At 42.5% G+C, this 1,153,433-nt stretch overlaps 12 protein-coding genes and 1 pseudogene across 17 annotated transcripts; 7 read left to right on the forward strand and 6 right to left on the reverse strand.

Moving 5' to 3' along the window:
* Positions 1–670: 670 nt before the first annotated feature.
* Positions 671–31,278, reverse strand: rwdd1 (RWD domain containing 1). The gene is made up of 7 exons (XM_033021135.1): positions 31,090–31,278; positions 22,751–22,816; positions 13,116–13,246; positions 10,911–11,054; positions 5,061–5,190; positions 3,647–3,709; positions 671–983 (listed from the first exon to the last, which is right to left on the reverse strand). Exons 1-7 carry the CDS (start codon positions 31,160–31,162, stop codon positions 874–876), a joined length of 717 nt encoding a protein of 238 aa, XP_032877026.1. The 5' UTR covers positions 31,163–31,278; the 3' UTR covers positions 671–873.
* Positions 31,279–43,164: 11,886 nt separating this feature from the next.
* Positions 43,165–49,721, reverse strand: calhm4 (calcium homeostasis modulator family member 4). The gene is given in 4 exon segments (XM_033022049.1): positions 43,165–43,343; positions 43,346–43,556; positions 49,125–49,240; positions 49,243–49,721. Coding segments are annotated over 4 exon segments (933 nt in total). The 5' UTR covers positions 49,670–49,721.
* Positions 49,722–70,219: 20,498 nt separating this feature from the next.
* LOC116973246 (trafficking protein particle complex subunit 3-like) lies at positions 70,220–101,655 on the forward strand. Of its 2 annotated transcripts, XM_033021136.1 has the most exons (6): positions 70,220–70,390; positions 72,528–72,575; positions 82,541–82,638; positions 87,387–87,486; positions 95,818–96,000; positions 101,072–101,655. In XM_033021136.1, the coding sequence occupies exons 1-6, from the start codon at positions 70,349–70,351 to the stop codon at positions 101,195–101,197; spliced, it is 597 nt and encodes a 198-aa protein (XP_032877027.1). In that variant the 5' UTR covers positions 70,220–70,348; the 3' UTR covers positions 101,198–101,655. The 2 variants fall into 2 exon arrangements, with proteins under 2 accessions (XP_032877027.1, XP_032877029.1); XM_033021138.1 differs by lacking the exon at positions 72,528–72,575.
* Positions 101,656–105,807: 4,152 nt separating this feature from the next.
* Positions 105,808–111,253, reverse strand: LOC116973243 (calcium homeostasis modulator protein 6-like). Its single transcript, XM_033021133.1, has 2 exons — positions 110,405–111,253; positions 105,808–108,797 (listed from the first exon to the last, which is right to left on the reverse strand). The coding sequence occupies exons 1-2, from the start codon at positions 110,942–110,944 to the stop codon at positions 108,372–108,374; spliced, it is 966 nt and encodes a 321-aa protein (XP_032877024.1). The 5' UTR covers positions 110,945–111,253; the 3' UTR covers positions 105,808–108,371.
* Positions 111,254–117,398: 6,145 nt separating this feature from the next.
* dse (dermatan sulfate epimerase) lies at positions 117,399–201,911 on the reverse strand. The gene is made up of 6 exons (XM_033021116.1): positions 201,675–201,911; positions 183,459–183,923; positions 156,828–157,081; positions 128,920–129,159; positions 127,769–127,976; positions 117,399–119,845 (listed from the first exon to the last, which is right to left on the reverse strand). Exons 2-6 carry the CDS (start codon positions 183,869–183,871, stop codon positions 118,093–118,095), a joined length of 2,868 nt encoding a protein of 955 aa, XP_032877007.1. The 5' UTR covers positions 183,872–183,923; positions 201,675–201,911; the 3' UTR covers positions 117,399–118,092.
* A 26,190-nt stretch (positions 201,912–228,101) lies between these two features.
* nt5dc1 (5'-nucleotidase domain containing 1) lies at positions 228,102–720,991 on the reverse strand. The gene is made up of 12 exons (XM_033021127.1): positions 720,820–720,991; positions 700,695–700,786; positions 696,031–696,102; positions 690,981–691,090; positions 690,608–690,687; positions 678,679–678,760; positions 361,573–361,747; positions 331,817–331,914; positions 284,631–284,749; positions 266,083–266,247; positions 258,715–258,883; positions 228,102–229,426 (listed from the first exon to the last, which is right to left on the reverse strand). The coding sequence occupies exons 1-12, from the start codon at positions 720,916–720,918 to the stop codon at positions 229,305–229,307; spliced, it is 1,383 nt and encodes a 460-aa protein (XP_032877018.1). The 5' UTR covers positions 720,919–720,991; the 3' UTR covers positions 228,102–229,304.
* On the forward strand, positions 492,528–516,578 carry LOC116973239 (collagen alpha-1(X) chain-like). 3 transcript variants are annotated; one of them, XM_033021122.1, is made up of 4 exons: positions 492,528–492,665; positions 493,034–493,145; positions 499,443–499,514; positions 513,667–516,578. In XM_033021122.1, the coding sequence occupies exons 2-4, from the start codon at positions 493,049–493,051 to the stop codon at positions 515,499–515,501; spliced, it is 2,004 nt and encodes a 667-aa protein (XP_032877013.1). In that variant the 5' UTR covers positions 492,528–492,665; positions 493,034–493,048; the 3' UTR covers positions 515,502–516,578. The 3 variants fall into 3 exon arrangements, with proteins under 3 accessions (XP_032877013.1, XP_032877015.1, XP_032877014.1); XM_033021124.1 differs by lacking the exon at positions 499,443–499,514; XM_033021123.1 differs by lacking the exons at positions 492,528–492,665; positions 493,034–493,145; positions 499,443–499,514 and adding an exon at positions 502,039–502,201.
* On the forward strand, positions 571,090–586,411 carry LOC116973237 (collagen alpha-1(X) chain-like). The gene is made up of 4 exons (XM_033021120.1): positions 571,090–571,199; positions 571,527–571,653; positions 583,335–583,409; positions 583,712–586,411. The coding sequence occupies exons 2-4, from the start codon at positions 571,542–571,544 to the stop codon at positions 585,577–585,579; spliced, it is 2,055 nt and encodes a 684-aa protein (XP_032877011.1). The 5' UTR covers positions 571,090–571,199; positions 571,527–571,541; the 3' UTR covers positions 585,580–586,411.
* On the forward strand, positions 599,615–637,226 carry LOC116973236 (collagen alpha-1(X) chain-like). 2 transcript variants are annotated; one of them, XM_033021117.1, is made up of 11 exons: positions 599,615–599,662; positions 600,299–600,417; positions 608,682–608,753; positions 620,373–620,420; positions 620,608–620,658; positions 625,157–625,231; positions 625,424–625,498; positions 626,237–626,311; positions 628,211–628,288; positions 633,414–633,497; positions 635,255–637,226. In XM_033021117.1, the coding sequence occupies exons 2-11, from the start codon at positions 600,306–600,308 to the stop codon at positions 637,087–637,089; spliced, it is 2,505 nt and encodes an 834-aa protein (XP_032877008.1). In that variant the 5' UTR covers positions 599,615–599,662; positions 600,299–600,305; the 3' UTR covers positions 637,090–637,226. The 2 variants fall into 2 exon arrangements, with proteins under 2 accessions (XP_032877008.1, XP_032877009.1); XM_033021118.1 differs by lacking the exon at positions 625,157–625,231.
* On the forward strand, positions 658,207–669,456 carry LOC116973238 (collagen alpha-1(X) chain-like). Its single transcript, XM_033021121.1, has 4 exons — positions 658,207–658,287; positions 659,638–659,749; positions 662,156–662,245; positions 667,446–669,456. Exons 2-4 carry the CDS (start codon positions 659,653–659,655, stop codon positions 669,260–669,262), a joined length of 2,004 nt encoding a protein of 667 aa, XP_032877012.1. The 5' UTR covers positions 658,207–658,287; positions 659,638–659,652; the 3' UTR covers positions 669,263–669,456.
* Positions 720,992–743,843: 22,852 nt separating the features above from the next.
* LOC116973240 (collagen alpha-1(X) chain-like) lies at positions 743,844–762,757 on the forward strand. Of its 2 annotated transcripts, none has more exons than XM_033021125.1 (3): positions 743,844–743,925; positions 744,256–744,346; positions 759,182–762,757. In XM_033021125.1, exons 1-3 carry the CDS (start codon positions 743,860–743,862, stop codon positions 760,996–760,998), a joined length of 1,974 nt encoding a protein of 657 aa, XP_032877016.1. In that variant the 5' UTR covers positions 743,844–743,859; the 3' UTR covers positions 760,999–762,757. The 2 variants fall into 2 exon arrangements, with proteins under 2 accessions (XP_032877016.1, XP_032877017.1); XM_033021126.1 differs by lacking the exon at positions 743,844–743,925 and adding an exon at positions 744,074–744,138.
* Positions 762,758–770,928: 8,171 nt separating this feature from the next.
* Positions 770,929–902,593, forward strand: frk (fyn related Src family tyrosine kinase). Its single transcript, XM_033021139.1, has 8 exons — positions 770,929–771,612; positions 862,543–862,664; positions 877,450–877,613; positions 878,874–879,042; positions 884,441–884,599; positions 900,117–900,298; positions 900,536–900,701; positions 901,874–902,593. Exons 1-8 carry the CDS (start codon positions 771,239–771,241, stop codon positions 902,086–902,088), a joined length of 1,551 nt encoding a protein of 516 aa, XP_032877030.1. The 5' UTR covers positions 770,929–771,238; the 3' UTR covers positions 902,089–902,593.
* A 10,011-nt stretch (positions 902,594–912,604) lies between these two features.
* LOC116973741 lies at positions 912,605–915,330 on the reverse strand (annotated as a pseudogene).
* Positions 915,331–1,153,433: the final 238,103 nt, after the last annotated feature.

Consider the following 1,153,433-nt stretch of genomic DNA (forward strand, 5'->3'; position numbering starts at 1 on the left):
CCATTGACCAGAAAATGTTGTTGGGGTACCAGCCCTCCCATGTGAACCTGGGACCCAACGGGTCCCACTTAATCTAGTATACATTTATGGGGGGTTAAATAAGACAAATTAGTAAAACGTATTTCCCTTAATAGAGAGGTCAACAGCTAGTGTGCATATATTTAAGGAATTTAGTAGAGGACTGATGGAGGGGAGAGACACATGATGAGGGAAAAAATATAATGAAACTGATATTTCTGGAAATCAATGTTTGAAAGGGTGTCAAGGCAAAAGTCCTGAATGTACAGTATTTGAAAGTAAATTGATACGGCATTGCCCACAAGTCAACAACGTGAGCTAGGAAGTGTGAATAATCTGAAATATGCTTTATGGGCAACAGGGCATAAAGACGGTCTAAATGGCTTTCTTCCATAATACAAATGTTTATGAACTTGGAGAAACTTCATCTGCATGAATGAAAGATTGAATATATGTTCTTCTTATATTATTATTATTGGCACTTCAAATTATTAATTACTAAAATATTCCAATAACCTTGAATTACAAAAAGAAATTAATAAACTTTAATAAATTAACCATTGATTGTACATATAGGTGGAAAAGACTAACAAGTTATGAGTAAGGCTAACATTTCCAAGGAAAATAAATATTTCTTGCCAGATTCAAAATATTGACTTTTGGAGTAAATTTATTGAACACAGTGATGAAACCATACAGAAATGGGCATTAGATAAAAAAAGCTTTGTATTTTTTCTCTGCTTGCTAATTGCAATACAAGTAGTCACAGATACTGTGACTTAATTCTCATTCACTGATGTCTTTAAATCCTGCCATTTGTAAATGGTGACTTTTCCCAAAATCATTTATTTGAATTCAGTCTTCATCGCTTTCTAAATTAGGATTATAATCTGGGTCATCATCGTCATCTAATTCTAGATCATCCATATCTTGGAAAAGGGATTCGTCAACTTCCACATTGTTACCTGTTGTAAATGCACACAGAACATTCAATCACAATATAGTCATGTGGTTTAAACAAGTGAAACATCAATACTTTAGTCATGCTTCCTGAAACATAGAAACATAGGAAATAGGTGCAGGAGGAGGCCATTCGGCCCTTCGAGCCAGCACCGCCATTCATTGTGATCATGGCTGATCGTCCACAATCAATAACCCGTGCCTGCCTTCTCCCCATATCCCTTGATTCCACTAGCCCCTAGAGCTCTGTTTATCTCTCTCTTAAATCCATCCAGTGATTTGGCCTCCACTGCCCTCTGTGGCAGGGAATTCCACAATCACACTTGTGATTTCTTCTGGGGTGGCAATATTGCTGCTTCCCAGCTCCAGATGCATGACTGCTTGATCCTCCTACAATAGACTCCTAAGAATACAGTTCCACCTTCAACACCTTAGTCCTATCGAAATCCACCTCCAAACTCCTAGACCTAGGAATCAGCACCTCTCTGCCACTGGCTCAACTTTCAGATCCACAGACCACAATCAGTGTGGTGGAATACCTCCACCACAATAATTCTCAACACCAGTGCCATTCAAGGATGTGATTTTAGTCCCCTACTATACATCCTATACTCATGACAGTATGGTCAAATTCGGCACTGTGGTGGGACAGAATGCAGGATGGGACAGAATGCAGGATGGGACAGAATGATGGGACAGAATGCAGGATGCTGATAACTTGGTTATATTGTGTCAGAAAAATATCCTCTCCCTCAATGTCAGCGAGATGAGGGAGCTAGTTAAAAGGTTTCAGAAAGCATGGTGGAATACATGCCCCAAGTTCCTAGAATTTAATATTACCAACAATCTGTCATAAAACAACCGCATTAATATGACTGCAAAGAAGTACACCAAGTTGAATGAGGAAATTTGGTGTGTCTCCAATAACTCTTACAAACTTCTGCCGATGCATCATAGAAAGCATACTGTTGGGTTGCATCACAGCTTGGTTTGAGAACAGCTCTGACCAAGACTGCAGGAAATTAAAGAGAGTTGTTGATGCCCATCAAACAAACACTTCCCTGCATTGACTCCATCTACACTTAACAATATCTCAGAAATGCAGCCAACATAATCAAAGACTTGCCCCACCCCGATCATTCTTCCTTCGCTCTGCTCCTGTATGGCAGAACGTACAGAAGCTTGAAAGCATGCACCGCCAGACACAGGAACAGTTTATTTCCCCTCAGTTATCAGGCTTCTGAACGATCCTTCCATAAGGATTTGGGCATGGAGTCATGCAGTGCGGAAACAGGCCCTTCGGCGTAACACGCCAACACCGACCCAACACGTCTCATCAACACTAGTCCTACCTGCCTGCGTTTGGCCCATATCCCTCTAAATCTATCCTATCCATATACCTGCCCAAATGTTTCTTTAACGTTGCAATAGTACCTGCCTCAACTACTCCCTTCGGCAGCTCGTTCCATACACCCACAATTCATTGTGTGAAAAAGTTACCCCTCAGGTTCGCATTAAATCGTTCCCCCCAGACCTTAAAGCTATGTCCTCTGGTTCTCAATTCCCCATATTCTGGGCAAGAGACTCTGTGCGTCTACCTGATCTATTCTTCTCATGATTTTGTACCTCCATAAAATCACCCTTCATCCTCCTGTGCTCCAAGGAATAACTACGGAAATCTACAGAACTGATGCACGATAACGTAGAGAACTACATTCTTAACTCTGTACCTTCCCCTTTGCTCTATCTGTTGTCATTGAACTTGACTTGATTGTATTTATGAATTGTATATCTGATTTGATTTGATAGCATGCTAAACAAAGCCTTTCACTACACCTCGGTACGTGTGACAATAATAAACCTAAACCTCGAGTGAAGTTTACGTGTTCTTTCTGCGATTATATGGGTTTCCACAAATGCTCTGGTTTCCTTCAGTGGTGCAGCTGGTAGAGCAGCTGCCTCACAGCGCACCAGAGTTATATCCTGACTTTAGGTGCTGTCTGTGTGGAGATTGCATCTTTGCCTTTTGACTGTGTGGGTTTCCTTTGGGTGGTCCGGTTTCCACCCACATCCCATACCATATTTGTAGGTTGATTGTCCTTTGTAAAATGCCCCTCGTGTGTAGGGAATGGAGGAGAAAGTTGCATAACCTAGAACCAGTATGAATGGGTGATCGATGGTCTGCATGGATTCTGTGGGCCAAAGAGCCTATATCTTTCAATCAATTCAACATGCCAAAGACCTGCTGGGGGGGTAGGTTAATCATCTATTGGAACTGCAGGGGCATTGGGGAACCAGGAGAAATGGTAAGGATACGAGTGAAATTGTGTTGATGGACAATGTAGATACAGGACTGAAGGACCTGCTTCTGTGCTATATGATGCTAACATTGATTTGGGATATAGTTTAAAAAGTGTATTTTTAAAGTAAAACATCACCATAATCATAAAAAGTCAAAACACATTGTTGCACTTATAACAAATTGATTAAAAGGCAAACATTACACTAGAGAAACAGAAAACTGAAAGTTTGCAGTCCTTCCTCTGTCATATTCATATCTACAATTGGCCACACAGTATGCCCAGGATTCTCAAATTAATTATAAATATTAGACACAGTAGCAGCCTCAATAAAAACCATACAGAAATGTAAATACATTGTACTTTACCTTCTTCCAAGAACTGAATGTCAGATGTATCAAGGTTGTGGTCAGTTTCAAACAGCTGCTTTCCTGAAAAATAAATACAACTTACAAAGTGCAGGATTAAATTTTGTCAGATTTTTACAGCTCATTTGGACTAAAATATGTCTGCCAAATGCATGAAATATAAATATCCATTTAGTCTCAGGATTAGAGTCGTGGACATTAGGATAAAGAGATCAAGAGACAAAAATCAGGAAGAATTACCAAAGATTTTGCTGTAAAAGCAAAATGCAAGTAATGTCTTGAAGCAAAATTTATCTAAAAGAAAATGTTTGACAAGATCTTCCAAGACACAAAGCATGGTTAGCTGAAAGGATAGATTCCAAAATGGTGGGGATAAATTAGACTTTAGTCTTTATTTTACTTTAGAGATGCAGCATGGAAACAGCCCACCGAGTCCACGCCGACCTACAATCACCCCGTATACTAGCACAACCCTACACACTGGGGAAAATGTACAATTTACAGAAGCCAATTGACCTACAAACTTGTACGGTGTTAGAGAGTGGGAGGAAACTGGAGCACCTGCAGAAAATCCACACGGTGACAGGGCGAATGTACAAACGCCATACAGACAGTACCCATAGTCAGGGTTGAACCTGGGCCGTTGACGCTGCAATGCAGCAATTCTACCACGTGCCATTGTCCCGCCACTGATTTTTTTCGTTTTGTAATTAAAGAAAACTTTGGCTACGATAAGTGTAACACAAGGCAACTAATTTAATCTATAATTTATACTTGGAGGGTGGTAGAGGTTCAAATGGTAATTGGAGCAACCCAGTTTGCAGATGACAACGGTCAAAAGTAAACAGTGAAAGTATACATGAAAGTAAAAGTCTTAATCAACGCAATAGCTGCCTCGCCAAGTCTGTGTTAAATGTATGTTTTAATGTTCCTTGGCTTGTTTTATGAGGGGGGCGGGGGGGTTGGGGGAAACTTTAAAAAAATCTCTTATCTCGACGGAGATGTGATTTTTTCCCCGTATCATATCTCTGTACGCACTGTGGCCTAACGTCGAGGAGCTGGCCTTTGCTGGAGACCGTGTTCAGGAGCTCCAACCGCGGAAGGCTGCGGTCTTTAACATCGTGGAGCTCGCGGTGTCTGGTTAGAGACCAATTCGGGAGCTCCAAACCGCAGGAGCTTCGACCGTTGGCTGCGGGAGCTTCGATCGACCAGACGGATGGTTCGACTGCCCCGACCATGGGAGAAAAATCAGTGCTTTTTTTTAGTGTACCTGTATGGTAATACGAATATCACTGTACCTTAATTGGTACACGTGACAATAATAGACTTTTGAAACCTTTGAAGAAGGAAACTTTAGCACTGACAAATATTCCCAAAAAAAATCAAAGTAATTTCACATTTTCAGTTCACAAACCTGTCAGTTTAAATTTTCCAGCCTGCTCCTCTTCCTTTTGATTTTTTCTTATTTCAATTAACTCTGCATCAAATCTTGCTTTCCATGACAAGAAATTTTCAATTGTTAGAGGCGTACCATGGAAAACAGCCTAGAAAGAGTTTGCAGAAAACATTTGACTCTTACATGTAAACTCAGAAGACCAAAAACTCAATTTAAAATATCAAAAAAACGATCTTTACTACTGACAAGTTAGAATTACAATTTATTATGCAGTTTTTGAATGCAAGGTCAAATCAAGGCTTCACTGTTATCCTATGGATACAGATAACTTTAAAAAATATTTCAAGAGTTACTTTTCCAGTTTGGTATGGATCATGTGCCTGCAAAATACACTCATGTATTTAGCTATAGATTGTAAGCCTTTATTTCAGTAACCCAGTCATATTATGAGGATCGTTGTTCCACATAGGTATTGACTTGTATACGATGAAGCAGATGAGTGACTGTCAAGATTAGGTTAGCTTTAATTGATATTTTGAACCACATTGTCAAAATCTGAACTGTTTCTTAATGCAGTTTTAAGTAGATTGTCCAAATGTTTTGGAACATAGAGAAGTATACGCACAGGAATAGCCCGCTGACCTGTGCTGACCATGATGACAATCGAAATTAGTCCCATCTATCTGCTCCAAGTCCATATCGCTTTACTCTCTATCTGTTCATGTGTTTCTAAAACACTACTATCCTATCTGATCCTTAGGTAGGCATAATCGCTCATGTCAGCCGCTTCCTGCAAATCCTTAAATTCTGACAGCCAATTGAGGTTACTCGCTGTGGGAATTTAAGGATTTGCAAGAAGCGGCTGACATGAGCGAAGCCAGTGAGCGCAGGTGAGAGATGTTCAGACGGAGAGCGCTGCCTGAGGCGGGCGGCAGAAGGCACTGAAGTGGCGGCCAGTTCTGCTGTCCGGCCCCGGCGGCCGCTCGCAGCCATCCGAGCTGCTTCCCTCCCCGGCCACAATGCGGTGGCTCTGCGCCCGGAGCGCCGCGGTAGCCTTGAGTGAGTGGGTTACTGGCATGATCCCCGACCACCTCCTTCTCAATGCTCCTGCCCTCTCCGCAACTTTACCCCCGGCCAGACTCTCCACATGCTGTGAAAGGAGCTCTTCCCCCAATTAGTATTAGTATAAACTTATTCATTCATTCATTCAATAAGATCACAACTGATCCCGGTGTGCTCCCGTTTTTCCCACCATTTATCCACCCGCCGTCACCCTCCAACCTCCACCACCCCCAACCCCCACCCATTCAGTAATTTAGAATGAAGGAGATTTGGAAGCCTTGGGCAAATTGAATTGTTACTTTATTTATTTTTATGTTTTATTTTTACGGAGATGAGAACAATCTGCGCATGCGCGGTTTAAGAATTTTATTTAAAGCCGACTGACTGCCTACCATGAGTAATTACTCACAGCACGTGCCTGACCCATATGCATATCCTTATAACTATAAAACTCTGATCTTGGATGTGTCTGTGTGTGTGTGAGCGTGTTTGTGTGTAATCACATCTTCTCAATTTTTTTTTACATATAGATGTTTCCAATGGTCAAAAATCACCTTATCGCAAAATGTCATGCTTTATTTCTCGTTATTAATGAAAATAGTCAAAAATCTCAAAAAACTTGGGGGGAAAAAACGCTTATTCCCTGTGCTTACAGCTGTGACGTCACAATGGGATTATAGCCCTGCTCGCAATATTGTTGCTATCCAAGTACACTGGGTCCTGCTAGCCCTAGCAAGTGCAAATGCGTTTTTTTTAAGTCACAGTACACTGAGTTCTGCTAGCTAGCAAGTCCAATTACATTTGTTTTAACTTTTAAAATGAGGGAGAGTGAATAAGGTGAAATGAGCTGCCCTTGCACAGTTGTCAGCTATGGGTGAATGGTGGAATATTGCGTTGGGGAACGGGTTGAGTTGGGGGACCAGGCCTCCCGTGGGGACTATGGGTGAGTGGTGGAATATTGCGTTGGGGAACTGGGTTGCGTTGGGGGACCAGGCCACCAGTGCGACAGGGGCCCAACGGTTCCCACTTAGTCTAGTAACTATTAAAAGTCTTATCTTGTGTGTGTATTTATTTATTTGTGTATGTGTGTTTGGGTATAATCACATCTTCGCGAAAAAACGACGAGCAAACTGTAACATTTTTACATATGTCCAAAATCGCCTTATCTGAAAAATTAATGCTTTATTTCTCGAGTTATTAATGAAAATGTTCACTAATCTGGCAAAACTTTGAAATAAAAACGGCTGTCTTTTGCTGATGACGTCACAATGGGTCTGCGCCGTCTTGCTCGCACTGTGAGTGACGTCACCCCCCACCCATCCCTCCTCCTTTGGTTGATGCCTGCTGCCCGCTCCCCCCCTCCTCCTCTCCCCATCTCCACTGCCACACTCCTCCTCTCCCCTCCCCCGGCCTCTCTCCCCTCTCCACCTCCCCATCCCTCTCCTCTCCCCCTCCTCCTCTACCCCCCCCTCCTCTCCCCTCCTCCCACCCCTCTCTCTCCGTCTCTGCCCCTCTCTCTCTGCCTCTCTGTCTCTGCCCAACGGTCTCTGTCCCCTCTCTCTCTGCCCTCTTTCTCTACCCCCCTCCCTCTCCAGAAGCGCCTGCGAGTTGGGGGCTATGCGTGAGTGGATGGGTCGGGGATGGGGTAAAAGGAGCGAATGAATAATTTAAATATAATATCAAGGTGGGTGGTTAGTGTGTGTGTGTGGGGGGTGGTTAGTGTGTGTGTGGGGCGTGGTTAGTGTGTGTGTGGGGCGTGGTTAGTGTGTGTGTGATGCCGCAGGCACCCCCCGCAACCGCGCGTTGAGGGGACGGAACCCAATGGGTCCCACTTGGTCTAGTGATCTTATAAACCTCCATGTCACCCCTCAGCCTTTTGCGTTCCAAGGAATAAAATTCTTGCCTGTTCATAACCTCTACCTGTAGCTCAGGCCCTCGAGTCCTGGGGAAATTCTCATAAATCTTCTCTGCATTTTTTTTCCAGTTTCCTGGCACCTTTCCTATAACAGGGTGACCAAAACTGAACAGAATACTTCAAGTGTGGGCTCAGTCATAGTAAAGCAAGTCAGCAAACAGATAAATTGCCATGATTTAAATCAATTATATGATGAATTGAGAACACATTAAATGTTCTAATTCAGATGATTATAATTTGGCCCAAAATAGTAGGAGAGGTTATGATATAACATAGTCTACTAGAACTTAGGAAGAACATACACATCACATACAACAGACACCAGAGGGAAATTCAAAAATGAGTAAATTAAACCTGTACTTGATTACGCTGCCAGCAGTAAATTTGAGTACGCTATTCCAAAAATACCAGTGTGGAAATCAAGCTTGGGTATGAAAGGGAAAATCCTATTATTGTAAAGTACATATATCACACAAGTGTAAAACACAGGTGCCTGTAATGTCAAAGTCGAGTTTAGTGTCACGTGTACGGAGGTACAGCGAAAAGCTGTTTAGCTGCATGCTGTCCAGTCTATACCAGGGCTCGAAATTAGCGATTGCCCGGGTGCCATTGGCGACCTAAATGCCATGCCATTTTGCCCGGCTTGGCAAACAACTGGGACACCTATCGTTTAATTCTGAGCGCCCCCCCCCTCTATCTCTCTCTCTGTCACTCTCCGTCTCCGCCCACCATCCGTATGCGTGTCCGGGTCTCGGGTCTCTGCTCAGTCCTCATCCGCCGGCACGGCCGGCCGCCTTACACATGCGCACTGCCACGGCCTGCACATCCTCCCCCTACACATGCGCACAACCATGTCCAGCACATCATCGGCCGCGGTTGTGCGCATGTGCCGCCTTGCTCATGCGCACTGCTACGGCAACTGGTTGGCATCGGACACTTTCTCCCTCCCTTTGCATTGTGGGAGATCTGGCTGCTATTGCTGTCCGGTCACCGCCTCGCCGCGACAGCTGGAAACCAACACAGAATTACTCCCTGGAGCTGGAGTAACTACCTGGAGTAACTCTTGCTTCTTGGTTTCCTGGTCCACCAAAAATATTCCAAATGGTATTTAAACATGAGTGGACCCACCACCAACAAACTCCAAACTCTGAAAAATAACAACCTATTATTAATCTGTTTATTTATTGTGTATATATATATATATGGTCTATGGTATATAGACACACTGAACTTTTATCTCCTGTTCTGTATTATGTTTACATATTCTGTTGTGCTGCAGCAAGCAAGAATGTCATTGTCCTATTTGGGACACATGACAATAAAACTCTCTTGACTTGGACTTAAGCAAAAAAGGGTTCTTGGGAAATAAGAGCTACCTTAAATTTAGTTGCATCTGGTTGGGTATCTATGGTAGGGTGAAAACTATTCCATGCTTTAATTGTGCGGGGGAACTCCATTGAGCAGCCGGCATCTCTGGATAGAAGAAATTGAGTGACGTTTCGGGTAGAGACCCTTCTTTAGATTTCCTCTGGTTTTAGTGTTTTTAGTTTAATTTAAAGATACAGCGTGGAAACAGGCCCTTCGGCCCACCGAGTCCATGCCGACCACCGACCACCCGTACACTAGTTTTATCCCACACATTAGCGACGCAAGTCAAGAGTGTTTTATTCTCTCACGCCCCAGTTAGAACAATGAAATCCTTACTTGCAGCAGCACAACAGAATATGTAAACATAGTACTCTGTAAACAATGTTATAAACGAGAAAACAAAGCAGTGTATATTTACATACATATATAGACATATATATATATAGACATATATATATATATATATATATACACACATATATATATATATATATACACATATATATATATATATACACATATATATATATAGACATATATATAGACATATATATATTACTAAAAGTCTGATCTAGACCACTTCCTGTTCTGTATATTGATTTTAGAAATAACGCTGCCACTTACGTGAGTGGTTTTACTGACCTGCCAGAGCCCTTAATGTGGTTTGAAAATATAGTTTGGAAATGTAAAAGCTGTGTTGCCTTTGGTTTGGAAATGCTAAAGCTGTGTTGCCTTTGGTTTGGAAATGTCAAAGCTGTGTTGCCTTTGGTTTGGAAATGCAAAAGCTGTGTTGCCTAATTAAAGTTGCCTTGCCTAATTAAAGTTGCCTTGCCTTCTATATAATTAAAAGTCTAATCTTGACCACTTCCTGTTTGCGTTTTATATTGATTTTAGAAAAAATGCTACCATGTACGGCTGCGATTTTTGGCCATCTTACTCAGAGTCCCCCTCCGCTCATCAGGTGCCGAGGATTTTTCCCATCGATGAAAAATAAAAGTTATTAGTGTTTAAAAAATGTTAAGATTCTCTCTTCTGTCAATCACGCCATGAAGGCCACGCCCATTCTGGTGGGAGGGGAGGGACTATGTGTGGGCGTGGCTCAGTCTCTGCAAGACGGATGAGGGAGAGGTCACGACTCGCTGTCTTTAGAGGCCTTGCACCCTGCTTGAAATGGTATGAAACTGCACGAATTTGGTGGCCTTGCACCCTGCTTGAAGTGGTAAGAAATTGCACTTAAATTTGGTGGCCTTGTACCCTGCTTGAAATGGAATTTCAAGGAATAGCCGTGAGTCAACTGCCAGCCTACCAGCCGTGAGTGAGTGAGCGAGCTGCCAGTACAACAGGCTTGAGTGCCTGAGCCGCCAGCCCAAGAATCCATTCGGCCCACAATGTCCATACTAGTCCTCTGGAAACCAGTCCCTTCAGCCCACAACACCCATACTAGCACTCCAGAAAGCTCCCCCTCCCCTCTTCCCTCCCCCCTCCCCGCTCTCCCCGCTCTCCCCCCCTCCTGGTATGCAAACCTTTTCAATTTCTTCAGCTTCTTTTTCTTTTAATAACTTCACCATTTCTTTGCAAGATTTCATTTGATCCACAATTTCATTTAATTTTTCTTGAACAGCTGTCACTAAAGTAAATATCATCACCATCCCAATATTTTCTTGTGCCTGAAAGACATGTTGTACAACAACAAAAGCACAAGATGAAATAAGATATGACAATTCTCATCATACAAGATTGATCAGTGATCTCTCATAGCAGGTAGCTGCAAATCTCAGGATGGGATTAAAAATTTAACTGATGACATTGTAGTCTGTTTAAAGAAATGAATTTCGCCAGGTTTGAACTCAAATACTTAGTTCGGGAGAATACAGCGTACCCGAGTCCGGAGTCCAAAATAGGGCCCTGGAGCCGAAGGAGGGGGCGGGAATTTCCTGCATGGGTCTTTCCTGTAGGAGGGGGGCACTTGGACCCAGAAGAGTCATCACTACTGATTGGGTCTTCCCTGTAGGGGGGGGGGGGAGGGGCACAAGGACCCAACAGAGTCAGACCACGTGTTGTCTGCATGGTGGAGGTTGTGGGCCTGGTGCTGAGCTTGGAACTCTGGTGAGATGACGGCTCTGGACCGCTGGTGGCCGATGGAGAGGCGAGGGTCGGCGGAGTCGCTGATGGAGGCCCGTGGGGAGCTGGAGTAGAGATATGGGCAGTAGCATCGGTGGCTTTCTGAAGACAGTGAAGGTCGGCAACAGTGGCTGCGGTGGTCTCGCCCGGGGAGGAGGCGAGAGATGGCAGCTGCGGCAGCTTCTGTGGTCCGGGCCTGGGTTTGGGTGTGACTGTGGGTGTGTGTGGGTCAGTGGGTGTGTGTGAGTGGGTGTGTGTGGGAGGGTGTGAGTGTGTGGGAGGGTGTGAGTGTGTGGGAGGGTGTGAGTGAGTGGGAGGGTGTGTGTGGGAGGGTGTGTGTGGGGGTGTGTGAGTGGGTGAGTGTGTGTCTGAATGTGTGTGTTAGTGGGAGGGTGAATTTTGTAGATGCAGTTAAAACCATTAGATCTGTTGAACGTTAACAGAGTATAGACTTGGTGACCTGTTTCCAAATGCTTGTGTTAGCTTAAGAATACTATTAACAATTCCAGCAACAGTAGCTTATGCAGAGATTCATTTAGCAAACTCAAGCTGATTAAGAATTATTTAAGGTCTACAATGTCTCAGGAACGTCTTGTGGATTTGGCCAGGCTCAATATTCAAAGTCAAAGTCAATTTTATTTGTCACATGCACCCGAAGGTGATGCACTTAAAAAGAACACACAATACACAATAAAATCTAACACAAACATCCACCACAGCATTCTTCACTGTGGTGGAAGGCAACAAGGTTCAGCCAGTCCTCCTCCTTTAAAAAGCCAGGGAAGAGCTCCTTCGTGAAGATGCGCAGCTCAAGAGTGATTTCATGGAACAAAAGCTCACCACGTTTTGGCTGAAAGTGAAGGACGGTCCTGTTCTTTCGAAGAGTGACCTGACCTTATTGGTCCAGTCCCCCTCAACTTATCGCTGTTAGGCTAGATTCTCAGGCATGGTAACTATGAAAACGAAGGTACGCAATAGGGTTGTGATCGACGCTGACATGAGGTGCTGCCTGTCGAGCATTCGTCCTTGTTTTGATTGCCTGATAGCTGCAAAGCAATTTCAGCCATCCCATTGACTGAGCATTGGCAGACATGTTTTAATAAATCCTGTTTTTTTCTTCAATTTTTGTTTCGGGAGTCACGGTACTGACCAAGAATGTCTGAAGGGGTCGTGGGGCCAAAAAGGTTAAGAACCACTGATTTAAATGATAGTTGCCATCTGCTGGTTAGCCTTTGAATAGCGTAGACGATGCAAATAGGAGATAGAAACTAATATTTATAATTATGAAATGAATATCATGTACCCGAATCATTATTTTATTCCAGTCAGTTCAGTTCCCTAAGATATCATTTCATGTGACCACAATATAATATTTACGATGCTTTATGCAAGAGATATAATAGAGTTGAATACTTTCAGCTTTGTTTGAGATAAAGCATTTCCTGAATTGTGTTTTTTAAGTCTCCTACTTTGAACAAGAAGAATACTTAAGGTAAAATAAGATGGCTTTCTATAGGAATGTAATTCATGTTGTCCAATTTCCTTCAATAAGTCCACTTAACAATGTTGAAACAGAAACTTTTATTTTGTGTATTTAATTCACTTACCTGGTCATTTAACAGTGACATTATATCTGCAATATCAGACGTCTGAAGATTCTCATGTGCCGCAATTTCAAACTTTGGAGGATCATCTGGATATTTTTCCACATATGTAAATTGGAGCGTTGATTCGACAGCTGATGAGATAATTAGAATAATAATACTTGACAGGTTAGAGTATTTTCAGAAAACATTCAATTTAAATAAGGAATTAGGTATGTACAAATTGTAATTACTGTACAATCTATTGGACTAATACAGACACAACTCAAAGGGGGTTTCGGCCCGAAACGTTGCCTATTTCCTTCGCTCCATAGATGCTGCCTCACCCGCTGAGTTTCTCCAGCATTTTTGTCTACCAACATCATGGTAATGCAGCTTTAGACTCAAAGTTAAACAAAGGCAATAACGCTATCAGATTTAAACCAGTGTCAGTTAGGAAAAATTAGCTCAAAAGAATCAATAAAACTTAGCAGCATGTCATTTCAAATCTATTGTCTCTATTGTTATTTCATACGACTTATGTTTTTAATTTTTTTAAATTAAGCTTTTTAACTGTTAATTTCACTCTGTTCCCCATCCCCACTTTTGTTAGCGTCAAGATAATTCAGAAAAATAAATGAACATAAAACTGCCTTGCAATGTGTTTAGTGTTAAGATGGACGATAAAAAAATATTAGGATTGATGATTATTGATTTTTTTGTTTAGTGAAGCTTCATTTTAAAGAGCAACATTTATACAATGATACATCAAAATAAAACTCTCAGAGGTAAAGGAAAAAGCTTAGTAATTAATTGACAGCAAATATACACATGTTCTCAATCCCTACAAACTTAGCTTGTTACTCCACAAGATCAGCAACATAGAAAATAATATGTGTAGGAAGGAAGTGCAGATGTTGGTTTAAACCGAAGAGAGACACAGAAAGCTGGAGTAACTCAGCGGGACAGGCAGCATCTCTGGAGAGAAGGAATGGGTGATGTTTCTGGACGAAAGAATTTCAACCCGAAACTTAACCTATTCATTTTCTCCAGAGATGCTGCCTGTTCCGCTGAGTTACTCCAGCTTTTTGTGTCTATCTTCAACGGAAAATAACTTTGAACGAGTCATGTAACATTAGAGAGACTAAGGCTTGGACATTACATAAAGTACAGTATTAGTACAAGCAGAAGGAAGGGGAAAGGGGGAAACTGCCTTTCAGGGTCCCTACCTGGTCGGAGAGGCAGCTTTTCTCCGGGCTGCAGCTTCGACCCGTCCTCGCGGCCTACCAGAGGGCCTGGAGCGGACTGCCCAGAACCTCGGCTTCGGCGGCGGCACAGCGCTGCAGCGCTATCGTGGAGCGGGCGATGCCTTGCCTGGGTCGCCGTGCTGGAGCTCCGGTGAGCTGAGACCGCCGGGAACAACATCGCGGAGCTGCGGGACTGTGGAGCGGCAAGCTGCGGCGCCGAACTTTACACCGGGAGCCTGGGATCTCGCGACGAGATCGCCAGTTGTGGAGCTCCATCCGGCGCGGCCTTGTCGGCTTCGGAAGCCGCGGCCTCCAGTATGGAGGCGGCCGTTCCAGGGTTCCTATGCCACTGTGAGGACTCTCCCGACGCCGGAGCACCACCACCCGGCGAGAACGGCCAGGAACATCGGGCCTCCGTAGAGGCAACTGTGGAGGCCTCAATAGGCCCGACTATGGGTGAACTGGGGTTGGGGACTGGACTTTGTGCCTTCCCTCATGGTGGGAGCCATTGTGGGGGGATGTTCTTTGTGTTTAAGACTCTCATTGGTGTTATGTCTGTATTCTTTTTTTTGTGTGCTGCAAAATGGCAAAAAGCATTTCACTTCATTACACCTCGATGTATGTGAATGTGACTAATAAAAACCTTTGAATACTTTGAAGGCATATCTCACACATATGGTTGATACAACATTTTGAGTCATAGTCATAGAGTAATAAAGCGTGGAAACAGGCCCTTCGGCCCAACTTGCCCACACTGGCCGACACGTCCCAACTGAAATAAATATCAAATCCCATTCTTATTTTGCAAGTTTAAATATCTTGGCATTTTCCCTGTAAGATGTGTCCTTAAAGATTAAACATTTATTTAATCCGTTAAAAGGAAATTTAAGACCATTTAGAAGAAATTAATATTTAGCAGTTTGGTTGTGGGTATCTATAGAGGGAGAGGAAGGGATACAAGGTTAATTGTTGTGGAGGAAGGAACTGCAGATTCTGGTTTAAACCGAAGATAGACACAAAAAGCTGGAGTAACTCAGCAGGTCAGGCAGCATCTTTGGAGAAAAGGGATAGGTGAGTTGATACCGTTCTTCAGTGAGAGTCAGGGGACTTTCTGGGTCTTGATCGGAAAAGTCACCTATTCCTTTTCTCCAGAGATACTGCCTGGCCCACTGAGTTACTCCAGTTTTTTGTGTCTATCTTCGGTTTAAACCAGCATCTGTAGTTCCTTCCTATATATCAAAAGAACAGGATTAATAACAGGATTAGGTCACCGAGCCTTTCAAATTTACTCTGCCATTCCTCAAGATTATGACTGGTCCACCTATTTTCTGTACTAACCTCATACCAAAAATTCCATGAATATCAAGAAATCTATCAATCTGTTTTGAATGAATTACTTGGCCTCCACAGCCCTCCAGTTTCTTCACCCTTTTACTGTGGAAAATCTCTCTTCACCTGTCCCAAACAATCTATTCCACAAATGTGACCACTGGTTCTAAACCCCCTAGTCAGGGTAAACTTCCTCCCTATATCCGGTCTTTTGTAAGAATTGTAAAACTCCCATTCTTCCAAAATCAAGAGTACACAGTCCCAGTCTACTCAATCTCTCCTCATTGACTAAACTCACTATCACAGTAATTAGTCTGGTGAATCTTTTTTGTACCCAATGGCATTTTTTGTTCACTTTCAGAGTCAGATTCAGATTCAGATTCAACTTTAATTGTCATTGTCAGTGTACAGTACAGAGACAACGAAATGCAGTTAGCATCTCCCTGGAAGAGCGACATAGAATATGATTTCAATAAATAAATCTATTTACATGCATACAGTCATAGACTTCTTTTTCCTGTGGGAGGAGTGTCCGGGGGGGGGGGGGGGGGGGGGTGATTGGCAGTCACCGAGGTACATTGTTGAGTAGTATGACAGCCGTAGGGAAGAAGCTGTTCCTGGACCTGCTGGTCTGGCAACGGAGAGACCTGTAGCGCCTCCCAGATGGTAGGAGGGTAAACAGTCCATGGTTGGGGTGAGAGCAGTCCTTGGCGATGCTGAGCGCCCTCCGCAGACAACGCTTGCTTTGGACAGACTCAATGGAGGGGAGCGAGGAACCGGTGATGCGTTGGGCAATTTTCACCACCCTCTGCAGTGCTTTCCGGTCGGAGACAGAGCAGTTGCCATACCATACTGTGATACAGTTGGTAAGGATGCTCTCGATGGTGCAGCGGTAGAAGTTCACCAGGATCTGAGGAGACAGATGGACCTTCTTCAGTCTCCTCAGGAAGAAGATACGCTGGTGAGCCTTCTTGACCAGAGTTGAGGTATTGTGGGTCCAAGAGAGGTCATCGGAGATGTTGACCCCCAGGAACCTGAAGCTGGAAACACGTTCCACCTCCGTCCCGTTGATGTGGATGGGGGTGTGCGTGCCGCCCCTAGACTTCCTGAAGTCTACAATGAGCTCCTTGGTCTTCTTGGAGTTAAGGGCCAGGTTGTTGTCAGCGCACCATGCTGCTAGGAGCTGGACCTCCTCCCTATAGGCCGACTCATCGTTGTTGCTGATGAGGCCAATCACCGTTGTATCATCTGCATACGTGAGGATGGTGTTAGTACCATGTGCAGGTGTGCAGTCGTAGGTGAAGAGGGAGTAGAGGAGGGGGCTCAGCACACAGCCCTGTGGAACGCGGTAGGTGAGGGTTGAAGAGGTGTGCTTGTCTAACCTAACAGACTGGGGTCTGTTGGTTAGAAAGTCCAGTATCCAGTTGCAGAGGGAGGGGTCGATGACCAGGTTACCGAGTTTGGTGATCAGTTTAGAGGGTATAATGGTGTTGAATGCTGAGCTGTAATCGATGAACAGCATTCTTACGTAAGTGTCTCTGTTGTCGAGGTGGGAGAGGGCGGAGTGAAGTGCCGTTGAGATGGCATCCTCCGTACTCCTATTCTTGCGGTAGGCAAACTGATAGGGATCCAATGTGGGGGGTAGGCAGCCTTTGAGGTGTGCCAGGACCAGCCTCTCGAAGCACTTGGTGATGATGGGGGTAAGTGCAACTGGGCGGAAGTCGTTGAGGCTTGCCGCAGTGGAGTGTTTTGGCACCGGCACGATGGAGGTGGTTTTAAGGCACGTGGGGACAACTGCTTGGGCAAGTGACACTTTCTAGATAACGGGACCAAGGCTGTATGTAATACTCAAGATGTGATCTCAGCAAGCCCCATATAATTACATTAAAATATTTTTACTGCTGTATTCAAAAGTATTGCAACAAGGGAAGATACCAGTTACCTTCCTAATTGCTACTACATCTGTTTGTTGGCATTCAGTCACACATGCACAAACTTTCACCATAAAGAAAAACACTCCTATTCTGTTTTCTGAGGGGTCACGTTGCTAACTGGCCAGAAACTTGTGACTATTTACATTTCACCCCAAAGTTGTAGCATTTTTATTTCCAATGTTTTAAAAAGTTTACTGAAGAAAGCTCAGGATGTGTACGTCCCCATTAGAGTGAAGGGAAAAGTAGGCAAACGTAAGGAAGCATGGCTGACAAGAGAAATTGAGATGTTAGACAAAAATAAGAAGGATGCATGGAACAGGTATAGGCAGCTGGGATCAAGTGCATCCCTGGAGGAGTTTCGGGAACTAAGGAGTATACTTAAAAAGGAAATCAGAAAGGCAAAAAGGGGCCAGGAGATAACTCTGGCAAGCAGCATCAAGGACAATCCCAAAAGATTATATAAATACATAAGGGGGAAACGGGTAACTAGAGAGTGGGACCTCTCAGGAATCAAAGCTGTCACCTCTGTGTGGAGCCACAGGAGATGGGCAAGGTCGTAAATGAGTATTTCTCCACTATATTTACCGAGGAGAAAGACAGTAGGATGGAGGAAATTGGAGCAGTCACTGGAAGTGTTTTGAGAGCAGTCAGGGTTACCGTCGAAGAGGTATTGAAGGTACTGTCGTGTTGACAAATCACCAGGGCCTGATCAGATATATCCGAGGACATTGCGGAAAACTCGAGAGGAAATTGCGGGAGCACTGGTTAAAATTTACGAGTCGTCCTTAAATACAGGAGAGGTGCCGGAAGACTGGACGGTGGCAAATGTTGTGCCTCTTTTCAAGAAGCGCTGCAGGGAAAATGCTATGAACTATAGGCCGGTGACCTTAACATCTGTAGTTGGTAAGTTACAGGAGGGTATTCTGAGGGATACATTATACTAGCATCATCCATCCAGGGCTCGAAATTAGCGGTTGCCCGGGTGCCACTGACCACCCAAAGTGCCGCCTGGCAACCTAAACGCCGAGTCATTTTGCCCGGCTTGGCACTGAATATACTGGCTTATACCAAAGATAGACACAAAAAACTGGAGTAACTCAGCGGGTCAGGCAGCATCTCTGGAGAAAAGGAACGTGACGTTTTGTGTCGGCAACGGCTGTAATGCGTGGGAAAGATGTTAAGTGTGGCGTGACGGAGGGTCAGAGCGAATGACAGGCCCCGCACAGCAGCGGCTCCATCTCTTCCTCCTTCCGCTCCCCGCCCGCCCTGATAGCGACTGCTGCGTGCCACTCCGCTAATGGCGCTTTCAAAACAAACCCTCTCGCACGCTGAGGCCGGGAGGAGGGAGAGAGGGAGGAAGGAAGGGGGAGGCCTCCATCCGCCGTCTGAAGCATCTGCACCGCTCGGCCCTGCACCTTCCTGTTGGTTGGAGGAGGAGGGGAGACGGTGGCGAGGAGATCCCAACTGCCTCCCCCTTTGGCGGCAGCGATGGACAGGGACGGCGAAGGCAGAGATGATGCCGGTGTTGTCCGAGGAGCAATGACCTTCCTTCCCACTTCCTCTGCCCCTTCCTCTCTCTCTCTCTTGTACGACCCCCTCCACCCCCCTTATCCTGAGACCCCCCTCTCCATCCCGCACTGATCCCCATTCCTGCCTCTATTCAGTCCTCACTGACATCCCATGTGCTCCCCTCATCTACCCCCCCCCCCATCTATTCATCCTGCACTGATCACCCTATCCACCTCGCATTGATTCGCCTGCCACCCCCATCCATCCTACAATGGTCCCTAAATTCATCCTGTACTGACCCCCTTTCCCATCCATCCTGCACTGAACCACCCCTTCATCCTGCACTTGCCCCCCCATCCATCCTGCACAGATCCCCCCATTCAACCCCACCGTCATCCCCCAGGCTCTCCCCTCACAATTTTACCTACTCCAACCAACACGCACCAATTCCCCTGCCTCAATCCAGAGACGTCGGGAGTCAGACTGGAGCGGTGCCCCCAGGCCAACAGCCTGCGCAGCGAAGCAGCGCTAAACCCAGTTCAAATCTGCCTGTCCCGCCAGGTTAACCTACAGCCCTGCCTGGACTTACGGGAAATATGGCCCAGGTTTACAGCCAGCGCGGAGAAGTAGCGCTGGTGTCCCATCAGTCCAGGCAGGGCTGTAGATTAACCCGGCGAGACAGGCAGAGTTGAGCTGCATTTAGCGCCGGATTGAGCCTCCGAAGCAAAGATACTAGTATCTTTGCTCCGAAGCCTCGCGCGTGTGTGTGAGTGCGCGCATGCACGCGCGGCCGCCAAGAAATTGTGTCCCCCCTGTCCCCTCCATATTTTGATAGCGTTTTCCGTGCCTAGTCACTGCTACCATTGACACGCTATTACAGAATTCCTTTATAACGGCAAATCAATGCTCTTAATATGGAGTATCAGTACTGTAGTTCTTTAATGAGCAACATTCACAACTATACGTTGAATTTATCCAGGTTTTACTTCTACAGTCAGTCATTTACATCACAAATTTGGTCAGGAGATATTTTAGTTGAAATTTTAACGTTAATTCTGAAGTGGGAATGATGGAAAAAGCGTTTATCAACAATTTTTTTTAATTTGGTGCTAACAAACTGGGTATCTTCATTGCTGTTCATAACACATACATCTAATCTGAATGCCCGATAATGTGGCGTCTTGACACCTTTAAATATATTACCAAAAGAACATTTGCTGCAGTTATGTCCTTTGGCCATCTCTTGTTAGTTAGTGTAATGTTTAACCTGTCAGATGGGTATAGTCAGTTTTAACAGCTATTATCATAAAATGCCTTTAGAAAATTCCTTGCAACCTGTATATTTTGTTGTGGATAAATTATGTGGGAAGCGAGAGTGTTTCTGTACCAATAGCAATAACGACATGCTATGGCCATGTCATGATAATTTTTGGTCCTTCGCAGAAAACATGCTTGCATCAATCTGTAGTGTGCATGGTTAAGCATATATGTTATCATGGTCCAGGATTTATTGACACGTTGATCATACGCTGAATAATCCAACCACATTTTTGTTTGGAAGTGGAAAGAAATAATAGAAATTGCAATGTGTAAAAAGAGTTGAGATACTGTATTATAATTTTGCTGCATGTCATTGTGGTATAGTATATATCATGTCTTGATTGGTGAATATGTTTAGTTTGTGACTTTATTAGAAGCAGAAATAATATGTGAATGCTTCATTGAGCATAATTCCGACTGGTAACTACGCAAATCGTCCGAACGCATTATCGCACGCGACATGCAAGCAGGGCTCGAAATTAACAGTTGCCCGGGTGCCACTGACCACTCAAAGTGCCGCCGGGCAACCTAAACGGCGAGTCATTTTGCCCGGCTTGGCAACTTGGTTTATACCGAAGATAGACACAAAAAAACTGGAGTAACTCCGCGGGTCTGGCAGCGTGACGTTTTGTGTCGGCGATGGTTGTGGGCAAAGATCTTATAGCGCGCGGCCGCCAAGATATTCTGTCCCCCGGTCCCCTCTATATTTTCATAGCGATGACAGGGACGCCCAAGGCAGAGACGATGCCGGTGTTCCCCCCTTCACTCCCCTTATCCTGTGACCCCTCCTCTCCATCCCGCACTGATCCCCATTCCTGCCTCTATTCAGTCCTCTCTGACATCCCCTGTGCTATCCAATTCACCTTGCAGCCTCCTAGCATCCTCCTCACAGCTAACACTGCCTCCCAGCTTTGTGTCATCCGCAAACTTGGAGATGTTGCATTCAATTCCCTCGTCCAAATCATTAATATATATTGTAAATAGCTGGGGTCCCAGCACTGAGCCTTGAGGTACCCCACGTCACTGCCTGCCATTCTGAAAAGGACCAGTTTACTCCCACTCTTTACTATGTGGGAAGCGAGAGTGGTTCTGTACCAATAGCAATAACGACACATGCTATGGCCGTGCCATGATAATGTTCGGTCCTTCACAGAAAACATGCTTGCATCAATCTGTAGTGTGCATGGTTAAGCATATATGTTATCAAGGTCCAGGATTTATTGACACAGGTTGATCATACGCTGAATAATCCAACCACATTTTTGTTTGGAAGTGGAAAGAAATAATAAAAATTGCATTAATTGCAATGTGTAAAAAGAGTTGAGATACTGTATTATAATTTTGCTGCATGTCATTGTGGTATATATCACGTCTTGATTGGTGAATCTGTTAGTTTGTGACTTTATTTGAAGCAGAAATAATATGTGAATGCTTCATTGAGCATAATTCCGACTGGTAACTACGCACTTTGTCCGAGCACACGTCATGCAAGCCATCTTAAATGACCGCCTAAACTGTCATTTGGCAACCTAAAAGGCTGCCAAGGTTGCCCGGCTGGCAATAGGGAAAAAAAGTTAAGCGAGAGCCCTGGCAAGCCATCTTAAATGACCACCTAAACTGTCATTTGGCAACCTAAAAAGCTGCCAAGGTTGCCTGGCTGGCAACAGGGAAATAAAGTTAAGCGAGAGCCCTGCCATCCCATACTTGATTACCTATCTTGACCTATCTTGATTGTCCTTAATGCTGGTCCTATAATGCTTCCAATTACATTTTAATTGCTGGAAAATATCTAGCTGAAAACAGGAAATACATTTGTAACTACGCAGATCAGCAAATGTGGCGAGGAATCTAATAATTCCCATGCTGAAAAGTCAATGGCTACAAAGTATAGGATAAAACACAATGCTAATAGTGGGAAATTATGCAATATTTATTTGAGGTGATGCAGGGAACAAGTATTTCTTGTGGGTACACAAAAATGCTGGAGAAATCAGCGGGTGCAGCAGCATCTAAGGAGCGAAGGAAATAGGCAACGTTTCGGGCTGAAACCCTTCTTCAGACTTTCTTGTGATTGTTCTGGGCTCAAGAATGTTAAATTGCATACATTTCACTATAATACAAATTGATGCATTGCATTGAGGGAGTGGATCCAATTGTGTTTTTTTTCCCCATATTATTTCATACTTGCATCATAAACAAAATGCAAATGACATATATAATGCAAATAGCCTAAGTGGACATTGACATGAAACTTACATGACATGATGTTAAACAAAATAACTAAATAAGTTACTTGGAGATATTATTGAACCAAACTTACTTTCTTCATTTTCACCTGTTTCAGACGTTACCCTTATGGTAAAACTTGCAGGATTCTCCAACACCACTGGAAGAAAAAATAAGTGTCAATACCCTATGGAGAATATCCTAGATAAATGGAAAATCAGCATATAGGTACAGCAGGTAAACAATCAGCATGTATGTAATAACAAGTAATGAGGAAAGCTGATATTGTAAGTGCTACAAAGCATATAACAAGTGAAGTTTTGATGCAATTGTACAGGCTCTGGTGAGTGCGCCAGAAGTCCTGTGTAGTTCCACATTTCTGAGAAAGAATATACTTGTATTGAAAGCAGTTCACAGCAGGTGCACTAGATTAATTCCGAGCATGAAGAAGTTGATGTATACGCAAAGGTAGTGGAGCTGGGTCTGGACGGACTAAAGTTTAGGAAAAAATGAAAGGTGATATTGAAATAAATAAAGATCCTGAGGGGGGAGTTGAAAAAAAATGGGGTTTTGAGCGGACGATTCCCTCAAAGCAGTGTTATCCAGTGCTAGGGAGCAAGTTTCAGAATATGGGGTCACCTACTTAAGATGAAGATGAGGAGGGATTTTTACTCTCAGAGGGTAGTGAATCTTTGGAATTGTCTATTCCACAGTGCAATAATTGAATATTTTCAAGGTGAAATAAGCTACAAGGATACAAGGAGTATTGGTTGAGAGCGAGGAAATACTGACGAGGCCACGTCTATTTCAGCCAGAGCTTACTAAATGGTTTGATTTATCAACTCCGACTTGTGTTTTTAAAATACTTCATGACAATATTAATTATAAACTTAGTTTAAAACATTCATTTTTTTTCTCTTAATTCAGTCTAAACAAATTCAATCCTTATTGCCCTCTGAGAGCTTAGCATAAAACAAAGCAAAAGCAAAATATCTAGAATGACTGGAGCATCACACATCAATCAATTCAATCTTCCTCAGCATTGCAGAACAGTAGAAACAGAAAAGGAATAGACCATGCACCCATTTGGGCAAGCTTTACCATTCTACACATGGCTTTTCTGTCTCCATACCAAATTGGCACTATTTACCCACACCATGATGCCTTTGTATCTAGAAACAAATGTCTCCTTTTTTTTCATAAATGTGGCCTTCCCAACCTTCTTTGGCAGACCATTCACTCACTGAGAGACCAAATTCCTCCACACCTCATTCCTAAATGTCTTGCCCTGCATTTTGAAACAATCACCCCTCATTTTATTCACCCCTTTTAGAGAAAACATCCTTGCATCCAGTCTGTTTCGTCCTGACAGAGTTTTGGAAGTTTCCACTAGATCACCATAAGATTCATCAGAATTCTCACTGGTTCAATGTTGTCATTTAGGGAAAGACACCAGGTCCTCATTTTGTCTTGCCCACATTTCAGCAATACAACAATGAAAAGTCCTCATCTTCATTAGACTCTTGGCTCCTTAACATTTCTGGAAAGTTAGTTTTCAGACAAGAGATTTACTTGTCTCCCACACAAGTGTGCAAAATTAGAGCACATGGTATTGAGGGTAGGGTATTGACATGGATAGAGAACTGGTTGGCATACAGGAAGCAAAGAGTAGGAATTAACGGGTACATTTCCGAATGGCAGGAGTGATTAGTGGGGTGCCGCAAGGCTCAGTGCTGGGACCCATTATTTATAATATATATTAACGATTTAGACAAAGGAATTAAATGTGGGTCACGTCTCTCAGTCTGAGCTGTGAATACCACTGAACACATGTCTACTAAACTATGAGTGGTTTTACTGACCTGTCAGTGCCCTTAATGTGGTTTGAAAATATAGTTTGGAAAGGCTAAAGCTGTGTGTTGCCTTTGGTTTGGAAATGCTAAAGCTGTGTTGCCTTTGGTTTGGAAATGCTAAAGCTGCGTTGCCTTTGGTTTGGAAATGCTAAAGCTGCCTTGCCTAATTCAAGTTGCCTTGCCTAGTTAAAATTGCTTGCCTAATTAAAGTTGCCTTGCCCAATTCAAGTTGCCTTGCCTTCTATATAATTAAAAGTCTAATCTTGACCACTTCCTGTTTGCGCTTTATATTAATTTTAGAAAGAAACGCCACCACATATGGCTGTGATTTTTGGCCATCTTACTCAGTCCCCCTCCACTTATCAGGTGGCGAGGATTTTTCCCATCGATGAAAAATAAAAGTTATTAGTGTTTAAAAAATGTTGAGATTCTCTCTCCTGTAAATCACGCCATGAAGACCACGCCCCTTCTGGTGGGAGGGGGATTATAATACCCAGAAGTGTGGATGTGGCAGTCTCTGCAAGATGGAGGAGGGAGAGGTCACAACTCGCTGTCTTTAGTGGCCTTGCACCCTGCTTGAAATGGTATGAAACTGCACTTGAGTCTGGTGGCCTTGCACCCTGCTAGAAGTGGTAAGAAACTGCACTTGAATTTGGTGGCCTTGCACCCTGCTTGAAATGGAATTTCAAGGAATAGCGTGAGTCAACTGCCAGCCCACCAGCCATGTGTGAGTGAGCTGCCAGCACAACAGGCTAGAGTGACTAGCCCTCTGGAAACCAGTCCCTTCTGCCCACAACACCCATACTAGCGCTCCAGAAAGCCCCACCCCCACTGGCCACCAATATTGGAATTGGTGGAGAGGTGGAATATTGCGTTGGGGGACCAGCCCCCCGTGTGATGCTGGGACCCAACGGGTCCCACTTAGTCTAGTAACATATAACATTTTTAAGGGATTGGACAGCATAGATGCAGGAAAAATGTTCCAGATGTTGGGGGAGTCCAGAACCAGGGGTCAACGTTTAAGAATAAGGGTTAGGCCATTTTGGACTGAGATGAGGAAAAACTTTTTCACCCAGAGTCGTGAATCTGTGGCGTTCTCTGCCACAGAAGGCAGTGGAGGCCAATTCACTGGATGTTTTCAAGGGAGAATTTTTTTTTTCTTTTTTTTTCTTCGTTTGAAGTTTGATCAAAAATTATTTTTATTAGAAGTACGGTAAATTACAATACACAACACATATATATTAATACATTTTTTGTACCGCTTCATTTTTTTTTGAGCTTTAAGAAAAAGATAGAAGTAAGGAAAGTAAAGAAAGTGCGCAAGAGTCGTGAAGTGCAAGAGTGTTGGGAAAAGAAAGCCCCTTAGAAAAGAAGTTAGAGTAGGAAGTGAAGTAAGAAAGTAGACCCTAGAAAAGAAAGAAAAAGAAAGTAAGGACAATCGCTCTATTATACTAAACTCCGCAGAAAGACTACCAACCAAGTCTGTTTTTGTTGTTTTACCTCCCATTGCCAGGTCCTGATACCATTTATTTATTTATTTATTTTTTAAATTACTATTGCACCTCATGCTTGTAATAGGTCCATAAACGTAGACCACGTCTTTTGGAATTGGTTTGCTTTACCTGCTAAGAGGAATCTCATCTCTTCCAGATGTAATGTTTCAAACATATTTGATGTCCACATTTTTATTGTTGGTGTGGGCGCATTTTTCCAGAATTTAAGTATGAGCTTTTTTCCCATTATTAGCCCGTAATTGAGTAAATTCTTCTGATACACGTTTAATTCAGGGATACTTTCCGATATCCCAAAAATGATCCATTCTGGTTTTGGTACCAGTTTTATTTTAATTAATTTTGAAAAAATATCAAATATTCCATGCCAGAATTTTTGGATTTTTGTACAAAAAACAAAAGAATGCGCTATGGTAGCTTCTTGACACAGACATTTATCACAGATTGGTGAAACATTAGGAAAGATTTAATTTAATGTAGTTTTTGAATAATATAGTCTATGTAATGTTTTAAATTGGATAAGCGTATGTCCTACATTGATCGAGCATTTATGCACCTGTAGTAAATGATTATCCCAGCTCTCTTTTGAAATTTTTATAGCTAATTCTTGTTCCCAGTCTCTTCTAATTCCATCTGTTGTGGGTATTTCTATGTTTAAAATGATATTATATAAGTACGATATTAGATTAGCTGATTCCGCCTTTGTCTTCATTGCTTCATCCAGTAAGTCGGAAGGCATATTATTATAGTCTTTTGTGTATTTTTCAGATAATCACGAATTTGAAGATATTTAAAATATTGGTTATTTCTCAAATTATATTTCAGTTGTAGTTGTTGAAATGATAGTAATTTTCCCACTTCATACAGATCTTCGAGTGTTTTGATTCCCATTCTTTCCCATTGTATAAATGATTTGTCTATGATTGATGGTTTAAACGATGGGTTATTGACTATTGGTATTGAGAGAGATAGGTTTCTTAATTTTAGATTCTGTTTTATTTGTTTCCATGTTCTAATTGTGCTATGTATAATTGGGTTTTTATTATAATTTTTATTATTCAAATTTATTGGTGAGAGGATAATCGCTCCTATATTACTCGGGGAGCAGTCCCCTTTTTCCATTACAATCCAGTCCGCCTGCTGGGCAGAATTGTCCAGCAGGTGAATCATATTTTTAATATTTACTGCCCAGTTATAATACATAAAGTTAGGGAGCGCTAGACCCCCCCACTCTTTTCGTTTATTAAGGTGTGTTCTTTGTATTCTATGGGATTTATAATCCCATATGAAATTTGTAATGTCTGAGTCCAATTTTTTGAAAAACTTTTTTGGGAGATATATAGGTATTGATTGAAATAGGTATAGAATTTGTGGTAAGAAAATCATTTTTATAGCGTTTATTCTGCCTATTAAGGACATCGGAAGTGTTTTCCAGAATTTAATCAAATTATTTAATTTCTTAAGTAAGGGATTATAATTGGCTTTAAACATATCCTGGTAATTTCTAGTAATTTCAATTCCCAAATATTTGAATTTTTCTGTAGCTATTTTAAAGGGGAATTTCCTGAGGTGTGTTGAGTCTTTTGGATTTATCGACATAATTTCACTTTTGTTCCAATTTATTCTATATCCTGAGAAGGATCCAAAGTCCTCGATTAAATTTAATATATTCGGTATACTAATTTGTGGTTTTGTGATGTACAGTAGTACATCATCGGCATATAGGGATATTTTGTTATTTGAATATTTTGTATTATAACCGTAAATATCCAGGTGTGTTCTTATTTTTTCAGCAAGGGGTTCAATTACCAAAGCAAATAACAGCGGAGATAATGAGCAACCTTGTCTATTGCCCCTTGATAGTTCAAATTTCGAGGATAATATATTATTAGTTAGTATTCTAGCCGTAGGTTTATTATATAATAGTTTTATCCATGCAATGAAGTTCTCTCCCAATTGGAATTTTTGCAATACTTTAATCATATAATCCCATTCTACTTGATCAAACGCTTTTTCTGCGTCCAGTGAGATGATAGCTAACTCTTGGTCATGAGATTTATGTGAGTGCATTATGTTAAGCAAACGTCTCAAGTTATTGAATGAATGTCTCTTAGGTATAAATCCTGTTTGATCCTCATTTATTAGTCTACTAACATACCTGCTTAGTCTACTGGCTAGTGTTTTCGCTATTATTTTTTGATCCGTATTTAACAAAGCGATAGCTCTATATGAACCTGGTTCTTCTATATTTTTATATTTTTTAAGTATTAATATGATCGTTGATTCTGCTAGTGTTTCAGGTAAGCTTTGCTCTTTAAAAGCATATGTATACATTTTCTGTAATCGTGGAGTAACTATGTCATAAAAAGATTTATAAAATTCATTACTGAATCCGTCTGGTCCTGGTGTTTGTCCATTCTTTAGTGTTTTTATTGTGTCTTCTATCTCCTTAGAAGTAATTTGTGCTCCCAGTTCCTCTTGTTCCCTCAGTTCTAATTGTGGTAGGTTACAGTTATCTAGAAATTCTGAAATTTTATTATTGTCTATTAACGTTTTAGATGTGTATAGATTCTGGTAAAATTGAGCAAATCTTCTATTGATATCCTTGGGTCAAGGGAGAATTAGATATAGCTCTTAGGACGAACAGAATCAGGGGATATGGAGAGAAAATGGGAACGGCATACTGATTTTGGATGATCAGCCATGATCATATTATATGGCGGTGTTGGCTCGATGGGCCAAATGGCCTACTCCTGCATGTATTTTCTAAGTCTATGTTATCTTCTTTATGTACCAAAATAACCAGTAATTTTTCATTAGATAGCACACATCTGCAGGGTTCGTGCTGCTGCCTTACTGCTCCAGCAATCAGCTTTCAATCTGATTTTGAATACTGAGTGTATGGAGTTTGTGCATTTTTCCTGTGTCTTCATGGGTGTTTGTTTCCTTCCATATCCACTTACCCCTACAGTAGGTGGACAGTGAAAGTGTTGATGGGCATCAATGCTACTTGTGGGACTAAAGTTACATAAATCATAGTCATGTCTGAATTTCATTGGGGCATTTAATTATGGGTGAACACTTTAACATGGGGAGTGGCAAAAAGTGTTTGTCACGACATCAGCATTTATCATAATGGAATAGTGTTTTCTAGCAAATATGAAGTCAACGTGACAGTCAACAGATAAGCAAGTTCCTACCTTTCCTAATTCCACAGCAATTTCTCTGCCAACTAAATAATTTACCTTTAATTCCAGAAACGACTAATTTAGTTAACAAAGCCTTTGTTGAAGAATATTCAGGAATCATGAAATTTTGTGGATAGCACGAATTAAGTCAATCGAGAAGCAGCCTTCAAAATAAAACTGTTCACAATATAACTTCCACTGGGGTGGCACAGTAGCGCAGCAGGAGAGTAGCTGCCAAGTGTCAGAGACCCAGGTTCAAACCAGACTAAGGGCGTTGTCTGCATGATGTTTGTACGTTCTCTCAATTACCACGTGGGTTTTCTCCGGGTGCTCCAGTTTCCTCCCACACTCCAAAGACATACAGGCTTATTGGTTAATTGACTTCGGGAAGAATTGTAAATTGTCCCCGGTAGTACGATATTGTTAGTGTATGGGCGGCATGGACTGTCGGGCCAAAGGGCCTGTTTCTGCACTGTATCTTTAATTTAAACGGATACTTTATGACCATGGAAACCAGTAATCAAGTGTGGAATATTCTGATTCTGTACCACTGTAACTGGGGAAGACCTTAAATGAATGTTCCTGTTAATCTGCCCTCACTTAAACTCTTATGATGAGATCAGGAAAGACATTAAATGGCCACCTCCTGTATTAACACGTCATACACCTCCTGTTTTAACACGTCATACACCTCCTGTTTTAACACGGTGTCTGGTGCTTTGTGCTCGGAACCCCTCGGACCAGCCACTGGTATTTGAATATTCGGAGAGATTCTGCCAGTTGGGATGTGCTCCCATTGTAAATATGTAATTCTGTAAAGTTAGCCAACAACATTCAAATTGTTGATGTAGGTCATTACAGCCAAAAATAGCTGTAGTTATATTTTTTATTGGTTTATGTGGTGAAACATTACTGTATTTTGAGCTTGCGGAGTTTTTACTCAGAAGGTCTCAAGAGGATGTCTGTTTGTATTGCACTAGCATATGATACAATACGATAGAACTTTATTAATCCCAGATCTGCCAACAGTCATAAAACACAAGATAAGTGAAACATGAAATTAAAGTGATGAGTGGAAATGATTTGGGAGGGGGGAGGTCAGTCTACCCCACAACAGAAGGGGGAGGAGTTGTACAGTTTGATAGCCACAGGGAAGTATGTGACAAATACTGACACTCTATTCCAACGTCCACCGTGGTCAGCATAAACCAACGGTCTATGTTTCCAAAGCCTCCTTCAGAAAAAAAAGGCCATGCCCCCACAGACCCTTGGGAACCGACTGACCGATGACAACTTAGAGGAGAAGCAGCTTTCAGGAAGGCACTGAGAGGCTGGAGACCACGTGTACATAGAGGCTGGAGTCAGCAGAAAGTACAAACCTCCTCTCCAACGCCTCGCCCATCCCACTTGTGGGAGAGTCGGTGGCCCCCACACTGGCCTCACCTGTCACTTCACAACCCCTGATCGCGAGTGAGTGAGTGAGTGAGGGGCAGGTTTCCTCGATCCCGGGGGCTCGGCTCGGATATTTTTTTAATAAGAGTGACCATTGTAATTTTCTAATACTGATGGAAGTGGCTCTCCCCGGGGCCTGCATCTCCATCGCCTCTTCCTTCCCTACCCACCTCCGCCAGGGGCCTCCTCCATCAGGGGGTCTCTTCCTCCTCCTCCCCCTCCTTTCCAACTCCGCCGAGGGCCCTCCTCCTCCCACATCTCCTCTGCCACCGGGGGCCTCTTCCTCCTCCAATCTCCTCTCCCCCCGGGGCCTCCCCAACCAACCCACCCACCGCCCCCATCCAGCCGGTCCCATCGGATGTCGGCCTTGCGGCGGCGAGCTGTAGGAGGCGGGTGGATGTGTGTGTGTGTGTGTGTGTGTCCGCCCACCTGTGAACGAGTCGGGGTAGATGGACTCCAGCGCCTCCAGCTCGTTGCGCTGCTCCTCGCCGTGATCCGTCATACTGCGAGCTCGAGCTCGAGCAAGGCCATGGACACGGGACACGCGCCGCCGCCACCGACCCGCCGCCGCCGCCGATCACACGACCACCCACCGGCGCTCGATTGATTACGTCGTCCCGTCGGCCCCGCCCACCGGCGCTCGATTGATTACGTCGCCCCGTCGGCCCCGCTCACCAAAGATCTTATAGCGGAGCGCTCCGCTATAGGATCTTTGCCGCTCACCATCGACTCGCCAGCGTGAGCGCGCCTCGGCTATGTCGTCATTGGTTTATGGAACGCGGCGCCAGCGAAGGAGTTCCCCCGAAAAGGTCGGGCACGCGCGGGGGTTCCCCAACACTGGACCCCAGTCTGTCATCTGCAGACCCCGACAGTCTGGACAGGCAGCAACCGTAGATGCTCGTTTGCACCGAAGCTAGACACAAATTGCTGGAGTAACTCAGCGGGTCAACAGCATCTCCGGAGACAAGGAATGGTTGGCGTTTCGGGTCGAGACCTTTCTTCAGACTAGTCAGGGGAAAGGGAAACGAGAGATATAGACAGTGATGTAGAGATATATAGAACAAATGAATGAAATATATCCAAAAGGGTAACGATGATAAAGGAAACAGGCCATGCTTAGTTGTTTGCTAGGTGAGAATGAGACCCTCGTGCGACTTGGGTGGGGGAGGGAATGCAGGGGTTACTTTCAAGTTAGAGAGATCAGTAGTCATACCGCTGGGTTGTAAGCTGCCCAATCGAAATAGGAATAGGTGATGTTTCGGTTCGAGACCGCTCTTCAGACTTCCGACACCTGCAGCCTGTCGGATCCCATAAACAAGGAAGAGTTGGTTCAAAACGACACAAAATTACTCAGAAGGTCACGCTGCATCTTTGGGTGTGACATTTCGTGTTTCGTGTCAAGGCCTTTGGATAATTTTTGCAGTCCGGTTATGCGGCTCATGCAGTAAGTTTGGTCTTAAATCGAATTGGTGCTTTCTCCCTCCTATAGGGAGGTTTCACGGCAGTCGGGTCACGACCCATGACCCGTACTGTTGCTATGCTACGCCAAATGGAGTACACGCGATGAACTGCAGGTAGGCACTTACCATTGTTTCCAGCGTAGCGGGCCCGTTTAAACCCACCGAAATTGTCCATTTTTGCGCTGTAAATAATTATTGAAATCGGGATAAGCGTGTGAGACATTTAGCCTACTTCAGAATTCCAAAAGTGAGGAGTAATGACCGGAGATAGAAGCGAGAGCTGAACAACAGCCAGAGTGCTTGGCGAACATTGGCCGTTTGCTCACTGCATTTAATCAACTAAGGCATTATTTGTATTTTTTCTTGATTCCTTTGGCATCTAAAAAGTTTCAGAAGTGATAAATCTGGCTGTAAAATTTTTAAATCGCCCATGGTTCTCAAGTGGGTTTTTACATACAAAAGGAAAACGCCTCTGAAGCAAAATTTACAGCCAGATTTATCACTTCTGAGACTTTTTACATACCAAAGGAATCAAGGAAAAACACAAATAATGCCTTACTGTTGATGAAATGCAGTGAGCAAACGCGATAATTCCCAATATTTTCAATTCCGATATGTTTGCCAAGCACTTTAGCTGTTGTTGTACCTTTAGTTCTCGCTTCTCTTTACCTTCATTTCACTTCACTTTTGGAATTCTTAAGTTGGGTACATGTCTCTCACACTTACCCCGACTTCCACAATTTTTTACAGTGCAAAAATTCAACATGTTGGCGGTTTTTAACAGGTAGGAAAGTACGCATTTCTTGCATTAATAACATATACCGGAAGTTACAGATGTCCTCCAGATGGATTGAGCGGCTCCGTGCGTCAAGCCCTATGATCCAGTGACCTTACATGCAACCCCCCTATTACAACCAGTCAGAAGAAGGGTCCCGAAATGTCGCTTGTCCACATCCTCCAGAGGTACTTCCTGACCCGCGGAGTTACTCCAGAGCTTTGTGCCGTACACGGTGTTTGACACAGTCTATGCAACTTCCAAGGCTGTCACATTCAAAAGACCAGCAGCAATTGAAGACCGTTGATTAGAATATTTCGTTAAGGGCTCAGCAGTACTCGGTGCTTGTTGCACGTGCATGGCGTTCTTGTGCACATTGTCTATCCTGCTCACAGTGGGTGCCCAATCAGGATTGTTGACATCATTCCATGCTGCAGGCTTGTCTGTTATTAGATGATAAATAAATAAATAAGTAGTTTGGGTGATTGTGCAGGCTTTAAACAAGAAACATTGAGAAATATATTTTGGCAAATAATAAAATGTCCTGCTTTTGTCCAACAGCTGACAATTATCCCATTCCTTAGCTTGCATCTCAGTAAAATTTATTTCAAAACGCATTGATAGTTTACGATTATTTAAATGGTAAATGGAGCTTCAGAAGCATTTTCATTTTGCATGTTAAAACCCACCTGAGAACCATGGGCGATTTTGCAATTTTACTGACGGATTTTTAACTTTTAATACTTTTCATATAACAAATGAATAAAGATAAAAAGTCAATAATGCCTTACTTTTGATGAAATGCAGCGAGTAAACGCGATAATTCCCGATATTTTCGATCTTTAAATCTCCACGGCAAATGTCCGATAACAACTTCCGCTGTTTTGACACCTTCAGCTCCCTCTTGAATTTACCTTAGTTTCTATCTTTTTTTTGGACTGTAAATTTAGGTAGCTGTGCCTCACGGTCACCCCGACTGGTACAGTTAATTGCAGCTCAAAAACGGGCCGTTTTTGATGTTTTTAACGGGTGTGAAAGTGCGTGTTTTCCCATTCACTAACATGTACCGGAAGTGACGCATGTACTCCAGTTAAAATTTTGCGGTCACGTGGGTGTGGATCTACGCTCCAGTGACCTTTCGTGAAATCACCCTATAGAAGAAAAGTGGCAAGAGTTTAAAACAGCAGTTAGAAATTCAAAATGACCTTTTCAGATAATTTTATTTATTGGTTTTTCAGAACCTAGGTGTCACTGGCAAATGTTGCGTTTATTGCAAATCCCTAACGATCCTTTAGAAGGCAGTAATGGTGAACCAACTTCAACCGCTCTAGTAAAATGTTAAATGGAGAGTTGCTGGAGGAACTCAGTGGGCCAGGCAGCATCTGCAGAGAAGTGGCAGTCGGCATTTCAGCTTGAGACTTTTCATCAATACTGTATGAGATGTATAACCTTAGAAGAATAAGCTTTAAGCTAAATAGAAAGTGAATGATTTTAGTTGGGAGGAAAATCGTTGCAGAATTTTCACAATCTTTAATGAATAATTAGCATGATGGGACCACGTGCCATGTATTCTAGCTTGTTGAAAATTCAAAGCTAGGGGGCAGCGTTGGCTGCAAAGAATAGAATGCAGATCAACTGCAACAGGATTTTGACTGGCTGGGTGAATGGGCGGGAACATAGCAGATGAAATATAATGTGGAAAAATGTGAAATGGTCCACTTTCGTTAAAGCAAGTGGAAATGCAGAGTATTTTTTCATTGTGAGAGATTGAAAGGCGTTGGTGTGCAAAAGGACATAGGTGTCCTTGTCAACAAATCATTGGAAATGTAATATGCAGATTGGGAAAACAGTTGGGAAAGCAAATGATGCATTAGCCTTGATATCAATTGAATTTGTGTACGAGTAGAGGCATATTGCTCCATTTATATAGAATCCTAATGATGCTTACAGATTAGCGTGTATAGCCTCCCTGTCTAAGGATGGATATACTGTACTTGTGATGGATGAATACAACATTAGATCACTAAATGGGTTCCAGATGATGGGTTAATTATAGGATAAAGGTTAAGCAGAAATATATTTTTTAATGATCTCAAGAAAAAGTACAACATTCTCAATGGGCTTGACAGGGTAAGTGGATGGTTTTACTGGCTGAGGTACCAAGAAACAGGCTTCACCGTCTCACGATAAGGAGTTGGCCATTTGGAACAGAGACGAGGAGAACATTATTCATAGGTTAATGAATCTTTAGTTTAGAGATACAGCATGAAAAAAGACCCTTCTGCCCACCGAGTCCACACCGACCAATGCCTGCATACTTGTTCTATCCTACAAACTAGGGACAATTTACAGAATCCAATTAACCTATAAGCCTGTACGACTTTGAAAGGTGGGAGGAAACAGGACCACCCAGAGAACACACATAGTCACGGGGAGAACATACAAATGCCGTACAAATAGCACCTGTAGTCAGGATTGAACCCAGGTCTTTAGCGCTGTGAGGCAGCAGCTCTACCACTGTGCCATGCTATGGAACTCTGCATCCAAGAGGGGTGTGAAAGCTTAGATGGTTAAGTACATTCTTAGCAGAGGTCAATAGGTTTTTGGATATTAAGGGAATCAGGATATGTGGTTAGTGCAGGAAAGTGAGGTAAAAGAACATGATTTGATTATACGGTGTGGCGGGCACAAGGGCCTATAGTCTACTCCCATTTCTTATGTTCTACATTGAAATGCTTATATAAAAACTTCAAAATTGGTAATTAAGAGCCGAAAATATGCAGTCATGCAGTTTGGTAGTAGGAGTAAAGGTGTAGACTACTTTCTAAATGTGGAGAGAATTCAGAAATCGGAGGTGCAAAGGGACTTGGGAGTGCTGGTAAAGGATTCCCAAAAAGTTAATTTGCAATGTAAATCAGCAGTAAGGAAGGCAAAAACAATGTTAGCATTTAATTTGAGAGGACTAGAATTTAAAGACAGGATATAATGGTGATGTTTTATAAGGCACTGGTTGGACCATAGAAACACAGACATAGAAAATAGGTGCAGAAATAGGCCATTCGTCCCTTCGAGCCAACACCACCATTCAATATGATCATGGCTGATCATCTATAATCAGTACCCCGTTCCGGCATTTTCCCCATATCCCTTGATTCCCTTAGCCTTAAGGGCTAAATCTAATTCTGGAAAACATCCAGTGAATTGGCCTCCACTGCCTTCTGTGGCAGAGAATTCCTCAGGTTCACATCTCTGGGTGAAAACGTCAGTCTTGCCATCCCGGGATTAACCTGGTGAACCCATGCTGCACTTCCTCAATAGCAATAATGTCCTTCCTCAAATTAGGACACCAAAATTGCACACAATACTCCAAGTGCGGTCTCACCAGGGCCCTGTACAACTGCAGTAGGACCTCCTTGCTCCGAAACTCAAATCCTCTCGTAATGAAGGCCAGCATTGGCTTTCTTCACTGGTTGCTGTACCTGTATGCTTACTTTCAGTGACTGATGTACAAATGATGAAGCTGAATTTTAGTTAAAATATAAGAAGATATTAAATTGGCTTCTGGGCTAGCTTACAGCTTATATTTAGTCTCAAATTAGGCTTACCTCAGGTTGCGGGTGTGTGGGATAATAAATCCTATAACATTGTCTCCCAAGTGAGGAAGTGACAGAGAAAGAAACAGCTAGTCACATCTTTGAAGTAAGATGCCATAAACCAAATGGCCTATGTTTATGAAGGACCAAATGACAGAGAGGAAGCAGCGAAAGAGCTAGGGTGATCTCTGTGAAGATAAAATGTCGTAAACCAAATGGCCAATGTTATCTTGTACTATGTAAACAAAAGGCCTTTGATGTGATGCATTCTGTGGAAACCTTTTCCTGTACCTCTGACCATGACTAATGTCTGTGAAATGTGCTAAGGGGACAAGAAAACCCTATTTAAGGCAATGTAATTCTGTTGTTCAGTGTGGTGGACGGAGGACGGTCAAGTGTCTGTAATGGTCACTTGACTGGAGTTCTCCCTCCCTTCCATTGGCCGATAATAAGTAAAGTTGTGAACTGGTCTACCAAACAGTTTGTGTGGTGTCTGTTTATTAAGAAGCGAACCTGGTTTAGTAGTTATAAAAGTAGCTTTGTCATTGGCGTAGTTATGCAGGCCTCGCTGGGACCACATCAACAGCTGACTGTGCAAGAGGTTGCAGAGGTTGCCGGGATTGGAAGGGAGATAACTGAGCTCTATCGGCCCCCTTGTCAGACCGACTCCCTAGAAACTCCCGGGAACGTCTGTGATCCTTCATCAGACATTGAATTGGTTCCCTGCCGTGGCTCTTAGAAACAGACAAAGGTAAGACCAGTTGGGCTTTATATGTTTTTTTTAAGAAGGGATTGTGTATGTATTTTTAAGACAGAATTGTGCATGTATTTTTAAGAAGGGCTTGTGTATATTTTTAAGAAGGACTTGAGCGGTTTCTCTTTCTATCTCTCTTTGTTTTCTGTTTTTCTCTATCTCTACTAAGGGCTCATCGGCCTCGTTGAGACATCCGTGATTTGTCGGGTTGAATGGGGGTTGAGGTGTGCGTCTGGCTTATTGAGACATCTGAAGAGATGTCGGATTCAGAAATAAGTGGCATTGTATATTAAAGATTTAAGAAGTCTGCCAGGTTGAGAAACAGGGGTCCCGGTTAGCGGGTCTGCTTCGTTGAGACACTTGGGTCGTATATTAAAGGGTTAAAAAGTCAGCCAAATTGAGAAACTGGGGTCTCGAGTAGCGAGTCGGCCTGGTTGATATATTTGGAACAATTAGTCAGCCAAATTGAGAAACTGGGGTCTCATTAGCGGGTCAGCCTAGTTGATATATTTGGAACGATTCGGAATTAAGAAGTCTGTTTTCTCTTTCTTTCTATCTATCTATGGGGAATGCTCTGGATAACAGTCTAACATATGTGTTATTTGAATCCTAAGTATAATAAGAAATTTAGAATGTTAAGTTACAAGTTGACCAAACGGTTAGGGGATGAAGCCTGGCCAGTAGGGGGCACATGGAATGTCGAGACAATTTAAAAAAGCAGAGGTGTTGATATGGGAAAGGAAGGCAGGAAAGAAATGGAAGAAAGGAATTAAAACATGGGACGCAGACGCAGTGAAGAAGCATGAGGAGAGTATAGAGTTTGAAGTTGGATGGATGCTGTATGTAAGAAGGGGATAAGAAACAAGGATAGCACTCGGAAAGGATGGAACGTATTGCAACTAGAATGCCAATAATTAAAAGACAGACAGGAGGTGAGAAACAGGTGATGATTAGTAAAAAATAAACCCAGTACTGGTAAATCCTCTGGAGGAGACTTCATGTCTGGCACGACGACCCTATTTGGTAGTGAAGATGAGGAGTTAGATAATCTTGGGAGATGTCCACATGTCCACCTATGCCCTACCAGTAGCAATGGCATCTTTACCTGGGACAGTTCCGTCAGTAACATCCCTATACCTTGAAGTTCTGATCTTACAAAGCTCCCCAGGATTGGGAGCACGGGAATGCCTTTCTGTGCGTAATTTGTTTAACGCATTGATGCTACCAGAACAGCTGGTCATTGTTAAATGTACTGCACACACTGGTGCTGGGGACCCTATAGCAAAAGGCAATAGGTTGCTGATAGTGTATCCAAACAGGCAGCCTGTACATCCAAATGCATAGTGACAGCACGTAAACAGATGCTAGCAAATAGAACGGTCCTGCCAAACATGAAGGAGGTATGTACATTACAGAGGGACGCCTCTTATATATAATATAACTATGGAAACAAGAGGGCTGTGCCATTGATTCAGCACACCCCGCTTGGACAAGTTGGTGTATTCGATACATTTTTACCCGTCTTACCCATGCTGGTAAGGAGGGAATGATAGGGTAACAAAGGAAATGTGGTGGCAGGCCTATGAATGTAAAATTTGCCAACAAAATAATCCAGGCAAATCATTTAAGATACCCTCAGCGGTGACGCCAATGCCATCACGATCGTTTGAATGCATACAGATTCATTTTATTGAAATGCCAAGGGCCCAGTGTTATAAATATTGCTTAGTGATTTTAGATTTATTTAGCAGGTGGAGTGAAGCTCTACCAACCACTAATAATACTGCTGAAACTATGGTAACATTGTTGTTAAGAGAAGTTATTCCCAGGTTTGGCCTACCTAATGTCATAAGCTCAGACAATGGTCCTCATTTTAACCACTATTAATAAGGAAATATGTGCACATTGTAATATTCAACAGCAATTTCACTGTGTACACCACCCACAGGCATCTGGGATGGTGGAAAGAGTCAATGGGGTTTGCAAAACAAAATTACCCCGGAGGTAAATCCTTTTTCTGACAGGCAACTATGTTATAAAAAAATTGGGGATGAAGGGAAATTTGATGGAGAAATGAGGAAAAAGCTAGGGAGACTGAAAAGTCACGGGGAGTCCGACTAATCATGATCTGGATCAATGCCCAATTAGGGTTAGGTAACCAGGATTTTGGTAAACAGAAGTCTTGTCAGAAAAAGGGAAATTACAAAGAGACGTCTTTGAAGATGAAATTATATACTGCTGGTAAAACAATGTTTTTGTATATGTACTGATTGTAAAGCAATGTTTTTTGTATGTGGAATGTGTGAAATTCGAAGCAATGAGCAAAGTTGTGTGTCGCTTTAAGAAGTTTGTCCTTTAAAATGCAAATAGACAGTTTATGGTGTGCTCCATTAAGAAACAGGCATGAATGGGGGGCGGAGCTATACTCGAATGATAAAATGTTGGTTGATTATAAATCTTTTGAACCAAGTTTTAAAAAAAAAACTCATCCCGATTAAAGTGTTAAATGAGATTGGAAATGTCAAAATTACAGAGAAAAAGAAAATGTATTATGATTACTGATTCTGAGTGAGTTCTTTTGGGAAAGATTGTTTTGATATGATAACAGAGGTTGTCTTTTAAAATGCAAATGAAGCAAGATTACTGTTTTCAAGCAAACAAAAAGATTTTGAAGCATGGGCTGTTTGAGGAAAATGAAGGTAGATGAAAAATTGTATTATGACTTACAAAAGGGGGTTTGAGGGAACTCACAATGAGGGATGAAAGGTGAGAACATAAAGTAGATTGGGGAAGAGAACATATTTGGAGAATTGAATATTCAGGTGGAGAGAGCCTCTTCGGATATAATCGAATTAAAGAATAAATTCAAAGGGAAGTGTTAGGAAGGATCAAATGCTGGAGGATCAAATGTAGACAAAAGTGCTGGAGAAACTCAGCTGGGAACAAGATTCACAACTTTTTATTGATACAGGAAAAGCTGCTGTGTCCACCCCCTGGAGAGTGGGGGGAAGCCACTTACAGGCCCTGGGCAATTAACTAATTATGTATGGTCGGCAATTAACCCATGTCTTGCCAGATCTACATTCCCAGGTTGGAGGAGTTTTTGCTGGAAACCAGTGACCAAGGCCATAAAAGCTATACGATGATGGTGCTGGGACAAGAAGAAATTGAGACTGTATTGAAAAGAACAACCAAGTGTTGCTAACAACATGAACTGCTGTAAAGATTGAAGATCATCGTCGCTGGATACATTTGATTGACTGTGAACAGTTTGTGGAAACATGGACGATGGGCTATTGATGCTCCCTTTATTCTGGGGTGGCCCAGCCCACATGGACTGAACTTTCTTCAGACTGGCAAGCTTGCGGACTAACCCACATTTAAAGGATGGTACACACCTCCTTTTAAACAAGATTGAAGTCAAACATGACAAGCGCAGCAAAGATAACCTGACTACAGACAGTAAGAGGTCTGCAAAGGCCAGTTAAATCTACCTGTTTTTGCCACAACCAAGGCACTGGTGTATTTTTAGGAAACAGTATATTTGTGACAGGCATTGTTATGTTGCAAATGCAGTGCCACACAAGAGAAGCATGAACCAGTTACACCAGCACACGGGGAATTCCAAGCGAAGCCGAATAAAGGCTGAGCAATTTTTATGATCCTTTTCCTGTCCTATGGTAGTATCTTAGTGTCACGTTCGGGGGAGGTTGGTGGCCATTTAAAATGTTTGGAGGGACTTGTGGAACGATTGTCCACTATGAAATGATTGTGTTACTAGTGTACTATTAATTTGTCTGATGAGATGCTTATGGTCTTTCGTATGTACTCAGCAAGGACTGTAGTTGTTATCAAAAATTTGATAAAAGGATGGAATGATGAAGCTGAATTTTAGTTAAAATATAAGAAGATATTAAATTGGCTTCTGGGCTAGCTTACACCTTATATTTAGTCTCAAATTAGGCTTGCCTCAGGTTGCGGGTGTGTGGGATAATAAATCCTATAACATTGTCTCCCAAGTGAGGAAGTGACAGAGAAAGAAACAGCTAGTCACATCTTTGAAGTAAGATGCCATAAACCAAATGGCCTATGTTTATGAAGGACCAAATGACAGAGAGGAAGCAGCGAAAGAGCTAGGGTGATCTCTGTGAAGATAAAATGTCGTAAACCAAATGGCCAATGTTATCTTGTACTATGTAAACAAAAGGCCTTTGATGTGATGCATTCTGTGGAAACCTTTTCCTGTACCTCTGACCATGACTAATGTCTGTGAAATGTGCTAAGGGGACAAAAAAACCCTATTTAAGGCAATGTAATTCTGTTGTTCAGTGTGGTGGACGGAGGACGGTCAAGTGTCTGTAATGGTCACTTGACTGGAGTTCTCCCTCCCTTCCATCGGCCGATAATAAGTAAAGTTGTGAACTGGTCTACCAAACAGTTTGTGTGGTGTCTGTTTATTAAGAAGCGAACCTGGTTTAGTAGTTATAAAAGTAGCTTTTTCACAAGCACACCCAGGTCATGTTGCACCTTGCCTTCTCCTAATCTGACACCATTCAGATAATAATCTACCTTCCTGTTCTTGCCACCAAAGTGCATAACCACATTTATCCACATTATACTGCATCTGCCATGCTTCTGCCCACTCACCCAACCTATCCATCACCCTGCAGCCTCATAGCATCCTCATCGTAGACCACACTGCCACCCAGCTTTGTGTCATCCACAAACTTGGAGATGTTACATTTAATTCCCTCGTCTAAATCCTTAATAGATATTGTAAACAACTGGGGTCCCAGCACCGAGCCTTGCAGCACCCCACTAGTCACTGCCTGCCATTCTGTAAAGGACCCATTAATTCCTACTCTTTGCTTCCTGTCTGCAAACCAGTTCTCTATCCATGTCAATACCCTACCCCAATACCATGTGCTCTAATTTTGCACACTAATCTCTTGTGTGGGATCTTGTGAAAGACTTTTTGAAAGTTCAGATACACCACATCCACTGGCTCTCCCTTATCCATTCTACTTGTTCCATCCAAAAGATTAGTCAAGCATAATTTCTCCTTCATAAATCCATGCTGACTTTGACCGATCCCGTCACTGCTTTCCAAATGCGCGGCTACAACATCTTTAATAATCGACTCCAGCATCTTCCCCACTACCTGGTCTAAGGCTAACTGGTCTATAATTCCCTGTTTCTCTCTCCCTCCTTTCGAGAGAACATTGGAAAATGATCACCAATGCATCCACGATTTCGAGGGCCACCTCCATGAGTACTCTGGGATGCAGACCATCTGACCCTGGGGATTTATCTGCCTTCAATCCCAACAGTTTACCTAATACCATTTTCTGACTAATGTGGATTCCCTTCAGTTCCTCCCTCCCATTAAATCCTCGATCCCCTAGTATTTCCGGGAGATTGTTTATGTCTTCCTTAGTGAAGACAGAACCAAAGTACTTGTTTTGTTCTGCATTTAACATATTGTGAGGAGTTTTGGGCCCCATATCTGAGGAAGGATATGCTGCTGTTTGAGGGAGACCTAATTTAAATTTACCAAATAGTGAAAGGCTTGGATAGAGTGAATGTGGAGAGGATGTTTCCACGAGTGGGAGAGTCTAGGACCAGAGATCATAGAATGAAAGGATGTTCCTTTAGGTAGAAGATGAGGAGGAATATGTTTAATCAGATGGTGGTGAATCTGTGGAATTAATTGCCACAGAAGGCTATGGAGGCCAAGTCAGTGGATATTTTTAAGGCAGAGATAGATAGATTCTTGATTAGTATGGTCAGGGGTTATGGGGAGAAGGCAGGAGAATGGGGTTGAGCGGGAGAGTTAGATCAAGCATTACTGAATGGTGGAGTAGACTTGATGGGCCGAATGGCCTAATTCTGCTCCTATCACTTATGAACATGATTGATTCATTATGCATCAACTACCACATCATTAACTGAAATGTATTGACCTCTTGGAGTTGTTTCATCAGCCCACTTATGCATGAGGCTATATTGACAGGACTCTTGGTCCAATTTAGTAAACATATCTATGCCTGAGATTATTCTCCAATCCTTTCTGGCAGGCAAGTATATTTTCTTGACGTTTCTCCTGGCGTAAAGCCAAAGAACTTCTTGATGTGCTTCAAAGCATACAGTTGAGAATGTTTTTTCGATGTCTCATGAAAGAGTGCACCTTCATTTTCTAAGTACTGAACCCAGTAGTTGAGGTGCAGTAAGCTGTGTGGAGAGCAGTATCTTGGAATACAGACAATCAGAAAACCAACGATGGTGACATACGCTATCAAAATCCAACCAGCAACCTATGGAAAAAAAGAAACAAGAATCTAGGAAAATATAATAATATGAAGGCAGTTACATTCAAATTCTGGGGTTGCTTGTATTTATTTAGGGTCAAGATCATTTAGATCCCAATAGAACGTGATTTATAGATGCTAAAATGGATGCCAAATTTGATGAATGCATTTTGGAGTATTTTTGACATTGCACAGCAGTGCAAAATGAGAGATAACAGGACAGTTCTCGATTTTACATAATTTTTGATTTTGTTTCCAAGATTTACTCTGTTATATGGAAAAGGCTCCATTGCTAGTAGACTAAAAATTAGCTGTTTCTATAATATTGCCCAGCTACAAATTCTAAGTTTAAATAATTCTTGAAATTTATTAACAATCAGTGAATAATTCTGCAAATCGTTTTCACACTTATGTAGAACTAAAGGAAGAGAAAATGTTTAAACAGAGTATTCATCGCTACAATGGTTTGCCACATGATGATCAAAAAAAATTTTTAGAACACAATTAGTGAGTTACTAAACCTTGTAGAGAATAATCCAATTGTGCATGATATTCAGAGAGATCTAGCACTATCCAAATTGAAGAAGCACACTTAGCGAGCAGGCACCAGAAGTAATCACACAAGCAGTAATAAGAACAGGATACCAGAAACCCTCAGCAGATCATGCAGCATTATGAAGCGAGGAACTGAGTTAATTTGTGTGAAAATGTCTTATTAGGTACACATCTGATGGAAGACAGATGTCGACACGCTGGCAATAAAAAGCACATGTAAATAGTCGTTCCAATTTTTGCAACTTTGATACAACTCTAGATCAGTCATTAAACGATCCAAGTTTAGCAGAAACAATTTCTCAAGGATTTTGCAGTTGGGTGTAAAGCTGTATAGTTTCAGAAACAAATGTGCACAAAAAGTCGATGATTAGTCAACTATCATCGTTGGTAGAACTTGATTCTCTGAGTCAGTCCCACTCATGAGAATTGAGTGGAAACTTTAGGCCGATAGTCCAGTCCCGAAGGACTGCTGCAGTACATTTCAGACTAGACTATAAATTGTGATGCCCACTATTCCTCTTGCAGTGGAGTTTAAAGATCCCATCAGTACAGGTATTTGAAATTCTCTCCAGTGATTGATCCAATATTAGGGCGGTACTGTGCAGCTGGTGGAGTTGCTGCCTTACAGTGCCAGAGACCTGGGTTCAATCCTACCTCAGGTTGTTTGTGTGGAATTTGCACGTTCTGCCTATGACCATGTGGGTTTCCTCCGGGTACTCCAGTTTCCTCCCACCTCCCAAAAGGTTGTAGGATAGTTGGCTTTGTAAATTAACTGTAGTGTGTAAGAAATGGACGTGAAAGTGGGATAAGATAGAATGTGTGAACAGGTGATTGCTGGTCGCCATGGACTTGGTGTGGAAGGCCCTGTTTCCGTTCAATGTCTTTCAATCAATCAATAAATTTAGTCCTCTAGTGACATTGCGAAAATACATTTCACTTGGTTGTTCACTTATTTCAGTTCATGGATGTATTAGAGTACAAATTACATGCAACATGTTTTTTATTTCAGGCTTGAACTTTCTGTGTTTAATCTTCGTCAGCTCATGTTGATCCTTTCAGTCCGACTGTGAGCTCTTTAACTTATGAAGTAACTGCAGATGCTGGTTTAGTTTAGTTTAGAGATACAGCGCAGAAACAGGCCCTTCGGCCCACCGAGTTCGCGCTGACCACTGAATTTCTTGCAAAGCAATTTGGATCTCATATGGAAGTTGCCAGATATGTGAAATCCTTCATTTGTATTGGGCAAGAAACCAAACATCAACCTTCCGTTAAATTTGAAGTCCAGGATGTGTGTCGAATTCAGAAGTTTCTTGTCTTTCAGCCAGCTCATGCAATGAAGTTCCTGAATCTATTACACTTCCAGAAACTGAGCACGAAAAATATATTTATATGTATTGAAACAGAAGCACCTAATTTAACAGTTTCCAATAACAATATAAATATGATTGCTGAAAAGTCAGATCTGCCTTTCTCAAAAGGAATAATGAAAATGTTCTTGAGTGGAGCTCGGAGGCAGATTGAAAGTAAACCTAAACTGAATAAGATAAACAATATTACTTTGTAGAAACAAGGAACTGCAGATCCCAGCATACAAAAAAAAAAGACACAAATTGCTGGAGTAACTCAATGGGTCAGGCAGCATCCCTGCAGGACATGGATACGTGACGTTTTGGGTTGAGACACTTCTTCAGACTGACAATGTAACTTGTTCCCTGTAGATCACAAATAGAGTTTTAAAAAAAAAGTTTTAAAGATACAGTACCGAAACAGGCCGAAGATAGACACAAAAAGCTGGAGTAACTCAGCGGGACAGGCAGCATCTGTGGAGAGAAAGAATGGGTGACGCTTCAGGTCAAGACCTTTCTTCAGACTGAAACAGGCCCTTCGGCCCATTGAGTCCACGCCCACCAGCTATCCCTGTTACACCAGCACACACTGCACACCAAGAACAATTTACAATTCTTACTAAAGCCATTAACCTACAAATCTGTACAAATTTGAAGTGTGGGAGGAAACTGGAGTACCCAGAGAAAACCCAAGCGGTCACGGGGAGAAAGTATAAACTCTGTACAGACAGCTCCCGTAGTCAGGATCGAACCCAGGAAGAAAGATTCTAATGGGAGCAAAAGGGCAACCGTGGCTGACAAGCCAAGTTAGGGAAGGAATAAAACTAAAAGAAAAGTTGTATAACATAGCAAAGGGTAGCAGGAAGACAGAGGATTGGGAAACTTTCATAGGGCAACAGAAGGTAACAAAAAGGACAATACGGGGTGAAAAGATGAAGTGCACGGGTAAGCTGACCAAGAATATAAAGAAGGATAGTAAAAGCTTCTTTAGGAATGTTAAGAGAAAAGGATTAGTAAAGACAAATGTGGGTCCCTTGAAGGCAAAAACAGGTGAAATTATTATGGGGAACAAGGAAATGGCAGAAGAGTTGAACCAGTACTTTGGTTCTGTCTTCACTAAGGAAGGTACAAACAATCGCCCAGGTGTACTAGAGGACAGGGGATCTAGGGAGACAGAGGAACTGAAATAAATTTGCATTAGGCGAGAAATAGTATTGGGTAGTCTTATGGGACTGAAGACTGATAAATCCCCAGGGCCTGATGGTCTGCATCCCAGGGTATTCAAGGGGGTGGCTCTAGAAATTATGGATGCATTGGTGATCATTTTCCAATGTTCTATAGATTCAGGATTAGTTCCTGTGGATTGGAGGGTAGCTAATGTTACCCACTTTTCAAGAAAGGAGCGGGAGAGAAAACGGAATTATAGACCAGTTAGCCTGATATCGCTGGTGGGGAAGATGCTGGAGTCAATTCTTAAAGAAGTATTAACGGCGCATTTGGATAGCAGTAAAAGGATTGGTCCAAGTCTGCATGGATTTATGAAGGAGAAATCCTGCTTGACTATTCTTCTGGAATTTTTGAGGAATTGACAAGTAAAATGGATGGAGAGCCAGTGGATGTAGTATATCGGACTTTCAGAAAGCCTTTGATAAGGTCCCGCACAGGAGATTAGTGGGCAAAATTAGAACACATGCTATTGGGGGTAGGGTACTGACATGGATAGAGAATTGGTTGGCAGACAGGAAACAAAGAGTAGGAATAAATGGGTCCCTGTCAGAATGGCAGGCAGTGGCAAGTGGAGTGCCGCAAGGCTCGATGATGGGGCCGCAACTATTTACAATATATATTAATGATTTAGATGATGGGATTGAAAGTAACACTAGCAAATTTGCAGATGACACAAAGCTGGATGGCAGTGTGAACTGCAAAGAGGATGCTAGGAGGTTGCAGAGTGACTTGGACAGGTTGAGTGAGTGGGCAGAAACATGCAGATGCTGTATAATGTAGATAAATGTGAGGTTATCCACTTTGGCGGCAAGAACAGGAAGGCAGATTATTATCTCAATGGTGTCAGATGAGGGAAAAGGGAAGGGCAACGAGACCTGGGTGTCCTTGTACAACAGTCACTGAAAGTAAACATGCAGGTACAGCAGGCAGTGAAGAAAGCTAATGGCATGTTGGCCTTCATAACAAGAGGATTTGAGTTTAGGAGTAAAGAGGTCCTTCTGCAGTTGTACAAGGCCCTGGTGAGACCACATCTGGAGTATTGTGTGCAGTATCGGTCACCTAATTTGAGGAAGGACATCCTTGCTATTAAGTGCAGTGTAGGTTTGACAAGGTTAAACCCCGGGATGGTGGGACTGTCATATGAGGAAAGATTGGAAAAACCTGGCTTGTATTCACTGGAATTTAGAAGAATGAGAGGGGATCTTATAGAAACCATATAAAATTGTGAAATGACTGGACAAGCTAGATGCAGGAAAAATGTTCCCAATGTTGGGGGAGTCCAGAACCATGGGCCATTGTCTAAGTATAAAGGGGAGGTCATTTAAAACTGGGATGAGAAAAAAACCTTTTCATCCGGAGGGTTGTGAATTTGTGGAATTATCTGCCACAGAAGGCAGAGGAGGCTAATTCACTAGATGAATTTAAAAGAGAGTTCGATACAGCTCTAGGGGACTAGCAGAATACAGGGATATGGTGAGAAGGCAGGCACGGGTTACTGATTGTGGATAATCAGCCATGATCACAATGAATGGCGGTGCTGGCTCGAAGGACCAAATGGCCTCCTTCTGCACCTATTGTCTATGTTTCTATGTCTCTGGTGCTGTAAGGCAGAAACTGCACTGCTGCACCTCTGTGCCACCCTAGTGGGCTTGACTAAATCTATTTTCATGCTCCCATAGATCATGCTGACTAATCATTTTATTTTACATTATCATTTAATAATGTGTTTTTCTACCCCCATTTGGCCAATGGCATATTGTAAAAGCTCTGTCCCCTTGATCTGAAAGTACTTGTGTTTGGCCAGTGAACTCCTGAGGATGATTTATTCAGCACCATCAGCTGGAAAAGTAGATGAAATCATTATTGATTTCTTTAGATATGTTCTGCTGGCAGCCACACTGTGGCCAACTGTGTATTAAACTGTTCTACATTGTACAAATGCACAGACATTACTTTTTTACCTAGATTTTGTTTGACATCTGATATAATAGAACACATAATCAGAGCTAAATGACATTTGAAGAAATTATTTTCACAATTTATTTGAATTAATATTTATTAATAGTTACAGGAATAGTGGAGAGAGCTTAGTGCTATTACTAGAGATAATTATGTCTCATTTAGCTACATTTTCTCAAGAAGTACTACAGTTAGTACTGTATAACACTCTTAGCAAGAATGAGAATCATTTTTTAGCAAGTTTAGTGAACACTGAACTGCTTTTCGAAAGCAAATTGTCACTAATCCATTGCGTAGGGTTATACAGTATAACTTATTTTATTTAGTAAGTTTACTAAACTTGGCAATTTTAACCAATAAAGAATCATAAATATAGATGTTTTTAAAACAAATTTCGGAAATAGAATGGCATAAATACATTTTAATCTCTAGGGATCCGCATATATAATGGAAACGGTAAAGAAAACAGTTGTTCAGCCTTACATACTTGTGACTGGAACAGAAGAATACGATTGCCTTCATTCCTTATTTCACTGATGTTTTTTATTTCTGTAATCTTCACATTTGGACAGGGAAAGCGAGCGAGAATGTCCCTCTTTTCATGGACATATTCTCAAAAACCTTCCAACCGTCAACTGATAAAAACTCACTGAAGGCGCAATTGTAATACAAGCCTTTTATCAGAACTACTGCTACCCAAGTTATTGGAGCAACTAAAGATGTTAACATTATGTTGACAAGGACATAGCCGATCAATTTGAATTTTTTACGCATCAAATTTGAGCCAATTCTTAAATTAATTATTAGTATCCAGGTCAGATTACTAATGGCAAATCCAATAATCAGCAACACTAGGGCAGGAACTATTGAAAAAGACAGGCCGTAGTATAGATTTATCCTTGGCTTGCATGGACACTTGAAAGCAAAGAAAGAAACGGCCTGCTGCCCAAAGACTGTTGCGAGAGTAATCAACGTAGTTAGAATTGTTGTCTGCTTGTGTTCAAAAAAAGATTTGAAGTTGGAAATCAACATATTTTTCAAAAAAGTATTCTCTCGTTATCTGATACTGCAGGTACTGTATATACCACAGTACTGCCTCCAACTCAAAAGATGGGTTTATAAAGTAAAACACAGTAAACTCAACTACTTAAAAATATGCAATGTCATTTCCTTTGTTGTAATCTCATTACCATATGGAGGTGTTTTATAATCAGTGGTGAAACAAATTGATTTGCCTTCAAGCTTTAGATATTTTATGTGGTCTTTTTTTACTTTTCATTTTGATTTGATTAATTACTTACACTTTTCCAATTCTTTATTTGTGGATAATGCTGCTTCAACAGTCATAACCTGCATTGAAATAGTATTTTTTACATAGTAAGACCTTAGTAACATTGAAGAGGTTAAGATAAGGTCTGAGTTTCTGAATGCAATTAAGATCTTTTCTCATGACTATTTCCCCAGTGCCCCAATTTTGGTTTATTTAACCATGATGTTTTGCTTAAAGCTCCTACTCACATAAGAGGGTAGTGGGTATAGGGAACAAACTGCCAGAGGAGGTAGTTGAGGCATGTACCATAACAGCATTTAAAAGACACTTGGAGAGGTACATGGATAAGAAAGGTTTAGAGGGATATGGGCCAAATGCAGGCTAGCTAAAATGGGGCATCTTGGTCAGCATGGACAAGTTGGGCCGAAGGGCCTGTTTATCACAGTAATGTGACTGAAACAAAACACTAGATCATAGTTTGAACAAGTTCCAGAACTAACATGCCAAAACACAAAGTGTTAGAGGAATTCAGTGGACCAGGCAGATCTGTGGAGGGAATGGACAGGCGATGTTTCAGGTTGAGACCATTCTTCAGACTGATTCAGACCTTCATAATAATAATAATAATAATAATAATAATAATATCTTTTATCGTCATTGCACATAGGTGCAACGAGATTTTGTATCCAGCTTCCATCCGATCGTCATAACTTAAACAACTAATAAAATGTAGATACCCCGAGAAACATGATTTATTAAAAAAAAAGAGAACAGTAAAATAGTAAAACAGTCTAAAGTGCAAATATGTCTGTCAGGGCTCTCGCTTAACTATTTTTCCCTGTTGCCAGTCGGGCAACCTTGACAGCTTTTTAGGTTGCCAAATGACAGTTTAGGTGGTCATTTAAGACGATTTGCATGAAGCATGTGATAATGTGCTTGGACAAAGTGCGTAGTTACCAGTTGGAATTATGCTCCATGAAGCATTCACATATTATGTTCAAGAAGGAACTGCAGATGCTGGAAAATCGAAGGTAGACAAAAGTGCTGGAGAAACTCAGCGGGTGCAGCAGCATCTATGGAACGAAGGAAATAGGCAACGTTTCAGGCCGAAACCCATCAGTCTGAAGAAGGGGTTTGGCCCAAAACATTGCCCATCCGCTGAGTTTCTCCAGCACTTTTGTCTACATTCACATATTATTTCTGCTTCAAATAAAGTCACAAGCTAAACATATTCACCAATCAAGACATTATATATACCCCAATGACATGCAGCAAAATTACAGTACAATATCTCAACTCTTTTTACATATTGCAATTGATGCAAGCATGGTTTCTGTGAAGGACCGAAAATTACCATGACATGGCCATAGCATGGGTCGTTATTGCTATTGGCACAGAAGCACTCTCGCTTCCCCCATAATTTATCCATAACAAAATATACAGGTTGCAAGGAAATTTCTAAAGGCATTTTATGATAATAGCTGTTAAAACCGACTATACCCATCTGACAGGTTAAACATTACACTAACTGACAAGAGATGGCCAAAGGACATAACAGCAGCAAATATCCTTTTGGTAATGTGTTTAAAGGTGTCAAAACAAATAATAACATTGCGAATTAAAAGACATTTGATTGCATTCCGTTATCAAACATAGTCAATGTTCGCTCTGAAGACCGTGAAGCACAATAGAGTCAGGGGGTGTGTGAATCAGTGCGGGGTGGATAGATGACGGTGGGGGGATTGAGAAGGCAATCGGTGCGGAATGGATGGATTGAGGCAGGTGAATTAGTACGTGTTGGTTGGAGTATGTAAAATTGTGAGGGGAGATGTCAGTGGTGTTGAATGGGGGGTCAGTACGGAAGGATGGGGGGCGGATCAGTACAGGATGAATGGGGGTAGACAAAAATGCTGGAGAAATTCAGCGGGTGAGGCAGCATCTATGGAGCTAAGGAAATATGCAACGTTTCGGGTCGAGACCCTTCTTCAAACTGTTCCCCCCATTCTTCTTGAATGGGGGGTATCAGTACAGGATGGATTGGGGGGGGGGGAGTGGTCAGCACAGGTTGAATGGGGGGGATCAGTACAGGATGAATTGGAGGGGGGGGGGGGGTCAGGACAGTGTGGATCGGAGGGTCTGTGCAGGATGAATGGGGGATCACTACAGGATGAATGGATCAGTACAGGATGAATGAGGGGATCAGTACAGGATGCATGAGGGGATCAGTACAGGATGCATGAGGGGATCAGTACAGGATGAATGGGCGGGTCAGTAAAAGTTGATTGGGGGATCAGTACGGGATGAATGAGGGGTTCAGTACAGGATGAATGGGAGATCAGTAAAAGATGAATGGAGAGATCACTACAGGATGGATGGGGGGTTTGGTGCAGGGTAAATGGAGGGTGGGTCAGTACAGGATGAATGGAAGGATCAGTGCAGTATGGATGGGGGGAGAAGTGCAGGATGGATGGGAAGGGGGGTCAGTACAGGATGAATTGGGGGACCAGTGTACGATGGATGGGGGGGGGGGGAGGGGGTGGCAGGAGAATCAATGCGAGGTGGGTAGGGTGATTAATAGATTGGGGGGGGGATAGATGTGAAGGGGAGCACATGGGATGTCAGTGAGGACTGAATAGAGGAGGGAATGGAGATCAGCATGGGATGGAGAGGAAGGGTCCCAGGATAAGAGGGGTGAAGGGGGGTGTACAAGAGAGAGAGGGAGAGGGTGGGGTGGAAGGTGCAGAGGAGGTGGGGAGGAAGGAAGGTCAGCGCTCCTCGGACAACATCGCCCCGCTGCCTTGGCCGTCCCTGTCCCACGCCAAAGTGCCACCGCCTCCCCTCCTCCGCCAGCCAACAACAAGGTGTGGGGCCGAGCGGTGCAGCTGAAAGATCCTATAGCTATAGGGTGATTTCACGAAAGGTCACTGGAGCGTAAATCCCCACTCACGTGACCGAAAATTTTAACTGGGGGATAAGTGTCACTTCCGGTACATGTTAGTGGATGGGAAAACACGCACTTTCACACCCATTAAAAACATCGAAAACGGCCCGTTTTTGAGCTGCAATTTACGGAGCCAGTCGGGGTGACCGTGAGGAACAGCTACCTAAATTTACAGTCCAAAAAAAAGATAGAAACTAAGGTAAATACAAGAGCGAGCTGAAGGTGTAAAAAAGGCGGAAGTGCTAGCGGACTTTTTTCTTGGAGATTTAAAGATCCAAAATATCGGGAATTATCGCGTTTGCTCGCTGCATTTCATCAAAAGTGGCATTATTGGCTTTTTATCTTTATTCATTTGTTATATGAAAAGTATTAAAAGTTAGAAATCCGTCAGTAAAATGGCAAAATCGCCCATGGTTCTCAGGTGGGTTTTAACATGCAAAATGAAAATGCTTCTGAAGCTCCATTTACCATTTAAATAATCGTAAACTTGCATCTCAGTAAAATTGATTTCCAAACGCATTGAGAGTTTACGATTATTTAAATAGTAAATGGAGCTTCAGAAGCGTTTTCATTTTGTATGTTAAAACCCACCTGAGATCCATGGGCGATTTTGCAATTTTACTGACGGGTTTCTAACTTTTAATACTTTTCATATAACAAATGAATAAAGATAAAAAGCCAATAATGCCACTTTTGATGAAATGCAGCGAGCAAACGCGATAATTCCCGATATTTTGGATCTTTAAATCTCCAAGAAAAAAGTCCGCTAGCACTTCCGCCTTTTTTACACCTTCAGCTCGCTCTTGTATTTGCCTTAGTTTCTATCTTTTTTTTGGACTGTAAATTTAGGTAGCTGTTCCTCACGGTCACCCCGACTGGCTCCGTAAATTGCAGCTCAAAACCTGGCCGTTTTCGATGTTTTTAACGGGTGTGAAAGTGCGTGTTTTCCCATCCACTAACATGTACCGGAAGTGACGCTTGTCCCCCAGTTAAAATTTTCGGTCACGTGAGTGGGGATTTACGCTCCAGTGACCTTTCGTGAAATCACCCTATAGGATCTTTGGTGCAGCTGCTTTAGACGGCGGAAGGAGGCCTCCCCCTCCCTCTCTCCCTCCTCCCGGCCTCGGCGTGCGGGAGGGGTTGTGAAAGTGCCGTTGGCGGATTTGCAAGCAGTTGCCGTTTTCAGGGCGATAGCGGCCGCAAATCTGCCAACGGAGCTTTCACAACCCTTGTCGCACGCCGCGGCCGGGAGGAGGAGGCGATGGAGCCGCTGTTGCCGCTGCTGCCGCTGGGTCGGGGCCGTCATTCGCTCCGATCCTTCGCCACCAAGCACCCAGTATCTTTGCCCCACAATCAAAGATACTAGACGAATACAGCCGCCGCCGCCGCCCACACGAAACGCCACGTTCCTATTCTCCAGAGATGCTGCCTGACCCGCGGAGTTACTCCAGTTATTTGTGTATAATAGCAATGTTACAAAATTTTGAGATTTTAAAAATCAAGTCTGCAATTTATCCCATCAGATATAGCACAAAAATAAATTTAATTTGACACCTAATTCACTTTCATATCATTAGTATTAAAAAAAGTGATGGCCATTTTCATACTCGGAAATTAGCATCTTGTTCCCTATTGATTTTCCATTGACTTAACACAAAAGCTGAGATCAAGGACAGTCAAATGGCCATAACTTTCTCAAAAATTAAGAGAACTGAAAGAAATTTTCAGTTATTATAGATTGAAGCATTCTGAAACAAATATGAAACAATCTTACTTGGATGACCTGAAATTAAAGCATATAATTAGTTACCCAATTGTAGCTAATTCCAAACTTCAATGACTAGATCTAAACCTCTATCCATTTCTTAAGAACAGATTAACATTTTTAAATAGCCTAAGTGTCCAAATAACATTCACAAAGAATTCACAATAAAACATAATTTTTAAATCTCATTTACACTAATTTATAGGCCAAATGGAAGGAATTTAGTGTTCAATTGCTGTAAATGAATGGCCATTTAAATCAGCTTTCGAGTGGGATCCTGTGGAACTCTGCGGAACACGCTGGTTTGGAACATTCCCATTGCGGTGGATTTGTACCCCTATGCCCAGAAAAATACTGCGGGATTTAATGGGGCCCCAAATAGCTACTCGCAACATAAAACTTTGTATAAAGGGATCTTAAGAAGCCCTTTTTAATGTAAAAATAAACAACCTACCTTCCGTTGTCCCCTGTATGAGATCCGTCCCATTGTCGGCGGTCGCGGGTTTAGAGGATAATTTTTAACCTACTATAACAATTAAATTAACCAATTAAGTTTAAAAATAGCTGCAGCGAATGAACCTCGCAGCGATTTTTCGTCAGCAATTAAGTAGGCTGAACAACCTCGATTTGAATAGCCTAGGGAAAATCGCGTTTTAAACCCACCCCCCTCTCAACGGCACCAAAATCACGCACACGGTAGTGACAGATCTTCAGTTCCGCTGAAGGTAGGGTTTGCAACATACCTATGTCTATCGGTATAAACCAGTGTTTGATTGCCAAGCCGGGTAAAATGAGTCGGCATTTAGGTTGCCCGGCTGCAATTTGAGTGGTCAATGGCATCCGGGCAACCGTTAATTTCGAGCCCTGTCTGTGCCGGGTCGATGTGCGTGAATACAGTTCATGGGGGTGGGGGGCACTCAGCAGGGCCGGTTCAGAGCAGCGATAGCTCTGGGGATGTAGCTGTTCCTGAGTCTGGAGGTGCGTGCGTAAAAGGCCTTGTAACGTCTGCCGGAAGGAAGTAGTTCGAACAGACTGTTACAAGGGTGTGAGGAGTCTTTGTGGATGCTGACAGCCTTTCTGAGGCACCGCGTTTGGTAGATGCCCTCCAAGGCTGGTAGCTGTGACCCAATAATCTTCTGCGCCCTGTGGACGACACGCTGAAGAGTTCTCCTCTCCGCCTCCGTGCAGCTGAGATACCACACAGAGATGACATGTGTTAATATGCTCTCTGTCATGCTGCGGTAGAAGGTTGTCAGCAACTATTGGGGCAGGTCCCAACCTGGAATATTGCCTGTCCATTCCCTCCCCAGATGCTGCCTGACCCGTTGAGTTCCTCCAACACTGCGACTCTAAGATTCCAGCATCGGCATTTCCTTGTTACTCCTGTCTATAGTGCAGTTTGCAGCTGCCTCCTGAGATCTCAATGCCCAATGTTCAACTGGAAAACACAAGGATTACAGAGCTCCTATAATTGTGACTGCCAGCCAACAGTGGTTTTTTAGACCCAGAGACTCCAATGTATTTCAACAATGCAAGAAACTGGCTTTGCATGCTGACTGAAGTCATTCGGTCCCATTCCTTTGCCAAAACATTGTGAGATGTGCCAGCATGGACCCCAACCAGAAATATTTGATTGAATGTCGCTGCTGGATGAATTTGATTTGGAAATGGACAGAAATGTGAATACGCAAGGTTTCTTATCCAACTTCGGGGCATGCAGTCTTTTCAAACTGAAATATTCAGGCCATCCACTTAAAAGGGTCTTCTGAACAGCAGTATCTTGTTTCACATTAACCAGCAGTTGCTCACTTGTTGCTCACATTCCCCTCTTTTGACCCCTAAATGGAGCAAGCCACAGGCTTTCATAAAATGTTTTACAGTCAACAAAGTACTTTTGAAGCATTCTCTAATATAATGCAGGAAATTTGGCAGTCAATTTGCATTATTCAACATACCACAGAAATCAATGTGTTAAGCAGATTTTCTGTGTTTAGCTATCTTTTGAAGGATCAATATTGACCACTGAATTGAATTCTCTTTCAAATAATGCTTTGTTTTTTATTGTGTTTCTCTTGAGGAGAAGAGGGGCTTCGATTCACATCTATCTATCTATACATAACTAAAGCTCTGATCTTGTTATCTTCCGGTTTGCGCAGTCATTCTATTTGCGCAAAAACGGTACGCGATAGCGCTACGATTTTCCGCCAGTTTACTCACCGTTCTCCTCTGCTGCGATTGCACCAAGTTTTTTTCCGATCAGTGGTCTAATGTAAAAGTTAGCGAGGTTTAAAAATCGCTGGTGCGCAGATCGATCTACTCTCCTGCCAGTCGGCGCCGCGTGGATTGGTATTTTCTCCTGTCACTCCGCGGGACGGTTCGCCCCTCCCTGCGCCATTGCATCTTTACTGGAGCTGAGGGAGGCTCTGGATGGCCGCAGAGGTCTCCAGCCAGACACAATTTTCGGAGGGAGCGGAAGTCGCCCAACCCAGCCCGGCGCGGAGTCCGAGATGTCGCCGATGTCGCAAAACAGAAAACGGAGACTCTGATCCCGGCGGAGGAGAACGTCCAGCGACCAGCGCCCGCTGTGAGTCCACATTGCCCGCTGTGAGTCCTCCAGCCCCTTCCCCTCTGGTCCCCCTTGCTGGCGCCTGCCCCCCTCCCCCGCGATACCCCCCTCTCCCCCACACCCCCTGTCTTTTCTCTGAGCTTGCCTCCACACCCCAGCTGATTGGTAAGGATGACGCAAATGACGTCATGCGCGAACTTAGCGCGTGAACTCCGCTTCCGTTTGGTCGCGCCAAACGTACGCAATTGCATGCAAGTGGGACAGGCCCTTTAGTCTAGTCTTAACTAAATGTCAACACTTCTTACTAATTTCAGGCTTAATAACATGGTCAAAGATCAGGACTATCGAGGTAGGCATGTTCATGTCCAGCAAAGACTCCTCACTGTTTTCAGTTTATCAGCCACCCTCACCTTTCGTGAACACCTGAAGAGGGTGGCTGATAAACTGAAAGCAAGGGTCAACATCATCAGGAAACTTGCAGGCAACAGCTGGGAATCCAATGCATAGACCCTCCGTTCCGCAAGCTTAGCCGCAGTCTACTCAAAAGCCGAGTTTTGCTCACCAGCTTGGGCTAATAGCTGCCATATCAAACGAGTTGACACTGTCCTTAACTCTGCAATGTGGGTCATCACAGGGACACTTAAGTCAACACCTTTGCAGTGGCTCCCTGTCCTCTCTCATATCGCCCCTCAAAGCATATGCAGAAGGGAGAGGATGTTGAAAGATTAGTGCACCATCGAAGCTAACCCTGACCTTCCCATCCATGCTGACTTGAACAATATGCTCAATATACGCCGGAAGTCCCGCAAACCCTCTGGTCTTCCGTTAAATCCCTGGAAGACTTGATTCCAAGACTGAGTGGCGAAGAGGCTGTAAAGATGCCAACACCAACAACGGAGAGGTCATCACAGACCCCATAGTGAATCAACCGGGTTTTGACCTCCATCGCATGCAATGGCTAAACCCTGAACAGAATCCGCACCCTCCATGCAAGAACAGCCCTGCTTGCGACTGCGGACATCCCACACATCGGGAATGACTGCCCACTGAGGCTTTTCCCTGGGGGTATCAAAGCCATCCACCCAGTAACTGATGCTGTCCTGGCCTGGATGTCTACCCTTAACCTACAACTTTAGGCTGTGCACGCCATACGCAAGAAGAAGAAGACTGTTGGTTGTGTTGTAGGATAACACATCTGTACCATCTGGGGATTTATGAAAGAGGTATCAGAAATTTTAAGAAACTACAAAAAATGTTTGACTGATCAAACAGTCTCTTCAAACCATTTTGGAGCTCTCGTTAAAAAATATTAATTATTATTATTGAATGCGTTATTCTTAACCTGTACCTTCTATTGTTAATGTTATTGCATTTAATTTCAAGTTCTCTTTTTCATTTAGTTTTGCATGACAGGGTGATTACATAACATTTTTGAAAAGGAAATGTTCCAATTGCTGGCCCAACTGAAAATTAACAGTCACCCTAATATTTCAGCTGACACTTCTCTAAACTGATGTTGTACTCTATCTCCAGACTGATAAGATTAATTCAAAGGCCCACCTTGGATCACATAGGAATTCAGCCACACGAAAGCTCTGCTGAAACTGTGGGCATGGGGTAGGGCTTGTCAGAATTGGACATGCAGGGAATGGTTCAGATCAGATCAGGATTTCCACCCTAAAAATCACCATTTCCATAATTCCAACAGTCAGGTCAAGGCTTAACCTACCCACGTTCTCTTCAACAACTGTTTGAATATTCCATGTTTAATTGGCTGACATGGTCAATACAACATTCCCTGAACTGTTCTTTCCTTTAAGTTTGTTTAATATTACTTTTAACATTTGTTTACCCTATGCATGACTATGACTCTAAAAACAAAACAGTTGGGGTTACCAAAACCTGCTGAATAAGGTGGAAGTACATGCTTAAGGAAATATTGCTAAAGTTGAGGTCACTATTGCAGAATTTTGGCTGCTCAATTAGATTGAACATCAAGGATGGTAATATTTTTGTTCTTTTTGAACGCAAGAACTTTCCAACCATTTAATTTTTGGTAGAAAATGGAAACAAATATTGCATTTGCCATAGATGTTCCCTCTAATCAGTATAGTCCCAAATTGGGAAAGAATGTAAAAAAAAAAAAAACGGAATTGAAATCCCTTGTTTTGCATTATTGCCAGAAGTTAAAATAATGCCAAATAAGGTAAATGCTTGGCTATCCAATGAATTCTGGACACGACAGGAGCATTAATCAGATATGCTGGTTAGCCTAATATTGGCCTGCACCCTCGCTCATCGCTGTATCATAATCAGCTCAGGTGCCCCCAGCACACTCAGTAAAGTCCCGATGTCTGAAATGCTGGTTTCTGGTGCATACCAGTTAGTGAAGTGCCAGGTTACTGCCAATTCTGATGCAATTGCTAGCACTTTCCTATCTTTTAAAGCATTTGTTGCAGATCTCTGCTGCTGATTGATTTATCTCTGCCAATATCATTGATGGGAATAAAAACATTCTCGTTCGTACCACCTCAGGGACTAATGCTTACTTCCCATCATTCAACCTGCAAGTCTTAACTCACATTCTTCAGCTAAAAGGTTTGAATTGCTTTTTCTCTATTGACCCAATTCTCTGCAGTACATTTTAGAGCACTCCACTTGGTAATGGTGAATTAGAGAATAGCAACAAACGACAAGGGACAAATTATATAGCATTAATATATGGGAACAGGACATATAATCCAACCAGTTCATTTTGGAGACACGAGTAACCGCAGATGCTAGAATTTTGAGTGAAACACAAAGTTCTGGAGTGGTCAAGCAGTATCTTTGGAGGACTTGGGTCAGGGTCCTTCTTCATAGAAACATAGAAACATAGAAAATAGGTGCAGGAGGAGGCCATTCGGCCCCGAGCCAGCACCGCCATTCATTGCGATCATGGCTGATTGTCCCCAATCAATAACCCATACCTGCCTTCTCCCCATATCCCTTGATTCCACTAGCCCCTAGAGCTCTATCTAACTCTCTCTTAAATCCATCCAGTGATTTGGCCTCCACTGCTCTCTGTGGCAGGCAATTCCACAAATTCACAACTCGCTGGGTGAAAACGTTTTTTCTCACCTCAGTCTTAAATGGCCTCCCCTTTATTCTAAGACTGTGGCCCCTGGTTCTGGACTTGCCCAACATTGGGAACATTTTTCCTGCATCTAGCTTGTCCAATCCTTTTATAATGTTATATGTTTCTATAAGATGCCCCCTCATTCTTCTAAACTCCAGTGAATACAAGCATAGTCTTTTCAATCTTTCCTCATATGACAGTCCCGCCATCCCAGGGATCAATCTCGTGAACCTACGCTGCACTGCCTCAATCACAAGGATGTCCTTCCTCAAATTAGGAGACCAAAACTGTATGCAATACTCCAGATATGGTCTCACCAGGGCCCTGTACAACTGTAGAAGAAACTCTTTACTCCTATACTGAAATCCTCTTGTAATGAATATGACTCTGGAGAACAGTTCCAGCCAAAATGTCACCTTTTAGTTTAGTTTAGAGAAACAGCTTGGAAACTGGCCCTTTGGCCCACCGAGTCCACACTGACCATTGATTACCCTATACACATTAGGGACGATTTACAGAGGCCAATTACCCTGCACATCTTTTAAATGTGGGAGGAACAGGAAAAGCCTACGCGGTCACAGAGAATGTACAAACTCCATACAGGCAGGATAAAACCCAGGTCTCTAGTGCTGCAAGGCAGCAACTCTACTGCTGTGCCACCGTGCCGACCTATCCATGTCCTCCACAATTGCTGCCTGACCTGCTCAGTTACACCATTACATTTTGGTGTACATTGCCCACACAAGCACCATCTACTTGTCCATTGTTGTTTACATATTATTTTATCTTTCTTCCTTCCTTTCACTCCCCTATGCACATTATTTATATGTGGCCACATTTGTTTCTGTTGAATAGCCACAATTTTGGTGAGCGATTAAGAACCCGGTAAATATTTTACAATGCTTAATTTCTAGCACTGAAAATTCCCCCCCAAAAAATCATTGCTTTGATCACCAACTCCTGTAATGCATTCCAACACATCACAACTCTCTAATCAAAATAACACTCCATTATCCTCCCAGACCATAACTACTTGCATTTGATTTTGTACCTGTGATCCTTTTTCACATGCCTCATTTATTATGGGGGTTACTTGTCTCTATCTGTAACAGCACTATGGAATAGAAATAAACTCACCACAATCAGCTGACCAAATAAACATTTAATCATCGTGTTTGTAATCTTTCTTCCTTGTGATTCTTTATGGATTCTTATTCCAAACAGCACCCTGACAAATTTACACTTTGCTCTCTTCTATGACATTAATATTCTTCCAACAGAGCATAAACTGATACATAATGGCTTTGTCCAAAATCACCATTTCAGCAAGTCTTTGGCTTTAAAACCAGGGGCTTCATTAGATTACTTGATGCCCTTATATCACAGGCCCTGCTTCGAACCAAAGAGCAAATCCATCTGCTTTACCGCACCCCTCTGCTTCAAAGTCAGAGTTGTCCCTATTAATAGTATCCCCGCAGCCTAAAAAAACAAAGACCTAAAACCTAGCTTAAAGCAAAACATGTTCATGTGGTGCTCCTTGAGTTTATATTCAGAGTATAGGAGGCCAAGGAAAGAGGGGTCAGAGTGGGAGTGGGATGGTGAATTAAAGTGAAAGGCAACTTGAAGCTTGTTATTGTGTCCGAAAGGTAAAATTATAGAATGATTGAACATTCATGATTGATGGAGGCCATCTGAGCCCTTGTATCAGTGAAAAATATATTTTCTAGCCTAATCCCACCTTCCAACACTTATCTGTGGCTCTGCAGGTCACGTTCACCACACTTACACCAAATTTTTCCTGAAACAGATTGAGGGTTTCTGTCTCTCAGGCAGGGAGTTCCCAGTTTTAGGGTAAAATATTTCCTCACGTACGACAGTGATCGCAACTTCTACTGAAGTGTGGATGGCCGTTGGCTCGCTAGGAGCTCATCCGCCCTTTGACAGGTCTTGTTTTTGGTTCTGCTCGAGGTCCACAGCCCCCTCCTCACCTGGCAAACCAGATGGGGGAGTCTGTTTAGTCACCGAGTATCCGACCATGGAGCAGATAGCACGGGATTACGTGGTACCCGTGGCGGGGGGAGCTCCAATGTCAAAGGTTTAAAACTTTAACCTAGTTAAAGTTTCCTAACTTTACTAAGAAAAGTTACTACTCTTTTACTAGTAATGCCCCTCCCAGACATAACTTCTGGTTATCCATTAGGATTCCAGCCGGCACCTACACTACCTGCACTAATCACTCACTCTTCATTTTCACCTATCATCGATTTTCTCTCTTGCTCGCTCCTTTTTCACTGCAAATTAAAAAGTCTCATTTCCAACTTTCTTAGTTCCGATGAAAGGTCAGCTAAAATATTAATGGTTTCCCTCCCCATACATGATGCCTGATGTGCTGAATATTTCCAATATTTTATGTTTAATCACCTAAAATTTTGAAATGACAACATTTTTTTCAAGTATCTTACTGGAATTGATGGAAATAGATGATGGGAAGAATACATTTAGCCATGATGTTTTAAGTAATCATTTTCCTCAGGAGCTATCCATTAACTATAAAAATAACTGTACACACTGAGCAGTTTTTTTTTCAGAAAGAACTCCGTATTAGTCTTGTTGTCTACTTCACAGTAATGCACATTTAATGTATTTTTTTAATGATTCTTCATATCGTTGCAGATTTACAACATTCAAGGTGGATTTCAGCCTTTTAAAAAGTACAAATAATACATATCCTATAGTTAGCAATTATGCAAACGACATCTAATAAAATAGAAATAAAATAGGCTGACACAGTGGCGCAACTGCTGCCTCACAGCGCCAGAGACCTGGGATTGATCCCGACCTTGGGTGCTGTTTGTGTGGAGTTTATACATTCTCCATGTGACTGCATCGGATTCCACCAGATGCCCAGATTTGCACCCTCATCCCAAAGACATGCGGGTTTGTAGTTTAATTGGCCTCAGTAAATTGCCCCTAGTGTGTAGGGACTGGATATAAAAGTGCGATAGACAATAGGTGCAGGAGTAGGCCATTCGGCCCTTCGAGCCAGCACCGCCATTCAATATGATCATGGCTGATAACATGGCGATAACATAGAACTAGTGTGAATAGGTGATCAATGGTCAGTGTGGATTCAGTGGGCCATAGGACCTGCTTCCATGCTGTAACTCTAAACAAAATATTCTTTTTTTTTTTAAATTGTCCATTCCTCAGCTCAGCAGATCAAAATCCCACTTAGTTGTTGATAACCATATCCACTGTCTGTGATACCACCTGTTTTGATGTCATGTGCAAACTTACTAATCATGCCTTGTACATTCTTCTACTAATCGGTGATATAGATGACAAATAGCAATGAACCAAGCACCAATTCCTGAGGCACACCACTAGTCCAGGGCTCCTGAAAAACAACTTTCCATTGCCACCCTATGCTTCCTATTACAAAGCAAATTTTACACACAGTTAGTTCTTTCTGTTTCCCAGGGAATCAAACTTCAAGAACTGCCAATTATCATAATCATAATCATAATCATACTTTATTAGCTAAGTATGTTTTGCAACATACGAGGAATTTGATTTGCCATACAGTCATACCAATAAAAGGAACAAACCCCACAAAATAGTAAGATTAAACGTGAACTTACCAGTTTGAAGTTTGATCTTTATTTATGAGGAGTTACGGTGAGCGATTACGTGAAGAAGCCCCGCCAGTCCGCGTGCGTGTCAATCTTCAAATCAGCGGTGTGAAATCACAGATAACAGCAGTCGAAGTAACATAGCAATACTTAGAGAAGACTAGAACTACCGAGTGATCTTTATGAGAGAGGGCAGGGAGCGGTGGGCACGTAATCGCTCATCGTAACTCCTCATAAAATAAAGATCAAACTTCAAACTGGTAAGTTCTCGTTTAATCTTACTATTTTACTTCGGAGTCACGTGAGTGATTCCGTGAAGATTTCAAAGCTCTGTGATTTCATGCCGTGAGAAACGAGTCTCCACAGCCACAACTGCTTCATTGACAGATGAGGGAAACATTCAAAATGAATAAATAATAGTAACTCCTCTCATTCGGGAGTAAACTAACCACTGAACCTAAAATAGAGATGGCAAATACCCCTGGTCTGGCAATAGGTTATTATGAAATGTTCAGAAGTTCTTTCGCCCATCCTGCAGTCGCCAGGATGTGGTCCAGCGGAACGTACATAACCTTTGCTGCTGATGTTGTAGCAGCCCTGGTGGAGTGAGACTCGAAAAAATATCAGTATCGACTCCTGTTTGAGCCAAACCCCGTTTCAACCACCTGGAGATGATCCAAACCAATACCTTTTTATAAAGTTTTTTGTAATTAACAAACATTGCTAGTTCAGAGCCTCAAAGGCTCTTCGTGACCTTGACGTATTGTTGTATATGGGTGACCATACACAACCGAAGGTTCATGAGGTATGCCATGAAACTAGCTTGAGACTTCACGTCTGCTCTGCTTAACTAAACATTAAAATATAATACTATCCTATCCAGTCACAATATGTAGTGAATGAACCCGTTGCGCTGAGACCAACGCCATGAGGATAACTACCTTATGAGAGCCGAGCCAAGCTAAGGATGTAGCTGGAGCCCCCTGGTGAAATAGTGATAATACCACATCAATATCCCATACTGCCCTGTGCTTGTCCTGGGAGAACTTGTGTGAAAGATATCCTTGATAACTCGGTATCAGAGGGTGAAACCCGACAGAGTGGGTCCCTTTTGCTGCAGCAAATATGATGGGAAGGCACGTTGGGCACAGTTAATGGTCCTATAACTTAATTTATTGTCAAAGACCCATTTGAAACGAACTCCAAGACGTCAGTTATCTGTACCGTATTAGATGTAACTTAAGTATTTAAACAAATGCTTCCCATCTCCTGAAGAGGAAATGTAATGCTTTCCTTTCTTGGTGCTATCCCTGCATTTTGCAGCGAGCACATACATGGATCGGTCTGACAATCCGAGCCGCAGGAGCAGTCTACTCAGAATCTATGTCAATAATTGATTTATCATGCATTGGCTGGTTTCCCGAGCCACAGGCTGAACTAGCAAGTTTTATGTTTAGAATAACCGTAAAAGGTTGTATTATTATTCCCGACTAAGCGGGAAGCATGGCTGCATATGCCAGTCAGACAGAACGACAACCTAGAGTGGGATCCTGCTGACTTTATTGCAAGACCCGACTAATGAGGCAAAATGAAGGGAGACAAACATAACTTCTTTCTCCTTGTAGCGAGAGTGTATTTTTTGCCACTGTTATGCCACATATTTTTGCAACCGGTAAATGAGCCTGGAAACAAACATATCAATTTGGTATTCCATTGAGCCATAATTTCATTAAATGCTTTGTGATCCAACATCCATTTTGTGTTGTTATTGATTATACGTGATGATATTCTAACGTAAATTGAGATTAGGTAAATTATTACAGGATATTCTGTCTTGATCGCACCCATGTGACTAACATACCACCATAGTGTATCAACTTAATGTTGAGCATGCAGATTATGCATATGCACTCAATTTAACCTATAGAATGCACCTAGTGTCTATATGTAGTTCATACCAATAACTGAATAATTGTTAATTGATGCAAATCTCCTCCACCTCTGAACTAGATGGCATTCATAATTTTCCACCTTAGAGCCTCATCAGTTTAATATAACTGAAATTTCACTGACCAGATTACCTGAGCAATGCTGAATACTGTTTGTCTACCATAATGACCTTGGTAGCTTCAGCTGGTAATAGCATAAGGTCTGTCACAAGACCTACATGGCATTGAGAGATTACTACTTTGCACAATGTAAGTTCCCCCACTTGCACAGCTGAATTACAGCCACTATATTGCTAATTATACTTAATGAATAGAAAGCTGTTTTATCACAACAAGATTGTTTGAGGCTCCTATTAATTCCAATCTCTTACCACAGGGCGGAGTCACAAGCTAATTAATAGTTAAAGGTAAATCCCAATGATGAACAAATCTAGTTGGTATCACCTTCATTTTCTTAAACATAGTTTGAGGCTGAAACAGTTTATTTTAACAACATACAGCATTAGAATATCCTCCAGACAAGACATAACAAATGTTTTTGAGCTCTGAGCAGTGCAAGTATCGGTTTTAGTAATCTGGTAAATAACCTGGGAACTGAGTTAACCCATTTTGCAGTGTTTTATCATTGCCTTATCCAGATAAATTTCAAAATATCTCCGGTGATCTCTGTAAATGGGAGCATCCTAAGGAAATCAGAAGCGAAGTTTCCTATTTTTAGTACTACTTTGGGTTGACCTTTTCCTACAACCTTTGAGTTTTTCATCCACAAAATGCTTTCTGAATTTGCACCCTGTTTATCCACAGTTCTCAACATTTAAGTTAAATTTTGGACACCAAGTGAGCTATAGACAGCAGAGTTCTTACTGTTTGCTTGCTTATGCAGCAAGTCTCATTTGGCGGCTATCATTGCGTACATCTATTCTCCTGAGGAAACTCACTTTCTGAGGGTTCTATCTAGGTTAAAATGGCTGCCTCTCAAAGGCTAGAGAGAATTTACCTTTTGACATTACACTAGTTCGGATGCACGGAGTATTCTGTGCCATGATATACGTAGGCTGTGAATTGAACTGAAGAGAGTGCAGAGGAGCTTCATCAGGATGTTGTGTGTAGGAAGGAACTGCAGATGTTGGTTTACACTGAAGATAGACACAAAATGCTGGAGTAACTCAGAGGGACAGACAGCATCTCTAGATAGAAGAAATTGGTCATGATATTCAAAAGAGGGGTTTTTGTCCCTTGATGCCATCTATCAATTCCTCCAAATCAAATAAGGTGGTGTTTTCATATAGGTCTTGGATAATTTTCTAGCTTTATAAATGTGTTGATATTCAGTGACACATTCTAGTTTGTGCTGCTCCAACTCTACCAGAACATCAAATAGATTGTGGTACTTTGGGACGAAGATAGACACAAAAAGCTGATGTAATGGGATGAAGGAATGGGTGACGTTTCAGGTCGAGATCCTTCTTCAGACTAGTCAGGGGAAAGGGAAACAAGAGATATAGACGATGATGTCGAAAGATAAAGAACAATGAATTAAAGATATGCAAAAAAGTAATGATGATAAAGGATTGCAGAACACCTTCGCTCAGTCTGCCTGGACCTACCTGATCTCCTGGATGCTAAACACTTTAATTCTCCTTCCCATTCCCACACTGACCTTTCTGTCCTAGGTCTCCTCCATTGTTAGAGTGAAGCTTAGCGCAAATTGGAGGAACAGCATCTCATATTTCGCTTGGGCAGCTTACAACCCAGTGATATGAAAATTGATTTCTCTAACCCCGGCATTCCCTCTCTCTTCACCTCCCCCCACCCAAGTCAGAAGGACAGGCAGCATCACTAGATAGAAGAAATTGGTCATGTTTCCGGTCGAGACCCTTCTTCAGACTCTTTACCAGGATGTTGCTTGTTTTGGAGGATTTAATTATGGCGAGAGATTGGCCAGATTGAGTTTGTTTTCCCTGGAGCGAAGGAGGCTGAGGGATGCCCTGATAGAAACATATGATTATGGAAGACAGGTATAGATAGTCAAAATCTTTTTCCCATGATAGAGGTATTAAAAGCAAAAGGGCATAGATTTAAGGTGAGGAGAAAGGATTTTAAAAGAGATCTGCAGGGTGTTTTTTTTACACTGGGAGTGGTTGATATCTGGAATTTGGTGGCAAATAGTGGTAGAATCAGGTACAATTACTACATTTAAGAGGCATTTAACCAGTCATTTGAATAGGCAGAGCATGGAAGGATATGCTCCTGACGCATGCATATGGGACATGGTGGGGCAAATGTCTGTGCTGTTCCTGAGAGGGACATTGCATAGCCATGCAGTGGGTCTGTGTATATTTATGTAGCTCAGGACCAAGTATTGGACAACGCAATGGTGCAGCTGGTAGAGCTGCTGCCTCACAATGCCAGAGATCCGGGTTCAATCCCGACTTTGGGTGCTGTCCGCGTGGAGTTTGCACATACTCCATGTGACCATGTGGGTTTCTGTTTAGTGCACTGATTTTCTCCCACATCCCAAAGACATGTGAGTTCATAGGTTAATTCTATAAATTGCTCCTAATATGGCACGAGTGGATAAGAAAGTGGGATAACATAGAGCTGGTGTAAATTGGTTGATATGGACTTGGGCTGAACGGCCTATTTCAATGCTGTATCTTTAAACTAAAGTAAGAAGCAGCACTCTTACTTCATCTTTGTAAAGGTTAGAAATGTTTTAAGCCATTTTTTGAGTACTCTTTGATAATTACGATAAATATCTATGTTCATGTTACAAAGCATCTCTCAAGGCATTCTTAAGGCCTTACCCAAGAAAGTGGTGCCTGAGAGGTTATAAGCAATCTGGTAGCTTTTCCAAGTTGATACCATGTAATTTGTACCAGGCAACATTGTTCAGATCAGCCTCACCACTGTCTCACCAAAATATCAATTTGTTAATTGTAAAATGTTGTAGAATGTCACAAGATGATTATGTGCAAGTTCCTTCTTTAGTAATTGCAATTGAATAGTTTTTGTGGAATAAATTATTTATGCCTCAAAATATTAAGATGACTTACCATGCAATTTTCATCCAGGCAATTCCCTTTTGGATTTGAACCATGGATAATTGTATTCAAGTTGTATTACTTCTGGCCTTTATGTGGATTATAATAATTAAGCGCACACAAATGTGACCTTTGCGACAGAGACTGTCACTCCCGCATTGGTCTCTTCAGCCACAAGCGATGCTACTCTAGCCGAGGTTTGGAGCAAGTGGCCAACAACTAGGATGCATCACCCATGGTCAGTCATGACCGAGGGGGGCCTAAGAATAATTACACACAAATTAAATTCAGTAACAAAATAGTATTGGTATGATATTCTAAAGAGGGGGTTTGTCCCTTGATGCCATCTATCAATTCCTCCAATTCAAATAAGGTGGTGTTTTCATATAGGTCTTGGATAATTTTCTAGCTTTATAAATGTGTTGATATTCAGTGACACAATCTAGTTTGTGCTGCTTCAACTCTACCAGAACATCAAATAGATTGTGGTACTTTAGGCCGAAGATAGACACAAAAAGCTGGAGTAATGGGATGAAGGAATGGGTGACGTTTCGGGACGAGATCCTTCTTCAGACTAGTCAGGGGAAAGGGAAACAAGAGATATAGATGATGATGTCGAAAGATAAAGAACAATGAATTAAAGATATGCAAAAAAGTAATGATGATAAAGGATTGCAGAACACCTTCGCTCAGTCTGCCTGGACCTACCTGATCTCCTGGATGCTAAACACTTTAATTCTCCTTCCCATTCCCACACTGACCTTTCTGTCCTAGGTCTCCTCCATTGTTAGAGCGAAGCTTAGCGCAAATTGGAGGAACAACATCTCATATTTCGCTTGGGCAGCTTACAACTCAGTGATATGAAAATTGATTTCTCTAACCCCGGAATTCCCTCTCTCTCCATCCCCCCTCCACCCAAGTCGCACCAGGTTCTCATTTTCACCCAAGAAATAGATAACAATGGCCTATTTCCTTTTCTTTGTTTTTTTTTGCATATCTTTTATTCATTTTCCTTACCTCTCTACATCATCATCTATATCTCTCGTTTCCCTTTTCCCTGCCTGAAGTAGGGTCTCGACCCGAAACTTCACCCGTTCCTTCTCTCCAGAGATGCTGCCTGTCCTGCTAAGTTATTCCAGCTTTTTGTGTCTATCTTCGGTTTAAACCAGCATCTGCAGTTCCTTCCTACACTTTGGTACTTTGGGCCTATAGGGGGAGATGTTTCTAAAGGTTTTCAAAGATTTGAATTGGCATCATTTGTGACACAAGTCTGCTTTCATTACTTCAATGCTCTTGATACCTTCAATAAGAAAACAAATCAGAAGGAGCTGCCTGTCTCCCAACTGATCACAGGAAGAGAGAACTACAAGATTTACTTAAACTGAACAGCGGGATAAGAATATGTTATAATACATTTTAATAAACCATGTCTCGACAATCAAGTAAAAGACCAGAAAAGCCAAAAATAGTAAGATCTGTCTTTTTTTTCATCATGTTTATATATAGTTTTATGCTTGCAAAATTGGAGTAGGAAATGGTTCCTCCACCATCTTCGCATGTTGTTTTGAGTAAGTGTGAAGCCTAAAATAAATAATAGATATCGAGATTATTTCTACAACTAATGTAAATAAAAAAGAAATTGAAGAATTATATTGCTTGCCATAAAAATGTAAAATTAGTTATTTTATAGATGAATGGAATATACATGAAGAAATACTGTTAAAATCTTAATTGAAGTGCGATGCCTTATATTTCAGACTGGTTTACATTGTATATATATTTCAGAATGATTTATATTGTATGAATAATGCTCTATTGATTTTTCTAGCGCCTATTTCTGATATTAAAAGCATGGAGTTGCAAAGGAGCTGGTAGGAACGGTTTGTAATTGGATTTAGGAAATATAGAAATAATTGGTGGATTTGCATTAGCTGGACTTATTCTGATATGAAAAAGCTATAATTTGAAACACAAAATGGATAAAGATTTTTTTCATGATAGTAATGTGGCCTTTAGTAGCTCATGGTTAGGGAATCGAGACTTGGTTATCCGTTAGTATGAAGGCTATCAAATCTAAAGTCTGCTGCTTTTCTTGACCTTAGAGTGCAAGCTCCCGGTGAAACGTGCTTCACATTTGGAAAGCAAAGGCCACTTCAGTTCTTTATTGAGATCTGATGAAAATGCATAATGACCTCGAGAATGTCATACCATTCATTCACATCATAAATAAGGATGTACATTTTTTGCTGTTCTAAATAATATTTTCTTACAGCTCTAACGGTGCATGGTGCATTTCTTTTATGATTGGTATGAATGATACAGCATTAAGTAAAATTAACCATGTCTTCCAAAGTCCAACAAACGGCACAGTATCAAGAAAGAGCAGCCCAATTTTTGTGCCAAGCTCAAAGTCACCTTCCCTGTCCACATTAACATATCGCCTTTAAAAAAAATCTTTATTTCCCTAAAATGCATCATCCAAATTTTAAAATGCAATATGTTACACTTATGCTTCCTCGGTTATGCTGGGCTTGACTTTCAAGTGTGCACTATGGATTGTAAACTGGCAGAACCTACTAGATCCTAATACATTTCTGTTTCATTGATTTCAGTGGCATTGTATCAAGTTACTTTAAAAAATGATAGATGACATGTTCCATTAGATAACTTCCCAGCAGTAAAATCGAAAATGATTAGATTACAGCTAAATGTACATTAACCTCTCATTATCTGTGCAGCATCCATGCATTGTGAACTTAAAACCCATCTTAATGAAAGTCACTCTAGAGTAAAACATAATCTGGGTGCTTAAATATCTCATAAAATCTCTTCTTTTTAGCCTAATGTTTTTCAAAAACTCATTGCAGCATTGATAAACTTGAAATTTAGAAATTGAAACATTTGAGCTGTTAATTGGGCTTCCCAAAGTACACTCCAAGGATTAATCAGATGCTAGAATAAATCCTTTAACAATATAATGCATGTACCTAATTCCAAGTATCAAAGTAATTAATGGCATTGATTTTTACATACAGGATGCCAGTATTGTTCCCAAAACTATGTACTACTTGCAATTAGGTATTAGTTTCAAAAAAGTAAACATCTCTTTAAATGCTAACTGAAGAAATCGCACCTGCATGGCTAACTGCGGGCAGATGTGTGATCATTGTATACACAGTGCTGGAACCACATACCTCCATGTAACACAGCTAAACCAGAGAACACTTTTCTGGACATTTTACTGTTAAGGTCTCAATCTTGAAAAGCAGCATCAGGCAGCCACACAGCACCACAATAGCACCGGTTACAGATAATCAAACTATTTTCTGGTCAATTATAGTTGTTAAAATTGAGACTGTTAATTGATGCTAATACAACAAATCCACATAATTTACATTTTTAATCATAAAATTATATTAGATTTCCATAACAATACACTGAAGCGTTCAATCTGAGTGAATGGGTTGTGCATTTTTCTTATGTGTTTTGCCTTCAATACTTTATACATTAGAAGGTCACAGATATCATTTGAGGTGCTAAAATTGCAACTGAACTTCATCTGGATTGTCATTAAGAATCAGTCTGTTATGTGCTCTGTTCTTTAGGATTGGCATTTGCCACCTTCGTCATCTACAGGCTCAGCACATCACATGGTATGTGTGAAATCTTCATAGATTGCAACTGATTCCTTTAGATCAATAATTTAAAGCCAAAAATGTTTGCAGCTATCAAGAATGAAGTCAAAAGTATTTAATTGTCGTATGTACTGACAAAGGAACAATGAAATTCTTGCTTGCACAATTCTTGCACAACAGGCCTTGAAGCACAATAAACATGGATAATATATAATATGCAAAATTTCAATAAATTAATAACCACAATACCAGTGTAAAAAAACCCCAAAGTCTTAAATACAACCAAAGAAAGTCCACAGAAGTTCATAGTTAAAGTTAGTGTTGTGTAGTATTGAAAAGCCTGATGGTTATTGGGAAGAAGCTATTCTTTAACCTGTTGGCCATGGGTTTTGGATTCCAGATAGTAAGAATGAAATAAGAGTGGTCAGGGGGGGTGTGGCTCTTTGATGATAATGTGTGTGGAGGTCAGTACCTGTCATAGCCTGGGCAGAATCTACCGCCTATGGAGAGTAATTTAACCAACCAATTCCGGTCTCCACCTTCAATTTAGCTAATTTAGTTTTCAGGGTCAGATTTTACCTTTCTACAAGTCCAGCAACCTGTGGTCGATAAGCACAGTGTAATTGCTGCTGGATGCCCAGCTATTTGCAAAACTCTTTATTAACTTGCCCAATAAAATGTGAACCATTGTCTGAACTAAGTCGAATAGGGAAGCCAAATCTAGGGACAATTTATTTCATTAACACCTTGACAACAGTAGCCACTTTGTTATCAAGGGTCGGATAAGCTTCGATCCACCTGCTGAATACATTGACTATGACAAGTACATATCTGTATCCCTGGCACCTTTCTAACACATACATAATCCTGGAGTACATAATCCTGTCATACAATCTAGTGTACACCCAAGTTGCTTTCATCGTTCTTTATCCCTTTCAGTAGCCTCCTCCTGCAACCGAATAATCTCTTGGATGGTTGGCATCGGCTTCTCTGAGGGGGATCTGTTACTTAAACTTTTAGTCTGCCTCATCATCTTTGGTACCACCATCTTACGTTCCCGGGATACTTCCTTTGCTCCCTGATCGGCACTATGATTGACAATGTCTGTTGGTGTCTGTCCTCTTGTGTGTGCACTACATTTCATGACAGAAATTTGTCTGGGCATCAGGACCTTTAATAAATCTGTCACCAATTGTTTGTTGGATATTTGAGTCCCCGCCGAGGTAAGAAATCCTCTATTTCTCCATAATTGTCCGAAATCATGTACTACTACAAATGCATATCTAGAATCTTATATATGTTCACACTTAAAATTTTCCCCATAATGCAAGCCCTAATTAAAGCAAATGATTCAGCCTGTTGTGCTGAATAAAGTGACAAAGGCAGCTGCTTCTACGTTTTCCCCATCTTGATTGATTGCATACCCAGACAATTTCTCACCCCACGGTCCAATGGATGCACTCCCATCTATGTACAATGCCATGTCAGGATCCTTTATAGGTGTGTCTTTCAAGTCCTCCCTCACAGATGTCTCCTCCTCGATTATAAACAAACAGTCATGTCCCGCCTCTGACTGCTCCTCTGCGGGTGAAACAAGAAAAGATGCCGGATTAATTGTTGTACAATGCCTAAACTGAAGCTTCGGGTTATTTAATGTAAATTTCATATTTGTTCTGACGAGCCATTGTTAGGTGCTGAGTAGGAGTTGCCCTAACAAGGCTGCTACTGAATGCAAACTATATACTACTATCTCCTGCGTTAGCGTCAAATTTGCAGCAGACTGTAAATTATTATAAATGGCGGTCAGAATTTGGGTGCATAATGGGTGTCCCCTTGCTACTGGGTCGAGTTTAGATGAATAGTAGGCCACTGGTCTATGACTATCGCCATGTTTTTGAGCAAGGACTGCCTCAAGCATTAGTGATAAGGGTCTGTCATAAAGTAGTCTTCCCAATGCTGGGCCTGCATCAACCATTACTTCAGGTTCTCAAAAGCCTCTTGTGCTTCCTTAGTCAGTTCAAATTCACCCTCTTTACTTGTATAGGGTGACAGCTCTTTAGTTTCTAAAGCAATGTTAGGGATCCAAGGTCTACAGTAATTTACCACACCAAGCCATTGCCTCATTTGTTTTGCTTCTTTAGGAATCGGGAATTCACAAATTGGTTCGAGTCTGCTTTTTTCTGGACTACTTCCTGTTGCCGAAATTATGACTCCTTTCATTTGGGCCATCAGTACTTTTGCCTGGGAGACCACATATCCCAAATTCGCTAGATGATTTAGTAATTGTGCAGTATCTTCAAGGTTGCTTGGTTCATCCCTGCTGGCCACTAATAAGTCATCGACGTACTGCACTAAGGTAGATCTTCTTCTAAAATTTAAAGTACTCAATTGTTCCTGTAGACATCGGGAAAATAAGGTAGGCAAATTGAGGCAATCCCTGAGGCAATCTGGTCCAGGTGTATTGCTGGCAAAATCGTACTTAGACAAGAAATTCTACCACTTATTACTATCATGCAAGAACACACTCCAATGTACTACACAAGCATTCATCTAATATTGCATTCGTTAACTGTACAGTCCAAAAAACAAATCACAGTATATTTTAAACCCAAATCGTGCTGTTTTCAACCAACGGATACAGGAGACTTTCCCTTCAAACCACTTGTACGCTGAGTGGTACGTTCCCGTCAAGATACTCTTCTCTAACAGGTACTCTTTCCTCTTCTAAGTTTAATACTTAGTGGTACACTTCCCATCAAGATACTCTTTTCTAACAGGTACGATTTCCTCTACCTCAGTTACTTTTTCCACTAACAGGTACTGATCAATGGATCCAAAGGATATGAATCCTTGATTGAACAGCCACGATTCGGACTCCAATTATAACAGTAGTCTTAATCACACTATATTAACATAGAGTCACAATTCGAACTACGATTACAACAATGTATCTAACACTCAAAACTAAATCAACGGCTAGACACAGTAAATACAATAAAGCAATGGCAACATTATATACACACTTTAAACTGTAAATCAACAAAATCTTAACAATTCCAACAATATATTTTTATTTCACACAGGATAACCAACGATCTAATATATACACTTTTATTTTACTTCGGAGTCACGTGAGTGACTACGTGAAGAAGGGCCGTCCGTCTGCGTGCGCGTCATTACATCTGAACACAACGCGTGCGACGGACTTGCAGAGGCATTGTGTCCTCCCAGGATGTCGGGATGGGCAGGTAAGGAAAGTTGAATTACTTACGTGCGTTCTTTCGGGCTTGAAGCTTTTTGTAGTTTCAGGGCCCAGATGTCGAGGAGACGGTCCGCGGGAAGTCAGCTGTCGAAGACCGCAGCATTCCCAGTAGCGGGCGATGGTCTTGTTCCCGACATAGCGCCGGCAGCAGAACCGGCAGGAGACTTGTTGCAGGAGGAGGCGCTCCGTTGGTGGTCCTGCAGTACGTAAAACCTCCCGCAAATCAAACAAACCCGTTGACTCAGATGAGTCCAGAGGGAAAAGGGATACCCTCCCTCAACGGAGAGCGTCTGAGGACGACTCTCCCACATGGAGCAACTTTTTGGAGAAGTTGCTCTAAAGGACCTGCTCTAAAGGAGGGAGCTGTGTCAGCCCGGACCTATTGCAGGCAGTACCGGGAGCCTCACACATGGGGCAGCCCAATGTCTTCCCCATTGGAGGGGGAAGTACATATGGAAGAAACCACTCTGAATCAGAGTACAAAAGCTGGGGGGGGGGGGGGGGGGGGAAACCTTCCCAGGGACAAGCAGAAGAAAGGAAGTAAGTAAGTAACTTTTACTGATATAGCACTGTTTAAGTTAACTTGCATTGACACCAAGTGCTTTACATAAAATGAATCATAAGCACAAAAGAAAAGAAGTACTTCTGCAATCATCCAGGTTCTACTGGGTGCTTCCCTGGATAGAGATCTAGCAAATGTCTCCTGCTCTGAGGAGAGGAGCATTCACGGTCAGTTTCAGTCTGACCCAAAGCAAGAATCTCATTTAGGTCCGCTGGAGGGGCCATGTCAGCGCAGGTATCCTCAGGGGCCTGCAGGCAGCACCTGTTTTCAGGGCTACCTACAAATCTCACTCTCAGTGGAGGGGAGTGTGAGTGATCAGTAGGTAACTGATCTCGAATTAAAGTATGAACATACTGAAGCACATGCATATGGCCTCAAGAGACAGCAGTTGGCAGAATATCCGTACGCTACAAATGCCGGCAAGGGAACAGCGCTATCAGGGTGACTTTGGAGAAACCAGCCGCTGAATCCTCTATTCAGGTAAGACCAGAAGAAGGAAGCAAAAGCTGTCGGACCAATCAAGGTACCAACGACAAGCAAACTTCATCAGTAGGCGACAACACACCCCACACCTCCATAGGGGGGTAAGCAGTTCACTGAAGCCGGTGGTAGCTTGAAAGCTGGGCACGGAAATATGATCAGAGTCGTCTTTCAAGGCAGACTCAGAATTATGGCCAGAATTGTCCTACAAGACAGGCTCAGTATGATGAGGTTTTCAGACCAAGACCCAAGCAGAGGTCAGGAGAAACATGGAATCCACACTCTCTACCAGTTCTACTCCCAATCAAGGAGAGAAAAGAAACCCGCATCAGGGGCATTTGGGCTTACCACAAGACCACCGGTAGCCATGGAGGTAGGTGGGTCTGGGTTTACTGAAACAAGGGATTGTGGACCAGTTACATGTTGGTAATTTTACTCTTGTGTTTTTGTTCAAAATGACAAAAACATGAATTTCAGATCTGGTTTTAAAAAACAGATATTATAACAACATGTGATTATTTTTTACTGCACAACATACATAGGTTCCAAGCAAACTTGGAACTCGGACCGGAATTGTCTTCAAGGCAGGCCCAGTATTTTGGGCAGGATTGCCTTTCAGGACAGGTGACAGATGGAGGATGTCACTTCATCCAGGTTTAACTCATTTGTACAGTACAGACTTTCAGAACAGCAATTTTTTGTTACGGTCTAACTGTTTAATAGAAGTTTCCTATAAAATGGTCACATGGCATGCATCGACCTCAAAGATGCATACTATTCGGTGTCTATTCACTAAGAACAGGAGATATTTGAAGTTTAACTGGATGGTATAGCTCTGCCAAATGGGTTGACATCAGCTCCTAGACTATTGACTAAACTACGGAAACCAATTCTGGGTCTACAAAGGTCTCAAAACCATATAGTAATGGCATATTTGGAGGACATTTTCATTTTGGAGTCACCAAGAATTGGCAGAAGCATCAGTCAAAGCAAACCAAAACCCTGTTTGAAAGAATTGGTTACCTCATCCATCCAGTTAATTCAAAATTGACACCTACAAGGGTAATTGATTACCTAGAATTTACTATCAAAAACAGTAAATATGTTGGTGACTTTGCCTAGGGGCAAACAACAATATTTAATTAAACCTGCTATGACCTGATAGTCAAATACTAGCCATCTATCAGGCAAACAGCGAGTGTATTGGCAAATAGTAGCTGCATTCCCAGCAGTACGTCACGGGCCTTTGCATTACCAGAATTTACAGCGAGCAAAGGAAGGAACACTCAGATTCCATGCACGCCAAATTGGCAAACTATGGATTGCCAGCAGAGGCCATTGTTGAATAACTATGGTGGATAACGAACGTGAGACAGGTCAAGGGAAATTTTGCTCAAAAGCCATTCTTCAGACCTATGAAAGCGGCTAAGGATGGGGAGTCACCAACACAGTCTAAAGCTGTGGGGGCAGATGGAATGAGCAAGAGTCTGTAATTCCCCAACACATGGAATCAATTACCCAGAATTGTTGGGGGCACAATATGGACTCAAGGTTTTCTGTAGCGATATGCAACCGGTGCTTGTTCAAATTCAGATTGATAACACCACTGTGGTGGCATATATACATTAACAAGGGTGGTGTAAAATATGTATCTTACGACAGATCGTCGAACCTCATTTGGCACTGGTGTATCGAGAGGAATATTTGGGTAATCTACGAGGTAGATATAACACGGTGACAGATGCTGGATCACGAATGTTTAATAACAACACAGAATGGATGTTGAATCAGACAGTATTTAACAAAATAACTACATGATTTGGCATACCAGATGTTGATCCGTTTGCATCTAGACTAAACCATCAGTTACCCAGATATGTGTCCTGCGAGCTGGATCCAGGAGCAAAGGCAGTGGATGCTTTCTCCCTCTATTGGGGAGGAATGTTTATGTATGCTTTCCGCCAATTTGTCTCACAAACCGTTGCTTGACCAAAATCAAGCAAGACTAAGCCACAGGCATATTGATAGTGCCAGATTGGCCTACTCAAGCCTGGTCCCCCAAAATTTTGGGAATTATAGTCCAGTCATGGCTGTACCCAAGAGCAGGGACCTTCTAGTTAACCCAGTTACAGGGAGTAATCATCCACTACATGAACGTATTAACTTGTTGGTCTGCAGATTCTGAGGAGGCCATTTCAAGGCATAGGACTGTCCGAACAAATACAACACAGTTCGGATAACGGATGTCTTGGAGTTCCTATCAACTCTGTACTATAACTATAAACAAAGTTATAGTGCAATCTATAGTGCCAGAGGCGCACTCTCCTCCTATCTGATGCCAGAAGCAGGGCACAGGTCGATAGGAACGCACCCCTTTACAACAAAATTCATGAAGGGAATTTACAATTTAAGACCTCCAAGGCCAAGGTACACGGACACATGGGATGTGAGCATGGTACTAACCCTACTTTGACAGTGGGGACCGCTTATAACTAACCCTGAAGGTGGTATGCTGACAAAGAGTCCAGACACTGCAAAAGCTACGGTTGGGCTACATGACCACCAATATGAACAACAAAACATTCGTAATCAGGAACCTGATAAAACAGAGCAGGCCAGGAATGCCAGGAATGGAGATCCAGTTCTTGGCATATCCAGAGGACCAACGGTTGTGTGTGTGGTAACATACTAACACCACTATCTGAGAGTTACGGAGAACCTCAGAGGCTCAGAACAATCGGTCCTCATCAGCCATAAAAAACCACACCAGAAGGTGTCAACTCAAACCATCTCCAGATGGTCAAAGGAGGTAATGGCGGTAGCAGGAGTAAACATTTATATGGTTAAATCTCACTCCACCAGGGCTGCATCTACGTCGGCAGCAAGAGCTATGGACGTGCCCCTTGACGACATCCTAGTGGCTGCAGGATGGACGAATGAAATAACGGTCCACCGGTTTTACAACAATCCCATAACCGGACTGGGGGTGTTTGCACGTACCATTTTAAGTTCTGTCCCTTAGTTTCCCCCCAAGGTTGTTACTTAACTACGTAATGTCTGAATGCTTTAATGATTACACGCATCCATGGTCAATCAATTCAGTGTGTGACGCCTGGATTCGTAACCGGCGTAAAATCACAGAGCTTTGAAACCTTCACGTAGTCACTCACGTGACTCCGAAGTAAAATAGTAAGATTAAACGAGAACTTACCAGTTTGAAGTTTGATCTTGATTTTATGAGGAGTTACGATGAGCGATTACGTGCCCACCGCTCCCACCCTCATACTATCAAGGTCATATGAAAGTTCTAGTTTCTTCACAATCTTACTATTCTCAGGTCTTCTTTTTATCTGTGATATAACACCGCTGCTTTGAAGATTGACGCGCACGCAAACGGACGGCCCTTCTTCACGTAATCGCTCGTCGTAACTCCTCATAAAATCAAGATCAAACTTCAAACTGGTAAGTTCTCGTTTAATCTTACTATTAATGTACAGTAACCAATGCCCTCAATATGAAAGCCTACAAGCCAATCACAAATAAAGATAATATAATACATTTATTGATAGTTCCCTAACCCCATCACAAAGTACCCCATTACATTGTTTCCACAGAAGGTTCTAGTTGGAAGACAGTTCAGCAAAGTAAAGAAACATTTCCCTAGGTAGTATAAAGGGCCTGTCCCACTAACGTGACTTTTCAGCGACTGTCTTCGACCTTTAAGCTCGAGGGCACTCGCCTGAAAAACCTCGAGCTGGATCGACCATCAGCAATGAAACCATGAGCCGGATTGACCATCAACACACGAGCGCACACACACACACACACACACACACACACACACACACACACACACACACACACACACACACACACACACACACACACACACACACACACACACACACACACACACACACACACACACACACACACACACACACACACACACCGCAAAGGCAGGAGCCAGGGAAAGTGGGGGAGCTGTCTGAAATTCACACCCGCGATGAACAGGAAGGTGAAAGACAGCTGGCACAGTTACGGTAAGTCCTTTAGAGAGAGCGGAGGGGGGGAGAAGGGGGGGGGAGAAGAAGTGGAGAGACTTTTAAGAAGCCAGACGACTTTTAATAAAGTTTAGCGGGCATTTAACATTACCGATCGGTTTACTCACCTTTTTTTTCTCAACGAGCTTTACCTTCGATTACCTTCATTTGCCTTTGATTACCTATGATAGCATTACGACCTACTACGACCTACCTCGACTAAACCTACGAGTAAAAAAATAATGATTTTTCAATGGCAACCTTTCTTTACTCGCGGGCATTTTTCAGCATGTTGAAAAAAACACCGAGACCTAGCTGAGGTCTCGAGTACTCGGGGACTACAAGGAGAATTACAAAGACCTCCTAGGACCTCGTGTCGACCATGCTGCGAGTATGAGTCGAGGGCAAACTTTTCTAAACTCGCGAATTTGGTCGCCGCAGTGGGACAGGCCCATAAACAATTTGAGCAAGGCTCCATACTTTAACCAATCACAAGATAACAGTGCAAATACTCTGCAACAAAATTAACAATACTTTACAACACCCCATTCTATAACCAATCCTGATCATGCGTTTACAACCCAGCCCTGCTCTTTCTGCAAAACTCTCATACATATTAACAATAGAGGGGACATCTGGACATCACCCTGTGCTTGACTTCCTCCCAGGGTCCAGACACCCTGGAGTCATAAGACTCATGGCTTTGCAGCTTCTCACAGAAAGAGGACAAGCAGGCTTTGCAAACGCAGAGATCCTCCAATTTGTGACATATTTATTTGGCCAATATTATCAATAGTGGAGCAGCTGGTAGAGGTGCTGCCTCGCAGTGCCAGAGACCTGGGTTCGATCCTGGCTTTGGGTGGTTTCTGTGAGGAGTTTGTACGGTCTCCCTGTGATGCATGGGTTTCATCCCGTTTCCTCCCATATCCCAAAATTGTACGGGTTTGTAGATTAATTGGCCTCTGTAAATTGCCCCTAGTACAGGGGGAGTGAATGTGAAAGCAGGAACATTTAGAACAAGCGTAAATGGGTGATCAATGGTCGGCGTGGACTCAGTAGCCCAAAGGGCCTGTTTCCTTGCTGTATCTTTCAATTAATCAATCAACAAAGTAATTGCTTTGTTTTTTAATTGTTTTACTTTAGATTAACATTTTTGATGATTTGTAAATGATTTAATGTTTACGTGATTTCAATAGTAAAAGTAAAATCTTATTAATAGCTATTTACAGTAATATTAACAGTTTCTAAATACCTTAACATGTGATAAGGAAAATGGAACGTATGTTCCCCCTGTAGATTTGCCTTTTGCCAAAGCTGACCAAAGGCAAGCTGAGGGCAGTGGTGCTGGATTCATGCCGCCTGATGCCTAGTAGTTGCAGAGGCCAGGTAACAACTTTCTGTACACCTCCTGGAACAGAATGCCTACCTGTGCATTTATAACAAGTTAATCTGGGTATGGGAAGATGCCATGTGGCAAGTCCTGGCAATGGGCCATTTCCAGCACAGTTCAGTGTTTCAAAATGTATTGAGGAATTGACTGGTAAAATGTGGCACAATCTAAATCATTTACAAAGATAATGAATCGATTGCTTCTACCAAAATGTAACTTTCCTAAAGTGCTCTCATTACTCTTCAGGGCATTGAACTTTTTGTACTCACATATGGAGCTGTTGTAGCACAGCTGTGCAAAGACTATGAAAATGATGAGGATATCAATAAAGAGCTCGATAAAATGTGAGTAATATTTATAGCGCTGTCAGAAATTATTGGAGCAAGATTTTGGGTGGCACAGTGATGCAGCTGATAGAGATGCTGCCTCGCAAGCCAGATACCCAGGTTCAAACTTTTACTTGTGTAGAGTTTGCATGTTCTCTGTCTGACCGTGTGGGTTTTCTCCCAGATTCCGAATAGTCTTAGTTAATTGCCTCTATAGGTTGTCAATAGTGTGTAGGGAGTGGATGTAAAAGTGGAATAACATAGAACTAGTGTGAATGGATGATTGATGGTTGGTGGGCCAAAGGGCCTGTTTCCATGCTGCATTTTTCAATTACAAAGTTAGATGAAGAATTGCCTGGGCTTGATGCCAGTATACATTATATTACATTAAGTGGCTTTCACTGCAACTGAGGTTGAGTGGTGCCATCTGTATTTAGCAGTTTTGCTCAAAGGTAAGCTGGGCGGATGAGCAGTCCTCTCCCAGGATGCCAGTATAGTTCCCATGTAAATATGCACTCCTTAAATGTCAAAGAAGAATGGCCAAGGAATTTCTCTATTCCCCTTCACCTCTTTATACTGATTATCTCCCTTCTCCACTCTCAGTCCTGATGCAGAGTCTCAACCTGAAACATCAATTCTCCTTTTGTCTCCTTCAGGACATTCATTATGACACCATACCTTACCAGGAGGGTTCTGCCTCAAAACGTCATCCATCCATTTCCCTCCACAGACACTGACCTTCAGGATTCCAGCATCTGCAGTCTGTTGTGTCTTCCTATCTTAACAGAAACGTTTGCGGGTGCAGTGGTCAAGTATGGTGAATTGGATAATAGTCCAGTGACGTACCTCCAGCATCCATGAGCTTAATTATGTTATCTCCTTCCCTAGCGAGCATCAAAAATCCAAAGGTGTCAATTAAGCAAGCAATTGACTCAAAGTTTCTCACAGCATGTTGCTACGAAATTTCACATGAGTCTGAGGAAGGGATCTGACCCTTAACAATACCTGTTCCTTTTCTATAGAGATGCTGCCTGACCCGCTGAGTTGCTCCAGCACTTTGTGTCTATCTTCGGTATAAACTAGCATCTGCAGTACTTTCCTACATTTCAAAACTGCACCTTATTTTTTTGGCATGGCACAATGAATGCCCTGCATTAAGTTTTTAATTCCTCATATATTCATTAACATATTTGTGTTAGATGTCGATGCTGGCTCTCTGAGCAACCCGTCAATTGCATTCCCCTACTAATTTTGCAGTAACCTTTTCACACCCACATGCCCATCAGCTCCGTTCTGATACAGTGGTCAATTTAACCTACCGACCAGCACGTCTGTGGCATGTGGGAGGAAACATGTACCCTCATTGAAACTCCACACAGAAAACATCAAAGATTAAGATTAAATCTGAGTCCTTGGAGTTGTGAGGCAGCAACTGCATGCTGCAGCACTGTGTACCCAATATTTCAACATGCTAAGTTACCTTTATTGTATAGATAAGCTGGAGTAACTCAGCAGGACAGGCAGCATCTCTGGAGAGAAGGAATGTGGGACGTTACGGGTCGAGACCCTTCTGTGCTGTGAACACTTAAGATGTTATTTGCACACTGGAACTCCCACCATGGGCTGTCTAGGGAAGCTTTAATCTTGCAGGTAGTTCAAAATGCGTACATTATGAACCCTGAGTGATGAGGGGGAGATTCAGCAGAATGTGCTTTAATGGTTTTGGAAATCCTGAACATAGAATTTATTCTCATATTTGAGGACGCAGATCTATCCAGTTTTCACTCCGGTCAATCCACAAGACAAATGAGGATGCAGGTAAGTTGAGAATTTGTTTGTCAAACACTGTCCTATCCTCGTCTTAGCATGAATTTCTTTCCAATTTTGTAAAGATATTTTTTCCTGAAATGTGTTCCAAGTTTACTTCTGACTAATTTCCATCTGTGCCCTCTGGATCTACTTTCCACGCAACTTGTAGATGGAATAATCTGTTAGCAATGTTGGGTCAATTATGGATGGTTCCATTGCAAGACAGAGGTGCAGGTCAGAGAACGGACTACAACACCATTAGCTATTTCTCAAAGCTGTGCTTCAACTAGACAGGATTTCTGACCACTAAATTAACCACTTACCACTGCATAACACGTTACGTTCTTGGATAGAGTACTCCTCGTGCGTTTTATGAGATTTTTCTTTCAAACTGTACATTAACGTTTCTAAGAACCAGCAAAGACGTTTTGTAATAAGTTTGTGGAAGCTCAAGGAAAATTATTATTCAATAATAAATCATTTGATTGCTTAACAAATTTATTATTGAGAATGCTTTATTTTTTAGTGAAATATTTTAACAACAATAATTATTTGACTCATTTTAAGGCATTTTAAACACATAGTTATAATTTTGTTTACAGTAACTCATAGATGAAAGCAAGCCACAAATTAAACCTTTTCATTTTACGTAGGATTTCCTGTGATGAAATAAATTTCCCGTAAGTCATTTATAAAACATCTGTATGATAATGTTGGATGGAAACATGCAAGACTGATTATCCTGGAAGTGGGAGATTATAGTTCCAGACTTCAGGGTTAAAACCACAGTTAAGCTTATTTTCTGTTGTTGGCAATGATATGCGAGTCCAAGTATTTTAAGTGGCTAATTGGCACAACATAAAACAATCGTTGACGAAAGTGGAAAGTTGGCTGAGTCTCTGAGGAGAATAAGGCTGGGGTTTAGAAAGGGTAATTTCTTTGTTACAAGCTCCCTAAGCAGTGTTTGAATATACAGCTGAAATCTTTTCTTCAGAAAAGGGGATTTCACATTTGTCTCCAAGAAGACAAGCCTTATAAAAAAAGGAATAAATTTTGTCCACTTAATTAGCAAATTCATTAACATTTTAAGAAGACATATTGGCAGGAAACTCTGCCAGCTTAGTCCGAGAACAGCAACTAATTGTGTAATGGAAATGTGATTTGATGATAATCGGTATATTCCCTCAGCATAGCCCTTCCCAACTTCATGCTGTGAATCTTTAAGTTGCTGCTTGTGCATGGCACACGCCAACAACTCAGTGGTGTCTGGTGAGAGGTTTCAAATTGCAGGGAATTCAAACCATATATGTAACAGACCTTGACAATGGTGTTGAGGTTTAGTGGAATGTGGTTTGTGAGCTTGGCAGACTTTAAATGTAACTCCACAACCTCAGCACCCAACCCACTCACCCCCCCACCATTTTAATAACTATATTAATTCGTTAAATTGTGAGCCACCCTGATTAAAATAGCAGAGGGGCATCAAATAGGTTGATTTTTTTAGGACAAAAAAAGATATAGTTTGCTGTTCCTCAATTTCTCATCATATAAACATTCAGAGAGATGCTAGCTCTTGGAAATGTAGGGATAGAAATTCACTTATGACCTGATTATTGTTGAAGAAACAAGGAACTTCAGATGCTTGTTTACAAAAAAGGACACAAAAGTGGTGGAGTTGATTAGTAAGTCAGGCAGAATTTCTGGAGAACACAGATAGGCAACATTTCGGGTCAGGACCTTGCTTCTGACTAAAACAGGGCCTTCTTCAGATTAGTTTGGAGAAGGCTCCTGACCTCAAATATGGTCCCAAACATTTTCAGTCTGTTACAGTTGGGGATGGTATTGAAGATTCATGTTTTGCATTAGCATTTAAGGGCATGACTTGGCCTCCCCTAATTAAAAACTGAAGGAAATTGTAGATTATCCAAAATTGGGTGTTGGACGAGTGACCAGTAAACACGGAAGCTATGGGCAGATTGAAAGAAGAAGTGGAGATGTACCACTACACCATAAGTCTACGTGGGAAATCAGACTTCATTAAGTGTTTAGGAGGAGGTAACAGTCTGGGAATGGGAACAGAAAACTATTGGTGAAAATGCTCTGGTTTTGAGATACAGGTAAGAATGGAATGTATTCCGAACACGCTACACAGAGAAGAAAGATACTTTGCTCAACCATGTCAAATGCTGAGAAATAGCAACTTTCTAAAGATTTTAGACATTGAGCTCCAAGAGGGCATAAAAGGAGGTGAACAGAGAGGAAAGTACCATTCATTTTAAGACCAGGATTGGAGGTATCTCAATGACACTTTATTTAGGTACCAGAAGAAGATGGATGATACAGATAAGGAAAAAGGCGTAAAGCAGCAGAGGCAACTGAAAAGACACCGGGAGAGGATGGGTGAGACAGATAAGGAAACAATTCTAAAGCAGCAGAGGCAGCTGTAAAGACGCCTTAAGGCTTTTGTTGGGTCAATCACAGTAATTTAGGGGAAGACTGGCAGAAGTATTAGAGAGACATATAAATGAAATTTCCAGGTCACTAACACTGATCAAATAAATTTTGAAGAACATTTTTTTTTTCTGATGCTGGTACAGGGGAAGATGGGATCAGAAAATAAATGGAGTTGTGATTGGAGAGGCATAGAAGCAAGTCATCAGAGTTGGTCTTGCCTCAAATTAAAACCACAGGAAATGTTTGCTTCTGCTTAGTAGATTTGCCAAGTATTCATCAAGGTTTACAGTCAATATACAACAGACAGAGGCGATAGGTACATCATGAATGTCTTCTCAGTTCTTTCTGCCTTAACTCAGCTTTTCTTTCCATTTTCTCTCATTTACTGTTCCAGTATCCAAGCTGTTCATGTCATATCCCTTCCTGTGGGAGTGAGTTCTACATTTTGACCACTACTCACGCAAAGGAATATCTCATACTTGTTCTCTTCATTTTCTTTAAAGGGGACAAAATATAGGCTCAAGGCTGGTGGAAGATTTTCTAGCTCGCTCAAGCATCACGCAATGCCGTAATTTTCGTGAAACAGCAGATGTCATTGCAAAGGTAGCATTTTATTGCACTTAATAGAAGGAATTTTAACCTCAGACATGGATGGGTTGGGGCCTCGTGAAATATTAAGACATTAAAAATCTCAGACCCATGCCCAGACAATCCTGATGTGGTCATTCAGTTTTAAGGAAAGCAACAAAGCATGACCAATATATGTCAAGAATTGAGAGCTTAATGTAAGTTTTATTTCGAAGTCTCGTGACGAGACTACGTGAAGAACCCGCCAGCCCGCATGTGCATCAATACGTCGTCACATGGCGCGAGATACAGATGTATTTGGAAATGCTCCGTCAGAGCTTTAACGGTGAAGGTAAGGTTTTTTTGCAGGAACGGTGCTTCTTGTTTCAACGTGGGTTTGATTTCCGAAAATGGACAAACCAAGAAACGAAGAGATGTGCCGCTGAAAATTCAGCGGGGAATGACGGCAATGAGCGAGGTTGGTGGCCGTTGCTATCGAACTCCGAGACTCTAACAGTGGGCTCGGAGATGCTGGCAGGCACGACCTGCACATCAACCTCCGCTAAAGCTCCGAATGGGAGCAGTTGGCCCACCCTGGTCTCAGAGTTGCTGGCAGGCAATACCTGCACAGTAACCTCCGTGAAAGCTCTGAAAAGGAGCAGCTTGTTGACCCGGGCTCGAAGATGCTGGCAGGTGTGGCCTGCACAACAACCTCCACAAATCAGATGTTATTTGTAGGTACCTGCCCAGACGGGCTTCATAAACCTTAAGCAATTAAAGGGAAAGTTACTGCCATGTGTAGATGGTAAGCTCCTATCCAATGTTCACATTAGGCAGGGATTGGTGTTGGGTAGACTGATGTGACTGAAGGCTGATAAATCCCCAGGGCCTGATGATCTGCATCCCAGGGTACTTCAGGAGGTGACTCTAGAAATTGTGGACGCATTGGTAATCATTTTCCAATGTTCCATAGATTCAGGATCAGTTCCTGTGGATTGGAGGGTATCTAATGTCATCCCACTTTGTAAGAAAGGTGAGAGAGAGAAAACAGGGAATTATAAACCAGTTAGCCTGACATATGTGGTGGAGAAGATGCTGGATTCAATTATAAAAGATGAAAAAGCGGTACATTTGGATAGCAGTAACAGGATTGGTCCAAGTCAGCATGGATTTACAAAGGGGAAATCATGCTTGACTGATCTTCTGGAATTTTTTGAGGATGTGACTAGGAAAATGAAAAAGGGAGAGCCAGTGGATGTAGTGTACCTGGACTTTCAGAAAGCCTTTGATAAGGTCCCACATAGGAGATTAGTGGGCAAAATTAGAACACATGGTATTGGGGGTAAGGTACTGACATGGATAGAAAATAGAAAATGGCAGACAGGAAACAAAGAGTAGGGATTAACGGGTCCCTTTCAGAATGGCAGGCAGTGACTAGTGGGGTACCACAAGGCCCGGTGCTGGGACCACAGCTAGTTACAATATACATTAATGATTCAGATGAAGGGATTAAGAGTAACATTAGCAAATTTGCAGATGACACTAAGCTGGGTGGCAGTGTGAACTGTGAGGAGAATGCTATGAGGATGCAGGGTGACTTGGACAGGTTGGGTGAGTGGGCAGATGCATGGCAGATGCAGTTTAATGTGGATAAATGTGAGGTTATCCACTTTCGTGGCAAGAACAGGCAGGCAGATTATTAAGGGGAAGTACAACGAGATCTGGGGGTCCTTGTACATCAATTACTGAAAGTAAGCATGCAGGTACAGCAGGCAGTGAAGAAAGCTAATGGCATGTTGGCCTTCATAACAAGAGGAGTTGAGTATAGGAGCAAAGAGGTCCTTCTGCAGTTGTACATGGCCCTGGTGAGATCACACCTGGAGTATTGTGTGCAGTTTTGGTCTCCAAATATGAGGAAGGACATTCTTACTATTGAAGGAATGCAGCGTAGGTTCACAAGGCTAATTCCTGGGATGGTTGGACTGTCATATGTAGAAAGAATGGGCTTGTATACACTAGAATTTAGAAGGATGAAAGGGTATCTTATTAAAACGTATATGATTATTAAGGGATTGGACATGCTAGAGGCAGAATGTTGGGGGAGTGCAGAACCAGTGGCCACAGTTTAAGAGTAGGCCATTTAGAACGGAGATGAGGAAAAACTTTTTCACCCAGAAAGTTGTGATCGGTGGAATTCCCTGCCTCAGAAGGCAGTGGAGGCCAATTCTCTGGATGCTTTCAAGAGAGAGTTAGATAGAGCTCTTAAAGATAGCGGAGTCAAGGGATATGGGGAGAAGGCAGGAACGGGGTACTGATTGTGGATGATCAGCCATGATCACAGTGAATGGCGGTGCTGGCTCGAAGGACCGAATGGCCTACTCCTGCACCTATTGTCTATTGTCTATTGTCTATTGTCTATTGTCTATTGTTTATTGCCTATTGCTTGTGAGCTATTGTGATCCATTGTTCCGTGCACCACCCTATGTCCCATCCATTTCCTTGGTACTTCAAACTAATCTACCTGTCATGGTATTCCCAGCCTCTCTGATCTCTATGTGCTGCCCCACACCTTGTCCCTGATTCTTCTCCCTTCTTCCCTTCTCTGCTCTCCCCCTAACATGCTTCCTAATAATCTTTCCGATATTCCTTAATTATTTCCTCTTCCTTCTCACCCATCTGATTTCTCCCTCTATTATGATCCTTCCAATCTCACACTGATATCTCTGGCCTAACAACTGTGCTTCAATCTCTCCACCCCACTGACCTTCCACTCTGACCTCCTCTCTCCAGCCTCTACCCCCAACTCCTATCAATCCCTCACACTGATCTCCCTACTCTTTGCCCACTAATTCTCAGTCCACCATAACCAACCTGATTTTTGATCCCCTCCTCGTCCTTTCCTGCATTGCAGTCTATTCACATTGCATTTGCCGTTCCACCAGCCTTTATGTTCTGTTTGGCTGCATCAGGTGCTTCCATTAAGTTGGACGAGCTTCCCAAATACAACACATTCTAGTCCTCCCTCCTCGAACCCCCTGACCAGTGACATTGGCCTGTTGTTTATATGCACATCCAAAAAATGCAAGATGTTATAAATCCTGATGTTATGCATAGATCAGTTTAAATATTAATTGCTTCTGAATAGCATAAGTATTATTTCAGTCAATAAAGTACATTTGCATTAATAATAAAGCTGCAATTCCTGTACATTGACCATTGCGCAGAATGCCAAGTGGAAGTTCAGAAATGCTAATATCATTCCTTTCTTAGCTGACTGGCAAATCAGATCAGTAATGTTCTCCTAATACCTTATTGATTCCATCACAATTTTGCAACTCTCGACCCAAAATTTGATTTGGGATTCTAATGGGAGTTGTATCTGGTCTCTATCATTCCTTAGGGCCTTATGAGAAGCAGAGTCAGTACTCATTCCTTCCAAGGTCAGTGAGGCCAGCAACAGAGCAAGTGGTATGGATTTGCCGAGTCAGGAATCCCTACTCCCTTGATTTAGTCAATGTTCAATGCAAGAGATCCTATGCCAAAAGAGAAAAGGCATGCCACCCTCCCTGGACAATAATCTTCCCCACTGAGGTTAGGAAGCAGAAGTCACCCATTCTTCCCAACCCTTGCACAGTGGTGAATTGGCATCAGATTGTCTGCATATTTTAGCCAGAGACAGCCACAATAGCAGATCTCCACTTTCAGGGACAGTTTCTTCTCAGCTGTGATCAGGCAACTGAAGCATCCTATCAACAAATAGTGAGTGGCCCTGAGCTACTATCTAACTCATTAGAGACCCTTGGACTGTCTTTAATCGGACTTTACTGGACTTTATCTTGCACTAAATATAATCCCTTTATCATGTATCTGTAAACTGTGGATGGCTCGATTGTAATATTGTATAGTCTTTCTGCTGACTCGTTAGCACGCAACAAAAGCTTTTCACTGTACCTCGGTACATGTGACAATAAACTAAATTAAACTAAAAAGAGACCACCTGGCTCAACACATATGAAGTGCCTTCCTGATGGTCCACCAATCTCATTGATCTCAGTGATAGAAGATGCACATCTGCATAATCTCGGGGAGGGGACCACAGCTCCACAGACTCTCCATGTTTTGTCTTCGAATGTTCCGTCTCATTGCTTACCTTATGCAGGGATTGATTTACTGCTGGAACAAAGTCACCCCCTCCAGTGGTAATTTCTGAACTCCCCACAAGAACAGGCTCTGATGGGACGATGGACAGCAAATGTTACAAAACCAAATACCCAATTCTTTAAGCACATTAGAAGCAGAATCAGGCCAAATCAGATTTTCAAGTTTGCCAGTCATAAAAGTAATGGGTGAATGGATCTTGGTCTCAACAACACTTTTCTTTTCTCTCCCCAATGCTTTTATCCTTTGTACTTCAAGCATCTATGGATTTCCAACTTGAATATGACTCCACCTCCACTGTCCTCTGGGGAGAGACTTCCATGAATCATGAGCCTCTAATTAAAGATATTGTAGCGGCACCTAGTGGTTGGACATTGTAGCTGGACATTCAGAACCCTCGTCATTAGTCGGGATTGTCACGTGACCGGGGGTTTGTTCGCGGGCTTTTGAGAGCTAGTAGTTAGTGCTCCTCGCATCGACAGGAGCTTTAATCGTTAATTCTTGACTAGGTACGCAGCAGTTCGAGCATTTCTTATCGTTAATAAAGAATATTTCGCTCAACCTGCCTGGTCTCACTACAATATTCCTTCTTTTAAGGGCAATGCCGAACTCTGAAACCATGCTCCCTAGATCTTGCTCTGTTATCAGCTGCCAACAACATTATTTATAACAGGTTTGATCTGGTATCCCCTCCCACCTCTACAGGTGCAGCCTCTCCCCCACCATCACCTCCACGAGGCAGCCCCCCCAACACCACAGCTGCAGCACCTCCTATGCCGGCATCTCCTCAACTGTTCTTCACGGCGGACGAGGTGAGAGCTGAGCTGAGGAGGTTGCGCCCTGGTAAAGCAGCTGGCCCTGATGGTGTATGTCCCAGGCTACTAAAAGACTGTGCGGCTCAGCTGGCGGAGCCGCTCCAGACCATTTTCAACTTGAGCCTCCAGTCAGGGAGGGTACCAGGTCTGTGGAAAACATCATGTCTCGTGCCGGTTCCCAAAGCAGGGCGGCCGACCGAGATCAACGACTACAGACTGGTGGCCCTTACATCCCATATCATGAAAACAATGGAGCGGCTACTCATTCGTCTCCTGAGACCACAAGTCCAGCACGCACTCGACCCACTACAGTTTGCATACCAGGAGAACATTGGGGTGGATGATGCAGTCCTCTACATGCTGCACCGGATCTACTCCTTTTTGGACAAACCCGGTGGCTATGTGAGGATTATGTTCTTCGACTTCTCAAGTGCGTTCAACACCATCCAACCCCTGATTCTGAATGACAAGCTTAAGAAGATGGGGGTGGATTCCACATTTATCTCCTGGATATACGACTACCTGACGGGTCGACCACAGTTTGTCAAGCTGGGGGACAGTGTCTGTGGCACAGTGGTGTGCAATGTTGGAGCCCCACAGGGAACGGTTCTGGCCCCGTTCCTCTTCACCCTGTATACAGCAGACTTTAACTATAAGTCTGACACATGCCACGTACAGAAATATTCAGATGATACAGCGATTGTGGCATGTGTAAGGAACGGGCAGGAGGAGGAATACAGGAACTTGACCAGTGCCTTTTGTGCCTGGAGTGAAGAGAACTGTCTCATCCTGAACACAACTAAGACTAAAGAGATGGTGGTTAACTTTGGCAGGTCCAAGCTCCCCCTTCAGCTGGTCAATGCTGCAGGGGCTGACATTGAGGTGGTGCAGACATATAAATACCTTGGAGTGCACCTTGATAACAAATTGGACTGGTCTGTCAACTCTGACTCCCTCTACAAAAAAGGCCAGAGCAGACTCTTTTTCCTCAGAAGGCTCAAATCCTTCAATGTGTGTAATGAGATGCTGCACGTGTTTTACAACACTGTGGTTGCAAGTGTTATTTTCTACGCTGTTGTCTGCTGGGGCAACAGCATTAGTGCAAAAAACAACAAGAAGCTGGTCAAACTGGTTAAACGAGCTTGCTCAGTGCTGGAGGGGAGAGTAGACTCTGGGATGAATGTGCTTGAGAGGCGTATGAGGCACAAGGTGCAGGCCATCTGAAAAACCCCGGGCATCCCCTCCATGTAATTCTGGAGAGTCAAAAGAGCACTCGGAACAACAACCGGCTCCTCTCCCTGCCCTGTAGAACGGAGCGGTTCAGGAGATCCTTCACCCCTGCAGCCATTAGATTTTATAATTCGGACCGCTAGGCTGTAAGGGGATGCATTTTGCGATTTTTAATTTTTAATTGTTAATCATTGGTCTTTTTAAGTATTTATTGCTCTCAGGTAGTGTCCACATTGTATTCTATGTATTTTCTGTCTGCGTTCGTTTTGAATCTGTGGGTTTGTTGGTTGGGGGCTTCTGGACATCTGAATTTCCCTGAGGGGATCAATAAAGTATTTATTATTATTATTATTATTATTATTATTATTATTATTATTATTATTATTATTATTATTATTATTATTATTATTATTATTATTATTATTATTATTATTATTATTATTATTATCAAATGCCTTCTTGAAATGCATCCATGCTGTCATTTGCTTTTCTAAATGTTCTGCTATTTTGTTCCTTATAATATTTCCAGCATCTTCCCAATAGCAGATGTTCGGCTATCTGGCATTTAGTTTCCTGCTCTTTGACTTCCTGCTTTCTTTAATTATGATGTTATGGTTTCCAATCTTCTCCAGAATCCAAAGACTTTTGGTTGATTACAGCCACAATCTTTGCAGCCTCATTCTTTGTCTTAGGATGCACACAATTAGGTCTAGAGAACTTGTCAACCTTTAGCTCCATTAATGTGCTGAATCCTTTTTTTTTCCAAGTGATTATTTTGTGCTTTCCTCTCTTTGGTCCCTTGATTATGTGTAAACGGCAGTATTTTCTAGTTTTTCTACCGTGAACACCAATCCATTTATTAGTACCACATTAGTCTCCTCAGTTAGTTATCAATCTCCCAAATCCTTTCTTTTTCATTGTCATATACCTTTGTGGAGATGTATTAAATATTTTCCTAAATGTCTACCGCTGCCAATTTATCACCTTACACTTTAATCTATTTCCCAGTCCTACCCTATCCTTCTACCATTGGAAATTTAAGTTAGTACATAAGTTTCAGGCACAAGTTTCTCACCTCAAACTGAATTGAATATTCTAGTATGCTGTGATCACTCTTTCCAAGGGATCGCTTACGATGAAATCATTAATTAATCTTGTCTCATTACAGAAAACCTGTTAGTTCCTCAACATATTGCAAAAAGAACCATCAAGAATAAGTGCTACATACTCTTCTTCAATGCTATCCTCTCTATTTTGATTTGTCCACTCTATACGATAATTAAAATTTCCCATGACTATGACAGTATATTTTATTCAATACTCCATTTTTACTTAATTTATACTCTGCCCTGCAGCAAAGCTACTGTAACAAGTCTGTATTGACTCCCACTAGTGACTTCTTAGTCTTTTTCTTATTTCCACCCAAATGGGTTTTACAAGGTGAGACAATATAAGTCCTCACCATTGAAGTGATCTCATCCTGTATTAAGAGAACTACTCCATCTTCAAGTTCTTTTTGTCCACAGTTCCTAAAAGTCAAACAGCCCTGAATATTCAGCTCCCAGCCTTCGTCATCTGTAGGCAATGTCCCTGCAATGTCAAGGCTATCTGATCATTCCCATTTTTATTCTGTTTGTGCCATCTACTGTGATGAATATTTAAAACAGTCAGATAAAGATCTTTTAATTTTGCTTTAACATTTCCCCCTGCCCTTTCTGCTGGTCCATTCTTATGATTGCACACCCTTCTTGGCACATCCTGGCTTAATTATCCGTGGACAATAAAGATATACTGATACTGACTGGTCATTACAATGGACTATTAACCTCCACATTCTCTGCTTTCCTAAGTTCCCCTTTGCTCGAACCCTCTTCTACTAAGCCATTTTCCCTTGTGCTTCAACCCTTTGATCTCCAACCGCGTGTCAAGTTCTCCAACAGCAGGAAGAAACTCCTTGCATCCATTTGGATCATAGAGGTCTCGCGTCCCATCCAATGGTCCCAATTCCAAAGCAATCTAAAGCCCTGTTTTATATACATCATCTCTCCAGCCACAGTAGAAAGTGCACATTGCAGGAGGGCTCTGCTCAAGGACATTTTTGATATTTATATTTTTTGGCTAGTGCCATAAAATAGACTAATATTTCTGTATTTTTGGTTATCAGGTTGCTTTCAAGATGTATCTTGGGGTGACTGCGAGAGTGACTTTTTGGACTCTAGCCGGAGATGACTGCTCAATATTCCTGGAGAAGAATCCACTGATGGACTATGCGGAAGTACCCAACAAGCACTCCTCTCTGCTCTACTCCAATATGATCTGTGGGATCCTGAGAGGGGCACTGAAAATGGTACAAGCACCAAGGCAGCACAGAAAAGAGGAGTATATTTTACAAAAGTTTCATTGGTGCACACATACTTTGCAACATGGAATGTTCAAAACACTGACCAGTTTTTATAAGAGAATTAGATATATACTCAAAGAAGGAAAATGATAATGAGAGATTATTGTGGATTGCTGTAACAAAGGGTAGACTTAAATACATGTTGGCACAGAGGACCATGAATGAACTGTTCGTCCATGTAATGTAGGTTCAAATATAGTTCCAAAGCAGAAGAAAGGGTTAACTATAAGGTTGGTGTCAGAGGACAGGAATATTGCAAATATAACATTCTTTATTAGAAAATGGGTAAATATAAATTCAACTGATGCCAGCTAGTTTAGATACCAGTGAAGTAGCAGGGGGACGAAATGTGTAGGAAGGAACTGCAGATGCTGGTTTAAACCAAAGATAGACACAAAAAGCTGGAGTAACTCAGCGGGACAGGCAGCATCACTGGAGAGAAGGAATGGGTGATGTTTCGGGCAAGATCCTTCTTCAGACTGGTTAGAGATAAGGGAAACAAGAGATATAGACGATGATGTAGAGATAAAGAGCAATGTTTGAAAGATATGCAAAAAATTAACAATGATAAAAGAAAGAGGCCATTGTTAGCTGTTTGTTGGGTGAAAACTGGAAGCTAGTGTGACTTGGGTGGGGGAAGGATAGAGAGAGAGGAAATGCCGGGGCTACCTGAAGTTAGAGAAATCAATACATACCACAGGGCTGTTAGCCACGCAAGCAAAATATGAGATACTGTTCCTCCAATTTTCATTTAGCCTCACTCTGACTATGGAGGAGACCTAGGACAGAAAGGTCTGTGTGGGAATGGGAAGAATTAAAGTGTTTAGCAACCGGGAGATCAGGTAGGTTCAGGAAATTGATGAGGTCAGAGTGTTAACACAGACTTCTGAACGTGCCTAAAGGGCCTGTCCCACGAGCATGCAACTGCATGCGGCAAACGGGACCAAACCAGAAGCGGGGGTCGCGCGGAGGTTGAGTGATCCCCGTACAGGGCCGGTCCCACCAGCATGCGACTGCATGCGGCAAGCGCGACCAAACCAGAAGCGGGCAAATTAGTATCTTCCCCTGTCACTTCCCGGGACGGTCCACCCCATCCTGCACCATCGCGTCTTTACTGGAGCTGAGGGTGGCCGGTGGAGGTTTCCAACCGGACTTTTGGAGGGACCCAAAGCAGCGCAGCCCAGCCCCAAGCAGCCCAGCCCCAACAACCCAGCACCAAGCAGCCCAGCCCCGCCTCAAGCAGCAGCCCAGCGTCGGAGACCTGACCCAGCCCAGCCCAGCGAGGGAGACCCAGCCCAGAGTTGGAGACCCAGCCCAGAGTCAGAGACCCAGCCGGGAATCGGAGATATCACCGATGTCGCTAAACGAAAGCGGAGACTCTGATCCCAGCGGAGGAGAACTACCAGCGAACAGCGCCCACTGTGAGTCCTCATCGCACTGCCAATTCCAGCCACTAACCCTCTGGTCCCCCTCGCTGGCTCCTCCTCCCTCCCCCGTGATGCCCCCCTCTCCCCCATGGCTCTTCCCCCATCTATTCTCCGAGCTCACTCCCCCTCTCCCACAAACCCCCCACCCACACCCCTCCCACACATACACACACCCTCCCACACACACACACACCCTCCCCCACACACCCCCCTCCCACATCCCTCCTCCCACCCCTCTCCCACCCATATACACACCTCCCCCCCACCCACACATCCCCTTCACACACCCCTCCCCCCCACCCCCCCCCCCCCCTCCCTCACACACCCCCTCCCCCCACACCACCCTCTCCCCCCTCTCCTACACTTCCCTGTCCACACACAACCCTCCTCCCCTCCCACCCCCCCCCCCCCTGCCACACACCCCATTTCCCACCCCCCTCCCCTCCCACACATGAAGAAGAGGGGGAGGGAGTGCTCGGGGATGAGGGGAAATGAGCCATGCCTGCGCAGTTAGTGGCTATGGGAGAGAGGTGGAATATTGCGTTGGGGGAACTGGTTATGTTGGGGGAACGGGTGAGTGGCTGATTATTGCGTTGGGGGATGGGTTGCGTTGGGGGACCAGGCCTCCCATATGACCAGGCCTCCCACTTAATCTAGTAAACAATAAAGAAGATATTGAGACAGTGAAGATTGTAGATCAAAAAAGCTTTTCACTGTTACCTCGGTACACACAGCAATAAACTAAATTAAATTGAACTAAACTAAATCACAAACTGGTGGAATGGATGGAATGTGGCAGATGAAATTTAACACAGAAAATCACAACGTCATTTAGTTGTAAGTGTGAGCAGATGGAACCTAAAGAGTACAGTTCCTAAGTAACTGCAGGAGCTGAGAAACTAGGGTGTATATGTGCACAAATTATGATGAAAATGATGTTGAAAACTGTACTTCATAACGAGAGACAGAGTAAAAAGCTAAGAAAGTTATGATAAACAGCAAAACAATGGGCCACAGCTAATTGTCACACTTTAAGAAAGATATGAAGTTCTGGCAGAGGTTTTAGGTAAGATTTATTGCAATCATTCCAGGATGTAAGTTCTAAACTACAGATTTAAAGATAACTGGGAAAGTAATTCAAGGTGATAAGAGTAAAAACTCCCTTCGTGCAGCAAGATTGTAGATTTAGAATGTTTTGCCTGACATTATGATGGAAATAAATTGGATAAAGATTTTCAAAAGGGAACTAGAACTTGAAACTTGAAAGAACCCAGAACCAGCAATTCTGGGTAGGACACTTGTCGAACATTAGACTTTATCTGAGGGTCCAGGGTTCAAGTCCCCATTCAGGTGCTGGTTTTCAGTCTCAAAGTTTATGCCATATTTCAATGCTTATTAAACGTTTATGGTTTCCTCCAGGTGCTCTGGGTTTCCTCCCATATCCGCAAAACATGTGGAAATGTAGGTCAAATTGGCCTCTCCAAATCGTCCCGAGTGCGTAGATAGTAGATGTGAAAATCGAATACATAGAACGAGTGTGAATGGTGCGTGAATTTGGTGGGTTGTATCTTACAATACAATCAAGAGAGAGTGGGAGTAGTTCCGTTCCTCTTGCCAAGAGCCACCTTAAAGGCAACTGGCCTCCTTCTAAGCTACTAGCATTGTTCGATTGCGTGCCAAGTTGGATAAAATACTACATTTTATGTCCTTGAATAAATGATGAGAATTTTTCTTGACTCTTTGCCCACATTTCCGAGAAACTCAGTGCAATAAGTGTCCAAAACTTAAATGAGTCATAGTTCAAACTCAAAATAAAATTCCATCTTATTTACCTTACTTTAAAAGTATGGAGGTAATTAGTGGGTTACTGTATGGGGTTTTTTTCTAAACATTTCCCCATCTAAGTGATTCATCATTATCAAGCTCAAACAATTTAATTCCTTCTGTCATGTTTTCTGGAGAGAATATTTGAGGGATAGCTAAAATTCACAGATTGCAGTGAAATTCAATGATATGTCATTCAAAGTTACAGGAGCACTTGGGAACTTTAGCTGCAACACATCAGTTTAGTTAAGTTCAGAGATACAGCATAGAAAAAGGCCCTTCGGCCCACCAAGTATGCGCTGACCAGCAATCCCTGCACACTAACACCATCCTACACACACAAGGGATAATTTACAATTTTTACCAAGCCAATTAGCCTACAAACCTGTACATCTTTGGAGTGTGGGAGGAAACTGGAGATCCCGGAGAACACCCATACAAACTCTGGCGCTATAAGGCAGCAACTCTACCACTGTGCCACCGTGCCCCCCTAATAGCCCTAATATCAGACCTAATAGCATCTCACACTGAATAACACGACACAAAGGGTGGGACATTGCTAGAGCGATTAGTTCAGCACATGCCCTGCCAATTATTTTCCAGCATCTCTCTTTTGCTTTGTAAATTGTTGGAAGTATGAGCCAAGGGCAATGAGAAGTAGCATTGTGTGAGAGTAAAGAAGCATTGAGATTTAAGGACTGAGAAGTAAAATGTGGAAATACACAGGAAGAAAGGTAAACCAGACTGGGTGAACTCAAAGCCAAATCAGGTACAATGCAGAAAAATAAAAATAATACAACAACAAAAAATGCAAATACTGGCATTTTGAATTTCTCCAAGAGCAGATCATAAGAATAGGATTCTATAATTTAATCATTACCTGAGTAAAATAAAAGATCTGGCAGTCTAATGGTTAAAGAGACCAGGGTTCTTCATTCAATATTTGCAGATTGCAGGACTACCGGCATTTGGTAACTTATATCTTTGACCTAATAAACACTTCAGTGTCTTCCCCAGGAGAGTAAAGATGTATTGTTCATGTTTTCATCTTGAAGCATCTGTAATGCCTATGCATCTCTATATTTTATTTAAGTGATTCCTATTCCTTGGATTAACGGCCAGTCATATCCCCTGGGTCTGTAGACATTGGGCTTCATAGTCCTTTCTTTCTTTACATTTTTGTGCAGTTCAGAAGAGCAGATTGTACAATCTTTGTTATGATTGGTGACTAAGTGAACATAAATGGTCCCAGATGTAGGATGTGGGATTTTCCCCTTGCACTATGAATGACATATCATTGAATTTCACTGCAATCTGTGAATCTTAGCTATCCCTCAAATATTCTCTCCAGAAAACATGACAGAAGGAATTAAATTGTTTGATAATGATGAATCACTTAGATAGGGAAATGTTTAGAAAAAAACCCCATACAGTAACCCACTAATTTCCTCCATACTTTTAAAGTAAGGTAAATGAAATGGAATTTTATTTTGAGTTTGAACCATTTAAGTTTTGGGCACTTATTGCACTGAGTTTCTCGGAAATGTGGGCAACGAGTCAAGGAAAATTCTCATCATTTACTCAAGGACATAAAATGTAGTATTTTATCCAACTTGGCACGCAATCAAACTTGGCAATCATTATTATATGAACAGTACAAGTTTTTGCTGAAGGTCCTGCAGCAAAATGGGAGAATTTTCCTGATGCATCTCATCATCACAAGAAAAGCACAACAATCCCTGAGAGCAGTATTTCTGTATTCCCAGGTTCGTCTGCAGGTCAATGTCCAACTTCTTCAGGACACAGGGAAAGATAACAAGATAACTGAAATAAGAATGAGGCTCCTGAGAAGACGCAAAGTGGCTCTTGATGTTGAGAAACAGAATGAATAATACTTCAAAGAGCCAAGCTCTTTCAGATATTTGCCGCTGCACTAATTTTGTAATTTGAAATAGATAACTGTTGAAGGAAGGTTATAACTGCAATGGATGAAGAATAATAACCATTATATCCTGGTGATTCCTAATTTATGATGTAAATAACACTGAAAAATGTTAGATATTAAAAACTTGAGCCATCAATGCTGCATGAATTAAAGCATAGTTATTATTAATAGTGTAACCAACAAATCATTATTAATTTGAAATAAATGTTAGTGTGCTTTAATATGATTGTAGGATAACAGTATTAACTGAATACCAACAGAATGTACAGTCCAATTAATTTATAGTACTAATATTAAAATGATAGAACTGTAATGCATAGGACTATAATATAAATACAAAAACACATAAAATGTTATTACTATTTATACTTAATAATTAATAAATGAATCAACTTTAACCAAAAACCATTGTTAATTGTTTTTGCTTAGGGAAGTGGGACTTGATCTTACAGGTGGGTTCCCCTCCCCTTCTAGCTGCCATTGCACCTCAAGGTCCATTGATATCAAGACAGATATCCTAACCCCCTTTTCCCAATGTGCTTTCAAGCATTTAATAGTATCAACTATATATATGTGAGTCACTTTTTTAAGGGACAGTTTGATGCTAACTATCTTAAGGTCTCTGATCAGATATAAATTATTTTAAAGTTAAAAAACTGACATCAACAAAAACACAACCCTTAGAATATTAGAAATTAATTAAAGATATTAAGATAAAATTAATTTAAAATCTTACCTGCACCTACTATTTTACTCAGAGATGGCTAATGAATGGGATTGCATTATCTGCACCAAAATGGCTGGCATATAGTAGAAGGACAAGATGTACATTTGTTCTGCAACACTGGACTCAGTGTAATGGTGGCTGACCATCATCTTGTCTCCAGTTTCAGCTTTTCATTATGCAGATATAAATATCAGAGAGCTGTTAAACAAAAAGGATATCTAAAGATGAACATGATCCATCTTGTTTCTTTGAACAATGAGCACCAGCAAAATCTAATTTTGCGATCAACAAATGTTAAACACTCTACTTCCATTGTCAAGAGACCTATCGCCTGCCTCGTATGCAGGTAGAGAGCAAAAGACATCGCCTTTGTCAAACTGATAGGTTCTTCCATACACGATGATGAGGAAGGGGGAAATGGGTCTCAGAGTTGGAAGGTAATGAGGATAATGGAGAATGATCCATTGTTTGTGTAGGGAAAGAAGGAGTAAACTGAGGGACATTTTAGATTTTTATTTTATGCTCAAATAAACAACCACTGGATTTATTTCAAATTCAAGGGAGAAAACAGAGAGTCATTCTTCAATTTAATTACTTACAGCAAGTTGCTCGTTAAGTACTTAAGATCAGCATGGCACTATTATTCAGAACAAGTACTGTGTTATCTTCTGCATTGACTCATTGAATGTTGGCAGAGCATTTGCTCGAGTACAGTATTAAACCATTCTGGTCAATTAACCATGAAATCTTGTTTTACATGCAAATTCTGAATGGACCATTGTTTTAATCAAAGCTCCTCTAGGTTCGTTGCTGGTATTTATCAAAGTGAACGACAAGAAAGAACGAGAAGAAATGCTGAAAACATGAAATTAAAGCAGAATTTATGTGATCAGTTACTCAGTTCCTGTGAAGACTCGCATAGGTTAGTGTGTTTAATGGGATTTTATCAGTTAAGCCGATGCAAAAACAAAATAAACTGCAGATGCCTTAAATCTGAAATAAGAGAGTGCTGGATCTCTACCAGTCAGGCAACATATGTGGAGACCTAAACAGATCATGTTCCTCAGAATTGAGAACATTTAGAAATAAAATCTGCTTTAAATTGCAGAGATGGGAAACATAGAAACATAGAAAATAGGTGCAGGAGTGGGCCATTCAGCCCTTTGAGCCTGCACCGCTATTCGATATGATCATGGCTGATCATCCAACTCAGTATCCCATCCCTGCCTTCTCTCCATACCGCCTGATCCCTTTAGCCACAAGGGCCACATCTAACTCCCTCTTAAATATAGCCAATGAACTCTCTGTGTAAAAAAATGATTTTCTCATCTCGGTCATAAAAGACTTCCCTCTTATCCTTAAACTGTGACCCCTAGTTCTGGACCCCCCCAACATCAGGAATAATCTTCCTGCATCTAGCCTGTCCAACCCCTTAAGAATTTTGTAAGTTTCTATAAGATCCCCCCTCAATCTTCTAAACTCTAGCGTGTACAAGCCGAGTCTATCCAGTCTTTCTTCATATGAAAGTCCTGACATCCCAGGAATCAGTCTGGTGAACCTTCTCTGTACTCCCTCTATGGCAAGAATGTCTTTCCTCAGACTAGGAGACCAAAACTGTACGCAATACTCCAGGTGTGGTCTCACCAAGACCCTGTATAACTGCAGTAGAACCTCCCTGCTCTTATACTCAAATCCTTTTGCTATGAATGCTAACATACCATTTGCTTTCTTCAATGCCTGCTGCACCTGCATTCCTACTTTCAATGACTGGTGTACCATGACACCCAGGTCTCGTTGCCAGGAAGGCGTGCACAATATAAAAGGAGCATCTATCTATCCATCATATACTTATTAAAACTCTGATCTTGTATGTGTGTATATGTGTGTGTATATGTGTGTGTATATGTGTGTGTATATGTGGTTGGCTTAACATCTTCGCAAAAACACTAAGCGGTAATGATTACATTTTTACATATTCCAATTTACATTTTTCCCCTCGAGGCCGAAATCACCTTATATGAACATTTCGCGACCAAAGCATGTTATTCGCGATTAAAGCTTTAAAACTGCCAATTTTCACAAGATTTTTACATATTCTAATCCACATTTTTCCACTCTAGGCAGATATCACCTTCACTGAACATTTTATGCTTTCTTTCTCGACTTATTACTGATTAATTACTAGTCTATAATAAAATGATGACCGAGAGAGACTGATTGACACATTAGTAATTGAGACAACCAAGAGATGATGGTGAAGGCCTGTTATTTGGAAACTAAAGGAATTAAAAAGAAAAATGAAGGAAACAATAAACAATACTGGAACTGGAAAATAAACAGTTGAAAAAGGCAGCACAGAAGGAAAATATTGTGGATGCTGAAAGTTACAAAGTACTGAAAAATCCTATCTACTGCCTGCCACTGCACATGGCAGCAGCACCCCCCCTCCCCCTCTCATTCCCGGTGGCCCCCCCATGACGCTTCCCCCCAATGTTCTCAACGGCCCTCCACCAGGTCCCCTGTGATCTTGGCGACACACAGCTGGGTCCCCCCATTGTACTCACCAGTCCACTTCGTTCTTGGTCCCTCCTCAGCATTACTTTACACTTAACTTACCTATGGAATCCCCTGAAATTTTCCTTTACCTGTTTGTAAGATCCATTTCACATCCTCTATTTGTCCTTGTGTTTGCCTTTTTATGTGTACAGGTGAGTTCTGATACAAAGTACAAAGGATGATTACCTGAAATTGTTCACATCAGATTGAGAGTGGAATGGCGAATTAAAATGTCAGATAACTTGAAGTTTAGAGTGACCTTACAGATTGAACAGAACAGTGTTCTATTAAACATTCATCCAATCTGCGTGGCTTTGTCCAATTCAGCAGAGACCACTCTGTAACTAGGAAGAAATAAAATTGAACTGTTGGTTCACTAGGAAGTGTTTGGATCCCTGGATGATGTGAAGGAAGGATGTATAAACATGTTTTGCATCTCCTGCAGTTCCATAGGAAGGTGCCATGAGAAAGTGATTGAGCACAAGGTTAGAAGTCATAAGTGATAGTAATAGAATTAGGCCATTTGGCCCATCGTCTACTCTGCCATTCAATCATGCTGATCTACCTTTCCCTCCTAACCCCATTCTCCAGCCTTCTCCCCATAATTATCACCAGTACTAATCAAGAATCTATCTATCTCTGCCTTAAAAATATCCACTGACTTGGCCTTCACAGTCTTCTGTTGTAAAGAATTCCACAGATTCACCACCCTCAGACTAAAGAATGGGGATTAGTGGAAGAGATGGGAGAGTGGAGTAAGGAATTATGGAGTGCTGAAAGAGGAACGGAAGGTGTGTTGTAGTTGGATCACTTGGATGGTGGTCAAGATAATAGAGAATGACCCATTGATTGTGCAGGCTCTTAAGGCAGGGCAGGTAAATGGAGGGCAAGGGAAACCGTGTGCGAGAAGAGAGCCAAACCAAAGGAAATGACATGAGGGGACATGGAAGTGAAGATCTCAACCACAGTAATGAGTAAAGCCCCAATAAGGAAAAAGGAAGAGATCTTAAGAGCATGATATTGACAATCTTTACATTTTGGCTGCTGACTAATTAGGTAATTGTTTCCAAAATGTTATACATTTTTCCATGGCTTAACATATTATTTTAATTAGATTCCCTCCTCAAAGACATGGTCATGTAAATAAAGAGACCAGATTTTGCCAGTTCATGTCTCTGTCAGGATGTCATCTGAAGGAAGAAAATGAGGCTCCCAAAAAATACAAATTGATAGATGTTTGTAATGAATAGTCATCGCTCAAGTAATTTTTTACATGATTTTTTATTTACTAATAACACGAAAGAATGAACATTGTCAGTAAATATTAACAAAACAATCTTATGGTCTGTAGAAAATAACATATTTTGCCTCTATATTCCTATATAACACTTGTAGTTCCATAAATGAAGATGTAGTAAATTGATAAATAGAATGACAGCCAAGCAATATAACTTGTTTAAAAAAACGTACAAATGTTCTTATTCACATGTGTCATACATTAACACATCAAAAAATTATATTTCTAAATAAACATTGACTTTTTTTGCTTCCACATGTTTATAAATTTTACCTTACCATCCGATAGAATAATATATTACTATTTTGTGTAGTAGGGAGAAAACAAATGACATTGTAATTCACATTAGAATGTCAGGTTTATATCAGCATTACAGCCACAAATTGTCAGGGCAGCTCCTGTGCTGTTTTTTGCTTTGTAACTCTTTTTATGATTCCGATGAGTTGAAGGTGCAGAGTAAGTGTGAGGAAATTTTCACCAATTTTCTTCGGCTTAAAGCTTTTACCTGATAAAACTAAAATCTATTTTGTATTATAAATATATACATTTCTGATTTTTTTTCTCCTATAGGTACTACAAATATTAACAATGAAAGCATTTTGAAAAATGTATGCTTGAAATTATAAAGTATATGTTAACATCATATCAATAAAAATATTGCTGCAGTTTTTACTCAGTAAATTGATGTGATAAAATATAATCTAATTTAGAATCAAAGTTAATTGAATAAATTAATAGGAGATAAAAGGTGCAAAAAAAAGCTTATCTGGCAAAAAGTGCTATGTACTTTTGGGTAGATAAAAATGCTGGAGAAACTCAGCGGGTGAGGCAGCATCTATGGAGGGAAGGAATAGGTGACGTTTCGGGTCGAGACCCTTCTTCAGACTTTTGGGTCACCTTTTATATTTTGGTTCCATCTTTTTTCGATATTTGGATTAAGATATTTTTGGTCGTCTGAGACTATAATATAAATCTATTAAAAATACTTTTGTGTTGCCTCCCTGCTATAGTTAATTGCAAACAAAATGTTGAAATACAAAGGATCTTCAATTCTGCAATTTGCTGTAGAGTTCCAAGTACTTACCTCAAAGGAGACCATGTAGTGCACTGACTGGTGTGGGTTTCATCAATGGGCATTTGCCTAGTTATATAACAGAGGTGATCATTTCAAGGCAGAAAGATCTTACCAATGCACTGGGTCCCATCAGTCCCGTTTGAAAGACAATGGCTTTCTAATAAATTAAGGGATTATAATTGTGGATTTTTCCCTTTTGTAAAACAAAAAATCCCTTTAGCCTTCATTTGCAGAGAAAACAATTTAGCTGGAGATGTGGTTCCAGGTTGATTATAATGCCATCTGTGCCCATTGTGGCTATCTCGTTACAGAAATGCTATCAAATACATGTGGATTAACTGAATCTTGACACATGGTACAGTGATTCAGCAGTCTCAATTACGGTTCATTCGATCTTCATTTAATTTGATCTCGACGGATGGTCACACGAGATAAATTGGGTTTCCATCCATCTCATTCCCTTCAATCATGATTCCTTGGAATTAGGACATCTACACAACATATGAACCTTATCCATCAGGTTCAGTGTGCAATCTAGAAACATTATTTTAGCAATTACTATTTAGTAATGCATGAATTGGACCCGAGGCTTACAACCATTTTGCCTTGAGGGCCTCAAACCCTCAAGTTTAGTTTGGTTTAGTTTATTGTCACGTGTACCGAGGTACAGTGAAAAGTTTTTGTTGTGTGCCTACCAGTTAGCGGAAAGACAATACGATAACAATCAAGCCATTTACAGTGTATAGATACATGATAAGGGAATAATTCAAGCTTGGAGTACATCTAATAAATCTGTTCACATGCTCTGATTTATGAATATCCATCCACCTATCTAGCAGCAGTGGTAAAACCCTGATCCAAATGCATTTGACTAATAAAATCAATTCAAGACATCATCAAATAATGTGCAGATAAGGTTGATTTATCAGTGTTACAAATGGGACTATCATTGACTCAATCGCAGCTCACTGATGGAAATAATTCTTATCTTAATTTACTCTTTAGTATTCTCACTAGAACATTGAACATGTTAGTGAAGGGAGAGTTTAAGTATGCAATGCTTTTAAGCATTTAAGTAAGTATATAAATCATCCAATAATTGTTTACATCAAACATGAGAACTGGAAGATATGAAAATTTAACAATAAGCTTTCATGATATTCTCTCTTTATAATTTTTTGTCTGAATTAACATATGACGGTAACCTTCTGCAACAAGGTAGAGGAGTCCTGCTTCATTTCCTCTGGTAGCTCCCATTCAGAGTCAGCCCATATTCGATGGTAAAATTATTTCTCAAAAAAAGATTTTCTACGTAAATTTATGAATTGTTAAAAAAATAATCCACATTCAAAGTAGCATTAAAGGCACCATTTAAACGAATATTGTTGCTTACTTTTGGCATACAAACATTTGAGGCCCCAGGCAAAGCTTAAATTTACTGCAGATGCTCTCATCTGAGCGTTAGTTCAAATATGGGAGTCAGCTGGATATTTGCTCCCATCAACAAAGTCCAGCACAGCAGGTACGTCCACATTGACAAAGGTAGATGACACATGGGTGTTTCCGACCTTCTTTTCTGCATATTTATGTATAGTGCTGTAGTATTGGTCAGTTTCGCTGTAGTTATACAGCATAGAAATCTCCTCCCATGCCACTCTGCTTGGAGTTTTGAACGCCTTTGGTGCAACGGATTCGAAGAAACTCTTCACATTTCTCTCTGCCATTTCTTTAGCATGTTCAACCGATTTCTTCTCCAGCACTTCGTTCTCTTTTTCCTTGTAGGTTTTCCAAAACTGCAACTGGAGGAAGCTGACTGGAGAGCAGCAGCGTACAATGCAGGTGGAGGCCAAGGCAAATACTGTGATGGCTGCTATCAAGCTCCATCCGATTATCTACAAATAAGAAAATATTTAATACTTCATATTATCTACACAAACAATGCATATAATCAATCACTTTCTAGTGTAAAACATGGGAAGTGTTTTGAGACCGATTTCTGCCAATTTCAACAACTGAATTTGATGTTTGAAGGCAGGACAATTCACAAGGTATAAAAGAGGCGACATAAATGGTCAACTAAGCATGTCATTATGCTAATTTGTAGAGAACCTGAAATTGCTTTCCATTTTGTTGCTTAATGTTTTTTTAAAAGGATGACAATGTTGACTCTGGTCTTCATAGAGCCCAGGATAACACAATAATTCTATTCATTCCAGAGGCATTTGAAAAGAAAAATATTCTTTCAACTGTTTCTGCACTTGTAGAGCCCTTGCAATCCAGTAATGCTGTCTGTCAAATGACTTCACATTCTTTCAAATTCTGCCCAATAAAACATACCGTTGTTTGAAAGTAAAATCTTGTGCCAGCTCTTACAATTTCCAAGCTGAAAGAACACCCAGAAAAGTCTAGCAGCAGATCACCAGCCAGTGACAATAATTTGGAGATGAGGACAACTGACAATTGAGATAGCAAGGAATTGTTAGGTGTTTAAAACAGTTTTCAATGGAATTATACAAATAACAGTAGGACAAGAGCAAAACAAATAAAATACTACTTCTGTGCTGCTTGTACAATCTTTAACTATTAGATCACCTTTCGTGCCTTGCTGGCATTAGAAAATAAATTCCAGATTGGCTATTGCAAGCTATTATTAAAGATGTGATCTGCTTTCTCAACAAACCCACGGCATCGAGTCTCCTTCATACACGCCAGGTGATAATCACGCTCTTCAATAATAAAATTAAAGTGCATTTCAGGCACAAATTGTTCAACATTAAACCTGATTTTTCTGTTCATAGTGTTCTCCAGCCAAATCTATCTAATATTGTTAGTAATTTCATGCATGGTCTTTTAATAATTGGGAAACTAATATTCATTAATCATGGTGACAGAATAGAAATAGTTAACACATAGTTTTAGTTACTTAATATAGTCGTCCTTGAGTGCTCTGTGACCAACTAGTGTATTTTTAAATCTTTATGCACACTATTTTTTAAAACTGTAATAAGTTAAAAACGGAATGTAACATCTAGTTTAGAATGCTGTTCCAGCTATCATCAATGTTTATACTGGGTGGCAGAAAAGTGTATGTTAATCAACAAATTCCATCCTAAAGACCAAAATCAGAAATAAGCAGACTTCAATCAAGTCTCTTCCCAATTCCAAAGAGGAAAACGTGAAATACTATGACACATTCTTAAATATGATTAGCAATTCAACATGGGAAGAATATATCCATTAAGAATAATCAAAGTCTTAATGCGCAACAAGTTGAGACACATATTCCACTTGTACACGCCCCCTCATCTTCAACACGAGCTCTGAGAATCTAAACACATTATTGGTGTGCTAAGTGCGTTTGGATGTATAGTTATAGTAAACATGATGAACATATTTCACTTGGCTGAACGTAAAAGCACAGGTTCTACACATAATGGCAATTCAATCTGCAGAAGAAAGTACAGTAACAATAACATCTGCCACCAAATATATTTCTTACCTGGGACTGTGCATGAAGTAGTTGGCGAATATCAGTTTGGGTGGACTGAGGCAAAGATGAATGACCACAGGGCACATAATAAAGGTTTTGATGGCATTTTTTGTCGGAAGAGTTACTGCAGAATGTGTTTAAGTAATTGTTGTAGGAGCCAGACATACCACATTCATAGATCATTCCATTCAGCAACGCAACACAAATCCACGTTACTGGGGCTACTAAAACTCCCATGGTGATTTGCACAAAAATCTTTATGCCACGCAAAGTGATCCTTTTAGAGCATCGTTTAGCTTGATTGATGCAGCAGCCAGTAAACAGCTTCCATGTTCGGTTGCTTATGAAATAGCCCAGTAGGAATAAAACCAGGGCTGGGACAAGAAGAAAAACCATGCTGTAGATGAAATTCCATGAGTTACAGGGACAACTGAACACAACAACAGAGAACAGTTGTTCCCCTCCAGCAGTTGCTAAAGCCAGAAAGCTGTAGCCCAGTGTAGTGTGCTGCCTGAGAACAAAATTCAGCAGGGTCTTAAATTTCTCCATCTTCCGAGCATGCAACGGACCTAATGACTGCTGTTGCAACTTCCTTGCAGCCTTTCAGACCTTCTCAGTGTGCTTCGTAAATAATTTATATCTGCCGTTTACTGGCGATAACCATTTATAGGAAAGGGGTTGGAAACATGAAACAAAATCTAATTAAAAAGCAGAGCACTGCAGAGTGCTATGTGCCTGCCAATACAGCCTTTCAGTAACAGATTCCATATGTCAGTCTGAACGAATATCAAAAGATACTGCAGCTCGGTGTAGATGCTGCAGTCATTCTTGACAAATAACGGCAATTCCATCATGACTTCAATTATCTTTATGAGTTGTCCATTGCTCTCCCCTGGAAGCATGCTATCTTTTGCATCAGTTTTCATGCAAGTGAATAAGATCTTTAAAATGTAAGATATGTAATTACTGAAATTAAAAGAGAAGGGTTTGGTGCAGGGTGAAAAGTGATATAAATGTTTTAAACTTCTGCCTCGCTCGCCCACCCAAAATTGCCATCATTTTGCAATCTCGTCAAACATCTGGTGATAGAAAAGATTTTGAGTTTTGAGTTTAGTTTAGTATGTCACGTGTACTGAGGTGAAAAACTTAGTTTAGTTTAGTTTAATTTAGAGATACAGCGCGGAAACAGGCCCTTCAGCCCACCGAGTCTAACGATCCCTGCACATTAACCCATTCCTAGTCACACGAGGGACAATTTTACATTTATACAGTCAATTAACCTACAAACCTGTACGTCGAGCCAGCACCACCATTCAATGTGATCATGGCCGTTCATCCCAGAATCAGTACCCCGTTCCTGCTTTCTCCCCATTGCCCTATATTCTGAACAATTCTATTCTACAGCATGAATCATTAATCTTTTCAATTGAGATAGGAGGGCTAACAATAAATCTGGTCAAAATTAGTTCATTTTTCCTGCATCAATGACGACCAAACCCAAACTCAGAGGATGGAAGAGTGATCGAGGGAACACGAAGCTAACAATGTTGGAATTTCAAATATTAGACAATAATAAATAAAGTATGTTCAAAATGCACACTCAGAAAATATAAGCCTTGAGTTCTTATGGGTAACGATGGAGAATAATGGACAGGGAGAAAACGGGTACTGACCAAATGAACACAAAAATAGAAGTTGACCATTCGGTAGAAACAAGCAACTGCAGATGCTGATTGTGTCCAAAGGACACAAAGTGCTGGAGTACCTCAACAGATCAACCAGCATCTTTTGAGAACTTGGATAGGTGACCTTTTCTGAATCGATGCTGCCTGACCTGCTGAGTTACTCCAGCACTTTGTGTCCATAGTCCATTTGGTCCGTGGTGTCTGCCACACTATTTAATACGATCATAGGTGATTCTTACCACAGCACCAATCTCCAGTGCTAACCTAATATCCTTTGATTCCCTTAATATTCAAAGTTCTATCAACCGCAATCTTGTATCTTTGCAACAATTGAGCCTCCATGACAGTTGAAATTCCAACGATCTACTACCCTTATGTACACAAATGTCTTCTCTCACCTCATGCTTTAACAGTTGCCCCTTTTTGTTTCTAGCCAACCTAACTTTGGGAAACTTAATCTTCACATCTATCTAGTCAAGCTCTGTAAGTATTTTATGTGTTTCATTGAGATTGCTTCTCATTCTTCTAAGCACGCCAGTCTAGGCCCAGTTTGCTTAATTTCTTCTCACAGGTCAAACTCACCAAACTAGAAGTCAATCTAGTGACTCTTCCATACATTCTCTCCATTGCATATGTGCTTCCTTAGGTTGGGAAACCAGTCCTGTTCACTATATTCAAGAGCCAATCATACTAGAGTTCTGTATAAATGGAGCAAGATGTTTCTGGTCATGTTCAGAAGAATCAGCTAGGATCTTATTGAATAGTGGAGACAGGGCCGGATTTAGATGAAGAGAGGCCCTAGGCTATTCCACTTGTGAGGCCCCTCCCAACCCCCACGACGAGTGGAAGATGGAAGAGTCCACCAGATTGACACCGATTTGCAGCCGAGTGTGGCCAATGAGATAAGAGCTGGAAAGCTGCGCTTTTTATTTATTGCCAGTGCTAGTGTCGAGTTATCGGCTTAAAACACTATTATTCTGAAATGGAGGGCAAGAAAAATTACTGAAGTGTTTAGAGACTACAGTGCGTTGTGACAGCATATGTAAGAAAGGCCTATGACAGTCAAAAATATTATACACCAGGCCCTTACGAAGCTTTTCAAAAATGGGGGTGGCATAGCAGGATTACAAATATTTTATGTGAAATAAGTGCACGCAGTGCATATCATGAGCGCGAAGTGCAAAGACCCTTGTGGCCGGGGTCCAGGGCCCACCAAAGGGCCTTGGAAGCTCTGGGGTTTTAGATGCTCTCTGGTGCATTCTGAGCCTTATTTTGGAGCATTTTTGCACCAAATTTATGACCAATATTTCAGAAATAATTTTGGTTGAGTCAAGAGTAATGAGTGGGTGGAATGGGATGATCGGGGTCATTGTTGTATACATTTTTTATAATCAAGAATTGAAACTGTCCTTGTTTTAATAATCAAGTTGTACTGTAAAATGTTATGTAAAATGTTATAAAGGAGCATGCAAACACTACAAATAAAACACAAATTTTTTGCAGTAAATAAAACATTTTTTAGAAAATGTTTTGTGTGTTGATTTGATTGCCTGTTACTGTTCGACTGTGTTAGTGCGTGCACATTAAAAATATGATGCAAAAAGAAAGTCGCAAACTATGGAATACATATTTTTCAGAATTGTTGTCATGGAAAAGAAAGCAGTTCCAATTGTTTGATATTATTCATATGGAGGAGAAAATATAATTGCTCTAAAACCTACCTTAATTTTGCAATCTCACTAAAGATAATTCCCCTTTCTCTCTCCCCCCTCCTCCTTCCCCCTCCCTCTCCCTCCACCTCTCTCTCCCTCCCTATCTCTCTCTCCCCCCTCCCCCCCTCCCCTCCCTCTCTCTCCCCACTCTCTCAATCCCCCTTTCCCCCTCTCACATACCCCCCTCCTCCCCCTTTCTCTCCCTCCCACGCAGCGAGGCTCTGACTCCGCGCCACAGACACTGCAGCCCCCCCCCCCCCCGGCCCGGAGAAACGGGCACTCCTGCAACGCAATATTCCACAACTTACCTGGAGTAGACACCTAGGATCTTTGGTAGACATGATGCATCAAGGTGATTGTGTGAAGTGCAAATGGAGATCTGAACCCGCCCGGGCCCACTGCGCACGTGCGGAGAGACAGCATCACCGGCTTCCCCCAACTGCGCAGGAGCGGATGGTCGCAATTTCCCCCCCCAAAACTTCCAGCAGGACGGAACCAGAATATCGGGTAATTTCCGTCAAAGTGGAAACCCTGATAGCGCTCCAATTTTTTTTTTCCTCAGGATTTTTTTTCCTCTGGGAAAATCACCTTGGCTGGAGTCCCCTAGATTCTGAGGTCCTAGGCTTCAGCCTATGAAGCTGATAGGTAAATCCGGCCCTGCCGAGGCCCCCCTAGATCTCGAGGCCCTAAGCTTAAGCTTGTGAAGTTTATACGTAAATCCGGCCCTGAGTGGAGAAGGCTAAAACAATTTGTAGCAATCAGCAAAGCATAGGCCGATCAGGCATAGATTCAGATTCAGATTCAATTTTAATTGTCATTGTCAGTGTACAGTACAGAGACAACGAAATTCAATAGCATTTCCATTCCCCCAAGTCCCACAACATCAACATTCTGAGGAGGTCTGGACACCATTGTGTATTGTGTATGGTTGTGGACTTTCTCTCCTCACTAGCACCTCATCTCCTTGCATTACATCTGATGGTCTAGCCCCCATATGTGAATTATTCTCTTTCTGGTTACCCTTAAGCCATTCCACAAACGTTCAAATCAACCATGATGAAATACTCTTTACTTGCCTCTTTAGTCCAACAACTTTCAAAAAGCTCAACACCATCCAGGACAAAGTGGCATATTTGACAAACCATCCATCCACTCTAACCCTTCATTGCCTCCACTGGAAAATGCACAGAAGTTACCCACTTTGACTACTCCTACTGCGAGAAAAAACTTTTTCAACCAGAGTTGTGAATCTGTGGAATTCTCTGCCACAGAAGGCAGTGGAGGCCAATTAACTGGATGTTTTCAAGAGAGAGTTAGATTTGACTAAGGAAGGCTAAAGGAATCAGGGGATATGGGGAGAAAGCAGGAACATTATACTGATTTTAGATGATCAGCCATGATCATATTGAATGGCGGTGCTGGCTCGAAATGCCGAATGGCCTACTCCTACACCTATTTTTCCATGTTTTCTATGTTTCTATGTTTCCTCACAACCCAACAACCTTTATAACCAAGAAGGACAAGGGCAGCACGAGCCTGTAATGTTAGTGCTCATGCATCATTGTAATATGGAAGCATATCACTATGTCCTCAGTACCACAGCGTCCTAAATCCTGGAGCTACCCTGACAGGGGCACTGTGGGTGTACCTTCACCAGATAGTCTGCAGCAGTTCACAAAGGTGGTTCATTACTGCTTTCTCAAAGGTACTTCAGGATGGGAACTAAAAGGCAGTCTTGTCAACAATATCCACACCCAAAAAAATTTGGACAAATAAATAAAAATTCCCCCCTTATTTTTTTTTCTACTTTCATAGACTGTGGAAGACATATTAATGATGGGTGAATAATTTGAAAAAAAAACATTAACAAAAAGCAAAAAAATGTAAATGTAAAAGTGTGAATGAAAGCTTGTGGTGAACATAAGGAAAAACAAAAGGACTCGTACAGGAAGATATTGATGGCTAGTTAGCATCAAATGGATAATCCATCTCGGTTCTCTGCAGTCGGTACCATCGCAATAGTTAATCGTGCACATTGTGACAACACAATAGCCAAGAAGGACAGTGGAGCATTACGGCAATACCAATGCATGGGCTGTGTCTATTGTGATCAAGCTGGTAAATAGGTAAACCTCATTGCTTTTTAATCTAGCTCTGCTTTCTTAGTCAATTGGCATCATTTGCTGAACAATATTCACTGAGTCATTCACCCCCCATCCCACCTCCAACACATTGGCTGATGTGGTGTCAGTAATACACTGATAAATAAATGAGTGTTGTATCAGGAGAGCACAAAGTTCCTCAAGAACAATCCAGGTGCAGTACTGACCTTACCTCTTGCTAGGTTGTTCCATTATAACTTCAACAGTGGCACTTCCCAGACAATGTAAAAAAAATGTCCCAGAAAATTGAAAGATTGGAAAAAGTAGTTAGAATACACCAACATTTGTGCTAGCTATTCTTCATTGGTCAGACTTTTTAGGTAACGTAGATTCAAAAATGCTCAACCAATGTCCAAAGTACAGGATAAAATAGGTAAACACACACGATAGTATTTATGTAAGTAAAAGGACACAAAATGCTGAGACAATTCAACGGGTCAGGCAGCATCTCTGGATAGGTGACGTTTCGGGTTAGGACTTCTTCTGACTGATTGCAGGGGGGCAGTAAAGAAAGCTGGAAAAGAGGAGGGGCAGGCCAGAGCATGGCCAGTCAGTAATTGATTCTTTAATAGGTAAATATATCCTTAATAATTGCTGACTGACCCACTAAGGTGCTCCAGCAATTTGTGCATTTTTATGGTATAAACCTGCATCTGTAGGTCCTTGTAATTAAATTATGTCAAAGACAGGTTGTCTTTAAATTAATGTAATTAGTTAAATACTTAAAATGAATTTAATTGACATTAATTACAAAATAAAACAGTGGATTTGCATACATTAATTATCAGAATTATCTGAAGAAGCGTTTCGGCCCGAAACGTTGCCTATTTCCTTCGCTCCATAGATGCTGCTGACCCGCTGAGTTTCTCCAGCATTTTTGTGTACCAGTAATTATCAAACCTTGCTTACCTGTATACATCTATCACTTGCCAGGCTTTGCTCTCCCTGACTTTTTTTCCAGCTTTCTATCCCCTACTAAAATCAGTCTGAAGAAAGGAACCAAACCAAAATGTCGCTTATGCTTGTTCTCCAGGGAAGGTGCCTGACCTGCTGAGTTACTCCAGTATTTTTGGTAATTAATTATCTTAGATTGCATGTTGGATTTTTATAGGAACTTACTTTGAAAATGCAGTGAAAATTGATTTTTCATGGGCATTCATTTAGTCAAAGGACGGACATAATAATGTGTGAGAAACATTAGGATATGCTGATGTCCAATAGAAAACACAGATAAGCATACATCATCCTATAGCATTTCATGAAAAAAATATTGAATGGAAGTATGGCTGCTTTTTTCTCACGGCACATGTTCAGGCAAATGTGTACTGTTCTAACATGCCAGTGTATCATTTTTGTCACTCTCACTTTCATCCATTAAAAATAAAGAACAATAAATCATAACTCCAATGCCTTATTGAAAAAAAAAATCCCAGTATACACTTTTAGGAGTTTAAGGAGTACTTTATAACATTGTGCTTTAATGAGTGATCTTGGAAAGAATGACTGATCCAGCTGGAATCAACAGACTAAGGCAATGATTTTTACTTAGATCTTAATATTAGCCAGAGGAATTGTGACAAAATAATAGGGTGCTTCAAATTAAAGGCACAGTTCCACCTGAATATACATTTACACACAAATATATATATCTCAAAAATACATCACGATAAGTCAAAATCAAAACAATGAAACAATATCTTGTTCAATACTATGTACATTTTAGTTTGATAGTATGCCTTGAAACAACCCAATGAAATAAACATTCCTGGTGGAATATGAAGGCTGGCAGATGATCAAACCTCTTGACATTCTGTTTTTTACACTGCAGAATGCCAAGAATTAGGAATTTAAAATAGAGTACAAAGAAAATATATGATTCAATCCACTAAGTGGAAAAAGGTAGAAAATAGCTGTGCAATGAGACAATTTCACCCAATGCCTTCCTCAAGGGTAATTCAGGTTAACAGGTGTTCAGATAACAGAGTTTTCTTTATTACTGATGATCTCTCAAATCTTTGGCTTTCCTGTTAAATACCTTTTCTTTTAAATCTGATGTGCAAATCTCGTACTTGCATTAAGTACATCATTTAATAAAATTTCTGCATATACTTAATCTCTCAAGAGATAGGTTCCATGAGCTAGCACTGTGCTTGGGAACAAGAGGAATACAAGCAGAGTAGCACAAAGCTATCCAAAAGAAGAACTGCATATAGAAATCTTTGGGCGTGCAAGCTTGGTGCTTTCTGAAACCGAATTAGCTGTAAAGCTAATAGGAAAAAGAAAGTTGCAATATTTAATATTAAGAAGACTCTTGTGTAGGAAGCTGAAAGTGATTGTGCAGTGCTTCGAACAGTGGTTCCTGGTTTGAAATAACCATGTTTTACATTTTTGTTTGTGCCTTGTTCTTGTTTCACATAAGAATTGTCCACAAAATCAAAAATCTCCCTCAAATTGCCACTTTTCTCATCGGAGGATTCGTCATGCCTTAGCTGCAATAATTTCTGTCGCTCTCTTTTCTCAGTCTGTTCAATTTGTGCAAAAATATTTGGAAGGCTGTTGGAAACTTTGAGATTGTCACCTTTTCCTTTTTTTCCTTTTTTTGCTATGTTTTGCTGAAGCGAGACGGAAAATAATTTTTCAATGGCTTCCGCTGTCTTCCTTTTGTCTGATTGTCTTAAAAGATGCTCGGCAGTCTTTCGGAAGTTGTCAGTGTTCAAGACCCGAGCTAAGATCTGTTTCTCCAACTGCTGAAAAACTGGCTTTGCATGCTGTAGATTTTCCTCAACAACATTCACATAATCTCGTGCCTCCTGCACTGAAACATCCCTGATTGCAGAAGCCTTGTCAAAAACAATTTTCTGGTGGTTAGCTAGTACCATAGCAAAAAGTGGTTTCACAGACGTTTCGCCAGTCAAGAGGTAAACTGTATAGGTGTTTTCACGTGTTGATAGAAATACATCGATTCGATCCAAATCTCCTCGAATGCTAAAACTTTGAATCTCCACTGAAGGCCCAAAGAAGATATAGGCTGTTCTGGTTACTGGGTACCTCAGTGTTGTTGTAACATTCACATAATGCGTTCCATTGTATGAGTATCCACGAGGGTATGCCTTGAATGCCATTGAGCCTTTTTCACTTTTGCCTTTATCATCCATCCACAACATTGTATACTGACCATCTTTTTGCTGAACATATGCTCCATTCACCCCATCTTTTGAGGTTTCCTCAAAAGCCACATCTGTATTATGGAAAAATGCACTCATTTTCTCCAGTGGGCTATCTTCTTCCAACTGGATCTGATCCACTAACAGTAAAAGCTGCGGTTCGAGGAGGAGGAGGTTCCTTTGGGAACTCTTCAGTTTTAGGCTAGGATTGTAAGCATGCACGGCCTCTCCACGGATAAAGACCACGCCACTCTGCTCCAAAGCTGCAATGACTTGGCCACGGCAGTCCGCAGAAAAGCCATTTTTATATTTCAACCACTTTGAGTTGCATGCTTCAGTCACCTGCCCTTCCCAATGCTTGTAACACGTTTCTGAGGTGGCTGGAGAAAACATTAAAGCATTGTTGAGGAAAGTGTACTTTGGGCCATACAAGGCCTCTGTGATGAAAGGCACACCATTAGGCACAAAGGTGAAAGAGTTCTGATCAGGATGTTCGTGCCCAGCATTAAAATTTGTCCATCCTTTAATCCACTGTGAATATTTCTTCTCGTGAACAATGTCATAGATTGCACGGCCTCCAAGTTTACCCGATTTGAAGGACAGGAAGGAGCGGTTAACTCCTGCTGGTAAAGCACCACCATATGTTACTACTCCCCAGTCTTCAAAATAATGTAATGCCGGTAACCCATGATCAGTTGGTGGGACTGGAGTCAAGGAACTATCGTACCTGACGACAAATAAAGAGAAAGCAGAAAATTAGCAAATCATGCCACGGAACCATTTTTCAAAACATAGACTTAACTTTTAAAATATGCATTAAAAAAATCTTTAATTAACAGATAGGTTTACACAGTATTTTTGAATTGCTGATTTTTAAATCAGCATAATCAGAATTAAACAATCATCTTTGAGTTGTAAATGTTTATTAGAACCATTCCTTTTTTGACTGGTTTCTTTAAAGCTATCTTTTGTTCATTTAGCTGTGATCTTGAAATTTGGCAATATGTCCACTATATCATATCCACGGAATATGTCCACTATATCATATCCACGGAACGATATCTTTGTAAAGCATTTTTAGATGAAATGTAACACAGCCTTGTAAAATTCTCAACTCAAAAAGTTGATTCAGCTCCACTATACATCACTTAGCGCCTGTGTATATACCACATCCACTTCTCACACCAACCATCTTGCAAGACCAGCAAACACTGCCAGTCAGTGATGTGATTGGGATCATTTTATGCAGTGTTGTCAAGCCCATTAAAACAAATTTGAGAAATCTCTATTAATTTCATGTAGAATGCTTGTGGCAATTTTGATGCCCAAAATAGTTATGAGCAGTCATTAGATAAAGGGAGATTATCGTGCTGGTGCTATGTTTTCTTCCAATAAGTTTTAAAATACTGCTACACTAAAAATAATTTCAAAAAAACAAAGTGCTGAAGGAATTCAGTGGGTCAAGCAGCATCTGTGAAAGGAATGGAGCGATGACGTTTTGCGTTGGGACACTTCCTCAGATTTTAGTGCCTCCAGCATTTTGTTTTTTGCTCAAGATTCCAGCATCTGCAGTTTCTTGCATTTTCAATTTATTTCAGTTCATTAGGAACTAGAAGACCTGCACAATTTAATGAAACTATTCCTCAATATTAATGCCAATGAGCAATGACTACGTGACACAAATGTGTCTCCCCCCCTCCACATACAGCTTGATAGTGCTTCACAATGCCGTCATATTTGTACATTTTGTTTTTATACTGCTTTTAGGAACTAAACATGCCATAATAAACCATTTTACTCCCTGCCCAAATGTAGCTTAAGTAAAGTAGTCGTGCTCTCATCTATTATAGCAGCTGGACCAAAGCCAAGGAAAGCCATAAACTGTAGTTCACTGCCAACATGTTAAAACAAACAATTCTGGGTGATATTTAACAGACCTGTTTTCTCTGAAATTAACTAAGGAAGTGTGAAATAAGAATGTTTTTAAAATGTACATTATTATCTTGCACTGATTAGTTAGTCATCTTAAAAATATTGACCTGTAGTTTACTGGTAAAAAGTCAACAGTTCTGCTCTTTAGTGACGGCATTTCACGGGATTGACAAAACCAACTAGCCATGTCCATGGCCACATCCTTGGCTGTGCTGCCTACTGCACTCATTACAGTCAAACTATGGAAAATAGACACAAAATGCTGGAGTAACTCAGCAGGACAGGCAGCATCTCTGGATAGAAGGAATGGGTGAATCGTCAATGGGTGAAGGAGCCATCAAACTATGGAACGCCACCTTGTGGAATGTTCCCAGAGTGCAGTTTAGCACAAACCATGACAACATTGATTTGACGGAGCTTGGAGGGCAGTGGAGAAGTAGGACAAGCAGAAAGACGTTCAATCTTTTTTGCAATATGCCATTTGTTTCATATGCCAATATATGCATTTGTTTATTATTTTTATTATTTAAAAACTTTCCCATTGATTCTTTGATTTTGAAAGTTTCCCAAATAATGTAGAACTAACAGAAACATTCAAAATCTTTAAGAGGCATGCCAAGAGACAAGCATGTGGTGTGATGGTTATGGCAAGGAGTGGGGTTGGCTTTCCAGCTGTTGATGTTAAGGGAGGTTTGTCACCTGTGCTTCTTCACAGCTTGGTTTGTAGCCTTAGTTCAATGCAGGGCCTAATCATCAAACTGGGATATCGCAGGCAAGCATGACAGGCCTGCATCTCCACTGGATAAATTCAGAACAAATGCTGATTGCCAGCCGCAATATCCTGGCAATATAGTGCACAACAGTTGCCTATATCACATTAATAACACAACTGTTTTATTCCTGATTTAAAAAAAAAAATTTGTCTAGAAATTCATACATGGTGCAATATAGATCAATGGCTGCACATTCAACTCCACTTTTGAAATATAGTTCAAAATGATAATTTGGAATGAATTTTAGTGCCTGTATCTTTTGTAAAATCATAAGCAGCTTCCAACATAGTACAGATTAAATATGACTATTACATTTATTAACTGTTGTTGCTATAGTTGGAGAGGAATACAGGATTGCATTCTCGTAAAATAATGAACAGGTGTAGGGCCTTTATTTCCCCATGAATTCGTAATCAATAAAGTTGCCAGTGTTTAGCTGTAAAATAAAATATTCCTTAGATGAGCCAAAGCAAGCTATTGCAATAGCTTATCCAAAGCAGCTGAATGCTTCTCAAAATAAAATAATCCTGCCTAGCTTGATTATTTGCACAAACCTTCCTTGCCAGAAATCTCTCACAAATTAGATAAACTCAATTTACTTCCCATTTCAGGAATCCAAGGAATGCAAGAGATATTTTTCTAATCTTTTTAAGAGGCACAAGACCAAAGAAGGAGGTGGGATTAAAGCCAAATGTAAAAATGATTTTTGGCAGTAAGTTTTTCAGTTTACCCTGACCTGCCATTGCATATCCCAGAGCTGAAATCAACCTCATACCAGGAATATCTCTTTACCAAAGCCCTTCACACAAGGCTCCGTACTGAGCAATGTGTGATAACTAAACCTGCTGCACAGGACTGCACTTGACCACCTCAAATATCAGTGTGCCTTCATGATGGAAATGGCATATATCCCCCTCCTTCTATCATGCTAAAAACAGATCAAAACAGAGCCACCAAGAACAGAGTCACCTAAGGGACCCAGCGGAGAGCCACCGAGATCGAAAAGGGACCCGGCGGGCCAATGTGGCAAGCCTGGTTTGCCACTGTGAGAAGATAAGACTGTACTAAAAACTTTTGAAATTTGTTGGCGCCAGAAACATAGCGACTCTTTGTGTACTGCCCAGTGAAGTCTGCTGCATGGTTTTACTGGATTGTATGCAAAAACAAAGAATTTCACTGTACCTAGGTACATGCAACAATAAAATATAATTGAATATCAGACGTATAAAAGAAAGTCCCAAACTTTGGAGAGAGCTGACACATGTTAAGATACACCGTGCTTGTATCCCGATATCTGCGGGATCTAGTGATGCTGGGGAAGCAGTCAGCTGCTGCTGAAACCCCACAACTTTGGAGCTGCAACTCACAAACTCAAAATAAGGGATAGGTCATCTAAGTGAAGTTTCTTCACTCTGGTGACCCTTTAGGGTACTCTACACTGTTGTGCTGTAGAAACTCAGTCATTGTTTTCATTCAAGGCACGGTGGCGCAGCGGTAGAGTTGCTGCCTTGCTGTGTCAGAGACGCAGGTTCGATCTTGACCATGGCTGCTGTCTGTACGGAGTTTGTACGCTCTCCCTGTGACCTGCATGGGTTTTCTTTGGGATCTCCGGTTTACTCCCATACTCCAAAGGCGTACAGGTTTGCAGGTTGATTGGCTTGGTATAATTGTAAATTGTCCCTAGTGTGTATAGGATAGTGTAAGTGTGCGGGGATCGCTGGTTGGTGTGGACTCGGTGGACCAATGGGTCTCTGTGCTTTATCTCTAAACTAAATGTGAGACCTGTAGATTATTAAACATTAGATTAATCATGAGATAGTGGGACAAAACAGGAAAACATGTTATAACTGAAGATCAGTCAGGACCTTGTTGAAGGGTGAAGCAAACTTGAGTGGCTTAATGGCCAGTTTCTGTTGCTATTCGTCATGTTTTTCCGTGTAATATACCATTCTCTAAAGCAGTTCGATATGGATTATTTGCAGGCAAATGAGTTGGTCTTGGCATCATGTTTGGCACACATATTGTAGACTAAAACACTTTTAGTGCGTTCTGCAAGTCATACTGTTCATGAAGAACTCCTGACATCTTTTGTATACTCTATTAGAACTCAAATGTAGGTGTGCCAATTAACTAACTCACGCCTTTCAAAAGACATTTGGGCAAGGGCAGTAATAGGGTTGCTGCCTTACAGTGACAGACACCCATGTTCAATCCTGACTAGCGGTGCGCTCTATACGGAATTTGTACATTTGCCTTTTGAATGTATGGGTTTTTTCCAGCTGCTCTGGTTTCCTCTCACATTCAAAAGACATGCAGGTTGGTAGGTTGATTGGCTTCTGTAAATTGTCCATAGTGTACAGGATAGAACTAGTGTATGGGTGATTGCTGGTCGGCACGGACTCTCTGGGCTGAAGGACCTGTTTCCACGCTGTATCTCTAAACTAAATCAAAATGTATGAATAGGAATGTTTATGGGCCAAATGCAGGTATATGGAATGAGCCCAGAATGCCAACTTGGTCAGCATGGACAAAGGGAGGTAGGGATGGAAAATTAGCCTATTTCCATTCAGTATAGCTTGAGAACTCCATAATAATTGATTTTACTTCGGAGTCACGTGAGTGACTACGTGAAGAACCCGTCCAGCACGCATGCGCGACATGAGCGTTCATGCAGTGCAACAGCGACGAACGGGAGTATGGGCGCTCCCGCTACAAGCTTGAAAGAACGGACCGTCAGGTAAGTACTTACCCACAGGTTCGAATTGACAAACTTTGCTCTTCTTTGTGCACCAGATGAAAGCTGGAAAGAGCAAAGCAGCACAGAGGAAAACAGCCCCCGTTCGACTCCAGGGAAGGAGCGTTCCGTCAGTGGGGGGGGGGGGGGGGGGGCGAGAGGCAGCACCTGGACTGCACATGCTGCGGTCCACAGTCACGGGTACCGAGCCGAGCTCAGTCCGCTAGCGCTGCCTGACCAACAGCAGCGGACTGGAGGCAAATCAAGATACAGACCGGCCGGTAATCCCTGCAACTCCGACAAGGAGACTCGCCGCGACAACGGCAGAGGCAGCCGCCTGAGCAAAGTTGGCGACCAGTCGCAGCGGGCTGGAGACAGACACATGGAAGACGGACAGGCCGGCTCATTCAGAGAGCCGGCTCTTCAAACTACCGCCCGAGAGCGAGAAAGTGTCTGTTTCCAAGCCTTAGAGAAAGGTCATGGAGTAAAAACTCCAGCGAGACTTGCCTCGGGAGCTGGGGCAAGCTCGCCAAGGGAGCACAAACACTCCCACTCCAGTGCACTAACAGCACTGGCCATCGCATCTCCCTCATCAGAGGGGATCGTTGGCGACCAGGGCTGGGCTGGTCAAGAAGAGGGGTCACTGGCTGAACAACATCGGGAGTATGCTTGAGGTACAGGATCAGGAAGAGATGCTAGGTGTGAGATACCGCTACGTGGCTACACCACGAGCGAGATGGCCGTTACAGCCTAAATCTGGCGGCCAGCTTCCTACCTGCCCTTTAAAAACCTCTCCAAGACAGGTAGTCATGAGGCGTTGGTCTTTATCACGCCTTTATCACGCCTCCCAAAAATTGCATTTGCTCAAAGTGCCTACCATTAATGGGGGTACATTGAGCAGGGCATTTAAAAACTAATGCCCTGGGGGGGGTGAAACTAATCTCTATGTTTTTCTCCCCTTTTCTACCTCATCAGTCAGGTACTAGGCACAATAACGATTAATTTTGCTTCGGACTTTTTGGTAGTACCCGACTGGCCTACACAGCCATGGTTCCCAGTGATCCTTGAGGTCATTGAAACCCATGACCATTCCCCACGGACCAGATCTACTGAACCACCCTGTATCAAGCGTAAGTCACCCATGCCATGACAGAATAAGCCTACTGGGTTGCAGATTCCAAAAAGACCTTTTGATGGACCTGGGATTGTCAAATAGGACCATGAACACGATGACAGCAACTCACCGACCCCACGAAGAAACAGTATCTCTCCAGTATAAGAAAATGGGAAACGTACTGCTCGAGAACAGAGACAACCTACTAATCAACCACCATACCTATGTACCGGAGTTCCTGGCCAGCCTTCGCCACGATGAAGGTCTGAACTATAGCACTATCAAATGTGCTAGAAGTGCACTGTCAGCCTATCTAAGGCAGGAACCAAGGGAAACAGGCCATAGGTCTCGTCCACTGGTGGCCAAATTAATGAGAGGTACCTTCTATTCAAAATCCCAAGACCTAGATATACCATATCTGGGATGTCGGCGTTGTCCTGACATACCTAAGGGATGGCCACCAGCCAGATTTCTTACTCTGAAAACAGCTACCCTGTATACGGCCATGCTGATGGCTTAGTCTCAGCATAAGGGTCCAGTCTTTTTACCTACACAGACTGGACAATATGGTCATAACATCAGACCAAATAACATTCACCATTCAGGAGCTGGTGAAACAGAGCAGACTAGGAACTTCAGGTCTCATTATGGAAATTCCGGGCGTACCCATCTGACCACTGTTATATGTCATGACTCACCTTCTACAATATATCAACACAACCTAAAATTCCCGTGGGAGACAAAATGGGTCAGCCACAAAAAAGCCACTGGATCAGGGTACCGAGTCAAACCTTCTCTAAATGGCTCAAACAGGTATTAGGAGCTGCTGGAGTGGATACCGATATTTACACATCTCACTCCACCAGAGCAGCATCCACGTCGGCGGCTAACAGTATGGATGTGCCACTGGACCTAACCTGGTAACAGCGGGGTGGTCCATGGGAAGAACTTTCAAACATTCTACAACAAGCCATTAAAACCTGTTTCACTTGCAGTGAGAATTTTAGACGCTGCAAAAAATATATAATTTAGCCCGGCGGAGCATTAATTTCTTTGTTATTATTTTCAAATAATACCATTGTTGTTTTACAAACAGATTCAGGTTTGATTACGATAACATACTTCCTCCCTTGGATGACTTCGGCAGCAAGTGAAGTATGGACTGTTACACGGTTTGAAATCACAGAGCTTTAAAACCTTCACGTGGTCACTCACGTGACTCCGAAGTAAAATAGTAAGATTAAACGAGAACTTACCAGTTTGAAGTTTGATCTGTATTTTATGAGGAGTTACGATGAGGGATTACGTGCCCTCCGCTCCCACCCTCAATTATAGAGATCAACTAGTATCTTAGTTCTCCTTTTCTTTACTATGTTTATTTCAATTATTATGTTTCCTGTGATTCTACACCGCTGCTTTGAAGTATGTCGCGCATGCGTGCTGGACGGGTTCTTCACGTAATCCCTCATCGTAACTCCTCATAAAATACAGATCAAACTTCAAACTGGTAAGTTCTCGTTTAATCTTACTATTAATGACTATCCTTTTTCACAATACTCCAGATAAAGCCATAGAGATCTACAGCACAGAAATATGGCCCATCACAACCATGCTGACGTTGTTAACACCGTACTTAATCCCATTAGTTCACATTAAAACCATATCCTTCTATGCTTTGTCTATTTAAGTGTCTATCTAAATGCCTCTTAAACATAGTAAGTGAAACGGATTCTACAACCTCCTCTGGCAACACGTTCCAGATATCAACCATATTGTGTCAAAAAAAAACAACCCCCTTAGATGTGAACACAAGGAACTGCAGATGCTGGTTTACAATGAGAAAAGACACAAAATGTTGGAGTAACTCAGCAGGCCAGGCAGCATCTCTGGAGAACATGGATAGGTGAGATTTTGGGTTGGGAACCTTCTCTGTGATAATCAAGTTCTTCAGTAGATTTCTGACCTGAAATGTCACGTCTCCATGAAACCAGAGATGCGGCCTGACTCACTCTATTACTCTGGCACTTTGTGCCTCTTTAATCTAATTGAATTAAAATTAGATCTTCAATTAAATTTTTTTTTTAATTATCAACTTACCAAATAAACTCGGTGTGGAGTGTGCACCATCTCTGTGCTTTGGCTGGTGCGCCTGGTCCCCGCTGAATTCGATTCTTTCTGACTTGCTCTGCCAGCCAGTTGCCACTCCCATTACGCATGACATAGGTATCCAGAAACACCAGCTGACTCTCGGGCCCATAAAACCAATTGTAATTTGAATCAGCAATAGCCACAGTTCGCTGAAAACCTAAAAATGCATTGTAAAAATGAAAATCAATTCCAAGGAGAACTGAAAGTAAATTGATAGTCAAAATTGATAGTTTTCTAGAGCAGGATCACCAAACCAAATCCACTGACTCCCACAGTAATCTGGGCTACACTTCTGCCCTCCCTGCCTCTTGCAAAGACTCTATATCTCCTGCTCCCAATTCGTCCATATGAGATGTCCTCAAAGGAACAAGGGAACATCCACAACTGCAATTTCTTGCAGTCTTGGGCAGAGCGGTTCCCAAAACAAGGAGGGTGGTCTTCAGGTACGGAAGGGTATTGATGAGTTGGTATGATGGAAAAGAATTGCAGATGGAAGTCGATCCTGACAAAAATGAGTGATGCATTTTGGGATGCATAGGCTAGGATAAAAACAAAAAAATCGCAATATTGTTGTATTGAGGAACAAGACCCAAAGACTCCTAAAGGCAGCTGCACAGGAAGATAAGGCAATTGACATTGGATTCATTGGCCGGGACAGAATATAAAATCAGAGAAGACATGGTATAAAACATTAGTAAGGCCGTAGTAGGTATACTGTGTGCTGCTCAGGCAGATCTCTATAGGAAGGCATTATTCCTCTGGAGAGGGTATAGAGGAAAACCACCAGGATGTTATCTGAATTGGAATGTTGCCGTTTCGAGAACAGATTTACGACGTTAGACTTCTTTTTCACAGAAGGGGTTTAGGAATGATATTTTTCACCCAGTAGATAGTCAAAATACAAACCACACACTATCTAAAGGAGAGGTAAGTACTGTCATAGTATTTAGCATGGATGCCTAGAGTCTAGAAAATGGGATTAGCATTAAGAGGTTGTTGATGGCCAGCATTGGAACTGTGGGCTGAAGGACCCGTTTCCATGTTACATTATTCCATGACAATTATATGATAGCATTTTAATTTCAATCCTCGATCCTTACCTGGGTGCACAGTCCTATAATAGAATGCAAAATGTTGCTTAATCCAAGGGTGGTTGAAGTGGCTGATGTTGAAATGCCTTTGCACCAGAAACATATACTGAAAGAGAGATCTCGTGGTGTAACTGCCATAAGCCACACCTTCATTCAATGATCCATCCTTAATATCCTTCAGTAAGACCATCGATTTCTCCAGAATAAAGATAACTTGTTTGGCCCATAAATAAGCTTCTTGGAGGAAACCTGAAGGTCACAATGAGAAATAATGCATTAGAGTAAAGCTAACAACATAATATGTTTGCCCACTTCAAAGCATATGAAATATCATTTATGAACAGATGCCAGATTTTTGTTCAATGATGCTAATTAGAATCAGGAAGAGTGCCAGAATACTGGGAGAGAGTTCATTTAATTCCTTCCTTTGAAAGAGGAGATAGAACAAGCCTGAGAATTTATTAATGTCAATGGCAAAAAATAGTTTGAAAAGATTTGCTTTTATGCAGCACCTTTCATAAACTCTGGAAGTCCCAAGACACCTGGGTTCATCACTATGATTCAGGAAAAATTGAAGCCACATTGCTGACTATCATCAAATGTGACAATGACCTGACCATCTGGCTTTTAGTGATGTCAGTTGCAGGTCAAGTCTTAGATTAGAACACTGAGAGAAACTTGGCTGCTTTACTTCAAAATAATGTCATCATACTCTTTGTCCCATCTGATGGAATTGAAAGACCTCAGTTTACCATCTATCTATACATAACTAAAGCTCTGACCTTGTTATCATCCGGTTGCGCGGTCATTCTATTTGCGTAATAACATTACATGATAGCGCTATGATTTTTCGCCTGCTTACACACCGTTCTCCTGCTCTGCGATTGCACCAAATTTTATTCTGATCGGTGGTCTAATGTAAACTTTAGCGCGGTTTAAAAATCTTTAAAAATGCGCGTATGCGTAGATCGATCTCTTCTCCTGCCATTCAGCACCACATGGATTGTTTTTTCTCCTGTCACTCTGTGGGACGGACCGCCCCTTCCTGCGCCATCGCATCTTTACTGGAGCGGTGAATGACCGGCGGATGTTTCCAACCGGACACAATTTTCGGAGGGACTGGAAACGGCCTGGCCCGGCACGGGAAATGTCGCCAAACGGAAAGCGGAGAATCTGATCTCGGCAGAGGAGCACGACCGGCGACCAGCAGTCCAGCGACCAGCAGAGCAGCGACCAGCGACTGCTGTGAGTCCGCTCCAGCCCCTTCCCCTCTGGTCCCCCTCGCTGGCTCCTGCCCCCTCCTCCGTGATACCCCCCACAGCCCCTGTATTTTCTCCGAGCTCTCCCCCCCCCCGCTCCCACAACCCCACCCCCCCACACACCCCCCCTCCACACCCCCCCCCCCCCCCCCCTGTAGTGGGGGGGGGGTGAGGGGAGGAGGGGGGATCATGGGCTTCACAACGGGAACCCGTCTGCCACACCTGCGCAGTTAAGGGCTATGGGCGAGTGGTGGAATAATGCATTGGGGAACAGGTTGCGTTGGGGGAAAGGGTGAGTGGTGGAATATTGCATTGGGGAATGGGTTGCGTTGGAGGACCAGGCCTCCCGTGTGACTGGGACCCAACGGGTCCCACTTAGTTTAGTCTCATCTAAAATCAGCACCTCTGACAATACAGTACTACCAGGGCGATGGACTGGACAGCAACCCATTGATTCATGTGCAAGTGTGACCAACTCAGTCACTATTGTCTCTCAGAAACTAAAGTGCAAAAAATAATGGAATCCTTACTCAAAGATGTAATGGCAAAGTATCCAGAACAGAAATCGTAACATGTTGAGCCATCAGTTCAAAAGGGAAGGTCATGTTTCAGCAAATTCATTAATTTAATTGATAAAAAGTTAAGTACTTTCATGAATAATATAACGTATATGTTTGGGGTTTCAAAAGATCTTTGGTAATTATCGCACTGTAGATGCAAGATTCAAGGACCAAGCGTTATGGCAGGCTGGATCTGATAGAACAGCAGTAGTTTAACTGTAGAAATAAGCTGAGTATGTGGGTCAAATACTGTGCAGGTTTCCAAATGGGAAACAGTGCTCCACAGAGATTTGTGCGCAAGCAACTAGGAAAACCAGTTGTTGAGTCAAGTACTTACGACTGTCCACTCCCTATATTAGAACTCAAAGAAAATTATTTATTTAACGCAATGCTCTTTTTTTGAAAAATATCCCCCAGTCCTTCACCTCACATCACTTTTTTGAACTACAGTAATATAGAAATAATTGTCGATTTCAACAGTGATATATTAAATAAAGGCTGGCCCTGTACTTTTTATAACCGTGATTCAGAGCTTGTGATTAGTACGGGTGCCAGAGGTTCTGGGGAGAAGGCAGGAGAATGGGGTTAGGAGGGAGCAATAGATCAGCCATGATTGAATGGCGGAGCAGGCAGAGTCATATAGTCATGGAGTGATACAGTGTGGAAAAAGGCCCTTCGACCCAACTTGTCCACACCGGCCAACATGTCCTAGCTACACTAGTCCCACCTGCCTGCGCTTGGTCCATATCCCTCCAAACTTGTCCTATCCATGTATCTGTCTATCAGTTTCTTAAACGCTGGGATAGTACCAGCCTCAACTACCTCCTCTGGCAGCTTGTTCCATACACCCACCACCCTTTGTGTGAAAATGTTACCCCTCAGATTACTTGATAACCAGATAAAAGATTACTTGAGGGGCCGAATGGCCTAATACTGCTCCTATCACATGGTATGTCGTAGAATAAGTCGATTTTAGAATAAATATTTTGAAAGGACTAATTGACACATTTTTGGTCAAATGGTTTCTTTGTTGATTGTGGTGAGAGGGTGTATGATATGAAAATGAGAATGATTGAAAATGTAGGCATAGATATAACAAAGATATTCTCTCACCAAACAACTGTCAGTGGGGTTAGTGGATCTCCTGCTCTGAAGCAGATTTAAGCAGTCCAGTACAGAACTTATGGTATTGCGATCTCAATGTAATAGCACTCCCTCGTGCATCAGCTATTTGTAGCTTTTCATGTGCCCTCATAATTTTGTAAAAATCCCTTGAAAAGTAGATTGATTATATATCTGCAAACATGATGCGAGACTCAAATCATTACATCAAGATTCTGATCAGACTCATTTAAGTCATTTAACAAGTCACCGTGCAATCGTAAGATGCAAAAGCACCCGTGGATTATACTGATTGACTGAAATACTAATCACTTTCTGTCCTGGTGCTTATATTTTATGCCTGACTGCTTTTGCATTCTTTGTTATTCTCGACTAGTTGCCTGTGATTATCTGCCATTTAACTCTCCAGCCGTTTCGAGGCCTCCCGGGCCTGCTGAAAAAAGAATGTCAGTCTTAGCTTTCATGGTAAAACATTTACTGCCCTGTTGCTACTCCTGATCCTCTTGTTTCATCAAGGGCATTGCATTGCTAGATTTGATCCCTACCTACTTAAGGCAGGACCCGACTAATAATACATCAAATGGGGTCAAAACAATATACATATATCAACTCAGCAATGCAATTTTGAGGCATCAGTTGGCAGAATAAGCACTGTGCACACCTTTTATGCCCAGCTCATCTGAGCCTTCCATGAGAGCTGGAGTCCAGATTCTGCTGTATCCAGACTTCTCTCCCATAATACAATAATATAATACAATATTTATCCAATGTCATTTGAACCTCAGTGAGGCTCAAACGAAACTCTGTTTCTACAGCCATACAAACAAAACAATTCCTACAAGACACACAAACAATTCAATTCACACAAACATCCATCACAGTGTATCTCGTCCTCACTGTGATGGAAGGCAAAATATTTTCTCTCCCCTGTGCACCATTTTTCTCCCGATGTTGAAGCCCCAGGCGGGCGATGGTATGTCCCACAGCCGATGTTGAAGCCATGCCGGGCGATGTACGGCCCCGCTCCAGGTCTAAATGTCACAAAGTTGGAGCCCCGGCGGGCGTTGGAATGTCCCGCGGCCATTAAAGCCACGCTGGGCGATGTACGGCCCCGCTCCGGGTCATTCCAACCCCGCGACACGGGCTGGAGAAGTTGTGTTGCTGGAGCTCCGAAAAGCGGTCTCCCACCCGGACCCGCGAGCTCCCGATATCACAGTCCACCAGAGTCTCCGAGCTCCGGAGTCGGGCCGCAGCAGCGAGCCATCACCGTTCCGCACGCTCCGAGGCCGATCGTAAGTCCGCAGCTCCGCGACTGGAGCTCCCAGGTCGTTCCGGTTGGAGGCCGCTCCACAGTGTTAGGCCCCAACGACATCGGAGACCCGACAGGGAAAAGGTCGGGTCTCCCATGCAGGGAAGAGATTTTAAGTTTCCCCCTCCCCCCCATGCCCCCCACATATACACAGTTAAAAACAGTATATTAAAAAAAACACGACAACTACATTTAACTAGACCAAAAAATAAAGAACAGAAACAGGCCCTCGACCCAACTTGTCCATGCCTTCAAGATGCTCCATCTAGGATAGTCCCATTTTCCCACATTTGGCCCACACTCCTCAAAACCTTTATTATGAATGTACCTGTCCAAATATTTTTTAAAAGGTATTATCAGCACCTCACTACCACCTCTTGTAAATTGCTCGTACTAAGCTTCCCCCCAGTCAAGTTTCAGTCAAAAATCACTGAGACAAGCACTTGCGCATCTAAACTTTATTTTGACAAAACACAATTACAGTTCCTACTACTGTATCTAACCACCATGGGTTTGATTCTCATATCTGCCTGATCAAGCCCTCTAGGCCTCGCTCAAACAGAGACACTCCAGAAGGTCATGCAGTCCTAAGCGCTCTCCCAGAAGATCGACACAGGATCTCGTGGTACCGGACCTTTATAGGTTCCCAGACCTCGAGGGGCCGAACCACATGGTGGTGGTCTCTTCACAATCCAATTACAGATATCGATTAACCCCATACATGACAGACATTTCTCTAACCCAATAATACAGTGGCTAATACATTGTATTCAAACAGTATTTCTCAGAGGAAATGAACATTGCAACATGTGCCCTGATATGCAAGAAAACCAGACAAGGTTCAATACTTAATCCAATCAACATTCAGCAAAGTCAAGTTTTGCAACATTATTTACAATGTGTATGTCTGGTTTGCATTCATCCAATCCATTCTATGCATTTTGCACCTAATTGTCAGTGTCTGCAGATATTTCCATTCTCTTCCTAGCAGCCCTGAAGCCTTTACTCAATGGCCTCTCCAATTTGGCCAGGATTAACACTCTGGCAGCTCATTCCAATTAATGAGGTTGCAAGCCTGTACAACTAGATTAACTGCTGTTTGAATCATTTTTTTTGTAAACAACTTTAATTATTTGTTAGCGTTTCAGTGTTCCTAATTTTAAAATTATTTCAACATGATTAGTGTTCAACTGGCCCTGACTCTTGGGACACTATAATAAAAAGATAGTCTGAAGGATGGTTCCAACCAAGTAAGATATTTCCCTCCATAAATGCTACCTGCTGAGTTTCACCAGTAGTCTATTTTTTAAAATAAGATTCCTGCACCTCCAGATTCTTGTGCCCCTCTTATAAAAAGTTTAATGTTTGTGCCAAGCTGTCAAAGACCATCAGGTTGTTCTGGGGTGGAGCTTCATCGATGAAACTTACTTGGCATTGCGGAATCCCCCTCAGCAGTGGTCGGTCAGCTAGTTTGGCCAAAGGGACAGGTCCAGCATGATATGGCTCGTTAACTGTCTTTTGTCTTATTGTGCTTACTGGCATAGAAACCCTTGATTAAGAAGTTATTAGGTTAGAGATACAGCCCTTCAGCCCACCGAGTCCATGCCAACCATCGGTCACCCGTTCACATCATTTCTATGTTATCCCACTTTCTCATCCACTCCCTACACACCAGGGACAATTTACAGAGGCCAAACCCACACGTCTATGGGATGTAGGTGGAAACCGGAGCAGAATCAGAATCAGATTTTATTCGCCAAGTATGTTTTGCAACATATACGAGGAATTTCACTGGCCAGGTCAGTCATACAATTAAAAGCAACAGACTCAAAAACACATTTTAACATGAACATCCACCACAGTGACTCCTACACATTCCTCACTGTGATGGAAGGCGAAATAAAGTTAAAGTCCTTCCTTTTGTTCTTCCTCGGTCGGGGGCCTCGAGCCCAACGTTGACGGGACGGTTTTAACTCCCGTAGCCGGCGACTTTCGGGCACTCCGCGTCGAGGCGTTCAGCTCCTGCATCAGGGGGTTGTCAGCTCCCCCGCGTCGGGCGATCGAACCTCGCGTCGGGGCTGGTCGAACCTTCTGCGGCGTTGGAGCTCCCGACTCAGCGTCTCCCAAGACTGCGAGCCCTTGATGGTAAATCCGCAGGCCGTGGTGGGAGCGATCCCAGGCAAGGGATCCGCTCTGATGTTAAGTCCGGTGGGGCTCACGACAGTCCGAGGAGGCCTCCAGCTCCAGCGATGGTAGGCCGCAGAGCCCGGAGAATGTGATCCGAAAAATTGATCACATCTCCGGGAAGGTAGGAACTTGATCCCCCAATCCCGTCCCCCCTTCCCCACATAAAACAAACCGAAGTACATTAAAACAAACTTTTAACAAACGCTAAAAATAACACAAAGATGAAAAAACGAACAGACTGCCGGCAGGGCTGCCATCTCCCCGGCGCCCCTGGTGATCTTTAGAAACCCACACGGGTACAGGAAGAGCATGCAAACTCCATATAGACAGCACCCGAGGTCAGGATCGAACCCGGGTGTCTGGTGCCGTGATGCAGCTTCTCTGCCAGTTGTGCCACTATGCTGCCCTCATACTAAATGAGCTAGTCAATGCTCCTGAGAAAGCGGTTGCTTTAAATTACCACGCATTTGGTGATTATTTTTGGGAAAGCTGCACAAAGCAAAGTAATTCAGTCAGGAAATACATTTCCATCTCAAAGATGATGCAAGTGTCTAACTCTAAACTCCAGCGAGTTCAGGCTCAGTGCCGTCAAACACTCATCATATGTTAACTCAATCATTCCTGGGATGATTTTTGTAAACCTCCTCTGGACCCTCTCCAGAGCCAACACATCCTTCCTCAGATATGGGGCCCAAAACTGCTGACAATACTCCAACTGCAGTCTGACCAGTGCCTTATCAAGCCTCAACTTTACATCCTTCTTTTTATTTTCTAGTCTTCTCTAAATAAATGCTAGCATTGCATTTGCCTTCTTTATTACCGATTCAACTTGCAAATTAGGAAAAATGCCATTAAACTGGAAAGAGCGCAGAAGCGATTTTGTGAAGATGTTGCCAGGCCTCGAGTTCCTAATCTATAGGGAGAATATGGACAGGCGAGGATTTTATTCCTTAAAGCGCAGGAGGCTAAGGAGGTGATGTTATAGAGATGTATAAAATTATTAGGGGAATTGGTGGCGTGAATGCGCAGAGGCTTTTACCCAGGGTAGGAGATTCAACAACTACAGGTTTAAGGAGAGAGGGGAAAGATTTACAAGGGAAGGGACAATTTTTTCCCTTATAGAGGGTGGTGAGTAGATAGAACAAGCCGGCAAATGAAGGAGCTACGGTGGGTACAATAACAACATTTAAAAGGTATTTGGACAGGTGTGTGGATTGGAATCATTTAGAGGGTTATAGGCCAGGCTAATGTGACTATATTGGATGGGACACCTTGGTCAGCATGGATGAGTTGGGCCAAGGGCCTGTTTCCTCTATCCAACAATAGACAATAGGTGCAGGAAGAGGCCATTCGGCCCTTTGAGCCAGCACCGCAAGTCACTATGATCATGGCTGATCATCCGCAATCAGTATCCCGCTCCTGCCTTCCCCCCCCCCATATCCCTTGATTCTGCTATCTTTAAGAGCTCTGTCTAACTCTCTCTTGAAAGCATCCAAAGAATTGGCTACTGCCTTCTGAGGCAGAGAATTCCACAGATTCACAACTCTCTGGGTGAAAAAATGTTTCCTCATCTCCGTTCTAAATGGCCTGCCCCTTATTCTTAAACTGTGGCCCCTGGTTCTGGACTACCCCAACATCGGGAACATTTTCCTGCCTCTAGCGTGTCCAATCCTTTAATAATCCTATGTTTCAATAAGATACCTTCTCATCCTTCTAAATTCCAGTGTATACAAGCCCAGTCGCTCCATTCTTTCAACATATGACAGTCCCGCCATCCCGGGAATTAGCCTCGTGAACCTACGCTGCACTCCTTCAATAGCAAGAATGTCTTTCCTCAAATTTGGTGACCAAAACTGCACACAATACTCCAGGTGTGGTCTCACTAGGGCCAACATTTCTTACAAACCGTTGAATCACAAGTGTGTGCACATCCTGGTCACAAAACATGTCTTGCCAAAATCTACAAATAAATATTACTCCCCCTTAATGTCAAGTGGATTGTGTGTCAAACTAACATAATGCAATCGGTGCACTTACATTATGAAGATGCAGTGACACCTCTTGGTTGAGATTACAGTAAACTAACATTAGGTGGCGCCATCTGCCATTTATTTTGGTGATGATTTTCTAACCAGTAAAGAATTTTACGTGGCATTTCCTTCGGCAATGTAATTGCTAGCAGCTAAAAGAACTAACAAGTCTCATATGAATTAACTGCACATCCGGAATTCAATGAACGCTTTTGATCAGCCTTTCCGTTGGTCTGTAGCCAGAACTAAACCGAGAACCAGTGCCACAGGAGGAGCTTGCACACACTATGTCACGGACAACAGCAAGCACCAGCGGCCACAATTGCTGCTGGGCAGGCAGCCTGAAGGAGGCCTGTTGTTGCGGAATAACTTTATGCCTGAGATCCCAGAGATCTCTGATGTGACTTTAATCCGATACAACTGGTGAGTTCACCCGCTTTCCTCTTATGACCGGGCTTACTCCAAATGGGCCTGTCCCACTTAGGCGATTTTTTACGCGACTAGGCTGTCGCCACATGGTCTCCGGTGGTCGTCTGGGTGTTGCCTGTATGGTCGTGAGTAATCTCCTCAGTCGCCCAAAGAGTGATAGCGGCTTACTGATCGCCGCTGGATTTTCAACATATTGAAAATCTTTCAGCGACAGTGGCGATCATGGATTTGACGCCAATGAGCGTAGCTTGACATAGGTGCTGTCGTAGGTTGTCCCCAGGTTAACGTAGGTTGTCGCCAGGATGTCGTAGGTTGTTGCTGGTGCTGACTTCGGTGAATTCCATCTTCATATTCGCCGGCAGTCGCCTAAAAAATCGACTAAGTGGGACAGTCCCATTAGTCCAGTTGCCGTCTTTTCGGCGACCTGCTACGACTAGGACAGTCGCCTAAAAATCGCCCACGTGGGACAGGCCCATAATTCTACCACCTTCATCTGCACGGGTGTCAGAGGTTATGGGGAGAAGGCAGGAGAATGGGGTTAGGAGGGAGAGGAAGATCAGCCATGATTGAATGATGTAGTAGACTTGATGGGCCGAATGGCCTAATTCTACTCCTATCACTTATGACCTTATGACCTTGACTCCTCTTCTGATTTCACAACTGCAAACTAATTCACCCTGATGTTGCCAGGAATGAAGGGCTGTAGATATAAGGAGATATTGGATAAGATTGGTTTATTCTCACATAAGATGTTGAGGGTTGACTTTATCAGGATTCTAGATTTTGAATGGCATATATAGGCTACAAAGTATTTTTTCCTGGAGTGGGGGAACTTAAAACTAGAGTTCATAGGTTAATTGTTAAAGGTAATAGGGCAGATAAATTTAAAGGGGATAGAGAGGTTGGTGGTTGTATGGAATGAGCTGCCAGAGCGGATGGTAAAGTCAGATACAATTACAATGTTAAAGAGGCATTGGGACGGGTACTTGGAAAGGATTGGAGACAAGGTATGTGAGATTAATGTGAGCTAAAGGGATTAAAGCATTAGTCAGCATGGATGAGTTGGGCCAAAGGGCCCATTTCATGCAGTACAACTCTGATTCTGTGGATAATGCCATATTATGGCGGGTGAATAAGCAAGCCACATGTGGTGAATCAAAGAGATCTTTATTGTCAAAGCAAAGAGAACGACACACACACGAATGGGGAAAGGTTGACCCGAGGTTTATGTTATATATACTGGGGTTCACCCCTGTACCTCGTGATCACTCCTTGCCGCTATTACCCAGTCACGTGACCCTATCCCTGACTGCTGAGGGTTCGCATAGTAAGTGGCCTCACCACCACCTGGCACCACAATATCCCCAAAACCTCAACTCTCACTCAACCTTCATACATTTGGTAGTTCTGGCCTTCTCGATCTTTTGGTCTGAAGAGGGGATCTGGCCAGAAACGTCACCTATTCCTTTTCTCGAGATGCTGCCTGACCCCACTGTGTTACTCTAGCAATTGTGTCTAACTCAGACCCATCCTAAATCTCCTCCCACTTTTTCAATAACACTGCCGATGAATTGTAGAAGAACTGCAAAGCCTTTTTGTTTTTGCAGTTTTGTTCTACTCAATGCAGCACTTAATTCCATTTCTGCTCAGTCAGTGAAAGTGAAGAGTCCCTTTGAGAAAAAGAGGAAGCCAAATATCAGAAATTGTGGAAAATGAGAAGTATGCGTTCACTCTAGTTCACCTCTTTTAGTTTCATTCCCTAGAAATTTGTTAAATCTTTCAAATTACCAGACACTGAACAATCACTCAGAAATCTAACCTAGTCACCATTTGAGTGATTAAAAGAAAAGCCAATTCCTTTAATTTCCTTTTGCTTACAATTCCCTTTTCTTCCAACAATCCATTCTAGAAATTGGACCACAAAAGTTTCAGTGCTACTTCATTGTAGAACTGAAGGTAGTGCTGCATGTTTGTACGCAAAGTTTATTATTGACACAGTAACCTGATGCCTGGTCGGTTTTCTCAGATGAACTGTTTGAAGAAAAGCAAGGGAATACTCCCTAACGTGTGGGCCAGTGTAGAATCTGTCCTTCCACTTGGTTGATATATTTCCATATTAACAATGACTCATGTAAAAGGACAGCTGTACTCCACTGAACACCAATATCATTCAATCATTCAGAATTTGAAATATATATTTAGCCTTTCTATTTTTTTCTACCAAAGTTGTTCATCTCAAATTTTTCCATGTTATTTTCGATCATGTTTTCTGCCCTTCACTTAAACTATTCATAATTAGTTTAATTTAGAGATACAGCACATAAACAGGCCCTACGGCCCACCGATTTCACGCGACCCCTGCACACTTACACTATCCTACCCACCAGGGACAATTTACAATTATACTAAGCCAATTAGCCTACAAACCTGTACGTCTTTGAAGTGTGGAAGGAAACTGGAGATCCCGGAGAAAACCCATGGAGGTTACGGAGAAAACGTACAAACTCCGTACAGACAGCACCCGAAGTCAGGATCGAACCAACCTGGGTATCCGGCATTGTAAATTCTATCGCTGCGCCATCGTGCCGCCCCTTAACCAACAAACCTTTCTGCATTCTTCTCCATACGCTTGTTCCCAGTGGCAAGAAAGTCCAGAATCAGGGGTCACAGTCTAATAATAAGGCATGAGCCACTGAGGACATTTTAGTGGCAAATTTGTTACCTAGAGAGTAGTGAAACTGTGGAATTCTGACACAGAAAGCTGTTGAAGATAGATAATTAAATATTTTCAAGGGGGATGTTGTTTTTTGATGTTGTTCTAATGGGGCTTTTTCACGGGGCGACTTGACGCAATATGTAACCAGAGTGAAGTGGTCGTGGTCTAGCACGATATCACACGATATAACCGGGGGGTAGATAAAGAGTTCCCACGGTACTCGGCATTTCAGTTATTTGTGCGAGTGACTTGTCCGTCTCCCGAGCTTTCCCGTTAAATCTTGAATGAACATTGTGAAGTGTTGTTACATCATCACGTGGCACAAATGATGTCACTTTTTTTTCACACACTATAAATATCCTCCCTTGGTTGAATTGGCTCATTTGGAGACATGTTTTACTGTGTATGTGGGAGACACAGATGGACTGAGCACAGTACCTCGGTCTTACTGTGTGTGGGAGAGGGGGAGAAAGAGACGTACACTCACAGAGGCAGAGTCTCTCAGCCTGTGTAAGAGGGAGGGAGGGAGAGAGAGAGAGAGGCACACACAAGGTGGATGTGAAATCTCACCTGCCTGTTTCAGTGACAGACACCCGCCACCAGTAAATGAAGACCCCCCCATCTGTCTCCCCCTCCTCTCCCTCGACTCCCCCACCTTTCCCTTCCAACTCCAGTCCCGTCCCGACCCCCTGGGAAACTGAAGGGAGCAACAATCAACTGCTGCCTGCCCGTTGAGTTAAAGAGTTCCCACGGTAGACTGTAAAACTGGGACCCTGGTTCTGGAGTCCCCCAACATCGGGAACATTCTTCCTACATCTAGCCTGTCCAATCCCGTAGATACTGATTAGACCGGTATCTATTTATTTACTTTATTAATGATTTCAATTAAATATTGGGAACATCAGGCCGCAAACGTTATTTCTTGAGTGTTAGTGCTGGACTTTGACTCGACCTTCCTAGTTAGCCGGCGCCTGAGACTGAGCCAAGCAATGTCCAGACCTGACTTCAACACAAAGTGATGGAGGAACTCAAAGGGTCAGGCTCGTCCAACGCTCTGTGTTTTGCTCGTGATTCCTGCGTCTGCAGTTCCTCGTGTCTACAGACCAGAGTTGCCACTTGACTCCGAGATGACCATCACAGAGCATACGGAAGATAGACACGAAATGCTGGAGTAACACAGCGGGACGGGCAGCATCTCTGGAGAGAAGGAAGGTGTGACGTTTCGGTTCGAGACCCTTCTTCAGAGTCTCGTCCCGAAACGTCACCCATTCCTTTTATCCAGATGCTGTCCGTCCAGTATTTTATGTCTGTCTCCAGTATTACTGTGTCTATCATCGGCGCAAACCAACATCTACAGTTCTTTCCGACGTATTAGAGGATACCGTCTCGCCATCACTTGGATTACCCGCTTCATTTCCATAACGTTGCCACCTCTCTTTACTTTGCTTACTGAAGCCTGATCCTTGTCAGACCCAATGCTCTATCGCCCAGCCTCTCATCTTTCAATCGGGTTCGGCCAGGAAGGAACTGCAGATGCTGGATTAAAACAAAGATAGACACAACATGTAGCTCAGCGGGACAGGCAGCATATCAGAAGGGTCTCAACCCGAAATGTCACCCATTCCTTCTCCCCAGAGATGCTGCCTGTTGCGCTGAGTTCCTCCATTTTGTGGCTACCTTGGGTTTATCCAGGATCTCCCCGTTAAATGTCCTAACTCGCTTTGGTTTGTTATTATTGTCTCATATCGAGAACCAGCAGATACAGGTTTAGGTTCGGGGGGAATGATTTAATGAGAGCCTAAGGGGTAACTATTTTACGCAAAGGGTGGTGGGTGTATGGAATGACCTATCCGTTAAGGTAGTTGAGGCAGGTACTGTCGCAATGTTTAAGACGCATTAGACTGAAGCATGGATAGGATAGGTTTAGATGGTTATGGGCCAAACGCGGGCAAGTGGGACTAGTGTAGATGGGACATATTGGTCGGTGTGGGCAAGTTGGGTCGAAGGGCCTGTTTCTACGCTGTATGATTCTATGCAGGGAATAAACTTTTGTTTGCGTGCTATACAATCATATCAGATAATGCTATACATGAATATAACCAAGCCACGTACAGTCTGAAGAAGGGCCTCGACCCGAAACGTCACCCGTTCCTTCTCTTTAGAGATGCTGCATGTCCCGTTGAGTTACTCCAGCATTTTGAACCGTCGAGTTACTCCAGCATTCTCTTTAAACCGGCATCTGCTGTTCCCTCCGACACATGCACAAGAACACCAGGTAGAGCGAAGAGGAAAATACCAGAGTTCCGAATATATGTTTTCAGGACAGTTCCAGGGGGAAAAAGTCCAATGTCCGCATTGAGGTAGGTTGGTAGGTCGGGTCAGTGCCCAAACGAATGGAAGGAAGAACCGTTCTGAAGCCGGATAAGAATAGGTGGTCGACTCGAATCGGAACCCTTCTTCAGACAGCCTAATCGGAATTGAGTCTGAAGATGTGTTTCGTCCCGAAACATCAGCTATTTTTCTCCAGAGATGCTGCTTGACTCGCTGAGTTACTCCAGCTTTTTGTGTCTGTCTTCGGTTTAAACCAGCATGTGCAGTTCACTCCTTACACGGGTCTCTGGAGAACATTGATTGGTAGCGTTCCGGACCCTGCTTCGGAAAGGCATCGATCGCTAGTCGGCGAGGACTCCGAGCTGTATCTCTCAAAGAAGTACATGTGAAAAATTCCTCACGGACCATAAAAATGCGGGACCTTTCAGTAAAGTCCCTTTTAAGTCCCTTTTAAAGATTATAGTTATTTTCTTGAATCTCATTAACATAACTCATGAATAAGTTGATGTCCATATGCGGATGCAAATCTTTATTTTTTAAATTCAATCCCACAGAAGACAATTTTTACTCACCTTCTGTCCCCTCTGTCCAGCTTCCGGGTTTGCCGTTCGCAGGAGTTCCCACGGTAACCGCAAGAGTTATTACGGATATCGCACGGATATCGCACTGGCCACTACGTTCATATAATGTTGCAATGCTCAACCACAAGTGTACAAGTCACTCTTGGAGAAATTCAAACTTGCTTGAATTTTCTCCCGAGTCACCAAGTTACACGATTACCTGCCGTTAGCGCCACGGTGGTCCACGAATGCCGTACTGTTATCGGACGAGGTTCCCACGATGTTAAACTCTGGTTAACTCTTGCGTCAAGTCGCCCCGTGAAAAAGCTGCTTAAGGGCTGGAGTAATCAAGGGATATTGGGAGAATACAGCGTACTGAATTTGGATGATCAGAAATGACCACGTTGAATGGTGCTCAGACTAAACGGGTTGAATAGCCTACTTCTGCCACTATTTTCTGTTTCTAGACAGCTCCTCAGTATTTTAACATGAGCAAACCTATATAGTCGGTCCTATTTCAAATCCCTGATGTATATTGTGAACAATTGGGTTCCCAGCACAGATCTCTATGCTGCCTCACTAGCCACAGTCTTGCAACCAAAGAATATTTAATTCCTACTCTGTTTTCTTTCTGCAGCTAATCTATAATCTGCAACTGTATATTGCCTTCTATATTTTAGAGTCATAGATTGATAGTGTGGAAACAGGCCCTTCGGCCCAACTCGCCCACACCAGCCAACAATGTCCCAGCTACACTAGTCCCACCTGCCTGCACTTGGTCCATATCCCTCCAAACCTGTCATCAATGTACCTGATTAACTGTTTCTTAAATTATGGGATAATCCCAGCCTCAACTACCTCCTCCGACAGCTTGTTCCATACACCTCCCACCCTCAGTGTGAAAAAGTCACCTCTCGGATTCATATTAAATCTTTTCCCCTTCACCTTGAACTTCCTGTAGTCCTTGATTCCCTTACTCTGGGCAAGAGACTCTGTGCATCTACCCGATCTATTCCTCTCATGATTTTGTACTCCTCTATAAGATCCTCCTCATCCTCCTCCACTACACCCAGTCTACTCAACCTCTCCCTATATCTCACACCATCTAGTCCTGGCAACATCCTCGTTAATCTTTTCTGAACCCTGTCAAGCTTGACAATATCTTTCCTATAACCTGGTGCCCAGAACTGAACACAATATTCTAAATGTGGTCTCATCAACGTCTTATACAACTGCAACATGACCTCCTAATTTCTATACTCAATACTCTGAATGATGAAGGCCAAAGTGCCAAAAGCCTTTTTGACCACCTTATCTATCTGCAACTCGACCTTCAAGAAACCATGCACCTGTACGCCCAGATCCCTCTGCTCGACAACATTACCCAGAGGCCTATCATTTACTGTTTAGGTCCTGCCCTTGTTTGACGTCCCAAAATGCAACACCTCACACTTCTCGGTATTAAATTCCATCAACCATTTCTTATCCCACTTGGCCAATCGATCCAGATCCTGCTGCAATCTTTCACAACCATCTTCACTGCCTGCAAAACCACTCACTTTTGTATCATCAGCAAATTTGCTAATCTTGCCCTGTATGTTCTCATCCAAATCATTGCTGTAGATGACAAACAGTAAAGGCACCGAACCCTGAGGCACACCAGTAGTCACAGACCTCCAGTCCGAAAAGCAACCTTCCACCATCACACTATGCTTCCTTCCAAGGAGCCAATTTGCTATCCATTCAACTATCTCTCCTTGGATCTCATGCGATCTAATCTTCCAGATTGTCGAATGCCTTGCTGAAATCCATGTACAGAACATCTACAGCTCTGCCCTCATTGACCTTTTTGGTCACGTCTTCAAAAAAATCAATCATATTTGTGAGACAAGACCTCCCATGTACAAAACCATGCTGACTATCCCTAATCAGCCCTTGCCCATCCAAATGCCTCTATAACCTATCCCTCAGAATACTCTCCAGTAACTTACCAACTACAGATGTTAAGCTCACCGACCTATAGTTCCCAGCATTTTCCCTGCTGCCCTTCTTGAAAAGAGGCACAACATTTGCCACCCTCCAGTCTTCTGGCACCTCCCCTGTATTGAAATATCACTCATAAATTTCAACCAGGGCTCCTGCAATTTCCTCTCTAGTTTCCCACAATGTCCTCAGATATATCTGATCAAGCCCTGGAGATTTGTCTACCTTCATACACGAGAGTATCTTCAGTACTTCTTCCATGGTAACCCTGACTGCTCACAAGACACTTCCATTGACTGCCCAAGTTCCTCCGTCATAATGTCTTTCTCCTTGGTAAATACAGAGAAATACTCATTGTGGACCTTGCCCATCTCCTGTGGCTCCACAGAGGTGACCGCTTTGATTCCCGAGGTACCACTCTCTCTCTAGTTAGCCTTTTCCCCCTTATCTCTATAATACTAAAACTCTTCCTGTTGTTTGTGTCGACGATGTGTCAATCTACTTTTCCTATCTTCTTCCAAACGCTAGGCCACAGCCTTCCCATATTCACATATCCTACATATTTTTCCCGTCGAGGTGATAAACATCTTCCCGTTGCATTCCCACCTATATTTCGGAACTTAATAATTGTTTAAAGTTTAAAAACAGCCCGAAAACTCTAGTGATGTCACAATGCTATGGAGCGGAGGAAATAGGCAAAGCTTTGGGTCGAAAGAAGGGTTTCGACCCGAAACGTTGCCTATTTCCTTCACTCCATAGATGCTGCCTCACCCGCTGAGTTTCTCCAGCATTTTTGTCTACCTTTCATTGTCCTCTTTGTTGTTCACCCGTGGTCGGGGCCTTTTGAGCCCTCCGTAGTCACCGCTACGGCGGCCCGATGTTTAGGCCCACTCGCCGGGATGATTGGAACTCCAACATCGGAACGGAAGAACATTCTCAGTGACTTGGTGTTTCCGAATCGGCCATTTCTTTCCGGAGACCACGGCTCCCGAAGTCTACAGGCCGAGTGGGCGGAGATTCAAAATGGCGGCCCTCGGCAAAGGCATCCCAGGACTCCAAGTTGTTAAAGTCAGCGCCGCCCATGGCTAGAAACTCCATAACCACAGCTCCACGATGTTCAAGTCAGCTGGCCCAACACTCCGGAGCTTCAACACGGTGAGGCATCGCCCGCTCCTCGATGGTAAATCGGTGCTGCACCGCTGAAGCTCTGGTCGGTCCCCGGCAGGAAAGGCCACGCCAATCCAGATGGTAGGCTGCGAGGGGGGGAAGGTGAAGACGCGACTCTGAGAATAGTCGCATCCTCGACCAGGAAGTGACTGAGAAACGGTTTCCCACTTCCACCCCCCACATGAAAAAGACTAAAAAACGGCCAAAAACATACTTATAAAAACTAAAAATAACAAAAAGATGAAAAAACAGACAGACTGTAGGCAGAGGCTGCCATCATACGGCACCCGCTGGTGGATTAGTCACATTTATTATTCACATTTTTTTAATTAAAAAAAATAAAACAGCGCCCCCATTTGCCCCGCCCCTCCCGTCTTTACTGGACTGGAGTCAAAAGGACACCCACGGGTCCTCAGCACGGCCTTTCCACAATTTCAGACCGCCATCTTTTTTTCCTCGCTTCACAATGGGGACGCAACGCCTCCACGGGTAAGTTCCCTTCCATTTCACTGCTGCTCCGGGCCCGCGGCCCTTTCCTTCCCCTTCTTCCGGCTCTGCGCGGCTTAGCCCGTATCACCCAACAGCCCCCACCCCAAGGAGCAGCACCAGGCCCGTGAGGAAGAAGAGCGCAGGGAGGGAGAGGAGCGGCACCGTTGGGGGAACGACTTGCATTGGGGAACCAGGCCTCCGGTGGGAGCTATGGGTGAGTGGTGTAATATTGCGTTGGGGTCCAGGCCTCCCATGTGACAGGGACCCAACGGGTCCCAGTTGGTCTAGTGTATTTATAAAATCTTTTGGGATTGACTTTAATGCTACCCACCAGAGCTATCCCCTGGCCCCTTTTTGCCCTTCTGATCTCCTTTTTCAGTTTACTCCTTAGTTCCCGAAACTCCTCCAGAGATGCAATTGATCCCAGCTGCCTATACCTATTAATTTATTGTTTCATAAATTCTTGTACAGCTGCTTCCTGAAGAGCTTCAAATACAGCCGATAGCAGACTGGCTGTTTTGTCTGTATCTGGTTTGCTTGTTACAACCTAATAAACGTTGAATAGAATTTTATAAAGATAATGTCCTTTTTGTAAATCCATGCAGACGCTGCCTACTATTATTATTTTCAAAGAGTCCCATTATTACTGCTTCAATAATGGATTCCAAGATTTTCTTTTCCTTAAATAACGGTCGACGTTGCATTCTGTTACTTTTTAACCTGTGGAAACCATTCTCCAATCCATACATTATGAAAGATGACAAATGATGCATTCATTTAGCCAAGGGCACATCTTTTAAAAACCTTGGGATGTGGAGATGTATTGGCTTTCAATCTGAGTAATTCTTCTAATACCTTTTTGGCTGATACTGATTTCTCTGAGCTCGTATACTCTCGACCAATTATTCTCCACTATTTCCAGCTAATTTTCTGCTTTCTTTGAGGACAGTCACAAAATATTTGTTTATTTTTTCTGCCATTTTCTCTTTAACTAGCAGATCATCAATTAACCCACTCTCAGCACAAAGAAATCCTGTTCCTGTATGGCTTCCTCAGCATATTTAAGAGAAAACCATGAATACTCGGTTGAATCCATTGCTGTTCACTTGGTTTGCTCAGTCTATATGTAGATTAAAGACCCCATGAAGATTGTACTGTATTACACTTTGTACACATTCCTCAAATATCTTGATTATATTCTGCCCTACATTGTCACTTGAGAGGGAAACAAGGTACTGCAGATGCTGGTTTACAAAAAAAGACACAAAGTGCTGGTGTAACTCAGTGGGTCAGGCAGCATCTCTGGAGAACACGGATAGGTGAAGTTTCAGGTTGGGCCCTTCAGATCAGTTGAAGAAGGGTCCCGACCCAAAATGTCAACTATCCAGTTTCTCCACAGATGCTGCCTGACCCACTGAGTTATTCCACCACTTTGTGTATTTTATTTATCACTTGAAAACTTCTGCAGAACTCACCTAAATGTTGTTATCCATTCACCATTTTTTAATGCTACCCAAACTAATTCCATTTCTCATCTGGTCAAGATCCTTCCTTTCTATCTCCTTAATCCCAGTCTTGATTTAACAGAGGCATCCCCTGCCTTCTTTGTCATTTTGCCAACAGCTATTAAAAGTGAATTAAGCTGGAATATTTAATTCCTAACCTTGATCATCTTGTAAAAATGTCTTTGCATCGGCTATTAAATCATATCCATATTATTCCATTTGTCTAATTAATTCTTGTTATGAATGTTGCTTATATTCATATAAATAACATCTAGTTTTATCTTTGTACCATCTGTCCCCGATCAGACAGTTGTTGGATGTACATTTAAGCCCCTGTCCCACTTTCACGACCTAATTCGCGACCTCTGACGACCTAAAAAAAAAATCAAGGCCGCGGTAACCTACGACCTTCCACGACTATGTCTACGACCTCCTACGATTATGTTGAAGACCTCCCACAACTATGTTGATTACCTCCCACGACAATGAAGAAGACCTCCTTCTACCTCCTTCGACTATGTTGCAGACTGGCTTCAACCATGTACGTTTTACTGCTGTTTGCAGTAGCCCTTTTGCTTCAGCAGCCTTTTAAGAAAGGCAGAAGGGGAAGAGCAAGGGTGGGGAGGAAACCCAAGAAGAGGTCTCAATGGGTGAATGGAGATGATTTGATGGACTGTCCCAGTGCACCAGATGACTGGAAGAGAGTGGCGCTGGGCTTTGACAAAAGATGGAACTTTAAGCACACATGTGGGGCAGTGGATGGCAAACATGCCATTCTTGTCCCTGTCCCTGTACCCCTCATTTTCCTTATCTTACAGGATGGCATTCTGCTGGAATCATTCCTCAAGGTCCCCCTCCTGCTGCCTGGTGAAGGTGTAGGGCATAAGCTTCCTCCAGCCCTCCCTCACCACCAATGGGGCATCTGCCTCTGATGCTGTCAGACACAGGAGAAAGGGCTGCTTTGCTGCCTTCAAATGAGGCAGTGAAGGATGAGGTGGTGGTGGAGACATATACTACCACCCTGGTCTCCTCCTCCAGGGGTCTCTCATGCAGGGCTACCTCCTCCTGCACTATCACCTCCTGTGGCATCACCTCCTGCCACTCCTAGAAACATAGAAACATAGAAATTAGGTGCAGGAGTAGGCCATTCGGCCCTTCGAGCCTGCACCGCCATTCAATATGATCATGGCTGATCATCCAACTCAGTATCCCGTACCTGCCTTCTCTCCATACCCTCTGATCCCCTTAGCCACAAGGGCCACATCTAACTCCCTCTTAAATATAGCCAATGAACTGGCCTCGACTACCCTCTGTGGCAGAGAGTTCCAGAGATTCACCACTCTCTGTGTGAAAAAAGTTCTTCTCATCTTGGTTTTAAAGGATTTCCCCCTTATCCTTAAGCTGTGACCCCTTGTCCTGGACTTCCCCAACATCGGGAGCAATCTTCCTGCATCAAGCCTGTCCAACCCCTTAAGAATTTTATAAGTTTCTATAAGATCCCCTCTCAAACTCCTAAATTCTAGAGAGTATAAACCAAGTCTATCCAGTCTTTCTTCGTAAGACAGTCCCGACATCCCAGGAATCAGTCTGGTGAACCTTCTCTGCACTCCCTCTATGGCAATAATGTCCTTCCTCAGATTTGGAGACCAAAACTGTACGCAATACTCCAGGTGTGGTCTCACCAAGACCCTGTACAACTGCAGTAGAACCTCCCTGCTCCTATACTCAAATCCTTTTGCTATGAAAGCTAACATACCATTCGCTTTCTTCACTGCCTGCTGCACCTGCATGCCTACTTTCAATGACTGGTGTACCATGACACCCAGGTCTCGCTGCATCTCCCCTTTTCCTAGTCGGCCACCATTTAGATAATAGTCTGCTTTCCTGTTTTTGCCACCAAAATGGATAACCTCACATTTATCCACATTATACTGCATCTGCCAAACATTTGCCCACTCACCCAGCCTATCCAAGTCACCTTGCAGTCTCCTAGCATCCTGCTCACAGCTAACACTGCCCCCCAGCTTAGTGTCATCCGCAAACTTGGAGATATTGCCTTCAATTCCCTCATCCAGATCATTAATATATATTGTAAATAGCTGGGGTCCCAGAACTGAGCCTTGCGGTACCCCACTAGTCACTGCCTGCCATTGTGAAAAGGACCCGTTTACTCCTACTCTTTGCTTCCTGTTTGCCAGCCAGTTCTCTATCCACATCAATACTGTGTGCTTTAAGTTTGTATACTAATCTCTTATGTGGGACCTTGTCGAAAGCCTTCTGGAAGTCCAGATACACCATATCCACTGGTTCTCCCCTATCCACGCTACTAGTTACATCCTCGAAAAATTCTATAAGATTCGTCAGACATGATTTACCTTTTGTAAATCCATGCTGACTTTGTCCAATGATTTCACCACTTTCCAAATGTGCTGCTATCCCATCTTTAATAACTCCTGGGTGGGCAACACCTGCATGGCCAGTTTTTTTTTAGGGTTGTGCCCTCCCCCTGCACTGCTGCCTTTTTGGTGCCATCTCTAAAACACAAGTCTCCTCTCCAAAAAACTATCCAGCTATGAATGAACCTGCCTTGGAGTGACAGAGGTGACGTTCTGCTGTTTAAATTATCTTTTTTTTCTACTGACCTTTTTTTCACCCCAGAGCTATTACCTTCGACGGCCTCCGACCACCTTCGACTACCTGCGACTACCTACGACTAGCATCACGATCTACTACTACCTACCTTACAGTAAAAAGTATCAATATTTTCCATGCCAACCTTTTTTTTACTCGTGGACATTTCTTATCAGGCTAGAAAAATGCCACGACCTACTTGATGCCACGAGTACCTACGACTAACATCACAACCTGCTATGACCTACCTACGACCTTCTACGACCTCCCACGACCTTGTGGCGACCATGCTGCGAGTATGAGTTAAGGGCAAACTCGGCAGAGGTCGTGAATTAGGTTGTGAAAGTGGGACAGGGGCATCGCTTACCCACACTGGAGCCACTTGGGATTTAATCCGCTGATTTGACTAGCCAAGGACTACAAATGCAAAACCAACACGTCCACTTTCATAACTGTATATTGGGTGCTGGTGAGATCATGGAAACCTGACTACAATGTTCATTTGCCTGCTTGAACAGGAATTCACCATACATTGACTATTAAGCCAACCTATGAAGGGGATAGGACAAGAAAGGACCCAACAAATACATAAACAAAATGTCTGCACCTTTACTTTCGAGGAGTTGCCCACCAACATCTATCTGTAAACCTAAGTGGCTATAGATGCTGGAATCTGGAGCAAAATATAAACTGCTGAATTAACTTTGAGCATGGCACGATGGCATGTAGCGGTAGAGACCCGGGTTCGATCCTGACTACGTGCTGTCTGTACGGAATTTGTACATTCCCCCCGTGACCTGCGTGGGTTTTCTCTAAGGTGCTTGGTTTCCTCCCACATTCCAAAGACTTACAGGTTTGTAAGTTACTTAGCTTGGCATAAATTTAAATTGTCCCTAGTTTGTGTAGGATTGCGCTAATGTGTGGGGATCACTGGTCGGTACGAACTCGGTGGGCCGAAGGGCCTGTTTCCACGCTGTATCTCTAAACTAAACTAAAAACTAAACTCAATGGGCAACCTCTGTGGAGGCAAAGCGGTGGTTGGTGCTTTGTGTCGAGACTTTCCTACCAGATGGAGTGTGTAGACGAAAGAAAGCAGTATATAAGAAAGAGGGGGAGCAACTAGACAGAGGCTGGTGGGTGTCAGGTGGAACCAAATCAAGGGGGATGTTGGGCACATGGAGCCGGATGAGGGTGGGGATTAGAAAGGTCAACCAAGGGAGAAGTAACACAGGTGGAAAGATATGCGAGTGATGGGCAGATGAAACCAGGTGGGGTGGGCAATATGTCGAGGTAACGAAGGGCAAAGAATGGAAAAAGGTAAACAGAGATCCTGGGTGGACAGGTGAGAATGGGTCAGGTACACCGACAGTCCCCGTCTCACAGTAGGTTACCTGAAATTGTGGGGGAAAAAAGATTTTCATACCATTGGTCTGTAAGCCACCCAAGTGGAATGCAAGGTGTTTGTCTAATAACAAATGGGCTGAGCTAAAATATAGCCATACAGGCAGATTAGGCACACTACCACCAATCTGCATGTTCTATGGAATGATCTAAGCATCTCTCATGGTTTTGGGGGAATAACTGCCAGGAAGTCTGATTCTGGAATACTGTCATATGTAGAAAGAAACTACATGCACTGGTATATACTGAAGATAGACACAAAGTGATGGAATAACTCAGCTGTCTGAAGAAGGGTCCCGACCAGAAACATCACCCGAGTCTGAAGTCTCATAGCAAAAGGATTTGAGTATAGGAGCAGGGAGGTTCTACTGCAGTTGTACAGGGTCTTGGTGAGGCCACACCTGGAGTATTGCGTAGAGTTTTGGTCTCCTAATCTGAGGAAGGACATTCTTGCCATAGAGGGAGTACAGAGAAGGTTCACCAGACTGATTCCTGGGATGTCAGGACTTTCATATGAAGAAAGATTGGATAGACTCGACTTGTACTCGCTAGAATTTAGAAGATTGAGGGGGGATCTTCTAGAAACTTACAAAATTCTTAAGGGGTTGGACAGGCTAGATGCAGGAAAATTGTTCCCGATGTTGGGGAAGTCCAGAACAAGGGGTCACAGTTTAAGGATAAGGGGGAAATCTTTTAGGACCGAGATGAGAAAAACATTTTTCACACAGAGAGTGGTGAATCTGTGGAATTCTCTGCCACAGAAGGTAGTTGAGGCCACTTCATTGGCTATATTTAAGAGGGAGTTAGATGTGGCCCTTGTGGCTAAAGGGATCAGGAGGTATGGAGAGAAGGCAGGTACAGGATACTGAGTTGGATGATCAGCCATGATCATATTGAATGGCGGTGCAGGCTCGAAGGGCCGAATGGCCCACTCCTGCACCTATTTTCTATGTTTCTATGTCTATGTAAGGGTCTCGACACTGAAACGTTAACCATCCTTTTTCTCCAGAGATGCTGCCTGACCTGTTGAGTTACTCCAGCTTTTTGAGTATTTTCTGTATCACTGTCAACTTTGAGGGTGAGGGTGGATTAGTTGACAACATCTGATGGAGACTCAGGTGCTAAAATTATTTACATCTCTCTCTGCCATGGCAGAAACTTCCAACTTCAATTTGTCATCATATCCGAGAGCAATCAGAATCAAACGTGTACATTCACTGCACAACAATGGCCACATCAAAACATTTCCCACACATTAGTTTATTGTACAAATCAATGTGGATTTATTACTGTAATTTCAATGCTGGAAAAAATATAGTAAACTGCTTTGAAATATTTCCATTCTACACAAGTTTACTCCATCTGTTTCTCATAAACAATTATTGCCATTAGCACTTTTATGCCAGAGATATCAAAAGGAATTGAAAGCTTTATATTTTTTCATATGCACATGGTGGGGGGATGCAAGACACTATAAGAGGTGGAGTAATCACTGCGTGCCAAGATGCTAATACCGAAGATGTGTTTTCTCTCCCTCTCTTTATGAGCAAGATATTTTGTTTTATTTTCTTATTGGCAACATACAGTTGAAAGACATTTTTTCCTGCCATATCCCCCAGAAAATGTTGTAATATTTCTGACTTCTAATACTGTTGTAGATAATAGGAAATAGTGCTGTTAAAAATAGTAAAAGTTTCAAGTAGGGCAGCTGACACCAATGAAATCTGCTTAAGAATACCCTAGACACCCTACCACTAAACCTATTACTAATAAACTCCACAACCATGATGTAAGCAAAATGTGCTTGTGGCTGGCACAGGATTGCAATACTTTTTTCATAAATTCAATGGTCTTTCAACAGCACATTGGGAACTTAGTCAAAACGATAATGGCATTCTATAGATATGGAATCCATTCCTGTGGGTTCCTGCAATCACCACATATGAACCCCTGATGTTTCCCTGGATAGTATTTGTGAGGTATTGAATAAACTGAGGAGAGTATCAAAAATGGGATTAGGTGGCAGAGATCAGCCATGATTGAATGGCGGAGTAGACTCGATGGGCCGAATGGCCTAATTTTATCCTATAACGTGAACATGTATGTTAGAAGAATGAGAGATCTCCCAAAAAATAAAATTCTTAATGTGCTTTCTAGGTTAGATACAGAAAGGATGTTTTCCCTGACTAAAGGGGCTGTCCCACTGCGGCAACCTAATCCGTGAGTTCTGGCGAGTTTGCCCTCAACTCATACTCGCAGCATGGTCGACACGAGGTCCAAGGAGGTCTTTGTAATTCTCCTTCATGCTTGAGAGTAGTCCCCGCGTACTCGAGGCCTCGGCTAGACATCTTGAAAAATGACCGTGAGTAAAACAAGATTGCCATGGAAAAAATCGATACTTTTTTTCCTCGTAGGTTTAGTCGAAGTACGCCGGCATGTTATTCGTAGGTAATCGAGGGTAGTCCAAGGTAGTCGTGGATAGTCTTCAACATAATCGAAGGTAGGTCGAAGGAGATCGTCTTCACTCTCCACAATTCGGTGTCCAATATTCCCAAAGCTAGTCGAATCTAGTCTTCAACATAGTCGAAGGAAGTCGAAGGAGGTCTTCTACATAGTCGAAGGAGGTCTTCTACATAGTCGAAGGAGGTCTTCAACACGACATTTTTTCAAACTCTCCTAAACTCTTCTAGTGCTGACTTGCCAATTAGGTCACCGCAGTGGGACAGCCCCTTCAGGAATATAGGATCAGAGATCACAGTTTGAGAATAAGTGGTAAGCTTTTAGACGGTTTGGACTATTTCTTCGGGAGTCTTTGGAATTCTCTACCCTCAAAGTAATGTTTGAGTTCATTCAAAAGAGAGATCGATAGATGTCTGGATATTAAGGAATCCAAAGGAATGGGTGACGTTTCGGGTCGAGACCCTTCTCTCCAGAGATGCTGCCTGTCCCGCTGAATTACTCATGCTTTTTGTGTCTATCTTCGGTATAAACCAGTATCTGCAGTTCCTTCCTACACATTGTCTTTCCGCTGACTGGTTAGCTTTTCACTGCACCTCGGTACACATGACAATAAATAAAACTTACTACTGAATTTGTCAATCTTTAGATAAACCACTTATCTACAGATATTTGAAAGATACCAGTACACTGTCACACAGCCTCTATTTAAATACTATTTGTAACATAACATAAAATGATTCCCAAGGCTGCACAATAGTTAATTACAAAAATTAGCAGCCAATTACTTTTTATATCAGTCAATTATATTTGGACTGATGATGAAAAGGTTGGTCAAAAGAGGTGATTTGAAAGAAAGATGTTACAGAAGAAAACATGTAAAGAGAGAAAGAGAGAGCTGAGGGGGTTGGCAGCTAAAGGTTGAAAGATTAATTAAAAGGGCAATAAGCCTGGATTAAGGCACCATGTGTTATGAACAGATACAGTTTTAGATTACCTCACATTTACAAGCATTATCAGAATGTTGAACTATGACAGAAAGGTGCAATAATATGATGGGTTTCCTGAACTGACCGTCTAGATATACAAAAGTAGGTAAAAAATGTCCGAGACTATACTTTTGTGTACAGATGTGGTCACCCATGCTATAGGATGGATGTGATCAAGCTGGGTGCAGAAAATATTTACAGAAATGTTGCCTAGACTGGAGGGCTTGAGTTATAAGGAGAGAGCTGACCTTGTAGACATTTATAAAATCATGAGAGGTACAGATAGGATAGATAGTCTTTTTCCCCAGGATAGAGGAGTCCAAAACTAGAGGGTAAAGAGTTAACGTGATAGGGGAAAGTTTTAAAGGAAATCTGTGAGTGATGTTTTCCACACAGAGTGTGGTGGGTGTATGTAATTCGCTGCCAGAAGGGGATATGGGCCAAATGCAAGCATATGGGATTTGCTTAGATAGGCATCTCACTCAGCTTAGACAAATTGGGCCAGAGAGCCTGTTTCTGTATTGTACAACTCTATAAATCAATAAATCACCTTTGTGTAAACCATAAAATCAATGAAATTCATAGATAATAAACCAGATGACTAGAATAAAAACAGGACTAAGCTATTTGATGTTTAAGCTCCCAGATACAGCAATTATATGGTAGATATTAATGTTTGTAAATTGACAGGACATTTTATAGCTCTTTAGATTTTTATTTCCATCATTCATTTCGGGTTTTATTAACATTTTTGGGAAACATTTCATGCTTTCAAACACCAGCTTAACGTACCTTGATTTAAGAGAACCAGGCTTCCTGTCAACAAGGCCACACAGTTGGTAGGTTGATGGTTGTGTAGATACTGAAATCCCCATCCACGGCTGAAAGACTTCTCATACATGTACTGAGAGACGTCACTGATAACTTCCAAATATTGTTCCTGTTGCGTTTTGTTCAGATGGTTGTACAGGAAGTCATAAGCGGTGGCGAAACTCACTAGTGAGTGAGCGAGTGGAACTTCATCCCATGCAGCATCCTTGACAAGCCTTTGAAGAGGAGAAATACCGTGAACACAATGCAATATTAAAACCACTCAATTGATTAACCACTATGAAACCTGCAGCTTTTGTCCATTGCTGCATCTCTTCTATAAATACCCCGTCAACAGTTGGCTTGAGTTGTGTAGTCAGGGACTTGAAATCACAGTAATAAGTACTACTAGTTGAACATATGGCACAGATCAGTTTCATTTGCTGTTGATGTGAGCCACATTAATCAACTGAATGTTACAAATGGAAATATGGCTTAATTTCAATCTGCTGCCAAACCACGACCAAAGCAGCATAGTTCTAACTTGTTCAATCAAACGTAATATTACTGGCCTCCCTTGATTTACACTGGAAACTTAAGGGCATCTAAAATGTGATGCCACAACTTTAATAATAATCTGCCCTTCTGGCAGGTCATTCTGGCCACCCACCATTCGGTGTGCAACACTTGACACTGGATCCCTTTAAACTTTCCCTTTTCACCTATAGGATAGAAAGGGATATGGGTCCAAAAGCGAGCAAATGGGCCTACGGGTGTCAGGGGTTATGGGGAGAAGGCAGGAGAATGGGGTTAGGAGGGAGAGATAGATCAGCCATGATCCGTAAATTCCACCAGCATGTGCAGTGCCCTACCAGGGGCTCAAACACGCTGGATAAAGTGTACAGCAACATCAAGGGCGCATACAGAGCTCTCCCCTGCCCATCCCTGGGACAATCCGATCACCTCTCACTGTTTCTACTGCCTGCATACAAACCCCCTCATCCGCAAGACCAAACCTGCAATAAAGACGGTCAAAATATGGCCCGAGGAAGCCACCCTACAACTCCAGGACTGCTTTGATCGCACCAACTGGGACCTGTTTACATAACAGGCTACCAGTGGTACAGAGGTAGACTTGGAGGAGTACACATCCACTGTGCTCTCCTACATTAACTGCTGTGTGGAGACTGTCACAGTGGACAAGAAAATAAAGATGTTCCCAAACCGGAAACCCTGGATGAACAAGGAGATTCAGGATCTGCTAAGGGCACGCAACAATGCCTTTAAATCAAACAATGCCAAGCTCACCACCAAACTCCACTTCTGCATACAGTGCTGCCAGGTCAAACCTGAACAAAGGTATAAAAAAGGCCAAAGACATCCACAGGCAAAGGGTGGAAGACCACTTCAATACCGCGGACACCAGAAGCATGTGGCAGGGTGTCAGGGACATCACTGACTACTAGAGCAGCCCCGCCTGCCCCCACGGTGATATCACACTGGCCAACGAACTAGACACCTTCTTTGCCCGCTTCGAAACTGGCAACACCACCAGGAGTGGAATAACCCTGGCCTTGGCGGAGGGACAGGTCTTAACATTGAGCACTCAGGAGGTACAGTGCGTTCTGCGTAGGATCAATCCACGCAAGGCTGCAGGCCCGGATGGAGTCCAGGGAAGGGTACTAAAGGACTGTGCTGTACAGCTGGCGGAGGTATTCACGAAGATCTTTAACCTGTCTCTATCTCTGGCAACGGTCCCCAAGTGCCTGAAAACAGCCACCATAGTGCCGGTGCCGAAAAAGTCTAAAGTCACCAACCTGAATGACTACCGGCCGGTTGCCCTAACTCCAATCCCAATGAAGTGCTTTGAAAGGCTGGTCCTCTCCCACATCAAATCCAGCATCCCTGCCTCACTGGACTCTCATCAATTTGCATACAGGGCAAATAGATCCACAGAGGATGCCATCTCTGTGGCTCTTCACACTGTCCTGACTCACCTGGAAAGACAGGGCACGTACGTGAGGATGCTCTTCGTTGACTATAGCTCTGCATTCAATACGGTCATCCCCACCAAGCTCACCACCAAACTCCACCAGCTAGGCCTCAGCTCGCCGATATACGATTGGATCCTGAATTTTCTGACAGAGCGACCGCAGGCAGTGAGACTGGGCCCGCACCTGTCCTCCACTATCACCCTGAGCACCGGCACACCACAGGGCTGTGTACTGAGCTCCATGCGCTACTCCCTCTTCACTCACGACTGTGTTCCTGCATTCGACACCAACACCATCGTCAAGTTTGCAGACGACACAACGGTGATCGGGCTGATCACCAATGGTGATGAAACAAACTACAGAGCGTAGGTGCAGAACCTGGCGGACTTGTGCTCACGTAACAACTTGTCACTAAACACCTCCAAGACCAAGGAGCTGATTATCAACTTCAGGAGGACACATAATGGGGAATACGCCCCCAATCTACATCTACGGGGACAGTGTGGAGAGAGTGTCCAGCTTTAAGTTTCTGGGCACTCACATCTCAGAGGACCTCACATGGTCCACCAACACCGCTGCGCTGGTCAAAAAGGCACAGCAACGACTGTTCTTCCTGAGAACATTGAAAAAGACTGGTCTGCCCCCAACAGCTGCTGACGACCTTCTACCCGCTGCACGACAGAGAGCATACTAACATATGGCATCTCTGTGTGGTATCACAGAGCGCAGAATATTATTGGGACACAGCTACCAGCCTTAGAGGGCATCGACCACACGGTGACTCAGGAAGGCCGTCAGTATCCACAAAGACTCCTCACACCCTTGTAATGGACTGTTCGAACTCCAACCTTCCAGCAGACGTTACAAGCCCTTCTACGACCGCACCTCCAGACTCAGGAACAGCTTCATCCCCAGAGCTATAGCTGCTCTGAACCGGCCCTGCTGAGTGCCCCCCACCCCCATGAACTGTCTCCCTCAGATGGTCATGACGCACAGACACATTTGCACTTTAGACTGTTTTGACTGTTTTACTGTTCTTTTTATAAACCATGTTCTCGGGGTATCTAAATCTAAATGTTATTGGTTGTTTAAGTTATGGTATCGGATGGAAGCTGCATACCAAATCTTGTTGCACATATGTGCAATGACAATAAAATATATTATTATTATTATTATTATTATTATTATTATTATTATTATTATTGAATGGCGTAGACTTGATGGGCTGAATGGCCTAATTCTGCTCCTGTCACCTATGATCTTAGATGGGACATCTTGGTCGCATGAACGAGTTGGGCCGAAGAGGCTGTTTCAGTGCTGTGTGACTTTATGACTCTGACCTGCTTTAAGTCCATCACCTGTGCTAACTGACAAACACTGACTCTTCAAATTAAAAATACTTCCATCCTTTTCAAATCTCTCCATGATTTTGCTTGCCCTTATCACTACATTGTCCCCAAGCTCTGTAATTCTCTGAGATGTTTGCATTCCTCTGATTTCGGTCCTTCATTCAATCATTTCACCAATAGTACCAGTGCCTTCAGTTCCACAGCCTTAAGCTTGAGAATTCCCTCTCTAAACATGTTTCTGTTTTCTTCATTAAGACAGTCTCAACACAAATCACTTTCACCAAGTCTTTGTTTATGTTGTATCACGTGGCTTAATATCAGCCCCAGTTTGATAGCACACCTTTGAAACGTGCCATATAATTAGTAGTTCACAAGTCATACATTAATATTTACCCCAAGGCTAGATAGCATTACAGAAATTAAATATTATTGTGTAAGTCCCAGAAGGTTACATGGAATATATAGCAGTCCGAAAAGCTGTTTTACCAGAAACTCTGTTATTTCAAACTCCCTACGCATCAGTTAAGCATTTAGCAGTTCTAATGCAAAACCACAATTCTATGCATTCCCATCAAGTGCTCCCAGGCACTGATGGTCTTTCTTACTGTATGCAAAAATAACTAATTCAGTTACATCAAATCAGATTTACTTGATTTTTTCATTTTCCCCAGCAATAACTGGCACTGAATATTGCATTACCATGGCAGTCACTATGCTCCCTAGAACCATATTAATAATAGAGACAATAACTTTCATAACAGCTTATATAGGCCCAAAAAGATAAAAATAGGAAGATCATTTTGTACTGAATATTTATGCAGGAGAGTGTGCCGCTACCTACTGTCAGTACACATCTTTCCAGAATAACGGAAAATGGAACTCAGTTATCCTATTAATAACTAGAAAATAAATAATTCAATGATTAAATGAGCAGTGAAAGAATCGGATTAAGAATTGGATTAAAGAGCAAAAATGTATCATATAAATTAACTTGTCTCACTGTTTAAATATTTTTGAGTTCTCACAAGCATAATATAGGTAGGACTTTTGCTTTTTCATTATATATTTTTGCTTCAATTTGAGGGTTTTGGTAGTTATCCAAGACTGGAGAATTCAATGTTCATCTTGTTGGGTTGTGAGCTACCTTAGATATACAAGGTGCTGTCTTCAATCAGTTGTCTTAAAGAACCCCAAAATACATATCGTTGGTTGTAAGTTACCCAAGCATTTCATATCTTTGGGTTAAAATTTACTTTTCATACCGTTGGGTGGTAAACTACTTTTTATACCATTGGGAGATTGTTACTGTTGCAGTTGATGACCACAGATCATAATTGGAATTACGTACTGAACACAAATTGAAATGACTGGTTAACAGAAATTATTTAACTCAGTGCAGTATCCCACGGGGATTGGAACATGCCTGGGTGGATGAAGAGATGCTGTTGCTCAGAGTTACACAAAAGAGGTCAGAGTGAGACCAGAATGCATAAGATGGGTTCTGCAAAACACTCATATACAACTTTACACAGTGAATGGTTGGGCTCTGGGGAGTGTTGTAGAGCAGAGGGACCCAGGAGTGCAGGTACCTACAGTGCCCTCCATAATGTTTGGGACAAAGAGCCATCATTTATTTATTTGCCTCTGTATTCCACAATTTGAGATATGTAATAGAAAAAAAATGCATGTGGTTAAAGTGCACATTGTCAGATTTTATTAAAGGGTATTTTTATACATTTTGGTATCACCATGTAGAAATTACATGTGTTTATACATAGTTCCCCCATTTCAAGGCACCATAATGTTTGGGACACATGGCTTCACAGGTGTTTGTAATTGCTCAGGTGTGTTTAAATGCCTCCTTAATGCAGGTATAAGAGAGCTCTCAGCACCTAGTCTTTCCTCCAGTCTTTCCATCACCTTTGGAAACTTTTATTGCTGTTTATCAACATGAGGACCAAAGTTGTGCCAATGAAAGTCAAAGAAGCCATTATGAGACTGAGAAACAAGAATAAAACTGTGAGAGACATCAGCTAAACCTTAGGCTTACCAAAAATCAATTGTTTGGAACATCATTGAGAAGAAAGGGAGCACTTGTGAGCTTACTAATCGCAAAGGGACTGGCAGGCCAAGGGAGACCTCCACAGCTGATGACAGAAGAATTCTCTCTATAATAAAAAAAAATCCCCGAACACCTGTCTAACAGATCAAAAACACTCTTCAGGAGTCAGGTGGGGGTTTGTCAATGATCAATGTCTGCAGAAGACTTCATGAACAGAAATACAGAGGCTACGCTGCAAGATGCAAATTACTGGTTAGCAGCAAAAATAGGATGGCCAGGTTACAGTTTGCCAAGAAGTACTTAAAAGAGCAGCCACAGTTCAGGAGAAAGGTCGGGGACAGATGAGACGAAGATTAACTTATATCAGAGTGATGGCAAAAGCAAAGTATGGAGGAGAGAAGGAACTGATCCAAAGCATACCACCTCATCTGTGAAACACGGTGGTGGGGGTGTTATGGCCTGGGCATGTAGGCTGCTGAAGGTACTGGCTCACTTATCTTCATCGATGATACAACTGCTGATGGTAGTAGCATAATGAATTCTGAAGTGTATAGACACATCTTATCTGCTCAAGTTCAAATAAATGCCTCAAATCATTGGCCGGTGGTTCATTCTACAGCAAGACAATGATCCCAAACATACAGCGAAAGCAACAAAGGAGTTTTTCAAAGCTAAAAAATGATTTATTCTTGAGTGGCCAAGTCAATCACCCAATCTGTACCCAATTGAGCATGACTTTTATATGCTGAAGAGAAAACGGAAGGGGACTAGCCCCCAAAACAAGCATAAGTTAAAGATGGCTGCAATACAGGTCTGGCAGAGCATCACCAGAGAAGACATCCAGCAACAGGTGTTCAAGAAGGAACTGCAGATGCTGGAAGATCGAAGGTACACAAAATTGCTGGAGAAACTTAGCGGGTGCAGCAGCATCTATGGAGCGAAGGAAATAGGCGACGTTTCGGGCCGAAACCCTTCTTCAGACTGATGAGGGGTGGGGGGGAGAAGGAAGGAAAAAGGGGAGGAGGAGGAGCCCGAGGGCGGGGGGGGGGGAGGAGACAGCTAGAGGGTTAAGGAAGGGGAGGAGACAGCAAGGGCTAGCAAAATTGGGAGAATTCAATGTTAATGCCATCCGGACGCAAGGTCCCCAGGCGGAATATGAGGTGCTGTTCCTCCAATTTCAGCTGTTGCTCACTCTGGCAATGGAGGAGACCCAGGACAGAGATGTCGGATTGGGAATGGGAGGGGGAGTTGAAGTGCTGAGCCACCGGGAGGTCAGGTTGGTTATTGCGGACTGAGCGGAGGTGTTCGGCGAAACGATCACCCAGCAACAGGTGATGTCCATCAATCGCAGACTTTAAGCAATCATTGCATGCAAAGGATATGCAACTAAATACTAAACAGGCCTACTTTCATGTACATGACATTGCTGTGTCCCAAACATAATGGTGCCCTGAAATGGTGGGGACTATGACGAGCTACAAAATTTCAACCCATCACTAAGCCCGTTCCATAATTTGACTCCCAAAACTGAGACACATCTAAATTTTACATTGGTTCTCACTTTACATGTTTCAAAAATACACAACCCTCTTAAATTATAATGTCCTTCTCTTAATGAAATTTTTTTTTGAATACTATCAGGAAGGCTTTTATTCCTCTCGGAAAAGTATTTCTAATATCCAAATGCACAATATCCAAAAATTTGAAGGTACCGGACTTTATGAATAATGGATTTGTAGTTTCACGGTAAGAAGCTTTATGTATTATTTTTACATACTGAAATTTATTACTTAAATAATTTCCCAACCAATTTTGTGTGACACCTCTTATACCATAACGTTCCAATTTCTGCAAAAATAAGGAATGATCAATTGTATCAAATGCTTTACGTAAATCAATAAATATACCCACAGTGTGTAGTTGCTATAGTAGTATGCTCTATTGTTGCTATATTTTCTATAAAATCCATCACCACTAAAGGTGTCGATCGATTACTCCTAAACCCATATTGATGATCACTCAATAACTCATATTTCTCAATGAAGTCATCAAGTCTATTCACAAATAGCTTTACAAGTATTTTAGAAAATTGAGGTAGCAAAGACACAGGTCTATAATTTGATACAATATGTTTGTCACCATTTTTATAGATTGGAACCACCTTAGCCATTTTCATTTTATTGGGAAAAACACCTTTTAGAAAGGATTTATTGCATATATAGGTAAACGGCTCGAGGACATAATCAATTACTTATTTTATGTGACATATCAATGGTGTTACCATCAGTTGATTGTTTTATCCTTAAACTTTCTGACTACTTCTAACACATCACTCTCACAAACTCCAACAAGGAACATTGAATTGCTGTTGTTAAGTTCAAAATCAAAATGTATGTTTTCATCTCAAGGAAGGTTAATTTCCTTTGCCAAATTTGAGCCTACATTAACAAAGAAATCATTCAACTCATTAGCAATGTCCTCTGTATTTTCAATAATTGAATTGTCATTTTTTACAAAATATGTTGGAAAATCCATTTTACTACTATTTTTAATTATATCATTAAGTACACTCCAAGTAGCCTTAATATTATTTTTATGTTTTTGCAACATTTGATCATAATAATCTTTTTTTTGTGGTCTCATAATTAATGAGTGGTCTGTGGTTTTTGTGGTCTGTTTTTATATTTTTTGTACTTGTCCTCCTTTTCCTTTGTTCGATATTTAATAAATTCCCTATAAAGCCTATTTTTCTTTTTACAAGCTTTTTCCAACCCCTTCGTTAACACCCTCTTTTTGGAATTGTGTTATACTCTTTCAATGGACAATGTCGGTCATAAATTGTCAAGAATGTCTCTAAAAATGCTTCATATGATTCATTAATATCATCTACATAAACATCTTGTCAGTCATAATTCAAGAGTTCTGTATTAAAAGTTATAATTTCCTCTGGTGATTTTATTCTAACCAGATTATTCTGTCTCTTTGTTCTTAATTTTGATTTATTGTTAATCTCCAACACGGTAAAAACAGGCAAATGATCACTTATATCAGTCACTAATAGTCCACTTTTTATCTTCCCTTCAATTACATTAATGAAAATATTATCAATCAATGTTAAACTATCCTTTGTTATTCTACTAGGCTTTACAATTAATGGATAGAAACTCGCTAAACATAATATTAACAAATTCTGTCGTTTTTGTATGATCATTATATTTCAGTAAATCAATATTTAAGTCACCACAAACCAAAATCACCTTATCATTATGTTTATCATATAATTCAGAAACCTTCTTATTGAATTGGTCAATACATGACTATAAATGCAACTAATTGATATATTTTTGAATCTTTCAATATTAATTTCAATGGTTACATATTCCATCAAATTGTCAATAGCAATTGTCATATCACCAATAACCTTACATTTAAGAGCAGACATCAAAAATAAGGCCACATCACCTCCCCTTTTATTAACCCTGTTTTGCCAAAACATTTCATAGCCTTCTAATCCATCCTGTAGTTCTTTACTATCATTCAGCCAGGTCTCTGATATTGCTATTACGCTGAACTTTTGCTGAAACAGTTGAAGGTAATCTTTAATTTTGGAAAAGTTACTGTAGAGACTCCTACTATTAAAGTGAATCACTGAAAACCCCTCCATTTTTCACATTTGCATTGAACTTTTCTTCAGAGTAATATTCACAATCCATATTGTGACTCAAATAGGGAAAGCTAGCAGTCAGTGTGTGAGGCAGGAGGCAGAGAAGGGTAGCACTCGGACCCAAAATGTAGGGGAGAAAGAAGAAAAAGACAATAAACAGAGAATAAGAGAGGGTGGATTTCTTAAATGTGTATATTTTAATGCTAGGAGCATTGTAAGAAAGGTGGATGAACTTAGAGCCAGGATTGACACCTGGAAGTATGATGTTATGGCGATCAGTGAAACATGGTTGCAGGAGGGCTGTGATTGGAAACTAAATATTCCAGGATTTCGTTGCTTCAGGTGTGATAGAATTGGAGGGGCAAGAGGTGGAGGTGTTGCATTGCTTATCAGGGAAGATATTACAGCAGTGCTTTGGCAGGATAGATTAGAGGGCTCGACTAGGGAGGCTATTTGGGTGGACCTGAGAAATGGGAAAGGGGTAGCAACACTTATAGGGGTGTATTATAGACCGCCAAATGGGGAGCGAGAATTGGAAGAGCAAATATGTAAGGAGATCGCCGATATTAGTAGTAAGCACAAGGTAGTGATTGTGGGAGATTTCAATTTTCCACACATAGACTGGGAAACACATTCTGTAAATGGGCTGGATGGTTTGGAGTTTGTAAAATGTGTGGCAGGATAGTTTTTTGCAGCAATACATAGAGGTACCTACTAGAGAAGGGGCGGTGCTGGACCTCCTGTTAGGAAATGAGACGGGTCAGGTGGCAGAGGTATGCGTTGGGGAACAGTTCGGGTCCAGTGATCACAATACCATTAGTTTCAATATAATTATGGAGAGGGTCAGAACTGGACCTAGGGTTGAGATTTTTGATTAGAGAAAGGCTAACTTTGAGGAGATGCGAAAGGATTTAAAAGGAGTGAATTGGGACATTTTGTTTTATGGGAAAGATGTGGAAGAGAAATGGAGGACATTTAAAGGTGAAATTTTAAGAGTACGGAATCTTTATGTCCCTGTTCGGTTGAAAGGAAATAGTAAAAATTGGAAAGAGCCATGGTTTTCAAGGGAAATTGGACACTTGGTTCGGAAAAAGAGAGAGATCTACAATAATTATAGGCAGCATGGAGTAAATGAGGTGCTTATAGAGTATAAAGAATGTAAAAATAATCTTAAGAAAGAAATTAGAAAAGCTAAAAAGATACGAGGTTGCTTTGGCAGTAGGTGAAAGTAAATCCAAAGGGTTTCTACAGCTATATTAATAGCAAAAGGATAACGAGGGATAAAATTGGTCCATTAGAGAGTCAGAGTGGACAGCTATCTGCAGAGCCAAAAGAGATGGGGGAGATATTGAACAATTTATTTTCTTCGGTATTCACCAAGGAGAAGGATATTGAATTATGTGAGGTAAGGGAAACAAGTAGAGTAGCTATGGAAACTATGAGATTCAAAGAAGAGGAAGTACTGACACTTTTGAGAAATATAAAAGTGGATAAGTCTCCAGGTCCGGACAGGGTATTCCCTAGGACATTGAGGGAAGTTAGTGTAGAAATAGCAGGGGCTATGACAGAAATATTTCAAATGTCATTAGAAACGGGAATAGTGCCGGAGGATTGGCGTACTGCGCATGTTGTTCCATTGTTTAAAAAGGGTTCTAAGAGTAAACCTAGCAATTATAGACCTGTTAGTTTGACGTCAGTGGTGGGCAAATTAATGGAAAGGATACTTAGAGATAATATATATAAGCATCTGAATAAACAGGGTCTGATTAGGAACAGTCAACATGGATTTGTGCTTGGAAGGTCATGTTTGACTAAACTTCTTGAATTTTTTGAAGAGGTTACTCGGGAAATTGATGAGGGTAAAGCAGTGGATGTTGTATATATGGACTTCAGTAAGGCCTTTGACAAGGTTCCTCATGGAAGGTTGGTTAAGAAGGTTCAATTGTTGGGTATTAATGGTAGAGTAGCAAGATGGATTCAACAGTGGCTGAATGGGAGATGCCAGAGAGTAATGGTGGATGGCTGTTTGTCAGGTTGGAGGCCAGTGACTAGTGGGGTGCCACAGGGATCTGTGTTGGGTCCACTGTTGTTTGTCATGTACATCAATGATCTGGATGATGGTGTGGTAAATTGGATTAGTAAGTATGCAGATGATACTAAGATAGGTGGTGTTGTGGATAATGAAGTAGATTTTCAAAGTCTACAGAGAGATTTATGCCAGTTGGAAGAGTGGGCTGAAAGATGGCAGATGGAGTTTAATGTTGATAAGTGTGAGGTGCTACATCTTGGCAGGACAAATCAAAATAGGACGTACATGGTAAATGGTAGGGAATTGAAGAATGCAGTTGAACAGAGGGATCTGGGAATAACTGTGCACAGTTCCCTGAAGGTGGAATTTCATGTAGATAGGGTGGTAAAGAAAGCTTTTGGTGTGCTGGCCTTTATAAATCAGAGCATTGAGTATAGAAGTTGGGATGTAATGTTAAAATTGTACAAGGCATTGGTGAGGCCAATTCTGGAGTATGGTGTACAATTTTGGTCGCCTAATTATGGGACCAAAATAGAGAGAGTACAGAGGAGATTTACTAGAATGTTGCCTGGGTTTCAGCAACTAAGTTACAGAGAAAGGTTAAACAAGTTAGGTCTTTATTCTTTGAAGCGCAGAAGGTTAAGGGGGGACTTGATAGAGGTCTTTAAAATGATGAGAGGGATAGACAGAGTTGACGTGGATAAGCTTTTCCCACTGAGAGTAGGGAAGATTCAAACAAGAGGACATGACTTGAGAATTAAGGGACAGAAGTTTAGAGGTAACATGAGGGGGAACTTTACTCAGAGAGTGGTAGCTGTGTGGAATGAGCTTCCAGTGAAGGTGGTGGAGGCAGGTTCGATTTTATCATTTAAAAATAAATTGGATAGTTATATGGACGGGAAAGTAATGGAGGGTTATGGTCTGAGTGCAGGTAGATGGGACTAGGGGAGAATACGTGTTCGGCACGGACTAGAAGGGCCGAGATGGCCTGTTTCCGTGCTGTAATTGTTATATGGTTATATGGTTATATTAATGTTCTGGTAGAAGTGGATCTCTGGATCAATGTCATTTTCCAACACATAATGTTTGTGATCTTGTAAGTCAAAAGGCTTAAAGTCTGTGTATTCACACATTATCTTATACCAGATTTGTCACTCGCAAACAATATTTCACCAGATTCCACCTCTCTACCAAAATGTTCCTCATTTTCATTTATATTGATCAAGTTCTCTTATGTCTCTAATGGCTATTACTTTAGCCTGTTCTGGTGTCCCATTCAGTCTTATCATCACTCTACAGTTTCTTGTCCAAGCGTCCTGAATTCGCTTTTCCTTTTTCAGGATTCTGGCTTGCCTTGCAATTTCAGCATTTCCCTTTGTGAGATGCTCATTTACATAGACCCTTGTGCCCTTCAATTTTTTTGCAAGCTTTAGCACTTCAATTGTATGTTTTCTACTCACAAATCGAATGATGATGTTCAGTCTATTGTCCTGTTTTTGAGGCATGGTATGAGAAGCAGCTATATTTTAACTGTCTATAGGAATGTCTTTGCCATTGAAGAACTTAATGACTTGCTGCTCAAGTGAGTGTAATTCACCTCTTGGTGCCTCCTCACCCTCCTTATCACCTGCAGTCATCCGTGCATAGGTGCGGTGGGTTGTCTCAAGTCCAGATATCACAAGGTCATCCATAGAAACATAGAAAGTAGGTGCTGGAGTAGGCCATTCAGTCCTTCGAGCCTGCACCGCCATTCAATATGATCATGGCTGATCATCCAACTTAGTATCCAACTCAGCCCTCTCTCCATACCCCTGATCCCTTTAGCCACAAGGGCCACATCTAACTCCCTCTTAAATATAGCCAATCAACTACCTTCTGTGGCAGGGAGTTCCAGAGATTCACCACTCTCTGTGTGAAAAATGTTTTTCTCATCTCGGTCCTAAAGGATTTCCCCCTTATCCTTAAACTGTGACCCCTTGTCCTGGAATTCCCCAACAACGGGAACAATCTTCCTGCATCTAGCCTGTCCAACCCCTTAAGAATTTTGTAAGTTTCTATAAGATCCCCCCTCAATCTTCTAAATTCTAGCAAGTACAAGCCGAGTCTATCCAGTCTTTCTTCATATGAAAGTCCTGCCATCCCAGGAATCAGTCTGGTGAACCTTCTCTGTACTTCCTCTATGACAAGAATGTCTTTCCTCAGATTTGGAGACCAAAACTGTACGCAATACTCCAGGTGTGGTCTCAGTAGAATCTCCCTTCTCCTATACTCAAATCCTTTTGCTATGAATGCCAACATACCATTCGCTTTCTTCACTGCCTGCTGTACCTGCATGCCTACTTTCAATGACTGATGTACCATGACACACAGGTCTCGTTGCATCTCCCCTTTTCCTAATCGGCCACCATTTAGGTAATAGTCTACTTTCCTGTTTTTGCCACCAAAGTGGATAACCTCACATTTATCCACATTATACCACATCTGCCATGCATTTGCCCTCTCACCCAGCCTATCCAAGTCACATTGCAGCCTCCTAGCATCCTCCTCACAGCTAACACTGCCCCCCCCCCCCCCCCCCAACTTCGTGTCATCCTTGTGTACTGTTCCAAATCTTCTCCTCTTCTTTCAAGCTCTTCAATTTTCTTATCCTTTTCTTTAATCACAGTCTTCAGTTGTCGCACTTCATCAATTAAGTCAAGTAGGCTCATCTGTTGTTTGGCTACCTTACTTGGTTCATCTGACATGAAGTTCAGAGATTTTTTAACCTCTTCCATTTCTTCTGCTAATTTCTTAGTAGCCATTTCTTTGGTTAGTTATGAAAGTACAAAGAAATTCCAGGAAATCCAGTTCTGCTGATTCCAGGTGATCCAGTATTGCTGGTGTGTCAACACATTTCAGCACATGTCATCAGAAGTCCACAAAACCTCAAAAATAACAGAAAATAGTCCTGCAGATAGAAACTTAACTTTCTTATAAAGCTGTAAAAAAATTTGACTGCATGGATGTCAAGCCATTTTCATGATTTTTGATGGATTTGTAGAGCTGAAAAACACAATGCCTCTAACCAGCAGCCATCTTGAATCTGCTGGTAATCAAACACCAGAGGACATAGGTTTAAGATGGGGAGGGAAAGATTTAATAGGAGTTTGAGGAGTAACATTTTTACATGAAGAGTGGTGGGTATATGGATTGAGCTGCCAGAGGGGCTATTTGAGGCAGGTGCTATTACAATGTTTAAGAAACATTTAGACAGGCACATGGATAGGGCATGTTTGGAGGGATACCAGTCAAACGCAGGCAAATGGAAACTGCTGTAGTTGGGGATGTTGGGCAGTGTGGGCAAGTTGGGCCGAAGGGTCTGTTTCCACAGGGTATGATTATGACTTGCTTGTTCTAATTACTGCTGGCGCAGTTGGTCTAGCTCATTTGTGGTTACTGACAAAGTGCCTTTCTCACTGCTTCACAGCACTATATTTCAACTGCGTTCAAATTGACAACGTCGATCAGCATTCATGCTCTTCTGCACAACTGTGAATTCAAAAGTAACTAATTAACTGTAAAGCATCTTAGGATATTCAGCAACCGAGAAAAACATTTGATTTTCACCCATTACAGTTATTCTTTTATCACAGCTTTACGATGAACCTCCTGTGATGAAATGTTAATGCATTGGCAATTTATTAAAACTAGTGTCCTCTGTGCAAAACTGGACAAAATGGGCACATGCATGAGTTTAATACCAGGCTTATTGACAAGAGTGCACATTCTAAAAATGGAGACCTAAGGTCAAACAGACAATCTGTCATCAATTTTCAACAACATAATGAGGCTGAATCACGCTAGATCTGATGTGCATCCCATGCTCATTGCATGCAGACCCAGCCGGATGTATCTGGTGAGAGCCCATTACAGTGACTCTCCACATTCAGGAGATGAATAGTCCCAATGTCCCAGCCCAGGAATACCCAAACAGCCTTTGCGGATAGAACAGGTTTGGAGGGATATGGACCAAATGCAGGCAGGTGGGACTAGTATAGCTGGGACATATTGGCCGGTGTGGGCAGGTTGGGCCAAGGACATGTTTCCACACTGTATCACTATGACTCTAGTGTACTGCAAGGCTCTCTGCACTTCTGATGTTCAGAAACCCTGAAACATTATTAGAAGTGATGCAAGTAAGTAAAATGATTTAAAAAAAAATAACATTAACTAACAACACATTAAAAATAAATCAATAAGAAACATTAAACATTAAACCAAGAAAAATAATCAGAATCTCTTACTATCCCATCTACTGAGCCACAAATTCATATCAAATTGAATACATTATCTTATCCTACACCAGCTCCAACTGCTATTATTTTACTATACTATCCAGAGATGCTGTGTGTCTCGCTGAATTACTCCAGTATTTTGTGTCTATCTTTGCTATAAAACATTACTGAAAGTAAGCATGCAGGTAGCAGGCAGTGAAGAAAGCCAATGGCATGTTGGCCTTATTGCAAGAGGATTTGAGTTTAGGAGCAAGGAGGTCCTACTGAAGTTGTACAAGGGCCCTGGTGAGACCGCACCTGGAGTATTGTGTGCAATTTTGGTCTCGTAATTTGAGGAAGGACATTATTGCTATTGAGGGAGTGCAGCGTAGGTCACCAGATTAATTCCCGAAAAGGTGGGACTGACGTATGATGAAAGAATGGGTCGACTGGGCTTGAATTCGCTGAAGGATGAGAGGGTATCTTATAGAAACATATAAAATTCTTAGAGGATTGGACAGGGTAGATGCAGGCAAAATGTTCCCGATGTTGGGTAGTCCAGAACCTAGGGGTCACAGTTTAAGAATAAGGAGTAGGCCATTTAGGACTGAGATGTTGCAAAACGTTTTCACCCAGAGAGTTGTGAATCTGTGGAATTCTCTGCCACAGAAAGCAGTGGAGGCTAATTCACTGGATGTTTTCAAGAGAGTTAGATTTAGCTCTTAGGGCTAAGGGAATCAAGGGATATGGGGAAAATGACTGATTTTGGATGATCAGCCATGATCATATTGAATGGCAGTGCTGGTTCGAAGGGCCGAATGGCCCACTCCTGCATCTATGTTTCTATGTTTCTGGCCATTCACCACGGTACATCTGGGGAATCCTAAGTACAGTTCATTGATGGGCCAATGTGACAGATGTGTCTCCAAATGCTAGGTTAATGATGAATTCACAGATATCTGGGATTTTTATTTGCATGGGAACAACTAAATATCGGAGGATGCAAAGTATGCTGGAAATCTAAAATCAAACTAGAAAATCCCTGGACTATACGTACTCAGTAGGTTAGGCACTATATGTAGAAGGAGTTGACATTTCAAGTTTAAGAAGGAACTGCAGATGCTGGAAAATCGAAGGTAGACAAAAATGCTGGAGAAACTCAGCAGGTGAGTCAGCATCTATGGAGCAAAGGAAATAGGCGACGTTTCGGGTCGAGACCCTTCTTCAGACTGGTGTGGGGGTGGGGGCGGCGTGAAGAAGAAAGGAAGAGGTGGAGACAGTGGGCTGTGGGAGAGCTGGGAAGGGGAAAGAAGGAGAAAGCAGGGACTACCTGAAATTGGAGAAGTCAATGTTCATACCGCTGGGGTGTAACTTTGACATTTCAAGTTGGCGATCTGTTATCAGATGTTTTTAAGTTGCTGACAAGTTTAGGCAAAGCCTAATGCAAGTTTCAGAAACTTCACCTGTTCAACCACATTACAGTCCTCAGGATTCTATATGGATTTCAACAATTTTAGATGACCATCACTTCCTATCTCAGGACTGATCAACTCTGATGAGAAGTTACCCACGTGTTTCTCACTTGGATTTGCTACCTGACCTGATTTTAAACATACTTTATAGCAACTGATGTGCTCTGTGTCACATGATTTCAGCAATTTTGACTTTTCAATTGCTCTCATTCATCTCCCTCCTTTTACACTCCTGCAGGCAGATCACCCACTTTAAAACAGCTTTAATAGCATTTTTGCCACCTGTATTCTCCTGGACTCCATTCTATCGCTGAAATTCCCCATGTGTTTCTTCACCCCTCTTCTCTGCTATATTAAGTACACTTACTTTCATTTCATCAACCTGAAATGTTAACTTTCTTCTTCTCCCACAGCTGACTTGCTGAGTCATCTTGGCATTTTCAGTTTTTTTGTTTTTAATGCCAGAGCAGTTCCCTCAGGTGTAGCCAACTGTACACAATTATAGACAATATACAATAGACTATATGTGATGTAGTAGGCCATTCGGCCCTTCGAGCCAGCACCGTCATTCAATGTGATCATGGCTGATCATCCTCAATCAGCATCCCGTTCCTGCCTTCTCCCCATATTCCCTGACTCCACTATCTTTAAGAGCCCTCTCTAGCTCTCTCTTGAAAGTATCCAGAGAACTGGCCTCCACCACCCTCTGAGGCAGAGAATTCCACACTCACAACTCTCTGTGCGAAAAAGTGTTTCCTCATCTCCATTCTAATGGCTTACCCCTTATTCTTAAACTGTGGCCCCTGGTTCTGGACTCTCCCAACATCGGGAACATGTTTCCTGCCTCTAGCATGTCCAACCCCTTAATAATCTTATATGTTTCAATAATAAGCCCTCTCATCCTTCTAAATTCCAGAGTATACAAGCCCTGCCACTCCATTCTCTCAGCATATGACAGTCCCGACATCCCGGGAATTAATCTTGTAAAACTACGCTGCACTCCCTCAATAGAAAGAATGTCCTTCCTCAAATTAGGGGACCAAAACTGCACACAATACTCCAGGTGTGGTCTCACTAGGGCCATGTACAACTGCAGAAGGACTTCTTTGCTCCTATACTCAACTCATCTTGTTACGAAGGCCAACGTGCCATTCACTTTCTTCACTGCCTGCTGTACCTGCATGTTTACTTTCATTGACTGATGAACAAGGACCCCCAGATCCCTTTGTACTTCTCCATTTCCTAACTTGACACCATTTAGATAATAATCTGCTTTCCTGTTTTTGCTACCAAAGTGGATAATCTCACATGCATCCACATTAAACTGCATCTGCCATGCATCTGCCCACTCATGTTGATATGATTTTGCATTTGTTTCATGGAGACAGTATTGTTACATGAGCGGGATTCTTTAATCCTGGTTTGAAACCCTCCCAAAACAGTGGATGAGAAGCTATAGAAATACTGCCATTCATCTCAGCAGTGGATACAATGATCAAAGGACAATTGATGTATTTGGCAGTTTAAAGAGTAGTACATAAGTAGCTCATTGCTATGAACATTAAATGAATAAGGCCTTACACTCTCTGTGGTATAAAAACAGGGATGTAATGATAAGGCCGCATTTGAAGTATTATGAGCAGTTTTGGGCACAGGCACTGGAGAGGTTCCAGAGGAGGTTTACGAGAATGATCCCAGGAATGATTGGGTTAAGATATTATGAACGTTTGACAGCACTTGGCCTGTAATCGCTGGAATTTAGAATGATGAGGGGTGACCTGAATGAAACTTATCGAATACGGAAAGGCCTGGATAAAGTGGATGTGGAGAGGATGTTTCCACAGTTGGAGATTCTAGGACCAGAGGCCACTGGCTCAGAATAAAAGGATGAGCCTTTAGAAAGGAGATGGAAGAATTTCTTTACTTGAAGGATAGCGAATCTGTGGAATTCATTGCCACAGAAGGCTGTGGAGGCCATCAATGGGTATGTTTAAGACAATGATTGATAGATTCATGATTAGTAAGGGTGTCACAGGTTATGGGGAGAAGGCAGGAGAATGGGGTTGAGAGGAAAAGATAGATCAGCCATGATTGAATGGCAAAGTAGACATTGATGGGCCGAATGGCCTAATTCTGCTCCTATAACATGAACGTAAACCGGAGGATCAAAATTGACAGTTGTACAGCATAAGGCAAGAATTATATTCAATTCTGGGCACCAACAAAAGCAAAATTGATGAAACATAAGAGTCCTTATTCATACGGCTTTAGAATTATAGGATTAGTTCTTTTTAGTGTTAAATTAACTATATCACATGTATTGCTGTTAATTGGTGTATGAATCTGTTAAAAATTGAGGGAGAAAAGAATTATCTGACCATATAGCTTAGACTTTGAATGGCAAACCAGGAAACGATCAGCTTTTATTTAATAATTATACAAACTTTTGCGCAATATTCGGTATTTCTACATGGAATAAATATAAGTCTGTACTTCACGAAGCATGGGAGTGGACTGTTAGAGACTGGGATAAAGCAAGTTCCTATCCAAGGTGGTTTAGACAAATAGAAGGGCAACATTTTTACCAAACTAAGGAAGGAACAAACTAAGCATAAAGCAGTACACGGGTTGCTTACTGTTGTCAGAGCTGACAGAAATGAATTGCAGGTTGAATACAGAATGTTAGTGGTTAAAGTCCTTCACCAAGACAGAAGAAGAAGTCAAGGAACAATTGGTTTAGGAATCCTATATGAATCTCGGTTAACTCTAGTTGGCAAGGTTATTTTGGATTACTGCTTTGTTCGTTAGCATGAAGGCTAATCATATAAAAAAATAAACGAATTATGAAACAAATTACCACCGATAGTTGTCCAAATCTGAAAAGGGCAGGGAAGGAACTATTCAATACCCAATTTATTGTAGACGCTTTTTCCTTTATATATTCAACTTTTATTTGGCTAATTAATTTTCTTTCATTAGCCTTTCAAGCAGTGCTTGCATCCTATATTACAAGATGTGCAAGAACACCTCTTCATATTATCGCTAATTCCTACACCTTAAAATAGTGTCCTGCTGAATGACCTTTCTATAAATAAAATCACTTTTTTTGTCAACTTTAGTCAAACCTTTTTAATGATTTAGAACATATCTACTTTAATAGCAGCACTACCGTCTTTGTCTATAGTAGTCCCTCAACTCAAAGACTACTTTAGTAAATCATCCCTGCAATTTCCCCAAAGGCCATGATTAACTTAATAAAGTGCCTAGAATAAAACTCAGTGCACCACTTGAGATCTAACCACTGATAATTACAGACTCAATAGAATATCCTCGATCTTGTACTCTATTCCAGCATTAATAGAAATGTTCTTAACTTTACCTGTCACCTTCAAAGATTTGTGCATCTATACACCATCCTGTTTCTCACTTTCTACATTTGCGTTTAAATTGTACCCTCCCCTCATTCTTCTTACCAAATTGGAGCATTGCGTATTTCTTGTTAAGTTTGCCACAAATCTGCTGAGGTTTACTTGGACTTTGTGTTTTTTTTCTTTCCCAATGTCTTAGTTTTCAAAATCACTTTGCCATTTATTCACTGATTTAACTCCCTACTTTCTGCACAAAACTGTATTTTCTATCATGCACTGTTTATCCACCTGACATAATTAATTTTATTATCCCTATACTCAATAATGCAAGGTAATCCTAAAATCACAACCTATGAGCATTAACTTTTAACCTAGCTACTGGAAGTGACAGAAATTTTCCTCCTTAGTTTGGCAGTTTAGAATAGTGAGAAGCATGGATAGAGTGGATGTGGAGAGGATGTTTCCACTAGTGGACGAGTCCAGAACTAGAGGTCATAGCCTCAGAATCAAAGTACGTTCTTTTAGGAAAGATGAGGAGGAATTTCTTGTCAGAGGGTGGTGAATCTGCAGAATTCTTTGCCACAGAAGGCAGTGGAGGCCAAGTTAGTGGATATATTTAAGGCAGAGATAGATAGATTCTTGATTTGTACACGTGTCAGCGGTTAAGGGGAGAAGGCAGGAGAATGTGGTTAGGAGGGAGAGATAGTTCAGCCATGATTGAATGGCGGAGTAGGCTTGATGAGCCGAATGGCCGAATTCTGCTCCTATCACTTATGATCTTCCCACATGAACCACGATATCTGGGCTGTTCCATCCCCCAATATGTTCTGCAGCCTCTCCAGATCACTGACTGCAGAAACAAGGGCATCGTTGCCCTCTCCTTCAACAATATCTAGTGGATTTCATCTGTATGATATTACAGAGCCAGAGTTTTAATTGATTTTACTATTGATAAACACAGATAATAGCTTCAAGCCACATGAAATTCTAAGCTGTCTTTACATCAGGAAAGGAAGTAGTTTCTATTTTTGGAATTCACAGTTATGAATCAGCTATCAGATTGCCTGGAAATCATTAAGCGTATCTTAAAATCTTACTCTTTCGATTATAATTATCTCTGTTTATATTCCAGTAAAGGTCAAATGAGTTTTGAAAATGATTGTGAATATGACTTTGGTTGTATGGACAGTGGGCCACAATATTACATTTACACTTGTCCTTCACAACAAAAGTTCAATTAAAGTATTGAATGCAGAAGACAACACATAAAAGCCACAATGTGGTATCTCAGCTGCACGGAGGCGGAGAGGAGAGCTCTTCAGCGCGTCGTCAACAGAGCGCAGAGGATCATCGGGACAGAGCTACCAGCCTTGGAGGGCATCTACCACACACGGTGCCTCAGGAAGGCCCTCAGCATCCATAAGGACTCATCACACCCCTGCCACGGTCTGTTTCAACTACTTCCCTCCGGCAGACGTTACAAGGCCTTCTACGCCCGAACCTCCAGACTCAGGAACAGTTTCATCCCAAGAGCTATAGCGGCTCTGAACCGGCCCTAATGAGTGCCCCCCCACCCACCCCCTTTGGACAGTCTCCCTCAGATGGTCACGTCAATCAATTCAGCTTGTTTATTTATGTATTGTATTTATTTACCTTTCTTAAGTGGAGCTGCACACTAAATCTCGTTGCACTGACGTGCATTGACAATAAAAGATATATTATTATTATTATTATTATTATTATGTTGAACATATAGTATGTGAAACCGGGAATGAACTTCTACTACCATGTACTCCTTGAAAATTGCATTTATTTGTGTTCACGACTGGAGATGTGCATATCATCTGAAGATGTTTAATGCAATGATACCCTTCAGTATAATTTTCATTACTGATACTTCATGAAACTGCAAAATAAGAAATGCATTGACAGCCAATTTTAAATGGAAACAGATTATTTACTGAACATTGCAACAGTTTCCATTTCTCACCATCCTCCTCCCCTATTGCAGGTGTTGACGCTACCAAGTGCAGTGTTGGTTACTCTGTTATCAATTGCCTTGAAAAGATACCAATTCTGGTACAATATAGTAAATCCACTCATCTCGACAGGCTTTTAGATAACAATAATGGTCTGATATATCAGTCATCTCGTGCAAGAATGCTCAAGATAGTTGCACCATCCATATGGGCAATCCCAAAGTGCTTTGCAACTTAAGAGCCTGTCCCACGAGCATGCGACTGCATGCGGCAAGCGCGACCAAACGTGGTCGCGTGAGCCGTATGGCCTCGCAGGGCCGGTCCCACTTCGATCACCAGAGTCGTATGGAGTTGTGCGGAGCTGGTCCCGACATCGCGCGGGGCTCCGAAAAACTGACATTGTCCAAAAATTCCGCGCAACAACGGCCTGCCGGCCCGCAGCCGCATTGAGGCCGTACGCATGCCTCAACGGGCGTGCGCAGCGTCACGATGCCATACGCAGTGTCTTGACGCCTAGCGCGAACTTCCTGCGAACTTCGCTCGAACTTCACGTCAACTCGTACGGGATCACTCGACCTCCGCGCGGCCCCTGCTTCCGGTTTGGTCGCGCTCACCACATGCAGTCGCATTGCTGCTGGGACAGGCTCTGTACGGTGATCAATCGACCTCCGCATGGCCCCCGCTTCCGGTTTGGTCACGCTTGCCGCATGCAGTCGCATGCTCATGGGACAGGCCCTTTACACCTCAGTCACTTGCTCTCCCTCGTTCTCTAAGAGGAGATCAGGTACTGCACTCTCGGTAGTAGGACCCTTTATATATCGATTAAGGAAGCGTTTCTGAACACATTTAACAAATTGCACCCTGTTCAAGCCTTTTGCACTGCAGGTAACCAAATCGAGATTATGGATCTTTAAGTCTCTCACCAATACTACCCAATCTTTCCTGCAGCTATCTGCAATATATTCATTGAATTCCCATTGACTATTGGGGGGGGGGGGGGGGGGGCTGTAATAGTTTCATCAAAGTGATCCTTTCTCGTTTTAGGCTGTGGGCAGAGGAGCTTTTTCGTTCAAGTTCGTGACCCAATCACGGAACTACCTGAATTTTTAACATGTTGTGTAAAAATATTATATAAATCATACCTGAAACTCGTCAAGACAAAACCTGCACATTTTTAAAAAATATGAGAAAAACTTCCAATTTTCCAAGTAGTAATTGTCCAATCAATGTACGTTTGACATTGAGGTCGGACGCAAATTGACCAACCCCGCGCTCTGTTTTATCGTCGCTAGGCAGCGAGGACTCTGGGATCATGGCTGCCTCCTCATTACATCAATAGCCATAGCAAGGTTTCCAAGGAATAAAAGTAATGCTAACCTTGTTGATAATTATGTTTTTCAATTGATTTATCTTTATAAAGTTATGATGTGAACTGTTAAATAAAAATGATAAATAACAAATGTAGAGCTAGGGTTAGGGTCAGTCGATCGGCCAGTCTGTCGGACTGGCTTGTCGGTAGGCCAATGGAAGCTGTGGAGAATCAGTCGGGCTATCGGGCCGTCGGTGGGTCGTGAGGGTGGCCGAGCCGCCGGTGGGTGGTGAGAGTGGTCAGTCCGCCGGTGGATGCTGCGAGGGATCGGTCGGGCTGTCGGTAGGCCGGTGTTGCAGCGCGCGTGCGGGCCATCAGACGGAGCCAGCGCTCTGGTGGTGCTGAGGGTCGCGCAAAGTGTCCAGGTGAGTGAGGGGAGACTCGCTACTCGTCCCGCTCGGGGGCCTGGGGATAGAGTTGGGGGCGGAGTCGGGGCTGGAGGTGAGGCTGGGACGGGGTGATACAGTTGCCTTGTGGTCTTCTCCGGACCACGCCGGTTACGGGAGCAGGAGGGGTGCAGTGCGGAGCGGAGCCGCCTGGGTTGCGGCTCAGTGGGAGACCTCCGCCGGAGGGTCGTGCTCCCCTGGTGCCGGTGTCTCTTCACCTCTTGTGCTCACGTATCCAGCTTCTCCTCTGGAATGAACAGCAATGCACCCAGATCCCCATGAGGGCAAGGGGCCAGGGTTGACATCATCTACCCTGAAGATAGACACAAAATGCTTGCATCTCACAATCGCCTGACCCGCTGAGCTACTCCAGCGTTTTGTGTCTATCTTCAGGGTAGAATGTCAGAGATGTTGCCTGACCAGCCGAGTTACCCCTGCATTTTGTGGGTATATCTTCGGTGTAAACCAGCATCTGCAGTTCCTTCCTACACACTTGATATCTACCCTGTAACTCCCAGTGATGTCACTGCTCATTCTCCTAAATTTGAGAAAGTTCAGGCTGGAGTTAGTCTGTCGCTGCAGGAATCATAGTGAAAAACCTTCCCTGCACTTCCTCATTCCCAACCACACGCTTTCTTGGACCCATTCCTGTTGTGGTCTAGTATATTTGGTGCTGCTCCCTACCATCATCACTACGATGATCCAGAAGGGCATGCAAGCTGCAGGGCCACACGTATGGAGCCCGCAGCCGGTCCCAAAGGGGCTCCAGCTCCAACGGTGGGCAGCTCTGGAAGGGGGGCGAGTTAGGGTTAGGCATTTTCCTGTCAGTGGAAGATGCCTTAGCCTTCACCCAGCCTGGTACTGGCCCAAGTCCCACTATGGCCGTGACCCCCCACTCTGCACACTGGCAGTCAATGGGGTTCAGTAAACGGGGGACACTAGATGGCGCTTACATTTTTAATCTCATTTTCTAATTAGTTTAATTAATTAATGTGCAACTTTTGGCACTGACGAGTTATGAAGGGGCTGTCCTACTTGGGCGACCTAATTGGCGAGTTTAGGAGAGTTTGAAAAAATGTCATGTTAAAGACCTCCTTCGACTATGTTGAAGACTAGCTTCGACTAGTTACGGGAAAATTGGACACCGAATAGTGGAGAGTGAAGACGACCTCCTTCAATCTCCTTCGACTATGATGAAGTCTATCTACGACTACCCTCGACTACCCTTGATTACCTACGACTAACACGCCGACCTCCAACAACCTACAACGACTAAACCTACAAGTAACAAAAGTATCGATTTTTTCCATGACGGACTTTTTTTACTTGCGGGCATTTTTCAACATGTTGAAAAATACGGCGCGACCTAGCTGAGGCCTCGATAACACGGGGACTACTCTCAAGCATGAAGGAGAGTTACAAAGACCTCCTCTGACCTCATTTCGACCATGCTGCGAGTACGAGTAGATTCCCACGAATATCCTCTGTACACTATTGTTAAATCCTCCCTCATCAAAAAGGCAACTTCACCTCTTACCTCTGCCTTTATCACACCTGTAGCATCTGTACCCGGGAACATTAAGCTGGTAGTCCTGTCCTTCTCTCAGCCATGTTTCTGTTATGGCTATGATGACCCCCACCCCCCCCCCCCCCCGGGAAGGGGGCGAGTTAGGGTTAGGCATTTTCCTGTCAGTGGAAGATGCCTTCGCCTTCCCCCAGCCTGGCACTGCTCCAGTCCCACTATTGTTTTGTTTTATATCAATTTATATTGATATAAAACAAAACAACAGCCAGCATCTCTGGTACCACAATCCCTTTTCTCCCCAAGTGAATCATGATATACTGGAGAAACATTGATATTAATGTTATCTGTGCCAGCAATTATAAAACTGTAAGCAAGCTCATGGGTTACACTAATATCTATGATTCGGAAATCCATAGGTACAGTTGCAATTCTGGGTAAGTTCTTCATTGTTAGCGTTGCCAACTTTCAGATACCAAAATATGACCCTACATGCTTGTCCAGATATATACCAAACATGGCATTATTTGAAGAACAGACAAGTTATCTTAAAGTTCTGGCTTGGTATCCTGCCCAGACTGGATATATTCCTGGGAAGTTTCATCACATGGCTTCCCACCCTCAATACTTAATGTATCCCTATTCATGGCACTGCTTTGCTCCAACTCATAACCCACTTAATAGGTGCATTTATCCATTTAAAATTACTAAAGTAATTTTTATATTAACTAATATATATGAATGTAATTGAAAAAACACAACTTTAAACACATCTATATTTTTTCCTCTGGTTGCCAACAACAGTGATATAGAGATTGGCCTTTAGAATGTACTAATTTATCAGACTTGCATAAGCCAGAAAAATGTCAGTATCTTGAGAATTAACGTATTGGCTAGCCTTTGTGAATAGCAGACAGAAAATCATTTAAAATATAAAATATGTGCAGAAATAAGTTGATGCCAATTCAAAACCTCCACCCATTTTGGCAATACAGATCTTTTCTCTTGTACACAAAATAAAATTGGAGAGTTCGCATTAACAGTCGGTCAATTGTTACTAGAGCTGAACTTTAGAACTGAAGTTTGTGCATGCAGCAAAATTAAGCCACTCGATTTAAAAAAAAAGAAACACATGCCTCAAAATAAAAATAAAAACAAAAATCTACCAACTAGGCTGAGATGCCATCCTCGCCATGTAGTCCATGGCAAACTCCAAAGCATCTGTTCTTTCCGGAAACAATACACAGAACATAGAAAGTACTCCCAGGTTGTTGCCATAGATTTCATTCCATCGAGCACTAAAACGTTTGGGATCCCAGGGCGGTAGGTATTCCTTTGGATTTGATAGCATGACCTGTACAGCATCCCAAATATTGTCCGCAATGTGCCGGTGAGTACTTTTTGCCTTGAGTCGCAGATCCTGCACATCTCCTTGACTGAAGTACAGCATGGGGTGACCATCATAATTCCCATTCATAAAGTGGATGCTGCCACCAGGTTTCTCACTTGCAGCAGGTGCCAATAGGGAGAAGAGATTTATGAAAAATATGACTGGTACTCCATGTGTATATGTCTTCATTGTGGCATCAGGTCCCCAAATCCCACTTCCAGCCAAATCATCTTCAACAACCCTGGAAAACAAAAACAAAAATACACATCACAAATCAATTATTATTACTCCAAACTCATGAATGATGGCAAGATTGGGATTCCACCCATGCTTAAATAAGCCTGACAACCATTGATGCTTAGAAACTGAAGAAGGGCCCCGACCTGAAACGTCACCCATTCCTTCTCCCCAGAGATGCTGGCTGTCCCGCTGAGTTAATCCAGCATTTTGTGTCTTTCTTCGATGCAAATCAGCATCTGCAGTTACTTCTTACACATTGATGCTTAGAAATTGAAATACCAGTGCCTTATATGGCACATTATTCAGGAGTAGTCAGTTGCTTCATGTTGGGAAGGAAGAAAGTTGGGATGGGTTGAAAGTTTAAGAAATACACTAATCGTGAAAAAAACAAAACAAATTCCAGTTTTCAGCAGGGTAATATAAAATAAAAGAGAGCATTAGTGCAAAATCATTACTCACAGGCAAGTATGGTTTCTGAGATAGAGGTTGTTTCATATTATCAAAATGACAAGGAAGGTTTTTTTTCTGGCCAATACTATTCTTCAATTTGGTCTGACCGAATCACACAATTTGGAGGTCCTAAAAGCCTCTTAGCAGAAATGCACTACAGAGACCATAACCAAGCCTTTGTCTAATCTACCATTACAGCACAAAGGTGATTGATGTACATACTTTGCGATGTTGAAAAACGAGACAAAGATATAAGAATCGATTTTTCTTTTGAGTTTATTTATTCACAACAAGATGAAAATGTTGTTCCAATTTTCAATTAAAAAATGCAAATTCTCTTATTTAATTATGTGGATTGAATCAATTAAATTCGAATCCATAATCCATCCATAAACATTAATCTCCTTCTGCCTTCCATTGACTAACATTCAAAATTATCAGATGAAATCTTATACTGAAAATTACTCTCACATGCTCATCAACATCCCTTTATTTATTTTGTCACTTAAAGTGATAGTTTACAGTAGGCAGTTGTTGAAGATGGAAGAACCTGGAGGCCCTTCCAGAAGGTCACAGCAAGAATATGCAAGCTTCATCTAGACTTTAAGCTACATATAGATTGGGCCAACCAAATTGGTAACAGTGCTGAGGAGGAGGATTTCCTGGAATGTATACGGGATGGGTTTTTAAACCAATATGTAGAGAACCCGACTAGAGGGCAGGCCATCCTAGGGGGTATTGTGTAATGAGGAAGGGTTAGTCAGCGATCTTGTTGTGCAAGGCCCCTTGGGCAACAGTGACCACAGCGATGGTGAAATTCTGCATTAGGATGGAGAGTGACACGGTTAATTCAGAGACGAAGGTCCTGAACTTGAATAAAGGAGACTTAAGGTATAAGATGGGAATTGGATATGATAAACTGGCAAACTATACTTAAAAGGTTGCCAGTGGAGATACAATGGCAAAGATTTAAAGAGCGCATGGATGAACTCCATAAATTGTTCATCCCTGTCTGGCAAAAAAATAAAACTGGGAAGGCGGCTCAACCGTCGCTGACGAGGGAAGTCAAGGATAGTGTTAAATCCAAGGAAGAGGCATATAAATTGGCCAGAAGAAGCAGCAAACCAGGACTGGGAGAAATTTAGAACTCAACAGCGGAGGACAAAGGGGTTAATTAAGAGGGGGGGGAAAAAGAGCATGAAAGAAAGTTTGCGGGAAATATAAAAACTGACTGTGAAAGTTTCCTTGGGTATGTAAAAAGTAAAAGATTAGCGATGGTGAATGTAGGTCCCTTGCAGTCAGAGACAGGTGAGTTTATAATGGGAAACAAGGAAATGGCAGAACAGTTAAACGAAGACACTAAGGAAGACACAAACAATCTCCCGGAAATACTAGGGGACCGAGGACCTAGTGGGAGGGAGAAACTGAAGGGAATCTACATTAGTCAGAAAATGGTGTTAGGTAAACTGTTGGGAATGAAGGCAGATAAATCCCCAGGGCCTGATGGTCTGCATCCCAGAGTACTCAAGGAGGTGGCCCTAGAAATCATGGATGCATTGGTGATAATTTTCCAATGTTCTTTCGACTCTGGATCAGTTCCTGTGGAATGGAGTGTAGCCAATGTAACTACACTTTTTAAGGAGAGAGAGGGAGAAAACGAGGAATTATAGACCAGTTAGCTTTACATCGGTAGTGGAGAAGATGCTGGAGTCGATTAATAAAGATGTTATAACCGCGCATTTGTAAAGCAGTGACAGAATCGGTCTAAGTCAGCATGGATTTATGAATGGGAAATCATGCTTGACTAATCTTTTGGAATTTTTTGAGGATGTAACAAGTAGAATGGGTAAGGGAAAGCCAGTGGATGTAGTGTATCTGGACTTTCAAAAAGCCTTTGACAAGGTCCCACATAAGAGATTAGTGTGCAAAATTAGAACATATGGTATTGGGGGTAGGGTATTGACATGGATAGAGAACTGGTTAGCAGACAGGAAGCAAAGAGTAGGAAATAACGGGTCATTTTCAGAATGGCAGGCATGATTTGTGAGGTGCTGCAAGGTTTGGTGCTAGGACCCCAGTTATTTGCAATATATATTAACGATTTAGACGAGGGAATTAAATGTGACATCTCCAAGTTTGCGGATGATACAAAGCTGGGTGGCAGTGTGATCTACGATGAGGATGCTATGAGGCTGCAGGGCGACTTGGTCAGGGTGCGTGAGTGGGCAGATGCATGGCAGATGCAGTATAATGTGGATAAATGTGAGGTTATCCACTTTGGTGGCAAGAACAGGAAGGCAGATTATTATCTGAATGGTGTCAGATTAGGAAAAGGGGAGGTGCAACGAGACCTGGATGTGCTTGTACATCTGTCACTGAAAATAAACATGCAGGTAGAGCAGGCAGTGAAGAAAGCTAATTAGTCTGCGAGAGGATTTGAGTTCAGGAGCAAGGAGGTCCTACTGCAGTTGTACAGGGCCCTGGTGAGACCGCACCTGGAGTATAGTGTACAATTTTGGTCTCCTAATTTGAGGAAGGACATTATTGCTATTGAGGGAGTGCAGTGCAGGTTCACCAGGTTAATTCCCGGGATGGCGGGACTGACATATGATGAAAGAATGGGTCGACTGGGCTTGTGTTCGCTGGAATTTAGAAGGATGAGAGGGCATCTTATAGAAACATGTACAATTCTTAGAGGATTGGACAGGCTAGATGCAAGAAAAATGTTCCCGATGTTGGGGTAGTCCAGAACCAGGGGTCACAGTTTAAGAATAAGGGGTAGGCCATTTAGGACTGAAATGAGGAAAAACGTTTTCACTCGGAGAGTTGTGAATCTGTGAAATTCTCTGCCACAGAAAGCAGTGGAGGCCAATTCACTGAATGTTTTCAAGAGAGAGTTAGATTTAGATCTTAGGGCTAAGGGAATCAAGGGATATGGGGAAAAAGCTGGGACAGGGTACTGATTTTGGATGATTAGCCATGATCATATTGAATGGCGGTGCTGGCTCGAAGAGTCGAATGGCCTACTCCTGCACCTATTTTCTATGTTTCTATGTAGACATCCACTGAAAAGGATGGATTTATTTTTTTACAAATTTACCACAAAAAATCCATCAATCAAAAACTCTGTATCAAATCCATGAAGTTTGCATCATGTTAACTAGCCTGGGGCTTCCGCCCACTAATGAACAAGAAGAAACCTTTGATAATATTGTTATGTTTGTCAATTCTGGCAAACATTCATAAAAAGCAGAACGAGAAAGTTAAAAATTATGGAATAATGCAGCACGGAGGAACTCATTCACCCCCATCTGGTCTCAGGCATCTCTTCAAAATCTTTTCCAGCATTATAGATCAGTAGATTTATCCTTTTCAACTGATCATCCAATTTTACTCTGATAATTACTACCGAACCTGCTTCCATTACACTTTGAAGCTGTGCATGCCAGATCCAGTGTACAATGTATTAGGAATTCTGGTGCCCAGGTTAAAAAGGTCCTTAAAAAAACATTAAGGCAGGAGCAGATAATTAATCGCCGTTCTTTGTGAGATGCTGTCATTGCAAAAGAGTTGCATTGGTACCGATGTTAAACTTTAATAATAGAAATATGAAATATGTTCAGATACATTACTGAAAGGGTTGTAAACGAAAGTATTATATGTATAGAAATTATTATAAGGTCCATTAAAAAATATCTGTGGTTGGACCCCAATTTGTATACATTGACAAAGCTCTCATCTGCATCAAGAGGATAACATAACCTAAGTGAAAGCTAAAGTCTCTGGAGAGCACACCATAGTGGCACAGGATTGCATAGTAAAATTGCCAACCTGTCTTCACTGGGGAAATGAAAAAAAAAAACAATGCCAATGAACAGATAAATAATTTGTTAATAACAGTGCGTGGAAGGTCACATTAAGTGTAGGCACACAAGACTGCAAAATGTGGAGCCTGCAACAAAAAACAAACAAACGCGCAACTGGAATAATTCAGCGTATGACAGCGTCTATGGATGAAGGATCTCAAGCTAAAACATCAGATGCTCATTCTCCTCCACCTGGCAAGTTCCTCCAGCTGCTCTATTTTTTTGGTCTCAAAGTTTTTTGCATCTGCTCATCATGTTATCTCCCACACTGATGTACCAATAAAACAATCCTGCTTGCTTGAATGACGTTTGATTTTTACCCCCACCAGATTTGATGAGCAAGTAGACAGCACATCATGGGAACAATTACATTGTCAAGAACATTATTTTCTGTTCATATCCTTCTGTGGATCAATTTTACAAAGGATAGGTCACTGCATGACTTTTTAGCTGGCACATAAAATATTTATCCATCGCACGTATTCTATAAAGAAAGTGAACTTTCCAATAAAGTATAAAACTTTGAATCAGAAAAAAATCAGAATCAGAAAAAAAGAGTTTCCTTGGGTATTGGATTCCCTTGTATGGGAAGAGAATGTATTTTGATCATGGAGCACTGTACGGGTACTGATTGGGAATGATCAGCCATGATCACATTGAATGGCGGTGCTGGCTCGACGGGCCAAATGGCCTACTCCTGTACCTATCGTCTATTGTCTATTGGCAGAAACATGCAAGGAGGTAAAGTTTACAAAATAACACAACTTCCCAAAAACCTTCTGAATTTAAGCAAGAGTTTACCAGTTTTTATATCTGATCTGTGTTATATCCAATCATAGCCAAAACAGCAGTAGAGATTTTACAAATGCACCAAATACCACTTGGTTCAGATGTAAAATGAATACAAATGCACTCACATGCTGAGTGTTACATGGAAATATACGTTCAACCACCATGACATTAATTTTACGCAAACTCAAATTTGAGAACGAGTATTGAGCACCTGGATCTATTGAGAGGGTAACATTGTTTCTCAAAAGATCTGTCTAGAAAAAAGTGAAATGTATGAAGTTATCATATGGTGTGCGGTGAAAAGGTCTAGCAGCCCTGTTCAACGACTATCAGCCACTGACTTGCTCAAACACACCCTTGCCTCTTGGTCTCCAGTAAAACTCCATCAAACCATTATTTGTGTCCTGAAGTCTAAGGGACACAGATTTTAATGGGCAAGGCTCCAAACTCATTTAGCAATTCGTTGCCAGATCTAACTGGACAGCATAGAAACTCCAGTTTTCAACTGCTGAAATTGTTTTCTGCACAGCTAGGTTTCTGCTGCAAACTGTTTTTTTTAGATTCTTCACCATCTCCACTTTCAAATAAAACTATTTCCCATGAGTTCATGACTGCCCAGTCTGCTGATTTGCATTGTTCCCATAAAGTCAAACTTGTGATGCTCACCACATTCCTGGCCCTTAGAGGAACTTGAATCTTTTTATTTCTCTTCTGGCTCCCAAAACCTTCTGCAAGTTCCCTTTGATCCAAGAACTACTTCCGGCTCAGTCAACCCATATCTCACAAAACTGTTGATTGCCCAAGTTCGGTTATGCCCCTGTCCCACTTAGGAAACCTGATCGGAAATCTCTGGTGACCTTGCGCCCCACCCAAGGTTTCCGTGAGGTTCCCAGAGGTTTTGGTCACTCTCCCTAATGGTCGAAAGTGGTTTCCACGTAGTCGAGGCTTCTTCTATGTTCCTGCAATTATTTCAACAAAATCAAAACTGGCCTCAACTAAAAATAGGTTGCCGTTTGGTCGAAGCCAGTGGAGTGGGGTCGCTATTTACTTACAGGCAGTCGAAGGCAATCTCCTTCGCTGACCGGACATTTTGATTGGCTCATTGGAGTTTTCAGCAAAGATCCTATAGGATCTTTGGTTTTCAGGACCTAGAAGATCCGCCGGAAGATAAAATGCCCGCTAACTTTATTAAACTTCTTAAAACTGTCTCCACTCCTTCTCCCCCATTCTTTCCCCTTCTCTCCCTCCCTCCCGCGCTCTCTAAAGAACTTAACGTGCTCTGTGGCAGCCGTTTACCTGCCTCTTCATCGCGCAGACAACGCTCCTCCGCTGTCCCTGGCCCCCACCTTCGCGATGTGTGTGTGGTCGGTAGCAAAGTCCCTGTAGGATCTTCGGTCGAGGCTTTCCAGGCGAGTGACCAAAACCTCTGGCTACTCATGGAAACCTTGGGTGGGGCGCAAGGTCACCAGAGGTTTCCGTTCAGGTTTCCCAAGTGGGACAGGTGCATCAGGCTGCAATTGGAGTACTGCATGCAGTTCTGAATACCCCATTACAGGAAGGATGTGAAGGCTTTGGAGACTGCGCAGAAGAGCTTTACCAAAACGATGCATGGATTAGAGGATATTAGCTGTAAGGAGAGCTTGGACAGACTTTAATTATTTTCTTTAAGATGCTGGAGGTTGAGATGAGACCTGATAGAAATATATAGGATACACATATCATTTTTACCAGAAAGGAAATATCAGATTAGAGGGAATAGCTTTCAGGTGAGAAGGGCAAAGAACCTTTAAATTTTTTTTAGTTTGTCCAAAGTATGTTTTAGTGTTTCTCTGCATGTCTTGTGTGGGGGGGAAAGAGGCGGAAACCATTTTCAGGTACCTACCTCGACGGAGAGGCGACTTTCTTCCTTGTCGCTTCTTCTCCCCCCTCCTCGCGGACTTACAGCTGGTTTGGAGCGGCCTCTCCTGGAGTCGGGCCCCGACCACGGGTGAACAAGGGAGGAGGAGGAGGAGGAGGACCGTCTGAACTGTGTTGCCTTCCACCACAGTGAAGAATGCTGTGGTAGATGTCTGAGTTGAATGATGTTGTGTATTATGTCCCTTTTTTAATTGTAAGGCTGCATGGTAAATCACATTTCACTGCACCTTATGGTGCATGTGACAAATACATTTGAACTTGAACTTAAAAGAGGTGCTCAGGGAAGGTATTTTTTCTTGCACACAGAAGTTAGCAGCTACCAAGAACACGCTGTCGGGATGGTGGAGGAGCTAGATATGAGAGTGGCGGGCAAGAGACTTTTAGATAGGCACAGAGGAGGAATATGGATCATGTTCAGGAAGATGAGATAAGCTTATCTTGGCATTATGTATGTCACAGGTGTTATGGGTCATAGGAACTGCTCCTGTGCTGTACTGTGCTCTAATCCTGCCTCTATATCAACTGATATTTGTAAAAGTTTTTTTTTCTGCTCATGTCCACTCTCCTTTGTCACCTGACAATATTCTCCACAAAAACAAGCATGATCCTTCTATCCTTGTAAACGACTAGCTCAATTGCCAGCTTATCCTTTCTTCAGCAATAAAAATTCAGATTTTGTAAGCTTCCTGGATTTCTCCCCATCTTTTTCAGTACTAACTGTAGATTTAAACTGTCCTGTCACAGTACCAAAAGCAGCTTCAGTCAGAATCAATAGTGACACCCTGCACATTTGTAACAAGGTAATCAATCCAGTCTATCAATAACCTTTGGCATGGCTGACCACATCCTACTCCTTCTCCACCTCTAGTTGGATGAGACTGAACCCTCCTCACTACTTTAAAAAAAAAAATAAACGTTGGTGCTTCCTGCTTCACAAGTACACAACACTTTAGCTCCAAGGTTTAGCTCTTGGGACTAAAGGGATATGGGGGAAAAGCAGAAATGGGATACTGATTTTAGATGATCAGCCATGATCATATGTGTATTTTTACAATACTGTTGAGATTTCAGCACAGAACATTAAACATGTCATATCTCCACTGTTTCAGGTAGTGTGGTGTTAATCTTTTCAGGGATTCTTACTCAAATGTGCAAGCGAAAGTAGAGAATTCCCTGATTCAACTAGTTTATATCTCAAAAATATCAATGTTTAGGACACCAAAAATGCGACATGCTTTGACACAATGAAATAATTTCTGCATTAATTTCATTATAATTCAAAACATTTTCAAGTTTGTTGCTTTGCAGAGATGCATGTTTCACAGTTATAAGCAAAACTTTTGATGAATCCGGCATTGTGCTCTGAACGCCATATTTCAAACTCTTGGCGTCCACCCTATTTTAGAGTAACCACCGTTACACCACAATGGTAAATTAAGACCAAATAACTTCCTGAGATTTCTAGTTTGAAGAACTCAATAGATAATGAAATTATGAGAAGAAAGTAACCTTAATATCAAGATTCTGTAAAAGCTGCTGCATGCCAAAATTAGTGAATATTTTTGGTGTCCACCATCACACGCGTAACACCAGCATTTTGCCGTAGCTATATTTCCATCAAATTATGTACCTGCAGTCTCTTGTTATGTATGGACAATTATTTCCATAAAGTTTATTCAAAACATGAGAAAGAAATTACACAAAAAGCAAATACTGGAAGAAACAGGAGCTACTTTCATTTTGGTGCCCAACATTGAACACTGTGTAACATGCATAACGCATGTTTCAGTAGATACCAGGAATATTGCTCATTTGGTCACATACTCCATGTTTATAGCAAGAAAGTACATTTGTATGTTGAAAAACAGCAAAAGTGAAGAAATCATCTATCATGCTTTAGAAAAAAAAAACTTTCTAAATTTCATGTAACGGTTGTTATGGTGGACACCAAGCATAAAGTGTAAAAAAACACATAGGAACGCGTTCCTACAGGGAATTTTGTTCATTAATGCAATTTTCTCCAATATCATGAACTATCCCTCCCTGTCATGTACTGCCGCTGTGAGGATTTTTGATTAATCTGAATCATGTTAAAATAATTTATTTGCGAACTTCAGCTTTATGTATGATGTAACACTTTTTGTACCCAGTATTGTAAAAACACACATTGAATGGCGGTGCTGGCTTGAAGGGCTGAATGGCCTACTCCAGCACCTATTTTTCCATGTTTCTATGTTCCTAACACTCCTCTGCAAGATCATTTGAAAAAAGTGTTTGGTTTAGTTTATTGTCACAGTGAAAAGCTTTTGTTGCGTGCTAACTATCCTTAGCATACATGATGACGCTCAAGCTTCTTATCGTTTTGTTCACTCTTATTGCCCATACATTGTCCCCACATCAGGGCTATAATGTAGAGATCTCATCCATTTGGTTCCAGTCAAAAACTCCATTCCTGGTTTCCTAATTAAATCTCACCCTGATAAATGACGAACCAGAGTGTAACTTTACATCACCCAGTGTTGATGTTTGGTCTCCAAATTCATGCCATCTCCAAGAAAACCCCATCCTCATCCCACAACATCTCGTAAAACTAGACCTTCCCCAGAGCAACTGTTTTGGAAACTATATGTTGCTCATTTTAACATTCAAACATAACTACTTCAACTCTCCCAGGTGATCTTTTTGCTCCTACTGTCTATAAATGAAGGTCTTATAAAACTGTGCGGTCTTGTTCTAATTCACAGTCCTTTTTATCCACCGTTCCTTTGCTTTCTGACTCAGTTAAATAGGAGCCCTATTTTTGTTTTAAAGTGCTTTCAAATCCCTCCAAAATCTGGTCCCTTATTACTTCCATAATCTTCTCCAACCCTACAAATATATCACATCTCCTCTCATTCAAGTTTCATGACCATCCCATTAACAGATCCATCACTGACTGCCTTGCCTTCAGCTACCAATGCCCCATCCCTAACCCTCCACTAAACAGATTCTTCCGCCTCCTTCTTAAAGATATCCCGTAAATCCAACCTCTTTGCCTCAGTGCATCTCAGTGCAAATTTTTTCGGGGGGGGGGGGGGGATGGAAGTCCAAATTCTTCTGCTTATCTTTCTGCACAAGGTAGCTGCCAGAAATAGTTAGTCTTAAGGAAGCACTTTAAATATATTTATGCTGTTTCAACATTAAAATTTATATTAACAAATACAGCCTTTGTCCATCTCAGGCTAATAAATGTCTTGGAAATGTCAACATCGTTTTGGATTTCAATTGTGGTTAAAACTGAAACAAATTAATAATTTTAAGACATGCAAATTAACTGAAAGACTCACCTCACTCCCTTGCTGCTGCTCCGGTCTACTGAAGCACATGATTTGGACAGATTCCCAAGTGCATGCGGAGGGCAATATCTGAAACCTCCATGCAAAGCTCAGATGGTGAAATGCCAGAGAACAGCCATCACGTTTTGAACTACCATTTTCACAAGTAGATGTGTGAAGACTATAAACTTGTTCACACTTCCATGGAGAAATGATGGCAGTTTCAATCATGTGACGCTCCAAAAAGCTGTATGAATAGATTACGATTAAAAAAAACTCACAGCTCTGTTGCTGTGACTAACTCCACTCAGTCAAAACAACTCTTTTAGTTTAGAGATACAGCACGGAAACAGCCCTTTTGGCCCACAGAGTCCGTGCCGACCAGTGATCCCCATCCAATTAGCAATATCCTGCACACTAGGGACAATTTGCAGTCTTTACTGAAGCCATTTAATGTACAAACCTGTTTGTCTTTGGAGTGTGGGAGGAAACCAGCGCACTCAGGGGAAACCCACGCAGTTAGAGGGAGAGCATACAAACTCGATACAGTCTCTGGCGCTGTAAGGCAGCAACTCTATTGCTGCGTCATTGTGCTGTGGATTTAGAGCTGTTGAATATTTTAACTGGGGTATAGATTCTCGATAAACAAAGTGGTGAAAGGGTACTCTAGGCAGATCAGCCAGGAGAGTATGTCAATCCTCAGCATCATTGGTAATGGCTGGGTCCAATTAGCCGACATCAGATTGGCCCACCCAAACCACATCAGCCTACATAGAAACATAGAAAATAGGTGCAGGAGTAGGCCATTCGGCCCTTCGAGCCTGCACCGCCATTCAATATGATCATGGCTGATCATCCAACTCAGTATCCTGTACCTGCCTTCTCTCCATACCCCCTGATCCCTTTAGCCACAAGGGCCACATCTAACTCCCTCTTAAATATAGCCAATGAACTGGCCTCAACTACCTTCTGCGGGAGAGAATTCCACAGATTCACCACTCTCTATGTGAAAAAAGTTTTCCTCATCTCGGTCCTAAAAGATTTCCCCTTTATCCTTAAACTGTGACCCCTTGTTCTGGACTTCCCCAACATCGGGAATAATCTTCCTGCATCTAGCCTGTCCAACCCCTTAAGAATTTTGTACGTTTCTATAAGATCCCCCCTCAATCTTCTAAATTCTAGCGAGTACAAGCCAAGTCTATCCAGTCTTTCTTCTTATGAAAGTCCTGCCATCCCAGGAATCAGTCTGGTGAACCTTCTCTGTACTCTCTGTACTCCCTTTACGCCTCACAAAAACCCAGGCTTTCCAATCAGAGGAAAGAAGGGTGAGAGAAGAAGCAGGAGAGAAAGAGGAAGAGAATAGTAGGAAGAGAAAAGAAGCGAGAGAAAGTGTGGCGCCTCCCTGCTAGCCATGTTCCTCTGCTGCAGGTTTGAGGAAAAGGGAGCCACTGGAACAAACTGGAGCCCACCAGCACCACCATGTGGTCAAGACTGGGCTGCCAGGAAGAACCCCTAAACAGACAGCACCTCTACTGAGGTTAAGACTGAGTGGCCAGGGCCAGCCTGAGATACCAGTGCCTCTGTCAATGAGACAATGAGGGACTGTGCCGCCCCACACAGAGGCAAAGACTGAGCTGCCAGGATAACTCGGAGACCACCAGCGCCGCCTTTTCAAGCCCAAAGCTGAGCCGCCAGGATAAACACGAGACCGTCAGCACCTGCGCTCGAGGCAAGGGTGAGTTGCAGGGAGACGTCTGAGATCACATGGCCTCCTCCTTTGCCAGCACTACTACACATGCACCCTGACAATGAAGGACAGCTCCCCCAAGTCTCCAGGCTAAAAAAATCATCTACCTCCATTCTGCCTCTGAACTTCGTCAATTTCCGATAGGCTTGCCCTGGATCCCATGTAATAATCAACGCGCAGTCTTGACCACATGACCACTAGGTTTAACATAGATACTGCCAGACCTATTGGGCATTTCTAGCATGTTCTGTGTTTAACATATAGGGTGATTTCACGAAAGGTCACTGGAGCGTAGATCCGCACCCACGTGACCGAAAAATTTAACTGGGGGACAAGCATCACTTCCGGTACATGTTAGTGAATGGGAAAACACGCACTCAAATACTCATCATATGTTAACCCACATTCCTGGGATGATTCTCGTAATCCTCCTCTGGACCCGCTCCAGCGCCAGCACACCCTTCCTTAGATATGGGACCCAAAATATCCCTTCTACTTTGACTAGTTTTTCCTCATTTACTTCCCATAAAAGAGCTAATTTCCTTTCTGGAACGTAATTCCAAGCAGCTACCCATTCAAATTAAAAAATTCCAATACTTAAAATAATCTTTGCATATTTAATTTAAATGAAATACATAGCAGATGATATTTTTCTGGACCTATACTCATTCCTGGGTCATCTGAATAATGACACCTGCAGCAGACTCCTATTCATTGACTACAGCTCTGTCTTCTGCACCATAATTCCAACTAAACTCGTCTCCAAACACCTGCACCTAGGATCCAATACCCCCCCCCCCCCCCACTCTTAATAATTTGGAAAACAATACCATCATTTGAGAGGCTTTTAGATGAGCACATGAAAATGCAGGGCATGGAGAGATATGGTACACACAGCATGGAGGCAGAGCAGACTAGTTTAACCTGGCATCATGTTAGGCTTGATGCCAGGTCGGCTGAAGGGCCTTTTCCTGTGCTGTACTGCTCTATGTGCCTGCATTACCTCTCCATGTGCCTATCCAAATGTCTATCAAATATTGTTATTGTACCTTCCTCAACCATACTTGTTCCATATACTCACCTACCTCAGTGTGAAAACTTTGCCCTTCGGGTTTCTATTAAATCCTTCCCCTTTCACCTTAAACCTATATCCTCTGGATCTTGATCACAAGACAGGAGCAGAATAGGCCATTCAGCCCATTGAGGCTGCTCCACTATTCGATTATGGACAATCTTTTTTTCCCTCCAAATCCCATGCCTTCTCCCCATAACCTTTGACACCCTTACTAATCAAGAACCTATCAATCTCCAAAAATATTGAATGATTTAGCCTCCACATCCATATGTGGCAATGAATTCCATACTCACCAACCTCCAGTTAAATAAATTCCTCCTCAACTCGATTCTCTAGAAAATTACCATCTGCAGGCTTGCCTCTTGGTGACTCCACCATCTTAACTTGGTAAATTGCCATTCCTTCATAGTAACTGGGTGTAAATACTATAACCTTCTCTCCAGCCTTATAGTTGCACTTTCATTAGAACTCTGTGTTCAGCAGGACACAGCCATCTTCTTAAAGGGATTTAGTGATGGGAAATAAATATTGGCTTTGTCAGATGCATCAAATTAGTAAATTGTGGCAGTCAAAAGCTTAGATAACAAGTCACAGCAATTAAAATTAGGAAGGTAAATGTGGCCAAATTTGATGGAACATAGGCAATCCAAAAATTGCCGTGTTAGTAAAGAATAGAGAAGGACGGAGAGGCATTCCTAAATGGGAAAACTAGTATTATAGTATTATCATATATACACAAATGTCACTGTACCAATTGGTACATGTGACAATAAATGTCTCTTGTCTTGTCTTGTCTCTTGTCCTGTCTTGTCTTGTCAAATTTGCAAGTTAGTTTGGGCTAACTTTGTACCTTCCCCTTTGCTTTAACTATTGTACTTGAATTGGACTTGATTGTATTTATGTGTGGTATACCAACTTGTTTGAATAACATGCAACACAAACTCTTCACTTGAAAATAAAAAATAAAAAATAAAACCAACTTGAAGACTTTTGATCAAAACTGGTTCCGGCTGAAGTAGAGTGACAGATATATATTGCAAACAGTTGGAAAATAAGTCTGAAATATCATAACAAGAAAGAGAAAATAAAATCTGAACAGTGGAAATTTGACAAGACTACACTGGTTGATTTTCTGAAAATGTTGAATTCAATGTTGGGTCCCTAAAGCCGTCAGTTGAAAGATGAAGCTGCAACTCACTTATGTTGAGCTTTGTTACAGGATGGAAACGAGTAGGAAAGTTCAAAAGGGGTGGAAATCAAAGTGACAGTCAGCCTTGTGGAGAAAATGGGGGGATTCTGTAAAGCAGTCATCAGTCTGTGTTCCCAAAATCTAAAGGGAACCATGTCTTGAGCACCAAATACAATACAAGTACAACAAACAGATTATGAATTCATCTGAAATGTGTTTTGTTACATGGAAGGATATCAAAGTTTGCAGCAGGATGTAGATCAGTTGGAAGGTAGGCTATGGAATTTAAATCTGACAAGTGTGAGGTGTTGTGCTTTGTTATGTCAAACCAGGCAGGACATGGTCTGAAGAAGGGTTTCGGCCCGAAACGTCGCCTATTTCCTTCGCTCCATAGATGCTGCTGCACCCGCTGAGTTTCTCCAGCATTTTTGTGTACCTAGGGCATACACAGTAACTGGTAGAGTGTTTTAGAACAGATCTAGGTGCATTGTTCCCTGAAAATGCAGTTCAGGTGGGCAGAATGGTGAAGAAAGTGTTTGGCATGTTTACCATCTTTGGGAAATGTATAGAGTACAAAAGTTGAGTCATCGTGATAAAGGTGTACAAATCATTGGTGAGACCACACTGCAAGGATGTCATTAAGTTGAAAAGGGTGCAGAAGAGATTCACTGTATGGACGTATGTATGTTACTTAGATTTGCTGGCCAGTTATAAGATTGATAGGCTTGGACGTTTTCCTTTGGAGTGTAGGAAGTTGAGGGATGAGTTTCTTGAAGTGTACATCATAAGGAACATGGATAATGTGAACACTCCATCTTTTTCCCCAGGATAGAGGATTCTAAACTGAAGGGAATTAAGGTGAGAGAGAGAGAGAGAGAGAGAGAGAGAGAGAGAGAGAGAGAGAGAGAGAGAGAGAGAGAGAGAGAGAGAGAGAGAGAGAGAGAGAGAGAGAGCGAGAGAGACGATGAGAAACAGAGAGAGAGAGAGATTTAGGATGGCTTCAGAGGCAAATTTTGCCTCTCAGACGGGAGTACACTTTGGGAATAAGCTGTCACAGAAAGCTAAAGAAACAAATAAAATTATGACTTTCTAAAGACATTGAAACAGACATATTGGTAGGAAGGAATGGAGAGTAAAAAATATGTGTCTCAATCACATCGGAGATGCGATGGAAATTACAGAGGAGAAATGTTGAAGATGAAATTTGGTGGGAGGGTAGCTGATGACATGGAGAATCTTTTAGTTTTGGATAAGAGAGCGGATGGAAGCACAGATGCAGAGCTGAAACGTCACCCATTTATTCTATCTAGAGATGCTGCTTGTCCCTCTGAGTTACTCCAGCATTTCGTGTTTTTCAGTTGTGGTTGAGAGCCAATGCAATTAAGATACAAGGAAAACCTTAGCTGAAGAAAATAATTACAAATCTGGTATGATTAGGACAGATGTGCCAGATACTGAGAAAGTAGGAGGATAAAATGGATGGCTGCAGAAAGCAAGATAGAAGAAAATATTGTCAAGCTATTTGTGGAACTTTATGGGCTTGAATGGACACTGGTCACGGATCTATTCCTTGAATTCCAGAGAAGCCAAGTGAAGAGTTAGAGAGGGATCAGGAAGAAATTGGCAGCAGATGATCAAGTTCTGTAGAAAACCAAACAGATTTTCTCCCCCTCCCTGTTCCTGGTGTTTCAGGTTTCATTATTATTTTATTTATACCTACTCTAGGCATGTCTTTACCAGTCCCTTTCAGTTTGCACCTCAATCTGCATCTCTCAATCGCTCTGCCTCCATATCTTTTGTTCTCTTTGACCCTCCCATTTTCTCTGCAACTTGTTTAATTTTGAATTTCTTCCCAATTTTAAAGGTCATTGATCTACAAAGTCAGCTTTGATTATTTCCATGGATGCAGCCCGACCTGCCATTTATTTTCTGTTTTTATTTCAGATTTCCAGCGTCTACAGTACATTGCATTTGGACTACCGCACCATCATGCCCTGATCTATATTCGCTGCTGAAATACTAGAGCGTGACAAGTTTTTAATTTGTTGTTTGAAATAGGTTTCAATCAAGCTCTTTCCTTGTGGTTTAAAAAAAATTATTTTCGAGTGAATGTCTGCCTTGGGCCATCGCTGTAAATGAAAACGTTTTACAGATTAGAAACGGGCGAAATGTGAATTCAGAGCTGATGTCCTAACTTTTGGAATGTCCTTTATACATCTCAATGGATAGGTAGGTCTCTTTTAAAATATCATCCTCAATAATAGCAAAAAGGCCATCGCGGTTTACACAGTAGTGAAGTGCCAGCATAAACACAGAGGGCCGAACGTCCCCCTTCTGAAATGCAGATAACTGCAGCTCAAAATGCATCTGATGAGTTAAAGACATTTTTAATAAGGAGCAGATGTTACCTTTTTTTGTTTCTGCAGTAAGACATAATTTCCATAATTGGGTAGAACGTGTAAACTGATTACTATGGGGTCAATTAAAAAAAAGTAATGTAAAATGAAACTGCAGAATAAAGTATCAATCAAGAATCACATCATCCAAACAAATGAGATTTCATTTATTTTGGACTCAACATTTACATGCTCGTCCGCCGGGACTCTTCGTGTCTTGTCGCGATCAAACACTGGCAATGATCAGAGAGCATGAGAATAACCCTGCCAACTCTCTTCACCTTCTTCACCGCCGCACTGTCCCGGCTGCGGCTCTAACTTGCCGGCAGTTGCTCACTCTGCGAAGATCGTAAGCAGCGCGGAGAGATCTAGATCTTGAACTCTCTCTCTCTCTCAGCCCACGGTTACAAATCAGACCGCCGAACTCTGAACGAAATTCCCCTTCCTTTCCACCCACCCTACACCCTCCCCTCACAAGACCACCCGCCCGGAGATGGTCTTTAATGGCACCAGTGGTCGTGGCACAAAAACTCCCCACACTAGCGAGCAATGATGGGTCGCTAACAGTGAGTCAGTCTCTCGTTCGTGTCTCCTCACTTAACCCAGCAAAAGTCCACCGAGAACCCCCGCACAAAAGTTACTCCACTCCACAACCCCGGGACTCCCAAAGGCGGCTGAACCGAGCAGATTCCTTTTAAACCTCCGCGTTAACCCGTCGTGCGTCTGGAGTTGCGGGGTTTAAAGGCTGACGGCGGGTTTCAGTCAGTCAGTCAGTCCGTCGGGCGGGCGGGCGGGGAAAGCCCGGGGTGGGAGCCCCTCTGAGCCGCTGCCGTTCCTGTTCCTCCTCCAGACTCTGGCAGCGACTCAGCCAAATCCCGAGGCGCCGGCACTTCCTTCTCACTTGGATGGGAGAGAGGAGAGGGGGGAGAGAGAGGGGGGATATTAAACTTTTAAACGCGCGTCCACTCACTCAACGCTCACACACGTCGCTGGAAATGCTCGTTACCTTTTCAATTCTCCGCCGTGGGAAGCGAGGCGATGTTTGTTTTGCGAGAGCCGGCGTTGTTCAAGGGGCGAGAGTAAAGGGCGCACGTCGCTGCCATTCCTGAGGACAATGCATTCCCAGCTGATGGGTGAGAGCGGGAGCTTCCAAGGAGGAAGGAGTGAGGGATGGTGAGGAGGAGAGCGGCGACGTCAACCTCCAGTGATTGGAGTCTGGAGGAGGGGAGGAGGAGCTGGGGCGGAGGCGGGGGGTGGGCGCTCCAACTAACCCACTGACAGACCCACTCCGACCGGGGTGGAGGCGAAGTCCCAGGTTCAATCAAACGGCGGGACTCGACGTGCGCCCCGAAACAGGAAAAACCCATCCCTCGCCTAAAGCGCGGTGAATATTGGAAAGACCAAAATAAAAGGCAGGTGTGGATAGGCATAAAGGCGGCTTTGGGATAAAAGGTGCGGACAAATTGGGGTCATAGATTAGGTGGGAGGGGGGTGAAGGAGGGCGAAGCGCTGGGAGCAAACCGGGAAGGTGGCAATCAGCATTTAAAGAGGCTTCGTTAGGGGGGTGGGGGAGGGAAAGAAACACAGAAAAGCACAGCGAGGAGAAGGGACCAAAGTGAACACATGTGGACGGGAGATGCCTGCCTATTACCAAATTGCGAAAGCATTACGTTAAAATGTGAAAAACAAACCGAAGGAGGGAATGGATATTATATTTTAAAAAAGTTGGCTGCAGTTACTGGACTGTCATGAAAATAATTTGCGAGGCGGATAGATTTTGTCAGTTACTGAAGGGAAATGCCGTAGATCCTGGAAACGTGAAATTAAAACCAAACACAGTAAAAGTCAGGCAGTATCTGAAAAGACTGAAGCCAAGTTGATATTTTAGGAATAGCAAGAAGAAAATTGCAGATGCTGGAAAACTAAAACAAAAAGCTCTACCTTGAACACCATTATCCCATCCAAAGTCATCTGCAAACTCACGGATCTCTGCACCGCTCTCTGCAGATAGACACAAAGTGCTGGAGTATCTCAGCAGGTCAGGCACCATCTAACTAAGCCACTAAAACGCTTCAGAAGCAGTAATGCTGAAATGAAAACTGGAAATACTGGCAACTTGTGAAAAGAGGCAAATGGCAGCAGCAATGGTACAAACCGGAAAAATGGTACAAGCCAGGAAAAATAATCTAAAATAGCAATAAATTACAGCTCTTCCCCAACACTTACCCCTGTCACATTTACTATTATTAAACTCGCCAACCTAGCAATAAAGTTAATAAAAATCATGCAAACATGTATCAGAAAATGTCAGACCAAGCAGCATCTGTTGAAAGAAAGTGGACAGTTCACGTTTTAGTTCTGAGATAAAGGTTTGCAGACACAAACGTTATCTCTGTTTGGTGACATAAGATTTGGTGACATAGGATATGACGTATGTTGAGATATGGAGCAAAAACACAATTGCATGAGAAACTCAGTGGGCCAAGCAACATGAATGGAAACAAAGACTTGATTGATGTTTCGGGTTGTGACTTGGCTTCAGGGCTGAGAACATAGAGTGAAGCTAGCCGGCAGTAAGAGGTGGGAGAGAAAGGTTATACTGGGGCTGTTCGGTGACAGGTGGAACCAGGAGAGGTGAGGGGTGATGGGCAAATGAGGATGGGTGAGGGAGGGAGGGAAGGTAGAGACAGAAAATTACCATGACAAGGAACACAGATCACATTGGATTTCTTCAGTGAGAGCACATAGATATTGGTACATAGACACTTATGACAGAGATAGTAAACCCCACATAGGAAACATTAGTCATCTCATTGGTCATTATTTCCTTTACCACCTAGGGTTAGGGTTAGGGGTTAGGGTTAAATGTTTTGACACCAATTTTGTGAACAGGTGGAACTAACCCTGCATTCACTATATTATTTATTTATTTATAAATCTATTTATTACTAGACCAAGTGCAGACCCGTTGGGTCTGTTCCCCCAACGTGCGGTTGTGGGGGGATGCGGCATGCAGCATCACACACACTAACTATCCCCACCCCACCCCCCCCCCCCCCCCCGCACTCACGCTAATTACCCCCCTTGATATAATATTAATATTATTAATTTGCTCCTTTTACCCCATAACCATCGTATCTACTGACGCATAGCCCCCAACGCAGTCACATTTAGAGGGGGAGAGGGGGGGGGGGGGGGGGGATGAGAGTGAGGGCAGAGAGAGAAGGGGCAGAGAGAGAGACAGAAACACAGAGAGAGGGGCAAGAGGGAGAGGAGGGTGGGGAGGAGAAGAGGAAGGGTGGGTGAGGGGGGGGAGGAGAGAGAGAAGGGGAGAGTGAGGGAGAGAGAGAGGGGGTGCTGAGAGGGGGGTGAGGGGGAGAGTTGGGGAGCAGGGAGGGTGGAGGGAAGAGGGTAGGGGGTGGGGAGAGGAGGGGGTTTAGGGGAGGGGATGGAGGGGAGGGAGAGAGAGGGAGGGAGAGAGAGGGGGAGGGCGGGAGAGAGGGTGTGCTGAGAGGAGGGTGAGGTGAGTGGAGGGGGAGAGGTGGGGAGCAGGGAGGGAGGGTGGAATGAAGGGGGTAGGGGTGTGTGGAGGGGAGGGGGTTTAGGGGAGGGACGGTGGGGGAGGGGATGGAGTGGAGGAGGGGGAGGAAAAAGAGAGAGGGGGAGAGGGGGGGGAGAGGAGAGGAGGGGGGGAGAGGGGGGGGAGAGGAGAGGAGGGGGGGAGAGGAGAGGAGGGGGGGAGAGAGGAGAGGGGGGGGAGAGGAGAGGGGGGGGAGAGGAGAGGGGGGGGGAAGAGGAGGGGGGGAGAGGAGGGGGGAGAGGAGGGGGGAGAGGAGGGGTGGAGAGGAGAGGGGGGAGGGGAGGGGAGGAGGGGAGAGAGAGAGGGGGAGAGAGGTGGGAGGGGGGAGGAGAGAGGTGGGAGGGGGGAGGAGAGAGGGGGACGAGAGAGGGGGAGGGGGGAGAGATGGGGGGAGAGATGGGGAAAGAGGGTGTGCTGAGAGGGGGTGAGGTGAGGGGGTGAGGTGAGGGGGAGAGGAGGGGAGCAGGGAGGGTGGATGGAAGGGGGTATGGGGTGTGTGGAGGGGAGGGGGGTTTAGGGGTGGGACGGTGGGGGAGGGGATAGAGGGGAGGCGGGGGAGAAAAAGAGGGGAGAGAGGGTGGAGGGGAGGAGAGGGGGGGGGGGGAGGGGGGGGTGGAGGAGAGGGGGGGGTGGAGGAGAGGGGGGGGAAGAGGAGAGGGGGGAGAGAGGAGAGGAGGGGAGAGAGGAGAGGGGGGGAGAGAGGAGAGGGGGGGCAGAGAGGAGAGGGGGGGAAATGAGAGGGGGGAAAGAGGAGGGGGGAAAGAGGAGGGGGGGGAGAGGAGAGGGAGGGCAGAGAGGAGGGGAGTGAAGGGTGTGCTGAGAGGGGGGCGAGCTGAGGGGAGGGGGGTGAGCTGAGGGGAGGGGGAGGAGAGGGAGGGGGAGGAGAGGGGGGGAGAGGAGGAGGGGGGGGAGAGGAGAGGAGGGGGGAGAGGAGAGGAGGGGGGGGGGGAAGAGGAGAGGGGGGGAAGAGGAGGGGGAGAGAGAGTGCCTTTTTATTTCAATCTAAACAACCATTGCAGGCAGTGCTTTTTTACTTTAACCATATTTTCATTTTCAAACCACATTAAGGGTACTTACTCACAGTTGTATGGACATGTGTTCAGTGTTTTAATCACAGCTCAGAGAAACGTGACCCTCTGCCTTCCTCCAGCTTGCAGACTGATTGACGCACACCACTTCCTGGTTTTATAGTCCCTTCCCCCTGCCGCCAGCGGGGGCAGCAGAGAGAATGGGGAATTTTGTAAAATCATTAATATCTCTGTCATATTTCATCGACGGGAAAAATCCTCGGCACACATACGGCGGAGGGGGGCTCTGAGCGAGGTGGCCAAAAATGACGGCCGTAGGTGGCGGCGTTCTCTCGGAAATCGCAGCACAGATCGCCAAAACCGGTCAAGAACAGAGTTTTAGTAATATAGATTGTTGAATAGATACCAGAATATAAATATAACTCAGTACCTATCTTCTCAAACTGTAAGAATTTTTACAAATCAATAGGATCTGCACTCATTCTTCTAAACTCCAGGATGTAAAGGCAAGTCGACTTTATCTCTTCACATTTAACAAACTCACCATTCTCGAAATCATTCTGGTGTACTTTCTTTGCTTCCTTTCTCCTTCCTTGGGGAGGGAGTATAGCCGTGTTTGCAAAGTGTCAGGTCTACTCCCATCAGGATCTAATTGGTGCAAAACATCTCTACTGTGTAGGAAAGAACTGCAGATGCTGGTTTAAATCGAAGATAGACCCAAAATGCTGGAGTAACTCAGTGGGACAGGCAGCATCTCTGGATAGAAGGAATGGGTGCCGTTTCGGGTCGAGACCCTTCTCAAACATAGCTACTCTTGTGTAGGAAGGAACTGCAGATGCTGGTTTAAACTGAAGATAGACACCAAAAGCTGGAGAAACTCAAAGGCAGCATCTCTGAAGAGAAGGAATGGGTGACGTTTTGAGTCAAGGCACTCCTTCTTCAGAAAGGTTAGGGATAAGGGAAACAAGAGATATAGATAATGTGGAGAGATAAAGAACAATGAGTAAAAGATATGCAAAAAAGTAACAATGATAAAGGAACCAGGCTATCCACTCTTGTACCACATTCTCTTATATTCAGACCATCTTACACAAAAGGCTATATACTGTTTGTCTTCCTTATCAGAGAACCTGTAGGTTAACTTCCAATAATTCATGTACAAGGATACCCATATCCTTCTTAACACCAATGCTATTCAGTCTCTCACCATTCAAAAAACACTCTTCCTTTAAACCAAATTGATGACTTCACATTTTTCCTTGATACATAGCATTTTCCTTGCCCATTAATATAGCCTGTCTATATCCCCAAAAGCCCCTCTGCATCCTCCTCCCACACATGAGCTGGATATCCTATGTTCAGCAGCATAACCCCAAGAAAATGAGAAATATTGCCACATTGGTTCTCTCATCAAAGTCATTGTTATAAGATTATGAAAAGCTGGGTATCCAGAACTGCACCCAAAAAATCACAGCTTAGAACTAAAAAATAACCTACTTATTTGCTTATCAACCTATCCTCGAAACAACATTTTTGTTCAATAATCTCTTGTGGCATAGTGTCAAGGACTCTCTGAAGTTTCACATCAAAGGTTTCATATGAATATAGAAAAATGGGAGCAGGACCTAATCTACCTTTGGAGCCTGCATTACTATTCAATATGATTGGGCTGCTTCTCTTGATCAAAACCACTCCTACTCTCTGGGTCATTCTTAAGTATTCTCAAAAATGCCATAGGTTTGTCAAAATCCTTTTCCTTTTCATGAGTCCACATTGGATTCCGCCCTACTCCCATTGTTATCTTCTATAAGCCCCTGTTACTGCTCTCTTAATAATTGATTTCAATAGGTAATAGGTCCAGGAGTAGGCCATTCGGCCCCTCGAGCCAGCACCGCCATTCAATGTGATCATGGCTGATCATCCCCCACAATCAGTACCCCGTTCTTGCCTTCTCCCCATATCCCCTGACTCCATTATCTTTAAGAGCTCTATCTAACTCTCTCTTGAAATCATCCAGAGAACCGGCCTCCACCGCCTTCTGAGGCAAAGAATTCCACAGACTTACAACTCTCTGTGTGAAAAAGTTTTTCCTCATCTCCGTTCTAAATGGCTTACCCCTTATTCTTAAACTGTGGCCCCTGGTTCTGGACTCCCGCAACATTGGGAGCATGTTTCCTGCCTCTAGCGTGTCTAAACCTTGAATAATCTTATATGTTTCAATAAGATTCCCTCTCATTCTAAATTCCAGAGTATACAAGCCAGGCCGCTCCATTTCAGTATCTTCCCCACTACTTTTGTTAGCCGAGCTGGCCCCTAGTTCCCTATTTTCTACAACCCCATTTATGTAAATATTGTGGCTTTTCTTGCTATCTTTCAATTTCAATGATGTGTAGAATTTTGAAAGATGACAACCTGAGCTTCCATAATTTCCATAGCTGTTCCTTTAAAACCCAATGTTTGCACATCATCAAATATGGGGACTTCATACCTTCCATTCCTGTTTTTCCAATACCATATGTTTTACTTTCTTTGTACTCTACTTTTGCCATAGACCTGTAGATCACTCAATGTTTCTGGAAGGTTTTATATGGTCTTTGTACCGACACACAAAATATTTGCTTACATTCTTCATCTTTATTCTCCAATATCATTTCATTAGTCTCAGTCCGTGAGGGACTCGTTAATTTTAGCTAATCTTTTCCTTTTTACCCAATCATAGAAATTGCAATTGTTTTATATTTCTCTTTCCTTATTAAAATTTTGGCCATCCTTTGTTGGAATCCTCCCACTTCTTAGGCTGACTGCCTCTTGGTGATAGTTTGCATCTTTTTTCTTTGATCTAAACTATCTTTACCTCTACTTCATAAAAACTCTTCTTGACTGGTGTCTTTGCTTTCAAGGGATGTGTATTGATCATTTGAACATACCTGTAAGCCATCATTCATTTTCAATGGTATCTGTTCATTTTTTAAATTAGTTTCCCGACCTACCAGAGCCTCTGCTTCAGACTCCAGTTTTAGATTTGTCACATTCAACTTCCAAGAAGTTAAGAATTGGGAGCAAGTTTTGGCCACCTGACTCTTCGAGCCTGCTTTACCATTCATAAAGATCTAGGTGATCTTCTAACCAGGTCCCATCTTGCTAACACACATTTATCTATTACACCGAGACGTGCCTTACTCCAGGACCAGACAAGTAGCCTGGCCACACATCCGGTTAATCAGCAATCTCTGAAATTCAGGCACAGACAAATGTGATCAAACACAAAGATAACTGGGAAAGGAAGCAAAACCAACAACAACCATATAAATACAAAAAAACATTTAATAAAATCATATATCCCAAGGCATTTCAGACAAGTATTAACAGACAACCTGCGAGTGAGAACACGTAAGGAGGAACTGGAACAAAAGACTATAAACTAAGTCAGTGTGATGCATTTTCTCTGCCTAAAATGAAAAACAAGGCAGAGAGATTTAAGGACGAAAGGCAAATTTTAGTGTGAAGGATATGACTAATAGTCTTGGAATAATGTGCAGAATTGGAGATGCATTAGTGATTTTGTGGGATTGCAGCACTGGAGGAGGTTGTGGAAACGCCCCTGGAGAAAATGGAAGAGATTTGATATGAGATAAACTTGGTCCCTTGTATGGATTCCAAGATTTATTTTGTTACAGATCTACCACAATTTAGACATTTAATCATTAGTCGGTCACACAGAGTTGACTCAATTTCAGTTTTCCATCATTAGGTTTTCAAGGAACCTGACTGGATAGACCACACTTAGTCTCCATAACCAAGAAAGGAATGTTAAAACAATTTGAAAGAAAGCATAATTTTGGCATGTTTTATTTATTTCTGCAGTTTTTTATTTTGGAGCGGCATCTGTAAAGAAATTCACTAGTATGTGGAAAAAAAGTGTTGAATTTGTAAATTCAAACCTGTAGATATTCAGCTGTGCCCAGTTTTGTGATAAAACCAAATAGCATTTTATGAAGGAGAAATTCATTTTCACCATATTTGGGGCTGGTGTTGATGGCACATTGGGAATATGCCTTCAGAAGCTGAAGGCCTAAGGTTGATGAAAGGTTGAGCATTAATAGCTCATCTCTGGGGAATATGGGTGTAGTCCAGTCAACTGGCTGAATCTGTGAAGTTGCGGTGGGGTGGGGGAGGGGGTGGGGGTGAGAAGGAAAATGGACTATATTGAATACTTTAGTAACTTTGTCTGCACCATTTACCCTGCGACCCTTGCATACTTGTACTGTGTGCAAACCAAGAATCTCACGTACCAAATACACATAATACTCCAGGTGTGGGCTCACTAGGGCCATATACAACTGCAGAAGGACCTCTTTGCTCCTATACTCAACTCATCTTGTTATGAAGGCCAACATGCCATTCACTTTCTTCACTGCCTGCTGTACTGCTTGCTTACTTTAATTGACAGATGAACAAGGACCCCCAGACCCCATTGTACTTCCCCTTTTCCCAACTTGACACCATTTAGATAATAATCTGCCTTCCTGTTTTTGCTCCCAAAGTGGATAACCTCACATTTATCCACATTAAACTGTATCTGGCATGCATCTGCTCACTCACCCAACCTGTCCAAGTCACCTTGCATTCTCATAGCATCCTCCTCACAGTTCACACTGCCACCCAGCTTTGTGTCATCTGCAGATTTGTTAATGTTACTTCCATTCATCTAAACCATTGATATATATTGTAAATAGCTGTGGTCGCGGCACCGAGCCTTGCGGTTCCCCACTAGTCACTGCCTGCATTCTGAAAGGGACCCGTCAATCCCTACTCTTTATTTCCTGTCTGCGAAATAATTTTCTATCCATGTCAGCACTCTACCCCCAATAACATGTGCCCTAATTTTGCCCACTAATTTCCTATGTGGGACCTTGTCAATTGCTTTCTGAAAGTCCAGGTACACTACATCCACTGGCTCTCCCTTGTCCATTTTCCTAGTTACATCCTCAAAAAATTCCAGATTTGTCAAACATGATTTCCCCTTCGTAAATCCATGCTGACGCGGACCGATCTTGTTACTGCTATCCAAATGTGCGGCTATTTCATCTTTTAAGATTGACTCCAGCATCTTCCCTACCACCGACGTCAGGCTAACTGGTCTATAATACCCTGTTTTCTCTCTCCCGCCTTTCTTAACATGCGGGATAACATTAGCTACCCTTGGACATTAGCATTAGCAGCATGCAGAGAGAGCAGCGTGCAGAGTGAGCAGTGTGCGGGCTGCTTCTGTGGCGACCAGCACGACGAGCTGGGAGCTGCTGAGTGGAACCGAGAGCCGTTGAGTGAAGCCGGATCGGATCGGGAGCCGTTAGGTGAGGCCGAAAGCTGAAGTTGCGGGGTGCGCAGAGTGCAGGGTGAGTAGAGTGTGGGATGAGCAGAATGCAAGCTGCGTTTGCAGCAACCACAACCCCCACCCCCCCTCGCCCACACACCCCTCCCTCTCCACCCCGCCCACACACCCCTCTCCTTCCCCCACAGACCACCCCCATCATCACCCCCTCCGCCACACCCTCCTCCCCCACCCCCCTTCCCCACGCCCCCTTCACCCATGACCCCCTCCCCCACGTCCCCACCCCCCACACACTCCCGTCCCTCATGCACCCCCCTCCCCCACACTCCACTCCCCCATACCCCCCTCCCCCACACACTCCACTCGCCCACACGCACCCTCCCCCAACTTTCCCCACAGACCACCCCCTCCCCCACACCCTCCTCCCCACCCCCCTTCCCCACGCCCCCCTCACCCATGACCCCCTCCGCCACACCACCCTCCCCCACCCCCTCTCCCCCACACATCGCTCAGGTAGGAGGGGTAGCTTCCTGCCCCTGACTGAAGAATGCAACAAACGACGCAACACATACACACCTCCCCTCCCACCCCACACTCTCTTCCCCCCACACCCCCCCTCCCCCACACATACCCCCACTCCCCTCCTCCCACCACACGCCCGCCTCCCCTCCTCCTCTCCCACACATGAAGAGGCAGGGGGGGGGGGGGGGGGGGGGTTGTGCTGGGGGATGAGGGGAAATCAGCCGCCCCTGTGCAGTTAGGGGCTATGGGTGAGTGGTGGAATATTGCTTTGGGGGAACGGGTTGCGTTGGGGGAACAGGTGAGTGGTGGAATATTGCGTTGGGGAATGGGTTGCTTTGGGGGACCAGGCCTCCCCTGCGACTGGGACCCGACGGGTCCCACTTAGTCTAGTAAATATATATATAAATGACTTGGACATAAATGTAGATCAGTAAGTTTGCAAACAACACCAAATTGATGGGGTTGCAGACAATGAGGAAGGTTGTAAAAGGATACAGTGAGATCTAGATCAATTATAAATATTGGTAGAGAAATAACTAATGAAATTTATTCTGAGCAAGTTTGAGGTGTTACATTTTGGGAGGTCAAATGTAACGGCAAATATATTGTTAATGGCAAGAACCGTATACAGATCTTATCAGCATTGGTGTACAGAGGTATTGAGGAGTCCAGAATGGGATTGTCAAACATTTCAGGCATAGTTTTAGTCAGATATGCAACGTTCAAAGGAGATGTGCGGGGAAAGTTTTTTACAAAGGGTGGAAGCAGATACAATAGTGGCAATAGTGTATTTTGAAAGTGCGATGGAGTCAAGTGCAGTAGCTCTCCTCACAGCCCCAAATACAGCTAACTAATTGTGTAAAACAGATTTTTGTTGGCAAGTTTTACTTAGCTTTTTTCCATTTACTCTGGGGAGACAGGCATTGGCTATTTTTCACAGGCAAGCTTCTCACGGTACCTCGGCACATGTGACAATAAAGTGAACTGAACTGAACTTGGCTGTTTTCGGGAACCTGACACCAGAACTGGAGTCATGGACATGGATTTGACCTTCTCCTCATTAGTAAAAGAGAAGGGCTTAACACCTGTATCAGATCCAGCCACTCAGCATCTGACAATTCATGGCAATAAATTCTGCCTATGCTCTCCATGCATTTGGATGTAGTTTCATTCCACTATGCGGTAAATGATGTTAGTGTGATAGGTGTACATAAGTTCATTCATTCATAAGTTATAGGAGCAGAATTAGGCTGTTCAGCCCATCAAATCTACTCTAAGTAAGAATGTAATTGTTCTATCTGAGACAATACAACACTCTTGACACTTGGTTACCCAGGTAAAAGAGGCTGACCTGATTTATTTGGGTCTAGTTTAAATTATTTAGCAACACAGAAGTCAGTCAGCCTGGCTGGTGCAATTATTCCAGTATGCTTGGGTTGGGCAGAATCCCTTCACCTGTACTGTTATCACCAACTCATCCATGTAGATAAATCTACAGATGTTCAGGTGGATTGGTGGTCATTTGTGTAAATGCTAAATAGCAGAGGTGCAATACAATTCCTAACAGCATTGCCAATGTCACGGGCAGTGTTTTCCTTTGAGTTTGACATAAAATGTGTCACATAGGATTCTGGTCTATGGGCTGCTACCAGGAATATAAACATTTACTGATGTTACAAGGTTATCAATGTGCTAAAAAATATCTCTTTTTCATTGACGCACGATTTTTCAATGTACCTGTACCTCACTGTACTTCTGCATATGTTAATAAACTCGACTTGACTTTTCTTGACTCTTTTTGGTCTACCAAAACTTGCTTGCCTTCCAGTCTAAGGAGCTGTCTGCAACCAGGATTGCAATCTGAGGGGCACAGTGAATCTTAGTGCAGCCATTACAAAAGGTCTGTGGGGAGAGACCACAGTTTAGCACCTCTTGCACATGGCATTGCATAAAACGCTCAGATGTTGCTCATAGATTGATTTTGAAAGAAAAAACAAAATTATAGTATGCTGATAGAATATTAATCTTAAGAAAAAATGAAGTCAAGTGTCTCATGATTTGAAAATATATTTGCTAATTTTTTGAGTAAAATATAGATAACCCTCATTATAACGGACCACGGGTGAATGAATTGTCCATTATTGCTGATTGTCCGCTATAACTGAGTTTTATGAATAACTAGACCAAGTGCAGACCCGTTGGGTCTGTTTCCCCAACGGCGTTTGTGTGTGTGGGGGGGGGGGGGGGGGGGGGGCTGCGGCATCACACTCACATTAACCACCCCCCAAACACACAGGTTGGGGGAGGGGGGGTGAGAAGAGGGGATGGAGGGGAGAGGAGGAGGAGGAAACGGGACAGATTTGGGAGGGAAAGGAGAGCGGGGAAGGGGATGAGAGAGGAGGATGGGGAGAGAGATGTGGGGGAGGGAGGGGGAGAGGGGTGGGGGGAGAGAGGGGAAAGAGTGGGGAGGGAGAGTGGAGGGGGAAGGGGGGAGAGAAGTGGAAGAGTGGGGAGGGAGGAGGAGAGGGGTAGGGTGAGTGATGGAAGAGGGCCAGGGAAGGGGCGGGGGCGAGAGGGAGGGGTGGGGTAGAGAGGGAAGGGGGTGGGGTAGAGAGGGAAGGGGGGTGGTGGAGAGAAGGATGGGAGAGGGAGAGGGGTGGGGAGAGGGAGAGGGGGGGAGAGAAGGGGGAGAGAAATGGAAGAGTGGGGAGGGAGGGAGGGGTAGATGGGTAGCGGGAGTGATGGAAGAGTGACGGGGGAGTGGTGGAAGAAGGACAGAGGGATAGGGGAAGGGCTGGGGGAGAGAGGGGAAGAGAGAGGGGTGGGGGAGGGAGAGGGGTGGAGTAAGGGGAGAGAAGTGGAAGAGTGGGAAGGGAGGGGTAGGGGGAGTGGTGGAAGAGGGACAGAGGGGTAGGGGGAAGGGGGCGGGGGGAGAGAGGGAAGGGGTGGGGTAGAGAGGGAAGGGGTTGTGGGGGAGAGAGGGATGGGTGGGAGAGGGAGAGGGGTGAATAGAGGGTAACATAAAAACATAGAAATCAAGTGCAGGAGTAGGCCATTCGGCCCTTCGAGCCTGCACCACCATTCAATATGATCATGGCTGATCATCCAACTCAGTATCCTGTACCTGCCTTCTCTCCATACCCCCTGATCCCTTTAGCCACATCTAACTCCCTCTTAAATATAGGCAATGAACTGGCCTCAACCACCTTCTGTGGCAGAGAATTCCAGAGATTCACCACTCTCTGTGTGAAAAATGTTTTTCTCATCTCGGTCCTAAAGGATTTCCCCCTTATCCTTAAACTGTGACCCCTTGTTCTGGACTTCCCCAACATCTGCAACAATCTTCCTGCATCTAGCCTGTCCAACCCCTTAAGAATTTTGTAAGTTTCTATAAGATCCCCCCTCAATCTTCTAAAATCTAGCGAGTACAAGCCGAGTCAATCCAGTCTTTCTTCATATGAAAGTCCTGACATCCCAGGAATCAGTCTGGTCAACATTCTCTGTACTCCCTCTATGGCAAGAATGTCTTTGAGCATTGGGCATTGTGACATCACACGATGGAACGTTCACCGTGGGCTGGGGCTCCTGCAAAGGCATATGAAAATGAATCCATTCCGATTGGACATATGTGAACATTGGGCATTGTGACATCACACAGTGGAACGTTCACCAGGGGCTGGGGCTGGTTCTATGGGTGAGAAGCCAGTTTTTTTTTTGAAATATTGGGGGGGGGGGGGAGAAGGATTTGATTAAAATTGTGTACATAAACACGACGAAATGTAATCAGGAGTGGATACTTAGAAATAAAAGTGAAATCTCTACCGAAATGGAAAAGATCTCGGCGATTCTGTGTCTGGTTTCGGCGTAGCAAGGAATCAAAGGAATCAAAGGAAGAAAGGCGGCCGGCAGCCGGATGGACGCCGCCAGGCACACAGTTTGATATATTAACTAGACCAAGTGCAGACCCGTTGGGTCTGTTTCCCCAACGGCGTTTGAGGGGGGGGGGGGGTCTGCGGCATCACACTCACATTAACCAACCCCCAAACACACAGGTGGGGGGGAGGGGGTGTGAGAAGAGGGGAGAGGAGGAGGAGGAAACGGGACAGATTTGGGAGGGAAAGGAGAGCGGGGTAGGGGGTGAGAGATGGGGATAGAGATGTGGGGGAGGGGGGATGGGGAGGGAGGGAGGGGGATAGGGGTGGGGGGAGAGAGGGGAAAGAGTGGGGAGGGAGAGTGGAGGAGAAGGGGGTGAGAAGTGGGGAGGGAGGAGGAGAGGGGTAGGGGGAGTGATGGAAGAGGGACGGAGGGATAGGGTGAAGGGGGCGGGGGGAGAGAGGGAAGGGGGTGGGGTAGAGAGGAAAGGGGTGGGGGAGAGAGGGATGGGAGAGGGGTGAGGAGAGGGAGGGGGAGGAGAGAAGTGGAAGAGTGGGGAGGGAGGGAGGGGTATAGGGGTAGCGGGAGTGGTGGAAGAGTGACGGGGGAGTGGTGGAAGAGGGAAAGAGGGTAGGGGAAGGGGTGGGGGAGAGAGGTGAAGGGAGGGGAAGAGAGAGGGGTGGGGGAGGGAGAGGGGTGGGGTAAGGGGAGAGAAGTGGAAGAGTGGGGACGGAGGGGTAGGGGGTGTGGTGGAAGAGGGACAGAGGGCTAGGGGGAAGGGGGTGGGGGGAGAGAGGTGAGGGGGTGGGGTAGAGAGGGAAGGGGGGTGGGGGAGAGAGGGATGGGTGGGAGAGGGAGAGGGGTGCCAAGAGGGAAACATAGAAATTAAGTGCAGGAGTAGGCCATTCGGCCCTTCGAGCCTGCACCACCATTCAATATGATCATGGCTGATCATCCAACTCAGTATCCTGTACCTGCCTTCTCTCCATACCCCCTGATCCCTTTAGCCACAAGGGCCACATCTAACTCCCTCTTAAATATAGCCAATGAACTGGCCTCAACTACCTTCTGTGCCAGTGAATTCCAGAGATTCACCACTCTGTGTGAAAAATGTTTTTCTCATCTCGGTCCTAAAAGATTTACCCCTTATCCTTAAACTGTGACCCCTTGTTCTGGACTTCCCCAAGATCTGGAAAATCTTCCTGCATCTAGCCTGTCCAACCCCTTAAGAATTTTGTAAGTTTCTATAAGAGCCCCCCTCAATCTTCTAAAATCTAGCGAGTACAAGCCAAATCTATCCAGTCTTTATTCATATGAAAGTCCTAACATCCCAAGAATCAGTCTGGTGAACCTTCTCTGTACTCCCTCTATGGCAAGAATGTCTTTGAGCATTGGGCATTGTGACATCACACAATGGAACGTTCATCAGGTGCTGGGGCTCCTGCAAAGGCATATGTAAATGGCTCCATTCCGATTGGACATATGTGAACATTGGGCATTGTGACATCACACAATGGATCGTTCACCAGGGGCTGGGGCTGGGGCTGCTTCTATGGGTGAGAAGCCAGTATTTTTTGAAATATTGGTGGGGGGGGGGGGGGGGGGGGGGGGCTGCGGCATCACACTCACATTAACCACCCCCCAAACACACAGGTGTGGGAGGGGGGGTGAGAAGAGGGGAGGGAGGGTAGAGGAGGAGGAGGAAACGGGACAGATTTGGGAGAGAAAGGAGAGCGGGGTAGGGGGTGAGAGAGGGGGATGGGGAGAGAGATGTGGGGGAGGGGGGGATGGGGAGGGGAAGAGGGAGGGAGGGGGAGAAGGGTGGAGGGAGAGAGGGGAAAGAGTGGGGAGGGAGAGTGGAGGGGGTGGGGGGAGAGAAGTGGAAGAGGGGAGGGAGGTGGAGAGGGGTAGGGGGAGTGATGGAAGACGGACAGAGGGATAGGGGGAAGGGGACGGGGGGAGAGAGGGAAGGGGGTGGGGGAGAGAGGGGAGGGAGAGGGGTGGTGTAAGGGGAGAGAAGTGGAAGAGTGGGGAGGGAGGGGTAGGGGGATTGGTGGAAGAGGGACAGAGGGGTAGGGGAAGGGGGCAGGGGGAGAGAGGGAAGGGGGTGGGGTAGAGAGGGAAGGGGGGTGGGGAAGAAAGGAATGGGTGGGAGAGGGAGAGGGGTGAGGAGAGGGAAACATAGAAACATAGAAATTAAGTGCAGGAGTAGGCCATTCGGCCCTTTGAGCCTGCACCACCATTCAATATGATCATGGTTGATCATCCAACTCAGAATCCTGTACCTGCCTTCTCTCCATACCCCATGATCCCTTTAGCCACAAGGGCCACATCTAACTCCCTCTTAAGTTCCGATTGGACATATGTGAACATCGGGCATTGTGACATCACACAATGGAACGTTCACCAGGGGCTGGGGCTCCTGCAAAGGCATATGTAAATGAATCCATTCCGATTGGACATATGTGAACATTGGGCATTGTGACATCACACAATGGAACGTTCACCAGGAGCTGGGGCTGGGGCTGCTTCTATGGGTGAGAAGCCAGTTTATTTTTGAAATATTGGGGGAGGGGGGGGAGAAGGATTTGATTAAAAACGTGTACTTAAACACGAAGAAATGTAATCAGGAGTGAATACTTAGAAAGAAAAGTGAAATCTCTACCGAAATGGAAAATATCTCTGCGATTCTTCGTCTGGTTTCGGAGTAGCAATGAATCAAAGGAAGAAAGGCGGCTGGCAGCCGTCCATGTAAATGGATCCATTCCGATTGGACATCTGCGAGCATTGGGCATTGTGACATCACACGATGGAACGAATCAAAAGGCAGAAAGGCAGCCGGACGGACGGCAGGCGGCAGCCACAGACTTTTATATTATAATAGATAGAGAGATAGATAGATAGATAGATAGATAGATAGATAGATAGATAGATAGATAGATTTTATATTTTTGGGAAAGAGGTAAAACAATTTGGATCAAATGGTCCAGCTCATGATGTCTCATTATATTTGTGGATTATCTGAGCAGCTTTTGATAGTGATACATACGGCAAACAGATCAAACAAAGGGACACCAGATTTTTGTTATTAAAGCCATCTTCACTGCATTGTGTAAGATTCAACACTTGCTAAAAAAAATATTTACCTGGCTGGTTGTCATCTGGTTTAGGGATGTATTGCTTTTCTAGACTGAGTAGGCATGGAGTTAAAATAGTGGATCCATAACGTTTGCAGAGGTGGCGGAACAAAGAAATTGATTAAAGGATCTTTGGATATGAGAGTAATTACCTAGCTTTAGAAATGCAGTGAGGCATGCGTTTCTCCAGATCTCAGATAAGTAAATTACCTTCTGTAACAGTTTCAACCAACGGTTGCTCATTAGCAGCCAAACTTCATCTATCTGTTCATGTTGTCAAGACGTGACGTCACGTCACTGATGCATTCTTCGATTTCAGCTGCTGTGAAGTGGTCATTGAAATTGTTCTCATTGCAGTTTTAGTCCCTATTGTGTGCCTGGTGATTTGTCATTGTAAAGCACTTATTGTGCTCTATGATTAGCTATTACACTGTGGTGTTGCTCAGCTTTCTGCAGATCGTCCTCAGTTTCTAAACATATAATCTAACTCTTTCGCTTATTGTGTGTTAAATGTGTGGTTTCTGTCATGATTTGTGGTGTTCTTCTGCTGCAGCAGCAGGCTCTTCCCTTTTCCAAAGTGGCTTCCACAAAAGGATCAGTTCTGCACATTTGAACCACATTATGTGGTTTATTCAGCAGCTTCACGCAATGTATTTTCTGGCAGTGTATGGCCCCACTTTAACAAACTGCTCAGTACTGGACGAGGCTTGATGTCTACCATTGCTTTGTCAATGGAGGCTGTAATTTCTTGCCAGTTTGCTTTCTTGAAACTGAATCAATGATAGAAAGGTACCAATCTTTGTTGTTCCTGCTACTTGGGCATGAGACTAACACAAATGCAGGTTTGAGCACAGAACCATCCAGCTGATTGGGTGCTGCAATGGTGTTGACACCACGGTGGTAATCTCATTTTCAGCATTCGCTATTAACTGCCAACTACAGCCCTGATCATTAATTCACTTAATGCCTTACTCTGTGAATGGTGCCACCATTCACAATGTAAACCATTGGAGGATTCAGTCTGCTTTCATGTCGATGAAGTAACTGCAGTAGCAGTGGAGACCCACAAAACTGCAGATGCTGGAATCCTGAACAAAAAACAAAAGGCGGGTTTGGCAGATCTGTGTCCATTCCTTCTACAGATGCTACCTGACCCACTGAGTTCTTCCAGCCTTTTGTTTTTTTTTCAGTAGTAGTCCATTGTCTAGCCTCTTTGAATTTATGCTTGGCTTACTTCATAAATCCCTTTAGATTCTGGTGTAACTGGAGACTGTCCTTTTAGCAGATGGAGTAAAGGGAATTTTATCCTCCATTAGTCCCGATACTGACTCCAATAATGTTGACATTGATCAGCAAAAAATATGTAAGTGCACTGAAAAGTAGTCGGAAATAACAGGCTTGTGATTTAGATCAATTTTTCCCCTGCACTTTATCAACAGGAAAATAATTCTACCCTGTATATGAATCATTTGATAAGGTTTAATATTATTTAAAAAACATATAACCTTAACAAAAAGCCAGTGATTTTGCATACGGTCATGCAACATGGACATTTTATTAAATCAAGCCCAGATTTTGCTAAGATCTAAAATTTACATCAGTTGAACCTTCAGCACACATCATATTCCTGACAAGTTACCAATAGCTGGGGCCACACAAACCAATTTCCTGAATTCTGAGAAACGATTTGGAATGAATGGCTGCTGGAGTTATGGTAGAAGCAGATATGACAGTGACATTTATGAGCTAATTAGAAGCAGAGGTAGCTTAGAAAAGAAACTTAGAACATCATAGCAGGAAACCAGGTCCTTTGGCCCATGATGGCTGCGTTAAATTTACTGCTGGCGGCGAATATGAATATGCAGCGAATAGAGGAATATAGATCATGTGCAGGTGGAATGCATTAGTTTAATTTGGCATTATATTCATTGTGGACCGAAGGGCCTGGGCCTGTTTTGTAATGTTCTATCTTTCTGTTCCTTGCTGCCCCATGCTGTTACCAAGTGGCTGGTTACACTTCAGATTTCTGGCTTCTGTGGTATTTTGATTTGTGTTCTGCAGATGGCACACTGGCAACCAAACGTATTATAAAATCTGATCCCTCCTGTATTTGGCCAAACAAAACAAATTATTTTATCTGTCTTTATAAATGATCTTTTCCTAAGCTCACTTCACCAGACGTGGAGTTGGAAGGCTACAGGTATTACCTCAGTGTTCTTGCCCAATGTTTGTCATAATAAAATATATATATTTTGGTTGGTAACTAGTGAATGCCACTAGTGAGGAGGCAAATTAACATGCAATTGGTGTACACAGACATCACTGAATCCAAATAGTGGACACCCAGCTAAATCAGCTAGACATTTCCACTACTGGCACAACAGGAGGGTTCAACACTCCCTCAATAGGAATGGTGTCAAAGGGAATCACTCAACTTTAAATCCGATTCCGAATATTTTTTGAAGGTATTTGGATGAAGTCCCCCTTCGAAGAAAAAACACTGCCAGAATTTAAGCATAACTTTCTCCACGACAATCCAAGCATTAAAGTATTGATGCCTAAAGTACGTTATATACTTTTAATTGGAATATTTATTGATTTGAGAAGTCTCATTTTACTGATTTTCCAGATTTAATCTATAATCAGTGCAATTAAAACAATATTTTATTTCTCAAGCTCCTTTAAAACAAATGATCCCCAGCCTAGACTAGTTACTAATTGAACCAGGTTCAAATGCCACAAAAGCAGACACACATATCTCTTTCTTGGGGTCCTGAACCAACCTGATTTTGCCAGTCTACCTACATATTGAAATCCCCCATCCCCACAGTGGCATTACCTTTGTTACATGTCAGTTTTAACTCCTGCTGCAACTTACACTATTTGGGGGTCTGTAGATAACACCAATTAGTGTCTTCTTGCCTTTGCAATTCCTCAACTCAATCCACAGTGACTCTACCTCGTCAGTCCCTATGTATTCCCTCGCAAGGGACTGAATTCCATTCCTCACCAGCAGAGCTACCCCCACCTCCTCTGCCCACCTGCCTGTCCTTTCTATAGGATGTATAACCCTGAATATTAAGCTCCCAGGCGTGATAGGATGATTTAGTTGCCTGATAACAGCTGGACAGAAACTGTCCCTGAATCTGGAGGTGTGCGTTTTCACACTTCTATACCTTTTGCCTGATGGAAGAGGGGAGAAGAGGGAGTGGCCAGGGTGTGACTTGTCCTTGATTATGCTGCTCGACTTGCTGAGACAGCCTGAGGCATAAATGGAGTCAATGGAAGGGAGGTTGGTTTGTGTGATGGTCTGAGTTGCGCCCACAATTCGCTGCAATTTCTTGTGGTCTTGGATGGAGCTATTCCCAAACCAAGCTGTGATACATCCCGATGAAGTGCTTTCTATGGCGCATCTGTAGAACTTGGTGAGAGTTGTAGGGGACATGCTGAACTTGCTATGCCTACTAAGGAAGTAGAGGCATTGGCGTGTTTCCTTGGCTAATGCTTCAAGATGGGTGTTTCAAGAGGGCAACTGTGAGCCATTTCAAGTCAGATCAGGAGATGCGTGATTGCCCCAACACTGTTCACCATCTTCATTGCGACAACCATCCACATCATCCAGGACGACATACCCCAAGGAATCAAAATCGTCTACAGAACAGATGGCAGACTTTTCAATCTTGCCCGTCTCAAGACCAAAACTAAGACATCTATGAGCTCCCTCATCGAGTTCCAATACGCAGACGACAAATGTGTTGCAGCTCACTCAGAAAATCACCTGAAAAAGACCCTGACTGCCTTCAACAGTGCACACACGAAACTTGGGCTTACCATCAACTCCAAGAAGACTCATGTTATCTACCAATCCTCACCAAATGAGATAAATCAGAAATAACCGTCAATTCAACTTGGTGAAACAACCCTGGAAAATGTGGATCACTTTCTGTACCTTGGAAGTTACCTCTCCTCCAATGTCGACCTTGATGACGAGATCCAACATCGTCTTAAGTGTGCTGGAACAGCTTTTGGACGTCTTCGAACGAGAGTCTTTCAAAATTGCGACATCCGAACAGACACCAAAATGTTAGCGTACAAGGCAGTGGTGATTCCAATGCTCCTGTATGCATCAGAAACCTGGACACCATACCGACGTCATCTGAAAACATTTGAAAAGTTCCATCAACGATGTCTTCAAAGCAGCTTAAATATCAGTTGGGAAGACAGAAGAACCAGCGTCAGCATGCTGAATGAAGCGAAAACATCTAGCATTGAAGCCTTCGTCACCAAGAACCAACTAAGATAGGTCGGTTATGTTGTTCAGATGGAAGACGAGCTGCTACCAAAGCAAACCTACTCCCAGCTTAAAGAAGGCGAACGGAAAAGAGGCGGCCAAAAAAGAGATTCAAAGACACCTTAAAAGCTAGTATGAAAAAATGTGCAATCGACATCGACAATTGGGAAACCAATGCCAAGAACACGAAACTCCGGCGAACCATCATCCAAGAAGAAACAGCGACCTTCGAAGCCAAGAGATGCGCAGAATTAGAAGAAAAGAGAAGAAAATGAAAGAGAGGCAGCAATAACCAAAGCCTGATCTGCCACCTGGAATTACCTGTCCTGAATGTTGCAGAACGTTCAAAGCCAGGATTGGACTCATAAGCCTCCTGAGAGTCCATAAAAACAACAGAACGTAGACCACCATCCTCGACCTGGAGGGATAGCTACGACAGTGATATTAACCTAGAAATGTTCTACTTTGGCGGCGTCAATGCAAACTGGGGTATGTGTCCCACTTCGCTTCCTGAAGTCGATCACTATCTCTGTTTTCTTGCTGACATAGAAAGGTTGTTGTCTCGACACCAGGACCCATGGTTCTCAATCACCTCATTAGTGACCCTCGGACTATCTTTGATCGGACTTTACTGGATTTACCTTGCACAAACGTTATTCCCTTATCATGTATCTATACACTGTAAATGGCTGGATTGGAATAATTTAGACAATAGACAATAAGTGCAGTAGGCCATTTGGCCCTTCGAGCTAGCACCGCCATTCAATGTGATCATGGCTAATCATCCACAATCAGTACCCCATTCCTGCCTTCTCCCCATATCCCCTGACTCCGCTATTTTTAAGAGCCCTATCTAGCTCTCTCTTGAAAGCATCCAGAGAACCTGCCTCCACCGCCCTGTGAGGCAGAGAATTCCACAGACTCACCACTCTCTGCGAGAAAAAGTGTTTCCTCGTCTCTGTTCTAAATTTATTGTCTTTCTGCTGACTGATTATCACGCAACAAAAGCTTTTACATGTGACAATAAACTAAACTGCACTGAACTGCTGCCTGGATGTACCACCCAGTGACTGTTCAACATTTGCTTAACTTTTCTAGAATAGAGGGCCAAACGACTTGACTGTCTATGCTTTAGAGATGCCTCATGAGGTACAGTTGGTTCTGAGATGAGAATAGACTTTAGATGACCTAGCTGAAAACCTGACAGGATGCACTCATGGCTCTGATAAGCTTTGAATTGATCGCACATTTCTTTAATAGAAACATATAAAACTATTTTAATTGAATTAAATAATCAAAATATTTAATAGAAGAATTATTATAAAACACAGTAAAATACCGAAACTAAAACAATATTGACAAATTCAAGCACTTGTCTGTACTCGCATATTTCCACAGGGTCATTCACCCCATTCATTTGAATGGTATTGTTGCACTATGCCAGCTAAGCTTAGCAGTAAGATTAAAGGATCAAATTAGTTTGGTCTATTGATTATTGTTCAGATGTAGTGCACAAAATCGAGAAATTAAATTCTAAAACCAGTATTGTTTTGACTTTTCATTCCAGAACTGAGAAAAAAAATTATACGCAATTATGTGCCAGCATGAACATACACGCAGATGGATTCCCATCAATCGATAAACCTACGGAATAATAGTTGACATGCCAGTTGGCTCAGTGGAAAGTTGTCTTTTGCGAGTTGTGTGTCCAAGTCTTTGATTCGGGAAGGAATTTAAGTTCAATATGAAAAACACAGTACTATCCTGGCTTAGTTGACAGCTATTTTTCTTGTTAGCTGTTAGCACGTTAACGCTTTCTACAATGGTTGCAATGATGTAGTTCTGAAGGAATATGCTGTTTGGGATGGAACATTTCTCCCTCAAAACTAGATTGTGATTGTGCTGACAAAATCCCAAACTTACTCCGAATTTGTCATTCTTGATACTTTTATTTCGCTTTAACCGTAAACATGTTGGAAATTTCAGGGTGGCAGCTGTGCTCCATCACAAGGGTGTCAAACCCAGGAAAATCCAGACAGGAATTGGTTCAAGGTTTTGACAGGGCCATCAACATTTGTGTTTCCATTTTATTGCATTACTGCTGGAATAGTTAATAGTTGAATCCATGTTTCATGCTGAGTGCTATTTATGCAGCATCATTCAATCCTTACAGCTGCGGCTTTGCATGTTATTAGGAAGTCCAGGGTAAATCAAGGAAATACAACATCTTCCATTAGTGTAACACTGTAATTGCCAAATCAAACCCCTCAACCAGCAATGTGAAAACAAATCTGCTTTTAAAGATGAAGCTGAATGAATGTCATTCAATTATGCTTTCATTGTCACATGTGCGAAGTGCAAAAGCATAGTGAAATTATTTTCTTACAGTGTAGTAGAGTATTGTCATACCTAAGCATATCCCCGATTAGCAAATTGTGCAGAAATAGTCTACTGATTCAAGAGGCGCCATGTTAGGGCGCCATTTTCAAAGTCCACTCCGTGCTCTAGTTGTTATGAGCGGTGCCCGATCCAGGTGAGTCCCAGGCTGCTGCGGGCATCCAGCCGTCACCTTCCTTCAAGGTGAGAAAAAGCAATGAGATCCTTTGCATCCACTTGAGAGTAAATGAGACCAGAACTTGTTATTTCATTGGCTGATGTATCCTAAAGGAAACCCGTACATTCAGCCATTGCATACGAGGCAAATCCCAAATGAGCCTGTTGTAAGTCTGAAACTTGCTAATTGACAAATGACATCTCATTTGTTCCTATGTTCAGAAATTCTATTAAGTCTCATGGCATCAGGCCAAACATAGGCAAGGAAACATTCTCCTGTTTTCCACCCACTGTCTTTGCTCTGCTCTGAATCAATATATCTTTCACATTGAACAACACCTGTAAGGCCTTGAAAGTATAAAGTGGACAAATGCGAGGGATTTCAATGTCCATCACTAAGGATAGCCTGGAGCATTACCGCTCACTGAGTCTTGAAGGTCATTGCTACCAGACTCAAAACTGGACCAGGGACTGTGCTGCATCAACAGCAGCACCGACACCATCACAATTTGTTAGCTCATGGCCAGAATGTCTCTCATTCCATCTTCACAGTAAAGCCAGGTGTCAACCTAGTTCCACATGAAGAGTGGTACACAAAGCAGCACCCCTCCTGCTCATCTACACACTTTCCCCAGCCCACCCCATATCCACACCTTTCCACTTCCCCTGAGCCTGTCACCCAGTTCCCATCCCCTCCTCTACCCTCTCGTCTCCCACCCTCCTATTCTGAAACATTTATTATCCTAATAAAACCCCCCTCCCCATTCCTTTGCAACCACCATCCCTCCCCCTGGTTCCACATTCTCTTTAACTTCAAACTAACGTATATTTTGTTGAATTCTGATGTAGGCCTTTTGATCTGAAACATTAACTCCATATCTCCTTTCTGACCGATTATTTTAAGAACCTTCTGGTTTGGTTCAGATTTGCAGCATCTGCAGTTATTTTGATTTTATTCACTTCAAGCAGCATCTTTTAACTGAAGTGTTAATTATTACTGATCAATCTCTCTGATCCTTAGAAATAAACATGTGTTCCCTTTTTTTGTAGATTTTTTTTGTAGATTTTTTAAACAAAAACCAAATTAGATATTACAAATTTAACATTCTCTATTTTCTTAATTCAACCCCTTTATTTTTTCTCTGCTTGATTTGATGTTTGAATTCAATGACTGGTTTACATTTCTTTCTTAGTTCTTGTGCTTTTAATTTCATTGTCACTCAATTTAGTTAGTGGAGAATGCGCACAATTGTTCCACTATTTATAAAACTGTCTGCCTGTGCTTTAAGCAACTTGCATTGCAAAAAAAATGACAGTCTAATTATATGTGTCAAGCATAAATAACAATAGGCACTGAAAAATGCCTTTCTACAGAAAATCTGGGCCTTGGATAAAAAGCTGCTGCAAAGTACATTGTATTTGTGAAAGAGAAAATGAAAAACATAATATCCTAATTCTTTCACACTGAATGAAAACTACTGGATGAAAACTATATTGAGAGTTCTACCACAGGCTAAATCAAAATAATGCTTACAAATCTTTTATTCACAAACTGTGACACGGTACATGTAATAACAAAGAACTAGAAATGATAAATAATTTAAATGAGACATTCTAACCACAAAAAATCAGTGAACATTTTCTGTGCAATATGTAATTAACTTTTCCGTAATTTAGTTTAATCAGTAATTATTATTTAGTGTTTTGTGGAACTAAATCTTCCCAATCAAGCAGATAAGAAGGGTACATAAAGTTAATGATTCATCACTTAGTTTATCGGTTTTGAAGGGAATATTTCTTAGCTTAGAAGTGATCAGCATCAATCACCAGGGTAAGTTATGAATGGATTACATTTTTGAGACAATTACCCACTTATAAAGATACGCATTATTGAATTAATACAGATTTCTGGTGAAAACTCAACAGAGTACCCTTTGTTACACACCGCAAGATAATTTGTGCAGCCATACCGCAGACTAGGTTTAAATGATGGCTGTCTTTACCCGTATCTCAACAATCAATACCTTGATCCATTCATGGCCACTTCTTAAAATGTGACTTGGGGTGTTGTGGAATGCTGGTTGACAATAAAACATTCTGGTGATAGATTACAACTAGTTTAAAATCTTTGCAGAACAATAATTTGCTTTTGTTTTTATACTCTGCTAGTGCAGATATCAGAAAGATCAAACATTACTCTTACCAATTGAAACAAACTTACACTGATTCTGAATTTCAGCATATAATGTAGAAATTCCAGCATATATATTTTCCCCCCTGAAATGTTGGGTTAGGGGGTTACTAAGTTACGAGCAGAGACAATTTTTTTCTTCTCTAAAGTCAAGGTTCTATTCCACTACATCATCCCCTGTACACCATGTATAAGATTCATTTGACAGTTCAGTATAATCGTTTTGATCAGGGAATAGACATCACGATATAACGCACCTGGTACCGAGGTTTACATGTGGCAGAACTGTTGGTGGTAATGAAGTGCTTTGAGAGGTTGATCATGGCGCAAATCAACTCCTACCTCGACAAAAACCTGGACCCACTGCAGTTCACCTACCGCCACAACAGATCAACGGTGGATGCGATCTCGCTGGCTCTCGACTCCGCTCTGGACCACTTGGACAACAAAAACTCATATGTCAGGCTGTTATTCATTGATTACAGCTCGGCATTTAACACAATCATCCCCTCCAAGCTGGTTACCAAACTCGCAGAACTGGGTCTCTGCGCATCCCTCTGCAATTGGATCCTCGACTTCCTCATCCACAAAAACCACAATCTGTCTGTATTGGTGGAAATGTGTTAGCCTCGATAACAATCAGCACGGGAGCACCTCAAGGCTGCGTGCTCAGCCCCCTGCTGTACTCACTCTATACTCATGACTGCGTAGCCGGTCATAGTGCAAACTCCATCATCAAGTTCGCTGATGACACCACTGTTGTGGGACGTATCACTGATGGGAATGAGTCAGAGTATAGAAGAGAGACCCCTGAATTACTGTTTGTGGCTTGATTTACATGGTGCACTTTCATTATTTTCTGAAGATCGTAATGAAACAAAGTAAAAGTAGTCTTTGAAATCATAAAACTGCACATTAGACGTAAAAAGAATCCTCTTAAATATTTAATTATGGAACACACTTTTTAGCCTTTTTATTTTTAATATACAAAACCAAAGATGAAGCTGATGTTTACATATTGATTGACTCACAGCTCACATCACTTTAACAAAGTACATCGGAAACAGAGTAGCTGTTACAATGCATTGTTGAAAATGTTCAGACTTATGCAGTTACTGAGAACTGAAGCAGAATACAATAAGTGCATCCAATAATTGTAGAGGTCAATATTTTTCTACAAATATTAAAATGTTAGTTTAATCAATAATTTGTCAGATCTATTCACCAAATATTGAAAAATACTTCTATCAATGCCAAAAGTCAATGCTAGCAAACCTTCTTACAATCCTTTTGTTTTTTCCTTGTGTTGGGACAGAGCAACACTTAACACTTAAATGATTTTTGGTCCAATGATAGAATTTCACCCTCTGCATAATAGAAACATAATTAGTAAAATAATTATCCCGTCCCCAACATTATAGCACTGTCTATAGAGACATTTTTTTTATCACTGTATTTTACATTTTACAACCATAAAATATACAACAGTGTAACATGTTTCTAAATGGACAACTAGTTCACAATCTTGTGGCAATGTGATTACTGCCACTTAATTGGAACATGGATAATATGGTTCATAGGGAAACACTTCAGTTTAATTCCAATGTAATTAAAGACAATTTGCTTGCTCACCTAATGAAAAAGTACATGGTAAATACTTTAATTTTTTTAAAGAAACATACAACATGATCAAATAAATCACATCAAAACACTTCATTGTATCACTTGTGTGTGACTTTATTGTGATCAAAGTGATGCACAGTTCTGACTATTCTTCCTTTTTAAAACAAAAATGGTTTGCCAAACATTTTCATTAAGTTAGTGCCCCAGTATAAATGGAATCACTTACTTCCACCAGTGTCACAACCAACAGGCTTAAACTATATTAAGACGTATTAATGCTACACTTACAACCATTAACATTGAAAGAAGAATTAAAAAAAATAAAGTTATAACAGCTTTTTTTCAAAAATAAAACCATCAGTTTAGCTGATTCTAAATGCACTTAACCAGTACAGAAATTTATCTTATGGAGGTAATGCACAGTAGCCACACTAGGGACAAAACATGTGTTGCTTTGGAGAGGGTCTTGCTTTTCTTCACAAGCTGAGATAACAGCTCTTGCATGCTTACTCTTGTGTTATCGGTTCACTGGATCCTGGAACAAGGGGCACAGGAGGCCTTGGATAGTATCCAGTGAATCTTGGTTTACCTGGACAAAACCTGGGGAACTTGTGATCAAGTGGCAAGTCTGCAAAGAAACAAAACAATGTAGTGCATTTTGACAAATTATCTCTTGTATACTTTGCATTTACGTCGTTTATGTAGTTATAAATGGTTTATGAGAGTAGCAACAACGTATATATCCATATCACACATATAAATATCATTTAAACTTTTAACCATTTTACTTGCACTGCAAAATAACTTGTTAAAACTACCTGTGGCTACAACAGTGTCTAATGATGCTGCAACTATTTTACCAGCACACCAGTGCTGACATCAATGTTTAAAATGAATTTGCAGAGACCACATGAAAGAAACTCACTGTAAAGAACTTTATTGTAAACTTTTAAGCAGCTTACCAAATACCCAGGGTAATCTTAAATGTCTAAGGGCATATTTCCAATGTTATTAGAAACTGTTGATCTGGCAATACACCCTTTTATCATTTGCACCAATAAATAAAGCCTATTCTTTATGTGAAAGCCAATCTATAGTTTATATCAATGTTATATCAATGAGCCGTGAAGGACCAGCAGGAGACACATCCTGTATGACAAAGAAAGCTCTGCCAATTTGCTGATTATGTGTACAATGATTGTTCATAAGCACTGGTTTTATTTTTCAAATTTAGATGGTACAGATAATGCAGACTAAAGATATTATGTAAATCAATTAAATATGTTTTGCTTTGGATAAAAAAGACATAAGTACTAGATTTATTAGTAAAGCAAATAATGAGGTCACAATGTCCGACCTGTTGTTTAAAAGTAAATGCAGAGGGTTACATAAACCATGCTTTAACTGAAGACTTTAACTTTAACTTAAAGGAAATTAGTTGGGGAAGTAAATGACCAATATCAAAATATATTCAGCACTCATATGTTGCCTAATGGAATTGCTTAGTGCTTAATTGAAGAGAAAACATACATTATTGCTACAATATTTCATATTTTTCTTGTGACATAGATACGTGATTTAGTCTATGACAGCTCTCAAAACATTTCCATCAGTCCCATTCCCCCACTTACTTCTCTCATCTACCCATTAACTCCCGATGGATTCTCCTCTCACCTACCTGCCAGAGGGACAATTTATCGTAGACAATTACTCTACCATATTATAACTAACAGAGTCTTTAGTTAACCAATTGGGTACCAGTCACAATTTATCAGTTATATGACCCATTTTTGTAGTTTATATGAAAAAATGCCTTATGAAATAATAAATTGAAGACAATATTGATGATAACTTTGTAGCACACACCTTAGATGACAAGCAAAAGACCAGGGAAGTTCAGCTATTGCACTCTAATTTGTATTTACTAAATTCTAGATGTTTTTAAAGTTAAGGCAACACGTTAATTGTGAACTGCTGTGCCTATGGTAGATTGGAACATAGGAATTTAGGGCTGGAGGATGGTGGAAGGGATGTGGGGAATAGGTCCTTCTAGTTTCATTTAGTTTAGTTTAGAGATACAACATGGAAACGGGCCCTTCAGCCCACCTAGTCCATGCCAACAGATGATCACCTGTTCTCTTCCAAACTGGAGACAATTTACCGAGGCCAATTAATTTACAAACCTGTGAGTTTTTGGAATGTGGGAGGAGACTGAAGCACCCGGAGAAAACCCACACGGCTACAGGGAGAACGTACAAACTCCTTACAGACAGCACCCTTAGTCAGGATCAAATCCGGATCCCTGGAGCTGTAAGGCAGCAACTCCATTGCTGCGCCACTATGCCATCCCAAGATCCTGAGAAGAAATACTCCAGAAGACAGGTAGCATCATTGGAGAGAAAGAAATGGTTGATCAGGTTTAAAGGTGTTTGACGTTTAATAGCTTTTTAAGATGCAGAGCACAGAGAAATGCAGGAGAGGAAACAGAAAATAAAGGCATTCTTGATAGGTTTGAGATAGAATCAAGGGCAGGATTACTTTGTGTAGGAAGGAACTGCAGATGCTGGTTCAAATCGAAGGTAGACACAAAATGCTGGAGTAACTCAGCGGGGAAGGCAGCATCTTCAGAAGGGTCTCGACCCGAAATGTCACCCATTTCTTCTCTCCAGCGATGTTGATTGTCCCGCTGAGTTACTTCAGCATTTTGTGTCTACCTACGGCAGGATTACTTTTATTTATTTGTTGTTTAGCACAGGATTAGAGCAACAAAATATGCTTACAAGTTAAGGTCAAAAGTTAAAGCAGGCACTTTGAATTATGTAGCTCAGCGACAAATCTCAGAGGTTTGATGGAGTTCTGATAAGTTGTCTTTGAAGTGGAACTCTGGGGATTCTGAGGTGAGATAGTTTGAACTTTGTCACGCATATAACGTGTGATTCCTTAACCTTCTACTTAAGCATGACACAAGCTAATCTTTCTCATCCTGTTCCAATTTGATAGAGCAAGGTCCATTCTTTCATGGGCAGATTGAAACCATGGGGGTTAATTGTTAGGCTTATGGTAAGACACTTCAATGGCTCCATCTATTTTTTTCTCAAACATCTGAAATAAAAATGTTAAAATTGTGTACAACCTGCATCTTGAATGGACTGAAGAAACAAAGAACTGTAGATGTTAGTTAATACAGAAAAGAACACCAAGTGCTGGAGTAATACAGCAGGTTAGGCAGCATCTCTGGGGAATATGTTTCGAGTTGAGACCCTTCTTCTATCTGGTCACAAAGGTCCTGACACGAAACGTCACCTATCCATGTTCTCCAGCGATGCTGCCTGACCTGCTAAGTTACTCCAGCACTTGGTGTCCTTGAATGGACTGCACCATTTTAAATTCATTGCAGGTATATTGCTAAGAACCTAGTAAATAGACAGGTCAGGATAAAAGTTGCTCTGTTAAAATTCTGGTTGTTTGGTCACTTTACACCTAGTTTGTGGTGGTGCAATTTAAAAATTATGCCTGAAGTTTTCTTAAGAGTTCCTAATAGCATTGTTCATTTGATTATTGCTTCCTTCACAATCTGGTTTACAATAACTCAACAAAGTCGATAACTATGCGACTTCAGCTATTGCTCTCCAGTCTGTCACCACTCAATTCTAGATGTTTTCCGCATGCGATTTTATTCCTGAAATTACACCTTAGAGGTTTCCAATCAATGAGTGCACTGTCTTGTGTTATACATAAGTTTCATTGAGTATGAGTTTAGTTTATTGTCACATGTACCGAGATACAGTGGAAAGCTTTTGCTGCATGCTAACCTGTCACGGAAAGGGAAAGTGCCTCAGTACTTTGGAAAGAACTCTTGATATCCATCACAAAGCATAACCTTGACTGAAGTATAGGTTTTATTATTGTTCATATTGAACATTGCAAGTGGCAAAGGAAATGATGCTGAGACAAATAAAGTAACAAAAGATTGATTTGTCGGAACTGTACATGACCACAATGGAAACGTTATCAGCACTTTCCATCTGCAAACAATGTGGAAGTGGATCATATTCTGATAATATTAAATCCAGAATGATGCAATGGAGTTTTGGTGCCTCGACATAAAGTGTTGCAGTCGCTTTCAGGAGTGAGACACAACTGCAGTGATGTTTCTGCGGTGTTGCTGATTCCCTATTTGTTATCCTCTGGCAGAGGTGAGTGATCAGGAGGAGCAAATTGCTGGATGCATTCCTCCCAGAAAGATGAATCATGCGGTGTGACAGTGGACAGAGAATGAAAGCCATCAGCTATTCCAAAAAGATGGGACAAAGTGAATGGAATATGGGTCAGACAGCCATCAGCATAGTGTCTTAGAGCCATAAAGCAGGGAAACAGGCCCTTCGAGTCACAAATTTGCTATTTGCAGCATCCTATTTCCATGCATTTGGCCCATAGCTCTCTAATCCCTTAATAATAACCATATATCTGCCCAAATAGTTTTTAAAAGACATAATTGTATCCCCTTCTACAGGTTCTTTTGACAGGTCATTCCTGATATGGACTACACTCTGAGTTGCCCCTGATGTCCCTCGTAAATCTTTCCCCTCTCAACTTAAACCTATGCCCTCTAGTTTTGCCATCTCCACCATGCGGAAAAAGAGACTGTGAGTGATGCTGTCACCCCTCAGCCTCCTATGGTCCATAGAAAAAAGTCTCAGCCTATCCAATCTTTCCTTATAATTCAAGCCCACAAGCCTCAGTAAAATCCTAGTGAATTTCTTCTGCATGCTTTCCAATTGAATTACATCCTCCGAAAGCTCGGTGACCAGAAGTGCACACAGTAGAGTAATCGAATCATACAGTACAGAAGCAGGCCCTTCAGTTCAATTTTAAAATATCAATGAACCACTTGTTTCTTTAAACGCTCATTGAGTAAGTGTTTACTCAGTTTTATCATCTCTTGGATGCCTATTTGTGTACTTGTTTAGATTTTTAGGAAGTCCTGTAAGTGGGCAGCTGGCACTTCTGCTCCTTGCAGGTCGATAGCTTATATTTATGGTTGGTTATGTGACCTCAATGGAATTTCCCTGGGGAAATGCATGGAATGCATTTGTCCCAGTTTCTCAGGAACTACTGGAGCCAATCGTAGTTTAAAGTTATTAATGAGGTAGCATTTATTGGATTAAAATTGCAGGGGAGCATTCCACATTTCAAATTTCCTACATACAGATTACAGGAAAACTCCGATAACCTTCTATTCAGTGAGCATGAAAATCCTGATGGTTCAGCATTGTGCTCACTGGGTTTTGTTTCCCGCCCTCAGTTTGAATTTACCTTGGCACCATTTCCTGTGCTGATGTTAAATTCACCAGAGCCATATTTCTCGCCCTCCCCTTAAAATCACTGGTGTCCCATTTCCTGTTCCCTTTAAATTCATTAGGTTTGGTTTCCCATATCTCTTTAAATTTACTAGCGTTATTGGAAAATATTTTACACCAATGCGTAACTTCTAAAAGAAAGTGAATTTAAAGTTAGTTACAAGAAGTGGTTGGACAGACTGGATTATTTGCTCTGCAGCACAGGACATTGAGGGGAAACATGATGGAAGTCTTCAGCATTATGAGAGACATGGATCGGGTAGATAGTGGGAACATTTTGCCCATACTGGGAATCTTAAAGAAAGCATTTGTTTGAGGTGAGAGAGGCAAAGTTTAAAGGAGATGTGCGGGGTAAGTTTTTGTTACGCTGGAGGTGATGGGATGCCTGGCATGTGCATACACATGTGCCTAGATAGGCACATGGATATGGAGAGAATGGATGGATATGAATCACGTTCAGATGAGATTAATTTATTGTGGCTTATTGTTTGGCACAGACATTGTTCCTGTGCTGTACTGTTCTACGTTCTATGAAAATGTGGAAATAATATTAGAAATAACATCTGACAGTCTGGAAAACGCGTGAGTTTGCTTCCAGTAAGGTTCGGATTGTGCTGGATCATTGGAGTTTCAGTGTATTTTGCTTTGACACTAAAGATTTAAGGTTTAGGTTTATTATTATCACATGTACCAAGGTACAGTGAAAACCTACCTAAACAGATCCAGTATACCATACATACAGTAAACACAATCCAGTCACACTTAAGTACAATAGATAGAACAAAGGGGAAGGTAAAGAGTGCAGAATATAGTTCTCAGCATTGTGGTGCATCAGTTCCATAGACAAAGTTCAATGTCCTCAATGGGGTAGAGGTGAATCAGACAGTTCTCTAGCTATGGAGAGCCCATTCAGACACTTGATACCCGAAGGGAAAAAACTGTTCCTGATCACAATACAATTTTTGTAGACTCGAAATCCCATGATCTAACAACATACCCATACATAGTTTGCCTTATTTCTGTTCCATCAATGAAATCCATGCATCTAGTTTTATTTTTAATGAGTAACACCTAACTTGCAGTAACTTAAAATTACAGCTGAGTTGTGGGGAATCAGGCAAAACCTGTAGAGGAATAATATTGACCTTTTAGTAATAGCGGTAATTTGTAGAAGTCGGTGGGCAGATTTATTACTGAGGGGAAAACAGTTTAAATTACATTATCACTTGATAAACACATCCTATACTTGTTAATAACAGTGTGGACGTGTGGTTCCTGTTAAAAGCCAGCTGCTGTCATTCCTCATCTGACAGCCACCATGATTCAGTGAGTACTGGAGAGTGAGAGGTGTGGCTCTTGGAACTTAGGGGCCAGAGTTAGTGTTCTGGGCCTGGTCCACTTGGCCGTCATTTACGCGTAATTTACGCAACATCATTTATGCGTCACGATGCACGACGCGCGTGTCGTGACACGCACGTGATGCGCGCATGGTGCGCATTACGCATGCATGGTGCGCATTACGCATGCATGGTTGTGATGACATAGGCAGTGTTGCGCAGCCGCGCGCGGCATCACAGGATTTTGTGATGTACAAAATCTTCGCGCGCCATCTGCGTGACGCGCAAATGACGGTCAAGTGGGACAGGCCCTTAATGGGCTGCTTCACTCCATTGGGGAGTCATGGCGCTAACTCTGCTCAGTTAGTAACAAGTCCCAACCACTGCCCCTCACTCTTTGTAAACCTATCGTCCACCATTTCTCATACTCTTTGATGCCATTAATTCCTGACCCAGGCATGTACACACTTATTCCACTGGCACCACTGTTTCTCTGCTGCTCCCCCTTAATTTCCCTCCAGCCAGAGTACCTGGCACTATGGTATTTTAATGTGTGAGAGTGAGGGAGGAGTGAGGAAGTGTGAGAGAGAGACAAGGGAGGGAGGGAGGGGAAGAGAGAGGGAGTGAGAGATTGAGAGAGTTCATAAGATTGTAAGACATAGGGGCAGAATTAGAGCATTCAGTCCATCATGTGTGCTCCGCCATTCGATCATGGCTGATCTATTCTTCCCTCTCAACTCCATTCTCCTGCCTTCTCCCCGTAACCTTTGACGCAATTACTAATCAAGAACCTATTAATCTCCAGTTTAAAAATACCCAGACTTGGCCTCCATTGCCACCTGTAGCAAAGAAATTGCTTCTCATCTCCTTTCTAAATGTTCGTCCTTTTATCCTGAAGCTGTGCCCTCTAGTCCTAGACTTTCCCACTACTGGAAACATCCTCTACACATCCACTCTATCTAGGCCTTTCATTATTCAGTGGGTTTCAATGAGATCCCTCCACACCCTTCTAAACTCCACGCTCCTCATACTGTATGTTAACGCAATCGTACCCGGGATCATTTTTGTAAACCTCTTCTGGACCCTCTACAATGCTAGCACATCCTTCCTCAGATATGGGGCTAAAAGTATCTGTGTATGAGGTGGTATTGATGGCCCAGGCCAAAATATCACAGGGTAGTGGTTGAGTACTGAGGAATCTATAATTTCTGCATAATTACAATTCAATAGGGCCTTAGCAACAACCATATCTTACAACTGTCTATGTTAAACTTCAATCATCACTATTCAGTACAGGTGCCCAACCTTGACATAGTCGCCTTGAAACATATTAGCTGCTATTCCCAAATTGCCACTCTTTGCTGGTTTGGCGACACTGCAGATCTCGGTTATTTATGTATTGTATACTTGGAAGCAGGAGGAGAGAAGACAGAAGGCAGCACAGTGGTGCAGTGGAAGAGTTGCTGTGTTACATCGCCAGAGACCCAGGTTCGATCCTGACTACAGGTGCCGTATGTACGAAGTTTGTCCATACTTCCTGTGATCGCATGGGTTTTCTCCTGATGCTCTGGTTTCCTCCCGCACTCTTAGACATGCAGGTTTGTAGGTTAATTGGCTATGTTAAGATTGTAAATTTTCTCTAGTGTGTAGAATAATGCTAGTGCACAGGGTAACCGCTGGTTGGCGTGGACACGGTGGGCTGAGTGGCCTGTTTCCACACTAAAGTCTCTCTAAAGTCTAAAGTAAAGTCTAAAGACATGGGAAAGAAGTTATCTGGCACACCTCGCACAGTATTCCTGTTCCTCTTTCTTTTATTTGGTTTTGTCACGTACCACTCCTTTTCAATTAATAATTGATCCGTATTCACATTTAGTCTTTGATATCCAGTTTCTCATACTACATTACCACATTAAACTTCAGTCTGTTTGTGACATGGGGTTGTCCACTTCAAGCATGTTTACGAAGTTGATCAGATAAAATAACCCCCACTGCAGCTATGCTGAAGCCATTTATTAAATTAATTTCAAACTGGGGAGGGATTGCACTGAATGCCTGAAGGTACAAATTGCAGGAGCTCTTCACAGGACTGTATGTTGACCTGGGAGCAGCAATTGTAGGCAGTGGTTGCCTTTGATTCAAGGGTCACAGTGAGAGATCAACTAAAAAGGTTCTTTAATATGGCTTCACACAATCCTTTTGCAATCATGCTCCCTATCACCTCTACCTTCATATAAAACAAACCATCATTCTGGCATCCCACCAAAATACTTAAATGATCTCACCTCAGGGGTTTGGAAGAGGGAAATCAGAAGTTCTGCTTCATTTCTGCAGTGCCATTATGTTCTTATAATTCTACCTGATTATATTAAATTGAACACAGATGAACGTCCCACTGCACTGCATGAATTCAGCTATGCCACTTTATTGCACAAAACTGTGTAATTGTTAGATCATTGTGATTATCTCACTAATAATTAGATTATCTCTGATGTACCGGAAGTGGTGGCGCTGTGAAACGGCTGCGGCTCGCCTGCAGTCTGTCTGTTTTTACTTTTTTGTGTTCTTTTTTTTGTCTTGTTCAGTTAAACTTTTGGTTATTAGGTTGTGTTATGTGTGGGGGGGGGGGGGGGGGCTGAAACAGGGCTTTCTGTCTCTCCCTTCGGGGGAATGCGACTTTCTTGTCGTATCCCCCTTCTCTTCCCCCGTCTGAGCTGAGGCCTAATGGCGGAGCTGGCGGCCTCCAACCTGCGACCGACCTCGAGGCTCTGGAGGTAGAGCCAGCCAGTACTCACCAACGCGAGGCTGGCCGTCTTCGAGCTGCGGCGGCGTTCGGGCAGCGGCACGACTCGGCGCTCCGGTGAGGGTGGACGGCGCGGGGCTGAGACACTCCTGTGTGGGCGGCCCGGCTCCCGGCTGGAAGGCGCTCCCGTGTGGGCGGAGGGCGCGGGGCTGGAAGGTGCTCCCGTGTGGGCGGACGGCGCGGGGCTGAGACGCTCCCGTGTGGACGCCCGTCTCCCGGCTGGAAGGCGCTCCCGTGTGGGTGGCCCGGCTCCCGGCTGGAAGGTGCTCCCGTGTGGGTGGCCCGGCTCCTGGCTGGAAGGTGCTCCCGTGTGGGCGGCCCGGCTCCCGGCTGGAAGGTGCTCCCGTGTGGGCAGCCCAACTCCCGGCTGGAAGGCGCTCCCGTGTGGGTGGCCCGGCTCCCGGCTGGAAGTTGCTCCCGTGAGGACGGCCCGGCTCCCGGCTGGAAGGCGCTCCCGTGGGGGCGGCCCGGTGCGGGGCTGAGACGCTCCCGTGTGGGCGGCCCGGTGCGGGGCGGAGACGGTGCTCCGGTGGCTGAGGCGGCGTTGACCTGAATCCGGGGCTCGGCCGCGGGCCAGTGGATGACATCGTCGGGAGCTCGCGGGTCACAGGTTGAAGCCTGTTTTCCGGAGCTCCCGTGGCAACAACTGCGTGGAGGGCGGCAGCTTCGACCACCCCCGGGCCGCGGAGCTTGAACCGCGGGACTGACTTACCATCGCCCGGTGGGGTATCGCCTCAGCGCAGAGGGAGAAGAGGAGGGAAGAGACAGCAACCCTAAGACCTTTGCCTCCATCACAGTGAGGAGGTGCTTGGTGAACTCACTGTGGTGGATGGTAATTTGTGTTTATTGTGTGTTGTTTATTATTACATGTATGGCTGCAGGCAACGACATTTCGTTCAGACCGAAAGGTCTGAATGACAAATAAAGGATTCAATTCAATGTGTGGATTACTGAATGGAGAGATGCAGAGGTGGATGTAACCACTATAAAATTCAGCTGTCCTTACACAAAAACTTGTTAAATTCAAAATAAAAACAGAAAAATCCTGCATACATACAGCAGGTCAGGTCATACCTATGGGTAGAGAAAAAGTTACCATTTTGGATGGAAGACCCTTCATCAAGAAGTATGTTTGATTCTTCAGTGTTTAGATTTTCATTTAGTTATAATCTTACAGAGTTTCTTGCCCAGAGTAGAAGAATCGAGGACCAGTGGCCATAGGTTTAAGGTGAAGGAGAAAATATTTAATAGGAATCTGAGGGGTAACTTTTCCACACAAAGGGTGGTGGATGTATGGAACAAGCTGCCAGAGGAGGTAGTTGAGGCTGTGTCTATCCCAACTTTTAAGAAACAGTTAGACAGGTACATGGATAGGACAGGTTTGGAGGGATATGGACCTAACAGGGACTGGCAGGTGGGACTAGTGTAGCTGGGACATGTTGGCCGGTGTGGCCAAGTTGGGCCGAAGGGTCTGTTCCCATGCTGGATCACTATGACTCCGTGTAAGATTCAAAATTTGATCTTGACTTAAATAAAATACTGATAAATACACAACTGAAAATAAATAAAGATGCAAGTTAAATACACTTTATTTAAGGTGACTAATTAAATTAAAATCCTTCATATTATTTACGATACCAAGAACTGTTTTAACTAGTATGGTACAGAAGAAAAATCTAGAAGTATCTCTGAGCACAAATGTAAATCTGAAGTTTGAATGTTTCTTCACTATTTCTCACCTCCCTGCCCGGATTCAACTTGTGATAATTAAGCAGCAAGAAGTTGCAAAAGGACACTTGAGAAAGAGGAACCAGTGGAGAGACTAGATTGCTGTGTAAAGGGCCTGTCCCACTAATTCACAACCTCTTTTACTCGTGGACATTTTTCATCATGCTAGAAAAAACGCCTCGACCTCCTTGATATCACGACCTGCTACGACCTCCTACGACCTCGTGCCGACCATGCTGCGAGTATGAGTCAAGGGCAAACTCGGCAGAGGTCGTGAATTAGGTCGTGAAAGTGGGACAAGCCCTTAACTCCATTGGTAACAGACCTCCAGCCTGAACTACAACCTTCCACTACAACACTGTTTTCTATCATAAAGCCGGTTCTGAATCAATGCAACCAATTCACTGTTAAAGCCAAGTGTCTTAATCTTCTGGATCAGCCTGCCATGGGAGACTTTATCAAATGCCTTAGTAAAATCCACGTAGACAACATCCACCACCCCACTCATATTGTTCACCTCTATTATTATTATTGCACTATATTTGTTTATTTATTGTATGTGTGTGTATGTGTATATATACACACTGAACTTTTAAATTTATTGTTTCTCTCCTGTTATGTACTATGTACTATGTTTACATATTCTGTTGTGCTGCAGCAAGTAAGAATTTCATTGTCCTATCTGGGACATATGACAATAAAACACTCTTGACCTCCAAAAACTCGATCAAATTAGTAAGACATGACCTGCCATGCACAGTTATGCTGACTTAACCAATTATCTTCCAAATAGAAGTCTAGAACCAGGAGCCACAGTTCAAGAATAAGGGGTAAGCCATTTAGAACAGCGATGAGGAAAAAACGTTTTCACACAGTTGTCTGTAGAATTCTCTGCCACAGAAGGCGGTGGAGGCCGGTTCTCTGGATGCGTTCAAGAGAGAGTTAGATAGAGCTCTTAAAGATCAGGAGAGTCAGGGGATATGGGCAGAAGGCAGGAACGGGGTACTGATTGTGGATGATCAGCCATGATCACATTGAATGGTGGTGCAGGCACGAATGGCCGAATGGACTCCTGCATCTATTGTCCATAATCCTATCCAGAAGAATCCTCTCCAATAGGTTCCCTACCACTGACATGACTTACTGGCCTATAATTCCCTGGATTCTCTATACTTCCCTTCTTAAATAAAGGGACAGCATTGGCTATTCTCCAGTCCTGTAGCTAGAGAAGATGCAAAGATCTTTGTCAAGGGTCTCGTAATCTCCTCTTGCCACTCCCAACACCTCAGAGAGATCCCATCGGACCCAGGGGATTTATCCACCTTAATGCTCTGCAAGAGGACCAACACCTCCTCCGTCTTAATCTCAAACTGCTCTTGTGAATTAGTATTCTCCACACTGATCTCACTGTCTTCCATGTTCTTCTCCTTAGTGAAAGCAGAAGCAAAGTACTCATTTAGTACCAGCTACATCCCCAGACTCCCAAGCAAACCCCCCCCCCCTCCTTATCCTTCAGTGGTCCTACCTTCTCCCTGGTTAACTTCTTGTTTCTAATGTAGGTATAGAAAGCTTTGCATTTACTGTACCTTAATCTGACTTGCCAAAGCGATTTTGTGACCCAATTTGGCCCTTCTAATCACACACTTTTCTTTCTTCCTTTCTCTATATTCCTTAAAGGACCCATCCTCTTAAACTTTGCATGCGCTTCCTTTTACTTTTTGACCAAATTTACAACTACTTTGGTTATCCAAGGTTCCCTTACTTTGCCATCCTTATCCCTCCCCCTTACTGGAACTTGCATTCCTGCCAAATAATGTAGTTTGATTTGCTCTAGTATCTTCCTGTTGGAAGATCATTGTGAGAATCTCATAGTTTGAGTATTTGTAATCAGCACATGTTTAGTATTAATAAAAATTGAAATGAAACATTAAACAAAATGCTCAACAACCTAACTTATCAGGCTAAATTGTGTAAACCATGTCTAACTTGAATGCTGGGGGGGGTCATACAACACAGACTGCATTCAGAAATGTCGTTTTCTGAGATTAAAAGCCTGCAGGCATTGGAACATTTTTATTATACAAGGTTATTAAATGACATAGCACTAATTACATTGATAACAAATAAACAGTTAACGCAATGATGAATGTAATGTTGTTTTATAATGCTATAGATGTCTGCATTCCAAGCTTCATTTAATGTTTATCAAGTATTTGTCAGAATTTTAGGATCTTTTAAAAGTTTTTAAAGGCCCTAAGTTTTTTAAAAGATTTAAGAAGGAAGTAATGCAGAACACTTGGAATTAGTGGCATTTAATCTGATTTCATTTACAGGAGAGCTAACATTTTGACTTTGGTCACTAAATTCAAAACCAGAATGTTTGGGAGAATAATAAACATGCAAAAACATTTGATGCAGTGACATACTGATAATGAGCTGCCGGCTTCACAACAAATTCTCCAATACTCATTCTGCCTGTATATTAGTCATTGCTTTTTATGCAATGACTAACCTACTGAAAGATTCATTTTTTATACAAGCAGAATCTATGGGAAAATTGCAATACCTCCCTGGCCTGAAGCTATGCCTACTTTGCAGAAATGCTCTCTCCAACAGTTCTGAGTCCCTTTCTCATTGCTCTCCTCTGTGAACAGATTACCTACCATGCTTTGATTGTTCTGCCACTCCCCTTTTTCAGCTTTCTTCTCCACTACAATCAATCTGACGAAGGGTCTCGATCCAAAATGTCACCTATCCATGTTCTCCAGAGATGTTACCTGACCCGCTGAGTTACTCCAGCACTTTGTGTCCTGTTATATATTAACCAGCATCTGCAGTTCTTTGTTTCAACATTCTGCATATTTTAATGTTTTACACTGCGTTTTCCAGCATTCTGAGCCTGCTCTAGTCTTTCCATTCTAGCCAAAAGTTCCTCTTGGTAAAGCTACAAATAGCAAGGTTGAAAATAAAACAATTAAACAATACATCTTCGTAAGTAAAGTTGAAGGGAATAGATTGCTGTATTCCTATCAAAATAGAAAATCAAATTAAAGAATGTAAAAAATGTTTCTAAACTATTATTATCAACTGCAATAAATGTTTGATTCTGTAAAAACAAAATTAATACCTATTGAAGTCTTTGAGGGAGAAGTACATTGGATAAAAATGTGAGATTTGAAATTGTGTGCTAGTCCAACAGTGATAATGCAGCCCAGGAATGTGGAGACCAGCTGCTGAGTGGCTAACTTACTGCAGATGCAAGATCAAAGTTATTACCTTCCTTGGCGATTGGTTTGGTATTACGCAGGTGCATTTAACTGCTGAGTTAAAAGGAGACTTCCAGGTCTAGAATTACGATAATGTTTCCTGCCTCCTCCGAAGAACTAAAAGAATTAAATGTAATATAATGTGACTCCTTACTGGGGTTCTGGTCACAATTTCAAAGTCATTTTCTAGTCCTCAACGCCGTTGTTTAATTGCAATGGAAATTATAAAAAGATGTCACTGAGGTGAAGTATTATTTGCCATTTCCACAGATGATCATCTAGGAATTTCAAATGCTATACTAGATAACATGTAAAAATATTCATGCTCCTTCCACATGTTTCATCCCCATACTGACACATGCCAACACAAATTTACCAGCTTTGGGGAATATAAACAAGATGCCCCACCAAATATTGAATTTGACATTAAAATGGCATATTCCAGTTAATAATGTTTAAACAACAGGGACAATAGAAAGTCAGTGTGGTAATGAAGCATCTTCCAGTCAATTAATAGGTTGAACAGCTTAAAACACACCAATCAGAGTTTGATAGGCAGAAGGCATGAATCCTACAAATGTAACACCTTGAACCAAACTCACCACATTTTACAATGACAACCTTCAATGTTCCTTTAGTGTCTATCTAAAAGAACTCATCAGCTTTTCTGAACCTACAGTTTTGATTTTCTTCCCCAAATACAATAATGTTAAAGATAATTATAAATAAGCTAGAAAGAGTGCAGAGGAGATTTATGAGGTTATTGACAGGACTCAAGGGCCTGAGCTATAGGAACTAGGAGCATCAAAAACCAGAGGAGATAGGTTTAAGGTGAGATGTGAAAGATTTAGCAGGAACCTGAAGAGCAACTTTTTCACTCTGAGAGTGGTGGGTATATGGAACAAGCTGCAGAGTAGGAGTGAAGCAAGTACTGAAACGTCACTTAAAAGACACTTGGACACTATGAAAGGTTTAAAGAGATATGGATAAAATGTGGGCAAATGGGACTAGCTTAGTTGAGATCCTGGTCGGCATGGAAGAATTGGGACATAGGGCCTGTTTCTGTGCTCTGTGATTCTATGACTCAATGACAAAGATAATTATTTGATCCAAAGTTTACTTTTTATTCTATATTCTATTTCTAAAGGTGCAATCAGTGAGTTGATATGTAAAATGAAGAGGGAAAGCTTGCTCAAAGCAGGCCTTTATGAAGGGTGATATTCCAATGTCACCATAGTCTGTCACAGACCTGGTGTGGTGAGGTGAAGTAACATTTGCAAAAAACAATTCCCATTCACTGAAAACAGCGGGAACTTCTGCAGAACCAAATATGTGCATCTGCAAACACTGGAAACGACGACCAACTAACCTGCCCCTCCCCCCAATCCTTCAACCAATACTGCCCAGCACACCTTGCGAAAAAAATCTGTTTCTTTATTTACTTAAAAAAAAGATTTGTTTCAATTCTTTCACTGAGATTTCTTCATCTGTGTAATGTTTAACTTTGTTGCCCTTGGGCTTGAATGACCTGTTGACTTTAGTTTCTATCTCCTTTTGCCTCTCTGTCACAGATAGAAAAAAAGATCTTCCAGGCTCCAGGCAGTAAGTTTTTGTGAACAATATGTATGGTGATGGTTGCTTTCCTACCTGCAGATTCCTAAACTCAAAATAGAGCACACTCTTATCATAAATCAAAATTAAACTCATAGTACATCACACTAATGTTGGTTAGCATTCCCCAGGCGAGGCCACATTCATATTTATGCCACAATGTACAAACTGTGGTGATCGGTATGCATATTATGTGGAAGCATTAATATTATTTGTTTAATCTGTAAGGTATTTATGATACAGTTTAAATGATAAGGGAAACTTATATTAGTGAAATTGGACATGACCTGAGGTGCAAAAGATGAGATTCCTGTTGTGTCTGGTTACAGGACAAGTTTGATATTAAATCTCATTGAAGATGATAGCACACCACATCATGTGCAGCATAACACCTTCATCAATTGTGATTTTACCTATTTTGTGTCCCAGTGCATTTTACTCTTCTTCCGCCACTTATTTATCTTTGACTGTTAATGGAAAATATAGAGAAGGATTCTGATCAAATTGTTGGTGTGCAATCAACACATTATGTAATTGAATTGTTTTAGAATATTTCAACCTTAGCTTTTAGCAGCAGTGCACTTTAGAATGTGACTGCAGGTATCTATTTAGAGACTTTATTGAAATCTTTCATAACATTTTTTTAACCAAAAAAAAATAGAAATCAGAAAGTTACAAGAACAACGTGTTAATTTTCAAAGCAGATCTACACATAAATTCTCTGGGAATTTGTGACAAATTAAAAACGTTTAACAGAGTACATACTAAAGTAAATAATGTAAATACAAGGTAAACCTGTATGCAATTTGTATTCAGTCCGCAATCATTATTTTGGCATTGGTTTTGAACCCTCAGGAATAGAAGATATGAGCAATAAGTGCTTAATCTCCAATTACAGTAGAAAAGTCTATTGGTAGCAATATGTTTTTGATTACTACTGGTTTGATCAGTACCAAATGTGGAACAATCTTATCTGATACACAAAGGTTTTGCATATAATGCAGGGTTTGTCTGGAAGATTCAGTCACAGCCTAGAACAGTAAGGCCCAACAAAAGTAAATCTCACATTAAAAATAGATTCTGTATATGCAGGAGAGTGAAAACAAAACTGAGTAACTCAGCTTCCTCAAAAAATGGAAGGGCCACTACTGATTAAGCATTGACAAATGCGTTAAAAAACAGAAAATGCTTCAAAATCTCAGCAGCTTAAGTTTCCATTGAATATTGTGTAATTGATACAAAAGATACAAACACACGGATATATAAAATCATAAAATTGCACAGCACTGAGACAGCACATTAGACCCGCCTTGGCCATGTGATTGCCTCAGTGATGTCTATTTTGTTTAGTTTAGTTTAGTTTAATTTATTGTGACATGTACAGTGAAAAGCTTTTGTTGCGTGCTAACCAGTCAGTGGAAAGACAATACATGATTACATTCGAGCCATTCGCAGTGTACAGATACTTGATAAAGGGCATAACACTATGCCTATCCGATAGCCTCTTAAATGTTGCAATTATATCTGTTTCTACCACCTCCTCCAGCAAACAAATCCATCTATCCTATTTGTGCCACATACATTTATATGCATCTCAGCCTCCTCTTCTATTCCAAAGCCTATCCAATCATTCCTTACAATTGCAGCTTACCCATCCCAGGCAACATCCTGGTGAATCTCTTCTTCACTCTCTCTACTACCACATCACATCCTCAAGTGTGATGCCCACAAATGTACACAACAGTTTAACTGCCATCTAACCAATGTTTTGTGTAGCTGCAATTGGAATTCTCAACCATTGCCTTGGCCCAGAAGGGCGAGGGCAAGCATACCAAATACCTTATTTATTAGCTTATTAACCTGTGCATCCATTTTCAGGGAACTTTGTGCTTGGATCTCTTTTTCTGTCTTACTTGGATCTTGGATCTCTCTCTCTACATCAACACTCCTAAGGTCTCTGCTATTGACTCTCTATGTCCAAGTACATTTTCTAAAGGGTATTACGGCACAATTGTTTGGATGAAATCAATTTAAACCTTAAATACTGTGTGGATAAAATAAAGTGCTATTTTATTTGCAAGAAGTGGAGTGATGACTGTACATTGTATTCCAGGAAATTTGCGCTTTTGGGGAAAAAAACTCTAAAAGTTACTCACCTGGATAATTGGAGCCTTTGCAATTTTGGGGCCCAAGGGATGGCACAGCTGTGTAGAAGTAAATTCCTGCTCACTGATGTGAAATGCATATTATAACTTACTGGAATGTGTTCTCTGCCTCTAAAATCTGTTTTTTATTGAAGTAAACTGAATGTAAGTGAAGTGCTTGATAAAAAATACATCTATTGATGCTCCTGAACACATCATCAGTGATGTAACCTGGGGTCATTGGGTGTTTCGGGTCTTCAAACATCAGACACCCTCACCCAGGAGACCCAGCTGTGGTTGATCAGACCACGAGTTATGTTCAGGTGGCATTCGCTCCTCCCCATGGACCTCCTCTCCTGATCCAGAGCCATCTCGAGCCCTTCTCCACTGCCTCTGTGGTGTTCTTGATGGCTCTTCTCCTCTCCATTCCATTGATGCTCAGCGCACTCAAGACTTTGTAGAGCGATTGCCCTGCAAAACCTCTACAACCAACCTCGATGGGCATACACCTTGCCTCCCAGCCCTGCTTACGGCAGTCTATGGCCAGCTCTTCGTACTTGGTCATCTTTCTCTCGTGGGCCTCCTCCAGACGGTCCTCCCACGGCACTGTCAGTTTCAACAAGACGATATATTTGGCTGCCTCTGAGACCAGGAGGATGTTTGGCCTCAGGGAGGTCGTGGCAATGTGCTGTGGGAACTTCAGCTGTTTCACTAGGTCTACAGAAAGCTGCCAGTCCTGCGCAGTTGCCATTTTCCTGACTCATTCCTGGCTGCTGTGGTTCTTGGCAGCTGCACTCCGGCCTTCACAAAGGTGATCATCTGGGTAGTGGGGCGTGCTCGTCTGCAACTGCTGATTCCCATGCTGATGGCTTCTGCAATAGGTTTAAGAACTTGGTCGTAACGCCAGGTGTACTGGCCCTGCCCAAGAGCCTTTGGGAAGCAGCTCAGGATGTGTTCCAACGTCCCCTTGCCTGAGCATTGCGGGCAATCTGGAGATTCCGCTTTGCCCCAGATGAAGAGGTTCGATGGGCTGGACATGGCATCGTACACTGCCTGGACCAGGAACTTGATGCGCTGAGGTTCAGCCTGCCAGAGCTCAGTCCATGTTACTTTTCGATCCATGGCCTGCTCCCACCTTGTCCAGGCTCCCTGCTGCCTCAAGCCAAATGCTCTAGTAAACCTCTCCTCCTCCACCGCTGCCCACACTTCCTCCTGGACCAGCCTGCGCCTCTCCTTCCCCTTGGCCTTATCAAACTGGGGAGTTGGGAAGCTTCCCAGACCAGCTCTTCCCCGAGTCACTGCTCCCACCAGGACGCTTGCAGCACGGCTTCTCCGGCTTTCCACTTCCTCCCAGTTTTCACCTCTACCGCTGCTTGAGCCACCTTGGGGTCACTGGAGTCCCTGTACAGCATCACCTCTCTGGCCCGAGTCACCTTAAACTCCTCCTCCAGGGACTTCAGGGGCAGCTGGAGCTTGGTGTTATTTCCGTAAAGGGCGATGCTGCTAAGGCTCCTGGGCAGTCCCAGCCACCTCCTGAGAAAGCTGCTGACTTTCCTCTCCAATCTCTCTATGATGGATATTGGGACTTCGGAGACAAGCAGTGGCCAAAGCATCCTTGGCAGGATACCATGCTGGTAAATCCATGCCTTGAACTTGCCGGGAAGCCCCGACCGGTCCACCGCTCTCAACCAACTCTCCAGCTCCTGACAGGTTTCCTGGAATGATGCTGTATCCTTCAGGCTGCTGTTAAACACCTTGCCAAGACTCTTCACTGGCCTTTTCGGAGACAGTTGGGATTGGTGTCCCTTCGATGTTGAAGCGGAACCTGTCCATGACTTTGCCCTTCTTCGGCACCAGTGACCTTGATTTTCCTGGCTTAAACCTCATCCTTGCCCATCCAATCAGTTTCTCCAACCCCTGCAGGATCCACCTGCCTCCTGGCACTGACTCAGTGGTGACAGTCAGGTCGTCCATGAAGGCTCTGATTGGTGGTTGGCGTATTCCTGACTTGGTCCGAGGGCCCCGGCACTCTTGCTCAGCAGACTTGACGATCATGTTCATCGCCAAGGCAAAAAGGATCACAGAGATGGTGCAGCCTGTGATGATCCCAACCTCCAGTCTGTGCCTCTCTGATGTTACTAACGCTGCTTAGATTCTCATGTTGAACTGGTTGTAATAGTCTAGGATGAGATCTGCCACTTGGCCCGGCTCATGATGCTTGGCCATGACGGTCTGTATCAGCTTGTGCGGGATGGAGCCGTCGGCGTTGGCCAGGTCAAGCCAGAGCACTGTCAGGTCTCCCTTGTTCTCTCTGGTTTCTCTGATGAGCTTGGTCATCATTCCCATGTGCTCTAGACACCCTGACACTCCAGATAAGCCTCCCTTTTGCACTGAGCTGTCGATGTAGCCATTGCTGGAGAGGAAGTTGGTCACCCGCCTCACCACTATGCTGAAGAAGATCTTGCCTTCAAGGTGATGATCCTGAACTGATCGATCTTCTTGGAATCGTCTTCCTTTGGGATCCAGACTCCTTCAGCGAATCGCCACTGCTGCGCCACTTTCCCTCTCTTCCAGATGACTTTCAGGATCTTCCACTGCTGTTTCAGTAACAAGAGGCAGTTCTTGTAGACCCTATAGGGGACTCTGCTCAGGCCAGGGGCTGAGCCAGCTCTTGCTCTCTTCACAACGTCCTGGACCTCTTTCAGGAGTGGCTCTCTACTATCATACTCCTTGATGGGTGGAGGTGGTTTTATCAGGATGTTGCACTGGCCCAGCTCCTGCTGCCTGACGGGGTCACTGTAGGTTGTCTGGATGTGCTGGTTGATCTCCTCCTTAGAGCAAGCTAAACTCCCACTGCGCTTCTGCCCTAACAGTTGTTTGGTGAAGCTGGCATCCTGGCTCTTTCCTTCCGGCGTCTTCGGTGGCACTCAGCTCTACGGAGGGTCAGCAGCTTATTCCTCAGTATGGTTCGCAGTTCAACCAAGCGGGGAAGTTGCTCTTCGCTGGCCTCCTTATACTGCTTCTTGAGGGACTTCAGCTCCTGCCGGATCTTGTGGATCTTTGTTGCTCGTTGGTTCATGGTGAAAGGTGTTCTGGCCGGCTTCTTCTCCACTGCTCCAAACCTTTCCACAGCTAGGCTAATGATGATTGTCGTCATCGTCCGCAGCCTTCGATCCACGTCTCCCCTCGCAGTTGCTTGTCGACGTCCTCGTCGAACTGATGCCAGACTGCCATCTTGCAGGCCTGTGACCATTTGACTCGTACCTTCTCCGGAGGTCTGTTCTGAGGGACTAGTTGCGCCACTTGGAGACTTCGGGCTCTATGGGGTGCTTCCGGACCCGGCTCCTTCTGCGTCTCACCAGGTAAAATACCTGTGCGATGTGACACTCTCTCTCCCTCCAAACACTTCATCCGGGTCTGGTGTATCCTCAGGCCTCGGCTGTTCTTGCAGACCTTTACACATCTGCATTTGATACTCATAATCGGTTATCCATTGCCATTAGTCATTAGCCTTTGATCTGTCAAATTGAGGTGCTCATCCTCCCCCCCTCTCGGACACCCCTGGGGGTATTTTTCCACGTGTTTTTCTGTAGCGTGATTTGGATCTCCTCCTCTCAGAGGATGCGGTTTGGGCTGCCAACCCGCCCAGCCCCGGTTGCCGTCTTTCCGAACTGTCCACTGTCTCTCCAGTCGTCACCACCCTATTCTTACTTGTCAACCAGCCTATTCCTGGTCGCTACTGGTTTTGCCAGCACAGTGATTGATACAAATACATCTATTGATGCTCCTGAACACATTATCAGTGATGTAAATTAATCACAATCTGAAACGTCACCCATCCATGGCCTCTGGAGATGACGCCCAATCCCTGAGTTACTCCAGCACTTTGTGCCTTTTTTGTTAACCTGCATGTGCAGTTTCTTGTTTCTCTAGGTTAGTATTGTACCTTTCTCATCCATCATTAAAAAACTGTGAATAAACACAAAAAGTTGGAGTAACTCCATGGGTCAGACAGCATCTCTGGAGAAAAGGAATAGGTGATGTTTTGGGTCCGACCTTCTGAGTTACTTCAGCTTTTTGTGTCTATCTTCAGTTTAAACCAGCATCTGCAGTTCCTTCCTACACATTGGAAAACTGTGTATGGTTTCCGATGTGAAGTGCAATGAGTAGCTATTGACAAATTGCCCATTAGTGCTAACCAAGGATGTATCTCCAACCAAAAATACCTAAAAGAATAACCAGTCATGGTTGAATCAAAGCTGTCTACCCTTGATAGCAGCAGTGAACTTGCTGCAAATACGTTGAAATCTAATCTCCTATACATGTGGCATTGCTCATGCATAAAAAGTTAAAGTATTACTTATGTAGCACAACTGGATAGCTAAAAGTATTGGGGGGGGGGGGGGGCGACAGTGTGGAGGCAGGAATTGGGCTAAAGCTGTTAAAATTCTCATGGGATAAAGATGAGAAATTAGCAATTTAGATTCAAATTATCGTGAAACTGGATTTGAGTTGATGAGGTTCCAAGGGCTACTTCCACTAATCTTCTCTATTTCTTGCCTGTGGCAGCTGCCGTGGTTCAATCTTAGAAACCTTCACAGAAAAAATAATAAATCACAGTGACGTGCCCGTAGGCCAACCAGATGCAGGAAATTCTCATGAAATGCTGGTTAGATGTCTGAACTTGCATGATGGAATAAAAGGGCTGCACAGGCATTTTTCATTTTACAAAAACATTTCTTGAAGTGCAAAGAAAATCAAAACGCTGTCCATGGGGTTTGCCTGCAGCAGTGGAATCTGATATCTTGCAGAACTAACCCACTCCAGGATCCACTCCTGCAACATATAACACTGACGAAGACTGACGATTAAATTGAGACGTTTAGAATGTGCAGCTTGTGGTGGTCGAATTTCCTTATCTTTGTATGTGCAAGGAATGTGTAATTCTGGCCATGCAGCATGGAGTCTGCAAGTATAAGAATAAAAACACCTCCATTCCCATCTCCAGCCCACATTCTCAAGCTCTCCAATTGTCCAGCAAAATTCACTGAGAGGAGAGTTAAGATGAAAACAAGGCTGTGAGTGTGGGAAACAAGCAGTTGTCTTTTTTCCCCCTCGTAAGTGGTTACTGCTGGTTATCTGTGTCAATGTTTAGCTGTACTTCAGATCATGAATTAAATGCACTGTTCTGCGTTAACAGGTTACATTTCAATGGGGTTCCTGTTTTTCATCACGATCAACATACTGTCAACTTCCTGAAAAAGAAGATTAATTTTCAGTGTGGAAACATCTCGCAACAAATTTGTTGATGGATTTTTCAGTCTGAAGTTAGAAAAAAATATCAGTTGTTTTGTCTTGATAGTTTTTTTGGGTGAGGATGTCTAGCACGAGTCACATTGCAATATTTGTAAATTTTTCTGCCGTCTATTCAGCGTGGCAGGGCGTGCTGGGAATCTGCATTCTTAACTTGTGCCAGAGTATTGACTAACAAAGCAGGTCAAAGTCTGCACCACATGCACCAACTGGAGTTTGATCTTGCCAGAGATGTTGCCACTGAGAATTTTCATCTGCTGGGCACGCATCCAGATTGGGCGAACTGTCAATAAGAAATTTCTCCTACTATCAACTTTGACCCTTTGTTCCTTTGATCAAACTGAATGAAAGTCTATGTTAAAGGGAATTATTGGGATTTAATAAAATCTTTCACTGTCAGTTATCTATACTGTGGTTATTGATTCCATTTTAAATATCACTCATTAATAAGGCAGCAGATTTTCGCTCTCCTTTTTGATGGATGAAACATTAATATTTCCTGTCTGAAGAAGGGTTTCGGCCCGAAACGTCGCCTATTTCCTTCGCTCCATAGATGCTGCTGCACCCGCTGAGTTTCCCCAGCAATTTTGTGTACCTTTAATATTTCATGGACAGTTTTCCACAGATGAATGAGAAATACAATAAAATGTTGTAATAGTCTAGGATGAGATCTGCCACTTGGCCCGGCTCATGATGCTTGGCCATGACGGTCTGTATCAGCTTGTGCGGGATGGAGCCGTCGGACAGAACTGCTGTAGCTTTGGGAGCAACAACAACAGCAGCAGCAGCAGGAGGAGATTAGCAAGAGATACGACTGATTGGCTCTAGCCCAAGTGGGAGGAGAGAAGTGAAAACAGTTTAAGTACAGGTCAAGGACAGGCAGACTTGACTCAGAACTGCTGTAGCTTTGGGAGCAACAACAACAGCAGCAGCAGCAGGAGGAGATTAGCAAGAGATACGACTGATTGGCTCTAGCCCAAGTGGGAGGAGAGAAGTGAAAACAGTTTAAGTACAGGTCAAGGACAGGCAGACTTGACTCAGAACTGCTGTAGCTTTGGGAGCAACAACAACAGCAGCAGCAGCAGGAGGAGATTAGCAAGAGATACGACTGATTGGCTCTAGCCCAAGTGGGAGGAGAGAAGTGAAAACAGTTTAAGTACAGGTCAAGGACAGGCAGACTTGACTCAGAACTGCTGTAGCTTTGGGAGCAACAACAACAGCAGCAGCAGCAGGAGGAGATTAGCAAGAGATACGACTGATTGGCTCTAGCCCAAGTGGGAGGAGAGAAGTGAAAACAGTTTAAGTACAGGTCAAGGACAGGCAGACTTGACTCAGAACTGCTGTAGCTTTGGGAGCAACAACAACAGCAGCAGCAGCAGGAGGAGATTAGCAAGAGATACGACTGATTGGCTCTAGCCCAAGTGGGAGGAGAGAAGTGAGTCAGTGCTGGGAAAACAGCTGAAAACTGAGGAATTTGGTTTGTAAATTGGTAAATCAGGCAATTTATCCGTCAATTTAAGTAAGACTGCTCTTAGGGAGCGGCAGTGAGTGAGCGGCCTTGTGAGGGAAGTGCCCTGTGAGAAAAGTGTGAGTCTTTGGCTCGAGAGTCTTCGGAGAGGAGGCTGAGGAGAGGAGACCACGCAATACGCTTGAGAGGTAGAGACGAAAGAAGGAGATGTCAGGCAAGCTGATTCAGTGCGATGCTTGCAGTATGTGGGAGGTCAAGGACACCGCTGGTGCCTCTAGCTGCTACAAATGCGAAAAGTGCATCCAGGTAGAGCTCCTGAAGGGCCGTGTTGGGGAACTGGAGAAGCAAGTGGATGACCTCCGGTTCGTCCGAGAAACGGAGTCGTTCCTCGACAAGTCCTACAGTACGATTGTTACACCTAAGGTACTGGAAGAGAGAAGGTGGGAGACAGTGAGAACGGGAGGGAAGCATGGAATGCCAACTTCCCCGGGGGTTGTACCTCTTGTGAACAGGTTCACCCACTTAGAAGCTGTCGGGACAGAAGAGGTGTTTACACTGGGCGGCGGACTGGCTTGTGATGCGAATAGGGCTGTTGAGCCAAAACCAAAAAGGCCTAAGGCAGGCAACGCCATTGTAGTAGGGGACTCCATTGTGAGAGGTACGGACAGGGGTTTCTGCGGCAACAGACGGGATGCGAGGATGGTGTGCTGCCTTCCTGGTGCCAGGATCCAGGATGTCACGGACAGAGTGCAGAAAATCCTCAAGGGCGAAGGTGAACATCCGGAAGTGGTAGTGCATGTCGGCACAAACGATGTCGGAAAGAAGGGGATGAATATTCTGCAGCGTGACTTTAGAGAGCTCGGAAAAATGCTGAAAAACAGGACCTCCAGGGTTGTTATCTCCGGTTTGCTTCCAGTTCCTCGTGCTGGCGAGAGCAGGAACAGGGAGATACGGGACCTGAACGTGTGGCTGAGGAACTGGTGCACGGGGCAGGGATTTAGATTCTTAGATCACTGGGATCTGTTTTGGGGTAAGGGGGAACTGTACAAAAGGGACGGATTGCATCTTAACAGGTGTGGGACCAGCATTCTGGCAGCCAGGTTTGCCACTGCTACACGGGTGGTTTTAAACTGAATAAGGGGGGTGGGGTGTCGAATGGGCTAGTGGAGGATGGAGTTAAAGGGAAAGGGTTTCCTAAATGTGTGAGCGTAGAGACAGAGGGGTGTAAAATGAGGGTAGAAGCAATAGGTAGCAAGGTGAAAAGTAAAAGTGGCAGGCCGGAAAATCCAGGGCAAAAATCAAAAAGGGCCACTTTTCAACAAAATTGTATAAGGGGTAAGAGTGTTGTAAAAACAAGCCTGAAGGCTTTGTGTCTCAATGCAAGGAGCATTCGTAATAAGGTGGATGAGTTGAATGTGCAGATAGCTATTAATGACTATGATATAGTTGGGATCACGGAGACATGGCTCCAGGGTGACCAAGGCTGGGAGCTGAACATCCAGGGATATTCAATATTCAGGAGGGATAGAGAGAAAGGAAAAGGAGGTGGGGTAGCGTTGCTGATTAGAGAGGAGATTAACGCAATGGAAAGGAAGGACATTAGTTTGCAGGATGTGGAATCGGTATGGGTAGAGCTGCGAAACACTAAGGGGCAGAAAACGCTGGTGGGTGTTGTGTACAGGCCACCTAACAGTAGTAGTGAAGTTGGAGATGGTATCAAACAGGAAATTAGAAATGCGTGCGACAAAGGCAAAACCGTTATAATGGGTGACTTCAATCTACATATAGATTGGGTGAATCAAATTGGCAGGGGTGCTGAGGAAGAGGATTTTTTGGAATGTATGCGGGATAGTTATCTAAATCAACATGTAGAGGAACCAACGAGAGAGCAGGCTATTTTAGACTGGGTATTGAGTAATGAGGAAGGGTTAGTTAGCAGTCTTGTTGTACGTGCCCCCTTGGGCAAGAGTGACCATAATATGGTTGAGTTCTTCATTAGGATGGAGAGTGACATTGTTAATTCAGAAACAATGGTTCTTAACTTAAAGAAAGGTAACTTTGAGGGTATGAGATGTGAATTGGCCAAGATTGACTGGCAATTAATTCTAAAAGGGTTGACGGTGGATATGCAATGGAAGACATTTAAAGACTGCATGGATGAACTACAAAAATTGTTCATCCCAGTTTGGCAAAAGAATAAATCAGGGAAGGTAGTGCATCCGTGGATAACAAGGGAAATCAGGGATAGTATCAAAGCGAAGGATGATGCGTACAAATTAGCCAGAAAAAGCAGCATACCGGAGGACTGGGAGAAATTCAGAGACCAGCAGAGGAGGACAAAGGGCTTAATTAGGAAAGGAAAAATAGATTATGAAAGAAAACTGGCAGGGAACATAAAAACTGACTGCAAAAGTTTTTATAGATATGTGAAAAGGAAGAGATTAGTTAAAACAAATGTAGGTCCCTTGCAGTCAGAAACGGGTGAGTTGATCATGGGGAACAAGGATATGGCGGACCAATTGAATAACTACTTTGGTTCCGTCTTCACTAAGGAAGACATAAATAATCTGCCGGAAATAGCAGGGGACCGCGGGTCAAAGGAGTTGGAGGAATTGAGTGAAATCCAGGTTAGCCGGGAAGTGGTGTTGGGTAAATTAAATGGATTAAAGGCCGATAAATCCCCAGGGCCAGATAGGCTGCATCCCAGAGTACTTAAGGAAGTAGCTCCAGAAATAGTGGATGCATTAGTAATAATCTTTCAAAACTCTTTAGATTCTGGAGTAGTTCCTGAGGATTGGCGGGTAGCAAACGTAACCCCACTTTTTAAGAAGGGAGGGAGAGAGAAAACGGGGAATTACAGACCAGTTAGTCTAACATCGGTAGTGGGGAAACTGCTAGAGTCAGTTATTAAAGATGGGATAGCAGCACATTTGGAAAGTGGTGAAATCATTGGACAAAGTCAGCATGGATTTACAAAAGGTAAATCATGTCTGACGAATCTTATAGAATTTTTCGAGGATGTAACTAGTAGCGTGGATAGGGGAGAACCAGTGGATGTGGTGTATCTGGACTTCCAGAAGGCTTTCGACAAGGTCCCACATAAGAGATTAGTTTACAAACTTAAAGCACACGGCATTGGGGGTTCAGTATTGATGTGGATAGAGAACTGGCTGGCAAACAGGAAGCAAAGAGTAGGAGTAAACGGGTCCTTTTCACAATGGCAGGCAGTGACTAGTGGGGTACCGCAAGGCTCAGTGCTGGGACCCCAGCTATTTACAATATATATTAATGATCTGGATGAGGGAATTGAAGGCAATATCTCCAAGTTTGCGGATGACACGAAGCTGGGGGGCAGTGTTAGCTGTGAGGAGGATGCTAGGAGACTGCAAGGTGACTTGGATAGGCTGGGTGAGTGGGCAAATGTTTGGCAGATGCAGTATAATGTGGATAAATGTGAGGTTATCCATTTTGGTGGCAAAAACAGGAAAGCAGACTATTATCTAAATGGTGGCCGACTAGGAAAAGGGGAGATGCAGCGAGACCTGGGTGTCATGGTACACCAGTCATTGAAAGTGGGCATGCAGGTGCAGCAGGCAGTGAAGAAAGCGAATGGTATGTTAGCTTTCATAGCAAAAGGATTTGAGTATAGGAGCAGGGAGGTTCTACTGCAGTTGTACAGGGTCTTGGTGAGACCACACCTGGAGTATTGCGTACAGTTTTGGTCTCCAAATCTGAGGAAGGACATTATTGCCATAGAGGGAGTGCAGAGAAGGTTCACCAGACTGATTCCTGGGATGTCAGGACTGTCTTATGAAGAAAGACTGGATAGACTTGGTTTATACTCTCTAGAATTTAGGAGATTGAGAGGGGATCTTATAGAAACTTACAAAATTCTTAAGGGGTTGGACAGGCTAGATGCAGGAAGATTGCTCCCGATGTTGGGGAAGTCCAGGACAAGGGGTCACAGCTTAAGGATAAGGGGGAAATCCTTTAAGACCGAGATGAGAAGAACTTTTTTCACACAGAGAGTGGTGAATCTCTGGAACTCCCTGCCACAGAGGGTAGTCGAGGCCAGTTCATTGGCTATATTTAAGAGGGAGTTAGATGTGGCCCTTGTGGCTAAGGGGATCAGAGGGTATGGAGAGAAGGCAGGTACGGGATACTGAGTTGGATGATCAGCCATGATCATATTGAATGGCGGTGCAGGCTCGAAGGGCCGAATGGCCTACTCCTGCACCTAATTTCTATGTTTCTATGTTTCTATGTGGTTGCTGGGGGTCTAAGTGCAAAGTCTTTACATGAAGAAAGTTGTTAAAATGACCTTCAGGAGATAGAAAGTAATATAGATGCTGGAATCTGGATTAAAATAACACCTTTTGTGAGAGATACTTGAAGATGAATCATGAGTTAGATATAGCTCTTAGGGCTAACAGAATCAAGGGATATGGGGAGAAAGCAGGAACGGTGCTGATTTAGGATGATCAGCCATGATCATATTGAATGGTGGTGCTGGCTCAAAGTGCCGAATTGCCTACTCCTGCACCTATTTTCTATATTTCTATCAGGCAGCATCTATGGGAGGGCAAACCTTTCTCTATTGAGATATTCAATAAATGAGCCTTCATGGCAATGTTCACTCAACCAATTTTGCCCAGTCAATAAGCAGATTAAAGATTTGCCCACCTTGATTATAGTATTAGCCATATATGCTCTTCTAATTTGTTGACATATCTAGTACAATATTGTAACCACTGTTCGGGTGGATGTTGACCTGATGAGGAAGGGAGTAAGTGTAAACTTGTCCTATTATGTTTTCTGTACTTTTCTATTTCTTAGATTGACCCATAGAGAATTGACAATAACATGCTGTCAGTTTTTTTCTCTCTTACCTGCTATAGCTTGGAGGCTGGGAATAGCGATGGTGCTGTAGGTATTAATGTTGTTGCTGCACCATGTGTGCACCTGGGTTTCACCTTCACCCTCGAGCCCCGTGACACGATCCACAAAATAGGAGCCCCACCGTGCGGACACCACTGGCCACATCTTGTCTCTCGGGCCCTGCCAACAAGGTAACAGTTGAAAGGATGAATGAGTGACAAGTTCATAAAGCGTAACTGTGAACATTTTGACTTTTCCTCTTCACCAAAATAATTTGCTGGAAATATTATTTTAAAGAAAAAAAGACACCAAAGTGCTGGAGTAACTCAGCGGGCCAGGCAGTATCTTTGGAGATCATGAATGGGCAACATTTAGGTTTTGGGACCCTTTTTCCCATGTTGTGTTAATCAGTAAACTGAATGCATGGAAATTTAAAAAAAATGTTTGGAACAACAGATAGCTAAGATATGAATATACTCGCTTTGAAGTTATTTCCAGTTAACTAAATAAAAGAACAAAGCATTTGTAGCCCTGGAAGTAAAAAGGTCTTGGAATTTAGTATATGTGTTGGTGTTGTTGGTTTTGGAACATTGGCAGGAGATTTGATGAATGTTCCCTTTTTGGTTTCAAAGCGCTGGAGCTTTGTTTTGCTTTAGCGAAGCAGGCCGACTCACTGGGAAGGTCATCAACCTGGAACATTGGGGCACACCTTCTGCCCAGTCCTGCCTGGATCTGCCAGCAGCCAAACCATCACAGCTGCGGGAATCCATAGGAGTAGCATGAACTTCTAAACATTCCCCATCCTGAGAGCTAAGAAAGCTGCCTGCTGAATCTGTGCCAGAGTAAATCTGGAGCAAGTACAACTGTGCTATTCATTTCACTGGGAAGAATCAGCTGGTGCTGAAAAAACAAATAGAACTTTTTATATTATTTAATTCATTAAATATGTCCTGAGTGTAAGTGCGTTGTTTTCAGAGTATGAATCCTTAAAATAAAATGAAAGATTCTGACTTTTTTTTAATGATACACTCAGATTTATGCAGTGCAAAGACAAGCTTTAGAGTCCACTACGTTCATGAAGACATTCCCTCAGGCTGTCAATCAACAATCATTTCATTTTACATACTGCTCTCAAGAATTTGTAATAGCAGACTGATAAATCCCCAGTACATTCTTCCCGTTTCTTCAATTCAGTCCTCCACAGTTGGGATATTATGTCAATGGGATAAAAATAAGCTCAAAATCAATTCTCCAAAGAAATACACAGGGCTGCCAACATTGGGTGAGAGTTGGGAGTGAGAAATTGCGAGAGACCAAGCCCGAGGGAGCGTAGCGACCGGGTGGGGGGAGGGGGGAGGGGGAGGAGGGGTGAGAGGGTGTAGGAGGAGGGTGTCCCCCCTCCCATTGGTACGGAGCTTTTGCATTTTTCAGCTTGAAATTGTGCAATATGCTGCATACTGTATATTTAAGCAATAATATTATATTTAATGTGATCTTGAGTATACATAATATTTTCTGTGGTATTCATAACACAACAATGATAAAAAATATCTTTGATTGCACCTATAAACATGCATATATTATTATATTACAGTTAATATGTACCAAGAGCAAATTTTTGTTCCAATGCTCCCCTTTCCCAATTACTTTTACATTGAAGTGATTGAAATCCAAGTGAAGTTTAAATGGCATCAGAAAAATAAAACATCTGGAATGGATGATGTTCATTACGTGGTTGGTTAGAGTCAGTATCAGCACAATTACTATATTAAACTTTGAATCTTCAGATGTCCTGGTTCAAGCTAAAACTAAAGACAAATAATAACCTCCTCACACATTCCCCTGCAGGTATATCTGTCACTCCTTTAAAATATGCCCCTTCTTTGACCAAGTTCTTAAACATCGCATCTGAATCAGTTTCCATCTGATTACACTCCTTGAGGATGTTCATCTACGTGTTGAATTAATAAAACAATGAGATTGGGGACATTTCTATTCACCCTGTCAAAGGAATTTGGGGGGGGGGGGGGGGGGGTTTAGAAATAGTCAGTGAGGTAAACAAACATAATAGTTGAGTGGCAAATGACAATAGTGCTACCTTCCCAATATTTAACTGAAGGAAATAATGGGTTATCGGGGTTGCATGTTGTGACAGACAGCCTGACACCTTGCATGTCATTTTAATATTACACTTATCCCATCCCCCTGGATATTCCGGATTAATAAATTAAGGTTTTGTCAACTAATTACAAATCAGGCTAATTACAAATCAATAACATTAGTCAACTCCGAAACATGAAGCGCTGAGCATTGGGATCCAGACATCACGGACAACTGACCTCAGTTCCCCGCTCACATCTGGCAGTGTTCCCCGTCTGAAACAGGGGCCGCAGAGCGTTTTTGAAAGTGGGGAGGGGCCTGTGCGATCACTAATCACTGGCCTTGGGGGTACCCGGTGAGGGAGTGGAGCAACCGAGTGAGGAGAGGGTGTGGAAGGGGGGTGTCCCCCCTCCCAGGGTAGCGACTTTTTGAAATTTGATGTATTAAAATCATGTTTTAGTGCATTGTAGAAGTACAACTTCAATGTTTTTTGTAAGAAGAATTTTTAAGAGGTAACTTTTTAAGGGGTAACTTTTTCCACACAAAGGGTGGTGGTTGTATGGAACAAGCTGCCAGAGGAGGTAGTTGAGGCAGGGATTATCCCAACATTTAAGAAACAGTTAAACTACATGGATAGGACAGGTTTGGAGGTATGGACCAAAAGCAGGTAGCGTAGCTGGGACATGTTGGCGGGTGTGGGCAAGTCGCGCCGAAGGGCCTGTTTTCACACTGTATCACTCTATGACCACATTATACCTCCACCATGCATGAATGCTTCAAAATCAAGTGATCGAGTTTTATTGCCATATATTCAAGCATAGAAACATAGAATATAGATGTAGGAATAGGCCATTCGACCCTTCGAGCCAGCTGCCTTCAATATGATCATGGCCGTTCATCTAAAATCAGTACCTCTTTCCTGTTTTTTTCCCCCATATCCCTTGATTTCATTAGCCCCAAGAACTAAATGTAACTCTCTCTTGAAAACATCCAATGAATTGGCCTGCACTGCCTTCTGTGGTGGAGAATTCCACAGATTCATAACTCTTTGCGTGAAGAAAGTTTGTCCTCACCTCAGTCCTAACTCTCCTACCCATTATTCTTAAACTGCGACCCCTGGTTCTGAACTCTCCCAACAACGGGAACATTTTTCTTGCAGTTACAGTAAGTGAAAATTTAGCAGACAAGCAGGATGCTTTATCCAACCACTCCCCTTTGAAGTCCACTATCTTCCACCGTTTCTACCCAATGCTTGGTACTTAATTCCAGCAGCCACTTGTTGTCTTCCAGGATGCACTTAGCCGCAGCCGGATCCATGCCGGTCACCTGGTCGAATTTGTATTTACAACTTGTAATTACAACTTGTACATCATGGCCAAAGTAAATTACTTGGATTATGTGGTTACTGATATTGGATTGGATTTTGCGGTCACAGTGACATTTAAGCTATCAGCACTCAAACTCATTCGTCTGCAAACCTGACAGCAAATTCTAACAACTGAATAGATATATATAAACAAAGAAAATAAGGGGTGGCATGGTAGCGCAACAGTCAGCGCTCCTTTCTCATAACTTCAGTGACCAAGGTTTTTACCTGACTTCCAATGCTGTCTATGTTGAGTTTGCATGTTCTTCCTGTAGCCCATTAGCATGTCTCCTGTCACCCTGTAACCCAAGGTGCTCAAATTTTCACCCACATATCAAAGGTGAGCAGTTGGAAGTTGAACTAACTACTGTAAATTAATGTCCCCCCCCCCCCCTCCCCCCCGACGTAGGTGGGTTAAAGGAGTATTGACATTTGGGAGGGGTTGTTAGATATGTGAGAATGTGTGAGGGGGAATGGGATCAGTGGACATGTTCTGAGATAGTCATGGAGTGATACAGTGTGGAAACAGACCCTTTGGCCCAATTTGCTCACGCTGGTCAACATGTCTCAGCTACATTAGTCCCACCTGCCTGCATTTGGTCCATATTCCTCCAAACCTGTCCTATTCATGTACCTTTCTAACTGTTTCTTAAACATTGGGATTGTCCCAGCCTCAACTACCTCCTCTAGCAGCTAGTTCCATACACCCACCAGCCTTTGTGTGAAAAAGTTACCCCTCAGATTCCGATTAAATCTTTTCCACTTCACCTCAAAGCCATGTCCTCTGGTCCTCGATTCACCTACTCTGGGCAAAAGATATCCGATCTAAACCTCTCAAGATTTTATACACCTTGTAAGATCACCCCTCATCCTCCTGCGCTCCAGGGAATAGAGTCCCAGCTTACTCAACCTCTCCCAATAGCTCAGACCCTCTAGTCCTGGCAACATCCTCGCAAATCTTTTCTGTGCAACAGTTAACAGTTATCTTTCCAGCTTGACAACATCTTTCCTATAACATGGTGCTCAGAACTGAACACAATACTCTAAATGCGGTCTCAACAATGACTTATACAACTGCAACATGACCTCACAACTTCTATACTCAATATTATGACTGATGAAGGCCAATGTACCAAAAGCCTTTTTGACCACCTCATCTACCTGTGACTCTACCTTCAAGGAACCATGCACCTGCACTCCCCAGAGACCTACCGTTCACTGTGTAGGTCCTGCCAATGTTAGATTTCCCAAAATGCAACGCCTAACATTTCTCTGTATTAAATTTCATCAACCATTCCTCAGCCCACCTGGCCAATCGATCAAGATCCTGCTGCAATTTTTCACAACCATCTTCCTATTCAAGTTCCTGCAAAACCACCCACTTTTGTATCATCAGCAAACTTGCTAATCTTGCCATGTATGTTTTCATCCAAATCATTGATGTAGATGACAAACTGTGTTCAACCGCCCTGACGTCGGAGTTTCGATCATCCCGTCGAGAGGGCCTGTACTTCCGGCCATCCGTAGCGGCGACTACGGAGGGTTCATGGCCCCGACCATGGATAAACAAAGAAGAACTGACTGAACGTTATTGTCTTCCACCACAGTGAAGAATGTTGATTCCATTCTGGTGGATGTTCAAGTTATATTCTATTGTGTATTGTGGTCTTTTGGATTGTATAGTTGCATGGTAAATCAAATTCCACTGCATCTTAATTGGTGCATGTGGCAATAAATGTGAACTTGAACTTGAAACAGTAACAGGCCCAGCACCAAACCCTGAGGCACACCACTAGTCACAGGCCTCCAGTCCAAGAAGCAACCTTCCACTATCACCCTCTGCTTCCTTTCATGAAGCCAATTTTCTATCCATTCAGCTATCTCTTCCATACAATCTAACCTTCCAGAGCAGCCTGCTATGTGGAACCTTGTCGAATACCTTACTGAAATCCATGTATACACCATCTACAATTTTGCCCTCATCGACTTTTTTGGTCACGTCTTCAAAAAACTCAATCAGATTTGTGAGACACGACCGCTCACGTACAAACCCACGCTGACTATCCCTAATGAGCCTTTGTCCATCTAAATGCCTGTATATCCTATCCCTCAGAACACCCTCTAGTAACTTTCCAACTACAGATGTTAAGCTCACTGGCCTATAGTTCCCAGCATTTTTCTTGCAGCCCTTCTTGAATAGAAGCTCAACATTAGCCACCCTCCAGTCTTCTGGCATCTCTCCTGTATTTAAAGACAACTCGTAAATTTCAACCAGGGCTCGTGCAATTTCCTCTCTAATTTCTGACAATGTCCTCAGATATACCTGATATATCCTCGTCAAAACTCGATTATCTGAACAGTCTCCTACAATAGAAACATAGAAAATAGGTGCAGGAGTAGGCCATTCAGCCCTTCGAGCCTGCACCGCCATTCAATATGATCATGGCTGATCATCCAACTCAGTATTCTGTACCTGCCTTCTCTCCATACCCCCTGACCCCTTTAGCCACAAGGGCCACATCTAACTCCCTCTTAAATATAGCCAATGAACTGGCCTCAACTACCGTCTGTGGCAGAGAATTCCACAGATTCACCACTCTCTGTGTGAAAAATGTTTTTCTCATCTCGGTCCTAAAAGACTTCCCCCTTATACTTAAACTATGACCCTTTGTTCTGGACTTCCCCAACATCGGGAACAATCTTCCTGCATCTAGCCTGTCCAACCCCTTAAACATTTTGTAAGTTTCTATAAGATCCCCCCTCAATCTTCTAAATTCTAGCGTAATTCTAAATTCTAGCTTAAACCATAAAAAAAGAAATTTCCAGTGGACGTGCCAGTGATACTCTGCTTGTCGATAGGTTGCATCTGTTTAGTGAATGACAAAAATGTCAAATTTTAGTATTCTATTCTCGCTGTTAAAAAAAACTGAAAATGCTTAGATCCTGTTGAATAACATGCAACAGGGTTTTGTAACAACTCACCAAGTCCAGATTACTGTTGAAAAAACCCCTCTGATCCTGAAAAAAAGTAATTTTACGTGTGTGGAATGTCATTTCTTCAGAAAAGCATTTGCAAATTCTACTGACTTAAAATAATGTAGTATTTAAAGATTCTTAATATTTCAGTTTCCACATTATGTTTCCACCTCCTATGTATGCTCCAATTTTTATTTTACTTCCTGTATTATCTCCAAAAAGTTCATGAAGTTAGCGTTTTTCACTACCTGATTTGCCATCCATGAGAATTTTCAATTTGATTGGCTGATCAACAACTTTGATGACATCACTGTTTCTAGCTATCACATTTCAGCATGGTGGCACTGCTTAATTTTCTTTTGACGTACATTTAGTTTAGTGTCATTTTAGTTTAGTTTGGAGATACAGCATGGAAACAGGCCCTTCAGCGCACCGTCTATCGATCATCCGTTTATATTAATTAAATGTTTTCCCACTTTCTTAGCCATCCTCCACGCACACAAAGCATTTTACAGAAGCCAATTAATCTACAAACCTGCATGTCTTTTGGGATGTGGAAGAAAACTGAAGTACCCGGAGGAAGCTCAAGCAGTAACAGGGAGAATATGCAAACTCCACACAGACAGCATCCGAGGTCAATATTGAAACCAGGTCACTGGCACTGTAAGGCAGCAGGTCTACTAGCTGTGCCATTGTGCTATCCAGACATGCAGAGAAAACTGGATGGCAGAATATCTCAGAAGGACCTCTCTGAACTCAAAGTACATCAGGGTCTTATATTCTTTAAGCACAGGATAATAGCATTTCTTCAAGGTTATTGAGAGTTGCAGTCCTTTGCTGCGGACTAGAAAATACATATTGTGATTTTCAGATGTAAACTACAACTCCCCTTGCTTCTGACCAAACCAGTTGTGTTCAAGTTGCTTTGAATACTCACTTCATATTTTCCTTTTTTCTCCAGTGGCTCGGAGTCCTGTCTGTCCATTGTAACTTGTTGGCTAGCTTCAACTTCCAGCTCTTCCAGCACGAGGACTGTTTCACAGTTGTTGTAGCTGTGGGCTGGAAATATATCTGAGCGCATACTGTCACCAAAGTAAACAACCTGTGGATTGAATACCAGATATCACTTTGGCCTCTCATAAGATTAAGATCAGAGATGAATATTAATGACTTTTATAATGTAAAATGTAAAGAGAAGACAGAAAAACTAGGCTTATTTTCAATATAATAATTCAATGCATACAATTACACCATCCATTAGAAACTATTTTCAATGGGTTTCCAATAAGATAATTTATATGGTCCTTCAATTATCATTCTGACTCTGTTTCTCTTTTGACAGATGCTGCCAGATCTGCTGAGTGTTTCACATTTACATAATTTGTAGTTAAATAAAAAATCTGTATTCTTACAAGATTTTCTGCAGGTGTACATTAAGCTTTGTCAACAAATATAATTCATTATACCAGCTAAGTTGCAGTTAATATTACATTTTATTATGAGCTAATCAAATAAGTGAATATAGCATTTTTTTTACATTCATTTGTTATTTTCTGATTTTCTTGATACTGTCCAAATTAACTCAGAAGGCATTGCAATTAAATACATTTAATGGAGTTAAAGAAACTTTTTAGAACTTTTGAATTGAAAGTGTTTTATGTAGCATTGGAAATGGCAAAAATAAAATCTTTCAGTTAGCAAAGTCAGTTTGTAGTTACTTTATGAAGACAACAGTTACCTAAACGTTTTAACCAAAGCCATTCTGCATTTCAAAAGGGTGAGCATTCAAACTCAACCAAACATACTCACAGCATTCATACCATTGTGCATGAAAAACAAATAAATTGCATTAACCAGGCATTAACATCTCGGATTTGCAACCTACACGTGGTCTGCCCTGTTTCGACGAATGCAATCAACCTGGCGTGCACAATCAAATAAGATCAAATAGAACAAGTTGTCCTACAACTAGAGGCTGTGCACGCCATAGGCATGAAGAAGAAGAAGAAGAAGAGGAAGAAGAAGAAGAAGAAGAACATCTCGGATGACTTATTTAATGTCCCAATGTGTTCACATGAGCATAAACAGACCAACATCAGCACAATAATAAAAGAGGCATGAATTGGGGTGTCAAAAGCACCGATCAAGAAGATATTATCATTGTGCTTTCTAAGGTATATGAAGTGCTCTTCATCTAGTGTAGTGTTAGCATAGGCTACAATTACATTACCATATACTGGAAAACTGCAATAAAATAGAAAATGCTCAGCAGAATCGGTCCAAGTCAGCATGGATTTACGAAGGGGAAATCATGCTTGACTAATCTTCTGGAATTTTTTGAGGATGTAACTAGGAAAATGGATAAGAGAGAGCCAGTGGATGTAGTGTACCTTGGCTTTCAGAAAGCCTTTGATAAGGTCCCACATAGGAGATTAGTGGACAAAATTAAAGCACATGGTATTGGGGGTAGGGTACTGACATGGATAGAAAATTGGTTGACAGACAGGAAACAAAGAGGAGGGATTAACGGGTCCCTTTCAGAATGGAAGGCAGTGACTAGTGGGGTACCGCAAGGCTCAGTGCTGGGACCGCAGCTATTTACAATATACATTAATGATTTAAATGAAGGGATTAAAAATAACATTAGCAAATTTGCAGATGACACAAAGCTTGGTGGCAGTGTGAACTGTGAGGAGGATGCTATGAGGATGCAGGGTGACTTGGACAGGTTGGGCGAGTGGGCAAATGCATGGCAGATGCAGTTTAATGTGGATAAATGTGAGGTTATCCACTTTGGTGGCAAGAACAGCTAGGCAGATTATTATCTGAATGGTGTCAAATTAGGAAAAGGGAAAGTACAACGAGATCTGGGTGTCCTTGTTCATCAGTCACTGAAGGTAAGCATGCAGGTACAGCAATCAATGAAAAAAGCTATTGGCATGTTGGCCTTCATAACATGAGAAGTTGTATATAGGAGCAAAGAGTTCCTTCTGCAGTTGTACAGAGCCCTAGTGAGACCACACCTGGAGTATTGTGAATCTGTGGAATTCTCTGCCTCAGAAGCTTTCAAGAGTTAGATAGAGCTCTGAAAGATAGCAGAGTCAAGGGATATGGGGAGAAGGCAGAAATGGGGTACTGATTGCGGATGATCAGCCATTTTTTGTTTTGTTTTGTGTCTAATTGTAGTCCTGTAGGTCTGTGTCCAAGATGGCTGCCGTGAAGAGAGAGTGGACGCTGGCGCGCTTTGGCTGCCGCTGCTCTCTCTTCACACTGTGTTTTTGATTTTCTGTTTTTGGATTGAATTCTGTTTTTAATTTGTGTCTCTGTGATGTCTTTATTACTTGTTATATTCCGATTATATGTTATTCCGATTACTATGTAAGGTGTCCTTGAGATGTCTGAAAGGCGCCCATTAAATAAAATTTATTATTATTATTATTATTAAGATCATATTGAATGGCGGTGCAGGCTCGAAGGGCCGAATGGCCTACTCCTGCACCTATTGTCTATGTATCTATGATTTTATGTATCTATTTATGGGGAGAAAAAAAACTGAGTCAGTGTTTCAGCTTGATGACATTTCTGATGAAAGATCAGTGACCAGTTTTATTTGCCCTTTGTTTCAAACCTCTTGTGTTCAATCCCAGACAAAGGAGCATTCCAGTGAATCAGCTCTTCACTATCTCGGCAGACTCTATATCATTCCAACACTGCATGAAAACAGTGCATGAAGGCATTTCATAAGGTTTTACTGCAAAATTGTATAGCTTCACCATTATATCTTGGTGATTACATTCCATTTTAAAAAATCATATAACCCAGTGGTTCCCAACCTTTTTTAGCTCATGGCCCCCTTGGGCTCTTTAATTTTTCTGTGGCCCCCCCGACATTATTAGCGGGGAAAAAATGGCCCCCTTCATTGAACCTGTGGCCCCCTAAATCCTCAAATTTTTCTGTGGCCCCCCTGAAATTTGCCATTGCCATATGGCCCCAGGTTGGGAATCACTGATATAACCCATTTCATTAACTTTCTTTATGAGAGTACTATAAATGGCATTTGGACCGCAATCCTCATATTCCTCCTGTCTTCCACATAGTCTAGGTTTGTTCTAAGTATGATCATCACATCCTTAACCATAAAGGTCTAATTGCAGAATAATTGCTGTTGAATTCCACCTAAATTTTATAAGTCATTCTACCACCCCCATTGGAGTTTCCTTTAGTTCCCCAAATTATTTACAATCGTCTGTGAAATTGGGTTCTCCTAACTAAATGCCTGTGTCATGATCACTATTTGGTATGAAGCTGGAACTGTTGTCTGTACACCATATGATATGTCAGGTGATGTGGGAAAACAACGGAAAAATCTAGAAATATGGCAAAGTAAGTAACAGCCAGCTATACTGATGGGCGAACAAGTGGAATCACAAAGAAAATCTACAGATGCTGGAAATCAGAAGCAAAAACAGAAAATGCTGGGAACCTTCAACAGGCCAGGCTGCATCTGTAGAAAGAGAAACACTTAACATTTTAGATTGACGAGTCTTTATCAGTTTGGGCAAACAATATTCAAGCTAAAACTATAACTAGTCCCGTTCTACAGATGCTGCTTTAAATGTGCTGAGTTGTTTCCAATTTTATTTCATTTTGTCAAGTAGGAAGCCCATGATGGGAGGGTGCATTTAGGAGAGGAGGGAGAATATGTGGATAATGATGGATATCAGAGTGCAGGTAGAATGTGGGCTGATGAGTAATATGGGCCAATAGTAAGATCATGGGTGGGATCTGAGAACAACGCAAGCCCAATCAAGTTGACTCCAGCTGCACTGCAGCATTTATACAGTGAAGGTACAACTACAATTAAAATCTTGTTTGCAGCAGAGTTACAGGCACAATGACTCGAAAATGTGTCTGGGAGCAGTGGCAATGGAGAAGGCTATAGTATGGAAGAGCATATGGGTCTTGTTCATGGTGGTGGTCTGGAATGGAGATCAGAATGTCAATGGGGAAGCAGATTAGTTTGCATGATGGGAAAGTGAAATAAATTTGTTCCTTCTGTGCCATAATTCCACATCAATCTCTCCATCACATTCTCACCTCTTCACAGCCTTCCCACTTAATATTAGAAATCATGGTTCTTTATCCCTCTTCATCCTCTGATCCTTCTTTGACCCGTGAAATTCAAAGACATTTTATTTGGGGTTTCTCATCTCCTTCAAATGCCAGATTCCCAAAGCCCTAAGAAATCTGACCCCAGAATAATATAGGCTGGAAATCTGTTAACATTTGAGCTAAGTGACTTCATTAATAATTTTGATTAATTTTAATCATTTTGATCTGCTTCTGCAGAGAAGCATCGACAGGCTGAGATTCAGTTTCAAACATTTTAAACTATTGTGTCCATGTCCTTTCCTTTCTTCAACCCACTGTAGGAAATTTAAAATGGTTCCCTGTGATCCAGGGAGCTGGGATCAGTTACAATGATTTGCCCCATGGTCCTGCTTAATTTGTTTTCAAGAGTAGAACTTTTTTTTTGAAATGCAGCAGGGAATCAGACCCTACGGCCCGCATGGACCAACGATCACCCTTACACTGGCTCGACACTACACATCAAGAACAATTTACAGAAGCCTATTAACCTACAAACCTGCATTGGAATGTGGGAGGAAACCGGACCACTCGGAGAAAACGGCATGCGGTCAGAGGGAGAACTCTGTACAGACAGCACCTGTAGTCAGGATCGGATCTGGGTCTTTGGTGGTGTAAGTCTACACCTCTACTGCTGTGCCACTGTGCCAACCCATAATTTATAACCTATGGATAAAAGGACCTCAACATTCTGCCTCTGCCAGATCTTCACTCCTCTTTTACATAAATCACCCACAGATATCAGTGAGTGAAAGTTGCACAGTAGGTTTCAGGACCCGTGCAAGTATAGTAAAAATACACAAGCAGTTGTCAGACAGATAGATTTATCTACCAGAAGGTCAATAATAGAGGAAGAAGCAAGATTATACTAAATCTTCTGATGATCTTGAATGCTTGGGTTCCTATTTATTTGGATGTTTTCCAGAATGCTGCTTCTTGGAGATTTTGGAAAAGTTGTAATCAGCTAAAAAAAGAGTCTTTAATTTAAAACTGATTTTTTTCCTACTAGTGTGAGCTTAATACTTTCTATGAACAAAAGAAAGTTTTGTTGTGACCGGTTATTTAAAAAAATGAGAAACAGACTTTCTTCCTGTTATACAACATTGGAAGGTTCCACAATGATTTAGGGAGTTTATTCACTGAACTAGCTGAAACTATACAGGCCCCAACTTTCCAGATGTAACAGTCTGCGTTGATTGATCTCAACATATCTTTGGGGAAATACCAGAATCAGCTTCAGCTCTCCTAGATTTAATGAGGAGATATTTATTGAGATTCCAATTCCTGTTCATTAGCTAATTGTTGCTGCTCTTAAGTATACATGTGGGGTCAAGGAAAGAGCGTTCACATCGCGGCCCTGTTTTCACCAATCTTTCCACCACCACGCACAAGAAGCACAAGAAGCGCAAGGCAGACACCATTGTGCAGATGCCGAGAAGTGTGTTCAGCCCTGGCTGAACAATTTCTAATCTTGTGATGTGGACTCGATAAGAAGAAGTGTACATGTATGGACAAAATCATATGCTTGAAGGGTAATCTTACAGAAGAAGGAGTCACTGAATTGAATAGGTTTAAGGTTGGAATTCTCGAGGTGGGGCCTTGATCAATGAAAGCAAAGTTGGCAATGGAGGGGCATAGTAGAGAACATAGACACCCTTCCAGAGTTATGGGGGGAAAAGATTGGTATGGTGACGGATATGATACCAATACAACAGTTTAAGATGACACAACCAGAAACATCCCGATCAGCTGAGTCTCGGTCTTTACGCAGAAAAGCATGCTTTGAATTGGTCCATTCAAGTTGTGTTTCCTCAATTTTGATTGCCCTTGACTCTATTTTACTTTGGAGTCACGTGAGTGACTACGTGAAGAACCCCGTCAGGACGCATGCGTCATATCGCTTTCATGCTTGCGAAACGACAGGCGGGGTGGAGCGTTCCCCCGCAGCGGTAAGTTTGAAACCGCGACCTGCAGGTAATTGACTTACTCTGCGGTAGTTTTTGTCCCCGCGCTGTTTTTACACAGGGGGGGAAGCTGGACAAAATAGTGTCCACAAGTGCTGCGAGTGAAGCTGGCTGGGGAGGACCGCGAAGTTGCGGGAGCCAGCAGCAGCTGAAGGCACAAGCCCCGTAAGGGATCAGCTGTGCCGACTTTTGGTCCCGCGCCGGCCAGAACACCACGGCCGGGCGGGAGACTATTCAGATGGGGCCGTCGACTTTTGACAAGTCGGAAACGGCAGGAGGCGGGGTGGAACGACGATCCCCCGTAGCGACAGTTTAAACCTGGACCTGCAGGTAAGAGCTGCGGTCTTTTTGTGTTTTCCCATGCTGATTACAGGTGGAGAAACCAACGGGCTGCGACAAAGCTGGTGGGCTAGCAGCGGCCAGCGGCACTTGAATCACCTATAATGGGATCAGCTGTGCCCGATGTCGCCTCCGCACCGGCCGGATCCACTCCGCGGCCGGGCGGTAAGGCAAGACAAAAAACCATCAAAGTCGTGGACTCAGAGGAGTCCGACTTTGAGCAGCCGCGGGCGGCCAGCGACCGTGAGCGCTGGAGCCGGATGGAGCGGTGTGTGGAGCATTTGCTCCAACGTGACAGGCTCCGGGAGATGGAGTCGAGTCACTGTGGGCTCTATGTAAAACCCACAGCAGCACCTCTTGTAGGGCTGCACAGTGCTTCTCCCTCGTCAGAGGGGAGTACTGGGGGTCAGTTCTGGGCTGATCCTGAAGAGGGGTTTGCAGAACAGAAATCAAGTGTGCAGGGGGGGCAGGAACGTGAAAATCTACTGGACATGGTGTCCAACTTCATACAGCCAGACCAGACTGGCCAAAACCTGGAGGACACCTGAGGTAACTGTATATCCCGGAATGTTTCCTGTAGTAAATAATTGTATATGGAAACTCCTAAACAGCGGGGATAACAGCTTTCACCCGCACAGTGGATGAGAAGGACATGTCACAGGACCAACAGGATGCACTGGCACTGCTTTGCAACACACGGCCATAGACAGCACCCTTACGCACCCACCAGTAGAACAAGACCGACTGGTGAAAGCTCGAAGGTCCGGTACACCAAACATGAGTCTTTCTTAGGCCATGGCCCAGACCGGCCTTCTTGGAAGATACGCAAACCTCCAACATCAACCAAACCACAAACCCAGACACCGACGCCTCAACATCAACGAAGGATTTACAAAAAGAAGTAAACCTGCCACTGGTAACTATGGAGGTAGGTGGGTCTGGTTCCCTACAAATTGCAGGGAGCATGTAGGTTGGGGGGGGGGGAGATTACTCTCCTTTCTGGATGCATGGAGTATGTTAACTACCGATACTTATATTTAAGCAGTATCCAGGGATATACAATAGAATTATACACAAGTACAGCCCTCCAGTTCAACATATACCGAACCGAATGTTCGTACTTTCCGGTAAAGAAAAATCAGAAGCGCAGGCTGAACTGGAGCAGCCTTACGCAAAAGGGGTAATTGAAAAATCCCAACATGAACCGCTAGAATTCGTGTCCAATATCTTTACCAAAATCAAAAAAGATGGTGGTTGTCGCATCATCATAGATCTGACCAAATTGAATACATTTGTACAATATATTCATTTTAAAATGGAAACCTTTGTTACTGCTAAACAATTGATTTCCAAAGGTTACTTCATGGCTAGCATCGATTAAAAAATGCTTACTATTCAGTGCCTATACGAGGTGACCACAGATGTTACTTAAAATTCAACTGGATGGGACAGCTTTGGCAATATAGAGCGCTGCCAAATGGCTTAACATCAGCCCTCAGGCTGTTCACTAAAATTTTGAAACCAGCCCTAGCGTTTCTACGGAAACGAAAACACATGGTCATGGCATATCTAGATGACATACTTATTGTGGGCAAAACTTTGGAATTGGCCAAACAAACTGTACCAGCCACAAAACAATTATTTGAAAAACTGGGGTTTATTATCCATCCAGCTAAATCAAAATTAACGCCTTTTGGGGTTCACCATTGACTCAGTTCACATGTCGGTGACTTTGCCAAAGGGAAAGGCTATAGACTTAATAGAGGCTTGCAATAACCTCATTGACATCAGTAACCGTCCATCAGATTGGTAGCAAAAGTAATTGGCAAAATGGTGGCTGCTTTTCCAGCCACACAATTTGGACCTTTACATTACCAAAATTTACAGAGAGCAAAAATACAAGCACTCAAAATCAATGCTGGTCATTTTGACAGACCAATGAAGCTACCAATCAAAGCTATAATGGAACTAAAATGGTGGATAGATAACATTTGGCTTTGTTTCAATCCAATCATTATCAGCAACCCTTCTATGGTGCTACAAACTGATGCCAGTGCACTTGGTTGGGGTGTCACCAATTCCATCTCCAGCTGTGGAGGTAGATGGACTGCTCAGGAGGCATCATTATTACTCACACTGGGCATAAACTACCTGGAAATGTTGGGTGCATTCTATGGCCTAAAGTCATATTGTACTGGGTCATATCACCAGCATGTTAGACTACAGATTGACAATACCACCGTGGTAGCATATATCAACCACATGGGTGGAAACAAATCGACATCATGTGACAATCTGGCTAATACAATTTGGCAGTGGTGTATCCAGAGAGATATTTGGATATCAGCTACTTACCTACCAGGTAAACTAAATTTAGTGGCAGACACCAGGTCACGCAAATTTAATGAAAACACCGAATGGATGTTGAATAAAAAGTATTTGCTGATATTACAGCACGATATGGAACACCAGATATCGATCTATTCGCATCCAGGCTTAATCACCAGTTATCAAATTATGTTTCATGGGAACCAGACCCTGGGGCAGCGGCGACAAATGCATTTTCGCTGCATTGGGGGGGAAATTGTTTATTTATGCATTCCCTCCTTTCTGCCTCATCAGTCGGGTATTAAGGTAAATACAGCAGGACTCTGCATCTGGTATTTTGGTAGTACCCGATTGGCCTACTCAACCATGGTTCCCAGTGATAATGAACATGGTATTAGAACCATGTATCACCATCCCGAATAGACCAGACTTGTTGGTTCATCCCGTAACAAGGGATAGCCACCCATGCCATAACTATTTGAATTTATTAATTTGTAGAGTTTAAAAATACCTCTACTACAGCTGGGACTGACGGACCGAACAGTGAACATGATTTCGGCGGGCCACAGACAGTCCACCAAAAAACAGTATCTGGTCTATATCAGGAAGTGGGAGATGTATTGTAACAAAAACAGCATCACCTACAGAGATATGAACATCCCGTCTGTTCTGGAATACCTGGCAGGCCTCCATTATGATGAGGGCTCAGTTATAGTGCCATCAACTGCGCCAGAAGTGCCTTATCGACTTATCTATGGCAAGGAACAGAGCGTCACTCTGTTGGACCTCACCAACTGGTAACAAAACTTATGAGGGGAATTTTTAATACTAATCCCCCAAGAACCAGGTACTCCCAAATATGGGATGTGAGTATTGTCCTGAAGATGCTCAGGAATTGGTCTCCAGCAACAGCTCTGTCCCTACATAGACTGACATTAAAAACAGTCATGCTAATGGCATTGGTCACGGCACAAAGGGTACAGTCATTACATAAATTAAAACTGGACAACATGACTTCTTCATCTGAAAACATTACGTTTCATATTTATGAATTAGTGAAACAGAACAGACAGGGATCAGCGGGCCTCAATATCGAATTTAGGTCTTACCTAACAGATGATCGTCTCTGTATAGTCAAACATTTGTCGTTATATATGGAGAAAACGAAAATCATCAGAGGCAATGAGAAGGCACTTTTAGTCAGCCATAAGCAACCACACAAAAAAAAATGTCGGTCCAGACCATCTCAAGATGGCTGAAACAGGTTCTAACACAGGCTGGGGTGGATACTAATATTTTAAATCTCATTCCACCAGGGCTGCAGCTACATCGGCAGCTATGCAGTTGGATGTACCAATGGACCAAATCCTCAAGGCAGCAGGATGGTCAGGGGAAAAAACATTCCAACTATTTTATCATAAACCAGTCATTAAACCTGGAACATTTGCAGAAACAATTTAAGTTCTGTAATTTAATTACCCCATAAATAGGGGCTATAATTTGTGTTAATCAATTCATGGATTTCAATGTCGGATTCATGTCTAAAATATGTTGACACAATTCCTCCTACAGTCATTAAGGCAGATGTGATGCATGGACTCGTTTCCACGGCATGAAATCACAGAGCTTTGAAATCTTCACGTAGTCACTCACGTGACTCCGAAGTAAAATAGTAAGATTAAACGAGAACTTACCAGTTCGAAGTTTGAGGAGTACGTTGAGGGAATACGTGCCCTCCGCTCCCACCCATGATCATATACTCAACTGGTATTTCTTTCTCTAATCTTACTATGTTCAGTCATTACAGTTATCTGTGATTTCACACCGCTGCTTTGAAGAATGACACGCATGCGTCCTGGCGGGGTTCTTCACGTATTCCCTCAACGTACTCCTCATAAAATAATGATCAAACTTCGAACTGGTAAGTTCTTGTTTAATCTTACTATTCAATCAAGCCTGGCTATCACCAGATCAGTTAGGAGTTGAAAACTGATATGTCAACTGAGAAACAAGGGCCTGGGAGAGAACAATATTCTTGGTTATATCCACAAGTCTGAGAGGAAATTCGGCCACAGCGCCTTATCCCACACTAGGGAAGAAGAAACGATATTCCTGACTGACTTCAAGGAAGGAGATGTACTGATTGAAGCAATTATCATGTATCTCCCGTCTAGTTTCCCCAAGGGTAATCTAATGACAGGGTCCCTCTCAACCACCTCCTCCCAGTGAGCTGAAATGCTGCTCCCTAAATTGCAATGTGGATTCTGTTCATCGAGTGGCACCATTGATGTGATCCACTGTGCACTCACTCCAAGTGAAATAACAGGGGTCAGCATCAATCACTATATGAGGCTTCTTTTCACCTTGTAAATGCATTTGACTAGGTAAATTGAGAGGGAATGTGTAGCATCCTTGCCAATTTAATTAACCTCTTCCATCTTTAGTTTACTACATGACATGCAAGCTGTAATGTTAATCATTGACTTCAACAGATATATTCCCAGTTCAGCCTGGTGTCAAGCAAGGCTGTGTCATCACTCTGTATAATTTCTTCACCACATAGTTTCACCTCCAAAACATCTACAGGACAAATGAGAAACTGTTCACTTTACACCATCTCCACACTAGAATCTAACTTACTCAACTTTAGCTATTGAGTTGCAGTTTGTAGGTAGTGCTTAATTACATGCATGTTTGGAAGGCACACCTCATGCCACTGAAGCATTTGAGACATTGGGTTTTACATCTGCAAAAGAAACATTCTCAACCAGTCTGCCCCTTTCTGTACGCTGACTCCCAAAAATGTTTAACATCTCAAATATGATGCTGCAAGTTTCAGTTAACATTGTGATATACAAATGGGTATGTAATGTCATTTAAAATAAGTTTATGTTCAGTAATATAAATCTAAAAGATCATGGTCTGTATTATTCAGCACTGATGGGCAGAAAACAATCTTTAATGATTTTTACTGAACTACTTTTATTTTTGATTTGTGCTTTTTAAACATGAACCAGCTGCTTCTCTACATTCCCTGAGCATCGAACCTGAGCACAATAAAGATGGAAGAACAGAAATCGTTAGTGAATGAGATTTCCCCAGGAAAACAACAACCAAATGGATAAAGACGACTGAAATGACACGTCACCAGATAGAGGGCCAGAGCAACTTGCTGATCTTGTGAAACTATGCGGCAGAGCATTCCAACTGCAGAGGCTAAGGATTTCCGACTGGCTATATCCTTTCCATTCCTGACATCTGGAAATTCAATTAATGGGAGATGATGTGGCTGCAGTTACACCCTGATCTCATTAAGAAGTCAGCATCTGCAATTCTGCGCGTAGCTTGAGAGTTGTGCCTATCACCCCTCCTATTTTTCAGTAGTACGTTTATTATACCATTCTCCAGTGTGTACTTAATTTGATTCCGGCAAAGCTTCCAATAGTTGGGATGAAATGTTTTAATGTTTTCTCGACCTAAAAGATGCCTATTCAGGTGGTGACCAGGTGGGATGTAGCTGAATGGTTGTAGAAAAGTGGTGTCAGTGTCGGATTGTGCTGCATCTGTGCTTTTGATGGATTTACGTATGTTAGCTGCGGACTATCATGAAGCCAGAGGCTGAAAAGACACATGAGGTATAACGATGCAATTGCTCATTTGGATGTCAGGAACTGTGGACAGTGGAATACAGCGATATACAGAACTTGCATAAATTGAACTTGGAAATGTTTTAGCCCCATAAAATTAAATTTGAGATGGATATCTCCAGGTGAAATTATCAGAATGAAATTTGAAAAAGTTGAATCACACGGGTTAATGAAAAGTGTAATTATGCTAGGTGTTATCGTGTTTAAAGTGAATAGGTGAAGTGGTCAGATAACTTGAGGTCTTATTCAGAGTAGTGTGAGTGAAGAAGGATAAGTGATGACCATGTCAATTAAGGACACATGGCATATATTAGCTTGTCCGGTTAAGCTAACTTAAGTATGATGGAGTAGTTACCAATACCTTTCATCAGAGTAGTTAGGGTCAAGAGAGGTCAGTTCATATGTATGGTATTGACAGAGACTGCTGCCATGTGGGTGCATTAGGGGCATAGAGTCATACAGTATGGAAACAGGCCCTTCTGCCCAACATGCCCACACCGGCCAACAATGTCCCAGCTACACTAGTCCTACTTGCCTGTGCTTGGTCTATATCCCTCCAAACCTGTCCTATCCATGTACCTGTCTAACTGTTTCTTAAACGATGGGATAGTCCTAGCATCAACTACCTCCTCTACACCCACCACCCTTTGTGTGAAGATGATACCTCTCGGATCCTTATTAAATCTTTCCCATTTCAAGTTGAACCTATGTCCTCTGGTCCTTGATTCCCCTACTCTGGGCAAAAGACACTGTGCATCTACCTGATCTATTCCTCTCATGATTTTGTGCACCTCTATAAGATCACACCTCATCCTCCTGCGCTCCATGGAACAGAGACCCAGCCTATTCAACCTCTCCCTATAGCTCACACCCTCTAATCCTGGCAACATCCTCGTAAATCTTTTCTGAACCCTTTCAAGCTTGACAATATCTTTCCTATAACATGGTTTCCAGAACTGAACATAATATTCGAAATGCGGTTTCACCAACGTCTTATAGAAACAAAGAAAATAGTTGCAGGAGTAGGCCATTCGGCCCTTTGAGCCTGCACCGCCATTCAATATGATCATGGCTGATCATCCAACTCAGTATCCTATACCTGCCTTCTCTCCATACCCCCGACCCCTTTAGCCACAAGGGCCACATCTAACTCCCTCTTAAATATAGCCAATGAACTGGCCTCAACTACCTTCTGTGGCAGAGAATTCCACAGATTCACCACTTTCTGTGTAAAAAATGATTTTCTCATCTCAGTCCTAAAAGATTTCCCCCTTATCATTAAACTGTGACCCCTTGTTCTGGACTTCCCCAACATCGGGAACAATCTTCCTGCATCTAGCCTGTCCAACCCCATAAGAATTTTGTAAGTTTCTATAAGATCCCCCCTCAATCTTCTAAATTCTAGCGAGTACAAGTCGAGTCTATCCAGTCTTTCTTCATATGAAAGTCCTGCCATCCCAGGAATCAGTCTGGTGAACCTTCTCTGTACTCCCTCTATGGCAAGAATGTCTTTCCTCAGATTAGGAGACCAAAACTGTATGCAATACACCAGGTGTGGTCTCACCAAGACCCTGTACAACTGCAGTAGAACCTCCCTGCTCCTATACTCAAATCCTTTTGCTATGAATGCTAATATACCATTCGCTTTCTTCACTGCCTGCTGCACCTGCATGCCTACTTTCAATGACTGGTGTACCATGACACCCAGGTCTCGTTGCATCTCCCCTATTCCTAATCAGCCACCATTCAGATAATAGTCTACTTTCCTGTTCTTGCCACCAAAGTGGATAACCTCACATTTATCCACATTAATGCCATGCATTAGCCCACTCACCCAACCTATCCAAGTCACCTTGCAGCCTCCTAGCATCCTCCTCACAGCTAACACTGCCCCCCAGCTTCGTGTCATCCGCAAACTTGGAGATGTTGCATTTAATTCCCTCGTCCAAATCATTAATATATATTGTAAATAGCTGGGGTCCCAGCACTGAGCCTTGCGGTACCCCACTAGTCACTGCCTTGCCATTGTGAAAAGGACCCGTTTACTCCTACTCTTTGCTTCCTGTCTGCCAGCCAGTTCTCTATCCACATCAATACTGAACCCCCAATACCGTGTGCTTTAAGTTTGTATACTAATCTCGATACAACTTTATTGGGTAACTTTATACTAATAAAGTTACCCAATCCTCTGGCTTCCCGCTCATCTTTGCTACGTTGTACTTCTTCTCTTTTATTTTTATACTCCCTGACTTCCCTGTCAGCCACGGTCACCCCTTACTCCCCTTGGAATCTTTCTTCCTCTTTGGAATTAACCAATCCTGCACCTTCTGTATTATTCCCAGAAGTACCTGATATTGTTGTTCCACTGTCATCCCTGCTAGGTTATCTTTCCAGTCAACTTTGGCCAGCTCCTCCCTCATGGCTCCAAAGTCCCCTTTCTTTAACTGTAATATCGACACCTCTGATTTACCCTTCCCCTCTCAAATTGTAGATTAAGCATGCAAAACAGATCCAGTTGTATATAATGAGGTAGATAAAAGTATTTTTAAGAAATTGACTGAAATCTTCATTGGATTATATTAAAGACAGATAGTGGAAATGAGATACAGATAAAGATTGGATATGTGTGGTAGAAAAGGTGATTTCACCCAGATTAATTGTATGTGTGACAGCTCCAACAATAAACTTTAGTTTGTCGGTATACTACGTACTGCTGCTATGAACCTCAAGGCCAAATTCTTTCAGAAAAAAAAGGGTAAATAAAACACAACTAATTCTTATTCAAGTAGTCTCCTCCCATTCACAAATAACATAGATATTTATTATCCAATTAGCCTCATCTCTTTCAAATATAATAGGTGAAATCTCCTTCACCAACACTGCACCAACATTACTGAGTCTACTTTAGCCTGCCAAATACCAAAACAGCATTGGACCAGTTATTCAAATGACACCAGAGAACATCGTTTCAAACAGTTGGGAGACATCTCTTAAGCTTCAGAGACTCTCCACCATCTACGAACCACTGAAGTGGATAGGTTGCTATCAAATCTTCATGACTCCCTGGACGAATGCAGCTACCGAGCTTAGCACAGTTTTTCGCCCTGATTGGTGTTTTTGCCATTGGACAACATCCTCCACTACACTCAGCGCAGACACTCCATGGCAGTGTGGGTAAGCACAGCTCCAATGCCATCAATAAATTCGCCGACAACACTGTTGTGGTTGAATGAATCATGGATGGTGTTGGGTCAGCACACAGGAGAGGGATAGAACACCTGGTTGAGAGGTGTTGCAAAAACAACCTTTCGCTCAGTGTCCACAAATCCAGTTAAGTCAAAAAGGGGTAGTCAGTAGACATGTGGCAGTTTACATTGGTGGTGGAGGTTAAGCAGGTTTAAATTCCTGTGCATTTACATTGACGATGACCAGTCCTGGTCCAACACGTACAAGGATCATGAAAAAGGTGCACCAATGCCTCTACTTTCTTGAAAGTTTAAAGAAATTTGTTATGTCACGGTATACTTGAACACATTTCTATAGATGCACTGTAGAATCTACCCGGACTGATTGCATTATGGCCTAGTACAGCAATTCCAATGCACAGGAATGCAAAAGGCAGCAGAGAGTGGTGGGCTCAGCCTGGTCCACTATGGGCACAGTTCTTTCACCACCGAAAGCATCTACATGGGACGTTGCCTCAAGAAGATGGCATCTACTATCAAGGATCTCACCATGCCTTCTACTCCTTGGTACCATCGGGCAGGAGGTAAGAAGCCTGAAATCCAACACCACCAGGTTCAGGAACAGTTACATTACTTTCCTACAGTCATCAGGTTCATCATGTTCATGAACTGACCTACACAACCCTAATCCTATCTCAGCAACAATACACTATGGATTACCTTTTGCACTAACATGCCAATAAATTCAATTTGACCTGACTTGGAATTGTAATTCAAATGGCACAATCTGGAGGATTCACTGTGGCAAGTTTCCTTCAGCAGGACCTCAATTCCCCATGGCTGCCCAGATCAATAATAGCAAAACAGCAATATAGTGGGACTACCATCAACTTATGGTTCCCCTTCAAGTTAGATGCAGTTTTAGAATTGTCTCCACGACATTACTGAAAGAGCAACATCAGCACAAGGATTGCTGCAGTTTAAAGGGGAAACCCCACCTCAGGCAACTTTGCATTGGCATGTATATCTGAAGAAAAAAATATACCAATCATTTCTCCGTATATGCTGCGGTGTCAACGTGGCAGCTGTCTTATTATGCAGTATTATTGTACTGTGTGATTCATTAGGTGCTAACGGAGTCCTCTGGCTTCAACACACACACACTCTTCTGGCAATGAACTGAAGTTTACAGAACTATTACACACTTTCAAATACTTACTGAACGCAAGTCAAACGTACTCTGAGTGGGTGTTAATCCAAAAACCTGTCCAGTAAAACAGCCTATTTCATTTCAAAGCAAATAAGGACATCTAGCATAGCTTTGGTTACAATAATTTCATAGATAATTTCATTCCAGTTGCTGATAATATTCACTTATTTTGCTGATAGCACATCAAGGAAAACTAACATGAATATTTCTCCTTCCCCTTCAATTATTTTGGCAATCACTCAATTTATAAATGTTCAGACCACTGCAACCCAATTAATCCACTGGAACATCCCTGTCTCCCATCAGATTAACATTAGATTTTGAGACATCATAATCATACAGCATAGAAACAGGCTCTCAGCACATCGACTGCACACCAACCACGATTTACGCTAATCCTACACTAGTTGTACTGATCTATTCTAGCCTTGGAATCCCAAAATAATTTAGCAATATGTATCACTTTTTCTTCTAAAATCATATGATCATAAGAAATAGGAGCAGAATTAGGCCATTCAACCCATCTATCTATCTCTGCTTTAATTGGGCATTTTGGATGGTTTGTACATCTTAATCATGCAGTCATTTGGCAGTAAAAAACCCCACTTCAAATCATCTCACAGAGTTTTCCTTGCTAATCATTATGAGCAGCCCTGCAAGAGAAAATATTTTATAAGATACCAACAAGGGCGAGAGAAAACTCTGCAAATACTCAGCAGGTCAGGCTGTCAGAACCAGAGAGAGAAATAGAGTTCATGGGCTGGATCTTTTGTCTGAAATACTTTTACTGAATGAACCAGGTACTGGAGATGTTTAGGATTTCCAAATGAAGGTAGATGTCCTAATCTTCCACACATGGAGTCCAACAAAGAGCACAAGCATCCACAGAGTTCCCTGCACTTGGGCTGGGAATTGCATGCACTAGGTTAGGTGTACACTTGGCCCTTTGTTTTAAATGGGAAGAAAAGGCAATGGGCATAAATTTCCTTTCTATGCAATCAAAAAATTGTGAACTTAAATAAATGTGTTTTAGTTAGGCTCAAGGATTGCACAATATTTTAATTTTCATTCATAATTCATTACTTATTTTACATTTTATTGTTCACAGTGTTGTTAATATTTTTTTAATGTGAAAAGACACAGATTTCAACATATGGCGGGCCAGATTTTCCAATGGTAGACACAAAATGCTGGAGTAACACAGCGGGTGAGGCAGCATCTATGGAGAGAACGAATGTTCGACATTTCGGGTCGAGACCCTTCTCAGAGGCTGAAGAAGGATGTCGACCCGAAACATCGCCTATTCCTTCTCTCCATAGATGCTGCCGCACTCGCTGGGTTACTCCAGCATTTTGTGCCTACCTTTGATTTTACCAGCATCTGCAGTTCTTTCTGACACATACATTTTCCAATGACTGCCTTGCTGCATTAACTCGCTGGTTATGTGCCACTGGCAGTAAAGTGTTTCTTCCAACGTGCTTCTCATGACAGACAGCAAGCCCCTATATTTCACTGAGTATTGTAGGGGCAGACTGGAGATCAGGAGAGCCAGAGCTCTTTCAAGTCCTCTGAGATGATGGCCTTGAAAATGATAAAGGTTGCCCGGCAGCAAAAAGAGACTCTATCTTGTTAGGCCACTTATCTAAGACAAATTCTCAGCATACCTTTGGCTCTGCCTTTCCAGTTATCTTCTTCAGTAGTTCATTAAGGTGACTCCAGTTGCCTTGAGAATACCAGCCAGGTTGTTCTAGTGAGGGAAGTGGCTCCCGTTCTTCATCATTAACTGTGAATGTATCAAAAAGAGTTTATCAAAATGATATTATATTTACTTGATTTATTTATGCAATATAAATGGGGCGATACGGTGGTGCTGCCTCGCAGAGCATGTGACCCGGGTTCGATCCTGACCACGGATGCTGTTTGTGTGGTGTTTGCAGGTTCTCCATGCGACAATGCAGATTTCCTCTGGATGCTCCAGTTTCCTCGCACATCCTACAGATGTGCAGGTTTGTAAGTTTGTTGGCCCCTGTAAATATCTGCTCGTAGGCAGTGAATGAGAAAGTGTGGAGAAAATAGAACTAGAATGAATGGGTGATCGATGGTCCGAATGGACTCAGTGGACCAAAGGCCCTGTTTTAAGGGTATATCTCTCCAAACTAAAAATATATTCTGCAAAACCATTACGCGCGTCCTGTCGGGGGCTACAACATGAGCCGCACCTGGACGATGACACGTTGGCCTGGCTCGCCTCAACGGAGCTGCAGGTCTAAAAGACATACGACAGAAGAAGAAGACATGAGCCGCAATAACAGCCGCATCAACCGGTGAAGAAGGGTTCGCTGGTGTCGATTAGCGGCATCAGCGCCTAATTTTAAGGTAAAATTACATGAAGTGCTGAACTAACTCAGGAGACTGTATCAGTCTGAAGAAGGGTCCCAACGTCACCTATGCATGTTCTCCAGAGTTGCTGCCTGACCCGATGAGTTACTCCAGCACTTTGTGTTCTCTTGTTGTATTAACCATCATTGCAGTTCTTTTGTTTCTACTCCATGCAATGACAATACCATACTTGGTTATAGCGGACAATCGCCAATAATGCACACCAATCCCCCCCCCCCCCCCCCCCATTGGTCCATTATTAAGAGGGTTTGCTGTATTATAATCAAAAATGTTGACTGCTATGAATTCAACGTCACCACCAGTATCCTGGCTGTATCCTGCCTGTTTAAACATAGAAAATAGGTGCAGGAGGAGGCCATTCGGCCCTTCGAGCCAGCACCACCATTCATAGTGATCATGGCTGATCGTCCCCTATCAATAACCTGTGCCTGCCTTCTCCCCATATCCCTTGACTCCACTAGCCCCTAGAGCTCTATCTAACTCTCTCTTAAATCTATCCAGCGATTTGGCCTCCACTGCCCTCTGTGGCAGGGAATTGCATAAATTCACAACTCTCTGGGTGAAAACGTTTTTTCTCACCTCAGTCTTAAATGACCTCCCCTTTATTTTAAGACTGTGGCCCCTGGTTCTGGACTCGCCCAACATTGGGAACATTTTTCCTGCATCTAGCTTGTCCAGTCCTTTTATAATTTTATATGTTTCTATAAGATTCCCCCTCATCCTTCTAAACTCCAGTGAATACAAGCCTAGTCTTTTCAATCTTTCCTCATATGACAGTCCCGCCATCCCAGGGATCAATCTCGTGAACCTACGCTGCACTGCCTCAATCACAAGGATGTCCTTCCTCAAATTAGGAGACCAAAACTGTACACAATACTCCAGATGTGGTCTCACCAAAGCCCTATACAACTGCAGAAGAACCTCTTTACTCCTATACTGAAATCCTCTTGTTATGAAGGCCAACATTCCATTAGCTTTCTTCACTGCCTGCTGTACCTGTAAGCCAGCTTTCAGTGACCGGTGTACAAGGACGCCCAGGTCTCGCTGCACCTCCCCCTTACCTAACCTAACCCTATTGAGATAATAATCTGCCCCCTTGTTTTTGCTGCCAAAGTGGATAACCTCACATTTATCTATATTATACTGCATATGCCACGCAACTGCCCACTCACTCAACCTGTCCAGGTCACCCTGCACCTAACATCCTCTTCACAGTTCACACTGCCACCCAGCTTTGTGTCATCCGCAAACTTGCTAGTGTTGCTCCTAATTCCCTCTTCCAAATCATTAATATATATGGTAAACAGTTGCGGTCCCAACACCAAGCCTTGCGGCACTCCACTCGCCACTGCCTGCCATTCTGATAAAGACCCGTTCACTCCTACTCTTTGCTTCCGGTCTGCCAACCAATTTTCCATCCAAGATACAAGATACATTTATTTGTCACATGTGCCAGATGGCACAATGAAATGAGATAACCATACAGCCATACAATAAAAATATAGAACACAATACACGATAGAATTCAACATAAAAACATCCCCACACAGCAGAATCAAAGTTTCCCACTTTGAGGGAAGGCACCAAAGTCAGTCTCTTCCTCTAATGTTCCCCAATGTTCACCCGTGGTCGGGGCCTCCCCGAGCCCTGCGCAGTCGCCGCTACGGGCGGCCCGATGTTCAGGCTCGCTCGCCGGGATGATGTAAGTCCGACGTCGGGGCTGGGGGGACGTCCTCAGCGGCCTGGACAACAGTATCGGCCCCCTCCTACCGGAGTCCGCGGCTCCCAAAGTCCGCAGGCTGCGCCGGGCGGAGACTGATGCTGGCGGCCCTCTGCAAGGAGCCCCCAGACTCCGCGGTGACGGTCAGCGCCGCCCGCGTTGGGAGCTCTCCAAACCAGAGCTCCACGATGTTGGAGCAGTGGCCCAATGCTCCGGAGCTCCAAACGGCGATCCAGGTCGGCATCGCCCGCTCCTTGGTGAATCCAGCTCTGTGCTGCCGCTGTTGTCGCTCTGGTCCGGTCCCCGGCTGGAAAGGCCGCTCCAATCCAGGTGGTAGGCTGCAAGGTGGGGGGCGAGGACACGACTCGGAGAAATAGTCGCGTCCCCGCCGGGAAGCGACTGGGAAACAGTTTCCTCCTTACCCTGCCCCCCTCCCCCACATAGAAAAGTTAAGGTTTCCCCCAAAAACAGACTTTAAACTAACTAAAAATAAAAAAAGATTGAAAGGACAAAGGCTGTAGGCAGAGGCTGCCGTCAGTGCGGCGCCCGTAGTGCAAAAATCCATGTCAACACCCTACCCCCAATACCATGTGCTCTAATTTTAGTCACCAGTCTCCCGTGCGGGACATTATCAAAGGCTTTCTGAAAGTCTAGATACACTACATTCGCTGGCAACCCTTCATCCATTTTACTTGTCACAAATGTGGTTTGAAAATTTATATAATTCAAAGTCTAATCTTGACCACTTCCTGTTTGCATTGTATATTCATTTTAGAAAAAAAACGAATTTGGTGGCCTTGCTTGAAATGGTATGAAACTGCACTTGAATTTGGTGGCCTTGCACCCTGCTTGAAATGGCAGGAAACTGCACTTGAATTTGGTGGCCTTGCGCCCTGCTTGAAGTGGTAGGAAACTGCACTTGAATTTGATGGCCTTGCACCCTGCTTGAAGTGATAGGAAACTGCACTTGTATTAGGTGGCCTTGCACCCTGCTTGAAGTGGTAGGAAACTGTACTTGAATTTGGTGGCTTTGCACCCTTCTTGAAGTGGTAGGAAACTGCACTTGAATTTGGTGGCCTTGCAACCTGCTTGAAGTGGGACGAAACTGCACTTGAATTTGGTGGCCTTGCACCCTGCTTGAAGTGGGACGAAACTGCACTTGAATTTGGTGGCCTTGCACCCTGCTTGAAGTGGAATTTCAAGGAAGTGAAATTCCTTGAAGTGACTGAGCAGCCAGCCCAAGAATCCATTCGGCCCACAATGTCCATACTAGCCTCTGGAAACCAGTTCCTTCAGCCCACAACACCCATACTAGCGCTCCAGAAAGCACCCCCCCCACCCCACTGGCCACCAATATTGGAATTCGTGGAGAGGTGGAATATTGCGTCGGGGGACCAGCCCTCCCGTGTGAACATGGGACCCAACGGGTCCCACTTTGTCTAGTATTTGACAAAATAAAACCATTGAACAACTGATTAAGTGTTTTAGCAGGGCTCCAATGTGTAACTTTCAATGTGTAACATTTACAATTACAATTAAATTACAATACAATTTATTGTCATTTGGACCCCTTGAGGTCCAAACGAAATGTCGTTTCTGCAGCCATACATTACAAACAAATAGACCCAAGACACAACATAATTTACATAAACATCCATCACATTGCTGTGATGGAAGGCCAAAAAAACATCTCTCCACTGCACTCTCCCCCCCCGATGTCAGAGTCAAAGTCAGTCAAAGCCCCCGGCGGGCGATGGCGAATTGTCCCGCAGCCATTAAAGCCACGCCGGGTGATGCAAGGCCGCACACCGGGTCTTGATGTTAGAGCCCCTGGCGCGCGCTCGCAGTCTCGCAGCCATTCCAAGCCTCGCGGGGCGGTGCTGTAAGGCCCCGCTCAGGTGCTCTTCAACCCCGCAACTCGGGCGGGAGAAGTCGCCGTTGCGGAAGCCCTGAAAAGCGGACTCCCTCCAGGGCTCCCGGTGCCGCCCGCCAAACCCGCAGTTGCAGCCACCTAATCTCCGGGGGTCGGGTCGCAGCAACGTCCACCACAGCTCCACCCGCTCTGGACTCGGCCAGCTCCGCGACGGTGAGGTGAGTAGTCGGCACCACAGCCCCCGGTCTTCCTGTTGGAGGCCGCTCCTCGTTGCAGCCCTAACGACAACGGAGACCCGACAAAGAAAAGGTCGGGTCTCCCGTGCAGGGAGAGATTTAAAAGTTACCCCCTCCCCCCCACACCACCCCCACCCCCCACACACATACCCCAACAAAAATAACAAAAACTACATAAAAACATAAGACATAAAATAATAAAAACGCAGACGGACTGCAGAGGCCGCTGCTGACGAGAGTCGCGCCGCCCACCGAAATTTAAAAAAGATCTACGCAAAATTTTGCATTTGTGTTATTCAGATTTGGCACCACTATTCTTACATAGATACATGATACAATTCTTACTTTCAAAGCATTGCTTAAGTGTTAATCAGTCTGCAGTTCAGCACATCTTTAGAAGACTTGGAGCCACCTGTGGGATTACAGCATCTAGTTCACACAGATGGTGTTCCTTGGTTATACTATCAGGATGCAAGGCTGGTAATTCATTCACCTCAATTCTAACCCATTTAAGACCTATTGTTAGCTAAGTTTCAAGGTAATGAGTCAGAATTCGTCTCTATAATTACTAAATGTTTTTTCCGGAATGCAATACGATAAGCCTGTCCACAGACTGATTTACTTGGCTTCAACTAACATTCTTCATTCTTTCTATTGAGAGATTATAAATCATATCAAGTTTCTTGTGAGGTAATATGGTCAGAAGTCTCGAGGTGTGACAGGATACTGATTATAAAACATGGCTTGTTGAGCATTCGTTTTTTTTTGAGAAATGCAGCTAAACACAGGCTGAATGATGGGTATACAAATTACTGGTTAACTCTTACTCTTATGTTGGTCTGGCACTTTCCAAATGACAATCATGTGTCAAGAATGTTTAATGTCATATGTACCATCAATGGAGCAATGACATTCTTACCTGCTGCAGCTTTACAGCCCCCTTAAGGCAGTAACACAACAAATAAATATACCATAATAAATAATACTATAAATTAATAATCGGTAATGCTTAGTAATTAGACCACAATAGTCAAAAAAAAAACCCAAAGTACATAGTGAACAAAAACAAAGTCCATAGTAGTTCCTTTCCATTGCAACCATAAGTGTGATTGCACGAGAGAGAATGTAGAGAAGTTTCACCAGGATGTTGCCTGGCTGGAAGAATTTTAGTTACAAGGAAAGAGTGGGTAGGTTAGGTTGTTTTCCCTGGAATGAAGGTGGCTGAGTAGTTACCTGATAAAAATATATAAAATCATACGTCATAGATAGTGAATATCATCAGAACATTTTTGCAACACCTGTCCCCATACCTCCTCCCTTACCTCCATCCAGGGGCCCCAGTCGTCTTTCCAGGTGAGACAGAGGTTCACACATGCACCTCCTCTCACCTCATCTACTGCATCTGGTGTTCGCCATGTGGCCTCCTGAACATCGGTGAGACCAAGCTTAGACTCGGCGACCATTTCACCGGACACTTGTGCTCGGTCTGTCAAGGCCTATGGGACCTTCTGGTGGCTAACCATTTTAATTCCCTTTTCAATTCCTATACAGACTTTCTGTCCTGGGCCTAGTACATTATCAGAGTGAAGCCATATGCACACTGGAGGATCAACACCTCATATTCTGCTTGGGTAGCTTACAATCCAATAGTATGAACAATGAATTGTCCAATTTTAGGTCATTACAAAACCCTCTCCCTTCTGTCTTACTCCCCCTCGCCCTTCCCTCCTCTGTGCCCCACCTGGACTTTCCTTCCTTTAGCTTCAGAGATCACAACTCTTCAATCTATTTGTCTCACATCTTCTGTCTTTTCATCTCCGACCTTTGTTCAGCATCTGCCTACCAAACTCCCTCACCTATACCAAGTTATTAACTGCTTGGCTTTCTCCTGCCCTTCTCTCTTCCAGATTTCTTCCACACTGTCTACGGTTAAAGTAGGATGGAGATCAAATGGATTGGATGGAGCTTTAGCAGATGGAATTCAATTGCATTAAATTATGCGTTTGAGGAAGCCAAATCGATTTAAGATGCATACAGTAAATAGAAGGGCTCCGAGGGACATTGATAAACATTGCACATTAGGGTTCAAATCTATAGTCCCCAGAACATTGTAACATTGGTGTGTAGAATGGTGAAGAAGGCACATGACATGCTTTCCTTTACAGGAAAAATAGAATTTAAAGACTGGGACATCATGTTGCAACTTAACAAAACACTGGACCTTATATATAGTGCTAGTCACCACACCATGGGAAGAGCGTGATTGCACGAGAGAGAATGTAAAGGAGTTTCACCGGGATGTTGCCTGGATGGAAGAATTTTAGTTACAAGGAAAGAGTGGGTAGGTTAGGTTGTTTTCCCTGGAATGAAGGTGGCTGAATAGTTACCTGATAAAAATATATAAAATCATATATCATAGATAGTGAATATCATCAGAACATTTTTCTTGTGGTAGGAATATCAAAAATATCCATAAGGTCATGTCATAAGTAACAGGAGCAGAATTAGGCCATTCGGACTATCAAGTCTACACAGCCATTCAATCATGACTGATCTATCTCTCCAACCTAACGCCATTCTCCTGCCTTCTCCTCATACCTCCTGACATCCGTACTAATCAAATAGGGCATAGGTTTAAAGTGAGAGGAAAGAGAGTTAAAGAACTTTTGAGGAGAAAGTTTTATTTGCACACAGAATGGTTGATATCTAGAATTTTGTACCAGAGGAATCTGTACAATTATGATGTTTAAGAGACATTTAGACAGGCATTTTAAGAGACATTTAGATAGGCCCAGCTTAGAAAGTGAGCTAATAGTAATTAGCGTAGATGGGCAAACGTGTTGGCAAGGACTTGGTGGTTGAAGGGCTCGTTTCCATGCTGTACAACACCATGACTCTCATTGGGATCTGGCAGTTGAGAATAAATGACCTTTTTTTATCACAGTCTATTGTAAATCTGATGAATGAATGAATGAATGAATGAATGAATTTATTGACCAAGTATTCATATACAAGGAATTTGCCTTGGTGCTCTGCCCGCAAGTGACACCATGACATGACATACAGTGATAGTTAGGAATGACACATAAAACATTAAACATTAATAATAAAACATTATCGATTAAACATGTGAATTAACTAAAATACCAGAGTAAAAGGAGGCTACAGAATTTTGGCTTTTGAGTAGAGCTACTACTCATGGAAAAAAAGCTTTTTTTTATGTCTGGCTGTGGCAGCTTTGACAGTCCGGAGTCGCCTTCCAGAGGGAAGTGATTCAAAGAGTTTGTGGCCATGGTGGGAGGGGTCAGAGATGATCTTACCCGCTCGCTTCCTGGTCCTTGCAGTGCACAGTTTATCAATGGAGGGAAGGTCGCAGCCAATAATCTTCTCAGCTGATCGGACGATTTGCTGCAGCCTCCGGATGTCGTGCTTGGTGGCTGAGCCAAACCAGACCACGATGGAGAAGGTGAGGACAGACTCTACGATGGCCGTATAGAATTGGACCATCATTGCCTGTGGCAGATTGTGCTTCCTCAGCTGCCGCAGGAAGTACATCCTTTGTTGTGCCTTTTTGACTGTGGAGTCGATGGTGGACCCCCATTTAAGGTTCGTAGAGATGATGGTTCCCAGGAACTTAAAACACTCCACAGAAGTGACTGTGGTGTTGTTGATGTGAGTGGGGTAAGGGGAGGGGGAGCTCACCAAAAGACTACAAAAAATCCCACTGTCTTAAGAGCACTGTCTTAATACCCAATGCTATCCTTCTGATAGTTATAAACATTGATGTCTTCATTCATTTATGGGATTAGTGTGCTAATGGCCATTTTTAATGCCCTTCTATAAGGTGCCAGTGAGCTATCACCTCCAACATGTAACAGCCCCAGCCTATGAGGTGAATATATTCCCACGGTGCCATGAGATATTTGCACATGCGCAAGACTGACTTATTAATGATATTGTTCAAGAACAACATAGTGAATGACTTTGTCTACCTCAGTTGTTGGACATTTGGAATGTGTAACCAAAGAAGTCTTGGCAATACTTTGAAGTGGATTTTCCCATTCTGTCGTTTTATGCTCTCATGGTCCACGATTATCTTCCTAACCATCACTGCTCGTCCAGGTTATGTGTTGTCTGCAGTTTTTGAAATTTTATTATGCATACCTACATCCAAGCCACCAATGCATATAAATATAAGGGTATTCCAAGCACTCACCCTTGGGAATGTCACAGTCTACCATCCTCAAGTTGGAAAAATAACCATTCACCATGAATCACTGCTTTTGCTCCTTAAGCCAATTTTTTTTATCTGTATTGCCACTGAACCTTTTATTCCACAAACTTCAACCGATATTTTGTCTGAGACTATGCCAAACACCTGAAAAATCATATAGATGACAGTTAATATTCCATCACTCTCTTGACTAGTGCCTTGTGATAGTGAAAACACTTTGGGGAATTCGGTCAGTGAGTCACTCCCAGCATTTGACCTATTGCAGCTGCATATTTACAGAAGGAAATCAAAAAATACCAGCGGATACGAGAAATCTAATACTGGAAAGCTGGAAATTCTGTAATTGAACTGGCCATTTCTTCAGTAATGTCATGTGCAATATTTGCTTCGTTTTTCTCAGACATTATCTGATCTCTTGGGTATTTCCAGCACTATACTTTGGATTGCAGGTTTTAGCAATAGCTCTTTTCTGCATTTCAAAGTATTAACTACAGCTAGAATCAACAAACAAAGAAATAGCAAATCATTTACAAAAGTTTAATAAGTTCAAACCGTCGACATGGTTCATGGAAAAGCAAATCGTATTTTTCAAATTTGCTTGAGTTCCTTGAGGATGCAATAAGCAAAGGAAACAGAGGGAGATGGACCGTGACCCAAAACAATACCCATTCCTTCTCTCCAGAGATGCTACCTGTCCCGCAGAGTTACTATAGCATTTTGTATCGATCTTCGATTTAAACCAGCAACTGAAGTTCTTTCTTACACAGAAGGAGATGGATACAGAAGAAACAACAGATGCTGGAACAGATGCTGGAACAGATGCTGGGCCACTTTAAAATAATGAAGTGCTGCAGGAATTCGGCAGGCCAGACAAAATCTGTGAAGGGAAATGGATGGACAATCAAGAACCAGGATTCTTCCTCAGAATGAAGAAGGGTTCCAAAAAGAAATTTTGTCTGTCTATTTATCTTCACGGATGCTGCCTGCTTTAATGAGTTCCTCCAGATCTTTGTTTGTTGCTTTAGATAGAGGGTGGGGGGGGGGGGGGGGGGGGGGGGGGGATGGGAGTTTGCAACCTTCACGTGGTCCGCCCTGTTTTCGATGAATGCAATCAACCTGGCGTGCACAATCAAATAAGATCAAATATAACAAGTTGTCCTACAACTTTAGGCTGTGCACGCCATACGGAAGAAGAAGAAGATAGAGGGAAACCTGTACATATGATATTTGGACCCCAAAGGGCATTTGACTAGGTGCCACATAAGACTAGTGCACAATTTATAAGTATGAGCAAAGAACGAACTGCTGCAGGAATTCAGTGGGCCAGACAACAAGGCAGCATCTGTGGAAGGAAATAGATGATATTTCATGTCAGGACCCTTCTTCAGGTTGATTATGGTATTGGAGGAAGTAAGTTAGCATGGTTTGTATATCAGTTTTCACATAGAAAGTAGGTTGAAAGTATGTATTGAACGGAATACCCTAGGGGTCAGGTCTTGGGCCTCAATTATGTGTTACTTACATTTTGTTCCTCCCCTTGTTCATTAATGTAAGGTATCCAAGTTTGCCAATGGCACACAAATCGCTGGAAAGGTAGGTTGTGGTGGAGGTATTTGGATTTTGCTAAGGGATAGTTGTGGACTGAGCGAGTGAGTGGGGGAAAACATGGCAAATGGAGTTTAATGTGGGAAAGTGTGAGGTCATGTACTTGGTATGATAAATCAAAAGACAGATTGTTATCTAAATAAAATGAGATGGCGAATAGTGCAGAACAGAGGGATCTAGATCTTAGAAGGCAGATGCAGCAAATAGTTAAGAAGGAAAGAGGCATATCTGTCGTTATTGCAAAGGGTTGGAGTTTAAAATGATTTAAGTTTAGTTATAATGGTATAGAATATTGGTGAGGCCACATGTAGAAAAATATGCAGTTTTGTCCTTAATAAGAAAATATTTTGTAGATTTAGATGCAGTTCATGAGGCTAATTTCAGGAATGAAAGGATTGTCCTATCAGGAGAGACAAAACAGTTCAGGTCAGTATTCTTTGGAGTTTATTAGATTTCGAGTGATCATGTTGAAACATACTGTATAAGATCCTGAGGGGACTTGACAGGATAGATGTCAACACAAGGTACTGCAGATGCTGGTTTACACAAAAAGGCACAAAGTGCTGGACTAACTCAGTGGGTCAGGCAGTATCTCTGGAGTACAAGAATAGGTCAAGATTCTGGTTGGGACCCTTCATCAAGATAGATGTCAAGATGTTTTCACTGATGGGAGAGTTTTAGAACATGGAACAGTGCAGCATAGAAACAGGCAATCTCTATGCCAAACACACCACATTCACATCTACCTCCAGCAACACACCTTGCAGTGCATTCCAGACATCCACCACCTTCCGTGTAAAGAATTCTCCCCTGTACATCTCATTTATACTTTGCCCGTCTTCATCTTAAAGCTACAAAGTTTTAAAAGGATGGGACATAGTTTCTAGGTAAAGAGATGGTTCTTTGAAATCAAGGTATGTTGCAATTTCTTCACCAGGGTGAATCTCTGGGAATGGGGGAGGGAGGGAACTATTGAATCAGGTTGAGGGCTGAGAATGGAGTGGGAAGGGAGACAGTATAAAGAGGAGAGGGGCCAGGCAGAAGCTGGTAGGTGATAAGTGGAAGGGTGAAGGTTGATGAGCAGAAAGAGAAATTTGGGATGAGAGTGGGGTAACATTGAGATAGAGGCAGGTGAGTGATTGATGAAAGCAGCATGTTTGTCTGCAGCATCCTGGTTCTGTTGTATAGTCTGCCCACACCCAGTGTTGCAACTAATAAGTTGATATTGCAATTTTAGTTATTCCTGCTGCAAATCATGACATGCCCTTCTAAACTTCTCATTGAATCAGGGCTGTTACTTTGCTTGATTTAGTTTAGTTTAGCTTAGTTAATTATTGTCACGTGTACTGGGATACAGTGAAAAACATTTAGTGCAAGATATGGTACTTTAAAGGCCAAGTAAAGATAGCTCAAAGGCCTCCAATGTAGTAGATGTAAATTCAGGACCACACTCTAGCTGACAAGAGGACTGTTCAGTTGCCTGATTACAACTGGGAAGAATCTGACCCTGAATCTGTATTCTGAATGATAACTGGATGATAATAGCAGATTTGCTAGTCTCGAGGTGTTAGATCTTTTTGTAATCTGGCCCAATTAGCACAATGGTACTGCTGCACCAACAAGGCATGCGTACATTGAAAGTACGGAGTTCTCCATACCTATCATGCCAGTAAAGGTCAAGTTGGCAGATTTCCTTCCCAAAAAGATTTTAGTGAACCAGTCTGGTAATATTGATTTTTACAACAATCATAGTCACAGTTATCAACAATAACTCTTCTAGCTAGCCCACCATGAAATATTCTACTCAATTAATTGAATTATCTGTACTGATTAATTGAATTAAAATGCCCTTTTGGATCTGAGCATGCCGTCTGATCACAGGCATCCTAACATAGTTAAATAAGTTAAGTCTTGGAATCGTAACTGAGTACTCAGGTGGTTAATCAGCATTTACAATAGTGAAAGATGAAAAAGTTTTGTCCTCAAAATGCTATCTTAACAAGGAAGCATTATAGCATGTTCTGAAAATATCCCAGCTTTTCTTAGTCCGTGGGAAGATGTGACAACAGATGTGTTATTCAACAGTATTTCTGCACAAATAAAGGGATTTTTAGAATTCTTCAGGGCCGTTCACCCATTTTAAATAATTATCCCAAAACATTTAAATCATTGTTTTCACAGAGAGACATTCAAACAGAGATAAAGTAACATTCCTTCCCATTTACTATAACTGGATTGCTTTTGTGCCACAACTATATACTTTAGATTTTTTACCATTTTATTCAAGCTTCACTTGCAGGGAATGTAAAAAAAGTATGGCTTTCCTTCAGTGAACTTTAGCATGGCTAATTCTAATAAGTGTCATGCTGGTACTAAACACGTCCTTCTTTTTGCCTGTGGGATTCATACTGTTACAAAAACCATATGCTGCTCAGAGACACCAGCTGAGCTGGCTTTTGACATAATGGACTAGTTTGCAAGCACAGCCACATATGATGTGGTTGGTCTGTACAGCAAGCCATTTGGCCAGTTGCACAAAAAGGTTTTGAGATTTGAGGTCAGGAGCAGTGGAATTGATCTAGACCTTAGCCACACATCTGGAATAGATCAAATCTGAGTCAACTTGAATGCAATTGTATCAACTGCCGGAGCTCCATTTTAAATATTTTTAATTTACTGCTGTAACTTATAAATTCATTCTTAATGTACCAATTAAAAAAGAAAAACCATACATCTTAGATATTGACCGGAATTACTAATGTGCAATATATACAGTGCCCTCCATAATGTTTGGGACAAAGACCTATCATTTATATATTTGCCTCTACACTCCAAAATTTGAGATTTGTATAGGGAAAAAATCACATTTGGTTAAAGTGCACATTGTCAGATTTTATTAAAGGGTATTTTTTATACATTTTGGTTTCACCATGTAGAAATTACAGCTGTGTTTATACATAGTATCCCCATTTCAAGGCACCATAATGTTTGGAACACATGGCTTCGCAGGTGTTTGCCGCTGCTCAGGTGTGTTTAAATGCCTCCTTAATGCAGGTATAAGAGAGCTCTCAGCACCTAGTCTTTCCTCCAGTCTTTCCATCACCTTTGGAAACTTTTATTGCTGTTTATCAACACGAAGACCATAGTTGTGCCAATGAAAGTCAAAAAAGCCATTATGAGACTGAGAAACAAGAATAAAACTGTTAAGAGACACCAGCCAAACCTTAGGCTTACCAAAAATCAACTGTTTGGAACATCATGAAGAAGAAAGAGAGCACTGGTGAGCTTACTAATCGCAAAGGGACTGGCAGGCCAAGGAAGACCTCTACAGCTGATGACAGAATAATTATCTTTATAATAAAGAAGAATCTCCAAACACCATTCTGACAGACCAGAAACACTTTTCAGGAGTCAGGCGTGGATTTATCAATAACCACTGTCCGCAGAAGGCTTCATGAACAGAAATATAGAGGCTACACTGCAAGATGCAAACCACTGGTTAGCCGCAAAAATAGGATGGTCAAGTTACAGTTTGCCAAGAAGTGCTTAAAAGAGTAACCACAGTTCTGGAAAAAGGTTTTGTGGACAGATGACAAAGATTAACTTATATCAGAGTGATGGCAAGAGCAAAGTATGGAGGAGAGAATGAACTGCCCAAGATCCAAAGCATACCACCTCATCTGTGAAACACGGTGGTGGGGGTGTTATGGTCTGGGCATGTAGGCTGCTGAAGGTACTGGCTCACTTATCTTCATTGATGATACAACTGCTGATGGTAGTAGCATAATGAATCCTAAAGTGTATAGACACATCCTATCTGCTCAAGTTGAAACAAATGCCTCAAAACTCATTGGTCGGCAGTTCTTCAGCAAACATACTGCTAAAGCAACAAAGGAATTTTTCAAAGCTAAAAGATGGTCAATTACTGTGTGGCCAAGTCAATCACCCAATCTGAACCCAATTGTGCATGCCTTTTATATGCTGAAGAGAAAACTGAAGGGGACTAGCCCCCAAAACAAGTATAAGCTAAAGATGGCTGCTCTCCAGGCCTGGCAGAGCATCACCAGAGAAGACACCCAGCAACCGGTGATGTCCATGAATCGCAGACTTCAAGCAGTCCTTGCATGCAAAGGAAATGCAACAAATACTAAACATGACTACTTTCATTTACATGACATTGCTGTGTCCCAAACATTATGATGCCCGAAAATGGGGCATATGTATACATATGTATTAAACACTGCTGTAATTTCTACATGGTGAAACCAAAATGTATAAAAATGGCTGTTATTAAAATCTGAAAATGTGCACTTTAACCACATGTGATTTTGTTTTCTATTACAAATCTCAAATTGTGGAATACAGAGGCAAATAAATAAATGATGGATCTTTGTCCCAAACATTATGGAGGGCACTGTAATAGCAATGTAAAAAAACACATTCAGGCAGTCAGTGCACGGGAAATGCCAGAGTTTTGCATTTGATAAGAATTCTGGAATGAAAACAAATTGGCCAACCAACTGAATTTTTAAGTAGAAAGTTGTTTTTCTGTTTAACCCAAAACTGCTATGAATCCAGACTGTAGAATACATTAAAACAATTAACATATTAATGATTTTGGTGTGAAGTGTAGAAGGCATTGAAGCCAAGTGTAGAAGGTATTGACATTTACCAGTAGATGTCTACATTCCTTATTCTTTGAGGTTGAGCTGAAGGTCAAGCACACCATAAATATTAGCAGGGGGTGAGGCCAAAACAAGCAGATGCTCACAGCTGTTTAACCTCTCTGTTTCTGACATACAGAACACATATCGGCAATGCAATTTGCCAGAATATCAAAATTGGTAATTATTACAAAGTTCTTATAATTGTGAAGTATTCAAGAATGCTAAATGAGTTAAACTGAAGATTAGTCCAACGTACATATTTATGAGGAGACACAATTTGTCTGCACAACTTCTTACTATTAGTTAAAAGGGTATTCAGTACTTTTGTATTTCCAGCGAGCTGTGCTCGAAGGCATTGAAGTATGAAGAATGGGGGTCATACATTTTTAGCCCTATCTCTCACTGTGCTCTGGCTGAATGCTAAATTTGTTTTCTGTGAAATATAGACCAAACATGCAAGTTTAAAATCATAAACACTACTGCACAGAAACAAGTGCTTACAAATTTCAGTCAATTTCAACTATAGGGAAATCCTGACCAAGCAGATAACCAGGTACGTACTCTAAATTCATGCAACTATTCCCAATGGAAAATCTCATAAAAAAGGGCATAATCAGCCTGGAGTCACAACAACTGCTGACTGCTCCTTGTTTTCTGCATCCATTTATCCAGTGATTAAGTTAAACATACAATTGCCATGCACAAATTCTGAACTCATATTGTCCACAAAATATATCAGTTGGCCAAGTTCCTTTCTAATTTTAGTCTGATGGTAATGTACTCCCATAAAAGAGAACAAAATTCTTTGTTATGAGAAAAAGGAATTCAGAGATCTGGAAAACACCAGGGACTCATCCAGCACTCTTCTGAATTTGTATAAGCTGTCAGTTTCTGATACATGCCAAGGCAGTCTAATCTATACTTCTGACTGAAGTACTTTAATCTAATCCGTCTTTTCAACGTCCATCTTCTAGATTTTAGACCATTTACTGTTAATAAACAACTGAGACTATATATAAAAAATATTGAAAGTTATTTTGCCTTTTCCCTCTACAATGCAGCTATAAAATCACACTCAATAGTAAATAGTCCGCCTTCCTTTTATAATTCGGTGGCTAGTGGGAACAGTGAGGGTCACGCAAAACATAGTCAAAGCATCCAAATTCATTTAAAATATATATATATTTACTAATCACTAAACTGTATACCTACATCCAATTTTGGAAAACACTTCCTATCTCCCTTATTGGTAGATTAAATGCCATAAAGATGATCTTCCCTCCGCAACTTTTTTATTTATTTGAATCGCTTGAATATATCTCCCCAAAAGCTTAAAAAAAAATTGATTCTATTGTTAATTGGTTAAAAATGGAGAGGGAAGATTGTTTGCCTTTTAGTATAGGCTCGATCCTCCTAACCAATATATTTGAATAAGTCAACGTATGAGCAAAATCCGATAATACATAGTACTATCCGTATCTGAAAACAGCTGAAATTCAGTCTTAAATTGTGAAATATATCTCTCCTTCTTCCTATTGCAAATAATCCCTTGTTTAAACCGTCTACTTTAGTTATGGTGTTTGTTCAATGCAAGAACCTGGGAATCAATACTGTGGGAGACCTCTATAAGAATGGGACTCTCTCTTCTTTTCAAGAACTACAGGAGAAATATCACTTGAATGCCAATAATTCTTTTAGATACCTTCAAATCCGAGATTATGTGAAAACATATACACAAGACTGTCCTCTTATGGGTTCAGATATATTAGACGATTGTTTGAATAGACATGCCGATACAAGTAAGTTGATATCTTACATTTATAAAACTCTTCTAAACATTGACACCCCACCCTCTGAGATTTATAGGCGAGCATGGGAGGACGAGCTGGGTTTACCCATTTCGAAAGATATATGGGAGGAAAGCCTAATATACATACACTACTGTTCTTTAAATGCCAGGCATTGCCTGATACAATTTAAAGTATTGCATAGGTTATCCTACTCAAAGACCAAATTGAATAAGATCTTCCCAACTGTCTTTCCTCTCTGTGATAAATGTCACTTCCAAGAAGCCACCCAAACCCATTCTTTTGTATCCTGTATTAAAATACAAAACTTCTGGACGGGAATATTCAATATCATTTCAAAAACACATAAAATTCAATTGGAGTCAGATTCAAAATTAATAATATTATATTAGGAATGTCAGAGGGCTGCCCTAATTTAACGATATCCCAAAGACACTTCCTTATGGTGCTTTTTCACGGGGCGACTTGACGCAAGATGTAACCAGAGTGAAGTGGTCGTGGTCAAGCACGATATCACACGATATAACGTGGTGTAGATAAAGAGTTCTTATGGTACTCGGCATTTCCATTATTTGTGCGAGTGACTTGTCCGTCTCCCGAGCTTTCCCGTTAAATCTTGAATGAACATTGTGAACTACACGTGGCACAAATGATGTCACTTTTTTTTCACACACTATAAATATCCTCCCTTGGTTGAATTGGCTCATTTGGAGACATGCCTATACTAAGTTTCGAGTACAGGATGGTGGGTTTTTTCATTGATGCGCTGTATGCAGCAGCCCACTATGTGCATCGAGGACGCTTGCATGAAGGCAGAAGGGAGAGATTAATTAAAAAGAGAATTAAGAGGAAGTCTCACTGGGTGTGAAAGAGCAAAGAGGCCATCTCTGCGCTTACTACAATTCACAATTGGGGAGTGTGCCGTGGCAGGACAGCTATATTGATGGGTAGCCGACCACAGGAACACTACTGCATGTTAGCAGAAATGCATAGCAAATAAGCTGACTTTCTAGTGTTGTCCTCTGAAAAGTGCCTTCCTATAAGATGTTCGTCCACAAAACCTGCCATTTAGCACATTGCATTGTCCCTTTTAATGCCTAAGTTTAGGCTTGTTGCGGAGGTTAATGAATATAATGTGTTTAAAATAATCTATCGTGCCTCATTTGTTGATTTTCGTGTTTGCGAGGCCCTTTTATAGACAAATGTTTGGTGTGATGCACCTTCTCTCAATATGTGCAAGAAGTCGTGTTTTTATATTGTCAAATAGGAATAAAGACTTTGTCTCACATTTACCGTGCTGATTGGCTTATTTTATTTTCTACCGAGAGGTGAAACTTTCAAACGTTTAAATAGCTCAACAATTGATGGACCTGAACACTCAAAAATGAAACTTAATGAAAATGTGATTATATCACCTCCCTTCAACTATTTTGTTTCAGCATGAGAGGGATTATAACATTAGAGACATTCATCTTGTAGTGATGTGTTAATGAAGAATTGCAGACATCAAGCTGATAGTAAGAAATATATTTATTTAACATTGAGGTAAACAAGCACTGACAATCAAACTGCTGAGGTAAAAGCTTTATCACATTTCAGGCTATCATAAAATGTGGAGCCACCAACAGAAACAAAGTAATGCCCAAGAGGAAAAGACACACATATTAACATACAGACATTTACAGCAAACCCAATCTGTCGAAGATTGACACAAAAAGCTGGAGTACCTCAGCGGGACAGGCAGCATCTCTGGAGAGAGTCTGAAGAAGGGTCCATTTTGTGTCTATCAGTCATATCAATTTACACGCAAATCTTTGATCTTAAACTCATGGTCCAGTTTTGCTGCACAGCGTATTATACAAGTTCACACCAGTGTAATATCCGTGCATAACATAACACAATCAATGACTATCACTGCTGCTGTCCTAATTCCCCATTTACTGGTGCGCTCCTCTAATTCCTCATTTACTGGTGCGCTCCTCTAATTCCCCATTTACTGGTGCGTTCCCCAAATTCACCATTTACTGGTGCCCTCCTCTAATTGACCATTTACTGGTCCCCTCCTGTATTGTTCTATTTTCTGTAAAATCACCCTTCCCATTCCCAGGTTTAAAGCTGGGCTGGGATATTAAAACACACGCAGACAGGGAATTTTGGCGCGGCACTGCGGCACAATAGTGGAGTTGCTGCCTAACCCAGAGATTAGTGCGGGAGTCACAGGTTATGGGGAGAAGGAAGGAGAATGGGGTATGAGGGAGATATAGATCAGCCATGATTGAATGGCGTAGACTTGATAGGCCGAATGGCTTCATTCTACTCCTATCAGGGAGAGTTAGATTTCGCTCTCAGGGCTAACGGAATCAGGGGAGATGGGGAGAAGGCAGGACAGGGTACTAGTTTTGGGTGATCAGCCATGATCATAGTGAACATGGCTCGGAGGGCCAAATGGTCTACTCCTGCACCTGTTTTCTATGTTTCTAAAGCCACACCATCATCTCTCATGGATGGACGGATGCTAGCCACAAGGTAACCTCTAACAACCTCTCTCTCCTCCCATTTCTTACCCTTCCCTCGCCCGCACCCCACCCCACCCCACCCCACTGTGGCCCATCTAGACTCGCACCTCTTTCAGCCCTCCCCTCACCCCTCTCACCCCCCCCCCCCCTCCTCCCCCCCCCCCCAAACATTCCTTCCCCATGCTTCACAATCCTATTTTACAGACTATGCTTTAATCTAGGGTCTTTGTTCAAACCATCTGCCCCCTCGCCCGTGTCCATCTATTACCTGAGATAGACACAGAATGCTGGAGTAATAACTCAGAGGAACAGGCAGCATCTCTGGAGAGAAAGAATGGGTTTATGGAATGGGTGAGTTTGGGAAACCCATTCCTTCGATCCAGAGATCAAAATGCTGGAGTAACTCGCTGAGTTACTCCAGCATTTTGTGTATCTTCGATTTAAAGCAGCATCTGCAGTTCCTTCCGACACCTGCCACGCTTGATCCTGCCTCCTCTTTCCCAGCTGGAACCGAAACGTCACCTATCCATGTTCTCCAGAGATGCTTCCTGCCTGAGTTATTCAAGCATTTTGTGTCGAAAAGTGGAACTTGCTACGAAAAGTGGAATCAGATACAATCAGCAGGTTTGAGAGACATTTGATTTGAAGTTTGAAATTTCCAAACATTTTTTAATCAACTCGCACCAAACGACTAGTTCCAAAGTTTTCGCCAGATAAAGAATATTGAGAACACCTTTTTTATTCACTTTCTGTCCCCTCTGTCCAGCTTCCGGGTTTACCGTTCGCAGGAGTTCCCACGGTAACCGCAAGAGTTATTACGGATATCGCACGGATATCGCACTGGCCACTACGTTCATATAAAGTTGCAATGCTCAACCACAAGTGTACAAGTCACTCTTGGAGAAATTCAAGCTTGCTTGAATTTTCTCCCGAGTCACCAAGTTACACGATTACCTGCCGTTAGCGCCACGGTGGTCCACGAATGCCGTACTGTTATCGCACGAGGTTCCCACGATGTTAAACTCTGGTTAACTCTTGCGTCAAGTCGCCCCGTGAAAAAGCTGCTTTACTATGGTTTAATCACTGCGAAAAAACATACTTAAATTCTGGAAAAAGATAACAGTCCCCACAGTGAAGATGTGGATCACAGAAATGACCGAGACACTACCTTTAGAAAAAATAAGGCTTGTCTTGACTGACAAACCAGATCAATTTTCCAATATATGGTCTCCTTTCATTGAATTTCTTCAACAACATAATGGTTGAACACAATTTCAAAACCGACGCTAGGGTCGGGTGAGAGGGCGTAGGGAAGGGTAGTGGGATATATCTCCACTACTATCACTTCTTCGTTAGTTCAGGGTTTTTTCTTTTTTCTCTTTCGTGTCTTTTTCGAAATTCTTTCTTTTCTTTTCATTTCTTTTTTCTTTCCCTTTTTTCCTTTTTCGTTTTTTTCCGATTTAGTTATTAGTTTATAAATGTTAAAATTGAAGCTGTATGAAAATTGTATAATTGTTATGTCGATTACTTTCTCCTTGCACAATTGCTTCTAATAAAATTAATTTAAAAAATAAATAAATAAATAGAATTAAAAAAAAAAAATATATATTAGGAAGCAGGAAGCCAATTGAGGGTGGAGGCACTTATGAGTGGGACTGGTGTGGACAGTAAAAGAATGGGACAGGTGTGGGACAAGAGATGAATGGGGGTGGTGTGAACTGTGGATGTGTGGGGCAGGTGAGGATCGTGGATGAATGGGAAGTAGAGATAATCTAGAAAATTGCAGGCCGCTGAGTCTTGAGTCAGTGGTAGGGAAGCTATTGGAGCGGATACTTTGGAATAGGATTTATTCACATTTGGAAGAAAATGGGATAACTAAGGACAGTCATCATGGCTTTTTCCATGGCAGATCACGTCTTACTAATTTGAATGAGCTTTTTGAGGAGGTGTCAAAGGTGATTGATGAGAGTAAGGCAGTGGATGTTGTCTATGTGGATTTTAGTAAGGCATTTGATAAAGTCCCCCATGGTAGGTTGATCCAGAAGTTTAAGATGTACGGAAGATAGACACAAACTGCTGGAGTAACTCCGCGGGACAGGTAGCATCTCTGGATAGAAGGAATGGGAGATGTTTTGGGTCGAGATCCTTCTTCTGACAGGTGTACGGAAGATGTATGGAATCAGTGGTGTATGTGGCTGTAGATCGTACCTCGGTGACTGCCAATCACCCCCCCACCCCCCCGGACACTTATTATCACTTATTATTATTTATTCAAATCATTTGCTATGTCGCTCTTCCAGGGAGATGCTAAATGCATTTTGTTGTCTCTGTACTGTACACTGACAATGACAATTAAAATTGAATCTGAATCTGAATCTGAATCTAGATGGGACATCTGCTGCCTGGATTGGAGAGTTTTCATTAGAGGGATAAACTTGAATCATTTTCTCTGCAGCATTGGAGGTTGAGAGTAGACCTGATAGAAGTACATGAAACTATGAGAGCCATATATAGAGTAGACATTCAGAACCTTTTTTCCAACAGTAGGAATGTCAAAGACTAGAGGGTGTAGCTTTAATGTCGGAGGGAAAAGTTTAAAGGGGATGTGCAGGGCAAGTTTCATTTACACAGATGGTGGTGGCTACCAGGAATGCGTTGCTCAGAGTGATGGTGGAAGCAGATACAACAGTGGTGTTTAAGAGGTTTTTAGATAGACACATGGATATGCAAGAAATAGAGGGATATGGATTATTTGCATGCAGTGGATATTAGTACAAATTGGCATCTGGTTTAGCAAAGACATTGTGGACCAAGGAGCCTGTTTTAGTGCTGTATTATTCCATCTCTTTGCATATCATTCAACAGCTCAAATTCTATGAATAGTACTCCCTGCTATAACTGTGACACAATCCACTGGTGATATAGTTGTGTAAGCAGACGACTGATTTCTGAGATGTTTAAGAAGCCAGATTTTCACTTCTTTGTGCAGATGGCCAGGAATTTTATATTTGAACAACTGCTGAGCAACAACAGTGTTAAATATCTGAAACAGATGCTCTTTTGTGTCTGCATTTCATTTTCAAGACTTTTAAGCTATTACAACTTGGCGCCATTGAATTTCAACACAAACTTCGGTGCCTCACACGTAAGTTCCAGAGCACAGCTCAGAATAACCCAAACACCCTGGAAGAACGAAAGTCGTTTGCAGTGAATGGAAACTAAAGCTATGATTTGAATTTTAGGGACCATACGGAGAAAGAGTTTTGATCTATAAATGATGTATTTCTTTTTTTGTAAGTTTATCTTTTTTTAATTCCAACTGCGGCGTGCTTATTTTTTTGTTAAACTTGGCATTCCTTCCCTTTAGTTGGAAAGATCAGGCTTTAAATATATTTCCGGCTGTCATCAGTGGCATTCTCCAAATGACAGGAGGTGTGTTCCCTTCAAGGCAGAAACTGTTTCTTTTGTATTTTGTTTCCAAAATGAGAAAGGATCCATTGCAAATAAATAAGCCTTTTTATATATATTGGAGCCACATGTAGCTCTCCTTCACCATTATAAATTAAAAGCTCTGTCTGACAAAGAATTAGATATTCATATGATTTCTAATTTACCGCTTCAATGTTCACACTCATGTGAATTTTCATTTTTCTTTGAAAAAAGTCACAACTGCTTGGCAAACACAAGTTTTGGGCAGTGGCATTTATCTTCTGGCTATTTCATTGATCCGTTTTTCTTCCATCCCAGATCATTTTATTATAGCAGTAAAATAACTAGATTACTTGTTCTGCAAAATGAATTATGCCTCACAATCATAATAGTTGTTAAAGCACTTACAGATTGTTGGTCAAAGTGCAAATGACCTTTATATTAGGCAGCCAATCCATCATGATCGTAAACTTTTCTTCTATAGAATGGCATTGGCACAGGAATACATTAAGTACTGTGATTTAAAATCTAACTTAGAAACAAAAACACCAAAACGTTTTAAAACCTTTTAATTTTATTATTTACTTACACCCTTGTGTTGAAGATAACTATCTGGAGAATTAAAAAAATCTGTAATTAATTATTTTAGCTCTGAGTGCTTTCCTTTTAATTTGTATTATGGAGGGCGAGGGGGGAATTGTTTCGGATGTTTGCTGTGTATTACATAAGAACATAAGAATTTACACCTGGAATAGGCCTTTGTGCCCCTCAGCCTGTTCTGCTATTCAATAAGATCAAGGCTGATCCAGTCCTAGCCACTGCACCATATCCACGCTTGCTCCTCATGTCCTTTATTTTCCTTGTTATTTGAAAGTCTGTCAATCTCCACAGCTCTCTAAAGAGGACAACTACAAAGATTAACTCTGAGAGAAGAAATTCTGCCTCAACTCTCAAACAGGTGTCCTACAACTTGGGCTCATTTTAGATATTCCCAAGAAAAAGCATTTTTTCAGCTCCCCTCAAAGTCCACAGTTTAGTTTAGTTTAATTTATTACTGTTGTTATGTACTACCTAGTCAAGAAAAATACAATGCATGACTACAATCTAGCCGCCCACTATGGTGCAGATACAGGATAAAGGGTATACGTTTAGTGCAAGATAAAGTCCAATAAAGTCTGATTAAAGTAGTTCAAAGGTCTCCAATAAGGTAGATGAGAGGTCAGGACCGCTCTCTAGCTGGTGAGAGGACTGTACAGTTGCCTGATAACAGCTGGGAAAAAACTGTCCCTGAATCTGGAGCGATGTGTTTTCAAACTTCGGTACCTCTTGCCTGATAGAGGTGAGCCTGAGAGAGAAGAGGGAGTGACCAGGGTGAGTGTGATCCTTGAATATGCTGGTGGCCTTGTCGAGACAGCGAGAAGTGTAGATGGAGTTAATGGAAGGGAGGTTGGTTTGCGTGATGGACTGGGCCATGTCCACAACTTCCTGCACATTTTTTGCGGTTTTGGATTGAGCTGTTGATGGAGATGCATCCTGATAAAGTACTTTCTACGGCGTCCTTTAGAAGTTGGTGAGAGTCGAACTTCTTTACCGTTCTAAGGCGGTAGAGGCATTGGTGTGCTTTTTGGCCATTGCTTCAATGTGGCTAGTCCAGTGATATTTATTCCTAACAAATAGAAGCTTTCAACCATCTCTGCATTGGCACCATCAATGTATGCGAGTGCTGCTTCGCTTTCTGATGTCGATCACAATCTACCCAGTTTTGCTGACATTAAGGTAAAGGGTTTTGTCTTGGTTATGAGGTTCCTAATCTCCTTCCTGTACCCCCATTCGTCATTATTTGATATCTTGCCCATTATGCGTGCCATCTGCGAATTTGCAAATTGAGGTGGATTAATATTTGGCTGTGCAGTCATGAGTGTATAAGGTGTATAATATGTGGACCACCAGTGTTGAGGACTATCATAGAGGGCGAATTGTCACTTATCCTCACTGTTTGTGGTCTGTTGGTCAGGAAGTCGAAAATTCTGTTGCAGAGTTGAGAGCTAATTCCAAGTTCCACGAGTTTGCAGATGAGCTTGGATGGGATAATGGTATTGAAAGCAGAACTGTAGACAATGAACAGGAGTCTAATAGGAATTTAATAAGTCATTTGCAATGAGTATAGGCCTAATCATCTCAAGTTTTCTTCATCCCAGGAATCAACTTCATGAATCTTCTCTGTTCTGCCTCCAACATAAACACATCATTTGTGAAAGAGAGAACTGCAGATGCTTGTTTTAATAGAATACATCCATTACATTGCCCTCCAAAATGTTTGGGACAAAGGCCCATCATTTATTTATTTGCCTCTGTACTCCACAATTTGAGATTTGTAATAGAAAAAAGCACACGTGGTTAAAGTGCACATTGTCAGATTTTATTAAAAGGGTATTTCACCATGAAGAAATTACAGCTGTGTTTATACATAGTCCCCCATTTCAGGGCACCATAATGTTTGGGTCACATGGCTTCACAGGTGTTTTTAATTGCTCAGGTGTGTTTAAATGCCTCCATAATGCAGGTATAAGAGAGCTCTCAGCACCTAGTCTTTCCATCATATTTGGAAACTTTTATTGCTGTTTATCAACATGAGGACAGAAGTTGTGCTAAAGAAAGTCAAAAAGCCATTATGAGACTGAAAAATAAGAATAAAACTGTGAGAGACATCAGCCAAACCGTAGGCTAACCAAAATCAACTGTTTGGAACATCATTAAGGAGAAAGAGAGCACTGGTGAGCTTACTAATCGCAAAGGGACTGGCAGTCCAAGGAAGACCTCCACAGCTGATGACAGAAGAATTCTCTCTATAATAAAGAAAAATCCCCAAACACCTGTACGACAGATCAGAAACACTCTTCAGGAGTCAGGTGTGGATTTGTCAATGACCATTGTCTGCAGAAGACTTCATGAACAGAAATACAGAGGCTACACTGCAAGATGCAATCAACTGGTTAGCCGCAAAAATAGAATGGCCAGGTTACAGTTTGCCAAGAAGTACTTAAAAGAGCAACCACGGTTCTGGAAAAAGGTTTTGTGGACAGATAAGATGAAGATTAACTTATATCAGAGTGATGGCATGAGCAAAACATGGAGGAGCAAAGGAACTGTCCAAGATCCAAAGCATATAACCTCATCTGTGAAACACGGTGATGGGGGTGTTATGGCCTGGGCATGTATGGCTGCTGAAGGTACTGGCTCACTTATCTTCATTGATGATACAACTGCTGATGGTAGCAGCATAATGAATTCTGATGCATCCTATCTGCACAAGTTGAAACAAATGCCTCAAAACTCATTAGCCGGCGTTTCATTCTACAACAAGACAATGATCCCAAACATACTGCGTAAGCAACAAAGGAGTTTTTGAAAGCTAAAAAATTGTCAATTCTTGAGTGGCCGTCAATCACCCGATCTAAACCCAATTGAATAGGTTTTTTATATGCTGAAGAGAAAACTGAAGGGGACTAGCCCCCAAAACAAGCATAAGCTAAAGATGGCTGCAATACAGGCCTGGCAGAGCATCACCAGAGAAGCCACCCAGCAACTGGTGATGTCCATGAATCGCAGACTTAAAGCAGTCATTGCATGCAAAGGATATGCAACAAAATACTACACATGACTACTTTCATTTACAAGACATTGCTGTGTCCCAAATATTATGGTGCCCTGAAATGGGAGGACTATGTATAAACACTGCTGTAATTTCTATATGGTAAAACCAAATGTATAAAAATGGCCTTTATTAAAATCTGACAATGTGCACTTTAACCACATGTGATTTTTTTCTATTACTTATCTCAAATTGTGGAATACAGAGGCAAATAAATAAATGATGGGTCTTTGTCCCAAACATTATGGAGTGCACTGTACTTACTATGGAGTCCACAACCATATGCAGTACTCTTCTTAATGCTATGCCACCAAATTGTGTTAGCAATACTTGTTATTTAAAAAGTTTATTTAATATAACAATAGGTGCAGGAGTAGGCCATTTGGCCCTTCGAGCCAGCACCGCCATTCACTGTAATCATGGCTGATCATCCACAATCAGTACCCCGTTCCTGTCTTCTCCCCATATCCCTTGACTCCGCTATCTTTAAGAGCTCTATCCAATTCTCTACCGGTGGTGCTGCGAGTCGGCTGCCACGCCTGCAGCGGGTTCGTTGTTTCAACTTTTTTTGTTTTTTTAGTATGTCCAAAGGTATGTTTTAGTGTTTCTCTGTATGTCTTGAGTGGGGGGTGGTGGTGGTGGGGGGGGAAATACCTCGACGGAGATGCGACTTTCTTCCTTGTCGCTTCTTCGCCCCCCTCCTCGTGGCCTTACAGCTGGTTTGGTGTGGCCTTTCCCAGAGTCTGGCCCAGAGCTTCAGCAGCGGCGCAGCGGGGACTTTAACATCACAGAGCAGGGCGTCCCCTTGCTGGAGCTGCCGGAGAAGTGCTCCGACCGCTGGCCTGCGGCCTACAACATCGTGGAGCCTCGGTCTGAGGAGCTTCTGGCAGAAGTCGTGGAGCGGTCCTTCCATCGTGGAGCGGGCGATCCATCGCCAGGGGTCGCCGGAGAAGAGCTGTGACCGCCGGCCTGCAGCTACAACGTCTTGAAGCCGCGGTCTCTGGTAAGGAGGTGGGCGATTTGGGGGCTCCGGGCCGCAGGGTGTGCTCGACCTGTCCTGGCCATCCCGACCAGAGGCTTGAACATCGGGCCGTCCATAGCGGCGACTACGGAGGGGCAGGGCCCCGACCACAGGTGAACAAGGGAGGAGGAGGACTGTCTGAACTGTGTTACCTTCCACCAAAGTGACGAATGCTGTGGTGGATGAGTTGAATTATGTTGTGTATTATGTCCTTTTTTAATTGTAACGCTGCATGGTAAATTCATTTCACTGCACCTTATGCTGCATGTGACAAATAAAATTGAACTTGAAAGTATCAAGTGAATTGGCCTCCACTGCCTTCCATGGCAGAGGATTCCACAGATTCACAACTCTCTGGGTGAAAAAGGTTTTCCTCATCTCCGTTCTAAATGGCTTTTCCCATATTCTTGAACTGTGGCCCCTGGTTCTGGACACCCCAACATCGGGTACATGTTTCCTGCCTCTAGCGTCTCCAATCCCTTAATAATCTTATATGTTTCAATATATCCTCTCATCCTTCTTAATTCCAGTGTATACAAGCCCAATCTTTCCATTCTTTCAACGTATGACAGTCCCGCCATCCCGGGAATTAACCTTGTGAACCTACGCTGCACTCCCTCAATAGCCCGAAGTGCTATATCTAACTCTCTTGAAAACATCCAGTGAATTGGCCTCCACTGGTGTTAACTAATCCAGGAATAGTGGTGATCTGTGGCTTTGTTATGTCACTACGGCAAACCAGGATCTCTAAAAAGGTTAAAAACTAGATTTTCAAATTTTTAGAATTTTAATTTAATTTAATATTTTTCAATTAATAGTTTATTCAATTGGAAGTCGATGGGTCACAAAATCAAAACAGCAGAGAGGGTATATTGATTAAAAAATAGTTATTAAATGTAGTTTAATTTTTAATTAAAACTAGACTAAGTGGGACCCGTTAGGTCCCAGCATCACACGGGAGGGATGGTCACCAACGCAATATTCCACCTCTCCACCAATTCCAATAATGCACGCCAGTGGGGGTGAGGGGGGGCTGTCTGTTGCGCTAGTATGGGGGTTGTCTGTTGCGCTAGTATGGGTATGAGTGACCGGTTTGTCACTCTCTGAGGTTGCTGAAGTAAACTGGCCACAGATTTTCAATCATCTTTGATTACGGGAGTGGCCCAATGTTTTAAGTCTGTTCCAGAGAGAGGAGAGGAAGAAATCCAGTAACCACAGGCTAGTCAGCCTAATGCTAGTGATGGGGATACAATATGCGTCAAAATTAATTGTCACTTGGAAGAAAATGGATTAATCATTTTCAGCCAACTGGGATTAGCTGAAGGCAAATTGAGTCTGACAAACAAGGTGAAATGTTCACTGAAACAATGGGTAGGTTTGATGAAGATAGTGCAGCCGATGTGTGTATGGCCTTTACAAAGACATTCAATTAACTGCCACACAATAAAATTACAAGGAAAACTGAAGCTCATGATACCAAACATAACAAAGATGGAAGTGCAGGAGAAACGAGGAGAGGAGAATGGTGAACTAGGTATCTCTCATCCAACATCATTAAATACAGATTACCAGCTCCTTATCATATTGCTGCCTCGGGGCCCGCTGTGCACAAATTGGATGCCCGCATTATAACAGAGACAACACTTCAAAAGTACTTCATTGATCATGAAGCACATGGTGACATTTTACAAGGAACATGAAAGGCATGATATAAATTTGTCTCTTTGTTTATAGGACTGGAGGGAAGTTTACCGTGGTATCCCCCGAGTATTAAAATTGGAAGTATCTCTTTAGCCTATGCAAATATTAAGGACTCTGACATAAATGTTAAAGTTTGCAGTTGACAAAAAAAAGCTTGAAATTACAGTAAACGTTGTGGAGTACAGGAATAGGAAACACATCTGCATTCAAACACTTTTCATCAAACTGCCAGCTTCAAAATTCCGAAAGCCCAAGATAATTTTATAATCTATACATAACTAAAACTCTGATATTGTTATCTTCCAGTTGAGTGGTCTTTCTATTTGCGCAAAAACGGTTCATGATAGCGCTACGATTTTTCGCCAGTTCACTCACCGTTATCCTGTGTTGCGAGTCCACCAGGTTTCGTTCCGATCGGTTAATTGTCGTAAAAGTTAGCGAGGTTTAAAAATCTTTAAAACCGCGCGTGCGCAGTTCGATCTCTTCTGACAGTCAGCGCCGCGCGGTCTCTTCCCCCGTCACTCCCCGGGACGGGCGGCGGCGGGGGGGGGGGGGGCGGCGGGGTTAAAACGCGGTTTTCTCCTACCTTGTCCTGGATTATATTTTGTCGGAGTGCAAGCTTTTGCTGAAGAATTGTTCCGACGGCCGTTCTGTGTCCTTTTTTTTAAAAATCACCCGACTAGTTCAGCGCTGGAATCATTTTAAAATCAGCTTCTAAAGCCGTCAACACCGAAAACGGGGACGGATTTCACGTAGGTGACAGGTAAAAGAAAGCCATTTATTTTTATGTATAAAAGTGTTTCTTAAGATGCCTTTAGTTCACATTTTAAATTGCGAAACGGTGATTTAGTTCCCATACGAACCGGCAGTATTTTTCATGCCGATATGGGGGTCTAAATCACCGCAAACCGCAACGTTCCAAATGATCGCGTTCCAGAAAAATCCACTCACGTTGATTTAAATGGCCATTAATTTGCAGGTATTAAACATTAAATTCCTTCCATTTGGCCTATAAATCCATGAAAATAAGATTTAAAAATTATGTTATATTGTGAATTCTTGTGTGAATGTTATTTGGACACTTAGGATATTTAAAAATGTTAATCTAGTCTTAAGAAATTGATAGATGTTTAGATCTAGTAATTGAATTTTGTAATTAGCTACAATTAGGTAACTAACTAATTATATGCTTTAATTTCAAGTCATCTAAGTAAGATTGTTTCATATTTCTTTCAGAATGCTTCAATCTATAATAACTGAAAATTTTATTTCAGTTCTCTTAATTTTTAAGAAAGTTATAGGCTTTTGACTGTCCTCGATCACAGCTTTTGTGTTCAGTCAATGGAAAAGCAATAGGGAACAAGATGCTAATTTCCGAGTATGAAAATGGCCATAACTTTTTTTAATACTGAAGATATGAAAGTGAATTAGGTGTCAAATTAAACTTATTTTTATGCTTTATCTGATGGGATAAATTACAGACTTGATTTTTAAAATCTCAAAATTGTGTAACATTGCTACCTCATGGCTCTTCCCCGTCTATTCTCCGAGCTCACTCCCTCCCGCCCACACACCTCTCGCCCCACACAACCCCCCCCCCGCCCACACACACCCCCCACCCACACACCCTCCCTCACACACCCCTTCCCACATCCCTCCTTCCCCCCTCCCGCCCACATCCCTCCCCCCACCCCACCCCACACGCCCATGCCACATCCTCACTTCCCCCACACCACCCTCTCCCCTCCCTCCTACACCTCACCATCCACACACACCCCTTTTCCCCTCCCACCCCCCCCTCCCACACATGAAGAGGTGGGGGGAGGAGTGCTCGGGGATGAGGGGAAATGAGCCGCACCTGCGCAGTTAGCGGCTATGGGTGAGTGGTGGAATATTGTGTTGGGGGAACGGATTGCGTTGGGGGAACGCGTGAGTGGTGGAATATTGCGTTGGGGAATGGGATGTGTTGGGCGATCAGACCTCCCGTGTGATTGGAACCTAACGGGTCCCACTTGGTCTAGTAACTATTAAGTGTTTAACCTAGTACATCCATCAAACAATGTATTGCTGATTGTCTGTAATATTTATTTTGCCTATGTGTAATTTTATTTAGCAGATACAAGCAAATATTTTATTATAGTCATAGAGTGATGTTGTGTGGAAAAAGGCCCTTTAGCCCAACTTTCCCAAGCTGGCCAACATGTCCCAGCTATAGTAGTCCCACCTGCCCGCATTTGTTCCATATCCCTCCAAACTTGATATATCCATGTACCTGTCTAACTGTTATTGTCTTGGGAATCCCTTCTAATTGCTTATCTCACTTGAGGCTCATTAAGCTTGAATATCGGTGCTGTAGGTCTGGAATCCAAATGTAGGTCAGTCAATTGCTACAGCTTAAAGAAACCAGCACTTGTTGCCAGCTATGATTCACCTAGACGTTAGCACGCTGATTCTTGAGTTAGGTGCTTATGCGTTCAAGTCAGTCTCCAGAAAATAGCGTAAAATTTGAACTGACATTGGAATGCACTGTTGGAAAAGTTCTGGATGCTTGGATATGATTTAAACTAGGGTCCCAATTGTGGACATAGCACATAGATGGAAAAAAGTAGATAGTCCAAATGTTGACCAATATTTATATCTTAAACAGCATCTTGAAAATCAGTTAATATAACCATAATTGATTGTTATTTGTAGAACTGGTAATTCCCTATCCTACAAACCATCTTCGATGATACAGCAAAAATGCTTCACTGGCTATGGAACATTTTAAAAGAAAGAGTTTTCATTTATTTTGTGCCCTTTGTGACCTAAAAATAGAAAGTATCAAGGCAAATTAAAATGTTTTGAAATGAACTTTCCTCCATAATGTAGTGGTCGTTTTTTGTACACATCGAGGTGAATTTAGGATGTTTATATAAATACAAACCTTCCTTTCAATGGAGGAATCCCTTGATTTTCTTACAATGTAGAGGAGCTTAATGGGCCTTTCCCACTTAGATGATCAAGTCGTAGCAGGTTGCTGAAAAACAGGCGACTGGAATGGCGACTGTCAGAGTGGAACACACGCACGCATACACACATCGCTTCCTTCACCAGCCAGTTGTGCAGGCAAAGGACAGGGCAAGCAGGGAGAGCATTGCCTGAGTGAAAGCTCTAAGAGCTCTAACTCTCTCTTGAAAGCATCCAGAGAATTGGCCTCCACTACCTTCTGAGGCAGAGAATTCCACTGATTCACAACTCTCTGGTGAAAAAGTTTTTCCTCATCTCCGTTCTAAATGGCCTACCCCTTATTATTAAACTGTGGCCCATGGTTCTGGACTCTCCCCCAACATCAGGATCATATTTCCTGCCCCAAGCATGTTAATGATCTTAATAATCCTTAATAATCATATGTTTCAATAAGACAACCTCTCATCCTTCTAAATTCCAGTGTATACTAGCCCAGTCGCTCTGTTCTTTTCCCATGGGGGTGTCACAGAATTTTACAATATTAGGATCAAGGACATAAAAATACTGAAAAGCTAATATCTTTGTATAGGACAAGGAAGATTCTATAGCTCACGTGCTGACATCTCAGCAAATTAAGTCAATTTTAATTTGCCTTGTCTTTCAGACTGGTGAGAAATTTCCAGTGGAGTTGCCCAAGGGTATCTTCGGACCAGTGCTTTTCTTAATCTACAATAATGAGTTGGACTTAGGTATGCAGCAGATAATTTTAAAATCTGCTTAAGGCAGAAAAACCTGGTCTACTGTCAGGTGGATATCAATAAACTTCAAGGAAATATACACAACATTGTGAAATCAACGGACAAAATGATGGAATGGGAAAAGCGATGGCAGATGGAATTTAATGTTTAGAAATGCTAAGTGGAAGGAAAAATAGGAGGATTATGAACTAGAAAACAATTCTGTCTGAAAAAGGTACAAGAAGAGAGATCGACATCATTCCTTGAAAATGTCAAGCCAAGCCGAGACAGTGATTATAAAAATATGCCTTTTAAATAGAGGCACACCTTGCCAGAGCAAGAAAATCACAACAAATCTTTAATGAAAAACACAGTGGTTCGGCTACAATCAAGTACTGTGTTCAATTCTAGCTGCTGCATTTTAGGCAAGGTGTAAAAGCTTTACAGATGTGCAGAAGATATTGACCTCTTCTTCTTGCGTATGGCGTGCACAGCCTAAAGTTGTAAGACAACTTGTTCTATTTGATCTTATTTGATTGTGCACGCCGGGTTGATTGCATTCATCGAAACAGGGCGGACCACGTGAAGGTTGCAATCTCCCACCCCAAGATATTGACTGAAATGATTCCAGGGATGAGAGCCATAGCTATATGGATAGACTAGAAAAGCAAGTGTTGTTTTCCTTGGAAAGGGGAGGCTATGAGGAGATCAGATAGAAGTATTTAAAATCTTGAAATCTTGGGCAGTGACATGGATAGAAACCGTTCATATTGGTATAGGTTTGAAGAACTAGGGGACATGGAATAAAACTGATTGGCAATAAAAATTAGAAGTGACATGAGGAAATGTTTTTAACACAGTGAGTATTTAAGGCCTGCAATGCTGTATTAGTAGTGAAGGCAAATTCAATTGTAGCACTACCAAAGGGTAAGCATCTAAAAGGATAGAATTTGCAAGATTATGATAAGTAAGCAAGGGAATGAGACTAGATAATTGTTCACATAAAGAACATGTAAAATGACATAACCAGCAACATTCTTTTCATGCAGTATCATTCTGTGATTGCTGTCATATTGTGTTTTATTGTTCTCAATTTGCCAGTGATTTACAGATAATGCAGAGCAAATTATTTGATTGTTCATTGACAACATGGTACTTGAGAGCTTCAAAATCTTTGGTGTAAATATTACCAATGATCTGCCGTGGTCATTCACACTGAAGTGACAGCCACGGAGGAACACCAATGCAGTTACTTCTTCACGAGACTGAGGAAATTCGGCATGTCCCAAATAACTCTTACATAATTCTACAGATGCACCATAGAAACCATACTATCCAGTTACATCACAATGCGGTTTGGCAAAAACTCTGCCCAATGTCACAAGAACTTGCAGAGAGTAGTGAAAGTTGCCCAGGAAAATTGGCAACATAATCAAAGATTATACAGAAGCATGAAAGCATGCACCACCAGATTCAGGAACAGCTTGAACCCTTCTGTTATAAGGCTTCGGAACGGGATTTCCAGAAGCTCGAGTATATCCGATTCTCCTCTATCTCATTGGGAACATTGGACTTTGTCTCGGAACTGTTGCGCTAGATTCTGCAATTTGCATCTTTACTAATTGCACTCGAGTTTGGCTTAATTATATATAGTAATACCTGCAAAAACAAAGCCTTTCACTGTCAATAATAAACCTAAACCCATTCTCGGTACACGTCACAATAATAAACTAAACTAAACATTTCTTGATTCAGAACCAGCATGGTTTACTAATCATTCTTCAACCTCAATGCTTGGGGAGACTGCTGCTGCCTACCAGTTCATATTAGTGCATTGTGGAAGATGATGTGGTGAAATGAATTTACAATCACCACATACAAAACCATAAAAACACACACAAAGTCTGTGAACACGTGCCATTGCAAAGAGCAGCAAATCCCATTCAGCTGCTACTGATACCATAACCCATACTAGTTTACACCATGCAGATAATCTTGCAAATTGGACTAATAATTAAATAATAAAAGTAGAGCAGGATATGATTTATTGTGCTCCATACAGATATAATTACTCACGCAGCCAGCAAAATATGTCTTCAAAGTGAAATGGTAGCCAAATCTAAACGCATATGAGCTTTTAAATTCTGATTCTTTCCCTGATTCATCTGAGAAAGGGACTTAAAAGGCCCATAATAAATGGATTATATCAATGTCTGACTAAGCACTGACCAGACTGAAATCCATAACTCCAATATCATATGTATAAGTAGATAACAAACTCCACCTTAAATTATGACTTGTAGTTATGACCTGTAGTTGCATTAACAAACTCTAACATTGAAAGTATAAACATTTTGTTAATCTAGATGAGAATTCTTATCTGAGTTGTTTGAGACACATTTTCACCTTGTCACACGAAACCTGTGGTTATTCAAAGAGTTCTATAGTTCCTTTCTTTTCCTTGCAGTTTCTCAAAAGCAACATGTGATACGAGCCAGATGATCTGTTTTCTTGTGTTGGGGGGAATGATATCGACTCAATGAGAAGGTACATTGTTTTTGGTAGTCAATAGACCAGCACATTCCTTGCATGGCAAATGTCCAGGGGGGATCAGGGAGGCAGTATAACATGGGCATCAGATTCTTGAAAAACCTCCAGTGTCTCAACCCATGACTTGACATTGAACGCACTACCTCCTTGAAAATTTGTTGTTTATCTCTTTTATCTCGTTGCCCTTCTTGCTCAACTTACCTGCTTCTGATGCTCAGTGAAGCACAGCTACCATCTGATCTTGTAGCTGAACTGCCCTCTTCATATCCTGGTTCATATCCCAGATCAGAAGCTTAACTACAACCTCTCCACCTTGCATCATTTTCCACCTCACCATCAAAGTTAATTCACTTAATAGTATCATACCCTTACGCAAGTCTAAGGTTTGCTCCATCTCCATAGGAACAAAACTGATGGAATTAAGAAAACTCTGTAATTTATAAAATGAGGGTGACTTTGTTGTTACATAATCCTTTTACATTAAAAGATAGCCACCATAATGGCACAATGCTTCTTTTGTTCCGATCTCCATTGCAAAGTGACATTTACTTTATGTCAGCCATGTGTGGCATTTGTAATATAAAATAATAATGGGTTGAGAAAATTAATCAGACTGGAAGCTGACTTGCTTGTGTTCCTTTATGACTTGAGATTTGTGCCTTATTTGATTACACACCTCACTCCAGAAGGGTGGTTACCTATCATACATGCCAACCTAGAAAATCAATAGCTGTCAGACCCGTCAGCAAAGTAGACACACACCCATGAAGATGATAGATCACAAAGTCTTGGCAGGTGAAAACGCATAGATATGCGGGTTTGTAATTAAGCAGCATGTGAATGTAACAGTCCTTCATTTGCATGAAGACTTTCAATAAGTTAATCCCATTCATTCCATCTGTTCACTGCCATCTATTTCTCCCTCTTTTGATCTATGTTTCGTTTCCATATTGAGGAATCAGAAAGGAATCTAATTTTTACTCCAATGCAGTGCCGCTGATGATGATGGTTGCACTTTGATGGTGGTGTAAGTTTGGCCAAATCTCATCTCATGAATTTAACTCCATTTCTTTTTAAATATCTGAATTGGTTTCTGACACCTCTTAGCACTGTTGCCAGCATTACTGACACAAATTACAACCTCAGCTGTAATCTTGCAATCAAGCAACTGTATTGCTTGCAATCGGTTCATTAACAATGGGAGTAGTGCTAAAGGAAATGAGAAGTTCCCTAACTCAAATTTTGAGGATATTTTACAGGATAAGGGCCCAATCTGTGCTAATATATATCAGTGAATGCAGTATCACTGACCTGGATTTGGAAACCACATGATAGTCACGTAACATGCGTGACATTCTCTTGAACACGTTGATGCAATTTACTTCAACATTCGTTCCAAGTAAGTTGTTGTATGTTGTCATTAATCATTAATATTTTTCTTATAAGCCCTCGAGTGTTAAAATAATATTGAGGAATTTCTAAGAAATTATTAAAATCATAAAAAAACAGAAATGCAAGTATATCTACATTTTTGAGAAATGGGCATTGCTGGTAATCCTTAGTTACCCTTGAGACGGTGATGTTGAGTTGTCTTCTTGAATTGCGTATTCTTTCAATTGAAGGACCTTCCATGGTGCAGTTAGTTAGGGAATTTTATGACCTTGATGTGATGACGAAATAATGGTGATATATGTTTACATCTTATGGTGCGTGACTTGGAGCATAAGAAAAGGATGTTGGTGCATCCATTTCCAGTTGTCCTTCTCCTTCTTAGGCTGATTGGACATGATTTAGCCACTTTGGATTTTGCTTGTGAACGCACCTAACTTAGCAAAATCTCACATTGTCGGGTAGATGCCACCACTTTAAATATTAATGGCACAGCTGCTAATGATAATTTCAACATAGATCTGGTCCAATATTTGTTATAAATTAAAACAGGAAGCACTTGGTCAGGTTAAAATTACATGAGGTATGTTGTCATCATTCCATACAGGAAACAAGCCATCTAAGTGATATTTTATGGCAAAAGTGACTACACTTTATGCTCATCTCCCTCCAGGTTTCAGATGTCTTGAAGGCAGCACAATGCAATTAAATCGTAAATTATAGTTTTTACAGCAGGCTGTTATAGATTTTCTAAGTATCAATACTAGTTTAACTGATATTTATCTTATTGATATTTTTACGCAAGCAATAAATTTAAGATTCTGCGCTCCTGTGGGAATCTCGTCTGCTGATAGCAGAGACTAGAAAATCAGTCTGAAGAAGGTACTCGACCCGAAACGTCACCCATTCCCTCCCTCCAGAGATGCTGCCTATCCCACTGAGTTACTCCAGTATTTTGTGTCTACCACATAAAATCTTCTGTGTATTCTGCAGTTTTTATATAATTTTTCAATAATTAATGATAACTTACAGCAGAATTTTACAGCACAATGGAGGAGACCTAGGACAGAAGGGTCACTGTGGGAATGGGAAGGGGAATTAAAGTGTTTAACAACCAGGAGATCAGGTAGGTCTCCTCCATTGTCAGAGTGATTCTAAATGCAAATTGGAGGAACAGCATCTCATATTTTGCTTGGGCAGCTTACAGCCCAGTGGTATGAATATTGATTTCTCAAATTTCAAATAACCCCGCATTCCCTCTCTCTCCATCCCTCCCCCACCCAAGTCACACCAGCTTCACCCAACAAATAGCTAACAATGGCCTGTTTCCTTTATCATCGTAACTTTTTTGCATATCTTTCATTCATTGCTCTTTATCTCTCTACATCATCGTCACTGTCTCTCATTTCCCTTTCCCCTGACTAGTCTGAAAAGGGGTTTTGACCCGAAACATCACCCATTCCTTCTCTCCAGAGATGCTGCCTTTCCCGCTGAGTTACTTCAGTTTTTTTTGTCTATCTTCGGTTTAATCCAGCATCTGCAGTTCTTTCCTACACATGTTCATAATATACATTTTCACATATTAATGCTCTTCTTCCGTTTTATCAGAACAACTGTTACAATTGTGAACAAAGATCAAATATATGATGGCAAATATTTTTATAAATAGCATTAAATTTATTTTTTATAAATGCTTTGCTTGTAGATCAATACTCTTTCTGCAGTACGTAACAATTTACTTAGTTCAGAGTAAATATTGCCCGTTATCATAAACAGCTTCTTCCTGCATTTTATGCACATATTGTTCTTCATTTGCCTCTCTTTCCTTCAAATATTTCCTGAACAGCTAAGTTAATGTACTTCAAGCTTCAATGGGAATAAACTGAAGGAAAATTAATTCACACCTGGCTTGCTTTGTTAGGTTTCATTAACACCTAAATGCCCCAGTTATTATCAATAGCTTTGTTTAATTGCTCACTGCTAACTTTGAATCGATGCCCATTTCCGTTCTGTTCTCTTTGAGCCAACCCTGTACAAAATACATTTTGGTAATGCAAACGGGCATTACTTCACCTAACTTACATGTATACAATGTGAGTGAGATATTTTCCTGAGAGGGTTTTGAGCAGCAAAAAGCCTGATTTTAAAGTTGGGTGTAAAGAACACAAACATACAAAGTGAAAGGATGCAGGGTTGGCCACATGTATTAATGTATTAATTACTGTTGCATTTGAAATGACAAAATCACACACCAAAATTAAAGAACTGCCATTTTCTTCAGATTGCTTCCAGCTGCAATGGGGAAGTCTTGCCAGCTCTTAATAAGCAAATTTCCTCAACTGACATAACTTAATCCTCACGAGTTTAAACTAAACATAAACTCAAACTCAACCAATCTCATAATCGACACCACTTTGCCATCATATGGAAGACTGTGGGAGAAAAGTAATCAATGAATAAGTTATCAGCAGAGCATTTCAATTTGCTGTTGACATGCCTTGGAGATGCACCAGAAACACTTGAAATATTCAGAACCCAATTAAGTTTTGAAACAAAACTACCGGTGTTAAAAAAAAATCAATACAATTATACATTAAACAATTTAATTGATGTTTTGATCTTAACAAGAGGGCTAGTTAAAAATCAAATTTTGTATATTATGTTTTAGATTAACTATTTTTGGCTAATTTGAACTCAAATATCTGAATATGGCGCTGTTTATACTCTTTATTACTCTCAGCATTTTGTGCCTATCTTTGCTGTTTATACATGTTGACTTTGGCTGAATGTGAAGATTTAAAAGAAAACTGAGAGTAGTCTTTATTAGGTTAGGGTGGTTAATTGGTTGAGCTGGAATTTAATCATGACAATTCAGAATCAAGATGTGAAGGTTTTTAATGCAAATTTCAATCTGACAATAGACAATAGGTGCAGGAGTAGGCCATTCGGCCCTTCGAGCCAGCACTGCCATTTAATGTGATCAGGGCTGATCATCCACAATCAGTACCCCATTCCTGCCTACTCCCCTGACTCCACTATCTTTAAGAGCCCTATCAAGCTCTCTCTTGAAAGTATCCAGAGAACCGGCCTCCACTGCCCTCTGAAGCAGAGAATTCCACAGACTCACAACTCTGTGTGAAAAAGTATTTCCTCATCTCCGTTCTAAATGCCTTACCCCTTATTCTTAAACTGTGGCCCCTGGTTCTGGACTCCCCCAACATCGGGAACATGTTTCCTGCCTCCAGCGTGTCCAAACCCTTAAATAATCTTATATGTTTCAATAAGATTCCCTCTCATCCTAAATTCCAGAGTATACAAGCTCAGCCGCTCCATTCTCTCAGCATATGACAGTTTCGCCATCCCGGGAATTAACCGTGTGAACCTACGCTGCACTCCCTCAATAGCAAGTATGTCCTTCCTCAAATTAGGGGACCAAAACTGCACACAATACTCCAGGTGTGGTCTCACTAGGGCCCTGTACAACTGCAGAAGGACCCCTTTGCTCCTATACTCAACTCCTCTTGTTATGAAGGCCAACATGCCATTCACTTTCTTCACTGCCTGCTGTACACGCATGCTTACTTTCAGTGACTGATGAACAAGGACCCCCCAGATCCTGTTGTACTTCCCCTTTTCCCAACCACACCATTTAGATAATAATCTGCCTTCCTGTTTTTGCTACCAAAGTGGATAACCTCACATTTATCCACATTAAACTGCATCTGCCATGCATCTGCCCACTAACCCAACCTGTCCAAGTCACCCTGCATTCTCATAGCATCCTCCTCACAGTTCACATTGCCACCCAACTTTTTGTCATCTGCAAATTTCCTAATGTTACTTTGAATCTCTTCATCTCAATCATTGATGTATATGGTAAATAGCTGCGGTCCCAGCACTGAGCCTTGCGGTACCCCACTAGTCACTGCCTGCCATTCTGAAAGGGACCCGTTAATCCCTACTCTTTGTTTCCTGACTGCCAACCAAATTTCTATCCATGTCAGCACTCTACCCCCAATACAATGTGCCCTAATTTTGCCCACTAATCTCCTAAAAATCCCCAAACACCTGTCCGACAGATCAGAAACACTCTTCAGGAGTCAGGTGTGGATTTGTCAATGACCACTGTCCGCAGAAGACTTCATGAACAGAAATACAGAGGCTACACTGAATGATGCAAACCACTGGTTAGCCGCAAAAATGGGATGGCCAGGTTACAGTTTGTAAAGAAGTACTTAAAAGAACAACCCCAGTTCTGGAAAAATGTTTGTGGACAGATGAGACAAAGATTAACATATCAGAGTGATGGCAAGAGCAAAGTATGGAGGAGCGAAGGAACTGCCTAAGATCCAAAGCATACCACCTCATCTGTGAAACACGGTGGCGGGGGTTTTATGGCCAGCGCATGTATAGCTGCTGAAGGTACTGGCTCACTTATCTTCATTGATGATACAACTGCTGATGGTAGTGGCATAATGAATTCTGAATTGTATAGACACATCCTATCTGCTCATGTTCAAACAAATGCCTCAAATATTCATTGGCCAGCAGTTCATTCTACAGCAAGACAATGATCCCAAACATACTGCTGAAGCAACAAAGGAGTTTTTCAAAGCTAAAAAATGTAAATTCTTGAGTGGCCAAGTCAATCACCCGATTTGAACCCAATTGAGCATGCCTTTTATATGCTGGAGAAAACTGTAGGGAACTAGCCCCCAAAACAAGCTTAAGCTAAAGATGGCTGCAATACAGGCCTGGCAGAGCATCACCAGAGAAGACACCCAGCAACTGGTGATGTCCATGAATCGCAGACTTCAAGCAGTCATTGCATGCAAAAGATATGCAACAAAATACTAAACAAGACTACTTTCATTTACATGATATTGCTGTGTCACAATATTATGGTGCCCTTAAATGGGGGAACTATGTATAAACTCTGCTGTAATTTCTACATGGTGAAACCAAAATGTATAAAAATGGCCTTTATTAAAATCTGACCATGTGCACTTTAACCACATGTGATTTTTTTAAATTACAAATCTTAAATTGTGGAGTACAGAGGCAAGTAAATAAATGATGGGTCTTTGTCCCAAACATTCTGGAAGGCACTGTATGTAATAGGGTTTTCACAAGCACAGAGATGAGCATTATGTTATGTAGTTGGGTCACCGCTGACCAGAACCGCATAAACCACCGTTACTGTCTGTAACCAGTTGCGTTGTGATTAATATTGTGTGCCATTTCTTGCAAATTCCTATGTTTTGTTTTTTCCCCAGAAAATAATACGCCTCACCCATTCTGTGCAAAACATAAGACTTTTCACTGCAACCAGCTGCTCTCTGCTACCTGCTGGGACTTCTACACAACAACCACGGTCAGGTATTTGAATCATTTCCTTTGCCTGGGAAGCCCCAGCCTCGAGTAAACCTGATGAGGATAATCAGTGGTACAGTACAAATAGTGGTCCGGATAACTAAGAGGCATGACGACCAACATTGAACAAAGATCAACTATGCTGCTGAAATAATAATTTTGGATTTAACACCAAAAATCACTAATTACTGTAAAATAAACTGCTTTTCAACATTCAAGAGGATGTTTCCACTAGTGAGAGTCTAGGACCAGAGGTCATAGCCACAGAAGAAAAGGACGTACCTTTAGAAAGGAGATGAGGAGGAATTTCTTTGGTCAGCGGGTGGTGAATCTGTGGAATTTATTGCCACAGAAGGTTGTAGAGACCGTCAATGGATAGTTTTAAGGCAGAGATAGATAGATTCCTGATTAGTACGGGTGTCAGGGGTTATGTGGAGAAGGCAGGAGAATGGGGTTAGGAGGGAGAGATAGATCAGCCATGATTGAATGGCGGAGTAGACTTGATGGGCCGAATGGCCTAATTCTGCTCCTACAACAAATGAACAAATATCATGTTATGTCTGAAAGAAGTCAATTCTTTTTGGCAAAGATAATGGATGAAAAAAATTAGGAAAATCAAAAAAGTACTACAACTGTCGAAAATCTAATGAACCCCAGAAGATATGGAAAACACTCACCATTTAAGGCAGCATCCATAGAAAGAGAAACAGTTAAACTTTCAGGTCCAGGACTCTTCATCATAAGCGAGAAAGAGAGAAAACAAGTTTGTTTTTAATGGCAGAGAATGTGGAACAAGGATGCGTAGAATGAAAGTGTGGTTGTGAGGGTTCAAAGTCTGCATGTTTCTGTTAGAGTGAAGGTTGTCAGGGATAGGGAAACATGGATGGCAAGAGATATTGAGACTCTGGTCAGAAGAAAGAAGGTTGCATGGGTCAGGTACAGGCAGCTAGGATCAAGTGAATCCCTGGAAGAGTATAGGGAATGCTGGAGTATACTTAAGGAGGAAATCAGGAATGCACAAAGAGGGCATGAGACAGCTTTATCAGAAAACATTAAGAAGAATCCAAATAAATGTTGTTAGTATATTAAGGAATAATGAGTAACTAGGGGGAGAAAAAGGCCCCTGAGAAACCAAAGTGGACATCTCTGTGCTGAGCCATAGTGAACGGGTGTGGTCCTTAATGAATATTTCCCCTCTGATTTTACCATGGAGAAAGACGAGAAGACATGGGAATTCGGAAACGGTGTTATAGACAGTTTAGTAGACAGTGAATATGGGTTATCAAGAATTACACCAGGATCTTGATCAGCTGGGAAAGTGGGCCAAGGAATGGCAAAATGGAGTTTAATTCAGATAAGTGTGAGGTCTTGCACTTTGGAAAGTCAAACAAGACAGAATCTTCCCAATGAACTGTAGGGTCTAGTGATGTATTGTAGAACAGAGGGATCCAGGAGTACAAGGACATACTTCCCTGAAAGTGGCATAACAGGTAGAAAGGGCAGTGAAGAATGCTTTTGGCATCCTGGTCTTCATTAGTCAGGGCTTCGTGTAAAGAAGTTGGGAAGTTGTGGCAGTTATTCTAGATGTTGATCCTAGATGAAACTCCTTGCCCATCTCGTGTGGCTCCACACAAAGGTGACCGCTTTGATTCCTGAGAGGTCCCACTCTCTCTCTAGTTACCCTTTCCCCCCTTATGTATTTATACATTATTTTGGGATTGTCCTTAATACTATCTCCTGACCCCGTTTTTCCCTCCTGATCTCCTTTTTCAGTTTACTCCTTAGTTCCAGAAACTCTTCCAGCGATGTATTTGATCCCAGTTGCCTATACCTGTCCCATGCATCCTTCTTTTTTTTGACCAATGCCTCAATTTCCCTTGTCAGCCAAGCTTTCTTATGTTTGCCTGCTTTGCCCTTCACTCTAACAGGAACGTACATATCCTGAGCGTTTGTCAGCACACTTTTAAAAACATCCCACTTGGCCGATGTTCCTTTCCCCTCAAATAACCTGCTCCAGTCAACTTGAGCGAGACCTTCTCTCATACCCTCAAAGTTGACCTTAGTCCAGTTGAGCATTTTAACACGTGGGCCCTCTCTGTCCCTATCCATAACTATCTTAAATTTCATCGAACTGTGGTCACTAGTCCCACAAACACTTCATTAACTTGCCCTTCCCAATTTCCCAATACTAGATCCAGCGTTGCCCTCTCACGTGTGGGTGCCTCTACATACTGCTTGAGAAAACTCTTCTGAACACTTTGAGGAATTGCACCCCATTTAAACCCTTCACACTATGATTTTCCCAGACCATATTGGGAAAGTTAAAATCCCCAACTACAACAACCTTATTTGACCTGCAGTTGTCTGCAATCTTCTGGAATATTTGTTCTTCTAACTAATCGGGGGTCTGCAGTACATCCCAAACATGGTGATCATCCCGTTCTTGTTCCTCAGCTCCACCCATATAGCCTCACTAGATGAACCGCCCGTAATGTCACCTCTGACTACTGCCGTGACATCCCCCCCCCCCCCCCCTCCCCCCCTCCTCTCTTTCCCTCACCCCTCCTGAAGTTCCTGTACCTTGGAACATTGAGCTACCAGTCCTGCCCCTCCCTTAACCAAGTTTCAGTATTGGCTACAATGTCCCAGTCGCTTGGGCCTATCCATGCCTTAAGCTCATCTGCCCTACCCATTAGGCCCCTTCCACTAAAATGCGTGCAGTTTAAACCAATCCTCCTTCCTCGCTCTCTGCCTTTCACCTGCCTATTCTGTCCACTAACCTTTCCCTCACCACCCTCCATTCCAATGTCTATTCTCTCACCTGCTCTGTCCTGTATGAGATCGCACCCCCCTGCCAATTTAGTTTAAACTCTGTCTAGCATTAGCAAACCTGCCCACCAGGATGTTGGTTCCCCTCCAGTTAAGGTGCAACCCGTTCCTTTTGTACAGGTCACCCCTGCCCCAGAAGCGATCCCAGTGATCCAGAAATCTGATTTCCTGCCCCCTCCTCACCAACTCCTCAGCCACACATTCATTTCCCCTATCTTCCTGTTCTTACCTTCACTAGCACGAGGTACTGAAAGCAATCCTGAGATCACTACCCTGGAAGTCCTGTTTTTCAGTCTTTTGCCCGAGTCCCTAAACTCGTGTTGCAGAACCTCCTTCCTCTTCCTACCTATAACATTCGTGCCAACATGCACAACAACCTCAATCATTTTTAAAATGTTAATTCTTTTTTATTATCAGAATATTTCTGATTCCATTACCTTGGTTAATACTAATAGATAATTCCATAGGAATGGGTGAGAAGGAAATAGTCCAAAAGCAGGCAAATGGATCAGGCTCAGGTAGGCAATTCAGTCGCCATGGAAGTGTTGGGCTGCAGGGCTTGTCGAACTCTATACAGATTACTCTATGATTATGGAAGCTCAATAAATGGTGAACTCGCCAAAGGCATTGCATCTCCAGTTTCCATCAATGGTCAAAACCAGCAAAGCTCCTCTAGATTTTATGTGCTATTTGTTGAACAGGCCTGAGGACAGGTTGTCGACTTTGTCTGAGAAATTGATATATGTATGGGTTTAGGGTAGTGAAGACAGAATGAAATAAGATAAATGAGATGACAAAAATCATATGGAAGAATTCTGGCTGAACCAACAGTGTTTTACTGACACACATTGATCAATTACCTCCTGAAAGAATCAAAGAAACTGAGAAGCAGAAGTTGGCCATTGGACTCTTCATGCTATAATATATATACAATAAATTTGTTTTGCTGTTTATTATCGCTGTTTACAGAGTACTATGATTACATATGTGTTGTGTTGCCGAGGGGGGTTCTGCTTGTCAAGGATAGGCTTAGTCAGCCACAGCAGGAGATGCCAACATGGATAAAACAACCCGCTCTCTAAACAGGACAATATTAAAGCCGTAGCAGATTTACAAATGCTAACATAACATGTGCTGCTACAAGTAAGAATTTCATTGGTCCATTTTGGGACATCTGACAAGAAAACCCTCTTGACTTTTGGCATGTGCTCTGCTATTCAATGCAATCCAAGTTGATCCTCTCCTACAATACCATATTCTCACTCTCGTTTCACATCTCTTGATAACTATTGTGTCTAGCAATATACCTTTCACGTTCTTAAATATATTCATTGTCTTGGTCTCCAAAGCCCCTGTGGCAGCAAATTCCAAAAATTTACCAGCTTCTGAATAATTTCTCCTCATCTCAGTCCTACATGTGTTACCTGATATCCGGAGACTATAAGCCCTGGGTCCTCCATCCAGGGGAAACAACCCATATGTGAAAACCTGTCGCTCCATGTCAACATTTTGTATGTGTCAATGAGATCTTCTCTCATTCTTCTACCCACTGATGAACACAGGCCTCGACAATCCAGTCACTCCACAGATTATTGTTGTCCCGTTGTCTCAGGAATCAGTCTGGTCAACCTTTGTTGCACTCATACGATAAGATGAAGAGTGAATTTATTTTTTTTTCCATATCAAAGAACAGCATGATTCTGTTGTCTATGGCCCCTAGTTCACAACCCTCTAATCCTCTACCTAAGGAAACGCTTAGCTTGCAGAAAACCTGTAAATCAGCTGAACTGCAGCTGTGGATAATTAGGTCCTGTCTTTCAGCTTTTCATTGTATTTACACATTCTGTTTTGCAGCAACTTATGTTCATCATCTAAGGCGCAGCCTCTCTGCTCACCAGGTGAATCTGTTTTCCATATTTCACATCGACGAGGCAGGTTTGATTAACAAATCTTTTTTTAAAAAGCCCTAAAGAAGTTTCATTTACAGACATACAGATTGAAAGAGGCAGTGAGAACGGCTAGAATTCACAAACTTGAGCAATCTTCTATAATCCCTTGGTCTCGACATTAGGTTTGAGTTGGCAGGAAACCAATGAAGTAATTTCCCTGGTGTGACCATACTTAAAATATTGCATTAACTTTCAAGAATTTTTTAACTTACCAAGAGTTCGGAAAGGTCTCTGTTGCGGTATTTGTGTAAAGAATCCTGGCTTCAAAGCATTTGTGATTATGATATCAAATATTTCTTCAAAGTCTTCGCTGAAAGAGGAGCAGAAAAATGAATCATCAGCAAGCAGTTGAATCGGATCTAATTGTCAATCAGTACATCTGAAATCTATGTTCAATCATTTATTAAATGGCATATCGCCAAAGTAATGTTTTCCATTATCAATACTGTTGCTGCACAAAACTTGCCAATTCTATATCAAAATTAGAATAAAAAAACTTCAGACATTGTATATCTGAAACAGAAACAAAAAGTGTAAGAGATAGTCAGCAGGCAACTCGGCATCTATGGACAGCGAAACAGTGTCATTATTTCAGGTCTATGTCATTTCATTTGAATAAACCTTTTCCAGTTCCGATGAAAAGTAATTGTCCTAAAAACATGAACTTAGTTTATCTCTGTGTCGATGAGGTCTGACCTGGTATTTTCTATTTTCACTTTACATCAAAAAAGTGTAAAGTGAAAATACATGCCTGTAGCCATGTTTCTTATCTGTCTGTCTGGACACATTAGATGTCTACAACTTGCTGACCTGATCATTGTCAGGTTTTGGCCCAATTTTGTGTGCCTCAGGCCTATGCATTCAGGTACAGGGAATGACTTTGTAATCCACATTTATGGCTATGTGTGTGTGTGACCACAACAATATTCAAGGCACCTGTGTGAATTTACTGTTGATTTCAGTTCAAAAATATCAATGCACCTTAATGTGACTTGCAACAGTTATATTAAACATAGAAGCATTTTTGTGAAAAATCGATTAAGCTAATCTTAATCTTTTCATAAAGGTTATGCAGATTGGTTAATTCATAGAAAAGGGCATGCCTTGGTTTGATCCAAAATAATCCTAGAATGGCACATTCCTGCAAATGCATTCAGTTCAAGTTTAAATGCTTGTATTTGTTTTCAGAACACATTTCATTTGCAGCTTCATCCGAGTTTTTAAGAGATTGATTTATATTTCCTTTGAGCAAACTAAATCTTGGAAGTTTACTTCAGCTTGAGTGTTAAAGGATCGGTCTAAAGTCATTGGAGATGCGTCATAATGAATAAACTGTGCTCAGCATGTATAGCAGGGCTGCCAACTCTCACGCTTTGAGCGTGAGACTCACGCCCTCAAGCAAACTCTCACGCCCTCACGCTCATCAGAAATTTCTCACGCTCAGTGGTGAGAAATTTTGTGATCAACGAAAATGTCAAAACTCGGATAAACTGCATGGTCCGCGGGTGTCGGAGAGCCGGGGCTGCGGGAGGGATTGGAGCAGAACCAGCGGCCGGAACAGATGCGGGGAGCCGGGACGGACGAGTGTTTGCCGGGGCCGGCGTGTTGCTCACTGCAGCTCTGGCCATGGAGCGCTCCGGACAGTGCATGTCCCGGGCGTCGGAGGCGTCGAAAGCGTTGCGCCGCTGCCGCGAGAGTCTCTGTGCCGAAGGGACAGACTCTCAAAGGGAGGTGGGGAGAGAGAGAGGGGAAGGAGACAGGGAGACAGTGGGGAGAGAGAGAGGGGGGGTGAGTGGAGAGAGAGGGGAGAGACAGGGGGGAGTGAATGGAGAGAGAGAGAAGAGGGGGGGAGACAGAGGTAGGGGAGAGAGAGGTGGGAGAGGGGGGGAAGTGAGAGAGGGGTGAGAGGGAAGAAAGAGGGAAGAGAGAGAGGGTGGAGAGGGAGGAGAGGGTAGGAGAGAATGGGAGAGAGAAGGGGAAGAGAGAGGGGTGATAAACGAGAGAGGGGGAGGAGGTGGAGAGGGGGAAAGAGAGAAACGGGGGAAAGAGAGAGATAGGGGGGCAAAGAAAAAGAGATAGAGGAGAAAGAGAGGGGAGAGAGGGCAAGGGGAAGAGTGAGGTAGGAGGGAGAAATGGGGAAGAGAGGAGAGAGGGGGGAAGAGAGAGAGGTGAGAGGAGAGACAGAGAGAGAGGGGAAAGAGAGAGGGGAGAATGTGTGGATAGGGAGAGAGAGGGGGAGATAGAGAGGGAGGGAGAAAGAGGTTGGGGGAAGCGAGGGGGAGAGAGAGGAGAGAGAGGGGGGGGAGAGAGAAAAGGGGGAGAGAGAGAAGAAAGAGAGGGGGAGAGAGAGAGGGGGAGAGAGAGTTAGGGGAAAGAGAGGGGAGAGTTAGGGGAAAGAGAGGGGAGAGAGAGGGAGAGGGGGAGAGAGAGAGGAGAGAGGGGACAAGAGAGAGGTGGAAGTAAGGTGGGAGGGAGAGAGGAGGGAAAGAGAGGGGAGAGAGAGAGAGGGGGGGAGAGAGAAGAGAGGGAAGGGGAGAGAGTGGGAGAGGGAGAGGGGAGAGAGAGGGGGTGAGAGGAGAGACAGAGAGAGAGAGAGGGGAGAGAGAGAGGGGAAAGAGAGGGGGAGGGGAGAGAGAGAGGGGGAGAGAGAGAGGGGGGGTGAGAGGAGAGAGAGCAGAAGAGAGGGGAGAGAGAGAGAGAGTCTCTGTGTCGAATTTGCCCAGGTGACCGGCATGGATCAGGCTGCGGCTCGGTGCATCCTGGAGGACAACCAGTGGCTGCTGGAAGTAAGTACCAAGCACTGGGTAGAAACGGTGGAAGATAGTGGACTTCAAATGGGGGTGGTTGGTGAAAGCATCCTGCTTGCCTGCTAGATTTTCACTCACTGTAACTGCAGGAAAAATGTTCCCGATGTTGGGGGCGTTCAGAACCATGGGTCACAGTTTAAGAATAAAGGGGGGGGGGGCAGTTAGGACTGAGATGAGGACAAACTTTCTTCACGCAGAGCGTTGTGAATCTGTGGAATTCTCTGCCACAGAAGGCAGTGCAGGCCAATTCACTGGATGTTTTCAAGAGAGAGTTACATTTAGTTCTTGGGGCTGACATCAAGGGAAATGGGGAAAAAACAGGAAAGTGGTACTGATTTTAGATGAATAGCCATGATCATATTGAATGGCTCAAAGGGCCGATGGCCTATTCCTGCACCTATTTTCTATGTTTCTATGCTTGAGTATATGGCAATAAAACTCGATCACTTGATTTAGAAGCACTCATGCATGATGGACGTATAATGTAGTCATAGAGTGATACAGTGTGAAAACAGGCCCTTCGGCGCAACTTGCCCACACCCGCCAACATGTCCCAGCTACTTAAATCTCATTGATGGTGCTGATGGTGCAAAAAGTTAAAAACTGCTGGAATGGAGGGGGGAATCATCTAAATTGTTATTTTCATTATATTTGTCAATCTTCAGCATTTTCATAATTCACTAACTAACTCCTTCCCATTATCACCTATGTCATCTAAAATCAGTACCCCTTTCCTGCTTTCCCCCCATATCCCTTGTTATCTGTAGCCCAAAGAGCTAATGGCCAGTTCTCACGGTGCGACCTGAAGCAAGATGTCACCCGAGTGAAGTGGTCGTGGTCCAGCACGAGTTCCGCACGATATAACGGGGGGTAGATAAAGAGTTCCCACGGTACTCGGCATTTCTGTTATTTGTGCGAGTGACTTGTCCGTCTCCCGATCTTTCCCGTTAATCTTGAATGAACATCGTTGACTGTAGTGTTGTTAATCACGTGGCACAAATGATGTTACTTTTTTTCACACACTATATTGGTTTTTTTCACCCGAGCTCTTTAATGAGCTGAAGAATAATCTGTTTTTTTTTAGACAAATGTTGTTTGGTGTGATGCACCTTCTCTCAATATGTGCAAGAAGTCGTCTTTTTATTTTGTCAAATAGGAATAAAGACTGTGTCTCACATTGACCGTGATGATTGTCTTATTTTATTATCTACTGAGAGGTGAAACTTTCAGTCTGAAGAAGGCTCTTGACCCGAAACGCCACCCGTTCCTTCTCTCCAGAGATGCTGCCTGTCCCGCTGAGTTGCTCCAAGCAACTGGTGTCTATCTTCAAAGGACTGACCACCGGGCTGGATGTCGGGGCTGGCGTGTTGCGTTTCACAGACCGAACTGTCCAATTAATAGTAACAGATGGGCACTCCTTCTCAACGACATTCTCTTGCCTTCTCCCCATAATCTCCTGACAGCCGCACTAATCAGGAATGTATCTATCTCTGCCCCTATTCTTCACCCTTTTGACAGTAGTTTTGTTTTATTGGAGACGCGGGAGACAGCGGATGCTGGAATACTGAGCAAAACACGAAGTGCTGGAGGAACTCGGTGCATTTGTGTTTAAGAAGGAACTGCAGATGCTGGAAAATCGAAGGTACACAATAATGCTGGAGAAACTCAGCAGGTGCAGCAGCATCTATGGAACGAAGGAAATAGGCAACGTTTCGGGCCGAAACGTTGCCTATTTCCTTCGTTCCATAGATGCTGCTGCACCCGCTGAGTTTCTCCAGCATTCGTGTGTGTGGGTGGGAGTTGGGGGGGGGGGGAGAGATAAGGCAGCCTAAAGAAAGGGTCGCCTGTCCATTTCCCTCCGTAGATGCTGCCTGGCCCGCGGAGTTCCTCCAGTCATGCCTGTGTGAGAGGGAGGGATGGAGAGAGAGAGAGAGAGAGAGAGAGAGAGAGAGAGAGAGAGAGAGAGAGAGAGAGGCACACACAAGGTGGATGTGAAATCTCACCTGCCTGTTTCAGTGACAGACACCCACCGCCAGTAAATGAAGACACCCCCATCTGTCTCCCCCTCCTCTCCCTCGACTCCCCCACCTTTCCCTCCCAACTCCAGTCCCGTCCCGACCCCCTGGGAAACTGAAGGGAGTTGCCTGCCCGCTGTAATTAAAGAGTTCCCACGGTAGACTGTAAAACTGGGACCCTGGTTCTGGACTCCCCCAACATCGGGAACATTCTTCCTGCATCTAGCCTGTCCAATCCCGTAGATACGGATTAGACCGGTATCTAGTTATTTACTTTATTAATGATTTCAATTAAATATTGATAACATCAGGCCGCAAACATTATTTCTTGAGTGTTAGTGCTGGACTTTGACTCGACCTTCCTAGTTAGCCGGCGCCTAAGACTGAGCCAAGCAATATCCAGACCTGACTTCAACACAAAGTGATGGAGGAACTCAAAGGGTCAGGCTCGTCCAACGCTCTGTGTTTTGCTCGTGATTCCTCCATCTGCATTTCCTCGTGTCTACAGACCAGAGTTGCCACTTGACTCCGAGATGACCATCACAGAGCATACGGAAGATAGACACGAAATGCTGGAGTAACACAGCGGGACGGGCAGCATCTCTGGAGAGAAGGAATGTGTGACGTTTCGGTTAGAGACCCTTCTTCAGAGTCTCGTCCCGAAACGTCACCCATTCCTTTTATCCAGATGCTGCCCGTCCATGATGTTATGTCTGTCTCCAGTATTACTGTGTCTATCATCGGCGCAAACCAACATCTACAGTTCTTTCCGACATATTATGATTAGAGGATACCGTCTCGCCATCACTCGGATTACCCGCTTCATTTCCAAAACGTTGCCACCTCTCTTTACTTTGCTTACTGAAGCCTGATCCTTGTCAGACCCAGTGCTCTATCGCCCAGCCTCTCTTCTTTCAATCGGGTTCGGCCAGGAAGGAACTGCAGATGCTGGATTAAAACGAAGATAGACACAACATGTAGCTCAGCGGGACAAGCAGCATATCAGAAGGGTCTCGACCCGAAATGTCACCCATTCCTTCTCCCCAGAGATGCTGCCTGCCGTCGATTTACTCCAGCATTCTCTTTAAACCGGCATCTGCTGTTCCTTCCGACACATGCACAAGAAATAGGCAACTTTTCGGGCCGAAACGTTGCCTATTTCCTTCGTTCCATAGATGCTGCTGCACCCGCTGAGTTTCTCCAGCATTTGTGTGTGGGGGTGGGAGTTGGGGGGGAGGGCGAGGGGGGGGGGGGGGGAAGAGAGATAAGGCAGCCTGAAGAAAGGGTCGCATGTCCATTTCCCTCCGTAGATGCTGCCTGGCCCGCGAAGTTCCTCCAGTCTTAGAAACTGCTTTAGACAAAAAGAGACACAAACTGCTGGAGTAACATAGGTCAGCAAGTGAGGTACCTGAACACTCAAAAATGAAAAAGAATGAAAATGTGATTATTTCACCTCCCTTCAACTATTTTGTGTTTCAGCATGAGAGGGATTATAACATTAGAGACATTCATCTTGTAGTGATGTGTTAATGAAGAATTGCAGACATCAATCTGATAGTAAAAAATATATTTATTTAACAATGAGGTAAAACAAGCACTGACAATCAAACTGCTGTTACTCACCGTTCGCAGGAGTTCCCACGGTACCCGCAAGAGTTATTACGGATATCGCATGGATATCGCACTGGCCACTATGTTCATACAATGTTGCAATGCTGCTCAAGTCACTCTTGGAGAAATTCAAAAATGTTTGAATTTTCTCCCGACCTTACCAAGTCACACGACTACCTGTACCTGCCGTTAGCGCCACGGAGGTCCTCGGTGGTCCACGAATGCCGTACTGCTATCGCAGAAGGTTCCCACGATGTTAAATCTTGTTAAGTCTTGCTTCAGGTCGCACAGTGAGAAAGCCCTTTAACTCTCTCTTGAAAACATCCAATGAATTGGCCATCACTGTCTTCTGTGGCAGAGAATTCCACAGATTCACAACTCTCTGGGTGAAAAGGTTTTTCCTCATCTCAGTCCTAAATGGCCTTACCCCATATTCTTAAACTGTGACCCCTGGTTCTGGACTCCCCCAACATCGGGAACATTTTTCCTGCATCTGGCCTTTAAGAATCCTTTAAGAATTGTATATGTTTCTATAAGATCCTTATTTAAATGGGAGGTAACGTTTGCAATCCTCCATTCCTCTGTAATTAACCAGCTCCACCACCTCCTGGTTTTGGAGTCAGACAAAAGCTATGCTGTTAACGCGCAAATACATTTCCCAAACTCCACCGCTATCCACAAGGCTGACTCTCCATGACCTAGTTGAGACTTGATTTCTAACAAGTTTGGCTACTTACACTGTTCATATGAAGCTCAGTAAAAGCTTGGAGAACAGCAGCTTGTTTTCTGACTAGCTTAATTATCTATATACTTAAAAGTCTGATCTTGTATGTGGATATGTGTGTGTGTGCGTTTGTTTGTGTATAATCATATCTTCTCAAAAAAAACGGTGACTGACAGGAGAAGACCAATCTGCGCATGTGCAGTTTTAAAGATTTTTAAACCTTAATAACTGTTAAAATATACCATAGATCGGAACAAAACTTGGTGACTTGCAGCACAGGAGAATGGTAAGATGGCGAAAAATCGTTGCGCTATCGTGTACCGTATTTGCGCAAATAGAAAAACCACGCAAACCGGAAGATAACAAGATCAGAGTTTGTTATATATGTAGATAGATAGATTCAGCAACTGCTGCATTCTGTATTTCACAGTTCTTAAACTTTCCTTTTTCCTTTGATCTTCCTTATCTCCTGTTAATATCTCTAGTAGCCAAATCATTTGCAATTAACATATGCTCACCACATTCTCTCAGCAGGCTTTCCATCATTCCATCTCTCTTGATCTCCACTCTGTTATATACTTCTCCTTTGTTCTCTCCACTCCTCCTCATTTCTCTACAAGTTAAAACATTTCTATATCTGACAAAGAGTCATCAATGCCTCACCACAGATAGCATTTGAGCTACTGGGTATTTCCAGCATTTTTCTCTTTTTCTTTTTAAAACCCCTGTCCTACGGTGCGAGTCCACCCACGAGTGATCCTGAGTTTAAAACAAATCAAACTCATGGTAATCACGTAGAATTAACGTAGTGGGAACGTCGGAACTCGTGGACGTAACTTAGCGACTTAGTACTGGAGACAAGTGTAGGAGAGGTGTACTGACTGTGTGGGCAGACACTTTAGTAGTGATTGCCCATGGGGTTCACTGATTCAGGTTCAGGTTCAGATTCAGATTCAACTTTAATTGTCATTGTCCGTGTACAGTACAGAGACAACGAAATGCATTTAGCATCTCCCTGGAAGAGCGACATAGCATATGATTTGAATAAATATTTACATTAGCATATATACAGACATAGTGTTTTTCCTGTGGGAGGAGTGTCCGGGGGGGGGGGGGGGGGGGTGATTGGCAGTCACCGAGGTACGTTGTTGAGTAGAGTGACAGCCGCCGGGAAGAAGCTGTTCCTGGACCTGCTGGTCCGGCAACGGAGAGACCTGTAGCGCCTCCCGGATGGTAGGAGGGTAAACAGTCCATGGTTGGGGTGAGAGCAGTCCTTGGCGATGCTGAGTGCCCTCCGCAGACAACGCTTGCTTTGGACAGACTCAATGGAGGGGAGCGAGGAACCGGTGATGCGTTGGGCAATTTTCACCACCCTCTGCAATGCCTTCCGGTCGGAGAGAGCAGTCGCCATACCATACTGTGATACAGTTGGTAAGGATGCTCTCGATGGTGCAGCGGTAGAAGTTCACCAGGATCTGAGGAGACAGATGGACCTTCTTCACTCCTCAGGAAGAAGAGACGCTGGTGAGCCTTCTTGATCAGAGTTGAGGTATTGTGGGTCCAAGAGAGGTCATCGGAGATGTTAACACCCAGGAACCTGAAGCTAGAAACACGTTCCACCTCCGTCCCGTTAATGTGGATGGGGGTGTGCGTGCCGCCCCTAGACTTCCTGAAGTCTACAATGAGCTCCTTGGTCTTCTTGGAGTTAAGGGCCAGGTTGTTGTCAGCGCACCATGCTGCTAAGTGCTGGACCTCCTCCCTGTAGGCCGACTCATCGTTGTTGCTGATGAGGCCAATCACCGTTGTATCATCTGCATACTTGATGATGGTGTTAGTACCATGTACAGGTGTGCAGTCATAGGTGAAGAGGGAGTAGAGGAGGGGGCTCAGCACACAGCCCTGTGGAACGCCGGTGTTCAGGGTGAGGGTTGAAGAGGTGTGCTTGTCTAACCTAACAGACTGTGGTGTGTTGGTTAGAAAGTCCAGTATCCAGTTGCAGAGGGAGGGATCGATGCCCAGGTTACCGAGTTTGGTGATCAGTTTAGATGGTATAATGGTGTTGAATGCTGAGCTGTAATCGATGAACAGTCGAGGACTTCATAATGCAGAGAGCATTATAAACAGTTGCCGCAAAAAAAAGATTTTGTGTGGATCTGGTATATCTGGGTATTGAAGGCGCTTCTGGTCTGCAGTGTGCAATAGTCACCAAAATACACTGCATCTTTAGAAAGGAAAAATACAAAACATGTCAATCCCACTGGATAGGCCTTAGTCATGGTGCTGTACAGCACGGAAACAGGTCCTTCAGCCCAGCTTGGCCGTGCCGTCCAAGTTGGCGTCTTGGGGTAGTCCTATTTGCCTGCATGTGGCCCATAGCCCTGTAAACCCCTTCCCATCCATTTATCTGTCGTGAATAACCTCAATAAAATATTAAGTCTACGTGAGTCTGCCTCAGTTTCATGGGTCCAACTCAGAGAGAAGTCTCCCCCTTTTCCAGGGCTAATCGCTCCACTGTTTATAATGCTGAATAAACATTCATAATTTATCATTATGAAGTCCTCGACAGTGAACCCCATCGGCAATCACTACCAAAGTGTCTGCCCACACAGTCAATACACCTCGCCTACACTTGTCTCCCATATTGTCACCCCAACCCAGCTGCTTCCTTGCTGTATGATTGTATGACTCTATTTTACTATCTTACAAAACAATTTCTTCATTAAACTTTTTTCCTCCTAATTCCTTTGAACTCAACCATGTGTAACATATTTATGCAGAGCTTAAAGAGAGATGCATTAAAGATAAATCATTAATTTACAAGCTCAGGTCCTTACCAGAGACATTAGCACATTCAGTCTCTACAATGGTAACAAGTTGCAGGATGTCCCACAGGTTCTAAGATGGTTCTCTTCCTAATTGTTACTCTTTGTAACTTGAACCGTTGTAAGTCGGAAATGAATTAAAACAGTGCGAGAGCATGGCAGAAACAGCTGCGATGGGAGAGCAAGCAGGCGTGGGATGAAAGGCTTCACTGCTTTTCATTTTTCACTTCCTTATTCCAATTCTGCAATATGTTACTAATTTTGCTATAGAAAGCACAATTTCCACAAATAACTATAGGAAACAGCTGCTAAATGAAATTTAATACTCAGAAAGTCCATGTAGGCAGAATACAGGGCTGCCAACTCACGCTTTGAGTGTGAGAATCACGCATTTGAACAAATTCTCACGCTCTCATGCTGATCATAAATTTCTCATGCTCTGTCGTGATCAACGAAACTTTCAAAACTCGGATAAACTGCATGGGCTGTGGGTGTTGGAGAGCCGGGGCTGAGGGAGGGATGGAAGCAGAACCAGCGGCCGGGACAGATGCGGGGAACTGGGGCTGGCATGTGTGTGCGGGCTGGCGAGTGTTTGCCGGGCTGGCGAGTGTTTGCGGGGCTGGAGAGTGTTTGCCGGGCTGGCATGTGTTTGCCGGGCAGGCAATTGTTTGCCGATCTGGCGAGACGCTCGCTGCAGCTCCGGCCATGGAGCAGCCTCAGTGCAAGAATCCCGGGCCGTCGGAGGCTTCGGAAGCGTTGCGCCATTGCCGTGAGAGTCTCTATGCCGAAGGGACAGAAACTCTCAAAGGGAGGCAGAGACAGAGAGAGGGGAAGGAGACGGGGGAGAGAGAACTGGGGTGAGAGGAGAGAGAGGGGAGAAACAGAGGGTGAGAGAATGGGGAGAGACAAGAGGGAGAGGGGGGGAGAGAGAGGAGAGAGGGGGGAGAGAGAGGGGTAGGGGAGAGAGATAGGGAGAGGTGGGAGAGAGAGAGGAGAGAGGGGGAGAGTGAGGTGGAATGGGGGAAGAAAGAGAGGGGGAAAGAGGAAGAGAGAGAGGAGAGAGAGGGAAGAAAGAGGGAAGTGGAGAGGGAGGAGAGAGGGTAGGAGAGAATGGGAGAGAGGGGGGGGGGAGAGAGAGGTGATAAAAGAGAGAGGGGGGAAAGAGAGAAACGGGAGAAAGAAAGAGAGAGGGGGGGGAAGGGAAAGAGGAGAGACAGAGGAGAAAGAGAGAGGGGAGAGAGAGCAAGGGGAGAGTGAGGTGGGAGGGAGAAATGGGGGAGAGAGGGGAGAGAGGATGGGAGAGAGAGGAGAGAGAGAGTTGGAGAGAGAGAGGTGAGAGAGAGGGGGGAGAGAGTGTGTGGAGAGAGCGAGAGGGAGAAAATGAGGAGAGAGAGGGGGAGATAGAGAGGGAGGGAGAAAGAGAGAGAGAGAGGTGGAGAGAGGGGGAGGGGGGGAAGAGAGGGGGGAGAGAGAGGAGAGAGAGGGAGAAAGAGGGGGAGAGAGAAGAAAGAGGGAGAAAGGGAGGGAGAGAGGGGGGGAGAGAGTTAGGGGAAGGAGAGGGGAGAGAGAGTTAGGGGAGACAGAGGAGAGAGAGGGGGAGGGGGGGAGAGAGAGGAGAGAGGGGACGAAAGAGAGGGGGAGAGTGAGGTGGGAGGGAGAGAGATATATATGAAACATGATAACAGATATAATCAGCCATAGAGTGAATGATTTTACTCCATTGACTTTCTATATCTAGCAAAATCCAATCATAGCTTGGAAAGCTTCACTTGCCTACCAACCACTGGATAGTAATCTGCATCTAAATCTGGGCAGAGATATCAGGCATAATCTTCGGACAGAACAGTATTCAAGGTCTTCATGATCAGGGCAGAGTACAGATGTGATTTAGGCCCCATTTTAACGTCACATATTCTAGTTTTACTTTTTGAATTTTTATGAGATCAAGATTGTACGTCAAGTCTGCAAAGTCTTCACAACATAGTTAAACAATCTTTGCAATTCTAGCCCTGCAGCACATACACTCAATGAGGAGAGGATAAATGAAATCTGACATGGGTTGCACAGGCATTTTCCATTATAAATATGGATGTATGCAGCAATAACGGAAGTTGAAAAGAGGAATTGCATGCAGAGCAGAGAAGCTTAGTATTTTAGTATAGCAACTCATCAGTCCCTAGTGACAACTCAGATTGTGAGTGAGGCCAAGTACAGTCCTTCGGGAAAGCAATTCCAGGTGACGTGAAGAATTGGAATAGTGCAATTGCAATAGAACTTGTAATTTTTATATAATTTTAAATTATATATTATATAAAAAATCAGATGCTAGAAATCTGAACCATAATCTATAATGCTACAAATGTAAACGTGACGGGGCTGTCCCACTTGGGCAACCTAATTAGCGAGTTTAGAAGAGTTTGAAAAAAATGACATGTTGAAGACCTCCCTCGACTATGTAGAAGACCTCCCTCGACTATGTTAACACGTTAATATTAATAAGTTATTATTAATGTGTTAACATAGTATAACTTACAAGAACATTTCCACCACCTGGGGCACCACCGTCGGTCGTTCATTCGTTCGTGCCGCTGCCTGCTGGTTGAGTCTTCTCCAAGATCTTTTTAAGAAAGAACTGCAGATGCTCGAAAAATCGAAGGTAAACAAAAAATGCTGGAGAAACTTCTTCTTCTTGCATAGGACAACTAGTTCTAATTGATCTTATTTGATCGTGCACGCCGGGTTGATTGCATTTGTCAAAACAGGTCAGTCCACGTGAAGGTAACACTGAAACTCTCAATACTAAATGCATGACAAACATTTCCGGCTTTAAATAACTTCCAGCCTGCCTTCTGCTTGGTTGTGCAATATTGATGTACTGCATTTGATGCATTGCAGCTAATGGCTTTCATTAAATCAGTTTATGTACTTGAGTGCAATACCACTGAGCTCAGGTCTAATGAAATATTTTGTGAACTGAGATTGATGCTTTTGTTGGCAAGACCAAGATAATAAAAGGAACATAATTAAGATGTAACATGATGTAAATGTGTGGTCTAATGGGGTTAAGGGGTTAAGTGTGGCATGAAACAAAATGATCAGCAAAAAAAGGTTACGACACTGAAAGAAGCCATTCAACCCATGAAGTATGTACTGGCTCTATGCAATACAATCCTGCTAGTTCTGCTTCCCTGTTCACTCCCCATTGTGCACGAATCGACTTTAACCACTCCTGTAACTTCCCCAAATGACGTTGTGATATTAAAGTCAGTCATTCTCCCTTAGCGTCTGGAATTTAGCTCATTTTGGCCAATTTCATACAACCAGCCACATATGTCAGGAGAAGTCCCGTGTTGACACATGCCTCATTAATGGAATCAATGCAGACACCTGACAATCTGGTCTGTATGGAATTGCATGTTCTCCCTGTGACCACATGGGTTTTCCCCACATGCCTAAGATGAGTTGGCTTGGATGTTAACTGGCATAACTTGCCACACATCATAGACCTTCAGCCAAGAGACATTAGGTTAGACGAACTAGGTACTAATGTCTGACTATGGGAATGTGTAGGGGGTCACCTGAAATGAATTGGGAGTCTGCGGGTACCACCCGACTGCGTGTAGACCGGGGGACATCCCCAAGGGGCCAAAAAATGGGTGCTAAATAGATGAGTGAGGTGCCACTTAAATCCACTACCATGGTGTGCTCACTGCCACGCCTATATCAACAACACAAACGGCAGACATTCTTCCCACTGCAAAAGACCCACCAGACCCCCCACAAAGGGCCTAAAAAATGGGCTGGCATATAGACGAGCAAGGTACCACTCAAAAATAATGCTAAATGAACAATTTGAGTTCATAGAGTACAAAATGGGTTACGCCAGACAAATAGTCTGCTGCACTACAGGTACCAGACACCCCAAAAATGGACGCCCTAGACCCTGCTGTCCAACTAGGCTAGCCTAGATATTGTGGGTACCAGTTGAAACCAAGTTTAAATGATCTTTCACACCTTTGGGGATATAAAATGACCTATGACAGAACAATTATCTGCTGCATTGGGCCTACCAGACCCCCTAAATGGGCCCTTGGGCCCATCTAGGCTAGCCTAGATATTAAAGGTACAGGCTAAAATCAGGTTTAGATGATCAATCACAGCTGAGGAAATACAAAATCACCCATGCCAGAATAATAATCCATTGCCTTGGTCCTACCAGACTCCCTATATAGTCCCTTAATTGTCCAACTGGGGGGGGGGGGGGGGGTCTGATAGGCACAAGGCAGCAGATAATTGCTCTGGCATCGGTCATTTTGTATTCCACAAGGTGTGATTGATCATTTAAAGCTAACATTAAGCCTGATGGCAAACACGTGATCCAAAATTGACATTTTGGTCCCAAGCACATTTGTTTATAGGCCCAATATATTTTTAAAGTTTATTATTATTGTACTTGTGTAAGGAATGATTCATTAAAGAATAACAGACTCAAATGTTAACCCTACCCCTAAGTAAATTTAATTTTGTTATATTACAGTTACATTAAACCTTTAAATTCGAAAGATATTAACTCCAAATTGTGTAACTATAGTTGGAAGATGCCCAATAAGATGTTCTCTAAACGTATTTGTGTGAAACGCTGTTAAACTACAATAATCATTTCAGTTTTCTAACATTACTGAAATACCAAATTCTCGAGGTCGCATGATAACTGTATTTGAGGTTAGCGAACACCTGTACAAAAAATGAAAAGTTTCTTATGGCAAAAATAGAAAATAATTTCAGCTTTTGAAAGAAGATCTAAATAGTTACTGAACCAACAGATGTGCAAGTTGCTTTGGTAATTTTTTCAAGAAAAACCTCACCTCATTTACAAATAAAAATGGAAGTGATATGATGACCTAACACTAAATATGCAGCTGTTGGTATTTTGTATTTTGGTCTTTCAAAGGGAGTATGTATTGCTTAAACCACACAGTCATTAGAGTAAAGCTCACTGGCATTTTAAGATGCGTCCAAAAACTGCTTAACCAGATCATTTACCCTCAATCTTGATTTACAAAATGACCATAAAATGCTTAATGAAATTAAATTACATGACTTTCTTAAGGTGGCTTGGGCATTATGAAACAGCTCAATAACTTTTCTTCCAGTTAACATATTCTGTACTTCAATATGTTTACCTGAGAATAATTCTGAAAAGAAAACTGGGTCTACCGTTACTCAGATCTTAGATATGGCCATTTCAAAACAAACAGTATGCACCAAAAGCAGCTAAAGCAGTCATTAGCAAAATTGGCAGAAGTGAACAGCTGGGACATTTTTTGCAATGAGAAAAAAATTAGCTTGATAACTGTTCTAAGTTTTATATATTTTTAATATAGATGATATGATCTTCACAACCATGTGGAAAATTTAGTGGCTTGCGCATCGAAATGTTAAGAAAAATCACAAATATGCCCCAAAATGCTCATTTTTGCATTTATTTCTTATTCATTGCGTGCTAAGATTTCCTGGTAGAGTAATATCAGTTTATGAATCACAAAAAAATTAACATAATTGTACCAATTACCTTCTTGATCTGTGATATAAGGTAAGTAAATATTGTAAATGTTCCACTTTGATATATGGTAAGTAAATATTGCAAATGTTCCAAAATTCATACTTACAATTTTAAACACGAGACTGAATGTAATGAATGTAAAGTACAGAACAAGTATCTTCAAACTATTTGCTGACCTATAATGGCACAAATTGAGCCGGACAATAAACAACATTATTGAGTTTAATATTTTAAGCATACACTCCCTGCATCACCACTGATATTACAATTATGTCCATACTATAGGATGTCTGATACGGCTTTCCGTAGTTTTTCTTAAAGACGGGAGATGTCTGTGTAAGCTTATCAAATTAAAGTCCACCCTATTTAAGATAAATCACCATCAAATAACATAATATTCCAGCTTAAATTGTACTTAGGCCTATATAGCATAGTTTATTGCACAAATTCCACAGGGCTTTTATATGCACTTGCTGATACTTGATCCTAACCACGTGTCAGTCATTGTACCTCTCTGCAGGCCATGTGCTCTGGGCACGGCATTGCCCCACGGCATTGGTTTTAACGTAAATTATCAACTGAACACTACAACTGAATCATGCATGATATCCCTGCATTATAAAAACTATAATTATGTATCTAAGCAAAACAACTTACCGCAAACAGCCATAAACAATGATTCTCTACTGCAAAAACTTCCATCCAATCCGATGTTGATATATTGTTTGGCTGCAGCTAAGGAGAGCTTGTCACCGCATTCAGCCAAATGGCCAAATATATAGAAAGCAAAATAGGACACTCCAACAGTTTATACCTACTATTAGCCTCTTGTCCCTCTTTTCTCATTGAAATGGGTTGTGGTGGATAAAGTGGTTAATTTTTTGACATGAGTCATTTTGTATTCACTAGCTGAAGGTTGATCATATAAACCTGGTTCAGCTCATATCTTTAATACCTAGACGAGCCTATTGGGCCCAAGGAGGGGTCTGGTGAGGCCAAGGCAATGGATTATCATTCTGGCATGGGTCATTTTGTATTTCCTAGTCTGTGATTGATCATCTAAACCTGGTTTTAGCTGGTACCTTTAATATCTAGGCTAGCCTCGATTGGCCCAAGGGCCCATTTAGGGGTCTGGTAGGCCCAATGCAACGGATAATTTTTCTGTCATAGGTCAATTTATATTCCCCAAGGTGTGATAGATCATTTAAAGTTGGTTTCAACTGGTACCCACAATATCTAGGCTAGCCGAGTTGGACAGCAGGGTCTAGGCTGTTCATTTTTGGGGTGTCTGGTACCTGTAGTGCAGCGGATTATTTGTCTGGCGTAACCCATTTTGTACTCTATGAACTCAACTTGTTCATTTGGCATTATTTTTGAGTGGTACCTTGCTCGTCTATATGCCAGCCCATTTTTAAACCCTTTGTGGGGGGTCTGGCAGGCCTTTTGCAGCGGGAAAAATGTCTACCGTTTGTGTTGTTGATATAGGCGTGGCAGTGAGCACACCATGGTAGTGAAATTAAGTGGTACCTCACTCATCTATTTAGCAGCCATTTTTTGGCCCCTTGGGGGGGGGGGGGCAGGTCTACACACAGTGGGTGGTACCCAGCAAACTCCCAATTCCGTTCATTTCAGGTGACCCCCTACACATCCCCAAAGTCAGACATTGGTACCTAGTCCATCTCAGACATTCACTACTCCCTGATAGACGCAATTACAATAGTTAAAACCCATTTGGATAGTTACTTGAGTAGAAATTGGAAATGGCCTAATGCAGGAGAATGGGGTTAGCATACATAGGTATCATGGACGAGGTGGACCCGCTACTATGCTGTATATTTCTATGAGAAGACCATAGTGAGCATAGCAAGCACACATGGCCAAATCTCTCTCGTGTGCTATTTCCTATTTCTTATGTAAGATAGCAAATTTACGAGCAAACCTCTGCAGTTAGACACGGCTAAGGTGCCGGAAGATAAGATTGTGGCTAATGTTGTGCATCTAATTAAGATGCGTTTGGAAAAACGGGGGTTGATTAGGAATAGTCAATCGCACTGGATCCAGGGAGGGCTAGCTAACAGAATACAGAATTGCCTTCATTGTAGGTAGCAGAGGGTGGTGGAAGGATGCTTTTTGAACTAGAGGCATGTGTTGTGGTGTGCCCCTCAAGATGGCGGCGCTGCCTTAGCAGCTGCGGCTCGCCTGCAGTCCGTCTTTTTATTTTATTTTTTGTGTTCTTTTGTCCTGTTTGAGTTCATTTTTGGTTTATTGTGTATGTGTGTGGGTGGGGGGGAGTAAACATGGTTTTGGTCTCTTATTTCGGGGGGGATGCGACTTCTCTTGTCGTATCCCCCGTCTCCGTCTCCGCCTGCGCCGAGGCCTAATAGTGGAGCTGGCGGCCTCGGAGCTGCGGCAGTGGCGACCCGACCCTGGAGCGGGCAGCAGCAGTGGCGACCCGACCCCGGTGCGGGCAGCGGCAGTGGCGACCTGACCCCGGCGCGGGCTGCGGCAGTGGCGACCCGACCCCGGTGCGGGCAGCGGCAGTGGCGACCCGACCCCGGTGCGGGCAGCGGCAGTGGCGACCCGACCCCGGCGCGGGCTGCGGCAGTGGCGACCCGACCCCGGTGCGGGCAGCGGCAGTGGCGACCCGACCCCGGTGCGGGCAGCGGCAGTGGCGACCCGACCCCGGCGCGGGCTGCGGCAGTGGCGACCCGACCCCGGCGCGGGCAGCGGCAGCAGCCACCAGACCTCGGAGCGGGCAGCGGCAGCAGCGATCCGACCTCGGAGGACCGGCCGCGGGCCCGGTGGACGACATCGTCGGGAGCTCGCAGGTTGGTGACCTGTTCTGCGGAGCTCCCGCGACAACAGCTGTGTCCTCTGGACTGGAGGGCCGCAGCTTCGGCGGCTTCGACCACCCCGGGCCGCGGAGCTGAACCGGCCCTTTCGCGGAGCTTGGATTCAGCAGCGGGACTGACATTACTTACCATCGCCCGGCGGGGTCACAACATCGGAAGCCTGGATCGCCTCGGCGCAGAGGGAGAATAAGAAGGAAAGAGACAAAATCTTAAGACTTTTGCCTTCCATCACAGTGAGGAGTATTCAACTCACTGTGGTGGATGTTAATTTGTGTGTGTTTTTGCCATTTTTTACTATATGTAGGACTGCAAGGCAACAACATTTCGTTCAGACCGCAAGGTCTGAATGACAATAAAGGCTACTTTACTTTACTTTACTTAAAGATTGGAGCTGCGCTCATTGCTGTTTGACATCTTTATCAACGATGTGGATGAGAATATACAGGCTTGATGAACAAGTTTGTAGATGACAGCAAAATAAGTGATATCATAGGTAGTGAAGATGGTTATCAGGATCTTCATCATCTGTGCTAGTGGAGCCAGGAATGGTAAATGAAGTTTAATTCAGATAATTGGGAGGTGTTACATTTTGGTCCAACCGAGGTAGGACTTACACAGTGAATGTTCGGGACCCGAGGAGTGTGTAGGACAGACGGGGCTAGAGTACAAGTAGAACGTTTTTCTGAAAGTGGCGTCACAGATAGATAAGGTTATGAAGAAAGCTTTTGGCACTCCGGGAACTAAGATAGAAGTAGGGATGTTATGAAACAGTTCCACAAGACGTTGGTGAGGCCACCCTTGGTTCAGTTTCGGTCACCTAGCCATATAAAAGATGCCATGAGTACAGTGGAATGAGTACAGAAAAGATTTATGACGATGTTGCCAGGACTTAATCGCCTGAGCAATAGGGAGAGGTTGGGCAGGCTAGGACCATGAGGATCTGCTCCCATTAGAGATAACCTCCACTGCTCAAACCTTGGAATGCAGGAGACAATATTTAAAAGACATTTGGATAGATACATGAAGAGGAAAGCTTTAGGGCGATATGGGTCAAATGTGAGCAAATGGGGCCAGCGTGGACGAGGCATACTGGTGGGCATGAATGACTATCTTGGGCATGGATGAGTTGAGCCCACGGGCCTGTTTCCGTACTCTATGGCTCTTATGCTTCTAAGCTAGTGTCAGATTGCATTGTCCCATTAGACCTCATGAAGAGGCCACTGGAGCAGCCACAATTCAGAGGCAGAAGGGTGGAAGATGCATTATCAACTTAGGCCGATGCCTACACTAGAAAATGGGATGCCTTCTGGAATACCCAGATAAGTTATTGAAGCCAAAAGTTTCGGCCTCATTGAGTTTGTTGTCTTAATTTTCCTCTTAAATGACGACGCATCTGCTGGAATATAATATCATGAGGATCTGCTCCCATTAGAGATAACCTCCACTGCTCAAACCCAAACTGGAGGTTAAAGCAAAGGAGTCTTCCTGCACCGGAATGTGATCTGTGAAATAGTTAAAGGCGCAACATTAAAGTAAGCAAACTGATTCTCCCCTTTAGCCTTTAGAATTGAAGGTAGTGAGAGTGTTCAGCCAAACTATGATAATCTTCATGCAGTATCATAAGTTCAATGACCACGCATGAATAGTCAAAGTCAGTGAAAATGACTTCAAAATGCCGAATCCCATCAATTGTGCTCAACTGCTCACATCCAGAACAGAATCAGGGAGATATTTCACCAGGTATATTCTGTGGAGTAACAGCAATTCCACAAGAAGGAATATACATCCTTGATAAACAAAGAAAGTTAAGGAGAATGTCCAGGTGAATGAAAAAGTGTATAGTCCTGGGAAGAATAGGCCAGAGGATTGGTAAAGATTTTAGAAACCAGCTAGGTCTTTAACCAGCTAGAACCAAGAAAACAGTTATAGATTATTATAAATAAATAAGGAATAAAATAGATTGCGCGAGTTATCAAACAAAAATATAAAAATAGATAATGTTTCTTTAAGTGTATATAAAAGAGAACAATTAAAATAAATGCTGATTGAACACAGGAGAACAAGGAATTGATGGCAGTTAATAACAATAACAGTTATCTAGTTAGTACCCTGGTTAATTGTCCTCTTTCTTTCCCCCCTCCTCTTCTTCCTCAAGCTACATCTTTGTTGTTCTTCCTCTCACCTCTCTTTCATGCTTCTGGCCCCCCAATAGCCAATATCAGGTTTGTGAACTCGTGGTAGTGAGAATGTGCAGCATTCTGCACACCACCAAAGGTCTTATCACCTGCTCTGCTAACATGGCAGGACGTCAGTACGCCAGGGCTTTGTTACATCAGAAACAGTGCGGGTAACGTGTGTTGGGGAGCTTATATTCTGAGCAATTTTGGGCACCATATCTGAGGAAGGATGTGCTGGCCCTGGAGAGAATCCAGAGAAGAATGATCCCAGGAAGGAGCGTTTGACGACACTGGGCGTGTACTCGCTGGAGTTTAGAAGAATGAGGGGGGACCGCATTGAAACATACCAAATGGTGAAAGGCTTGGATAGAGTGGACGTGGAGAGAATGTTTCCACTAGTGGGAGTCTAGGACTAGATGTCATAGCCTCAGAATTAAAGGACGTTCCTTTAGGAAAGAGATGAGGAGAAATTTATTTAGACAGAGGGTGGTGAATCTGTGGAATTTTTGCCACAGAAGATTGTGGAGGCCATGTTAATGGATATTTTTAAGGCAGAGATAGATAGATTAATGATTAGTACGTATGGGGTTATGGGGAGAAAGCAGGAGAATGGGGTCAGGAGGGAGAGATAGATCAGCCATGATTGAATTGCGGAGTAGACTTGATGGGCCAAATAGCCTAATTCTGCACCTATCAATTATGTAATTACCTTATAACCTATAGATTGAACATAGTATTCTCCAATTTTAGGTAAATTACCTACAAATATTCAACCTGACCTTTCGATCCACTCTCCCCCTCTTTTTTCTCAAATTGTGCTATACATCTTCCATCTAGATATACATGCTTCCACCTCCCTCTGTCCTCTTCCACCTATATTCCCTGCGCTGGCTTCACATTTTGCACTTCTTCTATCTCTTCTTCTCACATGTTTTGCCTTTTCATCTCTGGCCTTTGTCCAACTATCTGGCAAGCAACCCCCCTCCCCATGCCTCCCCCCCCCCCCACTTGTAACCATCTATCATTTGCCAGGCCTTGTCCATCCCCGCCTCTTTTCCTACTCCCCTCACCACAATCAGTCTGAAGAAGTGTCTCAACTTGAACCGTCACCTATCCATGTTCACCAGAGATGCTACCTGACTCACTGAGTTACTCCAGCACTGTGTCTTTTTTGGGTTATCACTGTGCTCACCAGCGGCAGTTTCAGTCAAGCTTTGCCCAGTTTTCCATTTGCAATGGTGGATCAAAGCCACAATTCTCTGCAAGTGGTTTAACAATAGCACCCGATTGGGAGTGGAATCTTTTGCTGTTCCAGCGTGAGCAATGACAGGTAGTTGCAGCAAAGTAATGCAGTGCAGTCTATGTCACCCCGTGCATATGATCTTAATAAAGCCTGCTGCCCTCTACCTGTTGGACTCTAAACAGAGCAATTGAATATTGTACATTGACTACATTGAATATTTTTTTAAACCATAATCTCAGAGAGTTCTCTTACATAATAAAAGAAAAACTGAGGTTGTGACAACATTGACTAAAGCCACATGCATACCATTTAATTGCCTTAATCACCTTGACAACTGCAATCCATGACGTTTTGTTATACTGGTACTGTGGTGCACTGATAACACCGGGCAGCAGCAGCAGCAGCAGCAGCAGCAGCAGCAAGATGAATTTTGTGAAGAGATATCACTGAACCAAACCACAAACCAATCCTTTCTACTTCAATTAACCAAAATCAGCTTTGTCTGAAACAGACCCTTCAGAATTACTGATTCTTGCATCGTTGCAGGCAGAATCAGTTTCCATATATGCTGAAACTCAAATTTTAGATTAAAATATCTCACCTTTTCTGAGAACTATTTAAAATTCTATTCACAAGGTCAGTAAATTTCAGCAAATCAAAGCATGCAGTATTTACACAAGACTAATCTCATTACTAATGCATGCAAGACCTCAGCATGAAACTGCTTTGCTTGGCCCTCTATATTCAAGTTCCAGATGACTATATCTGTTATTTTCCAAATCAGAGTACCCACGTCTCAGAAATTGTGCTAAAATACTTTTTCACTATTTAAACATGTCATTTTTCTGCGTGCAGTTTAATGTCATACGCATCACTGAATGTCTCAATGTTTTTATACATACTAATAAATCACAACTGAAAAATTAGAACATAAACTAATCAACAAATAATGAGCACATAACAAAAAAACACAAATTTTCATGCGATAACATGGATCCTAAATGAAAGCAACAGAAACCCCTCATCAAATCTCTTCAACTTTGTTATAAACTTATGTCCTCTGCTAAACTGTGGATTTAGCAGTATATTATGGCCTTTTAAGATCTTAATGATGCAACATTAAAATTATTAATACTGTGGAGAGTTAATAAGATTGTGGGAAGAGTAAGAATAGGTTTAGCTTGATGGTTGGCATGGACATGATCGTCAAAGGGCCTGTTTTCATGCTGTGGAATTCTCATAATATGCCTTAGTGCAATTTCCATGCAGGCCAAAGCCTCATCTTTATTACTTGGTACCAACTCTTTCATTCCCTGTCTCTTCAATGTTGAGTTGCACAGGACTGAACTGGTTACATCATCTGCATAGTATTTTTCTTTGCTCAAAACCCCCTGTGACCGTTACAGGGCTGCCAACTCTCACGCTTTGAGTGTGAGACTCACGCCCTCAAGCAAACTCTCACGCCCTCACGCTCATCAGACATTTCTCACGCTCAGTGGTGAGACATTTTGTGATCAACGAAAATGTCAAAACTCGGATAAACTGCATGGTCCGCGGGTGTTGGAGAGCTGGGGCTGCGGGAGGGATGGAAGCAGAACCAGCGGCGGGAACAGATGCGGGGAGCCGGGACTGGTGAGTTTGCAGCGCTGTCGAGTGTTTACGGCGCTGCGAGTCGCTCGCTGCAGCTCTGGCCATGGAGCGCTCCGGACAATGCGAGTGTCCCGGGCCGCGGAGGCGTCGGAAGCTCCGCTGCCGCGAGAGTCTCTGTGCCGAAGGGACAGACTCTCAAAGGGAGGTGGAGAGAGAGAAAGGGGAAGGAGACAGGGAGACAGTGAGGAGAGAGAGAGGGGGGTGAGTGGAGAGAGAGGGGAGAGACAGAGGGGGCGTGAATGGAGAGAGAGAAGAGGGAGAGGGGGGGGAGAGGTGGGAGAGGGGGGAAGAGAGAGGGAAGAGAGAGAGGGGTGAGAGGGAAGAGAGAGGGGGTGGAGAGGGAGGAGAGGGTAGGAGAGAATGGGAGAGAGAGAGGGGGAAGAGAGAGAGGGGAAAAGATAGAGAGATGGGGGGGGCAAAGAGAAAGAGGAGATAGAGACAGAGGAGAGAGAGAGAGATGAGAGAGAGAGCCAGGGGGAGAGTGAGGTGGGAGGAAATGGGGGGAGAGAGATGAGAGAGAGAGGGGGGGGGGGAGAGGTGAGAGAGGTGAGAGGAGCGACAGAGAGAGAGGGGAGAGAGGGAGAGATAGAGAGGGAGTGAGAAAGAGAGAGAGGGGGGGAAAGAGTGGGGAAGAGAGGGAGGGAGAGAGAAGAGGGGGAGAGATAGAAGAAAGAGAGGGGGAGAGAGAGAGGGGGGGAGAGAGAGTTAGGGGAAAGAGAAGGGAGAGAGAGGGAGAGAGAGGAGAGAGGGGACGAGAGAGAGGTGGAGAGTGAGGTGGGAGGGAGAGAGGGGGAAGAGAGAGAGGGAGAGAGAGAGAGGGGGAGAGAGAGGGGGAAGTGAGGAGCGAGAGGGGGGCAGAGAGAGTTAGGGGAAAGAGAGGGGAGAGAGAGTTACGGGAAATAGAAGGGAGAGAGGGGAGAGGGGGGGAGCGAGAGGGGACGAGAGAGAGGGGGAGAGTGAGGTGGGAGGGAGAGGGGGAAGAGAGAGAGAGGGAGAGAGAGAGAGGGGGGAGAGAGAGGGGGAGAGAGGGGGGAGAAAAAGGGGGGAGAGAGAGAGGAGAGAGGAAAGGGGAGGGGATGAGAGGGGTGAGACAGGGGAGAGAGGAGGGAGAGAGGGGGAGGGGGAGAGAGAGGGGGGTTGAGAGGAGAGAGAGCGGAAGAGGGGGAGAGAGAGAGGGGATAGAAAGAGAGGTGGAGAGAGAGGGGGGGAGAGAGAGAGGGGGGGGAGAGGGAGAGGGGGATTGAGAGGCAGGGCTGCCAACTCCCATGCATTGAGCGTGAGAATCACGCATTTCACCAAATTCTCACGCTGATCACAAATTTCTCTCGCTCTGTTGTGAGAAATTCTGTGATCAACTAAATTTTCAAAACTCATATCAACTGCATGGGCCGCGGGTGTTGGAAGCAGAAGCAGCGGCGGGGACAGATGCGGACGGGGAGCGGGGCTGGCGAGTGTTTGCCGGTTTGGCGAGTCGCTCACTGCAGCTCCGGCCATGGAGCAGCCTCAGTGCAAGAGTCCCGGGCCGTCGGAGGCGTCGAAGCGTTGCGCCGCAGCCGTGAGAGTTTCTGTGCCGTATTCGCCCAGGTGACCGGCATGGATCAGGCTGCGGCTCGGTGCATCCTGGAGGACAACCAGTGGCTGCTGGAAGTAAGTACCAAGCACTGGGTAGATACGGTGGAAGATAGTGGACTTCAAATGGGGGTGGTTGATGAAAGCATCCTGCTTGCCTGCTAGATTTTCACTTACTGTAACTGCAGGAAAAATGTTCCCGATGTTGGGGGCGTTCAGAACCATGGGTCACAGTTTAAGAATAAAGGGGGGGGGGGGCAGTTAGGACTGAGATGAGAACAAACTTTCTTCACGCAGAGAGTTGTGAATCTGTGGAATTCTCTGCCACAGAAGGCAGTGCAGGCCAATTCACTGGATGTTTTCAAGAGAGAGTTACATTTAGTTCTTGGGGCTAACGACATCAAGGGATATGAGGAAAAAACAGGAAAGAGGTACTGATTTTAGATGATTAGCCATGATCATATTGAATGGCAGTGCTGGCTCAAAGGGCCGAATGGCCTATTCCTGCACCTATTTTCTATGTTTCTATGCTTGAGTATATGGCAATAAAACTCGATCACTTGATTTTGAAGCATTCATGCATGGTGGAGGTATAATGTAGTCATAGAGTGATACAGTGTGAAAACGCCCTTCGGCACAACTTGCCCACACCCGCCAACATGTCCCAGCTACGCCACCTGCTTTTGGTCCGTACCTCCAAACCTGTCCTATCCATGTATCAGTCTAACTCTTTCTTAAATGTTGGGATGGTCCCTGCCTCAACTACCTCCTCTGGCAGCTTGTTCCATACACCCATCACCCTTTGTGTGGATAAAGTTACCCCTTAAAAAGTTACCTCTTAAAAATACTTCATACAAAAAACATTGAAATCATACTTCTACAGTGCACTAAAACATGATTTTAATACATCAAATTTCAAAAGGTTCCTACCCTGGGAGGGGGGACACCCTTCTTCCACACCCTCTCCCCACTCAGTTGCTCCACCCCCTCACCGGGTACCCCCAAGGCCAGTGATCAGTGATCGCACAGCCTCCCCCCTTTCAAAAACGCTCCAATCCAATTTAAAGCATATATATAGCATTCAAGTGTAAGTTAAAAGACTCGCTATAGTATGCACCATATTGCACAATTTCAAGCTGAAAAATGCAAATGTTCCGTACCAATGGGAGAGGGAGCCGGTTGATCATGGATAGATGGTGTCACAACCAGTGATTTATTAAATCTTCAGGAAATCTGGACCATTTTCAGAAGAGGGCTGTGATGATCTCTTTCCAAACCTTATAATGCGACATGTCTTTTTAAATTTGGTTTTTGGCACATTGACACTGTTGTCAAGACCAGCATTTATTGCCCATGCCTAAGTAGCATGTGCTCACCAACCGGCCCTTCCTCACCAACCGGCCCCAGACTGTGAGACACAGGGCTGTGTGCTAAGCCCCCTCCTATACTGTCTCTACACCTACGACTGTAGTCCGGCCCACAACAACAACCGCATCGTCAAATTTGCTGACGACACTACTGTAGTCGGACTTATTTCAAAGGGAGACGAGGCAGCCTACAGAGAGGAAGTCCTGAAATTGACAACCTGGTGCTCAGAAAACAATCTGGCTCTGAACACCAGGAAAACAAAAGAGCTCATTGTCGACTTCAGGAGGCACAGCACCGACTTAGTCCCCCTACATATCAACGGCGAGTGTGTGGAGAGGGTCAACACCTTCCGGTTTCTCGGCGTCCTTATCTCCGCTGACATCTCCTGGACAGACAACACGACAGTGGTCATCAAGAAGGCTCAGCAGCGGCTGCACTTCCTGAGGGTTCTCAGGAAGCACAACCTGGACTCTAACCTGCTGCTGACCTTCTACCGCTCGTCCATCGAGAGCCTGCTGACATACTGCATTACAGCATGGTACGGCAGCTGCACCATGGCAGACAGGGAGAGGCTTCAGAGGGTAACTAGGACAGCACAGAAGATCATTGGTTGCCCTCTCCCCTCCCTGATGGATATTTACACCTCCCGCTGCCTTAGCAGGGCAAAGAATATCATCAAGGACAGCTCCCATCCTGCGTTTGGACTGTTCGACCTGCTGCCCTCTGGAAAGCGCTATAGGTGCATCAAAACTAGGACAAATAGACTCAGGAACAGTTGTTTTCCGAAAGTCATAACTACTTAACTCACACATGCACTGACTTCACAGCCCAACACCTGGACTTCCATCTATTCTATCCACGTACTGAAATTTGGAACTGTAATGTGTATTGTAACTGTAATTTTTAATATTTTTAAAATAATTTTTAATATTTTAATATAACTTTTAAACATCTGCCTAAGAATAATACCTATTCGTCCTTCACCATTTTGCCTTTATAGATATGTATATAGCGCCGCAGAATTGTGCACCTATCCCCCCCCCCCCCCGTTTTGTTTTTTGTTTCTTGTTTTTTGTACTAAATTATATGTATGCACTGAGTACGAGCTGCTTTTAATCTCATTGTACATGTATAGTGACAATAAATGGCATATCTATATCTATCTATCTGGTGGAGCTGAGGTGATTTCATACATTAGTTTTGATTACCAAATGGGTTGAGAAGATATATTCCAATTTTTCCTCCAAAATATATAGGGCTTTTATGTGTTGCTCATCTCTTCTGGAAAGTTGCATAATGAATGCTGACAAGATGTATTGCAACCCAAGAGTAATACATTCAATCACTTGATGCCAAAATAAGTTAGTTTTTGTTCTGCATTGGCTGAATACCCAAAATTCTTAACCAATACAACATTCCTTCCACTGTGATAACTGTGACAGCTATGAAACATCTGCAGTTCACATTGTCAATATTTCTCAGAAGTCATTGCTGTTCCATACATTACTCATCATGATACAATATGATATCTCCCTTTGGGAGGTGCATAGCAGAAACAGAAACTAATGTTTCACTGTATGTACAAGTGATGGATTAGGGAGGCACATAGCTCTCGGATGGAAACTACTGTAACAGTGTTAGTGAATTAAACACAACAGAACTATGTAAACAATGATTTTGTTCATGGATTTGTTTTACGAGCGTCAGAAACCATTACGATTAGTGTTACAATGAAATGCATGAACTTGCAATAAAGCTTCTCTCAAGCTATTTCCCTTTCTGAAGAATCAAACATTTCTGAAAATCTTTCACAAACAGAAACGTCTGAAATATCTTAAGGTTCTCTCAATGCCACCAGGACTGATCCCAAATCCCAGAAGCTATGAGACAGCTGCTCCACTAACTGTGCCATTGTGTAGCCTTATTCATGAAAGATACGCTAAAGTAAATTGATAAGATGTACACAGAAAGCAGAAAGTTTGGTTTATGGAGAAACATAAGAAGTTAAAGGATTTGGGAAGTATCAGAAAAAAATATGGACTGCAAAGGATTGAATCAGCTTCTGCTGCTTTTGAACGATTAAACAGATATGGAAGTTTAAAGATATTTTAGTAAAATATAAAGAGTTCATGAAACAATAATTATCTCCAAACTATTACAAACACATATTGAAGTTCCAAGAAAGATGACTGTGATAGATTGGGCATAAAAGACAACAACAAAAATATAACTCATGTGTTGAATAATCTTCAATGATATTGCACCTTTAAGTTACATTGGACTCCCACTGGACTGGTGATGATGATCATTTCTACACAAACAATTTGTGTAACCTCTCTGACTGGTAATTATGCATAGGCCTATGAAGTTCTACTCTCTGAAACCAGGGTAATAACTCTACATGTACATTTCATACAAGTAGTATACTGAACAAACTTTCATAAAACCGTTCTGTGCCATTTTCAAACTTGGTTTAGGCTACAAAAGTTTAATATGTCAGCACTTTATGTCATCTGGTCTATGGTTTTGGGAGATGCTTCCAGGAATGTGAATCAAATGGAAGGTTTGTTATTGTGCAAAAACATCTGCATTGATACGATGTGAAAGCCTTGCTTGATGAAATAAAAATTGGCATTTGGGCAGAATTGAGTGAGAGCCTCATTCAAAACAGGAAAATGACACTAACCTTTAAATAATTTGGACTTTGAAATTATCTCACTGCTTTCCTCATTCATTTTCTTGATGAATGCCATATGGAATAGTTGGAAATAGTAACAGAATGGCTTTTTAAGTGAGGATATTGTTATCAACATCAGTTGGCTAAAGGCATGGTTTGTAAACTTTTTAAATACTCCTTGTCGCAATGTTACATCATCTCTGATTATTTAAAGTATGGTATTAGTTTTCCTATTTTTAAAGATTTTTAAATATAGTGGGCAACGGAAATAAAGAAAATGAACTAAAAATTGAAATATCAACTATTTTGGGTATTGTCAAGAACAAGGGAAATTAGCGATGAATTGGCCCAATTAGACACTGAATACTTCTGATCAGTCTGAAGAAGGGTTTCGGCCCAAAACGTTGCCTATTTCCTTCGCTCCATAGATGCTGCTGCACCCGCTGAGTTTCTCCAGCATTTTTGTGTACCTGCACAGAGATTACTTTGATGGATCACTGGATCACTGGTACTCGGTGAGATTACTTCGATGGTGAGATCTGGTGAATTACCGATAGATCATTGTCAAGAAGACATAATTGAAGCAAAGTTCAGCCAATCAGCTGAATCTGTGCCATTACCAGCTAAGGTTTGTGTCCACTGGATTGTAATGTTCCAGGGGTGCACCCCTGTAGCAAAATTCTTATATTGCTTAGCAGGGAAGAGGAGACCTAACAGTGGAGGTCTCTACAGAAGTAAATATGTGAGGTTTCTATAAATAACACTCGTGGAAAAGGCATCTTCTGTGAATATGAAACTGTCAGTGCTTAGTACCTAGAAGAAAACTTAAATGATGTAACTCTAATTATGTTGTCTCTGACCACTAGACTGTGATGGGCTTCTGTACTCACCCTAGAATGTGCTCACAGAGCAGTCTGCAGTAGTCACTGTGTGAGCTGGTGATCAGGAGTAGCACTTTCCCAGCATTCTTCAGTCTCCTCAGCCAATCTTTCACAGATTCAGAGCAACGGAGTAAATATTTCCCTGGATCCTTTTTCACTGATGGAAAATATATTCCGGAGTCTTCTGTTTTAATAAAAAAAGAAAATAAACGAGTTACGGCCACTTACTTAATGATACGTTGCAATGATTTTCAAAACATGAAACTCCAATTAGTACATTGAACGGTCAAAATGTACTTTATATTTGGCAGGCAACTTTGACACTTAATAAAAATATGGTCTCTACCCAGAGCCAAGAATGTTAACACTAGGTGCATTTATTTAACACTGACAGCTTAATATCTCATTGTCACTGGTCTTTCATCATTAATCAGATATAGCTACGAACAAGCTCATCAGCAAATTACACCTCAAGGACAAAGTTAATCCTCCAGAAGAGTTTGATTTCAAGAGAGACCATAAGGAGTCACATGCTCAAGTGTTGAGGCTTGTCTTTTGTTTATTTTTAACTAATCACACAGAAAGAAATTGGCAGTTTTCACAATTGACATTCACGTGTGCAAATTAAACATCCTGTTCCCCCGTTCTTCAGATTAGTGCTCCTTTACATAATAATTCTAGTCAGGCAGTACATAGTTTGCATTGGTTAGGCTTGTGCATTCATGCTGCTGCCACTGTGGTGAAAATTAGATTAGTGGGCAAAATTAGAGCACATGGTATTGGGGGTAGGGTATTGACATGGATAGAAAATTGGTTGGCGACAGGAAATAACGTGTAGGGATTAACGGGTCCCTTTCAGAATAGCAGGCAGTGACTAGTGGGGTGCCGCAAGGCTCGGTGCTGAGATTGCAGCTATTTACAATATACTGTACATTAATGATTTAGATGAAGGAATTAAAAGTAATGTTAGCAAATTTGCAGATGACACAAAGCTGGGTGGCAGTATGAACTGTGAAGAGGATGCTTTGAGGATGCAGGGCGACTTGGACAGGTTGGGTGAGTGGGCAGGTGCATGGCAAATGTAGTATAATGTGGATAAATGTGAGGTTATCCACTTTGTTGGCAAGAACAGGAAGGCAGATTATTATCTGAATGTTTAGGAAAGAACTGAAGATGTTGGTTTATATCGAAGGTAGACACAAAATGCTGGAGTAATTCAGCGGGTCAGCCAGCAACTCTGGAGAGAAGGAGTGGGTTTCGAGTCGAGACCTTTCTGTCTGAAGAAGGGTCAGTCTGAAGAAGGGTCAGTCTGAAGAAAGGTCTCGACCCGAAACATCACCCATTCCTTCTCTCCAGAGATGCTGCCTAACCCGCTGAGTTACTCCAGCATTTTGTGTCCATTCTGTGAATGTTTTCAGGTTAGGAAAAGGGGAATTACAACAAGACCTGGGTACTCTTGTACATCAGTCACTGAAAGTAAGCATGCAGGTACAGCAGGCAGTGAAGAAAGCTAGTGGCATGTTGGCCTTCATAACGAGAGGAGTTGAGTATAGGAGCAAAGAGGTCCTTCTGCAGTGGTACAGGGGCCTGGTGAGACCACACTTGGAGTATTGTGTTCAGATCTGGTCTCCTAATTTGAGGAAGGTCATTCTTGCTATTGAGGGAGTGCAGCGTAGGTTCACGAGGTTAATTCCCGGGATGTCGGGACTGACATATGATGAAAGAATGGAGCGACTGGGCTTGCATTCACTGGAATTTAGAAGGATGAGAGGGTATCTTATAGAAACATATAAAATTATTAAGGGATTGGACATGCTAGATGCAGGAAACATGTTCTCAATGTTGGGGGAGTCCAGAACCAGGGGCCACAGTTTAAGAATAAGGGATATGCCATTTAGAACTGAGATGAGGAAAAACATTTTCAGCCAGAGAGTTGTGAATTTGTGGAATTCTCTGCCTCAGAAGGCAGTGGAGGCCGATTCACTGGTTGCTTTCACAAGAGAGTTAGATAGAGCTCTTAGGGCTAGCGGAATCAAGGGATATGGGGAGAAGGTAGGAAGTGTTGGGATCTTGAGACTTCGCCGGTTCGGTGGATGAGGTAGTCGGTTGGTTCTCGACGTATGCTGGCTTTAACCGGTCAACAGATAGGGTGTCACGAAACTTTTGGGTAGGCGTTGGATGACTTGGTAAGGGCCATCGTATGCTTGCTGAAGAGGTTGGCGGACGGCGACGTGTCGGACAAAAACATGTGTGCAGCGTTGGAGGTCATCAGGCACGTAGACCATTGCAGGTGTTTGCCATGTCGGTATTGGCCTGAGTAGCTGCAGAGTTCGCCGTAATCGATCGACATACCTGCTTGGATCATAGGATCTGTCTGTGGGGATTGGTTCGACAAATTCTCTGGGCAACTTCAGAGTTGTGCCGTAAACCATTTCCGCCGACGAACATCCTAGGCCTGCTTTCACCATTGTACAAATGCCAAGCAGAACCAGAGATAACCGTTCACTCCAGTGCGACGTGTCTCCTCCAGCTGCCAGAGCGGCTTTCAGCTGGCGGCGGAACAGTTCAATCAGGCCGTTCGCTTGTGGATGATACGCAGTCATTCGTATCCGGTTCGTACCCAAGAGGTCAGTTAGTGTTTGAAATAGCGCAGACACAAATTGTGGTCCTTGGTCTGTTTTGATCGTACTTGGGACCCCAAAGACCGAAATCCATCGGTCAACAAAAGATTGACCGAATTGACAGAATTGACAGAAACAGGCTATTGTTTCTACTGAAATATTGATGACTGGGACAGCATCTTGCCAAATGAGCAGATATGTGTAGTTTCTTGATGGTGGGAGTGAGGCCGACCAAGTCCAGGTACACGTGCTCGAAACGGGTGTTCGATACAGGAAACTCACTGAAAGGGGTCCTGGTGTGCCTGGAGATCTTAGATTGTTGACACTGTAGACAAGTCTTCGCCCATAATCTAACGTCACGCTTGATGACAGGCCAGATGAAACGTTCGGAGATTAGTTTTATCGTAGCATTCTTGCCCGGATGTGATAAGTTGTGCAGGGTGCTGAAAACGTAAGACACATCGTCCTAGGCACAAACGACCTTGGTTTGCCAGTGGAAGTGTCACATATGATGGTTTCTCTCCTGTCACCGATAGGTACATCTTCCAATTTTAGGGCTGTATGCGTCCGGTGGTAATGGATAAGATCGGGATCTGTATGCTCCGTGCGAGTCATGGCATTTAAATAGATGAGTGTTGCCGCATTCAGAGCATCCATATGTAATATATGCATTGGGAAGCAAATACATAATATTTTATTACTTTGATCAAACTTCAAGAAATCCTTCCAAAGTTAAGATACTATTCAAACAAGTTATTGTAAACATAGAAACATAGAAAATAGGTGCAGGAGGAGGCCATTCGGCCCTCCGAGCCAGCGCCGCCATTCATTGTGATCATGGCTGATCGTCCCCTATCAATAACCCGTGTCTGCCTTCTCCCCATATCCCTTGACTCCACTAGCCCCTAGAGCTCTATCTAACTCTCTCTTAAATCCATCCAGTGATTTGGCCTCCACTGCCCTCTGTGGCAGGTAATTCCACAAATTCACAACTCTCTGGGTGAAAACGTTTTTTCTCACCTCAGTCTTAAATGACCTCCCCTTTATTCTAAGACTGTGGCCCATAGTTCTGGACTCGCCTAACATTGGGAACATTTTTCCTGCATCAAGCTTGTCCAGTCCTTTTATAATTTTATATGTTTCTATAAGATTCCCCCTCATCCTTCTAAACTCCAGTGAATACAAGCGTAGTCTTTTCAATCTTTCCTCATCTGACAGTCCCGCCATCTCAGGGATCAATCTCGTGAACCTACACTGCACTGCCTCAATCACAAGGATGTCCTTCCTCAAATTAGGAGACCAAAACTGTACACAATACTCTAGATGTGGTCTCACCAGAGCCCTATACATCTGCAGAAGTAGCTTACACTATAGAAGTAAAACCTGAGTATTTGAAATATTCATATATAAAACAAACTTTTTATATAGTAGTATGCACCCCTCGGTCATGACTGACCATGGGTGATGCATCCTGGTCGGATGCAAGCCTGGGCGATGTCCTGGAGGACAGGCTGTTGCCCATGAAGCACGTCCCCCCTCTCCACGTCGCTGATCGATCCAAAGGAACTGCAGGGCCGTTACAGTTTGGCACCAGCGCCGTCGCAGGAGCTGCCAGAGCGAGATTGTAGACAACGACGAACTGCCTTAGGGTCTCCGACTCCGGATTTTCTTGAGGTTTACTCCTGGAGCCTTTTACATGACTGGATATGGCCACAAGGCAGTGGACGTTTTAAATCAGAGTTTTCCCTCCCCTAGATGGACTACCTTCCCAGGCTGATGAGCCCCATCTGCTTGAGACTCGTGGGGGCGGGAGCATCTACCTTCCCGTGTAGGTCCATAGCACCTGTCCCCAAGTCAATATAAACTTTATATATAAATATACAGAAATGACAATATGGTCCGACCAGATTTGGGGCTGCACTATAAATACTATTGTGCAGGACAGTGTAACACATATCAATAAAAACAAAGATTCCTGCAGCATCTCTTGGCTGCAAATACGGTTTCAAATTCTGTATATAAATGACTCCATTTGGTTGTGATTTTACTTCGGAGTCACGTGAGTGACTATGTGAAGAACCCCGCCAGGACGCATGCGTGTCATATCGCTACACGCATTGCGAAACGTCAGACGCGGTGGAAGGACGTTCCTCCGTGGCGGCAGTTTAAAAGCCGCTAATTGCAGGTAAGGGTTTACTCTGCGGTCTTTTTTGTTTCCTTTCCCAACTACAGGCAGGGAAATGGAGAAAACAAAGAAGACAAGGGCTGCGACAAAGCTGGTGAGGGAGGACCGTGGAGTAGCGGACAGCCAGCAAGAGCAGCTGACGGCACTTGGATCACCCGTAGTGGGATCAGCTGTGCCCGATGTCGCCGCCGCACCGGCCAAATCCATGCGGCCGGGCGGCAAGGCAAAATACAAAACTAACAAGGTCGTGGACTCGGAGGAGTCCGACTTTGAACCACCGCGGGCGGCCAGCGACCGAGAGCGCTGGAGCCGAATGGAGCGGTGCATGGAGCATTTGCTCCAACGTGACAGACTCCGGGAGATGGAGTCGGGTCACTGTGGGTCCTATGACAAACCCACAGCAGTACCGTTTCAAGGGCTGCATAGTGTTTCCACCTCACCGGAGGGGAGCACTGCGGGTCAGTTCTGGGCTGACCTGGAAGAGGGGTCCGCAGAAGAACAGATAAGTGTGCATGGGGTGCGAGAAAAAGAGAACTTACTGGACATGGTGGCCAATTTTATACAGCCGGAACAGACTGGGAAAAATCTGGAGCCAAAGCTTGCTGCCAGTATAGACTACATGTCACTAAACCAGTTACAAGAGCAGGCTGTACTGGACACCACAGGAAGACATCTGGCACCGGGCAATTGCATTTCCCTGAACGTTCCAATTATCAACAACTGTATATGGAAACACATCGGAACAGGGGTCAGGAGTATGGATGTAAAATTACAAAAAGTACTGAAATTACTGACTGCAGGGATAACAGCATTTGCCCGTACAGTGGACGACAGGAATATGTCCCAGGACCAACAAGATGCGCTGGCACTATTCTGTAACACCCAGCACGAAATAAATAACATCAGGAAAAGTGCCATACAACCCACACTGAACCCAAAATTTGCGGGACTGTGCAAACCTGGGGCCACGAAACCACCCATTCTCTTGTTCGGTGGCAACCTATCGAAGCAGGTAAAAGAGCTCAATGAGGAAGCCAAAACCTTGGGATTAATAAAAGGAACACCAACAAAAACCCACTACAGCCAAAGACAGCATCCCTACGCACCCACCAGCAGAACTGGTGAAAGCTCGAAGGCACGGTTTTCCAAACATGAGTCTTTTTTAGGCCATGGCCCAGGCCGGCCTTCTTGGAAGATGTGGGGAACCCCAATGCCAACACCAACCAACCCGAAAAACAAGGCACCAGCGCAACAACAACAGCGGAAGAACTACAAAAAGAAATAAACCTGCCACTGGTAACAATGGAGGTAGGTGGATCTGGTTCCCTAAAAGATATGGAGAGCATGGAGGTTGGGGGGAGACTACACTGGTTTTTGAATGCATGGAGCATGCTAACAACCGATACTTACATCTTAAGCAGTATCCAGGGATATACAATAGAGTTTATACACGAGTACAGCCCTCCAGTTCAGCATATACCGAACCGAGTGTTCGTGCTCTCTGATAAAGAATAATCAGAGGCACAAGCTGAAATGGAGCGGCTTTACATAAAAGGTGTAATTGAGATAACTCAACACGAACCATTAGAATTCGTGTCCAATATTTTTACCAAAACCAAAAAAGATGGTGGTTGTCGCATCATCATAGATCTGACAAAATTGAATACATTTGTACAATATATTCACTTTAAAATGGACACCTTTGTTACTGCTAAACAATTAATTTCCAAAGGTTACTTCATGGCCAGCATCGATTTAATAGATGCTTACTATTCAGTACCCATACGAGGTGACCACAGATGTTACTTAAAATTCAACTGGATGGGACAACTCTGACAATATAAAGCACTGCCAAATGGTCTATCATCAGCCCCCAGGCTGTTCACGAAAATCTTAAAACCAGCCCTAGCGTTTCTACGGAAACGTAAACACATGGTTATGACATATTTAGATGACATACTCATTGTGGGCATAACTTTGGAATTGGCCATACAAACTGTAACAGCCACAAAACAGTTATTTGAAAAACTGGGATTTATCATCCATCCAGTTAAATCTAAACTAACACCGTCCACTACTATAGACTATTTGGGATTCACCATTGACTCAGTTCACATGACGGTGACACTACCTAAGGGAAAGGCTAGAGATTTAATAGAGGCTTGCAATAACCTCATTGACATCAGAAATCCATCCATCAGATTGGTAGCAAAAGTAACTGGTAAAATGGTGGCTGCTTTCCCAGCCACACAATTTGGACCTCTACATTACCAAAACTTACAGAGAGCAAAAATACAAGCTCTCAAAATCAATGCAGGTCACTTTGACAGACCTATGAGACTACCAATCCAAGCCAAAACGGAACAAAAATGGTGGATAGACAACCTCTGGCTTTGTTCCAACCCAATCATTGTCAGTAACCCTTCTATGGTACTACAAACCGATGCCAGTGCACTTGGGTGGGGAGCCACCAATACCATCACCAGCTGTGGAGGTAGATGGACAGCACAGGAGGCATCTTTCGTACTCACACTGGGCATAAACTACTTGGAAATGTTGGGTGCATTCCATGGCCTTAAGTCATATTGTACTGGGTCATATCACCAGCATGTTAGATTACAAATAGACAATACCACCATGGTAGCATACATCAACCACATGGGTGGTGACAAATCGATATCATGTGACAATCTCGCTAATTCAATTTGGCAATGGTGCATCCAGAGAGATATTTGGATATCAGCCACTTACCTACCAGGGAGACTAAATTTAGTGGCAGACACCAGGTCACGCAAATTTAATGAAAACACCGAATGGATGTTGAACAAAATGGTATTTTCTGATATTACAGCAAAATATGGAACACCAGATATCGATCTATTCGCATCCAGACTAAACAACCAGATACCTAACTATGTTTCATGGGAACCAGACCCTGGGGCAGCAGCAACAGATGCATTTTCGCTGCATTGGGGGAAATTGTTTATCTATGCATTCCCTCCTTTCTGCCTCATCAGTCGGGTATTAAGGAAAATACAACAAGACTCTGCGTCTGGTATTTTGGTAGTATCCGATTGGCCTACACAACCATGGTTCCCAGTGGTGCAAAGCATGGTATTAGAACCATGTATTACCATCCCACATAGACCAGACTTGTTGCTACATCCCGTGACAGGGGATAGCCATCCATGCCATAAAAGCTTAAACCTGTTAATTTGTAGAGTTTAAAAACACCACTTCTACAACTGGGACTAACGGACCGAATAGCGAACATGATCTCGGTGGCCCAAAGACAATCAACTAAAAAAAACAATATCTGGTCTACATCAGGAAGTGGGAAATGTACTGCCATAAGAACAACATCACCAACAGAAACATGAACATCCCGTCTGTTCTGGAATATCTGGCAGGCCTCCACTATGATGAGGGGCTCAGCTACAGTGCCATCAACAGCGCCAGAAGTGCCCTGTCGACTTACCTATGGCAAGGGACAGAGCGTCACACTGTAGGGACTCACCCTCTGGTAACAAAGCTCATGAGGGGAATATTTAATTCAAATCCCCCAAAAACCAGGTACTCCCAAATTTGGGATGTAAGCATTGTCCTGAAAACGCTCAGGAACTGGTCTCCAGCATCAACTCTGTCCCTACACAGACTAACTTTGAAAACAGTCATGTTAATGGCACTGGTCACGGCACAGAGGGTTCAGTCACTGCATAAACTCAGACTGGACAACATGACCTCCTCACCTGACGATATTACGTTCCACATCTACGAACTGGTAAAGCAGAACAGACAGGGATCAGCAGGCCTCAATATACAATTTAGGTCATACCCTTCAGATGACCATCTCTGTATAGTTAGACACCTGTCATTATACATAGAGAAAACAAAAATCCTAAGAGACAATGAGAAGGGACTGCTGATCAGCCATAAGCAACCTCACAAAAGAGTGACGGTCCAGACCATCTCGAGATGGCTGAAACAGGTGCTGACACAGGCTGGGGTGGATACTAACGTTTTAAAATCTCATTCCACCAGGGCTGCAGCTACATCGGCAGCAGTACAACTGGATGTGCCCATGGACCAAGTCCTCGAAGCAGCAGGATGGTCAGGGGAAAGAACTTTCCAGTTATTTTACAATAAACCAGTGATGAAATCTGGAACATTTGCAGAAATTTTTTAAAGTTCTGTAAATTAATTAAACCCATAAAAGGGGTTATAATTTGTGTTAATAAATTTTATGATTTCAATGACGAATCATGTCCAAATTATGTTAACACTATTCCTCCCACAGTCAAGGCAGACGTGATGCATGGACACGTTTCCACGGCATGAAATCACAGAGCTTTAAAATCTTCACGTAGTCACTCACGTGACTCCGAAGTAAAATAGTAAGATTAAACGAGAACTTACCAGTTTGAAGTTTGATCTGTATTTTATGAGGAGTTACGATGAGGGATTACGTGCCCTCTGCTCCCACCCTTGATCATATACTCAACTGGTATCTCTTCTCTAATCTTACTATGTTTAGTCATTACAGTTATCTGTGATTTCACACCGCTGCTTTGAAGAATGACACGCATGCGTCCTGGCGGGGTTCTTCACGTAATCCCTCATCGTAACTCCTCATAAAATACAGATCAAACTTCAAACTGGTAAGTTCTCGTTTAATCTTACTATTTAGGCTCCGAATCTATCACAGACTGTGGCTTTCTCATTTTTTCTAAAATGTCTAAGTGAGTCAGTTGGCTAGCATTCAAACCAATAGTTTTCCAAAGTATTCACTTGATATTGTTCTGATAATAAGGTTCAACAAACATTTTTTAACTAGTGAGCACAAATAAGGCGTCATAAGATATCCATTCTCCTTTAGCATTTTTCCTCTCTGGGCCACAAACTCCTTTTTCCATGTTATTTTCTTCTGCTTCTTATGGGTAAGTGGGTAATCTCTCTTTAATCCCAAATCAATATTGCTCAGCAAAGGGGTATAGAAGAATAGCAAGACCAATAATACGTTCTATAAACATTAGTTTCTATTCTTCCTTCCACTCTTAAGGTGTTTTCGTAGTCTGGGTATACCACTGAATGGGCGACAACTGCCCTCCCTCAAGAAGCTATTTTAACACACATAAACACACAAATATTTTCCAGCAGGAAACACTGGTTAGCAATCACAGATGTGAATTCTTGGCAATTGTTGTTTCCCCCATAGTCTATGGAGTTTCAGGCCAATTATTGCATGGCAATTACTGTTTGGTGTAAAAAAACAGCTAACTGAACACTGACTACGCACCAGACACACACTTGCGCTAGTTTACGCTGGCCGCCAGAGTACCCTAGGAATCGAATATCATACACAGAGTTGCTGATAGAAATCATTGAATAGTACAGTACAGAAACAGGCCATTAGTCTCATCCATGCTGACCAGTGTGCACCCATCTGTATTATTCCCATCGCCCAGCACTTGGTCACTAGGCCTCAATGCCTAAATAAATCAAGGGTTCATCTGGATCAATCTTAAATGCATCCAGCAACCCCGCTTTAACCTCTCACTCCAGGAGATTTCAAGGCTTTTTCATTCCCACTAGCACCACTTTTCGTGGAGCTCAAATTTGTGCAAGTTGCAGCTGGTTTAACATTTATCACAATGATAATCTTAAACTCAAAATAATACATAACTAGATTCTATAATCACTGATCGTCTTATTTTGAAGTTGTAATAACAATACTACATTTCAGTCTGAAGAAGGGTTTCGGCCCGAAACGTCGCCTATTTCCTTCGCTCCATAGATGCTGCTGCACCCGCTGAGTTTCCCCAGCAATTTTGTGTACCTTCGATATTCCAGCATCTGCAGTTCCCTTTTGAACACTACATTTCAAAACTTAGTTACCTTTTGGATGCCCACATGCGCAATATAGAAATGCTGAAGTTGTTGCCAGCAACATAACAAAAGTTCAGGTATTTACGAACTGTTCTCATCCCCATAAATTATACATTTTGTTGCACGCGTTCTACGTTCGTTTCTCATGGTGCACTTATTATAATTATTACTCACAAAACATAATGGTTTAATCATAACATTCTAACCAGCTGACCAGCAGCCGTCCGTTTAATTCACTTTTATTTTGTAGTTCTAGTTAGTCCTGTGTTTTGTTTGTGGGAGAAATAGACTTTTTAATGTGGGGGGAAGGGGGTAACTATATTTCTAGGTCCCTACCTGGTCGGTGAGGCAGCTTTTTCTCCGGGATGACCCGTCGACCCGTCCTCGTGGCCTACCAGCGGGCGTGGAGCGCCGTTTCCTGGCTGGGACCGCCCAGCACCTCGGCTGGAGCGCTATCGCGGAGCGGAGCGGGCGATGCCTTGCCTGGGTCGACGCGCTGGATCGACGCGCTGGAGCTCCGGTGAGCTGTGCCGAGTTCAACACCTCCGGGCTGCGGGTCTGCGGAGCGGAGCGGGCGGCGCCGACTTCAACATCGGGAGCCTGGGTTCGGAAGCAGCGGTCTCCGGTAAGGAAGCGACCGTTCCAGGTGGCCCAGCCGCTGAGAGGACTCTCCCGACGCCGGGGCAACAGCACCCGGCAAGAACAGCCAGTAACATCGGGCCTCCGTAGAGGAAATAGCGGAGGCCTCAATAGGCCTGACTTTGGGAGAACTGGGGATGGGGACTGGACATTGTGCCTTCCCCCACAGTGGTAACCATTGTGGGGGGATGATTTTTGTGTGTAAGTGATTATTTTAGTTTGTGTCCAAGATGGCTGTCGGAAGGGAGAGTGTACGCTGGCGCGGTTTAGCTGCCGCTGCTCTCTCTTCACATTGTGTTTTTGATTTTTTTGTCTTTGGATCGAATTCTGTCTTTAATTTGTGTATTGGTGATGTCTTTATTATTTATTTTACTCCGATTATATGTTTTTTACTCTTGTTAAATTCTGTAAGGTGTCCTTGAGACTTTTGAAAAGCGCCCATAAATAAAATGTATTATTATTATTATTATTGGCACAAAAAAATGGGTGACGTTTCAGATGGAGACCGTTCTTCAGTCTGAAATTAATCTCGCTTTTTGTGTCTATCTTTGGTTTAAACAGCAACTGCAGTTCGTTCCTACACAGAAATACTAGGGGACCGAGGATCCAGTGGGAGGGAGGAACTGAAGGGAATCCACATTAGTCAGAAATGGTGTTAGGTAAACTGTTGGGACTGAAGGCAGATAAATCCCCAGGTCCTGATGGTCTGCATCCAGAGTACTCAAGGAGGTGGCCCTAGAAATAGTGACTGGTGATCATTGGTGATCATTTTCCAATCTTCTCTCGACTCTGGATCAGTTCCTGTGGACTGGAGGGTAGCTAATGTAATCTCACTCTTTAAAAAAGGAGGGAGAGAGAAAACAGGGAATTATAGACCAGTTAGCCTTACATCAGTAGTGGGGAAGATGCTTAAGTCAATTGTGAAAGATGTTATAGCAGCGCATTTGGAAAGCAGTGACAGGATCGGTTAAAGTCAACATGGATTTATGAAGGGGAAATCGCGCTTGATTTTAGATGATCAGCCATGATCATATTGAATGGCGGTGCTGGCTCGAAGGATCGGATGGCCTACTCCTGCACCTATTTTTCTGTTTCTATGTTTATTTTGAATTTTATTTAACAATTTGTTAAATGCTGATTTTTTTCATTATTCCAAAATTACTAGAATTTTAATTTTCCTCTTTTTTGTTTCGGTGATGACTTTAGATTATACGTTTTACGTGACCAACACTCTTGTCTTTGTGAATATTTGTGAAACATTATCCAAATTCTCGAACTACTTCATTTTAAAGAAAGCACCACAAGAAACACATCAACTACAGGGATGTAGCATCAAAACTATTTTATCTTATTCCAGCTATGATGGCATTCTACTGTATTTATATGGAGACATGGGGAATGCTGATGTTGGAATCTGAAGCAAAACACAAAGTGCGGGAGGAATTCAGCAGATCAGGCAGCATCTGAAATATCGCCTGTACATTCCCTCCGCACCTACAGAGTTTGTGTGTTGTACTATATTTTCGATTCATGATCAAATAAAGCTTTCATTTTGCATTATTTCATTGTGTAGTATTGTGGTCATTTCTCACTAGTGTTACGGCAAAATCACAATTTCGGCAAGTCAAGTGTAACTGACGTCCATTCACTGAAGTACTCCATGCCCACCGCAGCATCACCTGCACAGTATTCTGGCTCAGTCTAATCAGTGCACATTCACATCACAATAGGCATCTTCATAAAATACAGCCAGAATACCTCCTTTGTACACTTAATAGAATTCACATTGTCCAAACATCCATTGACAATATTTTGGGAATCAACTTTAGCCAGAAACGTTAACTGAACTAACCGCATTATTCAGTTTAGTTTAATTTTGTGATACAGCACGGGAACAAGCACTTCGGCTCACCGGATCCGCACCGACCAGCCATCCCCACACACTAACACTATCCCACACACAATAGAGACATTTTACAATTATACCAATCCAATTAATCTACAAACCTGTACGTCTTTGGAGTGTGGGAATAAACCGGAGATCCCGGAGAAAATCCACACAGGTCACGGGCAGAATGTGCAAATTCTGTACAGACAAGCACCCAGAGTCGGGATCGAACCCAGGTCTCTGGCGTTGTGAGGCAGCAACTCTACAGCTGCGCCAACGTACCGCTCGGGTATATAAACTAAACAAAATTAAACTAAATTAAAACCTGATATTCTGTGGGGACTGATTCACCAAAAGTATTTCTTGTAGAGGATCAGATGGAGAATTACACCCCAGCTTCTTCAATGTCACTCTCCAAATTTACAACCACTGCCTGGAAGGGTACGGGTAAAGGAACCATGGCCATGGCAATAGCACCTCCTGAAGATTACTGTCCATTCACTTTATAAATGACTTATACAGTGCCCTCCATAATGTTTGGGACAAGACCCATGATTTATTTATTTGCCTCTGTACTCCACAATATGAGATTTGTAATAGAAAAATCACATGTGGTTAAAGTGCACATGGTCAGATTTTATTAAAGGCCATTTTTATACATTTTGGTTTCACCATGTAGAAATTACAGCTGTGTTCCTACATAATCCCCCCATTATGGAGGACACTGTATATGACTGCCTTTGAATGTTGATGGTCAAAATCCAGTTCCAATGATGGGTCTCCAAACTGAAATGTAAAGTCTGCTTCTCTTTCCACAGATCTACACGGCCTGCTGAGAGTTTCTGGCACTTTTTGTTTTTGATTCAGCTCTTGGAGTAGTTTCAGCACATGGATGGCAGAGATTCAAGAAGGAGCCTTGCCATCATCTTCTCAAGGGAAATTAGAGACACATGTGAAATGTTGGCCTCGTTGGAGATACTTACATATCATGAAAGAGCAAAATTAACAACAAAAGCTTTCTTTGATTGTCACTAACATCTAATCTGTGAAGGTTCCTCCAGTGACTTGAGATGCAAATGTTAGACAGCTGCAGTCAATTTTTGATTTGAAAATGATTTTTTAATTAAATTCTAAATCCTCTCCAGTTGGATTGAATATAAATGCCAGATACCACAATGAGCCGCATCGCTAGTGCCCTGTGTTATTCCTCTTAAGTAACTTTAGCTAATATGAAAGATTAACAATATACAATTGCAGCTCCCCCCAGTGGTGTGAATGTAAACTTCAAGTGCATGTCTACGGAATGTGTGGAATCGTGTTCGTTGATAAAAAAATTGAAAAAACTCGGAACAGTTGCATACTCCATTCACAACCAATCCCCATGCAATCGCTACAGGGCTATTCATTGGCGCCTCATACTACATTTGAGTGGCTTACATCGCAATGGTACAAATATTGAATTCTCCAATTCTATGTAATGCCCCCCCTTCTTCCCCACTCTTTCCATTGCTCCCCCCACCCCATGCACACCCATTTCCCCACCATCTCTCACCACTCCAGTTACCCTGCTCCTTCCCCACCCCACCCCAACCTCTTGTACCAGTTTATCAAATCCCTGAGGCCCATATTTTTTTAATGCCCTTTTTTCCCTTCCTCCCGTCCCCTTCCACACATATCCCTCCCGGCTTTACATTTCACTCCTCCTCGTCTTTCCTTATCTGACATCATTTTGTCACCTTTTCACCCCAAGCCTTTGTCACTATCTCCACCCATCTGGCAATCAGCCCTCACCACTCAACCTCATCTCTATTCACTTATAACTTGCAAGGCTTAGCCTTAACATAGTTTCTGACACCAAGACAATGATTTAAATCAGGAAACAAAATCCTATTCTTCTTTCTAAGGCTGGCAGCAGAAATTGCCCAATTCCATATCCATGGCTATTTGCCATTCAGCCACATAATGCATTCTTGATGCTGTGAAAGAATCTATTATTTGTTGCAGCTGGTTTACACTTATTTTGGGTGGGTCATCTTACATTATAATTTCTCTGTTTCCAGTGCTGCAGCCCTGCAGTCTGGTCCTTCACACATTGCCAGCTTTGTGTGCTTGTCAAAGGCTCGACTGCCTTCCCTTGCTTTAGACTTTAGAGATACAGACAATAGACAATAGACAATAGGTGCAGGAGCAGGCCATTTGGCCCTTCAAGCCAGCACCTCCATTCAATGTGATCATGGCTGATCATTCACAATCAGTACCCCGTTCCTGCCTTCTTCCCATATCCCCTGACTCCGCTATTTTTAAGAGCCCAATCAAGCTCCCTCTTGAAAATATCCAGAGAACCGCCCTCTACCGCTCTCTGAGGCAGAGAATTCCACAGACTCTCAACTCTCTGTGTGAAAAAGTGTTTCCTCATCTCTGTTCTAAATGGCTTACCCTTTATTCTTAAACTGTGGCCCCTGGTTCTGGACTCCCCCGACATCGGGAATATGTTTCCTGCCACTAGTATGTCCAAACTCTTAATAATCATATATGTTTCAATAAGATTCCCTCTCATCCTTCTAAATTCCAGAGTATACAAGCCCAGCTGCTCCAGTCTCTCAGCATATGACGGTCCCGCCATTCCGGGAATTGACCTTGGAAATCTACGCTGCACTCCCTGAATAGCAAGAATGTCCTTCCTCAAATTAGGGGACCAAAACTGCACACAATACTCCAGGTGTTGTCTCACTAGGGCCCTGTACGACTGCAGAAGGACCTCTTTGCTCCTATACGCAACTCCTCTTGTTATGAAGGCCAACATGCCATTCGCCTTTTTCACTGCCTGCTGTACCTGCATGCTTACTTTCATTGACTGATGAACAAGGACCCCCAGATCCCGTTGTACTTCCCCTTTTCCCAACTTGACGCCATTTAGATAATAATCTGCCTTCCTGTTTTCGCTACCAAAGTCGATAACCTCACATTTATCCACATTAAACTGCATCTGCCATGCTTCTGCCCACTCACCCAACCTGTCCAAGTCACCCTGCCTTCTCATAGCGTCCTCCTCACAGTTCACACTGCCACCCAGCTTTGTGTCATCTGCAAATTTGCTAATGTTACTTTGAATCCCTTCATCTAAATCATTGATGTATATTGTAAATGGCTGCGGTCCCAGCACCGAGGCTTGCAATACCCCACTAGTCACTGCCGGTCATTCTGAAAGTGACCCGTTAATCCCTACTATTTGTTTCCTGTCTGCCAACCAATGCTTTCAAATGTTTTCTGAAAGTCCAGATACACTACAGCGTGGAAATAGCCCCTTCGGCCCACCGAATCCGCGCCGAACAGCGATCACCCCGCACACTAACAATATCCTGCACACGAGGGACAATTTACAATATTTACCGAGGCGAATTACCCTACAAACTCTACAAGTGCAACCCGTACGTCTTTGGAGTGTGGGAGCAAACTGGAGCACGCGGAGAAAACCCACACGGTCACAGGGAGAATGTACAAACCCCGTACAGACCGCACTTGTAGTCAGGAACGAACCTGGCTGTCTGGGGCTGTAAGGCAGCAACTCTACCACTGCGACACTGTGCGGCCTTTGCTCTCATTCTGTTTTTAAAAGCCTTTGGTCTCCCAGCCCGATAATAATATAGTGTCTTCCAAATTGTATAACTGTTAGAGGTGTCTTATTCAAATGATAAACAAATGAATGAAAACACAAAGCCGTGTCTGCTGTTGCTGGAGATTGAAATGGCAGTGCTCGATAGACGAGGCAGGTCAGGCTGTTTTAGAATCTGAACAGAGAAGTTAACATTTTTAATTTGTACTTCTTGTAACCAAACCAATGTGTGAAATATGAACTATTTTATTTCCATCGAGAAGGCTTTTCACCTACTGCCCCACAATGGTATGTTGCCTAAGGGTTCCAGCTGAATATTGGCAACCTATTCCATACTTCTGATGGGGCCTGCCTGATCCTGAGCTGTAAACACATACCCCAATCCCACCCCCACACAATGTGCATACCTTCCACTGAAATCTGGCATGATTGGAGAACAGTGTTCAATATAACTGCCTTCTTTCAAGCCTCAATCGTGATTGCCTACAAGCACATCTGAGTACACACAGAGACCCTCAACTTCAGAGACTGATATGGTTGAGATGTATAGCTCTTCTACAAATAAATATCAAATGCCTACAGCATTTTTGTGAACATGTCCTGCCAAAAAAAATCCAGTTTTGCGCAGTATTATGTGGGATCTGCATCTTGATAAAGCTTGTTCTTTTTATGGTGGCGCCAATCAACTCCTTTAAAGACCATTTATTAAACCTCATGAAGAATTTGCAATTTGGGGTTCTCGAGCATAGTCTAAACGGATATCAGGGAAAATGTACACAAACATGTACTGGTAATTCTAAAAGAGTTAATAGCACAGGTTGAGAAATTTAATGGCATTGTCAGTCAGCAGAGGCGCAGATATAAATCGCTCTCCTACCATTCACTTGTTATCACCTTATCTACCAACTCTTGGATCCCAGCCCCTAGTCACAACCCCTTTCTCCAAAACCCACGGCAAGACAAACAACAGCACATTGTATGGAAAGATGTACAAGCATAGTTTCAAACGTCAGATGCCATCTGGTGTACAAATACTGAAAGCAAATTTCACAACTAACCTGCTAACTAATGCAACTAACATCTCTTGTAAAAATAATTTAGTGTGTTAAATAGCACTTATCTGGCAGGACCAACTTGCTATTTCTGGTGAGCAAATGGTTACCACATGTGTGATTAACGCATTTGGAGTTTTAAGGAAGTTAAAGCCTGGGAAAATAACCGAAGAAAATGTTTGGCAGAAAAAGTGCTTCCAGGTAATGGTCTGTGCACTGGCATTCCATCTTTACTGAACTTTGATTTAGGAATGACATCTGGTCCATTAGCGCATTTAACCTCTTCAATACTTGTGTTGGTTTTAGACTAATTTGTTTTCTGAGACGACGTGTCAGCTGCCTCATTTGTAGCACCATTGCCTCCCAGTCAATGAACACTCAGAGAATGTTGCACATTGCTGGTATTGTTGTCACTGTCAGTGAGACAGTAAGCTGAACCCTTCTCAGTTTGTTTAGATAGGCATTAAAGGAAAGCATACGCAGACAACAAAAATAACCATTTGTATATATAGGTTTCTTTGATAGTGGAAAAATAGGCCCCTTATGTATTTTAAGACATTATTAAAAACAATATGAACATTGAGATGTAGAGAGGTCGCTATCTAGGGATTGTAGATTTAAGTGGCAGATAAACCAGAGGAAACTTCAGTAAAAAATAACATGTGGAGGGAATCCGGAGATACCAGAAAAAAATGGGGTTGAGGTCTAAGCTCTTATTGCCTTCAACTGAACCCTTGAAGACACATGACCTATGGAGCTGTGATCGATAGCTGGAAAGCAGGATGAATGTAAAAGTTAATTTAGACTGACTTGGAGATGAGGAGTTGTACAACCTCTCTCCGTGCTATGAATCCACGTGATACAGTGGAGGAGCTTACAAAGCTTCATCAAAGATATATAGCTTACAAATGGTCATAAAGGGCCTGTCCCACTTAGGCGGTTTTTCAGCGGACTGCTGGAGACAGTCAAGTTCGCGGCAGTCGCCTGAAAAACCGGGAACTGGAACGGCGACTGTCAGAGTGGAACACACATACACACATTGCAAAAGTGGGGGCCAGGAAAAGCGGGGGGACCGCTGTCTGAAATTCACACGGTGCAAAGCCAAGGTGATACAGGCACACACAGGAAGGTTAAGGCGGCTAGCAAAGTGTCCTTTAAAAGAGGGGGGAGGGGGAAGTGGAGATGGGGGGAGAAGGGGGGGTGGGGGGGGGAGAAGGGGGGGTGGGGGGTGGGTGAAAGAGTGGAGACACTTTTAAAAAGCCAGACAACTTTTAATAAGCCAGAGATACACAGCTGTGAAGTTTGGCGGGCATTTAACATTACCGGTCGGTTATCCTTGGTTCTGAAAACTCGTGCTTACGTTTTTTTCCCCCAATGAGCCAATGAAAATGTCCGGTCAGTAATGGCTATTAACTAAAACTACCTAGTACTACCTCGACTACCCATAACTACATGGCGACCCCACTACAACTACACCTACGACTACAAGATTATCGATTTTGTCCATGGCGACCAATGTTTGGTAGCAAAAATATTTTCAACATGTTGAAAAATTTGCAGCGACCATACTGAGGCCGCGACTAGTTCCCAGAAAGCGGGAACTCCTTGCAACCATGAAGGAGACTCACCAGAGACCACCAGCGAACATATGGCGACCATGTGGCGAGCGCAAAAAAGAAATTAAGGAAGAGTGCAGAACATAGTTACAAAGAAAATGAAGAATAAAAAATACAAGGGCCATAACAAGATAGATTGGAAAATTGAGAATTGATCCTGAGCATATGAGAAGGTTGTACAAGAGTCTGATAACAGCAGAGTAGAAGCTGTTCTGGTGTCTCTACGACACCATCTTCTTTATCTATTCTTCCATATGGCAAATAAGCAAATAATTGGTGTCAGTAATGTTTTTCTAGATAGATTCTTTTTTATTAATTATACACTAAAATCATGAAAAAAAATCGCATTCCCTGCTTTGCTTCAGGACACGGTTTCAAACACATTGGGAAGTTTGCTACTAATTTGTGTCTTGGAGAAGATTATATATTTGTTTTTCTACTTTCCTTAGCGTACTAAGGCAAAAACCAAAAGGGAAATATGAAGTCACTTGTTGATGCCACGAATATTGTTCCAATCACAGCCATTTCCCATCTCTTTCTTACCAACATATATGTCTTTGATTATGCATTCTATTTATTTTTTTAAATCGCTCACATAATCATAGCCATTTTCTTATCTCATCAAATACCAAATGAGCTGTTCGAAATATCATGGATTCCACAAATCTCATGTCAATTTTGAAATTGTTGTAGAGTTGACAGCCCAAGGAAATGGCTTCTCAAAATTAACCAAGTCAATTCTTTTCAGAATCTTATATTTGGAATGAGAACACTTCTCTGCAAAACAGTTACTGTATTGCGCTGACTCTAGGGCAAGTTTATTTTTCCATGAAGATGGAACCTCCCTACACATTTATGTTGGATTATTAATCTTCCTTAATTTCTACTCTATATAGCAAAGAACTGCAGATGTTGGTTTTAAATTGAAGATAAAAAATGCTGGAGTAACTCTGAAGAAGGGACTCGACCCGAAATATCACCCATTCCTACTCTCCAGAGATGCTGCCTGTCCCGCTGAGTCACTCGAACTTTTTGTGTCTATCTTTAATTCCTACCATGCTCTTCTCTCCCTCATGCTTCCCACCGTGCATTTTGAGTTTTTTTTTTAATCTATTGAGTTCAGACTGATAGGGACAAATTTCATTTCTGGCATTAGAAACTATCTCTCCCCTGACTTTGTTGGAATTGAAAATCAGGCGGATCTTCAATGAGCGGAAAGATTCACAATTGCTTGGTCATTCAATCTAATCAAACCCTACTAGGGTGGATTTGAACACTGTCCATGGGACTCATCTGCAAAAGTAGATAACCGTGCACCTTAAATCAATGACCAAATTGTCCCACCTCCCCATCTCTCAATTGGCAGCACAATGGCACAGCTGGTAGAACTACTGCCTCACAGCACCAGTATTTGGGTTTGGTCTTGAGCTTGGCTGCTGTCCGTGTGGGGTCTGCACATTCTCTCAGTGAACGGGTGGGTTTCCTGCAGGTACTTCACTTTCTTCCTACATACCAAAGGCATGCAGGTTTTTAGGTTAATTTGCCTCAATACATTGCCCCTTGTTTGTAAGAAATGGGATAACATAGAAATGGTGTGAACCAGTGGTCGATGGACCTGGTGGGCACAAGGGCCTGTTTCCATGATGTATCTCTAAACTAAACTCAACTAATACAGTGAACAACTCGGTCATAAACTCAAACTCAAACTCAAACCTGTGAACTCATATTCCAAGCCCGAGCTCATCAAGGAACATGAAAGGCATTAAAAAAAATTCAATAGTTTTTTCCTTAGTTCTCTTGTTATCCTTGTTACATTGCATTCACAGCATATTTTAAATATGCAAGCATTTTGGTAAACTGGCAGAATAATTTATCATGATAAACACCGCACCTCTGATCTCTTATGAAAACATAATGTTAATCGGGGCTTTTAATTTTATTTGATCTATTTAAGTTTGATTTACATCCAGCCACAAGGTGGCAGTGAAACACAAGTAAAGATCAGGAGCAATTATTATTCCCCAGGTAGTTTTTGGAGACACACCATTCCACGGGGTGTAGACTGTCAAGCACAGAGCTCCAGTTGAATACTAAACTCTGTTTCATCCGATATGCCTTATTGTTGAAGTTCAAGGCCTTTTATTTATAATTCCCACATAAGAGATTAGTATGCAAACTTAAAGCACACGGTATTGGGGGTTCAGTATTGATGTGGATAGAGAACTGGCTAGCAGACAGGAAGCAAAGAGTAGGAGTAAACAGGTCCTTTTCAGAATGGCAGGCAGTGACTAGTGGGGTACCGCAAGGCTCAGTGTTGGGACCCCAGCTATTTACAATATATATTAATGATTTGGACGAGGGAATTGAATGCAACATCTCCAAGTTTGCGGATGACACGAAGCTGGGGGGCAGTGTTAGCTGTGAGGAGGATGCTAGGAGGCTGCAAGGTGACTTGGATAGGTTGGGTGAGTGGGCAAATGCATGGCACATGCAGTATAATGTGGATAAATGTGAGGTTATCCACTTTGGTGGCAAGAACAGGAAAGTAGACTATTATCTGAATGGTGGCCGATTAGGAATAGGGGAGATGCAACGAGACCTGGGTGCATTTTGAGGGTTTTTTTCAATCTATTGAGTTCTGACTGATAGGGACAAATTTCATTTCTGGCATTAGAAACTATCTCTCCCCTGACTGTTGGAATTGAAAATCAGGCGGATCTTCAATGAGCGGAAAGATTCACAATTGCGTGGTCATTCAATCTAATCAAACCAGTCATTGAAAGTAGGCATGCAGGTGCAGCAGGCAGTGAAGGAAGCGAATGGTATGTTAGCATTCATAGCAAAAGGATTTGAGTATAGGAGCAGGGAGGTTCTATTGCAGTTGTACAGGGCCTTGGTGAGACCACACCTGGAGTATTGCATACAGTTTTGGTCTCCTAATCTGAGGAAAGACATTCTTGCCATAGAGGGAGTACAGAGAAGGTTCACCAGACTGATTCCTGGAATGGCAGGCCGTTCATATGAAGAAAGACTGGATAGACTCGGCTTGTACTCGCTAGAATTTAGAAGATTGAGGGGGGATCTTATAGAAACGTACAAAATTCTTAAGAGGTTGGACAGGCTAGATGCAGGAAGATTGTTCCCGATGTTGGGGAAGTCCTGAACAAGGGGTCACAGTTTAAGGATAAGGGGGAAGTCTTTTAGGACCGAGATGACAAAAAACTATTTCACACAGAGAGTGGTGAGTGTGTGGAATTCTCTGCCACAGAAAGTAGTTGAGGCCAGTTCATTGGCTATATTTAAGAGGGAGTTAGATGTCGCCCTTGTGGCTAAAGCAGGGCTCTTGCTTAACTTTTTTTCCCTGTTGCCAGCCGGGCAACCTTGGCCGCTTTTTAGGTTGCCAAATGACAATTTAGGTGGCCATTTAAGACGGCTTGCATGACTCGTGTGATAATGTTCTCGGACGAAGTGCGTAGTTACCAGTCGGAATTATACTCAATGAAGCATTCACATATTATTTCTGCTTCAAATAAAGTCACAAACTAAACATATTCACCAATCAAGACATGATATATCCCACAATGACATGCAGCGAAATTATAAGACAGTATCTCAACTCTTTTTACACATTGCAATTAATGCAATTTTTATTATTTCTTTCCACTTCCAAACAAAAATGTGGTTGGATTATTCAGCGTATGATCAACCTGTGTCAATAAATCCTGGACCATGGTCACATATATGCGTACGTATAGTTGGGAATGTTGCTCATTAAATAACTACAGTACTGATACTCCATATTAAGAGCATTGATTTGCCGTTAAAATGAATTCTGCAATAACGTGTCAAAGATCCTATAGCTAAAGGATCTCTGGTGCAGCTGCTTCAGAAGCGTGGGAGCGAATGACGGCTCCCGCACAGCAGCAGCAGCAGCGGCCGCGACAGCAATCCCGCTAACGGCGAAAACCGCTTTCAATACAAACCCTCCCGCACGCCGAGGCCTCCCCCTCCCTCCCTCCTCCCGGTCTCAGCGTGCGGGAGGGTTTTTTTAAAAGCGCGTTAGCGGGTTTGCAAGCAGCGGCCCTTATCAGGGCGGGCGGGGTGAGGGAGGAGGAGGAGATGGGGCCGCTGCAGCCGCTGTGCGGGACCCGTCATTCGCTGCGACCCTTCCTCACCCCGCACCTAGTATCTTGCCCACGCAATACAGCCATCACCGCCGACACAAAACGTTGCGTTCCTTTTCTCCAGAGATGCTGCCTGACCCGCGGAGTTACTCTAGTTTTTTGTGTCTATCTTCGGTACAAACCAGTATCTGGTTGCCAAGCCGGGCAAAAAGGCTCGGTGTTTAGGTTGCCCGGCGGCGCTTTGAGTGGTCTGTGGCACCCGGGCAACCGTTAATTTCGAGCCCTGTAAAGGGATCAGGGGGTATGGAGAGAAGGCAGGTACAGGATACTGAGTTAGATGATCAGCCATGATCATATTGAATGGCGATGCAGGCTCGAAGGACCGAATGGCCTACTCCTGCACCTATTTTCTATGTTTCTATGTTTCTAATTCCTGGGAGCTGAAAGGAGATTTACTGCAGGAGTTTCTGTGGACCACATTTAGCTGTTTATAACATATTGCTACCAATTTTCTATCTGAGTTACGAAGAATATCAGGAGAATCTTGGCAGAGTCTCTCTCAAGGAGATATCGATACTGTTACTTAAATTCTGTACTCTTTGTATTAAAACTTGACTGGATTCCCATACTTTTATTTCACTGTTTTATAGAGGTACACTGCACCTCTACTCACAATAGACAGTAAGACAATAGGTGCAGGAGTAGGTCAATTGGCCCTTCGAGCCAGCGCCACCATCTAATGTGATCATCCCCAATCAGTACCCCGTTCCTGCCTTCTTCCTATATCCCCTGACTCCACTATCTTTAAGTGCCCTATCTAGCTCTCTCTTGAACGTATCCAGAGAACCGGCCTCCACCACCAGAGGGTGGTGGAGGCCGGTTCTCTGGATACGTTCAAGAGAGGCAGAGAATTCCACAGACTCACAACTCTCTGTGAGAAAAGGTGTTTCCTCGTCTCCGTTCTAAATAGCTTGACCCTTATTCTTAAACTTAAACTGTGGCCCCTGGTTCTGGACTCCCGACATCATCGGGAACATGTTTCCTGCCTTTAGCGTGTCCAAACCCTTGATAATCTTATATGTTTCAATAAGATACCCTCTCATCCTTCTAAACTCCAGAGTGTACAAGCCCAGCCGCTCCATTCTCTCAGCATATGACAGTCCCGCCATCCCGGGAATTAACCTTGTAAACCTACGCTGAACTCCCTCAATAGCAAGAATGTGCTTCCTCAGATTTGGAGACCAAAACTGCACACAATACTCCAGGTGTGGTCTCACTAGGGCCCTATACAACTGCAGAAGGACCTCTTTGCTCCTATACTCAACTACCCTTGTTATAAAGGCCAACATGCCATTCACTTTCTTCACTGCCTGGTGTACCTGCATGCTTACTTTAATAGACTGATGTACAACGACTCTCAGATCCCGTTGTACTTCCCCTTTTACCAATTTGACGCCATTTAGATAGTAATCTGCCTTCCTGTGTTTGCTACCACCGTGGATAACCTCACATTTATCCACATTAAACTGCATCTGCCATGCATCTGCCCACTCACCCAACCTGTCCAAGTCACCCTGCATTCTCATAGCATCCTCCTCACAGTTCACACTGCCACCCAGCTTTGTGTCATCTGCAAATTTGCTAATCCCTTCATCTAAATCATTGATGCAGTGTGGCACAACTCACTGTGCATTAAGGCAAAATAATTTTATGAATGTTACACATTGCCAAGTATTTGCATTCACATACTGAACAGATTTGTTCCAGAAGTTGTGTTTTACTATGTTGATCCGAACTATAAACCTCAAAAGTAAAATTCACTCTGCTTTATTTATGTTTAACTTTAATATTCTTTAGGATGTACTTATGATTCAGAGTGTTATTCAGGTATAGTACCTCTCTATTTAAAATTCAATATCTCTCTAAAATATTGCTGAACTTCCAATGCTCTGTGCTATTCAGATATGGTACCCTTTAACTCAAATTTTGCTAGTTCACTAAGCTGTAACACTCAGGTACAAATGATAACTGGAATCTATCAATGCAAACTAACAGAGAAGTCATTCAGAAACTTATTTGACAATTAAGCAGTGGTTTTCTGACTGAGAAATTGTGTTGGACAAATTTGTCAGAGTTCTTTGAGGACATAGATAGTCTTATGGACGTAGGGGGACCAATAAATGGTATATATTTCAAATTCTAGAAGATATTTTTTCTCATAGAAAGGCATGGATCCTTGCAATTCTTTGCAAATGGAGCTGAAGGTAGAGACGGTCTCAAATTTGAACTATGATATATGGGGAGAATGCAGGAAGGTGGTGTTGAGGGCAAGATTAGTTGAACTGTGATCTTTGTGAATGATGAAGCAAACTCAAGAGCAAATTGTTGCCAAAAGAACGTCTCGACCTAAAACATCACCCATTCCTTCTCTCCAGAGATGCTGCCTGTCCCGCTGAGTTACTCCAGCATTTTGTGATCCTTCTTCCATACAGGTCTAATTCTCTTCCTTGGATAACAAGCTTGGTGACATATTTCTGGCATGTAACCCGTTAGCAGGCACAACTTGCTATACTGGATAATTCAGCATCTGTATGGGCCTGAAAAACTGGATTGGTACCAGCAAAAATGTATGCACCGCTTCTTCTTTAATGGAGGGATAGCAAGTTTGTGTTTGGTATGCAAGCTGAACTGAGGTATAATCTTTTTGTGTAGATAGAACATTTCTGTTCATTAGGGTTAATACTTTGCACTTAGAACAGCTCTGTTTTATCCATACATCGCCTCAATATTTATAACCACAAATTGTTTCACTTCGGTATGACACATGAGTATGCAGATTAAGCAGCTCTGCTTTACTGATGTACTACACCATTGTGCACACGATGTTTCATTGAAATAGAATGTCTCTTTACATGTCTGAAGAAAAGTCAGAACTGCAGAAGGTGCTGTAATGTTTAAGAACTGCAGGTGGCTTTCACGTTTCTTTAATTGTCTGCGGAATGAAAAGGTTTCAAATTGAAATGTTGAATCATTTTAACAATTGAAAACTTTATCAGCAGCCTGAACAAAGTGCGCTATTCTTTGCACTGGCAGCAAGGCCCATTCCTGCTGGTGATGATTGACTCAGGACATGACGCGGTCTCATGCATTTATATCATGATGAAAATAGTTTTCAGACAGGGTGGTGAAGATCCCAACCTAAAATTATAAATTGCAGAAATAACTCAGACTTCAATGAGCGGCCCAAAGGACTGAAGACACGGAAACATGAAATAATTCACTTTTGTGGTGAATGTAGGGAGTTGAAATCATTGTCAATAATTTTTTGCATTTTCATAGAACATCCTATGTTAATGGTGGATAATATAAAATGCATTAAATCACTCTGGCCCTACTCCTTGATGGTTATATGTAAACATTTAAACAGTATATAAAGGTGACTCAGAAGTGAAAAAAAGCACATGAAGGATACTACGTAAGATATATTTTGAATGGAAGGACAATGAAAGGAGTTGGTGCTCAGAGAGACCTGGGTTCCTTGTACATGAATCACTGAAAGTTCAGTAAGCAATTAGGAAAACAAAAGGTATATTGGCCTTTATTGCAAGAGAATTTGAGTACAAGAGTTGTAAGACCTCTATTCTCATCCTCAAATGCTTGACCCTGGTGAGACTGCATCTTGAATAGTCTGTAGAGATCTTATCTCCTTACTTTATGAAGGATATTTTCGTATTTGAAGAAGTGTAACAAAGGTTTATCAGATTAATTCACGGCACGGCAGGTTTGTTGTATGAGGAGAGATGATGCATGCTAGGCCGATACTCTCTTGAGTTCAAAAGAATGAAAAGGGATTTATTTGAATTGTACAATAATGTACAGGACTTAGGATGGAGGCAGGGATGGTGTTTGCCCTGGCTGAGGCATTGAGAATTGGAATCACTGTCTCAAAATAAGGAGTCAGCCATTCAGGACGAAGAAGAAACCAAACCCTTTAACCAAAGGCCTGTGAAACATTGGAAATCTTTACCCAAGAGGGCTGCAGTGGCTCAATTGCCAAATATATTTAGATATTAATGGAATCAGGGGATATGGGGCCAATGCTGGAAAGTGACACCGTGGCAAAAGGTAAAAAGTCAGCCACATTCTTATTGAGAGGACAAAAAGGGCCTACAGAAATTAGAATGAGTACATAAACTTAAGTTAACTACAAGAGTGTAAGACTAGATGCTTAAAATTAAAATAATGTTCCAATAGTTTCAAAATTATCTTTAATAGTTTAATTACGGGAAAAGCAACCCTCCATAATCTTAGTACATCTCAAAGTGCTTCAGGAGCAATGACATGCTGTTAAAGCACTGTAACATGGAAAAATCAATTTGCTCACATAAAGGTTTTGCAAACAAAAATGACCTCATAATCAATTAACCTCTTATTGCTGGGGAATAAAAATTAATTAAAACAGCAGTACTCAAAATTATTTATTCAAAAGGTATAATGGGATTATATTTTATGCACTCTAGAGGGGAGATAGGAGCTTGTTTTAATTTTGGCGCTGAAATGTGGCAGCTCTATCTGCATAGAACACACTGTGCTGATATCATCCAAGCCAGTGAGAAGTGGGTCTGCCGCAGGGAAGGAAGTATTTTTAAGCTAGTTTCTGCAATTGCCAAAAACCTCTGTGGGCTAAGGGGATCATTCTTGCCTTTGCATGGTGCTTAGGGGGAACAATAAGAGAAATTATGTAAATTGGGAGTAAACATAGAGCAGTACAACACAGGAATGGGCCCTTCAGCCCACAATGGCCTCACCAGACATGATGCTGTTAAATTAATCTCCTCTGCCTGCATATGATCCATACCCCTCCATTCTATATAGATCAATATAAATATATATCCATATTCGGCGAGAATAAGCATGGGGTCGGCGATCTTATCGCTGAACACCTCCATTCAGTCCGCCTTAACCTACCTGATCTCCCGGTTGCTCACCACTTTAACTCCCCCTCCCATTCCCAATCTGACCTTTCTGTCCTGGGCCTCCTCCATTGTCAGAGTGAGGCCCAGCGCAAATTGGAGGAACAGCACCTCATATTTCGCTTGGGTAGCTTACACCCCAGCAGTATGAACATTGAGTGTAGGAAAGAACTGCAGATGCTGGTTTAACTAGAAGGTAGACACAAAATGCTGGAGGGACTCAGCGGGTCAGGCAGCATCTCTGGAGAGAGAGAATGGGTGACGTTTCGGGTCGAGTCTGAAGAAGGGTCTCGAACGGAAACGTCACCCATTCCTTCTCTCCAGAGATGCTGCCTGACCCGCTGAGTTACTCCAGCATTCTTGTGTCAATGCACCTTCGGTATGAACATTGACTTCTCTAACTTCAAATAGCCCTTGCTTTCCCTCTCTCTCCACCCCCCCCCCCACCCCCCCTTCCCAGTTCTCCCACCAGTCTTACTGGCTCCGACTACATTCTATCTCTGTCTCGCCCACTCCCCTGACATCAGTCTAAAGAAGGATCTCGACACGAAACATCACCCATTCCTTCTCTCCAGAGATGCTGCCTGTCCCGCTGAGTTACTCCAAAACTTTCTGTCATATCCATATTCATGATAACTTCAGTTTGACACAAAATGTTAGAATAATGGGTCATGCAGCATACCTGGAGAACATGGATAGCTGATGTTTCGGCTTGGGACATTCTTCAGATTGAAGAAGAGTTCTGACCCGAAACGTCATCTATTCATGTCTTCCAGGAATGCTGCCTGACCCGCTGAGATACTTGAGCATCCTGTGTCAATCTTTGATATAATCTGCATACAATCTTTGATATAATCTTTGATAGTATCTGCAGTTCCTTGTTATTATTATTGTATAATTACTTCCATGAGTCCTGATGAAGCATCAAAACCTGAAATGCAAACCATTCCTTTGCCTCTACAGATGCTACTTGTGCCTCAGTTCTTCCAGCAGTTTATTTTTTGCTCCATATTCCAGCATCTGCAGTCTCTTATTTTCCCACAATTATTTTTTCTTGCTCGTTCATTGTTTCACCAGGAACTTCCACTATCATTCCTGGTGAACAAGTGGAGGGATCCGCCAAGATGATTCTCCCCTTGTATTCTCTGCAGTGATTTTAGTAAATAGATGTACCCGGAATTTGTATTGTACAGAGGCACCAGTAGTTCAACCATTACCACAAGAGGGCACCAAATCCATGTGAGTTCACATCTTGTTCGCTATGAGGACTGAGCCTCTTCCTTTGCAGAGTGTGTCAGTGGCACACACCAGATGGTGCTATCATGCTGTGCTATCATTTCTCATCGTCATAATCCACTGCTCCATGGCAAAATGAAGCAGAAAATACAATAAATCTCAATGTTAAACAAAACCGGGCGCCACTTCAAGAAGCCGAGCATGTGGACCGGACGCAGCATGCAGCGACACAGGTCGGTGGAGCAGGAGGATACCATGGCTACGCTTTGCCAGGCCGACCCTGCAACGCTGCCAGGATAACAGGTCAAGTCAGGAACCCTACACTTAAAGCAACTAGGACATGAAAATGGTGACAAACTGGCAACCCTGTATACTGTCTCAGTGTACTACTGCTATACATTTGTACTGTAGTTGAGATGCATATCTAATATGCGTCTAAGTGCTTACATAAGTGCTACCTGTACTGAACTGTATACAAAAATGAATTTCGCTGTGCCTCGGTCCAAGTGACAAGTAAAGTACCATACCAACCCTGTTCATTTTAATATCACCTAATTTTTTGTACTTAACTGAGCCCTACTTTGTAAATTACCTCGTACCAAAACATGGAAGGTAACGATGAAAAGTGGACCATGAATTTTAATATCAATTCTGTTTGTACATTTCCTATCTTTTTTCTATTTACATGTTCATATTAAACATGCAAACAGAACATGATGCTGTAAATAACATGTTCAATCTGAACATATGACACATGACATATCTTCAAATTTAGGTGATTTTAACAATCTGCTTTCATTTTATTTCCATTCTGTTTACATTAAAATGTTTTTATCTATAGGTAAAATAAAAGTAAGTCTGTGAAGTACAACATTTCAGTCCCGTCATTCTAATGCTAAATTTGAATCACATCAAGTTCCTGATCATTAACGGGAAGTATTGACAGAATGTGTGTAAATGCCCTCAGAAGTGCCATCTGAGGCCACCTTTGACTGGCTTTGTGCCAACAGTCAGAGAACAAGTCACCCATTTGTTCCCTCTCACAGGAATGCTGAAAGCTCATGTCAATCCTGGGAATAAATAAATATTTGACTCTTGCAGGGGAGGGAATGATTAAAAAAGGGCACCTTAATAAATTGAGGTTACCAAGCAGTCCTACAAACTTCCTTATATCACACTATATCACTCTTTGAAATTATGACACATGAATTGTTTATAGTTTAACACAGCCAAGTACATAAAAGTGGCTTTATTTTATCTAATTTAATATACCTGCAATGATTAATAACTTTTACAGAAATATTCAGTTTGGAGACAGACAGGAAAGCACAATATAAGCCTATCACCATCTGCTTATCTTCCCAGGATTCATTTCACAAAATATAATTATACTTATTTTAAGAATAAAATATTCAATTTCTTTATTCTGAATGTTCGACATAAACATATTGAAAAGGCATTCAAATCACTTAATTCAAACAGCCATCCCTGTTTACTGCTGGGTACTGTTTTACAGTATTGGAAAGCAACAGCTCTCCCTTGCACCTGTCACAAAAATTAAATTCTTGTCCTCTCAGTTTGATAAATTGAACCGGCAAGGACATTGTAGGTTGAAGGGCCTGTTCCTGTGCTGTTCTCTGTTCTATCAACTGTTCCAGTCCAGGTTGAACATCAGGCCACATACACAAAGGGATTAACAAAAAAAGCACCATGAAAGCAGCAAGGGGGACATTTGTCACAAAAGATGGCAGTCTGTGCTATATGAATTGATATAACCCCAAATTTAGGTAACTTTAGCCATCTGCTTTCATTTTACTTCCATGTCGTTAAGCCGGGAGGATGGTTTAATTTAGCCCCTCCCCATTTCAATAGGATTAATGTGTAAAAAAAGCTAGGAATGAATGGAGAGATGAGTTGAGGCCGTCTCAAATGGCAGTCATTTAAAATAGCGTAGATGAGGAATAGCGCACACATGCCAATCATTGGCATATTCTGAACCTGAATGAGACTCGGAGCTGGTAAATTTAATATTCAGGATCAGAAAGAATACTTGACAGTAATTAAGCTGGGTAGCTTAAAATGGAATGGATAAGCTCGAAAATTAAATCATATTTATAAGGTAAGTTAATCAACTTGAATGGTGGCTCTCTGTTTGATATCATTAGCACAACGTTTCTGGAGGCACAAGGGTCGTGGACAGCAGCTTCAGGATTTCTCCAACTAATTGTTCCTCTGTAGTAGTAGTAGTAGGCCCCTCTCGGTCATGACTGACCATGGGTGATGCATCCTGGTCGGATGCAAGCCTGGGCGATGTCATATGGAGGACAGGCTGTTGCCCATGCAGCACGTCCCCCCTCTCCACGTCGCTGATCGATCCAAAGGAACAGCAGGGCGGTTACAGTTTGGCACCAGCGCCGTAGCAGGAGCTGCCAGAGCAAGGTTGTAGACAACGACGAACTGCCTTAGGGGCTCCGACTACAGATTTTCTTGAGGTTTACTCCTGGAGCCTTTTCCATGACTGGATATGGCCACAAGGCGGTGGAGGTTTTAAATCAGAGTTTTCCCTCTCCTGGATGGACTGCCTTCCCAGGCTGATGAGCCCCATCTGCCCGAGACTACTATTGTGATTGCCTGAAATAAATGCCCAATTTGCTCTTTTTGTAAACCAACAACTGCAGTTATTTGTTTCATAGAAACATAGAAAATAAGTGCAGGAGGCCATTCGGCCCTTCGTGCCAGCACCGCCATTCATTGTGATCGTCCCCTATCAATAACCCGTGCCTGCCTTCTCCCCATATCCCTTGACTCCACTAGCCCCTAAAGCTCTATCTAACTCTCTCTTAAATCCATCCAGTGACTTGGCCTCCACTGCCCTCTGTGGCAGGTAATTCCATAAATTCACAACTCTCTGGGTGAAAAGGTTTTTTCTCACCTCAGTCTTAAATGACTTCCCCTTTATTCTAAGACTGTGGCCCCTAGTTCTGGACTCGCCCAACATTGGGAACATTTTTCCTGCATCTAGCTTGTCCAGTCCTTTTATAATTGTATATGTTTCTATAAGATACCCCCTCATCCTTCTAAACTCCAGTGAATACAAGCCTAGTCTTTTCAATCTTTCCTCATATGACAGTCCCGCCATCCCAGGGATCAATCTCGTGAACCTACGCTGCACTGCCTCAATCACAAGGATATCCTTCCTCAAATTAGGAGACCAAAACTGTACACAATACTCCAAATGTGGTCTCACCAGAGTCCTATACAACTGCAGAAGAACCTCTTTACTCCTATACTGAAATCCTCTTGTTATGAAGGCCAACATTCCATTAGCTTTCTTCACTGCCTGCTGTACCTGTAAGCCAACTTTCAGTGACCGGTGTACAAGGACGCCCAGGTCTCGCTGCACCCTCCCCTTACCTAACCTAACCCCATTGAGATAATAATCTGCCCCCTTGTTTTTGCTGCCAAAGTGGATAACCTCACATTTATCTATATTATACTGCATCTGCCATGCATCTGCCCACTCACTCAACCTGTCCAGGTCACCCTGCAACCTCCTAATATCCTCTTCACAGTTCACACTGCCACCCAGCTTTGTGTCATCCGCAAATTTGCCAGTGTTGCTCCTAATTCCCTCTTTCAAATCATTAATATATATGGTAAACAGTTGCGGCCCCAACACCGAGCCTTGCGGCACCCCACTCGCCACTGCCTGCCATTCTGAAAAGGACCCGTTCACTCCTACTCTTTGCTTCCGGTCTGCCAACCAATTTTCTATCCATGTCAACACCCTACCCCCAATACCATGTGCTCTCATTTTAGTCACCAATTTCTACACCATAAATTATGGAGGCCATAGATCTTCATTGGTAAAATCAGAACCATAAGTATAACACTTGCAATCATTAGTCAGATAGGATAGTAACAGGACCTTTGGCCCATTGAATTTCTGATGGCCATGAAGTACCTATCTATTCGAATTTCACTCCCCAGCACATAGTCTTCTATGCCATGGCATTTCATTTGGCCATCTAAATGCTTCATGTGTTGTGAGACGACCTGCCTGCAGATGACCTGCCATAATTCTGTATACTTTATTCAGATCATCCCGCAGAATCCTCAATCATGTATTGTCTTTTAATCATTTATTGTTTTTTAATCATGTATTGTCTTTTCGCTGACTGGTTAGCATGCAACTAAAACATTTTCACTGTACTGCACGGTGTCGCAGTGGTAGAGTTGCCGCCTTACAGCGCCAAAGACCCGGGTTCAATCCTGACTACGGGTGCTTGTCTGTACGTAGTGTGTACGTTTGCCTCGTGACCTGCATGGGTTTTCTCCGGGATCTCCGTTTTCCTACCACACTCCAGAGACGTACAGGTTTGTAGGTTAATTGGCTCAGTAAAATTATAAATTGGCCCTACTGTGTTTAGTATAGTGTTATTGTGCGGGGTGATCGCTGGTCGGCATGGACTCGATGAGCTGAATGGCCTGTTTCCATGCTGTATCTCTAAACTAAACTAAACAAAAAAAAACAGCTAGAGGTAACAGTAGCGTACTAAGACCAATGCAATTTGTAGCATTGGAAATTAAACCCAGGCCAGAACATACACAGAGAATGACTGGGCCATGGGGCGTGTTGTTGGTCAGAAAAATCAAGGGTTACAAATATACAAAGCGGTCTTGACCCGAAATGACACCTATTCCTTTTCTCCAGGGATGCTACCTCCTGGGATGCTCTCTCCTTACTCTGCTTTCGTTTTGTCTCTGTGACACGGCGTAGTTCCATTTCGTGAAGTGCAGCTCCTTCCTGCATGGATTTCCAGGAGCGCCTGTCCAGTGCAATTACGATTGGGAGACATGAATTATTAGGAGAGGTTGGATAGGCTGGGAATGTTTCCCTGGAGCGAAGGAGGGTGAGGAGTGATCTCATAAAATTATGCAGGTAATCACAATCTTTTCCACAGGGTGGGGAGTTGAAAACCAGACAGCATAATTTAAGGGAAAAGATCTAAAGGGGATCTGAGAGGCAAGCCTTATACACAGTGGATGAGAAATAATGGAACAAGTTGCCAGAGGAGGTGGTAGACTCATACATACTGCAAGTACAATGGTTAAAAATCACTTGGATAGGAAAGGGTTGGATGGATATGTGCCAGATGAATACAAACGGGATTAGTTTGAATACGTATCTTGATCGTCAAGGATGAGTTGGGCCAAAGGGCCTGTTTTTGTGCTGTGTAACTTTACAATTCTATGAAACTACAATGTTAAAATGTAATTAACGCGTTAGCAACATATGTTCAGAGAGTATGATTCAGTCTTGGTCCATCAACCTAACATTTGTTTTTCCTAACAAATTATGCAGAAGCTTGCATCTGGAAATTAAATTCACTGCATTCTGCTCATTACCCAGAAGGCATATTCCATTATTTTGTGCACGTCGTTTCTGTCTGAGGTTTGATTGGATTGTGCCTTAATTGAAATTACTTACACCACTTTGGTGCAGATTATCTCTTAACATTATGCAAAACACACAAGCAAAGACAGCATTTTCCAAACAAAAATATACGAATAAAGAACTAAGCTGTAAGATTCTATGACTATAATCGCTTTTTCAAAATGGTTACCAGATTGGTAGAATCAGGAATGTTACAAATCCCAAGGCTTTTTGTCCAGGCAACTATACAAATATTATGATGAACCAGAAATGAGCAGGGAGCAAGGTGTGGCTTATTCTTGAGCAAAAAGCAAACGCCTAGAGGGACTAGAGGCAGGTTATCACAGAGGGAAATCGACAGTCAATGTTTTGGGTCCAGACCCTTCCTCAGATGATGCCTGACTGACTCAGTTTCTTCAGCAGTCTGTTTTATGCTCCAGATTCCAACATCAGTCTTTTGTGGTATATTTACCCTCAACCATCAAAAACACATAACAATCCAATCCCAGACCACATATTGGTACATCTTGGTGAATCAGATCTCCTGGCTGTGCTTCTACTCCCTGCTTACAAGCAGAAACTGATGAGGGAGGATCTAGTACAGAAGGTCGAGCAGTGCTGTTTGAGGAAACGGATGAGATCCTTCGTGACACAGACTTCATCAGCAACTGTGCAAAGGACTGTGTGGCAAAGAAGACAATACATGCTTCCCTAAACTGGAAACTATGGATGAACCACAAACTCCACTCTCAGGTGGAGTCCAAGTTTGCAGTGTTCAAGTCAAATAACCACGAGTGGTACAAGAAATCTGTCTATGACTTATGCAGAGCTATTATGTTCATAGGTTCTAGGAGCAGAATTAGTGGCTCATCAAGTCCACTTTGCTATTCAATCATGGCTGGTCTATCTTTCCTTCTAACCCCATTCTCCTGCCTTCACCCATAACCCCTGACACCCTTATTAATCAAGAATCTAGGAATTAAGGATGCCATGAGGGAAGTCTGGACCAAGCTGGAGTACCAATGTAATTACATGCATACTCGTAGTTTGTGGCAAGACTTGCAAGTTATAATGGTCTATCTCCAAACTCCTGGAGCTAGGAATCAGCACTGCCCTCTGCCACTGGATCCTCGACTTTCTGACCCACAGACCACAATTGGCAAGGATAGGTGACAACATCTCCTCACAATTATTCTCAACACCGGTGGCCCCGCAAGGATGCGTTTTCAGTCTCCATTGTCAGGTCGCGGGGAGTTCCCCCTGCCACGGGTACCATATAATCCCGTGCTACCTGCTCCATGGTCGGATAGTCGGCTACAAAACCGTCTCCCCACCTGGTTTGCCAGGTGAGGAGGGGGCTGTGGACCCTCAGCAGGACCAAAAATAAGACCTGTCAAAGGGCGGATGAGCCCCTAGTGAGCCAATGCCCATTCACACTTGAGTAGAAGTTTAGATCACTGTCGTACATAGCAATGTAAGGCACCGTGCCCGTTGATGCTTTCAACGATGATGATGATGATGATATCATATATACTACCTGTACACTCAAGACTGTATGGTCAAATTGGCTATAACTCTGTCTACATGTTTGCAGGTGACACCAATATGGTGGGCAGAATCTTGAACAATGATGAGACGGAGTACAGTAAGGAGATAGAGAACTTATTAACATGTTGACAGGACAACAACTTCTCTTCCAGCAAGATATAGGAGCTGGTCATCAACTTCAAGAAGCACTGTGGAGTACCAGCCATAATCAGCAATAATGGTCAAAAGTCGAAATGGTTGAGAGCTTCAATTTCCTTGGCATAAATCCTATCAATGATCTGTCATGGTTCAGCCACATTGATGTGACAGCCAAGAAAACACACTTTAGGAGACTGAAGAAATGTTGCATATCTCCAATCTTATAAACTTCTACAGATGGAACCATAGAAAGCATACTGTTAGGTTGCTTAACAGCTTCCGAACGGCTCTGCCTAAGACATCAAGAAATTGCAGGAAGTTGCAAGTGTAACCCAGCACACTCAGGAACAGCTTATTTCCCTCTGTTACCAGGCTTCTGAATGGACCTTCCATGAGCCTGATTCACCTCTACCCTATTTCGACAATGGACTTTGTCTAGAACTGTTGAGCTAAAATGTTGAGAATTATATTCTATACTCCATATTTTGCTCTTTGCTCTACCCATTATACTTGAGCTTGGCTTGATGACGTATTGTATTATACGGTTTGAATTGACATTGGAATTCAAAGAGATTTCCAAGGCATTCACCCTTTATATTTGAGGTGAAATTGGTGAAATTAAAGCAATCACCATGCAAACAATCAAATGATCTGTTCTTGGTGGGCATGGCTGTCTGAAGAAGAAGTATCTTCAAATAATACCAGGGACAGTTCGTCATCCACCAAATTTGGCAGAGGGATCACGACCTTAACCTCAGATCATGACATTGTAACATACACAACAATTCTCCAACCGGGAAGGAACAGCACCTCATATTCCGCTTGGGGAGTCTGCAACCTGGGGGCATGAACATTGAATTCTCCCAATTTTGTTAGCCCTTGCTGTCTCCTCCCCTTCCTATCTCTCCCTCAGCCCTCGGGCTCCTCCTCCTCCTTTTTCCTTTCTTCTCTCCGCCCCCCCCCCCCTCCCCCCATCAGTCTGAAGAAGGGTTTTGGCCCGAAACGTTGCCTATTTCCTTCGCTGCACCCGCTGAGTTTCTCCAGCATTTTTGTCTACCTTCGATTTTCCAGCATCTGCAGTTCCTTCTTAAACACATTGTAACTTTTTCATGATAACAAAATATTTACCTAGGTTGTGTGTTCAAGGATGCCGTTGAAATAGAGCTCTCAATTTCCCAATTCAGGCAATACTACTATATCGGCATTTGAATAAGCATTCCCATTATCTGCTTCAGTAATTATTCTGAGCACATACACAAAATGACACATCTGTTCAAAATGCTATAGGGATGTACGTGTGCCTGAATGGAGAAAATTGGGAAAAAATACTCAGAAATTCTATTAATAAGTTTTCATAACAATTTACATCTCACGAGATCTCAAGCCTAACATTGTAGCTATATTCATTTCAGAGATTAACATTTTTAGTGCATAATTTTATTGGAACATTGCAAGGAAAATGGTTCGTCATGAATGAAAAAAATAATTTCCAAGCAACCAAGCGGTAAATTCACAATCACTGCCAATAAACACTTCATTTACATGCTGATTGATGTTAGAACATTAGTAAAAGTAAACGGCAACAGTCTAGCTATGAAATAAATAAGCCTAACATTGTTGTTAGTTTGAATGTTATCTCTAGTGAGATAAAATCTATTGCCTGCAACACGGATATGAAGCCAACAGAGGAACTTGGATGTGGTAACTTTTAATGTACAATATAGAAAAAGAAAAAAATACTGCATAAATAGGATGGAGCTTGGCCCTTGCGCCAGGCCTGCAACACCTGTGATTTTTCAGCAGCCAAACCAGTGGGCATAAATCACCATCATATTTGGAAACATATCAGCAAAGCCAGGAAGAAGGGGTGAAATCCTGCTTCCAAAGTACTTGTAAACAGGTGTGCTGTCAGGAGGACTTGCCGTTGGCAGCTTCCCACAGGAAAGGTCACAAACAGCCAGGACTCGGTTTATTTTTGTTTAAACTGTTTCTGAATTATGTCTTTTTAATTGAACTTCTATTCCTTCCTAAGACTCAGAGCTGGCATCTGACGGCTTGAAAATATTTTTCACTCTCTATCTAATATGCACAGGCGCAGTACAATTCCAAAGTTGACAGGATCAGAAAGCTTTATTCTTCTAGTTATGTTTTAGTTTGAGATACATCCTTAGACGATGCGTACTCTATGACAGTCTCTAAGCTGCATGCACAATTACTTCCTAATATAGTAAGAAAATAGTAGGAGTATGCCACTCGGCCCCTCATGTCTGCCCTGCCATTCACCATGATCACGGCTGATCTGCCTACATCTCATCTCATCTTCTGTGCCAGTTCCCCATAAGATCGCGATTCTCTGATCTTTCACATAAATCTCCCAGCTTCTTCCACCATCCTAGACACCTCGCTCCTTTTCCTCCTCTGTATGCTTATATCCCATCCCAGTCCCATATTTCCCTTTATTCCCACCACTACCCAACTGTCCCTCTTTTCCCATTCATATTTCTCCCTCCGGCATTACATTTAACTTCTGCCTTTCTTGTTATTTGACACACTTTTGTCTCCATTTCCTACTCAGGCCTTTTGCACTTACTCCATCCATCTGTTAATCACAGAGGAAACCATGAGCAGCAATTTGTTTTTTATTGTTTTAAAAAATCAGCCTGAATTACTTCAGATATCTCCTCTGATCCTGTCCCCACCATCCTATGGGGTAGAGAATGCCAGGGATTCAAAACCTCTGCAAGAAGAAATTCAAGAATTCACAGCATGTACGTGAATGATCCCAAAGTTATTGGGAGATCATATGATGAACGTTTGATGGCACTGGGGCTGTATACGCTGGAGTTTAGAAGGATGAGGGGGAACCTCATAAATACTTACTGAATAGTGAAAGGCCTAGATAGAGTGTTTCTACCGGGTGAGTCTAGAACCAGAAAGCATACCCTCAGAATAAAAGGACGTACCTGAGAAAGGAAACGAGGAAGAATTTCTTGAGTCAAAAGGTGGAGAATCTATGTAATTCATTGCCACAGACAGCTGTGGAAGCCAAGTCAATGGGTATTTTTAAGGCGGAGATTGATATATACTTGACTGGTAAGGGTGTCAAGGGTTTTAGGAAGAAGGCAGCAGAAAGGAGTTGAAGGGGGAGATAGATCAGCCATGATTGAATGGCAGAGTAGACTTGATGGGCCAAATGGCCTCTTTCTGCCCCTATGACTAGGAACATGAACATGGCTTCATGACTTGAATTCATGGCTTGTTTGGTTCATGATTGCTCTACCATAGATTTAGAGTGGATTTAAACACAGAAGAAGGCTGTTCTCTACTCCATTTGAGGCATTTTCCATTCCATTTGGATGCTTTCAAGAGAGAGTTAGATAGAGCTCTTAAAGATAGTGGAGTCAAGGGATATGGGGAGAAGGCAGGAACGGGGTACTGATTGTGGATGATCAGCCATGATCACAATAAATGACGATGCTGGCTCGAAGGGCCGAATGGCCTACTTCTGCACATATTGTCTATTGTCAATCGAGAGCAATCTTGAACCACTATCTACCTCAATGGAGACCCTCGGACTATCTTTGATTGGACTTTACTGGCTTTATCTTGCACTAAACGCTATTCACGTTGTTCCCTTTATCGTGTATCTGTACACTGTGAATGGCTCAATTGTAATCATGAACTGTCTTTCTGCTGACATGTTAGCACACAACAAAAGCTTTTCACTGTACTTCGGTACACATGACAATAAACTAAGCTCAAACTCAAGTCGGTGTTCTTTTGGACTAGAACAAAGAGGATCTGTTGTCTTCCATAGCTCGGGGTTATTTATACGGCACGGAAACAGGCCCTTCGACCCAACGTGTCCATGCTGACCAAGATGCCTATCTAAGCAGGTCCCATTTGCCGACATTTGGCCCATATTACCTTTCCTTTCCAAACATGTAGATCACGACTACTAATGTATACATTTAAGTGCTGTATGATTTTGAACTTTGAGTTTCTGCCTCTATCAACGTTTCAGGCAGAAGGTTCAAGGTGTCTGCTGCCCTTGAGGTTTTTACCTTAATTGTTATCTCATCTCCTCTCCATTCCTTCTACAAATTTTTTTGACCTTCCTGCCTATTTACTTTATCCTTCAATTTTATACATCTAAATTATGGCTCTGTTACAAATAAAATAACCCTAATCCAATCTTTCTTCGTAGCTATAATTTTCAAACCCTGGCAACATCTTTTTAAATCTTCTCTTCACCTCTTTGGAGTAATTACAACTCTCCTGTATCAGAACCATGCACGGTACTGTTGTATACACTGTTTGCAATATCTCTCTTGCATTCTACGTCTCTACTCATAAAGAAAAGCATCGTTATGCATTTTTAACCACCTGAGCAGCCTGTTTTACTCCCTTCAAGGATCTGTTGACATAAAATTCAATGTCCCATTGTGCTTCCATATCATTCAATGTCATTCATTTACTGTAAATGATCTTGCCTTCATGCGTTTGGGGAGAAGTAACATCTCACCATGCTTTGGATTAAATTCCATTTACCATTTCACATCCCAGCAGATCAAACCATCCATATCTTCCTCATTGTCTAAGAGTGGAGATGTAGTATCCAGGACTGCATAGAAAATCTTATGTCTTTATGGTTGGGGACATGGGAGCCAAATGCAAACAGCGTGAAGATTGCCACATTGTTGTTACAGAACCAACCATCAGTAAAGGATCACCCATGACACATGTGGCAGTCGGCACACCCCACTCTTTGTTCTCCTCGATGCTCACTCATTGTTGATTCTGAGCATCTGCTTTATTGAAAAGACAACTGGTTTGGGCATGTTACTACAAATATCTCAGGCATAACTGACTCAGAAGTAACCCTGACTAGGAGACTTTCAGCACAAATCATTCATCAGATTAGTGAAAAGGGAAACTTCTGTTGCAGAAAACTTCTATCCATGGCTCCTTATAATCAGAGTTTGGAGATGCAGCATGGGCACGCTCTTCGGCCCATCAAGTATGCGTCGACCAGAGCACTACTAGTACAAGTGTACGTGGACATATCATGCTGTACACTAGCACTATCCTACACACTAGGGACAATTTACAATTAACAGAAGCCAATAAACCTACAAACCTGTATGTCTTTGGAGTGTGGGAGAAAATCTAAGCACCTGGAGAAAACCCAGTCACAGGGAGAAGGTATAAACACCTTACAGACAGCACCCGTAGACAGGATCGAACCCGGGTCTCTGGCGCTGTTAGACAGCAACTCTGCCGCTGCGCCACAATGTTGGCCAAATGTTGATAAGATTATTTGGTATGTACAAGTGATGCCTCTTATCTTTTCCCCCAGACAAACAATCACAATTGAACTCCATCTGTCATTTACATTAAGCTGTGGGCTCCTGGTGCCCGGATTCAATGTTCCCAATTCCATTTCAATCACAGCTGCTCCATATTTGCGCAGAATTCCCCAGAGGTGGGAGGTGATACACTTTTTCAATACGTTTAGTAAGCTTTATTCATATTATAATGGAATGCAGTAACTAGTTTGCAATAAAGGGTATGTTTCTGGTGTCAGACATACATGAGCAACTTTGTCCAGAGATGGCTCAGTGTAATTAGAGCCTTAACACCATGGTCAATGGTCAGGAAGATCAATTCAAACAAGCAGATGCCAGGCAACTATACCAGCACGGGTTACAAGCCAAAATCAGCGGTGATCACAGGCAATGATGCATCTCTACTGCATTGAATTTAGTTTGGTTTAGTTTAATTTATTGTCTGTGTACCAAGATACAGGGCAAAGATTAGCTGTGTGCTAATCTGTCAGCAAAAACACTACACATGATTACAATCGAGCCATCCACAGTGTACAGATACATAATAAAGGGAATAACATTTAGTGCAAGATAAAGTCCAGTAAGGTCTGATTAAAGATAGTCCAAGGGTCTCCATGGAGGTAGATAGTAGGTCAGGACCGTTCTCTAGTTGGTTCAGTTGCCTGATAACACCTAGGAAGAAACTATCCCTGAATCTGGAGGCGTGTATTTATACTTCTGTGCCTTGCCTGATGGGAGAGGAGAGAAGAGGGAATGACCGGGGCGAGACTATCCTTGATTATGCTGGTGACCTTGCCGAGGCAGCATGGAGTCAATGGATAAGGGGTTGGTTTGTGTGATGGTCTGTGCTGCGTCCACAATTCTCTGCAATTTCTAGCGGTCTTGCTGCAGTAAAATCTTTCTACGGCGCATCTGTAGAAGTTGGTGAGAGTTGGCCGGACTTCCTAAGCCTTCGACGTAGATGCATGTGTGCTTTCATGGCCATTGTTTCGATATGGCTGGTCCAGGACAAGTTTCTGGATGAGCTCAATGCCTTTTACACCTGCTGTGAACAGGCACAGTTCCACATAGGCTCTTCTCCCCACCCCCTGTTGGCCCTGTCCCACACATCTCGTTGGCAGTAGTCAGATCTGCTTAAGATGGTAAACTGTCGGATGGGGTCGACCAGGATGGATTACCTGGATGTGTTCTGAAATTTGGCAACAATCAGCTAGCCACAATCTTCACGAACACCTTCAACTTCTCCTCCAACAATTTACTGTCCCCATCTGCTTCCAGGTAACCTCCATCATTCCAATCCCCAACAAAAAAGTGAACTTTTTCAATGACCCCAGTAGGTCTAACATTGACCTTCGTGATGCAATTTGAAAGATTGGAAATGGCCCACATCTGTGCCATTCTTCCAAACAATCTAGTAATTTGAGTACAGAAAAATGCATTGCATGCCATGCAATGAGGTTAGAAGTGCAATCTAATGTGAACAAGATGTGGATTATTTTTCTAAAACCTTTGGAAACTACCATGATTGAAGACATGGGCTGTTCCTGCTGAGGTCACTGGCCAGCCCAGCATCAAGAACAACTTTCATCATAAGCCAAATGGCATTATATGTAAACCAATGGTACAAACCAAAACCGGTTACGGGAAATGTGGCGACATGTAAAAACAATTACATTTGTACCAAAGAGCATAATTAACAAGTAAAAGAAGAAAAAAATAATAACATTTAGTGGTACCAATGGAAGGGGAACATTAAATGTCAAAGGTTTGGTAGGGAAACAATAATCAGTAAATGGTTTAATTATGTGATAAAGAATCAATAAGGCGTGAAGCAGCACAATTTTCATTGCAAAAATAATGAGATCATTGTGATAATGATGAAATACTTCAAGATATCATTAAATATGAATACTGTTCAATTTTAAATTATGTAGGAAGGAACTACTGATGCTGGTCTAAAAGAAGATAGACACAAAAAGCTGGAGTAACGCAGCGGGTCGGTCTGGAGAAAAGGAATAGGTGACGTTTCGGGTAGAGACCCATCTTCAGACTGAGAGTAACATTTGAACTAACCCTTGCATCCCCTCTCTCATCGTCCCTCCCCCACCCAAGTCATTGTCAATGTCGTCCTGGTGAGTTTCATTATCTGTAACCCGTTCTCACCAGCTAACAATAGCCTGTTTCCTTTATCATCGGTACTTTTTTGCATATTTTTCATTCATTTGTCATCGTCTAGATCTCTCATTTCCCTTTCCCCTGACTCTCAGTCTGAAGAAGGGTCATTACCTGAAACGTCATCCAATCCTTTTCTCCAGAGATGCTGTGTGACCTGCTGAGTTACTCCAGCTTTTTGTGTCTTCAATTTTAAAATACAAAGGTGTGATATTTCTAGTATTAGTTTGTCAGTGAAACAAACTCATGATCTCATTAGACAATAGACAATAGGTGGGAGTAGGCCATTCGGCCTTTCAAGCCAGCACCGCCATTCAATGTGATCATGGCTGATCATCCACAATCAGTACCCCATTCCTGCCTTCTCCCCATATCCCTTGACTCCGCTATATTTAAGAGCTCTGTCTAGCTCTCTCTTGAAAGCATATTTGCAAAAATTGTGGTGCAATTTCAGTATAAATTGGCTTTGCAATTAAAACCACTCAGCATCTCTTTGAAATATAACGATGTCACAAAACCGAATGTTTATTCATTTGTAAATGTTTTAAAAAGGACATTATTGTCCCTGATTTCTATGCTGCTTTACAGGGCAAATAATATGACACTCAATTCCATCATGAGACAACTGTACAGAATTCCCTCTTTAAAGCTACAAGGTGTAAACTTATTAATCTTATATTTGGGGATCGAAATAAATCTGAATGGGTACAGGAAAAGCGGAAAATATTCCTCACAGAACAAACCCCTTGGATTGACTCACATTTTGTGTTACAATGAACTAACAGCCTCATTTGATAACTGACTGTAGATATAGGCAGTAATAAAAGGTCATAATTGACCAAGATTAAGACAACAAAATAGTAAGTGATAATACCTGGTCATGAGAACAATGTTTGAAATGAGAGACACGGGTTCGATCCTTACTACAGGTGCAGTCTGTATGGAGTTTGCACATTCTCCCTGTGACTGCATGCGTGTTCTCCCGGAGCTCCAGTTTCCTCCCTTTTGCAGGTTTGTAGGTTAATTGGCTATGGTAACTTGTCCCTTGTGTACAGGATAGAACTAGTGTACGGGTGATCACTGATCGGTGCTGACGGGCATCTCTTAACTAAACTAAACTAAGCAGAATTCTATATATATTTTTAAATGTGTGTACTCGCAGAAGTCTGTGTTGTATGACTGCTTGTCAGTACATTGTCTTGTTTGTATGTGGAGCCACGTCAAAGAAGATTTTCTGTTGTGACAGACAATAAAGTTTTCTGAATCTGAATCTGAATCTGAAATAACTTACTTTAAGGTAGAAATGTATTTTTATTGAACTATGACATTTAACTCAATTATGTCTTGAAACCTACCAATCAACCTGTGAGGTGTTGACAGATTGCAAGCTTTCTAACCCTTCTGACCTATTTCTGTTTTGTTTGGCTCATCCCTAATTAGTTTCATCCAAACATTACTCTTCTTATTCCTCTTAATCTGTGGCTCCAAATATAAAGAAAAAACAAATCCAAGAAAAAGAATACAGTTTTTATTCTCACCATCATAACCATTTCGGATACTGCTTAATCTTCCAAACACTCCATGAAGTGTCTGTCGTTGGCATGTTAGGTTAAAGGTTAACTATATTTGTTCAGCATTGTGGGTGTCTACACAAGGGTCCCAATAATTGCAGTCCATAGACTGTAATTAAGTGTGAGTAAAAAAGTCTTCCACACATGGGTGCCAAAACGATGATGACGCTAGTGGTCATCAAAGTGGTGAATGTGCCCAATGCACACCCATCCCAAACCACAGGGAGCCCTAGCCTAAGATCCCTTGCTGCCAGTGTAGGCTGCTTCAATAAGTTTTTAATTCTGCCTCAATAAAAATAAAATCCATATGCATAGTATAAATTAGTTCTTTGTGCACAAATGACAACAACAATTACGACTGTAATATAGAATTATTGACATCTGAAATCATTCCATGCTGATTATCTGTATGCACAATTCTGGTAAGCCAAACCCTTCAGAAATAAACTTTTATTCATTTTAGTTTTTTGATATAATGTTAAAAATACATACAGGTTGAACATCGATTTTCCAGCAATTCATGGTCTCCCTCCCCCTCCCTATAATCCGGACAAAATTTACGAGAGCTCAGTTGAAATTCTCTGGGCAGCCACAGATGGCATTGTAAACTGAATCTGAATGGAATGATTGGCCGACCCATCCACAGCTCCACGGCTGTTTAGAGTCCCGGCTTCCGACCCCACTCTCGATTCACAAGGTGCTCCAGCGAGCCCCTCTCAACTGCTGCTGTTTCTTGCTGTCGGTAGTGGCTTTATCCGCTCCCCGCACCACCACCACTGCCTACTTCTCCCATTGATCTGTCCAGTTGGTGTTCAATTTGTAAATGAATTGCTACAGTTTTCTATTAAAATATTGAATGAACAAAATTCTCAAGTATAAACTTCTAAACAAATTGTCAGATTCCTATTCACAGCTTTAATGAAAGGCCACTGACTTGTAATGTTAAATCTGTAATCACTCATCAGGTCATATGTGACCTGACCTTGATTGCTGTATAATTATGGTATTTTTAGACATTCCTTCTGGCAGTGTTAAGTTGACTGCAAAATTAGCCATTTATAAATCTTCCCAATACATGCATGAGGGATGGGCATCATTCAGGAATCAAATCAATGCACCTTCCTCTTCAGCAGGGATTGGTCCCCTTTCCTTAGGTCCACTCTTATTTATGTCCTACTGTTACTACAAGTTTAGGGTTAGGCTTATTATTGTCATGTGTACTGGGGTACAGTGAAAAGCTTAGTTTTGCCAGCTATATCAAATATATCATAGAAAAATACAATCGTCAAAATCAAGTACAATGGATAAAGCAAAGGGAAGATACAATGTATATACAGAATATAGTTCTCACCATCAAAGGTCAACAGTTCTGGACAAAGTCCAATGTCCTCAATGGGGTAGAGGTGAATCGGACAGTATTGTAACTTTCGGAAGCCTGATAACAGAGGGGAAGAAGCGGTTCCTTAGTCTGGTAGTGCGCAAGTTCAAGTTTTGCACCTTTTGCCTGATAGGAGCAGGGAGAAGGAATGATCGGGGTAGGATAAGTCTTTGATAATGTTTGCTGTTTTTCTGAGGTAGCATGAAGCGCAGATTGAGTTAATAGTGGGTAGTCTGGTCTGTTTAATGTACTGGACTACATTTCCAATTCTCTGCAATTTCTGGCAGTCTTGGGTAGAGCTATAGACAAAGACAAAGTCTAATGTTGCCAACGGGATGTTCCTGAGGCTGGTAGTGCATCTATTCAAGCTTCAGTGCCTTCTGCCACATGGGAGCATGGACAACACGGAATGACAGGAGTGCGACAAGTCTTTGATTATGTTGGGTGCTTTTCGGAGGCAGAATGAAGTACAGATGGAATTACTGGTGGAAAGTCTGGTCTGTGTGATAAACTGGGCTTCATCTCTGCAATTTTCATGTTCATGTGATAGGAGCAGAATTAGGCCATTTGGTCCATCGTCTACTCTGCCATTCAATCATGGCTGATCTATCTTCACCTCTTAACCTCATTTTCCTGTCTTCTCCCCATAACCCCTGACATCTGTACTAATCAAGAATCTATCCATCTCTACTGTAAAAATATCCATTGACTTGGCCTCTACAGCCTTTCGTGGCAATGCATTCCACAGATCCACTACCATCTGACTAAAGAAATTCCTCCTCTTCTCCTTCTTAAAGGGACATCCTTTTGTTCTGGAGCTATGACCTCTGGGGGAAACAACTCCCATGAGTGGAAACAACTTCTCTACATCCATTCTATCCTGGCCTTGCAGTTTCTTGCAATTTGGGGCAAAGCAGTTCCAAAGCCAACTGTGATGCAATTCAACTTTGTACTAAATTCCCTGATTGATGTAGGGCTTCATGCCAACAGACTTCTTCACTACCCTGTCTATCTCCAATGCCATTTTTTAGGGGATTATGTATTTGTAATCCTGGATTCCTCTCATCTACAACAATCCCCTTGCCCTACCATTCAATGTAAAGGCCCTGCCATGGTATCGCTTCCCAAAATTCACCCCTTCACACTTAACTGAATTACACTTCATTTCCTTTCCTTGGCCCACTTTCCCAGCTGATCAAAATACCACTGTAATTTGTGATAACCATCTTCACTGTCATATGGTTAACTATTATACCTTATTTTGGTGTCATCTGCAAACGTACCTTGTGCATTCTCATCCAAATAGTTTCTATGGGTGGCAAACAGCAATGGGCCCAGCACCGATCCGAGACACACCACTAGACATTGGACCACTTCCACCACTAATCAGCTTCCTTTAATGAAGCCAATTCTTAAGTAGCTCTTTGAATAATTGAATAAGCCTCCTGACCTGCTCTCATCAACCTTCTTGGTTACTTCTTCAAAAAATTCAAATTCGTAAGACACGACCTACCATGCACAAAATAATGCTGACCATCCCAAATGATACTCTGCCTTTCCAAATTAATGGATATCTTATCCCTCAGAATCCTCTCCTGTAACTTTAGGTCTATAGTTCCCAGGTTTTTTGCTTTCAACTCTTCTTAGTTGAGGCACAACAATTAGCCACCCTCCAGTCTTCTGGCACCTCAGCCATGTCTTACAATGAATCATATTGTGTCTAACGATAATTCACATTGGCTACTCTCCAGTCCTCTGCAACCTCGCCTGTGGCTAGAGAGGATACAAAGATTTTCATTAACGCCCCTGCAATCTCTTCAATTAGGAATGTCTGTGCAATGTGTAGTTCAATCACCCTAACCCCAGGACATGACTGAAGAATTTCTTCAGAACAGTCTCCTAGATCTAGCTGCTTCATCATAACCTGTTACACAACAGGTTACAGTGGTACAGTTTCCTGATGATTTCAGAATATACATTTCCATTTGCAACTTCTCAGTGACAAGAGAGTCTAACCACCTATCCTTGACGTTCAATAGTATCATGCTTGCCCATTATCCCTACCATGAAGATTCTGGGGGTCAGCTTCCGAAACCCATCTGGGCCAGCAACATTAATACTATGGCTACAAGTCCTGGTCAGAGACTGGTAATCCTGTGGCAAATGCCCAATTCCTAACAGCCACTTTTACTGGACAAAAGTTAGGAGTGTGATAGAATGCGAGCAGTGAGAAGCAGATTGCGAGGAGCATCGTCAATATTCCAGAAGATGGGCATCATCCAGAACAGTGCACCCTACTTGGCTGGTAAACATTTATTCATTTCACCATTGGCATCACAAGGCAGCTGCAGTCACAGAGTCACCAGCGGGAACTTCTCCCCAGCAGACTGAGACTACCTTCGTCTGGAGGACAACAGTATCTGAAGAAAACATCTTACTGCCACCTTCGCAAGTGCAATTAGTAATCAACAATGCTGCTGAGTTACTCCAGCATTTTGTGTCTATCTTCGGTGTAAACCAGCATCTGCAGTTCCTTCCTAAACAATAAATGCTGGTCTTGCCAGTGGTTCGCTGATCCTCAAAATATGAATAAATAAAAACTTGTAAAGTTATGATGTGGGAAAAAGGGGAAGAATAACAGATTCAGAAGAGGAGAGGCAAAAGGGAAAACTAAAATAATGAAGAGATCTGCAATGTGTAGGTGCGACAAAGTTGCAAGAGTGCTTTGAAAAGCAAGTGAGGAAAAGACAGACTGAATTTTTGAATAATTTTCCTTTTTCATTATTTTCACAAACAGTAAAATTCATCAACATTCATGTAAACAAATTAAACTGGTGTGCAAAAAATAATTTATTCTTAATTGACTCATGATTTTCAAATTTTAATTTATAATTGACCTTTTTTCGGTAAATATAAAGTAGGTTGTAGACAACAAGAAGTAATCCACCAAGTGTCAATGATAAATATAATTTGGGGTCATGCCTTCAGACCACCTGGGTAAGTTAGTAATGTGTCTGCTACACTTGTACTTACCTTTCCACTTTTTATTTATCTCAACCATTTATCTCCACCAGGTCTCCTATTCTGCACACAGTACAAATAAAGGAGCATTGGATCACTAACAACATAACTTATGATAGATACAAAATGCTGGGGTAACTCAACGAGTCAGTTAGCATCTATGGAGAAAATGGACAGGTGAGGTTTCGGGTTAGGACCCTTCTTCAGACTTCTTCTTCTTGCGAATGAAACATAAAGCAAAGGAATAGTTAGATCTCAAGCCAGGTGTTGAGCTGCCAGGTTGTTGTCTCTGCGTCAATGTCTGCCAGGCCCTGAGCTCCATTTGGTGGGTGGTAGAACGGGCACCCAGAGATGACATGGTTGGCTGAAGAAGGGTTCTGACCCGAAATATCACCTATTCATTTTCTGCAGAGATGCTGCCTGACCCACTGATTTACTCCAGCATTTTTGTGTCAATCTGAGGTATAATACAGCATCTGCTTTGCTTTTTATTACAACATAACGCATGTGTTTTTTTACGTACCAGCATAGGTTAAGTGTTTGGGTAATGAAAGGACTTTCGCCTTGAGGTCAGAAGATTGTAGTAGAATGCGGAGTAGACTTGATGAGCCAAATGGCCTAACCTTGCTCCTATAACATGAATCATCTGGGAATATCACCTGATGGGCATCAGAAGATCATAAGTGATAGGAGTAGAATTAGGCCATTCGGCCCATCAAGTCTACTCTGCCATTCAATCATGGCTGATCTATCTCTCCCTCCTTCTCCCCATAACCTCTGACACCCGTACTAATCAAGAATCTATCAATCTCTGCCTTAAATACATCCACTGACTTTGCCTCCACAGCCTTCTGTGGTAAAGAATTCCATAGATTCACCACCCTCTGACTAAAGAAATTCTTCCTCATCTCCTTCCTAAAGGAACATCCTTTAATTCTGAGGCTTTGATTCCTTTCATTCTGAGGCTCTCCCACTAGTGGAAATATCCTCTCCACATCCACTCTATCCAAAAAGGCCCAACTATCAACTGACACCTAAATGCTGCTGGCTCTTTGCACTCAGGGGTGCAGCAGTAGAATCTGGATAGACAAGGGCCTTGGGCAATGCAGTGAGGAAACCTTGCCACTCTAGTGCCCCTAATAACTTTAGACAGTTGCAAAGCAATCATTGGTTTTAACTGTTTTTAAATAACACTAGCACATGATTTAAGCAGCATTGTCCAGCAATAAGGTGTCCTTGACTCTTGAAAGGCGCCCATAAATAAAATTTATTATTATTATTATTATTATTATTATTATAATGCTGGCCAATCTCTGACTGCAAAACTGGCCTCTGCTGCCAGACTCCATATTGAACCCAGAATCAGTGATCTGACAGATTGGACCATCTAAACATCAGCATCCCGGACTTACACTGTGATAAGATGGTGGGTCCTGTTTTCCTTTGCTAAGGTTGGCAGAAGTCAGAACAACTAAGGCCCTTGTCTAGACCGGAAGTGGCGGCGCTGGGAACGGCTGCGGCTCGCCTGCAGTCCGTTTGTCTTTACTTTTTTGTGTTGTTTTTTTTCGTTTTGTGTAGTTGCGTTTTTGTTTTTTAGGTTGTGTTTATGTGGGGGGGGGGGGGGGGGGGTGGGGGGTTGAAACGGGATGCTGGACTGGAGGGCGGCAGCTTCGACCACCCCCGGGCCGCGGTGTTTGAGCCGGCCCGTTGCGGGGTTCGGTGAGCCGCGGGACTGTTGTGCCATCGCCTGGTGGGGAATCGCCTCAGCGCAGAGGGAGAAGAGGAGGGAAGAGACAGTACCCTAAGATTTTTTGCCTCCACCACAGTGAGGAGGTGCTTGGTGGATACACTGTGGTGGACGTTAATTTGTGTTTACTGTTGTTTATTATTGTATGATGTATGTATGACTGCAGGCACAAAATTTCGTTCAGACCGTAAGGTCTGAATGACAATAAAGGGATTCAATTCAATTCAATTCAATTCAAATTAGTGTTTTAATACTGAGGCAGTATTCCACTGGTGGGTATTGTGATTTTCATGAGGTTTTAATCTTAAAAGAACATAAAAGTTCTCCTGATGTTATTTAAACAAGGAGTTGGAATTCTCCCAGTGTCTCATCTAATATTCAACCTTTAACATCACAAATAAAAATAATGTAATCCTGAACAAATAGTGAAACAACAGATCCTACCATTCTAATTCTTCCCAAAACACAAAATAAATCGCAAAAAGTAATGTCCACCTTACTCTATTCATTCCCGTGCTTTGATTGACTTTAGGGAAGGGAATTCAGATCTATATTCAAGAGATTGTCCTATCCTTCCTAAATAGGTCTGAAAGAACAAGAGGAAACAGTGGTGGAAACCAAAAGAATAAGGAGAAATGTTTTTTTCAAAGGCAAAATCAAATTATAGTCTGTTGTCTTAGATATTCAATGGAAACGGATACATATTTCAAAGAAGTATCCTCACCACCCTATTCCCAAAAAAGCAAAATGCATATCCATTTTTGTAAAAGGGTGGGGTAAAATAATGGATTGCAGCATGGCTGCGTGTAAACATGACAAAAATATTCAGACATATTAATTAACTAGATTGCACAAAAAACTGCAACCTAGACTCAATAATGAATACTTTAGGCACATGCCTCAGTGTCTGCATGGTATGATAAATGAGTGAATGTAGTAACATGTAGTTACAGTAAGTGGCGGGGTGATGCAGTCAGTGGATTTCAAGCAGCATCATTTTGCCTTTTTGCACAGTGAGATAACTTAAAAAGTGCTACTGCTCATTTTTTAGTTATGAAAAGTAATTATTAGCAAAAAGGTTCTCATGCTCAACCTCACTGGGTACTGATTTCTAATTTGTACAAGGAAAAATGTGAAAAGATAATTGTAGTCGTTTGAGACAACTGGTAATGCAACAATTCCTGTTATAGATAGCAGACTTTGAATGGGAACATGCCCAGTCTGATCACATTCAGCTCCACCTCATGCAGAAGACATTTAATTAAAAATACAATGTGTGACATGCCCAAAACTGAATGGAAAAACACAATGTATCATTGTTGAAAGGTGAAAAACTGAGCTTGGATATCCATCGTCAAGTCAAGTCATGTCAAGTTTATTCGTCACATACACATACGAGATGTGCAGTGAAATGAAAAGTGGCAATGCTCGCGGATTGTGCAAAAAAACTACAAAACAGAATGGAACAGAATCACATATTCACATATTACATATTTGTAGGAGGAAAAAAAAGAAAAAACAGCTATTTTTAAATTACCGACATTACCAATACTGACAGTTGCAACGCAAATCCAACAGCTCCTTTACAATGCTGTGTCAATAAACATGCTGGAAAGTTACCAGTTTTGGGGTCAGACTTTGCCAAAGTAAGCTGTGATAAACAACAAATTATTTGTTAAAAAATGATCATTTACGTTTTGAAACTACGTACAAGCCATACATACGTTGTATGGCCACCAACATCAGTCTACATGAAACTATGAAACCATTGACCGTGTGTTTAGAAATATCAGCAGAAACAGCCTCTCATAAACCGCCATTTATAAAGTCTGATCAAATAATCAACATCTCAGTATATGACATAAATGCTCATATTCTGCTATTTATACATATTGATACAACATGGATGCTTCACTTAAAAACCCATCTTTCAAATGGTTTTAGCTGAACACTTTTACAATCTATCAGAATCCTGGACAAGGTCATCTGATCCCCACTTCACTGAATCTCCCACCCACTTGGCAACATAGCCAGCTAACATAGAAAATAGGTGCAGGAGTAGGCCATTCGGCCCTTCGAGCCTGCACCGCCATTCAATATGATCATGGCTGATCATCCAACTCAGTATCCTGTACCTGCCTTCTCTCCATACCCCCTGATCCCTTCAGCCATAAGGGCCACATCTAACTCCCTCTTAAATATAGCCAATGAAGTGGCCTCAACTACCTTCTGTGGCAGAGAATTCCACAGATTCACCACTCTCTGTGTGAAACAAATTTTTCTCATATCGGTCCTAAAAGACTTCCCCCTTATCCTTAAACTGTGACCCCTTGTTCTGGACTTCCCCAACATCAGGAACAATTTCCCTGCATCTAGCCTGTCCAACCCCTTAAGAATTTTGTAAGTTTCTATAAGATCCCCCCTCAATCTTCTAAATTCTAGTGAGTACAAGCCGAGTCTATCCAGTCTTTCTTCATATGAAAGTCCTGCCATCCCAGTAATCAGTCTGGTGAACCTTCTCTGTACTCCCTCTATGGCAAGAATGTCTTTCCTCAGATTAGGAGACCAAAACTGTACACACTACTCCAAATGTGGTCTCACCAAGGCCCTGTACAACTGCAGTAGAACCTCCCTGCTCCTATATTCAAATCCTTTTGATATGAATGCTAACATACCATTCGCATTCTTCACTGCCTGCTGCACCTGCATGCCTACTTTCAATGACTGGTGTACCATGACACCCAGGTCTCATTGCATCTCCCCTTTTCCTAATCGGCCACCATTCAGATAATAGTCTACTTTCCTGTTCTTGCCACCAAAGTGGATAAGCTCACATTTATCCACATTATACTGCATCTGCCATACATTTGCCCACTCACCCAACCTATCCAAGTCACTTGGTTGCTAGGGGCCACAATGCCAGCACACTGGGCAGATAACAAAATGTATCCAGGACACAGGCCCTCCAAATTCAGATGGCAACTTGGCTTTTTAACATAGAGTCAATGGCAGCATTTCATAGGACATTCTCACGTCAGGAGCTGACAGAATTGGCTTCCAGATGTTCCTGAATTAATGATGGGATGGCACTGTAATCACTTTCACTGTTGTTTCCTTGGCTAAGTGTGCAAAAGGGAACTGCTTACAGTCAGCCATTCACTTATGTACGAGTGCTGGATTTAGGCTACAGGCCTGGGACGTAATGTGCTGCAGAAGATGCTGCACTCTTTCCTTTGCTGCACTGCTGAACTTCATGTGGAGATCAACATTGCAGCACCTCCATGATCCTAGACGTCAGTCTAGATGAGTTGAGCAGCGGAAGCTCCATTACTTGACTGGCCTGGAGAACATCAAAATAAAGTGATGTATCAAAATATTATTTTTCTTTATATTAAATAAAAGATTGTATTGCAAGTGTTTTAATGTGATTTAATTAACTTTGCTAACATCACATTTCATAATTTTTTAACTATCTTGAGCTTCAAGATCCCTCATTTGCTGATCTCTTCCCGACACAGGATCCACTAATCTGTCTTCATTGACGGATTGGTGGTGGAGAGAGCCAACTACTTCAAATTCCTCGGTGTGGAAATCTCTAAAGATCTGTCTTGGACCCAGCACTTTGATGCAATCATAAAGAAAGCCCATCAATGTCTCTACTTCTTTAGAAGATTGAGGAGATTCAATAGAAACAAGGAACAGTAGATGCTGGTTTACCAAGGAAAGACACAAAATGCTCGAGTAACTCAGCGGATCAGGCAGCAGCCCTGGAGAACATGGATAAGCAACGTTTTGGGTTGTGGCCCTTCTTCAGACCCCACCCAACCAAATGCTATCCTCCATGTCACTATGTGACTAAAACCAGTGGAATGCAGCTCATCAGAATCCAGCCTCTGTAACTACCAAAGATGGTAACTACTAACTTTGAACAATGTGTATTACTTTGAATGTGGATTTTTGACTGACCACAAGTGTTATTGCAGAGAAAATTTCTCGCAGGTAATTATGAATTTTTCCAAGAGCTAGACTGGGTAAACAATGATACATGTTATCTATGACTCGCAATTGTCTCATTGCAAACTTTGGTAATCAACTAGAAAAACTGCACAGCCAACCTAACAAAAGGCCCAACACAGAAAAATACTGTGAAAAGGTCAAGCTTGGATTTTAATGTTCCTCATATAAACTGAGTATAATTTTGCCATCTATTGAATTGTGCCAGTTCACTCTAGGAACGGTTTTTTTCCCCCATAAGTTTCATACTGGTTTCTGCCCTGGTTACATTCTACTCTTAATCCATTTCAACGACACATGTTTTGGAGCTTTAGCCAATGGCTTTTAACTACGGGTTTTTCATAGATTCTTCAGGTCATTAGTTGAAGCAGCCTCTTCAGACAATTTTTGGTGTGGCCTTTCATTTTATCTGTTATTTATTCATCATTTATATGGTTTCACATGCTAAATTCCCTGCATACCAAATATAATAATGCAATGAGGCAATCAACAATCCACCTTGGAATATCCATGGTATAGATGCAGGACAAGGAGAGAAAATACTTGATAACCATTCAATCTATATCATGCTTAAATAAAAAATCAAAAGAAGAAATTAAGTGAATCATACAAAAAAATGGCTTCTGTTTGATATATAGCTCAGTGTTCAAAACCAGAAATTTCCAATACTTGGAATACGTGGTGCATATTCCACTGTTCTAGAATATAAAAGGAATGACTTCACTCTACCATCACAATGCACAGTATTTTCCAAATTTAATCTATCCTTCCGTAACTAAGAAACAGTCCGATTCTCCTCTACCTCATTGCAGACATTGGCCCTTGTCTCCGGAATTGATGCGCTACAATGTTGAGAACTATATTCTGCACGTACTCCTTCACTCCACTTAGTGTAGAGTTTGGCTTGATTGTATTTATGTCTAGTATTCATAGTTCATAACTGCATAAGTCATGGGAGTAGCATTAGGCCATTCAGCACATCGAGTCTACTCTACCATTCAATCACGGCTGATCTATCCTTCCTTCTCAACCCCATTCTCCTGCCTCCTCTCCATAACCTTTGATACTCTTACTAAACAAAAACCTGTCAATCAATGCCTTAAAAATACGACATGGCCTACACAGACGCCTGTTGCAATGTATTCCACAGATTCATCACCCTCTGACTAAAGAAATTCCTCCTCCCTTCGAAAAGTATATCCTTTTATCCTGAGGCTGTGCCGTCTGGTTCGACACTGCCCCACTAGTCGAAACATCCTCTCCACATCTACGCTATCCAGGCTATTCCCTGTGCATAGATACAGGATAAAGGGTACAACATTTTGTGCAATTTCAGAGCAGAAAGACTGATATTACAATTCATTAATTATTAGAGTACAATATGATCAGAGTTCAAAGATCAATGATCCATTGTTTCATTTTGGGATACATATCTACAGAAAATCACTATTTAAATTCATCATTGTTGTTAAATTGTCAAGTATTTGCCAGTACTAAACTATAATTGTTCTTGCTGCAACATTTAACAAGATGTAATCTGCAGCTACATAACAGTTATACTGTGTGACATCTCTATACTTCTAAAACTCTGATCTTGGATATGTGTGTATTGTGCGATGTTCGTGTGTGTTTCACATCTCCTCGAAAACACGATGCGCTAATGGTGACATTTTTACATATTCCAATACCGATTTATGCCTTGATGTCAAAAAGCGTCTTATCTGAAAATTTCAGGCATTATTTCTCTAATTATTTATGAAAATGTTCACAAATCTCAAATAACTTAGAAAATATACGAGATGGTCTCGCTGATGATGTCACAATGGTTCTGACTGCCTGCCTCTGCTCGCACTGCGAGTGACGTCACCACTGTTCAGTCTTCTGTACTTTTTGGCTTCTTAACGTTTACTTCTTTAAATTTGTCACTTAGCATTTTTAAACTGCTGCTCAGGTTGTGCTGCGCGCTCCGCTGGGCTCCTTGAGGTTCTAGAACATGGCGACAGCAGTTTTTATCACCGTGCGGGCGCGGGGCAGTGCGGTGGGAAGGTGGCCCTGGGAGAGGCCATCTATGGAGACCTGCGATTCCTCTGTCGATCGCAGGGACTTGGGGAATCGTGACGCCTTTTCCTTGCTGGTGATCCCGATCCCACCTGGCTATCTCTGGCCGTCACGGGGGACGACCTCCTCTCCGTCTCCCCCGCCCGATCGTCTGCCACGCGGGTGGGTGGGATTCCCCTCGCGGAAGCCATGATCGGCCGGCCCTCCGCAGCTTTTGACCGTCCTCAGATCGCACCCGCCCACGGCTTCCCTCGAGTCTCCGCCGCCCGCTCGCCGTGGGCCCCGCAGCCCGCTCGCCGTGGGCCCCGCAGCCCGCTCGCCCGCCCGGCTTTCCTCCTCCTCTCCCCCCTCTCACCCTCCACCATCCCCCTCTCTCCCCCCCTCCTCTCCACCCACCCCTCTCCCTCTCCTCCTCTCTCCCCCCTCCTATCTCCCCCCCTCCTCTCTCCCCTCGACTCTCTCTCCCCCTCCCCCCTCTCCCCCTCCTATCTCTCCCCCTCTCTCTCTCTCCCCCTTCCCCCTCTCTCCCCCTCCCCCCTCTGCCCCCCCTCCCCCACCCACCCCCTCCTCCTCCCCCCTCCTCCCTCCCCACTCTCCTCCCTTCCCCTCTCTACCTCCCCCTCTCCTCTCTCCCCCTTCCTCTCCCCTCTCCCCCTCCCTCCCGTCCCCCCCTCTACCCCCTATCTCCCCCCTCCTCTCTCCCTCCCTCCCTCTCCTCACTCCCCCTTCCCCCTCCTCTCTCTCCCCCTCTGTCCCCCTCCCCCCTATCCCCCCCTCCACCTCTCCCCTCCCCCTCCCTTTCCTCCCCTCTCCCGCCTCTCCCCCCCCCCTGTGTGTGTGGGGGGTGGTTAATGTGTTGTGATTAATACATTAATTTCTGCAAGCTACTCAAAAATATATTTAAGTGGTAATTGTTTATCCTGATGTTTAATTGCTGTACAAACGATTAGATTTAAAAAAAAAAATTAGCTGCAAAGATAAGAACGTGGCAGCATCAAAGTACAATTTTTTAAATCTGCAACAATTTCTAGAAAGCTGAATTCTATATCGTCTTTTGCTATACAACTGATCTACTTTAGGCAATCAGATAATGCAACTTGCTTATTTGCCAATCAATTTAATTTGAAGAGAACAAAATAATAAAACACCCTGTTATCATCACCTCCTGTCAATATGTATATTCATATAATTGGCACAAAACCACCAAATTGGAAGTTAATGTGAAATTATACCATTGTTATGAAGAACACAGTACACGGAACATTTCAGGACATGTACAGTGTACAACGTAGCTATTTTAAGTAATAGGTGGTGCAAATGAAAAGGAGGGCGGTAGCACCTCATGTGAAAAGTACACTTCAATTCCCAGGAGGCATCAAATAAATAGGCAATATGAACAGAAATTGTTGAATACATAAAACACCTTATCACAAATACAAAAAAAATGCTCAAACCATTTCACACAACTTGTCTTTGAAGGGTTCACTTAATTTGGATGCAATTAATCTCCACCAGTAAAATGGGGTGGACAGGCTAGGACTTTATCTCTGGAGCGCAGGAGGATGAAGGGTATTCTTATAGAGTACAACATCATAGGGGAATAGATAGGGTCAATGCACAGAGTATTTTACCCAGAGTAGGGGAATCAAGAACCAGAGGACAAAGGTTTTGGTGAGAGAGGAAAGATTTAATATGAACCTGAGGGGCAATATTTTCATATAAAGGGTGGTGGGTGTAAGGATCAAGCTGTTGGAGGAGGTAGTTGAGGCAGGTAGTATAATAACATTTAAAATACATTGAACATGTACATGGATAGAAAAGGTTTAGTGGGATAAGGGCAAAATGCAGACAAATCAGGCTAGCTTAGATCGGGCATCTTGATTGACATTGAGGAGTCAAACGAAAAGTCCAAGCCTGTTCAAGCTCTCCCGTTCACTTAAGCCCGTATGGCCAAGTAACATCCTGGTGACTCTCTTCTACACACTTTCCAACATAATTACATCCATCCTACAGCTGGGCAACAAAGATAGTGTGGTCTCACCAACGATTAGTAGTCAAAGTCAAAGTCAATTTTATTCGTCAAACACACCCGAAGGTGCAGTGAAATGAATTTGCCAGCAGCGATACACTTAAAAAGAACACACAATACACAATATGATTTAACACAAACATCCACCACAGCATTCTTCACTGTGGTGGAAGGTACAAAGTTCAGCCAGTCCTCCTCCCTTGTTCACCCGTGGTCGGGGCCATGAACGGTCGAACACACTCCGCGGCTTGGAGTGCCTGCATCGGCACTCTCCTACCGGAGACCACGGCTTCAGGATGTTATAGGCTGCAGGCCGGCTGTCGGAGCTCCTCTCCGGCGATCCCTGGCGATGGTAAATCCACGCCCCGCCCGCGGCTAGAGGTTCCGCAGACCGCAGCATCAGGATGTTATAAGCCGCAGGCCGGCGGTCGGAGCTCTTCTACGGCGATCCCAGGCAAGGGATCCCAAACTACGTGATGAAAAGTCCACACCGTGCCCGCGGCTAGAAGCTCCGCAGACCGCGGGTTCAGGATGTCATTGTCCGCGGGCCAGCGATCAGAGCACTCCTCTTTGGTGACCCCCGGCAAGGGTTCGCCTGCTCCGCGATGGAAAAAGTCCACGCTGCGCCCGCTGCTGATGCTCCGGGCCCAATTCCAGGAAAGGGCGCTCCAATCCAAGCTGTTAGGCCGCGATAGGGGAGGCGGAGAAGCGACATGGAAAAAGTCGCCTCTCTGTCGAGGGTGACTGTAGAACGGTTTCCCCCTCCCCCCCTCCCACCACCTCACACAAGACACACCGCGAAACACCCAAAACAAACACTTAGACAAACCAAAAAAAAGTCGAAATAACAGACACGCTGCTAGTACAACTGCATTAGGTTGTCCAATCTTTCGTACTCAATACTCAAAAGAAGGCAAGGGTGAAAAAAGCTATCTTTGCCACACTGTCCACCTGAGTCACCACTTTTAAGAAACCATGGGCCTGTATTCCCAGATCACAATGTTCTACAACTCTCTCCAGGGCTCTACCGTTTATGTAAGTCCTACCCTGGTTTCACATACCAAAGTGCAAATTTTCAGCTTGACAAAGTTCAATTCAATTTGTCATTCCTTGGCCCACCTTCACAACTGATCTAGATCTTGTTGTAAATTTTGATATCCTTCTTCACTGACTACCATGCAACCAATTTTGGTGTCATCTGCCAATTTACTAACAATGTTAACTACACTGTCATCCAAATCATTAATGTATTCAACAAACAGCGGTAGAACCAGCATCCACTGTGGCACACCACTGGTCACAGACCTCCAGTCAGAAAAATAGCCTTTGACTCCTTCGTCCAAACCGATCTTGAAACCAAATGGCTAGCTCGCCTTGAATTCCATGTGAACGAATCTTCCAGACAAGCCTACCACATGGTACCACTGCAATCCACTTGGTGACCTCTTCAAAACCGTCTATCAGTTTTGTGAAACATAATTTCCCCCGCACAAAGCCATGCTGACTAGCCCTGATCAGTTGTGCCTATCCAAATGCTGGTAGCTACTGTCTCCAAGTGTAACCTTCTACAACTTAAGACACAAAGTGCAGGAATAACTCAGCAGGTCAGGCAGCATCTCTGGAGAACATGGAAAGGTGGTGTTTCGAGTCGGGATTTTTCTTCAGACTCTATGGTCTAAGCTAAGATGCTCCAACACAGTTCACAGTCTACAACAATGCCTTCATGTTGTAAAAGTGAGACAAAAGGAACTGCAGATGCTCTGAAATTTCCTCCCTCAGAAGATTAGAGATGATTTGACTCAACCCCACTTTTCTGAGGAAGGGTCTTGACCCGAAACGTCACCCATTCCCTCTCTCCAGAGATGCTGCCTGTCCCACTGAGTTACTCCAGCTTTATCCACTTTCTCTATCTCCAGCTCTATCCACTTTCCAGTTTGTTCTCTGTTAACCCCAATTCCCTATTATCCAAATGTGTATGCAAGGGATAGGAATAGAGTAGAAAGATGGATGATTAATAATGGGTTAGGGGTGGAACAAGAGATGGGGGGGGGGGGGGGTGGAGAAATAAACATGGCATGATTACTTTGTAAGAATAAATCGAGGAAGGGATAAAGCAGGTGAGTAAAAAGGCAAGGACCTTGGATTTAGAGCAAAAGCTTTATTACTCAGATTAATTTATGCTGAAAGACTCGGGAATAAACAGCAAGGGGAAAAAACCGAGGCAGGTCCAAGTTATAAACAGAGGTCAGAGAGCAGGAAAAATTAAAGACCCAAAGTTGATGGCTGAAGTCCTGTGGTGATATAAAACCAATTTATAGATAGCACAGAATAACCACAAACCAGTGTCTGGATTTGGAGACAGTTATGAAGAGGGAATGGATTCATGAGCCACCAAAGGAGCCGTGACTGGCTTGTTCACATAAAGTGAGCAAACAACAAGGATTTAGCACACTGATCCCCATCGTCGGTTTCTTGATATCAGCTTTCATTTGATGCTGGGTTAGCTCATTCAGAAAAAAGAACAGAAACACCAAATTACATCAGTTCTGTTCAAAAAAACTGAAAAACGTATTTTCATTTTGGCCCTCACAAAAAGCACTGTTTCCTGATGTACAGTTTCAGGGGAAATCAATGTTCTCATTTTCAAAGGGTTAACAGGTCACTGTTTGACAGAGGTTATTTGACAGTCAGGAGCCAAATGAAAATGACCAACAAACACAGTATGGAGCTTGAACAGTTAGGAAAATGACACCTATGCATTCAGAATCACTGTTTTGTAAAATGTAGGCCCCCAAACAACACTTTTCCCTGAAAACCCAGAAAAACCTTTAGTGTCGCACAAGGAATTCAAATTTAGATCCCAGCCAGATGTGGAGTTAATTCAACCCTGCCCCAGCAAAATGACAACACTACAGTTATTTATTCACAGCTCAAATTTCCTATCAGAGTTAACACAGAATAGTCATGCATCTCAATCTTCTATAATCACCACTCTTCATTAGCACATGCTGATCTGTTGAGCATTTCCTTCAACTCTGCACTTTGCAGCTTTTACATTATTTTGTTTTGTTTTGTTTTCACTTTCCAACAGCCCTCATGCCATAGGTTTTTTTTTGTTTTAAGTTGGCCGTCTCTAACTACCCTCACTGACCTATCATCTTTATTACCTCATCCACAGCACAGCAACCCTGGCTTCAAGCTATCACTAATTTTCTATTTGTCCTATCCGCCTCTTCTCCTCCCCCCACTTTCTTTGGAATGTTAATCTAACTTGTTTTCTCTTAATCTGACAAAGGGATTTGGATCTTAATTATTAACTCTCTTTCTCTTTCCACTGACAATGCCACATCTGCTGTCTTTCTCCAGCATTTTCTATCCTTGCTCTTTAGTATATTTTTGTACTTTACTTATTAGTAAAATGTTGTATAATCTTTAAAATGTATTTGCTGCCTCAGAAAGTCCAATACCATTGCTTCCTTAGTGGGACACATTTTCAGCTCTGCACAGGCCAATGCGGATTCTAAATATCATAACTGAGTGATTTAAACTCAAGCCTATTACAAATATCCTCCCTGAATTTGGACATAGAGGTGAACAAAAATGTTAGCTTTGACAATAAACAAGATTGGCTTTTGCAAAACAGGGAAAGTGACATTGCTCAGGCAGTGATAGTCTCTGGACTTTGGAGACTGAGTGCAATGCAGGGGCAGAATAAAACAGATCAGGCGAAACCAGAGACAACCTGGTGCCAACAATGAACATCCAGCTCTTGGAATTTTCTATTCCGAACACAAATAATGCTCAAATTAAGAAAGTATATATTAACTATTTTGCAGGTTTGGAATAGTGTTTAAAGTTAAATGTTTTCCTTATGACTATGTTTTGTTTATTTAAAGAAGACTAGCCTCTCAGTCTGATGTACCGACTTTCCAATTTACTTTCAAAATAACCCTGGGTTATTAGAAAATATATTTTACAGATATGTTATTTTAACTACATATAAAGAAAGCTTTTTTTTTGCAAATTCATAACCTGTTGGGAAATGCATCTATTGGGACTGTCCATAAAAATTCAGTGCATACTGATTTAATGTGCAAAAAATTATTGAGAAAATTCTGATAAGTACTTTGCATGCAACGGGTAACAAATTCAGATAACTAAATCAATCATCTGCACACAGTTTAACAAAATAAATAATCTAAGATAAAGATGCTCTAAAAATGAACAATTGTGCATTTATCTTGGACCTGAGTCCAAACCAAGTTGGGCTAGTCTCTAGAATTCAGGACAGATTTTGTGTGGACAAGTATAGTAGGTGCCCACCATTATCACAGAGAATAACGTGACAGCAATGATAGCAATTTTTAGAGTCTTCAAATGTTGTCATGTTTCTCAAATTTTCTCATGACATCGGAGGGCATTTGACCTATTAGATCTTTGCTGGTTATCAGAGCAATCCCATTAACCCCATTTCCCCAAATATGTCCCTGCAATCTATTCTCTCTCACACGCCCACATCCCCACCCTGAATCATCTGAAACCACCTACACTTGTGATAATGTGCAGTAACTAATTTATCAACTGATTAGCAGTTTGGAATATGGGAGAAGACCAGAATATCCCACGTCATCACATGGAGAACATGCAAACTCCATGCAGACAGCAAATGAGGTCGGGATTGAACCCAGGTCTCTGGGATTGCAAGGCAGCTGCTCTACCAGCTGCACCATTGTGCCGCCTATAATGTATTTAAATGCAGGTGTGAAATGTAGAAAACTACAGATTGTTGGCAGCTACACATTCATTTGTGTAAGACATTAAGTGGACTCAAGATGAGGAACATGAACTGCCCGATAAAGAATATATAAACTTCTGGGCTGGTGAAGTAAGTTCTTAAAAGTGTAATAATCAATAATTACAGGTGAAAAACAAAGCTTCTAAACAAAATTCTCATCCTCTCTCAATTGGGATCTCTAAAGTCTGTGTTCCTTATCTATTATACAAGTGATACCCTTAATAATGCAACTAATTTTGTTAAAAAAAACCCTTCCAGAAAATCTTTAAAGGGCAACACAGTGGTGCAGCTGGTAGAGCTGTTGCCCCACAGCACCAGAGACCCGTGTTCAATCCTAACTTTGGGTGCTGTGTGTGGAGTTCGCACGTTCTGCCTGTGACTCTGTGGGTTTCCCCTGGTGCTCAAGTTTCCTCCCACATCCCAAATACATATGGCTTCGTAGGTTAATTGGTCTCTGCAAATTACTCCAAGTATGTAGAGAGTGGATGAGAAAGTGGGATAACATAGAATTAGTGAGAACAGGAAATGATGGTCGGCATGAACTCAGTAGGGCAAATGGCCTGTTTCCATGCTCTATCTCTAAACTAAACTAAATCCAGGCTTCCTTTTCCTGATCCCAGTGACATTTTCCAAATGTTCTGTTATATCTTCCTTTATAACTATCCCTCACATTTTCCCCCTCTGTTCCTGTTTTCTATTTTCTGTTATATCGTCCTTTATAACTATTTTAAACATTTCCCCCCTAGTGACATTAACCAGCATGTTCCTATTTTTTTCTATTTTTTCTCCTTCCTTTTTTTCAAATAGTGGGGCACATTTATTATCCTTTAACATGTGGGAATTATTCCATAATGTATAAAATTTCCACACCTACCTTTTTTTATTACTCTGGTATGCAAATTATCAACACTTGGGGGATTCATTGGCTGTCAGTATCAATTATTCCTCCAGGATTACTTTTTTTACCAAGCCACCTACACTTGTGATCATTTACAGTAGCTGCTTAACCGACAATCAGCATGGGGTTGGAATGTAGGAGGAAGCCAGAATATCCAGAGAAAGCCCACGCCATCACATGGAGACTACACAAATTCCACGCAGACAGAATCTGAGGTCAGGATTGAACCTGGGTCTCTGGATCTGTGAGGCCGCAGCTCTACGAACTGCACCATTGTGTCACCCACGATGTATTTAAATACAGAAGTTAAATGCAGAAATCTGCAGATTGTTGGTAGTTAGATATTCATTTGTGAAAGACATAAATTGCCTAATAAAGAATCTATAAACATTTGGCATGGTGAGTTTGGGCGTTAAGTTAAATGAGTGTCATAATTAAGTTAAATAAGGAATAATTAATAATTTTGTAAAATAACTCTGCTAAATATCATTTTGACCCTCTTGGAATCCCTGAAGTCCGTGTTGTTGATGCTGTTACTGTATGAAGAAGGGTTTCGACCCGAAATATCACCGATTCCTTTTCTCTAGCATTTTGTCTATATTTGGTGTAAACCAGCATCTGCAGTTCCTTCCGATAGTTATTTTATATGCTGGTTTAAAATGAATTGACACTCCACCTGGTCACCTTTTCTGCATCGTGCAGGTCTTTTAAAAGTTATTTTCTGATCTTTTCTTAGCCCTTTTACAAGTCTCTCTGCAGGACCTCTACAGGAACCTCTGCAGACCAGAAGTCCCTTCACCACACTAACTGTATTGGTTCAAGAAGACGACTACCACCTACTCAAGAGCAATTAGGGATGGATAATAAATCCTGGCCTTGCCAACAGCTTCCACATCCCATTAAATAATACACTTTTAATTTAAGTTGGATCAGACTCATTGCACTCAGACCACCGGAATGGCCTCCTCCACTTTATTACTCATACCTTTTCTGGTGCAATGGAATTCATAACCCAGTTGGAAATGTTTAAACAAGCATGTGATTGACAATGAGATACAGAAGTTTATAGCTTGACTATGAAACTTCCTGGCCAGCCAACTGTTAGCTGAAATAAATTGTTATCCTTTCTGATGTGGCCTAAAATTGCACACGTGGACACGAGAATTTACAAAACCTGCAAAACCACTTTAAAAAAAAATCAACTAGACTTTCTAAATGCCTAGAAGTCTGAGATTTCTATCTCACATAAATTTTGATTTGTAACTTGAGCGGTAGTCATTTAGATCATGTTTTTACCAGTATTGGAAGTTAAAACATAATCGACAGTCTGAAGGTACTCAGCATGTTATGGCACTCGAAGATCTTCATTATATCCACCTAAAAATTAAATGTCATTTAGTTTTACAGCACACCGATCACTGAACCTCTTTGCATAGTTCCTTTGAAGTTCATGCTCCTGCATCCAATCCATCCCATATCTACTCTCCTTCAAAATCCACTAAACAGAGACACCAATCACCCAACATCTTTTCCTTGATAGAAAAAATATACTAAATGCTGGAGTATCTGTGCAGGTCAGGTAGCAGATCTGGAAAATGTGTATGGGTTGTGAACCTTTTGGCATATTTATAGAAGGCTTCTTCAGACATTGAAGAATGGTCCCGACGTGAATCATCATCTATCCATATTCTGCTTGACCTGCTGAGTTATTCCAGCATTTTGCGTCTTTGTATGTAAACCAGCACCTGCAGTTCCTTGTGCATTGTGTCTGCAATGAGTCTGATCCAAGTTCTCCACCTCTCCATGAAAATATTTTAATTTGTCAGTATTTCCAATGTTTCACGGTCTAATTATTGTTCAAATTCTTTTCCAAACATTTCTGTATCTGAGGCAGAGACTTTGCCAGTAAATGTTTCATGTAGAGATTTTTTGATCAAAATCAACTGCTTTTCAAAAACCTGCTCTCTATTAGATGAGTGTTCCCAGTCCCTTGTGAAGTAGCCAGAGCTGCCATGAATCACACATAATGTAATGGTGAAAGAATAATTCTGAAATAAATTATTTTTCATGCTTGTCATAGTACTGTCACAATCACTCAAATGTGATTGAATCAAAACCGACTGCCAATTTTACAGTAATATTTTTGATTTGCATGTTAAAAATTCTGCTCCATTCCCATTATTTCCTCTTCATGGTACGCCCCTCATTTGACTGGTTGATTTCTTACACATGGACTTATCAAACGCAGGGGAAACATTTTCTTTGCATCCAGCCTGTCTAGATGTGTCAGAATTTGAAATTTTCAATTAGATCCCCTCTCATTCTTCTGAATTCTAATGAATATAAATCTTGTGGACCTAATCTCTCTTCATGAAGCAGCTCTATCATCCCAGGAATGAAGAGTGAAGACACATTGTTGCAATCCATTTCTGTTTTTGTTCCTAAAGTGGATATATTTATATTTAGCCATGTTATACTACATATCCAAGTTTTTGCCCACTTGCTCAGTCTACGTTGACTTGAAACTTCTTTGCATCCTCTTCATAATCCCACCCAGTTTAACTGAATTGGTAAACTTCAAAATATTGCAATTTGTGTCCAATATAGATGTTATAAACAGCTGATGCCCAAGCATGGGTCCCTGCAGTACCTATTTAGCACCAACCATACCTTTATGCCTAGTATCTGTGCCCTGGCTGTCAAACAATTTTTAATCCACAGTACCCAAATATCATGTATTTTAATAAAATACCCTAAACTCATGTAGGACATTATCAAATTTTTTCTGAGAACTCATGTACACCAAAACTACTGGTTCCCCTTATCTATTATACCAGTTATATTCTCAAAAAAATCAGCTTAATTTATTAAAAACAAATTTCCAGGAATCCAGGCAGACTTTTCCCCCCAGAAATCCAGGCAGACTTTGCCCAATTCCAGTGATATTTTTTCATATATCCTGTTATATTCTCCTCAAGTTCAAGTTACATTTATTGTCACATGCACCAATTGGTATAGTGAGATTTGAATTACCATACAGCCATACGAATAAAAAGGACACGATACACTATAGAATTTAACATGAACATCCCCCACAGCGGAATCAATGTTCCTACTGTGAGGGAAAGCAATAAAGTTCAGTCATCTTCCTCTTTGTTTACCCGTGGTTGGGGTCTTTTTTTTTCACTTACATTTTTATTGATTTTTAAGAGATATTTTCAAAACAGTGCAACACCATCACCATGAATAAAACAAAGTAAGAAAAACAGCAATCAAAATAAAAAAATAAGTAGATCGGGGGAAAAAACAAAAATAAGTAAATAAATTAAAAAATTGGAATAAGACCGTGTGGTTCACTTACCAAATTAAAAAAAGAAAAACCATTACATTGATTAGTTATCTGGAGATAATTCAACATTCATACAAACATACCATCTAGTTCTATATAACGCAATCTTCCCATATCTAGCGCGGCATTTATCTAATTGGTATCATGGCTCAAATAAACAGTCCATTTTTCCCAGATCTTCTCAAATGAATTCTCCTGGACTATCAAGGAATATGTCAATTTCTCCATATTAAAGATGTCTCGCACAATTTCTAACCATTGTTCCTGTTTTGGACTTTTTTCATTAAGCCACTGCCTGGTAATGGCCTTCTTACTTGCTGCAAGCAAAACTTTAATCAAATATGTATCTTCTATTTTTACACTATCTTTAATACACCCCAGATACATCACAGGGCAGGTATTTGGGATTTTATAACCCAAGATATTATTTACAGCTGCATTAACATTTTCCCAGTATGGCCTTATCTTTACACAGTTCCAGAAAATATGCGAGTGGTCTGCCTCCGTACTCCCACACAGCCTCCAACAGTGTTGTTGGACAGCAAGTTGTCTGCTTTTTATTTTTGGTGTTATAAAAAAGCGAGATAGATTCTTCCAGCAAAATTCTCTCCATACTAGTGAGCTTGTGGATGAACATTGTGTTTCACACATTTGATACCATTCTTCTTCTGTTATTTGAATCTTTAATTCTGCTTCCCATTTTGTTTTTATGTAGAGCGTGGTTGGGGTCTTTGAACCCTCCGCAGTCGCCGCTACGGGCGGCCCGATGTTCAGGCCCACTCGCCGGGATAATCGGAGCTCCGGCGTCGGAACGGAGAATACTCTCAGTGGCTTGGAGTTTCCAAATCCGAATGGTTTCCCCTCTTCCCCTCCCCCCACCCTGCACATAAAAAGACTAAGAAATCCTTAAAACATACTATTGAGACACTAAAAAATAACAAAAGGGTGAAATGACGGACAAGTTGCTGGCTGCCTTTAGTTTAATTTAGAGATACAGTGTGGAAACAGGCTCTTCGGGCCCACCGAGTTCACACCGACCTACATACTAGTTCTAAACTACACCCTCGGGCCAATTTACAGAAGCCAATTAACCTACAAACCTGCACATCTTTGGAATGTGGGGGAAACCAGAGTAGCCAGAGAAATTCCATGCTGTCACATGGAAAATGTACAAACTCCTTCCAACACCTGTGGTCAGGATAGTACCCGGCTATCTAGCGCTGTCAGGCAGCAACTCTACCACTGTGCAAATGTGCAAAGTGCAAAACACAATGAGCAAACAAGTCCATGGTTTGCAACTGGTGGTCCATGCCGAGGTTGGATTAGGATTATGCAGGCCGAGTCAAGGACTTGAAGAACACTATGATGCTGCTGTTATGGTTGCACAATAAAATTAATAAATCGACTTTTTCTGTTGAAGAATAATTTTAGGTAGTCTGAGCCTAAATCAGGGGTTATGGGGAGGAGGCATGAGAATGAGGTTGAGATGTAAAGATAAACCAGACATGAGTGAATGGCGGAGTAGACGATAAGCCAAATGGCCTAATTCTTCTCCTATCACTTATGAATTTATGAACCCTAATTGGTTGTTCAACATACTGATCCAAAAACCTATCCTGTGCACTCAAGACAATTTCCTTTCACCGTATTATTACAGATTTCATTTGCGTAGAGCATACGAAGATTAAATTCACCGAATTGTGTCATCAGTCTTGCTACATACATTCTTATTTGATGTCACCCCACATTATGATTAATGTAGGGAGGCCTATTTATGACTCCCACCATTGTCTTCCACATCTTGATGCTTCTTCATTCAGCCTGGACTGAATACACATTTTAATTTTACTATCTAATATCCTTTCCCACTATTGCACTGGCTTCATCTTTGAGTAACAATGTAATCCAACCTCTTTTCCTTTTGCTTGTCCTTACAAAATATAAACACTGTATCCTTGATCCCTTTGTAGCTCTGTCTCTGTAACAACTATCACATTGTAACAATTTGCAACACACACCTCACCACGAATGATTCATATGTTTAGGTTACTTTTTTTTTACAAAGATTAACCTTTGTAAAAAACTTTTAAAGACTTCTTAACCTTATTATTTTGTATTCTGGACCTTCTTTGCCTAATTGCAAACTTTTCCTGCCTGGACTCAATTTGCACTGCACTTTCTATTATACATTCCATCCTTTCCTTCACACAATGTAATGATAAACAACAACAACTGCACATTTTTATTTTTGAGTTTAGCCTTGATCTGACCAAAACCCAAGGGTGGTTTCTTTTCGGAAAAAAACTCCTCCCTCAGACATTTGTGGTTTTTATTTTGGGTTTTAAACTAAACAATGATCACAGGGCATATGCCCGACTAAAGAATACATTTGGATTTTGGTTGTGACAGATATGCATTCTATTTTAAACAACACATACTGTTCGGTTAAAATGAAAGGGATGCCATTGATTTTTATGTTCATGCCATAAAATCATAAATAAAGCCGAAAATAAGTTAAGGCAATGTCTTTTTTTTCACCTTCACCACATGAGAAATAAGCAGGGAAAGCAGAAATGTCCTGACTTATATTAGGGCCATGCGAAGTGTTGTACAGCTGAAGGATCCTGGAGTACAAGGATCATGGTTCTATTATGTCTATCTTGTGTTTCCAGAACCTCTGATCATTGCACTAGTTCTCCACTGATATAACTGAGAACAAAAAAGTTGAAATAGTATTCTTTGATGGTTGTGATGAATCATAGTCATTGTCAACAACCTCTCTGTATGGAGTCTCACTCCTTCAGCATCTTCCATTAATGTTGGAAAATTAAATTGAAATAAACTATTTTCTTTCTGTCTTTTTATCTCATTTCATTTTACCATCTGTCATTCTCCCTCTCTGCATTGTCATTTGCACATTAATCTGTACTGTTTTGCACATTTAATGTATACTATGAGGTTCAGTGAACATTTTTAGTCGACTTAACAGAAGAGTGTTGCACTTCCATTCCCAGTTCTCACACATCATGGATGCTCTCCAGAAGCTACCTTGCTCATTCAGATTACTCTTAAAAGTCATTAAACATTCTGTAGACAGGCTTCAGGATGGCCAACAATGACCACCATTCCTTCATGCAAAATCAAAGTTCTTCACTGTGCCTCAGCACTTGTGTGAATAATAAACCTAAACCACATCGCAACATTAACCAAATGTATGCTGCTGGTCAAAATGGAACCCATTTACTAACCGTAATGAAAATACTGACAAAAACTGATTAACATTATCCAACAATATTTGCAATTATTTATGTTTTATACATTTAATCGTTAATAACATTAACTTTTCTTTCTGCTGACTTGAGAAACCAGAAATTTTCAAATCTTCAAAGATACTTCGATAGTTCACTAAATTAGCCTTTATTCACTTGTATGTCTGAAAAAGAAGCATTGACTGGTTATTTATATTTAATGTGTGGAGGTGAGGGTTTTCAGAACGAAAAAAAAGAGAGCAGCTGGAGGAGCTCATTTATGGTGGGAAATATACAGTTGATGTTTCAGCTTGAGAGTCTTCATGTAGATGGGAAAAAGGGTCTCCACCCAAAACTCCATATGTCCCTTTTTTCTTCACAGATGCTGCCTGACCCGCTGAGTTCCTCCAGCTGCTCTCCTTTATTTGCTGCAGATTCCAGCATCTGCAGTCTCTTGTGCCTTTCACTTTGCAATAAAGCTCAAACCCATTCTTATTCAAAAATGGACCGTTCAGGAGGTGCTGTGCTTACTGTAATCTTGATCTAATAAGATGACAGTTACATTACAGCAAAGACCTATCTTGTCCTTATTCACCTTCCCCAAGGATTGATCCCGCAAAAAGAAAGCTTTTGACTGTACCTCGGTCCACGTGACAATAAACTAAACTAAGCCTTCAGGCATATTATACTCCATCATTCAATTACCCAAAGTGTACAACGGCCAGCATTGATTAGTGGTGACTGTTTTTCCTTCAAGGTTTTATTTAACTTCTTTGGCATTTACATGAACCTTGGCTGAGTATACCTGGTATTCTTCCTGGAAACAGGAAAGTCGTATTCTAAAGTGAATTTACGGAAATAAGGTTTTCCAACATTTCCCTATAAACAAATGAAAACTATAATTTGTGGTTGTCTTTCAAACATTTATGTACTCAATGTTCCAAATAAACCCATACATGCCAAGAGAAATGTACATAGTTATATTTAATATACATAAAAATACTATTTCATGTCAAGAAACTTTTTAAAAAAGTGAAGACTTTATGACCCAATTTCATTATAAAAATGACTGAAGCCTTTTATTTCCCAACTTAAAAAAAGAGCTGACTGCATGATAATTTATTATTACAAATAATTGCCCTGAAAATAATGCTTTGGAAAACCATTCCCCTTATGAAAAAATAACTTTTTCTTCAGCATAGACTTTATTGAGGACATAGTCATAGAGCACCTGAAAATATGCCATCACAACAGCCAGAGTCAACATTTGCTACCAAGGAAATGTTGATGATGTGCAACAATAGGTTTGTAAAGAGAAATCAAATTTTGCAAAGTATTTGTGTTTTCAGTAGGCCTGTTTTAAGGTTCTACACAATATATGGACGTGAGAAGGGTAGTATTTCTTGTTTGAAGAAAGGTCTCAACCGGAGATGTCACCCATCACTTCTCTCCAGAGATGCTGCCTGTCCCGCTGTTACTCCAACATTTGGTGTCTATCTTTAATAGATTAACATGGGTTAAGTTGAAGGCTTATGAATAAGCATGGGTTACAGAGAAATAAATGGGTGAATACAATTGATCTGAAGCCAGCATTGTCTCAAAGGGCTGAATGGCTTCCTTCCATGTTTAAAGAAACACGAGAATATGAAAATGCAGGCATTCTTCACAATTGTATTAACAGATGTTAACCTTTATTAAACCTAGTTTGGAGTGCATGGGTTAAAGATAAGCTTCTGGAAAATGTGATCAGCCATGATCATATTAAATGGCGGTGCTGGCTCGAAGGGCCGGATGGCCTACTCCTGCACCTGTTGTCTATTGTCTATTGAAACCTGTATTTCTTTCCTCAGATCGGGTCTTCTTATTCAAGAAACAATACGACTGCCTTAGAGATGCAGATGTCTTTCTTACATTAAAATGTTCCAAACCATTTGACTGAATAATCAAACAAAGTCTGGACAAGCTTCTGTAGAAAATTAATAGGCAGACAGCATGTGTGGAGGGAAGTTTTGGGACGAGACCCTTCCTTTGTACTGGACATTTGGACATATGAGGATATCACGACAAATGAGCAATAGCTCGGTCAAAATAATAATCTGTATAGTGACTCAGATCCTTTTATTTATTTATTTGCAGACATATAGAAACTGACATCCATAGCTGGACTGTTATCATGAGCTTTAAAGCGATAATGGTGATGAATTCTTTGTTTGGAGAATAAGGACCTCAAATCTTATATTTATAAGCCATCATTCATTTAATTTCTATTTGGAGTTGATGTTTTAATCAGCAAACATCTCAAAAAGGATCTGATACCTACCAGTGACAGAACTCCATGGTACAGCTGATTGAGTTATGCATATACTGGTTGATTTCACAGGTCAACCAACCCGTTCCCACAGGTTGGAATGTAGTAAACGTTACTTCATTATAAATGGTCACAGATGCGTATAAAGTGATTGGTCAATGAAGGACTGATAAGAAAAAACATTCTTGAAGATTTTTTTAAGATAGTGAATCTTAAGGTAGTGAATGTTTGAAATTAAATCCCCAAAAAGGTTGTGAAGGTTTCATCACTGAGCATATGCAAAAATGTTGTATATTAAGGGAATCGAGGAATATATGATTAATGAATAAAAGTAACATGGTGAATAAAGATTAGCCTTCTTCTTATTGAATGCAAGAGCAGACATAAGAGCATAGCCTACTCCCGATTCAATTTCTTATTTATTTTGTCTTTAAAAGTAATCAGTTAACCCCCCAGTGATATATTATGACTCTACTGTTAATAAGTAAATATCTTTTGCATTTGATAAGGTCCCATATAGGAGATTAGTGGGCAAAATTAGGGCACATAGTAGAGGGGGTAGAGTGCTAACATGGATAGAAAATTAGTTGGCAGACAGGAAACAAAGAGTAGGGATTAACGGGTCCCTTTCAGAATGGCAGGCAGTGACTAGTGGGGTACCGCAAGGCTTGGTGCTGGGACCGCAGCTATTTATAATATACATCAATGATTTGCATGAAGGGATTTAAAGTAACATTAGCAAATTTGCAGATGACACAAAGTTGGGTGGCAGTGTGAACTGTGAGGAGGATGCTATGAGAATGCCGCGTGACTTGGACAGGTTGGGGGAGTGGGCAGATGCATGGCAGATGAAGTTTAAAGTGGATAAATGTGAGGTTATCCACTTTGGTATCAAAAACAGGAAGGCAGGTTACTATCTAAATGGCGTCAAGTTGGGAAAAGGGGAAGTACAACGGGATCTGGGGGGTCCATGTTCATCAGTCTATGAAAGTAAGCATGCAGGTACAGCAGGCAGTGAAGAAAGTGAATGGCATGTTGGCCTTTAAAATAAGAAGAGTCGAGTATAGAAGCAAAGAGGTCCTTCTGCAGTTGTACAGGTCCCTAGTGAGACCACACATGAGTATTGTGTGCAGTTTTGGTCCCCTAATTTGAGGAAGGACATTCTTGCTATTGAGGGAGTGCAGCGTAGGTTTACAAGGTTAATTCCCGGGATGGCGGGATTGTCATATGCTGAGAGAATGGAGCGGCTGGGCTTGTACACTCTGGAGTTTAGAAGGAAGAGAGGGGTTCTTATTGAAACATATAAGATTGTTAAGGGTTTGGACACGCTAGAGGCAGGAAATATGTTCCCGATGTTGGGGGAGTCCAGAACCAGGGGGCCACAGTTTAAGAATAAGGGGGAAGCCATTTAGAACGGAGACCAGGAAACACTTTTTCTCACAGAGAGTTGTGAGTCTGTGGAATTCTCTGCCTCAGAGGGCAGTGGAGGACGGTTCTCTAGATACTTTCAAGAGAGAGCTAGATAGGGCTCTTAAAGATAGCGGAGTCTGGGGATATGGGGAGAAGGCAGGAACGGGGTACTGATTGGGGATGATCAGTCATGATCACATTGAATGGCGGTGCTGGCTCGAAGGGTCGAATGACCTACTGTATATATTGTAACACCTAGTTACATAATAATCTAATCCAAACTGTGGAATGTGAACCCCTGATAATCAAGCTGGATACTGTGTCTCTACTAAATATATTTTTCTGTGCATTTTTCCAAGTTTTCTGATAGAAAATTGAAATTCTGAAGAGAGATGCTATCAAAAATACATTGACATTTGGTTTTATTTTATGTACAAAAAGTCAATTTTCAAGACACAATAAAAGTAACCTTCAGTAATGTTGACCTTGCCAGCAAAGCCTTCATCTCAAGAACAAGAAAAAAAATTAACGTGCCACTTATTGTATATGTTGTGGACTCAACCTGAAGAAGTGAGGCTTCTGGCCTATGACAAATGCAACTGTGGAGAGGTACAGACAATGGCCCACCTACTGACTTGTGGCGGAGAGGCATGCATTGCGGACGATCTCCGCAGAGGCACAGATGTGGCACTGGCTGTGGCAAAGCGATGGCAGAACATCGTCTGATACATAAGCAAACTACCTCAAGTGGACTGATTATGGGGACTGTGCTGTCGTAATAGCTTTGAGCTTCACACAAGCACGTTTCCCTCCCACTAAGCTGTGCACCTTCTAAGCCCTATTTATTCCCCATTTGGCTCTTCTATCCAGCCAGTGAAAAAAGCTGTACTTCTCACTAAAACTGAAACAGAAACTGTTGGAAGTACTCAACAGATCAGTCCCATGAAGCGTTAACAGTTAAATTTATTAGAGATGCTAACTGAGCATTAGAGCAATTCCAAGACTTCCAGTTTTCATTGCAGGTTTCCAGCATCCACAGTGTTTTGTACAATTGTTCCATTAACTTCTTTCCCTACTGTTGCTACACCAAGCAGATGTTAGAAAACTGCCTATCGCCCACAACTGCCCCCTTGTGGCATGGGTTATAAAGCATCGTCAGATCATTGACTTGCTTCTCTGGCTTTGATGCATAACTATATGCCTGTGGCCCTACCACAAATAAAATGCTGTGCAAACTCATTATCTTTAAATATGCAATGCTTGAACAAGCTCATTACCCTATTTCAGGGAAAATAAAATGAAAAGATCACAATATATGACAATGACTCGACTGAAACTCAGCTTCAATTTTCATTTAAGGAGGGTTGTTAGTTTGTAGATCGCAGTTATAAACGGCACGCTGCACAACAGTTTTTCCCTTTAATAGTTGCACCCTGAAATTGGCAAACAAATTTCCTAATACTGTAAATGAAAATAAATGAGCCAACAAATCAATGAGAGCTGTGAGAATGTAACAAAAACAATTAAGGAACATTTTTTGCATTTATTCAATCTATTATTCAACTGCCATGTGCCCCATCTTGCTGCAAAGGCCCCTGTTCCTCCAGCTTAAAGTACGATCCACAGCCAGCGCCAACTCCAACCCAACCCCGCTCCAATTACAGAGGAACCCGCTCCCCGATGGGCCGCTATGGCGACAAGTGCCAGTTCGCCCACGGCCTCAGCCGCAACCCCAATTTCAAGCCGTACCTTGCACACCACCGGGTTCTGCCCCTACGGTACCCGCTGCCACTTCATCCACAACCCCAAGGAGGAGCGGGGGCCTTGGCCTCGCCTGCGCCAGAGCGCCAGCCTGGGCTCGGCCTCCTCCGGCCCGGTGCTAGACCGGGCCGCACTGCGGGCTGCCTTCAGCCCCGCCCTGGAGTTGGAGCTGGCTCAGACTCTGGGCTTGGGGCTGGGCAAGGGAGGGGGAGGAGGTTGCTGCTGCTGCCAGCACCAGCATCACCAACAGTACCCGCAGCTCGAGCGGTTGCCTGGCCTGCCCGTGGCCGGCAGGAGCCCGTCCGCAGACTCTCTCTCCGCCCAGGATGACTCCAGCAGCAGCGGCTCCGAGTCGTCCGGCAGCTGCCCATCTTCAGCAGGATCTCGGTGTCGCACTGAGGGGAGGGGGTGGAGGTGGAGGGCTGCCGACCAACCCAGCACGACAGGCAGAGCGGAGCTGGAGCCAGCAGCCACAAGTCCTGGGCCGCCCTGCCAGCCCAGGGCCACACCGGACACCTCCGGACAGGGACGGGACACAGGGGAGGGGACGGGGACGGTCCAACGGCAACTCAACAGCACCCACAGCGACCCCGACTACAGATGAAACGCAAGCCTGCACACCATGCAGCACCACCGTTGCCAAAACTGTTTTATAGCTAGTGACCTATGACCTGGGCATGCACAGTCGGAATACTGAACTCGCTTATTGAAATACAGTGAATTTGCAGCAGAGATTTTACCTAGAAATCTTGGTATTGTTCTCGTTCAAGGAGTGCTCATGAGTTGAACTTCACTCTATTCCTAATCATTTCCAGGTTAGACATGACAAACCACATTCCAGACCTTGCTTTGCCCCTGTGCTTCAATCGCATTGTGGTTTTACATTTGATTTTGTATGACCAAGTGGGAATGGGTGTGTTTGGAATATTTTTTTAAACAGTCTTACAGAAACCAATGTTTTTCAGAATAAATGTAACACAAATTCACTTAGGTTTTGAAAAACCAAGCATGTCTAAATGCTTAGTTCCAATCATAAAGTCCCTTCAGAAAATCAGAATGCGGCTAGAAGAATCCGTGCTATTCCAAACACACTTCAGAAAACCTTACAGTTAGAAATAGTTTCTATAGTAGAGGTCTCTGTTATACAGCAAGGTCAACTGTGACATAGTTTAGTATTTTCTGATATAGAGTCATAGAGTGACACAGTGAGGATACAGGCCCTTCGGCCAAACTCGCCCACACCATCAACAATGTCCCAGCTACCCTAGTCCCACTTGCCTGCGCTTGGTCCATAACCCACCAAATCTGTCCTGTACATGTACCTGTCCAACTGTTTCTTAAACGATGGGATAGACCCAGCCTCACCTATCTCCTCTGGCAGCTTGTTCCATACACCCAACAGCCTCTGTGTGAAAATGTTACCCCTCGGATTCCTATTAAATCTTTTCCCCTTCACCTTGAACCTATGTCCTCTGGTCCTCGATTCCCCTACTCGGGTAAAAGACTGTGCATCTACCCGATCTATTCCTCTCATGATTTTATATACCTCTATAAGATCTCCCCTCATCCTCCTATGCTCCATGGAATAGAGACTTAGCCGACTTAACCTCTCCCTGTAGCTAACACCCTCCACTCCTGGCAACATTCTTGTAAATCTTTTCTGAATCCTTTCAAGCAATATCTTTCCTATAACATGGTGCCCAGAACTGAACACAATATTCTAAATGCGGTCTCACCAAAGTCTTATAAAAACTGCAACATGACCTCCCAACTTCTATATTCAATACTCTGACTGATGAAGGCCAAAGTGCCAAAAGTCTTTTTGACCACCTTATCTGGTTGAATGTTGGCTGATTTTGGTGTTGACCTTTTGCCTTTCAGTTCCAATATGCTGCAGTACTGTATTCTGATTTGGAATAAAATATTAATACTTCTATCTGGGAATCATAGATGAGGGATTCAACTCAATGTTATTTGTTGATGTTATTTGTTAATGTTAATGCAATGCACTCAGTTTTTCCATTTCATGAGGACCTCTATCCCAAATGGTTGTTAATTCACTGTATACTTTTGAGAATTCCTTTATTATTAGCTGGCATTGTTTGGCATTGTACATAGAAATCAGGATAGAATATTTATGAAGACACAAGGAACTGCAGATGCTGGTTTACCAGAGAAACAGAGTGCTGGAGTAACTCAGCAGGTCAGGCAGCACCTCTGGAGAACATGGGCAGGCGATGTTTCTGGTTGGGATCCTTCTTCAGAGGGCTAGCATAAGATCTTTAAGAATAAGACCCTTCCTGAAATGTCACCTGTCCATATTCTCGAGATGCTGCATGATCTGCTGAATTACTCCAGCACTTTTGAGTCTTTAAAAAAATATTTATGATGCAGCTGGCATGCATATTCTCATGTAATGCCAAGTACAAAATGCATTGCAATGATTGCCTACCTCTGAAAAATCAAATATAACAGTTAATCAATCATTAATATATCACTGTAATGGCATCAAGAGTTTATTGGTAGAGCAATCTTGGAGAAGGAGACCCATGTATATCCCTCTGAAAATATGGGTCAGTGGATGCCAAGAGGAGTGTTGGAGCACCTACCTCCAGTCTGGCAGCCCTTCACAGCCCACCCTCAACTTCTGAACACATTGGCTTCCTGGTCCCTATTGACCAGCTCTCCAGTGCCAGAAAAGGAAGCGTGGGGCAATAAATAAATAAATATTATAATCCAAGGATTGGCCGGAAAAGAAAACAAAAATACATGCAGAGCCCTTCAATGGCATTAAACAGTAGTCTGGAAAATGTGAGGAGCTTTTAATGGCTCTTCTGCCTATACGCCTACAAACCCCAACCATTTCCTCTCTGTTTTAAATTTAAATAAGCAGTCAAAAATCACCAATATCACCCCATATATTTACGCAGCATATTTAACTGTGTCAATATTCCATTCATTTTAGCCTGCCATGACAACACAAGCACATATAAATTATTTCCAATTCCAATCTAATCACCCCTAAAGAAATAATTTCATACCGTTATTTTCTGCTGTCCTTAAGTCTACAGATTCAAAACAAGACGACAAACACAATGAAAAGATAAAATTTACAAAGTGCACATGATAGGTTTAAACCTGCTTGTATCCATTTGGATCAATTTATTACGATTTTATTTTAAGACCTCATGTATTTGTAAAATTCAGGTGAGCCCAATTTTATGTCTGTTTCAGCAATTCTCTTGATGAGGACGAGATTGAAGTACCAAATGTCAATACAGTTTTCCGAGCACCACGGTGCCGAGGAATCCAAGTGCACACTAACTTTCGTTAGTGTGATCCACTTAAGCCATGCTACAGGCATATCATGTAATTGAGAAAGCTAACAAATGTTTTTATTTACTGGTGAGGGGAATGAATACAACAATTGGTTGGTTATGCTTTAGTTAAGGAAGGCTTGACGACACCACATCTGGAGTACTATGTACAATATGTATGCCTCGTTGTCACCTTCCCCCCAGCTAGCAATGAAGCATTCTACATTTTCTTGATTATGGTCTGCTTTGATTTATCACTTTCACACCTTATCCTTCCATATCAAGTCTCCCTCTCCCATGATTCTCAGTCTGAAGAAGGGTCTTGTCCCAAAACATCACCCATTCCTTCTCTCCAACGATGTTGCCTGTCCCACTGAGTTACTCCAGCATTTTGTGTCTATCTTTGGTGCAAACCAGAATCTGTTCTTTCTTACACATATAGTATTGGTCTCCTTATTTAAAGGAGGATCTTAATGGGTTGGAAATAGTTCAGAGAATATTTTCTCTTTGTTTGCTGTGATGCAGAAGAGGGAAGAGAGAATCTGTTTAAGAAAGACAGGCTGCTCAAGGATTGGGCGATCCTTGAGCAAGTTCATGTAACACTTCTTGAGGGTTAACTTAAATGGCAAGAGAATGGACAACAACACATAGTAAAAGAAAATAAGACTTATTTACACAAAATATTGTATTCCGTACGAATAGATAAGGAAGTGGTGTGGTATTAAAATGGCACGATTTTTTGAATCGTTAAATGTTTGGCACTATGGCGTAGCGTCAGAGTTGCTGCCTTTACAGAGACCTGGGTTCGATCCTGACTGGGGCTGCTGTCTGTACGTTTGTACGTTCTTCGTGTGACCTGTGTGGGTTTTCCCCGGGAGCTCTGGTTTCCTGCCACGCTCCAAAGACGTACAGGTTTGTAGGTTAATTGGCTTGGCAAAAATTATAAATTGTCCCTAGTGTGTTTAGGATAGTGGTAGTGTGCGGGGATCGCAGGTCAGCAAATTCAGTGGGCTGAAGGGCCAGTTTCCATACTGTATCTTTAAACTAAACTAATGTGCTATTTCATTTCCAATTACCCATGAGAAAGTAATGGTGAATCACTTTCCTGAAACCGAGCAATGTTCTGTTGAAGGTTACAGTCTGAATTCAGTCTGAAGAAGGGTTTCGGCCCGAAACGTTGCCTATTTCCTTCGCTCCATAGATGCTGCTGCACCCGCTGAGTTTCTCCAGCATTTTTGTGTACCTTCTGTTGAAGGTACTTCTGCATTGCTTTTGGAAGTGCAGGATTTTGACAAATCAACAATTAAGGACTGGTGACCTAGTGCCATGATAGATGGTGTTCAATATACAGAGAAACCTGCAGATGATGTTGTGCATCTTGGTTTTAGAGATCATGGATTTGGCAGGTATTGTTAGAGTACATCAGCATGCAAAAGCCATGCATGTTGTAGCTGTGACCCACTACAGCCACAGTGCAGCAGAAGTAAAGGGAAACGGAGACGGAGGCGGGGGATACGGCAAGAAAGGTCGCATCCCCCCCGAAGGAAGAGTCAAAAAACATGTTTCTCCCACCCCCCCCACACATACACAACTAAAATAAACCGAAATAATTGTAACAACGGGACAAAGAAAACAAAAAAAGAAAAGACAAACGTACTGCAGGCGAGCCGCAGCTGCAAGGCAGCGCCGTCACTTCCGGTATTTCCTTCGCTCCATTGATGCTGCCTCACCCGCTGAGTTTCTCCAGCATTTTTGTCTACCTTCGATTTTTCAGCATTTGCAGTTCCTTCTTAAACACTGGATATTCATTATCTGATCCACCCCTGATGTCACAGTAGGTATGTCTGCATTACATGGTGCTGGACAAAGACGATGTCCCTCGAAATGTTTGGAATAGAATTCATTTGTTTTGAATTGGGAAGAAAGAAAGATGGTACGAGTCTCCTAGTGGTATACTATAAGGTATAGTGAGTGAAAGTGAAAGAAGCAAATATTCAGGTGACAATAGACAATAGACAATAGGTGCAGGAGTAGGCCATTCAGCCCTTTCAGCCAGCATCACCATTCAATGTGATCATGGCTGATCATCCACAATCAGTACCCCGTTCCTGCCTTCTCCCCATATCCCCTGACTCCACTATCTTTAATAGCCCTATCTAGCTCTCTCTTGAAAGTATCCAGAGAACCGGTCTCCACTGAGGCAGAGAATTCCACACTCACAACTTTGTGTGAAAAAATGTTTCCTCATCTCCGTTCTAAACTTTGAATTACCCCCATTATTCTTACAGAGCAGATATTTTTGCTAAAGCTGGGTATATACAGTACCCACAAGCCAGAGCACCCTTCACAACAAGGGTCAGAAAGCCATAGAATTGTACAGCGAAGAAACCAGCCCTTTTGGCCCACAACATCCATGTCAAATGCTGTAGCTTTTGATATTAGTCTCATTTAACCATATGAAATCCTCAGCCTCCTATGTCTTGACTATTGAAATGCCCGCTTGATGCCTCTTAAAAGTTGAATTTCTGTCTCCACCGCGTAGGGTGTCCCTCTCCCATTGGTACGGAACATTTGCATTTTTCAGCTTGAAATTGTGCAATATGGTGCATACTGTAGCGAGTCTTTTAACTTAGACTTGAATGCAATATATATTCTTTAAATTGGATTGGAGCGTTTTTGAAAGGGGGGAGGCTGTGCGATCACTGATCACTGGCCTTGGGGGTACCCGGTGAGGGAGTGGAGCAACCGAGTGGGGAAAGGGTGTGGAAGAAGGGTGTCCCCCCTCCCAGGGTAGGAACCTTTTGAAATTTGATGTATTAAAATCATGTTTTAATGCACTGTAGAAGTATGATTTCAATGTTTTTTGTATGAAGTATTTTTAAGAGGTAACTTTTTAAGGGGTGACTTTATCCACACAAAGGGTAATGGGTGTATGGAACAAGCTGCCAGAGGAGGTAGTTAAGGCAGGGACCATCCCAACATTTAAGGAAAAGTTAGACTGATATATGGATAGGACAGGTTTGGAGGTATGGACCAAAAGCAGGTGGCGTAGCTGGGACATGTTGGCGGGTGTGGGCAAGTTGCACCGAAGGGCCTGTTTTCACACTGTATCACTCTATGACTACATTATACCTCCACCATGCATGAATGCTTCAAAATCAAGTGATCGAGTTTTATTGCCATATACTCAAGCATAGAAACATAGAAAATAGGTGCAGCAATAGGCCATCGGCCCTTCGAGCCAGCACTGCCATTCAATATGGTCATGGCTAATCATCTAAAATCAGTACCTGTTTTTTCCCCATATTCCTTGATGTCGTTAGCCCCAAGAACTAAATGTAACTCTCTCTTGAAAACATCCAGTGAATTGGCCTGCACTGCCTTCTGTGGCAGAGAATTCCACAGATTCACAACTCTCTGCGTGAAGAAAGTTTGTTCTCATCTCAGTCCTAACTGGCCCCCCCTTTATTCTTAAACTGTGACCCATGGTTCTGAACGCCCCCAACATCGGGAACATTTTTCCTGCAGTTACAGTAAGTGAAAATCTAGCAGGCAAGCAGGATGCTTTCATCAACCACCCCCATTTGAGGTCCACTACCTTCCACCGTATCTACCCAGTGCTTGGTACTTACTTCCAGCAGCCACTGGTTGTCCTCCAGGATGCACCGAGCCGCAGCCTGATCCATGCCGGTCACCTGGGCGAATTCGGCACAGAGACTCTCACGGCAGCGGCGCAACGCTTCGACGCCTCCGACGGCCCGGGACTCTTGCACTGAGGCTGCTCCATGTCCGGAGCTGCAGTGAGCGATTCGCCAGCCCGGCAAACACTTGCCAGCCCCGCTCCCCGTCCGCATCTGTCCCCGCCGCTGCTTCTGCTTCCAACACCCGCGGCCCATGCAGTTGATATGAGTTTTGACATTTTCGTTGATCACAGAATTTCTCACAACAGAGCGAGAGAAATTTGTGATCAGCGTGAGAATTTGGTGAAATGCGTGATTCTCACGTTCAATGCATGGGAGTTGGCAGCCCTGCCTCTCAATCCCCCTCTCCCTCTCCCCCCCTCCCTCTCCCCCTCTCTCTCTCCCCCTCTCTCTCTCCTCTCTCTCCACCTCTCTTTCTCTCCCCTCTCTCTCTCTCCCTCCCACTTCACTCTCATCCCTCTCTCCCCCTCTCTTCCGCTCTCTCTCCTCTCAACCCCCCTCTCTCTCCCCCCTCCCCCCCTCTCTCCTCTCTCCCCTGTCTCACCCCTCTCACTCTCTCCCCTTCCCTCTCTCTTCTCTCTCCCCCTCTCTCTCTCCCCCCTTTTTCTCCCCCCTCTCTCTCCTCTCTACCATCTCTCTCCCCCCTCTCTCTCTCTTCCCCCTCTCTCCCACCTCATTCTCCCCCTCTCTCTCGTCCCCTCTCTCCTATCTCTCCCCCCCTCTCCCCTCTCTACTATTTCCCCTAACTCTCTCTCCCCTCTTTCCCCTAACTCTCGCTACCCCCCTCTCTCTCCCTCCCACCTCTTCCCCTCTCTCCCCCTCTTCTCTCTCTCCCTCTCTCTTCCCCCTCTCTCCCTCCCACCTCACTCTCCCCCTCTCTTTCGTCCTCTCTCTTTCCCTCTCTCCCTCTCTCTCTCTCCCTTCTCTTTCCCCTAACTCTCCCTCTCTCCCCCTCTCTTTCTTCTCTCTCTCTCCCCCTCTTCTCTCTCCCCCCTCTCTCTTTCTCCCTCCCTCTCTATCTCTCCCTCTCTCTCCCTCTCTACACACTCTCCCCTCTCTCTCTGTCTCTCCTCTCACCTCTCTCTTCCCCCCTCTCTCTCTCTCTCTCTCTCATCTCTCTCTCCCTCTCTCCCCCATTTCTCCCTCCCACCTCACTCTCCCCTGGCTCTCTCTTTCTCCTCTCTCTATCTCCTCTTTCTCTTTGCTCCCCCATCTCTCTATCTTTTCCCCTCTCTCTCCTCTCTCTTCCCCCTCTCTTCCATTCTCTCCTACCCTCTCCACCCCTCTCTCTCTTCCCCCTCTCTCCCATTCTCTCCTACCCTCTCCACCCCTCTCTCTCTTCCCTCTCTCTTCCCCCCTCTCCCACCTCTCTCTCCCCCCTCTCCCACTTCTCTCTCTCCATTCACGCCCCCACTGTCTCTCCTCTCTCTCTCCTCTCACCGCCCTCTCTCTCCCCCCACTGTCTCCCTGTCTCCTTCCCCTCTCTCTCTCTCCACCTCCCTTTGAGAGTCTGTCCCTTCGGCACAGAGACTCTCGCGGCAGCGGAGCTTCCGACGCCTCCGCGGCCCGGGACACTCGCACTGTCCGGAGCGCTCCATGGCCAGAGCTGCAGCGAGCGACTCGCTAGCCGCGCAAACACTCGACAGCACTGCAAACTCACCAGTCCCGGCTCCCCGCATCTGTTCCCGCCGCTGGTTCTGCTTCCATCCCTCGCGCAGCCCTGGCTCTCCAACACCCGCGGACCATGCAGTTTATCCGAGTTTTAAAATTTTCGTTGATCACAAAATTTCTCACCACTGAGCGTGAGAAATGTCTGATGTGCGTGAGGGCGTGAGAGTTTGCTTGAGGGCGTGAGTCTCATGCTCAAAGCGTGAGAGTTGGCAGCCCTGGTTATAGAAACATGTTTTAATACATTCCCTCTGTTTCTTGATTCTGCTACTGTGAGGGAATATATATGTGCATTCACCCTATTTATTCCTTCCATCATTTGAGACATCTCCACAAGATCACCCTCAGGCTCTTGTGTTTTGTGGAATAAAGTACAAACCTGCCAAATCACTTTCCCCCTCACACCTTAAACCTGTTCTCTGTTCCTGATTCCCCTAATTTGTGTAAAAAGACCCTGCCCCTCATAATTTTACCACTCAACTTTTCACACTCCAATGAATAAAGTCCTAGCATGCCCAAAGTCCTCCTACAACTCAGGCAACATCCTCATACTTTTTTCAGCACACTTTGCAGGTTAGTGACTTTTAGGAGGATGTTGGAAAGATGCTATCTTGTATTTACACATTATATACAGGACAGGACACCAGGCAGAACTTCCCTCTTGTTATGGGATCCTCTGTATCCACTGAAAAGGCAGATGGAACATCAGATTAATATCTCAACTGAAGAAATGTTGATTAAGGTTTATTGTCGCATATACCAGAATACAGTGAGAAGCTTTGTTTTGCATGCTATCCAATCAGATCAGATAATATCATACATAAGGACAATCAAGTCAAACTCAAGTAAAATAGTTACAACAAAGGGAAAGATACAGTGCAGAATATAGTTCTCAGCATTGTAGCTCAACAGTTCTAGACAAATGCCAATGTCTCAAAGGGGCAGCATTGAATCAGACAGTACCACAGCTTAAGGTAGGACTAATCAGAATCCTGATAACAGAGGGGAAGAAGCTATTCCCGAGTCTGGTGGTTTGAACTTTCAAGCTTCTATATCCTCCGCCCGATGGGAGCATGTAGACAAAGAAATGACCAAGGGGGGACAAGTTTTTGATTATGTTGGCTGTTTTTCCAAGGCAGTGTGAAGTGTATAAGAGTTTAAGATGGAACTGCAGATGCTGGAAAATCGAAGGTACACAAAAATGCTGGAGAAGGTTTCGGCCCGAAACGTTGCCTATCTCCTTCGCTCCATGGATGCTGCTGCACCCACTGAGTTTCTCCAGCATTTTTGTGTACCAGTGTGAAGTGTAGATGGAGTCAATGGTGGGGAATCTGATCTGTGTAATGGGCTGGGCTAAATCCACAACTCTCTGCAATTTCTTGTGGTCTTGGGCCGAGCTGTGAGCTGTGAGCAACTCAACACTCTATTGTACATCTGTTTTTTAGTTTGTAAGAGTCATGTAAAAGACAATATCAATCTAGATTGAGATAGATTGCTCAATGCTACTACCAATTGCACCACAGTTTACACCGATGCAAGAACATAAATAGCATTAAAAAATAAATCTTTGAAGTTCAAACTGAATGCATCTTGAAAGGTGCTTACAATAACTCTTTGGTCCTGGGAAAAATGTTAAACACTTCCTAAATTTACACATCAGGTCTAATAATATAGTTTAATATTATGCTGACATTATTCGCAAAACAGGTCATAACTTCATGTGTTTGCGTATCTTTGTGTAAAAACAAAGTAATAATTAACAGGACATGCAAAAATGTTTCTAACCTATTCTGTAAAAGCGGTTTTTAAAAAGAAAAAGAGTACTGGGTGGGAAGCTGAAAACTAAATATTGCCATGAACACTGCACAATTACCAGTTATAAATAAATAGATGGCCTTGGTTCATTCCATCATCATTGCCTGCCTTTTTAATTTATTTGTATCTAAAATAGTTTGAGATTTTTAGTTGTACCCACAAATCTGACCACTTAATTTAAAGTGATTTCTATTGACCTTAACAACAAAGAGCTAAATTAGTCATTTGAGTAAAGCTGATGATAAACATTTACATTGAAAAGTTAAAAGCTCCTGAAATCAAAAAGAGGAACCCGTGACCAAATTACAGCATTAGTACACTGAGATGAATACTCACGAACAAGTGTATTTTCCCAGGCGGACAAGAAGTTAGAGGTTGGACTGCACAATTTCTACCATCTTTATAAACCAAAAGTAAAAAAGGGCTGGTGGGAGCGGACACATTCACGTTCCTTCAGTTAGCCATCCAACTTCTTTAAAGATTAAAGGTTATTGACTCCAAATGTAAATTCCATTTCCTCACTCCACAGACGCTGCCTGGCATGGTTTGTTTTTGTTATAGCATTTTTTGATTTTATTCCCATACTATTTTAGCTTCTTACAGACTTACTGCAAAATGGGTGAAGTCATGTAAAATGATTGTTATGGTAATTGGAACATGGTTTCACATCGTAACATTGAATAATGTGCCCAACGTCTGTAATTTGAAAAGACAATTAACAGCAAATTCCTAGTTCTTCTGGCACATGAGAATCATCACACATTATTCATTTAGAAGAGTAGAGAGGTATAAATTGAGGCGAGGTATTTTCTGGATATCAATGAGGGAAAATCTACAATGATCAACTCATTTTGTTCTCATGCAATTCTTAATAGCAAGAAGCAGTCGGTTGTCAAATCGCCTATGTGCTATTTGATGCTGGTAATAATGCACACTATAAGAGGGAAACAGATACCTTATACCCTCAGTTTAAACTAAATATAATGCATTATTAAATTACAATACATTTCCTTTATTGATCTTCATGTAGGATCTGAAACCTCAAATCATTAAAATTATATTGCAGAATTTGAACTGTGTCATTGTGCTGAAATAGAATACTGTGCACATAGATTAATCAATAGCAGAACAAATTCTGTTGTCCAGAACACCAAGAAGTTAAAAGAGCAGATCTTGCTCTTCTTCTCTGTATGGGGATCTACATGGGCATTCTTGCACGTCTACATTTTCAATGCTGATATAGATCTGTTCCGACAGCAGCTTGTTCTGCCCTGCAGCTGTCCCATAGTCCAATTTCACAATTCAAACCTCTGCGGGCTTCGCAGAAGCAATTTCCACGCAAGGCATCAGCGCATGACCAATTGTTATGATAATGTTGTAATATTGTGACTAATAATAAAATCACAGCCAGCAATTTGGGACCACAGAAAACATGGAATGTACATGTTGGCCTATTTTATGGGCCAACATGCATATTGAAAAACGGAAATCAGACAGGAGCTGGATATCAGATTCCAGTTGTCTGACCTGTTGCTCTACTACTGGACTAAGTGGACAACATTTATTTCACACCTTCTTAAACCCATTTGTACTGAATTTATACTAAATCCATTTATGCTGGTGAAGTAAAAGTCAAAATATTTGTTGAGAAGTTCCTCAACCTCTACCTTGGCTCGCTGTATTACCTGGATGGACAAATATTGAAAACCTGGAATGGAAAGATTATTTTATAGGCACATGCTAAGATCAGCACAATTTTCTGCATACACTGGACCACGAATTTCCAGGGTGTTGAGCACAACCAGAGAAGATCTCCATCTTCCTCCTCTATTGCCAGAGTGAACAACACGGGAAATTGGAGGAACAGCACCTCATATTCCGCCTGGGTTGCTTGCGTCCGGATGGCATGAACGTTGAATTCTCCCAGTTTTGCTAGCCCTTGCTGTCTCCTCCCCTTCCTTAACCCTCGAGCTGTCTCCTCCCATCCCCCCGCCCTCGGGCTCCTCCTCCTCCCTTTTTCCTTCCTTCTCCCCCCCACCCCCCATCAGTCTGAAGAAGGGTTTCGGCCCGAAACGTCGCCTATTTCCTTCGCTCCATAGATGCTGCTGCACCCGCTGAGTTTCTCCAGCAGTTTTGTGTACCTAAGATCTCCATCTTGATGCTTTACTAAAAAACATAAAATATAGGACAACTTTGTGCATCTTTTTTCATGAATATATAGAAGCTTTTCATGTAAGGAATGCTTATTCCTCAAGCTTGAACAAAAGCAAAATGGCAGCACAAACTTGTTCCTCTTGAGCTTCTACTTAGTTTACAACACTGTAAAAGTTATGGGTCCTCCCATGGGGTTGAGTGAAGTTCACACCTCCATTAGTTGCTGTTTCATCACTATATTTACAATGAGGCAGGGCAGGCACATTAGATTTACAGATGATAGAGCTAGATGTTGCTAAAAGTCACGGAGGAAATGGAGAAATCTGTGGCATCAATTGTAGTGTTTCAGACTTTCAGAGCTTTATCAGCCTTGCCTGCTTCCAGCTCCAAACAGATTTTTCTTGTTTTAGGTAAAGTGGGTTTAAAAAATAGTCACAATTAGAACTGTGAAGCAATATGGCTCCAGATTAAAAATCACCAGAATATCTCAAATATTTAAATTCTTACAGGAAGATGCCTGTGTATGCTGGAGACATGCTGACAGAAATGATAAAGCCATAAAGAAAAATCAAAGCACAGTAAAAAATAAATATATTTACAGATGTTGGAAACCTGAAACAAAACCAGAAAGTTCTGAAATCACTCAGCAGGTCAGACAGTGCCCGTGCAAAGAGATACAGTTAGCATTTCAGGTCGAGGATCATTTGTCAGAAGAAAATCAAAGTAATTGAAAAATAAGTCTGCTCTTGTAGATCTTTTATCTACCAGTGGCATTGTGTTGCAAAACAATATATCTTAGATCCCAAAAGGACACAGAGCTGGAGTAGCTAGAGTAGCTCAGCAGATCAGGCCGCATCTCTGGAGAACATGGAGAGTTCATAAAGACATAGGAGCAGAATGAAGCCATTCAGCCCATCAAGACTACACAGCCATTCAATCATGACTGATCTATCTTTCCCTCTCAATCCTATTCTCCTGCCTTCTCCCCAAGACCTTTGACACACTGATTGAAAACCTATCATTCTCTGTTTTAAAAATACCCAAAGACGGCCTCCACTGCCGTTTGTGGCAATGAATTCCACAGATTCACCTCCCACTGGTGTCAGTATGAAGAAGGGTCCCGACCTAGAATGTCACCATCCATGTTCTCCAGAGGTGCTGCCTAAACTGCAGACATAATCTAGCAGTTTGTGTTTTTTTATGTATTAACCTGCATCTGCTGTTTTCTGTTTCTACTCTCTATAGATCTTGCTTTGTTTGTACAAGTAAAAATCATGAATATAAACTTCCATGATAAAGAATGCATCTACAAAATGTTCTTCACCAGACCCTCTCATTCCAACATCTCAAGTACATCCTTTTGCTGATCCCAATGTAACAGTAAAGTCAATTAAAATTCAAAAGGGTGATAAAATTGGGCTGGTTTGGATGCCATTCTGGAATTCTTCCAAGCCAATGGACCTCAAAAACCAGTAGTGGATAAAAGCTATAAGGCACGAAAACAAATACCAGTCAGACTAACCACATGATAGAATTAGGACAGGGCTTCCGAGACAAATGAAGGTACAGTATTGCACATGTTTACCAAAATTACAGGGATTTTTTTCTCTTTTTGGTCACACCCTCTCTTAAATAATCTTTCACCCAAAGTAGATCACAGGAAGTCATAGATATAACAACTGAAAATACAGGGCTCGAAATTAACGGTTGCCCAGGTGCCAATGGTGACCTAAAGTCCTGCAGGGCAACCTAAAAGCCGTGCCATTTTGCCTGGCTTGGCAAGCACCCGGGACACCTATCGTTCAACTGAGCGGGGCCCCCCTCTCTATCTCTATTGCTGTCACCCTCTGTCTCCGCTCGCCATCCGTATCCGTGTCGGGGCCGACGGTTCTCCGCTTTCCGCCCGCTCCTCATCCGCCGGCACGGCCGGCCGCCTTGCACATGCGCACTGCCACGGCCTGCACATCCTCCCCCTGCACATGCGCACAACCACGGCCGGCACATCATCGGCCGTGGTTGTGCGCATGTACCACCCTGCACATGCGCACTGCTACAGCAACTGGTCAGCTCCGGGCACTTTCTCCCTCCCTGTGCATTGTGGGAGATCTGGCCGCCATTGCTGTCCAGTCGCCACCTCGCCGCGACCACTGAAATCCAACGCAGAATCACTCCCTGGAGCTGGAGCAACTCTTGCTTCTTGGTTTCCTGGTCCTCCAAAAATATTCCAAATGGAATTTAAACTGGACTGGATCCTCCACCACCAAACTCCAAACTTTGAAAAATAACTGCGTATTAAACTTTATCTGTTTATTTACTGTGTACACATATGGTTTATGGTATATAGACGCATTGAACTTTTATCTCCTGTTCTGTATTATGTTTACATATTCCATTGTGCTGCAGCAAGCAAGAATTTCATTGTCCTATCTGGGACACATGACAATAAAACTCTCTTAACTCTAGACTTGGAAAGCAAAAAAAGGGTTCTTGGGATACTGTTTTATTTTTATTATTATTAATTAAATCTTTATTGTCATTGTACAAGACAACGAAATTCTGAAGATAAACACAAAAAGCTGGAATAACTCAACAGGTTAGACAGAATCTCTGGACAAAAGGAAAATATTATGTTTCTGCACACCTTTGGAATGTGGAAGGAAACAAGAGCACCTGGAGAAAACCCATGCGATCAAAGAGAAAAGGAGCAAACTCCATGCAGACAGCACCCATATTCAGGATCAATTCCGTGTCTGGCACTTTTAGGCAGCAACTTTATGGCCAATGTACTGTCCCATAGTCTTGAACTGAGTTAAAACATACAGTAGCTGTAATGGGGTACATAGCGTCACTTAGAGATTTAAGACTGAAAATGGATAGTTTCTTTTTTTTAGTAACCAAGTTATCAATGTATAATTTTTTGTGTGTTGGAAAACAAAATATAGTGGCGCAGCTGGTGGACTTGCTGCCTCACACGCCAGAGATCTGTGTTCGATCCTGTCCTCAATCCTGTGTTCGATCCTGTCTGTGTTGAATTTGCATTCTCCCTGCAAGCGTGTGGGTTTCCTCCCACATCCCAAAGACGCATTGGCTTTGTAGGTTAACTTGTCTCTGTAAAATTGCCCCTAATGTGTAGGGAGTGGGTGAGGAAAGCGGGATAACAGAACTTGTGTGAATGGGTAGACAAAAATGTTGGAGAAACTCAGCGGGTGAGGCAGCATCTCTGGAGCTAAGGAAATAGGCGACATTTTGGGTCGAGACCCTTCTTCAGACTGATGTGAGGGTGGGGGAGGGGGGGGGGAAGAGGCAAGGAAGAGGTGGAGACAGTGGGCTGAGGGAGAGCTGGCAAGGGGAGGAGAAAGCAGGGACTACCTGAAATTGGAGACTTCAATGTTCATACCGCTGGGGTGTAAACTGCCCAAGCAAAATATGAGGTGCTGCTCCAATTTACGGTGGGCCTCACTCTGGCCATGGAGGAGGCCCAGGACAGAAAGGTCGGATTCGGAATAGGAGGGGGAGTTGAAGTGCTGAGCCACCGGGAGATCAGGTTGGTTATTGCGTACCGAGCGGAGGTGTTGGGCGAAGCGGTCGCCAAGCCTATGCTTGGTCTCACTGATGTAGAGCAGCTGACACCTAGAACAGCAGATGCAATAGATGAGGTTGGATGAGGTGCAGGTGAACCTCTGCTGCACCTGGAAAGACTGCTTGGGTCCTTGAATGGAGTCAAGGGGGGAGGTAAAGCGACAAGTGTAGCATTTCCTGCAGTTGCAAGGGAACGTGCCAGGAGAGAGGGTGGTTTGGGTGGAAAGGGGCGAATTGACCAGGGAGTTACGGAGGAAGCGGTCTCTGCGGAAAGCCGACAGGGGAGGAGATAGGAAGATGTGGCCAGTGGTGGGATCCCGTTGGTAGACAAAAAAACTGGAGAAAATCAGCGGGTGAGGCAGCATCTGTGGAGCGAAGGAATAAGCGACATTTCGGGCCGAGACCCTTCTTCAACATGTCGGGGGGGGGGGGGAGAAAAGGAGAGGTGGAGACAGTAGGCTGTGGGAGAGCTGGGAATGGGAGGGGAAGAAGGGAGAAAGCAAGGACTACCAGTAATTGGAGAAGCCAATGTTCATACCGCTGGGGTGTAAACTACCCAAGCGAAATATGAGGTGCTGTTCCTCCAATTTGCAGTGGGCCTCACTCTGGCCATGGAGGAGGCCCAGGACAGAAAGGTCAGATTTGGAATGGGAGGGGGAGCTGAAATGCTGAGCCACCGGGAGATCAGGTTGGTTATTGCGAACTGTGGAGGTGTTGTGCGAAACGATCGCCAAGCCTGCGCTTGGTCTCACCGAGGTTGATCATACGCTGAATAATCCAACCACATTTTTGTTTGAAAGTGGAAAGAAATAATAGAAATTGCATTCAATGGAACGTGTAAAAAGAGTTGAGATAATGTATAAACTGTATTATAATTTTGCTGCATGTCATTGTGGGATATATCATGTCTTGGTTGGTGAATATGTTTAGTTTGTAACTTTATTTGAAGCAGAAATAATATGTGAATGCTTCATTGAGCATAATTCCGACTGGTAACTAAGCACTTCGTCCGAGCACATTATCGCACGAGTCATGCAAGCCGTCTTAAATGACCACCTAAACTGTCATTTGGCAACCTAAAAAGCTGCCTAGGTTGCCCGGCTGGAAACAGAGAAAAAAAGTTAAGTGAGAGCCCTGAAATGGCATTTGGTTTCACTGTCCACCATGATCGGAAGCCTCTTCATAGCTTCTTCTACTTCATTGATGAACACTGAGACAGATATGGTGGGTGGAAAAGGGATCACTTGTCCTACACATACCACAGGGTTTTACTCTTTCAGACATGAAATTCCTCCGGGTGCAGATTTGATCAAATATGAAACAAGATCTTTGTTTGTGAGTCATGAGTTTGTTTGGCAAATCGGATGGAAGAAACCACAGGCTAGAAATTATCCTGAGTGACGCAAATATGTTATGGGCCACACGATAGATTTTATCTGAAAACCAACTGACTTACGTGTATATACAGCACATGTAGGTACATGTTAGTGCTGTCCCCTGCAGGTTATGGAGGTGCTGGATTTGCGGAGGTTACATCAACTGGCAGGCAACACGCGATTGATAATGTCACTGTGATATTCCAGCATATGTATGCTTTTAAGAGAAACATGGGGCCCTAACCACCGACAGAACCCTCTACCAGAGCATGACCCACTGTCAGGGGTTCAGCAGTGAGGCGATGTCTCTAATCTTCACAAATAGACCTTATGCTGCCTTCTTTAAGTTACACTGTCTTCTTTCTTGTTGGAGGCTCTGTCCAGAATGATCCATCCACAGGATGCCTATTGCTCATCAGTCTTTGGACTTTATCAATCATGGAGAACCTCAACCTAAACTGACATCAGGTTATCTCCATGTTTCCCTTCTCCTCCCATCAGGCTCATAGCTAGACTGGAATTTTATATAGTAAAACTAGATAGAACAGACTGTGACATTCATTTAAATTGCTGTGTGCGCAGTGATTGTATGGGTGTGACGACAGAACCAAGTACCGAACAACGCATTTATCTGATCAATTGATTACAATAACATGATATTGATCATTGCCATCCTGGACAGTCATCACCTCCTGTGCCAATACCTTGCATACCATAACATTAATTACTGGACAAATACAATCACAATTATCTAAATAATGAAAACACTGAAGCCATCAGCTTTTACTCCAAACTGTCTCTCAGATTGAAATGTTTTTTAAAAAGCAGATCTGAGAATCTGAAATCAAAACAGAAATGCTCAGGCAGGTTAGGCAACATATAAAGAAAAAGGTACAGGTTGTGTACTCCTCCTATTGTCTTTGCTGAACATCTATTTACATCGGACAAAGTGTTTTCTCTGTCTACCTAGTCATCCCTTGCCAGAGTTTGGAGTGGGGGTCTAAAGTCTAAAGCTGCTGAGGACCCTTGGATTTGAGAAAGAGGGCAGCACAGTGGTGCAGCGGTAGAGTTGTAGTTTTACAGCGCCAAAAACCCAGGTTCGATTCTGACTACGGGGGTGTCTGTAGGGAATTTGTATGTTCTCCCTGTTCTTCAGCTGCTCTGGTTTCTTCTCACACTGCAAAGACGTACAAGTGTGTAGGTTAATTGGCTTTGGTGGAACAAATTGTAAATTGTCCCTAGTGTGTAGGACAGTGCTAGGGTATGGGGTGATTGCTTGCCGATGTGGACCCGGTGGGCCGAAGGGCTTGTTTCCGCACTGTACCTCTAAAGTCTATGTATAGCCTGTTGCTGAGCAAAATGGCCCTCACCTCTGAACTGACTGAGGAGTTCAATGTCGGTGTAGTGGGCTTAGGAGAGAATACTGATTTTGGTTCACATATTCAGCAAGTGAATTTGGACGATTTTGCGGAGACAGAATCGATAGCACCGCTCCAATGCTCTGGGAAGCCTGCTGTAGGCAGTCCATGTCTCGGAAGCATACAGAAGGGCAGGGATCACAACTGCCTGGCAATCATGTTGAGCTTGAGGTTTTGTTCTTCAAACACTCCTTTCCTCAGACAGCCAAGGGCTGTTGACACGTTGGAGATCGTGGTGAATTTCATCATCAATGTCTGCCTTTACTGAGAAGTGGCTCCCAAAGAGGTCCGTATTTTCCAGTGTCACATTGTGGATATTTACATTGGGAGGTGGTGTTGTACATCAAGGGTAGGATGGAAGAAATCCGTTGTTTTAGTTATTTAACAGCAGGCTAGCTCTTTCATAGGTGTCAATGAATAAGTTAGTTAGAGTTACAGTTTAGTTTATTGTCACATGCATCGAGTTTGATGACAACTTTCAGCTTAGCCTCTGACATACACAATCATCATCAGTCCGACAATTGAATGACTGGATTTTTGAAGATCTCGGGTGGAGGCAAGAGTTTGAACAGCTTTCCATGAGTGATAATCCAAAGGAAGTCTGCTGGATATGCAATTTTGAGGCAAGAATGATTAAATGGATTTATATTATATCTGAGCCTTTCTTGACTCAAGACTGCACTGAGCGTTGAATATTGTATGGACCTTTTGGTTAGAGTCATGGTTTGCACATCATCATGTCTCACTGGTAAAATAGCTTTCTTCAATTTCTTCGAACAGTCAAATTTCGGAGGGATTCTTTATGGTTTATTTTGTTGAGTGGAATTCAGTTAAAATACTGGATGCTCTCCCCTTTGAGGATTGCTGGATCTTAAGCAGGAACACTGAAATATACTTTCTTGAAAGTTAGTGGATGGTACACAAGAGTATGAGCCTTTTCTGCTGTTCAAAAATAGCTCCAACAGAAGTTAGAAAATGTTAGAAAAGTATACAGTGGGCATCATGAAAGGCAAGCTAAACTAGGGTAATTTACCCATGAGCTTAAGTGAAGAACTTTTAGATACGTTGAAAATGTTTTAAAAATCTGTAGCTATTGAAAGTCTGAATCAAAATCATTAAATTCTGCTGCATTTTTTGGTTTGCACTAGTTTTAGTGTTATCGGTTCATTCTGCTAATCATTGCTCTAATACTTGCGATCATTGTGTGTACCTACCAAGGACTGTGAATGTTATCATGTTTGATAAAAAGGAGGGAATTAAAGATCTAATAGTCAAATCTAAAATTGAGTTGTTCTTCTACAAAAGTGTGGACTAGTAAAACAAAATAATGCCTCTGTGCCAAGTCTGAATGACATTACAAATGATATGGAACACAATATGGAGGACAGGTTGTCTTTTTAATAAATAAATTAAGATGGAATCCTGCAGTAATAACATGTGCTTATTTTCAAGGCCATAAAGAAGCCAAGATTGAAAAAAATAGCTGATGTTCCAGAGATAAGTAATAACTTGTTATTGGATGAGCTTGATTTTGACCCAGCTTTCCTATATTCTGAAAGGCTGCAGAATCTTTCAGTCGTGCCATATTCAGACTTGGTAGGAGTGTTTTACTGATAAGAAAAATGTATGATTGTGCTAACTTTTCTTTGTTCTGTGAGTGGAGCCCGAGAAGCACTGAGCAACGTTTGTGCTCATTGTAGATCTTTGCCACTCCCGTCTGATGAATCAACTAAAGATTGCCATGGTTTACCTTTCACAGTTTTTGTTGCTATCTGCATTTTAAGAAACTAACTTTGACAGGGGGAAAATGCACTTACTTAAACATTGCTCCGTTGGTTCGTGCATAGCTCTGGCCAGTACATGAATAACTTATGAGAAACGTACATAAAAGCATAATATCAAATTATGTGGATAATATCAAAGTGTATTCTCCTGATCTATCCAGTTCCAAGGGTTTGCTCTGCATTTTAGTTTAGTTTAATTTATTGCGGTACCGATGTAATTTAATTTATGGTGTATCGAGGTACAGCAAAAAGCTTTTGTTGTGTGCTAACCAGTCAGCAGAAAGACAATACATGATTACAGTCGATCCATTTACAGTGTATAGATACATGATAAGGGAAGAAATGTTGCTGTAGTAATAGAGATTTAAGAGCGTGGAGCGATTGTAATACACTATGAGTTTGGAGATGTGTTTATGTGACTAGCATGAAAATAGTCAAATAGAGTTAAAGCTATCGGCCAAAATCTGCAGTCAAATCCTCAACTCTGATTTTGATGTCTGGAGAAACCTGTTGCTAATTGTGTCATTTTAATGAGCAACACGAGCTCTTTCAACCCTAAATAGGTTTGTCATGATAAGCTTCAAGAGCAATTTTTAAAAACTTTTTATTTGGGCAATGCTCGAGACAGCCATCTAGGATCAAGGCAGACCAAAATACATAAAATAACATTGACATGCGCCTACAGGTTGAGTAGTCATTTTACAAAATGTAATTGAAATATTAAAAATATTGCCATTAAGGTTAGAAAACTGATTTTAATGATAAATTACATTTTATGGATGTTCTCTATAATAAAATCAGGCCACATTAAAGAACTTATTTATGATATTCCATTTACACTGACCATTAGGTGGTGCCAACAGGAAAAAAGAAATTGAGCTGAAGGATGAAATAGTCTAGACTCACTTTTTATATAGCCAGAGTGGTGTTAGCCAAGCTTATTTTGTACTCCATTATTTCATATTACAGTTGTGAAATGCCTTCACAGACACAGACTGTAAAGCATGCAATTTTTACCAGACTATAATTTAGGTTGCAGCACGTCTTAATTAAAACTACACATATGTCACATATGTCATGTAGAGTATCCCCATTCCTGTGATGCTTGGAATCTTCTTTGAACAGAAGACTTAATGACACGTTTAATGACGTGTAGAAATTTAATTTTTAAATATTCATATTTCTTTTCCCCAACAGAATAGAATATTTGTTTGCAATGTTTATAAGGCACTTACGATCTACTAGGAAAATAGTTTTTTATTTTGTCAAAATAAGCCATGTTCTTAAAAAAACTATATAACTATGACTTAGAAGGTTAAGATACCTGAAATTGATTGCAACTAATCAATAATAGACCATGAAAATCACTGCATCTTTTCTTAAATATCTGTAGTACATTATATACCGTGGTCATACAAGTGAAAAAGCAGGATTTCTCTGAATACATATTCAATTTGTAACATTCTACAGTTTATTGTGTTTGAAGATAGCACGGAAGAGAAATTTAACATCGATTTCTTGGGCTAAGTAATGCTAGAATATCAGGCCCTCTCATTCATTAGGTTCCACTAGAGGCGCCGTATGATGGCAGTCTCTGCATATAGTCTGTCTGTTTTTCCATCTTTTTGTTGTTTTTAGTCTGTTTAAAAAAGTATGTTTTGGAGGTTTCTTAGTATTTTTATGTGGGGAAGGTGGGGAGGGTAAGGGGGAAACTGTTTCTCAGTCACTTCCTGGCGAGGATGTGACTATTCTCCGAGTTGCATCTTCGCCCCCCCCCCCCCCCCCCCGCGGCCTACCAACTGGATTGGCGTGGGCTTTCCTGCCGGAGGCCGACCAGAGCTTCAGCAGCTGCACAGCACTGGATTCATCACGGAGCGGGCGATGCCTTACCTGGGATCGCCGTCTGAAGCTCCAGAGTGTTGGGCCTGTTGCTTCAACATCGTGGAGCTGTGGTTTGCGGTACTTCCAGCCACGGGCGGCGCTGACTTCAACATCACGGAGTCCTGGGATCCCTTTGCCGAGGGCCGCCAGTGTGAATCTCCGCCCAGCTTGGCCTGTGGACATATTGTCACGGTAGGAAGTGGCCGATTCGGAAGTCCAAGCTGCTGAGAATGTTTTCCATTCCGACGTTGGAATTCCATCATCCCGGCGAGAGGGCCTAAACATCAGGCCGTCCGTAGAGGCGCCTGAGGAGGGCTCGGGAGGCCCCGACCACGGGTGAACAAAGAGGAGGAAGATGACTGGACTTTGGTGTCTTCCCTCACAGTGGAAAACTTTGATTCCGCTGTGTGGGGATGTTTATGTTAAAGCCTATCGTGTGTGGTGTTCTTTTTTTTTATTCGTATGGCTGTATGGTGACCCAAATTTCACTGTACCAATTGGTGCATGTGGCAATAAATGTTTCTTGAACTTTTGAAATTGAACTCATTAGCTAAGTGACAGAAGGTGGTGTCAACAGTGCTATTAAGCTCAAACATCTTCAACTACTTACTTCAATCATAATATCAGGAGTGGGGATGTTTATTTATGATTGCACCAGGTTCAATTCCATTTGCAAATTCCCAGTAAATGAAACAACCCATGTCTGAATGCAACAAGGCATACACAGCTTTCAGACATGGCTAAAATGTGGCAAATTTCATTCGTGCCACAAAAATGTCGGGCAATGACCATCTTTAATACCAGAGTCTAACCACCTATCCTTCATATTCAATGGCATCACCTTCACGGAGTCCCCGTCATTAAAATCCTTGGGGTTACCATTGACCAGAAAGTCAAATGGACCAGCCACATAAATATTGTGGTGACAAGAAGGGGTCAGACGGTGTATATCCTGTGGTAACTGACTCACCTCCTGTCACCACAAAACCCTTACACCGTCTGTAAGGCACAATTCAGGAGTGTGAAGGAATACTCCATTTACCTGGAAGAGTATAGTTTCAATAAATTCAACATCATCCGGGAATAATCAGTCCACTTGAAAGGCAACTGTGAGTTATATACAATTCACCAACAATACACAGCATTTGAAGCATGAATCATCTATTAAATGCACCACACCATTTCACCTAAATGTCTCCGAAAACAACTCCTGAATCCTTGACCTCCACCATCAAGTAGAACAAGGATAGTAGGCGTGAAACAGCATTTGTAGTTCATGACTTGGCATCGATGTTATCCTGACTTTAAAATATACTAATGTTCCTTTATTCTCCCTGGGTCTAATCTTGGGAGATTCGAACCCAACAGAACTGTGGACTTATCTTCACCAAGAGGCATGCAGAGGCTCAAGAAGGTGGCTCTCCACTATATTCTGAAGACCAATTAGAAATGGACAATAAATGCCGGCCTCTCCAGCTGTATGAGCATTGCAAAAAATGATTAAACAGAAAGTTGCATTCACTTCCTGGTATCTGGTCCCTTGGTTGAAGTCCTGTCATTCAGTTACAATAGCCACCCATTGGATTTATCTGGATTTTCCTTTAGGCATTCAGTATCCATTAATGTCAAAGAAATTCCTGTGAGGAGGGGAACACAATGTATCGCGGATAGTTCAGTATCCGGGGTTGAATGGTTTACGCTTGCTTCCATTTCACGTTCTCAAATTATTAATCTAAAATCGAAATTTTACCCGATAAGTTTATGTTTCAAAATTCTAAACAGCAGTCTTCTCTCTCCAAAATACAAAATGTGTTGACTTAACATGATACATAAATTGCTCAGTAAAATTCTCTCAACAAATCTGTACAAATGTTAGTCTAATTTCCAATTCAGTTAAAATTGAAAATAACAATACAACTGTTGAGTTAATTAAAATAAGACACTTTGGCATTCTAAAAGCAGCACCATCAAATCATATGCAAAGCACAATTTAATGTAACCATTTTTAGACTGTTGACAGACAACAAACGTCAGGTTAGCCCACAAATCTAATACAGAATGGAACATTTATGATACGCCTTTCACTTGCCGGAAAACAGCTAGAGGCTAAGTTAAATACAGCATTAAAACCTTTGGCTGTAGTCAAATGTATATAAACTAGTAGATCTCCCATGGTAATGTTCACAGGCAGTCTAGGATGTGGAGTGCAACCACTGGTATTTACCACAGTCCTGCAGGAGGCTAAATGAGACAGCAGAACACCACTGCTGCAATGTAATAAATTTACTGAAGCAATGTAACAGACATATGGGAAAAGTATTACATTCTTTAACGATAACATGGTACAGGGCTCACAAAGGTCGCTGGTGAGAAATGTGATCTCTTCATTACTTTACAAAAGCTGCTCCAGATGTAAATTGTCCATCCCCCCCCCCCCCCCCCCCCCCCCCCCCCTTGGGTTAGCAAGTGGTCCAACTGGTAGAATTGCTGCCTCACAACTTTAGTGGCCTGGGTTCAATTCTGACCTCCAGTGTTGTCTGTGTGGAGTTTGCACATTCTTCCGATGACCATGTGGGTTTCGTACGAAGGATCCGATTTCCTTCCTTATACCAAAGATGTGTGGTTAAAGGTTAACTGGCCAATGTAAACTAACCTTCAGATGTAGGTAAGCTCTAGACCCTCATTGCAGACGGCAAGTGAAGTTGATGGGAAATGGGGAGAGTATAAACTAAGTTAGGGGAGAATAGAATCTGCTATCCAAAGAAGCCAAGATAAAATAAACCAATTTAACAATGATTAAGTAAAACTGATAATGCTGCAGAAATATAATTCAGAAATGTTGTAGAATTTAGCCTGAATTGATTGTGGGAAAGGTGGAAGGTGAGGTTCAACAGCAGCCCTCTCCCCTTTGAGTCAGGCCATTGTGGATTCAGATCTCATTCCACAGGCTTGAGCACATAACCTCCACTAGCACTTCAGTGATATAACTAAGCTCTGTGGCTGAAGGTACAGTGTTTTGGAGGAATTTAACCTGTAGCCCCATCTTTACTCACAGATGGACACACATCTTCATGTGACTTCAGTGGAGATGAAGAAGCCCTGGCCAAAATTTATTCCCTCAACTAATATCATTAAAGTGGAATATTTGGCTATTTTTACCATTGCTGTTTGTTGAATTTTGTTCTCCACATACTTTCTGCTATATTTCCATACAACACAACGATGACTATATTTTACAAAATACTTTGTTAGCTCTGGGGCATCATAGGTTATTCTGAAATGTTAAAGATATTAGATAAAGGCAAGTCTTTCGTTTAATATATATTTTGTTTAGTGCCTTGGTGTGAATGCAGTGGGTAGTTACTTGCACTATTTATAAAATAATGATAACAAAGGTCACTATCGGTCTGCTATGGATTTTAATGTTGAGAATCCACATTGTAATTTATGGAGGTATAGGATTTTGATGTGTGTGCTTTATCATCATTCCTTACAATGCTATGTACGACAGTGATTGCAACTTCTACTGAAGTGTGGATGGCCGTTGGCTCGCTAGAGGCTCATCCGCCCTTTGATAGGTCTTGTTTTTGGTCCTGCTGGGGGTCCACAGCCCCCTCCTCAACTGGCAAACCAGGTGGGGGAGATGGTTTAATCGCCGACTATCTGACCATGGAGCAGGTAGCACGGGATTACATGGTACCAGTAGCGGGGGGAACTCACCCCGGCCTGACTGTGCAGTTCAACACAATTTGATCAGCGTGCTTTCTTGACGATTAGCATTACAGCATCTCCAAGATCTCCCTACATGTCTCGTCTGGGAAGAGGAACAAAATAAGGTTGTGCATTCACGACTGAACCTCCTCACCGCTGTTTCGGAAGTTCAGCAGAGATACCATGTGCTCCCAAGGACTTGTTGTTTTTCTATGGACATATGACCTTGACCAGTTGGTCAGAGGTGGCAGCTTCGCAGGACTTGATAGATGGCAACCTTTTCACTCATGCGGTGCGTATATGGAATGAGCTGCCAGAGAAGGTAGTTGATGCAGGTACAATAACAACATTTCAAAAACACTTGGACAGGTACATAGATAGGAAATGTCTACAGGTATATGGGCGAAATGTGAGCAAATATGACTAGCTTAGATGGGACTTCTTCGTTGACACAGAGGAGTAGGGCTGGAGGGCCTGTTTCTGTGCTGTATGACTGTGAATCCATGACAGATTGTTGCCAGGTTGATTATTAGAGACTGCCTAATGAAATGTTACTCTTCAGAAATTCAAAATTGGGTTTCTTGTGGTAACATTTTCATATGGGAGATAGAGGATTTGATGATGGTCACTCGAACAGCTAAATATTAATTATTTTATATCAAGCAACAAAGAAGAGCTGATGGAGCAACTCAGCAGGTTGAGGAGCATCTGTGGATGCAAGGAGATGTTCGATGTTTTGGATGGAGACCCTGCATCGGGTCAAAGAAGATAAAACCAGTCGAAGGATGTGAGGGGGAGAGGTCAGATAGGAACTAACAGGCGATAGGTGGATCCAAGATGAGGAGGGATTGATGGGAAGAGGGAGAAAAGTGGGGGAGTGAAGTGTGGAGATAGGAACGGAGGCTGGGAGGTCACTGGCGTCCCAGTGGGCTGAGTGTGTCGGCGATAGGCATATGGAACCAAGATCTGAACAGTACACCAATGATCAGAGTTATTACCAAACATACAATATATATCATCCAACTGAAAAAAAGGTACAAAATCATGTAAAAAGTTTATGGTTATGAACATGCCTGAATTTAAAATAGTTGCTTTGTTTCATACTACGGGCATATAAACTATGCTTTCGACTTCCAAACTTTTAGAAAGCAACAAAAAAATGTCATTGATACTGTCATATTTAAAGGAATCATCCAGACTCAGATGTTAATTGTCCACTATCCAAAAGCATGATGAATATGCTTGTTCACTAATGGGGCTGTCCCACTGTACGAGCTAATTCAAGAGTTCTCCCGAGTTTCCCCTGATTCGAACTCGGAGAATTACGGTAAGAGCCGCTCGTAGGTACTCGGAGCTCTCGTGGACATTTTTCAACATGTTGAAAAATCTTCACGAGTCTTCACGAGCTTACCGCGTTTACCGAGTACCTGCCGTTAGTGTTACGACCCGCAACGTACATTCTACGTGCTTACCACGAGTTTGATTTTTTTTTAAACTCGGGAGAGCTCTTGAATTAGCTCGTACAGTGGGACAGCCCCTGTAGTTTTCCATATTGTGCTTTTATTCTTACATTACTATCACTGTTGCCATTTGCCCAAGACATGTTTTTTCATGTCTGTTAATTTGCAAAATACTGTAATCAGATATGACAGTTTGGTTGATTAGGCTTTTATCAACATATAGTAAAATTGGAACATATCATTGCAAGCATAACTTGGCATTCATTTAAAAGAATATACTATAATTTTATATGGTTCGGGCATCATACTTTGATGTTTTTAGATCCACAATTTACTGAATTTTGGTTTCCAGAAACAGCCAGAAAAATTTGTTATTTCTGAAATAAGAAAAATATATTTTGAATCTAAAAATGATTTGTTGATGGTGCCAGGATGAGTTTAAAACTGACATCCTTTTTAAAATTTCTCTGTGGTTCTAAGATTGGTGAGAACCGGCAATGACGTTTGACATATTTCCTTACAATATTTCACAAGGAACATCGTAAGGTTTGGAATAAAAACTAAAAGAACCAGAGGATGGCTTCAACAGGAAGGCATGTTGTAGCTTTACAGGGTTATGGTTAGGCGACCAAGATTCCACCATTCACCTTTTCCCCCAATGCAATATTGCACCACTCACGCATAGCCCCCAACTGCACAGGCACGGCTCCTTTCTCCTCATCCCCCAGCACTCCCTCCTTCTCCTCTTCACCCTCCCTCTTCAATCCCTAGAGAGGGGTGGTAGAGAGGGAGCGGTGGTAGAGAGGGAGGGGGGTAGAGATGGAGGGGGGTAGAGATGGAGGAGGAGGGGATAGAGAAGGAGGGGGAGGGGGTAGAGAGGGAGGGTAGAGAGGGAGTAGATAGGGAGGGTGGAGGAGGGGGGTAGAGAGGGAGAGGGGCAGAGAGGGAGGGGAGTAGAGAGAGAGAGAGGGAGGGGGTAGAGAGGGAGAGGCAGGGGGGTAGAGGGAGAGGGAGGGGGTAGAGTGGGGGGAGGGAGGGTAAAGAGGGAGAGGGCAAGGGAGGGAGAGGGAGGGGGGCAGGGAGAGAGTGGGGGCAGAGAGGGAGGGGGCAGAGAGGGTGGGTGTGAGGGTAGATAGGGAGGGGGTAGTGAGGTGGAGGGAGGGTAGAGAGGGAGGTGGCGAGAGAGGGTGTAGATGTGGCAACTACCCTCCCTACCCCATCATCTCCCTCAATCCACCCACTCTCCCTCCTCACCTCCCCAGGATCTTTCCCCTCTCCATCCCACTCACCACCCTCCTCCACATCCCACATCTCCCTCCTCCACATTCCCCATCTCCCTCTACCACCCCACACCCCACCCCATCTCCCTCCTCCTCATTTCCCTCATCCTCCTCCCCTCACTCCCATTCCCTGCCCCAGGACCATCCCAGGTCGTAGAGCAGCGCCAGGGCCTGGAACTCAGCCTGGTTTTCGTGCTCGGCCCGGCCCTGGCTGTAGACAACAGCTGTCAGCTCGGCCGCCGCCTGGGCTTCAGTCCAGGCCCCGACTTCATCTCCGGGCTCGTCCCTGCCCCCGGACCCAGGCTCGTCCTTGGTTCCAGTGGCGGCTTCTTTCTCGGCCTCGGTCATGGTCCCATCCCAAGCCCCAGGCTTGGGCCGCACTCCAGCTCCTGCACCAGGCTCGGCTCCAGCCAGGGCCCGCGGCACCACCCTCCCCACCGGGCGTCGGTCGCCGGCAACCGCCGCCACTCCTCGTTCATCACGAGTGTTGGAGTGCCCCTCCCTCCCAGAGTGTCCCGTCCTGCCTTGCGGGTGCATTGTGATGTCACTCGGGGTCTTTATCCGAAATGGGGGAGATTTGGCGGCTGTTTTTTTTCAATTTAAAGGATTAATAACTTCTGAAATATAGGTGGGAATGTGACAGGAAGATGTTCATCGCCACAATGGGAAAAATGTGAGTAGGATATGTGAAAATGGGAAGGCTGTGGTCTAGCATTTGGAAGAAGATAGGAAAGGCAGATTGACACATCATGGGCACATCATCGGCACAAACACAAACAATAGGAAGACTTTTAGTATTATAGAGATGTGTGGTGGCGTTTTTTTTAAACGGAGAGTGGTGGATGCCTGGAATATGCTGCCAAGGATGGTGATGGATGCAATAGGCATTTGGATAGGCACATGGATAGGCACTTGGATAGGCACATGGATAGGCACATAGATATGCACATGGATAGGCACATGGATATGCAGGGAATGGAGGAACATGGATCATGTGTCAGCATAGCTTAACTTGTCATCATTTTCATCTTAGTATTGACATTGTGGATTAAAAGGCCTGTTCCTGTGCTGTTCTATGTTCTCATGAAGAGAGGTTTATAAAATTATGAGAGTCATAGATAGGGTAGATAGTCATTGTCTCAATTCAAGGACAGCGGAGTATAAAACTAAAATATATGGGTTCAAGATGAGAGGGAAATTATTTAAAGGAGATGTGAGGGACAGGTTTTTTACACAGTAGATGGTGGATATATGGAACAAGCTGCCAGAGGAGGTGGTAGAGCCAGGTATGATTACAACATTTAAGAAGCACGTACATGGATATGAAAAAAATAGAGGGATATGAGCAAAATGCAAGAAAATTGCCTTAGTGTATATCGACATCATAGTTGGCATGGACATGCTATATGAATCTATGATTATGAAAACAGTGAAGTTGTGCTGTCAAGTGAGTGAATGGAGGAAAAGAGGACCGTAAAGGGATTCAGAAAGAGAACCAGGACTTTGAAGCAAACGAGCCTTGGGATAAGTCAACAGTGATCAGTGATGGCGGCAGTGTGTTGAGTTATGAGTCTTCAGGTTTGGAATAAATCAGACCTGCAGAGATTTGCAAGGAGACCACCAGAAAAATCAACCTTTGATACAAGATGGCACATGTAATTAGTTGACATTAAAAGCATTGTCAACAAAATAGAGAGGGTACAGAGGAGATTTACTAGAATGTTGCCTGGGTTTCAGCAACTAAGTTACAGAGAAAGGTTGAACAAGTTAGGGCTTTATTCTTTGGAGCGCAGAAGGTTAAGGGGGGACTTGATAGAGGTTTTTAAAATGATGAGAGGGATAGACAGAGTTGACGTGGAAAAGCTTTTCCCACTGAGAGTAGGGAAGATTCAAACAAGGGGACATGACTTGAGAATTAAGGGACTGAAGTTTAGGGGTAACATGAGGGGGAACTTCTTTACTCAGAGAGTGGTAGCTGTGTGGAATGAGCTTCCAGTGAAGGTGGTGGAGACAGGTTCGTTTTTATCATTTAAAAATAAATTGGATAGTTATATGGATGGGAAAGGAATGGAGGGTTATGGTCTGAGCGCAGGTATATGGGACTAGGGGAGATTATGTGTTCGGCACGGACTAGAAGGGTTGAGATGGCCTGTTTCCGTGCTGTCATTGTTATATGGTTATATGGTTATTGTAACAGTCCTGGCAATAGATGATAAAGATATGGATGAGGCTTTTGAAGTAGCCAGACTAAAGCAGATACAGAGACAAGAGAAGCAACAGAAAAAGGTGACCATTGTAATGTACAGCATTTGGGATTGAAACATTACTTTGAGGTTGAACAGGATGCAGAGGTAGAAAACATTCCCGTTCAACTTGCCTTGATAGTTGTGGCCGGTGTTATCAGTAAGAACAAGATGTCTCATGTTGGCTGAAAGGAGATGGGGAGCTATTGATTAAGACTATGGAGACTACGAGAAAGACATGTTTGTCAACTGTTGGAAAATACTAGGAGATATTAATTGAGGTGACATGGGATAAAGTATCACAAAGTCAAAAAAACGCATTTTTGGTTCGTCAAACTTACTAAGTCTGTCCTGTATGTTTATTTACAATCATCAAACATTATTTTCCCTCTCTTGCCTGTCAGATCATCATTTTTTTTTAATCAAGATAACCTGAGCAATAAACTAACTCAATAATTAATACTGAAACAAGCTAAGGATGTACATGGATGGTGTTGAAGAGATGGCTGTTGTTAAATCCCAGAATTAAATCCATCTAAAGAATAAGGTATACAGGTTGGTCATTAGCAGGGGATTTCAGGAACTCAATGCCAAATTTCTAACATTATTCCCAAAAAGGCCATGCAGAACGTATGTAGACTTTCTACAGCAGAGTAAATAAAATGTTGTCATTCTTTCTGTTCATTATGGAAATGAAACTTTCTGCAGTAACTTCAACATTAATAAATTGTATAACATTATGTAATAATTCTTGCACTGAAATGGACTGCTGTTTAAATATCATTGATTACGATAAAGGTGTTTAACTGTACCTCGGTATACGTGACAATAAACAAAAGCTAAAACTATTTATGCTACTTACAAAGCTCTTCCTATTAAAGTTCAACAAAACAGTCCTCTCCATCTTCTTTATCTAGCTTCCTCATAAATGCATCTATGCTGACCAATTTAACTACTCTCTCCAGTATTAAATTCTACATTCAGACCATTTTGTAGGTATAATTTCTTCCAAATTCCTGACTGGCTTTAATAGTGCTTTTCTTACCTGAATGATCTATATCCACATTTTGATCTACTTACAACTGGAAACACTGTAGCTTGGTCTCCGTATCAAAGTCCCTCATAATCTTTATAACAAGAGGAATCAAATATAGGAGCAAAGAGGTCCTTCTGCAGTTGTACAGAGCCTTAGTGAGACCACACCTGGAGTATTGTGTGCAGTTTTGGTCCCCTAATTTGAGGATGGACATTCTTGCTATTGAGGGAGTGCAGCGTAGGTTTACAAGGTTAATTCCCGGGATGGCGGGACTGTCATATGCCGAGAGAATGGAGCAGCTGGGCTTGTACACTTTGGAGTTTAGAAGGATGAGAGGATATCTCATTGAAACATATAAAATTGTTAAGGGTTTGGACACGCTAGAGGCAGGAAACATGTTCCCCATGTTGGGGGAGTCCAGAACCAGGGGCCACAGTTTAGGAATAAAGAGTAAGCCATTTAGAACAGAGACGAGAAAACACTTTTTCTCAGAGTGATGAGTGTGGAATTCTCTGCCTCAGAGGGCGGTGGAGGCAGGTTCTCTGGATGCTTTCAAGAGAGAGCTAGATAGGGCTCTTAAAAATAGCGGAGTCAGTGAATATAGGGAGAAGGCAGGATAGGGTACTGATTGGGGATGATCAGCCATGATCATATTGAATGGCGGTGCTGCCTCGAAGGGCCGAATGGCCTACTCCTGCACCTATTGTCTATTGTCTATAATCCTATGATCTCAATGACGTCATCCTATTACCTCCACAGTTTCCTGTATTTTTTAAAAGCTGCCACTGTTAGCTAAACAAAACAAGGACATTCATTATTTTCTTTTTTTTTGCACCTTACAAAACTGCAGATTGTAAAAAGAAATAATTTCCATGACTGTGGATTTTTCATGCATGAATAAATATTTAGCACAACAGTAGATATTTTTAGATCTGTTTTTCTGAAATTGCTCAATAATACTAAACAGCTGGATAGTACCCAAGAGTCAAATGCCATGCTCAGTTTCAAACGTATAATTATTAAGTTTCCAAACATTATTTAGATTTTGGCACAAATTCACCACACTGTGGTCCTTACTTGAAATCTGAAAGCATTCATCAACAATCTTCACTTTGTTAAATATTCTGTTTCAAAGTTTGTTTACAAATATTTATAAAAAATAAATGTGATTGCTATTTAAGATGGTTACTAATTTTGGTACGGTTGAAGACAAACATACTGGAATTTTGTGGCCTAATGATCTTTCCTTGGCATCTACTGACCTTGTGTTCCTGATAGTTTTCATTAAAATGCACAAAAATGGTTTGATTTATATCCGGTGGCAAGGGACTAAGTGCCAAAAAGTGATTTTTTTTGTTTGAATGTCAGCTTGAATCTGATGCTGGTACTTTCACAACTGGTTTTAAGGTCAAACTCTGATCTGGTCCATGAAAACATAATACATTATATAATCCCTCTGGCCCACTGAGTCCATGCTGGCCAGCGATCCCTGCACACTAACATTATCCTACACACACTAGAGACAATTTATAATCTTTACTGAAGCTACAAGCCTGTATGTCGTCAGAGTAAATGTATTCTGTCAAAATACAGTGCATGAACTACAATCATAAGCATCATTATTTTTTATCAGATGTAATCATTTGAGAACAGGGGTTGGCTATTGCAATAGTTTAGCAAAATTCATTTTTTAAATAATAACAGAAAGTACTGGAAACACTCTGCTATTGTGGAAACAGTGAGTTGGCATCTCAGGTCAAGGAGTCTTCATCTTGGATTTGAAATGTTGTCACTTTTTATCGTTGCCCAGATACTCTCAGATCTATAGAGTGTTTCCAGTAGTTTCTGTTCTTTTATAACTGACAGCTGTGTTAACTATTGGCTTTGCTGGGCTTTTTTGAGTTTCTGGCACAACACTGGAAAAGAGGGAAAATAGGTTGGTTTTGGTAACAGAGAACATAGGAAAGGGATAGGTGTTGATAAAACATTTCATTCCATACCTGCTTGCAGGAATCCGAATACCAATTGTTCACTTGATTACTTTTATCACCTGCTTTTACATTGTCAAAGAACTGCCAAATCTTAAAATAAGGAAGCTTAAAGAGATTCAGCATGTCTCCGAATACTCTAACAAACGTCTGCAGGTGTACTGTAGAGAGTATCCTGACTGGTTGCACCGTGATCTTGTGCGGCAATTCCAATGTAGGAATGCAAGATGCTACAGAGAGCAGTGGACTCAGCGACGTCTATCAGTCTGCAATTTACTGGCAAAGTATTGAATTGTATTATATCAACTACACTTACAACATAAAATTGAGAAAAACATATACATCACCTGGCATTGATCAAAAGGCTCGATTCAGATTCACCAATGCTGCTCCCACCTGCAATAACTGCAGTAACTAAAACTGGATTCAAGTGTCATTATTCCAATACTCATTTAAGTATGGTCACAACAATACTTCACTAATGTCGCTGAATACTGAACTCTTACTGTAATGCACCATATCATTTGCACTTTTCATTTGATGCATGACTTGTTATGAGAGCTTCAGGGTCCCACGTTCAAGCAGCTCAAAATCTTTAATATTTTGAAGGATCACACTCAATGGGAACTATCAACTTGTAATGATAAAGGAAAGAATTTGCCAAGAACATCCTGGTGAGTTAAATGCTGCTCATAGAAACATAGAAAATAAGTGCAGGAGTAGGCCATTCGGCCCTTCGAGCTAGCACCGCCATTGAATATGATCATGGCTGATCATCCAAAATCAGTACCCTGTTCTGGCTTTTTCCCCATAATCCCTTGATTCCCTCAGCCCGAAGAGCTAAATCTAACTCTCTTGAAAACTTGAAATTATCATCGGTGGCCTGGAATTTGTTGGTAAATGCTGGCAACACAATTGGGGAAAGTGTCAGCCTTGCTGGCTGATCCCCACCAGCAACCTCTCAGCCATGGTTTCCAATGAAGTCCAACAGCAGAGCAGAAGTTTGTTGAAATCCTCCAGCAGGCACACCAGGGAACTTGTTTTTTAGACTTTAGAGATACAGGGTGGAAACCGGTCTTTCAGCCCACCGATTCCGTGCCAACCAGCAATCACACCATACACTAACACTATCTTACGCACATGGGACTGTTAGGCGCTTCCCCCCCTGGTGAATGCTATGTACTTACCTTTCTCTGTTTCTCTCCCGAGTACAGGCCTCGTGGCTGTGAGTCAGGAATCAAGGGGTTAAAGGCTCCTGTACCCGATTGGCCAAGCTGCGTCAGGTGACGGGTGACTCATCTGAAGCTTAAATACCAGAGTTTCCCAGGATTCTCTCTCTTCTTCGTCGACCCTGACTTGTGAGCAGTCTGCTGGTGTGAGCTGAGGAAGGCCTGGCCACATGACATAGAACTTTGTGTACTTTCACCATTACTTGTTAACAAATATTGAATTGGGATGGATAAGGGCTGACCTTAGTGTTTTCGGGTATTTTGTTTCAGGGTTATATCTTTAGGCAGGTTTTAGAGTCTCTGGTTCGACGGTCCATTACGTGGCTGGCTGGAGCACTGTTTAATTGTTTGTTAGTCCATCCATATCCCTGACTGGGTTGTTTGAATCAGGTTTGGGTTTTGTGTTCCATTGAATAATTAAAACTATTTTTGAACTTGAACCTGGTTTTTGAATTATGTTACGCGGCTCTGAAGTACCTGCATTCGGGAGTCGTAACAGGGACAAATTACAATTTTGACCGAAGCCGATTAACCTACAAACCTATACATCTTTGGAGCACCCAGAGAAAACCCATGTGGTCACAAGGAGAACGTACATACTCAGTACAGACAGCACCAGTGGTTAGGATCAAACCCGGGACTCTGGTACTGTAAAGCAGCAGTTCTGTGCCACTGTACCGCCCATATCTTAGATCGTGCATTGAGTTGGATTGCCATATGATTTGCAAGGTTGAATGAGCAGTGGGGAGACAAGTGTAAGGAAAAAAACTAAGTTATATTGAATTATTCGTGTGTTTTATTGTTTTAAATTACTTAAATGTAGTTTATAAAATGAGCATCAGTTATCACACAAATATGAACCAACAAGGAAGTTAAGGAATACTGTCTAAGCAAGAGTAGCCCCAAAAAGACGCTTAAGCCAATGCTACGATTTAATAAAACCCACAGCTGATGTGGTCATTGGCCTCAACCCTGTCCTCAGCATCGTCAAGTTCCCATGTACCAAGACATCTGGATGTACTTAATGATTGGTATCCAGATTCATACAAAATTCATACCTGACCTGGTATACAATACCAAATTCTTATCTCAATCTTTGAGACAATGCTGGCATGCATTCCCCCACCAAAAGAAATAACTTCACATCATCTATCCTGGTAATGTCTTATCCAACATAATCCCACATGAAAACCTCAAAGGTATCAGAATTTCGACATATTATTTCTCAATTCCAGAGAGCAAAGTCTCAACTTTTCTTCCCAAGGAAATCCCTTTCTTCCTGGAATCAACCCTGGCATTTTCTCTGCCCTGCAATCAGGTTTTCTAATATTATGCAGGGAAGAAAATATGCCACTCTTATCTGTTCTGCTCTTCATGCGGTTGGCTCTTAACTGCCCTTTAAAATTGCTTGGCCAGCTTTTCTACTCAGGGGAAAAGGTCGTTCAGCACCCCGAAACTTTTCACAATCTTTCTCACCACAATGGTCTCTTTCCCCTCCAAGTATCTCCCCGCTGCAGTGACGCTAACCTACAGGAAACTGTTCAACCTACACTCCCTCCATTCCAAAAACAGCCTCAGTCATGGAGCGTGTTCTTGTACCTGTTGCAAAGCCAAGCTCAGAGTAATTCACTGAGGCATGTAAGAATTTGGGCTTATATAAACATTGATAAAATAGTTCTGTGCCAAACTGTCTCGACAGCATAGCGCAGTCCTACAACAAAAAAGAAAACAACTAGAACCTAGAAAAGGTGGACCACTTGGAGACATAGGATCTTATTAGAAACATAGAAACATAGAAAATAGGTGCAGGAGGAGGCCATTTGGCCCTTCGAGCCAGCAACGCCATTCATTGTGATCATGGCTGATCATCCCGTATCAATAACCTGTGCCTGCCTTCTCTCCATGTCCCTTGACTCCACTAGCCCCTAGAGCTCTATCTAACTCTCTCTTAAATCTATCCAGTGACTTGGCATCCACTGCATCAGGCCCAGGGGATTTATCATCCTTCAGTCCCATTAGCCTACCCAATACTATTTCTCGCCTAATGAAAATTTATTTCAGTTCCTCTACCTCCTTAGATCCTCTGTCCTCCAGTAGATCTGGGAGATTGTTTGTGTCTTCCTTAGTGAAGACAGATCCGAAGTACCTATTCAACTCTTCTGCCATTTCCTTGTTGCCCATAATAATTTCACCCGTGTCTGTCTTCAAGGGACCCACATTTGACTTTGCTACTCTTTTCCCCTTAACATATCTAAAGATGTTTTTACTGTCCTTCTTTATATTCCTGGCCAGCTTCCCTTCGCACTTCATCTTTTCAGCCCGTATTGCCTGTTTTGTTTCCTTCTGTTGTCCTATGAAAGTTTCCCAATCCTCTGGCTTCCCGCTACTCTTTGCTGTGTTATACATCTTTTCTTTTAGTTTTAATCTATCCCTAACGTCTCTTGTCAGCCACGGTTGCCTCCTACTCCCCTTAGAATCTTTCTTCCTTTTTGGAATGAAATGATCCTGCATCTTCCGGATTATGCCCAGAAATTCCTGCCATTGCTGTTCCACCGTCATTCCTGCTAGGATCCCTTTCCAGTCTACCTTGGCCAGCTCCTCTTTCATGCCTTCATAGTCCCCTTTGTTCAACTGCATCACTGCCACTTCCGATTTAACGTTCTCCTTCTCAAATTGCAGATTAAAACTAATCATGTTATGATCACTACCTCCGAGCGGTTCCTTTACCTTGAGTTCTCTTATCATATCTGGTTCATTGGACAACACTGAATCCAGAATTGCCTTTTCTCTGGTCGGCTCCATTACAAGCTGCTCTAAGAATCCATCTTGGAGGCATTCTACAAACTCTCTTTCTTGGGGTCCTGAACCAAACGGATTTTCCCAGTCTACCTGCATATTGAAATCCCCAATATGCCCAATCCCCAATTATTGCACGGAAACAGTTCCTTCGGCCAACTTGCCCATGCCGACCAATTTGCTACATCTATACTAGTCCCACCAGCCTGCATTTGGTCCATATTCCTCTGAACCTTTCCTAACCATGGATCTGCCCAAATGTCTTTTGTTGTTATAGTACCTGCCGCAACGTCCTGCAACTTGGCAGCCATCACTCAATAACAGTCTTCTACAGTTTGAGGAAATGAGTATTTAAAGATATAGAACTCATACCTAGCAAAAGGTTCATGGTCTACTGAGAAGCAAAAATCCATTCTCAGCGGGCACCTTAAGCACTACAGAGGCATCATTGACTGCTGTCTTTTGCAAAATACACCAAATCCACTGGCAGGAAAAATAAAATGATGTTAAGGTCCTCTCCCTGCTCAATATTCCAGCACTGAGGTTAAATTTATACTCAGTTGGCTCGGATGAACAGAAGCAATGTTCCCATGCCAAACACCAGATTCTTGGCACAGCTATTCTGTTCTGAGCTCTGCCGTGGATGGAGATTGCCAGGAAAACAAAGGAAACATTTAAAGGATGTTCTCAAAGCCTCTTAGAGAAAATGTAACATCCTCATCAACTCATGCAAATCCCTAGCTCGTGAGTTCTCAAAATGGATATGAAGCATCTGCAATGTAACTGAGAACCTCTTCACTGGAAAAATGCGGAAACCCAGTCAAAAACTGTAAAGTTTACCACCTTCCATGCTGTTATGCTCTCCACCCACTTTCTCAATCACTTAGGTCAGAGTGTGCAGTCTACAATTCATCAACCATCTCCTAACCCACGAGCTAGAGCAGATGTAAAGCATTCTCCACTTTAAGGTGACCTCTGAGGGGGAGCTTTTTCACACAAAGGGTGGTGGGAGTATGGAACAAGATACCAGAGGAGGTAGTTGAGGCAGGGACTATCCCAACGTTTAAAAAACAGTTAGACAGGTACATGGATAGGACAGGTTTGGAGGGATATGGCAGGTGAGACTAGTGTACCTGGGACATGTTGGTCGGTGTGGGCAAGTGGGGCCGAAGGGCCTGTTTCCACACTGTATCACTCTATGACTCTAAGGGATTACTAGGATGGGGGATGGGGGGGGGGGGGAGGGGGGAGAAGTATGAGGCAAAGAGAGATATGGAGAGAGGGAAAGAGAAAACCAAGTAGGAAATCATGTAACAAAACAGACTTGTGGTTGAGCATTCCTCAGGAAACCAGGCATTTAAAAAAAAAAAAATGTTCCTTCAAAAAACAGAAAGAAAAGACTAATTTGGAAAGAGAAGCTTTAGTTGCAATTACTTTTGTGGAAATGTCAGTCTCAGTCAAAATTAAACATTCTAGAACATTGCAGAAACATAATTGAGATCTTACGATTTATCGCAAGAAATAATTTACATTTCACTCTCCGGAACCCTCAGCTAAATGCTTCCAGACAGTCCTGCCCTAAATAGAGGTAGATGCCAGTTTTATCCCAAGAACAGTTCTAAATGGTGGTTTACTCTATTCACACTGCAAATGAGAAACAGTAGACATACCCACAGAATGACCCATGATGTTCACAAAATACATTCCCAGTGATCTTTGCATATGGATGATACAGGCATGTGTGTAATTAGACATCTGCACTGATGGTTTTCCATTTGGTTTTGGAAGATCCAAGCAAAGTTCCATATTTTTCTCCATTCTAGAATACAAATAAAAATTCCAGATGGTTTGGTGCTCAATGTGAGACAAAAGTCGTAAATGTTTAATACTGCCAAAGGCAACATTAAATCATACGGTAAAAGGAAAAACAAATGCTTCACAACGTGCACCCGAAACTCACACTCAGCCCTCCTGCCAATCCCACATCTGTGTGTTATGGTTCAATATTTACTGGCAGTGCTCTGATACCTTCTAACTCTCTATATGTAGTCCCAATCCATGTAACAACAACCTAAGATAGACACAAAATGCTGGAGTAACTCAGCTGGACAGGCAGCATCTCTGGGTTGAAGGAATGGGTGACGTTTCGGGTCGAGACTATTCATGAACGAGTGCTATATCTTTCGCTGAACCACATGTTCTTTCATCAATCTCTTTCTAAAATCTCTCTTGCTCAGATTGTCCATAAAACTAAAATAAACTATAACAAAATTCTGATATTTCACCATCTCACTAAGTACTGACATACAAACACACAAATTAGGAGCAGGTCACTCAGCCTCTGTCGACCATTCAACAACATCATAGTTAGTTTTATTGCAACCTCAACACAGCATTCCTAACTACCCCCAGTAACTTCTTACTAATCAAGATCAGTTTTAAAAATATTCAAAAACTCTACTTCTGCTGCCCTTTGAGGAGGACTGTTAAAAGACACACATCCTGCTGAAAGAAAATAACTGATGGTTAGGCACTAGGGTCAATAATTTCAGATTTTATTCTCTTGCCTTGCTGAGAAAAAATTAGCTGCCTTAAGCTGTTTAATTGTCATATGTACAGAACAGGACAATAAAGTTCCAATTGCTCACAAGTCGATCGGAACCAAGTTGATACATGTATAAAAATGTTCAGCCACAGGCACATCATTGGATCAGAAGAGGCCTGTGAAAATGGAGTCAGCCACATTATTCTATCCTTTCTGAGATGTTTTGAGTCCTGATTTGTCATTCAAGAGTCAAGAGTGTTTAGAAACATAGAAATATAGAAAACAGGTGCAGGAGTAGGCCATTCGGCCCTTCGAGCCTGCACCGCCATTCAATATGATCATGGCTGATCATCCAACTCAGTATCCTGTACCTGCCTTCTCTCCATACCCCCTGATCCCTTTAGCCACAAGGGCCACATCTAACTCCCTCTTAAATATAGCCAATGAACTGGCCTCAACTACCTTCTGTGGCAGAGAGTTCCAGAGATTCACCACTTTCTGTGTGAAAAATGTTTTCTCATCTCGGTCCTAAAGGATTTCCCCCTTATCCTTAAGCTGTTTAATTGTCATATGTACAGAAACAGGACAATAAAGTTCCAAATTGCAGCAGCATAATAGGTCTATAAACACAATACTCTACTATTATAGATAACATAATAAAATGCAACAAAGAGGAACGTAATGTGGGTTATTACATAAAATTGGAGAATTCAATGTTCATACTGTTGAGCTATAAACTACCCGTGGAATATGAAACATTTGTTGAGGATGTTAACAAGTTAAAGAAGCAGCTGCAGGCCGTGTGATCCCTCCTGCCTCTTTCACCAATGTCTATGGCTGATCCCATGTCTCGTGTTGAATTTTCTGAAGGATCCCCAAAACATTCAACCATCTAAATCTCTAATCTCTATCACACTCAGCTTTGAATTTACACCGTGACTGAACACTGCAAGGTAGAAAATTCCAACATCTACTCTCTATTTAGAGACATTTCTCTTCACCTCAGCCCTACAATGTACAAAGGAAATTAGGTCAAAGCTAGGACCGTGGGGGAGATGTGATGAATGCTGCACGTATTAGTAATCCTTTGACTTTCTGTCCAATTGTTTGTGTATAGTTCTGAAAGCATCGTACTAATTATCACCTTTTTCTCTTTTATTTTCTTCTTCAACATTTATTCACCAGTTTTTCATTTTTTTCTAATATCACATATTAGACTTATTTGCTGCTTCAATACCTACTCTTAATATTTTCCTGTCAGTTTTGTTTCTCATCCAATCTTCCTGTAATACTGGCTGAGGCATTTTCTATGTCATCTAAATGCTCTTAATGTTTAATGTTACCACATATATATCCTCTTTAACAAAAATGCATGTAGTAATTTTATTCCAATTATCTACCACCAGAAGATCACTGCCAAAGTTACTAAGAGTCAAAGAGCCTGGACACAGGCCTTTCGACCTAACTTATACATGCCAACCAAGATGCCCCATCTAGTTTAGTTTAGTTTATTGTCAGCCGCGGAAAAACTATGCATGATTACAATCGAGCCATCCACAGTGTACAGATACATGATAAAGGGAATAATCTTGGTGCAAGATAAAGTCCAGTAAAGTGCAAAGTCAAAGGTAGTCCCGTTTGACCGTATTTGGTCCATATCACTTTAAGCCTTCGCATTCCATGTACCTGTCAAAATGTCTCCTAAATCTTGTTATTGTACATGCCTCAACTACATTCCTTTTAAATATTTGCCCTCTCATCTTAAACCTATGTCCTCTCGTTCATCATTCCCTCACCCTTGGAAAAAGTCTATGCATTCACCCTATCCATTCCCTTCATACAATCACAATTAGTAAACACTTAAGATTAACCCTCGGTCTCATGCGTTTCAAGGAAAAATCTCCAAGCCTGCCCAACCTTTCCTTGTAGTTCAGGTCCTGGGCATCCTCCACCATCCTCTGCTTCCTACCTTCTGAATCGGTAGCTAGCTCTCCCTAGATCCCATGCAATCTAATCTTCCCTCAACTACATTCTCCAGCAGCTTGTTCCATATACGTACCACATTCTGTGTGAAAATTTGCCCAAAAGAAATGGGTGATGTTTCAGGTCGGGAGAGTCTGAAGAAAGGTTCTGACCCGAATGGTCACCTATTCCTGTTCTCCAGAGATGCTGCCTGATCCGCTGAGTTACTCCAGCATTTTGTGTCTTTCTTCCCCATAGCCCTTTATTCCCTAATCTTTAAATACTTTTAAAGAACTAGTCGCTACAGAAAATTCCATTAAGACCCTCAGAAATGTGTGGTAAATCAATTTACAACTCAAAATTCTGCTTTATTTTGAAACAAAAATAGAAAAACTCAGCAGGTCAGGGAGCATCTGTGGAAAGAGTTTTATAACCCTTCATCAGAACTGGGGTAATTTTAATTTATAATATGTGAGTTAAAGAGGTTTCCAGTGGTGAACTAAAATTATTCACTGCCATAGTCTGCAGGATTTTAAAGAAACAAAATACCTTTAAGTGAAACCACAACGAGTAGCAAATGACCAAATATCTTTTATAGGTTTTGCATGTTTACTTTTTGCTTATGACCACCGTAACATATTAAACATATGTTTGGCATTTATAAAAAAGAAAGCTAAAATTGGTATGGAACGCAGAAAAGCATTTGCGTGTTACAAGCTAACAGCATTTAATACAGGGTGCTAATATAATCAAAGATTTTTTATATAGGGTGCTAATATAATCATAGATTTTTTAATAAAGGTATTTGATATTTTTCCAAAATTTCACGAGGAAATTTAATTACCTTATGTTCCTTTATTATTTCACTGAATACAAAGTGGCCAGATGAAAAATTTGAAATCTATCTTTTTGTGAATGTTTAAAATGCCTCATCTATTATTTATATTACTAAAAGTCTGTTCTTGACTGGTTTTGGCGATCTGTGCTGCGATTTCCGAGAGAACGCCACCACCTACGGCCGTCACTTTTGGCCACCTCGCTCAGAGCCCCCCTCCGCCGCATGTGTGCGGAGGATTTTTCCAGTCGATGAAAAATGACAGAGATATTAATGATTTTACAAAATTTCCCATTCTCTCTGCTGCCCCCGCTGGCGGCAGGGGGGATGGACTATAAAACCAGGAAGTGGTGTGCCTCAATTAGTCTGCAAGCTGGAGGAAGGCAGAGGGACACGTTTCTCTGAGCTGTGAATAACACTGAACACATGTCCACACAACTGTAAGTACCCTTAATGTGGTTTGAAAATGAAAATATGGTTAAAGTAAAAAAGCACTGCCTGCAAATGGTTGTTTGGGGGGTTTGGGTTGAAATAAAAAGGCACTCTCTCTCCCCCCCCCCCCCTCTCCTCTCCCCCCCCCTCTCCTCTCCCCCCCCTCTCCTCTCCCCCCCCTCTCCTCTCCCCCCCCTCTCCTCTCCCCCCCTCTCCTCTCCCCCCCTCTCCTCTCCCCCCCTCTCCTCTCCCCCCCCTCTCCTCTCCCCCCCTCTCCTCTCCCCCCTCTCCTCTCCCCCCCCCTCTCCTCTCCACTCCCCCCTCTCTCTCCCACTCCCCCCTCCCCTCTCCTCCGCCACTCTCCTCTCCACTCCCCTCTCTCTACCTCTTTTCTCCCCCCCTCTCTCTCCCCTCTTTTTCTCCCCCCTCTCTCCCCTCTTTTCTCCCCTCCATCCCTCCCCCATCGTCCCCCCTAAACCCCCCCCCTCCACACACCCCTACCCCCTTCCTCCACCCCCTCCCTGCTCCCCACCTCTCCCCCTCCCCTCACCTCACCCCCCTCAGCACAACCCCTCATTCCCCCCTCTCCTCTCTCCCCCCTCTCCTCCCCCCGTCTCAACCCCTCTCCTCTCCCCCCCTCTCCTCTCCCCCCTCTCCTCTTTCTCCCCTCTTTTTCTCCCACTCCTCCCTCCATCCCCCCCCCCCCCACCGTCCCTCCCCTAAACCACCCCTCCCCTCCACACACCCCTACCCCCCTTCCCTCCACCCTCCCTGCCTCCCCACCTCTTCCCTCCCCACCCCTCCCCTCACCCCCTCCCCTCACCTCTCCCCCCTCTCTCCCCCTCACTTTCACCCTCTCTCTCTCCTCCCCTCCACCCCCACCTTTCCCCTCTCACTCACCCTCCCTCTTCTCCTCCTCGCCACCCCCTCTCCCTCTTGCCCCTCTTTCTGTGTCTCTGCCCCTTCTCTCTCTGCCCTCACTCTCTACCCCCCCCCCCCTCCTCTCTAGGTGTGACTGCAAGTTGGGGGCTATGCGTCAGTAAATAGGGTGGTTATGGGGTAAATGGAGCAAATTAATAATATTAATATAATATCAAAGGGGGTAATTAGCGTGAGTGCGGGGGGGGGGGGGGATAGTTAGTGTGTGTGACGCTGCATGCCGCCTCCCCTTCCACAACCGCAACGGGTCTGCACTTGGTCTAGTTATTTTATATTACTAAATCTCTGTTCTTGACCGCTTTTGGCCTTCTGTGCTGCGATTTCCGAGAGAACGTCGCCACCTACGGCCGTCATTTTTGGCCACCTCGCTCAAAGCCCCCCTCCGCCGCATGTGTGCCGAGGATTTTTCCCGTCGATGAAAAATGATAGAGATATTAATGCTTTTACATAATTCCCCATTCTCTCTGCTGACCCCATTGGCGGCTGCGGGGAGGGAGGGACTGTAAAACGAGGAAGTGGTGTGCCTCAATTAATCTCTGCAAGATGGAGCTCCGTCAATTAGTCTCTGTCACTCTGAGCTCTGAATGACACTGAACAAATGTCTACAGCACTGTGAGTACCCTTAATTTGGTTTGAAAATGAAAATATGGTTAGAGGTAAAAAAGAACTGCCTGCAAATGGTTGTTTGGGTTTGGGTTGAAGTAAAAAGGCACTCTCTCTCTCTCCACTCCTCTCTCTCCCCACCTCTCTCTCTCTCCCTATCCCTCTCTCTTCTCTCCCCCCTCTCCTCTCCCCCCTCTCCTCTCTCCCTCCCCCCTCTCTCTCCTCCCCTGTCCACTCCCCCCCCCTCTCCTCTCCCCCTCTCCTCTCCCCCCCTCTCCTCTCTCCCCCCTCTCCTCTCCCCCCCCCTCTCCTCTCCCCCCCCTCTCCTCTCCTCCCCGCCCCCTCTCCTCTCCCCCCTCCTCTCCTCTCCACTCCCCCCTCTCCTCTCCATTACCCCTCTCTCTCCACTCCCCCCCCTCTCTCTCCCCTCTTTTTCTCCCCCCCTCTCTCTCCCCTCTTTTTCTCCCCCTCCTCCCCTCCATCCCCTCCCCCATCGTCCCTCCCTTAAACCCCCTTCCCCTCTACACACCCCTACCCCCTTCCCTCCACCCTCCATCCCCCTCCCTGCTCCCCACCTCTCCCCGCCCCTCATCTCACCCCATCTCAGCACACCCTCTCTCTCCCCCTCTCTCCTCCCCCCCTCCCCCTCTCTCCACTCCATCCCCTCCCTCCCCTAAACCCCTTCCCTCCACACCCCCTACCCTCTACCCTCCCCCTCCCTGCTCCCCACCTCACCCACCTCTCAGCACCCCCTCTCTCTCCCCGCCTCATTCTCATCCTCTCTCTCCTCCCCTCCTCCCCCACCTTTCCCCCCTCACCCACCCTCCCTCTTCTCCTCCACCCCCCTATCCCTGTTGCCCCTCTCTCTGTGTCTCTGTCTCTCTCTCTGTCTCTGACCCTTCTCTCTCTGCCCTCACTCGCTACGCACCCCCCCCCCCCTCTCTCTAGATGTGACTGCAAGTTGGGGGCTATGCGTCAGTAGATAGAGTGGTTATGGGGTAAAAGGAGCAAATTAATAATATTAATATAATATCAAGGGGGGTAATTAGCGTGAGTGCGGGGGAGGGGGGGTGGGGGATAGTTAGTGTGTGACGCTGCATGCCGCCTCCCCCCCACAACCGCACGTTGGGGGAACAGACCCAACGGGTCTGCACTTGGTCTAGTATCTTCTATATCTATCTATACTATTACTAAAACTTTCATCTTGACCACTTCCTGTCTTTGTTGTAATTAAATTCGCGCAAAAACGATCCCCCATGGAGCTACGATTTTTCGCCACCTTACTCACCATTCTCCTCTGCTGCAAGTCAAATAAGTTTTGTTCCGGTGAAATAGTACAAAAGTTATGAAGGTTTAAAATACGTAAAAACCGCCCCTCCCGGAACTAGCTGTCAATAACGCGGCGAGGAGAATAAAAAGCTGAAGGGGCGCAGTGTGTTGAGCAGCTTGCGGAGAGTCAGCAGCTCGCGGGTTCTTCTGCGGCGACCACCTTACTCAGCATTCCCTTGTGCTGCAAGTGCAACACGTTTTGTTGCGATTGATGGTATATTTTAAAAGTTATTGAGGTTTATATATCTTCAAACCACACATGCGCAGATTGGCCTCTTCTACTGCCAGTCAGCACCGAGTAGATTTTGTCTCCTCTACTGTCATTCAACGCCACGGCCCGGACAGCGACACCCTTTCCTGCATCGCGTCCGTTCCCGCCTCACTCACAAACTCCTCTCTTCCCTCCTCACAGTAACGTGTCTACCTTCTCCCCCAACACCGGCGGCGGTTGTGGGGGATGGGTGGTTCAGTGAAGGCCCTGGTCCCGTCTCTCTCTCCCTCACTCACCTCTCTCCCTCTGTCCACTCCAGCACAGCCCTCGCTCAGCCCGTCCCCGTCCTGCCCGACCGCCCGCTGCTGCCACTCAGCCCGTCCCCGCCCGCCCGCTTCTACGCTCGGCCCGCCCCCGCTCCCTGCCCACTACCGTTTTTGCGCAAATAAAAAAACCACGCAAACCGGAAGAGCACAAGTTTTAGTTATGTACTAGACCAAGTGGGACCCATTGGGTCCCGTCTCTCCCTCACTCGCCCCTCTCCCCCGCCCGCCCTCTGCGACAATGGTGGTCCCGTCTACCTGTCCCCCAGTTGAATGGCTGCGACAATCCGTCTCCGCTGCCGCCACCACTGCCGCCGCTGCGGTAACTGACCCTCATGCCCTCTCGGAGATCTTCTCCACCAGTTCGTCGAAACTCATTGTGCCCACCATGACGAACACCGACTCCATCCCCCGACCTCGCGGTCCGGCCTGGCGGCGGCAGCGCGCATGCAGGCAGGTGGGCACGGGCCGAGCGGCAGCAGCAGGCGGTCGGGCAGGACGGGGACGGGCTGAGCGGCCGCTGAGCCCGAGGGGCGAGGGCGGAGGGAGGTCGGGTTGCCAGGGGGCCGAGCATTTGTGACGAGGAGTTGGAGAGAGAGAGGGAGAACACACACACCACACCACAAAAACACACACCACACACAACACACACAAACACACACACCCACACACACCACAACACACACACACACACAAACACCACACACACACACACACACACACACACACACACCGACACACACACATACACACACAACACACACAACACACACCACACACACACACACACACACACACTGCAAACTGGTCCAATCATCAAGTCACGGGATCGAACCCACAGCTAAACATGAATGACCTGTGGAGGAAGGAACTGGCAGATGCTGCTTTTTTGGAGGGAGGGAGTGATTGAGGGTAGGGGAAAGGAGAGGGAGGGAGAGATGAGGGAGGGATTGGGAGAGGGGAGGAGTGGAGGGGAAATCCTGGGGAGGTGAGGAGGGAGTGGGGGGATTGAGGGAGAGGAGGGGGTAGGGAGGGAAAGGGGGAAAAGTGGGGGAGGTGAGGAGGAGGAATGGGGAGGAGGGGGAATGGAGGGAGAGGGGGGAGTGGGGAAGGTAGGGAGTGGGGAATAAAGGGAGAGGAAGGCAGTGGGGGAGGTCAGGATGGATAGTGGGGGGGATAGGGGGAGCTGAGGAGTGGGAGTAGAGGGATAGGAGGGGGTAGGGAGGGCAGAGGAGTTATGGAGGGAGGGAGGGAATGACTGAGGGTAGGGGAAAGGAGAGGGAGGGAGAGCTGAGGATTGGGGAGGGGAGGAGGAGAGGGGAATGACGAGGGAGGGCGAAGAGGAGAAGTGCTGGGGATGAGGGGAAATGAGCCACGCCTGCGCAGTTGGGGGCTATGCGTGAGTGGTGGAATATTGCGTTGGGGGAACAGGTTGGGGGAGCAGACCCAATGGGTCTGCACGTAGTCTAGTATAAATATAAAGCAACTTATATTGTTCACCCGAGTACAACACCAAGATGGTTCACATCCGTTGATAAGAAATTCAAGAATTGTCATTATGAAGGCAAGCACATCTATTCCGTTGCCAGGAGGAACCCACAAACAGCTGTAAGTATAAGTTCTACTGTTTTTCTGTTGATGCTGGTTGGGAAGGAAATGTTGGTCAGACACAGCATGAAACTAAATATTCTTAATTGTGAGATGACTAACTTCCTGCAGTATATGTTCAACAAAAAGCACTTTGTGAACGTCCTTGATTATAGGGTGCTCAGGGCGACGATCAATATGGTGGAGCAGGTGGTGCTAATCCATTTGCCATCACAGAACCTTTTGATGATTTACCAAATTTCTCATCGGTTGGGCTTTGTGGGAAATGGTAATTTCCTACAAGGTACCATTGAGTTAAAATGCATAACATTTATGTAACTCAGCCAGTGGATCAAAGATGGCGCCCAACCCAGACGACCCTTTGTGTGCTAGTCACAGACGTGCATCTGCAATCACGCATTACAATCGCTCCACTCTTTTAAATGTCTATTCCTACAGCAAAACTTATTTGTTATTCCCTTTATCATGTATCTGTACACTGTGAATGACTTGATTGTAATCATATATATTTTTCCGCTGACTGGTTAGTACGCGACAAAATATTTGGACCCGGTGGACTGAATAGTAAGTGAGAAGTAAAGAACTGCTGACAGTGCGGCCACCTGTTGCTTCCAGGAAATGTATGATGTGTTGGAATCTTTCAAAAGGGTGAAGATTAAAGGAAAAATGTCAACCAGTCACATTCACAGAAAGGAATGCCATCCAACATGACAAAATAGAAAGCATCAAAATGATATGAAAATAATTACTGTTGCCAGGAGTAAGGGCATATAAGAAAATGATTTTAAATTAAAATCACATGTGAGTTAGAACATAGAAACAAAGGACTGCAGGTATCATGTTTGGTATTATGGAAGGTAATAGGTTTTCATTCACAAAAAGGAAATGTAACACTTTTCAGATCAAAATTATGATGTAGCCTATCCATTTGCCCATCATTAAAAATATTGGTCAGAAAATCATGCATTTTTCTTCCTTGAACTACATCCTATCAGAGAGTACATAGACACAAATTGCTGGAGTAACGCAGCGGGACAGGCAGCATCTCTGGAGAGGAATGGGTGACGTTTCGGCTCGAGACCCTTCTTCAGTCTCGACCCGAAATGTCTCTCCAGAGATGCTGCCTGTTCCGCTGAGTTACTCCAGCATTTTGTCTATCTTCGGTTTAAATCAGCACTGCAGTTCCTTCCTAAACACTCCTAACAGAGTGACTGTTTGGGCTAAGGAGAATATACACTATGCATTTATTAATCTTGTATATTGGCTAATCGTTTTCATTAAGTTAGGGTAAAAAAAAAAAATATATATATATTGCCCATGAGTTTTGATACATTTCCTCGCTTATACTTGGTTCAAGCCATGGAATTCCCCCCAAAAAAAAATTCATGGGATTCTCCCTAAAATTGCTACATTTTCCATTTTGATCCACATGCTACTTGTGCCTTCCTTCTCCACCCCCGTGGAAAGCCCCAAGGGTTGCAGATGGCTTTCATAAATCATTACAAAGATGCTTATTTATTTTTTCTTTCACAATGAAGCATTCTTAAAAAGTATGTCCATCCATTAGCATTACTCCCTTTAACATCACTTCGGATCTTACCTCAATGGCTGAATATTCCATCCATCAACCACTTTTCCCCTCTGAGGTGCATTTTCGGAAATCTTTGCCTACGGGTGCAGTCTGCATAGAGTTTTACGTTCTCCCCATGACCTGCGTGGGTTTTCTCCAGGAGCTGCGATTTCCTTCCACACTCATAAGATATGCAGGTTTGTAGGCCATTTTTGCTTGGTAAATATAAATTGTCCCTAGTGTGTGTAAGATAGTGTTAGTGTGCGGGGCTCGCTGGTTTACACAGGCTCAGTGGGTCGAAGGGCCTGTTTCCCTGCTGTATCTCTAAACTAAACTAAAGTAAATGTAATGTTCATCAAACACCTTTGCTTAATCCACAAATGTCTATGGAACATGCTGGTGAGCAAGAATTCTTTCCTCCATTTCCTCCTATAGTCAATCAAGCAAACATTATCTGAAGATGGGTCTCAACCCGACACGTCACCCATTCCTTCTCTCCAGGGATGCTCCCTGTCCCGCTGAGTTACTCCAGCTTTTTGTGTCTTTCTTTGGTTTAAACCAGCATCTGCAGTTCCTTCCTAAACATTATCTTGACCTTCCTTCCTACTCCATCCCTGAGGGCATGTGCCTTTATTTCATTTATTTCCTCTCTCTCAGGTCATTTACCACAAAGAACAATAATCTTGGTCGCATCATGTTATTTCAACAAAACTTTCCCAACCAATATTTATTCTTGGCAACATTGTCAGGTACAATTATTCTCAATATTTAAATTTAAATCCACAGCCCCATAGAACTTTAAAAAGTCCACTCTCAACACTTCTGTACCTGAATCTACTTGTTCATTTTCCAAGTTCTGAGTACATTATTTCCTCTCAAACCTTCATTGATCTCTCCAACATAGTTAAATCATAGTCTTAATTGTTAGTTTTCCATAGAAAAAGCACAGATAAAAGTCACAAATGACAGCAGGATCCTGTGTACTTTTTACTCATCTTAAATTCCTACTACAACCTTTTAACCACATCAGTGGTGCGCATCTCAAGTGGAATCCCATGCACTTAATTTCACTATTACCGATACGATGGCAACCAGATAACTTACAGCACAGGCTTTTTTTACTGGGTTCCTTACAATTGGGTCCAAGTGCACAAAAAGTCTCCCCTCAGTCTCATTCTCATTCAGATCTCCTTGATATTTGTCATTTCCAAAGATATCTATGCTGAATACACTCAACTCAAGCTCTTCAACACTTAGCTAAATTTCTCTCTTGTTTTTGAGGTATCATAATGCTTGTTCTACATCCTGTCATCATTCCCTCCAGTTAAATATTTTTAGAACAAAGCCATCATCTTTATTCGTGCTGATTCCAGATGTAGTTTACAATCTAATAGTCAATCTGAAGGACAATCTGAAGGAAAAACTTAGATTGAGAACTCAGAAAATGTTGATCAAGACATGTTATGATATTGAGAAATGTGGAGGAGTTTGCTCACAGAAAAATGAGTAGAATTTGCCATTTACCCATCAAAAGATTGCAAGCTCAAATGCCACTCCTGACACGTGAGCACAAAAATCTTGACTCCCATTGCATTATTGAGCAACCACTGCAATGTGGAAGTAACACCAAGCATATATATTCATATCACATATATTTGGTTCCATGGACATCAATAGAAATGTTTGTGCAGAACAGAGTACAATTGTTGGACGATACTTTTTTGTGACTATTAGTGACTGTTTCTTGTTATTGTCCTTTTTCATTCACAATCACAATTTTGCCATAGAAATCGTGCGACATGAATGACAAAATAATTCATTAGCGAGATTTGATCAATATGTGTGGAACTTCTACATACATAAGACCAATGGCCCTTATTGCTTATAAATTAGATTTCTAAATTCAAAGTATGCAACCCATTCAAAACTCAATTCAGAAAGCTGTTCAACATTTGCACTTGCAATTGTCTGCAAAGAGGAGATCAATGCCAATGAAGGCAAGACAACTCAAAACGGAAGAAACCACAAACCTGATACAACTTGTCAATGGGAAAAATGAAGCAGCATAGTTGGTACTCCCACTTGAAAGGAGGAGCCATTACATTTACTGTTGTGTGAGTAAGCATCTTCATATAAAAAGCAACATGTATTGTTTCTGAAAAGACCTCTTCATCGGACCAACTATTTCATAGGATAAGTTATCGGGAGACTGAACTGAATCAAGATTTTGAGGATATAAAATATTGGTATGTTTGTCAAACTTTAACTGTCATTCTACTTGTACGGTACTATATCATTTATTCACAACATGTTACATTTCTGGAACCCTTCCTAAATGTGGAGTATATATATAATGCACAGGCAAACAGTTGTTAAGCAACACATGGTGTAACACATGCTTTAATTGTTGGTAGTTTTAAAAACTAAATGATTTTAATCTTTTGAACGTTTTCATGATGAACTATTTTTTAAAAACATATTATTTTGAAGTAGATATTTCACGTCATGCTATAAGTTTTATCTTTCACACGGTGCTATTCTTGATTTAAGATAATTACATTGGTTCACACCTTCCTTTCTATCATTATTTAAAAATTCTATAAATACTTTACAGATCTGAACAACAAACATGGCTCCAACAGAGGGTGTAATTCTGTTGCTATTAACTATCACCTTGGTCAATGGACTTGGATATTATAGGTATAATAATGCACACTATTCAACTGGTAAGTGTTCATGTTGTAGTAACTGTGTGGTTTAATTAAGCAAACTATTCCAAAATGAAAACATGGTGCAGCTCTATGAGGCTTCAGTTTTGTTCCTTGCTTCCAAATGATAGTTTTGGCAAATAACCTTTTAGTTTAGTTTTCTTCCCAATTCCATACCCAAAGCTTAGTTTACAATATCCTCATACACGGTTCTCAATTTGTGCATCACCAAAATGGGTAGACAAACCAATCATGCATTTTTCCAGACAGCATGGAATGCATAAGGAATCAGAATGACATGCTCTCCAATTTTCTGTCCCTCCCAAAGCTGAATACTTCACCAGCTTCTCAGACAACAAGGGTGAGCCTGGGTCACTCCTGTACAAACTTGCAGCCAAGCAATCACTGGCATAACATGCTTGTGCACTGCCTCGACAATACAAATCTATGAACATAGACACTATACGGAATAAATATTTGATCACCACAATTGCCAAATAATAAACAATACAAGACATGATATTTATGGATCAAGAAACATAGGAACAGCTTTTTTTTAATGGGCTATTTAAGGACAATTATTGTGATAAATAACTCAGCAAGTCACAAAATATTAATTTTGTTGCAGATGTTGTTATCATGCTGACCTATTTAAATTTCAATAGCATTGTTGATCTTCAAATGAACTTTCATGGGGAAAAAGCATCACCAAGAGATTTGTGAATGTTTGATACCAAATAAGTTGAATGACATAAAATATCTGATATGTGCAGAGGAGAGAAATCACAATAAAACCAATGAAAATGAGTATTTACACCAATCACTTTTTCATCTATTTTTAATATAAATTCCAGTTTGAATTCTGGTAGTTTAAAAAAAAATGTGCAGCAAAACTGGTTTCTTATATGCTCATACCAGAAATGGGAAAAGCCTTGTTTGGAGGAGATGAAAATGGGAGTGTAGGTATTAAATTGTAATAGATTCAATAGTGGTTGATGTTTTGAAGTTAAGTTCATATGGTTTTGTTATAAATATTGTTTTCAAACCCGTAAAGTGCATTGGATGATTTACAATAATGTGTTGGTGTTGATGTACATGGTCCATAAGTTTTACAGTTTAAAACTAACCAGTCTAAGCTAAACTAACATATTTGCATGTTAGCAAATTTCAGCAAACCGATTTAAAAGGCAGATATGAATTGGTAGAAATTAATGGGTTATGGATATTTAGTGGGAACTCAATAGCACTTATATAATCATAATTTAGTTGGACAGATAGAAGATACCTGTGATAATATACATGAAATAAGCAACAATCCAAAAGGAAAACAATTATGAAAAGTAATATTCTGAAAGTGTACTTTGAAGCCATTAAGTGATGTACAGAGTATAAGGCCACATTGAACGTGCAATTAAAAAATGAATAGTCCATAGGAATTCAATTCAGAATTTCTTCATTATCCCTCTGGCATTGATTGAAATGTTTAAAAAAAATGGATACAAGGATTAAAAGGACTGTGTAGAACATGTTATATTACTTTTTTTATATTGCTCCAGAAGCATAATAAGCCCAATTTTGGATGTAAAATTATTGTGATATGCTCAAGATTAATTCAAAAGATACAGGGAAAAAAATACTGGCTTCAGCGGGAAGAAAGAGTTAAAACCATGCATTTCATAATAGACAATAGACAATAGGTGCAGGAGTAGGCCATTGCACAATAGGTGCAGGAGTAGGCCATTGCACAATAGGTGCAGGAGGAGGCTATTCGGCCCTTAGAGCCAACTCCGCCATTCAATGTGATCATTGAGTATTATATAGCGCCTTGAGTATTAGAAAGGCGCTATATAAATCCCATCCATTATTATTATTATTGCTGATCATCCCCAATCAGTACCCCGTTCCTGTCTTCTTCTCATATCCCCCGACTCCGCTATCTTTAAGAGCCCTATCTAGCTCTCTTGAAAGTATCCAGAGAATCAGCCTCCACCGCCATCCGAGGCAGAGAATTCCACAGACTCGCAACTCACTGTGTGAAAAAGTGTTTCCTCATCTCCGTTCTAAATGGCTTACCCCTTATTCTTAAACTGTGGCACCTGGTTCTGGACTCCCCCAACATCGGGAACATATTTCCTGCCTCTAGCGTGTCCAAACCTTTAACAATCTTATATGTTTCAATAGGATCCCTCTCATCCTTCTAAATTCCAGAGTATACAAGCCCAGCCGCTCCATTCTCTCAGCATATGACAGTCCCACCCTCCCGGAAATTAACCTTGTAAACCTACGCTGCACTCTCTCAATAGCACAAATGTCCTTCCTCAAATTAGGGGACCAAAACTGCACATAATACTCCAGGTGTGGTCTCACTAGGGCCCTGTACAACTGCAGAAGGACCTCTTTACCCCTATACTCCTCCTCTTGTTATGAAGGCCATAAATACAAGGCCATGAAGGTCATGACAAAAATACAAATTCATATCTCACTGCTACTAAAATATATAGCCCACTCACAACTCGTGTAAATTCAGATCATTCTTGTGAATTGCATTTATCCTTGGAAAAGAACGAGAACAAATGACAGGATTTATAGAATCAGGACAAAATATCAATACGGTAATATCACTTGCACTCAATGTTCCAAGATTTAAACCAGAAACGGCATACTTTCACAATTTCAATATTGCTCTGGCAAAGTTTGCAAGAAATTGTAGGCAACTAGATTTTTTACAACCCCAAAGTTACAATTGAGAACAAAATAATACAAGTAATAAAACATTTCAGTTGCACCAATATATTCTCATTAAAAATGACATTCCGATCCTTAAAATTGTCTTTCATTTACCTTCCCAACCAAGGAGACAAGCAGAATACATGATCGCATCATGGACCATGGTCATTGTGGACTATTCTACATTGTTACTTTAGGGTTGTTAACGTAGCCTATTTGCACAATGTAAAATGCAATGTCTATCACTCATCATGCATTTATATATGCATGTCCTCCAGTATTTTCCACAGGAAGATGGGCTGGATTTCATCTTAATCGGATATTGTAAATTATGCCTCATGAAGGTGGTTGGTAGGATAATCAGGTGGGAATTGACAACCACATGTAAGAGAGAAGATTAGTGTGGAATGAGGGAATATATGGAATTGCTTTGAGAGTGTGCACAGACTCATTTAGCTGAATGGCCTCCTTTTATGTCATGAAGTATGCAATAAAATAGCATAGGACAAATTAATAGCATGCAATATACTGCACAGAGCAGCACGACAGTGGCCATGTTAAAAATTACATACAAATCCTTATTTTGACCATTCTGACTACTATCAAAGACAAGTACTATCAAAGACAAGATACTGAATAGATGTAAAAAATTAACGTAGGGGAGGGGGGCGGGGAGTCAAAGAATAAATGCAACATTTGCTTGCTACGTTTGCAAACAAGGGCACAGCTTTAGCCTACCACTATCATGTGATTATGAGAACCTGAAATGAGACAGAAAGCAATTACAAAAGAATAAATAAAGAAAAGTGCCAAGGTCTAATAAATTTGCATATGATTATCATGTAATCTCGCTGAAAAACATAGCTTGAGGATGGTTAATTCATTTCGAAAAAGTGTCCAATGTTTTAATGAACTACTGAAATAAGAAAATAAACTCTATATACTACAAAACTGGATTTTTTCCAAACTCCCTCACATATCAGTGATTTACAGAAATAGATATCCTAAATCCAACTCAATCAGATGCAAAAAATATCTCAAAATTATTCTATAGTGCAATGGGCTGGATCCACTTGGACCCCAGTCTGCAATCTGCATTCTCAAACTGGCCACATTCACCTGGATGGAAGCAGAGGATCTACCTTGCTCTCTCTCTCGTCACTTTGGAATTGGGCAACAATTGCTATGCCTCAGGTAGTACAAAGGCCCAGGAATAGGCCTTGTAGGCTATGGCAGGTCAAAGCTGAGGGTGGTGCTTTGGCTTCTGCCACAGCAGAGAGTTTATAAAAAACTGAAGGGCATGAAGATTAATGTAAGTTATTTGAACAATTTTAATTAATAAAGGTAATAAAGTAATTGCAAATCATTAAAAATCATTAAATTGAAGTGTTAAAAAAATGTATTCCATTCGCGAAAATCCTGACTGAAATACATGAGGTCTTCGACATTATATCAGTTTACACTGGACAGTAGAGGTCATTTCTAGTTTAGTGCCCAGTAACTACAGCAAGAGTAGTAAAATCTATCACCCAATTAGTCCCAGAGTATCTGCGTGTCCATATAAAACCAGGAGTCCGATTAACTCAGGTGTTTTCCTTTGGCCATCCATCCTTGACCCATTGACCCAAATGCTACACTCATTTGAAAAAAATTAAGGCAGGTGAATTAAAGAGCCAAGGAACGTACAAAACAATAAAGACCATGCAGGTATGAACATTTCCAATGAGGCGTCAGTTACTAGAATCTAATTATGGATAAAAAAGTGACCAGAAGGAAAATAAACCACTATAGTAATAATGAAACAAAAGAATCACTTTAAAGTTTAGACATCTATTATTCTTGAGGGTTCTCCTAATTTAAATTTCTTCACTGTTTTCCTTCCGGTTGATCCTTGTGATTTATTTCTTCTTTTCAACATTAGTCTCAGCAAAGATCATTGACCTCAGCCTTTCACCAAGGTTTCACAAATGAAACTTTTTAAAACACGGTTCACCAAAAAAAAAATTTCCAATTAAGAATAACAGATGCTATTATAATACAATTCTAAGTTGAATGGGAAAAATCCAACATTATTTGAAATACATTCAGACGCACAGTGTCTGCAGTCTTTTTAAGGTTAGAGAGTGTTTCAGTCTAATTGGTCTTAAGAAAGAATATTCTATTAGCTTCTTATAATTGACTGAACTTTATTGCCTTCCATCACAGTGAGAAATGTGGATTCCACTGTGGTGGATGTCTATGTTAAATTGTGTTAAATGGTATAGTTGGTTTTCACTTAGTGTGGCTGTATGGTAACTCATATTTCATTGTACCTTAGTTGGTTAAGTGACAATAAATACGAACTTGAACTTGAATGACAAGTTGTTTCTCTGCTCGTAATTGTATACATTTTAACCACATAGTGCTGACATGGCTTAGTCGGTAATAATCTTGCCTGACTCAGAAGGGTGTGGCGTAAAGCTCATGGTCAAAACAGACAGTTCAGTGCAACGAACGTGGCATTGTCAGTGGTTAGGGTGTTGGTGCGTTTGTACTAAATTCAGCCCTGAGCATTGATATTATAAAGAGGATTAAAAAAAAAAATTTAAACAAAAACTTACGCATGTATGATCACTACATGAGTATCATCAGTTAGCTGCTGGATCACAGAAAAAATATTTATTTAGTACAAATGATAAAATATTATTTAAAAAATGAATATCAATGCCAACCTGAAATGAAATAAAAACATAATTCCCAGTATTCAGCTGATAAACACATTTTCTTTTGTAAATAACAATGTATTTCCAAAATATGTATTTAAACAGAAAGAATACATAAAATAAGTCAATTTTAGCACTTCTCATAAGCAAAGCAATAAAAAAAATTGTAAAGTTTCCTTTTTTCTTTAAAGTGAGCTCATTTTTTTGTTTACCTTTTCATGTATAACTTGATTAAAATCAGTCACAAATATTTTTGATAGGCAAAGGCAAAGGAACAGTTACAATTAAAGCTACTAGTCACTGTTTTTTTTTTTAAAGCAATGAGAAAATAGTTGTGTCAAGTTGTTCTACCAGAGAAGTGAGGCAAACTAATTTTGCTGGAGTAGCTTTGAAGAGGAAAGTACAAACAAATAGTGCAATGTTGGGAATTCAGTTAGAAAAAATAATGCAATCAAATTATTACTTCTTTCTTAAATTGTGTAAATCTGACATTTCATTGTCCTTTTGAAGCTTCAACAAAAATCAAACACTGCCTTAGGAAGCAAAAGTTGTATTTGTTTTAATGATGTACAAAGTACAAACGCTGACTGCAACATCAGCTACATGTGAACAACTGAGAACATCTTAACCATCACATTTATATTCTACATAATTTCTTCCTCACTTCAAACATTAATGAACACAATATTCCACATAAGTTATTTCAGGACAGCCAAAAGATCACTTATTGCAACCCAATTCCAGATTTTACTTACGATACAATACGATATGATAGAACTTTATTTATCCCAGGAGGGAGATTAATTTGTACTTGTATATAAATCCAAAGTAAGAATGAAAGCATTGATAAAGTCCCACAGTATTTTATTGACTTTCCCCAAAACAGGTCATCGAAACACAGATAGAAGTGATGACAGCTCGGAAGAAAATCGAGGTTCTGTTATCTCAGTGAACAGAGGTGAGAAATAGGCTAACATTACACACAATATTAATAGAAACATAGAAAATAGGTGCAGGAGGAGGCCATTCGGCCCTTCGAGCCAGCACCGCCATTCATTGTGATCATGGCTGATCATCCCCTATCAATAACCCGTGCATGCCTTCTCACCATACCCTTGACTCTACTAGCCCCTAGAGCTCTATCTAACTCTCTCTTAAATCCATCCAGTGACTTGGCCTCCACTGCCCTCTGTGGCAGGGAATTCCATAAATTCACAACTCTCTGGGTGAAAATTTTTTTCTCACCTCAGTCTTAAATGACCTCCCCTTTATTCTAAGACTGTGGCCCCTGGTTCTGGACTCGCCCAACATTGGGAACATTTTCCCCGCATCTACCTTGTCCAGTCCTTTGATAATTTTATGTTTCTATAAGATAGCCCCTCATCCTTCTAAACTCCAGTGAATACAAGCCTAGTCTTTTCAATCTTTCCTCATATGACAGTCCCGCCATCCCAGGGATCAATCTCGTGAACCTACGCTGCACTGCCTCAATCACAAGGATGTCCTTCCTCAAATTAGGAGACCTAAACTGTACACAATACTCCAGGTGTGGTCTCACCAGAGCCCTATACAACTGCAGAAGAACCTCTTTACTCCTATACTGAAATCCTCTTGTTATGAAGGCCAACATTCCATTAGCTTTCTTCACTGCCTGCTGTACTTGTAAGCCAACTTTCAGTGACCGGTGTACAAGGACGCCCAGGTCTCGCTGCACCTCCCCCTTACCTAACTTAACCCCATTGAGATAATAATCTGCCCCCTTGTTTTTGCCGCCAAAGTGGATAACCTCACATTTATCTATATTAATGCATTGCAATCATTAATAGCATTAAGATTATTGTAGGGGAGTAAGACATCTGGTTTATTAATGGCTGTCTTCCGGATTAACATGCATTTCCTGTAATGCGTTTGTCCATCTACTCCCGTTATGCCTTTCTTTCACAATTAAACTGTGATCTGTTTTACTCACATTTTAATATGTCCTTCAGGTTAACTTGGTGCTCTATCACTTTCCACTGTGGTGTTGGGTGAACCATTCTGTACTCCAACATCCTACCTTTCCAATTCACTCAGATTTCCATCATAAATCTTCCCTTTGCAACTGCATCTTTCCACAAGCACTTGTCTCTCTATCTTTTTACAAATAGAGTTTTGCGTATCAAACATGATCATGATTTTTTTGCTTCAATATAGTCACAATGAAATCCATCTCCAATATGTGACTTACTTCAACTATCAAAATCAGGTCCCCTCCAGCTAACAAAGTCCTGAGTTTAATCAATCCTATATCTGTCTCTAATTGCAAAGCGATGGAAATCAAATCAGAATGGAATAGGGGTTAAAATAAAATACAAAATAATAGCTTGATTAGTACATTTTGAACAATGGAAAAAAAATGTGTTCCCTTTAGAAAGCTTCCAATCCAACTCAAATCACCTCAAAAGTGAACCAATGTCATAAGAAAATAAAACATAAATCAACAGCAACCTGTTACTCGTCTTGATGGGGAAGAATTCAGCTGTTCAGGCAATACGCCTGGTCCACCAATCCATTTGATTATGGGTGACCTGTTTCTCAGCTTCATTTATTGTCAAGTGTCTATAGAAATACTTTCATGTAAATCTCGCAATGTAATGTCCTTTTGATTATTTTCATCAGTATCTAAAGGATTCTGGAGAGGATTATTCCACTTTGTAGTTCATTTTGTCTAAATAAATGCTTCCTGACATCATCCTAAAACACTCTTGCTAACCTAAAGGTTATGACCCCTTGTCTGGAATCTCTTACCATTTCCTTTCTGTCTACCCTATATTATAATTAGATTGCACTTTCGTTTTCAAGAAAGTCTAAGATATGTAACATTTTACTTCGGAGTCACGTGAGTGACTACGTGAAGAACCCCGCCAGGACGCATGCGTGTCATATCGCTTTCACGCTTGCGAAACGACAGGCGGGGTGGAGCGTTCCCCCGCAGCGGTAAGTTTGAAACCGCGACCTGCAGGTAAGTGATTTACTCTGCGGTAGGTTTTTGTCCCGGCGCTGTTTTTACACAGGGGGGGAAGCTGGACAAAATAGTGTCCACAAGTGCTGCGAGTGAAGCTGGCTGGGGAGGACCGCGAAGTTGTGGGAGCCAGCAGCAGCTGAAGGCAAGAGACCCGTAAGTGGGATCAGCTGTGCCGACTTTTGGTCCCGCGCCGGCCAGAACACCACGGTCGGGCGGGAGACTATTCAGAAGTTGTATTTGTTTTAATGATGTACAAAGTACAAACGCTGACTGCAACATCAGCTACATGTGAACAACTGAGAACATCTTAACCATCACATTTATATTCTACATAATTTCTTCCTCACTTCAAATAATAATGAACACAATATTCCACATAAGTTATTTCAGGACAGCCAAAAGATCACTTATTGCAACCTAATTCCAGATTTTACTTACGATACAATACGATATGATAGAACTTTATTTATCCCAGGAGGGAGATTAATTTGTACTTGTATATAAATCCAAAGTAAGAATGAAAGCATTGATAAAGTTCCACAGTATTTTATTGACTTTCCCCAAAACAGGTCATCGAAACACAGATAGAAGTGATGACAGCTCGGAAGAAAATCGAGGTTCTGTTATCTCAGTGAACAGAGGTGAGAAATAGGCTAACATTACACACAATATTAATAGAAACATAGAAAATAGGTGCAGGAGGAGGCCATTCGGCCCTTCGAGCCAGCACCGCCATTCATTGTGATCATGGCTGATCATCCCCTATCAATAACCCGTGCATGCCTTCTCACCATACCGCTTGACTCTACTAGCCCCTAGAGCTCTATCTAACTCTCTCTTAAATCCATCCAGTGACTTGGCCTCCACTGCCCTCTGTGGCAGGGAATTCCATAAATTCACAACTCTCTGGGTGAAATTTTTTTCTCACCTCAGTCTTAAATGACCTCCCCTTTATTCTAAGACTGTGGCCCCTGGTTCTGGACTCGCCCAACATTGGGAACATTTTCCCCGCATCTAGCTTGTCCAGTCCTTTGATAATTTTATGTTTCTATAAGATAGCCCCTCATCCTTCTAAACTCCAGTGAATACAAGCCTAGTCTTTTCAATCTTTCCTCATATGACAGTCCCGCCATCCCAGGGATCAATCTCGTGAACCTACGCTGCACTGCCTCAATCACAAGGATGTCCTTCCTCAAATTAGGAGACCAAAACTGTACACAATACTCCAGGTGTGGTCTCACCAGAGCCCTATACATCTGCAGAAGAACCTCTTTACTCCTGTACTGAAATCCTCTTGTTATGAAGGCCAACATTCCATTAGCTTTCTTCACTGCCTGCTGTACTTGTAAGCCAACTTTCAGTGACCAGTGTACAAGGACGCCCAGGTATCGCTGCACCTCCCCCTTACCTAACTTAACCCCATTGAGATAATAATCTGCCCCCTTGTTTTTGCCGCCAAAGTGGATAACCTCACATTTATCTATATTAATGCATTGCAATCATTAATAGCATTAAGATTATTGTTGGGGAGTAAGACATCTGGTTTATTAATGGCTGTCTTCCGGATTAACATGCATTTCCTGTAATGCGTTTGTCCATCTACTCCCGTTATGCCTTTCTTTCACAATTAAACTGTGATCCGTTTTACTCACATTTTAATATGTCCTTCAGGTTAACTTGGTGCTCTATCACTTTCCACTGTGGTGTTGGGTGAACCATTCCGTACTCCAACATCCTACCTTTCCAATTCACTCAGATTTCCATCATAAATCTTCCCTTTGCAACTGCATCTTTCCACAAGCACTTGTCTCTCTATCTTTTTACAAATAGAGTTTTGCGTATCAAACATGATCATGATTTTTTTGCTTCAATATAGTCACAATGAAATCCATCTCCAATATGTGACTTACTTCAACTATCAAAATCAGGTCCCCTCCAGCTAACAAAGTCCTGAGTTTAATCAATCCTATATCTGTCTCTAATTGCAAAGCGATGGAAATCAAATCAGAATGGAATAGGGGTTAAAATAAAATACAAAATAATAGCTTGATTAGTACATTTTGAACAATGGAAAAAAAATGTGTTCCCTTTAGAAAGCTTCCAATCCAACTCAAATCACCTCAAAAGTGATCCAATGTCATAAGAAAATAAAACATAAATCAACAGGAACCTGTTACTCGTCTTGATGGGGAAGAATTCAGCTGTTCAGGCAATGCGCCTGGTCCACCAATCCATTTGATTATGGGTGACCTGTTTCTCAGCTTCATTTATTGTCAAGTGTCTATAGAAATACTTTCATGTAAATCTCGCAATGTAATGTCCTTTTGATTATTTTCATCAGTATCTAAAGGATTCTGGAGAGGATTATTCCACTTTGTAGTTCATTTTGTCTAAATAAATGCTTCCTGACATCATCCTAAAACACTCTTGCTAACCTAAAGGTTATGACCCCTTGTCTGGAATCTCTTACCATTTCCTTTCTGTCTACCCTATATTATAATTAGATTGCACTTTCGTTTTCAAGAAAGTCTAAGATATGTAACATTTTACTTCGGAGTCACGTGAGTGACTACGTGAAGAACCCCGCCAGGACGCATGTGTGTCATATCGCTTTCACGCTTGCGAAACGACAGGCGGGGTGGAGCGTTCCCCCACAGCGGTAAGTTTGAAACCGCGACCTGCAGGTAAGTGATTTACTCTGCGGTAGTTTTTTGTCCCCGCGCTGTTTTTACACAGGGGGGGAAGCTGGACAAAATAGTGTCCACAAGTGCTGCGAGTGAAGCTGGCTGGGGAGGACCGCGAAGTTGCGGGAGCCAGCAGCAGCTGAAGGCAAGAGACCCGTAAGTGGGATCAGCTGTGCCGACTTTTGGTCCCGCGCCGGCCAGAACACCACGGTCGGGAGGGAGACTATTCAGAATGGGGCCGTCGACTTTGACAAGTCGAAACGGCAGGAGGCGGGGTGGAACGACGTTCCCCCGTAGCGACAGTTTAAACCTGGACCTGCAGATAAGTGAAACTGCGGTCTTTATTCTCCCCATACTGTTTCACAGGTGGGGGAAACATGGAGAGGTGTGCAAACAATGGCAGGCGGCACCGGAATCACCCGTAAGGGAACAGCTGTGCCCGACTTCGCTCCCGCACTGGCCAGATTAAACACCATGGCTGGGCGGGAGACAATACAGAACGGAGCCGTTGGCTTTGACAAGTCAAAACGGCAGGAGGAGGGGTGGAAGACGTTCCCCCTTAACGGCAAGTTTTAAGCCTGGACCTGCAGGTAAGTGTTACTGCGGTCTTTATTGTTCCCATACTGTTCTACAGGTGGGGGAAACATGCACAAGGCAAAGAAGTCGGCCAGAGCTGCGACAAAGCTGGCGGGGGAAGACCGCGGAGTTGCGGACGCCAGCAGCGGCCGGCAGCACAGGAATCACCCGTAAGGGAACAGCTGTGCCCGACTTCGCCCCCGCACCGGTCAGATTAAACACTACGTCTGGGCGGGAAGGCAAGAAGAAAACCAAAAGAATCGTTGACTGATGAGTCCGACTTTGAGCAGCCGCGAGCGGCCAGCGACTGTGAGCGCTGGAGCCGGTTGGAGCGGCTTATGGAGTAGAGCTCCAACATGACAGACTCCGGGAGATGGAGTCTAGCCACCGTGGGGATATAAAAAACACCCACAGCAGCACCTTACGTAGGGCTGCACAGTTCATCTCCCTCGTCGGAGGGGAGTACTGGGGGGTCAATTCTGGGCTGACCCTGAAGAGGGGTTTTGATGAACAAAACTACAAGTGTGCAGGGGGTGCAGGAAGGCAAAATCTACTGGTCATGGTGTCCAAATACAGACAGCCAGACCACGATGGACACCACTGCAAAAATACTTGGGACCAGGAAACTGCGTATCCCTGAATGTTCCAGTCGTGGAAATAGCATCTGGAAACATGTCGGAGCAGGACTTAGGAAAGCCCTGGGGCTCATAAAGGCGACAACATTAAGGATCTCCTACAACCAAAGACAGCACCCTTATGCACCCACCAGCAGAACAAGAGAAGCTGGTGAAAGCTCATAGGCCGGGCATACAGGACAGTGGTCTTCTAGACCATAGCCCAGACCGACCTTCCTGGAAGATGCGCAAACCCCCAACCCAAAAACAAACCCAGACACCGGCGCCTCAACCTCCACGAAGACCACGCAGAAGAAGCAAACTTCCACTGGTAACAATGGAGGTAGGTGGGTCTGGTCCCTTACAAATTATAGGAAGAGTGGATAATACACACATTGGTGGGAGATTACACTCTTTTGGATACATGGTGTATATCAACTACAGACACTTATATCCTAAGCAGTATCCAGGGATATACCATTGAATTGTGCAAAAGGGGTAATGGGTTAACCCAACACAATTGGCTGGAATTTGTGTCTTATATCTTTACCAAACACTAAATAGATGGTGACCATCGCATCATCATCGAATTGACCAAATTGAATACATTGTACTATATATTCAGTACAAAATGGGAACTGGTAACTGCTAAAGGACTGATTTCTAAAGGCTACTCCATGGCTAGCATCGACTTAAACGATGCTTACTATCAGTGCCTACACGGACTGATCACAAACGTTATTTAAAAAAATTCAACTGGATGGGGCAGCTCTGGCAGTATAGAGCTCTACCAAATACATAATCATATGATCATACTAATTGTGGGCATAACTTTGGAGTTGGCCTAACTAGCTGTAATAGCCACCATACAATTGGGTGAAAACTGGGGTTATCATCCATCCAGTTAAATCTAAACTAACGCCTACCAACATAATGGATTATTTGGGGTTCACTATTGACAGCTCACATGTCGGTGACTTTACCAAAGGACAAGGCTACAGTCTTAACTGAGGCCTGCAACAACCGCACTGACATCAGTGAACCGTCTATCAGATTGGTAGCAAGTATAATTGGCATATAGTGTCTGCCTTTCCAGCCACACAATTTGGACCTTTGTATTACCAAAAATCTACAAAGGGCAAAATATAAACACTCTAAGTTAATACTGGTCATTTCGACAGACCAATAAGCCACCAATCAAAGCTTATGGAATTAAAATGGTGGAGGGATAACATTCGGCATTGTTCCAACCCTATCGTTATCAGCAAACCCTTAGTGGTGCTACAAACTGATGCCAGTGCGCTTGGTTGGGGTACTACCAATTTCCATCTCCATCTGTGGAGGTAGATGAAAGGCACAGGAGGCATCATTATCACAGTCACTGGGCATAAACTACCTGGAAATGTGGGGTGCGTTCTATGGCCTAATGTCATACTGCTCTGGGATAAATCACCAGCATGTTAGACTACAGAGTGACAATCTGACTAATACAATTTGGTAATGGTGTATCCAGAGAAATATTGGAATATCAGCTACTTACCTACCAGGTAACCCAAAATTCAGTGACAGACATCAGGTCACGCAAATTCAATAACATAAGACTTAATCACCTGTTACCAAACTGTGTTTCTTGGGAACCAGACCCTGGGACAGCAGGGACAGATGCTTTTCACTGCATTGAGGGGGCAATTGTTTATCTATGCATTCCCTCCTTTTCTGCATCATCAGTTGGGTATTACGAAAAATACAACAAGACTCAGCGTCTGTTAATTGGTAGCGCCGATTGGCCTACTTAACCATGGTTCCCTGTGAAACTCAACATGGGTTTTAACTATGTATCACCATCCTGAAACAACCAGATTATTGGTTCATCCCGTAACAGGGGAACCCATCCATGTAAAAAAAAAACAGACCTATCAATTTGTAGAGTCTAAAGAAACCTCTACTGCAACTGGGACTGGCGGACCGAACATTGAACATTATCTCAGCGGGCCACAGACAGTCCACCAAACAACTACATCTGGTATACATCAGGAAATGGGAGATATATTGTCACAGAAACAACATCACCTACAGTTCGATGAACATAACGTCTGTTCTGGAATTCCTGGCAGGCCTCCATTATGATGAGGGGCTCAGTTACAGTGCCATTTACTGCGCCAGAAGTGCCTTTTCAACATATCTATGGCGAGGATCAGAGCGTCATTCTGTTGGGACTCACCCCTGGTAACCAAACTTATGAGGGGAATTTTTAATATCAATCCCCCAATAACCAGGTACTCTCTAAAATGGGATATGAGTATTGCCCTAACGTTGCTAAGGAATTGGTCTCCAGCAACAGCTCTGTCCCTGCAAAGACTGACGCACAAAACAGTCATGCTGATGGCTTTGGTCACGGCACTAAGGGTACAGTCATACATAAGTTAAGGCTGGACTATATGACTTCTTCAACAGGAATATAACGTTTCATATTACGAATTAGTCAAACAGAAGAGACCGGGATCATCAGGCCTCAAAATAGAATTTAGGGATTACCCTACAGATATCGTCTCTGTATAATAAGACAATTATTGTTATATATGGAGAACACCAAAAACATCTGAGGCTATGAGATGGCACTACTAATCAGCCACAAACAACCCACAAAAAAGTGTCGGTTCAAACTATTTCCAGATGGCTGAAACAGGTTTTAACAACAGCTGGGGTGGATACTAACATATTCAAATCTTATTCCACCAGGGCTGCAGCTACATCAGCAGCTATGGAGTTGGATGTACCAATGAACCAAATCCTCGAGACAGCAGGATGGATCAGGGGAAAATGTTCCAACTATTCTACCACAAACCAGTAGTTAAACTGGAACTTTGCAGAGCCAATTTTAAGTTCTGTAATATAATTTCACCCCATAAATAGGGGCTATAATTTGTTAACAATTTATCATGGATTTCAATGTTGGATTCATGTCTAAATATGTTAACACAGTTCCTCCCACAGTCAATTAAGGCAGATCTGATGCATGGACTCGTTTCCACGGCATGAAATCACAGAGCTTTGAAATCTTCACGTAGTCACTCACGTGACTCCGAAGTAAAATAGTAAGATTAAACGAGAACTTACCAGTTCGAAGTTTGATCGTTATTTTATGAGGAGTACGTTGAGGGAATATCGTGCCCTCCGCTCCCACCCTTGATCATATACTCAACTGGTATTTTCTTCTTTAATCTTACTATGTTCAGTCATTACAGTTATCTGTGATTTCACACCGCTGCTTTGAAGAATGACACGCATGCGTCCTGGCGGGGTTCTTCTTCACGTATTCCCTCAACGTACTCCTCATAAAATAACGATCAAACTTCGAACTGGTAAGTTCTCGTTTAACCTTACTATAATCGTACAATCCGACTTGTCTGATCAGACAATTCAACCAATACTACTTCTCACCATGCCCTTATGGGCCTGTCCCACTAAGGCAATTTTTCAGCGGACTGCCGGCGACTGTCAAGTTGCCGGCACTCGCCTGAAAAACCAGGAACTAGAACAGCGACTGTCTGAGTGGGACACACACACAAACACATCGCAAAGGCGGGGGCCAGGGCAAGCGGGGGAGCGCTGTCTAAAAAATTCCCACAGTGCAAAGCCAAGGTGATACAGAAGCACACCGCGATGAACAGGAAGGTTGACGCTGTAATAAAGACAGCTAAAGCTCAGTGTACGGTAAGTCTTTTAAAATAGGGGGGGAGAGGGGGGAGAAGTGGGGAGAAGGAGGGAGAAGGAGTAGAGACGGAGGGAGAAGGAGTAGAGAAAACTTTTAAGAAGCCAGAGATACACGGCTGTGAGGTTTGGCAGACATTTTACATCACTGATCGGTTCCTTGTTTCTGAAATCTACTGCTTACCTTTTTTTCCCCCCAATGAGCTAATTAAATTCACTGGTCAGCACCGGCTCCAACCTAAGAGAACCTCCGAGAACCTTGACCTCTAGGCAACCCACTTAGACCTCCTTGCAACCCACCTACCGCTCGAGAATTCTCGCTAAACTCCATGGCGACTTCATTTTAGCCGCCACTAATTTTTCAACGTTGAAAAATTCTCGGCGACCATAATGAGGCCGCAACTAGTTCCTGAAATGTGGAACTCCTCACGACCATGAAGGCGACTCCCCGGCAACCACCCGCGAACATGTGGCAAACTGCAAAGTCTCCTGCAGCTATATCAACATCTATATCAAAGAGTACATTGTAACAGCTAATATCTGTTATTGCAACAAAGGTAAAATTTAATCACTGCAAGTCAGTGGGTCCTGATAATATTTTGTATGACATTATAAAACTACTTTTTTTCTCTGAAACTCTTTAGTCTTAATAGCAGATTTAAATTAAAGAGAAAGAGAAAGAAAGAGAACAACCACCATTAAACAAAAATAATTATAAAACAATCTATTCAATAACAAATATTGAATTAATGAGAAGATATAAATCAATCTAAACGTCTGTCTAGTGTTGACGCAAGCTCGAATATACTACTTTACCCTAAAACTTGTTTCAATACCATCACATCTTGAATATTCCATTTCATCAGAAGCAAGGTTAGGTATTCAACTTTAACTGCTTCTGAGAGATATATTGAACACCAACTCATGCACTGCCGAGAACAATGGGTATGGGGGGTCACCGAGAACAAAGAGGGACCATTGGTATTTGTATACTTTGTAACTTTGTCAGTGCCCTATACGTGGCGACTCTTTGCATACCATAAGTATGGCATGCCTAAAATATTGTTGTCCATGTCTCTATGACGGTTAAGTTTTAGTTTATTGACACAGTGTGATATTCGAGTTGTGCATAGAATTTGGATAATTGTTTATAAACTGTATATATGTGTGTTTGCGTGTGTGCATATGGGTGTATATATGTATGTATGTGGCTTATGTATGGATATATGTTGTATGTATATGTTTGTGTATGTGTGTGTATATATATATATATAAAAATATATATATATATGTAGCTGAGATAAAGTGAACATGATAATAAAGCATCAATAAATAAGTCCAATAGAATGAGTACTGGAGACACGTGCTCCTGCTGTACTACCAACACACACGCCCACCAAAAACCCCTATGAAACACATAATGCTGTAAGATCATGTATGTAGTTACAGTATCTCAGCACCATTGAGAACTTCTCTATCCTCCTACACCATCTGGAAGTATTGTGTGCAGTTTTGGTCTCCAAATTTGAGAAGGACATTCTTGCTATTAAAGGAGTGCAGCGTAGGTTCACAAGGTTAATTCCCGGGATGGCGGGACTGTCATATATTGATAGAATGGAGCGGCTGGGCTTGTACACTCTGGAATTTAGAAGGATGAGAGGGAATTCTTATTGAAACATATAAGATTATTAAGGGATTGGACACGCTAGTTCTGGACTCCCCCAACATGTTCCCGATGTTGGGGGAGTGCAGAACCAGGGGCCACAGTTTAGAACAGAGATGAGGAAAAACTTTTTCACCCAGAGAGTTGTGAATCTGTGGAATTCTCTGCCTCAGAAGGCAGTGGAGGCCAATTCTCTGGATGCTTTCAAGAGAGAGTTAGATAGAGTTCTTAAAGATAGTGGAGTCAGGGGATATGGTGAGAAGGCAGGAACGGGGTACTGAATGTGGATGATCATCATGATCACATCGAATGGCAGTGCTGGCTTGAAGGGCCGAATGGCCTACTCCTGCATCTATTGTCTATTGTTAATGGGTCATTTGAAACCCAGAGGAAACAGTCCTGAGATAATCAAAAAGCAACGTTTGTTAACTGGGGATAGACACAAAAAGCTGGAGTAACTCAGTGGTACAGGCAGCATCTCCGGAGAGAAGGAATGGGTGACGTTTCGGGTCGGACCCTTCTTCAGTCTGACCCAAAACATCACCCATTCCTTCTCTCCAGAGATGCTACATGGCCCGCTGAGTTACTCCAGCTTGTTGTGTCAATCTCCGGTTTCAACCAGCATCTGCAGTTCCTTCCTACACATTTTGTGTGTTAATTGAGACTGGGGCTTACAAAAAAAAATGCATATGTTGGAAATCAGAAATAAAAACAGAAGATTCTGGCGATACCTACTATACAACTAACAATTTCAGTTTTTATTTTACTAATTTTGGTCAGTCTGAAGGGATAGGTAAAAAAAATCCACAGAAACTCAAATAGCTAAAAGTAGATACAGCTTCATACTAAAGAGCAAACCAAGCACTGGGCTGATTTTGTGAAGGGGGTCAGGTGTCAAAATCAGAGGATTTACCTGGCTACGATTCATAGCATAATGAAAGGGTTTCACTGGGTAAATATGGATGTTTCTTCTGTTGGTAGTTACACAATCAGTTCCTGAAATTATTGCCAAAGGCATAGACTGTAAATTTAGAGACCTGTTTTCAGTAAATGTTATTGCTGGAAAGATGCAGAGAAGATTTACAAGGATGTTGACAGGATTTGAGGGCCTGAGCTATAGTGAGAGTTTGAATAGGTTAGGACTTTATTCCTTGGAATGCCGGAGGATGAGGGGTAATCTTAGAGGTGTATAAGATCATGACAGGATTAGATAGGATAAATGCTGTCTTTTTACCCAGAGTTGGGGGATCAAGAACCAGAGGACATAGATTTAAGGTAAGGGGGGAAAGATTTAATAGGAACTTGAGGGGCATTTTTTTTTAATACATAGGGTAGTAAGTATATGGAATGAGTTGCCAGTGGAGGTAGTTGAGGCAGGTACTATCACAACATTTTAGAAATATTTGGACCGGTACATGGATAGGAAAGGTGTGGATGGACTTGGGCCAAATGCAGGCAGGTGGGACTATGTCGATGGGGCAAGTTGGGCCAAAGGACCTGTTTCTGCACTGTGACTCTAAATGCAACTGTTTAAATAAATACTGTAATAAAAAGCACCAGTCAGGCAAAGTAACAATGAAACCATTGTTATGTCACAAAAATCCATCTCCTTCATTCATGTGCTTTAGGTAAGGAAATCTGCCATCCTTATCTGGTCTACAGCTCTGGACCCTGAATATTCAAGGGATAGTTAAGAATTAACTATCATTAGTTCATTCTGAACTATCCTTTGAAACAGCCTCACAAGCTACTCAGTTTAGAGGCAATGAACACTGAACAATAATCAGGAATAGCCAATAGACCCTCAATTATCAAATAAACAAATTAAATAAAAACATACGGGATAGGCCAATATTAAGAACAATAAACATAAAATTAGCAACATGGAATTCAGGCGAAACATATTGTCCAATCAGCAATAAAAATATGAAATTCACTCCTTTGAAAAACAAGTTTACCATGAAAAAATATATTGGCACTTATTTAATGGTAAAAGTAGTTTTAATGTTATGGAGCATATAAGAAAATAAAGTATTTGCTTTCCATCTTAGTGCACAAAGTTAATCTATAGGTGGCTGCAGATTTGCAATCAATTAAGTACTTCTTAAAACATTGTCATGTTGGTGTACAGAAATAAAGGTAATTTATGCACTGCAAATTTCCACAAATGCAGTAATGATCTCATACTTCTAACATTTAAGGTATATCTGTTGTTCTAAGGTTTATTCTGAGAAAGCCTGATGAATCTTTTATTTCCACCAGAGATGATGGGTTTGCCCACTGTTCAATGCGACATCTAAATGAAGCCATCGCTGACATCCTGGCATTATTTTATGACATTCACTCAACCTCCATCATTCTTCACAAAACTTGCTAATGTCTGCTTCTTTACCAGTATAGTTCATGCTACCAAAATTACTCATTTTTGTAAACATGAGGGGAAAACGATCAAAATTGGGTAGAAAAGAATTGCAGATGCTGGTTTACACCGAATATAGACATAAAATGCTGGAGTAACTTAGGGGTACAGGCAGCATCTCTGGATAGAAGGAGTGGGTGATGTTTCGGGTCAAGACCCTTCTTCAGACTGAAGAAGACTGAAGCTGAAAAAGGGTCTCAACCCGAAACCTCATCTATTCCTTCTATCATGGGATGCTGCCTGTCCTGCTGAGTTACTCCGGCATTTTGTGTCTATCTTCACATTATTGGGCATTGTTTATTTATTTCTCTAAAATGTACATCCCAGAAAAATTAAGGTAAAAATTGAAATCAGAGTAACCCTTAAAATGAAGTGCCGAACAATGTAAATATTGTCTGTACCTTTATCTAAATCAGATTTGTTTGTTTTGTATTAACAGCCAGATGGCATCGAGGACCACCAGGTCCACCAGGACTACGTGGTCAACAAGGTCCACCAGGATACTCTGGAAAAACAGGCACTGGAGTTCCAGGACCACCAGGTCGTTCAGGGCAACCAGGCCCACAGGGGCTCCCTGGCCTAGGAAAGCAGGGTGTTCCAGGAGCACCAGGAAAGTCAGGTGAAATAGGCTATCCTGGACCAAAAGGGATTATGGGATCACATGGCATGCAAGGACAGAAAGGCTCAGCAGGTCCAAGAGGATTTCCAGGGCCAAATGGGTTGTCGCTTCCTGGTAAACCGGGTGAACTAGGGCCACGGGGTGCTCCTGGACCTACAGGCCCACCTGGAAAAATAGGAGAAGCAGGGTATCCTGGTCCAATTGGTGAAAAGGGAGAAAGAGGAGTTGGAATACCAGGGCCTACAGGTGAGAGTGGTACACCTGGGCCACCAGGGCCACAAGGAGTTCGCGGTGAAGCAGGATACGGCAAACCAGGATCCTCAGGCCTTCCTGGCAAACCTGGAGAAAAAGGTGAAAAGGGATTACCAGGTTCACATGGTTACTCTGGTAAACCAGGTCAAAAAGGCCCACCTGGATTACCTGGACCCCCAGGTATTGGAAAGCCTGGAGTGGTTGGCATACCAGGGTCTCCAGGATCTCCTGGTCCCACTGGTCTTCTTGGTCCCCGAGGATTGCCAGGTGAGCCCGGACTTCCTGGTTTTGGGAGAACAGGCCCACCAGGGCTTAAAGGAGATACGGGTGCACCAGGCCCAGCTGGATACCCAGGAGACAAAGGTGAACCAGGTGTTCCAGGCAATCCAGGTGCCTCTGGACTTTTAGGACCATCTGGTCCACGTGGTCCTCAGGGTCTACGAGGTGCACCTGGTGTACCTGGTACAACAGGAGCTAAAGGGGCAGCAGGACCTGCAGGAACTCAAGGATATCAAGGACCAAAGGGTGACGTGGGTCCCGGGGGTGCCCCAGGAAAATCAGGAATTTCAGGAGAACCTGGCATGCCTGGGTCACAAGGCCCGCCTGGACCACTTGGCCAAAAAGGAGCCATTGGACCCACTGGGTCTCCTGGCATAACAGGAGAAACTGGTTCTCCAGGTTTTCCAGGGCCACCAGGATTCTCAGGTGAGGTTGGAGTGAATGGTCCTCCTGGCCCTTCTGGCTCAATAGGCCCACCTGGTTATCACGGACCCCCAGGCTTCCCTGGAGAAAAAGGAGATCCCGGACCTCCAGGGCCACCTGGACCACCAGGTCTTTCTTCTGGCTTTAATGAAAAGTTACTTCATGGACCACCAGGCCCGGAAGGCCCAGAAGGTCGTCCAGGTCCACCAGGGCTTCCTGGTCCACCAGGGCCTCCAGGGGAAGGTGCACAACCAGGAAAATATGGGGGCTTTAATGGTTACATAACACCAGGAGTCCCAAATTCATATCCAGCTTTCTCGGCCATTCTTTCAGAATCTTTTCCAGCAGCAAGGCGACCTATAGCATTTGACAAAATACTAACCAATCAAAATAATGATTATGATCCATCAACTGGAATATTTAGCTGCAAAGTGCCAGGCATCTATCAATTTACTTACCATTTGCAAGTCAAAGGGGGAAATGTATGGGTTGGTCTGTTCAAAAATAATGAACCCATAATGTACACATATGATGATTATACAGAAGGTTATGTTGACCAAGCCTCAGGAAGTGCTCTAGTACACTTACGAGAAAATGACCAAGTTTATCTTGAGTTACCTTCAGTTGAGTCGAATGGTGTATATTCTTCTGATTATATGAATTCATCCTTCTCAGGATTTTTAATTAGTCAAACTATTTGATGCCCATCATCCATCCTGGCAATTCCCCCAGTCACCTGCCATCACTCACAATTACCCCACCTCCACCATAAATAGCTGCAAGTAGTTCATGCATGTTCAAGGAGTGCTCACAATGCACACAGAATACATCAAAAGCACTCTATATCTAAAATGTTATGGGGCTTTTGCTGAAGATGGTGAATAAACATAGCACATATCCCAGCCCCTATCTAGACACGTGGGCTGTGGTTGAAATTCATTTCCACGGTATGTATCAAACTGGCATATTACTACATAGGACTAAATGGCAGATTCTTCAGTTTCAGTAACATTCATAGAAAATACACCACAAAAAGCACCACTGTTTCAAAGGGGAGTTAGTATCACTCAGTCATCTCCATCCTACCAAAGAACAACAGCAGAGAATTGCCATTACTCTTACCTAAAATGTATCTCTTCCAGAATTTATTATTATCTGTCACATTATAATTTACTGAGATTCCTTGACTAAATGTATACAGTTTTAGTCCATGTACCAGCAAGCATCCGTATAGCTTCAGAAGGAATCTTGAGGTGTTCCTAGAGAATCACAACATTCAGCCATGTCTCGTGTCAGCAGGAAAATAAAGAACCCATTGTCATGCTGAATTAGGTTGCAAGTACCAAGTGCAAGTAGTGTGAAAAGCACTGTAAAACAATTAGAACAGGTTTTCTAATTTTAATTTTCTTAAAATGAAATGTCACAAAACAAATGGACATTTAAATAAAACTTGTACTTTTTTGCACAGGCTTATATGTAAAGCCAATCTAACCTACTTCAATAATTATAGATTTGAACCATTCTTAGGATACAAATTACTTACTCCACATTTAAATCCCAGAAAGGTGCTTTGGTTGATAGAGACTTTTAACAATTTACAAATAAAAGGAATCAACTGGCAACCTTGTACAATGAAAAACCATGTTGAACTTTTTTTTAATAAACGCAAGGCTCTACTGTCCAAAATTATACTAGAAACTGTACTGAAAGCAATAATAGCCAGAAAGCTTTATATTATGTCAAAATGTGTATTTTATATATTAAAAAAATAAAATTGTTTATGATACTCCTCTGAATGGCAATTGCTTTTGTTCAACCAAATAATAGAAAATAGCTACTAGAGCTGTTTAATCATTATAAATTTGGATAAACTGAGCAGCAGATTGGCAAGAGGGGCCCATGACAATTACTTCTCTTTCACAAACCTATGCCCTCTAGTTCTTGATTCCCCTACCTGGGAAAACAGACTATGCGTTCATCCTTTCTACTCCCTCATGCCAAACAAAGCTCTCCATAGTAATTTAGTACATGTGACAATAATGCACTAAATGTAAACTTAAATCTTCAGAAGATCACCCCTCTGCCTTCTGCTCTCTGTGGAATAAAGTCCTTGCCTACTCAACCTCTCCCTTTAGCTCAGGCCACGAGTCCTGGCAGTATCCTCCCCATCGTTGAGGTCCTGGAATTCTGGACAGGAGCGAATCTTGTTCCTTTGTTTTAGGCAAGTAGAGATTATCCAAGAAATTATAGGTCGGTGAGCCTCACATCAATGACAGGGACATAGAAACATAGAAACATAGAAATTAGGTGCAGGAGTAGGCCATTCGGTCCTTCGAGCCTGCACCGCCATTCAATATGATCATGGCTGATCATCCAACTCAGTATCCCGTACCTGCCTTCTCTCCATACCCTCTGATCCCCTTAGCCACCAGGGCCGCATCTAACTCCCTCTTAAATATAGCCAATGAACTGGCCTCGACTACCCTCTGTGGCAGGGAGTTCCAGAGATTCACCACTCTCTGTGTGAAAAAAGTTCTTCTCATCTCGGTTTTAAAGGATTTCCCCCTTATCCTTAAGCTGTGACCCCTTGTCCTGGACTTCCCCAACATCGGGAGCAATCTTCCTGCATCTAGCCTGTCCAACCCCTTAAGAATTTTGTAAGTTTCTATAAGATCCCCTCTCAATCTCCTAAATTCTAGAGAGTATAAACCAAGTCTATCCAGTCTTTCTTCATAAGACAGTCCTGACATCCAATGAATCAGTCTGGTGAACCTTCTCTGCACTCCCTCTATGGCAATAATGTCCTTCCTCAGATTTGGAGACCAAAACTGTACGCAATACTCCAGGTGTGGTCTCACCAAGACCCTGTACAACTGCAGTAGAACCTCCCTGCTCCTATACTCAAATCCTTTTGCTATGAATCTATGAATGACGATGTTGGAAAGGATTCTTTGGGATAAAATATACTAGCTTTTGGAAGAGAATGAGCTAGTTAGACAGTAAGTATGGCTTTGTCCAGGGCAGGTCATGTCTTACATACTTGAGTTATTTGAGGAGATGACAAAGGCAAACTTTGAGGGGAGGGTAATGGATGTTATCTTCTTGAATTTTTGTAAGATATTTCATAAAGTCCCATACAATAGGCCGATCCAGATGATTAAGATGCATGGGATCCACAGTGACTTGGTAATTTGGATTCAGAACTGGCTTATTCAAGGTAGACAGAAGGTTATGGTGGAAGAATAGTATTCTGGCAGGACATCTGTGCCCAATGAAATTCCACATGGGGACCTCTGTTGTTTGTAACATATACATATTTAAATGACTGGGATGAAAATGTAGATAGGTTGTTTGCAGATGACACCAAAATTAATGGAGCAGCAGACAGTAAGTAAAGCTGTCAAGGTTACTATAAGATACAAAACAACAGAAATGGATGGATAAATGGCAGGTGGAATTTAATCCGAGCATTTGTGAGGCTTCATTTTGGGTGGTTGAATGTAACGTGCTGCCTCTAGGTACTCTATTTACAGTTTATGTAAGGCGCGGAGTCAGCAACTCCACTGCCCAAAATGCAACACCTCACCTATCTGAATAAAATTCCGCCAGCCATTTCTCTATCCACTTGCCCATCTTATCAAGATCCTGCTGTAATTCTTGAGAAACATCAGTTATTCTTCCACCATAACGGGATTTGCTGAGCACCAGGAAATTGGAACTGACCTAACAGAAGACTGCATATGGGATCTTTCACGAAGAAACTGAAACAGTGCAGTCCAAGGGCAGCAGTTCAACATGCTGGTCAACAGACGATTGCCCCATGAGTTTATTATCAAACTTAACTCAATGAAAGTGTATAGTCAAACTATAATGCCAAGTTCAAACAACAACCAAGGCAGAGATTTAGCATGCTCTAATTTGCAATATTCAACTGGTAATAAACTCGGGGGATTGAGATGTTTTCTCCAAAGGACAATGGACAAACATAAAAGTCATGCGACTATATATTTAAATTCAGTTGTGATATACAAAATCAATTTTAACATTATACAAGACCAAGTGCGACCCGTTGGGTCCTGTCCCTTCAACACGCGGTTGCGGGGGGGCGGCCTTCGGCGTCACACACACACTAACCACCCCCACACACACACACTAACTCCCCCATTGATATTATATTAATATTATTAATTCGCTCCTTTTACCCCATTCCCCGCCCTATCCACTCACGCACAACCCCCAACGATTCGCCGAGTCCCTGCGATCGACGGAGGAATCGCAGGTCTCCATAGATGGCCTCTTCCAGAGAGAGTAATAGCCGCCACGGTCACCTTTCCATCGCGTTGCCCCGCGCCCGCGTGGCGATAACGACCGCCGCCGCCATGTTCTAGAACTTCAAGGAGCCCAGAGGAGTGCGCAGCATGACCTAAGCAGCAGTTTAAAAATGCTAAGTGACAAATTTAAAGAGGTGAAAGTTAAGAAGTCAAGAAGTACAGAGGACAGAACAGGAGGGACGTCACTCGCAGAGCGAACAGAGGCAGGCAATCAGATCCATTGTGATGTCATCAGCGAGGCCATCTAGTTTATTTTCTAAGCTATTTGAGATTTGTGAACATTTTCATAAATAACTCGAGAAATAATGTATGAAATTTTCAGATAAGGCGATTTTTGACATCATGGCATAAATCTCTATCGGAATATGTAAAAATTTCACCGTTAGCGCGTCGTGTTTTTGAGGAGATGTGAAACGCACACGAACATCACACAAATAAATACAAATCCAAGATCAGAATTTTATACGTATAGAGATGTCAATTCCCATTTTCTATGGCTATTTAGTTTCCTTTGATCACTTTGCAATTTCTGCTGTTATCCGTGATGTGAACCTTTGGCTCAGCAAGTTTGTACAAATTCTAGAGATGGAAGTGATTCACTGATTGATAAGATTATAGATGATCTTCCACCTCAAATCCATTGTGATATATATTTACTAACCAGGTGGAAAAGGCTAAAATTGCTAATTGCAGTTTACATTAAAAACTTGTCCCACACAGCTCCTTTGAACTTTGGCCCTCTTACCTTAAAGCTCTGTATGCCCTCTACTCTTTGGCATTTCCACCCTGGGGAAATAAGGTCTCTTCCCCCCTTCTCCTCCCCGCCTCTCCAATCTCCCCCCTTCTCCAACCCCTCTCGCCTCCTCCCTCCCTCCCCCCCTCTCTCCACCCCTCTCCGCTCCCCCCCATCCTCTCTCTCTTTCTCTGCCCCGGGGAGGGGGTAGAGAGGGAGGGGGAGGAGGTAGAGGCAGCACCTACCCAGGTCGCAGAGCAGGCCTCCCCACCAGGCGCCGGGCCCGAGATAGGCTGCGGCCAGCATGGTCCAGAGTGAGGCCCGGAGCAATCTGAGGACGGTGAAAAGCAGCGGAGGGCCGGCCTCTCGTGGCTTCATTTTCAATAAGAATGAAAAGGACCCGACTTTGTCCTGTACTGTTCTGTGAAATAATCAATATATTAATTGAATCCATGTATGGTACTGGTAGGGGAAGAATCATCACTTGCACAAGGAAGCTAAAAGCACATGACAGTATTTTAATTTAATTAAACAAAACAGTAATGAATAATGTAGTGGAACAGGAGAGACAACTAGCTGGGATCTGATAACTTCCACCTTCGGGTAGTAAAACAATGAGAGACGCTGCTGATGCAATGTTTGTAATTTTCTAAGCTCTATTTAAAAAAATATTTTATGGGATTAATGCATGTTGGTTTGAAATTTGTTAATGCCATTTTTATTTACAATGAAATGAGGGAGATCTTTACGTTTTATTGGTTTTTAGGAAGATGTTTGGAATCTCATCAGGAACAAAGTGCTAGAGTACATGAATACATTTTAGCTGATGAGAGCCAGTACAAATTGATTATAAAAGGTGTTCATGCAAGACTAATAAAGTTAACATTTTACAGTGTGAGGACAGATATGTCTGAACAAAAAATACTAGGAACGTCCAGCAGTTCAGGCAGAATTAGTGGAGAGAGAAACACCTAATGCTTCATGTCAATGGCCCCTCTTCAGAATTGGGAAAAAAAATTAAGTGAATTGGTTTTAAATCGCAGAGAGGGTAAATGATGGATGAATACAACAAAGACTATCTCTAATAGACCTTGCTGTCGAGTTAATCTGTTAAAAAAATTATTTTATTGTTGGAAACAGAGAATGTTTCTTGCCTCTATTATCTCATCAGGGGTAAAGATGGAGAACAGTTAATTTAAATTCAAATAATCAAGTATGTCTTAAATGAAAACTTTGTATTTGTAATGGTGGTAAAATTAATCATAAAAACCCATTTGGTTCACAATTTTCCGAAAGGGAAAGGAAGTTGCTGCCTTTTCCCATCCTCATTTCATGTGACACCCGATGTATAACAGCATGGTCAATCTTTGAAGGCCCTCTGAAATGGCTCAGACAGCCGCACAAGTCACAAGGTATTTTGAAATGGGCAATGGACAGTAGTCTTGCTGCCATTACTCATTTCAAGTGAATGAATCAAAAACAAAGTCAGGATGGTTTTAACATGCCATATCATACGATTAAATTAACCTGCCACTGTAAAAAGTTGGATTGATGGTCAGTAAATAGAGCATTGATATAGTTTGAACTGCAAACTGTTGGAGATGGTTTGCCACAAATCAATGGCTCATCAAAGTACGGCATGGTGGCGCAATGGCAGAGTTGCTGCCATACAGCGCTTGTAGCAGCGAAGACGAGTCTACGGGTGCTGTCTGCACAGAGTTTGTATGTTCTCCCCGTGATCTGTGTGGGTTTTCTCCGAAATCGTCAGTTGCCTCCCACACTCCAAAGACATACAAGTATGTAGGTTATTTGGCTTGGTGTATGGGTAATAGTCCCGAGTGTGTGTAGGATAGTGTTAATGTGTGGGGAACGCTGTTCGGTGCGGGCTTGGTGGGCCGAAGGGCCTGTTACCACACTGCATCTCTAAACTAAACTAAAGGGAAGATGAAATTAAAATCCCAAATCACAATATATATAAGAAAATTTCCAAATGCCCGAGGAGTAATTTTAAAAGACCGATCAAAACAATGACTTTAACGGTTTAAGATAATAGGTGGGTGTTGTATTCTAATGTGAACAGGTGGAAGGTGATAGATTTAGGGGATAAACCAGAAATGATAGAATCCACTCAACAGAAAGATGCTGACGACTGCATGTAATCTGTAAGATCTAAAGACTTCAAAAAGATAAACCGTTAACGTCTGAGGGTAAAATAGGTATTTTTGATTCCACTAACAAAACCACAAAGGAAAGATTAATGATAATGCTATGAATAATAAACATTGATTTAGATTTAGGAAGTGTTTAATGTGCAATTGAGGGCTCCCAGTTATAGCAAGAACAGTACAATTAGAGCAATCAACAACATGATGCCAGATATGGAACACCAAAATATTGAGGGAGTATAGGTAATTGGACTATTTTCACCCAAGCAGAGAAGCCACAACAGATTCTATGGAGATTATACGTCCTGAAGATGTTGAAACTTTACTGATTAAAGTAGCATGGTCAAGTTGAGTTTATTGTCATATGCACATATACTGTGGCATATACGTGCAATGAAAATATTGCTTGCAACAGCATGAGAGGCATTTAGACGCGGACAACACACACAACAAACACATATATCATACATAAATTACACATACCTTTTCAAAGATAGCAAAAAGAAAAAAAGGTTGTGTAAAAAAGCAAGCTCCAATTAGAAAACACAAAAAGACTGTCCCCTTGATGGACCTGGCTGAGTCCTCCACTGTCTGGAGCCTCATGCATTCCTGTATGTTGGACTTGCTGTACCAGGCCATGATGCAACCAGTCAGGATACATTCTGCAGCATATCGTGGAAGTTTTTCCAAGTATTCATGAAAATGCTAAATCTCTTTAAACTTCAATAGAAGAAGGGACACTGCCGAGTGATTACATCAACGTGTTGGGGGACCATGAGAGGGCATCGCAGATGTTAATGCCTAGGAATTTGAAGCTGCTAACTCTCGCCACCGCAAACCCACCAATAAAATTGGGACGTGGTCTCCAGACTTTCTCTTTCTGAAGTCAACTATTAATTCCTTGGTTCTGTTGACCTTGAAAAAGAGGTTGTTATAACACCACTCAACCGGGTGTTCTATCTTTCACCTGCATGTTGACTCATCACCACTCATAATTCGGCCAGCAACAGTGGTGTTGTCAGCAAATATATAGTTGGTATAGGAGCTGTGCCTCACTACAGTCATAAATATAAGGACAGTGGAACAGTGAGCTAAGCCCGCCGCCATGGGGTTCTTTGTTGATGGTCAATGAAGGGAGATTTCCTTACCAATCCTTATTGATTGAGATCTGCTGATGAGGAAATCAAGTCCAGTTACGAAGGGAGGTACAGACTCACAGGCCTTGAAGCTTGGTGAAGTAAGACTATTTTTTCCACTGGCTGCAGAGTCCATGAAAAGGGACATCAATCTAAAACTGTCAATGAAAGAACAATGATAAAGCCCAGTCAAATCTCTGAGTGAAGGGTGGTCAGATACCGCATAAGGAAGTGGAGGAAGATATCTACATTATCAAAATAAACAAGTAAAGCCCAGAGGCTAGACTGCCACTTGGGTAGAGCAGTGGGAGCTATTTGAGGACTGGCACTTTGTGAAAGCTTCATAATTACAGCCAGACATTTGAGCTTAGACCTCCGTGACTTGCTGCTTGTGGTTACAAGACAGTAGTACATTGAGCAAATAGAAGACATCCCCGTTTAAAGACCACGCTAATTTATGATTATGAGCATGTAGGCCCCTACAGATAGGAAAGTCATACAGTGTGGCAAAGAATGGATAACATTCTCAACAACAGCGTAAGATGACAGTTCAGTGTTTTTGTCAGTTTTTTGTCATATCTAACATAATTCTCATTAGCAGTATGTTGTATTTTTATTTTGCTTCTATCACCATGGTTAGCATTAGAGCAAGCTTTGAGGTTTTGGGTAAACACTGGTCAGACTAATGCTATGAAAGTCCCTTCTGTCCACCAACTCTATTGGTCCATTGTGAATTGAGCTTAGATCACCTCAATCCAATTTCAACAATAAATTGAATCTTATTCCAAATTATTTGGCAGTAACACACAAAGAGGCCACTCAAAAGGGGAATTAAAACCAATGTTATACAAGTATAGCTGGATCGAGACAGAGCATAATGTAAGGAAATTTTAACCTGCACCTGGTTATATTATAGCTGATTTTCCAGAATTGGGAAGAGTTTCACTTCCCAGCAGAAACATCCCTCACAATGTGAGAAAATATGAGCAACTTGATTTTTTTTTTAAATAATGGAGTTAGATTAATGTCTGATAATGAACACCAAGGAATGGGAGATAATCTTTTGGATTAAATAGCCTTTTTCAGTCATAACTTATTTAGTTTTCACAGATAACACAACTGAAGAATGTGAAATCACAAGGTTGAACCAGTTAATGGAAAGGTCATCAACAGTGAACACTATAGGAAGTTATTTTCAATAAGGTGAATTAATTTTTAGAAAGCTTTTGCAGAGAACATGAAGTGGAGCCCACAATGGAATACACAATCAGAAAAAATATTATTCAATATTCTTAATTATTAACACGTTAAAACTGTGCAAATGGATTTCCTGTTTTAAACTGTATTAATAAATAATGCAGGTTTTGCATGAATTGATTAATAAATGCTTAACTTAAATTCATAATGCGCATGATACAACAAGATTACATTATTTGAATATTTCAAGAATGTTTGATCCACATCCAAAACGTTGCTACGTCCTTATACTTATAGAGACCCACCATGCTAAATTAAACTCCCATTCAAAAAAAAATACAGTTGGGTTGTTTGAAATCTCCCTGTTGGAGTGCAACCTTGTCATGTTCGGGGAGCTTGTGTGTCTCAGTGACCCCTAGAACTATGCCAGTGGGAGATTCGTCTCCTATTAGGGTCTCCCATGCTGGACAGGTCAAAGGGAAAAGGTGAGACAAAGAGCGATCCACTGGTCCTCCAGGTTGGAGGTTGAGCACAGGGCTAACAACCCTGTCTCGTAAAACAAATATGTTACAGAAACAGCAACTGAAGGAATCAACACTACTGAGTGGAGGACCTTCGTTGCTGCCCTACATGCCAGGAGGCATAATAGGCAGTAAGTAAGTAAGTTGTTTGAAATATACCCAGCCAAAAACAGAGTCATTTAAACGTTGTTATTTACCCTGCCTCAACAACTTCAACTGGCAGAATGCTCCATACAACCACCACAGAATGTGTGAAATACTTTCCCCCTCAGATTCCTATTACATCTTTTCACTCTTGCAGTAAACCTATGCCCTCACCCACCTTGGGAAAAGGACTGTACATTCACCTCATCCTCTCATGGTTTTATAAATCTATTTTAGGTCATCTCTCAGTCTTCTGTGCTCCAAAGAATAACGTTTTAACTTCCCCAACTTCTCCCTATAGCTGAGATTATGGAAACATCCACATAAAACTTATTTGCATTTTTTTCCAGCTAAAAGGCATCTTCCCTATAGAATGATGACCAAAACTAAACACAATTTTCCAAGTGTGGCCTTACCAAGGTCTTGTACAATTATGGACAAGATGTCTCATACAACACCTTGTATAACAAGATCTTTATGTGGTCATTCTTGAATATTTCATTAGTCTTCTTCCTTCCTATATGGCCAGTTATGTTGATAGACAAAAAAAGAAAGAAGAAATGTATTTACTAATTATATCAGATATTTTGAAAATGGAATTCCCGAATGGATTACACATTAAAACGTTTGTAAGCATGAGTTCTGCCCTTGGAGTTGAACCTATATACATTATATTATGAACTAAATGCATATTGAGTTATGTTGAAATATTTGTCCAATATTTCTAACTACACTGGCCTCCATTTACTCCTGAAGAATCAGTCTAAATTCACAATCTCCTAGAGTCTGGAATTCCAGACATCAATTTTTGGTGATTATCTTATATCAAGTCTCTAGTTTTTGCCCTATCCCACAGGTAAAAATACACCTGCCTACAAAATATACCACTTAGTACCATACTTTTTTTACATTGATTCAATTTCAATAACAAATTAATTGTTTAAAAAAAGATTATGGACACTACACATTACACATTTTGTCAAATTCCTTTTAGATCCCCTATAAGTCTGATACATTAATACGAGTACCAATATATTCTATGCACCTTCCGGGATTTTGATCACATGTGGTTTGCAGATGAGGCAGATTTATCACGTTGAAGCAAATCATGCAAAGCCTGTAAAGTCCACATCAATGCTCCTTAAAGGCGATGCAGTTGAGCAGGTTCCATACTATGGAATCCACTGCTGGCGATCTGGCTCAGGTGATTCCTTTTTCATTATACATAACCAATGTAATGGCTCTGAGGGCCCTCATCCACCCTTTTCGTTCCTTTTTCCCATCTTCTGCTCTCCTTACCATGTCCCTTCTCCATTAATTACAATAATAATCCATATACTGTCTGATACATCCTTCCTATATACCATTCAAATGCCACTCAAACCCATCCCTGCAGTACATGCATCAATCTTCTTCTTCTTGCGTATGGTGTGCACAGACTAAAGTTGTAGGACAACTTGTTCTATTTGATCTTATTTGATTATGCACGCCGGGTTGATTGCATTCGTCGAAACAGGGCGGACCACATGAAGGTTACAATCTTCCACCCCCATGCATCAATGTTTCACGGTGATGGGATCATGGCAAAGCTCGCTTTTCATTAGCTTCTTACCACCCTAATGACATGATTGGAAGAAAAGTCACAAATAACTCAGTGGGTCAGGAGGACAAGAATAGGCAATCACATTGGGAGCCTTTTTCAAGCTGATTATAGTAAACTCAGCACTTTGTGTCTTTTTTTTTTCGTAAATCAGCATCTGCAGTCCCTTGTGTCTACATGATTATATAGCTACTTTGCAACTTCTTAAACACTCCATCAATATTATCAAGAACTTTCATTATTTATAAACCTCTTTTCAGCCACCCCTACAGTTTATCTGCTTGTTCCTTTCCTAATTGTTATAAACTTTAGTTTCATCTGTTTTCTGCACCATCACAATGCCACCCCATCCTTTCTTATAATAAGATATGCCATCCGAGACGTTTTGTGGTGTCTGTGTAATAATGCCGATTCAATACTAAATTATCAGTAATTTTCTATATGCTTCATGCACATAAAACTGTATCTCTAAAACTGGATTTAGAGCAGCAAAAATCCAGTTTAATATGAACTTTTTCATCACTACAGGAAAGTTATTTTCATTGGTTGATTTAAACCTGTTTTAGAACCAGATTCCAGGTAAGAAATATTTTTAAATGATCCCACTGCAAATCATCTTCATCAAAGTATGGACATTTGAAAGCTCCCTTTAACTTTTTTCTTTCAAATCATGGAAAACAGTATGTGTGCATGTATTGAAATTAAGTTTACTCAGTTAACAATTTTCAATAACCTTGTTAGTAATAGTGAAATGGTCAATCCAAAAATACAGATGGATGAAAATTCCTACATAACATTCAGAAGAATATTTGTGCACAGTATTTACAAAGTTCAACAAGTGGGTCTGGTGATGGTAAGGGAGTGAGAAATGCAATTCAAAATACAGTTTTAGAGATACTGTTTTGTGACATAACTAATTTTATTAGACTAAGAAGTGATTTAGCAATGAGGAACAAGAAACAACGTCTTTAAAGTAAATCGGTCTCAAAAATGAAGGCATTTAAGGAGCAATTCAAGAAAGTCAAAGTAATCATTTTTCTTCACAGAAAAAGTTTGGGATTGCTAAAACCTCAATCCCATTGGAATATAATGTGCATTGAGGATAGGATAAGAGAGAAATAAGAAACTTGCATCAGGCAAAGCAAGCTTAATGTAGTGGTATGTCTGGAAGAGTGCAGGATGTGTAGGTGTAAAATCAAAAGAAAATTAGAAAGCAAAGCGAGGGTATGGAAAATATTGGCAAATATAAATCAAGATAAGCAAGTACATAAAAAGTCAGAGGATAATTAAAGAAAACGCAAACCTATTAGATAAAAAAATAACTTGAATATGACCGTGGGCATATGTGTATATTTCCTATGGAATATTTTGCAACTGTCTTCACAAAACTGGGGGAGGGTAAACGAGTATGCTGAGGATACAATAATTGGTTTGGTGGTCGACAAGGAGAAGAAGTTTTGAACCAGCAATTTATAGACGGTCTGGTCAGTTGGACGGTGGTGAGAGGCAATGCATTTGGGGAACTGCAACAAGTAAGGAGGTACAGTATAGAATCTGTAAGATATTAAGTGGTGTGGCAGAATAGAGAAAGTTTGAAGTATATGTCAAGGCAGTATGATAGGTTATTAAAGTAGTTAAACAGGAATCAGTGATGTTGCATTCATAAAACACAAAACCCAAGTAAGTTATACTGAAACTGGGGCACATTTGGAATATTGTGTATAATTTTAATCTCCACATGTGATTGCATTGGGGCAATGGTGTTGCTGTGCCAAAAATATTAGAAGTGAGTGAAGATTCAATAAGCTACGGTTGTTTTATTTGGTGGGGAGACTGAAGGGTATTTAGTTAAAGCTTATCAAAATATGAGAGACCGAGATAGAGGAAATAGGACGATCCTATTTCTCCTAGACGAAGGGTCATAAACTGAGTAATTGAAAAGTAGAAATGATGAAAAGGCATTGCCCAAAGGGTAATACCTTCGAACAATACTCGGTGTAACTGAAAAGGGGTGACTTGGCAGGGTTATAGACCAAGAACTAAAAGCTGAGAAAAGGCTGTTGCCTTTATCTTAACTGCCATGGGTTAAATGGCCATATTTTGTGTTGTATATTTTCTATAATTCAATGAAATGCAGCACCCACATGTCATATTTTCAAAATAACCTTAACAATGCACGTGAAAACTAAAAAAGATTCCCTGAAATGTCATGTTTCCATCACTCCACTGAAACTGAAATTCATCACATTTACCATTCTTTCTTCATCTTTTGCTCGAATGCCAAGTACTCAATCGTCCATTCCTTTTTAACCTTGCACAACATTTAGATTTTCAAAGTCCAACTTTGCATTGCATGTTTCTTGCTTTGCTTCACATTCCATTTTCTTCAAAAAAAGTCATGAAGTGGTGGAGAAACTCAGTGGGCCAGGCAGCATCTCTGAAGAACATAGATAGGTAACATTTTGGGTCAGGGCCCTTATTCAGATTGAAGATGTGTCCTGACCCAAAATGCAACTTATCCATGTTCTCCAGAGTTACTCCCTCTTCTCCTCTCTCCCATCAGTCAAAATGTATATTAGTGTGAATATGCCCAACTCCAGTTTCAGGGACAGTCACTTCCTAGCTGTTATCAGGCAACTGAACCATCCTACCACAATTAAAGAACAGTCCCAAACTACTATCTACCTTGTTGGATACCCAGAGGCTGTATTTGATCAGACTTTACTGGCTTTATCTCACACTAAACTTTATTCCCTTATCATGTATCTGTACACTGAATGGCTTGATTGTAATCATGTATTGTCATTCCGCTGACAGGTTGGCAAGCAACAAAAGCTTTTCACTGTACCTTGGTAAACGTGACAATAAATTAAACTAAACTAAAATAAAGTAAGCATTCAAACCACCCATTTCACCTATTTGGTGTTTTAATAGGCAATAAAACCATTAGATTTAGTCATAAACATAATTCCTTTAGAACCCGAGGCCAAAAATATAATCTTGAGAGCTTTTATTTTATTAAATTGCATCGAAAACTGAAGCAACCACGTTTTTCCTGTAATAGAATATAAAATGTGCCACACTCAAGAAAACATTTCAAATTTGAAATTGTCACAATTACGAATAACAGCAGCCATCAATTCACAATGAAATGAGTGCAGTTATACAATCAGGTAATCTAGGTCATGAATATTTGGACAAGTACTAAATCAGTGATGGTGGCTCTAATTAACTTCCCTATTTAATATCAGAGTTAACCGAAGCATTTCAAGGTGGGCATACCATGAGTTTGACAAGTGTGGAACGTGTTTACTATTTATTCACGACAGCACATTTTCTACCATTCAATAGGCAGTGTTAAACAATCCTACACACAGTAGATCAGAACAAAAGCTCTTGTGATTTCACATCAATCATAAATAGTGATGGATGCTTTAACAGCTAACAAGGGGGAGGCATAACCCAATCCGCAATGATAGTGGAGCTCAGCACGCGAATGCTAAAGAAAAGCCCATTTCATTCATAACCACGATCAGCCAGAAATGCATAGTGGATAATCCATCCAAGCTGCCTCGCTAGATCCCACCATCAGAGATACCAATCTTCAGCTAAATCAATTTACTTTTCATGATATCAAGAAAAGACTCAGTGTTGGATACAACAAAGAGCCATCGGTCCAGAAATCACACTGGCCGTGGTAATGAAGACTCATGCTTCTGAACCAGCTGCACCTGAACCATGTTGCTACAACACTGGCATGTACATCATCTGCAGGAAAATTACCCAGCTACGTCCTGTTCACAAATTGTAGGAAAAACCAAGATGGCTAGTTATAAACATCTTAATATCAAAAATCAGCAAAATGATGGGATGTGTCATCGATAATGCTAAATAATGGCACTTGCATTCCAATAATTTGCTCCCCAATGCCTATTAAAACCATTCATCTCCAGTCCTTATCACTGGCTTGATCCAAACATGAACTGGGAGCTGAATTCTGGAAGTGAGGTGAAATGATGGCCTTTGTCACCATGGCACTACTTGTCCAGGTGCAGTTATAAGTCTTGGTAAAACTGAAGTCAATGGACATCACCTGAAAAGTATCCAATGATTGCAAATAGTGAAATAGCTGGAGTAATAGAACCTCCATCATATCAACCCCAGGCCATCATTGCTGGAGTTGCTTAGGGCAAATTCTCAGGTCAAATTATTTTCAACTGCTTCATCAATGGCCTTCCTTCCAACATAGGTCAAATGCCCGAGATATCTTGCAGGTATGTCCTATTCAGTGGCACACATCATTCATGACATAAAAGTATCAGCCTGTGACTACTTTCAACAAGTGAGAGAATCTAACCCCTGCCCTTTTATATTCAATTACATTACAATGGCTGAACCTTCTATATCCTGAATATCACCATTGACCAAAAATTCAACTGGATCAGCCATACAAATACCTACTGAAAGAGAATAAAAGATGTTGTGGCAATTGACTTACTTTCTGGCACTCCAAAACTTTCCGCTATCTACAAGGCACATGTCGAGAGCACAATGTTATACAGGTACTCTACATTTACCTAAATAAGTCCAGCTCCAAACAAATCAAAGAATGACACCATCAGGACAGAGTAGCCTGGATGACAGGTAGCATATCACATATTCATTACCTCCATCCCCAGTGCAATTGTGACTGCAGTGTTTATCATCGAATAACGACACTTTCGTTACTCATCTAGGCAGCTCTAACCTACTTGCCTGACCTGCTGAGTATCTCGAACACTTTGTGTCCTTTAATGCATCTACCAAACGGCAGTTTTCGTGAAGATGGGGGATAGGGATACGGGTAATGGCAGCAGGTATATTGGAAGAACATCACTCAGTTAAATACACCCCACTTAAGTCATGCATCATTGAGATAAAAATATCTCACTGTTCCTTCATTATTTCTCAGTCCAAACCCTGGAACTGTCTATGCAACAGCACTGTGGGAATAACTTCACCTCAAGGATTGCTGTGGTTCAAGTTAATACCTCATCAGCACATTCAAAAGCAACTTGCTCAGGACAATAAATGTTGGCCATTCTAGGGACATCTACATCCAACAGAATAAACAAGACTTTTCATTACCAATTCTACTGGTTTGTATGTCAATTATCAGACATCTATTTTTTTTATAAATCTTTGAGAGAAACCCTTTCAAAATGTGTCATCCCACTACAGATCTGAGTTCCTGCTTTCCTACATGAATATGCAGGTTGAAATAATTCAGTCACACCACGTGATGAAAGAAAAATATAATGTTGCTTAGATTCAATTTGTGTCTCAGCTAATACTCTATTGTACAAACATTCTTGATTGGCTAATCGTGTCAGATATTAAGAGATAAACCTGTATTCAGTATTTATGAAATATGGTTCAAAGTTGATATTTTCATTATTATCATGTTAATTTGTGTAATTTCAGGTAATTAAACAAAAAAAAGCAAAGATATTGATCTATGTATGTGAATACAATCGAGGTCTTCCACTTAGGCGTTCTGATTAGCCAGGCTCATATTGGATTTACTTTGATAAGTTTAGTAAAAAAACCCGAAGAATATTTTCAGTAGTATCATTCAGTACTTCAAGAAATATTGGGAAAAAATGTTGCACAACATTAGTGAATATGTCCATAAGTTATTAGTTGAAAACTTTTTTTGCACATTTCTTTTTGAAAACTGTCTGCATGGTCACGTTGGACATCAATCTGAAAGGAGACAACACATGACAACAAAACCACCAACCTGATGCACTTTTAAAAGTTAAAAGAAAACAGCATAGTTATTACTTCCATTTAAAGGGAGGAGTTTTTCAATTTGCTACTGTCTATGTCAGAGTCGCTCATATATAAGTACCAGCATTTATACTTTTGAAAGCACTTCTGCTTCAGATGTTCCAAGATATCAGGGAATAATCCAACAGGGGATACAAAACTGAAATACAGTCCAGAAGAGAAAATACACTGGTATGTTATATTTCATTTTTCTAATTATGTCAGCATGCAAAGGAGCAAGAATGCCATGTGCCTGATTTCAATTTGTTTTGAACAGGATAGATTATTACATATGTATATTTATCTCCTTGTAGTCCTTTGCAAATTTATGTCAAATGATAATCTGAAACATGGACTCTAAGAAAGACATCATCCATAGAAATATTCAATAATTTGTCTGAAAAGTGGACGTCAAGACTTTTCAAAATCAATATAACTTGAAAGGTGTGACTGTAGCATATTGTTAGTCTCAATTTTTCATTTTGATACTATATATTTCATTATACTAATAAATATATATTGCTCCATTCATTATTGATTATAAATGTATATATTTTTTTAACCTTTACAGAATTTACCATCAAGTATGATTTCAAATGAAATTGGTGCGCTTCTGATGTCTATGTCTGTAACCCTGGTTTATGGAGTGGGATATAAAACCTACAATCAATCACCCTATAATACAAAAAGTCTTGGTAAGTTTTTGTCTCATATAGAAACAGCCTTTTAAGATTGCTGTGGTTTACACTAATTAAAAGATGTACCAAGACCAGCCATTGGACCCTGTAGTATAGCCCAAGATGAAGATACTAGTTTATGGTTAGTCTGGGTGATATTTTTGTTCTTAATTTTACATGTCATAAAAGTTAGAGCAATTAGTTCTTCACTTTGCCCTTACTCAAATAGACTAGTTGCCATGTAATGTCAGTTCATTCAACTTCTAATGTCCTTATTCGTAGGGCAAGCATTCTCTGATCTCCTAAAAATGAACTATGTGCAGAACATCACTTATCCAGAGTGGTTTGCAGCCAATTAAATACTTCATTTGCAGTCCAACTGCTGTAAGTCAAGATTCAAGAGAGTTTATTGTCATGTGTCCCAGATAGGACAATGAAATTCTTGCTTTGCTTCAGCACAAGAGAATATTGTAGGCATAAATAAATACAGAACAGATCAGTGTGACCATATACCATTGAATATATATATATATATATATACACACACACATAAATAATTAGATAAAGTGCAGTGGGCTATTAATGTTCAGAATTTTGTTGGAGTTGAGTTTAATAGCCTGATGGCTGTGGGGAAGCAGCTATTCCTGAACCTGGATGTTGCAGATTTCAGGCTCCTGTACCTTCTACCTGAAGGCAGTGGGGAGATGAGTGAATGGCCAGGATGGTGTGGGTCCTTGATGATGCTGGCAGCCTTTTTGAGGCAGCGACTGCGATAGATCCCCTCAATGGTAGGGAGGTCAGAGTCAATGATGGACTGGGCAGTGTTTACAACTTTTTGCAGTCTTTTTCCGCTCCTGGGCGCTCAAGTTGCCGAACCAAGCCACAATGCAACCGGTCAGCATGCTCTCTACTGTGCACCTGTAGAAGTTGACATACCGACCCTCCGTAATCTTCTCAGGAAGTAGAGGCGCTGATGTGCTTTGTTTATAATTGTATCAGTGTTCTCGGACCAGGATAGATCTTCAGAGATATGCACGCCTAGAAATTTGAAGCCCTTGACCCTCTCCACCATCGACCCGATGATAAAAACAGGACTGTGGGTCCCCATCCTAACCCTTCCAAAGTCCACAATCAGTTCCTTGGTTTTGAGTAAGAGTAAGAATAAGAGTAAAGTAATTAACAAAATATACAGCAGTTGATCAACCCATAGTGTTTTTCTTTGAAGGTTTCTTTATTCTACAAGTGAATCCCTGTTTGCCTTGCCCGTGGGCAGCAAACAGTTAAGGGCCTGTCCCACTTACGTGACCTTTTCGGCGAATGCTGGCACCCGTTATTGGTCGCGGAAAATTATCAACATGTTGAAAATTCAGCGGCGACCAGAAAGACACTACGACTCTTTGGATGACGAGGATACCTCTCACGACCATACAGGCGACCCCCTGGCGACATGCCCCCCGGTTACACCCTGTGAAACCCATCACATGTCGGGTGCTGGCTGTCACCGAAAAGGTTGCGTAAGTGGCACAGGCCCTTTTCTGCTACTTATGTGGGACACCTTTAATTCGCCCTCCAGTCATTCAAGCTCATTACAGCCTCGCCGTGTGCTTCTGCATGTGGCTAGGGTACAGACATCTGGACTTAATGACTTGCTGAGAAAGCAGCAATAATTGATTTTTGTACGGGTAAAGACAAATGTACAGAAGAGCTTGCATATTGACTGATTTTTACTCAGTGTTGCTACTGATCTGCGTAACAGATATTATCAACCCCCTTCAAAGCTGCATGCCCATGACTGCCATTGCAATGCTGAATGCCATGCAAACACAGATTCCTGTGGAGAATCAAATAATGAATCCATCTGCTCATCTGTTTGTTCTCTCTCAGCCAGTATCCATTAAATAATTTTATGATATTGCTGGATCCATGAGCCAATTAAAAAACAAATATCTTGTTTAGAACGCTTCAGGTATTTACTATCCCTACAAAATATCTGAGGTACCAAAGCAATACCACAGATGCTCAATGTGGACTCCACACACCATTTGGTCAAACATTGTGCTCCAGCATTAATCTAAGCTATGACAGTTATTTGTCCAAGCCCTCCATGTTTTCAATTTATTTTCATATGCTTCAAAAGTTTCACTTCTTCATAACATCAGAAAACTCAAAGTCCTACATTCACCAATGAGGAATCTCTTGGGTTATATCTGTCACCTGTACCTTCTGTTCGATATTGGTGCTATTTGGTTCAATATGTGCAGAACATTCTAAGGCACCTAGAATATGCTTCCGACTGCAGATACTGGAATCTTGAGCAACAAAGAAACTGCTGGAGGAACTGAGCTGGTCAGGCAGCATCTGGGGAGGGAATGGACAGGCAACCTTTCCGGTTGGGGCCCTTCTTCAAACCAATTTGGAGTACGGCGGAGAAAGCTGGGAAAGAGAGGTGGGGGTGAGACAAAGCCTGGCAAGTGTCAGGTGAAAACAGTTGACCGATGTTGGCTGATGGGTGGAGTAAGTGACAGCCGAGAGGTAAAAATTAGACTGGAGGGTGTCAGATGTGGAGAGGAGTGAAATGGAAAACCGGATGGACGGATATGTTCAGATAAGGAATGGAGGAGGAGGAGGATGTACTGCGTCTGATCTGATGTCCCCAAAAATGGGCAATATTCAAATGGATCTCAGAGTTTTGTTCTTTTAATTATTTGAAATAAACAAGTAGATATTTCAGTCACACTTTAAGTACAGTCAGTAAATTCAGCCTATTGGCATTGGTCTTAGTTTCTAATTATCATGAGTACCCCAAAACTGTGAAAAACTTTGTTCTGTGTGCAATCGAGGCAAATCATACCAGACATGAGTACTTCAGGTAGCACAAAAGAGAAAATAAGCAGAGTGCAGACTATAGTGTTCAAGCTATGGAAAAAGTAGAAGGTGCAAAGACCATAACAAGGCAGATTGGAAGTTCAGAAATTCATACCTCACATCTGAGGTCCATTCATGAGTTTGATAAAAGCAGAAAAGCAGTTTTTGAATCTGGTGGTATGTGCCTTCAAACCTTTCTATTTTCTGCCTGACTAGAGATTGAAGAAGAGAAAATGACTAAGGTGTATAAGGTCCTTGATAATGCTGGATACTTTTCAGAGCCAGCATGAAATATAGATAAGAGTCGCAGGGGGAGATAAGGGGTTGGAGATGGTTTTCTACTGGTTTGTGCGAAAGATGGGGCTACATTCACAACTCTCCATAATTTCTATCTAATTGACTTCTAAAAAGCATTATTGTATCTGCCTCCACTGCCATCGCTAGCAACAAGTTCCATGTGTTTGTATAAAGAAAAACTTACCTCATTGATCTCCTTTAAACTTTCCCCCTCTCACATTAAAACTATGCTCCCTACTATTTGACATTTCCATCCTGAGAAAAATAATTTGACTATCTACCTTATCCATGCCTCTCATAATTGTATATACTTCTCTCAGGTTACTCCTCCAAACCATCAGAAAATAGAATCCAAGTTTATTCAACCTCTCCCTATCTTTACTCTGGGCAAATTTCCAATCCAATACTCTCTCAATCTAGGCAACAAACCCAGTGTACCTTTTCTGCACCCTCTTCAAAATCGCCACATCCTTCCTGTAATACAGTGACAAGAACTACGCATAATATTCCATAATGTAACCTACCCTAGGTTATAGCCTGAGTTGGGCACCATCGTGGGGGTGGAAGATTGCAACATTCACGTGGTCCGCCCTGTTTCGACGAATGCAATCAACCCGGCGTGCACAATCAAATAAGATCAAATAGAACAAGTTGTCCTACAACTTTAGGCTGTGCACGCCATACGTAAGAAGAGGAAGAAGGCACCATCTTGGATCGCTGCCATGGATTCTGCTTCACTGATTAAAATGTTTTTTCCTGCTTCATTTATATTCCTCAAGGGCCCTGTCCAATTCTTCAGCCTTGTATGGTTCCTTTATCTTTTGGGCGAAATTTGGTATATCACTTGTCATCTTGGGTTCCCAAACTTTGGCATCCTTGCCTTTCTTCCTCATGTTGGTCCTGAATTCTGACCAGATAACCTGTAAACAACTCCAGCATCAGATGTGGACCTACCCACAATAGCCTTCCCAATTTATTCTCATCAGATCCTGCCTAGCCTTTTCGTAATTTAGTCACCTCCAGATTCAGGGACAGTTTCTTTGAAACTGTTATCAGGCAACCGAACCATCCTATCGCAACCAGAGAGCAGTGCTGAACTATTATCAACCTCATCAAGGACCCGATGGACTTTACTGGCTTTACCTTGCTCTAAATGTTATTTTAGTTGTACAGGTGTGTAGGTTAATTGGCTTGGTAAAGTTATAAATTGTCTCTCGTGTGTGTAGGATAGTGTTAATGTGCGGGGATCGCTGGTCGACGTGGACTCGGTGGGCTGAAGGGCCTGTTTTCACACTGTATCTCCAAACTAAACTAAAGAAAAGGATAAATCATATACCATTTAATTCTTCATGTGTTTGGTAATACAACGTCCTTGAAATGTTAATGACAGTAATTAGTTAAAGTTAGACACCGAGAAAGCTTAGGTACACAAAAATGCTGGAGAAACTCAGCGGGTGCAGACTGAAGAAGGGTTTCGGCCCGAAACGTTGCCTAACTCCTTCGCTCCATAGATGCTGCTGCACCCGCTGAGTTTCTCCAGCATTTTTGTGTACCTTCGATTTTCCAGCATCTGCAGTTCCTTCTTAAACACCGAGAAAGCTTATCTCCTTGAATGAAGTACTTTATACATTTTATTTGCATTTGGAAAATAATCTGTGATGGTATGCAGAAAGAATTGATGGTGCATTCTTAACCTTTATGTTTTAGACAAAAGGCTGAAATAGATGACCTGACAATAAATGCTTGCTCTCACTTTTGTGTACCATAGCCGTGGAGATATCCTATTGCCCACTGTAGATTTTTAGTAGCCTGGTTTTGCTCTTGAGTAAGTCACACAAAACAGTCGTCATACATCTGAAAATCAACGCAACCTGGACAACAAGATGAGGTAGTTGTGAAATTCCAAATTTTGTGAGCTGTTTATTGGACAATATTCACACCAGGAGAACAGCTTGCTGAAAAATCACAACATAAAATCTAAATATATCATGGTTGCAAAAACTTCTTTTGAGGACAAAATAAAGAAAACATTATTTTATTTGCACTCTGTCATTCCAGTATTTTTTTTAATGGTTTACATTGACCTGAGATGATCTTATATTGACCAATATGTGCATATAAAAAGCACATGCTGGAATTCATGTAATTTTAAAACTTCTCAAAAATTCCAATGTTTTAACAAAAGGTTGCATTTTAGTTCATTATTTAGAAATTATATTGTGCTGGTGTTCATTACCCTTAAAATTTGCTTTACCAAACAGGTTATGAATTAAAAGGACATAATTACCAGAGTCCTGAAGATAATGCAAAGGGTACCACGGGTAAGAAACAACAATGTTTAAAGGAAGATTAATATAAATCTTTCCTTAAAATCACTTTTATGTGGGTGTGGAAATTTATTGTTTGAGAATTCTCAGACATTCCAACATAGAAAACATAATCTTTTGAAAGGCAAATTTGCTTCTTTGAAAAAAGTTCCTTGAGGATGTAATTAACACAAGATGAGTGATAGTAATGATTCAGATTCAGATTCAGATTCAATCTTTATTGTCATTGTGCAGTGTACAGTAGAGACAACGAAATGCAGTTAGCATCTCCCTAGAAGAGCGAACATAGAATAATGGAACAGTAAAATATATATATGTACATACAGTGGCAGTACTGCAATTTTTCTGGGGGAAGGAGTGTCCGGGGGGAGGGGGGAGGGGGGGAGGTGACTGGCAATCACCAAGGTGCAGAGTTAAGTTGTGTAACAGTCGCAGGGAAGAAGCTGTTCCTGAACCTGCTGGTCCGGCAACGGAGAGACCTGTAACGCCTCCCGGATGGGAGGAGGGTAAACAGTCTGTGGTTGGGGTGAGAGCAGTCCTTGACGATGCTGCACGCCTTACGCAGACATTGCTTGCTCTGGACAGACTCAATGGAGGGGAGTGAGGAACCGGTGATGCGTTGAGCAGTTTTCACCATCCTCTGCAGTGCTTTCCAGTCGGAGACAGAGCAGTTGCCATACCATACTGTAAGGATGCTCTCGATGGTGCAGCGGTAGAAGTTCACCAGAATCTGATGAGACAGATGGACGTTCTTTAGTCTCCTCAGGAAGAAGAGACGCTGGTGAGCCTTCTTGACCAGTGTTGAGGTATTGTGGGTCCAAGAGAGGTCATCAGAGATGTTGACCCCCAGAAACCTGAAGCTGGAAACACGTTCCACCTCCGTCCCGTTAATATGGATGGGGGTGTGCGTGCCACCCATGGACCTTCTGTAGTCCACAATGAGCTCCTTGGTCTTCTTGGAGTTAAGGGCCAGGTTGTTGTCAGCGCACCATGCTGCTAGGAGCTGGACCTCCTCCCTATAGGCCGACTCATCGTTGTCGCTGATGAGGCCAATCACCGTTGTATCATCTGCATACTTGATGGTGGTGTTAGTACCATGTACAGGTGTGCAGTCGTAGGTGAAGAGGGAGTGGACGAGGGGGCCCAGCACACAGCCCTGTGGAATGCCGGTATTCAGGGTGAGGGTTGAAGAGGTGTGGTTGTCTGACCTAACAGACTGGGGTCTGTTAGTTAGAAAGTCCAGTATCCAGTTACAGAGGGTGGGGTCAATGCCCAGGTCGCTGAGTTTGGTGATCAGCTTTGAGGGGATAATGGTGTTAAATGCTAAGCTATAGTCGATGAACAGCATTCTCACGTAGGTGTCTCTGTTGTCGAGGTGGGAGAGGGCGGAGTGAAGTGCCGTTGAGATGGCATCCTCCGTACCCCTGTTCTTGCAGTAGGCGAACTGATAGGGATCCAGTGTGGGAGGTAGGCAACCTTTGAGGTGTGCCAGGACCAGCCTCTCGAAGCACTTGGTGATGATGGGAGTAAGTGCAACTGGGCGGAAATGGGAAATGATTGTATATACTATATACAGATCTTCAGAATGTATTTTATAAGGAGCCAATAAAAAGGGTATTGCACAGGGTACGTGCACACAGGTTTGTGGCATATAAATTGATAAGGATATATGACAAAAAACTGAAAGTTCGAAATATAGGGGTCATTTTCAGGTTGGCAGCAGTGGGTGCCACATAGCCAGTGTTGGGGCCTTAACTGTACATTATCTATATTAATAACTTGGTAGAAAGAACGAAGAGTAACATGGTGAGTAGATCCCATTCCTGGGGGCGGAGTTGTATTCATGAGATGGTCATGGAGTGGAGGATGCTCCTCAAACTGCGGAGCATCCTGGACAATACAGCTTACCCCCTCCATGCCGCACTGATCAACCAGAGGAGTACCTTCAGCAACAGACTGGTTCCACCAAGATGCAGGAACAGATCCTCTGTCCATGTGGCTATCAAACTTTTCAACTCATCCCCCTTATGTTGTGGGGTAGACTGAGACTGACCCCCCCCCCCCCCCCCCCCACCTCCTCAATCTTTGCAGATCTTCCAAGCCGTCACTTTAATTTCATGTTTCATGCATTTTGTCTTTTTGATGACTGTTGGCAGAACAATTTCCCTCCTGGGATTAATAAAGTTCTATCGTATCGGATCGTAAATTGTGTGAACACAAAGAGCCTGCATAAATAAATTAAGGGAGTGGGCAGGGACTATGTCAATAATACAACGATGTGGGGAAATGGGTATGTATCCAATTTGGAAGGAAAAGTAAAACAGCAAACTATTATTTAAATGAAATCTGACTACAAAACATTGGTGTACGAAGGGATCTGTGGTGCATGAAACGCAAAATGTTCACGTAAATATACAGGGCACTGGTGTGAATTCATCAGGAGTACGGCATGCAACTTTGGTCTCCATATTGAAATAAATAACTGGCAATGGAAGCAGTGCAGAGAAGTTCAGGATTTGATTCCTGAGATATGGAGGATTACCATATGAATATAGGTGGAGACTACACTCATTGGAGTTTAGAAGAATGAGAAGTAATCTTATTGAAACATTGGACTTTGGACTAAATGCAGGGAAATGGGTTTCACCCAATATGCCAACTTATTGCTTCAGACCACTTAGTTGGCATAGACAAAGTGGTCTGAAAGACATGTTGCTGTGCTGTACAGCTCAGAAAAGATTAGAACTTAGAAAAGGAGTGCACCTCAAAATGGCCACTTAGTTCACTTTTGCAAGATTAAAAAAAAGTTTTTTTTGTTTCAGACGACTATCGTAACGTTTTCAAGAAAGGCAAAGTACCATTAATAGTTCACTTAAAAATGCAAGTGCCAAATTACTTCCAGGGCAACATAGTTGGTGCCAGGGTTCATGATACCTTCATGATATTCCACGAAAGCATGCCTGAAAATATATTCTGCCTCAAATCACAAAGGCTTTTGTTTCGAGTCCAGCGCATTATTATTTGGCCTCGTCCTGCCCGATCTCTCCATGATGTTTGACAGATCAACGATGCCATCCGCCCTCACTGCCTCTCTTCTACATCCAATTCCATAGATTGTCTGACTCTTCCTTAAATATACACTTTACAATTTCAATTGATTTCCATTGACCATCATACTTGACCCTGGATTTCCCCTTAGGTTTCACGCTGGCTTCCATTCCATTAAGAACCTCCTGACATTATCCACAGGAATGAATATCATCAGACATGTTGTATGCTGACAAAAAAAAAAACTATACCTGCTCAAAACCTGTCTACACCACAGCATTATTACTAAGCTGTTAAGCGTTAACCCATTTGTGGAAAAATCAGATTCTCTTCTAACTAAGCACTGAATCTACTGAAGGCTGCTCTCTGTTGCAAGATTCCATTGCTCCCACTGGCCAGACTCTGAGGTTGAATCAGACAGTTTTATAATCTTGGCATCCAGTTTTACCCAGGCCAAGTCTCAAACCGCACACCATATTTATCAAGACCGTGCATCCTGCTTCTTACTTGACACCTCACCTCTCCTGCTGTTCAAACTCTTCTAAATTATTTTTGTCACTTTTCAATTCAACATGAGGAAGTTTAAACACAAGGAAGGGAAATACAAACTACCTTGGGTCTTGGGCAATGTAGAATCCACTAATACCATGGTGAAAAAAAATGTGTTAAATAAATGTCCTGCAAGTTTGTGTACTTATGGCTAGCTGACTCACCAGTGATCTGTTCACCAACACTGTGCAGATTCAGCCAGGGCTACTTGAGCCAAGACTTTATCATAACCTTAATCCATGCATGGACACAAGAGATGAATATCAAAGCAAATGTGACAGTAACTACCTGAAGCGTCAAGGCAACAATTGATCAAGTACAGTGCCAAGGTGCTCCCAGTAAATTGGGAAGTAGGTGTTATTTCAAAAAATGTTCAGTGGCTAGAATTTTATACAAAGCAAAAGAAGGGCAGTGGTTGTCAAGCCATTCATCACAACTCCAGCATTCACTGCAGGAATTCTTCATGAGAGAGTCCTGAGGCCAACTCTCATTAAGTTTCACGAACAGTTCTGTCGAATTCTGTCGTTCTGTAACAGAACTAATCTGTTCTGTCTGATAGGAACGGGGCTGATTGCATGATATTATTTAGATAAAATGTTTGTGCTAACTATATCCTGGACTTAATGGACATGCTCAGCAGTTATTAAATACGATTTAAGGCAGAATGAGGGAACAAAAAATATAACTGCAACAGGTGCTAAGTGCACTATATTAAAGGAAGTGTTCCTTTCCCTTGGTTACCTTGTAAAGCGGTGAGTGTTCAAGTGTCTCCTACGACACTTACTCAGCAACTTTCTATGGGGCCCTCTCCGTAAAAGGCCTTGAATAGAATCCTCTGGTGTCTCACTACATCTGTCAAAATTCCTGACCAAATGAAGAAATAGCATGCTCTATATTGTCTTAAGTGCCAATAGACATATTGCTGAACGATGGTGCTACCTTCCAAATCATGAGGTTTCACCCTAAAACACCACATGTTCAAAACTCCACAATACACATCTTTTTGGAAACTTGCTTTCTTTAAGCAATGATGCCGACTTTGAAATCACCCAGCACATCAATGCAAATTTGGTTGGATGAGTAATCTGCTTGAGTTGTCACAGTTCTGGTTAGTCAAAGCATTTTTGGAGAAATTTCAGTGAAAATGATTTCTTGGGGAATTTAATATAAAAAGAGAGAGGTTATAGGACATTGGTAAGATTATTACATGCAGCATTGGTGTCCTCCTTTAAAGAAGGATGATAAATATTTGAGAATAGTTTTCGAAAGGCTTACGAGGCTAATAACAGAAATGTGTGGGTTGGCTTCTAAGGAAAGGTTGGACAGGACTGGAGTTTAGATGAATGAATGGTGACGATTGAAAGGTCTTAATAGGGTGGATGTGGTAGGAATATTTCCTGTTGTGAACAAATCAGATGAGTCACTACTTAAAAATAAGACGATGCCCATTTCACGCAGAGATGAAGCATTATTCTTTCCTCTTAGAAGGTTGTGTCTTTGAAAGTCTTTCTCAAAGGGCAGTGAAAAAAGAAACTTTAAATATTTTAAACTGAAAGGTAGATCGAATAATAAGCAAGAGGGTGAAAGGCTACTGTAGATGGGAAAAATGATCCAAAGCTAATGATTTTATTAAATGCAAAGCATTTGTGTTAGGGTTAGGGTTAGAATCAGTGGCCTACGACTAATCCAAATATTCACGTAAATCATATGATTCTCTTAGAACAATTGTTATTATCCGAACAACGTTCTGGCAGGCAGGTTTGCTAGTGCTACACATGTGGGTTTAAACTAAATAGTCGGGGGGAGGGATTGACAAATTAGGAGTATAAAGATGGAGTTAAAGGGAATGCGAGTACAGGAAAAAGTTAAAAAAAACTCTCAAAGTAATGGGAAGTAGAGTTCGAGAAGGGATAAGAGAGTAAGGTCATGGCCAAAAGTGGAGGGGAGGTAAATACCGAAGTCAAAGTGTTGATTATGAATGCGCAAAGTATAAGAAATAAAGTGGATGAGCTTGAGGCTCAGTTAGAAATTGTCAAGTATGATGTTGTGGGAATTACAGAGACATGGCTGTAAGACAAGGGCTGGGAACTGAATATTCAAGGGTATACGTCCAATCGAAAAGACAGGCAGGTGGGCAGAGGGGGTGGGGTAGCTCTGTTGGTGAGGAATTAAATTCAGTCCCTTGAAAGGGGTGACATAGAATCAGGAGATGCAGAGTCAGTATGGAAAGAACTGAGGAATTGTAAGGATAAAAATACCCTAATGGGACATATCTACAGGCCCCCAAACAGTAGCCTGGATATAGGGTGCAAATTTAATCAAGAGTTAAAATTGGCATGTCGCCAAAATCCCTAAATCTTAAAAGAAAAGTTATGTAATGAATACCTCGTAAAACAGATTAATATGTTTTTTGAGGCTAATGACAGCCCTGAAATCTCTGCTTCCCTTCTTTGGGAAACATTTAAAGCATTTGTGCGAGGAGCATTAATCTCTTCTCAATCATTTCTTAACAAAGAGAATAGGGTCAAACAACAGAAATTGGAAATGGAAATAAGGCAATTAGACATAGAAAATGCAGCAGCACCATCCATGATAAAACACAATAAAATTGCAGTACTGAAATATAAATTGTACAAGATATACTCAGACCAAGTTATAAAACTTTATCAACATACAAAACAATTAAATTTTGAATTTGGTGATAAACCACAAAAACTATTAGCGCGACAACTTCGTAAACTGGACGGGGAAAAAACAATTTACAAAATTAGAACAGACAAGGGAGAAACACTAACACTGCCTAAAGATATTAATGATAGATTTTTACAATACTATCAAAAATTGTACTCATCTAAAATGACAGAACAATCAGCAGGAATGGAAACATTTCTACAGAAATGTAAGCTTGTGGGTTTAGATCAGAAAGAGAGAGAATCACTAGGTGCTGAAATTACGATAAAAGACATCGAAGAGTCAATTAAATCTTTAAAAAACGGAAAGGCTGCAGGTCCTGATGGTCTAAGTTCTGAATTTTATAAAACATTTTATGATCTGGTTTCTCCACGCCTACAGACATTGTACAAATACGCTTACACTCAACAGAAACTCCCAGAAACTCTAAATGAATCTACAATCATACTCATACCAAAAACGGATAAGGATCTTGAAGACCCAGGTTCATATAGAGCAATAGCCCTTTTAAATACTGATCAGAAAATATTAACTCAAATTCTATCTCATAGATTGAGCTTAGTGATTAACAAATTAATACACCCCGACCAAACAGGTTTTATTCCAAAACGTTATTCATTTTATAATCTGAGAAGACTATTCAATATTATATAATCCAATAGAATTCCTAATGCAGATCTAGCAATTATTTCGTTAGATGCTGAAAAAGCATTTGACCAGGTAGAATGGCCATATTTATTTTCGGTGATGGAAAATTTTCAATTGGGAGAGAAGTACTGTACATGGGTTAAATTGTTATACTCTAATCCAACAGCTAGAATATTAACAAACCAAATGTTATCAACTAAATTTAACCTCTTTAGAGGTTGTAGACAAGGATGTTCACTATCCTCACTATTATTTGCTCTTGCAATCGAACCCCTAGCAGAAAGCGTTAGAACCCATACAGGAATATACGGATATAACACTAGAGAAACAAGGAATAACATTTCCTTATATGCAGATGATGTACTAATATATATTACAAAGTTAGAAACTAGTATTCCAAATCTATTAAATTTAATAACTCAATTTGGTCAGTTCTCAGGATATAGAATTAATTGGAATAAAAGTGAAATCATGCCAATAACAAAACTCAATCTACATACATTACAACAATCCCCTTTTAAAATAGTTAAAGATAAATTTAAATACTTAGGAATCTATGTAATTAAGACAAATACCTCTTTATTTAAACTAAATTTTCCACCCTTACTGAATAAACTACACAAGAATATTCAATACTGGAAAACACTTCTCATTTCATTGCTTGGTAGAATTAATGCTATAAAAATGATCTTCTTACCGCAACTACTGTACCTATTTCAATTAATCCCGATATATATCCCAAAAACATTTTTCAAAAAAGTCGACTTCATTGTTACAAGTTTTATCTGGGATTATAAGAATCATAGAATAAGTAAAAAACATTTATGTAAGTCAAAGATAAATGGAGGTCTGGCTTTGCCAAATTTCTTGTTTTATTTTTGGGCAGTCCATATTAAAAACATGAATTTCTGGCTGGAAGAAATGGATCAACAACCAGATTGGTTAAGGATGGAAAAGGAAGACTGTTTACCTTTTGAAATTGGACCGATCATATTTGCTACCACAAAACTGCACAAAAAAACCTATAAGGAGAACCCCATAATACATAGTGGAATACGAATTTGGAAACAATTTAAAAAAGTTTTAAAATTGAATAATATACCACTATGCCTTCCCATTGTAAATAATCCCTTATTCAAACCATCCTTTTTGGATCAGGGTTTCACACAATGTAAAAATTATGGAATTAAAAAGATTGGACATCTTTATGGGAAAGGCACTTTTCTTTCATTTCAGGAGTTACAACAGAATCATGGACTGCACTCAAATAATTTCTTCAGATATCTACAAATTAGAGATTATGTTAAATCTAACACACAAGTCTACAGGACTAGGGAACCAGAAATCCTTGATGAATGTTTGAACAAGCATCCTAACACTGAAAAATGAATAGCTTATATTTATAACACCCTCCTAAACAACGAGGTACCACCGACGGAACCATATAGACACACATGGGAAAATGAATTAGGTCATCCTATAACGAAAGATTTGTGGGACGAAAGTTTACAACATATACATCAATGTTCGTTAAATGCCAGACATGCTTTAATACAATTTAAAGCCTTACATAGATTACACTACTCTAAAATAAAACTAAATAGAATCTTCCCACAAATCTCTCCTATTTGTGATAAATGTCTACATCTAGATGCTAATTTAACACATACGTTTGCAAATTGTATAAAAATTAAACATTTCTGGACTGATATTTTTGAAATAATTTCAGAAGTTATTAATACAAAACTGGATCCAAACTCAGAATTAATAATACTTGGAATATCAGAGCAAAGTTTAACACTCACAACAAGCCAAAGAAATTTCCTCGACTACAGTATAATAACCGGGAAAAAATTAATATTAACATTTTGGAAAAGCCCTACGACCCCCACAATTAAAATGTGGATTGTGGAAATGTCGGAGACCCTATATTTAGAAAGAATTAGACTTGTCTTAATGGACAAACAAGAACTTTTTGATAAAATATGGGCTCCATTCATTAATTATCTGATGGGATAGATTGGCACAGCACGAAAACCCAACTGAAACTTGAACTCAGGATTAGATGAAAAGTCATACTTTATAATCTACGAACCTATCTCCAATGACGTATTATAAGTAATCCATTCCACCTTTTTTGTTTTTTTTTATATTTGTAACTTTTTTCTCTCTTTCTCTCTTTTTCTATATAAAAAAACCCACTAGTAGAAGTAATCGACAATTGAAAATTTTAATAATGTATGACTGATGTATATGAAAAGTTTTTTTACTATAATATGTAACTATACTTTATAATATGTCTACTTCTAATAAAAAAATATATTTTTTTTAAATAAAAAAAAATTGGCATGTCGTAAAGGTAATACTACGGTTGTTATGGGGGATTTCAACATGCAGGTAGACTGGGTAAATCAGGTTGGTACTGGAACCCAAGAAAGGAAGTTTGGGGAGTGCCTCCGTGATGGATTCTGAGAGCAGCTTGTACTGGAGCCTACCAGGGAGAAGGCAATTCTGGATTTGGTGTTGTGTAATGAACTGGATTTGATAAAGGAACTTGAGGTTAAGGAGCCATTAGGAGGTAATAATTAGAGACCATAATATGATAAGTTTTAATGTACAATTAAATCGGAGGTGTCAGTAGTACAGTTGAACAAAGGGGACTATGGAGCCATGAAGGAGGAGCTGGCCAAAGTTGACTGGAAAGATACCCTAGCAGGGATGACAGTGGAACAACAGTGGCAAGTATTTCTGGGAATAATACAGAAGGTGCAGGATCAGTTCATTCCAAAGTGGAAGAAAGATTCCAAGGGAAGTAAGGGGCGACCGTGGCTGACAAGGGACATCAGGGACAGTATAAAAATAAAAGAGAAGAAGTACAACATAGCAAAGGATTGGGTAATAATTCAAGAGCAACAGAAGATAACTAAAAAGGCATTACGGGGAGAAAAGATGAGGTACGAAGGTAAGCTAGCCAAGAATATAAAAGAAAATAGTAAAAGCTACTTTAGGTATGTGAAGAGGAAAAAAATAGTTAAGATCAAAGTTGCACCCTTGGAGACTGAAAAGGGTGAATTTATTATGGGGAACAAGGAAATGGCAGATGAGTTGAACAGGTACTTTAGATCCATCTTCCCTAAGGAGGACACAAACAATCTTCCTGATGTACTAGTGACCAGAGGATCTGTGGTGACAGAGGAACTGAAGGAAATCCACATTAGGCAGGAAATGGTGTTGGGTAGACTGATGGGACTGAAGGCTGATAAATCCCCAGGGGCTGATGGGCTGCATCCCAGGGTACTTACGGAAGTAGAAATCATGGACATATTGGTGATCATTTTCCTATGTTCTATAGATTCAGGATCAGTTACCTTGGATTGGAGGGTAGCTAATGTCATCACACATTTTAAGGAAGGCAGGAGAGAGAATACAGGGAATTATAGACCAGTTAGCTTGACATCAGTGGTGGGGAAGATGTTGGTGTCAATCATAAAATGAAATAGAGGCACATTTGGATAGCAGTAACAGGATCAGTCTGAGTCAGCAAGTCTTCACAAAGGGAAAATCATGCTCGACTAATCTTCTGGAATTTTTTGAGGATGTAACTAGGAAAATGGACAAGGGAGAGCCAGTGGATTTAGTGCACCTGGACTTTCAGAAAGCATTTGATAAGGTCCCACATAGGAGATTAGTGGGCAAAATTAGGGTACATGGTATTGGGGGTAGAGTGCTGACATGGATACAAAATTGTTTGGCAGACAGGAAACAAAGAGTAGGGATTAACGGGTCCCTTTCAGAATGGCAGGCAGTGACTAGTGAGGTACCGCAAGCCTCGGTGCTGGGACCACAGCTATTTACAATATATAATAATGATGATTTAGATGAAGGGATTACAAGTAACTTGTTCATCACTCACTGAAAGTAAGCATACAGGTACAGCAGGCAGTGAAGAAAGCAAATGGCATGTTGGCTTTCATAACGAGAGGAGGTTGAGTATAGGAACAAAGAGGTCCTTCTGCGTTTGTACAGGGCCCTAGTGAGACCACACCTAGAGTATTGTGTGCAGTTTTGGTCTCCAAATTTGAGGAAGGACATTCTTGCTATTGAGGGAATGCAGCGTAGGTTCACAAGGGTAATGGAGCGGTTGGGCTTGTATACTCTGGAATTTAGAAGGATGAGAGGGAATCTTATTGAAACATATAAGATTATTAAGGGTTTGGACACGCTAGAGGCAGGAAACATGTTCCTGATGTTGGGGGAGTCCAGAACCAGGGGCCACAGTTTAAGAATAAGGGGTAGAATAGTGGGCGGCCCGACCGACGTTGCAGCAGCCTCTGCAGTCCGTCTGTCTTTTTTTTAATTTGTCCCGTTGAGTGTATAATTTGTAGAGTTCTTTTTTATTGTTTTTAACTGTGTATGTGTGGGGGGCGGCGAGGGGGGGGGAACTTTTAAATCTCTTCCCTGTATGGGGGACCCGACCTTTTCACTGTAGGGTCTCTGTTATCGGTTGGGCCTAGCACCGTGGAGCGGCCTCCAACCGGAACGACCTGGGGGCTCCAGTTGCTGGGGGTTCCGAATGGCCTACTCCTGCACCTATTGTCTATCTCTTTAATTACTGTATATACTTTTGCAAGTCAAATTTAATTTTATATAACCACTTGGATTTTGTAGGATAAGCAAACTAGAAGGTATAGGTTTGAGGTGAGAAAGGAAAGATTTAATTCGAACCTGAGGGACAACTTTCCTAAACAGAGGGTGATGGGTATATCGAACTATCTGCCAAAGGAAGTAGTTTAAGGCAGAGACAATAACAACATTCAAAAAACGTTTGGACAGTTACATGGACATGAAAGATTTAAAGGGATTTGGGTGAAACACGGCTAATGGGACTAACTTAGATGGGGCATTTTGGTTGGGATGAACAAGTTGGGCCAAAAGGCCTAATTCCATGTTGTATGATTCTATGACTGTCACCAAACACAACTTTCTTCATGGACTGGCATGATTTTTGCATCAGTTTTGTATTAGGCAATTTATTGCAGAAAATAAAATCTTTCAAAACGTGGCCGTCATTATAGAACCATAGAAAATAGGAGCAGGAGTAGGCCATTCGGCCCTTCGAGCCAGCACCACCATTCAATATGTTCATGGCTGATCATCCAAAATCAGGACCCTGTTCCTGCTTTCTCCCCATATCCTTTGATTCCATTTGACCTATCTCTATACTTATAAAACTCCGATCTTGGATGTGTATTTATTTGTTTGTGTGTAATCACATCTTCACGAAAAAAACGACGCGGTGATGGTAACATTATACATATTCCGGTAGAGATTTTTCCCGTGGAGTCCAAAATTGGCTTATCTGAAAACTTCAGGCTTCATTTCTCGTTATTACTGAGAATGTTCAAAAATCTGACAAAACTTTGAATTTATAAACCACTGCTTTTCGCTGATGACATCATAATGGGTCTGCTCCATGCGCCCTTCTTCCACGCGCTGCGAGTGACATCTCCCCTCTGACCCTCCCCCCCCCCCCCCCCTCAGTTATTCAAAAGACTCGGCTGGCTCGCTCGGCTCTTCGGCTGGCTCGCTCGGCTCTTCGGCTGGCTCGCTCGGCTGTCGGCTGGCTCAGCTTGATGCGCTCCTCTGCCTCTACCCTCTGCCTCTACTGGCTGCCTCTGCCCCTGCCTCTGCCCTCTGTCCCTTGCCCTTGGCCTTGCCCTCTGCCTCTGCCGCTGCACTCTGTCTGTCCTCTTCCTGCCTCTGCCCTCGATCTCTCTATCCCTCTCCCTCTCTAGCTGTGCTGCAAGTTGGGGGCTATGCGTGAGTGGATAGGGTGGGGGATGGGGTAAAAGGAACGAATTAATAATATTAATATAATATCAAGTGGGGTGGTTAGTGTGTGTGTGTTTGTGGGGGGGGGGGGGGTGGGTGTGGGGGGGGGGGGGGGTTAGTGTGTGTGTGACGCCGCATCCCCCCCCTCCCCGCAATGTGGATGGGACCCAAAGGGGACGGGACCCAACGGATCCCACTTGGTGTAGTGAACTAAAAAACTCTCTCTTGAAAACATCTAGTGAATTGGCCTCAGCTGCCATCGGTGGTACAGGATTCCACAGATTCATAACTCTTCATTATCATGAAGTCTATAAAATTACAATTAAGTTCCTCCTCGAAAGTCCTTAAATGACCGTGGAATGTATTTGATCAGAAGTTGGTAATTTTAGCTAACCCAACCTAGGCAACTTTGATGATCATGAAATGTGACTTGTTTTAATACTGCTCATATTTCAAATAAAGTAATAAAAATGGTAACGTACACTTTATTTTGATACATCTTTCTCTCTTCACAGTGAGGGGAGATCCAGGATTGCCTGGACCAGCTGGACCACCAGGATCCCCAGGCCAAACAGGATATCCAGGCAAGCCAGGTATTGGGCAGAAGGGAGCTCCTGGCGATCCAGGACAACCAGGACCACAAGGACTCACTTTAAAGGGAGTTTCAGGACTTCCGGGATTACCTGGACAACCAGGGAGAATAGGATATCCTGGATCAAAAGGTGATCCAGGAATTCAAGGGATGCAAGGCCAAAGAGGCAGTTCGGGACCACCAGGAAATCCTGGACCAGCCGGATTGTCAGTAGTTGGTAAATCAGGTCCTCCAGGGGCAGTAGGATCTCCAGGAGTACCTGGGTTACCCGGACCAAAAGGACACCCAGGTTATCCTGGCCCTGCTGGACAGAAAGGGGAAAGAGGAATTGGCATCCCAGGGCATTTTGGTGAGAAAGGACCACCAGGTTTGCCAGGGTCACCAGGAATCTCAGGACCAGCGGGACTAAGTGCACCAGGAGCTCCTGGTCGTCCAGGGGAACCAGGTAAAAGGGGCTCAATTGGACAACCAGGACCATCAGGATTCACAGGTGCACCAGGCCAAAAAGGCCCACCAGGCCTACCGGGAGATCCTGGAATTGGAAAGCCTGGATTAAATGGTGCAGCAGGATTACCAGGCCCCCCTGGGCATAAAGGGCACCCGGGTTTGCAAGGCTTGTCAGGGGCACCAGGTTTACCAGGTGTTGGGAAGTCAGGTGTACCAGGATCCAAAGGAGAACGTGGCCCAGTTGGCTATACTGGATATCCTGGGAAAAAAGGAGATATGGGACCAAATGGGAAACCGGGATTTCCAGGATTAGTGGGCCCAGCTGGTATACCGGGATCTGAAGGAGCCAGAGGCCTACAAGGGATCCCTGGTGCCTCAGGAATGAAAGGGCCACCAGGACACATGGGTAGTCAAGGCTACCCAGGATCAAAGGGTGAGAGAGGGCTAATTGGTGGTCCAGGTATGTCAGGATTTCCAGGAAAATCAGGTTCAGCAGGTCCACCAGGATCAATTGGGCCTGCAGGCAGAAAAGGTGATCCTGGATTAACTGGTCGTTCTGGTAAACTGGGAACCCCTGGTGCTCCTGGCCCTCAAGGTCCATTAGGTTTTCCGGGTCCAGTAGGATTGAGGGGGCCAGCTGGAACACCTGGTCACAAAGGCTTACCTGGTTTGCAAGGTGCACAAGGACTTCCTGGAAATGGTGGTGCTCCCGGAACTCCAGGACTATCAGGTCCTCCAGGTATTGTGAGCAGACAATTAATTAAGGGGCCACCAGGTGCACCAGGTCAATCAGGAACAGTAGGTCCCCCAGGTGCACCAGGTCTTCCAGGACCACCAGGTTTACCCGGCGAAATCTATGTACAACCAGAAAAGTCAGTTCAGCCACCACCTGGTTTATTAAGTCCTATTCCAGCTTTTACAGCCATTCTTTCTTGGCCATATCCACCAGTAGGTCAACCAATTATATTTGACATGCTAATGACAAATTCAAATAATAATTACAATCCATCATCTGGTGTATTTACATGCGAAATACCAGGGCTTTACCAATTCAGCTATCACATACAAATCAAAGGGGCAAATGTCTGGATTTCATTGTATAAAAATGGAAAACCCATACTACAAACATATGATGCTTACACGACAGGGTATGTTGATCAGGCCTCAGGAAGTGCTATCATACACCTACATGAAAATGACCAAGTCTATTTATTGCTACCTTCAGAGGAAGCCAATGGTTTATATTCATCTGACGAAAAACAGTCATCTTTCTCTGGATTTTTGATTAGTCCTTCATGATTCACATCAGTTAATGATAACTGATACATCTGATCAGGTTTGTGAGGGCAAATCCTACTTAATAAACAATGCAACCTCATCAAGAAATCACCAGAAGCCAAAAAGGGACATTTATTGATAATAACAATCACAATGAGAAGCACCACTGTATTATTTTAATACATAATATATCTTTGCAATTAATGTTAGTCTTTCTACACTGCACATATGCTATTGGATTATCCCAGTTTACTCAATATAATATGGTTTATTCATTGCACTGGTGTACAAAATACACATACTGAATCAGAAAATCATATGCATTCTGTAGCTTGTTACATTCATGAGGAGGAAACGTGATAGATATCTAAAAAACAAAGTTGTTCAGTCTGTATTATACTTTTATTTGTCGAGCAAATTGGAAATTGTGCTAAAATAAGAAATATGTTTAATGATAAAAAATGAGTGTTTCCCACCTAAAATAAGGCTACAAACCTTCTCAATTTCAACATTTTGCATTGATTTACACTAAATGTATTGCTTCCATATTTTCTCTATTCCATTATTAATGCATCCTATTTCAGAATTCAGAATTCAGAATTTATATTTATTTGATTTTTGTCAAATATTTTCTTTTTCTTTTAAAATACTTAAAATGTGTTATTCCAAAAAAAAAAATGTGAATATATTTTTCATTGGTAATTTTTTTAATGTATAGAAATTTTCTTTGTTTTATTTTGTCATTGCCTTTCATGGAATGTCTGAGTTTTGTTCGCTGGTTATATATATCAGCCAATTTGGCAATGAAGACACACCTTTGATCCCTTGTCTACTGGGGAGAAAGATAACGGGACAAGTTAATAGACATGGTACGCTGAATCAAAATTCCAATGAGCATCTCGCGAATGTGTGTCATGTCCAGAAGTAGGTTTAACTACGGTGTCAACAACAGTCAAACACTCTGCAAGTACAGAAGATTACCAGTTGATTCATATATCAGACAGCTGCCAGCATCCATGGAACAGTATTTCAGACGAACCAGAGGCAGAAAATAAGTGCCCATGGAAAGGTCCTATAAGTTATATCAACAATTGACAAAATTGTTTTGTATTACCATTGCTTAAGTATTTAATATGTGGTGTTTAATAAATGTTGGAAACTGGATTCTAATAGACTATTTTCCTTTATAATAAAAGTTTAAGAATACAGGTTCACCAATTTACTTATAATTACGATTATCACTTAGAAATCTCAAAAGTTTTTCTTCTTCTTCTCGTAACTGTAGCAAGGCAGTGAAACCCAATGGAAATTCAGAACCAACAATAGGAATTTATAATTGATTTGAACAGGGACACAATAAATCCTCTTTACTGTTTACAACAATGGTTGTCTAGAATCAAGTTAATTGTGAACACTATCTCGGTTAATATGGAAAACCCACCTGAGAGTGTGTCATTGTGTGATTCATGAAGGATTTAACTCCTTTAACGGAGGTGGAGTAAAGTGAAAAAATAAACTTTCTTACATTAAAAAAGTTAATTCTTTATTTTTCATATTACATTATCACGTAAATATTTGTGCATATAAATATCTTTCTCAATTTTTTTAATTGATTGTCCTCCACAACAAAATGATTACAGAGAGTAAAATTATACATAAACTAATTGGAATCTAGAATGTGCTGCCTGATGAGGAGGCAAAGACAGCTATTGTCACAACATTAAAGAAGCATTCAGACAAGTGTTCCAATCACTAAAGCAGAAAAGGCTATGGCCCTAAAGTGGGTAAGCAGAACCTGTATCAACAAGATGCGTTGAAGGGTCATTTCAGATCTATGATGTATGACTATGATTCAAATGCAATTGTCATAGAGTCATAAAGTCATGGAGTCATGCAGCACAAAAACAGGTTTTTCGGTCCAACTCGTCCATGCCGCCCAAGATGCCCCATCTATCCTAGTCGCATTCCGCTGTGTTTGGCCCATATCCTGCTAAGCCTTTCCTATCCATGTACTTGGCCAAGTGAATTTTAAATGCTGTTATAGTATCTGCCGCAACAGCCTCCTCTGGCAGCTCATTCCAAATATTCACTACCCTCTGAGTGGAAAAAGTTGTCCCTCAGGTTCATATTAAATCTTGCCTCTCTCACCTTAAACATTGTCCTACTGTTTCTGATTCCCGTACCCTGGGTAAAAGACTGCATTGACTCTTTCTACTCACCTCATGATTTTATATAACTCTACAAGATCACCTCTCAACCTTCTGTGCTCCAAGGAATAAAGTCCGAGCCTGGACATCTCCCTATATCTCGGCCCCTCAAGTCCAGACAACATCCTCAAAAAATCTTCTCTGAACTCTTTACAGCTCAATTACAGCTTTCCTACAGCAAGGTGACCAAAGCTGAACACTGTACTCCAATTGCAGTCTCACCAACATCTTGTACAACTATTATACAACATAATATCCCAACTTCTATACTCGATACCCTGCCTAATAAAGGCCAAAGTACCAAAAGCTTTCTGACCACCCTGTCTGCCCATAATGCAATTTTCAAGGAAACTATGTATCTATTCTCCTAGATCTCTTTGCTCTACAACACTCCCCAAGGCCTTGTCATTCAGTCTGATGTTCTACCCTGGTTTAAATTCCCAAAATGAAACACCTCGCAATTATCTGCATTAAACTCCATTAGCCATTCCTCAGCCCAGCTGATCAAGAGGCTGCTGTAATATTTGATGACTGTCTTCAATATCTATGATACCAATCACTTTAGTGTCATCTGCCAACTTAGAAACATAGGTGCAGGAGTGCGCCATTCGGCCCTTCGAGCCAGCACCACCATTCAATATGATCATGGCTGATCATTTAAAATCAGTACCCTGTTCCTGCTTTTTCCCCATATCCCTTGATTCATTTAGCCCCAAGAGTGAAATCTAACTCCCTCTTGAAAACTTGAAATCTTATCTTGTACATTCTTTTTCAAATTGTAGTTTTTAGGTATCTTTAAGTTATCCTCAAAACCTTAGAAACACTAATGTCCACGTTTTTCAGTCTGCCTCTCTGGACCTGTCCCAACAGATAGCCAGTGGCCATCATTGTTAGGCATCACAAGACACATTCCTAATTTAAGGAAAACATATGAGTTATCATTACCATTATTTACCTCTTTTAAGTACGATTAGATTTATTTCTTTGAATAGAGCTTTGAAACTAAAATTGATTGCAAAAAACAAAAATAATGATTTTTATGTTATCACTTATATCACAACTGAGTTGGTCATAACATAAAAAAATAATGTTATCTCAGTAAAAATTATATCTTACCAAACCTGGTTCTCGCCACTACAGCAAAACTTTGCTTTCCTTCACACAATAAGACTTTTTTCAAAATGTTTCACACCAATCTGAAAAAATAGATTTTCGGGTGGTGTTGGATGTGAGGGAGCCACAGCTTGATCAATACAATGGGTACGGTGGTTACATAAAGAAGTCAGAAACAAAGGCGCAAAGGCATACAGAGAGAACATTTCACTGCTTTGAACCTGACCCAAAATCACAAGCGTTAAGGGGATATGACACAAGATATAAAAAAGCTTTTACTGTGAAAAGGTGTAAAAAAATCAACTAACAAGACAAGAAAATTGGGAATGGGAACTGGGCCAGGTGGCTTCACGAGGTTGAAAATGGCTATAATGTTGCAAGGATTTTAATTTCAGATTTAAGGTGCTGGGACAAAAATAAGTCAATGAATACATTGGTATTCCTACTCATGTAGGTGAGTGACCAAGACATGGCAGGATTGGAAAAAAAATGCTGAAATTTTAGAAGAACTGAAGAATGTGGCTGATGGAGAATGGGAAGTGCTTTTGCAGTTTTTGCAACATGTCCGGAAATTGAAAACAGTAGCAGTTCTTCCAAGCATGGACATCCCATGACTGAGAAGTAAGAAGAAGCCATTGTAGGTTTTTTTTTGCGTGTCCACAATATACATAAATATATGCTTAAATATTAGTGATACACACATTCACCATTAATTTGATTAGATGTCAATAAGTTTGCAAAATCAGAAGTTATCACTACTTCGACACAATAATTCACTAATATCAAGAAAATTATTTTTCATCAAGAGGTAAATAATCATTACAGAAGTTCCATTCATCCTAGAAATGAATTTTGCACTGGCTAACAATGGTATCCACAAACAAATGATCACGTAGCTGAGTATCAGGAGGAGACCTTGGATAAACGCTTGATGCATTTTAAAAATAGCCAAAGCTGAGATGATCTAACTACAAAAAGACTAGTGAGTAGCGAGATCCACCTTTTATAATCAAAACCATTTATGGTTACACTTAAAATAAGAACCAAAATGTTGGAAATATACAGCTAGAATAATTATAAAGGAAAACATGGGGATCTGAAACTGTAAATACGTATCTTTATGAGGAAAAGCAACACGCAGGCCGGGTTTGTGAAGAGTGCTTCAGGTAACCGAAAGACAAAGAATAGAGTGAAACAAGAGAAATGTTAACAAGGTTGGCACAGTAGTGCAGCTGAGAGAACTGCAGCCTCACAGCGCCAGAGACCTTGGTTTGATCGTGTGCTAGATTGCGATCTGTGTGGAGTTTGCATGTTCTCCCTGTGACCACATGGGTTTCCACCGGGTGCTCTGGTTTCCTCCCACATCCGAAAGAGGTGCGTGTTTGTAGGTTAATTGGCCTATGTAAATTGTCCTCAGTGTGCGGGGAGAGGATGAGAAGGTGGGACAACATAGAACTAATGCAAATGGGTGATCAATGGACTCGATGGGCCAAAAGTCCTATTTCCATGCTGTGTCGTTAAATTAAGGAAAGATTTTAAAATCTTCAAAAATGTGGCGAATATGGAAACAGAACAGACTCATGAAAACATTATTAGGGGAAGAAAGAATAAAGGGTAGGCCATTTACAATTGACATGAGGAAAAACCTTTTCACCCAGAGAGTTGTGAATTTGTGGAATTCTCTCTGCCTCAAAAGGCATTGGAGGCCGATTCACTGGATGCATTCAAAAGAGAGTTAGATAGAGCTCTTAGGGCTAACGGAATCAAGGGATACGGGGAGACGGCAGGAACGGGGTACTGATTCTGGATGATCAGCCATGATCACATTGACAGACGGTGCTGGCTCGACAGGGCGAATGGCCTTTTTCTGCACCTATTTCTATGCATCTATGTATCTACAGTGCCCTCCATAATGTTTGGGACAAAGACCCATCATTCATTTATTTGCCTCTGAACTCCACAATTTGAGATTTGTAATAGTAAAAAATAGCATGTGGTTAAAGTGCACACTGTCAGATTTTATTAAAGGGTATTTTAATACATTTTGGTTTTACCATGTAGAAATTACAGCTGTGTTTATACGTAGTTCCCCCCATTTCAGGGCACCATAATGTCTGGGACACATGGCTTCACAGGTGTTTGTAATTGCTCAGGTGTGTTTAATTGCCTCCTTCATGCAGGTATAAGAGAGTGCTCCGCAGCTAGTCTGTCCTTCAATCTTTCCATCACCTTTGGAACATTTTATTGCTGTTCATCAACATGAGGACCAAAGTTGTACCAATGAAAGTCAAAGAAGCCATTATGAGACTGAGAAACAAGAATAACACTGTTAGAGACATCAGCCAAACAGGCTTAACCAAAATTGGAACATCATTAAGAAGAAAGAGAGCACTAGTGGGTTTACTAATCGCAAAGGGACTGGCAGGCCAAGGAAGGCCTCCACAGCTGAAAATTCTCTCAATAATAAAGAAAAATCCCCAAACACCTGTATGACAGATCAGAAACACTCTTCAGGAGTCACGTGTGCATTTGTCAATGACCATTGTCCGCAGAAGACTTCATGAACAGAAACACAGAGGCTACACTGCAAGATGCAAACCACTGGTTAAACCCCTGTCTCACGGTGCAAGTCCACCCACGAGTGAGCCCGAGTTAAAAACAAATCAAACTCAAGGTAATCACGTAGATTTAACGTAGCGGGAACGTCGGAACTCGTGGACGTAACTTAGCGACTCGTAACGCTAACGGCAGGTACAAGGGAAACTTGTTAACTCGTGAAAATGTTTCATCATGTTGAAAGATTTCCACAAGTCAAATTTACTCAAGGAAAAATTTGAAACTTTTAAACTCGTTGTAATACCGTAGTAGCCCGTGAGTTTACCGTAGTGACTTGTGAGTAACTCGTGGGTTTGGCCTGAGTGCCAGAAGTGAAATGTTGAAGATTAATCAGATCTTAATGGGAAATGAATGAATGGATGGGTGGATATAGGGGTCTGAAATTAACTTGGATACTTTCGATGGGAGGGAGCCGCCAATGAAGCTGAAGGTACAGAGCGAAGATGGGGGCTCAAACATTGATGGGAAAGGGTTAACACCGGGCGGGACGCGTGAAAAGTTACCATACTGAGGGAATTCCCACGTATATTAAGCAGAGAGAAATGTGAGTTCTACATGGATTATGTTTGAGCCAGCGAGAAGACATTTCTTCAGATAATGATTTTACAATACGAGGGGACATTATAAGCCATGGGAGATAGACACAAAATGCTGGAATAACTCAGCGGGGGAGACATCATCTCTGGAGAAAAGGAATTGGTGATGTTTCGGGTCGAGACCCTTCTTCAGACTGGTTTCGTGCTGTGCTGTTGTCTGGAGAGAAGTAACGGGTCACGACCTGAAATGTCACCCATTCCTTCTCTCCAGAGATGCTTCCTGTCCCGCTGAGTTACCACAGCATTCTGTGTCCATCTTCGCTGGCGAGGAACCGTGCCTACCCCTTGCAAGTTCATGCCGCACAACGTGTTTGACCACCTGCCCCCGCTACTCAAGGAGATTGTGCTGAGCGGTAACCAGCTGTGAAGCTTCAACTGGGGCAGGCTTTACCTGCTAGGCTGGTTGGAGCTGCTGGACCTCGATAGCAACCTGTTGACCACGGTGCCTCGCATTCTGTCCAACTGCACCCAGACCCTGCGCATCTTTAACCTCACCCGCAACCAGATCTCCAAGCTAACCAAGGACTTCCTGCGGGACGTGACCTCCCTGGAGTACCTGGATCTCAGCTACAACAACCTGAAGACCATCCAGGCCTCCAGTTTCCCGGACAGCGCCATCAAACACCTTCGGGAGCTGCGGCTAAGCGGCAACCACTTTCTCTGCACCTGCGACGCCAGGTGGTTCGTGTGGTGGATCAATCAATCAGACCACGGTCTAAATCCCTCGCCTGGTCACCGATGTTACCTGCACCTCGTCCAAAGCCCACCGCGGCCATGGCGTCGTCATGGTGGACCTGAACTCCTGCGAGTTGGACTACATGGGCATTGGCCTCTATACTTTCTCCGCCTTGATCACCCTCTTGCTCCTCTATTTGATACTTAAAACAGGCCTTCCTGCACCGTGGTGCAGCGATAGAGTTGCTGCCTGACAGCGAATGCAGCGTTGGAGACCCGGTTTCGATCCCGACTACGCATGCTGTCTGTACTGAGTTTGTAAGTTCTCCCCGTGACCTACGTGGGTTTTCTCCGAGATCCCCCCACACTCCAAAGAGGTACAGGTTTGTAGGTTAATTAGCTTGGTGAATATAAAAATGTCCATAGTGGGTGTAGGATGGTGTTAGTGTGCGGGGATCGCTGGTCGGCGCGGACTCGGTGGTCCAAAGGGCTCTGTATCTCTAAACTAAACTAACAGGGGAGAACACTGGACCTTCTTGGTCAGTTTATTATTTTACACTTTTATACATTACACAGATCACGTAGTGTGAAATAAAGCGGACAAGCCGAGGTCATGCAAGAAATGGAGGAAAACCGGAGACGATTTTATTCAGCAACTCCGTTCTGGCAGAACATCTATCCTATGTTAAGAAACCTAACTTTCAGGGGATTTAAATCTTGAGTTCAACTTCTACCTGAATTTAATCGATTTACAAAAGCTTTGAAGTTCTCCCTGCAGTCCGTTTCTTAAACACCTTTACGTTTTGCGTTTTTTTTGACAGCCAAGTACTTTATTTTTTTTAATTTTAATTTTTTATTTTTATTAGAAGTATAGTAAATTACAGTAATACGCATCTCATATATCTTATTACATATTTTGTACCACTTCATTTTTCGAGCTGTAAAAAAGATAGAAATAAAAGAAGTAAGGAAAGTGAGCAAGAGTCGTGAAGGTGCAGGAAAGTGTTGGGAAAAGAAAGCCCCTTAGAAAAGAAGTTAGAGAAGGAAGTAAAGAAAGGAAATAGACCCTAGAAAAGAAAAAAAAAAAAAGGAGAAACAATCGCTCTATTATAACACAAAACTCTGCAAAAAAGGATATACCAACCAGGTTTAAAAAAAAAAGAAGTTTTTTTACCACCTGTTACCAGATCCTGGTACCATTCATTTTGACAGCCAAGTACTTTAAATGCCATTTATTGCATTGTTGCAATGATAGGCAACGGTTTGATAAAAGGTTAAACCCATTTTTTTTTGTTTGCAAACGCACAGCGGTTAATTACATGACAAGAGAAGCATGCAGCTACATAAGAGACACGGAGAAGCTGGTCATCGGGGCAGTTCTGTCCATGGTCATGGGAGGCTTTTTATAGTAAAACATACTGCATGACATCATTTTTATCCATGTGATTAATTTTCCACACGTCGGTAGTCGTTGTTGGCTCAAGAGTACCTCGGGAGAGGAACTTGGTACATCACAGAAATTAGAAGTAAACGGCAAACTTAGACATACACGTGTTAATTCGTTTAAACTCGTGAACATAAACTTGGAATCTCGTAGACAACCACGAGTTTGATTTTTTCTTTCACTCGGGATCACTTGTGGGTGGACTCGCACCGTGAGACAGGGCCATTAGCAGCAAAAATAGATGACTAGGTTATAGTTTGCCAAGAAGTACTTAAAAGAGCAACCACAGTTCTTGGTTCTTAGTTCTTGGGTCCTCCAAAATATTCCAACTGGAATTTAAACTGGAGGTGGTGAAGGGAGGGAGATCTGGAAAAAGGTCTTGTGGACAGATGAGATGAAGATTAACATATCAGAGTGATGGCAAGAGCAAAGTATGGAGGAGAGAAGGAACTGCCCAAGATCCAAAGCATCTGTGAAACACGGTGGTGGGGGTGTTATGGCCTGGGCATGTATGACTGCTGAAGGTACTTGCTCACTTATCTTCATTGATGTTACAACTGCTGATGGTAGAAGCATAATTAATTCTGGTGTATAGACACATCTTATCTGCTCAAGTTCAAACAAATGCCTCAAAGCTCATTAGCTGGCGGTTCATTCTACAGCAAGACAATTATCCCAAACATATTGCTAAAGCAACAAAGGAGTTTTTCAAAGCTAAAAAATGATCAATTCTTGAGTGGTCAAGTCAATTGCCCGATCTGAACCCAATTGAGCATGCCTTTTATATGCTGAAGAGAAAACTGAAGGGGACTAACCCCCAAAACAGCAAAAGCTAAATATGGCTGTCATACAGGTCTTGCAGAGCATCACCAGAGAAGACACCCAGAAACTGGTGATGCCCATGAATCGCAGACTTCAATCAGTCACTGCATGCAAAGGATATGCAACAAAATACTAAACATGACTACTTTCATTTACATGACATTGCTGTCCGGACGAGCCCCCATTTTGTTACGACTCCCGAATGCAAGTACTTCAGAGCCACGTAACACAAGTCAAAAACCAGGTTCAGGTTCAAAAAAACAGTTTTAATTATTCATTGGAACACAAAACTCAAACCTGATTTAAACAACCCAGTCAGGGATATGGATAAACCGACAAACAATTTAACAATGCTCCAGCCAGCCACACCATGGGCCGTCGAACCGGAGATTCCAAAACCTGCCCAAAGAGATACAACCCTGAAACCAAAATACACAAAAACTCTAAGGTCAGCCCTTATCCGTCCCACTTCAATATCTGTTAACAAGGAATGGTGAAAATACACAAAGTTCTATGCATTTTTCTGCTTCAGAACGGGACACGACTTTAACATGTGCCCTCTCCTTCTACAATAGTAGCACACAGGACCTTCATTTGTCCTCACATTTCCGTCAACCCTATCAGCTCGGACCTCCCCCTGTATCAACGTGCTGCCACTTGCAGGCACAGAAACAGCTTTGACACTGCCACCGGCGACACCACCACGATCAACCGGCCGTGCACCAAAACTATAGGATCGCCCAACAAAATCAGATTTATGAGTCAATACATACTCATCTGCCAACACCGCAGCCTTAGACACCTCATTCACCTTCTGCTCATTAAGGTAAGTAGTAACCCTCTCAGGGAGACAGTTCTTAAAGTCTTCCATAATTATTTAGGACCGCATTGTTTCAGGAATTCTGGGGGGATGTTATCAAGACCCTGGACTTTTCCGCATTTCAATTGAGTGATGACAGGTGTTAGGCGCTTCCCCCTCCTGGTGAATGCTATGTACTTACCTCTCTGTTTCTCTCCCAAGTGCAGGCCTCGTGGCTGTGAGTCTGGAATCGAGGGGTTAAAGGCTCCTGTACCCGATTGGCCCAGCTGCGTCAGGTGACGGGTGACTCATCTGAAGTATAAATACCAGAGCGTCCCAGGATCCTCCTCTTCGTCGTAGACTCTGACTGATGAGCAGACTGTTGGTGGGGGCCGAGGCAGCCTGACCACATGGCATAGAACTTTGTGTATTTTCACCATTCCTTGTTAACAGATATTGAAGTGGGACGGATAAGGGCTGACCTTAGAGTTTTTGTGTATTTTGGTTTCAGGGTTGTATCTCTTTGGGCAGGTTTTGGAATCTCCGGTTCGACGGCCCATGGTGTGGCTGGCTGGAGCATTGTTAAATTGTTTGTCGGTTTATCCATATCCCTGACTGGGTTGTTTAAATCAGGTTTGAGTTTTGTGTTCCAATGAATAATTAAAACTGTTTTTTTGAACCTGAACCTGGTTTTTGACTTGTGTTACGTGGCTCTGAAGTACTTGCATTCGGGAGTCGTAACAGGGACTAACCCCCAAAACAGCAAAAGCTAAATATGGCTGTCATACAGGTCTTGCAGAGCATCACCAGAGAAGACACCCAGAAACTGGTGATGCCCATGAATCGCAGACTTCAATCAGTCACTGCATGCAAAGGATATGCAACAAAATACTAAACATGACTACTTTCATTTACATGACATTGCTGTGTCCCAAACAGTATGGTGCCCTGAAATGCGGGTACTGTGTATAAACACTGCTGTAATTTCTACATGGTGAAACCAAAATGTATAAAAAAGGCCTTTATTAAAATCTGACAATGCGCACTTTAACCACATGTGATTTTTTCTATTACAAATCTCAAATTGTGAAGTACAGAGGCAAATAAAATAAATGATGGGTCTTTGTCCCAAACATTATGGAGGGAACTGTATGATTTCATTGACAACTGAATTTGTTCTGGGGAAAGAGGTTGAAAGGATGGAAGTCACGGGAATTGTGCCAATATTCACCGAACAGGGTATGCCATTTAGGACCAATGTGCTTTTCTCGTTCCAAACATTACCATGTTCTAACCACCAACTTAAATAACTTGGATTAAAAATAGGTGGCATCTGTAAAAAGTTAAAAATGACCAAGCTTTTTAAAAATGTTGATTTGGGATTGCCAGGACAACTTCAATAGGTTCGCAGCCAAATAACTAACATTTCAAACAAGTGAATTTCACATTGAGTTCCTTTGATTTTAAACAGAAGAAGCACAAGACAGACACCATTGTGCAGATGCCGAGAAGTGTGTTCAGCTCTGGCTGAAAAACTTCTAATCTTGTGTGTGGACTCGATAAGAAGAAGAGTGCTCTGTATTCTCCCTCTTGTGCCTCCAAGGATTAAGTTTTGAACTCCACTATGTGGTACAATGGTTGCAATAATAATGGCGGTTCACAATGTCATTACAGAAAAAAGTAAGCTCTTTCTGCTTCTGGCGAAAACATCTCTTAATTAAAAACAGCAATAACATATTAATTCCACGGACTGAGCTGTGCGTGAATAATGATTATCCACACAATGATACGACAGGCTACGTAGATCACAGATGATTGGTATTGGTTTATTATTGTCATGAGCACCAAGATATAGCGAACTGTTTTGATTGCGTGCTGTCCAGTCAAATCATACACAAGTAGCACAGTTCGGACAAAGAGAAAATACCAGAATGCAGAATATAGTGTTACAGCATTATTTTGGGAGAGATAAAAATTCAAGATCCACAATGAGGTTGGGATTATACCTTTAGTTTATGAGAGGACTGTTCAGTTGTCTGTTAACAGCACAAATAAGCTGTTCCTAAATCTGGCAGTACATGCTTTCAAGTTTTTGTATCTTCTGCCGAATGGGAGTGGATGACTGGGGTGAAAAAGATCCTTGATTATGTTGGCTACTCTCCCAAGGCAGCATGTAATGTAGATGGAGAGAGGCTGAATTGTTGGCTGAACTGCACTACATCCACAATACTCTTCAATTTTTTGGGGTCTAGAACAAAGCTGATACCAAACCAGGCTGTGATACATCCCGATAGGATGCTTTCTACGGTGCATCTGCAGAAATTGGTAAGAGTTAATGGAGACATGCATACTTCCTGAGTCTTCAATGTTGATGGTCCAGGACAAATTATTGGGGGTCAAGGAAAGAGCGTCCACCAATTCAATGTTCATGTTTTGAACATTGAATTCTCCCAATTTTGTTAGCCCTTGCTGTCTCCTCCCCTTCCTATCTCTCCCTCAGCCCTCGGGCTCCTCTCCTCCTTTTTCCTTTCTTCTCCCCGCCTCACCCCCCATCAGTCTGAAGAAGGGTTTTGGCCCAAAACGTTGCCTATTTCCTTCGCTCCATAGATGCTGCAGCACCCGCTGAGTTTCTCCAGCATTTTTGTGTACCTTGGATAGAGAAGTGGTTGGCAGACAGGAAACAAAGAGTAGGGATTAACGGGTCCCGTTCAGAATGGCAGGCAGTGACTAGTGGAGTACTGCAAGGCTCGGTGCTGGGACCGCAGCTATTTACAATATACATCAATGATTTGGATGAAGGGATTCAAAGTAACATTAGCAAATTTGCAGATGACACAAATCTGGGTGGCAGTGTGAACTGTGAGGAGGATGCTATGAGAATGCACGGTGACTTGGACAGGTTGGGGGAGTGGGCAGATGCATGGCAGATGAAGTTTAATGCAGATAAATGTGAGGTTATCTACTTTTGTAGCAAAAACAGGAAGGCAGATTACTATCTAAATGGCGTCAAGTTGGGAAAAGGGGAAGTACAACGGGATCTGGGGGTCCTTGTACATCAGTCTATGAAAGTAAGCATGCAGGTACAGAAGGCAGTGAAGAAAGCGAATGGCATGTTGGCCTTTATAACAAGAGGAGTCGAATATAGGAGCAAAGAGGTCCTTCTACAGTTGTACAGAGCCCTAGTGAGACCACTACAGTATTGTGTGCAGTTTTGGTCCCCTAATTTGTGGAAGGACATTCTTGCTATTGAGGGAGTGCAGCATAGGTTTACACGGTTAATTCCTGGGGTGGCGGGACTGTCATATGCTGAGAGAATGGAGCAACTTGTACACTCTGGAGTTTAGAAGGATGAGAGGGCATTTCATTGAAACATATGATTGTTAAGGGTTTGGACACGCTAGAGGCAGGAAACATGTTCCCAATGATGGGGGAGTCCAGAACCAGGGGCCACAGCTTAAGAATAAGGGGTAAGCCATTTAGAACGGAGACGAGGAAACAGAGAGTGGTGAGTCTGTGGAATTCTCTGCCTCAGAGGGCGGTGGAGGCAGGTTCTCTGGATGCTTTCAAGAGAGCTAGATAGGGCTCTTAAAAATAGAGGAGTCAGGGGATATCTGGAGAAGGCAGGAATGGGGTACTGATTGGGGATGATCAGGTGGCTCGAAGGGCAAATGGCCTACTCCTGCACCTATTGTCTATTGTCTATCCTTGCTCCCCTTCTTGAATAAAGGTTCCACATTCGTTGCCCTCCTGCAATCTGACACCTCTTGCATTGTCAGGAAAATTTGGAAATTTCTATCAGCATCCCAGCAAACTTCCCTCATGTATCCCATAATGGTACATAGATCTTATTAGGTCCTGAGGTCAATTGAACTTTTGAAGCTTGGGATGCGTACTGAAGGGCATGGAATAAGAATAATATGATTAAAAAGTGGACTGTTCAACAGAATGAAGACTTCAGTCCTTGTTTCAAACTTGTATTTCTCCTGTGAGATTTACTGTATGGTGTCTTAACTAAACTGATAAAAATATTGGGGGAAAAACAGCAAATTTGAGACGAAACTGGATAACAGCACCTTACTTTAATATTTAACACTTTCTTTTAATTAAAATAGATTCTAAAGTTTGAATAGATTAAAGATTATATTTACCAAGGGATAATGTTTTAGGATAAGATTGTTTTGCCTGTAAATTTTGTACAGCATGGTGAAAATGTTAACATATACATCCAATTTATTTTAAGTCAAGGGCACCACCAAGTGTTGCCTTCCTTAAATTGCTGGAGTTAATTTCAGCATTTGTAATTTTTGGAATATTCTGTCATTAAGTCTGAAACTATATAATTACAGTGTCAAAACTTTCTTGATATCAGATGTCATGAAATTAACTCACCAATAAAGACAGCAACAAACGAACTCAAAACAACAAATGTTTCTTTATTGAAACCGTAAATGAGAATATCAGCTACATTTAATGTTACACTAAATGTTACATTTAATGTTATAAGTTACATTAAAATCTGCCCCATTGAATCTTTGCACGATTACACCTAACACTTTTTTCCATCCCGCTTTTAAAATAAATTTGCTATTTTTCCATTCTCTGTTAAGTTAATTTGCGTTCACATTAATTATTCAATTTTCCACAAAATTGTCACCATTTACTTTGGATACACGGTAAGGAAACAGGCCCATCGGCCTACCGAGTCCATGACGCCATCAATCACCCATTCACACTAGTTCTATGTTATCCCTTCTTCACATCGCTCCCTACGAACTAGGGTCAATTTACAGAAGCCAAACCCACATGTCTCAGTCACAGGGAGAATATGCAAACTCCGCACGAGCAGTGCCTGAGGTCAGGATCGAACCCGAATCGCAGATGCTGTGAGACGATCTACCAGTTTTTAATTATTCCCAACACAAAGAAAAAACTTCAATCTTCAATAAAATAAATGTATTCAAAAGTGCAATACTAGGCAACCAGCAAAAGAACAAATGGAATAAATAAAGGCCACACCAAAGTACCAACATATATCTATTGGTACACTAAAATGGAATACTAGAAACTCACACCATTTCAATGTAAAATTTATTATGAATGACAAGAAAACAAAACCAAAGAATTAACTTTCCGATCAATACAACAATAAGACTGTCAATTAGGGGAAATCAGCATCTGCATATTACTTTCAATACCACTACAAGCTTTGTATTAACAACAAGTTATAGATAATTAGTTAATCAAGATCAATGCTGCTAAAAGATCATTCTTTTTTTCCCTGCATTAGCAAGATAATATGCATGATGATAAGTTTTTTTTCAATGGGTTAGCTCCCTGCTAAACTTTTCCAACAGAAACATTACCACTCACATTCTAATGTGTAAGGTTTAAATAGAGCTTACTCAGGTATAAAAAGCCTCATCAATATTCTGAAATACACTTTAGGAAAAAACCAATACATATTGCAATATAGCTCTTTCATTTATGTTCATTAATAATATTCTCACAAAGCTATCTAAAGTTTTGAAGCTACATTGATGGATAGATGTCCTAATTGTGCAACTTTGGTTTGGAAATCGAGAAGATTCCAGATCAACACCATGTCCGTTGAGCTAGTTAAATGTAAATAATTTGTGGCAGGATGGAGGAGCGCCAAATTTACTTTCAGGAGATCAAGAGGGAATTTTTTCCAAATTCTTACTCTGATTAAAAACTCTGCTACCTATTCAATCATAGATGGATGCTGAGTGAGATCAGGGTAGGCAATAGTAACATGTCATGAATACATTGCTGAATAGAATGAAATCAATCTGGTGATTTATTTAAATGAATCAATAAACAAAATATTTAACTTCCATTTCCAAAGCCATGGACATTGAATGTGAAACATTCAATAATGATGAGACTTTATCCCATGTCAGCATAGCATCTTAAAAGTGTAGGAATGGGGAAAAAATGTTACCGGTTGAGGGTGGAGAAGGTTCAATAATCAAAATTTGTGGATATAAAACAGAAAATGGATACTCCTCCAGGTCTATGTTCCTCCAGCAAGAATAGGAAATAATAGGGGTGTACAGGAGAAGAAAACCATTCATCGCAATTTGTCATCAGCTGTGTCTATGTTGGACGTGAATCTCCATTCAACCAATTCATCTCATTCCTTAACCACGATTTTTTAAAATCCTTTTCTCCCTTATTTTGTTGACCAATTTTCACTTAACTGCATCTATAGAATTTGTCTCAAATATTCCTTGTGGTAATAGGTTTCAATCTCTGAACGCTTCTAGGATATTTTAGTTTCTCCAGAATTTTATATTGGGGATTGAACTTTCTATTTGATCACCCTCAGCTTTGGAATCAAGGACATTTTTGTTTCACTCTATCAAACGCTATTTTAGTTTTATTCAGAATTATTGAGTGAAACGAGTTCCTTGGTTTAAAATGTTTGACTAGTTCTCAGTTCTACCAAACTTTTTTCCGCATTTGATTTTTGTTGTTACTATAACTATATATAGTGCTCCAGATGTAGCTAGATATATATCTAATGTAGCTGTTCTTCCGATTCTATCCTTCCATAAATGAACTGTAGTTTTGTTTTCTGTGGCCTCATAAACCAATGCCCAGACTTTTGATGACCTGTATATCTGCACCCTATAAAATAAACTATATTTCTTCTAAATATACCATTTCACGTTAATTTATCTTGAAATGTATGTATCAGTTTGCTGCTGTTTAACTATTGCACTTATTTATATTATTTAATAAAATAGTTTGACATAAATTAAAATATAGTTGAAATATAAAATAAAATCTGAACCGCTTTAACATAACAATATATATTTTCACAATTTTAGTGAATGGTAGCTTTGAATTAAAAAACATATCACAATTTTTATTTTAAAAATCAATCAGGATCTGCTGTGAAAGCTCTGTTCCTCATTTGGATTTGTAACGGTCTGCATGAGGTGTTGACCAATGCCAAAAAAGGCAGGGAAGCTCAAACCACAAGAAACCCACTAACCTGATTTAACTTTTCCATGTGAAAAAAATGTATTCCATAATTAGCACTTGCACTTTTAAAAAGGAGGAGTTGTCAAATTTAACGGCATGTCAAGAACTCTCTCCTATATAAATAGAGCCGCATGCATCGCTTTGGAAGCACTGCTCCAATTGACATTCTGCAATTTCGGAAGAAAATCCATTTAGGAAACCATTGAGTGTGGATCCAAATTATGCTGGTATGTTTGACCTTTCATTTGTAATTAATTCTGTAAGCTTGTAACAAAATATATGAACAAGATCATCACAGTTGTATCATAATTATCTATGTTCTCATCACTTCTGTTAACTCATCACAGAATTAAGCATTTAAATTGGTAACTAATTATAAAGGCCTCCCAAAATAATTGAAAAATCAAATTGAAAATAATTTATATTTTAAATTATAACACACAGTATAAAACAAAATCTTAAAACATTATGATTTTGGTATTCATTTAAAAAATATACTGATTTAAAAATACAACTGCCATTTTTTGCTAACCATTTCTGTTCATGTTCTACAGATATAAACTTCAAACATGGATTCAAAATACATCTGTGCTCTTTTGTTGTTGGTATCAGTGACTCTGGTCTACGGAACAGGATTTAATAGATATGCGTATTTACGTAAAAATGTAAAAAGCCAAAATGGTAAGTTTAAAGATTTAATCTTAAATTACTGCAATATTTTGTATTACATTACATTTATGCAACTCAAGTGAAATCAAGTTAGCAACCTTAATTCTGAATATTTCTTATTGAAATGTTTGCTATATATAAATGGTTGTTTTTCTTTTGTCCCAGAAAATCCCCCAAAATATAACTTCCCTGCCAACACTGCAAGGCAAAGAAATCTAGCTCATGTTCTGTTTTATTCCAAACCCTCATGTTGACCTCACCTATAGATTTTCCTCAGTCGTGTTTATATCACCATCAGCAAGTCCCAGTGAGATCAAGAAATAAAGTAACATTGAACTGTAGTCGAGATTTTGTAGCAGTGAGACCCAGAAATTGAAGGTGTCCTGCACTTGACCATACGTAGACCGTAACGCATTTAAAAATCAATGTGGCTTGTGGCCGTGTTTACTTCATATTCCTAAATAAATATTACTCATATTGCAAGGTGCAGTACACAGTGAGCATTGCAATGCAAATACATGAATACAAACACACGAAAGGGCTTAGACAAGTTAAGAAAATATAGTCCTGAATCTGAAGATATTCGAAACACAAGTATTTAACAGATTTAGAAATTTTATTAAATTTGATTTTGTTATTTAGAAGCTTTTTTCACACAGAGAGTGGTGAATCTCTGGAACTCTCTGCCAGAGGGTTGTTGAGGCCAGTTCATTGGCTATATTTAAGAGAGAGTTAGATGTGGCCCTTGTGGCTAAAGGGATCAGGGGGTATGGAGAGAAGGCAGGTATGGGATACTGAGTTGGATGATCAGCCATGATCATATTGAATGGCGGTGCAGGCTCGAAGGGCCGAATGGCCTACTCCTGCACCTATTTTCTATGTATCTATGTAAGCTTGCACATGTTTGGTATAGCTCCTTACCAAAGTAATTACAGGAATACAATTTGTAAAGATGTGTTCAATCTTCCATGAGAGCTCAATTTCTTTGGGAGATCAAGAGGGAATATTTTCCAAATTCTTACTCTGATTAAAAACTCTGCTACCTATACATTTTAAATGAAGATGTACAAAAATGATCTATGTAAAATTAATCAGTTATCTGACATCTATGACAAACTCAAGAATTAGCCACACATTAATTTACTGGTATGTAACTAATTGAAATCACTTCAAAATGTTGCAGTTTTTGCACTCATCAAAGCTGGAATAATGGCAGCCCATTTTTACTAAAAAGTGACAAAAGAATGTCCTTCAATAATAAGCTGAGGAATCATTTTGTGTGCAAATAAGATGCTTAATTGAGAAAGGACAAATTCACAACAATTCCTGCGAAAGTATGGTCTGAATTGAGTTGAATTTCATTCACCTACCCACAAAATTTCCCAGGTATGGTCCCAACTTGTCTGCAGAGTCAAAGACTCATCCATTCTGACTAAGTTAGTACCATTTGTATGTGTTTGAACATATCCATCACAACCTTTCTCATCGTGTGCATTTTGGAGGGTTGGGTTAACTGAACCCTGTGCCTTGGAGGCATTTAGCAAGGCCTTAGTGGCTAGTAAGCTTTGGCTTCTGCACAAATTAGGCCTCACCACAGGAACACCCTGAAAGATTTTAATTGGATTACAGGTTGGAGGGTTGAGCCTCGACTTCTGTCAGACAATTTGATGGCAATATAACAACTTCTGAATGTCTCCGTTATTCAGTCATTTAAAAAGTATAAACATTGTTCTAAAATTGAAAAAAGAAAATTTGAAAGTAAGTTTGTTTCAAAATGAAAATAATAAAAATAAAGCAAAATTTATTTATTTTGGATAAAGTTTTCTGTCGGGGCAGAATTTCCATTCAAGTGAATGGTGCAGCCGTACGTATGACGTAGGATCAGAAAGGTGGAAACCCAGTTTAATACTTGGGAATTCTGGTATGATTATGCCCTGCTGCTAGACTCAATGAGGGATGTTGTGTCATCTGTCCCTCAACATCCTCCAAGCTTAAGAAGGGTCTTGACCCGGAACATCACCCATTCCTTCTCTCCATAGATGCTGCCTCACCCGCTGAGTTACTCCAGCATTTTGTGTCTATCCTCCAAGATTACTCACCTGACTGGGAGTGCCTCATCTTCAGTAGTTCACTGTAGAACTATTGGTCATAGTCAGCATAATTCAATCCATTATTTCTGGATGGCCATTGTGAAATCTTTCTCCAATCCTCTAGATATTGCTCAATACTTCACCAATACCAGAAATAGCATAGTAAAATTGAGAGCAAGTATTGGAAAAAAAATTCCAGCTACTGGATAAATACAGTTTGCTCACTTTCCAATGTATGCACCAGACGTCATTTGTAAATAACCTTAACCTCATTGTTAAACAACCTCATATGCAGCTGATATATTTATTGTCAAATATTACCAAACATTTTGCCATCAGCTTTGGTTCAACAACAATAATTTAATATTTGAATCAAGCTTCAGCCTTAAAATAAGATTATCTTAGCTACTTCCTCACTGATGTGCATGGCAGTTTGTTGTGTGAACATTGGGTATTCTATTTCCATAATTGCTTGTTAAATTCTTTCAAATGTCCCGTTGTCACAAAAGATACAATTATTGCAAGGCAAGTTTATTATTTGTTCTTTCTTACATTTATATCTATTGCTTTCTCTACTTATTTCGAGAACGCTTTAACTGGTTGACTTTAGTTAGCCCACTATTATTCTAAAAATTGATTTTCAAGACGACAATGTCAGGATTAAATTAAGAGTTAAGACATATTGTCACCTACTGTTTAAAGGTGTATAGAACAAATAGTTTCAATTAAATTAATTAAACATGGGTAAGTAAATTGAACATTGCCATAATTGGGTCCAGATTGAGATCACATAACATTGATATGATAATTATCAACTGGAGCAAAAGGAAATGGCTCGCGGCATTTATGTAATGCAATGGAAAAGTGTTGTTACAAACAAAGATATTTTTCTATTGGTCCCGCTGATTATTATAGGTATGAATATCCGAAGTAGATGTGAATCTAACAAAATCTGTAATAATTAATCATGAAAAACACTATGCAATGGGAATACGTCCACATACTTTTTATTTTCATTCTGATTGACTTTACCTGGGTATACCTCTATTCCACAATATATCACTATCAAGTTAAAATATGTTCCCTCTACAGTTTTCCATATTTAAAAATGGATTGGGGGTCGTTTGTAACAACAATACTAGGTATCAGTGATGCCCAAAAAGCCCTTTGCTTCTATAGCATTTATAGATTTACACCAAGGACTTGCAATAGAGAGTAAATGCAATGTTTACACTAACGTAAATATCTGGATTTGATACGATCAACGGTTGGTCCTTTTTCAACAATGAGGATATAATATTCTGAAAAATCTCCCTACAAATGCAATCCAGATGAGAAATATGTTGGAAGTCCCATATTACCAGAAAAAAGCATTCAATCTTTCCTTCAAATGCTATAGTTTCCATGCCTCCAGTATTAAAACTGGAATCTGATGAGAGCAAGATGCGATTTAACCTACACTTTACCGCTTAGGTAAATTTTCAATCATACTGGGGGGAGGTGGGAGAAGGGGGACACGTAAGGGTGAGAGATCGTCCACTGACTGGTGAGGCATCTGAGCTTGCTGCACATCTGCTCCTGGGAGCCCAGTCTTCCAGATAGCAAGCCCTACATACAGTCATCTGCTGGAAAGCCAGTTCACAGTTGATTAGAGAGGTTCAATAAAGTGAAGGGTCACCACAGAGCTAATCGGATGTCAGAGCTGTCATTGAAATTCACTGCTTATGAATGTTTTTGGTAGTCATACAAAATAAGCAATTGAAGTGTGTGTGGGCCATTTGGCCCCTTATGCCTGGTCTGCCATTTGATAAAATCAGAGTTGTTCTCCTACCTCAAGCCACTTTCCTACATTAATCCCAAATCCCTAGATTATTGTACCATCTAATTCAAAAATAATCAGGCACTATTAAAAAAAAACAAATATTAAAACCTAAAGACTTCAAAATATTCTTCTAAAATTAAAGACAATTACATATATTTAAATAAAATGGATCAACTCAAATAAAAAGCCTATGTTCACAGAAATCTGAGTATACTGCTCGGTTAGATTCCATTCAGAATCATTCATTCAGTGTCATTCAGTATCCACTGGGACTACAGAGGTATCCGGAGTGTGGTACCTAGCCGGAAAAGAAAGCTAGACCACCCCATGCTCAGGACACGCACCCAATTAAGTAGGTAATACACAGCAAATCTTAATGTACCTGTTGTTGTTTTTTTTAAGTAGAGCAGGTCATACATTTGTACTTATTCCATTTAAAATAATCACTAATTTTCCAATATGATTTTATTTATTTTTCACCAAATAGTTGTATTCCTCTGAAGGTACTGTATATAAATCAGTGTGAAGGGTCCAGACACAAAATATTTTTTCCATTCACTCAAGATGCTGTTGACCAACGGAGATCTTTACGCATTTTCTAAGTACTTAAGAATCCAGTATTTGCAATTTCCTAGATTATATATAAACCTCTTTTTTTAGTCTATTATATATTATGCTTTCAACATTTGTTTTGAGTAGGAGTCTATGTATTAAATCCTTTTTCATAAAAGTTCTCTGAATCTTTCTCTTCATTCTTTTAATTTCACCAACCAGTGCTTTTTTAAAAACTGGAATCATTTATAATCAAAACATCACTTGAAAATATCATAGCAATTGTAAACTCCAGATGCACAAATTCATCTTGTTGAATTGTATTTTGGATTAAATATGTTTGCACTTGGATGGGAAGCTTTCTGCGGTGAGCTGACCGTTATCATGCAGAGGCCATATGTCAACTGTCAGACACCACCTCATATCTCTCTGTGGAAACTGACCTAGCCATCAAACATTATGACACAATCTTGCAGACAGTCATGGATTTCATTTCTTAAGGTGATCTTCCCTCCACAGCTCACTTTTATCACCAGCCCAAAATCAACAAGCAAGAATGCCCTGGTCTGTTCTTGTCCAACCAAACTTATTTCTTCCTACCTTGATTCTATCCTTTATCTTCTGGTCCAGCATCTTCTGACATATCCATGACATCTCCGATGCCCTCCACCATTTTGATTGTTTCCAATTACTTGTTCCCAAATGACTAATATTTACATGGATCTTTTGACACCACATAATGCAGTTTAGGATGGTCCACTGCTTTCTTGAACCGAATCCCAACCTGTTCCCTTCCACAAACACAGCTGTTTGGCTGGCTGAAGTTATTCACACACTCAACAACTTATCTTTAAAACACAACTCACTTTCTCCACATTAAAGGTGAAGGCCTCGGCACCAGCATGGACCCAAGCTGTGGCGACGTTTTTGTGCAATATATGCAAATTTCACTGTACCTTAATTGGTACGTGACAATTAAATTGAGTCTTGAATATTTGTTTGTCTTCCCCAAACGCCCCCCCCCCCCCCCCAATTCCTTTCTGGTACACTGATTACTGCATTGGTGCTGCCTCCTGGTGGCGGCACAGTGGGGCAGCAATAAGGTTGCTGCCTTACAGCTGGAGACCCAGGTTCGACCTGAACTACAGGTGCTGTCTGTGTGGAGTTTGTACAGATCGCATAGGTTTTCTCTGGTGCTCCCAATTCCTCCCATACTCCAAAGACGTGCAGGTTTGTAGGTTAATTGTAAATTGTCCCTAGTGTGTAGTATAGTACTCATGTACGGTCGCTGGTCGGCGTGATCGCTGGTGGGTATGGACTTGGTGGACCAAGAGGCCTGTTTCCACACTGCATCTCTAAATTCCAAAGTAAAAGTCTAGTTTTGTGCCAATTTTCACCCGGCCCTCACATTCTTATATTCAACTTCAGACTTGAGAGTCAGAGATTCTGGATCTCTCTGCATATATCCCTAACTACAAACATCTATTAAAAGCTGAAGATATACACAAAAAGCTGCAGTATCTCAGTGGGTCAGGCAACATCTCTGGAGAAAAGGAATAGGTGACGTTCCAGGTCAAAACTCATCTTCAGATTCTTCTGTAGAAGGATCTCCACCCGAAATGTCACCTATTCCTTTTCTCCAGAGATGCTACCTGACCTGCTGACTTACTCCAGCTTTTTGTGTCTATCTTCAGTGTAAACCAGCATCTGCAGTTCCTTCCCACACATCTATTAAAAGCATACTAACCCCCAGAGCTATTTCAATTGTTCAGCCCACCCTGGCTCATAAGGACCTTATTCCATTCTCCCAGTTCCTGTTAAATTTATTCGGATGAAGAGACTTTATGTACAGATGCCTCTGATATTACTTCTTTCTTTCCGAACCGCTACCATTATTAACAAAGCCATTATCATATCTCATCCATTTCCCACACCTCACTCACCTAGTCTCTGCCAGGACAGATTGAGGACCTGTCCCTCACCTTCCACTCTACCAGCCTCTGCATTCAGTAGATTATTCTCCACATTTCCACCACCATCAAAGGGATGCTACCACCAAACACTTTTTTTTCCTCTTCCCTCCTGTCAGCATTTCACTGTGATTGCTCCCTTTGATTCCCTGGTCTACTCTTTAGTTCTCATCAACCACCTCTCTTATTACAACACTTTCTCTTAAAAGCATGGGTGTCCGTTCCTTTCCTTCCCTTCCACCCAAACAGTCTTCCCAGGTGATTCACTTCCAATTCTTCCAATCTGTATTGCATTCTGTTTTACAACGCGGTCTTTCCTGCACTGGAGAAACTGAACACAGATTGGGTGATCATTTGCAGAACAGCTGAATTCAGTCCATAGGGATGAATGAGCTCCCTGCTGCCTGCCATTTTAATTCCTCATTCCACTCCCATTCAGACCAATTAGTCTATGGCCTCCTGTACTGTCACACTGAGGTGCAATGCAATCTTAGAGAACAGCACTTCATTTTTTGTAGAGACTCAATATTGAATTCTACAACTTTAGGTAACTTGATTTATTGGTCTATATCAATCTACGATTTGTAATATTAGCTCCACTTCTTTTTTCTCTGAGTGGACAACATGCCATGTCTGACCTGCTTGTGGCATGTCCTCCTGCTCTGATTTCACAGCTCCCATATTATTTTGTCTCGGTTTTTAAATCTATATTCTTATCTTCTAACTGCTCCCATACATTTTATAGGACTCTCGGTAATCAGCTACAACGAGGCTAAAGGTACATTATTAATTGACTTAGTGATAGCACACTTGCTTCTGAGATAGATGGTCATGGATGCAGATACCACCCCAAGAGAACAAACACACCATCACAGTTGTTCCTCCAGGACTGATGATTTATTAAACTTTTGGGATGCTTTCATTCAGATGAAATCTATCTTTTTGACACCAATTGAATAAGAATCTACTCACTGACTAGGCCAACGTTCTCTTACCAACACATTGCCACCAATGATAATGTATCTTCATCTGTTGTGGGTACTGCATAATTAGGTATCTGTATTTACCTGTACTATATTGAAAATAATAATTAATTGGCTGTGAAGCTCTTTAAGCTATCCAGAAATCATAAATAATGTTATATATACAAAGTATTTTTATGGACAAAACGATTTATGTTATTGATGTTAACCTGACGGAATATTTAAAAGTCTTAGCTATAAAAAAGAGGATTTTTAGACCATGTTTCACAGAAGAGGTTTGAATGCTGGTGCTTACTAATTTGTACACCATGTTCATAAAAAACAACAAAGAAGCCTTATTCTGAATCATTACTCTGGAGGCAGTATTCCGGCAACTAAACGAAAGCTACGTTTATCACATATCGGAGATATTTTACAGGGAGCATTATTTGCTCTAGGTGATGTTAGTTAATAGATGCAAACATGGATTACCTCCCAGATAGACTTGTGCAAACTACTGTGAGAATTTGATTTGGCATTATTAAGAGGCTTCAGTCACATGAAGGAGCACCGTATAGGATGACCAATACTATCTATGTTCACAAAACCAAAATAAAAATAACATTTAGTCCTGCCCCCAAAACACTGAATACACCAGAACATGCTGCTCCTGGTGAGCTGCAAATGCATCCAAGTGATTTATGAATTAAATATTTACAATTTTTTATTGGTCCTTCCAATGATGATCGATAGTAAATCCCATACTGACCTGAAACTGGGAGTGTAGGAAAGAATTGCAGATGCTGGTTTAAATCGAAGGTCAACACAAAATGCTGGAGTAACTCAGTGGGACAGGCAGCATCTCTGGAGAGAAGGAATGGGTAACGTTTCAGGTCGAGACCCTTCTTCAGACTGATGTCAGGGGAGTGTGCGGTACAGAGATAAATACATTTATCTCTTAAACAGGGAGGACATGCAATGCCACAATATCTTTGTATGACTTAATGGCATATAATGAACAGGCCTGAACAAATTATTTCCAGGAAACGGCTGCAAAATCCTTGACACACGTTTAAGCCATGCCCCCAGCATTCCAGGCTATCAAAACTATTGAGAATACTAAATGTTTCTGATTCCATGTTATTTTCAAAAACTATCATAAAAAGTAAACACTAACAGCACGGTGGCACAGCGGTAGAGTTGCTGCCTTATAGTGCTTGCAACGCCGGGAATCGGGTTCGATCCCGACTATGGGTGCTGTCTGCACGGAGATTGTACATTCTCCCCATGACCTGCGTGGGTTTTCTCCGAGATCTTCAGTTTCCTCCCAAACTCCAAGGAGGTGCAGGTTTGTAGGTTAATTGGCTTGGTAAATGTAAAAATTGTCCCTAGTGTGTGTAGGATAGTGTTAATGTGCGGAGATCGCTGGTCGGTGTGGACCTGGTGTGTCAATGGGCCTGTTTCGGCGTTGTATCTATAAAACTAAAAGTAAAACTAAACTAAGTCAAAAGTAAAAATTAAGATGATCTAAGAACAATTAAAATATTGAAAAAAACATTAGAGCAAATTGCAAGTAATTATAATGGCAAATTATCTTATAATTGTCCTTCAGCATCTGTCCATCACATTCTTATTCATTCAAATGAATTGCTCCTGAATTAGTGTTAAACTGCTGAAAGTTCATCAGGCAGATTTCCCAGTGGAAAGTTTGTTGGTCAAATTAGATTGACTTTGTCACTAAACTCTATCCGGAATCTGAAGTCAATAGGGGCAACATAATGGTAGAATGGTGGTGTTGCTGTCACAGCTCCAAGGACCTATTGATCCTCAAGTATTGTTTGAATGGAGTTTGCACATTCTCTCCATGATGTACGCGTTTCTATCAGGTGCTCCAGTTTCCCCACAATTCCTCAAGATATGTTTGTAGTTTAATTGATTAAAGTAAACAACTCCTTGCGTAAATAGTTGAGAGAGAGAGAGAGAGAGAGAGAGAGAGAGAGAGAGAGAGAGAGAGAGAGAGAGAGAGAGGAAGGAAGAGAGGGATAACAACGTTGTGAAGCAGAGGGAAATAAGGTGGGGAGCAATGGGACAAAAGGGATGGCTCTGTTGACAGCCTGAATGGGTCCAATGGGCACGTGGGTTCTTTCAGGGTGCTAATAAGTCAAGTATGCAGCTGGAAAACAACAGCAGAATTCTGCCAGTAGGTTTGAGGCCCCTATACTTGCTAATGTACAGAGGCAACATTTTCTAGTTCTTTCGTGTAATGTTTTAAGATGTAAAAAAAATCTTTAAACAGCTCAAAGAATCTTAAAGCACTCAACAGCTCTGAAATTTTTGAAATGGTGCTTCGTAAGATTTACATATAAATTATAAATTAGTAATTCATCAGAAAACATTTTCAAATCCAGATGTTTTTGAAATCAGAGGCTCTCCTAGCCACCCCCTTCCATTCAGGTCTCTCACATTTGTTGCCAATGTCTTTGACAAAGTCATAATCTGATTGTCAAGCATTGGTTAACTTTCAAGCCCCTTGATGAACACTTCTAGAAGTTCATCAGTAATTTGTTAATAGCACATTCTTGACTTAGATAGGTTAATTATCAATACACCACAAAATCTGGATAGTGCAGACAAATGTTGTCTCAATCCCCTGTGATACGTAAACAAAGATAATTTAACTTGTTTTGCAAGACTGATAATATGGTGCAATTTTTTAATTCACTTATTAATTTATTGGGATGTAAGTGTCTCTGGCAAAGCCAGCATTTATTGTCCATCCTTAATTGTCCTTGAGAATGGGTGGTTGATGAGAATTTTTCTACAACGCTTTTGGGAGATTTACATCCAGAAATGATGAAAAACCTGAGATATATTTCCAAATTGCCAAAAGATGCCTGATTTCAAACTACTTCAGCCCACTCTCATATATATCGCAAGCTATTTCAAACACCTCACCTACTTATGTAGGAAGGAACTGCAGATGCTGATTTAAATCAAAGAAAGGCATTAAATGCTGGAGTATTCCATCTCTGGAGAGAAGGAATGGGTGACATTTCGGGTCAAGACCCTTCTTCAGACTGGTTAGGGATAAAGGAAATGAGAGATATAGATGGTGATGTGGAGAGATAAAGAACAATGAATGAAAAATATGCAAAAAAGTAACGATGATAAACAGGCCATTGTAAGCTGTTTGTAGGGTAAAAATGAGTAGCGCGAATTGGGTGGGGGAGGGAGAAAGAGAAGGAATGTCGGGGATCCCTGGTGTGATAAATCAATATTCATACCACTGGGCTGTAAGCTGTCCAAGCAAAATATGAGATGCTGTTACTCCAATTTGCGTTTAGCCTTACTCTGACAATGGAGGAGACCGAAGACAGAAAGGTCTGTCCGGGAGATCAGATTGGTTCATGCAGGCTGAGCGAAGGTGTTCCGCGAAACGATCGCTCATTCTGAGTTTGGTCTCGCCGATGTATAAGAGTCCACATCTTGAACAACGGATACAGTCAGTTGTGTTCTAACCCCAGTCATCTGTCAAGCAGTGCCATGCACAAGCATCCATCCAGCCTCAGGTCACTGATCCTGAAGCCCTGTGGCAGGACCACAGTGATGGCCTATTCCTTTCAAAGGCTTGGCCTAATTGTTTTGAAACAATTCTGATGAAAAAGTATTATAAACAGTTGAAATAGATTTAAATAATGAGAAATCATTAAAAAAAATACCTGATGTTTACTAAAAGCAGGTTTAAGTGATAGAAATTTTTTTTTTAAACTAGACAATAAGAACAAACCAGCTGTGTTTTATTTTTACCCCAGTACACCATTTATCACATTCCTAGCTAGTATCTCCATCACATACCTAACTTCCAAGATATGTGGTCCACAGTGAGCTAGCTTACAAACAGCAGCTAGTCAGCAATTCTCTATGGAACTACTCGCTAGCACAGTGTGGCCAATTAATATTAGGCCCTCTGTACCTATTCTGAAAAATATATGAAAATCTGTTGAACATTTTGAAGAGGAGGAGTGTTTTTTTTCAGGACTCGAGCAATTACTATTCTTAAATTACACTCCCCAAGAATAAGTTAACCATTTAGGCATTACATTTCTACTTAAGGAATTGCAAATTGGCAAATGGATTCTCCTTCAGCATAATGGAAACTGGACAAAGTTTGTGAAATATGCTAAACAAATGCAAGCTCTTTCCATGCTGATAGAAATGATAGCTTGACAAAAATATTGCCCTTCTTTACTGTTCTCTTTTATGGAACAACCTTTTCTTCTTTTGATTTCCAAAATAGATTATCATGTAAATGGATATGATACTCAGAATTCTGAAGAAGAAGAAGAACATGAAAACAATGAGGACAGCAGAGGTGAGCAACACTTAATTTACAGTGAAAACATTGAGTAAAATAAAATTAGGAAACTAAAATCAATGTACTCATTAAGATACATGGAGATTTTCAACCTAACATCCAAAAATAAAAACATGTTTATAGATTGTACACTCTTCAAAGAAACAGCCTCACTTACTCTATTGCTTCTAAATAAATTATTCTTAGTTAACAATTCTTCTTATATTGTGCATTTTCCTCTCAAAAATTAGATGCCGTCCAGATTGCTTTTAGTGATAGACATGTGGACATACTAACACCTTATTTATTTGACGTTACAGAATATGAAGCTGAACAAGGACAATATGCGGAACAAGGACTACAAGGCCCACCCGGGCCACAAGGCCCACATGGCCCACCAGGTGCTCCTGGAAAAGATGGCACAGGGATGCCAGGAGCCCCTGGCAAACCCGGGAGACCAGGGGCACCAGGAATGTCATCTATGGGAAAATCAGGGATTCCAGGAGCACCAGCAAGACCAGGTGGTACAGGGGCCCCAGGAGAAAAAGGCGACAGTGGAACCAACGGAATTCCAGGACCCAGAGGCAAAGCAGGACCCATGGGATATCCTGGGCCAACAGGGTTATCTGTTGCTGGTAAACCAGGCCCTCATGGGCAACCGGGTACATCAGGAGCTGCAGGTCAACGAGGGGAAAGAGGATTGCCAGGACCCATGGGTCTTCCAGGGGCAAATGGGAAAACGGGAATGGGAATCCCTGGGCGTCCTGGTAGCAGAGGGGAAACAGGCTCTCAGGGCCGATCAGGCCAACCTGGACCAGCAGGAATAGGAATAGCTGGTGCTCCTGGTCGTTCAGCTGCACCAGGGGAAAAGGGGGCAATGGGCGCATCAGGTGCTACAGGATATCCAGGCACACCAGGACCAAAAGGGCCAATGGGAAGTCCTGGTATGCCTGGAGTTGGAAAACCTGGAAATTCAGGTGCACCAGGGATGCCAGGAGCTTATGGAGCCAAAGGTGCTGCTGGTGCCCATGGTGTGACAGGTGCACCTGGACTACCTGGTTATGGAAAACCAGGATTACCAGGCCCCAAAGGAGAGCGTGGCTCAACAGGTGCCACTGGTTACCCTGGTGACAACGGAAAGCCCGGATCAGTTGGAGCAACTGGAGCACCTGGATCTAGAGGATTACCAGGTGCAACCGGATCACAGGGCTCAAGAGGCCAGCCAGGTGCAACTGGTGCAACCGCAGAGAAAGGACCAATGGGACCCGTTGGTCAACCTGGATATCCAGGAGCTAAGGGTGGTGCAGGACTTGGAGGTGCCCCTGGTAAATCAGGAATGCCAGGAAGGCCAGGTGCACCTGGCCATTCCGGACAACAAGGAACAGCTGGTTCCAAAGGGAGTGTGGGACCTGCCGGTGTACCAGGTAAATCTGGAAGCCCTGGCATTCCAGGTGCTCAAGGTGCAGTAGGGTACCCTGGGGAAGCAGGGGCAAGAGGAAGTTCTGGCCCAGCTGGCCCAAGAGGCCCATCTGGCACTCCAGGTACTCCAGGATCACCTGGAGAAAAAGGAGATACTGGACGTCCTGGCCCACCTGGTCCTTCTGGAAATTATTATGGGAAAATGAGCAATGGCGTACCTGGTACACCTGGACCAGAAGGTCAACCAGGTCCTGAAGGTCAACCAGGTCCTCCTGGCCCACCAGGTCCACCATCTGAAATGTTTGCGCCTCAAGGCAAGTACAATTATAATGGCTACATCAAATCAGGGGAGCCCTCAGCTGGATTGCTCAGTCCATACCCAGCCTTTACTGCTCTTCTTTCCCACTCTTATTACCGTACTGGGGAACCAATAGTATTTGACAAATTGGTGACCAATTCAAACAATAACTATAATCCGTCTACTGGAATTTTCACATGTGAAATACCTGGTATCTATCAATTTAGTTATCAGGTGCAAGTCAAGGGAGCAAATGTTTGGGTTGGATTATACAAAAATGATGAATCTGTGATCTATTCATATGACGACTATACAGAAGGTTATATTGATCAGGTATCAGGAAATGTGATATTATATCTACATGAAAATGACCAGGTCCATATTCAGCTACCAACAGAAGAGTCTAATGGATTATATTCTTCAGACCTCATGCACTCAGCGTTCTCAGGGTTTCTAATTGTTCATTCATGATGTGCGTTAGATTATCAATATCCAGTGGTGATCTGACATTCTATTCTGAGTGAAGAACAGCACAATTTAGTTAACAGAATAAATTCAGAAAAAAATCAAAGTATGATTATCGTTATATTAAGAAATATAAAGTTCTGACCAATAAATTGCTGTGTTGTTTTCATCCACTAAACATCACCTGTTTGAAACAATACTTTTGGGTTTATGATATGCACCTTGGATACAAAAGCATATTGTTTTTCTGATTTAAAAAAATCCAGAAAATTCTGAATATTCACATAAAGTTAACTAAATTATTTTGTAATAACAACCATGTTATCATGTCACTTTAAAATGCAATTGCCCTTTTGTGATACCAACACTTCTATTGCCCATTTTTGCAGAAAATGTTGTACAAAAATATATGTTGGTGTTTGACATTTATTGTTTCATCCTTAACAACGAACCACCTCAATCTGATTCAGCTAAACACAATCTGGAACTTCTGTTATTTTCAAAGGTATTTTGCACAATCAAGTATTTCAATATTCATATTACTTTGTGTCAATATCTGTCTACCACCATTACTTTATGTATTTCAGTAGTAAGTTACTTATTACGCTATTCAAACTGTAAAAAGCATGTTATAAATTCTAGAGAAATCTAATGGCATTGATAACCTGTGCATTCTCCAAAAATACACGTATCTAAAACGACGACATGTAAATGTTATTGTAACAAATCATAAAATATTTCTGTAATTGATCATTTAAAAAGTTGTTTTCTCAAATCTTCCAAAATTGCAAATGCATTTGTGTCACTGTGCAGTTAAATAAATGATGATTGTTACAAATTTCAATATTTCACTGGATATTCTTTGAAATACAACATACATGTCAAATTCATAAACTGGCCTCTTGCCACCTGGTTCAAAAATAGCTTAAACTGGATGGTCATTAATTTTGTGCATGACCTAACAACACCAGACCAAATTCTTGAGCACCACTGAATTCTTGAACAATGTTTCACGGTAAATATTACCGATTCTGTATTTCACTTAGAAAAACCAAAATAATAAATGATAGACAATAGACAATAGGTGCAGGAGTAGGTCATGGCTGATCATCCCCAATCAGTACCCCGTTCCTGCCATCTCCCCATATCCCTTGACTCCGCTATTTTTAAGAGCCCTATCTAGCTCTCTCTTGAAAGCATCCAGAGAACCTGCCTCCACCGCCCTCTGAGGCAGAAAATTCCACAGACTCACCACCTTCTGTGAGAAAAAATGTTTCCTCGTCTCCGTTCTAAATGGCTTACTCCTTATTCTTAAACTGTGGCCCCTGGTTCTGGACTCCCCCAACATCGGGAACATGTTTCCTGCCTCTAGCGTGTCCAAGCCCTTAACAATCTTATATGTTTCAATGAGATCCCCTCTCATCTCTTTAATTTAATTTGTAATGAACCCCTACATTACTTTCCCTGAGGTAATTTTTATATTGCCACAACTGTTCTGGGCTAGACTGATATTAATAATGGAATGGCAGTCCAACAGTCATTAATAATTGTCATGGCACATTAGTCTTTCACCAGATGATGATATAAACCAATGTACCAGTGCCAGGAGTTAAGATATTGCTAGAGTTCTTGTGCTTCTACTTCTTTAGGAAAAGTATGTGGGTTATGACAACTATGTTCTGACCATATTGGCAGGAGGACAGCTCTGTTGGAGTGAGTCATTCCTACTCCTTTCCTTGTCATTCTGGCTTACCGGAAGATTGCACCTTTACTATGCCTGATAGTTATGTATACTCAGGAAAGTTGGGGAAGATCAGGATGGGGAAGAGAGTGGAAGAATTTAAAAGGAAAGGATAAGGGTCTAGGTTGGAAAGGGTTGAGTGAACGGAGTGAGATGAATGGGGATGGAATATTTTCAGGTCAGCCCCCCCTCTGCGGCTTTGCTCTCTTGCCCCACTGTCCACAAAAACATGCCCTAGACCTACTGACACTAATCATTCAATCACTCTACCAACCAACCTATACCTCAGTCCAGCACATTGGTAAGGAAATGCTGCTCAGCGATAGCATATGAGGATTCAAGAGTTAAGAGTATATAGTTTACTTGCGTACTCAAACTGGACAATAATATTCTTCCTTAAAGCAGCATAACAGGTTTGTGAACACAGTACACAATACGATAGGATAGAACTTTATTTATCCCAGGAGGAAAATTGGTCTGCCAACAGTCATAAAACACAACAAGATACATGAAACATGTCATTAAAGTGACGAGTGGAAAGTCCAGGATTGGGGATGTGCAAGATGATGATGATGATATAATTTATTGCCACACAGCCAGGCTGGTGGAAATTTGGGTTGTCTGCAGCGATACAATAATAAAGAACACACAACCACAATCAAACTGTAACACAAACATCCACCACAGCATTCATCACTGTGGTGGAAGGCACAAAATTTGGCCCGTCCTCCTCCATTTCCCCCCCGTGGTCAGGACAAAGATTGGGAAGGAGGGGGGCAGGGGAAGAGGAGTCAGTCCGAGTTGTATCTGATAACAGGATAAACAAATAAAAAATGTACTGCAAAACAAAACAAACTGCTGAATTCCCCAGTAAAACCAAGACAGTTTACAGTTTAAAGTTTAGTTGCCGTTTGTCGTGTTGGAGAATGAGGGAAAGCATGGGAAGGACTTTGGTGGGGAAGTGTTGAGGAACTGAAAAAGGGGGTAGAGAGCTCCTCTATAATCTTTGGTAGAGAGGGAGTTGAGATAGATTATTCATTTGTTAGCTTTGCTACACTCATTAAAATAAAACAAAATTTGCAAATCCAATCACATTAGTTGTCTACATCACTTTAACAGACTTCCGGCCCCATCCCATTTTCTCATTTAGCAAATAATAATGAAACTGCTGAAAACGAAATGTGAAACCTACTCAAAAAATCAACACTTGCAACTAAATCGCTTTCTTGCTGTACATGACAATGACTCAACATTGTACCACAGCAAAAAAAAATAACCTCAGTGGTATTTGAAAGGAGGAAGTGCCTGTTTTCAGACAGTTAAAACGGAGAGTTTTCAAACACCATAACAGATGTGGTGGTCCAAGAATGAAATTTTGGGTGGAGATTTCCACAACCAGAACTTCTGTGGCTAGTTGTGTGTCCAAATAATAACCGTGGGAATTTAGGTTAAAGCATGTAAACAATTAAGAAATGTGGGAAGGCGAAGGAGGGGAAAAATCTCTTACAGTGTAACTTTTCTCCAGGCAATGTTAATAAAATGAATATGATGGAACACATTCGAGTTAAAGACAGGTGAGGTGCCAGATGACTGGAAATGTTGTGCCTCTATTCAAGAGGGGCTGCAGGGAAAAGCCTTGGGAACTACAGGCTAGTGAGCCGAACATCTGTGGTCGGAAAGTTACTGGACAGTATTCTGAGGGATAAGATATACATGCATTTAGATGGACAACGGATGATTTGAGATGGTCAGCATGGTTTTGTACATGGGAGGTCGTGTCTGATGAATCTGATTGTGTTTTTGAAGTGACCAAAAAGGTTGATGAGTGCAGAGCAGTAGACGAACAGTAGCAGCAGCCAGTAGATGGATTTCAGCAAGGCATTCGACAAGGTAGGCTGCTCTGGAAGGATAGAGCACATGGGTTCCAAGGAGCAATAGATGATTGGATAGAAAATTGGCTACATGGAAGGAAGCAGAGGCAAAAGGGGAGTGTTGTAGAGCAGAATGATCTAGGGCAAGTGCAGGTACATAGTTCCTTGAAAGGAACAGGTAGATAGGGTAGTCAAAAAGGCTTTCAGCACATTGGCCTTCATCAGAGAATATTGGGTAGAGAAGTTGGGAGGTCGTGTTGCAGTTATTTAAGTCGTTGGTGAGGCCACATTTAAAGGAATGTGTTCCGTTTTGGGCACCATGTTATAGGAAAGATGTTGTCAAGCAGGAATAAGTGCAGAAAAGAGTTACGAGGATGTTGCCAGCACTCGAGGGCCTGAGATATAGGGAGAGGTTGAACAGGCTAGGATTCTATTCCTTGAAGCGCAGGAGGATGTGGAGTGATCTTGTAGACATGTACAAACTCATGAGAGGAATAGGTCGGCTAAACCAATAGAGTCGCTTGCCCAGAGTAGGTGAATCGAGAACCAGTGGACATAGGTTTAAGGTGAGTGTGGATAGATTTAATAGGAACCTGAGGTAACTTATCGGAACCAGAGAGGGATATGGGCCAAACGCAGGCAGGTGGACCCAGTGTAGATGGGAGACATTGGTCGGTGTGGGCAAGATGGGCCAAAGGGCCATTTTCCACGCTGTATGACTCTACCAAAGATGTAGGAATGAAAGAGCCTCAATCGTTGACCTTGTTCAAGAGGTGCAAGATACTAACTGTTTCTAATGATGTGAACTAAAGTATTGGAGTAATTTAAAATTCGGGATAAGGGATTGAAAAGAAATATGGTGGTAGGAAAATGTATAATTATAGTTTACTGCAGCCACGAGCACAAATACCAAAGGCAATTGCCTATCTGGTGCCTAACTAATATGCATGCAAGTTAGCAAAAAGTCAACCACGTTAGTGAGTTGAAATGTGTGATTCAAAGAATGGTGTGAGAGAAAAGACAGCAATGTTCTATCTGGATGAGCTTCACTTGAATCGAGCTGTGACCAGTGTCCAGTAATGCATGTTATTTCTCCACTAGGATACATATTAGACGCATTAATTTACAAACATGTTAACTCCGGGACAGATATAGGCAGCTAGGATCAAGTGCATCCCTGGAGGAGTTTGAGAAACTAAGGAGTAAACTAAAAAAGGAAATCAGAAGGGCAAAAAGTGGCCAGGTGATAGCTCTGGCGGGTAGCATTAAGGACAATCACAAAAGACTTTATAAATACATAAGGGGAAAAAAAGTAACTAGAGAGAGGGTGGGACCTCTCAGGAATCAAAGCGGTCACCTCTGTGGGAGCCACAGGAGATGGGCAAGATCCTAAATGAGTATTTCTCCACTATATTTATCGAGGGGAAAGACAGTAGGTTGAAGGAAATTGGAGCAGTCACTGGAAGTGTCTTGCGAGCAGTCAGGGTTACCGTCGAAGAAGTACAGAAGGTACTGTCGTGTTTGAAGGCAGACAAATCTCCAGGGCCTGATCAGATATATCAGAGGACATTGCGGGAAACTAGAGAGGAAATTGCGGGAGCTCTGGGTGAAATTTACGAGTCATCCTTAAATACAGGAGAGGTGCCGGAAGACTGGAGGGTGGCAAATGTTGTGCCTCTTTTCAAGAAGGGCTGCAGGGAAAATGCAGGGAAATGTTAAGCTCACCGGCCTATATATGTAGTTGGTAAGTTACTGGAGAGTATTCTGAGAGATAGGTTATACAGGCATTTGGATGGGCAAGGGCTGATTAGCGATAGTCAGCATGGTTTTGTACGTGAGAGGTCGGGTCTCACAAATCTGATTGATTTTTTTGAAGACGTGACGAATAAGATTGATGAGGGCAGAGCTGTAGATGTTATGTACATGGACTTCAGTTAGACATTCAACAAGGTTCCGCATGATAGGCTGCTCTGGAATGTTAGATCGCATGGGATCCAAGGAGAGATGGCTGAATGGATAGCAAATTGGCTCCATGGAAGGAAGCCGAGGGTGATGGTGGAAGGTTGCTTCTCGGACTGGAGGCCTGACTAGTGGTGTGCCTCAGGGTTCGGTGCTGGGCCCGTTATTGTTTGTCATCTACATCAATGAATTGGATGCGAACATACAGGGCAAGATTAGCAAGTTTGCTGATGATACAAAAGTTAGTAGTTTTGCAGATAGTGAAGATGGTTGTGAAAGATTACAGCAGGATCTGGATTGATTGGCGAGGTGGGCGGAGGAATGGTTAATGGAATTTAATACAGAAAAGTGTGAGTTGTTGTATTTTGGGACGTCGAACAAGGGCAGGACTTGTTGTAGATGCTCTACAACACTGAGTAGTGTTGTAGAGCAGAGGGATCTAGGAGTACAGGTGCATGGTTCCTTGAAGGTCGTGTCGCAGGTAGATAAGTTGTTTGGTACTTTGGTGTTCATCAGTCAGAATATTGAGGATAGAAGTTGGGAGGTCATGTTGCAGTTGTATAAGATGTTGGTGAGACCGCATTTAGAATATTGTGTTCAGTTCTGGGCACCATGTAGTAGGAAAGATATTGTCAAGCGTGAAAGGGTTCAGAAAAGATTTACGAGGATATTGCCAGGACTAGAGGGTGTGAGGTATAGGAAGAGTTTTTGTAGGCTGGCTCTCTATTCCATGGAGCGCAGGATGATGAGGGGAGATCTTATAGAGGAATACAAAATCATGAGAGGAATAGATTGGGTAGATGCACAGAGTCTTTTGCCCAGGGTAGGGGAATCAAGGACCAGAGGACATAGGTTTAAGGTGAAGGGGGAAAGATTCACAGTTATGGGAATCCGATGGGTAACTTTTTCACACAAAGGGTGTTGGGTGTATGGAACAAGCTGCCAGAGGAGGTAAATGAGGCTGGAACTATCCCATCATTTAAGCAAAAGTTGGATAGGTACATGGATAGGACAGGTTTGGAGGGATATGGACCAAGCACAGGCAAGTGAGACTAGTGTAGCTGGGACATTGTTGGCCGGTGTGGGCCAGTTGAGCCAAAGGGCCTGTTTCCACACTGTATCACTCTATGACTTCATGACTATGACTCTGATTAGTTGGCTGCTGATGAATTACTGAAGAAAATAAGCAGTGTGATTAACAAAAGTCACTAGTTTAGGATGCACCATATTCCAACAAAGTTGGATTTATTCAAACATTAAAATATACATTTTTCAGAAGACGAAACAAGTTTTGTTTTAACATTAACATTTACAATAATTACTTACAAAATTCAAAATGACATACTCCATATAATCATTAAAATACTTTGCTCCAGAGAGAACTAATTCATCTTCTCAATTTTCAAAACAGTTCCTACACATTTTAATTTTTAAACAAAATCTGTTCACGGCATTTTCTTGAGATTTGAAGTTGAGGCTTGAGAATTATTGCTTGGCTATTTCAATGCATCAGCAATACTATAAACAATCTGAATTCTTGTATCTCATTTAGGATTGTTTATTTGTTTTTTATATTAGTTAATCAAAAAAAAAAACACAGTAGAATGTCAGGTTATAAGGCTATGAAGAATATCCATTTGAAATTCAGGAAAATATATTCATGGCTGGAGGAAATTGGATTCACAAACAAAAAACACAGAAAATTTTAAAATTAAACTTATTCAACACAACAACAACTTAAAAGACAGGGATTAAAATATGTTTTTCTACCAACACTGGTGTTCCTGTGATACTATTATTGTAGGAAGGAACTGCAGATGCTGGCTTAAATCTAAAATTTCGGTCTGAAGAAGGGTCTCAACCCGAATCGTCACCCATTCCTTCTCTTCGGAGATGCTGCCAGTTCTGCTGAGTTACTCCAGCATTTAGTGTCTACACTATTATAGTAGTACAATTACAATTTTTAAAGGACCATAAGTATTACATTTATATGAATTTGTGTGCCACTTTTAAATAAACAAATAATGACTTCTGATAAACCTATCTACTGCTCATCCTGTCTTAGATTTTACTTCACAGCACCTGAACACATATGCAGATGTGAATAATGTCTTAGCTGAAAGTGCAATAATGAACCTAGCACAGTGGTTAACTTAAGTAACAGCCGCACTATTCTTTGGAGACCTCTAACTTGGCCGAAGTATGCCTAATAGCCTGATAAATGTGGCAACATTTCCTTGGCATGAACAATTAATTGCCTGTTGCTTTTGTCTTGTTCATTATTATACTGATTCAATCCAAAAAGAAACAGCACAATCCAAAAATCATCTACCAGGCATTTATCAGCTGTTAAATTGGAATTATTATTTATCATCCCTGGAGTAATATCAAAACCATCAATCTTTTAACTGCCTATTGTTGCTTACTTTGAAAATACTTTGTTGTAGGAATCTGATATTTGAAAGGCTTTTTAATTCTCTCAATAAAATCATGGTCAAAATGTTTCAGAAGTAGCAAGGCTGAATTTGTATTATCAAGCCACTGTTATTAAGGTATCTGAGTATTTTGACGGTACATTTATGCATCTAAATATTCATTATATGTTTTTTTAATTCAATTTATTTTCACAATTTTAGGCTATTCGTCAACAATTCACAACAACATTATCTAGTTAATTGAAAACAATTTGAATACATAATGTTCACCTTTATTTTTAAATTGTGTATCATTAATTAGTATGCACCTTATACTGTGGTCAAATAAAGAACAATTAATACCTGGTAGAGCAATGTTGTTTGTATCATTATAGCTGCAGAGTTAATAAAATATTGGGCTCCATTTCGCTGGAGTGCAAGAGCAAATCAGCATGGAACTGTCAGCATTTCTCACTGCAAGTGTGTTTTACGACTCCTGTGGAAAGAAAATTACTGTTTGAAGTTCAATTGCTGTACCCCACTGCTAGAATTCAACACCGAGCATTTACTTGCTGAGATAGCCTCACATTCTCTATGAAAGCTCTCATAAGATTCTGCTCCAGGCCAGACCTTACTTTTATTTGTTCCAATCATTTCATGCAAAAAAGCTATATTTTACTATAAACAAATGTAAAAAAAAATCCTGATGTCGGAGCAGCTCTATTCCTATCCTAGGTATTTATGATCTTCAATTATTTGCAATTTTATCATAGAACGTAGAACAGTACATCACAGGAATAGGCCATCGGCCCAAGTCCATAGTGAACATGATGCCAAGTAAAACTAATCTCCTCTGGATGCACATGTTCCATAACCCTCCACTGCCTGCATATTGATGTGTTCATCTAAAAGCCTCCTAAATGCTACTATCGTACTACTGCCCTCACCACCACCCTTTCTATTTGTTCCAAACACTGCACCACACTCTTTGTACAAAAAAAGTTGTCCCACACATCTTTAAACATTACCACTCTCACCTTAAAGCTATGACCTCTAATCTTTGATATTTCTACCCTGGGAAAAAAAGTTCTGAATGTATACCATATCTATGTTTCATAATTTTATATACCTCTATCAGGTCTCCACTCAACCTCCGATGCTCCAGAGACAACAATCCGAATTTGTTCAATCTGTGCTTCTGGCTAATACTCCCCAATGCAGACAGCATTCTGGTAAACTTCTTCTGCACCCTCTCCAAAGCCTCCACATTATTCCTGTAATGGTACAACAAGAACTGCACATAATATTCCAAAAGGGGTCAACCAAAGTCTATAAAATTGCAACATGACTTTATAACACTTATACTCATTGGCCCAAGGCAAGTGAACTTATTTACCACTCTATTTACTTGTGTTACCACTTTCAGAGAGATATGGTTATGGACCCAACAATCAATACATTAATGCTGTTAAGGATCTTGCTATAAAAAGTATGCTTACCCTTTACATACAGCCTCGCAAAGTACAACACCTCACACCTGCTTGAATTAAAGTTATATCTGCCATTTCTCTGCTCATTTCTGTAGTTGATCTTTATCCTGCTGTATACCTTCCTCGCTGTCCACAACTCCACTAATTTTGGTGTCATCTGCAAACTTGCCAACCATCATCTACATTTACATCCACATTTACGTCCAAGACATTCATATATATACTAGACCAAGTGGGACCTGTAGGGTCCCTGTCAAATGGGAGGTCTGGTCCCCCAACGCAATATTCCACCACTCACCCATTCCCCAATGCAATATTCCACCATTCACCCATAACACCTCATCCTCCCTCTTGTTAAAAAAATGCAAGGACTTTAAAAAAAAATCAATTTCACTTCCCCTGCCTCCCCCAGGACTCCCTTCCCCTCCTTTTCAGCCTCACTCTGCCCCCTCCCCCTCCTGTTCAGCCTCACTTGCCGGGACTAAATGTTCTATTTATGCAACATTGTTGCAAATGAGATTCCATTGTGACATCACAGCTGTAACTGCCAGCACTTGAAGTTATCGGTCTCAAAGTGGGATTTAGTAAAACTAAAATAGTTAATAACTTGTAAAATATAACAACAATCTGAAAGAAACTTGTTGAAAACACACAAGACAATTTATTTTGATAGTGCCAACAATTTTAGCGCCATCGTGTACCGTGTTGGCGTAATTTCAGGATCTCACACGCACCCACGCAGACAGGCAGACATCCAAACAAGATGAGAGTTTTAGTAACATTTAGATATCAGAAACAAGAGAACCCAGCACAGATCCCTGCATCCGCCACTAGTCACAGATCACATCCTTGCACTATAACGCTTTGTCTTCACCAGGGACATTTTTACAACTTACCGAAGCCAATTAACCTACAAATCTGTATGTCTTTGGAGTGTTGGAGGGAACCGGATGAAATGGAGAAAACCCACACAGTAACTGGTGTAGATCAAACACTATTGCTAATTTGATCCGTGTCTGGTTTTGCTGCTGATGACCTAATCCATAATCCATGTCAGGTTTCCCACACCACCGCGACCTCGTGCTTGCGGGCAGCCATGTTGTGTTTCAGTTTTAACTTACGATTCGGAGCCTACAGTACTCATCTTGATGGTCACTGTATGTATAAAAATTAAAGTACTTGTTATGATATATAATGACTCTGTATCATAAGTACTTTGCAACAACTCGGAGAATGTACAAACTCTGTACATACAGCACCCATAATCAGGACCGAACCCAGATCTCTGGCACTATAAGGCAGCAACTCTACTGCTTTGAGACTGTGCCACCTCTAATCACCTATCCATGTTCTCCAGAGATGTTGCCTGATCTCGACAAGAGTCAAGAGTGTTTTATTGTCATAGATCCCAGACGGGACAATGAAATTCTTACTTGCTGCAGCACAACAGAATATGTGAATATGTAAACATTGTATATAACGGGAAAAAAAAGAAAAAGTTCAATAAATAACAAATGTAGTGCAAATAACAAATAATAATATAGTCTTTTGCAGTTCAGAGCTCAGAGCTTATTCGTTGTGTTTAATGGCCTAATGGCTGTGGGGAATAAGCTGTTCCTGAACCTGGATGTTACAGTCTTCAGGCTCCTGTACCTTCAACCCGATGGCAGTGGTGAGATGAGTGTGTGGCCAGGATGGTGTGGGTCCTTGATGATTTTGGCTGCATTTTTGAGGCAGCGACTATGATAGATCCCTTCGATGGTGGGGGGGTCAAAGCCAGTGATGGACTGGGCAGTGGTCACAACTTTTTGTAGTCTTTTTCTCTCCTGGACGTTCAAGTTGCCGAACCAGGCCACGATGCAACCAGTCAGAATGCTCTCTACCATGCACCTGTAGAAGTTTAGGAGAATCCTCTTCGACATGCCAAATCTACATAATGTTCTCAGGAAGTAGAGTCGCTGATGTGCCTTCTTTACAATTGCATCGGTGTGCTGTGTTCAGGAAAGATCTTCGGATATATGCACGCCCAGGAATTTGAAGTTATTGACCCTCTCCACCATCGTCCCGTTGATATAAACAGGATTGTGGGTCCTCATCCTTCCCCTACCAAAGTCCACAATCAGTTCCTTGGTCTTACTGATGTTGCGAGCCAGGTTGTTGCACTGGCACTATTTGGACAGTCGGTCGATCTCACCTATACACTGCTGCTCAGTTACTTCAGCATTTTGAATCCTTTAGTGTAATAACCAGTTATTTTCTATGCATGGGCACTCCTCAGTCTTCTGGGACTTCTCCTGTGGCTAGGAAAGACACAAAGATCTGTGTCAAGGTCCCTGCAATCTTCTCTCTTGCCTCTATCAATAACCCGAGACTAATCCCATCAGGTCCTGGGGATTCATCCACCTTAACACACTTCGAGCCTTAACACCACCTACTTCTTGATCTCAAACCACCCAAGCATAGTTTAAGTTATGAGACAACAAGAAGACAACAAATGAAACGATAATTAGGGTGCAAATTTTTGAAAGCACTACATTAAACTGGATTTGTTCTTACATTAATTTTCAACTTAAGATCACAAGCCAAAACATGAGGCTGTAGAAATTAAGCTCTAAATAGGATATGGCATAGTCTTTATAAGGACTGTACTTTGTGCATAATAACACCAGTTCATCTGTCATTTAGTTCTCAACATTTATATATACTTGTCTTTAATTTGTTCAGAAGGTAAAAACAAGCTGCAATGAGTTGTATATAGTAACTCATACCAGCACAGAACTGAAGCAGATACTTGCTTGTGGCATGTGATATTTTTGTACGGTAGCCTATGGGACAAATAAAAAAAATACTTTTTGAGAGAACGGTATTTGAAAAAGGAGCAATTATATACATTTACATTCCAAAGCACATCTCCATGCACCAGAAGGGATATTCAGTATAAACCACAAAACATTCTGCACGTTAATTTTCAAAGCGCACCTCAACAACTAGATTACATAAAGACATTCAAAACTTGAAGCATGCTGCAGGAACATTAATTCATAATATTCCCCACTTAGACAATAAACAATAGGTGCAGGAGTAGGCCATTCGGCCCTTCGAGCCAGCACCTCCATTCAATGTGATCATGGCTGATCATCCCCAATCAGTACCCCGTACCTGCCTTCTCCCCATATCCCCTGACTCCGCTTCTTTAAGAGCCCTATCTAGCTCTCTCTTGAAAGTATCCAGAGAAACGACCTCCACCGCCCTCTGAGGCAGAGAATTCCACAGACTCACGACACTCTGTGAGAAAATATGTTTCCTCGTCTCCGTTCTAAATGGCTTACCCCTTATTCTTAAACTGTGGCCCCTGGTTCTGGACTCCACCAACATCGGGAATATGTTTCCTGCCTCTAGCTTGTCCAAACTCTTAATAATCTTATATGTTTCAATAAGATTCCCTCTCATCCTTCTAAACTCCAGAGTATACAAGCCCAGCCGTGGTTTTTCACAAGTATACACGCCCACTTCTGTGGTTTTTCGAATAAAGGAGACCTTTCGGTAATATAAATTGTATCATAGGTTTTAGCATGTTAGAACTTACTCCAAAATTGATTCCTATATGCAAATACAAAGTACAGTAACCAAATAAAGTTTGGCCAGTTTAGAAGCAAATCAACTTCTGCATCAGAGAGTTTGCAATCATTCACATAATTTACATAAGTTTTACATAATTTACATAAATTGTTTTTATTTTAATCATAATTTAAATATCTATATTAATTAACAATTTGTTCCATTTAAGGGTGATTTCAGGATTCTCACTCTAATAAGCGAATTTACCATGCAGAAGTAATTCCAAACTAATTTCAAGTGCAATTGCTCCTTTCTCCATGCCGAATTAATCATTACCATTCTACTCTAAAACTAAATTCTAACACCCTCAAACAATATATGTAATTTTTGAAATTTATTCCCAAATGCAAGATGAAAGCAACGGTATATTGCATTCCATTATAGAAATTTAGTTTCACTAAATTCAAGTCCCAAACAATGGAAGCAGAAACCATTTTGTTGATGCCACAGTGCATGTTTAAAACTACTCATAAAGAATGAATTATGAAATGAATTAAATGGGTCAATATGATGCATAGTTAATATTAGTAATAAATCAAAATATGGTCCAACAAAGAAAACTGTTGGAAGCATTTAACTACAACTTTTAAATTTAAATGTGTATATGTTCCTACTGATAAAACAATTGACGTAATTAGCAAAAAAATATTTCATTTTCTTTAAACTTGTCAAGACTTTAGCAAGGTCATCAGCAAATGCATTTCTACATTATCATTAAAACACGTGTAATTGCCAAAGGCCACTCCCAAAGGATGCAAGGCAACGTTGATCACGAGAAACACCCTAATTTCATGTCACATTTTGATATTTAAAAAAGTGCAGACTGCATAATTATTGTTTCCATTTTAAAAGGAGGAGCCATAGAATTATCTATTGAACCACCTCTATATAAATACAACAGGTTTCATCACTTTACAGTATACCAAACTTATTCTTCATCCAGTTCACTCTATTGGGAAACCATTACAGAAGCAAGGTCACGAAGACCAGACACTGGTATGTTTTATTTATATTTTTGCTGAGATTTGCTAACATACAGATGAATAATGAAAACAAGGATCCAGCTCACAAATTCCATTAGTATTACATTATTTGTCATTTAATCACTCTTAAACTGATAACTTGTCAGAATTCTATTGCTAAACTCTCGATTGCAGACATTTTACTTTTACCTGCTTAGCAGGAAATGTTCTGGAATTGTTGGGTTATAAAACTTAACAGATTTCAAATACAATCACAAATAATGTTAATTTCAAAGATGACCACATAATTGGCACAAAATAAAACTTTTTTGTAGGGTCTTAATCAAAGTTTAGATCAGGTCAGCTGATGCATTTTTCTTCTTCCCATTGATGTGAGAACAATTGCCAGTAGAATTGTGAAATTGGCGACTGTTTTGTCTGAAGAAGGGTCTCGACCCGAAACGTCGCCAATTCCTTCTCTCCATAAATGCTGCCTCACCCGCTGAGTTACTCCAGCATTTTGTGTCTACCTTCGACTATTTTATCAAAGTCATTTTGCAAATGTGAAAACTGGAGGGAAATATCTCCATTGCCTCAACTAATGTTATTGAACATTTTAATGTTTTCTTTTAATATTTCATTGTATTGCTGTTTTTTTTTTACATTACAGCTGCAACATGGTTTCAAAGGAAATTAGAACATTTCTGCTATTGCTGCCACTAAACCTGGTTTATGGAACTGATCTCATCAGATATGTTTATCCTGCTTATAATATAAAGAGCCATGGGAGTAAGTTTACATTTCATCCTTGAACATTTATTTTGAATAACTACAGCATAAGTGTGTCAAAGACAGATAATGATGACAAACTTAGCTACAATATTATTATAAGCTGATCTTTTTTGTAAATTCTAACCGTAATTCAATTTCTTTTTTGTGTTCTACAAGTAAACTGTAGTATGCTGGCTTAGCAGAAAGTAACTGAAAATTAACTAAAAATGCCACTCTAAACTGATCAATCGGCAAGGCATAAGTACTGCAGCTTTATTTTAAGATTTGCAACATGCAAATACAAATACATGTTCAAGTAAATACATGTATGAGATCCCTACAATAAATTCAGCTGAAACGATCTGGAAATAATAGATAAGTCTAAAGAGGCACTCAGCAGATTGCCTCAAAGCATTGTAATATTCTCCTAAAGATGCTGACTACACCATACGTTCATTTAAAAGGTTGTGTTTACAATTGCAAACAGTTATGCAGGGTCATTCTGTGAATTTCGTTCCAAGGTGATATTTACCTCTTGGTCAGAAGATATAGATTCTAACCCCATTCTACAATGAAGTACATAATCAGGACAGATACTTGAGGGATCTCAGTTGAAGGAATACTGCATTGTTTGAGATATTCCCTTCTATGTAAAATATTTAAATTAAAGTCCAATTTTGAAAGAGATCTGCTCAGGTATAAAATTAAAGCTAGATCCTAACACCACCAACCCAAAGCAAACCTGGGCAAAGGGATCAATATATTTTCCACATCCAACCTGACCATTAATCATGTTATTGATCTGGTTGAAGACAAACCCCCAAATAATTAAGAGGATATATGTTATAAGCAAAGCATCCTCACGGATAGCATGGCTAGGCCTGGCTCAACCCAAACCAAACCTAAATGATTCATTAGAATGTTCACCTGACCCAACCTGAACAAAACACATTGTTGGCTCCTATCTAGAAACATAGAAACATAGAAAATAGGTGCAGGAGTAGGCCATTCGGCCCTTCGAGCCTGCACCACCATTCAATATGATCATGGCTGATCATCCAACTCAGTATCCTGTACCTGCCTTCTCTCCATACCCCCTGATCCCTTTAGCCACAAGGGCCACATCTAACTCCCTCTTAAATATAGCCAATGAACTGGCCTCAACTACCTTCTGTGGCAGAGAATTCCAGAGATTCACCACTCTCTGTGTGAAAAATGTTTTTCTCATCTCGGTCCTAAAAGATTTCCCCCTTATCCTTAAAATGTGACCCCTTGTTCTGGACTTCCCCAATATCAGGAACAATCTTCCTGCATCTAGCCTGTCCGACCCCTTAAGAATTTTGTAAGTTTCTATAAGATCCCCCCTCAATCTTCTAAATTCTAGCGAGTACAAGCCAAGTCTATCCAGTCTTTCTTCATATGAAAGTCCGGACATCCCATGAATCAGTTTGGTGAACCTTCTCTGTACTCCCTCTATGGCAAGAATGTCTTTCCTCAGATTAGGAGACCAAAACTGTACGCAATACTCCAGGTGTGGTCTCACCAAGACCCTGTACAACTGCAGTAGAACTGCCCTGCTCCTATACTCAAATCCTTTTGCTGTGAATGCTAACATACCATTCGCTATCTAGTTCCTTTGGCCAGCCAAACTCTATTCAATTGCCTACTTAGATTGGTTTAAAACACAGACATTTTTCTAATATCCTGGACAACATTTATTCCTCAAACAATACCACTGAAACAGAGTAGATAGACACAAAATGCTGGAGTAACTCAGCGGGCGGGACAGGCAGCAACTCTGGAGAGTAGGAATGGGTGACGTTTCGGGTCGAGACCTTTCTTCGATCGAAGGAAGGGTCTTCTTCTTCTGCAGTTCCTTTCTACACACAGAGTAACTGGATGTTGCTTAGTGTAAGCTAGCTGATATACTTAGTATCATAATCACTATAATTATATTCCAAAGGTTTGCTAATTGACTGTGCGCTTTAGGGAATCTTAGCGATGAGAATGATAATATCTCAATTTAGTTCTTTAATTTTTAGCATAATGTCCAACAAGTAAACTCTCAGCAAGCTGATTGTTCCTGTTGTTGCCATCTGTTACTTTTGACTATAAACTGTATTGATCCATACCTGTTTTCATGCACAAATCACACGTTAAAAGTTATTTTGTGCATGTTTTAAAGCGTCTGCAACCATTTTCTATTGAAACCCCAGCTATTGGGAATACACTTGCAATTCCCTCTGGTACAATTGCATCAATAGGCATGGCAACAACACCTTACTTCCTATCAAACAGAAATTGGGTTTAAAGATTATGAATTGCAACCATCATTTTTTAGTAACAGTAAATAAAGAAACAAATTCAGCTAGGAACAATAATAAATGAAAAATGTCACTGGGCAAGAATTCATTATTTATAAGCACTGATTCCCACACAATTGTTTTTCAATTTGCTGTTCTTTTCGCCATTGTCTGCAAACACAGCATTTCTACTCTGTCCACCTCAATGTTCTCCCATTCTCCCCATCCCCCCCATCTCTCCTTATCACCACTGCAACCTGTGCGGTGACATGGAGAGTGCACTTTAAGGTAGCTGCACCATTTCCCAGCAAACAGCAGGCACTGTGGGCACAAGCTCTGCAAGCAGCTGTTTTCAACAAAAATAACAGATTGTGATCCACCACTTCTTGAAGAAGTAACCACAATAATAATTTATTAACGTGAGGATAACCCAATTTCTGAGATGACCCAGTCTTGGTTTACGTCACATTCAAAACAATTTAATGTCTCAAGGAAGTACAACATTCAATTTCTCAGCATTTCCAAGAGAAATCTGGAGTCCAGCATGCCACAGAATTTCTAATTTGCTTGTATGATTTGCAATTCAAACGTATCAAATATAGTATCCAAAAATGGCTTTACGATATCTTGCTGTAGGAAAAAGATAAATACAGATTTGCATGTCAAGCTTGTGTTAAATCTAATTAGCGTATATTACATGTATTATTGGCATATATAATAATATTTAACAAACCTATTAAAAATAATATTGACATTCTATCTCAAAAGATTATTTTTTACAAAGATATACAGAAAATTAACATAACTTCAATATATATGAGAATAACTGAAATCTGAGTTTTCAGAATTTGTTTGTTTGTCCTGAAGAAAACAAATCTCAAGTGCCCTAGTGAGACCACACCTGGAGTATTGTGTGCTGTTTTGGTCCCCTAATTTGAGGAAGGACATTCTTGCTATTGAGGGAGTGCAGCGTAGGTTTACAAGGTTAATTCCAGGGATGGCGGGACTGTCATATGCTGAGAGAATGGAGCAGCTGGGCTTGTACACTCTGGAGTTTAGAAGGATGAGAGGGTTTCTCATTGAAACGTATAAGATTGGTAAGGACTAGGACACACTAGGGGCAGGAAACATGCTCCCGATGTTGGGGGAGTCCAGAATCAGGGGCCACAGTTTAAGAATAAGGCATAAGCCATTTAGAACGGAGATGAGGAAACACTTTTTCTCACAGAGAGTGGTGAGTCTGTGGAATTCTCTGCCTCAGAGGGCAGTGGAGGCAGGTTCTCTGGATGCTTTCAAGAGAGAGCTAGATAGGGCTCTTAAAAATAGCGGAGTCAGGGGATATGGGGAGAAGGCAGGAACGGGGTACTGATTGGGGATGATCAGCCATGATCACATTGAATGGCGGTGCTGGCTCGAAGGGCCAAATGGCCTACTCCTGCACCTATTGTCTATTGTCTAATACATTGTCTGATCTTGGATGTGAAATACTATGGAATAGTTCACTTGTCACTGCAAAATCATGTCTTACTTTTGTTCCCTGTACATAATCTAAAATTATGTACAAATTCTGGACTGTCAGTAAGAGGACTCTGCACCACAACTCATGTTTTGGACATTCTATCAACGAGATATGGAAACGCCACATAATGAAATTTGACTGCTTAAACACTCCAATTAACTGATGAAACAATATTTCATTGATCCCAGAGCTATGACAAATTGCTTCAACAGTGTGCCATAGATTTCTTGGTACAATCCTTTTGCCTTTCATCTGTAACATTCACATGATGTTGCAAAACATAATATATATTGCAAACCTGTGTCTCTGATGAATTACATTCTCCTGAAGGTAACTAATGGACACTAATTAAAAGTGGAACTTTCCAATTTTAGGAATTTGCACTTGGCATGTCATGTAGGTATAGTGAGAAATGTTAATATCTTTCTCTTTCCAGAGATGCTGCCTGACATGCTGATTTCTTCCAGTATTTTATTTTACTTACGATATCTAACATATGCAGTTTTTTGTATTGTTGTTTGATTTTAATGTGATCCACTTTACAATGCTGAGTGGCAATTAAAGCATGGTAATTATGATTGCTGACATAACTTCATGAACAGAATTGTCAATTTAATGGGCCGGAACTGTATCAACAACGAACTTGTTTTTGCCAATCAGAGAATGATCACTTGCTGTCCTAATCCAAAATGGTAAGGCCCTGCGCAGCAGTTGAACCTGGAGTGACACAGCATGTGGCAGGGAGGTGGGGTTCAGAGTGAAGAAGGGTCCCCAACCGAAATGTCATCTATCCATTTAGCCAGCTTGCTGAGTTCTTCCAACACTTGTTTTTTTCACTCAAGATTCCAGAATCTGCAGTATCTTGTGTTTCAAAAGGATCTAAATGCGAGTCCCATGGGTGGAACACCAGTGTAGAAATTATTGGCAGTGGTACTTAACAGTAAAATTGTATTCAAACCAGAGATGCATGTTAACACTAAAGCAACGGAGAAGATACTAAATCGTATTTTATATCGACATATAGACTAAGGATGACCGTGTTGCTATGTAGTCTCATTGCAGCTATTTGATTTTTGCACATCATAATTATCAATGCACGGATTGTCACGGATAAAATTATCCACAATTTCACAAAAAACTTGAAAGACCCTTTAACTGGTACAGTATTATCTTACGATACAATGATTTTCTGAGAAAAACACCGGAAAAGCAATTGGAACAGATTGTAAAAATCAAATTAATTTCTTGCAGGAAAGGGAGACTCATGCAAAATACAGCATCCATATCTTATCTTACCCAAGACAGATGTTTTTCTTTGACAATAACATATATTCAGATTGTAGTGGTGCTGTGTGGAGTACATAATTACCGAAATTCCAGTGATCAAGAAATTCAATGCCCATCTCTAATGATCCAGAGAATATACCAGGATTTATTTCCCTAACTAAGCATTTTCTGCCACAACAATTCCAATATCAAAATCATCCTTACAAATAAATACCAATAATTTTACGTGTTATTTCCAACAGAAATCTAAATTATGTAATTTCCAAATAACTTGAATTGCGACATACTTGTGGAAAAATGGACTGGTTGGAAAACCTTGTCAGCATGACAATAATAGGGAAGAAAACTGATATGTATTCAAAATAAAACTAATTCAAATAGCATGCTGTTTGTATTGGGCCTCAATTTGATGAAAATATGTAGATTGGGTTTATTATTGTCATGTGTACCAAGGTACAGTGAAAAGCTTTGTTTTGCATATTATCCAATCAGATCAGATAATACTATACATACGTTCATGATGACATGAACGCTTGTTCATGTCATCATTGCCAGTTATTATTACCAAGTAATAATGCCCTGTTTCTACCTTGCTGGCAACCTTCCTATGAAAAAGGTATTGGCATTCCATTTAGCAATGGAGGCTCAGAAATTCCATAGAGGGTGGCACAGCGGTAGAGTTGCTATCTTACAGCAACAGAGACCCGGGTTCGACTGTGACCAAGGGTGCTCTCTGTAAGGAGTTTGTATGTTCTCCCCGAGACCTGCGTGGGTTTTCCCCGGGTGGTCCAGATTCCTCCCACCCTCCAAAGACGTAAAGGCTTGTAGGTTAAATGGCTTTGGTAAAATTGTAAATTGTCACCAGTGTGTGTAGGATAGTGTTAGTATGCGGGCATTGCTGGTCGGCACGGAGTCAGTGGGCCAAAAGGTCTGTTCCTGTGCTGTATCTCTAAACTATACAAAATTAAAGTATGCTGCAGACTGTAAATGGTTTATCAATTTTTTTCTCTGCCATATGCGGCGGCGCGGTGGCGCAGCAGTAGAGTTGCTGCCTTACAGAGCTTACAGCGCCAGAGACTACAGGTGCTGTCTGTACAGACTTTGTACATTCTCCCGTGATCTTCTCGGACGCTCTGGTTTCCTCCCACGCTCCAAAATACGTGCAGGTTTGTAGGTTAATTAGTATTGGTATTGGTGGCTTGGTATAAATATAAGCTGTCCCTAGTGCGTTTAGTGTTAATGCATGGGGATCACTGCTCGACGCAGACTCAGTGGGCCGAAGGGCCTGTTTCTGCACACTGAGTCTAAACTAAAAAAATATTCTCACTTTATCTTTCATCTCTCCATTAAATCCTTTCTTCCTCACCATCCATTTTTCTTTCCATTCAATTTGGAAGTAATCGACCACATTAATAACTACAATTTTATATTTGTTACTGCAAGTTAAAAATACTGATGGCTTTATGTTACACCGTTTAAAAGAGTATCAGTGCACAAGTGTCAATAGAAGCGATTGCTTGTCAATTTCAATCACCACCTATTGTGAAACTACAGTAGAGACAATTGTGTTCACCTAGACTGTTTTTTTTACCAAGACAGCTTTTTTTCTTGCTTGTCAATTTGCAAAGTAAGTTGCTAAAGTGCTTCTCCTTCACGCTCAAAATTGCGTTTTGAGCAATTTGTCTCAAGTAATTCAAACAGTGTTTCGTAATTCATCAGTTGCATTGTATCCAATTAATGTAATGTAAACATGCATTACGGCAAAAGACGTACAACTGATTGCAAATCATGTTTGAACAAAAGGAAATCTTAAAAAACATCAGGTGGTTCAGAAGGTAAATACTGTATATCATTTAATAATACTAGACAGGGATATGTACTTGTAGATGAAGATAGACACTGCCTTTTGTATGGTTCACAAATTCAACACAATTTGAACACAAGGCCTGGCTACCTGACCCAAATCTGAGAGAATTCAACTTTGTGTGTCAGATTTGGATGAAATTGACATTAAAAAAAAATATTGCTCTCTCAATCGGGTTGGGACAGCAGTATTTATAAATGAATGTGCTAATAAGTTATCAAAAATTTTGAAAATCACAAAATTGCAGATGCTGGAAAACTGAAAATACTGACACTCTACAAGCGAGACAGCATCTGTGGAAAGAGAAACAAAGGTAATATGTCAGATTGAAAGTAGACAAAAATGCTGGAGAAACTCAGCGGGTGAGGCAGCATCTATGGAGCGAAGGAAATAGGCAACGTTTCGGGTCGAAACCCTTCTCCCTCCGATGTCAGATTGAAGACTATTTTTACTGTTTTGAAACATATGTAAATGTACAATTTTTTACATATTCACATCTAATGCTGTCTGGTGACTGAGGAGGAAAGTTTGATACCAAGCGTACTCAGTCACCACAGATGAACATGAGGCAGTCTTTATCCAGATTTATGGTAAGAGTGATGCTAAAAGGAGCAGAAGATGCAATTGGATTCAGGTGTGTCCAGGTTGAAGAGTTTGACTGGAAGAGATAATGGAAAAGAAATAAACATATTTGCAATTGCATGGAAGCCAATTTGTAAATATTGGTACTGATGGAAGATGGTGAACCAATTGGAGCTGTATGTCAAACTATGGGCACATGCTCTGAAAGGTTTCTAGGCATCAATCAGATCAGGTTTTACTTATATAACTGAGTAGGCACCTACCGAACACTCAGATAATTACGCGGGTATGGAGACACAAAAGACTGCAGATACTGGAATCTAGAGCAAAAATTGTTTGTTTGTGCTCAATTACAGGAGTATGTTTTCAGAATCCCAACTTTAAGTTTTCATTGCATTCTAGACCTTTGATGTGATTTTGTTAGACAAAGGTACCACATAGTACTTTTACAGTTGAATATTATTTCCCACAGGTTATTGGTAAAGCCCTATAAAAATCGATGTAAGAATTTGGCTGTTCTGAACCTAATGGAATAACTTTACCATTTAGACTGGATGAGCTACTCTATACCAATACTCCAAAATTTTAATCTGAAAGTAAATGCTATTCATTGTATTTTTTGTTTATATTTTCAAACCTTTTCAACAAACATATAGACTCCTTCAACAGGAACAAAATTATAACATTCAATCAGTTACTTATCTTATTTTTATTTTCTCAAAAATAGGCAATGAAATAAATTTGCATCAATCGGCAAGCAAAGAAGACAGTGAGCATAAGAGCAACTCACATTCTGCAAGTAAGCCATATTCATTATTTGTAAGCAGGGCATATAATTGAAATTTGAGCATCTCTATTCCATGGTAATTGTTTAGAGGAAATGGGCTCTTCGGTTCATTGTGTCCATGCAACAAAAATTTTCCAAATCTGGATAAGAGGGGGGTGGGGATGGGGGAGAATGCCTAGTCTTCCTTAGCAAACCACCCACAAACTTTTAGTCTTAATGGGAAGAAGGCTTTTGAATATATAACATCAATATCAATTAACCCATTAATTTCATTACATTTGATCTGCATACCAAAATATAATAGGGAAATGGTTGGGAAGTTTTAAGAGCATTCCAACTTCCAATGCAGGAAACACTGAATTTAAGGTAGAGTGAGCACTTAGAAATTTAGAAGCACAAATGAATTCAGTTTTTGAAAGAGTAACGAGAACTAGGCAATAAACATGAGAATTAGGTAAAGACTATAATGTCTTCAACAAGAAATTGTGATAACAATTTTAGGCAGTTAAATATACAGACCTGCATGCATTGCATAGAACTGTGACACTGATATTAGACTGTTGCAGCATGGAGTTGAATCAGGGTCAATGGACCAAATGGTCTCCTTGTGTCCTGTATTTACATTTCTATAATTCTATCTTCAAGTTTATAAAGATACTAGACCAAGTGCAGACCCGTTGGGTCTGTTTCCCCAACGCGCGTTTGCGGGGGGGGGGGGGGGGGATTGGGGAGCTGCGGCATCACACTCAAATGAGCCAGATTTTGCTAAGGTTTGACAATTAAGCTATATGGTTTGGCTCCTGCTGGAAACAATGCAATGAGCCTGGTTTCCATTCCTCCATAATGAATGTTACAAGGCATAACCTTAAAATACAGCTAGACTTTGAGCCAAACCTCCAATCCTTGTTGGGAAAATATTGAAAGCCTTTCCTTCTACATAAAACCTGCTATTTCAAATGGCAATCTGCCTCTCTATTTTCTTTTATTATTCTAACTTTGTCAAGACAAGCACAGTAAGGCTGTGCAAAGCATTGATAGCGCTGGAGCGGGAAATTCACCAGGATGTTTCCTGGGTGGAGCGTTTTAGTCAAGAGAAGAGACTGGAGAGGATAGATCTGCTTTTTCCTGGAGTAGCAGTTAAAATGGTACATGATTGAGGTATACAAAATTATGAGGTGTACAGGTATATGGAACAGTACAACACAGGAACAGGCCCTTTGGCACACAATGTCTGAGCTGGACAATAATATCCTTTGCCTGCATATGATCCATATCCCATCATTCCCTGCATATCGTTGTGCCTGTCAAAAAGCCGCTTAAGTGCCAAAACCGTAGTAGAACCTGATAAAATGTAACCAGAAAATAAATAGGGTGGATTGCAGGCAACCTTTGCCTTTATGGTGAATAAAACTTTAATACATCGATTTAAGGCAAAGAGCAAGAGATATAGAGGGGGTTTGAGGGGGAATATTTTCACCCAGAAAGTGAAGGGGGGACTGGAATGCACCGACAGAGAGTGGCGGAAACAGATTTAAGAAATGTTGAGACAAGCACATAAATTGTTGAGGCATCTAAGTCTACAGGCCAAGTGCTTGATGATGGGATTAATACAGGATGAGTGTCCACTAGTTAGGATGCATGTGGTGGGCCGAATGGCCTGTTTCCATGCTGACTTTTATGTTAAAGATTCCATATCAGAATTAGCTGCTTTTATTGCTGCTATTTATATTATTACATGATGATAATAGTACATTAGACATGAACTTGGGGTGGCATGGTAGCGCAGCGGTAGAGTTGCTGCCTTACAGCGCCAGAGACTCGGGTTCGATCCGAGTGCTTATCTGTACAGAATTTGTACCTTCTCCCCGTGACCTGCGTGCGTTTTTTCTGAGAACTTCGGTTTCCTCCCACATTTCAAAGACGTACAGGTTTGTAGATTAATTGGCTTGGTATAAATGTAAAATTGTCCCTAGTGTAGGATAGTGTTAATGTGCGGGGATTGCTGGTTGGCGCTGACTTGGTGGTCTGAAGGGCCTGTTTCTGCGCTGTATCTCTAAACTAAAATAAACTGATGCATGTTTTCAGAGTTGAAGAGACACAATAAAATTATAAACTATATTCATGAAGTAGAAAAGCTAAATATGATTTAAACTAATTTGACTATCAAAGCAGCTATTGTTCACGAAACTCTGTGAACATAAATGCCTATAATATCAGGAAACATCTTTACGTCATTTTTACGTCTTTTTGTCAACTGTTTTAGTTTGTAAATAGTGGTGAATAGGATCCTGATTTATTTGGCATAGATAGTATGTAAATTGCTGGTTTGTGTTTGATAGCTTGAGCCTCCAATAGGTTCTTTTTTTCATTTTTTCATAAAGGATCAGTATTATTTTTTCATAAGTTACAAGTTCCTGGCACTTTTCAATGTTTGAAAAAAATTCTAAAAGCTTTTTTTAATATTGATTTTAAGGTAATTTTAAGGGAAGAAACTGTAGATTGTGTATTTTTAATGTTTAAAACTGGAATATTCTTCATACCAAAACCTGATGTGGTAACAGGAGACAAATTGGGAAGTGACAGCTAGTGTCTATCTTGAGGCCAATATAACTAATGCTTGCTGCGCAAATATATGCAACCACAGGCATTCACCATTTCCTTTTTGGAAATCATTGAGAGTTCCTACACATCCTACAAGTGCGATAGAATCTGAGTTCAATGCTGTAATTTCCCCACAGAATGTTCTAATTTAAATAAAACTAATATAGAATACCAGGGGAAACCGGAAACAAAAACAAATGTTATCATTGCTGTGTATTTTGTGGCTGAATATCAAAAAAAACAGCATTCTAAATGTAAGCTTTGGTCAGAATGATGCACAGTGGGACCCAAGACCACCCACCACTATTGGCTGCACGAATGCTGATAAACAGCATGATTGGTGGGAGCAGATTTCCACAGTTCAATGTCATATTAGTTGACTATTGATAGCACCCACAAGACACCTCCACTTCTGACCCTATTTTGTTTAGTTTAGGTTAGTTTACTTTAGTTTAGTTTAGAGAAGGTGTGGAATCTTCTGTTCACCCTAAATAGAATCTTATCCAAGCTTTGACTTACTGCCAAAACTGCAATCATTCAACGAGATTGTTAGCCAACTGAAAACCCAATATCTAAACTTTGATCATTTCCAAGTTTGATGTCTCCTTATCAGCCAATGATTTGTCGTCATCATCAAATAATCCAATACTCTGCATACTATACTCCAATTGAACAAAATCCTCCACACTAATTGCATCCTCACCCAGCTTCACATTTCTATGAACCTGAATGACCATTTATCAGGATTCTCAAACTCATCTTCAGGTTACTCCATAACCTTACTTACCTTTCCCTTGTTCTTTGCTAAAGCCAACCATTTTGTTTCATTATTAATTTTAGGGATATTCCAGTAAATCAAAATCTCTAACAGCTCGACAGTTACAAGTCTGAAAGCGCATTGCAGTTCTGTAATGGCAAGATGAAATACATCTTATTTTGCAAAATATTTAGTGAAGGTTTGAAATTATTTTTATATAAACCAAGCAGTCATCATGCATCTTGTACCATCTATCTATCTTCTATATTACTAAAAGTCTGTTCTTGACCGGTTTTGGCCATCTGTGCTGCGATTTCTGAGAGAACGCCGCCACCTACGGTCGTCATTTTTGGCCACCTCGCTCAGAGCCCCCCTCCGCCGCAGGTGTGCCGAAGATTTTTCCCGTCGATGAAAAATGACAGAGATATTAATGTTTTTACAAAATTCCCCATTCTCTCTGCTGCCCCTGCTGGAGGGAGGGGGAGGGACTATAAAACCAGGACGTGGTGTGCCTCAATCAGTCTCTGCAAGTGGTGTGCCTCAATCAGAGCTCTGAATGACACTGAACAAATGTCTCCACAGCTGTGAGTACCCATAATGTGGTTTGAAAATGAAAATATGGTTAGTTTGAGGGGAAAAAAGCACTGCCTGCAAATGGTTGTTTGGGGGGTTTGGGTTGAAGTAAAAAGGAACCCTCTCTCTCTCTTCCCCCCCCCGTTTCTCTCTCCCCTTCTCTCTCTCTCCCCTTCTCTCTCTCCCCACATCTCTCCCCATCCCCCCCTCTCCCCATCACCCCCCCGCTCCTCTCCTCTCCCCCTCTCCTCTCCCCGCCTCGCCTCTCTCGCTCTCCCCCCGCTCACATCCTCGTGCGCCCCCTCTCCTCTCCCCCCCCTCTCCCTCTCCCCCCGCTCTCACTCTCGCCCCCTCTCCTCTCACTCCTCTCTTCCCCCCCACCCTTCTCCTCTCCCCCCCTCTCCTCTCTCCCCCCAACCTTCTCCTCTCCCCCCCCCCCCCCTCCCACTCACCCCCCCCCTCTCCCGCCCCCTCCTCTCCCGCCCCCTCTTCCTAACCCCCCCTCTCCTCTCCGCCCACTCTCCTCTCACCCCCTCTCCTCTCCCCCCCTCTCCTCTCTCCACCCAAATCCTCTCTCGCCCCCCCCCTCCTCTCCCCCCCTCTCTCCCTCTCTCTCCCTCTTTTTCTCCCCTCCTCCCCTCTATCCCCTCCCCCACCGTCCCTCCCTAAACCCCCCTCCCCTCCACACACCCCTACCCCCTTTCCCTCCACCCTCCCTCCCCTCACCTTCTCCAAGTCTCGCAGCACCGACCCTCAGTCTCTCCCCCCCTCCCCCCCCCTCTCCTCCCCGTCCCCTCTCTCCTCCCCCCTCCCCTCCCCTCTCTCCCCCCTCCCCCCCCCCCTTTCTCTCTCTCTCCCCTCCTCCCCTCCCCCACCGTCCCTCCCTAACCCCCTCCCCTCCACATCCCCTTCTCTCCACCCTCCCCCTCCCTCCCCCCTCCCTCCCTGCTCCCCACCTCTCCCCCTCACCCCCCTCTCAGCACACCCTCTCTCCCCCTCACTCTCACCCTCTCTCTCTCCTCCCCTCCTCCCCCACCTTTCCCCCTCACCCATCCTCCCTCTTCTCCTCCTCTCCACCCCCCTATCCCTCTTGCCCCTCTCTCTGTGTCCCTGTCTCTCTCTGTGTCTCTGCCCCTTCTCTCTCTGCCCTCACTCTCTAACCCCCCCCCCCCCCCTCCCTCTCTAGATGTGACTGCAAGTTGGGGGCTATGCGTCAGTAGATAGGGTGGTTATGGGGTAAAAGGAGCAAATTAATAATATTAATATAATATCAAGGTGGGTAATTAGCGTGAGTGCGGGGGGGGGGGGGATAGTTAGTGTGTGTGACGCTGCATGCCGCCTCCCCCCCCCACAACCGCACGCTGGGGGAACAGACCCAACGGGTCTGCACTTGGTCTAGTATAGTCATAGAAATGTGCAGCGTGAAAACAGACCATTCAACCCAACTCAACACTTCCATGTCAGCCAGTGAGTGCCCTTCCATATTAATCCCATCTCAACTCAATTGATCCATTGGTATCTATACCTAGGCAATTCAAATGTTCATCAAAATATTTCTAAAATGCTGTCAGCAACCTTTTTAAGCAGTGCATTCCACATACTTATCTTCTAAAATTCTTCTAAATTTCTTACCCCTTACCCTAGATCTATACATTTGAGTGTTATATATAGTCGCAGCATAGATCCTTGTGGGATACCTCATGTTGCAGCATCTAATCTCAAAGACAGCCCTCTATCATCACCTTCTGGCTCCTAAGACAATTTTGGATCCAGTTTGCCAACTTGACCTTGATCCCACATGCCCTGGGACCTTTTGTCTCCCATGTGGCACTGTAAGACCTACTATAGTCCATATAAATCAGATTCACTGCCTTTTTATTTCTAATCTCTACCGATATGGCCTGAAAATTCTATACCCTGGGACCGTTGGAGCGAGTGGAGGTGGGTCAGGGCGGTGAGTACTTAAATCGGGCGCGGGGCTTTCTTTCACAGAGGCCCGGGACCGTTGGAGCGAGTGGAGGAGGGTCAGGGCGGTGAGTACTTAAATCGGGCGCGGGGCTTTGTTTCACAGAGGACCGGGACCGTTGGAGCGAGTGGAGGAGGGTCAGGGCGGTGAGTACTTAAATCGGGCGCGGGGCTTTCTTTCACAGAGGCCCGGGACCGTTGGAGCGAGTGGAGGAGGGTCAGGGCTTTTACCAAAATCCGTAACGTTCCACACTCCATAGGGAGGGTTCTGGTGGAAGCCGCTGATTGGCGGAAGCAGACTAGAGGAAGCAGCTGATTGGGTGCAACCTCAGGTTAGCATTTCTGCTTTCTAATTAAAGGTACAGTGCTTTAGTAAAGGTACAGTGAGCTAAGGGCACAGTGGGCTAAAGGTACAGTGCTTTAGTAAAGGTACAGTGAGCTAAGGGTACAGTGGGCTAAAGGTACAGTGCTTTTTGTTTATATAATAAAGGTGCAGTTTAAAGGTCAAGAGGGAGCAGCTGTTTGTGAGTCAGGTACCTGCTGATTTCTCCCAGCAGTTTCTATTGTATTATACTGGTATCGGATCCAGGGTAAGGCGGGAGAATGACAGCCAGAGCAGTGTACTGTTCTGGATGTCAGATGTGGGAGGTCATGGTGTCGGACGGCCCTCCAGACGTCCACATCTGCACCAGGTGCAGAGAGATGGGGCTCCTAAGGGACCGTATTAGGATCCTGGAGCAGCAGCTCGATGACCTCTGTCTGGTCAGGGAGAGTGAGGAAGTCATAGAGGGGAGTTATAGGGAGGTGGTCACTCCAAAACCACGGGAGAGAGACATGTGGGTCACGCTAAGGAAGGGCAAGGGGCAGAGGCAGGAACGAGTGAGTACTCCAATGTCGGTACACCTTGCAAATAAGTACTCCTGTTTGAGTACGGATGGGGGTGACAGCCTACCCGGGGGTAGCGACAGCGGACGGGCCTCCAGCACAGAGACCGGCCCTGTTGCTCCGAAAGGTAGGGAAAAAAAGAAGAGGGCAATAGTAATTGGGGACTCTATTGTTAGGGGGTCGGATAGGCGATTCTGTGGACGCAGTCGGGAGACCAGGATGGTGGTCTGCCTCCCTGGTGCCAAGGTCTCGGACGTGTCTCAACGCATCCAAGATATCCTGAAATCAGAGGGAGAGGAGCCTGAGGTCGTGGTACATATAGGTACCAATGACATAGGTAAAAAAAGGGAAGAGGTCCTGAAGGGAGGATTTAGGGAGTTGGGAGGAGAGTTAAGGAAAAGGACCAAAAAGGTAACAATCTCAGGATTACTGCCTGTGCCACGCGACAGTGAGAGTAGGAATGGAGCGAGGTGGAGGATAAATGCGTGGCTGAAAGACTGGTGCAGAGGGCAGGGATTCAAGTTTCTGGATCATTGGGACTTCTTTTGGGGAAGATGGGACCTGTACAGAAAGGATGGGTTGCACTTGAACCCGAGGGGGACCAATATCCTGGCGGGGAAATTTGCAAAGGCCACTGGGGAGACTTTAAACTAGAATGGTTGGGGCGAGGGACTCAAATAGAGAAAGCTAGTAGACAGAATGGGAGGCAGGAAGCAGAAAAGGGAAGCACTCGGACACAAGAGGAGAAAGAAAAAAAAGGAAATAAACAGAGAATAAGAGACGGGGGGTTTCTTAAATGTGCATATTTTAATGCTAGGAGCATTGTAAGAAAGGTGGATGAGCTTAGAGTCTGGATAGACACCTGGAAGTATGATGTTGTGGCGATCAGTGAAACATGGTTGCAGGAGGGCTGTGGTTGGAAACTAAATATTCCAGGATTTCGTTGCTTCAGGTGTGATAGAATTGGAGGGGCAAGAGGTGGAGGTGTTGCATTGCTAGTCAGGGAAGATATTACAGCAGTGCTTTGGCAGGATAGATTGGAGGGCTCATCTAGGGAGGCTATTTGGGTGGAACTGAGAAGTAGGAAAGGTGTAGCAACACTTATAGGGGTGTATTATAGACCGCCAAATGGGGAACGAGAATTGGAAGAGCAAATATGTAAGGAGATAGCAGATATTAGTAGTAAGCACAAGGTAGTGATTGTGGGAGATTTCAACTTTCCACACATAGACTGGGAAACACATTCTGTAAATGGGCTGGATGGTTTGGAGTTTGTAAAATGTGTGCAGGATAGTTTTTTGCAGCAATACATAGAGGTACCTACTAGAGGAGGGGCAGTGCTGGACCTCCTGTTAGGAAATGAGACGGGACAGGTGGCGGAGGTATGCGTTGGGGAGCACTTCGGGTCCAGTGATCACAATACCATTAGTTTCAATATAATTATGGAGAAGGTCAGAACTGGACCTAGGGTTGAGATTTTTGATTGGAGAAAGATGAGATGCGAGATGATTTAAAAGGAGTGAACTGGGACATTTTGTTTTATGGGAAAGATGTAGAAGAGAAATGGAGGACATTTAAAGGGGAAATTTTAAGAGTACAGAATCTTTATGTTCCTGTTCGGTTGAAAGGAAACAGTAAAAATTGGAAAGAGCCCTGGTTTTCAAGGGAAATTGGACATCTTGTTCGGAAAAAGAGGGAGATCTACAATAATTATAGGCAGCATGAAGTAAATGAGGTTCTTGAGGAGTATAAGGAATGTAAAAAGAATCTTAAGAAATAAATTAGAAAAGCTAAAAGAAGATATGAGGTTGCTTTGGCAAGTAAGGTGAAAGTAAATCCAAAGGGTTTCTACAGCTATATTAATAGCAAAAGGATAACGAGGGATAAAATTGGTCCATTGGAGAGAGAGTGGACAGCTATCTGCAGAGCCAAAAGAGATGGGGGAGATATTGAACAATTTCTTTTCTTCGGTATTCACCAAGAAGAAGGATATTGAATTATGTGAGGTAAGAGAAACTAGTAGAGTAGCTATGGATACTATGAGTTTCAAAGTAAAAGAAGTACTGACACTTTTGAAAAATATAAAAGTGGATAAGTCTCCAGGTCCTGACAGGATATTCCCTAGGACATTGAGGGAAGTTAGTGTAGAAATAGCCGGGGCTATGACAGAAATATTTCAAATGTCATTAGAAACAGGAATAGTCCCCGACGATTGGCGTACTGCGCATGTTGTTCCATTGTTTAAAAAGGGTTCCAAGAGTAAACCTAGCAATTATAGACCTGTTAGTTTGACTTCCGTGGTGGGCAAATTAATGGAAAAGATACTTAGAGATAATATATATAAGCATCTGGATAAACAGGGTCTGATTAGGAACAGTCAACATGGATTTGTGCCTGGAAGGTCATGTTTGACTAATCTTCTTGAATTTTTTGAAGAGGTTACTAGGGAAATTGACGAGGGTAAAGCAGTGGATGTTGTCTATATGGACTTTAGTAAGGCCTTTGACAAGGTTCCTCATGGAAGGTTGGTTAAGAAGGTTCAACTGTTGGGTATAAATGCAGGAATAGCAAGATGGATTCAACAGTGGCCGAATGGGAGAAGCCAGAGGGTAATGGTGGATGGCTGTTTGTCGGGTTGGAGGCAGGTGACTAGTGGGGTGCCTCAGGGATCTGTGTTGGGTCCTTTGTTGTTTGTCATGTACATCAATGATCTGGATGAAGGGGTGGTAAATTGGATTAGTAAGTATGCAGATGATACCAAGATAGGGGGTGTTGTGGATAATGAAGAGGTTTTCCAAAGTCTACAGAGTGATTTAGGCCATTTGGAAAAATGGGCTGAAAGATGGCAGATGGAGTTTAATGCTGATAAATGTGAGGTGCTACACCTTGGCAGGACAAATCAAAATAGGACGTACATGGTAAATGGTAGGGAATTGAAGAATACAGTTGAACAGAGGGATCTGGGAATAACCGTGCATAGTTCCTTGAAGGTGGAATCTCATATAGATAGGGTGGTAAAGAAAGCTTTTGGTATGCTAGCCTTTATAAATCAGAGCATTGAGTATAGAAGCTGGGATGTAATGTTAAAATTGTACAAGGCATTGGTGAGACCAAATCTGGAGTATGGTGTACAATTTTGGTCGCCCAATTATAGGAAGGATGTCAACAAAATAGAGAGAGTACAGAGGAGATTTACTAGAATGTTGCCTGGGTTTCAACAACTAAGTTACAGAGATAGGTTGAATAAGTTAGGTCTTTATTCTCTGGAGCGCAGAAGGTTAAGGGGGGACTTGATAGAGGTCTTTAAAATGATGAGAGGGATAGACAGAGTTGATGTGGACAAGCTTTTCCCTTTGAGAATAGGGAAGATTCAAACAAGAGGACATGACTTCAGAATTAAGGGACAGAAGTTTAGGGGTAACATGAGGGGGAACTTCTTTACTCAGAGAGTGGTAGCGGTGTGGAATGAGCTTCCAGTGGAAGTGGTGGCGGCAGGTTCGTTGGTATCATTTAAAAATAAATTGGATAGGCATATGGATGAGAAGGGAATGGAGGGTTATGGTATGAGTGCAGGCAGGTGGGACTAAGGGAAAAAAGTTGTTCGGCACGGACTTGTAGGGCCGAGATGGCCTGTTTCCGTGCTGTAATTGTTATATGGTTATATGGTTATATGCTGAGCTCCAATCCTGCACGTTCCTGAACAATGTGATTGCAATATTATCATACAACCTTGCGTTAATTAATGCTTTGAGTTTATCTACTTTCCTAGTGATACCAGAACGAATAATACGAGCATTAAATTTAGTTTTGAATTCCCTTGATGAGCACTTATTGACTTATTAACTGTACCAGTTAAACTGTTGACCAATATATTTTCACCAGTATTACACCCTATACTGCAATCAGTATTGAGTATTAGAGACCCATCTTTAATTATTAAACCGCACCAATAAAAACAATGGGCTCACATCCTTGATTTCCTTCTCCCAACATATTTATTTATTTGCTTATTCGTGCCCATTGCTCATAAGGAAAAAATCATAGACCAATTCCCATCAGTAATCTGGCCAGAAATTAGAAGGCTTTAAAACAATCAATTTTGCACCAATGTCTCCTCTATCTTTCAGTTTTGAGCATTGTCCAATGATGTTTGTTGCAGAATCTCTCAACAATGTGATTAGACTTTTAAGCAACAGCAGAAAATAAAACTATCACAAACTATCTACCTAGTCTATTACATGAAATTGATCCGGATTAAAGAAAGCCACGCATGTTCTGTATTTTTGATATTTAAAAAAATGTCACATTGAAAATTTTTAATTTATCTGTCATTTCTGAGATAAATTGTGCCCGCTTTTTCTACATATAAATCAGAGCTTAAGCCTCAAATGAAGAAATATTCGAGTGTAAATTCAGTGTACTTCCAGGCTCCAAATACTGATTTAGGCCAAATTAATCTGTTTTAGGCCTCAAAACGGAGAAATTATTATGGTGTAACACTGGAATTTAGCATCCACATTATGTCCTGGGAGTAAACTCCAAACTACTTTTACCTATCTCTTTTTCTTGGTGAAAGCTCAAAAATCGCCTCAACTGAAACATCTTTTCAGAAATGAAAATGCTTTGCAATTCAAGTGACATCACTTTCTGCCCTGCAAAATCCAATGTATGCACTTATTTTGCTAATGAAATACTATTCTGTCATGGTCCACAGAGTGTCTCTAAACAAAATTGTGATGGGGACAAATTGATGAGCACTAAATCTTACAAAACTTTCCCAAAGATATTTGTACCTCAAGGGGGGGACGGGACAATTAAATGACTTACTTTTTTTATCTTTCCTAAAACAGGTAATGAGGTAAAAGGACAAGTATACAATGGTGAATCTAATTCTGCAAGTAAGCTCCATTCAATAATTATGAGCTATTTTATTACCCTCCTTCACTCTAAACTCCGAACTTTGTATAAAATATCAATTTGGATACATTTATTATTTTTTAATATTTTATATCAACAATAAAATTCTGTAAGATGAAATACAAACGTTTATGTTTACAGTTATATTTCTTTTCTTTCACAAAACAGGTAATCAAGTAAAGGGGAAGTACGCATTTAAGATTGATGACAATTCTGAAAGTACGTAGATTTAAATTTTTATATATACCACAGATTTAACAATTTATGAAGATTATATTTATGCTTCCAGTTGTAAAAGCTCTACTTACCAATTTTAGATGCTGAAATCAGAAGAAACAATCTCAGAAATCCACAATTCTGAACCATAGTTTTACAAGTAGTTCAGTGGAAGTCAGAGGAATATCAGTCATGCTTTGTTTCTTCCTGTCGGTTTCTGGTTAAATGTGTGGTGATCTTCATCTACTCAAATCATTTTCCTAATATCAGAATTTGAAATGCTATGGAGAATTAATTTGCAAATTTGGAATTACTTTTCCGTTTTGCATTCAGTCAACAACTCTGTATGCCAGAAAGAATCATGCCTTCTGACTCTGCCTTGGCAGATATGATGCTGTACTTCAGGTCCAGGCTTTGGTTCTTGCCCAGATTCTCTGAATAATTTATGTCTTGATGAGATACAAAATTATACAGGTTTTTGAACAATTACAGTTAGCAACTGCTAAGCTGATTGGCTTACATGAATTTTCCAGACCTCATCTTTGATCACTGAACTGATTGCATCAACCTCCTGTCAACCCAAACTATTTCACTGGAGGCACGGTGTATTATTTGTGATTTTGAAAACCTCTTGTGATTGAGGGGAATTGCCTTATGATTGGGAAAAAAACACTATTATTTAAAAGGTGATGTTAAGAAGGAAAGGACATTTGTTGCATATCAAGTGTGAGGAATTTGCAGGCAATCAGTATTTGTTTAAGAGTCAACCAATCGAATAGAATCAATATGCATTTGTGCTTTGAAGTTGTTTAGTTGAACCTAATTGAACATTTCCATCAAGATAGAAAGACACAAAGTACTGGAGTAACTCAGAGTTTCAGCAGCATCTCTGACGAACATCTAAAACTATATAAAAAATAGAATGATTGACAATACTCATTTTCATTTTCTCTAAAGATTTATCAATGGTCCGGAAATCAATTCCTATTGGTTGGCAAATATTCAACTCACAACACCAAATGTTGAAAACATTTGTGTTACTAAAAGTATCTTTTATCATTATTTTTTGTTCTGATTACTTTCAATTAAATAGGTAAAAGATATGTAACCTATTCTTGGGGTGAATTTTTTAATATACAGGTAATAAAGTCCAATAATGACAACTATGGACATGATCAGCAAAAAAAACTTTTTTTTAAATTATGCATTGTGTAGTATTAGATCTTTCCATTTATTATAAGCAATGTGCCACATTTTGTATTAATCATAAATACAAGTAACCACATCAAAATATTAAATCCCTCAGTCTAAAGAAGCGTTTCGACCCGAAAAGTAGCCTATTTCCTTTGCTCCATAGATGCTGCCTCACCCGCTGAGTTTCTCCAGCACTTTTGTCTAACATCAAAATATTACTTGCTTCCAAGATTCTAATATACACCAGGTTTAGTGCGTGGGCTGGTGATTTACAACTGGACTTTTCCTTCCCTGAACTTTTTGAAACAGGTTATTCAGTTTCACATAAAGTGCTGGCACCAGATACATGTTCTATTTAAGTTCTTGGGCTTGAATTCTTATGCTTGAGTCACCTCCTTACACGTTTTGCCAGTTTCAATCTATCTGGTAACTAATTCCACAAACTAAAAAGGCAACTAAAAGTCAAAGCTACATTTGTAAGTGGAACACACACCATGAAGAAGGGTCTTGACCTGAAACGTCGCCTATTCCTTCGCTCCATAGATGCTGCCTCACCCGCTGAGTTTTCCCAGCATTTTTGACTGCCACGAAGGAAGTGATAACTATGAGGTAACAAATTGCCGTCGCACATCCATATGCAACATTGCAGACGAGTTCACTCTCACTCTTACTCAAAGTAAACTTCAAATATGTGTTGGCTATAAAGTTACATTTACCCTACCATTTCCCCAAATTAATATTTTGGCACCCACTTCCCTTTCCAGCCCAATATCGCAGGTCTTCACTGCCTCTGGTATTCGTCCATTATCTCTTAAAATTGCTGGTTTAAACACCTCCATTCTTCACTTACAAAAATGAAGTGTTGAACAGCATGCTCTGTGATGGTGACCTCTTCCTTCTCCACCTACATACTGCCTATGTGGAATTTTCAGTACTCTTTCCGCATTATAATGATGAAGATACTACATACCCATTTTTTGAACATTTCAGAATCCTATTTAACCTATAAAGTACTTTTAAAACTAGTCACCGTGGTTAATAACATTAGCAGGAGGCTCTGCACTAGACTTCTCAGTCCCCTAAGATGGCTCTGCCATTTGATAATATTACAGCTTCTCTTAACCATTGGCCTCAACTCCACTTTCTAAACGTCACAAAAATCTATCTCAACCTTGAATATATTTAATGATTCAGGCCATCTGCTTTTTGGAGTGGGCATGCTGTTCTTTGAGGGTATTACAACCCTCAAAGAAGAAACAGCTGCCCTTCATGTCAAAGAGCACGAAAGCAGGGCTTTCTGCCCAACCTGTCAATGCTGACCAACATGCCCGATCTACAGGAGTCACATTTGCCTGTGTTTGGCCCATATCCTTCTCAACCTTTCCTATCCATGTACCTGCCAAAATGTATTTTAAATATTATTATATCTGTCTCACCTACTTCCTCTGGCAGCTTGTTCCATATAACCACAGTCCTCTTGTGTGAAAAAGTTGTCCCTCATGTTCCTAGCCTGCACAACCTCTCTCTGTACTTCAGGTCCTCAAGAACATGGGATAGGGTGGCAAAATAGACAAGGCACAAACTCAGCCCTGATTTTATAGAATGGTGGATTAGATTTGAGAGACCATGTAGCCTATTCATGCTTTATAGTTTTTGTGGTTTGAGATGCAAGATTTATGTTGAGTACCTATCCTATTTCTTGGAGCTGTTTAATATAGCTTGGTTCCAATGATCCAAGAAAAATCTGTGTCCATTCATTCCTTAAACCTTAGAAGTACCCCAGAAATATTCTGCTACTCACTAGCAGTCTTCGTCAAGCTCAGATCCGTTTCAATAAACAACTTTCTATTACTTGTAAATCTGAACAAGGATTATAAGCAAACTGTTCAATCTGCCTTGGAGTTCGGGTGGGACGACTGTTTCGGCCTGCTGGTGGGCGGTGGAGAGGCGAGGGTCAGCAGAGTCACTGGTGGGGGCCCGTGAGGAGCTGGAGTAAAGTATCCCTCTCCCCGAATTTCAGTCTGGGGAAGGGTCGTGACCCGAAGCATCGCATGTTCCTTTTCTCCGGGGATGCGGCCTGGCCCGTTGAGTTATTCTAGCATTTTCTATCTATCTTCTTTAAGAGGAAGAGGACCCCAGTTTTGATCGTTGTGTTCAAACTGCCTGCAAACATATACTATTTCCAGTAGATGTCAGTGTCTAGCAATGAGCTTTGACTATCTTCTCCATTTGCTCGCTCAAAATACTGCATTGTCCAAAATCCTATTGTCAGTGCAATTTACTAACAATAGATATCACAAGTAGTAACATATTCGTCCATTTTACTCTGTACCATGTCATGTTCATTTACGTATCAATTCTTTGTCTATAATTGTTTTAGAAGTATATTGACAAAAGGTTGATTGATACAATGTCACTTTTTTATTTTCTACTCCTATCCATGAGTTCTTTGAGAGCATGGGAGCTAAAGGCGAAAATTAAAGAATTATAGTAGACAACATATGCTAATTTTTGCTTCCTATCCCTAATATCTTCGATCAACAAAAATCGATCCATCTCACATTTAAAATTCACAATTGTGCTACCATTTGCAAAAGTGTTCCAATATTCTGCTGCTCCCAAGTTTCCCCACCAAAGGAATATTTTCACCATCTGCTCAATCCTTTGTCTTTTAAACTTCACTCCAATCCAGGACATATGACAATAAAACACTCTTGACTTCTTATCGTAAATTCCAAGGAACACAATGCTAGGTTTTTATGCTTGTAGAGAGCAGGTACCATGATGTTGATACTGGTGATTCGAGGCATCTCGTTTACCACTCATTTGAAGACATTTTCACTTTGTACTAATCATGGAATTAAGTGGAGGTCAGGTAAAGGTTACAGTACTGCACTAATAAATAATAGATTGCACGATCATTTTAAGCTATTTCACCTGTCAGGAAAAGAGACACTCTTGCTCAGCCTGCAATACAAGATATCGTAATTTCTTTGAACTGCAGTTAACTAATATCTCTCTCTAAACAGGTCATCCAATTCTAAGTTCCTGTAATGGAATTGGGACCTGGTGGCTACATGGGAAATGTTATCATAAACATAATTCAATGTATATGAATTAGACAAGATGGACCGAGATAATGAAATTTATACTACAACCTTTCTTCTCTAAAACTCAGTGACAAACAGTCACATGAAACAATAGTTATATTTTAGTTCCATGATAATACATCGTGTCAGTTATAGTAATATATGTTCAAACCAAGGTGGGGGACTTACTAAGTGTTGTACTGTATTTATCAAAACAGGTCACCAGGTTAAGGACCATTATTCAAGGAAATCCTCTGAAGAAAAGAGGCAAGATGGTCACTCCAATTCTGACAGTAAGTAACAAGTTATTTCAGTCAGTTAGTATATGATTATCCTTTACAGGAATCTATACACTGAATGTTCAACAATACAAACAAGTATTCACTACTGTATGTAAGGAAGGTAAATTTGTGTATGTGTAAAAATTAACAAATGTTCAAACCAAAAAGAGAGATTCATCAACTGCCAATTTATTATATTTTCAGGTCACCAGATTAAAGGTCAGTATTCAAGGAGATCCTCTGAAGAAAATGGGAAGAATGGTCACTCCAATTCAGGCAGTAAGTAACAAGTTATTTTAATCAGAGAGTATATGAATATCTTTTACAGTGGTCTACAAATTGTATGTTTAGCACCGGAACAAATAAGTATTCACATTGTAAGGTAAATTTATGATAGATAGATAGATAGATAGATAGATAGATAGATAGATAGATAGATAGATAGATAGATAGATAGATAACATGAATGTATGTTAAATACATTTTAACAAAGATTGCAGAGTAGCACATTAGTAAAGGTAATTGATAAGAATCCCAGTAACCATAAGTTGTGAATTCAAACCTTACCATGAGTAGCTAAAAATTAAACTGGGATTCTTATCAATTACATGGATTGTTTTGAGAAACCAATATGTGTTCCCTTCAGTGAAAAGAGCTTGCATTCGCTTCCCAGTCCAGCAACACAAGTGATTACAATCATCACTGAAATGGCTGAGCAGACCATCTAGTTGTGAGTCACAACATGGAATAAAACCTGATGAACTTTAGGGTATCTGCACTATGACAACGCAAAAGCAATCACAACCCAGTCAAGCTCAGTTGCACTGTATATACAGGAACGTTGGCATTAGGGCTGTGTATTAAAAAAATATTTTCAAAAGCAAATTGTCAGAGCAGTTAGTAATTATATTGAAAATCTCCCACTATAAAATTCAATAGTTGTTGGCAAAATTGGTTAAATAGTGTAAAAATTAACAAATGCTCAAATCAAAAAGGAAGATGTTATTATATTTTCAGGTAATCAAGTTAAGGGTCAGTATTCAAGGAGTTCCTCTGAAGAAAATGGGCAGAATGGCCATTCCAATTCTGGCAGTAAGTAACAAGTTACATTAGTTACTGTAAGTAAGTAAGTAAGTAAGTAAGTAAGTAAGTAAGTAAGTAAGTAAGTAAGTAAGTAAGTAAGTAAACTTTATTTATATAGCACATTTTAAGTCAACTTGCATTGACCCCAAAGTGCTTCACATAAATTAAATAATAAGTTCCATACTGCATGAAAAACCTTTGCAGGAATCTACAAATTACATGTTTAGCACCAGTACAAACAAGTATTCACTGCGTCAGGTAAATTTGTGTTAAATAAATGTTAATTTAAGATTGGAGAGTAACCCAGTGGACAAGACAAGTTACCATCGGTTATAAATTCAAACCTTACCATGAGTTGCTACAAAAAGCTGAATTGGGATTTTTATCAATAAATTTGTTATAAAAAATCAATATCTTTAGTTCCTTCAAGTGAGACAGCTTGCATCCCCTTCCAAGTCCAGCAATACAAGTGATTACAATCATCTCTGAATTGGCTGAGCAGACCATCTAGTTGTAAGTCACTACTCGGGAAGAAGATATAATGATCATCAGGGTACCTGCACTATGAAAACACAAAAACAATCCAAACTCAGTCAAATTGGTAAAAACTGGGCTGTATGTTCACCAATGGTCAATTTATTATACTCCCAGGTCACCAAGTTAAGGGTCAGTATTCAAAGAGAACCTCTGAAGAAAATACCCAGAATAGTAATTTCAATTCTGGTATTAAGTAACATGCCATTTTATTTAGATGTTATTTTAATTCATTTTAATTTTATAAGATAGTGCACAATTAAAGTTTAACATCAGAGCAAACAAAGTGGTAAATGTGTACAGAATAAAGTTGGAGTTATGGGTTGCATAGTTTTCCACATAGCATAATGCTCGTCAACTGCCCACAGATTGTAAATCCCGTTGTGGTAAACTGCAAAACTGAATGCAATTCAGATTATTGTACAAACCACAAAAAGAAAAAAAAAGTCAAGTTGCCGGTAGTCGCCTGAAAAGTCGGCAACTGGAACGGCGACTGTCAGAGTGGAACACACACACACATCGCTTCCTTCACCAGCCCGTTATGCAGGCGGGTGACAGGGCAAGCGGGGGGAGCGCTATTTGAGTAAAATTCACAAAGCCAGGGTGATACATACACACACTGTGATGAACAGGAAGGTTGGCGCTGTAATTAAGACGGCTAAGCACAGTTTTTGGTAAATCCTTTAAAAGAGGGGGAGAGGAGGGGGGGAGAGGTGGGGAGAAGGAGGTGGAGACAACTTTTAAGAAGCCAGAGATGCACGGCTGTGAAGCTTGGCGGACATTTAACATTACCGGTCGGTTATCCATGGTTCTGCAAACTACTGCTTTCGTTATTTTTTCCCCAATGAGCCAATGAAATTCACCAGTCAGCACCGGTTACAACCTACGAGAACCTATGAGAACCTTTGACCTCCTGGCCACCCACTAGGACCTCCTGGTGACCCACCTACGGCACGCGAATTCTAGCTACTCTCCATTTTCAACATATTGAAAAATTTGCGGCGACCATAATGAGGCCCCGACTAGTTCCCAGAATGTGGGAACTCCTCACGACCATGAAGGCAACTCCCCGGCAAACACCCGCGAACATGTGGCGACTGCATAGTCTCCCGTAGTCACCTAAAAAGTCGCCTAAGTGGGACAGCTCATTAGCATGCAGGAAATTCCAAGTCCAAACGAGGTCCAAATCTATCAACTACAATAGATTAAAGGCAATTAATGATACTTTTACTTAAATCTGTCTTCTATATAGATAATTGTTCATGTGACATCAGTTATACTTTAGTGATTTTGTTTTATTCAGTATACATCAACAAATGTTCAAACAAAAAGCCGACTTCACCAAATTTGAATTAATTCTACTTTCTAAAACAGTTTATCAGGTAAAGGGCCACTATTCAAGGAGATCATCTTCCGAAGAAAACAATCAGAGTACAGATGCCAACTCAACAAGTAAGCTCCCTTTTTACATAGAAAATGTCTCTCTGAAGGGTATTAATGTGAAATAAAAATGCAGATTCAAAAACAATGTAATTCTTCAGCATAGATAAAAAACAAAATGCTGGAGTAACTCAGCAGACCAGGAAGCACCTCGGGAGAGAAGGAATGGGTGACGTTTCAGGTCGAGACCCTTCTTCAGACTGATGTCAGGGGAGAGGGAGATACATAGATAAGGAAGCGTAAGGTGTGAAAACAGGGAAAAAAGGAATGATATCAAGGAAAATGTAAAATAGATCATTGTTAGCTGGAAGAAGTTAACAACAAAGCAAACAGAGATAAAAAATGTAGTTGGAGCCAGTAAGACTGGTCAGAGAACTGGGAAGGAGGACGGAGAGAGAGGGAAAGCAAGGGTTACTTGATGTTAGAGGAGTCAATGTTCATACCGCTGGGTTGTCAGCTGCCCAAGTGAAATATGAGGTGCTGTTCATCCAATTTGCACTGGGCTTCACTCTGACAATGGAGGAGGCCCAGGACAGAAAGGTCAGTGTTGGAATGGGAGCTGGAGTTAAAGTGTATAGCAACCGGGAGATCAGGTAGGTTTAGGCAGACTGAGCGGAAGTATTCAGCGAAACGATCGCCGAGCCTGCGCTTAATTCTTCAGCATAATATAACTGATATTTTCTTTTATTTTGCTAAACATAAAATTCAAAACTCTTCATGTAGCTTTGTTATATTAAAACCGTTAAATCATTTTATTTTGGTCTCTTTAAAATAGAGGTATGCAGCAGTACATAAAAAAAAAAAAATTAATGAATTAAAGTTCCATGTGCAGTTTAACAATAATGAAATAATAACAGTGGTGGGTGTAGAATTCATCATAGCTTTTCGAAATGAAAATATATTTAACAAAGAAACTCTTCACCTATAGAAAAAGAGAAGGAAGGTTAAATTACTGCTTTTTTTGCTTAAGGCTTGATCGGTTAAAAAGCTGAGTCCAGTGCATCTGTACAACTGGTTCTGATGCAACTAAACCAACACAATGCTTTAAATTTAAAATTATAGATCAACCATAAGCATGTGAAGAGATTTAAAAGTGAACATATAGCTGAAGGGTTAGATCAAAAATGTCACCTATCCATGTTTTCCAGAGATGCTGCCTGACCTGCTAATTTAGTCCAGTACTTTGTGTCCTTTTGTGAACCTAGTTAGCCATCATAGAAATCCAATAGTTCGCGATCTATCTATCTATATCTATATATTACTAAAGGTCTGATCTTGACCGCTTTTGACGCACTGCAATTTGATTTCCGAGAGAAAGCCGCCACTTACGGCCGTCATTTTTGGCCACCTTGCTCAGAACCCCCCCTCGGCTAGATTGGACCAGAGGATTTTTTCCATCGATGAAAAATCAGAGAGAAATTAATATTTTTTTTAAATTTGCCATTCTCTCTGCTGCCTCTGCTGGTGGGAGGAGAGAGGGGCTATAAAACCCGGAAGTGGTGTGATTCACTCAGTCTCTGCAAGATGGAGGAAGCCAGAGGATCATGTCTCTCTGAGCTCTGAATAACTACTCAACTGTGAGTGCCCTTAATGTGGTTTGAAAATGAAAATATGGTTGGTTTGAGGTAAAAAGGCACTGCTTGCAAATGGTTGTTTGGGGGATTTGGGTTGAGGTAAAAATGCACTGCATGGAAATGGTTGTTTGGGGGGTTTGGGTTGAAGTGAAAAGGCACTGCATGCAAATGGTTGTTTGGGGGATCTGGGTTGAAGTGAAAAGGCACTGCATGCAAATAGTTGTTTGGGGGGTTTGGGTTGAAGTGAAAAGGCACTGCATGCAAATGGTTGTTTGAGGGGTTTGGGTTGAAGTTGCATGCAAATGGTTGCTTGGGGGTTTTGGGTTGAAGTGAAAAGGCACTGCAGATGGTTGTTTGTCTAAACTTGACAACTTCCTGTTTGCACTATATTGATTTTAGATAAAACTCTACCACTTACGGCTGTGATTTTTGGCCATCTTACTCAGTCCCCCTCCGCTCATCAGGTGCAGAGGATTCTTCCCATCAATGAAAAACAAGTGTTATTAGTGTTTAAAAAAAGTTGAGAATCTCTCTCCTGTCAATCAGGCCATGAAGGTCACACCTTTTCCGGTGGGAGGGATTATAAAACCCGGAAGTGTGGGTGTGGCTCAGTCTCTGCATGATGGGGGAGGGAGAGGTCACGACTCTGTCTGAGCTGTGAATCAACTGAACACACTGAATGTCTACTGAACTGTGAGTGTGGTGTTTTGTGTGGTTTTATGGTGGTCATTATGATGGTTTCACCGTGCTTGAAATAGTATGAAACTGCATTTGAATGTGGTGGCCTTGCACCCTGCATGAAATGGTATGAAACTGCATTTGAATGTGGTGGCCTTGCATCCTGCATGAAATGGTATGAAACTGCATTTGAATGTGGTGTCGTTGCACCCTGCATGAAATGGTATGAAACTGCATTTGAATTTGGTGGCCTTGCACCCTCCTTGAAATGGTACGAAACTGCACTTGAATTTGGTGGCCTTGCACCCTGCTTGAAGTGGTATGAAACTGCACTTGAATTGTGTGGCCTTGCACCCTGCTTGAAGTGGTTGGAAACTGCACTTGAATTCGATGGTCTTGCACCCTGCTTGAAGTGGTAGGAAACTGAACCTGAATTTGGTGGCCTTGCACCCTGCTCGAAGAGGTAAGAAACTGCACTTGAATTTGGTGGCCTTGCACACCTGCTTGAAATGGTAGGAAAATGGATTTGAATTTGGTGGCCTTGCACTCTGCTTGAAATGGAACTTCACGGAATAGCCGTGAGTCAACTGCCAGCCCACCAGCCGTGAGTGAGCTGCCAACAGATCAGGCTTGAGGGACTGAGTTGCCACCCCAAGAATCCATTTGGCCCACAATGTCCATACTAGCCCTCTGGAGACCAGTAGTCCCTGCAGCCCTCCCTCTTCCCCCCCATCCTCTCTGCCCCTCCCTCTCTGAGTCCCCCCCTTCTCTGCCCCCCCTTCCTCTCTGCCCCCCTCCCTCTCTAGCCACGCCTGCACAGTTTGGCGTTATGCGTGAGTGGATAGGGCGGGGGATGGTGTAAAAGAAGCAAATCAATAATATTAATATAATATCAAGGGGGGATTAGTGAGTGTGCATGTGGGGGTGGTTAGTGCGTGTGTGTGAAACTGAAGGCCGCCCCCCCACCCCCCGCAACTGCGCATTGAGGGGACGGGACCCAACGGTCTAGTTGTCCTTTAATAACCTGCAATTTATAATCTGATTGAGCTATTTCCTTTTAGAGATAGAGCGTGGAAATAGGCCCTTCGGCCCACTGAGACAGCACCGCTGATTTGTCATAGATGATCCAAAACTGTACAGCCCTCTGAAGTAGACAAAGAAAACACAGTCGTATCAAGTTGATCCAAAGAATGTGAATACAATCAAATAACTCACTCAGCTCAGATCTGCCAAGACAGAAAAACCTTACTTACTAACATCTAGTGACTGGGGCCAGAGTTGTGCTCTTGTCTCTCAGTTGTGTTCCACAATCATACATTTCAATAAATAGACTAGAGTCCTCTATCTCTTCTATCACCATAAAAAGACACAGCTGTTGGAGTAAATCAGCAGGTCAGGCAGCACAGTTGACGTTTCAGGTCGGGAGCTTTCTTTGCACTGATTGTGGTGCGGTGGAGGGACAGGGAGGGAAGGGGGAGGAAGAAAGCTGGAAGAGAGGTGTGGAGCAAGACAAAGCCTGGCAATTGATAATGGATACAGATGAGCAGGGTTATTGATAGGTAGATGGTTGGACAAAGTCCAGAGATGAAGAGACAAAAAATGTGAGATAAGGATTAAAGATGTACAAATCTACCTCCTGGGTAAAGAAATCCAATCACCACCCCATGCGTGAAGAAATGTCCACTTCACAGCCCTACATAGCCAACATTTTGTGACATGACCCTGGTTCTTGACACCCCAGCCATATTAACTCCATATCACCGCTTTCAACTCTCCTAAGAATGTTGTAAATTTCAGTCACATTACCTCGTTTTTTTTCAAAACTCCTGGAAGCACGGACGTCATTGTTTGTCATCATACAAAAACTGCAATCCCAAGAGTGAATCCAGTAAACATTTACCAAACTTTCTGTGTTTCTAATACATTGTAGCGTCACCTAGCGGTGGTTTGGGGAAGTGCGAACCCTCGTTATTCGCTGGCGCCATCACCTGACTGCGGGTGCGAGTTCGAGGACTTTTCTCCTCAGTCGACAGCGCTCTTCCCGGTAGCAGGAGCTATTATACAGTTGGCTGACCTAGCACGCGGTTTTCTGAGTACTCCAACTTGTTTGTTGTTCCACAATAAAAATCGTTTTACTCAACCTGCCTGTCTCGCCAAAACATCAATCCTAAAGTCAGGTGATAAGAGCCCCACATGCAGATGCAGTTTCACCAGGGTTTTGTATAATTGATAGCAGATGACACAATTATTATACTCAAATCCTCTTGCATTCAAGACCATTATACCATCGCCCTTCCTAATTACTTGCTGTACCTGCATGTTAATTCTCAGTGATTCACAGTAGGACATCAAGCTCCCACTGAACATCAACATCTTCTAATCTATCACAATTTGCAAAATACTCACATTTGTTTCTGTTAAAATGGATGGCCGCATATTTTTCAGATTATATTCCATCGATCATATCTAGTAGCTCTTGGTCTTGAAGGCCTTGGCTGTTCACTGATAAGAGTCGGAATAAGAGTCCCGACCCAGAACATTACCTATCTTTTTATCCAAAGATGCTGCCTGACCCACTTAGTTACTCCAGCACTTTGTGTCTTTCTTTGGAATAAACCAGCTTCTGCAGTTCTTTGCTTTTACACATTATCACTGATAAGACCACGAGCAAACCATGTTCACCTGCTTTTGCAAAGCATTGCCACAACTTTTAGTGTTAACCAACCAGTTGAGTTTATCTTTTAGCAACTGAGCCCATAATTCTCTTCTTTAAAGTAACGATCCAGGAAGAAATAGTTAACTGTGAGCAATATTTGCATTTTGACTGACAAACCTTTGAAAAAAAGTTGAAAAAAAAAAGTTTTTTTGATTCTTTCCCAAAATAGGTGATGAATCTAATGACCACAATGCAGAAGTCAATGAAGAAAACAATGAATCTGATTCTTCTACCACTTCCTCTTCTTCCTCAGGTAATAGATTCAAAATTGTATAAACAACAAAGGAGTTTTTTTTAAATACCATGTTACGATCATATGAGTTAAGTATCCATTGCACATTCTCCTCTTACTAACAGTTTAAAGAGATTAAATATCCACTTCTTAGTCTAGTTTAAAGATACAGTGCGGAAACAGGCTCTTTGACCCACCAAGTCTGCGCAGACCAGCGATCCCCACACATTAACACCATCCTACACATACTATGAACACTTAAACCAAGTAAACACACCCAAGCCAATTAACCTACAAACCTGTACGACTTTGGAGTGTGGGTGGAAAACGAATATCTCGGAGAAAACCCACATGGTCACAGGGAGAACATGCATACTCCGTACAGACAGCACCTATGGTCGGGATCAAATCCGGGTCTCTAAGCGCTGTAATGCAGCTACTCTACTGCTGCGCCACCGTGCCGCCCTGTGGAGAACATGGATAGGTGATATTCCGAGTTGGACCTTCTTTTCCTGTCCATGTTGTCCAGAGATTCTGAGTGCTGAGTTACTCCAGCATTTTGTGTCTTTTTTTGTAAACCAGCATCTGCAATTCCTTGTTCCTATATCTTTTTCAAATATTGGTCTTACCCCAAGAATGGGAATAGGGGTATAAAATTGTAATTAAAATTTACAAGTACAATCATATATAATTGAAACCTGAAAAACAAGGGGGAAAAAGTCATGTAAAATATAAGTAGAGTCAAAGAAAGTGTTTGTGAAACATTTTAAAATGTTTTTAATACTGATCTCACATACAGCTTGCAAGTAGAAAGGTGATAGCAGGCAAAAGAGGTTGAGGTCAAGGGCCTGGGGAGACATTTTTTTTCGTCCAACAGGAGAAAATGCAGATGAACGTTGGTTGGAAGAGGCCACTAGGAAGTGGTCAGAGTGGCTTTGCCTGTCATGAAAAGGAAGTATATATTTTTTATGTACATATCTTTTTCAATTCCTGAGTAAGGTACACGCTTGAAAGAAAGACCACAAATTTGGTTGGAAACTAAGTAAATCAAATCATAGCCTTTCACCGGATGAATGTCATAGACAGAACATCCGCCTACAAACCCACAGAATCCTGGGAATAGTTTTAGTGGAGATTATCACTTGGAAACCCTCTCTCCCTAGATTCTAAATACAGAATATGTGTCCAATCAAGTGGCCCAAAATAAATCATTGAACATTTTTACATACTTAATATTTCATAACTTATAAAAACTAATTTATGAGATAGACTTTAGCCTACCCCATCCCCCACCATGATAAACTCACGATTAAAATAAATCTAAAAATCAACATAATATGACAAGAAACATGCTTAATTTGTGTCAACCAATGTTATTATTCAATACTATACTAAAGACTTTGCAGTATTACTTTTAAATGTATTACTTATTCAAAAGATGTCAAAGTATTTATTGGTGAACCTTGCCTTACCAGTTACAAAAAAAGGCCTATTCAATATTTTAAGTAATTGTCTCCACTGTAATAAAAAATACAAAACTGTTAATTTCACTAAGATCAGTTCATCTTCTCACTACCACATACTTGCAATCATCTTTTATTCATCTACATTAGACTCAAGTGTACATATGCATGAAAGATAGATTGTTGTGCTTCACATGGTACACGTAGACATGTACAGAAACGCATGGAATTTAGTTATCATTGGCATACAACATTTAGACACAGTAAAAGTATTTCATCATCCAAATCTGAGAGACCTTTATTTCTTTTTAACAGAAGAACGAAATGGGGAGCCAGGACCACCTGGCCTACCTGGGCCATATGGTCCACCAGGATACCCAGGAAAGCCAGGATTTGGATTGCCAGGGCATCCTGGTAAACCTGGACCACCAGGTCCACAAGGATTATCAGCAGTTGGAAAACCAGGCCATCCAGGAGAAGCAGGAAGGCCTGGTGTGTCAGGATCTCCTGGACGAAAAGGGGATAAAGGATTACCAGGGAAGCAAGCATCAAGAGGGCCTCCAGGACCCAGTGGACCTCCTGGACCAGCTGGGTTGTTTGTCATTGGCAAACCAGGAGCAAAAGGAGAACCAGGCCAACCAGGAACCCTTGGATTTCCTGGAAGAAAAGGGAGCCCAGGATACTCAGGTCAACCTGGGCCAAAAGGGGATAAGGGTGTTGGGAGTCCAGGGCGACCAGGTAATAAAGGTCCTCCTGGACCACATGGTCCACCAGGTACACCTGGACCAGAAGGTAAAGGACATCCAGGATCCTCAGGCCTTAAAGGCGAACCAGGTCACAAAGGTGAAAAGGGATCATCAGGATTGCCAGGGGAGCCAGGTAAACAAGGCCAAAGTGGTCCAGCGGGACCACCTGGAAATCAAGGGATTGGAAAACCTGGAGGAAGGGGATCTCAGGGCATTCATGGGATGAAGGGCTATCCTGGCCTGCAAGGCTTACCGGGTGCACCAGGATTGCCAGGCTTAGGAAAACCAGGTCTCCCAGGGCTTAAAGGACACCCAGGTTCTCCTGGTGAAACTGGAAAACCAGGAGAGAAAGGAAAGAGTGGGTCACCTGGAGAATCTGGACCACGTGGTCTGGTAGGACCACCAGGGCATGCAGGAAAAAATGGCCCAAAAGGTCCACCAGGTACAGTTGGTGTATCAGGAGGAAAAGGTCATCCAGGAATAATGGGTCCAAAAGGGCAGATGGGCTCAAAAGGTGAGCTAGGATCAACTGGTCAGCAAGGACCACCAGGGACCCCAGGAAAGCCAGGTTCAGATGGTCATAAAGGACTACCAGGTCCACTTGGTAAAAATGGAAATAAGGGACATATTGGGCCACATGGAAAGCCAGGCAGTCCAGGTAATGCAGGTCCTCAAGGACCACAAGGACATCCAGGTGAACCTGGAAAGAAAGGACATCCTGGGACACCTGGCTCAAAAGGCACATCTGGGCTTCCAGGTTCTCCAGGGCACCCTGGAGTAAAAGGAGATCCTGGCGTTCCAGGGACAGCAGGTCCATCAGGTCCCCCAGGTAAATTTAACGGAAAAGTCATAATGGGGCCAAAAGGTCCACCTGGACCAAAAGGACCAGGTGGGCCACCAGGCCCTCCAGGCCAACCTGGCCCAGCAGGTCAACCAGGAGAAATTATTGTGCACACAGGGAAGTACAAAGGTTATAATGGTTATATCACCTCAGGTGATGTAGTGAGTCCTGTTCCAGCATTTACTGCAATTCTTTCTCATCCTTACCGATCAACGGGAAAACCAATAGTCTTTGACAAAATACTGACCAATGCAAATAGCAACTATGATTCATCAAGTGGAATTTTTACATGTGAAATAACAGGCATCTACCAATTTTTTTATCATGTACATGTCAAGGAAGCAAATGTTTTGGTTGGTTTATACAAAAACAATGAACCTGTAATGTACACATATGATGAATATTCACCACAATATGTTGATCATGCCTCAGGAACTGCGATCTTACATTTGGAGGAAGGTGACAAAGTATATGTAAAGTTACCAACTGAAAAGTCCAATGGTTTATATTCTTCTGAATATATGCATTCGTCTTTTACTGGATTGTTAATTACACCATCATGATGTATGTCAGTTTTAAGAGACAGGGTTGTGAGTCTAAATCTGACAGTCAGATGACATTGTAGGGTAATTTACAAAAGTGACATAAATACCCAAAGAATGGCAGACCAAGAAAGCATTACAGTACATTCGTACAAAGAGCAAAATACCTGTAATATATTTGCTGAAAACATGATAATATTTTCCTATTTTATATGTACAGTTCATAGAGATAAAAAGAATGATTGTTTGAGAAAGTGTCAGAAATTATATGACTACATGTCATTTAACTTAATTTTTAGTTAATTTTCTCACACTGGTCACATATTCACAATTCAACATGGCTGTATTACAATAGACTAATTTTGGTATCATCTTTACAAATTACATCAATACACAACACATGTTTCTGGATGTATGAAATATTAGTTTTGGACTGCAATTACATAGCATCTGCAGCATCTATGAAATTAAATTATGTATATATGTAAGTTTAATGTCAGCTTTCAGGACAAATCAGGACAAACCCAATTCTGGAATCACAGTTCAAATTTAGTGTTGGTACATAACCCACTTATTTGCACAAGTGTTAGTTACACTTGTGCACAGCCTCAAAAAGCAATCTCAAAAGGTTCCTCATTGAGATCCATCTAAAAATTGTTTGCATGTGCATTTTAAAAATGTTAATACTTGATATTCTAAGAATGTTGGCAATTAAATTATGTTGTATGTTAGTGTGTTACCATTGTTTCTGTAAAAACAATAAACATCCTGAATAATACAATTGTTCCATTATTCAATTCATAAATATCATTTCTGTTCAGTCAAATGCAAACACAAAAATAAAACAACATTGAAATAGTGCCCCTTAACACAAAGAACGTAAATTTCAAATCATACGAACACCTTCAATAAGACTTTTATTTAATTTGTGATAAAGGTTCACCAGATACAAATGTTTATAGGCCAATTCTATTCCCAAGTGCAAAGGTTTGTCTCATATTTATAATTTTCAACATTTTAATTAATTGTATTACAGTCTGAACTTGTCCAAGTTAAATTTTGTAAAACAGGCTTCTTGGATTAGAAATGACCTGACTTACAGAAATTGGCCTTTATGCAATTTTCCCATACATTTCCAAAGTATTTTTCTAGACAGTAAAAATAAAATGTGTTTTGATATTCATTAATGACTGGATAAAGCATCAGTTTAATAATGGGTTGTGTTCGAGTGAATGTTTTGATGAAATGAAAGAAGTATAACAGGCAAACGTACCTCGATACAATACAGGTGGGTAAAAACAGACTTTTCTGACATGGAGAAATCTGTTTATGAACAGTGCTCAGGAACAGAATCCCTATCTAACCAAAGGACTACCTGAACAAACAAACTCAAATGAGCATCAGGAAGATATTGGGTTTGGACCAAATGACTCCTTGATTTCACAATCTTTTAAATTCACAGATCTTGAGCAAGATGTAACTTATTATTTTTTTTAGCAACTCGATAGTAATAAATAACCAGCCTATACGCAGAAAAATAAGCATAGGTGCCATATTCTTTATGAAGAAATTGGTGATAATATTGAATGTCACATGGTGATGAATCAGTTTATTTAGAAATCTTTATTGGAACGTTGAACCTGAAGTTATAGTTTTTAGCACAGTTATCAATCAAATTCATTTACAAATAAAAATTATAAACCAATTCCGTCCTATCGTGTTATTTAATTCTAGAATCAAAGCCATTTGATTAGCCATTTCAGGTTCCCTTTCAGTATTATTTTGGTCTGTAACTTTTGATATTTCATTATTTCATTCGTTTATTAAGTTCCTTACTTGCTGCATACATAAGATTATTGGACATGCCCAACAATGTAAAAAGCATCTAAAATTGATTTTAAATGAATCAGTCCCTTTATCTGCAACAATTCTATGCTGGATTTTATTATATGAGTACTGTATTTGCCCATTGCCAGCACTTTTCATGAGTTCCATGGGAAATCAGCTCAGTAATAGAATATGGAATAGACAAAAAAGTTTAGGATAAACAAGATATTAACATTACTGCAACATTTCTCAAACTTCATAATTTGTCCAACTTTCACAAATCAAATTCTAAATAAAAACTGTTAGGAATTTAAAGCTCTGCTACTTCAGGCCAGCCAAATGTACTTTTCTGAATTGAGAAGTCAAGCATAAAGGGACCATGTAAATGAAACAACATTATTATCTAATGCATGATTGCAAAATTAATATGGATACAAATTTTATTGGAGATATTATTCCTAATTGAATGAATTGTAATATCACCCTTCTGAGCCCTATCTCAATGTTCAATACAAGTTACACTTTACAACAAAGCTATTATTTTGCAATACATTTCTAATAACCCCTGCACAAGTTCATCCAAACATTTTTATCCTGAGCACAAACTCCACAATCAACCCTCCGAGAATCATAGCAGAATAATTGAAATATAGACAATATTCATATAAGTAAAGCAGATAGGATTGGATTACAAGATGGTAATACCATGGGTGGAAAGGCTGGGTGAATGAAAATATTTTCTTTTTCATGAGTGTGTGTATCAATTATTAACCTATATCTGCCTTTCATTGATCATTCGTCCATTCAATAAATGGGAAATTGCAGCACATTTGAAATATTATTCACAAAGGAAAATTATACATTATACATCTACATGTTGGCTTTTGTTTTGTTAACTCCTACATAGGAAAAACACATATATTAATATATAAAAGCAGTTTTCTGTTTATTAAACTTTCTAGCAACTGAATCAGTATCACAGAATAATAAATAAAAACATTAATACATTAATCACTCCGAAAGAAACAGGATATGGTATTTCAACTAGTCTTCCTTAGCTAACTCGTATTTTTTTATCTTACAGGTGTCCTTGTGGATAAATCGATAATATTGGGTGGTCTCTGGTCTGCCTCTATTGCTTTATTCTGGAGAAATCAGGTTATTTCTTACATTGCAAAATAACTTCTCCGTCTGATATTGTTGTTGGCTTACCATTCTCATTTAATGAATATGGTATTTGCTTTGAGGGATTTTGACAGCATTCTAAAACTTATTTTGAGTAACCAAAACAGTAGATATATACAAGGCATTTCTTCTTTGACATGGTTCGAGAAATGTTTGAACATTTTTGGACTTGCAAGAACAAATACAAATGCTAGACCATTCTTTTTAACAAACTCTCACCTGCTTGCTAACATAATTTTCCACCATGATTTCAATTTCTTTAAAAATTTTGTTAACCTTACCTGCTTCATATTCACCTGCTGCATGATACAAATTAATTTGCACTATTTGCAAACATTCATATCAATCTTTAATTTCGAGTTGACTAAGCAGGATTCACTCCATTTATCATTCTCTGTGGCGTTTTACTTTATTAAAACATACTTTTCTGTGCTCTGGGAGACTAGAGAAGAAATTGCAGAGGACTAGCTGAGATATATACATCATTAGCTATGAAGAAGAGTGGAGGGTGTGGCTAATGCTGTGTTTTTATTTAAAAAAAACCTAGGAACTATAGAGAAAAAAAGCCTCAACTGCGGGAGGTAAATTACTGGAAGGGATTCTGAGGGATATATATGCTTTGGAAAGATTGGGGTTGTTTAAGGATATTGAGCACCATTTTGTACATAGGATATCAAACCTCAGTGGCTTGATATAGAGTTTACAAGCTGAGGGTGATGGTGGAAGGTTGTGGACTGGACATCTATGACTGCAAGGGCCATTGTTGTTTGTCATTTATTTAAACAATTTGGAAGAGAATGTACAAGGTACGATTAGTAAGTTTGAATATGACACTGAAATAGGTGGTATCATAGACAGCAAAACAGGTTATGAGGATTACTTTTGGATCTGATCAGCTGAGTAAGTTCATAAGTGAGCCAAGGAACAGCAAATTAAGTTTAATTTAGATAAGTGTGTGGTGTTGCATTATGAAAAATCGAACCATGACTTTCACTGTGAACGGTAGGCTGCTGAGGAAGATTGTAAAACAAAAAGCCCACCGGGGACAAGAATATAGTTCCTGAAAGTGGCATTACAAGTAAACAGGCTGATGAAGAACTCCTTTGGTATGCTGGCCTTCATTAATAAGGACATTGAGTACAAAAGTTCAGATACACTGCATTCAGAAAGTATTCAGACCCCTTCACTTTTTCCACATTTTGTTATGTTACAGCCTTATTCCAAAATTGATTAAATTCATTTTTCATCAATCTACACACAATACCCCATAATAAAAAAGTGAAAACAGGTGTTTAGAAATTTTTGCAAAGTGATTAAAAAGAAATAACTGAAATATCATATTTACATAAGTATTCAGACCCTTTACTCAGTACTTTGTTGAGGCACCTTTGGCAGTAATTATAGCCTCAAGCCTTCTTGGGTATGATGCTACAAGCTTGGCACACCTGTATTTGGATAATTTATCCCATTCTTCTCTGCAGATCCTCTCAAGCTCTGTCAGGTTGGATGGGGAGCGTCGATGCACAGCTATTTTCAGGTCCTTCCAGAGATGTTCGATCAGGTTCAAGTCCGGGCTCTGGCTGTGCCACTCAAGGACATTCACAGACTTGTCACGGCCAATCCTGAGTTGTCTTGGCTGTGTGTGTACGGTCGTTGTCCTGTTGGAAGGTGAACCTCCTCCCCAGTCTGAGGTCCAGAACGCTCTGGAGCAGTTTTCATCAAGGTTCTCTCTGTACTTTGCTCTGCTCATCTTTCCCTCAATCCTGATTAGTCTCCGAGTACCTGCCGCTGAAAAACATCCCCACAGCATGATGCTGCCACCACCATGCTTCACCATAGGTATGGTATTGGTCAGGTGATGAGCAGTACCTGGTTTCCTCCAGACGTGATGCTTGGCATTCAGGCCAAAGAGTTTAATCTTGGTTTCATCAGACAGATAATCTTATTTCTAAGAGTCTAAGAGTCTAGGTGCCTTTTGGCAAACTCTAAGCGGGCTATCGTGTGCCTTTTACTGAGGAGTGGCTTCCATCCGTCAACTACCATAAAAGCCTAATTGGTGGAGTGCTGCAGATATAGTTGTCTTTCTGGAAGGTTCTCCCATCTCCACAGAGGAACTCAGGAGCTCTGTCAGAGTGACCATCGGGTTCTTGGTCACCTCCCTGACCAAGGCCCTTCTCCCCCGATTACTCAGTTTGGCCGGGCGGCCAGCTCTATGAAGAGTCCTGATGGTTGCAAAGTTCTTCCATTTAAGAATGACGGAGGCCACTATGCTCGTCGGGACCTGCAATGCTGCAGAAATTGTTTTGTACCCTTCCCCAGATCCGTGTCTAGACCCAATCCTGTCTCGGAGGTCTACGGACAATTCCTTCGTCTTCATGGCTTGGTTTTTGCTCTGACATGCACTGTCAACTGTGGGACCTTTTATAGACAGGTGTGTGCCTTTCCAAATCATTTCCAATCAATTTAATTTACCACTGGTGGACTCCAATCAAGTTGCAGAAACATCTCAAGGATAATCAATGGAAACAGGATGAACCTTAGCTCAATTTTGAGTGTCATAGCAAAGGGTCTGAATACTTATGTAAATGTGATATTTGGGTTATTTCTTTTCAATTACTTTGCAAAAATTTCTAAACACCTGTTTTCGCTTCTTCATTCCGGGGTATTGTGTGTAGATTGACGACAAAAAAAAATGGATTTAATCAATTTAAAAATAAGGCTGTAACGTAACAAAATGTGGAATAAGTGAAGGGGTCTGAATACTTTCTGAATGCATTGTATTAAGTTCCAATTGTACAAAACATTGGTGAAGCCACAGTTAAGAGTATTGTATTCGGTTTTGGACACCCCACTCTAACAAAAATGGTTAAGCTCGAAAGAATGCAGAAAAGATATATGCTGATAAGGACGCAAGAAACTGAGTTATAAGGAGAAGTTAAGCAGGCTAGGACATTATTCCTTGAATCACAGAAGACTGAGGGATGATCTTATCGAGGTATATACAAACCAAAAGGGGAATAAGTAGGCTGAATGAGTACAGTCCACTTCCTGGGGTTGGGAAATCAAAAATCAAGGCATATGTTTGAGAAATATTTAATAGGAACGTGAGGGACCATTTTGTCATATAGAGAGGGCAGAATGCCTATGGAACAAGCCGCTGGGCAATGTGGTTGCAGCAAGTAGAATAAAAACATTTAACATACATTTGGACCAGTACAAGGTGAGAAAAGGGCCTGTCCCACTGTACAAGGTAATTCAAGAGTTCTCCCGAGTTTCCCCTGATTTGAACTCGGAGAATTACGGTAATAACCGCTCGTAGGTACTCGGGGCTCTTGTGGACATTTTTCAACATGTTGAAAAAACTTCACGAGCTTACCGCGTTTCCCGAGTACCTGCCGTTAGCGTTACGAGCCGCTAAGAGACGTCCCGAGCTCCGACGTACCCACCACGTACATTCTACGTACTTACCACGAGTTTGATTTTTTTTTAAACTCAGGAGAGCTCTTGGGTAAACTCGTATAGTGGGACAGGCTCTAAAAGGCACCTCATATTTCGCTTGGGTAGTTTACGCCCCAGCGGTATGAACATTGACTTCTCAAACTTCAGAGAGCCCTTGTTTACCCTCTCTCTCTATCGCCTCCCCTTCCCAGTTCTCCCACCAGTCTTACTGTCTCCGACTACATTCTATCTTTGTCCCGCCCCCTCCCCTGACATCAGTCTGAAAAAGAGTCTTGACCCAAAACATCACCCATTCCTTCTCTCCAGAGATGCTGCCTGATCCGCTGAGTAAATCCAGCATTTTGTGTCTACCTTCAAGAAAAGATTTAGGTACTGATAGTATCCAGGAGTGAATCTGGCTCTCCAGTGCTGTGAAACAGAAAGCGGCGTAAAAAAAACCCTTCATCACTGTGAAACAAGATTCATTGAAGATTCGCACCAAGTTATAAACAACCAACATTTGTACAGCCCATACACACAATCGGGTGCTTGGATCAGTGAGATGGATTTTCCAGCTGCTGTGGGACTGCAAGCATTTTCTGCTGTGTGGGAACTCTGTTCACAACAATATCATCGCATCTTGCAGAGAAATCTGAATGATTGAGTTAAACACCCTTGGTTGCCCTTTGTTTTAATTTAAATATATTGCCAGGCAGTTGGATTCAGACTTGTGGATTGTTCAGGTAGCGAACAGTTCCCAGGAATGAAACCCTGTCATAACCTAGGGAGGAACTGTACTTGATGTACTTGAAGAGCTAAGAGCTGCAAGGCTATGAGACTGAGCAATAAAGATGGGATTAATCTTCTCTTTTACAACCAATGCACATTTGACATATTTTGATGCAAATCTTAGTTATTCTGTAGTTCAATCTTTGTTTTTTAAATTATAGTGTTTACTATTTCAAAGGCATGTCTATGCCATGTTAATGCTGGACTGGAGTCATATAGGGCATACCAGATTTATTTCATTCACATATGCAGCATCAGATATGAGCTAACTCAGTGAACATATTGAACTAATGACAAAACCAGTATCCTATAGGATATGAATGAATTGACTTCTGCTATGAATGAAAGCAAGATTCCAGTTTAGTTGCTTTCTCAATTGCCTTGATTGATTTGATTCTCTCAATCGACATTCTAGGTTCATGACGGAGGTTTAGCTGCTGCCTTGGTGACCGTGAACTTGATTTGTGCTTTTGGTTTAGCCTTCACACGACGCTGAAGGCTTAACATCGATTATTAGCATCAAAGAAATACACAAATTGTATACTACTTGTAACTATATTGTGAAAATTATAATTAAAATATTACAAAGAATATTTTATATAATTATAATCTGTTAAAGTGAAGCGCGTCAATTAAGCAGTATCATAAATAATCAGGTTAATTATTCTAAATTATTTTCCATGCATTCAATACAAGTAACTGCTAGATACTTTAACAGATCAGATTAGTTAATTCTCATATACACCAGGGTGCAATGAAATCCCTTGTTCACATTAAGCCTCGTAGAATACAGGTATAATACAAGGAATCTAGAACATGAGACGAAGGTTTAAGGTGAGAGGGGAAAGATTTAATAGGGAGCTGAGGGGTAACTTTATCTTACAGAGGGTGGTGGGTGTGTGGAACGAGCTGCCAGAGGAGGTGGTTTTGGCAGGTAGTATTACAACATTTAAGAAACATTTGGACAGGTACATGGATGGGACAGGTTTAGACAAACGCAGGGAGGTGGGACTAGTGTAAATGGGACATCTTGGTCGATGTGGGTAAGTTGGGCCGAAGGGCCTGTTTCCACACTGTATGACTATACATGATAATGCTAGATATAGCATTAAATACAATAACAAATGCAAAACAGTAGAAAGGTGCAAAGATTGTAGTGCAATCAAAAGGCAAATTCAAGTTTAGAAATTTGGCAGGGCATGAAATGGAAAGTTATATACAATAATGGAATCAGACTAAAAATAATTGTTGAATAAACACTAAAAGAGCACTACAAATTATTTTTTAATACAATTTACTAATCAGGAAAACTAGATTTAAATTCACCAATCCAGCATGACCTCCTAAAACAACACAACATTTGTTTGCTTGCTCAAATTCATCCACTGTTCTAACAAAGGCTGCCATAGTAAGAGCAATCCAGACTTCAGATTTACATGCCACATCCAATCCAGCATTAAGAAAATGTACTGCAAGTTCATGCCACACTTGCCACTGAAATGTCATAATTATATAAATTTTGGTTAAATCATGAAATATTTATTGATTGCTCTCACAGCCTAATGATGCATTTCCAGACCTCTGCTACACAAGAACATTTTCAATTCACATTTCCAATCTCCTGACAACCCAGTACCAAACAAGACTGTTCCACTCTTCATTTTCTAGTTTGCAATGTACTGCATTCTCCCACTTGGATCCAATTAGTAGGAGGAAATTTCCAGCGTACATTTATAACGTTCTATGATACATTGCCTCTCTTCTCCCTTGGCACTACACTTCCCAAATTCAAAAGCTTTCTCAAAATTCCATTCTGACCTTGAGCTACAACCCATAAAGTCTCCTTTCTGCTGGATGTCTACAGTTTCTAACATCCTTTTAAATGTCTGTTACAGGTAACTAAAAACATAAAACATAGAAGAGTACAGCACAGAAATAGGCTCTCAGCCCACAATCTTCTTGCTGAACATGATGCCAAATTATGATCCCTCCATTCCCTGCCTATTTAAAAGCCTCTTAAACACCACTATTGTATCTGCTTCCAACAACACTGCCAGCACATTCCAGGCATCTACCACCCTCTGTGTAAAATAATTTCACCACACATCTTTAAACGTTCGCTATCTGACCTTATAGCTAAGCCCTTGGTATTTGACATTTCCGCTCTGGGACACGCGTTCTGACTGTCTACCCTATCAATGCCTCTCCTAATTTTATATTCTATGAGGTCTCCCCTCAACCTTGTTTTCGGCCAGAGAAAACAATCCAAGTTGGTCCAATCTCTTCTTACGTCTCTATAATCCAGGCAGCATCTCTATAAACCACATATGCATTCTTTCCAAAAACTCCACATCCTTCCTGTGTTGACCAGAACTGCACACAATACTCGAAATGCAGCCTATCCAAAGGTTTATAACATTGCAGCATGACTTCCCCATTTTTATCCTCAATGGGGGATAACCGATGGAGGCAAGCATCCCATACGTCTTCTTTAATATTCTACTTACTTGTATTCTACCATCAGGGAGCTTTGGACTTGGGTCCCAACTTCCCACAAAACATCAATAGTGCTAAGGGTCCCGCCATTAACCATATTTTCCCCCCTTACATACAACCTCCTAAAGTGCAACATACCTGACACTTGCTCGGATTAAACTCTAACTACCATGGTACATAGATTGGTAGTTGAATTTCAGACGTATCGTCCATTGGCCGGGACTATGGGCCTAACCTACTAATCTGATGATGCTATTGGAGATATTAATTCCAAATAATTAAATAAAGCTGTAATAAAGAGCTGGAATGAGTAATGGTAACCAAGAAGTTACCATATTGGTATAAGAATACATATTGTTGACTATCGTCCATCAGGAAAGGAGATCAGCCATCCTTACCGGGTTCATCCTTAAACAACAACCCAGAGCTCAATGATCTTAAGACAGAGGAATTGATTGTAGACTTTAGGAGAGCTCACCATCAACAACACCACAGTCACATCTGTGGAGTCTTTTAAGTTCCTGGGAACCATCATCTCCCAGGACCTTAAGTGGGGGGCTACCATCGACTCCACAGTCAAAAAGGCACAACAGAGGATGTACTTCCTCCGGCAGCTGAGGAAGCACAATCTGCCACAGGCAATGATGGTCCAATTCTACATGGCCATCGTAGAGTCTGTTCTCACCTTCTCCATCATGGGCTGGTTTGGCTCAGCCACCAAGCACGACACCTAGAGGCTGCAGCGAATCGTCCGATCAACAGAGAAGATTATTGGCTGCAACCTTCCCATCATTGATGAACTGTACACTGCAAGGGCCAGGAAGCGAGCGGGCAAGATCATCTCTTACCCCTCTCACCCTGGCCACAAACTCTTTGAATCACTTCCCTCTGGAAGACAACTCCGGACTGTCAAAGCTGCCACAGCCAGACATAGAAACAGTTTTTATCCACGAGTAGTTGCTCTACTCAACAGCCAAAAATCTGTAGCCTCCCTTTGATCTGGTATTTTGTTGGTTCACATGCTTGATCAATGGTGTTTTATCATTAATGTTTTATTATTATTATTAATGTTTATTGTTTTCTGAGTCATTCGTAACTGTCACTGTATGTCATGTTGTTACTTGTGGGCGGAGCACCAAGGCAGATTCCTTGTATGTGAATACTTACTTACTTACTTACTTACATGATCCCAGTCATATGGTATAATGATTGACTATTGAATTTGCTGAATTAGCTAAGCTTACTACTTGGTTCAGATGCAGTGGCTGCCTCGCCAACAGTCTGTCTGTCCTTTCTTCTCTTTGTTATTTTTAGTATGTTAAAAAGTATGTTTCAATGTTCCTTGGTTTGTTTTATATGGGGGGTGGGGGGGGGGGGGGGGGAAGGTTGGGGGAAAAATTTTTCAATCTCTTATCTCGACGGAAATGTGATTTTTGTTCCGTATCGTATCCCCGTCCCCACTGCGGCCTAACATCGTGGAGTTGCAGTCTTTCCTGGAGACCGACGGGCGCTCCAGGCCATGGGAGACGGCGAGACTTTAACATCGTGGAGCTTGCAATATCTTTGCCGGGGATCGAAGCTCCAACCGCGGAACCTGTGAACTTTGGCATTGTGAAGCCCACGGTCTCTGGTAAGAAGGGGCCGCCTCTGGAGCTCCATGCCGGGGAGAGAGTTTCAACCGCCCCAACGCGGGAGTTTCAATCACCCCGACGGGGGCTTCGATCGTCAGCTGCGGGAGTTTTGATCGCCCCGACTGCGGATGGTTTGACTGCCCCAACCGTGGGACAGCAAAGAGGAAGAAGTTTGCACTTTATTGCCTTTCATCACAGTGAGGAATGTGGGATCCACTGTGATGGATGTTTATGTAAACTTTTATGTGGTTGTGTGTCTTGTTGCTTTTCACATAGTATCGCTGTATGGTAACTCAAATTTCACTGTACCTTAATTGGTACATGTGACAATAAACTGACCTTGTGTTTAAGAAATAACTGCAGATGCTGGAAAAATCGAAGGTAGACAAAAATGCTGGCAAAACTCAGTGAGTGAGGCAGCATCCATGAAGCGAAGGAATAGGTGACGTTTTGGGTCGAGACCCTTCTTCAGACTGATGTGGGGGTGGGGGGGGAGAGGGAAGAAGAAAGGAAGAGGCGGAGACAGTAGGCTGTGGGAGAGCTGGGAAGGGGAGGGGAAGGAGGGAGAAAGCAAGGACTACCTGAAATTGGAGGTCAATGTTCATACCTCTGGGGTGTAAACTACCCAAGCAAAATATGAGGTGCTGCTCTTCCAATTTGCAGTGGGACTCACTCTGGCCATGGAGGAGGCCCAGGACAGAAAGGTCGGAATGGGAGGGGGAGTTGAAGTGCTGAGTAACCAGGAGATCAGGTTGGTTAATGCGAACTGTGCGGAGGTGTTGGGTGAAGCGATCGCCAAGCCTGCGCTTGGTCTCACCAATGTAGAGCAGTTGACACCTAGAGCAGCAGATGCAATAGATGAGGTTGGAGGAGGTGCAGGTGAACCTCTGCCTCACCTGGAAAGACTACTTGGGTCCTTGGATGGAGTCGAGTGGGGAGGTAAAGCGTACAAGTGTAGCATTTCCTGTGGTTGCAAGGGAAAGTACCAGGGGAGGGAGTGGTTTGGGTGGGAAGGTACGAATTGACCAAGGAGTTACGGAGGGAGCGGTCCCTGCGGAAAGCCGAAAGGGGAGGAGATTGGAAGATGTGGCCAGTGGTGGGATCCCGTTGGAGGTGGTGAAAATGTCTGAGGATAAACTGACCTTGCAACTTTGAAATTGGATGAACAATATATGATTACCTTAATTACGAATGAATAAATAAGGTAAAAATATAAATTACCCATTAGGGAAACAGAAACATTAGAGCAATAATTCTATGATGGACAATAGGTGCAGGTGTAGGCCATTTGGCCCTTCGAGCCAGCACCGCCATTCACTGTGATCATGGCTGATCATCCACAATCAGTACCCCGTTCCTGCCTTCAACCCATATCCCTTGACAAGATACAAGATACAAGATACATTTATTTGTCACATGTGCCAGATGGCACAGTGAAATGAGATAACCATACAGCCATACAATAAAAATAAAGAACACAACACAACACACGATAGAATTCAACATAAAAACATCCCCACACAGCATAATCAAAGTTTCCCACTTTGAGGGAAGGCACCAAAGTCAGTCATCTTCCTCTAATGTTCCCCAAAGTTCACCCGTGGTCGGGGCCTCCCCGAGCCCTCCGCAGTCGCCGCTACGGGCAGCCCGATGTTCAGGCTCGCACCGCCGGGGTGATGTAAGTCCGACGTCGGGGCTGGGGGATGTCCTCAGCGGCCTGGACAACAGAGTCGGCCACCTCCTACCGGAGTCCGCAGCTCCCAAAGTCCGCAGGCCGCGCCGGGCGGAGACTCATGCTGGCGGCCCTCTGCAAGGAGCCCCAGGACTCCGCGATGACGGTCAGCGCTGCCCGCGTTGGAAGCTCTACAAACCAGAGCTCCACGATGTTGGAGCAGCGGCCCAATGCTCCGGAGCTCCAAACAGCGACCCAGGTAGGCATCGCCTGCTCCGCGGTGAATCCAGCGCTGCGCCGCCGCCGTTGCAGCTCTGGTCCGGTTCCCGGTCCCCGGCAGGAAAGGCCGCTCCGATCCAGGTGGTAGGCCGCGAGGTGGGGGGGGGGCGCGAGGACGCGAGGACTCCACTATCTTTAAGAGCCATATCTAACTCTCTCTTGAAAGCATCCAGAGAATTGGCCTCCACTGCCTTCTGAGGCAGAGAATTCAACAGATTCCCAACTCTCTGGGTGAAAAGGTTTTTCCTCATCTGCGTTCGAAATGGCCTACCCCTTATTCTTAAACTGTGGCCCCTGGTTCTGGACTCATGCCTGATCTTCAGTTCCTTCCTATTGAAGACGAACCCTGGCCTGAAATAACTCCTAATCCATTCCCTCCACAGATGTTGCCTAGCCCGCTGAGTTCCTCCAGCACTCTGTTTTTTTTAAAATTTAACTCCGAAATTGAAGATAGACACAAAAAGCTGGAGTAACTCAGCGGGACAGGCAGTGACTCTGGAGAGAAGGAGTGGATGACGTTTCGGGTCGAGTCCAATCTTCAGACAATCACAAGTACTCTCACCGACGAGAGTTCAGTTCAGTCTGAAGTAGGGTCTCGACCCGAAACGTCACCTATTCCTTCTCTCCAGAGTCGCTGCCTGTCCCATTAAGTTACTCCAGCAACAGCAAACCAGTCAGGATCAAACCCAGGTCTCTGATGCTGTAAGACAGCAACTTTACCGTTGGGAACAACCATGATCGGCCTGACCCCCTGCCCCACCAACATCCCACGCGCCAATGGAAAAGCAACAACCCGACGAAGTTAACCCAAGATCCCGCTGCCCAAAAAATGCAAGGACACAAAAAGCCAGACTTTATCTCCAAAAATCACAGCAAACCAAATCTACCCTCACTCCAAATTTCAAGATCTGGATGACCATCCCCGCAAGCGTTGATCCACCACGGTGCCCGGGGCCAAGAGGCTGGAACCTCTCTATCCCTCGCCCCCCCCCACCCCCTCCCTATACCCCCACTCTCTCTCCCTCTCCCACTCCCTCCCTCTCACCTCCGCACTCCCGGAACCACCCGGTGCCCCGCAAAAACAACTGCATCTGTAGTTGCCCCCCCACCGAAGAAGAACCCAGGCCCGAAACAACTCCCAATCCACTCCCTCCACAGACGCCGCCCAGTTCCCCCAGCACTTTGTGCCTTCCACTCAACTCTGAAATTGAAGATAGACACAAAAAGCGGGACAGGCAGCGACCCTGGAGAGAAGGGACGGGCGACGCCTCGGGTCGAGACCCCTCCCCAGTCTGAAAAGAACTCTCTTCGGTGAGAGTACTTGTGATTGTCTGAAGAAGGGTCTCAACCCGAAACGCCACCCACTCCCTTTCCCCAGAGCCGCCGCCGTACAGCTGAGCCACCCTGGCCCCCGTGTCCACCTTCAACTCCAGAGCCAAACAAAAAGCACAGAGTGCTGGAGGAACTCAGCAGACCAGGCAGCACCCGTGGAGGGAACGGACCAGGAGCCGCCCCGGGCCAGTGTTCTCCCCCCCCAACAGGAAGGAACCACAGATGCAGCCGTTCCCGCAAAACGCCAAATGATTCCGGGAATGACGAGGTGAGAGGGTGAGAGAGACTCGTTGTTACGATGATCTATGGTCGGTTTTGCGTTGTTAAATACGGACTTTTTAAAAATCCATATTTAACAACGCAAAATCGTACATCCATATTCTTATCGCGTTTCCGTACAAAATACGGAAAATCCGTACTACTTGGAAGCTTTGTCTTTACTAGGGTCCACGCCACTAACTCCTTCGTTTCCCTTATAATCTTAAGATAGATCTCAGAAGGTCCTGGTGATTGAATTAATCAAAGTCAATAACAGACGGTGTGACATTCAAAACCTACTAAAGTTGATGACAATGTTCACAGGCCACAAACTTGAAGGTTGTTAAAGGATATCAGAGGCACATCAGGAACATTTACTCTCTGTGTCACCCCAGGCTCAATTGCCGCCCACACGCTGGATAGGCCAAACATAATAATAACCTGGGCCAAATGGAAAGTGCCCTAAGTGTAAACATACCTGTGGGTGTCAAATCTAGGCAGATGTACCAGGCCAATATGATCTATGCAGATAGTTATAAAACAGCATTTGAGTTGGTCCAGCAGCTTTAAATCATTCAGAAAACTTTAATGCACTTCTCATTTTCTTACAGAACATAGAACATAAAACAGTACAGCACAGGAGTGGGCCTTTTGGCATATAATATTTGTGCCGAACATGATGCCAAGTTAAACTGACCTCATCTGTCGGTACATGATCTCTATCCCTCTATTCCTTTCCTTCAAAGTACCTATCTTAAGCTACAGCTTCAGTTTTCCATTGGGCCTTTTAAACACCATTATTGCACCTGCCCCCACCATCACCCTTTGTGTTCCAGGCCCCCACCACTCACAGTGTAAAAAAATTTACCCCGCATATCTCCATTAAACTTTCCCCTCTCACTTTATAGCTATGCCCTCTAGTGTTGGACATTTCAACTCTGGGAAAAAGGTTCTGACTGTCTACCCTATCAATGCTTGTCATAATGTTATATACTTCTATCGTCTTCCCTTAACCTCTGATGTTCCAGAGCAAACAATCCAAGTTTATCCAACTTCTCCATGTAGCTGAAAACCTCTACTCCAGGCAGCAGATAGACACAAAATGCTGGAGTGACTCAACGGAACAGGCAGCATCTCTGGAGAGAAGGAATGGGTGATGATTCAGGTCAAGACCCTTCTTCAAACTGATGTCAGGGAAGGAATGCTGCCTGGATATGTGTAGGAAGGAACTACAGATGCTGGTCTCGACCCAAAACATCACCCATTCCTTCTCTCCGAAGATGCTGCCTGTCCCGCTGAGTTACTCCAGCATTTTGTGTCTATCTTCGGTTTAAACCAGCATCTGCAGTTCCTTCCTACACATATCCAGGCAGCATTCTGGTAAACCTCCTCTGCACACTCTCCAAAGCATTATTCCTGTAATGGGGCATAACTGTCCAATACAGCCTCATCAAAGTCTTATAAAGCTGCATCATGATTTCCTGACTCTAAAGGGCCTGTCCCACGAGCATGCGACTCCATGCGGCAAGCGCGACCTAACGTGGTCGCTTGAGCCGTACAGCCTTGCGAGGCCGGTCCCACTTCGATCGCCAGAGCCGTATGGAGTTGTGCGGAGCTGGTCCCGACATCGCGCGGGGCTCCGAAAAACTGACCATGTTCAAAAATTCCGCACGGCAATGGCCTGCCGGCCCACAGCCGCCTCGACGGCGTACGCACCGCTTCGACGGGCATGCGCAGCGTCTCGACGCCATACGCACGTCTTGACGGCGTACATCACGCACGAACTTCTCACGGACTACGCTCGAACTTCACGTCACTCACTTGACCTCTGCGCGGCCCCCGCTTCCGGTTTGGTCGCGCTCGCCGCATGCAGGCGCATGCTGGTGGGACCGGCCCTGTACGGGGATCACTCGACCTCCACGCGGCCCCCGCTTCCGGTTTGGTTGCGCTTGCCGCATGCAGGTCGCATGCTCGTGGAACAGGCCCTTTATGCTCAATGCCTCGGCAATGAAGGCAAGCACACCATACCTATCTAATTGTGCTGCCACCTTCAGTGAGCTATGAACTTGGATTCCAAGATCCCTCTTCACATCACTGCTATTAAGGGTCTTGCCATTAGCTGTATACTCTCACCCTTACATTCAACCATCTGAACGCATCTGCCATTTCTCCGCCCTTTTCTGCAGCTGATCTATATCTCATTGTATCTTCTGACAGCCTTCTTCACTGTCTGCAACTCTTACAATTTTGATGTTGTCAGCAAACTTACTCACCAACCCACCTACATTTACGTCCAACTCATTTATTTATATCACAAATAGCAGACATCCCAGCAGAGGTCCCTGCGGAACTCCACTGGTTACAGATATCCAGCCAGAATATCAACCTTCCACCACAACCCTCAGTCTTCTATGAATAAAACAGTTCTAAATCCATAAACCAAGTCACAGTGATTCTTATGCATTTTAACCTTCTGGATCAGCCTACATGAGGGGGCTTTATCAAATGCCTTGCTAAAATCCATCTATACAACATCCACCACCCTACCTTCATCAATCACATTTGTTATCTCCTCAAAAACCTCAATCAAGTTAGCAAATTGAAGATTTTGATGAGGGATTAGAAGTAAGGCAGCAAACAAGAGTTGAAAATGTACACCATATAAATCATTGCTGATGAGAAAAAACAGAAAAATATCAATGAGTGTCCACAAATGACATGAAGAAAATCCAACAATTCTAAACCAATCCAAAATGATGAAATGGGAAATCAATCATAAAAAGGAAAAAAGATAATAACAGAGAACTAGTTCATATAAAATTTAATTATTTGTCTTGATTGCAAAATAGTCAAAAATGTGTTTTTTTAAAAGCATAATTAAATATAATAAATAATTGCCTTTTATACCTTCATCAAAGCTACCATATAAAATCATCAGCCACACAACATCCATGCAATGGAATTATAAAATGTTCAAGCAAGATCAGAGCACAACTTTTTCCAACATGTGCTCGTGCCAGTAGGATGTGTTTGGTTGGCTGCTAAAATTATTTGGCGGAAACTTAGAGGTCTCATTTCAAAAACATTATCCAGTAAAATTTATATTGAAAACTACATAAAGCCTATTTGTATGCATGTGGGTCATTTTGACTCGGTAATGGAATTGAAAACCGGAATACATCGGCAACTGACCTGGTGCCGCCCACAATCCACTATCCCAAAATCAAAATGACCCCATTGAGCGGATATGTGAGTGGGTGATAGTCAAACAAAGCAACCCTTCAAACATATTCTACATGTACTTGCAGCAGATTTTATTTATGTTTACGTCAAAGTCATGCTTTGATGTAATAACATTTCAGTTTTTGGATGATCAAAATAATTTGAATATTTATTGGACAACATTTGCAACTTTTCAACCAAATGAGAACTTTTTTTTCATGTTTAAATACAAATGTAACAAGATGAAACACAAAGATGGAGAGAAAGACACATTCAGTAAAAACACATCCTGATGCATGTCAACAAACCAATTACAAATATTGAATTCAATGTGTGCAGAGATAGTACAGCCAGATCTTGCACACTCCAACAATGTTGTGGGACCTGTAGAATACTTCCGTTTATCACACCAGAACAGTAATGAAAGTATCCACACTCTTGGAGTTGCCATCTTCTGGATGAAATATCAGATTTCTCAGGTGGACGTAAATGATCTTATAACACCCAGAGATCCCTCCATCTAAATTACTGAAACTAAGGTGCCCATCATTATCGCCATGCACTTTGTGAGATCTTGTCGTGAGTAAATTGGATGTGCATCCCCTTCTTCGTAACATTAAATACATTTCAAAGCAGTTGATCAGCTATAAAGCATTCAGATCTTTCAAACCTTAAGCAGTGGAATTGAGTTCACATCCAAATGCATCACGATGGCCCAGAACCCAAACATATTTCCACAGTGGGATAAGAGTCTATGGAACTGAATAAAGGGATGAAAGTTAAATAATTTTAAATATCTAAGTGTAAAACTAATGGCATCTTCCATCTTTCAGACTTCTATTGTGTACAATAAGTAAAAAATTAATGAACTAATAAAATTATTTACAAACACTTCTCAATGTTAAAAAAATAACGAAAACTTCATGATTGGTTGCATGACCTGTAAGTAGCTAATGTTGCAATGTAACAGAGATATTGTTCAAACAATCCCCAACCCTTAAAATGCACTATGTGCAGTTATTCCTTCAAATATCTCAGAACTCATGTTGCATAACATTTAAGAAGTACTTTTTTTTAATATTGAAACTTCAGCTGCACCATAATGTCATGTGGTATATTATAATCATTCAATCAATTCCTAAAAGAGTTAAACATTTAGTTAAAATTAAACGTTTTACTTTCTGGTTTCAGTTTGGGAGAATAAGTTCATAAATTCATGTTGTAGGAGCAGAATATAAGAGCAGAATTGGGCCATTCAGCCCATTAAGTCTATTCTGCTATACAATCTATCTTTCCCTCTCAACCCCATTTTCCTGCTTTCTCCCCATAACCACAGACACTCGTACTAATCAAGGATTTTATCAACCTCCTCCTTAAAAATATCCATTGACTCTGGCCTCCACAGCATTCTGCGCAAATGAATAGCACAGCTTCACCACCCTCTGACTAAAGAAATCCCTCCTCATCTCCTTTCCAAATGTACGTCATTTTACTCTGAGGCTATGGCCTCTGGTCCTAGACTCTCCCATTAGTGGAAACATCCTCTCCACATCTTCTCTATCCAGGCCTTTCACTATTCGGTAAATTTCAATGAGATCCCCCCCCTCGTCCTTCTAAACTCTAGCGAGTACAGGCCCAGTGCTGATAAACGCTCAACAAATGTTAACCCAATCTTTTCTAGGATCATTCTCTTAAATAGACTAATAAATAGTTCAATCTGATTGGCTGCATGGTCTATTTCATGTATCGTTAACATTGTTAATTGATGCTTGGGATTTCTTTAGAGCTGGTACCCAGTAGCAATTGTTACCTGAAAAGGTGAAATCCATACCAATATCAAGTTTAGAGGTGAGTGCTGTCTGTTCGCTGCTGAATGCAAAGCCAGGCCAAAATATCTCATGCAATATCTGTCTGCATTACAATATCAGCAGAACTTGCCACAAGCAACTACCAGAGTTGGAATTGAAAAATAGTGAACATAAATAAGAAAGACAACAGCAACTTTTTGTAAGTATGCTACAGGCTATATTTATTACAAACATCATAATCATACCTCTCTCTGTCAGAAGAAAAAAATAACTTACAATGCAATTAAGCAATTTTCAAAACTTGGGAATTATAACAGAAAATGTATTCCTGCATTGGAAAGGATTATTATGTAACATAAATAGCAGCATTACAAAAAAGAAAAACAGAGAACTGAAAAACAAGGGAAATGGAAGACAGTGCGACACAACAATAACATCTCATTACTCTACAACATTAACATAATCCAACAATATAAATCTAGTCTGAATGAGCTGGATACATATCATCTCTAAGTACACCTTGCTTTATATTGAAAGCCTTGGATAAACACCCTTCCTGATTAGTATTTAGGGCTACCACATCAGTATGCACTACATATTGATTTCTTTAAAAGTTTTTCAGTGGACTGAGTCCCTCAATTTTCAGGTTATCAATGATTTTACAATTACAATATCTTCTTGCTAAACCTAAACAGTTAACACGCTTGGACTAGCAGAAACTTATAAACTAAATTTTGGTTAAAAATAATTTAATACTGCCTCTTTGCAGATAGCTCTCCTGTCATCTTTGTTCAACCAGCGGAAATACAGCTACACTGCAAAGTTGCTAACTATTGGAATCATGCCATTCAAGAATGAATGACAGCACTAAAATATCACATTCCTTTATGAGAAAGCTAATCTGGTCCAACATCCAGGTTTAAATGAATAAAATATGCTCTTTATTTTTGTTTCCCAAAGAAGTTAAAAATTGCTCCATATTTGTCTGCACGAGATAGATACCAATCCTAAAGATGGCAAGGAAGTTCTAACCACAAGCAACCCACCAGGCTGACCTCACCTTCTGACGTAAGAAATATATGTAAACATAAAATTCATAATTAGCACTTGTATTTTGAAAAGGAGGAGTTAAAGATAGCAGTTGTCCAAAACTAAAGTCTCCCACATATAAATACTAGGCATTCTGCTTTAAAATCACATCTTCATCACTCTCCATAATTGCAGAGATCAATCACCAGGGAAAACTGGACTGAAGCAAGGCTCTGAAATCAAAGTACTGCTGGTATGTTCGAGTTTCATTTTGTGTTACTGTAAGGGATAGTGTCAATTTGTGAGTGCATTTGTAGTGATTAATGCACTAATCACTGTGCTTTCTCGCACACTGCATAAAAGGCATCAGAGTGTGTTACACACAACCATACTGCTTAGTTGAAGGTTGCAGGAGTCTTTTTGTAAAACAACACTTTGTAAAACAACAAATCTGGGCGATACAGAGAAAGGGAGACTTTTTTAGAAAACTTTAAAGCTATATTGCAGATTATGGCAAAATGTAAATAAATAAATGGAGTCACAAGGAACTGTGGATGCTGGAGTAACTCAGCAGTTCAGGCAGCATCTGTGGAGGGAATGTATGGACGACATCTCAGGTCAGGCCATTTCCTCAGACTGACAGTAGTATGGGAGAGAAAGCTGGAAAAGAGGTGGAGGCGGGACAAAGTCTGGCAAGTAGTAGGTGGATAGTGAGAGGGGGCTTGATTGGCAGATAAGTGGACAAAGGCTAGAGATGAAAAGAAGACAAAAGGGTGCCAGATAAGAAAAGAACAAGAGTGAAATGTAAAGCTAGAAGGAGGGATGTAGCTGGAAGAAGACAGGTGGGAGAAGGGGGGAACAAGAGGGATGGATGATAGAAATGGATACACACCAGGAAAAGAAGGAAAAGGAGTGAGTGGGTGGTGGGGGGGGGGGAGTTAAACCAAAGATAGACACAACATGCTGGAGTTACTCAGCTGGACAGGCAGCATCTCTGGAGAGAAGGAATGGGTGATGTTCTGAGAGGATCTGAAGAAGGATCTCGACCCGAAACATCACCCATTGCTTCTCTCCAGAGATGCTGCCTGTCCTGCTGAGTTACTCCAGCATTTTGCGTCTTTAATATCTTTTTTTATGTTGTTAGCAGACCTGGAATGTTGCATTTGGCCCTCTCGGGCAAATAGTTTGTATACATAAATAGTTACATGGTGACAAGATATTGTCTGATGCTTGTGTGTAATCATTGCATAATAAGTGAATGTAAATACAATGTGTATCATTGTGTATCACAGCTAGAATAGGTGAATATCACAGCTACAATAGGTAAAGACATAAATGTTTGTTAAAGAACAAAATGGTTTATTAAATTATATTATATATTTTAATCTCAATAATAGGTAAATAAAATTAAATAGGATGAGTGTAGGTGGGCAATGATGGTCTGCACAGTCTCAACGTGTACAAAGGCCTGTTTCTGTGCTGCATGATTCTGATTCTATTCAATTCTACTCGTACTAAATGCCTGCAATTATACTGAATACATTAAAATTACTCTGCATCTTGTTTTATCTATATTTGTAAAATATTTTTGTACCAACTACAGATCTGATCTACAACCATGGTTTCAAAACAAATCATTGCGCTTGTATTACTGCTTACCCTGACCTTGGCCTATGGAAAGGGATACGACACACGTCGATGGAAAAAAAACCGGGGTAAGCTTGAACTTCAATTTGGACAAATACCACTTACATTAATCTGTGAAAGTCAAAACTGGACAAGCACAACTTGATTTTGTCGACTAAACTCCTTAAACTTTCAAAAATTCAGTCAACCAAAAATACAAATTTGTTCCATTACAAGAGGTTCTCTACTTTACTTAAAAGTTTATTTTCACAATACATATGTTACAATATCATCCTGGTACTGTCTTTAAAACACTGTCACAATTTTCCTTTCTGTACATGTTTTGCATATAGTTAAAGATGGAAACAAAATATTCTTAAAATGGTCAGCTGGTCGAGCAGCAAATGTAGAGAGACATATAAAGCTAATGTCTTAAAAGTAGATGACCTTATATCAGAATTGATATTAACTAATTCTATATTCTGGTGCTTTGAAGAAAGGTCATCAACTTGAAACCTCAGCTGTGTTTTTTCTTTATAAATATGTTTTGTGAGTATTTTGAACATTGTTATTAATTTAGATTGTCAGCATCTGTAGTACTATGCTTTCCTTTTACAGTATGCATATATACATGCTTGTATTATTCACCTATTGTAGCTGTGATACACAATGATACACACTGTATTTACATTCACTTATTATGCAATGATTACACACAAGCATCAGACAATATCTTGTCACCATTTAACTATTTATGCATACAAACTATTTGCCTGAGAGGGCTAAATGCAACATTCCAGGTCTGCTAACAACATTAAAAAAAGATGTCAAAGATAGACACAAAATGCTGGACTAACTCAGCAGGACAGACAGCATCTCTGGAGAGAAGCAATGTGTGATGTTTCGGGTTGAGCCCCTTCTTCAGACCCTCTTGACCCGAAACATCGCCCATTCCTTCTCTCCAGAGATGCTGCCTGTTCCACTGAGTAACTTCAGCATGTTGTGTCTATCTTTGGTTGAAACCAGCATCTGCAGTTCCTTCCTACACATAAAATATGTCAAGTTGAGTGAGTGGAAAAACAAGATGGCAGATAAAGTACATTGTACAACATGTAAAGTTATCCAATATGGCAGGAAAAAAGACAGAAATAAAGATTATTTTTAAAAGATGAGATTGCAAAGTGTTGATGTTCAAGGAGAACTGAGCATCCTTCCACACAAGGAAAGCAAACTTGCAAGTGGATCAGGCAGTTAGGAAGACAAATGGTTTGTTGTTGTTTACTGCAATAGGATAGGAGTACAAGAGTAGCACTTTCTTACTCTAATTATGTAGGACTGGTGAGATCACACCTCAAATATTGTCTCGAATTTTGATTTATTTTTCTAAAAGTAAAAACTTGCTGGTGATAGAGCATAGCAAAGATTCATTAGATGAGTTCCTGCGAATGGTAGGTCTATCAGAAGAGATCAGATTGAGCAGACTAAGCCTCTATTTAGAGTTTAGGAGAAAGGGACATCAGTGAAACATTTCAAATTATTTGTGGTCTCAGCAAGGTAGGTACTGTGAGGATATTTACTCTCTGATGAAATTAGAACTAGGGGGGCCACAGTCTTAATCTTCTGACCAAAACAGTATTGGAAGCTCAGTCATTGACAGTATTTAAAACTGAAGTGGATCTATGGGATTAGCAAAATTAAGAAATGTGTTGATAGGATAGGTTAATGGAATTGAGGCAGAAGATCAGCCATAATCAATAAATGGCAATTAAACTCATGAGGCCAAAAGGCCTATTTCTAGTTTCATTTCTTTTGTCGATACAAACAATCAACATTGATTGACACAATTGATTGCCAATCTGCTGCGCTATTACTACATTCAAATAGTCCTGTCTTCATTTAACTTCCCGTGTTTATGGTGGCCTCCAAAACTAAATGTATGTGTAGAGTGCAAGAAACACTGTCATAAGTATAAGAAGTCAGAGTACACTTGCAGTGGACAACTTGCCACTCCCAAATAGGTAAATGTGCACGTAGCATTGTTATCAAATAAGCTGGTACTATCTTTGCATTCTAGTTGCACAGCAGTATTTCTGTCATTGAATTCTGCTACATCTCACAGCTCTTTGTCACAACCCAGTCTTTTAAGCTATATGATTAGTATTTTCAGTACAGGTCATCAAATCTATCCCCCCAACACTACCCTCAAAATACATGGGTGAGTAAGCTTTGCTTTACCTTAAATCTCTGATGCTTAAATCTCTAAAACTGGCTACTAAGAAGGATTCCACAGATTACATTCTACATTGCCTATTCTTCCATCAAACCAAAGAAAATCTAGAATGGGTGAATTAGGTTTGCTATGTTATAATTATGTTTTCGTCAGAAATTAATGAGAGAATGCATAAGATATTTTCTTTATTAAAAATTTCAAATGCAACTTTAAATGATTGATTAACTGAATATTTTTATTCTTTTCTAAAATGGGGGTGATTCAGGTGATGATGACTCAGTGGGAAATGACTCGGGTGGAAACGACTCAGGTGCAAACGACTCAGGTGCAGATGATTCAAACAGCAAAGAAGGTGGTAAGTTTGACTGATATTGTTGAATCCTCAAATAAATGCATAATCTTTAAATGTATACAACAATTTTCCATTATATTCCATGCAGTGGATTCTGCAACTACAACAGCAGCAAAACCATCATTGTTAAACCATTAAAGCACCACATTCACGATTTCTAATTATGTATATGCAGTTTATCATAGAATCCTCAAAAGTACATCAGATATTCAATGTTTTTCCATAGACTGCAACATTTTGAACCCTCCTAAACAAATTAGCTTAGCTGTTGAAACTACTGATACTATAACCCTGAAAACATTACGCTATGCTAAAGACGTATCCAAAGACATACAATGTGTAAGCAAGAACTGCAGATGCTGGTTTAAATTTAGACACAAAATGCTAGAGTAACTCAGCGGGTGAGGCAGCATCTCTGGAGAGAAGGAATGGGCGACAGTTCGGGTCGAGAACCTTCATCAGACTGATGTCAGGGGAGGGAGCGGGACAAAGATAGAATGTAGGCGGAGACAGCAAGACTAGTGGAAGAACTGGGATGGGGAAGGGGAAGGGGATGGAGAGAGAAAGCAAGGGCTATCTGAAGTTAGAGAAGTCAATGTTCATACTGCTGGGGTGTAAACTACCCAAGCGAAATAGAAGGTGCTGTTCCTCCAATTTGTGCTGGGCCTCACTCTGACAATGGAGGAGGCCCAGGACAGAAAGGTCAGATTGGAAATGGGAGGGGAAGTGCTGAGCCACTGGGAAATCAATGTCTTAATTTTTTAGATTGGCATATGCGTATGCAACGAATAGAAATATAATGAATCACATGCAGGCAGTGGAGATTAGTTTAACTAGACATCATGTTTGGCACAGAAAAGGGGCAAAATGTTAAAGTTAAACATTTAAGTAATTGAAATGACGTGCATTTGATCATTTAAAAACAGATTTATGTATAATGGAAGGGGCACCAAATAAAATAAAATAATTAAACACTTAGAGGAAACAAATTGAGAAAAAAATTGAGGAATTAATGAGGAATTAATTAGATCCAAAATTAATTGCTGGAGATGTTCTGGTTACAACTTGCTAGGTTAGAATAGAGACAAAGGAAGAAAGTCTCATCAGCTGAACAAGCCTTGCTGGAGGACTGTGGTCAAGAGTGTGAAAAGCTGCAGACAGGTTCAGTAGAATGAAGAGGGCCAACTCGCCTCTAATGAATCTAGCTAAAACTACTTTAGAGGAGTGGAATGTACAGAGACCAGATAGAAGAAACTCAAACATGGAGAAGCAAAGAGAAATATAAGCAAATGGGGAAGTGATAAAAGCTTCAGGAGCTTTGAGGATGAATGGAATCGTTGGAGGTAAAGCATCAGCATTCAGTTGCCAAGTGTATTTATTTATAAAGGATTGATGGTGGTTTTGAACGGAAGGAATAAGTAGTTCTGGAGGAAGGCACTTTTTTAAGCGGAAGGGAAAAGGTCAGCCAACAAATTGAGGATGGGCCACAAATTCTGGCCTCACTAACAAAACGCACAGATCATAACATGATGAAGAAATAAGTGCTTACTGTTAGTAAAGTAAGGTTAGTTTAGTAATATACACTCAATGACAACTAGAGTATTATCAAAGTAAGAATATATTAAAAATAATAACCAAGGTCTTGCTCAAACCAGATATCAAGCTGGGGAAGGGAGAGAGATATTTTAGGGTACACATTCGGATGCCATAACAAAGGCAGCTAAAGTAGCAATAAGAATGAATGGAATGATTAATGTTGACATTTACCAAGAGATAAGCGGAGCTCAAGATGGTGCCTGGACTGGAGAACTTTACCAAAGGGGAAAAATTGGATAGACTGGGCTTACTTTTTCTGCAGAGGCGGAGAGGTGACCTGAAAGAAGTATACACAAATAACAGAGGCATAAGTAGGGTGGATAATCAAAATATTTTTTCCGTTGGTAGGGGTATCAAAAACAAGAAAGCATAGATTTATGGCGATAGGAAGGAGTGGTAAAGAGGATCTGAGAGGTACATTTTTATTTACACAGAGAGTGGTCGATATCTGGAACATGCTGCCGGAGGAGGTGGTTGAATCAAATGCAATTAATATGTTCAAAAGACATTTAGACAGACTCTTAGAGAGGCAAGACACAGAAAGATAAGGCCCTAATGCAGGAAAATTGGGTTAATATAGATGGGTAAAAACGCAGACATGGACGTGGTGTGCCAGAGGGTCTGTTGCTTTGCTGCAGGACTCAGTGACAGAGTGATCACAGAAGCTTCTAGAGTTGGAGAATTTCGAGAGATATTGAAGAACAAGACTATGGAAGTTTTGCTAGTGCTACTCCGGAGGGTTTAAACTAGACTAGATTGGCAAGGGGACAGTATCCAATGCAGTCGTGAGGCAGGTAGGAAGCTGGGATTCAGTAGAGATGTCAATTACAGCAAGTAGATACATAGACAGGAGTAGGGCAAGAAGCAATTCTAGAGGCCTGCCAGGTAAGGCAGATGAACTCAGGGCATAGGTATATAGGACTGGGATGTTATAGCTATTACTGGATAAGAGAGAGGGAGGACTGGCAACTTAATGTCCCAGGATGTTACAGGTGAGATAGAGGTGGGGGTAAAAGAGGAGGGAATGGTGCTCTACTGATTGAGGAGAATATCATGGCAGTGATCTGAAATGACATTACTGAAGGATATTCCACTAAGTTTTATATGGGTGGAACTCAGAAATAAAAAGGGGATGATCACCTTGGTGGGATAAAGCTCAAATAATCGATGGCAATTAGGGGAACAAATATGCTGGGAGGCTGTAGACAACTGCAAGAATAACTAAAAATAATTAACATTTAATATTTGTTCATGCTTTAGCCATCTATCGTGTTTTAGAGATATGGGAGGGGTATAATTAGTGGGTCAGAGGTGTATTGTTGTCTCATTATTACATGACCTCTGTTGGTCCGGCAAAATGGATAATACGGCATGGCTCTAGAAGCAAGGGTGCCGGAATATCAGTGGTATACCTGTACTTTCCCTTTACAATCGACCTCCAAAAGTGCAACAGCACCCCCATGTTAAGATTAAAGTCCATCTGCCATTCCTCCATCAATATCTGTAACTGATCTATATCTTGCTGTATCCTTTGACAGCTTTCCTCACTGTCCACAACACTGCCAATGTTGGTGTCATCTGCACACTTGCAACCAATCTGTCTACATTTATGTCTAACTCATTTATTTTATCAATCACAAACAACAGAGGCCATAGCCCAGATCCCTACAGAACTCGTCACAGACCTTCAGCCTGAATATTGTCCTTTCACCACATTTCTCTGTCTTCTATCAAAATACCAGTTCTGAAACCATACGACCAAATCACTCTTAATCTCATGCATGTAATGCTCTGGATGCTTCCTACGTGGGATTTTATCAAATTCCTTACAAAAATCCATGTGTGCAACATGCATTGCTCAAGCCTCATTAATCACCTTTGCCACCTCCTCAAAAAATACTCAATTAAGTTTTAAGGTGGGGGGTGGGAGGATAACATTTAATAGGAATTTGTATTTTCATTCAGAGGGAGGTGGGTACATCAGAAGAACTTCCACAGGAGATAATTACGGCAGGTACACTAACACCATTTAAAAGACACCTGTTAAGGTACATGGTTATGAAATGGTTAGAGGGATATGGACCAAATGTAGGCAAATGCCACCAGCTCAAATGGGGCACCTTGGTCAGCAAGGACAGGTTGGGCTGACGGCTCTATGTCTGTGCTGTAGACTCAAGTTAGTAAGCCATTAGCTGCCACAGACAAACCTACGCTGACGGTCCCCAAGTACCCCATTCTCTTCAAAAGGCAAGAAAATCCTATCCCTGAGAATATGCCCTAATACAAGTTGAGGCACACAGGCCTATATACTAGTTTATCTGTACTTTCCATCTTAACAAAGGAGCAGCATTGGCCACTCTCCAGTCCTCCAGGACCTTGCCTCTGGCTAGTGAGGAAATATAGATCTTTTTTCAATGCCCCTGCAATTTATTTTGCCTCTTAATAACCTGAGATTGATTGCATAGGGCCCTGGGGAATTATCCACCTTAAAGCTTTTCAGGAGTCCAAACTACACCTCCTTCTTGATCTCAGTGCCCTAGCATATTAGTATTCTTCACACTGAACTCACTATTCTCCTTTTCCTTCTCCTTGGTGAATACAATGTACACATTTAGTATATTGCCAGCATCCTGACTCCAAGCATAAATCCCCATTTTTTATTCTTGTGATCCTACCTTCTTCATCGTTACCCTCTTGTTTTTAAGGTACATATATAAGGTTTCGGGATATATATATTTATGGCCCCTTTTAGCCCTTCAAATGTCACTTTGGCTCATATTGGTCTTTCAAGTTATTTCCTGCTTGATTTACATTCCCCAAATTTTATCTTCCAAAAAGTTACATGTGCTTCCCTTTTCTTTTTTACCAAATCCACAACCTGTCTGGTCATCCAAGGTTTCCTTCCTTTGCCATCCTTGGAACATGCCATTACTGAACTCTGATCAGCTGGTCTTTAAATGACTCCCATATGTCTAATTTACCCAATAACAACTGCCCCCCCATTTACTCACCTTTGCATCTGCCTAATAACTCCATAATCTGATTTACCCCAATTCATTATTTTTCCCCAAGGTCCAGATTTGTCTTTATTCACAACCATCTTAAAACATATGGAGTTGCAAGCATTGTTTCCAAAATGCGTTTCCACTGAAACACCAGTGACTTGGCAAGGCTCGTTTCCCAATACAACAAATTGAAATCTATACAACGTATTGTCTCTTGTATTCAAGTCACCATAATGGCCACAACACTAGCGTTCTATGCACTTGAATCAGGCTCTCAGTTCAACCTCTTTACCTATGGTACTCATTGTATTAAACTAAACACACTTCAGCCCATCGGTTTCACCATGTTCTTCCTGCTTGTTCTTCCTTTGAGACTTACTGGTCATAACCTTTACCTTCCTATCAGTGTTTCCATTTACTGACTTGTTGCTCTGGTTCCCACCCCCCTGCCACTCTTGTTTAAACCCTCCTGAGTAGTACTGCCAACCCTCCCTGTAAGCAAATGGGTAATGTCATAGACTATTATTATGACCTTGATTAGTAGAAAAAAAGTAACAAATGCAAGCAACATTTAAAGTTTCTTTCCTTTCTTTCTTTCAAAGGAATAAAGCGTGGGCCACGAGGGCCGCGTGGTCACCCAGGATCACCGGGTCCTGCTGGTAGGCCAGGGATTGGATTGCCTGGAGCCCCGGGTAAACCTGGAACACGAGGACCAGAGGGACAATCATTTGCAGGGAGACCAGGCATTCCAGGAGGCCCGGGAAAACCAGGTGCAAGAGGATTCCCTGGAGAAAAAGGCAACAGTGGATCACCTGGGAAAGAAGGAGAAAGAGGCAGTGCAGGACACAGCGGACCTCCTGGACCTGCTGGATTATCAATTCCAGGTAAATCAGGTCCCCAAGGAGCAACCGGTCGTGCCGGTTCACCTGGATCACCTGGAGAGAAAGGAAAGTCAGGGAGTCCAGGCCAACCAGGGCAAAGGGGAGAAAGGGGATCAGGAGCCCCTGGACGTCCAGGAGATAAAGGCGCCACAGGAGCAAGAGGACTTCCAGGTACACCTGGTTCAAATGGAATTGGAAGTCCTGGGCGTTCTGGTTCTCCTGGTAAACCAGGTTCAAAGGGTGAGAAGGGTGCAACAGGTTCACATGGAATACCAGGTGCACAAGGTCAAAAAGGACCGCCAGGAGCAGCTGGACAACCCGGATATGGAAAGACTGGAGCAAATGGAAAACCAGGGTCAACAGGAGCCCCAGGAGCAAAGGGTTCACAAGGTCATCAAGGTTTGTCAGGAGCACCTGGACTGCCGGGCATAGGAAAAACTGGAAGTCAAGGTCCAAAAGGAGAGCGTGGTTCTGCAGGGACAAATGGCTACCCTGGAAGTTCTGGGAAAAAAGGAGAAGGTGGACAACCTGGAGCTCAAGGACCTGAAGGACGAGCTGGTTCACCAGGTCAGCAAGGTTCAAGAGGGTTACCAGGTTCCACTGGAGCACCAGGATCAAGAGGTCAGGCAGGACCAACAGGTCCACAAGGGTATCAAGGCTTAAAAGGGCAGCCAGGATCAACTGGTTCACCAGGAACACCAGGATCTTCAGGTCAACCAGGTCGCCCAGGTGCTCAGGGCGAACAAGGTCCAGCTGGTAGAAAAGGTGACACTGGAAATGCTGGATCACCTGGTAAATCAGGCAAGTCAGGTGCTACAGGACCTGCTGGGCCACCTGGATATCCAGGTAAAGATGGAATGAGAGGGTCTTCTGGAGCATCTGGTTCTCGAGGTTCACCTGGATCTCAAGGATCTCGTGGATACCCTGGAGAAAAGGGAGATGCTGGTCCTCCTGGTCCACCTGGGAATCGAGGAGAGTATTATGGAAAAATATCAGCCGGCAAACCTGGTTCAACTGGACAACAAGGACCACCAGGTCCTCAAGGGCGTCCTGGTCCACCAGGCCCTCCAGGAAGAATGATTGTACAATCACAAAAACGTGATGATGATGATGACGACTCCAGCATGTCAGAGGAAGCTAGTTCTATTCCAGCATTTACAGCCACACTTTCTCATTCATACTCATCAACAGGAAAACCAGTAAAATTTGACAGAATATTAATTAATTCTAATGATAATTATGATCCATCAACTGGAATATTTACATGTGATGTATCTGGAATCTATCAATTTTCTTATCATATACAAGTCAAAGGAGCAAATGTTTGGGTTGGATTATACAAAAATGATCGACCTGTAATTTACACATATGATGACCATCAAAAAGGTTATATTGATCAGGCTTCAGGAAGCGCTATATTATATTTACACAAAGGTGATCAAGTTTACATTCAATTACCTTCAAAAGAATCCAATGGGTTGTATTCATCAGATGATAAAACGTCTTCCTTTTCAGGGTTTCTAATTGCTCATTCATGATGCACATTAACGGAAATGGGTGATGTAAATGAATCTATTATGACTGTTCATTGATCAGGACGACTGAATCCTGATTAGAGATCAAATTCAAATGTAGCACAGCGTGAAAGGTCATAGAAACAGTATGTTCTTGCATGGAGTAAGTTTGTCCTGTTGTTATTTTTCCTGTTAATAAAACATTTCTTAAAACAAAATTATTTGACTACATTGTTTAATTTTTCAGTCGATGTATCAAACATGGAAGTTTCTGCACGCTGCAATTATTAATTTTATTTTATTTGTCCTTTTCCCATAGTAGTATTGCAGTTTAATTGTTGCTTTTAAAGATGAAGATGCTTTTACAGGCTGCAAATAATGTATTACAACAATCTGGAAAGTTTTTGCATGAAATGGAACACAAATTAAAACACACACAACTTTGCTGCAGCAAGCTGACAGTTAGACTTGCCCATGTATCTCAGCTCATATTTTTGCCCATATACCTGTTCCCCGCACTTTCTCCCCCACATCCAACCAGGTCCCCAGCAGCCCTTCCAGATGAGACAGGGATTCGCAAGCACCTCCTCTAACCTTGTCTACTGATCTAATGACCTCATCTACCTCGTGCTCCCGATGTGGCCCCCTTTACATCAGCGAGACCAACGATCATGTTCGTGATCGTTTTCACGATCACTTGTGCCCAGTCCGCCCAGGGCCTGTTGGATCTCCCAGTTGCTAACAATTTTAACTCCCCTTCCGATACGGACCTTTCTGTCCTGGCCTCCTTCATTGTCAGAGTTAGGCCTCTGCTTGTCGACTCTAACAGGAGGAACTGGAGGAACAACACCTCGCATCCTATTTGGGTTGCTTACAACCCCATAGCATGAACACTGTGAACCGCCTCCCCCCTCACCAGCCACCCCCCTGCTTTGCTGATTCCCCCTTATACCTATTCAACTATGTCCGTTCCTCTGGCTTGCCATTTCACGCCTCTTCTCTTCTTATGTCAGAACCTTTTTCATCTCTGGCCTTTGTCCGCCCATTAAACAAACAAACAAACAAACAAACAAACAAACACACAACCACAAATGCTTATGATGATGGATGGGGTGCCAATTGAGCACCCTTGTCTGAATGGTGTTAAATTTCCTGAATGCTATTGGAGTTGCACTCATCCAAGCTTGTTCTGAGTATTACAACATTCTCCAGATCATTGCTTTGTATTTGCTCGAAAGGCTTCAGGGTGCCAGGGAAGTCACCAGCTGCAATATGCTTGGCATCTGTAGCCATGGCTCTTATAACCAAGGTATTTATATGGATGATAGACAAAATGTAGGAGTAACTCAGTGGATCAGACAGCATATCTGGAAAAAAGGAATTGGTGATGTTTCGGGTCAGAACCCTTCTTCAGACTGGTCATAGAGCAGGAAAGCAGTTGAAATCACAGTGCAGTGTGAGGCGTTTGCAGAACTTCTGTCAGAGAGAAGAGGAAAACTCCTTCAAAGTAGGCGTACCTTGAGGAGCCTTCACAGTGGAGCAGACAAAATGTCTAGGAAGGATCTGCAGATGCTGGTTTAGACAATAGACAATAGGTACAGGAGTAGGCCATTCGGCTCTTCGAGCCAGCCCTTCGAGGATAGTCCAGTTGTGTTTCTAATCAAGAAATGTTGCTTGTGGGAATTCGGCAATAGTAATGTCATTGAAAAGTAAGCATAGGTGGATAGATATGTTCCTGTTGGAGTAATCACTGGCAGGCACCTGTTATGACACATCCTAAAGCCCATGCCTGAAGTCTTGGTCCATGCAGGTACAAGCAGTTGTATTTACTGCGAAGTTTAGACTGATATTCAACATTCTACAATCATGAGAAAACATCAGTATGTCTGACTTCATGATGGAAGGTAGTTCATTGATGATGCTGCGGAAAATAGTTGAACTTAGGACACTAACCGATGAACCCTATCTGGTATTGCCACGTGGCCTGGGCGATAACGAGGACATAATAGAGAAGGTGTTAATTTAAGCAGATTAATTTATTTTAAACGTGATACAGGAGGAAATGGAGAGTGAAAGAAAAAAATGAAACTGTAGCTAATTGTGAGAGTGATAAAAACTGGTGTCAGTAGTCCCTCGTTACTTTGATAATACCTGGATCGATTTGCATTTGAAAAAGCAAGAACTAATTAAGAATAGTCGGCATTGCTTTGTACGTAGAAAATCACAATACACAAACTTGATCAAGTTTTTTGAAGAGATTACTAAAATGGTTAACGGAGATTAAATTAAGTGGAGATTAATACAGAATAGTGTGGGTTAATGGAGATACAGATAGAAGTGCAAGATGTCAGATTTTCCGAAGTGAGGGCAAGGGATAGAGTGATAGGCATCTTTGATGGTCGCGTAGCAGTGGTCAAGGGTGTTTGATCCTCTGGTGCTGCAGGAGACATGTTGGTGGAAGTTAGGGAGCGATTTATTCAGGTTGGCTTTGTTGAAGTCCCCGGCTACCGTGGTAAATGCCTCGGGGTAAGCCGTCTGGTGCTTGTTGACCATGGCGTGCAGCTCCTCCAGTGCCAGACGGACGCCAGATGTTCGAGGTGTGGAGAGCAGGAGTTGGATAGGACTGACAGGTCTGAGCACCACCCAGAGTTGACCATGAGGCAGACGCCCCCTCATCCCCCTTTACCAGATGCCATCGTACGGTCCATACGGTGGATGGAGAACTCTTCAGGCTGCACCGCTGATCAGTTGGACTGCTGGCCGAGGAATGGTTAATGGAATTGAACACAAAGAAATGTGAGGTGTTGCATTTTGGGAAGTCTAACAAGGGCAGGACCTACACAGTGAATGGTAGGGCTCGAGGGAGTGTTGAACAGTAGAGGAATCTAGGAGTGCAGGTACATAGTTCGTTGAAAGTGGCGTCACATGTAGATAGGGTGGTGAAGTTGACTTTTAGCACATTATCTTTCCTCGGTCAGAGCACTGAGTATAGAACATGGGAGATCATGTTACGGTTGTAAAAGACATTGATGAGGCCACATTTAGAGTATTGTGTTCAGTTTTTTAACCATGTTATGGGAAAGATGTTGTCAAGCTGGAAAGGGTGCAGAGAAGATTTATAACGATGTTGCCAGAACTTGATGGCCTGAGCTATAGGGAGAGGTTAAGCAGGCCAGGACTTAATTCTTTTGAGCATAGGAGATTGAGGGGAGATATTATTGAGTGGACAAAATCATGAGAGACACAGATCAGGTAAATGCACAGAGTCTCTTGCCCAGAGTAGGGCAAGCGAGAACCAGAGGACATAGGTTTAAGGCGAGGTGGGAAAGATTAAATAGGAATGTGAGGGATACATTTTTTTACACAATGAATGGTGGGTGTATGAAACAAGCTGCCACAGGAAGTAGTTGACGCAGGTACTATCATATCATTTACGAGACAGTTGGACAGGTACATGGATAGGATAGGTTTAGAGGATTATGAGCCAAGTTTAGAGCGCACTGGCAGGTGGGAATAGTGTAGATGGGGCATGTTGGTCAGCATGGGTAAGTTGGGCTGAAGGGCCTGTTTCCACACCGTATTACTACATGACTCAATGACTATTATACTTTAGAAAATTTGCAATGGAGTGATCAGGAACTAGTCACCACATTGACCTCCGTCCACAGTTTAATTATTACTTTAATTAACCCAATGCTCATAATTGATAAACACCTTATCCGGAAGGAAAATAAATGGCTTACATCAATTCCAGTAAGCAAATTACTATAATAAAAACTTTTTTAATTCCCCCACCACCAACATGTAGGTAGTTTCCGCTTGATAATTGCTTATCTAAAAAAAACTCACGTTATAGAAAATCACATGATGAGAACAATTGTAGCTAGGGGCTCGAGAGTTGCAATATATATTTTTACGCTCAAACTCAAAATATATATTTTTTTTTCACCCCAGTATTTTCTCAAAGATTATGGCGCCCTTACTAGTTATAAGAATATATTTGTTACTGTAAATTAAACATACTAAAGGCCTTAGGTACACAAAAATGCTGGAGAAACTCAGCGGGTGCAGCAGCATCTATGGAGCGAAGGAAATAGGCGACGTTTCGGGCCGAAACCATTCTTCAGACTGAGTCAGATCAGTCTGAAGAAGGGTTTCGGCCCGAAACGTCGCCTATTTCCTTCGCTCCATAGATGCTGCTGCACCCGCTGAGTTTCTCCAGCATTTTTGTGTACCTTCGATCTTACAGCATCTGCAGTTCCTTCTTGAATACTAAAGGCCTAATTTGACAGTCAATAGAAGCAACTTCCTTTCACGGTGAAAATAAGCCTATCTTTTGTTTAGAGCCGGGGTCTCCAAACTATGGCACGCGGGCTACATCCGGCCCGCCACGAGATTTTATCCGGCCCGCACAAGTTCTTAACATGTTCCGTGTGACGGGCTATTTAGCGGGTTCTGTGGTAGCGCGGGACCTTACACGTCAGTTTGCTCTAAACTTTAGAGATACAGCACTTAAACAGGCCCTTCACTCGCCCCCACCCCCACCACAAACACTATCCTACACACGCACACACACTAGGGACAATTAAACCAACCCAATTACTCTACAAATCTTCGGTGTATAACCAACATATGTAGTTCCTTCCCATACAAACCTGTAAGTATTTGGAGTGTAGGCGGAAACTGGAGCTCCCAGAGAAAATACATGCAGGTCACTGGGAGAATGTACAAACTCCGTACAGACAGCACCCATATTCAGGAACGAACCCGGCACTTTGGTGCTGTATGGCAGCAACTTAAGACTGCGCCACCCTGCCGCCCAGTTATCTAGTAACTGTAACTTAAATTATTGCTGCAGTTTTTAAAATCCCTCCAATATTTTGTTTTTGCAAAAGGCAGATTCTCCCCCTACATTTTGACTGGGGGAAAAAAGGAAAAAATATCAATTATTCGTGACCAATGACCTTGTTGTATTTGTTGGGCCAAAGGATAAATTATGTCGGAGCAACCTGTTGAAAGCTATCATATGGCCATGCATTTATTGTAGGTTGGTGTATAAGTGGCGATGTTGCTGCAGATGAATGTGTCAAGGCAGTGTTTGTCGAAGGTGTTTGTCAGGACTTTTCCCTAAATATTAATGTGGGAATTTGGGTGCAGAGAAACTACGCAAAAGTCTATTGAAAATAACATGCATGGGAATCGAATCCCAGTGAAATATACCACATGCTGAGCAATTTTGCATCAACCCATACAACGCTGTACCTATACATTGAACTGATCACACAGCCATTCGATGTAATAGTCCGGATAAATGTGTTAATTGTTGATGCGCATTCACGCTCACTTTCATCTTCCACTTGATGGTCACCTAACTACAGAATGATTTGTGTGCTCCATTAATAGGAAATCTCTAGTTTGGATGTAGTCTTCAGAACCTTTTAAGCATTTATATTTAGAGTAACCCGGGTAAGGCTGCTTCTCCAGCTTCCATTGGTCGCTGTCTGCTAGGGCGCTTCACTGCCTCCTCCATCGGGTTTGGTTGGAGTTGACGTGGGTGGGGGGGAGAGAGGAGGGCAGGGTGTTGGTGGGGGGGCAAGGTTTTGCCATGCTCCCGACTCGCTGCAACAAACCCTGTCGGTGGGGAACCAGTAAGTGTGTGTATATAAATTAATTCACCCACCCTTTAGCTTAAAGTTTAACCTCGGTTGATGGCTACAAGTTTTGTTTTGTTTTGAATTTCTTCCATTTGTATTACTTAAGTTCTATTTTGAGTTCATTATATTTATAAAAGTGACATTTCTTTATTTTTTGCTATGGCCCGCAAAAATGTGCCAAATATATAATGTGGCCCTCATGCTGAAAGATTTGGAGTCCCCTGGTTTAGAGTATAGAGATACAGCGAGATATGCCTTCCAAATTTGCATTGCCCAGCGATCCCCATACACTAACACTATACTACACAAGGGGATAATTTACAATCTTTACAAAAGCCATATAAACCTGTACGTCTTTGGAGTGTGGGTGGAAACCAGAGCACAAGGGGAAAACCCACGTGGACGGGGAGAACACTGAGCACCCATAGTCAGGATTGAAACCGGGTCTCTGGCGCTGCAAGGCCACTGTGCGGCATTAAAAAAAACAATGGTGTCAGATTGCTGTGGGGAGGTTACAAATAAACAGTTTATTTTTCCTAATCCTACACTTGAAAATAATCTTTATAGATTTGCTAATAGCAACTTGATGAGAATTTTTGATCCTAAAATTTGAAGTTCCATATGGTGGCATATGGACTGGCAACAGAACAATAACATTCTTACTTGATTCAGTTTTATAGGCCCATTAACACAATTACACACAATAAAGATTCAATAATGCAACAAATTAATAAGCAGTAATACTAGGTAGCCAGCCCATAATATTTGAAAACCAAACTTTCAGAGTGCATTTAAAACCTAGAGCTAGGGTAATTCCTGCCACAAAAGGACTGAATAATACTAACATTTCATTAAGCCACTGCCCGGCACCAAGCTAGCTAACAATTCTGTCCAAAACATTGGAAGATTCAAAATGTTCTGATATTTTTTTTTTAAAATCAAAGAGTTTCAAACTAAATCTAAAAATAAAATAAAGGGAACAACCTTTAATGCTTTAAACAAAACATTTAACTATGCAAATATATTTTTTAGGAAGTTATATAACTTTGCCATTTGTCATTCCTCTCCAATGCCACAAATGTCCTCAATGTTCTTGTGCCAGGTATAACCTGGCAAACCCCGGGGAATTGCAACATTCACATTCTGTGATAGTGCTCCATGGGTAAAACCACTGCAAAGTACAGCCAGCAAGTTCAGGACTCAGGCATTCATGTGAAAACCACAAACGGTGAACTTGCACAAAGGATTGCCAGCATTCCTCACACGTTCCAGTCCATTGGGGACTACAGTCATGTGGGTAAATATCTGACATTTTTAAATTAATATAAAATTGACCAACTTTTATAAATACTCATTGCTTCGTCAAAATTTCCTATTCATGTTGTATGTATGGGCAGGATAAACAAGTAAGGGATGAGATTTTGTCTAGTGAAAAATAATTTGACCTCAGTCACAAATTAAGCTCTCTGGGAGCAACCTTCTACCTCAACCAAATCAGTGCTTGATCATTCTTGTTGGTTTAACCAGAATAATGGATAACATCTAGCCTTTTTTTAATGATTCGATAAGACATAATAATGCTTCAACCATATTTATAAATAACATCATAAAATAAGTAAATCAAACCCAAAAACAAATCCAACATACCGAATCAGGAAATATGGGGAATTTGGGGTTGAATTTCCTCAAGGATTTGTAATCAGAAAGATTCACTTATTCTGCCCTACATATTGGCAATCTAACAATTTTATACAAAAATAGATGAAAGCAAGCAGGAATCAGCAAATCTGAACTCACACCAACGTTGACATTGGGTCGTTGGGGGCGCTGCGAGTCGGCTGCCCTGCCAGTGTTCGTTATTTCGACATTTTTTAGGGGGCGTGTCAAATGTTAGTTTAGACAATAGACAATAGGTGCAGGAGTAGGCCATTCGGCCCCGAGCCAGCACCGCCGTTCAATGTGATCATGGCTGATCATCCCCAATCAGTACCCCGTTCCTGCCTTCTCCCCATATCCCCTGACACTGCTATTTTTAAGAGCCCTATCTAGCTCTCTCTTGAAAGCATCCAGAGAACCTGCCTCCACCGCCCGCTGAGGCAGAGAATTCCACAGACTCACAACTCTCTGTGAGAAAAAGTGTTTCCTCGTCTCAGTTCTAAATGGCTTACTCCTTATTTTTCAACTGTGGCCCCTGGTTCTGGACTGCCCCAACATCGGAAACATGTTTCCTACCTCTAGCGTGTCCAAACCCTTAACAATCTTAGGTGTCTCTTGGTGTGCCTTGTGTGGGGAGTGGTGGGGAGGGGAAAGGGGGAAACAGTTTTTGGTCGCCTCCTCCACAGACAGACGACTTTTTTCATGCCGCCTCCCTCGCGGCCTAACAGCTTGGTTTGGAGCAGCCTTTCCTGGAGTCGGGCCCGGAGGATCAGCAGCAGGCACAGTGTGTACTTTTCCATCGCGGAGCGGGCGAACCTTTGCCTGGGGTCGCCAAAGAGGTGTGCTCCAATCGCTGGCCTGTTGACTTTGGCATCATGGGGCTGTGGCCTGCGGAGCTTCTAACCGTGGGCGTGGAATGGACTTCCATCGGGGATCCCTTGCCAGGGATCGCCGGAGAAGAGCTCCGACCGCCGGCCTGCGGCCTATAACATCCTGAAGCCGCGGTCTCCAGTAGGAAAGTGCCGATTCGGGACTTCCAAGCCGCGGAGTGTGTTTGACCGTCCCGACGTAGGAGTTTTGATCATCCCGATGAGAGGGCTTGTACATCGAGCCGTCCGTAGCGGCAACTACGGATGGTTTATCGCCCCGACCACGGATGAACAAAGGAAGACCGACTGAACTTTGTTGTCTTCCACCACAGTGAATAATGCTGTGGTTGATATTTGTGTTAAATTTATATTGTGTATTGTGTGTTCTTTTTAAGTGTATCGCTGCTGGTAAATTCATTTCACTGCACGTTCGTGTGCATGTGACGAATAAAATTGACTTTGACTTTGACTTTGATTCAGTAGTTAGTTATTAAACTATAATTCATGCACAAGATACTCTATCCTTAAGCACATGCCAACCTATATGTGTATTGATTTTTCAGCATATACTCATGTGTCAATCAACAGGTAGCTCCAGAGATGATTACAAATTAAAAAAAAACACTAAACAGAACATCATTGCTTACTGCTCTTCTAAAATTCAATTATAATAAGCCAAAGTGCAATCAAACACAGGGACTGAAAGATAGCATATTACATACAATAAGTTAGGACAGAAATAAAACTCAGATATAATGCAAAGGAATATATAATTTACACACAAACTTCTTTAATCCTTCAAGTTAAAAGTAAGCACAATAGTTACATTTTTCTCACACAAATTGATCAGAATTCCACCAGTGTTACACTGGAATAATAGTAATGCACCAAAAGTTCGAACTATTCCTTCTGAAATTCATAATTATTTGAGTATTTTTGACCTTGCCTTGTAACACAATTCACTTGGATACATCTATACAACCAAAGCACATGACTTGAGGCAAGGGTATGACTCGAATAAGTAGGACATCAAATGTTTTACACAAGAAGCATCGTGTATGATTTTCAAAACTGATCCTGAAAAGAAGATCCAGTCATAAATATCTCAGTCATAATGGTTCATCTTCAACTGGCCTACGTAGTGATTCTCCACAAAATTCCAGAGATACAAAATTAATTTCAAATATTACACTCCAAAATGCTAACCACTCACAAGTACACTGCAAAATTGTAGATTTATCGACAGGAAATAATGTCTTACCTTTGAAGGCAGATGCTTTGTAATTGTATTCAATGGAAGCAATAACATCCTTCCAGAATTCATATTTCTTCACATTTCTATTCTGTGGAAAAAGGAATGATTTGAATTTTTTTTTTAATCCATTCAATGATTTAAGATAACATTCATAAGCAGCTAAAATTAAAATAACACTACATTAAATAAATACGGTCTGAAAGATAGAAAGATTGAGATCATTACACCAAATGACTACAAAAAAAATTCAGAAGTTCTAGTGCCCAAACATTCCATGTGTTATATATTTGATGGAAATAGTGGATGCACTAAATGTCATCTTCCAGAGTGTCATTGATTTTAGAATTGTTCCCACAGATTGAAAGGTAGGAAATAAAACTCCAGTAGTGGAGAAAGCACAAACGCTGAATTATTTTAAGTGGTAATAGAGAACTTCTAGATATCACTTCAACTTATGAAAAGAAAATTGTCTATCAAATTTGTTGAAATTTTGAGCTTTCAACAAAGAAAACAGATGAGCCAGGTGATGTTGGATGTTTGATATTCCAGATGGCCTTAAAGAATTTCATGCAAGAGATTATTAAACAAAATTAAAGCACACAATACCAGAATTACCACAGTATTGTAGCTATAAATTGTTTACAGACAAAAGAATAAATAGTTCATATTCAGATTGAAATTCTGTGAGTGGGGTGACACAGATCAGTGCTGAGGCGCCCGCTGTTCACTATCTATATCAATAATTTGAATGAATGGATCAAGGCGACAGTGTGGACTCGGTGGTGGATGCAGGGACACTTCAAAGGGTTTTAAGTACGCTACAGGAAAGGGGGAAAACATGGCAGATGTAAAATACTTTGATAGCATGCAACAAAAGCCTTTCACTGTACCTCGGTACACGTGACAATAAACTAAATTGAACTGGATAAGTGTGAATTCAGCCATTTTGGTTAAAAAAAATGGGAAGTGGAGTATTTTCTACAAAGAGAGCATATGAAAGATACTAGTGTTTTACTAGAAATACTTTGATATCTTCACATTCTACTGAAATTAAAGAGTATGACTTTTGGAAACTTCTTCAAATCCTACTGTGAAACCACAATTACCTCAACCATTGGTTCTTTAACTTTAATCCATTTGTATTTTGCAATTTACAACATTGTCTCTTTCACAAGTCAATTCCCAAAGCATACTCATTTGCTTGTGTAGGAAGGAAGAAGGGTTCTGAACCAAAACATCAGTCTGAAGAAGGGTTCCGACTCGAAACCTTACCTATTCTTTTCCTCCAGTGATGCTGTCTAACCTGCTGAGTTACTCCAGCATTTTGTGTCTATCCTCATTTGCTTGTTCTGTTCTCTGTATGGCTCATGGTGGGGTAGTTCACAGAGAAATATAGTTATCTCATGTTGATACCTTACCACGTGTTGACTACATGACTTTCCTTTCCTTCACTGTGCTTCGTGTTCTTGGTTCCCTGTATCTTTCTGAAGCCAGCAAAGTCATACCAGAGCCAGATGGAATACAGGATACCAGTAAAAGTTCACAAAATTGATTTCTATGTTGGCCAAATTGTTGTACGAGAGAAACTAAACAGAACAAGCTAATATGCTTACATTTAGAAGAATGTGAGATGATCTAATAGAAACATGCAAAGTTATTAAGAAAATTGACACGTTGTGAAATGATATTGCTCCTGGTTGGGGTTACATTCTCAAACTAAGGAGCCAACTGTTCAGGACAGAAATTAGAAGAAATGTATTTTTACAGGGACAGCTAATCTTTCTAAATCACCTCCCAAGCCAACTTGCTGAATGTTTTCAAAACAGATTGCTATAGATACCAAGGAACATGGGTTAAGTGCATAATAAAGATGATGTAATTGAAGGTTAGCCATGATCTTGTAGAATTATAAAGCAGAATACAAGGAGGCAAAATCGTTTTTTCTGTTTCTTCTCAGATAGGAGTTGAGAAATTGTTCTCAAAACTTAGACAAAAAAAAAAGGATTTTTGTGCAAAGCTAGTGGGGTTTTCTATTTTTCATTTCCAGCAACAAAACTGTTCGAGAAAACTACCTTGAAACTTATTTTTCTCCCCAGCCCATATGAGGAAGCAAATGGCTCAGATCAAATTTGACCAATAGCATCTTGTTTTCATCTCTTGTTGGATGCCTCAGGGTCCTCAATATCTTGCTACAAATTATGCAAGGTAGGCAATAGGTACATGTTGTCAGAAGACAGTTTTCATGACTGCATTATGTCCCTGATGATTGTGGACATTTACAGAACAGTGGAAAACACAAATTTAAAATGTTAATAGAATATTAAATAGATTCATTTGAAAATATTCAAATCAAAGTTGGCATTAATTAAAATAAAATTAGACATGCTAAATTACTTAATTATCCTATCCTTCCAAATTGTGACCTCAAATGAATGAGGTCATACTCGATGCACCATTTATGGTTGGTATAAAGCTGAGGAATCAGATCTCAAGTTTTTCAGCCCTTTAGCTCAGTGCATTACTCAATGTTGAGCCCAAGCAATAAGGAGTGAAGTAGATTCATCTTCATCGGATCTCTAACATGTTCCCCATCTCCCTGGTGCAGTTGGCAAACACACTGATGTGCACAATGCACTTAAATGGCAGTTATCTAGATCAGCTCACCTGAACTATCATCCAGTTCCATATCTACACTCCCATTTTGTGACCTGGGAACAGATCAAATGCTTCAAAATGCTTCACTGCATCTCTACCAACATAGCAAAATTCAAGGATGCATTTTAAATATCTTCATGTTCAATAAAAACTTGAACATGACCATAATATTCTTATCAAACCTGTTGACAAAAGAAATGCTAGTTACATGGCTAATTGACATCTACTTCAGCAAGGCTAACTCCCGAGCTTCTGACATCTCCTTTCAAAAGATGACCCGACAATTGATCATAAGACCTTTGACTCTGACCTGATATATTTACAGGATCTTTTTACCCCTCAGTCTCCAGCCTCCTTGTCTTCCAACCATAACCCATTTACTCATATTTCCTCCCCAAGTTCATTAATTAGATTGAAGACCAATTGCTTCAGCCTGGTCTTATTCCCCAGACCTTAATTCTTCATACTATTCTTTCTCTCATTGCCCTCACTCTTCCCACTTACATCCATGACACTTCTGATACCTCACACAGTTTGAACTGTTTCTAATTTACTGGTCATCCAAATTACTCCAATCAGTTCCCTTCTATTATTAATCCAACTTTGATGTAATGTTCTACTTTTTCACTTTCACATACCCTGTCTTATTCTTCCTCTCCCTTTTTTGATTTATTTAACAGCTTACTCATTACAAGCCCAAACCCCCTTTTGAGGTGAAGCAGTGATTCCTTTGCATTTCTCTTAATTTATTATAATATATTTAGTGCTCACTTTGTGATGTTCTTTATGTAGGAGAAACCAAACTCAGAATGGATTTTGCTTTGCTGATCCCAATGACATCTTTCTTTGACCTTTTACATTGGGTTTCATTGGAACTGTATAAGATTGAAAAATACCTCATCTTCTGGATATATTATATTGGATGACAGCAAAATTAATGATCTGTGTGCGTGCGTCTGCATGCATTAGCCTGGATGCGCAAATGTGCCTGTCTTTATCTGAGTGCCCAACTTTATGGAACATAGAGCAGTTGAACAGAGGAACAGGCCCTTCCATCACAATATCCATGCCAAACACGATGGCAAGATAAACTAGTCTCCTCTCCCTGCCTGTAATCCATAGCCCTCCATTCCCTGCATATCCGTGTGCCTATCTAAAAGTTCTTCAATATCACATTATTGTCCATCACCAGCCTGTCAGTGCGTTCCAGGCACACTCTATGTAAAAAAACTTGTCATGTACATCCCCATTAAACTTTGCACCTCTCAACTTAAAGCTATGCTCCCTACTCAACAAAAGGTTTAGATAATCTGGAATTCACTCCACTAGAAAGCTGCTGAAGCCAATAGTTTTTTTATGCAGCAGTATTATGGATGACAAAAGCATACAGATCAGCATTGATGTCCTGAGTAATCAGACAGGATGTGAGTACTGAATGCTCTATGTTTTCCACGAGATAACAGTTCTAAAATTTGGGAAACATTTCTGAACCAGCTCCAATGTGCTGTACTTATGTGGCCAAATCTAACATCCCAATATTTTTATTTCCATCTAATCTTTGTTTCTACATCCTTACGCAATGCCAAGTTGAAAAATAATTGAGTCTCAACTTCTGCCGTGATATTTTCCTAATAAAATTTATCATCACTTTGACAATGGGTTTTGCCCCATTTTTGGTGTCGGTGCTAGTGATGTCTCTGTGCAAGGAGAAAGAAATTAAAATCTAATGAATTTTGTTCCCACACAATTCTTTGTCAGCCTTATCATGACTAACTTTGGAGCAGTAGATGTGAGATCAAATCATACAACTGTTCTATTTCTCAAAGGACTGCAAGGACTATAGAGGAGAAAAAAGTACAGCGAAATATAATTAAATATTATGTATAAAAAGAATGCAATTTGAATTGTGTAACAACTATTTGAAATGTACAGTCAAAGGTTCAAAGGTTATTTTATTGGTCACATACACCTAGGTGTAGTGAAATGCTTCTTGCCAATGCAGCACATAAAGAAAGAATACAGACATAACAGTAATAAAGAAATTTAAACATAAAAACATCCCCCCACAATGGTTCCCATTATGAGGTTGGCACAATGTCCAGTCCCCATCCCATGTCCACCCATAGTCGGGCCTATTGAGGCCTCCACAGTTGCCTTTACGGAGGCCCGATGTTCCAGGCCGTTCTCGCCAGGTGATGGTGCTCCGGCATCGGGAGAATCCTCTCAGCGGCATGGGACACCTGGATAGGCCGCTTCCCTTACCGGAAAATGCGGCTTCCGAAGCCACCAGGCCGCGCCGGATGGAGCTCCACCACTGGCGATCTCGGCGAGAGATCCCAGGCTCCCGATGAAAAGTCAGCGCCGCCGCCCGCAGCTGGCCGCTCCACAGTCCCGCAGCTCTTGTTTCGAGTTATGGACAGTTTCCATTTAGATTGACTACTGCAAGTTTTACTTATTTAGGCATTAAGATCACCATGAAACATAAGGATTTATTTAAAGCTAATTTTATGCCTTTAATTGATGATATTAAACATCAGTTTACTAAATGGTCACCAATGTCCTTATCCTTAATTGGCCGAATCAATGCTATTAAAATGTTCATTTTACCCAAATTTCTGTTTTTATTTCAGACGATACCAACTTTTATTGGCAAATCTTTTTTTGATATTATAGACTCCAAAATTTCTTCATATATACAGCAAAATAAAAATCCCAGACTAGGTAAAAAATACTTACAGAAATCAAAAAAAGATGGTGGTTTGGCACTGCCGAACCTTAGACTTTACTACTGGGCAGTCAATGTTCGTTATTTAACATTTTGGTCAAAAGATTTAGAAGATACCCAATGCCCGGGATGGATAAACCTAGAACGTGATTCCTTACAAGGGCTATCATTGGCTTCTATTCTAGGGGCCTCGTTACCTTTTACAAATATGAGATTGAATTAATATACGACTAACCCAATAATAAGACATACATTCCGAATATGGTTTCAATTTCGTAAATTTTTTGGACGAAATGATTTTATTTTATCGAGTCCTATTTTATCCAATTTTCTCTTCCAACCATCTATAACTGATCAAGTCTTTTTGTTATGGAAGAGGAAGGGATTAGTAGCTTTTCGTGATTTGTTTTTGGAGGGTTGTTTTATGTCTTTCGAACAACTCTCCAATAAATATAACTTACCTAATTCACACTTTTTTAGATATTTACAAATTAGACATTTTTTGAAGGCTACTCTACCCCTATTTCCGCTACCACATCAATCCGAAATTTTGGAAACATTTTTACAGTTGAACCCTTATCAGAAAGGATTAATAACGACTATTTATGAGTTGTTTTTGAAATTACAAATAGATACATTTGATAAAATTAAGAATGACTGGGAAAGAGAACTTCAAATTTCTTTATCTATAGAGAAATGGGAGAGCATTCTTCAATTAGTTAATACCTCTTCAATGTGATACAATTCAAGGTGGTTCACAGAGCTTATATGTCAAAAGATAACTTAGCTCGTTTTTATGGAAACGCCGCTCCAGGCCCGCTGGTAGGCCGCTTGGACGGTTCGAAAGTGCAGCCCGGAGAAAAGCAGCCTCTCCGACCAGATAGGGACCTTGAAAAGTAGTTTCCCCCCCCCCCCCCCCCCCAAAGGGTGGGAAACTTTTACCAAGGGTAGGGGAAATTAAAAACTTGAGTACATAGTTTTAAGGTGCAAGGGGAATGATTTAATAGGAACCTGAGGAGCAAAACTTTCCACTCAGAAGGTGTCAGTTATATGAAACATGCTGCCAGAGGAGGTAGTTGAGGCAGGTACTATAATAGAATATGAAAGATGTTTGGACAAGTCATGAGTAGGAAAGATTTAGACGGGAGATAGTGCTGGAGTAACTCATGGGTCAGGCAGCATCTCTGGAGAAATAGGATGGGTGGTGCCTAACTTGTTGAGTTACTCCAGCACTGTGTCTATCTTCGGTATAAACCAGCATCTGCAGTTCCTTCCTACACAAGATTTAGAATGGGCCAAATGCGGACAAATGGAACAAGCTTAGATTCTGCTTCTTGGTTGGCATGGGCAGATTGCACTGAAGGGCCTGTTTCGGTGCTGTATCACTCTATGACTATGACTCTTGCAATTCCAGGCTCATGAAATAGGAAGAAACAGAAGAATTCCTTGATGGGTAAAAGTGACCATCTACAAATAGCAAACATAAATGAATAGTAATTCCTCATGTTTGACTTTCAAACAATCCACCAGTGATAAACTGCTGTTATACACTTTTTATTTTCCAGGATTAGACATGTGATGCTTTTAATAATATGCATGAGTTATTTTTGAAAGAGTAAAGCATTCCAAGTTGTATCATGGAAAAGAAATAGAACTTGGCATTTCAAAGATATTAATACATACAGAACGGAAAAGAAACTTTTAAACTGGAGGTAAACAGGATGTTTTTATTTCCTGACCAATTTAAAGAAATTTAATATGCGGGCAATTCAAAAGCATAACAATGATTTTTATGCTACTAAAACCAATGGTTAATGGAATCCTCAACACCACAAATGTGGTTAAGTCATTTCCCCACATTTCTTGTTTTCTATTCTGCAGTGTACTTTTGCAAGAAAGCATTGCCTCTTGAACTAAACAAGTCCATTTATAGCAACGATAAATACACAATAACATCATTGGAAATATTTTTATAAAAACATTCTGATTTGAAAAACATAACAACCGGTCTCTAACAAAAAAATCAGCGTTCTAAATTTTGACTCATCTAATGATATATTAGTAGTTTCACATAAAATTTAACATAGTCATAGAATCATACAGCGTGGAAACAGGCCTAGCGGCCCAAATTGCCCATACTGATCAACATGTCTCATCTAAACTAGTTCCCGTTACCAGCATTTGTCCCATGTACCTATCCTTGTACCTGAAAAAATGTTTCTTAAACATGCAACAGTACCTGCCTCAACTAGCTCCTCCAGCATGTCACTCCATATACCCACCATCCTTCGTGTAAAAAAGTTATCACTGAGGTTCCTATTAAATCTTCCCCCCCCCCCCCACCCCCCTCCCCCCTCACCGTGATCTATGTCCTCTGGTTCTCGATTCTCCAACTCTGGGCAAGAAACTGTGTGTTAATTCAATCTATTCAAGCGTTTGACGGCACTGGGCCTGTACTCGCTGAATTTTAGAAGAATGAGGGGGGACCTCATTGAAATGTACCGAATAGTGAAAGGCTTGGATAGAGTGGATGTAGAGAGGATGTCTCCACTAGTGGGGAGTCTCGGATTAAAGGTCAAAGCCTCAGAATTGAAGGACGTTCCTTTAGGAGGATTACGTGGAATTTATGCAGTTAGAGGGTGATAAATCTGTGGAATTCTTTGCCACAGAAGGCTGTCGAGGCCAGGTCACTAGATATAATTATATTAAAACTCTTATCTTGTTTGTGTATGTATATATGTGTGTGTGGGTGTGTGTCATCTGGGCACAATCTGCTTGATTCTTATTTCCTTCCAAACGCTAGGTCACAACCTTCCCATTTTCACACATTCTACTCACATTTTTCCCCTCGAGGCGATAAACGTCTTCCCGTCGCATTCTCACCTATATTTCCAAACTTTTTAATCGTTTCAAGTCTTAAAAACTGCTCGAAAACTCACCCATCTCTACCCTCTCCCTTTCTACCCCCTCCACCTCCCTCTCTACCCTCTCCCTCTATCCACCTCCACCCCCTCCCTCTCTACCCCCCTCCCTCTCTGCACCCCCTCCCTCTCTACCCCCCTCCCTCTCTACCCCCCTCCCTCTCTGCACCCCCTCCCTCTCAGCCCCCCCTCTTTCTCTACCCCCCTCCCTATCTAGGGAGTGGTGAGTATTGGGACCTATGGGTGAGTGGTGAAATAATGTGTTCGGGGATCAGCCCTCCCCTGTGATGCCGTGCCCCCCCCCCCCCCCACATTGGGGGACGGGACCCAAAGGGTCCCATTTGGTCTAGTGGACATTAAAGCAGAGATAGATAGATCCTTGATTAGTTATGTGGAGAAGGCAGGAGAGTGGGATTAGGAGGGGGAGATAGATCAGCCATGATTGAATGGTGGAGTAGACTAGACGAGCCTAATTCTGCTCCTATCACTTATGACCTTATTTTTGCACAGTTCTATAAGATCATCCCTCATCCTCCTGCGCTCCAAGGAATAAAGTCTAAGCCTGCTCAACCTCTCCCTATAGCTCGGGCCCTTCAGTCCTGACAACATCCTCGTAAATCTTCTCTGCACCCTTTCCAGCGTAACAACATCATTCCTAGAACATGGTGCTCAAAACTGAATACAATACCCTAAATGTAGCCTCACCAATATCTTGTATCATACATAACATGATAGTTCAGAGAAGAGAATAAGGATTAGAATTTAAAGATGACATACTGGAGTAACTCAGGTCAGTCAGCATCTCTGGAGAACATGGATGGGTGACATTTGGGGTTGGGACATATCTTCAAACCTGACCTGAAACGTCATCCATCCTTGTTCCCCAGAGATGCAACCTGACCTGCTGAGTTACTCCAGCACTTTGTGTCTTTTTTTTTTTGGAAAACAGCACCTGCAGTTCTTTGTTTCTCCACGGATTAGAATTGATTCACTGCATTTTAATGGAGTTAAAACAGCATTGACATCCAAATCCATTGTTTTTCAGATCCATCAAGAGAGCAATTGCATGGTCTCTACAACTGTAATGCCAGTGTTAGTTTCAGCTTCTGCTAGTATCTTGATTGATCATGGATTCATGCAATTGCCAACATTTATCCCCTTAGTTGCCACCCCAGTAGCCAGCTTTAAAACCTCCGGCATTAGTAGCACTCTTCCAGGCACAAATGGGCCAATATTGCTAATTGGATGGGATAATGCTTCCAGTCAGAACAGTTCCCATCACAGGCATGTTCTTGGCACGAAGGTTACAGTCTTGACTCGAAAAGTCATCCATTCCTTCTCTCCAGAGATGCTGCCTGTCCCGCTGATTTACTCCAGCTTTTTGTGTCTATCTCAGGATACAGTGAGCATCCAGTGCAACAGCAAGGCAGGCACCTCTGGGCAAGTGTGGCCCAGGAGGTTTCTACATGTAGTAATATTGCATGCATGTAACATTTCTGAAAGCCTGCAATAGTAAATCCAGCAATGCAGCAGATCCTCCATATCTACAGTGCCTGTTATTCTAATGTGAAGAAAATGTAGATGACGTTTTCTCTCTGAATATGGGGTTTGGGTAATCCCGTGAATGCAAGAATCAAGAGAAAACTGAAATGCAGCAGAGGTAGGAGGGAGCAGCCTGGACTGATACGGAGATGAAGAAACTAAGAGGGCCCTTAACTTCAATAGCTAAAGCTGTCAAAACACTATGCAAGCTTTTGTTTTGAAATTGCACAGAATTGAGCAGAGTCTTGGCTCTTTAAATAATATGGTTAAAGGAGAAATGGCTAATAAAAGCAAATAGCTCCGCAACTAAAGATAAACTGCTGAATTTCAGGATAGCAAAGTTGAAATTGCATAAAACAGAGTGGGTATATCATTGTTCCCAGCTTTTGGAGTAGCTTTAAACTGGAAAAGAAGAAGCTCCACAAATGAAAGCAATGTTAAAATGCCATGGATTGAAATTCTCAATGAGCATCAAGGAATTGAGAAATCGTTATTGGTATTGAAATTGGTTTATTATTGTCAAGTGTACCAAAATAAAATGCATAACTTTATTTTGCATGCTGAACAAGCAAATTGTACGACACCTTGGGAGTATGGCAAACAAGTACAAACTATACAAGTATACCAGGTAGTGCAAAAAAAAGGGGAAGAAAATAAAGTGCATAATATACAGCTACAGAGAAAGTGCAGATAAAAAAGAGCCTGGGGGAAAATTATATCGTTATTTTAAAAGGCTCTTTCCGGTGCTGCTTTTTCGCTGCAATACTAATTGGTCAAACAATTGCAGCATATCATACTCCTTCATGCATATGTAAAACCAACTGCCTTTCTCAGATCAAAATTGGAATAAATAATTTAATTATCAGTTAGCAACCAGAGTAAGAACAATGGTATAAGTAGTCCTTCTGGTACAGGTGCACAACCTTTTATCCGGAGTTCCTGAAACCGAAAAGCTCCGAAAACCGGACATTTTTTCCAGGATGTCGTCTGCACACCAAAGCTCGCGTTTGGCGTCAAACTTGACCCGAAACGACCCATGGTCAACCCAGGTCTGTACTACTGTAGCGGCTGCCTCCTCCCTGGAGACCGGGGAGACACTTAAACATCTGTATATCATTGCTTAAATGTTAGTCAGTTAGTTTGGAGGGCTTTTATGTGAAGGGGGGGTGGGGGGGGGGGGGGTGAAGGGAGAAACTTTAATTCTTAGTCCTCTACCTGGTCGGAGAGGCGGGGAGCGGGCAATGCCTTACCGGGTCGCAGTGCAGTAAGCTCCGGAGCGCTGTGGCCGCCGACTCCCAACATCGCGGAGCTGGGGGCTGCGGGCGTCCGGCCGCGGGTGGCGCCAGTTGTAGCTCCGACCCCGGCAACTCTACCCCTGGCTGCGCGACGCTCCAAATCCATCGCGGCCCGCGGCCGGACGCCCGCAGCCCCAGCTCCGCGATTTTGTGTGTCGGCGGCCACAGCGCTCCGGAGCTTACCGCACGGCGACCCAGTAAGGCATTGCCCGCTCCCCACTGGTATCCCAGCGCTGCGACGCCGCCGACTCCCAACATCGCGGAGCTGGGGCTGCGGGCGTCCGGCCGCGGGCGGCGCTGGATTTGGAGCACCGCGCATCCAGGGGTAGAGTTGCCGGGGTCGGAGCTCCAACCGGCGCCGCCCGTGGCCGGACGCCCGCAGCCCCCAGCTCCGCGATGTTGGGAGTCGGCGGCCACAGCGTTCCGGAGCTTACTGCACGGCGACCCGGTAAGGCATTGCCCGCTCCCCGCCTCTCCGACCAGGTAGGGGACTAAGAATTAAAGTTTCCCCCTTCACCCCCCCCACCACATAAAATCCCTCCAAACTAACTGATTAACATTTAAGTAATGATTTACAATGATTCCCCGGTCTCCGGGGAGGAGGCAGCCGCTCCAGACTTTTCAAGCCGCCCGCGCTACCTACCTAATCTACGCTAAAAATCTTCCATTCGGAAATCCGAAAAATTCCGAAATCCGAGAAGTGTCTGGTCCCAAGGCTTTCGGATAAAAGGTTGTGCACCTGTACTGCAATACTGAGTCAATGAGGAAAACACAACAGAACTTAATGTATTTCTCACCTGATCTAATAGATCCACTACCCGTGCACACAGCAAGGCTCCTGGCAGGTCAAAATAATTGTCATAGAAATGATATTTGCCTAACAAAACGAGAAAAAAATATTTAAGGTTATGGTATGCATTTTAAGATTTATTAACATGCAAAATTGGTCAAATTTACTATATTCCACTATCATTTCTAATTAAATTTCACAACTAAATGATTAATTCCAACAATTATTAATCCACAATCTGTATTGTTTTATAGTAAATATATTTCCTTTAATTAAACATTCAAATTAAATAAAATATTTAAAGGCCATTCACGAAAGTAAACATTCTCAAAAAGAAAATTTATTAAACACATGCTTTCAGACATTTTTCTGCTTCATACCTGAACGTGCAAAAACTCCATTGATGGTCTTGAAGTGTTTCCATTTTCTCTTCTTTCCATAGGTTTCCAATATCTCTTCTGCTGTTAAAATTCTTGTGCCATGACTAGCTCTATTTGAGATATCAAATAGTTTAAGATCCCACATTCTAAACTTTAAACGGAAGCATTCTGTATACTATCTGTTCAATACATTCTTGCAAATAAATAGTACAGATCTTACAAAGTTTCCTATTTTACAAGTTACAATTATGCCAACAAAGTCTTAGGAATGAACTAATTTAGTTATAGTACCAAATATGTCCTCGGTAAGTCAAAATTCATATTTAATGAGCTTGCGACAATTTGTATGGCTGATGTCAAGTAAGAAATTCAACCCTGACGTGACATTTCAGCGTTATAGATAGTAAGGATATAAAGACATAAATGCAAAATAAAATTCCCAAAACAAAACCTCACATATGGCTGCGTATGAAGTAAAACAATATGGTCTTCAGGAGATAAAATCATGCCTATTTCAGACCAGAACCTGGCTCAATGTATTTCCAAGCATCTTTACCAAAGTGGGTATTCCCCCCACGCTTTTCAGGATTGCATCGTCACAGATACAAAAATCCAAGTGACACTGAGTTGCATCAAGAAGACAACACCTTGGGAGTGTGGCAAACAATAAGGGAGTTACAAATCAGTTACATCATGACACATATAGTCTCACTGTACGGGCAGAAAAGCAGCAACTGAAATCAAATATAGATAAATCTGAAATGTATTTTGGCAATAGGGATGGGTAGCAGAAACACAATGGCAAACATATAAAGAATATGCAGGAGCAGAGGGTCCTGAGAGTTCACCTACATAGATGGCAGGTTAAACCCAAGAGAGTTGTATGCACAAATATGGCAACCTTGCCTTCATAGAGATAAAGAGTACAAAACCAGCTAGACATGCTGAACCTTTATAATGCTCTGACAAGACCATTGCTAGAATTCTACATCCTGTTTTGTTACTACACTTTAGGAGAGATGTGAAGATTGTTGATAGGTAGCAGATGAAATCCCAAAATTATTCTTGGGAAAATAAATTTAGCCACGAGATTAGACTGGAGAAGCTACATTTCTTATCTTTGGAGGAAAAGAGGTCAAAGGAAGATGTGACTGAGGTGTACAAGATAAGTAAAGGTTTAGATATTAGGTTTAGGATAAAGAAAATAGCTATGCCTATTAGCTGATTTCCCCAAAGGAATAGGGAACAGCAATTTCATGATTTGTACAAGAAACACAAGGCAGATGCGAAGATTAACTATTAAGCATAAAACAGCAACAATGTGGAATTAATGGACCACAATGGTGGCGTAAATTGTCATAAAAAACTATGATTTTTAACAATACTGATTAAATGATGGAGAGACATAAACCCACAATTCTACTGGGGCAGAGTAGGAGAAAAGGGCTAATTGGATTGGATTGAAAAGTCAAATGTCCTCCTTGTGTACCATAATATATCTTTAATGCCCTGGCTGTTGCAGTAGTAATAATTTTCAAATAGCTCAGCCACATCTAGAACAAAGCAGTGCACAATTAGCAGCTTGCTGAATGGAGCACTTAATTAAAAGCTCTCCAACTAGACTAAATATTGATTTCCTTCATTGCCAATGCTGTCAAGTCAAGTCAAGTCAAGTTTATTCGTCACATACACATACGAGATGTGCAGTGAAATGAAAAGTGGCAATGCTTGTGGATTGTGCAAAAAAAACTACAAAACATAATGGAACAGAATCAGAATTACATGTTTGCGGGAGGAAAAAAAAAAGAAGAAACAGCAATTTAAAGACACCACACAACAGTAAATTGGTACAGTAAATTTGTCCCTGGTGAGATAGGAGTTTACAGTCCTAATGGCCTCTGGGAAGAAACTCCTTCTCATCCTCTCTGTTTTCACAGCATGGCAATGGAGGCGTTTGCCTGACCGTAGCAGCTGGAACAGTCTGTTGCTGGGGTGGAAGGGGTCCCCCATGATCTTGTTGGCTCTGGATTTGCACCTTCTGATATACAGTTCCTGCAGGGGGGCCAGTGTAGTTCCCATAGTGCGTTCTGCCGAACGCACTACTCTCTGCAGAGCCTTCTTGTCCTGGGCAGAGCAGTTCCCAAACCAAATTGTGATGTTTCCAGACAAGATGTTTTCCACAGCCGCTGAGTAGAAGTATTGGGGGATCCTCAGAGACAATAGCCATGATCATATTGAATGGCGGTGCAGGCTAGAAGGGCCGAATGGCCTACTCCTGCACCTATGTTCTATGTTTCTATGACACTCTGAATTTCCTCAATTGCCTGAGGTGGTAAAGGCACTGCCTTGCCTTACTCACCATTGCAGCAGTGTGTGATGTTTATTTCAGATCCTCTGAGATGTGAGATGCTGCGCAACTTAAGGAAGTGTATTTCGAAGACATGATTTATTGAACTTACCTCAACATTATCCAGTTAAATAGTCTGCACAGGTAGTCCCTGGGTGACATAAGGATTCCTATCCTGACAACTGTCCATAAGCCAATTTCTCCATAAATCAGAATGTCTGCATTCTATAGTAATCTATATCACATCACTCTGTATATACTTGCTACAACTTTAATTGAATTGAATAATCACTCAAACACTAGCCATATTTAAATTAATGCAATATAAACTATATTCAATCATTATTGAATACTATAAAATGTATGGGAGGAATTTATGTAAAATTAAATTTCTGTAAGCCAGATCATTCATAATCCAGGAATCGAATTACCAAGATAGTGTGCAATAGTCCAAAATCAGAATTAGTTCCAAAAGTTATAATATTCTGAAAAAGAAACAAGGCACTGGAGAAACAGGTCAGGGATCTGCAGTTCCTTGTTTCTCCATTTTGTAATATCCTAAGTTGGATAGGTTGTATTATTCCTTTGGTATTTTCGATCAAGATCCTGAAATTTCCTAAAAACATTGTGTGCACATGGTCAACAGAAAACTGCAGCAATTCAAGAGGGAAACGCAACATCACATTTAAAGAGAAACTAGGAATTGGTATAATTTGTCAGAGTTTTACTGGTACCTCTTAAATCTCAAGCACAATTACATTTTAGTGGTTAAAATTAAATGGCAGCTGAAAATGACAGTAGCGCTGGTGTAAAAACACACAATAACTAAGTCCATGAAACTTCTTGATCATTATTTATGTTGATTACATATTGTGTGCTACCGCATGGTGGGCTTCTCTGGAAAGTTAGATTGATTGGAATCCAGGGAAACTGTAAGGAATTGGCTCCATTGTAGGAAACAGAAGGTGGTGGTGGTGTTGGTTTTTGGACTGGGGTCCTGTGACTAGTGGTGCCTCAGGAATCAGTGCTGGGTCCACTGCTGTTTAGTTTTAGTTTAGTTTATTGTCAGGTGTACCCAGGTACAGTAAAAAGCTTTTGTTGCATGCTAACCAGTCAGTGGAAAGACAATGATTACTATCGAGCCATACACAGAGTACAGATACATGATAAGGAAATAACGTTTAGTGCAAGGTAAAGCCAGCAGATCAAAATAGTCCGAGGGTCATCAATGAGGTAGATGGTAGTTTAGGACGGCTCTCTAGTTGAGGTAGGACGGTTCAATTGCCTGATAACAGCTGGGAAGAAGCTGTTCCTGAATCTGGGGGTGTGCGTTTTCACACTTCTATACCTTTTGCCCGATGGGACGGGAAGAAGAGGGAGTGGCCAGGGTGCAACTTTTTCCCAGAGTAAGGGAATCAAATAAAGGTCCACCACCAATTTTCCGGTAACTGATAGTCCAGCACCTCCTTTAATTTTATAAAATTACTTGAAATCCCCCCCCCCCAGAAGTCCCTCCGAAAGCGTAGTGCCTAGGCTGGGGTGAAGCAGCAAATCTCGACCTCATCGGAACTTCGGCAGACTTCCAATCGGCGGGTTAAATTTGCCCCCTGTGGCCATGTCTCTGGAACACCGGCCCGGCCAGAAGCGGCAGATCCGTTCCGATAGCCAACTACCGAGGCCAACTTTGATGTCTAGTACCCCCCCCCCCCCCCCCCCCCCCCCCCCCCACCCACCCTAGGCCGATGTGTTCTGCCACCGTTTGACTCCTCTTGGAAGTCTGCGTTGAATAGCAGGCGCACATGCCCTACCGCATTTTCGTCAGATTTGGCAAATCTTAGGTCGGTGGGGGACGGCCAGGTAATCCTGAAGCAAAAGCAGCACCTCAACCCTAAGGGCAGCCGTCGATCTGACCCTCAATCGGGACTTCCAAGGGTAACTCTCTATCTGAGGTCCAGGCTGCCCGTGCAAGAAATGCAAGTTTCACTGAAAATCTACATTTAATATTTGTGTTATTTAAGTTTCTAGCCGTCCATGGTGCTTTAGAGACACGGTAGGGGTTTAATTAGTGGGTCAGAGGTGTATTATTGTATCATTATTATGTGACCTCCATTGGTCTGGCAAAGCTCTGGACCCAAGGGTACTGGAAAATGGTGGTGGAGCTGTACTAGACAGCATAGGTTTAAGGTGAATGGTGAAAGATTTAATAGGAATCTGAGGGACAACTTCTTCACACAGAGGGTGATGAGCATATGGAATAAGCTGCTAGAGCAAGTAGTTATGGTAGGTACAATAATGGTAGGCACAGTGACGCAGCGGTAGAGTTGCTGACTTACAGCACCAGAGATGCTGCTTAGGGTTTGTACGTTCTTCCCGTGACCTGCGTGGGTTTACCCCGGGATCTGCGGTTACCTCACACACTCCAAAGAAGTACAGGTTTGTAGGCTAATTGGCTTGGTATAATTGTAAATTGTCCCTAGTGTGTGTAGGGTAATGTTAAGTGTGCAGGGATCGCAGGTCAGCGCGGACTCTAAACTAAAACAGCATTTAAAAGATATTAGATAAGTGTATGGAAAGGAAAGGTTTAGAGGGATATGAGCTAAATATGGGCAAATGAGGCCAGCTTAGATGGAGCATTTTGGTCAGTACGGATTAGTTGGGCCAAAAGACCCATTTCAGTGCTCTACGACTCCAAATAATATTTACCTCACAACTGTTCCATCTTCACTTAGTTTCAGTAAATTGCCATCTTCCATGTCCAAAAGTAAGCCTTTAAAACTGACAAAAGAATAAATCACATTGAAAAATTAAAGTGGAAATTTAAACTTCAAACATGATATTTGCTTGCTTTTGTCTATTTAGTTTTCTCAAATTTTGCCTGTTCGTCATTTCAAAGAACCACAAGATACTCCTCCTTAGAAACCTTTTTGCCAAATATTGATTGTTCAGATATAACATGTGTTTCCATTACACAAATTGAATAGAACACAAGTGATGAATTAGGAAACATTATTTGCATTACACATAGCAAATTGGTTATAATGTGATTTTGATCAGGAACTAGAGAACTACTTAAAGTTACTTTGGGAAATAGCAGGCAGAAAAGGATCAAGGAACAAACAACCTGCTTCCACGTAGTCTACCAACCTTAATCAAACAACTGTTTCTTGAGAACACAACTGCTACTTTGATAGTGGATGGCTATTGAAATTAACAAGCAATCACTTCTATTGTCACACGTGCAATGAAACAATGTAACATATAGCCTTTAGTATTTTTAACAAAAAAACTATGGCAAAAATAACTTTATTATTGCAAGTCTAAAACTCTGTCGCCCCAAACCCCATTCCCCTCATGATGCAATTTTCTTTATATTGTGATTTTCTATAATGTGAGGTTTCTTAGTGACAAAACTGTGCTGCTGTAGGAGAACAACCTGTATAAATAAAATCACTGAAAAAATATTCTATGATAGTTTATAGATTTTAAAGTTGTGTTTGTGCTATTGTCACACTACTGCTATCAGAATCTGGACTGATTTGCCTCCAGAATGATGGGTCTCTTGCTTTGGGAATGATACTCTGGTACCCTTCACAACTTCAATACAAATTTGTTTTATAAAAATTTAAGAATTCTCAGCTGCATCAGCTACAGTTGTATAAAAACATGAATTTGTAGATTCATAGTATGAATGGTTATTAAATTTCTCTCCACTGGCTGCCAGTATGGTTCAAAGTTGATTTTAAAGTTCTCCTGTTTGTCTATAAAGCCCTAAATGGGCTTGCTCCCCCCTATATCACAGACCTCCTTACCCCTTACTCTACCTCCAGGTCCCTCAGGTCGGCTGACTTGGGGCTCCTGGTTGTCCGGCGATCTAAACTTAAGCTCAGGGGTGACCGTGCCTTTGCTGTTCCAGCCCCTAGACTGTGGAACAGCATCCCCCTCCCTATCAGATCTGCCTCCTCCATTGACTCTTTTAAATCCAGACTCAAAACTTATTTTCATTCACTAGCGTTTGAATCCCCCTGATGTGGCTGATCTTTGTTTTGTGTCTTTGAGCTGATTATTTGTACCTCTTTGCTGCGTGCATTCCTGTGTATGTCTGTTTCTTTTTGTGATTTTAGCTACCTGCTCTGGTCTGTACATCACTTTGGTCAATGTGGGTTGCTTTTTAAATGTGCTTTATAAATAAATTTGATTTGATTTGATTTGATTAAAATCAGAATTTTATTTCTTTTGTCTCTTAGTAAAGCATCATACTTGTGTTTTTCGATTTTTTTTGTAAATTGGTTTGTTACAATTAGAATCCACTTCTCAAGAAAAACACATTTATTTTGCTTCCTTTCAATTTGCGGTTTGCACTTAGCTGCAATAAATTTCATAATGTAGTTTCAGTTTCCTTTCATCCAGGTTTGAAAGCACAAATAGCAAGAAGGTGTCAAAAAGCCCAAACATTTCCAAAAATAATGTGCTGGGGATGCTCAGCAAGCCAGGCATCATCTGAGGAGTGAAATACCTCCACAAACTTCTCCATTTCTTTTTAGTTGTATTGTCTCATTTTAACATGCAATATACACTCTATAGAAGACCAAAACAAATGAAGGCAAGAGAAAAGTAATAGGAAATACTGGAAAGGCACCATCTATATTGGAAATACTGGAAAGGTGACCATCTATATTACTAAAAGTCTGTTCTTGACCACTTCTGTATATTGACCTGTTCTGTATATTGATTTTAGAAAAAACGCTGCCACTTACGGCTGTGATTTTTGACCATCTTACTCAGAGTCCCCCTCCGCTGCCCAGGACAAGAGGATTTTTCCCATCGATGAAAAATAAAAGAGTTATTAGTGTTTAAAAAATGTTGAGATTCTCTCTCCTGAAGGCCACGCCCCTTCGGGAGGGACTATAAAGCCCGGAAGTGTTGAATGCGTCAGTCAGTCTCTGCAAGATGGGGGAGCGAGAGGGTCACGTCTCTCAGTCTGAGCTGTGAATAACACTGAACACATGCCTACTAAACTGTGAGTTGTTTTACTGACCTGTCAGTGCCCTTAATGTGGTTGGAAAATATGGTTTGGAAATGCTAAAGCTGTGTTGCCTTTGGTTTGGAAATGCTAAAGCTGTGTTGCCTTTGGTTTGGAAATGCTAAAGTTGTGTTGCCTTTGGTTTGGAAATGCTAAAGCTGTGTTGCCTAATTAAAGTTGCCTTGCCTAATTAAAGTTGCCTTGCCTAATTAAAGTTGCCTTCCGTTCTATATAATTAAAAGTCTAATCTTGACCACTTCCTGTTTGCTCTTTATATTGATTTTAGAAAAAACACTACCACGTACGCTGTGATTTTTTGTCATATTACTCAGAGTCCCCCTCCGCTCATCAGGTGCCGAGGATTTTTCCCATTGATGAAAAATATAAGAGTTATTAGTATTTTTTAAATGTTGAGATTCTCTCTCCTGTCAATCACACCATGAAGGTCACGCCCCTTCTGGTGGGAGGGACTATAAAACCCAGAAGTGTGGGCATGGCTTTGTCTCTGCAAGATGGAGGAGGGATAGGTCACGACTCGCTGTCTTTAGTGGCCTTGCACCCTGCTTGAAATGGTATGAAACTGCACTTGAATTTGGTGGCCTTGCACCCTGCTTGAAGTGGTAAGAAACTGCACTTGAATATGGTGGCCTTGCACCTTGCTTGAAATGGAATTTCAAGGAATAGCTATGAGTCAACTGGCCAGCCGTGAATGAGTGAGCTGCCAGCACAACAGGCTTGAGTGACTGAGCCGCCAGCCCAATAATCCATTCGGCCCACAATGTCCATACTAGTTCTCTGGAAACCAGTCCCTTCAGCCCACAACTCCCTTACTAGCGCTCCAGAAAGTCCCCCCAATCCCCCCCCAACTGGCCACCAATATTGGAATTGGTGGAGAGGTGAACTATCCTCGTATCCGTCTTAAACAGGCCTCCTTTTATGCACCCCACATATGGATCCACATAATCCACCCCATTGCAAGAAGCATCCTCTCACCATCTAACCTGCAAATCCCTCTCAGAAAAAGACACAAAATGCTGGAATAACTCAGTGGGCCAATCAGCATCTCTGGAAAATATGGATGGGCAACAATTCACATTGGGACCCTTCCTCAGACTGGTAGTATCTCTGGGGAACATGGATAGGCACCATTTCACATTGCGACCCTTCCTCAGACTGGTAGCATCTCTGGAGAACATGGATAGGTGACATGTTGGCTCGGGGCCCTCCGTCAGACTTGCTGAATTACTCCAACATTGTGTTTGTAAACCAGCACCTGCAGCTTCTTCTGTTCAATCCCCCTCTCAGATTATTGTTTTCAATGGAAAGATGTTGTTCCTTAAATATAAAGAACAAAACTGCATATGGTTCTTCAAGCGCAGTCTCACCAAAACTTGCATCAAAGATGCCCAACCATGAAACTCAATATCTCTTGCAATAAGGCCAAAATTCCATTAATTTTCCTAATTATCTGCTGCATTTTGCATGCCAGACATTTGTGTTTAATGTGCCAAGTCCCCCAGATCCCAAGATACATTGACCAGCAGTGGTCTTCAGAATTACAAAATGGGCTTGTGGCTACAAGGGACATCTGTTTTGGTATCTTACATTCTAGGTATCTTACTTCAAAATGCAACAGCTGCAACCAACAATGCAAGCATGAATAGTCATTGAGCATCAAAATATCACACACTAATGCATTGATACCTTCTGGAATTAATGATTACACTGAAATATATATGTATGAAATACATACAAAATATATACAGCAGGTTCAATCTATCTTTTCTGCTAAAATTAGTAAAATGTTGAAAACGTCATACTATATAATTGGCAAAACACTCCAGTTAAAATCTTTAAACTCTAGATTACACGTGGTTTTCCCATGACGCCAAAGCTGTGCCCACAGCTAGTTAGCAAACCAACTTTGACTTTTGTGCACATGGTGATGAATTTGTGATAAAGAGATGGGGCATGAAAGAGAACATTTCGCTCAACTTAGAAAATGACAGCTTACTGCTGCACACTTCAAGTAATTGGACAGTTACTCAGATGGCACAAATTAAATTTACTGAGAAAACAAAGACAAGTAATTAAAACCAAACCTTCTCAATTATGTAATTTATGTTCCTTGAAAAGCTGTTCAATATCTCCCAGCCAGAAAGTGAAACAGTATAACTTTATTCTTCTGTGTACTAAACTCTTTTGTGATTGTTTTTAAAAGCAATGGGTTTTATTCTCCTTTCCCTGCCCCCAGCAAACACCATGCCAAAATTATGTGTGTTTCTTGTGTAATAAAGGCAAAAGTCCTTTATAGCAACTATACATTTCAAAGAGAAAATGGACTTACCAAAAATCCCAAGAATCTGGAGTCACTGTCATAAGTTCCCGATCATAGCCTTTCTGTTCAACCAAGTACTGAGCAAAGCTATCATATATTAGCTGGAATAAAAGAAAAGTCTACAATAAATGATGACAATGTCATGTATTCAACAATGTAGCAGATTGCAGATTAGAGATATCAACATAGGAATCATCATCTCAATTCTTCATGAAACTATGTTACTTTCTATTTACTTTAACTATTTATAGACAAGCAACAAATAGGAAATGTATATTAACATAACCAGAATAATCAAATTTACTTTGATTTTATTCTATTATATTTGTATTTATACAATTGGAGAATAATGTGCAATATCTGCTTTTTCACATCCAGAAGCTGCTATCTATTTGGTTAACAATTCATAATTAATTATATCATTAATTATTCCTTTGTGTCGATCAATTATGAAAATTTAACTAAAACAACCATAATATCCTTAAATTGTCAAACAAAACTGAATTTTTTTATTTCCAATATAAAATATGATTTAAATGAATTGCTCCACAAAAAGATTTGAGATCAGCGACATGCTTATGTTCTCTCAAAGTATTTACATCTAAATAGCTCAACATGCTGGAGTTCAAATGCATTGTGTCACAACAAAGCCAAGATGCTAACGTCTATTTCACAAGAGAGTGCAGATCACTTAGACCAGGGTCAATAATTTGTTGAAATCCAAACAAAAATAAAAAATATACACCTATGCACTCTTTGAGCTTTCATCTGGAAACTGCACTAATCCATTCCAGGCTATTTGGCCTCTCTGCATGATTTGATATGAGCTTTTGGGACTGCATGGAGTATATGTATTAAATCAATATTAAAATAACTGGAATAGAATGGAACAATGAAAAGATAAAAATTGCATGCAGGATATATTCTGAGATTTAAGTTTCAATGCACTACTACTGCAGGGTTTTGCTCTACACTAGAAATATCCAATTCTTAGACAATGACCAAAGAGGATGCACTGATATCCTTAATTGTAATAACCATATTACAGTTTAAAAGAGAAAAATAATGGATTTTAAGACTGTAAGACTTTATCACACATTTTATATATTCACCCCATTTTATATATTTTCAAAATTCAAACATAGATCTGCTTCACTTCTGATTTCACTCAAGGAAGGTAAGATTTTTTACTAATACTCACGAAATCACAAAATTTGTAGCTAAACAAATAAAATTCCAATAATCTGCACACCACTACTTCCTCAGAAGACCAAGTAAATTCAACATGTCACCAATGACCTATCAATTTCTGCAGATGCACCATAGAAAGCATTGTATTGTGATCCATCACAACTTGGCTTGGCAAATGGAATGCAATTCATTGCCTCAGAAAGCTGTGGTGGCCGTCAATTGATATTTTTATGGCAGACATACATATAGATTCTTTATTAGTACGGGTGTCAGGGGTTATGAGGAGAAGGCAGAATGGTGTTAGGAGGGAGAGTTAGATCAGCCATGACTGAATGGCGAAGTAGACTTAATGGGCTGAATGGCCTAATTCAGCTTCTATCACCTGTAAACATGAAATGCTCCTCAAGAAATTACAGAGTTGTGTATGCCCAGAATATCATGCAAACCACCCTCCCCCCATCAATCGACTCCATCTGCACGTCACGTTACCACGAGAAAGCAGCTAACATTACCAAGGACCACTTGCACTCCAGTCATTCCCTCTTCTCTGCTTTCCCATTGGACCTCGTAAAATATGCTACAGTTTCAATCTCCCAATCCATCTCGTTGTGGCCCTTGCTCTTTTTCATTTCCACTTTAGCCATAGCTGGAGCTATATTCTACACTGTTTCATTTCTCTTTAAAATACATGTTGGACTTGTCAATGGTTTGATTGCACTCATGCATGATAGGATTTGCTTAGATAGCACATAACAAAGTTTTTCACTCTCTCTGTAGAGATTATGACAATAATGAAGCAATACTAATTAATCAGCAAGAGACTTGCTATGTGCAGATTCATACAGTCACATTAACACACAGGGGCCATACTTCCCAACCTCCTTTTAAACCCGCTAGGGTGTGGGTGTAGACTGCTTCACTTCTGATTTCACTCAAGAAAGGTAGGATAACCAAATGCTTATGGCATCATTGTATTCTGATACAATGATCTGAAGAAGATCAGTCTGAAGAAGGGTCTCGACCCGAAACGTCACCCATTCCTTCTCTTCAGTGATGCTGCTTGTCCTGCTGAGTTACTCCAGCTTTTTGTGTCTATTTTTAGACTTGAATTTCAGGTGCACTTCCTCATTAACCTAAAATATTTAGATTTTTTTTAATCGTAGTTATATTTTCAACGTTAATGCTCACATACTCATCTGCTACATAATTCAAGGATCAATTTTATTTTGAAACAATATTCTTCCACTTCAACACAATTGTTGGTTTACAAGAAATAAGCATTCGATTTGAAAAACAAACTAATTGACTGATCAATTTCACATTCTCCCTTGCAATGTCTTCCAGGAAATTGAGATGAAAGACTTTGCTGCAATTAGTCTTAAATAAAAATTGTTTACAGCGTAAGAAATCAATTCTTAATAGCAGCCCAACAGTTATCACCCTTCGAAGCTATTATAAATTACCAATAAAAGACTTTCAGGTACATAAGAGTACATCACTTATGGGCGACTAGTCACTTATATCTTGCTTGAAGCTTTTGGAGGTCAATTAACTGTTCAAATATATCAGTTCATATTACTGCAAGCAACTGAAAGAGTTTCATATTCTCCTCCTTAGCTACTACCAGCTCTGTTGCCTGGAAACAAGCTTCACTGATGTACAATAATGAATGCAGGAATTTAATGTCACATGACCTAATGGTATGAAATACCTCCTTGCTCTAATATCACCATGAAACCAGGGGACCAATCCTAGTTCAATGAGTGAAGAAGATGAAGCCAGGGAAATCAACAGGTGCACTGAAAATTAGTACCGACAGAGTGAATTGATCGCACATAAATATCAGAGCAGAAGAGCCGTGCTTTGGACAGAATCAACTACAATATTAATGGGTCCCATTATTCACAATTGGTAACGGGCAATTAATCAAATTATGAGAAAACAGCTCTATATACATTCCTGTTCTTAACCTTGAAACAGCATAATATGTGATTATTAAACATAAGAAAACACTTGCAACAATCTTTATCTGGAAATAACAAATCAGTGATGCATCTTTGTCTCTATCTTCACTTAATGTAATCAGTTAATTCAACTCACTCCCCATGATAACAAACTGAACATAATTAATACTCTTAAGGCCATGGGCCAAAAAAAACCCTAGCCTCATGATAGCAGTATAAGAATGTTAACCAGCATACGAAATTCAGCAAGACAAGGCTGAATATGCTGAAGCATTGCCAACCACATTCAGCCAAAAGTGCCCAATGGATAATCTATGCAGGAAAGAACTGCAGATTCTGGTTTAAATCGAAGGTAGACATAAACTGCTGGAGTAACTCAGCGGGTCAGGCAGCATCTCTGGAGAGAAGCATTTCTTGACCCGAAACGCCACCCATTCCCTCTCTCCAGAGATGCTGCCTGACCCTGCTGAGTTACTTTAGCACAGGGGTCGGCAACCAATGCAGCTCGTAACCTGTAATCATCCGACCCGCAGGCGGATTTTTCCCCCGTAATCATCTGGCCCGCCGAGCACCGCGAGCAGCAGCCGGGCGCCCCGAGCATCGACTGGGCGCCCCTGGCAGCGACCATGCCAAGCTCTGGCTGTACCGCATCCTACACAAAGCGGCTGACACGGCCGCGCACTTTCTGTGAACTTGTTTAAGAAAGAACTGCAGATGCTGGAAAAATCGAAGGTAGACAAAAATGCAGGAGAAACTCAGCGGGTAAGACATGCAAGGATTGCATGAGGCTGCCTCACCCGCTGTGTTTCTCCAGCATTGTTGTCTACCTTCTGTGAACATGTGATTTGGTGCCTGCCATCCGGGGCGGGATCCATGTGTACACGTGATTGATGTGGCCCGCCATCAGCTCAGACAAGCGTCCTGCCCCTATGCAGAACAAGGTTGCCAACCCCTACTCTAGCATTTTGTGTCTACAGTGGATAAGCTAGCTCATCTTCCTTCTGGGATTTCCAACATCAGATTTGTCAACTATTAGATCATGAATTGAATTGAATAAATGTTATTAGCCAAGTATGTATACATACAAGGAATTTGCCTTGGTGCTTTGCTCACAAGTAACAACATGACATACAGTAGACAATTAAAAATAAAACATTATAATTGAAACATGTGAAGAATTAAATAAAATACCGGAGCAGAAGGAGGCTACAGACTTTTGGCTGTTGAGTAGAGCTATTGCTTGTGAAAAAAAGCTGTTTTATGTCTGGCCGTGGCGCCTTTAACAGTCCGGAGTCGCCTTCCAGAAGGAAGTGCGTCAAAGAGTTTGTGGCCAGGGTGAGAGGGGGCAGAGATGATCTTACCCGCTCGGTTCCTGGCCCTTGCAGTGTACAGTTCGCCAATGGGGGGAAGGTTGCAGCCACTAACCTTCTCGGCTGATCGAACGATGCGCTGCAGCCTCCAGATGTGGCTGAGCCAAACCAAACCATGATGGAGAAGGTGAGGACAGACTCTATGATAGCAGTATAAAACTGGACCATCATTGCCTGTGGCAGATTGTGTTTCCTCAGCTGGCGCAGGAAGTACATCCTCGGTTGAGCCTTTTTGGCTGTGGAGTCGATGGTGGCCTCCCATTTAAGGTCGCTGGAGATGATGGTTCCAAGGAACTGAAATGACTCCACAGATGTGACTGTGGTGTTAGACAATAGACAATGGCAGGGCTCGAAATTAACGGTTGCCCGGATGCCAATGACCACTCAAAGTGCCGCCGGGCAACCTAAACGGCGAGTCATTTTGCCCGGCTTGGCAACTTGGTTTATACCGAAGATAGACACAAAAACTGGAGCAACTCCGCGGGTCTGGCAGCATCTCTGGAGAAAAGGAACGTGACGTTTTATGTCGGCGACGGTTGTGGGAAAGATGCTAAGTGTGGCGTGACGGAGGGTCGGAGCTAAAGACGGGCAGCGGCGGCGACGGTTCCACCTCCTCCTCCTCCCACACCCCACCCGGCCCGGCCTGTTAGCGGCAACTGCTACCACTCCGCCAACGGCGCTTTCAAAACAGACCCTTGGAGGAGGGAGGTGTCGGTCAGAGGCGGTAGTAGAGTTGGGGGGGGGGGGTGATTGGAGGAGTGAGACGAGCCAAAACACTCTCAACAGCCCTGCACCGCAGCCAGGATCGACCCCGGTCTACGGCGCTGCAATCGCTGCCGAACCGCCAATGGACCATCCCCGTCCCCGCCCGAGAGCCTCCACACGCCCGGGGATTGCCAGAGGCGTCAGGAGTCAGATGGGCGCGGCGCCCCCAGGCCCACAGCCAGCGCAGAGAAGCAGCGTTAAACCCAGCTCACTCTGCCTGTCCCGCCAGGTTAACCAAGAGTCCTGTCTGGATTGAGACAGGGCTGTAGGCGGGACAGGCACAGTTCAGATGCATTTTGCGCTGGATTGAGCTGAAATTACCGTTCACAGAAGCCTCGCGCGTGTGTGTGAGTGTGCGCATGCGCGCGCGGCCGCCAAGTTATTCTGTCCGCGGTCCCCTCCATATTTTGGTTGCAATTTCCCTTCCTGACAGGTGTTGTCCCAGGAGCGCTGGCCTTCCTTCCCACCTCCTCCGTCCCTTGCTCTCTCTCACTCTCTCTCTCTTTCTCTCTTGTACGCCCCCCTCCACTCCCCTTATCCTGAGACCCCTCCTCTCCATCCCGCACTGATCCCCATTCCTGTCTCTATTCAGTCCTCACTGACATCCCCTGTGCTCCCCCCCCCCCATCTGTTTATCCTGCACTGATCTCCCTAGCCACCTCGCATTGATTCTCCTGCCACTCCTCATCATCCTACACTAGTCCCCCAATTCATCCTGTACTGACCCCTTTCCCATCCATCCTGCAATGCTCACCCCTTCATCCTGCACTGCTCCTCCCATCCATCCTGCACAGATCCCCCCCCATTCAACCCCACTGACATCCCCCGCGCTCTCCCCTCATAATTCTACCTACTCCAACCAACACTCACTAATTCCCCTGCCTCAATCCATCCAATCCACACCGATTCATACACCCCCCCTCCCCCCCCCTCCCGACCCTATTATGCTGGAAATATCTTCAGAGCTAACATTGACTATGTTTGATAACGGAATGCAATCAAATATGTTTTAATTCCCAATGTTATTATTTGTTTTAATCCATAAAGATGGATTAAATAAAGATGGATTAATTAAATTTTGAACACGTGAAACATTAAAACTGCAGTGTTCGATTGTCACTGACACGTTATTACAGAATTCATTTTAATGGCAAATCAATGCTGTTAATATGGAGTATCAGTACTGTAGTTATTTAATGAGCAACATTCACAACTATACGTTGGATTTATCCAGGTTTTACTTCTACAGTCAGTCATATACATCACAAATTTGGTCAGGAGATATTTCAGTTGAAATTTTAACGTTAATTCTGAAGTGGGAATGATGGAAAAAGCGTTTATCAACAATTTATTTTCAAAATGGTGCTTACAAACTGGGTATCTTCATTGCCACATACATCTAATCTGAATGTCTGGTAATGTGGCGTCTTGACACCTTTAAATATATTACCAAACATTTGCTGCATTTATGTCCTTTGGCCATCTCTTGTTAGTTAGTGTAATGTTTAACCTGTCAGATGGGTATAGTCAGTTTTGTCAGCTATTATCATAAAATGCCTTTAGAAAATTCCTTGCAACCTGTATATTTTGTTGTGGATAAATTATGTGGGAAGCGAGAGTGTTTCTGTACCAAAAGCAATAACGACCCATGCTGTGGCCATGTCATGATAATATTCGGTCCTTCACAGAAAACATGCTTGTAGTGTGCATGGTTAAGCATATATGTTATCAAGGTCCAGGATTTATTGACACAGGTTGATCATACGCTGAATAATCCAACCACATTTTTGTTTGGAAGTGGAAAGAAATAATAAAAATTGCATTAATTACAATGTGTAAAAAGAGTTGAGATACCGTATTATAATGTTGCTGCATGTCATTGTGGTATATATCATGTCTTGATTGGTGAATATGCTAGTTTGTGACTTTATTTGAAGCAGAAAGAATATGTGAATGCATAATTCCGACTGGTAACTACGCACTTCGTCCGAGCACGCGTCATGCAAGCCATCTTAAATGACCACCTAAAATGTCATTTGGCAACCTAAAAAGCTGCCAAGGTTGTCCGGCTGGCAACAGGGAAAAAAAGTTAAGCGAGAGCCCTGCAATGGGTGCAGGAGTAGGCCGTTCGGCCCTTCGAGCCAGTACCGCCATTCAATGTGATCATGGCTGATCATCCCCAATCAGTACCCCGTTCCTGCCTTCTCCCCATATCCCCTGACTCCGCTATTTTTAAGAGCCCTATTTAGCTCACTCTTGAAAGCATCCAGAGAACCTGCCTCCACCGCCCTCTGAGGCAGAGAATTCCACAGACTCACCACTCTCTGTGAGAAAAAGTGTTTCCTCGTCTCCGTTCTAAATGGCTTACTCCTTATTCTTAAACTGTGGCCCCCTGGTTCTGGACTTCCCCAACATCGGGAACATGTTTCTTGCCTCTAGAGTGTCCAAACCCTTAACAATCTTATATGTTTCAATGAGATCCCCTCCCATCCTTCTAAACTCCAGAATGCACAAGCCCAGCTGCTCCATTCTCTCAGCATATGACAGTCGCGCTATCCCGGGAATTAACCATGTAAACCTACGCTGCACTCCCTCAATAGCAAGAAAGTCCTTCCGCAAATTGGGGGACCAAAACTGCACACAATACTCCAGGTGTGGTCTCACTAGGGCTCTGTACAACTGCAGAAGGACCTCTTTGCTCCTATATTCGATTCCTCTTGTTATAAAGAGCAACATGCCATTCGCTTTCTTCACTGCCTGCTGTACCTGCATGCTTACTTTAATAGACTGATGTACAACGACTCTCAGATCCCATTGTAGTTCCCCTTTTCCCAACTTGACGCCATTCAGATAGTAATCAGCCTTCCTGTTTTTGCTACCAAAGTGGATAACCTCACATTTATCCGCATTAAACTTCATCTGCCATGCATCTGCCCACTCCCCCAACCTGTCCATGTCACCAAGTCTCATAGCTTTCTCCTCACATTTCACACTGCCACCCAGCTTTGTGTCATCTGCAAATTTGCTAATGTTACTTTGAATCCCTTCATCCAAATCATTGATGTATATTATAAATAGCTGCGGTCCCAGCACCGAGCCTTGTGGTATCCCACTAGTCACTGCCTGCCATTCTGAAAGGGACCCGTTAATCTCTACTCTTTGTTTCCTGTCTGCCAACCACTTCTCTATCCATGTCAGCAATCCATTTAATATTTTCTTATATTTTTAACATAATTCAGCCTTATCACTCTACCCCCAATACCATGTGCCCTAATTTTGCACACTAATCTCCTATGTGGGTCCTTATCAAATGCTTTCTGAAAGTCCAGATACACTACATCCACTGGCTCTCCCTTGTCCATTTTCCTAGTTACATCTTCAAAAAATTCCAGAAGATTAGTCAAACATGATTTCCCCTTCGTAAATCCATGCTGACTTGGACCGATCCTGTTATTGCTATCCAAATGTTCGGCTATTTCATCTTTTATAGTTAACTCCAACATCTTCCCAACCATCGATGTCAGGCTAACTGGTCTATAATTCCCTGTTTTCTCTCTCCCGCCTTTCTTATTGTTGTTGATGGTGAGTGTGGGGAGGGGAGGGGGAGCTCTCCTGAAGTCTACAATCAATCCTACTTTCTTAAGAGCTCCAGATTTTGCGATGGCACCAGGACGCCAGCTGTGTCACTTCCTGTCTGTAGGCAGATTCTTCCCCATCCTGCATCAATCCAATCAGGGTTGTGCCATCCGCAAACTTGAGAAGTTTGGCAGAGGAGTCTGTGGAGGTGCAGTCGTTGGTGTAGAGAGAGTAGAGGAGAGGGGAGAGTACGCAACCTTCCACAAGATATCGTTAAACTGACAACACCTGCACAGCAATAGCTATAGGACCAACAGACCATCTCTGAAGAACATGAGGAAGCAATCTTTTGGGTCACAACCCTTATTCTCCAAAGATGCTGCCATACTCATTGAGAAATTCCAGCATTTGTGTCTCCCACCACAATAATCTAGTAAAATCATAGCAATATTCTTTCATATTGTTTGGTGAATGTCAGTGCTATGTGAGCAATTTACTTGTTATAAATAAGGAACATCTAAACTGTCTAATTCCCACATAATTTACTCCCATTAATTGTCAGAAGCTGCACTCATACGATCACTGTTGAGTCACTTGCCTCTATAGGGGGTCAACTGAAGTGGAAAACAACAAATATAATTGAACTGGTTGAGAATAACTCATTCTTTACTAATACTCACGAAATCACAAAATTCATAGCTAAATAAGTAAAATTCCAATAATCTGCACACCAACGCCTTTACTTCTTCAGAAGACCAATTAAATTCAACATGTCACCAATGACATACCAATTTCTGCAGATGCACCATAGGAAGCATTGTATTGGGACGCATCACAACTTGGTTATGCAAATAAAATGCAATTAATTTCCTCAGAAAGCTGTGGTGGCCGTCAATTGATATTTTTGTGGCAGAAATACATATAGTTTCTTGATTGGCATGGGTGTGAGGGGTTATGGGGAGAAGGCAGAATGGGGTTAGGAGGGAGTGATAGATCAACCATGACTGAATGGTGAAGTAGACTTAATGGGCTGAATGGCCTAATTCTGCTTTATCACCTGTGAACTTATGAAATACTCTGCCCAAATCCTCAAGAAATTACAGAGTTGTGTATGTAGCCCAGAATATCATGCAAACCTCCCTCCCCCCCCATCAATCAACTCCATCTGCATATCACGTTATCACGAGAAAGGAGCTAACATTACCAAGGACCACTTAAGGCCCTGTCCCACTTTCACGACCTAATTCACGACCTTTTTTACTCGTGAATATTTTTCATCATGCTAGAAAAATGCCGCGACCTACTTGATGTCACGAGTACCTACAACTAGCATCACAGCCTGCTACGACCTACCTACGACCTCGTGACGACTATGCTGTGAGTACGTCAAGGGCAAACTCAGCAGAGGTCGTGAATTAGGTCGTGAAAGTGGGACAGGCCCTTAACACTCCAGTCATTCCCTCTTCTCCCCTTTCCCATTGGACTTCTTGTAAGATATGCTACAGTTTCAATCTCCCAACCCAACTGGGGTCGGCCAGACCCCAGACCCTCTCCTGCCATCCTCCTCACCCGTCGTGTTCATCGCCGTCACCATCCTCCCGGTCGCTGGTCTTCAGGGGACGAGAAGGAGCAGGCTTGGCAGACTCCCCTTTAATCACTGGCTGTAATTCTCCAATTTTGGTGTCATTTGTAAATTTACTAATCAACTCATCCACATTTCCATCAAAATCATTTATATATTTTCAAACAAAAGAGGTCCCAGCACAGTGTCCTACAGAACATCACTGGTCACAGACTGCCAACCAAAATAATACCCTTCCACGACTACCATGTCTTCTATTGGGAAGCCAGTTAAGAATCCAAACTATCGTGTCACCATGGATCGAATACATCTCAACCTTCTAGATCAGCCTACCATGAGGCTTCACTAAAATTCATGTAGACTAACCTCCTTAAAAAAATCTCATTGTTAGTCAGGCTAAAAGATTTATTTTCCCTTCATTCATTGTAGGGATTTAACTGCTAGCCCTGTGGCTCATCACCGATGCGCAGTTTGCATTTCACATATGTAGGGAGGAAATGCAGATGCTGGTTTAAACTGAAGACAGACACAAATAGTTGGAGTAATTTAGCAGATCGGGCGGCATCTCTGGAGAAAAGAAATAGATGAAGTTTCGGGATGATACCCTTCTTCAGACACTGTTCACTTGGTCTTTTTAGTCAACATAGCCTTGAAATCAACGTGGACCAAAGAGCTGTATTCCAGAAATGAAGAGTGAATGCCTTTGTCATGAAGGCAGCATTTGATACAGATTGGCATCAGGGCCGATGGTACAACCAAATTCAACAGACTTCAAGAGGAAAGATTTTAACAGATGGAATCATACCATTGTTTTGGTGAATAATCATCCCAATGCCAAGCCATCCCTTCCAGAATTCCTCAGGACAATGTCCTCATTTAACATTAAATGACATTAGTCATTTTAATACAGTGAAATGTGAGTTGTCACATTTTGAGAAGTCTAACATGGGCAGGACTTAGACAGTGAATGGTAAGGCTCTGGGGACCGTTGTAGAGCAGGAGTGCAGGTGCATGGTTCCTTGAAGGTCGAGTTGCATGCCTATCTACCTAATGGGTCAAAAAACGTTTTTGGCACATTAGAAACAGAAAATAGGTGCAGGAGTGGTCCATTCGGCCCTTCGAGCAAGCATCGCCATTCAATACGATCATGGCTGATCATCCAAAATCAGTACCCCTTTCCTGCTTTTTCCCCATATCCCTTGATTCCGTCAGCCTTAAGAACTAAATGTAACTCTCTTGAAAACATTGGCTGAAAACTTCAGTTCAGCCTTCAACACGATAGTCCCCACCACTGGCCGAGAAACTACTGGAATTAGGGCTCAACACCCCCCTGTGTGCCTGGGCCTTGGACTTTCTCACCGCCAGGCCACAGGTAGTCAAGATGGGAGGGAATACATCGAAGTCCCTCACCCTGAGCACAGGATCGCCCCAGGGTTGCGTCCTCAGCCCCCTATTGTATTCCCTGTACACACATGACTGTGTGGCTAGGTTCAGCTCCAACTCAATAATCAAGTTTGCTGATGACACTGTGGTGGTGGGCCTGATCTCAGACAAGGATGAGAAGGCCTACCGGGAGGAGGTGGCTGATCTGGCACTCTGGTGTCAGGACAACAGCCTTCTCTTGAACATCAAAAAAACTAAGGAGCTGATCGTGGACTTTAGGAGGGCACATCATCCGAGGACGTACACACCATTGAGGATAAATGGGGATACTGTGGATAGGGTGAGCTGTTTTAAATATCTGGGAGTCCACATCTCTGAGGATATGACATGGACATCACACGCCGCAGCACTCGTGAGTAAGGCAAGGCAGCGCCTTTACCACCTCAGGCAATTGAGGAAATTCAGAGTGTCTCCGAGGATCCTCCAGTGCTTCTACTCAGCGGCTGTGGAAAGCATCTTGTCCAGAAATATTACCATCTGGTTTGGGAATTGCTCTGCCGACAAGAAGGCTCTGCAGAGAGTAGTGCGTTCGGCCGAACGCACTATGGGAACTTCACTCGCCCCCCTGCAGAAACTAAACATCAGGAGGTGCAACTCCAGAGCCAATAAAATCATGGGAGACCCCTTCCATCCCTGCAACGGACTGTTCCAGCTGCTACGGTCAGGCAAACGCCTCCGTTGCCATGCTGTGAGAACGGAGAGGTTGAGAAGGAGTTTCTTCCCAGAGGCCATTCGAATTGTAAACTCCTATCTCACCAGGGACTAACTTTACTGAACCTTTTTCCTTCCGCCCACAATATTTAATATGTAAAAGAATATGCAATTCTGTTTGTAGTTTGTTTGGTTGTTTGTTTGTTTGTCTTTTTCCACAAAGTACGCGAGCATTGCCACTTTTCATTTCACTGCACATCTCGTATGTGTATGTGACGAATAAACTTGACTTGACTTGACTTAACTTGGCCTTCATCAATCACAATATTGAGTATAGAAGTTGGGAGGTCATGTTGCAGTTGTATAAGATGTTGGTGAGGCCGTATTTTGAGTATTGTGTTCAGTTCTGGGCACCATGTAATAGGAAAGATGTTGTCAAGCTGGAAAGGGTACAGACAAGATTTACGAGGATGTTGCCAGGACTACAGGGTCTGAGCTATAGGGAGAGGTTGAGTTGGCTGGGACTATTCCTTGGAGCGCAGGAGGATGAGTGGTGATCTTATACACGTGTATAAAATCATGAGAGGAATAGATTGGGTAAATTACACAGAATCTCTTTCCCAGAGTAGGTGAATCAAGGACCAGTGGACATAAGTTTAAAGTGAAGGGGAATAGATTTAATAGGAATCTGAGCAGTAACTTTTTCACACATAGGGTGGTGGGTATATGGAACAAGCTGCCAAAGGAGGTAGTTGAGGATGGGACTATCCCACCGTTTGACAAACAGTTATAGACAGGTACATAGATGGGACAGGTTTAGAGCGATGTGGACCAAACACAGTCAGGTGGGACTAGTATAGCTGGGACATGCTGGCTGGTGAGGGCAAGTTGGGCCAAAGGGCCTGTTTCCACGCTGTATTACTTCATGACTATGACTCAATGGCAAAATGCTGGGGTAACTCAGTGGGACAGGCAGCATCTCAAGAGAGAAGGAATGAGTGACGTGTCGGGTCGAGATCCCTCTTTAGACTGAAGAAGGGTCTCAACCCGAAACGTCACCCGTTCCTTCTTTCCGGAGATGCTTCCTGCCCCGTTGAGCTACTGCAGCATTTTGTATCTATCTTCGCTGTCAACCAGCACCTGCATTTCCTTCCGACACATGAAATACTCTCCACCAGCAGTACAGCTCTAACACCATCCACCATCAATACACCATGGAATAACTACCATCTCCAACATGTACAGCAATAATTCACCAAAAATTACAAATCAGCACATAAACCACTGACCTCTACAACCATGAGAGACAAAGTATATGGTACACCTGCAGATACAGTTCCAACTCACATACCATGCTGATTTAGAAATATATTGCTATCCTTTCCTAGTGACCAGGTCTAAATCCTGGCCTTCTATCCAATCACTGTGAAAGTATCTTTACCAAGAAACTTGCAGAGCCTTACCACCACCTTCTTAGATAATTTGCTGAGATGTAACATGTAATGCTGAGGCTTTATTAAGTGCTGGTGAGGCCACATTTGGAATATTTGTGAGCAGTTTTGGGCCCCATATTTGAGGGAGGATATGCTGGCGTTGGTGAGGGTTCACAGAAGGTTTCGGACAATGATCCCGAGGATGATTGTGCGAACGTATGAGGAGTTTTTGATAGCACTGGGCCTATACTCGCTGGTGTTTAAAAGGATGAGGGGGGGTCTAATTGATACCTACGGAATAATGAAAGGCTTAGAGTAGATGCGGAAAGGATTATTCCAGAAATGGGAGAGTCTAGAACCAGATTGCACAGCCTCAAAATAAAAATATACCTTTAGAATGGAGATGAGGACTTACTTTAGCCAGAGGAATCTGTGGAATTAATTGCCACAAACAGTTGTAGAGTCCAAAACAGTGGGTACTTTTAAAGCAGAGATTGATAGGTTCTTGATTAGTAAGGGTTACGGAAAGAAGGCAGGAGAATGGGGTTGAGTGGTAAATATCTATCACTATGGAAGAGTGGCAGAGTAGACTCGCTGGGCCAAATTGCCTTATTCTACTCTTATGTTTTATGCTCCTAAATAATAGTAATAAGCAATAAATACTGCCCTAGCCTACAAAGTCACATAGAATGAATAAAGAAATAAATATTCCAAATGCAGTGCAGATTATACCAAAATTAGCCATATTTCTAACCATGGTGCTGAACTACAACTTTAGCATGACAACTTTTTTACTCAGAACTGCTGTAGATTTTGGGAGCAACAGCAGCAGGAGTTTAGCAAGAGATACGACTGATTGGCTCTAGCCCGAGTGGGAGGAGAGAAGTGAGTCAGAGGGGTGAAAACAGTTGAAAAGTAGAAGCCAAGCACAGGCAGACTTTACTCAGAACTGCTGTAGATTTGGGAGCAACAGCAGCAGGAGCTAAGCAAGAGATACGACTGATTGGCTCTAGCCCGAGTGGGAGGAGAGAAGTGATTCAGTGCCGGGAAACCAGTTGAAAACTGAGGAATTTGTAAACTGAGGTTTGTAAATTGGTAAATCAGGCAATTTATCAGTCAATTTAAGCAAGACGGCTCTTAGCGAGCGGCAGTGAGGGAAGTGCCCTGTGAGAAAAGTGTGAGTCTTTGGCTCGAGAGTCTTCGGAGAGGAGACCACGCAATACGCTTGAGAGGTAGAGACGAAAGAAGGAGATGTCAGGCAAGCTGATTCAGTGCGATGCTTGCAGTATGTGGGAGGTCAAGGACACCGCTGGTGCCTCTGGCTGCTACAAATGCGAGAAGTGCATCCAGGTAGAGCTCCTGAAGGGCCGTGTTGGGGAACTGGAGAAGCAAGTGGATGACCTCCGGTTCGTCCGAGAAACGGAGTCGTTCCTTGACAAGTCCTACAGCACGATTGTTACACCTAAGGTACTGGAAGAGAGAAGGTGGGAGACAGTGAGAAAAGGAGGGAAGCATGGAATGCCAACGTCCCCGGGTGTTGTACCTCTTGTGAACAGGTTCACCCACTTAGAAGCTGTCGGGACAGAAGACGTGTTTACACTGAGCGGCGGACTGGCTTGCGATGCGAATAGGGCTGTTGAGCCAGAACCAAAAAGGCCTAAGGCAGGCAACGCCATTGTAGTGGGAGACTCCATTGTGAGAGGTACGGACAGGGGTTTCTGCGGCAACAGACGGGATGCGAGGATGGTGTGCTGCCTTTCTGGTGCCAGGATCCAGGATGTCACGGACAGAGTGCAGAAAATCCTCAAGGGCGAAGGTGAACATCCGGAAGTGGTAGTGCATGTCGGCACAAACGATGTCGGAAAGAAGGGGATGAATATTCTGCAGCGTGACTTTAGAGAGCTCGGAAAAATGCTGAAAAGCAGGACCTCCAGGGTTGTTATCTCCGGTTTGCTTCCAGTTCCTCGTGCTGGCGAGAGCAGGAACAGGGAGATACGGGACCTGAACGTGTGGCTGAGGAACTGGTGCACGGGGCAGGGATTTAGATTCTTAGATCACTGGGATCTGTTTTGGGGTAAGGGGGAACTGTACAAAAGGGACGGATTGCATCTTAACAGGTGTGGGACCAGCATTCTGGCAGGCAGGTTTGCCACTGCTACACGGGTGGCTTTAAACTGAATAAGGGGGGTGGGGTGTCGAATGGGATAGTGGAGGATGGAGTTAAAGGGAAAGGGTTTCTTAAATGTGTGAGCGTAGAGACAGAGGGGTGTAAAATGAGGGTAGATGCAATAAGTAGCAAGGTGAAAAGTAAAAGTGGCAGGCCGGCAAATCCAGGGCAAAAATCAAAAAGGGCCACTTTTCAGCATAATAGTATAAGGGGTAAGAGTGTTGTAAAAACAAGACTGAAGGCTTTGTGTCTCAATGCAAGGAGCATTCGTAATAAGGTGGATGAGTTGAATGTGCAGATAGCTATTAACGACTATGATATAGTTGGGATCACAGAGACATGGCTCCAGGGTGACCAAGGCTGGGAGCTGAACATCCAGGGATATTCAATATTCAGGAGGGATAGACAGAAAGGGAAAGGAGGTGGGGTAGCGTTGCTGGTTAGAGAGCAGATTAACGCAATAGAAAGGAAGGACATTAGCTTTGAGGATGTGGAATCGATATGGATAGAGCTGCGAAACACTAAGGGACAGAAAACGCTAGTGGGAGTTGTGTACAGGCCACCTAACAGTAGTAGTGGAGTTGGGGATGGCATCAAACAGGAAATTAGAAATGCATGCAACAAAGGTAAAACAGTTATAATGGGTGACTTCAATCTACATATAGATTGGGTGAATCAAATTGGCAAGGGTGCTGAGGAAGAGGATTTCTTGGAATGTATGCGGGATAGTTTTCTAAACCAACATGTAGAGGAACCAGCGAGAGAGCAGGCTATTCTAGACTGGGTATTGAGTAATGAGGAAGGGTTAGTTAGCAGTCTTGTTGTGCGTGGCCCCTTGGGCAAGAGTGACCATAATATGGTTGAGTTCTTCATTAGGATGGAGAGTGACATCGTTAATTCAGAAACAAGGGTCCTGAACTTAAAGAAAGGTAACTTTGAGGGTATGAGACGTGAATTGGCCAAGATAGACTGGCGATTGATTCTTAATGGGTTGACGGTGAATATGCAATGGAAGGCATTTAAAGACTACATGGATGAACTACAACAATTGTTCATCCCAGTTTGGCAAAAAAATAAATCAGGGAAGGTAGTGCATCCGTGGATAACAAGGGAAATCAGGGATAGTATCAAAACAAAAGATGAAGCATACAAATTAGCCAGAAAAAGCAGCCTACCAGAGGACTGGGAGAAATTCAGAGACCAGCAGAGGAGAACAAAGGGCTTAATTAGGAAAGGGAAAATAGATTATGAAAGAAAACTGGCAGGGAACATAAAAACTGACTGCAAAAGCTTTTATAGATATGTGAAGAGAAAAAGATTAGTTAAAACAAATGTAGGTCAGAAACGGGTGAATTGATCATGGGGAACAAGGACATGGCAGACCAATTGAATAACTACTTTGGTTCTGTCTTCACTAAGGAAGACATAAATAACCTGCCGGAAATAGCAGGGGACCGGGGGTCAAATGAGATGGAGGAACTGAGTGAAATCCAGGTTAGCCGGGAAGTGGTGTTAGGTAAATTGAATGGATTAAAGGCCGATAAATCCCCAGGGCCAGATAGGCTGCATCCTAGAGTACTTAAGGAAGTAGCCCCAGAAATAGTGGATGCATTAGTGATAATTTTTCAAAACTCTTTAGATTCTGGAGTAGTTCCTGAGGATTGGAGGGTAGCTAATGTAATACCACTTTTTAAAAAGGGAGGGAGAGAGAAAACGGGGAATTACAGACCAGTTAGTCTAACGTCGGTAGTGGGGAAACTGCTAGAATCAGTTATTAAAGATGGGATAGCAGCACATTTGGAAAGTGGTGAAATCATTGGACAAAGTCAGCATGGATTTATGAAGGGTAAATCATGTCTGACGAATCTTATAGAATTTTTCGAGGATGTAACTAGTAGAGTGGATAAGGGAGAACCAGTGGATGTGTTATATCTGGACTTTCAGAAGGCTTTCGACAAGGTCCCACATAAGAGATTAGTATACAAACTTAAAGCATACGGTATTGGGGGTTCAGTATTGATGTGGATAGAGAACTGGCTGGCAGACAGGAAGCAAAGAGTAGGAGTAAACGGGTCCTTTTCACAATGGCAGGCAGTGACTAGTGGGGTACCACAAGGCTCAGTTCTGGGACCCCAGCTATTTACGATATATATTAATGATTTGGACGAGGGAATTGAATGCAACATCTCCAAGTTTGCGGATGACACGAAGCTGGGGGGCAGTGTTAGCTGTGAGGAGGATGCTAGGAGGCTGCAAGGTGGATAGGCTGGGTGAGTGGGCAAATGCATGGCAGATGCAGTATAATGTGGAGAAATGTGAGGTTATTCACTTTGGTGGCAAAAACAGGAAAGTAGATTATTATCTGAATGGTGGCCGATTAGGAAAGGGGGAGATGCAACGAGACCTGGGTGTCATGGTACACCAGTCATTAAAAGTAGGCATGCAGGTGCAGCAGGCAGTGAAGAAGGCGAATGGTATGTTAGCATTCATAGCAAAAGGATTTAAGTATAGGAGCAGGGAGGTTCTACTGCAGTTGTACAGGGTCTTGGTGAGACCACACCTGGAGTATTGCGTACAGTTTTGGTCTCCTAATCTGAGGAAAGACATTCTTGCCATAGAGGGAGTACAGAGAAGGTTCACCAGACTGATTCCTGGGATGTCAGGACTTTCATATGAAGAAAGACTGGATAGACTCGGTTTGTACTCGCTAGAATTTAGAAGATTGAGGGGGGATCTTATAGAAACGTACAAAATTCTTAAGGGGTTGGACAGGCTAGATGCAGGAAGATTGTTCCCTATGTTGGGGAAGTCCAGAACAAGGGGTCACAGTTTAAGGATAAAGGGGAAATCTTTTAGGATCGAGATGAGGAAAACTTTTTTCACACAGAGAGTGGTGAATCTGTGGAATTCTCTCCCGCAGAAGGTAGTTGAGGCCAGTTCATTGGCTATATTTAAGAGGGAGTTAGATGTGGCCCTTGTGGCTAAAGGGATCAGGGGGTATGGAGAGAAGGCAGGTACAGGATACTGAGTTGGATGATCAGCCATGATCATATGGCGGTGCAGGCTCGAAGGGCCGAATGGCCTACTCCTGCACCTATTTTCTATGTTTCTACAATACAGAACCGATTTTGCACGCAAAAATCCGTACAAATACATTCCTGCCAGTTACTGCCCTGTCAGATTATCCTGCATCATCAGCAAGGGGTTTGTCCGCGTAAAGAAATCTCAATGCACCTTTACTCCCTGGCAGTGTGCAACTTTTCCACTGTGTTGGAGTACTTTTCAAACAAATTAATTCGCTGCATACGCAGAGTGGGATATGCTGAGACGTGAACCGGATTGATGAGCGCACTTCCGCAATCCGAATCCCATTCACCCTTGCATCTACCTTTGCTCAAAATATTATCCAAAATGGGCAGGTGGGGGGTGGGGGCAAAACAACCAAGATAGAGATGGTTCGAAGGAATGGTATGAAATAGTACCACGAATGAAGGAATTAGTAGTAGCCCGATTAATTACCTCCCATCCCATTCATTACCACGCATCACAGCTATCAGAAACATGACAGTGTGGTGATGTGCACCAGGAACAAGACGCAAAGTTGAAAAGATTGTATTCAGTGCTGAAATGCCAGCGTTGCCATGGATCGTAGGGGATGGGGGCGTGGTAAAGGATGGCATGTTTACAATGTGGGTTACTTTCAGAAAATACTCCGACAAGGTGTCAGAAGCCGGAAACTCAGGGGAAACAATTGCAGGACATAAATGAGCAGAGGCTGCCGAGTTCGGCCGGGCAACTTCACGTTGCACACCCAGGGAGATGCAGATCCGTGGCCCGGCTTGGCGATGCTGCAGCGGCCCCGGGGAGCGCGGCGCTTCCCCCGCTGCCGGCAGCACGGTGAAGGGCCGCGCCGCCGCTTTCCCCAGCCCCGGCACCGGCACCGGCTGCTTGGCCCGGGGCGTCTGAAACACGATCGGCCGCGGCAAACTCACCGCGAAGGTAGCTGTCACGTTGTAGCGGCACAGGGTATGATCCAGATCAAAGCCGATCACATCACAGTCGGCCAGCGAGAAATCTTCGGCCCTGGCCATGGCGATGGTGGCGGCGGCAGCGGCGGCGACAGCGGCGGCGACAACAGCTCCCTCCCTCCCCCCCACCTGCCAGCCCTCCCTCCCTCCCACTACCCCAACTGCCGCAACACGCGCGTCAACGCACGCTCCCGGGGAGGAGCCAAACGGCGCGGGGGAGGGGCCAGCGCTCTGGCGGGGTGGGGGAGGTAGAGGGGGGGGGGGGGGGGTCGTGGTCTGTACCCGACTAGGAGGGGCCTGGGTACCTGACGTATCCCCCCCCCCCCCCCCTGCCCAGAGGAGGTACCAGAAGACCTGGAGATAAGGCCTGAGTGTCAAGGTTTGGGTGAGGACCAAGTGGAAGTGGGTCAGAACACCTGAAGTGGCTCCTCTGTACCTGGAGTTTTCATAAATGATAGGAGCAGAATTTGGACCATTGGGCCCATCAAGTAGCAATGTTACAAAATGTTGAGATTTTAAAAATCAAGTAGTAAAGTAGATGAGCTTGAGGCTCAGTTAGAGGTTGGTAGATATGACGTGGGGATTACTGAGACATGGCTGCAGGAGGATCGGGTCTGGGAACTTAATATTCAGGGCTATACATCCTATAGAAAGGACAGGCAGGTGGGCAGAGGAGGTGGGGTAGCTCTGCTGGTGAGGGATGGAATTCAGTCCCTTGCGAGGGAAGACATAGAGACTGCCGAGGTAGAGTCACTGTGGATTGAGTTGAGGAATTGCAAAGGCAAAAAGACACCAATTGGTGTTATTTACAGACCTCCAAATAGTAGCCCGGATGTAGTTCGGCACGGACTAGAAGGGTCGAGATGTCCTGTTTCCGTGCTGTAATTGTTGTTATATGGTTATGTAGGGTGTAAGTTGCAGCAGGAGTTAAAACTGGCATGTAACAAAGGTAATGCCACTGTGGTGATGGGGGATTTCAATATGCAGGTAGACTGGGAAAATCAGGTTGGTTCAGGACCCCAAGAAAGAGAGTTTGTAGAATGCCTCCGAGATGGATTCTTAGAGCAGCTTGTAATGGAGTTGACCAGAGAAAAGGCAATTCTGGATTTAGTATTGTCCAATGAAGCAGATATGATAAGAGAACTCGAGGTAAAGGAACCGCTTGGAGGTAGTGATCATAACATGATTAGTTTTAATCTGCAATTTAAAGAAGGAGAACGTTAAATCGGAAGTGGCAGTGATGCAGTTGAACAAAGGGGACTGGGGAGCTGGCCAAGGTAGACTGGAAAGGGATCCTAGCAGGAATGACGGTGGAACAGCAATGGCAGGAATTTCTGGGCATAATCCGGAAGACGCAGGATCATTTCATTCCAAAAAGGAAGAAAGTTTCTAAGGGGAGTAGGAGGCGACTGTGGCTGACAAGAGACGTTAGGGATAGAATAAAACTAAAAGAAAAGATGTATAACACAGCAAAGAGTAGCCGGAAGCCAGAGGATTGGGAAACTTTCATAGGACAACAGAAGGAAACAATACGGGTTGAAAAGATGAAGTAGGAAGGGAAGCTGGCCAGGAATATAAAGAAGGACAGTAAAAGCTTCTTTAGATATGTTAAGGGAAAAAGAGTAGCAAAGTCAAATGTGGGTCCCTTGAAGGCAGACACGGGTGAAATTATTATGGGCGACAAGGAAATGGCAGAAGAGTTGAATAGGTACTTCGGATCTGTCTTCACTAAGGAAGACACAAACAATCTCCCAGATGGACTGGAAGACAGAGGATCTAAGGGGGTAGAGGAACTGAAATAAATTTTCATTAGGCGAGAAATAGCATTGGGTAGGCTAATGGGACTGAAGGATGATAAATCCCCTGGACCTGATGGTCTGCATCCCAGGGTCCTCAGGGAGGTGGCTCTAGAAATAGTGGACGCATTGGTGATCATTTTCCAATGTTCCATAGATTCAGGATCAGTTCCTGTGGATTGGAGGATAGATAATGTTATCCCACTTTTCAAGAAAGGAGCGAGAGAGAAAACGGGGAATTACAGACCAGTTAGCCTGACTTCGGTGGTGGGAAAGATGCTGGAGTCAATTATTAAAGAGGTAATAATGGGGCATTTGGATAGCAGTAAAAGGATTAGTCCAAGTCAACATGGATTTATGAAAGGGAAATCATGCATGACTAATCTTCTGGAATTTTTTGAGGATGTGACAAGTAAAATGGATGAAGAGGTGCCAGTGGATGTAGTGTATCTAGACTTTCAGAAAGCCTTTGATAAGGTCCCGCACGGGAGACTGGTGACTAAAATTAGAGCACATGGTATTGGGGGTAGGGTGTTGACATGGATAGAAAATTGGTTGGCAGACCGGAAGCAAAGAGTAGGAGTGAACGGGTCCTTTTCAGAATGGCAGGCAGTGGCGAGTGGAGTGCCGCAAGGCTCGGTGTTGGGGCCGCAACTGTTTACCATATATATTAATGATTTGAATGAGGGAATTAGGAGCAACACTAGCAAGTTTGCGGATGACACAAACCTGGGTGGCAGTGTGAACTGTGAAGAGGATGTTAGGAGGTTGCAGGGTGACCTGGACAGGTTGAGTGAGTGGGCAGATGCGTGGCAGATGCAGTATGATATAGATAATATAGATAAATGTGAGGTTATCCACTTTGGCGGCAAAAACAAGGGAGCAGATTGTTATCTCAATGGGGTTAGGTTAGGTAAGGGGGAGGTACAGCGAGACCTGGGTGTTCTTGTACACCGGTCACTGAAAGTTGCCGTGCAGGTACAGCAGGCAGTGAAGAAAGCTAATGGAATGTTGGCCTTCATAGCAAGAGGATTTCAGTATAGGAGTAAAGAGGTTCTTCTGCAGTTGTATAGGGCTCTGGTGAGACCACATCTGGAGTATTGTGTACAGTTTTGGTCTCCTAATTTGAGGAAGGACATCCTTGTGATTGAAGCAGTGCAGCATAGGTTCACGAGATTGATCCCTGGGATGGCGGGACTGTCATATGAGGAAAGATTGAAAAGACTAGGCTTGTATTCACTGGAGTTTAGAAGGATGAGGGGGTTCTTATAGAAACATATAAAATTATAAAAGGACTGGACAAGCTAGATGCAGGAAAAATGTTCCAAATGTTGGGTCAGTCCAGAACCAGGGGCCACAGTCTTAGAATAAAGTGGAGGTCATTTAAGACTGAGAAAAAACTTTTTCACCCAGACAGTTGTGAATTTATGGAATTCCCTGCCACAGAGGGCAGTGGAGGCCAAGTCACTGGATGGATTTAAGAGAGAGTTAGATATAGCTCTAGAGGCTAGTGGAGTCATGGGATATGGGGAGAAGGCAGGCACGAGTTATTGATAGGGGATGATCAGCCATGATCACATTGAATGGCACTGCTGACTCGAAGGGCTGAATGGCCTCCTCCTGCACCTATTTTCTTTGTTTCTAAGTCTGCAATTTATCCCGCCAGATAAAGCATAAAAGGAAGTTTAATTTGACACCTAATTCACTTTCATATCTTCAGTATTAAAAAAGCTATGGCCATTTTCATACTCGGAAATTAGCATCTTGTTCCCTATTGCTTTTCCATTGACTTAACACAAAAGCTGTGATCGAGGACAGTCAAAAGCCCATAACTTTCTTAAAAATTAAGAGAACTGAAAGAAATGTTCAGTTATTTTAGATTGAAGCATTCTGAAACAAATATGAAACAATCTTACTTGGATGACCTGAAATTAAAGCATATAATTAGTTAGTTTCCTAATTGTAGCTAATTACAAACTCTCGATGCCTTGCAAATTTCTATCTATAATTGACTGATTTTGATTCCATATAGCAGCAGTGCAGGAGTTGAGTCCTTTATATGTATTCATTGTGAGATCCTTCTGACAGTCTTCATCCATATTCAACTGTGCAAAGATGTGCAACCAATTGAGTTTTGAGACAAAACTTGGATTCCACAAACTGTGCTTGCAGATACTAGCACGTTAGCAAAGGATGGTGTTCATCATCAACCAGTTGATTTAGTATCCTTGGAATCATTGCACAATCTTATTGATTTATCTGTGATATTCATGACTTTTAATGAAAGAATTGATCATTTTATGCTGGTAGTCCATTAAAAATAGTGCTCTTATCTCTTGATTTACAAGTTATTGCTGTGTATCTAGTGTGTATTGCATCGGTTTCTTTAAAATAACACTTGTTTGGCTGCCATTGCATCTACAGTATAATACTTATGCCACTTTGGTCATGTGATGCTCTGCTGTTATTCCTTAATAAACAACACACCACAAAACACATTGTAGTTGGTGATGAGGATAGTCCTAAATTCAAACTTCGGTCTGTAATTGCTGGAAAAGTCATCAAAGGATTGTTACAGCAACTAAACCATGCTTGTAAAATAACCCTTGGTTATGAGCTAAAAGCAGTAGATTTTTTCACAGAAATTTGATCTAAAGTATGTTGGCAATTAACTGAAAAGTGTGGCGTGCAAAAGTATTTAGCCCCCCTGAGTCAATACTTTGTAGAACCACCTTTCGCTGCAATTACAGCTGCAAGTCTTTTGGGGGTATGTCTCTACTAGCTTTGCACATCTAGAGACTGAAATGTTTGCCCATTCTTCTTTGCAAAATAGCTCAAGCTCAGTAAGATTGGATCTCAGTCAGATCCAATTCTCAATTGGATTTAGGTCTGGACTTTGACTGGGCCATTCTAACACATGAATATGCTTTGATCTAAACCATTCCATTGTAGCTCTGGCTGTATGTTCAGGGTCCTGTTGTCCTGCTGGAAGGTGAACCTCCGCCCCAGTCTCAAGTCTTTTGCAGACTCTAACAGGTTTTCTTCCAAGATTGCCCTGTATTTGGCTCCATCCATCTTCCCATCAACTCTGACCAGCTTCCCTGTCCCTGCTGAAGAAAAGCATCCCCACAGCATGATGCTGCCACCACCATGTTTCACAGTGGGGATGGTGTGTTCAGGGTGATGTGCAGTGTTAGTTTTCCGCCACACGTAGCGTTTTGCATTTAGGCCAAAAACTTCAATTTTGGTCTCATCTGACCAGAGCACCTTCCTCCACATGTTTGCTGTGTCCCCCACATGGCTTGTGGCAAACTGCAAACGGGACTTCTTATGGCTTTTTTTCAACAATGGCTTTCTTCTTGCCACTCTTCCATAAAGGCCCGATTTGTGGAGTGCACGACTAATAGTTGTCCTGTGGACAGATTCTCCCACCTGAGCTGTGGATCTCTGCAGCTCCTCCAGAGTTACCATGGGCCTCTTGGCTGCTTCTCTGATCAATGCTCTCCTTGCCCGGCCTGTCAGTTTAGGTGGATGGCCATGTCTTGGTAGGTTTGCAGTTGTGCCATACTCTTTCCATTTTCGGATGATGGATTGAACAGTGCTCCGTGAGATGTTCAAAGCTTGGGATATTTTTTTATAACCTAACCCTGCTTTAAACTTCTCCACAACTTTATCCCTGACCTGTCTGGTGTGTTCCTTGGGCTTCATGATGCTGTTTGTTCACTAATGTTCTCTAACAAACCCCTGAGGCCTTCACAGAACAGCTGTATTTATACTGAGATTAGATTACACACAAGTGGACTCTATTTACTAATTAGGTGACTTCTGAAGGCAATTGGTTGCACTGGATTTTATTTAGGGGTATCAGAGTAAAGGGGGCTGAATACTTTTGCACGCCACACTTTTCAGTTTTTTATTTGTAAAAAAATTTGAAAACCATGTATCATTTTCCTTCCACTTCACAATTATGCGCCACTTTGTGTTGGTCTATCACATAAAATCCCAATAAAATACATTTACGTTTGTGGTTGTAACGTGACAAAATGTGGAAAAGTTCAAGGGGTAGAATACTTTTGCAAGCCACTGTAACTCAGCGGGTCAGGCAGCATCTCCGGAGAAAAGGAATAGGTGACGTTTCGGGTCGAGACCCTTCTTCAGACCTAGTTTATCTTGTCCATGTTCAACACAGACCTTGTGGGCCGAAGGGCCTATATCTGTGCTGTGCTTTTCTATGTTTTATGTTCTCTGTAAAAATAGTCTGTTATCTGGACTGAGATGAGAAGGTAGGTGGTGAGCAGGCACATTAGTCCAAATGGACAAATCTTACTCCTAATAAATGAATCCAATCCCATAGGCAATACGGTGAGGAAATATGAGGTACGAAGGAAAGCTACCCAAGAATATAAAGGATGATTGTAAAAGCTTCTTTAGGAATGCGATGAGGAAAAAAAAGTTAAGACCATAATTGGACCCTTGAAGACAGAAAAGAGCGAATTTATTATGGGGAACTAGGAAATGGCAGATGAGTTGAACAGGTACTTTTGATCCGTCTTCACTAAGGACACAAACAATCTCCCTGATGTACTAGTGGCCAGAGGATCTAGTGTGACGGAGGAACTGAAGGAAATTCACATTAGGCAAATGGTGCTTAGTAGACTGATGGGACTGAAAGCTCATAAATCCCCAGGGCCTGATGGTCTGCATCCCAGGGTACTTAATGAAGTGGATCTAGAAATCGTGGAGGCATTGATGATCATTTTCCAATCTTCTATAGATTCAGGATCAGTTCCTGTGGATTGGAGGGTAGCTAATGTTATCCCACTTTTTAAGAAAGGCGGGAGAGAGAAAACAGGGAATTATAGACCAGTTAGCCTGACATCAGTGGTGGGGAAGAAGCTGGAGTCAATCATTAAAGATGAAATAGCGGCACATTTGGATAGCAGTAGCAGGATCGGTCCGAGTCAGCATGGATTTACGAAGGATTGATCATGCTAGACTAATCTGGAATATTTTGAGGATGTAAGGAGGAAAATGGACAAGGGAGGTCCAGTGGATGTAGTGTACCTCGACTTTCAGAAAGCATTTGATAAGGTCCCACATAGGGGATTAGTGGGCAAAATTAGAGCACATGGTATTGGGGGTAGGGTGCTGACATGGATAGAAAATTGGTTGGCAGACTGGAAACAAAGAGTAGGGATTAACGGGTCCCTTTCAGAATGGCAGGCAGTGACTAGTGGGGTACCGCAAGGCTCGGGGCTGGGACCGCAGCTATTTACAATATATACTAGACTAAGTGGGACCGGTTGGGTCCCAGCATCACACGAGTGGCCAGTGGGGGGAGGAGCGCTAGTATGGATGTTATGGGCTGAAGGGACTGGTTTCCAGACGGCTGGTATGGACATTTTGGGCCGAATGGTTTCTTGGGCTGGCGGCTCATTCACTCAAGCCTGTTGTGCTGGCAGCTCACTGATTCACGGTTGGTGGGCTGGCAGTTGACTCACAGCTATTCCTTGAAATTCCATTTCAAGCAGGGTGCAAGGCCACCAAATTCAAATACAGTTTCTTACCACTTCAAGCAGGGTGCAAGGCCACCAAATGCAAGTGCAGTTTCACACCATTTCAAGCAGGGTGCAAGGCTACTAAGGACAGCGAGTCGTGACCTCTCCCTCCTCCATCTTGCAGAGACTGAGCCACGCCCACACTTCTGGGTTTTATAGTCCCCCCCTCCCACCAGAAGGGACGTGGCCTTCATGTCGTGATTGACAGGAGAGAGAATCTCAACATTTTTAACACACATTAGTAACTCTTTTATTTTTCATCGATGGGAAAAATCCTCGGCACCTGATGAACGGAGGGGGACTCTGAGTAAGATGGCCAAAAATCACAGCCGTACGTGGTAGCGGTTTTTATAAAATTAATATAAAGCGCAAACAGGAAGTGGTCAAGAATAGACTTTTAATTATATAAAAGGCAAGGCAACTTTAATTAGGCAAGGCAACATTAATTAGGCAAGGCAACTTTAATTAGTCAACACAGCTTTAGCATTTCCAAACCAAAGGCAACACAGCTTTAGCATTTCCAAACCAAAGGCACCACAGCTTTAGCATTTCCAAACTATATTTTCAAACCACATTAAGGGCACTGACAGGTCAGTAAAACCACTCACAGTTTAGTTGACATGTGTTCAGTGTTATTCACAGCTCAGACTGAGAGACGTGACCCTCTCGCTCCTCCATCTTGCAGATACTGACTGAGGCACTCAACACTTCTGGGTTTTATAGTCCTTCCGGAAGGGGCATGGCCTTCAGGAGAGAGAATCTCAACATTTTTAAACACTAATAAATCTTTTATTTTTCATCGATGGGAAAAATCGTCTTGTCCTGCACAGCGGAGGGGGACTCTGAATAAGATGGCCAAAAATCACAGCCCTAAGTAGCAGCATTTTTTTCTAAAATCAATATACAGAACAACAGGAAGTGGTCAAGATCAGACTTTTAGTAATATAGATTAATGATTTAGACAAAGGGCTTAAAAGTAACATTAGCAAATTTGCAATGTTACTTTTAAACACAAAGCTGGGTGGCAATGTGCACTGTGAGGAGGTTGCTATGAGAATGCAGGGTGACTTGGACAGGTTGGGTGAGTGGGCAGATGCATGACAGATGCAATTTAATGTGGATCAATGTGAGGTTATGCACTTTCGTGGCAAAAACAGGAAGGCAGATTATTATCTAAATGGTGTCATTGGGAAAAGGGGAAGTACAACGGGATCTGGGGGTCCTTGTTCATTAGTCACTGAAAGTAAGCATGCAGGCAGTGAAGAAGGCGAATGGCATGTTGGCCTTCATAACAAGAGGAGTTGAGTATAGGAGCAAAGGGGTCCTTCTGCAGTTGTACAGGGCCCTAGTGAGATCCACACCTGGAGTATTGTATGTAGTTTTGGTCCTCTAATTTGAGGAAGGACATTCTTGCTATTGAGGGAATGCAGCGTAGGATTACAAGGTTAGTTTCCGGGATGGCGGGACTGTCATATGTTGATAGAATAGAGTGGCTGGGCTTGTATACTCTGGAATTTAGAAGGATGAGAGGAGATCTTATTGAAACATATAAGATTATTAAAGGTTTGGATACGCTAGAGGCAGGAAACATGTTCCCTGTGTTGGGGGAGTCCAGAACCAAGGGCCACAGTTTACGATTAAGGGGTAAGCCATTTAGAACGGAGATGAGGAAATACTTTTTCACACAGAGAGTTGTGAGCCTGTGGAAGTCTCTGCCTCAGAGGGCGGTGGAGGCCGGTTCTCTGGATGCATTCAAGAAAGAGTTAGATAGAGCTCTTAAAGATAGCGGAGTCAAGGGATATGGGGAGAAGGAAGGAACGGGGTACTGATTATGGATGATCAGCCATGATCCCATTAAATGACGATGCTGGTTCGAAGGACCAAATGGTCTACTCCTGCACCTATTTTCTATTGTTTATTGTACCTGGATGATATACACCAGATACAATAATGTATTTTGCAACCAGATGCTGGTTGCAAAACACAAACTCCTGGAGCATTTGCGGTGGGGGGATTAATTGTTAATGTTTCGGGTCAAAACCCGGTATAACTTATATACTAATCACACATATATATGCCAGTGTATTTTTATAATGAGGAGAAATCGTAGAGAGATAATTTTTCAATTGCACTAGACTAGCAATCAAATGTAAAAAGAGTAATTTTTATGTTCAAAGTGTCTCAAGGATTGTGAAAGTTAAATCGGCAACATTAGGTAACTCTATCACAATAAAAAGTGGCTTTCCCCTTTGACTGCTCCAGATCCAGACGAATGGATATATCCTCAAAAGGCAGCTGATTGACCCGACATCCCACAGAGGAAGATGAACCTAGCCATGAATTGTAGATCATTAAGGTGGAAGTTTCGAAACATCTTTTCTATCCAATATAATATTTTAAACATCATGATTTATCAACCATCAAAGGATTTCAATTCCAAATTAATCTGATTAATCCACTTTAACCCAGCAGACTGATTTCAACATTTTAGTTAATGAATGAGTCATTTAACTCTGAATTGCTACGAAACTACTTTATTGCCGTACAATTATTTTTTGTTACTGATTAGTTAAACAAAGTTTTAAAGTTTTGCTGATTGTTGATCATGAAGTTAATGACCAAATGTCATTCAATGATTTATTGGTCTGACTTTCCCACTAGTGTGATAAGGGGTTAATTCATGTCTTCATTGTTTTGTGGATATTCCTATAAGAGTTTTGTCAGGTAAATGTAAATATGTATGAGTAAGAGATTACTCTTTGTTTCTTATAGTATGTGTTAAATGTATGTTTTAGTGTTCTTTAGCTTGTTTTAAGTGGGGTATGGGGTTGGGGGAATCTAAAAAAAAATCTCTCACCTCGACAGAGATGTGATTAATTTCCGTATTGTATCCACGTTCGCACTGCGGCCTAACATCGTGCAGATGGCGGCCTCTGCTGGGGAGGACCTCCGGAGCCGATGGGCAGGATCTCTCAGGAGCAACGGAGCTGGACCTGCCGACTGTGAGGGAATCCCCAAATGCTACGGAGCTGGAGCTGCCGTCTGCAAGGGAATCCCCGTTCCAGCGCAAGTTTGCAGAAACAGCAGGTACAGTAAGCGCAGTACCTGAAAACAACGGAGAGGCCTCCATTGTGTCCGGAAACGTGGCCGACGGGCAGGACTTCAGGTCAGACTGAAGCGCAGGAGACTTCGACACCCTCTCCCTATCATCATACTGGCCAATATACAGTCCCTTGAAAATAAAGTGGTGGACTTAAGGTGTTTAAGAAGGTGTTTCACCCCACCAGCCGTCACATACAACAAGTAATCCTCCGTCAGTTTCGCCACCTCCAACGTGACCCCACCACTCGCCACATCTTCCCATCTCCCCGCATGTCTGCCTTCCGCAAAGACCGCTCCCTCCATAACTCCCTTGTCAATTCTTCCCTTCCTTCCCGTACCACCCCCTCCCCTGGCACTTTCCCTTGCAACCGCAAGAGATGCAACACTTGTTCCTTTACCTCCCCCCTCGACTCCATTCAAGGACACAAGCAGTCGTTCCAGGTGCGACAGAGGTTTACCTGCATCTCCTCCAACCTCATCTATTGCATCCGCTGCTCTAGATGTCAGCAGATCTATATCGGTGAGACCAAGCGGAGGTTGGGTGATCGTTTCGCCGAACACCTCCGCTCGGTCCGCAATAACCAACCTGACCTCCCGGTGGCTCAGCACTTCAACTCCCCCTCCCACTCCGTATCCGACCTCTCTGTCCTGGGTCTCCTCCATGGCCAGAGCGAGCAACACCGGAAATTGGAGGAACAGCACCTCATATTCCGCTTGGGGAGTCTGCATCCTGGGGGCATGAACATTGAATTCTCCCAATTTTGTTAGTCCTTGCTGTCTCCTCCCCTTCCTCAGCCCTCCTGCTGTCTCCTCCCATTCCCCAGTCTTCGGGCTCCTCCTCCTTTTTCCTTTCTTCTCCCCGCCCCCCCACCCCCCATCAGTCTGAAGAAGGGTTTTGGCCCGTAACGTTGCCTATTTCCTTCGCTCCATAGATGCTGCTGCACCCGCTGAGTTTCTCCAGCTTTTTTATGTACCTTGGAGGACTTAAGGGCAAGGATGCTTTACCAAAGGGGGCTGAGGGAATGCTCTGTGTTCTGGTTCACAGAGACATGGCTCACCTCCAGCTCCCCAGACTCAGCGGTCCAGCCTAAAGGTTTTCCATCCATCGCATGGACCGTACACTGGCATCTGGGAAAGGGAGAGGAGGAGGCGTCTGCCTCATGGTCAACTCTGCATGGTGCTCAGACGTGGCAGTCCTATCTAACTCCTGCGCTCCACACCTGGAACACCTGGCTGTGAAGTGTCGTCACTTCTACCTACCGAGGGAATTCACCTCCATCATCCTGACCGCGGTCTCCATCCCACCCCAGGCTGATGTCCATCTGGCACTGGGGGAGCTGGAAGCCTAACTTCCACCAACATGTCTCCTGCAACACCAGAGGATCAAACACCCTCGACCACTGCTACGTGACAATCAAAGACGCCTATCGCTCTATCCCCCGCCCTCACGTTGGTAAATCCGACCATACTGCGGTGCTGCTTTCTTCCTGCCTGCAGGCAGCAATTGAAGAGTGCACCCCAGGAGATGAGGTCTGTACAGAGCTGGTCGGGGGGAGGGGGGGGGGGAACGAGGTAGAGGACCAACTCCAGGACTGTTTGGGGTGTAGAATGGGCAATGTTCAGTGACTCGGCAGCGGACCTGAATGAATTCGCCACAGTCGTTACAGACCTCATAAAGAAATGTGTGGAGTACTGCATACCAACAAAAACCTGAGTGTTTCCTAACCAGAAGCCTTGGATGAACCATGAGATCCGCACACTTCTGAAGTTCAGATCCCGGGCATTCAGGTCTGGAGATACAGAGGTCTACAAGCAGCCCAGACACGACCTTGGTAAGGCCATCAAAAAGGTCAAAAGGGACTTCTGCTCCAAGCTGGAGGATGAGGTGGATGTTCGGCAACTGTGGCAGGGCTTGAATGCCATCACCTCCTACAAGGCGAAATCAGGAGGCAGCTCAATTGTCAGTGAAGCATCATTCCCTGATGAGCTCAATGTGTTCTATGCACGCTTTGATAGGGAGAACACTGATGTGCCTTCCCGAGCCCCCATTCGCCATGATGGTATTTCAGTCAGAGTCACGCAGGCCGACGTCAGCAGATCCTTCAGGGGGGTGAACCCTCGGAAAGCACCTGGACCTGATGGTATACCCGGTCGTGTTCTCAAAACCTGTGCGGAACAACTGGCTGGAGTTATTACGGACATTTTCAACCTCTCACTTCTGAGGTCTGAGGTTCCCACTTGCTTTAAAAGGGCATCAATAATACCGGTGCCCAAGAAGAGCAAGGTGACGTGCCTCAATGACTATCGACCAATGGCACTAACGCCTGTGGTGATGAAGTGCTTTGAGAGGTTAATTATGGCGTATATCAGGGCCATCCGGGAAAACGAGTTTCCTGGACAGGACCTATAGTGAGGTAGTCACGCCGAGGATACGGGAAGAACCAAGGTGTGTGACGGAGAGAAAGGGTGGAAATCGTGGAGTGCAGAAGACCCAGGTGGCTGTGCCTAATGAAAACAAGTACGCCCTCTTGGGAACTGTCCGGGGTGACGATGTTTCCAGTCTGAGCGGCGGACATGTCGGTGGCTCCAGTCCTAGAGATGGGACTCGACCGGCGAGACCAACATCGGGCAGAGCCCTAGTGGTGGGTGACTCCATTGTCCGAGGAGCGGACAGGAGATTCTGTGGCGGCAGATGTGATGCGAGGATGGTCTGTTGCCTCCCTGGTGCCAGGGTTCAGGATGTCACCAGCCGAATTCAGAACATTCTTGAGAGAGAAGGTGAACAGCCGGCAGTAATTGTGCACGTAGGCACAAACGACATCGGGAAGAAGAGGAAGGAGGTTCTCCAACATGAGTTCAGAGAGTTGGGAAGAAGACTGAAATGCCGGACTTCTAGGATGGTTATCTCTGGATTGCTTCCAGTACCTCGTGCTAGTGAGGACAGGAACAGGGAGATAGGGGATTTGAATGTGTGGCTGAGGGGCTGGAGCAGGGAGCAAGGATTTAGATTTATAGACCTCTGGGATCTCTTCTGGGGTAGAGGACCGACATTCTGGCAGGCTAGGGCTACACGTGTGGGTTTAAACTAAATAGTGGGGGGGAGGGATGTACAAATTGGGATTAGAAAGATGGAGTTGAACGGGAAGTGACTACAGGAAAAATTACAAAAGATTCTCGAATTAATGGGAAGGAAAGCTCGAGAATGGACAACAGAGTAAGGTCAGGGCCAATTGCAAGCGGTGCGAGGGGGAAGTGAACACGGATGTCAAAGTGCTGTATATGAATGCGCGAAGTATAAGGAATAACGTGGACGAGCTTGAGGCTCAGTTATAAACTGGCAAGTATGATGTTGTGGGAATTACTGAGACATGGCTGCAAGAGGGCCAGGGCTGGGAACTGAATATTCAAGGGTATACCTCCTATCGAAAGACAGGTAGGCAGAGGGGGTAGGGTTGCCTTGTTGGTGAGGAATGAAATTCAGTCCCTTGCAAGGGGTGACATTGAAACAGAAGATGTGGCGTCAGTATGGATAGAACTAAGGAATTGCAAGGGTAAAAAGACCCAAATGGGACTAATCTACAGGCCCCCAAACAGTAACCTGGACATCGGGCGCAAGTTGAATCAGGAATTAAAATTGGCATGTAGCAAAAGTAATGCTGTGGTTGTTATGGGAGACTGGGAAAATCAGGTTGGTACTGGACCCCAAGAAAGGGACTTTGTAGAGTGCCTTTGTGATGGATTCTTAGAACAGCTTGTATTGGACCCTACCAGAGAGAAGACAATTCTGGATTTAGTGTTATGTAATGAACCGGATTTGATAAAGGACCTCGAGGTTAATGAGCCATTAGGAGGCAGTGACCATAACATGGTCAGGTTTAATCTACAATTGGAGAGGGAGAAGAGTAGATTGGAGGTGTCAGTGTTACAGTTGAATAAAGGGGACTTTGGGGCCATGAGAGAGGAGCTGGCCAAAGTTGACTGGAAAGATACACTAGCTGGGATGACAGTGGAACAAAAATGGCAGGTAGGTGCAGGATCAGTTCATTCCTAGGAGGAAGAAACATTCCAAGGGGAGAAAGGGACGACCATTGCTGACAAGTGACGTCAGCGACAGTATAAAAATTAAAGCGAAGAAGTACAACGTAGCAAAGATGAGCGGGAAGCAAGAGGATTGGGTAATGTTTAAAGAACAACAGAAGATAACCAAAAAGACAATACGAGAAGAAAAGATGAGGTACGAAGGAAAGCTAGCCAAGAATATAAAGCAGTATAGTAAAAGCTTCTTTAGGTATGTGAAGAGGAAAAAATTAGTTAAGACCAAAGTTGGACCCTTGAAGACCGAAACGGTGAATTTATTATGGGGAACAAAGAAATGGCAGATGAGTTGAACAGGTACTTTGGATCTGTCTTCACTAAGGAGGACACAAACAATCTTCCTGATAGTGGCCAGAGGATCTGGCGTGATGGAGGAACTGAAGGAAATCCACATTAGGCAGGAAATGGTGTTGGATAGACTGATGGGACTGAAGGCTGATAAATCCCCAGGGCCTGATGGTCTGCATCCCAGGGTACTTAAGGAAGTGGCTCTAGAAATCGTGGATGCATTGTTGATAATTTTCCAATGTTCTATAGACTCAGGATCAGTTCCTGTGGATTGGAGGGTAGCAAATGTTATCCCACTTTTTAAGAAAGACAGGAGAGAGAAAACAGGTAATTATAGACCAGTTAGCCTGACATCAGTTGTGGGTAAGATGCTGGAGTCAATTATAAAAGATGAGATAGCCGAACATTTGGATAGCAGTAACAGGATCGTTCCGAGTCAGCGTGGATTTACGAAGGTGAAATCATCCTTGACTAATCTTCTGGAATTTTTTGTAGATGTAACTAGGAAAATGGACAAGGGAGAGCCAGTGGATGTAGTGTACCTGGACTCTCAGAAAGCATTTTATAAGGTCCCACATAGGAGATTAGTGGGCAAAATTAGGGCACATGGTATTGGGGGTAGTGTGCTGACATGGATTGACAAGTAGTTGGCAAACAGGAAACAAAGAGTAGGGATTAACGGGTCCCTTTCAGAAAGGCAGGCAGTGACCAGTGGGGTACTGCAAGGATCGGTGCTGGGACCGCAGCTATTTACAAAATACATCAATGATTTTGATGAAGGGATTCAAAGTAACATTAGCAAATTTGCAGATGACACCAAGCTGGGTGGCAGTGTGAACTGTGAGGAGGATGCTATAAGAATGCCGGGTGACTTGGACAGGTTGGGGGAGTGGGCAGATGCATGGCAGATGAAGTTTAATGCGGATAAATGTGAGGTTATCCACTTTGGTAGCAAAAACAGGAAGGCAGATTACTATCTAAATGGCGTCAAGTTGGGAAAAGGGGAAGTACAACAGGATCTGAGGGTCCTTGTACATCAGTCCATGAAAGTAAGCATGCAGGTACATCAGGCAGTGAAGAAAGCGAATGGCATGTTGGCCTTTATAACAAGAGGAATCAAATATAGGAGCAAAGAGGTCCTTCTGCAGTTGTACAGAGCCCTAGTGAGACCACACCTGGAGTATTGTGTGCAGTTTTGGTCCCCTAATTTGAGGAAGGACATTCTTTCTATTGAGGGAGTGCAGCGTAGGTTTACAAGGTTAAATCCCGGGATGGCGGGACTGTCATATGCTGAGAGAATGGAGCAGCTGAGCTTGTACACTCTGGAGTTTAGAAGGATTAGAGGGGATCTCATTGAAACATATAAGATTGTTAAGGGTTTGGACACGCTAGAGGCAGGAAACATGTTCCCGATGTTGGGGGAGTCCAGAACCAGGGGCCACAGTTTAAGAATAAGGAGTAAGCCATTTAGAACGGAGATGAGGAAACTTTTTCTCACAGAGAGTGGTGAGTCTGTGGAATTCTCTGCCTCAGAGGGCGGTGGAGGCAGGTTCACTGGATTCTTTCAAGAGAGAGCTAGATAGGGCTCTTAAAAATAGCGGAGTCAGGGGACATGGGGGGAAGGCAGGAATGGGGTACTGATTGGGATGATCAGCCATGATCACATTGAATGGCCGTGCTGGCTCGAAGGGACGAGTGGCCTACTGCACCTATTGTCTACTGTCTACTGTCTATTGTCTATATCAATCTCCTACCTCGACAAAAACCTCGACCCACCAGTTTGCTTCCGCCATAACAGATTAACATTGGATGCGATCTCACTGGCTCTCCACTCCGCTCTGGACCACTTGGACAACAAAAACTCATATGTCAGGCTGTTATTCATTGACTACAGCTTGGCATTTAATACGATCATCCCCTCCAAGCTGGATACCAAGCTCTCAGATAGAAACATAGAAAATAGGTGCAGGAGTAGGCCATTCGGCCCTTCGAGCCTGCACCGCCATTCGATATGATCATGGCTGATCATCCAACTCAGTATCCCATCCCTGCCTTCTCTCCATACCCCCTGATCCCTTTAGCCACAAGGGCCACATCTAACTCCCTCTTAAATATAGCCAATGAACTGGCCTCAACTACCTTCTGTGGCAGAGAATTCCACAGATTCACCACTCTCTGTGTAAAAAATGATTTTCTCATCTCGGTCCTAAAATACTTCCCTCTTATCCTTAAACTGTGACCCCTAGTTCTGGACTTCCCCAACATCGGGAATAATCTTCCTGCATCTAGCCTGTCCAACCGCTTAAGAATTTTGTACGTTTCTATAAGATCCCCCCTCAATCTTCTAAATTCTAGCGTGTACAAGCCGAGTCTATCCAGTCTTTCTTCATATGAAAGTCCTGCCATCCCAGGAATCAGTCTGGTGAACCTTCTCTGTACTCCTTCTATGGCAAGAATGTCTTTCGTCAGATTAGGAGTCCAAAACTGTACGCAATACTCCAGCTGTGGTCTCACCAAGACCCTGTACAACTGCAGAGATTTGGCTCTCTGCGCATCCCTCTGCAATTAGATCCTCGACTTCCTCATCCACAGACCACAGTCTGTCCGTATTGGTGGAAATGTGTCATCCTCGATAACAATCAGTACAGGAGCACCTCAAGGCTGTGTGCTCAGCCCCCTGCTTTACTCACTCTATACTCATGACTGCGTAGCCGGACATAGTGCGAACTCCATCATCAAGTTCGCCGACGACACCACTGTTGTGGGGCGAATCACTGATGGTGACGAGTCAGAGTATAGAAGTGAGATCGACTGATTGACCAAATGGTGCCAGCACAATAGCCTGGCTCTCAACACCAGTAAAACTATTGTGGACTATTGTGGATTGTGGACTTTGGAATGAGTAGGATAGGTACCCACAATCCCGTTTATATCAACGGGACGATGGTGGAAAGGGTCAAGAACTTCAAATTCCTGAGCATGCATATTTCCGAAGATCTTTCCTGGTCCCAGGACACTGACACAATTATATAGAAAGCATATCAGCGCCCCTACATACTGAGAAGACTACGGAGAGTCGGTATGTCAAAGAGGACTCTCTCGAACTTCTACAGGTACATAGTAGAGAGCATGCTGACTGGTTCCATCGTGGCTTGGTTCGGCAACTTGAGCGACCAGGAGTGGAAAAGAATGCAGAAAGTTGTGACCACTGCCCAGTCCATCATCAGTTCTGACCTCCCTACCATCGAAGGGATCTATCGCAATTGCTGCCTTAAAAAAGCTTCCAGCATCATCAAGGACCCACACCATCCTGGCCACACACTCATCTCTCCACTGCCATCAGGTAGAAGGTACAGGAGCCTGAAATCTGGTACATCCAGGTTCATGAACAGCTTCTTACCCACATCCATCAGGCTATTAACTCGCCATCAATCAAACTCTGAACTATAATAGCCTATTGCACTTTATCTGTTCATTAATGTGTATATACAGTGGCATGCAAAAGTATTCATACCCCTCGAACTTTTCCACATTTTGTCACGTTACAACCACAAACGTAAATGTATTTTATTGGGATTTTATGTGATAGACCAACACAAAGTGGTGCATAATTGTGAAGTGGATGGAAAATGATACATGGTTTTCAAATTTTTTTACAAATAAAAAACTGAAAAGTGTGGCGTGCAAAAATATTCAGCCCCCCTGAGTCAATACTTTGTAGAACCACCTTTCGCTGCAATTACAGCTGCAAGACTTTTGGGGGTATATCTCTACCAGCTTTGCACATCTAGAGACTGAAATGTTTGCCCATTCTTCTTTGCAAAATAGCTCAAGCTCAGTCAGATTGGATGGAGAGCGTCTATGAACAGCAATTTTCAAGTCTTGCCCGAGATTCTCAATTGGATTTAGGTCTGGACTTTGACTGGGCCATTCTAACACATTAATATGCTTTGATCTAAACCATTCCATTGTAGCTCTGGCTGTATGTTTAGGGTCGTTGTCCTGCTGGAAGGTGAACCTCCGCCCCAGTCTCAAGTCTTTTGCAGACTCTAACAGGTTTTCTTCCAAGATTGCCCTGTATTTGGCTCCATCCATCTTCCCATCAACTCTGACCAGCTTCCCTGTCCCTGCTGAAGAAAAGCATCCCCACAGCATGATGCTGCCACCACCATGTTTCACAGTGGGGATGGTGTGTTCAGGGTGATGTGCAGTGTTAGTTTTCCGCCACTCATAGCGTTTTGCATTTAGGCCAAAAACTTCAATTTTGGTCTCATCTGACCAGAGCACCTTCCTCCACATGTTTGCTGTGTCCCTCACATGGCTTGTGGCAAACTGCAAACGGGACATCTTATGGCTTTTTTTCAACAATGGCTTTCTTCTTGCCACTCTTCCATAAAGGCCCGATTTGTGGAGTGCACGACTAATAGTTGTCCTGTGGACAGATTCTCCCACCTGAGCTGTGGATCTCTGCAGCTCCTCCAGAGTTACCATGGGCCTCTTGGCTGCTTCTCTGATCAATGCTCTCCTTGCCCGGCCTGTCAGTTTAGGTGGACGGCCATGTCTTGGTAGGTTTGCAGTTGTGCCATACTCTTTCCATTTTCGGATGATGGATTGAACAGTGCTCCGTGAGATGTTCAAAGCTTGGGATATTTTTTTATAACCTAACCCTGCTTTAAACTTCTCCACAACTTTATCCCTGACCTGTCTGGTGTGTTCCTTGGGCTTCATGATGCTGTTTGTTCACTAATGTTCTCTAACAAACCCCTGAGGCCTTCACAGAACAGCTGTATTTATACTGAGATTAGATTACACACAAGTGGACTCTATTTACTAATTAGGCGACTTCTGAAGGCAATTGGTTGCACTGGATTTTATTTAGGGGTATCAGAGTAAAGGGGGCTGAATACTTTTGCACGCCACACTTTTCAGTTTTTTATTTGTAAAAAAATTTGAGAACCATGTATCATTTTCCTTCCACTTCACAATTATGCGCCACTTTGTGTTGGTCTATCACATAAAATCCCAATAAAATACATTTACGTTTGTGGTTGTAACGTGACAAAATGTGGAAAAGTTCAAGGGGTAGAATACTTTTGCAAGCCACTGTGTATGGTCTATGCTATATAGACACACTGAACTGTTCTGTATTTATGCTTACTATATTCTGTTGTGCTGCAGCAAACGAGAATTTCATTGTCCTATCTGGGACACATGACAATAAACACTCTTGACTTGACTTGACTTGACTTCAGGAGCTCCAACCGCGGGAGCCTGCAGGATTTACCATCATGGAGCTTGCGATCCCCTTGCCAGGGATCAACTTTGGAGCTCCAACCATGGGAGCCTGCGGACTTTAACATCGTGTAGCTCGCGGTCCCTGATTAGGGACTGACTTCAGGAGCTCCAAGCCGCAGGATCTTCGATCGCACCGACGAGGAAGCTTCGATCGCCCGAACTGCGGATGGTTTGACTGCCCGGTTCGTGGGAGAAAAAAGAGGGAAGAAGATTGGACTTTATTGCCTTCCATCACTGTGAGGAATGTGGGGAATCCGTTGTGATGGATGTTTTTGTGAACGTTTATGTAGTTGTGTGTCTTGTTGCTTTGTTTTAGTATGGCTGTAAGGTAAATCGAATATCACTGTACCCTAATTGGTACACGTGACAATAAAATACCTTGAACCTTGCCCCACCAATCATTAAATTCATGGCACTGATTCATTAAAATGCTCTGAGATCTCAATTATGAACGTTCACATGTATATATCCACATACTTTAAGGACAGTTGAATGCTGCTGTGCCATGGTGCCAAGGTATTAGAGGGAAGATACTAGCATGGATAGGTTGACTGAATGGTGGAAGGCAAAGAGTGGGAATGTTCATAAATTCTAGGAGCAGAATTAGGACATTCGGCTCATCAAGTCTACATCGGCTTTCAATCATGGCTGATTTATCTTTCCCTCTCAACCCAATTCTCCTGCCTTTTACCCATAATCCCTGACACTCTGACATAACAGTGGCTTTATCTGGTTGGCTGCCAGTGACTAGCGGTGTTTTGCAGGGATCAGTTCTTTGACCTCGATTTTTCACGTTGTATATCAATGAAGTTGGATTAGGGAATTGAAGGCTTTGTGGCCAAGTTTGCGGATGATACGAATCTAGGTGGAGAGGCAGGTCATGTAGAGAAACCAGGGACTCTGCAGAAGGACTTGGACTGGAGGGGCTAAGAAGTGGCTAATGGAATACAGTGTAGGCCTTGGTAAGTTTAGTCTAGGACCAGAGGGCATAACCTCAGAATAAAAGAATGCACCTTTAGAAGGGAGATGAGAAAGAATATCTTTAGTCAGCGGGTGGTGAATCTGTGGAATTCAATGCCTCAGATGGATGTGGAGGCCGTCTTTGGGTATTTTTAAGGCGAAGATTGACAGATTATTGATTAGTAAGGGTGTCAATGGCTATGGGGAAAAGTCAGGAGAAAGGGGTTGAGTGAAAAAGATATATCAGCCATAATTGAATGGCAGAGTTACTCAATGTGGCCAAATGTCCTACCTCTGTTCCTATGACTTTCTCCGAGTGCTTCGGTTTCCTCCCACACTCCAAAGACGTGCAGGTTTGTTGGTTAATTGGCTTTGGTAAAATTGTAATTTGTCCCTAGTGTGTAGGATAGTGCTAGTGTACGCGGATTGCTGGTGCGGACTCGGTGGGCCGAAGGGCCTGGTTCCCCGCTGTATCTCTAAAGTCTAAAGTCAAAAAGGTTACAACACATGAGTGGCATAATGGTACTTATGGGAATGCTGTGAGACCTGGCAGAGATTCCATGGGCCTATGGTTTATTTCTATGTCATGAGAAATAAATGAAATGTAAGAATTATGAAATTGAGCAAAAGGTTGCATGTTGCAGGGGAAATTGTTAAACGTCTATGCAAATTATTACAGTCTATCAGGCAACTGAACCATCCCACTAACAACTAGAGAGCAGTCCTGAGTTACTATCTACCTCATTGGAGACACTCGGACTAACTTTGATCCAACTTTACTGAACTTATCTTGCACTAAATGTTATTCACGTTATTCTGTTTATAATGTATTTATGCGCTGTGAATTGGCTCGATTGTAATCACGTATCATCTTTCAGCTGATTGGTTAGCTCGCAACAAAAGCTTTTCATTGTACCTCCGTACACATGACAATAAACTAAATTCAAGCTCAAACTTAAATTAGCCGAGTAATCTTGATGCCCTCTTCCACCAAGTGTCAGAATTGGGTGATGAAATGGGGTTGTTTAGCTTGCTGTCTCGCCATCCTCACCCGCCCGGAAAATTCCATTCCGTGTGCTCATTAATTTGTATGTGTCTGAACTCAGTGACATATGCAGACCTAATTATTTGCAAATGATCGAGCAGAATTAGAAATGGCCTTTCCACACCAGACCTTCAAAATTCAACTGAACAAATCATAACTAATAAACAAAAATGCAAAGAGCGCAAAATTGCAACAAGGATTAAGTACCCAGAATGTCAGGCTTTGGGATCAAAAAGGTGGATAAATGTAATGTTATATCCATTACTAAAAATAGATCACAGAACAGTACAGTACTGGAACAGGCCCTTTGCCTTCAATATCTGTGCTGAACAAAATGCCAAGATTACTAATTTCCTCTGCCTGAATATGATCTATTTCCCTTTCATCCATGCATATCCATGTACCTATCTAAAAGGCTCTTAAATGTCAACCATCCACCTTCACCTCCACCCCAGCAGCACATTCCAGGTACCCACAATGCTCTCTGTGAAATAAACTTGCCCCGCATATCTCCTTTAACCTTTGCCCCTCACATCTTAAAGCTATGCCCTCTAGTTTTTGGCATTTCAACCCTGGGAAAGGTTCTGACTGTCTATCCTATCTATTATTTTAGTAGACTTCTATTAGGTCTCCCCTCAACTTCTGCTGTTCCAGAGAGAACAATCTGTTTTTACAATCTTTTCTTGTATTCTCTAATTCAAGCAGCATTCTGATAAACTTCTTCTGCACTCTCTCCAAAGCTTTTTCACCCTTTGTGTAATGGGCCAGCCATAATTGCGCATAGTTCTGCACACATAGTACCATTGGGTTAAATTAACCTTGATATGAGTAATGCACAGTTGTTTGCCACAGGGTGCAGCCAGACATGGTTGTTGTCACGATAGACACCTTGGGTTGGAGTTTGCACAACCTGGAGCTTACTGCCAAAAAGGTAAGTCAACTTTGTTTGACGCAGCTTGACTTGACTTGACTTGACTTGTCCATAAGAAGTAACATATTCAGCACACTCATAATTACATAGTAAGAATTCTTGGTAATTAACTCTGTGAATAAGCTCCACATAAATAAAACAACTTGCCATCATATCAAGTTAGTTGTGTCTGATGTCTGTTTACCCAAAACTGGGAAGTAGTTTCTAACACAGGTAATGTCTTGGGACTTATTAATTTTATTTAAGCAAATTTCAATGTATTTGACTAGTTTCCTTTCATTCAAAATGTCTTTAAAAAGTGTATTCTGACAATATATATTAATTCTTTAGGGAGCTAAGGCTGCAAGGATGGCAGGAGGAGCAATCAGTTCATTTCTACTGCTGGCTTCTGTGACTATCATCTCAGGAACAAATTATTGTGGTACGTTTGATTATTGTTATTAAATCACAACGCAACAAATGTGAGATTTTACTGTCGCAAAAGTGCTTCAAAATGATGTGAAAATAGAAAATTGATATTTTGATTCTTTGCTATTTCTGGTCTGGAAGTAAGTACTAGGTGTGCAAAACTGGTTCAACCAAAGCCAAAAAGTATACGGCCAATGCTTCAGCTGGTAAAGGTACTGCCGCACAGCTCCAGCAGTCTAGGTTCAGTCCAGACCTCTGGTGCTGCCTGTGGAGAGTTTTCTGCTGGTGACCCAGCTCCCTTTCTCAGCCCTAACATGTATGGGTTAAGAGATTAATTGGCCATTGTGAATTGTCCCTGGAGAGAAGTGAGAGGTAGAAACTGGGAGAAGTTGAGGAGAATATGAAGAGGATAAAATTAATGGAGAATGAGTATAAATGAATTAGCATGTTTTTGGGAAACTGAAGAATCTATTTCAATGCTGCTTGACTTGAAGGGATGGAGTGAGAAGAAAAAAAAGTGATGATCTGAACAAATTTTTTTTTAAATTATGTCAACCTGTTTCGAACCACCTTCCAATGTGAAAGAATGTACTATCTAAAGGTGTGAAGTCTTCACAAGATGCTATTTTGTCCATATTAGCAATCCATTGGTCATACTATGATTGATATCCAATTCTACAACCTCCAATTATAAATTATAATTATAAAACATTATAATTTCATAAGTAACTGAAAGTGCAAATGTGGAGCTGAGAAAGGTCATAAGGCAAACTATAAGATGTAAAAGCAAACTGTGATATAGAAAAAATAAAATCAAAAAGTGGAAGGAAAGGTAATTAGAACTGTGATTATTTTAAAGATCATTATATTAAAGGTAAAATATAGGAGACATATCTTGATATTATTCTTTGCAGTTCTTGATAAATAGTCCTTTTATTATTTTCTGTCAACATAGTAATTTGTTTGTGAAAAGTTAAGGAATATTATCCAAAATCACAATTCTAAGGATGCTGGAATTCTGTAATAGAAGAAAAAATTCAGAAAGTACTCAACAAGTCAAGCAACATCTCTTGCCAAAATTCTGTCTGAACTGTTTATTTGTATAATTTTCAGTGTTGTGGGACAAGTTCCGAGATTTGTAGCCCGACACATTAGCTCCTTTCAAAACACATGCTCTGACCTGCATGATTGTTATTATTTGCTGTTCCTAACATGGACGTAGAAAACAAATCTTGTAATTTGTATTTCTTCCTTGCTTCCTATTGTCATTTAATGTGTTGTGTAATCTATATTCTATTGAATCTGAGAGAAGAAAATGCTATCTTTAATTTTGTGTTTGTTTTGCATCCATTTGCCTATCCTTCCCTGAAATGAATGGTATGTTTACATCGCAATAGAGCAAATTGTCTCCAACAATATTGTGACTATCTCACATTTAGATGAGCAATTGGAAGCCCAGTTGGAATTGCATGTGTAAGAATATGGGAGGGGATTGGATCCACTTAGCTGTAATGCTCCCAGTGATGAAATAAACAACTTGAATTCAATATTAAACCCAACCAGTGACAAGCTTTCACTAGTAGAGGCGATACAAGAGGACATCTGTGAGATGTTCATATTGTCAGTAGGGGCTAAATTTGAAAACCCTCAAAAACAAGGGCAACAATCACATAGTTCAATGAACATGCGCACATTGGATGAAATTTGTAAGGTGCTGACTGATCACCATGATTACTGATTTATAGACAATTCTATCAACACTCTTAATAAATACTTTATTGATCCCCTCAGGAAATTCAGAAAATTGTGTAAGCATAGAGCTCAAATTCATAACTTCCTGACAAGGATTCCAAGCCGTTTAAAAAAAAAGAGAATGATCATTTTGTCTGAAGTGACTGCTGGAAGTCAGGCACAAATTGTATCTAATCTGGAATGTCACACATGGAAGAATACAGGCTCCAAGGATGGCAGGAGGAAATTTTGGAAATAGCTGGAGGACTGTCATTAAGATCAGTTCATGCATTTTTAAATGACAAAACATCACCACTACATTCATCCACCTACCACCTAAGTGCTTCCAAAGACATGCAGGTTTGCAGGTTAATTGGCTTCTGCAAATTGTCCTCAGTGTGTAGAATGCAAAAATAGGATAGTATAGAACTAGTATAAGTGTGATCAATTGCCGGCGTGGACTCGGTGGGCTAAAGGGCATGTTTCTATCATGTATCTCTAAACTAAATTGAACCAAACTAAACTAAAACTAAGCTAAACTAGACTAAAGTAAGTTAACCTACCAACATTCATCTACCAACAAATACTCAAAGATAGCATCTTGTAGGGTCCATTGGCCTCTTGCAGACTGAGCAGTATCATAAGCTCACAAATTACACAGATTGCCAAATGACTTCAAAATTAGACTGAACTGATAAAAGTGGACCAGGAACAGCTACTTGCAAGCAAATCTGCAGCCAACCAGTAGGGGATAATCAAATAAAAAGTGAAATTTCAGGGTCAGCGTGTTCCTGTAATGGTGAAGGGTGAGGCCAACAAGTCTAAGCAATGCTAGATGTCAAGGGACATTGAGAGCTGAATAAAGAAGATAAAATTAGCCTTTCCACTCTTTCAGTCTGTAGTGGGGTTCCAACCCGAAATGTCACAATAGACAATAGACAATAGGTGCAGGAGTAGGCCATTTGGCCCTTTGAGCCAGCACCGCCATTCAATGTGATCATGGCTGATCATCCCCAATCAGTACCCCATTCCTGCCTTCTCCTCATATCCCCTGACCGCTATTTTTAAGAGCCCTATCTAGCTCTCTCGTGAAAGCATCCGAGGACCTGCCTCCACCGCCCTCTGATGCAGAGAATTCCACAGACTCACCACTCTCTGAGAGAAAAAGTGTTTCCTCGTCTCCCTTCTAAATGGCTTACTCCTTATTCTTAAACTGTGGCCCCTGGTTCTGGACTCTCCCAACATCGGGAACTTTTTCCTGCCTCTAGCGTGTCCAAGCCCTTAACAATCTTATACGTTTCAATGAGAGCACCTCTCATCCTTTTAAACTCCAGAGTGTACAAGCCCAGCTGCTCCATCCCGGGAATTAATCAAGTAAACCTACGCTGCACTCCCTCAATAGCAAGAATGTCCTTCCTCAAATGAGGGGACCAAAACTGCACACAATACTCCAGGTGTGGTCTCACTAGGGCTCTGTACAACTGCAGAAGGACCTCTTTGCTCCTATATTCAATTCCTCTTGTTATAAAGGCCAACATGCCATTCACTTTCATCACTGCCTGCTGTACCTGCATGCTTACTTTCATAGACTGATGTACAAGGACCCCCCAGATCCCTTTGTACTTCTCCTTTTCCCAAGTTGACGCCATTTAGATAGTAATCGTCACTTATTCCTTTTCTCCAGAGATGCTGCCTGACCCGCTGAGTTTAGTTTAGTTTCAAGAGATTCAAGAGATTCAAGATTCAAGATTCAAGAGAGTTTATTGTCATGTGTCCCAGATAAGACAATGAAATTCTTGCTTTGCTTCAGCACAACAGAATATAGTTGGCATAAATAAATACAGAACAGATCAGTGTGACCATATACCATTGAATATATATATACACACATAAATAATCAGATAACGTGCAATGGGCTATTAATGTTCAGAGCTTTGTTTGAGTTGAGTTTAATAGCCTGATGGCTGTGGGGAAGTAGCTATTCCTGAAACTGGATGTTGCAGATTTTAGGCTCCTGTACCTTCTACCTGAAGGCAGCGGGGAGATGAGTGAATGGCCAGGATGGTGTGGATCCTTGATGATGCTCCAGCCTTTTTGAGGCAGGGACTGTGATAGATCCCCTCGATGGTAGGGAGGTCAGAGACGATGATGGACTGGGCAGTGTTTACAACTTTTTACATTTAGCAAGCCAATTAACCTACAAACCTGTACGTCTTTGGAGTGTGGGAGGAAACCGAAAATCTCGGAGAAAACCCACGCAGGTCACGGGGAGAACATACAAACTCAGTACCGACTGCACCCGTAGTCGGGATCGAACCCGGGTCTCCAGCGCTGCATTCACTACTAGCAACTCTACCGCTGCGCCACCGTGCCGACCTCCAGCTTAACCAGCATGCTGATTACTCCAGCATTTTGCATCTATCTAAAGAAGATAAAAGGTAGTTTATGGCAAATATAGAGAACAGAAACAATGGCTCTATTGGACTATAGAATGATCAGTATGTAATTTTAAAAAAAAATGAGAGGGGACACAATACGGCATAGTAAGCAACATAAGGAGAAAGGAAAACCTCAAAGCATTTTATGAATATTGTTGATCCTCTTGTTGATCAATTAACATAATTGACAAAGAAGTACACAAACAAAAGTTTAATACAACTTTGTCTATACACAAATCATCTGAAATATATAAGCATACAATTAATCCTTATAACCCTTCATGAGTTAACTGCTGACCACACAACTACAGTATCTACAACTACAACTACTGTCTATCTGCAGCATATTAAAGACAAGGTGGAATTCAAGAGAAAGTGTAGGAATCATTCGAGACCACAGCGGTAATTTGTGTGAGGCGGGGGAAGACTATGATAAGCAAATACTTCTCATGGAGAAGGACACAATACATCAGACAGGTGCAGCAAACAGAATAACAAAATGATGCCTCATTCCAAGCAAGTTATACTCCTGCTCAGTTATAGAGTGAAGAAGACTCAGAAGCTTAGCTTCCTAAATCTTAGAGCAGAGGTAGTTGAAGCACAAATGAAATTATAGCTTATGGCATAGAGAGCAACAAATTAAACAACATGAGCCATAAACTGCTGGAGTAGCTCAGCTGGTTAGCTAGCATCCTTAGAGAACAAGAATAGGTGACATTTCAGGTTGAGACCCTTCTTCAGACTGCAAGAAGAATCAGGACCTGAAACATTTCTTATCCATGTTCTCCTGGGATGCTGCCTGACTGCTGAATTACTCCAGCATTTTGTGTTCTTTTTTTGCAAACAAGTATCTACGGCTCCTTATTTCTAAATCAAACATGATTTGTGAAATTAGCACCATTTAGAAAATATACAGTTTGTAACTTAGATGTTAGAGCAATGGTAGATTAAAAAGAAACAAATTGTTTTAGCACAGGAGGCTTCAGAAAATGTAACATTACATAACATTAAGTGGCTTTCACTCCAACCGAGTTTGAGTGATGCCATCTGCATTTTGCAGTTTTGCTCAAGGATAAGTTGGGTGAATGTAGTGCAAATTAATTCCACATTAACAAAATTGGCTAAAGATAGGTCTGAAGAAGGTTTCGACCCAAAACGTCACCCATTCCTTCTCTCCAGAAATGCTGCCTGTCCCGCTGAGTTACACCAGCTTTTTGGTCTATAACAAAATTGGCAATTGATTTTTGTACAGTACAACATCACCATCTGCTGGTAAATAACTGGTATTGCTTACCATTCAATGTTACCATATAATGTTCCCACTATAGCCTGGAGTGTTCCAGCTTCCCACCATTCCCCTTTCTACCCAGTTGGCCGCAGTTTTCTCTTCCCTTTTAGGCAGTCCTTGGGTTTGAGAATGACTTATTATTGTTCCAGTTTTAAGGTGAGGTCTACGCAAGAACCTCAGACTTTGCCTCAGGTGGGGCAGGTGGTGCTTGACAGGGATGGTGGTCGGACATTGTGCACTTCTTCCACTTTTGCACAGGTCCTATGCACAGGTCTATGATGTTATGTTTTCAGAGAGATTGTGAGAATGCCTTTAAAGAGTTTCCTCTGACCTGTTAACTAATCTTTTGGCCAAAAGAAGCTGGGAGTAAAGAGGTTGTTTATGGAGACAGACATGCCGGCATGTGTGTAATGCTGCCTGCCCAGTGGAACTGGTTGTGGATGATCAGAGCTTTGATGTTGCCCTGGGCGAGAATGACAATAAAGGGTCATCTTTCTACTGGTAGATTTGGAGGATTTTTCAGAAAAGGCACTAATTGTACTTCTCCACTGCTTTGAGTTTGTATTGGAAATTTATGTTAGATGTGTACATATATATCTCATGGGTAGCATAGCAGTTTGAATGTATTAACCAGTTGCACATATAGCTCTTCGTTTCTTTCTCAGTATTCTGCATTGCGCAGGTTACATATAAGTAAAGGGTACTTAGAAACATAGAAAAATAGATGCAGGAGTAGACCATTTGGCCCTTCAAGCCAGCACCGCCATTTAATATGATCATGGCTACTTACACATACAGAGTTTAAATTGGCAATTAGCATGGCATATCAACAACTAATAAGGTGGTGGTGAGGAATCAATTGAAAAAAATAGGTTATTTGAGTGTGTCAAATAACAAAGCTTATCAGTTCATGGTATGAGTCTGGAACTTTGAATTAATGAAAAAAATCAGTCAAAGTCCAAAGTTAACTGTGCTGGGCGAAACAATGAAGATATGGTGACCATATCTATCTATATACTTTTCAAATTCGGTGTGTGTGTGTGTGTGTGTGTGTGTGTGTGTGTGTGTGTGTGTGTGTGTGTGTGTGTGTGTGTGTGTGTGTGTGTGTGTGTGTGTGTGTGTGTGTGTGTGTGTGTGTGTGTGTGTGTGTGTGGTTTTGCATGTGAAACGTATTTCCTCGAAAACCAGACGCAAAAACACTGAGTTTTTTTCAATTTTGGTAGGGATTTTACTTATGAGTTCAGAAATCCACTCCTTGGTCAACTATTTCCCCAGATTATGAATAAAATTGATCACAAAACTCAATTTTTAAAATCTAAACGGCGCTCAGCAGCTGCTGATGTCACAATGCCCACATGCCGACCAATCCAGGCCCACCTGCCTCTAGGCGGCGCTGCCCTGCCGCTGTGGATTAAAGCCCCGTGCACAGCACAAGTACGCTTGTGCCATGCCTCCCGCAGCTGGACTCCCACGTCCGCCCACCCGCCCGCCCACTCAAAATGCTCTGCAGATCGGGAGGTCACCGGAGGTCACAGCCGGTCACCGGCTTCAACATGGCGGTGGCAGTTATTGTTGCACGGGGCATTACTCCCTCTGGGAAACCTGAAATTCCTCCGTTGATCGCAGGGACACGGAGAATCATCACGTGAGAGCTGCCGAGGCTCTCCACGTCGCCCAACGTCAGCCCCGTCAGAGCCGCCCACTCACCTAGTTCAGGTCTGCCCTCTCCCTCTGTCTCCCGCATCCTCTCCCCATCCTCCTTCCCTCTTCCCCCTCCCTTTCTCCCTCCCTCCCGCTGCAAACCCAACGTGCTGCCAGTCGCACCTCTCGCAAGTTATAAAAACCTTGCGAAACCCTCCCCCTCTCTCTCCCCTCCTCTCTCTCTCCCCCTCATTTCTCTCTCTCTTCCCCACCTCTCTATCTCTCTCTCTCTCTCTCTCTTCTCTCTCTCCCACCTCTCTCTCTCTCTCTCTCCATCTCTCTCTCCCCACCTCTCTCTCTCTCTCTCTCTCCCCCCACCTCTCCCTCTCTCTTCCCCCACCCTGTTCCCCCCTCTTTGTCCCCCTCCCTCCCCCCCTCCCACTCCCTCTCCCCCCTCCCTCCCTCTCCCCCTCCCTCTCTCCCCCCTCTCTCCACCCCCTCCCTCTCCCCCTACCTCTCCCTCTCTCTCCCCCCCCTTCTCTCTCTGCCCTCACTCTCTACCCCCCCCCCCCTCTCTTGATGCGCCTGCGAGTTGGGGGCTATGCGTTAGTAGATAGGGCGAATATGGGGTAAAAGGAGCAAATTAATAATATTAATATATTAACAAGGGGGGTAGTTAGCGTGTGTCCGGGGGGGTAGTTAGTGTGTGTGTGGGGGTGGTTAATGTATGTGACGCCGCATACCTCCCCCCCTCAACCACACGTTGAGGGAACAGACCCAACGGGTCTGCATTTGGCTTCTAGTAAATATATAAATCAGACACAACAGATTACGAATAGAAACTGTGTCACTGCAAATGCGGGTACAAGGCAAAAAGGCTACTCGGAATCAAGGGGTTGGATTAGAAACTGGCGTATGCGGTGAGATGTGTGAACTTTGAGTTTATATATATGTAGCATAATATAGACAATAGACAATAGGTGCAGGAGTAGGCCATTCAGCCCTTCGAGCCAGCACCGCCATTCATTGTGATCATGGCTGATCATCCCCAACCAGTACCCTGTTCCTGCCTTCTCCCCATATTCCCTGACTCCGCTATTTTTAAGAGCCCTATCTGGCTCTCTTTTGAAAGCATCCAGAGAACCTGCCTCCACCGCCCTCTGAGGCAGAGAATTCCACAGACTCACCACTCTCTGTGAGAAAAAGTGTTACCTCGTCTCTATTCTAAATGGCTTATTCTTAAACTGTGGCCCCTGGTTCTGGACTCCCCCAACATCGGGAACATGTTTCCTGCATCTAGCGTGTCCAAACCCTTAACAATTTTATATGTTTCAATGAGAACCCCTCTCATCCTTCTAAACTCCAGAGTGTACAAGCCCAGCTGCTCCATTCTCTCAGCATGTGACAATCCCGCCATCCCGGGAATTAACCTTGTAAACCAAAGCTGCACTCCCTCAAGAATGTCCTTCCTCAAATTAGGGGACCAAAACTGCACACAATACTCCAGGTGTGGTCTCACTGGGACCTCTTTGCTCCTATATTCGATTCCTCTTGTTATAAACGCCAACATGCCATTCGCTTTCTTCACTGCCTGCTGTATAATTGGAGAAAGTAATATAATGAGAATTGTTGGTATGAATGTGTCTGTACAAAACAATTCTCTATCCATCCTTTTAAATGCAATGTTAGATATCATAAGTTAGACAACATTTTCAGTGAGTATATTTGTTTTTACACTGTTGTATGAGAAATATAGTTTAGTTTAATTTAGTTTAGTTTATAGATACAGTGTGGAAACAGGTTGGGTCCCCTAACACTAGTTCCATCCTACATTCCAGTGACAATTTACAGAAGCCAATTGACCTACAAATATATTTGGAATGAGGGAGAAAACCGCAGCACCTGAGAAAACCCATACCGTCACAGGGTGAACATACAAACAGCACCCATAGTCAGGATCGAACCCAGCTCACTGGTGCTGTTAAGCAGCTCCACTGCTGCGTCACTGTACCATCCATTATGTTTGATAAGTGAAATCAATTGAACTTAAATAGATTTTGCAAACAAAATGTTGACATGTATGAAAATGGCCTTAAGGAATGCTGAAGATTCTGCAACGTTCAAATTGTCAATAGTCAGATTTATTCGTCATATACACAATAAGGTGCAGTGAAATGAACTTGCCAGCAGCAGTACAATAAAAAAGAGCACACAATCTATATAATTAAAACTCAAATCTTGACCACTTCCTGTTTGCACTGCATATTGATTTTAGAAAAATCGCTACCACTTACGGCTGTGATTTTTGGCCATCTTACTCAGTCCCACTCCGCTGCGCAGGACAAGAGGATTTTTCCCATTGATTAAAAGGAAAAGACATTAATGTTTAAAAAATGTTGAGATTCTCTCTCCTACCATGAAGGCCACGCCCCTTCTGGTGGGAGGGGGGAGGGATTATAAAAGTGTGGACTGCCTCAGTCACTGCAAGATGGGGGAGCGGGAGGTCACAACTCTGTTTGAGCTGCGAGTAACACTGAACACATGTCTACTAAACTATGAGTGGTTTTATTGACCTGTGAGTGCCCTTAATGTGGTTTGAAAAAGCAAATGTGGTGGTGGTTGGTTGGTTTGAAAAAAACAAAGCAAATGTGGTGGTGGTTGGTTGGTCAGGTGCAGAGGATTTTTCCCATCGATGAAAAATAAAAGAGTTATTAGTGTTTTAAAAATGTTGAGATTCTCTCTCCTGTCAATCACACCATGAAGGCCAAGCCCCTTCCGGTGGGAGGGGGGAGGGACTATAAAATCCAGAAGTGTAGCCGTGGCTCAGTCTCTGCAAGATAGGGGAGAGAGAGGTCACGACTCTGTCTGAGCTGTGAACCAACTAAACACACTGAACGTGGTTTTTATGTGGTGTTTTGTGATGTTTTATGTAGTTTTGTGGTGGTTTTACCCTGCTTGAAATGTTATGAAACTGCACTTGAATTTGGTGGCCTTGCAGCCTGCTTGAAATGGTATGAAACTCCTACTCTTTGCTTCCTATCCATATCAATACTGAACCCCCAATACCATGTGCTTTAAGTTTGTATACTAATCTCTTATGTGGGACCTTGTCGAAAGCCTTCTGAAAGTCCAGATATAACACATCCACTGATTCTCCCTTATCCACTCTACTAGTTACATCCTCGAAAAATTCTATAAGATTCGTCAGACATGATTTACCTTTCATAAATCCATGCTGACTTTGTCTAATGATTTCACCACTTTCCAAATGTGCTGCTATCCCATCTTTAATAACTGATTCTAGCAGTTTCCCCACTACCGGTGTTAGACTTACTGGTCTGTAATTCCCTGTTTTCTCTCTCCCTCTCTTTTTAAAAAGTGGGGTTACATTAGCTACCCTCCAATCCTCAGGAACTACTCCAGAATCTAAAGAGTTTTGAAAAATTATCACTAATGCATCCACTATTTCTGGGGCTACTTCCTTAATTTGTACACCTCTATGAGGGGACCCCTCATCTTTCTGCACTCCAGGAAATAAAGTCCAAGACTGCTCAACCTATCCCAATAGCTCAGGCATGAGAGTCCCGGCAATTACCTTGTAAATCTTCTCTGCACCCTTTCCAGCTTGACAACATCTTTCCTATAACATGGAGACCATAACTGAAAAGAATACTCTAAATGTGTCCACACCAAAGTCTTATACAACTGTGTAACATGACCTCCCAACATCTATACTCAATACTGACTGATGAAGGGCCATTGTGCCGAAAGCCTTTTGAAAATACTATATGTGTTGCTACTTTCACTGTGATTTTCACTTTCACTGTACTTTCAAGGAACTATGTACCTAAACTCATAGATCCCTCTGCTCTACAACACTCCCCAGAATCCTACCGTTCATGGTGTAGGTCATGCCATTGTTGGACCAGGGCAAATTGTTACGAAACATCTGATGAAAATACATATATCTCTTCAGAGCCCCAGCATTCTCCACCCTTGCATCTCCTCGAATAGATTCTGTCTCGCCGGAGGACTTATTCAACCTTATTTCTTGCAATTATTTCAGCACTTGCTCCTTCCTGACATAAACAAGCTGCAGAATATCGGAATAGCCTGCTCTTAGCTCTCCATTTAGGATCTAGCCTCCAGATTCTTCTCCCTGGTGCATACCAATGAGAAGTGTTCCTTTTGTATCTCACTCTTATCCCTTGACTACTTGCAAAGATTTCCTTTCTAGTCACTGAGGGGACCTTTTGCTGCCTGAGCTACTCTGTTGATCCTAATGTACTTCTGAAAGGTTTCTGGATTCTATTTAATCCTACCTGCCAAGGCCATTTCACGGTTCCTTTATGTCCTCTTCATTTCTTTCTTGTTTTCTCCAAAGTCCCTATAAACGTTAAGAGACTCACTTAATAACAATCTCTTATATCTGACATACACTACCTCCTTTTCCCTGATCAAACCTTCAATATTCTTTGTTAGCCAAAGTTCACAAAAACTTGCTATCTTTGCCTCTTACCCTCACAGGGACAAGCTGATTCTGAAGAATTACCAGCTCATTTTTAAACACCCCTGATTCAGTAGCTTCTCCAATCTGCCCCTTCCAGATACAACATTATCAAAATCTGCCTTCCCCCAGTTCAGGGCTCTAACTCGAGGACTTTTTATACAGAGGGTGGTGAGTGCCTGAAACATGCTCTCAGGGGTGGTGGTGGAAGCAGATATGATCATGGCATTTAAGAGACTTTTGGATAGACACATGGATATGCAGGGAATGAAGGGATGTGGTTTAAGCACAGTTAGATAAGAGATGGTCTTGGCATTATATTCGGCACAGACATTATGGACCGAAGAGCCTGTTCCTGTGCTGTACTGTTCTATGTTCTGTGTTCTTTCCTAATATCTCCTTACGATGAATCATTTAAAGTTTAAAGCATAGTAGAGTGATCTTTGTTTACCCAACTGGGGAAACTGCTTGGATTGGATTTGCCACATCTTTTACAGCCCATGTAAGTTTATGTTCCATTGACAACATTCACAGAATTGCACGCTTGATATTGCTCAATTCCAAGGGCCATGAAAAGCTCTGATTTAATATTTGAACAAACCCAGTGTAGGTTCTCAGTTATCGAAGCATTGTCAATTGCAATTCATGATGCACATTTATTAGATATTATGATACTGAAAAGTAAGACAATAGAAATAAGCTATCACTGAAAATGGTGCTGCACAGAAGCCTACATTAATATTACATCATACAGCATCACCTTGCCACCATAACTTTCTATTTCTTCCTCCCTTATATTATTATTATTATTATTATTATTATTAAAGCTTTATTTCAGACACAGGCCCATATAACACATCAAACAGTACAAAGAATTACAAAGATACATTTAAAAATTGCATATTAGCCTAAAATATATATAAGCTATTGCACCAATGCCGTCTTAGCCTAGAAGTGAATCTATAGCAGCTTTTCAGAGGGCTGACTAGGGCTTCAATTATGTGGTTCTCTGATTTGTCCAGGCGACACATAAAACTAAACATCAGCTGTCTTAAGAGTGCCTCACAGGTTGGCACTCTAGTGGACACAAACAATTAACTGGCACTATGCCACCTAGGGACACGAAGTAGCAACCTCATTGCATCATTGTATGCAACCTTAAGCCTCTGCATACTCTTGTTCTTATAATTAGACCACAATTGAGCAGTATATAACGGTGAGATGTAGGTTCTGAACAGGGAACACTTCACAGAATCAGAGCACATATAAAACTTCCTTATAAGCATGTTGGCTTGAAGATAAATTTTACAGCGCTGTCGGTAGAGGTCTTTGTCATCCTTCCAGTCATCAGATATGACATGACCTAAGTATTTAATTTCCTCACACCCTGCAAGAGGACTGTCTGACAAATAAAAGGTCGGAAAAGTTGATTCCCTGTCCTCAGCGCTTCTAATTACCATTATGCGGCTTTTCTTAGCGTTATACTTAATGTCATAATCAAGGCCATACTGAGAGCACACCTTCAGCATCTGCTGCAGCCCAGCACTATATGGACAGAGCAGGACCAGGTCATCTGCATACATCAGATGATTAACAATAGTGTCGCCCACAAGACAGCCAGTTTTTAACCTATTTAACTGATTTGACAATTCGTCCATATAAACATTAAATAAAATAGGAGACAAAATTCCTCCTTGCCGCACTCCGTTACTAACACAGAATGGAGCAGATACAACATTGTCCCATTTAACGTGAAACGTTTGATGGGCATACCAGAACACTAAGATTCTCACTAAGAATTTAGGGGCACCTCTATTTAGCAATTTTACAAAGTGTTCATGGTTAATTCTATCAAATGCCTTGGATGCATCAATAAAACATAGGAATACAGATGAATTCAGGCTTGTGTACCTGAACACAATCTCTTTAAGAGCATAGATACACAGGTCAGTTCCATGTTTTCTTTTGAACCCAAACTGATTGTCAGTAGTAAGGACATACATTTCTAGCTTTGTCAGCAGTATTCTCTCCAGTACTTTAGATAAGATACTGGCTAGTGCAATAGGTCGGTAATTATCAATACTGTTGAGCCTACCATCCTTATCTTTAATCACAGGCACTAGCATTACAGACATAATATCATTTGGCAAGACACCATGAACCAGACAGCCATTAAAGCACATGGAAAGCAAAGGGCAGAGCTTATAGCTGGCATATTTTATATGTGTCCTGCAGTAATGCAGTCCATACCACAGGCTTTGTTGTTATCTAACATGTTAATGGCATCATAGACATCAGCTGCCCTAACTACCATATCTACAGAGAGATCAATAAGTTCATGATTGATTCTAACTGGGTTACTTTTAACACAGTTAAAAAGGTTACAGTAGTGCTCACGCCAACTCTCAGCTATTTTTTCTGGGCTACTAACACCTTCAATGTCAGACGGTAGGGGTGTTTTGCTGTTATTCATTACTCTGACCTCTTTCCAGAAGTTAGTAAGGTTGTCATTCTGTAGCTTCCTGGCAAGCGAGTCTGCTCTCATTGTGTTTTCATTTTTCTTAATAAAACGAAGTGCATATTTAACTCTAGCATTTGTGCGTTTTTTCATATCTAGCAATACTCCCTGTCTAGGCCTACCTGCCTCTGACCAGAGTCTAAAGGCCTCTCTTGCCTCAGCGTACTGCTCAGCCACAAACTCATTCCACCCAGGTCTGATGTTGGGTACCTTACATTTGCTTTTACAAAAGGGATCACTGGAGGCAATGAGACATTTCACAATAACATCATACATGGCACAGAGTTTTTCAGCATGTTGCACGTCCTTACAATTCATATCTGAGCACATTAGGGCCTCTTGAGGCAATTCAATATTATTTAAAAAACTGTCCGTTTGCAGTGAATATCCAGCCATAGCATCACTGCTCAGTTTTGACCAGTCCAGTTTACTTGAGGAAGCAGCATTATTATTACTGGACAGCAGGGGTACATTCTCAACATTTAACCGTGCAGCAATAGGTATGTGATCAGAGGTGGCAAGTTCATATGTTTTCCCAGCTTCTGCTTAAATGTAGCTGTATAATTCACCTCAACTACTCAATGCAGGTGCAACTACATTCTAACTAGCCTCTGGAATTTAATAAGTGGTTTTAGATTAATTGTTAAAAATATTATGATGAAAGGCACCAAATTCACAATCCTGTTGGCATATTATAAATAGTGTTTTTTTTCTTCTTTTTATAGGAGTCAGAGGCCCTCCAGGATTACCTGGACCAAGAGGCCCACCAGGAGAAAATGGCATGATGAATAAAGGGCCACCAGGTATGCCTGGATTAGATGGACAACAAGGAATACAAGGAGCATCCTTTGTGGGAAAAGCAGGAAATCCGGGATTACCAGGAGTAAAGGGTAAACAAGGACCTTATGGAGAAATTGGTGACATAGGCCCTCAAGGATTACAAGGACTGGATGGTCTGCAAGGACTATATGGTGCTCCGGGTACAAGTGCAATACCACAAAATGGTGAGCCAGGTTCCCAAGGACCGCCAGGTTCTCCAGGACCAGAAGGCAAAAATGGAACATATGGAGAACCAGGGTTTTCAGGTTTGCGTGGAGAAGAAGGCAATATTGGGGTTGGTCTGCCTGGTATCACAGGAAAAAATGGTTATCCAGGGCCACAAGGTAATTCAGGATCTCCTGGAGAAGGAATTGCAGGAACACCAGGAATGCCTGGTACTCTTGGCAGTGTGGGAGAGAAAGGTGATATAGGGAACTCTGGTGATCCTGGAAGTCCTGGACTTCCAGGCGAAAGAGGAATACAAGGTCCTTCTGGTATAGTGATCACAATAGCAGGAGCAGATGGTAAACAAGGCGTGGAAGGGCTTCCTGGGATAAGGGGCCAACCAGGCCCAAAGGGTGTAAACGGTAAACCTGGCTCACCAGCTATTGGGGGACCAGGTTTGCCAGGTGTTAAGGGTGATCCTGGCCCAAGGGTGTTTGGTAATACTGGTGAGAAAGGAGATCCAGGAGTAAATGGAGAACTTGGTGTTTCAGGGCTCAAAGGAGCACTGGGGCCTATAGGTCCAGTGGGAGAGCATGGTGTTTCAGGCTCAAACGGCAATCCAGGGCTTTCAGGAGATCCTGGGGAAATAGGGCTGCAAGGAATTCCTGGAATGCAAGGTGAGGAAGGACCATCAGGTTCTCCCGGAGTAGCAGGAATTCCAGGAGAAGAAGGTATCCGAGGGCCACAAGGACCACAAGGATCACCTGGTCCACAAGGTGATGAAGGATCCAGGGGTAGAGATGGCCAGTTGGGAATAAGAGGCCTTCCTGGTTTTCAAGGGCCTTTGGGTTTGTTTGGCTTTAATGGATTGGAGGGACTTTCTGGAATTATTGGTGATCGAGGTTTAACTGGGCCTCGAGGTCCTCTGGGGCACAAAGGAAACCAAGGAGATCCAGGTCCACCTGGTCCATCAGGACGATTCAACGCTTTCATGTTCAATGAAGCAGCTGATGATATGGAAATACAAGGATCACCAGGGCTTCAAGGCCCCCCTGGCCCCCCTGGCCGCCCAGGGCCACCAGGTCCAGCTGGAGAAATAAATGTACCATCCAGTAGATACGGTACCTATGCTACATCGGGAATGTTAAATATTGGTCAGGGCTTTAAAGCTATTCTCTCCGCACCATACTCTACACCAGGATTGCCAATTGTTTTTGACAGAATACAATTCAATCAAGGCAACATCTATGATCCAGAAACTGGAATTTTTACATGTCAGGTACCTGGCATCTACTATTTCTCATATCACGTCCATGTCAAAGGCAAAAGTGTTCAAGTTGCATTATATAAAAATGGCAAACCAATTCTATACACATATGATGATTACAAAGAACGAAAGATCGATCATGCCTCAGGGAGTGTTGTACTACAGCTTCAAGAAGTAGATCAAATATATTTGCAGTTGCCTTTAGAAATGTTTAATGGTTTATATTCCTCCAATATAATGCCGTCATCCTTCTCAGCATTTCTGATCCACCAAACCAATCCAATGCAATAGGTACAGTTGTGAGTTGATAATCTCAATGACTGTATTTTGAATGATAATAAAGAATTCTGTGATCATTTATTAAAAAAATAAAAGATACACAAGCCTGCACAAAAGGACAGATTAATAAATCATTAAGGAATCCCTTAAAGACCAGTGTCTATATTTGATAACCTATAACCTTTTTACTGGAATTACCTGGTAGATAAATTTATTTTGAAGACAATATTGTTGTTTTGCACCATGAAAAATTGTTGTTTTGCATATGCATGCTACTGAATACTTTAAGGAAAGGTATTGAATGTTAAAAATTCTCTGTCATGTGTGCAGAGAAATAAAAATGAAATTGCACGTAATTTAAATTCCATGTTCAAAAGTATGATGCCAACTACACAATACATCTTACAAAAGATAGCATTCAACAAAATTACATTATCTTTCATTATAAATACAGAAAAGGCTTATAATATCTTTAACACCATTATGTGATGCTGCTTTTGTTATGAATTGTATCCACCATTTAAACAGTGTTAAGGGCCTGTCCCACTTAGGCGATTTTTTAGGCGACTGTCATAGTCGTTGCAGGTCGCCGAAAAACCGGCGACTGTACGCCCCTACGACTTACAACAGTACATACAAAAATATTATAATAACATTAAAATTTAAATTATCTATAATGTAACTTTAATGGAATTCACCGGTCATCACCGGAAACTACCTATGTCATCCTGGCGACACCCTACATCATCCTGGCGACAGCACCTACATCATGGTACATCAGGCTACATCAGGCTACCCCCATTGGCATCAAGACCACAGTCGCCAAAAAGTTTTGAACATTTCAAAATTCTGCGGCAACCAGAAAGACTCTACGACTCTTTGGGCGACTGAGGAGCTCATACAGGCGACACCCCGGCAACCATGTGACAATAGCCTAGTCGCCTGTAGTCTCCTACAAAAACGCCTAAGTGAGACAGGCCCTTTACATTTTAGCAACAAACCTGAAACAAATTTGTAGCTGTCTTTGAATGCTTAACATTTCAACAATGAAAATATATTTTCTAACAGCTTGACCTCAGCCACATTATTTAATTTCAGACAATAGTATTTAAATTCTTTCAGTTCCTTTCTAATTTGAGTTTTTAAATATTTGAAATATAATTTAACAATCACATTAATAGATTTTAGTTTAGTTTATTGTCGTGTGCAGAGAAAAGCTTTTTTGTTGCGTGCTATCCAGACAGCGGAAAGACTATACGTGATTACAATGAAGCCACCCACAGTGTACAGATACAGGATAAAGGGAATAACTTTTAGTGCGAGATAATGTCCAGAAACGTCTTTTGGAGTAGAGGTTTAAAAGAGTGGAGCGATTGTAATGAATGTTCACAGATCCGCTTCTGGGATCATCATGCAGAGAGTCACCTGACTTGGGCGCCATTGAAGAGACAAATTATAATTTTGCACCCTTAATTGAATCAGATTAGAAAAGTTGGTTCCAGATATTAGTTCATTAACACACTTGCATGCTAATTGCCTTTGTAAGTTAAATATAAATATATAACAATATAGATGTAATGAACCATATCTGTACAGCAAGAACACATAATAATCAATACAGACACTTTGAATTTCTAAATATGCATGAAAATTTTGATAATGTTCATCTGACTGGAATGATTTATGTTGCATAATCTAAAACTGTCATCATGAAAATGACTGTTTTAAGTTTTTTATTCATTTTGAAGATCCGTTTGTCACGTTAATAAATTGTGGTGACGTTATTTGGTTTCTTGTACTTTTTGTCTTTATTCATGCATCAACTTACAACATCAGTTTTGTACTATCAGTCTACAGACTCGTGAACCAAACAAAAATTCATATTTCTCTTTCAGGTGCAATTTAAGATACAATAACCAAATTTTTCACAAGTATTAACCCAGACACCCTACATTACTGCTGTGAGAGCTTGAGTACAAAAGCACCCCAAACTGGAGGAACGAAACCTCACATTATCTTTGGTTACCTTACAATCCAACAGTGTGAACATTTGAATTTCTAATGTTAGGTTACTAACCCCTCCCTCTTTCACTCTCCTCTCTTCGCTGTGCCCAACCTGGATGAACATCAATTTCTCAAACTGTTCCCTTTCCCTTTCTCTCCCCCCCCATCCCTGACTCTGATTTCACATTTCACACCTCCTCTCTTTATCATTTGATGGTAATGGCAATGTTTATTCATTCACGAGAAATGGCCTGGTCAGCATGCATCCTTCATTCTTATTTCAAAGGCTTCAAAGGTCTTTTATTGCGTACTAATTAAGGTACAGTGATATGCGACTTACCATACAGCCATACTAAAGAAAAAGCAACAATACACACAACTACATAAAAGTTAACATAAACATCCACCACAGCGAATTCCCCGGATTCCTCACAGTGATGGCAGGCAATAAAGTCCAATCTTCTTCCTCTTTATTCTCCCGCTGTTGGGGCAGTTGAACCATACGTCGGGGCGATCGAAGCTCCCGCGTCAGGGCGATCGAAGTACCTGCGTCAGGGTGGTCGTAGCTCCTGTTGCTTGGAGCTCCCGAAGTCGGTCTCTAACCAGAGATCGTGAGCTCCACGATGTTAAAGTTAAAGTCCGCAGGCTCCCGCGGTTGGAGCTCAGACGTTGATTCCTGGCAAAGGGATTGCCCGCTCCACGATGATATGTCCCGCAGGCTCCCGCAGTTGGAACTCTCGAAGTCAGTCTCCAGCAAAGACCGCCAACTTCTCGATGTTAGGCCGCAGAGGGGACGGAGATACGAAACGGAAAAAAATCACATCTCCGTCCAGGCAAGAGATTTTTTTTAAATTCCCCCAACCCCTCACCCACCACATAAAACAAGCTAAAGAACACTCAGAACACTAAAAATATACATTTAACACATACTATTAAAACAACAAAGAAGGAAAGGACAGACAGACTGTTAGTGAGGCAGCCATTGCTGGTGCCACCCGGTGGTTTCTGTCCACGTATTTGTCCATGTATTGAGAGATTAAGGTAAACAACACTTTTTAGATCTGGAATGGCATTAGCCAAAGGATGGAAGTGTTCCTTCCAATAGTAAATCAGATGGTGACAATTCGGTGGTTACATGGTACCCATTATTGGTCCTGCCCCTTTAAATTTGTCATTATTCAATTAACTGAATTTAATGTCCCCAGTCACCACAACACGTTCAACAGATTTCCAGGCATGAATCTAGACCTCAGAATTACTGGTTTGGAAATATCACGATGCTACCATACCATGATATACACAGAGAAAAACACATAGATCATGCCTGGCTCACAGATTGTTAGGTGAAAGTCTCGTTGAAGGTTGTTAGGCTGGTCGGAGAACTAGTCAGTAAGGAAAGAGGGTCTTGAAGTTCAGGTTGGTTCATTGTGATCGGCAGATGTAGGTCATATTCATGTTGTGGGGTCTTAGAATGCTGAAGGGTGGGCCTTATATCTTGGATGGGCAGTCCGAAGGAGGGATGATGCAAGGTACAAGCTTTAAGATTAAGTAGACCTACCAAGTACCTTGTGATTTATTATTGTTGAATGCTTTAAAATATGTCAGCTCTCATCACTTTAAAAAAAAAAATCCGCTTTTGGAACCTGGGGGTCAGTGACAAAACCAATATCGTTTACTAATCCTAACTTTCCTTGACTGGGTGCTGATGAGCACTTTCTTGAACCATTGTTCACCTTCTGGTGAATGTATCCCCAATGCCCTACTTGACGGGGTGTAACGGGATTTAAACCCAGTGATGATGAAAAGGCCAGCAATACATTTCCAAGGTACACAAAATTGCTGGAGGAACTCAGCGGGTGCAGCAGCATCTATGGAGCGAAGGAAATAGGCGACGTTTCGGGCCGAAACCCTTCTTCAGACTGATGGGGGGTGGGGAAAGAAAGAAGGAAAAGGGGGAAGAGGAGGAGCCCGAGGGCGGGCGGATGGGAGGGTGGGAGGAGACAGCTAGAGGGTGAAGGAAGGGGAGGGGACAGCACAGGCTAGCCAAATTGGGGGAATTCAATGTTGATGCCATAGGGGCGCAAGGACCCCAGACGGAATATGAGGTGCTGTTCCTCCAATTTCCGCTGTTGCTCACTCTGGCAATGGAGGAGACCCAGGACAGAGAGGTCGGATTGGGAATGGGAGGGGGAGTTGAAGTGCTGAGCCACCGGGAGGTCATGTAGGTTAAGGCGGACCGAGCGGAGGTGTTCGGCGAAACGGTCGCCCAACCTACGCTTGGTCTCACCGATGTAAATTAGCTGACATCTAGAGCAGCGGATGCAGTAGATGAGGTTGGAGGAGATACAGGTGAACCTTTGTCGCACCTGGAACGACTGCTTGGGACCTTGAATGGAGTCGAGGGGGGAGGTGAAGGGACAGGTGTTGCATTTCTTGCGGTTGCAACGGAAAGTGCCCGGGGAGGGGGTGGTGCGGGAGGGAAGGGAAGAATTGACGAGGGAGTTGCGGAGGGAGCGGTCTTTGCGGAAGGCAGACATGGGGGGAGATGGGAAGATGTGGCGAGTGGTGGGGTCACGTTGGAGGTGGCGGAAATGGCGGAGGATTATGTGTTGTATTTGCCGGCTGGTGGGGTGAAAGGTGAGGACCAGAGGGACTCTGCCCTTGTTGCGTGTGCGGGGATGGGGAGAGAGAGCAGTGTTGCGGGGTATGGATGAGACCCTGGTGTGAGCCTCATCTATGGTGGCGGAGGGGAATCCCCGTTCCCTGAAGAACGAGGACATTTCCGACCAGGGCATCGGAAATGTCCTCGTTCTTCAGGGAACGGGGATTCCCCTCCGCCACCATAGATGAGGCTCACACCAGGGTCTCATCCATACCCCGCAACACTGCTCTCTCTCCCCATCCCCGCACACGCAACAAGGGCAGAGTCCCTCTGGTCCTCACCTTTCACCCCACCAGCCGGCAAATACAACACATAATCCTCCGCCATTTCCGCCACCTCCAACGTGACCCCACCACTCGCCACATCTTCCCATCTCCCCCCATGTCTGCCTTCCGCAAAGACCGCTCCCTCCGCAACTCCCTCGTCAATTCTTCCCTTCCCTCCCGCACCACCCCCTCCCCGGGCACTTTCCGTTGCAACCGCAAGAAATGCAACACCTGTCCCTTCACCTCCCCCCTCGACTCCATTCAAGGTCCCAAGCAGTCGTTCCAGGTGCGACAAAGGTTCACCTGTATCTCCTCCAACCTCATCTACTGCATCCGCTGCTCTAGATGTCAGCTAATTTACATCGGTGAGACCAAGCGTAGGTTGGGCGACCGTTTCGCCGAACACCTCCGCTCGGTCCGCCTTAACCTACATGACCTCCCGGTGGCTCAGCACTTCAACTCCCCCTCCCATTCCCAATCCGACCTCTCTGTCCTGGGTCTCCTCCATTGCCAGAGTGAGCAACAGCGGAAATTGGAGGAACAGCACCTCATATTCCGTCTGGGGTCCTTGCGCCCCTATGGCATCAACATTGAATTCCCCCAATTTGGCTAGCCTGTGCTGTCCCCTCCCCTTCCTTCACCCTCTAGCTGTCTCCTCCCACCCTCCCATCCGCCCGCCCTCGGGCTCCTCCTCTTCCCCTTTTTCCTTCTTTCTTTCCCCACCCCCCATCAGTCTGAAGAAGGGTTTCGGCCCGAAACGTCGCCTATTTCCTTCGCTCCATAGATGCTGCTGCACCCGCTGAGTTCCTCCAGCAATTTTGTGTACCTTCGATATTCCAGCATCTGCAGTTCCCTTTTGAACAATACATTTCCAAGTCTGGATGATGTGCAAATGGAAGGGAACTTTACAGACGGTGGTGTTCATGTTCTTGGAGGTAGAGTTTGTGGGCTTGGGAAGTCCTGTCAGAGTATCCTGGGTGAATAACTATAGTGCACGTTCGGTTCACACTGCAGCCACAGTTTTCCAGATGTGGGTGGAATGGTAGTGCAGCCTAGTAGGTTGGTAGAAAGCTAGTGAATTGCTTTTTGCTGGATGATGCAATCTTGGTATTTAGTTGTGCTTTTGATTTGCGTCTGGTAGATAGTACAAAGAACCTGAACATCAGGAGGTGAGGCACCTGTTGCAGCATACCCAATCTATGATTTGTAGGACCAATTTTGCAGGAGATCGACACTGAGAGCATGTTGCTGGAGTAACTCAGCAGGTCAGGCAGCATCACTGGAGAAAAGGAATAGGTGATGGTTTGAGTCAAGACCCTTCTCCAGACTCCATTTTGCAGGGATTTGTAGGGGTCCCTGTTTTTAGCAGGGATATGGATCACATGCAAGCAGACAAGATTAGTTTAATAGGACATTATGAACACCATGGACAATGAGGGCCAAAGGGCCTATTCCTGTGCTGTAATGTTTTATGTTCAATGAACTATATTTATGGAGCTGGTCCAATTGTGTTTCTCTACAAAGGTGTCCACGGGATATTGATGGTAACAGACTAAAGGATGGTACAGTAATATTGTTGAATGTTAAGGATAGGTGGCTAGACTTTCTCTTGTAGGTGATGCCTGTAGCATGGCACTTTTGTAATGCAGGTGTTGCATGCCACTCATGCCTGACAATTGCCTAGGTCTTGGTGCACATGGACATAAGCTGCCTCGCTTGGTGAGGAGCTAATAGTGAAATTGAGCATACCATTTCACACACTGTTACTCTATTCACCCAAAGTCAGCAGAACCCACTTGGGCAATCAGCTGTGACTACCACACGGTTAATACACAAAGTGTGATGTTTTTCAGAAGCTATCCTATGCATTCCTCCGCATTCTGTCCAACCTCTCCCTGTATCTAATACCCTCCAATCTAGATATCAAGCTGGTAAACCTCATCTGCACCCTTTCCAAAGCTTCTACATTTTACCTGTGATGATGTGATCAGAACTGCATGCAATAATCCAAATGCAGCCCAAAAAGTCCTATAAAGCTACATCAATGAAGGCAAGCATACCATATGTCTTCTTTACCACTCTATCCACATATGTTGCCAATTTCAGGCAGTTTTGGTGCTCAAAATTCCTATGTATATCAATATTGTTAAGGGTAATGCCCTTACATTTGATCTCCCAAAACCTCACACCTCACACTTGCTGAGATTAAACCTCACCTGCCGAACGCAATATTCCACCACTCACCCATAGGTCCCAATACTCACCACTCTCTAGAGAGGGGTGGGGGGTAGAGAGGGAGGGGGAGGGGGGTAGAGAGGGAGGGGGTTAGAGATGGAGGGGAGGGGGTAGAGAGGAAGGGGGGTGGTGGGCGTAGAGATGGAGAGGTGACTAGAAAGGGAGGGTAGAGGGAGGGGGATGGGGGTAGAGAGGAAGAGGGGCAGAGAGGGAGGGGGTAGAGATCCCACCCCAAGTCCCTCCTCATTTCCCACATCCTCCTCCCCTCACTCCCATTCCCTGCCCCAGGACCTACCCAGGTCGTAGAGCAGCACCAGGGGCCTGCACAGTTTGAGAGCCCATTGTGATTAGTTCGCTGTGAGAGGCAGCCACAGCTTGAGAGCCCATTGTTAGTGTTGGCAACGTCCCATTGTGATGTCATTGTGCAGTCGGCAAGCAGCTTTAGAGCCCATTGTGATTGGTGCACTGTGAGAGGCATTGCGACATCATCACTGGACGCTCTCAGAGAAAGCCGTTTTGGCTTTTTTTTAAACTTTAAATCATGAATAACTTTGGAAATATAGGTCGGAATGCGACGGGAAGATGTTTATTGCTTCGACGGGGAAAATGTGAGTAGAATATGTGAAAATAGGAAGGCTGTGGCCTAGCGTTTGGAAGTAGATAGGAAAAAGCAGAGCATAATGATACAATGCCGGCACAAACAAAGAGTTTTAGTAATATAGATATCACATAAAACATGTCCCAGCACAGGTCCCTGAGGAATGCAACATGTCACAGGCTTCTAGCCTGAATAGTGTCCATAAGAAAATGTTGGGGTAGATGATCAACAGCCTGCACTAAAAAATCGATTTTAAGGAGAGTCTAAGGTGCGAGAGGAAAAGGTGCAGTGATGAGAAAGTTCCTAGAATTTAATATCCGAGTCTAACTGCATGGTTTCCCACAATGTGTAGGGTGGATCTGCAGATGCTGGTTTAACCCAAAGATAGACACAAAAAGTTGGAGTAACACAGCGGGTCAGACAGCATCTCTGCAGAAAAGGAATAGGTGACTTTTCGAGTCGTAACCCTTCTTCAGATTTTTGTGTCCATCTTTGGTTTCCCATAATGTATTGGTGCGTCTCACTCTATTCAACGCTTCCCTAAATACCCAGAAAGGCTTAATAATATTGCTGAATCCATCCAGAATGTCAAAGTGCACCTTGCAAGGTCTGATACTAGTGCATTATCTTAACGGGTTGAATCCACCAAAGTTGGGCACACTGAAACCAAAGACACATGGTGTTCAAATGATCAGAAGGTTGCTGTTCCCTTCTTTACTCGCCAGAGACTCCATGGGTGCTGGATCTTGCCATAAGTTTGGCAGCAGCAACCTGATCGATCGATTGTGGTATTTTGAGGCGGTGTATTATATTCAGACTGCAGTTAGGGTAATGTTCAGAAACTTCTTACGGTCAATACTGACACTTGTATCTTCAACATTTGCTGCTATTGAGAGAGTGCAGCGTGGTTTCACCAGGTTAATTCCCAATATGGCGGGACTGACATATGATGAAAAAATGGGTCAACTGGGCTTGTATTATTTGCTGGAATTCAGAAGGATGGGAGGGTATCTTTTAGAAACATATAAAATTCTTATAGGATTGGACAGGTTAGATGCAGGAAAAATGATGCCGATGTTGGGGGAGTCCAGAACCAGGGGTCACAGTTGAAGAATAAGGGGTAGGCCATTTAGGATGGAAATGAGGAAAAACTTTTTTACCCAGAGAGTTGTGAATCTGTCGAATTCTCTGCCATAGAAGGCAGTAGAGGCCAATTCACTGGATGTTTTCAAGAGAGTTAGATTTAGCTCTTATGGGCCTGTCCCACTTAGGCGATATTTTAGGCAACTACAGGCAACTAGTTTGTCGCCACATGTTCGCTGGTGGTCGCCGGGAGTAGTCCCCTCAGTCGCACAAAACGTCATACTCATAGCGTCTTTCTGGTCGCCGCTAAATTTTCAACGTTGAAAAATTTTCGGCAACAGTGGGTTTGACACCAATGAGTATAGCTTGACGTGGGTGCTGTCATAGGTTGTCGACAGGATGACGTAGGTTATCGCTGTTTTTTCGAGCGATATGATACGACTATGACAGTCGCCGTGGGTCAGACCCATTAGGGCTAAGGAATCAAGGGATATGGGGGAAAAGCCAGAATGGGGTACTGGTTTTGGATGATTAACCATCCAGCTGGCTCAAAGGACCGAATGGCCTACTCCTGCATCTATTTTCTATGTTTCTATTTCCATTCCAAACTCAAAATGGGCATTGAATGAGTGCAATTACCTAACCCCATAGATATTATTGGTTAGAAATAGAATCAAAAGTCTAGAGAGTTTTATTATTAAATATACCGACAATGGGAACTTATATTCGTACATACAGCAGCTTAACAGGCCTGTGGTACATATAGATATCATACAGTAATCAAAAATCAATACATATCATACAGTAACCAAAAACCAATACATTAATAACATTAATATTCGTGCAAAAATAAAATTCTGGAGCCCTTTATACAAACAAAGGCAATCTACAAAAGTTCATAATGCTGGAGTAACAGGCTGCCAGAGTTACTCCAGCATTTTGTGTTTATCTTCGGTATATAGCCAGCATCTGCAGTTCCTTCCTGCACACATGTTAATAGTTGCAGGTTAGCGTTCAATCCACTGCTTTAGAGGTTTCATTCAGAAAATCTGTGCTTAGAAGGCATAGACAGACCAGGAAATGAAGTGAAATTCACGGTGCAGGGGGACGTCACCTAATCGAGGCTGTTCGAAACGGGAAAGGAGTGTCTAGTCGATGCCAAAGTTTCAGATTCCTGCTACCTTTTTCCTGGCAGGGACACTTCCTGGTTCGATATCCAAGCGCGGAGCGCGTTGCCCGTGGAGCGGCCAATGGAACTTGCAAAAGATCTCCTCCTGCTTGGCTTTATTCCTTTTTCATTTTAAAAATACTTCAACTTTAAAAACCAAGACGGCCGTTTCCAAATTGCTGCTCTCAATGCCTTCCTCTGCGGAGATAGAATAAACAAGAAGCCGCGGGAGCGCCATGGGGAATTTCATCCGCACTCACTGTGTTTGGCTCAAGTGCATCTGCCCCTGTGTCTTCCAGAAACCCAAGCCAGAGACGGGGCTGCCCATTCCTGAAATCGTCAGTTATCCAACGATGGGGCGTCCGCTGCCCCCGGAGCCGGCGCCGACGCCTCAGTTCGCCGAGCGATGCAGGACCTACTTGGCTCTGTACGACTACTCTGCTCGCACGCCCGAGGACCTGAGCTTCGAGGCCGGCGAAAGGCTGGAGGTGACCGATCAATCACTGGAGAACTGGTGGCTGGCTCGCTCGCTGAAGCGAGGGGAGGAGGGCAGGCAAGGATACATCCCCAGCAACTACGTGGCGCTCGACTGCAGCATAGAGGCAGAGCCGTAAGTAAAGAGAGTGCAATACTCTAGTGCTAGATATGTCAGTGTTTGCTTCCTCGGGCAGTAATCTCGCATTGACTTCGATGTTTCGATGAAGATCGCAGTCATTCACCGCGATCCAGCTCAAATAACAATGGTCTCATGTCGGACCATCATATGTGGCAGAGAAATCTCTTGGGTAAATTGTTGTTTTGAAATTACTGCATTGAATAAACAGGCTACTGTCAGTGGCTGCCACAGTGACCGAACACTGTGAGTGCATCACCATGCACTTGCCTCAGTTTGTTGAAATTCAATCCCTGGGTTTCATCAGCAACAAGGAATACATGAAATCAGTGCTGGAATGTCTTTACATACTGCAACCCTTACATGTTGTACAGTTTGCATCTTTGCTTTTTGATTTATACTTCAAGACGTTGGGGTTTTAAAAAGTACCTCGGTTGAATGCCTACCGTAAGAATGCGTTGGGTTACACGATGAAAATAACTCATTAGTTATTACGTACTGTTATACGTGTACATATTTTCTTCACACTTTAGGTAAGCTATGACATTGTTACATAGAAACGTAGAAAATAGGTGCAGGAGTAGGCCATTCGGCCCTTTGAGCCTGCACCGCCATTCAATATGATCATGGCTGATCATCCAACTCAGCATCCTGTACCTGCCTTCTCTCCATACCCCCTGATCCCTTTAGCCACAAGGGCCACATCTAACTCCCTCTTAAATATAGCCAATGAACTGGCCTCAACTACCTTCTGTGGCAGAGAATTCCAGAGATTCACCACTCTCTGTGTGAAAAATGTTTTTCTCATCTCGGTCCTAAAGGATTTCCCCTTTATCCTTTAACTGTGACCCCTTGTCCTGGACTTCCCCAACATCGGGAACAATCTTCCTGCATCTAGCCTGTCCAACCCCTTAAGAATTTTGTAAGTTTCTATAAGATCCCCCCTCAATCTTCTAAATTCTAGCGAGTTGCTGATTATTGATGACTGGACCTTTTCTGAAAATTTGGTAAATCAACAAACAGCATACAAATGCTGCTATATGTGACAAGCTTAGATGGGGCATCTTGGTCGGTATGGACAAGTTGGGTCGGAGGCCCCGTTTCCGTGCTGTATGACTCCATGACTCTTATAAATGCTTCATTGTTTGTTGAGGATTCTTTTACTATTTTGTCATTTTAACCCGAGGTTAAGAAGCCCCACTTGAAAAATAAATGGACACATTATTTTCATTAAAAACATTTCTTGTTAATCAGTAGCCAAGTCAGTGGAATCCAATGTTAAGGCATGTGTTGTTGATGTTCAGGCTGTGATTTAAAGTGTACCATAGTTCTTTTCAAAATGCCTGTAAAATTAAGCCAGAAAACCTATGAACTGTAAATGAAAGAAAGTATGAAACTAGGGTAAATAATTATGATTGCATACAGAGGTAATCACCGAGGTTGGGCAAAAGTCAAAACCAAATGGGAGAATAGATTTAAAATCTAACAGCAGAAGAGGATTTGGAATATGTTCACCAAATTATGCAATAATCCCAACAGTATCAGACAATTGTAAAAATCACACATTTTATACAATCCAAAGTAACACTTTAGAATAGTGGAAGTCTTGGACCTCAATAATAACAACAGTTAAAATATATTTGGACAGGTATATGTCTAAGAAAGGTGTAGAGGGTTATGTGTCAAACACAGACAAATGGACAACTTGGGGAGCATGGACAAGTTGGACCCAAGGGCCTGTTTCCAAGGTGTATGAGTTTCTGACTCCATATACATCAACAATATGGGAGCACTTTCTCCAGAAGGACTGCAACAGTTCAAGGCAGCAGCTAGCCACCAACCTTTCAAGGGCAGTTAGTGATGGGTGACAAATGCAGGCCTTGCTGACAACACCCAGATCCTGAACAAGAAATAATGTTTTAAATTAGAGTCATAGAGTCATAGAGTGGAAACAGGCCCTTTAACTTTCCCATCTACTCTAGTCCCACCTGCCTGCATTTGGTCCATATCCCTCCAAACCTGTCCTATCCATGTACCTGTCTAATCGTTTAATTAATGTTACAATAGTCCTTGCCTCAACTATTTCCTTTGGCAGCTCGTTCTGTTCACCCACCACTCTTTGTGCGAAAAAGCTACCTCTCAGATTCCTATTTAATCTATCCCCCTTCACCTTAAACCTATGTCCCTTGGTTCTCGATTCCCTGGGCAAGGGACTCTGTGCATATAACCCAAGGGTTCCCTACCTGGGGTAAATTTACCCGCAGGGGGTAAATTTCACCTACCCAGGGGGTACATTTGTTGATTCTGGATTTGTACATAGTTTTTCTCATTGACTGACTGTTTGGTTCTGGTATATCTGTTCATCGTTTGTTGTTCATAAATAAGTGAAATAACATTGTTATGTGCTATTAAAGTTGCCAGGGGTAAACGGGATGAAAAAGGTTGGGAAACCCTGATCTGACTGATCTATTCCTTTCATGATTTTATGCAAAAGTCAAAATAAAAGTAAAAGTCAAAGTAGCCTTTATTGTCATTCACACCTTGCGGTTTGAACGAAATTTTGTTGCCTTCCAGTCCTACATATAGTAAAAATGACAAAAACACACAATAAACACAAATTAACATCCACCACAGTGAGTTCACCAGGCACCTCCTCACTGTGATGGAAGGCAAAAGTCTTAAGTCTCTGTCTCTTCCCTTCTTATTCTCCCTCTGCGCTGAGGCGATCCAGGCTTCAGATGTTGTGACCCCGCTGGGCGATGGTAAGCAATGTCAGTCCCGTGGCTGAATCCAAGCTCCGCGAACGGGCCGGCGGTCGAAGCTGCCGAAGCTGCGGCCCTCCAGTCCAGCGGACACAGCTGTTGTTGCGGGAGCTCCGGAGAACTGGCCACCAACCTGTGACCTGCGAGCTCCCGACGATGTCGTCCACTGGGCCTGCGGTCGGGTCGGGTGGCCGCTGCCGCCGGAACACTGCCCCAGCTCCGAGGCCGGGTCACCGCTGCCGCTGCCCCAGCTCCGAGGCCGGGTGGCCGCTGCCGCTGCCGCTGCCCCAGCTCCGAGGCCGGGTCGCTGCTGCCGCTGCCCCAGCTCCGAGGCCGGGTGGCCGCTGCCGCTGCCCCAGCTCCGAGGTCTGGTCACCGCTACCTCAGCTCCGAGGCCGGGTGGCCGCTGCCGCTACCTCAGCTCCGAGGTCGGGTCGCCACTGCTGCTGCCCCAGCTCCGAGGCCGGGTCTCCGCTGCAGCTGCCCCAGAGGCCGCCAGCTCTGCTATTAGGCCTCGGCGCAGGCGGAGACGGAGACGAGGAACACGACAAGAGAAGTTGCATCCCCCCGAAGGAAGAGACCAAAAACATGTTTCTCCCCCCCACCCACACACACACACAACCTAATAAACCAAAAATTAACTAAAACAGGACAAAAGAACAAAAAAAAAAAGAAAAAAACAGACAGACTGCAGGCGAGCCGCAGCTGCTAAGGCAGCGCTGCCATCTCTATACGATCACCCCTCATCCTCCTGCATTCCAAGGAATAGAGTCCCAGCCTGCTCAATCTCTCATTACTCTCAACCTCTCAAAATTGGTGGTGATAAATCATCATGTGTGGCATAGGAATCTGCAGGATAGAATGTAGCTTTGAATTTGCTCTGTGGTATAAAGAAGGTGGCAATGAGTAATACATAAGTTTCCTTTCATCTGTGGTTTAAAATAATCTAATAAACATCAGAATAGGACTTCATAATTCTTTATTCACCCTTTCATTTCTATAATAAAACAAAATATTTGTTTTATGAGGGGAGTGGTGGATATAGATGAGTATAAATTGTGACTGCTTTAATACATGCTATTCTGTCATGTTGATTGCCCTCTTCACGTTTGATATGTCTCATGAAGATTAAGTCTTAACTTTATAGCAGCTCTCTTAGTTGCAAAAATCACTTGCACCAATGGGTTGTAAAATTATTAGAAATATTTCCATGACTCCAGGAGGGAAATTAAAATGTGCTGGTAAAATTGATAGTTAGCAATATTGACGGAACTTCCATTCAGTTGTGGGCTTATATGGTGTATTTCTTCAAATGTAAAACTAACAGGAGAAAGTACTGTGGGATTTTAACTGTAAATTTTGCTCACTGCAATCTGTGAATCCACATTCTTTTGCAGTCTGTTTGAAAACATTGCATTAGGAGCAGATTCTGCCCAGAGAAGTGGTCATATTCAGAAGGTGAATTAATAAGTACTGGGAATTTCCATCAATGCCTTCAGTAATTTTCCTAAAAGTAAGCTTGAACTTGGCACCAGGTAAGAAATAGGTAACTATTACTATTTGATTGGGAAATAATAATAACTTTCTTCAGGTACAAAGTTTTAAGCAGACCCGAAGAAGGGGTCAGTGTCTGAAGAAGGGTTTCGACCTGAAACATTACCTCTTCATTTTCTCCAGAGATTGTGCCTGACCCACTGAGTTACTCCAGCATTTTGTGTCTATCTTCGGTGTAAACCAGCTTCTGCAGTTGCTTCCTACACATTATAAGCAGCACTGTTGTGTGTGTTAGTGCAAGACACTTCAAAACTAGTTATTTGTGTTTCTGCACTGACATTTTAATTTAAAATATTCAATCTCATTTAATCTTAATGTCCAAAGAGTTCATCTTGGGATCAAGCTAAATATCAAGGTGTGAAATGAAGGCAAACAACCTAATCTGTTGTTATTCTCTGTGGTACCCAGTATAACATTGTGTACCACAATCCAATTATTAATGTTGCTAATTGTTGGAGATATCAAAAATTAACCACATATTCATGGGAAACATTAAGCTGAACGCCACACAGCAAGTTTCGGGAGACCATGGTTACCTATAACACATCACTGGATATGCTTAACTAATTCATTTTGTTGTTATGCCAATTAGTTTCAAAATGCAGAATTATTTACTGTTCCAGCACACAACAAAAGCCACCCAGTATATAACATTTTCAATATGTGCCATTACTTTAATTCCACTTTTTTGTTGATTTCCCCATTTCAGTTTACATTTTCAAAGCAGGTCTTTATTTTAAAGAATTCATATAAACTGCTTAAGCAATTATTTATGGCAATGAATGTCACGTTCTGATTTTCATCTGTATGCTTTTTCTACAAAAAGAAATCCTAAATATTTTTTGTGTCTATTCTAAATTGTGACTTTTTTTTGGGGTAAACGTCTTCTTCAATGAAAATAATCATAATCTCTTCAGTTTCTTGTCTAAACTTTAATTCCCATTTTTGGTAACAATTAGGTGAACCTGTACTACTGTACATCATACCCTTTGCATATATTTATTTTGTATTTTGGATGGGTAACATAGCAACTAAAATCATGTATAAGATCAAGATTTGTACATTGATATCACATCAGGATTTATTTTAGCTAGCTCCTCTAATATCTGTGGTGCTGCTATCTCTAATAATCTATGTATCCCATATCAAATTATCTTTATCACATAGAAATAAGGAACTGCAGATGCTGGGTTATAAAAAAAGAAAAGTTCTAGAATAAGGCCTGAATAGCATGAATGTGGAGAGGATGTTTCCAATAGTTCGAGAGTCTAGGACCAGAGGCCATAGTCTCAGAATAAAAGGACATACCTTTACTCAGAGGGTGGTGAATCTGTGGAATTTATTACCACAGACGGAGCACAAGTCAATGGATGTTTCAAGGCAGTGATTGACAAATTCTTGATCAGCAAGGTGTCAGGGATTATGGGGAGAAGGCAGGAGAATGGGGTTGACAGGGAAAGATAGATCAGCCATGATTGAATGGCAGAGTAGATTTAATGGACCAAATGGCATAATTCTGCACTTATAGCTTTTGAACCTATGAGCAACTCTGTGGGTCAGGCTGTATTTCTGGAGAACATGAATAGGTGACATTTTGGGTTGGACTTCAGTCTGAAGAAGGGTCCCAATCTGAAACATCATCTATCCACATTCTCCAGAGATGCTGCCTGACTCTGAGTTACAGTATCACTTTATGGGTTTTTCTCTCTCTTTATCGTGCTTCATTTTTAGGATGTATTTATTTCCTTATTCTTTAAGACTGAATGATATTCAAGATCGCTTGTCATGCATATTCTCTATTTACAAACCTCAAGTTCAAGTTACATTTATTGCCACATGCACCAATTGGTACAGTGAGATTTGAGTTACCATCAGCCATACGAATAAAAAGAACACAATATACGATAGAATTTAACATGAACATCCTCACACAGCGGAATCAATGTTTCCCACTGTGAGGGAAGGCAATAAAGTTCAGTCATCTTCCTCTTTGTTCACCCGTGGTCGGGCCTATGAGCCCTCCGCAGTCGCTGCTACGATGGCCCGATGTTCAGGCCCTCTCGCCGGGATGATCGGAGCTCCAACGTCAGAATGGAAGAACATTCTCAGCAGCGCGGAGTTTCATCAGTGAGAGTATTGAGTATAGAAGTTGGGAGGTCATGTTGCAGTTATATAATAGACAATAGACAGGAGTAGGCCATTCAGCCCTTCGAGCCAGCACCACCATTCAAAGTGATTATGGCTGATCATCCACAATCAGTACCCCGTTCCTGCCTTCTCCCCATATCCCCTGACTCCGCTATCTTTAAGAGCCCTATCAAGCTCTCTCTTGAAAGTATCCAGAGAACCAGCCTCCACCGCCCTCTGAGGCAGAGAATTCCTCAGACTCACAATTCTCTGTGTGAAAAAGTGTTTCTTCATCTCTGTTCTAAATGCCTTACCCCTTATTCTTAAACTGTGGCCCCTGGTTCTGGACTCCCCCAACATCGGGAACATGTTTCCTGCCTCTAGCGTGTCCAAACCCTTAATAATCTTATATGTTTCAATAAGATTGCCTGTCATCCTTCTAAATTCCAGAGTATACAAGCCCAGCTGCTCCATTCTCTCAGCATATGACAGTCCCGCCATCGCAGGAATTAACCTTGTGAGGTGTTGTTGAGGCCACATTTAGAGTATTGTGTTCAGTTCTGGGCGCCATGTTATAAGATGTTGTTAAGTTGGAAGGGGTACAAAGAAAATTTACATGGATGTTGCCAGGACTCGAAGGTCTGAGCTGTAGGGTGAGGTTGAGCCGGCTGGGACTATTCCCTGGAGCGCAGGAAGATGAGGGGTCATCTTATCATGGTGTATAAAATCATGAGAGGAATAGATAGTACCTGTATAATGTCATCGATTTCTTGCATACAATAGAAACATTCCAGCTACAATTCTTGGATCAATTTTCCTTTCCACGAAACATTGGAAAACCTTACTCTCTTCTCACTGGCAACACCCAAGATCTTTAGAATTATTTGATCCCAATGACTTTGGCACCTACAAGGGATTTTGTCTGCTTTTGATACGGAGAATTCCGAGAGTGCAATATATTTCAAATGGAGATAAATTAAAATTAAAATTGAATGGGTGTTATGGGTTATGGGGAGAAGGCAGGAAAATGGGATTAAGAGGCAGAGATCAGCCATGATTGAATGGCGGAGTAGACTCGATGGGCCAAATGGCCTAATTCTTCTCCTATAATTTGTGAGCTTGTGAAAATTGTGATATGCTGTAGGCAATTTCCCCAGGTAACTTAATTTAAAAGTGCTAATAGTTTCTGTTTCGATTTCAACTTATGTCTGTAAAAATGATTAACATGTTCCCAATTCTAGATCTTATATGCACCAGCTGGTCACAAAATACTAATGATCTCTCTGTGGAATTGTTACCATATGAGCGGCACCTGTGAGAAATAATGCTTTCGTTTTAGCTTTGATTTAATTGTGATAAAGTAAACAAGGCAATGGGGCCACATCAAAGAATGCTTGAGTAGTTGAAAATGTTATTAAGGCATTGGCCACATCTGCAAGTTTGTTTGCCTGTTACTATTCCTTCTCATAATTCAATTGTGGTTCACTTGGTTTAACGTCATAGTTCAGTACTTGGTCAGAAAATGGTTGTGATGCAAATTAGTCATGCTGATTTTCACTTCTGATTGTCTGAACTGTGTTCCTGATGAGAAAAACTCCATGACGAGAGAACTATGCAACTTTGTTATATGTGTTAACACTGGAGAGGTTTAGTTTGACAATGCTGAGTTGATAATATTAAGATACAAACCATACAGTTAAAATATGTAGGAGAACTTGAGCCTTTGGGGAATTATTCTTCATTTTCATATTCATTTTATTTAGACAATAGACAGTAGACGATAGGTGCAGGAGTAGGCCATTCGGGCCTTTGAGCCAGCACTGCCATTCAATGTGATCATGGCTGATCATCCCCAATCAGTACTCCATTCCTGCCTTCTCATCATATCCCCTGAATCCGCTATCTTTAAGATATTTAAGATATCTCAATTATATTAAAGACAATCAACAGATATAATAGAAACATAATTTGGTCATTCAGATATGAAAATTGTAGTTGCACTATCCAAAAGCAACAATAGAAAATTCTTCCAAAGCTATAAAGGCAAGAGGTTTGTAAAATAAGAATTAAAATCCTTTTAGGATGTAATCTGACTTTGAGTTAAAAACACTCTGTCTGGTTCTGTAACTAAATTTCATTATTTTGGCATGACCTCCATAGAGGTTCTAGCAAGATAGATTCAAAACTTTCCAGAATGTTTGAAGAATATCCAATGCCTGTGTAACTCAATTGAATTTTTCGGAGGCAAACACGTGCCACAATTAGATGTATCAATAGATAAAGAACATGATTTTCTTGGTCATTATTTGCTGTTTTATTAAATATTTACAATCCTTGGACTTTCTTCTTTGAAGTATTAATACAATGGGACAGGAAGTGACAAATGAATATATAAATGAACAGAAGGCATTCATATGAGCTCTTAGTAAGATGAATGAGAATACGTTCTTAATGTCAAAGGAAAAGGGGAAAATGGAGGAGGAGGAGATTTTTGTGTGCCTGTACCATATCACATATTAATACACACCAAGTAAAAGTAATCTAAAGAGTGCATAAAATATTCATGTTAATCCCGTGGTTGGAACATGAAATTAAATAGGTGATCAAAACTATGGTCACATCCTGCTTCATGTGCCAATTTAAAGGCTATATTTGAAATTAATTCCAATTGTAATTTTTTTTTAAAGGTGAAATTGAGGACACTTACATACATTTGCATTCTTTTCTGATTTGAGAAGGTTGGCAGGATAACTAATTAGTCTTTAAAATTCAGAAGTTATTTCTTAGAGTAAATGTGTCCTTTAATATGGGAATCTAGAACCAGGTAAAAAAAATATTATTGCAGCAAACCATTTGGCAGGATAACTAATCAAAATCTTTAAAATTTAGAGACCTATCATGTGGGTATCTAGAACCTAAGGCCAAAATTATAAAATTGTAGAAACCCCAATGAAATTTGTGTTTACGATTAATGTAACTAGTATAGGCTGCACATTTCAACATTCCTCAATCAGTTCAGTTCAATTCAGTTTATTGTCACATGTACTGAGGTACAGTGAAAAGATTTTGTTGTTTGCTAACCAGTCAGCAGAAAGACAAAACATGATTACAATCGAGCCATTTACAGTGTATAGATACATGATAAGGGAATAACGTTTAGTACAAGATAAAGCCAGCAAAGTCTGATTGAGGATAGTTCAAAGGTCACCAATGAGATAGATAGATGTGCCGCACTGCAATCAGTACAACACAGGTCATTTTGTTCCTTGAGACAACATTGACTTTTGAAATCAATGACCGACAATTCTTTTTGTAGAAAGGAACTGCAGATGCTGGTTTAAACCAAAGATAAACACCAAATGCTGGAGTAACTCAGCGGGACAGGCAGCATCTCTGGAGAGAAGGAATGAGTGAAGTTTCGGGTCTGAAGAAGGGTCTCGACCCGAAACGCCACCCATTCCTTCTGTCCACCGACAATTATTTTCTCTGCTCTCACCAATGCATAATTCCAATTCCCCTCCCTTAGATTATTAAAATGTAATCTTATAATAATTAGATTATTAAAATGCTGCCGTCTGTGATTTTGTATAATTAAACTTCAAAGGTACTAATAAATGACCTGTAATTTTCAACATACAGTGAATTGTTTTGAGGTACAATTATTTTTTTTGGCAAATACACCCAAACTTTTCCATTTACTGCATCTTCTTAAATTTGGAATAATCTAATCAATCAACTCATCTGTTAAGACAACATTACAGGGAGTTTTTTCCACCAGAACAGACATCCAGAGTCTTTGTATAATCTTTCACATAAGGGCAACAACGTGTTTGTCAGGGTACTGGGAGAAGTCCTTTGCTCCAGTTCAAGTAGTGTCATTGGATGCTTCTTTTAACATCCATCTGATCCAATAAATTTAACATGTCATTTGATAGATGCACTTTTGAAAATGTATTGATCCGTCAAAACTATGGATTATGTGTTCTAACTCAACAGGTCAAAGTGTTATCACTGGGCTAAAGATCAGCAGGAATAGGGACAGTTGCAAAAATGAAGTATTATGACAGCGATCTCATTTGATCTTAAATAGATCTTTATAGGTAAAACCGTGAACATTGTGTAATCTTTATTAAAACCCCTGTCTAACGGTGCGAGTCCACCCACGAGTGATCCCGAGTTTAAAATCAAACTCCTGGTAATCACGTAGAATTAACGTAGCGGGAACGTCGGAACTCGTGGACGTAACTTAGTGACTCGTAACGCTAACGGTAGGCACTCGGGAAACTTGTTAACTCGTGAAAATCTTTCAACATGATGAAAGATTTCCACGAGTCAAATTTACTCTTGAAGTAAAAATTTTTAACTTTTAAACTTGTAAGAACGTAGTAGCCCGTGAGTTTACCGTAGTGACTCGTGAGTCTACCGTGGGCACTCTTTAACTCAGCGGGACAGGCAGCATCTCTGGAGAGAAGGAATGGGTGATGGGATGACATTTCCAAAATTCTGCTGCGTCTTTGTGTTACTCCAGCGCTGTGTGTTCACTTTTTGTCAGCTAGCATCTGCCCTTTCTTGTGTATGACATTATTTGTATCCATGGCAGTTGATTGTCGCTCCCTTCAGTTTTCCAGGGGGTCGGGACGCGACTGGAGTTGGGAGGGAAAGGTGGGGGGGGGGGGGGTTGGGGTGACTAAGTATGGGAGATAAGTGTAGGAGAGGTGTATTGACTGTGTGGGCAGACACTTTGGTAGTGATTGCCCATGGGGTTCACTGTGGAGGACTTCATAATGCAGAGAGCATTATAAACAGTGGAGCGATTAGCCCTGGAAAGGGGGGAGACTTCTCTCTGAGTTGGACCCAGGAAAATGAAGCAGGCTCACGTAGACTTAATATTTTCTTGAGGTTATTAACAACAGATAAATGGATGGGAAGGGTTTAGAGGGCTATGGGCCCCATGCAGGCAAATAGGACTACCCGAAGATGCCAACTTGGACGGCACGGCCAAGCTGGGCCGAAGGACCTGTTTCCGTGCTGTACAGAACCATGACTAAGGCCTATCCAGTGGGATTGACATGTTTTGTATTTTTCCTTTCTAAAGATGCAGTGTATTTTGGTGACTATTGCACACTGCAGACCAGAAGCGCCTTCAATACCCAGATATACCAGATCCACACAAAATCTTTTTTTGCGGCAACTGTTTATAATGTTCTCTGCATTATGAAGGACTTACACCGTGAGACAGGGCCATAAACATGCAATCGACAAGTTTAGAGAAGATGGAAAATATATTTATGTGGGATTTGAAAAATTCCATGCTGTGAAGTCATTTGAATTCTCTGAAGAAGTATTAGAAAGATGAGAAAAGATTACTAAATGTGTCTGATATTCGTAGGCCAAAACGTTTTCATTAAAGCTCAATGATGAGGTAATTCATGATAAAACTTGGGTCATGAAGAGCAGAAGGCAATTAACTTTTTTGCATATCACTGAATATTGATTCCTCTAACTCCTGCACTCCTGCATTCCCTCTCTCTCCATCCCTCCCCCACCTAAATCACACCAGCTTCTCATTCTCACCTAGCAAACAGGTGTTTCCTTTATTACTGTTACTTTTTTGCATATCTTTAATTCATTTGTTCTATATATCTACATCATCATCTTTCTCTCTCGTTTCCCTTGTCCCTGACACTCAGTCTGAAGAAGGGTCCTGACCCGAAACATCATCCATTCCTTGTCTCCAGAGACGCTGCTTGTCTCCAGCATTTTGTGTCTATATTACACACTATATACAATACAATACAATACAATTCAATTTATTGTCATTTGGACCCCTTGAGGTCCAAACGAAATGCCGTTTCTGCAGCCATACATTACAAACAAATAGACCCAAGACACAACATAATTTACATAAACATCCATCACATTGCTGTGATGGAAGGCCAAAAAAACTTTTCTCTCCACTGCACACCCCCCCGATGTCAGAGTCAAAGTCAAAGCCCCCGGCGGGTGATGGCGAATTGTCCCGTGGCCATTAAAGCCACGCCGGGCGATGCAAGGCCGCGCACCGGGTCTTGGTGTTAGAGCCCTCGGCGCGCGCTCGCAGAGTCCCGCAGCCATTCCAAGCCGCGCGGGGTGGTGATGTAAGGCCCTGCTCCAGGAGCTCTTCAACCCCGCAACTCGGGCGGGAGAAGTCGCCGTTGCGTGAGCCCTGAAAAGCGGACTCCCTCCAGGGACCCGCGGGCTCCCGGTGCCGCCCGCCAAACCCGCAGTTACAGCCACCAAATCTCCAGGGGTCGGGTCGCAGCAGCGTCCACCACAGCTCCACCCGCTCTGGACTCGGCCAGCTCCGCGACGGTGAGGTGAGTAGTCGGCACCACAGCCCCCGGTCTTCCTGTTGGAGGCCGCTCCTCGTTGCAGCCCCAACGACAACGGAGACCCAACAAAGAAAAGGTCGGGTCTCCCGTGCAGGGAGAGATTTAAAAGTTACCCCCTCCCCCCCCACACCACCCCCACCCCCCCACACACATACCCCAACAAAAAATAACAAAAACTACATAAAAACATAGACATAAAATAATAAAAACGCAGACGGACTGCAGAGGCCGCTGCTGACGAGAGTCGCGCCGCCTACCGGATTCAGACTAAGGCCAAAACCTGCAAAGTAAACTGGCAGAGAGCAGAACAAATTGGCAAATGGCTTTAAAACAGGGTGACGCATAGAAGGGTAAAATATAAATATTGAGTGTGGTAGGAGAAAGCAGATCTAACAAAGACCCATATGGATATACCAATATTTACACCAATGGATGTCTGCTAATACATGAAGTGGTGTTGGGGGGGGGGGGGGGGGGGGTAATATTTGATACTGAGAAGGATTACAACATGTTGTATTTAACATTAATAAACATGCACAACTGGAACATCAATTGAGTTGGGATACATGAAAAGTATCTTTTGGAAGAGGAAAAAGGAAATACAGATCTCAGAGTATGATAATAAGACTACATTGAAAAAATGGGTTAGGATTATTCCTTGGAAGATATTATTGAATAAGACCATCATAGTGCTCTCCTTGGATCAAATTCTTGTATTGCCGCAATTTAGAGTTCTGTGTAAAATGTGATTGCAATGTTGTTGAAACAGCGTGGAGCTTTTTGATGGACTGCAAACATGATTTACAATGGATGTAGAAGGATATGTAAGATAATAGCCCACCAAGATAGCCCACCAGGATAGGTTGTACAGACAGATCAATTTCTGGGTTTTTTTCTTGAAAACATTTTCTTATAAACAGATGACCAAAAAGAAATCTTCAAAAACATTACAGGTTTTGATGGAGTAGGCATACAAAGAGTGCACATGTGATAAAGGTCAAAAATATGGAGCTTAATAGGTCAAATGCAGGCTGCTGTTTCCCTGTTATTGGTTTAAAACCAGGGATCAGATTCTTAATTAAGGCATTGGCCATCTCAGATTGAAATGGAAAGAGGCTTCTTCACACAAAGGAGAGAGAACTTTTGAAATGTTCTCCTCAAGAGAGCTGTGGAAGTTCTATTTTGGACAGTTTGATGTATTTTTGGATATAAAGGAACACAAGAAATGTTGGATTTGAAAGTGTCATGAGGTAAATATACAAATACGATCTTATAAAGCAGTCTGGATCTTTTTTCAGAGAATAGTGAAAATATGGAACTCACGACAACTGGAATTGGTTGAAGCAAGTAGGAATGGTGCATATTAATTTACCTCGTACAATTGGAAGGCTAGGGTAAGGATTTGAGACAGAATTAAAGAAGCTTAAGCAGATAGACTATGATGGATGAAGGGTGGCAGTAGTCTCCATGAGAGGAAAGCATATATTGGTGTCGACTAGGTGGCCTGATAATCTTTTTCCAAACCCATATTCAATGTAATTCAGTGGAATACTGAAAGGCACAAGATTCACGAATATTTAAAAAACAAAATTATTTTACCTATTGTTCACTGCGGTTTAAGGGAGATACATTTTAAATTGTTAGAGATGCATGGGCAAATGTAGAGATGCATTTCAGCGAAAAGCAGATAATAAAAAAGGAGAAAAAGGCTTGAAAGAAGTCACATAATTCAGCATCAATACCAGTGTACCCTGAATAGCCTGATACTGGATTGCAGGTTCAATGTATATCTCCATCACGAGTAAAAATGGCTACACCCACATTTATCATTTAATATTTTCAGCATTTGAATACGGTTTCCATATTATCTTTGCCAAGCTGAAAGGGATCCAAGTGATTCATAGTTAATCCATTATTCCATCTGTCAGCTCCAATGCTGGTCTCCTCTATTTTCCACCTTGCTTGCCTTTATAATTAAAATCAAGATTGCTTCTTCTTTCTCTTTTTATTTTCCTCGAGAAATTGAAAATCTTTGTACTCGCTCTCTCATTCTCAGTCTCATCTCCTATATACTGCTATCTTGTTTCGCACGTGGGATGCATTGGAACAAGAATGCTAATGCATTTGGTGTGAAGAGGAGTCATTATAGCATTCAATAAGCGTGTTCGGTATTCCGAAAAAACGCAATGAATCATGGGATGTGTCAAAGGTCATTCGCGAAAAAAAAAAAGCAAACCGGGGTGCCAGGTAGCGGGAGAGCGGGGTGTAACAGCGGGAGAGAGGGGGCAGACGCGAGTGGGAGATGAGACTGGACCGGTGGAGAGACGGTGAGAGGTTTGTATTTCGGTGGAAGGGGGGTTTGTATTTTGCTCACAGATGTGTTTAGTTTAACATTCCGCGGGGAGTGCCGGGGTTTGCAAGTTGGTTGCAGAGGCGGACAATGTTCCCCGGTCCCTCCCTCCAGTCCGGAGCGGGAGGATGTGGGAGGGGGGTGGAGGGATTGGCCTCGTGCCAGGGAGTTCTTGCAGAGACGGGGTGTCGGGACCTGCAGTGAAGCCGCAATAGCGAGTTCCTCACTTCCCACCTCTTTTCCCATCCCTCTCCCCATCTCTCTCCCCATCTCTCTCCCCATTTCTCTCCCCTCTTCTCTCCCTCTATCCCCCACTCTTCCTCCTCACCTCCCCAGGATCTCAATGTAAACCACTGCCGGCCCTGTTTTCTCCACCACGTTGGCGATGAAGTTGTACTTGAGGCGGGAGCTGTCAGGGGGGGGGGGGGGATGAGGCGAACAGCCTGGAGCCCGGGGAGTGGGAGGGAGAGGCCGAGGCTGTGGCCTAGTCCTTGTCCCGGGTCCTGCTCTGCTCCTTCCCCGTGGGCCCAGAGCAGCAGCGCCGCCCCCCCCCAGACCCAGCCCCTGCCTCGCCTTTACCCGCGGACAGGCGTCGCTCTGTAGGAAGGAACTGTAGATGCTAGTTTACACTGAAGGTAGACACAATGTGCTGGGGCAACTCATCGGGACAGGCAGCATCTTTGGAGAAAAGGAATAGGTGACATTTCGTGTCGAGACTCTTCTCCATATATGTTGCCTTACACGCTGAGTTACTGCAGCATTTTGTGTGTATCCTCGTTGATGACTGGTGCTCGGCTTTCGCCGGTACCGAGGGGGTTAACCGACAGCCACTGGATAAGTCGAGAGGTGCAGCTGACGGTCCCTGGCCCGTCGGGGAACGGCTTCCTCGGAGGTTGGAGCCGAGTTGAGCTGGAGTTTGCACTGGCTGTAAGCCACTGCTCTGGGTCGGTATCCCGTCACCCCGGACATCTCCGGCCACCCCTGGGCAGGGATGGGACACTCGGGAGGGGACAGAGAAGGGAGTGAGATCACCCGTTCGCACTTGTTCTACATTATCTAACTCCAGTAGCAATTCAACAGCGCTTGCAGCGCCGGAGACCCAGGTTCGATCCTGACTACGGATGAAACGCAAGTCTGTATACACACAGCAGCTCAGCTGTTTATTGCAAATGACCTATGACCTGGGCATGCGCAGTCGGAATAGCAAACTTGCTTATGCAGACAGATGTCAGGAAGCTGATGTGAACACTTGTCTTTCCTGCTGCTGTGACAGGATTGAAATGAGAACTCTGGCCCAACTTTGCATTCTGTTGCAGTGCACTGACCACTGTGCTGGAAATCATCTGTGTATTGTTCCCTTTGAGAAATCTTTAGGCTGGGTGGCGCTGTGACACTGAACAAAGAGAAGGGGAGACACTAGCTTCCATTAGACCCAAAAGGAGATGATGAGAAAGTGCTCAGAATCTAGGATAGACACAAAGTGCTGGAGCAACTCAGGGGTCAGGCAGCATCTCTGGAGAAGAGGGACACAGAAAGCTGGAGTAACTCAGTGGGAAAGACAGCATCTCCGAAGAGAAGGAATGGGTGACATTCGGGACAGGACCCTTCTTCAAACTGAAAGTAGATGGGGGGGGTGGGGGAGTGGGGGACGGGACGACGACAACAGGGGGATAAGAAAAGTCCAGAACAAATCAGGGTCAGCAACAGCTGCCCAAGGAAGGGTGGGGAGCCCACAATATGAGGTGCTGTACCTCCAATTTGCATGTGGTCTGGAGCAGGAAGGTCAGTGCTGTTCCTCCAATTTGCGAGGAGGTCCAGAGTGCAAAGGTCAGTTTGGGAATTTGGGGAGGGAAGTTTAAATATTTGGCAATTGGCAGATCACATAGGGTGACCTCACAAGTGTAAGTGTTCAGCGAAATGATCGTCCAGTCTGTGCCTGTTTTCGCTGATATATCGGAACCCACACCGTGAACTACTTGCAAGTGGACAACTCTGTCAGCACCTGGATAAACCTCCAGCAGTGGTCAAACGTGCTGTGCTGGGCAGGGTGCCGCTTTAAACCCGACACCTCAAGTTTAGTTTAATTCATAGATAGAGCGTAGAAACGGGCCATTCGGCCCACCAAATCCATGCTGACCATCAAGCACCAAGTTCCATGTTACCATCGTTCACACTAGTTTCTTGTTATCACACTTTCGTATCCACTGCAACACACTAGGGTTAATGTACAGAGTTAACCTAAAACTTGGAAGATTTGGAGATGTGGGAGGAAACCGGAGCAGCTGGAGGAAACCCAGTGGTCACAGGAAGAGCGTGTAAATTCCACGCATGAGGTCAGGGTCAAACCCAGGCATCTGTTGCTGTGCGGCATCAGGATACGTGTCACCTTCAGTTCCTCAATAGAAAATTGGGTTTCACTGAAATATTTGTTCAAATATTTGTTGAAATACGAGGTAAGCTAACCAAGAATAAAAAGGAGGATAGTAAAAGATTCTTTAGGTATGTGAAGAGGAAAAAATGAGTTAAGACCAAAGTTGGACGCTTGAAGACTGAAAAAGGTGAATTTATTATGGGGAACAAGGAAATGGCAGATGAGTTGAACGGGTACTTTGGATCCATCTTCACCAGGGAGGACACAAACAATCTTCCTGATGTACTAGTGGCCAGAGGATCTGGGGTGGCGGAGGAACTGAAGGAAACCCATATTAGGCAGGAAATGGTGTTGGGTAGACTGAAGGAACTGAAGGCTGATAAATCCCCAGGGCCTGATGGTCTGCATCCCTGGGTATTAAGGAAGTGACTCTAGAAATTGTGGATGCATTGGTGTCATTTTCCAATGTTCTATAGATTCAGGATCAGTTCCTGTGGATTGGAGGGTAGCTAATGTTATCCCACTTTTTAAGAAAGGCAGGGAGAGAGGGAATTATAGACCAGCTAGCCTGACATTAGTTGTGGGGAAGATGCTGGAGTCAATCATAAAAGATGAAATAGCGGCACATTTGGATAGCAGTAACAGGATCGGTCCGAGTCAGCATGGATTTACGAAGGGGAAATCATCCTTGACTAATCTACTGGAATTTTTTGTAGATGTAACTAGGAAAATGGACAAGGGAGAGCCAGTGGATGTAGTGTACCTGGACTCTCAGAAAGCATTTGATAAGGTCCCACATAGGAGATTAGTGGGTAAAATTAGGGCACATTGTATTGGGGTTAGAGTGCTGACATGGATAGAAAATTGGTTGGCAGACAGGAAACAAAGAGTAAGGATTAACGGGTCCCTTTCAGAATGGCAGGCAGTGAATAGTGGGGTACCGCAAGGCTCGATGCTGGGACCGCAGCTATTTATAATATACATCAATGATTTAGATGAAGGGATTCAAAGTAACATTAGCAAATTTGCAGATGACACAAAGCTGGGTGGCAGTGTGAACTGTGAGGAGGATGCTATGAGAATGCAGGGTGACTTGGACAGGTTGGGTGAGTGGGCAGATGCATGACAGATGCAGTTTAATGTGGATACATGTGAGGTTATCCACTTTGATAGCAAAAACAGGAAGACAGATTACTATCTAAATGGTGTGAAATTGGGAAAAAGGGAATACAATGGGATCTCGGGGTCCTTGTTCATCAGTCAATGAAAGTAAGCATGCGTGTACAGCAGGCAGTGAAGAAAGTGAATGGCGTGTTGGCCATAACAAGAGGAGGAGTATAGGAGTAAAGAGGTCCTTCTGCAGTTGTACAGGGCCGTAGTGAAACCATACCTGGAATATTCTGTGCAGTTTTGGTCATTCTTGCTATTGGACATTCTTGCTATTGAGGGAGTGCAGCGTAGGTTCACAAGGCTAATTCCCAGGATGGCGGAACTGTCATATGTTGAGAGAATAGAGCGGCTAGCATGTATACCTGGAATTTAGAAGGATGAGAGGGTATCGCATTGAAACATATAAGATTATTAAGGGTTTGGACACGCTAGAGGCAGGAAACATGTTCCCATTGTTGTGGGAAATCCAGAACCAATGGCAATAGTTTAAGAATAAAAGGTAAGGCATTTAGAATGGAGATGAGGAAACACTTTTTCACACAGATAGTTGTGAGTCTGTGGAATTCTCTGCCTCAGAGGGCGGTGGAGGCCGGTTCTCTGGATACTTTCAAGAGAGAGCTTGATAGGGCTCTTAAAGATAGGGGATATGGGGAGAAGGCAGAAACAGGGTTACTGATTGTGGAAGAACAGCCATGATCACATTGTATGGAGGTGCTGGCTCAAACTCCTGCACTTATTGTCTATTGGTCTGATTAGGAACAGTCAACATGGATTTGTGCCTGGAAGGTCATGTTTGACTAATCTTCTTGAATTTTTTGAAGAGGTTACTAGGGAAATTGACGAGGGTAAAGCAGTGGATGTTGTCTATATGGACTTTAGTAAGGCCTTTGACAAGGTTCCTCATGGAAGGTTGGTTAAGAAGGTTAAACTGTTGGGTATAAATGCAGGAATAGCAAGATGGATTCAGCAGTGGCTGAATGGGAGATGCCAGAGGGTAATGGTGGATGGCTGTTTGTCGGGTTGGAGGCAGGTGACTAGTGGGGTGCCTCAGGGATCTGTGTTGGGTCCTTTGTTGTTTGTCATGTACATCAATGATCTGGATGAAGGGGTGGTAAATTGGATTAGTAAGTATGCAGATGATACCAAGATAGGGGGTGTTGTGGATAATGAAGAGGATTTCCAAAGTCTACAGAGTGATTTAGGCCATTTGGAAAAATGGGCTGAAAGATGGCAGATGGAGTTTAATGCTGATAAATGTGAGGTGTTACACCTTGGCAGGACAAATCAAAATAGGACGTACATGATAAATGGTAGGGAATTGAAGAATACAGTTGAACAGAGGGATCTGGGAATAACCGTGCATAGTTCCTTGAAGGTGGAATCTCATATAGATAGGGTGGTAAAGAAAGCTTTTGGTATGCTAGCCTTTATAAATCAGAGCATTGAGTATAGAAGCTGGGATGTAATGTTGAAATTGTACAAGGCATTGGTGAGACCAAATCTGGAGTATGGTGTACAATTTTGGTCGCCCAATTATAGGAAGGATGTCAACAAAATAGAGAGAGTACAGAGGAGATTTACTAGAATGTTGCCTGGGTTTCAACAACTAAGTTACAGAGATAGGTTGAATAAGTTAGGTCTTTATTCTCTGGAGCGCAGAAGGTTAAGGGGGGACTTGATAGAGGTCTTTAAAATGATGAGAGGGATAGACAGAGTTGAAGTGATCAAGCTTTTCCCTTTGAGAATAGGGAAGATTCAAACAAGAGGACATGACTTCAGAATTAAGGGACAGAAGTTTAGGGGTAACATGAGGGGGAACTTCTTTACTCAGAGAGTGGTAGCGGTGTGGAATGAGCTTCCAGTGGAAGTGGTGGCGGCAGGTTCGTTGGTATCATTTAAGAATAAATTGGATAGGCATATGGATGAGAAGGGAATGGAGGGTTATGGTATGAGTGCAGGCAGGTGGGACTAAGGGAAAAAAATTGTTCGGCACGGACTTGTAGGGCCGAGATGGCCTGTTTCCGTGCTGTAATTGTTATATGATTATATGGTTATATGGTTATTGTTTAAGGCACAGTTCTCTGCTAGAACCCAGTAAATAGTTTACAACATATACTGTAATTACACTAAAACATACAACTTGCTGTGTCAAACTGTTTCTTTCCCTTGGAGGTGTAAATTCAAGCCACACAAAACTAAAAAATAATCGTGATTATATTCATAGTTCTTGACCAGATTAACTCTTCACTCTCACTTCTTAGTATCAATACAGGCTTTATATATTCCTTTGACGCACAAAAGCTCAGGAGGAAAAATGATCTATCTGTGGCTGACTGCAGAAATGAAAGATAACTTTAAATCATAGAAAGAGGATTACAGAGATCCCAGAAATAGCAAGACTTAAAGATCGGAAGCATTTTAGAACTCAGATAAGGAGGACCAGAATATTGATAAAGAAAAGGAGATTAGAATATTAGCGAAACGTGCAAGAAACAAAATATATATATATTTTAAGAACTTCTTTAGGTATGTAAAAAATAAATGCACATCCCTTATAACCAATGACATGAGGAAATGGCAGAGAGATTAAACAATTGCTTTGTGTCTGTGTCATTGGAAAAGAAAGAAGATACTGCCAGATGTGCTGGAGAATCAAGAAAATTAGCATTTGCAAAACATAGACCTGATGATGTTAGTGAAACTGAAAGCTGATAAATCCAAGAACTAGATGATCCATATCGCAGACTTTTGAAAGAGCTGGCTTTGGAGATGTTCTGGTTTTCATTTTCCAAGATAGTTTCTGGAACTGTTCCTGCAGTATGGTGAATAGAAAGAGCGATCCTATTATTTTGGAAAGGAAGCAGAGAGAAAATACGGAACTGAAGAACTGTCACCCCTGACATCAATAGTATGGAAGATGCTGCAATCTATAATGAAAAATGTAGCAACAGATTACTTCTATAAAATTATAAGATTAGGTAGAATCAACATGGATTTAGGAAAATAAAATTGAAATTGTATAATCTACTGGAATTGTTTGGATGTTGACATTGATAAAGACGAACCAGTGCTTGCAGTGTTTTAGATTTTTCCACACAGGAATTTGATGAACAAAGTTAGGCATGTCACGTTTTACGCTTGTTTGATATCTGCATTTTTTTGAATAACACACTTGTTCCTTTAATACCAAAGCCTGAATTACGACTCTTACTTTTTAAAAAATGTGCTCAAATTTACACGTGGAAGCGTAGTCGCAGATATGTTTAATTGATGTGTTTTTGAGATATGCACTGCTTTTCAAGAATGTAACCCCCGCATAAACCGTGAGGTGCCTGTACATGAAATTAGGGATTGAGAAATGGTTACCAGACTGGAAATAAAGTGTAGGAAGAAACAGATTGGCAGTTTGTGACTAGTGAGGTTCCACAGGAATTAGTTCAAGGGGCCCAGATATTCACACAGTGCCTAAGGGCCTGTGGGGATTTCCAAATTTGCTGATAAACTAGGTAGGATTATGAGCATAGTGAGGTATTTCCATCAGGTTCATGGGGATATTGACAGGCCAAGTGAGTGGGAGGGATCCTGGCAGATGGAATGTAATATGGAATAATGTGAGGTCATATTTTATATTCAACAGAAAACAGAGTATTTTTTAATGGTATGTGATTAAGAAAAGTTGAAGTTCAAATGGACCTTGATGCTTTTGTATACGTTACTCAAATTTATCATACTGGTATAGCAAGCAATCAGCAAGCCAAATGATATATAGGTTTCATTATGTGAATGATTGCGTGTAGAAGTATAGCTACTCTTACTGCAATTATAATAGGTGCTCTGGAGACGGCACCTGGTGTATGGTTTTAGTTCTTATCTACAAAAGATTGTATCCGCCAAGAAATGAAATACAATTGAAATTCATTCATGCAGGAATGCAGGTTTACTATCTGAAGGGAGATTGTTAATAAGGCCTGTGTTCATGGGAGTTTTGAAGTATGAATGGAAATCTCAATGAAACTTAAAGAAAATCATAAGGGTCGAGTACGGGTCTGACCTGAAACGTCGCCGATCCATTCCCTTCACAGATGGTGCCTGACCTGATTGACTTACCCCAGCACATTTTGCTTTGCTCAAGATTCCAGCAACTACAGTTCCTTTTATCTCCTCTTTAAAGAAAAAGTTTACCAGGTTCGACTGGCTGGATTCATGGATGATGTTTCACCTGCTGAAGTGTATAGTTTCAGGGATCAGAGTCTCGGAATACGGAACAGGTGTTGAAGACTGAAATGCGGAGAAATTCCCTAATTGAGAGAGCTGTGAATCTTTAGAATTGTCCAGCCCCAGATTGTTGTGGAAGCTCAGCCACTGAGGTTATTCAAAAGGCAGATCGATACCGTTGAAAATCTACTGAAAAATGGTACTTAAGTAGAAGATAAGCATTTGCCTTGAATTGCGTTGCTCGGCTACAGGGCTACATGTCCCACACCTTCAAATTCTTATGCTGTATCCTTCAGTTTCTTGACAAACCTGTTGTACAAACACAGCCAAAATGGCGACCCTTGTTGAGTTTTTCATCGAATGACTCAGGTGTCAAGGCTAATCTTTGATCATAATGTTCTAATTTTGTGAGGCGCATTTGATGACTCATAGCAACAGACAAAACAAAAAGGGTGTTCTTAACCGTGAACAAAATGCTTTCCGAAACGCAAAACAATGTCAGGAATGTTTAGTTGTCATATGCACAGGGAGCAGAACACTGCAATCCTTGCTGCTGCTTTACAGACACATTCATGTGACAACACAACAAATAAATATACAATTAACAATAATACAATCACTTATCAGTTATATTAGGTTAAACCAGACCGTAATAGTGCAAGCCAAAGTATGTAGTGCTACACAAAGTCCAAAGTGCATCGTAGTTCATTGCTGTTGCATTTAGGGTTGTGTGGTATTGTTCAGGAGCCTGATTGTTGATGGGAAGAAGCTGTTCTCAAACCTGGAGAAAGCAGTTCTCATGCTCTTGCACCTTCTTCCCACCATGAAGTAGCAATGTTACAAAATTTTGAGATTTAAAAAATGAAGTCTGTAATTTATCCCATCAGATAAAGCATAAAAAGAAGTTTAATATGACACCTAATTCACTTTCATATCTTCAGTATTAAAAAGGTTATGGCAATTTTCATACTCGGAAATTAGCATCTTGTTCCCTATTGCTTTTCCATTGACTTAACACAAAAGCTGTGATCGAGAACAGTCAAAAGCCCATAACTTTCTTAAAAATTAAGAGAACTGAAAGAAATGTTCAGTTATTATAGATCGAAGCATTCTGAAACATATGAAACAATCTTACTTAGATGACTTGAAATTGAAGCATATAATTAGTTAGTTATCTAATTGTAGCCAATTACAAAATTCAATTACTAGATCTAAACATCTACCCATTTCTTAAGAATAGATTAACATTTTTAAATAGCCTAAGCGTCCAAATAACATTCACACAAGAATTCACAATATAACATAATTTTTAAATTTCATTGTCATGGGTTTATAGGCCAAATGGAAGGAATTTAATGTTTAATTACTGTAAATTAATGGCCATTTAAATCAGCTTGAGAGTGGGTTTTTCTGGAACGCAATCAATTGGAACGTTGCGGTTGCGGTGATTTAGTCCCCCATATCGGCAGCAAAAACACTGCCGGTTCGTACGTGGAACAAAATCACCGTTTCGCAACTTAAAATGTGAAATAAATGCATCTTAAGAAACACTTTTATACATAAAAATAAACAACTTTCTTTTACCTGTCCCCTACGTAAAATCCGTCCCCGTTGTCGGCGTTGACGGCTTCAGAAGCTGATTTTAAAATCACTCCAGCGATTAACTTGTCGGGCGAATGGCCGTCAGAATGATTCTTCAGCAAAAGCTTGCACTCCAACAAAATATAATCCAGGACAAGGTAGGAGAAAACCACATTTTAACACCGCCCCCCCACTCAAACGTGCCAAAATCGCGCACACGGCCAGTGGCAGAACTGCAGCGCCGCTGAAGGTAAGTATTGTAACATACCTACATGAAGCGGGCAATATCCACCAATTTCTGCAGCTTCCTTTGTTCTTGGGGGTCCGTTACCAAACCAGGTCATCATGCAACCATGCAGTATGCTCTCTATCACACACCTGTAACACGTCAATAGAGAATTTGGTGACGTACTTTACCTTCACCAACTTAACTTATAATGCATTGATTTATTTTTATAAATGAAGGCTGCTTTGTTCAATAGGAGCTTAAGTCAAGCTGATGCAGCACATGTGCAGGCCTTAGTTAGTCATAGAGTGTGTAAACAGGCCCTTCAATCCTACTTGCCCACACTGGCCAATATGTCTCAGCTACACTATTTCCACCTGCCCTCGTTTGGTCCATATCCCTCCAAACCTGTCCTATCCATGAAGGGTCTCCACCCGAAACGTCACCCATTCCTCTCGCCAGTGATGCCACCTGGCATGCTGAGTTACTCCAACTGTTTGTGCCTTTCTTCAGTTTAAACCAGCATCTGCAGTTCCTCTCTACACACTATCCATGTACCTGTCTAACTGTTTCATAAATGTTGGGAGAGTCGATGGGATAGTGGGATAGTTCCTTAAAGGTTCACAGAACATTGTAAAGAAGCTTCAATCACATAGTTATAGAGTCTTACAGCACAGACGTAGACCCTTCGACCCACTGTGTCCATGCCAACCAATTCTGCAGCCAAGTATACTGGACTATGGAGGCCACCAGCTGCCGCATACAAAATATTCTTCCCATACACTCCTCTTACTGTAACAAATACACAAAGAGAGTTACAATTATTGTGGAACACTCACTATAAAAACTGTTGTTTAATTCTAGTCTTCCCAGTCTAATCTTTCACACATAATCCAATGCTGTGCCCTTATGTCCAGCGGCACTGACAGATCAAATACAAGCTCATTAACCTGTCTCCTTTTTCTGCTTAGCAACATTAACCTGAAGATAAAATGGTCCACTAAATTTCTCATACAGAAATTTATATCAGCTGTCAGCTTATATGTTAAATTGAAAAATTAATAGATTGCCATTGCCAAAATTAATAGATTGCCATGGTCTCTCACAGAGAACAGAGTACATACTGTTTGATTAATAGCCTGTAAAAGCAAACAATGGCAAAGCACTGCTGAAAGAAATGTTTCAGGTAAAGAGAACGCGTTGCCTAACACTAGATGTTCCCATTAAGGAGCTTCTTCTGTACAGTTGGGAAATGTTCTAAGGGGAAGTGTTCTAAATGGTTGAAGAAGGGTCTCGACCCGAAACGTCGCCCATTCCTTCTCTCCTGAAATGCTGCCTCACCTGTTGAGTTACTCCAGCATTTTGTGTTTCCCTTCTGTTCTAAGGGGATGTTGTACAGCATTACTCCACTAAAAGATGACAGCAGGAGAAATGATATTCTAACTGAAACGAACTTATTTGTAATTCTGTGTTTATTTTATAATATTGAAGTTATTCTAAAACCATTGTGAACAGATGCTTAATACTGCCACTCCCAAGTAATTGCTCTTTGTTTTCATTCAAACCAAACAAAAAGACAGAAAGCCTTTCTGTTCCACATGTTTTTCTTGACTTCAGTAAGTCCCAAAGTGAATTGCAGCCAACCAAATATTTTTGAAATGTATTACGTTTAGTTTACTTTAGACACGAAATGCTGGAGTGACTCAGCGGGAAAGGCAGCATCTAATAACCATATAACCATATAACTCTGGAGAGAAAGAATGGGCCACGGTCGAGAACCTTCTTCAGTTTAGTTTAGTTTAGTTTAGAGATAGAGCATGGAAGCATGCGCTTCGGCCCAGCAATCACACCACACACTAGCACTATCCTACACACTAGGTGCAATTTTACAATTATTTAGTTACCAAAGCCAATTAACCTACAAACCTGTACGTCTTTGGAATGTGGAAGGAATCTGGAGCACCCGCAGGGAGCCCACTTGGTCACAGGGAGAACATACAAATTCCGTATAGACAGCACCCATAATCTGAATCGATCCCAGGTCTCTAGCGCTGTAAGGCAGCAACTATACCGCTGTACCACTGCATCACACTTTTTTCTTGAAAACCCGCATCTGCAGTTCCTTGTTTCAAGCAAACTGTAAAAGCATCAGAGGTCTAGTAATTTGAATTTACCATTGTTTCATTTTTCAGTTGTACCTAATACACAGATTACAACTTTTATCTGAGATATAAACCAAATCTAACCACCTACTGAAGTCTTACTTCGAAGATGGACACAAAATGCTGGTGTAACTCAGCGGAACAGGCAGCATCTCTGGAAAGAAGGAACGGGTGACATTTCAGGTCGAGACCCTTCTTCAGACTACCTGAAAATAACAGTGACATCACTGAATAGGTTAAGAAGGAACTGCAGATGCTGGAAAGTCGAAGGTAGACAAAAATGCAGGAGAAACTCAGCGGGTGAGGCAGCATCATATGGAGCGAAGGAAATAGGTGACGTTTCGGGTCGAGACCCTTCTTCAGACTGATGTGGGGGTGGGGGGAGGGGGGAGAAGAAAGGAAGAGGCGGAGAGTGGGCTGTGGGAGAGCTGGGAAGGGGAGGGGAAAGAAGGAGAAAGCAGGGACTATCTGAAATTGGAGAAGTCAATGTTCATACCGTTGGGGTGTAAACTACCCAAGCGGAATATGAGGTGCTGCTCCTCCAATTTACGGCTAGCCTCACTCTGGCCATGGAGGAGGCCCAGGACAGAAAGGTTGGATTCGGAATGGGAGGGGGTGTTGAAGTGCTGAGCCACCGGGAGATCAGGTTGGTTATTGCGAACCGAATGGAGGTGTTGGGCGAAGCGATCGCAAAGTCTACGCTTGGTCTCACCGATGTAGAGCAGCTGACACCTAGAGCAGCGGATGCAATAGATGAGGTGGGAGGAGGTGCAGGTGAATCTCTGCCGGACCTGGAAAGACTGTTTGGGTCCTTGAATGGAGACAAGGGGGGAGGTAAAGCGACAAGTGTACAAACACAGACTGATGCATTTATACTTTTTAATGTGAGGCGTGTAGAAAAGTTGTCATTAGTTGAAGAGAAGCGATCTGAACATAATTGCATATCAGATATTCAGGAAAGTTATCAGCAAACAGAAAATCTCGAACAATAACTTTCTGTAATTTAGTCTTTTCAAATTGAAGTTTGGTATCTGAAGACTTGGAAGGCACCAGTAAATATGGCAGAAATCACCCCAGCGGTACGAATATTGATTTCTCTAACTTTAAGTAATGCTTGCATGTCCTCTCTCTCAGTCCTTCCCCCACCCTGGTCATCATACTAGTTTCACTGTCGTTCTGCTGAGTTTCACTGTTTGTATCACTTGTTATCACCTTTCCCACAGCCAACAATGGACCATTGTAGGCTCCACCTTCCCATGATCATCGTAGCTGGTTTAGATTTAGATTTGTTCTTTTGCATTTCTTTCAATCATTTGTTCTACGGATCTTTTCCTATCTCTTGTTTCCCTCTGCCCTGACTCTTAGCCTGAAGAATGGTCTTGACCTGAATCGTCACCTATTCCTTTTCTCCAGAGATGCTGGCTGATCCACTGAGTTACTCCAGCTTTTTATGTCTATCCTTGGTGTGAACCAGCATCTGCAGTCCCTTCCTACACATTAATGCTTTGTGGCCAACACACATCCCTGTTTAAATGATGCTGGGAAAGGTTCTGATGACTCACTGTCCTTCTCACTATGACCATTCAAGTATTGTCAAACCGATGCGGTCAAATTTTGCCTTTATATTTCAAAAGTTCCCTGCTGACTGCAGCAAAGTATTTTATAGACTGGTCTGTGTTTATTGAAGCACGGAATTGCAGATGCAAAGTCTTTTGGAAAGAAAGACACAAAGTGCTGGAGTAACATAGCGGGTCAGGCGGCATCTCTGTGGGACGTCGATAGGTGACATTTCGGGTAATGAAGTATGTTAAGCAAAGTATTTTAGTCAGGTGAGTTTGGCTCTTGGCATCTCTCCCATATTTGAAGAATTACAAACACAATGTTGACGATCTAGTGTCAAGGGAATGAGTCCTTGATCAACATGTTGCACAATGATTCTTCAGAATTTGGCGAGGTTTTGGAAATCCAAGATAAAGTCCTGTCACTGAGTGAGATTGGAAAAAGAAAGGGAGAATGTAGAAACAAGAAACTGCAGATCCTGGTTCACAAAAAAAGAAAGACACAAAGTGCTGGAGTAACTCAGCGGGTTAGGCAGCATCTCTGAAGAACATAGAGAGGTGATGTTTCTGGTCGGGACCCTTCTTCAGACTGATTATTGGGGGGGGGGGGTAAAAAGAAAGGGGTTAGTCTTTCACATGCTTTGGGAGATTTATTGTTGAATCTAGTTTCTACACCCATCTGCCATGTGGTACATAAGTGTGAAAATGCATATCTCCAGATACACGGGCAGTTTCTTCCCAGCTATCAACAGACATATGAACCATCCTATCAACAAATAGAGAGCAGTCCTGAGCTACCTTCTACCCCACTGGAGACCCTCAGACTATCTTTAATCTGACTTTACTGGGCCTTATCTTGCACTATACATTATTTCATTTATCATGTATCTGTACATTGTGGATGGCTTGATTGTAATTGTGGATTGCTTGATTGTAATCATGTATAGTCTTTTCACTGACTGGATAGCATGCAACAAAAAGCTTTTCGCTGGACCTCTGTATACATGATACCTCAGTATACATGATAATAAACTAAACTAAATTAAACTAAACTAAATTAAACTGAATTAATTTGTAAATGCAAGAATGCTGTATTCAAAATGTCACTATTCTTAATTTAGTGGTTTAGTGCAATTATACTGGAATTTGAAACAATGCCAAACTTTATGCTCCTCCCCTCATAATGTGCATTTTAAATTTATTGATGAACTGTTTCACAAGTCAGCAATTTGAAGGTGAGGGGAATAATCATTATGTCAGCTAATCTCAGCAGGGGATGGAAACTAGGAACAAAACCAAAAACAATCAGCTGAAGGCTACTGAACACCAATCAGGAATTGTTCCAGTAAGTGAGCATGTGTTGATAACAGTTGATAAGAAAACTGAGTGGTGAGGGTCTGTGCTCAATAGAGATGGTTAATGCTCCAAATTTCAGCTGACTTTCTCTCGCTACTTACTGGTTGCCAGTTTTGGGCAAGAACATACTTTTTACAGATCGGAGAGTTCTTTTGAAATTTGATGGCTCCCAATCAGCAGAACATGAATTGACTCAAGGGTGTAGAAAGGAACTGCAGATGCTGACTTATACCGAATATAGACGCAAAGTGCTGGAGTAACTCAACGGGTCAGGCAGCATCTATCCTGACCCAATACTTCACCCATCCCGTATTTTCCAGAGATGTTGCCTGATCTTATCCCCACTGAATTGTTCCTGCACTTTGTGTCTATCTTTGGTATGAAACAACTTAAAATTATGATATGTCTTAAAGCAATTTAAGACTGCACTGGAAGGCGCAGCTTCCTGTTCATCTGTAAATTTTATGGCAGCTGGCTGGGATGTAAAATGGTTGCTCCGTGTAGTGCAGTTGCCTCGTGGTTCCAACAACCTGCGTTCGGTTCTGACCTTCTGTGCTGCCAGGTGTAGTTTGCATGTTTTCCTTGTGAATTAATGTTTCCACCAAATGTTCCCTTTTCTTTCCTTATCCTAAAGCTGTGTCAATTGTTAGGTTAACTGGTTAGTACAAATTATTCCTCAGACAGATGACTCTAATTACCCTGATGAGCGCATGAGAGAGAATGGGTTACAGGGAAATAAGTGATGGAATAGGATTGATATGATTGCTCTGGGAGGCATCAGAGATTCAACAAGCCAAACAACTGAGGGTGAGGGTGACTTGGATAAGTTGGGTGAGTGGGCAGATGCATGTCAGATTAGCAAAGGGTAGTTGCAATGAGACCTGGGTGTGCTTGTACATCAGTCACTGAAAGTAAGCATGCAGGTACAGCAGGCAGTGAAGAAAGCTAATGGTATGTTGGCCTTCATTGCGAGAGATTTGAGTTTAGGAGCAAGGAGGTCCTACTGCAACTGTACAGGGCCCTGATGAGACTACACCTGGAGTATTGTGTGCAGTTTTGGTCTCCTCATTTGAGGAAGGACATTATTGCTATTAAGGGTGTGCAGCGTAGGTTCACCAGGATAATTCCCGGGATGGCGGGACTGACATATGATGAAAGAATGGATCGACTGGGATTAGAAGGATGAGAGGGAATCTTATAGAAACTATAAAATTCTTAAGGGATTGGAAGGCTAGATGCAGGAATAATGTTCCCGATGTTGGAGGAGTCCAGAACCAGAGGTCACAATTTAAGAATAAGCCATTTAGGACTGAGATAAGGAAAAACCTTTTCACCCAGAGAGTTGTGAATCTGTAGAATTCTCTGCCACAGAAGTCAGCGAAGGCCAATTCACTGGATGTTTTCAAGAGAGAGTTAGAAATAGCTCTTCGGGCTAACGGTATCAAGGGATATGGGAGAAAGCAGGAACGGTGTACTGATTTTGGATGATTGGCCATGATCATATTGAATGGCGGTCCTGGCTCAAAGAGCCGAATGGCCCCCTCCTGCACCTGTTTTCTATGTTAATCAGTCATAACAAATGCTGCACAATTTCATGGCACCTTAAAAGGAAGGAAATAAATTGAGTCAGGTCAACTCGTACAAATACAATTAATCTTACACTCCTATTTATGTTGATACTTCAGTATTCATCACGCACTTGTTAGCACCTTTGACACTGAGTCATAATGCCCAGGCACTTGGTTATATTATCCTGACTCACAGTCCAGTTAAATGTTGAGAGTTCAATGTGTTCTCACAGTGCTGCTTTTCAGGTGAGATGTTGAACAGATGTTCTTTCACATTGACCTAAACAATCCCGTATAATGTTAACAAAATAAAGGTCCGGGTTAACAACATCATGTGTAAAATCATGAGAGGAATAGATCAGGTGGACGCACAGAGTCTCTTGCCCAGAGTGGGAGAAATCGAGAATCAGAGGGCATAGGTTTAAGGTGAAGGGGGAAAGATTTTATGGGAATAGAGGGTAACTTTTTCACACAAAGGGTGGTGGTGTATGGAATGAGCTGCCAGGGGAGGTCGTCGCGGCAATTATTATTGCAATGTTTAAGAAGCAATTAGACAGGTCCATGAATAGGACTGGTTTAGAGGGACATGGGCAAAACACAGGCAAGTGGGAATAGTGTATGGAGGGAATGGGACATGTTGGTTGTTGTGGGCAAGTTGGACCATAGGGCCCAATTCCACACAGTAACACTCTATCTCTATATTATTAAAACTCTCATCTTGTTTGTTTTTCCATTTGTTTGTTCGGTTTGTATTTGCGCCAAAACGGTACACGATAGCGCTACAATTTTTGGCCCACCTTACTCACTATTGTCCTGTGATGTAAATTAAACAAGTTTTGTTCAGATTGTTGGTATACTTCACGTTATTGACATTTAAAACTTAAAACAAAATAAAACTGCGCCCCCCACTTGCCCCGCCTCCACTTGCCTCGCCCCCACTTGCCGTCTTTACTTGAAAGGCTTCATAAAGGACACCCCACGGGTCCGCAATGCGGCCTTTGCACTATTTCAGACCATCACCTTTTTTTCCCATCACAACGGTGACCCGACGGCTCCACGGGTAAGTTCCCTTCTATTTTAATTTCTGCCCCCCCCTCCCACCCCCCGACCCTGAGCTGAGGTTGGAGCCGGTGCGGGGACTGGGGGCGGGGAGAGGCTGTGCTGGGTAGACTCGCCGCCCCCCCCCCCCGACAGCCCCTGACTCGCCCTTCCCCCACCCCCTCCTCCTCCCAGGCTCAAGAACGCTCGCCCCGCCCTGACAGGCCCCGCCTCAAACCCTCCCTGTCCCACGACTACAGGACGCTCGCCCCAACCCCTCCCCCTCCCCACGACAGCCCCTGACTCAAACCCTCCTCCTCCCCCAGCTCCGGGACGCTCGCACACTCCCGACAGCCCCCGCCTCAAGCCCTCCCCCCCCCCCGACAGCCCCCGCCTCAAGCCCTTTCCCCCCGACAGCCCCCGCCTCAAGTACAACTTCATCGCTGTCCTGCTGGAGAAAACGGGGCCGGCGGTGATTTACTTCGAGATCCTGGGGAGGTGAGGTACGAGTCTGGGGGGATTGAGGGAGAGGAGGGCGTAGGGAGGGAGAGGGAGGGAGAGGGAGGGGAAAGTGGGGGAGGTGAGGAGGGAGAGTGGGGGAGGAAGGGGGATAGAGGGAGGGGAGAGGGGTTATGGAGGGAGGGAGGGAGTGACTGAGGGTAGGGGAAAGGAGAGGAAGGGAGAGTTGAGGGAGGTAGTAGGGAAGGGGAGGAGGACAGGGGAAAGAAGAGGGAGGGTGAAGCGGTGGGAGGGAGTGCTGGGGATGAGGGGGGATGGAGGAGGATAGGGGTAGGAAGAGGGATGGCGAGGCGCGGTTGGGGGATGGTTGCCACGATGGCGAGGCGCAGTTGGGGAGGGTTGCCGTGACCCGCGTCACAATGGGGATTTTTGGCATCACAACGGAAACCCCTCAGGCGCACCTGTGCAGTTGGGGATTATGGGTGAGTGGTAGAATATTGCGTTGGTGGAACGGGCCACAATGGGTCCCACTTGTTCTAGTAGTGTTTTACAGGCTGATGATTGTAGGGAAGAAGCTGCTCCTGAACCTGGATGTTACAGTTTTCAGGCTCCTATACATTCTTCCCAATGGCAGGAGTGAAATAAGTGTGGCCAGGGTGGTGTCGTCTCTGATCATGCGGGCTGCCTTTTTGTGGCAGAGACTCTTGTAAATCTACTTGATGGTGTGGAGGTCAGTACCCGTGATAGACTGGGTAGTGTTCATCACTTTTTGCAATCTTCTTCTTTCCTGGATGGCCGTGATGCAACCAGTCAATATTCTTTCCACTGTACACCTTTAAAATGTCACCTTTAGTATTCATTGACAAACCAAATCTCCTTAGTCTTCTATGGAAGTTGATGCTTTGATGTGCTTTCTTTATGATTGCATCAATGTGCTGGGTTCAGGACAGATCTTCAGAGATATGCACATTTTGACTGACTCCAGTACGTTCCCGTTGAACTAAAACAAAGTTGTGGATCCTTGACCTTCCTCTTCCAAAGTAAACAATCATTTGGTTGGTTTTACCGATGTTGAGAGCAAGGTTGTTGTTCTGGCACCATTTGGTCAATCGATCAATCTCCCTTTTATACTCTGAGTCATCGTCATCTGTAATTTGATCAACGATGCTGGGGTTGTCGGTGAATTTGAAGATGGAGTTGGAACTGTGTCTGGCTACACAGTCATGAGTATAGAGTGAGCAGAGCAGGGGGCTGAGCACGCAGCCTTGAGGTGCTCTTGTGCTGATGGTTATCGAGGAGAAGTGTTTCTGTCAATTTGTACAGATTGTAGTCTGTTGAAGAGGAAGTCACTGATCCAATTGCAGAGGGCTGCGCTGAGATCCAGTTCTGTGAGCTTGGTAACCAGTTCGGAAAGGATGATAGTGTTGAATGCTGAACCGTAGTCTATGGACACCAATACCCAAAACTCCGTATAGCTGTAAAATCTAACTTGCCTTCTCTTAAGGGAAGTCGTGAGGTTTGTGGGGTGGGGAACATGGAGCACAACTGGACAGTGTGGTTAAGTTTACCCTACTATTATCTCAATGTTTTTCACTTGACTTACTGTAGAAATCAACCATGGAATTATGGTTTCAAAATATTTCTTGTCTTCAGATATACTGCAGCATCTCACCTTGGGATCAGCTAATTTATATTTGAGTTGAAGTTAATATAACACGCTTCAATTTTACTGTTACAGTTCAATACACAGTAAATTTCTACATGCCAGCTCATATTAAAATCTATAAATCATTCTCAAAAGTATTTTTATTAAATTATTGCAGAACTGAGCAAGCTGGATTTTGATAATTCAATATTGATAAATTAAAAAAGAATTGAACCTTCAAAGGATTTATAGCTAACCTATCAGCCTAATTGTCTTCCCTGCTCAAATCTTGTTTGGCAGCATCATTCACTGTGAAAGTTGGCACTATACTTAATGAAACCTCATCTTCTGCAAAGTGCACATTTGTTATTACTTCAGCTGTGAAAACGATAAACTGAAAAGCAGAAAGATATCTTCTGGTTTATTTTAATAAACTGGATCTCAGCATCTAGCATGGATTGATTTTTATATTGTGCTCAATGATGCGTCATTTCCGTCAAATGCAAGGTTGAATCAATCCCCAAATTAAATAGGAGGATTATTCTTCCAAGGTTGCAATTTTTGATTGGAAAATTCTTTAGCTAGAATTTTCTTCAGTGACTTTTTTTGCTCGGGTATGTAACAGGAAGTTTTGTTGCAGAATCTTGGATTATCTTCTGTACGCATGACCTTTCTCCCTCAAGTGTAATTTACAATTTTATTTTGATAAGCTTCAAATTTCTTTCGAATTTCGGCGAAACAATCTTCTCAAATACCAGGAAGCAGTAAAGTCTGCGAGAACACAATACTTTTCTGACCTTACTTCTAAAAACGCTCAAAATGTCAAGGTCCTATTTAGGACTATTACCTCTCTCATATGTCCTGCCCCCAGTACCAGCTTAGCTGGGTTCCCCTGCCAAGTGCGAAGAATTCTCTACTTTTTTCACCAATAAAGTTGAGAACATTAGAACAAATATTTTCCCTCCTACACGTGACCTAGCTGTCTCTTTGGTCTGTTGTTCTAAATTAGACTGCTTCCGACCCGTTACTCTATCCTCCCTTATAAAGCTTGTCTCCACTTTGAAACCTGCAACCTGCCCCCATGACGTTGTTCCCACTGCCCTTCTGAAGGATGTCTTTGCAATAGTTGGTCCCAGTATCCTCTCTATAATCAACAGTTCTCTGGTCACTGGCACTGTTCCAACCTGTTTCAAGCATGCGGTGGTCCAGCCCCTCCTGAAAAAAATCTAATCTAGACCCGACTCTGCCTAGTAACTACAGACCTATTACCAAACTGCCTTTCCTCTCAAAAGTCCTTGAAAAGGTAATTCAAGTCCAACTAATGCCTTATCTCCACCAAAATTCCATCCTGGGATTTCCAATCAGGTTTCAGGGCCCGCCACAGCACAGAGTCTGCCTTGTTGAAGGTACACAACGAGCTACTTCTCGCCATCGACTCCGGTGACTGTGCAATCCTGGTCCTCAACCTCAGCGCAGCGTTTGATACAGTGGACCATACCATCCTAATTGACCGTCTCTGGTACGGGATTGGTGTTGATGGCACTGCCCTGAACTGGTTCGTTTCCTACCTAAAAAATAGGAGTTTCTCTACTAGCAAAGGCAATTCTTTCTCTTCTCCAGCTAGCCTTTGCTACGGGGTTCCACAAGGCTCCATCCTAGGCCCCATTCTCTTCTCTCTGTATATGCTCTCCCACGGCCAAGTCATTCAAAGGCACGGCATTTCTTTCCACTGCTATGCAGATGATACACAGCTCTATATCTCCCTGAAACCCAACAACCGATCTAATTTAAACAGCCTCATGCACTGCCGTGAAGACTTAGAATGTTGGATGGCTCAGAACTTCCTCCAACTTAATGAGAGCAAGTCTGAGGTCATCCTACTCGGCACTTCCGACTCCATCAAAACGATAACAGGCAGCCTTGCAAGCCTAACCTCCTTAGTCAAACCGCACGTCAAAAACCTTGGCGTGATATTTGACTCCACATTAAAGTTTGCCAAGCAAGTCAACTCTGTGGTAAAAGCTGGTTTCTTCCAGCTTCGTACAATAGCTAACATCAAATCATTCCTCAAATTCGACGACCTTGAAAAAATCATCCACGCATTCATCTTCTCCCGCCTTGACTACTGCAACTCCAGCCAATCATCCCTGTCCTGCCTGCAATTGGTCCAAAACGCCGCAGCAATACTTCTGATGGGTAAAAGGGACAACATCACCCCGATCCTGGCCTCTCTCCACTGGCTCCCAGTACGGTTCAGAATCAATTTCAAGCTCCTCATATACGTATGTGAAGCCCTTAACAGGCTATCCCCCCAACCCCCCCCATATATCAAAAATCTTCTAACCCACCATTCTACCTCCAGGTCCCTCAGGTCGGCCGACTTGGGGCTACTGACTATCCCGCGATCTAGGTTTAAGCTCAGGGGTGACCGCACTTTTGCGGTTGCAGCACCTAGACTGTGGAATAACATCCCGCTCCTCATCAGAACTGCCCCCACCACCGACTCCTTTCAGTCACGACTCAAAAACTATTTCTACTCCCTTGTGTTTTTGAGCCCCTCAGAGGGGGCTCTGTAAACAGTTTATGTATGTACTGTTGGGTCTGTCTACCGTTGTATGAATCAAATTAGTGCCTGCACTGATGTGAAGCACTTTGGTCAACGTGAGTTGTTTTTAAATGTGCTATACAAATAAATTTATTATTATTATTATTATTATTATTATTACAATTGGACGGATGCCTGTAGATTAAAAAATTTAGAATCCATGAATATGCTCATTGCAAAGCAAAATACACAAGGAGCAAGCGGACTCGAATCACAGTGGAAACCACTAAACAATACATTGATCTGGAGTGTACCCATAGTGTAGGTCCTAAATCGCCTACACCTTGTTTTTAAACTGTGACCCCTGGTTCTGGACTCCCCCAACATCGGGAACATTTTTCCTGAAAAATGAGGCTTTGTATAAACGATGCAAATGTGGTAGGCCTCTCCTAAAAGAGTTGGCATCAAAGTACAATTCAATTGCATAGAGAAACACCAAATAATCCAGTTTGTCTTTGAATTCCATGCCTTTGTATTGCAACAATGCAGAGATGAGAAAAACATTTTTCACACAGAGAGTGGTGAATCTCTGGAATTCTCTGCCACAGAAGGTAGTTGAGACCAGTTCATTGGCTATATTTAAGAGGGAGTTAGATGTGGCCCTTGTGGCTAAAGGGATCAGGGGGTATGGAGAGGAGGCAGGTGCAGGATACCGAGTTGGATGATCAGCCATGATCAGATTGAATGGCAGTGCAGGCTCGAAGGGCCGAATGGCCTACTCCTGCACCTAATTTCTATGTTTCTATGCTTCTAACATGCAAATCAAAGCAGGGATTCAGGTGCCTGAGCACCTGATCATCTTTATCGTTTTGAATTAATTTTTAGATTTATACTATTCTGGAGTCCTCGAGTCATATAGCATGGACTCAGGTCCTTCAGCTCAACTTGCCCACACCAATCAACATTTATATACATACGCCATATACATGAGTCCCACCTGCCAGCGTTTGGCCCGTATCCTTCCAAACCTAATTTATGCATGCACCTGTTGAAATGTTTTTTAAGTGTTGTGATAGTACCTGCCTCCTCTGTCTCCGTCCATATACCTACCACTCTTTGTGTAAAAAGGTTGCCCTCAGGTTCCTATTAAATCCGCTCCCCTCCCGCCCTCACCTTAAACCTACATCCACTAGTTTTTGATTCCCCTACTCTGGGTAAAAGCATCTGTGCATTTACTCGATCTATTCCCCTCATATTTTTGAATTAATATACATCTATTGAGGTGTTTTTAAATGAGCCGGGAATAATTTAAAACTTTTGAAAAGGTGATTGATCTCAGTGAACAATCCAAAAGTTTAAAGAGTGGTCTGAGGGTGGAGCCTCACAACTCACCACCTGACTTCTTGTGGCCAGCTCTGCCATAGGGGACGGCCCAGGCAGGAAGGCTTCAAACTTGTTTTGATTTGCAAGGATGCAAACCACACGTACGACTGGGAGAAAGGCACGGGAGACAGACGTGGACAGTGGGCAGAGTACAGCACAGCCCTTGGTGTCATGCTTGTCCTGCGGTGCATGAATGTCAGGAATCAAATTATAACTAAATTACGACATTTTGATAACATTATCCACTTTTGCCCTTTTGTCATTTGGGTTCATTGCATTGATCTGCTCCAGTGTTTTGGTTGCCTCTCCAACTTCCTCTGCAAATTTAATAGAAGGAAAAGAAAAATCCTCTTTTGGATGTGTAGAACAATGGGCACATTTGTAAACAGATAATTATGATGCGGTGAAGTGGTTGGAATGCTACAGTAGTAAGTCGCATAATAAAAACATTTAACTTGATCTGCAACATTTTTTCTTGTGTTCTGACTATTCCTTGATTTATGAAAGCTGCTGGTTGCCAACTGTCCCGTATTAGCCGGGACATCCCGTATACTGGGCTAAATTGACCGCCCTTGTCCCGTATATGACTGCTATTTCTCGGGTCGAAGGGACTATCGGGTTGGAGCGCCGTGTCCGGCCCCGCCTCACCTGTCCCGACCTATTGCAGCCCATGGAGTGCAGCAGCAGCAGCGCCTCACCCATGGCCTCATCAGTCGGCAGCCCGGCCAGCTGTTCGACCTTCGGACCTTCGCTTACCGCCGACACCACCACCCCTCCTTCTCATGGCCATTTTGAATTCCATGCCTTTGTATTGCAACAATGCAGAGATGAGAAAAACATTTTTCACACAGAGAGTGGTGAATCTCTGGAATTCTCTGCCACAGAAGGTAGTTGAGACCAGTTCATTGGCTATATTTAAGAGGGAGTTAGATGTGGCCCTTGTGGCTAAAGGGATCAGGGGGTATGGAGAGGAGGCAGGTGCAGGATACCGAGTTGGATGATCAGCCATGATCAGATTGAATGGCAGTGCAGGCTCGAAGGGCCGAATGGCCTACTCCTGCACCTAATTTCTATGTTTCTATGCTTCTAACATGCAAATCAAAGCAGGGATTCAGGTGCCTGAGCACCTGATCATCTTTATCGTTTTGAATTAATTTTTAGATTTGTACTATTCTGGAGTCCTCGAGTCATATAGCATGGACTCAGGTCCTTCAGCTCAACTTGCCCACACCAATCAACATTTATATACATACGCCATATACATGAGTCCCACCTGCCAGCGTTTGGCCTGTATCCTTCCAAACCTAATTTATGCTTGCACCTGTTGAAATGTTTTTTAAGTGTTGTGATAGTACCTGCCTCCTCTGTCTCCGTCCATATACCTACCACTCTTTGTGTAAAAAGGTTGCCCTCAGGTTCCTATTAAATCCGCTCCCCTCCCGCCCTCACCTTAAACCTACATCCACTAGTTTTTGATTCCCCTACTCTGGGTAAAAGCATCTGTGCATTTACTCGATCTATTCCCCTCATATTTTTGAATTAATATACATCTATTGAGGTGTTTTTAAATGAGCCGGGAATAATTTAAAACTTTTGAAAAGGTGATTGACCTCAGTGAACAATCCAAAAGTTTAAAGAGTGGTCTGAGGGTGGAGCCTCACAACTCACCACCTGACTTCTTGTGGCCAGCTCTGCCATAGGGGACGGCCCAGGCAGGAAGGCTTCAAACTTGTTTTGATTTGCAAGGATGCAAACCACACGTACGACTGGGAGAAAGGCACGGGAGGCAGACGTGGACAGTGGGCAGAGTACAGCACAGCCCTTGGTGTCATGCTTGTCCTGCGGTGCATGAATGTCAGGAATCAAATAGCTAAATTACGACATTTTGATAACATTATCCACTTTTGCCCTTTTGTCATTTGGGTTCATTGCATTGATCTGCTCCAGTGTTTTGGTTGCCTCTCCAACTTCCTCTGCAAATTTAATAGAAGGAAAAAAAAAAATCCTCTTTTGGATGTGTAGAACAATGGGCACATTTGTAAACAGATAATTATGATGCGGTGAAGTGGTTGGAATGCTACAGTAGTAAGTCGCATAATAAAAACATTTAACTTGATCTGCAACATTTTTTCTTGTGTTCTGACTATTCCTTTATTTATGAAAGCTGCTGGTTGCCAACTGTCCCGTATTAGCCGGGACATCCCGTATACTGGGCTAAATTGACCGCCCTTGTCCCGTATTTGACTGCTATTTCTCGGGTCGAAGGGACTATCGGGTTGGAGCGCCGTGTCCGGCCCCGCCTCACCTGTCCCGACCTATTGCAGCCCATGGAGTGCAGCAGCAGCAGCGCCTCACCCATGGCCTCATCAGTCGGCAGCCCGGCCAGCTGTTCGACCTTCGGACCTTCGCTTACCGCCGACTCCACCACCCCTCCTTCTCATGGCCGATCATTGGTTCATGAGTTGGATGGGGTGCCGGACTTTGCGTGCTACCCGGGCCAAAACTCCTCAGCTGGCCTGCTGGCTGGGCTTTGTGTGCAGTCCAGCACCTGGGCCAACTCATCATTCACCCAGCCATAGCCGAGTCGGTCAACAACATGCTGTCGGGAATTTGTCCCGTATTTTGACCGTTTGCCCCATTATTTGGGAGTGAGAAAGTTGGCAACCCTACCGGGGAGACTAATTCTCCAGTCATGGAAATTAAACATTACAGAAGGGAGGTCACTTGAAAATCACCCATAATGATAACAGGGCCAAAAGGGTTAAATTGTGCGCTTCTGGGATGATCATGGATTGTTTCCCATCCCTCATTTGAAAGATTGTGTGGAGATCTAAGGCTTATCAAATAATTGAGATTCAATGGAGTAGATACTGTGAGGGGATTTTCATGGGAATGTTTTGAACAAGTCCAAAGAGTCAGTGTAAATAGTAAGATTAAACGAGAACTTACCAGTTTGAAGTTTGATCTGTATTTTATGAGGAGTTACGATGAGGGATTACCTGAAGAACCCCGCCAGGACGCAAACCACACGTACGACTGGGAGAAAGGCACGGGAGACAGACGTGGACAGTGGGCAGAGTACAGCACAGCCCTTGGTGTCATGCTTGTCCTGCGGTGCATGAATGTCAGGAATCAAATTATAACTAAATTACGACATTTTGATAACATTATCCACTTTTGCCCTTTTGTCATTTGGGTTCATTGCATTGATCTGCTCCAGTGTTTTGGTTGCCTCTCCAACTTCCTCTGCAAATTTAATAGAAGGAAAAAAAAAATCCTCTTTTGGATGTGTAGAACAATGGGCACATTTGTAAACAGATAATTATGATGCGGTGAAGTGGTTGGAATGCTACAGTAGTAAGTCGCATAATAAAAACATTTAACTTGATCTGCAACATTTTTTCTTGTGTTCTGACTATTCCTTTATTTATGAAAGCTGCTGGTTGCCAACTGTCCCGTATTAGCCGGGACATCCCGTATACTGGGCTAAATTGACCGCCCTTGTCCCGTATATGACTGCTATTTCTCGGGTCGAAGGGACTATCGGGTTGGAGCGCCGTGTCCGGCCCCGCCTCACCTGTCCCGACCTATTGCAGCCCATGGAGTGCAGCAGCAGCAGCGCCTCACCCATGGCCTCATCAGTCGGCAGCCCGACCAGCTGTTCGACCTTCAGACCTTCGCTTACCGCCGACACCACCACCCCTCCTTCTCATGGCCATTTTGAATTCCATGCCTTTGTATTGCAACAATGCAGAGATGAGAAAAACATTTTTCACACAGAGAGTGTTGAATCTCTGGAATTCTCTGCCACAGAAGGTAGTTGAGACCTGTTCATTGGCTATATTTAAGAGGGAGTTAGATGTGGCCCTTGTGGCTAAAGGGATCAGGGGGTATGGAGAGGAGGCAGGTGCAGGATACCGAGTTGGATGATCAGCCATGATCAGATTGAATGGCAGTGCAGGCTCGAAGGGCCGAATGGCCTACTCCTGCACCTAATTTCTATGTTTCTATGCTTCTAACATGCAAATCAGAGCAGGGATTCAGGTGCCTGAGCACCTGATCATCTTTATCGTTTTGAATTAATTTTTAGATTTATACTATTCTGGAGTCCTCGAGTCATATAGCATGGACTCAGGTCCTTCAGCTCAACTTGCCCACACCAATCAACATTCCCCATATACATGAGTCCCACCTGCCAGCGTTTGGCCCGTATCCTTCCAAACCTAATTTATGCATGCACCTGTTGAAATGTTTTTTAAGTGTTGTGATAGTACCTGCCTCCTCTGTCTCCGTCCATATACCTACCACTCTTTGTGTAAAAAGGTTGCCCTCAGGTTCCTATTAAATCCGCTCCCCTCCGCCCTCACCTTAAACCTATATCCACTAGTTTTTGATTCCCCTACTCTGAGTAAAAGCATCTGTGCATTTACTCGATCTATTCCCCTCATATTTTTGAATTAATATACATCTATTGAGGTGTTTTTAAATGAGCCGGGAATAATTTAAAACTTTTGAAAAGGTGATTGATCTCAGTGAACAATCCAAAAGTTTAAAGAGTGGTCTGAGGGTGGAGCCTCACAACTCACCACCTGACTTCTTGTGGCCAGCTCTGCCATAGGGGACGGCCCAGGCAGGAAGGCTTCAAACTTGTTTTGATTTGCAAGGATGCAAACCACACGTACGACTGGGAGAAAGGCACGGGAGACAGACGTGGACAGTGGGCAGAGTACAGCACAGCCCTTGGTGTCATGCTTGTCCTGCGGTGCATGAATGTCAGGAATCAAATTATAACTAAATTACGACATTTTGATAACATTATCCACTTTTGCCCTTTTGTCATTTGGGTTCATTGCATTGATCTGCTCCAGTGTTTTGGTTGCCTCTCCAACTTCCTCTGCAAATTTAATAGAAGGAAAAGAAAAATCCTCTTTTGGATGTGTAGAACAATGGGCACATTTGTAAACAGATAATTATGATGCGGTGAAGTGGTTGGAATGCTACAGTAGTAAGTCGCATAATAAAAACATTCTCCCATTCTGGAGAATACGACCCAATCTCCATTTATGGGGAAAGTGTGGAGAGAGTGTCCAGCTTTAAGTTTCTGGGCACTCACATTTCAGAAGACCTCACATGGTCCACAAACATCGCCGCGCTGGTCAAGAAGGCACAGCAACGACTGTTCTTCCTGAGGACATTAAAAAAGACTGGTCTGCCCCAACAGCTGCTGACAACGTTCTACCGCTGCACCACAGAGAGCATACTAACGTATGGCATCTCTGTGTGGTGTCTCAGCTGCACGGAGGCGGAGAGGAGAGCTCTTCCGCGCGTCGTCAACAGAGCGCAGAGGATCATCGGGACAGAGCTACCAGCCTTGGAGGGCATCTACCACACGCGGTGCCTCAGGAAGGCCCTCAGCATCCATAAGGACTCATCACACCCCTGCCACGGTCTGTTTCAACTACTTCCCTCCGGCAGACGTTACAAGGCCTTCTACGCCCGAACCTCCAGACTCAGGAACAGTTTCATCCCAAGAGCTATAGCGGCTCTGAACCGGCCCTAATGAGTGCCCCCCCCACCCACCCCCTTTGGACAGTCTCCCTCAGATGGTCACGTCAATCAATTCAGCTTGTTTATTTATGTATTGTATTTATTTACCTTTCCTGGACATCAGTGGAGCTGCACACTAAATCTCGTTGCACTGACGTGCAATGACAATAAAAGATATATTATTATTATTATTATTATTAACTTGATCTGCAACATTTTTTCTTGTGTTCTGACTATTCCTTTATTTATGAAAGCTGCTGGTTGCCAACTGTCCCGTATTAGCCGGGACATCCCGAATACTGGGCTTAATTGACCGCTCTTGTCCCGTATTTGACTGCTATTTCTCGGGTCGAAGAGACTATCGGGTTGGAGCGCCGTGTCCGGCCCCGCCTCACCTGTCCCGACCTATTGCAGCCCATGGAGTGCAGCAGCAGCAGCGCCTCACCCATGGCCTCATCAGTCGGCAGCCCGGCCAGCTGTTCGATCCTTCGGAACTTCGCTTACCGCCGACACCACCACCCCTCCTTCTCATGGCCGATCATTGGTTCATGAGTTGGATGGGGTGCCGGACTTTGCGTGCTACCCGGGCCAAAACTCCTCAGCTGGCCTGCTGGCTGGGCTTTGTGTGCAGTCCAGCACCTGGGCCAACTCATCATTCACCCAGCCATAGCCGAGTCGGTCAACAAAATGCTGTCGGGAATTTGTCCCGTATTTTGACCATTTGCCCCATTATTTGGGAGTGAGAAAGTTGGCAACCCTACCAGGGAGACTAATTCTCCAGTCATGGAAATTAAACATTACAGAAGGGAGGTCACTTGAAAATCACCCATAATGATAACAGGGCCAAAAGGGTTAAATTGTGCGCTTCTGGGATAATCATGGATTGTTTCCCATCCCTCATTTGAAAGATTGTGTGGAGATCTAAGGCTTATCAAATAATTGAGATTCAATGGAGTAGATACTGTGAGGGGATTTTCATAGGAATGTTTTGAACAAGTCCAAAGAGTCAGTGTAAATAGTAAGATTAAACGAGAACTTACCAGTTTGAAGTTTGATCTGTATTTTATGAGGAGTTACGATGAGGGATTACCTGAAGAACCCCGCCAGGACGCATGCGTGTCATTCTTTAAAGCAGCGGTGTGAAATCACAGATAACTGTAATGACTAAACATAGTAAGATTAGAGAAGAGATACCAGTTAAGTATATGATCAAGGGTGGGAGCGGAGGGCACGTAATCCCTCATCGTTATCCCTCATCGTAACTCCTCATAAAATACAGATCAAACTTCAAACTGGTAAATTCTCATTTAATCTTACTATTTTACTTCGGAGTCACGTGAGTGACTACGTGAAGATTTTAAACCTCTGTGATTTCATGCCGTGTAAACGAGTCCATGCATCACGTCTGCCTTGACTGTAGGAGGAATAGTGTTAACATAATTTGGACATGAATTCGACATTGAAATCATAAAATTTATTAACACAAATTATAACCCTTTTATGGGTTAAATTAATTTACAGAACTTAAAATTTTTTCTGCAAATGTTCCAGATTTCATTACTGGTTTATTGTAAAATAATTGGAATGTTCTTTCCCCTGACCATTCTGCTGCTTCGAGGACTTGGTCCATGGGCACATCCAATTGTACTGCTGCCGATGTAGCTGCAGCCCTGGTGGAATGAGATTTAAAAATGTTAGTATCCACCCCAGCCTGTGTCAGCACCTGTTTCAGCTATCTCGAGATGGTCTGGACCGTCACTCTTTTGTGAGGTTGCTTGTGGCTGATCAGAAGTCCCTTCTCATTGCCTCTTAGGATTTTTGTTTTCTCTATGTATAATGACAGGTGTCTAACTATACAGAGACGGTCATCTGAAGGGTATGACCTAAATTGTATATTGAGGCCTGCTGATCCCTGTCTGTTCTGCTTTACTAGCTCGTAGATGTGGAATGTAATATTGTCAGGTGAGGAGGTCATGTTGTCCAGTCTAAGTTTATGCAGTGACTGAACCCTCTGTGCCGTGACCAATGCCATTAACATGACTGCTTTTAAAGTTAGTCTGTGTAGGGACAGAGCTGATGCTGGAGACCAGTTCCTGAGCGTCTTCAGGACAATGATTACATCGCAAAATTGAGAGTACCTGGTTTTTGGGGGATTAGTGTTAAAAATTCCCCTCATGAGCTTAGTTACCAGAGGGTGAGTCCCTACAGTGTAACGCTCTGTCCCTGCCATAGGTAAGTCGACAGGGCACTTCTGGCATTGTTAATGGCACTGTAACTGAGCCCCTCATCATAGTGGAGGCCTGCCAGATATTCCAGAACAGACGGGATGTTCATGTTTCTGTTGGTGATGTTGTTCTTATGGCAGTACATTTCCCACTTCCTGATGTAGACCAGATACTGTTTTTTAGTTGATTGTCTTTGGGCCGCCGAGATCATGTTCGCTGTTCGGTCCGTTAGTCCCAGTTGTAGAAGTGGTGTCTTTAAACTCTACAAATTAATAGGTTCAAGCATTTATGGCATGGGTGGCTATCCCCTGTCACGGGATGTAGCAATAAGTCTGGTCTATGTGGGATGGTAATACATGGTTCTAACACCATGTTTTGTACCACTGGGAACCATGGTAGTGTAGGCCAATCGGGTACTACCAAAATACCAGACGCAGAATCTTGTTGTATTTTCCTTAATACCCGACTGATGAGGCAGAAAGGAGGGAATGCGTAAATAAATAATTTCCCCCAATGCAGCGAAAATGCATCTGCCGCTGCTGCCCCAGGGTCTGGTTCCAATGAAACATAGTTTGGTATCTGGTTGTTTAGTCTGGATGCGAATAGATCGATATCTGGTGTTCCATATTTTGCTGTAATATCAGCAAATACTATTTTGTTCAACATCCATTCGGTGTTTGCATTAAATTTGCGTGACCTGGTGTCTGCCACTAAATTTAGTCTTCCTGGTAGGTAAGTGGCTGATATCCAAATATTTCTCGATGCACCATTGCCAAATTGAATTAGCCAGATTGTCACATGATATCGATTTGTTTCCACCCATGTGGTTGATGTATGCTACCACGGTGGTATTGTCTATTTGTAATCTAACATGCTGGTGATATGACCCAGTACAATATGACTTAAGGCCATGGAATGCACCCAACATTTCCAAGTAGTTTATGCCCAGTGTGAGTAAGAAAGATGCCTCCTGTGCAGTCCATCTACCTCCACAGCTGGTGATGGTATTGGTGGCTCCCCACCCTAGTGCACTGGCATCAGTTTGTAGTACCATGGAAGGGTTACTGACAATGATTGGGTTGGAACAAAGCCAGATGTTGTCTATCCACCATTTTAGTTCCGTTTTGGCTTGGATTGGTAGTCTCATAGGTCTGTCAAAGTGACCTGCATTAATTTTGAGCGCTTGTATTTTTGCTCTCTGTAAGTTTTGGTAATGTAGAGGTCCAAATTGTGTGGCTGGGAAAGCAGCCACCATTTTACCAATTACTTTTGCTACCAATCTGATGGATGGATTTCTGATGTCAATGAGGTTATTGCAAGCCTCTATTAAATCTCTAGCCTTTCCCTTAGGTAGTGTCACCGTCATGTGAACTGAGTCAATGGTGAATCCCAAATAGTCCATAGTAGTGGACGGTGTTAGTTTAGATTTAACTGGATGGATGATAAATCCCAGTTTTTCAAATAGCTGTTTTGTGGCTGTTACAGTTTGTATGGCCAATTCCAAAGTTATGTCCACAATGAGTATGTCATCTAAATATGCCATAACCATGTGTTTACATTTCCGTAGAAATGCTAGGGCTGGTTTAAAATTTTTTGTGAACAGCCTGGGGGCTGATGATAGCCCATTTGGCAGTGCTTTATACTGCCAGTATTGTCCCATCCAGTTGAATTTTAAGTAACATCTGTGGTCACCTCGTATAGGCACTGTATAGTAAGCATCTTTTAAATCGATGCTGGCCATGAAGTAACCTTTGGAAATTAATTGTTTAGCAGTAACAAAGGTTTCCATTTTAAAGTGAATATATTGTACAAATGTATTCAATTTTGTCAGATCGATTATGATGCGACAACCACCATCTTTTTTGATTTTGGTAAAAATATTGGACACGAATTCTAATGGTTCATGTTGAGTTATCTCAATTACACCTTTTATGTAAAGCCGCTCCAGTTCAGCTTGTGCCTCTGATTTTTCTTTATCAGAGAGCACGAACACTCGGTTCGGTACATGTTGAACTGGAGGGCTGTACTTGTGTATAAACTCTATTGTATATCCCTGGATACTGCTTAAGATGTAAGTATCGGTTGTTAACATGCTCCATGCATTCAAAAACCAGTGTAGTCTCCCCCCAACCTCCATGCTCTCCATATCTTTTAGGGAACCAGACCCACCTACCTCCATTGTTACCAGTGGCAGGTTTACTTCTTTTTGTAGTTTTTCCGCTGTTGTTGTTGCGCTGGTGTCTGGTTTTTCGGTTTGGTTGGCATTGGGGTTCCCCGCATCTTCCAAGAAGGCCGGCCTGGACCATGGCCTAAAAAAGACTCATGTTTGAAATACCGTGCCTTCGAGCTTTCACCAGTTCTGCTGGTGGGTGCGTAGGGATGCTGTCTTTGGCTGTAGTGGGTTTTTGTTGGTGTTCCTTTTATTAATCCCAAGGTTTTGGCTTCCTCATCGAGCTCTTTTACCTGCTTCGATAGGTTGCCTCCGAACAAGAGAATGGGTGGTTTCGTGGTCCCAGGTTTGCACAGTCCCGTGAATTTTGGGTTCAGTGTGGGTTGAATGGCACTTTTCCTGATGTTATTTATTTCATGCTGGGTGTTGCAGAATAGTGCCAGTGCATCTTGTTGGTCCTGGGACATATCCCTGTCGTCCACTGTACGGGCAAATGCTGTTATCCCTGCAGTCAGTAATTTCAGTACTTTTTGCAATTTTACATCCATACTCCTGACTCCTGTTCCGATGTGTTTCCATATACAGTTGTTGATAATTGGAACGTTCAGAGATATGCAATTGCCCGGTGCCAGATGTCTTCCTGTGGTGTCCAGTACAGCCTGCTCTTGTAACTGGTTTAGAGACATGTAGTCTATACTGGCAGCAAGCTTTGGCTCCAGATTTTGTCCAGTCTGGTCTGGCTGTATAAAATTGGCCACCATGTCCAGTAAGTTCTCTTTTTCTCGCACCCCATACACACTTGTCTTTTCTTCTGCGGACCCCTCTTCCAGGTCAGCCCAGAACTGACCCGCAGTGCTCCCCTCCGATGAGGTAGAAACACTGTGCAGCCCTTGAAAAGGTACTGCTGTGGGTTTATCATAGGGCCCACAGTGACCCGGCTCCATCGCCCGGAGTCTGTCACGTTGGAGCAAATGCTCCATGCACCGCTCCATTCGGCTCTAGCGCTCTCGGTCGCTGGCCGCCCGCGGTGGTTCAAAGTCGGACTCCTCCGAGTCCACGACCTTGTTAGTTTTGTGTCTAGCCTTGCCGCCCGGCTGCGTGGATTTGGCCGGTGCGGAGGCGACATCGGGCACAGCTGATCCCACTACGGGTGATCCAAGTGCCGTCGGCTGCTGTTGCTGGCTGCCCGCTGCTCCGCGGTCCTCCCTCACCAGCTTTGTCGCAGCCCTTGTCTTCTTTGTTTTCTCCATTTCCCTACCTGTAGTTGGGAAAGGAAACAAAAAAGACCGCAGAGTAAACCCTTACCTGCAATTAGCGGCTTTTAAACTGCCGCCGCGGGTGAAAGTCCTTCCACCGCGTCTGACGTTTCGCAATGCGTGTAGCGATATGGCATGCATGCGTCCTGGCGGGGTTCTTCACGTAGTCACTCACGTGACTCCAAAGTAAAATGGAGATTCTCTGGTACATTGTCCGATGAGCAGTGTGCACCAGAGACTGGAGATGGAACCTCATGGTTTTGTCATTTCTGTACATAATGGATGGAAGCATTGAACAGGTCGTTGCTAAGTTTTTCTTACAATACAAAAAATGGCAGGAAGGAAGGCTGTGAACAGAAAGTGGCTACAAAGCAATATAAATGGGTTAAGTGATTTAGTAACCGGAGGACAATATAAATATAGTATTTTTTTTAAATTTTGGCAAGAGAAAGAAAAATAAACATTTTATCTAAATGGTGAGAGATTCCAGAGGTCTGAGATGTAGAGTGCGTGATTCATAACAAAGTGTTTATAGGGTTCAGGGTTATGAATGCCCAATTTATGGACATCTTTAGGTACGAACAAGCTCCCATAATATTATTAAATTAAAAAGTTCAATAACAATCGACATTCATTCCTCCAAATGACAGAAATAGTTTCCTCCCTCCCTCTGTTTTTAAAAAAAAGTTTCTTAATTGATTGAAAGATGTAGCATGGAAACAGGCGCTTTGGCCCACCATGTCCATGCCGACCATTCATCACCCATTCACACTAGCATGGGTGGAAATCCCGGGGGAAATCCCACATCCCCGCCTTGTTTTGAAAGGTGGGGGACAATCCCCCCATGTTTTGTAACCTGGATTTTGAGATTTGGTGAAAAAAAAATCTATTAAAAATTTCCGCTTTCCGCGAGACAGTGGGGGTGGGACTGATGATCGAGGGCGCCGATTGGACGAGAGGGATATCAGTCAGCAGGCAAAGGTGGGGGGAGGGTGGGATATGATGATTTAGCGCGATTATTGGAGGAGGGAGGTATCGGTCAGAGGCGGAAGTAGGGGTGTGGGACTGAGGATAGAGCGCGGTGATTGGAGGAAGGAGACGTCCTGATGGAGCAAAGATTGAGCGGAGCTTGAATCGGCCCGTTCGCATGGCCTTTCATCGCCCAGCGCAGCTTAAAATCAGCAGCGGGATCTTCCATCGCTCCGCGGTCAAATTGCCATGTTGAGGTGATCAAGGCTCCTGATGTTGAAGCCCCTGCCGGGCGATGGAAGACCCCGCGGCCGATTTTAAGCCGCACCAGGCGATGAAAGGCCCCGCAAACGGGCCGATTCAAGCCCCACGATTCAGGGTGGACGAAGCTGCTGTTGCTGGAGTTCGGAGTCGGTCACCAACCATGTCAGCTCCCGATGTTAACGTTCACAGGGCCCACGGCCGAAGCCTCGCGTGTGTGTGCGCATGCACGTGCGGCCACCAAGGAAATGTGTTCCCCCCCCATGTTTTGATAGCGATTTCTGCCCCTGCTCATGAGTTCTATGTTATCTCACTTTCTCATCCACTGCCTACACATTAGCCCAATTAACCTACAAATCTGCATGTCTTTTGGACGTGGGATAAAACCGAAGTACCTGGAGGAAACCCATGTGGTCACAGGGAGGCCATACTAACTCCACATAGACAGCACCCAAGGTCAGGATCAAACCTAGGTCTCTGGCGCCATGAATAAGCGGCATCAACCTGCGGCACCACTGTGCCATAAAGATAGAAGTCTTTTGATGCCATCATTCAATACAGTGGAGGTATGGTTATGTATTGAGTGATTTTTGTGTACTATCTGCCAAATTCACAAATTCGACCTGTTAAAATGGAACCTGTTCATTACTTGGGGATGGCCTGTTCAGCAGTTAATGAGGAAAGCTATCAGGAAATAAACAAATGACTGACATCTATTACAAACCCACTAACTCCCGCAACTATCTCAACTACACTTCTTCCCACCCTCTTCCTGCAAAAACTCTATCCCTTACTCCCAATTCCTCTGTCTACGCCGCATCTGCGCCCAAGATGAGGTGTTCCATACTAGAACATCCGAGATGTCCTCATTCTTTAGGGAACAGAGGTTCCCCTCTCCCATCATAGATGAGGCCCTCACTCGTGTCTCCTTGGTACCCCGCAGCTCCGCCCTTGCTCCCCCGCCCCGTAGTCGCAACAGAGACAGAGTCCCCCTAGTCCTTACCTTCCACCCCATCAGCCGTCGCGTACAACACAAAATTTCCGCCACCTCCAACGGGACCCACCACGAGCCCCATTTTCCCATCTCCACCCCTTTCCGTTCCCTCCACAACTCCCTGGTTTACTCATCCCTTCCTACCCAAACCATCCCCTCCCCAGGTACCTTTCCCTGCAAATACAGAAGATGCAACACCTGTCGCTATACCTCCTCCCTCGACTCTGTCCAGGGACCCCGTCAGTCCTTTCAGGTTAGGCAGAGGTTCACTTGCACCTTCTCATCTACTGTATCTGTTGTTGAAGATGCAGACTCTTAAACATCAGCGAGACCAAACGCAGACTGGGCGATCGTTTCCCAGAACACCTTCGGTCAGCTCGTCTGAACCTACCTGATCTCCCGGTTGCTGGACACTTTAATTCTCCTTCCCATTCCTACACAGACCTTTCTGGTCTAGGTCTCCTCCATTGTCAGAGTGAGGCTAAATGCAAATTGGAGGAACAGCATCTCATATTTCGCTTGGGCAGCTTACAGCCCAGTGATATGAATATTGATTTATCTCACTTCAGGTAACCCTTGCATTCCCTCTTTCTCCATCCCTCCCCTACCTAAGTTATCACTAGCTTTTCATTTTCACCAGACAAACAACTAACAATGGCCTGTTTTCTTTATCATCATTACTTTTTGCATATCTTTCATTCATTGTTTTTTATCTCTCCACATCTCTCCTAAAGCTATCAGAATGTTCCCTTATCCCTAACCATTCTGAAGAAGGGGCTCAACCCGAAACGACACACATTAAGGGTTGGGGGAAAAAAAGTGTGTGTAATTTGTGTAAATGTTTGCATAGCCTCTGAGAATGTCGGATGAATTTTTTGTACGGCTCCTGTATTGTATCTATTTATTACTTAAATAAAGTCTATGTTGAAATTTTTTTTAAATCCTTCTCTCCAGAAATGTTGCCTGTCCCGCCCGCTGAGCTACTCCAGTTTTTTGTGTCTATCTAAAGCTATCAGAATGTTATCATTCATTGCAAGGGGAACTGAATACAAAAGTAGAGTGGTTATGCTTTAGATAAATAATGCTTTGTATGAGACCGCATTAACAACACTGTGTACTGAATTGGTCTCCTATGTTACGAAGGGTGTGTTAATATATTGGGTGCAGTTCAAGGATTACCACATGAATATCTGACATGGGCTGGTTGAATTATCAGGAAAGATTATTCGGGTCAGGCGTGGATCTGCAGGGAGTGAGAAGGGATGTGATGGAAGTGCATAAGAACTGAAGAGTCTTGAGAACTGACCATTCCTTGGCACTGGGGGGTATATATATTTTTTTGGAAAAAATTAGAGCTAAAAAATATATGTTTTAGCTAAATTATTTTTTTTCTCTCAGAGGGTCATGAATTTTTGGAAATCTTTATTAACAGATAATGGAAGCAGAACTTCAGAGTATTATTAAGGAAGCGGTAGAAAAAGTATTAACGTTTAAAAGAATAAGGGAATGAAAGGTTACTGCAGGTAGGGAATCAGATCAATCATGATGGTGTTAAGTAAGCTCGAGAGGTTGGGGTTTGACTTCTGATACTGGTCTATAAGCTAACCAGTCAGCACAATCCAATATTATAGATAGTCGATGTGAAAAATAATTTTATTGTAAAACTGGAACCTGCTGTCACCAAAGAAATCTATGGATATTGGGTCAATTATGATCAGCAGAAATGTATTCAGTAAATGTGTAAAGGAATACAATGCAAAGACGGATAAATGAAATTGATGAAAATCTATTTATGAATAATGAATAAAAAAAATTATTAGCCAAGTATGTATACATACAAGGAATTTGCCTTGGTTCTTTGTTCGCCAAAAAATCAAAACACGATGTACAGCAGACAATTAAAAAATAAAACATTATAATTGAAACATGTGAAAATAAAGTACCAGAGTTTGTTCGCTTGTGTGTCAGACAACGTATAGCTTGCTGATGGCTTCCTTTATCATCCAACATGTTAACAGTATTGGTCACCTGACGCGTCACAGAGTGCATCGTGTCATTGTTTCCGGGGATTGCCATGAGGAGGCTTTTGTCATGATCCCCAGTACTAGAGTGAAAAGAGGCTACAGACTTTTGGTTGTTGAGTAGAGCTGCTGCTGCTCATGGGAAGAGCCAGCCTCTGTGGCAAAGAATTCCAGATTCACCACCCTATGACTAAAGAGATTCCTCATCACCTTCTTCCTAAAAGAACGTCCTTTAATTCTGAGGCTATGACCTCTAATCCTAGACTCTCCCACATCCTCTCCATATCCACTCTATCCGAACCTTTCATTATTCTGTACATTTCAATGAGGTTCCCCCTCATTCTTCTAATCCCCAACGAATATAGGCCCAGTGCTGTCAAACGCTCATCATATGTTACAGATTCAGAGATGAAACAGGCCCTTCGGCCCACGGATTCCACACCGACCAACGATCCCTGCACCCTACACTTACGCTATCTTATACCCTCTAGGGACAAATTAAATATTATACCATGTCAATTAACCTACAAACCTGTACGTCTTTGGAGTGTGGAAGGAAACCGAAGATCTCGGAGAAAACCCACGTAGGTCACGGGTAGAACGTACAAACTATGTACAGACAAGCACCCATAGTCAGTACTTTCTCGTGGCATGATGAACTTGGCTTTGAACATGATGGTTGGTGATAAAAGTGCTCCACTACTTTAAATGTCTCTCACCTTCTTGGGTCTACCTCTGCAGTGACATGATTAGCTCAGAGTAACCGAGGCTGTCCTGGAAAGAGCAGTTCTCATCGATGCTTATTTTGTTTCTGGGGGTTACAAAATAAAAATAATGTTTCGCATTCTAAAAACAAGGCCATTGCCAGTTTTCTTTCTTCCCAGCCCTCAGCCTAGCCAGGGCGGACACATGATAACAAACACTGCTTAGCTTTATTTCCCCCAGATTAGTAATGTTTTTCCAAACAAGAGCCAATGTTCTGCATGGGTGCAGATCCATTTAAAAAGCCGGTTTTATTAACATTGAAGATATCTTTTGGCCAGTCAGGAAGAAGTTTCTGGTGATTTATTAAGCAGCTAACCTCGTGTGGGAACTTTGGCCATTTGCCAACTGTGAATGTGGACCTTGATCAGCACAAAGATTTTATTATGATAGGTTCACAGTGCAGGTTCAGCCTCTATTCCAGCTTGTTTGACTGATTGACTTTCCAGGCATGTAGCCCAGGCTGATTAGCTGCAAAGGTCTTTGAACCCATTCAGTGAAAAAAATGCCATTAAGATATCAGATACAAGGAACTGCAGATCCCCGTTTATTAAACAAAAAGGACATAAAGTGCCCGAGTAACTCAGCGGGTTAGGCAGCATCTCTGGAGGCAACATGGCCTGAAGAAGGATCCTGAGCTGAAACGTCACTTAGCCATGTATTCAGAGATGCTGTCTGACCTGCTGAGTTATCTTTTTAGCATTAAGATATCCTTATTTGTAAAATGTAGACACAAAGAACTGCAGATGTTTTTTTTTAACTAACTGCATTCGTCCCACTGATAATAAATCATGCTTTTTTGGGTCAAGTGAAGGGATGTTACATTTTTCTATCTCACTTGTCCTCAATTTTCTTGCATAATAATCTGAATACTTAACAATCTTGCTTTTACTCCTGGGTAGGTTTACACACTGAACTCCATCTCTCCACAATAGTGAAGTACCAGACTGTGGAGAAGGAGACTGCCGATTAGGGCATGTTAATCTGGACCCAATTGGACGCAGTTTGAATATCTGCATAATTCAAGCATCTGATTTAGCTCTTTGTGTGAAAAGATACAAAGCATTTCTCAACACATTTTTGGCTTAAAAAAAAATTCTAGACATTGTTAGATCCTCGCCTGGATCCGAATGTACTAAACACGGTTCAAGGACTGAACATAAACACTTTGGTTTATTAGTCCGCCATCCTGCAATATGTATCCTCTCAGCACACACCTTCCACGTGTATGGCTCAACTCTGATAGCTGCATATGTCCTGTGTGGACATTCCTCCCAGTCACCTCTTTGGATCCGCTCTCTGATATCTTGAGGATATCTCTTGTAGGACCTCATCGATAGTAGATATGAGGTGTCTCTCTCGTATTATTTACTCATCTCATGTCCACGCAAAGCCTTATTACACTCGATCCAGATGAGGATCTGACAGACCTATCTGAACATAAAATTGTATGGCACATGGTGAATGGCGCATGGTGATGTCTTTTTCAGTATTCTGCATCAAAAAATTGATTTATTTTGGAAATAAATATGATAACGTTGGCTTCCAAGCTGAATTGCATTACTCTAGAAATGTGTCCATGGATCAGCCATGGGGCGGCATAGTGGTAGAGTTGCTACCTTACAGCAGCAGAGACCCAGGTTCGATCCTGACCACGGGTGATGCCTGTATGTAATTTACATGTTCTCCCCGTAACCACGTGGGCTTGCTCCTGGTGCTTCTCTCATTCCAAAGACGTGAGCGTTTCTAGGTTAATTGGCTTCTGTAAATTGTCCTTAGTGGGTAGGATAGAACTAGTGTACAGGTGGTTGGTTGGTTGGCTGGTTGGCACAGACTTGGTGGGCCAAAGGGCCTGTGTCCAAGTGTTGTCTTGAAACTAAACTAAACTCCATCAGCCATTTAAGTACCATGTCTTAATTTCAGTGGAAATTAGCTTGCGTTATTTCTAAGCACGCCTGTCTTTGTTTGTAGCCGGCTTACTCTAGGCTTACTTTAAAGGGAGTCATACTTACACCGTCTCAGTTTGATTCAGCATGGTACACGTCATGTTATTTATTTATAGGCTCCACATTACGGTGGTCCAACCAACTATCACCATTATGCAAATGCCTACATGCTACCCTCCCAGAGTAATTGAACCACCCAAAACCTTCCGACACTGAACAATGTGCACTAACCTCATCACTTTCAATTGCTATCAGCTGACTCTTGACCCAACCATTTCTTTTGTTCATGATCCTCTTCTGGCTCCAAACTCATTTGTTTCCCTTTGCAGGTTATAGAAAGGCAATGGACACAAAGGAAATTCTTAGGGTCATAAGTAATAGGAGCGGAATTAGGCCATTCAGCCCATCAAGTCTACTCCGGCATTCAATCATGGCTGATCTATCTCTCCCGCTTAACCCCATTCTCCTGCCTTTTCCTCATAACTCCTGACACCCGTACTAATCAAGAATCTATCTATCTCTGCCTTCTTTCTCTGTATAGGGCCCAACCCATTAGCCTCTGATGTCCTTGGGCAATACCAGGATTCCATGTGTAGTTGATGAGCAATACAATTCCTGGCATGCTGTTCTGTGACAAATTAATCCTCTAATGTGTTTCTAGATTTTAATTCTTTTGTACAGTCAATAAAATGTTCCTCTGTGGTTGTACTGCTTTTAACAGTTGCTTTAGCAGTTAAAATTGAATCACGTCATAAACAATTCTTGCCTTTCTTTTAGTTTTTTGTTTTAGAGATACAGCGCGGAAACAGGCCCTTCGGCCCACCAAGTCCGTACCGACCAGCGATACCCGCACATTGACACTATCCTACACACATTTGGGACAAGTTTACACATACACCAAGCTAATTAACCTACATACCTGTACATCTTTGGAGTGTGGGAGGAAACCGAAGATCTCGGAGAAAGCTCCATCATGACAGCACCGTTGTCGGGACTGAACTCAGATCTCTGGCGCTGCAAATGTTGTAAGGTAGAAACTGTGCCTATGTGCCACCGTGAGAGAATAGAATCACAGACTCAGAGTCATACAGCACGGAAACAGGCCCTTCGGCCTAATTATTCGATGCTGACCAAGAAGCCCCATTTAGTTAAATTAAATTAGCCCCGTTAGTTAAATTTTCCCACATTTGGCCCTTATTCCTCTAAACCTTTCCTGTACGTGTACCTGTCCAAGATACTTTTAAATGTTATTATTATTTCTGCCTGAACTACTTCCTCTGGCAGCTCATTCTATATACCCACCACCCTCTGTGTGAAAAAGTTGCCCCTCAGGTTTCTATGAAATCTTTACCCTCTCACCTTACACCTCTGTACTCAGGTTCTTGATTCCCCTACCCTGGGCAGATTGCTGCAAAGTTGGAAGGAATAGGATGTGTATTGGATTGAGATACACGTACAGTGTGCTTGGTCAACTGGCCATTATAAATGTATCCAGACTAATGTGAACTTCTTTCACTTCCTCCAGCACCCAAGATCCTCTTTCCCCTAGTACTTCTGGGAGATTGCTTGTGTCTTCCTTAGTGAGGACAGAACCAAAGTACCTGTTCAACTCGTTGTTCAAGAAGGAACTGCAGATGCTGGAAGATCAAAGGTACACAAAAATGCTGGAGAAACTCAGCGGGTTGAGACTGAAGAAGGGTTTCGACCCGAAACGTCGCCTATTTCCTTCGCTCCATAGATGCTACTGCACCCGCTGAGTTTCTCCAGCATTTTGTGTACCTGTTCAACTTGTCTGCCATTTCCCTGATCCCCATACTAAATTCACCTGTTTTGTCTTCAAGGGACCCATATTTGTCTTAACTAATTTTTTTCTCTTCACATACCTAAAGAAGCTTTTACTATCCTCCTTTATATTCTTGACTAGCTTACCTTCGTACTTTATCTTTTCTCCCCGTATTGCCTTTTTAGGTACCTTCTGTTGATCTTTAAAAGTTCCCCAATCCTCTAGCTTCCCGATCATCTTTGCCATGTTAAACGTCTTCATTTTTATACTGTCCTTGCCACGGTTGCCTCTTACTCCCCTTAGAATCTTTCTTCCTCTTTGGAATGAAATGATCCTGCATCTTCTGGAATATTCCCAGACATACTTGCCATTGCTGTTCCACTGGCAATCTTAAACTATGGGTCAAAAAGTAATTGAGAAGAAGGCCTGAAATATCTGAGGGATAAAAATATATTTCTATTCGGATTCAAGAGCAGAAGAATGGAACAGTAGGAGAGGCAAGAGACCACTGTAGCAGAAGGACTATGTGCAATGTGGTGAGACAATTACGATCATCAACCAATCCCAATTGCAGTTATCCAATCCAGGTCAATTTAAGAACCTCAATATCCAATCATAGTTAAGAAACAATTAGGACAGGTGTGGAGGGATATGGGCCAAATGCAGGCAGGTGGGACTAGTGTAGATGGGACATGTTAGTCATTGTGGGCAAGGTGGGCCATAGGGCCTGTTTCCACATGGTCACTCTAGGATTCTATGCTAATTTGGAGCCAAATGTAGGAAGATAAATGACTACAGAACATAATAAATGAAGGCATTGAATTGGAGTAGCTGGCAACGGAGAAAAGGAAGTACATCCTCTGTGTAGGAAACTGCAGATGCTGGTTAAATCGAAGGTGGACACAAAATGCTGGAGTAACTCAGCGGGACCAGCAGCATCTCTGGAGAGAAGGAATGGGTGACATTTTGGGTCAAGACCCTGCTTCAGACCCTTCTGAAGAAGAGTCTCGGCCGGACCCTAAAGTACTTCCTCTCTTCCTTTGTACCATTCTCTTGTGGCATTGTCAGAAACTCATTTTTACAAAGCACAGCATCATGGATTGGGTGTAAATATCTATTGATATGGGCTTTTTTATATTTAATAAACACTTTAAAATATTTATTGGATTTTTCTTTAAATCATACACATGAAGCCTTTCCATTATCTGTTTTACATCATGTTTTCATTTCATTTTCACAGGATATTAATTAAAGGGTTATTTGGCCAGAGTCAATGCTATCTTTGAGTACTTCCAGAAGTATCAATCTCCAATTTACTTCACACATCAGGTCCTCCCAATTCATCTGTCACCCATATCATAGGGGCAATTTTTATATTGGCAAATAAACTAGCAGCGTCTTTGGATGTGGAGTGAAACACGAGTCACCTGGGGAAATCACAAGAGGAGCACATAAACCTCACATGGAAAGCACTCGTGGTCAGGAAAACACCTGGGTCACTGAAGCTACATGCAAACTGCTGTGTCACTGTGCCACCCTGTTGAGATTATGTCAGATTAACCTCACCTTTTCTGCTTAACATCACACTTTTATTAGTAACCACGTTTTCTCTTTGCCCTTCCTTTAGCTGACTCCACCACATACCGTTATCTTCCGAAATATAAAGATAAATAGAATTAGAGCGAGAAACAGGTGTGTTTGGCCTACCCACTTCCACCAACCATCTGGCAGTCATTTCTACACTAATCCTATCCAAACAGATTTTATTCTCCTCACATTCCTATCAACCTTCTCCAGATTCCTCCTCTCACCTACACACAAAGGACAATTTAAAATCGGCGATAGTGTGGAAATACATTGTGTGGGAAAGGAACTGCAAATGCTGGTTTAAACCGAAGTTAGACACAAAAAGCTGGAGGACCACCGGGTGGCGCCAGCAATGGCTGCCGTGCCAACAGACTCTGTCCTTTACTTCTTTGTGTTTTGTGGTAAATGTATAGTTTTGGAGTTCTTTAGCTTGTTTTATGTGGGGTGGGGGGAGCGGGGGGGGAGGGGGGAGGGGGGAGGGGGGGGGGGTGGGAGAAACTTTTTCGAATCTCTTACTTCGAAGGAGAAGCGATTTTTTTGCCGTATAGTATCTCCGTCCGCACTGCGGCCTAACATCGAGGAGTTGGCGGCTTTTGCAGGAAACCGATTTCGAGAGCTCCACCACGGGTGCCTACGGGACTTTAACATCACGGAGCCCGCAATCCTTTTGCCAGGACCACATGGACCCTAGCTGTGTGTGTTGCATTGTGAGGTGAATTCCAGAGTCATAGTGTAGAAGAATAACAATAGTGAACTGCAGCTGTGCCTTTAAGTTTCTGTTTGCAGGCCATGTCCAATGTCAGGTGAAAGACCACCAGCATGTTTGAGCAAAGTCGGAACCTGATTACAGGCCTGTATGGGCATGTTGAGTGCTTAGTTCAGCAGTCTGAAAAATTGGTCATCCATTATATGTAGCACCAATTAACATCATGTAAATGCACAACATTGTTGATACCAGTGGTGCTAAAGTTGGAAGACAACTTGTTCTGTTTGATCTTTAGAAGGATGAGAGGGCATCTTATTGAAACGTATAAGATTATAAAGGGTTTGGACACGTTAGAGGCAGGAAACATGTTCCCGATGTTGGGGGAGTCCAGAACCAGGGGCCACAGTTTAAGAATAAGGGGTAAGCCATTTAGAACGGAGACGAGGAAACACTTTTTCACACAGAGTGTTGTGAGTCTGTGGAATTCTCTGCAGAGGGCAGTGGAGGCCGGTTCTCTGGATACGTTCAAGAGAAAGCTAGATAGGGCTCTTAAAGATAGCGGAGTCAGGGGATATGGGGAGAAGGCAGGAACGGGGTACTGATTGTGGATGATCAGCCATGATCACATTGAATGGCAGTGCTGGCTCGAAGGGCCGAATGGCCTGCACCTATTGCCTGGTGTCTATTGTCTATCTTCCTTTTGTGCACGCCAGGTTGATTGCATTCGTTGAAACAGGGTGGACCACTTGAAGGTTGCAATCTTGGGGTGATGGGGTGAAGGCAGGAGAATGGGGTTGAGAGGGGAAGATAGATTAGCCATGATTGAATGGCGGAGTAGATTTAATGGGCCAAATAGCCCAATTTTGCTCCTAGAACCTAGAACAATTTATGTTCATCCTTCCTGTTACTTATGGCAATCTGTGATAGTTATTCAGAATATTTATGCTGCAAATATGTACTAACATTCCTTTCGTAAAGGAAATGCTTAAGTCATAGATTTAAAATAGTGATTGACTGGAAACACAAGGGACTGCAAATGCTGGTTTACAAAAATAGACACAAAGTGCAGGAGTAACTGGAGCAAAGTGTTGGATCAGCCAAACATCTCTGAAGGACCCCTATTTCCTCCAGTTACCCAGAGATGACGTGCTTCCGGTTGCAGGAACGTTGAGAACATGAAGGCGGCTTGAGTACCCGGCCCACCCCTGGCGTATTTGTCTGCATGTGGGACCAGGAGCTCTCTGGCTCCCTGGCCTGTGAATTCTCTATCCCCTCCCCCAATGCCACATTTATTCCCTACCAGCTACGGGTGAAACTTTACCCCCCTTGCTCAGTTATTGTGGACTATCGACAATAACAAAAACAACCCTTCTCCCCTCTCCCTGCCCCCACTGCACCCTCCCCCCCCCCCCCACCCCATGGTCCTTTTGTTGTGTGGGTTTACTGTGGTAACTTTGTCTTCAATACATATTTAATTTGAAGTGTGGGTTTACTCCGAGATCTTCAGTTTCCTCCCACACTTCAAAGACGTACAGGTTTGTAGGTTAATTGACTTGTTATAAAAATGTAAATTGTCACTAGAGTCTGAATGGTTGTGTTAATGTACAGGGATCACTGGTCGGTGTGGACTCAGTGGGCTGAAGGATACAAGGAACTGCAGATGCTAGTTTACAAAAAATGACAAAATGCTGGAGTTACTCAGTGGGTCTGGCAGCTCCATGGAGAAAATTGATTGGCGACATCTCGAATTAGGACCCTTATTTCCTGCTCCACTGTGAAATCTCAATCAAAATATGCCTTCTTTGAAGAAGTTTTCCTCCTCTCTCCGACAGGGGTTCTGAAATACCCTCTCTCACAGCTGCTCGTCTGTGATTCCTGCTGTTCTTCTGCAGTCTGAATAAGGGTCCCGGCCCAAAACGTCAGCTACCCATGTTCTCCAGGGATACTACCTGACCAGCTGAGTTACTCCAGTACTGTGTTTTTTTTTTACTACCTTTACCTCTATATTTCCTAAAGTCATTTTACCCTTGTATCTTATCTAAATTCACTTCATTTGTAAATTGAATTGCTTCCTGTTTTCTGTCAAGTAGTGGTCCTATAATCTTTGTACCTGTTTGTAAATACCTCCAAGTTCCACCCATTTCAGATTCCAACATCCATGTACACCCACCCTCGGATCATCGTTGATCGGACTGTATTGGACTTAACTTGCACTAAACGTAATTCATGATATTCCCTTTATCATGTATCTGTACACCGTGGATGGGTCAATTGTAATCATGAATAGTCTTTCTGCTGACTGGTTAGCATGCAACAAAAGCTTTTCACAGTACCTTGGTAAACGTGATAATAAACTAAGCTCATACTTATACCCAAATACTTCAAATGCTAGCTTCAACCTTTTCTGCATCCATTGCATCTTCACCATTGATCACTGAGCACCCAGCAAGTTTGATTATCCACCAAAAAAATATTATTTCTTAGTTTTTCTCTCATTTTGTTTTTATTTCATTTCACTTTTATTTAAAGAAAATGTTATGACGTTGTTTATTGTACCAAGCTTACAATTAGATCACCTCCGGGCTTGGTTTCCTTTCCCTGTCCATCGACTTGGGCGGTACGATGGCGCAGCAGCAGATTTGCTGCCTACAGCACTTGCAGCGCCGGATTTGATCCCGGCTACCGGTGCAGTCTGTATGGAGTTTATATTTTCTCACGTGGGTTTTCTCTGAGATCTTCAGTTTCCTTCCACACTCCAAAGACGTACAGGTATGTAGGTAAATTGGCTTGATAAATGTAAAAATTGTCCTTAGTGTGTGTAGGATAGTGTTAATATGTGGCGATTCGGTGCGGACGAAGGGCCTCTTTTCATGCTGTATCACAAAACTAAACTAAACTAAACTAAACTAAACTACTCAGGAAATACCTTATAATGCTATAACTCTACTTGACAACCACAAATTCTAAGTGAAGAAGTTTGAAATAAGCAAATGTAATACATTAAACCCTTTTACCAAGGCATATAAGTTGCAATTAGATTTCTGGAGCGTATGTGGCTGATCAGATTCCCTCATCTTCCTGAATATTTGTTTGTTGTATTCACTGGCTTTTTGTTCTTTCCAAAAATCCTTGCCCCTTTATAACTTACTGTATTTCCCAGCAATGAAGACGCTATTTTGTACCCTAAAATAAGGCCTGCAAATTTACCTGAGTCTTGGAGGCCGAAGGTTAGATTGTTAGCAAGAAAGATAGACTTGGCTATCCCTCAGTACAGCGGCTGTAAAAGGACAGTGCCGGTGGGCGGGGGGGGAGGGGGGGGGGGAAGAGTTCCTTCCACAGCGTGTGAGGAGTCTGGCCTGGGTTAGCACGGCTGGGCCACCAGGGATAAAGTTGCGGGGAGGGCAGGAACATTGAGAAGGAGGGGGGTCGGAGATCATGCCAGCAACTCACTCAGTAGCTCGGGTGGCTGCGAGCGACGGTTGGGACCGGACAGCGGAACTGCAGCTAGACGTGGGGCTCGCAGGCGACCTGGGCGCTACAGCCAGTCCTGGGGCAGACGACCTGGGAACTGCAGCTGGTCCCGGGCACGCAGGCGATCTGTAAACTGCAGAAAACTAAGTATTATTAGAATGTATTATTATTAATTTATGTATTATTAGTTTGTATTATTACTAATTACTAATTTAGTTAGTATGTATTATTACCTCCATTTATTAACTATGGCGATAGATGTGGCCCACCATCCACTCACAAACATGGGTCCTGGCCCCTAGGCAAAAAAGGTTGCTGACCGCTGGACTAAACCAAACCCTAAATCCTGTCCCGCAAACCTTTTTTCAAAATTTAGCAACTCAAAATGGGGGTGCGTCTTCATTGCCGGGAAATACGGTAACTAGTTTGTTGAGTAACCCCTAATAACTTTAACATTAGAAAATAAATATTGGAAGACAAAGACTGTGTGGAAGTCTGGCAAATACATTGAATGTTCAGTTTCTGAACTGTTAGTGAGTTCTTAAAGTCATGAAATGTTGTGTTCTCAAATGGGCTGAATACATTTACAATGTAAAGGGAATTGTACACATCAATATTCTACCACTATGCTTGAAAACAGAGTTGCTGTAATAAATTCTGCTAGTTCGTTCAGTGCAAGTTACTTCTAAAGTCTCTGTTCTCATTTTGTGTGCAGATGGTGGTGTAACCACTGGTGATGGCAGTGTTGTTATTTCATTAATTTTGGTACATTCCATTCCGTGCTTTGTAACTAAGTTCGGTGAACAGGATCGATAGGTGCACAGGTAGAATGTGACCTGTAATTCTTCGAGCAATGCATTGGAAAGGCTTACAGCAAACTATATTTTACCAAGATGAATGAGAATTTCTCTGATATTTCATCAAAATGAGTTCCGCTGCACGTGTCTTATTTCTCTCTGGGTGACTGGTCACTCTCCAGGTTAATATGATTTCACCATCAAAACCTTCTGGTTGAATCCTCTGAATTGTACATGGATTGACCAACATAGTACAGACAGCTTTTTGGTTTGGGATAGAATAGAAATATACCTGAACATCCATTTCAGCATCAGACCAAATCCATGTTTTCTTCGAAATCAATATATCTCCAACTTGCACAAAATGTTGTTACCAGAAAGTGTTGCCTTAAAATTGTTCTCTAGTTATGCAGAGTCAAAGACAAAATTGTTATTTAAACGTGTTAAAATATTAATTTAATCTATCCTAATTGAGGATTATAAATGACAAACATTGATAACTTCTTGGGAATGGCATTGGTAGTAGGAGAACGGTAATTAGATCAAACAAATACAGATAATGCCGAACACACTCAGTAGGTCAGGCACATCTGTGGTAGGAGGAACAGAGAAAACATTTCTGACCAAAACCCTTTACGCAGATGCAACCTAACCTGCATAGTATTTCTGTGATTTTCTGCTTTTGTTTCATGTTTATGGCATCAGCAGTTCTTTGATTATTAACACCAAATTATTTAATTTCCTTTGTAGTGTCTGAAATTTAGCCTTACACCTCCTTTACCATTTAGTCTTCTAATATCCAAATTGTGAACCAATAGTCAGGAAAATATGAAGGAATCCTATTGCCCTGCAGGAAACATTTTGTTCTTTACTTGACCCCTTGTATCATCTCAAATTTACACTGTTCCACTCATCCATTATTTCTCTTCCTCTTACATTTCCTTCCACATGTCTATTCTACTCCAGAAAGGTATATCTGACTGCATATTTTGATTTTTTTCCAAGAATTTAATTCAGAAGAAATTTAACCAGAGGTGGTTAAATTATTAGGTAATATTGTAATTTGTGGATTGCAGACACTTGAAGTACTGAAGGGGATTATGCTTTGAAAGAAGAGTACTAGTTAAAATTGCTTATTTTTCTGTGTGCCTTTCCATTTTGCAAAATGTCTGCCCAGCTCACTTCTCAAATTGTTCATGGCATCAGCTTTTGCCATCTTTTCAAGGAGAATATTCCAGCGACCAGCAATTCTGCTTAAAAAAAAAAGAATCTCTGCTCATCTCCCTGTGAGAATTACAACATTACTTCTTCACTAAAATAATGTAGAATCGGGCTGTATCTTTAACTTGAATATTAAGGGCTTGGCAATTCATTACAAAATATCTGTTTTTTACATTTCCAGTTTTATTTGTGAGGGGCAGGTTCACTTTAAACATGAAAGGTGATCAGGTGTACTATAGTTTTAATTCAGTGTGTATTTACAATCATGCATATTCGTCGCCACTTTTACCTACAATTATTCCTCTATTTCCTACTCCCCTCTCAATCCTAATCCAGGGTTTCAACCCAAAATATTGACCATTCATTTTCCCACACAGACACAGCTCGACTCGCTGAATTGCTCCAGCAGATTGCTTACAGCATCAGCAATCTGTGTCTCTATTGAAGACGGTATACCTCGAAGAGACTTTGCACTGGAGTAGTCAGATGGAGAGAACAGGTGCTGGAATCCGAAGCAGCAAATTTGTTGGTAGAAAGGAATGGTGTTGAAACCATTATCTGAATGGTGGCCGATTAGGAAAAGGGGAGATGCAACGAGACCTGGGTGTCATGGTACACCAGTCATTGAAAGTAGGCACGCAGGTGCAGCAGGCAGTGAAGAAGGCGATTGGTATGTTAGCATTCATAGCAAAAGGATTTGAGTATAAGAGCAGGGAGGTTCTACTGCAGTTGTGAGACCACACCTGGAGTATTGCGTACAGTTTTGGTCTCCTAATCAGAGGAAAGACATTCTTGCCATAGAGGGAGTACAGAGAAGGATCACCAGACTGATTCCTGGGATGGCAGGACTTTCATATGAAGAAAGACTGGATAGACTCGGCTTGTACTCGCTAGAATTTAGAAGATTGAGGGGGGATCTTATAGAAACGTACAAAATTCTTGTGCAGATAGCTATGAATGTGCAGATAGCTATTAATGACTATGATATAGTTGGGATCACGGAGACATGGCTCCAGGGTGACCAAGGCTGGGAGCTGAACATCCAGGGATATTCAATATTCAGGAGGGATAGACAGAAAGGGAAAGGAGATGGGGTAGCGTTGCTGGTTAGAGAGCAGATTAACGCAATAGAAAGGAAGGACATTAGCTTGGAGGATGTGGAATCGATATGGGTAGAGCTGCGAAACACTAAGGGGCAGAAAACGCTAGTGGGAGTTGTGTACAGGCCACCTAACAGTAGTAGTGGAGTTGGGGATGGCATCAAACAGGAAATTAGAAATGCGTGCAACAAAGGTTATAATGGGTGACTTCAATCTACATATAGATTGGGTGAATCAAATTGGCAAGGATGCTGAGGAAGAGGATTTCTTGGAATGTATGCAGGATAGTTTTCTAAACCAACATGTAGAGGAACCAACGAGAGAGCAGGCTATTCTAGATTGGGTATTGAGTAATGAGGAAGGGTTAGTTAGCAGTCTTGTTGTGCGTGGCCCCTTGGGCAAGAGTGACCATAATATGGTTGAGTTCTTCATTAGGATGGAGAGTGACATTGTTAATTCAGAAACAAGGGTCCTGAACTTAAAGAAAGGTAACTTTGAGGGTATGAGACGTGAATTGGCCAAGATAGACTGGCAATTGATTCTTAATGGATTGACGGTGGATATGCAATGGACGGCATTTAAAGACTGCATGGATGAACTACAACAATTGTTCATCCCAGTTTGGCAAAAAAATAAATCAGGGAAGGTAGTGCATCCGTAGATAACATGGGAAATCGGGGATAGTATCAAAACAAAAGATGAAGCGTACAAATTAGCCAGAAAAAGCAGCCTACCAGAGGACTGGGAGAAATTCAGAGTCCAGCAGAGGAGGACAAAGGGCTTAATTAGGAAAGGGAAAATAGATTAAGAAAGAAAACTGGCAGGGAACATAAAAACTGACTGCAAAAGCTTTTATAGATATGTGAAGAGAAAAAGATTAGTTATAACAAATGTAGGTCCCTTGCAGTCAGAAACAGGTGAATTGATCATGGGGAACAAGGACATGGTAAATCAATTGAATAACTACTTTGGTTATGTCTTCACTAAGGAAGACATAAATAATCTGCCGGAAATAGCAGGGGACCGGGGGTCAAATGAGATAGAGGAACTGAGTGAAATCCAGGTTAGCCGGGAAGTGGTGTTAGGTAAATTGAATGGATTAAAGGCCGATAAATCCCCAGGGCCAGATAGGCTGCATCCTAGAGTACTTAAGGAAGTAGCCCCAGAAATAGTGGATGCATTAGTGATAATTTTTCAAAACTCTTTAGATTCTGGAGTAGTTCCTGAGGATTGGAGGGTAGCTAATGTAACCCCACTTTTTAAAAAGGGAGGGAGAGAGAAAACAGGGAATTACAGACCAGTTAGTCTAACGTCAGTAGTGGGGAAACTGCTAGAATCAGTTATTAAAGATGGGATAGCAGCACATATGGAAAGTGGTGAAATCATTGGACAAAGTCAGCATGGATTTATGAAAGGTAAATCATGTCGGACGAATCTTATAGAATTTTTCGAGGATGTAACTAGTAGAGTGGATAAGGGAGAACCAGTGGATGTGTTATATCTGGACTTTCAGAAGGCTTTCGACAAGGTCCCACATAAGAGATTAGTATACAAACTTAAAGCACACGGTATTGGGGGTTCAGTATTGATGTGGATAGAGAACTGGCTGGCAGACAGGAAGCAAAGAGTAGGAGTAAACGGGTCCTTTTCACAATGGCAGGCAGTGACTAGTGGGGTACCGCAAGGCTCAGTGCTGGGACCCCAACTATTTACGATATATATTAATGATTTGGACGAGGGAATTGAATGCAACATCTCCAAGTTTGCGGATGACACGAAGCTGGGGGGCAGTGTTAGCTGTGAGGAGGATGCTCGGAGGCTGCAAGGTGACTTGGATAGGCTGGGTGAGTGGGCAAATGCATGGCAGATGCAGTATAATGTGGATAAATGTGAGGTTATCCACTTTGGTGGCAAAAACAGGAAAGTAGACTATTATCTGAATGGTGGCCGATTAGGAAAAGGGGAGATGCAACGAGACCTGGGTGTCATGGTACACCAGTCATTAAAAGTAGGCATGCAGCTGCAGCAGGCAATGAAGAAGGCGAATGGCATGTTAGCATTCATAGCAAAAGGATTTGAGTATAGGAGCACGGAGGTCCTACTGCAGTTGTACAGGGTCTTGGTGAGACCACACCTGGAGTATTGCATACAGTTTTGGTCTCCTAATCTGAGGAAAGACATTCTTGCCATAGAGGGAGTACAGAGAAGGTTCACCAGACTGATTCCTGGGATGTCAGGACTTTCATACGAAGAAAGACTGGATAGACTCGGTTTGTACTCGCTAGAATTTAGAAGATTGAGGGTTGATCTTATAGAAATTTACAAAATTCTTAAGGGGTTGGACAGGCTAGATGCAGGAAGATTATTCCCGATGTTGGGGAAGTCCAGAACAAGGGGTCACAGTTTAAGGATAAGAGGGAAGTCTTTTATGACCGAGATGAGAAAATCATTTTTTACACAGAGTGGTGAATCTCTGGAATTCTCTGCCACAGAAGGTAGTTGAGGCCAGTTCATTGGCTAGATTTAAGAGGAAGTTAGATGTGGCCCTTGTGGCTAAAGGGATCAGGGGGTATGGAGAGAAGGCAGGTATTTTGATTTGGATGACCAGCCATAATCCTATTGAATGGCGGTGCAGGCTCGAAGGGCCGAATGGCCTACTCCTGCACCTATTTTCTATGTTTTTATGTTTCTATGAAACCCTTCATCAGGGCTGAAGAAGGTTCTCGATCTAAAACATTACCCATTCCTTCTATCCAGAGATGCTGTTTGGCCCGCTGAGTTACTCCAGCGTTTTGTGTCTATCTTGTGAGAGTTCCTCAAGTAGGTTGCTTGCTGTTACAAATAAACTTCCCCTTTGCCTCCTAATCCACTTATCTAGACTCCTGATTGATATCAGTGGGGTAATAAAATCTGAGGGCTGTTTTCCCAGTGTAATGCTGAAGAATCCCAGCTGGTCTGGGCTCCTAGCCGAGTGACAGATGCTGCGCCATCTGTCATTGGGTAAGTATTGGACACCTGCGTACAACAGTACATATGTAGAAGTCAGACACTTAATTGAGTTGACTGAATGCTCGGCTCTCGCCAGCAAGATGTGCTCCTAAACATTAGAAACAGCTTCCCATTACCAAGTTCAAACTAACAGGTCCATTACTGTTTAATATCTGGGAGAATAACCTCCATTGAGTATATTAAACCATGCTCATCTTGGTGCGTAATTAAAAAAGAGACTCACAATGTTTATTGGGTCAGATGTTGTTGATAATATGTGAATGATATCTGCTGTTATGAAAGGGCAACTGTATCAGGATATTGATAGATATGAATGGCCCATCTCCAGAATTTGTTGCTGATTTCTGTCTTTACATATGTACTACGGATAACTGGTCTTGCAGGTTTATCTAAATACAGCACTGGAAGAACTCAACGGGTCAGGCAGCATATGTGGAGGGAACAGACAAGTGATATTTTAGGTCGGGGCCTTCTTCAGACTAATTTTAGTAGGGGGAAGAAAGTTGGAAAAGAGTGGTGGTAGTGGGACAAAGCCTGGCATGTGATAGGTGGATATAGCTGTTGATTGGCAGATGTATGGATTGAGGCTAGAGGTGAAAGAGAGACAAAGAGGTGTCATATACGGAGATAAGAGAATTGGAATGTAAAGCCAGAGGGATGGATATTGATGGAAGAGAACGAGGAGTGGGGAAAATGGGAGAATAAAATGGAAATGTGGGATTGGGGATGGGAGATGAGTATCAAGGAGGGGGAAGGGGCAGGGTGATGGGGGTGGAGGGGACGAGTGGAGCGGTATCGGTACATGTATCTGTGAATGGCTCGATTGTAGTCATGGATTGTCCTTCCGCTAGCTGGTCAGCACGCAACAAAAGCTTTTCACTGTACCTTGATACACGTGACAATATACTAAACTAAATGGAGATGTTAGGAGAAACGTGTGGGCAATGAAGCAGAGGTATTACTTGAAATTGAAGAATTTGATGTTATGTCATCGCTCTGCATGTAGATATGCGTTCTTTAAAATGTTAAATGTTAAAAAAAAAAATCGACTTTTCCTTTGTGCCTTTTGCCCTTTTCTTGCTTCCTCTTAATCCAGTCTCACTTCAGTCCTCTTATTTCTCTTTCTTTATCTGGTTTGACTCTAATTCACCATCCATCTCCATTGTTGCATTATATTTTTGGAATTTTCAAGCTCATTCTTTAATCATCTTATCCTTCGGTGAGGGAATAACTATCTTGCTTCTTTTGCTTTGCCACAATCATTATTAGCATTTTCAAAAATTTATTGTGCAAGTATTTTTTTATTCAAAATGTGCAGAATAAGGTCTAATTAATAAGATGATTCTTAGGGTCTAATTATATGCCCCAGTTCTATTAAAATGGCAATCGTATTTTATTAACACTGTTTTAACATTCATTTTCCATAAAATTTCTGTGAAAAATTCACAATAAAAAAGCATTCTGAAACCAGATAGATGTTATTGATGCAGTTTGTGAGAAGAATGATCAAGCATTTCTTCCCACTTTTTTGATACCTGACACTTCATTATTTGTTCATCAAAATCTTATTCTGCTTTCATTTATCTTGGTATTTTGATGTTTTGGCAAAAATAAATTCTGCCCCAAAGTTAACATAAAATACCAACTCTTGGATCAAAGACTTATCATGCAGCATAATCTCTTTTATGAGTTGATTTCAGTTTTTTGACCAGATCTATTCATTGATGTGGGTATCAGGTACCTCTAATAAGCTGTCATCATGTCAGTAAAGACATCTAACTTTGTCTTTCAGGTTAACGTGTATTTCTATTCTTTGATTTTTTACACGTAACAGCAGAATTATAGATGATCTTCACTGTTTTTGCCTGCAGGGAGAACATTACCATTTCATTCTATTTTTTACTTAAAATGCATCTAAGGTGCAATTGGCATAACCATATGGATTATGCATGCTATTTTCATCTTTACAATGACAATCAATCTCTCCTACAGAAGATAATTTTATTGCCCCAGATCATTCAGCTTTTGAACAACTTTTAACCTCATAATTTACCCAAATTACTTTTTAATTGATCTTAATTCAGTTGAACGATCCTGATGGTGGCAGAGAGATTGGAACTGATTGCCTTCAGAGGCCCTTATTTGTATCCTATTATGTTGAAGAGTGATATGCCACTGATGTGTTGATTTGTAATAAATTCTCTCTGTTCTTTCCAAAGATAAGCCCTTGAAAGGTCACAAATGAACTTAAATAATACATTCACACTGATCTACGACAAAAAGTCTCAAACAATGTACTGAAATAAAATCATAAATTGTCATAAATATTTAGAACATAGAAACATAGAAAATAGGTGGAGGGATAGGCCAGTCGGCCCTTCGAGCCATCACCGCCAGTCAATATGATCATGGCTGATCATCTAAAATCAGTACCCCGTTCCTGCCTTTTCCCCATATCCCCTGACTCCGCTATCTTCAAGAGCCCTATCTAGCTCTCTCTAGAAAGTATCCAGAGAACCAGCCTCCACCACCCTCTGAGGCAGAAAATTCACATCTCTCTGTGTGAAAAAGCATTTCCTCATCTCTGTTCTAAATGGCTTATCCCTTATTCTTAAACTGTGGCCCCTGGTTCTGGATTCCCCCAACATCGTGAACATGTTTCCTGTCTCTAGCGTGTCTAAACCCTTAATAATCTTATATGTTTCAATAAGAATCCCTCTCATCCTTCTAAATTCCAGAGTGTACAAGCCCAGCAGCTCCATTCTCTCAGAATATGACAGTCCCGCCATCCCGGGAATTAACCTTGTGAATTTACGCAGCACTCCCTCAATAGCAAGAATATCCTTCCTCAAATTTGGAGCCCAAAACTGCACAAAATACTCCAGGTGTGGTCTCTCTAGGGCTCTGTACAACTGCAGAATTACCTCTTTGCTCCTATATTTAGCTCCTCTTGTTATGAAAGCCACATGCCATTCGCTTTCTTCACTGCCTGCTGTACCTGCATGCTTACTTACATTGACTGATGAACAAGGACCCCCAGATCCCGTTGTACTTCCCCTTTTCCCAACTTGACACCATTTAGATAATAATCTTCCTTTCTGTTTTTGCCACCAATGTGGATAACCTCACATTTATTCACATTAAATTACATCTGTCATGCAACTGCCCACTCACCCAACCTGTCCAAGTTACCCTGCATCCTCATAACATCCTCCATACAGTTCACACTGCCACCCAGCTTTGTGTCATCTGCAAATTTGCTAATGTTACTTGTAATCCCTTCATCTAAATCATTCATATATATTGTAAAGAGGTGCGGTCCCAGCAACGAGCCTTGCGGTACCCCACTAGTCACTGCCTGCCATTCTGAAAAGGACCTGTTAATCCCTACTCTTTGTTTCCTGTCTGCCAACCAATTTTCTATCCATGTCAGCACTCCACCCCCAATACCATGTGCCTAATTTTGCCCACTAATCTCCTATGTGGGACCTTATCAAACGCTTTCTGAAAGTCCAGGTACATTACATCCACTGACTCTCCCTTGTCCATTTTCCTAGTTACATCCTCAAATATTTCCAAAAGATTAGTCAAGCATGAATTCCCCTTCGTAAATTCATGCTGACTCGGACCGATCCTGTTACTGCTATCCAAATGTGCCGCTATTTCATCTTTTATAATTGACTCCAGCAACTTCCCCACCACCGATGTCAGGCTAACTGGTCTATAATTCCCTGTTTTCTCTCTCGCGCATTTCTTAAAAAGTGGGATAACAATAGCTAACCTCCAATCCACAGGAACTGATCCTGAATCTATAGAACATTAGAAAATGATCACCTGGTAGGCTCCAGTACAAGCTGCTCTAAGAATCCATCAGGGAGGCACACCACAAACTCCCTTTCTTGGGGTCCACGATTTCTAGAGCCATTTGCTTAAGTACCCTGGGATGCAGACCATCAGGCCCTGGGGATTTATCAGCCTTCAGTCCTATCAGTCCACCCAGCACCATTCCTGCCTAATGTGGATTTCCTTCAGTTCCTCCACACCCCAGATCGTCTGGCCACTAGTACATCAGGAAGATTGTTTGTGTCCTCCTTAGTGAAGACGGATCCAAAATACCTGTTCAACTCACCTGCCATTTCCTTGTTCCTCATAATAAATTCACCCTTTTCGGTCTTCAAGGGTCCAACTTTGGTCTTAACTAATTTTTTCCTCTTCGCATACCTAAAGAAGCTTTTACTATCTTCCTTTATATTCTTGGCTAGCTTACCTTCGCACCTCATCTTTTCTCCCCGTATTGCCTTTTTAGTTATCTTCTGTTGCACTTTAAACATTACTCAATCCTTTGGCTTCCCGCTCATCTTTGCTAGCCAGTACTTCTCTTTTATTTTTATACTGTCCCTGACTTCCCTTGTCAGCCATGGTCGCCCCTTACTTCCCTTAGAATCTTTCTTCCTATTTGGAATAAACTGATCCTGCACCTTCTGTATTATTCCCAGAAATACCTGCCATTGTTCCACTGTCATCCCTGCGAGGATATCTTTCCAGTCAACTTTGGCCAGCTCCTCTCTCATGGCTCCACAGTCCCCTTTGTTCAACTGTAATCCTGACACCTCCGATTTACCCTTCTGCCTCTCAAATTGTAGATTAAAACATCATATTATGGTCACTACAGGGCTCTCACTTAAGTTTTTTTTTCCTCTGATTCCTGCCGGGCAACCTAGGCAGCTTTTTAGGTTGCCAAATAACAGTTTAGGTGGTCATTTAAGATGGCTTGCATATTGTGTGCGATAATGTGCTTGGACGAAGTGCGTAGTTACCAGTGGGAATTATGCTCACTGAAGCATTCACATATTATTTCTGCTTTAAATAAAGTCACAAACTAAACATATTCACCAATCAAGGCATGATATATACCACAATGACACAGCAAAATTATAATACAGTATTTATAGTATCTCAACTCTTTTTACACATTGCAATGAATAAAATTTCTATTATTTCTCCCTGGTCAATTTGTCCCTTCCCACCCAAACCACCCCCTCTCCTGGCACTTTCCCTTGCAACTGCAGGAAATGCTACACTTGTCGCTTTACCTCCCCCCTTGACTCCATTCAAGGACCCAAGCAGTCTTTCCAGGTGCGGCAGAGGTTCACCTTCACCTCCTCCAACCTCATCTATTGCATCCGCTGCTCTAGGTGTCAACTGCTCTACATTGGTGCGACCAAGCATAGGCTTGGCGATCGCTTCGCCCAACACCTCCGCTCGGTTCGCTATAACTAACCTGATCTCCCGGTGGCTCAGCACTTCAACTCCCCCTCCCATTCCGAATCCAACCATTCTGTCCTGGGCCTCCTCCATGGCCAGAGTGAGGCCCACCATAAATTGGAGGAGCAGCACCTCATATTTCGCTTGGGTAGTTTACACCCCAGTGGTATGAACATTGACTTCTTTCAGGTAATCCCTGCTTTCTCCTCCCCTTCCCAGCTTTCCCTCAGCCCACTGTCTCCGCCTCTTCCTTTCTTCTTCCCCCCCCCCCCCCCCCCCCCCCCCCCACCCTCGCATCAGTCTGAAGAAGGGTCTCGACCCGAAACATTGCTTATTTCCTTCGCTCCATAGATGCTGCCTCACCCGCTGAGTTTCTCCAGCATTTTTGTCTACCCATTCACACAAGTTCTGTTATCCCATTTTCCTCACCCACTCCCTGCACATTAAGGGCAATTTTACAGAGACAAGGTAACCTACAAAGCCAATACGTCTTTGGGATGTGGGAGGAAATCCACACGCTTGCAGGAAGAATATGCAAATTCAACACAGACAGTGCCCGAGGACAGGATTGAACACAGATCTCTGGCGCGTGGCAGCAAGTCTACCAGCTGTGCCACTAAATTTTGTTTCCCAGCACACAAATAAAATACACGTTGATAACTTGGTTACTAAAAAAAAGAAACTGTCCATTTTCAGTCTTAAATCTCTAAGTCACGCTATGTCCCCCTTTACAGCTACTGTGTGTTTTAATTCAGTTCAAGACTGTGGAGCAGTACATTGGCCATAATGTTGCTGCCTAAAATTGCCAGAGACCCGGAATTGATCCTGATTATGGGTGCTGTCTGTATGAAGTTTGCTCCTTTTCCCTTTGATCGCATGGGTTTTCTCCGGGTGCTCTTGTTTCCTTCCACATTCCAAAGGTGTGCAGGAACCTTTTTCAGACCCAACCCAAAACATAATATTTTCCTTTTGTCCAGAGATTCTGTCTGACCTGTTGAGTTACTCCAGCTTTTTGTGTTGAACTTCAGTTTAAACCAGCACCTGCCGTTCCTTCCTACACACACAATGCTATATGATAGAAATTTATTAATCCCAGGAGGGAAATTGTTTGTGTGTGTGGGTATATATATTATACACACACACACACACACACACACACACACACACACACATATATATATATATTTATATATTTATATATTCATATAAAAAGATACACTGTTTTGCTTTCTCGTTTATAATATTGTTTTTCTGAGTACTATGTTTACATATTCTGTTGTGCTGCTACAAGTAAGGATTTCATTGGTCTAACTGGGACGTGAGAGAATAAAACACTCTTGACTCTGACTTACGTCGCTAATGTGTGGGATAGAACTAGTGTACGGGTGATCAGTGGTTGGCGTGGACTCGGTGTGCTGAAGGGCCTGTTTGCACACTGTATCTTTAAATTAAACTAAAACCCCTAAAACTAGAGGGAAACTAAAAAAACGTCACCCAATTTCTTCTATCCAGAGATGCTGGCTGCTCCATGGAGTTCCCATGCACATTTAAAGCATGGAATTATCTTCACCCTACCAAAGTTCCCCAAGAACCCTTTTTGCTTAAGTCCAAGTCAAGATCAAGAGAGTTTTATTGTCATGTGTCCCAGATAGGACAATTAAATTCTTGCTTACTGCAGGACAACAGAATATGTAAACATAATACAGAACAGGAGATAAAAGTTCAGTGTGTCTATAAACTATAGACCATATATATATATACACAATAAATAAACAGATAAAGGCAATAGGCTGTTATTTTTCAGAGTTTGGAGTTTGGTGATGGAGGGTCCACTCCAGTTTAAATTCCATTTGGAATAATTTTGGAGGACCAGGAAATCAGGAAGCAAGAGTTACTCCAGGGAGTGATTCTGCGTTGGTTTTCAGCGGTCGCGGCGAGGCGGCGACCAGACAGCAATGGCGGCCAGATCTCCCACAATGCAAAGGTAGGAGAAAGTGCCTGGCGCCAACAAGTTGCCATGGCAGTACGCTTGTGCAGGGAGGCTGGCCGTGGTTGTGCGAATGTGCAGTGGAGGATGTGCAAGCCGTGGCAGTGCGCATGTGCAAGGCGGCCGGCCCGGAGAACCGGCAGCCTGGACACGGATATGGATGGCAAGCGAAGACGGAGAGTGACAGAGAGAGAGATAGAGAATTGGACTCGCTCAGAGTTGAATGATAGGTGTCCTGGGTGTTTGCCAAGCCGGGCAAAATGGCACGGCTTTTAGGTTGCCCGGCGGGACTTTAGGTTGCCATTGGCACCAGGGCAACCGTTAATGTCGAGCCCTGTCACTACCTCCTAATGGCTCCTTAACCTCAAGTTCCCTTTTCAAATCCGGTTCATTACACAACACTAAATCCAGAATTGCCTTCTCCCTGGTAGGCTCCAATATAAGCTGATCTCAGAATCTATCATGGAGGCACTCTACAAACTCCCGTTCTTGGGGTCCAGTACCAACCTGATTTTCCCAGTCTACCTTCATGTTGAAATCTCCCATAACAACCGAAGCATTTCCTTTACGACATGCCAATTTTAACTCCCGATTCAACGCACACCAATATCCAGGCTACTGTTTGGGGGCCTGTAGCTAAGTCCCATTATACAATACAATACAATACCATACCATTTATTTGTCATTTGAACCTCACATGAAGTTCAAACGAAATTTGGTTTCTGCAGTCATACAAGAAAAGAACCAAGACACACACCAACACAATTTACACAAACATCCATCACAGTGAATCTCCTCCTCACTGTGATGGAAGGCAACGTCTTGTCTCTCCCCTGCTCTGGGCGCTAGCAAGTCCCGCAGCCATTTAAAGCTGCGCCGGGCGATGTAAGGCCCTGCTCCGGGTCTTGATGTTGGAGCCCCCGACGGGCGCTACCAAGTCCCGCGGCTGTTTAAGCCGCGCCGGGCGATGTAAGGCCCCGCTCCAGGTCACTTTCAATCCCGCGATTCGGGCAGGAGAAGTTGCCGTTGCTGGTGCTCCGCAAAGCAGTCTCCCACCGGGGACCCGCGAGCTCCCGGTGTCACCATCCACCGGAGTCGGGTCGCAGCAGCGCGCCACCGCAGCTCTCCATTCTCCAAAGCCGGCCAGCTCCACGATGGCAGGTCCGCAGCTCCGCCGGCTCCGTGACTTGAGCCCCCAGGTCGTTCCGGTTGGAGGCCGCTCCATGGTGCTAGGCCCCAACGACAACGGAGACCCGGCAGGGAAAAGGTCGGCTCCCCGTACAGGGAAGAGATTTAAAAGTTTCCCCCACCCACCCCCCCGCCCCCCACATATACACAGTTAAAAACCCACTATAAACTATACCCTCAACGGGACAAAAAAAAAAAAAAGACAGACGGACTGCAGAGGCCGCTGCGACGTCGGTCGCGCCGCCCACCAGATGGTCTTTTTACCCTTACAATTCCTTAGTTCTATTCATATTGACTCCACCTCCCCTGTTTCAATGTCACCCCTTGCAAGGGACTGAATTTCATTCCTCACCATCAGAGCTACCCCACCCCCTCTGCCCTCCTGTCTGTCTTTTCGATAGGATGTATACTCTCGAATTTTCAGTTCCCAGCCCTGGCACTCTTGCAGCCATGTCTCTGTAATTCCCACATTCCATTGCCCCTCCACAGTAGCTAACTGCAATTGTCATAGCAAAGAATCTAATTGTGGAATGTGAAGCCAAGGATAAGTCATTGAAACTAGACTTTCATCATTCATTCGGCATGAATCAGTCATAGAGTCATCCTTTTCTCCAGAAATGCGGTCTGGCCTGCTGAGTCACTCTGGCATTTTGCATCTAGCTTCGGTGCAAGCAAGCATCAGCAGTTCCTTTATACACATAGAGTCATACAGCATGGAAAAAGTACCTTCAGCCCGACTTGCTTATGCTGACCAAGATGCCCCATCTACACTAATCCGACCTTATCGCATTTGGGCCATATCTCTCTAAACCTGGTTTAAAATGATTTTTTCGAATTTGCCTTTTTTGTCTGTTCAGTCCAGGACATAGACAATAGACAATAGGTGCAGGAGTAGGCCATTCGGCCCTTTGAGCCAGCACCGTCATTCAATGTGATCATGACTGATCATCCACAATCAGTACCCCGTTCCTGCCTTCTCCCCATATCCCCTGACTCTGCTATCTTTAAGAGCCCTATCTAGCTCAAGAGAGTCAAGTCAAGAGTGTTTTATTATCGTATGTCCCGGACGGGACAATGAAATTATTACTTGCTGCAGCACAACGGAATATGTGAATATGTAAACATTGTATATAACGGGGAAAAAAAAGAAAAAGCTCTCTCTTGAAAGTATCCAGAGAACCTGCCTCCACCACCCTCTGAGGCAGAGAATTCCACAGACTCAGATTCAGATTCAGATTCAGATTCAGATTCAATTTTAATTGTCATTGTCAGTGTACAGTACAGAGACAACGAAATGCATTTAGCATCTCCCTGGAAGAGCGACATAGCAAATGATTTAAATAAATAATAATAAGTGATAATAAGTGTCCGGGGGGTGGGGGGGTGATTGGCAGTCACCGAGGTACGTTGTTGAGTAGAGTGACAGCCGCCGGGAAGAAGCTGTTCCTGGACCTGCTGGTTCGGCAACGGAGAGACCTGTAGACTCACAACTCTCTGTGTGAAAAAGTGAAAAAGTGTTTCCTCTTCTCTGTTCTAAATGGCTTACCCCTTATTCTTAAACTGTGGCCCCTGGTTCTGGACTCCCCCAGCATCAGGAACATGTTTCCTGCCTCTAGCGTGTCCAAACCCTTAATAATCTTATATGTTTCAATAAGATCCCCTCTCAGCCTTCTAAATTCCAGAGTATACAAGCCCAGCCACTCCATTCTCTCAGCATATGACAGTCCCGCCATCCCGAGAATTAACCTTCTGAACCTACGGTGCACTCCCTCAATAGCAAGAATGTCCTTCCTCAAATTTGGAGACCAAAACTGTACACAATACTCCAGGTGTGGTCTCATTAGGGCCCTGTACAACTGCAGAATGACCTCTTTGCTCCTATACTCAACTCCCCTTGTTATGAAGGCCAACATGCCATTCGCTTTTTGGGGAAGCAAATTCAATCTCTGATTGTTTTTACAGGAAAGATTGAGGTAGTTTTATCAAATGGGAATTTTTTAGGGCATTTGGTCTTACTGGTCAAATGAATCTTAATGCAATGAACAGGGAATTTACAAGATTGGTTTATTTTTTGCTCATCTTGAGTTAGGCAGGTGGGAATCAACCAAAGCCCGCAGTGCCTGGATTAATTAATTAATTTGTTTCCATAAAATTAAAAAATTAAATGCTCTCTTTGAAAATTGATTTTTATGCATGGAACATAAATAAGCCAGGAGCATGGTCCTGAAATTGGATGTATAGGAAGTTAACTGCAGGTGCTACTTTAAACCGAAGATAGACACAAAATGCTGGAGTAACTCAGCGAGCCAGGCAGCATCTCTGGAGAGAAGGAATGGGTGATGTTTCGGGTCGAGACCCTTGTTCAGGCAGAGAGTCAGGGGAAAGGGAGTCATTGACGGAAATGTAGAGAGATATAAACAAATGAACGAAAGATATGCAAAAAAGTAATGATGATAAAGGAAACAGGCCATTGTTAGCTCCAATTGTTGTTGCCTTGTTACATATCTTTCATTCATTTGTTCTATATCTCTCTACATGACCATCAATATCTCTCAATAGACAATAGGTGCAGGAGTAGGCCATTCGGCCCTTCGAGCCAGCACCACCATTCACTGTGATCATGGCTGATCATCCACAATCAGTACCCATTTCCTGCCCTCTCCCCGTATCCCTTGACTCCGCTATCTTTAAGAGCTCTATCCCGTTTCCTTTTCCCCGGACTTTCAGCCTGAAGACGGGTCTCGACGTCACCCATTCCTTCTTTGCAGAGATGCTGCCTGTCCTGCTGAGTTACTCCAGCATTTTGTGTCTATCCTGAAATTGGATACGTAGCCAGGTTAATACCAACTAAGCAGAGGATGCTCGAAGGTGAATAATCAGTTCCTGTTCGTATTTTCTACACTTCTATTTTTTTTCTTTTTCTTAATATGCTTCTCCATTCCTTGATTCCAAGCAGTCCTTTTCATAATGGCAGGCAGTGACTAGTGGGGTACCGCAAGGCTCAGTGCTGGGACCCCAGCTATTTACAATATATATTAATGATCTGGATGAGGGAATTGAAGGCAATATCTCCAAGTTTGCGGATGACACTAAGCTGGGGGGCAGTGTTAGCTGTGAGGAGGATGCTAGGAGACTGCAAGGTGACTTGGATAGGCTGGGTGAGTGGGCAAATGTTTGGCAGATGCAGTATAATGTGGATAAATGTGAGGTTATCCATTTTGGTGGCAAAAACAGGAAAGCAGACTATTATCTAAATGGTGGCCGACTAGGAAAAGGGGAGATGCAGCGAGACCTGGGTGTCATGGTACACCAGTCATTGAAAGTGGGCATGCAGGTGCAGCAGGCAGTGAAGAAAGCGAATGGTATGTTAGCTTTCATAGCAAAAGGATTTGAGTATAGGAGCAGGGAGGTTCTACTGCAGTTGTACAGGGTCTTGGTGAGACCACACCTGGAGTATTGCGTACAGTTTTGGTCTCCAAATCTGAGGAAGGACATTATTGCCATAGAGGGAGTGCAGAGAAGGTTCACCAGACTGATTCCTGGGATGTCAGGACTGTCTTATGAAGAAAGACTGGATAGACTTGGTTTATACTCTCTAGAATTTAGGAGATTGAGGGTTGATCTTATAGAAACTTACAAAATTCTTAAGGGGTTGGACAGGCTAGATGCAGGAAGATTGCTCCCGATGTTGGGGAAGTCCAGGACAAGGGGTCACAGCTTAAGGATAAGGGGGAAATCCTTTAAAACCGAGATGAGAAGAACTTTTTTCACACAGAGAGTGGTGAATCTCTGGAACTCCCTGCCACAGAGGGTAGTCGAGGCCAGTTCATTGGCTATATTTAAGAGGGAGTTAGATGTGGCCCTTGTGGCTAAGGGGATCAGAGCGTATGGAGAGAAGGCAGGTACGGGATACTGAGTTGGATGATCAGCCATGATCATATTGAATGGCGGTGCAGGCTCGAAGGGCCGAATGGCCTACTCCTGCACCTAATTTCTATGTTTCTATGTTTCTATAATCAAATCATATTCCTAGAGCACAGGAAAAAACTATTTTATCTTCTTTCAATGATTTTTTTCCCAAAGCCAATCAACCTTCAAACCTGCACATCTTTGGAGTGTGGGAGGAAATCGGAATACACTGAGAAAACACATGCGGTCACAGGGAGAATGTACAAACCAGACAGACAGCACCCAAAGTCAGGTTTTAACCTGGGTCTCTGGCACTGTAATAGGGCTGTCTCACGGGAGGAGCTGACCCACGAGGTACCCCGAGTGAAAGACTCGTAGTTGTGTATGAGATCCCAAGTGTATGATCAAGAGTTTAACCGAGTTCCCACGGGTATGACAAGTTTGCCGTTTACTTGTCATTTCTGCGATGTTCCAAGTTCGTCTCCCGAGTTACTCTTGAGCCAATCCTGATTGAAGGTTTGTTTTAATAAGCAACAGTGTTAAAGAAGACATCTCCATCCTGCGGATTCGTTTTAAAGATAGAATTCAGCGCGGCCGCATCTATTGATGTGACCTACAAAGGGATAATGCGCACCATCCAGTGCCAGAGCAGTTATACTTATGATTTGTTTGAAACACACAGGTTTGATGTTTTAATTGAAGTTACTGCCATGTCTAAACACTGCGGGGAGACGGGAGATGAAATCTTTGAATGTGGACAGATGTGCACATCAGATTGTTGTGAGACGGAGCTCAGGGTTCGCCTCCTGAGCTGCTTTGGTGCCCAGGCGTGAGTTGAGGTGGAGAGAGGTTGGGTGGGGGGGAGGGGGCGTCATTAATCTGTCTGGGGTGACATGGCTCTTGGGTTAGGCTGGGATCATTCTCTGCGGGATGATCTAGTGTACTGACTGTGTGGGCAGACACTTTGGAAGTGATTTCTCACCAGTCTCAAAAGCCGCTGTGTCTCCCTGTCCCTGGGATAGCAGGGGGTGATCAAACAGCACAATACCCCCCTCCCCCTCCACGCCAACACGAAGGGCAACGATCCCAAGGCTTTAGCGTCAGGAACAGCGGGCAGGCGACAATCACCTGCCATAACGCGAGAGAGATCATGCACTGTTAATAATAATAATAATAATAATAATAATAATAATAATAATAATATATTTTATTGTCATTGCACATCAGTGCAACGAGATTTAGTATGCAGCTTCCAACCGATGTCAAAAATAAATAAATAAATAAATAAACTGCGACGTGATCATCCGAGGGAGACAGTCCAGGGGGGATGGGGGGCACTCAGCAGGGCCGGTTCAGAGCCGCTATAGCTCTGGGAATGAAGCTGTTTCTGAGTCTGGAGGTTCGGGCGTAGAAGGCCTTGTAACGTCTTCCGGAGGGAAGTAGTTGGAACAGTCCATTACAAGGGTGTGAGGAGTCTTTATGGATGCTGACGGCCTTCCTGAGGCACCGTGTGTGGTAGATGCCCTCCAAGGCTGGTAGCGGTGTCCCAATAATCCTCTGCGCTCTGTGGACGACGCGCTGAAGAGCTCTCCTCTCCGCCTCCGTGCAGCTGAGATACCACACAGAGATGCCATACGTTAATATGCTCTCTGTGGTGCAGCGGTAGAAGGTTGTCAGCAGCTGTTGGGGCAGACCAGTCTTTTTTAATGTCCTCAGGAAGAACAGTCATTGCTGTGCCTTCTTGACCAGCGCAGCGGTGTTGGTGGACCATGTGAGGTCCTCTGAAATGTGAGTGCCCAGAAACTTAAAGCTGGACACTCTCTCCACACTTTCCCCGTAAATGGAGATTGGGACGTATTCTCCATTATGGGACCTCCTGAAGTCAATAATCAGCTCCTTGGTCTTGGAGGTGTTTAGTGACAAGTTGTTACATGCGCACCAGTCCACCAGGTTCTGCACCTCCGCTCTGTATTTTGTTTCATCACCGTTGGTGATCAGCCCAATAACTGTTGTGTCGTCTGCAAACTTGTAGGTCTCCTTTGCACGTCGGTGTTTCTGTCTTTCTCCACTCATTGTTGGCCCTATCTTTCACCATCCCCACCTACACCCCTATACTTCCCGGCCATGTGCGTGACCCCTTCCCTCCCCTCTCCAGCTCCCCGCCCATTGCACCGGGCGCGGGGGCTTTGCACTGTCTTCACGTCGGCGATGCCAGCAGGTCAGTGCCAGTCGCCCCGGGGCCGTCGCTCCCTTCAGTTTCCCAGGGGGTCGGGACGGGACTGGAGTTGGGAGGGAAAGGTGGGGGGGGGGGGGGGGGGGGAGATGGGTGGGTTAGGTGAGCAGGAGAGTGGGGTTGTTTGCAGTTGACTGCCACACCATGGGCCGCCGCCAACCAAGCCACCCGTCCACGTCCACACGCTCGGTGGACCAGGAGCTGAGACTGGGAACTGTACCGCCCTTGCCCCCTCCCTCTGCAACTGCAAACAACCCCACTCACCTGCTCACCTATTCCACCCATCCCATCCCACCCCCTCCCTTCCCCCCCCCCCCCCCCCTTTCCCTCCCAACTCCAGTCCCGCCTCGACCCCCTGGGAAACTGAAGGGAGCGACAATCAACTGGGGGGGGGGTCAGGTTAAACAGCTGTGCATGGAGCCCGCCACCGGAGTCGTGTATGACTGCCTGGGCAGCCTGAGGGTGGCAGACTGCGGGGGGAGTACCTCACTCTGACTGTGATAGGGAGAGACAGAGGCGCGCACACACACACACACACAGTGTGGAGTTCCTCTGACTGACTGACTGTGTGTGGGTGTGGGGGGTGGGACAGAGAGAGAGAGAGACACACACACACACAGGCAGCGTGGAGTACCTTTAACTGTGTGCGGGAGAGAGATACAGAGGCACACACACACACACACACACACACACAACGGGCAATGTGTAGGGGAGAGAGAGACACAGAGACAGTGTGGACCTCTGACTGTGTAGGAAGGAGAGAGGGGGAGAGAGACAGAGAGAGAGGCACAGAGGCAGTGTGGACCTCTGACTGTGTAGGAAGGAGAGAGGGGGAGAGAGACAGAGAGAGAGGCACAGAGGCAGTGTGATGTACTTCGGCATGACCAAAGATCTTAGAGCAGATCAAGATAGGCCACACCTGCGAAATACAATGGGCTGACGTGTAGTACGCTACGGAGGGGATCCTGGGCATTTTTCCCCGCCCATTTTAGTAACCGGATCCGACCCGACCCGACTCGCAGTGTAATCAATGTTGCGGGGCAACAGTTTGTGTGTGTGATATAGGGTTAGATTCATAATTCTGTCAGTTCACGCTTCTTGTCAAGAATAAAATTTGACTCTGGTAACTGTCTTTTTTAATGTTTTTTAAATCATTTCTTTTTAAATGGCTCATAAGCTGTGTTTGAGTTGATTTTGTAGTAACCGGAACCTACCCAACTCGCAGGGTAATTGACATTGCGGGGGAAGTTTTTGTGCGTGATATAGGGTTAGATTCATAATTCTGTTAGTTCATACTTCAGTTAATTCTTGTTAAAGAATAAAATGTTTATAAACACACATACATGAATGTGATATAAATGTATATAATCATATAACACACACAATTATATTTCTTCTGATTTTTATATCCAATGATGAACTTTATTTCAGACTATACAAGGGACATTAAATAAGAAACATTGTAAACCTCCCCGCAACTTCACACCCCCCCCCCCCCCCCCGCCCCCCTGGCACTCCCTCGCCTCCCCCCACACGACAATGTCTCCCCCCCTCCTATGCCCCTCTCCCCGCTGCCCCGGGCCGCGCACCCACTCTCCCCAGGCCGCGCACTCCTTCTCCCCACTCAAGTCAAAGACCAAAGCGAAGATACGGGAGCGGAGGCGGAAACAAAGATCCGATCTTTGGCCGGAAGAAAGATGGCGGAACAAGATGGCGGAGACTGGTTGCTAAAATGGGTCCATGAATCCCCCATGAATCTGTCCATGAGCGTACTACACGTTTGCGTGAGAGTAACCCATCTTGCTCTGCTCTAAGATCTTTGGGCATGACTGGGGGAAGAGAAAGAGCGCACAGGACCTAGGTCTATCTGTGTGTGTGGGAGGGTCTTATTGTGTGTGGGGGGAGAAAGAAAGAGGTGGGGGAGGGGAGAAAGAGAGAGGTGGGGGGAGACGTATATACACACACAAAGGAGAGTTTTACTGTGTATGTGGGAGACACAGATGGACTGAGCACAGTACCTCGGTCTTACTGTGTGGGAGAGGGGGAGAAAGAGACGTACGCTCACAGAAGCAGAGTCTCTCAGCCTGTGTGAGAGGGAGGGAGGGAGAGAGAGAGACATACACAAGGTGCATGTGAAATCTCACCTGCTTGTTTCAGTGACAGGCACCCACCGCCAGTAAATGAAGACACCCCAATCTGTCTCCCCCGACTCTCCCCCGACTCTCCACCCTCTCTCCTTGTTGTAAAATGTTTATGTCTTTACTGAGCCTCACTGGTAACAAACAAACAGCATTAAGACATAGCCTGCGTGCGCTGTTTGGCAACCTGCCTTTAAAAAATAAAAGTTGAACGTTTGTTCTGTTGTGTGGTATAATCCGATTGCGCGTATCAATTTAGAAAGTTCTTCATTAATTATCTATAATAAATTATTAAATATTTCAAAAGTTACTGAAAGCAATGCTGTAAGCAGATATCTCCTTAAGTTGCAGCATAGCTTTGAGGAAAATGTTTAATGTTGGCTTTGGCTCAATAGTTTTCATTTAAATACAATAGTCTGCTGTTATCATGTGCAGGTTTTGGCACTAGTGGTGGCATGGTGAGTGGTAGTCTGTGCTGTTAACTCTTATTTCCTGGGATTCAGGTTTAACCTTGAAGTCAGGTGTTAACATTCTGTCCAACATCAGCCTGGCCACTTCTCTATCACTAACAATAGAAATTGAGGAGGTGAAGAAGCTATTCAGGAAACAGAAAATAAAATTGAGGAGGCGGAGAAGCTATTCAGGAGGCAGAAAAGCCGGAAATCCCCAAGACTGGACAATGATCCCCCCTCTATCCTCAAGCTCTGGCCAAACAACTGGCACCAGTCTACACAGACATTTTCAGCCAGTCCCTGCAAACCTGCACTGTCCCTGCCTGCTTCAAAGTCTCCACAATTGTTCTTGTACCCAAAAAGCCAAGGATTACTAGTCTTAATGACTACAGGCCTGTCGCACTGACCTCAGTAATCATGAAGACCCTTGAAAGACTTGTGTTGGCCCGCCTGAAAAATATTACAAACCCCCTGCAGGACCCCATGCAGATTGCATACCGGGCCAATAGATCTGTGGATGATGCAGTCAACCTAGGCCTGCACTTCATCCTCCAGCACCTGGACTGCCAGGGGACTTATTTTGTTTGTGGATTTTAGCTCTGCATTCAACACCATTGTGCCAGAGCAACTACACTCCGAACTCTCCCAGTTGACTGTGCCTGAACCCCTCTGTCAGTGGATCACTAACTTCCTGACAGACAGGAAGCAGCATGTGAGGCTGGGAAAGCACATCTCGGACCCGCAGACCCTCAGCATAGGTGCACCGCAAGGTTGCGTACTCTCCCCTCTCCTTTACTCTCTCTACACCAAGGACCGCACCGCCACTGACTCCTCTGTCAAGTTTCTCAAGTTTTCAGATGACACAACCCTGATTGGACTGATCCAGGATGGGGAGGAATCTGTCTACAGACAGGAAGTGACACGGAAACCGCTGTCAAAACATAGAGGGGACCGGGGGACAGGGGGACACAATTTATTGGCGGCCGCGAGCGCATGCGCACACTCACACACACACGCGAGGCATCGGAAGCTTCAGCCGTGCGTCCTGTGAACGGTAATTAGCTCAGGATTCTTCCAGTTTCCAGCCCCTCGACGTGGATGCTTCTACTACGGGGCTGTTACCGTTAGAATATGTCAATTACTGCAGATCTGTACCACAGATTTTAAAAACACCGGACATCATGCTGGACAACATAATATAGGACAGGACACTTTCAAGCTGCTTGTCCTGTCGTATATTATGTTGTCCACTGTCTAGCATGATGTCCAGTGTTTTTTAAATCTGTGGAACTCGTGGACGTTTACCGTAGTGACTCTTGAGTCAACCGTGGGTTTGGCCTGAGTGTCAGAAGTGAAATGTTGAAGATTAGTCATCTCCGGAGAACTTGGATAGGTGACGTTTTGGGTCGGGACCCTTCTTCAAACTTTAGACCCTCCTTTCACCCGAAACGTTATCTGTCCATGTTCTCCACAGATACTGCCTGACACGTTGAGTTACTCCAGCACTTTGTATTTTTTCGTAAACCAGCTTCTGTAGTTCCTTGTGTTCCAAAATGTAATGCTTTATAAATGTCCAGAGATGCTGCCTGTCCCGCGGAGTTACTCCAGCACTTTGCATCTGTATCCCTGGAGACCTCGTTTCCCATGCAATGTGACATCTACCGTACATACATTGCCAACTGTTGTTTTGGCAACAGCAACATAATCTCCTGGTTAGTACACTCAGTGTTGCTGAGGCCTAGTTTATGTAGAGACAAGAAACTGCAGATGCTGGAATCATGATCATAAAACACACACCAAGTGTTGGAGGAACTCACACAGCGCTGGAGTAACGCAGCGGGACAGGCAGCATCAGCGGAGGGAATGGACAGACGTTTATTTGGCTCGAAAAGAAGGGACCCGTTCCGAAAAGTTGCCGATCCATTCCCTCCACAGATGCTGCCTGACCCGCTGGCTTACTTCGACACTTCGTGAGTTCATGTCATAGGAGCAGATTTAAGCCATTCGGCCCATCGAGTTGCTCCAACACTTTGTGTTTCGCTCAACATACCAGCATCTGTGGTCCCCCATGTCTCCATTTGACAGCTGGAAGAACTCAGCGGGTCATGGAGTCTGGAAGAACTCAGCGGGTCATGGAGTCTGTCATGGTGACCCGATTACATGTAGTCACTTTTCGATAAAACCCCACCACCCCAGTTATTCCAAGTCCATTTAATTCCGCGTGTCTCCATTTCATTCATTAAGTCGCCGATACTGCCACATCGTTCGTTTTCGGTCGATACAACGGAACAGTCTGAAGAAGGGTATTTCGTGTTTCTTTGAATAAAATTAACGGGAGATAGACAATAGACAATGTCATTAAAACTCAGATGCGTCGAGGCATTTAACACACCATTCCATTCCTCTGACATGAAAACAATGTGACACAATTAAGGATAGCAGTTAACAGTCACATAGACAGTTAGCACATCGTTTTTTGTGAGTCAGAGAATGCAGTGATGAACGAACGACTCAAATCGAACGTCTCGACTCGAAACGAATGACTACTTATTAAACCCGACATACCTTACAAAGCTTATAACGTGAGGGGGACTGTCCGCTGGACGCCCACATCAGCTCGAAGTGCCGAAGGGCCTTATTCTATTTCGGATTAGCAACTAGGTATTGCTGGAATTCATGTCAATGGACGTGGATATGGATAAACAGCAGCGAGAAGACAGAGCCACTCTTAACTCCATAAAATCATCACATTTCTTAGAGGTATAGAGATTCAGCGAATCTGAAACAACACGATTAGTAATTAGTAACTGAGAAACAAATCACTTTGGGCGTATTGAGCAATGTATTGAATTACGGAGTAGTTTGCTTTTCAAAATATTGATATCAAATCCCCCCGTATAAAAACTTGACTTGCAATGCACTGTGCGCATTACCCTTCCATCACCAACCCTTTCTCGCACACACACACACACACACGTTTATCATGCAAATCAAAGGGTAGACTTCGTAATGAAATTTGATTTTCAAATACAAAACAATTCGTGGATAAAAACTGTTTTTATGGCTGGCTGTGGCAGCTTTGACAATCCGGAGTCGTCTTCCAGAGGGAAGTGATTCAAAGAGTTTGTGGCCAAGGTGAGAGGGGTCAGAGATGATCTTGCCCGCTCGCTTCCTGGCCCTTGCAGTGTACAGTTCATCAATGGAGGGAAGGTTGCAGCCAATAATCTTCTCTGCTGATCGGACGATTCGCTGCAGCCTCCAGGTGTCGTGCTTGGTGGCTGAACCAAACCAGACCATGATGGAGAGGGTGAGAACAGACTCTACGATGGCCGTGTAGAATTGGACCATCATTGCCTGTGGCAGATTGTGCTTCCTCAGCTGCCGCAGGAAGTACATCCTCTGTTGTGCCTTTTTGAATGTTGTTTTGCTTGCCTTGTTGCCAACCATTTCACAGTTCCTATTTAAAATATGTTATGTTTTTTTTACAGATGGTTCTTTGGAGGAATTAAACGAATAGATGCAGAGAAACAATTGTTGATGGCAGGAAATAGGAATGGCTCCTTCATTATCCGAGAAAGTGAAAGCAAGATGGGTGACTTCTCACTCTCAGGTAATACCATGACGGTTTCTTAACTTTCTAACTTTTTTTGTTCATGGCTCTTTAGGAATCTTGTTCATTATCTGTTGTCTGGTTTGAAACGCATGCATGGATGTAATCCTTGTTGTTCAGAAGTAACCTTGCATTGTCTACCTCTGCTAAATTCATTTCAAATTTATTTTTGCCAGTCTATCTGGGCAGGGTCTAATTGATTCACTATTCTGCTGTGTTTTACTCATTTAGGAAATAAATTTTAATCCCAAACTTATAATCATTAACTACATGACCATGATACACGGTGAAGAGGGGTCTCGACCCGAAAGATCCAACTGAAGAAGTGTCACGACCCGAAATGTCACCCATTCCTTCTCTCCAGAGATGCTGCTGCCTGTCCCACTGAGTTACTCCAGCATTGTGTGTCTATCTTATTCATACATGGACAATATATATAGTTCTAATGCATCCTTCACGTTTATCTCATCCTTTGCCATTGCTGTTGCGATTGGTGTACGGATTGAATCAAAAAAAGATCTGAGATTGATGTTCCAAAGGAGTGCAAAGCATTGAATCATATAGCTGTCCACATGGAAGTTGGCCCTTCGGCCCAATGTCCATGTTGATCAAATTGACATTCTAGGCTAGGCCTATTTACCTGCATTTGGTGCATATGCCTCCGACTCCTCAGAATTGTACCTGCTTCTATAGCTTGGTCTGACAGCTCATTTGAGATACAGACTATAATTTGAGTGAAAAAGTTTTCCCTGTGATCCCTCTTTAATCTCTTCCCTCTCATCTTAAGCTAATGTCCTCTAGTTTTAAAATCCTCTACTCTGAGAAAAAGTGTTCACTTTATCCATGCCCATCATGATATTTACACTTGTGGGAGTGGCAGCGCCTAACGGCAGCGGCTCGACTACAGTCGTCTGTCTTTTTTATTTTTGTCTTGTTAAATGTATGTCTTGAGTTAGTTTTTATTATTATTTTTTAGCTGTGTATATGTGGGGGTGGTGGGGGTGCTGTGGGGGAAACCGCTTTAAATCTCTTCCCTGTGCGGGGACCTGACTATTCCCTGTCGGGTCTCGGATGTCGTTGGGCCTAACATCGTGGAGCCGGCGGCGACCTCCGGCCGGGACTAACCTGAGGGCTCCAGTTGCAGAGCCTGCGGGACTGAGATCGCGGAGCTGGCCAACTTCGGAGCGGGAAGAGCTGTGGTGGCGTGCGGCTGCGACCCGACTTTGGAGTTCGGAGGCACCGGCCGCAGACCCGGGGGACAGGAATATCAGGAGCTCGCAGTTCCCTGGTGGGAGACCGCTTTTCCGAGCTCCGCAACGGCGACTTCTCCCGCTGGAACCGCGGGTTTAAAGGACATGGAGCCGGGGCCTAACATCGCCCGGCGTGGCTTAAACGGCCTCAGGACTTACCATCGCCCGCCGGGGGCTTTAACATCGGAGCCCCAGTTCGCCTCGACACTGCAGTTGGACTGCTGGACCACGGGAGAAGGAACAAAGGGTAGAGATAAAGACTTTGCCTTCCATCACAGTGAGGAGATGTTGGAGACTCACTGTGATGGATGTTTATGTAAACTGTGTTAAGTGTGGGTCTTGGATTGTTTTGTAATGTAAAAAACTGTAGAAATGATACTTTGTTCAAACCTAGGTTTGAATGACAATAAATAGCATTCTATGTCCTCTAGTTTTAAAATCCTCTACTCTGAGAAAAGGTGTTCACTTTATCCATGCCCATCATGATATTTACCCTTAAATAAAGCCACCACTCGGCATCCTATGTTCCAAATAATTCCCAGCCTATCTAGCCTCTCCCTATAACCCAAGCCTGCATGCCCATGTAACCTTCTGGTGAAAAAAGAAAGAAGCGAAGAAAGACATTCTTTTACAACACTTTTTAAGGCAGCAGTGTGGGAAAATTAATATCGATTTTGAGGCTGCAACGTTCACCCACATTGAACAAAGCAGTTTGCATTGAGCAAATAAAATAATTGATCTATTTGCAAATCACTTTTGGAATCTGTTGAGAAAAAGCATGGATCTGATCCCGTCTGCAGAAAGTTATGCAGTCCTTGATCTTAGTCAGTGTTTCAATGTCCATTTAATTATCCATTTTGATTTTTATTCTTTTATTCAAATTTTATTCTTGCATATAGGCTGTGGGCCGAGCATCAAAAATGTGTCTAAAAATAGGTTTTTGTGACCCAAGTCACCAAACTACATGAGATTTTCCACAGATTTAGATGAAATATAATTGAGAAGGATGTCATAACTCGTCATTGCCAAAGGTTGCACATTAATTAATTAAACTAATTAGAAAATGAGATCGGGAAAATAAGCGCCATCTAGTGGCCAATGCCCATATTACACCATGGGCAGCCAATTTCCGTGTTGCAGTCCATTTAAACTATATATTATTATACCAATATATATATAACCTGTTAATATGAATGTTAGCATATATAATTAAGTATAATTATATTATATAAAAATAATATGATGAATATAATTGTGAGTGTTTTTTTTAATGACACTGTCGCAGAGGTCCTGCTCCTGAACCAGCCTAATTAATGGGTTAGGGCAGTTCTTGTGGGTTCCTCCCTTTACTGAACCCCACTGACTGCCAGTGTGCAGAGTGGGGGTGACAGCCATAGTGGGACCGGGGCAGTGCCAGGCAGGCATGTTCCAGTCGCTTTAATAGGAAATTAAATGAGACTGCAGCAGATGTCCCAGGTTTTAAGGGCTCATGAACCTGCCTAATTAAAGGGTCAGGACAGATCCTCTAGGTTTCCCCATTTACTGAACCCTGCTGACTGCCAAAGTTGGGAGAGTGGGGATAACGGCCATAGTGGGACTGGGGCAGTGCCAGACCTGTAAGAGACCTGTCTTATTTCTGATGTAAATGTCACATCCTGGCCAAGAATCGAATGCTCTGATGTTTACTCGATTAATATTCATTTTAAGCTACAATTAGCTTTTTTTTTTATGTTTTATACCCCCCCCCCCCCCCCCCCGATGGTGCCTTTGAAAATGAGGGCTGTTACCTTTGACCTAAAAGAACCCTAAAAGTGTTGCATTGTTTATCTCTAGTTTGTGTGTGTGTCTGTGTATGCCTTTCAAACGTGTATCTTTGGATGTAAGGGTGTATGTACGTGTGGATGGATGTATGTGTGCATGTATGTTTGGATGTGTACATGTCTGCGTGTGAGTGGATGTGTGTGTGTGTGCGGATTTATGTGCGCATGTATGTGCGTGTTTGCATGCATGGAAGTGTGCGTATGGATGGATGTGTGTTTGTGGATGTGTGTATGTATGTATGTATGTATGTGTGGATCGGTGGGTGGATTGTCGCAGTCATTCACCGGCACGCCATTATCATAAGTAATTCACTCATTGTTTAAATAATTTGACCAAATAAACAGTGAAACGATCCACATTAAAATAAAACTTTATATAATCTTTTTTTTCCACAATTTATTTCTTTTGTGTACTTTGAACCTTTACAAATGATGCAATGCGCTGGTAGGACATGCCTGCGGCCAGTGTGCTCGACAGTTGCTGTTTGTTGACTATGCATTGTCATGGATCGAAGCAGTCTCTTTGGGGCCGGCTCATCTGCTTCACCATCAGGAACTACCTCTTGAGGTGATTCACCTGCTTCAGGCTTTTCAGCGTCTTGAACTCAATTGAAAGAGGAAAAAGAAAACAGAAAAGGAATGAAAAGTAAAATAAATCAACATCCTCAAATATATCTTTTCATTTTTCAAAGTAACATCATATGACCATAAGTAAAAAGATTTGTTGTTTGAGTCCTATCATTACCTTTCTTCCTTCTAGACTTTGCTATCGCTCGATTTATTGTTGTTATATTGCAGAAGTGATGATAGCACTCTGCATGATAACCCGGGATACACTGCTGCCTCCTAATAATAGAAGATAATATGTGTCAGGATGTATTTTACATCTTTTCATGTTTTATATTATGTAAGACAATATCGACATATCAATGAGGAAATTAAACAATTATGCATGTCCAGGTAGATGGGATGGCAAGTCTGCAAATTATCAAATTAAAGTGTTCATTAAAGCACAGTGAATGTCCACACAAAACACTTTTGTGTGGACAGGCTCTGAAGAGTGGAGGGGCAGAAGCTGCAGAAAAAAATAATCTCATATTACTTAGGTCTGCATGGACTTCAATTCATAAAATGTCATCTCTTCTTAATGTCAATACAATATACAATACAATACAATTCAATTTATTGTCATTTGGACCCCTTGAGGTCCAAACGAAATGTCGTTTCTGCAGCCATACATTACAAAACAAAAAGACCCGAGACACAACACAGTTTACACAAACATCCATCACATCGTTGTGATGGAAGGCAAAAAAAAACTTATCTCTCCACTGCACTCTCCCCCCCGATGTCAGAGTCAGAGTCAAAGTCAAAGCCCCCGGCTGGCGATGGCGATTGTCCCGCGGCCATTAAAGCCACGCCGGGTGATGCAAGGTCACGCACCGGGTCTTGGTGTTGGAGCCCCGGCGTGCGCTCGCAGAGTCCCGCGGCTATTCCAAGCCGCGCGGGGCGATGGTGTAAGGCCCCGCTCAGGTGCTCTTCAACCCCGCAACTCGGGCGGGAGAAGTCGCCGTTGCGGAAGCCCCGAAAAACGGTCACCCAGCAGGGACCCGCGGGCTCCCGGTGCCTGCGTCCGCCAAACCCGCAGTTGCAGCCTCCGAAGCTCCGGAGGTCGGGTGGCAGCAGCGCTCCACCACCGCTCCACCCGCTCCGGACTCGGCCAGCCCCGTGACGGTGAGTAGTCGTCAGCTCCGCAGCTGGAACCCCAGGTCGTTCCTGTTGGAGGCCGCTCCACGTTGCAGCCCCAACGACAACGGAGACCCGACAAAGAAAAGGTCGGGTCTCCCGTGCAGTGGAAAGATTTTAAAGTTACCCCCTCCCCCCCACCCCCCCCCACACACATACCCCAACAAAAAACAAAACAAAAACTACATAAAAACGAGACAAAAAATAATAAAACACAGACGGACTGCAGAGGCCGCTGCTGACGAGAGTCGCGCCGCTCACCGATGAGACTGACACTGTAATTTACTGCCATAGATAAGACTTCAAGTTCAAGTACAATTGATAAGTTATTTCAAGTTTAAGTAGAGGCTACAGAAAAAAAATCTCATAGTCATTAAGTCTGCATGGACTTCAATTCATAAAATTTCAACCTCTTCTGAATGTTAATAAATTTTGTTAATTAATAATAATTGATAAATTAATTAATAATTGTTAATAAATAATGTTAATTAATCTTAATAAAATTCCACCTCCAGTTTAAATTCCATTTGGAATATTTTGGAGGACCAAGAAACCAAGAAGAATGTTAATGAGAATAACAATAGGTTACTACCATAGAAAAACTAGTTCAAGTTCACATATCACCAATTCTTTTCTACAGAAACATCAACCATTTCTGACCATTTCTCACTGCAATGGAAGCCTATAAATTGCGATCGATATCCCTCCATTTTTCTCCCGGCGTCGGGGCCTGAAAACGGCTGCTACAGATGGCACTATGTGCAGCCTCCCCCCCCCCCCCCCCCCCCCCCCGCCCGCGGAGATGATCCGCGGCTCCGCGTTTGCGAATCGGCTGCTTATTAATTGAGACCGCGGCTTCACTATACCGCGGGTACCTAGGCCCCGCGGTCGGAGCACTTTTTCCCGGTAAGTTATTGCAGGCAGCTCCGAGATTAGCTGTTAAAGACTTATTACTCTACAACAAGCTGGCATTAGTGACAATGTTTAATTGACTGTGTTATGGAAACATATAGTTTAAGCCCTCAACTTCATGAATAAATGAGTGAATGAATGAATGAATGAATGAATGAATGAATGAATGAATGAATGAATGAATGAGTAAGTGAATGAGTGAATTTATTCACATTATAAAAGGGTGCAATTAAATTAATTAAAGTCCATACAGATAGATTTTCATAAATTCAGACTTTAGATCTTACCTTTCAGTTAGAGTTGATTCCTGGCTGTCTTCTTTGTGTTGGAGCACCTCAGCAGCGACTTTGCTTTCAAGGCTTTCTTCCACTTCCATCCACTTAGCAGCACATTCTTCAGCGTTTTTAATGCTTTTCTCACTAAATTCAATTACCCTGCTGCAAGTTTCCACGACATGTATTCCACAAAACAACAAATCGGAATCTCCAGTAAAACAGGCATCAGTGAAGCCCTCTCAGCTATGTTGTGTGCTAGCCTGAAGCAAAGCGCGTGATTGGCCAACTTGCAGACAATCAATGTTAAACGTGCTTTGATTTGACTAAAAATTATCCGAAATGTTTCCGTTTTTTCTCTAATTTAATAAAAAAATGTGCAAGTTGTTCATGACGAGTTTAAGGGGTGATTTATATAATTTTTTTACACAATATGTGAAAATTTCATGTAGTTTGGTGACTTGGGTCACGAAACTGTAGAATAAAACTCCTCGGCCCACAGCCTAATATATTCATTTTGATATTTATCCTTTATTTAAATTTTATTCTGCATATATTCAGTTCAGCCCCATCTGAGTATGTTTTATTTTAATGAGTATGTTAAATTATTCTGGGAGGAACATTTCCCCAGATTTGTTTACTTTTCATTTTGTGTGTGTTGTCCAAGTTACAAAAGTGAAACATCTAATTGTAGACGGGCTAATTTCTTAACAAAAGTATTATTTTTCAAATTTCATTCAATGTAAAATGGTTTCAATTAATCTCTGTTTTGATCCACTCACTGTAATTCTAGAATATGGGTGGAAAATAAGAATGTTTTGCTGAAATATTTAACCCAGAGAAATTTGAATAGCTTCTTTTTGAGGTGTTCGTTTGAGTTGAGATCAGAGGTGAAATATTTTTGCTTAAATAAATCCTGGATTGTGAGGAATGATTGTGAATGATAATGATTTTGTTTAATGAAATCCTGGATTGTGAGGAGTAATTTAATTTATTTCAGGAACCAAATCAACCTTTCACATGTCAAACTACTTTTTTTTCCTTTTCTATATTGTTTGTATTACACGTCCTGAGAGATAAGATGCGAAAGACAGAACAAAACAAAAAAATCACATACTATTTTATCTTCCGATTGACTGGAATAGACCATTGAATGGATTTACTAGTTATCTGAAATGACTATCCCATGCTTATTTGGACTGTAGGCCTACTTTAGACAAAAGCAGACAATAGACAATAGTTACAGGAGTAGGCCATTCAGACCTTCGAGCCATTAGCTGTGATCATGGCTGATCATCCACAATCAGTAACCCGTTCATGCCTTTTCTCCATATCCCGTGACCGCTATCTTTAAGAACTCTATCTAACTCTCTCTTGAAAGCATCCAGGGAATTGGCCTCCACTGCCTTCTGAGACAGAGAATTCCACAGATTCACAACTCTGGGTAAAACATTTTTTCCTCATCTCCGTTCTATATGGCCTACCCCTTATTCTTAAAATGTGGCCCCTGGTTCTGGACTCCCCCAACATTGGGACCATGTTTCCTGCCTCTAGCGTGTCCAATGCCTTAATAATCTTATGTTTCAATAAGATCCCCTTTCATTCTAAATTCCAGTGTATACAAGCACAGTCGCTCCATTCTATCAACATAGTCCCGGGAATTAACCTCATGAACCTACGCTGCAATCCCTCAATAGCAAGATTGTCCTTCCTCAAATTTGGAGACCAAAACTGCACACAAAACTCCAGGTGTGGGCTTTGCATAGCACAGCAAACTTTGAATTTATTGCCGGTCTGATTGCGTTTTTACGCAGGCTATTCATTTCAAAATGAATGTGTATGTGTATGTGTATGGTGTCTTGTTGCCTGCCGTTCAGTAGCTCCCCATCTACTGATCTTGCAAACGACGTGATGCCAGACGCCACCAGTTTGAGGACTTTCTGGAGTTTCACCTCCTGTGTTCTGACTCCTGGTCCAATCTGTCCCCAGATGGTGTGGTTCACTGCCTGTACATTGAGGGAGGCACAGTTTGCAGGAGGGGGTACCTGTTTATGGTCTCCTCCATAGCCAGGTCTTTCAACTGGTGAGCCGCCAAGTAGTTTATATTACTGGCCAGGTCTTCGTCCAGGGGTGCTGCCAGTGGTGTGGTTATCGCAAATCTGGATGACAGTAGTGGAACTTCTGCTCCGCTCCCCTGGGAATGCTCCCCCACTGTGGTCCCGTATTTAGAATCAGGGTAATGCTGCCCCGATATACTTCCCCCTTCTGCGGGGAAGACATTTTGCTGTCGCATGTATGAGGTTCCTGGCACGGCCTGCTGTGGATACCCGTGCTGATACTGCTCCCTCCTGCGGAGCAGATCATTCTGGAGGCACTTCTCCATGAATTGCTCCATATGGGTAGGTCGCCCACGGACGCTTCCCGACAACGGAAGGGATCCCTCCTCGCCCGACCCGTCTGAGTCTACGGGCCTCACAGACTTCTTGTGGGCTTGCGCCCCTGCGGGACCGCCGTGGTTCTTTGGTCAGGCACCAGGTCTTCTCCTGCCGGCTCTGCTGCCGGCGGCAATGTCGGTGAAACAGACAGTCGCCCGGTAGCCGGATTACCGCGGTCTTCGGTAGCCGGCTTCCCCGCAGACTGTCTCTTCACTTTCGACATGGCTGGGTCCACTCCTGAAAATACAAATTTTCTGAACCCGCCAAAAGACCGCAGAGTAGTTTTGAAAACACTTACCTGCCGTATTTTAAACTTAACCGCTGGGAGGACGCAGCGCGCCTGCCAGTCAGTCGTTGGCGCATAGCTTTCAGATATAATGATGCGCACGCAGACGGACGGCCCTTCTTCACGTAGTCACTCACGTGACTCCGAAGTAAAATTACAGGTTGGGTGATGGGTGGGGAGGGATGCGAGGCAGGTATATCACCACTTTTTTTTTTCTTTCTCTTTGTGTCTTTTTATTTTTCTTATTTTTTCTATTCCCTTCTTCTTTCTTTCATTTACTCTATGGCTACACCACTTTGGTAGTCTAGGGGTTCTATCTTTGCACATTTCAGTTTTTCTCTTTCTTGCTTTTACTCCTTTCTTTTCTTCTAACGATAGCTAAAAGTTAAAATTGAAGCTGTACAATAACTATTATTTCATATGCCATTGGTTATATTTTTGTACATTTGCTTCTAATAAATAAAAATACAAAAAAAAATTTAAAAAAAATCTGGACATCCAAGCCTTCTCCGAAAAGGTAGAAGAGAGACGAGGGAATGACAAGGGTGGCAGACATGATTGACGATACTTCCAGTCTTCCCGATGCAATGTAGCATGAAGATGAACAGGATTAAAAGAGGTGACAAGCCTGTGATAGACTGGGCTGTGTTTACCACTATCTGCAGGTTCAGGTGGTTCTCGGACCAGGAGAGATCTTCAGAGATATGCACGGCCAGGAATTTGAAGCTCTTGACCCTCTCCACCATCGACCCGTTGATATAAACGGGACTATGGGTCCCCATCCTACCCCTTCCAAAGTCCACAATCAGTTCCTTGGTTTTGCTGGTGTAGCGAGCCAGGATACTGTGCTGGCATCATTTGGTCAAACGGTCGATCTCACTTCTACACTCTGATTCATCTCCATCAGTGATACGTCCCACAATAGTGGTGTCGTCAGCGAACTTAATGATGGAGTTCGCACTATGTCCGGCTGCGCAGTCATGAGTATAGACTGAGTACAGCAGGGGGCTGAGCACGCAGCCTTGGGGTGCTCCCGTGCTGATTGTTATCGAGGCTGACACATTTCCACCAATACGGACAGACTGTGGTCTGTGAATGTGGAAGTCGAGGATCCAATTGCAGAGGGATGTGCAGAGACCCAGTTCTGAGAGTTTGGTAACCAGCTTGGAGGGGATGATTGTGTTAAATGCTGAGCTGTAGTCATTGAATAACAGGCTGACATAGGAGTTTTTGTTGTCCAAGTGGTCCGGAGCGGAGTGGAGAGCCAGCGAGATCGCATCCACCGTTGATCTGTTGTTGCGGTAAACGAACTGCAGTGGGTCCAGGTTTTCTTGTGCTATTCTGCTTAATCTTTTGTCTTGCTGAGGATGAAGGCATGACTGTTGGCCTATCGCCATGGTATGAGCTTTTTGATGTTTTTCTGTATTCTTTCTAATCATTATAGTTGAGCCGGTTGACAACAGTGGCATCTATGGTGAACACAAGAATCTAGTTGGCGTTGTACTTATCCACACTGCCATGGTGTATAGAGGGTAGAGCGAAGGACTGATAACATAAGCCTGAGGGACATCAGTATTGAGGGTCAGGGTGGAGGAAATGTTATAAACAATACTATCTGACTAAGGCCTGGAGTCCCTAAGGCCGGGCCTAGAACTTTAGGGATGAGAGTCTGTATTATGGTGTTGAAGGCAAAGCTATCATCAACGAATCACCTCTTCACACAAGCATTCTTATTGTTTAGGTGACCAGGGCTCAATGTGGTGTAAGAGAGATATGTAAAAGAAAATTGTAATGTAATGTAATGGCAGATGAGCATCTTCAACACTTATCTTCAATCTTAGTGGGCATCAGTTATATTTAGTTAGATGGAAAGCTGTAATTTTATTCGACTGGATACTGCCTATCACAAAAAGCATTTGAACAGCCAATGATCTCTGCATTCAATATACCTGTAATGATGTCTGTTGTCGAGCAAAAATGTTGTTGGCAAAATTATGTTATACTGCTCTGAGTTATGTTTGTCCTTTGGCAATTACAATCCCGCCAGGTTTTCCTAGCTTTGTTTGTTCCTCAGTAGTATGATTGAAGGGGATTTTGAGCAGTTCCAAGACCAGTACTCAGGTAGAGATGATGTAGGTGTTCAACTTCTGGGCCCTTATAACTCTCTGCACCACCATACTGATCCTTTCCAGCCACTGGCGTCCGTACCACCTGATTACCCCACCTGACAAAACTCTTTATAGGTCTGTGATCACTAGATTTTACTGCATATTTCTTCACTTTGAAAGGGTGTGCAGTCATCATCTATCACAAACTCCAGTCTATTGTTATGATAGAATGAGTCTTACACTGTGATGTGCTGTGACATATGTCTGAAATTGAAAGAATTACCTTCCCTTAATGATTTAAAGTATTAGAATATTATAAATAAAGCATTTCTTAACTACAGTTCTCTTTACTGCTTGTGGCTGCAGCAATCCAAAATTAGTTCTGGGACTTGAGTACATTTGTATAAATACATGCACAGTACTTTTTTTTAAAGTCGTAGAATGCACACAGCTGTGATCTTCATACGGAAATCAATTTATCAGGTCACACATATAGAAGAAAGAATAATATTGATCTGATAATTCAATCAACTTTTGATGTCAATTAAAGCTTTAATATTCAAGCTCATGCTTTATTCTTCGTTATAGGAAGGATGTCAACAAAATAGAGAGAGTACAGAGGAGATTTACTAGAATGTTGCCTGGGTTTCAGCAACTGAGTTACAGAGATAGGTTGAATAAGTTAGGTCTTTATTCTCTGGAGCGCAGAAGGTTAAGGGGGGACTTGATAGAGGTCTTTAAAATGATGAGAGGGATAGACAGAGTTGATGTGATCAAGCTTTTCCCTTTAAGAATAGGGAAGATTCAAACAAGAGGACATGACTTCAGAATTAAGGGACAGAAGTTTAGGGGTAACATGAGGGGGAACTTCTTTACTCAGAGAGTGGTAGCGGTGTGGAATGAGCTTCCAGTGGAAGTGGTGGCGGCAGGTTCGTTGGTATCATTTAAGAATAAATTGGATAGGCATATGGATGAGAAGGGAATGGAGGGTTATGGTATGAGTGCAGGCAGGTGGGACTAAGGGAAAAAAATTGTTCGGCATGGACTTGTAGGGCCGAGATGGCCTGTTTCCGTGCTGTAATTGTTATATGGTTATATGGTTATTGTCAATATTTCTCAAGTGAGTTTGATGGGCAACAGTGTAAGGTTATCAGTTTGCAAAGCTACATTACCTCTGCTGAAATTTCTGCTCAGAAACATGGAATTGATTACGCACATCTATGGAGCACTCTTGCAGTTTAATTTCAAACAGAATAAAATTGATTAGCTTCAGGGTGTTCGCTCTTTTTGATCTGTTATGTTTCTGAAGGGTTGTTCCTCACTTACTTTGCTTATCTTGCACTTTGAACGTTTTCATCCTGATAGATGTGAATAAATCTCTAGATTTTGAATAACATAAGTAATCAAATGTGATTTTCTCTTCAGAATTCTAGAATATTTTAGTAACCATGATGGAGGCGGATTGATAAAGTTAGAGCACATGGAATGGGGGTAATATTTTGATATGCAGTGTGAATTAATTATTGAACAGTATAGGGATCAGTGCTTGATCTCCAGTATTTATAATCTAGCCAAGCAACTTGTCTGAGGTATGAAATGTCTTCAAGTTTGCTGATGATACCAAACTTGTGAATATGGAGGAGGGTGTAAAAGGTTTTCAAGGGGATCTTTGACAAGTTGGATGAGTGGGCAAGAATATGGCAAATGGAATATAATGTGGAAAATGGAAGATCATCCATTATGTACAAATAACGGACACTTAGTGAGAGAATGGGTTGTTTTGATGATCAAAATGACCCAGATGTGTTTGTAGAAAAGGCACCAAAGGTCAACTTGCAGATATAGCAAGCAGTTAGGAGAACAAATGATGCGGTAGCCTTATTACAAGAAAGTTTGATTATTGGAGTAAGAATGCCTTAAGGTAATTGTACAGAGCTTTGGTGTGATTGCACCTAGAGTATTGTGTTGAGTTTAGATCTATTTAACTAAGTAAAGGATGTACTTGCCATTGAAGGAGTACAGTGAAAATTCACTAGACTCCTTCTGGGGATGGTAGCTTTGTTGAATGAGGAGATACAGATAAGACATCTTGAGAGTTTAGAAGGTAAGAGAACATCTCATCAAAACTTATAACTAGTATTTGACCAGTTGAAAGTCAGGAGGATGTTGGCCCTGACGGAAGATTCTAGGATCAGGAGACCAGTTTGAAATGAAGGATAGACCATTTATGACCAAAAGAAGAAGACATTTCTTCTGTCAGACGGCCATGAACCTTTGAAATTCTCTACCCTGGAGGACTGTGGAGGTTTAGTCATTGTTTTCATTCAAAACAGAGATTGATAGATTTTTGGGAATCATGGCAAATGAGAATAGTGCTGGAAAATAGAACTAATTGAAGATCGGTCATGATAATGAATGGCAGAGCTGGCTCATGTGGTCACAAGGTTTATAGCTCCTTTTTTATTTTATTTTAGTCATTTAGTTCATGCTAGGCATAATTGAATCTCAAAGTCCTTCTTCAATACATTACATTCATTAAATCGTCCAACATTTCCCAACCATTATAGCTTCCTGAGTAACTGTCCTCAATCTGATTCTAAGACAGCATAGCAATGATAATGGACATTAAAGTCAATAAATGTATGGGTTGAAATATCTACGTTTGCCCATTAAGCTGAGCTTTGCTTGTTTTATCCCCACATCTGTTTACTTACAAGCACTCCTCGAACCAGTGTCTCACTTCAAAAATGTTTCTGTTCCATGTAATATTGTATCCAATTCACTTTATTTAACATTATTTTTCAATGTGCTATCATAATCCTTTCTAGCAGTGTGTTGCAGATCATAATTACAGGCTGGTTAACTTTTTTGTCAAGTTGGATTTCGTCAATTACTGTAAATCCATTCTTGATGGTCAGCATTCTTTCTGCTATTAGAAATAGAGAATTAGAGTATTCTTCCATCAAAACCTTCCGCAGTTTTAAATCCTTCCATCAAAACCTTTGTGCGAGGGGGAACAACTTAATTTTCATCTCTATTATATGGAAGTCATTTGCTGAAACGTTATCCTGGTATTATTTTCTGCATCAATGCTGAGCCTTAATTTGTTCCCTAAAATGTGCAGGCAAAATTGACTCAAGTACTCCGGCTGGTATCTGACCAATGGTGCTTAAAAGTCAGCAAATAGCATGTTGTCCTGCTATTTAAAAAGCCAAGTCTGCATATTCAGTTTCTGTCATTATCCGAGACTTTTGTTTGCTTACGCATTGGTCTTCTGGTCCTGCATTCCCTTCAAATGCGAACCATTTAATTTGCATTGACTCCTCTAATTTATTTTACTGAAATGTGTAGCTTGTTATAGTAACTTGTTACTGCCTGAAGAAGGGTCTCGATCTGAAACGTCACCCATTCCTTATCTCCATTCCTGATGCTGCCCTCCCGCTGAGTTACTCCAGCTTTTTGTGTCTATCTTCGGTTTAAACCAGCATCTCCAGTTCCTTCCTACACTTGTTACATCTGTATAATCAACTTTCTGTGTTTGAAGTGTGACTGTCCTATTCTTCACCTAGTACATACAAACACAGTGTCGCAGCAGGTAGAGCTGCTGCCTCACAGCGCCAGAGACCCGGGTTCGATCCCGACCACGGGTGCTGTCTGTGTGGAGTTTGTACATTTTCCCTGTGACCACAGGGGTTTCCATTGGGTACTTGCTATCCGCTATTTTAATTTTTTTTAACTAATATTAATTGATGCCTAAAAATCCATTCGAACAGTATGATATGTCCAGGTTAATTCATATCAAAGCCCCAGAGGCAATGAAACTTTGATTTAAATGCAGTGTTATCTCATTCACGTTGTTATTGATCAACCATCACCACTTCTGTATAAAAACTGATTGAATAAAATGTATTTTGAATTATGTTTTGTTTATTTATTTTTTATGACCTAATTTGCAGTTCGTGATGGAGATACTGTGAAACATTATAAAATCAGACGGTTGGATGAAGGAGGCTTTTTCATTGCAAGAAGATCAACATTTAAAACGTTGGCAGAAATGGTTTACAACTACATGCAGAAGCAAGATGGCTTGTGTACAAAGCTTGAGGCACCATGCCAGAAGGTAAGATAATATGCAAAATTAAAATTATTGCATCATTTATATAATTTTAATTTTCTGTAGTAGTACTAGGAGAATGTTTTTCTTTGTCACAAAGTTTTTTGAAGTTTTCAGATGAAATGTGTTCATTGAGCTGGTCAGTAAGTTCCCAAAGACTTTGGCTGTGTGTTTTGTCAGGCAGGAGATTTTTATGATATTTGTGTTCTAGTTGATAGTTTTGGTTCTGGTACACATACCACTTTTTCATTGGCACTTCAAGATGTAGAGCTCTTTACCCTGTCCATGGCACAAACACATCTCAAAGAAATGAAGCAAAAGTACACATTATGGCCCTGGAGCCCATTTCGTTATAATCCTGGTTAATTTTTTTCCCGGATTGTCAATCATTGTGAAACGTAGCAGGCTTAGCAGGCTTCTGTGCCTCCCAACAGAACATAGTGACTGGATGGCAAACATTGTTTAACTGAGTAACTTGTTATGGGTCTTTACGAATAGCTCCATGTAGATGCAACTCTTGGTCCAATTCTCCATGTACTGTGCTGACCTAACAGCCAGCCTGCATTCTCTAATCTTGTTGTGGGACAATAATTCCTGTGTTAGTGCAGCAAGAAGTAATCATTAGAAGAACCTAGAACAGAGATGCTGTACTGGAGCAAAACAAGATACAAGATACAAGATACATTTATTTGCCACATGTACCAATTGGTACAGTGAAATGTGTGGTCGCCATACAGCCATACGAGTAATAAAGTGCACATAACACAAAGTCTTAACACAAACATTCCCACAAAGCAGGATCAAAGTTTTCCACTATGAGGGAAGGCTCCAAAAAAACACAAAACAAAGCACTGGAGGAACTCAGGGGGTGAGATAGCATCCATGGATGGAATGGGCGGATGATGTTTTGGGGTTGCAACACTTCTTCAGACTGATTGGTAGGAGAGAGAAAGCTGGAAAGAGAAGTTGTGTGTGTGTGTGTGTGGGGGGGGGGGGGGGGGGGGGGGGGGAGGAGGAGCTTCCTGTCAGGTTTCTTTTGGCGGCAGTCCCCTCAAACAAAGTATGGTGAACTGAGTGTCTTCATAGCAGTTTTCAAATCTAAGCTCCCCGCTTTGTAGTGAAGACAAAATCAAGCTAAGTGGTTCTTCTAGATTTCATGATGTGGTTCCTTATGTTTTTTTTCATAAATTTGAAGATTCTCATCACTGATTTCATGTGTGCTATTGAAAAGTAAAATATGTTGACCGTCTCTTTTTAAACTATCAGCTGGAAACGCCGGTAACAGTCGGATTATCCTACAACACTGTGGATCAATGGGAAATCCCTCGAACCTCTCTGAAATTAATAAAGAAATTGGGTGCTGGAACCTTTGGAGAAGTATGGCAAGGCGTTTGGAATGACAGAACGCAAGTTGCCATAAAGACATTAAAAACCGGTATGAACACTCATTTGATCAATAGCGATGCAGAGCTTGAGGTCAGGTTTCAAGTAGGATGTGTGTACTAGAGGAATGCTAATCAAGGTATTGAAAGCTAGTATAAGAGATAATAGCTTAGCAATGACTCCATGTGTGAAGCATCGTCCAGTATGGGGCAGGGCTCTTGAAGCTTTGTTATTAACTATGTGAGCAGGGTAGACCTTTCACATGCAAATAGTCACAAAGGGATTATCAAGGGTGGGAGGCGTGGAGTGGTTGGGAGAGGACCATGTGGATGACTTGGTAGAGAAGCAGAAGATATGAATCACAAGTGGAAGGTTGAGGAGAAATTTGGGGAAGGCAACAACTCGGGTTCCAAGGGGCACCGAGGAAATTGACCATGAGCTGTGCAGAGGAGTGAGGGTTTGTGGCAGGAGGGGAGATACTCGGAGCAGTGGCAGCGATAGTATGGAGGGATTAAAATTGATACGAAGGAATGTAACTCAAGGAAAATCTCCTCAACAATGGACCACTTAAGTTTGGGCCTTTAAACTAATACCAAAACAAAGTGCCACCTTTTTGCTAAGACCTGTATCATTGTTATTTTGAGCTTAAAGTCAGCGTACATATCAATGGGTTCCAGGTGTGTATGCGCCACATTCATGACTGACCTGGATGGAATATTTTTTACCGTACCGCCTGTGCTAACAATACCAAATCATATTTACCTACATGAGAGAGGTTCAAGGCCATTATGTCGAGATGTGAAGATGTAGGTAATGAATAAGTTAAATAGGGAGAAAGTATTATATTGTAATTTTGTAAAAATAATTAGTAACTGATAAAGAAACTTATGGACAGATAAGGACACAAGAGGCATATGGGAAATAGTTTGGAAGATTGGAAACAAAATTTAAGTCAATGATGCTGAATGATGCTATGTGCTTCGGACTATTTTTTAGTTGGTCTATTATAAGTTATCTGGATTTGGAAACAGTGAAAAGTGTGTTGATTACATGAAACTAGGATCATGGAAAGCTTTTAAGAAGCAGAAGAAACTCACATAGAAAACAGGAGTAGGAGTAAGCTGATGGTCCCTTGAGCCTGATCCACCAGTCAACAAGACTGTGGCTGAACCCATATTGGCCTCAATACCCTGAGCTTGTTGTCATGGAGAAGTATTCACAGAGGGGAAAAAGCATGCGGATAACTAAAGAGGGGAAGACTGCAGCTTGTATCACACCTGACAGGAGGCAATAATAGAGACTGGGGAATCTAGGTGGTCAGTAATCACATTGGGGCAGGTGCTGTCCTATATTAAACTCCATTTGCCATTGGTCAGCCTGCTTGCCTCGCTGATCAAAATCACGTTGCAGCCCTTGATAACCATCTTCACTGTCCACGATACCATCTATTTCAGTGCCACCTGCAGGCTTACTAATTATGCCCTGTACGTTCTCATCCAAATCATTGATAGAAATGACAAACAGCAATGGGGCCCAGCACCAATCCCTGAGGCACAGCACTAGTCACAAGCCTCCAGTCCGAAAAATACCCTTCAACCAGCACCTCTGCTTCCAACCATGAAGCCAATTCTGTATCCCATTATTATCCCCCCTTCCCTCCTACCTGATCCTACCTTTCCCATTCTTTGAAATTTTTTTTGTTATTGATCGTTCGTTTCTAAAAGATTTCTGGTCCTCTGGCCTACTACCACTATGTTTTCACACCATTGTATGGTGTTTCTTTCAATGTAGCACCATCCTACACTTCAGTAGATGCCCATGGAACGTGCATCATTTTTGTAGAGCCTTTCTTTGTAGCAGAATATGCATATTTTGAAAATTTGTGAAATGATTTCTTAAATATCTGTCACAGTTGATTCATTATCTTACCCTTTAATCTATTTTGCCGTCTGCTTTCACCACCTCTGAGCCCCTACAAGTGTAATAGCCTTTGTATAAGTCTAGCACACAGGTTTCTGACTCAAATTTCTTACCTTCAACTGAATTTGAAACTTTGCAATGCTGTGAAGAATCTTTCCTGGGGGATCCTTTATTACAAGATATCTAATTAATCTTGTATCCTTTTACAATACCAGACCTCAAATAGCCTGCTCCCTGGTCGGTTCCTCACCGTTTCACTCTGACAAACCATTCTGAATACACTTTGTGAGCTTGATAATTATTATCGTCCATGATTATTGCAGTATCTTCCTCACAAAACCCATATAAATGTTAATCTGTACTCTGCTCTACAATATAGTCACTGTTAGGGATGCTATGTAGTACCCTCACTGGAGACTTCTTCCCCTAAGGCATCACAAAGTTTGTTAGTAGGCACAGTTTCTTCCCAGCTGTTATCAGGCAACGGAATCACCCTACCACAATCAGAGACCAGTGCTGAATTACTAACTACCTTTTTTGTGACCCTCGGATTATCCTTGATCGGTCTTTGCTGGCTTTACCTTGCACCAAACATATTCCCTTATCATGTAAATATACACTGTAAATGGCTCGATTGTAATCATGTATTGTCTTTCTGCTGACAGTATAGAACGCAACAAAAGCTTTTCACGGTACCTCGGTACACGTGACAATAAACTAAACTAGACTAAACATGACAAAACTGAGTACTTTAAGGAAGCCATCAGAGGCATTGAATCTATGCTGACAAAGTACAGTGATACAAACTGCAAACCATTGAATTGAATTTAATTGAATAAATTTTATTAGCCATGTATGTATAGTATACATACAAGGAATTTGCTTTGGTGCTTTTTTCGCAAGGATAAAAACACGATATACAGTAGAAAATTAAAAATAAAACATTATAATTTAAACATGAAGATAAAATACCAGAGCAAAAAGAGGTCACAGGCTTTTGTCAGTGGAGTAGAGCTACTGCTCATGGAAAAAAAAGCTATTTTTATGTCTGGCTGTGACGGCTTTGACAGTCTGGAGTCACCTCCCCGAGGGAAGTGCCAAAGCATATGTGGCCAGGGTGAGAGGGGTCAGAAGAAAGGTTTCGACCCGAAACTTTGCCTATTTCCTTCGCTCCATAGATGCTGCCTCACCCACTGAGTTTCTCCAGCATTTTTGTCTACCTGAGAGGCGCCAGAGATGATTTTACCCGCTCGCTTCATGGCCCTTGCAGTGTACAGTTCGTCAATGGGGGAAAAGTTGCTGCCAACAACTTCTCGGCTGATCGAACGATGTGCTGCAGACTCCGGATGTCATGCTCGGTGGCTGAGCCAAACCAGAACATGATGGCGAAAGTGAGGACAGACTCTATGATGGTAGTGTAAAACTGGACCATCATTGCCTGTGGCAGGTACACAAAAAAGCTGGAGAAACTCAGCGGGTGCAGCAGCATCTATGGAGCGAAGGAAAAAGGCAATGTTTCGGGCCGAAACCCTTCTTCAGACATGCAGGTTGTGTTTTCTCAGCTGCCGCAGGAAGTAAATCCTCTGTTGGGCGTTTTTGACGGTGGAATTCCTGCTCCACTGTGGCTTTCTATTTAAGGTCCCTTGAGATGATGGTTCCAAGAAACTTTAATGACTCCACAGTTGTGACTGTAGTGTTGTTGATGGTGAATGGGGGGGGGGGGGGGGGGAGCATTGAATAAGAGCATTGAACCCCAGGTTGTTGCGATGGCACCAGGATGCCAGCTGTGTCACCTCCTGTCTGTAGGCAGATCACTATATAGTGGAGACTTTGAAGCAGGCAGGGACAGTGCAGGTTTGCAGGGACTGATTGAAAATATCTGTGTAGACTGGTACCAGTTGTTCGACACAGAGCTTGAGGGTAGAGGGGGAAACATTTTCCGGTCCTGGAGATTTCCTGCTTTTCTGGCTCCTGAATAACTTTTCCACCTCCTCAATTTCTATTGCTAATGATGGAGAAGTGGCCAGACTGATGTCGGGCAGCAAGAAGGGGGTGGATAGTGGAGGAGGGTCCAGTCTTTGCAAACTGGAGTCAGGCTGTAAGTAGGTGTGAAGTGGTGATTGGAGAGGAGTGGGTGGGGGAGGGGGTTATGTTTCTGTCTTTCAAACCTGCAATAGAACTCGTTCAGGTCTGTGGTCAGCAGACGATTGTCCAAGGAGTGGGGGGTTTTCCTCTTGTAGCTGGTGATTTCTTGCAAGCCCGTCCACACTGAAGACGAGTCATTAGCTGAGAACATTACTTGGCTAAACCCAAAACATCACCCATCAGTCTGAAGAAGGGTCTCGACCCGAAACGTCACCCATTCCTTCTCTCCAAAGATGCTGTCTGTCCCGCTGAGTTACTCCAGAATGTTGTGTCTACCTTTGATTTAAACCAGCATCTGCAGTTCTTTCCTACACAAATCAACATTGGATCTTGCTTGAACTTTGTTATTGCCTGGAAATATAAGAACGGAAATTAGGTAAATGCTAGATGAAAGGATTTCAATGCAATAGGGATACAGTAGCATCATAGTGAGTAGGTATATGGGAGGTTAATAAAAGTAATTCCACAGCAGTCGCAGAAACAAACCTATGCCTTTCTTCCATTTTCACCTTGAAACAACATTTCTTTTTAAGTTTGAACAGATCAGCATTGGAAAATAATGGCCTGGAAGTTTGTGGGACCAGTGAGCTGTTTGGCGCTCAGTGTACACTTGCCTTCTCCCCATAATCCCTTGATTCCGCTAGCCCCAGGAGCTCTATCTAACTCTCTTTTAAATTAATTCAGTGAATTGGCCTCTACTGCCTTCTGAGGCAGAGAATTACACAAATTCACAACTCTCTGGGTGAAAAAGTTTTTTCTCATCTCAGTTTTAAATGGCCTACCCTTTATTCTTAGACCGTGGCCCCTGGTTCTGGACTTCTCCATCAATGGGAACATTTTTCCTGTATCTAGCTTGTCCAGTCCTTTTATAATTTTATACGTTTCTATAAGATGCCCTCTCATCCTAAATTCTAGTGAATACAAGCCCAGTCTTTCCAATCTTTCCTCATATAGCAGTCCCGATATCCCGGGGATTAACCTTGTGAACCTACACTGCACTGCCTCAATAGCAAGGATGCCCTTCCTCAAATTAGGAATTGCTACCTCAATGTATTCATATTATATTAGGTGTACTCTAGGAAAGGTTTAGAAGGACATGGGCCAAATACAAGCAAATGGGATTAGTTTAGATGAGCATTTTGGACAGCAACAAAAAATTGGGCCCTAGAGCCTGTGTCTGTGCTCTATGACTATGACTATGACATCGAACAGGAGTGAAATTTATTTTTCAAATAAATAATATTGGACAGGAATGATTTTATTTTCAAAGAAGATATATCACTGTCAACTATGTGTAGAATATAATCTGCCTATTAGATGTTATCATGGATCTTGCTGGATAAGAGTAAAGGTGATTAGAATTTGTTTAATGTGTTTATTTTTAGGTACGATGGCCAAGCAGGACTTCCTAAGGGAAGCACAATTAATGAAATTATTAAGACATCCCAAGCTAATTCAGCTGTATGCTGTGTGCACTGTTGAAGAGCCAATTTACATTATTACCGAATTAATGAAAAATGGCAGCTTGCTTGACCACTTACACAGTAAGTATGGTAGCTATTTAGAATCAACCAATGCTTTGGTTCACAGAACTAAAGAACAATGTGGTACAGCATTAATATATCATGAGAATAAGTAGTTTGCAATTAATTCCAAAGGGAACGGAAATGTAGGAAATGAGCAGTCTCCAAGTATCCTTGTGATATTAATGTGAGTGTGTTCATACAGATGGTTACTTTTGAAGAAGAATTAGCTTCAGTTTAAATTTATGGTAAGCTTATCCCTGGGTGATGTACAGTAGTTTTGATTACAATGATGATGAAGCTTTTGCATATCTGGTTGTAATGCAAACCAAAACCTATTTCTGATGCGTCTAAAATGATTCCATGCACCAAAACATGTTGTGAGGAAAACATTTCAATTTTTGCACTTTTTTTAGAGATTTTTTTATTAACATTTTTGAGACTCTTTAAAGCAAATGTTGTAAACGTTAACTAGAATTCACATTGGCTAAATGCTGATTCTAGGAGCTTCTTTCAAAATATATTTTTTGTGTTTTGGAAATCAAAATGCTTGTGGAAAACATAATTAGTTTCAATCTACTCAATGGTATATTTTAACATGCAGAAAAGATCCCAAAGTTGCACCAAATACTTGTCTTTGACATGTGTTAGGAATAGTGTCATTTTTTCCCCAGGTAACTTCTAATGAGACTTCTAAGTGCTTTATGTTCATTCTTGTTGAATGAAGTTTCAATGTGACTAATCACTCGTCCGAAAGCAGTGGTGTTGGGGGCAAACACATCCCTTTCATTTTGGAGTGCTGTTTTGCTCGGTAAATATCAGTGCACATTGCCTAATGACAATACTGCACAATCTAAAATAAAGTGCCTCCCAGGTGGCCCAGCAGTTAATTACATTGTGTGGTGTGGTACTGCTTCATATAGACTGAGACGTGTTCAGTATTTACCCCTCCCTCTCCCGTAACCTTCGCCATCTCCCTGAGGACTAACCCTTGCCTCCTCATCCTTACCATCCGTAGCGATGCTCTCAGCAGCTGATAAACATCTCTCTCTCTCTCTCCCTCTCTCGCTCTCTCGCTCTCTCGCTCTCTCTCTCTTTCTCTCTTTTGCTTTCCTTCTCTCTCTCTCTCTGTTACTTTCCTTCTCTCTCTCCTTTCTCTCTCACATTATTTTACTATGTTTACATTACATTGAATGATTTCAGGCATGACATTTCTCCGCGGATCCGTGGATTTTGAAATTTGGTTAAAAAAAAATCTGTCTAAATCTCCGCTATTAATGGCTTTCCGCGAGACAGTGAGCCGCTGCGCCGATGGTTGAGCACGTGGAAATACACGGAGTCTATTTTAGCGGAAAGCATGTATGCGGGTGCGGGCCGACCGTCTTTGCAGGCACATCTCTACGGCTAGTGCTCAGCTGAGCACATGTAGAGTAGCGGTTTTCCTCTGTCCCCTTGGCCTACCGTACCGGGGTTACATACACGTACACAACGCTCACACTGCATTCAAGAGTCTGTATGTCATAGACACTACAATGTTCTTTTTTTTACCTGATTCAATCAGGTAAAATATGTTAAAGGTAAATAAAATTACAGAATAAATTACGGGTAAACAAGCAAGGAAATTGTTTCATTTCAAGGAATAATTATTAAAAAAGCAAGGAACAGGTATGTTACAAGTAGGCGTAGGTGTAATATAAAACATTTTCAATATGACTTAAGTGTAAACAAGCAAGGAGTCAGTGTGATTTTAAGGTATGATTATCACAAATTTTCTGTGTAAATTAAGAAGTGACAAGCAAGTAAAATGTGTTATTTTAAGGTACAATTAATAAAATGACAGTATAAATAAAGGGTAAACAGGCAAGAAAACAGTGTAATTTCAAGGTACAATTATCAAAACAATTCTGAATAAAGGGGGCGCTGCACCCTTTTACCCCTGCCAGGGGCGCTGTCCCTTGGACCCCCATCTCTTTTTCAGTTTTTTCCTGTCTCATGCCTGGCTTATACTGGATACAAAAATGCTTCTTTAGTTTGATATGTATTTCTGATATTAAATAAATAGATATTGCAGAAAACAAAAACATATCAGATGTTCCCCATGTAAAGTGAAATGGAGTCAATGGTTTCCTTTAGTGACCTTCCATTAGAACCTACCTTTCTGTCGTTTTAATGGGTTGAAGGTAGCTTTCTCTTTAGTTTGGTCATGCATTGTATATTATACTAGACTAAGTGGGACCCGTTGGGTCCCATGTTCACATGGGAGGGCTGGTCCCCCGACGCAATATTCCACCTCTCCACCAATTCCAATATTGGTGGCCAGTGGGGGGGCTTTCTGGAGTACTGGTATGGGTTCTTGGGGTGGCAGCTCAGTCCCTCAAGCCTGATCTGCTGGCAGCTCACTCACGGCTGGTGGGCTGGCAGGTGACTCATGACTATTCCTTGAAATTCCATTTCAAGCAGGGTGCAAGGCCACCAAATTCAAATCCATCTTCCTACCATTTCAAGCAGGGTGCAAGGCCACCAAATTCAAGTGCAGTTTCCAACCACTTCAAGCAGGGTGCAAGGCCACCGAATTCAAGTTCCGTTTCCAACCACTTCAAGCAGGGTGCAAAGCCACCAAATTCAGTGCAGTTTCATACCACTTCAAGCAGGATGCAAGGCCGCCAAATTCAAGTGCAGTTTCATTCCACTTCAAGCAGGGTCGAAGGCCACCAAATTCAAATGCAGCTTCATACCATTTCATGCCGGGTGAAACCACCATAAAACCACACAAAAACACCAAACTCACAGTTCAGTAGACATTCAGTGTGTTCAGTTGATTCACAGCTCAGACAGAGTCATGACCTCTCCCTCCCCCATCATACAGAGACTGAGCCACACCCACACTTCTGGGTTTTATAACCCCTCCCCCTCCCACCGGTTGAAAGGTGTGGCTTTCAGGGCGTGATTGACAGGAGAGATTCTCAACATTTTTTAAACACTAATAACACTTTTTTTTTCATTGATTGGAAGAATTCTCTGCACCTGCTCAGCGGAGGGGGGACTGAGTAAGATGGCCAAAAATCACAGTCGTAAGTGGTAGCGTTTTATCTAAAATCAATATACAGTGCAAACAGGAAGTAAGTGCATTTGCAGTAGTGCCTTTTAACTTCAAGCCAAAGCACACAAGCCACCATTTGCAGTAAGTAGTGCCTTTCAACTTCAAACCAAAGCACCCAAGTCACCAGTTGCAGTAAGTAGTGCCTTTCAACTTCAAGCCAAAGCACTCAAGCCACCATTTGCAGTAAGTTGTGCCTTTCAACTTCAAGCAAAAGCACGCGCCACCATTTGCAGTAAGTAGCGCCTTTTAACTTCATGCCACCATTTGCAGTAAGTAGTGCCTTTCAACTTCATGCCACCATTTGCAGTAAGTGGTGCCTTTCAGCTTTAAGACAAAGCACCCAAGCCACCATTTGCAGTAAGAAGTGCCTTTTAACTCCAAGCCAAAGCACCCAAGCCACCATTTGCAGGAAGTAGTGCCTTTCAACTTCAAGCAAAGCACCCAAGCCACCATTTGCAGTAAGTAGTGATTTTCAACTTCATGCCAAAGCACACAAGCCAACATTTGCAGTAAGTAGTGCCTTTCAACTTCAAGCCAAAGCACCCAAGCCACCATTTGCAGTAAGTAGTGCCTTTCAACTTCAAGCCAAAGCACCCAAGCCACCATTTGCATTAAGTAGTGCCTTTCAACTTCATGCCACCATTTGCAGTAAATAGGGCATTTCAACCAAGCCAAAGCACCCAAGCCACCTTTTGCAGTAAATAGTGCCTTTCAACTTCATGCCACCATTTGTAGTAAGTAGTGCCTTTCAACCTCAAGACAAAGCACCCAAGCCAACATTTGCAGTAAGAAGTGCCTTTCAACTTCAAGCCAAAGCACCCAAGCCACCATTTGCAATAAGTAGTGCCTTACATCTTCAAGCCAAAGCACCCAAGCCACCATGTGCAGTAAGTAGTGCCTTTCAACTTCAAGCAAAACACCCAAGCCACCATTTGCAGTAAGTAGTGCCTTTCAACTTCAAGCCAAAGCACCCAAGCCACAATTTGCAGTAAGTAGTGCCTTTCAACTTCAAGCCAAAGCACCCAAGCCACCGTGCAGTAAGTAGTGCCTTTCAACTTCAAGCAAATCACCCACCACCATTTGCAGTAAGTGGTGCCTTTCAACTTCAAGCCAAAGCCCCCAAGCCACCATTTGCTGTAACAAGTGCCTTTCAACTTCAAGCCAAAGCACCCAAGCCATCATGTGCAGTAAGTACTGCCTTTCAACTTCAAGCCAAAGCACCCAAGCCACCATTTGCAGTATGTAGTGCCTTTCAATTTCAAGCAAAGCACCCAAGCTACCATTTGCAATACTAGTGCCTTTCAACCTCAAGCCAAAGCACCCAAGCCACCATTTGCAGTAAGTAGTGCCTTTCAACTTCAAGCCGAAGCACCCAAGCCACCATTTGCGGTAAGTAGTGCCTTTCAACTTCAAGCCAAATCACCCGCCACCATTTGCAGTAAGTAGTGCCTTTCAACTTCAAGCCAAAGCACCCAAGCCACCATGTGCAGTAAGTAGTGCCTTTCAACTTCAAGTAAATCACCCACCACCATTTGCAGTAAGTAGTGCCTTTCAACTTCAAGCCAAAGCTCCCAAGCCATCATTTGCAGTAAGTAGTGCTTTACAACTTCAAGCCAAAGCTCCCAAGCCACCATTTGCAGTAAGTAGTGCCTTTCAACTTCAAGCCAAAGCACCCAAGCCAACATTTGCAGTAAGTAGTGCCTTTCAACTTCAAGCAAATCACCCACCACCATTAGCAGTAAGTAGTGCCTTTCAACTTCAAGCCTAAGCTCCCAAGCCACCATTTGCAGTAAGTATTGCCTTTCAACTTTAAACCAAAGCTCCCAAACCACCATTTGCAGTAAGTAGTGCCTTTCAACTTCAAGCCAAAGCACCCAAGCCACCATTTGCAGTAAGAAGTGCCTTTCAACTTCAAGCCAATAATCCTCCACCATTTGCAGTAAGTAGTGCCTTTCAACTTCAAGCCAAAGCACCCAAGCCACCATGTGCAATAAGTAGTGCCTTTCAACTTCAAGCAAATCACCCTCCACCATTTGCAGTAAGTAGTGCCTTTCAACTTCAAGCAAATCACCCACCACCATTTGCAGTAAGTAGTGCCTTTCAACTTCAAGCCTAAGCTCCCAAGCCACCATTTGCAGTAAGTAGTGCCTTTCAACTTTAAACCAAAGCTCCCAAACCACCATTTGCAGTAAGTAGTGCCTTTCAACTTCAAGCCAAAGCACCCAAGCCACCATTTGCAGTAAGAAGTGCCTTTCAACTTCAAGCCAATAATCCTCCACCATTTGCAGTAAGTAGTGCCTTTCAACTTCAAGCCAAAGCACCCAAGCCACCATGTGCAATAAGTAGTGCCTTTCAACTTCAAGCAAATCACCCTCCACCATTTGCAGTAAGTAGTGCCTTTCAACTTCAAGCCAAAGCTCCCAAGCCACCATTTGCAGTAAGTAGTGCCTTTCAACTTCAAGGCAAAGCACCCAAGCCACCATTTGCAGTAAGTAGTGCCTTTCAACTTCAAGCCAAAGCACCGAAACAACCATTTGCAGGCAGTGCCTTTTTACCTCAAGCCAAAGCACCCAAGCCATCATTTGCAGTAAGTAGTGCTTTACAACCTCAAGCCAAAGCCCCCAAGCCACCATTTGCAGTAAATAGTGCAATTAAACCAAGCCAAAGCACTCAAGCCACCATTTGCAGTAAGTAGTGCCTTTCAACTTCAAGCAAAGCACCCAAGCCACCATTTGCAGTAAGTAGTGATTTTCATATTCAAGCCAAAGCACCCAAGCCACCATTTGCAGTAAGTAGTGCCATTCAACTTCAAGCCAAAGCACCCAAGCCACCATTTGCAGTAAGTAGTGCCTTTCAACAACATGCCACCATGTGCAGTAAGTAGTGCCTTTCAACTTCAAGCAAATCACCCGCCACCATTTGCAGTAAGTAGTGCCTTTCAACTTTAAACCAAAGCTCCCAAGCCACCATTTGCAGTAAGTAGTGCCTTTCAACTTCAAGTCAAAGCACCCAAGCCACCATTTGCAGTAAGTAGTGCCTTTCAACTTCAAGCCAAAGCACCCGAACAACCATTTGCAGGCAGTGCCTTTTTACTTCAAACAAACCATTTCTTCATTTTCAAACCACATTAAGGGTACTCAGTTGTGTAGACGTTTGTTCAGTGTTATTTAGAGCTCAGAGAGACGTGACCCTAACCTTCATCCATCTTGCAGAGACTGAGTGAGGCACACCACTTCCTGGTTTTATAGTCGCTCCGCCTCCCTCCAGCAGGGGCAGCAGAGAGAATGGTGAATTTTTTTAAAACATTAATATCTCTCTGATTTGTCATCGATGGGAAAAATCCTCTGCACCCGTAAGGCGGAGGGGGGCTCTGAGCGAGGTGGCCAAAAATGATGGCCCTAGGTGGCGGCGTTCTGTCAGAAATCGCAGCACAGTGGGCCAAAAGCGGTCAAGATCAGAGATTTAGTAATATAGATTTGTTTCTAGATTGTGAATCTGTGGAATTCTCTGCCTCAGAAAACAGTGGAGGTCAATTCTCTGGATGCTTTCAAGAGAGAGTTAGATAGAGCTCTTAAAGATTTGATTTGTCATGTACGAAGGTACCATCAAAAGCTTTGATTTGCATGCTATGGGGAGAAGGCAGGAACGGGGGTATTGATTGAGGATCATCAGCCATGATCACAGTGAATGGCAGTGCTGGCTCAAAGGGCTGAATGGCCTACTCCTGCACCTATTGTCTATTGTCTATAGATGTCTCATGGTTAGTGTTATATAACCATGACCTCCATTTGTTTTTAAGTTATTTTCATCTGTTGAGAAGACCTCATTGTACTTTTCTTCTCATGTTGTTTTCTCCATTGTGAATCAGCAATCCCTATTATCTCTGACTATTAAGCACTGGTGTCAATTTTGCCTCCTATTAAGATTTTGGTAATTTTAATTTTGATATCAGAAGATGTTAATTAAGGCTGGTTCAATGTCACATGACGTTGCGTGTGGACATTAATTTTGCAATGTTTACCTCATTTCAAAGGTCTTTCGTTGGATCATATTTAATTAATCAAGGAGGTCTTTTCTAAATAAATGATGAAAACAGGGATTGAAGGCTGGGATTAGCGCTGCAATAATAGAAGGCAATGGAGTGTATTCTAACCAAGGGCAAGAGAATGAGCAGAGGTATAGGTTGATGAGGCAGGCTGATTAATGAACAGGATATATTGCAGGGCAGGATACAGATGTCAAACGCTTGGCAGGTTGGAGCCAGTTGGAGGAGCAGACTGCTTAAAGTGAATGCATGCTGTTTAAAATGATCGTCTGATCAAAGCAAAAACACTTAGAAGAGTTTCAATATTTGAGCTAATGTGGAGCAAGACAGATTTGAGATGCTGTTAGGAAGAAAGCATATGATGGAAAGGATGCGTGGTGTAAAGTATGAAGCAAATAATGAAGAATGTTCTGCCTAAGAGAATGGCCACAGCAAATGATGGAATTACTAGGAGGAAATAACTACATTTCCATACAACATAGAAAGAAGCCCCTTTGACTCATCCTGTCTATTCTGGCTCACAGAGTAATGTTTTCCTGTATTTTCCCTGTATTCTAAACTCACCACATTCCCAGATTCTATTAATCTTTGGGGAGGAGGGCTCTAGGACGTGTTGCAGAGCAGAGGAATCCAGGAGTACAGGTACATAGTTTGTTGAAAGTGGCATCACAGGTAGATAGGGTGGTCAAAAAGGCTTTTGGCATATTGACCTTCATCAGTCACAGCATTGAGTATAGAAGCTGGGAGGTTATAATGCAGTTGTATAAGACATTGGTGAGGCCGTATTTAGAGTATTGTGTTCAGTTTTGGGCACCGTGTTACAGGAAAGATTTACGAGGATGTTGCCAGGCACCGAGGGTCAGAACTATAGGGAGAGGTTGAGTAGGTTAGTAATCTATTCCTTGGATCGCAGAAGGATGAGGGGGTGATCTGATAGAGGTGTACAAAATCATGAGATGAATAGATTGGGTAGATGCACAGTCTTGCTGGGAATAAGGGAATCGAGGACCAGAGCACATAGGTTTAAGGTTAGGGGAGAAAGATTTCAGAGGAATCCAAGGGGTAACTTTTTCATGTAAAGGGAGGTAGGTGTATGGAATGAGCTGCCAGGCAGGTAGGACTAGTGTTGGTGGGACATGTTGGCTGGTGTAGGCAAGGTGGGCTGAAGGGCCTGTTTGCACGCTGTAAGACTCTAACTCTGACACTCAAATCTACATCAATTAACACTGGCCAATTAAATATCTACCGACTGCACATCTATGGGCTGTGGTGGGGAAACCAAAGCACCCAGTGGAAACCTATACAGTCATGAGGAGAAGATACAAACTGCACCTGAAATCAGGATTGAACTCAGGTTGCGGGAGCTGGAAGGCAATCGCTCTCCCAGTTGAGCCATTTGTCCATCCACTCTGCCCAGTACTGAACTTAACATCCAAGACTCTAGTCTAATTTTAGGTTTAAGTTTATTATTGTCATGTACGGAGGTACCATCAAAAGCTTTGATTTGCATGCTATCCAAACAGATCAGATAATACTATACATAAATATAATCACGTCAAACTCAAGTACAATAAACAGGGCAAATGAGGTGCAGAGGACAGATTATAATTCTCTACATTGTAGTGCATCATTTTCAGGGACAAAGTCCAAAGTCCACAATGGGGTAGAGTTGAATCCACCAGTAACCTAGCTTATTGAAGGACCATTCATAAGTAAGTAAGTAAGTAAGTTTATTGGCCAAGTATTCACATACAAGGAATTTGCTTTGGTGCTCCGCCCACAAGTAACAACATGACATACAGTGACAGTTACGAATGACTCAGAAAACACTAAAGATTAATAAAAATAAGACATGAATGATAAAACACCATTGATCACGCATGTGAACCAACAAAATACCAGATCAAAGGGAGGCTACAAATTTTTGGCTGTTGAGTAGAGCAACTACTCATGGATAAAAACTGTTTTTATGTCTGGCTGTGACAACTTTGACAATACGGAGTCGCCTTCCAGAGGGAAGTGATTCAAAGAGTTTGTGGCCAGGGTGAGAGGGGTCAGAGATGATCTTGCCCGCTCGCTTCCTGGCCCTTGCAGTGTACAGTTCATCAATGGAGGGAGGGTTGCAGCCAATAATCTTCTCTGCTGATTGGACGATTCGCTGCAGCCTCCAGGTGTCGTGGTTGGTGGCTGAGCTAAACCAGACTATGATGAAGAAGGTGAGAACAGACTCTACGATGGCCGTGTAGAATTGGACCATCATTGCCTGTGGCAGATTGTGCTTCCTCAGCTGCCGCAGGAAGTACATCCTGTGTTGTGCCTTTTTGACTGTGGAGTGGATGGTTCGATGGATTCGTAAGCCTGATAATAGACGGAAAGAATCTGTTCCTGATTCTGGTGGTGTACGCTTTCAAGTTTTGGTACCTTCTGCCTGACGAGAGTATAGAGAAGAAGGAATAACTGGGGCAAGACAAGTCTGATACAGAGGCTGCTTTTCTGATGCAGCATGAAGTGTAGATTGAGACAATGGTGGGAAGTCTGGGCCGTTTGGTGGACCGGGTTACATTTACAACTCTCTACAATTCCGTACGGTCTTGGGCAGAGCTGTTCCCAAACCAAGCTGTGATGCAACCTGACAATATGCTTTCCATGGTGCATCTGTAGAAGTTTGTAAATAGAGAATAATACAAGAAGTCCAAGAATGTGAAGGCAAGGTACATGTTAAAGCTACAATTGCAATATTCATGTGATCTCTGAAAGACAGTATACAGATGATGGTGAGGAGAAACTGAGTGTAACTGTCTCCTGGCAGACCCATTATTTCTGCTTGATCATGTCCCACCAAACTAATTTTCACATACCTCGACTCCATCCTATCCCCTCTGGTCCAATCCCTCCCTACCTATGTCCAAGACACCTCACACGCTCTTCGTCTCCTTCATGACTTCCGTTTTCCAGGACCTCACTCCCTCATCTTTACTATGGACGTCCAGTCACACTACATCTCCATCCCCCACCAGATTCAGATTCAGATTCAGATTCAATTTTAATTGTCATTGTCAGTGTACAGTACAGAGACAACGAAATGCATTTAGCATCTCCCTGGAAGAGCGACATAGCAAATGATTTAAATAAATAATAATAAGTGATAATAAGTGTCCGGGGGGTGGGGGGGTGATTGGCAGTCACCGAGGTACGTTGTTGAGTAGAGTGACAGCCGCCGGGAAGAAGCTGTTCCTGGACCTGCTGGTTCGGCAACGGAGAGACCTGTAGCGCCTCCCGGATGGTAGGAGGGTAAACAGTCCATGGTTGGGGTGAGAGCAGTCCTTGGCGATGCTGAGCGCCCTCCGCAGACAATGCTTGCTTTGGACAGACTCAATGGAGGGGAGCGAGGAACCGGTGATGCGTTGGGCAATTTTCACCACCCTTTGCAATGCCTTCCGGTCGGAGACAGAGCAGTTGCCATACCATACTGTGATGCAGTTGGTAAGGATGCTCTCGATGGTGCAGCGGTAGAAGTTCACCAGGATCTGAGGAGACAGATGGACCTTCTTCAGTCTCCTCAGGAAGAAGAGACGCTGGTGAGCCTTCTTGATCAGAGTTGAGGTATTGTGGGTCCAAGAGAGGTCATCGGAGATGTTGACTCCCAGGAACCTGAAGCTAGAAACACGTTCCACCTCCGTCCCGTTAATGTGGATGGGGGTGTGCGTGCCGCCCCTGGACTTCCTGAAGTCTACAATGAGCTCCTTGGTCTTCTTGGAGTTAAGGGCCAGGTTGTTGTCAGCGCACCATGCTGCTAAGTGCTGGACCTCCTCCCTGTAGGCCGACTCATCGTTGTTGCTGATGAGGCCAATCACCGTTGTATCATCTGCATACTTGATGATGGTGTTAGTACCATGTACAGGTGTGCAGTCATAGGTGAAGAGGGAGTAGAGGAGGGGGCTCAGCACACAGCCCTGTGGAACGCCGGTGTTCAGGGTGAGGGTTGAAGAGGTGTGCTTGTCTAACCTAACAGACTGTTGGTTAGAAAGTCCAGTATCCAGTTGCAGAGGGAGGGGTCGATGCCCAGGTTACCGAGTTTGGTGATCAGTTTTGATGGTATAATGGTGTTGAATGCTGAGCTGTAATCGATGAACAGCATTCTTACGTAAGTGTCTCTGTTGTCGAGGTGGGAGAGGGCGGAGTGAAGTGCCGTTGAGATGGCATCCTCCGTACTCCTGTTCTAGCGGTAGGCAAACTGATAGGGATCCAGTGTGGGGGGTAGGCAGCTTTTGAGGTGTGCCAGGACCAGCCTCTCGAAGCACTTGGTGATGATGGGGGTAAGTGCAACTGGGCGGAAGTCGTTGAGGCTTGCCGCAGTGGAGTGTTTTGGCACTGGCACGATGGAGGTGGTTTTAAGGCACGTGGGGACAACTGCTTGGGCAAGTGACAGGTTGAAGATGTCAGTCCAGACGTCTGTCAGCTGCGCAGCACAGGCCCTGAGCACGCGCCCGGGGATGCCGTCAGGGCCAGCAGCTTTACGTGCATTAGTCCTACTCAGTGCCACAAATACGTCGTAGGGGGTGAGTGTGAGGGGTTGGTGATCGGCAGGTAGCACAGCCTTGATGGCTGTCTCTAGATTGTCCCTGTCGAAGCGGCCATAGAAGTGGTTAAGCTCCTCAAGGAAGGAGGCGTCGCTGGATGTGGGGGTGGTGTTGGAGGGTCTGTAGTCCGTGATGGCCTGGATGCCTTGCCACATGCGTCGGGGGTCGGAGTATCCAGGAGTGTATTAAAGTTTATTCCTCGACCGCAGAACAGCCAATTTCCGTCTACATATACTCCTCCGCCTAGCAGAGCTGGTCTTTACCCTCAACAATGTCTCCTTTTGTAAATATGCTCCTAGCCTATTACCCCCCCCCCCCCCCCCCACCCCCCTTAGTCTAGTTCAGTAAAACACTGAATCAAGCATTGGAACAACTAATCTTTATTTTTGAACAAACAACAAATTCCCCGATATGATACCTAAACCACCGTGGGTTCGATCCTTGTCTCTGCCTGACCAAGCCCTTCAGCCTCGTGCAAGCAGACACTACCAAAATGTCACGAAGTCCCAAGCGCCCTTCCAGAAGATCGACATCGATCTAAATGGGGGCTACCTTTTATAAGTCAACGAACCTTCAGGGACCGAACAACATAGGGGTGGTTCACCTTACAAACCAATCATAAATATCAATTACATCAAAGTATTATTGACAGTTCCCCAACCCAATTACAAAGAGTTCCAAAAAATGTTTCTTACAGAAGCTTCTGGAAGGAAGTCAGTTTAACTGAATAATGCAACATTTACCCTGGAATACAAACAATTCAGCCCGGGCTTCACACTCTGGCCAATCAACAAACAGCAGGGTAACTGTTTTTGCAACATTATTTACATTATTTACAATCCCTCTGCAGTAATCCAATCAAACCCATGCATTTACAATACCTTAGAGTTTCTCTACAAAATTATCATACATACTGTCAATTGCTAAGACATTTGGACCTTCCTTATCTGAGGTATTGATCTGGGACCTAGATATCCCGGCACCAGCTAGCATCCTGTAGCTTCTTTCACAGAAAGGGGCAAACAGGCCTTGTAAATGCATGAATTCTCTGCTTTATTTTGGCTCTATTTTGGCCAGGATTTACGCTTTGACTCCTCCCATTTCCTCCAAATCCAAGGCCTAGCTATGGGCACCCTAGCTATGCCTGCCTCTTTGTAGGATACATCGAACAATCCCTGTTCCAGGCGTACACTGGCCCTATCCCTGAACTCTACCTCCGCTACATTGACGACTGCATTGGTGCTACCTCCTGCACCCATGCAGAACTCACTGATTTCATCCACTTCACCACTAATTTCCATCCAGCACTCAAATTCACTTGGACCATTTCAGACATCTCACTATCGTTTCTAGATCTCACCGTCTCCATCGCAGGTAACAGAACTGACCGACATCTAGGGGTGCAAACCCACTGACTCCCATAGCTATCTTGACTACACTTTTTCCCACCCTGCTTCCAGTAAAGACTCTATCCCCAACTCCCTATTCCTCCGTTACGCCGCACCTGCGCCCAGGATGAGGTGTTTCATTTGGGCATAGGAGATGTCCACATTCTTTATGGAACTTTATGGAACATCCCCTTTTCCATTATTGATGAGGCACACACTGGGGTCTCCTCTATATCCCGCAGCTCCGCTCTTACTCCCCCTCCCCCAATTTGTAACAAGGACAGAGTCCCCCTTGTCCACACCTTCCACACCATCAGCCATCGCATACAACATATAATCCTCCGACATTTTCACCACCTCCAACGTGCTCTCACTATTGGCCACATCTTCCCATCTTCACCTCTTTCTGCTTTCCACAGAGACCATTCCCTCTATAACTCCCTGGTCAATTTGTCCCTTCCCACCCAAACCACCTTCTCACTGGGTACTTTCCCCTGCAACCGCAGGAGAAGTTACACTTGTCCCTTTCGGGCCTGTCCCACTTAGGCGACTTTTTAGGCAACTGTAGAGGACTATGCAGTCACATCACCGGCAGTCCGCTGAAAAATCGCCTAAATGGATCAGGCCCATTTTCCTCCCTCCTCGACTCCATCCAAGGACCCAATCAGTCTTTCCAGGTGTGGCAGAGGTTCACCTGCACCTCCTCCAACCTCATCTACTGCAACCGCTGTTCCAGGTGTCAACTTCTCTACATCGACGAGACCAAGTGCAGGCTTGGCGATCATTTCGCTGAACACACCTCCGCTCAGTCCGTCGTAACTAACCTGATCTCCCGGTGGCCCAGCACTTCAACTACCCCTCCCATTCTCAATCTGACCTTTTTGTCCTGGGCCTCCTCCATTGTCAGAGTGAGGCCCGGCGTAAATTGGAGGAACAGCACCTCATATTTCGCTTGGATCGTTTATACCCCAGCGGTATGAACATTGACTTCTCTAATTTCAGATAGCCCTTGCTTTCTCCCTCCTTCCCCTCCCCTTTCCCAGTTCTCCTTTGTCCTACTGTCTCCGCCCACTTTCTATCAGTTTCCCGCCCCCTCTGACAGCAGTCTGAAGAAGGGTCTCGACCCGAAATGTCACCCATTCCTACTCTCCATAGATGCTGCCTCACCCGCTGAGTTACTCCAGCATTTTGTGTCTACTTTCGATTTTATCCAGCATCTGCAGTTCTTTCTCACCCATACTTTGTTTGGCCATTTGTTTGCTTCAATTTGATTATGCCAAATAATAAATGGAATCTTGATTAAGAATCTTTAGATGTCAAGAATACTACACTACCTAAACAAGGTTTGCAAATGCCAATTTTGACAAAATACCTTTAATTTCAGGTGACATTTACATGGAAAAAATTCCTTTGCAGTTTGTAAATTAAGAAATAGGTCTGATTTCATCTGGTTGATCTTTTCATCACAAAAGGTCATAGCTCCAGGTAACGCAGCCTGGGATGCGTCGTTGGGGACCCCGGAGGAGAAGAGGCTTCCACCGCCGGCCCGCGGCCTATTTCTACCGCGGGCGCGGTGGGGACTTACCATCAGGAGCAGGGTCCCTCGCCGGGGACCCCTGGAGGGGAGCTTCAACCGCCGGCTCTGTGGTCTGCGGTGCTTCTGGCTGCGGCGCGCCGGGAACTTTAAATCTTCGACCGCCGGCCTGCGGCCTACACCAACCTGAAGCTGCGGTGTCCGGTGGGGAAGAGCTGATTCTGGACTTACCTGGACTTTTACCTGTCTGCACATCTGGACGCCCGCAGCGGCGGCTGCGGAGGGTTGAGGTCCCGACCACGGGGGAAATGGAGGAGGACTGGCCAATTTTTCTGCATTCCAACACAGTGATGAATGCTGTGGTGGATATTTGTGTTAAATTTTTATTGTGTTTTTGGGTGTTCTTTTTCCATTGTACCACTGCTGGCAAGTTCATTTCACTTGCACTTTATGTTTTTGAAATTGAAATTACTGCATACATGAGTTCATAAGTTCTCGCAGTAGAATAAGGCCATTTGGCCCATCAAGTCTACTATGCCTTTTAATCATGGCTGATCTATCTTTTCCTCTCAACCACATTCTCCTGCCTTTTCCCCACAACCTCTGGCACCCTGACTAATAAAGAATCTGTCAATTTCCACCTTAAAAATATCCATTGACTATTTTTAATGAAGTTAAACCATAGGAAGTATTCTGAATTCAAACAAGGCTGTACAATGAGCTCAATTTCATGATAAACAGATCTTGTATTCAAACTTTAATTTTGTCAGAAGACACTTGGCAAAGAGAGGTTTAAGACCCAGTGATTTATTTATTACCAGATAAGACAGTTTAAGGACAAATGGAAATAATTTTTGAAATGTAATATTTGCCATATATTAATTTCAACAGAAAAGCAGGGAATGAGTTTGACCATAAGTGACCTACTGGAAATGTCGGCGCAAGTAGCTTCAGGAATGGCATATCTGGAAGTTCAAAATTATATTCATCGTGATTTAGCTGCCAGGAATGTTCTGGTTGGGGAGAACAACATCTGTAAGGTAGCTGATTTTGGACTTGCCCGAGTTTTTATGGTAAGAATAACAATTATATTCCATTCATTTTATTGTTCATTTAAACAACAGACATGGGCTGATATGCATGTTGGACGACTGAATGTGGTTGTGAGGAGCAATGCTGATTCTGAACAATGAGTGTGGACATTGAGCCCTGATCAGCAAAATATAACGCCAATATCTTGTCAATATAATTTATTATGTTATTTGAACTGTTAGATACATGGTTACTGATACCATTTTTGATATCATTAGGCAGAAGATGAAAATATTTATGAAGCAAGGGAAGGAGCAAGATTTCCTGTGAAGTGGACTGCACCAGAAGCCATCCATTCAAATAAGTTCAGCATCAAATCAGATGTTTGGTCCTTTGGAATACTGCTGTATGAAATGATCACTTACGGAAAGATGCCGTATCCAGGTTAGTTTATCACTTAATATCCATAAGGGCCTGTCCCACTTAGGCGACTTTTTAGGACTGTGCAGGAGACTCTGCGCTCGCCACATGATCACCACATGGTCGCCAGATGTTCGCTGGTGGTCTCTGGTGAGTCTCCTTCGTAGTCGCGAGGAGTTCCCACATTCTGGGAACTAGTCGCGGCCACAGTATGATCGCCGCAAATTTTTCAACATGTTGAAAATTTTTCTGCGATCAAAAATTGGTCGCCATGGAAAAATCAATAATCCTGTAGTTGTAGGTGCAGTTGTAGTGGGGTCGCCATATAGTTATGGGTAGTCGAGGTAGTCGTAGGTTGTTTTAGTTAATTGCCTTTGCTGACCGGGCATTTTCATTGGCTCATTGGGGAAAAAATACGCAAGCACGAGTTTTCAGAACCAAGGATAACTGACCGGCAATATTAAATGCCCGCCAAACTTCACAGCTGTGTATCACTGGCTTATTAAAAGTTGTCTGGCTTCTTAAAAGTGTCTCCACTCCTCCCCCCCCCCCCCGCTCCCATCTCCCCCCTTCCCCCCTCCCCCCTCCCCCCTCTTTTAAAGGACTTAACGTACACTGTTCATCGTGGTGTGTGTCTGTATCACTTTGGCTTTGTACCGTGTGAATTTCAGACAGCGCTCCCCCGATTTGCCCTGGCCCCCGCCTTCGCGATATGTGTGTCTGTGTGTTTCACTCTGACAGTCGCCGTTCCAGTTCCCGGTTTTTCAGGCGAGTGCCGTGAACTTGACAGTCGCCGGCAGTCCGCTGAAAAATCGCCTAAGTGGGACAGGTCCTTCAAATTCAGGATCACTAAGATGCTGACATCTTTCCTTCCTTCTTGAGCTTTTCTGGAGCGGTTTGAGCAAATGGAAATCCAAATTAGGAACAATTTCCGCATGTGTATCATATTTTTGCTAGCAAACAAACTCGTTGCAAATCCGAATATTGCTGCGGGCAGACTAAATACATGCGGCAGATACTGTCTGAAGATGAGAATAGTAACCCCACTCATGGAATTATTAATAGCTTTTGAAGAGTTTTTTAATAAAAAGTTAAAAATGAAAAATATGTAACTTTTGTGAAATTTTTGGCACATTTATTAACTGTTTCTGTGTTTTTAAAATTTTGTAAAATGTTGAACGTTTTCTTTATTTCAGGGATGACAAATTATCAAGTAATCCAGGAGTTGGCAAAAGGATACAGAATGCCTTGCCCTGCAGAATGCCCCCCGCCACTGTATGAAATCATGATAGATTGTTGGAAAGACAAAGATTGTGAACGGCCAACATTTGAGACCCTCCAATGGAAGCTGGAGGACTTCTTTGAGACTGATCTTTCAGCCTACACAGACGCTCAAGCTTTTGTTAGTTAATATCAGCAAACATTGATGATTTAGTGCCTGCAATGAATAGAACTGATTTAATATTCAAATCTTGGATTTTGTTAAATAATCTAATGGCTTTGATTTTAGGCTGGTACGTACGCATGTCAAACAGCTATGAGTTCATGCACTTGCCCAACGGCTATAAAGGATTCCATGTCATTGAAGTTAATTTGCACATTATTTTTGAAGGAAGTGTACTGAATCTTGTTGTTTTTAATAAGTAGCTAGAGTGACATCATCGAAGTGGACTATATTAATGAAGAGGCCAATCAGCACTCCATGTTTTGTGAAAAAAAAGGTTTCTGTTTTGAATATGCTGAGATAAAGGATATGCACAAATGGTTGGAGGGAATAACGCAACGTTATTTTCTGGTTCAAAGAGTCCGTCTTTTCTTTAGCATAACAATAATCACTTGGACTAGCTTCTGGAAATGTCCCCTAGCTGTTGGAGATGAAGGGGGGGGGGGGGGGGAATGTTTGTGAAAAGTTAGGGAAGGAATAATAAAACTGATCGGCTGTCATCTATGCTATTTCACCAAGAGATGCAGCGAGGAAGGAGTCCCTTCAGCTCATCAAGTTCACGCCGACCATCGATCATCCGTTCCCACTAGTCTATGTTCTAGGCGCAATTTTACAAAGGCCAATTAACCCATAAATCTGCAAGTTGTGTGAATGTGGGAGCAAACAGGTGCACCTGGAAGAAACCCACACGATCACAGGGAGAACGTGCAAACTCCACGCAGACAGCACACGGAGTCAAGATCAAACCTGGTTCTCTGGCGTTGTGAGGTAGCAGCTCTACCAGTTGCATCACTGTGCTGCCCTGGAGCTGGAGATATTCCTGAAAAATCCTGCCCAGACACCAACATCCAAACTGGAAAAGTATAGATATATTTATTGACCACATTAAAAAAGAAAATCCGGCAGGATTTATAAAGGTTACATAGAAAGCTATTACATATTTGACCATTCCGTCAAACATGTAAGAAAGAAGAAATTTGCATTTGCTTTAGTGTTGTTATACAATACATATTATACAACTAACCAGTCCTGCCCAAATGTGTTCATATAGCAGGTGCCAGATCTTATTAGTTTCTGTCTCAATCACCCCACGCTCCACAACTACACCACTTCTGGGGAAACTTAAAGGCTCATACATAATTTCAGTTAATATCATAACAAGATAAATAGATGTCATATAAAGAGAAAATATTTATACACATTTATCTTCCATTGTTAACCCATCAATGTATCTGTAGAACATGTTGACAAAGATACATGTCTCCTTCAATAATTAGTGGGGTTTTTTTTTGCTAAGTGCAAATGTAGTCTAAAACATTTGGTAATAATCATTTAACTAAAGCATTAAGACTCATTCAGCAGGTACTTTACAATGCATATTCAAATGCTACTGCAATCTGTGTAGTATTTAACGTGCCTCCAAAATATGTACATAATTTTACATTGTGAGTTTATTTGAAATTGAATGTATTTTTTACGGTGTGATTTGCTGCTAGTTGAGATGTATATACATCTAGATGATGAAAACTAAAATGGAAGTAATCATATTCCATATTAGTTTTAAACAAGAAAATTATTTAAACCTTCAACTATTCCAGTCTTTCTTTAGTTTTTTTAATTAAAATCTCTGTTAAACTTAATTCACTATTTTTGATAAAGGGCTTGTTTAAGAAGATGCCAACTAAACAGAACTAAACTGGATAACATTTAGGATTTTGACTTTGCACAGGCACAAATGAGTATTCAGTTGTTTTTTTAATTGTGTAATTTCGACCAATTTGTTAATTGGAATGGTCCCTTCCAGCAGACCAACGTATGACTTAGCAACTTGCAAAACTGTCTTACAGTGTAATGTGAGGTAAAAAACTCCAAGAAGATTTTAATTATGAAATATTGTGTCAGATTTTGCTGAAAGAGTAACAGAATTTAAATGGTGCATGATCCGAATAGTGTACAAATTGGTCAGCAACTAATAGCAATGGAAGGGTACCTTGTAAATAGTGAACAACCAAATGTTGGTCAGTCTGAAGAAGGGTCTCGACCCGAAACGTCACCTATTCCTTCACTCCATAGATGCTGCCTCACCCGCTGAGTTTCTCCAGCACTTTTGTCAACCAAAGGTTGCAGGTAATTTGCATTAACCTCTGAAATGTGTTTAACCTCCCGATATTTGCACATTAAGTATCCTTTAAATTACTGAAAAATAAACCTAAAAATAAAAGGGGTTCACATTCTATAAAACATTGCAATGATTATTGATGACTTCTAATCAATCTTTTGCAGAATATTAATAAACATGGAATTTCACCTCTTTATGCATTGGATTCCTTTATAGTCATAGAGCCATACAGCATGGAAAGCATGCCCTTTGGCCAAACTTTCCCACATCGGTTAACATGCGCCATCTCCTAGTCCTACCTGCCTGCATTTCGCCAATATTCCTCTAAACCTATTCTATCCATGCATCTCTGTCCCATTGTATTTTACATGTTGCGACTGCACCTGCCTTAACTACTTCCTCCGGCAACTTGAAATATACCTACCACCCTTTGTGTAAAAAAAGTTTCCCCTCAGGTTCATATTAAATCTCCCCCCCCCCACCTCCTTAAATCTATGGGTAAAAGTGTGCATTTTCCCTATCTATTCATCTCATATTCCCCTCATAATCTCATACTGTACACCTCTATAAAGTCATAAGTGGTAGGAGCAGAATTAGGCCAATAGGCCCATCAGATCCACTCCACCATTTAATTATGGCTGATCTATCTCTCCCTCCTAACCCCATTCTCCTGCCTTCTCCCCATAATCCTTAACACCTGTACTAATCAAGAATCTATTTATCTGCCTTAAAAATATCCATTGATGGCCTCCACAGTCTTCTGTAGCACCACACATCACACTCCATCCTCCTGATAAGATCACCCATCATCCTCCTGCACTCCAAGGAATAAAGTTCCTTTCTTTAGCAAAATTTAGTATTCAATATTTCAATTATTTTGTTTTCTTTTAACTCTCTTTTATCTCTCTCTGAATCGTGTTTTGCCCTTTCTTTTTCTCTGATATTGGATACTCCCACTTCACTCCTTTTTAATTCATCCTTCATTTATTTGACATTCCTTTATTCTCATGAGATAAGGCAGTGCTCCATTTGTTACACTGCATATCAAGGAACCAGATGCACTGTAGCTCGCAATGCCCTAGTATCAGGGCAGACGACAACTCTCAGAAAATTGATAATCAAACCCGCCGACAGGGGAGGTGCCATGGTAGCCTGGCGTGCTGACCTCTACCGGGCTGAGGCTAGGCAACAACTTTCAGACACCCCTTCCTACTTATCCTTGGACCATGATCCCACAGACGAGCACAAGATCTTAATATCACACACCATTTCTGATTTTATTACTTTCGGCTCATTGCCCTATAAAGCCTCCAACCTTATTGTTCCCCAGCCCCGCACGGCCCGATTTTATCTTCTCCCCAAAATCCACAAACAGAACTGTCCTGGCAGACCCATTGTTTCTGCTTGTTCATTTCCCACCAAATTAATTTCCACATACATCAACTCCATCCTATCCTCCCTGGTCAAATCCCTCCCTACCTATGTCCAAGACACCTCACACTCTCTCCGTCTCTTCAACGACTTCCGTTTTCCAGGCCCCCACTCCCTCATCTTTACTATGGATGTCCAGTCACTCTACACCTCCATCCCCCCGCCAGGAAGGTCTTAAAGCCCTCAGTTTCTTCCTCGACCACAGAACCAGCCAATTTCCGTCCACCATTATGCTGTTCCGCCTATCAGAGCTGGTCCTTACCCTCAACAACTTCTTCTTCGACTGCTCCTCCTTCCTCCAAATCCAAAGCGTGGCTATGGGCACTCGCATGGGCCCCAGCTATGCCTGCCTCTTTGTAGGGTACGTCGAACAATCACTGTTCCAGGGATAAACTGGCCCTATCCCCGAACTCTACATTGCCGACTGCATCGGTGTTACCTCCTGCACCCATGCAGAACTCACTGACTTCATCAACTTCACCAATTTCTATACTGCACTCAAATTAACTTGGACCATTTCCGATATCTCCCTACCATTTCTGGATCTCACCGTCTCCAGACAGACTATTGACCAAAATCTACTATAAACCTACTGACTCCCATAGCTTTCCAGCCAACACTTCTTCCCACCCTGCTTCCTGTAATGACTCTATCCCCTACTCCCAATTCCTCCGTCTACGCTGCATCTGCGCCCAGGAAGAGGTTTTCCATACTAGATAATCGGAGATGTCCTCATTCTTTAGGAAACGGGGGTTCCCCTCTTCCATTATAGATGAGGCTCTCACGAGGGTCTCCTCGATATCCCGCAGCTCCGCTCTTGCTCCCCCTTCCCCCATTCGCATCAAGGAGAGTGTCCCGCTTGTCCTCACCTTCCACCCCATCAACCGTCGCATACAGCAAACAATCCTCCAACTCTTTCACCACCTCCAATGGGATCCCACTACTGGCCACATCTTCCCATCTTAACACCTTTCTGCTTTCCGCAGAGACCGTTCCCTCCGCAACTCCCTGCTCAACGTCCCTCCCCGCCCAAATCACCCCCTCCCAGTTACTTTCCTCTGCAACCACAGGAGATGCAACACCAGTCCTTTTACCTCCCCCCTTGACTCCATCCAAGGACCCTGACAGTCTTTTCAGGTGAGGCAGAGGTTTACTTACACCTGATCCAACCTCATCTACTGTATCCGCTTCTGTTCAACTTCTGTACATCGGCATGACCCAAGCGCAGGCTCGATGATCGTTTCGCTGAACACCTCCACTCAGTCTGCCTTAACCTACCTGATCTCCCGGTTGCTCAGCACTATCTCCCCCTCCCATTCCCAATCTGACCTTTCTGTCCTGGGCCTCCTCCATTGTCAGAGTGAGGCCCAGTGCAAATTGGAGGAACAGCACCTCACATTTCGTATGGGTAGCTTACACCCCAGCGGTATGAACATTGACTTCTCTAACTTCAAATAGCCCTTGCTCTCCCTCTCTATCCCCTCCCCATTCCCATTTCTCCCACCAGTCTTACTGTCTCCGACTACATTCTATCTCTGTCCCGCCCACTCCCCTGACGAATGGTCTCGACCCGAAACGTCACCCATTCCTTCTCTCCAGAGATGCTGCCTGTCCTGCTGAGTTATTCCAGCATTTGATGTCTACCATTGTATCAGAGATGGTTTCCAGTATTTTTTGTGGGTACATCTCTGCGTTATGAATAACTGAGATTCAAACAAGCTCCCATAATATTATTCATGTCCCATGAATGGCAAAACTAGTTTCCCCTCTATCTCCAGTTTTAGCAATTGTTCTTTATTATCAGTCCAGTCTTGCCATTCATTACAAAAACTCTGCAGATATGATTTTGAGTATTTTCTGACATAGCCAGAATCGACATGGACATTTGTTAAAATGAAACCTCTTCATTAACCAACTACCGTCTGTAATGCCTCTGTCCTACTTAGGAAGCCTGAATGGAAACTTCTGGAGGCTTTGCGCCCCACCCAAGGTTTCCGTGCGGTTCCCGGAGGTTTTTTTCAGTCTCCCTACCTGCTTCCACTACCTGCAACCTCCGGGAACCGCACGGAAACCTTGGGTGGGGCGCAAAGTCTCCAGAAGTTTCCGTTCAGGTTTCCTAAGTGGGACAGGGGCATAAATCTATTTTTTTCCCCCCCTAAAACAAATTGCTCTATTCCAACAAAATCTGGCTCACTGTGTATATGTGCCTTTATTGAATATCAATTGCTGGATTACCAGATGTAAAACAAAGAATGCCAATTTAAATTGACATCTTTTGTGATAAAGAAAATATATAATTGTCATGGTTATCAGTTTTGCCTTTTGATTAAGTCGTATCTTTAACAATTTCTAGTGACTACTGGGCTCAATTATAAGCCAAACTCAACCACTGAAGCTCCATGTCCATGGAATTTGAACTTACATTTGATTGACTGCATTCCCAAATGTCATCCCAGGATCAGTAAGGCAGCATGGACATCACAATGTGCTACTGCTGTGGATTTATACATAGACATAACAGGATTGTGTGAAGCAATATCTGATTCTTTTTATGGTATAAACTGAAAAATAGCTTTCCTTAAGGCATGGTAACAGTAATGAGCTCTATGTACTCACTTGCCAAAATGAGGATTTGCGAGATGATTGATAGCCTTGACCTTCAGACTTATCCTTCAGTTATTCTACTTCTAATTAGTTTAGCAAGACAGTACTCTCATGTGTCCAATATTGCTTGAATAATGCATTAGTCTATTTTTTTCACATACTGACAGAATTTTGGAAAAAAGGAAATTGCTAAATTAGCTATTGGAGCCTTTGAACACTGAATTGTGTTTCTTTACAGATACGGTTTAATATTCAGACACTAATTTTGTGCACTGATTGTACAATAGAGCACTATGGCAACATTTAATCATGTTGATTTCTAAGTAAGGAACTGTTCCAGGCCTCACGATTACCTTACAGGACTCGGTATGTGAAAACTTATTATGCTCATTCATCTGAAATTCCTTTCTCAGCTATTTCAGAAGGGTTGTGTAATTTAAATGGGTTGATATAATCCAGCAAATGGAAAATAGAATTTTATACAACATATGACACATTTTAATAAAGGGGCATATGGAAAGTTTTGTGTAACACATTGAGACTTTAATGTTAATCAGCACCTCATTGTAAGATTATTTAATAAGTTCACTGTTTATTTTACATTAACTAACTACCTGAAAAAAATATTAGTTTGGCATTCAGTTTACTGTGTGGAATATTATGCTGATTTTACATAATCTTGCTTTAGATTTTATAACAAACATTTGTAATGTTCAAGATTTTAGTTTAGAATTGAAGTCCCAACCATCTTTGTACTAGTATTTCTTGATTTTTAAAAAACTTTTAAATAATTTTCAAAAAAATCTGATATCACTATGCTATTATGGAACATATGCTTCGAATGAAATCTTGTAGTATTTCTATTTCCTGTCAATAATAAAAATGTGTTTAAAAAAAAAAGTGTTTTCTCCCCTTAATTGACCCTTAACTATTAAGATATTGGATCTTGTGCTTCCAAAACTCCTCATAATAAAAATTACGTTCTAAGTTAGTAAAAAAAAGTAGTTATTCATTGGATACATTAATCATAATCAAGTGAGAAGTGTTGACTCGGAAAGATCTTGGAATCTAGGGTTATGAGGAATGGGCACAGAAGAGAAGATGTAGCCTGGAGCCGATTAGCTATAATCACGTTGAATAATGTGGTAAGCTTGAGGGGCTGACTGGCCTATTCCTGCTTCCATCTTCTTGTATTCTTATGTTAGTCACTTCTGCCAATGGTTATGTGGTAGTGTAAAGTCTTTATGATTGCATTAAAAGAGAGAATACATGGCGATAAGAAATCACAGATGCTGGTTTACCAAAAAAGACACAAAGTGCTGGAGTAACTCAGTAGGTCAGGCAGCGTAAATGGAGAACATGGATAGGTGCCATTTTGGCTCGGGACTCTTATTTGGGCCAATTGTGGTAAACTGGAAAAGAGGTGAGGGATGGGACAAAGCGTGGCAAGTGATGGGTGGATAGGTATACATATATATAAATATATATATATATGATATATATATATATACACACATTCATTTACATGGCAGGATCTATCAAAGTATTTATTTGTTTGAGACTTTGACTTGTTGCATAAATTAAGTGGATGTGACCATGCTCCATAGCTTTTGCAATTCCATTTGCAGCACCAATAGTGCAAACCAAAAGTACAGAAATATACATTACAGTCTGCACCCTCTATATTATTTTCAAAGTAAGTGAGATACAAATCTAGAAACTAGTTCCTACTGGTCTCCTCACCGGTTTTAGCTGTAATAAATCTTTGAAGATGGAGAGCAGAATAAAGGCTTCAATTCACTAGAAGACTGTGAATCCTGCCAGAAGATCATATCAAAAAAACTTTTCAGATCAGCCAGGAATGTGATAGATTGCTGCCTGCAACATGTACCTGTCAGTGTTGCAAATAATAAGACTGTGACAGTGGGACCAAATTTTGCTCACTTTGCCTTTGAAATGTTGCAAATGGATGCTCCTCGTGAATAGAACTCTGACTAAATCTAAGCATTGCTGCCTCAGGTGTTGAATTGAGTTTTCATGTTGTTCTTACAATTTAGATTTTGTTCTATTTGTAGGAATTATTTGACCCCCATCTGAATGGGGATCAGATGGAGTGGATTGCCAATCTGCTTATCTAATTTCAAAAATAGAAACATAGAAATATAGAAAATAGGTGCAGGAATAGGCCATTCGGCCCTTCGAGCCTCCTGCACCGCCATTCAATATGATCATGGCTGATTATCCAACTCAGTATCCTGTACCTGCCTTCTCTCCATACCCCCTGATCCCTTTAGCCGCAAGGGCCAAATCTAACTCCCTCTTAAATATAGCCAATGAACTGGCCTCAACTACCTTCTGTGGCAGAGAATTCCACAGATTCACCGCTCACTGTGTAAAAAATGTTTTTCTCATCTCGGCCCTAAAAGACTAAAAGACTAAAAGGCCCTTATCCTTAAACTGTGACCCCTTGTTCTGGACTTCCCCAACATCGGGAATAATCTACTGCTACAAATTTACTGCTTTATGACCCAAAACAATATTTTTAATGTTTTCCAGTCGGGATTTCGGCCACATCACAGCACCGAGACTGCACTCACTAAGGTCCTAAACGACATACATCTAAACAGTGATGCATCAAAAGCTTCAGTTTTGGTACTGCTAGATCTCAGTGCTGCTTTTGATACGGTGGACCACAACATACTGCTTGATCGACTGGAGAAGTGGGTGGGACTCTCTGGTTCTGTGCTGGACTGGTTCAAAACTTACTTGAAAGATCGGGATTATTTTGTTTCCCTCGGTAATTTTGAATCAGAACGTACAAAACTCACATGCGGGGTTCCTCAGGGCTCCATTCTTGGACCCATTTTGTTCAACATCTATATGCTCCCCCTAGCTCAGATCATAGAGCATTTTAACATATCCTACCACACTTATGCCGATGACACACAACTATATATCGCAGTGTCACCACATGACCATAGTCCCCTACACTCACTGAGCCAGTGTGTCAAACATATCAATGAGTGGATGAACCAGAACTTCCTCCAGCTCAATACAAATAAGACAGAAATTATTGTCTATGTTCCCAAAAAATCAAGGCTAGAGGTGAGTGCTCAACTCGACTCAATTGCACTGAAAACCACAGACAAAGCCAGAAATCTTGGTGTAGTTATGGACTCGGATTTGAATTTTAACAGCCATATAAAGACCATTACCAGATCTGCCTATTACCATCTAAAAAATATAGCAAGAATCAAGGGATTTCTGTCCAAAGACGACACTGAAAAACTTGTTCATGCATATATTTTTAGTAGGTTAGATTATTGTAATGGCATCTTTACAGGTCTCAATAAAAAATCAATTAAACAACTGCAGCTTATCCAAAATGCCGCTGCCAGAGTCTTGACCAACACCAAGAAAATGGACCACATTACACCTGTCCTTAAATCTTTGCACTGGCTCCCTGTGTGTAAGAGGATAGATTTTAAAATTCTGTTACTGACCTACAAGGCACTGAATGGTCTTGGTCCAAAATACATCTCTGACCTACTTGTTGTATATGAGGCGCCTAGACTCCTCAGGTCTTCAGGGACAGGTTTACTCAGTGTTCCCAGGGTCAGAACTAAAAAGGCTGAAGCAGCATTTGGTTTTTATGCTCCACACCTGTGGAACAAGCTCCCTGAACACCTGAGGTGTGCACAAACTGTAAGCGCATTTAAATCAGGCCTAAAATCACTGTTGTTTAGTATAGCTTTTCCATAACCCGACATGCAGGTAATCTTAACCGTCTAATTTTAACCCTTTTATGTGCTTTTTAAAATCGTTTTATTGTTTCATTGACGTTGTTTTATTATTCATACATTTGTCGTATTGCTTATTTTGCAATTTTTAATTATTGACTATTTTATTTTTTCTTTCCTGTAAAGCACCTTGAATTGCAGTTTGCACGAATGGTGCTATACAAATAAATTTGCCTTGCCTTGCCTAATCTTCCTGCATCTAGCCTGTCCAACCCCTTAAGAATTTTGTAAGTTTCTATAAGATCCCCATCAATCTTCTAAATTCTAGCGAGTACAAGCCGAGTCTATCCAGTCTTTCTTCATATGAAAGTCCTGCCTTCCCAGGAATCAGTCTGGTGAACCTTCTCTGTACTCCCTCCATGGCAAGAATGTCTTTCCTCAGATTAGGAGACCAAAACTGTATGCAATACTCCAGGTGTGGTCTCACCAAGACCCTGTACAACTGCAGTAGAACCTCCCTGCACTTATACTCAAATCCTGCTGTCATCCCATTTTGAGCCTCTGAACAGCTGCAATCACACTTCAAAATTCAGAATCCACATGTGAGTTTGCACATGTCATCTGCTGAATGGGAAAGGGCTCGTGCTAAAGCAGAAAATGCTGGAGGCACATAAGAGGTCGGATAGAATCTGTAGAAAGAGAAACACAGTTAAAGTTTCAGGTCCAAGACAGATGTTTCAGGTAAGATGTTCAATGTTCTGACAAAGGGTCCTGGACCTGGAACGTTATCTCAGTTTGAAAGTAAAACCTACAACTTAATCTCCACCTGTCTCTGATGAAACAGGTGTGTAGGAAGGAACTGCAGATGCTGGTTTACACGGAAGATAGATACAAAATGCTGGAGTAACTCAGTGGGATGGGTGACACAAATGCTGGAGTCTCAACCCAAAACGTCACCCATTCCTTCTCTCCAGAGATGCTGCCTGCCCTGCTGAGTTACTCTAGCATTTTGTGTTTATTTGCTGATGAAACACATTTAAACCTAAGACTTTTGCCTCCATCACAGTGAGGAGATGTTGGGTGGACTCACTGTGGTGGATGTTAATATGTGTTTATTGTTGTTTTTTATTGTATTGTATTGTATGTATGACTGCTTCAATTTCGTTCAGACTTCGGTCTGAATGACAATAAAGGCTATCTAATCTAATCTAATCTCATCTAAAAGATGCAGGCACGTAGGCATTGACTAAAGGTTGTGCATTCCTGGAGTCAATGGTCACAGCTGTCAACAATATTAATCCTGTCTGCAGCATTATCATGTTTCTTTAAAGGTTGTGTGTTAGAAGGAAAAGGCAATCTGTACTTACGTTGAAGGGATTATCTCTGTTCTGGGTAGTGATTTAATTTCTACCACCCCTCCTACCTGAAGACAGTATGACGATTCCTGCTACCGTTGGCAGCAAATTGGCAGAACATTCGGTAAACGCAGAAGTTTAAAACCCCAGTATGTTCCAACCACCCATTAACCTTTATATTTAAAAAAAATCCTCTGCAAAGGTATTTTAAAGGTTACCCCTTTCATCTTAAAACTATGCCCTCTAGTATTTAACATCAATCTTCACCTTTGGAAAAAAGTGTCAAGAGTCAAGAGTGTTTTATTGTCATATGTCCCAGATAGAACAAATAAATTCTTACTTGCTGCAGCACAATGGAATATGTAAACATAGTACACCGTAAATAATATGATAAACGAGAGAAATAAAAACCTCAGTGTGTGTATATATACACATACTCACATACTCAAAAAACAAACAAACAATAATAGAATAATAATAATAATAATAATAATAATAATAATAATAATAATAATAATAATAATAATAATAATAATAATAATAATAATAATAATAATAATAATAATAATAATAATAATAATAATCTGTTGTAGTTCGCAGCTTATATGAGGTTGTAGTGTTTAGTAGCCTGATGGCTGTAGGGAAGAAGCTGTTCCTGAACCTGGATGTTACAGATTTCAGGCTCCTGTGCCTTCTTCCCGATGGCAGTGGTGAGATGAGTGTGTGGCCAGGATGGTGCGGATATCTGATGATGCTGGCCGCCTTTTTATATCATTGATAATTCCAAAACAGTTCACTGCATCAAGGCAGCAATCAACAGCCGAACGGCCCACCAAATTTAATGAGTGAGCAGTGCTTGGAATAAATCTTGCAAATTTGTTTTTTTCGAGGATTTTTTTGCTGCATACCCTTGTACCTACCAGCCATGTTGGCAGCATTGTCATAAGACTGCCCTCGGCATTTTCTAAAGTCAAATTCAAGCTCAGTGGTGAGATAGTTAAACACAAAATCAGCCATGCTTTCTCCTGAGTGGTCCTTTAGCTCAAGGAAAGTTAAAAAATCTCTCACTTGGTAAACCGTCTTCAGGTGATACATATCTGATAATTAAAGTCAACTGATCAGTATGTGAAATGTCAGGGGTGGAATCCACTGACAAGCTGAAATATCCAGCCTTTTTCAAGTCAGCCAGAATTGCATCCTTAACATTTTTTGCCATGAGTTGAATTATTTCCTCACATACAGTTTTTGACAAATAAGAGGGATTTCCTGATCCGGAGTTTCCATACCGATTGATATAAGCCAGTAAAAATGGATCAAATTTTGCAACTAGCTCCAAAACACCAAGATAATTGCCGTTATTTGGAGATCCAAATTGTTCATTGTCTCCTCTGAATGGTAAGCCTCGTTCGGCAAGAGTGCATATTACGGCAACAATTCTCTCCATGACATGCCGCCAGTACTGCTGCTCTGCTTTTATTTGTTCCTGTAGCTTTGAAGTTAACGTTTGCCCTCGCTTTCTTATTAAGTAGGTCAACATGGCATTCCTGTGTTTCTCTGAGTTTTCATGAGTTTGGTTAAGATAGGGGTTTCGCCAATCATCAAACCCTTCAGAAGCTAAAGATGTAGCAGAAGAATAAGACGCAATGTTTGGAAAGAGTTTACAAACAAAGCAATATATCCGGCCTTTTGAGGGAGAATACACAAGCTACTCTCGGCTTTATGTTTCTCCATTGACTTTTGTTGAATAAAAAAGAGCCTTGGTGCAAGACCTAGACTGACTTTTATACACTCGCTTGGAATTTGAAAACGGTCCACAACGATGCTGAACTTGAGAGGGGCCGCTTTCTACCCAATACGATACGTCCTCATGCGATAATTCTGTCCACAAACCAACGTCTGTTGCAGTACATCTATATTTGGCATCATCAATCAGTTCTATATTTTCATTTTGTGCCGGCATCATGGTGCTTCCTCATATTCAGCTTGCTGTTCCACGTCCTGCTTCGCTGTTTCTGTTTCAGGGAAGTTTTCTTCTGGTTGAATGTTAGTAGATGGCTGGATAGCTCCACCAGACTGATTTCCTTGTGTTAGTAGCAATGTATCTGCTTCACCGCTGGCACTTGTTGCCTCTGTCTGTGGCTGACCCAAGAAAGCAGTGATTGGTCTTAACTTCTTCACCGTATCATTTTCAAGTCTCTTTCTCTTGCGCTTGCTAGCACCACTTTCAAATTTATTTACTCATGCTCAGATTGGAATCTGAAAAGAAAAAGAAAAATTAATATTCAACGGTTATTAGAATATTAGAATATTAGAATAAATAATAAAATAAATTAAAACAAATAAATAAAAATAAATAAACTTGAAGGGGCATTCTGACAAAATGCAGTGCACTTGAGTGAAAAAAGAAAAATCTGTATAATAGTTGGGAAATATTTCTTAAAGAATTGTTAATTATTGACAATTATATTGCAAAACCTGATTCACATCTGAATCAAATCTGCTTGAAAAAGGCTAACATAACTAAACAAACAGGTTCACTACTTAATAAGAGCTGGGGGGGGGGGGGTCACGTGGTTTGACGGGAATGGGGAAGACCCAGTGGAACAGACTAGCATTAGGACTCAGCGCAGTCAAACCCAGGGTAGTGGGAATCTGCAGCGTAGAAACCAAAGATACTAGAGGAGCTCTTCTAGTATCTTTGGTGGAAAATTCAGGCCCGGTGATGAGTCCAGGCTGCAGGTAAGGCGACAGCTGCAGGCTGCTGGAGGGCGGTGGAGTGGCGAGCAAAGCGTGGGAGGTCCCGGTGGGCGGATGGTCGGTGGGGCGGCGAGGTTCGACGGGTCAGGTGGGGCGGCGAGGTGCGTCCGCCCCAGGTGCCGCGGCAAATTGGGAAGGTCCCACCGTGCGGCGGCAAATTTGTTAGGCCCCCCCGTGCGGCGGCGAGGTGCATCCGCTCCAGGTGCGGCGTGGAGATGTGTAGGCCCCCTGTGCGGCGTGGAGATGTGTAGGCCCCCTGTGCAGCGACGAGGGAAAAGTGTTAAATAAACTACATACCTTTTCCGTTGTCCTGCACTTCCAATGATGCAAGGATCTGTGGAGCAAATTCCTCCCCACAACGAATATATACATCACCTGCATTTTAATCCCTCCTTCCCCCCCCCCCCCCCCCACACCACCAAAGCCTCCGGAATCGCAAGCACAGCGCCACCACTGGTAGGTTTCGTAACAACGCCACTATCCCACAGCGCCACTGATGGTAGGTTTTGTAACAACGCCACTATCTCAAAATTATAACACACCTTGGTGCAGTGAGCATAGGCCCCCCTAGATCGCGAGGCCCTAAACTTAAGCTTGTCTAGCTTATACGTAAATCCGGCCCTGGGCAGAATGTAATATGATGACACCATAATACGCATTTATTGCTAGTAACTGAGGATGAATTTCTAAACAAAGATGCTTTCACCAAATAACGAAAATGTGACATGGAAATTGCAATGCAGTGAATGCAGCAGTGAGTCAGTCCAACACTTGCAAGAAGTCAGCACTACTGGGAACCTTTGAATATGTATGTTGAGGATATGACCAACTAAAATACTTAGAAATCATCTTTTTACTTCAATCTGTCATTACTGTCCCACTAATTCATTTATTCTCATTGTAAATTTCTAAATGCGCGTATCTTATAATGAGTGGGTAAAGCATGTTGGTCAGAGCGTTCCCAAAAAAATTGGGTTCTTGATTAGTATGGGCACCAGAGGTTATGGGGAGAAGGGAGGAAAATAGGTTTGAGAGGGAAAGATATATCACCCATGATTGAATGGCAAAGTAGACTTGATGGTCCGAATGGCCTAATTCTGCTCCTATCACTTACAGTATAAACTGAAAACCAATGTGGAACTGCTGTGGTGTGTTTTCATTTAGTAACTGAGATATAGAAAACATTCTTTTAATTATTGTCTTTATCTATAGCCTGATCTTTAGGCCCATCTTTGAAGTAATCATTTATGGAATAAGGAACACAGAGGTAATTACATAGTTGGAGGCAAGTTTGTTTCTAGTGAAACAAGAGTGTATAGATGCTGGAACTTGGGAATTAAGTCTGAGGTTGTACTGGTAGCAATGTCCAAAAGTATTGATTTTACTAGAGCAATTATATTTTAATGATTGTACATGAAGTTAAATTAATAACTTCTCAAGGACATATACTTCAAGTTTTTTTTTTCTTACCTACTTTTCCTACACATTGATAAGTCTTAATATTTTCCCAAAAGGTCCCAAAATGTCACCCATCCTTTTTCCCCAGAGTTGATGTCAGGCCTGCTGAGTTACTTTGTGTCCATTGGGACGGTGAGCGGAGCGCCATACACCAACTCTGCCGAGGATGATGCCAAATCCTTTTTAGAGGCAGTACGAATCCCCAACACCATGGCCGCTCATCCATCCACTCCGGGCCCGTAAGGTGAGCTTTCAGGGCGGCCTTGAGACAGCGGTGGAACCGCTCTACCAACCCATTCGACTAGGGATGGTATGCTATCGAATGGTGGAGCTGCGTCCCCAGCAGGCAGGCCATTGCGGACCACAGATCGATGTGAACTGGGTGCCCCTGTCTGAAGTGATAGCCAGGGGAACCCCGAAGCGGGCAATCCAATTTGCCACAAGGGCCCGAGCGCACGACTGGGCGGAAATGTCCACGAGTGGGATGGCCTCCGGCCACCGTGTAAAATGATCTACCACCGGCAGTAGATGTGACACACCCCGGGATGGCCAGGGTTTCCAGGGAATGCACACAGCTGGCGGCATTGGCGGGCCACTGCCCCCCAGCATAGGTGGTGAGAGCACCACATCTTTTTCCCTGGCTCCTGTGTCACTTGCCTGGTCTGCAGCTCCGTGGAGCCTCTTGTGGGCGTGGTTCTAGACCGCTGAATTGATACAATCCAGGGCTTCCAACACACACTTCCTGCTGGCCGGCCAGCGACAGCTCGACGGCGTGTGCTGATAGCCTCAGAGGAACTTCGAAGCTTTCCCCGAGAGCTGCCTGCAGATGTCGCGTGGCAACTGCTGCAAGTAGGTGTACTCGAACAGGAGGCAGCGAGCCGAGGGCTTCCGGTCGCTGGGCGCCCATGTTGAGAACCCGTGCCGCTCGCTCCATGCGGCTCGGCCCGAAAATCCGGAGCAGCCGTTCCTTAGGCCTGCATACTTCCCCACTGCCGGGGGATTATCCAGGTATGGCACAACCCGACCGGCCGTTTCCTGGTCGGGAGCGCTTACCACGTAATGGTAACGGATCTCGTCGATCATCACGCCGCAGACATGGAACTGCAACCAAAAGGTAGACGGCTTCAGGGCTACAACGTTGAGTTCAGCCTCATAGGCGGCAGCGGCGGGTTGAGCGGGGTGCATTTTTCTCTGAAATTTTTCCAGGATTACAATCCTGTTCATCGGGGTCACCTGTGTAGCGGGAACTCACAGGAGTCCAGCCAAGAATTAGTCTAACACAAAGTTGTGAGAATGAAATGTATTTTATTACTACTACCGTGCTGCTCCCTACTCCAAACCGTGCACGGGCGTTACCCGACTTTAATTACCCAGTGCCACACCCCGTGACCCTACGCCTCCCACTCCGAGACGCTCAACCCCTCCCTCCTGAGCCGAGGATTCGCTATGCCCGTGGCTAGCCACCAGCTGCCGCCACATCAAAACCCACCTTCAGAACACCAAAGCCAAGATCAACACTCGCAACAACATCCTGCGCAAACTGGTAAACTCAAAGTGGGGCGCTGATCCACCAACCATCCGTGCAACTGCCCTAGCCCTGTGCTTCTCCACAGCTGAATACGCGTGCTCAAGCTGGAGCCGCTCTCACCACACCAAACTGGTTGACACAGCCCCCAACGACACCTGCCGCATTATCACGGGATGCATAAAGACAACGCCAGTCCCGTGCCTCTACGCCCTAGCTGGTATTGCCCCCCCCCATATCAGACGATCCATCGTCGCCCAAGACGAGCGGAGAGCACAGGAGATCGATACCAGGCACCCCCTGCACGGACACACAGCACCTCCACCCCGACTGAAATCCAGAGCCAGTTTCTTGCAGACAGTCCCACCTCTCCAGACAACCAAAGAAACAGCAAGGACCAACATCTGGAAAGATGAATGGAACCAGCTCAACACACGAGCCCACGACTGGATGGAGAGAGGAATCACTCCGACCGAATGCCTCGCCAGCGGGCACGACCTCCCATGGCCAACCTGGAAGACCCTCAACAGATTACGAGTGAAGCAGGGGAGGTGCAAAGCACTTATGAAAGCATGGAACTACCAGGCAGAAGACACATGCAGCTGTGGAGCAGTACAGACAATGTCCCACCTACTGGAGTGTGACGACGCCCCCCAGTGCAGCCCCCAGGACCTGGCTGAACCGACCCGACCAGCTGTGACCTGCGCCAGATACTGGCAGAACGACATCTGAGATTGCAACGGACTCGAAGAAGAAGTTACCATAAACATTTTCAGCAGCCAGTAATTTTTGAGAAAGTTAAAAGCTGGTTGATTAGTTCTACAGCAGTATGTACATAATTTTTGCAGAATCTGAATTATCTTTTCATGAGGCAAGATATTTGCTCGTACACTGTCTGCGTGAAAGACATTTTAAAATAATGAAAAATATTCCTTCTACAGCTGCCTAAGTCAGTGCATATTTTTTGCAATTACTTTTGAAGGCAATAGCTGATGTATTTTTAATTAACTAGGGTTTAATCACTACTGTTTGTCTGTACGGCATCGCATTTTGATGCACCATTTCATAAATCAAAGTGGGATTTTCATATCCTGACTTCAGTCGTGCGGGAGAAACAATGGTCTCCCTCTGCCATCCAAAGAGACATCCATATCGCCTGAATAATTATAAACTGCTTCACTAGATTGTACACAGATTTCATAAAATCATTTAATCTGTTTTTAACAGGCACATTTCTCGCTAAAAATGAACTTCCTGAGATTTGGTGCTTGCATTGGTATCTAAACACTTAACAACTTAAATTACCTAATATATTTTATTAAATTGCTCTGTAATATTTACAGAGTGAATATTTCTCCCCTGATAGTCACTTCGAATCATCAGTCAAGACCCTAACAATGGCTATACCGCAATGTTTAAGTGCTGCAGTGTGAATTTTAGAGCTATTAACTGCTGATTACAACCTCCACCATGAAATTGTAAGGAAGAAATAATGCTGCAAAATCCATTGTGCGTAACACGAAAAATAATAGGTGCAGCTGAGTGAGTTCAAGACTGTAATCTTGCCTGTGGCGTTCGATAATGGTGATGACCTGCTGGAGCTCTGTGGCAGTGCCTTGTGTCATCACCTGTGCTCTGTCAGTGAGAACATTACCCCACGTTCAATCCCGGCCATTTGTCATTCTCGTTTTTAATCAAAGTTTGTATGTGAAACGTGGTTTTAATAAAATTTATATCAGATTGTTAGCAGGAATTTACAGAACAGCCAGAGACTGTAAATGTTATCAGCACTTTAAATGATTCGTCCTGCCTATTTGGCCCTTCAGAGTGTTGTCAGAGTACATCAAGGCATTGTACAGAGCAAGATGCAACCACCAGGGTCAGAAATGTACGGCGACTGCAAGAATTGGGAGCAAAGGCACTTTAGGAAATCTAACTATATTATGTATCAGTGTTGTGTGTCACATTAACACTGTCAACCGCATTCAAAGCTCACAGGTAACCTTACGCACAAAATATATCGCAGGGAAATGATGTTCGAATGCATCTCCTACGGTTAGCATGCAAAATGTCTAGTTTCTGAAGCTGCAGATCTGATAGAAAAACCTGCAACATTGACACCAGCACGCCTTGGGGACCCAGCAATGATGTCTGAGCCAGGAAAGGTCCATTATATGAGGTATGCTATATAACAGCACCGTCTGAAGAAGGGTCTCGACCCGAAACATCACCTATTCCTTTTCTCTAGAGATGCTGCCTGACTCACAGATTTACTCTCATATTTCCTATCTATCTTCGGTATAACATATATAACAATTACAGCACGGAAACAGGCCATCTCGGCCCTACAAGTCCGTGCCGAACAATTATTTTCCCTTAGTCCCACCTGCCTGCACTCATGCCATAACCCTCCATTCCCTTCTCATCCATATGCCTATCCAATTTATTTTTAAATGATACCAACGAACCTGCCTCCACCACTTCCACTGGAAGCTCATTCCACACAGCTACCACTCTCTGAGTAAAGAAGTTCCCCCTCATGTTACCCCTAAACTTCTGTCCCTTAATTCTGAAGTCATGTCCTCTTGTTTGAATCTTCCCTATTCTCAAAGGGAAAAGCTTGTCCACATCAACTCTGTCTATCCCTCTCATCATTTTAAAGACTTCTATCATGTCCCCCCTTAACCTTCTGCGCTCCAGAGAATAAAGACCTAACTTATTCAACCTTTCTCTGTAACTTAGTTGTTGAAACCCAGGCAACATTCTAGTAAATCTCCTCTGTACTCTCTCTATTTGTTGACATCCTTCCTATAATTGGGCGACCAAAATTGTACACCATACTCCAGATTTGGTCTCACCAATGCCTTGTACAATTTTAACATTACATCCCAGCTTCTATACTCAATGCTCTGATTTATAAAGGCTAGCATACCAAAAGCCTTCTTTACCACCCTATCTATATGAGATTCCACCTTCAAGGAACTATGCGCGGTTATTCCCAGATCCCTCTGTTCAACTGCATTCTTCAATTCCCTACCATTTACCATGTACGTCCTATTTTGATTTGTCCTGCCAAGGTGTAGCACCTCACATTTATCAGCATTAAACTCCATCTGCCATCTTTCAGCCCATTCTTCCAAATGGCCTAAATCACTCTGTAGACTTTGGAAATCCTCTTCATTATCCACAACACCCCCTATCTTGGTATCATCTGCATACTTACTAATCCAATTTACTACACCTTCATCCAGATCATTGATGTACATGACAAACAACAAAGGACCCAACACAGATCCCTGAGGCACCCCACTAGTCACCTGCCTCCAACCCGACAAACAGCCATCCACCATTACCCTCTGGCGTCTCCCATTCAGCCACTGTTGAATCCATCTTGCTACTCCTTCATTTATACTCAACAGTTGAACCTTCTTAACCAACCTTCCATGAGGAGCCTTGTCAAAGGCCTTACTAAAGTCCATATAGACAACATCCACTGCTTTACCCTCGTCAATTTCCCTAGTAACCTCTTCAAAAAATTCAAGAAGATTAGTCAAACATGACCTTCCAGGCACAAATCCATGTTGACTGTTCCTAATCAGACCCTGTTTATCCAGATGCTTATATATATTATCTCTAAGTATCTTTTTCATTAATTTGCCCACCACTGAAGTCAAACTAACAGGTCTATAATTGCTAGGTTTACTCTTAGAACCCTTTTTAAACAATGGAACAACATGCGCAGTACGCCAATCCTCGGGGACTATTCCCATTTCTAATGACATTTGAAATATTTCTGTCATAGCCCCGGTTATTTCTACACTAACTTCCCTCAATGTCCTAAGGAATACCCTGTCTGGACCTGGAGACTTATCCACTTTTATATTTTTCAAAAGTGTCAGTACTTCTTTTACTTTGAAACTCATAGTATCCATAGCTCTACTAGTTTCCCTTACCTCACATAATTCAATATCCTTCTCCTTGGTGAATACCGAAGAAAAGAAATTGTTCAATATCTCCCCCATCTCTTTTGGCTCTGCAGATAGCTGTCCACTCTGTCTCTCCAATGGACCAATTTTATCCCTTGTTATCCTTTTGCTATTAATATAGCTGTAGAAACCCTTTGGATTTACTTTCACCTTACTTGCCAAAGCAACCTCATATCTTCTTTTAGCTTTTCTAATTTCTTTCTTAAGATTCTTTTTACATTCCTTATACTCCTCAAGCACCTCATTTACTTCATGCTGCCTATAATTATTGTAGGTCTCCCTCTTTTTACGAACAAGATGTCCAATTTCCCTTGAAAACCAGGGCTCTTTCCAATTTTTACTGTTTCCTTTCAACCGAACAGGAACATAAAGATTCTGTACTCTTAAAATTTCCCCTTTAAATGTCCTCCATTTCTCTTCTACATCCTTCCCATAAAACAAAATGTCCCAGTTCACTCCTTTTAAATCATTTCGCATCTCATCAAAGTTAGCCTTTCTCCAATCAAAAATCTCAACCCTAGGTCCAGTTCTGACCCTCTCCATAATTATATTGAAACTAATGGTATTGTGATCACTGGACCCGAAGTGCTCCCCAACGCATACCTCCACCACCTGTCCCGTCTCATTTCCTAACAGGAGGTCCAGCACTGCCCCTCCTCTAGTAGGTACCTCTATGTATTGCTGCAAAAAACTATCCTGCACACATTTTACAAACTCCAAACCATCCAGCCCATTTACAGAATGTGTTTCCCAGTCTATGTGTGGAAAGTTGAAATCTCCCACAATCACTACCTTGTGCTTACTACTAATATCTGATATCTCCTTACATATTTGCTCTTCCAATTCTTGATCCCTATTTGGCGGTCTATAATACACCCCTATAATTGTTGCTACCCCTTTCCCATTTCTCAGTTCCACCCAAATAGCCTCCCTAGATGAGCCCTCCAATCTATCCTGCCAAAGCACTGCTGTAATATCTTCCCTGACTAGCAATGCAACACCTCCACCTCTTGCCCCTCCAATTCTATCACACCTGAAGCAACGAAATCCTGGAATATTTAGTTTCCAATCACAGCCCTCCTGCAACCATGTTTCACTGATCGCCACAACATCATACTTCCAGGTGTCTATCCAGACTCTAAGCTCATCCACCTTTCTTACAATGCTCCTAGCATTAAAATATGCACATTTAAGAAACCCCCCGCCTCTTATTCTCTGTTTATTTCCAACATAAACCAGCATCAGCTGTTCATTCCTATACATTGTTCTGACCTCGTTGCTTGATGTTCAGCTCAAAAAGCACACTTTACAACAGGAGCCTCCTGCACAGTTTACAGGCTTGGAGCACTCGCTAATTTTCATTTTCATACCACAGAATGTATTGAAGCTGTGATTTTAACATCAGGTGAGAGTCAGGTTGTACGTAGTCAAGGCAGATGATGAAATGTTAAAAACCAGCATCTGCAGTTCTTTCCCACATGCAGGACCAATGTTGTTTTGTGTGAGACCTGCCATTGCAAAATTCGATTCATTGAAAAGAGAATTAAAGTTTGAACTTTGTAGGTTGAAATTACTTCTCCACGACTGTGGGCAGTTTTGGTTTCCTTATTTAAGGAGGGGCATACTTGCATGAAAGACTGTGCAGAGAAGGTTCACCAAAGTAAATCTTGGAGTAAATGGTTTTATGTATAATAAAAGGTTGAGCCTTGGGTTGGACCTGCTTTCATAGGAGTTGAGATGAATGACATGTGATCTTATTAAAACACTAACTACTGAGAGTGCTTGACAAGATTTATGCAGAAAAGATGCAGGACAGAACACCACAGGAGATCCTTCTTCCCTGTGGCTATCAAACTTTACCACTCCTACCCCTTCCGTTGTGGGGTGGACTGAATGGTCTCCCCTCCCCCCACTCCCCAATCTTTGCACTTTCCCAACCCTTTCCACTCATCACTTTAATTTCATATTTCATGAATTTTGTATTTATGACTGTTGGCAGATCAATTTCCCTCCTGGGATCAATAAAGTTATATTGTATCGTATCGTTGCCTAGTGGGGTTATCTAAGAATATGGGACATAGTTTTAGAATAAAAAGATTCATTATTTAAGTCAGAGGTGAATGAGTAATGTCTTTCCTCAGCATTGTGAATCTTTTGAATCCTTTATAATAGTGAGCTGTGCAGCAGAATCATTGAATATATTTAGGGCTACAATGGATAAGTTGGTTTAAAGGGAAGTCAAGTGTTAAGGGGATCAGGCAAGATAATGATCTTGAGACCAGGATCATATCAGTTTAAAAATGGAGATGGGTTGAGGCGTCAAATAACCTCCCTCTGATCAAATTTCTTATTTTCATGTTGTTGAATGATGGGGGCAACAGCAGTGGATGATAGGACACAGGGAAATGAGACCCTAAATATAGGAGCATCAGTTGGTGTGGGGTGGAGATGGGAGAGGTCAGGGTGGTACAGTGCCTATGTTTGCGGGAGAGTTGGAGAGTCTGTAGGGGTGTAATTGCAATCAGATGGGGTTGATGGAGTAGGATTGAGATTTTGTTTACGTGGGGATGACACAGGTTGAGATGTGGTGGCCGGATTGGTGCTGGGATCACAATTTGACGTGGAAATATTAGCTACTCTGGGCAGAAACAAAGTGAAAGATGATTTCGCAATATTAAACCTAAAGCTGGTTCCGAGTGCTGAGTTCCACAGATGGAAAATGGTCAGGTAGGTCCTGTTTAAATATAAGTGAACCAGACCTCACAGTCTTTGTGAAGTCCGTCCATCTGCAAGAAACTCATATGGCAATGAAATTTGCAGTATTGGTGCCTCCAATCCAGATTGGAATAAATCTATTTCACCAGCTATCAAAGAGCTCCTTTACCCCATCTGCATTATCTATATAATATCCGGACTGACCCAGGAACAGCTCTTGAAAACATTCTTATCATTCTCTTACTTTCAAATTACTTATTTTTTTTAAATCTCTGGGCACTGATAGCAGTTCAAACTGAGAACACTTCAAAGAGATATTGAATCAACCTGAACCATTTGAACTGTTTGTCTTCCCTGAAGAGGAAGATGAAAAATAAATTGGATGCATTCCAACAATGCTACTTGAGGAAGATCCTGAAGACTAGCTACAGAGACCACATCACAAACGAGGAGATCTACCGTGAAACTGCAACAAAGCCTCTCAGTCAGGACATAGAGGTAAACAGGATGAAACTTGCAAGACACGTACTCAGAATGTCACCAGAACGTGCACCTAAGATAGCAATGACATGGCAACCTGACGGAAGAAGGAAAAGAGGCCGACCAAAACTCACATGCAGGCGAACATTCCAGAAGGATTTGGAAGCCCGGGACGCAAGCCTATCGAGGGTGGAAGACGTCGCATATAACCAAACAGAATGGCGAAAGCTTGCTGCCCAATGCACTCAACAGTGTGGGAGGAACTAAGTCTAAGTAAGACTGATAGCAGTCACGTTTTATTAAGCAGGTCTTTGGTATCCAGGATGATTTGCTTCCACTCCAGTTTTGTGGGTTATGAATTGGCTGATGCCAAGAAGAAATTTCAAACTCTTACACTGAGGGTCTAGGAGATGCCTGATGGGCAGTTGAATGGGTCAGTTGTGAGGTGGTGTGCTCTTCCTATAACTAACGCAAGGCTTTTGTGTGCTTCCACTGCATTGACGACACTCTCTACACCATCCGAAATCTCTACTTTGAGTGACCATAGGCCAGGGTTTCCTAAAAGTCAATGGGCATGTTGCAGATTTTGATAGATTTGTTGAGTAACACCTTGAATCTTTTTCTTTCTCCATCTGATGACCTTTTCTCATATCAGAGCTAGTGTCTGAAGATTGAGAAGATCGAGGAGATTTGGTATGCTGAAGTATATTATTTTGAACATGGTAAGTGTACGGTAGAGAGCATAATGATTGGTTGCATCACTATCTGGTTCGGCAACTCCAATGCCTAGGAACGAAGGAGATGACAGAGTGGTAGACATATATACACACAAGGAACTTTTTTTCTCGTTCACTATATTGTATACAGTGTACTATGTTTACATATCCTGTTGTGCTGCTGCAAGTAAGAATGTCATTGTTTTACTTGGGACATATGACAATAAAACACTCTTGACAATCTTGACACTGCCCAGCCCATCACGGGTACTGACCCGTCCACCATCGAAGGAATGTATAGCAGGTGCTGCCTCAAAAAATGCAGTCAATACCATCAACATCACCCTGGCCATTCTCTTATTTCACTCCGACCATCGCGCCAAAGATATAGGAGGCTAAAAAAAGTGACCCACAGGTTCAAGAACATCCATCAGGCTCTTGAACACTGCACAACACTGACCTCAACTATGAACTTCTGCAGACTGTCTTTGATTACACTAAGGACTTTGGTTTTCTTGTTTGTTGCATTCGTACTGTGGTTATTCTTAAATTGAATTTATGGTTATTATATATTACCTATGTATATTGTTTGCAGTGCTGTTATACTGCGGCAACTAAAAATGTCATTGTTCTGTTGTCAGCACATATGACTCTGGGGTTCTTTGCTGGTGAACTGCAAGGTTGCTATTACAGAGATGGACCAGGAGGTGGTAGTATAGATCACAATAAAACTGAAAATTCTCCTGTGACTTTCTGTGTGTTCCAAAAAAGACAAGGTTACAATGCCAGAAAGACTTGTTAAAAGGAAATGTGTTTTCCATAGTTAATTATTAATCATGGATAGTGCTCATTATACAGATCCTACATCTTAATTATAGGATTAAAAGAGGCCTGGAATTTTTGTACTGCGAGGTTTGGCATATGTAGTTCAGATGCAGCTGCAATGCAGTGGCTTCATAGAATAACTGCCGCATGGACTTACAGCTTGCAAAAAATGTTCAACTAAATCCATTCTCCTGTCGTTGATCTTCAACAACTAGAACCAATAACAAATCATACCAGTTTCTCAATATTCCCTTTAGTCAATTTCTTTAAACCGTGTTTCAGTGTGGGTGGCACAGCTGGTAGAGCTGCTGCTCCACAACCCCACAAACCCCAGAGACCCAGGTTCAATCCTGTCCTCGGGTGCTGCTTATGTCGAGTTCACACATTCTCCCTGTGTGACTGTGTAAGTTTTCCTCGGGTGCTCGGGTTTCCTCCCACATCCCAAAGATGTGCGGGTTTGTAGGCTAATTGCCTCTGTAAATTGTCCCTAGTGTGTAGGGAGTGGATGAGAAAGTGGAATAACATTGAACTAGTGTTGGCGTGGACTTGGTGGTCAAAGAACTTGTTTCCATGCTGTATATCTAATGCCCCTGTCCCACTTCGGTGATTTTTTAGTCTGTCACCACATGGTTGCCGGGGTGTCACCTGTATGGTCGTGAGTAGTCTCCTCAGTCTCCCAAAAAATCATAGCGTTTTTCTGATCGCCGCTGGATTTTGAAATGTTCAAAACCTTTTGGTGACAGTCATAGGTTGTCACCAGGATGGCATAGGTTGTCGCCAGGATGACGTAGGTTGTCGCCGGTGCTGACTTCGGTGAATTCCATTGGCGACTACCTACATCAACCGGCGACAGGTACCGGTGACTGAATTGTCTTATCCTGTCGTAGTTTGTTGCAGGTGGACGTAGGTTGTTGTAGGTGTGGTCGTAGGTGGACGTCCTAATGGGTCGCCAGTTGTCGGTAGCTTGCCGTAGCTTGACATCGACTAGGTGGTAGGTTGTTGTAGACATTGTCGTAGGGGGACCCTGTCTCCGGTTTTTCGGCGACCTGCTACGACTATGACAGTTGCCGGATGTCGCCGAAAAAATCGCCTAAATGGGACAGGCCCATAAAAAAATGGGAATCTGTAAATTTTTATGTAAAATTGATTTACAATAAAATTATGTAAAATGTTCCAGAATTGGTTGATATTTGCAGCTCTCAAATTGGACCGTTTGTGTGCACTACTTGTTGAGACACTTGAAGCACACTTTCCAAATCAATTCATAGGCTTGGAGTTGTATAATTATCACTACTAAGAATAATTGACTGAGATGGCATTTAATGTTCATTTGGAAGATTTCAGCTCATCTAGGAAAACTCAATGAATAACATTTTAGTGAAGATAGACACAAAATGCTGGAGTAACTCAGCGGGACCGGCAGCATCTTTGGAGAGAAGGAATGCGTGACGTTTCGGGTCGAGACCCTTCTTCAGACTGATGCCAGTGGAGTGGGCGGTACATGGATAAGGAAGTGTATGGATAAGGAAGTGTATAGATAAGGAAGTGTAAGGTGTGAAAACGGGACCAAGGGAATGAGGATAATGAAAATGTAGAACAGAGAGGGGTCTCAATCCGAAACGTCATGTTTCTATGTTTCTATGTTTCTATGTTTCCATGTCATCCATTCCTTCTCTCCAGTGATGCTGCCTGTCCCGCTGAGTTACTCAGGCATTTTGTGTCTACCTTCGATTTAAACCAGCATCTGCAGTCCTTTCCTACACATAGATCATTGCTAGTTAGGAGAAGGTAATAACAAAGCAAACAGAGGTAAAATGTAGTCACAGACAGAAAGACTGGTCGGAGAACTGGGATGTGGGAGGGGATGGAGAGAGAGGGAAAGCAAGGGTTAGTTGAAGTTAGAGAAGTCAGTGAATAGCTCAGTTATTATCCTATAACATTATCTTTGGATATAAATACATATTAAACAATGAATCTGAAAATACAAAATGGCCACAAAATTGCTTTTCCCTTGCATCGCCCTGAATTTGGGGTTTTGAGACCGTATGAGAATTTAGGTAATTACTATTCTAACCCGTGGCCACTTGGCAACCTGTCGCAATATGCAATTTTACAGGCAGTGAATTGTACCCTGCTTAAAATTTATGGTTTGAATGTTTAATGTTTCACTTCATGAAATAGGTTTCATGTTTCCCAGCGAACTTGTTTGATTTCTGCATTAACAATTTCAAGTTCAAGTTCAAGTTCAAGTTACATTTATTGTAATAAGGCGGCTGAGTATTTGATCAGCAATGAATTAAACATAACATAATGAATGGTTTCTGCATATTCCAGCCAAGAGAATGAGGGCAGGTTGCTTGTCAGATAAGGGAGCTAGACTGCCCAATGGAAAACATTTCCATGTTATCTATGAAGTCGGTTTCATGTTTGAAAATGTAGATGGATCATTTGCTGAAATTAAGTTTTAACTGATCTTAATGAGAATGGCAATTCTCACTGCTACTTGGTGGATGCAGGAAAACAACAGTGCCAGTAGTCAGGATGGGGCCTTACCTCCCTCACCCTAGGTGGTGCTCTGGAGGCTCTGAGGTTGGCTTCAGGAGGTGCCCTAGTGCATTGGTGTACGAGGCAGGAAATGTCATGTTCGCTGGTCGACATTTCTGGATTGAGGCATTGGTGGAATGGGCCTCTGGAGGTACTGCTGCAGCCTGGGGCTTGATTATTTTGGGTGCTGCTCCAAGAGATCGAGCTTGTGGATCAGACAAGATCTGCAGTGACACAGAGCAGCAGAGCAGTGGTGAAGGATACCAACAACATCACTTTACAAGGGCAACCCTGCAACTCCATCCCATGCCGCTACCCAGACAGTGGGCCTTTATGGCCAAGTTAGAGTCTACATTGTTAACAACTTGGAACTTGAAGGACACTTGGTGACTCTTGTGGACTGGCTCAATGTAATGTACTATCCCTACACTCTTGTATGTAAGTATGATTGTATCTAAGTACAGTAAGATTTTTACTGCTGTATGCAAAGAAGGAATTGCACTGTACCTAGTTACATGTGAAAAAAAGTACTATTGAACCATTGAAACTCACACTGGCCAGGTGAGTTTCTTCCACAGATAAGGGGGTGTCCCACTGCGGCGACCAAATCTGCGAGTTTAGAGGAGATTGCCCTTGACTGAAACTCGTAGCATGGTCGACACGTGGTCCTAGGAGGTCCTATGAGGTCACTGGAACTCTCCTTCATGCTCGAGGGAAGTTCCCGCATACTCACGGCCTCAGCTAGGTCGCGGAAACATTTTCAGCATGTTGAAAAATATTCTGCGAGTAAAAATTGGTCGGCATGCTTCTTTTTAACTTGTAGTGCAGTGGAGTGAGGTCACTATTTAGTTACAGGCAGTCGAGGGCAGCCGTAGGCAATCTCCTTCGCTGAACGGATATTTTAATTGGCTGATTGGAGTTTTCAGGACCAAGAAGCATCACTATTAAATACAGAATAAAGCTGAATGGCAGAAATAATGATTATCATTAATGAGATGAAATATGCTCCTTTGTTCCAGACTCCACTATGCCCCCCCCCCCCCAACTCCCAATCCCCCAACATGACCCCCAGTGCACCCGCTACTCTCCCAACCATGCCGGACTCCAATCTTGCTGGATGTGTCAATCGTGAAATCAGACAGCGAGGCTTGATGAGGGTGACGGGGCCTCACTGGTGATGGGGCCTCAGCCAGCAAGCTGCTCAGGTCCAGGATTGCTTTGACAGGCTTTGACAGGAGGTCTGCTGGGGGTCATGCTTTCTCTCATGGTCTGTGCAGCTTTCTGACAGCTTTTATATGCCTCCTGTATGTTAAAATTGCTTAAATAAGTGTAATAAACTGTTATAATAAATTATATGTATATACACTATCTCTTGTTTTTTTTTAACAGATTACTACACTTATTTAAAGCAATTTTAACAATTTCACAGTTGTGTATGGTGCAAGAAGCATCACTATTAAATACAGAATAAAGTTGGGGCATGGGGAAAAGCACAGTGGTCTGGCACAATGGAGCATACTGTATTACTTCTCATATATATATATAAAGGCAGGGTGCTCTATAAACATGGTATTCATACAAATAAATTCTAAATAAATGAAGAGCAGATAGATTTACAGTGGCATGGTGGCATAGCGGTAAAGCTACTGCCTTACAGTGCCAGAGATCCGGGTTTGATCCTGACCAAGGGTGCTGGTCTCTACGCAGTTTGTACGTTCTCCCCGTGATCTGCGTGGATTTTCTCCAAGATCTACGGTTTCCTCCCACACTCCAAAGACGTATGTAGGTTAATTGAATTAGTATAAATGTAAAAAGTGTTCCCAGTATGTGTAGGTAGTGTTAATGTGCGTGGATCATTGGTCAGTGTGGACTCGGTGGGCCGAAGAGCCTGTTTCCACACTGTATCTCTAAACTAAGCTAAACTAAGGTTTCTTTAACCCCGTTGAATGCTTTTATAACCTCAGAGCATAAATCTGCAACGATAACATACCTTTGTTTTTTATTGTCATTCTAATATTTGTTGCATGTTGTATGGCACACAATCTTTAATAAAACCCTTTACATTTTCGAGCAATTTGTGCCTTCACCATTTTGGAATCTATATAAAAAGATTTTGCATTCCTTCCAAAAATAGATCAAAAAGGAAAATTAATACATTGTTCCCAAACAACTGAAATATTTTGTTAGCTTATGAAGTACTTAATTAATAAGGCACGGTTTTCTGAAAGCAAGATCCTTATCAAATAGACAGACTCTTAACAAATAACTCATTATGGTTGGCAGGATCAAAAGTTTAAAATATCATATAATTTTTTTATTAAACTACCTGATCTAGGGGCTTCTGGAAAGTTGACAGCTTTAATTACGTTGCCCTTGCAGTTGAATTAATATGTTTTCACACTCATCCTCTCTAATCAAGAATGAATTCTATTTGTGCAGTTTTGAAGAACGCTCTCTATCAATGTTCAAAGATCTTGGTATAACTTTTTTGACCAAGTCCCTTTTCGCAGTGGTACAGAATCATGCTAAAGTATAAGCATTTGTCCTTCATGGAGACATCTTGGCTTTGTTTCCTTCCTTCCTTCTGGGAATCTGACATGTACAGTGCATTGAGAAAGTATTCAGACCCCTTCACTTTTTCCACATTTTGTTACATTACAGCCTTATTCTAAAATTGGTTACAGTCATTTTTTTTTATCATCAATCTACGCACAATACCTCAGTAAAAAGTAATTATTGCAAAATAATTAAAAATAAATAACTGAAATATCACATTTACGTAAGTATTCAGACCCTTTGCTGTGACTCAAAATTGAGTTTTGGTGCATCGTGTTTGCATTGATTATCCTTGAGATGTTTCTACAACTTGATAGGAGTCTACAAGTGGTAAATTAAATTGATTGTACATGATTTGGAAAGGCACACACCTGTCTATATAAGGTCCCACAGTTGACAGTGCATGTCAGAGCAAAAAACAAGCCATGAAGACGAAGGAATTGTCTGTAGACCTCCGAGACAGAATTGTGTTGAGACACAGATCTGGGGAAGGGTATAAAACATTTTTTGGAGCATTGCAGGTCCCGAAGAGCACAGTGGCCTCCGTCATTCATAAATAGAACTTTGAAACCACCAGGATTCTTCATAGAGCCTGGCCAAACTGAGCAATCGGGGGAGAAGGGCCTTAGGATAGAGACTTACTAACATATTCAGGGAGGTGACCAAGAACCCGATGGTCACTCTGACAGAGCTCCAGAGTTCCTCTGTGGAGATGGGAGAAACTTCCAGAAGGACAACTATATCTGCAGCACTCCACCAATCAGGACTTTATTGTAGAGTGGCCAGACATAAGCCACTCCTCAGTTAAAGGCACATGACAGCCCGCTTGGAGTTTGCCAAAAGGCACCTAAACAAGATTCCCTGGCCTGATGAAACCAAGATTGAACTCTTTGGCCTGAATGCCAAGTGTCACATCTGGAGGAAAACAGGCACCGCTCATCACCTGGCCAATACCATATCTACGGTGAAGCATGGTGGTGGCAGCATCATGCTGTAGGGATGTTTTTCAGTGGTAGGAACTGGGAGACCAGTCAGGATCGAGGTAAAGATGAACGGAGCAAAGTATAGAGAGATCCTTGATGAAAACCTGCTTCAGAGCGTTCAGGACCTCGGACTGGGGCAGACGTTCACCTTCCAACAGGACAACGACCTAAAGCTCACGTCCAAGACAACGCAGGAGTGGCTTTGTGACAAGTCTGTGAATGTCCGTAAGTGGCCCGAGTGAACCCGATCGAACATCTCTGGAGGGACCTGAAAATAGCTGTGCATCAACACTCCCCATCCAACCTGAGAGAGCTTGAGAGGATCTGCAGAGAAGAATGGGATAAATTACCCAAATACAGGTGTGCCAAGCTTGTAGCGTGATACCCAAGAAGACTTGAGGTTGTAATCACTGCCAAAGGTGCCTCAATAAAGTACTGAGTAAAGGGTCTGAATACTTATGTAAATGTGATATTTCAGTTATTTATTTTTAATTATTTTGCAAAAATTTCTAAACACCTGTTTTCACTTTTTTATTGTGGGCTATTGTGTGTAGATTGCTGATAAAAAAAAATGAATTTAATCCATTTTAGAATAAGGCTGTAACGTAACAAAATGTGGAAAAAGTGAAGGGGTCTGAATACTTTCTGAATGCACTGTACTTGAAGAGTTGCACTTGAGCCAGGCAACATACGATGGGAGTGGAATTAGGGCTTTAAAAACAGGTGGCCGAGTGTTTCAGGAGATTCCCATGAGCAGAATTATGCTTCCTGTTGCCCAGGTACAGATGAAACATGGACGATCACAATCCTTTTCTCAATAGGGGAGTCTAAAATTAGAAGACGTAGATTTATTCTGAGCAGGAAGGGATTTAAAAGGGACTTGAAGTGCAACATTTTCACACAAAAACTGGTGAGTACATTGAAAGGGAGGGTGAAGATGTATCAGAGCAACAAATCTCACCTGTCATGGTTCAGAGGTTGAAGTGGTGAAGAGGAGGGTAGGTGATTTCAGTGGTAATGGGAGGACCTTGTTCAAAGTTAGGGGTAAAGAGCAGGGAAGGACACACTGAGTTCCACTCACCTAGCCCTGCTCTTTCACCTTCTGCCACATCCTGTCAGGCTAAAATAACATGGAAAATGCAGTAAATCAGGGTTAATATTGTTGGCTGACTAGATCAGAAAAAATTGAAAAGCATTTTTAAAGAAGGACTGCAGGGAATGTTGCCTAGAAAAGTAGGGTGTCGCCAAATTAAATGTTTGGATTTTTGTTTTTTATTGCACATGTGCAGATGATAGATATTGCTGCCAGTTTTACAGAGAAGTCATCGTGAGTGGTGACAATTGCATCATTGGTCCAACCACAAATACTAGGCTTCCTTTGTAACTACTTTGGTCATATTTGTAACAAGCTGGTTTTCTAATTAAACCAATTAATTTGCTTAAGATGTTAGCAAAGGTTCAAAGCCTCCTACTGTAAATACCTGCACATTTACAGTATTATGACAACGTTTATTACAGCTTTCAATTTCTGAATTTAATATCTTCTTCAAGTTATTTAAATACCCTGAGACCCCTTTTAACCTTTGCTCATTGGAAAATGTGGGATCTTAAAGACATCCAATTGCCCTACCGTGAAACTGTGATAAACCTTCTCATCCTACATGATGCTGAGTCTGTTTTTTGACAAAGATAATTTATTTTTGCTCTCCACGAGCTACATATTAATCATTAGAAATATCAATGGATTCACATATCATTATGACTCTCTCCAGCCAAAGTTATTTGCCAGAATGTTTTAATACTAAAATTCTACATCTTTTTCTATATTTATTAATTTTTCTTACCTTTGTAACAATAAATAATTTCAGTTCACGTTGGGGAAGCAGAAGTGGAGAAATTCCATCTTTTAAATTTGAAAGGTACTTGAATCAGATTTAAGAAATCTCTAGTATGAGATTTTCAGCTAAGGAATTAATATTTTATGGTTGGAAAAATAAGACAATGTGAGATAAAATGTGCTTATTTGCAACTTCCTCTGTTTCTGCTGGGAAACCAGCAAAAGGGTAAAGCCCATAACACACATCCTAGTCAATATTGAACAGATTTAAAATAAAGATTTGCACTGATCAGCCATGATCACAATGAATGGCAGCACTGGCTCGAAGGGCCGAATGGCCTCCTCCTGCACCTATTTTCTATGTTTCTATGTTTCTATGGTGTTATACCTCACTGTGCCTTGGAAACACCTTGGGGCATCTAATGTGTACAGTTGTCTGAAACAGTGGGGTTTCTGAAACAATGTTGAGCTCGGAGGTTGGAAGAAGCTCAATTACCAGCTGCCCAGCACATCTTGGATTTGACAATAACGCTGGCTTAGCTACATTTCCACACTTTCCTTCCGAGGTGAGTGAAAAATGCCTCTCTGGATATTGGGAAAACACTTTTCCACCAACACTGCCTTCATGCCCATCTGTGTCACTAGAACTGGCAGGAAATGTTGTATCTAAAGGAGAGCACTGTCATGCTTGCAGGTTCAGCAAGGAGATATTCACTTCTCCTGATACAGCAATAGTATGATCAGTGACGATCTCCAGAGCCTGTTGACAACCCGTGATAACAAAATACTTTTTCTAGTTCTGAGGCGACTCAGGAGTAGAAGAAGAGCAAATATTGCCCTGAATTTCACGCCTGCAGCAAGAGGAAGCTCTTAAGATAAGAAACCTCTCTGACCATAATGTCTTCCCATTACTCACCTACTCTTTAAACAGTCAAGCAGGGCAACTGACACAGTTGACAGGGTCCTGTTACTGATGACTATATTCCATCAGGGTTGTCTCCCCACCAGGCCTACCTAATGTGTTAGGAGCAGGTATAGGACAGATTGACCACGTTGGCACAATGGTAGAGTTGCTGCCTTACAGCGCCGGAGACCCGGGTTCAATACTGACTGCGGGTTCTGTCTGTACGGAGCCTGCACGTTCTCCCTGTGACCGCGCGAGTTTTCTCTGAGATCTTCGGTTTCCTCCCACACTCCAAAGACGAACACGTTTGTAGGTTAATTGGCTTGGTATGTGTAAATTGGCCCAAGTGTGTGTAGAATAGTGTTAATGTGCGGGGATCATTGGTCAGTATGGACTCGGTAGGCCGAAGGGCCTGTTTCCGCACTGTATCTCTAAACAAAACTAAACTAAAAGTTGGAGGTGTAAATGGGTAGGTTTTGCAATTTTATTTCCGATTACCTTGTAAACTTGGTGAAAATTAATGTTTCTCCGTGCTCCACCAAGAAATGCTGGATGTTTCTTCACAGGCCACTGTGTCCAGCACCTTACCCCCAAGCCTGTGGTTCCCAGCTGAAGTTTCCTGCTACAGAAATAGTCACAGTTTCCATGGATGGAGGTTAATCCAGCAGTTTGCTGCAGGGTAAACCTCTGGAAATTCATATTTAGTTCCAGTTCTATAATTCGGAATCTATAATTGCAGTGCAATGGGGTGGTACAGTGGCACAGCGATAGAGCTGTGAGGATGCTGTTCATAGGCTTCAGTTCAGCCTTCAACACGATAGTCCCCACCAGACTGGCCGAGAAGCTACTGGAATTAGGGCTCAACACCACCCTGTGTGCCTGGGCCCTGGACTTTCTCACCGCCAGGCCCCAGGTAGTCAAGATGGGAGGGAATACATCGAAGTCCCTCACCCTGAGCACAGGATCCCCCCAGGGTTGCGTCCTCAGCCCCCTATTGTACTCCCTGTACACACATGACTGTGTGGCTAGGTTCAGCTCCAACTCAATAATTAAGTTTGCTGATGACACTGTGGGGGTGGGCCTGATCTCAGACAACGATGAGAAGGCCTACCGGGAGGAGGTGGCTGATCTGGCACTCTGGTGTGAGGACAACAGCCTCCTCTTGAACATCAAAGAAACTAAGGAGCTGATCGTGGACTTTAGGAGGGCACATCATCCGAGGACGTACACACCATTGAGGATAAATGGGAATACTGTGGATAGGGTGAGCTGTTTTAAATACCTGGGAGTCCACATCTCTGAGGATATGACATGGACATCACACGCCGCAGCACTCGTGAGCAAGGCAAGGCAGCGCCTTTACCACCTCAGGCAATTGAGGAAATTCAGAGTGTCTCCGAGGATCCTCCAGTGCTTCTACTCAGTGCTGTGGAAAGCATCTTGTCCGGAAATATTACAATCTGGTTTGGGAATTGCTCTGCCCACGACAAGAAGGCTCTGCAGAGAGTAGTGCGTTCGGCTGAATGCACTATGGGAACTTCACTCGCCCCTCTGCAAGAACTATACATCAGGAGGTGCAACTCCAGAGCCAATAAAATCACGGGAGACCCCTTCCACCCCTGCAAGTACTACGTTCAGGCAAACGCCTCCGTTGCCATGCTGTGAGAACGGAGAGGTTGAGAAAGAGTTTCTTCCCAGAGGCCATTAGGACTGTAAACTCCTATCTCACCAGGGACTAACGTTACTGTACCACTCTACTGCTTTTTTTAAATTGCTGTTTTATTCCCTTTTTCCTTTCGCCCACATAATATGTAAAAGAATATGTGATTCTGTTCCATTCTGTTTGTAGTTTGTTTGGTTGTTTGTTTGTTTGTCTTTTTGCACAAAGTCCGCGAGCATTGCCACTTTTCATTTCACTGCACATCTCGTATGTGTACGTGACGAATAAACTTGACTTGACTTGACTTGACTTGACTGACTAACACCGCCAGAGACCCGGGTTCGATCCTGACTACGGGTGCTGTCTGTACAGAGTTTGTACATTCTCCCCGTGACCTGCGTGGGTTTTCTCCGGGATATCCAGTTTCCTCCCACACTCCAAAGACCTATAGGTTTGTAGGTTAATTGGCTTGGTATCATTGTAAATTGTCCCTAGTGTGTGTAGGATAGTGTTAGTGTGCGGGTATCGCTGATCGGTGCGGACTCGGTGGGCTGAAGGGCCTGTTTCCAAACTATATCTCTAAACTAAACTAAACTAAACTAAACAGTATCCATCATGTGCCTTTTGCACATCTTTCCTACACCCGATTTTAAATTGACCCGTCTCTGACTTCACCTCTAATAATCTTTGTGCTTCTATAATACAATACTCTGCAATTCTAGCTTCTGTTTTGGGGTTACTGGACAACATTTATTTCCCAACCCCTTGTGGAGCTGTGTAGGTGAAACCAAACATGATGAATAAACCCCAATGCGGTCATCGGTGGGGAATCCAGGGATTTTGATTTAGCAACAGGAAGGATAGCAACGTATTTCACAGTGAAAATTGTGTGCAACCTAAAAAGTAACCTTTAGGCTGTGATGTTCTTATGTGAGGTTACCCTTGACTTTCTAGATGGTAAAAGTGTGTTTGAGAAGCCAAGTCAAAGAAGATGTTAGTTAATTAGAAAAATTGACTAAAAAAAACAACTGCTTCTCCTCCCACTTTTATTCAAAACCATCAATCCCTTTCTGCAGTCTCATAGATTATTAATATATTTTTAGTAGTTTCATTGCAATGTAATGTAAAATATTCTGTCTGCTTTCCACAGGGAGATGCTTCGCCCTCTAATCTGAACAGGCAATCATCTCTTGTCCTTCCATGAGCTCAGCCTGTTCAGGGGAAATCACTGCTCTTTGTGTTTTTATTGATGCACACATTCTGTCACCTCCAGAACTTGTGAGATATTTGTGAAACGTTTGTGCAGTACTTCCACCTTTTTGACATCCTTCCTTTAGCTGGGTGAGCAGACTGCATGCAATGATCCTAGTGTGGTCTCCCCAAGGACTTGTACTGTTGTAACATGATATCTCAACCCCTTTACTCAATGTGCTGACAGAAGAAGGCAGGCGTGCCAAATGCCTTCTTCACACCCTATCGAGCAGTGTCACCACTTCCAGGGACGCTATGTACTAGTGTTCTACAATACTCTCCATGGTCCTAACATTTACTGTTTAAGTTTTGCCCTGGTTTGAAGTATCTGACTGCAACATCTAACACTTGTCCAAGTGAAATTCTATCTGCTGTTACTTGGTCCAGTTCATCTTCTCCAGTTTGTCTAGATCCAGTTGTAACCTTAGATAATCTTCATCACTCTTCACTGCACCATTAACTTTGGTGCCATCCATAAACTTATTCAGCATTTTAACAACATTGTCATCAAAACCATTAATGTAGGTTACAAACAACAACAGATCCCTACAGCACATCACTTGCCACAGGTTTCCAATCTGAATAACAACCCTACATTAGCACCCTCTTTCTTCTTCCACAAAGTCGATTTTGTATCCATATGGCTCTCTCATCCTGGATTCCCTGTGATCTATGTTACTAAAAGAGCCTACCATGCACAACCTAAAGTCATAGTCATATTGCATAAACAGGCCCGTTGGCCCAACTCTTCCATGCTGACCAAGATGCCCCATCTAAGCTAGTCTCATTTACCCAAGTTTGGCCCACAGCCCTCCAAACTATTCCTATCCATGCCCAAGTGTATTTTAAATGCTGTTATAGTTGCTGCATCAACTACCACATCTGGCTGCCCCTCCATATACTCACCACCCCAAGTGAAAATGGTGCTCCTTCCTTAATAGGTACCTGAGAGGTAACTTTTTTGCACAAAGGGTGGTGGTGTATAGAATGATCTGTTGAAGGTGGTAGTTAAGGCAGGTACTATCACAAGTTCAAGGAACAGTTAGACAGGTACATGGATAGGACAGGTTTAGAGGGATGTGGGCAAAACGCAGGCGGGTGGGACTAGTGTAGATGGGACATGTTGGTGGGTGTGGGCAAGTTGGGGCTTGGAACCTGTTTCTATGCTGTATGATTCTATCATTCTATGACTCTCACCATAAACCTATGTCCTCTGATTCCCTTACCCCGGGTAAAAGACTCTTTCAAACTAAGATAGAATCATAGAGTCATCACTATTAATTCCCCTTATAATTTTATACAACTCTATATGATTACCTTAGCCTCCTACCTTAATGACATCCTTCCTGTACCCGGATCTAACGTCCACACAGACAATGTCTAATGCCCTGTCCTCGTCAATTAAAAGTATTGTTTTAATATTTTATTACAGTGCCATCTTTTATTCAAAATCCCAAATCCTGGTATGAACCGATGCCTGATGGAGAAGAAGCAAATGCCAAATGTACTAAGATGTTATACTGAAGATAAAAGCAGCCTGGGATGCCTGCTTGCCCAAGAAGCTGTTCCCTTATCCACTCGCTGAAAGGTGAAATCCACCAGCTTATGTCAGAATGTACCAGCCCCACTCACCCATTCAGTTATCAGTCTGAGGCCCTGGAGTTCAGGGATGGGAGGAGAGCTGGGAAGGAAGGTGGGGATCGGATGTGGAAGTGAATGAAGTGAATATGGTCTAAAATGCAGGCCAACATTGCAGATATAATCTGGGAAAATAATAAAAAATAAAGTAGAAGCAGGCCATTATTTACCGAAAAAGACAAAAAAAATCAACTCACGCTTCCTCCCAGACTGACATTGGAAGCCTTGATAATGTCTCTTGGTTGTATCATTTCACTATATTGGGGCGTAGACTCATATCTCCCCACATCCCCCTCACAGTGGCATCGTAAGTACATAAGAGGGCTGATAACGTGGCCTCTCTCAGGTGCCAATGAACTGAGTGATGCGAAGTGGATTGCGGGGTCCTCCTGCCAAAATCAATTGTGGTGGCAATCAATCAATTGCAGACACAATTTACCGGCAAGTGATGGGCAGTCATCAGAACCGATGACCCCCCGTCCCATCCCAATGTTAATCAAGAATTACCAAGCATGATTTTTGAAAAAGCTTTCAGATAATTATTGCAGCAAAGAAAGTGTAAAGAGGTGAGGAATGCTGGAAAACAATGTAATGAAGTAAGATTTGTCAAGAAAAACATGATGATGCATAACATGCCATCTGGGACATTATTCAGAGAGTTTCCCAAATGGTTAAACCTAAATTTATGCTTGATCACTCTTGGGGTAGACTTCACAAGGAGCTTGGTTTTATCTGACTTTAGTTGCATTTGCACTGTTGTGGCTTGTGAATGCATTGTCAACTAGGTCTCAGATATCTCTTAAACAGATATCCCTATCTTCAAGCATCTATACTTTGCTTGTATTTCAATGTCTTGATTACCTATGTTGGTGTAATCAACCATGATCTTATTACAAACAAAAGCAGATAATGCTGCAATGGAAGACTCCCAAAATGTTAATCTTTCACTGGTTGGCATTGCTTGCAAATCCATTTATCTTTCTGAGAAGTTAATGTTACCATTTTATGAATATCATTGAACATCTTTTTGAGTTCATGTCGAAGCTATTACAAAGAACACAGAATGGTACAGAACAGGAACAGACCTTTGGGTACATGATGTCTCTGCCAAATACAATGCCAAATAAACTAATCTCTTCTACCTGTACAAGATCCATATCATTCCATTCCCTGCATATCCATGAACCTAACCAAATGGCTCTGAAATGTCACTATCGTTTCTGTTTCTACCACAATGGCTAGCAGCACATTCCAGCCATCCAGCACTCTCTGAAAAAAAGAAAACCTTCCCCTAGTTGCGTTGGGCAAGGTGAAATGAAGAGTTTAGTTTTTTTTTGTTTTGTTTAGAGATACCTTTTACCTTGTACCTTGTACCTTGTGCCTTGTGCCTTGTACCTTGTACCTTGTGGTCATCACTTCTGAAGAGTCCACCAGGGACTATACTGGAAGTTGACGAGAATGGGTCTGGTCTAGCGGGAGCTGTGCAGTCTGTGGGCCTGGATGGAGGACTTGAAGGTTGCGTAGGTGGGCATGTCAACAGAGGATTGTGGGAGGGCATTCCAGAGGGATATTGCTTCAGGGAAAAATGACTGGATGTCGGGAATAGATGTGTGTTGTTGAACTCCAAGTTGCTTGTTGTGGCTTCTTCTGGATCTTGTTGTTTTCTCTTTGACGTATGTCAGCATTGAGGTCGATGACCTGGTTGATGATCTTGTGAAGGGTAGTCAGTCTGAGCATCTGGCGTCTGGTTTCAAGGGAATCCCAATTTAAGTCGGTGAGCATTCTGGTTACACTGGATTGTCGTCTGAAGTCGCTGCACACAAACCGGGCTGCTATTCATTGAACATTTTGAAGATCATCCTTATTTTTCTTGGTACCGGGATTCCAAGCAGCGGAGGCATACTCCAAGTGCGATTGGACTATGGTTCAGTACAAATTTTTTGGACAGTTTTAGAACAATGGTGGAAGTTTCTCTGGATGAAGTAGAGCATCTTTGTGGATTTGTTTGCAGCATAATGTGACTGCTTATCCCACTTTGGGTTATTTTGTATAAAGACACCAAGATATTTGTCTTCAGTCACTTTCTGTAAGGTTTCGCCAAGCATAGAATACTTTGTCGCTCCAGGTTTATGTTTCCTAGACACCCCCATCACTTTACATTTTGATGCATTAAAACTCATGCCCTATTCTTTGGACCAGTTCACAAGGCTTGTGAGGTCAGACTGAAGAGACGTTTCATCCTCTTGAGAATTGATTTCTTTAAGAGGTCTGCGATTCATGGACATCACCAGGTGCTGGGTGTTGGCTCAGGTGATGCTCTGCCAGGCCTGTTTTGCAGTCGTCTTTAGCTAATGCTTGTTTTGGGGGCCAGTCACCTTCAGTTTTGGCTTCAGCATATAAAAGGCATGCTCAATTGGGTTCAGATCGGGTGATTGACTTGGCCACTCCAGAATTGACCATTTTCTAGCTTTGAAAAACTCCTTTGTTGCTTTAGCTATGTTTGGGATCATTGTCTTGCTGTGAATGAACCGCCGGCCAATGAGTTTTGAGGCATTTTTTTTTAATTTGAGCTGATACTATTTGTCTATAGATTCATTATGCTACTGCCATCAGCAGTTGTATCATTAATGAAGATAAGTGAGCCAGTACCTTCAGCAGCCATACATGCCCAAGCCATAACACCCCCACCACCGTGTTTCACAGATGAGGTGGTATGCTTTGGATCTTGGGCAGATCCTTCGCTCCTCCATACTTTGCTCTTGCCATCACTCTGATACAAGTTAATCTTCGTCTCATCTGTCCACAAGACCTTCTTCCAGAACTGTTGTTGCTCTTTTAAGTACTTATTGGAAAAATAGAACCGGGCCATCCTATTTTTGCAGCTAACCATTGCTACACTACATCTTGCAGTGTAGCCTCTGTATTTCTGTTCATGAAGTGTTATGCGGCTAGTGGTCATTGACAAATCTACACGTGACTCCTGAAGAGTGTTTCTGATCTGTTGGACAGGTGTTTGGGGATTTTTCTTTATTATAGAGATAATTCTTATGTCATCAGCTGTGGGGGTCTTCCTTAGCCTGCCAGTCCCTTTGCGATTAGTAAGCTCATCAGTGTTCTCTTTCTTCTTAATGATGTTCCAAACAGTTGATTTTGGTAAGCCTATGGTCTGGCTGACGTCTCTAACAGTTTTTATTCTATGGAACACTGTCATCAACCTATTTTTTGAAACTGGTAATGGCTGAGGTATACGCACTCATGTTGGTTGAAATGGTTTTGTACATATTCCAATCCAACTCAAGGCAGTTCTGAAGCAAATGAATAGGGCATCAAGCCTTCCTGTCCCAAGAAAGTTGACAACAAAATATAATTCGTCCAGTGTCATCTTGGTGTTGACTTGGAATGGTATGCAGACCATCAACTAGATGTTATAGATGAATTGCCTCTGAAGATAAAAGGGACTGCATTTTATGATCAGGCATTACTGGTCAGAGTTGAGCTAAGTCATATCAATGCACCACGAAGCGTTGATCATAAAACAGACGCAGCTGCCTTTAATTTGTCTGAGGATTACAATAAATGGAAAACCCATCAGGGTCAGGGGTGAGTTATATTGCAATGAAACAAAGAACACGACAGTCTTTGTCCCCCTTTGTAACAATAGCTCTGTTTTGGGCGACACAGTGACGCAGCGATAGAGCTGATGCATGATGCCCTACCCGGGTTCGATCCTGATAATGGGCACTGTCTGTATGGGGTCTGTACGTCCACCCTGTGCCCACGTGGATTTTCTCTGGGTGCTCTGGTTTCCTCTCACACTCCAAAGACATACAGGTTTGTAGGTTAATTGGCTTCGGTAAAATTGTAAATTATTCCTAGTGTGCAGGATGGTGTTAATGTACTGGGTTGATTGCTGGTCGACGCGTACTCGGGCCTGTTTCTGTGGTGTATCTCTAAAGTGTAAAGTGCAAAGTCTAAAGCAGCCTTACAGTAGAATTATGCTGGGGAGGAGGGCTGAAATCCTTATCCTTTCAGCCACATCTGGAACCTCACCCGGCCTACGCCCCAGACCTGATTGTTACACATCTGCAGTGTGTGTACACTCACAGCCGGTAGTCTAGTAAAGATCGATACTTCTGAGAGCTGCTTTGATTGAGCGATGATCGACAGGAGGCTTCCTGCACTGTCCAATAACTTTCCCAATTCTGGAATGGATAATTAACAAAGAAAAATTATCATAAAATACCGTTTTAAGTTTTAAGAGAAATTTCATGTAAAATGTTGCTACTTTTCAACAGCATCTAAAAGATGTGTTCCAATTTTAATTTAGCACACGATAATTTTTTTCAGCTTTGTTATCGGATAATTCTCTAATGTGATCAGATGTCAATTGAGCTGCAGAAATCTGTTGGTATAATACCTGATCGCAAAAGACATTTAAAAGGTGGGATCTTTCTCTTTTGCGAAGACAAAAGCTTTAGGAGTGCTTTCCTTTATGTCAAAGGATGGCACTATTCTTTTACCACTGACTGGAACTTCTGCAACAACTTCAGGTGAATGATCACAAAAAGCATAGTTGTACACAGACTGCCCATGTTTTATTCGGAATTTGCAGCAGATAAGCAGGAGATATTCTGTGCAAATTCTTCCTTTTTTCAATCGAAACCTCTACCCTCTTAATGTTTATTTTTTGTTCTCATTTAGAAACCATATGGGATTTTTAGAAGTATCTAAATTTATCAAAGGCTTTATTTATCAGAGGGTAGAAATATTTTCCAGGGTGGAAATATAAAAAACTAGAGGTCAGAGCTTTATGGTGAAAGGGGGCAAGTTTAAAGGAGGTGTGTGGGGCAAATATTTTGCACAGAGGGTGGTGGGTGCTTGGAACATGTTGCCAGGAGTGGTAGTGAGGCAGATATGATCCTGGCATTGGAGGATTTTAGATAGGCACAAGGAAACAGTAAGTGGGGAATGGAGGGATACGAATTATGAGCAGGCGAATATGAGAATGTTATTAATTTATGCATACTTTATGTGCGAAGGGTTTGTTCCTTGCTATACCTATCAATGTTCTTTGTCCTATAATATTACATTTCTCTTTCTTTCTCCTTATTTTTTTCATAATTGATTTGGATTTTTTAATGTTTCCAGATAACTTTGCTTTATTTCATTTGATTTTGGACTTGAATCAAATATTTATGTAGGAGTGAATATTCTGCTGCAGCAGGTTGCAAAAATTGGTGTTATATTTGAATAACGTAAGCTTTAATGGCTTCTTTGTAATGATGCTATGGTTGATTTTCTTTCAATAGTATCTTTTGAAAGTAAGAAGAAAGGCTGTGGAGTTTGTAATTTTTCTGTTTATTTCAGTTATAGTGCAGCAGAGAGAGTAAGTAAATTACGTGAGTGTGCTAACTTTCTGTGTTTCATGCACACGGCAACAGATTTATCTGCGTAGCAGAATTGAGAGTTACTAATGCAGTAATAGTTATCATATTTTATTGCTCTAGAGCAGCAAAATCATGTTCCATGTATTCTCCTTAAAATTTACAACTGCAGTAGTTTTGCAATGCAATTCAGCACAGTAATTTTAAATATATTCCACAATGCTCTGTTGAAAGTATCCTTAATTTTCATTTTCAAAACTCCTTTCTGTGTGAATAGATAACCAGTTAATTGTTTTAACTTGATATAATAAAGGTAAACCAATATTGGCTAGCTTCAATGGAAAAAGGAACAGTCAGTAGATTTCAGCTCATTTAAGTTTTCAAATTCCCAGCATCTGCAGTAACGTGCATCTAACATAAGGGCATAAGCATTGATTAAAAACATAGTGTGAAGATTAGGCTAAATGGCCAAATTGAGACAATCATATTCATAGCTTATCAGATACTGGCCACAGGTTCACCTTCTTGCTTTTCAGATCTTTAATTCCCTTACAGCCCAAGAGCGACACGGTGGTATATCGATGGACCTACTGTCTTACAGCGCCAGAGACCCGGGTTTGGTGCTGACTACGGTTGCTTGACTATATGGAGTTTATACGTTGTCCCCGTGACCTGCTTGGGTTTTCTTCGAGATCTTCTCTCCTCCCACAGTACAAAGACATACAGGTTTGTAGGTTAATTGGCTTGGTATAAATGAAAGATTACCCCTAGTGTGTGTAGGATAGTGTTAATGTGCGGGGATCGCTGGTCGGTGAGAACCCGATGGTCTAAAGGGACTGTTTGTGCGCTGTATCTCGAAAAAATAAAAATAAAACAATCTATCTGATATCTAATATCTGATATCTGAAGAAGGTCTCAACCCGAAACATCATTTATTTTCTCCAGAGATGCTGCCTGATCTGTTGAGTTATCCCAGCATTTTGTGTCCATTTTTGTTTTACCTGAGGTCAGTTCCTTCCGACACAATCTATCTATCTCCACTGCCTTCCCAGTTACCTGGGTGTAGAATTCCAAAATGTCACATACTTCTGACAGAAGAAGTTGCTCCTTATTCCCTTCCTAACTGAATGACCTCTTATTCTGAATTTATGCCCTTTTGTTTGACATTCCACAATGGGTTGCTCACAGCAACCGTCCTGTCAAACTCCTCAGAAAGTTATATGTTTCAATAGAATCAATTCACTATCCTGATCAATTGCTGATCACGGGTCGATTGTGAGGCCCCATCGCTGCCGCCAAGGCGCCCGCTGCCACCGCCAAGGCTCCCATCGCCGCCGCCGCTGAGGCTCCTTTGGCCCAGACAGGCTTCTCCACCCGGCTTCTCCGCAGTCCCGTAGGAGGGCTGTGGGGTGAGTCGGGCCTACTGAGACTCATTCCGGTCAGCAGCGTGATTGTTCGGCAGGTGGATCTGGCCCGTGCAGCTCGCCAGGACAGTTGAATACCAGAATTATTCCTATGCCAATAATCTTATACCTTCTGTATAGGCAAACATCTGCATAGGCAAACATCTGCAAACATCAGATGTCAATTTCCCTCCACAGATGCTGCTTGACCTCCTGAGTTTTTCAAGCATACTGCTTTTTCCCCAGATTCTAGTCTCTTGTGTCTCCAACCTTTTGTATGGCACCTGATTCAACGCCTTTGAATGGTGGTGGCAATGGGGAGGTAATGCTGCTGGTGTTCAGGTGGTGCACTGGTGAATCTGAGTCAAGAAACAAACTGCTGAAGAAACATATCGGGCCAAGTAGCATTCGGAAGGAAATGGACATGCCGTTTCCAGTCAGGATCCTTCTTCAGAATGTGTAGGAAGGAACTGCAGATGCTGGTTTAAATCAAAGATAGACATAAAATGCTGGAGTAACTCAGCGGGATAAGCAGCATTTCTGGAGAGAAGGAATGGGTGACGTTTCGGGTCGAGACCCTTCTTCAGATTGATGAGGTAGAGGGGAACTAGGTGGCAGAGAGAGATGAGGGCAGGGGTGGGTAAAGAACTTGCAATTGACAGGTGGATTCAGGTGAGGAGTAAATCTGGTTTGGCAGATAAATCTGGTGGGGGGGGAAGATTTGGTGGGGATAGCAACCAAGGCTGGAGGGGATAGATGGAAAAGACTAAAGGGTACAGATGATGGAATCCGATAATAAATGAAGATGAGGAGTGAACTGTAAAGATAGAGGGAGGGGTAGTAAGTGAATTTGAGTGATTTTAGAGCTTACAATACTGAGGGCAAGGGTTCTTCCTGGGTGACTGATGGACATGGCTTATGGAAGCTGTCATAGGATTTGGCTCGCCTCTTCTTCAACTGATAACGTTCATTTTAACAAAGCACTTGTGGCCACATCTAATGCTGGGCCCCTAGTTGGGCTTGTTAGTCAGAAGAAGTGTCTCGACCCACCATGTCACCTCTTCCTTTTCACCAGAGATGCTACCTGACCCACTGAGTTACTCATGCTTTTTTGTCTATCTTTTGTCATCTTTGAAGATGGCTATCAGCTTTTCAATGCATCAGGATGTTTCTGGAAGGCATTTATGTAGGAGCTGCTTTGCAAGTGCTACTAATTTGGGGAGAGAAACACAATGGCAGCAGTTATAGATAATAGGACCCATTAACAATAATGAATAAGCAACAGCCTTTAATAGTAAGATTAAACGAGAACTTACCAGTTTGAAGTTTGATCTTGATTTTATGAGGAGTTACGATGAGCGATTACGTGAAGAAGGGCCGTCCGTCTGCGTGCGCGTCAATCTTCAAAGCAGCGGTGTTAAATCACAGATAAAAAAGAAGACCTGAGAATAGTAAGATTGTGAAAAACTTGAACTTCCATATGACCTTGATAATATGAGGGTGGGAGCAGTGGGCACGTAATCGCTCATCGTAACTCCTCATAAAATCAAGATCAAACTTCAAACGGGTAAGTTCTCGTTTAATCTTACTATTTTACTTCGGAGTCACGTGAGTGACTACGTGAAGATTTCAAAGCTCTGTGATTTTACGCCGGTTACGAATCCAGGCGTCACACACTGAATGGATTGACCATGGATGCGTGTAATCATTAAAGCATTCAGACATTACGTAGTTAAGTAAAGAAACTGATGCTTTAAATGAAAGAAAAGTTTTTTAAAAAGTTACCCCTCCCAACCTTGGGGGGGGAAACTAAGGGACAGAACTTAAAATGGTACGTGCAAACACCCCCAGTCCGGTTATAGGTTTGTTATAAAACCGGTGGACCGTTATTTCATTCGTCCATCCTGCAGCCACTAGGATGTCGTCAAGGGGCACGTCCATAGCTCTTGCTGCCGACGTAGATGCAGCCCTGGTGGAGTGAGATTTAACCATATAAATGTTTACTCCTGCTACCGCCATTACCTCTTTTGACCATCTGGAGATGGTTTGAGTTGACATCTTTTGGTGTGTTTTTTTATGGCTGATGAGGACCGATTGTTCTGTGCCTCTGAGATTCTCCGTAACTCTCAGATAGTGGTGTTAGTATGTTACCACCCACACAACCGTTGGTCCTCTGGATATGCCAAGAACTGGATCTCCATCCCTGGCATTCCTAGCCTGCTCTGTTTATCAGATTCCTGATTAGGAATGTTATGTTGTTCATATTGGTGGTCATGTAGTCCAACCGTAGCTTTTGCAGTGTCTGGACTCTTTGTCAGCATACCACCTTCAGGGTTAGTTATAGGCGGTCCCCACCGTCAAAGTAGGGCTTGTACCACGCTCACATCCCATGTGTCAGTGTACCTTGGCCTTGGAGGTCTTACATTGTAAATTCCCTTCATGAATTTTGTTGTAAAGGGGTGCGTTCCTATCGAACTGTGCCCTGCTTCCGGCATCAGATTGGAGGAGAGTGCGCCTCTGGCACTATAGATGCACTATAACTTAGTTTATAGTTATAGTACAGTTGATAGGAACTCCAAGACATCCGTTATCCGAACTGTGTTGTATTTGTTCGGACAGTCCTATGCCTTGAAATGGCCTCCTCAGAATCTGCAGACCAACAAGTTATACGTTCATGTAGTGGATGATTGCTCCCTGTAACTGAGGTTCACTAGGAGGTCCCTGCTCTTGGTTACAGCCATTAATGGCTGGACTATAATTCCCAAAATTTTTGGGGACCAGGCTTGAGTAGGCCAATCTGGCACTACCAATATGCCTGTGGCTTAGTCTTGCTTGATTTTTGTCAAGCATCGGTTTATGAGACAAATTGGCGGAAAGCATACATAAACATTCCTCCCCAATTGAGGGAGAAAGCATCCACTGCCTTACTCCTGGATCCAGCTTCACAGGACACATATCTGGGTAACTAATGGTTAGTCTAGATGCAAACGGATCAACATCTGGTATGCCAAATCGTGTAGTTATTTTGTTAAATACTGTCTGATTCAACATCCATTCTGTGTTGTTATTAAACATTCATGATCCAGCATCTGTCACCGTGTTATATCTACCTCGTAGATTTCCCAAATATTCCTCGCGATACACCAGTGCCAAAAGAGGTTCGACAATCTGTCGTAAGATACAGATTTTACACCACCCTTGTTAATGGATATATGCCACCGCAGTGGTGTTATCAATCTGAATTTGAACAAGCACCAGGTTGCATATCGCTACAGAGAACCTTGAGTCCATATTGTGCCCCCAACAATTCTGGGTAATTGATTCCATGTGTTCGGGAATTACAGACTCCTGCTCATTCCATCTGCCCCCACAGCTTTAGACTGTGTTGGTGTCTCCCCATCCTTAGCCGCTTGCATAGGTCTGAAGAACCCTCGATGGCTTTCGAGCAAAATTTCCCTGAGCTGTCTCCCATTCGTTATCCACCATAGTTATTCAACAATGGCCTCTGCTGGCAATCCATAGTTTGCCAATTCGGCCTGCATATAATCTGAGTGTTCGTTCCTTTGCTTGCTGTAAGTTCTGGTAATGCAAAGGCCCGTACTGCTGGGAATGCAGCTACTATTTGCCAATTACACTCGCTGTTTGCCTGATAGATAGCTAGAATTTGACTATCAGGTCATTGCAGGCTTAATTAATATTGTCGTTTGCCCCTAGGCAAAGTCACCAACATATTTACCTTTTTTGATAGTAAATTCTAGGTAATCAATTACCCTTGTAGGTGTCAATTTTGATTTAACTGGATGGATGAGGTAACCAATTCTTTCAAACAGGGTTTTGGTTTGCTTGACTGATGCTTCTGCCAATTCTTGGTGACTCCAAAATGAAAATGTCCTCCAAATATGCCATTGCTATGTGGTTTTGAGACCTTTGTAGGCCCAGAATTGGTTTCCGTAGTTTTGTCAATAGTCTAGGAGCTGATGTCAACCCATTGGCAGATCCATACCACCCAGTTAAACTTCAAATATCTCCTGTTCTTAGTGAATAGACACCGAATAGTATGCATCTTTGAGGTCGATGCATGCCATGTGACCATTCTATAGGAAGCTCCTATAAAACAGTAGTTAAACCGTAACAAAATTACTGTTTCTAAAAGTTTATACTGCACAAATGAGTTACACCTGGATGAAGTGACATCCTCCATCTGTCACATGTCCTGAATGGCAATCCTGCCCAAAAATACTGGGCCTGCCTCGAAGACAATTCCAGTCCGAGTTCCAAGTCTGCTTGGAACCTGTGTATGTTGTGCAGTAAAATTATCACGTTATTATCTGTTTTTAAAAACCCCGTTCTGAAATTTCTTGTTATTGTCATTTTGAACAAGAACACAAGAGTAAATTTACCAACATGTAACTGCTCCACAATCCTTTGTTTCAGTAAACCCAGACCCACCTACCTCCATGGCTACCGGTGGTCTTGTGGTAAGCCCAAAGGCCCCTGATGCGGATTCCTTTCCTCTCCTTGATTGGGAGTAGGACTGGTAAGGAGTGTGGATTCCATGTTTCTCCCGACCTCTGCTTGGGTCTGGTCTGAAACCTCATCATACTGAGCCTGCCTTGTAGGACAATTCTGGCCATTATTTTGAGTCTGCCTTGAAAGACGACTCTGATCATGTTTCCGTGCGCAGCTTTCAAGCTACCACCGGATTCAGTGAACCGCTCCACTGAGAGTGAGGTTCGTAGGCAGCCCTGAAAACAGGTGCTGCCGCAGGCCCCTGAGGATACCTGTGCTGACATGGCCCTTCCAGTGGACCTAAATGAGATTCTAGCTTTGGTCAGACTGAAAAGGACCATGAATGCTCCTCTCCTTAGAGCAGGAGACATTTGTGCAGCCCTGAAAACAGGTGCTGCTGCCTGCGGGTTCTCCATAATACCCGGGCTGTCAAGAACTAGATTCCATCCAGGGAAGCACCCAGTGGAACCTGGATGATTGCAGAAGCACTTATTTTCTGTTTGTTTGTATGGAAGCTTATTATTCCTTTTATGTAAAGCATTTTGGTGTTGACTTAAACAGTGCAATATAAGTAAAACTTACTTACTTACTTCCTTTCTTCTGCTTGTCCCTGGGAAGGTTTCCCCGCCTCTCTTTGTACTCTGATTCAGAGTGGTTTCTTCCACATGTAGTTCCCCCTTCAATGGGGAAGACATTGGGCTGCCCCATGTGCGAGGCTCCCGGCACCGGCACTGCTGTAGGCCGTGCTGATACTGCTCCTTCCTTTGGAGCAGATCATTGTTGGAGCAACTTCTCCATAAGTTGCTCCATGTGGGAGAAGTCGTCCTCAGACGCTCTCCGTTGAGGGAGGGTATCCCTCTTCCCCGGACTCATCTGAGTCAACGGTTAGTTTAGACTTGCGGGTGGCATTACGTCCCGCAGGGCAACCATGGAGCTCCTGCTCCCGCGCAAAGTCTCCTGCCGATTCTGCTGTCGGCGCTAATGTCGGGAACAAGACCGTCGCCCGCTATTTGGAAGGCTGCGATCTTCGGCAGCCGACATCCCCGCGGGCCGTCTCCTTGACATCTGGGCTCTGAAAAAACTTCAAGCCCGAAAGAACGCAGGTAAGTGATTTCAACTTTCCTTACCTGCTCATCCCGTCGGCCTGGGAGGCTCAATGCCTGCCAGTCCGTCGTGCGTGTTGCGTTCAGACGTAATGACGCGCACGCAGAGGAACGGCCCTTCTTCATGTAGTCACTCACGTGACTCCGAAGTAAAATCTACGGTATTTCTATTGTATGCTGTATTAATGTAATGGAGCCTACTCCATTGTAAAGATATTAAAAATATGCAGCGATTAAAATTGCTGGTGCAATTTTGTTAAACAAGATTGCTATCCATTAGCAACTATGCTATGCCAACATGCAACTCTAAAACGACAGACAGTAGCCACTTGTCATAATTGGTTCCAATTGACATAATTGGTCCTTGAAACTATCCCCAGCATTTACAAAGACCACTTTTGAAAGACAATGTTGGAGATAGATGTCTGTAGGGTAGAAGTCTACCCTACATTTCTGATCTTCATTTTTACTCATGTCTGTCTGTTCAGTGATACACAGTGAATGCGACGGGACCATGAAACTTTCTGGGATACTTAGCTAAGTATACAGGAAGTATAATATGGCTGAACTAGAAAACACAAAGAAACAGAATAACAGGTTGCACATTAAAACCTTAAAAAAGCCATCAAAACTCTAAGCCAAGAACATTTATCATCAAACAAGACCTATTCCAAGTTAAGTTTGCCATTGCCATCTAATTGTGAAATGACGTGATGCGGGTGGCAAGCCAATGGCACAATAGTCCATGGATTGTCATAATACATTTCATGATGCAGCTCTATTAGACATTGATTTGGCTGCATTTGGAGTATTACCACGCTGGGGAGATGGCAGCCCTGCCGGCAGTCTGTTTGTTTTTTCATCTTTTTGTTATTTTTAGCGTTTGTTAAAAGTTTGTTTTAATGTACTTCGGTTTGTTTTATGTGGGGGGAGGGGGGAGGGAATCGGGGGAAACTTTTTTTTTCAAGTTATTACCTTCCCGGACATGCGGTCAATTTTCGGATCACATTCTCCGGGCTCTGCGGCCTTCCATCGCTGTAGCTGGAGGCCCCCTCGGACTGTCGTGAGCCCCACCGCGTACTTAACATCGGAGCGGATCCCTTGGGATCGCTCCCACCGCGGCCTGCAGACTTACCATCAAGGGCTCGCAGTCTCGGGAAAGGCTAGTCGGGAGCTCCAACGCTGAAGAAGGTTCGACCTGGGGATGATCAGCCATGATCACATTGAATGGCGGTGCTGGCTCGAAGGGCCAAATGGCCTGCTCCTGCGCCTATTGTCTATTGACCAGCCCTGATGCGAGGTTCGATCGCCCGGCGCGGGGGAGCTGACAACCCCCGATGCCGGAGCTGATCGCCTCGGCGCGGAGGGCCCGAACGCCGCCAGCTACGGGAGTCAAGATCATCCCATCAACGGGGGTTCGAGGTCCACGACCGAGGAAGAACAAAAGGAAGGACTTGAACTTTATTTCGCCTTTCATCACAGTGAGGAATGTGTAGGAGTCACTGTGGTGGATGTTCATGTTAAAATGTGTTTTTGAGTCTGTTGCTTTTAATTGTATGACTGACCTGGCCAGTGAAATTCCTCGTATGTCGCAAAACATACTTGGCGAATAAAACCTGATTCTGATTCTGATTACGTGCCGTTCTGGTCACCCCATTACAGGAAGACCGTTGAAGCTTTGGAGAGGGTGAGAGAAGGTTTACCAGAATGTTGCCATTTATTAGAGGGGTTCAGCTACAGGGACAAGTTCAAAGTCTATAGGGAGATAAATCAAGATTGATTTGAATTATAAAAATATGAAAATTAATTTCTCTAACAAAGTAACCCTTGCAACCCTCTCTCTCTGCCCCTCCCCCATCCAAGTTGTTGTACTAGCTTCATAGTCATCTTGTTGAGTCTCATTGTATGTAACTAGTTTTCACCTAGGCAACAGCTAATAATGGCCTGTCTCCATTATCATCGTTAATTTTTCATAATTTATTTTTGTTTTTTAATAGATTTCATTCATTTGTTCTATATCTCTCCATATCATCATCTATATCTCTTGTTTCCCTTTCCTCTGACTCAATCTGAAGAAGGGTCTCGACCCGAATTGTCACCTATTGCTTTTCTCCAGAGATGCTGTCTGACATGCTGAGTTACTCCAGCTTTTTGTGGCTATCTTTAGTTTTTAAATATTACCTTAGAGCCCTCGGTTTCTCTGAATGAGAGATTAGGGGAGGTTTAAGTTTACAATCATTCTTGACATTGGCTCCTACGAGAAGTGTTAGGCAAACTTTAGAAATGAGGAACTGCAGATGCTGGTTTATTTTTAATAAAAGACAGTTCTAGAGTAACTCAATGAACGGATCAGGCAGTATCTCTGAAGAACATGGTAGGTGACGTTTCAGGTCGGGACCCATCTTCAGACTAATGAAGGTGGCTGCTCTGCTATTGGACCTTTGGCTGGAAGGGAGTTGGGGCAGGACAAAACCTGGCAAGTAACATGTGAGGGCTTTGTTTTGATAGGCAGATGGTTGGACAAAAGGTGTAAGATAAGGATAGAAGAGTTGTGAATTGTTGATGTGGGTGGAAGGGGAGGGATAGGATAAAAATAGATGTGAGTTCAGGTGGGGCACAGGGAAGGGGGAGGGGTACAAAAAAGAGGGTAATCTTTAGCTGTCTCGAGGTCTGGACAAATGTGCTGAATTTACTGCATGTGGGGGCATTGACTTCAATATGAGCCTAATCCCATCCCCATTAAACACTTGTTTAGGTGAAGACTGCCTTGATGATTTTTTTCAGCTTCTTTCATATTTCTTCTGCTGCTGTGAGAAAATTGCATTTGTTGTCTCTGCCATAAGAGGAATATCATGCAGGTTTACAGTTCCCTGAATTGTACACATCAGTGAATAAGAGCTCGGAAAAATCTTTAGAGAGCTCGGAAAAATGCTGAAAAGCAGGACCTCCAGGGTTGTTATCTCCGGTTTGCTTCCAGTTCCTCGTGCTAGCGAGAGCAGGAACAGGGAGATACGGGACCTGAATGTGTGGCTGAGGAACTGGTGCACGGGGCAGGGATTTAGATTCTTAGATCACTGGGATCTGTTTTGGAGTAAGGGGGAACTGTACCAAAGGGACGGATTGCATCTTAACAGGTGGGGGACAAGCATTCTGGCAGGCAGGTTTGCCACTGCTACACGGGTGGTCTTAAACTGAATAAGGGGGGTGGGGTGTCGAATGGGATAGTGGAGGATGGAGTTAAAGGGAAAGGGTTTCTTAAATGTGTGAGCGTAGAGACAGAGGGGTGTAAAACGAGGGCAGAAGCAATAGGTAGCAAGGCGAAAAGTAAAAGTGGCAGGCAGACAAATCCAGGGCAAAAATCAAAAAGGGCCACTTTTCAACATAATTGTATAAGGGGTAAGAGTGTTGTAAAAACAAGCCTGAAGGCTTTGTGTCTCAATGCAAGGAGCATTCGTAATAAGGTGGATGAGTTTAATGTGCAGATAGCTATTAATGACTGATATAGTTGGGATCACGGAGACATGGCTCCAGGGTGACCAAGGCTGGGAGCTGAACATCCAGGGATATTCAATATTCAGGAGGGATAGACAGAAAGGGAAAGGAGGTGGGGTAGCGTTGCTGGTTAGAGAGCAGATGGAGAGGAAGGACATTAGCTTGGAGGATGTGGAATCGATGTGGGTAGAGCTGCGAAACACTAAAGGGCAGAAAACGCTAGTGGGAGTTGTGTACAGGCCACCTAACAGTAGTAGTGGAGTTGGGGATGGCATCAAACAGGAAATTAGAAATGCGTGCAACAAAGGTAAAACAGTTATAATGGGTGACTTCAATCTACATATAGATTGGGTGAATCAAATTGGCAAGGGTGCTGAGGAAGAGGATTTCTTGGAATGTATGCAGGATAGTTTTCTAAACCAACATGTAGAGGAACCAACGAGAGAGCAGGCTATTCTAGATTGGGTATTGAGTAATGAGGAAGGGTTAGTTAGCAGTGTTGTTGTGCGTGGCCCCTTGGGCAAGAGTGACCATAATATGGTTGAGTTCTTCATTAGGATGGAGAGTGACATTGCTAATTCAGAAACAAGGGTCCTGAACTTAAAGAAAGGTAACTTTGAGGGTATGAGACGTGAATTGGCCAAGATAGACTGGCAATTGATTCTTAATGGGTTGACGATGGATATGCAATGGAAGCCATTTAAAGACTGCATGGATGAACTACAACAATTGTTCATCCCAGTTTGGCAAAAAAATAAATCAGGGAAGGTAGTGCATCCGTGGATAACAAGGGAAATCAGGGTTAGTATCAAAACAAAAGATGAAGCGTACAAATTAGCCAGAAAAAGCAGCCTACCAGAGGACTGGAAGAAATTCAGTCCAGCAGAGGAGGACAAAGGGCTTAATTAGGAAAGGGAAAATAGATTATGAAAGAAAACTGGCAGGGAACATAAAAACTGACTGCAAAAGCTTTTATAGATATGTGAAGAGGAAAAGATTACTTAAAACAAATGTAGGTCCCTTGCAGTCAGAAACAGGTGAATTGATCATGGGGAACAAGGACATGGCAGACCAATTGAATAACTACTTTGGTTCTGTCTTCACTAAGGAAGACATAAATAATCTGCCGGAAATAGCAGGGGGCCGGGGGTCAAATGAGATGGAGGAACTGAGTGAAATCCAGGTTAGCCGGGAAGTGGTGTTGGGTAAATTGAATGGATTAAAGGCCGATAAATCCCCAGGGCCAGATAGGCTGCATCCCAGAGTTCTTCTTAAGGAAGTAGCCCCAGAAATAGTGGATGCATTAGTGATAATTTTTCAAAACTCTTTAGATTCTGGAGTAGTTCCTGAGGATTGGAGGGTAGCTAATGTAACCCCACTTTTTAAAAAGGGAGGGAGAGAGAAAACGGGGAATTACAGACCAATTAGTTTAACGTCGGTAGTGGGGAAACTGCTAGAATCAGTTATTAAAGATGGGATAACAGCACGTTTGGAAAGTGGTGAAATCATTGGACAAAGTCAGCATGGATTTATGAAAGGTAAATAATGTCTGACGAATCTTATAGAATTTTTCAAGGATGTAACTAGTAGAGTGGATAAGGGAGAACCGGTGGATGTGTTATATCTGGACTTTCAGAAGGCTTTCGACAAGGTCCCACATGAGAGATTAGTATACAAACTTAAAGCACACGGTATTGGGGGTTCAGTATTGATGTGGATAGAGAACTGGCTGGCAGACAGGAAGCAAAGAGTAGGATTAAACGGGTCCTTTTCACAATGGCAGGCAGTGACTAGTGGGGTACCGCAAGGCTCAGTGCTGGGACCCCAGCTATTTACGATATATATTAATGATTTGGACGAGGGAATTGAAGGCAATATCTCCAAGTTTGCGGATGACACTAAGCTGGGGGGCAGTGTTAGCTGTGTGGAGGATACTAAGAAGCTGCATGGTGACTTGGATAGGCTGGGTGAGTGGGCAAATGCATGGCAGATGCAGTATAATGTGGATAAATGTGAGGTTATCCACTTTGGTGGCAAAAACATGGAAAGTAGACTTTTATCTGAATGGTGGCCGATTAGGTAAGGGGGAGATGCAACGAGACCTGGGTGTCATGGTACACCAGTCATTAAAAATAGGCATGCAGGTGCAGCAGGCAGTGAAGAAGGCGAATGGTATGTTAGCATTCATAGCAAAAGGATTTGAGTATAGGAGCAGGGAGGTTCTACTGCAGTTGTACAGGGTCTTGGTGAGACCACACCTGGAGTATTGCGTACAGTTTTGGTCTCCTAATCTGAGGAAAGACATTCTTGCCATAGAGGGAGTACAGAGAAGGTTCACCAGACTGATTTCTGGGATGTCAGGACTTTCATATGAAGAAAGACTGGATAGACTCGGTTTGTACTCGCTAGAATTTAGAAGATTGAGGGGGGATCTTATAGAAACTTACAAAATTCTTAAAGGGTTGGACAGGCTAGATGCAGGAAGATTGTTCCCGATGTTGGGGAAGTCCAGAACAAGAGGTCACAGCTTAAGGATAAGGGGGAAATCATTTAGGACCGAGATGAGGAAAACATTTTTCACACAGAGAGTGGTGAATCTGTGGAATTCTCTTCCACAGAAGGTAGTTGAGGCCAGTTCATTGGCTATATTTAAGAGGGAGTTAGATGTGGCCCTTGTGGCTAAAGGGATCAGGGGATATGGAGAGAAGGCAGGTACAGGATACTGAGTTGGATGATCTGCCATGATCATATTGAATGGCGGTGCAGGGCCGAATGGCCTACTCCTGCACCTATTTTCTATGTCTATGTTTCTATGTAACACTTTCCAAGACCCATCACCCCTTTACATTGCTTCTAGTTCATCCATAATGATCTCACATTTTTCACCATCATCGTCACATTCTCGTGTACATGTGTTGATTTTAAACTTCTAACTAGTTTAACTCTTTTTTCCCCAATTCTCATCCATGTACATCTTTTCCCTTCATACCCCATGATATATTTATCGGGGAAACATTCTGCTAAACGAATAAAGGTCTATTTCCATTGGCCACGTGTATGCGCAGTCAATTATGCCAATAGGTCAATAGGCACTTACATTAATGGTTTGGGTAAACAGCTGGAATATTTCTGAGCAGCTGCCGATTGAGTGAATAGCGATCTATGTTGACACAGCTGCATCTGGCATTTTAGTTTCTGCCATTTGCTAATTGTCATTTTTGTCTGTCTCTCTCTTTTTTTCCTCTCTCTCTTTTTTTGTCTCTCTCTGTCTTTTTCTCTCTGTCTCTCTCTATGCCCTAGCACTGAATTGTTGAAAAATGCCTTATGTTGAGGAGATATACCTTAAACGGTCTATTGTGTTATTGTGAAAATTTGTAAACTGGAAACTTTTATAAATCAAGAAGTACATGTATAATATATGTATAACATATTATTATATTTGTGAAGATCCTCGGACCAATTTATCATGTTAAAGCTACTTTTGAAATATAATGTGTTGTTGCAAACCATTACTTCACTGTTCATATGGAGTTTAGCTTATCTGTTGAAGTTAACACATATCCTCTCAGAAATTCCTTGTAGATCCCTGTTTAATATTAGAACACTATTACAGTCAGGGCATTTCATCTGGTACTTTTGATAATTTACATATGTTTTTCTTTGAATAGAGAGCAAACTTGGAGAGCAAATAATGGAAGGAGCCATCTTGGGGAACGGCTGCTAACCAGCAGCCGTCCGTTTAATTAGCTTTTTTTTGAACTTTTGAGTAAGTCCTGTGTTTCGTCCGTTGGAGAAATTGACTTTTTAATGTGGGGGGTAGGGGGCAATTCTACTTCTAGGTTCCTACCTGGTCGGTGAGGCAGCTTTTTCTCCGGGCTGCCCGTCGACCCGTCCTCGTGGCCTACCAGCGGGCTTGGAGCGGCGTTTCCTGGCGGGGACCGCCCAGCACCTCGGCTTCGGTGGCGGCACAGCGCTGGAGCGCTATCGTGGAGCGGAGCGGGCGATACCTTGCCTGGGTCGCCGCGCTGGATAGACGCGCTGTAGCTCCGGTGAGCTTTGACCGCCGAGATCAACACCTCCGGGCTGCGGATCTGCGGAGCGGAGCGGGCGGTGCCGACTTTAACATCGGGAGCCTAGGATCTCCAAACCGGCGCGGCCTTTGTAGGCTTCGGAAGCCGCGGTCCCCAGTCAGGAAGCGGCCGTTCCAGGTGGCCCAGCCGCTGAGAGGACTCTCCCAATGCCGGGGCAACACCACCCGGTGAGGACGGCCAGGAACATCGGGCCTCTGTAGAGGCAATTGCGGTGGCCTCATCAGGCCTGATTTTGGGTGAACTGGGGATGGGGACTGGACATTGTGCCTTCCCCCACAGTGGTATCCATTGTGGGGGGATGATTTTTTTGTCTGTAAGTAAATCTGTTAGTCTGTGTCCAAGATGGCTGTCGGAAGGGAGAGTGGACGCTGGCGCGCTTTAGCTGCCGCTGCTCTCTCTTCACATTGTGTTTTTGATTTTTTTGTTTTTGGACTGAATTCTGTTTTTAATTTGTGTTTCTGTGATGTCTTTATTATTTATTTTATTCCGATTATATATTTTATTATTCTTGTTAATCTCTGTAAGGTGTCCTTGAGATTTCTGTAAGGCGCCCAAAAATAAAATGTATTATTATTATTATTATTAAACTTGCAATATTTTCTAATCTCTATACATTGTGTGTTGACAAATATAAAACTCCACAAGTGAAAAGATCTGGCCATGCTGTGATTTGAATTTTATAATACTTGTGGCCTAGACTTCAAGTAGTCCATGATGGGCATGATCATGCTTTGCCTTCAGAACCTTACTTCTGCCTCTCAGTAAAAGTAACGATTGGTTTCCATTGTGGAGCTACTTGATTTCAAAATGTTCAAAATATTTTATCTTTTTATTTTCTTGGAAGTGAATTCTCCCCTTCAACCCTCGTAACTCAAATAGATAATCAATATCAACAGCTTGAGCAGCCAGTTGTTGTTTTGCCAGCAAGTGAATGACGCTGCTTGCATCATTTCTCCAGGTTGTTTGTCGATCTACTGGCCCAATTAGGGACGAAGGTTTGGGAATTCCGGGGGAAATTCTCATCAAAGGTAAGAATTCTTAGGTAAGGTTCTTACTGCCAATGAGTAAGAACCTTTGATCGGGTCAAGTTACTCTGTACAGCTGCTCACATTTTAGTGATTTCATATATTTTAAAGCAGAATTAGGACACTTGGGTCATGGGTCAATTTTCATAGATAAATTCTCAATGAAGTTCAAGCTGTTTCCAAAATAAACGAAAAATAATAGTATTTTACACTTATAAGATGCAGGCATGTATTGCCTACATCAGATTAAATTGACTATGTATTGTGCACTGTACGCAGTGTGTTGCTTGCATAAGCACTGTGAAGCATGGGAATAATGGACTGCCTTTAAGTAGTGGGACAACCTTTGGCTAGATATAGTTATACATTGCGGAAACAAATCTTTTGGCCCAATTTGCCCACACCGAACAACATGCCTCATCTACACTAGTCCCACCTGACAGCATTTGGCTCATATCCCTCCAACCCAATCTTATCCATGTACCTGTCTGAATGTTTTTTAAATGTTGTTATTGTTGTTGCCTCAAATACATCCTCCAGCAGGCCATTCCATATACCCACAACGCTTTGTGTAAAAACCAAATTGCCCCTCAAGTTCCTATTAAATCTTTCTGCGCTCACCTTCACCTAAGGTTCTCGATTCCCTTACTCTGGGTAAAAGACTCTGGGTGCAATAACCTTGTCTATTCCTCTCATGATGTTATACATTTCTATAAGATTACCTCTCATTCTCTTGTGCTCCAAGGAATAAAGTCCTACCCTATCCACCTCTCCCCACAGCTCAGGCCCTCGAGTCCTGGCAACATCCTTGTAAGTTTTTCTGGTTCTGATAAAGGGTCTTTGACCTGAAATGTTTACCGGTTTCTCTTTCCACAGATACTGCTTGACAGGCTGAGTTATTCCAACATTCCTTTTTTTCTTTCATGCATTATTGTTGTAATCCCCCCCCCCCCCCCACATCATTCTTTAAAGTGGAAGATTTTTCCATTATACAGGCGCCAGCAATATTGATGATGATTCAAAGTTTTGCATCCCTGCTGGACGTCAGACCATGTACCTGACTAGCTGTTTATTATACAATGGGATAGTCTCAGCCTCAACTACCTCCTCTGGCAGCTTGTTCCATACAGCCACCACACTTTGCGTGAAAAGGTTACCCCTCGGATTCATATTAAATCTTTTCCCCTTCACCTTGAACCTATGTCCTCTGGTCCTCGATTCCCCTACTCTGGCAAAAGATTCTGTGCATCTACCCGATTTATTCCTCTCATGACCTCTATAAGATCTCCCCTCATCCTCCTATGCTCCATGGAATAGATACCCAGACTATTCAACCTCTCTCTATAGCTCACACCATCTAGTCCTGGCAACATCCTCGTAAATGTTTTCTGAACCTTTTCAAGCTTGACAATATCTTTCCGATAACATGGTGCCCAGAACTGAACACAATATTCTAAATGCTGTCTCATCAACGTCTTATACAACTGCAACATGACCTACCAACTTCTATACTCTATACTCTGACTGATGAAGGCCAAAGTGCTAAAAGCCTTTTTGACCACCTTATCTACCTGCTACTCAACCTTCAAGGAAACATGTACCTGTACTCCTAGATCTCTCTGCTGTACATCATTCTACAGAGGCCTACCATTTACTGTGCAGGCCCTGCCTTTGTTCGACATCCCAAAATGCAAAATGCAACACCTCACACTTTTCTGTATTAAATTCCATCAACCATTCCTCTGCACATCGGGCCAATCAATACAGATTCTGCTGCAATCTTTCACAACCATCTTCAATATCGGAAAAACCACTAACTTTTGTATCATCAGCAAACTTGCTAATCTTGCCCTGTATGTTTGCATCCAAATCATTGATGTAGATGACAAACAGTAACGGGCCCAGCACCGAACCCTGAGGCACACCATTAGTCACAGGCCTCCAGTCCGAGAAGTAACCTTCCACCATGGAGCCAATTTGCTATCCATGAAGCTATCTCTCTTTGATCTCTCTTTAGATCTTTGATTCATGAGAGGCCCCACTCTCTCTCTCTCTCTAGTTACCCTTTTCACCCTTATGTATTTATATTGTTTGAGGCAGGTGCAATAATAATAATAATAATAATAATAATAATATAAAAGATATTTGGACAGCATGGGTGGGAAAGGTTTCGAGGGATTTGGGGCTAATGTGGGCAAATGGGCCTTGCTCTTATGGGCATCTTGGTCGCATGCATAAGTTGGGCCAAAGGGCCTGTTTTCTTGTCGTATGGTTCTATAATACTACAAATGTGAAATATTGTGTTATATGATAGAAAACCTTATGGACTAAAAATTCTATGAAAATAAGGAATGATAGCTGTATTGTCCTTTTTTTTAATGTGTGTAACATTTCTAACTGATGATTGAATGCCACGAGCATCACCTGAGATCCTGGAGGTGCCCAAGCTGTTTATTTGCTTTTCCCATCATGGCAAGATTAGGATCAGAAACCTATATGTGGAATGCATGATCTGAGCAGTCACATTACTTTCAGGGATATTTTTTTGACAAGAGTTTGAGAAATGTGGGTGTAAAGTGAATGTATCTAATTACTGTTGTTTATGATTTCTAATGCATCTTAATAGGTGGGAAATCAGTTGGGGATTGAATTACAATCTATGACCTTCGCACCTAAAATTTCAATGTGTGCTTCAATCATTAACAATTGCACTTGAAATATTCCACTTAATACGATCTAATGTTTAAACATTTTTTTCCTGAAATATTCCAACTTACCTCACATCAGTATTTTTAACCTGAAAGGAATATTAATGCCTTCAACTTACTTCAAAGTAATGAAATGTATTACCTTTATATTTAAAATGCTGACTTTTCTTTTGGCAAATATGCAATTATTATTCTTAACGCCCGATATGCTTCCAGTAGAAACTACAATTTAAATTGCTTTTTGATTCTCAATGACTCGATTGCATATGACCGATTAATCTGCACACATTAATAAAAAGGTAGCAAATATTGTGAAGAGGAACATCTGGCCTGATTGAGCTAAGGCCATTTTTACATCTGCATGGCAAATTCCAGGCACTTAACACTGTTTGTGCACCTGCTCTGAACATACCATTATCAATGGAAGCAGATGGCATAGCCACATTATTATGCAATAGGTTTGTGACCAGATCGTTACAATTCTCACTCCAAATCAATGGAAATGAGAACTTCTACACTTTTGTGGAACCCTCGGGACAACTGCCAAGAATTCATTTTTAATGTAAATTGGATTTTTGTGACCTCAGGAATCACATCCAATAAAAATTGAGTATGTAATTTTAAAAATACTATGCACCCCAGAATACGTTTAAGGTCATTTTGTTATCTTCCTTTGACGTCAACTCAGTGGGGTAGTAAACGTAGACTGACCCAGTTAGTTTCCTACTTATCCACAGTTTCCCCATGAATCAGTGTACAGAATGTTCTGCAAGATGAATAAATAGTGGAAAGTCTTTTAAAACCCATCATTCAGACCAATATAACAGACCATGTGACATCAATAATGGTTTAATTAGCAATGGCTTACCCAGGAGATTTAAGCTACTATATGCTCATTAGAAACAGAGCAAACTGAAAAAAGATTTAGCTTTCAACTGAATCAAATGACTGTACTTTTTAATTGCACTAGCTTCATCTAATACTCATTAAAATTTAGAATCAAATCAATTGTTTCACAGAAAAACCTCATTGTCGATAATGGAACTCAGTATGTTAAAACCAATCTCAAGCACTTTAACAGATTCTTTTATATTGAGAACAATTCATTTTCTTATTCAGCTGTGTTGCGCATTCATATTCCCTTATCATACACCTAACATCACTTCATTGCCTTCTCTTTTTGTTCTCCCATTTTACCTTTTCTTGAGGCTTAGTGAGGTGTTATTCTCTGTAGGCAAATGGGAAACTATTTTCTCTGTAACACTAAGATCAAACGCATTGTCCAAGAGATAAACGGACACACATTTTAAGACAAGTGAGCCAGACTGTACTTCCCTCTGCCTCATTCTTCCCCGACCCCCCCTCCCCCAGTTACAGACACAGTTACTTTCCTGCTTACCAAGAGTTTCCATGAATCAGTATACAGTATGAACTATGCTATGAATAAATAGTGGATACTACTCCTCAGGTCCCAGTTACTTAGAGTCATACAGTGTAGAAACAGGCCCTTCAGTCTAACTTGCCCACACTGATCAACATGACCCAGCTATCCTAGTCGAACCTGCCCACGTTTAGCCTATATCCCTCCAAACCTGCCCTAACTGTTTCTTAAACACTGGGATGGCCCCAGCCTCAACTACCCCCTCTGGCAGCTCGTTCCATACACCCATCATCTTTTGTGTGAAAAAGTTACTGCTCAGATTCCCATTAAATATTTTCCCCTTCACCTTAAACCTATGTCCACTGGTCTTTGATTCACCTATTCTGGGCAAGAGACTGTGCATCTACCCGATCTATTCCTCTCATGGTTTTATACACCTCTATAAGTTCACCCCTCATCCTCCTGCATCCCAAGGAATAGTCCCAGCCTACTCAATTGCCTATAACTCAGTCTCTAGTCCTGGCAATATCCTTGTAAATCTTCTCTGCACCCTTTCCAGCTTGACAACATCTTGCCTATAGCATGGGTCCCATACTTCTTATGGCCTTTTGCGATAAGCTGAACACTTGCCATGGCCATAGTGAGGTGGAGGGAGATGTACAAAATCAGTTTAGATTGAAATTTGGATACGTAAAATAAATAAAAGTGAATTAAGGACACAATAAAATAAGAAAAAGTGTGAGCGCCGCAAGTGAATGGAGTTGTGGTGCACGTACATCTCTATTGAAAAGCTGAAGGGAATAATGTAAAGTGTTTTCAGAATCCTAACCTTGGAATGCTTGTGCTCATTACCTGTACTCGATGATGAGTCTAGCAGTGGGTTTACAGGTCATATATGCTGACAATCATGTCTGTGAAATCCATGTTGCAATGCGCAGATGCTGAGCTGCTGAGCTGATTCAAGAAGAGGATAAGACTGACAATATTTTATGAGCAGAAAATGCGAAGTATGTGGTTCATGTAAGGCTCAGACATTTTGAACTTGATGCTCCACAAAATGCAAGGTGCAGTCGGGCTTATAAAAAATGATATAAAAGGATAAATTAATTGGCAAGTATGAATGGAAGAAACATAAAGTGGAAAAATATGAGTTAATCTACACGAGTGGTGGAAATGGTGGAGCTGAATATTTTGTAAATGGTCAGAGATTAAAAATTGTTGATGTTCTGAGGGACCTGAGACCCTGGTACATGATTCACTGAAGCTTAACATGGTGGCACATAAAGTAATTAGTAACAAGAAAGCACACCAACGCATCTACTTCCTTAGAAAGCTTAGTAAGTTTGGCATGTCCTCTACAACTCTCACCAACTTCTACAGTTGCACTATAGAAAGCATTTTACCAGGATGCATCACAGCTTGGTTTGGGAACATCTCCATCCAAGACAACAAGAAATTGCAAAGAATCTTTCTTGATGAAGATAGCTATCACTGGACATATCACTTGGATAAGTGTTACCAGCCATTCATCAGCTCCTACATGAATGTATAGAAAGGAACTGCAGATGCTGTATTTTTTTAATCAAAGACAGGCACAAAATGCTGGAGTAACTCAGTGGGTCAGACAGCATCTCTGGAGAAAAGGAATAGGTAATGTTTTGGGTTGGAATCCTTCTAAAAGGAAGAGGTGATGTTTTGGGTCAGAACCCTTCCAGCAGAGTTCTGACCTGAAACAAAACCTATTCCTTTTCTTCAGAGATGCTGTCTGACCCATTGAGTTACTCCAGCATCTTGTGTCCATGCATAACGGTAGTCAGGGCTTGCTGCATGCAGGCTTGAGCTGAAGCATTTTTTGACGATTTGTGACTGAAATTTAACATTATGTAATATTTAGCAAACACCTCACATTATATTAGAATGAAGATCATTGATTAAACAGTAACGATGGTTTGGCTTTAGATGCTACACTGATGGATTGGAGTAGTCTGGATGAGTAAGTGCAATGCACATTTCTGTCACAGCAGCCCACTGCGGTAAAGACAGATGCCATTTCAGCCCTAATTCAAATAATCTGTGTTAATTTGGGTTGTAAACCAGAAAAGCAAATGTATTAAAGGTACATTACTACCAAATAATTCAGGCTACACAATGCTCAGAGAACAGAGATGTTCGGACTTTGGAGCCTATTGTTACTCTTTACTTTATGTTAAAGTGAATATGTCTGTATATCTTCAGCCTGATCAAATGGCTTTATATGCCGGTCAGCATTTAACATTCACAACATAAGCATGCAAGGAACCTATTTAAAATGTCTCCTATTTTTCTGAAATTATATGTTATTTTATGTGTTGTGTTGTCTGTGCATTATTCCGATTTCTCAGATTTCGATGCATGCTGATTTTTATGAAGCAGTGTGACTATAACTGACTACAATATATCCTCTACGAAATATCAGAAGCAAAAAGACAACAGCTAGAACAAATGTATAGAAGAATTCAGATGTTTGAATACCCATTAAGAGACCTATCCAAATGCAATAAAGTTAAAAAAAGTTGAAATCTGAAATATGACAACCTACACAACCTTAAATTAAAATAAACATATTTTTCAGATTTGAAGTGCCAATTAATGAAGGCACTCAACAAGACCATGAAAAATACATGATTCTCTTTGAAACCAGTAATTAATTATTTACCAAAATAGAACTGTCAAGAGGAAAAGAGTGTGTGTCTGATCTAAAGATAAAGAATTGTACTTGAAAATCTTAGACCGAGTAAAATATGCAGACCTGCAGAGAATATCTCTAAACGATCATCTTTGGTGTTCAATATTGCGTTGCAATATGCTGTTTGGGATTAAGTTACATTTCTCAAACGTGGTCAAGGTTGTGTTGCATGTTCACTGATTCTGATTCATTGTTGTACTCTGGAAGTTGAGCACACTTCACTGTAATCACTTTTACTCCACTCATTGGTAGTGAGAAATGCATTTTCAATCAAAATTGAATGTACGTTTCCATGGACAGATTGATAGCCACAACAACACATGATAACAGCTCCATGAGCTGTCTGCTCATAACCCAGGGTTAATGTTTAGAGGTTGAACTTGGATTCCTGCCTGTACATTACACTTCACAGCAAACATTTGCACTTCAATATCCCAAGCAGAAAAGAGAATCTATAATGTAAAAGAGGACACTTCCAATAAATAAAATAGTGCAGTAATAATGTATATCTTATAACACATTAGTACAATTATGTCAAAGCGAAGTACTTAAAAACTGGCTGCCATAATTCATTAATATTTCCCCTGCCCCCTTTCCGTATACAGAAAGGACGTATCGGGAGGTTGGTCTGGGAACAGCTCCATCTAAGACCGCAAGAAATTGCACAGAATTGTGGACGCTGCCCAAACCATCACACAAACTAACCTGGAGAAACTCAGCGGGTGCAGCAGCATCTATGGAGCGAAGGAAATAGGCAACGTTTCGGGTTGAAACTCTTCTTTATTGCATTCATTTTGCAGCGGTAGACTTTCGATTCAGATCCTTTGTAATGTTAAAAAAATCTGCTGGAAGAACTCAGCAGCATCTGTGGAGGAGAAGGAATGCTATACATTTTGGATTAAGAGCCTGAGGCAGGACTCTTGCAACTCGACAGTTTACCTTTGAGTCCACATTCTAGCATCTGTTGTCTGTGCTGTCTCCTTTATAATATGTCAGATACCATGAATATAGGCTATATTAGAAGAGGGTGAAGAGGACAAATTTTAATATTAATCTAATTATACATATGTAATTATTAATCATTGTAAGATTGAGATGTCAATATTTAGTGCGAAAGAACTATATTATTAAATTATCTTAAATCAACAAAAGATTGATCCTCGCTAAAGTGTTGGATAGGATATTTATTTGGGATATTAGATAAAACAGCTTTCCTAATTATACAATATATTTCTTCCATCTGTCATGGACTCTCTGACAATCTGACAGAGACAATCTGAAGTAATGAAATCTATAAAATTAAAAGTCTTATCTTGACCACTTCTTGGCTGCGATGTATATTGATTTTAGAAAATAAACGCTATCCTATATCGCTATGATTTTTGGCCGTCTTCCTCACAGTCCTCCTCCGCTGATGCAGCTCCAAGGATTTTTCCGATCAATGAAAAAGAAAAAAGTTATGAGTGTTTAAAAAATCTTGAGATCAGCTGATTGGTCCTCTCACCTGTCAATCACCATGATGAAGGTAATGCCCCTTCCGGGGGGAGGGCAGGACTATAAAACCCTGGATGCCTGGATGTGAGTCAGTCACTCTGAAAGATCGCGAGGGAGAGGTCACAACTCTGATTCTGCTATGAGTCTACTGAACTGTGAGTCTACCATTTTTTTGCTTTACGTAGTTTATGTGGTTATGTGCTTTATGTGGTTATGTGCTTTATGTGGTTAACTCTTTATGTGCTTGCAATAAATGATTTGTTAGCCAGCAATGTGTTTGCAATGAATGATAATTTGTTAACCCTTAATGTGCTTGCAATAAATGATTTGTTAGCCAGCAATGTGCTTGCAATGAATGATGATTTGTTAACCCTTAATGTGCTTGCAATAAATGATTTGTTAGCCAGCAATGTGTTTGCAACGAATGATGATTTATTAACCCTTAATGTGCTTGCAATAAATTATTTGTTAGCCCTTAATGAAATGAAATTAGTTGTTTGGCCTGCCCTGTGCTTTTGCTTTGCCTTTGCTTTGCTTGAGCTCACCTGAAATGAAAGCAAATGGATTGTATTGTTGGATGGCCCCGCCTGCCCATGTGCTTTTGCTTTGCCTTTGTTTTGCTTGAGCTGACCTGAAATGAAAGCAAATGGATTGTATTGTTGGCTGGTCCTGCTTACCCTGTGCTTGACTTGACTTGAAATGGATTGACTTGACATGGAATGGATTGAAATGGATTTTGGCCCTGCACTCACTGCGCTTGACTTGAATTGACCCACAACACCCATGCTAGTGCTCCAGAACCCCCCCTTTGGCCACCAATATTGGAATTGGTTGAGAAGTGGAATATTGCGTCGGGGGACCAGCCCTCCCATGTGAAAATGGGACCCAACAGGTCCCACTTAGTCTAGTGTATTCTATAACTGCTCATGCCTTTTATCAAAATGTATCTTCCGTTAAGCTCACTCAGCATGAGACATAAATAAGGAGACACCTAACCCTCCAAAATTTCCGCCTTCTCCAACGGGATCCTATCACTAGCCCCATTTTCCCATCTCCACCACTTTCCACCTTCCGCAGAGACCGTTCCCTCCGCAACTTCCTAGTTAAATCATCCCCTCCTACCCAAACCACCCCCGCAGGCACCTTCCCCTGTAACCGCAGAAGATGCAACACCTGTCACTATACCTCCTCCCTCGGCTCTGTCCAGGTACCCCGACAGTCCTTTCAGGTTAGGCAGAGGTTCACTTGCACCTCCTCCAACCTCATCCACTGTATCCATTGTTCAAGATGTGGACTCTTATACATCGGTGAGACCAAACGCAGACTGGGCGATCGTTTCGCGGTACAACTTCGCTCAGCCCACGTGAACCAACCCGATCTCCCGGTTGTTGGACACTTTAATTCTCCTTCCCATTCCTACACAGATGTTTCTGTCCTAGGTCTCCTCCATTGTCAGAGTGAGGCAAAACACAAATTGGAGGAACAGCATCTCATATTTTGCTTGGGCAGCTAACAGCCCAGTGGTATGAATATTGATTTCTCTCACTTCAGGTAGCTCCGGCATTCCCTCTCTCTCGATCCTCCCTCACCCGTCACACTAGCTTCTCATTTTCTCCCTACAAACAACTTACAATGGCCTGTTTCCTTTATCATCTTTACTTTTTTGCATATCCTTCATTCATTGTTCTTTATCTCTCCACATCACTGTCTATATCTTGTTTCCCTTATCTCTAACCTGTCTGAAGAAGGGTCTCAACCCAAAACATCACCCATTCATTTTTTCCTGAGATGCTGCCTGTTCCGCTGAGTTACTCCAGCTTTTTGTGTCTATCCTATTTCATGGATCCGATCACCTCTCACTGTTTCTACTGCCTGCATACAAACCCCTCATCCGCAAGACCAAACCTGCAATAAGGACGGTCAAAATATGGCCCGAGGACGCCACTCTACAACTCCAGGACTGCTTTGATCGCACCGACTGGGACCTGTTTGCACAACAGGCTACCAGTGGTACAGAGGTAGACTTGGAGGAGTACACATCCACTGTGCTCTCCTACATCAACTGCTGTGTGGAGACTGTCACAGTGGACAAGCGAATAAAGATGTTCCCAAACCGGAAACCCTGGATGAACAAGGAGGTTTAGGATCTGCTAAGGGCACGCAACAATGCCTTTAAATCCAGGGACACTTCTGCCTACAGTGCGGCCAGGTCGAACCTGAACAAAGGAAAAAGGCCAAAGACATCCACAGGCAAAGGGTAGAAGAACACTTCAATGCCACGGACACCAGAAGCATGTGGCAGGGTGTCAGGGACATCACTGACTACAAGAGCAGCCCCGCCTGCCCCCACGGTGATATCACACTGGCCAACGAACTGAACACCTTCTTTGCCCGGTTCGAAAATGGCACCACCAGGTGTGGAATAACCCCGGCCATAGCGGAGGGACAGGCCTTAACACTGAGCACTCAGGAGGTACAGTGCGCTCTGCGTAGGATCAATCCACGCAAGGCCCGGATGGAGTACATGGAAGGGTACTAAAGGATTGTGCTGTACAGCTGGCGGAGGTATTCACGAGAATCTTCAATCTATCTCTATCTCTGGCAATGGTCCCCAAGTGCCTGAAAACAGCCACCATAGTGCCGGTGCCGAAAAAGTCCAAAGTCACCAACCTGAACGACTACCGGCCGGTTGCCCTAACTCCAATCCCAATGAAGTGCTTCGAAAGGCTGGTCCTCTCCCAAATCAAATCCAGCATCCCTGCCTCACTGGACTCTCATCAATTTGCATACAGAGCAAATAGATCAACAGAGGATGCCATCTCTGTGGCTCTTCACACTGTCCTGACTCACCTGGACAGACAGGGCACGTACGTGAGGATGCTCTTCGTTGACTATAGCTCTGCATTCAATACGGTCATCCCCACCAAGCTCACCACCAAATTCCACCAGCTAGGCCTCAGCTCGCCGATATGCGATTGGATCCTGAACTTTCTGACGGAGCGACCGCAGGCAGTGAGACTGGGCCCGCACCTGTCCTCCACTATCAGCCTGTGCACCGGCACACCACAGGGCTGTGTACTAAGCCCCATGCTCTACTCCCTCTTCATTCACGACTGTGTTCCTGCATTCGACACCAACACCATCGTGAAGTTTGCAGACGACACAACAGTGATTATGCTGATCACCAACGGTGATGAAACAAAATACAGGGCGGAGGTGCAGAACCTGGCGGACTGGTGCGCCAATAACAACTTGGCACTAAACACCTCCAAGACCAAGGAGCTGATTATCAACTTCAGGAGGTCCCATAATGGAGAATACGCCCCAATCTCCATTTACGGGGAAAGTGTGGAGAGAGTGTCCAGCTTTAAGTTTCTGGGCACTCACATTTCAGAGGACCTCACATGGTCCACCAACACCGCTGCGCTGGTCAAGAAGGCACAGCAACGACTGTTCTTCCTGAGGACATTAAAAAAGACTGGTCTGCCCCAACAGCTGCTGACAACGTTCTACCACTGCACCACAGAGAGCATATTAACGTATGGCATCTCTGTGTGTTATCTCAGCTGCACGGAGGCGGAGAGGAGAGCTCTTCAGCGTGTCGTCCACAGAGCGCAGAGGATCATTGGGATAGAGCTACCAGCCCTGGAGGGCATCTACCACACACGGTGCCTCAGGAAGGCCGTCAGCATCCATAAAGACTCATCACACCCCTGTAACGGACTGTTTGAACTACTTCCCTCCAGCAGACGTTACAAGGCCTTCTACGCCCGTACCTCCAGACTCAGAAACAGCTTTATTCCAAGAGCTATAGCGGCTCTGAACCGGCCCTGCTGAGTGCCCCCCACCCTCCCTGGACTGTCTCCCTCGGATGGTCACGACACACAACTTATTTATTTATTTTACTTTTATTTTTCATCGGTTGGAGCTGCATACTAAATCTCGTTGCACTGACGTGCAATGACAATAAAAGACATTATTATTATTATTATTATTATTATGTATGTTGGCTTTCAAAGGTATAAGTTTGGCTGATGATTTTGCAAGCCAGTCTCTTGACAAAGGTTGTTGATGGAGGTCAAATTTTGCCTCTGTACTTTACTCTGAGAGGTTTGAGCCCAGAAAGAAGAGTTTCGTTTTGTTTAGTTTATTATTCTCACGTGTATCAATATACAGTGAAAAGCTTTTTGTTGTATGCTATCCAGTCAGTGAAAAGACTGTACATGATTACAATCAAGCCGTCCACAATGTACAGATACACAATAAAGGCAAGAAAGTTTAGAGCAAGTTAAAATCCAGTAATGTTAAATTAAAGGTAGTCCAGGGGGGATAGTCAGGACCGTTCTCAAGTTGGTGATAGGACCGTTCAATTGTCTGATAACGACTGGAGAAATTGTCCTGGAATCCGGAGGTATGCATTTTCACACTTCTGTATCTCTTACCTGATTGGGAGAGGGGAGAAGACGGAGTGATCAGGGTGAGGTCCTATTTTGAAGTTGGACAGTAATAAAATGGCGCTATCACATTTGAAGATGAATAATAGATTGTAATCTTCACGTTTAAGTTTCATTTTAAAAAAAACAATCGTGCAAGGATAAATAACAGGACTAAAATAATATTAATTATTAGTTTAATTGTTATTGGAAGGGAACGAAATAGAATTCTGTTACATTTGATATATTCTAGCTGATTAAAGAGCCATTGATTCTTTGCTCACAACAGTGATTGAAAGGAGAAAAAAATGTGGCAGGGAAGTGGATAAATCCGAGGATAGGTTACCAATTTGTTTTAGATTTGTTTTTTGATCTGTTTCCTGCAGAAGCAAAGATCAGAATGGACAGACCCCCACTGAGAATAAGAAAGCATATGGGAGCTTCATGCGAACATTAGGGATGAAAGATGCTGAGACATCACTGCAGCGCCCGATGTTCTAGTGATTACTGAAACGGCTATAATGGTTCACAAGATGAAGTTAATTGAGAGTATTGTTCCCCACACACTCATTGCAGCAGTGGTCTGTTTAATTTCTATTATTTTGGAGGATGTGGATATTTTTGGCAAAGCCAACTTTTGGTACTATTACTAATCAGCTGATGTCTGAATGCTGTCTGCATATACGCATGGTCTGCTTCATTTGTGCAGTAGTTGAGCATGGAATTGAACATTATACAATGTTTAGAGGACATCTTCATTCCTCACGTTATGGTGCATGAAAGATCATTGATGAATAAGCTAAAGATGGTGAGGGCTGGGACTCTGGCCTGAGAAACATCTACAGTAATGTCCTGAGGCTGGGAGAATTGATCTTCCATCATCAGGGTTGTACCTGAATGCTTTGGCTGTAGATGCAACTAATTACGGTGCATGGGTCTTCAATACTACAATTGGGATGTAACCAGGTCCCATAACCTTTTTTTATATTCATCTGTTTCTTGATATCTTGTTGAGTGAATCATATTGTTTACAGATTGGATTTGTGATGATGGGGAGAGCAAAAGGTGAAGAAGGAGGCAGGGATAAAGATAACATATAATATCCTTTTATAGATATATATTAATCATCACTAGACTGAGACTTTTACCAAATTAACAAATTGGCCCATTACGTGCCAGATGTGGCTCAATATAGAGAAAAGTGAAATTATGCAAACTTGTATGAAAGGACAATAATATTCAGTGTATATTTGATGATAGGTCTGATAAGAGAATGGAGGCATAGATACATCAAAGATGTGAGTGAATATTGAAAATTGTAATTTAAGGCGCCTGAATTCTTGGGTTTTGATGTGGAAAAAATAGAACCGTTAAAAGCATCTTCATGTGAAGAAACCATAGTTTCTTCAGAAACTCCAGTTTAATACAGCAGGAAGTGGAAGGGTTAACACCAGTGCAACTGTCTGACTTGTACTTATACAAAACCCTCTGCAGTACCTGACACTTATTTCTGACATATGTGAAAGGAATAAATTGACTCTCCATTGTCCTCTTTTTAATGAAATGCACTCTCCTGTGACTGTTCTGGTTCTGCCTGTTGCTTGTGCAATATATGGCTCACATTGCAGTTCTGTCTGAGTCCTCAGATGAAATAGATCAAATGCACATCCATATTTTTACTCGGCATGTAATAGAATTTTCACCTCGCATTTGTTATTCATTGTCAGTTTAAGCAGTGCTTGCCTCTGTTTTGTGAATGTTCCTGAGGCAGGTTTTCAGATTAGGAAAGGTACATGTGAAATGGCTCACTATCTCAAAATCACTCATGATCAGCAATAAATATGAGTCCGCCTGTGTCACCCATAGCTGGAGAACCGATAAAGATAATGCGCATGTCATATTTATTGTTCGATTGTATGTCAGGAAGTCAAAAGGATTAATTTGCCAAAATGCCAGGCCATAGATCTAGCAATCTATTATCAATTTCTACACAATTCATTCTTGAAGCTGTTGAGAACATGCATTACAATACAAAACTTGCATTCACACAATGCCTTTACAATGTATTAATGATTTGCCTTTAGGAAGGATAATCAAAAATTGGGTCAAAGAGATGAGGTATATTTAAAATATATCAAAGACATGGAAATTCAGCTTTGAAATTTCACATATTGGGATCCAGTTATATGCAATGCAGGCAAGTTGAAGGAAAGGAAAAACAATAGGATAGAATCGAAGGAACACATCGGGTTTAGAAGCAGGGCCTGCAGTAATAACCAGAGCAAGGAAGTGCACCTAACGTGATTGATATGCAAATTCAGGATTTTAGATGTTGGCTTTGGGATACAGATAATGATAGCAAGTCTACTACGATACTCCAATTTTACTCTACACCATCCCTCACCAGTAAGGCCTTAAAGCCATCCGTTTCTTCCTTGTGGGTAGAACCAGCCAACTTCCCTCGACAAACACTCTCCTGCGCTCTGCGGAGCTGATCTTCACTCTCCACAACTTTTTGTCGACTCCTCCCACATCCTACAAATCAAATGCATAGCCATGGGCACTCGCATGCGCCCTAACTATGCCTGTCAAAAATAATTTTCATCCGAAGAAGGGTCTCGACCCGAAAGGTCACCTATTCCTTTTGCCCAGTGATGCTGGACCCGCTGTGATACTCTAGCATTTTGTGTGTATCTACTGCGATGGATATGATTTTGAGTGGAATAGGGCATTGGAATTAGTGTTTTGTATGAACTTCTTGCTGATAGGTGGAAGATGGGGCATGGGGTAGGTCACCACAGAAAAATCGTCTCTAGAGATAGCAAAACAAAGGATGAAGCAGAGGTGAATATTCTTGGTGACGTAGAGGAAGATCAGCAACTTGCTTTGGTCCAGATAGAAAGAATGATTTGCAATTGTATGCATCTTTCACAGTATGCTAAAGTACCTTACAACTGATGAAATACTGTTCTTCTTCTTCTTATCGAGTCCACACACAAGATTAGAAGTTGTTCAGCCAGAGCTGAACACACTTCTCGGCATCTGCACAATGGTGTCTGTCTTGCGCTTCTTGTGCTTCTTGCGCGTGGTGGTGGAAAGATTGGTTGAAACAGGGCCGCGACGTGAACGCTCTTTCCTTGGCCCCATGAAATACTGTTGAAAAGTACCTTCTGTTTAATGTGAGGGTGCTTGTTAATTAGTGCATAATACCCAAATCCTCCAAACATCAATGCAATAATGAACTGTTTCAGTGTTATTATTTTCTGAACATATATTGACCGTGTCATTAGCTTCCTTTTTTTAAAGCTGTGAAGTATCTTGCATTCATCTGAACTGGGAAATGGAAATGCTGTACCTCCAGTGCTCATGTACTGAGGTTCCTGCATGGATAGTGGTGTCCCTGGAGTGGGATTTGAATTAAATGTGCTAACTCAAGGCAGACCCACGTTAGGACAAAGAAACATAGAACCATAGAAAATAGGTGCAAGAGTAGGCCATTCGGCCCTTCGAGCCAGCACCGCCATTCAATATGATCATGGCATGGCCACACGGGAGACCCGACCTTTTCTTTGTCGGGTCTCCGTTGTCGTTGGGGCTGCAACGAGGAGCGGCCTCCAACAGGAAAACCAGGGGCTCCAGTGCCGACACTCACCTCACCGTCGCGGAGCTGGCCGAGTCCAGAGCGGGTGGAGCTGTGGTGGACGCTGCTGCGGCCCGACCCCCGGAGATTCGGTGGCTGCAACTGCGGGTTTGGCGGACGGCACCGGGAGCCCGCGGGTCCCTGGAGGGAGACCGCTTTTCGGGGCTTCCGCAACGGCGACTTCTCCCGCCCGAGTTGCGGGGTTGAAGAGCTCCTGGAGCGGGGCCTTACAGCACCGCCCCGCGCGGCTTGGAATGGCTGCGGGCTGCGGGCTGCGAGCGCGCACCGGGGGCTCTAACACCAAGACCCGGTGCGCGAACTTGCATTACCCGGCGTGGTTTAATGGCCACGGGACAATTCGCCATCGCCCGCCGGGGGCTTTGACTTTGACTCTGACATGGGGGGGGAGAGTGCAGTGGAGAGATAAGTTTTTTTGGCCTTCCATCACAGCAATGTGATGGATGTTTATGTAAAATATGTTGTGTCTTGGGTCTATTTGTTGTAATGTATGGCTGCAGAAACGGCATTTCGTTTGGACCTCACGGGGTCCAAATGACAATAAATTGAATTGTATTGTATTGTATTGTATTGTATAAAATCAGTACCCCATTCCGGCTTTTTTCCCCATATCCCTTGATTCCCTTAGCTCTAAGAGCTAAATCTAACTCTCTCTTGAAAACTGTACATCACTGTTTAGGATAATTGAGGTTGTGATCAATCTGGTTCAACCTGAGACAAACTAAAGTAGCTAAGAAAGTGTACTACACCCAATCAAAATGTACAAACAAAGAAATACAGAAAAATTGGAGCAGAGAAGTCCTTGTTAAAAAGGCTCATTCTGCTCTGTCTTTCAGTTTGGTATATCTGTACAGTGAAGTTATCTTTCCAGCCACCCTAATATAAATTGGGTGATTTGGTAAAGGTTGCTGTACCGCCACAGCCAAGTGTGCCATTGAGAGAAATTAATTGTGGGTTTCTTGCATCTCAGAGAGGAGCTTGAGATTGAGATCCAGGCACTGGGGGAGGCAACAAGAGATGGGCATGATCATTGTACTTGGTTTTAATGCATCAATTATTTTTTGGAAGCTAATTTTTGATGACAACCACCCACCAACAGCTTAAAACCTCTGACCCAAGTTCTGCTTTGCACTGAGACACCTTCTTATTAACAGGCAACTGAACCATCCTAACACCAACTAGAGATCAGTCCTGAGCTACTGTCTACCTCATTGGAGACCATCAGACTATCTTTAATCGGACTTTACTGAATTTTATCTTGCACTAAACATAATTCCCTTTATCATCTGTACACTGTGGATGGCTCGATTAAAATCATGTATTATCTTTCCACTGACTGGTGAGCTGGCAACTACAGCTTGGTACACGTGACAATAAACTAAGTTAAAAAAGGAACTCAAATGGTTTGGACGATGTAATGCACACAAGTTAAATTAACTATGTTATAATTACTTGGTTTACCCCTCCCTCTGTTTTAAATCAGCATTGACCTGCTGAGTTACTCCAGGAACATGTTTTATATACATTTGGTTTTTGCAAAGCAGCACTAGTTACACTGTTTTTTGCAAAGCAGCACTAGTTACACTGTTTTTTGTAAACCAGCACTAGGTACACTGTTTTTTGTAAACCAGCACCCAAAGTTCCTTGTGACTACAATATCCACACTTCTCCAATCTTCTGGTAAAAATTCTGTAGTAAGAAAGGAGTGTACAATTGTAGTCAGAGACTCAGAAATCTCTTTCTTTTCACTGCCCGGGATACTGTATATTGTGTCTGGGGCTGGCAGATTATCCATTTTTAACAGGGGAAGATCAGCTGTAATTAATTTCAATTAATCAAGTCAATGAATGATTATTTGCTACAATTGGCAATGATTTGACAATTTTAAATACAAGTTTACACCTTTAAATAGAATTGGTCACACAATGATCTACCAGATGGGTACATCATCTAGTTTATAGTCTGCTCACTTCTTATCATTTTCAATCACTAAATTGTTGCACATCTTTAGCCATGTCATGAATAGAACATTTTGTGCTCAATTAAGTTCTTTCGGTTGTGCTGTAACTAACCATTTTTGAGTAACAGATGGTCAGTTATCCCAGTGTGATTACAATTAATCCCGTTTTTCAGATTGCTACTTCAGATACAATGCTTCTGTAGGGGTTTTGTTTTTCCCTTTACTCCACAAAAGGATTCCCCTAGGTTCTAGACCTCGGAATTATGGTGGGATATGATAAAAGGTTGAATTGACCAGAGTGTGCCGATGAGAGAAAACAGAAACCAAGATGGACTCAAAGCAAGTCTAAAATTTACAGGCTTTATTAAACAATGAGAAATCGAATCTCACCAACACTACACAATGCGTGGCTAAACTTATGCTTTAAACTAAAACTATGGACGAAAACTATCGGGCACGTCGTAAAACTTACTTTAACACAAGTTACTTGCAAGCATACTCCCCCTTGACCTTTCTCCCCTCAACCTCCTATTTCGGGAAATTCACCAGGTCACCAGGATACTCACAGCGAAGTCGATGCAGGCCCACGAGCTGTCCAGCAGAGCAGGAAGAGCAGGAAGAGAGAGAGAGTTCTGGCTTGACTTCGACTTTTATACCTGAGCTTCCTTTGAAACCCCCAGGTGGTCCTCTGGATAAAAGGGGTTCTTTTGATGTTTCCCAGTTTCGATCTGGCATGAACAATAGGCTTCCGATGATAAGGGGTTTGCTGATGTCATGATCCCTCAGCCTGATCGTTATCATCCCCGATGGTGATTGTGCTTGTGCTGGCCTGTTTACCACCGTCTGCTGAGGCTTGGTTCCTCCCTTTGTGTATCCAAGAGAATCTCGTTATCTCCGTCTCAGCCTTCCCTGTTCACACCGTTGTGTGATGTCCAAGTCCACAGGCCAGACGGGTTTGATTCTTGATGTGTATTGGGGGGGGGGTTTTTCCGTTGCAGCCAGCAAATTTGTCTTTTAAGATATCCATGTGCTTATTCAATTTCTTCCATAATTTTGGAGGATTTGCCCAAATAACTTACATGCCCCTACGACACGTCCAGGCTCGCACGGACCGTGTCGATTGACAAAGTTAGTGGGCAATCCTCCAGCCTCAAGAGCTGTAAACACTCCTGGTGAGAAGGTGAAATTATGTACCCCGAAAGCCCCCTTAATCGCTAAACTAGGCCCTCGAAGCACATTAACTTACACTATACACATTTTACTTTACATCAATCCCACAAACCATACAGTACCCTCACGACCATTCCCTGAAAATGCAGGGATTACAACTTATGTACAAAAACTATTGCACTAGAGTACAGACATTTTACAGTGATGGGGTGTCGTTATGGTGACGTCGGGCGGCTCGATTTACCAGCCGTTGTAATTTGGCCATCCTCCTCCGCCTTTTAAATTTGCAATTAATGCATAGCAAATACACCACAATTATCATCTGGCAGATGATCAGAACATGGGACACGATGCGGACCCATGCTGGTACAATGATCCAGGACTCCAGGTCCCACCAACTTGGAGACTTGATCTCTTCGATCTCCCTGGCGATATCCAGAGTCTTTTGTTCCAGGGAGAAGAAGTGTTTGTGCGACAACTCGACCGCCACCAGCAACTCTTTTAATTTTTCGTTCACTGGGGGAATATCATACCCAAAATGGGCAACATAATTAAATAAGTCAGTTACATTTTCTCGTACCGAGAGGTGAACCGAAGAAGGTTCCGGGATGGGTAATATTCGCTGCTGTGCCACATGGACTTCTGCCCTGGGTTTAAAGCAGAAGCTGCTGTGCGGTATCGGGCACCACAGCTGTGATCCGTGCTGATACCGCTGGGCACTTGTGGTGACACAGTACGTCCCACTGCCTATATACGCCACCTGTGGAGGGACATGGTCTGCCGCCATCGCCTCCATGGTGCAGTTTATAGGCTGTGCCCCAACAGTCCTGAACCCACACTGAGGCCTAGCCTCAGCGCCCATGTGCTGGGGACACAGGATTACCTGTGCTCCCCGGCTCCGACAACCCAAAAGGTCAATGCCTGTCACAGCTTGCTCCCTCACTATGACATAGGGCGGGACCTTCCCGTAGCGAATATGCACCCCCCCACGAACAACTCCCACGTTCTCCACTCGGTACAGAGGAGCTGGTCGTGCCGAGGTTCCCATTACCGGGATTCGTACGACCACTCCCATTATGGTGTGATTGGATTTTCCGCAATCCACCGGTACCGGGTAGGCCTCGGAGGCCACACGAAGCTGACAAGGACTCAAAGTGCTGTTATAAGGGTGTAGCGCTGCTAGGTGCTGGTTGCTTATCCAGGAGGGGACCCGACCTTGCCTCAGGTCTTCCAGGTTGCTCCTCCCCTCCCCCAACAACCACGCACCATACAGCCCACACACCTCATTCTGTGCAGCCTGATCGGACGCATTCCGGTCCTCTTTAATCAAAGCGTTTATCGTTTTTGCATGTGTCTCCAATTGTGCTATGATTTCTTTTAGATGTAGAGTCATTGCCACCTCTTCGTGCAGTCCCGATCCTACCACCGCATTTTCCTCCCCCAGAACCTTTCTTAACTGGCCCTTCAACTGATTGATCTGCAAGGCCAGTTCTACGTTGTCCATGCTATTAATAATAGATGTCCCCGTGTTAAATGCTGTAAACCCGTCATTAACCACCCCTCGTCTTTGCCTACCGGACCCCAAAGTGAAATCCCCTCCCCCGCGGTACATCTCTTCTATGTCTATGTCCCCAAAATCCAGGTTGTGGAATTTCTGGAACATGTCTTTTAGCAGGGCCTGATATAATAATTCCGTCTCGCGGGGGCACCATGCGGGTAACCGCACTTCAGTCAAATTTAATACTACTGAGGCCACAGCGTAATGCACTCCCTGGTACAGCACCCTTTTTGTTGGGACAAGTGCTAACCCATTCTCCGGCCCTTTGGTGGTGGATGGACAGTTGTGAGGGTCGATCGGTTGGGCTGTGGGTAGGGGCTTCTTCACCTGAACCAGCAATTCGGTGGCTTTTACTGTCATCCCAGCCCTTGGGGCCACACATGCCTGCCCACTGCGGTCCCAATCTATCCCGTTCCCGGGGTTCTGCCACCACTTGACGAAAGTGATTGATGCCCCTACCGGACACGCCTTGGCAGACCCCCATAGACATAAATAAAGCCCCTGGTCATAGGCCCACCATTTGTCCCAACATACAGTGATCCCTCCCGGTGACCCCGTGATGGTCCGGTAGGTATCATTGTCCAGTCTTTCCCAGTCCGAGGATCGATCCCTCATGTTCAAGCTCAGCTTCCTGAGCCACCACCATCTCCCCAAAGGAACGTCCCCCTTACAGGTTAAACACACCCGCCTGCCCTCAGTCACCCTAACCCGGTCGGTAGCCATCTGTATCTCGGCACAGGGTATGGATGCTTCCCCGTAGGCGAAGCTCCTGTGGCTGGAGAACCTGGTCGAGTTCGACCCCAGCCACCCAGGCCATCTTCCCTCATGGGAGTATCCGGCCTGGCTATCCGCTACCAGGTTTCCTTGCCCAGTAGACACGAGGGGTGCTCTATCCCCTGAGCACCCATATACGATGGACTCCTCCGTGTCCCCGCGACGCGCCACGCACATTCGGAGGCACATCATTGCCATCATCCATACGGCGGGGTTATCCATCTGGAAAACAAAGCAAAACACCTCCTTGCCTCCACAAAGCTATCCGCCTAAAATGGCATTTGGGGTTTTGTTTTGTCTGTTATGGTCCACTTTTCCACAGCACATCCCTTCGATCCCGTACTGTCTGTCCCTGTACTCCCCTGTAGCTATACAAAACCTTATATCTAATTACCAAACACTACATCTACTTACACACAAACCAATGCTATATACAACGCCACCCGTCTCCGGGTGGCCAACTCATAACTGGTCCCCGTCACGCTGGGGCCACCCCTCTGGTGGGCCCTCCCGTGCAGGCCAGAACTCCTCCTGTCGAGGGGCCTGACTGCCCCTCACCTCCCTTTGCACTACGGGGTTTTGAGTTACCCCTACGTTCCCTGTGGAGACTGGGCTCCCTCCAGCCGCACTCCGTAGTGCCCTGTTTCGGCCACTCTCCTTCCCGGCCCTCCTGTGGCCGGCCCCAGCCCTAGGTTTAATTAGGGATGGGGACCACCTTACTGGGGGTTTAGGGACCCTGTCACTCCTACGTCTGACCGGGGGTTCCCACACCAGAGGTGATACCTCCATCTCCTCTGCTTCTGCTAGTTCTGCCTCTCTTAGGCAGTCTACGGTACCTGCCTGCGGAGGGCTGGAGTCAGCCTCCTTCTCCGCTGCTTCCAGTCCTCGCCCTGGAACACAGCCGGCTACTTCAGGCTGACTACCTGTGGACTCACCTGGCTCCCCTACGGTTTCCACATCAACCCGGGTCTGTTCCTGATCCTATTCTCTGACATGTACCCCTTTCTTACTTTTCCCTGCCCTTGTGGGGTTGAACAATTTACACTGGTTGATGTGGAACCATTTGACTCTACGGGGAAGCTGAATGGCATACACCATGGGACTGGCTTTGTCCACTATGTTGTATGGGCCCGCATACAAGGGTTCAAACACCCCTACCCTAGCATATCTCCTGACCATTACCTGGTCTCCCACTGCCCACTCGCAATGCCTGCGAGGCTCCAGCAGTAGCTTGTTTCTTTGGTGCTGGGCCCCCATGTTTCTGGCTGCCTGCCAGTGAACCTGTCTAAGTTGTTCAAATAGCCTCTTGGCAAACTTGTCCCGGTTCACTTCCCTGAGCTGTCCCTCTGTTAGGGCTGGGACCATAATGTGCATTGGCGTTCTCATGACCCGACCCGTCATAAGCTCATGGGGAGAGTACCCCGTACTCCTGGACTGGCTGGCCCGAATCCCCATAAGGACCAGGGGTAAAACCTCCACCCACCGGTTGGGTGAGTCCCCTGTTTCCTTCCTTATCCTTTCCTTTATTGTCCGGTTCAACCGCTCTACCGGACCTGAGGACTGGGGGTGGTAGGCCACATGCCACTTGGCCTTGATGCCCAGTATTCTAAGGGTGGACTGCATGACCTGTCCCGTGAAATGGCTCCCCTGATCTGACTCCACGAACTGTGGGAGTCCCCACCTGGTGAACACCTCCCTAACCAGGATTTTTGCCGTACCCATAGCGGTGGCTGCTCTGCAAGGGAAGGCCTCTACCCATTTTGAGAACACATCCACAAGGACTAAGCAGTACTTGTAACCCCCTTGAGCGGTTGGAAGGGGTCCGATGTAGTCGATTTGAATCGACTGCCATGGCCCCTCCACCCTACCGATGTGTCCCATGGAAACCTTCCTTTTCTGGGGGTCTGGGTTGTTTGCTGCGCAAACCAGACAGCTTGCACAAAAGTCGCGAACATCTTCCCTGAGCCCTGGCCACCATCCTGCCATCTCTACTCGCTGCCATGTGGTCTCTGGCCCAGGGTGACCTGCCCCTGGACCCTCATGGGCTAGTTTTAAAAATTCCCTTCTGTACAGGGAAGGCACTACCCACTTATCTCCCTTGAATAACATGCCTTCCTTCACTGACATGTCTTTACCCCCATACGGTCCCTCTGTTTTCTCCTGCCTGCAAATGGCTGCTGAGGCAGCCTTTAAAATAGGGTCTTGTGCCTGGACCGTGGTCAGGTCCGGAGCCAAAACCACTCCCGCACTCTCCTTTTCACGAGGCTGCTCCCTGGCTGCAGCTACCTGTCCTTCCTGATAGGGGTCCCATGCTTTCCCACTCCTGGCTCCTTCCCTGGCCAAGCCATCCGCCCTCTGATTTCCCTTTCCCCGTGGCTCCGTTTTGGAATGGGCCTTCACCTTATGGATATATCTATCCCCGCCCTTCCCTACGGCTGCTACAATCCTCTCTAATAGTGGTTTAGTGGTCAGGGGCTTCCCGTCTGATGAGGTGTACCCTCGGCGGGACCAGATGGCCAAATATTCCGTGCAGGAATTGCATGTGAACATGCTGTCTGAACATATGGTGTATGGAGTGGGGAAACGCTTGGGATGGGTCACCACGTACATTACCGCCGCCAGCTCTGCCTGCTGGGCGCTTAACGTATGTGGGAGTTTAAGAGCTAGGGCTATCTCTGCCTCGGGGTCCCAGATCCCACAGCCCGTGAGCCGTATGCCCTCGGACACGAAACTGGACCCGTCCACGTATATTTCCCTACCCGTGGGATGTAACCCTGCTCTAAGCCCAAAGTCCACCTCCCATACCCCTTCCACCGAGCAATGGTGTGGCTCCCCTGGGTACACCAAATTGGCTGCGAGCTTGGGCTCACATAGCCTCTCAACCCGTAAGGCCATTTGGGAAAGGAGAAGGGTCCAGCGAGTGATCCTCGCACTGCTAACGGTCCCATCCTTAATCCGACCGTCCAGCAGCATCTGGGTTGGGGTATGGTGGGTCAGGAGGGTTATGGGGGACATTCTTATGAAGACCTGTACCTTCTTCACTGCCCAGTATGTGGCTAGCAGGTGCCGCTCACAGTTTGAATAGGACCTTTCTACCTCTGTGAGGACTCTGGAGGAATACACCACTGGCCTTAACTTGCCGTGCCGTTCCTGGAGGAGCACTGCGCTCAGGCCATCGCTGCTTGCGGCTACCTCCAGGAAAAATTCCTCCCTGTAGTCAATGGCTCCCAGAGCTGGGGCCTTTTGCAGGTCCCGCTTCAAATGGACGAATGCCGACTCGCACTGCTCATCCCACTCCCACTCTACCCCTTTGCGTAGCAGCCGGTGCAGAGGTGTTGCGGTCGCGGCATAGTCCTCTATAAAGTCTCGGCAGTAGCCCGTGACTCCCAGAAATGATCTTACCCCCCCCACGTCCATTGGGACTGGGAGTTCCTGCACTGCCTGCCTTCTTGCTGTATCGATACCCCTTTCTCCGGCCCTAAGGGTCAGTCCCAAGAACTTTACCTCTTGTAACCCTATCTGTGCCTTCTTGGGGTTTATTTTTAAACCGCTCTTACAGAGCAGCTTCAGCAGTTCATTTACTAGGGGCCCATGTTCCTCACTGGTGTCTGTGAATAGCAAAATATCGTCCACATACTGGACGATCTTGTGGGGCTCACTAAATTCCTTTAAACATTCCGCCATACATTGGTGGAAAATGCTGGGGCTATTGTGGAACCCTTGGGGAAGACAGTTCCACGTGTACTGCTGCCCCTTGAATGTAAAAGCAAATTTGTACTGGTCTTCCTTCCTGACTGGGATAGACCAGAAACCGTTCGAGATGTCTAGCACCGTAAATACAGATGCAGACGCTGGAATTTCTGCTAATAGGTCTGCTACAGCTGCCACAGTTGGTGCGCAAGCCGGAATATTCTTATTCAGGACCCTATAATCTACCGTGGCCCTCCAGGAATTGTCTGGCTTCCGTACAGGCCAGAGCGGTGAGTTCACGTGGGTGGCTATGGGCCTCAAAACGCTTTGCTTAACCAGTGAACTCAAGGCGACTTCTAAGTCAGCCTCCGCTTCTCGGGGAAAACTATACTGTTTCTGCGGTCGGGACATGGGATCCCCGTCTATCCTGACCTCTGTTCCTGTGACCCTTCCACAGTCGTGCTTGTGAGTAGCGAATGCGGCCAAATTTCGCTTAACATGGCCTCGATACTCTGTCGGGGTCTGCCTCACTAGGACCTCTAGATCGTACCCCTCTCTGGGCTTCACGACACACAGAGCCCCTCTCTCTGATGCCCTCTCGATGACCATTAACTCCTTCTCTCTCTCAGCCCCTTCTCCTGCTATGCCCCACAAACAGTGGTTCCTCAGGTCCACCAGGACCTGGTGGGCCACTATAAAGTCGGCGCCTAGTATCCCCTTTCCCTCCTGCTCCCAACTCATCAGGACGCATTTCCACTGCGCCTGGAGTGCTCCTAATTGAATGGACAAGGGAACAGAGAAAAACCCCGTCTTCTCATTTCCCGTAAAACCGACAAGACTATAGGGTACCCCACTAGATAGAGGGGATGTACGGGGATTGTCCATGTGGACAATAGTACTGGAAGCACCTGTGTCCAGCAGGTAACTCCCGACCACATCCTGGACCTCCATCTTGACCCAGGGTCTCCCACATGGGCCATACTCTAATGGGCATAGGAATGTGGGCTGTTTCGCTGGAAGTCATAAAGGTGCCGGGGGTGCGGATATGGGCGTGCCCTGGCCTGTTGCCATGGCTACCTGTCCGGATCCTCCCGCCTTTGACTGCAAATAGGTAATTAGATCTCTTACATCTATTGTTACCTCCGGGGCTGGGTTGGCCGTTACCGGGGTCCTATCCCCCACTGCTCTACTTGGGTTTCTGCACTCCCTCTTGTAATGCCCGGGCTTCCCACACCCATAGCACACCAGCCTCATCTCGGAAGAGGTCTGGCTGCCTTCCTGTTTCCACTGCCTCCTTTTGGGGGGTGCCGGTACTATTTCGTGCACCTTGCCCTTGAAGGGCTTCTCCTCACTTCTCTCTCCATTGCGGTACGCAAGGGTGAGCTTCCTGATCACCTCCGCCTCGTTAAGGTTTGGGTCAGCTGGGTCGAACCAGTGCTCGGCCCTTGCCCTAACTCGCGGGAGGCAATTCGCCACCAGAGTCTTCAGCCAGTGAGCTGTTCTCCCATCTAAATTCTGCCTATCTAAAGGCATCCCACACGCTCCCTCATACACTGCCCACAGCCTGTCTGCGAACATGTCCGGGGACTCAGCTACCTGCTGCTCCGTCTCCCCCACCCTGGTGAAAGGACTACCCTGATTCAACCCCATGGCCTCCAGAACCGCTGTCTGTGCCGCTACCCATGTTTCAGGTCTTCCCCCTTCCCTGGAGGTCACTGCCTTGCATAGGTATGAATCTAGGGTCATCAGTAGCAGCTTTACCCGTTCTACCTCATCGCAATCGTTTATGTCGGCTGCCTGCTGCACCTCCATAAAATGCAATGACGGGTCTCCTGCCCTGGTTAACTTGGGAACCTGAGCCACCATCCCCCTCAGCACATGTGCCCCATGGGGAATGATGATATCACTCTCTATGGGCCCCCTATCTGCCTGCCCTACCGGGGGACCATATTTCCTTTGCCGTGCCGGGCACATCTGCCCTACTCTGGGCTGTTGCCCCTTTACCCCCAGCTCTCCCACCATGATCGGTAACCCCACCACCTCGTGGTGTGCTACACATGGCGCGGAAGCCGCTAACTGTGGGTGCTCTCCCGCCCCTCCTTGGGCCTGTCCCTCCCCGGACAACCCGAACCCCACCTGCCGACCCGGACCTATCCCCGGCGCCTCAGGAGGCGGTCTATTCCCCTTTTCCACTGGGGAATCATCTGCTGAGGGAAGCCCTCTGCCCCCGGGGGACCCCCCCTGGTCCTACCAGGTGAACCCGTCCCCTAGTCTTGGACAGAGTCTCCTCCAGCTGCGCTATCCTCGCCTGGCAAGGCCCGTGATCACTATTGCCTAGCTCGCTACGGGCCACCCTGTATGCTGCTTGTATATCCTGGAACTTTCCCTCCAGCTCCCTGCACTTCTGTGTACTCTGAGCCAGGAGTTCCTGGGCGTTCCTTTCCCTCTCCTTTGCCTCTACCACCTGGCATTGGAGGAATTCCTGGGCATTTCTGTGGGACTCCCTCGCCTGCAAGATACACTGCCTGGCTTTACTGCATTCCTCAGATAGCCCTTCCCCTTCTCTAGCGCTTTCTTCAGCGCTGGCCCTAGCTTCTCTCTGTTGCTCTTCCAGTCTATCTATCTGTCTCTGCATATTGGCTACCTGCTGTGATAGGCACGCTAGCCAAACTGCCTTTTCCTGCCCTTTACTATACGCTTTGCTTTCCGTCCATTGAGCTGCAGCTTCTGCGGGCTGCTCAGCTCTCAACAGTGCTATCACCCATTGTTTGGTGAGATTGATCTTTTTAAACAGATAAGAGGAGATTCTCTCCTCCATCTTGCTACGTTCTCTCACCCCCTCTGACAAATCACATATCCCAAACCACCGAGGTCCTGCCATGGTCGCCATTCTGTAGGGGTTTTGTTTTTCCCTTTACTCCACAAAAGGATTCCCCTAGGTTCTAGACCTCGGAATTATGGTGGGATATGATAAAAGGTTGAATTGACCAGAGTGTGCCGATGAGAGAAAACAGAAACCAAGATGGACTCAAAGCAAGTCTAAAATTTACAGGCTTTATTAAACAATGAGAAATCGAATCTCACCAACACTACACAATGCGTGGCTAAACTTATGCTTTAAACTAAAACTATGGACGAAAACTATCGGGCACGTCGTAAAACTTACTTTAACACAAGTTACTTGCAAGCATACTCCCCCTTGACCTTTCTCCCCTCAACCTCCTATTTCGGGAAATTCACCAGGTCACCAGGATACTCACAGCGAAGTCGATGCAGGCCCACGAGCTGTCCAGCAGAGCAGGAAGAGCAGGAAGAGAGAGAGAGTTCTGGCTTGACTTCGACTTTTATACCTGAGCTTCCTTTGAAACCCCCAGGTGGTCCTCTGGATAAAAGGGGTTCTTTTGATGTTTCCCAGTTTCGATCTGGCATGAACAATAGGCTTCCGATGATAAGGGGTTTGCTGATGTCATGATCCCTCAGCCTGATCGTTATCATCCCCGATGGTGATTGTGCTTGTGCTGGCCTGTTTACCACCGTCTGCTGAGGCTTGGTTCCTCCCTTTGTGTATCCAAGAGAATCTCGTTATCTCCGTCTCAGCCTTCCCTGTTCACACCGTTGTGTGATGTCCAAGTCCACAGGCCAGACGGGTTTGATTCTTGATGTGTATTGGGGGGGGGGTTTTTCCGTTGCAGCCAGCAAATTTGTCTTTTAAGATATCCATGTGCTTATTCAATTTCTTCCATAATTTTGGAGGATTTGCCCAAATAACTTACACTTCCATTGACATACTGGGTCTCGACCCGAAACGTCGCCCATTCCTTCTCTCCAGGGATGCTGCCTCACCCACTGAGCTCCTCCAGCATTTTGTGTCTAGTTACTATTGACATCTTGGATGCAAAATTCTTTGATGCTGCTTCAGTTTTGCAAATACAAAAAAGGCTAAGTACAACAGAAACCCCATGTAAAAACAGGGAGATAACAGCCACAAAGACATCTCGAGTGAAGTTACAGTGAAGTATTGGGAACAGCTTAATCGACATGTCCTTACACTACACAATAGAAAAGCAAGATTGCAATTATAAAATCTTATGACTTTAGAACACCCCAAAGTACTTCTGATCTCCACCGGGTGGCGCCAGCAATGGCTGCCTCGCCAACAGTCTGTCTGTCCCTTCTTTCTTTGTTGTTTTAATAGTATGTGTTAAATATATGTTTTTAGTGTTCTTTAGTTTGATTTATGTGGGTGGGTGGGGGGGGGGGGGGGTGTGTTGGGAGAAACTTTTTAAAAATCTCTTACCTCGACGGAGATGCAATTTTTTTCACGTATCGTATCTCCATCCGCACTGCGGCCTAACATCGTGGAGTTGGCGGCCTTTGCTGTAGACCGACTTCGGGAGCTCCAACAATGGGAGTTTGCGGGGCTTACCATCGTGGACCTTGCGATCCCTTTGTCAGGGATTGACCTTGGAGCTCCAACCATGAAATCCTGTGGCCTTTACATCGTGGAGCTCGCGGTCTCTGGTGGGAGACCGACTTCGGGAGCTCCAAGCCGCAGGAGCTTTGACCGCCCCGACACGGGAACTTCGATCGCCCCAACGCGGGAGCATCAACCGCCAGCTGCAGGAGCATCGATCGCATCGATCGCCCCGACGGATGGTTCGACTGTCCCGACCGCGGAATTGATTAGTAGGACTGGATATTACAATCCCTAATATTCACTACAATTGACATTCTTGGGGATGACCACTAGGTGAATTTGCTAACAATCAGACACATCTTCAGCTGTGTACCTCAACGTCACTGTGTGTTTCGGCCTTTTATCACAGACACCCTCAGTCGAGGCAGGCCCACCGCAGGTTGATCAGACCTGGGTGTGTGTCTTATTGTTAGCCTCTAGATGGTCACGTGGCAGCCCAGACAACATCTTTCCTCTTCAGCCACAGCCAGTGACTGCTCCGTTCGGCGGCATTGGCAAGTTATTTTATTGCCCTCCTTTGTGTCTGCCCTTTCACTCCTACATCCCTCAGGAGCCTTGCGGTCGAACAGGCTACAAAGCTCCTGCACCCCACCTCCACTGGACACACCCTTACACTCCAACCTCTCTCCTCTGCCTCTGCTGCAAGGTTTGAATATCGAAGCTTTTTCCTTTCATAAGCCTTGTCCACAGAATAAAGAGGAAGAAGTTGGACTTTATGCCTTTCATCACAGTGAGGAATAGGGGGAATCTGCTGTGGTGGATGTTTATGTTAACTTTTATGTAGTTGTGTGTCTTGTTGCTTTTTTTTTGTATGGCTGTATGGTAATTTGCATAACACTGTACCTTAATTGGTGCACGTGACAATAAAAGACCTTTGCAAACTTTGAAACCTTTGAAACCTTTGATATGACAATGAATCAAGAATTAAGATTATTTGTCAAATGTACCGATAATGGAACAATTAATTTCATACTTGCAGCAGCGCTACTGGCCTGTAAACACATTACTCCTAATGTACAATAAACCAAATATATGTGAATGAGTTGGCTGTGGGAGGCATGATCAGTGAATTTACTGATGACATCAAGGTTGGTGGAGTTGCTGTTGGTGTAGAAAGTAGTGTTTGGCTGCAGAGAGATAATAATAATAATAATAATGGATGGGATTTATATAGCGCCTTTCTAATACTTAAGGCGCTTTACATCGCATTATTCATTCACTCCTCAGTCACACTCGGTGGTGGTAAGCTACTTCTGTAGCCACAGCTGCCCTGGGGCAGACTGACGGAAGCGTGGCTGCCAATCTGCGCCTACGACCCCTCCGACCACCGCCAATCACTCACACACATTCACACACATTCACACACGGGCAAAGGTGGGTGAAGTGTCTTGCCCAAGGACACAACGACAGTATGCACTCCAAGAGGGATTCAAACCGGCTACCTTCCGGTTGACAGCCGAACACTTAGCCCATTGTGCCATCTGTCGTCCCGATGATGATGTGTTGGTGAAATGGGCTAAAAAAATGGCAGATGGAGTTTAATCCAGACAAAGGCAAGGTGATGCATTTTGGGGGCATTAAAACAAAAACAAGGACATAACCCATGAATGGGAGCGTTTAGGAAGTATTGATAAGCAGAGGATCATGTGATTATAACTCCATAGATTCTTAAGGTGGAAACACAGATAGATAACATAGTGAGAAAGCCAAAGGAGATACTGACATTCATTAATCGAAATATGAAATGCAGGTGTAGAAAATGCATCTAATTTGCTACTCCCCACATTTTCATCAATCTTCAGGTTCTACCACACGGTATGAGTCACGTGATTTCCAGAAGCACTGCGTGACCCAATGAGTTATTCCATCATTTTTTGGGTATTTTTTCAAATGCTAAAATATTTGTCTCCTGTGGCAGAAATGATAGGAATTTGAACCACACACTTCTATATATGTGACTTACCAATACGGTGAGGCCACTGTCTAATACACTCCCTAACAATGGTTCAGGTGAGGATTAACCTTTCACAAGTGCTAAAGAAAATAATTTCAAATCCATTATTGCTATTTTCATGATCAAAACTCATGATGCTTTCCCAGTCATTGATTGTTACTCCAATGTTGTAGTAGAACATTGCATTGTATTAATGTGGCACAGGAGTGAGTGGCTCACATTTACATCAGGTATTATGTTTAGTTTAGTTTACTTTACTTTATTGTCACGTGTCAAATTTTTGTTGCGTGCTAACCAGTCAGTGGAAAGACTATACATGGTTACAATTAAGCCATCCACAGTTTACAGATACACGATGAAGGGAATAATGTTTAGTGCAAAATGAAACCCAGTAAAGCCTGATTAAAGATAGGCTGAGGGTCTCCAATGTGAATTGAAATGCACATTTCAATTTAATGACATGGTGCATTAAAAGAAATAGGCAACACAATTGGATTTCTAGTCCAATGTATTAGCAGAATTAATTGGAATCCATTATTACTATTTGTGCATTACCTGTTGTATTCTATAATACCATTGTTGCAGCATTATATAACACAGGGTAGAATCATTGATCTTACTCCAGTTTGTTCATTTACTTGAACATTCTTTTTTTTTCAAAATTTCTGGGAGCAGCTTCCTTTTGTCACCTTTTGACCAATTTGATATCGAGCAGTTTGCTACTATCATCAACAAAGCCAGTTACTTCCTTTTTTCAGAAACTACAGTTGACATCCCAGGCATACTTTTATTTTTCAACTCAGTTTCACCTGCATAACCCCTGCTGGAATAGATGGAAAATGTAATCTTACTATATGTCGATGTGATGGGAGCAGCTGTAATTTTCTCATCTACTCTTTTTGAAAGCAATCACATCAAAAGTGTTAAGACATAAAAGATATTATCCTGTCTAGTCTGCCTTTGTTGTATTTTCCATTCTGTATTTTGATTTACCACTAGTAAATGTGTCTGTGGCTCTGTTCATATTGAGTCAGAAATTACCTAGACCCATTTCAATTCACCTACTTCCACAACAGATTGATAACGGATGCCATCTCGTAGGCTCTCATCCCTGTGCTGGGCCACTCAGACTATAGGAACATGGATGTCAGGCAGCTTCTCATCCACTGCAGATAGACACTAAAATGCTGGAGTAACTCAGCGGGTCAGGAATGGAGAGAAGGAATGGGTGACGTTTTGGGTCGAGACACTTCTTCGGACTGAGAGTCAGGAGAGAGGGAGACTAGAGATATGTAGTTTGCACTGCTATAGCTGCACAGCGTACTTAGATTTTTGGACTGTCGGTTTAGTTTACTTGGAATAATTGATAATTTATTATATATTTATTGTTGTCATCATTGCATTAAATGTGCCTGTAAAGCTGCAGCAAGTAAGAATTTCATTGTTCCAGTTCATATCTGGTGCATATGACTAATCTGATGGGATCAGATATGAATGATCTTTGATTCAATTAATATATGTATATTTGTATGTATATTCAATATTAGAAATAAATTATTTTTTGACAAGACCAGAAATTAATTGAATATGTTCTAAAATGTTTTCATACTATCTGATGTACCAATGTTAGTTGAAAGTTGTGCTTTTAACTTCCTGGTTGGTTGCCCCCCGATAATTCTTTACTGTGACTGGAGGCTCGGGCTTCTCAATGACACCACTGAAGGGAGATGATAGTGTGCCCTTAGAACAACCTCACGGCAACCTACATTGGGAACATAGAGATTCCAGGCCACAAGGATCAGGAGATCAGGTTATGTTTATGCGTGGTTTGCCTTGAACCCTGTGCCGAGCACCATCCTATGATCAGTTTGGTTTATTGTCACACAGACCCGGGTGCATTGAGGCTCACCGAGTAAACAATATGTATGCAGTAATAATAAACACAAAAATAAATACAATGATAAATACAATGACAAGTGCAAAAACAGCAGAATGGTGCAAAACGTGCGAAGTGCAAAGGAATATTACAGCACAGTAACGAATGAACCAAATGAGGTGGAGTTAAGAGCAGGAGTACATGGCAAATTTGCTTTTGCTTTGCCTTTGCTTTGCTTGAGCTCACCTGAAATGAAAGCAAGTGGATTGTATTGTTGGCTGGCCCCACCTGCCATGTGCTTTTGCTTTTGCTTTGCCTTTGCTTTGCTTGACCTCATCTGAAATGAAAGCAAATGGATTGTATTGTTGGCTGGCCCCGCCTGCCCTGTGCTTGGCTTGACTTGACTTGACATGAAATGGATTGAAATGGATTGTTGGCCCTGCACTCACTGTGCTTAATCATATAACCATATAACAATTACAGCACGGAAACAGGCCATCTCGACCCCTCTAGTCCGTGCCGAACACATAATCTCCCCTAGTCCCATATACCTGCGCTCAGACCATAACCCTCCATTCCTTTCCCATCCATATAACTATCCAATTTATTTTTAAATGATAAAAACGAACCTGCCTCCACCACCTTCACTGGAAGCTCATTCCACACAGCTACCACTCTCTGAGTAAAGAAGTTCCCCCTCATGTTACCCCTAAACTTCAGTCCCTTAATTCTCAAGTCATGTCCCCTTGTTTGAATCTTCCCTACTCTCAGTGGGAAAAGCTTTTCCACGTCAACTCTGTCTATCCCTCTCATCATTTTAAAAACCTCTATCAAGTCCCCCCTTAACCTTCTGCGCTCCAAAGAATAAAGCCCTAACTTGTTCAACCTTTCTCTGTAACTTAGTTGCTGAAACCCAGGCAACATTCTAGTAAATCTCCTCTGTACTCTCTCTATTTTGTTGACATCCTTCCTATAATTAGGCGACCAAAATTGTACACCATACTCCAGAATTGGCCTCACCAATGCCTTGTACAATTTTAACATTACATCCCAACTTCTATACTCAATGCTCTGATTTATAAAGGCCAGCACACCAAAAGCTTTCTTTACCACCCTATCTACATGAGATTCCACTTTCATGGAACTGTGCACAGTTATTCCCAGATCCCTCTGTTCACCTACATTCTTCAATTCCCTACCATTTACCATGTACGTCCTATTTTGATTTGTCCTGCCAAGATGTAGCACCTCACACTTATCAGCATTAAACTCCATCTGCCATCTTTCAGCCCACTCTTCCAACTGGCATAAATCTCTCTGTAGACTTTGAAACTCTTCTTCATTACCCGCAACCCCACCTATCTTAGTATCATCTGCATACTTACTAATCCAATTTACCACACCATCGTCCAGATCATTGATGTACATGACAAACAACAGTGGACCCAACACAGATCCCTGTGGCACCCCACTCGTCACTGGCCTCCAACCTGACAAACAACCATCCACCATTACTCTCTGGCATCTCCCATTCAGCCACTGTTGAATCCATCTTGCTATTCCACCATTAATACCCAACCATTGAACCTTCTTAACCAACCTTCCATGAGGAACCTTGTCAAAGGCCTTACTGAAGTCCATATACACAACATCCACTGCTTTACCCTCATCAATTTCCCGAGTAACATCTTCAAAAAATTCAAGAAGATTAGTTAAACATGACCTTCCAGGCACAAATCCATGTTGACTGTTCCTAATCAGACCCTGTTTATCCAGATGCTTATATATATTATCTCTAAGTATTCATTCCATTAATTTGCCCACCACTGACGTCAAACTAATAGGTCTATAATTGTTAGGTTTACTCTTAGACCCCTTTTTAAACAATGGAACAACATGCGCAGTACGCCAATCCTCCGGCACTATTCCCGTTTCTAATGACATTTGAAATATTTCTGCCATAGCCCCTGCTATTTCTACACTAAATTCCCTCAATGTCCTAGGGAATATCCTGTCCGGACCTGGAGACTTATCCACTTTTATATTTCTCAAAAGTGTCAGTACTTCCTCTTCTTTGATCCTCATAGTTTCCATAGCTACTCTACTTGTTTCCCTTACCTCACATAATTCAATATCCTTCTCCTTGGTGAATACCGAAGAAAAGAAACTGTTCAATATCTCCCCCATCTCTTTTGGCTCTGCAGATAGTTGGCCACTCTGACTCTCTAATGGACCAATTTTATCCCTCGTTATCCTTTTGCTATTAATATAGCGGTAGAAACCCTTCGGATTTACTTTTACCTTACTTGCCAAAGCAACCTCATATACTTGACTTGACTTGAATATACATTGACTTGACTTGACCCACAACACCCATACTAGTGCTCCAGAATCCCCACCCCCCACTGGCCACCAATATTGTAATTGGTGGAGAGGTGGAATATTGCGTTGGAGGACCAGCCCTCCCGTGTGAACCTGAGACCCAATGGGTCTCACTTAGTCTAGTTTACAATAGGTGTTTTTGCAGATCTTTTAATTTAATTTTTTATCATGCCTTGGTAAGAACTTTAACAGCATTGTATTCATGCTTACATTATGTGCTCAAGCTCTGCAGTGGAGCATCATTTTACCTATTTCTGACAGGGTTGTGTGTGCTGCCAAATGAAGTAAAAAAAAAAAATTTTTTAATGGTATCATTTAGGAATCATGTTTTCACTTCTCCATGACTCCATTCTCTGTCAAATTTGCTCATCCCTGACTTTAACTGCACCATTATTGAACCAGCTACCTTTGATGGAATTCCCTTCCTGAAATCTCAGTCTTCCTTTTCCCTTTTAGCTGCTCCTGAAAACCTGGCCTTTTAATCAAGTTTTTGATCATTTGTTATGTTTTCTCCTTGCATGCGACTAGATGTCAAATTTTGTTGGTCATCACTCCTGTGAAGTGCCTTGGGACCTTTTCCAATGTTACATCTAAATTCATTGTAGCAGTCTAGGAGACCAAGCTAATGAAATTAATGGTACCTTCCCATGCAGTCTCATGAAGCAAAGACAGGGCGATTGCTTTGTGGAACACATTCATTCGTTCATTCAAGCCTGACATTGCACTGTCTGCCATGTTAATTCTTGATCACTCTCCCATCCGAGCCTCCTAGCGTGTTCTAATAAGTTTTGATACAATGTTCAGCACTTCATGTTCTATTCAGTCACATTGCAGCCTTCTGACCAACTCTGAGTTCAGCAATTTTCAATAATGAGCTGTTCCAGCATTCTAATTTCAGTTTGGACTGGCGACAGAGCTGGTGGATGTAAACGTTCTTTATTCATCATGAATATCAGGCATAGGTGACCTAAAACACCGTTCACCCAAAGGGTGATGTATGTATGGAATGAGATATCAGAGGAGGTAGTTGAGGTAGGTTCTATCACAAAATGTAAAAGCCATTTGAACAGGTACATGGATAGGATAGTTTTATAAGAGTATAGGCCAAATGCAGGCAGGTGGGCACAACATCATCTGCCCAGTCCATTATCGGCCCTGACCTCCCCACCATCGAAGGGATCTATCGCAGTCACTGCCTCAAAAAAGCTGCCAACATCATCAAGGACCAACACCATCCTGGCCACACACTCATCTCTCCGCTGCCATCAGGTAGAAGGCACAAAAGCCTGAAATCTGGTACATCCAGGTTCAGGAACAGCTGCTTCCCCACAGCCATCAGGCTATTAAACTCGCCATCAAACAAACTCTGAACTATAACAGCCTATTGCACTTTATCTGTTTATTTATGTGTATATATATGGCCTATGCTATATAGACACACTGAACTGTTCTGTATTTATGCTTACAATATTCTGTTGTGCTGCAGCAAACAAGAATTTCTTTGTCCTATCTGGGACACATGACAATAAACTCTCTTGACTCTCTTTACTCTTGACCTGACATCCTCCCCGCCCCCTTCCCATTCCTCTGCACCTTAAACATACCTGTTTTCTCTGTTTTTCAATTCTGATAAAAGGTCATCCAACTGAAATGTGAAAACTGTTTCTCATTTCACTGACACCGAGCAAATTAGGCAGCAATCCCAACATTTTTTATTATTATTGCTACCTACAGGGTAATTCCAGCTTTTGCTGATTTTAGACATTTTTGGTTGTTGTTGAAATTGCAGAATGAAAAAAGCTTACCAAATCATCAACCTCTTAAATCATCCTGATTTAGATTTTCCTCTCTCCAAGCGGGTAGAATTTCTCCCTTGCCAACTACAGAATCAATAGTATATGATGATGCGATACTGCAAGCTTCTGACATCTATAAAGGATTTAATGATCTATCCCTGTGGCAGGAAAGGTCACCTGCAAAAGGCAAAAAATAATTTAATAGTTTATAAGGACTATTTGAAACGTGTTAGTTTTTAATAAAATGTACTTACAGAACCAAATTAATTTTATATATAGTTAGCAACCTTAGGCAATCATTAATAATTCCAAAATTAGTATCTTATGAATGTAACAATGGCAGAGCTCAGACCTGAATCTAGAGAATGCATACTTTAAAATGTATTTGCAACTCTGGATTAAAAAGCAGTGCTGTGGAATGATGAGCTTGGGCCTGACTTTCCTTCAATTAAAACAATGCTATTCTAAAAATATCTTAATTGGAAGTTGCTTTAATCTTACCTTTGCTCAAATTCCACTTAGTTGCAGAGAAAAAAAAACCTAAATTAGGAGGATTTTATACGGTTGATGATTTGATGAACTGTTCTCATTCAGTAACTCATTCAACAATAACAGAAACGTAGTTATTTAAAATATAAATTTGCTTCATTGTTTAGGACAACATTTTGCCCATCGGGTTCATGTTGGTTCTGAGCAGAACAATTTCATCAATTCAATTTCTATACAATCTACAACCTATTCTCTCATACAAGCCATGTGTCTTTTCCTATTATCGCCCATTTGATTCTTATGCCACTCATGTACAGTAAGGGGTGGTATACTGCAGCCAATTAACCTACCACATAACTTTAACATGTGAAAATAAGCTAGAACACCCAGTAGAATGGCTACAGGGAGCATGTACAAACACCACAAAGACAGCAATCAAGATCAGGATCAAAGACAGGAGCCCAGATCAGCGAGGCATCATTATTAACTGAAAAGATTTTTATTAAATTGCAGTTGCAAGGAAAATGTAATATAATACCATTTTAGTGCAGGCAGTTACATTAAAGTCCACATCTTGGGATATGTAAGAAATTTCCTTCATTTAGGCTCCAACAGAAACTCAACCGAATTTATATCAATTAAGATATTTTTTAGGTTTTCCAAATTGCCCAAGCATCAATCCAAAATGATGATTACTAAATATGAAATGAAGACTATTTGGATTTCAAAAGCATGTAAGAGCTACTGCCAATGAGCCCTACTTCTGTGAAAACGTTCGGTTGTTCTGGGGAAGGCCAGTAGTTTCTTTTGTTTAGGTACTTGTTGGACTATCTTAGCTTTGTGAATGATTGCCCAATGGAACTGAGGGCCACCTCACATTTCAAATGCAGCTCTCTTTTTAGATTCAGCTGCTTGTGTGTTCTGATGATTCTTAAAAAACTATTTTGTTTGTCGGGATGTAGGGGCATCCCAGACAAGGCCAGGATTTGTTGCCCATTCTTAATGTCCTCTGGAAAGGTACTAGCGTGCAGCCAACTAGAAATGCTGCTGTCCTGATAAGGGTACGCCCACTGTGTTGTTGATTATGAAGTTTCAGGATTAGTTTAGTTTATTATAACGTGTACATTGAAAAGGTTTTGTTGCGTGCTAACCAGTCAGCGGAAAGACAATACACGATTACAATCGAGCCATCCACAGTGTACAGATACATGCTGAAGGGAATAATGGTTAGTGCAAGATAAAGCCAGTAAAGGCCGATCAAAGATTGTCCGAGGGTCTCCAATGAGGTAGATAGTAGTTCAGGATTGCTCTCTAGTTGTGGTGGATGGTTCAGTTGCCTGGTAACAGCTGGGAAGAAACTGTCCTTGAATCTGGAGGTGTGCTTTTTTCGCATTTCCATACCTTTGCACAATGGGAGAGGGGAGAATAGGGAGTGCGGTCTTGGATGGAGTTGTTTCCAAACCATGCTGTGATGTATCCCTTTAAAATGCTTTCTCTGGCACATCTGTGGAAGTTGGTGAGAGTTGTTGGGGACATGCCAAACTTCTGAAGCCTTCTAATGAAAGTAGAGGTGTTGGCGTGCTTTATTGGCCATAGCTTCAATTTGGCTGGTCCAGGAAAAGTTGTTGGTGATATTTGCTCCTAGTTACTCTACTTTGGCGCCATCAATGCAAACCGGGGTATGTGTACCGCTTCCCCTCCTGAAGTCGATTACTATCTTCTTTGTCTTGCTAACATTGAGAGAAAGGTTGTTGTCTCAACACCAGGTCATGAGGTTCTCAACCTCCCTCCTGTACTCCGTCTCATCATTTTTTGATATCCGGCCCACAATGGCGGTGTCACCTGCGAATTTGAGAATTGAATTAGATTTGTACCTGGCTGCACAGTTGTGGGTGTACGAGGAAAAAAGGGGGCTGAGAACTGCGAACTTGCAGAACACTAGTGTTGAGGATTATTGTGTAGGATGATGGGCCTCCTATCCTCATTGATTGGAGTCTATTGGTCAGAATTTAGGCACAGAGGCGATGAAGTTGAATTCCCTTATCAGGAAGATGTGTATCTTGAAATATTGTTGGAGCTGCAATCATCCATTCTGGTGGAGAATATTCCATCATACATTGGATTTGTGGCTTGCAAATGCTGGAAAGATTTTTGGGTGTCAGGAGGTACATGACTCATCACCAGATATCGAACCTGTGCCCTGTTTTTGCCTTGTTGCAACACTTTATGTGACTGTCTCAATTGAGTTTCCATGGTAATGCCATCAAAATTCAAGGGTAAATGAATGGACACTCTTGTTTGAGATGGTCATTAACAAGCACTTTTGTGATGCCAATGTTACTTGGCACTTATCGGCCCATTCCTGAATGTTTTCTGCCTGCAGTTATGCAGTACATCATTTGCGAAGTGGCAGTGAACGCAATCGAATATTGTACAATGTTTACTGAATGCCTTCACTTCAGATCTTATAATGCAAGGAACATCATTGATGAAGAAGCTGATGATGGTTGAGCCAAGTGCACCGTCCTGAAGAACTCTGAGAGTAATATCCTGGGGCTGGGATGATTGACCAATAACCACAGCTACCTTCTTTTTGGGATGTATGACTCCAACTATTGGTGTGTTTTCCCCTTAATATTAGCCACTTTAAAACTAATATCAGCTAATGGATGCTGACGTTGATGACCAGTACATCTCTTGATTCATTGAAGCCTTGGACAAAATGATCAGAGAATACTTAGTACTTTATTGAAAGACATTGCCAATTATTTTAGATTTTCAGCATTTGCAGATTTTATTTTGATTGCCAATAAAAGTCACATTGTCACATTTGTTTGAATTATATCTAGCTGCATAATGAGGAATAGAGCTTCATCCAAAGATAGACACAAAATGCTGGAGTAACTCAGCGGGACAGGCAGCATCTCTGGAGAGAAGGATGAGGGATGCTGCCTGTCTCGCTGAGTTACTCCAGCATTTTGTGTCTATCTTTTGTTTAAACCAGCATCTGCAGTTCCTTCATACACATTTCTTAGAGCTTTATCGAATACTGGAAATGTTAATCAGACTGCCTCCCTAGCCCATGCCACGATAGCTATTTGGTGAAGACATTTCCCTTTACGTGTTGAATTTACATGTGCATACATGCACACAGATATTTCATGCAAATCAGTTGCAATCACTTGAGTCAGCCTTCATCAAATACAATTTGACAGGAGGGCAGTCAACAAGCTGTGTTATAATTTGAAGCCTGCCCTTCAGGCAACACTTCACACAATGACAGACCTCTCTGTTGTGAGTAAGTTAATTTTACTTCGGAGTCACGTGAGTGACTACGTGAAGAGCCCCGCTAGGACGCATGCGTGTCATATCGCTACACGCATTGCAACGAGTCACAGCAGGGGGAAGGACGTTCCCCTTTAGCGGCAGAATTTAAAAGCCGGGAACAGCAGGTAAGGAGACTCTGCGTTTTCCCACTTACCTTGCAGGTGGAAAGATGGACAGATCCACGAGTAAAAAGGCTGCGAAAAAGCTGGCGGGGGAGAACCGCGGAGTTGCGGACAGCCAGCAGCAACAGCAGCAGTCGACGGCACGCCAATCTCCCGAAATGGGAACAGCTGTGCCCGACTTCGCTCCCGCACCGACGAAGCCGGGCGGGAAAGCGAAGCAAAAAGCAGACCGAATGCCAGACTCCGATAAGTCTGACTTTGAGCAGCCGCGAGCGGCCAGTGCCCGTGAGCACCGGGGCCGGTTGGAGCGGCTGCAGGATGACGAGCAGCCGCAAGCGGCCAGTGCCCGTGAGCATTGGAGCCGGTTGGAGCGGCTGCAGGATGACGAGCAGCCGCGAGCGGCCAGTGCCCGTGAGCATTGGAGTTGGTTGGAGCGGCTGCAGGATCAGGAGCAGCCGCGAGTGGCCTATGTCCGAGAGCATAAGAGCCAGTTGGAGCGGCTGCTGGAGGAAATACTCCAAAGTGGCAGGCTCCGGGAGATGGAGGCTAGCCACAGTGGGCAATTAGTAACCCCCACAGCAGTACCCCTTGTGGGGCTGCACAGTGTCTCTCCCTCATCAGAGGAGAGCACGGAGGGTCAATTCTGGGCTGACCCTGAAGAGGGCAGTGAACAACATACCCCCAGTATGCCTGGGGTGACAGAAAACATGCTGGACATGGTGTCCCAGTTTATCCAACCAGACCAAACTGGCCAAGACCTGGAGCCGAAAATAGCGGCAAGCATTGACTATATGTCATTTAACCAACTGCAGGCACAGGCACTATCAGACACCATGGCACGACATTTACCTCCAGGGAACTGCAAGTCGCTAAATGTTCCCAGTGTAAACCAGTGCATCTGGAAACATGTGGGGACATCAATTAGAACCAGGGACTTGAAAATTCAGAAAGTCCTAAAAGTCCTAACGGCAGGAATTACAGCTTTGGCTGCACATTGAAGGAGCAAAACATGACCCAAGACCACCAAGATGCACTGGCTTTACTCTGCAACTCACAATATGAGTTGAACAATATCAGGAAAAGTGCTATCCAACCAGCTTTAGACCCCAAATTTGCCGGCCTCTGTAAACCTGGAACCTCCAAACCGCCAATACTACTATTTGGAGGGGATCTACCAAAACAAGTCAAAGAACTTGATGAAGAGGCAAAAACACTGGGGCTCATAAAAGCAACAACCAAAAGCTACTACGGCCAAAAATATCACCCCTACGGACCCCCCAGTCGGCCAATACAAACCGGAGCAAGCGCAAAAACCAGGAACACCCAACATCGGTCTTTTTTAGGCCATGGCCCAGACCGACCGTCCTGGAAAATGCGCAAGCCTTCAACACAAACCCAACAACAGACCCAGACAACGTTGCCTCAACGTCCAAGGAAGATGCCGAAGAAATAACACACCTACCACTGGTAACCATGGAGGTAGGTGGGTCTGGTTCCTTAAGAATTAAAGGGAGCATGAAAGTTGGTGAGAGATTACGATATTATTTGGATGCATGGAATAAGATAACTACTGACACTTACATTCTAAGCAGTATCCAGGGTTATACCATAGAATTTATACAAAAACATAACCCTCCAGTACAGCATGTACCGAACCGAATGTTCGTGCTCACAGGCATAGAGAAATCTAAAGCACATGCTGAACTACAGCGGCTATATAAAAAAGGAGTAATTGAACACACCCAACACGAATCACAGGAATTCGTGTACAATATCTTTATAAAAAACAAGAAAGATGGTGGTTGCCGCATCATCATTGATTTGACTACTTTAAATACCTTTGTACCCTGTACAATATATTCATTTCAAGATGGAAAACTTTTGTTATTGCTAAGCAATTGATTTCCGAAAGCAAGCATCGATTTAAAAGATGCTTACTATACAGTACCCATAAGAGGTGACCACAGATGTTATTTAAAATTCAACTGGATGGGTCAGCGTTGGCAATACAGGGCACTACCTAATGGTCTGACATCAGCCCCCAGGTTATTCACAAAAATTTTGAAACCAGCCCTAGCGTTACTGCGAAAACAAAAACACATGGTAATGGCATATCTAGATGACATATTTATTGTTGGCAAAACTTTGGAATTGACTAAACAAGCAGTAACAGCCACAAAACAATTGTTTGAAGAACTGGGATTTATCATCCATCCAGTTAAGTCTAAATTAACGCCTTCAACAAAAATGGATTATCTGGGGTTCACCATTAACTCAGTTCTCATGTCAGTGACTTTGCCGAAAGAAAAGGTTACAGCCTTAAAAGAGGCTTGCAACGAAATCATTGACATCACCAAACTATCCATTAGACTGGTAGCTAGAATAATTGGGAAAATAGTGGCTGCATTTCCAGCCACACAATTTGGATCTTTACACTATCGAAATTTACAGAGAGCAAAAATAAGAGCACTCAAAATTAATGGTGGCCATTTTGACAGACCAATGAAGCTACCAACAGAGGCCATAATGGAACTAAAATGGTGGGAACACAAAATCAAGTATTGTTCCAATCCACTAATTATCAGCAACCCGTCTATGGTACTACAAACTGATGCCAGTGCACTTGGTTGGGGAGCTACCAATTCCATCTCCAGCTGTGGAGGGAGATGGAATGCACAGGAGGCATCATTATTAAAAACACTGGGCATAAACTACCTGGAAATGTTAAGTGCATTCCATGGCCTTAAGTCATATTGTTCTGGGTTAAATCACCAGCATGTTAGACTACAAATTGACAACACCACCGTGGTAGCATATATCAACCATATGGGTGGAAATAAATCGACATCATGTGACAATCTGGCCAACACAATTTGGCAATGGTGTATCCAGAGAAATATTTGGATATCAGCTACCTATTTACCAGGTAAACTAAATTTAGTGGCAGACACCAGGTCACGCAAATTCAATGAAAACACTGAATGGATGTTGGATAAAAATGTATTTGCTGAAATTACAGCACGGTATGGCACACCAGATATCGATCTTTTCGCATCCAGGCTCAATCACCAGTTATCAAATTATGTTTCATGGGAACCAGACCCTGGGGCAGTGGCAACAGATGCATTTTCGCTGCATTGGGGGAAATTGTTTATTTATGCATTCCCTCCTTTCTGCCTCATCAGTCGGGTATTAAGGAAATTACAACAAGACTCTGCATCTGGTATTTTGATAGCACCCGATTGGCCTACTCAACCATGGTTCCCGGTGATACTAGACATGGTATTAGAACCATGCATCACCATCCATCATAGACCAAGTTTACTGGTCCATCCGGTAACACAGGAAAGTCACCCCTGTCGTAATCATACAAACCTATTAATTTGTAGAATTTGAAAGCGCCACTACAACACCTGGGACTGATGGACCGAACAATGGATATGATTGCATCGGCCCACAGACAGTCCACCAAAAAACAGTACTTGGTGCACATCAAGAAATGGGGGAAGTACTGTCACGACAATAACCTCAACCACAGATCAAACAACATTCCGTCTGTTCTGGAATTTCTGGCAATCCTCCACTATGATGAGGGCCTCAGCTATAGTGCCATCAACTGCGCCAGAAGTGCTCTGTCAAACTACCTGTGGCGAGGAACAGAGCGGCATTCTGTAGGGACATACCCCCTGGTAACCAAATTCATGAGGGGCATTTTCAATACTAATCCCCCAAGAACCAGGTACACCCAAATTTGGGATGTGAGCATTTAATTGACCATGTTGAGAAACTGGTCTCCACCTACAGCTCTGTCCCTACAGACACTAACGATGAAAACGGTCATGCTGATGGCCTTGGTCACGGCACAAAGGGTCCAGTCACTACAAAAACTAAGGCTGGACAACTTGACTATTTCATCTGGGAATTTGACTTTTCATATCCATGAATTAATTAAACAGAACAGGCAGGGATCAGCAGGGCAAAATATAGAGTTCCGGGCCTACCCGACGGATGATCGTCTCTGTATAGTAACTCACTTACTATTATATATGGAACATACAAGAATCATCAGAGGCAAATAAATGGCACTGTTAATCAGCCACAAACAGCCACACAAAAAAGTGACAGTCCAGACCATCTCAAGATGGTTAAAACAGGTCCTAATAAAGGTGGGAGTAGATACTAACATTTTTAAATCTCACTCCACCAGGGCTGCAGCTACATCAGCAGCAATACAGTTAGATGTTCCAATGGACCAAATCCTCAAGACTGCAGGATGGTCAACGGAAAGAACGTTCCAACGATTTTATAATAAACCAGTCATTGAACCTGGAACATTTGCAGAAACACTTTTAAGTTCTGTAATATGATTTTACCCCATAAATAGGGGCTATGATTTGGTGTTAATAAAATTTTCGTTGTTTCAATATCATATTGATATCTAATGATGTTAACACTATTCTCCCCATAATCAAGGCAGATGTGATGCATGGACTCGTTTCCACGGCATGAAATCACAGAGCTTTAAAATCTTCACGTAGTCACTCACGTGACTCCGAAGTAAAATAGTAAGATTAAACGAGAACTTACCAGTTTGAAGTTTGATCTTTATTTTATGAGGAGTAACGTTGAGGGAATACGTGCCCTCCGCTCCCACCCTTGATCATATACTCAACTGGTATCTCTTCTCTAATCTTACTATGTTTAGTCATTACAGTTATCTGTGATTTCACACCGCTGCTTTGAAGAATGACACGCATGCGTCCTAGCGGGGTTCTTCACGTATTCCCTCAACGTTACTCCTCATAAAATAAAGATCAAACTTCAAACTGGTAAGTTCTCATTTAATCTTACTATTTTATGCTACAGTATATGATCTTCAGAATGGACAGACTCAGCAGGTCAAGATGCATTTGTGAGCTCTATATCCAGGTTTAGTTTAGAAATACAACGTGGAAATAGGCTAGACAATTACTAGATTAGATTGTCATCTGTCCATTAATGCTTTAAACGGGCTACTGCAACTTTGTAAGTCAGGATTGATATGTTTGCAACTGTTAACATGTGAACGGCTGGAGAGAACCAAAAAATAAATATTGTTGCTCTCAGATATCTGAAATAGAAACAGAAATTGCTTGAAACAGTTCATAGGATAGACAGAGTTTTTAGAAAGGGAAACTGAAAAAAACATTCCAGGTTTACCTGGGCGCAGCAGTAGAGTTGATGTCTTACAGCGCTTGCAGCTCCAGACACACAGGTTCGATCCCAACCATGGGTACTGTCTGTATGAAGCTTATACAACCTCCCCGTGACTGCGTGGGTTTTCACTGAGATGTTCAGTTTCCTCCTACACTCTAAAAACGACAGGTTTGTAGGTTAATTGGCTTGGTATAAATGTATTGTGCCTAGCATATGTAGGATAGTGTTAATGTGTGGGGAACGCTGGTCAGAGTGGACTCGGAGGGCCGAAGGTCCTGTTTCCGCACTGTATCTCTAAACTAAACCTAGATATATAACTCACAAATGCATCTTGACCTGCTGAGTGTTTGCAGCATTTTCTGTTTTTATTACAGCCACCAAGTGTCTGAATTCCCCCCAAAAATGTAGTAAGATTTCTAAACAGACCCTCAAAATGAAAAATATAGCATTTAGTAACTGAACTATGGAATATTGTAATTGACAATAAGATGTCCCATTAATAGCCATGGTGCTTTTAATTCATGAGAGTTCATATTGATGCCACTCCCAAAATGGTGAAATGTTTTTTTGAGATCATTACTTACTGCTGGTTTTGGTGTTAGTTTGACACTCTTATTCTGATATCAAAACAAGGTATAGGAGCATCCTGTAACGCCTACATGCCATTACATAGAACATAGAAAGGTACAGTACAGGAACAGGCTTTTTGGCCTACAATGTCAGTGCTGAACACAATGCCAAAGTAAACTAATCTCATCTGCCTATGCATGCTCCACACTCCTCAATTCCCTGCACATCCATCTTTCCATATGAATACCACTTAAATGCCACTATTGTAACTGTTTTTACCACTACTACAAGCAGCGTTTTCCAGGCACCAGCCACCCTCTGTGTAAAAACTTGCCCCATACATCTCCTTTACAATTTGCCCTTTCACCTTAAAGTTATGCCATCTTGTCTTTGACATTTCCCCCCCACCCCAGGAAAAAGATTCTGAATGTCTTCCATGATTTTATACACATCTGTATCGTCAACCTCTAATCCTCCAAAGAAAGAGATACAAGTTTGTCCAACCTCTTCTTATAGCTAATGCCGTCTAATCCAGGCAGCATTTTGGTCAAGGACACAAAGTAACTCAGCATGTCAGGCAGCATCTCTGGAGAACAAGGATAGGTGATGTTTCTGGTACAGTCCTTTCTTCAGGCTGAAGAAGGGTCCCGATTTGAAACATCACCTATCTATATTTTCCAGAGATGGTGTCTAACCCTTTGAGTTACTCCAGCACTTTTTGACTTTTGTGTAAACTAGCTTCTTCAATTCCTTGTTTCAGCATTCTGGTAAAACTCTTCTACAACCTCTCCAAAGCCTCCATATCCTTTCTGCTCATATTGAATATATGGCTGAAAGGGCCAGGGAAGGAATAGAGCAAAGGGACAAATGGGACAACAATATCAAAGAGAAATGACAGGAAGAATGGATTCATTCCTTGAGGCAAAATTCCTTGCAGTGGGAAGTTTTATGTATGGGGAAAGGTAAAATATTGGTAAAATATTAGTGTGCCGGGAACCTAACTCCAATTCATTAACCTCTATATTTAACTGTGATCTAACACTATATGTGCTGTGACTATGTGTGCTGTGACCTTCCGAGAAATCAGCGGGTTGTCACTTTCAATATGTTAATCACTCAATTACTGTGATATTAATTTTGTAGTTTATCTTTGAAACCATGGATTTCCCTGCATTTTTAAACCTGCCCGTGAAAATAGAAACCAATAGTATTTGAAGAGAATGAGACCATTACATGGAACAATGCCAAAGGCATTAACTGCTTGTGTGAAAAGTACTGTTCATAAAATCTCTACTGAGACGTTTACCACATATTTGGATATTTGAAGATCTGATATGTACTTTGGAGATCTGATCTACGACTTAATCTCTGCTAGTTTGGAGATCGGACAAAAAGAAAAATGAAGAGAAACATTGCACTAATAATGTCTCTAGAATTGGTAAACTGCTGCTCAGATATGTGCAACTCCACAGCAGAAAGATGCAGCTTGCCAAAGGTCATATCTTGATCGCAGGGTGGTTATGGAAAACAAGATCATAAAGAACAATACATGTGTAAGAAAGAACTGCAGATTCAGAAATGCAGTGGTCAAAAAGGCTTTTGGCACATTGGCCTTCATCAGTCAGAGTATTGAGTATATATGTTGGGAGGTCATGTTGTAGTTGTATAAGACGTTGATGAGACCACATTTAGAATATAGTGTTCAGTGCTGGGCACCATGTTACAGGATAGATATTGTCAAGCTTGAAATGGTCCAGAAAAGATTTACGAGGATGTTGCCAGGACTGCAGGGTATGAGCTATAGGGAGAGGTTGAGTAGGCTGGGTCTCTATTCCTTGGAGCGCATGAGGATGAGGGGTGATCTTGTAGAGGTGTACAAAATCATGAGAGGAATAGATCTGGTAGATGCACAGAGTCTCCTGCCCAGAGTAGGGAAATCGAGGACTAGAGGACATAGGTTCAAGGTGAAGCGGAAAAGATTTAATAGGAATCCGAGGGGTACTTTTTTCACACAATGCGTGGTGGGTGTATGGAACAAGCTGCCAGAGGAGGTAGTTGAAGCTGGGACTATCCCATCGTTTAAGAAACAGTTATACGGGTAAATGGATAGGACAGGTTTGGAGAGATATGGACCAAGCGCAGGCAGGTAGGACTAGTGTAGCTGGGACATTGTTGGTCGTGTGGGCCAGTTGGGCTGAAGGGCCTGTTTCCACGCTGTATCACTCTATGACTCTATGGGATGCTGGTTCACACCAAAGCTAGACACAAAATGCTGGAGTAACTCCGTGGCTCTGGCAGCATCTCCGGAGAAAAGGAATAGGTGACCACGGTTTGAGACCCTTCATCAGAATCTGATCATCTGATGAAAGGTCGTGACCCAAAACATCGCCTATCCCTTTACTCAGTAGGTGCTGCCTGACCAGCTGAGTTACTCCAGCATTTTGTGTCTATGTTTAAGAACAATACATCTTCCAGTTACTCAATTCTACCTTTGTGGAAATAGAACAATAATCGTGGAAGACTGTCAAATTTAAGGAAGACGTCACAAGGGTCGAATATACATTAGCCCATGGACCCTCTGTTCTTGGATTTCCTTTGAATTTGCAGTGGTCTTGCTTTCCTGGTGTGAAAGTATGTAAATAAGTCATTAAAATGATTTTCTCATCTAGGTCCCAGCCAATCCTTAACGTGCAAGATAGCTTTGAATGCAGAAAGGTGGATCCAAAATGCTGGAGTAACTCAGCGGGACAGGCAGCATCTCTGGAGAGAAGGAATGGGTGATGTTTCAGGTCGAGACCTTTCTTCAGAATGCTGAAATGTTTGTACTTAGTTTCAAAAGGGATAAAATAATGTAAGAATAGGAGCTGGTCAATTATGTCCTTAATCCTGCACAACTACTCAAGAAATCCTAGCCTTAGGTGATTTAAATCCAAAAGTTTGCCTTTGTCCAGTGATGCATAATTTAACATCTTTGGATGGCAGGTCTATCAGCCTCAGATTTTAAGTTAGCAATTGATCTTGCACTACTTCTAGCTCATAGAAATGTGTCTCAGACATTGATGATTATTATCTGTAGAATGCTTCCTAATTTCATTCTTGAAAAACCTGGGTCTATTAATTAAATTCTGGTCCTTGTCCTGTAACTGTCCTTAAAAAATCTTGACAATTACACATTGACCTTCTAGGTTCTGGGAAAAGCAGCTTTAGTTTGTGTAATATCTCGCATTATTTTACTATTTTAAACAATAATGACAGCATTTTGATACTCCGTTGATTGTTACAGTAATAGCCATTATAAACAGGATGTTGTTTGGTCTGGATGATAGGAGTATGTTACACAAATTCTGACAGTTCAAAGCATAAACATAGTTTGTTTTACAGTGATATCTTACCACATGTAACTCTAGTATTACAGAAAGTGCCCTTGACACATTGAGACTTTCTAACATACTACTAACTTATAGTATTTAGGTTTTTACACTACTGCAGAAATAACCTTGCAGTATGACAGGCCCTACATCATTGTCAGTTGTGATACTCAATGTCCTACATTACCAATGATCGTGGTGCCCCTGTTTCATGCAGTTTTTCTTTAATCATCACAATGAGGTCTGAACTTCCCCATTTTAAAGAAATTGACATTTTCACTTCAAAAATATTACATAAAATCTTCAGCATTTAATGATGATGGCAAAGCAGCAAGCAAAAATAGGAGCAGTGTTGCTTTTCTTTTTTAATACCATTCTGGTCTTAACTGCCTACTCTGAATATTGGACAGTCACGACAATGTTAGATCAATAAAATAAGCTTGTTTGGATATTCATACTTAAAAACAGAGGTATTTCGCATAAGCAACAACTGACTATTTGCTATAAGTATAGTTAAAAGCCACATGACAATACAAAACCAAGGAAGTATTCATAAACTCCCCACCTTTATCTTAATGATCACCTTTCCTTCACAAGCTTGTGATGATGTTGCTCCTTTTTAATTTCTGTCAGTATTACGATATTTCACCAGGGATATTTCAGTTACTTGGCAATCACTGATATATTCTTGATGATATAACAAGCTTGAGAATGATACCAAATTCCTTATTAAAATGACCAAATGTCATCAGGTGTATGGAACAGCCGAGAGTTCTTGATTAGTGCGGGTGTCAGGGGTTACGGGGAGAAGGCAGGAGAATGGGGTTGAGAGTGAGAGTTAGATCAACCATGATTGGATGGCAGAGTAGACTTGATGGGCTAAATGGCCTAATTCTGCTCCTATCACATGAACTTATGAACTTATGAGTTGGAGGGTTTCACGTAATCAGAGAGGAGGAGCAGGAGTCTGGTGAGTCTTAGCTCCACTTCCTGTGTAGCAAGAAAAGATTTCCTCATGTTAGGAGACCAAAACTGCTCTGCTCACTATAACCAAGGTGTGGTCTCACCAAGTCCCTGTACAATGGCAGTTAGACATCGGTGGTCTTGTACTCAAGACCTCTTACAACTAAGCTCAGCAACATTTCTTACAGTTAAGTTAATAATTTACCAATTTTGCTTCCTGCTTTTGCCAACAAAGTGTACAAGCTCACATTTATCTATATTATACTGCATCTGCATGCATTTATTCATTGCTCAAATCATTCTGGAGCCTCTCCGCATCCTCCTCACAATCCCATTCAGCTTTGTGTACTCTGCATGTTTGGATGTGTTACATTTACTTCCCTCATCTAAATCATTGATATATTGTGAATAGTGGAGGGTCCAATCACTGAACCCTGCAGTAGCTCACTAGTTACCCAGTACATGGAAAAAACATATTCCCAATCTCTGTTTCCTGCCTGGAATGTACAGAATCTTCCCATACCTCCAGTGTCCCCCTCCCTTACTCTCAGTCTGATGAAGGGCCTCGACCCGAAACGTCACCTATTCATTTTCTCCAGTGATGCTAGCTGACCCGCTGAGTTACTCCAGCATTTTGTGTCTATCTCCAATATAAAACCAACCTGCAGTTCTTTCTTACACACAATCTGATGGTACTGGTTAGATTATTTTCTTCCATTAAGGTCCACATTTTAGAAAATAAACAGTTCATGTGTTCAGGAAATCCAAAGTCATTGCGGAGTTAGCGGTATACTTTTTGAGGGCCGTTAATTCTCTAATAGCAAGGGGGTTTGTCTTTTTTTGGTATTACATCCATTCTTCCCTATGTTTCTATGATGAACATACGGGTTCTTTTCATTAATTGCAAGCTGTTGTTGTATCAAAGTCAAAAGCCTATTGCGCTTGTGTGTAGATAAGAGACCTTTAACTGGTCATCCTTGCAAATGGTGTAAATTTGGCATGGAACTTAGTGCAAGATTCACCGGCTTGTGTAATTTTTGGAGGTTGCATCACATTGATGTACAAAAAATATTGTCAAAAGTTATGCTGTAAATATTTTCCTGCACATTGAGCTTTATTAAATATATAATGATTGGCTAAATAATAATAACAAAAATAATAAAGTCCATTTTAATTTAATTTATATTTTGGTAGTGCACGTAGAATAGACACATATTTAAGGATACATTTGTACTTATTTAATTCTGTCTAATTTAATTAATGCAGCCATAAAATAGATCTAATAGCAAGTGAGTTATTCATTCGGTTGGGGTGGAGAGGTGGAATATAATTTTCAGTTTTTTTGCTGCAGTATACATCAGTCTTTGTAGTTCAGAATATATTAACATAACCTTCAATGTCTCTTAGTGTGAAGTTAGCTAAAGTACAGTTGTGTAAGTAGAACCAGTCCGCTGTTCAACTTTGTGGTTTCTTTTCCAACATATCCAATGTTCTTTTGAAGTACATTGGGGTAGCCAAGAAAAGAAAAGTAAACAAATAATTTAAAATATAGACCTAGAGGAGCAGAAATGGTTCCCTGCTCCATCACTCTCCCATCCCAGTGCTTGCATTGGAAGTATTGCCAGCAAACCGATCTGTTCAATTCTCTCAACAGTGACTGGGCACAAAGGCGGGGACCAGGGAAAGCAGGGAACGCTGCCTGAAATTCACATCCACGATGAACAGGAAGGTAAAATAAAGCTGGCACGATTACGGTAAGTCCTTTAGAGAGCGCGGGGGGGGGGGGGGGGCGGGGGGGGGGGGGGGGAAGAGAAGGAGAAGGGGAGAGGAGGGGAGAGAAGGGCGGAGAAGGAGTGGAGACACTTTTAAGAAGCCAGACAACCTTTAATAAAGTTTAGTGGGCATTTAACATTACCGATCGGTTTACTTACCTTTTTTTTCTCAACAAGCGACCTACTGCGACCTACCTCGACTAAACCTACAAGTAAAAAAATATTGATTTTTTCCATGGCGACCTTTTTTTACTTGTGGGCATTTTTCAGCATTTCCTTACTAGAAGTTACTGCACTTCTTGCTGATGGCTTGGTTACAACAGTTTCAAAACCTATTTTCAATTCTACATGTGTGATGCATTTTGACAAGCTTTAGATAGCTTATCTATGAGGTTTCAAGTCAAGAGAGTTTATTGTCATGTGTCCCAGATAGGACAATGAAATTCTTGCTTGCAGCAGCACAACAGAATATTGTAAGCAAAAATACAGAACAGTTCAATACTGCAGATAAAGTGCAATAGGCTGTTACAGTTCAGAGTCTGTGTGTTAGTGAGCTTAATAGCCTGATGGCTGTGGGGAGGAAGCTGTTCCTGAACCTGGATGTAACAGATTTCAGGCTCCTGTACATTCTGCCCGATGGTAGCGGAGAGATGAGTTCGTGGCCAGGATGGTGTGGGTCCTTGATGATATTGGCTGCCTTTTCGAGGCAGCGACTGCGATAGATCCCTTCGATGGTGGGGAGGTCAGAGACGCTGATGGACTGGGCAGTGGTTATAATTTTCTGCATCCTTTTCCGCTCCTGGACACTCAAGTTGCCGAACCAAGCCAAAATACAACCAGTCAGCATGGTCTCTACTGTGCACCTGTAGAAGTACGAGAGAGTCCTCTTTGACATACTGATTCTCTGTTGTCTTCTCAGGAAGTAGAGGCGCTGATGTGCTTTCTTTATAATTGCACCTGTGTGCTGGGACCAGGAAAGATCTTTGGAAATGTGCACGCCCAGGAATTTGAAGTTCTTGAACCTTTCCACAGTCGTCCCGTTGATATAAACATGATTGTGGGTCCCTATCCTACCCCTTCCAAAGTCCACAATCAGTTCCTTGGTTTTGCTGGTGTTGAGAGCCAGGTTATTGTGCTGGCACCATATAGTCAATCGGTCGATCTCACTTCTATACTCTGACTCGTCTCCATCAGTGATTTGTCCCACAACAGTGGTGTCGTCGGCGAACTTGATGATGGAGTTCGCACTATGACTGGCTACGCAGTCATGAGTATAGAGTGCGTACAGCAGGGGGCTGAGCAGCCTTGAGGTTCTCCCGTGCTGATTGTTATCAAGGATGACACATTTCCACCAATACGGACAGACTGTGGTCTGTGGATGAGGAAGTCAAGGATCCAATTGAAGAGGGATGCGCAGAGATTCAGATCTGAGGGCTTAGTAGCCACCTTGGAGGGATGATTGTATTTAATGCCGAGCTGTAGTCAATGAATAACAGCCTGACAGATGAGTTGTTGTTGTTCAAGTGGTCCAGAGCGGAGCGGAGAGCCAGTGAGATCGCATCCACCGTTGATCTCTTATGGCAGTAAGCGAACTGCAGTGAGTCGAGGTTCATGTCGAGGTAGGAGTTGATATGTGCCATAATCAGCAATTTTGCTTTGTTTTAAGCATGTTTAGAATTGATTGCATTTGGTGTGCGTTCCTAATAGGTTAGCTACTAATAAGCATACCTGTTAGGAAGATGTGACCAAGACAAGATATGATGTGAATTCGAAAATCCTCCAATGTAAGGAAAAGAAGAGACAGACTGCAAATTCATCTTTGTTCAAGGAAGATATGTTACTTATCATGGATAATATACAATATTCATCTGAGTAGTTTGGGACTATACTCTATGCTGGGCTAATAAAAAAGGATAATATTGCTTTAATGACCCATGGAATTACAAATAAAGCAGACGCTCGAAAAAATGAAACTTTGTTTACAGTTATCCAGGTTTATATGGCTATCCCTGTCTCATCAGCTAATGGACTCACCATTGGAAGAGTGGTATTAATGTTAAACAAACAAAACTAATATTACATAGAAACATAGAAACATACATTTATTTATGCATTTCTAATGAATGAAGACAGTGCTTGGATTAATTGAACAAGATGCCTCATCCAATTTACAGGAAACGTCTGGAAAATATGATTAAACTAGAACATTTTCTCCATATTTAGATTATTAATCCCCACACTTTTAGGTACTGGAAAAAAATGTTTCACACAATGGAAATTATATTAGTGCTTTATCCTTTCAGACTTCATAAACTGCATTATATTCTCAATCTGGCACAATGTCCGAGATATTGGAAGCTATAAATTAATAAGGCGTTCCAGAACAACGAAGAAATCTATTTAATGGGAATGGTTGTCCTAGTATATTAAATAGGACACAAGTTTTGCTCAAATATCTTTCTGATTTAAATTGTTAAAAAGGGAAATTATGAACTAATAATAAGTCGTAATAGGAATATTTAATTTTCATCCAGCAAATGCATTATTAATGGCCTAAATGTAGTGACAAATGGATATATGATAAAAATAAATTAACCACCACTTCACAATCTGGCACAATTTAGTAATTGATACTGTGGATGGAATGGCTGGGCTGAGGGAACAGGCAAGCTGTAGCTGGGACCACATTAGAGGAGGGACCAGGCTGGTGGCAGGACATGCTGAGAGGTTCGTGTTGAGGGAGGGGTAGGTGACAGAGTTGCTGGGCCAACTCTTAACCAATCAGCTTATTAAAGATGCTAGTAATTATATATTTGTTATTGTATAATAGGGTGGACTGAAAGGAAGGTGAAAAGAGAGCAGAGATGAGGAAGAAATTCACTTCTCTGAGGTGTTGTGTATCTTGAGTTTTTTATTCCAGAGAGCAGTAGATACAGAGCCAGGTAGGTTGAGACATGCAGATTTTTGGACTACACGGGAATCAAAAATCAGGGGATCAAGCGGGAAGGTTTTGAGGCTAAAGGGCCTGTCCCGCTTACGTGTCCCTGGCACGCAAATTACGCGACCTCATGGTTGCGTTGAGCCGAGACGGTCGAGCGAAGGTCGGGCGCGATTACATGCATACGCACAACTGTCTGGACAGGCTGACGCCATTTGAAGATGGACACAAAGCTGGAGTAACTCAGCGGGCCCGGCAGCATTTCCGGAGAGAAGCAATGGGTGACGTTTCGTGTCGAGACTCTTCTTCAGTCTGAAAAGAAGGGTCTTGACCCGAAACGTCATCCATTATTTCTCTCCAGAGATGCTGCCGGTCCCGCTGAGTTACTCCTGCATTTTGTGTCTATATTCAATTTTCTTGGCCCCGCTCTGGGAGTAGAAGTGGGGGCGGATCCGGATCCGCAACGGCCGTGAGCCCCAGGCCGAGTTCGACGATCGTTTACCTGCTTCTGCTGCTGTTGGAGGTGAGATGTTGCGTTGGGCCAGGGTCTTGGGCCTGTCCCACTTTGGCTGCCAGTTCCACGACAGGCCGTTGGTGTGCAAAGATTTTGTTCACTGCAAGAATTTCGGAGCCCCGCGTGATGTCGGGACCAGCCCCGCACAACTCCATACCCCTCCGCGCTTCTAAGTGGGACCGGCCCGGCGCGGTCATACGGTGCCCGTAGGCCTCAAGCAACCACGAGGTCATGTAATTTGCGAGCCAAGGATGCGTAAGTGGGACAGGCCCTTAAGAATCACATTAGGCCTGATTGAATAGTGGTGCTCTCATAGCAAAATGGCATTCTACACTCTTCATATCCAATTTCACAAGGTCTTATAAGGGGAAATTGTTCAAAAACTGAAGGTAAATTGTGGTAAAACGATTCTTTCATTGTAACTTGAGTATTAACCTGGGCATTGAGTACAGAAATTCTGATGTTATATTATAACTGCATATTACATTATATTGCAACTGCTGTGCGCAGTGGTAGAGTCGCTACCTTACAGCACCTGCAGCGCCGGATACCCAGGTTGGATCCCAACTACGGGTGCTGTCTGTACGGAGTTTGTACGTTCTCCCCGTTATGGCGTGGGCTTTCTCTGAGTTCTTCGGTTTCCTTCCACACTCCAAAGACATACAGGTTTACAGGTTTACAAGTTAATTGGTTTGGTATAAATGTAAATTGTTCTTAGTGTGTGTGTGTGATAGTGTTAATGTGTGGGGATAGTTGATTGGTGTGGACTCGGTGGGCTGAAGGGCCTGTTTCCACGCTGTATCTCTAAACTAAACTAAACTAAGCTAAGTCATTGGTGAGATGACATTTCAAATATTGTGTACAGTTCTTATCTCCTTACCAGAGGAAGGATGTCATGAAGCAGGACAGTGTGCAGAAAAGATTCACAAATGTTTTACCAGGTCTGACAGTTATCAGGAGAGGCTGGATAGCCTGTGCCTTTTTTCCTCTGTAGTGTCGGAGGTTGAGTGGCAATCTTATAGAGGTATAAAATCATAAGGGGCATGGATAAGATGGATGTCAGTCTTTTTCTTAGGGTAGGGTAATCTATACCTAGAGGGCTTAGATTTAAGGTGAGAGGAGAAAGATTTGAAAGGGAACAAAGGATCAACACTTTCAAACAGATGTTGGTAGGTATATAGAATGAATTGTCAGAGGAAATTGTAGAAACAGCATTGGAGCTGTAGATGGAGTTCTAAGAGATAACATTAACTTGAGAGATAATTTCAAGGGAAATAAGTATTTTGTGACTTTGCATTGCCATTCTGTGTTTGTTAGTGGGATTGAGTCAGATTGTAGTTGGAGATTTGATGTAAATGTTGCGCATTCATTCCAAAGTTAAGGACAAAGATTTACTTGGGCACATGCTCAGGTCCTGTGCAAATGTTGATAAATCATCACACATTCCTGCAAATGTATCAACCTAACTATTTTCCTGTTAATTTGAAAAGATGTTGAATTCACCAATGCATATATATTCTAACACCATAAAAGCTCTGCTGTTGTGCTCAAGCAATCTCCTATAGGTTTACATGTGATTTATTATATAAGCACAGAAAGAGGTCCATTATCTTCTTTCTCTTCCTGGACCCTTTCATGAGTATAGGAATGATTTACTTACTCCCCACATCTCTGGATTCTGAGATGACTCTTGTCATATGCAGGGTCCAGAATGATAATCATAAACTTAGAGCAATTGGCTTAAACTAATTGAATCCAATTAGCTAGAGCTATTGCTGGTTTGATGCTATCTCTTCACAACAGCCCATAATCAATAAGACTAGTCTTCTTCCCTTCTATCTTCCCAAAAAAAGATTTACCTTTAAACATGGGTCATTTATATGTTGCTTTGTCTCAGTAACTGCTATAATTGACTCAATTCAGATTATAGTTCCAGCAGTTTATTTCTAAGATAAATGAGTTATCACAACTAGGTACCATATAAAAAAGTAGATACAAAGTGCTGTAGTTACTCCAGCACTCTATCTATTTTGTAAACTAGCACCTGTGGTCCCTGTATTAAAATTATTGTTCTTTGACGTATCTTCAAAACTATTTTGTAATCAATTGATGCTGACGTGTCAAGTAAAATTATTTGGTAGTTTATCTATTTTAAACATTCGCTCAACCACTGCTCCCCAAAGGATGAAAAACTTCACCCAATGTCAGTGGAATTAAAATGTTAAGATGAAAGTGAGTCTTCCTAAAAATCTTACCTTCCCACTGCAGAGCATCTTGGACAATACAGCTCACCCCTTCCATGACACACTGGTCAACCTGAGGAGTATCTTCAGCAAGAGACTGGTTCCACCAAGATGCAGTACAGAATGCCACAGGTGATCCTTTTTCCCTGTGGTCATCAAACTGTACAACTCCTCCTTCGATCGTGGGGTAGACTGACTGCCCTCTCCCCCTCCTCAACCTTTGCACAACCCCAATCCTTTCCTCTCGTCATTTTAATTTCATGTATCTCATGTATTATGACTGTTGACAGATCAATTTCCCTCTGGGAAGAATAAAGTTCTATCGCATTTTATCGTATCATATCATATAACTTTGGATATACCTCGCTCTTTCTTTCTCTCTCTCTCTCACCCTCTCTCTCTTTCACTCTTCATTTCCCTCACTGTTCTTCAAACCATTGGATGTATTTATTGATCCTGTTGGACATCCTGGCTAAACCCCATAGCATTGAAAGGTCACAGATGTTTTTAATTGCACCCTTGTACATCAATGCATAAGCCAGTATCTGTCTTGGGAGAGGGGGAGTTTGATATGTATCACCATCTGTTTCCACATGCAATATCAGTATAGTTCCATACTGACCAACTTTCATGCGATTGTCCATGTCAATAAGCTCAATAAAAATGGCTGATGGACAGAACTAAACCATGTAGGATTACCATTGCATAGTGAGGCTAACAGTTGAGTAGTAGATATGTCCAGAGCTCTGTGCTACTTGTACTTTGACTGTACCTTCCTTTCTTCAGTAATAATGTGACCTTTGCTAACAGATTTCTTGACTGGCTGCTTTTTAAAACATCTCCTTATAATACTGCCGACATTATTATACGATTGAATTCGATAAGGATATAACGCAGCTTGCGAATATCTATACGACTGATTTGTTTTCTGTTAAATCTTTCACATCATGGCAATATAATGCATTTTTATTGCAATATGTTAGAATAATGAAATTCAGTGAAAGAGCCAGTTAAGTTGGTCTGTGTGTTGGAAGAATGTTGTTTCTTCTGGGTAAATCTGTATAATCACCTTGCTTAGGATCAAATGTTCACTGATATTTCATTGTAATACCACTAGGAAATGCACAATAACCCAATTAGCTGCTAGTGTGAAAATATTTGTCCTGGTGGTTATTCCAAGAAACAATTATTGGAGAAAATATTTTAAGACCGTAAGTCTCAAAGGATCAGTAAAAAGAAATAATACAATCTGAAGTAAAAGCAAAACACAGACAACATGTTTTTTTATCTGTTGTATTATGAATATTATTGACATTTTATCAATGCATTTTTATTACCAACAGTTTCAGGTCAATGGTAAAAACATGCAAACTACCTCCCCTAACGTTTTGGTGGATAATTACATCCAGTAAAACAAGATTATCATTCCTTGAAGATGAAATTAGTTTGCACCAGTGTATCGTTACAAACTATGCCCAGGCACTTTTGGAACTACTTCTTGATAAGATTCAATTGGCATTAGGAGATAAAGGATGAAAAAAAATAAAAACATTAAAAAAAATGCAATGTTTTTCAACTTCCTATCTAATGAAATGAGGGGGAAGAGAACAGAATCAACAGACACAATGTTGGATAAATTATTGAATAGTGAGACATATCTTTCCATTGTAAGTTGATTTCTAACATATAGAATCAAAGATATTTGAATTTTAAAATAACATTTACAAGGCAGAAACCTTGATTTGTATTTGAAAATATGAACAGTTAAAATTTTGTTATGAACATCCTGAAATTAACCTCAAAAAGGGAACAAATATTATTCATGCAGTCTGGAACTGGATGTCACATTTGTAGTAACTGGCAAAATATATGGGGGAGAATTGAGATGATGTGCTTTTGTAAAATGAAGAATAATTTAATCACGGTGGCGCAGCAGTGTAGTTGCTGCCTTACAGCGAATGCAGCGCCGGAGACCAGGGTTCGATCCCGATTACGGGTGCTGTCTGTATGGAGTTTGTATGTTCTCCCCGTGACATGCTTGGGTTTTCTCCGAGATCTTCGGTTTCCCCCACATTCCAAAGACGTACAGGTTTGTAGGTTAATTGGCTTGGCAAATGTAAAAATTTTCCCTCGTGTAGGATTGTGTTCGTGCGGGGATCACTGGTCGGCGCGGATCCGGTGGGCCGAAGAGCCTGTTTCCGTGCCTAATCTCTAAACTGAATTTGTATTCTAATAGATTAGTTGAAGTCTAGGTCCAATAACAACTTTGAAAAGGGATAAATAGAAACAAAGAACTGCAGATGCTGGTTTATACCAAAGACAGACACAAAGTGCTGGAGTTACACGGTGTGTCCAGCAGCATCTGTGAAGGAAAACGATGGGTGACGTTTCGGGTTGGGACCGTTCTTCATATTCCAAAGGGAATTAGATATGATAGATAGATAGCTATGCCATTTATTGTCACTATACATGTACAATGAGATTAAAAGCAGCTCGTACTCAGTGCATACATATAATTTAGTACAAAAAACAAGAAACAAAAAACAAAACAAGGGGGGGGGGGGATAGGTGCACAATTCTGTGGCGCTATATACATATCTATAAAGGCAAAATGGTGAAGGATGAATAGGTAGTATTCTTAGGCAGATGTTTAAAAGTTATATTAAAATATTACAAATTATTTAAAAAATATTTAAAATTACAGTTACAATACACATTACAATTCCAAATTTCAGTACATGGATAGAATAGATGGACGTCCGGGTGTTGGGCTGTGAAGTCAGTACATGTGTGAGTTAAGAGTAGTTATGACTTTCGGAAAACAACTGTTCCTATTTGTCCTAGTTTTGATGCACCTATAGCGCTTTCCAGAGGGCAGCAGGTCGAACAGTCCAAACGCAGGATGGGAGCTGTCCTTGATGATATTCTTTGCCCTGCTAAGGCAGCGGGAGGTGTAAATATCCATCAGGGAGGGGAGAGGGCAACCAATGATCTTCTGTGCTGTCCTAGTTACCCTCTGAAGCCTCTCCCTGTCTGCCATGGTGCAGCTGCCGTACCATGCTGTAATGCAGTATGTCAGCAGGCTCTCAATGGATGAGCGGTAGAAGGTCAGCAGCAGGTTAGAGTCCAGGTTGTGCTTCCTGAGAACCCTCAGGAAGGGCAGCCGCTGCTGAGCCTTCTTGATGACCGCTGTCGTGTTGTCTGTCCAGGAGATGTCAGCAGAGATAAGGACGCCGAGAAACCGGAAGGTGTTGACCCTCTCCACACACTCGCCGTTGATATGTAGGGGGACTAAGTCGGTGCTGTGCCTCCTGAAGTCGACAATGAGCTCTTTTGTTTTCCTGGTGTTCTGAGCCAGATTGTTTTCTGAGCACCAGGTTGTCAACTTCAGGACTTCCTCTCTGTAGGCTGCCTCGTCTCCCTTTGAAACAAGTCCGACTACAGTAGTGTCGTCAGCAAATTTGACGATGCGGTTGTTGTTGTGTGCCGGACTACAGTCGTAGGTGTAGAGACAGTATAGGAGGGGGCTTAGCACACAGCCCTGTGGGGAGCCGGTACTCAACCTGCGAATGGAGGAGAGGTGGGGGCCGAGTCTCAAAGTCTGGGGCCGGTTGGTGAGGAAATCTTTTATCCAGGCACATGTGAGAGTGGGGAGGCCGAGAGTGACCAATTTATCAATGAGAATGTCCGGAATGATAGTATTGAAAGCTGAGCTATAATCCACAAAGAGCATCCGGACGTAGCTCTGCCCCATCTCCAGGTGGCTCAGCACAGAGTGGAGAGCTACGGTGATGGCGTCTTCTGTGGATCTGTTTGTGCGATAGGCGAATTGGTGGGTGTCGAAGTCTGGAGGGAGATAGTCCTTGATGTGCTGGAGGACCAATCTCTCGAAGCACTTCGTAATTACCGGAGTGAGGGCCACGGGACGGTAATCATTTAGGCTGGTGATGGGAGACTTCTTCGGCACTGGGATGATTGTGGCTGATTTTAGGCAGGACGGAATAACTGCCTGGTCCAGGGAGAGGTTGAAAATTCTGGTGAAGATGACAGTGAGCTGGTGGGCACACGCTTTGAGCACCTTACCAGGTACTCCATCTGGGCCGGTAGCCTTCTTGGGGTTCACTGCCAGGAGCACCCGTCTGACATTGTGCTCCCTGACAGTGAGTGGAGTAGTACAGGAGCCAGGTGAGGGTGGGAGCAGGGCTGTAGCAGGTGAGTGCTGCTGTTGTGGTGTTTCAAAGCGGGAGAAGAAGCAATTTAGCTTTTCTGCCAGCGGCACACTCAGGTCTTCTGTCGTTGTGGCACAGCCTCTGTAGTTTGTGATGTCTTGTATGCCCCGCCATACCTCCCGTGTATTATTGCTGGACAAGTGGGACTCTATGCTCCTCTTATGGCCTGCCTTGGCTTTTTTAATTCCACTTTTCAGATCGGCTCGAGCAGCCCTGTACAGAGCTGCTCGAGCCGCCTACAGAGCTGTCTACAAATAAAACATAAACTACAATTGTTATGAGGAAAATACTGGAATCTGGGGTGAATTCGACTTTTTACAACGCCGTCATATTTGATTGGCCAAACGCCTCGGGTGATATGATAATTCAAACCAGTTTCAAGTGCCATATTTTCTTCCTTAAAAATGTCCCTCTGCTTGATTGGAATAAAAAAATAACAAATTCCTTACTGATTTGATCAACTATTTACTATGCTTAGCACCAGATGGCAGTATATGTCACATGAGAATGACTATTACATTGAAGTTGTTAATTTGTACCTCAACTGCTGGATTGCTGGTAGTGGTGAGAATAGACTTGTGGAGGATGATAGGTTGTTTGGCTTCTTCTAGCTAAGTACTGATTGTTGTAATGCATAATAAATCAATGCATAATAAGTGATAATCATTACGGGAAACTTCAAGGCTGCATGCTCAGCCTCCTGCTCTACTCACTCTATACTCATGACTGTGTAGCCGGACATAGTGCAAATTCCATTTTCAAGTTCGCTGACACCACCACAGTTGTGGGACGAATTACAGATAGTGATGAGTCAGAGTATAGAAGTGAGATCGACCGACGGACCATATGGTGCCAGCACAACAACCTGGCTCTCAATATCAGCACAACCAAAGAACTTGGAAGAGGAAGGTTGAGTACCCACAATCCTGTTTACATCAATGGGACGAGAGTCAAAACCTTCAAATTCCTGGATGTGCATATTTCCGACGATCTTTCCTGGAACCAGCATACTGATGCAATCATAAAGAAAGCACATCAGCTCCTATATATCCTGAGAAGATTACGAAGATTCGGTATGTCAAAGAGGATTCTCTTGAATTTCTACAGGTGCACAGTAGAGAGCATACTGACTGGTTGCATCATGGCCTGGTTTGGCAACTTTAACGTCCAGGAGCGGAAAAGACTGCAAAAGTTGTAAACACTGGCTCTGACCTCCCCACCTTCGAAGGGCTCAATTGTAGTCGCTGCCTCAATAAGGCATCCAACATTATCAAAGACCCACACCATCCTGGCCACACGCTCATCTCACCACTGTCATCGGGAAGAAGGTATAAGAGCCTGAGAACTGTAACGTCCAGGTTCAGGAACAACTTCTTCCCTACAGTCATCAGGCTATTAAACACTACAACCTCATACACTATGAACTACAATATACTATTATTATTATTATTATTATTATTATTATTATTATTATTATTATTATTATTATTATTATTATTATTATTATTATTGCACTGTTATTGTTTGTTTGTTTTTCCTGAGTTATATTATTTACTAGACCAAGTGCAGACCCGTTGGGTCTGTTCCCCCAACGTGCGGTTGTTGGGGGGGAGGCGGCATGCAGCGTCACACACACTAACTATCCCCCCCTCCCGCACTCACGCTAATTAGCCCCCTTGATATTATATTAATATTATTAATTTGCTCCTTTTACCCCATAACCACCCTATCTACTGACGCATAGCCCCCAACTTGCAGTCACATCTAGGGAAGGGGGGGGTTAGAGAGTGAGGGCAGAGAGAGAAGGGGCAGAGACAGAGAGAGGGGCAGAGACAGAGAGAGACACAGAGAAGGGCAAGAGGGAAGGGGGGTGGAGAGGAGGAAAAGAGGAAGGGTGGGTGGGGGGGGAAAGGTGGGGGAGGAGAGAGAGAGGGTGATAGTGAGGGGGAGAGAGAGGGGGTGCTGAGAGGGGGGGAGAGGGGGGGAGCAGGGAGGGGGGAGGGAAGAGGGTAGGGGGTGTGGAGGGGGTTTAGGGGAGGGAGGGTGGGGGAGGGGATGGAGGGGAGGAGGGGAGAGAGAGGGGGGGGAGAGGTGGGAGAGAGGGGGAGGAGGGGGAGAGAGGGGGAGGAGAGAGGGGGTGGAGAGAGGGGGAGGGAGAGGGGGAGGAGAGAGGGGGAGGAGAGAGGGGGAGGAGAGAGGGCGAGAGAGGGTGTGCTGAGAGGGGGGTGAGGGGAGGGGGAGAGGTGGGGAGCAGGGAGAGGGAGGGTGGAGGGAAGGGGGTAGGGGTGTGTTGAGGGGAGGGGGGTTTAGGGGAGGGATGGTGGGGGAGGGGATGGAGGGAGGAGAGGGTAAAAAAGAGGGGGGAGAGAGAGAGAGGGGGGGGAGAGAGGGGGGGGAGAGAGGGGGGGGGGAGAGAGGGGGGGGGAGAGAGAGGGGGGGGAGAGAGAGGGGGGGGGGGGAGAGAGGGGGGGGGGAGAGAGGGGGGGGGAGAGAGGGGGGGAGAGAGGGGGGGGAGAGAGGGGAGGAGAGGATAGGAGGGGGGGGGAGAGGAGAGAGGGGGAGAGAGGAGGGAGGAGAGGGGGGGGAGAGAGAGGAGGGGGAGAGAGGAGGGGGGAGAGAGGAGGGGGGGGAGAGGAGAGGGAGGGGGCAGGGGGGAGGGGGGGAGAGAGGAGAGGGGGAGAGGAAAGGGGGGATGATGGGGAGAGGGGGGGAGAGAGAGGAGGGGGAGAGAGGAGGGGGGAGAGGGGAGGGGGGGGAGAGGAGAGGGAGGGGGCAGGGGGGAGGGGGGGAGAGAGGAGAGGGGGAGAGGAAAGGGGGGATGATGGGGAGAGGGGGGGAGAGAGAGAGAAAGGGAGAGAGACAGGGGGAAAGAGAGAGAGAGAAAGGGAGAGGGATAGGGAGAGAGAGAGGTGGGGAGAAATAGGAGGGGAGAGAGAGAGAGGGTACCTTTTTACTTCAACCCAAACAACCATTTGCAGGCAGTGCTTTTTTCCTCAAACTAACCATATTTTCATTTTCAAACCACATTATGGGTACTCACAGCTGTGGAGACATTTGTTCAGCGTTATTCAGAGCTCTGATTGAGGCACACCACTTGCAGAGACTGATTGAGGCACACCACTTCCTGGTTTTATAGTCCCTCCCCCTCCCTGCAGCAGGGGCAGCAGAGAGAATGGAGAATTTTGTAAAAACATTAATATCTCTGTCATTTTTCATCGACGGGAAAAATCTTCGGCACACATGCGGCGGAGGGGGGCTCTGAGCGAGGTGGCCAAAAATGACGGCCGTAGGTGGCGGCGTTCTCTCAGAAATCGCAGCACAGAAGGCCAAAAGCGGTCAAGAACAGAGATTTAGTGATATAGATATTATTTATTATGATTACATATTCTGTTGTGCTGCAGCAAGTAAGAATTTCATTGTTCTATCTGGGACATATGACAATAAAACACTCTTGACTCATGAAATCTGACCAGGAGCACCTATAATGTAGAGTAAGATGTCATGCCTCAATGACTACTGCCTGGTGGCATTAACTTCAGTGGTGATTAAGTGTTTTAAGAGGTTGGTTATGGTACATATCAACTCCTGCCTTAGCAAGAACCTGGACCCACTATAATAATTTGCCTACCTCCATAATAGATCAAGGGAGGATGCAAGCTCACTGGCTCTCCACTCTGCACTGGACCACTTGGACAATAAGAACACCTACGTCTATTGTTCATCAACTCCAGCTCGGCGTTCAACACCATCATCTCTACTGTGACCTCAAATTCAGGAACAGCTTCTTCCCAACAATGGTCAGGCACTTGATCACTACAAACACTAACTAAATGCACATCAACAAACTGCAAACAGACTTGGTTGCACTAGGGACTCTCGACTATAGTTTGATCTGCTGCAGGATGAACTTAAAAACATTTAAATTTTTAATTTCTTCTGGTGCAAATGTAATTATGCTCCTAGAGCTAACCCCCCATTAGTTTAATTCATTAAAACCGAGTCAAGCACTTCCGCTAAACTTTTATTTTATGAAACAATAACGAATTCCCTATATGATACCTAACCACACCACGGGATCGATCCTTGTCTCTGCTTGTCCAAGCCCTTCAGCCTCGTGCAAGCAGACACCTCCAGAAGGTTACGCAGTCCCAAGCGCTCCTCCAGAAGATCGACATCGAACCTCGTGGGGGTTACCTTTTATAGGTCATCAAACCCTGTGGGGCAGATCTACATGGGGGTGGTACACCTACAAACCAATCACGGATATCGATTACATTAATGTGTTATTGACAGTTCCCCAACCCAATTACAAAGCACCCTCCTCTTCTTATCAAGTCCACACACAAGATTAGAAGTTGTTCAGCCAGAGCTGAACACACTTCTCGGCATCTGCACAATGGTGTCTGTCTTGCGCTTCTTGTGCTTCTTGTGCTTCTTGTGCGTGGTGGTGGAAAGATTGGTTGAAACAGGGCCGCGACGTGAACGCTCTTTCCTTGGCCCCACAAAGCACCCTGTAAATAAGCAATCTGCACAATCTGCACAATCTGGAGTTCGAAGTCATCTTAAATCTGTACACATTGTTTAGCGGTACAGCAGGTTGTTAGTTGTTAGTTCATCGTTACTGCTTCCAAGACTGACCAGTGTAGGAAGTGGGTGTTTGTATAAATCTGGGGTTAGTGATGTTATTTCTACTATGATTGGTTCACATGCAATAACCAATCTACATCCTTCCCCATAAAGAGTGAATATTGTGAAACACACATGCAGCTTAGAATTCAAACATACTCGCCATATCTGTCAGGCGGTCTACTAATATGGCTTGAACGCGTACAGAAAACCCCTCTCCCTCTTCGCCAGAAAAGTTAGTGGGAGACGGAAGCAGTGAACACGGAAGTGAGAAAGCATCAGAGGACACTCGTGGTGACCGATAGGGAGAGCATGCGGGAGAGGTAGTGTTGTTGTTAGTCATAGCCGCCGGTCGAGGTGGAGAACGGGACATGCTGGGACTAGTGGTGGCCACAGCAGCAGACGTCTGGAACAGTAGAGGTGGAGCGATAGGATCGGCAGTTGGAGGATGTGGTTCCTTCATAGCCAGCAAGTGTTGGCGGCTACGTCGGTACAAGGCGCCATCGATGCCGACAAGGTAGGATCAGGGTTCTTTGGACGGGCCAACAACGCAACCTAGATGGAAATGTCCCAAAGTAGTTTGCAAACGGACGACTTGGAGCCCGGCAGTAGTGGTTTCAGCGGTTTGCTGGACTTGTCATATGATCGTTTCTGTATGTTGTGTTTCTCCTGGAGTAACCCACGCTTGGAGTAACCCACTGCGTCCGTTTATTGGGTTTTATTTCTGTTTATCAGTTTTTTCGCAACACTATGGCTCAATCATGCAGAAAGCCTGCGCAGCTTATCTTCGATTGTGACATCGGGGAACGATGGAGACTCTTTGAAATTTACTACGCACACTACATCAATATCGCCCACCGAAATGAACCAGACGCTGTCAAGGCTTCCCTCCTACTTAACCTGGCGAGACTCAAAGCCCTGATGAGAGCACGGACCTTTGAATACGAACCAGTGGTCCACGATGACAACGATCAGGTAGTTGTGCCTGATGAGTCTATGCATGACCTTAATGTTTTACTGTGTAAATTCCGTGAACTATGCGACCTACCCTCGAACCGCATTTTAGAAAGAACAAAATTCTTTGCGAGACACCAGCTTCCCGATGAGCCGGTAGAAAGATTTATTTGTGACTTGAAATATATGGCTCAGAGATGTCGCTTTCAGATCATGAATCAGGGACAAGCTTGTCAGTGGTATGGTCGATCAAAAGGACTGAGTTACTGCGGAATGCTGATTTAACCCTTGAGCAAGCAATACATCCTGTTGAATGTCTGAGATTGTTGCTCCACTAAGCGAACAGCTTGACTCTGAGAAGAAGACAATAAACCTGATGGGTTTCAACAGACGCCAAACACCGACTGATAACAGAAGATTTATGAATGAGTCTTCTCAACCGGCTAACCGGGGATTTGCCAATGAGCCCCCTCAGGTGCCCTAATTGTAACTACTTCCACAACTAGGTGTGATCGTCTTGTCCGGCTTACGGAAAGCCTTGCAACTACTGCAAAAAGATGAATCATTTCGCTGTCATTTGCAGGGCCCGTGGGAACAGACCCTCCAGCTCAGCATCTAATCTGCACATGTTGCAACAAAACCAAACAATTCCTGAATCTCAAGACCAGCTCGACTCTGACCACGAGGACGATCCAATTAACACATATGAGGAGTCGACTGGTCACACAGCTGGTAAGATTCTGGATGCTTCTGTTCTAATGACAATTAATAACAAGCACGTGAAGGCCAAGCTCGACACGGGGGCCCGCGTGAATGTAATGTCTGTGCACTTCTACAACAAGATAAGAAATAATGAGGCCTTGACTAAAGTCCACTTTACATGCTTATGGGGGGGAGGTTTTGTATCCTCTGGGAAGAACCACTTTCAAATGAGTGCTGAAAAACCCCACAGGAAATCTAACTTTCTATATTTTAAATTCTGACTCTGTGACTCTACTGGGCATCCATGCGTGCCAGGACTTAGGGCTAGTCTCCTTTGACCGGTCCGTCAACAAGCTACTAATATCTGAGGACCCGAAAAAAGGATACCCTGATCTATTTGATGAAAATAAGCAAGCTGCACAATCTGGAATTCAAAGTCATCTTAAATCTGTACACATTGTATAGCGGTACAGCAGGTTGTTAGTTCATCGTTACTGCTTTCAAGACTGACCTGTGTAGGAAGTGGGTGTTAGTATAAATCATAAAGTAGGGCGGGGTTAGTGATGCTATTTCTACTATGATTGGTTCACATGCAATAACCAATCTACACACCCCATTACAAAGTTTCTACAGAAGCTTCTGGGAGGAAGTCAATCAATAAAGTAATGCAGCATTCTCCTGGGGAGTATAAACAATTCAAATAAGGCTTCACACTTCAGCCAATCATCAAACAGTAACACAAACACCTTGCAACATTATTAGCAGTATTTACAACCCTTCTGCAGCCAGCCAATCATGCTAATACATCTGCAACACCTTTGGGTTTCTCTGTAAAGTCCTCCTACATTTTAACAATAGAGAGGACATCTGGATCTTTCCTTATCCTGCATATCAATCTAGGGTCCAGACTAGCTGTTGCCAATCCACAGCTTGTAGCTTTTCACAGACAGAGGCCCAGTAGGTCTTGCAAAGGTCCTCCATTTTATATATCTCTATTTTGGCCAATATTAACACAAACAGCCACTCTGGTTTCAAATCCTCCATTGTTAAATAATGTAAGAAAGTAAGCAAAATGTAATTCAACTATTGACTTGTTATGTATAAACCAACGGTTCCCTCGGCTTTTGGCAGAATAAATTGACAAAACCATTAGTAAATGTTGCCAGTCTGCTAGTTGCAACTCACAAATGATGTTTAGTTAAGATTATCAACTACATCTTTACAAAGGACTGATGTTTGCACAGATTTTCTCCAGATGATATTTGAAGATTCCCATCTGTGATTTAGAAAGAGATGGAGAATGCTGAGGACAGATTTAGTATCTGTTTAACCATTGTGGCATTAGAGTTGGGTTGAAATTTCCCCTGAAATTTCCCATTATGTCTTGGTTTCAATCAATTCTTAAATTTGTTTACAAATATTTTCAGTTGGGATGGGATACTAATGAGATTGGGTTAGGTTCTAAGTGCCTAGTTTGCACCATGTTTAGCTGTCCATTGTAAAAGCTGCCTGGCTGCCTGTTATTCATTTACACTATCCAATGCTACTGTCCATTATAACCATTGTCCAGCCACCTAATTTAAACACTGTCCAGGTGTTAGCCATGACTTCTCCAAAGTTTCCCCTTGTTATTTTTGCCAATTAAATTGTTTGCTCAAGTTGAAAACATGCCCTAATGTTTGTAAAAATAAGGAACTGCAGTTACTGGTTCACAAAAAAAGACACAGCGGGTCAGGCAGCATTTTTGGAGAACCCAGGCAGGTGACGCTTGTCAGACTGAAGAAGGGTCGCGACTCAATGCGTCTCCTGTCGGTGTATTCCGGAGATGCTACTAGAGTCGCTCTGACACTTTGTGTCCCAATGTTTGTAGTTATTTTCATATCATATCGAAGAATGAGCTTGATGGCTTCTTTATAATTATAAATATTTACTAAATATCATAAAATGGCTGGTATCACTGGCTGGAAGCACATTTCAGAAAATACGTATTTGTAGTTTACGACATGCCACCCATCAATCAGAAGCTAAAGAATAATTGTTTTTCCTTATTGTCTTCCATAATGCATAAAATGTGGAAGTAGAATATAACAGTTTAAACCTATCAGAGATAGAATTGATGGGTGATTCTTTCCATCAGTTGATATGCCAGTGACCAAGGATATTAGTCGGATGTTGCATTTAGCAGCAAACAAAGGTTGCGTGATATTTATTGCACCTGCACTTTTCAGAGATTTGTTTTATTTTATGCAGGAATCCTCAATGATTTGAAATTAGAATCAGCACAGCATTTTTCATCTTTAACACCCAAACGTGGACATGTGTGAACTCTGGAAATAACTGTGTACCAACCTAACAATCAAACTGAAGAATCGATGCTGAGGAAGGTGTGTATTTTAATTCCCTGTGAGCTACTGGTTTTGTGAGTGGTAAAATGAATTGAAGTGATGCTGTGGAGAACCAGATACCAACATGCTAACATTTAAACGGGCCTTCAGGCTGCTTTCTTGCAAATGTTGAGTGTGCCAACCAGTGGTAATGCCCTTCCAACTATTAATGAAACAAAGTTACTGAAGAACTTAAACACCGAGTGTTCAATTCAATGTCAGGTTGGTACAGGAAGCAAATTAAAAGGGAAAAAAAAGTCATTGTAATAATACAAACAAAGAGGAAATATATATTGATTTAAAAAAAATCTTTAATGAACATGAGACAACATACTTGTAAACATTTTTTTTGACAGAAATTAAGGTTTAGCACATCATTAAGAAAAATTATCTTACATTTAATTGGACTAGCCCTAACTCTTCATTAAATGTTTAGTGGTTATCTTGCAGGAAGGGTCCATAGCATTACGCTGACCCAAGTATTTGACTACTTACAATGGAGATCAGGAGGAATTTCTTGAGCCAGAGGGTGGTGAATCTGTGGAATTCATTGCCAAAGACGGCTGTGGATGGCAATTCATTTGACACTTGTAAAGCAGAGATTGATAAGTATTGATAAGCTCCTGATTAGTTCGTTTAGTTTAGAGATACAGCATGGAAACAGGCCCTTTGGCCCAACATGCCTGTGCCAACCAATGATCACTCATACACACAAGGGACAATTTACAGATGCCAATCAACTTACAAATCTGCATATCTTTGGAATGTGGGAGGAAACCGGAGCACCCGGAGAAAACACACACATTTACATGGAGAATGTACAAACTCCGTACAGACAACACCCATAGTCAGGATTAGATGTTAGATCAGAGTTAGATGTGGTCCTTGTGGCTAAAGGGATCAGGGGGTATGGAGAGAAGGCAGGTACAGGATACTGAGTTGGATGATCAGCCATGATCATATTGAATGACGGTGCAGGCTCGAAGGGCCGCATGGCCTACTCCTGCACCTATTTTCTATGTTTCTATGTTTCTAGGATCTAACCCAGGCACTGTGGGGCAGCAACTCTACTGCTGTGCCACTGTGCCTCGCTTGGTATCAAAGAATACAATGAGAAGGCAGGAGAATGGGGTTGAGAGGGAAAAATAGATCAGCCATGATCGAATGGTGGAGCAGACCTGATGGACCGAATGGCCTAATTCTGCTCCGATTTCTTATGGTCCTATACTGTGTCTGTTGAGAAGTTTTCAGATGGCAAAAATGCTTCACAAGCAGGTCTACAACTTGCTAATTTAATTTTGCAGGTGCATTCACCAGAAACAGTCATTTTATTTTCAGTTTAGTAACAGTGGATGGTATCAGGCTCAGTATTAGTTTCACTGAAAAAAGCAGGCAGATAATTCAGGATTAGCACAAAAGGCACAAAGTAGTGGTTGAAGAGATTTGTTCACACAAGGTATTGTGAGGATATGCATTGCTTTACCGCAACAGCTATTGACAAAACAGGAAATTACTTTAAAGAGAAAATTAGACAGAAACTCAGTCACAAAATACATTAAAGGATATGGAGAAAAAGCAGAGGAATATTGTTAGACCGGTAAAATGGTTCTGGTAGATTCATAATGCATTTTAAGTGCCATATTTAGACCTGCAGTGCACAAATTGCAGGTCTTATAACCAAAGACTAATCTAAAATCAGTTAAAATCAAGCCCACTGATTGTCTGCTTTTCAGAATATTATATAATAGGAAGAGAGATGAAGGCAGGAACTGCAAATGCTGGAATCTTGTGCGAAACACAATGTGCTGGAGGAACTCAATGGGTCAAACAGCATCTCTGGAGAACACGGATAGGTGATGTTTTGGATCAGGGCACTTCTTCAGACTTATTGTTGTGGGGTGGGATTGGGGGGAGAAGAGGTGGGCGCAGGACAATGCATGCCAAGTGATAGGTGGATACAGGTGAAGGGGGTTTTGAATGGCAGATGGGTGGACAAAGGAGATAAAAAGGAGGCAAGGGAATAAAGTATGTCACATAAGGGGGAAGAGGAGTGAAAGTGGAGTGAAATGTAGGGAGGGAAATAGTTGGAAGGGGGAGGAGGAGGGAAAGTTGGGTGGGAAGAGGGAGTGTTCCCTAAAATTGGAGAATTCAATGTTGATACTGTTGGGTTGTTAGCGACCTAAGCATATGAGGTGCTGTTCCTTCCAGTTTGCATGTGGCCTCACTCTGGCAATGGAGATGCCTGGAACAGTTTGGGATGGGAATGTGAAAGGTAATTAAAATGGACCAAGCTCAAGTGTTCAGCGAAATGGTTGCGTAGTCGGTGCTTGGTTTCACCGATGTAAAGGCCACATTGGGAGCACCAACTTCAGTACATGAGGTTAGAGGAAATGCACGTGCTCTGTTTCATCTGGAAAGTCTGAATTAATATAGGGGAGGAGATGTAGGGACAGCTGTTACATCAACGGCAGTTGTAGGAGAATGTACTTGGGTGGTGGTGGGAAGAGAGACGAGTGAACCAATGAGTTGTGGATCTTTAGCTTTGGTGTTCCTCTTTATCACCTACCAACATCTGTCCCTGTGTCTACCCTTCCTTCCCTCTCCTGACTACAACTCCCAATTAACCCCTTCTCACCTGGATCCACCTATCACTTGCCAGCTCTTGCTCCACTTCTCTCCCCCCCTCCACCACTGCTTTATACTGGCAATCTCTTCTCTTTTTTTCAGTTTAGATGAAAGGCCTCAATCTCAAATTTTGCTGCCTGATCCTCTGAGTTCCTCCAACAGTTTTTTTTTTGCCCCAGACTCCAGCATTTGCATCTCTTGTCTCTTCAAAAAAGCTGTCTGCTCTACTCATGTAACTTCCTGACCATAAACAAGAATGAATTCAAGTGGTTCAATGGTTCTTTATTATCACATGTCCCGAGGTATAGAAACATTATTTTTTGCATACAGTTCAGTAAATTATTACTATACATAAGTACAATCCCAGATTAAGTAGAAAGTGGATAGAAATAGCCCACTGAGACCATATACAAACATTGTCAGGTATTGACACCATTTTCAAAGTCCCAGCTGCAGCTGGCGATAAAGGCCCATTGCAGCCGTTGCCTCGATCCGGAAAGTCCAGCGAACTATCGTCCCTCTCCTCGTCTGGCCACATTCAGCCTTTGTGCCCCAGGGGCGCCTCCCACAGCCTACCTTGAGGGCACGGACGGTATTACCGAGGTTCATCTCACCGGCCCTTGTCCACCCCAGCAACGGACTGTTCCAGCTGCTACGGTCAGGCAAACGCTTCCGTTGCCATGCTGTGAAAACGGAGAGGATGAGAAGGAGTTTCTTCCCAAAGGCCATTAGGACTGTAAACTCCTATCTCACCAGGGACTAACTTTACTGTACCAATTTACTGTTGTGTGATGCCTTTTTAAAATAGCAATTTTTTCTTTTTTTTCCTCCCACAAGTATGTGATTTTGTTCCATTCAGTTTTGTCGTTTTTTTGCACAATCCGCAAGCATTGCCACTTTTCATTTCACTGCACATCTCGTATGTGTATGTGACGAATAAACTTAACTTGACTTGACTCTTACGTCCCAGTTCCACTTTGGCCAGGGTCTGGCCACGGTCCAATGGTCCCTTCTGCCGTGTGGCCCTTTAGTTAGTTATTATAGTGGTAACCTTGCCATAATGTTTTGGTCTCAAACCCCCATTTATTTATAATTTACCTCAAGTCATCAATAGACTGATCTAACATCATTAAGGATGTTGTATTAGAAATAATTGCGATATAATAGGAGTTTAACATATCAAGTCACACCGTCGTGCCAGCAGATCTATTGCCTGATTAATTTTTTGCAAGGTTATAGCAAATGATTTTATGCCAGTCTGTCTCCAATGTGCAACAAGATACAAAACAATAGAACAGAATTTTAAGGATCCTTCCATAAAGCAAATATATATGGCTTATAAAACATTTGCAACTCCCATTTTCATGAAAATAGACCCAATAAAATATATTTAATAGGCTACTTTGGCACTTATTTAGCATAATTTCAAAACCATTTTGCATAAGAAAATGACTTTGCCTAAAGCAGCTTAATTCTGCTTAAACATTTGCAATTCAGGATTTCAGAGAGCATAATTTCAAAATATTGAAGTACTCTGCAGCCTTGAGAAAACTATATGCATCCTAAGACTGGACGAGCAACATATATTTCAGTTGCTAGGATCAGAAGAAATACTTTATAGAAATGCCACAGCATTTCTCTTCTGATGCTGTCACTTGTTTCTGTTCTTGAAGATATAGATTATTCTTCTTTCCTGCGAAACACAAACATGATGAAGGCAAAGGTCACCGAAAGGTTCAGAAAACCAGTCAAAGCGCAATAGAGGAGTAGTGACTCTGAATGATGGAATGACTCTGCTGAAACGTACCAATATAGTCTAGAATCTTTCTAATGGCTTTCTCTGGGGAATCAGGGTAGCTTCCTGCCAGAACTGATAGATTCAGCCCAGCTTTGCTCATTATATTGCGCCGTAAACATGTTTGTGTCTCGCTTGTGAATTGATCCTCTCATAGATGAATGTCTGCCCCGGTTACTCGAAGGCAGTTATTGTAACTAACCTTGGTGTGCTTATCTTGTGGTCACTTTCATCAGCTCTGCTCAGCTCGCTTGACCTGCTATTAGTAACTAATTTAATTTTTTTTCTCTCTGGTGTCATGGGTTATTTCTTTTATTTGATTATGTATATGATTTGTAAACTCTATCACCTTGTAAGGTAATTCAATGACTCAATACAATCTCGGTTTTAAGATTAACACGATACGGCTATTTATCTTTGATAATCTCCAATTCTAGTTATTTGGATTCAACTTGCAAGTATTGCATTAACATACAGCTTCTGATTCCCCAGGCAAAAGCCTTATAGTATAGCTTTCAAGGGCAGCAATTCTATTCCAGTATTAATATATCACATATCACAGCAGTTGTGCTAGAAACACTTTATACTAGGCATCTGCATTCTGCACCAAATAAATATAACCCGCTAAAATGACTGAATGATTTTGATCAATTTGGACTGTAAGTTTTTTTTACCTTCTCAGAAAACCTTGGTTATGCTGTTTCTATTAAAAATAGTTGCTAGGCAATATTTCTGAAAAGTTAACTGAAAATTGCCTTCTAACAGGCCATTGATATTTGCAACATTAATTTAAGGTGTCAGAGGCACAGAGCAGAGCATAAATTAAATTGTCTTGTCGGTAATAGAGTCACTTCTTAGGTGTAAAGCTGGACCTAAAGGACTTGAGTTATTCTCTTTATCTAAATTAACCACAGCAAGAGGAATAAACTGAAATTAGTTGATAGCTGGAGTGTGGCTGCTGGTGTGTTCACAGGATGACTGCAGAGAGGAAGCTGCATTGTTGTCCTGGCACAATAGGTTCTGCTCCACAGATGAGCACCAATGGTGGTACCCATGAAGAGCCTTGGTGCCAGTTCAAGGAGGAGACAGAGCGTCTAAGGTCTCAACAATCACCAATTAAGAACAATTTGGTTCCAATGTTTTGTTTGTGGTTCTGTAAACCTGCAGCTTATTTATCTTATTGGGAAAGAATATCGCACATGAAGGCCTGTCAGAAGTAAATGGCTACTATTTGATGAGATTAAACAAATGTCAAAAATAAATGTCAATGGATGCTGCTAAAAATTCAGTGTTAAAAATGCTAGATGCTGACAAATCATTTGCATGGATTTGGCAGTTGCATTTGCTAATTTATACAGAAGTAATTGGCTATACAAGCTATACACAGAATTGTTGTAAGGTGGTTCTTGATGCTGCAAACAACAGATACCAAAATAATTTATATTTCCCTCATTGGGTACTTTTTTCCTCAGTTTACAACTGTGGATTTCTTACACTATTTTTTATTAATAATGTAATCAAAATACAATTGCTCAACCATATAACTTCTGCTAAACTTTGGAAGTCTTCAATAAAAAACGTTGACATTTAAACAGTGATTCCAACTTGTTCTTTGCTTCATCCATAATATTACTAATGCTGGCCCTACAATAGCTGGGGGAACACGTGGATCAAACGCTGTTGGAGGCTCCACATATGTCGGGCATGCGCACGTGGTCTGCAGCCGCTGCATGGGGCGGCAGAACGGCGGTGGAAGCTAATGTCCCTATTGCCAGACTTGGCCAACCCATACATCACTGATCCAGTGCCACCACCAGGAATACAGGTCTTCAAGGCCAAGATAGAAACAAAGAACTGGTTAACAAATAATAGGACACAGTGCTGGAGTAACTCAGCAGATCTGGCAGCATCTCTGGCGAGCATGGATAGATGATGTTTTGGGTCGACCCGCTGAATTACTCCAGCACTTTGTGTCCTTTCAAGATAAAACTATATATTTAAGAACATGATATTTGAAGGCTACGAAATGGCACAGGAAAATGGAGACTCTTTGTCTACTGTCTCAGAAGAAATCTACTAATTTTTTGCACTACAATTGTTGCTCTCTTACTTATATTTTATTGTGCTTATGCATAGTATGATTATACAGGATACTACGCAAAACAAAGGATTCCACTGTATCAAGATGCATATGGCAATAAAATAGCTATTGGGCTTTTGAACTATCAACATATCTTTCACTAAAATAGATCTTTCTTTCTTAAACAGACAAATATTTTAATTTTCTTGTCCTATGATGTGATAAGAGGGATTTTGCAGGTTTCTCTTCAACACACTTGTGACACATGTAGACTTGCTTCTTCCTGTGAGTCTTTGTTACTGCTTTGACATGAATAACATTCTGCAGGAGTGGAAACAGAAACACTTGTGTTTCTTTCCTTGCCTTCCCATTTATTTTACACCTTTTGTCATGGTAGACTTTTTACAGATCTGGCCTCTTGTCGAACACTTTCATTCTGTCTACAAGCAAATGACTTCCTTACGGTTCACTCCTTTAACTCGCATTCTCACAATATATTTTTCTTACATCGCAGGTTCAATGCAATTTCCTGCATCAATATGTAACAATCTGCATTTAATTTGTATGCTGTCTTAGGAATTTGGCTGCATCCTTTTTTTCTCAATAGCAGGAAGCATGTATAACATAAAAAACATTTGTCAATATATTGGAGGAGTGCAGAGAGAGTGATAGCTTGAATAAATAAATATCTGGTAGCATTCAGTGGTGGTAGAGAAAGGATGCTAATCCCACAATGTTAACCATTGCCCAAGATTTTCTATTGTAGGTTTAAATCCACTATATAGACAATTTAATTTCCCCCCCCTGGATTCTGGCTATATTTGTGAGGCTTTTTCAAAATCTTTAGATCCCTCTAATTACTTTCATATTATTTTGCCAAGTTTATGTAAAAGATCACTATAACTTTGCTGACGATTGTTTAACAATTTGCCATAACCTGCAATTAAATACTCTTCTCTCAGTAACTGGCAAAGATGTGTTGATCACACTCACCTTCCATCCTGCCTGCTAATGCATGTAATGTAACATCCATCACATTTTCCAGCAGTTCCAACAAGATACCACCACCAGATACATATTCCCCTCCCCTCCCCTTTCAGCATTTTAAAGGAATCACTCCCTTCTTGCAGTGTTTCCACTTTGAAGGAAATGACCCGAAATTCGGGAAATTCTGGTTGTCCGGGTAATTTTAGGGAAATTGAATAATTTCGGGAAAGGAGGGAGAGGAGGGAGAGGAGATAGGGAGCGAGAGAGGGAGAAGGAGGGAGGGAGAGAGAGGGAGGGGAGCGAGGGAGAAGGAGGGAGGGAGAGAGAGGGAGGGAGAGAGGGAGGGAGAGAAAAAAGGAAGAGGGAGAGAGAGTGGAAGGAAGGGAGGGAGGGAGGGAAAGGGGGGAGAAGGAGGGATTGAGGGAGCAAGAGGGAGGGGGAGAGAGAGTGGGGAGAGAGAGGGGAGAGAGAGAGGGAGAAAGGGATGGATAGGGAGAGAGGGAGGGAGGGAGAGAGAGGGAGGGAGGGAAAGAGATGGAGAGAGAGTGAGGGAAGGAGGGAGAGAGAGGGAGGGAGAGAGGGAGAGAGGGAGGGAGAGGGAAGGAGGGACGAGGAGAGGGAGAGAGGGAATGGGGAGGGAGAGAGAGAGGGAGGGGGAGAGGGAGGGAGGGACGGAGGGAGGGAGGGAGGGTGAGTGGGAGGGAGAGAGAGCAGAGACTGAGACACATGAGAGCAGGTTGAAAACACGAAGGCAACAAAAGCTGCTGGAGGCAACGAAAGCTGCCTTGTATGACACTGTACAAGTGAGTAACAGAAGCAATCAGATACGGTGTAGTTAGATAGATCTGTTTTGCCTTGTTCTTCTTTGTGTTAAAGTGTGCCCACGAAAAAAACCCAACAACAAATAGCACGCAGGAAACATGTTTGAAAATTTCAGGAAATACCATCAAATTCCAGGAAATTTGGGATTCTTATTTAAGGAAAAACATTTTTGAGGTGTGGAAGCACTGCCTCCCTGGTTTGCTTTTCCATCCCCACCTACTATAGTATTTTCACATGCAACTACAGGAGCTACAATACCAATCCATTTCATCTCTTCTCTATCCAACATTCAAGGACCTAAACAGTTTTTCCAGATAAGGCAACATATCAGTTGCACCTCTTCCAATCCAGTGAAGTACATTATGTGTTTAAGAAGGAACTGTAGATGCTGGAAAATCGAAGGTACACAAAAATGCTGGAGAAACTCAGCGGGTGCAGCAGCATCTATGGAACGAAGGAAATAGGCAACGTTTCGGGCCGAAACCCTTCTTCAGACTGATAGGAAGTGAGGAGATGCGAAGAGAAGAAAGGAAAAAGGGGGAGGAAGAGCCCGAGGGCTGAGGGAGAGGTAGGAAGGGGAGGAGACAGCAAGGGTTAACAGAATTGTGAGAATTCAATGTTCATGCCACCAGGATGCAGACTCCCCAAGCGGAATATGAGGTGCTGTTCCTCCAATTTCCGGTGTTGCTCACTGGCCGTGGAGGAGGCCCAGGACAGAGAGGTCGAATACGGAATGGGAGGGGGAGTTGAAGTGCTGAGCCACCGGGAGGCCACGTTGGTTAGTGCGGACCGAGCGGAGGTGTTCGGCGAAACGATCGCCAAGCCTACGCTTGGTCTCACCGCTCCATAGATGCTGCTGTACCCGCTGAGTTTCTCCAGCATTTTTGTGTACCTTCGACGTACATTATGTGTTTACAATGTGGTCTCCTCTATAGTGGAAATGCAAATTGTGTGATCACTTTGCGGAGCACCAACACACAGATTACAAGCGCCTATGCTTCTGTTTCCATGACAATTTATTTTCCCCATCCCAGGCCCACTCAGACCACTCAGTCTGTGGCCTCCTGCACCGTTATAATGAGGTCCAATGCAAGCTTAACCAACAACACCAATCTTGAAGCACATTGTAGTCTGCAGGATTCAAGATTGAATTCTTCAAGAAAAATACTTCAAGGTGTTTAAGATATCAAGAATTATGCTATTTTAACATGATTAGTTAGGTTCTGTAATTCTAGTAATGCCGTGTTCATATTTAGATGTGCCTTGCATGTATAGGGCTTAAATTTTATGTGTGGTGTTGCTGAAGCGTGAGATAAGGTTGCAACAAGAAGAACCAGACATCAGGCTGCAGAGTGAAAAGGATAAGATGTCAAGCATCAGTCAATCATACTGTGAAACTAGCTGCACAATATCCCGAGAAGGAAGTGTAAATTGAAATTGATTACTTCATCGTCAAATTAGGTGTTGAAAAAGAAATAAGGATGGGGACCGATAAGTTATGCTCTAGGAACAAATAGAGAAAGTGAACTACATAAAGAAAATATTTTGAAAGTTCTATATAAAAAATTCCAACAACAATCCTCACGGTGCCAGTGACCTGGGTTTGATCCTGACCTTGGCTGCTATGTATGGAATTTGCACATTCTCCCTGTAACCTCATGGGTCTCCCACATTCCAAAGATGTGCAGGTTTGTTGGTTCATTGTCCTCTGTAAATTTCTCCAAATATATAGGGAGTGGATGAGCAAGTTGGATAACATAGAACTAGTGTGAACGGGTAATAGATGGTCGGTGTGGATTTGATGGGCTGAAGGGCTTGTTTCCATGCTGTATCTTTAAACTAAAAAATATACATGAATGAACGAGACTCCAGCCTTATTATAAACAATTTTTAGAACCAGAGTTGATTTGTGAGTTAATAATATTCAACAGTCAAGTTAAAAATAGTTGAAACTCCCATTGTCTGAAACCAAGCTTCAGGACTAATAAATATGTGGGAATATTGAAAGGATGGGTTCAGTGAGACTAGTCCTCACTTTCTGCGGTAAGCTAATTTATCTCTATCATGTAAATGTAGCAACGTCATTATATCCCATCCATTTAAATGATGAGGGAACAGTGAAAGGCCATTTGTACAAAGCTGAAGGTTGAAGGCAAACCATGGAGAGTAGTTTTGGATATTTACTGCAGATCTTGTTCTTCCCTGTAGTCAGTGCACTAGGTCATAAATAATACTTACTTTGACAGCACAATCAGTGCCAATGTTGCTACCCATTTCCGAACTCTTCTGATAGGTAGTACTGTGATTTTGAAATGGAAATTTAAAGCCCAGTCTATTATTTGCTTTTTCAGTAAACGATGCTGAAGCTACTGAGTCTTCAGTCAGAACTCACATCATCGTGTCATAATTTTGCCATTATTGAAACATCAATCCAGAACAAAGCTAAATCCCCCACCATTACATACCTCCCCACCTCTGTTTCCTTGTCAGCATCCAGTTTTTGAATGTCTGTTTTCAAAATTGAACATTCTCTGTGAAGAATTACTTGTTACCAGTCTGAAATCTACCTTCACCTGTGCGCTTTCTCCCTTTTGCACAATTAAATTGGTATTATGTATTTAACATATTTTAGCCAGGTTACATGTAAGCCGATTGCTTCAATTTTTCTGTCCCTTTTAACTTGACCAACTGGGGTGGAGTTTCTGAATCTAAGTCATTGACGTAAGTAAAAATATGCCAATAGGCCCAATGCAAAGCACAGGATTAACTGGTTTCAGAGGAACCCCTGATTTAAATGTGGCTACAACTAGGGTCATAACTACTTTAACTTTTCCAAAGGATGTAAATGGAAAATAAAAGTAGTTAAAAGCAAAAGAAATGCAATGTAAAATGTGGAGGTAGTCTGTGGAAACCTGTTTAATAATTCACAATGGATGTTCCCTCCTTCAGGTAATACTAGAAACATAGAAACATAGATAATAGGTGCAGGAGTAGACCACTCAGACCTTCGAGCCAGCACTGCCATTCAAAATGATCATGGCTGATCATCCAAAATCAGTACCCTGTTCCTGCTTTCCCCCCATATCCCTTGATTCTGTTTGCCCAAAGAGCTATATCTAACTCTCTCATGAAAACATCCAGTGAATTGGCCTCCACTGCCTTCTGTGGCAGCGAATTCCACAGATTCACAAGATAAGCCAGGTAGTATTCTTGGAGCTCGTGGACTTCAGGAAGTGGCAATGGGAAAGTCATGGCCATCAGTTAAAACCCAAATAAATATGATAATGTGATGACAGAACCTAAAAAATGGGAAACCAATACAAACATCACCAATGACTATTAAACTTTGGTTAAACCAGCAGTCTAATAATAATGGGAAGCAAAATCCTATGAGATAAAAAATTAAAGATATTTTCCATGTTGACTGAATTCAATATAATATTTCCAGCGCATAATTGGTATAGATGAAACTAGCATCATATTTTAACGTTCCATTAGCTCTTACATAGAAGAACTCTTTATCTTCCATTACATATAGGACATTTGATCCTGTTTTTAAAATGTGCTAACAAATGAAACAATTAAATGTTTTGATGTTGATTAAGGTACATGCAAGCTTTTGAGTTATTATTTATCACAATAGTAATTTCTTTACAAACGGAAGAAAATTCAAAGCCAGTAGTTCCATTTATCATGCATGCTAAAATTGAATTTTGGTATCCTACATTAATTCTGAGGAACACTTACAAATAGTTTGTTCTGCAAAAAAATGTCATAAATCACTTTATTAATGATTCATGAACTCATCCTTCTTACATGCTAAAGTGTTTTGTACTTAAACCAGAGTTGATCATTTCCAAATGCTGTTTTTTTTTGCCTTTTAAAAACCCATTAGTGGTAGTAATGGATGCTAAGCTTGTTTTGTGCTGGTTTCTCCAAAACAAGTAGAGCTCGTGTCTGCACATATCCTATCATTATGAGTATTGGAAATCTCCAAAGACTAATTAATACCCAGAGCGGGAAACATTTGAAGAGTAACAGAGGAAATGCAGAGCACAGAACAGCTGACCTGATATAGGGATTAAATTCTTATTCACATCCAGTTTGAAGAAGTGTCCCAACTTGAAACATTACCTATCCATGTTCTCCAGAGATGCTGCCTGACCTGCTGAATTACTCTGTCTTTTCTCATTCACAACTATTCTGTTCATGACTTATTTTTGGTGCAAGTTAATAGCTCAATTTCTTCTGTATCTGAGACAAACTAATTGCAAAAACATATATAAACCTCTGCCATTAAAATCTATAAAAGTGGATACTCAGCTTTGGTATTTCAAATGAGCCTGAAACTGACAAAATGGATCATTGTAAAGGCAATGTTGCATTGCCTTTTCAATTAATTATGAAAATCTATTTAAAGCTTGCCTATTGCAAGAAAAGATTGGAAAGTGAAAGCTTCATTGTTATTTTAAGCAACTCTATGATGACTTTCTTCAAAAAGAGAAAATAAAACAGATGAAGCTATCTCCATCTGTGTAATCTATACAGCTGAACAGATGTCAAACCATTCACTAATCAAAGCTATGGGGGACAATATGTCCCTTCAGGGGATATCCACCTGAAGCAAGGTCAGAACCATGCGTTTTGTTGATGGTTTTTTGGGCACTTCTTCTGATCGCTTGACATTCTGGGACCTTTCCTAACAGTTTCAATATCCACTTCAGATGGATTAGTGAAAGCCTGCTGTCAGACCATATGGATCTGCTACAGTGGCTGAACAGGATGATAGGGAACTAATAAGATAAATAGCAGCAGTTGAATGCCACTGAATGCCCTAAAAATGGGTTTGATGTATAGTGGAGGGGGGCTACAAAGTGCTCAAAAATCCTGAATGTGATGATAACACATGTGAAATATTTAATGCCATGCCCACTACCATGCAGCAACCCCTCATCTGATTTCTTCCAAGTCATCCATCATAATTTTCTGACGGTGCATCCTGGATTTGTCAGATGAACAGGTGTGAGCACCCTTAAATACAATGTCAACCTAGGAGAATGTAGATGCTGGAGTTTAGAGCCTGAAAATAAACTTCTGGACAAACTCAGCAGGTCAGGCAGCATATGTGAAGGGAAATGGACAGTGGATGAGTCCAGATGAAAGGCCTCGACCCAAAGTGTTAACTGTTTATTTTCCTCCACAGATGCTGCTTGACCTGCTGAATATCTCATGCAGTTTGTTTTTCTGCTTAAAATAAAATGACTCTGGTTCTCACTGTTGAAAAGCAAACAACCATCAGCTGCAGCATCATTTGAACTGATGCAATGCAACACACCCAGTCTGTTTAACAGGAATGCTCTATATTTTTGTTCTTATTTACTTAATTGTAGGACAATGTTGAATTAATTATATTCTGGAATATGCAAAGGAAGTCGCCTGCCCGTGTAAACCACATGGAAAGGTCAAGGTTTTCAATGTAAGTTAATAGGAGATATTCAACAGAATGCAACACAGCAGGAAAGGCTGGCAATCCTTTTGGTGATTTGCAACTTTGCGAGCGTAATGACTCTCTTCCACCAGAATGCAAAAATGCAAAGTAAATGATAATATGTCAGCAAGAGGAGGGGTGGGGGAGGGGGGGGGGGGGAGAGGAGAGAGGAAGGGAGAAGAAGCATTATTTAATTCTTAATTTATTTACATCAAAATTGGTTAAATCTGCGTACTTTTCACATTTGATGAACTGGGGTGATTTACCGAAATTTATCAAGAACAATATCAGCTATGAGCCTCTTTCCATTCTTTCCTTTCACAGTTCAGCAGATGTCATTGATCATTAGTCTGAAGTTGCTAGTATGAAGTATGGAGATGGCTCAACAAAATAGCTGATTTTCCACAAAGTGCTTCGTAATATATCATTTGAAAATTCAATTAGGATTCTGATAAGCTAAGACAAAGTTGCTTGCATAATGGGAGTGAAAGTAATCTTTAGTGATACAGCCATAGCTGCACGAAGAACACATTAAAGGGGCCATGCACCATACTGAAATTATAGTTTATTTACCCACCAAAAAAATAATTACTTTTAAGATTCTGCCACATCTTGAGAAAAAGGGAAGCAGGCAGAATTAAAACATTGTTGTTAATGCATTGCCCCCAAGGTCTATAACTCTCCTAACTTGTTATTTAACACTATTATGTCCATGACATAGGAGCAGAATTAGGCCATTCAGTCCATCGACTTTGCTCTGCCATTCAATCATGACTGATCTATTTTTTTCCTCCCAACCCCATTCTTCTGCCTTCTCCCCATAACCATTGATACCGGTACTAATCAAGAACCTCATTGCTTAGGAAATACATCATTATTGTTTTACTCACTAACTCTGTTTGCATTTATTACAACATTATTAAATACTTATCTGGCATAAACTTGAAAATAGTGACTGTAATGTTGAAGATGGTCCAAAGGAGATTTACAAGAAGTGATCCTGCATGAGAGACAGTCACAAGAATAGATTGGAGAGGCTGAGGCTGGACACTTTGGAGAAGAGGAGACCCGGAAAAGATCCTGTAAATGTATTTGATGTGATGAGCACAGAATGGTGAGTAGGAGATTATACTCATTGGTGGAGGACTAAATGTCACATATTAAATAAAGGGGAATTGAATTAACAATGACATGAGCAAAATAATTTTGAACAGTTTGCTTGCAATCTAGAATGTGTTACCTACAGATGTGGTGGAGGCAGTTCCCACTGTAGTTAACAAGATGGAATTTGATAAATAAACAATGACAAAATGGTTATAATCCATTCCAGAGCAGCCATAGGCCCCTGGTCTCTCTCTCCCTCCTAATTCCATTCTCCTGTCTTCCCCCCTTAAGCTCTGACACCCATACTAATCAAGAATCTATCTATCTGTCATAAAAATATCCACTGACAGCCTCCACATCCTCCTGATTTTATTTGACCTTACTGTCTTATCCCTTCTTAAACTTTCCGTCCCGTTAATTCTGAAGTTTAGATCGTGTGGGATCCAAGGAGAGATAGCTGAATGGATAGAAAATTGACTTCATGGAAGGAAGCAGAGGGTGATGGTAGAAGGTTGCTTCTGGGACTGGGGGCCTGTGAGTAGTGGTGTGCCTCAGGGTTCGGTGCCTGGCCTGTTCCTGTTTGTCATCTACATCAATGATTTCATTGAGAACATACACGGCAAGATTAGCAAGTTTACAAATGATGCAAAAGTGGGTGGTTTTGCAGATAGTTAAGATGGCTTTGAAAAATTGCAGCAGGATCTTGATCAATTGGCTAAGGGGACTGCATTGATGGACTTTAATGCAGAGAAATGTGAGGTGTTGCATTTTGGGAAGTCTATCATGGGCAGGACCTACACAGTGAATGTAGGGCTCTGGGTAGTCTTGTAGAGCAGAGGAATCCAGGAGGGCAGGTACGTGATTCCTTGGGGATGGGTGGTCAAAAAAGCTTTTGGCGCATTGGCCTTCATCCGTCAGAGTATTGAGTATAGAAGTTGGGAGGTCATGTTGCAGTTGTATAAGAAGTTGGTGAGTCCACATTTAGAGTACTGTGTTCAATTCTGGGCAGAGTGTTATAGGAAAGATATTGTCAAGCTAGAAAGGGTACAGAGAAGATTTACAAGGATGTTGCTAGAACTAGAGGGTCTGAGCTATAGGAAGAGGTTGAGTAGGCTGGGACTCTGTTCCTTGAAGCACAGGAGGATGAGGGGTGATCTTATAGTGTACTAGATCATGGGAGGAATAGATCGGGTAGATGCGCAGTCTCTTGCCCAGAGTTGGTGAATTGAGGATCAGAGGGCAAAGGCTTAAGGCAAAGGGAAAAAGATTTAATAGGAATCTGAGGGGCACCTTTTTCACACATAGGGTGGTGGATGTATGGAACAAGGTGCCGGAGTAGGTAGTTGAGGCTGGAACTATCCCAACATTTAAGAAATAGTTAGACAGGTACATGGATAGGACAGGTTTGGAGGGATATGGACCAAATGCGGGCAGGTGGGACTAGTGTAGCTGGGACATGTTGGCCAGTGTGGGCAAGTTGGGTCTGTTTCCACACTGTATTTATGACTCTATTAAAAAGTTTGTTGGACTATGTGGAATGGGCAGTGAATTGCTCTGGTACAGAGCCGCCATGGATAAGTTAGGCTGAACAGCCTTTATGCAAGTGATAGCCATTCTATGAGTTGATGTAGAGCACAGAGTAAACTTTCTTTCCAGTTGGGCTCCAATTAAAAACTTCAATTAAGATTTAGTTGTAATGTTCAGAATGTTCATAAAATTGCAGCTTGTGCTTCTTGCCAAGCCCTTATCCTTATTGCAATTAATTCTACTGACTGAAAAATCTATTCATTAGCTTATACAAATATTTTTTAATATACTGGGGATAATTAATTGTGATGTTTTATGGATGAATTGGGAAGGATGCTCAATATTGGTCAAGAGTGACATCCAATAGTCCCCTAAGTATTAGGAACCTGCCGCAATTAACAATGAATGTAACCTTCTCTTGGCTACATTGCTGAAAATGGCACGAGCACTTAATTAAATGTGGTTTCCACCGCAGTCAAACAACAGAGGCTTTATGCTTCCATCAGACTATTAGAGGTTAGCCTTCATCAAAATAATCAGCAAAATATCCACCACAAATTGGCATTTAAAAAAGAACAAAAAGAACATCCAGTGCAAGGACTTGGGGAATATGCCGCTTTCCACAAGGTCATGTACTTTTTACTTAAAGTATGTCAGCTCTAACTCTTGCATTGTATGACATCATATACTTTGCATCGAAATGGGAGCTAATTGTTCCTTTGTGGGGGGGTTTTTTCGTTCCCTCTAACACACCTACTTCCAGCCAATGTTGTATATATATATATATATACAACATTGGCTGGAAGTAGGTGTGTTAGAGGGAACGAAAAAACCCCCCCACAAAGAACAACAAAGGCCCAGATTCAAGTGTTTACCGTGAAAGTCGGAGAGAAGCAACATCCAGAAGCAGCGAGAGCGAGTATTGGCTGGAAGTAGGTGAGTCAGAGGGAAAGAAGATTTAAAGTAGTTGATTAGGTAACAGATAAAGTGCAGCTGCATTGGAGCGACCTTGTTAGGAGCGGTCTTGTTGGGAGCGGCCTTGTTGAGGTGAAGTGCATGGGTGAGTAAAGTGTGAGTCTTTGGCTCGAGAGTCTTCGGCAAGGAGGCCGCACTTGATTCGAAATGTGATTTTTTTTTGTCCACTGAAGAAATGGCAGGCAAGTTGGTACAGTGTGTCTCCTGCAGGATGGAGGAAGTCAAGGACACTGCTGTTGCTTCTGTAAACTACACCTGCAGAAATTATGTCCAGGTGTTGCTCCTGAATAAATGTGTTGGGGAACTGGAGCAGCAGTTGGATGACCTCAGGGCCATCCGGGAAATCGAGAGTTTCATGGACAACACCTAGAGTAAGATGGTCACATCAAGGATACAGGAAGAACGAAGGTGGGTGACTGTGAGAAAGAGGAGTATACGTGGAGTGCAGGAGACCCCGGTGGCTGTACCTACTGAAAACAGGTGCACCATCTTGGGAGCAGACGACACAACAAGATTGAGTGGTAGCCAGGGCTGTGATTCCAACCCTGGTGCCAAGGCTCAATGAGGAAGAGTGACGTCAGGCAGAGCCATAGTGGTGGGAGACTCCATTGTCAGAGGTGTGGACAGGAGATTCTGCAGCAGCAGGCAAGACTTCAGGATGGTGTGTTGGCTCCATGGTTCCAGGGTCCAGGACATCTCGGAGTGGTTCCGCGGCATCTTCAAGAGTGAGGGGGAACAGCCGGAGGTTGTTGTGCATGTTGGCACAAATGATATAGGTCAGAAGAGGAAGGAGCTTCTGCAACATTAATTTACGGAATTGGGTAGAAGACTGAAAAGCAGGTCCTGCAGGGCAGTGATCTCAGGATTGCTTCCAGTACCTTGTCCTAGTGAAGGTAAGAATAGGAAGATGGGGGAAATGAATGTGTGGCTGAGGAGTTGATGCAGGGGGCAGGGATTCAGATTTCTGGATAATCGGGATCTCTTCCGGGGCAGGGCTGACCTGGATAAAAGGGACGGGTTGCACCTAAACTGGAGGGGGACCAACATCTTAGTGGGAAGGTTTGCGAATGCTACATGGGAGGGGTTAAACTAGATTGGCAGCGGGGTGGGATCTCGTGCAGGACAGAGGCACGTGATAGGCTAGAAGTTGGTATTGAGAGTGGCGTGGGAAAGGTTGGTGGACAGAATAGGCAGGTGAAAGGCAGAAAGCGAGGAAGGAGGATTGGTTTAAACTGCACATATTTTAATGCAAGGGGCCTGACGGGTAAGGCAGATAAGCTTCGGGCATGGATAGTTATGAGCAACTGGGATGTTGTAGTCATGACTGAAACATGATTAAGGGAGAAGCAGGACTGGCAGCTCAATGTTCCGGGGTACAGGTGCTTCAGGAGAGAGAGGGGTGAGGGAAATAGAGGAGGGGGAGTTGTATTGTTGGTTAAGGATGATGTCACGGCTGTGTTCAGAAGTGACATTATGGCTGGTTCACCTAGTGAGGCTATATGGGTGGAGCTGAGGAACAAGAAAGGGATGATCACCTTGTCGAGGGTGTACTACAGACCCCCGAATAGTCAACGGGAATAAGAAGAACAAATGTGCCATGAGATTGCAGACGGCTGTAGGTCAAATAAGGTTGTTGTAGTAGGGGATTTTAACTTTCCCAATATAGACTGGGAAAATCATAGCGTGAAGGGTTCAGATGGGGTGCAATTCCTCCAAAGTGTTCAGGAGAGTGTTCTTATGCCAAATGTGGAGGCCCCCACACATGAGAGGGCCACGCTGGATCTGGTATTGGGAAATTAGGAAGGGCAAGTTAATAAAGTGTGTACGGAGAAGCCTTTTGGGGCCAGTGACCACAGTTCGATTAGGTTTAAGATAGTTATGGATAGAGACGGAGAGGGTCCACATGTTAAAATGCTCAACTGGGGTAAGGCCAACTTTGAGGGTATGAGAGAAGGTCTCGCTCAGGTTGACTGGAGCAGTTATGAGAGGGGAAAGGAACATTGGCCAAGTAGGGTGTTTTTAAAAGTGTACTGAAGAAATCTCAGGATATGTATATCCCCGTTAGAGTGAAGGGCAAAGGAAGAAAATGTAAGGAAGCTTGGTTGACGACAGAAATTGAGATGTTAGTCAAAAACAAGAAGGATGCATGGGACAGGTATAGGCAGCTGGGATCAAGTGCACCGGGAAATAAGGAGTAAACTAAAAAGGAAATCGGAAGGGCATAAATCTCTTCCCTGTATGGGAGACTACGACCTTTTCCTTGTTGGGTCTCCATTGTCATTGGGGCCTAGCACTGTGGAGCGGACTCCAGCTGGAACGACCTGAGGGCTCCAGTCGCGGAGCCTGCCGACTTACCATCGTGGGGCTGGCCGGCCTCGGAACGTAGGGAGCTGTGGTGGTGCGCGGCTGCAGCCGGACTTCGGAGCTTCGGAGACTCCAGCTGCAGGCCTGTGGATGGTGACATCGGGAGCTCGCGGGTCCCTGGTGGGAGACCGCTTTTTGGAGCCCCCGCGGCGGCAGCTTCTCCCGCCCGAGTTGCGGGGCCTGACATCGCACGGCACGGCTTTAAAGGCCGCGGGATTTGCCATCACCTGCCGTGGGCTACAACGTTCAGACCCGGAGCAGGGCCTTACATCGCCAACTTACCATCGCCCACCGGGGAATTTAACATCGGGAGAGGATGGAGAGCAGGGGAGAGACAAGACTTTGCCTTCCATCACAGTGAGGAGGAGATTCATCTTATAGACTTTATGACTCTATTACCATGTAAACCTGGTAGTCATAAAATTATTGTGCATAATATTAAATGCTTACTTGACTGTACAATCTGTGGAATTCTCTGCCACAGAAGGTGGAGGAGGCGAATTCACTAGATGTATTCAAGAGACAGTTAGATTTAGCTCTTAAGGCTAAAGGATTCAAGGGATATGGGGGAAAAGGCAAGAACCGGGTACTGATTTTAGATGATTAGCCATGATCATATTGAATGGCGGTGCTGGCTCAAAGCGCCAACTGGCCTACTCCTGCACCTATTTTTCTATGTTTCTATGTTTCTAAAATAGAATGTTCCAGAACTTGAGCAATTTGGTTATGCACAAGCACTTAACTTTCTCCAAACGTCAGGAAATATTAAAGGCAATAAAAATAGAAAATGCTTGGGGGTTCCAGTATGGCTTAGTCTGAAGAAATCCCATGTTTAACTTTCTTACCACAACTGATTGGTGGTGGGGATGTGTGGCAACAAAACAGACTCTCTGGGATGTGGAGGAACAGCACCTCATATTCCACCTGGGTTGCTTGCGTCCGGATGGCATGAACGTTGAATTCTCCCAGTTTTGCTAGCCCTTGCTGTCTCCTCCCCTTCCTTAACCCTCGAGCTGTCTCCTCCCATCCCCCCGCCCTCGGGCTCCTCCTCCTCCCTTTTTCCTTCCTTCTCCCCCCCACCCCCCATCAGTCTGAAGAAGGGTTTCGACCTGAAACGTCGCCTATTTCCTTCGCTCCATAGATGCTGCTGCACCCGCTGAGTTTCTCCAGCATTTTTGTGTACCTTCGATCTTCCAGCATCTGCAGTTCCTTCTTGAACACAGACTCTCTGGGATGTTTTATTGAGATATTTCTTCTGGAACAATTCATATGAATGTTTAATAAGGGCTTGCATTAGTCTCAAAATCCTTTATAACTGCCAAGGGTTCGGCATGAAGAACTACTTGCATTCAGTGGCTTTATTTTCAGAATAAATAACTTCATAGTTATTTGTTGTATTTTTAATTAATGTATACATATATATTTGTTATTTGATAAATATAGTTATTTGATACAACTAAATAGTAGGTTTAACTGTGGATTGAAGGGCCTGTTTCCATGCTGTATCCCGAAACTATACAAAACTAGAGGTGAAATCTAAAGTAACCAATTCCTAATATTTACTGAGTGATAGTACTTCAAGGCTGTACAGAGTGAACAAATTAGTTTTAGTTAGTTCTGATTTGGTGCTGGTGAAATTCATCTGAAACTGACAGGAATATTACTCTGGAAGGGTAATTGCTACCTCTAGCACACTAATTCCAATTTTCAATCAGATAATTCTCTGCTGAACAACGGAACTTCAACCTTCTTCCAGACACTTAACTATGATTTCAATTTTATACAATATACCTCCTGGGCCCATGTAGTCCAAAATATAATTTCAGCTTGGTCGACTAATAGTGCATTGAACATCATTACTAAAATGCCTTAAAGCTTATTTGCAAATAGCATCATTACTGTAAAAGCTTTCTTTTCAAAACAAATAAATATAGAGTATTTCTCAAAACTTCTATATCCATAGAAATAAATACCTTATATTACAAAAAGCACTTTTTAAATTAATGGCCTGTATGAGTGTTTGGGTTTCTTTGGAGACATAGCAATGATCTCATAGGGATTATTTTGTTTATAAAATGTTCCTATTATTGCAGAATTAGTAATCATAGTTGGACCATTTTATTACTTTAATTTAAAATAGTAAAATAATGAGCAATAATAATTGATGACTGCTATAAAGATTGATTGTACTTTTGTTAGTGTCTGGAAACGCTTGCAACATTGCGGCTATGCGCCATGACCAGGTGTGTTAAATAATGCATTGATTGTTCGATAGCCAGGTTCAAGGGAATCTCCTTGTGGCTGGTGGAGAACTTGGTGCAGGAATGCAATGGGAAGATCAAAATCATCATTGATAGAATTAGAAACATAGAAACATAGAAACATAGAAAATAGGTGCAGGAGGAGGCCATTCGGCCCTTCGAGCCAGCACCGCCATTCATTGTGATCATGGCTGATCGTCCCCTATCAATAACCTGTGCCTGCCTTCTCCCCATATCACCTTGACTCCACTAGCCCCTAGAGCTCTATCTAACTCTCTCTTAAATCCATCCAATGACTTGGCCTCCACTGCCCTCTGTGGCAGGGAATTCCATAAATTCTCAACTCTCTGGGTGAAAAAGTTTTTTCTCACCTCAGTCTTAAATGACCTACCCTTTATTCTTAGACTGTGGCCCCTGGTTCTGGACTCGCCCCACATTGGAATTTTTTTTACTGCATCTAGCTTGTCCAGTCCTTTTATAATTTTATATGTTTCTATAAGATACCCCCTCATCCTTCTAAACTCCAGTGAATACAAGCCTAGTCTTTTCAATCTTTCCTCATATGACAGTCCCGCCATCCCAGGGATCAATCTCGTGAACCTACGCTGAACTGCCTCAATCACAAGGATGTCCTTCTACAAATTAGGAGACCAAAACTGTACACAATACTCCAGAGCCCTATACAACTGCAGAAGAGCCTCTTTACTCCTATACTGAAATCCTCTTGTTATGAAGGCCAACATTCCATTAGCTTTCTTCACTGACTGCTGGACCTGTGAGCCAACTTTCAGTGACCGGTGCACAAGGACTCCCAGGTCTCGCTGCACCTCCCTCTTACCTAACCTAACCCCATTGAGATAATAATCTGCCCCCTTGTTTTGCCACCAAAGTGGATAACCTCACATTTATCTATATTATACTGCATCTGCCACACATCTGCCCACTCACTCAACCTGTCCAGGTCACCCTGCAACCTCCTAACATCCTCCTCACAGTTCACACTGCCACCCAGCTTTGTGTCATCTGCAAACTTGCTAGTGTTGCTCCTAATTCCCTCTTCCAAATAATTAATATATATGGTAAACAGTTGCGGCCCCAACACCGAGCCTTGCGGCACTCCACTCGCCACTGCCTGCCATTCTGAAAAGGACCCGTTCACTCCTACTCTTTGCTTCCAGTCTGCCAACCAATTTTCTATCCATGTCAACACCCTACCCCCAATACCATGTGCTCTAAATTTAGTCACCAGTCTCCCGTGCGGGACCTTATCAAAGGCTTTCTGAAAGTCTAGATACACTACATCCACCGGCACCCCTTCATCCATTTTACTTGTCACATCCTCAAAAAATTCCAGAAGATTAGTCAAGCATGATTTCCCTTTCATAAATCCATGTTGACTTGGACTAATCCTTTTACTGCTATCCAAATGCCCCATTATTACCTCTTTAATAATTGACTCCAGCATCTTTCCCACCACTGACGTCAGGCTAACTGGTCTGTAGAACCTGTAGAATTGAGAATGAACTTCTGCTGAGTGAGTTTAAGAGTCTGGTTATAAATTAGAAAGAAGAACCTTGGATTTATGGGGATGATCTGCATTAAGTTGTATGTCACCATAACTGAATGCTGAAGTGCTCAAGAAATTAAGAGCTCATATTCAGGCAATATTAATGCACTGCGGGTCAATAGCCGAGGTAAAATTCAGTTCCATAACAATGTGCAATGTTATGGGTCAGTGTATTCCACACTTCAAAACTTGGACCATCAAACCTGGGTCCAAGCCTCATTTAATGTGGAAATAACTCTGAGATTAGCTGCATAAATTCATAAATTCCAGGAGCAGAATTAGGTAATTTGGCTCATCAAGTCTACTCCACCATCCAATCATGACTGATCTATCTTTCCCTCTCAACTCCATTCTCCTGCCTTTGTCCCATAACCCCTGACACCCACACTAATTCTGGGGTATTTCCAAGTTCAGTGCCATGCACGAAAAAGGGCAGAATAAGCACATTGTAATCATGTCACTGATCCGATTGTCAGTGGCCTTGATCCACCTTTTGCAGCTCTGTTGCATCAGTTGTGAAAGAGTGGTGAGCGATTAATTTATAATGGGTGTAAGTAGCTCAATTAACATTTCTGTCATGGTGGAGCCCAACACGTAAATGCAAAACATACAAACGCACAGCAAAATCACCCTACAATTGTTCTGAAAGCAGGTGCTCCAGTACTGGCTGCCCCTCCAGCCAAACCGTTCCAGGGCATTTACATTGATGACACATACCAGACTAAATGGGAAATCACCCACTTGTGAGATAACTATAAAAAGCAGGACAAATTTAATTCAGTTTTTACTGCCCGTAAAATCACTCTCAATTATGAACAAGCTACATTGACAGGCATGTTTGAAAGCGCACTCCACCGGACCCAGGAACATACTTCTTCCCCTCTGTTATCTCACCACTGAATGGTCCCTCCATAAGCTGGGCCCGTTACTGTTTGCAATCTATATCAATGATTTGGATGAGAAGATACACGGCAAGATTAGCAAGTTTGCAGATGATGCAAAAGTGGGTGGTTTTGCAGATAGTGATGATGGCCATGAAAAATTGCAGCAGGATCTTGATCGATTGGAATGGTTGATGGTATTTAATGCAGATAAATGTGAGATATTGCATTTTGGGAAGTCTAACATAGGCAGGACCTACACAGTGAATGGTAGGGCTCTGGGTAGTGTTGTAGAGCAGAGGGATCTAGGAGTGCAGGTTCATGGTTCCTTTGCGCTACAATGCTGAGAGCTAAATTCTGCACTGTATCTTTTCCTTTGTTCTACCTATTGTCGTTGAGCTTGGCTTGATTGTACTTATGTACAATATTATCTAATTTTACTTCGAAGTCACGTGAGTGACTACATGAAGAACCCATCCAGCACGCATGCGCGACATGAGCGTTCACGCAGTGCAACAGCGACGAACGGGAGTACAGGGCGCTCCCGCAACAGCTTAAAAAAGACGGACCGTCAGGTAAGTTTATTCTGAGGTCGTATTTTCAAAAAAAAGTTGCTTTGCTTTGTCTCACCAGGTCAAGACAACTGGAAACATGAGCAAAACTAGGCAAGCAAAAAAGACCGCCCCCCGTTCAACTCCAACAGAGGAGTGTTCCATCAGTGGGGGGCAAGAGGCGGCAGGACCGCACACCCTGCGGTCCGCTATTCCTGACACCGAGCCGAGCCCAGTCCCGCTAGCGCAGCCTGAGCAGCGGGCTGGAAGTAAATCAATGCGGAAGACAAACCGGCCGGTAATGTCCGACTCCTCGGACGAGAACGTCTCACCGCCCGTGCGGGGCAGAGACAGCCGCATGAGCCGCATAGAGCGGCTCGTGGAGCAAATGCTCCAGCGAGACTTGCTTCAGGAGCTGGAGCAGTCTCGCAAAGGGAGTTCAGGCACTCCCGCCACAGTGCCTCACAAGGCACTGGCCATCGCTTCCCCCTCAGCCGAGGGCAGCGTTGGCGACCAGGGCTGGGCTGGTCAAGAAGAGGGGTCACTGGCCGAAGATGTCGGGAGTACACTTGGGGTACAGGACCAGGAAGAGCTGCTGGGTGTGGTAGATCGCTACGTGGCAGCTCCACGAGCAGGGCGGCCATTAGAGCCAAAACTGGCGGCCAGCATAGACTACCTGTCCTTCAAACCCCTACAAGAGCAGGTAGTCAATGAGGCACTAGAGCTGTATTCGGTCCCAGAAAATTGCGCCTCGCTCAACGTGCCGGCCGTCAACAGCCAAATCTGGGGGCACTTTGGGCAGAACATCCGCAACCAAGAACTAAAATTACAGCGGATTTTCGGGCTCCTGACGTCAGCCATCACTTCTATGCTCGTTCCGTAGATGGGGTGGAAATGACCACAAACCAGCAAGATACATTAGCTCTGCTGTGTAACACCCAATTCGAGATCAACAACCTCCGTAAGGAAATAATAAGACCTGCCCTCAACCCAAAATTCGCAGGGTTGTGCAAAACACCAGCCTCAGAGCCACAAATCCTGCTCCTCGGTAAGGACCTCTCTAAAAAAATGAAGGACCTGGAAGAAGAGTCCAAAACATTTGGCCTCATGAGCTGAGCCACGAAACCCAAGCGGCAGTACCTCACCGCGTCCACCAGTCGACGTCAGCCTCATGGGACTGGTGAAAGCTCGGGGTCCGCACATTGCCCCCGAAAGCCTTTTTTAGGCCTGGGCCCAGAGCGGACCCCATAGAAAATGCGCCACCCCCAACCAGCAGCACATCAGACAACACATCGTCCAACGAAGAAACAGAAGAAACACCCATAACCATGGAGATAGGTGGATCTGGTTCCTACCAGCATATAAAAAGTGGGGGATCTATACTAACAGGGGGTTAGTATAGATAACAGAGATTACACCTGTTTGTGGAAGCATGGAGGTCTATCATGAATGATAAATATATACTCAACAGCATTCGTGGATACAAAATAGAATTTGTTCAAGAAAACATGCCACCAGTTCAGCATACACCCCAAAGGGTCTTTTCCCTCTCAGTTAAAGAAAAACTAGAGGGCCAAGCAGAACTGGTGAGGCTACTCACAAAGGGTATCATTGAAAAAACCAAACATGAACCCTTGGAATTTGTCTCAAATATATTCATTAAAACTAAAAAAGATGGTGGACGTCGCATCATCATTGACTTAACTTCACTAAATATGTTTGTTAAGTATATACATTTCAAAATGGAAATGTTTGTAACTGCCAAACAACTGATTTCCAAAGGATACTTCATGGCAAGCATCGACCTTAAAGATGCTTACTATTCAGTACCCATTCAAAAGGATCATCGCAGATACCTGAAATTTACCTGGATGGGACAACAATGGCAGTTTAAAGCGTTGCCTAATGGATAACATCAGCTCCAAGATTATTCACCAAGATATTAAAACCAGCCTTGGCAATATTAAGGAAACAGAAACATATTGTCATGGCATATCTTGTTGATATCTTAATAGTAGGCAAAACCATGGAATAGGCTATATCAGCTGTGTCAGCTACCAAACAATTGTTTGAAACCTTGGGATTTGTCTTACATCCAGATAAATCTAAGTTGACGCCATCCACAACCATGGACTATCTGGGATTCACAATTAACTCAGTCCACATGTCTGTAACCTTGCCAAAAGACAAAGCAGCAGAATTGGCACAAACATGTAACAATTTAATGGTCAACGATCGACCAACCATTCGACAAGTGGCAAGACTAATTGGAAAAATGGTAGCAACATTTCCAGCTACACAATTTGGACCTCTGCACTATCAAAACTTACAAAGAGCAAAAGTGCAGGCGTTAAAATGACATGCAGGTCACTGACCGAGTCATGAAATTACCCACTGAAGCAATATCAGAGTTACAGTGGTGGGTAGGGAACATTTGGCATAGTTACAGCCCTATCATCATCATTAACCCTACATTAATTATGCTTAGCAGTTGCAAAACATCACTACCATGTACTGTAGATGGAATCTCCAGAACAGCTAATATTGTGGAGTTGTGGCGACAACATTATAGCACTTTATTCAACTGTGTCCAAGGTGACTTGTATAGGGTGGAAAATATTGAGAGTAATGACTCGATGGTGATTATGTCACATGAGGTGTATCATGCCATGAACAAGCTGTCCAACAACAAAGCAAGTGGCTTGGATCATATCTCTGCTGAACATCTTAAGTATGCGAGTATGAGGATAGCTCCTCTCCTAGCTATTTGTTTTACTGGCTTTATGATTCATGGCTTGTTACCAGACTCAATGTTGTCTGTCCTGTTAGTGCCAGTCATTAAGGACAAAGCTGGTAAAGTAGGCAGCCTAAATAATTACAGGCCCATAGCTTTAGCCAGCATATTATCAAAAGTCTTAGAAAGAGTTCTGCTGGATAGAATAAATGAGTTTGTTAACTCCACAGATAACCAGTTTGGCTTTAAAGCTAAACATGGCACTGACTTATGCATATATGCCCTAAAGGAGATTGTAAACAAATATAGAGGCAAAAACTCTTCAATCCTTATGTGCTTTATTGATGTTTCCAAAGCCTTTGACCATGTTAATCACAGAAAGCTGTTTGGTAAAATGAGTCAAAGAGGGGTGCCTGAACACATTGTTAGAATTCTGGCCTACTGGTATGCCCACCAGACTATGCAAATAAAATGGGGCAATAGGGTCTAAGCCCCATTTGGGGTTAGCAATGGTGTTAGACAAGGGGAAATTTTGTCCCCAGTCCTTTTTAATCTATATATTGATGATCTGTCTAAACAATTGAAAGCCTGTAACACTGGGTGCGTGATTGGTAATATTTTAGTGAACCATATTATGTATGCAGATGATCTTGTGGTCTTTAGTCCATCTAGCGCTGGTCTCCAGCAGCTCCTTACTATATGTTCCGTGTATGGTGTGGAACATGACATTAAATATAATGCTAGTAAGAGTGCTGTTATGGTCTGTAGAACCAAAGAGGATAAATGCCTAAAATATCCTGTTTTTAAATTGTCTGACAACAATCTAAGTGTCTGTAGATGGTTTATGCATGCAACCTATAATGTAGCTACCTCATCACCACTAACCACGCCCCATCATATTAATATAACTGTGGTATCCTCCCTTTGTTCCTCCCACTTGGTCCCAGTACGCCTGAAGGCTGGATGCAGTCCGTGCTGGGACGTGTGTGCCATGTGCTATAATAAACTCTTAGTAAAGGTTACAGTGTGTCAGCAATCACTCCTTTACATGGTGTCAGATAGTTAAACTCGCGCCTCCCGTTTACCGGTTTTCTTTTATTTGTCCCCTGAGTGCCCAGTGTTGGGTTTCCTTTGATATGGCATCCTCATGCCGAAAGCCATCTCCCCTTGTCTTTGACGCTGACATTGCGGAGCGATGGTCGACTTTTGTGATGGATTACACTCACTTCGTCAATATTGCACACCGGCATGACTCAGCCGCGGTCAAAGCCTCACTCCTGCTCAACCTGGCCGGTCCCGACGAAATGAAGAGAGCTCAGGCTTTCGTCTACGATCCAGCAGTCCTGGATGACAACGGCCAGCCTGCCGAGCCACCTGAATCTGCCGTGACCCGGTATGTCTTTTGCGCAAGTTTGCAGAGATTTGCGACCTGCCCTCCAACTGCATATTGGAGCGGGCCAGGTTTTTCTCACGGAAGTAGCAGCCGGACGAACCTGTCGAGTGTTTCATCGCTGACCTGCGCTACCTTGCTCAGCGGTGCCGTTTTGAGACCATGCGCGACCAGCTCACCAGGGACATTCTCGTCACTGGCATGCTCGACCAGAAACTACGTGCCGACTTGCTGCAACGGCCTGACCTAACCCTGACTCAAGCAATGCATGCGTGCCGCATCGCCGAAGTGGTTACCCCTCCGCATGGGCAGAGGGGATCTGACAGCCGAGCCATAAATCTGACTGGTGTTGCTGGACAATGATGTATGCAGGGCAACTTTCGCCCTCCACCGCGGCCCGTTCGTACATTCCGGGTCCCGCGCTCTTAGAAGTGTCCAAACTGTAATTATGTTCATCCCACGGAGTCACAGTGCCCAGCTCTTGGAAAATCTTGCAATTTCTGCAAGAAAATGAACCATTTTGCAGCTGCCTGCCGGTCCCGTGGGAATGTGCCCTCAGCTCCTAGACAATTCCTAAACAACCTTCAGCAAGTTGATAGTGAGATGGATTCTCAGTCCTCTGTCGACACTGCCCCCAGCTCTGAGCTCAGCTATTCCATGGGAGATGCAAGTGTTTACACTCTGCTCCACAGCCGATCTCGCCTCCCCGATCCATCTGTGCTCATTACCGTGAACAATAAGTCCTTCTCTGCGAAGCTGGATACGGGGGCAAAAGTGAATGTAATGTCAACATCACTGTTTCACAAGATAAGAAATAATGAGCTGTTGACTGCAGATCGCTCTGTTTTGCGTGCCTATGGGGGAGAGGAGCTAACACCTGTGGGGAGGGCGATCTTCCATTGCGTGCTACAGAAATCATCCCGTGACCTGTCGTTCTTTATTCTGGATTGCGACTGTGTAACGTCTACTGAGCAACCAGGCCTGCCAGGATCTTGGTCTGGTGTCCTTCGACCGTACGGTCCACGAGGTGCAAGCAGTGATGGATCCACTATCCGAGTACCCGGACCTGTTCGACGACAAGTTGGGGAAGCTGCCGCTGGTGTATAAAATCGCAACAGACCCATCCGTGGTGCCTGTGATCCGCCCACCTCACAGAGTGTCGTTCGCCATGAAGGGTAAGGTGGAGGCTATGCTGAAGGATATGGTTGACATGGGAGTGCTGGAGGCTGTCAGCGATCCCACCGAATGGGTCTCCACCATGGTCGCCACAATGAAGAAAGGGAAGAATGAAATACGGGTATGCATCAACCCTAAGGACTTGAATCTGGCGATTAAACCGCGCCACTACCCTATGAGGACTGTTGAAGATGTTGCCGCCCAGGTCGGACAAGCCACGGTGTTTTCCGTCCTCGATGCCAGGAGTTCATTTTGGCAAATACCTTATGGACAAACGTTCCTCGGACTTGACCACATTCAGTACGCCCTTTGGCAGGTTTAAATTTTTGCGGATGCCGTTCGGCATCAACTCCGCCAGTGAGGTATTCCAGCGTTCTATGGAACAATTGTTTGCAGGTCTGCCCTGCGCGATTATTGTGGACGACATCCTGGTCTATGGAAGGGATGTGGCTGAACATGACCGCCACCTCCGACAGATTCTGGACCGCGCACGTCAGATCAATCTAAAGCTGAACCAGTCAAAATGCAGGTTCCGGGTGCCTGAGGTCCCATATGTTGGCCACATTTTCACGGCCCACGGGTTAAAGCCCGACCCGCAAAAGACCAGCGCCATCTCAGAGCTGCCTGCCGTGACAGATGTTACCAGTCTACAGCGCTTCCTGGGTATGGTCAACTACCTGGGCAAGTTTATCCCAAACCTCAGCGAGTTGAGCGCACCCCTGAGACAACTTACTAAAAAGGACATTGCTTGGTCATGGTTTCCACACCACCAGCAGACGTTCGACCTACTAAAGACGAAGCTGATCAGCACACCTACTCTGAAGTTCTTTGATTTACTACGTCCGGTCGTGGTTACGTGCGACGCTTCTCGTTTTGGACTGGGTGCTGCTTGCCTGCAGCCCCATGATGGTGGTTCGTTGCAGCCTATCTCTTATGCCTCCAGGACCATGACGGACACAGAGCAGCGCTATGCGCAGATAGAGAAGGAGCTGCTGGCGGTGGTGTTCGCTTGTTCAAAGTTTAAGGACTTCCTCTTTGGCACCAGGTTCACTGTTGAGACGGATCACCAACCCCTGGTGACGATCCTTAACAAGCCTATACACAGCGCTCCAGCCAGGCTACAGCGGATGATGCTGCAGCTACAGCGGTTTGACTTTAAAATCGTCTATAAGAGGGGCACCGAGATGCATGTGGCTGACGCGCTGTCCCGGGCCCCCCAGACCTCCTGCGACCAGCACCCCTTCGAGCAGGCAGACCTACAGGTACTGAACGTAAACTTCGTCCCTTCAAAGCAGCTCCAGTGCCTGGTTGAGCACACCGCTAACGACCCCGACCTGCAACAGCTTGCTGCTGTCATTAAGCGCGGGTGGCCTACCAAACAGACTTCATTGCCTGCTGGCGTCCACCCTTTTTTTCTGGTTCGCGATGAGTTGGTCCTCCGGGACGGTATTATTATCAAGGGACACAAGGTGGTCGTCCCTGCCTCGCTGCATGGTTTGTACTTCGACGCTGCCCACATGGGGCATCCCGGGGCAGATTCCACCATCTCGCATGCCCAGGAACAATATTATTGGCCGGGCATGGCAAAGTACATCAAGGCCAGGGTGGCCTCCTGTCCGGACTGCAACTCTCTTGCCCCGCATCAGCAGCGACAGCCGCTTCTACAACAGCCTGCCCCTGACATGCCCTGGTCTTCACTGGCTGCCGATATTTTCGACTGGCGTGGGAAGCAGTACCTTGTGTTGGTCGACTCCTACTCAAATTGGTTCGAGGTGGACCTTCTCCCTGCCATCACCTCCGAGATGGTGATCAGTAAGCTACGCCGTCATTTTGCCACGTTTGGTTCCCCTGTTCGGTTGCCAGTTCACGGTCGCCAGTTCACCAGCGCCGAATTTCAAGCTTTCGCTGCGAAGTGGAACTTCAATCATTTCACCAGCAGCCCGGAGTACCCGCAGAGCAATGGACTGGCTGAACGGGCGGTCCGCAGTGCAAAGCACTTGCTTGAACAATCCCGTCTCCCCAACGGTGATTTCTATCAGGGTCTGCTGAACCTTCGGAATATTTCCAGGGACAGTACAATGCGATCGCCTGCCCAACACCTCATGTCCCGAGTTATTCGCCCTCCGATGCCGATCGCCCAGCAGTCCCTGATGCCCAAAGTCCTGCAGCCTGCTGCTGTCCAGCAACGAATTGCTCAGAAGCACGAAATCCAGCGCCGCTCGCACGACAAGTCCTGCCGCCCCCTATCCCCACTGCTGCCTGGCCAGGTCGTCCGTTTGCAGACGTCTACCGGCTTTTCCCGACTCGCCACTGTGGTCGGGTTCGACAGCTCGCCACGGTCCTACCTGGTGGATTTTGAGGGGACTATCTACCGGCGCAGCCGCCAGCACCTGTTGGCGGTCAACGAGCCCAAACCACCTCCTGTGATTCCGTATACCCCTCCATCGCGTGTCGAGCCTTCCTTCACTAACTTACCCTCTGCTCCCTGCATGCCCCGGTCGGTCCGTTTGCCTCGGTCTCCTCCCCCTGCTCTTCCAGGGTTCGCTTCTCCGGCCCTGCCGTCCCCTGTCAAGTCTTCTCTCTCTCAGAATTCTGCTCATTCAACCCCTTCTGTTTCACCTGGTTCACCTGTGCCTCTCGGTTCCCCTTTCAAGCTTGGTTCTCCACCCACCTTCTCTCCCCCTCCTGTTCCTGTTCCTGTCCCTCCTCCTATTCTTTCGGGTGGGGAGGGTGAGGGTGCTGTGCGCACTCGCTCGGGTCGGATTGTCAAACCTCCGGCTCGATACGGAGAGTTTGTTTAGCTTTGCAGGTACTGTATAATCAACCTGCCATTACCTTAACTTGTTTAATTTGTAAGGGGAAGGATGTAGATGGTTTATGCATGCAACCTATAATGTAGCTACCTCATCACCACTAACCACGCCCCATCATATTAGTGTAACTGTGGTATCCTCCCTTTGTTCCTCCCACTTGGTCCCAGTACGCCTGAAGGCTGGATGCAGTCAGTGCTGGGATGTGTGTGCCATGTGCTATAATAAACTCTTAGTAAAGGTTACAGTGTGTCAGCAATCACTCCTTTACAGTGTCTGTATTAAGATAAAATATCTAGGGCATATTATTACAGAACAAATGACAGATGATGAGGATATTTATAGGCAACAACGCATGCTGTATGTACAGGCAAATATCCTCTTGCGTAAATTTGGTGCGTGTGCAGTTGTGGTGAAGTTGTCGCTATTTAGAGCATACTGCACACCCCTCTACACTGCGCACCTGTGGTCGAACTATTTAAAGACAAATATGCAGAGACTAAAGGTGGCATATAACGATGCCATGAGAACACTGCTAAGGCAACCTAGATGGTGTGGTGCCAGTAATATGTTTGTGGCTGCAGGAATCAGTACTTTAGAAGCTATCCTAAGACACCACATGTATAAATTCATTTGCAGGATAAATGACTCTAAAAATGTGCTTATTGTGGCCTTGACAAAGATAAGGTTTAGCACTACACGCTACGAATCCCAGTTGTGGAGACACTGGTATCGTTGTCTCGTTGTAGGACATTGATCATCTTTTAATCTGGATTTTTAACTTAAGTATTGTGGGTTTTTGTTAAATATAAATTATGATGTTTTTATGTGATATACCATGATTTTATATATATTTATGATATTTGATATGCAATGCATTTTTAATGTAATGTTGCCCCTTGTCTGGACCTTGAGTCCGTAATAAAGTTTATTATTATTCAAACAGATGCCAGTGCTCAAGGCTGGGGAGCAACTAATACTATATCCAGCACAGGTGGTAGATGGACTAATCTAGTTATCTTTACTACAGACACTGGGGTGCATTTTATGGCATAAAAGCATATTCGACTTCCGGGTTGAACATGGGTTGAACAGCTGTGTGTGAGCGTGGCTCCCGATTACTGCTCAAGTCTACTCGTTTATCTTTGCTATATTTTTGAGATAACCCACTATTAAACGCTATGAAGGACTCAAGGCAGTATTAAGCATCTGAAACAGTAAGTAAAATGAGCCGTCGAACTAAAACCGGGGGAAAAGACAGTGAAATCTCAAGCAAGAGTGCTGCAGCTTTGGCACCACTCCCGGAAGCTGGCCTTGAACTACCAGAGGATTTGGAGAGGCTTCGTTCAGCACTCCTTGCTGATATGACACAAGCAATTAACTCTGTCCTAAAAAGAGAACTTGAAGTGGCTTTGTCACCAGTGTACACCAGTCTGGAGCAAGTTAAATCCTATCACGAATTGCATGATGAACGCATTCGCAAGGTTGAAGATGGCCTGAATGACCACAGTGACAGACTGGCGAGCGCCAAAACTGCTATAGCTGCATTACAGAGTGAAAACACACTCCTGAAAATGAAGTTAGATGACCTTGAGAACCGGTCGCGGAGATCCAACCAAAGGGTGGTCGGAATTCCTGAAAAGATGGAAGGCTCGGACCCTGTTAAATTTATAACTGAGTTTTTTGAAGAAGTGCTGGGGGCGGATTTCTTCCCAAGACCTCTTATGCTTTCGCGTGCCCACCGAATTGGACCTACACCAACAGATGTCCCGAATATCAAGCCATCTAAGCCAAGAGTGTTCCTGGTTCTCTTTCATTACTTCCAGGATAAACATCGTATCATCACCAAACGGAGGCAGGAGCTGTTCTTCCGAGGGCACCGGGTGTTTTTTTATGAGGACTTCAGCGCGGAGCTGGGGAGAAAACGTGCAACTTTTAGGGAAATAAAATCCCTGCTTTACAATGAAGGGGTTCGGTTTAGCCTCCAGTATCCTGCCCGGCTCCAGGTCACTCATGAAGGTAAAAAAGCACTATTTCAATAGACCAGAGACGGCCAAAAAGTTTTACTACTCGCGCTGGGGAGGTGACAGCCGTGAAGAACAATGACCTTTTAGGATATCCATGCGGTATTGGCACGGCCTCCTGCGGCGGTGATCTTTGGAAGATTTGTTTATTCTTCAGTTTAATTTGTGGAATTCGACTGAGCTGAACTGCAATGCTACATATTTTGGGTAGTGAGTCGAGGACTTTTAGCCAGCAAAATGTAAATGTCTATGATTACTCTTTGGGATACAATTTTCACTTCCTTCTTTCTCGTAATGTTTTGCTTGTCCGGGGTTATCTTTAGCCTATATATCTTAAAAGTAGAATAAATGACTGTACAACTTTCAAAGAAGGGAGCCACCCTCAATTGGATCAAAAATTTTAGTTAGGGAACACTTCGGAAGTTTTTTGTTTTGTAATGCCTGCGATCATCCTCAGTCGGGGAAGAAGTTTTTGTTATTATAAGGGGATGAGGGAAAAGTTTTGGGGTAATGGCAGCCCATTCTTTGATTGTTACAATTGCACTCGACTTTCTTTTTTTTGCGCTTTTATTCTCTTCTCTTTTTTTTTTCTCCCCCCCCATTGTGGGCTCTCACATGCAGCCTTCGCGTGGTTCTGGATGGCAGACGCTGTATGTATTTTTTGAATCATATTTTGAAATATGGCTAATGGTGATATTGATGGAGTCAATCCTGTGAGGTTTATATCTTGGAATGTAAAGGGGCTTAATGGTCCGGTTAAAAGAGCTAAAGTTTTTTCTCACCTGAAACAACTAAAAACAGATATACTACTTTTACAAGAGACTCACTTAAGACTGCAAGATCATAATAGACTGCGTAAAACGTGGGTTAGTCAGATTTTTCACTCCAGGTCTAATAGTAGGTCCAGGGGTGCGGCAATATTAATCAACAAAAGAATACAGTTTACACCGTCTGACGTAGTCAGTGACCCTAATGGCCGGTTTATTATAGTTTCCGGGTGTCTTTTTCAAAAACCTGTCGTTTTAGTGAATGTTTATGCCCCTAATTGGGATGATGTTCACTTTGCAAATAAGGTTCTGTCATTAATACCCGATCTGAACACGCACCAGCTAATTTTTTCGGGAGACCTGAACTGTGCTATTAATCCACTGCTTGATAGGTCTAGTTCTAAGGGGACACCTTCTGGTATGGCAAAGACCTTCTCACTGTTTATGCAACAAAATGGTTATGTGGACCCCTGGAGATTTCTGAACCCAACTGCTAGACAATTCTCTTTTTTTTCTCATGTTCACCATTCTTTTTCCAGAATAGACTATTTTTTTATAGACAGCCCCTTCATTCCTAGGGTTAAGAAAATTGAATATACCGCTATAGTAATATCAGATCACTCACCTGTGATACTGGACCTAGGCTTTCCTTTAAATATTAAAGAACGACCTCTTTGGAAACTCAACCCCCTTTTGCTTTCCAATGAAAAATGTTGCAGTTTTGTATCAGCTAACATAGACACATTCCTTGAAATTAATAAAACTGAGTCCGTATCCTGCTCTTTAATTTGGGAAACTTTAAAAGCCTACTTAAGAGGTCAAATCATATCTTATACTTCATGCGCCAATAAAGAACGCAAGAAGGAAATGGAAACCCTGTTAAAATCCATCTTGACCCTGGATAGGCAATATTCTGAAGCACCCACCACCCAATTATACAAAAGCCGTGCTGATTTACAAACGAAATTCAATCTTTTATCTACTAATCAAACAAAACAACTAATTCTCCGGACTCGTGGTCTTTATTATGAATATGGTGATAAGGCGAGCCGGATTATGGCTCACCAACTGAAGCATCAATCCGCGTCACGGCTTATTCCTCAGATAAGAGACATACACCAAGACATAACAAGCAATCCAAAAGAAATAAACAATACTTTAACAGCCTTTTATTCTTCTCTTTACACCTCAGAATTCCCCTTGGATACTATGAATATGGAAACTTTCTTAGACGATTTGGAAATACCCACTCTGGAATTAGAAGACGCAGAAAATCTAGACCAACCCCTTGGGCAGGAAGAGATTAATAATGCCATTATGGCGATGCAGAGTGGTAAAACCCCGGGCCCTGACGGCTACCCATTAGAATTTTATAAGAAATTTAAGGATAAGCTCACACCTGTTCATTTAGAAATGTTTCAAGAATCTTTGGAAAAAGGTTCATTACCCCCCACTCTTTCACAGGCTTCTATTTTACCTCTTCTTAAAAAAGACAAGGATCCGACTCAATGTGGATCATACCGCCCCATCTCACTTTTGAATGTAGATGTAAAAATTTGGCGAAGGCGCTGGCTTGCCGTTTAGAATGCCAACTTCACAAAATAATCTCAGAAGATCAAACAGGTTTCATTAAAAATCGTCATTCCTTTTCTAATATCTGCCGATTGGCCAGCATGGTCTATTCGCCCAGTGCTTCTCCGCGCCCAGAGGCTGTTATCTCTTTGGATGCGGAGAAGGCATTCGATCGAGTTGAGTGGCCATATTTGTTCAGAGTCTTGGAGAGATTTGGATTTGGCAAAATATTTGTAGCCTGGGTTAAGCTATTATATCATTCACCCTTAGCATGTGTACAGACAAATTATTTGCGATCTGATTATTTTCAATTAACACGTGGCACTCGTCAAGGCTGCCCATTGTCTCCGCTTCTTTTTGCGATTGCAATTGAGCCCCTCTCTATTACACTTAGGTCAACTACATTATTCCAGGGCATTAGGAGAGGAAACAGGGAACATCGTGTGTCTCTATATGCCGACGACTTTCTTCTTTATGTGAGTGACCCTACAGCCAGTGGCCCTGCAATTGTGTCCTTGTTGGATCAGTTTGGGACTTTTTCTGGCTATAAACTAAACCTCCAAAAAAGCAAATGCTTTCCCATCAACTTAGCCCTACAGATCCAACAGGAAACCCTGCCCTTTCCCATATCTCAAGAAGGTTTTGTATATTTAAGAATACACATCACCCGCTTTTTCGCATCCCTGTTTGCAGCTAACTACATGCCTCAAGTTAGCCAAATGAAGGCTGACTTTGAGAGATGGCGTAGTCTGCCACTCACTATGGCTGGGAGAGTGCAGTCAGTGAAGATGACTGTACTTCCCAGATTTCTTTACTTGTTCCAATGTTTGCCGGTTTTCCTACCCAAGTCATTTTTTAACTCAGTTAACCAATCTATAACCTCCTTTATATGGGGTAACAAGGTTCCAAGGGTCAATAAGTGCACTCTCCAAAGAGGTCGTGAAGTAGGTGGACTGGGCCTTCCTAGCTTTATTAATTATTACTGGGCATCCAATATCCAAAAGATATTATTCTGGCTCCACCGACCAGATACAGACTGGTGTCTGCTTGAATCACAATCCTGTTACTCCTCGTCTCTCCCAGCTTTAGTATATTCCTCCCTGCCATTGAAACCCTCTAGATTTACATCCAACCCTGTCGTACTATCCACCATCAAAATTTTTAACCAATTTCGTTGCCATTATAAGCTTACATCAGCTTCAGTTCTGGGTCCCATTCATAGTAACCATTTATTCCCCCCCTCTACACTTGACTCAACCTTTCGACAGTGGGGTTTGAATGGTCTTATGTCCATTAAGGATTTATACACTAACAACATATTTGATAGTTTCGACTACCCACACAAAAAACATGGCCTCCCACATAATAATTTCTTTAAATATCTTCAGGTTCGCCACTTTGTCATGAAAACATTTCCTTATTTTCCTGATCTCCCTCCTGTCACAGTGTTGGATAAACTCACTCTTACCTTTGCAAATAAAGGACTGATCTCTGCAGTATATTCTCAATTGATGTATTTAGGAGATCAAAACCTGAACAAAGTTAAAGCTAGGTGGGAGGATGACCTTGGTATGGATCTGCCTGAGGAATGCTGGACAGAAGCGCTGAAAAAAGTCCACTCCTCGTCATCATGTGCTAGATTGGGGCTCATACAATTTAAAGTTTTATACAGGGTTCATTTAAGCAAAGCCAGGCTTGCTAACATATATCCAGGGACGGATGCTGGCTGTGACAGGTGCTCGTTCTCTCCAGCCAATCTAGCTCATGCATTCTGGTCTTGCCCCAAACTTGTTAACTACTGGGCAGTGGTTTTTAAAACCATCAGTGAAGTCCTTGGGATGACAGTGAGACCTTGCCCGCTTGTAGCTGTATTTGGTGTAACAGATAAAACCTTGGGATTAAATACAACCCAGTCTGATATCATTACATTTACATCACTTTTGGCCCGTAGGAGAATCTTGCTGGTCTGGAAATCTACCACTCCTCCATCTGCTGCTGCTTGGCTGGAAGACGTCATGTTTTTTTTAAGGTTAGAAAAGATTAAATTCACATTGAGGGGGTCTGTGAAAAAGTTTTATTTGAAATGGGAACCCTTTTTATCATACTTTGAGGGTCTAAAGGAACTACCTATTGACTGAGGGCACTTGACAGTAAGTGGGGATCCGCCTTTATTCTGTTTAGTTACTTTATTATTGTTAAAAAGTGCATTTGATTTTGTGATATATTTGGATTGTGAAAAAATAAGCTGCCAAGGGGTGTTTAGGGAGGGTGGGTTAGGGTTATTTTGTTTATATTATTATTATTATTATTATTATTTATAAAAAACAAAATGGAGGAAAATGTAATGCCATACATCAGATGTACTGTGAATTTTTTTTTTCCCCCTCCAATAAAAAACTATTAATTAAAAAAAAAAAAAAAAAAAGCGTATTCAACAAATATGCATCACTTGCATGTTCGTTTACAAATAGATAATACCACGGTGGTGGCCTATATTAACCATATGGGCGGTATAAAATCGATATCATGTGACAATTTGGTCAACACAATATGGCAATAGTGTGTCGACAGACATATTTGGCTATCAGCAACTTACCTACCAGGTAAGCTAAATACAGTGGCAGACACCAGGTCACGCAAATTCAATGATAACACCGAATCGATGTTAAAACCCAAAGCATTTGCTAAAATGACAAAGCAATATGGCACGCCAGATATCGATCTATTTGCATCCAGACTAAATCGCCAGGTTCCAATGTATGTCGCTTGGGAACCAGACCCTGAGGCAGCAGCGATAGATGCGTTCGCGCTGGACTGGGGAAAATTCTTCTCTTATGCTTTTCCTCCCTTCTGCCTCATCAGTCGGGTACTACGCAAAATACAGATGGACTCTGCTTCAGGTATTTTTATTGTACCCGACTGGCCTACACAGCCATGGTTCGCAGTGGTCCTCCACATGGTCATCGAGACCCCAATGACTTTTCCCAGTAGCCCAGGCTTGTTAACTCACCCAGTATCAGGCATAAGCCACCCATGCCACGATAAAATTAAACTCCTGGGTTGCAGATTTTGAAAAGGCCTCTGCTGGGCCTGGGGTTGTCAGACAACACTATCAACACGATGACAGCGTCCCACCGCATGTCCACAAGGAAACAATACTTGTCAAACATCAAGAAGTGGGAAAGATACTGTTCGAATACAGGAACTACATACTCAACTACAACTGTAACCAATGTACTGGAGTTCCTGGCAGGCCTTCACCACAATGAAGGACTCAGCTACAGCGCCATTAATACAGCCAGAAGTGCTCTGTCAGTCTATTTAATTCAGGCACCAGGACAACAGGTCATGGGGTCCCACCCGCTGGTGATCAAGCTCATGAGAGGCATATTTAACTCTAATCCCCCCCAGACCTAGGTACACCCAAATCTGGGATATCAGTGTGGTCCTGACATACCTTAGGGGATGGTCACCAGCCAGGTCCCTCATCCTGGAACAATTAACCCTGAAGACGGTCATGCTGATTGCACTTGTCTCAGCACAAAGAGTCCAGTCCCTTCATCTATTACGATTGGACAACATGGCTGTAACACCAGACCGTGTCTCATTTACCATCCAGGGGCTGGTCAAACAGAGCAGGCCAGGAACATCAAGCCCAGTCATGGAATTCCGGGCTTATCCACCTGAACCACGGTTATGTGTCATGACCCACTTATTGAACTATATTGACACAACAAGAATTCCCCGAGGGAGAGAAAAAGCCTTATGTGTCAGCCACAAGAAACCTCATGGTCGGGTGACGAGCCAAACTATTTCAAGATGGCTAAAGCAGGTGCTGAAAGCCGCTGGTGTAAATACTAACGTGTATAAGTCTCACTCCACCAGGGCAGCATCCACGTTGGCGGCTAAGAGGATGGGCGTGCCTATGGACCACATCCTGGCTACAGCGGGGTGGTCTGGGGAAAAAACGTTTCAAACTTTTTATAATAAGCCGTTGGCAGAACCTGCATCATTTGCAGAAAAAATATTAGAATCTGCAAATATATAATTTAAGCCCGGGGGAGCAATTGTTTTTTGTTATTGTTTAATAAACACCATTATTGTTTTAACAAACAGATTCATGGTTGATTACGATAACATACTTCCTCCCTCGAATGACTTTGGCAGTGAGTGAAGTATGAACCGTTACACGGTTTGAAATCACAGAGCTTTAAAATAGTAAGATTAAACGAGAACTTACCAGTTCGAAGTTTGATCTGTATTTTATGAGGAGTTACGATGAGGGATTACGTGCCTTCCGCTCCCACCCTCAATAATAGAGATCAACTGATATTTAAGTTCTCCTTTTCTTTACTATGTTTATTTCAATTATTGTGTCTTTCTGTGATTCCACACCGCTGCTTTGAAGTATGTCGTGCATGCGTGCTGGACGGGTTCTTCAAGTAATCCCTCATCGTAACTCCTCATAAAATACAGATCAAACTTCGAACTGGTAAGTTCTCGTTTAATCTTACTATTTGATTGGATAACATGCAATAAATGCTTTTCACTGTACCTCGGTACATGTGACAATAATAAACCAAAACATAAACTTAAATGCGGTAATTAATTTCCACTAATTACTCACTGGTGTACAGATTGGATTTCCCTGGACAGCTTGGTCCCAGTCTTCTGCCAGCCTTGGTCCAAACATAGACAAATAACCTCAAGTCTCGAGGTGAACCGAGAATTCTCTTGATGACATTAAGGAAACAATTCATAGAGGTTACATCAAGAAGTCTGGGTATACTTAAAATCAATGGCAATCAAATGAAAAATTCTTCACTGTCTGGAATGAGAACCAGGATAAAGGACAATAGTTGTGATTGTTGGAAATCAATCTTTTCTAGATGTTGCTGCAGGAATCTGGCTAAACTATATTGGCAGTTTCATTAATAGACTTCCATCTGTAATGTCTTGCAGATGCAATAAGATACTTTTATACCCTTCAACACAGATACATTTTTTGCAACAAAACCTCACTGAACCTTTATGTATGTTGAGACTGTAAGCTTCTGCTGGTGACTAAAGCCAATAAATCAATTTTTGGACAATCCAATTAAAAAAAATTGTTGGTGATCATTTCCAGTTGATATTATACCTGATTTGAATGAGGACCTGGCACTCCATATGGTATCCTCATGTTTGCTCAGCTGAAGTCATTATTTTTATACTGTAGGTGCACACAAGATGAAGCCATTTTCATACAACGCCCATTGCTTACCATAGTGATAGTTAGTTCGTTTATTGTCACATATACCAAGGTAAAATGAAAAGCTTTTTTGTTGCGTGCCATCCAGTCAGCAGAAAGACTATACATGATTACAATCAAACCACCCACAATGTACAGAAACAGGATAAAGGGAATAATGTTTAGTGCAAAGTAGGCTCCAGAAACGTCTGATTAAAGATAGTCTGAGGGTCTCCAGAGGTAAATTGTAGCTCACGACAGTTCTTTAGTTGGTGATAGGATGTTTCAGTTGCCTGCATTTGAAACATCTGAAGATTCCTAAAGTAAATCAAATTTGGATAGTTAGTTGGACCAAAATCCTGCATTGAAACATTGAATTGTTGTGCTAAAAGGTGTGATCACTCTTTTACAATTTGTTTCTTCCCAGCTGTTAACCTATGACGAGCATTTGATGGCACTGGGCCTATACTCGTTGTTTAGAAGAATGAGGCGGGGACCTCATTGAAATGTATAGAATAGTGAAAGGCTTGGATAGAGTGGATGTGGAGAGGATGTTTCCACATGTGGGAGAGTCTTGGACTGGAGGTCATATCCTCAGAATTAAAATATGTTCTTCTAAGAAGGAGGTGAGGAGGAATTTTTTTAGCCAGAGGGTGGTGAATCTGTAGAATGCTTTGTATTCTGTCCCCTTACATGTGTGACTGTACACGAAGTGACAGATAGCTAAACAGGTGTACTTGACACTGAAAGGGTTAAGTGATGACTTAGACGTGGAAATAAAGTTGAATTTCATTTATTTGTTTATCTTCATCAACTTGCTTTTTACAATGCTTCCATAACTCTTTTTTGTGAATCTGAAATTAAAGACAGAAGAAAACTTCCTTAAACCATGTAAAAGATGAAGTAAATACACAAATAGCTACTTAACATTACATAATGGAGATGTATGACTATGCTGCACATGGCAAAAAAGGCTTTAGGGAATTATCTATTATTTTCTTAAAATATGAATTAAAACAACATAATATGCATCAATAGTCATCCCTAAACAAGAAACATGAAATGTAAACTTACAACGAAGCTTCTCCAAGGCTCAACACGGGCAGATGGCAATGGATTTAACAGAGAGGGCTTCAGAGCACATTGCTGTCCACAATCCCAATACAAAATGGCCTGTCTCATCCATGAGTCCAATCATGTGATCACAAGCAACGAATGGAGAACAAGAGTGAATTTAGGTGGCCGCAATCTTTTAAGCAACCACTAGGAGGGGCTAAAATACACTTTGCTTACATGTAACATCACACTCCCCGTCTGGTATTGATCACAATACCACTACCAATTCTCTAATTACAGTCAGTTACAAACTATTTACAACCAAGTAACACAATAAGCAAGGAACTGTCCATGGTAGAGGCTTAGGATGGCATAAGCACCACTACTTCAGTTACCGGCCTGAGGTAGGTCTTAATAGTCCCTCCTTTGGTAACCTTCAGCTCAAGCTTCCTGACCTTACCATCATCATCAGGGTGAGCCTTGGTAACGAGAGCCATGGGCCATTGGTTCCTTTTCACCTGAGAGTCTCTGAGCAGCACCAAGTCTCCTTCCTTGACATTGGGCTGACTGTCTTGCCACTTGCTTCGGCTCTGTAGAGTAGAAAGATATTCTCGTCTCCATCTCTCCCAAAAGGCATTTGCCAAATGCTGGACTCTTTTCCACTGCTGACGATATAGATCTGCATTTTCAAAGGATCCTGGTGGAGGAGAAGTGGTGCAGACCTTCTGTGTCAGGATCGTGGCTGGGGTCAGAGAAGGGTGATTCTGCATCAGCTGAGATAGGTGCGAGAGGCCTTGCATTTATTATTGCGGTAACCTCAGCCATAAGAGTCGAAAGCACTTCGTGAGTAAGATGCGAGGAGCTAGTCCGAGAAAGCATGGAGTCAAGGATCCGTCTTGAAACCCTGATCATTCTTTCCCACACTTCCTCCATATGGGAAGAGTGGGGTGGGTTGAAAGCCACGTGCATCCTTCCTCATTAAGATACTTTGAGATGTTATTCTCATCTTGTAGGATGATTTGCAACTCTTTGCAGGCTCCCTTAAAATTCGTCCCACAGTCAGAGCGGATCACCTTTACTGGACCACGCACTGCAAAGAAGCGTCGTAGAGCATTGATGAAGCTTGATGTGTCCATCGACTCAATCAGCTCGATATGAACAGCACGTATGCTTAGGCATGTGAACAATACAGCCCACCTTTTGCTATTCGCTGCACCTCCTCGGGTACGGCGAGTGGAGATATTCCAGGGGCCAAACACATCCAAACCCACGTTTGTAAAAGGGGGTTCTGTGCTGAGACGATCAGATGGAAGATCTGCCATTTTCTGTTCTGCTGTCTTTCCACGGAGTTTGATACATGTGACACATCTATGCAGATTGCTGGCAATGCATCTCTTAGCTCCCACAATCCAGATACCATCTGTGCGGACAGCTCCCTCAGTGAAGTTTCTGCCTTGATGTCTAACTCTCTCATGGTAGTGATTTACAAGTAAGCTCACAACATGGCTGCGACCAGGAATGATGAGAGGGTACACAAAATTGCTGGGGAAACTCAGCGGGTGCAGCAGCATCTATGGAGCGAAGGAAATAGGCGACGTTTCGGGCCGAAACCCTTCTTCAGACTGATGGGGGGTGGGGAAAGAAAGAAGGAAAAGGGAGGAGGAGGAGGAGCCCGAGGGCGGGCGGATGGGAGGGTGGGAGGAGACAGCTAGAGGGTGAAGGAAGGGGAGGAGACAGCACAGGCTAGCCAAATTGGGGGAATTCAATGTTGATGCCATAAGGGCGCAAGGACCCCAGACGGAATATGAGGTGCTGTTCCTCCAATTTCCGCTGTTGCTCACTCTGGCAATGGAGGAGACCCAGGACAGGGAGGTCGGATTGGGAATGGGAGGGGGAGTTGAAGTGCTGAGCCACCGGGAGGTCAGGTAGGTTATTGCGGACTGAGCGGAGGTGTTCGGCGAAACGGTCGCCCAACCTACGCTTGGTCTCACCGATGTAAATCAGCTGACATCTAGAGCAGCGGATGCAGTAGATGAGGTTGGAGGAGATACAGGTGAACCTTTGTCGCACCTGGAACGACTGCTTGGGACCTTGAATGGAGTCGAGGGGGGAGGTGAAGGGACAGGTGTTGTATTTCTTGCGGTTGCAACGGAAAGTGCCCGGGGAATGGGGTGGTGCGGGAGGGAAGGGAAGAATTGACGAGGGAGTTGCGGAGGGAGCGGTCTTTGCGGAAGGCAGACATGGGGGGAGATGGGAAGCTGTGGCGAGTGGTGGGGTCACGTTGGAGGTGGCGGAAATGGCGGAGGATTATGTGTTGTATTTGCCGGCTGGTGGGGTGAAAGGTGAGGACCAGAGGGACTCTGCCCTTGTTGCGTGTGCGGGGATGGGGAGAGAGAGCAGTGTTACGGGGTATGGATGAGACCCTGGTGTGAGCCTCATCTATGGTGGCGGAGGGGAATCCCCGTTCCCTGAAGAACGAGGACATTTCCGATGCCCTGGTATGAAATGTCTCATCCTGGGAACAGATGCGGCGTAGGCGGAGGAATTGGGAGTAGGGGATGGAGTCTTTACAGGGGGCAGGGTGGGAAGACGTGTAGTCCAGATAGCCATGTGAGTCAGTGGGTTTGTAATGTATGTCGGTCAGGAGTCTGTCCCCTGCGATGGAGATGGTGAGGTCAAGGAATGGTAGGGAAGTGTCGGAAATCGTCCAGGTGTATTGGAGTGCCGGATGGAAGTTGGTGGTGAAGTGGATGAAGTCAGTCAGTTGTGTGTGGGTGCAGGAGGTGGCACCAAAGCAGTCGTCAATGTAGCGGAGGTAGAGGTCGGGGATGGGGCCCTGGTACGCATCGAACAAGGATTGTTCAACGTACCCGACAAAGAGGCAGGCGTAGCTGGGGCCCATGCGTGTGCCCATAGCTACGCCTTGTGTTTGGAGGAAATTGGAGGAGTCAAATGTAAAGTTATTGAGGGTGAGGACCAACTCCGCTAAGCGGAGGAGAGTGTCAGTGGCTGGGTATAGGTTGCTCCTCTGGTCGAGGAAGAACCGCAGGGCTTTGAGGCCATCCTCCAATGATGAGAGGGTGTTTCTCCTCTATCTCAAGTGGAGCATGCTGAAGCCAGCCTCCTATTCTCAAGAGTCCATTACCATCAAGGATCGGATTGAGCTTCTTTAGGGAACTGTTTATGGGAATGATCCTTCCTTTCTCTAGACAGGACACCTCAGTTTGGTATACTTCCCTTTGTACACATCTGATAATGACAGCCTTTGCTTGTGACAGTATTTCAACTGTGTGGGCTTTTGAACAGTAATGCCAACCATTGCAACCTTGTGTGCTGCTATCCTTCTTAGACTTAAAGGTGTGAATGATGTGGATGAGGGAAGCCATAGCTCTGACAAGGGGTTGCCACTTGGAAAACCTTTCAAAGCGACGTGAACCAATACCTTGGTGGGAGTCTGTGGCTGTGTTAGCGTGGCATCGGACCTTCTGATCAGATTCTGGATCGATGAGGTCATAGGATGTCTCCTCTGCCTTGTCTGTCTCCACAAGATTTAACAGGAAATCTGGGCTGGTGAGCCAGTTGGTGTTGGAGAGTTGGGCTGAAGACACTGACCTGGTAGCAACATCTGCAGGGTTCTGACTTGTGTGAACATAATGCCACTGTTCAGGTCATGTGGATTTTCTTATCCGTTCCACTCTGTTGCTGACGTATACATAAAACCTCCTGATTTCATTATAGATGTACCCCAACACCACCTTACTGTCGGTATAGAACTTCAGACTGTTGGGGTTGATGTCCAGTTCATTCACAACCAGCTTTGCAATCTCCACTGCCAAAACGGCAGCACCTAACTCAAGCCTGGGAACAGTGTGAACTGACATGGGCGCTAGCTTGGCTTTACCCATTATGAAACCAATGTGGCATTTTCCCTCAACATCCACCACCTTAAGGTATGCCACAGCTGCAATGGCCTTTATGGAAGCGTCTGAAAAGATGTGGATCTCTGTAAGTTGAGCACCAGCAAGGGAAGATGTGGTGTATGCTCGAGAGGTTTGAAACTGTTCGAGATCTTGCAGTGAATTTCTCCAAGCAATCCATTCTGCTTCATTTTCAGATGGTAGGGGAGCATCCCAGTCGCTGGCGTCGCTCGTGAGCTGACGTAGTAAGAGTTTACCTTGGATGGTAATAGGAGCCACAAGACCAAGTGGATCGAATAGGCTATTAATGGTTGCAAGCACTCCTCTTCGAGTGAATGGCTTCTCATTGTTAGCAACATGGAATGTGAAGGTGTCATTTACAAGGTTCCAGCTTAGCCCTAGGCTACGTTGTACAGGAAGGGAGTCAATGTCTAAGTCAAGGTCTTTCAAGTCCTTTGCATGGTCCGTTGACGGAAATGCCTGCATGACGACTGTGCAGTTGGATGCTATCTTATGAAGCCTCAAGTTAGAGATGGCGAGCATACCTTGGGCTGCTTTCAATAAATTGATGGCTTCAGTTACAGATGGCAGTGACTTTAGTCCATCATCAACATAGAAGTCCCTGTGTATGAATTGCTTTGCATTTGCACCAAACTCGTCCTCTCCATGTAGAGCGGCTCGTCGTAGTCCCTAGGTAGCAACTGCCGGAGAGGGACGATTGCCGAATACATGGACTTTCATCCTATATTCCTCAACTTCTTTGGTGATGTCGCTGTCTTTGAACCACAGGAATCGGAGAAAGTTCCTGTGGTCCTCACTGACGACAAAGCTGTGGAACATTTGTTCAATATCCGCTGTGACAGCTACTTGCTCACACCTGAATCTGATCAGTACTCCCAGCAAGCTGTTGTTTAAGTCTGGTCCTGTCAAGAGCACATCATTCAATGAGACGCCAAGATGTGGAGCACTGGAGTCAAACACGACGCGGATTTGACCAGGCTTACGTGGGTGGTACACACCAAAACTGGGAAGATACCAGCATTCTTCTCCGTCGTGTAATGGTGGAGCCACTTCAGCATGATCTTGGTCAAAGATTTTCTGCATGAAAGCCAGAAAATGGTTCTTCATTTCAGGTTTTCGTTCGAGAGTACGACAGAGGCTGGTGAAGCGGGTCAGAGCTTGTTCTCTGTTGTTGGGCAGCCGTGGCCTTGGTGTACGAAAGGGAAGAGGGAGCCACCCAACTGTTGGCATTATTCATGAACATTTCCTTGTCCATCAACTGAATAAACCGTTTGTCCTCAATAGATGGGGCAACCTTGTTGTCATCCTCTGTTCTTACAAAGATCTCACTTCCTAGTGAACAATCATCAGATTTCTGAACTGTGCTGCCAGAGAAATGAGAGTGTTGTAGGTTTTGGGAGCTGAGAGGGTTTGTGCCTGTCCTTACGGTGAGCTTCTCTTTCAGAACAAGATGGTTGGGACATGGGCTGAAGTGAGAGTGACGGCCATTCTCCAGAATGTTAGTACGATATGTGGTGACTACCTTTGGTTTGTGAGCAGCACCCAAACAAACGTCTCCAACTACGACCCAGCCAAGGTCGAGTCTTTGGGCATAGGGAGCATTGTTTGGCCCATTATGTTGGTCTCTTACTTTGTGGACCTGCAAGAAATCTCTGCCAAGAAGGAGCAGAATTTGTGCACCAGGGTCGAGTTCAGGGATGAGGTGAGCAATAGCCTCAAGGTGGGAGTGGTGTTTGGCAGCCTCAAGAGTAGGGATTTCTGATCTATCATCTGGCATATGGTTGCACTCGATGAGTGTGGGGAGATGCACACTGAGACTCCCATCTACAGACTGAGCAACAAAGCTGGTTCCTCTTCTCCCAGACATCTCTGTTACTCCAGCACATGTGCGCAGAGTGTAAGGAGAATTTGCGCCCCCGATGTTAAAGTGGTCAAAGAACTCTGACCGAGCGAGAGACCTATTACTTTGGTCGTCAAGTACAGCATAGACTCTCATTGACCTGTCTGGTTGTCCTTTAGGATGCACCTTTATGAGGCAGATTTTTGAGCAAGAGCGGGAGTGATTGGCTTCACCACACACTTCAGTGCATTTGGAAATTATGTCAGGAGAAACCTCTTCCCTTTTCTCCCCGCCATCCACAAAGTCGTGGTCTTTGATGGTCCATGGAGCTGGTCCCGGATGAAGAGCTGTGATGTGTTTATTGCTGTCACACTCTTTGCACTGAATAGTCATTTTGCAATCTTTAGCCATGTGATTGGTTGAGGAGCAGCATTTGAAACAAATCCCTGTCTCTTTAAGAAATGTTTTGCGTTCCTCTAGTGTCTTGGCTCGGAAGCCTCTGCATCGCTTAAGGGGATGAGGCTTATTGTGAATCGGGCATTGTCCGTCGACATCCAACTTGTTAAAGGCAGTGTTAGTGGCAGGTGCTGACATGATCTCTGTTTTGTGGGATGAGACTTGGCCTCTAGCGTAAGTGTACTTCTTCACAGGAATGTCTGGTTTTCCTGCTGTCATGCCAGAGGAGCTGAGTGTGAAACTCGGATCATTACGAGTCTGGGCCTCTCTGCAGACAAAATCGGTGAAGAAAGAGAATGGTGGAAACTGGACTTGATGTTGTAGCTTGTATGAACTGCCTTGTGTTATCCACTTTTCTTGTAGCCCATATGGCAGTTTCTCTACAATTGGATTAACACCCCGAGATGTATCCAAGTAGACGAGCCCAGATAAATAACCGTCTGATTTTGCTGACTCCAACTCTCGTAGCAGATCGCCCAGCTCCCTTAATTTGAGGGGATCCTTATTACCAATCTTGGGGAACCTCTCAAGTTTGTCCAAAAGAGCCTTCTCAATTGTTTCTGGTGCCCCATAGCACTCCTCAAGATGTGCCCATGCCGTCATAAGCCCAGAGGCAGAACCACTGACATGAACAGCTCTGATTCTCCTAACCTGCTCCGATGATTGAGTGCCTAACCATTTGATTAAAAGGTTAAGCTCTTCATTACAGGTGAGTCTCAGTCCCTCTATGACATTCATGAAGGTGGATTTCCAACCCCAATAATTTTCCGGACGGTCGTCAAATTTGTTCATCCCAGAGGTAACAAGCTCACGACGAGCCATGTATATGGCCAAATCATCCATAGGTGTGTGATTAGGAGCAGATGACGTAGCTAGGAACGACAGATGGCACAATGGGCTAAGTGTTCGGCTGGCAACCGGAAGGTAGCTGGTTCGAATCCCGCTTGGAGTGCATACTGTCGTTGTGTCCTTGGGCAAGACACTTCACCCACCTTTGCCTGTGTGTGTACTTGGGCAAGACACTTCACCCACCTTTGCCTGTGTGTGTGGATGTAATTATGTGAAGCACTTTGGGGTCAATGCAAGTTGACTAAAAATGTGCTATATAAATAAAAGACATTACATTATTACATTAGCATCCCAAGAGAGGGTGTATGGGGTCCCTTCATGGGTGATAAGCTGTGTGGATGGGTCCCAGGATAATGTTGGACAGCTGGCAGATTCATGCTGTGTACTCTGGGGTAGTTAGCATGTTGCTTGACGTGAGCTGGAGTGATGTCTGGTGCAACTGCAGCTGTGCTAATGGGATGTTGCTTGCTCTCTTGATGTGGCAAAACGTGAAGGACATCATGTGGCTGACCGGGTTTGGTGAGAGACTCAAGACTGGGCATTGGTAGCTGACTCCTTATAGAATGACATTCAACATAGTCGGTTGTTCTTTTCTTAGCTGAGTCATGGGGGATCGCTGCAATTCTCATTGCCACAGAGTTTGCTTTAGATTCCAATCCTGCGGCAGCAGATTCCAGAACCTCTGCCTCGGCTAAGGCAGCTGCAACCTCTTTCTCTTGCTTCAGTGCGGTTAGTGCAGCTTCCATGCGTGCCTCTTCTAGCTTTAGATGGGCCTTTTCAATCATGAGCTCAGTCTCTTTTTTAACAAAGATGGAGCGAGCGCATACTGCCTCAGCTCTGGCACGTGCTTTAGCTGCTGCTAAGCTTGCTGCAGATTTGCGAGAGCTGCTAGAAGAACTAGCAACAGATCTGGTCATGTATGACTTTACAGATGAATTTTCAGATTCAGCTTTCTGTTGATCTTCTGTGTTTGCCTTGTCGTCCATCTTGTGTATGCTGTAGACCTCTTATTTGGTGTGGAGGGTGCAGTGAAGATGAAACAGGGCAGTTAAAGAAGAGCAGCTGTCTCTGTTAACAGGAATTGCTGTGTTGAACCCGCCGTGATGCCGTTTTTCACTATTCTGTCCCCTTACATGTGTGGCTGTACACGAAGTGACGGATAGCTAAACAGGTGTACTTGGCACTGAAAGGGTTAAGTGATGACTTAGACGTGGAAATAAAGTTGAATTTCATTTATTTGTTTGTCTTCATCAACTTGCTTTTTACAATGCTTCCATAACTCTTTTTTGTGAAACTGAAATTAAAGACAGAAGAAAACTTCCTTAAACCATGTAAAAGATGAAGTAAATACACAAATAGCTACTTAACATTACATAATGGAGATGTATGACTACGCTGCACATGGCAAAAAAGGCTTTAGGAAATTATCTATTATTTTCTTAAAATATGATTTAAAACACCATAATATGCATCAATAGTCATCCCTAAACAAGAAACATGAAATGTAAACTTACAACGAAGCTTCTCCAAGGCTCAACACGGGCAGATGGCAATGGATTTAACAGAGAGGGCTTCAGAGCACATTGCTGTCCACAATCCCAATACAAAATGGCCTGTCTCATCCATGAGTCCAATCATGTGATCACAAGCAACGAATGGAGAACAAGAGTGAATTTAGGTGGCCACAATCTTTTAAGCAACCACTAGGAGGGGCTAAAATACACTTTGCTTACATGTAACATCACACTTTGCCACAGAAGGCTGTGGAGGCCGTCAGTGGATATATTTAAGGCAGAGATAGATTCTTGATTAGTACAGGGGTCAGAGGTTATGGGGAGAAGGTAGGAGAATGGAATTAGGAGGGTGATAGATCAGCCATTATTGAATGGCGTAGACAAAGGGCCGAATGGCCTAATTCTGCTCCTATCACTTATAATCAGGCAACTGAATCATCCTACCACAACCAGAAAGCAGTGCTGAACTATGATCTACTTCTTTGCTGACCCTTGGACTATCCTTGATCGGACTTTGCTGGCTTTACCTTGCATTAAATGTTATTCCCTTATCATGTATCTATATACTGTAAATGGATCAATTGTAATCATGTATTGTCTTTCTGCTGACTGGTTAGCATGTAAGAAAAGCATTTCACTGTACCTCGGTACACGAGACAATACACTAACCTGAACTGAACTGAAAGAGAGGAGGTAAAGGAACTAAGCAACTGGTGCCAGGAAAATAACCTCTCTCTCTCAATGTCAGCAAAACTAAAGAGATGATCGTTGACTACAGGAGACAGCAGGGGAGTGGACACCTCCCCATCCACATCGGTGATGCTGAGGTTGAAAGGGTCAGCAGCTTCAAGTTCCTAGGTGTGCACATCACTGAGGACCTCTCTTGGACACTGCACACATACACAATAACAAAGAAAGCCCGCCAGTGGCTCTTTTTCCTGAGAAGACTGAGGAAGTTTGCATGAACGCCAGCATCCTCACACACTTCTACAGTTGTACCATCGAGAGTCTGCTAACGGGCTGCATCACAGTCTGGTACGGGAACTGTTCTGCCCACAGTCGCAAATCACTACAGAGAGTGGTGAAGGTGGCACAGCACATCACTGGCAACTGTCTCCCAGCCATTCAGGACATTTTTCACAGGTGGTGCCTGTGGAAGGCTCACAGCATCATCAAAATCACAGCCACCCAACACGCAGGCTGTTCTCCTTGTTACCATCAGGCAGACGATACACGAGCACACTAACCCCCAGACTTAAGAACAGTTTTTACCATCAGGCCATCAGGCTTCTGAACTCATAAACACATCATATATGTTGATTATTTCATTTATTATTGTCTTTTACCTATGTCACTTTTTATCTTATTTTATCTTATTTTTATCCTTGTAATATCATTGCTGAGGTGACCCATTTTCTTGTCAAACACATTTCATTGTACCGTTGACCCTGTGTTAACCTACATATAACAAATAAAAATGAACTGAAATAATATAATTATTGATGTAATGCCCATTATTTATGTAATTTCCATTTCCACCAATGTAAATTGGAATAGAATGTTACACAATGCAACTGTCAAAGAGTAGATTCCATATGACCAAGTGCATGTAATGCAGTGTTGTTGGTTTATGTGCTGTTTAAAGGGACCCGGCTTGGAAACTTAAAGAAGATAGACAAAAAATGCTGGTGTCACTCAGCGGGACAGGCAGCATCTCTGGAGAGAAGGAATGGGTGATGTTTCGGGTCGAGACCCTTCTTAATGTCACAGGAAAGGGAAACGATAGATATAAACGATGATGTAGAGAGATGTGGCACAAATGAATGAAATATATGCAAAAAAGTAACAATGATAAAGGAAATAGGTCATTGTTAGCTGTAGCTTGGTGAGAATGAAAAGCTGGTGTGACGGGCGGGGGAGGGATGGAGAGAGAGGAAATACAGTGGTTACTTGAAGTTAGATAAATCAATTATCAAACCATTGGCTGTAAATATGAACCATGTGAAACATGAGATGCTGTTCCTCCAATTTGCTTTTAGCCTCACTCTGACAATGGAGGAGGCCTAGGACAGAAAGGTCTGTATTGGAATGGGAAGGGGAATGAATGTGTTCAGCAATCGGGAGATCAGGTTGGTCCAGGAGGACGGGGCGTTCAGCGCAACGATCGTCCAGTCTACGTTTGGTCTCGCTGATGCCCATATCTTGAACAACGGATACAGTAGATGAAGTGGAATTTAAATGTTGGAAAATGTTCCTGCAAGTTATCACTCAGTGGATCTGTAAGCGATTCTGCAGTCTTCAACTACTTTTTAATTCTGGAGATACTGATTCCAATTCTGTTAGCAACTTTCATGATAAAATGCTATAATGGAATTATATAACAAAGTGGGTTTGAAATTTTGGGGTAAGATGCAAAGACATGCCCAAATGTGAAGAACATGTTCCAACAAAGTCTCCACTTCCCACCTTTCTGATTAAAAAGAAATGCAAAGTGCTGGAGTAAGGTCAGGGCAAGGATGGTTGATGTTTCTGGTCAGGACCCATATTCAGAAGGTCCAGAAGAAGGGTCCCAACCCAAATGGTTACCTATCCATGTCCGCCAGAGATGCCATTCTGTCTGACACACTGAATTACTCCAGCACTTTGTCTTTTTTTATAAACTAGCATCTGCATTTCCTTGTGCCTGTATATTTCTGATAGCCAGTGTATTCATAGTCTCAGATTTTCCAATTGTATCATTATGCAGATATGTCAGAAAACCATTTGCAGTAGATGTCTACCTTGTCTCCAATTTGCTGTCTACTACTGCATCAAATAGATTCTCTGGGCACTGTATTTATGAATAAATTATATCATCTACTTTGATTTCAGTGAAGTGGTATCTCAGGTGCTGGGAACTGTCAGCATGAATGACTTGCTGAGAGCACAAGTAGACATTAACAGCACTCATGCACCTAAAAGATTCCCCAATATACTTAAATTTTTAACAATTGCAAAGGCTTTATTACCTCAATGTTTCAATTTGGTATTGACCATAAGGGGGGCGATGGCAAATGCTATGCCTCTTTCACTCTGCATTGTCAGATACTATCAAAGGCCTGGAGGGATGGATCCTGGAAGTGAGAATGACTCTGTACTTCTTTGGTAGATTCCACAAATTTGTACTCCGAATACATTCATAGAATGGGAACTACACAACTACCAGAATAATAGTGGGTATTGGTTTCACCGAGATGAGATTTTATTGAAAGCATCAGTCCCAGATTGCTCTGTCGTAAATATCAGGCAATTGTTGAGGTTATTTCATTGTGTTGCACTCTACGCAATCTGGCCAACTATAAATAGCTGCTGGTGCATGATCTCCAAGTGGCAAAGCCTCTAGATCTGCAGGAGCAAGAGGAATAAAGTTAGACAAAAATGCTGGAGAAACTCAGTGGGTGAGGCAGCATCTATGGAACGAAGGAAATAGGCAATGTTTCGGGTCGAGACCCTTCTTCAGACTGATGTGAAGATGAGGGGGGCGGGAAGAAGAAAGGAAGAGGTGGAGACAGTGGGCTGAGGGAGAGCTGAGAAGGGGAGGAGAAAGCAGGGATTACCTGAAATTAGAGAAGTCAATGTTCATACCGCTGGAGTACAAACTGCCCAAACGAAATATGAGGTGCTGCTCTTCCAATTTACAGTGGCCTCACTCTGGCCATAGAGGAGGCCCAGGACTGAAAGGTCGGATCGGAATGGGAGGGGGAGTTGAAGTGCAGAGCCACCGGGAGATCAGGTTGGTTATTGCGAACCGAGCGGAGGTGTTGGGCGAATCGATCGCCAAGCCTGCGCTTGGTCTCACCGATGTAGAGCAGCTGACATCTAGAGCAGCGGATGCAATAGATGAGGTTGGAGGAGATGTAGGTGAACCTCTGCCGCACCTGAAAGGACTGCTTGGGTCCTTGAATGGAGTCAAGGGGGGGGGAGGTAAAGCGACAAAGAATGAGGTCATCTCCGATGCCCTGGTGTGGAACACCTCATCCTTGTGCATATGCGGCGTAGACGGAGGAATTGGGAGTAGGGGATGGAGTCCTTACAAGAAGCAGGGTTGGAAGAAGTGTAGTCCAGATAGCCATGGGAGTCAGTAGGTTTATAGTGGATGTCAGAAATGGTCCAGGTGTATTTGAGTGCCGGATGGAAGCTAGTGGTGAAATGGATGAAGTCAGTGAGTTGTATGTGGGTGCAGGAAGTAGCACCAATGCAGTCTTTGATGTAGCGGAAGTAGAGTTCAGGGATAAGGCCATGGTGCGACTCGAACAAGGATTGTTTGACGTACCCTACAAATAGGCAGGCATAGCTAGGGCCCATGCGCGTGTCCATAGCTATGCCTTGCATTTGGAGGAAATGAGAGGAGTCAAACGAAAAGTTATTAAGGGTAAGGACCAGCTCTGCTAGGCGGAGGAGAGTATCAGTAGACGGGGATTGGTTGGTTCTGCGGTCGAGGAAGAAACGGAGGGCTTTAAGACCCTCCTGCTGGGGGATGGCGGTGTAGTGACTGGACATCCATGGTGAAGATTTTCCAGCATCTGCAGTTTCTTCTTAGACAAGAGGAATAAACCCTGAGAGGTTACAAGAATGAGAACGTACAAGGCATCATTAGCATGCTTGCAGATGGCACTAAAATTGGTAGTATTGTAGATAGCGAAGATGGTTGTCAAATATTGCAGCAGGATCATTGCAGCAGGAACGATTGTGGATGATCAGCCGTGATCACAATGAATGGCGGTGCTGGCTCGAAGGGCCAAATGACACACTCCCGCACCTATTTCCAGGGCCGATGGGCTTGTTTCCACACTGTACGACTATGAGTCTAACCACAAATTTCAGCTAGTGGAGGGGGCAGAAATTGTTAGGTACTGGATATAAGGGCCTAATAGTATTTAGTCAACTCCAAAATTAAAATGTGGTTGAGCAAAGTTTATTCCCCTCTTCAAGAGGTCTGTAGGTGTGTTCAGTACTAATCTATAGACATGTACTTTGCTTCATCGAAAAATTGGACAAGCAATATTTCATGCTGAGTTTCTGTAACTCCCAATTTCTAAAACAGTCCTTTCTAAGGCAGGAATCAATGATGATTTGTTACCACTCCTGTTCTCTGCATTCTGAGTTGGCTAGTCAGGTCAAGTAGGACTCATAGACTCTGTTGGGCGGGCAATGGTACTTGACAAGGTGGGCGGGTGAGTAGTGCAATCCTCCCACAGTGTATGCTGAGAATGCAAGATAAGGAAGCAATGGATTACTTCTTCCTTCCATCCATCATCCGGTTTATGTCTGCATCTATGCCATAACATGACATTTCACTTTCAACTCCCATGTAGTATTTGGAGAAAAAAAACTTCATTTGCTGATTTTTTTTTTTGTATCCATCTTAAGCACCTTATTGCCACAAACTCCACATTGATTTTATGTTCATTGTCAGTCAATGAGATAATGGTGTGAAAACCATCCCAAATATAGAGGAATTCACAGGTATTATGGTGTACCATCACTACGAATTACCTCTGCTATATATGAGTGTCTGAGTCCAGGCAACCTGCTGTAGTGAGTTTAGGAGAAAGATAAACATGACACTAACAGTGCACCCACGATGGAGGGAGTGAACATTTGTGATCATGGATATTGCATCAGTCAACCTTCTTGTATGTTACGAGGAACAAGAATCAAGCGTATTTAATTGTAATATGTATTGACAACAGAACAATGAAATTCTTATTTGCAGCAGCATACCAGGCCTGTGACATAGTACACAGATAATCCATAATAAACAAAAAAAATCAATAAATTAATAATGCCAATACCTGTGCATAAAACGGCCAAAGTCCTTTGTGCTTAGTACTTGTCCTCGAGAATGGAGAGATTCCACTCTAATGGTTCAAAAAGGCAGGTCCTCAGTATGTCAGTGAACGAATTAGATGTGATTATTTAAAATTGGTCTTGCCCTTGACAAACAGATCCTTTATCTGAATTTTTTTTAAATCTATTGACGGTTAATAATTATTTTCGGGTACATAAATTGCTCAATGGAGACTACAAACACGATGAGATCAAACAAGTATATTTGCTATTATCACAGTGATATTAGGAGAAACATTGTAATAGGATTTAATCATTATAGCCTCCACTCATTTCTTCATACCACACAATGCCAAACATCAGTAAATGTCATGTAATTTAATTTTGTGACCCTCAACCTCAGCAGAGTAGTGTCTACACCAATTATTTAAATTTTTCATTATTTTCCTGAATGATGTAGGATAATATACATGGTAATAATATCACTGCGGAACATATAATGAGAACACAATTTGACTGTAATCAACTGCTCATTATTTCATTGCCAGAGCACAATTGCAATCACCCTTAATATCCTCCTTTAAATGTCATACAGTGCTTTGTCAAATCAATACAGATATCTGCAAATGTTTAAAATAAATCAATACTTCCAAAATTCTAGTACCAAAATTGGCTTTTGTAAATTGAATCAGTCTATTATTTTCTGTTGATTTTTGCTGCGGTGATGAAGAGGAAGATAATTTTATTCAACAGCACAGCATCTGCAACACAATGACAAGCAATAAACTAGGCTCAGTGAATAAAACAAACACCGTTCTCTCCTTCTGCCTCTAAAATGCATCCCAACAATATGAGAATAGATTTTCAAAATCATACTTTTGCATGTGAAGATAACTTTGTCAGATTTTTCTTGCAGTCTAGAATTACACTTTGCAAGACTGGATGAGAAATGGACATCGCCCTGACTGCCTAACTATTACTTTGAACAATGGCTCCATTGTTCAAAGTAACCAATACATTTATTTTTTCCAAACAACAATTGATAAGCATGAATTGGTAAATTCATATTTAATAATGAAGTTCAAATGAAAATGCATACAGGGTTTGAGAGTAATTCTATTTTCTGTTTTAAAACCATTCAAATAGATAGGATCCTTAAGCTTACTCTGACATTTATACTCCATGGTCTTTAAAACTCATTTAATGACACTTGAATTAAGACACTTTATATATCAGTAAGAGAGTTGCTTGCCATTATTTTACCCTGAATGTCAATTTTATTGGAAACCTTAACTGATGGATGGTAGGTGGTTGAGGGTAGTTAATACTTGTAAAAGAAGCGAAGGGAAGAATTTCATACTGTTTTAAGGATTCATAGACTAATATCCCACTTTATAATTTCAAGGTTCAGTTATAAAATATCATGAAGAAATTGGAACCGATGGAAACTCATTTCTCACATGTAGGAAAAAACACTTCAGTTGCTCTTCCACAGATGTAACTCAACCATGTCAATGATACATCTCCTCATGCCTGTATAATAGTAAGATTAAACGAGAACTTACCAGTTTGAAGTTTGATCTTTATTTTATGAGGAGTTACGTCGAGGGATTACGTGAAGAAGGCCGTCCAGGCGCACGCGCGTCAAACTTCAAAGCAGCGGTGTGAAATCACAGATGATATATTCCGAAGCATAATAGTAAGCTACGTGATACAAACTTAACTTACCTTTGATCTTTACAAGGGTGGGAGCGGAGGGCACGTAGTCCCTCGACGTAACTCCTCATAAAATAAAGATCAAACTTCAAACTGGTAAATTCTCGTTTAATCTTACTATTTTACTTCGGAGTCACGTGAGTGACTACGTGAAGATTTTAAAGCTTCTGTGATTTCAGGCCGTAGATTGGGTTCCGGCGTATCACTGCATTTTGCTTGACTCTATGAGTGAAAACAGTCAATAACGTGCAAACCATCATACTTGTTTAATTAATTAATGGTTTATTTTATGATAAACATTATGTGTCCCATTTTAATCACTAGGGACATTTAATACTGAATTCAAAACAGTACCACCAAATACACCAGGGTCTGCAATTTCTTTGTGATAATACTTGTGAAACATCTTTTCATTTGCCCATCCTGCGGCCGTGAGGATATGGTCTATTGGAACGTCCAAATCCTTGGCCGCTGATGTTGCCGCCGCCCTGGTGGAAACAGCACAATACCCCCCTCCCCCTCCAACTCCAGAGGAATCCGCTCCCCGATGGGCCACTACGGCGACAAGTGGCAGTTTGCCCACAGCCCTAGCTGCGCCCCCTCATCCGCCACCCCAAGAACAAGACGTACCTTGCACACCATCAGCTTCTGCTCCTACGTGTTCCTCTGGAGTTGGAGCGGGGCTGGGCTGGAGTTGCTGCTGGCTGTGGGTCTCTGGGATCTCCGTGCTTGCAGTGGGCCTGGGGGTCGGTGTCCCGTTGGTCCTGACGTCTCCGGCCACCCCCCTGGACTGGAGCTGAGACTGGGAACTGTACCGCCCTTGCCCCCTCCCTCTGCAACTGCAAACAACCCCACTCTCCTGCAAGGGTGGTACAGTTCCCGGAGGATGGCAGGTGGTCGGAGACGTCAGGACCAACAGGAACCCGCGCCCCGAGCTGCGCCCCGTCATCCGCAACCCAGGTTCCTCTGTAGTTGGAACCAAAGATCTTTGGTTGGAGCGGGGCTGGGCTGGGCTGCTGTTGGCTGTGGGTCTCTGGGATCTCCGTGCTTGCAGTGGGCCTGGGGGTCGGTGTCCCGATGAGGGGGCGCAGCTCGGGGAACGGCTTCTGGTGGTCCTGACGTCTCCGGCCAGTTTGCAGTTTTCCTCTGTAGTTGGAGCGGGGCTGGGCTGCTGCTGGCTGTGGGTCTCTGGGATCTCCGTGCTTGCGGTGGGCCTGGTGGTCGATGTCCAATTGGTCCTGACGTCTCCGGTGACTGGCACGGTCCTGCTGGAATCGCCGACGCGAAGACAGTGCAAAGCCCCCACGCCAGTGCAATGGCGGGGAGCTGGAGGGGGGAGGGAAGGGGTCACACACATGGCTGGGAAGCAGAGGGGTGGGTGTAGGTGGGGTGAAACTGAAGGGAGCGACAATCTGCTGCTGCCTGCGCGCTGAGTTAAAAAGTTCCCACGCAATATACAACTGTACATGCCCTGTACACGGTAGACTCACGATACACAGTGTATCGTGAGTCTACCGTGGGAACTTTTTAACTCAGCGGGCAGGCAGCAGCATATTGTCAATTATTAACCTTCCCGCGCAATATACCCTCACCTTCTCTTTTATGAATGGGGATTTAGTTCCCCTTTCTTCGAGGACCGACCGGAGGTTCCGCTGTCACCTCTGCGGGCCGTCCTCGGTGAACGTTTTCAAGGACCTTTCTTGAAGGACCGAAAAAATGGCCGCTATTCGGAGGTTTTCGTTATTTGGATCTTCGGATAAAAGGTTGTGCACCTGTATCAATTCCTGCATCCAATAGCACCTTCTTCAGCCATCTTGAAATTGTTTGTGTTGTCACTTTTTTGTGTGGCTTTTTATGGCTGATGAGTAATGCAGATTCTACACCTCTAAGATGTTTGGTAGTCTCAATGTAGTATTTTAAATATGTAACTACACAAAGTCTTTGATCTGAAGGATATGCTGAAAAAAACAATTTACACCCCGAGACTCCTGGTCTGCTCTGTTTTAGCAGGTCATAGACATAGAATGTAATTTCCTCTGTTTTCATTCCCATTCTGTCTATCCTTAACTTGTGTAACGTGTGTACTCTTTGGGCTGAGACTAAAGCCATTAACATGCCTACTTTCATCGTAATTTTGTCTAACGACAAATTTGAGATGGGATCCCAATCCCTAAGTAGTGATAGTACATCCCTCACATTCCAGATTTCCGTATATCTCGGTCTGGGAGGTTTAGCATTAAAGATGCCCTTCATGTATCTACAAATCAAAGGGTGTGATCCTAGAACTTGATGTTCCGATGGTCTCGATAAGTATGCCGACAAAGCACTCCTTGCTGTGTTGATCGCACTATAGCTTAAATTATCATCAAAATGTAATTTTGACAAAAATTCTACAACATCTGAAGTGTCTGTAGTGTGGTAAGAAATATTTTGTGTTGAACAAAACTGTTCTCATTTCTTAATGTAAGAAATGTACTGCTTCTGGGTACTATCCCTCCATGATCCTGTAATTACATCCATAGAGCGATCTGATAGTCTTCTTCCAACATATGGTCTTTTTAGAATCTGCAAATCAATAAATCAATATGATCATGTAAAGGATGAAATTCACCAGTTACAGGGTGCACAAGTAGGTTTTCTTGTCTAAAGACATGCATAATGGGTTCAGTCACCATTTTTAACGCTAATGGATACCATGTTTGTGTGAGCCAATCAGGAACCACCAACAATCCTGAAGCATAATCTTGTTTGATCTTCTGTAGACACCTACTGATCAGACAAAAGGGAGGAAATGCATACAAAAACATTCCACCCCAATTTAACGTAAACGCATCTACCCCTGTTGCACCTGGATCTGGTTCCCACGAAACATATTGAGGTAACTGGTGATTCAATCTGGATGCAAACAAGTCAATTTCTGGTTTCCCAAATTTTTTCACAATTTTGTGGAAAATGTCACGATTTAACGTCTATTCTGTATTGTCATTGAAATTTCTTGAACTAGTATCTGCAATTATGTTGAATTTACCTGGTAGGTAAATTGCAGAAAGCCAAATATCTTTCTCAATGCACCAGTGCCAAATCATGTTTGCCAATCTGTCACATGCTTCTGACTTGATTCCACCCATGTGATTGACATATGCCACTGCCATAGTGTTGTCAATCTGAACCTATACATGCAAATGTTGTACCTTTTGGCAAAGGGCTTTCAACCCATGCAATACACTTAGTAATTCAAGATAATTAATGCCATGTGTCTCGAGCAAAGGTTCTTCCTCTGCATTCCATCTACCTCCACAGCTTGAGATGGCATCCGCAGCTCCCCATCCCAGTGCACTTGCATCTGTTTGTAAAATGGTAGCTGGTGATTCAATCAGAATTTTCCTGTAAGAGCAATCCACATTTTTAATCCACCATTTTATATCCTCAATTGCTGTGTTAGGTAGTTGCATTGATCTATCGAAATGTCCAGCATGTCTTTTCATTGCTGATATCTTTGCTCGCTGCAGCTGCTGATAATGCAGTGGTCCAAGCTGAACAGCTGGAAACGAAGCAATTAATTTGCCAAGTAGACGTGCTACTTGCCTGATGGTTGTTTGCCTGCAATTAGCTCCTTACAACCCTCAATCAATTGCAGCTTTTTGTCCTTGGGTAAGCTCACTATCATGTGCTCTGAATTAATAGTGAACCCCAAGTAATCAATTATTTTGTTGGGTGTCAGTCTGGATTTCTCTGGATGAATCACAAAGCCCAGTTTTTGAAATGTAAGTTTTACTTTTAAAACTGAGGCTGTTGCCATGGCTTCAGTGTCTCCCACAATTAAAATGTCATCGAAATAAGCCATTATCAAATGGCCTTGAGCTCTTAACAATGCTAAGATTGGTTTCAGCAGTTTTGTAAACAATCTAGGAGCTGAAGTTAAGCCATTAGGCAATGCTTTGAATTGCCACACTTGACTCATCCAGACAAATTTCAAATATCTACGATCTTTAACATGCACGGCCACAGAGTAATATGCATCTTGGAGATCTATGCTTGCCATATAGCATTCTGTTGAAATTAATTGCAAAGCATTAGTAAAAGTTTCCATTTTGAAATGTTTATACTGTACAAAAGGATTGAGACTTGTGAGGTCCAAAATGATCCTACTACCCCCATCCTTTTTTGGTCTAGAGAAAATACTAGATATACTCTGATGGTTTTGATGTTGTTTTCTCTATTAGTCCTTTTTTACTCAAAATATCAATTTCTATTTGAATTATTCTAATCTCTTCTTTAGAGAAAGAATGTATTCATTTTGGAGTATGTTGAGTAGGGGGATTTTCATTCTGGTAAAATTCAATTCTAAACCCCATTATACTGCACAGTATATATGCATCAGATGTTATTAGCTTCCATTCTTTTAAAAATAATTGTAACCTACCCCCAATTTGTAAGTAGGACACATCTGATATGTTTCTTTCAGAATCAGAACCACCTACCTCAGGGTTTACTGGTGTCACATTTTGTACCTTGCCCCTTGTGGGAATACCATGTCCTCCACGTCCTGGGGTTGTATGCCCATATCTTGTATGCGGGTACGAGCGACTTGTTCCTTCACCAGTTCCCCTTCGGTATGGATATTGCCTTCTAGCTGTGCTGCCAAACATCGGTGGCTTCATCATCCCGATGGTTTTTGATTCTTCGTTGAGAACCTTCAGTTTTTTGGCAAGCTCTTCTCCAAAGAGTAAGTGTGGCAATTGTATATTAGATGGTTTACAGAGCCCTGCAAACTTAGGATGTATGTTAGGTCTTATCGCAGATTTACGAATACAGTTTATTTCAAAATGTGCATTACCCATCATTCCCATCACATCCTGTTGTGACGTTGTCACATTTCCTTCTTCCAGATCTTTGGCAAATGCCGTAATGCTTGACCCCATTAATGTTAATACCCGCTGTAATCTCATTTCTTGAGCTCTTACTGCAGTGCCCATATAATTCCACACTTCTTTGTTAACAGCTGGAACTCCTAACAGAGCACAGTTCTGCGGGATTTCACATTTGTTCACAAATTCATCCATCGTTGGTTCTTCCAAATGATGGGAAAGCAGGTAATTTATACTCTCTGTTATCTCCTCTGGTAGAGGTTGTCCCTTGTGTCTGGGACTAGAGAACTTTTGGGTCAGCCCTGGCACTTTTCTTTTTTGCATTGGGCTCTGGTCCTCAAATGATTCGTTATCAGAGTATTCTGGATATTCCTCCTCATAATGGGTTTCACCTGGATTTTCATCATCAGGTATTACATGCGATGGCTCTATGATAGACCTACGCTTTTTTGTCCCTCTTTGGGGTACATCAAGCTCTTCCATTGAGCTGTATATTGGCAGCCTACTTTTGGGTGCTGCTCCATATTCTGGGTCTCCTGTAGACCAACGTCTGTATTGTCTTTCAGACATTTCTGGTGCTGCCTCCGTGTCAGGCCAGCCCACATATTCATCTTCATCATCAGGCATTTCAGTCGCTGGCTCAAATCTGTGCCAACGTTTCCCAGAACCTCTTCTGGGTGTTCCATGTGGTTGCTCTTTGAGCCCACGTTTTTATACTCCTTCTGGAGTTTGCCTTTATAAATCATTTTACCCATGAGGAATTCCAGTTGAGAAAGTCTGTCTGTAACGATTTCTGGTTCAGATTCGTCCGAGTCTACCAGCCGATTAGTTTTCTTTTTGGCTTTGCTCCCTGCGGGAGTTTCAACGGGACTTTTTTCTCCCAGTTTAGAAGTACTCGGTTTATCTACCGACTTTTTAATTGGGCGCCCGCTACTCTCAGACATTTTGTCGTCTTGAGTGCTTACTGCGGTGCGCTTTCCCCTATTCCTCCCACCTTTCTCCATAAACTAAAACTTGCCTGTCTCTGCACGCAGTCTCTGGAGAAATGCAGCCTGAAAGTGAAAGTAAAAAATACTTACCTTCAGGTTTTCTTTCACTCACCGCTTGGAGGTCCGTCCTCCTACCGCGGTCGCAGCGCAATGCGTCTGACAAGATGACGCGCGTGCGCCTGGACGGCCTTCTTCACGTAGTCACTCACGTGACTCCGAAGTAAAATTTCAGATAGCTCTCACAATGTAATCAAAGCTCTCATCTTTGGATAATAAAAATATTAATAAAAAGCTAATTATGAATTATACTACTGAAATTCAGGTTTATCTTAAGAGTCTAACATGATTTCTTTTTTTGTTGAGCTCCTCCACGGAATTATTTTTTTCCATTGCCATCGCAAACTAATGAGAATAAATAGGATGTGCAAAATGATCCACTTTAAAGTATCTTCAAGTGTCACTTCATTTACAGTCGAACCACTCACTGAGTATCAGTGGTCAAAAATTACAAGTTTAATATGATTTTATATTTTGATATCAAGAGTTCAACCTCCCAATACCGTGTACAAGTGGGGAATTGTCAATGCATCCTTTGTTAGTCAGTCTATTATCAGATCCCAGTCAAATGTCTATGCACTGTACTATCTGTTGAAATTCTTTTCAATAAATTGGTTAATTAACTTTCAATCCTCAGCCAATGATGACATTTTATGCCCAATACTAAAAAGGCACAACTTAATTCATGCAGAACACACGTAAGAGTTAAAAGTAGATTAGAATTCTAATTGAAAGAGCTTCATCAAAAGATCAAACAGTAATACTTTGCTGAAAGATGTTTCTTCGGCCCATCGTTCTTATGAAGAAATTGTCCAATTAGATTTACTCCTCTGCTCTTTCTATACAGCCTTATTCACTCTCTTCAGTAAATTTAAAAATACAAACATAATTTTACTGGATTTTTACATCTAAATCACAATTTATAATACTCTTTTGCCTTGGCTGAGCAAGCTGTTTAGACATTCTATAGCTTCTGTAAGTACTGCACATTATCCAACGTAGTATTATTTTATCGGACATGGGTCCTATGCTTTGATTTCCTGAGGTATGATTAATACTTTGACACTCAGTAATGGCCAGGTGTCAAAATTATTTGAATCAGAAAAGAGCATGAAACAGGGCAGTAGGGTAGTGAATTGGAATGCGATTAATCTATAATGGCCTGTCCAATGATTGTGCACACTTTATAATGTTGATTCCTGCAGACTTTTCCTTCTCAAACAAAAGGCTTTCATTCTATGACTACATTACTAGATTTTAATAACTTAGTCCCCTCATTTGGCATGATCCACCTGGCAGCAATGATACCTGTCTCCTATATGATTCTGAGACCTGAACTACTTGATAGCAGGCATCTCAAGAAGAGGAAAAATACCACCCAAATTCACTGAAAGGGCAAGTAGGCAAACATCAGCATTTCTCCCAGGCCGACATCTGTACAACTTTGCCTAAAAAGACACAGTTCCGGAATAACTTAATGCCGGAATAACTTAACGGGTCTGGCAGCATCTCTGGAGAACATGGAAAGGTGACGTTTTGGGTTGGGACCCTTGTTCAAACTCTCCCAATCTAAAATGTCACCTATCCATATTCTCCAGAGATGTTGCCAGACCGACTGAGTTACGTGAGCACCTTGTCTCTTTTCTTTGTAAACAGCATGTACAGTTCCTTGTTTCTACAAGAACTTTGTCTGGTATTCTGGCTGCTGCCTAGATCCTATTGTGTTGCACTAATCTTCCATAACCTACAAATGTTGCTTCTGCTCAGATCTGAGGAGTGGTGCATTGCAAAACAGTTATCTAGTGAACATTTCAATTGGCTCTTCTCTTGTAACCAAGAATCAATGGTTGCTGTAACTACGAGACTCAAACACATGTAAAGATACAACACATCTTTATTAAACACTTACAGCATTGGATCTGCAGTACGTTACATCTCCGAACTGTTGCATCTACTGCCTGACGTAGGCGAGTTCTTAATATTATAAAGCATGTACTAGGCGGGGCTACTACTAACAAGAACTATGATTGACTAGCATGCAATAGCTGAGCTACAGTTGCTTTATTGTCACATGCACCAAGGTACAGATAAAAACATTTTTTTTGAATACAGCTTAGAAAGCCTATCCCCATGCTTATGCACAATCACCCCAGTCAGTACAGAACAGCCCACTGAGTTCAGATGCAAGAGGTGCCATTTTGGTGCCATTTTACAGTCCCAGCTGCAGTTGGCCACAAATGCCCGTTGCAGCCATCGCCTCCATTTCGGTTGTTCTGCGAACCGATGTCCCTTTCCTCGCCTTGCCCTCTCCAGCCTTCATTATCTGGGGGTGCCTCCCGCAGCCGACCTCGAAGGCGTGGGATGTAAATTCCCCCCCCCCCGGTTCTTCTCACCGAGCCCTTTGTCGAGCATCCGTCAATCACACTGCCCTGCGACTAGTCCTCCATTGGAAAACCAAAGAGTGCTCAACTAGTTATTGATTTGTTTATATAAGTCTTCAATATACTTAAAAGAACAATGGTCTATGTTGTGGTGGATTGCTGCCTGCTGCATGACAGGGCAACACAAGAATCCACCATGGGTGATACTTTCTCATATACAATGAAGATGACATAAATGATGAAGAAGGGAGGTGGCACCAAAATCAGTTTGCAGCGCAATCACTTGGTATTTGCTCATTAAACAGAGCCTCAGTTGAACAGCATTAATAATTACATTCAACATCTGTTCCAGTTCCCCCCACACACTCCTTTAGTCCAAAGGCCAGCATTGGTATTCATGTCACTTGAAGATGCTTGTCAAAGCTATAATCTGAATAAAAGATTTCAAAGAGATTTATCATTTCACCAATTCACACAAAATGTTGAAAGATTAATTATCGCGCATAATGTCTTTTTTTTTTCTTGATGTCTTACTTCCCCAATATTCCAACCGCATGGGTGGAGAAAGTCCGCTGTAACTCATCAACAGCTTCTGGGATGCTGGTGTTTGGCAACTAGTGGAAGCTGAAGCCAGGGAATGGTTAGCTGCAGATTGCAACATCTTGTCAGTTGCAGGATTCACTAAAATGATCACATGTCCCATGATCGATTGCTGAGCTAGTCATGCAGCAAAAGCTCACATTTGAGAAATAGACTCCCTTTGACGTGCTGCAGTCACTCTCTGACTGATTGCCTAAAACAATGAGTAATTGTTATTTGCAGGAAACATTGTTCCGCTGCAGACTTGGTTTCCAATTGTTGCACGATCGGCTGAGCTGGAATCAAAGCCCTCCCTGCATTGTGTCGTTTAAGGGATTGTTCCTTCCATTTCTACCCACTGTTTCTCATTTTCAGGATAATCATTTTGTGCAGAACCCCCCAACTACCTGACTTTCTGTACAAGCTAAAGTATGTTGTCTGTGCTGGCCTGTGGTGGTGTTGTTCTACCCATCTGCCTACCTTCACTGCTACGAGCAGATTTGTTTATTCTTTGTATCAAAAATAATTGATTTGATTACGAACACGATACAAAAACCAAAACAAAACAAAACCGTGTTGACATACCCACCACCATATTAGAAAATCACTAAATTATTCAGACACTAAATTCCAAACAACTATGTTACAAATAAACTAAATAACTACTATACAACAATGTCCCTTTCTAACACCACCCGGGCGCAGACGTAACCCCAGTAAAGGGGCAAGCATCTGGCTCGGGCACAGCTCTCTTCCGTCTGGCACTGTGATTCGCGGATGGCCAGCTTGGCCAGGTCTAGGAGCAACCCAACCAGGACATCTTCAGCCCTGGCCACTCCCTAGATCCTGTCATCGGTCCTTCGGTCACTACCAGCAGAGCCACTCCACCCCCTAATGACCCTAGGTGGAGTGGTGGTGCTCCTTGCCCTCGGGACCGAGCTACAAGTGAAGCTCTACTGGTCTCTCTACCCTCAACAGGAACAACGCTGCTCTTGGTCTTGGTGTCCTTCTCCAGGTCGTCCAACAAGCAGAATTGTTAAGCTGACAGCAGTTGTAGGTAAAACATATCTTCCTAGTCATCGCTTGTTACTCAAAGCTGCCCAGAGCAGTCTTCAATGATAAAGCTACCCTGATTGCTACCGTCTTGTCTGCTGCTTCAATAACATATCTACTCAGCATTAATGAAACCATTTATGTCTGAAAAGGGTGCAGACAGCATTGAGGAATGTTTATTTTATTTCTTATCATTACTAAAACAGACCTTTCTATTGTCAGTGTTCCTGGCATCTTCCCTCCTATATTTACCAGAGATGACCAAGGAAATTGATCCAGAATCCCACTAGCAATCATTCATGGAATGAATAAGCTGCCCGTGAACTCCATCTTTCTTGAACCTTGTCACAAATTAAAATTACCCCACTAAGGTGGATGTCAAACCAGGTCAGTCAACAGTCGGACTCTGGGGAGTGTTGTTGGGCAGGGGGATCTAGGGATCTGGGAATACAAGTATGTAGTTCCCTGAAGGTGGCACTGTGTGTAGATAGGGTGGTGAAGAAGGCTTGTGCATGCTGGCTTTCATCAGTTAAGGAATTGAATATAGAAGTTACATTACATTACAGGTGTATAAAACATTAGGGAGGCTGTACAGTTCTGTTCACCCTGCAATAACAAAGATGCATTAAGCCAGAAAGAGTGCAGAGAAAATTTGCGAGGCTGTTGCAAGGACTCAAGGCCTGAGCCAAAGAGAGCTCTTGGGGAGGCTAGGACTTTATTCCTTGGAGCACAGGAGAATGAGGTGTGATCTTATAAAGGTCTATAAAATCATGAGGGAATAGGTAAAGGGAATGCACAGAGTCTTTTACCCAGGATGTGGGGAATAACAACAAGGGGAACTGGATTAAGATGAGAGGAAGAAGATTTAATAGGAATCTGAGTAGCAACTTTTTCTCACAGAGGGTGGTGGGTATATGGAATGGAATAAATTAGTTAAGGCAAGTACAATAACACCATTTAAAATATATTTGGACATGTACTCGGATAGGGAAGGTTTGGGCCAAATGTGGGCAAATGTGACATGCCTGGATGGAGCAGTTTGGTCAACATGTTTGAGTTGGGCTGAAGGCCCTGTTTCCATGCTATATTACTTTATGATTCTGTCTTTTTGAAAGTACAAGTATTTTGTACCTGGGAATATTCAGATAAGGGGGCTAAGGATGCATTAATGAATCAGCACTCTCCATGGTACAGTTTAATTCCAATCATTTTCTGCACATGTTTATCAAATTAATCTGTATGGCATCTTTTATTTTTGTTGTAGGGATGTTCTCATGAAGTTGATTGCTTATTTGGGGAATTGGGACCACTGGAGATTTATTAGGACAAAGATGTGGCAAATTTAGCTAATTTTAGAAAAATTGAATTGGGCTGCAAATACCTTCAGGTCAAATATGCTCGATGGAAATAAAAACGACGACAGAGGCGCCAGAATTTAAGAATCGTGGGCGTCCAGGAAGACAGAGAGGGGAGTCGTGACCCCCGTGAATTTGCTGCAGAGCTACTGAAAAAAGTCTTGAACCTGGATCAAGCACCATTACTTGCCCGAGCACACAGAGTATCGAGACGTCGCCCAAGGGAGGGCGCCCCTCCAAGACAACTGATAGTGAAGGTGCAATATGACCATGTTTTGGATGATATGATGAAGAAAATTGTCCAAAGCAGAAATCTCGTATTTGAAGGAGATAAGATTAGTATATTTAGAGATTATCCTGTGGAAGTTGCCAAGAAGAGAGCGTTGTTTACAGAAACAAGAAGAATACTGAAGAACATAAAAGATTTGAGATACGGACTGTTATACCCCGCAACATTAAGAGTTACCTACAAGAAGAAGGAACACTTCTTCATCAAGCACACAGAAGCACTTGAATTCGCCAAGAGTATCGAGGATAAGACCGAAGATTGAATAATATTCAATACTCAACACTTACCTGGATATTGTTATCCCGCAGAGAAGATATGGAACTCTACACTCTAAACTATTATATTTAAGAGCTGCCCAAAATCTGCAACAAGAATTGGGCAAATATATTGCTACTGATATATAATATTTACATTGTAGTACTAATTTCTAACAACTATTAATAATCATGAATACTAATTAATACTAATTATTGCTAACTGGATCAACTAAGAATTAACTAAAAGTATGAAATATAAGTAAAGTGTGATCCAGGTATTTTATAATTAAAAATGTATAGTGGTTCTCTGATATTTTTGATTCTGAGTATTCTTTGACAAATGTTTATGTTATACGAGACTAACATTTCAATTTGAGACTAATAATTATATCATTAATGGAATATAACCATTATTTCCTTCCCCCCCCCCCCATAAATTGCTTGCACTGAATTTGAAACTTTTCTTTTAAGGAAAGTACGGAGCTAGTAATTTTTTTTTTTTTACCAAAAGCTACGGAAGTCCTTAGATGCTTAGCCACATTAGGGTGGCTATCATTAACTGCACTAATCTTAGCTGTAGTTTTTTTCTTTTTCAACCTTTTACACATTACTAATACAATTTTTTATTACCTCTTCTACCTTATAATATATTATATTTTGTATTTGGAGTGGAATTACATATTTTATTTAGGGAGATATGTTCGGATGGAAAACAGACGAGACTTAAAACTCATCTACCTGATGTTCGAGTATAAGGTAGGGTTGAGGGTGCTGAGCCATCTGCTCTAACCACTCTAATCACAAGATGCAAGACGTGAATAGGAAAATTGGGGGTGAAGGAATTAAATTCTGTAGTTGGAATGTTAAGGGAATTAATGAACCTATTAAGAGAGGCAAAGTGTTATCTCATTTAAAATCATTGAAAACAGATATAATATTTCTCCAGGAGACACACCTGAAAAAGGAAGCACAACATAGATTGAAAGCAAAATGGATTGCTAAAGCGTACCACTCCTCATTCTCACATAAATCTAGAGGGGTTGCAATATTAATTCGTAAAGGTATACCCTTTAAACATATATCAACGATAGAAGATATTGAAGGCAGATATATTGTAATAATAGGGGAGTTATACTCAAAAAAGGTGACTCTCCTTAATGTGTATGGACCAAATTTTGAAAGCCCCCTGTTTTTTAAGAGAATACTTAACAATATCCTGGAATGTACACAACAAAACTTAATAATCGGTGGAGACTTAAATTGTACATTGGATGCTTATTTGGATAGATCATCAACTCAAAGAAAACTAAAATCCCAATCAAGTGAATTTCTAAACTCATATATTAATACTACCAACATTAAGGATGTTTGGAGAATTGAAAACCCATCGGGTCGAGAATATTCATTTTACTCACCAGTACATAAAAACCTACTCAAGGATAGATTATTTTTTAGTAGACTCAAAACTTATCCCATTTACCTATAACTCGCAATATCATAATATCATAATCTCAGACCATGCTCCACTAACATTTATGATTAAACTAAACGGAATGGTAGAGACACAGCCACAATGGAGACTTAATCCCCAAATCTTAAAAGAAAAGGTATGTAATGAATACCTCGTAAAACAGATTAATATGTTTTTTTAGGCTAATGATAGCCCTGAAATCTCTGCTTCCCTTCTTTGGGAAACATTTAAAGCATTTGTGCGAGGAGCATTAATCTCTTCTCAATCATTTCTTAACAAAGAGAATAGGGCCAAACAACAGAAATTGGAAATGGAAATAAGGCAATTAGACATAGAAAATGCAGCAGCACCATCCATGATAAAACACAATAAAATTGCAGTACTGAAATATAAATTGAACAAGATATACTCAGACCAAGTTATAAAACTTTATCAACATACAAAACAATTAAATTTTGAATTTGGTGATAAACCACAAAAACTATTAGCGCGACAACTTCGTAAACTGGACGGGGAAAAAACAATTTACAAAATTAGAACAGACAAGGAAACACTAACACTGCCTAAAGATATTAATGATAGATTTTTACAATACTATCAACAATTGTACTCATCTAAAATGACAGAACAATCAGCAGGAATGGAAACATTTCTACAGAAATGTAAGCTTGTGGGTTTAGATCAGAAAGAGAGAGAATCACTAGGTGCTGAAATTACGATAAAAGACATCGAAGAGTCAATTAAATCTTTAAAAAATGGAAAGGCTGCAGGTCCTGATGGTCTAAGTTCTGAATTTTATAAAAACATTTATGACCTGGTTTCTCCACAGACATTGTACAAATATGCTTACACTCAACAGAAACTCCCAGAAACTCTAAATGAATCTACAATCATACTCATACCAAAAACAGATAAGGATCTTGAAGACCCAGGTTCATATAGAGCAATAGCCCTTTTAAATACTGATCAGAAAATACTAACTAAAATTCTATCTCATAGATTGAGCTTAGTGATTAACAAATTAATACACCCCGACCAAACAGGTTTTATTCCAAAACGTTATTCATTTTATAATCTGAGAAGACTATTCAATATTATATACTCCAATAGAATTCATAATGCAGATCTAGCAATTATTTCGTTAGATGCTGAAAAAGCATTTGACCAGGTTGAATGGCCATATTTATTTTCGGTGATGGAAACATTTCAATTGGGAGAGAAGTACTACACATGGGTTAAATTGTTATACTCTAATCCAACAGCTAGAATATTAACAAACCAAATGTTATCAACTAAATTTAACCTCTCTGGAGGTTGTAGACAAGGATGTTCACTATCCCCACTATTATTTGCTCTTGCAATCGAACCCTTAGCAGAAAGCGTTAGAACCCATACAGGAATATACGGATATAACACTAGAGAAACAAGGAATAAAATTTCCTTATATGCAGATGATGTACTAATATATATTACAAAGTTAGAAACTAGTATTCCAAATCTATTAAATTTAATAACTCAATTTGGTCAGTTCTCAGGATATAGAATTAATTGGAATAAAAGTGAAATCATGCCAATAACAAAACTCAATCTACATACATTACAACAATCCCCTTTTAAAATAGTTAAAGATAAATTTAAATACTTAGGAATCTATGTAACTAAGACATACACCTCTTTATTTAAACTAAATTTTCCACCCTTACTGAATAAACTACACAAGAATATTCAATACTGGAAAACACTTCCCATTTCAATGCTTGGTAGAATTAATGCTATAAAAATGATCTTCTTACCGCAACTACTGTACCTATTTCAATTAATCCCGATATATATCCCAAAAACTTTTTTCAAAAAAGTCGACTCCATTGTTACAAGTTTTATCTGGGATTATAAGAATCATAGAATAAGTAAAAAACATTTATGTAAGTCAAAGATAAATGGAGGTTTGGCTTTGCCAAATTTCTTGTTTTATTTTTGGGCAGTCCATATTAAAAACATGAATTTCTGGCTGGAAGAACTGGATCAACAACCAGATTGGTTAAGGATGGAAAAGGAAGACTGTTTACCTTTTGAAATTGGACCGATCATATTTGCTACCACAAAACTGCACAAAAAAACCTATAAGGAGAACCCCATAATACATAGTGGAATACGAATTTGGAAACAATTAAAAAAAGTTTTAAAATTGAATAATATACCACTATGCCTTCCCATTGTAAATAATCCCTTCTTCAAACCATCCTTTTTGGATAAGGGTTTCACACAATGGAAAAATTATGGAATTAAAAAGATTGGACATCTTTATGGTAAAGGCACTTTTCTTTCATTTCAGGAGTTACAACAGAATCATGGACTGCACTCAAATAATTTCTTCAGATATCTACAAATTAGAGATTATGTTAAATCTAACACACAAGTCTACAGGACTAGGGAACCAGAAATCCTTGATGAATGTTTGAACAAGCATCCTAACACTGAAAAATTAATAGCTTATATTTATAACACCCTCCTAAACAACGAGGTACCACTGACGGAACCATATAGACACACATGGGGAAATGAATTAGGTCATCCTATAACGAAAGATTTGTGGGACGAAAGTTTACAACATATACATCAATGTTCGTTAAATGCCAGACATGCTTTAATACAATTTAAAGTCTTACATAGATTACACTACTCTAAAATAAAACTAAATAGAATCTTCCCACAAATCTCTCCTATTTGTGATAAATGTCTACATCTAGATGCTAATTTAACACATACGTTTGCAAATTGTATAAAAATCAAACATTTCTGGACTGATATTTTTGAAATAATTTCAGAAGTAATTAATACAAAACTGGATCCAAACTCAAAATTAATAATACTTGGAATATCAGAGCAAAGTTTAACACTCACAACAAGCCAAAGAAATTTCCTTGACTACAGTATAATAACCGGGAAAAAATTAATATTAAAATTTTGGAAAGGCCCTAAGACCCCCACAATTAAAATGTGTATTGTGGAAATGTCGGAGACCCTATATCTAGAAAGAATTAGACTTGTCTTAATGGACAAACAAGAACTTTTTGATAAAATATGGGCTCCATTCATTAATTATCTGACGGGATAGATTGGCCCGGCACGAAAACCCAACTGAAACTTGAACTCAGGATTAGATGAAAAGTCATATTTTATAATCTACGAACCTATCTCCAATGACGTATTATAAGTAATCCATTCCACCTTTTTTGTTTTTTTTGATATTTGTAGCTTTTCTCTCTCTTTCTCTCTTTTTCTATATAAACAAAAACACTAAAAGTAGAAGTAATCGACAATTGAAATTTTTAATAATGTATGACTGATGTATATGAAAAGTTTTTTTACTATAATATGCAACTATACTTTATAATATGTCTACTTCTAATAAAAAATATTATTTAAAAAAAAAAAAAAAAAGGAAATAAAAATAACATCAAATCTATATACATCTTCCAATCCAAAGAAAGACAGCTTCAGCACGTGAAGTTAGGAAGGGATCCATTCACAGTCCATTCAAAGCCTAAACTTATCAAGATTGTTCGGGATCATTAACCTATACTCTCAAGTTGCTCACAGCCTCAAAAGCCTGACTAAAGTCTGGCTTTGTGGGCGGCACAATGGCACAGCGGTAGTTGCTGTCTTACAGAACCTATTTAAAAGCCTCTTCAAAGCTATTATCATACCTACTTATAGAAGCAACACCACCTGACCAGAGTGCTCGAGGAATCCACCACTTTCTGTTAAAAGCTTGCACATTTCCTTTTAATTTTTCCCTCACCTCAAGGCTAGTCTTTGACATGGCAATAAAGTATTTGGAATTTGTAATACTTTATTGTCACATGTGATGAGGCACAGTGAAATTCTTTGATTGCATACGCAATGTATACAAACAGCAGCCACCTACGGCGCTGACAAAGTTACAAAATATGCCGGTTCCTCCCTTTGTTCTCTCCCGCCCCCCCCCCCCCCTCCCCCAAACATCATTTGTTCTTCCCCTCCCCCTTCTCGGTGGTCCTCCACTCTCTCATCGACCGTTGACCGTGGGTTGACTCGAGAGGCTCCATCGTCGTGAGGCCTCACCGCTGCCGACACCCCACATCACGCCTCCGTGGTGCCGACATAATAGATAATTGATTATTCTGGCTGTTGTGTTTAATTGAGAGGAAAGAGGAGTCAGAAGGTCCGAAGAAGGGTCTCGACCCGAAATGTCGCCCATTCCTTCTCTCCAGACATGCTCCCTGTCCTGCTAAGTTACTCCGGCATTCTGTGTCTATCTTCGATTTAAACCAGCATCTGCAGTTCTTTCCTACACAGGAGTCAGAAGGTACCACAAACTGATAAAGAGAGTATTCAGATCCCATGGCACAATAAGCTATTGTGAGATCAGCAAGGAAGAGGTTATAGGGTACCAGAGGCTGGAAGTGGCATTGGATGAATCATCCACATAGAAATCACTGGGTTACATCAAAGAGTGAGAACATTACCCTTTCCATCCCTCCCACTACAGGCTTGTCAGAGCTCAGAATAACATTCTAACTGCTGACTCAGCTAAGCTGCAAATGAGCAGGCATAAAATCAGGAACATTGCAATTTTTCGTCTTTGTATAACACAGCAATGATTTTGTCACCAGACCGTAAGAGTATTATTAATTAATAAAATGCGATGAAAAATTCTTTCCCTTCCACCTGCCAAAATCAATATAGGCATCACAATGTCAAGCGATTCTGTGCAAAATCAGGATGGATTATTGCAGTCTCAGGTTTCAAGGTATTTGAAGATAAGTAATTGTTCATGATTCAGTTTAATGGAATGGCAAAAACCATGCCTTTGAATTCTCGTCCAGCACTAAGTCATTCTTCACTCTTCATTTTTATGAGTTGGGAAAGATTACCATGCTGCAATAGTCTGTGACAATCAGGGTCCATAAACTGTTATGCTCGTGGAATGATTTCAGGGCTTGTGATGCACAATTAACCTGCACCCATTGAGTGGAATTGAGGCAAAATGCCAGCTTTGAATTATCGCCACTAAAAACAGAACTACGCATTTTCTATGTTGTCCATTGAATGCCTGTACTATCGGAAAAGTGAACCAGGGAATCACACAGCGAGAGATTCTCTAAAAATGTTGAAAGGAAAAGGTAAATTAATATTTATCTTCGGGTGAAGATAGGCACAAAATGCTGGAGTAACTCAGCGGGACAGGCAGCATATCTGGAGAGAAGGAATGGGTGACGTTTTAGGGTCGAGACCCTCGAAACGTCACCCATTCCATCTCTCCAGCGATGCAGCCTGTCCTGCTGAGTTACTCCAGCATTTTGTGTCTATCTTTGGTTTAAACCAGCATCTGCAATTCCTTCCTACATATATCTTGAGGTGCTTCAACTTACCTTGACTGCAGTTGATCCCGCCTCTATCCTAGCCTCTACAACTATATTCTTGAATTGGATGACTGTGGCGGTGAAATTTAGTGGGGATTAGGTATCTTCTTCTGTTTCTTTGTATTCCTTAAATTGCCTAGCAGATTATAATTCCAAAGTATCTGAAAGGAAAACACAGGTAGGATTCTTACACAAGACAAGAAAATGTAAAGTCTTTACATACACCTCAGTGATACTTTCAGACCGGGAGAAATGGGAAAGGGAGGAGAAGGATCCCTCAGTACATAGAATTAAAATGAGTAGAATTGTGAGGTGGATGGAAAGGTCTAGTGAGAGATATTACCATCTTGGGGTCAAGTGGGATAACTAGTGTGTTATTCCAGACACCTGATAATCGGCATGGAGCCAGTGGGCCAGACGGCCTGTTTCCATACTACTGTATATCTGTAAACTAAATCAATTATTCCTCTAATCTCATGCACTACAATTGGTGTTTGCAGTGTGGTCTGTTCTACATTGGAAAAAACAAATGTATTTTGGGTGGTTGCTTTACAGATAACTTGTGCGCAGTCATGAGGGCGAGTTTCCAATTCCCTATGCTTGAATTTTCTAAGACTGCCACTCTGATCTATCTGGCTGTGGCCTCTTTCACAGTTCCAGCAATGGGAACAATGCCTCAATCTTCTGTACTCAATTCCAAACTCATGAAATTTTGGTAACTCATTTATATTTCTCCTCAACAAACAACAGTGGATCCATAACACTGGTCACAGGCTCCCAATGGGAAAAGCAACCCTCACCAACTATCCTATGACTCCTTCCTCCTAACCAGTTTTGAATCCAATTGACCAGCTTACCTTGAATTCCATGTGATCTAGACTAGCCTTGCATGAAGGTCCATGTCAGAGGTCTTACTAGAGTCCACATGGACAATGGCCATGAAGTAAGATTTTCCCTTCAGTTTGTATAGGCCTTGGAAAGCCTTCTACTTCCAGGGCAATAGTGAGGAAGTGGCTTCATGGTGATCATTGTTCCTTTAATCTCTCCATGGAAATACCACTTTAAAATGTACTATATGCTGGAGAAAGAAAAGATACAATGTCTGGAAGGGATGTAGAACATGAACCATGAAAGGAGAGATTGACCAACCAAGCATTAGTAATCCACAGGATATACAGAATGCCAAGGAATCTGCAGTGTAGTTGTGTAGCTTCAGGGGAGCGGTTGCTGAAATCTGATCTGAAACCACAACAGACAGCTCTGACTGTGCACACAAAGTGGACACAGTTGAATGCGATGAGTTCTTTCCAGGGAGCCAAAGAGTGCATTTGTCTCCATAGTGAGTTTAATGCCAGTTTAATTCTGTAGCATACAGTATTTCCATTGGTAATCTGGTTGAGCTCGTCAAATGTATTTCATCTTAGACCTTTGAAACCACCAAACAGAGGTTTGCAGTCCATCAGTCTAAATTCAGTTAAATCCCTCAACCTAGAAAATATTGTGTGACAATTCATTCCACAACTTGCTGCACCCAGTTTCTTGTGCCATAAACAATTTACTGCAGCTAACCCTTTATCTACTTGTGACACTCCATAGAAATCTGGGAAAGGTTTGCCAATCGCCTTTCATTCTCTTTTGGTGTTGATCAATCTGATCGTCAAAATGAATAAATGTGTCAGCGGGATATGTCCCAGAAACTCCCAATCTATTGTGATTAGTTGAGATGTAGATTCAAGCATGAGTTAAAATTGCAGGAATACAAAATTGATTGTAATTAAAACATGAGCCTCTTTATTATGGGAGCAGAAGTCAATACGACATGGCATACCAGCTCATTCCCAAGTTAATTATTAATCTTAGAGGTTGTGATGAAGTGCAGGAGTTCTTTAATTCAGACGATGAAAGAATTAGACATTATTTTCTATCATAAAATTATTAACTTGAAGTCAAAAGTCAAAGAAGCTTGGAATGAGACTACGTGCGACAAAATCACAGGTGCCTTCATCTAGAAAGAGCTGAGTTATTTCGATATGTGAGCAGATGAAATTAGTTGCGCCCAATACAAAAAAACGAACATCATCAAAAACAAAGAAATCCAGAAATGTTACTGTGCTCAAGTAAAGTAAGAATCAAGTAAGTATGATATAATACTGTATATGATTCCCATCTGATTACCATCTATATTGTGCCACAGCATTGACTCCAATTCACCAGCTATTAAAAAATACTAGCTATGATGCTGGGGAAAGGATCAAAACAAAGCCAGTGAACTATGGAAAAACAAGCTCAGCAAAAACATCAGTCTTCAGCCATGCACCGAAGACACAAGGAACTGCAGATGCTGGAATCTTCAGTAAAACACAAAGTGCTGGAGTAACTCAGCCGGTCAGGCAGCATCTGTGGATGGAATGGATAGAAGGCATCTTGGGTCAGAATCCTTCCTCATCTGTGTATTGAAACTGCCTTGTGATGATACCATCCATGTCAGTTTGTATGATAGAGGCATTAAATAAATAACCTACAGGGATAAAGGGGGGGGGGGGGGAGGAGGTAGGGGATTTTCTCAAATATCTGCAGATGCTCTATTGGAAATATTGTAACAGGATACATCTCAGCCTGGTAGGGCAACTGAAACTGCAGGAAGTGGCAAACACTGCCCAGTCCCTTCCTTCCTCCCTTCCGGCTCGTCACTTCCTTCTATCTAGTCCATCTTCATGATGTGTTGCATCAGGAAGGCTGGAGGTATCGTCAAGGATGCCTGGCACCTTGACTATTTCTGTTTCTCTTCTACCTTCTGGGAGAAGACACAGGATCTTGAAAGCCGCTCATCAAGACTTAATAACAGCTTCTTCTCCGGTGCAATCAGTGTCTTGAGCTAATCACCTCTTTCACACCCCTAGTATTACTGATTATTAATTTATTGTATTCTACGATTACTAATATTTGATCCTGTCCTGTTGCTTGCAAAATGTCACCACAGTAAGGCACCATCTTTTTTCTTGAACACTACAAGCACCAACGAGCTGCAAACTACAGTCTTGGTTGCACAAGGGACTTTGGGGTTTTTGGAACTAATATTGTTTTTTTAGTTTATTGAACTTTTTTTGTTTATTATGTTATCTGTGAGTACTCTACCTACAGACCTGTTATGCTGCTGCATGTAATAATTTCATTTTTTCATTTACGCTGCATATGCCAATTAAGCACTCTTAACTCTGATTGTATTCTTGGCTAATGTATATTTATTTCTGTGTTTTGCATTAATGGGCCAATATAGCTGCAGCAAATAAATAACTAATTGTTCCATTGCTGGTACATACGACAATTAAATACTCTTGACTCTTGATTCCCTTTCCATAGGTGCTGCCAAACTCTTCCTCTTCATTCTACTTCATTCAGTTATTTCGATATAGCATTTTAGTTTTTTTTAATGCACTACTTCGGATGACAGGACAATCTTTGCACCATTCTGTTGCTTTACAATCATTTATTACTGTATCTATCATTACACAATATTGTTTACTGTATATGGTTCATGCGAATTAGGAATTTCATCAGATAGAGGTTGAAGATATCCCTGATGAAACTCCCTCAATTGGTCATAGAATATTGCTAGTACTGATCAAAGTGAGGATAGGTCAACATCATGATGCCCAAATATTTTTCTGTAGCACAAATGTAGAGAGCACAAATTAGGTCAACCCTGTAAATTTAAAGTATTCATTCATTTGTTATGCTTCTCTTTCTGACAAAAAAAGAAAACAGCATACACATGTAATATTCATTGTGAAGAGTAATTATTATTCTGAAGCTGTTACATATTTAGGGACCATTTTATGTGACCAACTTTTCACTGGGCCGCAACGTTGTCAAAATAATGTATTTAAGGGGCAATAAGTGAGGAGTTCTTGGATATAGAGGACACTTCGTGTACCTTTGTGAATTCTTGCCTGCACAATCTTCTCGTGAACTTTGTTTGGTTTTTAGAATTAAGAGAAAATTAGTCCACATGGTTTTAACAGGAAGGGAAGGAGATGGTGCTGATAGGGTGGGAAAAACATCATGATGAGGTTCACATTAAACAGATAAATAAACTGCTCTTATTTTTTTTTAGCCTAGTGTTAGTTAAAGTCTGCCCAGTAGCAGTTGACACTGCCTGGTCCTTCATGTGTACTGACCTATGGGGATCTATAGGAGCTGCCTCAAAAAGGCAGCCAGCATCATCAAGGACCCACACCACCTGAGGCTTGCTCTCATTTCACTCCAGCCATCGGGAAGAAGGTTTAGAAGTCTGAAAACTGTGACCTTCAGGTTCAGGAACAGCTCCTTCCCAAACCCATCAGACTATTCAACACTACAAACACCAACTAAACTACAAACTGTCTTGTTTGCTCCAGGGAGTCCAGGTTTTTGCTTTGCTTTGCACTAATATTGAGGCATTTTTTGTCTGTTGATTTTTTTTGTTAGTTTCATTATGTTATCTATTGTGTACTTTTTTTCAGACCTGTTATGCTGTCGCGAGGAAGAATTTTATCGTTCCGTTTCGACACATGTGACAATCAAATACTCTTGATTTTTCACACTCGTGTGTGTTTAGTTTCAAAAGCGAAGCTTTGGACAGCATTGACAATGCTAAAGCAATAATGATTAATCCGGTAGGTGATGTACCTGAGTGTGGCTTTGACGATATGATTAGAGCATAGTGGATGCAGACGTTATTAGAAGCTATTCCCTTCTGAGACTCTTCAGAAGTTTGCAAATTTGGAATGCTTTATATTCCTGATTTTGAAATGGAGATAGAATGCAAAATACCCACAAACTCTAGGAGTTTAATGAAAGACCTTCTTATTTCCCTGGGGAAAAGAAAAGTTATTGCTATGCAGAAATCATCCTCCATGCGTTGCCATGGTCTGCAACTGTCAATGAAGAGGAAGACTTTAACATTTTATAGTTGCTGCTTGTGTCTGACAGAATATATAATAGACAATAGACAATAGGTGCAGGAGTAGGCCAGTCGGCCCTTCAAGCCAGCACCGCCATTCAATGTGATCAGGGCTGATCATCCCCAATCAGTACCTCGTTCCTGCCTTCTCCCCATAACCCCTGACTCTGCTATCTTTAAGAGCCCTATCTCGCTCTCCCATGAAAGTATCCAGAGAACCGGGCTCCACCGCCCTCTGAGGTAGAGAATTTCACAGACTTACAACTCTCTGTGAGAAAAAGTGTTTCCTCGACTAAAAGAACTAAATGTTTTTTCTCTTACAACAAGGAGACGGTTAGAGAGAAAAGCAGGCCCGATTCAGGCAGCTGATGAAACAGCAAGGATCATGTCATCCATGAGCACTTGAGAAGATCAGCATAATAAAACTATGAACATTATTTTTGCCATAGTTGATTTATCTTTTACTTGAATAGCCTCAATTTTTATATTTTTTATGATATTTACTGTAATGACCATGAAGGTTTATCTATAAATGTATAGAGCTGCTTCCTCAGAGTGAAGGAACCCGGTTTCAATCCTGACTTTGGGAAACTTCTGTGTAGAGGTTCACATTCCCCCTGTGACCGTGTCAGTTTCCTCCAGGTCCCCTGGTATCCTCCCACATCCAAAGACGTGCGGGTTTGTAGGTTAATTGGCGTCTGTAAATTGCCCTAGTGTGTAGGGAGAGGATGCAAAAGTGGAATAACATAGAACCAGCATGAACTGGTTGCCATGGATATGATGGGCTGAAGGGCCTGTTTCATGCAGTATCTTTCAAAGTCAAGAGAGAGAATCAAACAAATAAAGGACAATTAACTGCTAATGGGAAATAGATCATTGCTGAAGAAGATATAACAGGCTGGGAAAGTGAGGGAAGAAAGCATCAATATTTCAACTCCACAGCATAGCCTTTCTGTCTTATTCTGTTCTATAAATCTCATTGATTATTAATTTGGATTAGATATTACATATAAAGGCAGTTTTAACCATGATGATAATTTCCTCCCTGAATGAAAAAAATTGATTTCAGTTTTAACTGAGCCTTGTCTTCTGCCTCAAAACTATTATATAAGGCAGAAAGTACTACAAATATTTAATAGTTCAGGCAGCATCTCCAGAGGAAGAACGAGTGAATGTTTGAATTAATGACCTGTCATCAGGACTGGGACAAGTTAGAAATAAAGCAAGTTTTGAGGTACAAAGAGCAGTGAGGCTGGACATGGGGAAGTGGTGTTGGAGATATTGGTGAGTATACATTTTAACCTATTAATCTTTTTAACCTATCCATCTAATGTTATCTGAATATCCTGCCACTTTGCAATTGTTTTCATTTGTATCATTTGATATATTTATCATTTGATGCAGTTATCATTTGATATTTTCCCTGCCTCTTCCATATTAAGTGGTGGATAACTGTCTGTCAATTTAACTCTCTCTGGGGATACTTGCACTGCCCCTTGCCTGCTCATCACTTACCGAGAGATGGTCACTTTTATCTCTTTCACGTTCTGCGGCATGACTTGTTTCCTCTAATGTACATTTCAACAATCTTTCAGCCGTGCGTATGTGACAGGTTGTTGTCAGGCTCTCTTCAAGCTCAGGGACACTGAGCTCATGCTGAAGAAATTGGACACACTCTGTCACAGCAGACACACAAAGCCTCCAAGATCTCACAAATTCTATATGGATCACACACCGCAGACGTCAGCAGCTACCTCATCATAACTGAAAAGACTTTACTTCCAGGGTTGAATAAAAGCAGATGTGTAGAACTTAATTGCTTAACCTCAGATTTAAAATGTTAAGCCAAATTGACTTCAAAAGCTGAACCAAGGCTTAAAGTGCAAACTCTGGCTTGAGCTAGCCCTATACTGCAAGCCTGCACTGCAATTTATTGCCGCAGATGGCTGTGGAGGCCAGGTCAATGGATATTTTTAAGGTTGAGATTGAAAGTTTCTTGATAAGTAAGTGTGTCAGGGGTTATGGGGAGAAGGCAGGAGAATGGGGTTGAGAGGGAAACATAGTTGAATGGCAGAGAAGTGAAAGGCTTGGAAAGAGTGGATGTGGTGAGGTTGTTTCCACTAGCGGGAGAGTCTAGGACTAGAGATCATAGCCTCACAATTAAAGGACTTTCCTTTAGGAAGGAGATGAGGTTATGGGGAGAAGGCAGCGGAATAGGGTTAGGAGGGAGAGAAAGATCAGCCATGATTCAATGGTGGAGTAGACTTGATGGGCCAAATGGCCTAATTCTGCTCCTATGAACTCATGACACCTATACACCAAGAAAAATCCATGACACAAAAGCAGCATACCCTGACACATCTGAATTTATGCAGCAATTCACCTGATAACTACAGAATTGTACTCCTTGTGTCATCTAGCACACACTCAAAACACACAATCAGTAGCCACAAATTAAACTGCTTAAAATTAACATTATATTTCTGAAAACAAATTAATCCAACTAAAAGCAATATAAGACAAATCATTCAGATTGTCTAACTCACCTTTGTTGATGTAAATCACACTCTGCTGATGTTTCATTTATCTTCATAACTGAATATTTTCTTTCAATCAAGGTTAAAGGGGAAATAGCTAATCTCTATTTAATAACAAGGAACTGAGGATGCTGGTTTATACCAAAGGTAGGCACAAAATGCAGAAGTAATGCAGTGGGTCAGGCAGTATCTCTGGAGAAAATGGACAGGTAATATTTCGGGCCAGGAACCTTCCTCAAACTACATGATCTCTATTTAAATTCTAAATAAAACAGAATTCTGGAAATAATCAGAAGTTCAGGCAATATACTCTCTTCACAATATCTGTGGAGAGAGAAACAGTTAGAGACTTAGGTTGATGGCTTTTCACATAGATCTGAAATGATGTCAAAGATCATTCATCTAAATAAACACACTCTCCTATAGATGCTGTCTGAACTACTGACTATTTCCAGCTATTTGTTCTATTTCAGACCAATATATTGCGTTTAGTCTATTTAATTTTCTCAGGCTCATCGGGCAATAGTTAGAACATTTATACCACCAATTCACTTCAAATCTGCGCAGGAGAAAATATTATTACAGCAACTGAGACTAAATCTGGCTATATAATTGCATGAACGTGTTGCCCTATACAGATAATTTCTACCCAGCTTCGTGTTTTCACCAGTGTCTGCTTTATCAAAACTGGTGAGTGCAAGAGAAACCCAAGAGAACAATCAAAACATTTAGAATTTGATCATAACAACAAATATGTAAATATATACCAGTCAACCTTGTGCATAGTATTCTGGTATTCCACATACATTTGTCTGGTCCGATTGTTCCATTGGTGGTTGCAGCATGGCTGGTAGAAGTTTGTTGCCATGCAATAGTGGAAGTTGCAAATGCGGCTCTAAAAATGGTCGGCTTTGGGCGTGTGAGTAACAACAGTCTGGGCTAACATCTAAGATCACTGGGGAAGTGGCATGGGTGGAAGTTCAATACAGTTATGCTGAGAGGACAGCAGATGGATGTTCTCCAGAATAAGAGCCATTTCCCCATTGACAACATCTCAGCAATCCCAATTGTCTGTTTCAATCTCTGCTGCAGCATCATTGTCCCTTGGAATCATGACAGTAACCAGCGGCAACTTGCATGTCGTGAGCCTGAATATGCCAAGCTGCAGTTCATGTTTCTACGGCACCACTTTTTTAATGTTTATACTTCATGTGTAGCTGGGACTTCGGCCACATGGATGAGTCCACAATGATGGCTTCCAGGGTATACACAAAATGCTGGAGTAACTCAGCGGGACTGGCAGCATCTCTGGAGAGAAGGAATGCTTGACGTTTCGGGTCGAGACCCTTCTTCGGACTCCAGAGATGCTGCCGCTGAGTTATTCCAGCATTTTGTGTCTACCTTCGATTTAAACCAGCATCTGCAGTTCTTTCATACACATGATGGCTTCCAGGCTCCATTGAAAGCTCAGTGCAAGTTTTGAGCTGGGCATTCTCTTTCTCCATTCAGTAGGCTATCAACATTAAAATATTACAGGAAGGATACAGTGAAATTCTTTGCTTGCATACCCAAAGTATGCAAATATCCGCCACATACGGCGCTGACAAAGTTACAAAGTACCCCTGCCGGCTTCTCCTTTGTTCTCTCTCCCCTCCCCCCTCACGGTGGTCCCCCTATGCCGGATCTTCCATTGTTCATTGTTCATCCCCCCCCCCCCCCCCCCCCCTCACGGCAGTCTGTGCCCTGCACATCTCCTTTAAACTTTGCTCCTCTCACCTTAAAGATATTCCCTCCAGTATTTGATTTTTCCATCCTGGGAAAAAGGTTCTGACAATCTACCCCCTCTATGTCTCTCATATTTTTATAGATAACTATCAGGTCTCCTTTCAACCTCCGCATTCCAGAAAAGTGTTTAGATAAGCACATGAATTGCCCACTAGTCAGCATGGATGAATTGGGCTGAATGGCCTGTTTCCATGTAGTATGATTCTATGAATCTACGATCCATAACTGCTCTCTAACCTACTTCCAGGAATGGTTGTTCAAATTATTAATGTTGATGTTATTTGTACATTATTTTGATGTGCCCACATCGTTTATAATTGGCATGGCCCTTGATCCCAAGAGAAGGCCTTCATGGGAGAGGGCATGCCTACTCCCTGCTCTTACTTGATCCAAGGTCAGTAATGTTGTGACTTTATATGAACCATACAAATCTGGAACTGTACAAGTAGATGCATGAGGAGATCTAGTGGAAAAATATTTCCAAACTCAAAGTACATCGAGTTTTTATACAAGGATAATATCAGGTAACTCACTGATGTCAGTCAGGTGACTGACTTTACATGGATGGGACAGGTTTGGAGGGATACAGACCAAACGCAGGCAGGTGGAACTAGTGTAGCTGGGACATGTTGGCTGGTGTAAGCAAGTTGGGCCGAAGAGTCTGTTTCCACACTGTATCATTATGATTCTATGACTTTATGACTAAATGCAATTCACATAGTTTACTTGAATATTTTGGTCGTGGGTGAATGGTTCCACAGAATTATATATTGACAATGGGAAAGACATCTTAATGAGAAAACCAACTCTGAATATTTAAACACCTTTGTTGGCACAAGGTAGTTCTCATTGATATTCTAAAAGCTTCTGAGCAAATAAAACCCAGACACTGAAAACATCCTTTATTTATCACACCAGGTGGCTCTTTGAATACACAAACATTGACTTTCAAGACATAAGGAACTACAGATGTTGGAATCTTGAGCAAAATGCAAAAGCTGGAATAACTTACGAGTCACTCAGCATCTGTGGAAGGAATGGATAGGTAACCTTTCAGACTGATTGTATTAGGATGCAGAAAGTGTGAGAAGAGAGATGGAGGCAGAACGACCCCCGGCCAGTGATAGGTGATACAGTGAGGGGGGATGCTGGTGACAAAGGCTAGAGATGAGAAGGAGACAAATGGGTGTCAGGTAAGGAGAGAAGAGGCGTGAAATGTAAAGGCAGTGGTAGGGATATTTTATTGAAAGAGATGGGGGTGGGTTTGGGGGAAGGGGCAGGATAGCAGGAGAAATGGGTGTGCACTGGAGTGGGAGGTAGGGCAAGGGAGAGGGGTAGTGGGGCATTATTAAAATAGAAGAAGTCAATGTTTATAATGTTGGGTTGTAAGCTACCCGAGCGGAGGCTCTTTCTCCAGTTGCACGTGGCTTCGCTCTGGCAATGGAGGAGGCCAAAGGCTGAAAAATCCCTCATGGGAAAGGAAAGGGGAGGTAAAATAGTTACAACTGGGAGATCCAGCAGATCTTTGTGGACAGAACACAAGTGCGCAGCAAAACGGTTGCCTGGGCTACTTATTGGTTTCACTTATGTAAAGGAGGCCACATTAGGAATGCCGAGTACAGTAAACAAGGATTAAAGAGGTGCATGTGAACCTGTGCCTCACCACGAAGGGCAGCTGGGGTCCCTGAATAGAAGTGCTGGAAGAGGCGCAGTGGCAGGTGGTACATTTTCTACGATTGCAGGGGAACTACTAGGGAAATTATCTCGGGTAAGGGCGGGTTGAGAGGGAAGGGATGAACAAATCAAGGAGATGCAGTGGGAGTGGTCTCTGCAGAAAGTGGAAGGGAGTGGGAATGGGAATGGGATGGGACTGGTGGCGAGATCACATTGTAGGTGGTCGAAACGTCAGAAAATGATATGTCAGATGCGGAGCCAGTTGGGGGTGAAAGGATCAGAACGGAAGAAAGGAAATCTATTGTCGTTCCATCTGGGGAGAGGGGAAAGTGAGAGCAGAACTATGGGATACCGAGGTGACATGGGTGAGGAATCCATCAACAACAGCACAGGGAAAACCCCATTTACAACGGAAAGAGGACATCTCGGACGTCTTAAGGAGCAGATGTCCTGCGGCAGAGATAAGAAACCAAGAGTAAGGGATGGCATCATTGCAAGAGGCAGGATGGGAGGAGGTCTAGCCAAGGTTTTAGTTTTGAAGCTTATTCCTGTTTGTATTATTGATTACTATATTTATCACTGAAATTGGCTGCTTTTCCCTAACAGTTAAATTGGCTGCTGCAGTATCGACCCAAAATGTCACCTACCCATGTTCTCCACAGATGCTATCTGACTGGCTGAGGTACTCCAGCACTTTGTGTCCTTTTGACTTGATTCCTACCCTAGGTAGCTACCACTGATGGTACAGTATCCTATCAACCTGCAGAGGTGTTGATGTCTGACCCCTTACCTCCGCCATGCTGCTGGAGGGTAAATCCTCCAAAAATGGCACAACTAGTTAAGTTATTGACTGAAGTTCATGCATTTTGCTGGAGAAAACATTTGGTTAGTGGGTACAGGTTCTTAAGAGTAGAGTCATAGAGCCATACAGAGTGGAAACAGGGCCACACCGATCAATATGTCCCATCTACACAAATCCCACTTGCCTGCGTTTGGCCCAGATCACTCTAAATCTGATCTATTCATGTACCTGTCTAATTGCTTCTTAAATGTTACGATAGTACCTGCCTCAACTACCTCCTCCGGCAGTTCGTTCCATACACTCACCACCCATGAAAGAGTTACCCCTCAGATTCAATAGACAATAGACAATAGGTGCAGGAGTAGGCCATTCGGCCCTTCGAGCCAGCACCGCCATTCACTGTGATTAAGGCTGATCATCCACAATCAGTACCCCATTCCTGCCTTCTCCCCATATGCCTTAACTCCGCTATCTTTAAGAGCTCGATCTAACTCTCTCATGAAAGCATGCAGAGAATCGGCCTCCACATCCTTCTGAGGCAGAATTCCACAGATGAAAAAGATTTTCCTCATCTCTGTTCTAAAAGGCCTACCCCTTATTCTTAAAATATGGCACCTGGTTCTGCACTCACACAACATAGGGAACATGTTTCCTGCCTGTAGCGTGTCCAATCCCTTAATAATCTTATATGTTTCAATAAGATCCCTTCTCATCATTATAAATTTCAGTGTATACAAGCCCAGTCGCCCAATTCTTTCACCATATGACAGTCCCAGCATCCTGGGAATTAACCTCATGAACCTGCGCTGCACTCCCTCAATAGCAAGAATGTCCTTCCTCAAATTTGGAGACCAAAACTGCACACAATACTCCAGGTGTGGTCTTACCAGGGCCCTGTACAACTGCAGAAAGATCTCCATTAGTATTCTTCACGATTCCTATAAAATCTTTCCCCATTCATCTTAAACCTAAGCGCTCTGGGTTCTCGATTCCACTCTGGACAAGAGACTCTGTGTGTCCACCTGATCTATTCCTCTCTTGATTTTATACACAGTCGTGCTGAAAATATTCAATTATATGATTTGACCTTTTATCATGATCTTCAATGGTATTAACAAAGAATGCTGTTTTGGATTTTGTTAAAAATACAGCATAACACCATCGAGGTGAACTTTATTTCCTTTCATGTTATCAATGGAGCTGCATTTCCTTACAGTGGAACAGTGCAAATTAATTCTTAGAAGTTTTTGAAACACTTTTGCCAGAAGGGCTTTCAAGTTTCAGATTCCATTCATTCTGCTTCAAGTTGTTTACCTGGTTTCAAAGCATTGTATGATGTGGGAGAAACATCTCATCTAATCCCCGTTGGCCTTTATGGACCTTCCTCACTGATGCCCCAACAAAGTAATGGGGGTCTTAACATTTCCAGCAACACGGTGCTTAAAATCCTACTCTTGACTGAAGTAAATGCATCGCGAAGTAATCAACTGCATAATATTAGAGTTAATAAATGGTAGGAAAACATTACATTTCATTCCTTTGAAGATGAATACTCTGGTAGTTCTGGTTATTAATAAAACAATGCTGCAGAAAGCCTTTAAATATAAAAAGGTATCATTGAAATAGGAAATAGGAAAGCAAAGAGGGAGCGTAATAAAACACTCGTATGTAAAATCAAAATAGAAATCCAAATAGAAGACCAAAGGGATAATTACAAAGCAGGCAATGAACTGGAAGTTAATCAATATGTGGCAATGAAGAGTGGGGATAAGATTTGCAATGAATATTTTCTAGTTGCTGCACAAAAGAGGGGTGGTGCTATGGCCAAGGAGGATGCAATTGATAGTAAAGGAGGATTTAGGAATTTAGCATCTTTGAAAATGGACAAATCTCCAGACTGAAAGAAATACAGTATATCCCATCCTGTTAGATGAAATTGCTGAGGCTCTGAACATCATTTTTCAATCCTCCTTAACTCTGGGAGTGCTGCCAGAGGACTGGAGGGTTGTGAAAATCGTGCTATTGTTTAGAAAGGGAGGACAGCTGGTTTACCTTTGATAGTTCTTGGGAGTCCGTTCGAAGGAAGAGTATAAGCCTTCATTTAGAAAGACGCAGGCTAATCAAGGGCAATCTGCATGGATTTATTCGGGAAAGGTTGTGCTGAAATCTTAGAGAAAGTGACTGGGATTGATGAGTTGAGTTTGCTGGAGTCTACATCGGCTTTTAGGCTTTTGTCAAGTCCTACATGACAAGCTGATTAAAAAGCTGAAAGTTTCATGGGGTCCCAGACAGTGGGGTAAATTAGATCCAAATTTGGTTTAGTGTCAGCAAGCAAAGAGTAATGGTTGTTGGGTGAATTATACAAACAGAATGCAATTACAAGTAGATTTCTGAAGGACTCAGTACACTATCCCTTGCCTTCCGCCATTTCCGTTAATGATTTCGACTTACTGTAAGTGTAAGGATTTTAATAACAGCCGGGAATTTCCTGACATGATGAAGTTGGACATCCAGTTGACAATGAGTGGGACAATTTTAAACCCCTGGAAGATATGGGTGGGCTGGTTAGTTGGGCAGAAACAAGATAACTGGAATGTAATCCAGAGAAGCTAAATGTGATGAAATTTGCTTTTGGGTAGGTGCAACAAGGCAAGATAAATACTAAGAGATGTGGAGGAATACACGTGTAAGAATGCTTAAGGGCAGCAGAAGAGGTTACTAAAGTAGATAGAAAGGGAGATTTTGCTTTAAAAGCCAACATAATTAACCTAAGAGGAAAGAACTTACACTAGAACAAAACCAGAACTAGTCAGGCCACAGCTTAACTACATTATAAAAAAATTGGTCACCCCAGGACAGATGTTATTGTCATAGAGTCAAATAGTGGTACAGTTTGGAAACAGGCCCTTCAGCCCAACTTGCCCACACCGGCCACCAAGCCCCAGCTACACTCGTCCCGCCTGCCTGTGTTTGACCCATATCCCTCCAAAACGGTCCTATTCATGTACCTGTCTAACTGTGTTGGGACAGTTTTTGCCTCAGCTATCACCTCTGACAACTTGTTCCACACACCCACCACCCTTTGTGTGAAAAAGTTACCCCTTAGATTCCTATCAAATCTTTTCCCCTTCACCTTAAACTTATGTCCTCTGGGTGATGGCATTGGATTGGAGTGTGCAAAGGAGATTCATGATGTAGCAAAGAATGGACAATTGCAACTGAGGAAAGTTTAGACAGGATGGAATTGTTTACTTTGGAGCAGAGGAGCAGACTGCTTGGGATTGAAAGTCAGGAGGTATACATTTATTGTAATTGTAATGGTAATGGTAATTGATTAGCCAAGTATGTTTTGCAACATAGGAGGAATTTGATTTGCCATACAGTCATACCAAAAAAGCAACAAGACACGCAACTACATAAAAAATTGACATAAACATCCACCAGAGTGGCTCCTCCACATTCCCACTGTGATGGAAGGCAATAAAGTCTTATCCTCTTTCCTCCTTTTCTCCTGCATCGGGGGAGTCGAACCATCCGCAGTTGGGGCGATTGAAGCTTCCACGGCCGGCGACCGAAGCTCCCACATCGGGGCGATTAAAGCATCCACAATCAGGGCGGTTGATGCTCCTGTATCTTGCAGCTCCCGAAGTCGGTCGCTAACCAGTGACGCGAGTACCACGATGTTAGAGTCTGCTGCCCCCCGCGGTTGGAGCTCCGAGGTCGATCCCTGGCAAAGGGATCGCGAGCTCCACGATGTTAAGTCCACAGACTCCCGCAGTTGGAGCTCCCGAGGTTCCAGCAAGAGGCCACCAGGCCCACGATGTTAGGCCGCAGTGCGGACGGAGATACGTCACGGAAAAAGTCGCATCTCCGTCGAGGAAAGAGATAAAAAAAGTTTCCCCCACCCTCCCACATAATTCCATTCCATCTCTTTATTGTGACTAATGTCTCAGCTGATCATTTGTGTTATGTGTGTTGCCTGGGTCTATATGCATGCAATGCTGCTGCCAGCATGATTTCCATTGTACCTGCATCTAGCCATACTTCTGAATGTGACAATAAACTTGACGATAATATTCTTGACGACATATTCAAAAGTCAAAAACCTCGAGAGTCAAGTGTTTTATTGTCATATGTCATATGTCTAATAATGGATCAATGAAATTCTTACTTGCGGCATACAACTGATATGTACACTCTGTTAGCACCATAATAAACAACTAAAAATAAGATCAGTATATAAAAAAACAAACAAATAATAATAGTGCAAAGCCAAAAACAATGCCCCCAAGTCTATGTAGCTCGGACCTTAGTTGGTGAGTGTATCGTTTAATAACCTGATGGCTATTGGGTTGATGTTACAATTATTAGACTCCTATACCTTCTTCCAGATTGCTGGAGTGAAATGAGAGCGTGGCCAGGGTGGTGTGGGTCTCTGATGATGCTGGCTGCCTTTTTAAGGCAGCGTCTCATGTAGATGGGGGGGGGAGGGAGGGGGGGGGGGAGGAGGGGGGGAGAAGTCAATACCCGTGATGACTGAAATTATCCTGGGAAATCCACCGTTACTAACTATATAAATCCTAATCATGGTCCTACTTGGTATCATCAGCAGATGCCACAGTCTGGCTTCATTCTGTATTGCAAATCATTTTCAACAAATTCTGTAAGTATAACTTACTTTTGCCTGCCGTCTATTGATGCACAACAGCATTACTTGCATTTCTGGCCATTATCTCTTCTGTTACACCAATAAAGAAATGACTGAGGTTTTGCAGAACAAGAAATGTGCTTCAACATTTCAGGCTCAAAAGCTCTGTGGCTGAATTATCTGTTATTGCCAGGCTATTTTGTTGGTCTACTTTAGCACATGTTCTCTTATTTCCATCCACAGCATTCAATTTCCTCCTAATCCTCTTGCTGGTTTTAAGCCACAGTCGTTTCTTGCTGCTTTGTTTCAGGGGTTCAGGCTCTGCTACAACCCCTTATCTCTTTTGCTCAGTTGACTCTGGTTTATTGTGTGGCTGTGGGATTCAAATATCACTTACAGGTGGTTTCTGCTCACAATTCCCCATTCGTTCAGACTGTACACACAGTAGATGCAGGCTGCACCCAAGCTTCCTGTATAAATTATAGACCATCTTGGGTTTTTTTTAAAAAGAGACTTCAAACAGCAAGTTAATATTTAGTTCAGCATCATTTCACATGTTGATGAGCCAGTCTTCCAAGCCTCAGAACTTAATTTGTTATCACACATTTGCATGACAAAGCAATAAAATTAATCTGAAGTTAATCTATGGTTATTTTTAACACTGCCTTTCCACCCCTTGACTGTGTTATTTTTCATTAGTATTCCTTCTGTTATACAAGGAAAAGCAATTTGGGAGAAGGCGTACGTGGAATTTGACTTGAAATGTGGCTTCACTGACATATTTTTTCAGTGAAGCTTGTTTAAAGATTTTACCCGTCACAGGCAGAAGACTACAGAAGCCTGTTGAGAGCCTTGCTGACACTATCAATCCTGCTTCTTTCCATTCCACTCCATTGTCTCTTTATTCCACAATTTTCCTGCATGGGGAAACTTGATTGATTTAGTTTTTAAAACAGAGAGACAAGTGAGTTTGAGGGCCAGGCAATGTGTTTGGGGCCCCCACGTAAACACAGACAGAGATTAATTGCTGCCGTGTTCAAACAAATTATTTGTCTTTCGGAACCATACACACCTCCTTTTTGATGAAAAAATGATGTATGCTTTTTTCTAGGCTGGATAACATGGATGGTGCTGAGTCAGTCTTTTGTAGTTGCTTCAAATTGCTGTCTTCAACTAGGTAAATAAATGATAATCAATGCATTCTGTTTTAAGGCACATTCAGTGGGTTTTTTCACCCCAGCATGACAGTGACAGGCAGGATTCTACCAGCCTCTGGCTGTCTCCACTGACGGTTTTTGTTAATCAGCCTGGCTTACAGTGAAACAAAAAAACTGGCCAATAAATGCTGAAATGCAGTTTGGATTTCATCTTGAAGAGGATCATCAGTCAGCAGAATAATTATGGATGCAGGAGAATGGAAACATGACACCTGTGTTCATACTGCAGATGTTTGATATATTCAGTGCAATATGAATTTTGTAAAATGAGAATACTGTTGTCTTTAATGCGATATTTTCTGTTGTTCCCAGCAACAGAGCAAACAACAGAATAAATAGGAATCTGGTAAAGGCTCCACTTCCAGGGACAAGGATCACAACGTTTTAGGTATGGAGGAACTACTTATTCGGCATGTTCGATAGTTGGAAAGAAATGAAAGAATTTAAATTTTAACTGCCCCTGTTAGATTTGAAGCTACCATTTCACAATAGTACTCAGCAGGTATATGTTGAGCTCTTATAAAGGCATGATCCCTCTTACAAAATGAAATGTGCTAATGGTTGATTTCTCCCATAATTTACATTTTTATCTTGGACTACAGTTCAAAATTAGCACATTGGTAGTAAAGCAGTTCTGAGATCCCTGTGGTTTATTCTAGTTCAATTTAATTTAATTCAATTTAATTTTAATTTACTCTTTAGACCTTATGGACACAGTGTATTAGCCCATTCGGACCACATGGTCCACATCGACCAGGTGATTATACGGGTGTCATGGGGTTATGGGGAGAAGGTGGGAGGAATGGGTTGAGGAAAGAAAGATCAGCTATGATTGAATAGTGCAGTTGATGGGCCAAATAACCTAATTTTGCTCCTATCACTTATGAACTTATGGACCAATGATCACCCCATACGCTAACACTATCCTACACACTAGGGACAATTTGCAATTTTACTGAAACCAATTAAACTGCAAACCTGTACGTCTTTGGAGTGTGGGAGGAAACCGGAGCACCTGGAGAAATTCCACGGGACTCCAGGGAGAACATACAAACTCCATACATACAGCACCCATATTCAGGATCTAACCCATGTCTCTGGTGCTGTAAGGCAGCTGTGTGAGCCACTATGCCACCCTAGTAGTTTAATTAAGAGATACAGCATGGAACCAGGTCCTTCAGCCCACTGAGTCTATGCTAACCATTGATCACCCGTACACATGTTGTGATCCTTGTCCCTGGAAGTGGAGCCTTTACCAGATAAGCTCTATCTTATCCCACTTTTGCAACCTCTACCTACACACAAAGAGAAATTTACATTGGGCAATCAACCTACAAACCTGCATGTCTTTGGGATGTGGGAGGCAACCAGTGCACGTGGGGGGAAACCCACATAGTCACAGGGAGAATGTGCAAACTCCACAAAGACAGCACCGAGGTTAGGATCAAACCCAAGTCTCTGGTGCTGTGAGGCAGCAGCTCGAGCAACTGCGCCATTGTGCTGTTGTACTAAAAGATGCCATAAAAACATATGCATGATGTTTTGATACAGGATCTTGACCCAGAATGTGGACTAAAGGGCCTGTCCCATGAGCATGCGACCTGCATGTGGCAAGCGCGACCAAACCGGAAGCGGGGGCCGCCCGGAGGTCGTGTGATCGCCGTACAGGGCCAGTCCCACCAGCATGCGCCTGCATGCGGCGAGCGCGACCAAACCGGAAGCGGGGGGCCGCGCGGAGGTCGAGTGAGTGAAGTGAAGTTCGAGCGAAGTCCGCGGGAAGTTCGCGCATGACGTACGGCATCAAGACTCGGCGTACGGTGTCGAGACGCTGCGTACGGCGTCGAGACGCTGAGCACGCCCGTCGAGGCGGTGCGTACGGCGTCGAGGCGGCTGCGGGCCGGTAGGCCGTTGCCGCGCGGAATTTTTGAACGGTCAGTTTTTCGGAGCCCCGTGCGATGTCAGGACCAGCTCCGCACAACTCCATACGGCTCTGGCTATCGAAGTGGGACTGGCCCCGCGAGGCCGTACGGTTCAAGCGGCCACGTTAGGTCGCGCTTGCCGCATGGAGTTGCATGCTCGTGGGACAGGTCCTTTACACTTTTGTCTCTGTGGAGTCTGCATGACCCTCGGAGTTCCTGCAACTTTCTGTTATTGTTCCACATTTGTGGATCTACAGATTCTTTGTCTCTAAAAATAGGCCTTTCTTATTAACTACCACCATTTTAACAGTGCTTCTCATTATACCAGGATAAAATAGTTATGCTGTGCCTTCCTGCCAAGAAGAAAATAAAAATGATGCAGATGACAACAGCAAGGAAAACGAGTGTTGTAGAGTTTAGGGTGTGAGAGGAGGTGAAAGGGAATTAAAACATAGATGAACAACTCTCCCAGAAATTTCAATATATAGCTTTGGGAAATAGTTAATGAATATAAAGATTTATAAATATATAAAATATGTAAATATAAATATTTCATTAGCAGATCATTAATTTTGAAGCACATTTTCTCCTGCTATTGGTTAGCAGGAAATATCACTGCCAACATTGAAAGGGGTCCAACAAAGGGACTGATATCTTGAAAAATTATGCTGTACAAATTAATTGCACAAATAGTCAGTAAAGTAATATCAAAATTATTATAGCATCTGCTTTATTTGCAGCTGGGAAACCATTAATTTTTAATTAATGTATTTTGTATTACATTGAACTTTATTGCCCAGCTGGATTTTTCTGCAGATAATCGGAAATTATTTTAATTGAGTGGTTGGCAACAATATGATGCGTAGGAGTTAAAATTACTCCTGAAAATTTAATCTTCATCCCCATTGTCACTGCTTTAGTTGGGTATACCGATGGATTGAGAAGTCCACTAGACTCAGGCAAAAACTTCATTAACTTTGCACAAAAATTGGGAGATCATGGCATAGCGGGTCAAGTTGTTGGTGAGACCACACTTGGAGTACTGTGTGCTGATCTGGTCACCCAGTTATAAGAAGGATGTCTTTAAATTGGAAAGGGTGCAGAAAGGGTTTGCTAGTATGTTACCTTGACTTGTGGGTTTGAGTTATAGGAAGAGGCTGGTGTGCTGGGATTATTTTTCTTTGTAGCGTAGGAGGCTAAGGGATGACCTTATTGAGATGTACATAATCAGGAGGATGAAGTGAACGCTCGCTGTCTATTTCCCAGGGAAGAGGATTCTCAAACAAGAGGGCATAGGTTTAAGGAGAGAGGGGGGAGATTTAAGGGGGACCTCAGAGACAACCTTTTCACTCAGAAGGTAGTCTGTATCTGGAATGAACTGCCATGGGAAGCTATAGAAATAGAAACAACTGTGACTTTCAAAATATGTTTGGACAGATATATGGATAGGAAGGGATTAGAGGGATATGGACCAAGTGTGGGCAATGGGACTAGCCTTGTATGCAGCCATAGGCAAGGTGGGCTGAAGGGCCTGCCTCTGTGCTGTATAGCTCTATGACTCTGACTCTAATGTATATATGTGGATTTCAGTGGGAACCTAATGATCTTTTAACTAGCACCATAGCCAATCATTTTATTAAAACTCCTGTAAGAGAGGATTACTGTAAGAGAAGTGGCAGATCTCTGATAATGTATGTATTAAATGTCCTTGCAGAGGCATGAGAAACAAAAGCTGCAAAGCAAACGTCTGCACTTCTGAGACCATAACTTTTAAATCCTGCAGCAACAAGATTCCTTCCCTCAACAATTATTAAAATCTGTGATTCTACATGATTCAGGCTTCTGATGCACTCATAAGGTTCTTAATGATAGCAGTCAGCGGATATGGGGAGAAGGCAGGAACGGGGTACTGATTGAGGATGATCAGCCATGATCACATTGAATGGCAGTGCTGGCTCGAAGTGCCGAATGGCCTACTCCTGCACCTATTGTCTATTGTCTATTGTCTATTGTCTATTGTCTATTGTCTATTGTCATCTAAATGCTTATCAGCAGATCCCTTTAATGTTTAATGCCCTATAAACAATGCCCTGGCTTGCTAGCATTGCAATCCAAACAATGATTTTTTCAACCCTATCTCATATAGACCATTTAGCCTCTATTACTTTAGCCATAATGTTGCTTCTGTGCAAATTTAACTATTTACACTTACAAAGAGATCCACAGCAGAATTATGCTTCCTTGTTACATCTAATTTCTGACCTACTGCAATCACATCAGGACAAATCACTTGCACATCCCAACATTTAGGACCACATTCCCAATTCGATAAGTCTGGATCAGCGATGAAGCCTAATTTCATCTGTAGGACTCGAGAGATGGATGTTCTATCATTGTTGGTAAAGGAAGTGGTACGCGTTCAAAGAAGGGAATGTGGAGTCATGTCATGAAGATGTTGCAATCCCCGGAAAGAAAAACACACACACAAAGTGCTGGACTAACTCAGCGGGTCAGACAGCATATCCTCCGTTTGAGTTTGGATCCTTCCTACTGGCTAGGCAATGTTTTGGTTTGGGATTCTTCTTCTGATACATTTACAATCTCCAGAATGCATCAATCTGAACATATTCAGTACAGAGGCTGTGGTGCATTTTTCCCTCAGGGGTATTTTTTATCAAATTATTTCTAAATGAGGTAAATAATAAGATGTTATTCTAGTGAAGCATTAACATTATGAGAGACATTGGATACAATGTTTTTACTTGCGATTTTTTATGCAGCTATAGTTTTATGTATTAATCTAGTCCCAGTGGGTTATAAATTGTAAATACTGGGACCTTCAGTCTCATTGTGGGCCTGTAGCTTGATGCCTAATTGGCGGTCTGTTAATGTCACATCAAAGCAGGGTATAACATTTCCATCTAGAATCTGGGAGGACCACTTGACTGTCACAAAACGCAAATCCTTGCACTTGGAAATCTTAGCTTCCATAGTGTAAAACTTCAGCCATTGCATTCAGCTTTGATCAGATACATATCTTTATGTTAGAACGTAAATTACTTTTAGTTTGAGCTGAAGTATTGCAACATTACAGCATTCCATCAAAAGCAGAAATAAATATGCACACTTGCAGAGAAATGAAATGGTATAAAACCAAAGGAAAGATCACTCATTTGGACAGTACCAGTCTCTGAGAGGATGATGTATCAAGTGGGTAAGAAGTGCCAGGGGATCTTATTACAAGATGAAAAGCAATTTAGAACAAAACAAGTTGTCTGCGGGAATTAAGGGACAGTATAATTCAATTAAAAAAATTTTTTTGACTCTTGTACTATGTTGCAGTTAACACAATTAAGCCAAAAATTAGCAGCATTGTTAAAACTAAGAACAAAATGGGGAATTCTAGCACTTCCAAATTTACTGAAAATCCTCCAATCTCAGTAAAAGGAGAGCCTGTCAAATAGATAGATGACCCTGCACCTGGGAACACTTTCATGTGGAGAAATATGTGTGGTAGTATTAGCAAGATAAGGAGGATTCTGACTGAGGGATTATACATTTAAAACTGGTGCACAGCCACTTGAAATAACGAGTCAGATTTTCACAATCAGCAAAGGCAGGAAATTGGCCACAATGGATTTTATGCAGATTCTACATCTGCCTAACTTTCCGTTGACTGACTTCAATTATCATTGTGAAATGCTCGAAGTAAGAATGCCTTTGCTACATTGGGTTCATTAGCAAAGGGAGGCTGAACATAACCTAATTCTAGTTGCAATCTGCTGTGCAAACCTAAACACGTCTTATTCATTCCATAAATTTACCTGCAACCAACATGTCTTTAATCTTTTAGGCACTGTTAAGTAACAACTACTTGTCACCTCATGGAAAAATGCTTGGAAACATTTGTACGGATACTTTCTGCACATAAGTTTAGCACAACTACATTTCTAATATTCCTTCTGAGTAGCCATTAGTTGCTTCCACAGTATTTGCAGGAGTGTCAACTGAAAACAATTCTCGATCTGCAGGGAGTGGATAATCTGCTGAAGGCTTGTCATGGTTAGAGAGTCATAGAGTAATACAGCACGGAAACAGGCCCTTCACCCCACTTGCCCGTGCCGACCAAGGTGCCCCATCTACATTAGAGCTACCTGCCTGCACTTGGCCCGAATCCATCTAAACCTTTCCTATCTATGTACCTGTCCAAATGTCTCTTAAATGTTGTTGTAGTTTCTTTATCAGCTACCTCCTCTGGCAGCTCGTTCCATATACCCACCGTCGTCTTTATGAAAATGTTGCACCTCAGATTCCAATTAAATGATTCCCTTCTCTCCCTAAACCTATGTGCTCTGGTTCTTGATTATACTACTCTGGGTAAAAGACTGCTCATCTACCCTATCTATTATCCTCATGATCTTATACACCTCTATAAGATTATCTCTCATTCTCCAACACTCCAAGAAATGCAGTCCTAGCCTGCTCAACCTCTCCATATAGCTCAGACCCGCATGGCCTGGCAACATTTTCCTTCTAACTCTTCTCTGCACTCTTTCCAGCTTAACAACATCTATCCTATAGCAGGCTGACCAACAACTGAACACAATACTCCAATAATGGCCTCACTAGCACCTTGTACAAATGTACGGAGCTCAGGTACTTATACTTTAAGACAGTGCTGTAGGCTAGGTAGGATGTGAGGCAGTATGAAACACAATCTTTACACAGCATGTGGGCTCAGGGAAAATAAAGTTTACACTTCATGAAAATGCAATAGCTGAAGTCTTTTCATATGTGGTTTGTTACACATATTTCCAGATACCCTGATGGGACAATTATTATAGCTTTGTGCAGGGAAAGTGTTATCTTCAGATTTGTTCTGGGGAGAAAATTAATAAAAGGCTCATGACACAAGGAGAAACCTTACTTTAGTTTTTCAAATGGGGTGAAGAATAACCAAGCCACAGTTCAAATTACAGCACCATTGACAGAAAATTGACAAGAGCATTGGAGAAACAGTAAAGTCAACAATTCTTTTCCTTATTATTTTCCATGTTCAGTTTGATCATTTTTATTACCTCTGGATTTAATATGAGCCTCTTTATAAATATAGTATTAAGTTCCATGTTCATCTGAGGGATTTCAGCTGTGGCCTGCTGTAGAAATATTTCCAATTTTTACCTTAATCCTTGCCTTATCCTTGTTTATCAAAACCTATTTACGCTAGTGTCCTTCGTCTCATCAATTGAAAAAAAAAAATTGTTCCTTCCTCATTTTACCAAATATGTGCTGTCGACACTATTTTGCCTATTGTTACCTACTATGTTTCTTCACTTTCTAACTAAAAATCATACCCAGCCTTTGCCTTTTTTTTCTTGCAAGACTGAGAGCACAATGATCGAGCAAACAGTCAATGCATTGCCTAGAAATTTAAGACAAAATATTTTACACATTGAAGAGTCGGTGTACAAAAGGCCTGTATGAGTTTGACATGTGTCATTGAGGTGCCATGTACTACTGCTGATGACATTGACAGATTGTGTGTGGGTGCATTGAATTGTGTCTCTACGAGACTGCACCATGGCTAGCTTAAAGGGCTGTTGACGTAATCAGTGAGAAGAAGGTCGCATGTGATAGAGATTGGATGGGATATATTAGGCATTTGGGAAGAGGATAGTGAGGCAGGGAGAAATAGTAGGATGGGATAGAAGTTGGCCAGAGTGGACAGGGAAGAAGATTGATGGTGATAATCGGGAAAATGGTGATTTTTGGGAATAATTGTGGAGAGAAGAGGAGATCTGACAAGGGCTGAAGAGAACGTTGGGAGGTGGGCTAGAAACCGGGATCAGTTAGGATTCAAGGGTCCTTGGAGGATACTGTCAGTGAGTGGAGACCATGTGTTTGGGGAGATTTCTGCTGCAATGGTGGATTTGTTCTGGATGTCAAAGATAAAACAGTAAGCCTTCTTCAAATAAGAATAATATATCTTCAGAGCTGCTTTACTATTATCAAACTCCCCAGCAGAGGGTCTTCTTCTAAAACAGGAGCAAACCTTAACTTTCCAGCTGAACTGTTTATCAATCAAATGTACAAAATAAAAAAGATGGACAGATGAAATTACTCATGTTTTGCATGATAATTGTCCTTCCAACTCTGTGCCTATTGGTATCAGTATTGGTTTATTATTATTATGAATACCAATTAACAGTGACAAACTGTGTTTTATGCGCAATCCAGGCAAATCAAATCATACATGAATACTTCAGGTACTGCAAAAGAAAAACAAATAAACTGCAGAATATAGTATTACAGCTACAGAGAAACTGCAGTTAAAAAAAGGTGCAAGAGCTACAGGATGGTAGATTGGTAGATTGGGAATTGACTCTTAGCATAGAAGAGGTCCATTGAAAAGTTTGATACCAACATGAAAGACACAGTCTTGAATCTGGTGGAGTGTTTTACACAAAACATAAATTAGACACAGTAAATATAAAAAATAATTTATATAAAGAATAATTTGTAGATATAAATATTGCATAGGTTATGCGTGTGCGGACGTGGCGTCGAAGGACGAGAACCCGAAGCAAAGAAGTGGAAGCCAAATAACCAAACGGAAACAAAGCCGAAACGCCAAATAACCAAAAGCGTACAAAGCCGAAACGCCAACTAACCGAAAGGGTGGGATGCCTAAATGCAAACTAACCGAAAGGGCAGGGCACCTAAAAGCCAACTAACCGGAAGGCTACGTTGCCTACAAGCCAACTAACCGAATGGCCGCTCAACCGAAAAGTCAAATAACGGACATGACGTAGCCGGGGGGCGTGACTTGTCAGCGATTGGTCCAGACCCCCACGTCCAGCGGTTACGGAAGTTGAGAAAACTGGCACTGACAGCGGTCCATGTAAAAGGACAGCACCCACCAACAATGAAGGCACTATGAAACCAGCTGCCGCAAGCCCTTCCCACAGGGTGGGGTTTTAACTCAGCATTAAAAATCAAAAAAAAGTTACATTGATTTAAAAACAAAAATGTTATATGTATAAATAGTTTTTACATTCGGGAACCTGGGTAATTAAGTGGTGGGATTATTTCCCTGTTCTAACTATGCCTTTGCTTTAGCCGGTGGTTACATCCATTCCATCCCTCCCTCGCAAAGATGTGAGATTTCAATAAGAGCACGCTTGGATGAATAGATGCAAGCGGCAAGTAAAGCGTCTCTTCCATGCATGTAATACATGAAGCCGATGAAATGAGCCAACTGTCACACCAAAGATAGACACAAAATGCTGGAGTGACTCAGTGGGACAGGCAGCATCTCTGGAGAGAAGGAATGGGTGGCATTTTAGGTCGAGACCTTTCAGACACAGTCTTCAGATCTGAAGAATGATCACGACCCGAAACGTCACCTATTCCTTCTCTCCAGAGATGCTGCCTGTTACGCTAAGTTACTCCAGCTTTTTGTGTCCATCTTCGGTTAAAGTGTTTTGTGCGTGGGAGCTTGTGTGCGTTATGCAGGCAACCAGATGGTAATAAATAAAATATTCTTCTTGTGGTCAAGGGGGGGGGGGGGGAGAATGGGAGGGTATAAAATTGTTCGTTGTCATGCACACTTGTCATCGGCCCGCCAAGGAATTTGTGTCCCCCCCCCATGTTTTAAAAGCGATTTACTATGGTTGCCAATGCCCCGAGCCGTCTGTCTCCACGGCCGGGGTGGGGGTGAATCATCCAGTGTGGGTGTCAGGTTAAATCACCCCGTGTGTGGGTTGGGGTCGGTAATCTCCCTGGTGTGGGAGTTGAGGTCCGATGGCGGTGCATCGCGGTTAGTGACTCTGGTTGGCGGAGGGACCAGCCTGTCCCACACCTCTGCTCCACCCGGCGCTGCCGACACACAGCCCATCACAGTGTGGCCGCGCGGGGGAAACGAGGCGGAGGGCGGCCGTGGCAGTGGGAGAGTGGGGGCTGTCCCGAGGGATGCGCTCCTTCGTCCGCTTACAATTTGGTGCTCGGGTTCAGAGTGCCCAGTCACCTATGGCTTGTGTGGGAAAATGACCCACACCCTCCCATCTCCACCGGCCAGTGATGTGATGGACACGGGGGTCTGGACCAATCACTGACAAGACCAGCCCTCCCCGGCGACGTCATGTCCGTTATTTGACTTTTCGGTTGAGTGGCATTCGGTTAGTTGGCTTGCAGGCAACGCAGCTTTTTGGTTAGTTGGCATTTCGGCAGAGCGGCCATTCAGTGAGTTCGCTTTTAGGTGACGCAGCCTTTTGGTTAGTTGGCTTTTAGGCGTCCCGCCCTTTTGGTTAGTTTGTATTTAGGCGTCCCACCCTTTTGGTTAGTTGGCATTTCGGCTTTGTACGCTGTCGGTTATTTGACATTTCAGCTTCGTTTCCGTTCGGTTATTTGGCTTCCACTTCTTTGCTTTGGCTTCTCGTCCTTTGATGCCACGCCCGGGTACCTAGGTTATATGCCTTTAGATTTTGGCTTCACTGTTCAAGATCTACCTGGACATATTTGATTTTTACATGCACTTTTGATATAATGTCGAATTGCTAAAAGGGATCAGGGAAAAAGCAGAGCATCTTAAAACAAAGTCCCAATTGACATAACGTTATTAAAGTTCCTGCACAGCCATAAATTGTACAATCAGTAGAAATCTTGTAAGGACATTCTCCTGAGGTTTGAACAATTTTACCAATCCAGCGAAGAAATAAAAACATTTCAAGCATTTAAAGAGATTGTTCTGTGGATTACATTGCAGTTCGAAAAAATACTTAGATGAACTTGTATCCCCAAAACAGGAGAGATATACAGCTACATTGTCCTCATGACATAATGTTAGATAATAATTGCATTTCCGATACACAAAATTGTTCAATCTTGAAATCATTAGAATTGGAAATTATGTCTTATGGCTGTGTGTACTTCAGGCACAGAAAGGTTAAGCATCTGGATATGTTTTATGAAGGGAAAGAACAGGAAGCTCTTTGGAAACTCCAAGTCACTATGTGCTGTGAAAGAATATCCTGAAAATTACTAGATTGGCTATAATTATTTCCTTTGCTTTTCAGGCTGAATCTAGGAAGATTTGGTGTATCATCTGTGCTCAGCATGGATAATCTGGGCACACCCACATTTATCTAGGCAGGATATAGAGGTCCATCTGAGTTGACTTTCTACAGTCCAGAAATGTTTAGTAAGGCCTCAGGTGGCATAGACTGAAGCCCTACAATGGAATACCTATTCCTGACAGAAAATACTGCAGGTATTCAGCATGTTAGTCTGTTTCAGGTCAGAGTCCCTTCGTTAGAACTGAATAGGAGACAATAGAAGCATGTGGAGCTGAAGGGAAGGTGAGATGGGAGATATCGCTGATAGCGCAAAACCAGGGTGGCCATAGAGATGATAATAATAATAATAATAATAATAATAATAATAATAAACTTTATTACGGACTCAAGGTCCAGACAAGGGGCAACATTACATTAAAAATGCATTGCATATCAAATATCATAAATACATATAAAATCATGGTATATCACATAAAAACATCATAATTTATATATATTTTTTTTAAACCACAATACTTAAGTTAAAAATCCAGATTAAAAGGATCAATGTCCTACAATGAGACAACGATACCAGTGTCTCCACAGCTGGGATTCGTAGCGTGTAGTGCTAACCCTTATGTTTGTCAAGGCCACAATAAGCACATTTTTAGAGTCATTTATCCTGCAAATGAATTTATACATGTGGTGTCTTAGGATAGCTTCTAAAGTACTGACTCCTGCAGCCACAAACATATTACTGGCACTACACCATCTAGGTTGCCTTAGCAGTGTTCTCATGGCATCGTTATATGCCACCTTTAGTCTCTGCATACTTGTCTTTAAATAGTTCGACCACAGGTGCGCAGTGTAGAGGGGTGTGCAGTATGCTCTAAATAGCGACATCTTCACCACATCTGCACACGTACCAAATTTATGCAAGAAGATATTTGCCTGTACATACAGCATGCGTCGTTGCCTATAAATATCCTCATCATCTGTCATTTGTTCTGTAATAATATGCCCTAGATATTTTATCTTATTACAGACACTAAGATTGTTGTCAGACAATTTAAAATCAGGATATTTTAGGCATTTAGCCTCTTTGGTTCTACAGACCATAACAGCACTCTTACTAGCATTATATTTAATGTCATGTTCCACACCATACACAGAACATATAGTAAGGAGCTGCTGGAGACCAGCGCTAGATGGACTAAAGACCACAAGATCATCTGCATACATAATATGGTTCACTAAAATATTACCAATCACGCACCAAGAAGAAATCAAGAAGTAAACAAGGTTATAGTGTCATGGTCATAGACTCATAACTACACAGAAACAGATCGTTCAGTCCAACTTATGTCCATGCCGATAGAAACATATAAACATAGAAAAAACGTGCAGGAGTAGGCCATTCAGCCCTTCGAGCCAGCACCGCCATTAAATATTATCATGGCTGATCATCCAAAATCAGTACCCCGTTCCTGCTTTTCTCCCATATCCCTCATACTGTTACAATGTCTCTTGGAAACATCCAGTGAATTGGTCTCCACTGCCTTCTGTGGCAGTGAATTCCACAGATTCACAATTCTCTGGGTAAAAACATTTTTCCTCATCTCAGTCCTAAATGACCTACCCCTTATTCTTAACCTGTGACCCCTGGTTCTGGACTCCCCCAACATCGGGAACATTTTTCCTGCATCTAGCCTGTCGAATCCTTTAATAATTTTATATGTTTCTATAAGATTCCCTCTCATCCTAAATTCCAGCGAATAGAAGCCCAGTCAACCCATTCTTTCATCATATGTCAGTCCCGCCATTCCAGGAATTAACCTGATGAACCTACACTCAAGATGCCCCATGAAAGCTAGCCCGCATTTTGTTCATCCCCCTAAACCTTTCATATCTATGTAACATGTCCAAGTACCTTTTAAATGTTGTTATTGTACCTGCTTCAACTACCTCCTCTGGTAATTCATTCCATAAATCCATCACCCTCTGAGTGAAAAAGTTATCCCTCAGGTTCCTATTAAAATTTTCCACGTTTTCTCATCTTAAACCTGTCCTCCGGCACTTGATTTCCCTAGCCTTGCTAAAAGATTCTTTAATAACATGCATTCACCCTTCAATGCCCATCATGATTTTATTCACCTCCATAAGATCACCCCTTAGCTTCCTGTGCTCCAAGGAATAGCCCTAGCTTGCCCAATCTTTCCCTAAAGGTCAAGTCCTCAAGCCCTGGCAACATCATTGAAATTCATTCTGCAGTCTTTCCAACTTACTGACATCTTTCGTATAGCATGGTGACCAAAACTGAACACAATACTCCAAATGTAGCCTCACTAATATCTTGTACAACTCTAACATAAGTTCCCAACTTCCATAATCAATACTCTGACTGATGGACAATATGCTGAATGCAATCTTCCCCACCCTAACTACCTGTGATGCCACTTTCAAGGAACTATGTACCTGCACTCCTAGATCCCTTTGCTCTACAACACTCCCCTGGCCCTGCCATTCACTGTGAAGGTCCTGCCCTGGTTTGAACTCCCAAAATGCAAGAACTCGCACTTATCTGCATTAAACTCCATTAACCATTTCTCCCCCACCTGTCCAACTGATCAAGTTCCAGCTGCAATGTTTGATAACCATCTTCGCTATGATGCCACCCACTTTTGCATCATCTACAAACTTACTAATCATGCCTTATACATTCTCATCCAAATGATTGATATAAACATTTGTTGATGTACACAATTACCCTTTTGTTACTTCTTCAAAATCTCAATCAAATTCGTGAGGCATGATCTCCCGTGTACAAAATCATGTTGATTACCTGGTCAGTGAGTGAGTGGAAGCTGTTTGAGTTTGAGAACAAAAACAAAAGATTCTAAACAAAATGGATACAGTGGTTGCAAAATGTAGAGCAGGAAGACTCGTCCAGCACGTCAGGCTGTTAATCCTGGCTAAATTGGAGCAGCTAGGACTTCAAAATGGGGTAAAGTTTCAGGGGTGCTTGGAGATTTGGTCAATTTGGAGTGTCTGCAGAGCTGGGACAAGCTGCAGACAGGTGCCAGAGTGTCTGGAGCTTAGATACAATTTGCAAGCAAAGAATGAGAACATCTGCAAACCCTGTCAATTAGGTACAAAATGCATAGAATGGATTGGATGCCTGAAAACCAGACATACACCTTGTAAATAATTGTAAATAATGTTGCAGAGTTTGACTTTGCCGAGTGTTGATTGGATGAGGTGTTGAGCCTTGTCTGGGTTTTCTGTAAATCAGGGTAAATGTTTCTAAGATGGCTTCCTTACGAAGTCCGTTTTGAATGCAATGTATTGAGCTGCTGCATCATTGGGTTAGGTGAATGCCTGTTATGTATGGGGATAATCAATATCTGTAATTGGGTTATTAAGAGACGACCCCCATGTGGTTCGGCCCCTCGAGGTCCCGGGACATATAAAAGTCTGCTATCACGAGGCTCACCGTCGATCTTCTGGGAGAGCGCTTTGGACTGCGTGAACTTCTGGAGTGTCCCTGTCTGAGCGAGGCCTAGAGGGCTTGACCAGGCAGTCACGAGGATTGAACCTGCGGTGGGATAGGTACAGTAGTTGAACTGTGATGTGCTTTTGGTAAAATAAAATTTAGTTGTTTCAAGTGCTTCAGTGTTTTTACTGAAACTAGACTGGGAGGCTTAGAAATGAGCAATTATCAAGGCCAGGCATGTTTTCTAATCTCCGAGGGAAAAAACGGAAGAAATAAACACAAACTGAGTTAAACTCATGAATATCTATAATCAGACTGAAAAATCAAATTCAATTGAAGTTGTAGAATTCACTGTTGAGTCTGGATGGCTGCAACGTGTCCAGATCAGATGGAGAGTGAGAGATGCTGTTCTTCAAGCTTGCTTTGGGCCACATTGTGACAGGAGAGTAGGTCACAGATTGATAGATCATAATAGGTGGAATGAGGAATTAAAGACAAACAAGAGTCGCATCTGATGATTTTTCGGCAAAGTGATCACCCAATCTGTGTATGGTCCCTTCCAACCCAGTGGAGGCCACATTGTGAACATAGAGTACAGTTCACCAGGTTGGCTGAAGTGAAAGTGAATCATTGCTTCACCTGGAAAGATGGCTTTGGTCCCTGGATGCTGGGAACAGAAGAGGTGAAAGGACATTGCCTACAGTTACAAAGGGGAATGACACAAGAAGGAAGGTTGTTGGTGGGAATGGAAGAGTAGACCAGGTCACCCCTCATTCTTTTACACTCCAAGGAAGACAGACCCAGGCCTGGATATAGTCAATGTGGAGAGGATATTTTCACGAGTGGGACAGTCTAGGAACACAGGTTAGAGCCTCAGAATTAAAGGACGTGATGAGGATGAATTTCTTTAGTCAGAGGGTGGTGAATCTGTGGAATTAATTGCCACATAAGGCTGTGGATGCCGGCAATGGATATTTTTAAGGCAGAGATAGATTCTTGATTAGTACGGGTGTCAGGGGTTGTAGGGAGATGGCAGGTGAATGGGGTTCATAAGAACATAAGTGATAGGAGATGAATTAGGCCATTCGGCCCATTAAGTCTGTCATTTATTCATGGCTGATCTATCTCTCCCTCCTAACCCTATTCTCCTGTCTTCTCCTCATCACCTGGGGTTGAGGGAGAGATAGATCAGCCATGAATAAATGACATGATGGGCTAATGGTCTAATTCTACTCCTATCATTTATGAACTTATGAAGACTCAAAGTATTCAGTGTCCCTTGACTAGGCAATCTTTTCACTTTAGGAATCAGCCTGGTGAATCACCTCTGGACTACTCCCATTGCTACTAATTTATCTTTCAGTAAGGAGACCAAACCTCAACACCATTTTCCTGCTGAGTCTCACGAATGTCCTGTACACCTGTAACACAATCTCTCTATTTTTAATTTCCAACCCATCTGCAGTTCAGGCCAAAATGATAGTTGACTTTTTTTTACTGCTTGTTGGACATGCCTGCTAATTCTTCAGCAGTTCATGCACTCGAACATTTAGATCCCTCAGGCCTTTAGATCTATGGAGCGAAGGAAATAGGTAATAATTCGGGTTGAGACCGATCTTCAGACTGATGTGAGGGTGGGGGAGGTGGGAAGAAGAAAGGAAGAGGCAGATACAGTGGGCTGAGGGAGAGATGTGCCTCCCCTGCTCATCTCTCCCTCAGCCCACTGTCTCCGCCTCTTCCTTTCTTCTTCCCGACCCCCCCCCCCCCACCCTCACATCAGTCTGAAGAAGGGTCTCGACCCAAAACGTTGCCTATTTCCTTCGCTTCATAAATGCTGCCTCACCCGTTGAGTTTCTCCAGCATTTTTGTCTAATCATGTTTTTCAGTCATTGTGGCTCAACGTAATTCTATTTTGGCTATTGCAGGCGCTCAGCATCTGACCTTGTGACTTAAGGGCCTGTCCTACGTAGGCTATTCTTTAGGCGACTGCCGGCGACTGTCTTAGTCATTGCAGGTCGCCGAATAACTGGCGACTGGACCCCGCTATGACAATGTCTACGACAATGTCTACAACAAGCTACAACAACCTACCACCTAGTCAATGTCAAGCTACGGCAAGCCATTAGGACGTCCACCTACAACAACCCACGACCACACAGGCGACAACCGAAGCCAACCGATGGCCATCTGCGACAGCTACGACAAGCTGCGACCCTGTCGACGAATACTGAAGACACTGAAGCCAATTCCATCGCCGGTACCTGTCGCCGGTTGACGTAGGTAGTTGCCAATGGCATTCACCGAAGTCTGCACCGGTGACAACCTACATCACCTGGTGACAACCTAAGACAGCACTTACATCAGTAGAAGTCAAGCTATGCTCATTGGCGTTAACCCACTGTCGCCGACTGTCACCGAAAATTTTAAATCATGTTGAAAATCCAGCGGCGACCAGAAAGACGCTACGACTCTTTGGGCGACTGAGGAGACTACTCACGACCATACCGGCAACACCCCGGCGACCATGTGGCGACAGCCTAGTCACCTGTAGTCCCCTAAACAAATAGCCTAATGGCCTTGTCCCACGGTACGAGTTCATTCCAAGAGCTCTCCAGTGTTTTAAAAAAAATCAAACTCGGGGTAAGCACGGAGAATGAACGTAGCGGGTACGTCGGAGCTCGGGGACGTCTCTTAGCGGCTCGTAACGCTAACGGCAGGTACTCGGGAATATTCGCTAACGGCAGGTAAGCACGGAAAGACTCGTGAAAAATGTTCAACATGTTGAAAAATGTCCACGAGACCCCCGAGTACCGGCGAGTGGCCATTACCTTAAATCTTCGAGTTCGAATCAGGGCAAACTCGGGAGAGCTCTTGGAATGAACTCGTACCGTAGGACAGGGGTTTAAGTGGGACAGGCCCTTTAGCTGTGCCCAACTCTTTACTGAGGCATTTAGCCAGCAAAGTTAATGTTCAGCAATTAGCAGTGTCCACATAGTCAAATATCGCGACATCCCCTCTGGTTCCGAAATTTACTCTCACAATCAGTCTCTGAGGTACTCCACTCTATATCCCTCCAGCCTGAAAAGGACCTCCAATATTTTGAGTTATTAATTTATGCATGATATCTACGATATCCACAGGTTCCCCTCTATCAACTCTCCCTGTCACATTTTCCATGAATTCAAGTAATCATGCAGGCTAGATCTAGAGGTGCAGAGCTACAACTTCTGCCTATCAAGACTTTGTACTGTAAGACAAAATGTGTTGGAAGGAACTGCAGATGCTGGTTTAAACTGAAAATAGACACAAAAAGCTGGAGTAACTCAGTTGGATAGGCAATATCTCTGGAGAGAAGGAATGGACACAAAAAGCTCCATTCATTCTCGCCAGATATGCTGCCTGTCCCGCTGAGTTACTCCAGCTTTTTGTGCCTATCTAAGACTTTGTATAAGTTTTATTTAAAATAACTTTAGTATCCAGAAACATTTAAAACCATATTTACATTGATTTAAACGTTAAAAAGGTATAGTATTAAAAAACCCAATAACATTGATTAAAATACATTAAAACATGAAGAAATAATTAGAGAAATAATGCACAAATAATGGATCATCCCTTTCAAAGGAGATTTGCATCAGTTGGAGGGATATTAAAGGAGCAACTCAAATGACCTTGATGTCAAGAAATTAAGCAAGGCTGAAGAAGAGAAATCTCAACAGTACTGGGACTAGGAATACATAAGGTGTATTAGAATGGAGTGAGAATCATTACATAAAATACACTGGAAATTTGAAGTCTAAACATTCCTTCAAATTAACATTGAAAGATCAATTAAAAAAAGCAAATTTCTTAATTTGAAAGGTGTTTTTATATTCTCCTGTCTAAAAATATTGTACGCCAATCTCAGATATCCTGAGGGCATAATCTATGGAATATAAAACTGCTAGCTTTGTCGTTCTGATAACTTTCAGACTGGTGTTCTTTCTATTCAGGAAAATACAATTGGCCAAATAAAGCCTGAGTAGAGAGAAACAAATATAATCAGTAACAAAATGGTTTATTTCTATAAAACATAAACAGTGATGATCACTTGGGGAAACAAGTCCTGGAACCACATTTTATAAAGGATTTAATGTTTTGCAACTGCTTAAGGCTCAGAACAGCAGAAGCTAATATCGGCTTCCCATGGAAGCAGTTAAATCATTTTATGCATATGCATTTGCTCGAAAATTTGCTGCACACCATTTGATTTTGAAATAATGTCTTATTGTCTTTGCCAAATTTATTTCCAAAATATATCAAAGTCATACAACATTGCTTGCAGAGAAAAACATGCCATCTAATGTAATCACCATTTTAAATCTAAGATGTTTAATAGATATTTCTTAATAACGAAAATAGCTAATGCTATGTATGTGATGTAGTTCATGTCAGTTGTTTCTATCATATTATCATCATTAACATACATTTACAGCGCAGATAATGATTTATTCAAAACTGTTAATAGATAGATTGTAGAGAGTTAGATTCCTTTATAACATTGCAAAAGAATGAATTGTCCCTGCTGAATATGACATTAAGTTTACAATTTATTTTTACACATGTAATATCCACTGGTCTCTGGCAAGCATTGATCTTGTTGTCCCTTACTGGAAATGTGCCACAAAAAAATGTCAGCCTCTTGATTCATTTTTAATGAGATTCTTTGGTGCAACACAGAAGTGACTCATAAAGCTAAAATTAATATGTCAGTTCCCCCTTTTTCATATTTAACACAATAAAGTTAATTATTATTCCGAATATGACAGCGTAATTGCATTATTTTTAATGCTTACAAATGGCTGCAATTATATTGTCACAAAATATAATTTCACCAACTTTAATGTGAATAGAAATATGATCAGCTTTTGAACACCCAACAATATTTGGTGAAATTGTCACAACATGGTACTAATAAAAACTGGCTCATGTAAAGGTTTTGTTGAAAGCATGTAATAATTCAGTAAACAATGCCTTGGTACAAAGTTTGAACTGACTAATTTTGATTTTATCTTCTCCTATTCCTGGGAGTAAATTCACCAACAATATGCCCTGGAACAACCACATCAGTGCTATGGCCAACCATGCATACTAAAGCCTCGTCCCAATGAGCACATTTTTCAGATGCACCATCAAAGGCATCTTATCACAATGCATTCCTATCCATAACCATCCTATCCGGATGCTCTGCCAAGTCTCCAAGAAATTGCAGAGAAGAGTCCTGGATGCAGCCCAGTCCAACACAAATCAGCCTCCTCCCCCCATTGACTCCATTTTGCACAGCCTCGAGAATGCAACCAATATACCAAAGATCATGCTGGTCATTCCTCTTCTCCCCTCTCCAATCAGGCAGAAGATATAAACGCTTTAAGAAAGTACATGCCACCAGATTTAGGAAAAGCATTTCCTGCTGTTATCAGACTATTGGATGGTTCTCTAATAAGATGAAGGTGATTGAATGACGGAGTAGACTTGTTGGGCCGAATGGCCCAATTCTGATCATATGACATGAACTTATGAACAATAGGTAGAATAAGGGGGAAGATACACAGCGCAGAATATTGTTCTCAACATTGTAGCGCTACAGCTCCATAGATAATGTCCAACGTCCACAATGGAATAGAGTGAATCGGTCAGTATTCAAGTTTATTTAATGATTCTTCAAAAGCCTGATAACAGAGGGGAAGCTGTCCCTGCGTTTAGTAGAGTGCACTTTTGAGCTGCTGTACCTTTTGCTGGGCAGAAGCAATGTACAATAGATAATAGGTGCAGGTGTAGGCCATTCGGCCCTTCGAGCCAACACCGCCATTCAATGTGATCATGGCTGATCATCCCCAATCAGTACCCCGTTCCTGTCTTCTCCCCATATCCTCTGACTCCACTATTTTTAAGAGCTCTATCTAGCTCTCTCTTGAAAGCATCCAGAGAACCTGCCTCCACCACCCTCTGAGGCAGAGAATTCTACAGACTCACCACTCTCTGTGAGAAAACGTGTTTCCTCGTCTCCGTTCTAAATGGCTTACTCCTTATTCTTAAACTGTGGCCCCTGGTTCTGGACTCCCCCAACATCGGGAACACGTTTCCTGCCTCTAGCGTGTCCAAGCCCTTAACAATCTTATATGTTTCAATGATATCGCCTCTCATCCTTCTAAACTCCAGAGTGTACAAGCACAGCTGCTCCATTCTCTCAACATATGACAGTCCCGCCATCCCGGGAATTAACCTTGTAAACCTATGCTGCACTCACTCAGCAGACAGAAGAAGGAATGACCAGGGTGGGACAAGTATTTGTTTATGTTGACTGCTTTTCTGAGGCAGTGTGAAGTGTAGATGGAATGAATGGTGGGAAATCTGGTCTGTGTGATGGACTGGGCTATATCTACAACTCTCTGCAATTTCGTGGGCAGTGATGTTCCCAAATCAAGCTGTGATGCACCTGACTAGGCTTTCTATGGTGCATTTGTAGTAATTTGTGAGAGTCACTGGAGACAAGCCAAATTTCCTCAAGTCTCCGAAGGAAGTAGAGGTGTTGCTGTGCCTTCCTGGCAGTTGCACAAACGCAGTTAGTCCACGACAGAGGAGATGGCAGAATCAGAGAAAATTACAACATTTAAAAATAAGTTAGGCAGACAACTAACCAGGTAAGGCATAGACGGATCTGGTCCTAATATGGAAAACTGTGATATGTATAGATGGGCAAAAACGTTGATGTGGATTTGGTGGGCTAAAGAGCCCATTTCTATGTTGTACTTCTCTGTTCCTCTGTCTCTATGTCACTTTAGGATGTGGGAGGAAAGCAGAGTGTGCAGAGGAAACTCAAGTGATCACACTTTAGGAGGATGATGCGTTGCCTAACATTAACTTATGCATTGATTTCTTAAGTTTCTTTTTGCCCTTCCATTCATATATTGAATTAATTGAAAAAAAAATCTGTATGACATAATAATGAAAAACTTTACTATAATTAAACCCTACGGAGGTGTACCAGGTAGTCGGTTTAGCTAGAGAATTTTCAATGGCATTTCTGTTAAAGACCCAAAGGAAATCTTATTGTAGATCCTCGTATTCATTTGAAAAATAATTTGCCTGGGAATGGCTTTGCACTGTAATTTTTAATAACACAGCTTTTGAGTTATAATTGCTAGTTTGAAACATGTTTTTTATGTTAAAATTAGTGTGCTAGGATTATATTCCCATTAAACACGGGGGATTTCAATTAACATCCAAGAAGAAATGACCATTCATTAAAACATTTTAGTAAAGTTCCTGCTGCAGGAAGTTTGCAGTTATTCCCTGTAGTTACATCATTGAACTTTCTCTTCTGGATTTGCAAAGGTGATATGTATGTGAGTCAGGCACATGATCCATTTTAGAAACTTATGGATGTGATAAACAATTCTCAATCTCTAATGATAATAGTCACACTATGGATTGAAAACAGACAAAAATGGGACAAATTCAGGCCTTATTCCTATATTCCTTCCTGGGCAGCACAGTGGCACAGTGCAGTGGCACAGTGCAGTGGCACAGCGCAGTGGCACAGCGCGGTGGCATAGCGCAGTGGCACAGCGGTAGAGTTTCCGCCAGAGACCCAGATTTAATCCTGACTACAGGTGCTGTCTGTATGGAGTTTGTATATTCTCTCTTTGACCGTGTGGGTTTTCTCCAGGTTCTCTGGTTTCTTCCCACATCCCAAAGACATGCTGGTTTGTAGGTTAATTAGACTCTGTAAATTGCCCCTATTGTATGCAGAATGCATAACATAGAATGTTATGTAAAAAACAGACCTCTGCCTTCGACGTGGGCACAAGAAAAAGGGTTGGAAAGTCAGGAGAGTGGGCAAATGTCTTCTTTCGTCACACTTCTGCCATGTAATTTAATTTAGTTTAGAGATACAGCGTGGAAACAGGCATTTTGGCTAACCGGGCCTGCACCGACCAGTGATCCCCGCACATTAACGCTATCCTACACACACTAGGGACAATTTACTTTTATACCAAGGCAATTAACCTATAAACCAGCATGTCTTTGGAGTGTGGGAGGAAAT

Source organism: Amblyraja radiata, chromosome 5 (assembly GCF_010909765.2).
Source record: "Amblyraja radiata isolate CabotCenter1 chromosome 5, sAmbRad1.1.pri, whole genome shotgun sequence".
Taxonomy (NCBI): Eukaryota; Metazoa; Chordata; class Chondrichthyes; order Rajiformes; family Rajidae; genus Amblyraja; species Amblyraja radiata.

What these genes read in the sequence shown, in the direction of transcription:
- LOC116973240 (XM_033021125.1), top strand. Translation starts at nt 743,860, where the DNA reads ATGGTTGTTGTCACGATAGACACCTTGGGTTGGAGTTTGCACAACCTG. An exon ending in TGGAGCTTACTGCCAAAAAG is followed by an intron (nt 743,926 to 744,255) that starts GTAAGTCAACTT and finishes TTAATTCTTTAG; the next exon opens with GGAGCTAAGGCTGCAAGGAT. An exon ending in CTCAGGAACAAATTATTGTG is followed by an intron (nt 744,347 to 759,181) that starts GTACGTTTGATT and finishes TTCTTTTTATAG; the next exon opens with GAGTCAGAGGCCCTCCAGGA.
- LOC116973239 (XM_033021122.1), top strand. Translation starts at nt 493,049, where the DNA reads ATGGCTCCAACAGAGGGTGTAATTCTGTTGCTATTAACTATCACCTTG. An exon ending in TAATGCACACTATTCAACTG is followed by an intron (nt 493,146 to 499,442) that starts GTAAGTGTTCAT and finishes TCCCCAAAACAG; the next exon opens with GTCATCGAAACACAGATAGA. An exon ending in TGTTATCTCAGTGAACAGAG is followed by an intron (nt 499,515 to 513,666) that starts GTGAGAAATAGG and finishes TTGTATTAACAG; the next exon opens with CCAGATGGCATCGAGGACCA.
- nt5dc1 (XM_033021127.1), bottom strand. Translation starts at nt 720,918, where the DNA reads ATGGCCAGGGCCGAAGATTTCTCGCTGGCCGACTGTGATGTGATCGGC. An exon ending in CCAGATTCTTGGGATTTTTG is followed by an intron (nt 696,103 to 700,694) that starts GTAAGTCCATTT and finishes TTCTTTTGTCAG; the next exon opens with TTTTAAAGGCTTACTTTTGG. An exon ending in CAAAGCATCTGCCTTCAAAG is followed by an intron (nt 361,748 to 678,678) that starts GTAAGACATTAT and finishes TTATTAAAACAG; the next exon opens with AAGACTCCGGAATATATTTT.
- LOC116973243 (XM_033021133.1), bottom strand. Translation starts at nt 110,944, where the DNA reads ATGGAGAAATTTAAGACCCTGCTGAATTTTGTTCTCAGGCAGCACACT. An exon ending in TACTTCATGCACAGTCCCAG is followed by an intron (nt 108,798 to 110,404) that starts GTAAGAAATATA and finishes TCTTATTTGTAG; the next exon opens with ATAATCGGATGGAGCTTGAT.
- LOC116973236 (XM_033021117.1), top strand. Translation starts at nt 600,306, where the DNA reads ATGGTTTCAAAGGAAATTAGAACATTTCTGCTATTGCTGCCACTAAAC. An exon ending in TGGTGAATCTAATTCTGCAA is followed by an intron (nt 620,421 to 620,607) that starts GTAAGCTCCATT and finishes TTCACAAAACAG; the next exon opens with GTAATCAAGTAAAGGGGAAG. An exon ending in TACAGATGCCAACTCAACAA is followed by an intron (nt 628,289 to 633,413) that starts GTAAGCTCCCTT and finishes TTCCCAAAATAG; the next exon opens with GTGATGAATCTAATGACCAC.
- dse (XM_033021116.1), bottom strand. Translation starts at nt 183,871, where the DNA reads ATGAAGACATATACACATGGAGTACCAGTCATATTTTTCATAAATCTC. An exon ending in ATGGCATCTCAGCCTAGTTG is followed by an intron (nt 157,082 to 183,458) that starts GTAGATTTTTGT and finishes TCCTCTTCAAAG; the next exon opens with GCTTGTCAAGGATGCTGCAT. An exon ending in CCTGGTTCTCTTAAATCAAG is followed by an intron (nt 129,160 to 156,827) that starts GTACGTTAAGCT and finishes TGTGACCTTCAG; the next exon opens with GTTTCCTCCAAGAAGCTTAT.
- rwdd1 (XM_033021135.1), bottom strand. Translation starts at nt 31,162, where the DNA reads ATGACGGATCACGGCGAGGAGCAGCGCAACGAGCTGGAGGCGCTGGAG. An exon ending in AAGCTGAAGAAATTGAAAAG is followed by an intron (nt 5,191 to 10,910) that starts GTTTGCATACCA and finishes AACTCTTTCTAG; the next exon opens with GCTGTTTTCCATGGTACGCC. An exon ending in CATTCAGTTCTTGGAAGAAG is followed by an intron (nt 984 to 3,646) that starts GTAAAGTACAAT and finishes CATTTACAACAG; the next exon opens with GTAACAATGTGGAAGTTGAC.
- LOC116973238 (XM_033021121.1), top strand. Translation starts at nt 659,653, where the DNA reads ATGGTTTCAAAACAAATCATTGCGCTTGTATTACTGCTTACCCTGACC. An exon ending in TCGATGGAAAAAAAACCGGG is followed by an intron (nt 659,750 to 662,155) that starts GTAAGCTTGAAC and finishes GGGGTGATTCAG; the next exon opens with GTGATGATGACTCAGTGGGA. An exon ending in TTCAAACAGCAAAGAAGGTG is followed by an intron (nt 662,246 to 667,445) that starts GTAAGTTTGACT and finishes TTTCTTTCAAAG; the next exon opens with GAATAAAGCGTGGGCCACGA.
- LOC116973237 (XM_033021120.1), top strand. Translation starts at nt 571,542, where the DNA reads ATGGATTCAAAATACATCTGTGCTCTTTTGTTGTTGGTATCAGTGACT. An exon ending in AAATGTAAAAAGCCAAAATG is followed by an intron (nt 571,654 to 583,334) that starts GTAAGTTTAAAG and finishes TTTCCAAAATAG; the next exon opens with ATTATCATGTAAATGGATAT. An exon ending in AAACAATGAGGACAGCAGAG is followed by an intron (nt 583,410 to 583,711) that starts GTGAGCAACACT and finishes TTGACGTTACAG; the next exon opens with AATATGAAGCTGAACAAGGA.
- frk (XM_033021139.1), top strand. Translation starts at nt 771,239, where the DNA reads ATGGGGAATTTCATCCGCACTCACTGTGTTTGGCTCAAGTGCATCTGC. An exon ending in CATAAAGACATTAAAAACCG is followed by an intron (nt 879,043 to 884,440) that starts GTATGAACACTC and finishes GTTTATTTTTAG; the next exon opens with GTACGATGGCCAAGCAGGAC. An exon ending in CTTGCTTGACCACTTACACA is followed by an intron (nt 884,600 to 900,116) that starts GTAAGTATGGTA and finishes TAATTTCAACAG; the next exon opens with AAAAGCAGGGAATGAGTTTG.
- LOC116973246 (XM_033021136.1), top strand. Translation starts at nt 70,349, where the DNA reads ATGTCTCGACAATCAAGTAAAAGACCAGAAAAGCCAAAAATA. An exon ending in CAGCAGATGTCATTGCAAAG is followed by an intron (nt 87,487 to 95,817) that starts GTAGCATTTTAT and finishes TTTGGTTATCAG; the next exon opens with GTTGCTTTCAAGATGTATCT. An exon ending in TGAGAGGGGCACTGAAAATG is followed by an intron (nt 96,001 to 101,071) that starts GTACAAGCACCA and finishes CTGTATTCCCAG; the next exon opens with GTTCGTCTGCAGGTCAATGT.